At 37.6% G+C, this 1,153,433-nt stretch overlaps 9 protein-coding genes across 20 annotated transcripts; 4 read left to right on the forward strand and 5 right to left on the reverse strand.

Moving 5' to 3' along the window:
• Positions 1-19,578: 19,578 nt before the first annotated feature.
• SAMTOR (S-adenosylmethionine sensor upstream of mTORC1) lies at positions 19,579-53,199 on the forward strand. Of its 2 annotated transcripts, none has more exons than XM_072344286.1 (5): positions 19,579-19,869; positions 31,038-31,179; positions 41,174-41,347; positions 46,080-46,194; positions 49,882-53,199. In XM_072344286.1, the coding sequence occupies exons 1-5, from the start codon at positions 19,704-19,706 to the stop codon at positions 50,509-50,511; spliced, it is 1,227 nt and encodes a 408-aa protein (XP_072200387.1). In that variant the 5' UTR covers positions 19,579-19,703; the 3' UTR covers positions 50,512-53,199. The 2 variants fall into 2 exon arrangements, with proteins under 2 accessions (XP_072200387.1, XP_072200394.1); XM_072344293.1 differs by lacking the exon at positions 19,579-19,869 and adding an exon at positions 20,269-20,336 and having other exon boundaries at positions 49,882-53,193.
• A 1,573-nt stretch (positions 53,200-54,772) lies between these two features.
• Positions 54,773-59,570, reverse strand: LOC140248237 (uncharacterized). Its single transcript, XM_072328805.1, has 2 exons — positions 59,431-59,570; positions 54,773-59,035 (listed from the first exon to the last, which is right to left on the reverse strand). Exon 2 carries the CDS (start codon positions 58,968-58,970, stop codon positions 57,018-57,020), a length of 1,953 nt encoding a protein of 650 aa, XP_072184906.1. The 5' UTR covers positions 58,971-59,035; positions 59,431-59,570; the 3' UTR covers positions 54,773-57,017.
• Positions 59,571-65,622: 6,052 nt separating this feature from the next.
• TMEM168 (transmembrane protein 168) lies at positions 65,623-92,066 on the forward strand. Its single transcript, XM_072328793.1, has 5 exons — positions 65,623-66,902; positions 70,284-71,551; positions 82,083-82,225; positions 83,174-83,448; positions 87,725-92,066. Exons 2-5 carry the CDS (start codon positions 70,415-70,417, stop codon positions 88,270-88,272), a joined length of 2,103 nt encoding a protein of 700 aa, XP_072184894.1. The 5' UTR covers positions 65,623-66,902; positions 70,284-70,414; the 3' UTR covers positions 88,273-92,066.
• Positions 92,067-167,092: 75,026 nt separating this feature from the next.
• LSMEM1 (leucine rich single-pass membrane protein 1) lies at positions 167,093-173,424 on the reverse strand. Its single transcript, XM_072326760.1, has 4 exons — positions 173,127-173,424; positions 171,120-171,251; positions 168,517-168,657; positions 167,093-167,459 (listed from the first exon to the last, which is right to left on the reverse strand). Exons 2-4 carry the CDS (start codon positions 171,244-171,246, stop codon positions 167,251-167,253), a joined length of 477 nt encoding a protein of 158 aa, XP_072182861.1. The 5' UTR covers positions 171,247-171,251; positions 173,127-173,424; the 3' UTR covers positions 167,093-167,250.
• Positions 173,425-174,970: 1,546 nt separating this feature from the next.
• Positions 174,971-184,754, reverse strand: IFRD1 (interferon related developmental regulator 1). 2 transcript variants are annotated; one of them, XM_072353499.1, is made up of 12 exons: positions 184,391-184,754; positions 182,666-182,770; positions 181,711-181,792; positions 181,176-181,300; positions 180,741-180,898; positions 179,472-179,522; positions 179,202-179,380; positions 178,994-179,102; positions 177,358-177,492; positions 176,976-177,104; positions 176,198-176,293; positions 174,971-175,654 (listed from the first exon to the last, which is right to left on the reverse strand). In XM_072353499.1, exons 1-12 carry the CDS (start codon positions 184,434-184,436, stop codon positions 175,565-175,567), a joined length of 1,305 nt encoding a protein of 434 aa, XP_072209600.1. In that variant the 5' UTR covers positions 184,437-184,754; the 3' UTR covers positions 174,971-175,564. The 2 variants fall into 2 exon arrangements, with proteins under 2 accessions (XP_072209600.1, XP_072209608.1); XM_072353507.1 differs by lacking the exon at positions 184,391-184,754 and adding an exon at positions 182,960-184,014.
• A 39,818-nt stretch (positions 184,755-224,572) lies between these two features.
• Positions 224,573-269,811, reverse strand: ZNF277 (zinc finger protein 277). 3 transcript variants are annotated; one of them, XM_072344383.1, is made up of 14 exons: positions 269,730-269,811; positions 268,502-268,659; positions 267,492-267,588; positions 249,924-250,125; positions 247,185-247,273; positions 245,278-245,360; positions 235,999-236,090; positions 234,529-234,639; positions 233,173-233,305; positions 228,481-228,548; positions 227,334-227,430; positions 226,466-226,508; positions 225,691-225,865; positions 224,573-224,903 (listed from the first exon to the last, which is right to left on the reverse strand). In XM_072344383.1, exons 4-14 carry the CDS (start codon positions 249,980-249,982, stop codon positions 224,711-224,713), a joined length of 1,143 nt encoding a protein of 380 aa, XP_072200484.1. In that variant the 5' UTR covers positions 249,983-250,125; positions 267,492-267,588; positions 268,502-268,659; positions 269,730-269,811; the 3' UTR covers positions 224,573-224,710. The 3 variants fall into 3 exon arrangements, with proteins under 3 accessions (XP_072200484.1, XP_072200473.1, XP_072200464.1); XM_072344372.1 differs by lacking the exon at positions 268,502-268,659 and having other exon boundaries at positions 269,730-269,794; XM_072344363.1 differs by lacking the exons at positions 267,492-267,588; positions 268,502-268,659 and having other exon boundaries at positions 269,730-269,806.
• Positions 269,812-270,000: 189 nt separating this feature from the next.
• DOCK4 (dedicator of cytokinesis 4) lies at positions 270,001-506,175 on the forward strand. 4 transcript variants are annotated; one of them, XM_072351725.1, is made up of 54 exons: positions 270,001-270,164; positions 348,576-348,659; positions 349,408-349,448; positions 352,164-352,219; positions 354,078-354,174; positions 357,888-358,036; positions 362,310-362,394; positions 364,040-364,191; positions 384,598-384,679; positions 385,267-385,327; positions 387,169-387,301; positions 388,801-388,889; positions 403,027-403,152; positions 416,016-416,140; positions 417,094-417,256; positions 419,347-419,453; positions 421,292-421,448; positions 427,910-428,007; positions 428,124-428,207; positions 428,303-428,403; positions 429,051-429,132; positions 429,858-430,028; positions 431,476-431,668; positions 437,883-438,010; positions 440,112-440,246; positions 443,840-443,938; positions 451,505-451,599; positions 457,999-458,074; positions 458,846-458,946; positions 459,562-459,620; positions 461,810-461,958; positions 463,499-463,584; positions 468,786-468,812; positions 468,978-469,073; positions 470,600-470,660; positions 473,492-473,585; positions 475,764-475,912; positions 476,888-476,974; positions 478,190-478,294; positions 480,797-480,938; positions 481,552-481,718; positions 482,974-483,060; positions 484,695-484,871; positions 488,154-488,237; positions 490,024-490,143; positions 491,053-491,174; positions 491,438-491,558; positions 492,056-492,137; positions 492,356-492,465; positions 493,550-493,717; positions 495,815-495,887; positions 499,037-499,150; positions 500,041-500,102; positions 503,132-506,175. In XM_072351725.1, the coding sequence occupies exons 1-54, from the start codon at positions 270,128-270,130 to the stop codon at positions 503,552-503,554; spliced, it is 6,072 nt and encodes a 2,023-aa protein (XP_072207826.1). In that variant the 5' UTR covers positions 270,001-270,127; the 3' UTR covers positions 503,555-506,175. The 4 variants fall into 4 exon arrangements, with proteins under 4 accessions (XP_072207826.1, XP_072207915.1, XP_072208095.1 ...); XM_072351814.1 differs by having other exon boundaries at positions 440,115-440,246; XM_072351906.1 differs by lacking the exon at positions 270,001-270,164 and adding an exon at positions 277,446-277,460.
• Positions 506,176-524,286: 18,111 nt separating this feature from the next.
• Positions 524,287-955,398, forward strand: IMMP2L (inner mitochondrial membrane peptidase subunit 2). 5 transcript variants are annotated; one of them, XM_072346445.1, is made up of 6 exons: positions 524,287-524,456; positions 535,869-536,006; positions 542,414-542,517; positions 815,465-815,530; positions 866,165-866,267; positions 954,223-955,398. In XM_072346445.1, the coding sequence occupies exons 2-6, from the start codon at positions 535,872-535,874 to the stop codon at positions 954,340-954,342; spliced, it is 528 nt and encodes a 175-aa protein (XP_072202546.1). In that variant the 5' UTR covers positions 524,287-524,456; positions 535,869-535,871; the 3' UTR covers positions 954,343-955,398. The 5 variants fall into 5 exon arrangements, with proteins under 5 accessions (XP_072202546.1, XP_072202563.1, XP_072202571.1 ...); XM_072346462.1 differs by having other exon boundaries at positions 524,287-524,489; positions 954,223-955,084; XM_072346470.1 differs by lacking the exon at positions 524,287-524,456 and adding an exon at positions 524,788-524,983 and having other exon boundaries at positions 954,223-955,084.
• Positions 702,324-740,522, reverse strand: LRRN3 (leucine rich repeat neuronal 3). The gene is made up of 2 exons (XM_072346432.1): positions 740,023-740,522; positions 702,324-707,170 (listed from the first exon to the last, which is right to left on the reverse strand). The coding sequence occupies exon 2, from the start codon at positions 706,817-706,819 to the stop codon at positions 704,693-704,695; it is 2,127 nt and encodes a 708-aa protein (XP_072202533.1). The 5' UTR covers positions 706,820-707,170; positions 740,023-740,522; the 3' UTR covers positions 702,324-704,692.
• Positions 955,399-1,153,433: the final 198,035 nt, after the last annotated feature.

The following is a 1,153,433-nucleotide window of genomic DNA, read 5'->3' on the forward strand; positions in this document are numbered from 1 at the left end:
ATCACAAATGCTGAGAAGTGGAAAGGAAAAAAGAAAGGAGATGGCAGTGCCTGACCTTGAGGACTCAATGCTACAGAGAAGAGGGCCTCTGGAGTCAGAGTCACTACAAGGGGGAGGAAAGACAGGGCCAGAAAGAGGACAGGAAAGAGTATGAAAAAATATCTATGAAAGGAAAAATAGCCAAGAAAAGGGAATCCCTCTCAGAAAGGAGATAATTGAAAAGTAAAGAAAAAAATAAAAAAAGTAAATTCAACATAAGTAAATAAAAACCACAAAGAAAACAAACAAAACAGAAATGAAAAGGTGCCCAAAATATTTACAGGAAGTTTTTCCCACAACAATTCAGTTGGTTGCTCCCGTTAATTTGTGCCTGTTTCTCACATACTTTAAAAATCACATATAAATAAATATCACAGATGTAGGCATAATGTAGTACCCTTTCTTGTTGACCAAGAAAAGTATTACATGAGGTTTAGAACAGAATTTTGATCTCTTTTTTCCCATTAGCCCCATGGATTTGAAGACTAAATTAATGGGATTTCTATACAAAACTATTTTATTCCTTCTTATTGCCCACTAATCATCCCCTAGAATCCTTCTTTTTAATGTATTTTGTAGAATAGAACTCTTACGAGTTGACAACAGTTGATGAAAGAAGATATTCATAAGATCTGAATAACCACTATGAGATTAATCTTAATTTTAAGGTAGTTCTCCTTTATATCTGTCAAGGTTAATGTTTCTATGCGTCCTCCTCTTTGCTCATATTCTGATTGGACTAATGACTGTGACATGACACAGATTTCTTGTCCTACTTTCTACTTTGGGTAGTAATACACTTCTTCCTCTGACAATTAAGATATATCTTGTAAAATTACTGTTCTATACACCACACTGAGCACAAGTCAAAACAATTTTCAGTTTGGTTTGCAAGCCCCAAAGGAAACTGCTAGCATGTGCATGTTGCACCCCGTATAAAAGAATGCATGAATTATATATTAATGTTACGTCTCAATTCTTTTTAGATTATGAGTTGTTTATAAAGTACACTGAGATTATACAGAATTGAACACGCAAAGTGACCCAAACCCTGTTGACTTGCGGAATCTTTTTCACTATTCACTGTCTTCTTGAGTGCATAATCAAAGGTATCAGATAACTTCTTCAGAGCAAACAGCTTTACCACTTACAAAAGGAGAAACAACAAAGCTTCAAAAAGCAAAATATCACCTGCAGATCAGGAACGGGACTCCACATTGACAGAAAACAGTAAACAAAACAAAGCCATCGTAGGCCCTCATAGCACAGTCAGCACTATCATCTCATCTGTCAAGACATCTAAAAAATACGCCTTTCCCCAGGAATCTGTGGAAATTGGCATTAGCTGTGGGTCCTCCAACTGCATGCTTTTCTGGAGAACTGAGCCGAAGCAGGCATAAAGCTTTGAAAAGAATAAATTACACAGGCTACAGCTTTATGATCCTGAAATCAAAGATTTCAAGCACAAGAGAATCCACCTTGCTGAAGAACTAATCCCAATTAAAGAAATAGTGATCATACTTTTCTTGGCATAAGATGAAAAGATCTTTCTTTTCAGCTGTAAACGGCTGTATTTCGAGAAGTGAATTTCAAGGACTTCAGTGAAAGCAAGAACATCAAAAAAAGAACTGATGTTAGCAATGCTGGGCAAATGGGTAAGAGGATTATGAAGAGCTTTACCAAGTACATATGTGAAAAAATAGGTCTAGGACCAGGGCAGAAATTAACAATGATTCAAAAATGACTGTGATATTGAGTATAGTCTGGAAATAAGTCAGAGCATGAGGTAAGAGAAGATGAGCCACTAATGTAAGTAGATAAATGCAAGGAAAGGAAAACATGAGGACCTTTGTGTGGATAAAGTGCTGGGGAAAAAAGCATTAGGCAGCTTTCTGCACTGCTCAATATCTGAAGAGAGCAATCAGTGAAAGGAAGAGCCAGAAAATAAATGTAAAAAATAAAAATAGCTTTTAAAGTTGACCTCTGATGGAAAAGGACACTTTTATGATCTCCCAGAGTCTACTTTTAGTCTTAATAAAAAAGGCTGTCACTGATCTACCAATTCAGTTAAAGCGAATGGGGATATTGAACACTAGCGGTGGGAGGCATTTTCAGACATCAGAAATTATGCTGAGCAAAGACAAATCTGGAAGGAATTACAGTCAGATTGAATTAAGGCAACAATTCTAATGCTTTTTAATTAAAAGTTAATTCCAAAATTACATTTTCAGTTCAAGTCAAAATGATACATTTAATGTAAAACAAAGACAAACAATTCTGATTTTTATGCTTGTTCCACAACAAAATCCATTACTTGCATAGGTCTGGTAAGTACCTTTCATTCGGTCTGAAGGAAGAAGTAATTAGATACTCTCATGTGAGATGACACCTGAAACAGAAACTCCTGACCAGCGTCAAAGCCAGTACAGTAAGCAGTTAGGCCAGTTAGGTCAATAGGCTTCCCTAATTCCTCTTTTGATTGCAAAGCCATGAGCTGAGGTAGATATGTTTTTAGCTCTGTTCTTAAGGCTGTAAGAACTGTAAGAGCTAAAAGCAACCCAGCAGGTGGCATAAATTGTTCTGACACAGAGCAGAAGAAAGGATTGCTGTTGTGTGGGACCAGTAGGAAAATCAGACTTGACCATCATAAGTTGAAAAGTTGGTCACAGGAGTCTATTTCTATAGTGTGTGACGGGAATTTAGCAGATAACGTTGCAGCAGATAAACACCCAAGGAAGATCAAATTCTGCTACTGATAGGGAGAAGTCAAATAAAGCTCCAAATAATGGCAAACCATTTGTGCCAAAGGACAGCGAATAACTATGAGGTTAATGTTCAGAAAACAGTCTGTGTGAAAAGGCAGCAAAACATACAAACAGAACCTCACAGCACTGATCTGAGTTGGCCTTCCTGGGCACAGGGACCTTATAAACACTGAAGGAGGAGAAATGCATCCACATATATAGATCTTTACACATATACATGATAAAACCTTTACTTCTGACCTAAGTTGAGCCTTTGAACAAAATAATCTGCGCTACAAGTAGCCTAGCTATGCAGCACTCTTCAGGTTCCCATGTCATTTTTCATGCTACATATGCATGCTTTCAAATCACAATACAGCAAGAAACAAGACAGCATGTGCCATGTACAGAGTCCATCCTACTTTTCTTGAAGAAGGAGAAAAGCTGCATACACATTCATTCACCACCAAGTATGTGAGCTTTTCTAATGAAGGCAGGCCTCAAGTTTTCTTTCTATCTGGCACAGAAAATAATGAGTTACGAAGAGATCCTGAATCCATCTCCAGGAGATCTCTGCCTCACACACTGACTCTTTGACGGTGATAGTCAGATGTTGTCTTAACCCAGATGCATAACCATTGAATGTCTGTAAGGGCCTTACAGAAGAGAAAGGAACGTAACACTATACTTATTTTGCAGAGAGAAGCAAGATTGAGAAGGCAAGACAAGTTATATGTGCTTATGGATATTTCTGTACCTGATGAGGTATATTTGTGACAACACTGAAGAAGTCAGGAGAACCCATCTTGCACTATAGGAGGCCCCTCTGCACGGGGCTCATCAGCGGAGATGGAAAGGTGGCCCAAGAGCACAAAACACTAAAGAACAGCAGCACTCTTCGCTTTCTGCAAACTCCCACTCACATCACCAGAAATGGATGTCATGACATTATTATCCCTGGCTTTATTGTACCTTCTGTGCAGCAGATTAAATGCTGGGAGTAGGATGGCAGCAGATCTCAAATATATCTAAACTAACTTAATGTTGTTCATCCCTACAGTAACAGAAAAGAAAGAACGCTTATGATTATGTACATAAATTTGTTTTCTAGGAAAAAGAAACCCAAACCACCTGACAAGGAGCAATCAACTACTGGAAAAATTGTCCCCTTTTTCATCTTTGTTCCAACCTTTTATGCTGTTTTTCTCACGTGGAGAGCAGTAAAATAGTTTGATAATTCTCACACTGGACATTTAATAAGAGATTAATTCATCAACCACTTATTTCTAGAAGCAAAAAAGTTATCACTTCCTTCAGCTGTTTTGTCTCTTCAGTGTTTTCACAAACCTGGTGATGATACAAAGTGATTCAAAGAACACACATTTTTCTTGGCCTTAGCCACACAGCCTCCACTCATGCATTAAAACAGCATCGAAATGTACCGTCATCCTGTTTGTACTTGACATCCAGGATGTTGCTACATACAGAAGATGAGCTGGAGATGTCACGTCCGAGGTCAGATACCAGAAGGTCTGCTTCTCCCAGGCTTATAATGCAGTTGACAGCTAGTTGGACAAACACAGAGACTATATAATTCACCTGTATACTTACAGAAAAGATTTATGCTTTTAATTTTTTTTCTCATATTATAGACAAATCCAGCATTTTTTATGCACTACACACTAAAAGCACTGTAAACAAGCGGCTTGTGAAATCGCTGCAGCCATTTGCAATGGCAGATATTAGATACATCCAGTCTGACAGCTCTTAGTTACATCATCAGCTGTTTGCCTGTTTTTATCCCAATACCTTCACAGCTCACCAAACTAAGCTAATGACCAGGTACTTTGCACTAGCACAGTTTGTCCATAGTAACCTACTCATTTGCTAACATTCGTTTCTAGGCCCCAGCTTTTTAGATAAATCATAAATATCCATGCCTGATTCACTCTTATCTCTGTGCGTGGCTATACACAGAAAGGAACACGTAACTTTCATTCTCAGAAGAACTCACATGCTGTAAAATTCTAGAAAAGACAGAGTTACTTGTACATGTAAGCCATGCTGGCAGACAAGCTGATGTAGGGGAGTTCGGTGCCTCTAGCCATTCATGAAACAGGGCAAATCACCAAAACCTCGACTAGAATTAAATAGTGGGGCAGTTATTTTGGTTTCAGGGCATGTCCTTTCCTTTACACCAGCAATAGCCTCCCATGACAGAAATAGCATAGGTCAGTTCAGATGAGGAGCTCCTCATAGCCTCAGCTTTTTCCTCCTATAACTCCTTTGTTACCTCTACAGGAATCACTTCTTAAAACCTTAGGATTGCTGTCAGCTGTCTAGGATTCCATCAAATTTACACAATCTTTTTAAACCCGGACACAGTATTCTTGAGTGTAAGCAAAGCTGCAAGAAGCAAAATGATTTTCCTGTCCTGAAAAGTCATGCCCTACTTATATACCCGGTACAGTACTCATATTTTGCAGCTTCATCACATTGTGAACTTGTCTCATTTGTCCATCACCCTCTGGACTTTCTCTGCATTACTGCATTTAAAATTTATGATTAGTAAACAGGCCCTAAATAAAAATAACCATCTCTGTAAGCCCTTAAACAGAACTGTATTTAGACAAGAGAACACTCCTACTTTCCAAACTTCATCCTCCCTAGTCGTGCTGCAGACAAACACGTTTCCTCCTACCACACACTAATTCCATTATAATGGCTTCTCAAAAAAGCTTTGCTGTGTGTTGAGAGGAAATTGAAAAGAAAACAAAACACCACGCAGAGGCTCCAGCCCTACCACAAAAAGGTAAGTGCAGGTACTGGATGTACATCTGCCACTCATTAAACCTGAGGGTGGATCCAAGAGTCGCTGTTTTGTTATAATCACATCTGCTCTGGCACCTTTCTATTTTGAGCACCTCCCTGTGAAGCATTTCTCTGCAGTCTCAGGTGTCCCCTCAGACATCCCCTCAGAGCTGGGAAAACTGTTGATGGCAATTGGGCATTTTCTTCTCTGCATTAAAGTCTAGCTCTAAGACATTTAATGCACAATATGGGAGGGCGCTGAAGTTGCATCTTAAATTATACATCTCTGGTGAAGACCTCCAGAAACTTCTACATAAAGCACAGTAAGATGATGTTCTTAGTTTATATCATTCTAAAAGTTGATGTTCTGGGAAAATCACCACACTAAAAGAAAAATCACACATGACACTACAGCATGATTTATGGACTTCGCGTCAAGGTTAACCACTGCAAAATTGGCTTCCTGATGTGAAAGTTTACTCATTCTCTCTTCTGCTGATTGCATTCCTACCAACCAGCAAACTCATGAAAAACGGCAGCCTATGGCCAGCACCTGTTCCCACTTGTGTTACACTGCAGTCACTATGGAGAGGCCATGGGACCTGCACCCTCAGGCATTTTCCAATCAACATCAGACACAGCCAGGGCTGCTCTGACTAAGCATCAGCAAGGGGTCTGCTTGCAGCAGGAGATGGGGCAGATGATGACCACAGGATCCTTTCCACACAATGCTTCATGTGAAATTAGCAGGAAAGTCAGTTACATCTCGGTGCTTTTTAGATGTCAAGTACTGAATAACAGGAGAGGCAAAAACACATCTAAAAATAAAAATAGTCAAAGGATGCCTTGTTTTTCCTGTCTCCCAACAGTAACGAGAGCCAGGAGCAGGCAGAAAACACAAAAGATCTCTTTCTCTCTGGCAGCTCAGGCGGGTGACTCACAGCAAGCAATGAACTCTCCGCATGCTGCTCCTGTCAGTGCCGGGCGGATTTGCCTTCTGAGCCCTGACCTGGGCCATACGGCTGCGGACAGAAACACAGAGCCTGACTTCTTCCTAGCAGCTTTGAAAATAAGGAAACGCTAAGGACAGCTGAGGACAGCGATCACTGAAACGTCACATTTGCAATGCAGCTAAAATCCCGGAACCAGGAGAGCAGGTTGAAGGAATGCCAGCACTCACACCCCACAGCTGCTATGAATTGCAGTGAGCCGCCTCAGACCTTTCTTCCCAGATCTCGGAGTGCCATTGCATGCCATTAACCTTTACTCCCGCCCATCACCAGCATGAGAATTTATGATATGTGCCCTTGCACACTTCTGCCAGGTATGTTACACACCAAAATCCATAGTTTTCCTTGTGACCTGCAACCTGCAAGCCAGAGCTAACAATGAAACAAAGGCAGCTCTGAGGATGGTTTTGCAATGAACTTATTTTTGCCCAGCGACTATATATCACAGTTGCATACAAGCACTGAGGTGCTGACAGCATTTTTCTCTTAGTGTTTTCACAATACGATACCCAAAGAATGCTGTTTATGCTCCTCCAGACTAATAGGCAGACAGAATCTTGAAATGAGGATTATTTTTTTAAGTCTTTCACTTGTGTTTTGCAGAACCAATGTTTTTTGCACATCAGCTAAATTTACTAGCACATTTATTAGAGCCAGAGAGCTGAATTTCATTTCATATGGCCTTCAGCTATGGACACTGAAAGCTAGTCCCTGTAGCTCGAATAGCACTGTACTACTGCCTTGATTCCCCATGTAAACAGATTTTGTTTTCATAGGTCTTACACCTAAAGGCAATAAGCATTATGGCTATGACATCTGCTGCCAGTGCAGCTGTGGCTCCAGCTGGTTTTCTGCTCTGGGGTACACTAACAGCACAATACTTGGATTCTGAGGGGAGGGAATGTATTATCATTATGGTCATACCATCATAATCACCAGTCATGCTAGTGATTGTTTTTGAAACAAATTCAGTTTCACAGAAAGTATGATTTAAGAAGCATCCCCAAGATTGCTCAAGCTTGTGAGCAACATACCTGTTTTTCCTGTCTTTATTGAATACAGCATGTTACTGTTTACCTGTACACCAGGCAGAAGGAAAGTATTTTATGTCTGCTTTGCACAGCTCAGGGCTAAAAAGAACCATCTCCACATTGCACAGGCTTTATGACTGACAGTATTTCCTGTGGAATTCACCAGAAAACGAACCACGTGACTTAATACTAAATGTAGGGCTGGTGGAAGATTCCAGGTTCACACTCTAGATGTTTCTTCACCATGTTCTGGAAGTGTCTCAGAGTGTGGCAGTGCATTTCCCTCTCCTGAGATTTTCCTCCTCCATTTTAGAGAATACAGCTCCTTGATAGTGCAAGAGGTACTTCTACTCCAAGCTAGCACCATCCTTCCCATGAAGACTGTCCCTGTATTACGCTTTCTGCTTCAAGCCTAGCTCAGTTTTATTTTGAGTGCTGCAATCTTTGACTGTTCTACATGAAGAAGGACAACTTCTGGTATATCCTGAAGTGTAAGCATATTTCCAGTGACTGAGGTAGATTAGTCCTATTGGCTGTGGTGGCTCCTTTCTCTCCTAAACCAACCCGTAGATACCATTAGTGACTGAGCTGCTACACGAACACTTGCCATCAGGAACTATCTCTGCCAGACAAAAAGCTATTAAAGAGCATTCATGAGAAATTAATTGTATTTAATTCCAATTTGTACAGATTCGAATCTGTGATTTCAGGGTAAAGAACAAGTTCTCTGAACAAATTTCCTTCTATAAGATGTTCTGAAGAAAGATGCATGGCGTCAACAGTTGACTCCTTTCTGACATCCAGTCACTTACCAAGGTCAGGTAAGGGCAAACAAGTGAATGCAAAAGTAATTGTTTAGGAAAAAAACAGGCAACATCAACCAGACTTGTGAATTTGACAGATAGGAAAGGAGCTTGTGCTTATCCTAAGCAAAGATGCAAATGTTGGTAAGTAAGCACATTTGTTTTCATTTGAAGACAGAACCATTGATCTGTTTGTCCTTGCTATGTTGTCTAACTGATGTATGATGCAAAGTGTCTTTTCCTTAGCACGTACATTGCGCACTGGTGACTACACAATGTGTATGACTTGACAGGAAACAGATATCTCAGTTCTCTTGAGTTAAGGAAAACAATGTAATTGGACACAATTCTCCCTTGAACACCTTTAAAAAACCTCCTTTCAGAAAAGCGATACTCAGATCAGAACTAGCTCAAGACACAGTTGTTGTAGCCCAGTTCACCTGTGACGTGTTAGGTGACCAGTTTGCATCAGTGTCTTATGTTTTTCAAGAAAATACCATTAAAAATACAGCCCTGGGTTTTTTTTGTTAAGAAATGCTTCAAAATCGTAACCAGGTAAAATTGATGCATTGATATTTTTCCCATAAACTCCCTCAAAGGACCATTCTGAAGAGTGAAACTGCACTTGATCTAGGGCCATAGCCTACCTAGAGCCCAGTCTGCCCTAATCCAGCTCCAGCCATAAGTCTCAATTTATTCACAGACCTATCAGATTTTCTAGATTGTGTGTGACTTTCACTTTATAGGTCTTTGTCTTATGATTCCTTGCATTACTGTCCACATTTCATTAATCTACTAAACAGTGCTCCATTCCATGTTGATAACCAAGCGTGGCAAACTGTTTGCTATGAAAGCATAAGGAATGGTGGATCCAGGTAGGGGTTACAGTAGTATGGTGGGAGTTCTTTTTCAGTGAGTCCAAAGCCACTGAATACCTGCTAAACAGCAGCTGTGATACAAATTTTGAGGTCTGGGAAATGTTCCAATAGCAGTTCTGACCACATTGAAAAATTTCCATTAATGACAAAAAGTAGCACGCTGTGCCAATTAATTTATACATTATATTGAAAGTTTGGTTCTTTACTTTCAGCTTTATTCAATTTACAAATCTCTTCTGGTTTCAATCTGTTCTGCACTTCTTATTTAAGGACTCAGCAGGTATGTTTAAAAAGAATGTTACGTGAAATGATAAAATCACACAAGAAACAGTGAAGGACTGAAGTGAGAAAGTACTTCCTCTGAGAAAAATGATTAATATTCCTGCAGTGAGACCTGCAGCTGCTTCCAAAACTATGCAGCTATTTTACCTACCTATCAAGTAAGATTTGCATGTTTACACACCAGCTGCCAACACATGATCTAGTGGCCATTACTGTTTTTGTATTACAGGACAGACAGATTACATTGGTTTGGAGCCAACCAAGTGATTGTAGAACTATTGTGAAAAGAGCACATGCAGAGTAATATTGATCACAAATCACTTACTAAGCATATGGACACAGGCCTTACCATGCAGTTGGAGAGATTCAAATTTAGACCTGATAAGCAATTGCTGTCAGAAGTGATAGCTGTTTACGTCAGTCATTTCTGTGATCCAGCAAGTGTATGTGAATTCAGTAATCCCCAATAACTAGAGCATACTTCAGACTATAGCCATTTGCGTGTCACCTTCATTTTGGTGCCAGGTTCTATGGGAAGATGAATCTCCAAAACGCCTACAGATGACCTGGTAAGTTGAAATATCAACAAAGCAAGTGTAGTTACCGAGCACCTGCCCTAGAGTGGAGAAAATGTTGAATATAGTGGACTTTACACAAAATTCCCTTAAAGGATGACTCACAGAGGATTTGGTTACTGTTTCAGAAGTCTTTCACACTGTACTGGTAGCACAGGCATTTTGGAAACTCCCTCTCTTTACAGTCTAAAAACCTCATTAAGTTTCTCAGATTGCAAGAGAAAACAAAACTAAACAAGCAAACAAAAAGCCACCCTAACACTTCTGTAGAAGTCTGAGCAATGGAGAACTTTAAAAACTCACCTTTTTGATAGTATTTCCATAATTCAGCTTGAAATAGGAAATTATGGCTGGAGCATAATCCAAGATAATGACAGGATCAACTTCTGTATTCTTGCTCAACAGCCCATAGATTACATGTTCCAATTACCTTCGGGGTGTGTTAGAACAATCACTGGTGTGCAATTTCCAGTTAAACTTCTTCAGGAAGAAATCCAGTTCCTGTCCTTCAAAAGTGATGTCACTTAAAGAACATCAAGCACAAAAGATTCAGAGGTGAGGGTGATTCACGTCATCGAAACATTTATGTAGTGCTCTTAACCATTCTATCCCTGAGAGCAAAATGTTCCTCCAGCAAAAGAAAATTGGCCAGGGTCCCATTTATGTTTGTCTACATGAAGCTATTGCAAAACAAGCCAGGTGTGAATTCAGAGTAGAATAGCCATTTATCTTCTCCCTCCTTCTGAATGTTTATTCCTCTCTTAGGGCTCTGACATGTTAAACTGAAGTATCTGTTCACAGCTGGACGCGTGCCCCTTGTTCAGAGGTTTCTGTCCCCATTGTAAGGTTGGTTCAGCTGAGGCAACAACTGCTGGGCTGCCATAAATTACAGGCTAATGTTAAGGAAAACCACCATGCATAATGCACAAACAGGAACGCATGAGGATGCCAGGTATTCCTCAGCATTTTAGACAATGTCAAGGCTATAGAGCAGATCAGATTTCTAGGTAGCTGGAAAAAAATCTGTCAAGAAGGATCCATAGGATGCCTGGTGCTGGAGTCAAAACTCTGAGTGCCCCAGGAATTCACTGCTAAGCATCACTGAAATATAACTGGTGTCCAAACCGACAGTGAAATCCAAGCACTTATTCCACATTGTTTCGTTTGTGCCACTTCTCTCATAAACGAGCCGTCACAGACAAGCAGAATTCTGTTTGTCGTATCCAATCAGGCTTACAAGCAACTTCTTTTGTAAGAGTGGATAATGTAAAAACAAACACACGCATAGACAACCTTCCGGCAATTGTAAGGCCATCTAGATCAGTCTGTTTAACTGTGGATCTTCAGAACTCAGCCCTAAGTAAAGGATAAGAGAACGAAGGCAGCCTTTTACCAGAGGGAAATGTAACCTGAAAGGCTTTTACACGAAGAATTTGTTCCTACCTTATAAGTTTTAGTGTTGTTTGTGGAAAACAAACAAACAAACAAACAAAAGCAGAAAAAAAGTTCAAGACAAGTAAGCTTCAGAATAGTTTTAAAAATGCATTTGTGGCCATGATTTCACTTCTGGTTCAGGGACCTTTAAGTAATGATGGACAAAAATCACCTTTATGAGTACAAATAGAGCTTGAAAGGTCACGAGTTATGTAAGAAAATTGGCCACAATTACTTTTTTTTGACGTTTCAGAATGATTTCTATGTCTTCTAATAAAAGGCTGTTTCTATTTACGTCGAAAAGCCTCCAGGAGACCATTTTAGCTTCCAAATAATGAAAGACAGGACTGCTTCAAGTAGCTGCTAGGCCCTGTCATAAGGCTTGTGCTGCATTTTGCTGATCCCATCAGGCTCCACAGGAGCAAAATAGTAAACTTTGTAATATGAAATTATGTACCTACTGAGCATACGATCCAGGAGCTGGTGGCCATTTAATCCAGATTTCATTCAGCAAAACCCACTTTGTACATACCAACAACCAGAAGTTCTGTCCCCTGTTCTTAAGCCCTCCTTATATCACGGCACGCTGGCAAGCCATCTGCCCCATTACAGCTTCCAAAACACATCTTCTCCTTGGTAGAAGAGTAGGGAAATGTTAACTACCCAAATTGATATTTCTGTTACAGAATGTTTCTTAGTATCATTTTTCCCTAATGAAGCCATTAACAGTTGTGAGGAATAACTGCATCAGATTGAAAGCCCATCTGACAAAGATCTCTGTGGAAAGCGTTTCAAGGAACAAATCAAAACAGCAAATACGAACACTTTAACACCTGATCTCCAGCACAATTTAGCTGTTGGAAAGCAAAACCACGTTTTCTGCAGGAGATTCTGCTTGACAACAAGACTTAGTAGAAATGGACTCTTTTCAGTTAGCTCTCCTTCTCCCTTTCTTTTTTTAATGAATGAAAAATGATGACAGCTGTATGGGAGGAAAATGTTTTGTGGTTGTAATTACTGCACTGTTTATATCACAGAGCTGAGATCCTATTAAAGCCAGATGAGCTGTAGGCTGCTCTGTGACTTGGAAGCACTTCCCAGGCCTGCAACGATACCAGCAACACTATGGTCATACTCTCATTTTGAATCTGCCCTCAGAGATATCACAGCCCTTCTCTATGCCTCATACTACAAAGACTGATACTACGAGGTGGCTACCATAACTTTCAGCGTGTGCACAGTCTCCTCCATGCTCTACAAGAAGTTTCTCACACCTGGCATTCCCACATCACTCCATCCTCCCTGAACAAGTGAGCCTTTCTCATTTTTAGCACTGTCAGCTCCTCTGACTGCAGCTGTTTGAGCCTCACGGTGAGGCAGACGGCAGCCTTTCCTCAGTCTGCATCACGTGTTTTCTCTTTCATCAAAATGGCTGTCATCTTCCATTTTGGGCACATGGGTGTACAGCAGATGATTCACCACCGTGTTTCTCTGCGTGAGTGCAAAGCTGAGCTTCAGCACAAGTCCTGCCCCCTGCTGCAGACAGTGAGGTTAAAGTTGAGCCCAGTGACAAATCAATGGGAGTTGTGGAAATCCCACATAGCAATGAGATGGGAATGGGCAGCAGAAGTGAGTCTGGGATCGTGCTGAGGGACTGAAAGCAAGTTGTTGAGCACTGGGAAAAGTAAGGCAGCCAGCTGTTGTGAACAGTCCGTGGGGCATCTCGTCTGGGCACCTGCAGAAAAGCATCCAGACTTCCCACAGTTTATAGAGCAAAATTCAGCATTGCAACCCCTGGTCGGATGTGAGGCTGAGGAAGAGGTGCTGCTGCGTTCCCAACATGAACTGAAAGAAGGTGCTTTTGAAGATACATGGATACTTCCTTGCTGTTTAATAACTGTATTTTTAACCTGCATTTAATATAATGATTAATATGTGGTTCAAATACATTTTAAATTATTTTTAAGTGCTTTCAATGAGTGATAATTATTTTAAGAAGACTAGAGATTCCAGCCATAATTATGGTACTTAACAATGGAAGCTTATTAGTCTAAAGTCTTCCTAGGTGTTAACAATACGTCTAATGTCAGTACACATGTCCTACATGTAGGAGAGGTTGTAGAAATTTCTATTAGAAAGGAATCTGAAAGTCTTCATCTTAAATAAAATCTGAATGTAAATATGAAACATGAATTACCTGCTATGGTACCTTTCTGTTCTGTTTCCTAGTTTTTGACTCTAATCAGTCCATTTATCAGTGTATGACCAACAGTTTACCAGTGTATGCTCAACAGTTATGTAATTTTATCATAGCCCTTTAAATAAACTTCCCTGAAATGCTCTCTTTTATTCAGACTGTTGTGGTGTTCAAACCTCAGGGCAGCTGCTAACAGATCACTCTTAATCCATAGCAATAGGAGATCAGAATAAAAAAAAAAAAAGCCATAAAAACAGAACAAAATCACTTCATGGTATTTGTGTCCAAGTTGTTCTATTAGATGCTCTGGAGTAAAGAGAGATCATTCATCTCACTACACAATCTTTGTTTATGGTGCTCATGTGGGAAAACTAGTGTGAAGTTCTGTGTGCTTAGTGCCATGAATTCTGAAGCAGCATTAATATTTGAAGTTTGGCGTGTCCTGCCACTGTTCTCCAAGTTCCCGAGTCTTGACCCTTGAAACCAATAAAGAGTATTAACCCTTCTGATATTACTGATAACATTTTAGACAGTAGTGTCCCTGGAGCCAAACTTACCCTACCCTAAAACAGGAACTATGCACAGGCTGAATACATGGTGCAAGTGTATTCAGGGTAAGAGCTTGAACATTCCTTGCTCCTCCTGAACCATATCATACTGCCTGCAATAAATCATCCTGAAGACAGAGTTCTGTTTGGTGTTCTATGAATAGGGTTCATTGTTGTTCTCTCACCTTCCAAAATCTTGACTTGAACTTCAGTCAAGTCCCACACAAACCACATGACAGTGTTCAAGAGGCAGAAGAGATGAAAAGGAGTTGGGCCATCTCTGGGTTAGGCAAGAATAGTTTACATGTACTAGGGATGCATTTCCCTTATGGGTCATATCTAATGATACCCAAAATATCTTCTCACACACCCCCTCACTACTTAGAAGGACAAAGAAAGAGAAAAGTGAAATGATGCAGCATAACCTGATCTATTCATGGCATCACAGAAACAGATTTTTCTTCATAGATCCTTTTCCTTGTCTCAACAGTTTACACACAGCTTAGTCTTTCTTTGGGTGCTTTTTTTGTACCTGCAACTTCCATCAGACTGCGAAGCCAGTTTAGTTTATGAGTCAGGCTATCATACCTACAGTACAAGATTACAGAGATACTGCAGTATTTCCTAAGTTCAGAATGACCTCATGTACAGCTACAGTGTTTTTGAGCTGAACTGGATTAGTACACATCTGACCCACTCGGGAAGGTCTGAATTTGAATTCCAGGTTTGAGAACATTCTTCATGCTACCACGTTCCCTAGATATAGAAATGATCAAACATTAAAGCTTTCCTACTAGCACGGAATTTTGTTCAAGTCACTGTGTTTGAACTGATTACTCAGCAATCCTGCGCACAGCAGCTGACAGAAACATGAATCAGTGCTAAAACCACATAGTATTTTGACTGACATAGGAAGAAAACCAGTCAGACCTGCTAGATGTTTTGACACCCCTTGCTAAATCAAAGTGATTTTATGAGTTAATCTTTCATGGTAACAAGAAATCAGCTACTAAGAAACTCAGCCTGGAAAGAGTAGCTGGTAGTCTTTGTTAAAGCAATCGTTACACTGACACTCTTCATTTAATAATTTATTCATTCTAAATAACAGGAGAATATGCTCAGACTGAAATCAATGAAAAAAAATAGGTTTTTGAAGGAATACGGGATTACTTTCCAGTGAATTATATTTACTGATCTTTCTTAACAGAGAATTACATACACTTGCGTCTCACACACTGCAAATTATTTACACTACAAAGTACAGCTTTTATTTAAAAAAATGCATAATTTGTTCTCAACATTAAAGGATCATTTTCCTTTCTGCACTGTAGATAAAACTGAGAATAACTGAGGTATAAGGAACTTTGCTACATTTTCAGTAAGCATTTCAATAGTCTAATTCACCTGATTATTACTAAACAAATGACAAACTGAAGTGATTACAGCATCCTCAGCTTCTTCTTTCCTATGTCAAAAGAAACAGCAACCTCTCATGGACAGACACAGCTGGTATCTGCTGACCAGAACAGAGGCAGCCAATGCACTGCTTATTAGAAATACTGGCTACTGATAGAATTATTCCTGCTTTACTGCAACACAAGCTGGCAAGCAGAAGACGTGATTTCAGTAAATAAAATCTCCCATCAGTGTCTAATTCTAGTGGACTTGAGAATACGTGGTTCGACTCCATAATGAGACTGCAGATGTGATGGATTTTTCAGCCTTTGTCACTAAGTTGGGTGTCTTCAGCTACGTAAAGAGCAACATGAATTGATCCTTCAATAGAAGAATTCTTTGTTTCCCAGAAGAAAACTTTATATTTCAGTAAATACTGGGATTTCAGATGCAATCTGTAGTCATTATCAGGTCTGTTTTTGCCATGAAAAAAGCACAGGGGCCTAAGTAATGGAACTGCTGATGTAAATGTACTTTTAAAGGTGTCAACCTCCAGGAATGGAATCTCAGTTCTATAACTCAAAAATTATTGTTATGGGGTAGCAGTTTTAATTATTATGTATTTCTAATTACTAAATTACTAAAGTGTGGAGTCTAGAGAAATGTAATAATGGACTACCTCTTAATAATTGCCTCAGTGCAAATTTAGAGATGTGACTCCCGCTTTTAAAATCAAATTACCTGTATTTCATGGCTTATGGGACACCACAATTAATAAGGAAAATCTGAAACTCAAAGCAAATATGTTGTTGAATCCTGTTTATCTTCCCTTCATGCATACATAGCAAAAATAACTCCACATCTAACAAAGGAACCTTTTATTCCTTGTAAATTACCTCAGTATCTCAATACTCCATTAAAATCATTACATGCTTTTGGTAATACTCTTGCAGATTGCATTGCATTAGAGACTCTTATAGTGATGTCATTGCAGTGGATAAAGAGTGTTATCTATAGAAGTTATTCTGTTTGATGTTGTGTCATTTTTTGTTTCCAACTACCAGAAACAATAAGACAGAAGGGATGAAGAAGCTGGGAAGACTTGACTGTTAAAATGCCACTGAAATAGAAATGGAAATAGAGCATCGCTGATCCACTCATTTCAGGAAGTTTTTATGTTATTTTTCTTCCATGCTTTTTCCAGGGAGAAAGACTGAAAATCCAGACTGCTGACACCCTTCCCTAGGGAACGAAGGAAAAGCACTTCCCCTTTGTATCACCGGGTAGTGAAGATGTGGGCTCAGATTCCTGTAGGCAGAGCAGGGATGTGAACTGGTTTTCCCACACCCTCAGTCAACATCCCAGCCACCTGAGTGCTGGATAGAGAAGGGGTAATTTGACCTCCCAGTCTGTGAATCTAGGCTTGTCTTTCTAAAGCCATCCAGGAAAAGAGATGGGTGCTAAAATAATGTAGAAATGTTAAAAAACAACAACAACAAAAAGCCAAGAAAACAAAACAAAATAAAAACCCCAAACCTATCTTATTTTGCCCTAAATCTACCTTTTTCTTTTCTTCTTTCCTAAAAAGCAAGTAATACACAGAGAATCTCTCAGGCATTTTCTGTATTAAAGGAGACTGGTACAACTGCTCCAAAGATTCTTTCCCAGGTAGTGAAACTCCACTGTCTCCATCTGGACATAAGAACTTGCCTTATTCCTTTGAAGGAAGTGCACATCCTTATCAGTAGTTCTGCTGTCCTGCCTCAAGGGCAATTACAAGACTCATATTCATCTCTGTTTGTTCCTTGACTCTCCCTGCACTGCATACAAGAAGTGTATTCAGCCCGATTGTTTTTCTCTGCCTCGTCAGATCACTGGATCATTGGCTCCAGGTCTGCCAGAACCAGTCCTGCTTTAATCACCAGCTTGCCAACACCTTCTGGTATCCCCATGCTCCTCCTTTGATAACTTTGCATTCGGATTCCATTGCTGGAAGCTAACTCTCACCACACATACTATAGGGAATTTACAGCATGTCTCCACTGCCAAACCAAGGTAAGGATCTGCATATTCTAAAAGTATCAAACCTCTTCCTTGTGTGCTCCAAAGTAATCCTGTAATGCTTTTTACTTGCTTACTAAAATTAAAATTATAATTTACTTCTTTAGCAATGAAGAATGTAAACTCTGCCCTGCTGAGACCACATCTGGAGTACTGCACTAAGTGTTGGGCTTCTCTGTTCAAAGAAGACAGGTATCTAAAAAGAGCCCAAAGGAGGGCAGCAAAGATGTTGAGGGGCCTGGAGCACCTCCTTTATGAGGAAAGGCTGAGAGGCTGAAGAAGAAAAGACTGAGGGGCGAATCTAATCAGTGTTTATAAATATCTAAAGATGACTGAGAGTCAAGTGGATGGAGCCAGGCTCTTTTCAGTGGTGCCCAGCAACAGGTAATGGGCACAAACCGGTACACAGGAAGTTCCGTCTGAACATGAAAAATAACTTGTTTACTTTGAAGGTGACAGAGCAAGAGAACAAACCATCCAATTCTACAGGCAGATAGACAGTTTTCCAGATCACAGATCCACTCATGCTTTGATCATGGACCCTACAATTCTGAGTTCAGAGGTTCTGGGCTGTGGGCGGTAGGGTTGATCCCGCAGCAGTAAGTTAGGCATTCTCCAAATGCCTCCATCTCTTTTCTGTCCCTCCAGTACTCCCAGTGGCTTCCTGATAATATACCACACGCAGAGGACTGACTCATGCTTTTCTTCTTAATTCTGTGCTTCCCCAAATCCTACACAACTTAAAGCGGATGGAGCATTAACCACCGTGTAGGCTGCCCTTAGGAGCAAAAAGTCCCCAGCAGCTATCAGTTCAATCCCCACTTTTTACGCTGACTTCGTGTTTTTATGTGGCCTGTGTATAAAACTGGAAGCATTATAGCAAACCAAGATAGAGCTGCAGCACAGAGCCTCCTTTCTAATGCCAATTTATCTTCTTTTCATTATGAAATGGAATCACCTGTACAAGACACTGGTTTCCAGATGTCTTCCAAGTGGAAGTGAAATTAGTAACTAAGAATATCTAAATGGCCACGCTTCTCTATCCACTCTATCCACCATCAGTGGCAAGTTTAAATTCTTTTACATGACATTCCCGAGTTTTGGGGGGGGCGGGGGGGATGAGCCCACAATATCTTGACAGCCAAATACACTGTGAATACGCAGTAAAGCTTGTGATGGAAGAACCAAAGTGGACTGCAGCTCTTTAAGCACTTTGACTGCACTGCCTGGAGAAGCTGGGCCTTTACTCACAGCACACAGCCCACCTGCAGAGAGTGCAGGGTTTGCCTGCGCAGCTCAGACTAAGGTTAGAAAGGGATGAGTTTACAGTCGATACGAAAGAAAAGCTTTTGTCTGAACAGTTATTTCATCTCCATAATTGCATCTTCAATTAGAAGTTTATCGTAAGAGCAGAGCGATGCCGTGCTCTGACTGGACACACAATAATGCTTTTGTCAGGACAGACAGAGCTGATAGAACTGTCACACAGCCCACAGGGCAAGGTGGTGCATCTCACTGAATTCTCATGGGGATGAAACCTTGACCCTGCCCAAGTCCGTGTGATTTGTCACTGAATTAATTGTAACTGCAATTAACTTCTTAGCATTTATGAACGTCCTCAGAGAGCGCAATTAGCTGCTGCCAGCGAAGCCGAACAGGCCAGCAGCTGCCCGACAGATGTCCCTGCTATGAGCTCGGGGCTGTTCGACCTACCCTGTTTATAGCCGCGCTCGGAAGCGCACCTCAGCGCTGGAGGCCCAGCGAGGAGCAGCGCCGCCGCGGACTCCATTTCCCGGTATGCCGCCCGGCGGAGGGCGGCGCATGCGCGTTGTCCCGTAGCGCCCGACTCACACCTCCCTCGGCCGGGCTGCGCGCGGCGGAGCAGCGGTACAGCTATGGAGGCCGCTCCCCGGTCCCGGCCTCGGCCCGGCGGAGCTGCCGCTTCTCCGCCGCCGCCGCCACCCCCACCGCCCCCGGAACAGGAGCGGAAGCTGGAGCAGGAGAAGCTCTCCGGGGTGGTGAAGAGCGTCCACCGACGGCTACGCAAGAAGTACCGCGAAGGTAACCGCGGGGAGGGGGGCCGCCCGCTCCGCCCCCTCCGCGCTGGCCCGGCCGGGCCGCCGTGCTCACCTCCGCGGACGGCGGAGCGGCTGGGGCCGCGGGACGGCCGGGCCGAAGCCGCCGCCGAAGGGGGCGTGACGAGGTGGGGGGGGGCGGCTCGGAGCGGCTCCGCGGCAGCTTCCTGCTCCGGCTGCAGGCGGGGGGTGGCGGGGGTCTCCCGGGGCTGCTGGCGGCGGACCCGTCCCCGAGGGGCGCTCCTCCCGCAGCGCCGTCCTTAGGATGCGCGGGGGGGCGGAGGGAGCGAGCCCGGTTCCAGATGGGCTGCGCCGCCGATGGACTGCGGGCAGGTGAGCGGCGCCGTTCGGTGCCTGAGGCTCCGGGGAGACGCTTCGCCACGGGGATCCATCTCCGAAGTGCGGGGGTCTGCGGGAATGAAGAGAGCGGGTCGGGAGCCGGAGAGATGGACGGTGAGCTGGGAAGGCTTTTTTGCTCTGCGCCTTTCCTCAGCCGGGGCACTGAGCAAAAGAGTTGGGACGAGCTCTGTAAAATAGATGGCTTTGTGTTCTGAAAAGTCTAGCTGGCCGTCAGAATTAATGCCCGTGTGTGAGGTTCTGCTGGGTGGTACTGAAGTGCTTAAAACGTGACAGAAATGGTTTAACGTGAGTGCCAGAGTTGGAGGTTTTTGTTGTTGTTATTTTTTTTTCCCCCTGCTGGAATGTTTGTAGCCTTTTCATAGAATCATAACATGGCTTGGGTTGGAAAGGATCTCAAGGATCATCAAGCTCTAACCCCTCAGCCACAGGCAGGGCCGCTCAGGTTGATGGCAAAAAACCCATCCATTCATTCCATTAGTGAGCCCACAGCTCTTCCGTGACCTGGCAAACAGCTGGTTTTGTGCCTCCAGGAGGACACAAGTAAAACTGAAACTCTTACTGTTCCAGACACAAGTTCTTGCTGCTCCTCCGTGTCATCCCATGACACATCTGGTAAAGAAACAAGGTTGAACTGCTTCCTGGCTTTGGAATCCCCACACGAGCAGCTTGTCTGTGGGATTTGGGTGCAGATAACTACCGATGGAGGCACTGACCAAGAGTCATTGTTTGTTTTTGGCCTTACTGTGAGCCAAAACCAAAGGAAGGATCTCTTGCATTTGCTTGGTATTTGGTTGAAGGAACACAGTGTGTAAACACACCAGTCAGATCCCGGCAAAGGGGTCTGGCTGCCAGCAGGTCACATTTCTGTATGTTTGGAGCATATGCAAATTAAAAAAGACAAACATGGGCATTATTAACTTAAAGAAATGTGAGCGATCTCTGTATCAACTGAATTGTTTCAGATGGAAGCCTATACTACATGGAATTCAGTTGGAGCATACATTTCAGCAAAGGGCAGGTTATTATGCAAAGTTGCTTTATCTTTAGTTCAGTGTCATTGATTAAAAGAAAAAATAATTCTTTGATTTCTTTTGTAGGTCCCATAAATTGTAAGTTACTGAAAACGTTAATTTTCTAGTCACTCTAATTTAACAGCATTGTGAGTATTTTCATGGACAGGGTGTAGAAAACAGGTAATCATATCACATCTACACAGCAGGGAAGCACCCATGGATTTTGTACTCATTGTACTCATATACAAGTTGCCTATGGTTCGTGGGAGTACTTCATCCATTAGGTTGTTTCAGTTTCATTTGTGGAAGGAAGTTTTGAGTCTTTCTTCTCACATTTTTCTCTGCTTCTGAAAGCACACTTGAGAATTTCCTTCTGAAATTCCTTCAGTATCATTCTCAAAGCATGATACTATGATGCTCTTGACCTCTGAAGCATCTTCTCCTCTTGTATCGTAGTACAGGACTTGGCAAGTACATTAATGTGACAAAATCAAAGCTGCCGGTTTGCTGAAGAAGTAAAACATGGCTGAATAATCTGTGATCTCTTGGTAAAATTAGAAATAGAAGCAAGTGTGTGAAAAAGCCAAGGTCAAAACCAAAGAAAACCCACCAAAAACAAATGAACAGAACTCATCCTTGGTTACGTACTTACATTTCATTATACAGGTAAAGCCTCTTGCTTCCACAATGCAGTACATCTACCTCCATATCGAGGAATAACAGGGCTGTTTGCTTTATTCCAGTCTTGTATTGGTTTCTTGTTGTTTTGTTTTAATTAATACTGCTTCTCACATTTACTGGAGTTCTATGCAGCTAATTTCCATTTCATCTAAGTAAGCAAACAGAATTGCTGCTGATTGGAATTTGGTGCCTTATCTGTACTAATTTGTCGGAGGGAAAATAAAAGCATGTTCAATATCTTTCTGAAGGGTTTACGATGTTACATAGGGTGGATAGGTCTAGGGGAATACTTGATATTGTAATGTGATCATAAGTTACCATGCTAGAAGTGTTGAAGGAGGATACATGCGTCCCTGAGACATAGAGGAGTTTGTTGGTAGATATGATACGGCCTTGATTTTAATAGCTGATTTCTTTGAGAAGAATGTTGCTGTTATTAGCAAGGCCTGTGTTGTAATGGGCAGTCACAGAAGGTAAGACAGTTTATCACCTGCCTTGCTTATGGTCAGCACAGTTGCTGGATTTATTTCCCACGGTAGTTCTCTCTTTCTGTTATTGGAAAATGCCAAACTTAGAGCAGTGTGCTTCAAAACTGCAAGCTAACACTTCTCTAAAGAGTATTTTTGAACTAGCATTTCATCACAACTTTTTTTTTCCCCCAAGTTCTGAGGAGTTGGTAGAGGAAAGTTCAGTCAGCATCAGGTCATCTCAAGGGCTAGGCAGTCTTTTCATCATGAAAAGCCACAACCTCCTGAGATTTGTTGAAACTGAATCTTCCCGTGACAGTGTAATGTCATGGTCCATGCCAGTGTATTTATGACAAGCATTTACTGTGTTTGAAATGGATCAGCTTGAATTCTTTTCTGTGCTAAGTGATTGTGTCAACTAAATTAGCTAATGATTAAGAAGTTGTGTCAGACTCCTTTAAGGCAGTGATAGACACAGCCAGAACCTGTCTAGAGGTTCCTAAAAATACAACATCGTTCTTCAGGTTAGCCTGTAAGCATTGTCTGCCTAAAGAAAACATTCTCAAGTGAGGACAAGCACACTGAGGTGGAAAGAGTTCACCTAGGAATCTATCTCATTAGCATAGAGAATCCACGTGTTTGTCTGGAGTGCTGCTGCTTCTGTTTCCTATCCAAATGGATTAGTGGAGTCTTAATTACTCCATGCACCAGAGTGAAATCCAAAAGCTGAGACAACAGCTCTCAGGTGCTTAGCGCTATTTGCTTACAGGGATCTTTGGAGTTCTGGGTACTTGACATAAGCACTTGGAAAGTACAGAAATTAGGGCTTGGGTTGTTTGGTTGTTGTTCTTTTGAAACCCAAATTTGGAAAAATCTGACAGTTTGGAGGATTAGAGTTGCTCATGGTTCTGTTGCCTGGTAGCACAGGTGACCCAAAGTTTGCAAGGCTTTCCAATGTGCACATTTCTGGTACCTGTGTCACTGTTTTGGTTGCAGTGTGATGCCTGTCAGGCCTCACAGACAGGCTTGGTAGAGCAGATTGAGTGGTTTATCAGGAGCCAAGAGTGATCTATTGAGCACATGCAATGTAATAGTAGCTTGTTTGTTTCCAGTTGCTTATAATAGCCAAGCAGGGTTAAGATTTACTGTGGTATAAAAATCCCTTCTTCATACAGAGACAGCATTTTCTTTCTATTCCTTTTGTAATCAGGCTGAAATAAACACTTTCTGTACAGCATTACCCTCAGTTATGGAGTTAGATATATAGTCTGGGAAGATGTTTTGCAGTGGCCTGCTTCTCTCTGGAAACCCTACGCTTAGTACAAGTGGAAAAATGTTGAGGGATCTGTAAAGGCGTTTTAGGAAATGTTTTGCCGTGTGCTCACTGGTATTGCATTAATGCTGTACTTTGTATTTGAATCATAAAGTGATACAGTTTCCTGTTGGAAAGCTTAGAAGAACTTTTAGAACCTCGTTGTATAACAGCAAAGACTTGGAGTATGTAAGTGATGTGAGAAGCGTTGTTTAGAAGTCAGTTGCTTTATGATCTCTTCCTCTCATGTTTTTCATGGAAAAAAAAAACCTTGAGAAAGCTTAAATTCTTCCTCATGTCACTATTTCAAAATGTTTCCTGTTTCACTTTTTTCACAGGACAGGAAAGCTGTCACTGAGCTCTACGTGGTATGTTAACAGCTGTTACTCCTTTTTTGATGAAAACGTAAAGCAGGTTTACTGGAGGAATGTATGTATAAGGACTGATCTCCAGTCATCTTTCCCCACTTGTATTAATTTCCTGGAAGAAAGAACATTTGGGGATACTGTTAGATTTTCAAACAGCGAACCAAATGCCACTTCATTTGAAATGAAAATTGATGCTATTTTATGATGTAAGTGGGAAAATACAATTGTCTTTACAGCTTGTACGCCACAGTTTGAGTGAAAGCTTTATTAGAAATCTCATAATATTTTACAGGACAACGGGGGCATTTAATAAAATCACTGGTATCATTTAGCTAGCCTGCAGGTTGTGGATGCCCACTGGCTACAGCACAGACTTGAATCCTCTGAACAAGCAGCTGTATGTGACCTCCCCCTCAGCTCCTTTTTATCGCTATTGTGGGGAAGACAATGTTCCTGATGCACGTTCAGCACAGTGAAATCTGTACCTCTGCCTCAGCTGCTTCAGGTTTTTGTCCCTATGTTTACACAAACCTTCTAAAATCGGTACCATGTGAATGTATTTATCTCTTTGGTGATGTTAAGTGCTGCATGTAGTCCGTCCTTTAGTGAGGTTTGCGGAAGAGAGAGGGCCAGTCAACACCTTGGGGCAGTAGTTGCTTCAGCCATTGCTAATGGGTTCCTCGCATCTGCGTGGCAGCCATCAGTCCTTAAAGTGATTTATGGTGGGTTGGAAACACAAATCATTCTTCAGGTTGATGAAAGCTGACCCTAAATAGCAAATGGAACGTATCCTGGAAGTCTGTTTCACATGAAGATGTGGATATTGGATTCACACTTAGAACTTTTATCAGTTGTGATTTTCTACATGTGATCTTGTCAAGTATCTGTATAGATATATTGATATGTGTTAATATGTATGTGTATGTAGGGGTGTATATCCATAAAAATATATATGTGCTTGCAATATTTTTGCATTGTCAAATAAGATTTTACTGTGAGACACTTCAGGTAAATCTTAAGGAATGTAAAGTAAGCACTAGTCAGAGAAGACAGAAATATTGGCTTTGTTTGCTTGAACTTTGTCCGAGTTGAAGTTCGCACTCTGTATCCAGACGTGTAAAACTGGTCAGCAGCGAAGTAGAAATACCAAACATCTTTCATGTGCTGTTTCAGTAGGACAGATGTTAGTAGGTTTCTGGTTTGGCTTGTATACACTGAGAGTTTTAAATAGCAGAGTATTAGCTAATATTCCTTGTGTAATTAATCACTGCCACAGCATCCAGATATCTATTAGTGCAACTGAATTTCAACTGACGAGTTACTGTTAATAAAGAAATATTATCACGTTAAGGATTTGTAGGAATTTGATTTCAGCTTTAGCCCAGTGCACGACGTAGGGTTTCCTTCCCTGTGTACTGACAGGCATGTTGGAGAAGCTTGTTTACTGTTTCCAGCAAATAAGTGAGAGGCGGTCTTAGGAGGCTAAAAATGAGATGGATTTTTTTCATTCCACAGTGCACTGGCATCAACAACAGCAAAAAGGAAAGCTGGAAGATCTTGCTTGCTAGGAAGAGCCATGGCTAGCAGCCTGTCAGCTCAAGTTAGCCAACATTGTCATTGGTGCTTGTAAATGTGGGCATAGGTTCCTTTTCAACAGTGAGCGATTTGCAGAGCTTTATTAACACAGTTGGACATATATGAGCATGTCTCTTGTTCCTTTCATTGTTAGTCAGTGTATTAAGCTTTTCTTTTTTCTGTTCCATAGAAGCCAGTGGTGTGCTCCAGAAAGGCTTTGAGCCATCACATAGATCCTGTCCCCACCCCCTTTTCATCTTTTGCCATTACCAATACATATTATCATGTAGGTAGCCAGGAGTTCAAACCCTTATTTTTGACTTTTTTCTTCATTACAGCTACTTCTGAATTCAGAAAATTGTAACTTACCGAAAGAACATAATAGCTGTGTAATTGCAGACTTCTCAAGTCCTAATAAAGTATTTCTTCTGGAGAATAAGGGAGATGAGGATCTAATACCACGTTGCGTCTACTTCAGTCTTAAGGGTATCGTTCCAGATAAATTTAGGGATATTAGATCTAGTTTGGTGACATGCAAAGTATCTTGCATTTGTTTTGAGATAGTGCAGTCATCTCTTTTTGGCAGCAAGGGAATTAAGGGAAAGCATAATTGCCAGAGTTGTCTCCTGGGTGCAGATAGTACACTTAACTCCGTGAGACTTAGCTGTTTTGTTACTTGTTGAAGGAAAATGAATCAGATCAGTTGTTTGGGTTTTTATCCCATGCTTAAATGAAAAATACTGTTTTTAGCAAAGCTGACCTCTGTTTTTCTACACTAAAACAGTATTTAAAACACGTTTGATTTGATATATTCTGTCAGAAGTCTTAGTTGAAGAACAACAACTTATTAATTTTCCTATTAATTTAATATACCCCAAATGGCAATTGTATTTAACATTCTGTAAAGAATAATCTTTTAAAGTTTAACAAAACCAAGCAGTGAATCTAGGATGGAAGAAAGCAGAATTTTATTTTAAGAAGCAGACCATTTGGAGGAGGAGTTAGTGTGAGACTGGCCCATCAAGAAAAGCAGACTTGGTCTTCCTTCACTGTACTGGAGACCTTTAGTTCTTATAATTCAGTGTGGAATGAGGGGTGTTCTGAGTTTGTGTAATTTTTCAGTACTAAAAATGTCCTTAGAACTTGCAGCTAACATTACCTGTTTATTGCTATTCCCCAAAATTAAAACTATCTTGTAATTAGGGTCATTTAAAAATAACATCTACATGACTAACTTGTTCTTTAAGACAGGTTTCAGTGACAGGTGATTGCTCTGTGGTTGAGTGTGGTGGTGTGATTGACTATTCTGCGCACACTATTAATGTTAGTGGAAGTTATTTTGAGGGATTCATGTATTCTAAGTAAATATTACTGGATTTTTGGTTTTGTTTTAGAAAACAATGTGCTGTGGAGAACCTACGAGTTGGTCGGTTATTTCTTCACTGACTGGCAGACATGCTAGAAAGAGGTGGGCTTTGGTTTTTTGGTAGTTAACCTTCAAGGTGAAGAGTAGGCATTGTATTTTCTAGGCAATTTTGGATAGAGAGGTTAGCAGGCTTTTAAGTAAGTTTAAAATGATGTGACTGTAATGACTTGCTAGGTGTGTGAAACTCCTGTGGTATGCCAGTTTTATAAATAAGACATTTTTCAAGCTGGATTTCAGTATCATGGGTTCCTCTGTGGAGTTCTGAGTCTCTGAAGAGTCAATACCCAATACAGGTTTAAAGTTGCATAACAAATAATCAAGTGCATACATAGTAAGACTGTCAGGGAGCCTTAAACTTTGTGAAGGTATGGTTATGAGAATTTGACATGAAAAGTTGAATGCACAAAACCAAATATTAACTTGAAGATGTGATCAAAGATGTGATAATTTATTTTTTTTTAAATCCTTTAGATTAGCTACCACAGATTTAATTTAATTTACAGCCATAGTGATGGCCTAACAGGAGATGTTATTGTTTTAGTAAGCATTGGCTTTGCTGTGGAACCTTTCTGCATGTTTTACTGTCTTTTTGTTTGTACCAATAAATATTTACTCTAGTGCAGTTAAATGCAGTACTTGTACATGGATTGTAACATATCCTTTGTGAAATTGAATACACAGCTCTGCTGCTTTCTGGGTACCGGTTGAAGTTGCAAGACCTGTTGTAGTCACTCCCAGAGAGTCTGTCAACAGATAGGAGTCATTATGAGCATTTTTGGTGTGGACAGTACTGGAGCATGATTCTGCAGTTTGTGTTCCTGTATGTCTGTCTAATGCCCTTCTCTGTGTTTTCTTTTTACTTGCATTGGAGAGGAATGTGGAAAACATGCTAAAATAACTCGCTGCCATGATTCTTGCTTAAGGGAAACTGGACCTCAAATGCTTCATTAAAACTTGCTGCACAATTATGTCAGTCCCTTAAGAAAACCTTTTGTCTGCAGTTGTTTGAGAAAAGGGCGGACAAGTGGTCCTTGTATCACACCCAGCACCGACAGAGGGTCAGCAGCAGGTGCTTAGACAAGATGGTGTGAGAAGTGCTGCCCAGGTATTACCATACACTTGCTCACTGTTCCATCTTTCAGTGATTTTCACGGTCTAGGAACTTCAGAATTAGAAGTGCCACCTTTGAAGTTTTTCATGAATTTTCTTCCCTTAGTTTTCCAAGTTATGTGAACTTTAATTATGCATTTTGAGCATTTTTTTTTTTCTTTGAAGTTGCCCTTTTATGCTGTTTCTGAATGCCTCCTCATCTTAGAACAAGAAAGCATTGTTTTATATTTAACTTGCCCACATCATTCATGCACATGTGGGAATCTGTCCTCTTGTGCTTTCATCTACCTTTTTCCTGTGTGTGTTGAGGTGTTCCTCAAACAGAAACTGGGCTATGTCTGTCCTATGTTGCTGTTTTCTGTACTGGGTAGAAGACCAACCAGAAGTGCATGTGGAATTGGCTTTATGTAGGATGTGTGATGGAATTATTTCATGATTTGTAAAATTTTGCTCTGTGCGTCTCTTCTAATGGTGTGCATCGTACCTTTTCTCTTTTCAATTTGGAGCCATTAAGCTGTTACTGCCATAGGCAATTTTGTTGTAACTCAGAATTCCTATCCTGGGGTGCAAATAGCTCCAGATCTGCTGCTCTGTATCTGCATTTCAGATTCTGCATCTATGGTCTATTTTGCCCTTCATTCAGTCCTTGCAAAGGTGAACATCCTCAACTTTGCTCAGAAGAAGATGAAAGGAGTTGGTGTCAGGAAGCAGAAGAACTATGAAACTATATCTGAATTGCATCACAGTTGAATAGCTATTGAGAATACACTTTAAGCTTAGCTAGTGCTTTCTGTCTTGATTCTGTCTGCATAGGTTCAGCTCTTCTGTTGTGAGAAATGGGAGCAAAAATTGTGCTTGTTGCTACCTTTGCTAGTAGAACACTGTCTATACCATTTCTTGCTCTCTTTCATCAATGGGATTTGGTGTATCCTGTGTGATCGCTTCCACGTAAGGCTTTCAGAACAGCTCTGGCAAAGCGAGCCCTGAGTTCCATCAGGAACCCTGACAGGACCGTGCCTCCAGTGTGCGTTGCTCAGACGTGCCCTGTGCTGGTGGGCAGCTGGGGACCATGCTCATGTCTTCTGATGTAAAGCGTGTCTCCCTGAACTTGGATCACTTGGGAAGTACTGAAGGATACTGCTCAAATATAATACTGCACTTATTTGTCCAGTTGAACAGCTTTCTCATGTGTTTGTCCCACAGCAAACAGAATACGTGATTTCTTGCTTAGCTTCTCTGTTGTATTAAAACTAAAATAGCATCACGTCCACTCCCTGGCCTTCCATCCTGATTGCTGTCTCATGCAAGGCAATGTAAACACCTCATTGAAACATGACTCATTTTGGTGATTGCAGATGATTATTTTTGGAGAGCAAATAGTTGTGACATCCCTAAACCAAACTTACAGAGGCAGTAACTTAGATCGCTGGTTAAAGTCTTCTCAGTCTTCTGTCTCTTGTACCCAGCCAGTCTTGCTGTAATTGGAGGACAGATGGGGTAAGCAGCCGTTATTACTGTTTTGCATGCGTGCAAAAAGAAAAAGTTGCCGTGGAAAGAAATCTGTTACTGCTAATTAAAATGAAGCACATCAAAGGGATTCTCGTGAATGAGTTAGAAATACCTTACTGATATGAGAAGGACAAGTTATACCATAAGCTCCTTTCAGGCTTTAGCAGATGTTATAGTCAGCTATGATTGATGCACTTTGTAAGTATTTCTTTGTCGTATCAAGGGGTCACAAGACTGGTTCTGAAAGCATGCTGTTAAATACTTGTTGTCAGAGTCAAATCTCAGAGCGTAGCTTTGCTTTTAATAACTTACTGTTAGCTGTATCAATGTGAGCATGCAAAATCAATGCATAATTTTTATTCTGCAGATATGTATAAATCTATACTAGATGTGTGTGCACGTTTGTGATTAAGAAACATAAAAGGAATTAGTGAAGATCATACCACTGAGCACATATCTTTCTTTCTTATGGCAGAGAAGTCATTTAGTAAAGTATACCAAAGGTTTTCATAAAGTAGAAATCATAGTAGGAGTTATAGCTTGTGCCTCAAATGTTCACCTTGTTTTCATTTGGCAGTATATTATGTAAAGCAAACTAGAAGAAGTGGATTCGTCCCTGCAGAAGTGGGAAAATCATCATGTTTAATTACTTAAAGGTGTTAGAATTTAACCTGCAAGACTTTCTTAGCAAGATGAGGAACATAAAAATAAAGCTGTTAGTGGAAAATGACAGACAAATTTGTCTGTTTTTTTGTTTGTTTGTTTTTCCCCCAGTTTAATTGGCTTCATTCTTCAGTACTGTTGCTTAGAAGTTAATTTATTGATACGGAGTACGTGGGCAGATACCAGTGAACACTTGAATTCCTTTTCCAGTATATCCAAAGAAATCTGTAGGCTTGATTAAACTTTCATTTGAGCATTATTTTTCCATGTAATATCATCCAGAGTACTTGCTGCAAACATGAATGCAACTAAGAGACCTGTCAGTCTTTCATTTCTAAAAGTGTTTGTCATGTTTAATACCCGTCCACAGAAACCTAAAAGCAGAACTTCCCAGTAACTTTAATTTCACAGAACAAGTTGAACAAAGTCAGTGTACTGAGAATATTGCTAGCTTCTCAAGTACGTGATAGTCCCTTCTCCAGAGCCCTGATGAAGTATTGTATTTGACTAGAGAAAGGGGACCTGATTTTGTTTGTTAAATGCAGGTAAAGTAATCTCTTACAGCATTATGTAACTTCTTTAATTGGAAGATGGGGACTTTGCCATGAAGATAATGAGACACGTTGTATCTAACGTGCAGTGTTTTTTTTTTTATTGTTGTTTTGCTCAGTGGGAGACTTTGATAAAATCTGGCGTGAACATTGTGAGGATGAGGAAACTCTCTGTGAATATGCTGTGGCAATGAAAAACCTCGCAGATAATCACTGGGCTAAAACTTGTGAAGGGGAAGGCCGAATTGAATGGTGTTGCAGGTAAGTCCTAACATCTTTGAAAGATGCGCTTGCACATTTCTATTTGTAATTATTTATAATACCACTTGTTTGGTTTTTTTTATTTGCTAATTTGTAACATTTCTTCTATAAAATGTTACTGATGTATTAGTTCCTAAAACAAATACCTTCTTACTGTTCCGATTTATAAGCTATAAATCTGTAGTGAAGTAGTTTCTTCCAAAATTAGATTTATATATATTTTTTAAAGCAGCTTCAGCAAACAACTTCCTTTTCTTCGTGTGCTGAAGCTGCAAGTAAATTTAAGAAGTAATGTTATGCATTCATCTGAATCCAAACTGAACTAATGCAACGAGCATATCTGAATGAGGTTTGGGTTTGACATTTTGTATGTAAGTACATGGATTTTAAACTTCTTGCATGCTGTAATAGTAAAATCCTGAATTGAGTTCGGATGAGTTATTTCAATCCTGGAGGAAACTGAGGTCTAAAATAGGATAAGTGTTAGTCACTCAGGGTTCCTACACACGGTTGGCATCTGAGGCATACTGTGAAACCTGTACAGCAGAATAAAAGAAAATACTGTTGAAATCTTATCTGAAAAAGAATTTATGCACTAGTCCTGCCTTTAGGAATGTCTTCAGACAGGGGAAGATGATGATGTAAGTCTAATAGTAAGGTCTTTGCATATCTAGATGTTTAGAAAAACTTCAGATTTCCCATCATGATACAAAAGTTATTTTAATCAATCCAACCTTGAGGAAATATGTCAATTACATGTAATAATATCTTTGTAGGTATCTGTTAGTCTGTTTTTAAGATGTTGCAGCAGTGGATGTTTCCAGCTTCCCTAAAGTCGTTGAAAGTCACTGTGGATTAAAACTGAATAGATTAAATATTAACAGATTACCATTCTCCTCTAGTCCTGGAATAGTCATCCTAGATGTGACTGATACAAAGTAATGAGCAAAAGAAAGAAGAAAAGCAAGGATGGCATCGCTACATTTCATTTTATTGCAGAGATGGTTGGATCCCATAGAACAAGCAATCGGCGGGGAGGTGGAAGGGGTTGAAGGGGCATGGGCTTTGAAACAGTTAATATAGAATACATCAACATGGTGTCGACTTGAGGTGTTCTGTGCTTGCTGGAAGTGGAGCAAGTCAATAACTTTTTTTCTTTCTCTCTGCAGCAGGCTTTTATTTAATATTTGAAAACCATTCCTTTTGTATCAGTAGTTCATAGAACGATAGAACAATTAAAATTGGAGAAGACCCCCAGGATCATCTAGTCCAAATATCCACCTACCGCTGCTATTGCCCACTAAAACATGGCCCTAAGTACTACATCTGTCCTTTCCTTAACCACCTCTGGGGATGGTGACTCCACTGTTTCCCTGGGCAACCTGTTCCAGTGCTTAACCACCCTTTCTGAGAAGAAAGTCTTCTCTGTATTCAGCCTGAACCTCCCCTAGTGCAACTTGAGGCCATTCCCTCTAATCCTATTGCTCATTATGAGAGAGAAGAGGTTGACCCCAACCTTACCACAACCTTCTTTCAGGCAGCTGTAGAGAACAGTAAGGTCTCCCCTGAGTCTCCTCTTCTTCAAACTAAACAGTCCCAGTTCTCTCATCTACTCGCTGTAAGACTTGTGCTCCAGACCCTTCACAAGCCTTATTGTCTTTTTCTGGACTTGATACAAAGCCTTAATGTCTTTCTTGTAGTGGGGGGCCCAAAACTGAGCACAGCATTCAAGGTGTGGCCTTACCAGAGCTTACAGGGGGACAATCACCTCTCTGCTCCTGCTGGCCACACTGTTTCTGATACTGTTGGCCTTCAGAACTGACTCCTAAGAGACCCCCTACCAGTGTCCTGAACAGTTCAGTCTGCCCTGCAGAAGTCCAAGGTAGCAGTTTTGCTGACCCTTTTCCTGACTTCATCAAGGATTGAGAACTCTACCATTATTTTTTGTGGTTGCTCTGTCCGAGACAGCTCCCAGTTGATTCTTTAGCTGAAGTAAACATAATTGTTTTGTACAAGCCCTTTCTTGGGCATGTTTCGTGTAATTTCGTCCCAGCAGCAGAAGAGGTGAATCAGTTTGAACAAACTGCATTCAAAACTGGGTGAAGTGTTTCACAGGCCTTGTCAGAGATGAATAAAGTGAAGAAATAATTATTGAGATTGTAATAAGCTCTTGTTATGCAGCTGACCTTTTTGGGTGGGTTTTCTGTTTCTTGTTTTTGTTTCTTTGTGTTGCACTGATGTGCCTTTGATTTATGATCGCTCGTGATCCACAACTGCCAATCTTTTTTACAGGTTTTCTCAGTTGCTAGGTGCTTATGTTATTCATTACTACTGTGGAAACTTTGACCTTTGTACTTCTCTTTTACTAAGCTGTATCCCCTTAAACTATACTGAATTCTAATTCTGGGTTTTCTTACATCTTCTTTCTCTGTCCAGCTTGGCATCATTTGCAGAGCAGTTTAGAGAAGTAGTGACTGTTCTTGTGTTCTGGTTATCTGTGCAAATACTAATTGTACTGGATACAGGACTGATTCCCAGACATCTTATGGTGTTAGAACTTAATTGACATGAGAGGGAGGAGTAAAATAATTGGGAAAAATACTGAATTGCAGCAATACCAACAGTGAGGAGCACTACTTGATATTTTTTTTTTTTATAACTTGTTAATTGATATGCGGAACTTTGTTGGGAAAAAAAAAAAAAGAATAGCTAACTAATGTTCCCTTAGTTTGTGGTAAGCTGGTTTTGTTCCCTGCAGGACAGGATAATGTTCCACGTTGACAACAGAGGAGCAGCTGAAGCATACAGAGGACTATTGGTTCTCTCATTGTTTGTTTGCTGGGTGTTGTGTTTTTTTTGTTTGGTTGGTTTTGGGGTTTTTCTGTTTGTTTGTTTGTTTTGGTGGGGTGGTGGTTTTATGGTAGTTCCTATCAGATTTACAGAGTCAACAAATAAATATCCAGTTTGGGCCTGGGAGTGTGACCTCATGCTAAGAATAGAATCCACCAATGGGAGACACTCAGTGTAAAGCTCCAGTTCTTTTCTGAATGCAACACTCAGGGGCCAGGAGATTCACATCAATAATAATAATTAAAAAAAAGGTTACTTCTTCCTTTTGTGGAAACTGGGGCCTGAATGGCTAAATACTAGAACACAGCAGATCAGCTTTGTCTTGTGCGCTTTTTGTGTTCCTTGACAACAGCCAGGAGGTGTGCCACACGGATGGCAGGCCCCATTGTCCTTACTCCTCCTTGTGTCTAGTTGTTTAATTGCATGCAAGAGAATTTCACTTGCATGAAACTTCATTGAAAGCTTTTTTTGAGTGCTTTAACTGAGTGTCACCATGGCAGCAGGAAGGTAGCTGGTGTGTTAAATGAAGTTTCATTTGAGACTGGAATGCTGAAAATACTTGGGAACCACTTGTGTATCTGTGTTGAAGAAAGGATAGCTCAGGCTTTTGTTTTCCTTTTAAGGAAGGGCTTTTAAGACGTGATACTAGCTTTCTTTCATTATTTTTTTCTTGTATAACCAATCACCCAGTAAAGTGAATCAGAGAATATAGAATGCGTACTTATTTTCATGGTCAAGATTAAGTTTCCTGCAGGGTAATCCTTGTCAAAAGGTATATCTTGAACATACTGGGAAACGCATCTTGTGACATTGGTTCTTAAAGCAGATGGAAAAAAAACCTTCTCTTTTACTTCATTAATTTTCTATTTAATGACACACGTGCAGATTTTAGAAAACGTGAAAGCTAAAGTTGTAAGTGGCAGACTGTGCTGTTGACCATATGCCACACTGTACGGGAGTGGTTTGATTTTTGTTTCAGGGCAAGAGGATACAACTTTTAGCATGGGAAGAGAGGACTCAAAGCCTTGTCCCCTTCCAGATGCTGTTAAGGTAAACCTCAAGTGGTGTTGTAGAAAGCCTGGACCATGCTCAGCTGTTTTTCCCTTTCTTTTGTTTATGTTTTCAGAAAATTGAATGCAGAGCAGCAAGTGATGTTTGGAAATGTACACCTGTTTCATGTAATTTCTACTTCAACTCAGAGCTTAAACCAAAGTAGGATGAATAAGATTGTTTACCATAGTTGTCCTAACTTCTGATTTTTGCTGGCATAGGTAGCCTGGAGAAGTATGGACAATGAATACCAGCCTGTTCTGCTTCTAGTTAGAACAAAATAAGCTAGACCAGCTGATTTGCTTCTTTCTGTTGCTTTCACATCAGTGTTACAACTTGTGTTGACTTGGCAATTCTTTTTCTTTTCTTTTTCTAAATAATGAAACAAACAGAATCTGCAGTTCTAACCAGCTTGGAATAGCTATTGTGACACAACATTATCTAAACTTGCAGTGTTTTTTTAAAGTCTTTTGAGAGTTTTCAGCGCACCAAAGAAATACGGTCTTGGTCAGTTTATTGTTAAGGGAATGTACAACTGTTTGGGGAAAAAAAAAATGTGGAGAGTGGATTTTAAAAGCTTATCTTCAATATTTGTTTTACTGAGAAGGGCTCTGTAATTCTGTCCCTGAATCTGTTACTAATCAGTGTTTTCATTAGCAAGCGACTAGAATGCAGTCCGTTCATTAAATTTGCAAATGAGACTAAGCAAGGAAGAATTTACATTGAGAGCTGGACTGAAATTAATGGTGATATTAAATGTACCAAATACTATAGAGACGCAGGCTAGGAAGTAATTGGTTATTTGTCAGTCCTTTAGAAAAGCTTTTGTAGGGAGCCTACAAACAGGAGGGGAGTCGACTCATTACAGGGGTAGATAATAGCAGCAGAAGAAATGTTTTTAAGTTGAAGCAGGGAAGATTTAGGTTGGATATCTGGGGGAAGTTCTTTACCAAGAGAGTGATGATGTGCTGGAACAGGCTGCCCAGAGAGGTTATGGATGCCCTGTCCTTGGAGATGTTCAAGGCCAGGTTGGATGGGGCCCTGGGCAGCCAGGTCTAGTATTAAATGTGGAGGTTGGTGGCCCTGCATGTGGCAGGGACATTGGAGCCTGATGATCCTTAAGGTCCCTTCCAACCCAACCCATTCTATGATTCTGTAGCAAACCACAGGCTGAATATGAAACAATCTCAGGATGCTTTTCCAAGAAAGACAAACATCTTGGAGTATGTTAATGAGGTTATCCTCAAAGTATCTGAAATATTTTTGAGCTTTTGTCGTAATTAAACTATCACTTTGTTCCCTGCATTTAAAAAACATCAACAAAAAGAACTCCAAAAAAGGCTAAAGAAAAGTTCAGGGATCTTATTTTCCACAAAATGTTTTCCATGTTTTGTCCTAGAATCTGGAGCTGTCTGGTCAAATGGAGTAAAATCTAGGAGATCCGTTTACAGGATCTTTGAGGATAACTGGGCACAGTCTGTTTGGGATTGGAGGATAGAATAAATGAATGTGTCAGGTCCCTACAGTGCTGTTTTGGAGCTTTCTTGATGAATGCAGTTAGCTGAGAAATTCACTTTCAATGGAAAGGAGAAAGGAGGTGCGTTAAGGAAAAGGAAAGGAACTATTTAAAGTAGAAAAAAGATCTAATGTTCATTGTGCCTGTTTGTATGGTAACCTTTATTTTTCCTTCTAGATAATACTTTGTTCTGACAAAACTGTATCTGTTCGTTGAATGTTAGAACTAATTAGAGCTTTGATTATATGATGACTGCTGGCTGTTTTCAAGTTCTTGGAATCATCTGGTAATGAAGGGTGTTGACTCGGTAACTGGTTTGTGGTGGGAGGACAGATACAACACAGAAGAAACATCTGATTCCATACCTAGTTGTGTTTTCCAAAAGCATAAGTCTCAAATCTCTAGAACTAAAAGCAAGTATGAAAAATAAATGTGAATTAATTGTATGCAAGCTTCTTGCATTGAACTTTAACAACTTATAATACTTTGTACTGAAAAGTTTGCTGAATGTATAATTTCCTTAACCGAAATCTGGACACTCTTGATAATAGCAGAATGCTTTCCAATCCTCCCTTGTGATTAACGCCTCCAAGGGAAAGTTGGAAACTTTCATTTCCCTGATTTACTTCAGAATAGAGTGGGGGAGATTAAACCTGTAGCGAAGTTGATGCTTCTTTTTGTTTTATTCAGGCCAGCAATTCCTTCAGTTGACTTCAGGAAACTAGAATTTCCTTCAGCTCTGAAGGGAATTGTGTTGTTTCGCTATACCCTCACTGAACTTCATCTTCAGTATTGGATTCTGGTTAATAAATACAGTGAGGAATGTAAATCAGGCTTGCTCTTTCCTTCTGCTTTTTAAGGAGGACTGTGCCAGTTCTTGACCTGCAGAACTGTCTGCTTGAAACTCTTGATCATTCATAAAAGCTATCAGAGTTTGCTTTTTAGTCAAGATGGAAAGGTAACCAGCTGGTTGGTTGCTGATTATTACTTGGCAAGAAGAGCTAATTGCTGGTTCTTTGATGTTGTAAAAATTAATATGATGTTTCTTTGGCAACTGAGAATTTGAAACCCCTCCCCCATTATTTGTTATATGGTATTGAAACACTCATGGTTTTGGTTAGTATATTCTACAGGGAAGCTCCTCTTTCTTAGCTGAAGTCTGTTATCAAACAATTTATCCCCTGAGTATATGTTCATACTGGCTTTTGCTGAGGGTTTCTTAAAGTGTCCAGACCAAATGGCAGCAGAGTTTGGGTAGGAGCAGACATCTTGAGAGAACTGTCATTTAAGATATGGAAAAAACGTTCAACTGCGGAAATACCTAGGATTTTTCTCATAAGACACGAGTTGCAAACTTTGTCTGTCTCTGCCAGCAAACTTAAGCAGGTCATAACTGAAATGTTTATTTTTATTGTTTGTGTAAACTGTAGCAAGTGTAAGCTCAGGTAGCATTTGTATTGCACAATTCTTAGTAAACAAGTCTGTTCATTGCAGAGCTAATATATCACCAGAGTGGAAGCTTAAATGTCAGAGATGTTTGCCACTAATTGCATTGTGGCAGCTCTCAAAATTTTGGAATAAACTACTTAATGTTATTTCTCTTTGTAGGTAATAAGGGGATGCTCTGTTTGTTATTTGAGACCGTTGTTAGATATAGTCTTACATAACTGCATACTCAAAACCAGTGTGATCGGTGATGGGGGTTTTCATAAATGTAAGCATGTGGCTACATCAGCAAGTTACCATGGGGGTAAACTGCTGAGTGTGTTGCCTTTTATTAGGTACTGAGCAGTAAATGCCCATCTGATCACTGCTACCCCATCATGTGTGAGGTCTGCTTTAAATGAATAGCGTATAATCTTGAGGTGATTATAAAATGCCATCTTACCTGTTTGGGTTTTTTGTTTGCGTGTTTAGATGGTTGGATTTGGTATTTTTTGCTTCTTTGTGTTGCTGCATAAGTGTGCAGTCTGAACTTGAGGAGTTTTGCCCAGTCTCCAGTAAATCTTCTTGTGATTCTGGCTTCTTGCCTGCTAGTGAAAATCCAGGAGAAGATGCTTCTCATCACAGTTGTCTTTAATAGTGTCTTATGACATCAGAACTTAATTGACATGAGAGAGAGGAGTAAAATAATTGGGAAAACACTGAGTTAGAGCAGCACCAACAGTGAAGTAGAAATGGCTTCTTCACAGTGACAAAAACAGTAAGGCTGTATTTTAAAAGTAGGTGTTTCTCATACATGAGCTTTTCTGTGTGTTAGGCTGGACAACATAACAGCAAATGGAAGAAGCTGATAACATCAGTAATTCAGGAGCAAAAAGAATAAATTTCCTCACAAACTACTGGGCTTCTTGATTTGTTACGACTGACCTGTCAGTGTCGATAGCTGTATGACATTATTTAACCAGAACGTTTCAAAAGGGATAACAAGGAAAAAGACCTATAAGTAAAACTGAAGACACTGAGCACGATACTAAGAGAGTAGTAAGGTGGCTCTATCAGCGTGAAGAGGAGGGTTTGTGCTTTATAATTTAGTTGAGCATCATTTAGTGAAAGAGAGATATCTCTAAACTCATTGTACGCTTATGAACAAATAATTGTGTATAGCATGAAATACGACTTTTATTAGCCTATCAGTAATGCAGGTGCTGTTCTGGGCTTCAGTTTTGTTTCTTTTTTAGTTTTTCAACTTGTTGGGGTTTTTGTTTTTTGTTTTGTTTTGTTTGTTTGTTTTTGCTGAGTTAAATTACAGACTTTGTTAATTTTAGAATCATTGTCTTTCTGTATGTGGAATTTCTAACAGACTTAGTATGGTTTCACAGTTAATGTATTTGGGAATCTTGCAGCCTGGGCTGCTGTTACTGCTTTTGTGTGATCTTGCTCAGTACTGCTAAGATACAGATCTTATTTCTTTTTCCACCTAGTTTCCCTTTCATCTGCAAATAGCTTTGGTTACCAAAGAATTGTAACTATAAACTTGTTGATTATGAATGTATTTTTTTACTATGTTTATTTCTCATAGAGCTGTGTATTCTACCCTAAGGTTACTGTCTGCATCTTCAGCTTTACTTATTTAGCCTGAGAATACATAAGGCCTCCTCAGGCAAGTAAAACTTGCTTGTGTTTTGATTTTGTTAGACACGGATCAGTTTTGATATTGAGGCCATGCAAGTATGTCAGCACAGGAGTGTGTCCAACAGAACTTCATTTTTACTCTAAGGTGAAAAATGACACGTGAATAATGTGCATTTGTAGTTATACATTTTTACAGATTCAGAGTGGTCGTTTTCTGACTGTTTGGAGTAAAGTGGTTTCTATCTGTGCCTGTTTGATGATATATGTTTCTCTTTATGAAACTTAACAATAATGACATTTTCTTTTGTTTTTCCTTTACAACACATGTGATGGAGAGGCTGGGTGTATTTGGCACATCCATACTTAGATCAGGCCTGTGTATTTCAAGACCTTGTCTCTATTTGTGATTTTAAGGCAGTATTTATACCAGCATATCCTTTCTGAGTCTAGAATATGAAATAATACGATATAGGATGTAATTAAACTAAGTTTGCATTTATGTCCTGGAATGTTACCTTCAAACCTCAGCAGTGTTTGCTTGTTTTTTTTAAACAAGTTGAATGAGTTTCAAGAAAGTATCATAAAAATGTTTTGTGAAAACATAATTTGAACAAATGCTGTTGTTAAACTTCTCATGCAGATGCTTGGCTGGTGCGTCTAATTAAAACACTTTTTTGTACAGAGTGAGTCAGGCTTTTAATTTCACAGCAGCAAATTGTTTCCAATTCTAGTTCTGTCCAAAACAGTTCAGTTATTCTCTGGAACATAATGCTTGCATCTCATACATTATGCTGACTACTGGTTGAAGTATGCAAGTGCAATTTGACATTTATTTGTTTGTACATTTGTTCTTTTATACTGGTCAACCTTTCTGATAAATATGACTGATTATTTTATTCTGATTCATATTAGCAAAATACTTAAGTGGAATAAAAAATGAAAGCTAAAATAGGTCTTTAGCAACGATACAGCTACTGAAGGTAGTTATTGAAAAGGAAAAGAGGGAGGAAAAAAAAGCAAACTCAAAATTAGAATCAAGTATAATTAACTTAGCCCATAAGCCTAAGTTATTTCTTTTCCCCCTGGGTTCCTTAACTATCCTGCAAGACATGCACATTTCAAAAGTCCTTGCATTTGTAATTAATATCTATCAGTGCATGCGTGCAAGCCTGCCTTAATAAATAACCATAGTGCTTAAGTGTCAGCTGACATTTATCCTCAGTTAATGTTCTGTTGTTGCTCTGGAAGTCTGCAGTTAATTTGAATCTGTTTACATAACTGTCTATCAGCCTAATTTTGATGGGGAAAAAATAGTCAACTTGATGTGTGTCTTTTGGGTGTTATATCTTTACCTAAAGCTGATTTCCCAAAGATGCAATAAAACTCAGATTTATTGCAAAGCTTTTAGAACTTACATTTCTTAATCCCTCTGTCTTGTGTCCTGTCTTACTGCAATGACCAAAAATATCTTTCTGTTTCTCTGGGAAATCTTTGTCTTTTCAGTGTATGCCGGGAATATTTTCAGAATGGAGGGAAAAGAAAAGCACTTGAGAAAGATGAAAAGCGAGCACTTATTGCTTCTACCACCACTCCAGCCTTAAACGTTTCCCACCCTCCCAAGATCGAAGACCCCTTACCAAACTTTGGCTTGACAAATCATGAAGCTATAACAGAAGAGTAAGTTCTACTTGTTTTCCAGACTTCTCTTTTTTTTTTTTTGAGACTTACTTGTAAATTTCTACATGATAATGTGAGATTGGTTTGATGCCTTCTTTTTTTCTTTTTAATGGTAAATCAGTTGGATTTTCTTGTGAATATATCTGTGTTTCAAGGATAATTGAACTGTAGTATAAGTTTTGGTGGATGCCATAAAGATTGCTCAAGAATGACAACTTAGTCATCATCGTTTAAGCGTTAGAGTAATTTCACTTTTGTATGTCATTATTGTGCAGTGCAATTTATATTAAAGCTTGAGGTGAAATAAAGCAGATGTTAATTAAGTTAGAATCTAATGGCTGTTCAGTATTGTTGAAAAGTCAATTGCTTTTGCAAGTACTAAGTGCCAAATGTAAATAACAGAGTGCTTAAAACTTTCTGTTCGTAAATAATTGCGGAGAAACTCTTGATTCCAATTATATAATTCAAAATTGCTTTTGAAGTGTAACACTTAAAATTAAGTGTGGTAGCTCTCTGGTGACTGGCTCTGCAAAGCTGAGTATTCTGGAGGTAGTTTTCTAACACAGTTGTAATTTTGATTTTTGTTTTTTCACTTAAGTAAGACTTTTATTTTTGGCATTCAATAGTAGCTTTTTTTTGTCCACTTACAGTCCTACCTTGTTTTTCTCTAAATTGTGTGGGTCATGTATTTGGCTGCTCCACATGTGATGAGAATAATTTAATTCAGTGTAAGTATAATAGAATAAAGAATGCATTTTTCTGTTAAAATCTATGCTTACAACTTGCTTCATGCTCTTCATAGACCAGTTCCAACAACTATCATCAGTGGTTTGTTCTGTTCTGTGAAGTTTCTCATGATGATAGCATGTCTTTTGTAGGCAGCTCTTAAGCTTTAAGTCAGATGTAGTATTAGTTACTAGCATGTTGCTCATGATACTCACGCTACTTGCAGATGTCTGTCCTTACCAGATGGCATCTTTTGTGGTTTCTCATGTTGCAAAATGTTGTGGTTTCTCACTTTCAAAAGGCATAAAGATCTCAAATGCTTAAGTGTTTGAGTAGTTAAAATGCTGACCCCAGTGTTTTTGTGTGTTCTGAGCAACCAAGAAGATATTTCCACAATGAAAGTAGTGCCTTCCCATAAGTAGCTCTTTCTTACCTCTCCTCTTCATTGTGTTCATCAAGTGACAGATCGGTACTGTTTGTTTAAATCACTAGATTTGATCATACACTACTTGAAGTTGACCCATTTTCTAGTGTGAGATCTTATGATAAAGCATGAGCTTTCTCTCTGCTGATGCTTTATCTTCATACTCTGTACAGGATTTATAATGGCCATTGCAGGGCCAACTTCACAAGCTTCATCTTGCTACCAGAAATCTGTAGTCTTTTGATTTAATTTGTGTGTACAGAAAGTATTTTATACAGAACTTTCAATTTCATCACTTAAAAAGTATTTATCAATATCATAACCTATTTTCCATTGTCCTTCTCAAGACTTGAAATACATATCTGACAAATACAGGATTCTTAATATTTCCTAGAGTAGGTAACACACGATAGTAAGGTTTTTAGTAGTTATACAGACCTTCGAGCAACAAGGCCAAGATGTTATAAATTGCCACCCATAAAAGTCAAATGTTTTACTGTAAGGCAAAGAAGAAACTGATTTTTTTCAGAATGAAAATGAACGGTTGATGAAGTGAAGCATACTTTCCTCTTGAAATGCTGTTGTATCACACCTATGCTAAATTAGTTAGAGAAGTGTTTGAATCTTGGGGCATGGATTGTAGAGGAACTTGCACTCCTGCCAGTTGAAATAGCATTGCTCCATTCTGATCATGTAATGCTATGACTGAGATTTGTTAAGTTCAGGAGTTTGGGATTTTTCTATAGATATAACAAAGCCTGTTTGCAAGACTGAAGTGAGTGGATCTCATAGAAATAACTAATATGAACATAGAGATGAAAGTGAAAAAGAACTGAAAGGTAATGTATTGTGCACAGTATTCTCTCAGATCCAGGAACACTGTCTTATGGCATTGTGCCTTTAGTTGTGAAGCTGGACTTAGAAATGGTTCAGTCTTGCAAGATAAAAATGAATGTTATCTGCTGTTTGTTCTGCTTAAATTTTGTTTCTCTCCTTTTTCCCTCAGGTTAAACAGTCTTGATTTTTATCCTTTATGGTATAGATTCTTTTCAGGTGTTAGGTGGTACCTTAAGAGACAGTCAAACCACTGTTCCTTCTTTCCTAATGTATTTCAGCAAGCTAGTCCTTCCTATGGGGCACCTTTATGTGTGGATGTCACTGAAAACTTTGGGACATGACTGTGCTGCCACTCAGATCCAGTTGTATTGCTCTGCTCTTCTGGCAATAGCATAGGACCTCTGGATTTCTGCTCTCCTCCCTCCATTTAATAAACTGTATCTTAGTAATCAAAAACTGCAAACTAGGAGTCTGGCCCTTGAAGTTTTCATGTTTTCTTTTTCTGCCTGTATATAATGCATTAGAGAGCAGCGCATTCAGAAATCATAGGGGTTGCAAGAGACCTCTGGAGATCTATTCCAACCCCCTGCTAAAGCAGGATCCCTAGTATAGGTTACAAAGGAAAGTGTCTGTGTGGGTTTTGAGTATCTCCAAGGAAGGAAATTCCAAAACCTTTCTGATTTCAGGGTGTGCTTGGAGATTGCCTACAGTGCAGCGTACATCCCTTGCTTTTAATGTTAGTTGCCTTGACTGAAAATCATTAGAAAATGAGTTTGAAGGGTGATTATCAATGAATTTAGCAAGACTGTCTTTGTAACACAGTAATTGGATCAGTGACTGTCACGTAGATGACAGTTATGTTCTTACTGAGGAATCTGACTTGAGGGCTGCCATGCTGAAAGAAGCAGATGTCGGAGCTGCTGAAGATCTTCACAATTATTTTAAGCTCCTAACTAGGATCCTGTTCTCATTTATAACTGGCAGCTTAAGAACTGCTAATAAGCAATTTGGGGGGACAGTGAAAGCTGACAAGTAGCAGGAAAGTCAAAACATAAGCGAGTATGTGAATCTGCTGCTTCTTAAGATCCCAAAGTGTATTTGCATTGATTTTAGAGTCTGGTGGCCTTATTTGAGTAAAAGAGAGATTGCCTTTTATAGTGAAAGAGGACACCTGTGTTTGCCCTATCATATGTCTTGGATCTGTTGTCCATTAGCGTAGAAGAGAGTTTCTGGCTTCTGCTCAGCTTGGGATCCAGAGGTGTAGCTTTGCAAAGTATGCCTAAATGATAACAGACATTGTTTGAGGTGTTCACCCTCCTCACTGAGTCAGAAGCAACACTGCAGCCACGACTGCAAGTTTTATAAGAGAAGGAAACTGAATAAATGAGCATTGTTTGTTTGTTTGTTGTTGTTTTTGTTCACTCTACAAGTGACATTCTCCCGTTAGAGAACAGTTCTGTTACTTAATTGTAATCCGTTCAGGTACTTAATGTCACCCTTTTAAATGGAGAATTTTAAGATTGCTACAGGCTGTTGCTCTCTTTTTTTTTTTTCTTTAATTGGAAATCTTTCCGTGCTAGACTCCAGAGTCAGAGCCTCTCTTTTGTTCTTTACTGTGGTCCCCAGTTCTTTTGCTGTTACCATCAGAATGCCTGCGTGCATACTGACATGCATTGAATGAGAAAGTGTGCTGTTAGTGTCTGCATCTGCAAGACAAGGACCGCTCTTCTGAGAAGTTACACACTAACCTTACACAGGAAAAGCCACTTCTTGGCTTCAGCCTGTTTGCCACAAGGATCCAAGTGGTCCCTGCATGTGAACACGGATTAAACCATGACTAGCATCCAAAAGTTGGGGGGAGGAGGCAGGAAATGTTGCTATCATCTTCTTTCTGAAGTCTCGCTCAGTACTGACTGTTACGGGGTAGCTTGGTAATGCCTGCAATTTTACCTTAGAGGTAATTGTTGCACCCTTTGCCTTTGTGTTGGAGGCAGTTTGAAAGAAGTAATCCCTAATTATCTTCTAAATATAAACAAAATCTTTCAGATTGTTATTACTACTGTGCTGAGAAGGAGGGTTCTTCTCCCGTTTCAACATCTTCTCTGCCGTGGATCATTGAAAGTCAAGGAGGGGTTTTAGGAGGGACACAATAAATTTGGAGTGAACCTCAAGTAGTCATCCATTCTCAAAAATGTTAGCTCAAATAAAAGAGTACTTTAAGGTATTTTGCAAGGAATATCTAATTGTTTTCATTTGTAGGGTTTTTTTGTTTACCTTGGAATGCAGTTGTGTTTGTTAAACTGATTAAGACATTTGACTGCAGATGCCCTTTAAAAATGGTAGGTAGGTCATGAAGTGTTGTCAGTTTCTCTTCTGTACTCCTGAAATTTCAGCTCTAATGACGTGTATGATTTAAACACCAGTAAGTACCACAAAGAAGTAAGTAGGGAAACAAAATGATCAGCTTAAGTAGTAGGCAGAAGTTACCATTCTGTTGTATTACTGTAAGTACGCAAGGTATGGTACTAACGGTGCTCTTAACGTAAACTCTTCAGCTTAAGGATCATGTGCTTTACTGACCGGACTTGATTCTTTATCTCAGCAGATCAAGTAATGCATTCACTTCTGTTAATCACTACAAAGATGCTCTACGAGAACATTTTTGCATTCATTATCTGAAATTGTAATTCAGAATATAGTTTCAAAAGTAACATTTGATAAAACTGAGTTCTTGTTGCTTCTTAGATTGCTTCACTCCTTGGGAAAAATCAGATTGCTCGATGTTGGCAGCTGCTTTAATCCATTCCTGAAGTTTGAGGAATTTCTGACAGTTGGCATAGATATTGTTCCGGCTGTTGAGGTATGTAACATTTGCTGTATTTGATATAAACTGATTCCCAGTGGTTCAGAAATAATAGCTGTAATTGTTTGGTTCTAAAAACAAGGAAAATATATCATCACTGTGATTCTTAGTATTGGGAAAACTTTAGTATTAGTCTTGTAATGGAGTCTCAGATGAGTTCTTACATCTTAAAAGCCATAATAAAAATGGAGTTGGTTTATGCTTAGGCATGGAGCTCTTGTAAGCTACATTTTCTGTCAAAGAAATAATCACTGCCTGCACTTGGTGAGTCTTTTTGTGGAGAGTTCTAGTAACTAGAAGCGCACTATGAAGGGGATTTTGAGCTTATTGCTGCAAATACTAAACCACAGTCCTGAGGACAAGATTAGCACTTAGGGCTGTTTCTATGGTAAGTAATACATTTCTGGTAAATTGTTTCATTTTCTCTATGTAATAAGATTCCAAAATGCATTATTTTTTCTGCAGTTACATTCCCTTTCTTGATCTCTTTCCTTCTTGATCTGACTTCTGTCAGTCCTAATAGCATTTACTAACCAAGTAAAATGACATAGCAGAGTGAAAAGGTATGTAAAGGAATGCATTTCTGTCAGATAACATAAAGTCTTTGACCTTACATATCTTGCCAGCTTTTATGCTGAATTTTTCTAGAAGTTCAAAATGAGAATCAGTGACTAAAGGTAATATAGCTCTTCAGATGTGGAGACTTATGAGTATGGTTGTGTTACTGGCTGCGGTGTGGCTTACTTGCTTGGCATTTTGTTCTGGTCACCAGATTTAGTCCACGAACACGTAATTCATCTCCAAATGCGTAAACAAAAATCTAATGGCAGGTATTCTTGCAAAGAACATGTGCGCTCAAGCACATCTGCTGTTGTAAGCTGAGGCCCACCTCCAAACTAGAATTAATCCTGATCTGTTCAAGATGACTGCTTTGAACTGTATCAGCACCATAGCCTACTGAATTAATTCACCTCTTATCCAGCAATTGCTTCTGCTTATTTAAGATTTCAAAGTACCAGCTAGAAGGTTCTTCAGGAGTTAACTACACTGAATTTTTTACTATTAACTTAGCGATTGAAGATAGAAGAACATTTAAAATCTTCTGATTTATCTCATATATTTTAGATACCAAAATATTTTTTGAAACAAATGGAAATCATAGAGGCTTTTCGGGTCAGTTTGTTAAATAATGTTGAATAGAGGGTTAAATATTTCCTTGATTAAAAAATAGGTTAATCCATTTTCTTAATGTAACTTCTTCAGATATAGGTGTAGTAGTTGGGTGCAGTACTTCAGCTAATTTGAGGAGTATTGAGAATAATTGAGGAAAAGCTAGGAGAGGAACTGAAGTGTTGTTTAATGAAAGAATGTGTTCCAGCTGTTTAGAATCTGCGTGTTTTATACACAGAAACTGTGATGTGCAACTGTGATATGAATGTGGAAATATGTTTCTATTGAAAGTTCAGGTTTGTTCATTTGGGGGGCGGGTTGAGTGGAGCTGCATTAAAAGAAAGGTAAAACAGATTTCCTAGTTTTCATTGGCCGCTCTTTCAAACACTGCATCTCTGGCAGATGTTCCAGAGAATAATTAGCTGCTGTTGTTTTCTTATAGGAGTTTAGTTTGTCTGCTTGGTGCAGGAAGGGAGAACAGCAAAATTGAAATGAACAGCAAATCTCAATTTTGTGAAAGTCCAAACAGAATTTCTTACTGCTGGAAAACAAGCTGAATATGCAGCAGATGTTGAATTGGAGTAAATATAGTCCTAGGGGAAAAAGAAGTCTGGAATGGCACCAAACTTAAGAAAAAGATGGGCAGGATTTAGTTCTTAAATGTCAGTTTGTGCACTGAAATATGAGTTCACTGTTAAGATCAGTTCAAGAGCACATCTAGACTTTAATAGCAAACCCCAGTTTAACAGCATAGCAGCATTTTTGTCCTAAAACTGCCTTGCAGAGTTCACATTCCACTTGCAATGTACTTTAGTCGTGAAATCATCTTCAACATTATTTCTACTTAATTGTTCTGTGAACATCTTTCCACTACAGGGAAATACTTTCAGTCTAATTTTTTTTCAGTGATGTAAGAAACCTTGAAGTTCACAGAACTTTTGTTCTGAAATTCTTACCTGGATATCCTGAAGTTACTGCTGTTAATTTCCTGTTTGAAATATTAGAAGGTAGCAGATTGTAAGCCTGCAGGTATAATAGTGGTAATTGAAATTCCTTGATCAAGCTGAAGTAATGACAGTCTTATTTTTTTTCTTTAATTAGAACTACTGAAAAGCAAATCACAACTATTTTGGGGTTTTGGTTTTTTTTTTGCATGTTGCTTTATTCTTTCTCATTTATTGCACGTTGTCTTAAGAAAAAGTGGTTTTAGATACACAGAAAGAATGTTATTTTTCTATTTGGAAGCAAATTTACTTTTCAGTTGTTTTAGAAATATGTTGGGTTTTTTTGTTATTTTTGTTTTTTAATATTACTTCATAAAACATGCTGTAAATACTTCGAGGGGATATGAAAACACAACAGGTCTGCCTCCACCTTTCATTTTCACTTCAGAATTGTCTGTCTCAGCTCTCACCTTATTTGCTGCATGCACTCTAAGCACTAATACCAACTTCTGTTGCTATCTTGTTGCAGCCTTGTGTCTCAGCAGCTTTTTTGTTTTTGCAAGAAGTCATTCCTAGATTTGGATGAAATACGGAGTGTCAAAACTTAAGCACAGTAAAAAAGTTGATATTACTTTTCAGTGCCGTGTGATTGAAAGTGCTACAAATTTATTCTTCTGTATGTTGCATCATGGTGTTGCTTCCCATCTGACAGCTTGACCTCACAAATGATTAAAAGATGATTTTTAATCATTTAATGGCTAAACTCTGTGTTTGTGACAGTTAAAACATGGACATTCATCTCTATTACAAAGTGTATACTTTAATGTACTTTAACTTTCTGACATAAGGTGCCTTGACGCAACTTCTTCCTTGTTCTGCGCGAGGAAGGTCAGTTTCTTCCAAGTGAGGCCAAACTATTGAGCTTTTTGGATACCTCAGAGATCTGCTGGAAATACTGAAGTATCAAACTTAATTTCACTTTATTGATTTCAGATTTATTTTAAAAATAATTGAAAACCAACCAAAAGAACCGCCCATAATCTAGGGTTGAATTGATTCGCACTGTTTTCACTCTTTTGGCCAACTTCATTAGCAATACATGTTATACTACAAAAGCATGGGATTTTGACAGTTAATAGGGGTTATTCTGTGCTTCCAGCATAGAATGTTTTGGAGAAACAAAAGCAACGTACACCTATACAATTTTTTTTAACTCAGTTGGGATAGGAAGCTCTAGTATCAAATATTTGATACATTAGAATGTATCGAGTCAACAATCTCCTTTTTTTTCCCCTGTTTTTTCTAATAAACACTTAATAAACAGTTCCCAGCTATCAAACCTCCACTGTGTTATTGCACACTTCAAACAGTTGTTGACAACTGTGAAAGCTAGTAATAACCATGATTTTCAAATTGCCATTTTACTGTGTTTAACTTAATAGCGTGAGGGGGGACTTGAGATTTCCTTGAGGGAATGAAGAGAATATTACTGTTCATTCTCCGACTGTGAGTTGTGTATTTGCTCTTTAAACTAACCTTGATATTTGTTTGGATTTTTCTGTTCCACCAGAGCGTGTACAAATGTGACTTCTTAAACCTTCAAATTCAGCAACCTCTTCAGCTGGCACAAGATGCTATAGATGCCTTTCTTAAGCAACTGAAAAATCCCATTGATTCTCTACCTGGAGAATTATTCCACGTGGTTGTTTTTTCACTCCTCCTCTCTTATTTTCCATCACCCTATCAGCGGTGGATATGCTGCAAGAAGGCACACGAACTTCTCGTATTAAATGGCTTATTGCTTGTGATAACTCCTGATTCATCTCATCAGAATCGTCGGGCTATGATGATGAAAAGCTGGAAAATCGCCATAGAATCCTTGGGTTTTAAACGCTTTAAGTATTCCAAGTTTTCTCATATGCACCTGATGGCTTTTAGGAAAACTTCCCTGCAAACAACAAGTGACTTAGTTAGCAGGAACTACCCTGGAATGTTGTATATCCCACAGGATTTCAACAGTATAGAGGATGAGGAGTATTCCAACACTTCCTGCTACATTCGATCAGACATGGAAGATGAACAGCTAGCTTACGGTTTTATGGAGCTACCTGATGCTCCGTACGACTCAGACTCTGGAGAAAGCCAGTCTAGTTCAATTCCTTTTTATGAGCTCGAAGATCCTGTATTGCTTCTAAGTTAATGTAGCAGTTGACGTGCTAAGTCAAACCTCTTGCTTAACTAATTTTGCTATACTAACATGGGCTCAACACACAACAGTGGTTTGCATAAAGAAAATGCAAAGGTTTACAGAGTTTGCTATTTTTTTCTACTTTTGAATTTTAAAATATATTCTTGTATGAGAGTGGAAAAAAAGAAAAAAAGTTTTATGCAAGTGACTCTTGTCATAGCATAAATTGCTGTTAGTTTCTTTAGAATATATATCACTAATTTTCTTCCAGAAAGGTACCATTCTTTCCTTTAGTGCTGTGAAGTGTGAATTCTATTTAATTTGCTAAATGTTGTTTCAATATTTTAACTCTTAATGTGATTGAGCTTAAGGCACTGGAGTTGGTTGGCTTCTGAGAAGTAAATGTAGGAAGAACTAATTTGCACTTTAATTAAATGTGCAGATAGGTTAAGACACTTGGTTACACATGTCCCTACTTAATTACAGAACAAAACTTACTTCCAAAATTTGTTTCACTCTGCTTAGGCCTGGGCTGGAGAAACTGTAATGAACATTTGATTTTACTTTCATTGCTGCCCTCTGGAGATCACACCAGAGCACTTGAATACGTTAATCCAAAGTTACACGTGCCGTGTAATTTCACTGCATAAATAGTTGGTAGACGTGAGATTCTTGAATAGGCTACCCTGCACAAAGAGAGGAGTATGGTACGTCTAGAAGATTATGTTTCACCTCAGAGCTGGAACATGATTTTGCGGTTATAAACGTGTACAAGCACTAACATATAACAGTATTTCCCCGATAATAGTGTTTTGTATTCTTTTCAAACTGTTTTGGGGTTGTGTTTTTTGATGTTGGGTTGGGTATTTTTTTTTTGGTGGATGTTTTTGGGGGCTGGGGAAGGGCAGGGTGGTGTTTTTTCTTTTTCTGTCATGTTTTAAAGTAAATTATTTATGTGTTTTAAAAACAACATTTCCTTTAACTTGAGAAGTCTACAATTAAGGACAATTGTGTGGTAACTACAGACCAGTTTTTGTTAGAAGGAACATAAACATACGTACACAAGTTTTTCAAGGGATACCTGCATTTGCACAGTCATATTCAGACCACAGAAGTGAAGTTAACATACACTGTTCTGTTTGCTTATTTGGACCTTAGTCTTCTGTTTAGATGAATAAAAACTCTGTAGCTATCTGAAAACTGATCTGCACTGTAAGAAGGTGGAACAAGCATTTTATGTTTACGAAGTTTTTTAACTTGTATAATTAATTTGTAAGTATTTTGCAGGAGAAAAAACAATAAAAATCTTTTCAGCATTAACAATAGAGGAACCAGTATCAGTTTAGCTTAGATTGCCCTAATGACCCGAATTTGTGAATTTCAGTGTTAGGCTTTTAAATTGGTACGTAAGTGCCTATGACAAACGATTTGAAGTAGGTGCTCCATCATGGGTTTAATACTGACTGCAGCAACACGATAGAAAATACTGATATGTAGTTTCATAGGCGACTGTGGTGAAATACGCCTCACACTGTATTCATCTGTGCTGTATTCATCATACAGGAGTTACCAGACAAACTGAAGCGTTAGTGTGAATTTTACAGCGGTGCCTGCAAAAATGAAACTTCTCCTTTCTATTGTAATTTTGCACTTGAAGTGTCACTTTTGACCTGTTTGTTTTTTTTTTCCCTACTGTTTCCTACAGAAAGTCATACTGCACTGGTTCTACTTACACACAGATGTGAACAGGACCGCAGTGCTTTATTCTTTAACATAAGCTTTCTCTCTTCTCATAAAGTGTCCCCTAAGATTTGATTCAAATTTGTTGATCAGTCTGAATGATGTGGTTATATATGAACCAAACAGCTATACTGCTCGTGTAATGTTTTATGAGAATTACTCATCTAATGAAATACAGTGGATTCAAAATCAGATATAACTCAGTGTTGTCATCTATTGCTCTACAACATCGCTTTAACTAAACCAGTCCAATAGTTAGTCAGAACCTCTCATTTTTCACTGACTCCAGCACTAGTCATGTTAAAGCTTAAAATATTGGTGCTCTACATTCAGCTGGTCAAAAAAATAAAAAGCTAAGCTAATCTGCACCTACTTCCACGTGTTCCTACCATTTTGTCATTCTGATTTAAAAAATAATCCATACCAGCCAACAGGAAGGTTGACATTGGTCAGTGTAAATTGGTTTGTGATGCATACAGCTAAGCTGCTCAGACCAGGACATATCCTTAAAACGTTTAAAATATTAACATTGGAAGTATAGGCCTTCGTGGCAGCTTGATGACACCATTCTATTTGTGGTTTAGGGACCTAAGTTTCATAACAGCTTGATTTTCTTGCTGCTTATTCTAAATACCTTAAGTGTTCTTTTTTTTATTATTATTTAATATTTTTTTTTTCATTAATGTAAGGGACAGTGGATTGTCGTGAAGGAGGAAAGCTGGATTTATGTAAATACTTAGAAAACCCTGAACAATATTGATGGTATTGGGAGTTTTTGGCTATTTAGCTTTGGTGCAAAGAGAATGTTTCTAAGTTATGAAATGTCTGAGAATTTTGACTGGGCAAGAGATGATGAACATCTCTTGTTCTTAAGGTGCTGGCAAGGAAAAGGAAAAAAAAATGTATTTGCATTTCTGTTGTCTTTCTGCCGCTACCTTTTGTGAACAAAGCACATTTATTAAAAAAGAAAAAAAGAAAACAAACAAACAAACAGTGAAAACCTCGGAGTATTTTTACTTTTATTTTCCTTCTGCAGTTGGTTTATGCTGAAGTTCAGCAAGGCAAATGCATGGTAATTTTCAAGAAAACAGCTGCATTTATTTTATGAATGCCTGAGTTATGGTAAAGATGTTAAATTTACTTCTTCAGTTTCAGCTCCTACATCTCAATTGTGGTCTTTGCTTTATAGAAGGGGTCTTGAAATTTTTCCAGTTGGTCTATTTCTTCACTTGTCTGCTTACAACACGACCACTTGCTAATGCAAATCTTACCACTCTAAACATTCTTAATTTCCCCTTTATCTTTCTGAAATATACCTTTTCAGCACCTGCTGCCCTTCAGGATCGTTTCTGCATTCCCCTACATCATGGCTTTGAGACTGAAGATATGGGAAAAGCAACCTGGAGAATATAAAATGCAAGTCTTGTGAGACTGAAAGAAAGTTACATTTCAGTAGATCTGTAGTGTCCCCTGAGCACTGTAGAGCTTAGCTGGTGTATTTATCCCTCACAGAATGGGAGGGGTTGGAAGTGCTGATCCAGGGCTACACGTTCTTCATGCTCTGCTTTCCGTAACTGACCAATCACCAGGTCAGGACCAATAACTGCATACAGACACCAATTTGGTGAGCAGTAAAAAAAATGGTGTTTATTACCTCGTGGTGTTTGTTTATATACAGGCTCTACTTCATCTACACCCCCTTAAGATATGCGTAATATTATCCAATCAGAGCAGGGGAGGTCCTGTCATGTCACAGCGCAAGTGTTTGTGCACACCTACTACAACAGGAAGGATCTCTGGGGACCATCAGTCTACCCCGTGCTACAGCAGGCTCCCTGAAGTAGGCTGGATGGGAAAGCATCCAGGTGGGTTTTGAATATTTCCAGAGGAGACTCCCCAACAGATTTGCTGATTTCCCTTTGAAAGTGATGATTAAAAGTGCTTTTCATCACAACTCAGTTTATCCACAGCACATCTTTGATTCTGTGCAAAGCTGGGTAATTTAAGTTTCTGCTCCTTCTTCCCCACCTGTGGAATGGGGGGAAGCTTTCTAGAAGGGTTGCATCTAGCTAGCTTGCATGAACACTCACTTTTTTCCTGTTTTTTAAGTAAACCATCTTCTAAGAAACTCAACAGATAGTTGCTTGAAGAGCAAAATCACAGTTGAAAAATAGTGTCAACTCAGTGTTGTCCATGATATTGCTGGAGCAGGCAACCACCTGACTTTTAGAAAATGATATATATATATATGATATATATATATATATATATACAAATTAAAGATTAGGCTAATGGGCCAGTTTTGTTTAAATCTGGAAGAGAGGTAAGGATCTCAGAGGTGACTGAAGTTCCTGTGCAGAAAAGGGAGGATGACAGTTGGTGCTCCTTGAGCATCCAGCTGCTGCCTTTCAGCACTGCCGCTTTTTGACTACGGCTTACCACCCGTATTGTGTTACCGTCGTTCATTTTGCTCTAGCCTGCGAAGCTGACCGACACCTAGTCAGGGCCAAGAACTACATACAGACACCAACATGGTGAGCAGTAAAATGGCGTTTATTGTTTCGTGGCATCTGCTTATATACATGCACTACTTCGTCTACGTCCCTATGTAGCTATGCGTAGTATTTGCCCAATCACAGAGCAGGGGAGGTCCTGTCACGTCACATCCCGAGTGTTTGTACACGCCTACTACAACATCTCCCCCTCCCCATGCTCAATAAAGCCATGCCCCATTACAGCGCAAGCGCAAATTCTAATCCTACTGTCTCATAACATATAGCAAATCTTATGATATTCCATTCATTGATCAAAAATGTTCACTATCATGCAGTTTAAGCATTGCTGAATGCATCTTACAAAGCAAGGTGCGCAAATAGCTAGACACACAAAAACTGACAATACAATGCCAAATCCCTTCAAAACTTGCACAAACCGTGACCCCCAACCTCCGAAGACACTGTGCAACCAGTTCCCAAAAGGGTCGTCGACTTTCCCAAACTTCTTGATGTGTTCTTTCATCCAGTCCAGCTTCTTATGTATGGATTTGCTGTGATCACTCAGGTAAAGCAGCACACCTCCTCCACGTCTTGGCATCCATGTCCTTGAGTGAGTAGAAGGAAGTCGATGGCCACTCTGTTCTGGAGGACCACGTGTCTGATGTTGTGAACATCCAGGAGTAACTCAGAAAGCACTTCCGCGGTGGCATTAGCTTGTTTAACAGACCAACAAGCAAGTCTCTCTATCTTATGCAACGCTTGCACTGCTGCCACTCCAGGTGCCAGTATTGAGGCGAAAATACGTGCAGTAACACTCTGTAACTGGACCGCATCACTGCAGTCTCCATGCGGCACATATATACTACATCAAGATTGAGAGCTTATTCTGAGGTCGTTAACTAGCTGCACCCACAAAGTGTGTTTTAAAGCCTCTCTGGACCTTTTGTTCTGATATGGTGAAACCTGCACTAGTGAGCATTGATGTTGTTTGAATCTTGAGCATCTGCAAGCTCAACTCAGTGGGGGCTGCCAGCAACAAGTCACCCATATAATGAAGGATGACGAACCGCGGGAAATCCCTCCGTACCTTTCCAACCACTAACTGGCATATCATGGGGGAGCATGCCATTCCCTGGGGAAGAACACACCATTGAAATCGACTGGATGGGCCCTGATTATTAAGCGTTGGCACAGCAAAAGCAAAAGCAGGCCGATCTTCTTCGGCAAGGGGTATAGAAAAGAAACAGTCTTTAAGATCTATAACTACTAGGGGCCATTGCTTGAGTATAGCCGAGAGCATGGGTCCTCCTTGCTGCACCGGGCCAAATGGAGTAAGTTGTGTGTTGACTGCACGCAGGTCATACAAAAGGCGGATAGCTCCTGATCGTTTCTTAATTACAAATACCGAAGAGTTCCATTCGCTAAGGGAGGGCTCGATATGTCCCAGTAGGAGCTCCTTTTGGACAATCTATGTGAGGGTATCAAGTTTTTCCATCGGGAGGGGCCACTGATCTACCCATACGGGGTGCGCATCCCGCTTCCACTGCAAAGGTATCACATAAGCAGTGGATAATTGGCATACAGTGGCCCTTAGGATAAATTTGTAATGCGAGCCCCCACTGAATTTTAAAAGTCCCGCCCCAATGAAGTGCCTGGTACCTCGGCTATTAAGGGAACAAGTAACGCCAGGCCTTCCAGGGAGCCGTCTCTGTTGATCACACCAATTTCCACCTCTGCTAAGGATTTACTTGTGGGTGTCATGGTTTTGTAATGTTGCTGTCAATATTCCACATCATAACATCATGTGCAGTATGGATCATTAAAAGGTTCATACTCCATATCTCAGAGGACTTTGCAGAGCATAGCTCCCTGAATGGGAATCGAACCCGGGCTGCGGTGGTGAGAACACCAAATCCTTAACTACTAGACCACCTGGGATATGCAGTTTTCTTCTGAGAGCTGAGTATTCGGGACGTTGTTATTCCACGGAACTGGAGTATGAACCCTTTAATGATCCATACTGCACATGATGTTATGATGTGGAATATTGACAGCAACATTACAAAACCATGACAGTGGGGATCTTCCCCCCCACCCCTCTGACCATCTGGGAGGGGTCCACTGGCCAGTGGTCTAGCCAGTGCTGATGGGCGATAACAGTGCCGTTAGTGCCCGAGTCAATAAGGGCTGTGAGGATGGTGGAGTACAGGCCTGGATGATCTCCAGAAACCCCGAGGTATGTTAGATGAACCCTTACCAGGGGGTAATTGTGACAGTCCAAAGTTAAGGCCACGGTGGGCGGGCTGAGTATCTCTGAGAGGGGGCTGTGTATTTCTGAGAGGGGTCTGTGTATTTCTGAGAGGGGGCTGTGTATTTCTGAGAGGGGGCTGCGTATTTCTGAGAGGGGGCTGCGTATTTCTGAGAGGGGACTGGTATGGTCGGTGGGGCAGGGCCACAACGTGGCCTTGCATGAGGTGGTGGGTTGGTCCTGGGAGTCATTCTTGGCTCATTCAATGGGGAGTGGGAGGGACCGTGGTCCTGAGACCACCTCTCATTCTCGTTTTCCCGCTGCAAGGCCCGGAAAGACCGGCACTCCCGTGCATTGTGGCCATTCTGGTCACATAACTGACATGTCAACTGTGATTTTCCCACAGGTTTGCTAGCATTGCATTGCGCTTTAATATGGCCTAACTGCCCGCAGCGAAAACATGGGCCGTTACTCACTTTCCCTTGAGCGAGGGCTGGGGTTGCTGCCATGGCCTCCGTGAGGGCGGCCGCTAGACCCTCACTGGTCAGAGGGATAGCTTTCTGTTTATCTAGAACATACTTAATAAGCTCCTCCGGAGTCGATATTTTCCCAGGGGCAGCGCAGATTAAGTCACGCACGCTCTCGTGAGATCTTTGTTTAAGGCAGTCCATGATGACTGGGCTGTGAACAGCCCTCGGGAGCTCGGAGCCTTCAATTGCCTTAATCAACCTATCAGCAAACTCCTGAAAAGATTCTGTGGGGCCCTGTGTAATATCTGACCACGGAGTAGATGGTTTCTCACTACGAGCAAACGTACGAAACGCCTCCAGTGCAGCATCCGTAGAGGCAAGCAGCTCAACTGGCCGCAGAAAAGCAACCTGACGTAAAGGGGTAGCCGGCTCAGCCCCTGTCAACCTCAGTAAGGTAGTACCATGAACTGGGTGGTTTGGATCATCTTGGGCAGATTCTACAGTCTTTTTCAACTGCGCGAGCCACTCTTCCTTCCAAAGGGTATACTGAACAGGCTTTAAAATCATACTCATAAGGTTCTTAATGTCATGAGGCAGCATAGGAGATTGAGCTGCCAATGACTCCAATGCGTTCAAGGTCCCTGGTGAACGCAGTCCCTTTTTCTCAGTGGCCTCTATTAAGCGAGCTATCCCTTTTGGATCTAAGGGGGCCCACTGGGGGCCTCTATCATCCATGATAATACCTGGAAATATATCTGTGGGGACTGACAGCCCCTTATCCTCTATAGTCTTCCTGATCTTAGAGCAATCCGTGGGCTTAATACTCTTCCCCTCTTGGCTTTCCTGGGTGGAACCACACGCATCAGCCTTTCTTTTCTGAGGGAGGGAGACGATGGCCGAAAACACTCCCTTCTGGCTGTCTTCCCCTCCCCCTTGACTAGGCCCACCATTGAAGGGGGAGGGGGGGACAATGCACAATGAAGGATACAATGGCTGGTGAGGATTGGGGGGTGGAGCATCAGTGGTCTGCGATAAGATGCCTTCGTCTGGCTTGGGCACAGTTGGTGTATTGGCGCTATCTTGTCCTTTGTCTTCCAATGACCCCGCAGGAGGAGATGGGGCAGCCGGTACCATCTTGGATCCATCTTCTCCTGCAGCGTTAGGAGAGGGAGGGATCCCCCCCTCCCCTCCAAGCTGAGTGCCTCCCGAACCTTGTCCAAGCCCTAGTAGCGAGCATGCAACGTCTTCCACCTTCCCCTCCTCTCTAGCTGTTTTAAGAGCCCCCAAGATCAAACCCCAAGTCTTAAGCTCACCCGCCTCCTGCATACTCATAGTATGTTGCGCTAATGCAGAGGTAAGCACGTCCCACCTATGATGGTCAAGTATGTCGGTGGGAGATGCAAGTTCCCCTTCCCGTTCCAGGCAGGAAAGAACTGCCGTAATGTCCTTCTTGGTAGGAACATTCTTTCCACAATAGTCTTTGCAGAACTGAGATAATACCTTGATAACGTTCTCCATGGCTCTCCTGCCCTTCCGTGGGTAACCTGTCCTCGCTCTGAACAGTGAAGCAAGAAGCAGAGGCTCTGTTGGAATTTAGAATAAAGGGGGATAGTTAAATGTAGTTTGTAGGTGGGAAAAGGAATGATCTAGTTAGTTAGAATAACAAGGAATGGAGACAATGGGTCTGGGAGAGCAGGAAGGATGCAGATAAGGAGTGAGATCTCCCTGAGACACCTGGCAAGGAGGGGATTACAAGTTTCAGTATCAGGAGTTGCATCTCCCTGATAAGATGGGTGATAACAAGAGGGGGTCTGCATGCTAAAGAACTACTGAATATGTATCAGAATTCCAGGAAATCACTGACTATGTATGAGGTGTACCTATATCTGTGTCACCATTTTACAAGTTACAAGGTGTGCAAGTTTGGAGGAGCTATCCCCCTTGCATCCGGCGCTGCGCAACGCTGGAATAAACATACCTGCTTTATAACCAATCTCGGGATTATAGAGTTTGATTCCGCAAGTGATTTTGGCACCCCAGATGGGACCCTCTCTGTACAGCTGCAGGACCGGCTGAGAGAGGGGACACTTTTGGCACGCCCCGAGATTTCTCGGAAGGACTCCCTTCCCTCATCCGATCACTGTGGGAGCAGACGAGGACCCTCTATCAGCAGATAAGGTATGGTTTATGGGTACAGGGAAATCCGTAAGTCATGAGGAGAGGTTCAGAGAGGTCCTACGCAGGAGATGTGAGCTGTCATGCTCTCCCCTTTGGTAGAGGGCCTGGGTGGTTGGTTGTGTAATCACGATCAGAGGCCATGTAAATCATGGGTTTGAGTCCCACTGAAGCGGTCTCTGAGCCGTTTCAATTGTGGGTTTGGGTCCCACTACGGCAGTCTCAGCTGTGGGCTCGAGTCCCACCAGGATTACTGTGTGCACGAGTAGAGCTATTTTTGCTCCCTCTTAAGGGGTTGGTTGGTGACAAAGTATAGTGGATACTCTGTCAATGTTAACCTGGGTTTTCCTAGCTGTATTAGCTGGAATTGTGTATTTGGCCATTATTAACATCTCTTATTAGTGCTTGTTACTGTACATTGGAACTAAAAGTTGTTGGTTCAACACTGATATTTTCTGAGAAATGTTGTACCTTGAACTATGTAAAGACCAGTCTTGTGCAGTCTGTGTGTGTGGTTGTGAGTGAGACGCAGCCCAGCTGCGGGGCAAGTGCGGAGTCCCGACTTGCAGCTCCATCCTCCCGCAAGGGAAACTGCCAGGGACGAAGCGAAAGGCCTCTATGTTCTATATGTTATGATGTTTTTGCATGTGTTACAATGTGTTTGTCTTATTAATTGTTGTTAGTATTGTGGCAATCGTAACGCACATAACAGTGAAGTGCATACAAAGTTGGGTGGTGGAAAGAAAGCCTACAAATGCAAACCACTATTAGTATCGAGACCCTGTTGCTTTTGCTGTAGAAAAATACCTCGGTTTATGTGTGATAAAGATCCAGATTAGAGAAACAATAGGGTTGTGTTACCTCCACTTTAACATGTTAACTTTACGAAATTTGTTTTGAACCATTGTTCCCCCTCCTTGCGTGTGTACAAATCAATAGAAAACAGAGTAATGGGGGAACACAAGGGAAAGAGATACCTAAGAACAAATGATCCCAAAACCAGAAAAAAAGGATAGGGAAAAGATGTTTAAATACTGTGTACAGATGTGGCCTAGAGAGCCACTACAAGGAAAAATCAATATTTGGCCAAAATATGGATCTGATGAAGGTTGGGTTTGTCAGGATCTTGAATTTATATGTAAAGAACAGAATCCCTTTTCGAAGGAGGAATCAGAATATGCTGCCTGTTGGATACAAGAAATCAGCCTGTTATCAGTAAAAAGGCCCGGACCAGGAAGGCGAGGAATTAGAAAACGGAACTAATCAATGGGACCCTCTAGAGAGTCTCCCCCCATATAACCCCAATGTTGCACAAGGGGAGAAAAAGGGAGACAGGCATTGCCCCAGTAAGAGAAAACGGTAAAGCACATAGGGTCATTTCACAGGAAGGGGGGTGTGCTGGGCTCAGGAGAGAATTAAAACAATGTGAAAGGGATATCAAAAACTTTCCCAGACACTAGCTGTACCAACACCTCAGTGTACCCCTTATGGGAGGTCCCACTGGGACAAGGACAAATATGCTATGTAAACTCCCACTCACTAGTGGAGAAATTAGAAATTTTAAGAAGGAAATGAAATCTTTAATTGAGGATCAATTAAATAAGAGTAGCAGAACAATTAGATCAATTTCCGGGGCCTTCAAAATTTTGGTCCCACAAGGAGCCCCTGGTAAATATAAAAGTGGGACCTGAGGGGGAAGAAGTTGTGGTTTTTTCAGTTGATACAGATGCAGTTCATTCATTGCTGGCCCATAAGGTATCAGGACTCAAATTAACAAATGAGGCCTTAAAGATAACAGGGGTAGAGAGAACCTGGACAACAGTATCACTTTTTGAGAATACTGAATTAAAACTAGGGGATAAAGATGAAATTGGAATAAAGAAAAACATGAAATAAGGCCATAAAAATAAGGGTGGAACAGCCCAAGGAACTGAACGCTCTGGATTGCTGAAGGAAAGTTATCTGGTACTAAGGGTGTTTGTGGAAACTGAAGAACTGTATCGTTTGTTCTGTGGGTTCTGAAGGGAATGGGACAAACTGCTTTGATGGTATAAGAAAGTGTAATTGTTAACTATACAGAACTATAATTGAGGGTATGTGGAAGTGTAACTGAGGGTACAAAGGGAAAAGGGTTAAAGAGAAAGGGAGTTATCTGTGCCAGTATGAGAGCAAACCCCTGCACTGTTTCCCCCCCAAGAAAGAGACAGAGACTGCTGCTGTAAACCACAAAGGGGGAGGTGGAAAGGGGGAGATGGAGAGGACAAGGCACTGGAAGTGAGAACTGCCTTCATGTGCAGAGGTCTGGGAAACCTGAAATTCCAGTGTTAGCACTGGACACCTCTGGAGAGAATATGTAACAATGAGAGTTTGGAAAGTGAGAAAGTTTGGGACAGACACAGGATGAAAAAGACAAGGACTGGCAAGGTATAACAGGGATATCAGGACTGAAAAGAGGTGAACAATATGAAAACAAAACAAAACTGATTGACAGATAGTAAGGGAATTGGGAATAATAACAGTTGTTAATGTTGTGGTGCTAGATTAGGGCCGTAGGACCCAGAGATCCCCTCAGGGAGAGGTGGGGGGAGCAGGGGCTTGAAGAGCCCAGGGAGGGCTCTGCCCTACTGGAAGGAAAGCAGTGTGCAAACTGCAAAGGGAAATTGCATCTAGGGAAGCAGGATAAAGAGGTTTATTTTCTGGTGGATATGGGTGCTTCTTACTACTCATAGATGGTTTTGTAACAGTAGTAGAAGCTACTGCCCAACAAGAAAGGTTTACATTTTTGGATTAATTAAATATAAGCTAAGTAGGAATACAGAAATTCTTGTACCTGCCAGGTTACTCTGGCAAGAAATTTAATAAAACTGGAGCTAAGGGTCCAATAATATTGACTGACTAAAAACTGTAAGCCTGGCTCTAACACAAATGGGGAAAAACAATGTTGTACCCCCAGAAATCACAGCAATCTCAAATATGATGCACTTAGGACTGCGGGCATCAGGGCCAAATATGAAGCCTTAAATAGAAGTTAAAAGCAAGAGATTGCCCAGTCAGGGTAAAGTGGTGCCCTATAATGATATGTAACTGTAGAAGGACAGAAGAAATAACAGATAACTTTTTGGACTTTGGACTCCAATTGTGCAAAAATTTCTGATAACAAGTGCAATAGTTTGGTAGAAGACTTGAGTGCAAGTATTAGAATTGTTGAATGGATACACTCAGTGGTGGCAAATCCATGCACTTTATTAACCCAGTGAAGGAATGAATAGGTGGAGTTTACCTTCTGGATTTGAAGCATGTCTCTTCTGCCTGGTTTGGCCAATATAGGGAGAAGAGACTCAGTTAAGCAGAACAGTGTCACCCAGGGTTGTAAGAACACCTTAATGATTTTTGAGAACTGGTCAACTTGTGAGCCTGAGACCTGAGATCCTCCATCCCAGGGTGGAACTTTACTGCAGCACGTGCATGCTATAGCAACAAAAGAGAACTGTGCAATGGTCTGTGAGTTTGCTGAGTTTCTTGGTTTACAGAAAGCACAAATAACTCAACAGCAAGTGACACATTTGGGAGATTACAGCTGGACTTTGAACCTTAAGGACTGCCAGGAAAGAAGCCATCTGCAAAACCCCTGAGCCGCAAATTGCCAAGGAAGTAAGTAAGGGATGGCCAGGGTGCCTGAGGGTAGTGGCTGCACTGGTGCTCAATATTCAAGAAGCCTGTAAATCTACACTAGGCCAAAGGATCCCAATTTTAATAACTCATACAGTGTTTACTGTATTGGAGGCAAAAGGAGGACACTGGCTCTCACCCCAAAGATTCCTGAAATACCAGGCCCATCCTGATAGAGCAGGGTGATGTAGAAATAATTGTAACTAATATTGTCAACCCAGTATCTTTCCTTAGCGGAACTCCTGCAGAACCAGGACTACATGACTGCTTTGAAACAACTGAAGCTGCACATTTCAGACGGTCAGTCGGACCCGAAGGACCAAACCCTTAGAAGGTGCAGAAGTTCCTGGTTTACTGACAGCTGCAGACAAGAAGACTGTAAGGCAGGATATGTAGTAACTGCTACTGACCAGGATCCAAGGACTGTTAGCACAAACATCATCTTTGAAATCTCTAGATCACCCATTTCAAGCTGGAGACTGGATCCTGATGCAGAAGGGGAAGGAGACAAAGCTGCAACCTGACTGGGAAGGACTGTTCCAAGTACTTCTAATGACTGAAACAGCTGTGAGGACAGCCGAGAATGGATGGACTCACTACACACTGGTAAAGGCATCCACTAGCCCTGAGGCGTGGGAACTGTTGCCACAGAAAAATCTTTAAAAGAATTAGAAGGAAATCATGAAAAGTTTTTTTATATATGCATATTATTTTAACTAACCTTTAACTTCTCCTCAAATAGGTAAATAAATTGTATATGTAAGTGGGAGAGTATTATAACCTATATAGAACTAATGCTCACAAAAGGTTTTCCATGTTGTAACAAGAAGTTTTTACTGCTGTACCCATTTGTTATCCTGATAATTACCTGGAAAATGTAATACTTGACAATAATGCAGGGGAGGGACCAACTGATAGTTTTAAGGTGAATAAGGGACTCTTGTAGTGTATGGAATGATGTATGGCGGACAACTGCCTATTGAGGCTGGACATATACACTCCTAACTAAATACCCAGAATGTCCAGGATAGGGAAGAGCTTAAAAAGGGGTAGAATATCTCCCTAAAAACCCTGCAGTTATGACAGTTAAGGAGATAAAAGATCTTAGACAAACATTGGAAATCGAAACAAGACATAGGGACATTAATGCCTGGGTAGAACGGATTAAGTGTACTGTCCAGAGTCTCAACCGTAGCAATTGCTATGCTTGTGCATTGAGATGGCCCATAGCTCAGGTGGTGCCCTTTCTGCTGGGGTGGACCAAGGACCCCAAGAGAATGCGATGCATGATTGCCCTGTACCAAGAGAAAGGTGCCTGGGGAAACAGAGACTGCAGATCTCTCTTGTTTCCTCCAATGCCTGATACAGATGTCAAGATCCACCTGCAGTCTCTACAGCAGTAGGTAACCACACAGCTTGCCTCTCACGGCAGGGTGTGAAGGCTACTAGGCCTAAAGGAAACTTCCTTATGCAGTGAGGTCTTGAATGTTACAGAGGATTCAGCAGGAAATTATTCAAGATTGGGAATCTCCAGGGCAGATTTCTGGTGGTACTGTGGGGGAAAGATTTTATGGTCCAACTTAACCATTTAACTGGGGAGGCACCTGTGCACTTGTTCAATTAGTTATACCATTCACCCTGGCATTTGAAAAAGAAATGTATATAGATTCAGTCGGGGTACCTAGAGGTGTCCCCGATAAATTTAAGGCAAGAAAACAAACTGCTGCAGGATTTGAGTCACTGTTTTGGTGGGTGACAATCAACAAGAACACAGACTGGATTAACTACATATAAATTATACAAAAGTGCAATCAAGGGAATAACAGAATAACTAGATGCCACACACCAGAAATGATCTAGCAGGAGAAAAATCCTGCTAGATTAAAGAAAAGGGGGAATGAACAGCGAAGCAAGAAGCAGAGGCTCTGTTGGAATTTAGAATAAAGGGGGATAGTTAAATGTAGTTTGTAGGTGGGAAAAGGAATGATCTAGTTAGTTAGAATAACAAGGAATGGAGACAATGGGTCTGGGAGAGCAGGAAGGATGCAGATAAGGACTGAGATCTCCCTGAGACACCTGGCAAGGAGGGGATTAGAAGTTTCAGTATCAGGAGTTGCATCTCCCTGATAAGATGGGTGATAACAAGAGGGGGTCTGCATGCTAAACAGCTATTGAATATGTATCAGAACTCCAGGAAATCATTGACTATGTATGAGGTGTACCTATATCTGTGTCACCATTTTACAAGTTACAAGGTGTGCAAGTTTGGAGGTGCTATCCCCCTTGCACCCGGCGCTGCGCAACGCTGGAATAAACATACCTGCTTTATAACCAATCCCGGGATTATAGAGTTTGATTCCGCAAGTCAGCTCCACAGGTCCTGCTGTCCCACGGGCACGCGTTGCACGCAGTTCTGCTGCTACACCACGGCCTTCTGCAGGCGTGTCCCACCGCCTCCTTGCAGTAACACCGTTATTCCGCAGACTCACTAGAGCAACTCTCACATGGGTTGCTACCACTGTTCATTTTGCTCTAGCCTGCGAAGCTGACCAATACCTTATCGGAGCCAAGAACTGCATACAGGCAACAAACCAGTATGCAGTAAAATGGCGTTCATTGTCTCGTGGCGTCTCCTTATATACACGCACTACTTCGTCTCCGTCCCCTATGCTGTGCGTAGCTGTGCGCGCGTAATATTTGCCAATCACAGAGCAGGGGAGCTCCTGTCACGTCACGTCCCCAGTGTTCGTACCCGCCTACTACAGCAGAATTACGAATAATGGATTGCAGGAAAGGGGGTAGAAACCTGCAGCACAGTCTTGCAATTCAAAGAGCCGCTGTATGGTAGCTGTCTGAAATTCAAACTCTTTATTATTTCGCCCGTGTAAGCAGCGGAGCTAACTAAGATCCTCAAACCTCCTCCTCTTACCCACCCGACTGCGCTGTGCAGTGCAGTGAAACACGGACGTTATTTCTGTGGCTCTGTATGCTGTCCCTGAAGAACGCGGCTGCCGGCAAATGACAGGGAGGCGAGAGCGGCACGGCCTCTTTCTTCTCTGTGCACCAGGCGCCGTCGGACTGATTACGGGACGCGCCTTTGCTTTTCGTTCTCCCGCTCCGTCAGCGCTGCGTTCTGTGCGCCCGCGTATCTATTGCCTGCCGAATTCCCCTGTCAGGAGGCGGCCGGGGAACGCAGCATGCCCCTCCCCAGCGGCTGGAGCCTGCTCCGCCACCAGTACCGCGCCGGGCCTGCAGGCAGCGGCCCGCTCTTGATGCAGCCGACGCGAGCGCACCTCTCCCGCCTTCCCCGCCTCGGTTTCAGGCTCAGCCGTTGCTCCGAACGCTTCCCTTCCGCCCGGCTCCTCGGAGCTCTACGCCGTCCTCCCGCAGCCGGGCGCCGCCCCAGGGAGCGCTCCCACCGCCGGTATTCCCCAGCGCGGCTCGCCGAGCCCCGCAGCGCCGAGCAGGCCCGAGCCCGGCACTCCCTCCACGCCCAGCGGGCCTCCGCTGCCGCCGTTTGGGCCCTGGCGCTGCCCGTAGCCGGGGCCTCAGCCTCAAGATGGCGGCGGCGCGGCGGGGGAGGAAGTTGGCGGGACGCCTGTTGAGGTGAGTGCGGGACGGGGCGGGGGGCGCGCGGGGTCTCGGGCCGGTCCCGGCGCGGGATCGAGGACTTCACGGCGGAAAGCCCCGGGGCGCCGCCCCACGCACGGAGCGGCCGTCCAGCATCGGGTTCCAGTGCCGCCGGTTGCGGCAGCGCTTGGCTCGGCGTTGGACGGCGGGTGCCCCTGACACGGTGCCGGGCAGCCGGCGGGGCCTGTTAGCCGGGCTGCGCTCCGTGCTGTGCTTGACAGCGAGCGGAATCGTTATTCTGAGGCTTGTGCCTGTTCCATTAGCGTGTTAACGTAACGGCGTTTTTCTTCTTAAAAGTCGCTTTTGCTACAAATACATGCGAAACTGGAAGAATGTGGCAGAAAATGAGATCCGGTAACAGGCTTTTGGAATTCAGTGTAGGTAGGCCTCACCCAGGCTTGAAACCAGCGAACCACCCTTAATGCTACTTTAGGTGTAATTTGGGGGGTTTTTTTCAGCCTAATAGTGGTACGGTCTGTTTTGGGAGCACTGTGCCTTCTTATATAGAAAGGCTCTTGAAGAGTTGAGTGTTTTAATCTGTTTTCAGACTCCTGGTTCTCCTCGTAAGTCTGCAAATTCAAAGAGTACTTTAATAAGAAATGTACACGTTCCATTTACTTTGTATCTGTGCTTGACTGATCAACTGTTTAACTTCAAAGTAGCATCTTGAAACACAGAGGCCACTAGTTTGAGGTATAAAACAAACGTTGAGCTGTTCTTTGTTCCAAGTTTAAACACAGATGAGTGACAAAAGCAGCAAGTAGTTGTATTTTGAAGAATAAATCCAATATAGGAGTTCCGCACTGGATTTGCTGTGTTACAGTGGTTTGGTAAACATCTGTGTCATATCATGCATAGATCACAAACATATGGCTTTTTACTGTTTTAACCAACATGTTGACTATGCATTTTGGTTGCTGGCTAATAGAATGGTTTTCTGCTGGACATTTTTGCTAATCCAATAGAAAATCAGGAAGAGGAAGCTGGATTCCGGGTCTGAGCTGCCACAGTGCTTCTGTGCTGCAGGTAACTCAGCACTTGAACCAGCTCCGTGTTTTCTGTCAGCATGCTCATGCAGACACCTCAACGCCAGCAGCAGCAGTTTCTGTTTCGTGTTCCTCGTAATGTGATGACAAAACCCAGCTCAGTGTGTACTCAGCCAGACAGAGTGGCTTGCTGTGTGGGAGTTTGTTGTGTAACAGCCTACAAAAAGTGATTTAGCAGCAGTGGCAAAAACTGAAGCCAAGCATTGTGTGGGAGCTCATGCATTTTGTGTGTGGGACAGTCCGATGCCTTGTGTGAAGCTGTTATCTGCATGAATACCTCCAAAATTAATACTTGTCTTGGAGGATGCCAGGAAGGTTCCGTGACAGCAGGACAGCACACACAGCTCTGTGTAGCAGCCATCAAACATCAGTGCTGAGAGTTAGAAGAGAACATGAAATTATTCCTCTGTGTTTGTGGCTTGAATGAGGGCCAGCTGCAGGCTTGGTGTGGAGGGAGGGAGTTATGTGGTAGTTTAATAGATGGCTTGAGTTGTCTACAAAGTGAATGCTGGTTGTGTTACTAGAATACAGGAGTAAGCACAGAGCTGTAATATCTGATACGTTGTCACATATCCAATATGGAAACACGATAGCTAACTTTGGGCTGTGTGTGAAGCAGAGAACAAATGAAACACTTAGAGGTACTTGTATTACCGAGTGAGAGGCAAAATATTACTAGATCTTAAGTGTCCAGACAGTTATGAATTCAGTTTATATATATAAATCATAATGAGTACTGTGAAATGCATTGCTGAAATCCAGAGAACTCACAAAGCATCATGTATTAGCCGTCCCTTGTGAGTAGTGTGGGAATCAAATGTTGTTTCTGCATTTAGAACAAGATAAGTTCTCAAGGGAATTCTAAGTATGGAAATTAATGGTATTGTTTATGTGTAAACTTGGTAAGGTTATACACCAATAGGATTGCAGTAGTCCTCATGTTTCAAAACTGTGTTCAGACCAGGAAGAAGCATATCCTGTAAAATACTGATGATGTTTAGTGAGATCTGCAGAGATCTCACCTAAAATATGACCATGTATTCCCAGGCTGAATTGGAAACGAGGAAGCCGATAATTCCCATCTACTCTGCCCTCATGAGGCCCATTCTGGAGTACTGTGCCCAGGTCTGGGGTCCCCAGTACACGGAAGATGTGGAGCTGTGGGAACATGTTCAGAGGAAGCCACAAAGATGGTCCGAGGGCTGGAGCACCTCTCCTGCAGTGAAAGGCTGGAGGAGTTGGGCTCTTTTTGTCTGCAGAAAATGATCTTGTGGCCTTCCAGTGCTTAAAAAGAGCTTATAAATAGGAGGGAGACAGACGCCTCACATGGTTTGATAATTATAGGACAAAGGAAAATGATTTTAAACTGAAAGAGGAGAGATTTAGATTAGATGTCAGGGAAATTCTTTTCACTGAGGTTGCTCTGGGAAGTTGCAGATGCCCCATCCCTGGAGGTTTACAAGTCCAGATTGGATGGGGGCGCTGGGCAGTCTGTCTGATTCAGTGGGTGGCAGCCCTGCCTACAGCAGGGGGTTTTTAAGGGCCCTTCCAGCCTGAGCCATTCTGTGGTTCTATATTGAAAAGAAAACCACGGCAGTTAAGTTGGTCTGGGTAGGAAGAGTTTGCATTCTAAATGCAATGTTTATCTTATTTGTTTTATTCTTGTTGTTTGTTTTGTGGGAAGAAATGTCTCAGGGGTAAAACTGAATGCATTGAGTTTATGTTAAAAAAGACTGAATTTTATCTCTGAATACAGTGAGTGCCAAATCAGTTGATAAATGATATAACCATTCCCCTTCTTTGAAGTGCAGATAATGATAATTGCCTTTCTCGTGATCTGTTTTGGGTTGAAGCTTGTTAACTGATTGTGAAGTTCTTTTTGTGATCTCTGTAGCTATTTGACTGGTAAAAAGACTTTCCAAACATACTGAGAAGATTTAGTGTAAAAGCAGAACTTAAAAATGTCAGGTAAAGTAAAACAAAACTGTGGAGTATTTTATAAGGTAATGGATATAACAGAAATGCTTTGGATATCCATAGATAAGCAATACAGACACCCAGTGCATGGTTCGCATGGCAAAACTGCACTGGCCAGGTTTGGTTTAAATTTTTCTCGTTCAAATTATGAAATAAAATTAATGTGAAAACAGTATTATGTTTTAATAACTATGTCAGTTTGAATGACCTTGAAGAACACTCTTGTCTCGTATTCATTTTGTGTTTCAGATGTTAAATGGATGTGTTGTGTTTATGCTGTGCACTGTTAAAGGGAGTTAATTGCCACTAACGTTCTTTAAAATTTCTCTTCCAGGAACCTCAGTGATTCTGGACCGCTGTTGCTGAAATGATACTCCAGAAAGCAGCTGTCACATTGAATTTGTTGGATGAAACCCAAATATTTTCTTTCAGTCAAGTGGGTAGAAACCCCTAACTGCAGTTTACATGTGTGGGTCACTGCGTTACTGCGTTAGTCATTGTCTCTATGCAGCAATGACAAGGCTGGAAGAAGCAAACAGAGAAGTGAACATGCATTCATCAGTCAGATATCTTGGCTATCTTGCCAGAATCAACTTACTGGTTGCCATTTGTATGGGCCTTTATGTCAGATGGGAAAAAACTGCAGATGCGCTGATTTTGGTAATATTTATTCTTGGACTGTTTGTTCTTGGAATTGCCAGCATACTGTACTACTATTTTTCAATGGAAACAGCAAGTTTGAGTCTCTCCAATCTTTGGTTTGGTTTTTTGCTTGGCCTTCTCTGTTTTCTCAATAATTCTGCTTTCAAAAACGATGTGAAAGAAGAAGCTACTAAATATCTACTTCTTTCTGCCATTGTTTTGAGGGTATTATGTTCTTTGGTTGAGAGGATTTGTGGATGTGTCCATCATCGCCCGACTCTGCTGACAACAGTTGAATTTTTGGAGCTAGTTGGATTTGCAATTGCCAGCACAACTATGCTAGTAGAAAAATCTATGAGTATTATTCTGTTGGTTATGGCTTTGGCCATGCTGATTATTGACTTACGTATGAAGTCTTTTTTGGCAATTCCAAATTTGGCTATTTTTGGAGCCATCGCATCCTTACTCTTTTTTCCATCACTGAAAATTCCCACCAACCCTTTTGCCTTGGCCTGTTTCTTCAGCTGCCTGATTTCAGATCCCCTCCTCGATGTCTACTTCAGTGGACTTTCGGTTACAGAACGATGGAAGCCCTACCTGTACCGTGGTAAAATCTGCAGAAGGCTTTCTGTCATCTCAGTTGGAGTCATTGAACTCATCTTTTTCATTCTTGCTGCCTTCAAGCTGTGGGATTTGGGTCTCTGGTACTTTGTGATACCTGGTTTTTCTATCTTTGGAATATTTTGGATGATCTGTCATGTGATTTTTTTTATAACTCTTTGGGGATTTCACACAAAGTTAAATGACTGTCATAAAGTGTACTATACCCACTGTGCAGAAAACAACAGCCTTGACAGAGTTATGGCATCTAAAGGAATGCGTCACTTCTGTTTGATTTCAAAACAGCTGGTATTTTTCAGCCTTCTCGCAACTGCTGTTTTGGGGGCAGTTTCTTGGCAAGTAAGTAATAATCTCTTTATTTTGATCTCCTTATTTTGATCTCCCTCTCAAGAATGTCCCTGAGAACTGCTGGCTTCTTAAAATTCTTGTGTCATTTGGTGGTGTATCGTGTCATCAAAGCTTAGTAATTCAGTGTTGGAACCTTTGGCTTCAAAAGCTTCCTCTTCTGATTTAATGCTTTGTGTTGCCTTGACTGTGGCTAATGAAGACAACTGGAAATTCTTCATGACCAGAGTGGGAAGTTCAGATCGTGTTTCCAGGGTAAAAGAAGTATCTACCTGCTTACAAAATTATTTTGCCTCCAGATTACTCACACCATACAATGTGTTTAAAAACTAAATCACTGCATCAGATCCTACTAACGCACACCCTATTGAGGACTTTATTTTATGGACTGTTTTAATAGAATCAAGGTCTACCTTTGTTTTTTCGAATGCAGTTTTCAATGGTTTTGCTTTGTATTTAATCATTAATGAGAAGTGAGGATGACAAACCAGCAAATGGTTGGTATGAGTGATGTCAGTGGCTTACATTCAAATCTGTACGTATCACAGGAAATGTCCTCAGAAAGACCAGTTCTTAAAATCACAGTGTTGTTACCTTAAGACGTGTTGTGTTCTTTTTTCCCCACTTAGGACCTATGTGATTTCTTTATCAGAAAACATACATTCCTCTCAAAGTGCTTTTTCATTACCCAAACTAAAGTACATTGCATGTTATCAGTGGGGCAGCGGGGTGAAAAGGGAGTTTGGCATCTGTTTTAAATGGCCTCATGGATTAAAGGCATTACAGAACTTGTTGGAAATGGCAATTAACGGGTGTTGTGTAGGAGCTGTGGTGGGAGAGGAGGGTAAGGTTTTAGGCATTTGTTTTTATCCTTTGTTAGGAGCATCAGAGGTTAGTAGACAAACTTGCCACAGAGGGTAGGAAGTTTTGCTTTTTCTTTGAGAAGTATTAGCATGCATAGCTACAGTGCCCGAACCTGCAGAAAGGACAAAAGAACCCCAGAAAATAGTAGAGAAGAAAATTGTCCGGAATATATTTCTCACATCATCCACCTGGATGAAGCATTTGACACTGTACTACACAACGTTCTTGTCTGTAAATTGGGGAGATGTGGATGTGATGGATAAATCACTTGGTAGATAAGGAATTGGTTGGATGGTTGAGCTCCAAGATCTGATGTTGACAGCTTTGTGGAGACCTGTCAGAAGTGGTGTCCCTCAGGGGCCTGTATTAGGACCAGCGCTATTTAACATCTTTGTCAGTGATGCGGACAGTGGGATTCGGTGCACCCTCAGCAAGTTTATGGATGACACCACACCAAGTGGTGTGATGAAGGTGATGTGCTAGAGAAAGGGGATGTTATGCAGGGAGGATTGGATTCAAACTCATCCTGTTACTTTTTTCCTCTTTGTGCTGATAATTCCTTGTCATTCTTTTTTTTCCCCACCCCTGTTGTGCACCCCATAATAACTGCAGCTGTTACATGTTTGATAATTTTCAGGCCTCTCTGGGAAAGTGCTGTTGTGCTTGGAAATGCTTTGTCCAGGACATTTCACAAGAGGCAAGCTGACGATTCAGCTAAAACCTTAGTATTTTGGGCTAAGCTCAGTTTCTTGCATCCTGTGTGTAAATAAGATAAGCTGTCACTCATCGCCTCTGTCTGATGGGTTGTATATTTACCTACTGAGTGGGAAGAGGAGTAATCGTAGTGACAGAAATGGAAGGCATTGGACCACATACTCATCCGGAAATACATTTTTATTATAATACTAATTATTTTCTGAGATAATCTGTTGACATTTATTTTAGTATATTTGTGTTTCTTGCACTGTGTATTTATAGTAATGAATTAGTTTAAGATTATGGATGCAGCTGTCTTAAGCTAAAAGCATTTCTGTTTTAGAGGGGTGATGTTTGCCTCACAGATAGATCACTCTGCCTATTTCTTCTGCTCTCAGAAAAGGCTGTGTTTTATCAGGCCTGGCCAGAGCATGGCTTAATAAATGGATACCTTGGTAGTTACAGGAACTGCAAGAAACTGTGCCTCTTCTGTATCTTCCTGGGTAATGTCAGCTTTCAAAATAATTAGGTGTAAGAAAGCAATGATGTATCAGGATACAATTAACCAGTATAAATTGGGCTTTATATATTGTTTGTGTTCTAGTTTTCAGAAACTCTTGCTCCAAAAACAAAACAAACAAACAAAAAAAACAACTGCTGATGTTAGTATGTAATAGAAATGTAATAGAAAAAGATTTTTAGGACTGGTAGATGCCTTCCCGTCAGCTTAATGTTTATTAGTGTTCAAAAAAGCAAATTAAATACTGGACATTGTTGGGAAAGAACTAGAGGTATTCTTATGTACTGTATAAATCCATAGCTTCTGTATTTTCAGTAATTGCATAATTCTTACTTGTCATTCAGTAGATAAGGAAACAGGAGAAGGTTTGCAGAAGATTGATGAAATTCATTAGAGACTTCAAACAGAAATGGCTAAATGAGATTGCATCAGTATGGAAATGAGCTAAGTGGGAATACAAAAAAATAAAATACTGTGCATATCAGAAAGGAAGTTCCAGTGCAAAAGCTGATGAGAGTCAAGTTGGCATGAGACAAATTTGAGGCAGACAGGTAGAAATAGTTCCCTCTACTGTCAGGTTAGCTTGGACTGTATCACAGTGTGCACTAAGTGGTCACTGGGGCTCATGGGGAAACTGGATGAGTTGATGGGGGCACATTCTCTGAGGCTTCTGTTCTCCTAAGAAACTGTATCTGGCTTTAGGAGCACATAAGCCACCAGTAGCTGGAGTACTCAGAAGACATGAAGGCTTGTCCTTACAGTCTTACCTAGGCATCCGGTTGGACTCTGTGCAGACAACATTATCCTAGATAGACCTTCAGTGTCGCCTAATACAGCCACCCTTACATTTTCATGTTATGTTATTTGCTTCTGACTCAAGTAGGATGGAAGTTGTGTTAGCCAAGGACCTTTCTTTAAGGGGAGTTCAGCCCTTGCAATAAGCCTTGGGCTGTCTCTGTTTCTGGGGCTTGGGATGTGCTTAGGAAGAACTAAGCAGATTCTGTCTCCAACAGATCAGACTTGAAATGTGAAGAGTATACGTGAAGTCAGAGGATTTGCTCAGGAAGCACAAGAAATGTAAAAGTAATTTGTTAAAGGTGATTGCATTCAGAAATTGAGTAGCAGGTTTTCAGTGGGACTTAATGACATGGTCTGCTTCTGAGAATAATCCCTGCTTTTGCTGGAAAGGAAGGACACCTTGACTTGTCAGTAGAAACCCACGGAAATTTTTCTTGCAAAAATCTGCAGTAAGTGTTCTTCACTGCCTTTATGTTTCTGTAAATAATTTTAGTCAGATCAATAGCCTCTTTAACTCCAATAGCACTTACTCATTTCAGCAATTACTCATGTGCCTGTCTGTAATTAGGCTCTTGGTTGGAACAGAATCCAGCAGAAGACATGCAAATGACTCAGACATTGCTTCTTTCAGATGCTAATAAAATGATGAAAAAATTGCACATGATGGTCTTGGAATTTGCAAGCAAAATTCTTGGGAAGGTTTGGAGGAGTCTTTTTTCTCAGAAACTAAAAATCAAATGTTTAAGTGCTTTATGCCAAGGTAAGAGTACAGTTTTGCTGAATTACTGGCTGAAGAGAATTGTTGTTGCTGGTAGACCTGTATTTAGTACTACCAAGAGAAAAATGAACTCTGTCAGAGACACATAAAGTAATGGAATGAAGAACTTTAAGTACACTATTCTTGTTTTTAGTGGATTTGATGGGTTAGTAAAATAATAATATCCATTACATATGTGAGTTCTTGTACTTGAATTAGCAGTAATGTGCACTCCATTTGTTTGTAAAAGAAAAGTTAGTTTATTGTTTGTGTGAGTACTTTCTTGTTTGGGGGAGAGTGTTTTTATATTCTTTGTGCTGTGTGACCATCTTGCAGAAGGGTTTTGAAAGCTCGGTTTGCACTGCTCCATGTTTTCTCCAGTAGCCACACCATTCCTGCTCTCTTTCTCTGCTCATCTTTTATCCCTCACTGATGTGCCTTACATATTTGTCTCACTGTTTATTACAAACTCATTACTCAGCTTTTTGCAACCCCATTATTCCCTCTTTCCCCACTGTTTCACCATCTTATCAGCTAGATCCCAAATCCCACTTGCTCATCGCTAATCCCTTCTCAAACATATTTGTTACCAGTCTTTACCTGTGCCATGTGTGCTCAAGCCCTCCTTGGCTACCCGCACCCCTGGTCCCAACCCAGTGGGTACAACGCGATGCCTGCCCACAGCCGAGGTGCCCTCATTCATGGAAGGCACCCTGGAGCAGCAGCAGAGCTCTTGCTGCTCATCACTGTATCTGTTTTGTCTGAGAAGGATGGATGAGGATAGAGTTCAGATGAGCCTGGGTGCTTTTGGTAGCTGAATTAGGCTCAGCCCTGAGCCTAGTATCGTAAGGAGTGATTGGTTCCGTTCTTCCTGTTGTGCTGAATGCATCTCCGGCTGAAATTCAAACCCGAGTTTATGTTCCTGCTCTGCAGAAGTTTGGTGAAATGCTGGAGGGTAGCACTGGTTTGTTAACTCTGTGACAAGATTCTAGACTCTGTGACTAGATTCTAAACTAGAGTCGGATTTATGTTAAAGCTTTACTGTCAGTCTGATTAATTGCAGATTTCAAGTTTTTGTATTAAAAAAAATAAATCAGAATTCCAGTTGATATGCTTTTAAATTGACAGCTGTTTCTGGTTGTGTTGTTACAAACACACGTTGGCTGAGAGATGGGCTTTCCTATGATTAGAGCAGAGATCAGGGATGGGACGCAACGCATCAAGTCTGTCTGCCAGCACATGCACAGACTGTTTTCTGAAACCATCTTTTGTGTTTTCCCAGTGCTGTTTTGTTAGTCAGAAGCAATGGAGTATTTATTGTTCTCCAGAGACTATTCTTTCATTAAATAGTTTGTTATAAAGCTGTTACTTCTGGTAGTTGAACTTCACAAATGCTGTCTTTAAGTTTTCTTTCTTTCCTATAGAGTACCTCACGTTTTCATTTGGAATAAGCTATTCTTCACAGTTGAGTTATCAAGTTATTCTTTTTCTCCTGGAGTGTATCTGGCTTTGTGTCTGCAGAACAACTGGAGAGGAGCTCAGCAGCATTACTTGTTTATTTCCCTGTAAATGCACAAGAATGTGCACAAAAGGATAGGTAAAAACAGAGAGCTACTATTCAGCTTGGATACTGAAATGCAGGGCAGGGTTTTTCCTTACAAATAAACAAATCCATCTTTGTAAGCCTCCTCAGTTGTGTCTCTCTGGTACAGGTAATCCCAGGTTGCCCGCTCTGGGTGTCCCTGCCCAAGCAGGGTGCTGGAGCAGATAACCTCTAGAGGTCCCTGCCAGCCTCACCATTTGGCAGCTCTGTGATAATCTGAGCTGACATCTGCTTATGAATTTCTATTTAATCAGAAGGGCTTTTCGATGAGTCTTTGTAACTGGCTTCCGATTTAATTTAATGCTTCTTTATTTTTTTCTTCCTCCTCATTGTTGTTTTCATCAGTCATATGTCACTAATGCTCAGTTGTGAAATGCTTTATTGGAATTGTTTCGACAGTGGTTTTCTCCTTGGGAATGGAGTCGTCCTACCCACAAATATAAAATAGGATACTTTGGATAGAAGGTACCTATAATTTCTGGTGTTTTAACAAAGTTACATTTAACCATAAAATTGCTTTAAAAGCTAAATGAAGGCAAAGGATTGTGCTCCTGGCAAATCTCACTCATCTTTCATTGTCTGTTATTTTAGTAGCCAAAGGCAAGAAGTATTTTTTAAACACTTTTCTGCATTATTTGAAAGGAGAATGCACTATATATTTCCTAAATATTCTAGAGAAGAACATAGAAGCAAAAACCAAACAAAACCACCAAAAGGCAAGAGATAAAAAAGCTTCTTATGTTTTCAGTGGTACTGCAGAGATGGTCCCTGTCCTCTGCTTGCTTTTTGCACTGTCTGGGGGCAGTCGGCACTTGCAGTACAGAGAGCTGCTTTGGGCTGAGATTGCTTGAGCAGTCAGCAGCAGAGTGAAAGCAGGCTGAACTGCTGAAAGAGCAAAATCCCTTTCTGGCCCCACCTGTGAGCACACAGCCATCTGCTCCTTTAAGGGCAGTCATCAAAACCTTTGGATTTAGTAAGTCTCCTCTTGGCATCTGAGCTGCTATCTTAACACAGGGACCCACCTTAAGACTTATATAACAATAATTACTTAATTAGGTATTATTTTTTGCTGTGTTGTTCTTGTTTGGATATTTTAAAATGCTGTTGTGTTTTTTTGTTTGTTTGTTTTGGTTTTTTTCAGTGCTGAATTAAAATATTCCATCTTACTGCAGAGTTTCTCCAACACTGTTAATCATTCTTGTAAATCAAACTATGATAAAGGGCTGACAGCAAGTGCCAGCATCTTTACATTAGATGGATGTCTATACACATAAAATGTATATCCTAACAATAAATATGCTTTACTGCTTGATAGTGTAAGATGGCTGCTAAGTGAAGATGAGTTGAAACCTCAGGTGGAGCTGTGTCAACTCATAATATAGTAGAGCATGTTTCCTATTCTTCTTTAATGTTTAGTGCAAACTAAAAGTAAGATATAGTGTGAGATGGATCTTAGAGGTGATTACCTTCTGTATGTAACAAGACCCTTATCCAGTAAGTACTTGTGAATTTTCCTGCTAGTCTCTTCATATTAATAGGAGTACTTTCAGCAATTGATTGTAAATTTAATTATTTTTTAATCTGACTCAGTTGGAAATTTAATGAAAACTGTAAATTTTTGTGATGATCTCAAGTTCTGTTATTGCAGAACGCTCTGTAGGCTTACTGATGTGTATGTTTTAGGGGCCTGGGGAAATACAGGGAGTGTTCAGAATATGATAGCATTTTCGGAGTAAACTTCTGAAATAAGAATTATTTAAATTAATGATGTAATGATATTCTTCATGATATTCTTCTCATAGACAAGAAGCTGGACATGAGCCAGCAGTGTGCGCTTGCAGCCCGGAAGGCCAACTGTGTTCTGGGCTGCATTAAAAAAGGGGTGGCCAGCATGGAGAGGGAGGTGATTTTTCCTCTCTACTCAGCTCTTGTGAGGCCCCACATGGAGTACTGTGTCCAGGCCTGGGGCACCCAGTACAGGAAGGACATGGAGCTCTTGGAGAGGGTCCAGAGGAGGGCCACAAAGGTGGTCAGAGGGCTGGAGCACCTCTCCTGTGGGGAAAGGTTGAGGAAATTGGGCTTGTTTAGCTTGGAGAAGAGAAGGCTCTGGGAAGACCTCATTGCGGCCTTCCAGTACTTGAAGGGAGCATATGAACATGAGGGGAAATGGCTGTTTACCAGGGTGGATAGTGATAGAACAAGGGGGAATGGTTTTAAACTAAGGCAGGGGAGGTTTATGTTAGATATTAGGAGGAAGTTTTTCACTCAGGGTGGTGATGCACTGGAACAGGTTGCTCAAGGAGGTTGTGGATGCCCCGTCCCTGGATGATCACATGGTTTCAACACCCTGTAATGTTCAGGGTCGCCAACCACCAGACCAGGCTGCCCAGAGCCACATCCAGCCTGGCCTTGAATGCTTCCAGGGATGGGGCATCCACAACCTCCTTTTCAACCAAGGCCATTCAGTGATTCTTATATCTATTATTTTTATGGTTCGGTGTATTTTTTTTATTTGTAACTTGGTCATTTAGATTAAAACACTAATGTAACATAGACACAGTTTGTTATTACAAGATCCAAAACTCATATACATCATGTTTATATGTGATAGAAAAGCTGGATTTGTCATAGTTCTAAAACTTGACCACTTCATGGTCTGTGCATTCAGGCTTTTCAAGGTTTAGAAAAACCTCTAACTGATCATAAATGGGAAACTTTTCCAGATGAGCAGATTTTCTAAGTTGTCAATAAGTCCTTTTCACTGAGTTGATTTAGGAAGCTGAGCTCTTTCTGCTGACACACTTGGCATGAAAATTATTTACAGGGTTATTTTTCTCCTTATTTTCAACAATACAAGTTGGGGTTATGCTATAATTGTTATATTGTGGTTTGGGGAAATTACTCTGAAACTCCTTATGATCTGACACAGAATTTGAGAGTTGCTTCATGGGTGTTTCATTGTACTTGCTGTATTTCCCGCCTCTTAACTTACCCAGTGATCCTGACCAGCTGAGCAATAGGTATAATTGGTAAGGAATGTTTCTGGAATGATGGAAGATATCTCCTGAGATGGCTGAGAAAATGGCACACATAAAAGTGATTATGAATCTCCTATAACGTACGTGTATTTAGTAGGCAGGCATTACTCCTTATGGATTCAAATTATTAGCACCAAATATAAGATCAGATTACACCACGTGGAATCTGATTGCTTTATTATCAAGAGAATTATCATCTTTCACAGTCTCTATACTTGAACTGATTTTCTTGCTCAATGTTAGCCAATCACAGCATATTACGCACTTTTCTGATGAGGTGTGCAGTGCTGCAGGTAAAGGGAAGCTCTCCTTCGTTACTGATGGCATGATAGAATGTCTGCTCAGTGTCATGGTTCTTCAGCACTAGAAACTAGGTAAATAAACTTCTCATCGGTAAGGAATTCTGTAAAGCTTAGTCAGATCTGGATATAATTTTATAGTGGTTTCAGGTGATGGAATTTGAGAACGATGCTATCAGTTGACAGTTATCGGTTATTTGAGAGCAGTGCTATCAACTTTCAGTTAATAATGTTATCAGTTAGTTATCAGGTCATATCAGATTCTGGTGTTTATTTGTGGTAGATGTATTGCTGTCACCATTTCCAGGACTCGGGTGAAATCCTATCAGAAGTACAATGGACCACTATTTAAAACTGGGACATTCAGAAACCACAGTATCTTAGGGCTGGAAGCACAGGAGATGAGTAAAGCTTTTCTTTGGAAGTTATGCAGTGTTCTTAAAAACTGAATATTGTTGCATTAGCGTTGTGCACCAGTGAGAATGGAGTTGGTTTAAGTTTCATTTTTTCAGTATGATTTACATTCCAAATTGTGAATTGTTTTTTTTTCTGCGTGTTAAGCTGAACTACCAGTCTGCAGCAAATCACTGAGAGCGTTAAACAGGAAAGCAAAACCCAGGTTTAAAGCAAATATTAATGCTGTACATTTATGCAGAGAGCACACATAAAATAAATGTGATGGGAGTCTGTAGACAAGAGGCTGTTGGCATGAATTTATATCCTTTGCTGCAAAATGAACATGAGTACTTGATAATATTAACGTGAGCGTTAATGTCCTTGATTGGTTATGTGTTATATCGTTCTACCTTTCCTAAAGCATTTTATGCCTTATTAAAGCCAGTCACATCATATTTAAATAAATAAGGGAAACCTGAGTCTGATCTGCCTCTCGCTGATACCTGACATTTCAGCAGACTGTTTTTACTGTTCTGATAGTGGCTGCAGCTGAGTTTTGGAACCCTACCTATTTCATTGAAGTGATCTGCTTTTCACTGTTACTGAAGGAATCCTTTCCAAAACTGCTTCTTAGCTACAAAACAGGAAAATTTCATGTAGAATATCAGCTGTGTGAACCCTACAAAGTCCTGTAGTAGATTTTCTTGTGATACCTATGTATCAAGACACATAAAGAATTGTCTTAAAAAGACAATAATACAGTATGTAATAATTGCAGTAATGTTCTTGATGTGTCTTTGTGCAACACATTAAATTGTACCCTGCTGAGGAGATATATATAAAATCCCTTGTTCATATATGTAAATATTTATTTAGCATTAAAAAGTAAGAATAGTGGAACAGATATTTTCAGTGCTGCATTATAGTACATTGTCGTCTCATGCTAGGTGTATAATATTGTGTGCAGTATTTTACTGATCAAGTCCCAATCCTGCTGATATTTACAGAAGTATTTCTTTTATACACATTAATTTTGTGGCATTTGATATCACTACTTAAATGGGTAAAGCTTAAGCTATGATCAGGGCTTTCAAACCTAAATCCTATGCTGTCAGTGATTTCAACTGCATTTCTTTCAGAAGAGTGATCCCTGCTTACCGCCGGCCTTCTTCCCAAACCTCCAAATTGACCTCTCCTTTGTCTTTAGAGTACTCACTGTTTTAATGTACGTGTAAAGATTTAAGTATTCATTGCATAGAATAACTCTTATTCCATGTTATGTTCGATCAAATACATGTGTGCCCCCAGTGGCGCAGTGGTATAAGCTGCTGCTTGCGGCACCGGAGGGCCCGGGTTCGAATCCCCCCTGTGGCGCAGGGGTAGAAGTGCCGCTTCGCTACACAGGAGGCTCGAAACCCGGGAGCTGGACTCGATGATCTCTAAGGTCCCTTCCAACTCGCACGATACTATGATATGATACTATGAAAATACATTAAAACTGTGTATAGGAAGAACATTTCATGCAATACCTAAATCTGTCTATTTTCTTTCTAGCCAAGCAATGGGATCTTCATGAGTGCATTTCTCATTGTTCTGCCTCTGGAGTCCATGGCTCATGGGCTGTTCCACGAGTTGGGAAACTGCCTGGGGGGAACGTGTGTCGGGTATGCTGTTGTGATTCCCACCAACTTCTGCAGGTATAGTTACTGTGTGCTTCAACTTCACAGTGGTGTAAGTGAAATGTTAGCAAATAGAGGCAGTCCAGTGCTCTTACTCAGGGACTTTTGTATTCCTTCAAAAAGAGCGAGTAACTAACGCCACTGGGCATCTTGAAGGACCAAATATCTTGCTGTTACAATTAATGAATAGCTTGCAGTTTGGAATCCTGAGGCCGTTTCATTACCTATTCAGGTACATGTACCCACACGTTTGAATATACTTGGCTTGTTCCAGGTACAGTTCATCATTTTCTTAGAACTTTCATTTTCTAAGCTGTGAACACCGTTCTCTGAAATTTACTTCTTAGGCTGAAAGATGAGCATTCAACCAGCATACGCAAGTGGGTTATTATATCTGCATAAGGGAGTACCATATTGCATAAGGACTATTTTAGAACAGAGATACATGAATTCAAAATACCAGAGTAAACTGTGATGTGCATTTCTTCTAGTCTGTTGCTGAAAACTAGTTTGCTTGATATTTTTTGTGCAAACTAGCACTCATTTTTCCTGCACCCAGCTGTCTGTGAAGAAGTACCTCTCTGAAGGCAGTGCTCTCTCAGTGGGACTTGATGAAATAGCTGGAGCCTGATGTGTTCACATCACTGCTTGTCTTTACCCAGCAAGTTCAGAGTGTGGGCAAGAGCAAATCTAAGTCCAGAGACACTATCTTTCTCCCTGCTGGTCAGCTGCATGGGGCTGAGTAAAGGCTCACACTTTGAAAAGGGAGGGGAAGATAATGGCTCCTCACTGAAACACAGGGTTTGGTATTGTTTGAAAACTGTTTTTCAAGTTCACTTGGATTTACAATAGTTGAACTTCATTGCAGAGAAAATATGCCACAGGAAGAAAAGAAATTGCCAATTGCTAAAAGTCTGCTAAACCTGAGGTCATTATTGATCAGAACTGGTGTTTTCTTCTCTTTAGTCCCGATGGCCAGCCAACTCTTCTTCCACCTGATCATGTGCAAGAGTTAAACCTGAGGTCTACAGGCATGCTTAATGCCATCCAACGATTTTTTGCATATCACATGATTGAGACATATGGTTGTGACTACTCTACAAGTGGACTGTCCTTTGATACCCTTCACTCCAAGATCAAGTCTTTTCTTGAACTTCGGACCGCAGATGGACCCAGACATGATACATATATATTATATTACAGTGGTCACTCACATGGCTCTGGTGAATGGGCACTGGCAGGTAACTTCTGTGCATTTCTGTTGATAATTTTGGCATTGATATATCATTGAATTCTTGCTTTAAAAAATTCATAATATGTTGCAAAACTTTGAAGTCACATTATTTTATAGTCCAGAATAGCAAAGAACCACATCTTTGAAGTATAAGTTCATATGAGCTCCTAGCAGGAAGGAATTGCGCACACAATGAATTACACAGAATGGCCTCAGTTGGAGGGGGCCATCAGGATCATGAATGTCCAACATCCCCCACTACATTCAGGGACACCAACCTCCACATTAATACTAGACCAGGCTCCTAGGGTCCATCCAGCCTGGCCTTGAACACCTCCAGGGACTCTTCCAATACTTGAAAGGTGATTACAGCAAGAGTGGGGTTGGTCTCTTCTCACTCATGACAGGTGATAGGATGAGGGAAAATGGCCTCAGGTTGCACCAGGGTAAGTGTAGGTTGGATAAGAAAAACTTCTCTACACAAAGCATTACTAAGCCCTGGAATAGGCTCCCCAGGGAGGTGGTGGAGTCACCATCCCTGGGTGTGTTTAAAAACCATTTGGATGTGGTGCTCAGGGACATGATTTAGCGGGGGGTTGTTAGTTAGAGTAGTATCGTTAGGTCATGGTTGGACTCAATGATCTCTAAGATCTCTTCCAACCTGAATGATTCTATGATTCTGCAATCCACAACCTCTCTGGGCAGCCTGTTCCACCACTTCGCCACTCACAGTAAAGAACTTCCCTTCAACATCCAACCTAAATCTTCTCTCCTTCAATTTAAAATCATTTCCCCTTGTCCTGCCATTATCTACCCATGTAAAGGGTTGACTCCCCTCCTGTTTATAGACTCCCTTTAGGCACTGAAAGGCTGCGGTGAGGTCACCCTGCATCCTTTGTTTCTCCAGGCTGAACAAGCCCAGCTCCCTGAGTCTGTCTTTGTAGGGGAGGTGCTCCAGCCCTCTGATCATCTTCTGTCATTTTTAGTATTTTGTCAATTTGATAAAAATCCTTTTGCAGCTACCTGTCCTTGCAATTGTTGACCCTAAATGTATGCTTACAAGTTTAAATAGTTTCTTATTCCACTTACAATTTGAAGAGTAACCTTTAAAGATCACTTCTTTTTATTCCAGCAAATTAATGTGGAACAGACAGCCTCCTGCTCTAACTATAGATTTCCCCTGTACTTTGATGAATATTTGCTCACTGTACTGAACAAACATAATCTCTTCTCATTTCCTGGCCATGGCGGAGCCAGCATACTTACAAGTGAATCATACAGTGTTCTGTGTATCACCGTGACAGCTAGTCTGTCACAAAGGACTGCATGTGTCCTTAAGATGTATTCTGTGTCTTATGAAATATAAAATTAATAAAAGCTGATAAAACGGCACTAGAAAAGCAGCCTTTCAAACACTAAGGAAACCTTGTATCGTGGAAAAAAACGAAGGTTTGCTGTCATTCTAAAGTTTGGGAGTCACTGTAGGTAAAGTGTAGCCTCAAGATTACAAACTATTTTCCTCCCTTTTGTCCCTTTTTTGATCTCTTTGTTTTGTGCTGTTCTATATCAGCTGTATGAGAATGATTGTTTAGTAGACCTGTGAATTTTTCATGTTGGTGGTAGGCTCAGCCTTGTTCTCTTGCTGTGTGGAACTGGCCTTCTGATCATTCTGTGTGCAAAATGTGAATCTTGTAGTGATAACTCTGACCCAGGGAGAAAACGGGTTTCAGAATTAGTTTTCATGGACAGCACTGTGCCTGCGAGCTGCTGGCTGCTCATCAGCAATCTACCAGGATATGGGCTCTTGAACAGAGTAGACAGATCTGAGCTTGGCATGCGGGCATGATAAGCTGTTCAGGTACAGGTCAGTCTTCTGGAGGCCAGACACCTGTGCTGGTGCAATTCCATGCCTGAACTATTACACCTGCTGAAGAGCAGTGCGTATGTTTTTCTCAAAGGCTTAATCTGTATCAGTAAATAAAATAAAAAAGCCACAGCAATAGTCACTGAGTGATGTACCATGGTGTGTGCCAGCATGGCAGAATTACTTCTCTGAGAATAAGGTGGCTGTATTCAGGAGAGCAGCTGCCACCCCATATGATTGCCAAGCCTGTCCTCACACTGTGTGGAGCCTGCAAACTGCACAGCCTGCCTCCTGCCAGTGCTCCAGCCAGCAGCATAGGTACCATTAGTTTACTAGGGTGTATATGACCAAACATTGATGCAGAAATTTAACAGCATCTAGATCATGACTTACATTTGGCCGGCATGGAGCGTGGCAGAGGAGCTAGGCTGTCTGTGCACCTGTTCAGGTAGCTGTAGCCAGTACCAAACTCTGTCTTTACTTTCAGGATCAGGGACAAGGTAACAGTTGCAATAAAGTTTACTGCAATATGTAAATGCAGTGATTTTCAGCCCTCTAAACCAGTTCCTTTTCAGTTACCTTTCCAAGCACATCTTCAGTTTCTACTTGGAAATAATGTGTAGTCATATAAAGAAAGGGAACAGACAGTTAGAACTTGCCTTGAATACACTTTGGGATTAGTTTCCTATTGTGAGAGTTAGATAAATTATGGGGTGCAACTTGATAGTCCTTCCAGACAGCACTGCTTCTGTGAGTAACCTGGAGTATAAACTGAAAAGATGAAGGATGTTTGGTTATACGGTGGTACAGCACGTACTTTGTACTGGGCAGTGGTGTTTTGTGACAGATGGAACATTTGGTCATTAGCTCCTGTCATGTGTACCATCCTCTGACCTCTGGAGAGGATTAAAGAGATGGCAACAAGGAAATACATCATTTGCATCTAATAGAAAAAGCAGTGTCTTTCTCTTGACTTATGCAGCGATACTGCACAGCAGTAGCAGTGTAGTCTGTGCTTTCTAATGACATCTTTAAAAGAAGCCTTTCTGAATTTATTAATTCAATAATGATGTTTCTCTGTAGTTGGAAGGTGGGATGGAGCACAGTGGTGTATAAAAAAACCTGTTAACTAGTCATGCATAAGGCATGAGCAGTCAGACAACCTGGGAGGTCATGTTCTTCCTAGTGAATGCAAGGCAAGAGCTGGGCTAATCAAACTTCATCTCTACTGCTAAAACTGTCAGCCCAGCTGCTTGTGAAACCTGCCTGAGCCAGATGTGGCCAGATGCATAGATTTCTTACACAGTTTGGTGCCTGAATCTTGTGCTGGCCATCAGTCTGTGTGGTTGAGGTTAGTAGGGCTGGAAGGGGAAGGTGTGTTTACAGATGAAGGATGAGGTGGTTTTCTTCAGACAGTTGTAACAATTATATTGTTTTTAAATCTCCTGACTCCCTGCATAGTTACATTGAAGTAAAGTTTATTTATAAGCCTTCCAAATGTTAACAAATAAATTTTTACTGATAACTGGCAGAGGGGCCTTACCTAGGAAAAACAAAAGGAAACTGGCTTCTACACAAGTCTCTATTGTAAATAAACTGAAATACAGCAATCAGGGGATCGTGTACCAAGATTAAATCACTGTTGTAAATTCTTAAGGTTTTCTTTGGTACTATCTTTTCCCAAGTTTGCATTCATTTTAGAGAAAGTTGTAGCCCTTTAATGTTGATTTTACTTTAACTGCAGTATCGTGCTCAAAGCTTGAACTCCAGGCTATTAACTTGAATTACTTCTTTTGTCACCCCTTACAGACAGAAATGTGAATGCTGAAATATGCAGCTATTGTGTTTGAGATTCATTTGTGCAGTTCAATTCCTGTTAACAAGATTTTAAAGTTTGCTAAATGTACTTATGCTACACAATGAAAATCGCTCTGGAATTGAAATACTGCTATTTAAAATCATATTTTCCTACTTTTCTTCTGTAAGTCATCGTAATTATTTTTTTTTAAAGCAGATGCTTTCAAACCAGAGTGTTTTTGTGGTTAATCTGTATTCCAACCTCCAACATGTAGACATCAGTTCCTTACATTAATAATCACTGTGGAGCCAGTGGAGTTTTATTCACTTAAGATGTGAATAAAGATGCAAGATGTTTCCCTTAAACACTTGAGTAAGTAGTTCAGTTTTCAAAGCTACGTAGATCCTGCAGTGCCCTTACGCTTAGGTGGAAGGAATCCCCATCATAGGTAACTTCATTTAATAAAGATGTGCTCTTTCAAAGCAAAGCTGGAGCATAAGCTGAGATGGAACGTGAGAAGTTGTGACACTTGAGTTGCAGGTGTGTCAGAATCCGCAGTTAACATCCTGCAGAGTTTGCTGTTTCTTCATGCTGATACTAAATGTGTTTTCCTTGTGGCAGGAGGTGATGCTTTGCGACTTGACACACTTCTGGACTGGTGGAGAGAAAAGAACGGCACCTTTTGTTCTCGACTCATCATTGTTCTAGACTGTGAGAACTCCCAGCCTTGGGTCAAAGAAGTAAGAAAAGTAAACGACCAGTATGTCGCAGTGCAAGGAGCAGAGATGGCCAGAGTTGTAGATGTTGAGGAAGCAGACCCACCACAGCTTGGAGACTTCACCAGGCAATGGGTTGAGTACAACTGTAACCCTGACAGTAACATCAGCTGGTCGGAAAAGGGACGTACAGTGAAAGCAGTGTATGGCGTCTCAAAACGCTGGAGTGATTATACTCTGCACTTGCCAACAGGAAGTGATGTTGCCAAACACTGGATGATATATTTCCCACGTGTTACCTATCCATTAGTGCATTTGGCAAACTGGTTTTGCGGTCTCAATATGTTCTGGGTCTGTAAAGCATGTTTTAGGTGCTTGAAAAGATTGAAAATGAGTTGGTTTCTTCCCACGGTGTTGGACACAGGACAGGGTTTCAAACTCGTCAAATCCTAATTAGGAACCAAAGAGAAAATGAAGTGAGGGCTCTGGGAACTTCCTCACAGTTTTTTTTTTTATATGACTGTTTTCTATGAATAAATCTGCTGCACTCACTTTGTTTGGCTCTTTGAGCAGCTACAGTATATGCAACAGTTAGAAACTGCAGTCTTAAACAGAGGAGGGTAGGACTATAATATTTGTGTTTTGTTACAGGACTGTATGTACATATGTAAGAGACTTAACGAGACCATGCATCTTGGCAACAGTTTGCATGTTCATGTGTGCTATTTGAAGCAGCCTTTGTTTGGAATTACCAGCGTGAAAGACAACAGCTCATAAGAATGTTAGAGCATGCCTATCTGCCATTTATATCACTGTAAGATTCAAATACAGGAAAGGAAGCAAGCTAATATTGAAATCAAAATATATGTCCTTGAAGTTATTTGGCGGGTTCAAGGATATTATAGCACTGAGCCAAAATTAAAAGAGAAGAATGAAAAAATCATTGTAGATAAGTTGCAAGAGTCTTTAGTTTTCTTTTTTTACATCTTCAGCTCCCACCTCATTCTCTGCTGCCATCAGTGGAAGAAATTTGCCACAGGAAATCGGGTAACCACGTGATGTTTGATGGAATAGAAAGTGCACAGAGTTCTTTCCTCAGTGGTCAGGGTGATCCTGTGTTTTTCAGGCTCATACTTAGTGGTATTTCTGCTCTGAAGAAACTAAGACTGGGGAGGAAGCAAACCCCAAGGAATTTAACCAAGAAAATAGTCTGTAGATAATAAGTGAAAGTACAAGTGCTGCCTTGCTTCCACATTTATCTGCACCTAAAGCCTCAATCCTGTAAAATGTTGAGTCCAGGATTAGACCAGTGAGCTCACCCCAAAACCTATCAAAGCCATGAGCAAGCAGTTTGTCAGAAAGATTATTCCCTTAAGCCAGCACTGAACCTTGAATATTCCTTGACTCTGCTTTCCCAGCCACAAGGTGCTGGTCTTAATCCTTCCTGTTAAGTTGGATGGGACTCCAGAAAGCTTGTCCCAATGCTTTTCAGAGAAGCTGCGTAGCTTTTTTGCCTCGTTTGCATAAGTACAGTAAGTGAGGAGTTAAAGGACTAAGCTGCTAAGATAGTAAAACTGGTGCTGTTACACACATGCACAATCCAGAATAACTTTTTATTTTTCCATCAGTATTTTATTAGAACTTTCAGGTGGTAGCTGGTATTTATTTAAAGCACAGCAATCGTATTTTAATTGAAACGCATATTTTTCGGACTTCTGTAAGTCTTTGTTTTGAAGGGCTTTTCTCGTTCCATCTGACCTTCTCAGGCAGAGATTCTGCTAACTGATATCTGTTAGTAACTCATGAAAATAAAGTGTTATCAAATGATGAGATCTGAAGTAGCCACAGTAATTTGCACCCACCAGCTTCCCAGTGGTGATTTTTCTTGTTCAGCAAGAAAACACTCCTTCACCCACCCCCCTTTTCTGCTTCTCCATCTCTGAAAAAGTGGAAAGTGGATAAAGGAATGAGATGTGAAATTTGGCATCCTACTAAGGCTCAGTCCTACTCCTTTGAGCCACTGGTACTCTGTCACCAAACCCAGAGGGGTGAGTGGAAAGTAATGGCACCATCTCGCTTCATGTATGCCATTTAAGTTCCTAAAGTGGGACTCTGGGGTAGGTATTGTCTTATTTAAGCTGCCTGAAAATTAGACTGAATCTGTGCTAGCGACCTGCACTGCTCCATTGCTCAATAGCAATGAGGAATAAATGTTCCTGGAGAAAGACTCATTTGATCTGTTTTAGGATGAAGCAAATTTTCCACTGGTTGTGCCTAATAGTTTTGTCTTGTTTTTACTTTCACATGCCAAAGGTCAAGCAGACAAATCCTTTACTTGTGTTTAATAACTTTAGAGCACTTCTGTTGTAAGTCATCTTCAGGAGCCTCGCTGGGTACATATGCTCCTCACTCATGCTCCTAACTTGGATACTTACAGTTAGGCTGAACAGCATCCATCAAGGACCAGCACTACCTCTTCTGCAGAAGCCTTTCTCAGCCTTACCTCTGAGTGTGGAGAAAAGAAGTTTGCCATAAGGCAATTGCTTGGCTTGTAAACTATCATCATTTCAGTAAAGTTGATCTGATTACATCACAAACTGTTCCAAGTGGAACGCTAATTAAGATGAAGTTTTAACAAAGTTCCTTTACAGCAATACTGTAATAATTGATAGTTGGCCTGTAAGCATCTGAAAATCAACACATTTGTCCTTTTTGTTTTGGAAAAGCTTTGAGCACCGGCATTTCTGCTAATTGCAACAGGTGCATCTTATTGTGTTTGTACCACTGTCACACCGTTATGACTGTTAACCTGTATCTTTCTAGGAGAGGAATGGAAAAGCTTGGGATTTCTGACCTGTTTTGAATCTCTGAGCAGCCTAATGCGAATGATGTGTTTTGCAGCGCAGTGACACGCTTATTTTTGTACAGAACAAAAAACATTTGGTGCTGATCTCTTGCCTCAGTTTATTAAATGGTTTCCAGGATGTTTATCAGACTTAGATTTTCTATAGGACAGACTGGGCGGCTGTCAGCAGTTTGTTGTATAGTAAATGAGGAGTCAGCTCTTCAGTCTGGTATAAGATTATTCACAAAACAGATCATGCATCCTCAGATTTGTTTCTCAAAGAACTCTGGTTTTCTGAATTTGTAACAATTTTAACATCAAGGTATTCCTACTTTTGACTCATAAGAATTTTTTTTGACAGCAAAGGCATGGTGCAAATGCTACTTCAATCTAAATGATATGTTTACAACCATTTAAAACGGTGAGGCCTTTTATTGGACAAAGAGACTGTATTTTGTGATTCAAAACCCAGGGTGCAGGATGATGAGCCTCAGGAACTCAGCAGTATTAATTCACCACCTGTACACCACAGCCCGTGTTCCCAGGCAAGGGCCAGGTGTGGGCAGAACTCTGTGCAGCTGCCCTCTGCTGATGCACATGGCTGCTCTCTGCATCTCAATGACACACCAGCAGCTCCACATGGCGGTGGGCATCATCTGTCTGCCGTGCCCTGCGTGGAGTGAGAGAAACTTAAACCCAGTTCCAAAGAATGTTACGTATGATGTCATTTGCATGCAGGTTGTTTTTATTTGGGGGGGACAGGCTCAAGAATTTATTGTATGGGTTGAGAAGTTTAGCTTGTGGTCTAAACTGAACTTTGTTGGGTTTTTTGAGGTGCTTGTCTGTACCGTATATTCAGAACTTTTGTTATAAAGGTTGATGTAAGTTTGTATCACAGCAGTAATTTTATGTTGACTTCATTTACCTCCTGTATAGGATCGACATTGCTGAAACATAGAAATGCACTAAGTCCCACAAACATGAATCTTTAAGGGAGTTCACATTGGAACTTCACAGTGTTTCTCTCTGAACAAGTGTGGGGCTGAAGCCATCGTCTGTATCTTTTTGCACTACCAGAGTTAAGTATTTGCAGCTCATTGTGCTTTTTATGCCTCGTGGTTGTTGTTGTCCTGACCTTCAGCTCAGGATTTTCCTAGAAATAATCTCATCCATTTCAGTAAGTTTTCCCATTACTTTGCTAAATCCCGCTGAACGCTGTGCTAGCTGTAAGCATCTCTGTCACCAGCAGTGGACGATGGAACTGGGTTAGACTTCTTGTTTCTAAATACCTTTCTGTGGGAAGATTTTTACTGGACATGCCGATTTTAGATCTGTAAATAGATGTTTGTGTGTGCGTATTTGTGACATTGCTTAAATATATTTTGCTGGTTTGGATGCTCATTTCCATTTGGTGCTTCTTTGATCACTTCCAGAACATTCCAAAATCTGTGTGCCCTCTTGGATTACATCTGTGTGCCTACAGCTTGTTTTAAGGTGTTCTTTTAGTTAGAAGATAAAGCAGTGATTCCTAAAAACACTCTGAGGATTATCTGTAGTTTAACGGTTTAATGGAAAGGATAAATGTTTGCTTAAATTATTAACACACCTTTCGCCTTGTCCTTTTCAATAAGATCTGACTCTAAAGGTAATGAAGGTTCCTGTCTGAGCTAGATGAAGCCTGAGATTACAAAGCAGAGAGAAACTGTGATACTGTATAATGCCAAAGAGGTCAAATCTGCACATTTATTCCTCTCAAAAGCTGCTTGGGAGGTTGTTGCGCTCCTTCCTCTTGAAGCAGTCTCAATGTTTCTCTTAAGCTGGGGCTGGGCGGTGAATTGGATAGTGGAGACTGCAGGGGAAGTGCAGGAGAAGCAGAGCTGTATAGAGTCAGTATGAATGTTCAAAACCATTTCTCCTTGAGTGCTGTTACATACTTGGGCTGGAAAAGAAGTATAACCTAAGCATACCTACTAAAGGGGTTTTACATAGGACATTACTGTGCTACAGTTCAAAACACTTTGCAAATTAAGTTGTCTGAAAATTGTCTGGTTCTCAAAAAACCTTCAGTGGTTGAAGTGATGCAGTTGTTGATTAGCAAAGATGGAACAGGTTTGTGGAAAAGACAGGATGTGGTTACACTAGTTTGTAGGATAAGAAATAGAATCGCTCAGGTTAGAAAAGACCTTAAAGATGATGGAGATGATGGAGTCCAACCACAGCCCAACCATACTACCCGAACAGCCCTCCGCTAAATCATGTCCCTGAGCACCACATCCAAGCACTTTTTAAACACATTCAGGGATGGTGACTCAACCCCCTCCATGATGAGCCTATCCCAGTGCTGAACAACCCTTTCTGTGAAGAAGTTTTTCCTGATATCCAATCTAAACCTCAAAAAAAAATGATCAAAACCACTTCTTAGTGGAAAAAGATCAGGCACATTGATTTGGATCCTGATTCCTTGCTAGGGAGCAGCCCTCAGTGGAGGTCCCTTTCTCTTGAATATGCTGAGCAGTACCACTATGGAGAGAAATAGACATGCTCTCGGCACAGTGTCAGACTACAGGTGAGAAAACTGGATCCAAAAGAAGGCTGCCAGTCCTACAGAGATCACCTTTGGAGCTCAGGGCCAGCGTGAGCACAGCTCCTCACATAGCCAGGTGCACAGCTCTTCACACAGCCAGGTGCACACCTCAGGCGTTGGGAAGGGCTGGCACACTGTCCAGCTCCAAGCAGAAAGCTATTCCAAATCCATGCATGCAGATGCATGCAACCATTGGCACAGAAAAATAGCAATTTCAATCCTCGTTAACTATTGGTTATCTTCTCCGTGACAATAGTATCACCACCTTGAGGCGCACTGAAACACTTTGGATTCTTACCTCAGACACCACTCTGCTGAGCAAGGGAGCTGCCAGTGCTGCCTGATGCCCGTGCTGATGCTGGCAGAGAAATGTGTCAAGCTCTGCTGATGACAGGCTGTTCAATAGGTAATAGCTGCTAACAAAGCCATCCCACAAACAAGGCCAGGATGCTGGAAGGCAATCTGTCAGCCTGTGACATGGACTGTGAGCATCCTTTGCAAATTGAGGAGAGCTGCCTGGTGGAGATGGGCAACAGACAGAAAAGAAGCTGAAACTTTTTGCAACAAAAAATAAGGTTTGCCTTATGAATTGTGCATACGGTCCCTAGGTACCGTGGTAGTGAGTACATTATAAATGCATAAGAGATCCATTAAGATAAGACTAGGGGGGCTGGGGGTGGGGAGGGGAACTGACAAATGATTTTATACAGCTGAAAGCCCTGCCTTGCAAGTGAGTAAAACATTTTATCCTTTGAGAAAGGTTACTTCTTTTCCAGGAAGGAAAGGGCTGAAAAAAAGCCCAGCCCTCGCCCACAGCAGCTCCAGCACCACCTGGGAATGCTGTCAACATGGCCAAAGTTGGTTGTAATGTGCGCTATTTAGAGACAATGCATCTAGGGTTCAAGAAATAAGCACATAATTAAATAGCAAGACTTTAGTGCTTTTCTGAAGTTCACTTCTGGACAACAGGTGCCCTGTGGCTGTTCTGAGGGGGTAAAAAAGACAAAAAGGATAGAAAGCGGGAGATTGCTGTATAGCAGCATGGTGAAGTACTGCCCCAAAAAGTGTATGATTGTCACTCAGCATTTCTGTGGAGAGGCTCTGGTCTTTGCATGGTGCTAGGCAATAATTTGCAGCTGGGTTAGTGTTGCCATAATTCATTTTCAACCTCTCTCCCCTATTCCTCATTGAATAACCTTAACAGGGGGTTATGCCACCAGCTCTGCCAGGACCTGTTGCAGATGCTGCCATGAATTAAGGAGATAGAGGAGCCCCCTGGCCTACAACCCTCCTGGCCCTGTTCTCCCAGCTTTAGGCTCTCAGCAGCACCACATGGCTCTAGGTGGGCTCCCCTGCAGGCCTGCCACAGCTGCTTTCAGTTTAAGTTCCCCCATAAAGGCCTGCAGCCCTCTGCCAAACTGGGGTACCACATGCCTATGGCTGTGGAGCATGAGGGCCATGCCAGCCATCTGCCTGAGGATCACAGGGGTTTTAAGAGCCATCTGTAACATCCAGTCACGCACTGTGGATTGGCTTTCAGTTGTAGGTCCATGTTAGAATTTACTACAGTCTCTGGGTGATCCCCAGAGCTCACAAGTGTGTCAGTATGCTGGCTCGGCCTCCAACATCAAAGCTGAAATAAATACCCCAAAGAGCACTCCGGTAAAGGGACTCATTCCATATTTGCTGTCTCTTCCTTTCTGGTTACAGTCACCGTTCCTTAAATTTCCAGAGATCTAGGATGGTTTCTGATATGTTAGTCACAGTTTTGATGCCTTTAGAATTTATGAGGCACTCAGCTTTGGATCGCAAAAAGGAAATAAGGCGGAACCAGCCACAAAGCTGTCACTTCACAGCTCATTCCAGCTCATCCATCTTTCACCTTTCATTTGTTTCTCTGCTTGTCATCTCTGCAGCAGGAATTCTTGGTCTGAGTTCTTGGCTCAGCTACAGCTCCTCTATCACAGCACTGGGCTCTCCCCAAACCCACTCGATGGCAGGGTGACGGGCTGGGGTACAACACCAAGCTGACAGCTGCAGCTGGGAGCACCTCAGCACCCATGGGGAGAATGTAGGACTCGGTGTCATCGCAGATTTGCACAGCCGTGCTGCTGTTTCTGCCAAACAATCCGTGTGTCCTACAGCTCTGCCTACTGGCTTTTTACCAACAAGCTATGCCAAAGGACAGCTGTAACATACTTTAGAACTCAGGATTTTAGAAGATAGGTAGCAGGATGCAGCTAGCACTTCACCCAACATCATTCTGCCATCTAAAGCAGGTCCAGCCCAGCTCAAAGCCCTCAGTTAGGCTTTCTTCCATATACAGGAAGAGCAACTTCCATGGCCAGAGCTGTCTGCCAGCCTCAGATGTTCTGTGCAGCCAGCCTGGGCTCTGCTAAACACAGTCCTGCTTCTGTGAGCAAAGGGCCAGGTGAAGGCCTCCCTGCTGCTACCACCTCCCACTATAGCAGGAGTGTTTGGTGGTGCCCTGATTCTGAATTTCCAGCCCCAGAAGAAAGCAAGGTTCCTCAGCAGGGCTTGCAGGCCAGGGAGGGCACCAGTCATGAAGCATGGGGAAGGGCAGAAAGCCTATGCACAGGCAGGTATGCAGCTTCAGGCTGCTACTGTGAAGTCTGTCTGAAGCTGAACATCCAAGTTAACCTCTGGAGTCTCGCTTCACCATTTAAATAGTATTTTAAAAACATACTGAGTTAAGGAGGAGAAGACAACAAGAACAGTGGGACTGATAGCTACGAGGCAGCTATGGGTGCAAGGGTAGCAGTCAGAGCAGGTTGCTGTGAACACGCACAATGCCCAGTTCTCTGATACAGTTCTGGTGCTTACACCTCACCTTTCCTGAGATATGAACTCTGACAAGGCCTGCATTTGTTAAAGGAATTTCTGTCCCCTTCCATTCTGCTGCTGGCATGGCTGGAAGCCCTTAGTTCAGTTCTGCCTGTGGACCGCCCTGCTCAGCCTCACAAGCACCCCTATGGGTCTGAACCTTTTCCTCCTTGCAGAGCTTGACCTTGTGAGTAGGATTAGACAAGATCTCCAAACACATGCTCTGGTAAGATATGAAATAATATGTTTCCACCTAACTACGTGACTGGTTCAAGTGCTCACTAAGGACAGTGGAAGTCTGGTCTCAGCTGTGGCAGTCCCAGTTCCTTCAGCACAGAGTTTAAAGCTGTCTGGGTTTTGCCTTCCCTGCTCTGGAAATAGTGGTAATCTGGAGTACTGCACAGCTTCCTTCTCTGAGCCAGCCCTTCACACCACGTCAAAATGAAACACTGAGCTGCAGAGCATGTTGAGTGCTCCACTGAGCGCTGCTCCGACATTGGAGGGGGCATTCTCATTGAGCAAGTGGCAGGATGCAAGCCGTCCCCTCCTATACCATAGCTCTAAATACCAAATCTGGGTCAGAAGGTAAAGCCCTGCCTCCTTTCCCAGCACCTGCTGATGTGTTAGGGCAAGGGGTTTTCAGGTTCAAGAAGCAACTTGCCCCTGTATATAACAAATCCCATCCTGTGCGCAGGAAAACAGCAGTGAGTGTTTACTTACCACCCTTCATTCAGGAAACCACGCACGAATGCAAGCGCAGGAAGCTGCGTTTTAAATGTCAAAGTGTGCTGTAAAAGCTTTGTGTCGATTGCACTGCTTCAAAATAGAAAAATACCAACAGCTTGGAGAACAATACTACGTAAGAAGAAATTAAATTACTCGCATTCTCTTGTTATGTTTTTTTTTCCCCCCTGCTTTGGTCTTCCTTTCATTAAGGACAGCCTCCTGAGGTCAAGCACCGAAGATCCAATACAGTAACATATTTTTATGGAGAGCTCATGATTTAATTGTAAACTGGCATTTACATATTCATTTAGTCAAATCCATTTCTCCTCGTGATTAAGAATGCCGTATGACTGATATTCTTCTTCCCTGTAGTTTGACACAGCGTTGACTCACAGCTTGGCTTCATGAGGATGCTTGTGAATGCTGAGGCACAACACATGCTGGAAAGCGTACTTCATTCCCGTATGCTCAGGCTGGAGGAAAATAGCTGCAGTGCTCCATAACCTGGCTTTCTGCAGGTGATTGGATGCTGTCTTTGATCTGAGAGAGCAATAATCACAAGGAAATATCAGCGAAACTGTCTCCATTTGTAACCTTGTGAGTTTGAGTTGTGTTGAGGGAAATGAACTGATCTCACCTAAAATGTATCAATTTCTTATAATCATTACACCAACCCTGAAGGCTGACTTAGGCTTTTTGCTGTTTTGTTTCAAAAGCATTGAATCCACTTTAGGAAATAAGCCATACCTGTATGCAGTGAGCTGCTTCAAAAACGCATTACCATCCTTGTGGGTCTTTTTCCCATGGGGAGCAAGAACTGAGCCCCGCGCTTCATCAAACATTTAGAGAGGCATCACATGCCCAGCCACAACCTTCCTGCTTTTAAAACTTCCTTCCACCTAACCCAGACCTTCCAAACGTATTCTAATTGAAAAGTGAGCCCCTGGCAAGTATGAAATTTTAATACTGAGCCACCTGAGATGTCCAGTGAAGAAGAAAAAATTTTAAAGAGATTGAACCTGAAAAAAAGATAACCATGGAAGCAACCACTGGAGCGACTGAAAGCCTTAGCAAATAGGATCTAAGTGTTCAACACAGGCCTGGACCTCGAGCACTGCTGTCATGCTATGATAGCATGCAGTGCATGCATCGCTTGCGCTCCCTGAATGTTAGCTGTCCGTGCTTCTCCACGTCACAAGTTTCATTTCTTATGTTTCCAGTTCTCCAACAATTCATAATACAAGGTAATGTCATTATTTTACAAGACATTTTAATTTGCAAGTTCATTTCTTGCCAAGAGCAGGGCAGTGGAGTTCCTAATTCTAAATAATATCTATTTTATGCCAAATATCCTTGCCAGAGCCCTCTAATGAGCTGGCACAGGATGGCTTCGCAGGAACATCCTACTGTTAGCAGTGCTTTCCAGGCATTTCTGGTGCCTTATGACAACTCTATTTCTCCCCTCCTGCCCATGTGGTTGTCATTTTGTTCTGCTGTTTTCCAAGCAGTAAGTAGGAGATCTTCCTCTCTCAGCCACCACACGCATTAAAAAAGCAGGTCACTGCTGTACATCGTACTTCAGCTCTGTCATGTCTGGAAATATTAAACACTACTATTAAATATTTATAGAGAAGCGATTCTGCTGTTGATAGAGAAAGCGGTCAGTGTTCGAGTCTGAGTCACAAATGTCAACAGTAGAGCTCTCATTCATACACAGAAAGTAGTAAAACAGCGTGGGATTCAATTGCATCCTACTCACATGAATTATTCCACAGATGCTGCTCTGCCCTAGCTTGCCCAAACAGTCTTTGCCCATGGAGAAGCTGAAGGCTTCACCCAGTGGCATAGTGAGGGCATGAGGGTATTTGGAAGCCACTCTTGACAAGTGAGTTCCTTTACAGAGCAACCGAAGAAGGTAGATCAAAGTACTGCCTTCTCTTTCCCCCTTTGTTCATTGTGAGCCAAGTTACAAGCTCATTTCTTCAAACTCTTATCAGAGGAACATTTCCTAAAATAATAACTGAACAAACTCCAGAAACAATTCCGGTACATATCATCTCCCTTGTTTGCCCCACACACCACTTCCCTTCAGTAACAACCCTTTACTGACTGAAGCTTCCAGCATTACAGAGCATTTAAAATACCCCAGAGTGGTTTCACACACTTCAGGCAGTATTGCCATCTTCAGGCACTGATAGGCAAGTACAGCCAAATAGTGAGAAAGCAAAGCAATGACCCTGAGGCCACACTTCCCTACTCACTGTATAGCTTACATGGAGCTTGTGGCAGACACTGAGATCCACTCCACAGCACTGCCAGCACCCACACAGCCTGCTACAGATGCACCTACTGGGATGTCAGGGCTCAGACAGTGGCTCCAAGCCAGGCCTTGGCTGGGGGTGACAGCCTTGTGCTCCATGGTGTAAAGCCTGCAGCTGGATAGGCAGGGAGGGATAGATTCTGGGCACAATTAAAGAAACTCACTGCTTCCATTACATTACATTACATTACATTACATTAACAGCAAAAGGAAGGCTAGGGAGAATGTGGGCCCCATACTAAGTGAGGGGGGTGTTCTGGTAACGGGGGATGCTGAGAAGGCGGAAATACTGAACGCCTTCTTTGCCTCTGTCTTTAGTGAAAGGGCTCTCCCCCAGGAATCCCAGTCCCCGGTGGTTGATGAGAGAATCTGGGGAATGGGAGATTTCCCTTTAGTCAGGGAAGAGGTGGTCCGTGAGTGCTTAGGAAACATTAATGTCCATAAATCCATGGGACCTGATGGGGTGCACCCGCGGGTGCTGAGAGAGCTGGCGGAGGTTATTGCTAAGCCGCTCTCTGTAATTTTTCAAAGGTCTTGGAGAACTGGGGAGGTGCCTGAAGACTGGAGGATGGCCAATGTCACCCCAGTCTTCAAAAAGGGCAAGAAGGATGACCCGGGTAATTATAGGCCAGTCAGCCTCACCTCTGTCCCAGGGAAGGTGATGGAACAGCTTGTGCTGGATGCCATCTCCAGACAACTGGGAGAAAAGGAGGTTATCAGGAGTACTCAGCATGGGTTCACCAAGGGGAGGTCGTGCTCGACCAACCTGGTGGCCTTTTATGAAGATGTCACTAGCTGGGTGGACGGGGGGAGAGCGGTAGATGTAGTCTACCTTGATTTCAGTAAGGCTTTTGATACGGTCCCCCATGACATCCTTATAACAAAGCTGAGGAAGTATGGGATAGATGAGTGGACGGTGAAGTGGATCGAGAATTGGCTGACTGGCAGAGTGCAGAGGGTTGTCATTGGCGGTGCGGTGTCTGGCTGGAGGCCTGTGACTAGTGGTGTCCCCCAGGGGTCTGTGCTGGGTCCAGTCTTGTTCAACATCTTCATCAACGACCTTGATGAGGGGATAGTGGCCACCCTCAGCAAGTTTGCTGATGACACGAAGCTGGGAGGATTGGCTGACACGCCTGAAGGCTGTGCAGCCATTCAGAGAGACCTGGACAGGCTGGAGAGCTGGGCAGTAAGAAACCGGATGAGGTTTAACATAAGCAAGTGTAGAGTCTTGCATCTCGGTAGAAATAATTGCATACACCAGTACAGGTTGGGGGAAGACCTGCTGGAGAGGAGCTCTGCTGAGAGGGACCTGGGCGTCCTGGTGGACGACAGGTTGGCCATGAGCCAGCAGTGTGCCCTTGTAGCCAAAAAGGCCAATGGCATTCTGGGGTGCATTAAAAAGAGCGTAGCCAGCAGATCAAGGGAGGTGATCCTCCCCCTCTACTCTGCCCTGGTGAGGCCTCATCTGGAATACTGTGTCCAGTTCTGGGCTCCCCAGTACAAAAAAGACAGGGATCTCTTGGAAAGAGTCCAGCGGAGGGCCACAAAGATGGTGAAGGGCCTGGAGCATCTCCCCTACGAGGAGAGACTTAGGGAACTGGGTCTGTTTAGCCTTGAGAAAAGAAGGCTGAGAGGGGACTTGATCCAGGTTTATAAATACCTGAGGTGTGGGAGCTATAGTGGCGAGGCTGGTCTCTTTTCAGTAGTGCGTGGGGACAGGACTAGGGGCAATGGGCTGAAACTCCAGCATAAGAAGTTCCGCACGAATGTGCGCAAGAACTTCTTTACAGTGAGGGTGACGGAGCACTGGAACAGGCTGCCCAGGGGGGTGGTGGAGTCTCCTTCTCTGGAGATATTCAAGACCCGCCTGGACGCCTACCTGTGCGACGTGTTGTAGGGAGCCTGCTTTGGCAGGGGGGTTGGACTCGATGATCTCTAGAGGTCCCTTCCAACCCCTATAATTCTGTGATTCTGTGATTCTGTGATTCTTCCTCTTTTTAATTGTGCCTCTCTTTCATCAGAATCAGAATCATAGAATCACTAATGTTGGAAAAGACTTCTATGATCATCTAGACCAAGGCAACCCATCCCCATTGTGCCCACTAACCATGTCCCTTAGAGGGAAGCCTTTCCATTTCCCATATTGAGGAATGATGGAGTATTGCTAGTCCAAAATGTGTTATCTCAGTGATCAGTTTGACAGCATCAATGCACTGTGCTGTAGGACATCCATTACTTGCACAGTTGCTGTAATTGATGGAGCTGGTGATCTTCCTCTTGGAGCCACACCTTATTCCTCCATAGCTTCTCTGATCAACAAATCCTGCTCTTCAGCTACTCTAATGAGCTTCAAGGTAAGGATGAAGTATGAACTGGGAAAACTTGAAGGCGATTTGCAAGACTGTGAGGGGTAAGATTGTCTGCTTCAAGGACAGAGGAAGAAATTCTGAGCAGCTAGAAAGACAATCTCTGCAGAAGGCTGTGTGGCCTCAGGTGAAAGCTGTCATGACAGGAAGGAGCATTTTTTTGTTGTTATTAATGGTTTAAAATGAATTCTACCTCAGCTGCGTCTCTGCTGTCTTCATACATATGAGTGGCTGTTGAGAACTTTAAGACCTATTTTGTGAGTCTGTCAACAAATGCTGCCTGTCTTTCTTTAACGAACCATAAGACCAATGAAGCAGTGTGACTGTTCTCTTACCTCTCAGGAGAAATTTTGCGCTCCTGTGATTCATTAAGCTCGTCATTGTGATTATTTTTAATGTTTTCTTTAATACTGCATGAACCTTGCTATTAAATATCATGGATATTGCTGTGAAACTTAACTAATATTGTAAAACGTGGTCTAAACAATTCACGCAATGCAACGCATACAGTTTCATGAAAAGCGGGCCTGTACTGTCTTGGACTCTTCCCAACTTACAATGTATTTCAGTGAGATCTTAATTCATTTCTTTATCCACTGTCGTTTATATTTCATGAAAACTTCAGGGAGTCTTCTTGCTTTAGGTAGCTCATGAAAATTGCTGAGTATGAAAGTAGAATTTCTTTGGCTGAAAGCTGCTTTTGAGCAGAACTCCTTTCAATTATGCAGATGAAATGTGAAACACTCCTTCTTTTCAAAAGTATATAGAAATAGAAGCCATTTTGCTGTAATAAACCGCACTGGAGGGGAAAGTTTGCAAACATAAAAGCTGTAAACCATTAAATGGTGTTGCTTATAGAAATTATTGCAAAACCATGACAGTCCAAGAGATCTCAGGTTTCCAGTTTTACAGTTTGCTGCACGCTTTGTTTCTGGTATGTTTGAGAACCAAGATCCCATGTGAGAGAGAGCCCTCAGCTGGCATCCTGTCTTAGAATGGCCTCCAAACCCAACCTTCAGTTCTTAATGCAATGTGCTACGACCTATGCAGAAAATAATCTGTGGTAGGAAGGAGAAAGGAAAAAAAAGCCAAACCTTGTTGCTATCTTCTTTCCAAAGAAGACTCTTTTGTCTCCTCTTTATCTGTGGGATAGAAGAAGAACCAAGAAGACCTGTCAGAATTTTTTCTTTCCATCATCATAGTGGGGATGGGAAGAAGAGCTGTCAGAGGGTCTTGACAGGCAAATACTTGGGAAAGCCATGAAAGAAATAGCATGCTTAGAATGAAGTAAGCTAATAACTGTGCAGCAGCTTCCATTGGTAGACTGAATCAAGTATTCAAAAGCACAGATGTGCTTGTTTCAGAGAGTAAATAGGAACACAGCAAGACACAGGCAGACTGATCCATCACAAAATGCTGCTGGCATGCAAGGGTGCAACTTCATGTGCTGGAGCAGATGAGAAGGGAATGGTGCCTGGCAGTGTTACAGCTGTACCTTTTGTGTAACCTGCAGATATGTATGAAGTTCACTTGCTGGGTATAATAATCCTTGTGGAGCTGGGCAATTAAATGCTCTATCATCATGACATAATTCTGTGAGTCATCCACTGTAAGAAACGACTCAACAACCCAATGATAAAACTGAACAAATGCACCTTAACTGATGCCTTGCTTCCAGGCTGCTCCAGAAACTCCTTTCATTGTAAGGTTTTATTACCCCAAAACCTAGCATGTGGCACACTAAAAATGTCACTAAGACAGAGGCAGGTTGGCTGCTGATTCCAGAATTCTCTTGACCTCTCTCTTATCAATCCTGTGACCCAGAAGCTGCACTCACCTTTGAGGGCCTGGCTTTGTTGTCAGCTCAGAGCAACTTCTGCTTGTTGCTCTCTGATAATATTCCACCCAGCTTGTCAGTACATGGATATGATAAAAGACTGCAGGTGGTCTGGATTTTGGCCAGTTTTCTAAGGAGATGGTGTAAAACAACCCTCTGTGCGCCTGCATATGTTCCCACTAACTTTCGAACACAGTGGCCTGTATAAATCTCATTTCACACCAAGGTATAGATGGTAAATATATTTGGTGCCTACAAGTATCATGGAATTATGCAGAGGAGATGGACAGAGACATCCCATTGGCAAGCACTGCTGTTGAGTGAAGGGCTGAACAGGAGCAAATACATCCTGAATGCCCTTACTAATGGAGAGTAAATCCATCCTTAAAAGAAGATTTAAAGGAGGAGGTTCAAATCCACAGGTAACTCAATTCCTTTGGTTTTTGCTGCTCACGAAATTCATTGATTTTATTTTGTTTGGGTTTTTCAATGAGTTGCCTTTACCTCATTGTGTTAACAAAACAATTGCTGGCTAGCCCACATGTATCCCAGTTCAGTTTCCCTTCTAGAGAATATCTCTTGAGCCCATTCTCATCCTCTCTATCTTGCCCAAAATCAAGGAGATCTCCTTGGCTAACACAGCACTAGAATTACCTCCAAATTCTGGGGTGATAATGCCAGGAATGTTGAGGTAATGCACACAGTTTCATTCACAGCTGGATAATGGCTGAAGGCAAAAGGACAACTTGGTCCCACTGTGAGGCAAAACTGAAGGACTGTCATACATTAAAGGCATGTTTTTGTCTGCACTGCATCAATAAGCAGTGAACTTCAAGCACCTTCAAAAGAGAGAGAGGAACAAACACCATCTTGGCACTCGGCGCACTCTAATTATTGCATTGTTATTGCAGCTGCCTTTGTGAGCAGAGCTAAGCTTAATGTGAAATAAATACTCCTGTGAAGAAGCTTTTTCAGATTTGAAATTGCCATCTCATCCAAGCACTGCAGAGCCACGGGAAAATGGCTGTTTTAAGATGTCAAATGGCTCTTCTGGACATTTATTTGCTACGCCATACTCTTGATTTGTTTGGTAAAGCAATCTTCAAGACACCTTTGTGAGGCAGTTAATGGCACCCAGTGCAATGACTCCACCAGAACAAAATGGATACCCTCAAACATGGAATGATCAGGAGCTTTCCCAGAATGGGTAATGCAGCATGATGGTTTGAACGTAGGTGAGCACAGAACAGCCCCAGTAGCCCCGCAGCAGCTCCCTGCCTCCCACCCACAGCAGACTGTGTGCTTTTATGTTGAGCACCTGCAAAGGAAGCAGGAAGCTGGAGCCTGACAGCATTATTCCTTACCAACAAAAAAAAAAAAAGAAGGGGCTGGCAAAAGCTGAAGGCTGCTCTGTCTTGTCTAATGCTGTTCTCACCTTGCTCAGATGGGGATTTGGACTGAAGGCTTTCCTAACCCTTAATGTACGGTTCTCATCTCAGCTGTTCCAAAATCCTGCTGCACAGTGAGAGGCTGTGGGCTTCTTCCCTCTGTGAACTGCTTCTCTTACTGTCCTCTGTTCTTCTCTCCTCAAACACCCTCCCTGATACTGATCCAGAACTTCACTTTTTCCCATAATTTCCCTTTCTTTTCATTGAGATTCCAGATTTTTCCTTCCCTAATTTTCTATCATGTAGTTGCTGGCCCTGACAGAGAGCCACATTGCATTTCTTTTCTGAAACTGCTGAACTGTAACCACAGAAACATAGAAGTGAGTTTCCTTAACATTTAAACAATCTTAGATGACCTGTTGAGCTGGAGTGTTTCTCCTGCTGTTACATACTCACCTGAGAAGGCAATAACATTGGAATAAAAACTAGGAGCTTGTGAGTTTTTGTAGCTCATGTAGAATCACAGAATTATAGAACGGCTTAGTTAGGGAGGGACTTCAAAGCCCACCCAGTTCCAACCTCCTGCCATGGGCAGGGCTGCCACCCACCAGGTCAAGCTGCCCAGGGCCCCATCCAACCTGTCCTGGAAGGCTTCCAGGGATGGGACCTCCACAGCTTCTCTGGAGATCCTGTTCCAGCACCTTACCGCTCTCTAAGTGAAGTATTCCTTCTTAACATCTAACCTAAGTTTCTCCTGCTTTAGTATAAAGCCATTCCCACTTGTCCAATCACTACCAGACTGTGTAAAAAGTCAGTCCCCATCCTGTTTGTAAGTACCACTTGAGTACTGGCAGACTGCAACGAGATCTCCCTGAAGCCTTCTCTTCTCCAGGCTGAACAAGCTCAGCTCTCTCAGCCTGTCTTCATAAGAGAGCTACTCCAGCCCTCTGAGCATCTTTGTGGCTCTCCTCTGGAACCACGCCAAGTAACAGCACAAACAAAAGACTAATTTTGGACATATTTTACATTGCTTGCAAACGCAAGTCACATATCTGACAGGAGTACAGCAATTCCTCTCCATGGCAATGGCAAAATGGATGATACTGACCAAAGAGATACATGCGTTTTAAAGATGTCTTTTTGTAGAGCTGGCATAATGTATTGAGAGCAGTTCTGCCTGAATTCAGAGCATTCTCTTTTTGTTTAAAGGCACAACTCACTGCATAATGAAGTAAATAACGCTCAGTCACAGACTTTTCTGGAGTACACACCACTATCTGTTAAAGCTGATAAGGAAAAATGCACAGCTATTAAGTCATCAATACCTTGGATTAAAATGTTTTTAGTAATTGTACCTGGCCAAAGCTGCTCCTGAGCTCATTAGTCACAAGGAGTATCTCTGTGTTTCCCTGTCACATCAGACTCTCTCAGAGAGTGGTCAGGCACTGGAATGGCTGCCCAGGGAGGTGGTGGAGTCACCGTCCCTGTCAGTGTTCAGGAGGCGCCTGGATGAGGACCTATGAGATATGGTTTAGTGGTTTGCTGTGGGTAATAGGAGGATGGTTGGACTAGATGATCTTGTAGGTCCTTCCCAACCTTGTGATTCTATGATTCTGAATGCTGCAGGTGTAATAAAATTCTCTTTTTTCCTTGAGAGGATTCAGATATGGATTGCTTTAATTCTGCTTCCTGAAACGTGCCTTATACATCAAGGTATGTTCAGCTATGGCGGAGTAGCACTGTCTCACCCTGTTGTGCCGTTCTGTAAAGCATGACACAGCGAACTATGCCAAAATTCAATTTAATCTGTGTCTTTTTTATTTTTTTTCCTTTTTCCTTCTAATACGGGATTGCCACACAAACCAAACTGGTGCAGTTACCACAGTGAGGAGAAGAACTGTGCAGACAGTGGTTTCTAAACTGTGCATAGAAGACAGCAGGAGCTTTTTAAGGTCAAGATGAGAGACATGAAAGTGGAGCCAGAGAAGGAACTGCGCCTGGAGAGCAAAGGCAGCATGAGAGCCCTCTGGAGCAGGGAGAGCACAGAGCGGTCACAGGTCCTCAGCCCTACAAAGAGCAGCTGTCCCTGTGTGGGATCCAAAGCAGGTACAGAGGGAACCTGAGTAGCTGTCTGAAGTACCTACAGGGAGAAACTCACTAAGAACCTGAAAGGCTGACAGGAAAACTATGGAGGCACTAAGTTTATTCGTATGGACTTGAGAAGTCTGTTCTCTTTATATTATTTATTTTCCAAAGTCGTAGAGGATTACCCCCAGGCTTTGCTGTGTTTCGATCATAGTTATAGTAGTTAGAACAACACATCTGCAACTGCACTTGGATGAAAATGAGTGGCTGAGGTGGTTTTCTTGTTTAGTATCCTTGTAGATTAATGTGCTACCGGAGGGACTTAAATGCAGAAACAGTGCTCTGTTTGTCTAACTGAAGTCTTTCACTCTGTACTGGAAATTGAATTTTACAAAGATTCTATAAATTTTTTCAATAATCCATAGTTTGAAAATGCTAAAAGTGCCACTCAGAGAACTCATCTGAAAGAAGCAAAATGGATGGTTCTTCTCTTTTCCAAGACTGCTCTCCCAAGTTCAGTAACAACAAAAAGCATTTGGTGCCTCCCTAGAAAGGTACGCCCCACAGCCTATGAACTGGGAACATGGTACTACAAAGCACCAGCTCCTCCCAGAGGATGCTGTCTGCTACCAGCTCTGTAACACCCACACAGTGTTTTCTCTCAGCAGGTATTCTCATTTTGGAGTCTCAACTTTAGATACACATATGAGTTAAGATGCCAAGTAACTGGCAAATACGGGACAACGAGCCCTCAGCTGAAGCGCTGTCAGAAGTTACAGTCACCCTGACAGGAAATAACATTCTGGTGAAAGATATTCCTACTCCAGGAACAAAATCTGAGAGTTGCAGAAACCTGAGGGAGTCAGCTCAGTTTAGAATCAGGAATATGAAGTGGGACAGCTTTATTTTCCATATGGAAGTATACTGTATACTAAGGCTGCTGTACTGGATTATATAACATTTTCACAGTGATCCCCATTCAAGGAATTGAAAGAACAGAGGAGCACTGAGACACATCTTCACCATGCAGAAATTCAGGGATTCCTTTGTTGGATTCACAAGCCTGAGTGATGGGATGGCACCCAGAAAGACCCAGACAGGCTCAAGCATTGTGCCCAGAAGAACTTCATGAGTTTTGGCAAAGCTAAGTGCAAGGTCTTGCATCTAAGTCACAGAAATCCCCACTATTGGTATAAGCTGGGGGAAGAAAGGATTAAGAACAGCTCTGCTAAAAAGGCTTTGAGGGTACTGGTGGATAGAAAGCTGGACATGAACCAGAAATGTGTCCTCACAGCCCAGAAAGCCAACTATATCCTGGGCTGCAGCAAAAGAAGCATGGCCAGCAGGTTGAGGGAGGTGATTCTGCCCTCTACTCTGTGCTAGTGAGGGCTCACCTGGAGTACTGTGTCCAAATGCGGAGTCTGCAGTACAAGAGAGATATGCACCTGATGGAGCGTGTCCAGAAGAGAGCCAGCAAATGATCCAAGGGATGGAACAACTCTCTTAGGAGAACAGGCTGGGAGAGCTGGGGCTGTTCAGCCTGGAGAAGAGAAGGCTCTGGTGAGACCTGATAGCAGAATTTCATGATATAAAGGGGGCCTTAAAGAAAGAAGGGGACAGACTCTTCAGCAGGGTCTGCTGTGATAGGATGCGGGGAAATGGTTTTAAACTGAAAGAGGAGTTATTTAGTTTGGATATAAGAAGAACAGGTTTTTTACAATGAGGGTAGTGAAGCACCAGAATAGGTTGCACAGAGAGGTGGTTGGTGCCCTGTCCCTGGAGATATTCAAGGCCTATGATTGATGAAATGTCATATTTTAGCTCACTGGAAAACAGGAAGAATTTCACTCGTTTCATGGAATGATTTAAGTGTCAAGAGTGGAAGTCAAATCTTGCACTGAAATCTGGCATTGATGGTCAAAGCAGAGGTTCCAATATTCTCACACGATGAAGAGATGTACAAGTTTGATTTTGTTATAAGACACTTAAACAATTGCATGATTGGTGATTAAAGCATTCTCCATTTTGATTAGGCTGCTTAATTAGTAGTAGTCTTCCCTCACAACACACACTCTTTCTGGCCCAAGGGATATTTAAATACGTCATTTAGAAGTGTAGATATTTCAATGAGAAATTCCTATCGGGTTAAGAGCGCCCTTCACGGAGCCAAAATTGTCTTCTTGAGGACTTAGGTCCTATGAGTTCAAATTCTTATCAGGAAAAGGGATGATCTAAAACTGCTCCCCAGTTCTCTATGATGTGAGTAGCCCTGGATATAAAATACAACATTAGACATTTCTGAGAAGAAAAGTTTTTCACCAGAGCACTTCTTGGAATATTCCCAAACATATCAATTTCTTCCTCTCAGAGAAAAACCCTCCATTAAATAAATGTAAGGTTATACTCATCAGTTCTCAGAATAGGTGTTATTGTTGAAAAAACACTGAAGTCTTCAGAGCTGAATAAATTAAAGTGTGTTTCACACAGAAACAATAAAGCTGCTTTAAAATAACAGCCATAACCTCCATTCCATCTAAACTGAGAAATGCAGCATGAAAACTCATGTCAATGCAGAAGTTCAACGTGAGAAGGTCCAGAGGACCTGAAAATAATTCAAGTGATGGCATGTCAAAAAGACAAAGTGAAGTGTTGGCAAACTCAAGGTAATGCATAAAAGAAGGAACAATGTGTCAATTTTTTAACTAAGTGTAGCTCTTAACAAAGAAAAAGAAGGTCTTAAAACTTGCAAATAAAAACACAATTTAATGTGCTATGACAGGTAGTCATGCAAACTGTGTCAGAAACCACGAAGATAATAGGAAAACGTAAGGGTGTTTTTCAAGCTTTTTTTAATAATTACTGAAGTGTCCTCCTACAATGCTATTCTGGACTCACTAAGTGAAAGAACACACAAAGAACAAGCATTTACACAGATAGTCAGGCAACTGATTAAAATGCAAAGTTGGGAGATGCATCGATAATTGAAGATAACAAATATTGTAATACTTCAATTCAGATGTGACTAAAAACAGTATAAAGAGACAGGAAGATGATGATGATGAAATGAAGAAGGAAAAACAAACACTTCTACTTGTTCTTGAAATACAAGAAATACTATATATTTTATATATTAATACATATTCTGCAGGAATTCCAGTTCAGTGTACACTAAATGCTTGATACTCTCTGGCTTGCAGCAGTTATGAGAAGCCTCAGCTAAATCCTGAATGCCTCATTCTAAAACAGTCCTGTTTCTCTTCCAGTATATAATCCCCCACAGAATTACAAAGAAAAGTTGGTTTGGCCATCCATACCGACAGCATGACCTGAGTCACTGTTTCTGTAAACTACACACCTATTCTTACTTTTACAAGGTAGCTCTTGTGTTGATTCCAAGATTGGCGGGGAGTGGCTGCAAAACCACCGTTCAAGTCTGGGTATTTTCAGAGCAAATTCAAAATTTCATTCATACTGTAGAATCTACTGAAGGCAGGCATTTAAACAGTCTTTAAATCTCTAATCCATTTGTAACTGACCATGAAACAAAAGTAAGTTCTTAAGGGTGCTATCCTGTACAGATTGTACTAAAGAACCCTGATCACATCACTGGTTAGAAACTCTCTGTTTTCCTGGTTCATATTGAGCTTAGTCAAATTAAAATGAGAAAGTTGATCTATGGTGTAAGTAAGGATTAAAGAATATCATTCCTGAGACACAAAAATATGGAATTGGTGAGGAAGACTCTGTTTTCTACCTGATGACATATAGTAAAGCTATGTTAATTGACACTATATTTTCCTCCTTTAACTATGTATTTATCAAGTCCTTTGTCAGCATATCTCATCTTGCCTTGGACCAATGTCAGAGAAGTCTTGTTTACTTTATGGAATATTTCAGCTAATAAAGAATTATGAGATGTTGCTTAGACCTATAAACTTTTCTTGTCTTATAACCTGAAGCTATCACAACTACAGTGACACTACTACTAGAAAACATGCTCTCAATAAAGGAAGGACAAAACAGAATAAATAAGAAGTGAAGAAATAATGCTTCAAAATACATCATAATCTTTAGAGAGTATGAAGTCATAGAGTTAGAAATACGAGGGGAGTTTGGTCAAGGTGAAACTATGCCTTTAATATTTGGAAAGAAAAAGCCTGAATAGAAAGTGTAAGAAATGCTCGAACTTCTCGTGGGGGTGGCTGCAGGAGGGAGAATGCTGAGCTTTAGAACTGATGCAACAGAAGATCATCCACATCACAGAGTTGCACATTGCAACTGCAGAGATGTTGCAGTAAATAGTGAGGATGCTTCAAGGCAGTTTTTCACTGGAAAAAAGAGAAGTGTCCATGTTCAGGAGACAAGTATGAAATCCACAATAAAGTGTTTCTGAAACACATTCAGGGCAGCTGATAAGAAGAGAGATTCAAGCAATCTGAGCTAACCAAATCTGAGGTGTTATTTTCTCTAGTATGGCTCTTTTATACATAATTTGGTAAACAAATACAGAGCTGTCTGCTTATGCTTCTTCCACTGATGATTACACCTGGTCACTAATTCCATGCTGAGATAAGCTGTTCTTTCCTGAAATATAAGATGAAGCAATAAAGAAGATCACTCTCCCTCCAAGCTGCTTATCTCTTTTTTCCAAACACAGATGAGGTAAGCAGCCTGAGTGGACATCCACATGTATGGTATAGAAGCATCTGGAGAAGCCACATGTTCCACAGCAAATCTAAATTGCCATGACTGATGATTGCATCTAATCAGCCCCGCAGATGTGATGGGATAATTCTGCCTGAATTGTTTACTCTCAGCACTCTGAGTCATACTAGGTGTCAATTATACTGAAGTTAATAAGAAAATATTTAATTTCCTAACTGCAGGATCATATAATGGATCAGCCTCCAAGGAAATAAGATTATTTAAGAAAACAACGAACAATAATTGCCTGTAATTTTTTAGAAGGCCACTACAACAATATGAAATCAGGATCGGAATTGTTTTCCGCATGCAAGTCAGATTATTTAAGTTCATGAATAATGGATGTATCTCTTTCATGATGTCTTCTTGCTTTCTATAGTGAGAAAAGACAAGCATTATGCAAACATAACACCTTAAAAACAGTGTCTTGTCAAATAGGCATAGTTTTCTATTTCTCTGTTGTTAATATATAATTGACAAAAGATACTACTGATTATGCTTTTCCTTGTAAACCTCTTATTGTACAAGTTTAAACAGCTGCTTTTTTTGCCTCTATGAATCTGTGATTTCTTTACAAAGTTGTAACCACGCTGTGAAAGAGCAATAGGCAAAGTCTTTGGCATACTACCTACCAGCTGGTAAATGACGTTAGTTAGCAATAAAGCAATGATTCAGTCCACACTGGTACCTTTCTAAAAAAGCTAGAATGTTACTTTTATTCTCCTCTTCTCCTTCACAAGTTGTTGAACTCACATGAAATGAAGGGAGATTTAATTTGGCAATCCGAACTTGAACACTTTTGATTTATATGGAATCTCTTCACAGAATTGCAAACATCTGTCACTGTTAACTGTTCTAGGTCTGACCCGGATACCTTGAGTCACTTCAGCTCTCTGCAAAATTTCCTTTAGGATCCAGGCAAATTCAAACCTAATGGTTCTAAGACTTGAGAAAATGAAGTTACAATTAGAGTCTAAGACTTGTTCATTTTTATATTACACCATTTCTGCAAATGAGACCTAACTTCTAAGGCAATAAAACAATTACAATAAAGCAGCAAATTCTGGCCAAATAATTTAGTTTGGAAACACCTTTTATAAAGTTATTTTCCCCTAGAAATACTTCAGACCTTTCAAATATAAGACCAGAGTTACATACACTGAATGAAATACTCTGTCCTGAAAGATGTCACATGTAGTTCAGAGAGGTCTCGGGGATCAAGCCAATGGAAATCTCATGCAGTTCAATGAGGAGTGCCATGCTCAGCACCAGGACAGAATGCTCAGATGCATTGAGACAGATGGAAACCAACTATCTGAAGAACAAACCTGCTGAAAAACTTCTTGGATTGTGGTGGTGGATCTCATGGTGGTGGATCTCAACTTACATATAAAACAATAACTTGCCTCTGTATAAAGCAAACCACATAAACATTAAAATGACTACAGCCAGTAAACTTCAGGATACTACATTTTCTTCTTCTTGTCATTAGTAAAGCATACCTGGAATAGTGTATCTAGCTCTATGCCACCTAATTAAAGTAGAAAATTAAGAAACTAGAGAGAGTATGGGAGTGGGTTCTCAAGGCAGAGGATGCCTGGCCGACAAGTAGAGGAAAGCAGTCTTGTTTAGTTTGACAGAGGAGATGAAGGCTTAGCACAGACGAACTCATTGAAGGGAAGTTACAAAAAAAACCAACAGTGTTAAACTGTTCAGAAAAAGTTCTCAGCTTGTAGATCGTATAGTTCATAATGGGCATTAGAAAAAACTTCTTCACCAGAGAGATACTGAGCGCTGGGACAGGTTAGCCAGAAAGGTCATAGCATCTCCACCCTTGGAGATTTTTAAGGCCCAGCTAGAGGAAGCCACAGCCGGCATGATTTGGATTAGCAACAGTCCTACTACAAGTTAGAAGCTAGACCAGATGGCATAAAAAGATCTATTCCAACCAGTATTTCTACGACTCTGTCTGAAGAATAGAAACAAGCATGTAGCTATAAAAGCGCTTATTCCTGGAGAAAAAGAGTTCTTTTTTTTTCTTGTCTGTTTTTAACTACAGAAAATGGACTATAGTTTGCCTTACACAGCACAGCACAGTGTAAATAAGCCAGCATCATTTTTAAGGTTACCTTACTTTCTAGGCACACTACAATGAAGCTGCTTCAGCAGAAAGAAAATTAGGACCTAAGAATCCCAATTGGAAGCAAGCACCTTTAAGAGTTGAAGTTCAGACCTTATTTCTCTTACCTATGTTTCTAACTTCTCTGTATTTCTTTACTCATCCTTGAAGCTTCTTTGAACTCACTTCTGAGGTGCTTCATTTCAGCTGCTGTGTGTTAGACATCTGTGCTCTTAACAATAACTGGTGAAGTTAAGGACTGAAACAAGGACTGAAACAACACTATCTGCCAACACAGCTTCTGAACCCATTCAGCACCTCTACTGAACAAGACAAGTTGGAGATGGAAGAATACTACATGGTTTTGTTTTTAGCTATTCTGTAAATTGGAATAGCCTGCACACTGAAGACTCACTAAACAGGTTTCATGCAAAGGGTGGTGTAATTAGCTGCAAGTTTTTCACTATTGTTAAAACATCATGGTTTGGATTCCTTTCCTTCTGTGCAATTGTATACCGTGCCTGGAAAAGCATCTCAAGTGAAATGTGTTGGAAAAATGGATTCTTCAGATCTGTCCTGGGAATGATCAAGAATACAAATTCATAGTAGCTAAAGCAACAAATAGGGGAACCTCACTGACAGAAAAACACAAATTTCTTGGCAAAAGCAGTTTAATTTAGCCTTCTTCTGTGAGCATTCAGAAATGTTTTGGCATTGGATTATTTTAAATAGAGAAAGAGTGAATGGAGGAGGAAAAAAAAGGATAATTTAATCACTTCTCCAAGAACTCAGAACTCACGGCATATCTTTGTATGAAATACACACCTATTTCAATATTAAAATCACAAGAATGCCTTTTTGTATCACTTTAAATGTTACATGTCAAGTGTTGTGCCTCAGTCAATTACAGTGAAAGGCAAATGATGAATTTAAAATCAAGGAGCACTTTCCATTTTCTGATGTCATAATTACTTATGCATATATCTTATGAGATATATTAAGCATATATCTCACAGTCATTGGTGTCAAACAGAATCTGCCATCACTGAACTTAGATTGTGGCACAAGGACCAATGCTTGGCCATCATTTGCCTTTCATCTGAATGTTAAACTCCTCTTCCTCCTGGGTGTGAGGCGTTTTGCTTCACAACAAAATGACCCACATTTGTCCATTTACATGTATAGATGGGTACATGTGCAAACTGGCCACTAAACCTTTTTCTCTGATTGAAACTGCTAAAAAGCAATAAGGAAAGTCACAAAAATATCACTGCAGAAAATAAAGTAGGGGGAAAATCACCTTCTGTGGCACTTTTTAAAGAAGATTTTAGTTTTGAGTAACGTGGAGCTGGAAAATTCTCTCCAGTCTCCTCCAACATAAAAATGTGGAACTTCACTTGAAAGGAAATTTAATTAGTTGGCATGACTCCTGGGTGAAATTTATTACCAGTGGAAAAACATGCTGATACTCCAGCTACACATTATGTCTTTTTACTCCTATAGACAGCAACAATTTCTCTCCATCATTAAATAAAATGCATCATCACCCTCAATCTTACTCCTCTCGGTTACACAAATAAGAAGCAGCAGCAATACCTACACTGCAATTTTACTCTTGCCTGGTAGTTCCTGCACAGCCACCTCTGGTTGCACTGGGTTCTCCAGCCTGCTCTCTGCCCTCTCAGTGTCCTCTATCCTTCTCCTGTAGGAAGTCACAGTAAGAGACAAATCAATGCTAAATGTCCTAGAAAAGGTTATGATTAAAGAAGCATAAAGTAGATGGTAGACACACTGTTAATATTCTTTAGGATCCAGCATCGCTACACAAAGAAAAAGACTGAGCACAAGGAAATACTCTTTTTTTTCACCATCTTTCATGTAAATGTAATGAAATGTTGACAGCAGGAAATTAGCATTCTTTTACTTCTGGAATATGAAATGGAGCTAATAAGGTCAAATATCTTATTGAGTAGACTGCCTGTAGATCAAATCCTGAACTCTGTCAGGAGAGGACTGCCTGGCGTTTCAATACCTCAAGACTTACTTTGAAGATCTGGTTAAAGAAACACAAAAAATGTTCCAAAGCTGTTCAAACTAAGTATCTAAATCACCTATCTTTTCTCTTCCCTACTTACTGCTTAGGGATGCCCTGCCATTGTAACTCAGCTTCCAAATAATCTGTCTTGTCAAGTTAAACAAAAGCTTACTGAGTGATTACCAGTAATCACACCTCTTCATCTCACATTGCCATCTTAAGCTGCTACTTCTTCCCACTCCTGCATTTCTCTAACAATTTTTGGTCCACCCATTGTCCTCTTCTTCGTGCAACTCTACATTTCAAAATGTATTTACGTAATTCTTGACATTTCTACAAAATCTACGCTATTTTGTTATCTTTGCTGTGATTTACCACCTTAAAGGAACCATTACGAAAACACTGCATAGTGTAGCTTGTCACCACGCTTGAAATCTGTAGACTGTTATTTAAATCTTTCATTTCAAATAACATAAATACTTACATTCCCCACTTTCTTGCAAATGCAATTGCTGTTCGCATTCACGATTTATAAAGTTGTTTCAAAATAGTATTACAATAAATTTGGTCAAAATGTAACCTGTACTTAAAAGAAGAAGTATCTTCTATCAAGTCCTGAATGGGAAGACACCCAATGAGATGACGAGAATTTATTTTGGCTCACTGATGAAGCTGTAGGATGTTCCGTATAAAAAATTCATGGTCTATAAATTTCTCTTATCAAAGGTAACAATTTAACTGATTAGTATTTGCTGCAATGAAAAGTTCACATCTGCCATTACCTCTACGGTCTGGCAGCACAGAATCAGTGGCAGCAGGGAGATAGGGAGGCAATCCTGAAGTCTGTCTGTATGGGTTCACCGAAAGGATTCCTGTTATCTACAGAGCTCTGCATAAATCTGAACAGATTGGCACATTTTAGCATGGCCAAAAGTTTCACATTCTTTCATATTACATGACAGTAAAATACAGAAGAAACAGTGCAAAGGAAACCTCTAAAAGGGCTTATGCCAACACTGCCATTCCCTCCTCTGGGCACACTTCAGTATCACCACTTCTCATTATTTGTTTGCATTCATGAGTTCATATATTCTGATCTTATGAAAAAGAAAATCTCACTTTACTTCCACATAAGTGCTTAAATAAAAACAATAAGACAAAGTACAGAGAAACAGCCGTCAGAAATGACCTTATATTTGCATTCAGATTAGTTTTTAAATTCTTCTCTGTCTTATGTTTCAGCATTTGATAGTATCGTGTAGTTATATAGCAAAATATATGTTCTATAAATAATATGTTCTACAGTAAAATATAAATGTAAAAAATCTGCTCTAAGCCTTTCCTGCAGGCCTAGGAATTTTTGCTGGTGACTCCAGACAAAGAGTGGCACTGCTCAATAACTGTAATAGAAACCGCTTTAAATCAGTTTAATAACTTTGGTACGTTTGAGAAAAACAAACAAACAAACATATCTTTCCCATCAGTTCAACTTAGTAAGAGGAACATCTGCTCCTAACCAGCAACCCGATATACCAAAATGGTAAGTATCACTAAAAAACATTAATGTATTTCTAGCAAGATAACCATACTTGTGGCTATGTATAAAAAGATGTAATCTGGTCATTTGCCCACAGTTATTTCATTTCCAGTGCTTTGCAGGCACTGTATTTTGCAGATTAATTAGCAATCAGGTGTATGTTCCTGCCTCCAGACTCCACCACGCTGAGCCTTCCTGTGCTTACCTGTCCATTCTTTCCCCTCCTGTATTTTTAATTAACATAAATGAATAAATAAAGTACAAAGGCAGCCAACACCTTAGGATAGGGTAAGGCATTGTTTCATGTTCCATAAAAGCACTTTGTACTTCTGTATGTCCGTAGAGATGCTTCTCAATAAAAATAAGTAAAGAGAATATTCCAGAGGAAGAGAAAGAGGCCTCTGAGACATGTTTTCAGTCAGTAAGAACGGATGTACTATTACCATTTGCTGTTCTCTCCAATTCCTTCTCTGTCTCTGCAACTGACATCCTCGTTAGGAAGGCAGTGCCAGCCAGATATCTTGTTGGAGTACCGTACACAAATGGCTGAACTTCCTGGTGGAGAAGCTGTTCATCCGCATGCAGTTCCCTCACAGCCGTGCTGAAATGAAGCCGACTCTCAAAAAATGAAACAGTGTCAAAATTGTGGTAGTGAAAGCTTTAGGGACTAGAAATGGGTAACTTGAAAAAATATGTAATTAAATCTTTGATGTGTTTGGAACAGTGACTTGTCTGCAAATAATTTTAAATATGTAGCTGTGAATATAAACCTTTATATACATAGAAAATGTTGATTACGGTACATGCAATGGGACTGTGTGTTGACACAGCTGTAACTCTCTCTTTGACTGCTTCCCACTGCCAGAGCTGGCCAGGGCAGCAGACATGGGGCCCAGTGCTGCTGCTGCAACCCGCACTCTGACTGCTGAGGAAACTGCAAGCTGAGAATAAGGAATGAGAAGATCTGCAGAATAAAGCCAGGCAAGATGGGAATGGCAAAACCGCGAGTAGAGAATTGCTGATATTGGGGTCCTTAGAAGTTTGTGTTAAAAATCATCATAAAAATATATAAAATCTTTCAGGGAAACAAAAAGAAAAATCAAAACAAACAAACAAACAAGCAAAAAACTACAAGGAGAAGATGACAATGCAGCACAGTGAAGAACCCATTCCAGCAAGGAGCAATTCTTTCCCCACTTGTCTGAAACCTTTCTTGGCCAGCAGATGTTCTTCAGGCGCCTTAGTGGGGTGGTGAGCCAAATACCTCATTAATCCCAGTGATCCTTTGTGTGGTTTAGCCTTGAAAAATGAAAGCTGCCTTCTGCATTTGACTTGGATGTGTTCTGTATGCACAGTGCTCTTTAGTAAAAGGTGCCTGAGCAAAGTGACTCCTCTGCAGTCACAGAGGGAAGGTGACTGTTACACAACAAAGGCTCTAAAAGTACAGCACACAGCCTACTTACAATAGCAAGAGGGATGTCTGCTTATACACAGCAGCAACACCTGAATTTAAAACAGTGAGGGGGTGTTCTCTGGAGGAACCAAAAAATAAAGGAAAAGGAAAAAAAGTTTTACATTCAAAGAAAGAATAATGAAATATACATATAGGCACATTTATGTGTATATTAGGAATCCTGGGGGAAAAAAAATGTGACAACCAATGAAAAGGTTACATGCTGTGGATAACTGCAATTCAGTGACCCAAGTCTTCTCCTTTTAGTCTGAAGTTCATATTTTTGGTCATATCTGGTCATATTCATTTCATGGTCAAACAAACCAAAACCCCAACTTCAGAAAACCAGTCCAGTTTGCTCCTCTCATTTCTTTACCGTTAGGTGTTAAGAATTTACAGCATACATATAATTTTTTCCTTTATGGTTATGCCTCACAGTAGGCAGCAAGTAAAGTACAGGCACAGTGGATTTTTCCCTACATCTTTACCCATAATCCTCCTGAAGCCTGGGACAGAAAGCACAGGAACAAGCTTCTCTGTCTCAATGGAAGAAAAGTATGCAGCTGAATCATTTATTAAAATCAGTGTTACAAGTCGGTGAGGAATATTTCACCATTTTAAGGTACAGTATTAAAAATAGTCAAAAAGTCCTTATTTCTGTTATTCACAATCCATATCTTAAGGTGAAGTCTGAGCACAGGAGGCAGCATCCTCAGCCTACTGAAAGACTCAGAATCTCTGTCAGTATAAGAGAATTCAACAGGACTTGGACAGTCTCGAGCACTGGTCTGCAGCTCTTCACACTGCTTACCTTTAATTCCTAGCATGACCCTATACTACAGTTTTGCTGTGTCCATTTCTGCTCTTCCAAGGGATGGGCATGAGCAGGTATTTTCCCCAACAGACAGCATGATACGGCCACAGTGTTTCATGCAGACAACAAAGAGAAGGGTTGGTCATACCACCACAAGTCAGAATGTACCGTTTGCTATAGGAGAAAGAGAGCAGGTTATAGTGTATTTTGTTATTTGCAGATAAATAACGCAGTGTGGTCTGGCCTAGAGGCATGCAGGAGCTCAGCAGGCAACCTCCTAAAGACTGTATAAGAAATGTATCACATTTCACAGGGTGCATTATAGAGATTCAGTATTCCCAGGTTTCAATAAAGGCAATAGAGGGACGGGTTGTTCTCATATTCGTTCACATTGGAGGGTCTGAAGTTTATCTTCTTCACATTTCTTTTTTACTGCTTTAAATTCACCAACAAGTATCAATTTAAAAAAAAAAAAAAAAAAAAAAAAGACACCACTATTCTGCCTGCCCCCCTTCTTCATTATGTTGCTGGGATAAAACAGCTGTGTTTTCTCAGGTGTTCTCTGCCTGATAAGCCATAGGTTTAAGACATTCGTTTCTAAAACGTGTTTGCATCCACTGCAAATCAGATGAACTTTCCTGTAGGCAGTCTTGGAGGTACTGCTGCAAAGCTTGTCAGGGTTGCAATATTTTACTGGCTTTTTAAGAAGTAGTGCCTGCTTTTCACACATGTTCATAACTCTTTTAAAGTGAAGAAGTATTTCCCCACAACTTAATTCACAAATCAACTTATTCAATAGAAAGCAAGCTGCAAAGTATGGACCTGCAGAGTTTTCTGTGTTTCAAGGAATTCCACCAGCTTATATCAAATTATACAATCCTTTGTTTTGAACATTCACTTCAACTAATCTCCCTGCTTTGCTACCAAGAATTAGAACCATCTAATCAGTGACAAACTTCAGCAGCACCATCAATCTCTCCCTGTCACCTGCCCAGGAGGCAAACCTTTCCCTAGCCAAGCTGCTAAATCTTCATCTCTGGCTGATAACAGTGTTGCTACAGTTAGTCATTTTCGTCATAAAATCTACAGAACAACAAAAACGTCGAGTTCTACGGAGCAGCACAAATGGATTCAAATTAAGCATAAAACAAACAGTGAGGCCCCTGTAGATATTTTTCCACACTTAAATAAATCACCAGCCTCTGAACGGTCTGTTGCTGTGCATTTCTCCCACTGCAGCTAAAAACAGCTGGAATACTACAACATGACCACTGGAAAAATATCACCAAGATCACAAAGAATGTATCATCATGTCTGACAATGTACACTGGCCCTCAAGTAAAATGTTAATAAATCATAGAAACACAGAATCACAGAGTCATAGATCATATAATCATAAAATCACAGAATGGTCTGGGTTGAAAAGGACCACAACAATCATTGAGTTTCAACCCCCCTGCTATGTGCAGGGTTGCCAGCCACCAGACCAGGCTGCCCAGAGCCACATCCAGCCTGGCTTTGAATGCCTTCAGGGATGGGACATCCACAACCTCCTTGGACAACCTGTTCCAGTACGTCACCACTCTCTGTGATGAAAACACCTTCAATGTGCCCTTTGTTCATTGTGGCACTGTCTATATTCCTGGTGCCCATCTTAATCCAATACTTGTAAAAACTGAAGAATTGAGGCAAAGGGGTAAATTAATTTCTGTCATAGTTGCTAAGGAAGGGAGAATCCACTATTCAAATCCTTGTTTCCCATGGCCATTACATGGAAAAATGTGTAAGAATCCTCTTTTCAGAACACTGGGAAAACACCTTGGAGATACTCTCCCTCAATATGAGCAGCTTTACTACACAGCCACAGAATTAAGCTTCCCTTTAAAAGCCGCCATGGCCGATGAGACTTGCACTGAGCTCAGTGCATGCTAAGCAAGGAGCAATCTGTGCTGGCAAACGGATTTAGATTCAATTAGCCATTTAGTCTGAATTCACTTGCTTTGCTTCCCATTATTAAATCATGAGAGGTCTTCCAGTGTACATAAATTACTGCTTTCCCAAATCTGGACGTCTCTCAGCATATTCTAGCAGCTGTTCCAAGGCATCAAAACTTGAAAACCAGAGGGGAGGAACAAAATAATTTGATTTAATTTGGCAATGTCAAAGAACAGACAACTGATCCATCTGAAGTCTTGGCCTTCTCATAGTCAGATACAAAAGGTATCTGGGCAATTTGAATCTGCTCCAAGCCCTGAATTCAAAGGAATTGGGGCATTCTTCTTGGTTCGAAGACCCAGCATTCACTGGAGACACCACCAAGAAAGATGTGTTATTTGTAAGTTCAGCTTCAAGAGTGAGAATAGCACTGCCTGAAGTCCTGTGCCAATGGCGACCACAGCATCCAAGAATAATAAGCTGTGGTCTGGACCTATTTTTCTTAATTGCAGCATATTTTTTAGCAATGAAACAAAATACATTTGCACCATAACAATTGAAAGAAGCCAGTGGCAAACCACAAGATTGAAACCTAAGTAATAGAGATGATTCACGTACTGATACAGCTAAATTTTAACCATATGTTTTGCACAACACTATGTGAACTGCATTTTAATGTTGGTTTTGTTCTCCCAAAAATGATACTTGTGTTTATGCATTTTTCAGGAGAGTCTTATTTATAAATGTTTCTCAAATACTTGGAGGTAAACAAGAGCGTCTCTTTGGATTAACATTAAAACTACAGAATCCCCATCCATAATTTAGCTTCATTTCAACTGTTCATGATCTTCCCATAGTTTCTAGATAAAATGGTAGCCATGGCAACCACGTATCGTATATCAGATAGAAATCAGTATATAATCCATCCACCATACACAAAAATGTTAGTACTGAGCTGAGAAAAATAATAAAAAATTTAAAAAGTAATAAAAATAACAGCTGAGGAGTATTTGTGTATTGAACTTGTCATGTTAGGAAGCTGAATTCACCCACATTACCTTGGCAGATTATGTTTTATGCATAAGGAACTGTTGCAACACGTTAGTCTGATGATCAAGATTCAGACCTGAGAACAACTCTCTACAACAAAGGATAACAGCCGAGTTGCACAGCTTCCTTTAATTAAAGATTGCTGCAGGACAAAACAGCATCTGTCTCCACCAAGTGACCATTTTACTAAAAATTAATCTTACTTACATAAAAGCATTGTCAAATACACATAAAATAATACACACGACATCTAAAAAATAATAAAAAAACACCATAAAACTGTTCTTACCTCATTCTGCTCTGAATAAACAAGTACTGCAATTTCGGTTTCGATGACATATGACTATCCGTAAGGCCTGCATAGTGGTTGATTTAGTTTTACTATTAACATTCAATTTTCTGAACAGAAACTCCCAGATATGAGAAGCATGAAAATGAGTTTCAGCTTAAATGAAACTGTTTCCAGGACTGTTCTCAAGGCACAAAAGAACAATATTTGTACCCAGCTTTATAGAATGACTTGTTACCATTCTCTGGCATAAACGAGCTGATTCTTAAACCTTGCTAATGTAACAGCCTGGCTGGGCTTTTTAGTAATGCTGTTCCTGTGGGAGATCAGAACTACTCGTTGTTCTATTTTGCCGTATTGTTCATGGCCTTTTTATGCAAAAGAGGATTACCAGGAGTATTAACAATTATTCAGTTTCTGAACTTTCATTTTAAGCAATTGATTAAGCGGCTTTTTGTCAAAGAGTGTGCTCAAAGAAATAAACTCTTTCATAAAGCATTTTACTCCATTAGCCAGTTGTGCATAAACCTCCCGTGGAGCAGAACTCAGATCTCAAAAATTCAGAGATCTGATCTGTTAAAAGAACAGAAGAGGTTTACAGTCTTATTTCACCAATCACTACAAAATAACCAGAGAAGTGTTACTGGACCCAGCGCTCACCAATGCAGAGGAGCTCATTAAAGAAGTTAATTGGAGACAGCCTGGACTGTTGTGACCATGACCTGTTTGAGTTCACGATCTTGAGGAATATGGGCCTGACAAAGAGTAGAGTCAGGACAATGAACTTCAGAAGGGCAAAATTCCGTGTTTAAGGAATTATTGGATCAGATCCCTTGGGATACTACTCTAAGGGACAAAGGAGCGGAGCAGAGCAGGCAGCTCTTACTGGATGCCTTTCTGAGTTCTGCATCCACCAGTACAAGAAATCAAAGGAGAACAGTCAGGAAGCTCGCATGGCTGAGTGAGGACCTGCTGGTCAAACTGAGGGATAAGAAGGAAATGCACAGGCAGTGAAAGCAGGGATGGGTGGCCTGGCCAAGGCATAAGTGGAACTAAACTAGTTGAGGGTTGTGAAAAACGTCAGGAAGGAATTCTATAGGTACATCTGTCAGAAGAGAATGGCCAAGGATAGTGTACCCCCTTTGATAAATGAGAGGGCAGAACTGACTACAGCAGATGTGGAGAAGGCTGAGGTACTCAGTGGGTTCTTTGCCTCAGTCTTCTCTCGCAGTCAGGCTTCCCACACCTCTCACATCCGTGAACCTCAAGGCGAGGGCTGAGGGAGAAAACCCCTCCATCTATAAGAGAACAAGTCAGAAACTGCCTCTTGAGGCTGAATGTGTAAAAGCCTATGGGACCTGATGACGTGAATCCCAGGGTCCTGAAAGAACTCAGTAATGTGGTTGCTAAGTCACACTCTATCATATTTGGAAAGTTGTGACAGAGATGTCCGTGATGACTGGAAAAAGAGGAACATCAAATCTGATCATGATAACCTTGCTGAGTGGTGCAGTTTACACAATGGAAGGCAGGGATACCATCCAGAGGGACCTGGACAGACTTGAGAAGTGAATCTCTGTGAACCAAATGACGTTCAACAAGGCCAGGTGCAAGGAGTTGCACGTGGGTCACAGCAATCCCAGATACGTGTACAGACTGGGAATAAAACTCATTAAGAAGAGCCCAGCAGAGAAGATCTTGGATGTCCTGTGTTACAGCAGACGATCCCGTGTCTGAGTCACGTAACACCAGGTGCTAGCGATCTCCCCTTGCTAGGACCATAGCAGCACTGACACCATTATGGGGATGCAGCAAATGGCATTTATTGCAGCGCAATTAGCACCTTAGGTACTCTAATTACTTTGTCTGTGCCCCTTAAGCATATGTGTGAAGTGTGAGCCAAATTTACATCACAGAGCAAGGGACGGAGCAGGGGGGTCCTGCCTTGTCACAGCCCGAATCCCCACTAACCGCCTACAATAGTCCTGCTGGGACAAGAAGCTGGACATGAGCTGGACATGGATCTTTTATGTCCCTTCCAGCACAAGCCATTCTGTGTTTCTATGACTCTGAGATTCTACTTGTTTAATCACAAAGCAATGCTCTAACTGAAACTACTGACACAAAGTGAGAAGTCATGTTGATAAAGCAGCAGACTGCTGACTGAACATCTTAGTTTTTCTCACAGTTCTTTACTATGCGTGTTTTTAACCACCATTACACACAGATTTGCTACAAAATCCTATACAGTACACAGTAGTATATGGAAATTGCAAGCCATCTAGCAAATGAATGCAAAACAGTCCAGTGTATTTGCACACATTCAAACATGGGTTTCAGGTAACATATCATCAATTTGAAATCAGACAGAATTCTATCACATTGCCTTTGTTCTTATAATTAAGCATATTCTTCAGGTTTTCTTTTTCTTGAAGTCTAATCATCCAGTTTGTTTAGCAAGACTCTTCAAAATAATGTTCTCAATTCCCAGCCAGAAAGATCATTTCATTCCTTTAGCTTTATAGAGTGATTAATTACATTTCATACGCTCCATCACCACTGACCATGTTGGTACCATAGAAATTGATGTTTTATCTGCCCAAAGATGTGACATAATAGTGTAGATACTGCATAAAACTAATTTCTGGCAGAAAAGTTTCATCTTGTTATTTGAATGCCATATCTAAGGTTTGCTTGTAGAAATATTCCAAAAACAAATTATTTATGTAGTAAAAGAAGTGTAACCTTCAGTAAACCAGCCTGAGGTTTGCCTGAGGGATTTCCTACATTTTCATGTTCTCCATTTCGTATGGATGCAGCTCAGGTTTCCTACCTGCAAAAATCCTTATGACGTTACAGTGTTGTCCCACGCCAAGTAATCTGCATCAAATACAGAGCTGAAAAGTCCTGTGACTACTTCTTAAAATACAAAAGAAAGTAGAATAAAACCTAATATTGATTAATCTTCTGATACTTGAATGCATTATTTCCTTACTGATACTGAGATGTGCCAGGAGGTGTTGAAACTTACCCAGGTTAGATTTCAGTGTCTCAGTCATATCGGTACATCCTGGGAGATCATTGGAATCTTCCTATTGATTTCAAACCATAGGAATTGTTCCTTCGGTCCCTTTAAGGATGCGTTCACTGTAAAATATGCACTGGTGTCACTCCTCTGAAGGACAGCTGTTTTCAGAGAACTGCTTTGATAGGGAAAGCTCTTGTTAAGCAGGCAGATCACAGTGGATAAAATGGGGTTCAACAAGCAGATGCTGATGGTCAGCAGTCAGATAATTCCGTGCAGTTCTTCACCAATTGCTACATTGTGCCTCCTCGATTTATTCCATACAAGCTTCTCCACATTTATCACAGTAGTATCTTGATGCCTTGCAGCAGTACACACAGCAGTGTGACTAACCTCTGCCACATGTTGTTGCTCCCTTACCTTCCCCCTTGGGAGGGCTATATGTTCTGAGGAGCATTCTGCTTTAGCAAGGCTCGATCTTTTCTACCAAGAACCGGAAAGACGTGGAATCATAACTAAAAGCTGATCCAGAAATAAAGCTTTTCCTCCAGCATCCTATAGTATGAGAATAAAAACTCAAGAAACAAAAGCATGTGAGGTCCATCTCAATTTCAGCATGAACAGTGGTTGAGATAAGATATACAAGTGCTTAAACTAAAGCCTAATTTGGTGCTGTGTTTTTTTAAACGTGGCATAAGAAATAACAAACTCAAATGTCTCTGCCTTGCCATGGTATCTTGTTGTGTCTTTTTTTAATCTGCAGTCCATATTTTGCCCTGATCAGTTATGACAGCACTGTTATGATTAAAGCACAGACGAGAGAAGGATTCAGTCTAAACAGTGGGTCTTGGATTGGTAGGATGTGCCCTGTAAAACAAAACAACAAAGCATCAACTCAGGCACAGTTTTCTCCATCCTGAAGCTAATGATTATTTTACACCTACCTGCAGTGCAGACTGAGATTTTAAAGGTGCCTCTGAAGTACACAGAAGACTCAAAGAGCACCATCAAGCAACTACTTGTTAGCATAGCCAGCTCCAGTAAAAAAACATTATATATCTGGACAGAGTGTGCCAAGATATATAGAAATGTATTTCCAACATGAAGAATGTCTGTTACAACATTTTTGATTAAAGTTTGACACTCCAGACCAATTCTGGTTGCTTTGTATTTTGTGTAATCCCACTGTTTCTAGCCACAACTCTTCAAGCAGAGATAACTTGTAACTGTGCCACTATTAGTAAGTTTTTATCAGTAATCTCATTTCTTATTCATGGTATCACTCAAGGTCTGTCTGCACCACAGAGTTCTGCACACACAGAGCTACATGCACAGCTCTTCAGCTAGTTCAAGTGCTAGAAGAAAGTAAGCTGTGCAATTCTGTGTTCAGTATAGTCTTCATGCAATAATGTACTCAATATCTGAGCTCACAGCAAACTCAGGATTCTTTATGCTTTTTTCCAGTACTCAAAGTAAGTAGCTTGAAAGTGGCTTTGACAGATATTCAGTTTCTCTGCAGGTCACCAGAGAAACAATATCTGGAAGTATCAATGAGAATTAATTACTGTTAAACAGGTACTGCAAAGTCAGTCAGCTGCCCAAGCTGCCCAACTATTCGATTCATGCTGTGCTCAGAGTATGTGGGCTAAGATCCCTCCTGGACCTAAACTACACCACCATATGTGAATAAATGCCAAATAAAGTATTTGTATTACCTTATTTCCCTATTTTTCCAACATCTTGACTGTGGTAAATGTAAGAAGAAATAAAGAACAAATACATCCCTGTTTCGTCCCTGGAATCTTACCGCTTTACATGTGTACATGCTGTTTGAAAAAATGTTGGTGTTTGGACAGATGTGGAAACAGCCAACTTGACATGCTCTCCAAAGAAAAAGAAACAAGATCATGAATTATAAAGTTGTGATTTGAACAGAGGCATTACACTACATCCAGTATCATTACACCAAATAAACACTGCCATTACAAATTTAATGATATTCTTGAGACATCCACATTAGCACCATTGGTCTTTTATTTATTTCAAATTACTCTTTTTATTTACCTCAGCAGGGTTCTACACGATCACTCCCCAGACTGCTCAGACTCCTATGGGGATGATTTATGTTGTCATTCCAATATAATGTTTCCCATAATTGTACTGTGTTTAAAAAACATTAGAGCCCAAGGGGCTAGACAAGGAGTTATAACATTAACAGCTTGCTCATATAAATCAATTTACTCCCTCGGAGGGAAAAAAATATGAAAAAAGAAGTTAATAAGATTACAGGATAAAAAAAATTGCAAAGCCAATGCAAGGTTACCGTTATTGGTGTGTTTCATCGACGAGTATAAACGCATCACAGATACATTCTGGAAATGTAAGCATAAATAGGGATCCATTTCTACATTTGTAGAATGTAGAAATGATTTGATGTTGTTGACTTCAATAGACATTAATCACAAAGCGGGAGAAATGGGATTTTATGGCAAAGACTCAATACTAGAAGATGGTGAACGCCCTACGTGTTGCACAACATTTTACAAGAGCTCTCAGAACTGCGTAAGATAAACCTAATATTAACAGCAGAGATAATTTCCTATTTATATAATTCTAAAGGATCCAAGTATATCAGAGGGATCAAGGAATAAGCCGTGATTTCAGAAACTCTGACCACTATGGACAAAACCTAGTGACAGGATTCTTTTGGACAGAACATCAGGGAAATTCAGCCTTTCCTCACCATTACCTTACAAAATACCTTATTAAAAGAATTTTAAAAACCTTCACAAGTCAACTTTTAATATGCTTAATGCAATGTGCAGACAGAAGATAACCTAATATATTCAGAAGATGGATTATTTGTAGCTTAGTCTGATCTGAGCCTCCAAGTGTAGCATTGTTTGTTGCATTCACTGATCTAATTTTGCTGTGCTGTAATTACATTCTAAGATGCAGCAGTCACTTAGTTTAGAATAGATTTAGTGAGATAAAAAACTACAAGACAGCATGGGGCAATGTGTATTAAAAACCACAGTTTTGATGTACTCCCTGATAAAAAATGTAGCAGTTCACTAAACCTACAATATTTTTCTCTTTACAAAAGAGTGGGATATTAAGCAATGCACACACCGTAAAATTCCTCTGCAGATGTACCTGAGGGATCAATGGAACTGCTGTTGCTCTAATGAGCTCATCCAAAGCCTCTTCATAGCAACCCTGTTTTCTCAAGGCAACAGTGAAGTGACAGTAAGTTTCAAATATCTGAAACATATGATTAGAATTACAAATCAGGTTTTGTAGTTTTAGTCTTGGTTAAGTTCATTTTATTGCAGTGAAAATTAATTCTACTCTTTTTCCTGTGCAGCGATCCTATGAGGATGGATTCTTAGCAGCCTGCTGTACAAGACTTAATGGAAATAGGCCACTTTGCAGGAGCTGAAGATCTAGCACTTTGAACACTGGTTAGCGAACAAAAACACTTGCTGCCAATGTGAGATCTATTTTATTATTTCATATCATAGTGTCTTTGGTCCTTCTAATAAGCAAGGAGACATCTCATAATGCTGAGTGCCACTAACTTATCACAATACTAAGCCACAAAGATGAGTCAATTTCAGAATTGTAAAAAAAAAAAAGAATTAATATTTGGAATGCTAACAGAAAATAACATATAAACTTCAAACTGGACTGATTAGGTAGCAAAGGTTATTATTACAAATTACAGCATCTAAGAAATGAGGACATTTGCAGCCAATCAGAAACTTTATTCAGGCTGTTCAGTATGAAGTATTTCATTTCAGCAGCTACTACAAAACCAGGAAACCTGGGAATAAAATCTACTGCAGGACAGATTACCTGAAGATTCTGTCCTGGAGACAAAAAATCCTACAAGTCCACATGCCTTAGCAATTTAAAAATGTGCCGGTGGCAGCTTTGATAGATGCAGGATCTCTGGATGTTTAATATTAGATTTGCAACAAAATTATAAATCATAAACCTAACTAATTCCCTCCTGAACAGGAGGGCATTGGCTATTGACTGTAATGCAGTCAGACTTCGATACCTTTTAAAAGATGGGGCAATGGCAAAGGCTTCAAGGGAAAACTGAGAAGTAACATGAAAAGCCTTCATGCTTTTTGAATTTAAATCTGGGCCTTTTATAATTTTCTGTAGTACACTGAGAAGTGTGTACACCAATTCTGGGTACAACAACACTGGCAGTGGTGAATGGTGTTGGTCATACTGTGCCAAACTGACATTCATCATTCAGACTAAAGTTCTGCTTCTTTTCTTTCACAGATCCACACCACACACAGTCCCAGACTTCCTAGCAGTCCTACAGGACATTGTGAGTCAAACAAATAATTCAGTCCCATAGCACTTGGCTAGCATGCCTTGTTCCCATGCTTAGGTACAAACAGATTGGCCTGAATAAAAACTTCTCATTCACACTTTATTCTCCAATATGGAGTACAGTACATGGCACACGTTGTCTCTCTCTCTGTGGCATCTTGTACAATGCATGTTCCTGGCTTTTCACACTTAAACATCTTAAATGTGATTCAATGTTTTTTGCAATCTGAAAGGGAAAGATTATTGTAAATTTTGCTGAGTTTTCATATAATGTTGTGGACTCGGTACGTATTCAGGCACGTAGAAACTGATGATGAAAAATAGTGCTGAAAGAGCACAGATATTTCTAAAATTCTTTTAGTGATTAAATTAAAGGTGGAGAAAAAACTTCACTGAGATTGGAACCAATCCTTCCATTCAGGCCAAGAAAAAGATCTGCTACTAATTTATGAAATGACACTTGCTCAGGATATTTCCATTCAGATTCCGAAATGGTGAGTGGGCTTCCTTCTCTGACCACACATAACTTAGTAGCACTAGACTTCACAAAAAGAATACATATTGGTTGTCACCTCATATATTTTGCAGTCTTCAGAACTCACTAAAGTTATTGAGGTCATTGTCGGGTGGGTTGGTTGGTTGGTTGGTTGGATAATTTTTGTTTTCCTGTTTGTTCATTTGTTTTGTGGGATTGGTTGGTTGTGGTTTTTTGGAGAAGGTTTGGGTTCAGAATTGACAGCTTGTTTGGGTTTATTGTTTGTGTTTTGTTGCCTGGGGACTTGTTTTCTTGTTGTGTTTTTGTTTGTTTGTTTGTTTTTTGAGGGAAATATTTAAGAAACAATCCATCCTAGATCTTCCCTCCTTCAACTTAAAATCATTTCTCCTTGTCCTGACATTATCTACCCTTGTAATGAGTTGACTCCCCTCCTGTTTATAGGCTTCCTTTGGGTATTGGAAGGCTGCAATGAGGATCTTTGAATCATCCTTTCTCTAGTTCACAAGGGAAGCATGAAATGGTTCTCTGCTGCTGAACATATATAATCTGTGCGTCAGAATACAGTAATTCTCTTCTTCATGTGCTGCACATTAATTACTTTACAGCAAAGCCTGCTGGAATCAGTCCTTCTTGGGAACAAAAGCAGAGCAGTGCCTGATGTCTTGGTTCTGGCTGGATTGAGACTGTTTATGTACAAAGTTTCAGCATCTGGATGGTCCTGGCTACCTCTGATGCATCCAGGAGCAAATGGCTTCTTCCAAAAACACGATATTGCATTTTGGTGCCTAAATTCTTCCTGAGCCTCACTTCCAATCCGTAGGTCCTCTATCTGATCTGGCAGCTGGTGATATAAAGACATACAGTCACAAAAATTCACCACAGAAATTAAGCTTAATTTTGTGAAGCCAAGAGTTATTATATATGTTACTTTTAACATTAATTGTTTTAAACTTTATAAAAATTATAGAATGCTTTTACATACAAAATCAATCCTACAGCTGATCCAGCATTTCAGCTGAAATCTGAGCATCCCTGGCTGTGTGCAACACCCCGCCCCTTCCTCCTGCAGCAGAGCAAAGCTAACCAGACCTCAGATACAGAATCCAGAGAACTTAGAATCCATCAGAAAAAGTAAACTAATTCATATTCTGCTTGATAAACAGCACAGTAAGACCTTGTTTCTTTGTATGGATCAACATGTTGTGCTATTAAATCTTAATCAACTGAATACTGGTTTTGTTAAGGGTTAAAAATTACAATTGATAGGAGACACAGTAGTTATTTCTGAAAAAGTTGGAAAGCAGTACTCACAAACATCATTTTGAATGCAAATTAGAGATGCAGAGTCTAATATTAGGTAATCTAATATTCACCATTGTATGCCTTTGCTTTAAAAAATAGAAACACTTTCTGCCCCTAGATGATTTGCTATGCTTCCTTGTCAGCTTTCAAAACAGATTTGCATAGCATGCACCCCTGATTTGTAGAAGTCTGGTCAGGGGGTGGTGAATAAGATGCCTAATCTATTTTCCGTATAACTGCAAGAGTGCGATAAATGCCGTCAAACATCTCATCCAATGATACATAATAAGCTTTCAATACCTTCACTTTCCTTACCAAAACAACAACAACAACAACAAAAACAAAACAACAACAACAACAAAAACCCAGAAGATTTTGTAGATTGCTGGTATCTGTATAGACATAGGAAACACTGCCACAGGCAAAGGCCATCTGTCCAAAGACTTTGTGCTTCCACACAGCTGCTCTGAACATACTTTCTTTACTCAGAATTGGAGCACAAAACTGACACTTTTGGAGATTCTAGGTTCCTTTGCCTTGTAACAAAGGAATCACATAGAAGGACAGCGAAAATTAATCCCTCGCCCTATGATCATGTAACAGAAGGCTAATGCTGGTCTAATAGATCCCTTTATCTCCACTGTCAGTTGTCACTGGGTTTTGGTCCCCTCCTGTGTGTGGGAATACATGGGCACTATGCATCATAAAGTACTGTTATTGCACGTTCCTGGAAAAAAGAATATTAAGTGTGCTTGCTGTTCATTTTTCTGCTGCTTCACTTTATTTTTCTAGGTAAGATGCAACACAGTAGACAACGTATCACATAGCAGCATCTAATCTTACGTTTAGGCACCAGCATCCTCCTCCGAAAGAAATATTCCTAACATACTGGGTAGCAGAGACAGAGAAATCCTACATTCAGATTGCCATGGCTGGCCGACAGCAGCAAGCAAGATGCAGTTCTCCACAAATTCAAACTCAAAACACAGCTGGCAGTCACTCATCCTCAGAGTACACGTGTGTTACTTCCATGACTTCCCACAGCCAGGCCTCCTCAGCCTTCTAACACTGCCACGGCAAGAAGCACTGAACCAGCTTTTTCCAGCTATATCCTGGTTAAAAGCAGATGATGGGTAAAGTGATGAACAGCAACCTAACAATATAGCATTAAATAATATTTTATGAAGAAAACACCAAAGCATTAAATAGTCAAAGTTCTGATCAAGTGCAGCAATCTATCTGTCTATACTTTATGGTTTGGGTATGTATGGTTTCAGACAGCAAGCACTTCAAGCTAGAGAAAAATCTTTAACTGGCTGGCCATGAGTTCACAGTTCTCCTGTCCTTTCTTCCCAAATGCTCCGCCTGTGCCATTCAGTTTTGCATTGCAGAATCACAGAATCAGAGAATTGTAGGGGTTGGAAGGGACCTCCAGAGATCATCAAGTCCAACCCCCCTGCCAAAGCAGGCTCCCTATACCACATTGCACAGCTCAGCATCCAGGAGAGTCTTCAATATCTCCAGAGAAGAAAACTCCACAACCCCCCTGGGCAGCCTGTTCCAGTGCTCCGTCACCCTCACCGTAAAGAAGTTTGATGGATCTGCCACAAGTGTCCCTTCTGCATTACGGAGGTTTGTCACTTTTAATCACAAACCTCTTTCAGAAGGTGAGTACAAATATCACAAAACAAACATGTGAGTTACCCAAGTTGTAATTCACAATTCAGTGTTGGCAAACATAAATATGCAAAACTGCTTCAGTTCCAACATACTGCACGGAATGTCTCTGCTTGTTTATAGCATATATAAATTTTGAAAAAGATCTATGTATGTAAAAAGATAAGTGCACAAGTCTTATTTTACAGAGATAATGTTGAGAGAAGGGTCAGAAGTTAATCATATGCCTCTACAGAAGATCAGTTTGTCTACCTGGAGAATGTAATCTCCGTGCAGTTTTAATCCCTTTAGGTATAAATCACAAGGGAAGATGCAGTCTTTGAAGATGGTTGTTGTTTTATGATCTGGCACACAAAAAGAAAGATAAGCATTCAGCCATCAGAAGTAGCAGTGATAAATATTCAGCATTCTGATATCGAATTCCTAAGCATTTATAACCTAAAACACTGCTTTTACCAACAGTCTGTTTCAACATGGTCCCAGTTTTTCCAATTTAAAATCAATCACCAGAAAAACAAACAATATACTGCTTCTGGTTTTACACCTTTGGCATTAACAAAATAATTATTTCCCTTTACTGTGTATAAGTGAATTTTCTAAATGATTTCATGTTCAACAGGAATGAGCCCAAAATGTATATGCATTCCTTTTATTTGTACCTTTTATTGTTCTTTGATAACCACAATTTAATCCCTGTCTTTGCAATCTTCCAATTAACAGCAGCTCCCAAATAACTCCCAATGTATTTAAAGCAAATTGAGGACTTGAGAGGGCTGCTGCAGAAATGTTTCCCATGCAATGCTTGCATGTTTCTTGCAAGGGGACATTCTAATGAATGTTTTGTCAGTAAAGTTAGATGAACCATAATGGAATTATTCAGCACATAATTACACATGAGTTCCCACCTTGCTAAGAAGCACGTGGCGATCATAATGCTCTTTGGCCACAAAAACCCCAGTGCAGCACTATAAGCTTGGGGATGGTTGATGCTCAGCTGAACATGAGCCAGCAGTGTGCCCAGGTGGCCAAGAGGGCCAGTGTCATCCTGGACTGCATTAGAAACAGTGCATCCAGCAGGAACAGGGAGGCAATCATCCCCCTGTACTCAGCACTGGTGAGGCCGCATCTTGAGTACTGTGTTCAGTTTTGGGACCCTTACTACAGGAAAGACATTGAGACCCTGGAGCGCATCCAGAGAAGGGCAACAAAGTTGATGAGGGGTCTGGAGCACAAGTCTTATGAGGAGAGGCAGAAGGAGCTGGGACTGTTTAGTTGGGAGGAGGCTCAGGGGAGACCTCATTGCACTCTGCAACTTCCTGAAGGGAGGTTGTAATGAGGAGGGGCTTGGACTCCTCCAGACAACAAATAGTACCTGAGGAAATGGCCGCAAGTTGCACCAGAAGAGGTTTAGACTAGACATAAGAAAGAACTTTTTCTCTCACAGTGGTCAGGCACTGGAATGGCTGCCCAAGGAGGTGGTGGAGTCGCAGTCCCTGGCAGTGTTCAAGAGGTGCGTGGATGAGGAGCTACAAGATATGGTTTAGTAGCTTGTGGTAGCAATGGTGATGGGAGGATGGTCAGACTAGATAGTCCTGTAGGTCCTTTCCAACCTTGTGATTCTATGAAAGCTTCTCATTCTTACAAAGTTTGCTTTTTCTTTGTGTAGTTCCATTAAACTAAAGTCACACATATGCCTGCAAGAGTGAAGACTGTCCCTTGGGACTTCTATATTTCATTGCATACCTACTGTAAAGGAATCAGAGTACCATGGCTAGGGCAAAGTATTCTATTTAAACAGGTGTGCTTCCTGGTGGGCTGGTATGTATCTGCTCTCTCTCACACACACAGTGCAAGTATTCCAGGACTAGAGAACAGTAAGAGACAATCCACAGTTTTGTAAAAGATGTTAAATCAGAAAGGACTGCATCTGCAAAAAATGTGAATCTTACAAACCCACAAAGTAAAAAAGAGATTGTAATCCATAGCAGTCTAAGCAACCAGGAAAAGAGATTACATCAGTGTCTCGGGAGGTACTGAACAGAAATGACAATGACAATGGGGGACTTGCAGTTTATAAAGGATAACAGAAAGGATTGGCACCAGCTGTCTGTACTTTCCATGTGAATTTAAATTTAGAGTGCAAAAGAGAATGAGAGAATGAACAAATTTATGTACAAATATATGAAACAAAGGGAGAATTCACCAAAAACACAAATAGACAACCAAGCAGGAAAAATGACATACATTTCTTATATTCAGAACTGTATCTTTACACACAAGTAGGTAAACAGAGATCTCAAATCTGAACACAGAAAAAGTAAGATGCAACAGATGCATCAAACTACAGCAAGTCAGACACACTCTGTACTCTGACTTAACCTTAAAATTACTCCAGAAACTAAACAGTGCAATTTCTTCAGCACAGCACTTGTTCCAGTAGGATAAAACTCAAACAAATGCAATTAGACACTCATGTTTCATCCTGGAACAGACTCTACTAGTTTCTAGTGAGACATGGAAATCCTTTCTGTGGGGGTAGATGTAACTGTGAGCAAGTCACCAAAGAGCTTATCAGACTCTTTGGTAGACCTTATCACTGTGAAACCCTGGAAGACCAGAGTGTGAGACCAAGAGCAAGCAGTGTCTGTTTGCTTCTAAGGGTAGACAGGAGGTTCCATTGATACACATTGTTAATCCTGTTACTCTTAAGAAACCTTTCATCCTTTATCACTGTTGTTTGGTAGAAGCTGGGACCAATTAACTGATTAGAGAAACTGTTTGAGGAACAGGAATGTCTTGTTTGTAAGTGAATGGTATCATAGTATCATAGTATCATAGTATCGTGCGAGTTGGAAGGGACCTTAGAGATCATCGAGTCCAACTCCCGGGTTTCGAGCCCTCTGTGTAGCGAAGTGGCACTTCTACCCCTGCGCCACAGGGGGGATTCGAACCCGGGCCCTCCAGTGCCGCAGGCAGCAGCTTAAACCACTGCGCCACTGGGGGCACACGAATGGTATATAAGATGTATGTGAAACACAATAAAGACACACTATTCTGATGCTACAAGAAACTAAGAGAGCTCTCTAACTCGACTGAGCACCAACACCTTTCCTCATGTCTGAGTGAGCTAAATGCTCTGCATATGGAAGTCAGGTGGTACCACTGTATTAGTAATAGATCAAATGTCCACCACCAACACAGTTTGCTGTTTCTCAAGGGTCAATAAGTAATAATACACCTAGTGATACTCTAGCACATTTGTCCTCTAAAATTGGTTCTATTTGACATGCTACTTCATAAAGTTGCACAACCATTAATCAATTATTAGCCCAAAGGCATGGTTATGAGCATCCTAAAAGCATTTGTTGCACAAATTTTAGTGGTCATTAAAAATCAATATATCAGAGTATATGAAAGTTGAAGACTTTTCCTAACTAGTTACAGAGTAACACAATGGGACCCTCATAGATTTATTTCCAGGTTGCAGAAACTTAGGTTGCAGAGCAAACGTGCTTGTTCTTTTTAGTAGGTTTAACAGTAATGTTGTTATGCTGTGTTTGATTCGTCTCTTTTTTCACTTTTAGAGCATTGTCAATCGAGGCCTTGATTGAGTTACAAGGGTTATGTTATTAATATAAGTATTGTTGTTATTCTATAAGCAGTAGCTTGCTAATTAATAAAAAAGGGGGAATTGTTGTAATACAAGAAGAATTTTACAGTGCAGCAGACACGGATAAGATAAGGACTTCACTGAGCAGCAGCTGCGGAGCAGGATAAACAGCATGAGAACCAAGGACACCTCTAGGAAAAGAATGAATGGCTTGCAGCTTTGAAGGGGAGTTTTCAGATTGTTATTGCAGTAGCTTTCCTCCAATTAGTGTGTGTGATTTTTGGACGCCCTTGTCTGTCTGCTATAAAAGTATGGCTTTTGGGGCAATAAATGGACACAGCTATATGTAACCATATTATGTGTCTGTTTGTCCTAGTGTGCTTACCTTTTGCCTTCAGGTTCGCCAACACATTTTTCTATTGTTAGGTCATGAAATAAGCAAAAACAAATTGTCACATTTTTTTTCCAGCAAATTCCCCCACTGTAATTTTATTAGAGACCGGTGTTTTGGTTAATCCAGCTCTTTCTTACAAGGTAACCTAGTCACAGACACGAGTGTTTGAAACAGCAGTTATTCAAAGATGTTTGTGGATGGCTTTTTGTATTAGATAAAACTTCAACAAACTGTTTCACAGAATGGAAAATTCCAGAGGAGGCAATGCTGGGATGCTCTGGGATGCTGCAGGTCCCTAACTTATGTGTCTGTGTCAGGGAAACAGAGGTCTATGAACAAAGGAGCACAGAAACCTAACAGTTATAACAACAGTACAAGAAAGATAGCAGTGTGACAGGAAGGAAACATGGCACAACATCTGGGAAAGGTCTTCTTCTCTGACCTGGGTCACTGTGTGTTCCAGAGGATGACAGCACATCAGTTGTAGCACATCAGCACAGCATCCCACAGCCACAGCCCCAAATGCCTCTTCACAGATCCCAGCACCTGTGCACGGAGTTGCTTAAGAGAGAATGATCTGTCTGTTGCCCTTCAGACACTTGGGTTGGGTGATCACACTGCAAGCAAACCTGGTACTCAGTGAGTAACCTCAACACTTCTGCCATTTAATCACCACCTAATTTCAGATACACTTTGTCCCATATTTAACTTCTTACTATTTCCATCTCACTTATTGTTCCATTTATTTTGGATCATTCTTAAATTTGGAACACTAGATAAATAAATCACAAAACATGATTCTTCATGATTATGTTTCTCCATTCATTGTGTTATGGGTAAAATCTTAATCCAAACAGTGATAGTGCCAAAATTTACATTGAGATCAGTGAGGCTGAGATTTCGCTCTCTGGATTTCTGGCATGTAAGAAGGCACGTTAAGAAAACAATGATGTTTTATAATCAAGCATCTCAACTACTCTTGCCTCCTCTTCCCTGTGTTCCCACCTGGTCCATCAGATTCAGACTTTCATGGACTTGGTTGCTCTTTTCTTATCTCAAGAAGCTGACTCCCTCCCCTTCACTTCAGTGACTAAGAAGCTGGAAAGGAAGGGAAGGTGCAAAGTAATCTCTTCTTGCTCCCACACATTGCCTGTCATTACTGATGGGACACAGCAGGAACTCAGTGTTACATCTCATTGTTATAGCCTATCCTCAGTGGTTGCCTATTCTGGAGCATAGCAAAGGATGACCAGGTTCCGGGGATACTTGTGCCTGGAAGATGCTTGTTGTCCTTGTAATAATCTCCAGACAGGTTTGAGAAGAGAGACAAGAGGACCAAGCAACTCCACAACCCTCATAGGAGTAAGGCTCGATGATGCTCAGTCTGTGCACTAGCCTTAGGCAGGAGGTGGATCTCAGTTTTCTCAGACTGAAAATATGTGATAGCAGGAACTCAGGAACCTTATAGGTAAATGTAGGTGCTAATGGACTCTGATCAGACAGGCTTTGTTGTTTTGGTATCTTTTGGCTCTTTTTACTTTTTAACTTATCAGAACATCTTTTCCTTTTGTCTCATTCTCAGAAACAGATGAAACGAAAGAGGAGGGTGGTGAAGATGGGAAAGGGAAAATCTGCTGTGAATCAAGCATTCACTAGGAATCTGAAGCTTGGCAAAACTACGGTAAAGTTTGGATATTAACCTGAGAAGTGCAATACAGTTGAATTCACTGGCACTGCTACCTTCCCTGCTTAATCTGGCACATCCTTCACTCAGTATGAATTATGGTATACCAGAATCATGATTTGTTCAAAGAGATGCCACTTAACAAAACAAAAAGTCACATAACAGTTCTTTCACTTTCTCCCATGTTATTTCTCTCCCCCAGTATTACAGCAGTATGTGATATGAGATGGATAACACGTGAGCCAAGCTAAGATCGAAGCTAAGTAATTTTACACCCTTTTAGCCACTGTTGGAATAGTCAGTGCTGTTTCTGTGGGGGTAGATGTAACTGAGAGCAAGTCACCAAAGAGCTTATCAGACTCTTTGGTAGACCTTATCACTGTGAAACCCTGGGAGACCAGAGTGTGAGACCAAGAGCAAGCAGTGTCTGTTTGCTTCTAAGGGTGGACAGGAGGTTCCATTGATACACATTGTTAATCCTGTTATTCTTAAGAAACCTTTCATCCTTTATCACTGCTGTTTGGGAGAAGCTGGGACCAATTAACTGATAAGAGGAACTGTTTGAGGAACAGGAATGTCCTGCTTGTAAGTGAATGGTATATAAGATGTATGTGAAACACAATAAAGACACACTATCCTGATGCTACAAGAAACTAAGAGAGCTCTCTAACTCGACTGAGCACCGACAGTTTTGAGAAATATTTTCTATGAGAAAAATGCACTTTATCTTTGCACTGGGCCCACAGTTTTTGCTGCATTTCACTGATCAGTATCACTAGTGTTTTCAGTAGTGGGGCTGTGTTTATAAACCTGCTTTCACCAAATCACATTATTCTCATAAATCATTTAATCTCTTGCCAGGCTGCAACGTCATTCTTGGGTTGCACAGCATAAAAGCAGATGGATGTTTTGCAGCCAGCAAGCAAGACTTCTACAGCTCTATATGCTCTTTCATGAGCAGATTACAAATAAAATCCTTGCCTCATTTTAAAATGTTGCTTTTCTCTTTTTTGTCTCTCTATTTTAAAAAGCACAAAGCTTAATGCATTAAGCCCCCAGAATTAATTAAAACAATGAGATTAACAGGTAACTTTGTGTGTAAAGGAAAGTAAACCAGAAAATCATTTTAAGGAGCAGACAGAAATAGCACCTTTTGAAATATACGTATTTATACAGCCTAATAATAACATACTGGGAAAACTACAGGTTCCCATGCAGATTTCCCATGCATGTATTTCTGAAGGGCAACTGGGGCAGGCCGCAGAGCTAGCTCTTACTGAACAAGTTTAATTATCCCAGAACAGAAAACATTAACATTTCTATGAATTGTGTGGTGTAAAGACACCATACAAAGATGCAGCACTAAAGACTAATTAGAAATTGTGCTCTCACACCGGGGTAACTTTGTCAAAACCCGTGGCCTTTTACAGAACAAGGAAAAACATTTAGATAACAAGAATTTCCGAACAATTGCAATTAGCAAGGCTAGATGTACAGAAGAAGGCTCAAAGCACACTGTGGGTTGTAATAATGCTTGTTCTACCTTTGCATTATTTTTGTCATTATGCACAAGATAATGATAAAAACTTTAAAATATGGCACTGCTGCCCTTACTGGAAGACTGATACATCATATACGAAACACCTCCTTCTTCAACAGAGGCACACTTAGTGGCAACATTATCAGGATTAGAAGAAGGTCTTTATTAAAACAAGAATAACAATACTTAGCTTTAAATAAAATGAGATCCCATTAAGTATCTTAAAGTGACCATATATGTAGTGGAAGCTATTTCAATAGTTTTTAGCATTCAGATAATGGAAAGTTTCTGTAGCTGAAATGCAAATGCTATTAAGCTAAAGCTATAGTCTTCAGAATCTTATCTATTTATTTATTTATTTATTTTAACAGACTGTAATTACTTTGACTTAGCATAAAATATAAAAAGCAATAACTTTAAATCCTGTTTACTAAACACATTTCAGTGTGTGGCCAGAACAGCAGCAAGGGCAGCACTAAGCTCAGCTTCGGAGTGGATTCAGAATGCAGTTTCTACAGTGCAGTCTAAGAATTTAGAAAGGAAACAAAGGAAATTTCTCTCTCATATTTATGTAGCTTGAACAGTAAGAAGGAGAAAAAATGTATCATAGTTAAAAGGTAAACAGAGCCCACATCAGCATATTTTAGAGTTTTCTAGGATCTCCCTAGAGAGTGCACAGCATTTTTCATGAAAATAGAATCTTGGAATCATAGAATGGCCTGGGTTGAAAAGGACCACAATGATCAGACAGTTTCAACGCCCCTGCTATGTGCAGCATCACCAACCACCAGAGAAGGCTGCCCAGAGCCACATCCAGCCTGGCCTTGAATACCTCCAGGGATGGGTCATTCACAACCTCCTTGGGTAACCTTTTCCAGTGTGTCACCACCCTCTGTGTGAAAAACTTCCTCCTAATATCTAACATAAACCTCCCCTGTCTCAGTTTAAAACCGTTCCTTCTTGTCCTATCACCATCCACCCTCGTAAACAGCCATTTCCCCCCCCCCACACACACACCCATTCCCCTCCAGTTTATACACTCCCTTCAAATACTGGAAGGCCACAATGAGGTCTCCCTGGAGACTTCTCCAAGCCAAACAAGCCCAGTTGCCTCAATCTTTCTTCATATGAGAGGTGCTCCAGCCCTCTGAACATGATAGGGCATGAGTATTGTGCTTTTGACTTGATGCTCAAGTCATTATCCTGTATTTCCTGTAGCCATCTGTCCACAATGAACTCCCTTCATACAAGTTTTACTTGTTAAAATGAATGTTTTATCCTTTCTGCATTCACCAGTTAAACTTGTAGCAATAGTGTTTGTGCTATAGATGAACTGATCACTACACTCAATTAGCTTGTTTTTCATAAAATAGAATTCAGTTACTACTTAAAAGAATATTAAGACACCACACCAATTCACCAAACCTATAGCCTGTATTTTTTGCCATTATTTCAGTGCTTTGAGCATTTAGGAATGAAATCATTTGCTTTCTGGCTAAAAGAATAATTAAATCTGTCTCTCTTAAGACTGCTCTTGTCCTGCATTAAGAACAGTATAATAATGACCCTGAGATAAACCATTTAGGATTCACAACTTTTGTGAACAGACTTTATTTAAAAAAATAAAATTAAATTAAAAAAAAACAAAACAGATCAAAATAAGTTAAATCATTAAATGTTTTTGTAAGTATTTGTGCATTTGAAAAGCAATGTAAATTGTTTGATTCTATCAGTACTTGTCACAAAACTGAGTTAACTACACGTGTGTTTGTTTTTCCTTTTAAGAGTAGGTTTAGAAGTGTCTACACGCGCATTGCTCTGCGTAAATAGAAGTGAAGATGTAATATATTTAAAAGTCTACATGGAGTAAACACACAAGATGTTCTCAATGATCAAATAAATGAGATCCCAGGAATGCTTTTCTTCCATTCACAAGCAACTGTGTTAACATGCTTCTAAAATGGCAAAGAAAGCAACGTGGTGCCTCATTACTGACTCTGATATGGAGTCAGGACCCTGATTCTGTTCTCATTTGCAGATAAAAGCCATTCTTGGGTAAATCGTGCATAACTTTCCTGAAGTCAATAGATGTAAAACAGTGTAAAACTGGGGTGAGGGAGAAGTCTTGCATCTCTCAGCCACACAGGGAAATCATTTCCATGATATATTCTATAAATCTGTAGGAAGTCTATATAAAATTTTCCATTTAGGCAATTTCCTGTAGCATAGCTAATTACTGCCATCTAACTAAGGGGAAAAATGTAATTGCAATATGACTCACTAAATCATTAAAGTACTCAACAGAAGATATAGTTTGCATAAACAATCTCAGTGGCAAATTAATCTTTGAACAATACTGTTTGCTATTTAGTTCAATATTTTGCAAAGATATTTAAAAACAGAAATACAGCTTAATGGTTGCGGTTCAAGAGTACTTCTTCATGCTGCTACAAAGTGGCTATATTAGGCACAAGATTAGAAGCACCATTTATTTATTTTTTTTTACAGTGACGTCCTCAGGTTTCTTTAGTACTTGTTTCTGGGCAGGTAGATGTGCATGAATTCTGGTAGGACTGAGAAACTCTCACCTTTTGGGGACACACAAACCAAGCATTTCTTTGAGGGTCTCCACAGAGCGAGTTCGAGAACATTCCTGACCACACCTGCCAAGTCAATACATGGCTGAAGATAAAAGATCTCAGGAGGCTGAACACACTCTTGGGATGTAGAACACTGACATCTACTCAGACCTTTTCTTCATATAAAGAATTTAAGTGCATTTCTCCAGAATAAAGTTATTCTCTGTAGATGTAAAGTATAGGAGGGCAGGACTTTAAAACCTACTGACAAATGTTCAGTTTTCCTTAAAGGCTGATTAAGCAGAGGAGACAGGAAACTGGCATGGCTGAGCAAGGATCCGCTGGTCAAACTGAGGGATAAGAAGGAAATGCACAGGCAGTGGCTGAGCAAGGATGTGCAGAGATGGGATCGGTAAAGCCAAAGCATAGATGGAACTAAACTTGACAAGAGCTGTAAAAAATAACAAACAGAAATTCTATAGGTACATCCATCAGAAGAGAAAGGCTGAGGAAAGTATAACCCTTCTGACAAATGAGAGAGGAGAACTGGCTACAACAGACTGAGGTACTCATTGAGTTCTTTGCCTCAGCCTTCACTGGCATTCAGGCTTCCCACATCTCTCACATCCCTGAACCTCCAGGTGAGGGTCAGGAGAGCAAAATCCCTCCTCCCTCTGTAAGAGCAGAACAAGACTGCTACATAAGGCTGAATGTATACAAGACAGTGGAGCCTAATGACATGCCAGGTTTCTGAACGAACTGGCTAATGTGGCTACTAAGACACTCTCCATCATATCTGAAAAGTTTTGGCTGTCAGACAAAGTCCTTGGTGACTGGAAAAAGGGAACTGTCACTCCCACTTTCAAGAAAGGGAGAAAGGAAGACCTGGGGAACTACATGCTAGTAAGCCTCGCATCTGTGCCTGAGAAGATCATGCAGCAGATCATCCTGGAAGATGTGGTAAAGCACATGCAAGACAAGGAGGTGATCTGAGACAGCCAGTGTGGCTTCATGAAAAGCAGATTGTGCCTGACCAATCTGGTAGCCTTCTATGAGGGAGTGACAGCTTTGGGGGACATAGGAAGAGCAACTGATGTCATCTACCTGGACTTGTGTAAAGCCTTTCAAATTGTGATGCACAATATTCTCATCTCTAAATTGGAAATATATGGATTTGAAGGGTGGGGCTAATCCGTTGGATGGTCACAGTCAGAGGATTGTGGTCAACTGCTCTCTGTCCAGGTGGAGACTGGTGCTCTTCAACATCTTTATCAATGACACAGACAGTGAGATTAAGTGTACCCTCAGCAAGTTTGCTAATAACATCAAGATGAGTGATGCAGTTCACATGGCAGAAGTAGGGGACCAGAAGGACCTTGACAGGCATGAAAAGTTAGCCTACATGAACCAAATGAGGTTCAACAAGACCAAGTGCAAGGTGTTGCACTTGGGTTGGAACAATCCCAGATATGTGTACAGACCAGGAGAAGAACTCACTGAGAGGAGTCCTGTGGAGAAGGACTTGGTTGTACTGATGGCTGAAAAGCTGGACATGAGCCAGCAGCGTGCTCATGTAGCCTGGAAGGCCAACAGCAGGGGTTTGGAACTGGATAATCTTTACGGTCCTTTTCAATCTAAGGCATTCTATGATTCTATGACAAGGCATTTCTCTCAGTTTAACTAAGTGACCTCAGATCAACACACCGAGTTTTCTAACTTCAGTTGTGGCACTCAGTTATTTCAGCTATAGCAGATGTTATGCTTACAAATTCTGCCCATCTTACATGCCTAGGCTCCACAGATTTAGTGGTGCTATTGCAGTGGTGTTATGTTTGGAAAGCACAGGAGCACAATTCAAGTTAATGGAGTTTATAAGGTAGCAAAGAACTTAAAAATCAAATTAGGTGATAGTCAGCTAGATGTGGTCAGAATATTGCTGAAATCTGCAGACCAAAATCCCTTTCCAGTGTTGGATACGCTTGTCTGTAAGAGTTGTTGGATTCATTTCAATGCAGTACACTAACATGGAGAACTAAAAGTGTGAACACAGTTCTGTGACAATATGAAAGTCAATAGCTGCACATAATTTGTTGTTTTGGATACAGAATTCTGCTTATTGTCAATTATCATTAAAAATTTCTTGTTCTCTTTATCAAAAACACAGACAGTGAAGGGGAAAACTGAAAGCACTAGAAACTGAAAGTAGTAAGCATTCAATATATACTTTCTTTTTACTTACATTTTAAAGGACAGTGGTTGTCCTTTTTGATGGGCAAAAAGGAAAAGCTGCAGGGACTCCAAGTGCAGCTGCTGCTGTTGCTCTTCCTATTGAAATCTGCTTTTGTTTTGTGAAGGTAAACAAAAACAAGCACGTACAAAACAGGACAGAAATGCTAAAATAGCATGCATCTTTTTTGTGTGGTATCGATTGGTTCTCAGTGCCAGAGAACTTGGCCTTATTAATTTTCCTAGAATATTTATTAGGTGCCTCCTTTATTAGTAGTTCCTATCTTCAGCCTCTTCCTGAACTCTGAAGATAAATTCTGTTTTCTCCCTCTGGTTTTTTGAACCAGATATGGATTCTTATCTTCTGGATAAGGACCAGAAGCATCCAGCTTTGTCTCATGCTAATGCTCATATTCACAGTCACTGTGCTTCTCCCCCTGTTTTATTGCATAACTGGCAGAGTGAGAAAGGAAACATTCTCGAGGTGCTGCTTAAACATATGTTGCATGAGTCTTCCTGCATTTAATGACATGACAAAGACATCTCACTGGACAATTAAACTTACATCTACAGCCCAGAAGAGCACAGGACTCTGCTGCCCAACTTTGCTCTTCATCCACACAAGTTCAGATAAGGCTGAGCTTGGGTGGCTCCAGCACTGCACCCACAGGCCACAGAGATGAGAGGTCTGATTTACTGCTGTTCCTGGGACACATCCCGGACATCACCTGAGGCTGATTCCCATGGCTAGGACTTGCTTATACACAGAATCCTTGTTTTGTTGCCCAAGTAACGTTCAGATCTGTAGCTTCCAAAGTGTCGCTTGGCTTCTGTTGGCTGGCACTCAGAGGAAAAATTTATTTGAATATTAATTTAATATCATAGCTGGATTTCAAAATGTCTGTAATGCATAATTCCAGTAGCTCAACATACTTTCTTTGTTTTTTTCTTTTCCTTTTCTCCCAATTAAAAAGATTCTCTTGGTACTGATAACAGCTTCCCCTCCTACACCATGTTCATTATGTGCAAAGTAGAGATTATGCTTTGTTCTCCAGGAATCCACAAATATAGGAATCTTTAACCAGTTCTACAGATATACTTTGAAGCCACAACTAGTTTTCATTAAGTCAAAGAAGTAACAGGAAAAAATAAACAAAATTAAACAAGAAAAACCTGAATAAAGCAGCAGTTTCTCAAGCATTCCTACAATTTTATGGTGAAAATTAACATATCATACGATGCATAAGCATACAAAATGAATTTTTACCAACAAATGGGAAGAAGAGTTTCTAATTCCATAGCAAGGGGAAGATATTTGTGAAAAACATGTAACTCCAAACAGAAAAATATGTCAGTGTAATAACCATTACTCACTACTAAGTAGATTTATCCTCTTCTCACACAGATCTGAGAAGAGTGGGGGATAGCAGCTGACTGTTATCTATGCACCTGCTAAGATGGCCATGAATTTTAATGAATTTCCTAATGTGATTAAACACTGTAGATCTCTGGCAGAAAATACCAGATTTCTATTTTCTTGTCCTAAATATTCTTGTCCTTTGAATAAAGGAATATAAGGGGTGCTGGGAAATGAGCAGAGATCAGCTCCTGTGTGAAGGAGCTGTATCCAGTGAAATGTAAAAGGTTCTGTTCCGTTCTCCTTGTTTCCAAAAATGGGATTGAGTTGGACATTTTCCTGGGAAATAATATATATATATATATATATATATATATATATACTAATATTGATATCTTTATTATGAGACCTTTCCTTCTCTTTACCTGATATGCATTTGACTTTACTTCTGTATTTCCCTTCTCTGCCTTGGAACTTCCTAAGATGATCTGTATGCTGTGTAAAATAAAGTGAGCTCTGAATGGTAGCAGCCAACATCCCTTTTGTACTGGCAGAATTACTATATATGCAAGAGGGACCGTGAAGAATATGCCTCATTTTATATTATATACAATTGAGCCTTTCCCAAATTTTCTAAAATGAAAACAAACCCAACAAACTCAAAAGACAGTGATATCTTTTGCTCTATTCAATTCTAGTCATTCCATATACACAGCGCCCAATTTGCTCCTATTACTTTAGTTTTGTTTCAGCACAACTTCAATAAAACAGCATATAAAAGTGGAATTGTACTGGATATGGTGGTATACATTGAGTAGAGGCCATTATTTTATGTTTGATAAGGTAGGTCATGTCCTTTCAGTTGCTTTGTGTCACTGTGATGACATATATCATCAGAGAATGCTACTTAATTGGGATTTGTGCTGGACTTATCCACAGATTGCTATGAAAGTGGAAGACATACATTTCCATGGATGCAGCACCTCTCATCTATTAATACCCTCAGGAGCTCCACAGAATTCTCCATGGCTGTTATGTGCAAAAAGTGTTTGAGAAAGAACAGCTTTGGCCTGGGCTGTTCCTATCTAATTGCCACTGGAGTCAGAGAATATATCAGAAAGGAAGTAAATCTGGTACTAAAGGAAAGATTTTTTTTCTTAGAACATTCTAATGAAGTTAGAAGTAAGAAGTGACAGGAAAAGACATAGTTCCCATTAAACTTGGCCTTTGCATCCCAGCTGACGTTGCTCAGGATGCTGGATATGCACGACATTCACAGACCCTTCAAACTGTCAGCTTCAAAGTACCTCGTGTGGAAAGATAATAGAAATAGAAAACTGAATCAGCTGTTTTCATTTGTTTGTTGTTTAAAATTCAGAAGGCATTCCTGGGCTTACAGTGATTGAGCTCCTCAGTTATTTCTACATAAAGACACAGAGATGGAAAAACACTGTAAAGCAATAACCTGCAGCTAAGCTGTCCTTAATGTACTCATTTTCTCTCTTTTCTAACAGTTCACACACTGTGACTGACTGAGTGTCCTATTCTCATACAGTTACACTTTATCATTTGGAGCCAATAAAGTTTAATGCAGTTTTGGATAAAAATCTCATAATACCAAAAATAGCAATTTTTAAAATGTGGATTAAAAAAGTAGAGTCAGCCTCAGCCTGCTTTAATTTGTATTATTTATTTTTAACTTGATAACAGCACTTCGTATCGTTTCCAGAACTTCCAATATATGTCTCATTCACACTGATGCATAAAGCTTGATATTCCAAATCTTTAAAAATCCTTATGAAATAAGTCCTGGAAAAATCTCAATAAAATGAAAGCCAGAAACTGCGCTCCCAAGTGAGATTTTAGGATGCTAAAATATTCACCACAGCACTGAATATATTTTTAACAGTCTCTAGATTCCAAAACAGAAGAAAAAGGGCAAAGGTTCAAGCTTCAGATGTGAAGAGAGATTTTATTTATATGATCAAAATATTTGTATTATTAATACTTTCCCAAAAATCACATCAGAAGCGACTTGAAGTTCTTCCAGGATTTGAAGCCTTCAAAAATTATTTTTTGAAAGATGAGAGGCTGCAATGAGAAAGAACTGCAAAGTTTGTTTCAAGTCGGCTCACACACTGAAATCTCTGCTTACCACAGTTTTCTTCTGAAGAGCAAATGATGTTGATATCCTAGATGAGGGCTGACACAAACCTGACAGCGCATAAAACAATGTGAACTGCCAGCCAATTGCTCTTTCCCCTTGCTTTCACATGTCCATCCCAGTGATGCAGCCATATTCTTCTTTTCACGCTTCTGTTGTGCCCACTTCCCTCTACATCTGTTCTTCTCTCCACTTTCATAGCCATCACACAAGGCATCTTAACAGAATGTATGTGCTGAAGTCAGTGATTCAGGAGATTATTTGTACCTTCTTTTAGAAGCCAAGAGGCTGGAGGTTTGTGGGGTAACTTTCCTCCTCCTGCTGCCACAAGGAGCACTGGGCACTCAGCCCCAATTGTCCCTCACTCATCCACAGTACAAGGAGGGGGGTAGCCATGTCTGATCAGACTCCTTGGTTTCATGTGGTCTGAAGCCCTCGCACAACCAAGTGCTGCTTTCACAGAGCTGCATGAGATCTATTTTGTTGAACTCTGAAACCCAGGATTAAACCAAGACTGAGAAGAATCTATAAAATAAAAAACTTAGAGCACAGCTAACCCGTTATATAAGATCTAGGTGGAAGCCCAAGCTCCACTTCAAGGCTTTATAAGTATGCTGCATCACCTGTTATTTTTTGTGTATCTGCAAGCAATTCCAGTTGGGGCATCAGGTATTTCAAACAGCCCAAAAATTCGCATGAACCAAAGGGAGAACAGATCCGGATTCAGTCACTGTGTGAACTGTTGCCTGTGTAGATCTGCAGTTAGGTTGAGACAGAAATGGATGAAACTTATGAAGTCACCATCAAACCTCTGGTTATACCCCCTGGGGCCAAATGTTAATTGAGGGAAGCAAAATCCTCAGGTGAATATAATTTTTTACTACCTCAGATGTAATGAAACAAACAAAAAAGAAATTCTCAGCACGTGTTTCTGCAGAAAATTTGAGGCAATTCTGCACTCAGTATTTAACCAAATGGTATCTTCAATACTCATTCCTGTTTCAGCCTTGCATGATGGTTGGTGGCCATCAACTCACACTTCAGGGCAATCACCACAGGAAAGTTTTGTATTATCACTGGTATTGGTTGAGATTTGAGAAAAAAAAGTCAGCAAATCCAGTGACTTAGATGATAGGTTAATTTCATCCTCACTGTCTGAGGGTACGGATGGTTTTCTTCATTTTCATGGTGAGATTAAGACCAGGAGGGCCATTAAATTGAAAAGAAATTTTAAAAAGGATAGAAACAGTTAGGGAGCTATTTTCAGTACAAGAGCAGGTGAATCCATCTCATGCAGTCATTAATTTAGGAAGCTGTAAGAAGCTGGTAAGAGATTTATAGAATTTTGAACCTTGAAATATAAGAAAATTGTTCCTATAACATGTTCAGCCTGCACTTACCCATCGTGTATTAAATTCAGTCAGAATTCATTGTTAACACTTAGAATCTGACTTGTGCTTAGCAAGTAATCTTTCTGGCTAGTGTAAAACTATCCCTCTTGGACAGAAGGATTTTTTAATAAAAAATGAATTGTGATCATTTTTCATTAAAAAGTACATGTTAAGATTAAATGTTCTATCTGTACTGAACTCCATTTCTGATTTTTTTGCTACTGATCTGTAAGACTACAGGTATCTTGGAGGAGCAGTAAATCACCGAGTTTTATTTATCATTTTGCATTTTTAGATGTGGGCGAATTAAATATCATTTGCATGTGGGCATTCAGATATGCACATATGCATGCATATGTCTACATGTAATGTAAAAAAAGCCCCTAGCAAAATAATATTGAGGTTTCAAATTCAGACATTCAGAAATTAGAAAATGCTAGAATGAAAGCTGATATTATTATTATTGGTTCCCTTTCCCAGAAAGGAAGAGTGTGCTAGATACATTTAACTAGTATTTCTAGAGCTTCAAAATCATCACAGACATGCACACATATAAATATTAATCCCACTCATGCACACAGTAAATCTTAACTATCAAGCTCTCAAAAAACACATGCACACGCAAACACAAATTATATAACTGTATCATAACTGTTATTGACTTATGTCTTAACTTTATCTTCCATTCCATGCTCATACTCTGAAGAATAGGGATTACCATTTTCTGCTTCAAAGGTAGTCATTTAGAATAAAGGAGGTTAAAATTATTCCTCCATCATGTTTCTTCCTCATTTTCTACCTTCCCTTTGATGCTTTCCCCATTTCATAGGTCAGAGGCAAAACTCTTCTCTTGCAATAACAACAGGAGTTACAAAGCATCACAGGTCTGAAGCAACCAGACTTTGTGGTTGGTTTTATAGAATTGTAACATAAGAAGTGCTCTTTCCTCAAACTATCTTGATTACTGTAATTTCTTTTTCCTTCTTCAACTTAGAGAACTGCAACAAGATCCAGTTAGTAATAATACACCCATGTGTCGCATGCTCTCATGCCTTGAACATTTTTTGTTGGGTTTATGATACCTAAGATCAACTGAATTTGAATTTTCTTTAATCTAGAAAAAAAAATACAAACACAAAATAGCAAATAGCCCCTACTGCAAAGACTCGGTGCTAAATGAATTTGAATTTGATTTGTTCTAAACAAAATATAAATGCAAGATATCAAATAACACCGACTGCAAAAGGTTGACACTAAAAATAGTCACAGGAAAAGTAAGGACTATACCAACTGGGAGTCAATCACTCGAGTAATTGCTTTACACAGGGAGGTATGTTACCATATCAGATAAGTTAGAATGAAGAAAGCATAATTTATTCAGATTGCTGTTACCATACGTCTCTCTACAGAAAAGTACAGTGTTTCAGTACAGTGTATGTGCTAAAGGAGTCCCTAAGAAAACATCCCAACAAACCATCTCATGCCAGCATGCATTCAGCAAGACTGTGACCTACCTATCAGTTGTCTCTGAAGCCATTAACCTGAGAGTCTTTCAATCCTGGCAAAGGTGGTTACCTTTGGGCCACAGGATTTTGGGGTACGGGCAGAACCTACGAGTGTTAGATCAAACAAAAACCTGTCTGGTGATACATCTGGGAATGAATAGTTTCAACAAATATGAGCGGTTAAGATCACAAAATAACAGACCTTGGGAAGTCTCTAGTCCATCCTTCTGCTCAAAGCAAAGTCATCTGTAAAATCAGATCAGGTTGCCCAGCTATATGTCCAATTGTTTCTTGATAACCTCAGTGGACAAGATGGAGGCCAAGCCATTCTAAGCAGCCTGTTCCCACACAGGACCATCCTCAAGAAATGAAAATTTTCCTTATCAGAACCTTTCTAGTTTCAGTTTCTGTCCTTTGGGGTTTTTTGCCCTCCTGACATGGACTACTCTGAAGAGTCTGGCTCCACCTTCTTGAAAACATCACTGATTCCCAAAGGTTCTTGCAGGCTGCTGTTTAGTTGTCCCCAAAGCCATCTGTCCATCAGACTGAAGGCAGACCCTTCCTTCAGCTTCTCAAGTGCTCCCTGGTGGCCTCCTGCTGAGATTGCTTTCACTTTATCAGAGTCCTTGTCCTGGAAATCCCTGGATACAGAACCAAGATGTGTTCTAATAAGCGCTGATTATGTATTCATTAGACTTTACAGAGAAATTATAAAATCAATGTTGCAATAGATGGGTTCTCAATCAAATCACACATGCTCATTAAATTACAAAATAAACTATAAACTGTGTAGGTATAATGCCAAGACTTGGAACTGAGTTTGTCCAGAACTGTTAGATTTACAGTCGCGCTGTGGCATGTAGTATCAGACTGCGAAGTTTCTCTCTTCCACAACCAAATGCCTGATTCTAAACTATGATTAGCTAGCATGGATCCTGATAGAAATGTAGCCAGTGCAACACAGCATTCAGCACAGGCTTGCCCTGTACCATACTGCCTCGAGTGAGCAGTACTGAGACTGATGCTGCTACAACTGTCCTCAAGCCAGATCAGTTAAGACAATTCAGGGTTTATATATTCCATTTCCGTGATAAGAAGCACTTGCAAATGAAATAGTTTTTTAACAGGATCACTGAAAGGCAAATAAAGTTGAAGAGAAGTCCTGTAACTTCTGTATTTTAATAATATTGTCCTAGCTGGAAATCTGCATAGAAAAGAAATGGTTTGGATTGCAAATGTGGGCCTATGTAATAGAAGCCACTACAACAATCTCTGTATAAGTAATACTCGGTTTCTGAGGGTGAAGAATAACACTGTAAAATGAAAGACCTAAAATTAGGCGTAATATATAATGAATAATGGATTTTTGGAAAGTATTAGAGAGCATCTGCAGAATGCAGAACTTCTATTCCTACTATTTTGGCAGGGCAAAAAAAGAAAAGAGCCTGACTTCAGTTCTTCAGACACCTTTTTGAATGACACTGGAGAGATCAAACAAAAAGAGAACAACCACCTTCTATTTTTAGCATTTCCACTGCAATACTATTTGTCCTGGTAAACAGATGACCATTAAAACATATAAACAAACAAACAAAAAACCAACAAAAAAACATCAAAGAAAAAGACTGTTTGTGAGAAGGATGAAAGTAAACTAAATATGGCTACATCTGTCTGGGTGTTCCAGCTAACTTGAGATTTCATGTCACCCTTTGCTATTAGCACTGCATGTAAATTCTGATCTGGACTTCCTGCTGTAATGTATACATAACAAGCATACCTGCCTGGTTAGATTTCTGCTCAGCAATAACCAACTGTTTATTGCAAAAAAAAGAATGAAATAAAATCAGCGAAAGTATATCTACATTGTGACCACCTGTGTGAATGGCTTATTTGTAGAAGAGCACTATACCCTAGTTTCAGAACAACTACTGTACACCAGTACTCTTGGTAACTGGATTGGAAACAACAGCAACCAGGTCTTCTGGCAGAATCACTTTATCTAGGGAAAGGAAAGATGAACAGATGAGCTCTTAAACTAAACAGAACTGAACAAGCTCTCCTTTCTCCACTACCACTATTTCAGTTCACGGTGATTGCCTGCAAAGGTGCTAACTATTTTCTGGTTTGATTCACCTGGCAGTGAATTCCAGTTCCAAAACTGTCCTGGTAGTATCATGCCACATTAACTACATTGTATAGCTTAATTCACTAAGCATTAAAAGGGAAAAAACAATGATCTTTATACACAAATATATGTATATGAAATCATATATATGATTTACATATATGTGAAATAAAGAAACCCTGTTGTTTCTAGCATTTATTTATGTAAATTTTTAATTATTTAGCCAGCTGGGAACTTCACAGGTCTCAGTCTGCTGCAGATAATGAGCATGATTTTTGTGGAGAGAACAAGGATACAACTTGTTTAAGACTGTTCCCTATGCAGACAACTCTGGTGGCAGGAGTACAGCACAGGCAACATGACCCATTAGCACAGAAGGACAAACTTAGAGAATTTCCATTCCATCCTACTGATGACAGGGATGTACAAGCAAGTTCCTCATTAGACTGTTTTCAGTCACCATTCATCCTATCAACCACAAAGTTGATGGTAAATTTCAATAGAATGTGGTCTATGTATAGAAGGCAAGGCAGAAAAATACATACTGTGATCCTCTGGAAACAACAAATAAAAAGTGCAATTCAGACAAAAGGTCTAATTACCAGACAAGATATTTATCCAAAGTTGATCCAAAGTCAGTCCCTGGGTGGACAAGGGAGGATTAGACAAGCAGCAGAAAGGAGACTGATACTGCCACAACTGAGTCCAAGAACTCAGGCAATAAAAGTTCTCATGTAAAAATACCAGACTGAACAACAAGGTTGACCACAAGGTTTTCAAACGCAAAGCTAGCCACATTCTCCACAATTTCCCTGCTTTCAACACTGCTGTATAACCACAGTGTCTAACTCAGTGAGGAAGAGAGGCATATAAGAAGGGAAATAGTGAAGAGGCATGTGCATCTAAAGAAATCTTGCAGAATCCAGGAATCCAAGATCACTTTGTCAGAAAGCACAAGTATAACAACTACTTTTGTATTTGGTGGGTACCCATGCATTAGACAGATCAAGCAGAGAGATCAGATGACAAGACCATATTGCCTAAGGTCTAATGACTAAGGTATGCTGAAGCACAGGTGAAGACAGATTTTGGTGTCATTATTAGAATTCAAGACTGCTGACAACAGCACTGGGCAAAAAATGAATTGAAGTTGTGTTCAGCTCTGACACTTCACCAGGAAACAAGATGTAAACACTGGTTATGATTTGTAAGTTTTGATGTCTGCATAAAAATGGATCAGGAAATGATCCCAGAAAGTTCAGAATGACACCAACAAGAACATGATTTATTGTATACTGATAATAAATAAATGAGGGACAAGCTTACTAACTAAAAGCAGTTTCTTTAAACCAGGTACCTCGCAATCGCATTTCTTTCAAGATGATGGTCTGTTGACAACTCAATTCTATGGGACTAAAATTGCTAGTGAGGAAACAGACACGAGTTTCAGCAAAAAGAGAGGCCCTGAATATCTTTGAAAACAGATACCTCCATAAAATATGAACCTTATGTCCAGTGTGCTGTGCAAGTAGCTTTGAAGGAAGAGGTATGGAATAAAGTCAGCAGTGATCATCTGATGGTACCTCATTAGAAGAAGCAAACAACACTGCAAATTCTTGTTCCTCCTCTGTTGTTAGCATCAGAGCACGTGCTTTGTCTCTGGCGTTGCATCCATCGATTATGCCAAGAACAACAGAAAGTTCTGTAATTCTCTAATCTGTTGTTGTTAAATAATTGATAGTTTTGCTGCCACCATGAGGACACCTTTAGAAGTAAAGCCTCTATAGCAGTGAGACTTGGGCTACAGGAGATCTGTGACGCATGAAAATTAAAAGTACTAATTTTAAAAAATATATTTTGTCACTTATAGATAAATAAATGCATGATAGATTTGTTTCCTGAGCTCCTATGGTCTGAAATTACAGATGACAGTCCTTCGGCAGAGGGTAAGAGAATTCATTTGGATTAAATTATCCTTTCATTTCCTTTTCTAAAACATCAGAAAACCTCCCTAACTGACATTTTTGCCTTTGTGTCAGGGATAGCATTAAGAATAATTCTCTGTGATTGTCTCTTCGACAGGCAGAGAACTCATTTTAATCGATACATCGTAAGCTGTTATTACAGCTATTTTCTATCTTAATTCAGCCTGCCCTTCATAATTATGTGGGTTTTTTTTTTCCTGTTTTTAAAAGCTCTGGACTGTGGCAGATTTCCACCACCTAGTGGAAAATGTTTGTATTGCCTCCTGAAAAGCTTTGCTGAGATTTGTCCCTAGGGCCTGTTTTCAACCTTGCTACTCCATAACAAGAGCACCCGTTACCAAAGAAGTTTTCTTTTTCAAGTGCCCCAGTGAACATGCCCAGGAGTGCACAGCTGTGCTTGAAGGTATGAGAACGCCACAGTTTCCACAAGCCATATGTCTCAATCTACAGGAACTGTATGTTCATGTGTTTCTCTTAATTCAGTGATTTGTAATGTGAAAGGAAAAATTTTGATTGATAAAAATCAATCAAAATCTGCCAAGGAACATCACTGCTTCCCTGAAGCCACCTGCTTTTGTGTGAGTGCTGGCCCCACTCAGGTGTGCACTCCAACACATACTCTGACAAAAAAACCCCAAACCCACCCACCATAATTATTCAGGCAATGTTTGTGTGAGCTTCCTGTGCACTTTGGGTGCTGAGATTGAAATGCTACATGGAGCCTGAGGAAAAATGCCAGAAATGAGGTTAAACAGAGGCAAACGTAAGCAGTGTCACTGTCACCTTTTACTATTACTGACAAGAAAGCCTCTACCCCCTGCATAGTGAAGGAGCATCCTCTCCCTTCCCACCTGCTTCAAAGACAACAAGATGCTTCTATGGCCTTTCAGAAAAGAAGAAACTCTTTTTCAGATCCACCCCTGAATGTGAATTGCGAGAGATAAAAGCAGTAGCCTCTTAAGAAGCTCTCTTCACATGGTCTAGGTGGAATAATGATTGTGAGGAAAATTTGGTGGTTGCAGCAGGATTTTTCATTTTGTTTACCTGGTGGAAAAAGAAATAAATAAAAATAAAAAATAATTTTAAAAAAGAGAGAAAAAGAAAAAGAAAGAAGAAAAAAAGGGCCATTTTCTGGTTTTGATCACTAGATGTCTCACGCTGTTTAGTCTGTCCCCATAGCGCCTCTTTGAACCAGCAAAATTCTGCTGCCTCCACTCAGCACCCAGAAATGTATGGCTTTGGAACAATGAGCCCATCAACATGACAGTCACCTTTGTAGAGAGTTACTGAGATTTGAGTGCCACAGAGATCTGCAGAGATCCCCATTCATTTGGCTGTTTTCCTAACTTACTGGACCAGGTTCCAGCTTTAAGCACTCTGTTTCCAGTGATTTTCCAGCTAATTGTCCCTTTATTCATCTGTGCTCATAACTTCAGAACTCCATCTAATTTGCCATTTAACAATGGAAGCATCCAAACACATCTTCACAGCAGAAAATTTCCCTGAGCATCTAAGTACCCTCTCCTGGCAATGCTGATCCATTATCATCTAGTTCACAGCTAAGACCTGCCAGGATTCAGAAATGAGCTGTTTGTAAGTCTCTTTCTCCTACAGCGCCCAATCTGCTCAGCTTTTCAGAGCACATCTGATGAATCATAGTCTACACAAGATAAAAAATAGGCAGTAGTAGTACTACTGTCCCCACTCCTGCTTTGTTCAGTAGTTATGATGCAGAAGGCTTGAGAAGATTTCAGCTACTGAATTCCAGTTCCCCAGATAAGGACTACAGCTCTCAAATTACGGGTTTAAATGCAGCCCTCGGTGACACCTGCTTCAGTTGTATCAATTACATGAAGAAAATACATTAAAGAGAGGAAAGGTTTCAAGTAAATGTATCAGTAGCTTTTTCATATGAAGTTTATGTTTTTGCAGGAGGAACAAGAAAATATAGTGCATGAATCGCTAGCGGGAAATGAACAGGAGGTGAGAAGAACAGTCTGTGGTAATCATTAAAAAGTCCCCTAAGGAGACAAATGAATTAGGAATGAGAAACTCTATCACTCCTTTAGATACTTATCAGAGAACTAGAACTAAGCTGTACAACACAAATTGCTGGAAACCACCATAAAGGCCCTGTACTTAAACATGCTCATCAAGGACACCTGGAGTTGGGAAGGAGAACTTGGGTGGGAAGTCTATGGAATGCCAGGTAATGGTATTAGTGGTTGATATCCCTAAGCAAAGGGTACAAGACTAAATCAGCCGGAAAAATGTGTTTTATCCTGTGTAATATTTTTTGTGGCACTAGAAGTATGAAGGCTGTAGTTCTGTAAATGGAATTCTGTGCTAAGGTGCACAGAGTTATGTCTTAAGAGGCACAAAGTTATGATGATATTTGTTAGAAACAATATGCTCCTCTTTCTGCCATGACAAGTAGTTAAGCTAGCTATAAACACCACACAAAATCCCTTGTATGTCAGAACGACAATTTTAATAAAACAGACAAGAGTTTGTCTTGAAATGCCTTAAGCTGCACCAGGTGACGATCACAAAGAGTAAATAGATGGCAGCTATCCTGAGACTACTGAACCTGAACCACAAAGGAGATGGAATCTCTGTGATGAGAGGTCCAACCTGTCTGCTATAGACCCAGCTCACTCCAGGGTATTTGCTCCTAACAAGAGTAGAAAGGAGCAGATTTCTTCTTTCAGGTGGCAGATATTGTATAATAACCTAATACTGGAAAAACTTACACATCTATTTTAGTGAGAAATCCAAACTACAAATCCCAGATTGCTACAGAAAGGCAAAGGTTGCTTTCTAAAGCTGAAGTTTCAACAACACAGTTTCCTGGAGGATCTTCACTGAAAGAAATGGCAGAATCTTCACTCCAGGCCATTGGGAAGGGTTAAATGACATAAGAAATTCTCCATCTCAAAATGAGTGGATAGATCAGACCACTGATATAAAACTGTACTTTGCATTATAATCATTTTCAAGAGGATCTACATCTCCCACAAATCAATGGATACGCCTACCCCTTGTCAAAGTAATGACTTAAGTATGTGTGTCCGTTTCAATGGCTGTCTAGTTGGTTTGGGAGTGCATTTCCTATTAGTGTGCAAATTGCTGTAATAATCAGTGGCAAAATGTCATTTTATCACATATCTGGAAAAAAATAATAAAATAAAATAAAATGAAATAAAGATGCTGAGTGGACCAGGGGGCTCCCAGCTAAAGCAAGCACTGCTCCTTCAAGGCCCCACCACACAGCCTATATACACAGCAGCGGGGCCCTATTGGAAAGCAGCAACCCAAGGACACGCCATGGTTTTAATTCCTCTTTAGACTTGGCCATGAGCCGCTGTGTGTAGTGCTGCTGGATACAGCAGAGTTGCTTCGTGGGCCAAGGATAATGAAACCAGAAGTGAGTGGGTTGAAAACAAAGACAAAGACGTATTTAATATATTCACGGCTCTCTTTTCATTTTTAAGATAAGGCCTTCACTCAGATGAACTTTTGCCAAATCTCCTTGTGCTTTTTTTTCTCCAAGCCAGGGAAGGAGATGACTTGACAATTTCAATGGAAATAGCAATAGGCATCTAAAACCTCATTAAAAAGACATTACTGCTGCCCTTGAGGGGAAAAAACAGAAGTCGCTGAAGAAAGCCAGGCTCAGCCTGACAGCAGACTCTGGCCAGCCATCCCTTTTGGATGAGGTGCGTGGCAGCATTTCATTTGCAGCACTCAACATGCTGGCAGGCTGCCGTGGTCTGTCCTCAGCTGCACACCGCTCGTCCCTCGATTCCCCCTCTCCGGCCTGCAGCCAGCACCGCACTCCTAGGCGACCCTCAGCCGCAGGGCCCTACAGTAGTGCCCGTACTGAGGCAGTGCCCCGCCGCCATTTCCCCCCTGCAGCCTCAGTCCCTCCGAGCCGCGCCCGCCTCCCGCCGCGCTGGTTCTGCAGCGCCCCCGCCGGCTCCGTGTGCGGTGGAGCTGCCGTGCTGCCGCCAGGGGTCGCCCCGGGCTGCGGCCGAGCCGTTGTGTGCCCGCCAGCCCCGCTGAGGGAGGTGGGCGGGAAGGAAAGCTGCTCTCTGCTTCCTCTGCAGAGGCACGCGTTAAAGCAAGTGCTCGGAGAAGACGTTTCTTAGGGCAGACTTAGAAGCGCGTTAGGAGGAGCTTTGAAAGTCAGGTGGCTGATTCTTATCAGCTTATCACGGGGTGCTGCTGTGACCTCGCTTCCTCCCGGAAAAGACCCAAATGAGCCAGTCAGTGCCTGTTTATAGCTGCTGAATCAGTTCGCTGGGTGCCGTCGGCTCCCCGCTCACCAGAGAGCTGAGTCACCCGCCGTGGGGGTATCCCCACCTCGCGGCCTCCCCCGCCTCGGCTGTGCGGAGGACAGCCCCAGAGCAGCAGGGCTGGGGGCTTGCTTGTGTTCGTTTCATCGCGTTCTCTTGTAATATTGCTGTCAGGCAAGAAGTGCAAGCCGAAATTGCGCCAGATCAAAACAGCAGCTCGGGTAAACCCATCAGACTAAAACCTCCTAGGTGAGCTTTGCAAGAAACACTCTTAAGAAAGCTTTCCTTCCGTACCACAGTGATAGGTGGTTGATTTTGCTCAAAACAAACAAACCGAGCAACCAGCCACATTAATCAATTAATTAATCCACCCACATCTAGAACTCTAGTAAAAATAATATGAAGTTTGTTGCTGTCAGTTAACAGGTAGGAAGTGTAGTTACTTCAGCTTGCTCCAGGACACAAAGTGGCTGATGGAACACAAAAAGGGGCCAGAATCCATCTCACGCTTTCTGCTGAAGGATAAGTTGAAAGTATCTTACGTAGCTGTATGATTTTGGGAAGCCAGAGGGAGGTCCTCTGACAGAAACACTTCAGCATTCCCTTCAGAAAAACAAACAACAATTAATAAAATAAAATAAAAAATCCCACAAAACTGGAGCATTCACTAGTTGTTGGAAGTTAATTAGCCACAAGCTTCCCGTGGGAAGCAGAGGGTGTCTGTCAGATTCAGAACACCGTGTCTCTCTGCGCGTGGACAAGCAGTGCTTTCTGCAGTCAGTTATGTGGCGCAGAGGATATTAAATGAGCAGGGCAGAGCTTGAAAAACACACCCACTATTATTAATACATTCTCAAATTGGCAGGCAATAGATTCTTAAATTGTTCTTTCACCTTCTGTGCAAGGCAGTTTGCCTCACAGTGATGAATTAGCAGCAACACTGAGACTGTTTCCACTGGAAGGTTCTCATTACCATTCACGGGTTTTGCTGGCTCATCAGCACATCGTGGGCAGCATTTCAATTGCTGAAATGTGGCCCAGAACTAGAGGAAGGATAGAGAACAGTCTATAAAAACCTTTTCTTGGATTATAAGATTGATCTAATTCTCAGATAAGGGTAGCTTCTTTGGCCATAGTGTTGCTAGTTCTTACATATCCCAGAGGAAGTGACATCCCCTGTCTTTGAATCTCAGTATTCTTGTTAATTAGTCAGGGAAAGAACAGTAACATGGATTGGGCTGAATGAGCTTTTTTTTTTCTCAGTTGAAGAGAGCAGATCCCTTAATCCCAGTAGCACAAGGCTGCAGTCTAAGGATTGGATTCAACTTTTATTATTCAACATCATCTTCTAGGATAAATTAAACCAGCAGCCCATAAGCAGATCAAGTTAAACATCTCAGACAGATGATTTTCAGTTATGAGTCAAAACATAGATTCAATTTGTTGTTGTTATTTGACATTTGTTCTATGCAGGTGTTGCTTAAACAAAGTTGTATTTAGAACCAGTTGATAATAAACCAAAATAAGCATTTCAAAAATACTAAATACTAATACTTGTTGCTCTGATGATATTTCCAATAGGGGAAAATTCTGAACCTGAGTGCAGGAACTCATATCAGATATAGTGAAATATATAAGAAAACCTGGAATTTTTGCTCTGCAAATGGATATTTGTGGGCAATTTCATGTATAACTTTACGATATTATGTTTTTGTGGAATCAAAATGAATACTGTTTTTCACACAGAGCGTGGTGACGCACTGGAACAGGTTGCCCAAGGAGGTTGTGGATGCCCCATCCATGGAGGCATTCAAGGCCAGGCTGGATGTGGCTCTGGGCAGCTTGGTCTGGTGGTTAGTGACCCTGCACATGGCAGGGGGGGGTGAAACTGGATGATCATTGTGGTCCTTTTCAACCCAGACCATTCTGTGTTTCTATGATTCTGTGGTTATATCTTCAGAATCTTCAAAAAATGCTTGAAATAGGATTTTAGTTCTTCAGTTAATTTTCTGTTAGTTGTCCCTCTGCTTTGCTGAGCATTGTTCCATTCCGTTCATTTGGCAAATACCTTGACACGGCATTTAGTGCTCCTCAATAGTCTGAGCTCGGTGCAATGCAAAGCACATCACCTTCAAGAGCATGTGATCTAATAAAACTTGTGACAAACCTTCCACCACTCCTGGAATTTTCTCTTAGGCCTCCAGATTCTGAGTACGGGCATCATTATTATTTTTTGCTCCTGTTTGGCTTTGTATTGTTACCAGTGAGCAAAGCGTGTGAAGCTTTCTATGTAAAAGCTTTTCATTGAAGCTTTGATAACTCACTTTTTTCAGAACAAAACTGAACACACACTAGAGTTTCAGAATAAATGTATTAAAATTCCAAGTATCTCAGAGGGTAAAAAAGGTTTGTCAAGAATGAACTTGTCTCACAGAGTTAGTATAATATAAAATAAGAAAAAAAAGTAAAAAGCAACAAACTATTTCTCATGCTCACAAGCAGTAAGCCAGGTAATAAATTGAGTTATCTTACATTTCAGCAGGGAAGATTTGAGTCAGACCTCAACAAGTTCTCCAACCATGTCATCTGTTAAGCACCAGAACAGATTTGTGGAAGCTCCACCTCTTTAGTATTTTATAATGTGAACAAACAAGTAACAGTCAGGAATGAAGTTTGTCTGATGCTGCTGTCAGACAAAGCAATGAGTTTGATTGCCTCTCAAAATCCGCCCCCTCCCCGCCCATTTCCTCTGTCCATCTTCCTGAAGATGCTCACTATCTGGATTTACCCAATCTCTCACTGTTTTGTAGACAGATCTCTCTAAGGGTAATTTTTTCCTCAGCTCTTGCATGATGCTTGTACCCACTGAGCAGAGGAGGACTAAATCTAACATTGCATTACCAAGTACAACCCGGTGTTCTCATGGTTGTTTTACCCCAGAAGTAGAAGGCAAGTAAATGCCTGTGTTAGATAACCCTCTGCTACCTATTACTGTATATTATCTTCACACATTGTTCCAGCGAGTCAGATTCAACAGTCCACACTTTTGTTAACAAAAAACATGGACTGTTCTGGACATCAGGAACAAAGGAGTTCCTGATGTTCTCATAGTTAACTGGGGGAAAAGGAGACAACACAACATTTAGCTATGACACCATCAAGTCAGTGTTGCTGGGGTTTTGAAATTCCCTCTGGCTAAATTAAGATGAAATGACACCAAACAATTGGTTAACTATTTGTTTGTGTCACACTACAATGATTAGCACAAGACGCAGTGTGTGTCCATATATACCTATGCCTTATTGCCAACAAGCTATAATGATAAGCTTTGCATTGCACTGTAACATAATTTGAAAAGTCAGAGAGAGAGAGAAGGAGAGAGAGAAAGCATAGGAAAAAAGGAAATGGAAATTAGATAGCAGTGAAAGAAAACTTGGATCCCTACCCTTGGTTCCAATGTAATCTCTGGTCCAGTAATATTCAGGTGGCAAGTGCACACGTGACCGCTGAGTTGTAGTCCTTTATATTTATTGACGAAGAGAAATGTTTTTCATAGGTATGTGTAGTTCGCCTGCAAGGTAGGAGTAGGTGGGATTCAGCATGTGCAGATGTGTGGAAGGAGGAGGAGTAGCATTGACCCTTCCCTCCAGCTGAGTTGGGGGCTAAAGAGACCCTTTCCCTTATTGCGTTGTTCACGTAGGCTTGTCTTGCAGCAGGGGAACTTGCCTAAGCAAGGAAGTAGGGCCGTCCATCTTCCAATGTATTCTGCACCCTCTTTGGCAAGCACTTTTGGTTCCCTAATTCCAAACACAAACTAAACACACAATTTCCTTCTTCTGCACTAAGCAATGCACCAATGGTTAAGACATGGAAGACAGTTTTAGAGATTTTCCACAGGACTTCATGCTGGTATTACTTGATGGCCTGAAGATTCAGCCAGCACTTCAAGGACAGATACTGTGATGCCTTTGATGGAAGCTGAAGATAATGATAATTTATTGGATTAGATCTTCCAAGTGTTTCTCTTTGCTTGTCAGAATGTTTATAGTATTGCCCAGAATTATTTTGCAGAAATTTTTCTGAAGTCAAGTTGTCTTTTCAGTAACTGTAGTAGTTGCACCTGTTGGTGCAGATGAGCACTGATGGCAGTCAGTGATACCAGCGTGCCTGCATATTGCTGGTCCTATATACATCTGGGGCAGCTGAGGGTACTCAGCACCTCACAAGCTCAAACTATGTAGGGGAAAAAGGCTTTTCTAGTCAATAGAAGAGACAGAAAATGTGGATTTCTTGTGATTACTGATTGAATAACAGATTAACAGTAGTTGAACAGCACCAAAGATGTGAGGAAGTTTCCAGCTGTGTTGACTGTTAATGTAGCACATATTTTATTTACACCATCTCCTGCCAGAAAAAATCTACAGGCTCTTGGTGTCAGTTTCTAGAGATGCGCAGACATCTCTGATAGCTGCAGTTGCAAGGAGGGAGGTGCCAAATCCACGAGTTTTAGATGCACTGGATGCCAAATATTAGAATTGTTTCTCCCTGGCTGACAAGTAGAGATGTATGTCAGGGTGAGATGGAAGCTTGAAAGCAGTTACGGTAGCTGTAAGATGAGTGGGAGAGATGAGAACTTAATACTGCCATTAAAAGCAGCTGACAGCTTGGTGAACAGAGAAGGAGCCCTGTGAGTTTCATGTTCTTTGTCGTACAACACTTCTGTCATCATTTAACAACATTTACAGAAAGATATTTATTCTGGTCTTTTAGGGTTTCTTTTCTTGCAACGTATTCTATACTTTTATATTTCTCATATCAGTATTAAAGTTATCTTTATACAAACACTTGTGATTCCCAGATTAGATAATTAAGACTCCAGCTGAGAATTAACAGCAGGAGGAATAAGCTCTTAAAACCAAATGTTACGGTTTTCATGTGACTGATTTGACAGTAATACAGCAGGAAAAGAAAAACAGTGCTCAAGAAATAGGAAGAAGGTGATGCAAAACATAGGTGTAAATCCAAATACTCCTTTTAGAAGGAATGGAATTCCTAGGAATCAGAGGGCAAATCCAAATAGAGTCATGGCAAGAAAGGTTCCCGGATCTAGTTCTTCACTATATTGAAGACAACAGAGTCACCACATCAAGGACTGTTGTTCATTCTGGGGAAGAGCCTGCATTGCATGTTGTGGACCTAGGTGACTGTTTTGTGAACTTGTCCAGGAGAGAGAAAAAAGCTGTGATTGAAAAGAGAACTTGAAGTAAAAGAGAAGATGCTGAATGTCAGCTGCCATTTCACCGCTGGGAGGTGAGTAACTGATTTGTTTACTGGTAATTGAAGTGGCTTTTTAACGTGCATATCAGAATCTGAATACTAAAGTGACAAAGCTACCCATCAGTTTTTTATATGATTGCATTTTTGGGTCTTGGTCTCCACAGCTGTGTGAAGTCAAATTGAGAAAGAACCAGCTGCTGCTTTTACTCTCTGTACCATTTTTAAAACAGGAACACTTCAGTGCACATCTCCATCTGGCCCTGTGGCCTTTCTCTGGCAGTGGCCAACGGCATCCATAGGGAAGAGTACATGTACAGATATCATTTTGCCCATATCACTTTATAAAAACACTTGGTCTTCCCCCAGCAGCTGCTAACAAATACTGAGTAGAACATGCTAGCAGGATTATGAGGTAGCTGCTACCAGACCAAGTTCTCTGAGCCTATTCCCGTGTAAGGCAATATGACACCCAATTCCAATACTTAGTAATTAGAGCTGAATATATATTATAAATGGATTAGAGTCCAGCAGAGGGCCACAAAGATGGTGAAGGGCCTGGAGTATCTCCTCTATGAAGAAAGGCTAAGTGAACTGTTTAGCCTTGAGAAAAGATGATTGAGATGGGACCTGATCCAGGTCTATATCTGAGGTGTGGGGGGCAAAGTGGCGAGGCCAGACTCTTTTCAGCAGTGTGTGGAGACAGGACAAGGGAAAATGGACAGAAACTGGAGAATAGGAAGTTCTGCACGAATGTGCACAAGAACTTCTTTACGGTGAGGGTGACGAAGCACTGGAACAGGCTGCCCAGGGGCGTTGTGGAGTCTCCTTCTCTGGAGATATTCAAGACCCACCTGGATGCCTACCTGTGTGACCTGGTGTAGGGAGCCTGCTTTGGCAGGGGGGTTGGACTCGATGATCTCTGGAGGTCTCTTCCAACCCCTACTATTCTGTGATTATGTAATTAGTTTTTAATCAGGTTTAGTTATTGTTTTTTTTCTTTTGGTTTTCTTTTTTCAGAAGTGGTAAGTCAATCTGTTCAGATGCACAGAAATACAGACCACCAAACTCTGTGGCAAAATTGAATTTATTTATAAGCAATGTAATCTGCAGCTATCCTTGAATACAAATAATATAGAAGCATAGACAGAAGTTGTTCCAAAGTCAACGAGGCCATGCAGGAATCACTTGAATAAAAATCACTATTTTATGTGGTCACTTACATCTGAAGTAAAACTAAGCCCCTAGCCCTGTAATTTACAATACACAGAGGATCTGAAGCTACTGAAAATTGTTGACCATTTACTGTTTATAGTGAATTATATGGGCTTAGTGTTCAAAATCTGTGTTCACATCAAACAGAATCAAATATTCCTTTCTAACATTTTTCATTCAGATAGCCTTTCTAATGTTCCTGTGACCATATCAGAATGTGATAGCAGTCTGTATATCATATGTGAAAACATCTGAATACGTGAACAGAGTGATGCTGCATTCCATTCCAAAGTCAATCTATTCTCCAGAGACTTTCAGCTCTGGATGGGTGAAGAAGTAACCACGAAGCTCCGGAGACTGTGTGGAGTGGTATCTTTCCTTTTCCTTCATTCCTGATTGATTTAGATACTTTAATATCATATTGTTCATTTTCTTAAGCTCTTCTATGTTCTTCCTTTCCGATATGAGTCTGCTTGATATTTGGTCCATCTTGTTTCTAGTTTGAACTTAGAAAGGAAAATACATCACATTAAAATTGTCAACATTTAGGTTAAAAGCATCACTAACCTCTCTTGCATTCCCATGCGAGATTGCTGGTATTTATGATGGGTGAGAATATTAAGCAGGGAAACAAAAGTAGAATCCAATGGGAAAAAGGCATCTGATGGAGTAACCTGCTCATTGCATTCTTTTAAGTGTTTATTTTCATTATTATTTTTTAACTGCAGAGCAGTATAATACAATCAAATACTATCTCATACAAATTTTACAGTCTTCAGGAGCGTATCCATTCCATTTGTGTCCACAAGAAAAAGTCTTATTAAATGGCTCCAAGCTGCTATTTCTGGACACTGCACATTTGTATTTTTCTAAAATCACACTTAGTAAAGCACAACAAGGCTACAGCCACATCATTTGCTTTCCCAAAGCGTTTTGGTTAAAGGAGAATTCTTGTAAATGCTGGCATTGAAAGGCAATGTTCCTCTGTGACACCAGTCTGCAGTACCCATTACATACTCTTCTGGAGCTATCTTTATTTCATCCTTCCAAGGCTGACAAAATTTACCCATAGGTTTTGAAGCCGACAAAAGTTTAATTCTAGCAGTGCCAGTGCAAAACAAGTCTATGTCTATGGATTTAAGCATCATCTCAGGCAAACACTAACAGTAGTTAGCTTCTAAATGCATGGGTTTGTACCATTCTGAGCCCAAGTAAACTTCTTTAATCCCTCAAGTAACCTTTTCACTATTAGTTATTTTACAGTTTTTCTGTTTCAGGGGCACATTATTTGTTTATCTGCACACCTGGCAGCAGCCCATTAAATATATCTGAAATTCAAAGAGTAGATGGTTTCATTAGCATTCTACAACCATGCTACTTAATGTAGCACAGAGAGCAGAGGCCTGTGCTTCTATACCCAGGATCAAGACCACTGCCCACATCTAGCTAAAGACTTTGGTCATGCAGATACAGCAGTAGGACTTTATAAGGTAGCATGACACCTTTCAACAAAGTTCATCTCCGTATTCCCATATTTTAAGAATCACTGTTTGCATTACTTACTTATTAAGAATATTACAAAGGAAACAATTGCCAAACTGACAATCAAAGTAAGAATGAAGGCAATGAAGAAGTAGCACTGGTTTCTTGTTTTACTCCCTGTCATGTCTTCTCCAGTACGACCGGTGCTCTCAACTTCCTCATCTGTAAAGAGAATCACAGAATCACACAGAATCACAGAATGACCCGGGTTGGAAGGGACCTCAATGATCATGTATTTCCAACCCCCCTGCCTAGCAGGGCCACCAAACATACGCCTTTACTAGATCAGGTTGCCCAGAGCCCTGTCCAACCTGGTCTTGAACACCTCCAAGGACGATGAGTCATTTGGTGATAAAGTTTGTTCAGTTTCATTAGAATAAGCACGACATGAATTCTATGAGTCTACAAAATGTGACAGTAAGCCTTAATGAAAATGGGCGAAGTCAAGTGAACCATGAGAAAGTTCATGTGAATTTCAGGAGATTTCAGAGATTTCATGGAAGAGATCTCTGACAGTTTTGCAACTGAGCCTGTAGTGATAAAGCGGAGGGAAAGGTGCATGTGCCATAGTAGCACTTCAGTAATGGACAAACCTGGGGATGAACAACTGGCAAAACTAGCAGGAGATCTTTAGAAATATCTCAGTTTTTCTTTATTGCATGTAACATGCTCCTGCCTCACGTAAGATTAAACTTTTTAATATTTGAGAGGGATTATTTTTTTTTCCCTTAGCATTCATAACAAATGCATCATATACTACACACCTGCACCAATACTGCTTTCTAATTAGAATAAAAAGGAAGGTGACATCCTGCTACTGCTGTCTCTCAAGAGCAGTAAGCTATCAACAGTGTTTTCAGAAATATTCCATGCTTGCTCTGCCTGATGAATGCTTACTATTGGCTGACCTTTCCAGGCTACGGTGCTGCAAGGAATCACTGAACATAGACTTTTACCAAGCCACAAAGAATGGGAAAAATTAGCTTTTAACGTGCTAATGTGTTTGATTATGCCAGGTCATATTAAGCTACTAGATGAAGGTTTGCTGTGAGTACTACAACACTCCTGAAACAACATTTTTTAACTGAACTGGGCATCTACTATACTACTAAGTAGATCGCTCACAGGAATGTAGTATTTACGGAACTGAAAAGTATGACACAGCTCTCACTGATTTTCTGGCAAGAGAACAAGAATTTTATGCTGCTGAGTAAGGCAAATTCATTTATTTATCTTACAGAATTTCCAAGCTTTAAAAATGTTAAAAACTGACAACTCTGTGTGTTTAAAAGAACAGTCCTGGAAGAATACAAAACACTTTACAAGTGGGTGCGTAAGGTATGTATTAGGCTACCTTTATTTGCTATTGAAATGCAGGGAAGAGCATCCACGCGGCTGTTCAGCAAAACTCTACGTTTTTACTTGGAAGGTGAAGAACACTGGCTTAAAGAAACTGACTAAAGAAAGCAAGACAGCTGCACTTCTGAGTGCCACACTGCAAAAACCAGTTCATCCCATCATCTCATTTTGTACTCGTCGAAATGAGAGTATCAGGATGATCTACATCCCCAAATGAAGTATTTTATATTGAACATATCTGTGTTAAATCTAGAAACTGACAGCACTCCAGTTACTTGCATCACGAGTGGTCAGAGGACTCTGAAACAGGAGTAGTGGAAAGTTATTTAAATCTGGAAAGGTGTATTACTTATATTAATCTATTTAACTAGAAGGATTATTAACGCATGGCCCTTTGAATCCCAAACATTTTGTAGTTCCATACCTTTACTTCAGTCAAATTTGACATTACAGTAAATAAAAAAACCTGATCTCTGCTCTCTAATGACAGCGACAGAACCCAAGGGAATGGCATGAAGATGTGTCAGGGGTGGTACAGATTGGATGCCAGGAAAAGGTTCTTCAGAAGGTGGTGGGCACTGGAACAGGATCCCCAGGGCAGTGGCCATGGCACTGTGTCTTCTGGAGTACAAGAAGTGTTCGAACAACACTCTCAGACATATGGTTTGAGTTTGGGGTGATGCTAAGTGGGCCCAGGAATTAGGCTCAACGATCCATTCCAACTGGGGATATCCTATGATTCCATGATTCAAAAAGCAGTAAAAGTGGGAGAGCTCATAACTGAAACTAAAGAGATTCTGTGAATCAAAATGCTTAAAAGCCTCATAAGAGGAGATATAACTTAAAAGAATAAACAGAAATTCACTGGCATTTCTATTGCCACAGGTGGATTTTAGTGCTTGGGAAGAGTCACAGTGCTATCCATGGAAGAAGTGTAGACTGGGCAGTACTAGAGAAATTATCCTGCCTGATTGACCCAAGTAGAACTGAGAGACAAATTTAAGCTTCACAGTGAATCTTTGGTCAAATGCAGGGATTTCCTAGAACCTGACACCTGAAGTAGTCCCCAGAAGTAGCCAAACCATTCATCTGGTGTAAATTATGCCTTTTATTTCCTTTTTTCTTTCCAATGCAGAGTTTGACATTCTCTGTCTCTCTCCATTTACTGGGCTGACACCCATGTGATATGATGTCGTTAGTGTTTTCAATTTGTTTTATAGCCAATTTGCGTGCAAAGAATAAATGCAAAACATTGTCGTACATACCCAGTGGACGCTGGAATTCATCTGGGCAAACATTTAGTTTGTTTAGGTTGTTTAAGGAATCAACTACGTACAGCTTTCTTTCTTCATCAGTATTGGGGGAGTTAATTTCCAAAGAAGTTTTCTCCATGGTATCTGGAAGAAATAGTATTTAAAAAGATGAGTTAAAAAGATGTGAATTGACTGGTTATAGTAGGTGTCCTCATCTGAGAAACAGCTGTAACAACCCCTAATATTTAGGGATTTAAAGGACCAGCACATTTGAAGGCATGGGTAACCCAGTGTGTAGCATCTGTTTCTTATTCTTATAAAGCTTCATTTCTACATCATATCTGTGTACCTGTGAATGCACAATTATGTATACTTGTACATATAATACATACAATTACACATATGTATGCATGGAGAGAGAATATCTCTTTCTCTAGCATTTATTTGGGCATTAGATATTCAATTGCCTAGCTTTTTTAGTTTGCTTGATGGTTATTAAGATGAAGAGTGATACCCGACTGCAGTGAAAGCCAAACCTTCACCAGCACCAGCAAGGATGTCACATAGATCCTGCGCTTCCAGCACCAAACAGTTCAGTGATGAGACATGGACAGAAAGCAGGTATGGATGATGTAGGAGGTAAGAATAAGCAAGAATACAGGTCTGTTTATGCACCTTGTAATGCCACTATCAGTTTATTATATGTGAATAATGGGGAAAAAACAAAAACCCAAACCCTATGAATTAGCTGTACTTTACATAAATATTAATTATGGACAAGTTAAAATCTGATGACAAAACCTTTTCTTCACCCCATTACTCCTTGCCTTAAGAAAAACACTGATAGAGGTTGAATAGCCCCCTTGACATGACGCTCCTTCTGTCCCTCTCCACTAAATAAAGAACACCATAAATGGATTCCTAACACAGCACTTCACTGGGAAATCTAACTAAAATGTTTGAGGAATACAGGCATAAATGGCTACAGCAAACACCTTTCCCTTACAAGAGAAGACGATTGCCACAATTCCCTCAGATCTGAGCACACAGCCAAGCATTCCCTGAGTTTTAAGCACTGAAGAGTAAGTGCTTAAATCACTCCTGACAGTGGGAGTTCTAACCATGGAGGCTGACAGGCTTACATGTATACTTTTACATTTATATTCAATAAGGCGTAAGAAAAGCTTGCAGCTTATTTTTTTCTCCCTTCAGAATTGTTGAAAAACACAAAGATAAGGCAGCAGTGGTGAACTGTACCCAGCACCTGACTTCCAGCTGTGCAGCAGAAGCTTCAAGCAGAAGGTTGTATGCACTTCCATTGCCCTGGAATGTCACATGGTGAGATCAAGCCTCGGCCAGCCCCACTGCCACCTGCACTCTCACCACTGTCTCCCCACAAGCTCACTGACAGCCAGCTGCTGCCCTACAGAGCCCTGCATTCCTACAGCAGCGTGCTCCAAGCTACCATCTCGTGCACAAACGCTTCTGGTTATTTTTAGCTTCCAGAGAGCAGTTCTTTCTCTGGGATATTCTGATTAGTACCTCCCTGCAGCTTCAGGGAAGACTCTCCTTAACAGCTTGAGCTGTAATAAATGTGAGTACCTTTCATGCATTACTATTAGTGGAATTACACATTCCTAATTTCGTTATTATTTAAAACCAACTTCCTCGCTGTGCATGCAACCGCCGTGAAGAAAACCCCTATGTTTTGTTTTCCAGTGACATTTCAAATACATGTGAGGAGATACATCAGTGCCACTGGCCAAAGGTATCGATGAGTCTTCCAACAAACTGAGCTAAACGTTGGATTGGTTAGACTTTCCCAGTCTTCCCTGCACTTTAACCTTCTTTAAAGAACTTTTCCTCATTTGATTTCTAAATTTCTCCTTCGATTGTTGTAATAAAATTAAAACTTGGTGTGAAGACACTGGAAATTCTTAGCAGAAAAACAAACAAGCAAACAAACAAAAAGTGAGTCTAAAAGGAATTAAAATAACAGGAGAATGAAATGTTACTTACAACATAGCCACGTTCAGGTAAAAGGCCAGTAGGGAGGAACTCAGCCTGTGCCAAAGCCCCAGAGCAAAACTTGTGCTGCTGTTCCCCTCCACTTTTAGCCCCATAGGAGCCTGTCAGCCCCTGCAGGACCCATGAAGGCAGTCATGAAACAGACTGTCTCTTTCGATCTATATTTAGCGTTAATCTCAGCCGAGCACACTGACTTCACCGTGTGGAGCTGTTTAAAAGAAAACCAGCATATGCACTGTGCGTTATTATATTGGAATCATTAAATATCCTATAATGGATTTAATGTTACTGAAGATCCGTATTTCACTAAACCTTTGCTTGATGATTCCTTTTTAAAACTAGTTTGCTCTGCAAAAACGTCACAGCAATATGACTGTAGTTATGAGTAATGAGTCTGCTATGCAGAAGTCATTTCTACAGTACTGCAGTTATATGTACTTTAAAGGCATCGACTGGAAAAAGTTACTTTCCTCCTCCACCACCTTACAGATTCCAGCGTGTTACCACCTGGACCGATCTGTACGGCATCCAGCAAATAAACTCTGAGCAGACTGTGAGTACTGATAGCTGTTCCTTCACAGAAAGACCTTTCGATTGCTGTTTTTTCTGTTGCTACCATTGCAGAACACAGTGTTACAGCACACCACTGACAGGCAGCTCATGCTAACAGGGAGCATGGGTCAGAACAACAAATCCTTTCACAAGCAGTTCTCTACTTCCACAATATTGATCTACTTTAAACTGATCATGAATATACTTTTCTTTTAGGAATGATCACAAGGTGATGCACCTATTGGTTCAGTTTCCATCTATAAGGTGACAGACAACCTGTGCAGCTGCCCTATCAGTAGCAGCTTGTTCCCTTCCTGTTTGGTCCTCTAGAAGCCCTCCCTTCAAACAAGGACATACAAAAAACATATATATATATCTATATATATCCCACTTCCATCCTGACGCCATCCTAACTGCAAGACAATGACCCAACCCTCTCCTTTTCTAAGCTTGAGAAAGTCTAAAACATCAGCAGATCTCGAGCAGGCTGAACAGCCCCTCTTCTCCCCTCTAACAGCTTTGGACGCCTTCCCAGCCTTCGCAGCTGGCACCTACAGCGTTCTGGGGGAAAGGGGAACCACGTGCCCGGCCATCTGCACAGAGGCCTGGAAAAGATACTTTGCAAGCCTCCGGAAGCACAGGAAGCTCTGCAAAGTGCTACTCTATGCTGCTGAAGTACACCGAAGGTGACCACCCACAGCCAGAGCGACTATTAGGCTTGAGGGAACAAACGAGCTCGAGAAGCACAGCCTTAGGCCAGGCAAATTACAGTCAGCTCGACCTAGTTCATAGATCAAGCTGAAACAAGCACATGTATTTGCAGAGCCCAGTGCAGAAGCTCTGGCAGAGGTTTAAGGTCTTCACATAAACTCCCTCACTGTCCCCACACAATTCTGTTATTGGCATGTTTCAAGTCCTCTAGAGAAGGGAACTGGTGATAGGGGCTAACTTTAATATGGACCAGGACATTTGGAATGAGTCCTGCCAGGCAAGAGATAATTTGTAGCACCAAAACAAGGAAACGCTTTGACCTTTGGTCTGCAAATTGCTGACCATTACTAAACTGATGAGAAACCAACGATAGGCTGCTGTGCAGATTATGTACAATACACAGCTTCCAAACAAAGCTGAGTAGTTTCAGGTAACAGAGTTAAACTAACTTGGCCGCATTTTGTAACAAGCAACAGCAGCTTTGTGTAAAATAACCCCCTCTCATCTCAATACATCGGTTGTGCTAGCTCTGCAACTTCACATCAGAGCAGTAATCACATTAAGACAAAGAACGCAGTGAGAAACATCTTTATTCCAAAAATTAAACACCTGATTTCAAAACATATCAATCTTTATTTTACATTGAGGCGAGTATCTTATTTACTACTTCCTCGCGAGTGAAGATGATTCAACTCTCTTCACATAAACTCATATTACAGAGGAGTTTCTTTGTTCATCTCTGCCACTTAAGAGTCTTAAAAGGTACTAAAATCATTTCACGTGAACAAGTTCGTCCTTCCATATTAACATAATCTTACCAAAACACTCGGTCAATGAACTCATTTAATTTACCTTACTATAAAGTAATTGAATCTGACACCTGGCAGTTGATTACATGTATGCACCCCATTTAACAGTTGAGTTATACTATGTTCAGGTTTGGATTAAGTGACACCTAATCCAAGCATTACAGTGTACCCTGCACCCACTCTTGTATCAATCTATATACAGTGTGTATGCAACTAAGCAGCATGCATTGTATTTACAGTCTGTACAATACCCCCGTGCACAAGTGCGAGCTGTGACTACTGAAATAAAAAAAAGTCATTCAAAGGTTACAAATTTATTTTAATTATCGAAGACTTAAAATTCAACTGCGCAGAGCTCTAAAAAAACTCCCCCACGTCCGCTCTTTTGTCACGGCATTTACTTCTTGCTTTTGTCCGAGCCTTGAATGCTGCTGAGTTATACAAGTGCTACAAAAGAAAAAGAGAAATTAAATTATTCGCACAGTTGTTCAAAAGGTTCACATCCCTTAGAGGGTCATTTTAGTATGTAATCATTTCAAGGGAACTGTATAAGACATACGTACATGTTCACGTTTGCACAGCCAATGTAACAAAGGCACCCATCCTCCCAGTACCTGTTTGGCACCAGAGAGTTCCAGAACAGTCTCTATAAAGACTCAGTTATTTCCTGAACGTCCCCACCCCAAAAATCTAGTGCTTTCCTAAGGGCTCACCACACATCACATGTACAGTAAATAAATCAGACACCAAATCAGCAAACTAATCAACCCTCAGATCCACACGTGGGAGGGCGGTAGAAGAAGGTGCCAATGTAAAAGCCAAGGAGCTCAAAAATACATACAAGCAAGACTTGGTTTCATTCAGGACGTGGGGCTTGGTTTCAAGGCACAAGCTTGAAGCGTGTACATCTTCTGAAGTCTGTCATTTGAACACTATTTAATTCAGGAGAACTGCCACGATACAAAAATACATGGAGGTGCAGTAACCTACCCTTTCAAATCGGGATATCTTCATTGTCTTCAGAGTTGCAGCATCTAGCATTACTGGTGGACCAAGCTCAAACACATTCCGGAGGAAGTCATTTGACTGAAGAAAAAACACATCACTTAGCAAGTCTCCCTTCCAATGAAGGTGAAAGAGGGCTATTAATAAATACCAGCATCCCACTAAGAAACCTCTTGCGATTAAGCCAGGGAACACTTCTTCCGCATATCAGAATGAGGCCAAGAACTAAAACTGTCCTCCTGGGAAAAAGCACAACCACCCCCACCGACTTTCATTTGTCCCAGCAAATAAGCCACTGTTCTGCTACATCCTGTACAAAACATTAAGTAGCTGGACACAGATCTGTATGTTTCACAACACCCATCTGTTGTATGTGCTTGGAGAAGTTATATTTGAAAAATGTAGGACATCTGTTGTGTGCCCACACTTCCCTTAGTTAGAAATGGACACTGCTTTGTAGCAGCCACCTGACTACGCTGTTCTACTGAGACAGAATTCAGGAGGATATTAAAACACATCTTGATAAAAGATACAGGCAGCCAAGCAGGGCCTTTACTTTGCCAAATTGAAATGAACAGTAAAGTGTTTCAGAACAAAGTGATTTTTATTACTTTCCACAACTGCTATCTTATAAAACCGGTGACACGAAAAACAAACCTAACTAGTTCCAGCCATGATTGTGTGTCTCTGTTTCAGTAACCAGACAGGGAAGAGACAATCCCTAGACAGCAACAGTCTGAGCACGTATCAAACAGCAGCTCACCTGCAGATGATATTGCATCCCTGACCCCAAAATCTCCTTAAAGGTATCATAGGTCTGTTTTTTAACCCAGCAGTCAATATACATGCGCTCAGGTCCAAATTTAACTGTCTCGGTAGGAAAGTCTCGCTCCTGCCAAGACAAAAGGAAAAAGCACAGTTTCAACTTAAAATGTCTCCAGTGCTTTATTTTCATTAGGATCATTCTGCACATCAAAACTGCACAGGTAATGTAACATGCCTATCTGTAAGTCTTACCAGTTCATAAGCCAACATGCACCTAAAGTTCAGTCTTCTTGGGAATTCTATTTCATCACAGAAGCACTTTGATTCAACTGTACGCTACATAGTTACAATAATACACTCAAGTAAGACAGAAGAATTACCTCCACAGCTCGCAGAACATCTCTGAACACCGATCGCTGCTTTCTTTTATCTACTTTGGCTCTGTGCTTATTTCCATCAGTAGCTAAAGCCCGCAGCTTCTCTGTTAGAAGTTCCATATCTTCATAAAAGAAATCCTATTTCCACACACACACACACAAAAAGACAAAAACAAACAAAACAATAAGAAAACATTTCCAAGTTTCTGGCTTCAATATCTGTCCCTGCAAAGGACTGGTCTTTCCAAATTATGGACATGGAGACCTCTCCAAACTGATACTTCATTATTTAAAGAGACAGGGATGTCACTGCAGACCTTCAAGCCAGTAAGAATGGAGTCACCTATTTGTTTATCCAATTGGAAACTATCAACACTGTGCTGGTTTTAGAGCCCCATGAAACAGTTCAGCACCTTCACTGTGCACACAAACATATACCTGTCAAGCTGTTCTGCTCCACAATTCCAATGGCCTCAAACTGCCTAACTGATCTGCTGAACCTGGCTGGCAGTCCTGCTGATAAGCTCAGGGCACTTTCAGGTCATTAGCACAGAACTCACGCCTCTGCAGATGGATCATGAGATGCTACTGCACTGACATTAAGGAAAATGTAGTCATACATCTTGTATGCAGTAGAAAATGCGAAAATTGCTAGGAATTTTTTAAAATGCATCACTCTTCAGCATGAGGTATTTTCTCCCCTCTATTAACTAGTTCAATGTAGCTGAGCTGGATGAATAAACCGCTTATGTAAAAGCAAACACCTCATCTAAACATGTCGACTGACTGGACTGAATCTACTGCTTGCTTTTTAAGTAAGCTGATCAATGATCAAATATCTTTGATTTGCCTGTTTTTTTAAGGATCCAAAGATTATTTACAGTGATTAAGGGAGCTTTTCCTCAATGAAACAGAACAAGATTTGAGAAAGCACTGACTTATTGATTAATGAATTTATAGTTATTTGCAGTCAGCTTGACCAAGTAAAGGATCAAATTCTGGTCTCGCTTTCTTTTCTTTCCGCAGCCCAGACTCAGTTCCCTACTGTTCGAAATTATACAGCAGTGCTGTGTGTTATACAATACCAGCTATTCCTCTCAAGTATACCAAAAAACAATACTAGAAGTAAACATTAGTTTTACACAAGGATGGATTTCCAGTTGGGAACAGAATGGCGCAGGTTAGGAGTCATTACAATTCATTCCCAAACAGTAAACAACTAATTAACATTCCCACTACAACAAACTGTGTTTCACATTGAAACATTGAAAACCTATTTATCTCCAAGGATATTCCAGGGATATATCCTCCTCTTTAAAAAGCTAGTATTTGATTTAGATGTTAAAGCTTACATACTGCATTTCTAGTTACTTATAGACTGCATTATTCTGATTTGGTATTATTTTATCTTCAATCTAGTCCCGTTGCGCACCACTGAAGTCAGTATAAAAATAAAAATGACAGCTGACTTCCAGTGAAGCCTTGCAATATAGCATCCAATATATTGGGGTCATCCTGCTACCAAGAACACACCCAGAGGATTATATGACACTCAGTGATATCAGAGATGCTACGAAACACAGGTTAAAGCATTTGTCATCATCACTTCAACGCAACAAAACTGCAAACCAATACTTACAGCATCTGTTTCGCGTGCCAGCTCAAACAGAAGAGCTAGTGTTTCTCCAGCAGCTATTCTCATGTTGACATCATCACAGGACAGCATACTTGGAAGTTTATGCAAGTGCCTAAGGAATTAGTCACATTTCATTAACACGTTGTTGACACTGCTTCACTGCATACAAAAAAAGATCATTACAAATGTAGCTTTCCAGAAAGATGCTCACATTTCAATTTTCTTCTTCACTTCATTCATTGGACAAATGGTCAACAGCAGTGTCCATGCTAAGAGCGCACTGATGTGCAGCACGGTACTGGGTGTACTTGATACCCCATTAGTGTCTCTGTCTCGTGGATAAGCTTTTGTGAAGACGCTTTCTAAGCATTCCATAGTAGAGTACAGCTCCTGAAGAGACAAAAACAGAACATGGAAGTTGCTGAAGACTTGCACTTTTTTCTATGTATTAACAATATGAAGAAGTATTACTTATCCTCACCGTAATGTCATCGGTGACGATGAAACAGCAAATTCCTAAGCAGGTTGCACACTAGATAAAAACAAACAAACAAACTGTCAGTACTGAATGATGATGTCACTGTTGATAAAATGCTTAAATCTAACATTTGAAACTCGCAGAATACAAGTCTTTATTACCCCAGCTGTTAAGGCATTCATCTCAGCAATTTAACCCAGCTACTTCATAATAGTTAGACCTAAGCTCCTTTCTTCCCTCAGGATAATTTCACAACATACACCACTCAAGCTTTCACCTTTCATGTTGTATCCTTGTAACATACAAAGTCCTTCCAAATCAGCGTACATAGCACTCCTTTCACCCACTGCAATCCACTGGTAAAAACTATGCCGGTTACACTACTGATCTACATGGAGTATTTATTTACAGCTGTGGGAAATCCTTCTGCCTCTGTGCCCACTCTTATAGTTAAATGGTGTGAAAACACTGACTTAACAACCTGCCTAGTAACAGTCCAGCTTTTCACTGCAAGGACCAACAAGTCCCCTCCCTACTGCCTGTATTATTATGCTTACAAAAATGATTTTATTTTCAAAACCTACGTTTGCACTAATCAAACAACATCCTGAACTGAAATGCTAGAACAAGTTTTAATAACTTTGGTTTGTAGAAGCAATTGCTATTGAACTATTTTTCTGCTAGCGGTACCTATTTTAACACAGCTAAAGTACACTAGGAAAAATAATAATAAAGACAATGATAAATTAAGAGAAATCAGTTAAAACCGATGCTCTGCAAGAGGTTACTGTCAAGAGCTTTAGATTACCTTCAGTTAATACTTTGGGTATACTACTGCTTTACAGTTAAGATGTCTGGATGAAAAAACGTACCAGAAGTACTCTGTGTATGAAACATGACATTTTAGACCTACTGCTAAAAATTTCTTCACATATTTGCATAAATGTTATTCTTCTACTGTTAAAATACAGAAAGGTACATCAGAATGGTAATAACAAGACTGAAATATTATGAGTTGAGACACATGAGAAAATATTAGATGGAACACCTCTTGATTAAGTCCCAGGATTGAAGAAGAATGACATTCAACCTTCAGGTAGAGCTTTTTAAGATAGTGAAAACTGCTATGCTTCACTCAGAACTTAAGTCAACATGAGCTGTTTACACTAATGTAGTAACCTTTAGTTCTGGATTACACAACCGTGAGATGGTCTAAATCTGCCCTCTGTCCCTGACTGGCAAGCAAAATATATGAACTTCTTAAACACTTACAGCCTGCCTGGCTTGGACACTAGCTGTTCCATCAGAAACAATCTTCTTCAGAACTGGACCAAGGGTCTTAAAAATCTCTTCGCTTTCAATTCCCGACCCCATCTGCACGCAGAGAAGACACGCCAGTCCAGCAGCTGCACACAGTTCCTCACTCTTACCTAGACATTAAAATACTAAGATGAGTGATCTCCTTGTGCACTCCTCCCTTCCTTTAAAGATACCAGCTTGAAAATCATTAAGTAGAAATTCAGAAACACACAGACAGTATTTCAGTTAATTTTCTAGGCCAGCTAAAATAAGACATCTAAAAAATATTAGTTAATGAAACTAAAATTAAGTGCTGTATAAAGTACTAGATAAGCCTTAAAGATAACTTCTTTAAGAACAAGCATTTCACAAGCATTGCTACTTTCTAATAGCAACCACATTAATTACCTTTCTTTATGCAGCGTTCGATGCTATCAGTTAGTGTCATTCTCCTTTCCATTATAAATTCATATAATATTTTAGAAGAAAAAGCACTTTTCAGACTTTCAAGAGCTGCTTGCCTTGTTTTGGCACTGTTGGAAGAAGAAAAAAAATACCACCTCTGAAATCAAAACCAACTAAAGCTCAGCACTTGACTTCACAGTAGTCTCCGCCCACATGGCCCCCACCAAAGAGCAATCTACAGTCACACTGCTAAGCATGAAGCATTACAAATTACCCCCTTCCCTCAAGGAAAGAAAAATATGGGTTGGAAATGCATTTCACAACAGCAAACCAGGCTACTCTGAGCTATTAGGAAAGGAAAACTTGATTCCCACTTATTTAAGCACTCGGAGAAAGTTCTCTTCAGATCCTAAAGAAACACAAGATCTCCCCAGCATGAAATAATCATAATTTCAATAAGCATGCAAAGAAGTCCCCTTACTCTATCAGTAAGCCAGCAATGTATGAGAATTCATTTCTTCAAAGCACACCACCATACCTTTTGTCCAATGTAAGATCAATGAATCCCTTCAACTTGTATTCTAAGTCTTCTTGAGTAGCTTCTTCATCAACTTCAGGCCCTAAGCCATAACAAATAGTTTAGTCCCACTAATATACATTAGCAGAGTCACATCAACCACTAAATACTACAAGTATGACAAAGCATTAATAAGAAAGTAGTTCACCACAGACAACAGCATCAGAACTTTTCAGCATTACAACTACATCCAACAGCTCTCATGCATCTCTATACCTGTCTGTTACATACTCTAAGAATGAACGTATGAGCTAATCAGGTCTCAAATGGATTTTGTACAACTGAAAAACCAGTACCCAATCAAGCCAGTAGTGAATTTTCATTCTGTCTACTTTATCTTCCTCTAAGAGTACAGCAGAACATTCACTGTTGATGTACTGAGCTCATCAACAGCCCGTCTTCCTGGTATCGCTTCAGATATGTCTGCAAGTGGCTCAGGTAGGACATGTACAAGGCTCCCAGCCTCATCCTACTGCAGCAGTAGCAGGCCCTTTGAGCCCTCCCCTCCCAACAGTGTTATTAGCAAGATACCAGAAAGAGATGACTGATAAGACAAGCTACTGCTTCCATAGAAAAGTCTTTTACAGCACAAATCTTGTTCAAATCACAACGCAATTTACTCCATATCAAACTCTTCTGCAACTCCTACCACCTCAACTACATTATGAAGAGTCATGGTCCTGTAATGCACCACAGAACCGTGTTCTTTTCCCCCCTCTAAAAACTGTAATTTCTAATTCCAACAGAAAGAAGCCTACCAGATTTACAGGAGGCTCATGAAACGTGGAGCATACTGGTAACTTTCTCCACTAGATGAACAATCACACAGTGTTTAACAGAATATCATTGCGTGGCTACTGTTACTTACAGTCTAGTAACTCATACTAGAGGAACAGACAAAAACTACATAACATACCATCCTCTGTGAAGCTAGCAGGATCACTGAAGCCACTGCAGTGGCTCATAGTTTCAATTGAAGCATCTTCATCACTAAAAGGCTGCACGTTTCTGGGCTGACCACCTTAAAGAAAGATGAATACAAGTTTAGTTATTTTCACATGGAAAAAGATCTGAATAAAATAGAAACCCTGAGCACATCTATATACAAAAAGCAAGCCCTTCCCCCTGCTAATTCCTTTACTCCCACCCTTCCTAAAGATTCATTTGGCTTGTTCTGGAAAAAAACAAGTTTAACTGGTAAAGAACTCACCTCATTTTCCAAGTATTGGTAGAATTCCTAACTCAATACTTAGTATCCTCCTACAATCAAAGTCAAGTTCATGCAACTTCCTGTGACTGTGCTTTAAAAACAGCGTTTTATGATGTGCTGGTTTGCTCTGAAATCTTTTCCAATTTGGAGGGACTTCAAGCAGATCTAAGATACACATGCAGGCAAACATACGTTACCCAGTTCACTACTGGATTTACTGGATTAAGTGCAGTATATGCACCAGCGGCAACACTTGACCCTAGGCTCCCATCGATCCTTCCAGCTGTTAAGATTCTAAGCACGGAGCTATAGTTTTTGTTCACTTTTAGTACTGACAAGCTAAAACGTCAGAAGATCCAACTAGAGGGAATCCTTGCAATAAGGCCTCCTTTTACTGACTTCAGCCTCTTCAAAGAAAGCAATGCTGTTTCGCCAGGAGATGATCTCTGTAGCTTTCTGTACATGTACCCTATTTTTAGAGCAGTAAGAGTTGGGGTTTGAGCTGATAATGCACTCCTATTGCATTATCCTAGCTCTCATGCACTCCTATTGCTGCCTTATCCTAGCTCTCGGTGCTTGCCATAATTGAGTATCATAGTTTTACCAGTGTTTCTTCAACTGCTCTCAGATGCCACTCACAGAACTCAGAACTCTAATATTCCACTTCATTCTGGATCATTCACAACGCAAAAAATTATGCCAGAAGCCAATACACAATGTTCGCCTGAGCCAGGCTGGCTTCTTCAGTGGGAGAAGCAGCAAGAACCGTCATCAGCCATCCTCCAGCTGGAATGAGGGCAACTGCACGAGGACCCAGAGAACTGTCTATTTCATCTGAGTCAGACAGACGCTATGACGGCCCCAAGTGAGATTTCTCACCACCCAACAAAGCCCCCAAGCTTCCTCATCCACCTCTTTTCCACACAAACCCCGATCGGCACCAAGACTGTTCTGGAACCCTCCTTAAGGATAAGAGGCCTCCAACGCACAGGCAGCGCTGTGCAGCCGCCGCAGACACCGGGACTGACAACGGCAGCCGCCCCGCCCGCCCCCGCGAAGGCCCGCAGCGCCGGCGGCACGGAGCCCAGACACAGCCGTGCGTGCCCGGGACGCGCCGCAGCGCTGTGACCGCGGCCCCTGCGGGCCCCCAGCGGCGCCGGGCGGTGCCACCCGCGGGGCGCTGCCGGCGGCACCAGGCACGTCCGTTGCCCTCCCCTCCCCCCGAATTCCGGCGCGGCGAAGCCGAGCGCATGCGCGGTAACGGCACGAGGCGGCGGTTGCGGGGCCGGCTCCCGTCATCCCGCGCCCGGCTCCGGCCCGGCGCTCCGCGGCCACGCCTCGCTGAGAGGCCCGGCCGGCCAAGGCAGCGCGGCCCGAGGCCCCACGAGGCCGCATGCGCAGAACCCTCGCCCGCCCGCCCGCCCCGCTCACCGGCCGCCCGCTGGTGGTTGCTCCCCCGCTTCTTTGACTTGGGCATGGTCGCAGCGGCGCTCGGCTGGGCTCGGCTCGGCTCCTCGGTCCCTCTTCTGGGGCTCGGTCTCTCTGCTCCCCCCCGCCCGGGAATCAGCGACAATCAGCCGATGGAAGAGCAGGATCGCTTTTTATTCCAAAGCCTTTGCGAGGCCGACTTCTCGGGCCGGGGCAGCGGAGGTGATTGGCGGAGGCAAGCGAAGGACGAACTGGCGGCGACGGCAGAAATCCCCGTGAAGGCCCGCGAGCGGAGTCGATGCATCTTTCTCCTCTCAGACACCCGGGGCTAAAAGCGCGGACCGGGCGCCGGCGCCGCTTTTATAGCGCCGAGCTGCGGGGGGGGGGCGGGGCCTCGCCGCGCGCCGCCGCCGCGACCAATGACGGAGCGTTGCGACAGCGCGCAGGTGACTCAGCCGCGCGAGTCCGTGACGCGCCCGGCGCTGCCACGCGCTCTGGGGGCGGGGCGTCACGGCGCCTCGCGGTGCAGGATGGGGGCGGCGCGGCCGGAGCCGAGTGGCGCCGAGGGGCAGAGCGGGGGGGAGCCGGCGGGGGGCGGCTGGGCGGAACGCGGGAGCTCTCGGCGGCGAGGCCTCCTGAGGGCGCCTAAAAATAGGCCTCCGCCCCCTGTAGGCACGGCCGAGAGCCGGAGAGCGAGGGAGGGGCGGCCGATGGGGTCGTGTGAGGCCGCGCGGGCGGAGCGCGGCCCGGCAGACAAAGGGGCCGCATGCGGCCGCGTGAGGCGCGGTTCTCCTCACGGCTTTCCTCATGGCTCTCCTCGCTGTCCCGCTCGCAGCTCGGCCCGCGGCTGTGCCTTCAGAGTTATGTGCCTTCCGAGTTGTGTGCAGCGCTGCGGTTGCTCCGCACAAAACGACGAGTGGGTGTATGTACGCACACCGCCAGAAGTCAGGCTTCTGCGGGTCGGGGAGTGAAACCCGCTTCGGTGCTTGAGGAATAGAATTCTCCCGTTTTCTGCCTGCTTCCCGCTCGTGAGGCTGTGCCGTGTGTCACAAACACGGCTGTATGCGGTAGTTCAGATTCACACTGTAAGCCCTTGCGGTTTTACGTCTTATCCACGTTCTGTTTGCTAGATAGTGACTGCAACAGCACTGCAGCATCTGAGGAGGAGAAGGTGGCTTTGCAGAACGTGGTGAAGAGCTGCACAAGGTGCAGTGATGCTTGCATTATTTCAGTTCCATTGCAGACTGTTTACAGCTTCTGAAAGGATAACTTTCATTACGATTCTCCATAGGCGCTACATGAATAATAAAGGCAATGGGCCTTAGCGAGCTGTTTGTTTTTGAATGAGCACGTGCTTACAAAGGTCTGGGTTCTGGAAAATGGTTACTGCTCGCTGTGATGTTTGTGGGCGCTGCACAGCACGAGCCTGAGCTCAGCGGTTCCTGTGGGGCATGGGAGGGCACGCTGCTGCAAGGCCTGTGCAACCCTCTGCTATAAAGATCCTATTGAAAAAGAGGGGAAAAAAAGTCACTACATTCTGCCTGTGTGGAGGACAGCAGTAAAGTGTCTCAGAGGCACTGATTGATCTTCTTCAAGAGGGTTGCTGTGAAATGTGAAGTAAAATAACAGCTTTCCAGGTAAATGGGTGGAGGAGGTTTAATTAAATCTGGAAGGTGTAGCTGCACCCGTGGGTACACAATGCCCTGTATTAGAATAAGCTGGATAAGCAGCAGTTCCTGGTAGCAGCCAAGGAAACTTGAATGGTGGGTGTAGTTTGAATGCAAGACGCCAGTACCATTTCAGTAAGGTCAGCCATGCCCTGACAGCTTCCTCTGTGCTTGCCCTCTGATTTGTAGGTTAGTCTCACAGGTGCAGGATGACCTTTCAGCCTGGGCTGAAATGAAATGGTCACCTTTGTGCTGGTGCCTTGGTCCCACACAATGCTGTCTTCGGCTGCCAGCAAGGATGAGGCTGAGCACTGAGCTCCTTGCAGGTGTGATGGAGTCTGAGCATTAATGCAGAGCAGTGCCACGTGCAGGTGGGAGTCCAGGTGTCCTGTAGGCAGCAGCTAAAACAGTAACAACAGTAACGGGTGGAGCTGGAAGAGTCAAGCAAGGAGCAGTAAGCTTGAAGGTGGTCTAACCAGAACAGAGGAGATAAAGCCTCTGGGGCAGGAGAGAAGGTCCTGGCTCAGGTGGGAAAAGCCACTGCTGAGGCTCTAGGTGTTGATACTCTCAGACAACCAAAAGGAGTTACTAAAGGTGGGAAAAAAAATCCACGGCTATAGATTTGTAACCACTTTGAGTCTGACTTTTGCTTGTGGCTGTGTATTCCGATACCCACTGTCTCCAGGTTACTGAGATTCCCTGGGTATCTGGCCAACAGTTTAGTGAGATCTCACAACAGGGATTGCATATCAGTACTTAGTTTTGCACAGTTTCACTATGACAGAGCAGGCTCTTTGTCTTGATTGTTGACTTCTTGCCCACTACCCTGATTTATCATATTGGCAGGAGCTCTAGGCGCCAGTGGGCCTAGAGCCCACAAACATCGTTGGATAAGAGAGTCACATGTTGCCAGAGATCTGTATACCTATTGTCTGGCTTATGCTGGAGCAGCTGGTAATGCAGGACACAGCGTAACAGTGACACCGACAGCATTAAGTGAGAGCATCCTGTGGAGAGAAGCGTTCCATGAGGCAGCAGGGGTGGGCAGGCAGGCCTGGAAGGCAAGGTAAGCTGGGAGCTAGAGATGGCATCAGAGAGCGGTTGTGACCTTGCTGCTGGGCAGGTGAAGTCCCACAGAACCCAGACAAGAAGAACAAAGCAGATCCATGGTTGTCAGATGTGTCAGCCAGGAGTACAGGCTGACAGGTTGTCCCAGGTCCCAGTGACCACAGTGACAATCTGGTCTGAGGTCAGGCTGGAAAGGGAAGCCAGCCAGGATCAGAATTGGGTTCAGTGACAATAACCAGGACCAGCAACCAGTGTGGTCATCATCAGACACAGTAATGAGGAGGATCGAGATCAGTCTTGCTGGGTCAGGCTCTGGACTAGCAGCTTGGCAGAGGCATGTCTAACGTAGCTCAGGCAAGCACTACAGCGTAAGTGCAACTCTCGAGTGAAAGGAAGAAGACCCTGCTTTGTAAAGCTCTTTCCCACAAAGCTATCTGATCCAAGGCCACTCAGCAGCACCACAGCAGAAATGGCTGGAGTACAGGCAGCTTAACTCTGACAGTGGACCTCAGAAAAGGTGTAACAAAGAACTTAAGCCAGGCTGAGGGGCATACATTTGTGACTGCAAAAGTGTTTGGGGCTTAGAATTTGGTTGCTAGAGTTTATTCTGGACACATACAGGTCATCATCATAGAACGAACAGTTAGAGACATAGCCAGACATACTCTGTTTACACCAGTAAATGCTGTAAAGAAGTCAGAAATGAAGTAAAAGAAATAAGAATTTGAGGGATTGCATGGAACCCTGATTCATGTAGGGGTGGTTTTTTTCCTTCCTTTTTGCTGTTGCTTTGAAGATGTCTCTCTTAAGACACAAAAAGTAGTTCCAGCTTTGTTCTGGTTTTCATGCATTGCATAATCAACTCAATTGCAGTCATAAAAATCTCAGAACCAAGAGCACAAAGCTGGAACGCAGGTCATGCTGAGGGCATCCCTGGCCAAATACTCAAACAGTTTGATTTGTTTAACTGTATTTCTAGCGACTGTGTACTGAAAGAGTGTGAACCTGTTAGCAGTGCCACAGTTCTCACCCTGGAACACTTCATGCTCCAAATTAATGCTCTCGAGATTGATGTGCAGCCTCACTGCCCAAAATAAATCTACCCATAATAAATTATAACCACAAACTCCCTCTGTTCTGGCCACAGTCGCTGCAGTGGTGTACTTGTTTGTGACTTACTTGACTCTATAGGCAAAGGTCTAAGTCATTCTTTCCCTCTGCATATCTAGGGCACCTGAGCTTGTACCTGGGGGAAAAAGGTCTTAACGTTTGGAAGGGAAAGTTCTTATCACTGCACCAGTGCTTATATACACACATATGCTTCCAGGCGTGCATACAGTATGTGGCCAATCACTTGTTACAGGGTGACTGATGAAATTTCTGAGCTAGTGGCTGTAGGTAGCATGCATTTGTTATGTGCAAGAGTAGGATACAAACTTCAAACAAAAATATAGAGAGGAAAAGGCAAGAGCTTCCCTTTGAATGCTGGAATGCATGTTCAAGGGCTAAACAGTTCCTGCTATCGTATTTCAGGGGGATTACATTACAGCAAAAGCTGTACGGTATCCAGTTGGAGGTCCTTTCAATCCTTTCACTTACCTCCCACCTTCTTATTTATATTTTGGAAGGCTGACCAGTTGTGGTCAAACATCTAACAACTCTTAAGTCCTGAATAAAATTAAACGTGGCGGCAGGATAACTATTGGAGCAGCTGTTATTAGAGCCGGAGGGAGTTTTGGCCATAGCTGAAGAACTTCATGCACTGAAGGTTCCTGGTGGCTGCAGCTGGCTGAAGTCCAGTACTATAAAGTAACGTGAAAGCACTCCACGGTCTTTCCCTAATTCCAGCAGCACTGTGTATGTGAACATGCAGAAAATATTGGAAGGGAAAAGAAAGCAATCAGGAAGGAAATTCAGTTATATATGGGGAGTGGCTGGATTTAGCCAGTCTGCCTGCTTAGAAACATGATCATGCGACTCAGGTGGATGTCTAATAGACACCGGTAGCATGCTCTCACAGCCTCGGTGGTGTTAATGTTGTATGTAACAGTGCTGGAGGCGTGTGTTGGACTTTGTACATCACAGAGAGATGGATCATGCACTTTCAAATTTATAATCATTAAGTTAACAATTTCTACAGTATACAATACAATATATATGCACTTTACCAAACATTGCATGTTGCACAAAGTTGAACACATCTTCAGTTGCACAGTATCCAGACTTTCCAAGGTAAGGGATTCAGAGGGATTTTTGGTCCAAAGCTTTTGTCTGATTTTACCCATGTTTTACTGATACTTACCTCTTTATTTGAGGCAGATCCTTCACTGTGACTTATTCATACAAAACTTTCTTGAACCTCATTAAGAATTTTTCCTGGTAGGTAAGGGGGAAACAGTGCATCCTTAACCTCTCTGGTACATATGCCATTATTAATTTCACCTCTAAATTTAACCTTCTGAACTTGGACCGTCGCCGTCAGTAGCAACTGACCACAAACATAGTCCTAACCGTGCCAGCATTACAAAGCAACAGTCGACCTGTGGTAAGACTCCTCGTCAAACCTACAGCTCTTGCAAATATTTTGCTAGAATAAAAGTGAACAAATGAAAAAGATAATTAAAAAAACAAACAAGTACAAACAACTGCAACGTGGTGCTAGATTTGTCTCTAGAATATTGTTCCCTGTGCTGCTTAAGTGAAAGAACAATCTGGATAATGAATGTTGTGCTGTTGTAAAACTGTGTTGTAGAAGCAAGTATTTCATGCTTCTTAAGGCCTTGCGTGTTGTCAGTTTGCATCTTGCTTCACTTGGTTTCTCAGCCTGTTTTGCAAAATACTGTGTTTCCTAATACCAGCTGCTGCTCAGAACTGCTGAGAAAAAGCAGCAATTTTAAAATGAAGTATTTTTTTACATTATTTTTCGGATCCATATTTAAGTTCAACCCTACAATTCCTAATGACTTCCAACCCCCCAAACTGTTTGCAAATTATCAGAATTGGAAAGAACGAGAGGACTGTGACACAGCCTTTCCCTTATCATGCAGCACACCTATCAGGAGTAAACATCTTGTTCCCCTTAGCAAACATGTTTTCATTGCATTGCAACCCCGCTGACCCAAGCAGTTAGCCAATACTCTGTGGTATTTGTAGAGAAATCAAATATTTTTCCATTTCTGCCCCATTATTTTCATGCAGTGTGCACATAGGTTCATTCCATTGAAAATTATTGAGGATTAAATAGCAGGAGACAATACTCCAAATTTAGTTTCTGCCAATTCTTGAGCCAAACCCCTCCGTGCTCACAGTCCCATGTCCCTTTCTAGCTGTTTGCCAGGTACTTGGCTGTGCTCTGCTGCCTCATTTGGAGACGCACGCCTGCAATCAATAATCCTTGTTTGTTTCTGCAGGCAAACTTCTAACTGGTTGTCCGGCCACTTCAGGTTTGCTTGTGGGGTTGGTCCACAAGCAATGATTTTCCATTACTGCAACAGGCATGAAGTGAAATGATTCTGGCTTGGCCCAGGCTGGACATTAGCTTCCTATACCACTGCATCTGCTTTATACGGAAGCGTGTATATGGCCTTTCAGTTCCTTCTGAAAAATAGCCTGCAGTGTGCTTGCCTTTTGCTTAGGAGAGTGGCCCTCCTTTGCCTCAGATAGCAAAAGCATTTCACATAGTTTGCAAGAATATGCTGCCTAACTACAGAAGAGTAGCTCAGAAACTCATTATTCTAATAGCTGTTCTTGGTCGTTGTACTCTTGAGCAATTCTGATCCCTGGAAACAGATTTTGCTGTCCTTCCTCTTGTCTCTGTGTGATGCAGGTGAACAGTGACAGAGCAGTGCACCTTCCTTTAGTTGTTGGTCAAAATACATATGATTTTGTAAGACACCTCTTTTAATGCAACTATAAAGGGTTGCTCCTGTTTGTTTCCAGTGATAAAAATTCAAATAAAACAATGCAGTGCAAAGATTGGAAGGGATTTTTTTTTTCCTATCTGCCTGTCCAAATGTTTGCTCTTCCAGGTTATTTATTTATTTATTTTTAGTATAGCTTCTGAAATGTGCACATTCGGACCTAACTTAAGTCTGGACAAGTTTCTGATTCCCCCATCAACCCCTGGGAGGCCTATTCCAAACATCAACCTTCTCTTTACCAGAACAATTCATGCAGAGTATTTATCAATTTGTTCTGATGATAAACCTGACCTTCACCTGCTCTGTGGTGTGTACTCTTCTGAGAGCAGCTGGTTGCTTTCACAACCTTTGTATTTGTGGACACTGTAAATTCCCTAGGGAATTTTCCACGTATCTTAAAATACTTGAATAAAACATCTAATTTAGGAGCCTAGCCTACCTAGTCCGGATAGACTGAACCATCATGATGCGTTGACTGCAGGGCTTCCAGGTGACTGTGCTTCTGACCAGCATATGTCTGTGAAGTTCCTGAATTTGGGGAGAATGAGGCGAGGCTTTAATGCTGTTGTTCTCAGTCTCCTGACTCATCTTGAGGCTTCTGCATTAGTTCTTATGGGAATTTATCTTTCTTAATAAAGGGAGGAAGACTGACTCTCTATACAGGTAGATAGCGACAGGACAAGGGGGGGTGGTTTTAAACCAAAAGAGAGGAGATTTAGATTAGATATGAGGAGGAAATTCTTTACTCTGAGGGCGTTGAGGCACTGGCACAGTCTGCTCAGAGAAGCTGTGGATGCCTCATCCCTGGAAGCCTTCCAGGCCAGGTTGGATGGGGCCCTGGGCAGCCTGAGCTGGTGGGTGGCAACCTTGTCCGTGCCGGGGGGGTTGGAACTAGATGGCCTTTCAGATTCCTTCCAAGCCAAGCCATTCTATGACTGTATGATTCTGTGATAAAGACACTGTTGGCCAGTATTCCAGATTATGTCCCATCGCTGTCATCAATACTTTTCCTACTTCTCTGTCAACTAGAAATACCCTGTCTGAAATAGTTTGTCAGCATATTAACTTTTAACAGGTCTCAACTGTGTCCTCTTTCCCTCCTCCCCATGAGTTACAGTTCATTAACTCTAGTTTAGAGCTGAAATTCAGGATAATCCTGAAGTCTGTGATGTTTCACTTCAAATTATTAAATAGATGATTAAAGTTCACTTTATTTCTGCCAGGCTAGACCTCGTGTTCAGTTCTTCCTGGGCAATGTTTTAGATCTATAAACACACCCTCTATAAAGACATTCCCCCAGAACTACACGGTGGTTTTCAAATTCACCATCTTGTTTGTTGTGTCCTGTCCATCAGGGACAGTGTTGGTCTGCTTGCTCTCAAGAGCAAGAGATTAAGAGGTTCCTGTCAGAAGCCCTTTTTCTGCATTGAGTAGTCCTCCACTTGTTGCCTATTCTTTTTTCAGGCTACCCAAACAGTGACTGTTGAAAGGTATCATTTCTTAATAGAGGGAAATGTAACAATAAAACTGCTATCAGCTATTGGGTAATTGCAGCTCTATTTCCGTTCAGTGAGTGGAAGATGATTCTTGTTTGAAAGAAGATTATTTGATTGCTGCTTACTTGGGAGGTGTTTTCTCGCTGCAGATTGCACTGAAGCTGCTTAGGACTTGCCAAAGCCCATGCTCTGCAGTCTCAATAACATTCCAACTTCATACATCTCTTTACACTAAAAAGTGAAAATATGAAGAGTGGTTAAATGTTGGAGCAGAAAGATTGTTTCAGCTGCTGGCTTACAGAGTTGTGTTTGAGCAAGATAAGGAAAGGAGTGGCACTTCCACAGAAGGAAGAGCTGGGTTTTTTTTGTGGTACGAGAGTGCTTGTACATGGCTTTTACTCTGCCTCAGTCAAAACAAGGGAATATCTGGTTGCATACCTCGTGGTACCTCCAAGTCCTGTCACATCCCAGATACTTTGGCATCTCCACATTCCTATTCCACACAGGACAACTGCATTCTTCCTTCCCTTATCTATTCAAAGGATCCAACATTTCCATGTTCTTGCTTTTGCCAGGGATTTTGCATTGCCCTGTATCTGGGTACAATTTCTCCTCCAAGGGGTTCTGTGTCATTCATTTCATTTTCTCCCTGCCATGGCTGGCACAATTCCCTTCTCTCATCCTTCTCCCATTCTCCAGCACAGACTGAATTAAACACTTTGGATTTACATTCAGAAGAGCTGAGATCTTCAGGCTACTGGAAGATTTTATCAACCTGTATTTTGAGAGGTAGGCATGCCAACTATTGTTGAAAGTGCTGGGCATGTTAAATAGAAGTTCCAACCATCACTTTCTGGTTGATTGTCCTCAAAATCAGGCAGATTCTGCCCAGGGATATCTGTTACTCTACTCAATACTCTGAAAATCACTAAATGTAGTGTAGTGAAGTTGTCACATTACAGTCAAGCGTCAACAAACATGGTACAAAGGTCTGTGTAGTCTCTGCTTTCAAGGTGCAAAGGTGAAGACTTACTCCTGGATGCAAAAGTTGCTTTATCATTTTGGGTACTGATGAATAAAACACTTAAAAAGTTCAAATCACTAGTGTTAAGTTATCGGCATGTAAACAGTAAGGAACTGCACAGAGGGACTTTTGCACCAAGGGGAGAAATGCTCATGTCCTACAGGAACCAGAGGGCCCTTTCTGGCAGGACAAGGATTCCGTCAGATGAAAACAGAAGAGCAGGTGCAAATGGACCAGAAAAAGGGTGCAACCCTCACAGAAATCTCCCACACAATGTACTGGGTGCAGGGCATATTCAGAGCAATAAAGTTTAGGATTTCCAGGTGCTGTCATTGACAGCCAAGATTAATGACTCATTCAAGTACGTGTAAGTGATGCACTTTGAAAATAAGAATGTGGGCAGACAGGTATGGGCATGGAAATGCACACAACAGTTTATTTAAACAGTGTCTTTCCCAACCAGCTGCTCAGTAGCAGGCTGTAGTACTGCTCCACGCCTGCAACATACGTCTCCTATTGCAGTGCCACTAAACCCTGCTTGGCTCCCACCCATGCCTCCTGAACTTGCAGAGTGCCCAGCACAACAGCCTTAAGATAAAAAGAGGAAGAAAGAAAACAGAAGAAGGGAGGAAAATGTGTGGTGTGCATTGGTTTCAGACTGATTAAGAGACCTTGCTGGAGATCCCCCAGACCAGCAGTTCCCTTCCTCACATCAGGCCCAGCCCACTGAAAGTGCTGCCTGAGTGACTATCGAAATGGGATCTGCCTGCCTGCAGTTGGCTCCATCTGTGGTCCCCACACCATCACCTTGGACAGCTGAAGCAGCAGCAGGAGTGGAAATGTCCCCACATTCCTAAGAAGGTTCAGGTGCCCTGTAAGTGGGTGTTTAGTGGGAGCTGCCATGAAGGTTGTTGGAGAGATGCGGAAATAGCAACCAGCACGGTGCCCTATGAACTGGCTCATTAAGGTACTAGTAATGATGTGCAGCATTCCTCTGCCTTGAGATCAGCACCCCAGAGTAGTCAGGCTGATGCCAGCACTGTGCCACACCTTCCAACGCTGTCATTAAAAGCCAAACCTTCACCTCAGAGAAGTCAGTGCCAAAACCCCATTCAGTCTTCCGCTGCCTTTTGGCCATCTGCTGCCAGCCCCATGCATTGGGCACAGATCAGGGGATGGGGACGTGTGTGAATAGCATCCAGAGTTAGGCCTGGTAAGTGGCCTCTTGACACCCAGTAGCTCTGCTCCTCTGGTCTTCTTGCTATTTCTAGCACAGAGGCAATATAGTCCGGACAGACATAGAAGAGATAAGATTCTGTAAGATATCATACCATACAATGCAGTATCGTATAAGATATGACTGCTACTGTTAGAAAATCTATTGGTTGGACAAATGATAAGGAAGGACAAAATAAGTCTGTTGGGGCTTATAATTTGTTCATTTGTGTGTTTTTAAGGACTAAAGTTTTCTTTTTAGTGGGAAGGTGAGGGGAGGTTGGTTTCCTTTGTTTCAGATCCCATTTCTAAATATAAAGTTCCCTTATGTCTCTCGATGTTGGCAGGAGCTATTCACTACTGTGGTCTGAATAATACATCTGCCTCGACATCCAGACTTTTCAGAGGGCACCTCATTTTTATAGGAGGCTCCCAGGAAAGGTGTATGCGGAAGGCACCCAGCACCCTGCCTGTGCAGGGAAAGAGGTGGAGCTCAGAAGGCCTCGGGGACCCTTCCCTGCAACTGCAGGGCAAAGTCTGTGCAGTGAAAACACAGAGCAGGCTTCTTCTGGAAGCTGCTTCCTGGGACCTCTGTGCTTCTCTGTGGTAGCACATCACAGCACCAGGGTTAAGAAAATATCCTCAGAGGACAACCAGACACTGCTTTCCTCTTTCTGTATCACAGAATTTGTCTGTTCATAATTGTACCTAGGGCAGTTAGAATCTCTTTAACTCTTTTCAGTATACTTACATGTTATATAAATAGGGCCATAGGGACAAGGCATAGCCTACAGACTAACAATGACCCAGCAGCTTTGCATGTACCATCTCTTCCATTTTTGATTTGAAAGCGTCTCCTGAACAGTGGAGCAGCATGCTGAAGGTGTAATTCTGGCTGCCTTTTGATGCAGTTGAGTAGCTAGAAATAAGGAAGGAAAGCAGATTTGCATGTTAGAGTATTACAGACCCAAATAGGATGACTAGTCATCACTGTAGTTTGCAACAACATTTTGGACGCAATTTGTAATAGCATGTAATGGCAATTGAGGTGCTTAAGAGAAGGCATGTCTCCTACAGTTTAACCACAGGAACAATTAAAGGTGCAAAAGTCCATTTTCCTCACGTGCTGTCAGGCAGAATACATTAACCTATGAACAAACCCAGAGGTTGCAATCTTCTGTTCTGAGAATTAGCTAACCTCATAATTACAGGTTTTTGTATAACCAAAAGAGGCTTCTTTTGATCTGTTCTTCTTTTCCATTGAGCTGGTTTACATCAAAATAATCACTGGCATGATTTGCCCAAGGAATGTCTCCGAGCAGCATGACTGAGATTTTCTTCCAGTAGAACTCATTACACCTTGAGGGTTTTCAGAGAGCTTTTCAGGAGGGCTTTCAGAAAGAGAAATTACCCAAAGTTATCTACCATGATAGAAATGAAGTCTAACTACAAAAGCTGTCTATGCTTCCTAGAAATACTAGCCTTTCTAAGTCACGACAGCGTCATAAGACCTCATGACATCATTTGTTTCCATTAGTCACAACGCATTTCTCACTAATATGAAGAGTGCAATGCAAGACTGATTTACTTCCATGAACACGATTTACTTTGTTATCTCACGAGAACAAGCAATTAGCCCTAACATCAGGTGTTACTGACTTCTCTGTGAGGTAAGTTGGTGACGACAGCAGATGTTTCTTCAGGATGGGAGCTCCTGTTTGCTCACTAAGAAGACAGGTTGACTTACATCCCCAAATCCAGCAACAATTGCGACAAAGGGCTGTGTCATTTTCCAGCATTCAAGTTTCCTTTCACCTTTCACAGGGACACGTGCCCAGGGTTTGCTGTGAAAGTATCAGAGCATCTGTGCCAGCTGGGCTGCCTTGGTGTTCAGCAGCAGGGCCTACCTCCATGGCAGCTTCTCCACTCTTTCCGCTTGGTGTCTCGCAAGCACAAAGCAGTACCCTCATTTTCCACGTTTTTCCTTTATTCTGGGTGCTTATTCTTGGAGAAAAAAAGCTTGTAACTGAAGGCACTTAAAGACACTTAGCATGATAAATCCTGGCTGTTATGCAAGCCCTCGTGTCAGTAAGTTTAACAGCTGTAGTGCCCTACAGACTGCTCCATGTTTAGAAGGGTAAACAAGGCCCTTTCTCCTTGGTGGTTGCTGACAGAGCTCATAACAGGTCTAATAATGCTTTTGTCCTGTGGGAAATATGTATGTTAATTTGGTCGTGTAAACACTCCTTCCTCCTAAGGAAATGCTCTGCTTAGCCCTACCTGTCCCTTCACGTGTTTTATAGAAACAGTTACATAAACAGTTGGTTCCCATGCCTCTTCTCACCTCATCATTAACATCAGTCAAAATTGGTCAAAAACAGCCCCAAAACACTGATCTGTATTTGGGATTTCTGTGCAGAATCTTCCCAGCCCTCTTCCCCTCTAGAGTTAAATGCCTCTGTTGCATCAGATGAATTCAAGCTACTTTAGACTTGTCAGTCATGATAAACCAGGGAGAACTGTCCTTGTAATGAGCGTTAAGGACATCTCTAGCCCTGATCTTTGCAACTTACGCGTTAAAAACAAACAACAACCTGCAAACCTTGGGAACGGAGCACATTGTTCCTTCCACACTCTGCATCTTTTTTTAACATGTCCCAGCGCCTGCAGTTGTGAAGGCAGCTGCTTTGACAACAATTTTCCTGTTTTTAAAAGAAGTTTTTAAACATTGACTGATACAGTCGCATCCCTGATTGCTGCTCAGCGTGAGCCGTAATTATGAATGGAGGGCACAAAAGGAGTTTGCGCTGCTGCCATCTCCTGGCCCAGCTCATGAAATCCTCAGAGCAATAACAAAAGCACATTAACAATGAAGAGAAATTAAACTAAAATAGCACATCGGTCTTCCCGAAGGCAGCAGTTATATGCTAGGAAAGCGTGCTGGAGGCAAGGCACACCAGAAGGACCGCTGCCAACTGGAAATTGCAATGCCCTCTGCAACTGTCTTGCTCATTGTTTTCCCACCAGTGTAACACTGATGATGACAATAGGACTCACAAGAAAAGATGCGTCTCTCTGTGTTTTGGAAGGCATTTGATATGGCGGACCTGTAGCCAATTTTGTGGTTTTGTTGAAATGATTTCCCTGCTGTTTGTACAATCCTTTCAAAGCATTCAAAAAGGGAAAAGAAAATGGTTTTTGGTTCTCAGCAGTTAAATGGGAAGCAATGGAAATGACCCAGGGAAGTTCAAGGAGAGGTGGAGGGTCAGATATTGTGTCTATACCAAACAGATATTGATCATGTAAGTTCAAAATATGTTTAATTTCTGCCCTTATTTTGTAAACAGAAGTACAGTGTTTTGTTTTTACTCCATTCACACATGCAGATTTTCTGTAGACTCTCATTGCACCAGCTCGCTCACAAGACCTTTGCTCGTGTCAAAATTATCTTTAAAGATCAAGAACCCAAAAAGAGCAGAACAATCCCTGGTATCACACCTCTGTATTGTGACCGCAGGCTTCACCACTCCTCACAAATTCATTCCCCAGGACGACGGAGCAGGATTGAGCTCTTTGCTCCCTTCCGCAGCCACCGCTGCATTCATCACCCAGCCAGCTGGCTGCACCAGTTCCCTTCGGATTCTCTTTCCCTGACTAAGCAGTGCTGCCATAAAACTGCATTGTATCTGTGCGCTGTGCCCTTCCTCCACAGATGTTACGATTTCAATGGGCATACACAGTCCCACAGCAAAGCTAAAATAATGCTGTGCCAAGTTCCTCTTGGCCAAGATACTTCCTGATGCTGATTTTTTTTAGAGCCGGTGCCAGCAGCGTACCTTTCCCACCCCAAGGACAGTGTGTCTTTGCTTCATGCCTCCTGGCAGTCCGCCTGCGTGGCATCCAGATTCCTTGGGTTCAGCATGGTTTCCATATGATCAGGTTACATTATTTTTGGATAATAAATGACTTAGGAGCACACAGCACTCTCCGGAGCGTAGTCATTTACGCTCAACAAACATTTTGCATACACAAATGTATGCAAAAAACAGAAACATAAAGCCTGCTCTTAGGAAGAGCTATTTTTCTCAGGTGGTGCAGCACAGCAATAGCGCTGAATGAAGCATTCTGCCTCTACCCCATGCAATCAGGTAAGTAATTGTCATCTGTCATTGTCTATTGTTTAATCTCACTATCAGTGACTTTAGGGAGACACTGCTGCCCTAATGGGATGACTCATAAGAACTGCAATCAGAATTCGGCTTCATTTGGTAGTTGTTATCACTGCTGTACAGTGTATGCTAACAAAAGTTGCACTTCTTTGCTGCTTTTGTGGCTCTCTGAGTTCACATGTCACCTTAGTGGGGTGCTTTATAGAGGTGTGTAAAAGAGAAAGGATTGGCACTTGTTAGAGACCCGTGCAGCAGGGCACACCCCTCACTGCTTTCCTACACAATAGGAGAACAAAGGAGCACAGAGGACAATATAAAAACATTTGTGTGTTTGTTTTGTCAGAACTGCTCTGTGTGGCTGGCAAGCCTGTAAGAAAAGTCCCCTTATCTTTGGCAGGAGCAAATGCCTGCGTGAGCAAACTGTGGTGCGAGTGAGTGTGAGTGAAATCCTTCAGCTGGCTGTGGCTGCCACATAGCAGCAGTGAGCTGGAGGCAGTGTGCACAGCCCCACAGGTACCATCAGAGCAATTCCCAAAATGCTCCTGCTGCTTTTATACCACGTGGAAGTTTTGTCATGGATCCTGGGAGAGAGAAGAGAACTTGGTGAGAGTCAGGTTTGCCTTTCCCTGAGGGTGTTTCTTACCATGGGGACAAATGCTGACTTTCTGCTGACTCTGCCCCATCTCCAGATGACTCTGAGGCCTCAGTGGCCACAATTTTCAGCCCCGTGGCTTTTGTGTACACACAGATACATCCTGTGCACACAAGTGGCTGATCTGTGAGCAGAGCCTGGTTACCCTTGGGTCACTGCACACATCCTGCCCCACAGTAGCCACCATCCCCTCCTCTCCACCTCTGTACCCACTGGAATGCAGTGCCAGAGGGCTCTCCCCCTTTTCCCTCATTCCCTCCTTCCCTTCCTTCAGCTGCATGTCCTGCCACCACCAGTTCCTCACTGCAGTGCTCCATCTTCTGTCTTTTAGCAGCTCAGGAGCAGCATATGCTGCAGTGGGCCTGCAGCAGCCATGTGCCAACCAGAGTGCCAGCACCCAGTGCTGTGCTATGTTAAGCATGGCCTCTCTCAGTGGAGCAGGCCCGACTGCCTTCCTCTCTCCTCAGGATGTGCTGCCCTGCCCTGTCACTGCATTCTATGACTCCTGCAGGAGCCAGATAGCTTTGAAACTCCTTGTTCTTGGGGGTATATTAGGTAAAAATAGCCCAGAAGCTTCCAGAGACCTTCAGGGGCTGAGAGAAGGTGACAGTGCAGCTGCTGTAATTGTGCAGCTCCAGCTCCTTAGGAATCAGGCAAAATATGAATTATATTGGAAAATAGATGCTGAGGAGCTGGGCTCAGTACCAATACCACCTTGTTCTTTTACCACCATTCACCCATCTACTAGTTTTCTTCTCTTATACTGAATTTTGATTGCAAGGTCTGTGGAGCAAGAAATATATTTTTAATCTCTGTTGTGCCCATTTCAGTCATAAAAAAAAGTAATAACATAGAAATATACAGGGCTCAACTAGGTTCGTTCTCTACGGCAACCTCTTCTCACAGAACTGATTGAAAAGCCTGGCACACAGAGCTGTGAACTCAAACCTCATGATGATTGAAGATGCTGAAAACTGCTCCTTGACCTCTTCCCCAGCTGCTCTCTTCCCCATCTGATAATTTCCGTGCCACTGTGACCTCCTGACATAAAGTACACCAGGTCACCGCTCCAAATCTGTTGTCATGGAGTTTCTGTGGCAAGAGCCCTTGGGAGACAGCACACATCTCTTGGTCATCTGAGTGACAAGTCCCGAGCAGCCCTCGGCTGGGCCCAGCAAGGCCTGGTGTGGGGGGTGACATGGCTGGAGCACTGCACAGCGTGTGTAACAACAGCAAAACAGGTTCTGAATTAGCACCACGAGGGCGTTCCTCACAGACAGGATAATTGCAGAAGGTGATCTGCTGGCTGGCTGTGCTGCCACAACAGTGGGGGTAGCAAAGCTTTAATAAAGCAAGGAAAGTTGTGTTCAGCATGAGGTAATAACATCCCTGGGGTGGTGTGAAGCGGGACAGAGCGATCAAAACCCTGCCTTGATGCTGGGAATGGGGGCTGAGAAACACCTTAAAATAACAAATCAGCTTAATGTGGTTAAAGTAGGAAAAATGAGTGATACGCGTGCTCACCACAAGGGGAACGGGGTCGTGGAGCAGGTTAGCTCACACAGGAGGAAAAGGCGATAAGTATCTAACTAGGATGAGTGAATGAAAAACACTGGAAACAGAGAGAAGTGAGACTGTTCTGAGAGGTTTTGAATGGGGCAGTATTTAGGGTCACTGTCCTGCAGAATGGACATTAAATTCCCCTGCTGATGGAGCTATTCAAATTTCTCTTTCTCAGATGCAGTGGGCAAGAGATGTGGTGCCAGATCCCCATTACCACTCTTGGGAACGTTGTGATCCTGTGCTGATAGTTTTGCACATTAAAGCAATCCTCAAGTCCACACAACCACGGTTTGGCTCTGCCCACAATCTGCACCAAGATGATGGAGATTATTGCTGAGATTTAACATCTGCTGGAGCAGAAGCCAATCAGAGCTGGGGAACTTCACAGCAGCTCTGTTTCTGATTTTACACAATTCATTTTCACAGCACACGCACTGGTTACCTGCTGTTACCCTTAGTTTGAACCCAATAAATGCTACGTTTGGCAGAGGACAGATATAGATAACACGCAATAACCATCAGCCATCTAACTGCGGCATTGCCTGTGTAAAGTTATCTTCAAAACAAGGAGACTCGGATGGCAAAAGCTGCACCATGCTCAGCAGAAGCCTGTGAGGAAAGCCCCATGCCATCTCCTCCTATTAATGGCTCTGGTGAGGTGGCAGAGGCTGGGGATGAGCAGATGTGGAAAATCAGATTTGGCTGTAAATCACAGAGGGCGGGGAGAGCTGCCTCACTGTGTGCTGAAAAGACCAGTCTCAATCAGAGAGTGCTTTTGGGGGAAATGGGCTGGGCAAGGAGGCCTGGTACCCCCACACTCCTTTTGGTGTGCCCCGCTGTCTGCTTTGCTCTCTGTGCAACTCCAGTCCTGTGTGGCACCCAGCAGAGCTCAGTAAAAGCTGTTTCTGTTGGTGGGCTGTTGGGGTGTGTTGTTCCTGGAGCTGCAGCTTGAACCATTTCCCTGCATTGCTGTGCTGCCCTCTGGTCCTGGCCATGCAGGGAAACCTGCCCTGGGCTGCTCCACCTTGCACCAATTGTGCTTCCCCTGTCTGTGTATACAAACGAGTTGTTGCCAAAGGCTGTGCTGACATCTGTGCCTGCCTTGTTGTGATGCAGCCTTTCTTTGTGCATCACTTTTAATGCTCCCAAGTGACATGCTGCCACTAAGTGCATCTAGCCAGGGCTGGGATCTGTGCTTGGCTCTCATCTAGGGCAGTAGTGGTTCTCCCTTTTGCTATGTAACAAATGGCTGATGAGATCAAGCTGTCTCCTGTTGGGAACTACATGCCAGCAATGGAAGAAATGAAAACAAGGGAGCGCTGGGGCTTCTCACAGAAATCAGTCACTGAACATCACAGTCTCTGCAGTGTGGCATCTGCCTTCACACGCAGCGCTGAGCTCTGTCAGCCTTCAGGGAGCAGCAGGGCACAGGCACCGACCGGCACAGAGCCCTTCTGCAGGCTGGGTTCAACTCTCCTAAGCTAATTGGCACGAAGCTGCTTTGTGCCCACAGGTGTGGGGAGAAGCAGCAAGTTCTGCTGTGGGAGAGGGTCTGTATCAGCGGGAGTTCTGCCTGTGGCACAGCACCTAGAGGAAACCTGGGCTCAAAGGGTGTCCCCGGGCACTGGTGACAACTGTAGGGACCAGCATTCGACGATGGAGTTGCACATGCATGCAGGAAGGAAAAGGGCACCGCATGGTTAAGGCAGCCATGCAAGCTGGTGATGTGTATCTAAGTTAAAACAAAGTTTGAAGCTGTAAGCGAAGAAAATGACAGGAAAAGGACTGGTTATCAATGAGGAGGCTGAGGAGCCCTGATTAACCACCCTTGTCCCTCAAATGTGCAACTTAAATGCTTTACAACAAAGCTGTGGGAAAAACTGACACAGAATACAAGAAAACTCTTAATTGGGCGTTAATGGCTATTCTGTCCTCGCATCCCACCCCCCACCATCCCAACACATTCCTCCTCTTTATGCGGCAGTCCATCTTTGTCTCCTGCATCAGCAGATCAGCCCCAGCCATGCCTGCGTGTGTCATTTGGGCATTTGGATGCTGAGCTGTACAGGCCGTGCTGCACTGTAGTTTAAATTCCAGCTGAGTAATGAGACAGATAGTCACCGAAACATGTGTCTTAAAGAGAATAAAATAGCAGACCTATCCCCAGCTCCCTTTTGATATTACTACAGTGCATCAGACTTAAAGTAGCACTGTCAGCTACTAAAAGACTGCAGTTCCCCCAGCTCAACGTCCTAAAAGCCACTCCCTTATGGTGCTAGTCCAGAAGCAGCTACAGCTGGCTGCATGTCCTTGACATTCATTTTTTATCCTGCGTAGCCTCAGGGCCCTGCAGTAGGACCTGGGGCTGATGATGACAATGGGCAAAGGCTCCTCATTCAGGCCAAGGCTAATTAAAATAAAAAGCAAGGCAGGACCAGGACCTCTGACAGCCCTTTGTAGGTGGGGAGGGCGGGAGGGCAGTGTGGGAGCAAGTAAGGATCGATTGGCCACTCATTAATCCCTGTAATGACTGTGAGGTTCCCCACCCAGCAGGTGATGAGCACAGATAACTGGTGGGACTGGGGTTGGGAAAGAGCTGTTAAGAGGAGCTGTTAAAACCAACACACCTTAGTTACAGTCCTGTGTAATCACTGAGTCAGCAGCTCCAATGGGATGAGTTTATTTTTACAGACTTGGTGGGCAAAGATACTCATTCCCTGACTGAGTTATACAATAGTCTTAATGGATGGTCATATATCAACCATCAGCAGCAGGAGGGCTGGCAGGGCTACTCTGCAGCCAGGTACTCTAGCTGAGGATCTGCCTCTGTCTGTCTCTGCCCGGTGGGTTTTATGAAAGCTATGTCCTCTCTGATTCTGCCACGCACGTCCCGGTGTCACTTCGACCCTGTATGTTCTTTTACTACAGCATGCCAGCCCCAACGCGCTGCCGTTTGCCTTGTCCCCTCCCGGAGATGCTGTGCTGGGTGAGCCGCCTGATGTTGTCCGTCTGGGTGACAGTGAGCTCAGCGCCACGTACTTCAGGGCAGTCCGACTGAAACAAGTTTTTTCATTGCCTTCCCTGGAATTAGAATTTTGGAATCCAGTTCCCAAAATCTTGTTTGGATTCTTCTTTTATATTCATCTGGACAAGGAGCGTCGCTCCTCTGACTCGCTCTTTTGTGATGATTTGAAACGCTCCTCTTGCCCCCACACTCCCGACACAGCCCTTGCTCCTTGCTCGCTCCTTGCCTTTCCCGCAGCTCCCACCCACAGACCAGGCAGGGAGGGCAATTCAGCCTCGCCTGCTTTTTGAAGCCGGCTTTTTCTTTTCGCCCTCTGAAGTCGAGCTCTCTGCAAGAACGCGATTTTCTTTCTCTTTCTTTCCCACCTTTCTCCGCGTGGCATTTTGTGGCTGTTCTTCTAAAACAAAACAAAACAAACAAAAAGCAGTGATGTGAAATAAACGGCACTGCACTGTGCTGTCAACGCGCTGGGATTCGGCGATGCCGCAGACCAACAGGGTGCAGTACCACACTGCTCACTGCTTCCTGCAGGCGCTCTCAGCCTCCACCCGTGGGCAAAAAGTAAGATTCCGATCCCAAAATGTGACGCTGTCCCCAGTTTAATATCTTCTTCTCAAGCGCGTGTTGCCATTCTTTTCTAAATGAATTTGGATTGCACTTAAGAGTGGGCAGATGGAGAAAGGGCTTTTTTTGTAGAGCCACTTAAAGTCAACACTCTTTACCTGTTCAGTTTGAACCCTCGCTGTAACAATTACCCGCAGCGTGTTTGCATGGCTGCAAAGCCTCAACAAGCAGCCGGGAGCCTCCAGATGAATTGTACGCATGCTGGCTACAAAGCGCATTTAAAGGGATCTCTTATAAATAGTTAATACAGTGTAAATGGAGTATAAAAAGTAAGGATTGCTGAGCATGAAAGAGAATATTGTCTTACCTCTGCACACCACTGCAGTCAGCCCAAATGCTTTCCCATTTCAGTCTTGCAGTTTGACTAATAAGGCTGTCTGAAAATTAGAGGAGCTACCAGCCCGTATTATTTCCATTACAGCGTGCTATGGACTGGGGACTCTGGCTGCTGTGTGATGGCCCAGGTCCACTGCAAAGCACACAGGAGCTGTAGGCAATGGTATTCTGTGAGCTTCTCACCCAGCTGTACAATGGGGCTTGGCTACAAAGGCTTTGAAGCAAGAAGAGATTGTTCTGTGTGGTTTTACCTGTGTGTGGGCTGTGCACAGGTTGTACTGTGGGTCAGCCCTGCCCTTGCTCAGCCCACTCATCACATCTGTAGAGGGGCCTGGGGAGCCAGGGCTGCTGCTGGGGCGCTCCTGTGCAGACACCACAGCCATCAAGGTGAGCTGCAGTAGCAGTGCTGAACAAACAGGATTTGGTCCCAGGTCTACAGCTTTAGTGCTGGATTAGGTAGTAGCCACAATCATGGAGTCTTCTGTGTTGGAAGGGATCCTTAAAGCTCATGTAGCACAACTCTTCTGCCATGAGCAGCTCAGTGACGTTGCCCAGGGCCCTGTCCAGCTTGACTTTGAGTGTCTCCAAGGATGAGGAACCCACCGTCTCTCTGGGCAACCTGTTCCAGTGCCTCACCTTCCTTACCATAAAAAAACTTCCTCTTCACATCCAATCTAAATCTCCCCTCTTTAAGTCTGAAACCATTTCCCCTTGTCCTGGCAATTTCCCCTTCTTCTATCGATGCATCTCCTTTGTGTGGGGTCAGTCCTGGTTAAATGTGTGCTCATAGATACAGATGCAGCTGTTGCTATTTTAAAGCAGCCACAAGGTACACACCTGTCCACAGATACTGACTTAATAATTAGGCTATGCAAAGAAGATACTATTAAAGACCTCTTATCATAGAAGACAAATGGGGGTACCTAACAGTGATAGCAGATATTTACTTACAAATAACATTATCCCCCCCAAAACGGTTTTACTCTGTTTCCTTCCTGTGTTGATTGTGACAGTATTTCCTATTGTGCAGAAGACAAGCACAAGGAAGTGAGATTTCAGTTCTTCAGACAGGAGGTCATCCCCAAGGAGAAACTGCCTTTATTTGTGCAACCTGGCTTCCTTTTCTCCACCAGCTTATCTCCAGCTGCCTGTTTGTCCAGTTGCTGTGCACAGCCTGAAGCAGAAAGAAGCCTTATGGAAGAGGTACCGCTGCCTTCCTCCATATCTCATGGGGGTCACAGAGCGATTCTACCATTTCAGTGCAGTACAATCAGGGGAAAAACAAAACAAACCTAAGCAAAAACAACCCACCCCAGATCCCACCGTAGGACTAAAAAAGGGAAACAAAAGGATTTTATATAAAAAAAAAACATTAGGTGCTGCAGTGCTTTTATTGTTAGGGAGTTTGTTCATTGAAGTTGACTGTGGGTAGTGCAGGTTGAAATAGGAGCAGTGGTGAGGGACAGCAGTGAGCATCAGCCAGACAGAAACTGAGGCAGAGGAGTGTGGGGGGGCGGGGCTGAAGTCTATAGGAAACATCACCTGTGTGCTGTTCTGACACCCAAAACAAAACAAAGAGGGAGAACAAAGCCGAGCAAAGCTCCTGTCTCACATCTGCCTGCTGAGAGAACCCCCCAGACTGAGCAGAGAAACCAGCCCAGAGGGTGGGCAAAGCTGCTGTGGTTCTGAGACCTGGGCTGCTGTGGGATCCCAGGGCACCTTTGATGCTGAGGGAGTATTTAATTGGGGGAGATTGTCAGAGCACAAAGGCAGGATTAAAGGGCTCTGACAGCCTTGTGGAAGTCTTTGCACTCTTCCTAAAAAGTATCTTTCCTTTCATCTTCACAATTGTCAAACCACCCCTTCAAAAGGTGCAGCAGTGGAGCAGGAGTGGATTAAAATGCTACTTAAAGCCCTTTCTGTTTTCTCTTAATTTGGTGCTTAATTTCTGTCTTTTCCGGGCACATCCAGGTTATATTTGATTCTTTTGTTCCCCAAAAAAATACATATAAAATCACCCTCCAAAAATAGCAAGGCTGGTATTTTATTGTTATTATTTAAGCAGAAAGAGCTGCAGCATTCAGCAATGAGAAATAGGATGATTGAATGAAAATCATCCTCACAGAACACCCTGATTTGGAAGGAACCCATGAGGATCACTGAGTCCAACTCCTGGTTCCACACAGAAGTACCCAAAAGTCAGACCATATCTCTGAGAGTGTTGTCCAAACCCTTCCTGAGCTGCAGGCATTACAGCTCACAACCTGCACCCCTTGCCTTTGCCACAGTGCTGAAGCATTCATGCCTTCGCAGAGTCCACTTTCCTGGTTAGCAGGAGTGGCCAGGAGACCCCTGGTGTTCTGTTCAGCACATACCCATGTGTACCCCCACATGGAAGCCTGTGCACTGCAGCTTACTCACATCATATTCCATGCACGGTGCTCAGCCTGTGGCTGTAGCCCAGCGGCCCTGCAGGGAGCTGCTGCATCGACTTCTGCACAAGCAGCACCTGCAGCACTGAAATCTCCAGGCTGGAGATCTCCTCTCGAAAGCTATTTACATTGGAAACAAAATCCACACAACCAAAACGAGTTACCACAATAGAAGGATGGCTTTCCTGTGTGATTCACTTCTGGCACGTGTGCTCTTCTGGAGATGACCTGGCTATGACTCGTGCAGCACACTGGTTACACTGGTTCAGGTGACAGTGGTTTAAAAGGAGAGTCGGATATTTTCTTTCTCTGTAAGGTTTCTCCAGCAGGCTGCCCTACTCTGTGTAATGTTTGCAGCAGAGAGGTAACCATCTCTCAGCTGGTACTGTGTGCACTGCCCACAGCTGTGAAATGGTGCTGCAGGTTGAGTCAGCGACCTGACCACTGGAGAAGAATTCAAATACCTTATTTGCACAAAGAAATCAGAGTGCCCAGAAGGGCAGGGCAGCCTGGAGACAGACAGAAGGATGCTGATGCTGACCATTTTTGTATGAGTTCACTGAAAGGGAGAACTATCTGAAACAGCCTCCAAAGACAGGCAGCCATGTGCCACACCAGGCAGCAGCACACTGCCTTCAGAATCCAGCTCCAAAGCTCCGAGCTGAGAACCTGCTTCTCCCTGCCACAGCCTGAGGGAAATACACCTCAACACAGAGTGTCTGAGTCCTGGCATTGCAATCTGCTTGTATTAGGACACGAACAGTCGTGACCCTCACAGACCCAAACTGAAAGCTGATATTTATGTCTTTTCTGTCTGCCTAGTTTTAAAAGTGGGGCTTTGCTTACCCTGACCCTGCAGGGTATTGCTGCCCGGGCTCCTGGGGCACTGCCTCTGCTGTGGCCATGGAAGCACATCATCCAACCTCGTCCCCACAGAGCTCTCCTGTGTTTCAGAGAAGTTCTGGGCTGTATGCAGATCAGCAGTTGGCTCTTCTGCCCATCTTGCAGCACTAACCAGAGAATCCTTGACAGGTTTTCACTCCACCAGAGGCACCCCTTGCTGCTTCACAGAGCTTCTCACAAACTCTATAGCACTCGGCTTCTCTGCTGAGACAGCTGACTAGCCCGGGCCCAGAGGTCCTACAGAGACAAGTCTGCTTTGACACCAACTTAATTTTCCATAGGATATTTCATCTTTTTCTTGTGAAGTCCCTTTCTTTCCTCAATAGAAATAGCATTTCAGTGCTTAGAACAGTTCCTGGCTCCTAGCTGGAACACCGACTGGCCCGTGAATGGCTACTTTAAGCATTTTCTGTAATGGGCAGCAAGTGGAGTTTTCAACTGCCAGTTTTTTCTTTGTTGTCATTTATTGAATTCCAACTTTAAGCCAATAAGAGGAAAGCAAAATGGATCTGACCGACCCCAACTAATTTGTTACATCTTTCATTTTGCTTCATGCAAGCAAAGCAATTTCTCTAACATTGCTTTTGCCATAAAAGGGAACCGCCATCTTGCACCCAGTCCTTCTGCCGTGCTGGTGAGGAGATGCATGCAGGGAATAGCACACAAGCTCACTATGAAGTATTCTATAAAATACAGTATGATGAAATGAACATGACTGTATCTGCTCCTTGAGCTCTCTGACAAGAATCCGTTCTGAGCTGCAGTTTTGCTGCAGTGATGCAGCTGTCTCTGGGATTGCCAGGCTCCTCAAGGGTGGATTTGGGGAGTTAAGTGATGAGTGTAAGCACTGGCAAGGCAGATGCTCAGCTATTGGATGATATTTCGCTTAGGTTCTCAGCGCTTGATTCCCATCTGAAGGTCTAAAAATTCCCTGATTCACACGGAGTTTACACCACACCTGGGAACAGATAAGGGTTCTGTCAGCAGATGGCTGTGGCACATCGGGCAGCTCTCCCAAGAGAGCTGACAGCTGGGCAATGGGGTGCATGGCACTTGCAGGATCTTCCTGTGCAGCTTTTAACTTCTATAAACGTGCTACAAAATGCATATTCACCCCAAAGAAGTGCACCCATCTCCTTCTCTTGAAGGCACGTGGTCTTATTTACACATCCTGGTGCCACAGCTCCCTCCAAATGGAGCAAGTAAGTCACACACACAAAAAAAGAGTAATTGTTGTTCCAGAAAGTAATGTTCCCACCTCTGACTCTAATGCAGTCCATTGATTGCACCTTAAAAGCACAGGAAGGTCTGCTATCTGAAGCACAACTGGGCAAAGATGGGCTGTGAACTATAGCTGTACATCGCCACACTTTTCCAGCAGCCACGCTTCTCAACCGATCGATATTTTAGATTCAAGCTTCTGTAGCTACCTGCAGAGAACCTAATTTAGATCTATGTCTTTCAGCCAGCTCGGCAAGGGTTTCAGTGGTTTGTTAGGCACTCTCAAGCTGGGATCCTATTACTTTAAGTTTTCTTTCGAAAAGAAAAGCCTCTCCATTTTTTTTTTTTTTTTAAAGGAAATTATGTTCCGATTGCTACATACGTTTCTGAGCAATTTCCTTCCCCCACAAAAGCAGGTGATTCCCTAATAATACCACTAACACTCAGACAAACTGGGAGCTGGCAAACCCACTGCTACCAGCAGTGACTTGGGCTGCTGAGGTTTGAATATGCAGGGAGCCCTAAGGAAAGGGAGCCAGAGGCCAGGACTCTGGGTGCTGAAGCTTTTTTCTGATGCTCCCATGGCTCTGCTTCCCTGTGAAGCAAGAACACAGTGTTCAAAGGAAAAAAAGAACCTTCAAAAGAGGCAGAGGTAGTCAGTGAACCCAAACCTGAAAGGAAAACATCACAGAAAAGGAAAAGCTGGCACAGAGCCTGTTTCCAACAGAATGATTTCACAAAGAGGCATCCAGGCTGCCCCTTGCCTCACTTGTTTTCTCGGTTTGCTTCTGGGCTCGTACAGCCTGATTTGCAAAAGAACAGTGTGCAAAAGTCTGTGTGGTGCACCTAACTTGCATGCCCCATCTCTGGAAATGCCAAACTTTCAGGGTACTCGCAGTAATTAAGCATTTAATTGAGTCCGACTGACTCTGACTTTCTAGTGCAGCCCTGGGCAGACGCCAAAGTATTTTTTTGCATCTGCGTATTAAAGGCCATGCCTCCAACCACAGCAAGATGGTCACTGGGACCGGAGTGTGAGTGAGTTTTAGCAAGGACTTGGCAAGTTAAATCTCAGCTTCTGCCTCCTTGCTGGTAGGTAGTGAAAGCAGAGGGCCCGTTTCTGAAAGGCACTTGGCATGTCAGCCTGCAGTGTACAGAAATCTCAAGCGAGGGTGTTTTGTTGGCACAGATTGTAGCAGACCTTGCCTTGTCCTCCCACCCAACACAGTAATCTCTCCAGCTGCCCATCCAATGAGAATATGCAAGGTCTTTGTAATACCCAGACCAAAGGGAAAAATGGGCACAGCTCGAGGACTGTCTACAAGGCACAGTGCAGTTGCATGAAGCTCTTACTTGGAGGTAGCTTGGGGCTTCTCTGCAGAACTGCCCATGCCAGAGCCATGTACCCTCATTAGTTTTCAGCCTGAAAGGTTTCCAGTTTAAACTCAGACGAGACCTGGGGCAAGTCAGAGAAAATATTTGTCTAAAAAGAGCCAAAAATACAGCCATGTTTTCACAGCTCCTCTAGCAGAATTCATTCAGTTACTGGAAAGTAGCAAAGACTCTCTACACAGATGATTAGAGTTACATACATGAGCCCGTGAGTTTCACTGAAGTCAAAATTGCTGAGAGATGATAAGAAATGTTTCTTCATTCCTACTGGGTAACTAGGGGTTGCATTCAAATTCCTTTGCTCCTGTTGGGCAATGTCTCTGTTTGGAAAAGCAAGATATTAATCAGCATCCAGTTAGTAACAAAGGCAGCACAAGGTCCCCTGTGAATGCAAATGAATGCATGTTGGAGATAGGGAAAGGTTTTCAGTATAATATCCTAAAACCATTTTCTGCAATCAGATACATAATAAGCAAAACCAGCATGCAGGTTCCACACAATCCTGACAGGTTCACAGAAGAAGGAAGGCTTAGACTCTGGTCGGATAGTGCACAGTATCTTTCTCTGCTGCACAAACGTAGTTACCATATGCATATGGCATATGTTGCTTTACTGCCACTGTAATTGAGCGTTTTAGCATATTTAACTCAAAGACCTAAAATTGCTGAAAAACACTTCTCATCTTCACACAGTGAACACAACAGGTTCTCAGCTCAGGTTCATCCAGGTGTTTGTGCAGGAAATTTGGGGGAAAATAGTGCCAATCTCCTTATTTTACTAACAGGCTTAGCATGTACCTAAATGACTGCCAGGCAGTTCTGAAGAACAGCTTTCCACACAAGGGCATAGCTTTGCACTAGATTTTTTAGCCAGTGTTAAGGCTCTGGTGTGTAGCAGCTGGGCCTTCTCATTATGATCATACTGTCCTTCAAGTTCATGCTCTAGGTGAGTCCAACAACTTCTGTAAACATAATAGCACAGTATTGGTCTATCCTGGAAAGCATGAGAAGACATAAATGGAACACGTTAGAAGGGTAAAGGTGTGGTTTAAGGGAAAACAAAGCACGTATCATTTAAGTCATGCAGAGGATGTGGTTTAGCGTGTCGCAGAGCTTGCAAGATGCACTCCAGCAGCAGTAAGCAAAAGCAAATTGTAATTCCATGAAGCTGATAATCTGTAAAATTACTATTAAAGAAATGAATTTAACTCTTAAAGAAATGAATGAAGCACAGTGTGACTCTCAGACCTCAAAGGTGCCTGCAACTCCTTCTTTGTTCCCTTCAGTGACCAGAAAACTTGAACTTTTCCTTATCGTGGAAGAGATGTACTGATGGGATTACCCATACATTCTCATACAGGCCACATATGCTAGCTGGAAGAGTGCGCAGAGTAGAGAAACAGTTGAGCCCAATTATAAATTAATGATAACTGAGCATGAAGTATGAGAGAATGCACTTACCCCATGCTTGAAAGAAGGAGCTGGGAACTAATATTATCCTTCATTTCTTATGTTATGCCAGAACCTAAGTCAAGTCAGAAAAGGTACTCGCGGTAATTTGGCACTCCACAAATACAAATGGGTATATTCCTGATTCTCAGGATCTAAACAGGATAAAGATGTGACAGGAAGAGCAGAGGGAAGCAGTAGTAAGACTGTAATAACGTTGTCTGTATTGCCTAATGCAACATCAAGACTTCCAAATATTTTTTAATGAGAATCTACTGAATCATTAAACAGTCTGTCTGTTTGCTCTCTAGCCAAAGAAAATAACCTATAAAACAAGGACATAGGAATCAACTGCAAACGGGGTGTCCACCTCGTTTGTAACATCTCCACCTGCCTTGTATCTTCCTGCAGCCGCAACAGGAAATGGGTGCAATTGCTGGTCACACCTGCGTGGCACTTCTGGGTGCTGGGCTCCACAGAGCCTGTCCCTTCCTTAAAGACATGACCTCCTTGGCAGAACCCTACAGCACATCAGGAGCTAAGAACACCAATGTGGAGTCATGGGGTGCTTGCAGAAAAGGCAAAAAAAGAGTGAGATACATTCATTGAGAAGAATGAGTGTTTCTCACGTAGAGAAGAACTTTTCATATCTTAACGTTTCTTGGTTAATTTATCCCTTAATATAATAGTTGTATATATGTCAAGTTGTACATATGAAAAACCTGGTTTGGATGGAATTTGAATTCAAAGAGGCATCTGAACACCATTTGTACAGGAAGACTTATAGGAAAAATACCAATAGAGATACAGCACTTTTTGAGCACCAAAAAAAAACTTGCTCTGAAAGAGAACACCTTCATCAGGAAGGAAGGTAAATCCTATTGCTGGATGGAGTCATTGTCCTGAACCAGGTCTCCAGCTTAGCATTCTTCCATAAATCAGCATGCAAAGACATGAGTGCTACTCTATAACATTCTTCAACTGCTTTTGCCTTTCTTCCAGCAGTGTTACTCAAGGTGACTTACAGGTATGCTCTCTTTTTTTTTCTCCCACCACTTCATTCACACAAAAAACTCAAGTGCTAACATGGCAGTTAATGGCGGCAAGCTTTGCAGGCTGGAATCAACCGCTTTTCTAATGAAAATGCACAGACGTTGTGACAAAAATTTCAATTCCCTTATCTTTAAGCAGCCCTGTGAGTGCGAGGCAGAACAGAAATGCAGCTGCTCTGCCTTGCATGCTCTTCTTAGATCGCATGACCTGCATTGAATTGCATTACAGTAAAGTAAGTTGGAGAGAGATTAGATTGTATGTCTTGCATCCTCACAAAAACACGATGAGCACTTCACGAGGCTTTTGAAGGAAGAACTAGCAGGAGTTAAAAGCACATGTGCTTGACTTAAAGAAAAAATACAAGCATTCGTTACAAGCCCTCTTAAAACCTCAAACTAACACATTGAATATTGGAAAAGAGACAGGGTCAGAGAGGTGATAATTTATTCCCTTGAAAATTATTCCTGAGTACAAACACAGCTGACATGCCATGTGTGATCAGCTGGGGCAGGATGGCACTGGGAGGGGCAATGGGAGCGCTGAGGAGTGCAGAGACGATGTGTCATAGAGTGATTGCAGCCCCCGTTGCCCTGTGCCACCCTGTTGGAGGGGTGGAAGAGGGTGGGGGTGGGAAAGGTGTTTCTAGTTTGTTTGAGTTTCTCACTGCTCCATCCTGTTAGCAGTCAGCAATAAATTACAGTCATTTCCCTGTGCTGAGTCTCTTTTGCCCGTTATGTCCTTTCTCATCCCTTTTCCTTTGTATGCCCCCCTGTGTTTCAAGGAGAGGAGTGGTGCCGTGGTGTGCTGAGTTCAGCTGTGTCAGTACGCAGTCACCATGTGGACACAGGGGTCCTTCTGTATTTCTACACTCTTGAGGTTGCCACATTTTGGTCTTTCCATGTCAACGGTAGCATTTTTGTCTGCCATCACAGCTGGAACTGTGTTTACTTTCTTCTTCTTGAAGGACGCAGATTCATTTTGACTCTCCCTAAAGATCAGCGAGAATGAACTTGTGGAATTATTCGATGTTTTGAGAGAGCAGGTCGATGTTTGTAGCAATTCTACGGACTCCAGCACATTAAGTGGCTAATTTCAGGAGTCTTGTGCGCTAAGCAATGTGTGCTGCCAAAGCTTCACCTCTGATATCTTTGCGGGAGCCGTGTGGCACAGCGTGTTGAATAAGCAGTTGTTTCTACGTTTCTCCACGTGTGCTAAATGAGAGTAATGGACGCAGAGCCTGAAGCAGTCAGCTTCCAAATGTAAGGCAGTTTGCAATCTGTCACAAGAGACAAAACCAATTTCAAGCAGGAACAGAAACACTGTGTAGGAAAAGACAGGAGAGACTTCTGCAGTTTGTTAATGGAATGATGGCAGTTGTTAAGGCACGTGTGTGTGCCTTTTAGTTTCCTAGCAGTTATCTGCAGGGCTCTGGGGAGTTAGGCAGCACCGACACGTGGGTGCTGCCTCCAGCACCAGGCCTGGGCCCTGTCCTGGCTTACGACAACAGTCACTGTGGGCACAGCAGGCTCTCTGCCAGCTCCATGCACATCCAGGGACTGCTGGTGCTTTAGAAGCCTCTGCAAAAGCAGCTCAGGTACAGTGTGCCTGCATGAGTGCAGGCTGCAGATGTGTCTGCTAGGAGAGGCATGGAGCCCACAGGAGGATGGCTTCGTCTGCTTCTAAATTACAGAAGGATATTCTCCGTTTTCTTTCATGCTGTGAGCAGAATTGGCATTGGAAGGCCCAGCTGGTGCGACTGCACAGGGAGTGGGGATCTGATCCGGTGTCTTCCTGAGCCTAAAATGGCTTTGAGTTGTAGTTGTAGCCTGTGCTAGTTCTTGCCCTCAAGGGAAAGAATGGCTTAAGGACTGCAGGCCTTGTCAGTGTGCCGTCTACCTGCAATCCCTGCTGCGATCTGCTGAGGCAGGGACAAAGGCTCAAAGGTTCACGTTCAGCTGCAAAGTGGAGGAGGGTGGATATAAATAAACGCTCATGTAAGGAGCCAGGAGGTTGTCTCACCGTGGGGGCCCTCCTCAGACAACAGGGAGGCTGTAACCTCCAAGCTCCGTGGGGACAGGACAGGCAGCCACCGGTTGGCTGCAGGGGAGCTCGAGCCCTTCCCTTTCTCACTGCCTTTGCAGCCCTTATGGCTGCTCTGTGGCAGAAAAATCAGTGCTGCTCACCAGAAAGATGAACTGCAGCATGACTTACTGCTGTACTGGTTGCTGCAGTCAGCAACAGGAAAATGCTACGAGGCATGGCTTAGTATGCCCTAGGTGCTACGAAATACGGTTTAGTAGCTTAGAGGATAGTAATGGTGATAGGAGGACGGTTGGACTAGATGATCTTATAGGTCCTTTCCAACCTCGTGATTCTATGATTCTAATTTGGTGTTTGCATTGGTCAGCTGCCCGTTCTGGCAACTCCCATTGAGATCAGAGGGACCCTGGCAACCTATAGGAAGTTTGAGACATCAGGGCTCAAATTGCGGGTCAGGGCAGAAGGCAAGTCTCTTGGAAAGATTCACCAGGCTCTGAAGTTCTACCTTTGTTGTTCTATTTCTTGGTGTTTGAGTGTAATCAAGTTACATCCCCTTTGTAAATATGCCTTGTAATAATTCCTGTGTGCTGAGTATTCCCAGTATGGCTCCCGTTCCTGACACATTAAGCTTAATAACAGGAAATAAATATAAAGATGCATTTATTGTAAGGATTTTTGGTTATTCAGTGGCAGAGGTGTGTATTTGCACATCTCTGATATTAGAGGAAATCCTGCATCTCAAGCTGCAGCACCATTACATGCTTTCAGCTTCCTGGCTCTAAGAAATGGAAAATAAATACAGCATTTTTCATATTAAACCAAAAAAGAAAAAGGCAAAAATAAAGTAAATTTTAAAACATTAATAAAGCAAAGTAATGGAATGAAAGGACCTAAAAATGAGATTTATTGGATGGCTGCCTCATCATGAGTCTGTGCTCAGACTGATTCAATTGCTGCCTAAGTTCAGGAGGGGCAAAGAGTTAAATGTGTTATAAGACAGAAGGGCAGACTGTGACCTCTCCAAACACGTGGGCAAAAAGATGACACCTTTTGGATGGGTTATAACCTTTTCATGGGTAGACGTGGAAACACTGTACATAAAAAGAAGAAATATTAATTGGTTCCTTGGAAACAGAAACATAATCCAGATTTCCTTTCCTGTTCCGTAGCCACCAGGACATCAGCTCACAGCTTGCACAACAGATGACACCAGTCATCTGCTTACACTGTGTTCGAATGCTGCTATGCCCAATAGATGAGAACATAAATTATCAGTATTGATTTCCAAAAGCCACTTTGCAAGATCCCATAACAACCGCGTTTTACTTGGATCATCCCACATGCACACAGAAAATGTGTTGTTGCTTCTTCCTTCATGCCCAGCATACGCAGACCATGTGTGACAGGACTTACAAGCTTCCACTGCCTTTGCTAAGTCCTAAATCTGCTGGGAGACGTCCTGCAAGAGTGCTTATCTCTGTTAAATCCTTAAATAATGGGTGAAATAATCTTTGGTCTGGCTTTCAGATGCTATCCTGGTGCTGTAGTCAGTTATGGGGCTTCACTGGCAGCTGCTGCTGCCCCTTAGATGGCAGATTGATGTTCTTGGCTTTCTCAGCTCTATTTGTGGCCAGTGTTGCCCTGGTATTTTCCGCTTAATATTTTTATTCTCACAGAAGGTGCTTGGCTGGACTCATAACCGTCTTGCTTATTTTTTTTTCCCTCCTAGCCAGTGCTGTCACTCTGGAGGTCAGTGCAAGTTTCCACTTTGTGTTCCGAGAGATCCCCGGTGCCTCCTGTGATTTCTCCACAGCTTATTATCCAATTGCATTTTTCATTTTAGGCTTATTTTTAAGGTAGCACCTGGGGCATAATTTTTATGGATTCCAATCTCTTAGACCCACAGCCCTCCATTTTTTTTTTCAGATCAGCTTTCAGCAGCTGCTACCATCTTATTGAGCTTCGCCATCCCAAGGGAGGAGGACCAGAGCCAGAGCGTTCCCTGCGCTTGCCAGGTAGAGCTGGGTGAGGGGCAGGAGGCGGTGGGGGGAAATGGGAGGGGTGGTGGCAAGGGGAGAGATGGGGGGTGGAACACTGGGAACAAAGACGTCAGAGTGTTCGCCTGTACTATTCGTAATCAGCACAAAGCCGGAAAGAAATCTAATAGATAAGCACTGTTGAATGCTAAGGAATCCTTTTTTCAGATGGAAAATACAGAATAGCAGGAGATTCTTCCTCTGTAAGGTGTCAACATTCATCTTCGACATCGTTTGGAATCCTATCTAACTGATTTTAAAGCAGTTATTAGAGGGCAATCAAACATTTTCCTGTTGGCACCAGAACCCAGTAGGAAGCAGCAGGAATCCACCTCTTTCATATCTAAAGGTCGCCAGTCACTGAGGGCAGTGGGCTGGCACCTGTGGGGCAGTGATCCCTGTTGTTACCCTGCAGCAGACCCCAGCCTCCTGCTGAAGGCTTGATGGCTGCTGCCACGTACCCCTGAGTCCCCAGACCTCACTTAAGGGTAACTGAGGGACAGCCTTGGGTGTAAGAACTCATCTGGCTTAAATGTCCAGGGATTTTGAGGGCCCTTTTATTAAGCATTTTTTTGCTGGATTCCCATTGTTTTCCATTAAATAAAAAAAGAAATCAAGGATCTGACATTAAGATTCATTAAGATTTTTTTCATACGCTACATCTACAGAAGTGGTATGATAAAAGTGATATATGCTATATACTATGATATATGTAAGTGATCTGTTGTTTCACAGCTCGCTTATCCAAAATGTGGCCCGTTTGTCTGGCTGGCTCAGAGCGAGTCAGAAGGCTCAAGCATCTGACCAAGAAAAGAATACAGATGAAGGCATTAATACGGTACATTTGAGAGGAGATTCTATCTGTTATCAGCTGTAATGAAGAGAAAACGTTCCCTCTTACTTAGAAAATTTCCTATCTAGAAGCAAAGGTAAGGTACATAAAATACCACGAGCTTAAGGGAATCCTTAGAAATCTTTTTTAAATATCTCAAATGCACATACTTTATAATGAGAATATAAAACCCGTGCTTGGAGAATTCTCAGGGAGCTACAACTTCAAATGGACACTGTTTGCAAAGCAAAGTAACAATTAAGTGAGTGAAAGGATTCACAACGTTTTTAACTTTGTTATTTCTTTTAACTTCAGGAAATCCACTGGTTTATATATTTGAAGACTTGGAGGAGGCTCTCACGAGCATCTTCTCTCAGTCAGTGTGGAACACGGCCATTCTGTGTTCTCCAATGGCTTTCTTTCCTTACTTTGTGTGCAGCTTGGGAGATCTGCAATGTGAAGCTCAGAGGGTCATCTTCTGAATGTTATTTCTCTGCTTATAAACCTCAAGCAATGGCAGGTGAGACAAATTCTTAAAGCTTATGGGAATATCCCCCTAATGTCAAGTTTCTTAGTGAATGAATGGCTTTTCTGCTGGCAGTCTAATCACCTGATAAGCAAAGTGTTTTAATTACCACAACCTGACCAATACGTATTAGCTGCATGGATACATTGTAGTCCTGTCTGATATCTGCCATTTTTATCCGGTATCTATTATTGCACAACCATCATCTTGCTGGTTAGGAAACTGAGACGCAGGGAAGAAACATTAGTCAAGGGATGCATGGAAAGTTGTTGACTATAGGCATACACAAGGCCAACACTGCCACATGTTCACAAGCCTTCTTCACAAAGCTAAGCCCTGTCTGTGATTACACCACGCAGCATAAGCAGCTATTAAAGTGGACCAAGTATCTGTGAAGACTCACAGCACTGTATCTGTATGTGGTACTCACACAGATGTGCATCAGAAAGTAGCAAACCAGGCACAACACAACTGGAAGGTTAAAGCTAAAACCACTTCAAGGTTAAAGCAACTCAACTCTGCATATACATAGCCGGCAATTCGCAAAGATAGCCTTGCTAATGAGGAATCAGTTCTTCCTGCATTATGTATTTCTATATTGTTCTAATATTTCCAGAGAGCGAGGCAATGAAAAACATGTCTCCTGACATTCATTAGAGCCATGGCTTAAGGTGATGCCAGAAATCTGCCTGTAATTGTTCTGATGGATTTCATTACATCCTGGTGTGACCCGACACAAAAACGCATTGCACAGCTGCCTCAAAGTCCAACATTTTGAAGCATTTTTTGAGCCTAAAGAAACACGTGTGTGGTTTACTCATGTTCAGGAGCTCCACATAACACCAAAGAGCTGCCTCTGTTGCTTTCCAAGCACCTCGTGGTGCCAAAAGGAAGGTGGAGGGGTTCAGGCATCTCATGTGCGTAACTATACTGGCATGGGTACCTGCAGGTGAGAGGTTGCAGGAGTGCTAAGAGTGTGTGGGCACAGTGGAACATCAAGTGCCGATAAAGAACAGTATCTTTTTACTTCGTTTGATGGCCCTTGCACTTCCTTTGCAATATAGTCAGAGAAACTATTTGTAAAAACAACTACTGGCCCATGGATTTAAAAATAATAGAAATGACTAATATCTGGCACAGGTTTCACACCTAGCAGCAAATCCTGCAATGTGGATTCACACCTAAGTCCTTGTGGTGTTCTGTCTTCCTGTTTGATGCTGATGCTGAAGCTACGAGCTGCCAGCCCAGGGATTGCACCTCACTGGGGTCTTTCCAGGCTCAGTTTTTGCAGGGCTACAAGCTCTATCCTTTGCAAAGGCACCAGAGAGAAGATGTGCCATTTAAAGTGTTATCTACTGCATTCTTCTGCGATGAGTTGGTGCAAAGACTGCTGTAATTTATACTGAGAGTCAGGTTAAATTAATCACCACAAACCATAGGCTTTTTTTTTCCCTTTGGAATGTCATTACAATATCACTGCTCTGTAATAGTGTCTGCTGGCCTCAGTCTGGCTGAGCTCTGCATGCTAAGTGCTGGAAAAGGACAGAATGACAAGCACGTTACAACCTACCTGCAGAAAGTACCTCTTCCAGCTACTTTACTACCCCTGTTTAGTGTCTCCTCAACAGAGGACTGTAATTAAGATTCCACAGATCAGGAGATCACTTATAGAATGCACACATTGTGATGCTTTCACTCTTTCAGTTGTCCTCCTGTCCCCAAAACTGTTGTGAGAACAGAGGTGAAATGACTAATTTCAGACACGTGTCCAGTGTGGCTATCAAAGTATTCCCTTCCAGAAGGCAAATCATCTGATCAGTGTAGGGGTCCACCTTCGTGGTGAACACTGAAATAGTAGGATAGGAGTCAGCTCTGAATTAATGTAACTAAATGCAGAAGTCCAGATGTCAGATGTTACCTTGGTGCCTAGGATTCCATTACAGCTAATACAGTCTAAAAGAGGTATTTAGCTACCAGCCAGAGGCGCTGGATTTAGCTGCTCAGACTGTGGCATGGCTCAGTGCCATCTGAAATGCTCATATACAATGGACAGAGCTGACACAAACCTTTGAGAGTTCAGCATCCTTTAGGAGCAGCAGCTGGGGAGCAGGATATCTGCAAGTATCTCAGATGACTCCTAAGATGTCTGTGTGAGGAATGAAATAAAGTTCCAGGTGTTTACTGTAGAGAGAGCTGAATGACTCTCTAGGATCCATAGGCTACAATGATTTTTTCTAACAGAAGTCTAGGCATTAGGTTTGTATACAATCTACACGCTGCAGCTCCTTGGTCGCTGGATGGTCAACCAGGGGGGGAACTGTGTTCCAAAGAACATTTGTAGCAAGAAGTTGCTTTTGTTTCTATCTATCTAAATTAATACAGAAAAGACTGATATATTTTTGGTTGCAAGTATCCTAAATTTCTGTATTCTGCATATATAGAGAATTAATCGTGGATTCCACATATCAAACATAATTACAACTAATGGGTAACCTGGCAATTTGTAACCTATTATCTGTATCTTCACGAGCAAGAACTGGAGAAAAGAAGCTGTAAAGGCACGGTTGAGGCAGCTAAAAACTTCTCTGGACAACATAACCTCACTCACCAGTACTGATCTCTCCGGAATTCAGAGGCAGTGATGGATCTGAGAGATGACAGCAGCAGGGAGGCGTTGCAGTTTCGCACATGGCTTACCGGAGAGGCAGCTGAGAGCAGCCACTGACAGTTCTTTTGGAGCATGCCAGACAAATGGAACACAAGAACTGAAAACACTCGGTGTCTTAAATGAGAATCAGTGACCACTGACTCATTAAGAAAAATCAAGTCTGCACAGAACTGTCAGAATAAATAGTGTGTGGAAGAGTCACACAGACATAATGAAGGTGCTTGTAAAGTGAGCAGGAAAAATTACTTGTCACCAGGACACAAAGCTGTTTCCTCCCCTTCTGAACAAGATAAAGCAAAGAGATATGCATATGGAGTGAAGATCTAGGCTAAGAGGAAGTATTGTGTTAAGAAATGCGTATTGGAATTAAACTAGTGTAGCTTCTTCTCATACCAGCCAGCACCACCCATTCTCCTAATTTGACTGTACAAGGCCCATCTGCCAACCCCAACTTGGTTCATTGCATGGCTTATGGCGGAACTGTTCTTTTAATGCTTCTGTCACTGAAATTCAGGAATGAAACTTGTTGAGCTGAGGGACAGGTTAGACTTCCAAAAATACTTCTGTGTTATAAGTATGTATTTATTCATGTAATAGCTGAGTATCACTGTCTGCAATCTTAGCTGTGTCCTCTATTTAGTGGCAAGATTACTCCAGATTTAAAACAGACACCGATTTGGGTGTTGTTTTAGATAGAAGACAAGTGTCCTTTGGGAAAATTGTGGCCATCAAACAAGACAGTGTGCTCGAGCAAAACCCAATTAGAAACACCCTCATGCCAAGTGAAGATGCTGAATTTTTACTCTAGAAAATGTATCCTGATGTTCTGAACTTACTAAAGCACATTGCTGCTCACCGTGCATACTTGCATTACAAGGTCAGCTGTGATTCCTCATGTTCCCTGTTCCATGTTTGCAGTGAAATTACAGTGCTGCTCATTTCTTCATACGCACCTTTTCTTCTCTACTCAACCAACCCACGTTGTTTATAAAACATCTCTTGACATCCTTTCTTAATTCTACCCTGAAAAATCACAACGATCGGATTTGTGTTAGAAGCAGGGAAAGCGGCAGTTTCATATTGCTGATAGTCTTGATTTCACTTTGTAGGAACCCGAGTGACTCAGCACGACATTTCTCTTCATTAGGAAACATTTTGCAATTTCACTTTATGAAATATCAATCAAATTTTATCTTTCCCTTAATGTGCCCTTCTGAGATGGACGTGCCATAAAACACATCCAGGGGCGGCTGATTTACCCGCAGTTCCCTCATTGATTACACTGCTCAACACTCATATCATTAATGTAAACCCTACCAACTCTTTCTTCTACCTCAGCTGAGGATCTCATTATAAAACTGAAGTCAATTTCTAACGTAGGCAGAACAGGAGCTGCTTTGGAAGAAAACTATTTAAAGGAAAAAAATAAATAGTCAAGAGCAACAGCCAGTTACTACCCGACATGAACATAATTACACGAGGAACAAACTACAGCACATTTAAGACAGTCGGATGTTCCAGTTAAACCACCAGCCAACCAAACAAAAAAACCCTCCAAAACTGTTGAACCTGTTTAATCAAAGCCAATGCAGGTATGTGGCTACACCTGCTCCCTCCCTTTGTCTGTACTCTCAGCACCTGCTGATCCACTCCTATCTCATTTTGTCTTGACAGAGTGAGAAATCGCTTCCATGCCTGCTTGACTGTGCAGTTAGGAGGCCGCTCTGACTTTCTCAATACATTTTCAGCATCTTGTTGCTGTAATTTACCTTTGGAGCACCTGGGCCTAAGAGCAAATAAGAAAGGGGAGGCAAAAAGAAGCGCCAGTGAGTGATGAGTAATGCCAGGAGAATGCAAGTTCAATACAAGTTAAAAGAAACTGATCCAAATATATTGCAGTGTGAATGAGGCTAGATATAGAAGCTTACCAGAACACTCATAAAGATTCGAGCTTCAGTTCCTGCTCCTAGGGACTGCTATCTAATTCTTAATCACCATATAACGACAAATAATAACTCTTATTGACAGCAATCTATTTCAGGTAAAGGGAAGCATGTAAAAGCTATGGCTTTGAATCTTCTCAGGCAAGGAAGGGTACTGAGCTGAGACTCACACACATTGGACTAATGAAGAAAAAGGAATGTGTTACCAGCTGTGAAAGCAGTTATGCATTTTACAGGAAGCCAAACCTGAACTACTTTAAATAAAATCTCAGAGAGAATCATAGAATGGCCTGGCTTGAAAAGGACCACAATGATCATCCAGTTTCACCCCCCCCTGCTATGTGCAGGGTTGCCAACCACCAGACCAGGCTCCCCAGAGCCACATCCAGCCTGGCCTGGAATGCCTCCAGGGATGGGGCATCCACAGCCTCCTTGGGAAACCTGTTCCAGTGTGTCACCACCCTCTGAGTGAAAAACTTCCTCCTAATATCTAACATAAACCTCCCCTGTCTCAGTTTAAATCCATTCCCCTTGTCCTATCAAAATTTGAAGAGGAAAAATGGGAGGCAGAAATAGGTTTTGATCATCCTATGCTGTGAGCTATGCTATGAGCTGCTTTGCCCTATCAACACTGGCATGCTCCTGGACATGCTGAAGACCTTTTGTAACTTTTGTAACTTGGGGAACTTTTAAGCTCCATCTTAAAGTAAATACAGTCACTTTAATGAACAGCTGAAGTTCTTAAAGTAGAACTACTTTAGTAGTACTTTAGTAGTAGTGGCCTTAAAGTAGAACTCTGATTCTGTCAGATTCAGAAAGAAAAGAAGAAAAATCCTATTTGTGAATAATACCAGGAGTGTTCTAAGAACCAACCAGAAAACACAGCAGTTAATTTTAAAGCAAAGCTGTAAGTTAAAGGAAGATAAACCAAAAGAGTTTACATGTAGATTTTATTTGGTATTCCCATCCATGTAATATTAGCCCAGAGATAACATCTATACCATATTCCAGTGTTAGTGAAAGAACGTATTTTTTGTATTCCAGGAGAAACACTCAAAGATCATTCAAGGTCAACTTTTATCATGGCTGCTGTTCTCTTCACACAGTAGTTGGTTTAAAATGCTGCTCCGTTTGAGAGCTTTTAGACTGGATATATCTTCACTTACAACAGGGACAACTTCGCTTTGATCCTCAGGTATCAGATCTTCGCTGTCTGACAGTGTACAGAGGAGTGTATCATTTTCATAGGTAGGAAAATAATACCTGGAAACAACAAGGTGCGATAGAATAGAGTATTACTAGATAGTCACATATTCTGGTTCAAGTAGGCTGGACTTATTTTAGGAGATTAAATTAAAAAAGAAAAAAAGAAAAATGAGGAAATCTGGTTGTCTGCAATGAGTAAGCAGCATGCTCAACAAATCAGCACACACGTGTACCTTGGAAGTTATGCAGAAGAGACAGCAACAGACAAGCCTTCCCCCTGTCTCTTCCCCACACAGTCACGGCTGAAGCCACAGATCCAGTCTCACACCAAACACTGAATTGAGATTTCTTAAGTGCTATGTTACACTCTCTCTCCACTTGCTATGGAGGGAACCACAGGTAAAGAGCTACCTTGTTTTGATGCTCAGAGTTAGGTGGATACTATACATATATCTACAATAGATGTGCAAAACAAGGGGTTTGATTTGTTTCTAGAACTGTGTATCCACAGCATATCTCTACTATCAGTGACATACACGCCAGACACAGCAAACACACACAAAAGTCTACTTTGCAGCAAGGAGCTTCTCTCGCATACTAACTTGACAGTGCAGACACAACTTATGGTGACAAGGAATCCAGCATGCAACTAAAAGAACAGGACCCCGTGTTCACTTTAGTTTCAGACAGAAGAGAGATTTCTAATTCCAAACAGTTTTGAGACGACTTATTATCTGAGCTCTGAGCACTGCAGCACTGGTGAAAACCAGGACCTTCAGCTTACTGCTTTACAGACATTACCAAGCAATGGTATAAATGCTTGAAGAAAGATGTTTGCCCTTACTGCGGTTGGTCCCAGGTAGACCTGGCTGGCAGGAATGTAATGTGTTTTGTCTCTTCCATATGACTTATCAGTTCTCCTTTAGACTGAAATCTCTCCTGGCAGTTGTAACAACGACAATGATGGATTTCTCTCCTTATGAAGTTCACTAGCTTCACTTGCTGATAAAAGTTTAAACCTAAGAGAAAGGGCAGCAATTGAGTACTTAAGGAATATAACATTTAACTTACAAATGCTTTCTTGGTTTAAGCATAAAGGTTGATAAGGGTTACTGAAGACCAGCACTGAACAAATGAACTAACTGAACAAATGTTTCTTCTTAGATGAAGGGGAACCAGTTCTTATTTTACTGTGAAAATTACAGCTTGCCTACTCTTAGTCTACAGCAGAATGCAAACACTGGCCAAACAAAGCTTAGACCCCAGCTTCCTAAGCCACAAGCAAGTCTTAACAGGCATAATAATAATCTTAATAGTAATGGTTATTCCAAGGCTGCAGCAGCCAGCCATGAGACTTACAGAGCAGCTATTTGGAGGGGCTACTCTGAAAGAAGCCAACGGTTCTACGGAAAATAGCACACATACTTGGCACTAACAAGGCTCTCAGAAAAATAGTGGTTTTGGTTGTCTTTTGTAAGCCTGCTGAAACAGTATCTGTAATGGAAAAGTTAGATGCCCAAACAGAAATCAAATTGATACACTCGCTTTCCAGTATTCTTATAATGTGATTTTCTCCAGACTAGCAGCGAATGCTGACAAGTACAGCGTTTCTTACTCACCAAGCTCTGATTTTATTTTAAGAAAGTCAAATCCATGTGATTTCTGGAGGAAAAAAAAAAAAGAAAAAAAATAAAAAGAAAGAAAAATCTAATTTCTGCTATTTCAAGTAGTCTGTATTAAACACAGCTTTTCATAGACTGACACTGACACAGGCAAATGTTAATGCATGGTATAACTCCCCAAAGGTTCTCTTTCACACTGTGTTAAACAGCAATGTTCCTGTTAGCTAGTATATCAAAACTGAAACACAGATGCTAACCATCGTACGTATTAAATCATTAAGCCACTTTAATATTAAAAATGTCACCTTCTTATTGTCTGTATCAACTATACAGTTAAAAGTACCAGCTATTCATAGTCTCAGTGAAAAACCGAATACTGTAGATGTAGATGCTGCAGATGCAATGGCTTAGTTCTGCACTAAAGAAAGCATTCCAGTTAAGCAGCTGAACTGATCTTAACAAAGACGCTACAATCCTACTTTTGAATTCCAAAGTGATGAAAGAACTGATATTTAAGAGTATTTGGTTTATGTGGAGACCACCACAGAAGCAACATAGACTGAGTGCGGCCTCCTTGTGCCACTTGGGAGGAGGAGCAGAAGAGGATGTAGGGGTTGGGAAAGTGTTTTTAGTTTGTTTCAGTTTCTCACTGCTTCAGCCCACTAGCAACAAGCAATAATATTCATCTCCCTGCGCTGAGGTTGTTTTGCCCACGGTGATAATTGGTGAGTGATTTCTGTATTCTCATCTTGAGCCCTTTTCCATTGCATTTTCTCCTCCTGTGCTTTTGAAGAGGGGGAAATGAGAGAACGGTGTGGTGGAGCTCAGCTGCCCATCAGTATGAAAGCATCACCACAGGTCTTACCTGCATGTGAAGGTGCAGCTTTTCTGTGGTGTCTGCTTGTTGTTCACAGAACAGGCAAACTGCACACACAGGGTGCTCTTCCCAGTCAGACCAGTCTCTTATGATTAAGAATTAAAAATATTAAATCAATTAATTATGGAAAGGAGTCATTTTGTGCAAAAGCATTACAGATTCTGCTTTCACAGCGCAAGAAATAAACCCGGAGAAACAAAATACTTTGAAGGAGTGGAAAAGTATGGATTTACAGCTGAATACGTGATTAGAAACTGGTTTTCTGTCTAAAAAATAAACTCTGGAAATTCAAGAACAACGAAGCAGTAATTGCTGGGCACCTCCTGTGCAGGCAGGCAGTATGAAACCATCACTTGTGCTTGAGTTTCCCTTCACCACCATCAGGGTCTTAACTTCAGTTTCTAATCAGCTCGGCAAGTTACAAAAAACTGCTTTCAGAGTTTATTTTTACAAGGTCTTTCAAACTTCTCTAGTCTTTCAATATGCCAGCCATAGATACAAGCATCACGCACATTTTAATCAGTCTGATATTTGTTCAAGTATTATTTCTGAAAAAGACTATCGTTTATGCCACATTTAGATGTGTGTGCAGAGAATAAATACCAGCACTCATCTGTTTAGATTCACAATACTGCTTAGGGATGAAAATATGATTGTACCCAGTTCTTAACTAACAGAATTAAGCTTGAGGAAGGTCAGGGAGTTGGGTGCCCACTCCTTGTTTATCTAAATCTCTGCGGTCAAGGAAGACACCTTTGCAGTGATCAGAGGGCCTGGAGCCAAGAAGAAGCCCAGAGGAGAGGCAGATTTTGTTCTCAGTCAGCACCACTGACAAATTTACTTCATATTTACTTTTAATTTTAAATCTGCAAAAAACCCAGTTCACTTTTGAGTACAAAATAAGAGGTTTTGCCTACATCACCGTAAAACCTAGAAGGTGCTGGTTGAGCTACGTGTAAATTAACAAATAGTCCTCACTGTGGAGAAATGCCTTTGACGAAAACAATTTGGTGTCTATTACATTGGCTTAAATGAATCTTAACTGTGCACTAACTATGCACAGCATTTTTCCTGCAACTGCTTTCAACAGTAATGCTCTTACGGTTCTTTATAAGGGCACACAATTAGCTCTTACTCCTCAAGGTTATCTTGCAATTCCCGATCATCCTCTGACTGCACTTCCTCCCAGGACTTTCCAAATTCCTGGGGAAAAAGAAAAAGAGAAAAGAATAAAACATTTCTTAACTCACTTCACATTTTACGTATCAAATGAATGAGCGTTTGGGAGGTCACTGTATTTCTGTGAGTTAAAGGCAGTCACACAGCACTGCGTTAGTAATGACTTTTAAAGTAAATATTCGCATTATCTTTTAGTGGGACGTTCCCCACACTACATCTGGGAAGAAGGTGATTTAGCACAGAGCTCCCAGGAGGAGCATCCAAGCAGTGTGTAAAGCCAGTATTGCAACACTACTAGTTAGTTCCCAAGGAGGGTATGCTAACGCTGTTTTGTTTGCCATCAAGCTTCCTCAATGTAAGCATATCTACTCATAATGTTCTGCTCTTCCTTTCACCCTCTGCACTGTTTATTTAGACTTAAAAAGACAGACAATAAAGAGCTGAAGTACCAGCTGTGACCTTCAGCAAGCGTTTTTCTTTCTCCTGACAGGTTCTTCCTGCCTTTGAAAGTAAACCGAAGCCAACTAACCAGTACTGAAACAGCACTTCTGAATTTGTGCATTTCATGGCTGTGAGGTGCTCACAAAGATCACAGTGGATGGTCTCATCTCCAACAAGGAAAGGTGGCAAATAGAAAGGTCATTCTTTCATTTATTTCATTCCAATAACCTCTCTAATATATATATGTAATAAAACCCTTAGTAACAATTGTTATCAGCGTCTTAATGGTTGTTTGGAGAAACAATGAAAAGATATCCATCATTTAACAATTTAATGAGAATTTTCAAAGCTGTTACTGTCTATCTATCAGATAAATGATACACAAATGTCTCTAGACAGCTCTAAACATAATGCCATTATAGATTACAGAATGAAAATTCAGTAATTAATTCAGGGATGCTACATGGTAGTGTGCAAACTCTCTGAGTTACGAGGGAGACTCATTAATGTCACCATTACTGTGAGATAACATGAAGCCATTAACACATCTCACCACATGTTCTCACAGCTGCACACTAGCTTCCTATGGCTTCTAATGTTAACACCTTAATGAGAGGATACCAGCTCACAACCACTGCAAAGGGAAGAACACTCACAGTTGTTCCCTTAGCAGCTTGGATTATATGTTCACAAAAGAGCATATTCAAAACAGAAGCCAATATTAAGCTTCAACTTTTAATTAAAGGTGAAAGAGGGAAAGAACTAGGCGCAAGCTTTGTTACTGTTGCTGTTTCTTTATGGTACAGCTGCAAAGAAGGCAGCAAAGAGCCTTGTAAGAAGTCTGTTTCCCTTATCTACTTGGATTCAGAGGAGAGAAAAAGGAAAAAGCTATTCAGAACTTGCACCAATGGAAAATTCCAAGGTAAGTGGATAACTGGGGACATGACGATGAAAGTACCAAAATACAGAAGCTGAGCAATTGGACGGGAAACAGTTCTTCGAAAGATTTTTAAAGCTTTCAAATGTTATTTTTAAAGCGTTACAGCTTGATAAGCATTTGGGACCAAGGGTGGCTTTGTTATGTATTCAAGTTCCCTTGCTCTTTCATCTGAGATGTAAGAGCTCTCAGTAGCATCTCTAGAGACTCCTAAGAAATTTTTAACAAAACCAGAACAAAAAACCCCTCCTAGACTTGACATTTTTATAGCTTAAACAGTAGAAAATGCATGACTAAAAGAACAAAAGGCCTTGCTATTTATCCAAGTAAAACCAGCTATTTCCTGAATACTTACTGCATACTTTATGGCGATGAGGGCCCTACAAATGAATGAGGAAAGCATGCAAATGGGTGTGGTTTGAGAATTTCCTCCTCTAAAATGAAGTCTAAATGTACAGAGACTAACTGCCTCCCCAGAACTTCATCTCCTCAACTTGAGCAGAGCTTCAAGGCTTCTGCAGGGAGATGGCCTGCATAATTCACTGAAGCAACACACCCCACACTGGCAGCGTTGAGATGGAAGAGATCAGACAGGCAGCTGCTATCTCAAGCATTTTTCCCCAAACAGCAATTACTGAACTTCATGCAAATAGACCTTTATGCCTGTGAAACTCAAAAAACTACAAACATCTGCCGCTTTCCCTGCAAGCTTCCCCATGCCATTTTTCTCACCTGCCTTATTATGATCACCTGATTTGCTTTATATTACTGCAGAATTTAGAGATGTTTTCTTACATAAAAAGGCCTACCCCATCATTAGTTAATAGACATTGGATTAATGTTAACATGAAGTGTTTCCTCCTTGGTGATCGCATCTCTCCTTGAAGAGAAACGAACACGCACATTTTCTTAATACTTGAACTATCACCAACTGAAGGAGATTTTTCCATCTACTGTTTTACAGAATGTGCGCTACTTAAGTCAGAACAGGCTAAATACAGATAGTAACCCTAATAACTCTTCCTCTCCCCCTTTAGCAACAGCTAATAATGACGACTCAGGGCTTGGCAATAAGAAAATACCGAAGATGTAAAGTAAAGCCTTTCTGAAAACAAGTTTTCTAGTAGGTGATATGTAGCATTTTCAGCTAACTTAGTCATATGCAAAATCGTTATGGTGAAATTACATTACTATAGATAAGTGCCATTAGACGATTTGAAAATAAACATCGCTTGCTACAACAGATACTCTATGCTTAAAGTGTTGATAGGGACCATCTCTCAAATACACAAAGGTAGGCCCACTCAGTTTAGGCCGGCCTCAGTTTTCTGGGCTGGAACAGGAGAGTTTTACTACTGCCTTGTTCTTTTCTGACTCCCAGGAGTTACTGCATACTCCAGAGTTCTTCCCTCCCTATTTTTAGTTGATCTTTGGTGCGAGATGACTCATGGGGACACAGGCTAAGAAAGGCACAGAGAAAACTACAGTGGAGAAGAGAAAAATAAAGTGAGCTAAACATATCTCTGAGATGCATTGCTGCTCAGTTCTTCAGCCTGATTTTTATTTTTTTCTTCCCAATTTGTAATTCAAGCATCCTGGAATAGGTCTGATGTCCTATTTCATACTTAAGCAATACTTAGAAAAGACCTCTAAATCCACTGTGGAAGTGACACCAGTGCCTTCTGAGTCATCTGCATCATTGCAAAGCTCCCGTTCTAATGCAGAAAGTACTTAGTGATAACCCTTAGATACTTATTTATGAAATAAATCTATCACATATGCACGTGATGAAAAACCCCTTCAATTCTTACTAACTGTAAGAAGGCTCAAACAATGTATCTTTGCACTAACCTGTGAGCAAAAGAATGTACGGATAATATGGGGGTAAATAAATCAAAGCAGTTTGTGGGTCATGACAGAAGTCATGAAAAATCTTAGAATACCAAAACATTTACAAAAGAATTTGCAATATCATTCACTGCTATACCAAATAGAAGATTCTGGGGAACAAATTACTGACAAACAAAAAACGTAACCTATGGTATGAAAACGTACCATCATAGCTTTACTAAAACCTCAAGTAAAAACAAAAGTTGAGTGGAGTGGATGGACAGAAAGAATGAAGGGAAGGCCTACTGCTCTAAAAGAAGAGATGGAAGGGAATTTAAAGAGAATGCTGCATTCTGAAAACAAGATACTACAGAACTAACAGAGAAGAATAAAGCTAACAAAATCACTTAAAACAATTAAAACCTAAAATTTGAGTCTGTTAACTTTCAAGGAAGAAGTGACTACTAAATTCTGTTGAGAAGGTGAGAACGTCCAAAATGCAGAACTTTGCAACGTTTTCACCACTATGCAGCAAATACAGATCCGTTTTTAAAGCAAGTTTAAAGTTTTTAAAGCGGTATTCACATTTCTGGAAAGGAAAATAAGAAGTTTCAGATCGCTGATCTTTGGTAGGAAGACATACAGGACCACAAAGAGAATTCACTCCACCCGGGGTAGGAGGGACTTGGCAGCCCTTTAAATATCCAACTTCTTGATTGGAGTAAAACCAAAGGAGAGATTAAATGGAAAGAGCAGGTAAGAAAGCCAAAGGTGCCTGAAAAATTCATTTATAACCTGAATATTAATACATGCAGGCTGCACGCAGACTGTGAAATACAGCTATTTCTGGGAGAGTGCAGAAACTTTCTGAAGTATCTCTTATATTCAAGAGCTGAAGAGAGCAAGTGAAAATCTGTTACACACATGCATACACACTCACAGATGTGAGATAAAAAATAGTAATACCTAAAAGCATACACCTACCTGGAGGCTAAGAGCAAACACTTACTTTTTTTTTTTAATCTCTATATCTTTCATTTTCCTCCTCTCTGCATCTAATTTATACTCTGAAGAGCACTTCCAGAGTAAGGTTTGTAGAAAACAAGCTCAAAGCCAATAGCATTCAAGTTAGATCCCCATTTATTTCATTACTCATCTCATTTTCCCTTCTGATACTTATAGCAAAGACTGAGCACTAATGACACGATGATTAACATCTCTTCAAGCTGCATTCTTGCATCTCTCAGAATCAATTCGCAACAACAAATGTTTACCATTCCTTAGTTTAACAATTATCCAGATTATCATACCATAAATGAGAACATTTCTTAAGAGTCCTTCACTTGATTTTTGACCTTTTCACTAATTGCTGAAATGGAATAACTCACATTTAAAAAGACATTGTCTGCAGCTCTTTAGTTGATTTATAGAACCTCTTACCAAGTAATTAATGATATAAAATCTGTCATATTCTTTGTTTTTGGCATTGATTCGGCGATGTTGCTTCTTTCTCATGTGATCTTTGAGTGTGTTTTTGTCTCTGAAGATTTTTTCACAGTACAAACACTGCAAACTAAAATAAAAAGATAAACAGGTCAGCACGTTTAAATAAAAATAGTAAAGATAATATCCTTAAATGAGGTGGAGATGTATACAGTAAAACTAATTCTGAGAGCAAGCTCAATGAAAAGGAAAATTAATTTATTTGCAAAAAACCCTCTTCTTAGATCACAGAAGAGTCATGATACATGCAGGAAACACAGCACCTACCAGAACCAACAGAAAATGAAAGTACAGACATGAAAAAAAAGTTTACAGTTTCCTCCACAAGTAAAATGAGAAAAAAGGCTGCTTTACCAAAATCACCCCATCAGAACATGAGAGGGCTACTGATTGGTTAAAAGATGAACGCTCAGCTTGGCATCCATTTATACTAGAGTCCAATCCATGAGTAATTGTTTCCACAAATCCCTGTTTTGTTGCTGTTAATTGCAAAGCTGAAGATTTACACAAATTTCTCCTAGAATCTTTAGTTATAGATCGAATTAAAATCTAGTAAGCTTCTTAAAGCAGCAGTTTTAGTCTTAAGGAAGTACATGTTTTGCTAGAGCCCAATTTATATGAGTGGCATACTTCATATTGCCCCATTTATTAAATCGATAAAGGGCACATACACACTTGAAAAAAACCCACAAAGTTAATTGTTTGTTGGTCTTTGCTATCAAAGTTCTTCTCCCAAAGTTGTTCTTCTTTTTTTAACTTCTTCAGCCATCTCAGATTTACATGGTTCTCAATCAACATGTACACTGATTGCCCTCCCCGTTCTGCTCTGGGATATACTCTAAAAGCAGTAGAGAAGGGAGATACCAAACATCTCACATGTTATTGATACATATACACTTATACAAAAGAGATCAGTGGTACAAGAACTCTAAGTTAAGTGATTAAAGAGATGTTTAACAAAAAGATGGTTACAGTGATAAAGGAGATCACTGACTCTAGCAGTTATGAGAAAAGTGTGTATGCTACCATTGACGTCAGTGGAAACTGCAATACATAATAAGAAAAGCGCTGCCTGTAACTATTACCACAGCCAAAATGTACTACAAAATATTATGAATGAACTTTCAATAAATCAAAGTGTTCTACGATAACCATGTGAAAGTTACATTCTCTCTTAGTTTCCTCTTGACTAACCATGAATACTGAATTAATTTAAACCCAGCTTAATTCCAAGGTTAAATGAAATATCACTCAAGTCCATTTAAATACAATAACAACAAAAAAACAACCTACTTGTCAAGCTTCTCCTGTAATACAGCCAAGAACTCGTAGCAGTTCACAATGTTATCTGGCAGCCCAATGTTAAAAGCATGCTCTCTTGCCATATGATTGAGAAGGACAGATCTACAAAAGACATTCAAAATGAACATTATGTATTTACGAATACACATGAGAATTATGCAGTTAGTGACTCAAAATATGCCAACTGCTCTAAAAATGCAAAGTCAACACTGAATAAACAATAGTAGTGTTGCTGCCACAGCTAGAAAAAATAAGAAGCATTCAATTTCAGACCTACTATATGTTCAGTGACATTTCAACTGGCTAATTTGCACACATACCATATAATCCTTTTAATGAAAATTACAAGACAGTTTTATTTTGACCCTCACTTAGCAAATCTCATTTGTTAATTTGAATAAGCAAATCACATGTGTTGAACAATGGTCTAAAGAAACATTCTAAAAAGCCATTTGTTAGTTTTTTCTATGCTGGTTAACAAAACAGTTTCTTGGGTGACATCCTTCTATAGCAATGTTGCTTCATGTAGCACTAGCAACACAAAGAGCACTCAAAAGTGCTCATGAACTAACATAATGAATATTAAAGTAAGATATTCTTCTAATAGAAGTGTTCTGGTTAATTACTTTGGTGTCAGACGCCTCTATTCATCAGCTTCTGCCTTTAGGGACTAGAGAAAAATCCAAGCACAGACACTGCTGAACCTTCCTCTCGTCACAGTCCAAGTGCAATTTTCAAACCACATATTCTGTCTGTCAGACCCTAGAGTAGGCTGAAAGCAATGTTCTTGGGTGCTGAATGATCCGAAGTTCACTAAATCTGTCAGTAAAGAGAATAGGACTCTCGCTCCAAATTGGGAAAATATGTAGGGACACGACCACAGGTTCTTCTGTCTTTTCAGACTACCAGAGCTACCCATGCAATCAGACAGTCAGGGACAATACTCATTTCCTCCAGTTGAAACTGTGTATAAATAAGTAAATACAGCTTCTGCTTGTACTTGACTGGTGCTGCAGACCACTCCATTCTCACTCTATTTTTCCTTTTCTCTTTTTCATTCTAGCTTTAAACATCATCCAACCAGTGTGAATTTAGGAAAATTCACAGGAACATGTTACTAGATAAGTGTATTTTTTTTAACCAACCATACTGGCTTAAATAGGTCTCCTGGACACCAAAACTACTGCTGAAAAATTCTCTCTTTAGAATGGTTTTGTTCTCAACTCCAGCTTACCATATAATTACACAAAGTTGTACTGCAATAATTTAAGGACTGAGAAGTGCGAAGAGTCCACTTAAAATAGTAGTTGAAAGAAATACCTAAACAATAGCCCTAAAATAATTCTAGGCTATGACTCCTACCATTAGGCACTAACTGGCCTGACCAATGTTAAAATCATAAACAAAGAAGCTGAGCAGATGTGAAAAATAAACTAAAAGCAAACAGTTCAATAAACAAACCTATTTCCTGTGAATTCTTGATCACAGAACATACACGTGCCATGAAAACTTGTGTCATATCTCTCTTGCTGCTGCTGCTCTAGAATTTCTCTCTATAAAACAAAACAAAACAGATACAATTATTCAGATAAAAAATAACAATCCTTTTATCATCTAAGTATTATACCTCCTTATCCCTACTGGTACCAATGACCGTACAAAATGAAAATTTGCTGACAGAAACCTGAGGTTAGTATTGGAAGAGGGGGAATTTCCTCATGAAATAAACAGCGGTTCTTCCAGATGCAATGTGTGCTCCAGTGAAGTTCCAGTAAAATTCTCCAAGTATTATGCAAGTTCTGTGGACGGAAATACAACTCACGGAGATATTTTTTGCAGCTGTTTAAATGATTATTTACATAACATAACACTTCATTGTCTCTTCTAAGGTTCGGATTTATCCTTGCTATCAGAGAGCAAGTTTCTGGGTAACCACATAAGCCCCAGTGGAATGATTATGTTCCTTTTACACATCTAATCACAGGCAGACTTGTAGACCTCTTCCCGACAAAGAACGATGACAAAGGATGGTGGTTTCTGCAAGGAGCTGTGGCATGCAATAAACTCACAGAAAAGGAGAAGCTGATTAATCTCCTTTACCACTAGCTTTGTTTAACTTGGAGCAATTGGCCAGACACTTGACCTGACCAACAACACCTGACCACAATTTTGCTAACAGTAACAAAATCACACAGCAAGTGACATGTTTCTACTGAGGAGTTACCATACACTTCAGATGGAAAGGTCTTGATCATTTGGGACATGAGGGAGTCAGTGTTTGGATTAGTCCAGCCTAACAGTACACTGCCTTGTGCTTGTGTTTTAAGAACTGACAACTAATGTGTTTATTCCCTGTGCTATGCAGACACGCTACTGTCTGCTCTCCAATGTTTGGGATCCTGACTGAATTTTTTAGGAGATTTTCTCAATCTCTTTATCTCCTTAAAGCCCACAATAGTGAGGCTTTGTGTTTCTGACCTACCTCTTCAGTACTGTTTTGTATGGATTTGAACCCAAACTAGCCAACAGTTTGTGTGTAGATTTACACTAAGCTCTGGCCAGCTGGTAAACTCCACAGCAGACAGAAAAATAAAATAAAATAAAAAACAAACAAACAAACAAAAAAAAAAAACGAGAAAGAGAAGAAAGCTTGAACCATTGGAATTGAAGGCCCAAATATGTGCTGCAACACAAGAAGGACTGGACAGCTTACCATGCCAATGAGGGATTTCGGGAGGCTGATGATGGGCAAATAGATTATAGAATCATAGAATCGCCAACGCTGGAAAAGACCTCCAAGATCATCCAGTCCAACTGCCCACGTATTAACAATATTTTCCCACTAGATCATGTCCCTCAGTACAACATCCAAATGTTTCTTAACACCTCCAGGAACAGTGACCCCACCACCTTCCTGGGCAGCTTGTTCCAGCACCTGACCACTCATTGAGAAAACTTTTTTTCCCAACATTCAACCTGAATCTGCCCTGGTGCAACTTGAGGCCATTCCCTCTAGTTCTATTGCTGTTTATGAGGTAGAAGAGGCCAATCCCCACCTCACCACAACTCCTTATAGGTAGCTATAGAGAGCTATAAGGTCTCCCCTGAGCCTCCTCTTTTCCAGACTAAACAATCCCAGCTCCCTCAGCTGTTCCTCATAAGGCCTGTGCTCCAGGCCCCTCACCAGTTTCATTCCCTTTCTCTGAACACACTCCAGCACCTCAATGTCTTCCTTGCAGCAAAGGGTCCACAGTAATCAAGTAATTAACACAGTAACCAAGGTGCGGCCTCACCAGGGCTGCATACAGAGGGACAATCTCTGCTCCTGCTGGCAACACTATTTCTGACCCAAGCCAGAATACCATTGCCAGCTGGGCACACACTGCTGGCTCGTGATCAGCCAAGTGTGGACCAAAATGTGATTCTATTTATTTATTTATTTATTTTCATTGAGCAAAGGGCTGTGGGATTAAAGTAACAGGTGCTGGAGAGCAAACTATCATATCATACCTGAGTTTTGTTGGTCCTCAAGCCCGTAACAAATGTGAGAAGAATGAACCCCATCTTAGACCATTTTACAGCCTGTATTCAATCAGAATTCAAGTGTTTTAGCTACTGCACATCAGCTAAGGTTCTGTCAACCCTCTAAATGCAAATTCTGGAGCTTTTTTGTTCATTTTGCACAACAAGACATGCCTTTTTTGTTGGAGTCGTGTTCAGCAGTACTTACTCAAATTCCAGACCAATATCCTCAGATATCCCGCAGTGTTATGCAAAATGTCAACAAATACACACACACAAAAAAGATAAAATATAAAAATGGCTTCTGGAAAAGATAGATAAGTGGAGCATATTGTGTCTCGTGAGAGTCTTTCAGCAGAGATGCAATTAAGTAAGAATAACTGTGCTCCACATGGGCAGTAAGCATCCCATAGCACAGCAGAGAGAACTGGAGGTTTTGCTGGTACTCTGGGCCGGTACCTCTCTCCCCTTAGCAGCATGTCTCACACTCTTTTGCTACCGTTGAATTTGAAGGCATCAGCATGTAGTTTAAATAACTTGCAAAACACGCTAGAAACAGTCTATAAGGAAATCAAAAGATATCACATACAAACTGAGTGTTAGGACAGCACCTTGCTCACCTATTAATGTCATTTTATCACAACTTAGTAATAGTACTCTACTGTGAGAGAAGAAGTGTTCTACAGTACTTGACACTTGGCTGCATAACCGTTGATTCCCGCTTCTTATGAACTGCTCATCAGAGCCCTGGGGAGCTGCGATTCACAGCTATGCCTGAGGGAGAATGAGAAGAGCACTGCATCCTTCAGTCAGATGCTGCTCCTCTTACTCCGCTCTTCACCCTTCTGGTTTCCCCCTACATGAGCGTGCCTGGCAGCTAAGAGGCCTTGTCTAACTCAGCTCCACTGCTTTACAGATTTTCCTGGAGGAATTTAAAAACTATTTTCCGATGTAGAGACTCCTTTTATCATTTGTTCATATCATTCATTGCCAGCAGGTACTTTCTAAGACAGAAATCAATTCTGGCACTTGCAGAGGTGAGGAACTGAAAGCAGTGGCTCAAATCAAGTACAGTACTCTTCTCTAATGACACTCCCAAACACCCTTAAACGCCATTGCTGGTACTTTGACAGGATACAGCAAGTAGAGTTTTGCATAAAACTTCTATGGTCTTTCTAAGCAAAGATGCTCAGGTTCAAAATTTAAACCAAATTTAAACTCAAATTGTGAGGCGAGAAATGAACAATTTACTTTATCTACCTCCACCAGTTTCTAAATCACTAGAACTGTTAGTATTACTCCAAACCAAAACCAAAAACATTTCAGCTATGAGGATTTTCCAAAAGTTTTTAGGACACCGTTTCATATCAAAATGTCAGAGAATAAGAGGACAAAGTTACTAAAGGAAAAGGTGAACAATTAACAAACTGAATATATGTTAATTTTATTTTCCCACAATGAATAAGAGCTGAGTACAGAGAAAGAAGATACTCCAAAACATTAGAACAGCAAGTGACTCAAATGCCAGAGTCTGACTTCAGACAATTAGCGTACAATATTGATACTGTTTGATGAATAATTCCTGATGCCCATCTCTTTTTATCTTTTCTCAGCAGTTCTGTCAGCTATTCATTTTTCAATCTTCCCATCATACTGTGTGATACACTAAAAAAAAAAATGCATTACTTCAATGAAGACTGTCGAACTACTTGTGAAACAGCCATTAATCTAATTCCCTTTTTTCTCTGTGGGCACAAACTCTTCTACAGTTTATAGTTATACAGTTTTCAGTATATGGCTGATCTACCATAAAGAACCAATCCAGACAAATTATAAGATCATATCTCTGCTGTGTTTTAACTAAAAGAACCAAGCAGAAGGAATGTGGTAAGGATGTACAAGTGTTCATAGCAGGACAATCATTTTTAAATATATCACCACTCTAAGCAGTTAATATGAAATAAATTCAATCATTTGCATGAAAATTTGTAACCTGGAGTCTAAAAAATGCTGCACACATTCTGATGCTCAGTCTGAGGTTATGAGGAGTTCAGTCTTGCTCCTGGGAGGTGTCTAGTTAAAATGTTCCTGAAAAATGTGCCCGTTTCTCTCACTGGAAGCATTATTTTGGATGAAATTACCATTTTTTTTTTTTTCACTGCTGTGCTTAAGCAGTATGCATCAGCAAGAGTTTACACTGATAGTCAGAGATGAAAAATGCATAGTTAAGCTAGTAAGCACTTTTTCCTAAACAATTATTTTGTTTCTTGTCTGTATTCAAAATACATTCAAGCCGTACCTCCACAAGGTAAGACTGGGAACCAGCTCCATCAGAAGCAAAAGCCAGGGACTCAGGACAGTTATTTTCAAGACAAATAAGACTCTTCTGATCCTGCTACCTCTCTCTCCATCTTACACTGCACTGAGGTGCTAAATTATTTTACTGTACCGCTTGCAGAGCACTGCATTTTAGCTTACGATTTTTTACTAACAAACAATTTACCTTTCAAATGCATAGCTCTGGTCTATTACACAGATCAACTATTCACAATGAGCACTCTGCACAAGCTTTGCTGCTTGTGTGCAACCTTAAGAAACTGGTGGTCTGCCTGTTTCTTCCAAGTACATCAGTTGGTCTGACAAAAACCATTACTTCTTTCTCTTTTGTCTTTTATAAACACAGCACTTCTGAGAGGTAAGATAATAAGCAGGAAGTACTTCTCTAGCTTTCAGCTAGAGATAGATTACATTGCAGTTTGGGACCAGATCATGCAGCGAATTGCAGCTGCAAAGAGATGAGAACTTACTGTTCCTTAGTCCAGGAACCACTTGTGAAGCGGAATACTGGAATCTGCAGTTCAGCCTGTAAAATGGAGGCAGCAGTAGTATCTTTTACTGCCCTGAACCCTGACAAGACAGTCTAAAGACTCCTGTCCAAAGAATGAAGCATACACAGCTTTATGCAAGTATTTCAGTACTGGGTTGGATTAGGGAAAAACTGTTCTGAAGTATCAGGATTCTTGTTGGCATCTGTCTTTTTATAAGCTATGCATTTCCTGGGGAAGTACTTTGTCTGAAGATGCTTCTTTGAAGAGGAAACTTCCCAATGGTTTGAATGTGAAGCACTCAAGCATCTGAATCAGCAGAGTCCTGCTGCACTGAACATGCTGCCACACTCCCTGCTCCAAAGAGTGCAAAATTACAAGCCACATTCTCTGCTGTTACGATAACTGACTCATTAATACTACCGAAATCAGACTGTCTGTGTGGGAGATAGGATACTGCAAGTGGGTGTGAATTTGGATCTGAATAACAACAGAGACAATAAGAACACATACTTTATCAAGCCCTCCTAGGTGATCTCTCAAATACACAGTGTGGGTCTTTAGTTCTAGTTTCTTCCAATTTAAGTAAGAGTTACACTTCCCTGCTGTGTGTTCAGAGAAATTAGCTATCGCTGTAGGCAAAGGAACCGAGAGAAACAGATTCTGGTTTAAAAAAAAAAACTGACACGACAAAATAAAAGAATCCTGCTGACATATCACAAGAAGCTGCTTATATACTTTACTGCCAATGGAAAAAAAAAAACAAAACAAACACAAAACCAACAGTACAGCACTCAGTAACAAATACTGGGACTGGTGAGACCTGAGACTCTGATCACTTGCCAAGTTTGACAGTTATATATACCTGCAGGATACACGATCTTTAGAGTAAGAGAATTACATTTGTTTTTGTGCCTACAGGTTTCTCAAAGATTGGCTGATGAATTCCAGGCTGTGCCTGTGGCTGCAAGTAACAAAACAAACAAACAAACAAGAAAAAGGAATTATAAAGAACTATGGTGTCAGAAACTTTATACTTGTATAAAGACATGCCATCATAGTTATCAACAACCTGCGCCCTAACTTCTATATTCATCTTCTCTCCTTACTGATCTCTGAGTTCGATTCTGCCACTTCAAACATTACTCTCTTGCCTCCTGAGTGCAGGAAAACAAAGTTCTGTAATCATTACTGCATCTTCTTCAATGGCATCTCATGCAAGGTGCCTTTTCTTTACCATTATTAGACACACCTGCAGTGTTGTTTATATTCCAATCTTATGGAATATACAGAAGAGTCATGGAATTAGATAAAACAATTTCTGACTGTTCTTCAAAAGCCCGTGGAGGATGGGCAAAGTTCCAGAGCACCTGAGAGAAGTCATTAAATATGGAACTCCAAACAGGGAAAGAGGACCTACTGAACTTCAACTGTGTAGGTACTGACATGCTACCACTATTGTTAACTGCTCTGTAAGCCCTTCAGGTCACCACCAGGCAACAGGCCATATCAGACTAGCATCTCAATCTCTTTCAGTGCATACCTTCAGCTTCTTGAAACTTATCCCAGTTTAAGCTAGTGAAAAATTGGAGATAATAGAAGCAACTCATCCTAGGAAACTGGTACAGCTCTGTATTTTAAACACCTCTTTGTCCCTCCTCTGCTTCTTGTGAAGACTGCTATACAGGGTGGAAGTACAGCCTCTTCACCTAAAACTACCAGTCACATGACAGAAGAGTGGATATAAACATGATGGCAACACAAGGTCCCTGTTGTGGCAGGAAGTGTAAATTTTCAAAAAATAAGTTTGGGTTTTTTACTTTTTAGAGAAGAATCTTAAAGAGAAGCTCAAGAAGCTATAATGAAACTGCCTTTCCTACTGTCTTGAGTTTTGTCTCCGAGACTGCCTTGCCTGTTTCCACTACTGATCTTCACAACCAGTAATTCCTTGTCAAAACCGAGTTTTTGCAAAAGACCATATCTGTTTTTTATTACATAGCCTTGTCAGCTATTTCAGTGAGCTGCACTCTAACCCAGATAGACTCATTCCTTGGTCTCTCTCAATACATCACAGTCACCATAATGTCTCGGCATGACATCCACCTTGGCTAGCTCCCCTGCTGCAATGCAGCCTAAAATACTCTATACTGGTGCTTTAGCTAGCACATTTTAAAGATAGCATTTGTCCTTGTTTGAGCCTACTGTCGGAGACAGCAGTTAGGGTTCAAAGACTGCAGAAAAATCACCAGCAGTTTTGTGGTTCTGGTCTTTATTCTGTGCAACTCACATGAGCCCACTTGCCAACTCACTCTTCATTGCTAGGCTTGTCTAGAGATAAAAGGCTTTGCAAAGCAAAATAAGTATTTAACTTGCAAGTCAACACTCAGACTTCAGCAAAGGAAATAAAATACTTAACAGACTTTAGTGCTTTAACTAAACCTGTGAATCCTTTAGCTGCAACTATAGCAGGAGCTTGATTTCACAAAAACTTTCTGTAAAAACTCAAGATACAATTCTGATACCTAAAGCAGTGTTTATAGAAAAGGTTATTTCACACCACAGTAAGAATGTGTAACTCTTTCTTTTATAACTTAATTAGGTGGTAAACAAAAGCAGCAGTTGCTTTAGGTGAAAGCCTTGCACATCAAGGCTTATAGATTTGTAGGAGTTTGAAGGGACCTTAAGACATCATCAAGTCCAGCACCCTGTGAAAGCAGAGTCCCTGCAGCAGGTCACACAGGTGTGTCTTGAATATCTCCAGATAAGGAGACTCCACTCTATGGGCAGCCTGTTCCAGCGCTCCATCACTCTGACAGTAAAGAAGTCTTTGTCATCCTCCACTGGACTGTAGAATATCCCTGTCTTTCTTAAATTGGGAGCCCAGAAATGGACACAGTATTCCAGATGTGGCCTCACTAGTGTAGAGCAGATGGAGAGGATCACCTCTCTCAATCTGCTGGCCATGTATTTTTTAATGCACCCCAGGATACTATTGGTCTTCTTGGCCACAAGGGCACACTGCTGGCTCATGGCCAACCTAACACCTAAGTCCTTCTCTGCAGAGCTCCACTCCAGCAGGTCATCCCCTAAGGTGTACTGATGCATACAGTTATTTCTCCTCGGGTGAAGGACTACACATTTGCTCTTGTTAAGCCTCACCAGGTTCCTCTCTGCCCAACAGTCCAGTTTGTCCAGGTCTTGCTGAATTGCACAGACTTCTGGTGTTGTCAGTCACTCTTCCCAGCTTTGTTTCATCAGTAAACTTGCTGAGGGTGCATTCTGTCCTTTCATCCAGGTCACGGAAGAAGATGTTGAACAAGACTGGATCAAGTTCTGACCTCTGGGGAACACCACTAGTTACAGGGTACCAACTAGACCCTGCACCACTGAATATAACTCTTGAGCTCTGCCAGTCAGCCAGTTCACAGTCAACCTCTTTTTACTACTGACATACTTAGAAAACCCTTTCTTGTTATCCTTGACTTCCTTTGCCAGATCAAATTCCAAGTGGGCCTTTGCCTTCCTCATTGCATCCCTGCAGGCCCTGATAACATTCCTGTATTCTTCCCAAATGGAAAGGCCCTTTCTCGACAGTTAGTGAACCTTCTTTTTCTCTTTGAGATTACCCATGAGCTCCTTACTCATCCATGCATCACAGAAGATTTGCTTTAAATTAGGGTCAGGAGCAAAACAGACTACATAAGTGTATTTCAAACACTGAAGCTGAAGTTGGTGAGAGCCTAAACCAAAGGATCACCCAAGCAAAACTGATAACTCCTAAGATACGAAAGATCTGTCCAAAGGACTATGTTGTCATCATCAGTCAAGAACTCCAGAGGAGGTTTCATGAGGACTCAATAACTGTCAGAAAGTAACCCAGCCAGACTTCCTTCAATCATGCATCTTGGTGCACAGGAGTGTGTGAGTGTGAATTAAAGCAATTTAAGTCAAAGCATTTGAATGCACAAGAACAACTTGCTTTAATATTTTTTAAGTATTACCTTCCCATTTCACAATATTACACACCTAATTTTATTTTGCTGACTTCCCTAGATGTAAATGAACACACAACAGATAGTTGTGTTAGTGTGCTGCAGATTCTTTCAAGAAGCAGAACATTCAGCACACTCAGCCATTTCTTGTGCTCTGGGCATATTTTCCACTCCTGTGGAACACTGACACACAACCTGTAAATTTATTCCATGGAAAAAAATCTATAAACAAGGAGTTTCTGTGCTCTTCTGTGGCAGCCAAGGAAATGAACTAAGAAAAAAAAAAAAGCTCACTTTGCAGTTTAACAAAAAATGCTTTAACTTTAAAACACCCTCTGCATTCCCATATATTATACAATGGAACTGTTTACCTTCAAAATGAAATAAGTTCAATTTCTTACCAGTCTCTTTTGCTGAAGCTGTTCTCTAAGTAATCTGTCTTCTGGTAAGACATCACAAAGAAGAAAATAATTGTCCTGTTCTTCTGTTAAGAGATCAGGAAGTGTGGGTAAGGCACGGGAGGTTGCTGCGGTTTTGAACATTTGTGGTATATAATCAACTGAATCTTAGATTGTTTTTTTTAAATCTATAAGTCAGCTATTTTAATTACATGATTTAATGAAACATGCTTAAATATTTGTACATTCCATAACTTTGTATCAGCCATTATGTGTATGCGTCTGATCTTAAACTGAATTGAATTTACACCGTTTATATCGCAGTATAAAGACAAATGTCTTGCATGGGTTTTCCACACTACCACCTGTATTCTCTTTTATGTTGGTTCTTCTGGAGACATGAAGTAATTTTAATCACTGCCATTAGTCACAGTATAGAGTCAGCATGAAAGAAAAATGAAATGACTTTTAACTCTATTTTTCATGTGGGATTTGTCACTTATTTTCCAAATAATTACCAATTTGCAGTGGTTATCATTTGGTATAGTCTGCCCTGCCAACTTCACCTTTTACGGTCAGATCACATTCCATCTGCAAGTATGTATCACAATGAATTACCTTAAAACTACTTAGCACATAAGAATTACATGAACATTAAAAAAAATATTTTGCATATGAAAGTTACTGATTTATTAATCAAAGAGTTATGTGGTTAGTGGGCTGAACCATTAATAGTTCTTTCACCATTTAAAACTTGGTAGATTTCAGATCTCCCCATCTTTTTACACAGAGACCCATACGAAATAAGACAGAACTCCTGATTTCTGAGATATTACATCTCAAGGAGCTCATCATTAAAATTAACAAAATATTCCCATTATTCTCTGGAAGGGCTACTGCTGGATTACAACTGTGGCAAGGCCTGGCCTTCAGGTGCTTGATCTACAATTTTCAGATTGAGTGGTAGGTGTTAAAATTTCAGCAGCACAATTACTCATGTGTGAGATAAAGGTAATTACAGTCTTCCAAATCATTTCCACATTTTCCAGGACCATTTTCTTAAAATGCATTTCAATTAAAACACTTTATTTCCACCCATCTCTGGCACTTGCTGCATGCATTTTTCCTCTCTTACGAGCTCTCCACGGAGTATCAAAGATGCAGAAAAGCCCTAATGTTCTTCTATTTGCTTTTAGGTAAATTATGTATTTCTGTTACAAAATGGGAAGCCAAAGAAACACATTTACCTAGAACAGAAGGTGTGAAGTTCGCAACAGGAAATTTATTCCCACATTTAATAAGTTTTGGTTTACTTCTGAGAAAAACTTCTTTTGTACAGTCAGCCTCTGTCCTTACCACGGATTGTCAAACAGGGCCAGAGCTGTACAGTCCTGGTCTTGTGTCAGAGTGCAGAAGATTGCAGGCCTTGTACCCCTGTGGGAAGGGATTTTCTCCTAGCATTTCTGGGGCAGTAAGCACAGGAACAGGGGAAAGGAAATGTGACTGTGGCCCTGCTGCCTAGGAAGCCAGCAGCACAAGCCAATAGCTTGTGAATCAATAGTAGGGCAAATCTGGGAAGACAGTTCCCTGTGAACGTTCTTCCACATTTCCAGGACAGTCAGAGATAATGATTGCAGTAGGTACCATGGCCTCCCTAGCCATGATGAGGATCAGCACCGCTTCTATGCCATGATGTGTAACTGACCCCAATTTGGCCAGTTTGGCCTGGAGTTGAGTTAATCCTTCATTAGCACAGTATTGAAGCACGTTGCAGTCCTTCAAAAGGGTACAGTTAAATATGCAGTTTTCAGCTGTTTTCTGATTTAGTGTCGGGATGCTTCACATCTGACTTCATCAAAGCATGTCATTATCATGTGATCTGGACAAAAGTAAATAAGCAGTATACTTACCTAAGGGAGCTTCCGAATTTGTTCTTATCACACTACAGAAGTCTGTGACAGGCTGTTCTGCAAACCTCTTCTTCCAATATAAGATGTATCTTTACAAACAAGGGGGAGGTGATTAGTGAAGAAGAATGAAAGGGGTTTAATAAACAGCTGATCTGGCCTCATGTCTTTCATTCTCTAAATTCTTAGAGATCTTGGTGGAAGGTTTTTTTTATTTTGTTTTTGCTTTTGCTTTTTTCCCCTTTAAATCCTCTCAGTACTTTCCCCCTTTAATCTGGTTTTCCAATTCATTAAATTTACTCAGCTTCATTAAACCTGGGCTCAAGTACCCTATCAAAATGAAAGACGTACATTTAGCTTTACATGAACACTGTGACCTATTCATAACTTCAGACAGATATGCCATTCAGGTGCATCTTTACTGAAAAGATATACCACAGAGTACTCTCAAATTCCCAAAATATTGAGGCTGGTGTTCTGTAAGATGCAGGCAAGTATCTGAAACTCAGTAAAAACACCAGCTTGTCAAAAGTGATGTCTTGGCAGGTCTCCCATGGAGTTAGTGAAAGCTGTAGCTTGGCAGACAACTAGGAAGACAGAAAAATGAAGTCCCCAAGCAGCAGGGGGTGGGGTAGCAGACAGAATAAGGAATGCTCTAAACACATCTTGAAAGTTTAACCCATCAACAGTTGTTTAAAAGCATGCCTGCACTATCAGAGTTTGTTATAGCACCATTAACAGACCCCATCAGAGATCAGGCAGAAAAACAGAAAGCTTGAAACAGAAGCTACTGTCTAACAAAAAAACTCACACTCAGTTCTATGATGAAAGGAGAAAAGCAGCCCTAGTGCTTATATTCGGAATTTTATAATAATGATTAATTGGGAAATGCTTAAGTGCATGTTTACATTTACATTTATGACTGGTGCATGAAGTAATCATGACAGCATTGGTCAGGTAAAGGCTAGCTACTCAATGGCTGTTTCCTACTGACATGCCATCATAAAGACTTCTGGAGTTTTTAGGACATAAATGTGCAAATGAAAGGATTTCAAGATGTCCCCTAGTCTGTCCCCTGTAGTGAAATAAGCAAACACCATTTAGACAGACTGATCACACCATAATTTCTGTGTCATGAAGCTTATAAGCGACTTGCTATCATAAGATCGCGACTTAACTCAAATAGATGCTCAGATAAAGCCAATACCTTGTCACACTTCCAGGTAAAGAGAATAAGTGGTCAGTGACCTCTACATCATGCATGTGTTGAAAGCCTATTCTCCTCATTTCTACCCCTTCTCCTATTGCCAACTTATGGCTGTTTTTCCAAGCTTAAGAAAAAAAAAGTTGTACATTAGCATTGCTCTTCTCAGGACCCTTCAGTTCTTGTTGTTCTGTCAATAAATGCATAAGTAAGACTGGTTGTAACTCACTGCTGAATATATTACGTATACATAATGTTATGCATTTGTATTTCTGTCCCTTAGTCTCCAGTTAAACACCTTAGAATATACTTGCCTTTTTGTTCACAGTATCAGACTTATTTGCTAATAACTGGTGCAGCAAAGGAGAGAAGACATACTTCAGAGCAACAACTCCATGACTTCACATCCTGGGGCCATTTTCTATAACATCTGGATACCTTCCAATTGCATTAACAGCCAAAATAAATAAAATAAAAAAACCTAAATTGGCATTTTCTTGAAGAGGTGGTTTTAAAATACATTTTTAGTAACCCAGAGTAATCCCCCAAGCACACTTAAGCTGGCATTCCATTACTGAGTAGTTCCAATCCCTTTATTTATTTGAGGAAAACAGCATTATCTCTGAAGAACACTGAATTCTTGTTCTGCCGCTTTCAGCACAAAACCAAACAAAAACAAGCATCAGTCTTCAATTTAAAGCAATGTTAAACTCATACGTTGGAATAAGGATTTATTTGGCTTTTATCTTCCCAAATTTCATCCTAATATTTAATTTTTTTGCATCTTGAAGGTTAGACACAAATCACTGTCTTTGGCTGAGTAACTTGTCACAGAAGACCTACCAGAAAACTCCTTCTAGTTAAGAAATCAGCTGCCTAACATCTAAACACTGCAACAGAGCTAGCTACAAATTGGTAGGTACTGTCTAGCTTACCGACAGGACCATACACCCTTGTGTGTGGAAGCAAAATGCCAAACAAGTGTCCAGTCTCTGAAATCACAAGCCAGCTGGGGCTGTGCCAGCTCCTGCAGGACATTAAAAGAAAGCAAGCCAAATGTGATCCTGCTGAGGTGATCAGTGACACAGCTGTAGGAGTCACAGTTACGTGTCGATCACAGACCTGTGAAGTACAGTTAAGGATTAAATGTGATTTCTGTGGGGAAATACCGGCATCCCTAAGATAGGGAACCCCAGAAGATGGAAGCTCGTGCTGAGCAGCTTCTGTACACAATACAGCTTTAGGACATCATATAGTGTTAGAAATAATCCTTTCCTATGTAAATAAGACAAAGAAATGGAAGAGTTGACTATCCGGAATGCGCTTTATGAAATAAACAGCTCTCTAGCTTGCTGGTTAGTAACCTGAGCTGAGAAGTGCCTAGGATATGACAAAGAATTTCTAACGGAGGAATTGCCCTGTGTTGTAGCCATACAACAGACCACTGTAAAACAAATATTTTAGAAAGACAATCTCTTGTTTTCTGCACCTTTACACACCATCACACACACATGTAGTATAAGCAATACATCCCATACCTTTTAAAATCTGCAACCAGTTTCACGTCTGCAATGACGAGCTTGTGTTCAATTATCATGTGCTTCAGGAGCTGGTTTTGTTCTGCTAAGACATAGCATTCTTCACAGAAAATGCAAGGCACAGAGGGAGAACTTTCTACAGCAGCAACACCATCGGGACTTGCTGGACTTTCTGGTAGAGACAGAGGCTCCAAAATACACTCTGTATTTAAGACAAATTGAAAAGATAATTGAATTAGTTTTGACTAAGTGACAAATTGCCAGTTGCAGTGTGTGCTGGCTGCTGCGTGATGGGAACAGAGATAAGCAGGAGCTGCTGGGAGCCACAAGGGGAAGAGGGTACAAAAACATAGGAAGAACAGTTTCTCCAGTTCTATGCTGCTTTCGTGGAACACAAAATCTGCCCTGCACAACTGTTAAGGCTTCTACTTATGCCATATGAAAATATAAAACACTCTGGCAAGGCAGTGTGTTGGCAGAAGACTGCTGGGTGTGATACACTGAATTCCATTTACCTGGTAAAACCGCACAGCACGGAGCGATGGTACTGCACAGCACACAGCTACCTGCAGCAATACAGCTGCTCCTGACATTCCTACTCTGCTAGCTTTACCTGCACTACAGCCTATTCTCTTTCCCCCAGACATTTCTTTATCACACTGGGATCGTATAAATTGTTCCAATTTTTCCTATTTTAAGAACAGCAGCTGCTACTCTCAATGACACAGCAATCCTATCAAAAGGGTCAGCACTTCTAAGCAGAACTTCTTAGCTGCAAGATTCTAGGGTATTGCATTTTTACAGTATTGGTGTATATCCTGAAGCGTCATTAAAATGTGTTTACAGTGAAAAGTAGAGCAACTTAATTTCTCTTGCATTTGCTGACTCTTAACAACGCCAAGAGAACTAAGCATGATACTCTGCCAGCCAGTTCAGCTCTGCCCTGTAAGCACCTGGAGTGCTTTCTGCTCATTTTTGGTGGTGTAGATCTCTTGCAGTGACCTATTTGAACATTCAGAAGTCCAAATAATCAAAAGCCTGTCTGCCTCATCAAACTGATTTTTGAGAGACAGGTGTGTAAGGCAGGAATTTGTGTGTGACACAGACAAGGAGCTGATGCAGTTACTCAGCATGACTACTAGCCAGAAGCAATTGTTTGGACCTGAGGATTTGGACTTGGAGGACAGATCTGTTAATCCTTCAGTGCAGAGGTGAGTGACAGCAGGAATAAACCGGGGTGAAGTATTGATGCCCAAAGAGTGTGGCTAATACTGAAAGAGAATTACTTAAATATTGACTGCTGGACCGGTGTGGCAACTGAAGAAGCTTACACAATTTATTTCAAAGCTTATGCAATTTATTTCAAAGGCACTTACAGGAGGAGGCGAAGTAAAAAAGAATCCCTGAAAATACCTTTGTGTTCATCTGCTGCAAGAGAACACTGAACAAGAGGATAAGTGCACAGAGCAGGACAAAGGCCACAGCCTTTAGCACAGAAGTTAATGGATTAGTACATAACACGAACATCAAAATAGAACATAAAAATCCACTTGCATTATCAAAATCTCTGAAAAAGCAGCTAATTTTGCTGCGTTTTAAGCCGAGTGGCCACAGGTACTGGAGAAAAGCTGCTGAACTCTGAAGAACAGATGAGAGCTTAGCAGGGAGGGAGGGCACTGGGATGCACTTCTCACATGCAGTCACAGGAAAATGAGAGAAAAGCTGTAAGCTTCTCACAGAATCTACTGTCATGACATTGACTTCACAGGGTTAGATTAAGCATCCATCCAGTGCCAGTAGCCTGTCTGACGGTAGCAGGAAGCAAACGCCTTGGGAAAACGGGGCAAAACAACAGTGATCACACAGATAGCAGAATCTCACAGAAATACGAGGGTGAGGAGTTTAAGCTGTGTCTGTGCCTCAGTCTAACAGCACTTTGCAGATTTTTCTTTCACAGATTTGCCTGAGCACTTTTGGAGTGTGTCTTTCTGTTAGCACCTATCCAAACCTGGAGCAGCACTTCACATTCTCCTCACGGTCATTCACTCCTTGCTGCCCTTGTTCAGCCCTTTGCCTGTTCTACTCCTCTCTCTTTATGTGGGGGGAGGAGTGAGAAAACAAGAATGGAAGAAGATGGATTTCTGAATCAGCACAACTTTTGCTCAGCCCCTTCTCCGTTTCTTTTCTTTTCCAAGCACGTTGCTTGCTTTTAGGATCATTCTTGACCATTCAGTTCTCAGAAAGTTTCAGAAAAGTACATCACGTATTAACATACATGACAGTGGACATGCCCTTTGTATTCACTCCCAAATGTATGATTCCTCATTTGATAACACTCAAGAGTATTTTTGTTGCTTAGTTCATTCCAATACCAGGAGATTCTTCTCCAGTGCTTCAGTTGGCCCTGCTGCTTATCACTTGACAAATAAAATAACAGCAATATGCATCACGTAATTCCCTTCTTATTTATGCCTATGGTGAACAGCACAGTACACGGTTCTCCGTAAAATCTCTCCATCAAGTTTCTGCCAAATCATCGCTTCACCTCTGAGTTTTCCTCTTCTACCAAATGCAAAACCAGCATGTCTGTTCTATAAGTAGATCCGAAGACTTCATGCCAAGTCCACCTTACTCAGGAGCTGAGAAAACCCCTCTCTCATTTACAGAATTGACAGCTGACAGCTGACATCATGTTGTTCAACCTTTAACAGTGACAGATAAAATTGTAGTCTTTTACAGCTAATTCAGAGCTAAAAATGTAAATTACTAGAAATAAAAGACTCCAGGAATATATTCTCTGAAAACAAAGACTAAAAGATATACCCAACTCTTTAGGGAAAAATAAAATGAATACTTTAAAGACATTTGACAATGAGCCAGTATAGAAAAGGATTTGGATTTCACTAATTACTTTCAAAACTGGAAGAGGCCCTACTTTTTGTTACAGGTATGCATATGATACCAGTAAGACAATCCTGCTTCCTGCACACTGCACGCTCTGTTTATCACTTTAACAATGATAAAGGAAAATGAAAGAGGGCTGCCCATTAGAGAAGTTACATAGCTTTATTTTGTTTTAAATGTTGTTAACTACAGACTAGTTAACCTTCACAGCTAATGAAGCAACAAGCTCAAAATGGATTCATTTTCCTTACTGGAACGTTTTTAGTTTTAAATATGGTTGTTCCCAACTTAAAACTAATGTTGGTTTGCACATTAAGTAAACGTTGTGCCCACAAAGGCATAATAAAGACTTTTGCAATACAGGCAATGTACTCTATCTGCACAATCACATGCAATTATCACAAAGCAATATGCCGTGCAATTTTATAGCCAATACAATAGATCTGAATAGCAGAAAGAAAACCAAGGGAAGATCTGTGCATTTAAAGGTCACTTGTGAGAGATGTTTCTAGGAGATGGTTTAACCATCAAGGAATGGGAACCCTGCTATCCCCTCTTCCTGCACCTCATCCTGCCACTGCTAACTACCACATCTGACCCATTTCTTGTGCTGGCTCCTACACTTGCCAAGTCCCTTGCTGACTTGACTCAGCTCTGTAACCAAACAGAACTACCCACTTCTTTATGCTCAGAGTACTGTAAAGGCATGAGCAAGCTGAAAAGCATGTAGCTGAAAACACTGAGCTGAATCAGGACCTTTCTACTCTCATGGTGGCAAGCTGCTTAACAGCCTTAGCTGTTCTATGTAACTGTACCATAAGCATGCCTTATAAAGTTTACAAGAATCCTTGAAAAGCATTACACACAAAGGAAAAGAAACTACTACAGTTTTATGGCTGTGCTTCCTAACAGTAACATTTGGCATAAGATGCAAAACCTAATGCTCTCAGTGCAGGCATACCTGAGTCACCAAGTGCACTAACGTCTCTCCTGCTCTGTTCTTTTTGGTTGCACATCAGTGCTGCACATCTTAACTGCATGTGGGGAAAAGTTCAATGCTGCTGGATAAAACACAGCTAGACAGTGTTCAGATCAATAACAAAGCTCCACTGTTCCTATGGCTAACCAACATGGCTTGAACCCGGGCTGGATTCAAGAGCCAGGGAGCAGCAGATACCTGCAGGAGGCACTCAGAAAGCCCAGGGAGGAGCTCCCAAACGAAACTGCTGGGAATGCTGAACTCAGACCCTTCCTTGGGAAGCTTTGCCACTGGAATAAGAGGAATGACACTTATGGGACTAGCAGGCTAGTGTAACCAGGAAAGAAGAAATCAAACTTCTTTTATGAAGATTAAGCAAATTTTTTTATTAGATGAAGAATACAGTGAAAATTGAAGACTGTGAGTATTCTAAGAAATTAAATGATGACAGAGGAATTTGTGCAAATTGACTTAATGCAGAGATTTTGAAGTTTCAAGTAATTTCTTGCAATTTATGGCCCAACGACAGGGCTTCAAGTTGAAGAGCATATTACATAAATACAATCATGTACAGTATATATTTATAAGCCCACTGTTGGTAATGCAAGGACAGTGAAACAAAATACGAACATCTGCTGGAATGTTAAGTGTCTTTCTAATTAAATCCAGTAGCTGAATGAATCAAGTCATTACCAAGTCTGGTTTATTATCTCATTAATACTGCTGGTTAATATTAGGTGGAGATTAGCCGGAGAACTTTAAATGATCTTAAACCAAAAACGAATGTAACAAAGATACAGAGGCAAATAATTGAATCTAAACAATTAGTAAAAAACGGAAGGTTTCAGACACGCAAAGAACAAAGGGGAGCAAAAATGACAGGAAAACAAAAGGCGCAGAGCAAACCTGGCACACTGTAACAACAGCGCAGCAGATGCCTACTGGAAGGCAGAAAGGCTGAGCACCCTCCCCCAAGCTTACACTGATTACAAGGCAAAACTATTTAGTTCCCAAAGTAATCAGCCCCCCCACATTAGGGAGCTGAGCTGTGTTCTTCAGTTCAGTTCTGCACAAAACAGTGCAGCATTCAGAATTCTTCTAGAAAGAGTAGGTACAAAGCTTTGTCTGGTATTCAAGCTTTCTTGAGCTATGATAGAAACGAGTATTAAGAAGCACTGGTTTGCCACTTGAAACAGACACATGACAGCCTCCCTGTTCTGCAACCTTGGCACCGCAAGATGTATTTGCTGGCACTACAGCATCCCCTAATTTGTGGTTGTATTCTTGGAAGCGATTTTTTACTGATTACAGGATTTTTCCATTGTTTCCAGAAGTATGAAAGCTGGATGACTAATGACTTGCCAAATAAACAGTATTCAAAAACAAAACTCAGAATAAAGGAAATAAACCACCCTGTCATCATCCTCACGAATGCTACACGCAAATATGTGCCTTAACGAATGAAGAATCAATACCCATAACAATTTCCTCGCTTCATGTATTAAGGCACTCAAGTGCTCGTATTAAGTTCAATAATCATTCAGTCTTAGTTCATGAGGAGTTATTTAGCTATTACTTCTGCTTGTTAACACGCTATTGATGATATTTAGTTAAAATGCCCGTGTGCTGTAGGAGACAACGCATCCCGTGGCTTCCCCCAAGATCAGTCAGCCTCAGCTCTGTGCGTTTTTTCATTGAATGCAAATGAGGACTTCAAAAGCGTACTTAATCATACAGCTAAACCTTGCCACTTTTACAGAAACTGTACAGATTCAGTAGCATTCACTGTCCGGGAATATGAGATTTTTACTCCAGTAGAATGACAGCTCTATGAAAAAGCTGTAAGTTACCAAATCCCAGTATCACAGGATAGAGTTTCTATAGAGCAGGTGTCTGCTGGGAGCTGGAACTAACAGAAATACAACTGTGCTAAATAGCCATATTTAACAGGGCTGCTCTGTCGGGGAGCTTAGGATGTTGCAGTTTCATTAGCATTAACAAGTGTTGCTATGGGTACCGGCGTAGAGGCATCGGAATACAAGTGAATAGAAGAAGTGGGAAAGTGATTAATAAAAATGTGAAGTGTTGGAATTTTAATAAAACAGAACCAATCTGCCTGCCTGTGAGATCATGTTTAAATAATAGACTACATGATTGCCTAGTTCACCAACAGGTATATGCCAGTGCTGGTCATATCTCTGCTTAAGCCCAGCAAGACAAAACCTTGCATGAATAACAAAAAGCACCAGAGCAAATGCACTCTACTCACACTGAGAGGGAACACACACATGTGTGCACAGACACAGATGAAAGTGACCCTAATAAGTATTCATAACAATATTTAAGCGCTGATGTTAATATGCCATTTATAAATATTTAACACATTACAGACAAGCTCAGAGCCACATAACGCCTCATTTCTGGGTGAACAGCATGGACTGAGGTTGGCTTAACTAAATGTTTGATGCCTTTGTCACAAACATGAAATAACATTTATATTTGATTCAGAAAGAACTTTTGAACGTTTCTCTTATTTCCTTTAGAGCTGCTCTGATTTCTTACCACAGTTGTTAAGCAAAACTAGTACCATTTCTGTTTGCAGAAATACCTATAGGGTGAAATGGGAGTGCCACCTCAGTATTTGTGTCTGTTAGACAAATAAAATGCAAAGCCAATTCTTACTCATAGCAAACCAAGGAAAAAAAAATAGCAAAAGAATGTAAGTTTACCTAATTTTTCCACCTTTCCTGAACTGCAGCTGCAATAATTCTTACAAGCGACAACCCACGTGATGATTCCTAACAGAACTTCTGCTTTGCTGTTTCATCAGTGAAGGTTGTTTTCTGGACTCTTCCTACAGCAGACATCTCAGTGGTTTCAGTAACACCTCCAGAGTATCTCCCAAGTCCTAACGCATCTACTCCTCCTGTCATTTAGTAAGTTCTTCCCAACTCCTTTGGAGATGCTTTAGGATTTAGTCTCACCTATGGGTGTTGCTGTAGACTTGCAGAACAGGTCACAGCTAATATGAGCTCCACTGGGAAGGGAACACCATTTTTCATCACTCTCACTGCTAAAATGCCTTCTAGAACTTCAGCATGCCTGCCTTTCGTAGCTACTGCAGTAGCTTTCTTTCTAACCCACTCTGCCTACTCTCTCCTGAACTGCCCTTACCAAAGTCTTCCTTCTCTGCAGCCCTAACGCCTTCAGCACTCAAGTCTGTGGGAAATCAAGTTCAGTTTAATTCCCTAGTGCAATTTTCCACAAACCATAATTCTCATTTACTTCCACTCCACCCTCTGTTCCTTATTCACAGCTCACAAGCACAGAAGCAGCACACGTATGACTTGCACCACCAGCCATCATCCTTCAACTCTCTCCTTCCAAGAATACTTGTTTATTTTTACCCTTGCTATATGATCTCCTCAAAGCTTTTCCTTTCCTGAATTATGGCCTTGGATGCAGTTTGCAGTGAGAACTCTGTGGTTAGTTGTACAAACATTTATCTCTGCAAACACTGTGCTCACGTGAAGGATCTCATTCAGCGGGCTATTGTTATTCACCTCAATGCACTGGCAAGATGAGAACCGCAGATCTTAAATACACAATGACTATTGTAACAACTACACAGAACAGTATGTCTGTGCTTCTTCTTTTCTTCTTAATAAGAAAAGCAATAAAGCAAATCAGGACAACTAAGGTGATAATCAATATTCAGTGATCTCCCCTGACCTATCATCTGTCCTTAAATGTTAAACTTCAAAAATTGATATAAAAATGGATATTTATTAATCACTTCAATTTATATGAATTGTTATAACTGATTTTAGGCTGTAGACAACAGTAAGATACTTCAACAAATAAGGTATTTTTGAAATAAATTAAGTTATACTGACCTAAAGCATATTGATTTGAAGTAAATTATATTGATTATATTGTTTAGTATAAGGTAGGTATGGAGAGTTGAGATCCAAGTTAGATATCAGGGATTAAGAAGCAGTGATTAAAACTCACCTTACTACCTTGAAAGGTTACCAAGGTAATTATGCAGCCTGAGACTCTGAATGTAAAGTTCCCAGGAAGAGAAGGACAATATCCAACACAAGAATTTGAAATGGAAAGACAGAGGCGATCGTTCTCATTTTTGTTTTCTACTCATCATCTAACTAAGAAGTACCAGATTTTTTTTTCTGTTTAGCTTGCTATTAAGTATATCAAGGGATATCAAAGGCATTAGAATCAATTATTAAACACTGTTTTACAGTTGAGATAGAAAGATTAAATTTCGTTTTTCTCCACATGAAAAATTTAGCGCCTGCAAATCTTACTATTGCCAGTTTTATACACAGACTTCTGTGAAAATCTTAACAAGTTTGAAATTAGACCCGCTTTTGTTTCTCTTTAATGCAATTGTGACCTTAGCTCTTAGGAAAAGAGGGGGTCTTAACAGTATGTTTTGTATGGATTGTTACAACTGATTTCTTATGTCAGCACTGCTATATATGAGGTGTTAACCACTTTACTTTGTACTATTTTGTTCCTGTTATTTAGTAGAGATCAATAAATGTTCATTACAAGAATTTTCCTCATCTTTTCTCCTTTTAGTTGTCTTATTCTTCTAACAGGATTCAATTTCCAAGAACATGTTTATCATACACAGATTCAGGTTTGTTTTTTTTTCCTCCTGGTGTTAAAAGGGCTTCCTAGCGATCCTTGTAAATTAATGTTTTCCTTTCTGCAGTTAAAGTAAAGGCTGTGTGATTTTCCTTTAAAAATCTAAAACCTCTTTTCAACATTCCTATGAGATACTGCCACGTGATGATGACAGGAATTTTTACCCTGCTCCTGACTAAACTGTTTGCACTGCAGAGTTTCTACCTCTTTTCCAATGGTAGACATTCCTTGGGAGATGCAGCTGTTTATTAAAAAAATAGTTTTTTTTTTTTGTTTTGTTTTTTAAAAAAGAAGTTACATTTCTTTACTTGAAAAACTAATAGAACTTAATTCTAATCTCAAAGTGCATCCCAAGAAACCCCATTTCTGGCATCTTGACATTGGCAGAACAGGTGGAGATCAGCTGTTCTGACGCTTTCCCAATACTCAGAAAGACTTCAAGGCTGACTTGCTTCACCGTTCTTTGTATTTAACGGGGAATCAGTACAATGGAGAAGCACTGTGCGTTTGCAACCCTGTGCACTGTTGCTGCTTTCTCAGCGAACTGGAGCATTTCCAGATGGAGAGTTGCAAAAGAATTTGTTTCTACTTTTAGAATCAAACCTTCATAAATTGGTATTCAAACAGGAAAAAAAACAATGGCTGAAAAGGACAGCTCATTATAATGTGCAGTGATGTGGATCAATATAGTTCAGCCTAATTGATATCTTTGCTCAGGAAAACAAAGCCTTGACTGTATTTCAAATAATCCTCTATTTACACGCTTTTAAAATAAATCTTTGAAAACCAATTTCGGAAGAAAGTATTTTCAAGTCAAGTCAATGCCTTGTAGATCTTAGTGATGTCTCACAGCATGCCATATCAAATTTGAACATACCCCGTGTCCCAGAATTTGAAATAAACTTTTCATGATATTATATTTATTTATCTTGTCCTTCAAGCAGTTATTAAACACATGACACAGATCTTAACTTCTTAAGTGCGGTGTGCACTTATTGACTGTTTCTGTTATGGTACCTCATAGATAGGGATGATAAAATAATTGAAGTAAATTTCCTCAAGAAACAGAATTAGAATGTTAGAATTAGTGATACAAATTGTTTACGTTTTTCAGTCAACATTTTGTTAACTTTATAAATACATGCAGACTCCTCAACATTAAATTAACGCAGTAATAACACAGACTGCATATTTTCATCCCATAGAAGACAAAATCAAATTAAAAACTCTAGCAGGATGTTTTCTGTTACATGCCATCCTTCAGAGAAAAAACTCTATCTCATTTATTTGTGCATTACTGAGTCATAATAAAATTCTGTGCTGGCACACTGGCCAAGACAAATGCTAGCAAGATGCTTCAATGACAGCAACATTACTTATTACTGCAAGCGTTTGCTTCATAACCATTGCTGTTTCCATATTATGAGTCTTGTGCAATCCCACACTGGGACTGCAAAGCTGCTGGGGCACATGCAGACCTGTGGCTGAACACTGTGCTGTGCTTCCCGTGTCTCCTCAGCAGCCCCCTTCCCTTGCCTGGTGGCCATGCTGGGCCTGGTGCACACCAGGATGCAGTTGGCCCTTTGGGATACCAGGGCACGCCACTGGCTCATATTCAAGTAGCCACCAACCAGAACCTCCGAATACATTTCTGCCGAGCTGCTCTCTAGCCACTTCTCTTCCCTGACATCCTTCATCACCTTCCAGATGCTCTGCAGATTGATCTGGTTTAGGGAGAAGTTCTGTGCATCCTAAACTAGATTTATTTGGAGTCCAGCTATGTGCAAAGTGCACTCCAACTCCCAGCAGAGGCACAAGGAGCACTGTCTCAGACATCTTTGAAACACATGCTGAGGATGCTTTGTGTTGGAATGCTGACTGCATGCAATCCAAAGTAAAAACACCAAACCATGGAATACAGTTGTGGAGATGGCAGCACCAATTGCTTTTATCTACCATGCCACTGATATTGTGCCAAATTATCTGATAGTGTACAACAGCCACAGTGTACCTGCTTGTGAGGTTGAAACAGATGGCATATCCAATTATAACGATTCCACACCAAGCAGATGAAGAGAAGGCTTTTAACCTGCAGCTACTATACAGGGCAAGAAAGAGGAACAGCCACTCCTCAGGGACCAAACAACCAATGACAAATAGGAGGGTGACATCTAAATGAGCCAGAATGAACCAGAAGCAGCTGAGCCATTTCACAATGGTCACAGTCCATCATTCATAAAAAATAGAGAAATATAAAAGAATGAGGAAAAACCCTCCACCATTTTGAAGAGACCGTCCAGAGAAAACAAGAAGCAAAAATATCAAATGGAAAGTTTAAGAAAGCCAGCTGAAATATATGACTAAGAACAGATGGCATCTGTCTGAATTTTGGACTAATGAAGCCACTGACAAAACATCTACCACAATTTCTCATTTACAGGTTTACTGTATCAAAACACAAGTGGAAAACAAGCAGCGAAGACTGAGACATGGAATTACAGGCTGGGAAACAGCCTTGATATCAACGATCAGATAATAGGGTTGAAAGTGTGCCATTTACTATACTTCAGAAATTTTACAAGTTCATAGTTATTGCCATACACTGATTATCTATAATCCTTTATGATTAAAGAGAAAACTCAAGCAAAACACAATATTATTTACATTTACTTCATAATTACAATTTGGCTGCCATAACATATAGTGTGTAAAATTAATGAAGCATTCAGTTTAGCACTCCTGGCTCCCCACCATAACCAAAGCATCAAATATGGGTACTATTTCTTTAGGAAGTACTTAGTTTTTGTACAGTAAAAAAAGGCGTTATCGTTTATATCTCTGGGCACAAATCTATTGCTCTATCAGGTAGGGCAGAGTTGTTCCCTAACATGATACAGTATTGCTTCAATAGCCATATGCATTATGTTTGTATTCTTATGCAATATCTGACATATCCTTAAGGTATACTGTGTGTACATCCTTCAGACTACTTAATCTTACTATTTAGCAGTTTGACATCTTTCAAGAGTTTACACACTATTACAGCTTAGGCAGTACAGTTCCAGTCTGGCTATGTACTTTTAAAAGTACTGACAATATACTATTTAATTCAACAATTATCAAGTCACAGGACAGTAGTTTTATTCATTTCAAGTAATTATTGATGACTTGAGACAATATTTCTGCAAAGAACCTGCATCTTCACATATGCATTCCACTGACCTGAGTGAGCTGCGTGTCACAATTACATGCCCAGCTCTTGTACAGTCTTGCTTTAAAGCTGAACAAAACTTCCATTTTTCCTTCCCTCCAGTTCTTCAGTGCCATAATTCTTCCCACACTGTGTGATTCTTTTATTCATATACTGATGCAACATTCAAAGCTACTTTAAAATATCCACAGAGAGACATCCAAATGCTTTTAAGCTTTTCTCTTGGCTTCAGTCAGCTGGGTGTTCATGGATGAGAATGTGAAGGAGAGGTCCTAGAGACAGTCTGAGAGTAACCAACATATCTGCACTGAGAACACACAGGTGCAGAGTTCTAGCAGGATCTGCAAGATGACCTTCCTTCCATGATGGAAGGAAGCATGCAGGGTTGAGAAAGTTTACGAGGACTGTCTGGACAGACAAATCAAGAATTCACCTATAATGAAGTTAAAATACTTAAAGTTTGCAACTTTGTAATACTCAAGTTCTTCACCTCTTATCCTACCATACGCTCTTATCACAACAGCATCCCAGATTAAGCCCTGTATGCCTCTTCATGAAAGCTGGCTGAAGACTCAGAGGAAGAACTTTATCATTTGTATGACAAGTACATCTTATGGCAGACCCCAGAGGACATGATTTATAGGTTTGGTGTCCTACAGAGTACTGGTGTAACCAAGCAAAGATAAAGCAAATAAAAAAAAAACACCTGTCAAAAGGGTGTTTCACGGGGCAGAGCAAATTATCTTAGCATCTGCGCTATACTCAGAATACTCAAAAACTTGTAACACCTCTACATCTTTCTATGGTATTTGCACCTCTATTATTTATTCTAGTAATGAGAAACTTTTCAGGTAATACTGAGATAGGTTAAAGGACTTAATCAGCTTGCAGACGTAGTAATCATCGCTCACCATAGCTCAGCAACTGCTCCACCACAGGTAACAGAATGCTTGAGCAGATATTTCAGACAACTTAAAAGCATTAGCAAGTAAACAAGTTATCACATTTAAGCTGTTCGGCAGTCCACGCATACATGCTTAGATAGTTGAAGTAGCTTACCTCTCTGAGAGCTCTAGTCAGTGTATAGGGTATCTGATACTTGCTAGTGTGCTCATGAGTCAAAGCTTTATCTGAATTTGAGAAGGTAAGAACTGGCTTGGATTACTAGATTTAATAGCAGCTGTACCTCCAGTGGTGGGCTTTTAAGGATTTCCATCAAACAAAGACAAAGGCCATCTATTTTCTTCTTTGCTTAAGCTATGAAAGTTTGGAGAATTTGGAGACAACCAACCTGCATGCCTTTATTGGGTGTTCCTGGAGAATTCAATAGATTATCTGTCTTGTTCTACCATGAGTTACATATTCATGGTAAGGTGTGGAGACATCCTATGTCTGAAGATAACACGCTGTACATTTCAACATAGCTATTTGTAAGATTATGGCAGGAGAGCGGGCAGTTCAGACAGTGCTATCAAGCAATATAATCCATTTTTATTTAAAGTTAATCCATTGTTATCTATTTAAGAAGATACTTAATCTCAGCCTTCATCAGGTGTTCAGTATTATTAACAAATATCCCGTGGAAGGCTAAAAAGCACCACAATTTTATTGCAACAGTTGCATGAAAAGATTCTGCCTTTTTACTGTTCAAACACAGAAGCACATACAAGGTTATTTAACCAGTTGTGACTTAACAATTTCCAGTCCTCCATGTGACCTACATCCTTATTTTCATTTCAAATTACATTTTTAATTAAACGTCATAACAAATATGCTCTTAAAACATTTTTAGATAATGCTCGTTTAGGAGGTTTGCTCTGGTAATCACATTACAATAAACTGTGTTGCACTTAGAGAATTTAATAGTGAACCTACCCTCCAGGTGTAATTGCTAGTTGTTCCTTCCACAGTGATTAACTTGCATCAAGTCAAGATCCTCTAAAGAGCTCATAATGCCTCCTGGCAGAAGCACTCCCTTCTCCCTAAAATCTATGGCATACAGCTTGGAATGGTGAATTGAATGCACAGGTTTAATTCAAGAAACAGAGAGTTGGTGGTACCCTGAATGGGAGGAAGCCCCTGTTGGGGAACAAACAAGGATGCAAACAAATATGCAAACATTTGGAATTAGATAGGGTTTTAAAGAAGAGCACTGAGAAGGACGACAGACTCTAAACACAACAAGCAGACACAGGCAAGTGTGGGTGGGCTCTCACAAGCTAATGTCTGAGGAACTCTGGTGAATAAACCAAGTGACAGCCACAAGCCTGAGTAGTGACTGCTCTGTCACCTTGCTGGGGTTTTAACACATGACAGCAAGTAGCCATCATCTCCCAGCTCAAAAACACACATGGCTAGGATGGGTAGCATAAAGGTATGTGGGATGGAAAAGTATTTGGCTCATTAATTTCTTTGGTTAAGAACTACTCTATATAAAATTTATAATTAATAACATGGAAAGTGATAGATTACACATGCGGACACACCAGTGTTAATGAACAGGTGATGACAGAATAATGAAGACCAGAAGTCTTTGGTCACTACAGGAACAAATGCCATTAAGGAACTACTCAGATATAGCACAGAAGAGATTCAACTTGAACTCTGCCACTGACAATAAAAAGGGGGTGTATGATTACTGTAAATATGATGGAATGTTTGAGGGTGCTTGCAGAACTGTGTGAAACAGTGGAATGTGGATTGATGGAAATCTTATTATGGGAAATTCAGATAGGGGCCAATGGCACAGAAAGGAAAAGATCATGAAGGAACAAACACACAGAAACACAGGCAATGGGAATAAAAAGGACAACTGCACTTAAACAGGCCACCAGCAGGTATGCTTCTCTGACCAAGCCTTGTACCTGATCACAATAGGTGACACTTCTTCATAGTTTCCTTAATTATTTTTTGTATAACTCATCCCCTGTCCTATTGGTGATACTGTTCCAAGGTCCACATACAAGTGACTGTGCATTTGTATTTTCCTAGTGAACTGAATTCTATGTGCACGTGTAATTTGCAAGGAAAGTTGAAACCGGGACAGCCAGCAAGTAACCACTAAATATAAAAATATAAAGACACCTGTACCCAGGAAAACTGAAGGTTTGAGTCAATGGCTGGGCAAGGGGCCCAAGGTTCAGGCATGGCCAGAGCTGCTGCCTGGCAACACAGGCCAAGCAGCAGACACTGAGGCTACTAATATCTGAGGGACCCGTGACTGTGTGGTAACAGTGAGGGAAGTGTTAATGCATGTCTCCATTCTGCCAGCAAACACCAGGATGGATTAGCTGCCTAGTAGGAAGGATAGGAAGGCCTCAGCATAGGTATGAGACAGGTTCAAAAATCATGGCAGTGCACAAGGGATCCACAAACGTGGGCACGCTTCTGGATGAGTCAAGGTGTGTGTTTTCACTACTGGACTTCAAACCTGATCTTTGCCACCCAAATGGGACACAAAGGTACCATACTCCTTAATTCTCACATCTTGAGACTTGGCTTTAGGGAAGAGCACAGACATTGGTGATAGTAACATTTCCCTCTCTGCCCAACTCTCCCAGGGCAAAGAGACCAGACAGGGAGATAGAGAGGCAGTTTCTTTTTGTTGAAGATCCCTGTGTGGCATGGAGATACTGCTGAGGAACCCTTTTAATCGTTTCTCCAGTAGGGCCACCATGATACATACATAAGCTTTATCTAAGGTGCCCTGCAGCACCATACCCTTAACATAGCTTGGAGCAGCGAACATGGAGGAAAAGGTTATTACAATGCTGTTATCAGAAATTAGCAATAACCTAGGGGCATAGCTTAAGAGAAACACTCATCCACACCCCTCCTCATCTCCAAGCTTCCAGGACAGAAGGGAAGCAGCAATAAGGAGGCCAAATCCCATCTTTAATTTAGCATATGGGAGACAAGAAGTGCTTCACTTCCCCACTCCCATAAATATTTGAGTTCACTTGAAGCTACTAAGCTCAGCAGGCAATTGAGCTACAGAGAAAACTGAGGAATGGCTGGATTTCAGATAATGAAGAGGGGAGTTATGTGAGAGATTGCCAGGCTTCACGATGAACAGGGGGAGGATACTGGGATCTTCTGGGGAGTAAAATGCTGTGAAGCCGGCAGGGCTAACTGAAACAGTGAGGCCGTAGGCTATGCAACCCAGGAAACAGCATCAGAAGGAACAAATTTGGTTATGTATATAGCTGACCTAGGACAAATGGGGAATTAATAATTAGGGGCAGACATGTGGGAGGAAACAAGGGCAGAGAAATGGAGAGAGACAGATAGAAGAACAAGCATGGGAAAATAGAGAAGTTGGGCATAAAAACAGCCACTTGCATGTAAGTACATTCCTGAGCCCTGCACATGATCATAGCAGTCTATCCACCTTCTTATTCAACTATATTCTTAACTTATGCATACTTTTACTTTGCCACATAGACAAGAGTGTTGCAAGGTCTAAATGTAAGGAACTAAAGAACACATTGCAGGCCACTGGGCCTGCAGGTCCAGATGCCAGCAACTGGAGAGCCCAAAATGCAAGAGGTTGAAATGGCAGCAAATGGAGGAACCACAGCTTGTAAAACTTGTAGGTCTAGATGCCAGCAACTGGAAAGGCTGGAGTGTACATGTGAAAGATCTAAACAGAAGCAACAGGAGAGGCCTGCATTTCCATAGCATCTCGTGTCTGTATGTGTAATCAAACTGGAATAGTGAGCAGGTGGTTATATTTTAAAATACTGTGTCTGAGCCAGTGGCTGCATAATTGGCCCAAAGTCCAGGGACTGTATTAAACAAACTTATAGCCCATGCTCAAATTTAAGAGATACGTAGATATGGTGGGACATTCCTAGAGAGAAATTGTGTTTTCTCTAGTCAGTGTCAGTCCTGATCAACCAGAAAGGAAGAACAAGACTGGGCTATCTGTACTGCTGTTTATGTCAGTGCTATTGGGATTTATAAGGATATGACAAAGGCATCATTCTGTAGATGTTTGCATGGCTAACCATTTTATTTTCCTGTTTTGGCAGGCCTCTCTTGAATACATACTCAGCTTTGCCATTGGCCAGACAGGAACAGCAGCAGACACATCTATGAACCAGAACAGTGAAATCTCTCAGGTCTGAAAATACATAGGACTGGGCTCCACTAACCAGGAAAGAGAACTCCCTGGACTCAGTAGATTGAGCAGTTCTCATAACATCCTTCACAAAGGGAACTTATAATTGAGCTAAAGAAGTGACATGGATAGCATTAGGAAAACAAAAACAAGAAGAACAACAACAAAAAAGCAACAACTTTCCTTGAAATATCCTCTAGGCAGTAACGGAGTGGATTTTACAAGCCTGGTGAAACTTTAGTTTTCTATAATAAGTCAGATCCCCTTAAAAATGGGACACGAGGTAGATGCAGAAGGCATTGTTATTGTGTTCTGGCACAGAATGCTCTAGCAGAATGGTATTGCACTGAAAAGAATCTGAGCACATTAAAACCCTACATAGGAAATTGTAACTTACAGCCTGTCTATGAAGCTACAGAAGACACACTTCCAGAAAAGAAAAATTCAAAATACTTAAAAATCCAATGACAGATGCTTTAAGAAATGTTGCTACGTAGCATAATTAATGTAGACTGAATAACTTGCACTGTGGACAGTGATATGTTTATTATAAGCTACTCAGTGACAGCTGCTGGAGGGAATTAACCAGAAAGCAACACAGCCTTGGATTAGCATATACAAGCCCAGGCTTTCCCATACACAGGAAACAGCAGGGTAAGAAAAAATGTTATATTTTACCTTCCTACATTCTGTCTCCAAAGAAGTAACATAACTTCTGAGGTGCACATCAAGTACTGCATGTGAATAGCTTTGCAGAAAGAACAGGAATTTTGCTCTGAAATAGGAAAATGATAAATATCAGGGCGACGTATTTGTTTTTTGTCTACAAAGTGATTTATATGATAAGATCTGTTCATCCAAAGTGACCGAACCCTACGTGAATAATTTTGAAAAGGAATTTCAGCTACTGGCTAGCTTTGTCTTTGTTCAAGGCAAGAAGAAAGACGGGCTCTGAGCCCAGCGCAAACATGTCGAAGTCAGTCATGGTTAGCATGACAGACAGCAGACATGCTGTCTGAATTCAGGCAGAATTTTATGACTGCCAGCCAACATGTTGGCAGCCCTCTCTTAGGGAGAGGAAGATGGGTTGGACGTACATGGAGGTCTGTAGGCTGGGACGGAAGTTAATTCAGCCTGACATCTACTGTTTTGATTTTCAGTACTGACTTTTACACATATTATCACATTAAGACTCCAAAGGATCTACTAAAATATACGTAAACCAATGTTGGGAATCTTAATCAAAGCCATCAAAAGTTCACCAATCCTTTCAATGAGTTTTTGAATATGCTAACAAGAAAACACCATAGACCAGATCTCTAAATTCCAGTATGAAGGTAAACTTTCCTCATACAAGACCCAGTGTCTCTATAAAACTTACCTCATTGCCTCAGACACCCCACAGTCCTATATGCAGTTTCACACAGAAGATGAGAACAGATGAAAGCCGTGACCTTTTAAATAGTTAAACCAACACAGCTTTGCCTCTGGATGCAATTACACAAGTGTGAAAGTGCCCTAGAAGGGTCTGGCTTTTCATGTAGGCAAAGCACAAGCCAACACAATGCTACAGAAAGAAATTAAGAGAACTGCTTTAACTACCAGCACAAAGAAAGTGATTTTACTTTTACGTACAGAAGCAAAGTACATACTAGTGAAAAAAACAAGAAGGGAACTTAAGTTACTACCTAAGTTTGATGCAGAGGAAAACAGACATGGGTCAAGTGCTCTTAACAGCAGGCTGGAAGCTGCACATCTGCACATGACTTTTCCTTCCAGTGTGCACTTCACATTACTGATGACTTCAAAATCCCAAGTAGTTTGACAGTAAAGGCTAAAAGACAACCTGAAGTAAAACAAACAAACAAACAAACCCTTCACTGGATTTCTTTCCCCTTTTTCCTATGTGTTTCCTTCCACATGGCCAGGGCATGCAACACAGGCTCTTCTGTCTGCTTCACAACACTCAAGTTTCCCTTGCAATGGTCAGTTCAGGCTTGAGACTCTGTCTGAGTTAGCTATGGGGACTTTCTGCTCAGATGCTTCCACAGAAGTACAGACACCTCAGTCTTCTTTAGTTTTTCTCTAGTCTCCTTTAGAGAGATATTCAAAACCCTCCTTTAAAACTCCTTCCTGTGTAACCTACTGTAGGGAACCTGCTTTAGCAGGACTCAATGGTCTCTGGAGTCCATTCCAAGCCCTACAATTCCTCGCTTCTGCAGTTCTGATATATAGGCCTCTCAACCCTGGATGCAGACTTTGCCTTTGTGCTGCTGGCAGTGCCCACCCCGTCCCTGGCTGTCCCCCAGATGTTCCACTTGTGCTCCTCACCGTGCACCATCTGCTTCCTTTTATCTCTGCATACACGCCTGTGAAGATGTGGATTTAGTTGGGAAACCAGAAAGACCTCAGTCTATCAACTGAATCCTCCTTTTCCCGGTGCTCTGTACCAAACTCAGGGGTTTCCGCAGTGCCTCGTTCGAGTCAGGGTAGCACCAATAGGACCAGAAAAACAACCTGAACCGCGTTCACCTGAATGCCTGCCCCGAACCCACGGCTCTCCTCATAAATGGGTATCTCAGATGTGACAATTAACAGCGCTTAGCCCGACCCAGCACAGCTGTGCCTCTCAGCTCAGAACACCCGGGGCAGCCGTGTTGTGACTCACGCCCTGCGAGTGCCGGTGGGACAGAGAACACGGGCTCCATGCCGGGGAGCTGCGGCGTTACCCGCACGGGCCCTTCACGCCGGGCTGTCCCCTAACGCCGCTCTTCGCCTCATCCTCCTCTAGGAAAGTTAAAGCCACTCGCGTCCCTCGGCTGCGGGCACGGCTCCTGCAGACAGACGCCCACCCCCAGCCCCGCAAGATCGGGGCCATCGGACGAGCACCCCTCGCCGCCCCAGACCCCGGCTCACCTCCCCGCGCGGCCGGGCCCCGTTTCCCGCCGGCCGCTGCCATGCCGCCGCTCCGCTCCTCCCCGCCTCCTTCCGCCCTGCCGTCCCGCCCGCCCCGTGACGCGATCCCCGCCCCGCCGGGAGCGCGGGGCCAGCCGGGGTTCGTAGTCCCCGCCGGCCGCTGTCGACGAGGGGCGCGGCCGCGCTGAGGCAGTGCGCTACGTTGCGCGGCGTGCAGCGGGACGAGCGTATAAGGGGCTGGCGGCGAGCGCGGCTCAGCCAGTCCGTCCGCCCGCCCGTCCGTCAGAACAATGCCTTCGCCGCCGGAGCCGGGCAGCCGCGGCTGAGGGGCGGTGGAGCAGCCGGGCGGGACGCGCTCCTCGAGCAGCGCCGCTCCGAGCGGGGGAACCGCTGCCAGCATGTGGATCCCTACGGAGCACGAGAAGTACGGCGTGGGTGAGTGAGTGAGGGAGAGAGAGACGGGCGGGGGGCTGCAGCCCGGCGCCCCACCTGCACCGCGTAGCCGCCCGCCCGGGCCGGGAGCGGTCCGCGCTCCGCCGGGTATTGTTCGCGCTGCGCGGACGGACAAAGTGCCGCCGGCGGAGCCGTGTATGATTTCAACTTTGCCCGGGGCAGGGCTGTGGAGCCCGCGGGACCGCTCTGCGGAGCACACGGGGGATCGCCGCCACTGCTTTGTGCGTTCTTCTTGGAGCGCGGCACGAAAAGCGCTGATCGCGGTGCGCTCGTCCCGGACAATGGCCCCGCAGCCCAACGCGGTGCGCGGACCTGCGGCGGAGTTGGTCGCTCCCCGCGTGTGTGTGCTGTGTTTGGGCGCAGGGGGTGCGTGGGGGGGTAGGGGTGGATGCGGAGCGGGGGGCGGCGCGGAGCTCTCTTTGTTTTTGTGTGTGTGTGTGTACGCGTGAGAGCTCCGCGAGCAGCCAGCGCGGCTCCGTCCCGCTTGGAGTTGATCCCAGATGTTGCCGTCCTCTAAATGCTAAATTATAGGCTTCGTCGGTGGCGCTTGTTTCCTCGACTCCTTCACCGGCCGGGTCACAGCTGGGCTGAGGCCGTCGATCAGCCCCGCCGTGGGCAGGGGCTCCCGGACTGCTCTGGGACGCCCTGGAGCAGCACGCGGGGCGGAACGGCCGAGTGTTGCGGGCTTTCGGGCTGTCTGCTGCTTCCTTCTCATCTTATTTTCCTGATTATTACCATTATTGTTATTATTTTCACAACTGCAGTGTTTTTTCTGATTGTAAGATGGAAAAGATGCTCAGTAGTCATTGTTAACGCTGAGAGCAAGCGGCTAAACAGTCCCCTGTCGGAATAACCACCTCCTGGGCTTCTGAACAATGAACTGATGCCCTCCCATACGTTTTTCATAGCGAGCCCTATAGGCATCTGGGCACGGGTCATTTTCCAGCAGCTTCTCGTGTAGGGATGCTCGTCTGGCTGCAGCCCTTTGCTTGCCAGAGCGGTGCCGGTGTGATTGCCTGGGGAGGGGGTGAGGGTGGGGGGGCAACATTCATTGGGTCAACGAGGAAATGTCATCGCTAAAGGAGTCCTGTGTCAACATTATATAGTCTCAGATGTTTATTTTTATTGAAACGCCTTCTATGGTTTTCTGTGATTTGCCTCCCAAAGGCTATTCAGGATGGTAACAAAAAGCTACTGTTCCATTCGGGCCATCCACACCCCTGGGACGCGGCTGTATGGTGGTTCTTACAACCATTGCAAAGCAATGAAATGCTGATCCAAAGTCGTCGATTTTTTTCCTGCAGGGACTGTATTTTTTGCTGTGTGCTCACCTACCTGCACAAAGAGTGCTATCTGCAAAATCCTCACACCCAGCTACAGCGTCAGCTATTGTGCTGCGTGCTGGGGGAGGCTGGAGAAGGAGTTGGATCTTTCACAATTCTTCTATAACCTTCAACTTTAATTTGTGAAACCTCCTTGACACAAACTTGCATTGTGCAGTAGAAGCCTGCTTTTACGTATTCTTTTTAGTGCCCTGCTATTTCTGTTTCCAAGGAATTTTTATTAACAGTGTATTTATCTGCCCTGCTAAAATGGGTGCATTAGGAAACCCTTAGAGGCTTCCCATGAGTTGTACCGAACATATGTGTATCCTTTGTACCAGAGTGTAGGGCTTACATCAACATCAGTCCTCATCTGCGTTTTCAGTCTGAGTAGTGCAGTGTTTCTGCTGTGATGTGCCAAAATGGATGGACCCCCAGATAGCAGCCACCTGGCTGCATGGAGGGGCTGCTGGTAGCCGAGAGGCTATGGGATGCTTGCACTGCCTGATGGATCCCCTCTCTGAGGAGCAGTTGATGCGAGATAAGGAGCATCTCTTCTATATTTTAAACTTTTGCTTGCAGGCCATCAATAATATAGAATCTTTTTTTTTTTTTTCTTGAGCAGGCTACTTTACTTTGAGTTTGTTTGCTTGAAGATAGGCATATTACCATAGTCCGTAGTGGGTGTTACCACATTCAGATGTGACATGTTGTAGGTCAGTTTTATCATGTCTGTTTCTAAGGCTGTTCATCTTATCAGCTGCATATTATCCTTCAGGATGCTGATGGTGAAATAAAAAAAGTTTCCTTTGTCTGGATTTTGGTAACTCTGTTTTCTGAGCAGAAGCTTAGACTTCAGTATTTCACATTGCTGCTTCATTTGTGTTAAGTTGTACCTTTGGCTGGTGTGACGGTTTGGTGGTGGCACCACACAGGGCACCCATTCTGTAAGCTGCATGGCACAAAGTATGCTGCTGGAAAGGCAGGAGAAAAGGGATATCTGTATGTTTGTTGTGTGGCTGCTAACAGTAGCTAAAACAGATAGGTGTCAAGTGGAGTTGGCTCAAGAAAATTGTGGTGTGCATGAACGTGGGACATATCAGCACAACATTGTTTAGAACAATAACCAAACCCTTCATTACAGGAGTCCACTTTAAGGCTGTATAGGTGTGGATGCTCTGCAGACAGCAGACCAGTGAATGCAGCTTTTAAAGGTGATTAGTGGTGTCTGCTGCAAAAGTGAAACTTGCTGCAGTAAGAAGTGATTGTTTTGTAAGTGTTGTCTGGAGTTGTGATAGCAGTTCTGTTAGATGGTCTCAATGTCAAGGACTGTCAGATCCACACACAGCTTTACCATCTGTATGCTTTGGTTTCCCTGATTCGTGCAGGATATGGTTTGGCGCTCTGGAATGGAAATGACTTACCTCTGTCTGCTGAGCACATCACTTGCCAACGTTTCTTGGAAAGATACTTTTCAGATGAATAAGAGTGGGAAGAATAGGAAGATTAGAGAATAATTAAACAGTTACTGAATGCCTCATCTACTTTTATCAGAAGCATATTATTCCAAGTCCTGAAGTCATTCCATATAGCATAATCTGCCAGTTTAACCCAGGCAAGTTTAAATAGTGCTTGGTATTTTTAGTGTGCTTAAGCTATAAATCTGGCTTCCCAAAGGGATATGAAGTGTGGCTATCTCCCATTTTTTGTAGAGGAAAACGGAAGGATTAAGTGACTTCGTGCTATAAGCTGAGGTTTATGGCTGGAATAAGCCAGGAGTATATTAGTTGATCACGGGAGCAGTATTGACTGGCACACAGGCAAAGTCTGAAGCAATGGGCTTTGCCCCATTCTCCCGGCTGCAGCTGGACGTGTCTCACGAGCAGTCCTGATGAAAGCATCTTTATCTTCAAGCTGCAAGCACTTTTTTTGACTGCAAGGTAACATTACTGTAAATGAGCTTGGTTTGCGTAGCTCAACCGCAACAAAAGGCCAAGATTGTCATGTGGTAACTGTCACAGTATGTCTTTATCATAAGCACGCTAGACTTCTAATTTAAGGTGCTCTGTTTAAAAAACAGCCTTGTCCATCCTGCCCCAAATATTAAAAATAGAAATAATGTTCTTATTTCCTCCCTTCTCCAGTATTGATCTTGTCTCCCAGTTTTATATGGAATTTGGTTTACATTTTTTTTTCTGACACTTATAAGGCCTCTAATAATGAACTTGTGTCAAGCTGTCTAAATAATTGCTTAGAGACAAGGCTGGGAAGACACATCCTGCTCTTCAAAGCTCACGAGCCCTATTTGGTTGATGAAGACCCTGTTTGGTCTTTGTCTCATTACAGCTTGTGACTGCTGGGGGCCAGTGCCTGCCAAGAGCTGGATGTGAGGTGGTTGAGGCAGAGAGGCTGAAGCTGGCAGAGTGCCTGTTCTTCCAACATGCCACTGGGGCAAGGGGAACTACTCGCATTTCATGAAATACTCTGAGTTCTCACTCTGAGTTACAAGATTTGTGTGTCTTCATGCTGCTCTGAAGGCTTTCACATCAGTTCAGGATGTCAGTTATTTTTGCTTGTCTTCTACGTTAGTAATAACTTTCAGTATCGTTCAGAAATGATGTAGTCTCAACCTTCAGCTTTTGGACTTAAAAATAACTAATTGCATTCTGTTGGAGGTTAGATCACAGGATCGTAGAATGGCTTGAGTTGCAAGGGACCTTAAAGACCATCTCATTCCAACCCCCATCTGTGGGCAGAGTTGCCAACCACTAATTCATGCAGTAGATCAAGTTGTCCAGAGCCCCCATCCAGCCTGGCCTTGGAACACCTTCAGGGATGGACCAACCACAGCTTCTCTGGGCAGTCTATGCCAGTTCCTCACCATCCTCTGAATGAAGATTTTCCTCTTAACATCTAATCTCAATTTTTCATCTTTTAGTTTCAAACCAATTCTGCCTTGTCCTATCACTATCAAACCACGTAAAAAGTCTTTCTCTCTCCTGCTTAAAAACTCATTCTAAGTACTGGAAGGTGACTATGAGGTCTTCTCAGAGCCTTCTCATCTCCAGGCTGAAACAAGCAAACAGAACATCTCCCTCTACCTTTTTTCATAGGAGAGATATTCCAGCCCACTCATCTTTGTGGCCTCTGGAGCCACACCAACATTTTTTGAAGTTCATAGGAAAATCCTTATAGTTCATAAGAATATCCTTCTTCTACAGCGATTAACAAATCAGTGAAATTGCATTAAAGTAGAACTAACACAAGATTAAAAAAAAAAAGTTTATAATTACTGCTTCTATACATCTGGAGTCCTTAATATGGATATGACTTGAATGTCATCCTCTCCAGAGGATATCCCAGAGCTGGCTGGTTCATTAGCACCTTCCTACCCAGAGCTCTTCAGAGTTCTCATCATTGCTATTCAATGAGCATGTGGAGGTGCTAGTGGAAGGCTTAAGGCTGATGTTATTACACTGCCTTTTTCTTCCTTTTTCTATTCAGTATTTTGCCACTATTTGCCTTTTTTTTTTCCTCTCTTTTTTTTTTTTTTCCTTTTTTTCCTTTAGTGTTGGATTTGTGTAGCTACCTGGTGGATAAGTTTCATCCAAAAGATGAAGTGGTGGTGAATTAAATGCGCTGAAGGCCAGGCCTGCCTTTGGACGCACCTCTTTCCATCCATAGCCTGAAGGTGAGAAACAAAACTTCAGGAGGAAACAGTTTCACATTTCCGGACTAGTTCAAGGTGAATGTGTTATCTATCACCTTCCATAGTTTCTAGTTCATTTGAGTGTAATTCACTGTGTAGGTCTTGGTCTATAAAGTTGTCCTTAATTTGAGCTTTGGGATTAGAGAAGATTCCGAGGAGAGTGTTTTGATGTCTTGGATCATTTGGGATTCTTGAATGTATGCAGCAACTGAGAGCTCACTTCCAGCAGACAGCTCTTGTTCCGTGCTTTGTGTTTCTTTAGGTTTCAGTGAGTGGTGTCTGTGTAGAATTGTAGTATTTATTTATTTAGTTAGCTACTCAGTTGGTGTTTGATTCTGTGAATATACAGAAAAATAATCGGTATAACATCTCTAAGTCCTGTTGAGCCTATCTGTGGTTTTGCAAGAAGGGTTACTGTTTATTTCTGCATGTCCTTTTGTGAGGAATTGGGCAGAATGCCTCTGAGGCATTTTGTACAATTTGCAGTGATTTGGAAGGCAGAGATTAACCCAGAGGGAGATGTCCCTTTTCTTTCTTTCTTTTCCTTTTTTTCTTTTTTTTCTTCAGTTGCATGCATTTTATTGGTGGCAGGAGGGCTCTAACACCAGTGAAGTACCCAGGTTTAGCTGTGATTGAGGATGATCAATAGAAACATAGGAAAAATCTCTAGATTAGGTTTTGAGACTTAATCTGTGCTACATTCTCAGTGCTTCAGAACTTTATCTGTTCTGAAGGAAACTTGCCAGTGCATTCTTCAAAATTCTTCTAGTGGAGCATCTACACTTGTATAGCCAAATGCTTAGCAATCCTAATACCAGAAAGATTTTTAGCATTGGAGTACAGTTTTCCTTTTGCATGTATGTGTACGTGAAGGCCTACTGAGGCTTCTTTTCTTTGGGTGGAGTGGCTCCAATTATTTCATCCTTTCCCTGTAGATCATGTCATTCATGTCCTTGACCTGTGTCCAAAACCGGATCAAAAAGCTTGGTCAGATAAGGCAAGCGAACCTTTCTCTATATTTTTTAGGCAGCGTGTCCACTGGTCAGTCCCAGCATGGTGTCTGCCTTTTGCTGTAGCACTGCACTGCCCCATTCAGGTGGGAGCCCCAAATATTCCTTCAGATCCTTTTTGGAAGTTGTCAAAACAGTCAATCTCCCACCCATTGCTTGTCAGATGATTATTTCTGCTTGTGTGGCACTTTGTTTGTTCTTAATGATCGGCACCTTTTCCATACTGTTTCTCCTGCTTTTCAGCCCCACCAACTGCCAAATTTCCTTTCTCACATCAGCCTGTTGGAAACACCTTGTATGACAGCTTTGTTGTGAGATGCAATTTAAGATCTGTGCTTGTTGACAGAAGCAGAGTTTGATGAGCAGCTGAAAGACACCTGGATGCCATGAGGATTTGCCATTAGCTTAGATCTTTGTGTGGAAAAGAATGTGGTGTTGTTTTTTTTCCCCAGATCTTTACAATGATGGGAGTTGGAGGTGAAAGCTGCTTTCTGTTAATCTTCATAATGCATGTTTCTCATCACTTAGGATGTGTGCTGCATTTGTGTAGGTTAACTATGATGTGGTAGCTTGTCAGCTATGCTTTCTCAGGCATCTGATTGTATTTTCTTAATAATGCTGACCAAATGTCCAGGTGCTCTATGGTGGTGTATATGAAAGTTGCAAATGCTGCAGCTCTGTAAGTCACCTGTGCTGGGGACAAAGACAGAAGGTCCAATTTTGCACACTGTAGTACATTGTGCTTTCTGGCTTCTGTTTTTCTGAGTAAGAAAGCAGGAGAAAATCAAGTGTTTTGCAGGCTTTAAAAACAACAACTAAAACATTCCTGTTGTGTTGCCAAAAAAAAAAGTGCTCTTTCAAGAGTGCTAATTCAATAAAAACCTTGCTGATACTGGTTGCATGTTTCATCTCTCCCCAATTAAGGAACTATGTCAATTGAAATTCTCAGATTCGCATGCAGTACGTATCTTCTTTAATAATGACATCTGGAGTTGTTGTAACTGGAAATGGGGAAGTCTGCTTACTCAGCTCTCTGGTACATCAGGTTTTGTGGTCTTGATAGTTTGTGTGTAGGAAAACAAAATAATGCAATAGTAGAAAAGGGAATAAAAGTTCAGGGTTGTTAGTTAGCAGATCTCAGAAATGGGTATTTCAGTTTTGTTTCTGTGTTACTGGATTTTGTCTGTATCCTTGCAGGTCTGCGGGAGGGCTGTGGCTGATCCCATGCAGTCAGAAGGTAACTGATGAGCTTGTTCTGTGTTTCTGTCAGCAGAGGAGAAACGGGCTGCCCTTTCTGGCTTACTGCTTGCTTGGTTGATTTTTGTCATTGTTTGTGCTGAATTTAAGACTTGAGACTTTTTTAGAAATATAAAATGAGTTATTAATACCATGTGTTTACTGACACCTTTTCATGAGTAATCTGTATCGAATGAATGCAAGTGCTTTGTATAGACTGTGGATAAGAGATGGCCACTAACTCCAGAGTAGCGGATGTTCTGTCATAATTTGCAGATTTGTTCTCAGCTTCTTTGAAAAATCATTTTATTTTTTTTTTTTATCAGAACTCATTAACTCTTTAGTGGGATAATGTTTCATGTTCTGGAATTATTTGAAATTACAGACTGCAGTGCAAAAATCCAACTGTGCTGCATGAGGCCTCACAAAGTTTTAGCTTCTTTGCCCAGAAATACAATGAGCGAAGAATGCATGAGATGGCCTTGTGAGGAAAGGAGTTCCATTTCTAATGCTATGTTTTTTATATAAATTCAAGTTGGCTGCAAGAACTGTATTGCTTTGCAGTTTTATTATGCAAATAGCAACCGGGAATGGCTTGATTACCAGTGGTGTGGTAGCTTATGCAATTATAAACAGTTGTTTTTGTAATAAAGTACCTTTAATGTTTTTCTGGGTGATGATATCTGTTAAGAAACATGTTCCTGAGGAAAAGGTCTTCATAAAGATGATAATTTTTAAGTGAATTATCTCTTTTTTTTTCTTATTTATTTATTTTTTTTTTCCCTTCCTGGGAAGGCTGGGGGGAAGTAGCCTGGGTAAACTTAGATGTCATCAGTAGTTCATAAAGGCAGCTCTTATTCAGTGGGCACAACTCAGAGGTGCTGCCTAAATTGAAATGTGAGAGGACTGGCTCATCAGTTCTAAGTGCCCACCTTTGGGAAGTGATGGCGGTAGCTTTCATAAAGAACAAAGTTAGCTAATATTGTGTGCTGCTGCTTCCTCCTCTTCTGTTGGTGCTACGAGAAGGAGCTTGACTTGCAGCTTCTGCCTGTGCATGGGGATCAAAACTGTTCCTTGTTGTTGGTGTCCATGTTATCCTCCTCAGAAGAAATCTGAGTATGTTATTTCTGAAACAATTATAGATAAGAGCTTGCAAAACTGCAGTGTTATTCATGGTTAGTCGTGGAAGGAAACTTCTTGAACCTTTGTCGCTTATCTGTCTCTTCCCTATTCTTTCACCTTCCCCTTCTTTCCCAGCTTCCTTCCTTTTTTTGTCTGTAAGGCTTTGGTCCAAAAAAAATAAAAAAGAGGAAATCCTAAGGTGGAAAACAACAGAAGAAGATTACTGCTCTTCTATTTTGGTGTGAGAGCACGTGGCAGTGCTGGACAGAGGTCATTTCTTCAGCTGTACTTGCTTCTCTTCTTCCACCCGCCCATACTGGAGTAAAATTGAACAGCTAATTATAACTCGGGCCAGAATGCTATGACTTCATGATATCCTTTCTTCTGCTTGGAATAACAAATATCCAGAAGCTAAATCTCCTTTGTCTTTGGGCCAGTTGCAGCTGAGTGCACAGCCTTGCTGAACTTACAGGACTTATCCTCTCCTGTACCAGGTCAAGTAGGTAAAGATAGGGTACACATTTGCCTGCTCATACTTTGCCATTATACTAATTTTAGGAAAGTTTGTTAATGAGAGTGGTGCACATCTTGAGTTACACATTCTCCAGTTACTTACATAGTATGAAATCTAATTTTCATGTTTAAAAGCCTCATTTTTCTTTTTTGCAAGTCAGGCTGGAGGGGAGAAGATTTGCCTGTGGTTCTTTCTGCCAACCAGTTAGGCTTTTTATAGTGATCTTATTATCCAAAGACTTGAAACATTTTTTTTCACCAGTTAATTGAAAGAAATATAGTAGAAGATGCTTTTAAATAATGTGGACTTTTTCAGGAAAGTATGTAGTGTTTTTGCTTATCTGAGACAGCTATTAGTTGAGAATTAAATCCTCTTTGGATGCTGTATTTTGAGGTGTGCTGTGCTTAAACAATAGTCAGATTTAGGGTAGTATGGAAATAACTTCTTTCATGATCACCTGCAGAGTTCTGGGATTTTTTTTTAGGTTGCTCTTTGTAGTTTCTTTTGGAAAAATTCTGTATTTTTTTTTCCTAGTTATTTTTCTCCTATATAGATAAGTGGTAGCTTTCCCTCAAGCTGAGCAGTTATAATCTGGTCTAAGAAGCAGTATTTAAAGCTTGTTCCCTTGGTGAAGAGCACTAGCTTCCTGGCAGGGGAAGGATGTGTGGGGTCAGTTCTATTCCCTGTCTGCTGTTCAGCATGATCCACAGCTTTAGCATCTTCTCATTAAAGTGGGGTCATACTTGCTTATGTTCAGAAATCTCACTGAGGAGACAGTGAGACTGAAGACTATTGAGATTTAATGCATTTTTCATGCAAAGGAAAATGTTCTGCAAAGAGTGTTCTGCTGGAGAGGTGGGGCTTGAATAGCAATGCATCTAAAATGTTTATTTAATAGATGCATTAAAAATAACATGAATTTAAAGATGGTTGAGATAAAGTGCACAGAGGTTAGTTGTCATACTAAAGAAGTACAAATTGTGTGGTTTCCTTTTTCCCTAGTAGGCTATTATAACAGTGTAACTTCATAAACAGAGAAACAATGCAACCATAACAATAGAATTACCATGAAAACCGAAATGACTTCTCGTAAAGATCTCTTTGAATTTATATACATAATACCATTTCTACTTTTTTTTTCTTTTTTTCTTTTTTTTTTTTTTAAGCAGCCACATGACTTCATTACAGTTGAGACTCCATGTAACTGTGAAGTTGATAGAGATCTGTGGGCTGCCCCTATATGTTCTGTCTCTGTGCAAAGCCAATAACAGCATATAATAGGCTGCTGTGGAAGGGGCTTGGTGTCAGAAGCAGAGGGAGAGAATAATACTCCTTAGCCACTAGGTGTTGAATAGATTCTTTCAAACTAACAAGCTAGAATTTCTTTGTTTAATCTCTGAAATGGATTTATTATTTGCAGACTGTCATAGGTTTGGCTTTTTAATGATCAACATAAAGTACCATTTATGCTTTTATGGACGTTATGCAAAGCTTCAAATACTGCAGACTACAAATACTAGGTTTTGTTTAAAATATGCATTTTGTGTAGAATAAGAGTATGCACAGCTGCAGTGCCATATGTTTCAGGAAGCTCTGTGTAGCATGCTGTCTTTGTAGCAATTGGATAGATTAATATGATGGGACAGGCATTATACCAGAGGTGTAACGACAGAATGACTGGCATAATAGAAAGATGTGCTATAAGAAGGGAAGATTGCTAACCCATATTGGAAGATCCTAGGTTCACAGGGGAAAGCTCCACCAAGAAGGGATCTCCAGAAAGAGATGCTTCCCCAGTGGCAGTCAGCCTTTAAGTGAGGTCTAAGAGAGGTGCAGCCAGGCTCCACCCCTTCCAGTCACACAGCTGAATTGCCTTCACCAATGCTCCCAGGGCTGACTGTGTCCTTTCCCCAGGTGCTTAACCAATGAGTGGTTAAGGCCATGACTCCACAGTTCCCATACAGTCTTGGATGGAAGATATGGAAAGAACTTGGGCAGAGCATCACTGGTTGGAGAGCAACGGGCTGTGCTCCTTGGCATGGTGCTAGCAACGGTTTGTGAAGAGCTGTTTTAGAGCTGATCTGGCTGTCAATTAGCCACTTATTGGGCATGGAGGGATCCCTGGATCAGCAAACTTTTAGTTTTCTACTTGTTAGTGCTGTTCAGATAGTCTTAATTTGACCTCTTGGAGTAGTATGGCCATGAGCTCTTCCTCTTCCAGAGTCTGCTCATTAGGCTGTCCTTCCTAGCTCAGACTGTCCTATCCCTTCTGTCTCAGACTGTGTTAACATGCAACAAGGAGAACTGTCCAAGAGCATATTTTGTACACCAAATTGTTGTCAGTTCTTGTCAGCTCAGAGCAGGCTGCTAAAATGCAATTTGAATGGCACAAGATTACAAATGTAACTGACATTGCAACTTTGGAGTTCATAAGTTGATACAGAGCTTTTCCAATTTTTCCATGATGCAAAACTTCCAGAAAAAGATGATGGAACAATGATGGAAGCAAGAGCTAACAAACGTCCAGCAAGAGTTTGCTGAAGTGTAAGCACCTATGTCAAGCAGAAGGAGTGCAGGATGTGATGCTGGTGACATCCTTTCAAAGGATCTGTATTTCACTGTCACCTCCAGAACTTAAATAGACAAAAAATGGGTCCTTTCAATATAGCAATATGAGAAAGGAAATTAAACACTTCTTGACATAATCGAAATACGTATTTTTTACAGTGATAACATTTATGTAGTTGATAGCAGAAGACCGAGTATTGTGAGATTAATGAGAACTGCTTCTCCTAAAAATGATGGTCTTTAAGCAGTACTACTTCCTATTTAGTCAGGATGGTTATGGGAATAGTCCTGGAGGAAAAGCCTTGGCGAGTGTTCCTGCCAATTGCCTCTCCCAGTCTCGCTCCATTTCCTCTTTGAGCTTTCCAGTAGTCCTCCTGGCAACGTTCAGCAGCATGTCTGGGGAATCCCTGCACTGCTGCAGGAGGGCTGCCTTCTTCTAGACCTTGTCCCTTGTCACCCACCTCCTCTGTCTAAATCCTGTCCTTCTGTTGCAGGTCTCATCTTTGCACTCCAAACCTGGTACTGAAGCTCAGGGAAAATACTCCTTTTTGGTAATTGTGATCTTTATGTTCTATACCATAATGTGTTTTAGACACAAGTACCTTTTAGGTCAGGAACAGTAATTTACCTATGTTGTGAGGATATTAGACTTGTCACATTTAAGACACTGAGACCATCCTTAAGTCTGGTGTGGTACCTATAAAGCTAGGGGGTCACATACAGTGTTTATTATATTGGAGGCAATTTTGTATGGCTTCCCCTACACTCTCTTAATCAGGGGAACTGTGAACTAACTTTCAGTGTGTTCAAAGCATTCTTTATTATTTTTACTTTTTTTCCTCCAATCTAAGATTATCCCTGTGAGACGGTGTGGTAAGCGTGCTCTCTATTGTGATTTGTGAGACTAGAGACAGGGAAGTGATGCATGACTTGTGCATGGATTTCTTTCCAAGCTTCTCCATACTGACAGTCACTTTGCTTGTGACGCTTCCAATTATTGTGTATTTTTTTCAACCCATTTTCATACAGGATTTCCAGTTTGTTGTGTCTGCTGTTCAGCGATTAATAGCAAGGTGATGGGGAGGAAGAGGAGCAATGGTTTGTTTGATTGTTGAGATGACTCGGATCAAGAATGGGTGTTTTTTTCGTGAGTTCCATAGTACAATCTTAAAATACGTAACTTGTCTGTAGATTTTAATATTAAACTTTTTCCGTTGAAGTCTTGAATCCTTGAAGTAGAGTTAGAATTGAAGAAGATACCTTCTCTGAGGCTTCAGTATTAGCTTTTTGCACAGGTAGCTTAGTAATCCTCTGCAGTCACATCTACATACATGCCATTTATTTTTCTTTACAAATTACGTTATCAGTTTTCAAAAGGAAGTGCTTTGTCTGTGATACCTTGTATGGAAGGGTAGATAAGAAAACAGTTTAATGGTATAATGCTTAAATGATTTAGAGAGGAATTTGTTAGTCTCATCAGATACATATTTAATAGACAACCTGGACAGGTCTGGCTTTGCTACTTCTTCAGTTCTGAAGGCTAGATACAGAAGTCCATTGTATAGTAATTTTCTTTGGAGAGGATTTTGTTTCCAGGAAGCCATCAGTATATAGTTAAGTCAAAACCTCGCTTCTTTAGCGCTATAGAAAAGTCAAAAGGAATTCTATTAACTAGTTTGGAGTAACTGTGTTATGCATGAATGTGAGTCTAATGAATGTGGAAAGGCATTCTTGCAGCCTGTGGCATGTCGCACCAGTCCTGGGAGGTGAGAGGAATGCTGTGGCCTCAGATGCCTCACTGAGCTACTGATACTGCTTGCGCAAAATAATGCTGTACTGTTCGTGTGCTGGAAACCTGATTTAAATATCCTGAATTCTAATGGCTTAGAGATGGAAAAGGATTTCATATCATTTGCCTTGTAATCTCATATCTAGCTCTCTTAGTCTGCACTATACAGATGTGTGACTGAATGAACAAATTTTGGCAGGCTTTGCTGGCTCTTTGCTTTCCTGACATCTTCTACAACAGGGACTGAGAAACAGAACTGCTGCCCTTCCTCTAACGTTAGTATTGGGACCATTAGTTTATATTTCTGATAACATAAGGAAGTTAGAAAAACGTGGATCTACATTTGTGTGGAGATGTGTAGAAAGATCGTATGCTAATTATTTTGTTCAGTTACAAATTGTTTTTACCTGGAAAAACAGTTGTTTTGGTAATCTTGTAAAGATCAATTGCTGCAGGTCATGAATCGGTGCAAGAGAACTGAAAACATGTTTCCTGTTTGTTTTTATTTGTAACTTGTTCTTGTAAACATGGAAGCTAGAAGGGTTTTGCAGCAGCTTCAGTCAGAAGTGAAATAAACCTTGGGCAGAGATAGGCCTACAGGGCTAGGCTTGGCAAATGCATTAGGGGACAGTGAACACTGGACTTGGGAAGTAGAGATGGGATTGAGGGATTTTGGAGCCAAAGCTGAGTGATAAGTAGGGGCAGAGGTCGGAATTGCAGCCTGCTTTTATCAGGTCATGAGGTGGGATTTGCAAAGGGCTTAGTGAACTGATGGGAGGGAAAGCTGGTGGTCATGCACAGGAAGAGTCACAAAGTGAAAGGTGCAAAGGATGTTAAGTGTGGGGAAACTTTCCCTGTGTCCTGCTGGTAGCCTTTTTGTAGCATCTGCAATGTGCTTGCCTAGGGTGGAAGTTGTAATTAGGGCTTGCTTTGAAACTTGTCTTTAGGCCATAGTGGGAGCAGATCTTCTGGCCAGTCCCTTCTAGATGCTGTGCTGCTAGGGATTATGTTTTGTAAGGAACGCACATTTTTACTAATGGTGGTTTTTGGGTCTTTAACTAAAGTGTGCTTCAGAAACATGACTGCATCAGGATTCTGAAGTGCTTCATCCAGACCTTTTTTGTGGCACTTTGTTGTGATTTCAGGTGGGGACCTCAGATTTAAACTTTCTGTAGCCAGTTGTATTTCGGTTTGTAGGTCACGCAGGTTTGAGATTACTATATAATGACTCCAAGAGGCTCTTGAAAGTTGCTAATGAGCTTTGAGCTAATCAAAAGTCCTTGTCCTGTAGTGCAAGTCAGAGCTTGCTGTTCTCTGAACGAGCTGTTCCTGAACACAGAAAAGTCTGGCTTCCAGAAGGCTGCTTAGAAACTTATAGTGAATGCTTGATTGTCAACTCAGAAGGGTTCCTGAATTGTGAGAGCTGATAACATGTTTCCTACATTATGTCCTCCAGCAGCTAATTTACTGGTGCATCAGTAAGCAGTAGGCTGTGCTAAGCTGCATCATGAGGTTTTGGTTTCTTAGGTGACCTACAGGCGGTGGTAGTTGAAAGATACAGATGGTGGCAGGAAAAGATGTTATCTTTAATTTAGCTTTACTGGGGTAGCAGATTCTGTCAATACCTTGTTGCTTGTGGGAATTGAGTTTGAATTTCATTTGGAGAGGAGCTTTCATGTGGTAAAACCAATCTTGATTAAATGACATGTTCAGTTGGCTTTGAAGGAATGCTTTGTTTACTCTACACAAAGTATTAGTATTCCCTGTATTGTTTGTACCACTTCACTTAGAACCAGTGAAATGTAGGAGCTAGCAGTCCTTTGTGGTTGCGTCCTCAAAATACTCTTTGTTTTATTTAAGAAATGATATGTACTTGTTCAGAAGTGTAGAAAGTGATGAATGAGTGTGGTTTTGTTGAGCTAAGGTTTATTGCACATCATAGGACTTATTTTTTTTGGGGGGGGGTAGGGGGTAGAATCACATGTGGCAGAGTCTCTCGCTTAGAACGAGTATCATGGAGCGGCTGGCAGGTGCTTATTTTAGGAGCAAGTGCATGAGTGCTGGTGTATCAATACTGTGCAAAATGCCATTACAAAAAGCTTTTGCAGAGTGTGATGGGAGTTGAACCAGTTTTATCACAAACTGCATGCTGCAGAAGTCCAGTGAATGCTTGCAGTAGTTGAGAAATGGCCTTTTTACTGATAAAACAAAGTAGATCATTTTAACATATTTTAAATTCCTATTCTCTTGTATAGTTCAACTCTGTAATCTTAAATGTATTTTTCTCATAATATGATTTCAGTTTTAACACGCTGCAGCTACGTGTTGTGGGAAACACACTGGTGACCTTACTAAAGACTGAATTCAGGCCACTCGGCTACTGTCCAAATGCTCTGCCAGCTTAGCTACTTGACCACCTGCTTCTGTTTTTCCATTCCCTTTGCAAATGTAGGTTTTGTTCATTTTCTGACATCTCAGCTTTGCCTTTCATAAGAAATTAAACCACGTGGGTGACGTCTGTGCTTGGTGGTCTTTGCAGTTCTTGCAGCCACTGAATTTTCACTGGCAGTTCAAACATGGCCTTAATGAGGAAAAAAACGGAGGGTGGTGGCTTTTTGTGTCTGTGCTTCCCAACTAGGCTTGTGTTTGTCAGCTTGTAGGGCAGAATGGTAGCTGTCTGGCTCTGCTTTGTCACCCTGCAGTTTTCCTGCTTTGCAGTAAATCTTGGTGGTTATTCCAGAGCGAGGTGTCCAGGTAGTATTGCCCGATGTCTGGGGTGTGCCTGTGTCCCTTAAGCTATCAAAACATGTGGCTTAGGTTCTTTATCTCTGCACTTTGACACAAAAAAGTAAACGGGGAGAGAGAGGGGAAATACAGATCATAAATCTTCCTTGAAGACGTGATGGCAAATGCCTTACTGAGCATGTTATTCTTAATAGTTCCAAGTGAAAATGTTGGATGGGGAGTCTATAGTAGTGAGCGACACCACAGGCCTACTACTGACTTACCCACTGTCTATGTCTAAGTTGTGTGACCTCAGTGCCTGGTTTGTAAAGCAGATGCTTGAAAGCTGGCTGTCAGTGCTGACTGAGAGCTCGTGTGGTGGTATCCTCTGACATAGCTGAGATACTTCAGTGGTTGCTTCTGGGAATAGCTGAGGGAAAGTAAAGAAATAAAGAATTGGCTGTCGTGTGACTTCTTCCTGTGCTAAATACTGCTGTTAATTCTGAAGTTCGTCTAATTTATTATCAGATCTAACCATGATGCAGTGATTTGGGTGCATATGGATATGAAGGAGCTACCTTTTGTTAAAAAAACAAAAAGAAAAAAAACCAGAATTTCTGATATCCGTGTAAATGCTAATGAATTTTTTTAATCTTAAATCTTTTAAAATTCATTAATCATGCTGAGAAATGGGTTATCTGTGCTTCGTTTGTTGCTTCTGAAGACTGCCTTTGAGAAGCCATATCTAATTGAAACTGTTTGAGTTCACAAGCCCAAGGCATGCTTCCAGTTTGTTCAGACTTTGCCTACATTGCAATGAGTTCCCATGACATCGGTTGCATGAAGCCACCCTGCACTTCCACAAGTGCCCCATTGTGCCATGCTGCTCAGAGTGCATATGTACCTGGTACTGCCACATACACCATGTTGCTGAGTGTCACCATTGCTTCACAGTAGAAAAAGGGTCTCTGCTTTCTAGCATCCACTGCCAAAATCTCTCTGTAGACTAACATACACATTTGGTGTTCTCATAGGCTTGACCTACCTGAATAACTGTGAAAGAGAATACCCATTTCTACTTCATTTTCCATTGCCAGGACATACTGTCATAACTTGGAGTTGAGGCCTGAGGGCAAACAGTTTCCCTTTGTCTTTTTTAGTATGAGTAGAAAAGAAAGGGGAATGGTGTCTGAAGAGAGTGAGTCTGGGAAATGCAGAGCTTTCCTTTAGTTGAGGAGGGGATGGTCTGGGTGTGTCTAGGTGGGACCAATATGCATGAATCTATGGGCCCTGATAGAGTGCATCCACTTGTGCTGAGAGGCAGAGGTGATTGCCAAACTGCTATCTATCATCTTTGGCAAGTCTTGGGAGAACAGGAGAGGTGCCTGAAGACTGGAGGATAGTCAGTGTCACTCCAGCCTTCAAAAAGGTCAAGAAGAAGAATCTGGAAATTACAGGCCAGGCAGTCTTACCGCTGTCCCTGGAAAGGTGATGGAACAGTGTATTCTAGATGTCATCTCCAAGCAATTAAAGGAGAAGAAGGTCATCAGGAATAGTCAGTGTGGATTCATCAAGGGAAAACTGCACTCAACCAACCTCGTAGCCTTCTATGATGGCATCACCAGCTGGGTAGATGAGGGGAGACAAGTGGAAGTCATCTACCCTGACTTCAGCAAGGCTTTTGATACTGTCTCTTGCAACATCCTGATAATGAAGCTTGGAATGTGTGGGATAGATGAATAGATGTTGAGGTGGGTTGAGAGCTGGCTGAGCTCAGAGCGTGGTGATTGGCAGTGCAGAGTCTGGTTGGAGACCTGTGCCTAGCTGTGTTCCCCAGAGGTCAGTGCTGTGTCTGGCCTTGTTCAATATTTTCCTCAGTGACCTTGATGCTGAGGGTGAACACTATCCCCTCAAGCAGTGACACAGCCCCTACAATTCTATGATAACAAGGAGAATGGGTTTCCAGGTTCAGTCTGTGTTATTGCATGTTGCTGTTCCCCCTACTAATAAATAAATAAAAAAAGGATGAAACTGGAGTGGCTACTGTTTAAGCAGCTTGTGGATATTTGACATTAAGAAACACTACTTGACTTGAAAGTTGACTTGAAAATTAGAGATGTTTCTGTCAGTTGTAGGAAAACAAGATCTGTTGGGAAAACTCAAGATTTGGTAAGGTGAAGCCAGAATTCCCACTTAGAATTGACAGATCTCTGCCTCTGACAGGTCTTGAATTCTGCTGAGCCTACAAATGTAGGCAGATAAATGGATCTGGAGCATCATCTCTTGTTATGGTTTGCAGCATTCTCTCTATTTAGCACCTCAAAGCACTTGGCAGTGAAAATGAGCTGCTACTTGCTCCCTTTTCATAGAGGGAATCAATAAGGTGTCTGTCTAGCTGGCACTGACCAGCTGAGAACATGGATGCTCTGATGTGGTCTCTGCAGGGACTTCACGAGCTGATAATGTGTTAGGATGCCACTTGCCTTTGCAGCATGAACCAAGTGGTATATGCAGCCCTTTTTAACCTCTTTTCCTCAGCTAATCTCCAACTGATGCCTTTCCAAGCTCTTGCTTGTCTTGCAGCAGATGACTGCAGACAGCTGAACACGAGAAGTCAGTGGGACTGATTTGAGGAAGTCAGAGCCTGGAGTTGTGAGAAGTGGAACTTATCTCGAGCACAATTTGTAGGACAGGAAGTGAAAACAGACTGATTGCAGGCAGATGCCTGTCCAGGACTCCCTGTGCTAGCTTTTCTTTTTAATTTTGTTCATATGCTCTCCCAATGCTTATGATAGTACAAATGCTCAGATCTGATGCAGGCCACCTCCAGTTTGCATCTATCTTGCCTGGTGAGCATACAGCTGTGCACGTGCCTTGGGTACGCAGGCCTCCCCTCAGGATCCTAACCAGGGCATGATGGCAGACAACTGAGGGGGCCACTTGACCTGGCAACGTGTATGCACAAGGAAATACATTTAAAACACTTTTGATTCAGAAAGTATAAGGAAGACTTCAAACTATATTTGGGTCAATAATTTAATTGTTTTTATGTAATCTCTTTTAGAGTTCCTGAAAGACATTGATAGGGATAGCTTAGAAGCATCATTAAATATATTTATTGCTTGGCCTGCAGGGGTCCTGGAGCTTTTAAGTGCTACTGTAATAGAATTAATCTCTGTGGACTGTAGTTCTCCACCCTCGTCCACACCCAAGTAGTACACCTTGACTGATCACATGTTTTATGGTCAAGTTCCTTGTACGTGCCATCACATAACATGGTGGATGGCTGTAAAGCATACTTGGAGAGCTACCTCAATTCTGTCCACAGATGTCAGCACAGGTACTCTAACCTGGGCTACACCAAGGAATCACTGAGGAAGAAGTTCTAGAGAGTTCTAATAGGAATCATGGTGTGGGAGAACTTAAGACTTCAACTAGAGAATGCTTTGAGTACTCCATCGATGCACTCACGTGTAAGCTTACTCTTGAATTAACCTCCACTGCGTATATGACTATATCACCTAATAAAATGTGCATATAGCCTGTCATGCATTGTTAAGTGTTGGAAGATTGTACAGATTTAGGTGAGAACACATTAGGTTATAGTGCCCTGTTCAACTTTTATGCTCTCTGATGTGTGAAGAGTCAAGGCTTACTCAGGGACCATCTCACTTTAGTTGCAGTGATTACCTTTCCACATTTAACATAGTGCAAAACACAGGTTTTAGCTGGTCTAAATTCATTTGTAGTGGGTGTAATGGAGTGAATCTTGTTCTCATGAATGACTTGTGAAAGCTGAAGTAGCGAAGTGACTTGCGTGTATCTGAGCCAGAGGGAAAGAGTAATTTTGGAAGTGTTTTGGAAGTTTTTTTTTCCTCTTTGTTGAAGAAAAAGACACACATAAAACAAATAGAAACAAACAAAATAAGTACCATCAAACATAATTTTAATTAAAAAGTAGATACAGATTTTTTCTTTTTTTAATAACTCAGAAATGGGTGATCACTGAGTATATGGAATGGTATTATTAGTGTTAATTCATGTGGCTGTATTGTTTTAACAAATTATTTTTGTAGAGTATTATAATTCATGATTGGCAACTTCCTGGTAATTAGCAATCAATTTTTCCTGTATAAAGTGATTCCTTTTATATTAATGAATGTAATGTTAATCAAAAGCACTTAAACTCATAAAAGCAGGCTAGTAAATAGAAATAATTGCTCAGAATTATAAAGACTTGGGAAAATGGCATGAATTTTTAGATAATTTTAATAACTAGTCTAGCGTACTTCTGTAATTCCTGTAAAATGAGCTTTGAGGTTTGGTATTGAAAACTGAACTGTGCCTTCACTTCTCTCTGTGCAAAAGAACTAATTATTTCATTTCCAGAAACAGTTATAGTGAACCATTTTCTTTTTCAAGTGGGCCTAGCATTTCTTGCTGTGTCAATGTACATATAGTACTGTTGTTTTTCTTGTACTGGACTTGTTTGTGTCTATGATGATTCGAAGGATTGATGAAAATGAAGTAGTTTCTTTGTATTTTAGAAACAGGAACTCTAATAGAGATGAGCCCTGTTAAAGTTCTTCCCTCTCTGAGTTTATTTAATCTGTGCCAGAACTTCTGTAAGATATGAGAGAGCCTTTATTTTATGGAGGAATAAATGCCAGTCTCTGTTTTTACAAATTCTTTACAGAAAACAATTGTACTGTTACAGTAGATGGTGCTCCAGCAGTGAGCTGTAAATGTTATTCATGAAGCATGGAAGCTGTCCTGAATTTTTGACGCTCAAGAAGTGTGATGTATGACTTCTTTTTCAAGACTTCAATTGAATTCAAATGTTTAAATTCAGCCACTTAGCTCAGTAAATATTTACTATATCCTCTAAGAAAGATTACTATTTCTATTGCCCTTATTGCCCTTTCCCTTCCACTTGTAGAAAAGTGAAAGCAAAGGTTAGATTTCAATGGACTCCTTACTTTCTTTCCTTTACTACGTGTTGTAAAGCTTTATGTTCAGTGATTGTTAACCATTTGATTAGGTAAGTCTGTTCAAATATTCATACCTCACACTTCCCCACATTACTCCAGAAGTTTTTTTTTTCCAACTTTTTGTTGCAAACTTAATGCAAGCAGTTCTTGAGGGTGCAGCTCTGCATTAGGTATTTTAAAATATGACTTGATCAAAAAAAAACCAAAGTAACTTCATGAGACTTCATTTTGCTCAAACAAAGGAACAAAAAAGCTCTGGTATTTATTAGTAATAATTAAGATACCGTTGGCTCTTGCTTGTAGAGACAAATATGCAGTACAGTTATAGACTTTGCCTCAAATAGTGTGTTTCTATAAATGGATGGCATGAACGAGCAGAGACGGTCGCAGGGTGGCTGAGGGATTCCTGGAAGTCCTCTTGTCTACCCCTCCTCTTCCAGCAGTGCCACCAGAGCAGGTTACCCAGGACCATGCCCAGGCAGCCTTTGAAGATCTCTGGAGTGGAAGCTCCACAGCCTCTCTGGCAGCCTGTGCCAGTGCACAGTCACCCTTATAAGAAAAAAAATATTTGGTGATATTATCCTGTAATTCAGTTTGCACTTGTTGCCTTTTGTCCTGGCACTGGACACCACTACAGAGAGCTTGGCTTGATCTGCTTTGCACTTTCCCTTCAGATTGCTTGTACACACAGAGATTCTGTTCTTCACGCCTTTTCTTCTCTAGAGTCCCAACTCTCAGTCTTTCTAGTTCCTTAATTTCAGTAGCCCTCTACTGAACTCTCTCCAGTAGGTCCATGTTCCTCTTGTACTGGGAGGTTCAGATCTGGACTCCATGCTCTTGGTGTAGTCTCAGTTTTGAGGAGAAGGAGAAGCATCACCTCTTTCAACCTGCTGGCAGTGCACCTCCCAGTACAATTTGGATACCATTTCCTTTATTTGTGGGAAGGGTATATTGCTGTTGTGTTTTCAACTTGGTGTCCACAAGGACCCATTTGTCCTGTCCTGCAAAGGTGCTTTCCTGTGAGGTGGCTCCCAGCCTAGGCTGGTGAATGGGTTTCCTCTTCTCCAGGTGCAGAACTTTGCATTTCCTCTTGTATGATGTTTCTGTCTGCTCATTTCTCTAGCCTGTCCAGGTCCCTGTGGATGGCATTATGACTCTGATTTACCAGTTGCTTCTCCCAGTTTTGTATCACCTGTAGACCAGCTGAGGATGTACTCTGCCCTATATCTGTGTTGTTAATTAAGACGTTGAACAGATCTGTATGCAGAACTGCCTCTGAGGTGCATGCCTAGTTAGTGGCCTCCAACCAGACTTTGTACCACTGATTGTGCTCTGATTTCAGTTATTCAGCTAGTGTGCGGTGCGCCTCAGTCTGCTCCTCCAGTCCGTGCTTCAGTAGCATACAACAGATAATCATAGAATCATAGAATTACCCAGGTTGGAAAAGACCTTGAAGATCATCAAGTCCAACCGCAGCCTAACCAGTACCCCATCTCTAAAAAACCTCTGCTAAATCATATCCCTGAGTACCACATCCAAACGGATCTTAAACACATCCAGGGATGGCGATTCAACCACCTCCCTGGGTATTCTATTCCAGTACCTAACCACCCTAAAGGTCCTACTGAAGTCTGGGTAGACTTTATCCACTGCTCTTTCCACATTGTCCATGTTATCATTTCATCTCATAAGGTTATTGTGTTGATATGTCTTTGTGCAGGTGGGTATTTAACTAGTAGCTTCAGAAGTGTTGCCCTTGACAAGCTTTTCTTCAGAATCTGTACTACTTAAATCCTGAATCTCTTCCTAGAGTCTCACACTTGAAACTGGACTCTTCTGCTTAAGGTCTGATGCTACACTAAGTGAAAATAAATTTTATTGATGGTGGAAAACTGTTACTGGCTCTGTAACTTTCAGTTTTAGTAATTCTTTTCATTGAAAGTACCAAAGAAATGATGTGCATTAGCTGTATCAGTAGATTTGTTTGATCTGATCGCAAGTAGTTCAGTTTCTCTTGATTGTAATTAGTATTATGCTTTTCAAAAATAAAACGACAAAAAATTTTCTCATTTCTGCCTTAAGGCTTAATGCAAGTAACTCAGTGCTTGAGGACAGCATCATGATATTTTCCCATCTGTTAAAAACAAATAAAACCCCCAGAAGTGTCCCACTCTTGCCAGGTTGCCGTGGAAACTAACATTCCATCTTATTGTCTCTGAAATGGACATGTTTTATGTACACACTTCAAATGGCTCAACTTTAGCAAAAGTAATGGCAAATAAATTATGTGAGGGTAACTTTAAATCTTTTGTTTGCTAACGTGCTTCTTATGTAGGTGTTTACGATAATATTTGTATAACAAAACTTTTAAATTTCTGTTTTACGTGTCAAATAGAACAAGAGTTTCTGTTCTGGTGACTCTATATGCATGTTTTTCATCAAGTTTTGGAAAATGAATGGCAGAAGAAAAGCTGTAGCTCTTACGGATTAGGTGGTGTTAGAGTATTCTGTGACTTTTCTTGGGTTGTTTCATGTTACAAGCTTTCTTGTTTGTTTGAAGTGTGTGTCTTTAACCTGAATTTCTAGGAATAAAAGTAAGGAGTAATTGTTAAACCAGGAACTTTTAGTTTCAAACGCTCCAGGTCAGCTATCTTAGATTTCAGTTGTTAATAAGACACTAGATTGATAGAAAAGCACTCTGGGAAGTTGAAGGACTTGTGAGGAACAGTTGAGATAGTTGTGGAATATTCTGTGTTATTTGAAATTTAATGCCTCTTACAGTTGTTGGTCAGGTTATCAAAATACTGCCTTGTGACAGTTGGTGATAACTTCTGTGGTAGAGATACAGGGCATCTTTGAAGTTGCACTTGATGGAGCTTGGTGGAACTGAAGAGTTGGGCAGAGAGGAACTTAATGAGGTTCCATGAGGGCAGGTCTAGAGTCATGTATCTGGGGAGGAATAACAACCATCTTCCAACCCCTGTGCGTCTGTGGTAAGGTGTCACACTGGCACCGAGTTAGCATCTCACTATGTAGTATTGAGTGCAGCCTTGTTTTGTGACTGAATACCAAATTGCAGTTTGTAATATCTTGATTATGGATTGCAATATTCTTGATTACGTAAAATGAAATAAGGACCACGTTCCTTGCATCAGTCATGGAGGAATTGCAGTGCACTTTCTTTTCTGATGACGTACTCTGCAAACAATATTAGTGCCGTAAAGAAGCTCCCTGTCTTTTGAAACAAGCATCAGGTGCAAAAGAGTGCAAGCTATTTTATATAACTAGAATTTACTTTATTGTGGTTATTTATTTATTTATTTTACGGGGAAAAGATTTATTTTTATCCTTCCCATAATGTCTTTGTTAGATACAAAGGGATGGATGCTTCTATAGATGCTTCTTTAACAGATGTTGCAATCAGCTTTTGATGCCTCAACCAACTTGCCCTTCAGGAGCTCTGGAACAGGCAGGTCTGGGGCGAAGTCTTGGTTGAGATTTTGTCAGACACTGTAGCTGAATCAAAGGGCTGGGAAGGAAGGAGCCTGATTTCTGTGCGTGCACGTGATACTTGAAGGACTTACAATGGTTTCAAACCTTTCCCCTCTGCAAAAAGAAAATTACAGAACTAGTTTGGGGGAGATACTGAGTTACTCTGAGATACCCGATAACTGCAGAGTAGTACAGAGTCAGATAATGTGCGATTGTTATTTAAATCTTAAAGTCCTGGTCACAGATTTCTTGCTTTAATATTTAGCAGAGGCAAAAAAAAAATCCTCTAGTTGCCTTGTTAATTTTAACAAAACACAAATGCGTTTCTTTAGGGATTAAAAAAAAAAAAAGTACTTTAAGGACTTCACTGTGGGATTTGCATTGTTCATTTATTTCCTTTAATTACCTTCCAGCTGCTGTCAGCCACAAATGCCTTGCAGTAGTTTTAGCAATCAAAGTTATGGGATAATATACAGGGCCTGGGCTGGAAATAAAGGAGATTGTTTTATTTCTAGCTTTTATTCAGTTCTGTTTTGTGGCATGCAGCAGATTTCTAAACAGCTCTCTATACTCATTTGTTAAGTTTGCAAATAAAGTGATATATTTATTGAAAAAAGTGAAGGTAATTCAGTGAATTAATTGATATACGGTATATGTATTATTTTTCTGATTGCTTTTGGTTTAGTTGGAAAAATGCCTACAATGGAAGTTGATATGTGGTAACTTCTTTGAATCTGAAAGAAGCTATAAATTAAAAGAAACTACATTTGGTAAAATAAGGTTGGGGGGACGGTGGGGCTGGAGGGGGTGTGTGTGTGTCTAAGATTAGTTATAATTCTTTGGAGAGTCCAGGGGATGAATTGTGAAGTTCAGAGCTTTCTTTTCTTCATTAATTTTAGGGTATAAAATAAGTCATAGACATAATAGGAGTAGCAAAAACCAGAATGAGGAAGCTTCAGTGCAAGCCTGTTTTAAGTACAGTTCAATCACTCCAGTGTGAAGTTACCATTTCACTACTTGGTCAGAACAACAGGAGGAGAATTCCCTTGATGCCAAGGAGCATTCCTGTGTCGGAAGTACTTACAGAGAGTGCATATTGCTGCATAAGATATACCTCGTTAATGTTTATCTAGGTAGTCTATGATATTGAAACGATTGCCACGAGTTGACCCCAGCTGTATGTTGATAGCAAGAAGTCATTGTATTTACATGGTAATTGTTTTTACTGAGACATTTTTAGAAGTAGCAGAGTTAATTGGGGTCAAGCTGTTGGCTGATGTATGTGGGCACAGTTCCATTAACTTAAGCTTCTCCTGCAGTGAATTCATCCTCTTAAAAATTTATGGTCCTAATGCTGTCTAGTTTTTGCAAAGATTGAGCGCAGCCACTGGTGTTTCTTTGCATAGAACTGGAGATCCTTTTATTTGGGGCAGTTTGATTTGTGTCTGTTGATGAATAGAAATATCAAATGATGTCTTTCAAAGGATTTGATCTGCTGAACTTAACTTTTGGGTAATTATTTTTAGGAATGTCTCCTGGGTTTTATAATGTGCTAAATTGCTGTAGAATATTAAAACTTACCTTTTAGTTCTAGCAATTGTTTTTTGTTTTTTTTTTTGTTATGGCATGGGCTTAGCAATAAATCGCTTTCTGTCTCTGGACATTGTTTGGCTTCGCAACAATGAGTTGAGCATGGACATGAAGGGAAATCTGACCTGTTTCTTTAAGGAATTGCTGTTGCAGATGTTCCTCTTGGAAAGAAGATATTTTTAGCTTTTATCATAGAACAACTTCTAAGATAATTGAGAAAGCATTGAGAGGACTTGTTTTTTGCTTACCTCATAGTCCAAAGAAACACTATAGAGAATGGAAGGAACTATTAAAAGGGCAGACGTAAATACCTGATCGCATTCCAAATATGTGAATGGGGATTTGTTTTGCACGTATTCCTGAAGTTAATTAAAAGCTTCAAGTGACTGTAGGAGAGTAGAGCTCTTTCAAAGTAACACTTTGCCTCATCTGCTGCGCTTTTTGTTTGTGTATACAACTTTCCCAGGTGAAATTTCACTGTATTTCCTTCTGATTCAGTCAGTTTATACTGATGCTCAACATTTCTTTCAAGTATATCCACAATGAAACAATTCAGCATGCTTCATAAATTACTCCAGTTTAGGTTTACTTTTAGCAGAGGGCTTGCATTCATATTCATGCAACAGGGGAAAAAACAAACAAAAATCCAAGGCTGATCAGTAACAGAAAGTTGGGATGGATTATTTAAGCTTGTTGCTACCTTGCTTGCTGGCTCTCGAGTAGACAGACATATCCTTTTATTCCAGCTTAAATGAACACCCTCATTCCTTCCCCCTGCAAAAAAAAAAAAAAAAAAGCAAACAAGAAAGCCAAACCCACAAAAAAGGAAACCTGCACTTGTGAGTTGGAAGCTTGACACCAGAAGGGGGATTCTGAAATGTCTTTAATTGCTGGCAGCAGTTAATAGAAGTTGGGCAGCTAACTCCATGCAGTTATCCTGGCTGCTGCTTTCAGTTCCCTGAGGAGTGGAGCTTGCTCCTCTGTCTGATGTGCCCAGGCTAAGGAGGAAATGTGGCCACTCAAGTTTTGATTTAACATGCAGCTTGAGGAAATAATAATCTTGGAAGCATGAGCAATCTACCTCCAGAATCACAGACAACTGCAGGTAGGATATCAGGATATTATTAGAATGTTAAGCAGACCATAAAGGGCGGTTTTGTTTTCACTGCCTAGAAAGGAAATCTGCAACTTACGGGCAGTAAGATAGGCTCCTTTCTGCATATTCTGGGAAAGTATAAAACACTGAAGTCTGGTCTGCAGCAGTGAAAGTGGCACTGTGCTGTGCCTTTCATTGCATGCACTTCTAATGACAGCATTTCCCTGCTGCTCTGCTGGAATGGGTCCATGTGAGGTCGGCGGGCAGTACTGTGTGCTTTGAGGGACTGCTTTCAGTTGTGCATTTGTGTTGTAGGGATCCTGTTGACTTGCTAAGTGAGACTGAAGTCCAGGGTCTCAACGCAGTCATCAAAATGCTCGCAAAACCACCATCAATGAAAAATCCCCAAATTGCTGCCTCTCTTCTGCAACAAACAGTAGAGTTCCAGATCCCCCAGAACAGCAGCAGCTGGTTGCTACTTTAGAGACTTTGTTTTCCCAGTGCTCTCCCACCTGCAAGGACTTCCCGTGCCTAACTGGGCACATTCTGTCTGAATTATTCAATAATGAGAGCCATTCTCAATGGCATTTTGCAAGGCAGCAAATTCTGTGAGTGGTTAGATGATCTGGGACCTATGGGGCTATTTATACTGTTTATGACACTCAAACTATGAAACCTCTATCTACAAGGATGAGAGTTTTGAGTGAGGAGCAGAGTTTTCATTTTTATTTCCCCTATTCTTTTTCCTGAGTGTTTGTTTTGGAGTATAGCTCTCCTTATTTTTCATGGCATCAGGCATGTTTCATGTATTAAAAACAAACATATGAGAGCACCTAAGAAAGTCACAAAGACCAAGCCAGGCAATAAGAATGTAAAGTATGAACTCTGTGGAACAGATAGCTGGTATTATTCATGGTGTGTGGGGAGATAGGAAATGAGAAACTGGCTTATGAATTCAGATGGTACTGATAACCATGACAACAGTGGCTAATACAGATTAGGCTGCAGCATAACGTGTGGTAAAATGTATTGAAGCGGTACATTTCTGAGGCTTTATTTCAAAATCTGAGTGAACATTTTGAGTTATTTTCGTAAAACTCAGACCTGCATATTTCAAATCAAACAACTGTTTAAAATTTAATATAACATGCAATGAATGAATCTTAGCACATAACTCTCCCCAGGTGAGTAGTCTTCTTAAAATGCTTCTGCTCATTTAATCCTGTTTATTCTGTTTGATGTATGGAGCAGAACTTTTTATTTGCAGCAATCCATTCCTATTACCTTCCTACAGGTGACACCTCGATTCTTATCAGTTTTAAACTGTTGGGTATAACTCCTCTCTCTGCCATTCATAAACTAAGGGGTTGGCTGTTGGAACAGCAGTAAAATGCTTTAAATCAACCAAAATGAAGATATATATCAAGCAGGATTTAGCAGTTGTTCAGGGAATTAATCATCCCTCAGTGTTTTATGTGTGCAGACCGCCTCACTTCTGATTTGAAACACACAGAAAACACTCTGTGCTTATTAAACACCATGCTGGCTCTGTTTCTTGGCTTCCGTGAAAGTTCAGGAGACTGTCAGTGGGAATACAGAGCAAGTTAGATTGTCATATGCATACTTGATTAATGAGGATTTTTTATGAAATTTAAATGAATCTAGCTAAGAGGCCAGAATTTTGGTTTGACTTCATTAAGGACAAGTTATTGGTTATAATTCTGATACCTTTCCCCACTTCCCTCTCCAATCTAATAATCTACAGTTAAATAATTAACTAGAAATGTGGGTCTTTTTCTTTCACAATAGTCACAAATTCATTTTTTCATTTCTGCCTACGTGTGCTGCAAGAAATGAGAAGTTGAGGTAAAACGCGCATGAGACAAAGTTTGGCATTACTGGCAATACTATTAATAATTGCAAATACATAAATTGGACTGAAATAAAACTACCGGTATTTCAGTCATGCTTAAGAATATGGCTTCCTTATTTATTTATTTATTTATTTCCACAGAGCTAAACTGTAAAATGGAAAATTGTCTCCCACAGACAGCTCACGTAGCCTCCCCAGTAAGAATATGGAAAGTACGCTTTTAATTGGAGGAGTGATTTGTTTCCAAGAAGTCGGGCTCTGCCCTTCAGTGGGAGGTGTGAAAGGAGCTGCTGGGAGCCACGGCACCTGCCAACAGGGCTGGCTCCTTGTGATGCTGTAAGGGTAATGGCTCTGACCTAAAGCTTGTGGGTTTGTGCCCTTTCAAAACAGTTCATGTTTTAAATGTTTCTTCGAGTGATATTGAGTACACTTGCAAATAACCAGTTTTGGCAGTTTTATGAAGTGCTTGCCTTCTGTTTCTTGCTGCAATTAGGTAGCGTAATTACTGTATGAACAGGAATTTCTCTATGAAAAGGTTTTTCTGTTACCAGTTCTAATTTAATACCCTTTCAATTGCATTGTCCGCTGTGATGTCCTGAGAAAGGTTGAATAGATGTTTGTGACCTACTTTCTGTGCTGTTCATTATGCTGTATATCTTTACCACATTGTCCCTTCGAGGGAGTTTGTTTTCTAGGGGAGAACAACTCCTACTATCTCTTTATACAGATGCATTTCCACTACTCTTTTCTAAAACTGGCTTTGGCTAAATTAAGAAGCTTTGGTCTCCATATTGCCAGTCCCCAAGGAGAAAACTTCTTTCCTTTTCTGTTGTTTATAAGAAAGCTCTTGTGGAGAGCTACTGTCCCCAGGGAAATTTTCTCTTTCTTTTTTGTACTTTGCTGACAAGACACGTCAATGTTACGAGATGGAGTAGTACCTCGTTGTCACTGGGTTCTCTTCCAGAGACTTTGTGACTGTTCTTCTTGCCCTCTGGCAAGATGAAGACCTTTCCAGGAGAACAGGAATGAACATTCCTATATTTAGATACTAAATTACTCATGTGCGATTGTCCTTCTGCCCTCAAGGTAGTATTGATGATATCTAAAAATCATAGCATGTGCTGACTTTTTACTTATTTTTTTATTTCATGACTTTTATTGCAGAAGGGTTAAGGGAGCATCAACTTTGTTCTGTTTCCTCAAATAACTTTTAGGAAAAGGACACATGGATCAGTCCTAGGTGCTGCCTAATGTTGAACTTGATGTTTCAACCACAGTAGTTATCTACTGCGCGTTCTCACTGGGTCTTCAGTGTGTATCTCAAATCTCGTAACTTAGAGTTGCATTCCATCATCTCTCCATGGTGTACAATAGCTGCTCTTTGCCATATAGGATTTACTGGGGGCTGGCTGTGTGGATGAATCAATCATGGGGAAAAGCTCTGGAAAGCATGTCTCTTTTGCTTCTTGTGTAAATTTACAGCACTGAACAAAATGTGCTTAGGATTGTAGGATTAGGCACACATAGAGTTAGGAACAAGGGCTTTCATGCACGTTTCCACATATTTTATTGGGAAACATTAAGACAGTGATGTTTGTAATCTTTGCCTTATCATGTGTTGGACCTGATAGTCTCTTATCTCAAATTTCTGAGATAGCATGAAAGAACAAGTATCTTAAATCTGGTTGAGGGTTTGAAAGTGGAATTTATATACAAAGGCAAAGAAGCTGCTCATTTTCTAAAGGGCAATCTGTATGCAGAGGAGAAATGGATATTTTTTCTCCCATTCAGAAAATATTGAGAGGTGTGTATATATATATATATATATACTTGGTATACATTAATTTAACATCTTAATGATGTTCTGACTGGCTACATGTGTGAAATGGAACCAAAATACTTCTTCCTCCCACCTCCCCCCCAAAAAACAAAACAAAAAACAACAACAACAACAACAAAAAACAGACAAAAATATTTAAACAAAATGCCATCCATCCATCTAGATTGCCTTCCAGGAAACTCTTCTAGGCTGTCATCAGATACTTGTATTTTCCTAAAGTTGGAGCCTGGGATTAGGAAGAATGTTAAGCCCTTAATAGTTCCTGCCTGAAAGAGTTATTTTGAGATGTCAAGATGTACCAAAGTAATGAACTGCAGATGCCTACTGCTTTGCAGGTGATGGAGTGTGAGGCTGCAGGGGCTCTGCAAGATATCTGCCATGCAGGTGTTAGAATTGAAGACTGACTTAAGTTGGAAGGGACCTTGCAGACCATCTAGTTCCAACCCCCTGCTATGCTATGGACAGGGTTGCTACCCACCAGCTCAGGCTGCCCAGGGCCCCCTCCAGCCTGGCCTTGAACATCTCTGGGGATGCAACATCCACAGCTTCTCTGGGCAGTCTGTTCCAGTGCCTCATCACCCTCTGAGTAAAGAGTTTCCTTCTAACTTCTAAGTCTCCTCTCTCTTAGTTTAAAACATTTGCCCTTGTTCTATTACTATCAGACCATGTAAAAAGTTTTTCTCCCTCCCTCTTGCTTATAAGCTTCCTTTACATACTGGTGGGCTGCAATGAGGTTTACCTCGAGCTTTTCTTCTCCAAGCTAAACAGATCTCACAAACAGATCTCTTCTTCATAATCTCAAAATCTCTTCTTCATAAGAGATGTGTTCTGGCCTTCTCTTATGAATATATGGGTAGTCATATACATTCATGCTCTTCAGCTGGCTCAGGTACACTACAGTGCAGCTGTGGAGGAAGGCAGATGTATAAGATGGGTAGGTGTTTGTAAGTCTGTGGAAGAAAATGAATGGAACGTGCACAAGTCTTTTGTGACCCTTCCTTCCTGCTGATGTTGTGCTTGTGTGAGAATATGGAAAATCAATCTGGAAGCAATTTGCGGTCATTTTTAGCAACACAATGGTTGCAAGACCTGAAAGAAGGATATCCTGTATGCAGCCTGTTAGTGGCCCCTGAGAAGTTGTCACCATGCACAAATTCAAACATGGGCCTGTATGTTAATACATTTAGTAAGTAGTTTTGCTCTCCTGGGTATATGCTGAATAATAAAGCAGCAGCTCACCCAAGGAGGAGAGGCAGGCGTGATGCAGGCTGCAAGCAGTACAAGGTATCCTCTGCCCTGTAATCATGACAGTCTGCTGAGAAATGAGTTGTACTGCAGAGATCTCATTGGAAATAAGGTGAAATGTGGATTTTGTGCTGCAGGGAGTGCAACTACAGGGCTGTCACTTCAATAACGTTCCACAAAAGAGAGTGGAGGAAAAGTCAGAGATGCAGCTCAAACCCCAGCTGTAATGAGTTTCTCTAATGGTTGCGAAATATTTCATCTGTCTTCCTACTCCCGCACAGGGAGTGATACTGTCAGTGCTGGTTCCTCTTTTTCCATCATGCCATGTTTTGAAACCAGACAAATATTTTTAGAAACTAATTTTCCCTTGCATTCTTTGTAAGTGCAGCCCATCCCTTTTGCAACCAATAGCTGCATTTATATGCACTGGAGTCCTTTGTTTTTTGATTTAGCGGAGGGTTGTTAGTTAGGGGTAGTATGGTTAGGTCATGGTTGGACTTGATGATCTTTAAGGTCTTTTCTAACCTGAGTGATTCTATGATTCTATAGAGCTGTGGAAAAGAACCTTGGGAGGAGGGAATTGAAAGCAAGTGGGTCTTGTTTTATTTTACTTCTGTCTTCATTTTGCTTCCTGCAGAAGACTGGACTTCTGAAATCTGAAAAAGCTGAAGCTTGTTGGGAGGGTACATACTTCCCCACTTATGGGGGCAGCATTTTACAGTAAGACTTTAATGAATATACAAGTTCGTAATTGCATGTATGGGAGTGGGGGTTAAAAAACAGTGGTTAGTCTGAGAAAAGCTGGGAGTCTGATGTGAAAAACTGTTGATGTTTCTTGCTCCTTCCACATCCCCTCAGAAGCACAGCAGGCTATTCCTAAGGTTCTGGGGTTTTTTTTTCTGTCTGTCATTTTCAACCTCAGCATGTCAGGATGTTGGCAGGGTCAGCCTTGAAGTACAGAGAATGACACATTGATGTTCATCATAATTTTTTCACTCTTCTGTATCTTCTAACTCAATATGAGCCCCAGTACTCCTTAAATAAATGAGTCTGAGACCTAAAACTAAACATCTGTGCACTTGTTGGTTGTATTGTAAGGTGTATGTGTCTCATTCATGAAACAGTTTTTCTCTGCGTTTCATCCGCTTTGGTAATGAGTGGTATAGTGCCAGCGGCCTTGGGTGATGTGCCAGTTGCTGAGCAGTCAAAAATACGTGCAGTTCTGAACATGGTTCAAGGAAAACATGGACATAATCTGCAAAATCTGATTTGTATGCTGGCATATTTGGTTTCAGTCTCTGAACCTGAATGTTATTGTTGCTCCTTGTGTAGTAATTACATCTCAGATAATTCAGAAGTTACAGTCCTTTTGGACCAAATGAGTTTTATGCGAGTTCAGCAGTGGGCTAAAAGGTCAAACTAATTATTGGCAAGTGTGAATTGAGTTTAAATGTCTAATGTGGCTGACTGGAAGGCATGAGAGTGTTAATAAAAACTGCTCTTGGGAAGAATTTACAAATTTGATTCAAAGAATTAATGTGGTGTAGACGGAACTTTAGTTTGAAGTCGAGTGTTAATTGCAACACTTCAGCTAAATCAAAATGCAGAGGAAGGACACATCATTCAGTGCTGGAAGACGTCCCACCAAAGTACTAAATAAGAGCTTTGAGGAACTTGGATTTTTATTTTTCTCCAGAGAAACATCAGTATCTTTCAGTTCGTTTTGGAAATTAAGAGAAGATCTTTTAGAGCTGATAGAAACAGCAGAAAGGTTTTACTTGGCTTAAGGTTTCATTTCAGAAAGAAAATGAAGATACTGGTGTCACAGTGCTCTGCTCTTGATGATGTAACCAAGTTACTGCCCCTTTAAACTAAACTGAAACTGTAGTGATTGAAAAGGAGAAGGAAAAAAAAGAACAACTGTGCAACAACAAGCTGATGCTGAATGTTTAGCATGATTGACTCCTTTTCAGAGGTTTTCACTGCCCTTCTAGAATCTTGATTCAGAATAGACTGCAGGATCTCATGCTGAACTTATCTTGTAATTGTATGCACAGTTACTTTGAAGCGGTTGGTAAGGGGTCACTTTTATGTATTATCATTTTGAATGAATTTATTCAGTGGAGAATTGGAAGTGGTTATGCTTAAACTTGTTTTCCAGATGCAAAGAGCTGTTTGTAGGAAACTCCCTACTTCATTGTAAATCTGAACTAAATATTGGCGTAGACTTGATCTAGTGCTGTCCAAAAGTCTTTCCTCCATTTTCTTTGTCATGTTTATTGGCATTATGAAAATATTGTTACCAATTAAATGCATCTGTTTAAATGGAGGCTTGGACAGATCTTCCTTTTCTTGCTGTCTTTACTCTTATAAGGAGATTAAGGAATAAAATCCTAGGAATGGATTGGATGGAAACTTGTCTTCAGAGTAGAAATTTGGATAACAATGAAAATACGGTGGGCACACTTCTTTTCTTCTGCAAATTCCATGTTATGTAGGCTTAAGTCAATCTGCAGAAGGGAAACAAATTTTCCTACGAATACATCCTGCACAAGTGTTATCTGTGGCTTGACTTTAGTACATATGCGCACCTTCAAGCTGTCTACAGTGTCTCTCAATCTTTTCTGTATTTCAGTGGGAATGTAGTTGGTTTGTGCAAGTCACAAGCACAGAGGATGCACAGAAGAAAATGCTGGCTGGGCTATTGCAGGGAAAAAGCCAAAAAGCAGCTGGAGAAAATGATTACTGAGACATTTAAAATGGTAATTGCAGAGATGGAATGGGACTAGACCTGGGGAGGGGAGGAATATGAGAGATTTGGTGGTTGTCATAAAATTCTGTTCCACTCTGAGTTAAAAGGAGTTAGATGAATATTTAGGCACGGTTAACTTGTCTAAACTGATTGTTGAACACAATTTCCATAATGGAGAAGGAATTGAAGTAAAGTATACTTCCAAGTATATTAGGCATACATATAAATCCTATAAAAAGTTAAATGATGGATGCTTTTACTTCATGAGATAAAAATGTAGCCTATAACCCTGAATAATGCTTTCTGTCAAATTATTTAAAAATTAGATGTCCATTAGAATTCAAAATTGCTTTGCTTTGGGGAGCTATTAGCAAAATCTTAACTGTTCCAGGTATATAGTAAGAAAAAGCAGCTAATAATTGGTTCAGGTGGGTCATACAGAAGGATTATGATTTGAGATAAGTGGTTTTAAGGATAAGCACATATGTGGATGTGATAATTGGTCTTGGTTGGCAGCCAGATGCCTACCCAGCTGCTCTCACTCCTCCCCTCTATGAGACAGGGTGGGAATGTAGGATGGAAAAGCTTATGTGTTAAGGGAAATCACTTAGTTGTTCCTGTCAGAGGCAAAACAGGCTTTGGCTGGAGAAGCTTCATTTGATTTATTGCCAATTAAAATCTCAACACAAAGGTGAGAAACAAAGGTAAAGCTGAAGCACCTTCCTTAACCTCCTTACCCCTCTTCGTTCCTGAGTTCATCTTCATTCCTTCATTACTGCCATTTCTCCCTCCTGCTGCTGACCAGCACAGGAGGATGGGGATGGGAATGGAGCTTGTGGTCAGTCCAGAACAGCTCCTTGCTGCCACTCTGAAACTCAGAGGGCTTAGCAGTCTTCATTTTGTTTCTTCAGCTTTTATGAAAAACCTGTTGAGATTTCCACCTCCACCCTCCTAAAGTAAAGCATTCAGAGAGATTGTGAACAAGTGTGAAGTGCTTGTGGCCATGTACTCAGTCTTGTACAGGTGTAAATGTCCCTCAACTCTTACCAAGTCCTTCCCAAACAAACTGCAATTGCTTGACTGTCTCCGTGTAAAATGTGTGGGAGACTTCAAGCAGCATGTGAAAGCAAAGCTGCACCCCCAATTAAAAAAAACCCCTTACATTATTTATTTTTCTCTCCACCAGAAGCAGGCCTTCACATCTGGGAGCTTCTTTGGGTTTGGAGAGTTACTATTTTTGGCTTCTTGCTGCTAGAAACAGCCATTAATTCAGGATCAGAGTTTCTGTGGAAAAGGCCTGTGAGCTTCCAATTACAACAGTGTTCCAGCTGGAGCAACTCTGCAGAATGTATCTATTTCAGAGTGGTAGTGGAGGGAAGTCCCGGGTTTTGGTCAGGATGCCAAGCCTGTGCTTTTTGTGTTAGTCATTCTGGGGAATAAAAATGTAAGATCCTTTTTCCTGGCAGAACCAGGAAGCCATACATTGCTCATGCATGCTTTTATTCAGTCACGTGAGCAAAAGTACAGCTTGTTGAAGGTTGCTTGCAGAGTTAAACCCTTGGAAGTGGAGTTCTGCTCTTCTGTCTTTTATAGAGTCTTCAGCATTTCAGGCAATATGCAGCTATAAATTGGGAATCTGAAGAAATGAATTTGGCAAAAAAGCTTTTTAAATCAGTATAGGTGATTTCTGAGTTTCCATTAAAAACCAAGAACTTGAGAACTTGTGTTGTGAATCAGCTCACACACCTGTTACGTTATTCTGTTGGTGCTATGAGGAAACCAGGCTGTTGGTTCTTTGTGGTTCAGTGCTGAGTGCTGATAGATGTCCTTTGTTACAAAGCAAATTACTTAAGCCTGTGGCTTTGTTGTTACCTGGTACTATTTTCCTGGTATGGACTATTTAAGGGAAGAGCAAGTTACTGGAGAAACATTTCCGTGCAGTTGCTTGAAGGAGTATTATATACACTTTCGTTATTTGCGTAATAATCTTACTTTGCCAGTGTATAAATTTGTGGAACAGATGTTATGCTATAGATGCTGACTGATGGAACCTAATTCTGCCTTGGCCCTTGAACGCTAATTCCTTTATTCTGTGTTCATGTCTACAACTGATAAGAAAAGCCTGAAAGAGAATGTTCTTATACTTTTTATATGTTGGATTTGAACAATCAAAACACATGAAGTTTTTCATTTGAACTGAAACTTCTACTATAAAGCTCAGACAGATCTAAATGAAGACACAGATCTTCTCGGTGTCATGGAAAGCTGTTGGAAGCATTTACTAGTACAAAAAAAGCCCACCAAATCCATTAATGTATTGAAGGTTATTCTTCAGGCCTCCTGCTGCAGATGAGTCTGGCCGCATAAAGATTTCTGCTCTGCTGCTCACAGAACAAGGAGGTTACTGAACAGTGGTAATTCTTGGACTTGCTCTGAAATGACTTGGACTAATTAGCTGGGATCTCAGCTGATGCCTCCAGTAGACTAAGCCTGTATTTTGCATTAAAATGTTACTCTGCTCTAAGAAAAGACAATAGTAAAAGTATTTAACTGTTTACTTAAAATGCAGTAAGTATAATGAAAGCATTCTTGTCGCCTAAAGTGACCACTGTACTTCAGGCAGTTTGAGTTTGCACTGATAAACTGATAGTGAAAAGTCTTTTTCTACAGAATGATTTCATTGGAGGAAAGTAGTAACTGAGCTGTTATGTGGCCCGGGACAGTCTTACTAACTGAATTTAAACCTTCCAATCAGACTATAGTCTGAAGTTTGTTGTCTGATTCCTATATACTTGAAAGAAGGGAAAAGCCAAGTTTAATGCTGGGACTGTAGTACAGGAATAGTTCAGTGACGTACAGAAATTGCTTTGGTTTTGGCAGGATTTATTGCTCTCAGGTGAGTGTTAGCCACACAGGACCCAAAGTGACTCAAATCCTCACGAGTGTTCTGCTTGTGTCGAGCAAATGTATAGGGCCAACAGGGATCTGGTATGGTGTCTTGGTGGATAAACACCCCTCACCCTCCCCCCCCAGTCCTTAACATCCACAGCACTGCTGGTGGAGGCAGCACAGAGTTCCTTGCAGCTTGCCAGTCTTGACTGCACTTGAATGAAACACGAGTAGCAGTGGGATGCTACAGCATGTAGTTCCCAACAGGACCCAATTTCAGGGTTGGTCTTCATACAGCTCAGCTGGTTCTGCATAAAACTGCCTCAGCTTTACTGCCAGAGGGGGTAGAGACTTCTTCAGCTCCATGCTGGTACTGGGAGTGATAGAGGTGTTCAGCCATTCTTGTCTCTGCCTCCTTTGCAATTAGTGCTGCATAACAGAAGAGCCCATTGTGAATGCTTGAAAGCTGGTTGCGTTTTTGAAGTTCTCTAACCTTTCCATCAGCTTTCTTCAAAAACTCAGAGGCTTGAAGTTGTAAATGTCTCTGCTTGCTATTTAATTCTGTATGATGAATCTTAAAACACTTCATTTTCTGACTGCCAGTGGTTTTCCTTCAGAAGAACTATTGAATTGTTAGCCCTCTACACATTTATCTTAAATGATTCTCACTGTGACCATGGGCCTTCTGCTGGAATTTGAAACAAGGCACTTCTCCTGTGCAGAATTCATTGTAAAATAAACATTAGCATTCTAAACCAATGCTTGTACCCTACCATTCTTCGTTATTTGTATTATGGTTGGTTTGTGGTGATGAGAAGCAGAGATACTTTTACTGTGAATAAGCCATTTGGCTGAGAATTAGAATACTTGTATCCTTCTGGTTTGGCTGATGCTGGTATGAACCTTGCTGAATATCCTCTTTATTTTTTGTTTGCATCCTGGAGTATTGGGGGTAGCAGCTTTCTGTCATTGTGCATCTGTGTAGTGCTTATCCACTGAGTGCCTTGGAATATTCGGTTAAACAAGTACTAAGGGAAAAACTACAGTGGAAATACCAGAGAACTGTGTACCTGAAACCATGATGATTAAGTACCCACCTTAGACAATGATGTACTCATCATACACAACTTAGAAGATAAGTTTAAATTATTCCCTTGGGAGTTTGTGTTTCAAAAACAAACAAAAAACCCAACACAAACTTAACTGGAAGAAACTTGTCACTGGTTCTACCTCTTTTCTTTCATCTCTGCTGCTTTTTAATCAGTGCCATCATGAAAGAATTATCTTAGGGACTTTCCACCTATTCTGACAGCTCATTGTTTTTTTTCCTTCTCTGTGCTTCTTCTCTCCATATTGTCCCATTAAAGGTCTTGACTGAGTTGCAAAATACTTCATCTTGTAGACAATCAAAAACACTCATTTTAAGACCAAACTGTGCTCTGCAATCTTAATTGCATTCCATCCATTCTCAGCATCTAAGGATGTCTGATTTCTTTTTTTATTGTTTGTTATGCAAGTTGTGGATTGCACCCTTGTCCTTTCATCCCTCGTTGCAACTTCTAGAGGTCTGGAGACTGATTCAGCTCAGTACTTATATTGCTTATGTACACTTATGGGCTTTGCTGTATTTATACTTGAATGCAAACCACAAATGCAAGCAAAAGGAGGGAGTCAAGGAGAAAAGCAGTGATTCTGACCTTTGAAAAACAGCTAGATGAAATGAGAAGCTACTGGTTCTGGAATTCTGTTTTATGTTTTTGCCTTTCTTGTGAGAGGTGGCTGTTGCATTGCTACAAGTATATATGCATGACAGAACTGTACTAGATGTGGTTAGACTTTCCAGCTTACCAGCTACTTCTGCTTCTTTTGAAGGTAGATACTGAAAGAAGGTAGATACTGAAAAATTTTCCTTTTTGATATGTAAGAAAATCGAGTGCAATCAGGTTCTGTAAAGCCAATTCTTCCCCTCTAGTCTTCTTTTTGAAAATTACCAAGTCATCTGCTACTGCTCTATGTCTCTAAGGTAACAAGCTTTTCAGTTTCTTCGAAGGCAAGCTGCAGACTCACCAATACAAGCTGTTTTTACTTTCCCAATTATGTGAGAGTTGGAAGTCTAGCCTCTGCCACATCAGTTCTTCATCAGAAATGAAAACGAAGATACAGCTTTGTGTCTTGGGTGTAATTCCAACATTTTATTGACAATGCTTATGCTACTGTGTTGTTGGCTATAAAATATATGAATGTGCAGCCCTTATGTATGTACTAAGGAAAGGAGAACTAAAATGCCATGTAAACTATGTTCATTCTTTTAAGAGTTGGACTTACTTCCTGTGATCACAGCTGTAGCTGGTTTTTCCCTTGTGTGTGGTGATGCAGATGAAAACAAATCTTGCAGTATATTATAAACCACTGTGAAATGTTTATAGAGAGACATCTGGGTCTTATTTACTTGTGGAATTGTTGCTCTAGTCTGCGGTCACTACTGTGAACCTCATTACTGTGAGAATGAATAGGAAGCAAAATTGTGAAGTGAATGTCATCCAATTGGAACATTAAAAACATTGTGATTGTGTGCTCAGATTCTTTTTAGTTGGTATGAAGTTTCATCCAGTCTGACAGCACAAACCTAACTGAAGAATCTAGATTAAAGTGGTTGTAAGAGAGAGAAATAACGTCATTTTATTCTACATCCATGACTAGATGTCTTGTGTTGTTGTGTTAATCATTGCAGGGGTCTGATTGACATCTTGCCCTTACTTAGAGTGGTATGTTTTTGTTTAATAGTTTTACTTCTTGGAGTTAGTCTTGGGTGCTAACAAGAATGTTTGAAATGAAGACAGTTTCAAACTCTACTGCTGTAATACTCTTCTTTTTCCTTTTATGTGTCTTAAATGCTTAAGGCTTTTCAGGCACCATCTCCACTGCTTGTTTGGGGATCTGCCCATGATAGCTTTAAGTCTGACAAATCTGCTTTTAGCTGTAGAATTATTTGTTAGCTGAAGTTTTACACATTTGAACTCTAAGCAGAGTTCATAGGGAAAAGGGCTGTTGGAGCTTGGTTAATTGAATTGGTGAAATGCTGCTTGCTACTGTTGATGTCTTGGAGTTGCATATTTTTGTCACGTGAACAGTGATTGAACAGCTTGATTGGGACTTGTTATGTGTGATAAATGTTGATATACACATGTTGATACAACTTCTTTGAAGGTTAATATATATATATATATATATATATGTATGTATGTATGTATATATAGTTCTCTATAGGATGTCGAGCCAGCAGTAGAAGGCAGGATTCTGAGGTTATTCAAATAAAGGTTTCAGTGAAATTGCCCCCCACCTCTTTTTTTTTTTTTTTTTTAATTTGAGCAGTTAGTTTTATTATAGAGTACTTTTAACATCTGCCCACACCTTTGCTTGAAATTATCTTTAGATTTGCACCTGTAATGTTCAGCATCACTCTGTATAGATCTTTAGCTGTTCAATGCCTGCTAGCGTTAATGAGAATTGAGACGATTGTTTTCTCTTTAGTAGTTTAGACCTCAGTTACCAGTCTGAGAAAAGAAAATGATTGTTTCTCTTTAAATAGCATCAGACCTAGCATTTTCTGATACTTTTTAGTTCAAAAGGCCTTCTAGAGGTTGTTTAGGCCCACTGATCTCTGCTGCTTTCTCTGCTCTGCACTTCCTCTTTTAATTCTGTTAGTGCTGTTATACCTTCAAACTTGTAAACTGAGAAATGTGCTTCCAATTTAAATACAAAATGAACTTGGAAAAATTGTAATTGAGATGCAGAACCCTGCATTTAAACTTACTGATGGCTGTTTCTGTTCTGAAGTTCTTGTGTAGGTAGCTAGCTTCAAGCAGCTTCATTGGATACAAGGAGCAGCCTAAGTACCTCTTCTTAGTGAAGTTTTCTTGGTTGCCAGCAGTAGGTGGATGCATCTTTACCTGGGATTATAGAGGCCGAACTGTACTAGGGAACTTGTGAAACATCTTCAAGAACTAGACAAAGACTTTGCTTGAAACTTAATTGGATTACTTTGTTGACAGGGTTGCCTTAAACACAAACATACCATGTAAATTAAACAGCTCATGGGAGAGAGCTGAATTTATTCATGTTTGAACATCATCAAAATTGTTAGGACTTAATTACATCTACCCATAATTGAGTTTCTGCCCCCCTTGCTGAAGACCATTGTGACTGATTCAACATGCTACGTCTTCATTTTTGGTGTCTAGGGATAAAGAAAGAACAGCACATATGGGGAAAGAGTATTTCATGATAAGCAGAATATAGAGTAAAAATAATGTTCTTGCAGTTTGAATTAGTAGTTAAAAAAACACAGCGCTTTTGATTAAATAAATCCATCTAAATTCTTTGAAAACATTCATACAAATTTTGCTTGCTTCAGTAATAGGTTACCAGTCTAATCTGAAACCAACAATTACTCACATTTTTCATCCTCAGTTGCACAGGGAGATGCAACCCTGAGCTCTGCACAAGGAGCAGGTTAACTTAGCACGATTGCTGTGTTCTCATGTTGGATGTTAGAGCAGTGCATTGATTTTCCGTCCTGATTTTTGCCATCTTTCTATGAACCAAAATGACATGGATATGCTTGTAAAATATGCTGAATTTTGTCAAATTCTTGAGTTGGAATGTGTTCAGATGATGGGCTCTGAGCAACCTGACTGGACTGTGGATGTCCCTTTTTATTGCAGGGGCGTTGCACCAGATGAACTTTAAGGGTCCATTCCAACTCAAACAATTCTATGACTGAGACATCAAATAAATAGATATGGGGATTTGTTCCATTGCTCCCAGGCATGAATAGTGCTTGTGCCAGTAATCCTGCCTCTGATCTGCTGCAATGAGAAGTGAGTTTACTCTGCAGTGCATGGCTGCAGTCATCTACAGACACTTGGTGGTTGTATTAGGCTGGCTTATGAAGCATCTATGGGACCTTTTGTTCCCCATTTAGGATGGGTGGGCACATTTTCAGAATAAAATTAAGCTTTTGTTCAATCTTTATATATATATATGTGTATATATATATTTAGCATTGGTACGTATATGCATAAAATCAATTTAGTATCACTTGATTTGGTGTAAATACTTGCAAAAGAAATGTTTTTGTTTTTACATTTGGGTTACAAAAGGGAGCCTGTATTCTCTTGTCTGATGTTAGTTTTCTTTTTCCACAGAAGAAAGAGAACTCTCTGGTTAGAGACTGTTGTAACCAGAAGTTCTAGCTTTTGTATTTACTGTGACATTGGAACTGACATTTGAGAAGCTCTCTGGTATTTTAAGCTTAGAATTAGAAGTTACTCTTATGTTAAATTTCTTTTGTGCGTCCCAGGCTAATTAAGAATCCATTAACATGAGATACTTTGCCATTTTTCATTGGTCACGAGCCTGGAGGTATAGAATTCAATCCTTGAATTTTTTTATTTTTCGTCTTCTAAGTAGAGTGTTTAGGGAATAATCACTTCTGAAGAATATTCTAATAACAGTTGTTAAACACTAAGAGATTCAGTCACACAAAATTCAGTGTATTATAATATACGGAAGCTGCTGTCTCTGTACCAATGCTTTTACTTCTGGTTTTGTTCAACACCGTTCATTGTACATTCACATTTACATAGAATTTGTCTTATGCTGGGTGTGATTGTTTCATTTAGTCATTCTGTTTTCACTTAGACAGTGGAAGTGAAACTTTCTTAGCTCACACAATCATTATTTTTACTGCTTTTTAAAGAAGTAACTTCCTTCTGGAAAATATCCATAACTATAACCTAAGTACTGTGATCTGGAAGAGATTGAAAAGTATGCCTGTAACGTAACCAATTAGAAAGCATGGAAGTAGAGATAAAGTTTACTTGCTGTTCTTCCTATATATTGTTAAAAAGCAGTGTTCAGCATTCACGTCCTTAGTATAGCCGGCCTTAGGTAGCCCTGAGCCTTTTGAGGCTTTTCAGTTAATGTGGATTTGCAAAGCAATGTAGGTAGGGGATTCATTTAGCATTAGGCTGGAAAATGAGGAAATTCTCTAAGAAAACAAAAAACTACTTCTGTTATTTTCTTAGGGTTTTTTTTTTTTTTTTTCTTCTTGCCACGAAGCGATTGAGATAGAGATCAGAAGTGAGAGGAGAATTGAGGCTGTTCTCTGTTACATGATCTGGGAATCACTTCAGCAAGTAATTCTCTTCAGTTAAGCTGAAGTCAGCTGAGCTCTTACAGGCACTCATGCTCTCCATTCAGACTTGAGATCAGCTCTGTTTTTTTTCTCAGGTACTTTCTTCTCTGGTATAAAGTGTTTGATACTGGTCAAGTCTAGAGTGATGTGTAGTAGCTGTGAGGATTGGGTAATTTTCTGCAGCTAAACTAGGAATAAAAGACAAATATCCATAAAAACAACCTGAAGTCATTTTATTGCTTTAAAGAAACCGAAGTAACATCTGCAATAAGGTAATCATCTAAGCAATATTTATGTACTCATCATACATTTAGTTTGTAGAAATTATCCATTGATTGTAATTGAGCATAATAGACATATTTTCCAATGGGCCTTATCGTCTCCTATTTTTAGAATTACCTTCCATAAAATGATCTGCACTTTTCTTTTTGCCTGAGTTGTAAATGTTTAATAGTTTGATATTTGTCACTTGAGTTATTATATTTATTGGTATCATTTGTGGATGAATGATAGATGGCTTTGAGAGGTTCCTGGATTTGTGGGGTAAGAGGCAAATGAGGCCAGCAGGATGCCTTTGTCCCCCAGCCAGGCTGATCTCAGTCAGTAGGGAAAGGATCCTGGGTTATCTGTGGGCAACGTCAGTTCACACACTGCTATAGAGTTAGGTCATCTGAGGAACTTATCCTCCTTCCTTGTCCTTCAGAGAGTGTGCAGTGCCATTCTCAAATGAGCCTGCTTTTCTATCAGGACTTTCATCAGTTGCTTTATCAGTTGTTCGCCAGGTTTCTGTGAATGGAGAAAGGGACTTGAAAGATCTCGCAGTAACAATGTCACCCATGGCTGGTTCCTGATATTAATCGGATCTCTGGGCAATATATGTTTTAGAAACTCGTGGATGCTGTCAGGAATACTCAGTGTTGTTTTAAGTTGCATTTGTGGACTCTTCTATGTTTTGTTTTTGTTTTTATTTTTAATTTGTTTTTAAAAAAACAACAAGAGCAAACAAAACCAGCAGAAGTCCCTTGGCTGAAATGCCCCTTCCTTTTCCCTCTCCCTTTTCTATTTGTTTTCATGTATTCACTACCTCCTCAGTTTCCTCATTTATTCTCTGGTTTTATAGGTAGTGTTCCATTTGGTCTTCCCAGCAGAGCTCTTGATTTGATAGGGTCTGGAGATGTCCCTGCAATGGGATCTTCTGGGAATAAACAGCAATGAGAAGAGAAACTCATCAGACTCCTGTTAGAGATGGGACTGAAAGGACTTTCCCTTGTTCCTGGCTCCTTCCTGGAAGGAGATGCTGAAGATAAGGCTGGAAGGTCGTTGCCACAGCCACAACTGCTGCCACTGCTGTTGTGATCATTTTGTTGCTGCAGCCGCTCTCATTACCATCACAGGGGAGTAATTAACAACGTGGAGAAAGAAGATCAAAGATAAGAAATGTAAACCCTGCTTTACACGTCTCTGTGCAGAACAAATGAATCAAAACGAGTGCTCAGCACAATTACATGAAAACAACCTGCAACTCATAGCTTAATTCTGGGAGTGGCAAGCTTAGACGTGCTTTTGTTTGTTCAACTATGGATTGAAAGCATTATGTACTGGAATATTTTAAGTAAATTGTTAATATGAAAAACGCTCCCATTGCTTGTTAAGAATCTCTCACACAGAACTGTGTTACTGGCTCTTGAAGCCAGGAATGACATACTAATACTACACTAAATTACTTTGCTTCCTAAAAATGTTGGATTACATCAAAGATCCTACTGGAAACCATAATTACTCTATCCTATAGTGTTAATATATCTGTTTTTCCGTTAATTGCATGATCACTGTTAATTTAATCTGCAACAGATCAATGATACAGAACCACCGGGTGTATTATTTCCATTGAGTAGTAAGTGAATAGGATGTTTGAACTAGCTTAGTGTTCTGTTAAAAAGGACAGTAATTGATTGATATAGAAGAAGTGAATGGGAGGATAGCACTGCAAAGTACATAGTCTTTTTTTTGCTTTTCTAGTCTTCTGTTTCCTCTGACTTCATTAAATTTGTAATCATCATGTTTATAGCCTTAATGCAGATTTATGTGAAATCATCCCTGATGCTCCAGGGCATAGTAAAAATTAAATGATGTTTGTTAATTAGTAAAAAAATATTCCATCTCCTTTACTCAGTTCTTCCAGCCTTCTCTGTCCTATGCGGAGAAAATCTGTTTTATATCTTCCTATGACTCAGAATCTCAAATGATGTGAGATGAGCTGGGAAATCCATCTACTCAAACCATAGCCCAAATGTTTGTGCACCCTGACAGGCTTAGTTTCAGATGTGTAAAAATCTTAGGTCTGACTGTCATTTTGCTGTGAACCTTCAGTAATGAGGATGCAAATGGTCTGAGATGCACACAGGGTTTAGCTACCAAATGAGTTGTTGTTAGTACTTTCAGTTGCTTTTTGTATCAAATAGTTTCTACCTACCTGTCTGTCTAGAGACATCAGAGGGAGTGCTGGGTGCCTTTTGGTATAGACAAAGAAGCAGTGAGGTGTAGGCAGCTGATCAAAAATGTGTTATAAGCTATGGGGTCTCTGTGCGTAAACCTCATCCGTTTCACCTGTCAGGAAGAATTTAGAGAAAGGAAAGTAGGAAAACACAGTATGGCTTGAACCTGCATTGCAACAGGAAATTCTTTCTTAAATTCTGTGTTTCTTTTTACAGATGACTTAAGCATTGAAGGAATTCAAATTGATACCAGCTTGAAAAGGCAGAAGGAATGTATAGTATTTAGGCCACGACTGAAATACCTTGGTCTTACTTTAATAAAAAAGCTTGTAGGGGATGTATAGAAATATTTGTAGAAAATGTTGTGCTGTTCTAGTATTTTTGTCAAGTAAGTACATGAAGAGGTAAGGGAGTGTGAACGTATACTCATTTTCAGCAAGGGAGTATCTGAAAGCACATTTTTGTTTTGTTCAGATGAGATTTCACTGATTGTCAAATCTGATTGCGTTAAATTAGATGCTATTAAGAGGTGAGCACCTGTTGTCTTAAGTTCAGTAAGAGTCTATCACTCACATCCCCAAGCGCTGCTGAAAAGCCCATTGCAACGTGTGTACATTGAACTGCAGTAATGGATACATTTAAAAAATGGATTTGAAGTTAACTTGAATAAAAAATGATTAATCTCCCAGCAACTTCTCATTACTTATTCAGATTACTTGCTTTAATTCTCCTTTGCTTTTTTTTTTTTTTTTTTTTTTTTTGCCTTAGTATGGTAAGAGAAAACACAGCTTTTCATAGCTTCCCTTGAAAAGCTTCTCAAGACAATAGTTTGGATACTTAAATTATGGTAGTTTTGGGACAGTCCCCATGATATCCTGTCCACAGTCACTAGGAGTTTCAGTTGCTTCAGTGTTTTAGGCTTGGCTTTCTGTCGCTTTGCAACAGTTAGTAGAGGAGCAACAACAGTAGTTGAATGTAATTACAAAAAGTAACTCAGATAAGAAATTTTCCAAAACCCAAATTGAGACTGGACAGTTCTTTCACTTGTCCCAAAGTATCCATTATCAAAAACTTGGTTCCTAATTTATTTGTGTTTTGTACTTGTGGTAGCTGTAGATTCTATCAGGATTAGCATGCAAGGAATCTTTGTAGCCCTTTGTCAGATTCATTCCAGCAGGTCCATGTCTTCTCTGGAGAAGCCCAGTACTGATGTGGCTCTTCACATGCACTGGAGAGAGGGGAATGGTCTCTTTTCAGTAGTGCGTGGGGACAGGACTAGGGGTAATGGGCTGAAACTTCAGCATAGGAAGTTCTGCACAAATGTGCGTAAGAACTTCTTTACGGTGAGGGTGACGGAGCACTGGAACAGGCTGCCCATGGGGGTGGTGGAGTCTCCTTCTCTGGAGATATTCAAGACCCATCTGGACGCCTACCTGTGTGACGTGGTGTAGGGAGCCTGCTTTGGCAGGGGGGTTGGACTCGATGATCTCTGGAGGTCCCTTCCAGCCCCTACAATTTTGTGATTCTGTGAAAGATCACCTCCCTCAACCTAGTGGAAATGTTGTTCTAGTGCAGTCCAGGATGTTATTGGTCTTCTTTGCCATAAAAGAACACTGCTGTCTCAAGTCTCCCAGGACCCTCTAGGTCCTCTAATGAAACGCTGCTTTCTGAACAGTTAGCCCCCCCCCTATGCTGCTGGGCTCTATGTTTATCTTTCAGTTGGAGGCAGTGTCTCAGCTTTCTCTGCAGGTTAGGCACAGGGAAATCAGAAAAGGAGGCTTTTGTAGACATATCTCTGTGAAGGGAGGTGATCCACTGCACTGATACATACCAGTACTTTTGACAGCATCAGTAATTCACTCAGAAATTACTGCTACATAAATGTCTAATAATGCAAAATATTACTGTTTCTACAGTTTCCGTTATAATGTTCTTAGTCTGCTCTATACAGATTTATCTTCTGTTAGGTGACTCAACAGTAATTATAGTGGATGCATTTCAAGAATAATCAAGATTTTCAAGAGTGATACTAAAACTTTGAGCGATGCCTTGAAATGTTTAAAGGAAGGCCAATTTGCTAAAGCCTGTCACATCTGCACTTACTGAAAACCAAATTCTAATTAAGTGCTCTGTTATTGGTTGAAAATCTCTATATGATGTAAAGAAATATGTTTAAATAAAGGGGTTAGCAGGTGGAACAGAGATTAACTGTTGCTGGAAGGTTTTGACCAATAAACGGTGATCAGCTGTTAAAACTTTTCACTTGAAGGGCAGGACTTGAACCAAATAGTTGGGCACAGCCCATGTGATTTTTCTGCAGCTATTCAGGTTCTGCACTGTACTGACTAAACATTCTGTAGGGCTCTCCTGTGCAGTAAAAAACATCAGTCATGCTGTCTCTCCTGCACTTCTTTCCATTCTCCTAGGATTACTAAACTAATTTCTCTTATTAGGAAGGCTCAATGTTGTGCAACATGAAGTACTTTGTGTCTTCTTCCTGCCTTTAGGAATTGATATAAACAGATGCAAATTGCTTTGTCTGTGAGCAGAATGGTAAATTGCTTTTCAGTTGTGGTGAGATGTTGAAGAGAGAAGACAGTGCAGAGCCACTGACACTACTTGCAGGTAATGCTCTACCTGCTTGGCACTGCCATTCTTTGTGGGATGTAACACTTTATCATCATTCAGAGGCACTGCTAACTTGTAGAAGAACTTCTTGCTGATAACATCAGATTTACAGATTTTAAAGTAAATATTTTTTTTTCTGTGCCTATAGTCTGTTTAAATAGCTTATTAAATAATAAATGTGTTTTTTTTGCGATACTTTGGTGTTATGTGTGACTACTGTTGGTTAGGAGGACGCTTTAAAATGCTTTTCAAGTGTTCTCATAAAGTGTCATCAGTATTAGCCATAATGTTTTATCACTATTGTTATTTTATTATTGTATAAGTAATTTCTTTATGGAATTTTGGCTTGGCTGCCACATCGTGAAGGCAGGTGAGGAGCATTGTGTGTGCCAGGCAATGTGAGTGGAAGGGCTGGGCTGTTTGGCTGACAGCTCAGCCAGCCTAATTCTGCTGGAAAGTGGGACAGAGTTCAGTTGTGCTAGAGCGCTTCTCACACAGAGTTTTTGGCTCTCTTTGCCTCCTGTTCCTCCAAGACATTTCACGTTTGCTAAAATCAAATGTATGTGCTGACTGGGAGTGCAGTGGCCGTGTCTATTAAGCAAATTGTAATGGTATCTGAGGTTCCAAGAATTGCTCAGTACTTTCAGAAATAAAGTGGTAGCCTTTCTATCTCAGCAATTTCACACACTCATTGTGATTTCCATTCTTTGACTGCAGAAAATGGCCTAGTGTTTAGTAGAGTGCTAGTTGGTCTTCATTGTTTTTGAAATTAGAAGCATAGGCATTTGGCAACATGGGTCACAGTTTCTGAATTATAACCTCTGATCTTTCATTTGAATTCTTCTATTTAAATTTTTGCAGATATTTTATCTGCTGAGCCAGTACATTTTTTTAGAAAAATCTGAAGAAAGCTGCGTTACCCAAGTTTTAATGTCATGGGGAGGGAACAATGCTCTGTTCAGTGCAATGACATTTTCTTTTTTCTTAGCTTACTATTTTAGCTTTTTGGGGGTAGACTTTTTTGCTTAAGAATATATTTTTTCCATCGTGTGTCCCATGGGAAGTTAAGTTATAGGTAAGAAAGCTAATATTTATTTATTTATTTATTATTTTGTAGCTGGGTAGACTAGGTAGTCCAAAAACAAATTATTTGTTACTAGAAATGTATTTTATTTCTGGTCATTGTTTAGCAAGGATGAAGGGGAAGAGTGGTGCTTTTATTGCTGTTAGTGCTATATTAGCAGTTAAAGGTGGAGAATTCCACTCAGCTAAACACTGTAACAGCACACAGAAATATGTGACTGCAGTAAGTAATCTCTTTCCTCTCTTACACTCTCTTGTCTTTCCTTTTTTATTTCTTTACTATGAGATAATGTCTGGGAATGTAAGACTTGCAATATTGTAATCCTAATTGAGATGTCGGGTTTACTGCAGCAGAAAAGTGAAATAAAAATGATTTGCTGCATAGCTGTTAGTGTTAGCTATGGAAACCCTCTGCAGAAATGGCCCTGAGGCAGTGGCCGCTGACAGTGCTGACTTTGGGATGGGTTGGAGGCGGCCTGCTCTCCCCACGGCAAGGGAGACAGCATGGGGAGTAAAGCAGAAGTGCCCAGTGGTTTATAGCTTTCCTCCTTCACTTATATGCAGTTTTCATAATGGTTTAACTTGCATATTTCCAGGTAGTTTGCAGATCTTATTTAAATTGCAAACTTGTGTGCCAAAGATTAATCTCAGTAAATGCAGCCTGTTGTTTCAATGTAAGATGGGAACGGGACGTGTCTCTGTAAACCTGCTTATGATCCTTGATCATGAGGGCACAGTTTTTCTTGAACAATCGAGCAGTTTGAGTTTTTGTCATTGGGTTTCTCTTATGGTGCTGCCAAACAAGGATTGCCACAGGCAGCTTGTGTGGTGGCAGCCATCTTGGTTTGCTTGGGAGGTGCTGCCAATCTCCCTGCTGAGGTTAGCAGGGTTGTTCACCATCCCCAGTGTGTGTGGGCCTGTAGGACACATGCAGCTGAAAGATGTGATATTCTAGCAGTAAATATGCAAATTAAAAGTTGAAGTTTATCTTCCACATCAAATGGGTTAAAGGCAACATGCTGCAGGATGAACATCTGTCTGGTTTATGCTGATTGGCCCAGCCATGTAAGTTTTGATGCACAGAAACTTTGCAGTCAAAGTTTGAAGAAGGTTTGGGTAGGATTTAGCTCAGCTATATTTCCTCTGCATGAGCCTTTCCAAGGTTTGCCATATATAAGCCCTATTTTGTATGTCACTTCACTTCTTCCTTCTTGTGTACAAGGATTGCTGAGCTTTTTGTGTCTTTAGCTTGTAATCCTGTTTACTTCCTCTTAATTGCTTAAAACTGACATTACCAGCCTCTCTGAAACATCTGAGCTATATGACATGATGGCCCCTAGACTCATGTCTTGCTTTGAGCAGCCTGTTGAATCAATATGGGATAGAGTTGCTGTAGTGGAAAGTACTGTATGAGTCGCATAAGGTTACACTGTGGGAGACAGAAAAAGTGTGGAGAGAATTCCACCTGGGAACTGTAAAGGGCTGTGGTCATCTCTGGGAGATGATTGGCAGCATGAAGCAAGAAGCTACATCTGAGGTGCTGCAAAGAGCAGGGCTCTCTGATGAGGATTTTCCCTGCCACTGATAGGAAGAAATTAAATAAAGAATATTTGGACTGAACTGCAGTGCTCTTTTCAGTGGGATCTATGTGATCAATCATCCCTGGAAAGTGCTATTGACTGATATTTTAACTAGACTGAATAAACCACTGTTGTGTACTGCAAGATGTAATTTTGCATTGGTAGAGGAATTCACTAATGACCTGATAGATAGGCTTCTATTTCTAACTGTTGTTTGCTTAGAAGGCAATGTTAATTTTTTTTCACAGAGGAATAATTTAGGCAGAATACTTGCCTTATATTTTTATGGACTTGATTGTGACTGCTGGTCTGTGCAACAATTCAGTCTTTGTAGAGCTGCATCAGTAGAGATTTTAGAACGGACAGTCATCTGAGTGCTGACAAAGAGAATCAGCTCATCAGTGTTCAGCTCTCTGGGAGAAGTCATACTATTATGTCTGGGAATTTTCTTCTTCATACCTTTTTGTAGATACAACTAGTTGAGCGTGTGATGGTGGAGTGGTGAATTTGTTTGGTAAAAGTTAAATTTGAATTAAGGTTACTGTTTAGTGGTCTTATTTTTTTTATCAGTCTCCTAGTAAATGGGTTTGTTGCCTGAATCTTACAACTTCTCCAGCTCTGTGCCCTTTCCTGAAATTATACGTATATTTATGTGTATATAGTAAAAGCAAAAATGAAGGACATTTTTCCTTCCGTTCACAATAAATATTTGATATTTTGATGTTGTGAGTTGCTTTTAGGGATAGACTTATTTTCCTCTTTTCTTTCCCCCCAGTCCTTACAATAAGTACTGTCTCTCCTATTCCAATTTTTAGTCTTACAGAAGAGATGGTTGAAAGTGCACTACACTATGATGACGTGAAAGATACTTCTGTTTGATTGTCATGCGGAGATGGAAATCTGGATTCCACATGTCTGGTTTTAGTACTTTTGCATGTTGCTTGTCTGAGATGGTCATTCAGGCATTTCCTTTTAATGCAGAAGTGCTTTTATCCACTTCACCAGTTTTGGGGACTGTCTATTTATTTATTTATTTATTTATTTATTTATTTATTTTGTGCTTGTTTTGGGCTAATAGAGAACATGGGTTGGGACAATCCTAGAGATGAGTACAGACTGGGAAATGAACTCCTAGGTTTTCAGCCCTGCTAAGAAGGATTTGATGGTCCAGATAAATAAAAAGACATGAGCCAGCTGTATGTTTTTGCAGCCCCAAAGGCTGATGGTATCTTGAGCTGAATCAAATGAAGTGTGGCTAGCAGGGAGGGGGAGGTGATTGTCCCTCTCTGTGCTGTCCCTGTGAGGTCCCACCTGGTATAGTGTGTCCAGGCCTGGCAAACACAGCACAAGAAGGATGCAGAGCTGTTGGTGTGAGTCCAGTGTTGGGCCACAAAGATGATCAGAAGGCTGGAACACCTCTCCTATGATGAAAGGTTTGGATTGTTTAGCTTGGAGAAGACTCCAGGGAGACTTCATTATGATTTTGTAGTACTTGAAAGGAGCTTACAAGCAGGAGAGGGACCAACTTTTTATGCAGGTAGGTAATGACAGGACAAGAGAGAATGGATTTAAACTGACAGAGGGGAGGTTTGGGAAGAAATTCATCACTTGGAGAGTGGTGAAGCACTGGAACAGGCTGCCCAGAGAAGCTGTGAATACCCCATCCTTGGAGGCTAGTAAATTCACTAAGTAAAGGAATTTGCAGATACAAATATATATATAAATAAATGAATATATATATATATGTTGTTTTTCTGCTCAACAGAAGAGCTTTCTATCCCTTCTATTATGCTTTTACCTCAGGAGGGATTTGCCATGGAGTACCTTTATGATTTCCTGGCTAGTCTTCAGCAGTTTGTGTTGTTACATTCTTGTCATTTTGGGTACCAATACAGCCACCAGTCTTAGTGTCCATAGCCCAGGTAGGTGTAAATGGGCAAGATTCAGGAGTGCTGCTAATTCTAGTGATTCATGGAAATTCCCTCCTGCCCTCTGTGAGAGCAGCGCTCAGACAGAAGGCTCCGTTCTGCAGAATAAGAACTCCAGGCTTCATTTAGACAAGTCTGTTTTCATTTAAATAGAGCCATGTTCGATGTATTCTCATCTGAGCTGAGTACAAAACGTACAATTTACATTGCTTTTCAGGGAAACAGAATTTCGTGGGAATACTGAGTAACACTGTTTCTTCCTTCTTTTGAAGATCAAACAGATTACCCTTAACATTGCATCTGAACATGACAACAGGCAGGAAAACAGTAAACGCAGTAAAAGGGCTCTTCAAAATTTACTTGACGGTTGTTTTTATCTTTTCTTTTCATACATGGCTCAGAACTGCAACCATAAACCCTGCTTGAGAGCTCAGAATAAGTCATGCAGTGTTCATTGTGAGAGAGAGGAGATCTCAGGTGCAACCTCCTGCTCCTCTCAGGGTCAGCTGTGAGATGAGAGAAGGTTACTGTATTCTCATGAAAAGTACCAAGTTATGCAGAAGGCATTTTTGAAAGGTGATTACATGGAGCTCATTGTGTTGCTTGAGTATTAAAAGGTTAAGATTTGCCTTGTATCCGGTTGGTGGTCTTGAAAACTTCCACTGACAGAGACGGCATAACCTTCCTGAGCCACCTTTTGCACTGTTGGACTGCCTCAGCTGGGCAAAGTTTTTCCTCATATTCACTTAGAAGCCAGGTATAAAAAGTCTGGGGCATCAAAAAGCGGAGAAAGGAATCTGCCTGGAGTTCTCTCCCTCCATTCTTCTCATTTGTAACCTCTTCCTTCTTGCTCTATAGTCTGTATTGTGACCTTAGCCCTGCTACATCTCCCTGCTGCCACTGGCTAGATGTATCCATCTCCCCCAAGCAATTCTTGTTCAAGGCTTGTAAAGATGAAGACAAAAAATATCTATCATACTAGTAGCATTAAATTTAAAGAATCTGCTGCATCCTTGATTCACAAAGCCTGGTACAGGTGGTAAGCAAAGGAATATGCATAGTTATTTTTTGCAGTTTTTCTCTACTGTTTAAGACACGTGCAATGTAACGCGAGTTAAAAATCTTCTTGAAAGAGTATGCTACCAGAAGCTACAAAGTAATTAACGTGTTTTTTCCAGGAAGGTTAGGGTATGATACTCTACAAAGTACTGTACAAGTAGGTGATGTGGCCCCATGTGTTGTGGCTCACTGCTGCTCACACTAACAGAAACAGAGGTTGGGAGAGTGATAGTAGCAGATTTTATCAGTTTAGTAAAAGCGTGTCCTGTTTGGAGCAGGAATTCAAAGCAAACACCATTTTTCAGCTGTGTTGAAAATGCATAGGAAAAATGTGAAAAATGCATCCACTGAAACGGTGATTTGCCTTCAGCCAGAGTAGTGTTCGACTGGTGTTGCAGCTGAAAATGAAGTAGCTTAGATTAGTGAATCTAATTTGTTCTGTGTCAGAAATAAAGCAAAAATGGTTATTTGCAGATTTATTATTGGTACGATGTGAAATAATACAGGAGCTTAATTGGGATCTGAACAGCAGTTTCATTTCCCAAACGTGCTGATAAAGATAAAATGCTTGCTGATAGGTAGTTTAATTTGAAAATCCAAAGACTATCAAAAAATCTGAAAAAAAAAATAAATTGGGAACTGGTTAATACAATGTCATTCACCTTCAGAAATAGCTTTTAATTTTGTGTAACAAATGGTTTGATACATTTCAAAGATTTTTAGTTTCCTGACAAGTCATCTCAGAGGTGATACAGTACAGATTAGTATACCAAGGAATTGTTTTATTTATATATAAAGACAAATATATTAAGTAACCTGCAATCATAGAATGGCCTGGGTTGAGAAGGACCACAATGATCATCGAGTTTCAGTCCCCCCCACTATGTTCAGGGTCACCAACCACCAGACCAGGCTGCCCAGAGCCACATCCAGTTCTTTCTTTTTGTTCCTACAAATCCACCAGCATAAAGAGTAGCTGCTTTCAAGATCTTTCCTGATACAAGATCATTTCTAGTAGTTCCTGGATAGGATGCTATTGTGACCTACAGAAAGTGGATGAGAGTTGCAGGCTTTGGGGTAATAACACTTAATAGAGATGAAGATATTTCTTTGAGAGGATGTATAACTTTATTAAAATGGAAGTAACCGTACATTTTTCTTGTCATCTTGCATATGCAAATTAAATGCACTGCGGCAGCTAAAATTTAGTTACATAACTCATGGAAATTGAAATTGAAACTTAAATTTTCTGGCTGAGGGAAAAGAAACAAGAAGTTGAGCATCAAAAATGCTGTGCGTGTATGTTTTTCCAAAACACAAACCAACCAGTAATGGATTGCTGGAAAGCAGCAGGTGACTGGGGGAAACTTTTTAATGAAGAATTGAATGGGAATTTGCATCCCAAGGAATTATTTTCCTTTTCAGATTCAGATGATCACCATCAAATTTGGGTCGGGAAGCTTTTGAAGCCATCTGCTTCTGAAGCCATAAGTGTGGATAATGTTCACTTTGACCATGATCCCAGCTTTGCCATTAACTTGTAATTTTCCCGTTTCACTTTGAATAGAGAAGATGCTTGCCTCATCCATGGGAGGAAACATACCAACTTATAGCTGAAATGTTTATAAAAATACTTGTTATCCTCAATTGGAGACTGCATAAATGCTACTGTTTCTTAATTTTTTCGTTTCATTGCACCTGGATGTCTTGTTTCCTAATTGGAAGGAAAACAAACAAACAAAATGGAGACAATTTTGGAAGTACCTTGTAAAGGAAAACACCAAACAAACAACAAAAAACCAACAACAAACTATGTAGGTACTACCCTCTGGGGCTTTTTCTCTGTTTTGTTTCCTATGCCCTGAAACACCTTTTGTTATCTGAGATAACAAAAAAGGACTCTTCTGCTCTTGTTGAATATTGCAGTATTTACTCTGTAAGCTCAGAAACGACATGCCTTCAAGGCTGCCTCCATACTTGTAGTTCTCCTCACGTCTCACACTGGAGATGAACCAGTGTGTTGGCTGTGTGGTTATTTGATGCAGAGGCAAGCGGAGCAGGATTTAATCCATATTGGGCAGAATTTCAGCAGCCACAGAGTAGAGTGACTTTGAATCACAGAACCTTATAAAGGTTTGGGTTGGAAGGGACCTTTAAGATCACCTAGTTCCAACCCTGCTATAGGCAGGGACACATCCCTCTAGACCAGGTTGCTCAAAGCCCCATCCAGCCTGGCCTTGAGAGCTTCCAGGCTGCATGGAGAATGAGACAGATCTTCAGCTTGACTGATGTCTAGCTCATGGAACACACTGATTGTTCCTTTTCTTACAATTTTAACACCGAAAGTTAGGCTCAAACACTTCAGAGATAAAGTTACATGGTTGGAAGTGCAGACAGAAGAGAATAAGGTCCAGGAGACTTGAGAAATAAAATATATTAATATCTGGAGTAAGAAAGTGCTGCCAGAAATCAGGAAGACAAAGGGATGAGCAGAAGACACACATACAACACTGTCCTTATCAACTCAAGTCATATTTGATTCAGTAGTAGATCACAGAGATTTTGACAGGCTATTTAAAAGAGAAATATTTTGTTCTAGGTTGCTACTTCTGTGTTCAGGCTTTAGACAAACAGTTGCTGTTCTGTATTTCCAGTCTCGTAACAGATTGTTCTGTGTGTGCAGTTATTATTTCTGCAGCTTGAGTTAATGTGCTTACCCTCATTGTTGCTTTGCAGAAGCCCTTTCATAAAATTTTAGAAGTGAAGAAAGTCCCTTTGTACTTCCTTGTAGTTTGGGGATTTGAACAATCAATGTCTGCTTTTGTTTCTTTGTTAATTATTATTTCTAATTGCACGGGCTGATCTTCTGCTTGTTCAGCTCCTCTTTGTATGCCCCAGTGTCCATTTCTTGATGTTGCTGAAGGTGTGTTAGATAGGTTATTGTACTGCTTGTGTAGGTCTTGATATTATGGCAGTGACTGTTGTGGATGATGGAGTGTGGTTTGCAGCATACATCATAGTTGCCTGTTTTTAATTAGCTGTGATGCTTCTTAGTGGCTCTTGATGGTGTTCTCTTACCAGGCATCACATTTGTGTCTGCTTTCACAGGGAACTTGGAGGTATTTGAGATTTAACAGGAATGATATAATAGAAGTCCTTCTGATTTTCCTCCATGTTTAATTTGTTGGTCTTTTGTTGTGCTGTGGAGGAACTTTGTATTTCATGGGTAAGGTAGTGAGGAATTAGCCATATTTTTTCTGTTCATCCAGCTAAACCTGGCTCTAGAGAGCATTAAATGATTTATTACTTCAACAGCTACACCTCAGTCTACAACTAACTATGGCGTGTAATACGTTTGTTGGCTAATGTCTTCTAGATGTTAGGGCTGTTTCTGTGGGCTTGTCTTAACAGAAGATTGAGTAGTAAGTACCTCACCTTTATAGACACTATTTGATAGTTGTCAAATGAAGTAGTACATTATTTTGTAATTGGGAGTTTGGACATTGCTAGAATGTTTGTTTGGGGCTACAGATATTTGTAATTTATACTGGCATGTCTAGATTGATCCTCAGGGTAAACTGCAATTTTTTAGTTTGGAAAAAACAAAACAAACACATTTATGGCAGCATAATTGCTTCAGTCATCCTGAGTTTAAAATACAGTGTAACACGTGACAAACTTATTTAACACGTGCTTAGAAAAGAGTCTGGGGGAGATAATTGAAGAAACATGCTGTCTTCCTTTGGGACTGAGATACTAATGGAGATCTTGTGGGAGTGATGGCTGTGTTGGTGGTGACTACTTGGGGCTTTTTCCTTGTATCCTCAAAGCACAAAAGAGTGCATTTAGCTCAGCTGTCTTTCTGAAACACCTGAGCTGCCTTGCTTTTGGAAGCGCCTGTTCTGAAGTGAGATGGCCAAGTCCCACCAGCAGCATTAGCCATGAACAGGACAGAGGAGCTGGTAGCTGCAGAGGATGAGAGCAGAGGGGTCATCGTGGTGGGCTCATGTTGAAGAACAGAAGTCTGTGTTTATTACAGTATCTCAGTGACTATGTAACTTTTCCTCCAAAAATAGCCGCTGAATAACAGCTACAGTTGGGAAAATGAGTCCATGGGGGAATCAAATGCCTTCGTGGTCAGCTTGAGAGGATCCTGGAGGAGGGGATGCACCATTCTGTGCCGAGGTCAGTGTGCTGCAGGAGATGCTTTTGGATCTTGCTTCCTGGTGGGGTTCTTGCTCATAGCAGCACCCATGGACAGCACTGAGACTGCAGGGCCACTACTGCTGGCCTCCACAGCACGTTCCTCTTGACACGCTGACCCAGAATACTGCCCTACATCTCTGTCAGAGGTCTGCTTAAATTTTACCCTTCCCCTTGTCAGAAACCCCTCCAGGATGTTAAATTGCTTAATAGTTGCAGTAGGATAAATTGGCTTCTGATTAGTTTTTTTTTTTTTTTTTTTTTTTTTCTAGAAACATTAGTTATTAACTTTTTATTTATTTATTTATTTTTCCGCCTGGAACTTGTCCTGACACTTAACTTTCTCTGACACGTCAGAATGTTAATTAATCCTCTGAATTCAGCTGTCTGTGCAGATTCAGATGCTGTAAGCTATTGGTTTGTTTCCTATAAAATTTTGGCTTTGTACACTGGTAAACTGGCCAGTTCAGGTGCTACCAGCAGTTGCAGGCAGTTGTGTTGTTTCTCTGTCACCTATTTATTGCAGTGCTTTGGTGTGATAAGTAATTAGCATCAAGTCACTTCATGCTATGTCCTTAACTGTCAAATATGAAGTGCTGGCTGTCGTTCACTGGCCTGTGCCTGAGTGAGACAAAAATAGTACTCTAAAATAGGAAAGGATGCTGATGGCTAGTCAGGAAGGGCATTCACCTGTGAAATGTTGAATGTAATCCAGGAGTCATAGCAGTCTGGTGGCTGTATAATGGCTTACAAGGAGTGACTCTTCCACTTTCAGTTCTGCCCTTTGAGGACAAGTGACAATATTATTAAAAGAAAATGAAGAAATGACTACTTCCTGTTTCATCATCTGTAAAGAAAAAGGTGGAAAAGCCAATGTTTTCAGCACCTCTTCTTTCTTTTAAGATTTAATGTTGTTTGTAGTTTCCTTTATGACAGCAGTTGGCCTTTTCTTTTGGTAAACAACAAAACCCAGCTGGGAGAGAGCATTTAGGTCTGTTACCATTACTGGGCATCACCTCAATGTGCTTTTCAACTTCTCAGGTTATGGCAGCCTCATCTTGTATTCTGGCTGCATGTATTTGTGAGGACTGTCTGTGTGCTGTCCCTGCAGGACAGTATTGCCCTGCAGCCATCTCTGCTCTGGTGGGACCACTTGCCACCTGTGAACTCTGTCCTGAAGAGATGCAGTTCTGATCTAACTGGTTATGAGTGTTTAGTTACATGTCCAGGGAAATGATAGGGTATTAATATTTTTTTCTTTTTTTTTTGAGATCTGAACAGTATTAAAACATTTAAGAATACACATAAGTTTCCTAAAGTTTTCTTCACTTAATTTCTTTGCTCCTCAGAAGACAAAACGTTCCTACATTCCCTATCCTGACTTGTTCTCTGCACAACTCCATTCCATGATTCCCCACTCCCCCGTGCCATCAGCTTTGAATTGTTGATGTTGCCTCCAATCTCCTGGTCCTCTCTGTGACTTCATTATATCCCTCAGTTCTTCCTTTTATTGCCCCTTCCAAACACTGACACCGAGATTTCAAGAATCTGAAATTGCCAAAAATGGTTCTGTCTTGGCTTTTTGTTGTTGTTGCTTGTTTCCTTTACAACAAATTTGGTCTGCTTTCCACAGAAAGATGTTATGACATCTTAATGATCCTTGATTCACCTTCACCACACAAACACCACTTGGTTAACGCATCACCAACCTGTTAGCAAAGGCGAAAGCATGCATGGTACAACTTAAGCTAGTATTAATGTCATGGGCATGGATTGACAGATTCTCAAAACTAGTGCTCTCACCTTCCTGAATGCTTAAAACCTCATTAAGCAGCATTAGGAACGTCTATTCTGACACCCTTAAATGCCTACTGTGGAACACCCTTGCATCCAGCTCTGTCAGTAACAAAGCAATTATCTGGAATATGACCATCTGAAAACTCAGCATGAAAAGCCAGCCTGGTTTTGTGGCTTTCACAATGTAGAGAGCAGACCATAAAATGTAAGATATGCAGATTTGCCTAGTTACTGTCATATGCTGTGTATATCTAGTATATCTTCCAATGTATTTGAATAAAAGCTCAGCACGAGAACAGTGCCTAAGTCTGAAGATGCTGTTTTTAAAACAGGTGTAAAGAAATAAGAGAAACAATATCTTCTTCATTGTGGGTTTTGTTTGTTTAACAAGAAAAGGAAGGAAAGCTGCTTGGCAAGAATGAGCTGGATTATTTCCTGTGAAGCTGTATTCTAGAAGATTGACATGCTGCATTGAAATGCAGTGTTGATGCAGTACTGCCTCACTTTTAAATATTGCTATCATGGATATAATGCTGTATTCCCAGGGTGAGATCTAAAACTTGAACCGGTAACAAAACCAACATGCACAGTGATACATTATTATCTATCAGATTATATGGGTATATCTATCAGCCATATGGATTTAGAGAGTGTGATTTGGGAACTTCTTATAACTTTCTGTTATAATGAAGAACTTTATCCACAGGTGTTGGAATGCCCTCAGAAAACAAAAACAACCAAGAAGTAACAACACAGTTTTGAAGCTACAGCTTTGAAGTCCAGGTTAACTTACTGAATTTAGGAAAGAGACAATTTCACTTAAATAATTAACTTAGTAATTTTTAAGCAAATCATGCACAAAAATCATTATTGTAACATAAAAAAACCTTACAGTTTGTAATGTAAAGAAGCCATACATTTTGCTGAATGTTTTTCATTCTTTGCTTAATTTTAATCTGTTTTACCAGGAAACATAATTTTTAGTATGTGCTGAAGATTAAAATAGAGTAACAAGATTACATGGATTTTACTTGTAAGTGCAAGAAGTAATGGTTTTTCCCCCTTACCTTGCAGAAGGATCATTCAATTGACATTTAGTCAAAAATATTTCTACACAAAAATTCAATTTTATTCTCCAACAATCCTCAGTTATAAGGGTACATAAGAAAAAAAAGTTGATAAACCCGTGTATGTTTTGAAGTGGGATTTATATCTAATGCATTCAGTCTCTAATACCTTCTAATCATAGCATTTAAGATAATACCGAGCAGCTGTAAATCACTACTTAAGACAAAACAAACACTGAAGGAATTCCAGAGCATTTAGAAGTGGTCTAGAAGCACGTGGTTCATCATTAACTGCTCGCCTTAAAGTGTTAAAATATCCCTTTGTTTCTAGGGAAAGTGGATCCTTTTCTAGTGGAGTCTTGGTCAAAAAATCACAAGGGAAAAAATAGAAGAATCAAGTTTTACAAGGAAAGTGATTTGCATACTATTACTTTGCTTTCTATCAAATTTTGTTAAGCTTGCTGTGACCTACTTAAGAGCCTTCTGATGAGATTAAGAATTGCAATGAATTCTGTGCTGCAGTAGTTTTAGTACTTACGTTTACCTTACCACTTTTGTCTTAGTGCAAACAGTACACAGTATCTCATTGTAAGCCTTTGTTTCAGTTTGCTCTACTGAGTTGCTTTTTTTTTTTGCTGTTGTTTTGTTTTGATTTGATTTGTTTTAGTGGGTTTACATTTCTGACGTATCAGGCATAAAAGGTAGCAGCTGCAGTTTCACAGTGCTGGCAGTCAGCTTCACTCCATGAATTCCAGGGTGAACCCAACCAGAAATGTTCACGTCTGGCCAAAATTTTAAGTCATTGCCAGGGTATTCTTTTTGTCACCACAGCTATGACAAGCTCTGGTGGTGTCTTTACTTTTCCTATCTCAGTAATACTAGAAATATGTGAAAAGCGAAATGACCCAACTTGAACCGTATGTTTTACCATTCGTAGCTGTAGGGGTACTGTGTGGTCTTTTAGAGACACCAGAGAGGCTCTCAAAGACCTCTCTGGGTACTGTAATTAAGATTACTGACCTGTGTGTGGCAAGTGGGTTAGTCAGCTATGGGACAAGTGTCAGGGTGGTCATTCTGATACCTGTGCTGGGCGAACTGCATCAGTGGGAATCAGCATGTGTATTTGGATGTGGATATGGGCGTGCACTGCAATTTGTGAGTAATCTGTAGTTTTGAAATGCACAAATTACCAGTTATTGTGCATTCATACTTTTAGTTGGAAAAACAGGAAGTTATTTTGAAGTTATAAATGGCAGAAAATAGGGTTGTGGGGGTTTTTTCTTTGTTTAGTTTTGTTTTAATAAGTGAAGAATCTAAACTTGAAAGCAGCTTTCTAGGGAGACAGTGGTACAGCTGCCCAGAGAAGCTGTGGATGCCCCATTCCTGGAGGTGTTCAAGACCAGGTTGGATGGGGCCTGGAACATTGTTATCCTGTCATCTTGTTCTGCCTCCCCGTTGCAAACATACAAATGTTAAGTAGGGTTAATATTCATGAAACCAGGTCAACCGTGAATATTTTATGTAAATGCCTAGTCCTGATGGAATATGTTCATAGCTCAAAAGCCTACCTGGGCAAAGCAAGTTGCAAGGTGGAATCATTAAGGTGATATTTTAGTCTTGATTCTGCATGTACTTGCCCTACATTGTAGTAAGTCCATTAATCAGTTTAGCGCTGCAGTGTAATAGAGGGTGATCTACACACTTGTCCCACATGGACATTTTCTGTGACCCGGTGGTTTCTGCAGAGCTCTCTAAAAGACACACATTTAAGATCTCTTCAGTTTTATGTATTAATTCTGTTGCATCTGTTGCTTCTCTCATTGATCTCTGTTATGGGCTGGGGTTGTTGATCTTTTCAGTCCTTAAAAAGAAAACTGGAGGGGACAGAATTGAAACAGTGAAATAGTAACAGGGCAGATGAAAATCGTGATTTCCTAATTCCTGTATTAACTTATTCAGAAAAGGTGCAGTGCTAGAGGGGAATTTTCTATCAAAATCTCCAGTTTCTCTCATCTTGTGTCTACCCAGCTGAAATATTAAGGCTGCAGATTCCACCAGAATGAGAATAGTCTGTTTCAGCATGCTTGACACCTTCATTTCTTTTGGAGATGGAGAGCATAAAATCATCTAATTTCCATGCATTTTTCAAAACAAATCTTAAGTCAAAACATGTAACTTCCCTGATTTTGCTCGTGTGTGATTTCCTTTCTTTGACACTTGAGTGCTTTATTTACATGCAGGCTTTCAAGGATTGGATAGGATTAGGCTGGTCGCATATGGTATCTCTTTCTGGCACTACAAGTAACCAAACGACCAATGAGGGTAGTTAGCATATCTGTTAACACTGCTGCTGGTTGGAGCTAATGAATTTCAGTGCAAGCCAAGCAGAGATTGTTGGCTGACCTTTCAGATAATCCTACTGAAGTGGAAAAATAAAGCCTTTTCATTGGAATGGTAATTTTAGAGTTAATAAATTGCGTATCTTTTGGCAAATGCATTGAATATACTACATTTAAATTTCTAATGAAAGTTAGAAGCAACGCTACAAGCCTTGGTGTGCTTCTTACTTTCCTATTGCTTCAGACATTTAACCATTTATTGGATTGCAAATACTTCAAAATCATATTTCATGGAGTAATAATTTATTCTCTTCAATTCCTTTTTAGGAAGAATGGACCCATCACAGTTTAGGTGTGTTTCTAATGGTTTACACACCTGTAATATTTTTAAGTAGTGTGGAGGCTTATGATATGGATCAAAATCTGCTGCTTAACTGAGTCTGAAACAGTGGTTATTCATGCACAGTGTTTCCAGTATTTTTCAGTTGATATCTGAACTAATTGAATTCAGGGATTGGGGATGTACAGTTTTTCTGAGAGAGGAGAAGGAATAATGCAGAAGTACTAAAGCTGCTTTAAAATCAGAGAAGTCTAAGAGAAAATTATTTTTGTTTTAAAAATACGCTTGTGCTTAATCATCTTCAGATTCAGCATTTGGCTTGGCTCTTAGCAACTGATTCTTTTCAGTGGTTTTGGAAACATTCTGTTATAAAAGAGAACTCATAATAGAATTGCCACATGATTCATCTCATCAATTCTTTTGCTTGTTTCTCTCAATTTCAAACACATCTTAACAGTCTACTAATTATCTAATTTACTAACTTTCAACATCCATATACTGCTACTTAGTCTGAATTTGACACCAGAAGGTGTTGCTACTACGGAATAGCGTATACAGGCATCAAGGTGCATCAAGCTGCAGACATCTGTCAATTTTATACTGGGAAAAAGCATGAGAAAGAAAGGAAATGCAGATTTAACCATACTTGTAAGAGGCTTCCAAAACCAAAGGTTGCATCAGGTCTATTGTACTCAAGTCCTATATTGGTAACCCCTTCTTAAACTCCTTTTCTTGTTGACCTTGATGGTTGTGTTCTGCGGCTTGATTGTGCGTGTGTGAAAATATTACTTGGTTCATTTGAAACGTGCTGCTGGACCATTCATGGACTTAAGGTATTATTCTATGAGAAATAGGAAATACACGTTTGTTTTCTTGTATCCTTTGTGGTTTGTATGCCCACTGGTATCTTGTCAGACAGTTCTCTTCCAGGCTCAGTTCACGAAGATGATGCGTGCCTCCCATGTCCTTTTCTGTCTTTCTTTAACAAGAACTTGTTCTGGTTCTTCTGCTAATTCCCAAAATGGAGAACTGAATTTTGCAGGGTGGCCGGTTGTGGGCTCACTGTGGGTTTACTGTGGCAGAACTTCTGAGTTAGTTTTCTGTAAACTCTGGAGCTTTGTAAGCTTTGAATATATAATGCATAGATTTTCAATTGCTACTTGCTGCAAGTTGACCCTGATTAAGCAGTGTTTTTCTTGTATCTTAGTTGAAGGCTTTTTGTTTGCTTGTCTTTGTCATGTTGACACCAGCAGCCTCCGAAGCACTGATTCTTAGGGTAGACAAGGGGTAGATGTGGAGTAGAGGTGGTCCTCTTCATCCAGGTAAAATCTCTGTGTTGACTGCCTGATATATTTTTCTCATGCTTCTGTGGTTAACATGGGAGGTAATTTTTTCTTAGGTTAGAGTGGTAGGAGCTCTGTTCTTTTCACTTTTCTTGCCTGGTAAATTCCTGTGCGCTGACATTACCCTTGGGAAGAACTGCTTTGTTCCTGTGGCACTGTACAAATGTGGCTTAGTTAGGGATTATAAACATCCCCCTTGCTATGGCGTGCTAGGAAATGATTTGCAGATAATGATGTAGAACAGGTACAGTGTGGAACCTTCTGGGGACACACATCTCCTAATGACCTGGACAGGCTGGACATGCCCCATACAGCATCTTCTAGACAAAGGTTAGAAAAAATGGGTATCTGCTTATGGTAAAGGATTCTTTCAGCATTTATTTAGAGAATAAGTGTGTTTTCTGAGATGCTGAAGTGTTTGTAGTGGAGTGGAAAACATAAAGAATTCCCTGTGAAATTTGCAATAATCTGTCCATAGTTCTTCTGTGAGCAGTACAATTGTGTGCTTTAACTGCAGGTCACAGATAAGATATTTTAAGACACAGTCACATATGAAGTCTTGTTCTGGGTTCTATAACTGACAGTGATAAGGTCTGGATGATTTACTCCTGCCAATTAGTTTCTGAATTAATGTACGCAGTCAAACAACGAAGCGGTCTGTGCAATGAAAAAGTTTGCACTCCATTACCTGACCAAATAATTTATTTAACCACATGCGTAACAACCAAAGTTATGATCACCGTGGTTTATCACTTGGAAAATTCTCAATTGCTTTACAGTGTTTTACTTATTCCTAGAATCTGTTTTCAGCTTGAGTTCCATGTTCTCAATTCAGAAGTTTTTTTTAAGTATGGGAGGAAAGTGCAACTTTTTCTTCTCCTTACCTTCATTTCCATGGGGCCTCTGTTATTCTGCCTGGATCCCCAGGAGGCTATTAACTGTAGGAAAGAAAATCAATCTTTCAAAAAATGAGTGATTTTAAATTAGTGTAATAGTTATATCAGCTGTCTGTGCATGTTAAGTGATGGCCCTCTTGATGAATTATGGGACTTGGTGCTCCTGTGTTTGCTGTTCCTCTGGGGATCTCAGGAGGCTTTGCTTTGCTTTGCAATGCTGATTTTGCTTAGCTTTCATTTCTCTTCATTCTCTACGTCACCTGTGCCCCTTTTGGATCAAGTTTGGCATCTGCCTTTCCTGAAAGTGTTTGAGTTTTGCGCCTTGGCTTGGTGTAGAGCAAGTGCGTGATGTGTCTCGAAGTGGTGGACAATGGATCGATCAATTGATTGAGAATCTGTTTTGAGTTTGCTTCTCTCAGCTTTGTTAGCAACCTGCTGGCTGGTGCTGGGCTGGCATAAGTATTTCTACCCGTGGCTGCTAATTTGTTTTGTATATCTAATAGAGCCTTTGCTACTTGTGTTGCTTTTAAACAGCTTCAGATTTGTTCATCTGGAGAAAGATAGGAAAACTCCTTACTAATAATAAAAGAACAAAGTGTACTGTGCCCAGTTTGCCAGGTACCACCTAGCTGCCTCTCAAGACTTGGACTCGTTTTCTTTAGGAAGTATTTGATGGTGTGGAATGATAATGAGAGTCTATCAGTACTGATCTCTGCGAAATATTTATCTGTTTTCTGTGCTTTCTTAGACCCATGATGTCCCATACATGCCCTAGGCATGGGAGGAAGGGTTAATGAGAGAACCATTAGAATAGCTATTATCTTTAGTGACCCTTCTGATATGTTAGACAGTGTTGAAAAACAAAAGGATTATCTTGATTTGTACATAAAAAAGATAAATGCTCAGATGCAGGAATGAATAGTAATATAAGCATCTGAAGAGAGCTGTTTGCTTCCTCTGACAACTTCCTTCCCACCCATCACATCAAACAGACCATCAATCCCTGCTCAGCAATCTTCATTACCTGGTGTAGGGAACCTACTTTGGCAGGGGGGTTGGACTCGATGAATTCTGAAGGTCCCTTCCAACACCTTTGATTTTGTGATTTTCCTAACCAGTGGCAAATTCTTTACAGACACATTTTTTTGGATGCTTTTGTGTGCCTTTATAGACAGTCAACTGAATTTAAACTCTCCTCAGTCCTGAGTTTGGAATAATAGGCACAGCTCCTAAGCAAGCATCAGTAGCACAGGAAGGATGTCATTTTTCAAGACGATCCTTCTGAAAGCACACCATAAGACTGCAGAGATACCGTGAAAAAGGATACATCCAAGTAGAATTCATTTCCAGTGCTTTGATTATAAGAGTACTAAGTGTGTGCATTTGTTACGATTCTTTTTGGGCATACACGTTAAGATACTTGTGGGATTACATTAAATATCCACAAGTTTTAGCTTCATGGAGATTATGGATTAGTGATGAAACTCAGCATGGCTAACTGCGTGGAGTTCTGCTGGCTCAACTATCAAAATCAGGCTGAAAAGGGAAATGGCTGTTTCCGACCATTAAACCTAATAAACCGGCTTAAATCCAGAGTGGGTTGTTTAAACTTCAGTTCAGCAGTCTCTGAGGATTTGCAGAAGAGAAAGTTTTGCTTCAACAGTCATGATAGTATTTCCAGTATATTTGAAACATCTCTTAATTACGTGAGATCAAGAAAGTTCTGCTTCATTTAAGATTAAAAGAAGAAACAACCAGCAACCATACACCAGAGTCCTTGTAAGTGATTTGTAATCATCTTTTTCCTTAGTTGCACTTAATTCCACTCCTGGCAAACTGTCCAACCTATCAAGAGATTATCTCATGTCTGTGGATAATTGGCTGACCTGTATGGCAGGCTACACCAGCTCACAGTTATGGTTTATTTTTAAGGCTAAATAAATTAAACAGTGTGCTTGTTGCATTTTTGTTTTATTTATTTATTTTTTCTGTTGTTGTTTGTTTGTTTGTTTCATTATTAAGGATATGACAGCTTCTGATTAGGTCCATATTCTGATTCCTGTGATGTTTGGTATTTAATAGATATGCATCCTAAGTAGCGAAATGGTTAAGATTCATAGCTTATGGAGGCAGAATAAATCCTTGAGTTATGAAATGTCAGAGAGAATAATAAAAACGGGTGAAAGCCAAAGCTAAAAGAATTCTTACTGATAGAATGGCATTATTTACAATAAATGTATAATGAAATGTTTGAATGTCAGAGAAATACAGATTGCTAAGAGACGAAAGCTCACAGCCAGTGTAATGATACCAGGCAAGCTGAGAAGTATTGGTGTTAAAAATTACATGAAACATTGATTTTATTTTTGTTTTCTTTCACTGATGGTAGGTCAAGTACAGAGTAAACCCTACTCTTATGAAGGAAATAAAAGAAAACAGTGTGTCATCTATCATTTCATTTGATGGACCTGTCTGTTGTAAAATAAACTTTACTGCAGAAGATGGATGGTCTGTCTCTTCTTCTTTTTAGCAAAGAAACCTCAAGCTTTGCTTTTCTTGGCCTCCTTGAGTGTTACTTATTATTTGAATAGAAGAAAACAGTGAGATTTTAAGGGGAAAATGATCTAATTTGCCAAATTCTTCTGTACCCAAAATGTGGGGTTTCTTGGCTGCTGTACTGATACAGAACTGTGCTCCCCTTGGGAGGTTCAGAAAGTTGAGGAGTGATGTTGCAGCTTGCTCAGTGGTCTTGTTTTTCTTTACTGTTCACAAGCTCTTCTGAGCTTGTGTTCATATGGCAGTACATGCAGTTTATTAAAGGCTGTGAAATTATAGACACCAAATTCACGTAGCATGTTGGGATATAATGTTCTTTCAAGAAGAGGAGAATTGGGGGGGGAAATGTGTAATTATTAGACTTTGACTCAGTGCTCTTGCATTAAATCAGCACAGAACTGTAAGGATGGTCTCAGCTATTCAATGTGTTTATTGAAATAAACATGTATTAGCGTTATTTGAAAACAGAGAGAGAGAAGCTTTATGGAGAATATTTCCTGTGTCTATAACTGTGTGAGACATCCAGTTTCCCCATTCCATTTCTGCTGCCTGTGTGTGGATATGCAAGAAATGTCACCATGGATCTGAACTGAAAATTATGTGCAACTTTAAATCTTATGAATTTAAATTTTGAGAGGCTTTTTGAGCACCATCATTGCTTTAACGAGGCACTGAAGAGTCACCATGAAACCTGGTACCTGTGATGACATGACCTCAAATGCACTTGGGCTTATGCTGTCATACACCATTCTCCCATCTTTTCTAGATCTGACATTGGCAGGAAGATTAAAAAATAAAAATAAATGAATAAATCAGGTTGCTAATTTGATTTTAATCAGAAATCTCGGTTCCCCAGATGCTCTGGACAAAAACCCAAAGACTTTTTTTTTGAGTTAAAGTTGCAGTAACTCTTCTGCCTGACCACGCTATCAAAAGTTAAGTTACTTAACAAAGTGTAAAGATAGTCACTTGAAAGACTTAGTACTTCAGAAATAGTCACAATGAAAGTCATAGTAACTATAATTTTTACCTGTAGAATTTTGTCCTCATAAATGATGTCATCTAAGCATATTCTACTTTTTCTACATGTTCTCATTTGTATCACCTGGATTTTTAAGTTGTTGATGTTTCTGAGTAATGAAGGAAAAAGACGCTTCTTGTTCATGACGGCAGCCTTGATTTATCAATACAGCATCCATAGCTCTGCATTATTGAATTGTGAGTCCAGCTGGTGTGTAGCTTAGCTCCTTTATTACAATGATTGAAAGCATGAAATCTATACTTGATGGTACTGAGTCTACCTCGCCTTCTACTGTGATACTTCAGACAGCTTTTGTATTGAAATTCCTTCTCTGAAGAGAAAGAAACTCTTCAACAAATTGATAGTGAGGGGCTGCATCATCTATTCAGCAGCACTGTCATCTATTAAATATACACTAGATATGTTTTTTTAGATATGTGTAAAACCTTTTATTTTCTTCTACCACTACCGCTACTTTTATTTTCTTTTTACTTTTAAATTACCTTTTCCAGAACTAATGCAAGTCGTGAAATTGCTCTGAGCAATTTGTAGATGTAATGAGAGGCAGTATTTACTGAAATGCTTAACTCTCTGACTGGTGAAGAAAAACAATTATTGAAACCTCATACCTGCAGGTATAGGGACCCAGTGGTACATCCTGAATTATCCCTGCTGTGTTTAGATGGGTAGACATTCTTAATGGTAGCTAATGCACCAGGAAGCCATCAATTGTTTCTTCTAACACTCTTTCCAATGTACAGTGTTTGATAACTAGGGTACCCAAAGGAGGTGGAGTGTGAAGGGATTTGCAAATATTGGGGGATCTGTTAACGAACAGGTTATAAAGTTCTCCCTGAAGCTGAGCTGCAGAATGAGAAGAGCTTGACAAAGGTTCAGACAGGCATGCTAAACTGTTTATCTGTGTTAGAATAGTCCTGTGTTTTTTGGCAGTGTAGTCATCAGGGATTTGAAAGAGATTACCTTGCTGAATTCAGATGATGAGACCAGAACGGGGTGGAGTGCTTTCTGCTGCAGTTCTCTGTTCTTTGTCCATTTCAGACATGGTATTTGCCTTATCCCAATAAGTAGCTAGTGCTGTTAATTGAGGCATGAGATGGTTTGTATTTGTATTTTGGACAAGCAAAGAACAAACATATGGAAAGGTTTGTGATTCTTCTTACATTTTCAAAGCTTGGACATTGATACAAACATTTTTGATGATTTTTGAAGTGCCTTGAAGTATTTGCATAAATAGCTGTTAGAAATATGCCCCACAACTTCTCTCTTTAAGAATGGGTCAGTGCTGTACTTGAAATGTTCACACGTGGCTCAGGAGTCCTGGGCTGTCATCCTCTGAGCTGTGTGTTTGGTCCTTCTAGTTCTGATGCACAGGGAGGGGAGAGAGCTCACATCCTTCCACTTCAGTATAAATCTGAGGGTCCTTGTCCTCAGTGTCCTGCAGGATATTTAAGGATCATGTCTGTTCCTATGGCTAACACTCATATGTACTGTCTTTATTGAGGAGAGATTAGATTGATTTATTTTTTTTTAATCCCCTCATCCCTCCTTTCCCTCTGCTTTTCTGTCACTGTCTTTATTAGCTTGTTTTTGGTTAGCAGCAAGCCTCCTAGGGTGTCTGTAGGCAGCAGAATGCATTACTGAACAGATGCCTGAATTAACCCCTGTATTAGAAGCACGAGCATGTAGCCGTGCTTCTGTGGCACTCCATCCAGATCAATTCATATGTAGGCAACAATGAGAGCCTGTGATGGCCTCGTATGTTCTGCATTAGCAAAGCTGTACTCCTGTGTGTGTTAATGTCTGTAAAAATTCTGCCTGTTTTTGAAATCTAAAGAGATATTTCAGCTTCTTTTGAGGAGAAAAAACTTCATCCTGGAAAAGGAACAGCTAAGGAATGCTTTGGAGAAAGGTGCAGAGAGGGTGACTAGAGAATACTTGGTCGAACTTTCCCGTAAGAACAGAGTGGTGTGAAATGAAATCTTAAGAGGCAGGTTATAAATGAAAGGAAGATATTTTGTTGTGTTCTGTTGTTGGTTTGTTTGCTTTTCTGAAGCATGTTTAAGCTGGAAAGCTCAATGTCAGGGGAATTTGTGGCTCCCACCATTGCAGCACATTCAAAGCCTGGTTACACACATTCGTTGAAAAAAGCTTAACTTTCCGTCATAGTTGAAATAGACAGCAGTAAATTATTATCTCAAATGAACTCTCAGTGTCTTTTTAAGGCTAAAAGCTCCCCAATAGAATTCTGTACAGCTTTTCTGATTTTTATTTATTTATTTATTTTTAATAGAAAATAACCCCCTTGAGATACTTTACCTGGAACTCTGAATTTGGTGAAAGAATGGCAGCACAATGAATGGAAGTCCAGTACAAAAAGCTTAAAAATTACATTTGCCACAGAGGGGACCTGATTTCAATTATGACAGATAATATCTGGAATCAATAATAGCTCCTAGTCATCTATTAGGAGGAAAGAAACAGCAGTGTCTGCCTCATTAGTTCTTATGTACAGGTCTCCAGTTATTTCAGGCATAAACATTTTAAGAATGCATCCTCGAGCAAAGCTTTGAAATGGGCTACCCAGCCCTGCTACCAGCCAATCGATCTCTTTTCTGTCATCACATCTTGCTCCCTGTCACAACCAGTTCCTCTGACACTGTGCTCCCACTCTCCACATCAGTTATTTTCCAGTGTGTTTTTATGTTTCTGTGTGGTTTGTATGCGTTCTAATATCTGGAACATCAGATTTAGGGCATTGATCTGGAGTCTATTTTTTATTCCCCCATCAAGCAGGCACAGTGTGGCCAAGTAATTAGTAAAGCAACTTGTATTTTAATATCCCTTTCTGCTTCCCCCCACTTTCTTCAGTTGAAGGACTCATTTTTGTCACCTGATGTCCCAGTGTGCTGCTGTGCTCCGTGTGCCCAGCCTGGTGGTTGCTGGGATGTCCACCCTGCTGTCCTGGTGCCGTTAAGTTTGGGCTGTGCTGGTGTGGCTGTGCTCAGGAGCTGCAGCATGCCTGTGCCTTCCTTCCTGCTGCTGAGCTCTGTATGTCAGAGCAGCAATGCTATACAGGCTGTAGGAGAACAGAAGGTTCCTGCACAAAAGAACTGTTTTTAGTCATGAAGATCTTGGGCTTGGATTGATCTGTTCATAGGCTGGGGACCTGCATATGTAAAGCTGCCCAACAGGGAGCATAGATAGGCAGCAATTTAGATAATGACAGAAAGGAAAGACAAAATTTCTTTGAGAATCTGAATGTGAACACCAACAGATTCTTCCTTTTTTTCCTAATTGGAGCTGTGCTCTGGTGTGTACGTAAGGGATAGAAACTTCTTCCCAGTTGCTCGCACATGTCCTTATAGTGAAAAAGTGAAGCTCCTCAAAAGAACATCTTGTAATATCTCTAATCACATTCCTGATTGCACTGACTTTCTGTTGTGTTCTTTATGGAGAAGGATATTGAGGAAATATTAGCATTTTTGATTATTTTGAGCAGTTAGTCACTGAGAAGTAACTTAATCCCAAAGCAAGGACCAGTATGAGATGACCAACTCCCTCTCTATGCTCACAAGTAAATGAGTTCTTTCATAATTTGGGTTTCAGTGTACCTGCAATGCCATATGAATGTTGACCCTGGAGCTGCTTTAATGTTATATGTCATTATAGATCTCACTATAATTTCACCACTTAAGTGAACTGGGTTTTGGTGTCCTGTGTTGTTATCTTGTTTTCCCATTCTGAGTAGCCTTTGGCAGCAAGAATATATTTAACAGTGCCAAGTTGGGTGTTGTGTTGTTGGCAGAGAACATATCCTCCCACTAAGTTTTATTCTGAAGTTAAACATTTCCTCTTTCTCTGATGGCTGAGAGGTCACTGAAGGGAACATTGATTGCTGTGCCTGTGCTTGAAATGCAAATTCTAAGGCCTTCTGGTTCTATAATGACATTAATGCATTTGGGTGCACATGCTTCTGATCCATAGCTTCTCACTGTGGAATGGTGTGTCCATTGGAGGAAAGAGCAAGAAGTTTGTCACATCAAAGTCATATCGCAGCTCTGCTAATAGCCCTGGGTCCCAAATGATCTGCTGAACCCCGGGGTCTTCAATGAGAGGACTGAAGCCACCTCTTTCCACAACTTGGTTATTATCCTTCTGGTATTCTACATGTGTATACACAGATACAAGGCATGGATAGCTGCCTCCTGTCTTGGTCTCAGCTCTGGACACGATTAATAGAAAGTTAGCCAGGGAATCTTTTCTGTGCGGAGTTGCTTGCTCTATGCACAGTAATTCATCTGTGGGTTCCTGAGCCTTACTTTGCATTCTCTGCTGCTCCACCGCACACTTCTTGTTTGCTTGAGTGGCGTTGCTTGAGACAGATCTGTCTGTTTTGAGCCTGACCTCTGTTAGACTCCTGCCAGAAACCTGTGGCGAATATGTTGGCTTCGTGGTGCAGGTGATGCCCTCGTGTCTTTCTTTCTTTCTTTGTCCTGGTACTCTGCAGGCTGTCCTTCTAGTGGATATTTCAAGATCTAATTTTGTCTTTCATATGTGCTCTAAAATGAGTTCTGGCTATTTTCTACCGTATGTCAGATTTCAGTCTTTTTATTTTTCTTTGTCCTAGAAGGGCTTTTAAAAAAATCTCTTTTCAAAAAGGAGAAAAAAAGCAAAAAAAAAAAAAAAAAAAAAAAAAAAAGCAAAAAAAATCTGTATCTGATCTAGTAACTGAGTAATAAAAACTGGATGTCAAAGCAAAGTTGGATCATAACAGTGTGACAAGAGATATTGACTCTTAAGGGGAAAATTACTGTCATTCTTTCACAAAATTTAAAAAATAAGACATCTCACAACTATAATAAGACAAAGGTTTTGTTTGCGTGCTAGGTCTGCAAATTCTTTATTTCATATATGGGAGCTATTAAAGCAAACTTTGTAATTCACTTTTGCTTCTTGGAAACTGGAAAGCTGACCGGAATGGCTCCAGGCATTCCAGTGCCATGGGGGAATTCGTACTTGTCTTATTGATAATCAGCTTCTTAAAACCAATCTATTCATATTTAGTAAGCTGTTTCCACTTCTAGATTTTTGTCTAAGATTTAATTCGGAAATGCTTATTTCTTAATTCTCAGATAAATATTTTCAGTGGGAATATGCTTTCTTGCAACTATTAAAAAAACCTAAAAAATTATGTACTTGATTGGGGTGGGGGACACCTGGATAGTTTCTTTGTGTCATAACAAGAGTAAAATTACCTTCTTAATATTTGCTTTGCCTGTTGACACTTTAAGGCATCATATATAATTATTTTAGCTGAAGAGAAGCCAATCCCTGTTTTTTTTCTCTGTGGAATCTTTCTGCCTGAGTGGAGCTGCACTTTTCACTAGTTGCCCCAACATCTGACAAGTGGCACCAACAATGTGGTGAAGATCACTATGATTGCTTGTGTAGATGGCTGCCCTCTGCTACGAGCTGCATTATTTCTTTCTCTGCACCCTCCTGTTGCTTATGGGGAAGGACACTGAATAATTAGGCAGCATCATAATTTTCCTGTCTGTTTGCATATCCTACATTGCCCATCACTGAGTTAAGATATTCCAGTCTTGATCTGTAAGATTTTTATTTCATTGCAGGTATTATGCCAGTATATCTAGAGAGCTAATGTGAAATGGATGGGCCCAGGCTTTTTTTAGTGATTCCCCTAGTGTGAAGAAGGGGCACAATCTGGAACACAGGGAGTTCTGTCTGAATATGAGGAAGAACTTCTTTAGTGTGAGGAAAACAGAGCACTGGCACAGGCTGCCCAGGGGGGCTGCTAAGTCTCCTTCTCTAGAGATATACAAAACCTGCCTGGATGCTTTCCTGTGCAACCTACTGTAGAGAACCTGCTTTAGATGGACTCAGTGATCTCCAGAGATCCAACTCCCACAATTCTTTGATTCTGTGACCCAGGGCAGCTCTTTTTATTTCATTGTGCGTATCTTTGGGTACTCTGTTTTTACATACAAACTTGGAGAGTAGGGGTGGCACTAAACTGAATGTAGATCATCCAGTACACATGCCTTGAAAAAAGGAAGTCTGGTTGCTGCAAGTTCTGCTCACATATCAGACTCTTTGGTGCTGACCAGGCGTGTTGTCTCACAGGGCTTTTCCAAAGGGATGAACTGGGTTCTGGGCAAGGGTGATTCAGTAATGTCTGACAAATACTGGAGAGGATTTGACAAAAAATGTACTTTGTTTTAGAAGTGAAGGAAGTATTTTGTCTTTAAAATTTGCATGGAGTGTTTAGCCTTACGTACTGCCAAGCACTGACAGTGCTTCAGAGAATAGAAACATCACAGGAAATAGGCATGTGTGCCGTTTCAGCAAAGTCAAGTAAAACTTGTGTGTACACCCGAGGACAAGATTTATGCTCTTAAATCCTTCTATCACAGCATGTGAAGGACTTTTAAAACTTCCTGCTGATTTTACAGCTGAAGTAATTTATTTCTGTGGAATTAAATTAAAAAAAAAAAATAATGCCTCATAGAGCTTGAGGGGAGATAATGTTGGCTTTTAGTAGCTTTTGTTTCTACCTGTGCAGTGGGTGATTTGTCCAGTTGCTATTACTTACAGTTATTAATGAAACAAATTTCACGCAGGCTGTCAAAACTGGCGTACCATCCAAATGAAGCATTTTTGTTTTGAACTGCTGCGTGTTTTGTAACGTGCCATCCTGTGTTATAGAACATATCCCATTGTCTCAGTCTGAAAAGCTTGAGCTTTCTGGCAAGGATTCACAAAGGAACTTTAGATTTCCGTGGTCTCTGACAGCTAACTGCTGCTGCTGCTGCTTTAGGAGCAGTGTGACATGGGCAGGAGGCTGCCTCTGTGTTGTGCCTGAGTGCGGTCACTGCCTGTGGTGGGGGAGATTCCAGGCAGAAGACCAGAGGCTAAAAAGGATTTTTGTGGCTTCAAATGTTGCATTTCCTTTGGTGTAAGAGTAGTTGCTTACTTAGCACAGCTGCACCGACAGGCTTCCTTTTTCGCTTTTACATGCAAAGATTTGTTTGTGTAGCCCTGAGTCATTTGTTCATATCACTGTGAGATCTGTGTTTTGCTATCTGTGTTTGTAGATAGTGGATAGCAGCACTTTCGCACCCCTTTGATAGTTAGAAAGCCATTTTCCTATTCAAGTTCAAAATTAAACTTCTAAGTGATATTGCAATTCAGAGAATCGAAATCACTGTTGCTTAGCATCTTGGCCTGAGCGAGGCAGCTTTTTAATTCAGAATTTCAGCTGTAATAAACGTTGGGTTGAATGGCTGAATTGTCACCTGGCATGTCAATCAATTTTTAGCAATTGAGGGAAGGAGTTTTCTGGGCAGTTTTGAGGAATTATGTGTTGGTTCTGAGATGAAAAAAAAAAAGGTTCTTTTTTAGTGCTTACAGTGTAAGACTTAAATCTGGATTCCTTTAAGTATTTGGAAAGATCACTGCTCTGGTGGGCGCTTTGTTTCTCCAGCCCAAGGTCATGCCCATGAACGCTCATCTTTTCTGGCCAGCAAGGCTGTGGGCAGAGCATTGCATGCCTGTGGGTTCTTATAAACAACCCGCTTTCGCATGCTTTGCTGTTCTACAGTCCCTGAACGTTTCCTCAACTGGGATTATTATATGGAGTGTTGGATCTCCAACACCCATTAAACTACTAAGAAATAAGTCTTTTGTGACGTGCTGGTGGTACAGATGGCAACAAAAATATTGGTACTCCCTGCTTGCAGACGTCTGAGGTCAGCTATCTGTTAGCAGGAACATTTGGAATAAAACAGTTTCAGTCCTTAAGGGTAATTATGAGTAACAGGCTAGCTGACAGCCTTCTCCAGTACAAGTTTTTCATTCATGAGTAGTAGGTCTGTTTCTTTCTTTTATGAGTCCTGTGTTTTAAATATTCTTTTCATAACAGTGGTTTAACCTCTGACTCTTTTCTCCAACTCCTTCTGTTCTTAACTTTCCCTGCTAGTATATGAATTTTATTAACAAGGAATCCTGCTTTATATTTTAAACATGCATATAATTAAAACTTTTTGTCTTTTTCAGTAATAGCTGGTTTTCGAGGAACAGTCCCACATGGCCTTTCCCTGGAGATTGGAGACACGGTTCAGATACTGGAGAAGTGTGATGGTGAGTTCACTGGCTGAACATCCACTGGTAACGAAGGATCCTATAGCATTGATTTCAACACCACTTCTACTCATTCATTTTCTTAACTGAACAAATGTTCGAAGTCATCAATATAAAAAAAAAATGTGGTGCTCAGGGCCATGGTTTAGTGGTGGGTTGTTAAGAGTTACGGCAGTAAGGTTAGGTTATGATTGGACTTGATGATCTTTAAGATCTTTTCCAAAGGATTTTTTGTTCATTCATTAAATAGGTGTGCCTTTGTTGTTTATTTGTTTATTTATTTGTAATTTTGGGATGACATACTTTTAATCATGTAAGAAATGTTCCTACAAAAGACACAGGATCTATCATTTTGAACTGGGTATGCTATGAATCTTGTACAGTAATGCAGTCAATACATTTTTATTATGAAGTCCAAAAATGATTTGTAAATGTTTAGTATGAGTATGAGTCTATTTCCTCTTTTGCATTAGACTTTCTGTCCAGTGCAAAATGTATCTGGGTTGCATTACTAGAAGCAGTCGGGGATATAGGGTAAAAGAGTAATTCCTGAAAATTAGTGTGAATTAAGTCATCTAAATATGTGCTGGTTTAAACAAATTACCTCTCATTATGTGGAAAGTACTCTAGATGAGTGCAGTCTGACATCACTGCATAGTTGTATCTGTCCAAAAGGAAAAATGAAATCTGTTTTACATATGGAAATGACTTGCATAATTTGAAAAACAAAAATGTTCTTTCTTCACAGGATGGTACAGAGGATTTGCCTTAAAAAACCCAAATGTTAAGGTAAAGATTAATTACAGTTTTGCACTTTGGCAATAATGTGCATTTACTTTTTTTTTTGAAAGTTTATAGTCTCCATGTAAGTAGATGATATTTACCCTTAAAATAAATCCGGAGTTTAGTGTTAAGTATATTATTGATATTGCATGAATTAGATTTGGACAGTGATTACATTTCTCAAAGGCTCTTGTACATTTGGATGACTTTACAAATCCAAAGCTCAGGCAAATTTTTCTCTTAATCTGATTTTTAGAACCTAAGTTAAATCACACGATCACAGAATCACAGAATTGTAGGGGCTGGAAGGGACCTCCAGAGATCATCAAGTCCAACCCCCCTGTCAAAGCAGGCTCCCTACACCAGGTCACACAGGTAGGCGTCCAGATGGGTCTTGAATATCTCCAGAGAAGGAGACTTCACAGCCCCCCTGGGCAGCCTGTTCCAGTGCTCCGTCACCCTCACTGTAAAGAAGTTCTTGCGCACATTCGTGCAGAACTTCCTATGCTCCAGTGTCTGGCTGTTTCCCCTTGTCCTGTCTCCACACACTGCTGAAAAGAGTCTGGCCTCGCCACTATGGCCCCCACACCTCAGATATTTACCATCTTTGTGGCCCTCCACTGGACTCCTTCCAAGAGATCCCTGTCTTTTTTGTACTGGGGAGCCCAGAACAGGGAAAAGACTACCAAGAATAGAAACTGTGAATAACGTTAGAAAAGTTAATTAATTAGACTATGCCTATTTTCTTGATGGTATCTATTAGTTCACAACAGCCATTGGAGCTGTATGTGGAGTATCAGGTGAAAAAAAATTTGTCTGTTTCCATGTAAAATGCATTTTGTTGTTTTTTTTCCTTGTTGTGTAGTCTTTGATTTCCATGGGAGTGTAGCTGATAGACTTCACTGTTTGTTTGGTTTTTGTTGCATTCAGACATGAAATATGATATTCTTACACTTGTTTTCTTCAGTATTTGTTCATCTCATAGTGTCTTAGATTTTCCTATCTTAACCGTCTTTTCTGTTTACTTACTTTCCTGTTGACAGTCAGTATAAAGTGTTTGTTTTTCATACGGGAAACCATTTCAAGACTTCTTTTCCTTCAACACACTACTGAAATCACTTGTTTTTCCTTTAATTCACATTGTCAGCTTATCTGCTATTTCTTTTTTTCTTTTTTTCCTTCATTTCTAAGCCTCTTCAGCTGCAAACTAGGGCATATAATATATAAATTTCAGAAGTTTCTAGGGGCTCCTCTCATACAAGTCACCAGTTCCTTGTCCCTAAGCTTTCAGTCTCTGCTCACATAAATTTGCTTTGCTTTAAGTGGAAGGTCAGTGTGAGAAATAAATCTAAGTGGTGTTTAATCTGATGTTTACTACCTTGACCTCATTGATAAATATTACGATTTGATTAATAAGACACGAGCAGACGGTGTTTATCACATCTTCTGTGTCTTTTGTTGCAGTTCTCACCACATGTTGTCACAGTTTCTTTGTGGTCTGTCAAATGTGTTGATAGAAGTTATGAATAGGTTTTCTAAACATGACTTGATGTGTGAGGAAACGAGATAGATAATTTCCACATTCATAGAAAAAAAGGAAGGCAAACAGTTTTCTGAGCTGGAGTTTTGAAGAGAGCCTCTCCAAAAGTAAAATAAGAGCACCTTGTAAGTCAGCTTGTAATTGGTATTGCTCTGTGAAGACTCTCCCGTTGTTATTCCATCAGCTTGGATGCACAGAGAAATTATCTGCGGCAGCTGGTCTGCAGTACCCCTGTGTATGCACCGTCCTGATTTCTGGCACATTGTTACAAACGCCAAAGCTACACATCTTACTGTCCTTGGGAGATGCTCTCCTGAACTACTTCACACTACACAGGGGAAGGAGCATTCTCAAGGGCAGCTGATATTACACAGTAGATGCCTTTTTCTCAAAGGTCTAGTAGTGGTTTGTGTTATAAGAAAATGGGGCACCTTCACAGTGGAAAGCTTTATGTAGCGGGGCTTATAATAAGGAAGGGCATGCTTATATTTTCCTTTGCTGCATTATGTAGCTAGCAGTAGTGTATTATGTTCTAAGCCAGAATATAGAAGCTGAATTGCTTAATTTTGTTTACCATTATGATTAATGAAGGCTAGCTTGGTGTAGGTGCTGTGACACTTATCCCTGCAAAAGAACAGTGGAAAACACTTAGCTAACTAGCAAGGTATCACTCCTGTCTGAACACTGAGGCTGAGGCTCTTGGGTGTGCAGCCACTGCACCTTTCAGGTTCACTGCATGGCACAGTAACTCCCAAATAAAGTTTTATTTATTAATTTATCTTTATTTATTTTTATTGAAATTCATTAACTTCATTTATTTTGCAAATATGTACTGAAGAGATCTTGTTAAGATCCTATTGGTAACAAATTTCTCAGTGGGAATATTAATAGGTTATTTAGGATAAATGAGCTATCAAGCAATCTAATACATGCTCTTCAAGTTTATCTTCTAATTTCTTAAATATTGGAAGACTAAAACTGTACTAAAGGTATTTTTCTTTTCTTTAAATCTGTACTGAGTATATATTGAACTCTTTTTTGTGTATGCTTGTTGGTAATTATTTGGAAGGCTTCTAATTCAGCGTATATTTGCATATTAAGTGGTTCTACAAGATTACTCTCCAAACTCACTAAAGGGAATTTTTTTGGTTGTTTTTTGCCTAATCTATTCTGTTTTTCAGGGTATCTTTCCATCCAACTACATTCACTTGAAAAATGCATGCGTTAAGAACAAAGGGTAGGTGAAATTTCGGGGATTCAGATAATTAAACATGGTAATTTACTTGCGCCAAAGATCATTTGTGAATCTGGCAAGGAGTGGTGATTTCATTATAATATCTCATCTTAAGCTTTTGGCTGGAATACTTGAAATGGCTGTCCTTAGCTAACACGGTGCTTCTGCATGGTAATAAAATCAGTGTGTTGTATGCTTGAAGAACATGCAGTACAGCTGGGAATATCAGTCTGTGTTGTCTAGAGTAAACAGAAAACAATCACATCTTCATTGCCTGTTATCAAGTTTGGCTTAGAACAAAAGTTATTGCCCTAATTAGAAATTATTCTGTACAGCAGCATTTGTTTAACATTAGTAGTTATTTTCTTTAAAGAGATCAGCTGTACCGCGGCAGACAGCTGACATTTTACAGAAGCAAATGGTGAGATTAATTATCGTCAGTGGCAAAAGAATTCACCAACATTGTAAAAGAATAGAGATGTTCTTTCCCTTACTGCCTTCCTTCAGATGATGAAAAGCAAATATCTATTCTTGATAATGACTGATCTCATTTCATCTTTAGAAGAGTAAAAAAAGAAAAAAAGAAAAAGGAACAATTGATTAAAATTAGTACAAAGTTTTTTGAAACTAAAATGTTCTGAGTAAAATAAAGTGAATTTTTTTTTGGAAATGTAGTGCTTTGAAAGTATCACTTTTAAAAAAAATCACATTTGGCAGTGATGTTAACACGGTCTTTTCCAAAGTTTTATGTAATTTGGGAGTGTTCACATTTACGCAATGGTTTAAAACCTCTTTAAATAAAAGCATTTATTACCAAATTAGATGGAGGCCTAAAAAACAGGTGTGGGTGACTTTTGGGTGCTTAGATGAGTGTGTACGTCAGTGTTTACTTACTGGCAAAAATGAGCCTTGAAGACTGTTTTCTATATTTAAATAAATATTTGAAAGTCTCATTCACATGTGTGAAAATGAGAACTGAAGTGGTGCTAAAAAGAGTTGTTTGCTATAGAGTTCAGTGTACCCATGGTTTATTATACCATAGGATCATTTCTCCTTTGAAAGTGACTGTAGATTAAACTGAAGGTTCGGTGAAATAAAATTGTTGTAAACTGTGAACAAAGCTTAAGTGTAGAATAATCTTTTTTTCTTAACAGTCGCCATGACAACATTTGCAGGGAGGTCAGTCTTATTTGTCGGTATTTTCTTCTGTAGTCAGTGTTTCCTGTTCAGGTGTACAGGGCTGAGGGCTCTCACACTGTTATGTTAACTTGATGAAAGAGAAACTATATCATGAGAAAGGTAATTTAGGCACGTGTGTGCAGACTTTTAAATTGTACTGAGTAAGAATAAAGTGATAGCCATGATGGCGTGATTTAGACTTTGGACTTGATCAAGCCAACTCAGGTTTTTCTAGCTCAGCATTGAAGAGTCAGAAACTCACTCAAACTGTACCAATTTTATTTTCAAGTTTAATATACATGTTCAGGTGAAAAAATGACATTCTCTGTCTTATTTCTATAAACAAATGTGTTTAAAAAGTGTGGCAGCAGTCGCTGATTTGCTGTCTAAGCTAAAGTGGCAAGATCATTTTGAAATCCTTTGAAAACCATGGGAATTACTTTGACATAAAAGTAGTGTTTGATGTGCTTATCTCATGGTAAAATGCTTGCCTTGGCTTCTCTAGGACCAGTACTTTCCATGAGGATTAAAGAAAATGTATAAATAAAAAGTCTTGTGAGTTGAAGGAACTCTCTTGTAATTTAATTGACGTTGCTGTTGGCAGGAGGAAGTCTTTATGTTAGTAACTGTACTGTGATTTGTAATGCTTATGTAATACCATGTGTTCCTCTGCATGTTTCAGGCAATTTGAAATGGTTATTCCAACAGAAGATTCTGTTATTACAGAGATGACATCAACTTTAAGAGACTGGGGAACGATGTGGAAACAACTCTATGTGGCAAGTACTTTGAATAAGTTGCTTGGATTGAATACGAGGTCAAAAGACTAGATATGTTGTTAAAATATAGCTTTTCCTGCATGAAAGAAAGGAAAAAGATAATTAGAGGTAGTGGACAATTTGTGAATCTCTTTTCCTGTTGGATTTATTTGATGGCTGCTTTTCTATTTTATTTTTTTTTTACTTGTCTTTTGTATTTTACTGCTCACCCTGACCCAAGAAATAAGGCAAAGAATCTACAATTCTTATTTTAATATAACTTAAAAAATAATTAAATGTGGAAATGAGATGTCGGACTTATCGACTAGTGTTATCATACCTATAGATTATAGTAGCAGTTCTAGTATGTTAATCGAGAGAAAATGATCTTCTTAATGGTTGAGTGACCAGAATATGAATATTCAAAGAGAAGAAAAAAAAACACAAAAACTTAGAAAACATTATTAATAAACATATGAAATATAAAAAAAGAACTGCATTTTCAGGCAAAGCGTTGTATAAACAACATTAAATTTTCAGTTACAGAAAGTCTGTAAGCCAGTTGATTTGATTCATACTCACTGTCTTACATCTTTCATTCATGAGCAGCAAGACATGTCCATTTTACTTGACCAGGGTCTCTTGTATATGACAGAGAGATCAAAGGACGCCAGCTGTTGAGTTTTCACTGACAAGGGAAGCCAGAAGTCGTTCTTGACTAACAGTAATAAGCTAATTTTGGGCCTAGCAGTTACACACTTCTGAAGTGGCATCTAGTACTTCTGCCTTATTACTTTGTCTTGCACTTCATGTGTCTTCAGCAGAAGTCCCATGTTTCTCAGTTCTCTTCCTTATCTGGATATATTGTGGCACTGGTTCTTTTCTTTTTCTTCTTGACATCATCAGTTCTGTTTGTTTTGTCACCCTTGCTTGACTGAAATCACGTTTAAGGTGCTCTGTGGCAATTAATATATACAGTCCCTTTAATTTCTTCCTTTCTATACTTTTTCATATTTTATTTTTCACTTGTCTTACAAATTCTATTACTACTGCTTACAGAAGGTCCCTCTCTGAACTTTGTTCTTCATTGTGAAAGGTTCTACCATTTGCATAACTTAATTGGCTGCCACTACAGATAGAAATTATTTGGTTTTGGAATACTTAAAACACATATAAAACTGTTTAATACTCTCTATTTTGACTGAAATTTAGTCTTTTCTCACTGTTCTGTATCTTTTCAGTTTTTTTTTTAATCTTTATAATCTAGCTTGTAATAATTATCATCAGTTCTCTCACCTCATACCTCCTTCTGTTTGCGCTCTTCACTTGTTTGTTTTGGGGTTGTTTGTTTTCTTTTTTTCTTTTTTAACTTCCCCGTGGAATTGTCTTTGAAGACTGAAATGAAATATTTCAAGTGTTGCCTCCATTTAAACTTACTAAGTTCTGATTTGCATTGTCATCGTCTTTGGTTCTTAACATTTCACCTTCTGATCTGCTACACTGAATCCCAACCATGGGTTAGATTTGACACCATGTGCACATAGCCGATGGAATAAAAACCTCTTCCCTTGCATCCCCATAGTTTCCTTGCATCTCCTTACAGTTCAGACCTCCAAGTCCTGGTCTAAACTCCTTGCTGAACTGATGACTATGACTTAAACTGTGAGAAGCTTAGCTATCTCGTGTGCTCTACTTGTGGAGGGCCTGCTTCTGTCATGTAATAAATTCCACAAGTCAGGATGATTCAGAAGCAGCTGGACTGCTTCCTGCTGAGTGATGGTTGTAGGGATTGTGTTCAGAGAGACTATTCAGAACCAGGTGACACTTCTGAAGCCTGCAATTGGTACAGTGGCTAGTTTGCTTAGTGAAAGCTTTCCTGAAAGAACCTAAAAAATCATGTTGAATTCAGTGTTGTACAGTGTTAAATTAGACTTGACAGTCAAGCTTAAAAGTTAAGCAGTATGAACTGTTTCTGAGGTGAACTTCAAAACTATTTTGAAATTTCTTTAGATTACAATGGGAAGTTTTTTTCCTAATGGTCTTAAGCACATTTAAGTGTAGTTGCTTTCTGTGCTTATATATGAGGAAGGGTATTAGTGGAAAAGGAGGCACATTTGCTTGCAGGGCCACTCAGTGCTTTGAGATGTAAGAAACTCAGACAAATACTAAACCTTTGGAAAAAAGGATGCTGTCTTGAAAACGTTATTTTGAGCTTAGTGTTGTTGTGAAACACTAACATGTCTCTTGTGTTCTGCTAAATATTTTACCTCAGTAGAGCTTGTCATTGCATATCAAAAACAAAGATACACATGAATTAGTGATTATTTGATTTGCTTTCTTTTTAATGAAAGATGAAATCTCTGTAAATAATGGAAAACTGTGAGCATGAACACTCAGGCTGTGTAACGCTCTCATAAAGACTTTCAGTTTCTTGCTTTTAGATTCTATTTGTGTGGCCTCTTTTTTTGTAAGTTCATATATTCTGTTGTTCTTACTGAAGCTGACTCTTTTTCAGCAACCTTTTTCTTTGCTGCTATTATTATTGTGTGTTCAAAACACACTGATTTTCCTTTTTTTCCAGACAGACAAAAGAAACAATAAACCAGTGCTTATTTTAGTGAGTTTATGAAGTGAATGAATGTGAAGTAAAAAAGGCAAATTTGTCACACAGCAGTGTTTTTCAGAGCTCGTGGAATATAAAGTGTGCTGACGGAGAATAATGATGCTTCCAAGTGAATTTTAGCTTTTCATAGCAATTATCTAGCAGTAATAGCTGAAATTTAGTTTTATGTCTTTTTTTTTTTTTTTTTTTTTTCTTATGAAGAAGTAAAAGGGAAATGAGTGGCTTAGGGTGGTTGCTTTTTTGTGTTACTTGTTTTTAGCAAAAATAAGCAGAACAAATCTGAATTTTCAGTGGTTTTTTTTTTGTGATATGTCACTTAATGGGGGTTGCAATAATTTCCTCAATCTACAGTTTCTTAGAATAATTATATTAAGTAGAACTGCCTACAGTAAAGTGAAGGAAGAGTTAAAAGAACTTCTGCTGCTGGGGAGGAAACCATGGTGGGAAATGGTTTATGTCATTAACTGGTATGTGATTAGAGTAGGAGGATGTGTTTTATTCATATTCATGTAATTTCTTCTATTTTGCAGTTAGATGAAGCAGAACTGTCTGGGAGAGTTTTCTGTCTACATGGGTCTATTTATTTGCAGTTAGGCCATAGTGTGTACATTTATGTCCCTGAAAGAGATAAAGAACTTTAATGCCGTGTGATTCAGAGTTTGAATTCTGGGAGCTATTCCCTTTTGATCCCCTTATGTGTGTGAGTTCAAATGGTCTTGATTTACACTGACACAGTTCCAGTTGTGATGAAACAACATATAATGAAAATGCTTTCAGAATAAAACACTGCTGTGACATTCAACAATTTTTTTATTGAATCTTTGTCATATCCACCATATAAATCAGACTGTGTAAATCAGCCTGGTGTTAGGAGTTTCAGTAAAATTTTGGAGTGTGGACAGTGCAAAGGCATTACCTGTGACAAGTTCTGAAATGATTTTATGCACGTGTACATGCATACATACACGTAAAGAGGTCACAGCATTAGAGGAAGGAAGAGGATCATGACTAAGTAAGGCAATGAGGATGGAAGGGTATTGATTTCCATTCCACATGTGTAGTCACTAGGACCGTCAGTTGGTGTAGATGCAATTCTTTATTTATCTCACAGAGAAATGAGGGGGATCTCTTTCACCGACTGTGGCATATAATGAATGAAATCCTAGACCTCAGAAGGCAAGTCCTGGTTGGCCACCTCACCCATGATCGAATGAAGGATGTGAAGCGACACATCACTGCTCGTCTGGACTGGGGCAATGAGTGAGTAGCTATAATTGTAGAAGAAAACAGTGTATTATAATATCAGTTTTTTTATAATATCAGTATAAAATGTTGAAATATAGAACAAATTTCTGACAGATGTCACTTTTCTTTATTTTTCCTTCATTCTTTTTTCTGTCCACTATGTTTAGCAATGAAAAATGACTTACAGCTTTTCCTTTCTAAAGAAACATACTTGCTTCAATTTATTTTACACAGCACTGGTATGACCTGCAAGCGAACTGCAGCTGTTATGCTGGAATACTGGATTTCTGCAGTTTCCTTTTAAGTCTTAAAAACATATCTGGTCAGATTCTTTTGCAGCACAGTGTAGCATAGCTCTGTGTATTTACTGAAACTATATTGGCTGACACTACTTAATCTTCCTGATCTGTGTTGTACGATTCAGTTTCTACTTAAGCATCTCTACTATTCGTCTTGATGTTATTCTATGCATCTTTCTTTTATTTGAGTGACAAATAAAAATTGATAACCCCAGTTATATTCTCCTAAGTTTTTTTTTTTCTTCAAAGCAAGACATTTTCAGTCGTCTTAAACCCATGTACTTCAAGTAATATCACTTCAATATCATTAAATGCCTAACAGTATAAAGACTTGTAGGGATAGAGAATTGTTAGCATAATGCGTGATGATGAAAATGATTTCTAAATCACTTTCTGTATTCAGCTTTCACAGATCTTGTTGCCATCTTGCATAGTTTGAAAGGCCAATAAGCTAATCTCTGTTCCAGATACCTCACCCATGAGAATAATAAGCCCAGTAGGCTGCTCTTAACTCCAGTATTACTAGTGAAAACAACAGCACAGATTAACAACGCAGTGATACGTGCAATGGCAGTCAAAGCCAGCCTGAGTCTGTGCTCTTGTAGCAATGAGGTATCAAAGCCTTGTCATTCTCTTGTAAAAAAGTGTGTGCTTGGTATGGTTGGGCAGACGAGAGTTGTATGGAAAATGCGAAAATGAAATGTGCTGCTGTTGATGACGCTGGCATGCATGCCTTGCTTTTGGTGCTGATTTTGCTTTGAGTTTGGAAATCTGAGACCAGTTGAAATAGGCTCCACAGACAGTAAATTTTGCTGCTGTTACCTACAGCATGCTTTGCAGTGCTTCCTCCATAGTAACACTGTGTTGCCACATCTGTAGCCCTTTGCTTACATGTGTTGTATTTGTCTCCTCAGTGCAGCACTCCTGGTTACTTTGCTAGACCCTGGGAATTAAAGGACAAGTGTAAGATTGCATCAGGAGTGATAGGAGCATCCCTTTTTCCTCACGGCACACTACCCTGAGGCAGTACTGTCAGTAAGAAAGGTGTTTTATGTGGTCATGAAGATAACAAAAGCACATGATTTCTTTGATCATAAGGGAGGTGACTGAGTCAGTGTCCCTGGGGGTGTTCAAGAAACATTTATATGTTGTACTAAGAGGTATGGTTTAGTGGGAAATACTGATGGTAGGTGGACGGTTGGACTGGATGATCTTGAAGATCTTTTCCATCCTTGGTGACTCTATGATTTATCTAAGACAATAAATTCGATTTTGGAAAGGCATTTAAACTAAAACAAAAGAAGTAAACTAATCTCAATCTCATAGATTAATGTCCTGTACTTTTGGAATAGTGGCTTTTATACCAGAATAGGCTGATAGCCTGATACAGGCTGATAGTCTGCTAAGAGCAGTGCTCTGTACCTTGTTCTATAGCAAGCTTTTTTACAGAATGTGTGACCCTGAATAGAATAATACAGAACTTGTGAAGTCTGAATCAGCCTTTGAAAAAGCTGGGTATATTCCTTGAAGCTTGTGACTTAAATACACTTCAGTTACTCTAGCTTTCATAGTGGAAAGAAATGCTCTCAGTAGGAATAAGTGTGATTTGGATCTCATCCTTAGTATTTTCTCCCCACTCAACAGGTATGGAGCCATCAAAATACTAATGAGGCTTTTCTTTTTTTTTTCTTTTTTCTTTTCCTAGAATATTGTTTTTTCCCCGTACTTTGAACCACGCAACATTCTCCAAACTCTGTTACAACAAATATCATAAGCTGCTACTAATTGGCACAGCTTTAGACTCTTATTTGCTCTGATCTTCCCAATGCCTGTATGTTGTTTTGTTTTGTTTTTAATATATTTTGTGCATCTACTGCAATGGCTACAGGTGGTTGCAGTGTTGTATGTGGGTATTTGTCATCTGAAACTTTAACCCAGCTATCATATCTGGGCTGTTTTTGAACCAGTGATGTCAGGCAGTTACATAGGACCCGTGAGTTTTAAAATAATCCCTTTTTGCTTTCAAGCATTATTCTGTTCTGAAAGTAACAAGATGGTTTTGTGGGACTGCTTAGAGAAAAGTTAAGCTTCTTCCAGTGCAGGAGTTCATTGTAACAAAGCAGACTCAGCATGCACAAAGGCTGATGTTCAGGACAAAAACAGAAACAGAAATGGCTGTAAACTGTAAATTGCTTCAAACAGAACAAGATAATGAGAACTGGAATTTCCTCAGCTTTCTAAATTTACAGGTAGAAGAGTTAAACAAGTTTTCTGACGTCAGATGTTTGAACCCTTAGTTCTGTGTATCAGTAATAAAACCACTTTGCACCTACTTGTGTTTGTGTCAGTTACATCTGTTATGCAGATGCCACGGATACTTCTCATCATGTTGTTTTCTTTTAATCCAGTCTGTGTTTGTATTTATTGTAGTAAGCAGCAGAAAGAATGCTACAGGCAGTTTTGTTGGACATCAGATTTTATTGACCATCTCTGAGTTCATTTCCTATGCATCTTATCTTCCTACTGTGGCAAATCTTTCTTACTTCATTATTCAAAAAGCAGCCTTACAGTTATTTCACTCCTAAGGTCTCCTCTGTAAAATAAAGGGTGTTCTGGTTTTGTTAATAGATTTTTTATTTCCTTAAGAATTCAATTTCCATAGAATTTAGGTAGATGAAGATGAATTTATAGTTTTTTTTCTAAATACCAGATCAAACTGTTAATCAAAACCTTTGAGAGAAACTGTGAAAGCATAGCAAGAGTGACACAAAGGATGGTCCAAAATGTAATTTTGGCTTGATTAAATCCATAAAAAAAATCCCTTAATGAGCTCTAAAGATGTATTTTTGCCTAACGATATCAAGTCTACTTTCATTCAGCATGAGTGAAAGTGATGCGATTTATAGTATGTACTTACTGAAAGCTTTCTGTAGTGAAAGTACTTTACATCTGAAGTATGGAACTTAAAAACAAGCAAACAAAAATGAGTGCAGCCACTGCCTACAGGTAAAGTTTTGTTTACGTAAATGAGTATGTCTGTCATGGCAGACTTTTTCTAATAAGTGTGAATTTTGACATCATTTATTTCCAGCTTTTCAACTTGAAGGATTTTATATTCCCGCTATTTAATTTCTGTCGGATCAGCAGGGTAAAGCACTCAGTTTTTGAAAACTTGAAATAACTTTTGGCACTGAGGTGCTGTTTCCAAAATCTTTTCTTTAGACCGTAGATTGTTCAGTCAAACTCTGACTAAATACTACTCAGTTGGAGAACTAATAGAATTTCAGGGGATTCTGAAAGCACTGCTGCTATATGAAAGCCTAAACATCCAGCGCAGTGGAAGAGCTGCCTGACCAGAATTGTGTGGATTTCTTAAGTCATCCATTCCCATTCTTTCAAAGCAAATAGTTTTAAGTTTTCTAATTTGTCTAAATTCAGCATGACTACCCCATATATGATCTTTATTACTTGCTGCTATGCTGAAAATATTTTTTATTCCTGTTGATTGAAGTGTATTTAATTATTTCATTCGGGAGACACAGCCAAAAAGCTTGGATGCAATACAGTCCAAATTTGAAATAACCTGATGATTTGACATTGGATGGATTTTCTTCTTCTATTATCTTCTGCAGTTGCATTCAAAATGACAATACCAGTGCAATTCTCATTGTGTAATGTCCACAGTAGTACTAAGGATGGTATCCATTGCTCGTTGCCTGCGGTGTGAAATGGAATTAAAAATTGTGGGAAAAGATATTCCATTACTATTACAAAGTGAAGAAAAGGGAGGAACCATGCATGAACTTCAAAAAAGCCTCCTAACAAGTTCAGAGTACCAATTAGTATTTCCTTTGTTAAATGGAATGTTGATGTTAAATTAAGAAAATGAGTTAAATTTCTTAATTTATTTCCTTTGTGTGTAGAAACTAATTACTTACTGTTATTCCAGTGCTTTTTAGTATCTCTTTATTTCTTTTTTTCTCATACAGACAACTGGGACTTGACTTAGTTCCAAGAAAAGAATATGCTATGGTGGATCCTGAAGAGATCAGCATTACGGAGCTCTACAGGCTGGTATGTGAATTTAATACTCTGTCCTTGTGCCGATAGATTACATGCTGAGGTTTTCATGATAACTTTCTTCTACTTAATCAAAAGTACCTTTTTTTTTGCTCAATTACACTGGAATTTGTTAATGCAGTGGGTTTTACTATGATGAAAGAAGATTTATTTTTAATATTTTTTTCATCTCCTCTGCAAGGGATGCTTTGATTTTATATCATCTGTCTGCATGCGTGTATGTTCCATGTGTTATTTACTGTCAGATTTGTTTTCTGATATATCATTACATTTATGAGTTCTAACATGAATTTAATCATCAATAAAAGCTTATGAGACTCTTCATCATTAGTGTTTTAACTGGCCCATGAGTCCCATTAGATAACATTAGTGGAAATAAAATAACGTACTTGTGGTACAGGTATTGTCACTATTAATCACATTGGCTTGTTGATATTTTCTAATGCATTAACATTAATAGCTGCTGAGCTACATAGAAAAGCTCTCCTTTGGGCATGAAAGCCCATCTTGGTTTCCTAAAAAGAGTACTGGTATTTCTTATTCTGATGTTATATCAAATGAGGAAATGAGGTCTAAGAAAGCATCCCAGTTCATTTCTACAGGCCTGGGCTCATAATACTGTCGGAGTTACAGTAATAGAGTTCTGAGCCTTACTTACTTAAGATTAACCTTTTATTTAAATTAAATTGTATTTATGCTAAAGCATGTATTTAATGCAGAATATAGAACAGAGGGAAATTGTGATAATTTGTTATGGAGCCGAAATTTTAATGTTTAATAATTTTTAATGACTTATTTTGATAATGTATGCTGTCAAGTCAAACAGTAATTTATTCACTCTGGAATCAGTATGCCTTTGGGCAGGTTCAAAATCATATGGAGTCTTATGGAATTATATTGAAGTACTAAGTGACAAACACTGAGAAAACATTAATCATAAGAAGAAACACACAGAGGAAGAGTAACCCAGAAAGTTAATGGCATAACTCATGGAGTACTCTTTCAAAAATAAAGAGGAAAAGATCCAAAATAAGTTTGGTTTGAGGGCTCAAGAACTTATAAAGATTGCTGTTTTAAAACTGGTTTTGATACAACATAAGAGAAAAACACCATAACCTTAATTGGTGACTAAAATGGTAAAGATATAAGCTGTAAAGTCAAATCAAGAGAGCATGGAAACTTTTACATAATGTTCTGCTAAAGATTAGAAACTGTGGGGGTAATTTTTTTCCATTTAAAAATACTTCTATGTTGTCTCTTGCCAAAACATTGTTTGTGTGTTTGGTTTGTAGAATATCAGATCATTAACTGTTTAAACCTGCTTTAAATATGATGTTCCAGCACAGACATTTAAAATGGGTTGGAATTCTTAGAGTAGCAAAAAGGCAAACTTCTAGAGGCTTTTCCAAGGGACAGTTATGATGTGTAGCATTGGGAAAGTGGCTTTCTTATTTTGTCTTTATTACATTAAGAAAAAACGTAGAAAGAACAAAGCACTATTCAAAATTAATACTGAATTAAAAGTTTAAAAATTTGGAATAAGAAAATAATCCAGGATTGTATTTTTTACCTTTTGTTTTGTTCTGAGATCTTTACATTTAATTCAAACTGACTGCTGTGTTTTTTGTGCTATGTTTAGATGGAGCATCGTCATCGAAAAAAAGACACGCCTGTACCAGCTAGCAGCCACCATCTTTTTGTTCAGATGAAGAGTCTGATGTGCTCCAATCTGGGAGAGGAACTGGAAGTAATCTTCTCACTCTTCGATAGTAAAGAAAATCGACCCATCAGGTAGTATATGATTTTTCAATGGGATACTGATTTTACACTGTCAGTGTGCAATGTCTGTTTTGATCTTGGTAATCAATTTCACATTTAGAAATAAGCAAAAGTTTTTTTTTTGCTTTGTCTCATAATCCAGTCCCTATACTTAATATATACTTAATATTTGCCACTGTCATTTTGGATTTAAATAATATGTTTTTCTCTGCCTTTTTCACTTATTTCAGTTTTCAGCTGGTTTTACTTGAGAGGGAAAATTTATACGTCTGTGCATACAGACTGAATATTAGTTTTATGACTCAGAAGTTATTTTTTAGTATCTCTGTTTTCCTTTCTCCTAATCAGCGCACATTCGAACTTACAACTGTTGCTTGCTCTGTAATATTTATAAGATGAATTCTCCTAGGTATCTCAAACCACGGAGCTTAGTGAGTTATGAAATCTTTTTATAATAGGAGCCTGAGGTGCATGCTCTTAATGAAGCAGTCAAACCTATCTCACATCCATTTAGAGTTTGCTGGCTTTTTTTTCCATCTGGGAACTGATCCTGTAACCATTCTTCTTATCCTAGAGCTGAAATCCTTTTAATTTTTAAATGTTCAGTACTTATTTCTATTCCTAGCATGTCGCTGGCCAAGAGAGAGGACCTGGGAATGAACAGGAACAGAATCACGATGCACTTAGCAGATATGATTTATAGGGGGAGAGCAGAATGGGTGGAAGAGCCTTCCAAGTTCTGAATGAGAAATATGGCAGGAAGATTGAAGGAGCATTGCCACACTAAATGCTCGTACATTAGTGATGGAAAACTGGTCAGAAGACTCTCATTCAGAATTTGCTGCTTGTCATTGCTCAGTGTATTCTTTCCGTGTTCTCACTACAGAACGTACAGGTACTGGAAGCAACATGCCTCAGTCTAATTTAAGGGTAGCCACTGGGGAAACTGGAAGACTAGACTTAAAAACAAACTGCACTTCAGATAAGATAGAACATAAACGCACAAAGAGAAATAAAACCTATTATAGTAAGCCTGTTAATAGGATAATGGAATGAGTTTCAACAGGGCCAAGTGTCGGGTCCTGCATTTTGGTCATAACAACCCCAGGCAATCCTACAGGCTTGGGGAGGTGTGGCTGGAAAGCTCCCAGACGGAAAGGGACCTTGGTGTGCTGATGGACAGTCGGCTGAATATGAGCCAGCAGTGTGCCCAGGTGGCCAAGAAGGCCAATGGCATCCTGGCTTGTATCAGGAATGGTGTGGTGAGCAGGACTAAGGAAGTCATCCTGCCCCTGTACTCAGCATTGGTGAGGCCTCACCTCGAGTACTGTGTCCAGTTTTGGGCACCTCAGCACAAGAAGGACATGGAGGTACTGGAGCAGGTCCAGAGAAGGGCAACGAGGCTTGTTAAGGGCTTGGAGAATCAGCCCTATGAGGAGAGACTAAGGAAGCTGGGGCTGTTTAGCCTGAGGAAGAGGAGGCTGAGGGGAGACCTTATTGCTGTCTTCCAGTACCTGAAAGGTTCTTACAGTGAGAGTGGGGCAGGTCTATTCTCACTACTGACTTGTGACAGGACGAGGGGAAATGGCCTCAAGTTGCGCCAGGGCAAGTTTAGGTTGGATATTAGAAAGAACTTCTTTACAGAAAGGGTGGTTAGGTACTGGAATGGGCTCCCCAAGGAGGTGGTTGAATCGCCATCCCTGGATGTGTTTAAGAGCCGCTTGGATGTGGTACTCAGGGATATGATTTAGCAGAGGTTTGTTGTTGTGGTATTGTTTTGTGGTTGTTTTTTAAGAGATAGGCTACTGGTTAGGCTGCGGTTGGACTTGATGATCTTCAAGGTCTTTTCCAACCTGAGTAATTCTATGATTCTATGATTCTATGATAGAAAGTGTTATTCAGAATGTGTACAAAGCCATGACTGTACTAATTGTCTTTTTATACTTGTGGTAATAGGAATTTGGAGCGTTGCACACGCACATTAGACAGAATTTGACAAAGTGATTTGTGTGCTTTGTAGTTGTGCAAAATAGCTACCCACTATTTGAAGGAAGTTTATACTGGATAAATTGATTTTTATAGCTAATGAAATCTTTAAATTGTTAGAATGTTAGCTGCTACATGCTGACCTGGAATGCACTTTGGACATTAGTCACCAAAAACAGTTTACTGTCATTTCTGAGAATTAAATGTGCATCAGGGCACATCTTTTGTGTTCATTTCAGTGAATGGCATAGCAGGTGATGGATTTAGATGAGAGCTTCAGACCTTGACAGAAAACAATTTGAGTGTTATGGATTGCTGAAAACAAGGTTATGGCACTAGTGGTCGTATGAAAGCAAATGGATTGGATTTCACATTCACACGAAAGCACAAATTCTAGAGCTGTTTGTCACATGCTTGCTGTGATCTGACCTTTAGGTATTGATTCCTGACTCCAGTGTCTATTTGTAGCTGCTTTATTATGTGTGAACTTCCTCATCCCATTACTGACAAACCTTGAAGAGGTGTGTTGTCATGAATCCGAACTGCCTTCTAGAGCATGGGAGGAATGTCAAGATGAACTTTGTGGATACAGTTTGTTACTGTCTGTAAAACAAGCACGCACACCTCCATACCTCTCACAAATTAAAAATCAAGAACCCCTTCAAAACATTGAAAAAAAATAAAAGCAAGGGAGTTTTCGTAAGAATGGATTTAATTTCAAGGTATATATGTATCATAGCATGAGTTGCAATGCAGATGTTTCCAAGAGTTAAACCGAGGTTGGTTGGTCTTGCTGACGTGGCTTTTGTGCTTTTTCTTAATATGTCTCCACACCTAATCTCCATTTCAGTAAGTTGTCTGCTTGTTAGAGCACATAAGTTCATGTAAAGTATGTGTACATAGCAGTATGATATTTCATTCAGTACAAATTGACAGGATATTTCAGAGATCTTTGTGCCCTTGCCAGTGCTGACACATGCAGGCAATAAACCCAGAGGAGATGATGTGTGAGAAGAGACTGTGTTTGCAGTCATTGGTTACTGAGCTTCACACCCTGCAATGAAGACAAGGCCTATTGGCAGTAACAGAGGTGTGTGAGCTGTGAAGTGTGATACCTGGATAGATGTAATCATCTGCTAATTCTGGATGATATTAACACGTCAGAAAGCTGTGTTTAACATTACCTTAAGGTCTGTCACAACCTACGTGGATGATTTGTTTATTGGTTTCCTAAGTCATTGCTAGGCAGCCCACAAGAAAAAAAGCAAAAAAAATACTAGATGAAACTCTTGTTAACAGCACAGATAAAAGTCAGAAACCATATATGGCAATTTGTGTCCTGAAACAGAACATTTGACAGATATTTGGTTCAAAATAAAAATATAGGAATATACATTACTTATAATGTATGTCTTCAATTTTGTGGTTATGGTATTAGAATGGGGGGGGTTCATTTCTTTGTGATTTTTTTACTTTTTACATATATTTTAGTTTTGCAAGTGCTATGTGTGTACCAGGCTTTCCTCAGGTGGTAATCCTGCTTGTTTGAACGTGACAGTTGGAATGCATAATGTTAAGTGTAAGCCCATAGGTAGAACTGCTCCAAAAATGTGGCTTCATGTAGATTTCAATCTAGTGTTCATTGTCCAGCTGATGTAAATATGCATAAAATGGGTGATCTCTGCTGCCTCCTGAAGAAGTTAATGTGGAGAAAGTAAAAAAGAAAAGAATTGAGATTTAATGATAGAATTTCTGTTCTGATTTTTTTTATCTTAAGACTACCTCAGCTTCTTATCAGATCACCCTGAAAGCATATGATCTCTGTATATCTCTGTTTCATTTTTTATTAACCCCAAGTTCATGCAATTGAAATAGCAGCTTTAAAAGCTATTGGAGGACTAGAAGCAATATTGTCTGTGTTCTCTTGTTGATAGATTGTTTTTTTCCAAACCATTCTTTGTTTTACATTACCTGTTTCATAAACTCAGTGAAGCTTTTTACTCAGAAACGTTTGTTCAAGTATCATCAGTGGAATTGCAGTTGTAGGTACTAATGTGTGGCAGGTATCTACAGAACAGTAACTCTTTAAGAAGTTTCAGTCTAGCAACTTCCCTAGTCCAGTTGAAGACTAGTGTAAGGAAAAGCAGACTGGGTGTAGGATTCTCTGGTCTTACAATTAGCAACATTCAGAAAGAAATGCAGCTTGTTCTGTCTCCAGAGAAAGATTCTACAACCTCTCTAGGCAGCCTATTTCAGTGCTCTGTCACCCTCACAGTCAAGAAATTTTGATCCTCTTCAGAGAATATACTTGATCCTTTATTGTGACATATATTAATACATTATAAAATGATCTAGATCCATTTGTATACTGCTGCAGAATTTGTACAGAATATTTTCAATATATTTTGAGTGTTTAAAGATTTTTGATAAGAGCTTGTAATTTGTTGACATGCACAGAACAATGTGATCTTATGATCTTTACACAATTTACAGCCATTATTTTTTTCTGATCAATTGTGCTGTGAAATCGTTTGAAAGGTTTTCATTTTCCTCTTCCTTCATTTTAAGCCTATCTGAATTTATTAATAAGGTGGGTAACATGATGCTTTGGAAAGGTCTGTGCTTCAGGGAAGGGAGAAAGTAAAAGGGAAGGGGAGGATACCCAATGTAGGGAAGCTGTGGTTTAATAGCTGAGCTTTATATTGGAATACAAGAAGGCGGCTGTCCTTAGGACATTGTAAAATTGTAGTTTTCTGAGACAATATTGAGAACTCTCATACTTAGAATATTATCACTGAACAATGAGGGGAAATGAAACTTCTGTTTTTGTTGCTATAGTTATAGCTTCTTCCTGAAGAAAAAAACATTCTGTAGCAACTGTGTCAAACCAGGTTACAAGCAGAAAGCCCATTGTGTTAACAGGTCTTGCATTTGACATAGTCAGGTTAAAAGTTTGTCTAATAATAAAATACAATGTAGTGATGTGTAAAAAGAATATTGATGTATGAAGTAAAAGAAATGTAGATATAAAATGGAAAACTGTGATCTTGAATATCAGCACACAACTTTTATCGGATTCTCATATCTCCTATAGTTTGCCATAGGAACTAAGTTCAATATATCCTCTTGGCAGGACTGTATTCCTATTCTTCTTTTCCATTTATTTTTGCCCCTGTTTTTCTTTGTAAAGACAACCAGATGAGGAAAAGGAGAATACTAGTGATTGCAGTTCCCTTTATACAATATTCTAAGGATGATTACTCTAGCTTAAGAGACAGTCCAGACTCCCTGAAAGATAGGGTATGCAAATCTGAATATTTGAAGGCATAGCAGGAAACATATATAAAATATATTTTATACAAAATGTATTATTGCTTTCTTGAAGAACTTAACCTGTTAATATGTTTTTCAACTACGCCACAACTTTGTTGCTCTTATAAACAAACAAACAAACACAAGCAAAAACATCCAAAAAGGTTTCACCGTTCTTCATATTACAGTGCAAGAATAAGGTTGTCCTTAGGCCATAATAAAATTGTAGTTTTCTCAAGCAATATTAAACTTCCTAGATTAAAAGACCTCTGATTCATACTGTGGGTTCTGTTTAGAAGGAGGCATCCTGAGGACTAATGAATAAAATGCCAAGGTGAAGATTTCTGCCAAAAGCTTTGCATTTATTTTTTGTTTAATTTTAGAAGGCTTCATGATGAATGCATGGACTGTATGACTTGTATACAGCTCTGAAGACATGTGAATTTAAGGTCTTTGTTTGAATTTTATATCTAGACTTCTGCTACATCTAGTTTTAGTAAGCGAAGCTTAGAAATGTTCAGCCGATAAAATGTCTGCATCTCCTTGGTTCTTTAGAATCCATCAGCCTGGTTGATTGAAGAGCTGCTCAGTGTACCCTGAAGTAATTTGGAGCAGAATCCATTCTATTTCTTTCTTGCTTTCTATGTGGCTACTTTAGGTCTCCACAAAGTCTGATTCTTCAAAATCAGAAATAATTGTTGTTGAAATCAATAAGGATATGGATATTCAGTGTTACTTATCTGGCTTCTTTCCATTACCCTCACACAGTGGAATCTATAAAGAGAAGTCCCCTGAACAAATTTTATAGTAGGGGAATTAAAAAGTTTTGGTACATGGGTGTGCAAATTATAATTGTCACTTCAGTGTATTTTGAAATTGTTAATAATAATAAAAAGGATTATCTGAAGGACTCTCTTTTATGTGTAAGGAATACTGTTCCGATAAACTGATCTTCTGATTGTGTGTGACCTACAAGTGCATTCCTAGGTAAGTACGTGTTAAAGTAAATAACAGAAATTAAAATCGTAAAACCATTTTTCTGATTTTGATAATGTATCTTAATATTTTTAGTGTTTGAATGAAAGGAAAATTAAGTAAATCTGTAACTACATCATTTTTAAATAATTTTTCTTTTTAACAGCTCACAGTCTTTCCTATATGTACAAAGAGTCAGCTAATAATAGCTTTTCAGGTGAGATATGAGAAACTGTGATGTAGAACTTAGTGACTTGCTCAGAGAAGAAGTCAAGCAGCGATAAAGATTCAGTGATTCTGGGAGACACAAGGTCAGTGTTTGACCTTCAGGCTTCCAATCTAAGGACTTCTCTAGCAGCTGTGATGTTTCGCTCGCATCCACCTTGTGTAATCAATTCACAATTTGGGCAACAGATTTTTTTTCTCTTGAATTTTAGAAGCTAGAGATAAATGTTCTTTTGCGATCACTGCATTGCTTTGGTAGGAATCTTAATGCTTGTTTGGGATGCTATGAGACACTATTCTTGAATTTTTTTTTGTGGCTGGAAATTACTATTAAAAATTAATTTTTTAATCATATTGGTGTTTGCAAATGCATCAATTCTGTTGCATTAATTATGTAGTAGTAAAATAAAGGATTATTTATGACCTTATTATTGCCAATAAAGTGTTACAGTTAATATTACTTTGCAGAGTATTTCTATATTTTTATAATTACACTGATTTTAATACATGCCTTCATGCTTTAAAAAGCTAGGTATCTTCAAGAGCATTTAATTCATGTGGAAGCTAGAAAACTAGAAGTTTTTTCTTGGTAGTCAGGTTTGAATCTGAGTGATGACTTGTGTGTACTTGCTTCATGAAAACTACAGCTGTAATATTCTGCCTAGTTATTACATAGTAACTTGTCTTGACTATGTGTATGCATATGTATGTATATATATGTATTTTCTAGCTACCCTAACTGTAGGAATGGTTTGCATTATCCCTTAGATTAACAGTATGAAGGTGAAGTCAGCCCCTGATGACTTCCAAAGTTTTCTCAGATGTGTTCTTCTATATTGTTTTGCTTTCTGTTCTTCTTGCCTTACAGCTTTTCTTTCTTAGAATGGGAACAGTCCCTGCATGGTACTTGGTAAATTTGTGAATGGCTGTAATTTAACATGGTGCAGTCACGTGACTTGTCCCAGTGAAACTCTTTGTTTTATGTGCTGTTGTGTCTTCTTACCTTATATTCTTCTTCTCTTTTTATTTCTGTCCCAGACAAAAGCCCGGTTTGTGTATTCTTCAACTTTTTGTTCTTTAAAAAAAGTGAAAAGTTGTCTTGGTTGAGCTTTAGCTTGTTACACTAATTACGTTCAAGAAACCTAATCTACAAGCAAAATTTTGAGTGTACACAGTTGTAATATTAGTTTTGTATTTGGAAAATGTAAGAAGTCTGTGATCATATTTTCTGATTTTCTCCTGGGATTTTCTGTTTTTCAGTTCAGTCCTAAGTACTCAGAGCTATACAGCATTGTGTGTTGTCTCAAGCATACTCAGTCTAGATCTGTCGGGAGTCCAGATAATAGTTAATTAGCGTTGTTCTAAAAAGCTTTTGTAAAATCTGCTCCTTGAATCTGGCATGCTCAGCTAATGTTTGAGAAAAGCAGAATCCAAAGGGCTTATCAGTTGAATACTGAGCTTTGAAGATTCGTTTCATGTCATCTAAATTTACTGTAAGACTGCAATGTACAGACAGTTGGGGCCAGTGGGAGTTGCAGAGCAGCAGTGGATGCTCATAGTCCAGTGTTAACATCTGTAAATGTTCTGAGGATTTTAGTAAAGACAATTTATGAGGTTGTGTGATCTGAATGCCCAGCAATGGTGAGAGTCTGTCTTCCAGTTTAATCCAGGAGAAATCCAACTCACTAAAACTATTTTGTGACTCAAAACATGCACTATGGAGACAACCAAAAGATTTTCTTCAAAAGCAAAAATCTGATATAAACTAAGCTGATGATGTAGATCTTAAAATAGCGTGAGTAAGGTGAATATTACAGGATTATGGTTTGAACAGAGGAAATTTGTGTAGAACATGGAGCAACTCATCTTTAATTCTATCACTTTTAACCTTGAGTGTTAGCCATTACAGGTACATTAAAAAGACATTTTCTTAGTTAAATGGGATTTCAGATGCCTGATTTCAGTTGATATTAGTATGATGAGAAATTACAGGAAAATACATAATATAAACTCCTGTCACATGATAGGATACTGTGGATCTCCAAAAGAAGACTGGAAATGTGTGTTTTCTAGAACATTTCATAAGAGTTCAACAATCTTGTGTTCTTCATTCGCCTGTTTCTAAATCTGTTGTAATGTGCGATTGTTTATGGCATTTAGGAAGCTTTTGATATTTTTCTGTTATAAAAAAATAACTAGTAAACTAGTAGCTTTTCTTCTGTGAATTCAGAGTGTGAGGATTCCCAACACTTAGAGTATCAAAGTATGTCGTGATGGTTATAGTCTTAGTAGGCACCTTATTTTCTTACCTGCATAAACGTTTAGTAAACGAACCAGCAGTGAGTTTGCACGTACCAAGTCTATAGTACGTACTTAACAGATGACACAGATCACTGTTTGCACTGTTAGATTTTTGGAGTAATAAAGGATGTCTGATCATAGTATGTTTTTTTCCCCTGGTTGTGCTCGTGTCATTTACAAAGTGCAGTAGTTTGTTGTGGAAGTGGTGACTTTAGTGTAACCAGAAGAAGCTGGGCTCTGGGCACTGGAGCTCTGAGACAAGTCCTTCAATAAAAAGTATATATTGTTTTATGTATTGTTTTCATTTGAAAGACCTCACCACCTTTTTTCTTACCAACTTCACTGTTTCAAGATTGTGTGTATTATTTACTGAGAGTCTAATTTTATTTTTTGCCACAATAGTGTTTTGATGCTACACATACACAAAAAAAGTCTGGCAAATGAATCCTGCTTTCTGAAAGTCAGATGTCTCTGTGTCCTCTGAAATACGTACATTTCCCGTGTAGCTATTGTAAGGCCATATTTCTATTTGTTGTACATCACTACCCAGAAATCCTGTCTTTCTTTACTGAAATTTAGAGACACAGGCAATTATCATCTTGAAGGGTGCACTATGAAAAAGGGAATTGGAGGGTGTTAAGCCAGTTACCTGCATTTGTTCAGATAAGTGGGCTTTGTTCTTGTTATTGATGATATGTATGAGGATGCTGCTCCATCTCCTGCCCAAAGTCCCAGTTGTTTTGCTGACCTTTACATTTATGTAGTGTTTGTGCCTCTGTATGTTACAACAACATACTGCAGTAGAATGCTGACATTTTTTCCTTAATTCTGCAGTGGCACACATGGTTCTTGTCGAGCTGTATCTTCTCTAAGCCACTTTCTTAATGTTATCATTTTCTCCAAATAGCAACGCTATTAATAGAGCAATTTTAAGGCAGCACTTTAGAAAGATGGAGTGTGTTAAGAATTTCCTTCACTGATACACACTTTGTGTCTGTGTCAATATGATATGAATGTCTTATCACAAATGATTGATGCCTCTGGCCACATCAGTGGTTGAAGCGGAGATAAGCAGGCATGCTAATCCTCCTCTTTCTGTCACCTTGAACAACCTTGTTTGTTACTATCATATTGTCCTCAAATGAGCGCAGATTCTTCATCAACACAAAGAGGAATAGACTGCTTATCCAAGGCAAATAAAAGTAACCTATATTTTCTATTTTGTAAGCTTTTGGTTATATGTTTAAGGACTGTGTAGACTCTGTACCGTATCAAAGATTAAGCAGATTACTCTTCATTTGTTGTACTTTCAGCCTCAACTTCATATTGGCATTCATACACATCATTAACCTTTTAATGTATTTCTTCTTTCAGTTGTGTAATTACTTAAATCATTTTTATCTTTTGCTGAAAACTGAAAGCCATGGTCAGTGGATAAAAATATTTGCTGATATGTGTTACATATATATATATATATATATATAAAAATATATATATATGTGTGTGTGTGTTACATATATATATATATATATATATATATAAGCTATGTATATTTTATATACTTTGTTTTCCATGATGTTATTTTTTTCCATTTTGGAAGCAAATGCTCTTTCCCCTACCTGCCCATCCCAGAGTAGATGTGTATTATAGCAGCTCAAATAAACCAACTTCTAACCATCCCTCTCACTAGAAATTTACAGAATTGGCTAGTGTTACTTGACAGAACAACAGCAAAGAGGAGAGAGCTTGAACACCTCTCCAATCTAACTAATGATTTAATTTTGTCTCCCAGAAGTCTCACTGTTCTGAACCTGAGATTTCTTTCTTCTTTGCAAGCTGCATTGTGGTTTCTGTTGAGCTAGAGCTCAAGGAGTCAGTATTACTTTAAACATGTAAATCAACTCAGGATCAGTTCTCCAGACATCAGCACTCAAATAGCTAAATTCTTTCTTGCTTCTCAGTAATGTGGGACACTAAGCCATGAAGATGGAAAAATATACTTGTGAAACAGTATGGTGTGTTATCTAACACACTGTGCTAGTTATTTAAAAAGTACAATCATATCCTATGTATGTGATCATCTGTCTGTGAAGAATTCATTGCATGTAGCTGTGGGGAGCAGTTCACTAGCCATTGTGATTTGGAAATTCAGGGCAAAGAAAGATAAGTGGTGAAGGAAGTGCTTTAGTATGGCAGTTATAGGGTAGTTTTTATCTAACAGGGTTGAAAAGTTGAGAAGAATGTGTAAAAAGCTACATTTTCATTAAGAACCAAAGGACCCAGCTGCCTATTGGTGCTGCCTTCATTCCAGATTTATTCCATATTCCAGAGGTTCCAATTCAGACCCACCTAGATGAATTTTAGCTTCTTTTTGGTTCTTTCCATAGCGCTGCCATTATACCAATGTTCCGCATTAGGAATGTTATTTGATTTTTTTTGTTGTTGTTGTACATATTGTGTGCATTTACTGTTCTTTCCAGGTTCTTTCCAGACTTGATTCTTTATTTTATTCTCTGTAACTACACTGAAAAGAACAAATGAGGTCTGGGGGATCAGTGAAACCCTTTAAAATTAAATTTGGAAAGCAGTTTAGATGGTGCAATATATTTCTAATACAAAAGCTGGAGAGAGCATTCACATATTTATTTCTACATGTGTGCACACATGCACATACATTAAGTGATATTCAGATTTTCTGCTCCTGTACATACCTGGCTGTTTGATATATAAACTCTGTGTCTCTGAATGTCATGAAAATTCAAATAAAAACTCAAATAAAAGGAGAAATTCACTTCCCACTGTTACCTGAAAGAGCTAATGTCATTTAGGGAAAAAAACCAGAATGTGTCAGATTATACTTTGTTTCGTACTCACTTGCCTGCTCGCATAGCATAGAATATCTTGGAAGGAGTGATCTCTGACTAGAGAGGCACAATTCCCATTGGACTTTGTTGTAGCTTTTCAGAAACAGGATGTTTTTCAAGTAAAAAAATGTGTAGTTGAGAGCGTACTCAACTGAAACAGGGCAACACAAAAGGAGCCTGATTTTATTCTACTCATTCAGGACTCATAATTTTTGCAAGAGGGGCCATTACCCTTTTAGCAATCCCTTACACATCTGGAATAAAAATATCAAAATATTTCACGGAATGGTTAACAGTGGTGTGTCCTTCATTGAATAAGGTGGCTGTTTTTTTCATTTTCATATTATTCTTTATATGACTGATGTACTCGCTACTACTGGCTTTGTTTGTGATAAGGTACCTGGTAATTTACACATGTGAGCAAGACTGTATTTGATGTGATTATAAGTGGAAGTATATTATATGGTTATAAGAAGCAGCTTGAAGGAGAAACTTGAACTTCCAGAAACTTTAAAAGCTTATCTTCCAAAATCTTGCAATGTTCTTTCCAGTTATCCATTGTGAACAGAAAGATTCTGATGTGCAAGTATATATTCCAGCCTTTCTTGGCAGGGAAGTAACAGAAGTCATAGGGCATCTCTTGATCCTGGAGTGAGGAGAAATTCTGGAGTAGGAGTCATCAAGAGAAGATAAGCAAAGATGTTTCTTGGTTGCAGTCAGGTGGATTACTCCAAATTGGAAATGTAAAGTTGTGTGTCAAGTGAATAATGCTCTTTGCCTGAGAATACTGAATTAAACTCCCTGCTGTAGAGCTCCTTCACACCAGAAGGAAGAATGCTAAAGTGCTGGCCTAGTCAGTTAGTTTGCCCAATTAATTACATTTGCATTTGTTTTACAGTGAAAAACAACTCCTAAGGAAGAGTAGAAACACACTTGTGCTAACTAGTAGCTTGACATTTAAAGTCAATAATAAATCATTGGAACTAGAGTCTGTCAGTTTCTGTCAGTTACCACGTTCATACAACTTGCCTCTCACAGTGTAACAAGGATTCCTTTTAATTCTTTGTCCCGAGTTTGCTTTTGACCTGAAAAGTTTGCTTGGGATTTAGAAACTTCACAGGAACATATCCTGACCAATGAGAAATTCCAAAATCGGTGGGTGTGTATCTTACAGAGATCTCTGTATCTCTGCCATGTTTCTCCATTATACCACTTGGTATTCTGGGGAATGCCTACTTTCCTTCTAACAGTCTGTCTGATGGAAGGTAAAAATGTTGGATATTTTTACCTGTATTATAGTAGCCGTTCTCTACAGATGGTATTTCAGTTAAGTTGAAAACTACTACAGTGTGTCTTATAGAAAATACAGTGACATTAGCTTAGCATCTCATGTGCATGGCACTCAGATATCAATAGCAAAAATATATCGTTTGGTAGCTCAGTCCTATTTACGTGCCAACAGCAGTAGTATAAGCAGATGTGATTTACATTGCAGGCAGAATATGTAAAAAAGGAATGTTTGGCACAGCTGCGTCCTCCAAACATTTTGGCCTTGGTGGCTTCTGTAGTAAATGTCTTTTCTACAGATCTTCACTGCGATCAGAAAGGTTAATCCTGGTTTTAAGACAATCTATATGTTTTAATAGTACTTATTTTTACAGATCATTCTATCAATCTAACTTTGTGAAATACCTTGTAATTTGCTGTGATTACAGAGAATTTTGATAAATTTCCTTTTAAATTCAAACCATTCCTGATCTGTAAGAGAATAATAACCTCTTGCTTCAGGGTAGTATTCCAAGTGTTTTTTGAGGAGTTGGCATGTCATCAAGACTGTTTGTATTGTCCTGACTGCTTAGGCTTTCCTGCTTAATGCTTATACAGGCGCTTTTGTAACAGTTTAACATTTGTAAGGGGGAATTTCTAGCAAAGAAACTGTATCTGTGGATAGCATTTCATAAGGCAGGTAGAATGGGATAGGGATGAGTTGCCAAAGATAAGCATAAGCATAGTCTAGCAAGAAAATGTTTTTGGAAGATTTTCTTTGTTCATTTCTTTAAACGTTTTGTATTTATGGGAAGATGTAACTTGTTTCTTTCATTGTATTTTTAGTATGTTCTTAAATCATCAAATACAGATGAATTATTCCCAATTGAAGTGCATTAGATATTAGCTGTTTCATCACATATTTCAGTTCCTCTTATGAAATTTCATTTTCAGTGAAAGAAATGTTTCAGAGATTGATATCTTTTGCTTGCCATGGCAGGAGTAATGATGCTCATTTATATAGAGATTCTCTTGGATATACCCATTTTAAAGCAGATAAACTAATCCAAGAGAAACCTTTGGTCTGGAGTAGGTCTTCCTTGAATATTAATAAATAACCTTCATACTGATTGCAGTGTAAAAACTGAAAGGCAACAGGAGAAATTATTGTTTCTAATTGCTGTGATAGAAACACTGCAAGGAGTGACCTCTCCTGTAGCTGGTGTTTTACCATTTGGGGCTTAAATGGTAGGTTACTGTTTAAAAATGAGTGGAGTTTTAGAATAGAGGTGTGTATGTGCACCACTCGTGATGTATTTGTGACAAGTTTAAGTAATGATCAGATACGTTTAACAGCAGAGGTGTTCTGATGGACTTACAGATCATCTTAGCAAGAACTTGTCCTGGGTACTGATAAAAGGCAGACATCACAAGACAACACAGCATTGCTGTTTATAAGCTGCCAAATGTAGATGAATACACAGGAACCTTTGGGCTTTTGGAGGGAGTGGGTTATTAAATTCCTTTCACCTTTTCCAGTTCCTCTTGCTCTCTTCAAGTTGAATTTCCATCTTTGTGGTAAAAACACAGCAAATCTGCTTGTATCCATGCTCTAACCTCAGCCAGCTACTGGGATAATGATCAAGTCTGTAATTCAGCTTAAAGGATCTGTAGGTCTGTGTGCCGATAATGCTCTGCCGCAAAATGTTTATCACTGGTGGCAGACTAAGCTCACCATCACTGAGGGCTCCGGCCTCTGCTTTGTGTTCTGTTTTTACTTGTAAATACGTGATGAGAGATTCCAGTGTGCTTCCTGCCTTTTAAAAACACACTGCCTTCTTGGCACTCTTGGTACCTCATCAAATGATGATTTTAAATAGTCATTTTCCAATGTAACTTGTTAATCTTTTCAGGAAACGTGTAATTCCACCTTTTAGTTAAAATACAGTTGCAAATATGCATAAAGTATGATACAATAGTGTTGTAATTAATAATACAATAGAGAGTGTGTTGGCAAAAACTGATTTTTAAGGCTGTCTTCTGTTAGTAAACAGATGAAAGATGGAGCTTGATTTAGCTACTATATGTATCTGATTTTCTTTTCCACCAGTCTCCTCTCCCATCTCCCTTTATTCTCTCACTTTTCCTTCCTTCCTCATTAACTCCTAACATAGGGAAAATGTGACTCCTCAGCATAAAGCTAGCATTCAAAATATTTTTTTGTTCTTCCCACATGTTGTCAGCACATCTAGGAGATGTGATGATAAGCTTCAATATAGCACCATAATATTGGTTTGGTGATTTATTTTAGTTGATGTTAGTGCTTTTATCTGAAATTGGCTGAAATCTTTTTTTTTCTAATACTCATCCTTCCTTTCCCTCTTTTCTCATTGCTACTTCTTTTTCAGCCTGAAATTGGAGTATGGTTTTCACAAAAAGATGCAGAAGAGTTAAAGTGCTGGGACTGACTTACTGTGGAACAGCTTGTGCTGCAAAGTCATGTTGGCACATCTACCATTCAGTTAGTCTGTAATTAAGAAAATACTTTTACGGCTTTTTTGCCTGTTTAGTTCAGTAATTTATGACTTGACATTGCTCTACATTTCACCCCTAAGTAAAAGGGCAACCTTCTGTGTCTGATTGTGGTTTTATGATGTCAGTGATCCTTCAGCTGTAAACTCAGTAGATCCAGATTCTAGTTCTTAGTGAGCATCCCCTGTGGTGCTCCAGAATTTGGTAGACATGAGATGGAGCAGTACACATCAGTATTCTCTTATCGTCTCTCAGCATTTAGTTTAGGAATCACTAAAACCTTTACCTACAGAGAGACTGTTTGCAAAGATGTAGGAAAGGGAAGTTGTGCTGAGAGCTATGATTATTGGATGCCATAGCTTTACTGCAAGAGTACGCTGTATGGCTGTTTTTCTTGGTTGTTGTTTTGGTTTTTTGATAGCGTGTTTATAAATCATAGAACAAGCAGTCTGTCTAGACTGCTAACACGTGACTGGTAACATTTTCCTGCTAATACTAAGGAAATAGGGGTTGCTTAGGAAAATAGAACAGTTTGTGGCTGTGTTTCTTTTAAATTTGTGTGTTAAGCCTGCAGATTTGGAACACATTGTTGCTTCACTAATACACGGGAAGTTACAGTAGAGAAATCCCTTGCTGACCTTCTTAAATTAATCTCTCCAGCATTAGTTATTTCCTTATTTTCGGAGGGAAGACAGCAGAGTTTAAATCTGTGCAGCATATTTATGTGTGAAGATTGCTGCTCATAAAAAATGCATTGCAATCTAAACTAAAATCAAACCATCTTCATAGAAAGGAAAAATATTTCTGCTTTGGGATTTCTGCTGTGTGTGGTTGCTGTATGCATGTATGTGTAAATGACTGCTGAGAAAGCTGCTGTGAAATAAGATCCTAGCCCTAGATATCCCCCTCTGGAGCTTTTGAAACTGTTTGAAGCCGAGCTTTCAGATCTTGGGAATTCTGTCTTTATTTTGTTTTTGAAAGGCTGTTTACTTTGCTCAACCATTTTTTAAACTATTTTTTTTCTCCATAGAAATGCTTCAAATTGTTTACAAACACGAATGTTCTCTATATTTTATTAAAAAGTTATTTTATTCTCATGGTCTTGCAACTACATCTACATTTGCTCTGTGGTAATGTTCAAAGGTAACTCTTTTTATCCGAACTGTAACTGGTGCTATTTTATTTTTATTTTTTTGCTTGAAATGCATTGTAGCACTGAACAAAGATTAAGATTTTGGAGGGTTTATTGAATTCAGTTTGCCTTTTTCACTGCTGGGTGAAATTTCAAATTCAGATGAGGAAAATGGATTGGCATAACCATTACACGTCTCTTGCAATCAGTGCATTTCTTTGTGATGTGACCAAATTCTTTGGCTTTTAATTGAGTTGTGAATCATAATCTCATGGTCTGTGAGTGTAAGCAGCACTTGCAAACTTCATATCCAAATGGATAGTGAGAAGGAAGCTTTTAAAGGATGTACTTTTGATTTCTGCAGAAAGTATGCTTCAGTGAAGAGAGCACTCCCAGTTAAATTCAGGATTTGCCTGTTCATAGATAAACTGTGACAATTGTTTATCCACTGCTAGACATTTTTTTGTTAAATTGTGGTTGTTTTTTTTTAAACCAACATTTCTAGTGGTTTCTTTACAGGCAGAAGAAATGCAGCATATATATACATACACACATACCTTGCTGCATATATTTATATATATTCCTTCTACATAGTCCCACACACTGAAGGTAAGGTGATGAAATTCAGAATCCCCTTATATTAGCCAAGAATTATATTGATGCATACAAATGCACTGCAGGTTTCAGCACACAGAAGCTGTATTGTTACTGCTGAAATAGAGGCTTGTTTTCTTCAGTTTTGCACATTATCCAATAAAATGGATCCTGGTTTGATAATATAAGTAATAGTTCTTGCTATGTGAACACAGACTTTGCATCAGATTCCATAAACAAAGCTTTGTGCTTTCTTATAGTATTTTCTGGTATTGAGAAGAAAGCAAATGTATATGAAAAGACAGAAGTCTTTTGGATAACGTTTTTAAATCAACAGCAAAATACCAACTTGTTTCTCTTAAAAAAATATATCCATGTAAACATTCTTTAAAACTCAGTTTTAAAGTTTCCATGGAGACAAAAGCTGCAGAAGTTGGCAGTATCATAAAACAAGAATGTTTCTGAGAAAATAGCATTTCATGCACTGAGAGGTATTTGAGTTCACCTGTGCTATTCTTAGGTTCTGCTTTTTATTCTGTGTGATGAAAAAAACCAAAACCTACATAGCTGAAGACTGCACAAACATTTTTAAGTGCTCCCATGAAAAAAGTCTAGGTGTTTCTAGGTTCATCTTGGGTAAAAGGCTGTCATTTAACAAAGTATTCTGCAGACGTAACAAGATCTTCTTTTGAAGCTAACAGTGACATGGGCCATAACAACAAATGTCGTCAGCTGATCTAGAGAAGAGATTATGCCCTCCTGTGCAGTGTTGTGAAACCATGCCGGTTTGGGTCCTCTCATACAAGACAGATATTAATGACTGGATGGCAAGAAGCTGGTTGTTCTGTGGGGTCAAGCTAAGGCAGTGGGCCTTGGTTGGCCTGGGAAGGCATCTGCCTGTACCTGCAAGGTCGTCAATACCATCAATGAATATAAACTGAAACAAAAGAGGCTGCGTCTGAATGTAAGGAAAAACCTGAGGACAGTCAGGCACTGAAGCTATACAGCCTCTATCACTGGAGATATCACTGAATGAGCTATTAGCAAGCCTATCTGACCCTATGTCTGGTGAAGTGTTGAGCAGGAGGTTGGGCTTAGAGGCCTTCTGCGGTCTTTCTCAATATGAATGACTGATTCTGTGAATGATTGATCCAGATTTTGTACAAAGCAAATGATGGTGTAATAAAAATGTAATTAGTCTATATTGTGTTGCATCTTATCCAACATTTTTCTTGTGATTTGCCAGCTGCATTTTGAGAGCAGTGGTAAACCTTGCTTAGCATTACTGGAATAAGCAGGAGATGGTGGGTGTAGCTGGGGGAAAACTAGTTGCAATAACCTCACATTGGATTTTTTTTTGTTTGTTTTATTTGAGCATTACAGAGTGTCCAGGCTCAACTGTCTGGCCAGATAGGGCTGAGGGTGAAGAGTAACAGTGGCAGCTCCGAAAGTAATGCCTCTCATTTTATTATGTCAGCTTGTGGTGGTATAGCAGTAGAGGCTGAACCTTGGAAGCAGTGTTCTGTTACATGTTGTTGCTGTGTGACAGATGGCAGCAGAGGGGCAGTCTGACAGAATGGCGCCTGACATGGAAGTGCTTGTAGAGCAAATGTGTGGAATTGAATTCCTCCATGTGGAAAAAAATAGCACCCATTAGCATTCGTCAACACCTGCTGAACGTTTATGGAGACCAAGCAGGGGATATGAGCACAGTGAGGCAGTGGATGGTGTGTTTCAGCAGTGGTGACAATGATGTGAAAGACAAACCACATTCTGGAAAGCCACGCACATCTGTCACACCACAAAATGAAGAGTGTCTCAGACAGCTTCTCTGTGCAGATTGGTGGATTATGGCCAGGGGACTGTATACAGAGCTGGATATTGGCTTCAGTGCATTGAAAAAAATGGTGGCAATACTGGAGTATTAAACAGAAAGAACACCGCAAGCAGGTTTTTTTGGGTTCTATTGAACCAATATGAGGCTGAAGGTGGCAGTTTCCTGGCATTGTTATTGGTGACGAGACTGTCCTACCAGACCCACCATACAGTCTGGATTTGGCAGCTTCTGACTTCCATCTGTCCAGGTTGATGAAAGGTGGACTGCATGGGCAACAATTTCCTAGCACCAGTGCCATCTTAGCAACTGGGAAACAGCAGATTTTCACTAGCGTGTCATGCAGGCTCTTGTTCATCGCTGATGAAAATGCACAGCAGTAGTGACTATTTTGAGATATAGTGTTTTGTAGCTGGGAATTTGCTCTTTCAAATAGTGCTTTTGTACTGTTTGTATCTATTGTAGTTTCCATGGAAATAAATAGGAGGCATTACTTTCTGTGCCACATACATGTAACACTTGTGCACAACTTAACCGTTTCTGAGTCCTTTGCTTTTTCCCATGTTGCATGATTCTTACTGCATAAATGTTATGGTTATGTTTGCTATGAGGCTGTATCTATTAGAAAATTAACCAAACCATGGAAAGCTTGAATTTTCCAAAGTTTTCCATGCATGAAATGACAAGGTCTCCCAGAGATTGTCCATGATGAACCTGCTATCATATAGGAACTTTTCAAAGAGTTGTTTCTCTTTCAGTAGATTCTTGTGCCCACTTTTACCCCAAAATAAGTGTTCTCTGCACCTCTCTGGGATTAGTGTTGTTATTTGTATCAGATGCAGTACTTGGCACCCAGCAGCAGACTGCAAAACAGAATTCTGAAAATGAAATTTACCTGCTGGAACTCATAAGACCGCCAAAATCAGTGTAGTTTAGAAAGAAATTTTCATAGAGTTAGGCAGGAAAAATGTCCCCTGCCATTATCTTCCTGCCTTTGAAAAAGAGTATTGATTGAATACAAATGTGGCAATGTTGACATTTGTTTAGCAAGAATCAATAAAACATCACTCGCATCTAATTTCAGTTCTGGGATAAAAGAATTTTATTGCTGTATGGACTGGGATATACAGTGTCATTTTTTCAAACTATAATCAGTCTTCCAGTTTGTATTGAGTTTTCAGTAATATTATTAGATGATTAATTTTATTAGATGATTAATTGCTCTTAGCTAAAGTCTCTTCCTTTTTTTTTTTTCTTGATATGTTTCATCCTTTTAATAAGAAATTATTCCATTCTTTTAAATCTTGACAAAAGTTACACGTAAAAGTAAGATCGATATGAGATCTAATTTTACTGTGATGTTGTTGAAAGTATCTGTTGTATTTCTTTTCTTACAGTGAACGATTTTTTTTAAGACTGAATAGAAACGGTTTGCCAAAATGCCCAGAAAAGCCTGAAAGACACTGTTCTCTTTTTGTGGTGAGTTATTCATATTCTCAATCCTTTTTGTGCTGGTATTTAAAACCAAATTTGGATTAAGTTCTTCAGTAGTCAGTGGCACTCCCTAAGCTTTTACTTTATTATTAATTCTAAAGGATGGTTAAAGGGTGTTATTAAAATCCCAAGTTGAATGTTTTCTGGCAGTATGTGGATGTATGTGCTTCATGTGCATATATACATACCAGTCTTTTTCCTTGCACCAAAGACTTTTACTTGTGAGTTTTAGGCCCAAAAGATGGTTTGTTCAGTGCTCTTTGTAACGTCAAGATATTAGGAGTTGCACAAAAGCACCATTGCTCTTCAAGGCACACACATCTGTTCTATCCTCCTCTCCCATTTTGCTGCCTTACAACAAATTCTTGCCCATGATATTTTAGGACAGACATACTGAGTGCATGACCACCAATTTGAATTGTTAAATGGATAATGTCTTAATTCTATATAAATCACCTCACTGTTCATATATTGCCGTTACTGTAAAAGCAATAAAAGCAATGCATAAAGATCTTTTTAAATATCACGTTTTAATCAGGAGGCAGAAATAATGAGGTTCTGATCTTTTGCAGGATTTGAGTAGCAGTGAACTCAGGAAAGACATCTATATCACTGTGCACATTATCCGAATAGGTACGTATAATGGTCTGTGAGTAGAAATCTGACATTTGGTGAGTATATAACAATGAAGAAAACCACTTGGGGTCAGCTTTGGGATCGGCTAGATTTACTCAGTCTCTGTATAAATTTCATGAAGCAGATGCCTCTCTTTTAATGGGAAAATTGCCTTGAATTTCTCAGCATTCCTTTGTGTTATTTTTCAAGTGTGCTGATGAGTTTTGATACAGTATTTTTTGTTACGATTGCAAAACAAAAGATGTCATATGTGAACTGTACTAAAATGATGGAGTTGTCACTGGGGAATACATTCTTGTTACAAAGAGAGTAATTTCAAGCATTGGTTTTTTCATAGCAAACTTACCTCTAAATTAAATAGTATCCAGTGAAACCATTTGGACAACTTTTATATTCTCCCTGATCCCTTTTATAAAGAGGAGAAGGAAGTAAGTGAAGGATGTCATGTAGTAATTTTAATCCAAGATGATACAGGCAGATATTTTGTCCTTTGAAACAAAGCGGAAGAGTCAAAAAGTGTGCTGCATATGTATTTTAAGAAGTTGACCTCCTGGTTGTGCTGATTTGAAGCAAGATTCTTTGGATCTGCTTTTGAGTTCTTGGATATATATATGTATATCTTTTGTAAATGGTCTCCCTAGCTGCATCACTGCACTACCAAATATAGCTTCCTATTTTTGTGAGGTGTTTTGTTTTTATATATGGTAGTTATAACTTGTGCTGAGTTCAGAAACAACTTATTCCAGAGCAAGTTCTGTTTTACAACTCAGATGGACGACTTTTCCTTGTGCTATCATGATGTTGTAGTATTTCATCGGAATATCAAAATATTGCATTTTTATTGGCAAGGACTGGGAAAAAATTGTGGTAAATTCTGGTGTAGTATGACTTAATTTGAGGAGAGTAAGTGCTCTAAAGAACAATGTGGCACAGAATTTTCCCTTCTGTATAGTTATAAAATATATCCACACCCAAGTCTGCACATGAATAACTGAAATGTTAAAAAGTTAAAATAACATTTATATGTGAAAGTGAACAATTACTCTTCTAGGTTCTGTGACGCATAGAATATACAGAGGAGGCATTGCCCTGCGGCAAGTACAGCCAGAGGCTTTTCTTGTCAGAAGTTAAGACTTGGTGGGAAAGATACATAGCTGCCAGAACATAATTGCGTAAAATGGTTAGAAAGAGGGCAGTTTCATCTATCAGAAACACAACAAGAAGACCGATGAATTGTATTTAAATCAAATAGAAAAATACTTTATTTCAACTCCATTTTCCTTGGCTGCCTTCTTTCTGTACCATAATTTGTTCTCCTGTCCTTTGTCATCTTTTCTCCCTGAGTTTTCATCTCTTCTTGATTTCTGCAGCTTTATCCCCCTGCTAGCAAGTTGCCTGCTTGGAGGCAGCATTTGATTTCTAAATTGTAGTGGCTCAGTCACAAGACCTCTCATATAAATCAGAAGTAGGAACAACCACAGTAAAATAATTGTTATTGGGCAGCAAATGGTGGACACTCTGTCATGTCTGAACACTAAATTTAATCTGGTGGTGTCTCAAGTAGAGCTGTCACTGAGTATCAGGATGAGTTGCGGACTTGAGGTCATGAGAGGATGAGCAGTACCTCTGGTATTACGAGATCACCCCATCATTAATGGGTTTCCTGAACCATTTGTTATCCTAATGTAGTGTGGAGAGAGGTGATTTGCAGAGTACACTTGGCATCACATACTCAGAGCTGTCACCATACAGAGCTGGATTGCTCCCTGCCTCCTTTCTGTGGTTTTAAGGGAGACAGTTTTGTACATTATGCATCAAATGTGTATTTTGTTTGTCAGGACGAATGGGAGCTGGAGAAAAGAAAAATGCCTGCAACGTACAATACAGACGGCCCTTTGGCTGCGCGGTCCTCAGTATTGCGGATTTGCTGGCAGGAGATTCAAAGGATGACCTCATCTTAAAAGTGTACATGTAAGGAATGGCTTTTTTTTCATAACTATTCAAACTATTTCACAGTAGGTTTACATCAGAAACAGTGGTTTTAAATGCAGTGTGAGGAAAAAAAGAAAGTATAGTAGGTAATTTTCTTCTTCATAGGTTAGAAATTTTGGCTACTTCTACAGATCTATTTATAAAAAGGGCAGGAATTAAAAATGAAGGTTGCATCCTTTCAAATCTTCTTGTATGTTTCAGCATTTATCGCATCCTTGTAAGAGCTTCTGGAGCTCTCTCTTTAAAACAATGTAAAGTGCTTCCAAGTCTTGTTTAGACAGCTTGTGCTGCCAAGACAGCAGCAGAAGTAACTTCATAACTAGACAAAAAAGAAAGAAAGGTAGGTAAGCAATTGTTTAATGGAAATAGCCTAAGTGTAAGAGGCAGTTAATGCTAGAGAATGAAAAATCAAACCTAGATCTTAAAATTAGTGGTTATTGAAATAGTGGAGTTTGACAGTATTGGGACGAAAGTTCATGTTTCTGTTTGTAGCAACACAGTGCATGCAATTTCCTGCTGATTTTGATCTGAGAGATTATAGTAAGAGCTGTTTTGGTTAGTGGCCTATTCAAAGTACATAAACCCGTGAAGCATTTTATCAAGTACATGAGGAAGCTGAGAACTCAAGTGTTGAAGACATAGAAGGCTTTTAGGTGGCCGTTCTCTTCTTCTCTGTACTCCTACGGTGCTGAATTAGAGCTGCTGGTGATGGTGCTGCAGAAAAACAATCCAGTGTGACGGTGAAAATGTGTGCTGGCTCTTACCTAAGACTCCCAGGATGCTGAAGTCAAATAAGTGTTTGCTGTTGGATAACGAATTGTTAGATTTACATATCTGCCTATTAGATTTTGTTTTCTAACTTTCCCTGATTGTTCTTAAAATAACAGGAGAAAAAAAGAAAAAGAAAAAGGAAAGAAGAAACATTATTGAAAAGCAGATTTAGTAAGACCAGGTCAAGTCTAAGCTGTTCACTTTGCAGTGTGCCCTATTTTTCCTCATGGAAAAGGCACTACTTTCCAAATATATACTGAGATATAATTTGCTCTTTAATTGACTGTCTCTTGAAGATCACATTCCATTTTAAATAACTTCAAAGTGTACGGCACAGATCTTTATCTAAGACCAGCTCTGAGTCCCATATGTCTTCCTGAGTGTCGTGGGACAGATATTCTGTGTATTTTGAAGCTGAAGGGTAGATCTATAGACCATGAACGTGTTCATGATGAGTTCCAGAGCATAACTGCTCCTATCATTCTCCTGCCCTTTTCCAGAAGAAGCAAATATTTCCACGAGTCATTCCTCAAATTGTAAGACTGCTCTCCCTCTTTCCACTGATCCAAGCAGTTTCATGGAGTTTTGTTTGCTCCCGCTGAGTTAGTTTTGTGAACAGAAAGGGACTTGCTTGGATGTGTGTGGTGAAACTGGTCTGAAAATCTTGTGTTCCCATTTCAGAGTTAAAAAAGTTATCATTTTTGTAGGTGCAACACTGAGAGCGATTGGTATCAGATCCATGAAAATATCATTAAAAAGCTGAATGCACGTTACAACCTGACTGGCTCCAATGCAGGTGAGTAATGTTTTTTATGTTTCCATCTGCAAATGAAGTGAGTCTATGTTAGAAAATCTAATGTCTATGAAAGAAATAGTATTTCATATTCAGAAAAATACTTGCATTAGGTGAAACTATGTGCTATTGCACGTATTTGTATGCACATTTTTTAAAAAACATGGAAATTTCTTCAAGAAATTATGTAAAATAAATTTTCTCTTTTTGGAAGGGCTACAATTTGCTGTGGAACTCTGTTCATACGTGGAGCTGATCAAAGATTGGCAATTGATGTGCATTGCTTGATGATTTGATGATTTATACTTCCACTTTACATACATAAAGTATCATAAAAAATTAACTAGGTCCTACAGACCTGTCTACAGAGCCAGTTATCTCTGCATTTCTATCGGCCAACATGACAAGATGCAAAGTTGTTATTCAGGGACTTCCAGTAGCCTTCCATATTTAATCAAAGTAAATTCAACTGGAAAACTTAGGAATTGGGTGATGACCTTTGCTAATGTCAGATGATGGCTTAAACTAAAGGAGATGATGGATTTGCTTCTTTCTGGTTTTTGGAATGCCAGCTTGTTAACTTTTTTGTAGTGCTGTTGTCTGGGAAAACAGTCAAACCTGAGGGAAAACCAGAAATGGAAGCTTACAAATTTGTTGTGCTTCTATTCAAATACTATTTTGCCCCAGTGAAACATTCATTATTTGAAATATGAATGTGGAAAAATCTCAAATGAATTCAGTTTTCTAAGTTGCATTGTAGTTATAAACCCGTATAGTAAACCTCATGCTCTTTTGACTTGATTTAAAGCATAATCTTGCAAATGTATATTCAGCAGTCTTTAGCAGATGTCTAAGAAGCACATAAAAGCTTCTGATATTTATCAAGACTGAACTTGTGTGTTTAATCAATCTAATCCTGTTACTTTATTATTTCTACTTTTGCAGAGTATAGCCACATACTTGCATCTATGTAAGGTTTAGAATGTAGAGCATTTTACTGGACTACAGTTATTAAAATAATATAATTTAAATATAAAAGCTCATTACTAGAAATTGATAGCTTTATTTACTGTTGAAAATGATAACAAGTCTTTTCTGCACAATCAGTCTAGAGATAAGGTGATACTTTGAGTTTTTAGAACATTGGAACACACCTTTTGACTCAACTTGCAAAGCTATGGAACATTTTAAAAATACATAATTCAAGACCTGTGCAAATACCTTTTCTGAATATTAGCTGCAAAATCCAATATGTGTGATAAAGAACGCATACATTTTGGTTTCTAAATAGGTACATTGCTTCTGGCATTAATGCAAATTTCACGGTTTGCAAAAGGTGGCTTGTTGTTTATAAATGAAGTTTTCAGTGTAAATATTGCTATGAAACATTTTACTTGACCATTTATGTCCTAATTTGAAAAAGAAAAATAGAAAGAATTGCTAATTTTTAAATAAGCAGTTAAAATAGTATAATGTGGCATGCTGTATGCTTCTAAGTGATTCTCATTGGCAGTGGTATGATTCAGGCTATAAGGTTAGTGTGTGCTTGCAGCCCTGAAGGCCAATTTTGTTTTGGACCTCATCAAAAAGAGGGGTGTCCAGTAGGGAGATGGAAATGATTGTCCACCTCTACTTGCCACCTGCCGGAATGCAAAGAGAGTTTATAAGCAGGGGGAAGACCAACTTTTTTGCATGGTCTGATAGTGACAGGACAAGGGGAATTATTTGAAACTAAAAGAGGAGAAAATTAGATTAGATGTTAGAAGGAAATGATTTACTCGGAGGGGGATGAGGCACTGGACAGGTTGCCTAGAGATGCTGTAGATGCCCCATCCCTGGAGGTGTTCAAGACCAGGTTAGATGGGGTCCTGGGCAACTTGATCTGGTGAGTAGCAGCTCTGCCCATGGCAGGGAGTTGAAAGTAGATGGTCTGTAAGATCCCTTCCAACATGTATTGTTCTCTGATTCTCATTCTCGTGAAATTGAATTTCATAGCTAGGTACCCTTTTGTCCTTGGAGACATTCAATAAATTTAAAAAATCTTAATTAAGTGACTATCAACATAAAAGACATGTGGGACATGACCTTTTTCCAGATTGCAAGTGCTGGAAAATAAAGCTAGCACATTCAATATCAGCTATGTTTTGATAAAGGGCTGTCTGGAAAAGGAGGCAATAGAGTAGTACATGCAGAGGCTGGAGAGGGAAAGAGGATGCGAGTAGTAGTGCCACTTTGAGTACTGAGCGACTAAAATACAAACTATGAAAGGTTATTTATGTCACACATGTGAAACTTGTTTCTCTGTGACTGCTCAGAAGCCTGAAAACACACTTGAAAGACTTCAGCAATATGTTCAGATACTTCTGCTGACACCTCATGGAAAATGATGTTGTTACACTAGTATGTATTTTCCCTTTGCTGTCTTTGTCTGTAATAGTTTTGAATGACTGGTTCTGAAGGCCCACTAGGCTTGTCTGCTATCTTACATTTGTGAAAAAGGGAGGAGAAAGGAGTATGTGAAAAAGGGGGAGAAAGGAGTAAGTCTTTAATTACAGGACACACAGATGCTTTACTGTCTCAAGATCCTTTGTAGGTATAAGTCAAACTTAAGAGAGCTTGAACATTTGACTTTAAAAAGAATTAAGAACTGAAACACAATCAGCACAAGGGCAGAAATTCATCAGACTGTTATCTGTGATCTTGGCTTACTTCCTGTTAAGTTTTTGTCCTGTACAGTTTCTTTCAGCTCAGCAGATTTTCATACAGTTTAGTCTATAGAAGTGACTGTCTCTCACTGCTGAAATAGTTATATAAAAAAATCCATATTGTTCCTCAGCAAAAAAATGTCTTCCAGTTCTCTGGGAAAAACCGAAAACAAACCCAAACAGTTCTTGTCTTTCATGTAAAAAACAACTTGCCATACTATAGCTTTTCTATTTCCCATTCAGTGTCCCACCACTCAAAAAGTGCATTTTTCCACTCATGACGATTTATACTTCTTGTGCAGAATCTTCATGAATCTTATTTTCATCTTGAATCTACATTAAAAGCAAGGGCCAAATAAAGACAAAGGTATCAAAGACTCATTACTTCGCTTTTCAGGCCAAAAATATGTGGAAAATGAATATTCCTATTAAAAGTTCACACCAAATTACTATAATCTTGCATTGAAAATAACACATTTGTATTTATCAATCTGTAGGACCAGAAAGCAGTGAAATGTATAGTGCTGATACAGAAACCAGTTGCTTTTCTTGAACTATATAGTATTGTTCTTTATCTCCTTTCTGCTGTTTCCTTCATTAGTTCATTCAGATCTGGGCAGTTCCAGTTCATGCAACTGCTATGCTGAGGCTGCACTAAGTAAACATACTTGTTTACTGCATGTCACTTTACTGCATATTTATTGTGTTCTCATTTTAGTTGTCTGAATTTCAGAATGCAAAAACTGTGGTAAACTGTAAAAAAACAAAACAAAACAACACCCCAAAAAAGCCAATTTCATGCTTGTTTTTAATTCTGAAATAAAAGTTCAAAAAGGAAAGTGTTATTTCAGATAAATAAAATATTCAATGCCAGTGGTAGCATAATCATAAGTAATAGTCTATTTTAGGTAGTTGAGCCTAGCCAAAGATCTTGTTTTCACATTGAAACTTGGGACTTTGTCAAATGTAATTTTTTTTCTTAAGGTTTGCAGTGTAGGTTGTGGTAGCAGATGCTATTCTCTGACTGTGTGACTGTGAAACTATATTCTGCACCTTTCTTAGGTCTTTAGTAAATAACTAGTATTGGATGTGAACTGCTTTTCTCTTTAAATAACGAGGAACTAATGTGCAAAGTGCCTTGTGAACTGCTAGTGATCATATAATAACTGCTTCATTTGTCTACAGAATTACTGTGTGTGTGAGTGAACCTGTTGAATTTAAAGTGCATTTTAGGACAAGGGGAAGAGAACAAGGCCATATCTGGTTGTCACTAAATATTTTTTTTTTATACAGAAAAACATAACGAAAAAGCAGTGAGTGCAGTTCTGATTTTCATGGTTATGCAATGTCGTGTATTTCTTTTCTTGCTTTTCAGTAACAGTTTATCATGCATAACCTTATATTCTTGCCTACACAACCACATTTTTTATCTGGTTCTTTATACTCTTGAATTATAACTCATTAAATACAGCATACCATGATGGAATGAATGTCCTTGAGTAGAGTGGTCCTTTGGGGTCTGAATATGGAGGTTTTGCCTGAAAAAGTCACCCACTTAAACAGTTCTTAATGTAATCCCTACGTAAACACCATCAACATCTCAAAGTTTCTCCTCTTCCCATAGACACCTAAAAATGTGTTATTTCTGCCACTGCTTGAAGCTGAGAGCAGGTGTCTGGGCACATCCATGATACTTTCTCCATCAGGGTATGCATGGTCTGGATGTAGATGCCTGAGCACTAGGTAGAAAAAAATGCTGGAGCTGATTGCTGTGTCTCATGTGCTCATGTTACTTCAGGAAGTATATCATTATTGACTTAGCTTTTCATAGAAATAATTTACTCCAGTGTTTGAGATGTTCTTCAGAGAAAGAAAATGTCTTGATTCAGACACTGACTTGGAAAAAGATTTTCAGTCTGTCTCACATGTCCCGTATAAGAATGCTAATCACTTGACTTCTCAGACTTTCCTGCAGCAACTCTTCAGATTTGTAAAAGATCAGAAAATATTCGTTATACCACAGGGGAAGTAAAAATGGCTCTAAAGCATGCAGAGTATTGCTAAGTGTGTTCTATATTCATGTTGTCTTGCAAATCCTAGAGAGGAGAGATTTAAGCCCTGACCTTTTGATACATGAGAATTTTCTCCCTAACAAATTATCTTACAAAAAGCATTTTAAAAATTATTAAAGATATACTTGCAACTTCTTCCTCCCCTCTCCTTAGAAAAAACAGACTGGATTGCTTTGTTTTCCTCGGAAGGGATCCAAGACATTCCTTCTCACACCAGTTTTTAATTGAGGTTCCTGATGTTTTCACATGTAAACTCCTCTGTAAAATGCCAATTTTTAGATCCCTTTATAACAAGTCTTTAAAAGCTGCATGATCCTGTTGCAGTAATTCTGAAGAGATAAGGCAAGGACACATGCTTTTCACTTGCTACAACAAAGAAGGTGGAAGTCCTTTCAGATCCTATAGCAATTAAAGTAATGGTGTAAGAATTTAAAAGTACATATATAGCTGTTGCAGATTTAGACATGTAGATTCTACAAATAGAATAAATGTAATGGGAAGATCTTTTCCTGTGTTGTCATCTTGGAATGTTCTGATGAATAAGAGAAAGGTAATGCAACCTAATTGTGTGTTTACTGAGTGCAGTATGGTGGTAGCAGTGCCAAACTGCATTGCAACTCCACTGACGACACTGGTCACTACATATCCATTTTAATTGATGGGAGGGCCTTAAACTTTAGAGGAGATGCACTGAAAATAGTGGAATTTCTCTTACCATCCCTGTCATGAGTGTGATTTTGTTTTCCCATTTGTTTTTTTATTTTCAATATGGTGGCAAGTTTAAATTTTTCTTCTGTTGCATTACATGTCAAAATACAGTTTTTGATGAAGCTACTACATAAATCATGCCCTCTTGCATATAGTTCAGATCATATGAACAATAAAATGAGAAATGACTGTATTGTATCTCAAAGGAGGCAGAGAGAAATATTTATTTTAAATACAGCAGAAGTAATATCTTAGTGGGGAGGCTGTTCTGAAGACAAATCCAGGTTGTGGTTTGATTTGTAGAAGACTAAGCATGACAGCCGTAAACTTATATGCTTTTTCTTTAAAAGAGAAAAATGCACAGGTATGTTCAACAAATCTGTGGTTTACTGTCATTAATAAATTGAAACCTGTTTCTATGATACATGTGCAAAAATCTGTAGGCATATAGCATCATCTAAAGGTTTTGTGGTCTGGCCCCAACTCAAAGCAAAACTAGCTTGTCTTTGTGGAATCTCTTTTGAAGATCAGGGAGATTGCTCATTAAAGGCGAGTTTTGTTACACCGCTATCGTTTAAATTCAACCAGATCAAAGTAAGTTTCATTAAGCAAATCAACTAGTTAAGGGGAACTATTGTCACCTCATATGTTTGTTTTCCCAAGTATAACATTGGTTTGTACTGACACTCAGGTTATCTCAGTGTTCACAGGAGACTTGGTTAGAGAAGGTAAGCCATGAGGAAGACAATCTCAGTGCATGACAGCGCATCTGGCAAGATGCAAACTCTGGGACAAGAGTGGCAGTGGGGGCATTTGAGTAGAAACAGGAGTATGTGCTCAGGGACAGCCTAAGTCTTCCTACACCTCTCTGCTTTCAGCAGACTCTTGACAATCTAATAATATCTTTTCTCCATGGTTACCAATAAACACTGAGATATTAGAGAAGCAGGTAGAAGGCAGTATGCTTTGGCTGCTTCATCTTCTATTTCACAATGGTAAGCTTTGGCTTAAAAATTATTTATTCAGTGGGGAAGTCTTTTAGAGTCATTTACCTTCCAGTGCTGAAGCTGTGGAGGCTTCATGAGGAGCATCATTTTCCCCCACTTTTTATGATGAAGACCTACAAGTTATTAAGTACAGAAGGGAAATAGTAGCTCAGCTCTGAACGTGCATTTATATGAACAATACTGTTACAACTCAACACAGTATTTTCTGGATTCAAGATGTAATGCGTCCCTGGAGGTATTCAAGAAACGTTTAGATGTTGTACTGAGGGCATGGTTTAGTGGCACAAATATTGGTGGTAGGTGGATGACTGAACTAGATGATCTTGGAGGTCTTCTCCAACCTCGGTGATTCTACTTTTCAGCATGACAGTACCTCTGCAGCTCACAGCATTAGCCCTGTTGGAGTTGTTGCAAAGAAGCCTTCCCCTGAATTGGTGTGAGTGATGGGTGAGAAACAATGTGTTAATGTCCTTCCAGAAGCAGCTATTGCTGTTAGTCATAGGGAGGAAGTTTTGGTTCATGGTGGAAAGAGGAAGGGAGGGAAATGAAGAAGAATGAGGGCAGGAGTGGTGACGTGCTTGAAAGGGGAGAAACAGAACAAAATAGACAACTAGGTAACTCCTGAGCTTATGGTTCATCACATTCAGCTTTAACCTGCATCTTTAGTATCAAAAGGCCTGTCAGTATCTGCATAGGGGATATAAGAAGGGACAGACTACACTAAGTAGGGTCTATCATGAAAGGACAAGGGGAAATGGTTTCAAATTAAAAGAGGAGAGATTTAGACTGTATGTAGAGAAGAAGGTTTTTACGATTAAAGTAGTGAAGCTTGTAGGTTCTCTGTCCCCGGAGATGTTCAAGGTCAGGCTTGTTCAGGCTCTGAGCAACCTGATGTAGCTGTAGGTGTCCCAGTTCATTGCAGGGGAGTTGAACTAAATGACATTTAAAGGACTCTTCCAACTCAAACGATTCTATGATTCTATGGTTTGTGCTCAGCTGAGAGCAGTGTTTGTCTCTTCTCTGCAGGGTGTCCAGATGTGTCATCAATTCTCTGAAATGCTTTCTCTAGCTACACATAGCTAACGTTTCAGAGCAAATATATTTATTTAATTCTTACTTCTGTGACAATCTATTAATTTGCAAGTTTTAATCTTTTGTTACATGTTATGAAAAGGAGTTTGTATTCTGTTGTGATGTATTTAAGAATTAGTTGTCACTGAAGGCTGATATTTGAAATACATTTAAAACAATAATTGCAGTTGTATGTACTTCATTGAAAGTAGATAATGAACTGAGGCATTCCATTTTGTTCTAAACAAATGCTAAAGCTGAAAGATTAAATGTATAGTGAATTTATTCAGTTTGTTCCTCAGGCTCATTTAGGCTTGAATACCAGCTATGAAAAGCCATTTGTAAAGAAGATTTTTAGACAAAAAATTTGCAGATTTTTCCTTTTTCAAGTACATTTTAACAGAATGCCTGACACTGTTCAGCAACTGAATGTTAAACCCCTTCTTCCAAATTCAAGCGTAACCAATATCTGTTACCTAGTCTAGCATATAGTGTTAACTGCAGTAGTTTTGGGAAAAGATATTTATCCTTAAAGGTGGCAGACTCATAAATCGGTCAGATATAAAGTTCTATGATTATATGACAGTCTGAGCTTGTCTTGTCTGCAAAGGTTGTAGATTTACCTAAAGGAAAATATAAGTCAGATTCAGGATTTTTTATTTTTTTTTTGGTGTAGTGATCCATAGTCATCCTTCATAAATATCTAAAGGAAGTCTGGAGGCAAATGGATGAAACCAGGCTCCTCTTAGTGGTGTGTAACAATAAGACAAGGAGCTACAGCCTAAAATTTGAACATTGGAAGTTCCATACAAACATGTGGAAGAAGGATGATGGAACTCTGGAGCAGGTTTCCCAGAGAGGTTGTGAAGTCTCCTTCTATGGAGATATTCAAGACCCATCTGAATGCCTACTTGTGTAACCTATTGTAGGGACTTTGCTTTAGCAAGGGGGATTGGACTTGATGGTCTCGTGAGGTCCATTCCAACTCCTTCAGTTCTGTGATTCTGCGATTTACACAGTACGGCTATAACTTGTAGGCTTTGCTGAAGATGAGCACTTTAGAAAAATTAAATGCAAACCATATTGCTGGACAAAAACTTCTCCAAAATCTGTTTCTGCTTATTACTAATAAATACCATCTTTGACTTCCTTAAGTATATCTACAGAAAGAATAGCAAATCTTAAGAGAGCTCCAAATGATAAAATTAATGAAACATACGCACAAGATTTGATCTCCTCCAGTGGTTATAGCTACAAATTAATTACCAATATTACCTGGGCTCTTTTTTGGTTGTGAGGATTTGTTTTTAATACTTTCCATGGGTTTCAATTAAATGTTGCCTGTTTCTTTTTTGAAACAAGACACAATTGGAATGCAAGTACCTAAATCAATTAGGCATTTATTTTGTTCATTCAGAGTAACTGTAACAAGGCTGGTGGAGATTGAATTTACCTCTCTTTTTCTGTCTGTTTGTGGGATTATCTACAGGGATTTTACTGTGACCAAATTTCATGAGATTTAGACAGTTATTTTACCTAAATTACATTGAATTAATAAATAATTCTGATTTCCTGTTATAATACAGAAATCTACCGGCTTGATCTTTGCAGTTGTAATTCAGATAGTTTAAATACTAACAGAAATATGAACACCTGTGCGTTTTCTGGGTACTTTTAACACCCTTAGGCAGCTTGATTTGAACAGATGCTGTATTTCATTGCCTTTCTTAAAATGCAAACACTGCTGAATAGTATTCTGTTTGACTTTTGACTTTATTGTCTTGTTGGTATATATATATTTTTTTATATATTTAGTTTTGTTTTTCTGTTGGCATCCTGAGCAGCTGCTAGGCATTTTCTCCTTAATATAATCTAGGATGCTTTGCTGCGAGTAGATAGAAGCTGAATATAAATGCTTTCCCCTCCCCCAGAAGCTCAAATGCAAATGAGTATGTAAGCATAATAAACAGTTGCCTTTTGTCATCACTAAATGCAGAAATCAATAATGCAGTATAAAATCTGTCTTAAGTTAAAATCACGTATCTTACAGAAATACAGAATGCTTATTCAGCAGCTTGTCCATTTCTGTATTGTCTGTCATTTGAATGATAAAAATCGTCTGTGGTACGTGTTAATTGTGAGAAATCTCTTGTGCTTGCAAAAGATGTAAAAGCAAATCTGTTAGCAGCAGCACACAAAGCTTTGTAGTATTCTTTTAAGAACAGAAGTAAATAAAGAATGATAGCTAACACAATAGATTTTAATTACCATTAAAATATAATTGAAGGTGATTAAAGTTTTGTCTGAGGGGACAAAACTAGACTAAACATCTAGTTAAAGAAAACATGTCAGTCATTTAGACACTGGATCATCATTTTCATTTTATGTTTTAGCTTCCAGTGTTCTAGAAGTGGGAAATTTGGAGTTTTGGAGAGATTCTAGGGCTACTAAATGCTGCAGTTATCCTATCAGCCACCATCAGATGCTTTCTATGGTGGCATCTTACAGTTCTCTGTTTTGCTTTGTCCATGCACAACTGTTCGTGCACAAATAGTCTATTAGTATTTATTGATGTATTTTTTGAAACTGAACTCTTTAGATTTTGCTGCTAATTTTATTATTCTTTCTCACGTAATTTCCTCCATTAAACTAGTATTGACATACATCATCAGAATGGAATTAATTAAAAATAAGTGGTATTAATTTTGTTATATGATAGAAAAGGAGTTCATTTTTTCATAGGAGAAAAGTTAATGATTTATCTTTCTATCACCTCATACAAAAAGAGTATCTCTAATTCCTTTATTGCATTTCTTTGAGTACCTTCTCCATCTCCCCAAATTAGATGCTGACCAAATTGGAAGCCTACTGCTGTTTGACCCTGTCTCATTGCTGACTGGTGATTAAACCTTTCTTTCTTAGAGCAGTAATCTTATCTTCTACTTTCCCTTCTTCTCCATAGAGATAGCTATAATTACTTGCAAATTGAATTCAGTGACTTTCTGGCCATTTCAGTGTTGCACAAAATTCTGGTTACATCTTGGTGAGAAAGGTGGTGTCTTCGAACTAATTGGCTCCTCTTCATTTCTCTTTGTTTTGCATTGTGTCTGAGGGATTCCTTCTTCACTTCAATTGAATGTGCAGCCTAATAAAATCTGAATGGCTCTTTGTTATGTCTGTATGATGTAAATGATCTTAGTTAGCTCTAATTGATAGTCAGGTAGACTGATTTATAATAAGCTTGGAAACTTGTCAAATGTTAAGTGATCCTTGTAAAATGTGAATTATTTTATCTTTGCAAAATACCCCTTTCTCAGGACTTTTATTTCAGACATATGTTTCCTCAGTTGCCATGGGTGTGTAGCTGCTTTCAGCAAGTGGTGTCTTTACAAACCCATGAGTTATGGACTTGCTAATACACGTACCTGACCACAGTTTTTGTGTTGAGCTGAGAATACCCAGGACAACTCTGTCTTGTCTTGGCCTGCCTATAGGTTTGCTTAGACTTCTAACAGCATTTATCTAATGACAAAACAATAAATTACAGCTACTTTATTTTAGCTCTTGCATAGCTTTGTTCAGCTGCGTGATGCAACACACATTGATATGAATGCTCTATGAGGGCTATTTTATTTTATTATATTGGCCCACCTATCTTATTATGTCAGCCTACGATGTCAGAGGAGATGGTGATGGTACAGTAATAAAGGTTGAACCTTCCTGGCAGTACCCCATTGCATTTAGTTGCTGTGCACTCTGCTGATGGCAGCAGAGTGGCAATGACAGAATGGTGGCTGACATGGGAATGTACATATAAAGCAAAGGTGTGTCACTGACCTGTTTTCCTCCACATGGAAAAAAATTGCATTCATTCACATTCACAAATGTTTATGGAGACCAAAGAGTGGGTGTGACCCCGGTGACACAGTGGGTAGTGCTTTGCAGCTATTGGTGACAGTGACAGTGGGTCACCTCTGCTAGTGCAAATATCTGTAAGTGTGGCATGCAGGCTCCTGTTCATCGCTGGCAGAAATGCATAGCAAATAGTGGTGGCTGTGTTGAAGAAAAGTGTTTTGTAGCTGAGAATACTCTTTATCAAATAATGTGATTGTGCTCTTTGTATCTGTTATAGTTTCCACAGAAATAAATAGGAGGCATTACTTTCAGAGCAGCCTATTGTGCATAGAATTGGTTTTCTGTAATCAGATGAAATGGAATGCATGAGAGTAAAGATTTACAATGATAACTGATACTTGAAAGTACTGCCCCTGGAGTACATGCTGGAAAGTTTGTATTTAAGTATGTCACCACAGCATTATTATCTTCAGGTTTCCTTCCCTGAGCATCCTTGCTCTGTTTTCAATCTGGTGTAGTTGAACTCATTCTAGTGCAGTACGGGGGTGTTTACAACATTGCAATTGCGTAACTTAATCTTTAATCCAAAATTCTTCATTATTTTTAAGAGTTCGGAGATGCATACAGTTTTTTTGTTAAAAAGATGTATTTAAACTTCAGGTAAAATGTCTAGAATGTGTGCTAAATGTGTTCACTGGGAGATTGTCTTGAAACTTTTGGACATAAGCAGATGACCTTTCATTTGTGATTAATGAATACTGTGACAAGCAGAGCTCTAATACCATTCTTCCCATGCATGAACGAGTGTTTCAAATTCTTGACAGACTGCATATTTCTCAAGTTAAAAATATTCAGCCACTGATGAGCTTTTTTGATATTTATTTTGGGGTTTACCTAAACAAAATTATTCATGGATATCTGGGAAATCTGTAGACAAAAATATGCAGAACTGTGGTAGTGTCTGGTTTTGTGGTCTTAAACTTGGTGTATAGAAAACACGGTCACTTTATACAACACAGTATCAGTATCTGATTAATGTTGTTGTTGTTTATGTGATCTGGGGCAGTGACAAATGTTTTTCTTTAGGTTTCCAAGGAAACAGTGAAGTGGAGGTATATGGGGGTATGAATATACACAAGGGGTTATGAATATACATACGTATGTATAACAGCATCTCAAAATATAGAAGGAACAAGATTGGCAGTAGGCTTAGTATCAGTGTTTCTAACTGTCCAACTGATCCAACCTAGCTCTTTCCATCCAGCAATGAAGAACTTTTCACCTGCTCTAAGAGTGTCTGGATTTTGCCTCTGCAACGCTTACCAACAGTGAAAGGACATAGAAGGCTCTTGTACTATAATCTGACCACTGTGTGGTTTATTTTCTGGTTCACACTGATAATAATTATTACTATTTCCTTAATATAAATGGTTATCACAGTACAAATTACCATTACTGAGATGATTAATGTTCATTGTATTAAATTCAGTCCTTAAAATGAGTTAGACTTCACTGAATGCTTTTCCTTCTAAGATCTATTTACACACTCAGCTGGAGATGTGTAGGTGTGTTGTTTTTAATGTTAAGAGAATGGAAGTCTGGTCAGAAAATCACATTCTCCATAGGTGCCAAAATAATACATCATAAGTGGAAATAAGTGGCAACAGATAAAAGTTGTCAAGCTAATCAGATCTCTGGTCTCTTACATGCGTGAGACTGGACTAGCAATACTAAAGGTTGATTTTTCAGGCTGTAGTTTAGAACCATCAGACTTAAAGAAAATTCATTCATTTAAATATACTGTGCTTGTAGGGAAATTTTCTGAAGGACTAATGACCTTGTTGTTCAGACTGTGTGTGCATGCTATTTACTTAAGATTAATCTGAATTTAATTATGACTTGACTGAGATTTCTCCTTATCTTCAGTTGTTGAGTGTATGTGAAGAGTTTTATCTTCCCCTTGATCTGTCTGTTGACACGTGATATGCTGTAGTAATGCTGAAGGTCAGGGAAGATTAATCTCTACAAGCTGTGTCCTGACACTTGTCTTGGTGCTTACTTTTGAAATAACCATAACACATTCCTGTTGCTTTTGCTAATTTTAGTTGTGTCTGCAGTGATGTTGAATGTGCAGTTGTGATAGGTGAAGTTATTTTTCCTAGATTCTTGAGGAATAAATATTGGGAAATGATTACATGGCCACCATTGAATTTTGCATGTCTTCTAGCAAACATGAGAAAGTGACTGATATAAATATGATTAATGTTGATTAAAAGTTTCAGTCTTGGTCATTATGAAATTACTTGGCCTGCGTGTCAAATATCAATTATGCTAGATTTGTTTATTAAGAATTTAATTCTTCTGTTACTGGATAAACATATAACCTTGCATAAGGTGAAGTGATGCACTGTAATGAAATGCTCATGTTTTTCAAATGGATAGGGGGCATTGTGGTTGTACTATTTCCTGTGTAGCAATGAAGGCAGCATTGGGTTGAAGTAAATGAAAAAATGAAATAGTAACAAATATTATTGATTGTTGTTTCTCTAAATTGATGTTTTTTTAATATTTTTCTCCAATCAAAGTCATCATCCATCTCTGTCGAGACGATTTTGATCTGATGTGTCATTGTAGTTTACTTACACATCAATAATAATTTGGTAATGACAATCACAGCCTGTTTGAATGGCTTACTTTACCTTGTTTTTCTCTTGATTTTCAGGTCTGGCAGTTTCTCTTCAGTTGCTTCATGGAGACATAGAACAAATTAGGAGAGAGTATACATCTATGTTTACCCACGGAGTATCCATAACAAGGAAACTAGGTTTTTCCAATATTATCATGCCTGGTAAGTTGCAAAGAACAAGTTTTCATTAAGGAGCAATAGAAAGAACTAGCGAAGAATTAATGAGTATTCATTTGCTTTCCAAATAAATGTAGATTTCTGAAAATTGTTAAATTTTCTAGAGACTTTTTTTTTGGATGCAAATAAAAGAAAACTGTGTCTCAGGTTGCGTACTGTATAGTTACTAAGTCAATGTCAAAAGAACATACAGATATTGTTGTCTGCTTTCTGGAAGTGAAAATGACTGAATGCAAGACTGCTGAGCTCTACGCAGATAAAGAGGCAACCAGCAGAACGTGGAGCAGGTAACTTCTAAATAAGGACTCACAGACTTTCATTGACAAGGTGTAGCTTCTGATTTCACCTGGTTGATGCCTCAACTGATAGAAATAGAGATACTGGAAACGGATAGTAGAAGGGTTTTGGAGATTTGTTTTCATTAGATTGTATGATAGCCTATGTAAGTGCTTAAACAGGTTCTAAGGAAGGTTAAGAGAATGTCTCAGTATGAATATGAAGAAGCAAATACAGTGAGAAAACAGATAGTGGTAAAATCTATAGATCATTCCCAGAAACAAAATCTTTACCCAGTGTCTTTTTAAAGGAAAAGCATACTCAGGAGCAGCCTACTTTGGCATGACTGTTGCATTGCTGCAGTGTTAGTGAGGAATATTGTAGGGAGGAGCTCACATCTTCGTTTCAGTTCTGCGTTAGCATGCAATGCCTTGACTCTCTCAGAAATAATCTTCAGGACTTGCAGATTCTTGATAGGGACTACTTTCTCCTTTATAGATATTTGTCTTTTCGTTCCTGTGTACATAAATTGAAAATGAATTGTGGTTTCAAGACAAGAATATGTAAGCTTCATTGTTTCACTAATCAGAGGAATTTTAATAGTCTATTAAAACTCAGTAATGAGACTCAGATTTAGCTGTGTGCATGCACTTTTCTTGAACTTCAGCCTGAAACTTGACAGCTGAGAATTCACTGTTCTTCTCCTACTGCCAGTTAAACATCTGTACTTCTGCATCCCTCATCAGTACTTCTGTGCACTTAAAATATGCACAGAGCACAAGTTCATAAAGCAGATTTAGCATTATTGTGAAACTGTTCTTCTGAAATCACCACAACATTCATAACAATAAAATATGTAAGTTAGGTGCTATTTAATTTAAAGGTAGATTATATACATGTGTTAAATGAAAGTCTTCAATTGAAATCTTAAGGCTTATTAGCTAGGTTCTTTGTGTTACTGTTTGATTTCTCATTTGAATGGAATGAATATTATAGATAATATGGCTGATAATTTTGAATGCAATTTTACAGAGCACGTTATAATTCCCATTCAGAAACCCTTCTCAATTTACTGATTATCTGCATATGATTTAGTGACTTTCAGCTCTCTTACCAAATTTTCTTTGTTCTATAATAGCTCTGATTTTCCAGTTGTGGAGTAACACGAATTGCTAAAAGCATGTTATAGCCAAGCACTGTGTAGTGAAATGCTGCAACACAAAGACTCAGTTTGTCCCTTTCTTAAAAAAAAAAAAAATAATCTATGAACTTTGATGCATTGATTTGTTAGTCCAAGTATATGCAGTTAAGAAGACGTATAACTTCTAGTTTGTGTTTGCTGGCATAGAAGAGATTTCTCCTAAAGGGAAATAATCATCTTATTCTTCTAATGACAAGTTCCAAGGGCTAAGCAGGGCAGCGTGCTCTAGGCAATGAAATGCCTGCTGGAGCCTAGCCTTTGAAATGTTTTTTTCTTTTAAATCTCCCTTTTCATTTTGTATCTCTCTAGTGTCTTTTTTCAGAGATAAATTAAAGAAATTCATCTTTTGCAACTGGAAATGGCCACTAATTAGCTCTTTTTTTGTTGAAATTGAGTGTGTTGCTCTGTCTAATTAGCACTTAGGTTAGGACTCTGAACCAGGCTCTCTTGAATTATTTAATAAGAAATACTGCATGCTGCTTAACTGTGGTATCTCTTTTATAAAGTGCCAGATTTTAAGTTGCTCTCCTATTTTGATGTATTTAAACTCTAAGTGACCTTCATTTTGCATTGTATCAACCCTTTTCTCTTTAGAGGTTTTGCTTCTGAAAATAACTAGCACCAGCACACGTGCCATACTAGAATTTTGATGACAATAATAATGCATGTTTTTTGTAGAGCAGCACTTTTTATGTCACTGGATCCTGACAGGGTGAAACCACAGAGTGCTCTTTCCAGGACTCATGAAATTTTTTAATGATGACATTCAAGAGTTTAAGGAGATTAATAGATTGGTAGAAAAAGGCGTATATGATTCAAAGAGTCTGTTAAATAGGTAATTCATTCTATTCTAGCTGGCAGAATAAGGAAAGGCAGTGAAAGTGTTACCTTACATGCATTTTTCTAGATTTAACCAGTACACTCCTTTCCAGCATCCAAGTGTGACAGTCAGCAGATGAGCAAGCTGGTATTCTTGGAAAGCTTTGTACTGCGTCAAAGGAAAACTGTGTTTATACTCTGAATTTCTATCTTAACATTTCCTGAAAGGACAGGCAACCATGTAATTATTTAATATATAAAATTTTCCATTTCATCTTTATGAACATACTAAGCTTTTTGAGAAATACTTTCACATATGTAGAAGTTATGTGATGTGAAAGCCCTTTCACATCTTTTATATAAAATTTTACCTGTTTTTTTGCTCTCTTATGTAGTGTTCTCATATAGGATCTGATTCCAAATTTAACATATAGCATCTACATCACTGCATAACTTAAGCATTGGATCTTCTGCTCATGTGTTCTGACATGTATGCATGCATGCACTGGCTCTTTTTCATCTTTGTAGAAAATACCTCATCAAAGAAACCCATTCATTAGTGTGTGGTGGTAAACCCTAGTGCAGCTGTTTATCTCAATGAGGATTTACTGAAGGGTCCAGAGCTCTCTGCTAGGGCAGGCAGTTGTAAACAGTCTGCTGCTACTACTCTTAGTAGACAGAATCTATTCAGTATGAGACATTAGCAGATAAAATAAAATAATCTCAGGGCTTTCTGTAGAGTTCTTTTTTCCCTAAGAAATTTAGTCAAGTAGAACCATTATTTCCTGAAACTACCTACAAGCTTATTCTGTGCTGCTTTATACATAATCTAAAAAAGAGTTATTTAAAACAGCTTGAGATGTGAGTTGAAGTGCTATATATATTTTAGAGTCCATAGGGTATATTACAGAATATAAACAAATGGCCTGTTGACTGGTGTCTGAACAGATTTTCGTAGACAGATATCTGTTAACTATTGACACTCTTTCTGCTTTGGATTTCAGCTGGTGGCATTATCATTGCTGAGATGTGTCCACCACTTCTGAGTTAAGATCAGAGTTTATATTTGTTCCTGCCCATCCAAATTATTAAACTCTTTTGAAACTAGAAAAGGCTAAAGAATTGACAAGTCAGCACAATGGTATTACAGTGATTATTATTTTCCCTGTACTTACCTGTCGGTGGTCTAAAACAGTGCTGTCTAAGCTAGTCAGTTCTGACTGGAATGTTCTTTTTTTGTAATCCTTCACTCTGAACTTTTTGGTCCTCCTCTAATACTGTGATATCACCTTGCAAAGAACGCAAATAAGAATCCACATGAAGCTGCAGTATTAATTTCTGTAACAGAATTTAACACTTCCAGACTTCTCTTATGTTTGTCAAACCATAGAAGTTGCATTTTGTTTCTCAGTGTTGTCTTTTTTAACAGTTTCTGCTTATTCAGCATCTACAGTGAGCAGCCCAGGATGCTGCAGTGCTTACAAGTTACATATCAGCTTTGTTATGCTTAATTTAGAAATTATTTTTCCTCTTTTTTTAACCATCACAACTTCACTGCTTTGCATTTTATTTTATTTATTTATTTTTTTAAAGTCCATTAGGTGTCCTTTAGTTGTCCAATTACATCTAATCAGAATTGTCTTTGAAAGATGCTGAACATACTACTCATTCATCTGGGTTATTAAAAGATCTTATTTCTTTTCATGTTCAAGTATGCTTCCTCTCTTTCTTTCTCTCTTTCTTCCTTTCTTTTTCACAAGCTTTTAAAATGAAACTATAGCTAGAATATTTGTCTTTTTATACAAATGATCTTACAAAATGCTGTCCATATGATTAACATGCATTTTTCAATGATGTGATTTTGACTAGAAGCATATTTCTCCTTTCAGCACTTAAAATAAGAATCTGGAGAGCAAAATTGTAGAGAAATCTATGGAATCTGTTCTCTTCATGTGTCTGTGTAGCTGTCACTAAGCTTGGACTTAGTAAAGATTTGTTGATTTTAGGAAGAGAAAAATATGTTTCACACCCTTTCATGTTTTTCTCCTATGATGAGTGGTATATTTTTTTCCAGTCTTCGTCAGTCTCTGTGGAGTACAAACAGCCTAAATTTCCACCTGCCACTGTTAGCTGTTCTGATTTCCAAGAGTCCAGAAATATGTGTTTTTAATTACTGAAAGTAATATTGCCTGGATATATTAGTTACACAAAATATGTTTAAGCAATATTGTCAAGTAAAGACACCCTGAATTTTGACCTTTCACAAAACTGTAGTAGTCTGTGGGGAATATGCTCTGCTTCCCAAATCCTATTTTAATACTTTTTAGAAGCTTTGATCTTTTCTACCAAAAGGAATTATCTTCCTTTCTGTCTATCTTTTGAGTCACTGGAGAAAACAAGATACTAATACATGACTCCATGCTTGGTTAGGCAAGTGCAAGGAATTCCTGTATAGTTTTCCATCTCCTTCCCATTGCATCTCTCTTCTTTTTTTATTCATTAGTAACCAAAGGAAAAATGGAAAAGGACTATGGAAAGGGTAGAAAAGCCAGAATTTAATTGAACTTCCCTCAATTTACAATTTCTTTATGAAATTTTATAAGTGCCGGATTCTGCACCTGTGACAGAGCAATCCTAGATATAGGCATATATTTGGGTAATCTTCCTGGTAAGGTTTTTGGAACAGGCTGCCCAGGGAAGAGGTGAAATCACCTTCCTTGGAGGTTTTCAAGGGAATGGTAGATGTATTACTGAGGGGCATAGCTTAGTGGGCATGGTGGTGACGGTTTAGATGAACTTAATGGTCTTTTCCATCCTTAATGATTCCACGATTCTATGATATGTACAGTTTGGGGAATGAAGGGCTGGGCAGCAGCTGTGCAAGAAGGGGTCTGAGGATTCTGTTTGGCAGCAATTGGAATATGAGTCAACGAGTTCCCTGGCAGCCCAAAGGGATGAGTGTTGATGGAGATGCCTCATTTGCAGTACTGTGTGCAGTTTTGGGCCCCACAGTGTAAGAAGGATGTAAAACTAATTAGAGTGTGTCCACTGAGGACAACAAAGATGGTGGAAGGTCTGGAGGGCAAGACATGAGAGGAGTGGCTGAAGTCCCTGGACTTCAGTCCCTGCTGCAGTTCTAGAAGTGTTTGGACAATAATCTCTCAAAATTTGGTTAAATTCCTCTCAAAATCAGCAGATCCAAGCTTTCTTTTAAACAAGCTTGTAAATCTTTTATTCCACACTGTTCAAATCAATTTGTTTTACATCTCACTAAGAGGAAGAACAAGGAAGAGTCAGTCACAGAGCAATCATGCAAGGTGAATCTACATCTTGTTTAAAATCTGAAAGTTTTGTGGTTTGAGAATCCCTTGTGTCAAGGGCATTTCATTTGCTTCATCAGCTTTTTTCGGATGAATGTTCTTTAGGGCTCTTGAGAGTTTCTGCAATAAAGCTGAAAATGCAGACAATGTTCTGTTGAAAAGGGACTCTGAAGTAACTGAGAAAAAGAATGGTTTTGTTTGTTTGTTTGTTTCTTTGTTTCATTTTATCCTTCATTTTAAATGCCCAAACTTACTAAATCTAACAGTGAAAAGGCAGTACTGTTACCAAAGTTACCAGTGCTCCCGGAATTCTAACACATCTTGCTTTAATTTTTCCTTAATAGTATTGCTGATATTCTTGTTTATATGAAAACAGAAATGCTCTTGTTTCTTTCTGCCCATCCTCTGTCATGTACTTAAATGCAGATGAATTTGAACGTGCTCACCATGTAAGATTTTGCCAGCTGTCACCCAGGGGGTTCCATTCTCAGACCTTTTCCTCCAGTGTTTGTATTTGAGCACTCGTTACTACATTCTCTCATCCTTGAGCCCTATGTGAACATTACTGATCAATAATAATATTGTGAGTCTGTGTTTCTTGCAAATAGCAAAACTGTTCTTTGCCATGATAAGCAAGAAGTTTGCTATATGGAGAGAAATCAATAGACAGAGAGCTGGCTGGTGGTTGTCACAGCCTTTAAATCGTACATTGGATGCATCAGTCGCATCATTGAGATTTGCCCTGTTTCTTATGAGAACTAGTAGTATTTCTTCCTTCAGATCTGCTTTTATTCCAGATTACATTCACTGACAGGTAGCTCCAGCTGCTCTTTCAGTATCATCTACAGTGCAAAACAGAAAAGAAATTGTTTCAGTAGGGGAAGTTCACTTACTACAGAATGGCTGGCAAACTAAACTCCCTTTCTAACAAAGACAGCTGCCTTTGATCTTTGATAGCTATCTTCAGCTTGAAATCATCGTTCCAGGTTAATATGCTACAACAAATTTTACAGTTCTAGATGGGATTGGAATATGAGAAAAGTTGTTAGAACATCTAACTTGCATTGGCTCGCATTGGCTGAGGTTCAGTTGTGAAGCTTCTGTGAGCCAAGGGCAGCTTCTGTGTGAGACCTGTATCTGGGGGATTCATCTTCTGAGCAGCATCAGGCCTGTGCTTGTATGCAAGTGCCTGAATAGTGATAATTCATCCTCCTATTTGTGAAAAAAAGAGAGCCTGCAGAGCCATCCCGTAATGAAACTGCGTAGCAGAGGTAATGGGACCCCTGAGCATGTATTGTCATTTCCAGCCTGCAAATTACTCGTCTCCTTTCTCCTTTCTGGTTATTTAAAGTTTGTGGTTTAGTCAGCATGATCAGGAAGACTGACCTCCATTAGATAAGTGTGTTCTGCAGCAGTCTATCTTGTAGCTGTTTGGGGGCTTTAATTGGCCTTTTCTTTTTCTCCATTCATTTACCTGTGTCATGTAATTCATGCATCCCACACTCAAGTTTAGTGCTTGGATACCTCATTGCTAGCTGAAATGAAGTCACGAAGCTGGTTTTATTTCTTCTTAGGTCAGAAACCTTGAGCTGAAGTGTGCCTTGTTAGAACCTACATCTGGCTCAAAAAGGATTTGGAGTTCTTCCTTTTAGCCTATAAGTAGTGCTTTCAAGATGTTTTTGCCAGGTCGAAGCTGAAATGTTTTGGCAGGACTATTTGAAGAAGCAGTTACTGCCAATGCTATGCTGTACACATTTTGATTTAGCAACCCAGACATTTCAATTCTGCATCTTTCACATACAATTAAATTCACTTACTGCAATGAATGCCCTTTCAGTGTGTACACTCAACACTTGCGCTGCATGGGAAATCAAGGCTTTATAATCAAACACTACAGCTTTGCAATTCTTTATTACACTCTGAGGAACTTCGATTTCTATATATCTCTAACCCTCCCATCATGCTACAAGCTCTTGTAGGAATGCCTTGGATATAACTGTAATATTTAAAAATGTAGTTGTGATTAGCCAAACAAATGAAACCATAGGGCACTAACTAAGTAGTGTTCGGGTCTATTGGGTTGCTTTTGTAATTAGCACAGAAGCTACTGATATCATTTTTCAGCACAATGTGTTATTGCCTGAAAAGAGCAATAGCAAACAGCTTCCCTAGATGCACACTGATCCTCATAGTTCATCCATTTGCCAAGAGAGGACTTATTAATTCTTACTCCAGCAGGGATCAATGCCAACCTTTGTTTTTCTGCTTTGTTCTTTGTCATCTTACATCTAATCTGCAACTACTTCTGTTTTACCTGTGGTTGGCTATATCATGTTAACTTCAGTTTTTATTGTGATACTGGCTAGGGTATCTGTGCTACAAGAAGCAAGTTTCTTACACAGCAGAATGATTCAGAGAACTCATAAACACAATGCGTATCTTCTTTAATTTCGTTTTCTCCATCTTCTGTTGACTCAGCCTATAACCCATGTGTCTAAATGTGCAATTTACTTCTCAGGAGTGATTTAGGTTTGCAGAACACATTTAATGAATCTTTGTGTTCCTGGTTCACTTTCTTGTAGCCTTTTCTTTCCCAGAAAACTATATGTCAGCTGTAGACAAAACTGAATTCCTGTGGAGTTTGATCCCATTTTGTTTAAAACTTATTAACTGGATGCCTACATCCACATATTCACTGCACAGTCCGGAAGCTCTGGTAAATTCAGAAAGCTTGAAGAAAACCAGTTCTTAAAATAACATGACTGAGGCAGAGACAGGAGGCAAAAATGAGCTTCCCTTTCTTTTGAAAGAAAACCCTTGGTCTAGATCTTTTGTACCATGCAGCTTCATTGTAGTTAGGTGTAGGCTTGCCACCTTAGAGTTGAGCAACATTTTCTGTATTGTTTTCACTTGCTTATTACTGTACCAAACTTGATGCTGAAATTAACCATTGTGTGTCTTCACTTAATGTTGGTATTTCTGAGCATTTAGCTGATATGTTGCTTTTTTCATCATTTTTGAAACATCCACTTCTCTGTTTGAGATTCAATTTTATAGGCATGTTTTCAACCAGTAATTAAAAACTGATTTACTCTAATGCCCTAGATGTCCCTTGTTTGTTTCTTTGTAATTTCCTCACATTTGTTCCAATGTAAGACAGTAGAAAATCTCAGTACTCATACATCCAAGGGGGTATCTGAATCATGCAGGTACTTTAGCAGAAGATACCATCTGTACTTGCCAAAGTCTACCTCAGAACTTCAATATTCAGCAGAACTTTGACTTTCAGGGCTCCCTGTGGTTTTAATAACATCTCTTGGTAAAAACACGATGATATAATATGAGAATTATCCATCTGGTACAGAGATACTATGGAAAAGTGTGCATATTCTTGTGATCAATTATGTAATCTTAATCTCCATAAATGAAAAAGTTTAATGAAAGGAACATAAATAACAAATTCAAACATTGTCTGATGTTTGAATCTTTTATAAATCAAGACAGAATTGTTTTTACTGGAAGAGGATTTGCAGTAGGAACCCCTAGATGAATTTTATACAGACAATGTCAAGATTTTGATAATTTCTGTTAAGGAAGATTGAAGCAGTGACATTTCTACATTGGGGAAGTAGAAGAGGTTAAGATGTCTCCAGAACAATGTATTGAGAGCTAAATAAATCTAATAAATAAATAAATAAAAAATAAAAAATCATTCCGAATATATTTGTGTATGCTTTTATCACAGTTTTCTTTCCTTTTCCCTTTCCAGATTGAAGTTCACTTCCCAAATCCATTTTCGTTACTTGAATCAGCAGTTCTATTTTCTGATAAGTCTTTGTGTTTATTTTTACAACCCCTCTGACTTTTTAATCTTCTGAGCTTTTACTTATAATATGTTCACATAAATATTGCACTAAAGATTTGTTGGAAGCTTGGTTTTAAGTTCTTCACCTTCGACTACCCTTATCTGAACTGTAAAAATTCAATGTAGCTGGGTTTTCTGTATTTTAGTTGGAAAACAGTGATCTTCTGTAAAGAAAAAGTGAAATTTGTGTGAGTGCAGATAAATTCTGACAAGGCCAAACTTAAACCAGAAACTGCATTTTCATAAAGGTTGCAAAATGTCAGATACGCTGCATGCTATGAGAAAAGGAAGCTGTTGTTTCATGTGCCTGATGCAGACTGTACTGTTGATATATAACCCATAGCTTACATTATTTTTTGTTTAATTTTCTACTTTATTTCAGTTATCTCCCTTCTGCTTTTCTGTTCATCCATTTCCATATTTCATGTACATCATTGGTTCTCATGTAGTGTGAGTCCTTTGTCTCCACTTGCATTTAATTTACCATGAATTAAAGTGGAGAATATATGACGTTTTCTTAGAATATGGTGACTGTATGCCTTACTCTGAGTCACTGAAAACAGAGTAGAACTTTCTGAATGTAGATAAGGACAAAAATTGTGCGACCTATATCCTTTCATCACACTGGTTACGAACACAGCCAAGGTTCTGTAGGGCAAAGCGAGACAAGAATCGTGCAATTGCATCCTCCTGTGTCTTTTTTCCAGTGTTATTTTCTTCTGACATGACTTTGCACATTTTTTTAAATCCTTGAAAAACACACTGTTTTTGCAAGACTTCTTAAATTCTATGAAATTGTGATTACTTTCTAAAAATACTTTTTTTTTTTTCCCATTTAAATCCTTTTAAATCTGAGTATGCTCTGCTTAAAATTAAAAGTGTGGTTTTCACTGAGTTTTATCTGCACTAGGTCATGATATTTGTTATGAAAATCTGCTTTTTTGTTACATTTCAGCAAAGACCTCATGGAAAATGGAAATAATTCCTTCCCGATAAATTATACATAAATGCATAGATGCAGAATTCAGCTTAATCTGCATAGAGATACTGCTGCAGATAGAAATTGTTTGCTAAACCCAGTTATATTACAAACCTTCTATTTTTTATTACTGTGTATTGTCATTTCTTCTGAATGTAAAGCTCCTGTAGGTGACTGATGTCCAGCTCTAACCTGGACCAATCCTAGGATAAGCACATGCCAAGTAAGAACCCAGCATGTTTCATGCTCTTTGTTGACCACACTGACTTGTAAATCTTTTACAATAGAATGCTACTCAAATGTAGAAATAATCAGAATCTAGTAATTTTAAAGGTCATTTTATGAGTTGACTCGTGAGACAGCCCTACTGCTTCAGAGCAAGGGCATATCTAGCTGACTGTTGTAAACAGGCACCTAAGGAAGAGAGAACTGGACAGGAATATAAGCATGTGCAATGTTTACCCCTGCATTCTCTCAACCTCCATCTATTTTCAGCTCAAGGGATTTCCTGAGCATTTCTGTGACCGTCTGTTTCATATCCTTCAGTGGATCTGTCTTCCAAGACTTCTCTGTTCTCCCCTTGAACACATTCTTTTGATCAAACTTCTGGCGTTCACAACATCCTTTGGAAAGTTTTGGGTTTTCATTCACAAGTCTTGCTGTCCATTACATGAATAACCACCGCCTTTAGCTCATTTCGAAACTGGGTACCAGAGACTGATTCAATGGTTGCACACACTCATTAGTAGTAGTTCAGCTTTTTCATCCTTGACTTCATATCAAGCTCTTAAGTGAATACCATCTGCTCCTGGTATTTGTTTGTGCTGCATATCTGTATTCTAACATCTTGCAGCAGTATGTCAGTAGACAGCTGATAACAAGGTAATACAATGGCAGTTTTCCCCTTCTTTTTAATGGGTATGTTTATTGAGAGTTTGATAATAAAGTTGGCTTTTTTTTTCTTTTTTCTTTTTTCTTTTTCTTTTTATTTATTTTTAATTTTTTCCAATTTGACAGTGGTTTAGATTGTGCTTTAGAGAACTCAATTCATTTCATATAGTGATGGAATAATGTTATGAAATATCAGAAGGCTGTAGCAAGATTAATGTTTCTGGTACTTAAAAATCACTGCAAAGTTGCACACAGCAAAATAAACACAAGAAATATGAAACACGAGCAGGTCAAATTCTGCCTGCACATTAAAATGAAGCTGAATATTGAAGATGAACTGATTATTTATCAGTTATGTGCCATATTTGACTTTTTAGTAATATGCCTGTAAATACTCAAAACTGTTGTTTTCCTCTGATGCACAGTGAAAATCAATTTTAATGCTAAAATTTCACTAGACGAAGGCATGTATTCTCAATTTCTTTCTAGCAATTAGAATTTTAGAAGATGTTCCTGTGGTTGTGCTGTCCTTCATTTCTCTAGAAACTTCCAAGTAGTTCTAGCAGTGTTTCTTCAGAAGAAGGTTAATATTTACTTCGTAGAAAAAAGGCTTAGAGTTTCAAAGAAAAGAGGGGCTTCATTCCACCACAGCTACTGCTTCGTCTTTGACAAGAGCCAAACTATTCTTTCTTTCATTATCCATAAACTTTATGGTGTGTATTGAATGAAATTGAAGTCAGCACAGATCTCAACCAGAAGTTCTTGATAAGGCCTAATGGTTTACTTAGTTTGTTGATGGATAAATATGAAAACATTTTCAATTTAACCACATAAAGAGGTATTTTATAACACATATTATATAACACTTAGGCCTGCCTCAGGTTTTGTGCTTTGAATATGTTGATGAAGATTTTAATCTAAGAAACCTTTCCAACAACTGAAAAATAAGCTCGCTTTTCATCACTAATCTTCAGGATAACATGTCAATGTAAAATATGTTGAGATCTCCTATGTGGGAAAGAGAGATGAATTCTAGCTTGTTTTTTGCTTTTTCAAAGAATAATGAGAAAAGTAATAACTTTATTAGAGATTAAGTGTAAAAAAGTTCTAATGAGGGGTCTTTAAACAGAGAAATGGGGAGATTACAATTGAGAAAAAATATGTTGATATTGCCATAGATTAGAAGAGGAATAAAGCCAAGCTGCAGTATGGGTAGAGATGCCACGGGAAATACCAAGAGACCTAACATGAATAAAAGTTGCCAGCATTGCTTAATATAGCAGATAATCTGTTGGGCCTTTATCAGAATGAAGCTTTATTGGTGTTCTTGGTTTATGAAATTTTTTCTTGGTTTTCTTTGTTGTTATTAAAATCTGAAAATGTTGATAAATTGTGATGCTGTTCCTTGAAAGAGAGGATGAAAGTCTGCTGAAGTCTTAATAGTGTAAAGTAATCTATGTAAACTGACTTTTGCACACCTTTTGTTTTTCTTATTAGGTGAAATGAGAAATGATTTATACATCACTGTAGAAAGAGGAGAATTTGAGAAGGGAGGGAAAAGCGTGGCCAGAAATGTGGAAGTGACGATGCATGTTGTGGACAGCAGTGGTCAGATTTTAAGGGTACGTCTCTGAATTTTTCCTTGCTGTAGTTAACCTTGATGCACTCCTTCAGATTAAATCATCTTTTGTTGGTGTTGTGTGTCTTTTGCACTGTTCAGATATTCAAAGCATTTCCACTTTATATGTTTTGGTAAACACCTAAAATCACCAATCAAATTACTAATTATTTCATTAGGGCACTGTGAAATGTTGAAGCAAGATTACATTCTGAAGGGTTTTTGATTTGCTAATTCTTATTTTCATTTGAAAGTACTTTCTTATGTCTTCTGTATGATGTTGAGAGTTACAGGGTGACAGAGTGAAGAAAGACACATACAGCCTGGTTCAAATTGCATACGTGCATGTGTATTTGCAAATTCAGGGTGTGTGTGTGAATGCTGGAGTGCTGTGTTTTAGATAAAATGTTCTTAATATATGTGCATGTATATATATACTTATAAAGAGTATTAAGATATAATTGCTGAGAAGAAAAGCTACAACAGTAGCATAGTTTTCTCACAGAAAATTGATAGATATCCCCAAGACAGGATCCTGAGAAATCTGTGCTGCCTTTGCTAAGGAAAGACTATTATGGGTGTTGCAAAGGCAACCCAACACATTGCTTGTTAGCAGTCAGGGGATCCAGATTTCTTTACTATTTCCTGCTGGCACATATCACTGACAACAGAAATCTCACAGGTTTATTTTACATGAATAAGGGTCCTGTAGTCTGTGCTGTTCTTGCCTCACTTCAATTCTTACGTATTTACTACAGGGACCACCCCGTATCATGGGATTCCATATCACATGTGTTGCTTAAGCCTTCCTAATCACCCAGTTACTCCTTTAAAATACTTTGATTCTCATCTGTGTGGATGATTTTTTGCTGTTTTTTTCTAATCAGCAAGTGGTAAAAAATGTTAGTAATGTGTTAATAAATCTGAAAAATTTAATCAATATTTCTTCCTCATTAGGATTTTATCTCATTTGGCTCTGGGGAGCCACCAGCCAGTGAGTACCATTCCTTTGTGCTTTACCATAACAATGGTCCCAGATGGGCTGAGCTGCTGAAACTTCCTATTCCTGTGGATAAATTCAGAGGAGCACACATCCGCTGTGAATTCCGGCACTGTTCCAGTAAGCACTGATCACAACTCCTGCTTGTCCTCTCTGTTGAAACTGCTGTCAGCGCTTGAGTTTCCGTAACACCTTGGGAAAAAGCTGCGTACACTTTGTATGCTTTATAAACTTTGTCTTTATGCTTTCATGCTTTCACGACACGGCATTTCAGGCTTGCAACTCTGCTTAATGAGACTTGGTGCTTTGGTAAAGCCTAAACACCAGGAAAAAACAATCTAATTTTATTAATAGCAATGGATAACACTGCAACTGAAAGGTATTCTGAAACAGAATTTCCGTAGGTAAATTTAGAACATGCCTAGTGAAACATTCCAAAATGATACCTGCTTCTAAGTACCTGTTCAGCAATCTGCCAGTTGTTTTTTTATTATTATTTTTTATTGTATAATATTCCAAAATTTCCTATAGATATTCTGAACAATTTTGGAGATGATTTTAAGGGTAAAAATGATACTATTGAAGTCTGTATCCATGTTTGCACAGCAAGATATACAAGATTCCTGTGATGCTGAGCACTGTCAAGCTGATAGAGAAGGGTGGATAAAATCATTAAATCTTTTAAGTGGTTGCTGTTGTTTGGCTCCTTCTGGTGAAGCAGATAATAGAATCACAGAATGACCCAAGTTGGAAGGGACCCATAAGAAACATCATGTCCAACTCCAATACAGCATTACTATTCAGTCTGTCTTTGTGGCAGTCACACATGTGGAAGTATATTTGGATAACAGGTACCTAGGCTTAAAAATATAAGTAACAGGTAATACAGGAAGAAATACTCATTGAGTTCTTTTCAGGATTTCTTTTAAAAAGCTAGTAATAAGAAATGAAGGAAAGATGAAGTAATAATGGAAAAGTGTCAGTGGTGAGTTTCCAATTGGTTATATGTTTTTGCACAGTTTTTTATGCAGCGTAAGTTAGTTCTTTTTGTTACAGTTGGACTGCCTGCACCACCCCAACTGTACTGACTCAAACTCAAAAGTCATACAATATAAATGTATATAAAAGTAAAGTTGATGAAAAACTTCTTGATTTGGCAAGATATTTGGCATCTGCACTCTTGCTGGCTTCAGTAAAATTTCCACATCCTCAGTTTTGTTGTCTGTCTTATATGAGGACTGCTCCAAAAGTAATGCCTTCTATTTTATTCTACTGGCCCACAACATCAGAGGCAGATGTTGGTGATATGGCAGTAGAGATTGAACCTTCCCACCAATATCCCATTCCACAGACAGCAGCAGGGGGACAGTCTGACAAAAAGGCATCTGTCCTGGAAGTGTATATGGAGCAAAGGTGTGGAATTGAATTCCTTCATGTGAAAAAAATAGCAGCCATTGGCATACATCAATGCTTACTGAACATTTATGGAAACCACAGAGTAGATGTGAGCCCAGTGAGGCGATGGGTGATGTGTTACAGCAGCAGCCACAGTGACAGTGGGTCACTTTCACTAGTTACCACCACAGAATGCAGTCTTTTGTTCACTGCTGGCACAAAAAAAAACCCACGGCTAATGGAGGTGACTATGTTAAAAAAGTGTGTTTTGTAGCTGAAAACTTGCTCTATCAAATAGTGTTCTTGTGCTCTTTGTATATGTTGCAGTTCCAATGGAAATAAATAGGAGACATTACTTTTGGAGCAACATCTGTATTTACTTGAATTTAGTTGGAATTTAACCTTAAACATCCTAGTTTGAAAATGTTATCTGAAGCGTAATGTTCCTGTAGGGAACAGTGACATTTTCAGTCGTATCTATAGAGGTAGATATTTTATTTGAAAACAGAAGTGCTGAGGCTGACCTAAAATGGAGATTAATAAGTAGAAGCTTCTATAGTGGATAAACAGCAAAATCAGAACAACTACCTCTTCATATTATAATGGTTGCATCACATTCTTTTCTGATTTATAGTAAGATAACAGAAACTGTTACAGGAAATAACATGCAGATATGTTAAGAAATTGAATATACTGTTAGTCTGACAAGTTGCAAACAGCTTCCAGTAAAGTTCCTTATCAAGGATTATATCTGTTTATTTTGTCTAATATTTATAACATTAACGCAAACACTACTATTTATGTATGTGTTTCAGCAAAAGAAAAGGGTGAGAAGAAGTTGTTTGGCTTTTCTTTTGTGCCCCTGATGCAGGAAAATGGGAGGACTCTGCCAGATGGCACCCATGAACTCATTGTACACAAGGTAATTTGAATTAGAAATCATTAACTGTAATGATTCCTCCGGAACATACTATAAGTGCCTTGAAGCAGTAGGTTGAGAAAGTCTGTATTCATTACCAAAGGGGTGATAATCTTATCACCAATAAAATACCCGTTGCTGATTTTTTGTTTCCTGTTAGAAATTGCAATTGAATCTGGGTGTGCATTTCAGTGCAGCAGTAGTACCATGAAGTCTTACTGTGTTACATTATATTTATAATACATTTCACAAAGTTAAACACACAAAGTGATGATACTAACTTACTGCTGAAAAATGGAAAATAAAGCCATGCTTTAAACAGATCCAATCAGTGTTATCTTTTCTACATATTTCTATCTTCTGGAGTTTCTTATTTGTTTCCACATTTTTCAGTTATCACTTAGTCCAGAAGGTTTGATATGCTTCCAGATAGATTTAAATTTTAAGCAATCATTTCTATCTATTAACTTGGCATAACCATAGAAAGTTGCTACTTTGATATGACTCCAATGTCAGATACGAAGTTGTAATTCAGAAATGAAGTTGCAACAGGCGTTTCCCATTAGTGAGAATTGTCTATGAAAGCAGTCAGCTGGAAAATGTGCTTATATTATCTATTCATATGACAGCTTAATCTAATTTTCCCATCTGAAACTAGTGTGTTTTAGTTAAAGAATGTGCCACTTAATTTTGTTGATAAAAAATGATCTTCAGATAGCTTCTATGGATAAAAATTATTAATAGAATCATAGAATCACTCAAGTTGGATAAGACCTTAAATATCATCAAGTCCAACAGCAACCTAACTGTACTATTGATGTGTGTCTTTATATTGATTATGTGTATGTATGTGTGTATATACATGAGGAATGCTCTGAAAGTAATGCCTCCTACTTTATTCTGATCACCCGTGACGTCAGAGGCAGATGGTGTTGTGGCAGTAGAGAATCAACCTTCACACCAATATACCATTGCATTTGTTGATGTGAAACAGATGGCAGCAGAGAGGCAGTCTGACAAAATGGTGTTTGACATGGCAGTGTGTGTATGAAGAAAAGATGTGCCACTGAATTCCTTCATGTGGAAAAAAACTGTGCCTGTTGTCATTCAGTGACACTTGCTGAATGTTTATGGAGTCCAAAGAGTGGATATGAGCACAGTAAGGCAGTGAGTGGTGCTTTTCAGCACTGGTAACACCAGCACCACTGGTGCAGATGTTTTGGAGCGCTGCATGCAGGCTCTTCTTCATCGCTGGCAAAAATGCACAGCTAATGGAGGTGACTGTTGAAAAAGAGTGTTTTGCAGCTGAGACTACTCTGTTAAATAGTGTTCTTGTGTTCTTTGTTGCAGTTACCATGGAAATAAATAGGAGGCATTACTTTCAGAGCAACCCATGTGCGTGCGTGTGTGTGTGGGTATATATATTTATGTATATATATATATATATTTGTTTAGGATGGCTTGGTGAAGTTTTTTTTTCTGAATTATAAAAGTGTGTGGATATTTTATTTAGGATATTTGCTAGCAGTAATGCTACTTTAAAATATATTCAAATGTATTGAATATATTGTAAAAGCAAGTATTCATGCCTTAAAGTGTACTTGACTGGAATTCTGTACTTCATGAAATTTCTTTATTCAAAAAATTACATACATAACTGCATGGTGTTTGTTGCTGGTGCATATGCTTTGAATAGAAACAATATTTAATGAACTCAACTCGTTAGAATTCATTTGTATGAGAGCTTTAGAAACTCTATGATTTCTGGCAAAGAAACAATAATTTTGGGAATTGCATGCAGTACAGTGAATTTAATTGTTGTTTTTTTTTTTACCCCACAGTGTGAAGAAAACACAAACCTTCAGGATTCTAGTCGCTACCTCAAACTCCCCTTTTCAAAGGGAATTTTCCTAGCAAACAACAGCCAAGCAGTAAAAACCACTAAAGAGTCCTTCTGGATTACGTCCTTTCTCTGCTCCACTAAACTCACACAAAATGGTAGGATATGCTGATTATTTAAAACATCATGAATTCAAATGAGTGTGATAGTTAGCCTTTCTGTGCCAAGCAAGGGTGGATATACTTGAAAATAGCTTATGTTCTATCAGTTCTACAAACTAGTTTTCTCCATGTTTTTTGATATCCAGATGGAAACCAATGCAGCATGATAAACCACCAACTTTGAGTAGTTCAAGAATGCTTTTAAATTAACATGATTTTGGAATCAAATGCAGCATTCTTGGAACCAATTATCAAAACCCAGCTGCTTTACAAAACATCTTAATCTGTTCAGAGGTTTTATGAAATACTCATTCCAGGCTTTAGGCTGTGGCAGTTTGGTTGTAATTAGGTACATACTACTTGCCTGTTCTGTCGCTTCTCCGTTTTCCCTGCAAACACTTAAGACAACCTTACACATGATGTTATGAGCAGGAGATGCAAATACGTGTGATGTGCTCTTTACCATTGCTCTGCACAAAAATTCTTGTTTATTTGCCATGCTAGCTGTAATTTATAACTGAAACAGTTTTCCACAGTCTTCTAAATATGGTGTATTTGTTTGATAATACATTTGTGATGGTTTTTGTTTGTTTGTTTTTGTATCACAATGTTATATTTTTTCTAAGCTATTTATTTCTGTATTGGTTGTTAATATACAGATGGTAGCAAATGTACAGAAGGAATAAGCAAAGGGAAAACTCACCAGTGGTGGTGCCTTGGCTGAAGAAGCTGGGGCAGTCCTCACTGGTGAGCAGTCTCCAAGAGATGCTACCTCAGTGGGAGTCAGCCCTTAAATGAGGTCTCAGAGGGGATGGAGTCGAGCTCCACACCTTCCGGGAGCACAGATACATCACTCTCACCTGTGCTCCCACAGCTGACCCCATACTTGCCTCAGCTGATTAATCAGAGGTTCAGGCTGTGATTACCAATCTCCCATACAATTTCATTTTTAAGATCTTGCTTATCTACCTCTTGTCCCATCTATTAACATATATATGATGATGAAATTGCTAATTGCTTGCAAATTTATTGTAGGTATATAACAGCAATTAGATCAGTTTTATAAGTGGAAATAGTTATCTTATTTTTCACCATTAAGAAGCAAGTTTCCTAAGCAGAACTATATGTAAAGAGTAAATTGTCTGTTTCACTGCACACATCCAGCTTGTATTCTCATAACAGTTAGCTTCAAAGTAATAAAAGTTATTCAGTAGAAGATTTTCCCCAAAGATGCTAATAGGCAATCATAGGCTAAATTTACTCCAGTTAAAAGCCTTGATTAGGAAATCACATGAACATCCTGATGTTTACACATGCCTGAAAGTGCTGCCTGGACTAAAGTGTGTCTGACTGATGTATAGTTTGGGTGTTGGCTGTAGTTATAGGAACTTCACTAATTTATGTTCACAGTTGAGGAGTTACTGAATAGTTGATGTAAAAAGATGTGTGATGTAGGACATAAAATTTCCATATATAGAGAGAGATTTTACCATATAAAGTAAGAGGGTGTAGAGTATCTGAATAATATTGGTCCCCTTTTCAGCCCTGAAAGAGTTAACAATTATTTCAGCAGTACTTCAGAGGGTGGAAATATTTTCTGTAGACAGGCTCATATTTTCTCCAAGGATCTTCTTTGGGAAGTTCATCTTGGTGAGTTTCCAAATCCCCATTCTTTTAAACAAGAATTTGCCAAAATCTATTGCATGCTCAAAGAATGAACGTAGAGCAAAGCATGTGGATATTTGGTTATGTGAGCATTGCTTCAGTTATCCCTGAGAGAATGCAGAGTATTTTTAAAAAACAAAAACAAAGCAGGATTAAAAAGATGTGTGTATTTACTTTTTTAGTAAGTATTTGTAGCAGTATCTTTGAAATTTCTGATTATTTTTTAATCTGTTTGGAAACTTTTCTGAAGTTGTCAATGATTTGCATGTGTCTACAAACAAAACTGAATTGGAAATCGTGCTGTTAGTCTGGCTGTGGGGTGATGGAAGTCTCCAAACCAGTCTAGTACAGAGTGTGACTGAATTAGGCCATAGCTTAATTAATTTGATGAAGAATTTCACTCAGCTCTTCCTTCTCTCATTGATTGTTCCCACATGCCATGAGGGCTGCCTCGTGAATATTAAAGTTACGAAGAGTGGGAGATGGAGGTTGTCATCCAGTTGTTGAGAGTCATAACTTCCTTACAGTGCATACTTTGGAGGGGATTTTAGGATTATTTCCAAGCAGTTTTCAGAGAGCTTCTAACAGGGCACTCTGTGCATTCATCAGCAACTCTTTTAAGAACATGTCCTTGTTTAATCTGTCTGACGGTTATCTTTCTTTAGCTTGACCTTTAGTCCTAGATTGTTAATCAGGTGATATTAGCAAAAGAAGTACACCTGCTTCTTATTTGGATTTCATTTGTATTTCAGTTGTCTTTCATTTTTATAAAGAAGAAAATAAAAGGGAGAGCAAGAGAGAATGTAGTATTTTTCCACTGAGTAGCTGTCAAAACAGTCCTATTTGGTTTTGACAGTTAGGAGGACTCTGCCTGCCAGAGTGTCAGGAGCCATCCAGCAAGTTGGAGTATTTTAGCAAGTTGGCATCCAGTCATTTCTCAGCAGTGATCAGCACATCCTCAGTAAGCAGCTGCTCATCAGCAGAGCAAGAAGCCGTACAGCATGTCTCTTGCAGTGCAGAGGTGTAATCCATCTATCTGCATTAAAATAAAAGCAAAACTTGTGATTTATAAAGGAGCAGTAACAAGGGAAATTTTTAACACTGACCTCCCTTTCTTGGGAAGTGTTGGCATCCTACTGGAAGAGAAATAGGAATTTCCAGTTCTGAGTTTTGGCTTATTTCGAATGCTGCACCAGGCTAACTTGGGATTTATAGGACACAGATGGAAAGACCACAAACCCAGTCCTTACACAGCTTAATCTTTTGTTTTACCTAGTACTTTGGATTTAAATTGCTTTGAGAAGGGAATTTGTTTTCTTTGATAGGAGTGGTAGCTCAGGTGTGAACAATTTTAAGTCTACGAATCAGCTCGTGATATAGAGAAGGTATTGGAAATGCTTTTTTTTCCAGTGTTTCAACAAAGTTTATCAGCAGCATTGACTTTTTCCAAAACTGTGTTCTCATAGTGTGCTTATTTTAGGGGACAGTTCATATTCTCATTTCTCTTAGTACATGACACATTTGCTATCACTTCTCCTTGTGATTCACGTCAGATTTTCTATTCATGTCATTTAAGCTTAGGCTATTCGCTAATGGTATCTCAGCAATGTCTTCCCGCCTTTGCATTTCCCTTGAAATACGTGCTTTGAAGTGAGTGTCTTACATTTGCTTTCTTCTTTTTTTTCTTTAAATCCTTCGACAAATCCCTAATATTCAGTGTCAAGCCTCTACCCATCAAGTACCTCCTGCAAACCTGCAAAGAAGTATTTTTCCTACTACGAACTGAAAGCTTTAGCTAGTTTCACTGTTCCTCGGCTTAAGTAGTGGTTTAAAGAGAACAAAGTGTAGAAGTCCATTTAATTATCCAGAAGACAAATGCAGCTCAGTATGGATTTGTTAATGCTTCTTTCTTGAAAATTCCTGACAGAAGGAATAATAAGACCTATCACTGGTCCTTGATCTATGGGATGTGTCCCTGACGCACATGGGACTTTTCCTCACTCTCAGTGGAATTTAAGTGGCTCTCTTAATCCAAACCATTCCGTGCTAGCACACTGAAGCAAAACAAAAAGAAATGTGTAAACGTATTTAAAAAAAATTGTGTCTACTAAAGTTAACTAAAGCAGCAAAACAGTAGTGGAATAATGTGTAGAAGGCTTGCTACTAATAACTCGAGCAAGATATGAACATAAGTGGAGATGTTTTTAATATTACTAAAGGCAGAAATGCTACTTCATTCCTTGTTATGACTGAAGAAACTGGGGCTGTTTAGTCTGGAGAAAGGAGTTCTGAGTGGAGACGGTATTGCTCTCTTCCATTACTTGAAAGTTGCATACAGCGAGAGAGGGACTGGTCTCTTCTCACTGGTGACAGGTGTCAGGACAAGGGGAAGTGGCCTCAAGTTGCACCAGGGGAGGTTTAGGTCGGATATCAGGAAAAACTTCTTTACAGAAAGGGTTGTTGAGCACTGGAATAGGCTCCCCAGGGAGGTGGTTGAGTCAGCATCCCTGGATGTGTTTGAAAACCACTTGGATGTGATGCTCAGGGACATGATTTAGCTGGGGGTTATTAGAGTTAGGGTAGTATGGTTGCTTTGTGATTGAACTTGATGATCTTTAAGGTCTTTTCCAATTTGAGTAATTCTATGGTTCTATGAGGGAGTTCATCTTCCTGGGGCAAACTGGGAAAGAACTGACACAAAATGGGTGTGAATTGAATGGAATTTTAGTGTGAAAGTGGGCTGTAGTAATAGGATCTCAAATAGTTGCTGAACCAAGAGGATAACTTGCTATTATCTACTTAGTTAGTGGGGTTTAGTGGGGTTGTTTCAAAGGAACTGAATCCTTCTAAAGCAATACTGGACAATGATCAAGTAGAGGAAGTTTCAGCTTAAGCTGATTAAAGGTTTGAACGGTGGTTAAGGTTTTCTTTTTCAAGCGGCTAGCCCGGTTTTGTTAAATTCTGAAAAGCTGGTCAGTGAAATGGGCCAGTAGTATACATAAATATGAGTAACTTCGGTGCTCTGAACATGAGTTGGAAGGAGTGCTGCGGACCTAACCGAGAGAGTCACGAGCAAAAAATGTGAGGAGTAAGCAGAGAACCTGCAACAGAAGGCAAAAAAAATAACAGCAATGTGTCAGGGTTCAGCTGGGGTCAGTGTGAAGTGAAAACTGTTAAGAAGTCAAGCCAACTTGCAAAACTCTGTTTTTGGGTTTTGAATGGTGTTGAACATTTAATTCCCAATCTTATACCAAGCTGGGATTTCTTTTATTCTGTTTCTGAAGCTGAAAGCAACAACATGTGATTTAAGAATGAAAAAATACATTACCTCTACTTAAAATAGGAGAAAGAGGAGATAACCTTATCTGAGCTATCAGCCTCTAATGGATTTTATGAAAGTATTTACAAGAATTCATGGATGAAATTATGGACATGTAGCTAAATGGAATATGCTATAAAACTCAAGATGAGTTTGTAAAAAGGCATTTTATGCCAGAACAAACTTCTTAATCATTCTTTACTAAGTTGTTTTTTTTTTTTGTTGTTGTTGTTATTCAGAGGAAACATAGCAGATCGAAACCATCTGGACCTCAGTAACACACCACATGGGAAATAGAAGCAATACAGATTAGAATAAGAATTTTAAAACTGTTAAATAACAGGCTAAAAGGGAAAGAGCGGGTTGCATTATAAAGGAAGGGATTTCCTTCCTGAACAGAAGGTAAATGATACCACATCTGAAGTTTTTGGCCAGGGGTTGACTCATCTTTTTTGAGTGGAGGTGAAAGGGGTTGTTAGTGAGAGACGATTTACTAAAACCTGAGACTGCGGAGAGCATGTTAATGATGTTTTCTTCTAATAGGCAAATGAAAGGGCTCATCAACTGAGAGAATTAAAACCAAAATATGATATAGGCATAGCAAGGTAACTTTAATTCAAGTAATTAGTCAGAATAGAACTTACATAGAATCTGGTGGTATGAAAGGTGGGCTCGTAAGAAGATTCTTGGAGATTCTTGGGGATTCTGCTATAGCGAGGGACCTGGACAGTATTAAAAAAAGAAATGAAAAGCTATTTGTGTAACCAATATGATATATCTCAAAAAATGAAAATTTTACAATATATATGCCAGATGTTCACAGTGGACATTTAAGCCTGATAATGATGGTAAAGAAAACAGTGATGGGACCTCCTCCGTAATGTTGTGTACCATTTTGGTCAAGAAGGCTAAAGGAGGATGGATTAAAACTAGAATAAGCACAAAGACACTGAAGTGCGTTATAGCTTAGAAGAGTTCATTTTCCAGTAGGAATTGTCTTGTTTTTTAATGATAAAGGATCTTAGAGGCAGTATGTTTGTTCTTGGAAAGACATAGGAAGATTAGTATTTTAAAATACAAGCAAACAATACATGCAAAATAATTAAGAGACTGTTTCTAGCTGTCAAGAGTATAGCTCTGGAAGGCATTCTTTAATGGGATGAGACACAGCAAGATAATTACTTTTCTTAAGCTGGCAGTTGACAAATTTCTGAGCAAAACTGCATGATATATTTGCCACAGGAGATTGATTTTAGTGACCCAATACCAAGTTCTTACGTTTCTATTAGTGAGGCAATTAGGGGATGGAATAGAAAGTTGTTGGTTTGAGATTGACAATATATTATAGCAAATCTTGAGATGTTTTCTTTTGTTTTATTGAATCTCAATTTTGCTTAGTGGACTGCAATAGAAGAATATATAATCTGAAACCCGGCTTTGGTTCCAGCTTTAATCTTACAATTTGTTTTGGCAGGAGATATGCTTGACCTTCTGAAATGGAGAACCCATCCAGACAAAATTGCAGGTTGCCTCTCAAAATTAAAAGAAATTGATGGTTCAGAAATAGTAAAGGTATATACCGCTATTTCTTTCCTTCCTTTGCTTTGATTTTAGATAATATGAGAGAAATAATTGTGTGTCTCAAAAATCCATGTTTAATAACAAACTGTCTCTTATTCTCTAACCAGTTTCTTCAGGATACACTCGATACTTTATTTGGAATTTTAGATGAAAACTCTCAAAAATATGGATCAAAAGTGTTTGATTGTTTGGTAAGTTTCATTCTGTGGTAATGCTTAACAACATTTAAAAGCTAAGTAAAAAATGAAAAAAAAAATATATTTTTTTCTTTTTCCCTCACATTTAGGTTCACATAATAAATCTGCTGCAGGACAGCAAATTTCACCACTTTAAGCCAGTTATGGACACTTACATTGAAAGTCACTTTGCAGGAGCACTTGCATACAGGTGAAGTCTGTACTTTTTCTAACTGATTTGAATTCTGCAAGTTATCTGTATGTTACAGTAGGAAAAAAAAAAAACCAAAAACAAACAAAAAACAACAAAAAATGCTTATTTGAATAGTCTTTTTTTTCCTTTTGTTGGCTTAATTTTGTCTCTTTTTCTTCAGTGCCTTTCTTTATATAGAGGACTTTAAAAGTATAGGAACTTTAACACCATTCAGTAAGAGCTGTGTTCACTGTGAATTGCAGTGCACTATTAAGCCTGACTTGCTACACTGTTCTCTGTATTTATTTTGTAATTAGACTTTCATTAAAACAAATATGGTTTACTGGGACAGACAAACAATTCATGGAATAGCAGGGGTAGTTCCTGCTGGCAGAGTCTCTTATAGCTCAACTGCGATCTTGTACCCCTGTCAAAATAATTCTACTACATGTGTAATGCTGACAATTATATCCTCTTTATTAGAGGCCTAGTAGTTCTATCAAAAGTCTGAAATTAACTGTAATATTGGGCTTTTAGTGATCAGCAGAAATTTGTCATATGTTTTTTATTTTTTCAGTCTTATATGAACGATTAATTTGCATTTTAAGTGCACTTAACTCTTCTTCAACCAGTGTGTTATAGTACTTTCTGATGTGGTATTCTAGAGATCTGATAAAAGTACTGAAGTGGCATATTGATCGAGTCACTGAAGTGGAGCTGCATGAGCACATACAAGAAGTACTAAAGGTAAGAGAAATCTTTGAAAGCCATCATGTGGTACCAGCAGATTTAACTCAGCAAAAGGAACACAGTGTGTGTAAATAATAATAAAACTGTATATTAATTCTAGGGAGTTGCAGGCATTTTGAGTGTAGTCAGTTTTTGTTTTTTTCTTTTGTCAGTAAAGCTTGCAACCCCTAGATTGTGGAGCTCTGTTGTCCTTACTGAATGAGAATATATATAAGTAGGAGTTGGATCTGAGAAACTGTATATAAATTGCATTGGTAGTATTAACATCTGTCACACAACTGAATCTAAATGGCAGACAAGAATGCTGACTTAATGATTCAACCTTGACAACAAGGAATTCTACTTAAAATGGTGATTTGGTTGCTCTCACCCTGTTTGGTACATCAGCAGAGCACAGTGCAGAGACAGACTGAGTTTTACAATAGAATAATTCCGTTTAGGGCTAAGCTTGTTTTTCGGCATTATCTAGTTAACAGTTGAAAGAAAAACAATTTTTATGTGTAATAGGCCAAAGAAATCTTAGAACAGCTCAAAGTTTCTTATGTTGGCCTGGTATGTTTAAGTGTTACATTAGAAGTAAAAACCAATAAAAGGTTTGCCAAAATTAAATACCATGATATTCTATTTCAGATCTGTGTCATTATTGAAGTTATATAAACATAAATCATTTTACAGATGAGTTGGTTTATGTTTATGAGTTATTTCTGATTTTGACATTGTAGGCACAGGAATATATCTTTAAGTATATAGTTCAGTCTCGAAGGTTATTCTCTATTGCTACCGGTGGACAAAATGAGGAAGAATTTCGCTGCTGTATTCAAGAGCTTCTGATGTCAGTGCGCTTCTTCCTTTCTCAAGAGAGCAAAGGAGCCAGTGCTTTATGCCAACTGCAAGTAAGTTTGTGAGTGTGCCTTGGTAATGACTAGTTTCCATATGCAGTATTAAGAAAATCTACATGTGTTCTTACCTATGTTCTTGGAAAAGAAAATGTTTTTTGTTGCAGCAAAATGACGTTTCATCTTACACTCATACCTTTGTCCTATAGTGTGAAGTTTTCATACCAGCAGTTTCTGAATATGCATGGCAAAGATAACCCTAAATCAAATATTTAATTTTGAATTACAAGCAATTCATATTACGCTTTTGACAATGTCAGGGATTAAAATGACATTTCAGAACTGCTGGGTACAAATCAAGCAATTTCTCTGTTTTAAGCACTTTAAACAGCTTTGTTTAACCACTTTGGCTTTCAAGAATTTGAACTAAACAAAAGGCTGTCAGATTTTTTATTCTTTACAGAAATGAATATAAATCTTGTTGAACATTTTATTTTACTACTCAGCTGGTATATCTTTATTTCACTTGAGACCACAAAAATTTACTAGTGCAAAAGCAAAACACTCAATAGACAGATCTCTGCGTTAGGTGTGGTAGATTCAGCAGTATCCACAGCTTGTAGCTGTACCTCTTAGCCAACTTCTCCTGTTACTATAAGTGTGAGTGTTTAAGGTCTGTTTTTCCAAGAAGATAGTAAAATCAGAGAGAACAGGGTGGAGAGGTGGCTCTTCCATCTCATATCACATAAGTATCTGCAGTGTTATGTCTGCAGCAAAATGATATAAACAAACATACTTGGAATTATTCCTTACTATCTTTAACCTTGAATATCATCTGTTGTTACACCAATGTGAAGAGAGTCTGAGGTATAAGTAGCTTTTCTCCATTGGCAGGAATAGAAGAGGAAGGAGGGAATGTAAGTTCTCGCTTCCTTTCTCTAGCATTGTCCCCTTTCCTTTCTTCAGTGTTTCCACATTTATTCTTATTGAAAGATTTCTAACTCTGTTTTAAGAATGTTGAAGTGAATCACTCCTGTCAGTGCAGTCTCATTCCAGAATAAAAGTTTTCAGTATTTGAAAAATGAAAGATTTGGAGGCTGTTAACTTCCATACTGTAAAGCCAAACAGTTCCCTCTCAAATCTTCCTGTTCTTTTATTGGCTGCCTTATGTTGTTGTTTCAAAAATTTGCAGACATGCACAGATCACGAGGAAGCTGTGAATAATAAATATTTTTATCCTAAATTGAGCTTTTTACTTGTTTGTGAAGGAAATGTAGTTAAGTGATAGTTCTTAAGGGAAATTAGTCACAATTATAAGCATGTTAATGAATGAGAGGATATTTTTTCTGAAAAATCTAGCCAATTTTTAAGATATTGACTCCTTTGAAGTTTAAGAACTGCAATTTTTCTACAGGTACATGTATCACTATAGTTATTTAAATTCTATAAGTGTCAAAACTATACTGCCATATCTAACTGTTCAATTTTTTCCCTTTTCCTCTAGGCTGTGTTTCTCAGCTCATTCCCATCTGTGTACTCTGAACTATTGAAGCTCTTTGATGTAAGAGAAGTGGCAAATTTGGTTCACGATGCTCTGGGCAGTTTGCCGACAGTCATGCAGGGGGATGAATCCCTTCAAGCTGTTAAGCTTCAGAGTATTGGGAAAACAGTAGAGAGTCACCTGTACACCAACCCAGGTAAGGTTGCCCTGGGCTGCATGCTGTTAAGGAACTTCAGCATTATTCTTGTTATGCAGGTCAGCAGGTACTGAAGGGAACAGTGCCCCTCATAACTGCATTTCCTAAGTCATCAAGTGCTGTTCTGTAAATGCTGCTCATTAACAAGAATACAGTCAGCTAGAGATTGGGTTTTTAGAGACAAATAGAAAAACATTTTTTTCTTAAACTGCTGGTGGTTATGTCTGTGTACTTTTAAAATGATTATAAAGGGAAAAACCTCTACCAATGGAATGTCTTTTTCTTTATTTTCTCCTTTGGGGGAAGTTCAGCAAGAAGATTCTCATTTATCTGTTAAGTTTTATTTGTCTTGATAGTTCAGCAGATTTGATCCTCTATTTTCTTAATATAACATTAAAAACCTACACAGATGCAAGTGATACCCAGTATATATCATATAAAATAGTGTACTTTTTTGCTATGTGGAAGAAAAAGGTTCTGTTTGGTGGTGACGCCACAGTTGTTTTTTTCAGTTCTAAGTAAAACCCATAGTAAAGACCAAGTATTTATTTTGGGAGGAAGTAATTTTATACTAAGCAGTTTAAGGTAGAAGAAATTAAAAAAAAAAGAAAGTGTTATTTATGAACCAGAAGCTCTTTGAGAGCCCTTTGGATACTGGCTGATGGAGTTCAGTGGAAACATCAGCTTTTGCCATTTAACTCAGTCATGATAGTACAACTACAACGATGAAGACTCTACAAAACCCCTGGGGTATGCATAAATATTTTAACATACTGCAAATAAAGGAAGGGATCCTAGAAAATTTAAAAAAAAAGAAAAAAAAGAAAAAAAGAAAAAAAAAATGTGGTTTAATGATTGTGTTTTAAAAGTTTGAGCTCAAGGAGGTGGGTGAGAAGTATTGGATCCTGGCTACTTCGCTTCCTTCCAATTGCAAAAACAGTTTTCTCTTTCCCATTTGAGCCTCCAAGGTAGTCTCTTCCAGAACATTTAGCTTTCCCTATGGCTGGTTGATAAGACCTCTGATAGTCTGCATCACTGTTGATGTAATTCATGAAGCAATCTTATGGATGCTCTAACTTACATTTTGCATTTTCCAAACTCATTCAGAGTCAGGTAGCATTCTTTTCCATTTTCTTCCCATTATCTTTGTTAGGTCAGCCTCACCAGATGATCCAAGTGAATGAATTAAAGACAGTTATTTAATGCCATGTAATGGAGTTGGTGACTTCCTTACAACTGCAAATCTAGTTTCAGACATACAAAAAAAAAAAAAAAAAAAAAAAAAGTTTTTTTTAGCTTTCTCTTATGAAAGTATTTCTTTTTCATTGAAATTCAGTTTCACTCTTAAGAATTCGTTATTTTAGCAATAGAAACAACAAAAGTTGCATGTTAAAATGTATGTGAAGTGTGAGTCATACATAAATAGAACATACATTTTCTTAAACTGCGGGGAAACTGCAGTGAAGAACACCAGTAAAGCACCCAGAATCCATAACAGGAGGGTTGGCTTGTACAGTACAGTTTCGTTCATCATTGTGTTGAAAGGTCTTGTGAAGATCAGTGTCTTGAATTCTTTCTTCCTAATGTTTTCTCTCTTTAAAATATAAAAATGAAAGTCAGTCTTCCTGTTGATAACAGCTACAGAGATGCTAAAAGCAGCAATTATCTGTCTGGCTCCTGTGAGAACATAGCATGTTTCAGGTCTATGCTAGGCATTTTTCCATACATACTGTTGGGTCTACATAGTACGTTAGATTGGGAGCCTAAAAGGAAATGAATGTTGGATTTTCCTGCTGATGAAGATGAGCAGTTTTAATTTTTGCCTCTTATTTTTTCTTCCAGCCTACTAGCATTTGGGGTTTAACCTTTTTGGTGCATCTCTGTTGCAACTTGCAGAGTAGCCTGATTGATGACCTGCATGTGTCCTCGTACCTAATACCTTCTGAGTTTGTCATTTCCAATACATCAGTAATCTTCCATTCTTGTTTATTGTTTGTTTGATTTTTTTATGCATTAGATATTATTATAGCTTACTTAGGGAAGGGTTAAGGCCAGTAAGAGGGAAATGCATCTTGAACCATGTCCTTTTTGCCATAGTTAAGCAGCAAACAGCAGAACTCCAAAATTTTTGTTTGCTTGTTTCCAAAGGTGTTGCTTTGATCTTGTGGATTTAATAGCTAAGAAAATGTGAAGTAAGTGGAAAATTTAGGTCTCTTACTCCAAAGAGAATGAATTTTATTGGAATCACCGTGGATCAAATATATCAGTTATCTGAGAAGAGATTATGTTATTAAAGTCCTTAAAAAGTAAAATCCCATCTCCAAAAAGGGATATCTGTATCTTAACCCAGTCATAGTATCCACTGCAGTGCTTTACCACATGGTGGATTCTCTTGCAAGGCAAAATAAAAATGCGTCTTCTTAAATGATGAGGATTTGGATACAAGAGTTGCTAGGTGGGAATTAGTGAGTCAAACTGTTGAAAATGAGTTGAGGAAGGGTTCAGTTTTCTGACCATTTACACAATAAATATTGTGCATACCAAAATTACAAAGCTAGGAAACGTCCTGTGGAGATACTAGAGACTTAATGTCTTAATTTTATTTAATTTTTCTCGTATTTGAAGTTTTATGTAGTTCTCTAAAATGTATTTCTTGTGGGGTTTTTTGTTGTTTTTTTTTTTTGTTGTTTTGTTTTGATTTTTTAATTGTTTTCTTTATTTTTCACTGAAATTCACTATCTATAGATTAGAAAACTGATAAATATTTACTTGGTTTCTCTCTGAGACTGCCTCACTTAGTTTGAATGTGTTTGTGAATGAGTTTCTCTGAGAACTGCGTCCCATGTATCAGAAGAGTGTATATGTGTAGGAAAATATGTTTTTATAGCCTTTTGGAGGTGGATGTTTAGAGACAACCAGTGAGAATAATTTGATATATTTGAACTGCCTCACTGAGTGGATATTTTTAGGTGTTCCACATATTGGAATGAAAAAGAAATGTTAGCAAGGTAAGGGAAACATACCATTAACTGATAAGGATATTGAGTCCTAGAAGTTGTTATGTCTTCCCACTGATTCCCGGTGGCGCAGTGGTAGAATTGCTGCTTGCAACACCGGAGGCCCATGGTTCGTAATCCCCCCTGTGGTGCAGGGGGTAGAAGTGCTGCTTCGCTACACAGAGGGCTCGAATCCCGGGAGTTGGACTCGATGATCTCTAAGGTCCCTTCCAACTCACACGATACTGTGATACTGTGTGATACTGTGATTCCACTGATTTTTCAAAAGGCTCAAAGTTTCTCCTTAATAAAAGCTGTATCTTAGTGCCCTTTGCAAGCTAACAAGATGCATTTTTAAATTTATTTATTTATTTATTTTTTCCAAAATACAAAGACTTTTTACTGCTTTCAAGTACTGCAGGATCTTTTTCAGACTAATTATTATTTCTTAATTTGTCTTCCCCAGCTATATACTATTCCTTTAGTAGTTTGCACATGTTCTTTTGTATTTTCTTACAGAACTGTTGGGGAGATGTACGTGTTCATGTATATTTTGTTCAGAAATTCAGTCTGTATTAATACCTTCACAATGGATAGCAGAAATTATTTTGGAGAAGTTTTGCAAGTAATTCTTTGCAAGCCACCTCTTTCTGGAGGAGCAAGGGAGAAGTTTTTCAGCCATACCCCCATATCCATGTTTTTCTTCAGTGCTACAGGCAATTTTGAAAACAGTTAATGACTGTTCTGAAAACATGTCTGTACAGTTGAAGAGATGTCATATGTGTTTGGTTTTGGAACTGAGGTGATAATTGTTTGTTTGACTTAATCATTTTCTTCTCCTGTCTACACTGAGTTCAGTGATTGCGTAATTTGAATAAGTCCAAATGAACCTAAGAACAACTTCATTGCTTTTCACTGTTCAAGTGCTTCTCGCTGTTAATTTATTTAAGATGCTCAACTACATTAGTTCTTTTTCCTGGCAAGCTAAATTTTTGTCCATTGATTTAGATGTAATCTTTGAAATGAATATCGTTCTTCCGAGTTTAATCTTTAAAACACGCTAGAGTGCTAAATTTTTTGTATGTCTGTCCAAGTGTTTTACTGCTAAATGAAAATCAAGGGGGAAAACTGTGTTATGAGTTAAATATTTAATGTTAGCCTAGTTTGCATAGGAAAGTCACAAGGATTGTCCAAAGTGGTATCTCTTTCTAATCTCTCCAAGCATGTACTTGAAAAGCTCAATATCATGATTTTTATTATTTTTTTCTCTTTCACTTTCTGTATAATGCTTGTGAAGGACAAGTATTAGCATTTTAAACAGTCAGCTAATTCAGCTTTCTGTGCAGAGGAAAATTTAAGACAGTGACTGATTGCTAGGAGTTCTGATTATTGCACCATTCCTTGCACTCATTAATTTTACTGTACACAGTGGCTGACATTGCAGCTGGAAATTTTTAAGAAAAAAGAGTAACCTAAGACAAATGGTATATACCATGTTCTCAAAACATTCTCACAGTCCTTAGTTTAGCCTGAGCATTGGTGATGTTAGCTGTCCTCTTCTGTAACACCACTAGATCTCTCTTTCAAGAAGATCAAGTCCGATATTTAGATTATCAGGTTCCAAGGGATTTTTCTAACACTCTGTTATATGTGGTAGTTAATTCAGTAAGTGGCACTGCTACCTCCCATTGTAGCATGCTTTTTTGCTAATTTTAGGAAAACTAAGTTCCAGCTCTTCGGGGAGTTTGTTAATAAAACCCCTACCTATTCCCTTCCCCTCTCCACTGTTTTTCCCAGGGTCTGAGGGTCTCTTTGCCCCGCTGTCATGGAGTTAGGCTGAACTGGGCCGAACCGTGACATGGGTATAAGGAAGAACTTTTTTATAGTAGTAATGGTGAGGCACTGGAACAGATTGTCAAGAGAGTTAGTGGGTGCCCCATCCTTGGAGACATGCTGGACAGGGCTCTATGCAACCTGATCTTGCTGTAGGTGTTGCTGTTTGTTGCAGGGGAGTTGGACTACATGACCTTTAAGGACTAGATTTAGAATTCGAAAGTTTCTGTAATTCTATGATCAAGCTTTTTATCACTTGTATCACTCCCATAAGAGTACTTGCTATAGAGCTACAGGCAGCTTTGCACACCAAATCCTTCATCTCTGCCACTGAAGATGGGTTACTACGCTCAATGTGGTAATGCTTGTATAAACATCAGGAATGATACCTAGATGGAAAAATGATTTTGAAGAGATAGTTTTCCTGCTAGATAAATTCAGTTTTTAGGAAATAATTTAATTAATGTACAAAGAAACAAGTGTAGATAGATAGATAGATAGATAATCTTTAATATTTTAGTACAGGAAATCATCCTAGAAAGCATCATTTCTCAATTAAGGAAAACACCTGAAAGTGACGGCATGAAAACTGATAATGCCCATTCCTTTTATCAAGTTGTGGATATGTGTTTTATGATATAACACATTTAAGTATTAGAACTCTTCTATTTTAACATTGTTCAGTTGTAAGAAGAAGAAGGAAAGAGAAGTAGTATGTTTTTGAAGTTCTTTCATCATTTTGAGAGAATTCAGGACTAAAAATAGCACCAAGGAGCTGTGTTTGGGAAATGGAATACGGGAAAGGCAAATTACTCAGTGTAGACACCGGTACTCTAAATTGCTCATATGTAGTAGGAGTGAAGAATCTGGGAAAGCAAAAATCTTGAAAGAAATCTGGAAGTACCTCTGGTCTAAAAATCAAGGCTCATTTACAGAATAACATAGCTTCAGGGTAAAACCTGTTGTGACTTTGGCATGCAAAGGGATCCTGTCACATAGCAGGAAACACTAGAACATAATTCCACATTGTTTTGAATAATGTATTAATAGCCTGTGATTTTTGTTTGTTTTTTTTAGATGACAATTCAATAAATACTTTATTTCTGTTGTATATATTTGGCACAGTGTTGTTTGTCTCCATCCATGGTATAACATACTGCCTTTCGGCGTGTTATTCATTCTTTAAAAATTTACTTTTACTTTACATGAAATGATTAATTAAAGGCTTCTGCTTATAAAACATATTGCTTTAAGCATGTATGAAAGAGCTTTTGCTTATCACAAACACAGTTCTGAGCACTGTTCAGGACTTATTTGTATGTCTGTATTAAACTGAAATGATTCTACAAGAAGGTTCTACTCATAGACGTTTCCATTTATTTCAGATTCACGATATATTCTTCTTCCAGTAGTTTTACATCATCTCCACATGCATTTACAAGAACAGAAGGACCTTATAATGTGTGCACGTATCCTTAGCAACATATTTTGTCTCATCAAGAAGAACAGCTCAGTAAGTAAACACAATCCATAAGTTATTGAACTTTTTAAAATGGCATGCAGTAATGACACAAGCTGGACCTTGACCAAGAACATTTTAAAGCATTCTGTGTAATATTCTGCATGAATATGTAGTTTGATTTCTCAGGCACCTTTTTTTTTCTTTTTTTTTTTTTTTTTCTTTCTTTCTATATGAGAATACTTAAATTGTAGCACATTATTTTCCTCCAGGCTTTGATACTTTTATGAATGTTGGGTTGGTAAGAAAAAAAACGTCCACTTTCTTTTAGAGATATATTGTGAATTATTTAATCATAGAAGACAGGAAGATTATATAGGGAAGGAACTGCTAAGGATACTGTATTGAAACTGGAGATTAGTTGGTAAATTTTGTGGCCTGCTTTTATTGCTTGATTTTACGAATTCATCTGTGAAAGCTGCATGTAAGAGCTATATTAGGTAGGTATATTGAGAACATGAAAGATGATGGTGAATTTCTGACAGGCAACTAAGGTAAAAAGAAACACGTGTTGCTTGTATTTGGTGCGCTATATACAACTCAGTGCCAGCATACCTTACACTGTAATACATCGGTGAGAACTGTTGTGTTTGTTTCTTCATTTTGAACTACTTTTAGTAATTAAAGTTGCATATTCATTGCTTTGATGTAGATGTGACATGCAACTTTGGCGTTATAACATTCTTATTGCAACTGCTCTTTATTAGTATTAGTACCTCTTTACAAGAGAGAGGGATAGATGATAAAGCAGTGCTATGGTTTTGGGCTGGGAGAAAGGCTTGTGTGTCTGGTCTTAACTTCAGGAGAACCTCCATTTCAAGTCAACAAGTCCTTATAGCCATGAATTCCAGAGATGTGCACAACTTGATTTTGATGTCTGCATAAAACTCTCTCCAGTGTGCAGGACATTCAGATATTATTTTTAGTAGTCTCTGAGTCACTATTAAGAATCTAGAAAAATCTGAGGTTGATGGGACAAATGAATTTACAGGAGGATATTGTTGAAAACTGTTGTTTTTTTCTCTGGACCATTCTGACAGTAGTTTTTACATGAATCCTCACATCTTGGCACAGTGATTCCTCAACACACTGAATACTGCCTGCCTTCCTAAGTAGCAAAGTTAACAGTAGTTTGACACTGTATGAAATGACAGAGAACACGGCCTTGAAATTAGTTTCATCTTGAGTTCAAACATGAATTTTATTACAAATCATATGCTTAGGGTGTGTAGGAGGAACAAAATAAAGATCTCACTCCTACACTTTGATGCTGGTGGAGTAGAATGATTCCGTTTGTCAGCTGAGTTTTAGCTTGGCTGTGTGCATTTGATTATGAAGTGTTTATTTCTGCAGTGAAATGTCATCTTAACCAGTGGATAAAATGGCTTTGAGGAAGATGGTGTTGTCTGCTGTCTTGGAGACAGAAAACATTGCTGAAGCAGGGAAAACATATTTCCGTCTCATTTAAAAAGGAAACTTGACTTCATCAAGTGTTTTCTTGTGTCTAATTAAGATATTCATGGTCTCTTTTGGCAATGAGCACTTTGGCTCCTTCACACTGATGCGTACAAGTTGTAGTCTTACTTAGATGGCTGATTTATTTGTGCTGTTCAGTTGACAGAAAGCAGTGTAGCTGGTCCTTATTTCTGGAGCAGGTCTTGAAGGTTGAGTACCACCTATTTGTTTCAGGTGGTAGTTTAAAAGTTTGAAAATCTAATTCTACTTTTTGGACTTTAAGCCTCATTTGCTGATTTCCTCAGAGAATATTTGGGCATTACCTGTTATCAGCTTCAATGAAAAACTCACTAATATTATTTTAAATATTCATTGAAAGTATAAAAATGCTAATTTAATGAATGTTTGTTTTAAATGTAATCCCCTTAACTGTCCTCTGTATTTTGGTACAGTATAATTGAAAACAGTTAAGATAACATCAATAGAATTAAACTATATCTTAGCTAGACAAAAGCCCTTGTTTCTCAAATGTAATATTTGTAACAAAGCTCTAATTGGTTTTTAAAGTCAAATCAAAGGAAATATTATTGTGGTCATCTTTCTGTTTTTATAGTTTAAATATCTTATTTATTTTTTCAAGGAGAAGTCTGTCCTGGAAGAAATTGATGTGATTGTAAGCAGCCTGCTAGATATTCTGTTAAGGACAATACTGGAGATCACCAGCCGACCACAGCCATCAGGCTCTGCTATGCGCCTTCAGTTTCAAGATGTGACTGTAAGTTCCTTACAGTTAAATACTGCACAGTTGTTACTGGTTGGACTGGCTGAAATACTGCATTTATGAGAAATCTGTATTTATGTCACAATGGTAATATTTTGTGTATGGCACAGAGAATGAGGAAAATAAAGAAAATTCTTTGTATTTTATTTATTTTTGTGGAAATGTTAGTATTTTTAATTTATTTATGTATTTTTGCATTAAAAAAGTTACTTCTGAGGTTGTTTGAGAGAATTAACTATGTCACTGTGTTTCATTTGTTGACATTTTAATGCCTTTCTGAATCTCTCGCTAAATTTGATTTCCTGAAGGTGGAGAAGAACCAACTAATAACAGTTTACTTCCTAAAATGCATACATTTTTTAGACGATGAATCAGCTCTGAATATGCCTCCAGAATATGTGGTGCTGGCCTTTACAAATCTAGATTTATTAATTGAAAGTCATTTTGTTGTTTTCTGGGCTGAGCATTTGTGCTTCATTTCCGTCACGTAAGTAGAGCATAGAAGATAGATTTAGAAGATTAACAAACGATATTTTGGTTAATATGATATAACAAGCCATGCAAATTAGAAGGTTAAAATTGAGGGAATTACATGAGAACTAATCATTGAGTATTGATGAAACAAAATGAAGTGTTATTTTGCTTTGCTTTCAGTAAGGTTCCCAGTTTGCTTTTGAAGGGCAAGTCAGTTCTAGTATGGTGGGGAACGTGATCCCAGTATGACTTAATATTTTATGAATGAAACATATTAGGCTTTGTGGTTTGCCATCTCATTATACAATTTTACATTGTAACATTTTTTGTTAACAAACACACAATTGATTTTCAAACCAGAATTTCCTCTGAGATCAAACATTTCAGAAAGGGTTTAATATCTGTGAAAGAAACGTGCTGTCGCCTTTCCTGTTTTTGTTTATTTCTTTTTTCTGATGAAAAACAGACATTACTTGAAGTGTTTACAGAGCTGACCAAGTTCTGTAAAAGGATAACACCATGCTTTAATCACTGTGATTCAGTAGGACTCTACATCTAAGAGGTGTTTTTTCCTTACTTTTTTCTTGTCAATTACAAAATTACAAGTGTAATGTGTGGCAGAATCTTTTTTTATCCTTTGTTTTACTCTCTCATTGACTTTCCTTGTACACTGTCTTGCTTTAAAGCCAAACTTGCATGCACCTTGCAAAATCATTAAGGCTAAATTAATGGTATGTCTTTGATTTATATCTATGGGTTCTATTACTCAAAATGAACAATGCTTATAGCTTAATAAAATAAGAAAAATTAACCTCTCGATCAGGCTCTGAGCAACCTGATCTAGCTTTAAGTGTCCCTGTTCATTGCATAGGGGTTGGACTAGATGACCTTTATGAGTCCTTTCCAAATGAAAAGATTCTACAATTCTCTGTCAGACCATTACTAGAAATCTCAGCTGAAGGAGCAGTTGTAGTATTAAAGTCCTAGAGCTACAAAGTCCTGAGACAACTGGTTTATTCTGATACATCCACTTGCTTTCAGGTTAAGCTTTTGTAAAACATCATGACAATTTAATTATTTCAAGATATCAAAAACTTAGACTGAAACTACTTTGAAGTTTCAGGTTTTTCTTTTTCTCCACAAGGAAAGCCATGTCACTGTTACCATAGGCATCTGAAAGAATACTTACTGTGGAAGTGACTCACAGCCCAGCATAAGGCAATTATATGCATTTATGTGGAAACATCATGCAGTATGGGTTTATGGCAACAGTCTGAGCCAGATTCTTGGAACTATTTGTAGAGCAAGTATGATGAAGTACAGGAGTACCACAGTAGAGTCTGTTCCAGTATGTTACCATTATTTCAAGCTGCACATATTATAAATACTCTTTGAGAGATGTTTTATGTCAGTACACAGGATAAAACTCGATCAAACTTTTTTCATCACATATAGCCAGGACAGAGTCAACACATCATGGTGTGATCTTCTAAACCTGTGTGTCACTGCTCCTATGCAGTTTACAAGGAAGAAGCATAAAAACATTGTGTGCCCCCAGTGGCGCAGTGGTATAAGCTGCTGCCTGCGGCACTGGAGGGCCCGGGTTCGAATCCCCCCCTGTGGCGCAGGGGTAGAAGTGCCACTTTGCTACACAGAGGGCTCGAAACCCGGGAGTTGGACTCGATGATCTCTAAGGTCCCTTCCAACTCGCATGATACTATGATACTATGAATCAGTCAGCAGCAAGTTGACTGTGTGGTTTCATGGCTGCACCTTTTTTTTCTTCTTTTTCTTCTTGTTGTTTTTGTCTCAGATCTTTTTGGTACCTTGGTACTGTTTCCTTTGTAGCAAGCTAGTCAGTAACTTGCAAAATAGATGTGATGCTTCAAACTGAGCACAAGTAAAATGTGTCTTGGGGGGGGGGGGGGGGGGAGGGGATTCAGGGATGGGATCAGTGTTACAGAAGCTGTACTAGCTAACATTGAAATAAATGCAAAGGTGAAAATGAAGCTTATAGTTTAGTTCATTTAGGATGCCAGTGATTTAGAAGTTTAGGTTAAGAAAAATGAGGTTGCATATAAGGAGGTAGCAGAGAGGAAACCAATCAGAGCAAGTCTTTTTTTTTTTTTTTTTATTTTTTATTTGAAATCTCGGAAGTTTAGAACCTGAAACCTAAATTGCAATTTGTTAGCTTCGTATATTTTAATAGTTATGTTTATTCAGTGAGACACAGAAAAGTATTTACAGGTTCTACCAAAGTGAATTGACTGTGTGGTTTGGTTTGACGTTGGAATCTGGTCCTCATGGTTGTTATCAAGGTGATTTTGTGTGTGAAGTTTGCTTCTGTGTACTGCTAACATATGGCACAACTAGTTATTCTGTGACTAGCAGCCCTGGAAGAAATTTTAACAAAATGTGTTTAGTTGAACCTAACTTGTATTACCCGTCATGATAAAATCATATTGAGGCTGTATACAATGAAATTGCAACTACAGAAAAATAATGATAAAAGACCAAAGCCTTTTTGATCTCTAGAAAGAATATGATAGAAAGTAGATTTTCAAATACCTTATGGATATATACAAAATAACAGCTGTGACCTTGATGGTTACACACAGATCTTAAAGGTTAACTTTGTACACTTTGGATATTGTTTTGAGAAAGTTGTGTTCACTATGAACAGTGGTTTTACAGAATTTGGGAGCATTATTTCCATGTAGAATCTTACTATGAGCAAGGCATAATTATTATTTTACCACTGTTTTGCATGTAAAAGCAAGAGGTATATCAGGTGTAATCACAAGAAAAATAAATACAAAAGAAACAAATGGCAAATCAAACTTTTACTGCTTTAGTTCTTCTGGAACTATTTCAAATAGATTTTGCTGAGCAAGTGAACTGCTTTGAGGGGAAATTAATTGTTTAAATAGGAAGGATGTTCCAAGCTAAATTAATGTATTTTCATTAAGTATGGAATAATGTTTTCTAATTGTGTCATTAATTTCCTTCACATTTTTTAAACTAATTGAAATGCTTATAAAATGACAGTTTAAGCACAAGTACAGAAGACCTTATAATCTATAATGCTTCTCTTCATGCCTGTATTTAAACAGGGGGAGTTTGTCTCCTGTTTGCTGTCACTCTTGCGACAAATGACTGATAGACATTATCAACAGCTTCTTGATAGCTTCAATACAAAGGAGGACCTGAGGGTAAGTAATAGAAATGTTTATCTACTTGTTCAGGTCTCTATTAGATCTAATAGTTTCTCTAATTAGATTCTCTTTTAGATTTCTCTCTTTCCAATACTTCTGTGTTTTGATGAAACATATTTACATGCAATCTGTTTTACAGATTAGCTAACTTTTACTTAGATTTCCATATGTACTGAGGCCATCTCTTGTTACGAGGCTAGAAATCTATTGCTTCTGTGATGACAGCTAGAATAGGGATGGGAGGACTTTATAATTGTTTCGAAGCAATAAACTTAACCTCAGATCTTGTTTCATAGATGATGAGAATCTAATGCTACACAGCTCTGCTTGATTCTTTCTGATATCCAGTTATTTGTTTGTCTTATTTATTCACTTATTTATTCATTTAGTTATATATGGAACTGGCAAATGCACAGCTTGAGAAATGCATATTCAAAAAACTCTATTTTTCTTAACTGTGTAGCAGGTCCATTGGCCTATTGTAATGTTTTCGCTGTTTGATTATGGAAGGAAGAAGCTGCAGAACTTTTTCAGGGCAACTTGTACCAATTTTATTCATGGACTTGGTGGGTTCATGGAGGTGCAGTATTTTTAATTCCTTTTTGGAAGAGGAGGATGGATTAAAGAGGAAAAAGAAAGATGAAAAAAGAGAAGACGAGGTTAAGGCTGCTTGCACGAAGGCAGAACACCAAGGCTTTCCTGAGAAACTAGTATAGAACCACATTTGGTCTATATAATAAATCTTACTCGGGCAGTGACCCAAATAGGAGAGTCATGACATCATAGTGTGACAGCATATTTTTTGATGTTACTTTTGAAGTTATGATTTGTAAAGTCAAGTTTGACTGTGAAACTGGAAGCCCAGTAATGGTGCAATTCCAGATTTTCTTAAACTGCTGATAGCTGCTTAGAGCTGTTCTGAAGAGTGAACACCATTCATTAGTGGCTTTTCTTTGTAGCAGCATGATTGTATTGAGTTTGAAAGATATAAAAAAATATTGCTGAGAAAGTTATTTCTGTCATGAGGAAAACGTACTACCACAGAATAATAGAATGGTTTGGGTTGGAAACAACCTTAAAGTTCATTGAGCCCTTTCCCCTTTGCCGTGGGCATGCTTGTCTCCTATTGAATAGATAGATCAGTCTGCCCAGGGCCCCATCCTGCCTGGCTTTGGCCCTGCAGGGATGGGGCATCCACTACTTCTCTGGGCAACCTATTTCAGCGCCTTACCATCCTATGAGTAAAGAAGATTTTTCTACCTTCTAACCTAAATTTCCCTTTTCCCCCTTTTTAATAGTTTAAAGCTATTCCCTTTTCTCCTATTAAAAAACAGCAACAAGAAAAAAAGCCCCTCTACCTAGAAGTTAAAGTGCGGGGGTATTTTATACTATTACTATTGTAATAGTAAAATGACCATCTGTTTTCACAGGGCAGAGGTAATCACCTAATCCTTAGGTAATTATTAATATATGTTGTGGGACCTAGGCATTTTTTTACTGAAAATACTTTCCCTGCTGTTTGTATTCTGAGCCAATATATATTTTTAGGTTTAGACTTTTATGTTTGCTGGAGGTTTCAAACTTGACTCCTGTGTTTGGTATATCTATGATGTACAGTGTTGAATTTATTCAGACTTCTGCAATTCTAGAACATGAAAATCTCTAGAATTACTGCTTGAATGGTGTTTGATTGGAGGCTTATTTATATTCACTGCACATACATATGCTATTATTATACAAAGACATATGGAAAATAGCTATAGCTAGTGCCATCAGCTGTCAAAATAGAGCTTGTAAGAGTTTGAGTCCAGAGTTTATTATTCCCATTCTGATCTCATCAAATCAGCATCAACTCCGCCAGTGATTAAGTGGCAGTATGTTTGATCATAATTAATGCAGCACTCCCCTTCTGAATCTTAAATAATATAAGAAATAGTTTTTTTGTTAACTTAGAAATATCAGATATCACTGAAATGTGACTAACAGGAAGAGGGAAAGATGAGAGCTAATGTGTTTGTCTGATACTGCTGTTTATCATGAAGTGACTGTATATTTCTTAGGCTGTCTTAAACAGTCTTTCCACTTAACCTCTGTACTTTGCTCTGTTTGCCAAATGTGGAACTTCTTTTGCAGTTGATACCACTTTAAGGCATGGTCATTAGGAACTGACATCAATATGAGTAAAATAAGATTTAGAGTGTAAATAATTGTGATAAGACATTTTTACTGGAGGTAGTTTTAGAGACAGAAATAGTAATCATAGTTATTATTCTCATAGCTAGTACATGTTTTGGGATTATGCTTACGTCAGTGGTAACTAGCATCAACTTACTGCATTTTTGAATCCTCTTTTTGCACTGTGAACAGTTATAACAAATTGGACTCTGTCTTCTCTAAGCTACACTGCAGATTACAGGTATAATACAGAGTTTACAAGTGACTTATCTGAGCATAACCCAGGGCTTTGAATTGCTATCTGCTGTGCTTTTTTTTTGCTTTGGTTTATAAAAACCAAAAAAAAAAGTTTGGTTTGACTTCTGTTTATAGGCAGCCCTCTATTCTGAATGCTTGGGCAGTGATTTCACAAGGTATTTCTTCTTTCTTTGACTAATTCTACAAGTAAATATATGTAGTGCTTGCATGAATGCATGCTTGTGCAGCATTTGTGCTACTATTCTAAAATTATCTCCATCAAACCACTTCTCCAAACAAAAATTCACTCACATGAATACTTGTGAAAAAGAAAATGGTTGCCATTTATCCTATGAAGCATATCTTCAGTTCTTTTTGATAACAGTCTATACCGATTACAGGCCGTTTCTAGTTTGTTCATCATAGTATAGCAAAATGGAGTTTGAAGGATTTACATCAATTTAAAAATGACACTTATATCTAAACATTTTTATATGACACACATCTGAGAGATGCTTTAAATAAGTGCTAGTTTACTGAATGTTTCTATTTTTGAAATATGTTTAGTTTAAGTAATTGACACAATGACTTTTCTTATTTTAATCACTTATTCAGGAGAGTCATTTATTTTCCACAAAAAGTAGAAGATGGAAAAAGCATTTTACATTTTGAAATATGCAAATGAAGTAAGAAAGAGATGTCAGGAGATTCACGACTGAGTGGCAGCACCAGAGACTATATTTCATTCTCTTTTTGAAACATCTAATTGAATAAGTCAGTGATTTTAAATGATTCCTTTTGTTTATATTTCAGTATTATTTTAAAGACATGCTCATTTTGCTTACCACAAAATACCACCTTCTTCTCATAAATATATTTTTTAGCAATTTACATAACAGAGGCTCCCCTGTAGGCGGGTATTTGTTGCCACAAAAAAGCTCAGATCTAGTTTATGACAAAAGTTAACAGAGGAAATTATAAATAGGAGGTGAGAAGTAGGAAAGTGTATGAGAAAATAGTATATTTTAGCATAATGAATCTTTGACCACAGCAAAATGACCTTGGTTAACATGAGTGTTTTTTTAATAATCAGGTTAAAACTTGTCAGGCCTAATCTTTATTTGCTACCGAATAGTGGATAGATACACTAGATAACATATCAGAATAGATACATAAGAAATATCTAGTGGAGGAAAAGGTCTTATTTTCATGGGGTTGTGTGTGAATTTTACTCGCTCTTAGTTCCCTTTCTTCCAGCAAAAGGAGCCCAAGCAGGGTATCACAGGTGCCAAAGCCTAACACCAAGTGTAATTTATTATGCTGTTCTCTAGTGTCTGCTGGGGCAAAGGCCATGTGGATTGGCTATCATGGGAATGTCTCTGGTGAAGAAGCTCAGAACTAGCCTCCATTCTTCTGCTGCTATGCAGACGTATCCACTCACGTATGCACGTACGCACTATGGGACTTCTAAAAGGATTGGTGTTGGAGCAGATAGCTCTAAAACAAATATTTGGGTGGCTTATGTTGTAGGCTGGTGCGGTGAAGGAAAAATATGGGAAAGGAGTTGGCCTTTGCATGGATATGTTTTCCTGGCAGAGACAGGCACTCTGCAAAACATTTCTAGGATGTGGTACAAAGACCTCATGAGAAGTAACTTGAAAACTCAAGTGCAAACCGAGTTACTGAGGATCGAGCAATTAGCTGAACTGTTGTCCCAAACTGAAATGCTAATATAGATTTGCCCTGAGAAATACAGTGTAGAATCTAATCTACTTTAAAGATTTTATGTGTGTATTGATAAATGTAAAAGAAATTCAGTGACTCACAGATTCATAATTTCATCGCATGGGAAACTGAAATGGCTTTAAACTGAAAGATAGGATATTTAAATTAGATGATAAAAGGAACTTCTTTACTCAGAGCATGATGAGGGACTGGAATAGGTTGCCCAGAAAAACTGTGAATGTCCCATGCCTGGAAGTGTTCAAGGCCAGGTTGGATGAAGCCCTGGGCAGCCTGATCATAGTGGGTGGCAACCCTGCCTATGGTAGAGGGGTTGGAACTAATTGAACCATAACGTCCCTTCCAACCTAAGCCATTCTATGATTCTATGACTGGTAAAGTATTAGGCTAGTCAACTCACATTTTATTGTTTGGTTATTTTAGTGCTTATAATGGATACCTGGAGAAATATATTACCAAATATGCACAAATTTAATCATGAGAGATTTAATTATTAATTATAATTAATAATAGAAGTTTAATAGTTGTATCTTGCAAATCTTGCACTTTTTTTTAAATAGCTTAGGAATTTTCATTCAGTTATATTTTAGCCTTGAATTGTACTGTTTTATATTTCTATGTTTTTAACATATTAATTGTAACACAGACAAATCTTCAATCTTGGGCTTTTTGAATACATATTTATATCTAGTAAGTGACATACCACTGAATTGATGACGCAAGTTCTGTTAATATGAGAAAAAAATAGCCTAATGTTCCTTTACTTTGTTTTTGGGCTTCCCTGGAATAAAAAACTTATTCTGTTCTTAACCTAGCTGCCTAAAGAAATGAAGCATATGTGATATTCCTTTCCATCTGTCATTCCATAACAACTTTGAAACAAGCCTATGGATTTCAGCAGACTTTGGCACTGGCCTGTTGGTCTCAAAGGCACTAAGTTTGCACCTCTGCGCATGTGGGGCTTTAAGTGATCCTTAAACCATTCAGTGGTGTTCCCCAGGGGACAATACTGGGGCCTGCCTTTTTTAATATATTTACTGGTGACCTGAATGAGGAGATTGAGTGCACACTCAATACATTTACAGATGACATGAAGCTGAGAGGAAGAGTCGATTTGCCTGAGAGTAGGAAAGCCCCTCATAGGGATCTGGACCAGCTGGATTGCTGGACTAAGGCCAGGGGAATGAAGTGCCAGATCCTGCACTTTAGCCAAAACAACTCTATGTGATGCTGCAAGCTTGGGGCAAAGGAAGACTGTGTTGAGGAAACAGACCTGGAGGTGTTGGTTGGCACTTGGCTGAACATGACCCAGTGTTCCCAGGTAGACAAGAAGGCCAATGGCATCCTGGCTTGTATATGGAACAGTGCAGTCAGCAGGAGCAGCGAGATGATTGTTCCCTTGTACTCAGCTCTAGTGAGGCTGCACAGGTCTCATGAAGAGCAGCTGAGGGAACTGGGATTGTTCAGTCTGGAGAAGAGGAGGCTTGCGGGAGACCTTATTGCTCTCTACAACTACCTTGAAAGGAGGTCGTGGTGAGGTGGGGATTGGCCTCTTTTATCTCATAACTAGGGACTGGGCTAGAGGGAACAACCTTAAATTGTGTTCAGGTTGGATCTTAGGAAAATTTTTTCTCTGAAAGAGTGTTGAGGCACTGGAACAGGCTGCTCAGGGTTGTGGTTGAGTCACCATCCCTGGAGGTGTTCAAGAAAATTTAGATGTTTAACTAAGGGACACAATTAGTGGGGTGGTAGGTTGGACTAGATGATCTTAGATGTCTTTTCCAACCTTGGTGATTCTATGATTCTTTGGCTTCCCAAAAGCCACCATTTGATCTCTTTAGGTCGGCAGCCATTCAGTAGCCGTGTAAGAGCTGCATTGTGTATTGTGTCTGGACGACAGTAGACAGTGTGGAAGAATGGGGGAATTACTGTGAGGTGACAAACAGCAGCATTTGGGGCACTGCCATATATTTGTGATTACGGCACAGAACTGCAAAGGGAATGGAGGTAAACCCCAAAGGAAAAAAGGAGATGATAAAGTGTTGAAATTTAATAAGGTGGAAAGCTATATTTAGGCAGTCTGGGGTTAATCTGTTGCTTATGGAGCTGCTTGTTTATTTGTAAAGCTGGTCACCTGCATTAGCACTGTATTATCTGCACTGAATTACATTTATACTTTCTAATACAGAGAAATTTTTGGCAACTTACTCAGAAAACAGGTTGTCTCTTTTATGTAATCTTCTCTGGTGGGTGGGTGCTGGGATCTCAGCTGCCTTTCCCAGCGTCTGCATTCGTCCCCCTTTACAGTGATTTTCTAATGAAAGACATCTGTTATGCAATGCCCATCTACACTTTGGTAAATGTACTTGAGAATGTATTTTGGTGTTCAGAATTATTTGATACCCTCTGGTTGTGTCTCATCCCTGTTTCAAGCTCAGTTTCTCCAAGTGATGTCAGCAGAATCAATATGAAACATTTTGAGGTCAGATACAAGACTGGTTCTGTTAGGTGAATTGTATCACTTGCCTCATTCTTCTCATGATACCAAAAGCTCCATTTTACTTACTGAAACTTTGTAGTCATTGTTATACACGATCTAATTCAACAATTAGAAATATTACTCTATTTATAGTTTTACTTGTCAAAGGAAAATCTGAAAAACCTCATCCTGTGAAGAATAGTTTAATTTAGTTGTCTACTAGTGAGTTAAATGACAGGAGGTGATAACAGTAAGCTTGTAAACAGTGCTTTCTAAATTCAAAGTAGCCCACAGACATTCAATATTTTTATAGATTGAACAGAAGATGCAGGGAGGTTAAGTGACCTGCATGCAGACACACAGCTGCAGTAACAATTCAGGGGTCTGAACACAGCAGTTGACTTTACCGGTATTTGTGAACCCAGTGTTACAGTTGTCCTTATATTCTTTTTCTTTCCCACCAAATAATGCCACTTTTAGAATAAACCTTGAATGTGATGAAAAGCTGACATGATTAAGGAGGTATTCAGAATTCTGTGGTGTTTGTAAAGTGCTTTTTTGATTTGCAAATTGTTCTCAGGATCACATTTGTGGAAGTGTATGGGTGGAAACCAAATGCGGCTGACATTTATCGTATGTATTGCCGTCATTCAAGTAGCAGGTTAAATTATTTTCCTATTCTTAAGGAAAAAAATGAATCAAATTTCTATTCAAAGCTTTCTTTGGGAATAAAAATGAAAAGAAATATATATATCTGGGGTAGATCTAAATTGAAAATAAATGTTCAGGGTTTCAGGGTTATGTCTTTATATCTCTATTCTGCTATTACTATAATGATTTTTTTTTATGTCTGTGACTAAAATATTTCTAAAGCTCACTGCACTTTGTAAAGCACCAAAACCATAAGACTACTTCTTTTCTTTCCAAAGGATTTCCTGCTACAGATTTTCACTGTATTTCGGATACTGATACGACCAGAGATGTTTCCCAAAGACTGGACAGTGATGCGGTTGGTTGCGAACAAGTAAGAACATTGTATAAAAGTGTGTGAAGATCGCAATGTAAATAAATACAGTCATACTGTGTATACAATAAAATAAGCGAAGCACGGCTTATAATGCTGGCTGTAATTTTCCATTTCTGAGTTTAAGATTTGATTTAAGTTTTTAAATCACTGCACTTATTTTACATAACAAATTCATAGTAATCATATACTCTGTATCTCAGTAAGCATACATAACTGGAAACTCAGAAACTCTTTTACAGATTGAAGATGCTAAGCATCAGCAGCTTTGTTTTTCCCATAGCAAATGACACATCTCAACAGAAGTTCATTTCAAATCTGATTGTTGAAACGCTGAGTTAGTAGATATCTGTTTGCTCTCCAGAATAAATTGTCTGCTATAACATCATTAACAGTGTTTCTGCATATTTAGAGAAAAATTATGGGATGGAAATCACAAATCAACACAGGAAACAGTAGCATGGGGCTTGAATAATCTCCTACTTATAGTTTGAGATATTGGAGTGGCCCTTGAGTCATTCTTTCTTTGTTCTGGCTTTATTCTTACAGAGCATTTCTGAGAAGTCATTACAGGATGTCTAAAGCTACTGAATTTTATTTCATCAGTGTCACCAGCTATCCTTCTGTGTAAGCTTAAGTTTTGATCAGATAACAGTTATCTAACTGTTGGAGTCAGCGGAAGAGGGGGTTGTATTGAGCAGACAGAGGAATCCAGACTTTAGGATTTACATGAACAACAATGGATGTTGAATTAGTTTTTCGTCTGCATTGCACCTACCAGCATCTACAGAAGTTTGAATTCACAGTGCTATGTAGACAACTAAGAACAATCTAATGGTTGCAGCTAAATCTGGCAAATCATCATCCTGATGAATGCTGTGTGTGTGTGTAGACATAAAAACATCACAGTATTTGTTGGAACTTGATGAAATAACATTTTTGCTCATTTTTATTAAATAATTCAGTCATACTAATCTTATCTAATTTGAATCATAGTAAAAAAATGTTAATAATAAGAGAATGGATAAGATGCATCTGGTAATCACGCTTAAGACATAAATTGAGATATACAGGAAGGAGGGAAAAACATAGGTATTCTTAGACTTAGCATATAATCTAAGAAGTTGCTGCATATTCCAGAAACAGCTGGCTTGGCAGATGGCTTTGCAACAGCTGACATGTACAAAACTAACATTTAGGAATGACCTTGACGCGTGTTTCTTGAACTGTTGGTGTTCGTATATACTAAAGATGTTGTCAAGTTTTGCAAAAGAATGTGCTTGCACTTGTATTTTGGTTAACATCAAACATCTTTTATTAATCCCTGTCAGTTGTTTTTTACCATCTCTGGTCAAACTGTGACTCAAACTATGCACAGAAGACAAACGGAATCTGGCAAACTGACCCCATTAATGTACAATTGCATAAACCTTACGTGCACCAAATGTTACGTGAGCGTGTATTTACAAATTTAGCATCTAATAATTTTCCTTCCTAGGTGTATGCTCTTTTGTGGAGGAAATTATGCTTTGTGTTGTGAAAGTCTGTGCACAAACCAAAGAATCATTAGCATTTTTTATATCATTGGCTTAATTTCCATTTCTTTTTGAGGGAACAGGAGAGAAAATCCATCTCAATTCTTAGCTGCAGGACAGCAGTTTTTCAGGTCTAGTTTTTCTGAATGGGCTTACCTTCCTTTCACTTGTTTCCCCACTGCCATTTTGGAGGCTGCCTTTCTTCATCTTCCCCAAGGAGTTCAAAAGCACAGAGACATAAAAGTGATAGCTTTGATGAGATTTTCCCATCCCAAAGTCTTTCAGTAGAAAGGGAAGATCCCAGAGGCAGGATGAGAGGTTATGGCACTGCCTGCACCAGGGACAGAAGCACACTTGAGCTGTTCTCCTCTAACGTCACTGTCAGAGCCAGAACGCTTCCAGTGATCTGAGTCACTTTGTGATTGAATGTAAAACTTGAACTCCACGTCTATGAGGAAGAAGGTAGCCCATCCTTTTAAGAGCATAATCAAGTAATTCGTTAAAAATGTGGATGTTTTCTAACTCCTTCTTCCCAGGAATAAAATTGCTGTTGTGCTTCCCGTGTCAGACAGCCACCTTCTCAGCTGCCTGGGCTCCAGCCTGAGAAGCAGGCACCAATCTGAAGACAGTGCACATCTTGGGAGCTTACCCCACCGCTGCAGTTGTGTCACTCGCAGCACTGACTTTTCTCCCCACTCCCCAGAGTGATATAAAAATTCAGTCTGTCTGGTATTTATAAGAAGAGAGTTTTAGCCTGTCTGAGCCTAGGGAAAAAAAGTGAGTTCTAGAAAGGTTATAATCAGGTATAATCCTGAGGGGGGAAAAAGTTTTCATTTCATCTCTTATTTATAATGCAGAACTTCATTTGTACCTGAAAAAATTTTAGATTTAAACACCAGCAAAGTCTTTCAATATATAATAATTATTTTAAAAAATGATAATAAAAAATTGCTGCTCCCTTGCTTCTATATTTTTTTATTTCTTGTTGCAGTATTTTCATTAATTATGTAGTATCTGATACTTGGATGCTGTCTGACATAAAACAGAAGAGAAAGTACTGGTAGCGAAGAAGACAAATTTGGATCTATCCAGAAATTAGGATACTTTATGATGATGCAGCACTCATGGTCTGTAATTCTGAATGTCTGAATGCTCGTAATGAAAAAACATTAATTACTAGCAATGGAGAATCACCATGTGACTTCTGAAGGTGTCACACATGCAACAAATCCTTAATGTTTATAAGCTTTTACTAGTTGAGCAATGAGACAGCAATTAATTCTGTTTAAACACATAACCATGCACCATCTCTGATAAACTGATCAGGATACATTCAGCAAAGCAAAATGATTGTTTGTGGTTATCTAATATCTGTGCTGAGTGACTGACTGTTTTTAATCCATTTTAATGAAAATACCATCTTCATTTCTTCTTCGTTTCATTACGGAATAGAGCTACTGTCTGCGTGATCTAGGCAGTAAGTTAGGCTGGACAAAAATTGAAGCTTTTGCACAACACCTTCATATTGTCTCCACTGGACATAACAGGGTAATGGTCACTCCCTTAGTTTTCCCTCAGTATAAGGAGAAGAATCACTTGTCAAATGTTTTAGTTGCCTGGCATCTCTTGAGTGCACTGAACAGACTCAGTTAACTCCAGATATGCCAGTTTTCTTTAGCAATTGAGAAGGCTAGCATAAAGGAAAGTGAGGATCCAATGACCTGCTGAGTAAGTTTGATATTTGTAACATACTGTGCCTACTTATTATGTAACAAGGAATTAATTTTTCAGTTCCCTTGCTATGAAAGAAGTTTTTGTTTAAACGATTTCTGTATGATTACCTGATGTATATACTTAGAGCATTTTGCTGAATGGTAGAGATGCTAGATCACCCAATTATCAATTCAAATTCTATAAGCATACAAAATAAATGCATGAATATGATTATAGAAAAATCATTTATCTGTAGAGTAAGATTTACTCTAATGTATTGCTTATAATAAAGTTACAAATGTATCTGCTGACAGTTGGGCATATTGACTTTAAATAGAAAGTCATTTTGGTTATCCAATTCGGTAACAACTGGAAGACATTACTATTATTATTTAAAAATATTCAAACAGAATGCACAATAAAAGAAGACAACAAATTAACATTAGTTTCATCATTATGACTGCTTTGAAGAATCCTATTAGCTCCCATGGTGTGGGAATCTGAGACTCCTACACTGAACAAAAATTCTTGCTTTAATGTAATACACAGTGTTGCTAACAGCGTTCATGCTTGTGTGTAATACAAAATATTGCTTCCAACTGAACCTGTAAGAATGCATCCGCACCATTCAGTCTGTCACAGAGTGTATGTGCACATAGGTGTACACGTGCACATAGGTGTACACGTGCACATGAATTTATAGGGATACAGTGGAAGGTGTATATACATAAATATATATGTATATACTATATGTTGTTTATTTATAGAATATGAAAAACAATTTCTTCTTTTTCAACATCTGATTTGTTCCACAGCATTAAAGGGTAAAATGCGACGTCTGCATTCTATATTTGCCCCTTACCAAACCCTTTCTTTTTATGTGTGGTATGAGAGAGGAGCCATATGCTTAGCAGTGTTTTCTGTCCTTCCTGATTTTAGTAGCTTGAGTGGATTCAGTTTGTGGGTCAGAAACAGCGCCATCATCATTCTGTGCTGTCTGACTGTTTAATCTACTACACATGCACTCTCACTCTACAGGCCTACTTTTTACCAACTAATCCATATGATATCTCTGGTTTATCAAATAAATCAAAGTGGAGCTATGTTGCCTATAGCAACATACACTTGCATTGCAGTTATTCTGCTATCTCAGGAAAATTATGAGAAAGTCTCCTAAAAATTACAGTTAAAATTTGTACTCGTATGAGTTTAAGCAGATTTTAGACTTTTTAGTTAGACTTTAGTTTTACTTGCCACGTGAATGTGGCAAGAAAGGATAGAAATACTTCTAAGTGCTGTAAACTTGGCAATATGGCTGCGTCTCTGGAGATATTTTGTTATTTTCTCATGGATACCATTTTTTCAGAGATTACTTTGCACCGTAGGTTGAAATTGTATGTAGCAATAATTGTGATGAACTGACCTTCTTACCAAAACATCTTCCTGGAATTCACAAACTATTTTCTTTTTGTGAAACATGTGGGCTGTAAATTAAATCATGCACCATAATAAGAATGAAATGATTGTTTTCCTTACCATGTGTTCATTCTTAGCTTTGATTATGTTAACATTTTGCTAACGTTTCACTTTGTCATCCATGCTGCAACAGGAAGTGCATTGTAGCTCACTGTTGCTGAAAGAGTGGGATAAACTGTACAAATGAGTGCTAAATGCGGAAGGTTAGAAAAGCTAAGATACAATGTAATTGCTGGAAAAACAGTATGTATGGCAATTACCTTTGAGCAATATAAGTAGGCCTAAGGAAATATGAAAATCAAACAGTGGTCTAAAGACAGTCTGAGGCTCAGATTTTCCAGGTGTTCAGACACATCAAACCAGAATATAGAGCATGACAGAGGCAGTCATTTTAGAAGTTGAGAAATGAAAGTGAACGTTTGAGCTAGCAATAACCTAAATGATAAATAGCCATTTTGTGTTTATAAACCTGAGATCTGTCAGAAATGCCTGAAGAAAAATATGCTTTATCTTCTAGATGGGTTGGTTAATGTATAACATCTCACTGTTGTGAAGCTGAAGATATCATATCCTGAAATATATATATATATATAATATCTTGTTACTGTATTTAGTAAGATATGTTTAGTCTTAAATTCATAGCAAAAACATGAAAAATGAAGTACAAAGTGTGAAAAAGGAAACAAATTTTAGCATTGCAACATGATACAGGTTCAAACATTCAAAGAATTTCTGAATGTATTAACATTCAATAGATGGCAGTTACATGAAGTGTTGCAGATATAATCTTTTTTTCAAGAGGTCATTAAACCATTGACTGCTGTGAGCTACATGAGTGAGGCAGTGAAAAGATCATTTAGTGTTAATCTTTTTTCCTCTCCCATAAGCATCCACTACCGACTGCTTTGAAAAAGATTGGTTTATATGGATTTTTTATTTCACCAAACAAGTCGATAGTTACAAGTGCAGCAGGTCAGCTTAAAGGTTCACTTATTGAAATCTTTGAGGTTGATCTGATTCTGTGGATTCTCAAACATGCACTTTGGCAAATCCTGTTTACTTGCTTGTAAAGAAGATTGTCATTGACGTCTGGAGACAGCCACCAGGAAAAGGTTTTGGTTGCCTGTATATATCTAAGGGTGGTGTGAATTAGGAAAATGTCAGTCTATGAACAATGTGCAACCATTTGCAACAGTCAGAAAAGACATCTTCCTTGCAGAGTTCATGCAGTTTTGCATTTACCTCTGGTCTTTAAAAAGACTTTTTCAAAGGGCTGTCGTTGTTGTACATGTGATGATTACTAGGTATTTTATACTGAGAATCTCTGCGTATGTATTTTCAGGACGAAGAAAGTTGAAAGCAAATTGCTCAACTGTTTATATCACTGTATGTATTAGTAGTAATTGTGATATCAGCATTATTTGCATAACAAAATTAATGATTTCTCTTCCTGATAAGTTACAGTGTTCTACAGAACACCCATTCTTTTTCTTCATATGCTGGTTTTCTGTCAACAAATGCTGTTAGCAGTCAGGCATTTGTATAATTTTAAAATGCAGAATTTAATGTCACTCTGTATGGTACACCTAATTTTCCACTGAAAAAAAATGTGGTTCTGAGTATTACTTATGAATTTCCACTTAATGAAAACTACTCTCTTATTTATTCTTTTCAGTGTGATCATCACTACAGTCTTGTACCTTTCAGATGCCCTTCGTAAAAACTTCTTAAATGAAAACTTTGATTACAAGGTAGAGTAAATATGTCTAACAAAAGATAGATACAGTGCCTGCTGCTGCGTTGTCCTGTGGCCTGGGTGTTGTTAGATGGTCCAGCATCTGAACACCTATAACTTTTACTATATCAGCAACTCCAGATGTTCAGAAATGAAATGTTTTCTTAAATACCAGATTTGCCTAAAAAATGGGAATGTTATCATTTTTTTGTTGTTTTATTTTGTTGTTGTTGTTGTTTTCTGTTTATTTTTCATTTTGATATTTCAGTCTTTATTTTAGACGTTTTTTGACCTATGTGGAAGTTTCAATATCTGATTCTAAAAGCATGCTCACAAACGTTTGTGTATTTACAATATGGGAATGAGGCCTGGCTTTGACTTTGTCCAGTGAGGCCTGCAGCTGTTATCTGATGAGACTGGGAAATAAAATCATAAAGGAGAACAGGCCAAAATATGACAGTTCTGTCATGTGATAGCTTTTAAGTTGTCCAAATTGTCCAAACTTAAAAAGTAAAGTTTTCTGGTGTGCAGATGTAAAAAATAATCATAAAAATCTGCAACTCTGAAACTTCCGCATTTAAGAGATGTAAAATATGTAAAACAGATTTATTTCTGCTGAGTATTTTGGTGCTGATGAAAAGTATACTTCTGTGCAATGAAATTTAGTCAAAAACAGTTTGGGTAATTTATTATTCAAGTGATGTAATTTGAAAATTGGCAACTTGGGTGGTCACAATATGGTAATACTGAGAAAATGAAATAACCAAAAGCCATCTGCTTATTGTAGATATGGGATTCCTACTTCTTCCTTGCTGTAATTTTTATAAACCAGTTATGTCTTCAGTTGGAGATGTTCACACCTTCCAAGAAAAAAAAAGTTTTAGAAAAGTAAGTATTGCTTTCAACCTCTAGAAAACTGTAATAGATCAGATGCTTCTCAAAACGTAAGACATGGGAGGTTGCAAAATGTCCTACCAAAAAATCACAGTAACAATAGTCCTGAATGATATTTAGTTCTGGCTCTTTGTATTGATATCTGAGATGATGGCAGCCTTCATGGAAGTGCCTAAATTAATTCAGGCATGGGAGCAAAATATCCATGTTGTCGCAGCGCTGACACTAATTTCCAGTTCTTGTGTAAATTAATCCAGAGTCATTTGGGTATTTCTGCCAGTTGTTTCCTTAAACAAGAGCAAAACTATTTAATCTGAGAGAGCTTTTGTTGCAAAAGATAGATTCTGCTTCATAGTTACACTGCTGATGTACATCCTTGAGAAGTAACAAGTACTTTTGACAGTATTTTGAATGAAGTGGATTTTAAGAATATAGTTTTAGCTGGATACAATGTGAGGAGCAAGAACTTGGAAGAAATCATCCCCTCTGAATCTTTTTTTTATGAGCTACAAATGAGACATTTCATTTAACTGTGTCCTAGAATGCTATAGGAACTTGATTTTCTGAAATGATCTTTCACTGTTTTGCTTTATTTTTAATATATTCTAGATACGGTGACATGCGGGTAACAATGGGATGTGAAATCTTCAGCATGTGGCAGAATTTAGGTAAGGAGTTAAAAGACATTTTCAGCAGCTCCAAGAATGAGAAAGAAATATTATTACTTCAGTTATTAAATACAGTTACTAGTAGTAGAGGAGTTGGGATTGTCTTCCCGTGCTCATTCTGGTGTGCTGTGTTCAGTTTTGGACCTCTCGCAACAAAAAAGACATCAAGGCTCTGTAGCATGTTCATAGAAGAGCAACAAAGCTGGTGAGGGGTCTGGAGCACAAGTCTTATGAGGTGCAGCTGAGGAAACTGGGTTTTTTCAATCTGGAGAACAGGAGGCCTGGGGGAGACCTTATCATTCTCAAACTACTTGAAGGGAGGTTGTGGTGAGGTGGGGATTGGCCTCTTCTCCTGCATAACAAGTGATAGGGCTAGAGGGAAGAGCTGCATGATGTGCCAGGGGAGGTTCAGGTTGGATATTAGGAAAAAAAGTATGATTTGGAACAGGTTGCCCAGGGAAGTTATGGAGTCAACATTATCAGTGGTAATTAAGGAAAGGGTAGAGGTAGTACTAAGGGACATTCTTTAGTGGAGAAACATTGGTGGTAGCTGAATGGTTGGACTATGATCTTAGAGTCTTTTTCAACCTTTATGATTCTATGGTTAAGTGAAGCTTTGTTTCAAGTGTCAGAAAACCCTTTTTATTTGTACCTCATCCCAACATTGTAAGCATTGATACAGTATTGGACCTATCCCTATTTCTTCAGAGAGAACTAAGAGAAACCTGTCAGAGGAAATTAGAAGAGAAAGTACTGCTCATTTTGGGCAGAATTTTTATGCCTGGAAATATAATTATGCTCACAATTTTAGTTCTGTTGCCAAACAGTTTAAGGAACAGGCATATATCTTAATTCTGAAACTCTCTGGAGATGCTAGATTTGCATCAAATCTTCCCCAAAGTCCTAGTTCCACTAAACCATAAAGGCATAAACAAATCAGGAACTGATACATAAATGACACGTTGGACAACAAGAGGAAGATATATTCTTGGTTATAAACTTAGAAACATTTTTATATTTATAAGCAGTAACTGTGAAAATTGCTTGAAAGTGTAAGCCTCAGGGAAATGCAATTAAATGTTGTTTGGGAAGAGTATCAAAACCAATTAGAAGCTTTGAATACCATGCTTGTCATGTTTATATTTCAATTATTCATTAATTTCATTCATTAAAGGGCTTGTGAAGGATTTGAAGGTTGTTGTTGGTTACTGAGATCTATAACCTCATTTGCATAAATCTTTTCCCTGATAAGATATGTAGTCGTAGTAGAACTAGCCTTTCTGTTCAGCCTGTGCTAGGAAGAGAAGTATTGAAAATGTGATATATTTGCTTATTAGTGTTGTTAACATTTGATATGTAGCATATTTTACTAATTTGCAGTATTTACTACTGATTAGTCCTGACTATTCACTCTAAGTCATCTGTCCTCTAGCTTATTTGAATACATGATAGATACTTACATATTGGCATATCAGGAACCCACTCCTGCATCTCATGCTTGGATAAAACCTCAGTGTGCATAATTTCCTTCCTCACACTGTTTTCTACCAAACAGAAACCTGCCAATTTCTGTATTGAAAGGAGGAAGTCGTGATGTCTTTCAGCAGGGGGCAAGGACTGTTGCATACACCATGAAGTTCATCTGCTAATGAGTCTAATTAAATAATGAAGGCAGGATATTTCATGTAATTGCTGTTACGGTAGTCAGCATTACACAGTTCTTTTGGCAGTAAGATGTGCCGTAAGCCCTGGTCTTTGTGTGGTCACCTTGATTTCATATGGATAGGCATCCCAGGGTTATTCCAGCAGAGAGGAGTGTAGTTTTCCTTTGCAGAATACCAAGTAGTGTCAGACTGTTGTGACTGGCCACTGGAATACCCCAAGGTAGGCTGCTATGGAAATGAATTACTACCTAAGACAAGGAAGGATCAAGTCTTAAGCCTGGAGAACTGAAACTAAATGGTCAGTTTTTAGCGTGTGCCATTCCCAGTTTTCCTGACAAGAACTTAGTGTTGTAGTCTCTGCTGAATTAATGGAAGGTGTTTTAACACTGATTTTTAAAGGAGCTTTGAGTTTTTGAGTTTGAGTTAAACATTTTGAGTTCTATTTTTTAATTTTTAAGATAATGTTTGTATTGTTTGCTAGCTCATAATTCACATAATTTGTGTTCATGTTCACTTTCATTTTAGGGGAACACAAGCTTCACTTTATTCCAGCATTGATTGGCCCCTTCCTGGAAGTGACTTTGATCCCTCAGCCAGACCTGAGGAATGTAATGATTCCCATTTTCCATGACATGATGGACTGGGAGCAAAGGCGAAGCGGCAACTTTAAGCAGGTATGAAGCTGTCTATAAAAGAGGACTGGAGTTCAAGCACCTCTGAGAACACTGGTCCAAATAGTTGGCGGTTGAATCTAGAGAGGGTGGCCATGCTGTTGTTACATCTGTTGGAGAGAGATTAACAGGATTTCTTCCCTTTCGATTGTGTGCAGTGTTAGTAAGATTCTGCAGTGAATTAAATTCTGCCTTCATGTTAGTGATGTAAGAGGAAGGATAAAATCTATGGCTTGCAAAAGTGAGGAGCAGCACTTTTCAACAAGGCTGATTTTGTTGTGGTGTTTTTTCCCTCTAATTTACAGTAGCAGGTACTATTCACATAGCTTCCTTTTGGGTTAGTATGAGAAAAGATCAGATGGTCTTTGAGGAATGTTATTCTGTAAGGATCCAAGTATTCTTGCTGCTCAAACACCTTTTTAACGGGCTAGGAAGGAACGACCAAGTGTGCCATCTGCTCCTGCAGCTCCCACTCACTTTCTGACTGCCTCAAACCATTTCTCAGTGCCCTCCTTCATGCTGCATCAAATGAAGGGAAGCAGAAGTGTTTGAATTAGTTTCAAGCAATCATAATGCTTAGGGTGAGAGCTGTATCAGAAACACAAAACTATTAAGAATGGAGGAGTGCATCTGATGTAAGTAGGTAGCATTTCACTATCAATAGATAAGCTTGTATTAAGATAACAATTGAATTTTTTTATGAAGGAGTGAGAATGAAAAAAATCCACTTATTCTACCTCTTTGCTTTCTGCTTGGGTTTAAATATAAGTTGTAGAAGATATATTATCTAATAAAATATCTTGACAACAGCTTGGTTTTTCCCTTAGATATGTGGTTGCTGATGTATTACAGCTAAAATATTAGCCTGCATTGTAGCTTCACCTCTCTCTCTCTATTTTTTTATAATCAGAACATTTTAAAATATGTGATGAAGTAATTAGCCTCCTGAGATGTTCTTTAAGCTTCTTTGATAGCTAATATGTAAAACCAGCAAGCTGAATTTCTGGCCAGATACACTGGCAGATAAGAAAGGTTGAGAAAGTAAGTCTGAGCCTCCAAACATTCTGAACCACGCAGGCATTTATAAAAATTAGTCTATAGAGAGTGTGATACAGGTTAAAAATGATGAAATTTTTATTGCAGTCTAAGAACATGGCTTGTGCTTACAACCCACTGAGAGAATTCAGGCAATTTATTTGGGCTGTGTGCTTTTTGTCTGACTCCATAAATAGATAGCTGCCTTAGCAGCAGCAAATGCTACTCAGCCTGTAGTTTTAAAGTCACGTTGCTCAATTTAAATTAGCTCCCTCCCTCCAGGAAAAAAAAAAAAAAAAAAATCACCAAAAAAAAAAAAAAGAGAAAAACCCACAAACCTTGGGAATAACAGCTTCAAAGAGATGAAGTGATTTATCAGATTTACACGATTGACCAGTAATTCTAAAATATACATTTAGCAAAGTCCCATACACTAAGAAATTAAGCTACTGTTAAAATCATCATTAAAGGGAAGAGAAGCTGTTTACTCCACACTTATATGTTGCAGGTGGAAGCAAAATTGATTGACAAACTGGACAGCCTAATGTCGGAAGGTAAAGGTGACGAAACGTACCGAGAGCTCTTCAACAGTATGTGAGTAATGTGTTTATTTTACAGTAGTTCATTCAGTTCCATTAGCTGTATTAGATGCTAATAGCAGTGTAGGAAAGTAACGCTTAGAACAGTTGTGAATCTTTTTTTTCCCTGAAAATATGAGGAATAAAAACATTTTATTGTGGTGTATGGCATCTGTAAAGTCTGGCTGTACTTCTTGTATAAAGCTATAATTGGGAAAGGCTAAATCTGTTATATCACAGAACATTCTCTGACTTCTAGTTTTGAATCCCAAAAAGCAAGAAATGTTTCATAATTGCATTGAGTGCAGGTAGTGCACAAATGGGACGTTTTGAAAACCAGGCATGAGAATTCAACAAAATGTTGTTTAATTAATATTTTCTGTTATTTCCAGGAATTTGTACTTATCTGTGTAATTTCACTTGTTGATTTCTTGATTGATGTATAGAATTTTATTTATTTTAATATTATTATTATTTTATTTTCTTCTATGACTTCTTCTTAAACATTTTATGTATTTTAATGAACCAATGTACCACTGAAATCCAATAGGTAAAGCTATAGTGCTGAAGTTCCTAAGGTTCCCCATAAGTTTATCCCACGGACGGAAATAAATGAATGTCACGGAGTGAAAAATAACTCACTGAACTCTGTCTTCTTTGCTGTTTCTTAGAGCTCTATTTCCCCTAAGTGGAAGATTTCACTCATTTTTGGTGTGTTGTAATAGGAGATGTGTTATTCCTCTTCAGGATTCCAAGAAATACATTCTTTAATGCTGTTAAACACATGATATTTTTGTTTATTTGGCTTCTTAACCATTCCTTCTTCATTATATTAAATTTTACCTCTGTTGTCATTGAATTACAACATTCAGATCCGAGAATACTAAACCCAGGTTTGTTTTTAGTCTAATGCATATAATGATTGTGAATTGCAAACATAATTATCTGCAGTGCTGATGAGTTGAAAAAGTATAGGATTTCTAAATATCATTTCAAAAGCAAAAGTGGGTAGGGGTAGAGAGGCTGCATGAATGATGATAAACAGCAGCACAATATGGTAAAGCAGACTTTTCTTTTGATTATTCATTGATCTTTCATAGTCTGAGTAAAGATAATAACAGGTAAGAGTGTTTCAGTATGTGTTGACAGTATTTTAACTTCAAAAATAAGTCATTAAGGGAGACTCTCTGGTTATAGAATTGAGTCTAACTACATCCTCTTGCAAAATACATCAGGGTATCTGTCACTGAAATAACTGTAAGAATTCATATTAGTATGAAATACAGTTCTTAATTTCTTTTACATTTTTGAATTACATTTAAACTGAGGGAAGTTAAACAAGACATGGTGAAAAACTGGGAGAGCATTTTTTTAAGTCTAAATGCTCATGATACAGAAATCTAAATTGCAAAATGTCTCGCAGCGTCAGTATATTTGTTTCTGTCTGTTTCAGCTGAGTTATAACGAGGCTTTTTGGCAAATTTCAGAGTATCTGCTCAAGTTAATTTCCAGTTCAAGAAAATGGGAAATACTTATTGATCATTAGTTCTTCATTTGTGTTAGAGTCCATACATTAACACCTCTCAACAGGAAAGCTTGGAGAGGGTACTAATCTAAAATGGAGGATGACAGTGTTCCAAGGGTAGATGAAGGAAAATGATTAAAACCAGACAGTTAAGGGAGCTGAATGTATGGAATCAGTGAGACTTCTCTATTTTTCTTTCCTTCCATGGGTAATTTAAGCAATACTAGACTGTCTTCACACAGTGCACAAAAACAGACTTGTTTAGACTAAAGTGACAGGGCTCTGTACCCTGGGAATGTGAAACAGTATTGTAGGTCTGAGACCCGCAGTGATTACATAGTCTTTAACAAAAACAATTGCTGCAGTGTTACCTCATCGGTCTGAAGATGTGGCTGGGTTGGTTTAGATAGGTACAGTTGTGAGCCAAGAAGATGCACACACCTACTTTGGATTCAGTGTAGTAGCTACAGTGGGTGTGACACATTCTGTTTTTGTCATGCTTTTTGTTTATTTTGTCTGAATCAGAAAATGAATTTAAATCTCTCAACTCCCACGTTAACTTTTCTTTTTTTTTTTCTTCCCACTACATCTTTCCTTTGAATGTCTTCTGTTTTCGGAGACAAATTATAAGCAACTCTGGACATCTCCAAAAGGCTGCATGCTTACAATTCACTGCTTATATTGGAATTATCTTCATCAAATGAAAACACACAGTGAAAGTGGGAGGAAGATGGCTGCTGTTTATGCCTTTCTAGTGACTTGAATGTGACCACACAGTGATTAGCTCATGATGCAGTAGAGGGCATCACTATGCTGAGGAGAATTACACGGATATAAAATAATGCCTCTTTGCTTCTTGTTCCTGCTTTTCCAGCCTGGTTGGACTGGATGATCTCAGAGGTCGTTTCCAACCTTAATCTTAATTGCTCTGTAATTCCATGCAGAACACAGAAGTGGTGAACATTTTACTATAAGGAGAAACTAGATGTTTCTAATTGCGACCTAGTGTAATCATGGTAAGGAAGGTGTCCTGATCTGTTTTTGCATTGTAATCCTGAAAAGGAGACCCTGAGTTAACTAGCAACGAGAAAAGAATTTTATTTAATGGGAGCAAAAGGTTTTATCTGAGTAAATCATTTGTTCTGAATGTGGTAGATGCTGAGGTTTTATCACATCAGTAGCTATATTTCAGTTTGGCTTAACACAAACCATTTCAGGTGTGGAGGATAAGTAGCTGTATTATTGAAGCACAAAGCCTAGGATGGCAGGCTCCCTTGGTGGTTAAGCTTCTCTTTGAAGTAACTGCAATTAGGATTCAAGCTAATCTGACAATAACTATCTCTGTTAGATCTTGAGTGAATTCACTAGACATAGAGCTGTTGTATAAAAAATGTTGACTGCTCTCTCTCCCATGCTGTCTTCATTCTTCTTCATTTCTTCCTCTGCCTGTGTGACTGAATTCAGCCCTGCCTGTTCCATTAGACTCAGGACCAAGTCTTTTAGTCCACCTTGAACATTCTGAGGTTTGGGAAGTTCCTCTTCCTTTTCTGAATTACAGTGAAGTTTGACTTTGACTTATCCGAGTAAACTAGGACATCTCTGACTAAACTGAGGTATCTGGAGAACTTTGTACTCCGGTATGGAGATCCCAAGATACAAACAAAACCACCAAAAAACCAGAATCTTCAGTTGAGCCCAGATGCAGTGTTTTCATTTTTTCCCTTGTATAATTTAGTATCTTGGCTATACTCTGGGGACCAGGAATTGAATGATTAAGGAAGCCATAACACAGGCAAGGGAAGAATTTTACCTGTGTTTAGGTTTTCACTTCGGGAAGAGGCTGCATTTAGAAAGCAAATCGATCCAGCAAGAGGATCAAATAGAAGAGAGATGTTAAGAGTGTGTCTGTTTTCAAACACAAGGTGTTAGAAAGACAGAATGCTTAACTAGAGCCAGTCACTTATGTCACAATCTGTCCATGAGAAAGCCAAGGAATTTATTTGAGTACCTCTTTTGTTCTGAATGGTTTTATTTTGCGTGTGTGCATTGTGTTGAAAGATGTATGGTGGAGAGTGGGAGGCATGCATCAGAAGGCAAGATATAAAACTGTCCACTTACAGTGTTCATGTCAGTGTGAATAAGTATTCCGAATGGGTCTACACCACCCATTCGTAGAAAGTGTGTATTTATAACAATTATTTATAATGAATACACATGACTCAAGTGTAGACTGAACTCATCTGTTTTAAAAAAGAATTCAGATATCTACTGATTTTTTACAGGAACTGTAGGCTATTATTTTGGTGAATTTAGGTTGAAATGTTCCTTTTTAACATAGAGTTAAAAGGCAGTAGAAAGGAAAAGTCAGTGTAGTAATCATTGCTTAATAATGTAACAGGGTATACATTTGCTAGACATAAAAACTTGTACTGAAAGGAAACATCAGGAGTTTAAAAGCAGATAGTTTATGCAATCTGTATGGAAAGCAGAGATGCCATAGTGCTTCATCATTTTTGATAGGAGACAGCTTTATCATCTGTCTCTTCTAGCAATGCCAGGTAGTCAGTCTTTGAATGTGAGGGGAAGATGTTTCATTGCCCCCTAAAAAGAAGTGGTGAATCTAAGATCGATATCAGGACACAGAATGAAGATCAGTGTTTCCTCCAGCACAGCACAGCTTTATTTAGGTCAAAGTAGCTTGCAGAATTGCATCGGTGACATTCCTCTGTATAAAAGGAGCTGAACAGAACTGGAGTGCATAGTTAGTGCAGTTGGCATGTAGGAGTTACTGGGCGCTGCTATGTGTTTGATGAAATTTGGACGTAGGAGTTTTATGGGATTGAACATGCTCAGTATAGATGAAGGTCAGTGGAGCTGACAGAAGGTTTGGAAATGCTATTAGCAGCTCTCAAAAAAGCCCCAAGAATACAGATGTAGCAGTTTTTCAGAGGCTTCAATGGGAATGATACCTGAGTGTGTTTTCAGAGTGACTGCCATAGTATCTCCATAGGCATGTCATCCATCTGAGGTAGTGCACCAAAGCAAAGGAGTAACAACTATGTAGATAAATACTTTCATGTTCATCCTCAAACAGAGAATAAATGTTGGAAATTCATACACAGATGATTAATATTTGATAAACTTAGAGAAAATCAGAGATATTTAGCAGATGTATTAAGTAAAATTTTACTGACAGCTTCACTTACAGTAACATTTTAAAATCTTTTTGCTTCAATCTGTAATTTGTTTTCATATAAGAATTCTGCTCAACATGGGTTTTAATTAAGTATCTTACAGCAATTTAAGCTAATTTAAATTTTATGTGTAATAATAATTTGTTCTCTGAAGAAAATAGTAATGGTGATGGGGGGAACCATCTTTTTAAAATCCTTTTATCATTCTTAAATTAAATCTATGCCAAACTATTAGAGAATCGAGGAAGAAAAATCCTTGTTTAAAAAGTTGAGGTCCTACTAAAAAGGTTTATTGAGCAGGTAAATGTTCTTTTCTAAATACATCCAGACAATTTCTGTTTTGTGAAGTATTGGCATGAATTAACAGATGAATTTTATGTGAAAGCTTTGTTAAATCTTTGGGATATGAATATATTCTGAAAATTCAGTATTTGATATATTTTAATCTGATGCAGCTAATTTAAAAATCATTTGTTTTGTCAATGCTTCCTGGACTAGAATTCCACTTTTTGGTCCTTATCCTAGGTAAGACATTGTTTGCAAATTGTGCTTCTTGGGAGGGTGTTTGTGAAAGAAAAAACAAACTATCAAAGTTGTTGCTAAGGAATTAAGGTACTGGTAAAAGCAGAGTGGTTGTCATAGTGACAGTTGAATAATGAAATTGTTCTGGCTTCTTGGTGTTTTTTTCAGTCTGCTGAAGAAAATTGAGCGGGAAACATGGAGAGAAAGTGGCGTTTCATTAATTGCAACTGTGACTCGCCTCATGGAAAGGTTACTGGACTACAGGTGATTATCTTTGAGTAAGGTTGTCATCTTAAAAATGTTAGGAGACAAGCACGGGAATCTTGTACAAACAGTGACTATACATGGACATATCAACTTAGGATCTCTGGACACAGCTACTTAGTCAACTCGCTAGTTGCACAACATGTCTGAAAACAGAGAATCCCTCACATGAAAATCTAGTCACTTGCACCAGTTTGTTACCTGGAATATAGGAACTTCCAGCAGTTGGGTTAGTGACTCAAGTCTGTCTGAAGTCACTAAGCTCAATGCTAATCACCTGACAGCTGTCTTACAGAATATGTAAAGTTCTTACCACTCTGTCAATCATGCCTAGTAGTAGTGTCAGCTGGCACGCTAAGCATGTATACAGAAACATGATCTCTGGGTGAGAAGCTTGCATCTGACTGTACCACATTAAAAAAATAAAGGGAAAGAAGAAACATATCCTGCTCTGTAAGAATGGGAGACTGTAAGTGATTTTCTCAGTACTTTTTGAAATCCATGTAGAAATTTAAGACTACAGCTTAGGCCTTTTCAGGGACAAGTTGTAGTACTTTCTAGAGCTTAAGGGTTTGGTTTGCATCCAGTTCTGCACAGGGGATACAGTGAGACTTGATACTTCTGCTATCCCCAAAAACAGTTTGAGAATAAAGCATCAACAACAACAAAAAAACAACACCCAAACCTTTAACATTTAGAAGTGTTTTTACTTTTCACTGAGGAATAGCGTAGTTCTGTTCCTCCTCAGGGATGAGTAGGATTACAACCTCCAGGGCTGTGAACCCAACATCTTTCAGAACAACTGTTTATGCAAGTGGTGGTTAGGGTATTTGAGACGATTGTTCAGTTCATGTATGCAAGAATGTTTTGAAGTTATGTAAAATTTATTTTAGTGACTGCACAGTCGTGCATGTTTGTTACATTTTTACTCCAGTATGGTTGTACTGACACTATCTTTGTTGACTAATCGAAATCTTCATGGTTCCTCTTAAAATTTTGACTGAGAATCAGCTGTGTTCCCTCCCAAATAATAAATGATACTGATTATAGAGTGCTACCAGGAAAATTTAGAGGACCTCAAAACATTCTAAAGAGGAGGTCAGGATCATTCTGCTTTTTCACAGAGGAACTAATGTTGTAATTCCACGACTGCTTCAGGTCTACACTGTGAAGAAAGTAGATTGATCCTCTCACTCCTGTCACAGTGTTCCTTGTGCCAACATAACTGTTTGTGCTGGACTGCAGTGGTCTGACTGAGATGGGCTAAGTGAAACCCATCAAAACGTGCTGCTTAACTTGTTTTGCTTCCTGAGAGTTCTGTAGGCATCAATGTAGGGCTGAGAAATGAGTTCCTAAGTGCCACAGGGGAGCAGAACTGCCTTGCTGGCTTCTGCTGCCACAATTTGAGATCAAGGTCTGAGGAGACCAAATGAATCTTCAGGGGTCATGTAGCAAGTGAATGACAGGTGTGCTTTGTGTTGAGAAAAGGATAAACTTTGTTCCTTTTGTTTTATTTTCTGTTCTAGAGATTGCATGAAAATGGGAGAAGTGGATGGCAAAAAAATTGGCTGCACCGTTAGCCTTTTGGTTTGTATAATTTTTTTTGCCCTTTTTTATTACAGTTAAGGATTTTCAATTATACAGCTATATATTTGAATGGGAAATAGCCTGTTTCTTGATGCAGTTTTAGTTGACAGAATGGTGGTGAAGCATTGGCACAGGTTGCCCAGCAGAGCTGTGGATGCTCCAACCCTGCTGGTGTCCTCCAGTTGCTTGGGGCCCTGAGCAGCCTGATCCTGTGACTGTCAACCCTGCCTACAGTAGGGAGTCTGGAATGAAATGATTTTTAAGGTCCCTTCCAACATAAGGTATCCTATGATTAGTATTGCTGATAGTTTTTTCAGGATGAAATTGATACAGTAGTTTCCTTTGTGTAGTTAGATTCTGAGAGGTCTCTAATACTGCTTCATTCAGTTTTCTTTCCCTTCCTCCTTGACAAATCTTGCCAAAGTATTTTCTAAATGTAATTGGTCTCTGAGTTCTCAGAGAGAAACAAACCTTTCTGCTTCCCCAAAACCCAATGAAACTGACATTTCTCGGGTTTCCTGTCTTCTTCAAAGCTGGTTCAGCCAGGAACTTTTTCCTGTCATGTAACCAACCATCAGTGGCAGTCTATGGAAAATATTTCACTTTTGTTTATGAGATGCATTTTTGTTCTAGGCCAGTTACTACTGACAAGTTTGTTGATTTCTGTTAACCTTGGAAATTTTCCATTTTCAATATGTTTATTTTGGAAAGCTATATTTTTAGCCATGGAGAAAAGCAGAATAAGTTGACTCATAATTCTGCATTTTTGTCATCAGCAAAACAATTTGATAGCACTTCTAAGTAGCAGTTATACATGAGAGAATAAAGGATTTCTTCAGCAGGGAAATCATACTCTCCAAATATGGAAAATGTTTACTACACAGCCATAAAACAGCTGGGCTTCTATCAGAATCTCTGGCACGATTTCAGTTCTGTAAAGTACCTGGATTATTTTCATTCTACCAGTGAGGACTTCTAAAGGTTTTATTAGTAAATCATTCAAGATTTTAACAAAAAACAAAATTCAAGCATTTTAAACCCACCAAAACACCGTTATGCTTTTAATAGGATTTTCTATGGCTTGTACAAGTTAAGGGAGATTTTCTACCCCACCTGAGCAACAACTAATATTAAATTTTGAAAAGTGAAGTTTGATTACAAGAATAGCACACATAGTTTAAGTCATTAAATTGTCCATATGAGGGACAAACTGTTTGTCAGCTCAAAAGTTTTGTTGTTTTTTTTTTTTTTTTTTAATGCAAATTATTAAAGGAATGTATGATCCCAACATTATTTGAAACATAGAGAAAGAAGCAATACTTCATTTTTCATTAACACTTCAAAGGTAATCTGACTTCCAAAGATGAGAGGGTTGATTGGCTTGAAAAGGGAATGTTTATACCATAGATGTACATATGCTGTTCTTCTGGGAAGTAGAATTGACCAAGTTAACAGTTATCAGGCTAACTGGAATTATGCTACATCATGAAATACGCAGAGGTACCAGTATCACTAACTTATATGAAAGGAAAATGTAGGATTTTTTTTTCCTGTTCTTTCCACTCTTTGGACCACCAGAGACAGGTTTCACATTAGCAGTGTTTGTTCAGAAAGGCTGATTTAAAAGGTGTTTAATAGTGCCCCTGTGACAAGTCCTGGAGCCTTTAGCACGTAATGGGAGGAAAAGAGAAGTCTTCTTATTGTGAAGGCGTATGTTGGCCTGAAAGTCATTTTATGAAGCTAGGGTTTCTTTTTTCTTTTTCTCATCTAAGTAGTATTTTTATTATACTATTTTAATGTTTCTCCCACTTTTCTCTTTGATAATAATTCAGTGTAGAAAACTGTCACACAAGAATACTTTCCAATAAGAGAAACATTTTGACTACTTGCTTAGAGTTCATATATTAATAGTTTTGAATAATAGAACAGAAACAGTTAATTGCTAAGGAGTAACAGTGCTGGATATTTCTATCCTATGAATTTTTTGTTAACCAAAGCATGTTATCCTAAACATGAAATGTAGCTACAAGGGGAAATGTACCTGCATGCCCATGGTAACTACATGGAACACTTGTGGACAGTGAAATATAATTGTCCTCCTCTTCTTATAACCTTTTCATACTTGAGTTTAGGTTTGCAAATGCTGAATGTTTTGAACTAAAAGTTTTGATGTTGCATCCTATATTTTATCCAAATTACAGAAAAAAAGAAGTTACTCATCCAGAAATCTCTAGCTAGATAAATATTGTCCTGAATATTAATTTAGTGTATAACTTATGTATTGCAATCATACATTCAGTATTTATGTATTCAGTTCCCAGCATAAGTCAGGGCTGAAGAAAGCACTTTTTTCAGTTGGTATTATGCTATTTACAGTACCAGACAGTTCTTTGCAATGTTCCAAAGTCTTTCTGGCATTTTACTATGCAAGAATGAGGAGCAGACATACTAGGCAGTAGATATTTTGTTAAAATATGAATACAAAAGTTAAAGCAATGTCAGCATTTTAAAATCAACAAGGACCTTTCAGCAAGATGTTAAATAGTCTAAGTAAGGGTAAATGGGCATATTTTGGGGGTGGGTTAATGTTTATAGAGAAAGAAACATCAGATTTCAGTTCTGTTAGTTTTTTTTTTTTCTTTACTAAATATATATATATATATAGGGAATATATATATATATACATATATATATATACATATATACATATATATATGCTGGCTGGTCTCCCAAATGTATGAGATAAATATTATATTGAAAGTCTTTTTTTTTTTTTTTTGTAAATATATTTATTATCTACTACATTTCATTTTCATTCAATTTTATTACAGAATTTTTACAAGACTGAACTGAACAAAGAAGAGATGTATATTCGCTATATTCATAAGCTCTATGACCTACATCTGAAAGCACAGAACTTTACAGGTAACTAAATGCAAACTAGAAGAGGTATTTAGGACTAGACTGTGATTTGCAAACCTTCAGTATGTATGTGCAGTGCAGAATATACAAACTCAGGCTGAGTTTTCTTGCTCAGTCAGTCTCCCTCAGAGTTGTGGGGCTTCTTTGAGAACTACAACTCTGCTACTTTCTGTGTTTATTGAAACAATGACTGCTGATGCGTGCTAGCCATATATATCATGAGTTGTTCTTCACCCAAGAGGAATAAAGCATAGATGAGGTTTATGAGAATGTTTGGTAGTGTGAATCTTTGCATATCACATTTGCAGTTCTATTGTCCAATGTTTTTCAATGTGAATTTGGCACCAGGGCTGACAATTATCATTTAAATGGAAAAGTAAGAAGGTAAGCGCACGGTTGTTATTTATACAACAAAAGGGGCACTTCATCTGAGTGACTGTTATGAAGAATAGCTGGAATGGATAAAATCAGTATCTCTTTAAATTAAACAGTCTTTGGTTGCCAAAATACTCAAGTGACCTTGTAATACCTCTGTGCATTTCCCAGTGATTGCAACAGCAGCTTTGTGTGTTCAGAATCTCTGGAGATTGTTTTCATTCTTAAAAGTAGATTTCTTGGCTAATGGACACTAGTAAACAGGCTGTGGGTACCTACTGGCAGTGAATTTCCTGGGATACATAGGAAAGGTCCTTAGCTTGAAATTTTTACAGTCCCTTTGCTACTCATGGGTTTAAAGTCTAAACTAGATTGCAGGGTATATTAAGGAGAGGATTTTCATTTCCTCATGTGACCCGGCAGTAGTGAATCACAAAAGAATTTTGATTATCAAGCACTACTATCTTCGTCCCAGCTGGCTTTTTTGCCAAATTATTAATTTCCTGATCTTACATAACAGATGTTAGCAACTCTTTAAGCAATGCTGCATTCCCTTTAGAAACTGACTGCAAATATGTCTCCAATTCACTTTCAGCAGTGATATGAGCCTTTTCATTTTGTTTTGCCATCCATTCTAATATTAATGGTATGTGTGATTTCTGCATTCTTCTCCATAGCAAATTACATGACTCCAAGATCTATTTTGCTATGAGAGACTCAGAGAAGAATTGGCTCACACCCATGGTTAGAAGCAGTCTAACTTCAACTTAGAAGTTCCACTTGGAAATAGACTTAAGTAGTCCATTGTGTTGCTTATCAGTCAGTGACAACATACAGATCTTTTGTGAACTGACTGAATTCAAGTACACGGGAGTAGAAGTCTGCTACTTCAGCAGCATTCCTGCACGTTGTACCATTAGTTTGCTAACTTCACAGTCTCATTCCAGGGATGAAGTCAGCATACTTAAAATATTTATTCTCTCCTTTCTCAGTATGATTTACAGGACTGTTTCTAATGCATCTTAACTCTTTGTGAATAAAAAAGTCCTTTTTTTAGAAAATAAAACTCCTGGCTAAGAACTTGGGTGACAAGTTAGAAAGGAAGGGCCATAGTGAGCTATCCTGACATCTATTTATGCTCTGCTGTTTTTCTTTCTTTCAATTTTGAATGATTGTTATCAACTTCATGGATGTTTTCTTAATTGTTATGTAAACATGCTGCATATTTTTACTACTAGACTGTAGCTTGAGACTTGGAAAATGTACATTTCTAGTCAAGCAGTCTGAAAGCTGTGTGATGTGAGAATTAAGACTGTCCGTGCAACTTCAAGTGGTCCCTCTTCCGCATACATGTTATAATGCAGCATTGCATACACCATACTTTGTGTTTTACGACATTTGTATTCAAAGCGCAGTTCCCCACAAACATCTTCTGTAGCGATGGCTTTTCATCCACATCTTATTAGTCTAGGTGCATAAGAGGAACACTATTAGAAAAAAAAATAATCCCTGTATAGCCTGGTTGACATCATCTGACTTAGAGGAATGTACATGGAAGTCAGAAGTAAGATACAGTTTTCTGGGGCAAGTTCACCTACCTCAGCATATCAAATCTGCAATTAAAGAAGTCTAGTAGGCAACTTAAGAATGCCCAACATCACCACAACCACCTGTTTTATTACTTCAAATACATCCTTTTTCCTCCAAAAAGGTGTATCTCGGTAACAGTATAAACACTACGATGTACTTTCTCTGTGTTTTGTTTGCTTGGTGTTTATATCTATTGTGGTGTAATTTGTCTTGCAGAGGCTGCCTACACACTCTTGCTGTATGATGAGCTGTTGGAGTGGTCTGATCGGCCTTTGAGAGAATTTCTAAACTACCCCATGCAAACAGAGTGGCAACGTAAAGAGTATCTCCATCTGACTATCATTCAAAACTTTGATAGAGGAAAGGTAAAATAATCCTATTTTAATGAATAAATCTAGAAAGGATAGTTAATTCACTTGATGACTTACTTCCAGTTTTGCATTTTCTAATACAGAGGGGAAGTATTTGTCACTACCTGATTAAGCAGTTACTTAGCGACACAGTAGGTTCCTTCTAATTCTGTTTGTATCCTAGAAATCTCCCACACTTAAATGTGAGAATAATTTCCACTTGTGTAGCAATTCTCTTTGCAAGTGTCGAAGGACTTTTTAAAAGGTAGTATAATTTCTCCCCATTTTAAAGGTGGTGAAAATGAGCTGTACAGCAAAAAAACCTTATGCAATTCACTGAGTGACCAAGTGAGGAATAACATTCGAAACATCTGGAATCTATAAGATCTATGTTTGCATCTCCTAAATTGTGATGTGTCATTTTGAGTAGCAACTGCAGAATCTCTAAAAGGAGAAGTTTTTTTGGGAGGTCACAATTCATTTTCATCATTGAGAATGCTTATTCTGAATTATGCAAGAGCAATTATCCTGTCGTTTAAAATTTCATATACCCTTTGTGTAATTATTTATCCCAGGGATGAACAAGCAATTCACTGCAATTTTGCATAGATAGTATAATGTTCAGGTAAGCCTTGGAAATGTTTTTAAATTAATGTTGATGATCTTTTTTTTTCTTTCCAGAAAATTCTCTGATCAGTTTATAGTTTAAATCATATTATGCAATAAAATATTCCAAACAACAAAAATTAAGCAGGGTATGTTAAGAGGAACAGGTTTTTAAAATGTGAAAATCCTACCCGTTTGAATCAGTCTATCAAATAATTCATCAGTATTACTTAACATTTATCTGTATGTCTAATGAACAATATGTTCAGTTAATTTCACTTCCATACTGGAAGTATGACCTGGCGTAGAAAGAACAAACTTCACTAATAAGTCACAAATTGTCAGTTGTTGTGAAATTACTAAACATCTTGTACTTGCTTGCAGTGTTGGGAAAATGGCATTATTTTATGCAGGAAAATTGCTGAACAATATGAGAGCTACTATGACTACAGAAATCTTAGCAAGATGAGGGTAACGTACCTAAGTTCTTTTCATCAATCATGGATCAAAGAGCTTTTTTCATTTGGAATATAAAATGTTACCTGGAAACCTAAGTTTGCCACTGAGGAGTCCTTCAGTTCCATTTGAAAACACTTCTTCTTTTTTTTTTTTTTTTTAAGCTTGTACTTGTTTTCTCTAACAGATTATAAAAAGAAGTGTAAGCTAAAGTGTAAGAAGTGGTCTTGCAGTGTTTGTACCTGTAAAACACTCCCTTTGTGTGCACGCTCATGCAAAAATACTGTATCTATCAGTGCAGTTTTGTTGATTCCCTATTGTTTGTCCATGGAATGTGCTCTAAGCAGGCCTTTGTTAGGAGCAGCAGCATGACTTTGCAGTTGTAGTTGGAAACAAACAGCTTGCAACAAATAACGTACAACTTTGCTAATCAATGTATTGCATAAAAATATGATCTGCTTAATTCATATAGACAAAATGAGTCATTCATGGCACAGTCATAATGCAATGACTATAACACTATGATCTGCTTACTAAGTAATAGATTATTATAGACTAATATATACATTTAGATAATAGCAGAATGCTGTAGGCAAGAACAAAAAATGACTGTCATCATATTAACAAAATAATTTGTTTATACATATTTAACATATTTAATTAATTGTACTTAATGTGTTCTGTGCTTGCATTAGTCAGTGTCTTTCTACTATATATGTGCCACCTATGTTTTAATCTAAAAAGGAGCTAGGGGATTTCTTGTAGCAGTATAAACTCAGCAGTTACTGATATTACACATTAAATAAATGTTTACATTAGCTAAAATGGGGTTAATGCTTTTTTTTTTTTTTTTTCCCCACAGCATTAAAAAAAAAGTACGAACAGGGAATTTTTTGGTGAAATCTCATAATTAGAAAAAAAGACTTTGACATAAAGATGACTTAATGTTTATATTTTGAGTAAAATAAGTGTTGATATTAATGATATAATTACTATCATGAAGCTTTTCAAGAAACTCACGTTAGACGCTGAAATCATTGGGAACTGGTATGATTTGAACATGACTGTTTTGAATATGGCTCCTTACTTTTACTCAGAGATGTACTGCAATTGCAGTATAATTGCAGTTCTCCAGAGCAGTACATCTAAACACCTTGTGTTTTGTGACAGCTTAAGGTAAAAATACATTTTCAGAGAACACTAACTGTGTTTCTTTTCAATCTCAACCAGATGATGGAAGCATCTTTGTATGATAAAATTATGGATCAACAGCGTTTGGAGCCAGAATTTTTCAGAGTTGGATTTTATGGGAAGAAGTTTCCATTCTTCTTAAGAGTAAGTGAATTGGAAATGAACCAATTTGAGAAATTCTGGGAGTCGTGTTCATAGTATCATAGTATCATAGTATCGTGCGAGTTGGAAGGGACCTTAGAGATCATCGAGTCCAACTCCCGGGTTTCCAGCCCTCTGTGTAGCGAAGCGGCACTTCTACCCCTGCACCACAGGGGGGATTCGAACCCGGGCCCTCCAGTGCCGCAGGCAGCAGCTTAAACCACTGCGCCACTGGGGGCACACTCAGTGTTGTTTTTCTTTATTACTTTCTATACCTGAAAATTTGATCACACTATGTATAAGTTCTTCTATGAGAAGCAGGGCATTCTCAGTGGTGAATGTGATATCCTCATGTTATCACGGGCAAGAAAAGGTTCTGTCTAACAGAAGGACAAACAATAGACTTCTAGAATCCCACACAGGCTTAAGGTTCTAGTTTGTGTTGGAAACCATGTGCCTGAACTATTCCACAAATCACCATCTTCTTTTCATAGTAGCCTGTTCCCATTCTTCTGTTCCTGCTGGTGTCTGCTCAGAAGGCAGGCATCAAAAGAAGTGACATTCTGCAGTTGGATAATCAGTAATTCAACATTTCTACGATCAATGAGTATATAGATGTTATATAGAATACAGAGAAGTTAGGCTGTAAGAGTATCAAGTTGGAAAAAACAGTTAGAGATAAATGAAAGCGCTCACTAGTGTTGTAAATACACAAGGAGCAATCTCCCCAAAGAGATCATTCCTCAGTGGCAGTCAGCCCTTAAATGGGAGTCTAGGAGAGGTGGAGCCAGGCTCCACCCCTTCTGACCACACAGATGAATTGCCTTCAGCTGTGCTCCTACAGCTGACTCAGTGCTCACCTCAGGTGATCAATCAGAGGTTCAGGCCATGATTCAACAGTTCCCACACAAATGTTTAAGGAATTATATTCTCAATCTCACTTTTTTTTTTAAAGTGAGTTGGAAATTCAGCATGCTGACTTCCATTGTTTATGAGCATACTAAAGCTGGCAAGATATATAAAGTTACTCTTGAACATTAATCTTAGATTCTGAAGCTACCAAAGTGCCCTTGAAAATTTTATTTTTTTTATTCTGTTCCCCTCTTCCACAGTCTGCAGTTGTTTAACTGCATTGACTGTCGCCTTGAGAAGAGAACAGAATCTATCTTATTTGTGGAGCTGCCACAGTCATAATCCAAGATCCCCTTCCTGTAGTAATGCCAATAAGCGATGATGGAACCACCTCTGTGTGGGGGAGGCCTAAAAAGCCAAATTTTTCTTTGTGTCTGGGAAAGTTGCAAATTCCATATCTTAAATATAGAATGAAAGTCTCCATTTAAATCCTTACACAAAACAAGTCTTGTGGGCACATAGGTTTTGTTGTTGTCTGTGTATATCTTCAGGAGAAAGCAATTTGAAATTGTTTACTAGAAAGGTTATAATACCTTATGTTCCTAAAAACTGCTTCAACCAATACAGTACAAGTACTGGAAAAAGTCTGTAAGGAGTGCTTTATTTTCAGATCTGTAAGTCTTTCACTACTTATGTATCTGCAGAGTAAGTATTGATACATTTCCCAACTTAAACATAAACAACACTACTAATCAACAGATTTATGCTTCTTCCACCAACAAGGAACACCTCAAAACTTAACTACATTAGATTTAATTTTCTGGGGGGAAAGCAATTTGTTACTTTTTTAAACAGTCTGATATATTTGCCATGGAAGGAATAAAGAATAAAACTTCACAGGAAAGCTTTCAAATTTTAACTGCTAGTTGCACATTAGCAGTATTGTAGTTGGTTTCTTATAGCAGTTTCCATGGAAGTCCAGGATCTCAGACTTTATAGCTTCCTGTCAAGATGCCATAAGGAAGACTACAGTTTCTATCTAAATCTGCTTCAAGAACACATTAGTAATGACTTCAGAGTTTTCTAACATAGATACAAAAATGAAGTTTATTTAGTAATATTTTTAGAAAAATGGTTAAGATGCAGTTTAGATTAAGAACTACTTCCAGTGGGTACTTCACATCCAGAAAGCTCGTGTTTGATGTTTAACATGTGTTGTATCTATGTTCATATTTCAGGAAAATAATGGTGCAACTTCATTGTGAGCATCCAGGTTGAAAGAAGTAGAGTTTTCTTGTTCCTTATGGACTGTCAGTTGATTTCATAGTTTTAGCTGTTTGTTGAATTACATATTGTTTGAATTACATATTTTAAGCAGTCTGCTATTTCAGGTTAACTACACACTTTTTCCCTTAAGATTTTTATTATTCATTTTACCAGACTTGTGAATAAAACATCCTTTATACAGTAAGTTTTCCTTCTTCTAGATTTCTTATTTTCCTCCCGGCCTCTTGATTCTTTATTCCTTCTGGATGATAAAATGATGTAAGAATTGCCCTTAGAGTGTATTTAAGACTGTGTGCTTAGATCTACCTAATGGTACCCATTCATTTTTGCATAATGTGCTCTTGTTAATTCTCATATTTTTCTCAGAATAAGGAATTCGTTTGCCGAGGACATGACTATGAAAGACTGGAGGCCTTCCAGCAGCGAATGTTGAATGAGTTCCCACATGCCATTGCTATGCAACATGCAAATCAACCAGATGAGACTATCTTTCAGGCAGAAGCACAGTGTATCCACCTAATCACAAACCCATACTACTTAATTATCTTTTGTGGTTTTAAAAATGTAGGTACCCCTATAGCCAATTTCAAGGACTATCAGCTCCCCCTTAAATTAATGGTAAGAAATCCCCTGCAATTTATCCCACTCACTCTGTTTTGTTCAGACTTATTTTCACATAATTGTTGGTTTCATTTAAAAATTCCTTGATTATTAAGATTCTTACTTCAACCAGAAGTTCTTATGGAACTCTCATGGCTTTGATAATGTTATGTCAGTTCAAGCTACAATAACTCAAGTTCTTACAATAAAATATAATACTGGCATGGTGTGACATCCAGTATATAAGAATATATTTAATTGAATCATTTTATTCCATGTACTATTCCATGTAAGTAGCTCTATTTCTCTTTTTTTCTTCCTTATATAAGAGATTAGAACAAAATAATACAAAGAAATCCCAAACCATCAAAAATGTCTGAGGTTCCTTTCCGAAGCCATTAATATTCTAGGAGCATTTAATGATACAAACTTTGAAAATAAATTTTATTCTGTCATATCTCAGGAGGCAATGTGCTTGCTAATTTCAGTGATGGGGAGACGCCTTAACTCTTTACATACAGACTTGCAGATCTATGCTGTGACACCAATCCCAGAAAATCAAGAAGTCCTGCAGAGAGATGGCATTCCAGATAACATCAAGAGTTTTTACAAAGTAAACCACATCTGGCGATTCCGATATGACAGGCCATTTCACAAAGGTACCAAGGACAAGGAGAATGAGTTTAAGGTAGAGTACCATGCACTTTCCCAAACTACTAGACCTAAGGATTTATTTGAAACATCAATTACAGCTGTGTTATTGAACTGAGTTGTGTTCAGACAAATTCTCTAAAGGAAACAGTAGGTCAAATTTGACTCTTTTACTCTTCATTTTAGTTAAAATTCCTGTAATAGTTATATACGAGCTGAAAGGTCTTTTTGTATGTGACGACAGGGGAGCAAAAAGTACCTGTTCATTTTTTACTTTGATGATACATTGAAGGCAGAACTGCAGAAAGCAGAGCAGCCTCCTCCAGAGAAGCTTATGAGGCAGACGGGTAAACATTGCTGAGTTACTCTTCTGTGGTATGGACAGGATGACCAAAAATTTCCTCTACTGAGAGCAGGGGAAAGAAAGTTTTGACTAAAATACAGCATAATGTTCCAACCCTGTGATATAAAAGCTGAAAACTACTTCTGAACTTACAGCTTGTCTCAGAGAAGAGCAAAAGTCTATTCCCTAACATGTAAACGATAAAAATATCAGACTGGAAATTCAACTTACATTTTTTTCTGGTGAAATTTTAATTTTGATCTACTATAAATGCTCACATCCTGACCTAGAGCACATTCTAGTATTCTGACCTATAACAATGTCCTTACATAGTTGGAGAGAAGAACCAGGGTACTAAGGGTACTTAGTTTACAGGTTACTAAGGGTAAAAAATAGCTAAAGTAAATCCGTTGTCCTTTAAAGATTAGAGCTTTAGTTTAATTGTATAGCTTGTATGTATTTTGTGTAAGATCTGTACTATGTGTTAACCATTTACTTGACTGTCATTTTATAAGACTCTTGAACTAAGTATATAGTATTATTACATTGGACTATCTCATCACCCCCGCATTTTAGAATCCGAAAATAGGACATCACAGAGGAGAGCTCTGAGTTGGTCTGCTCTGAACACACTCTTTTCTCAGTTACTATCTAAGAAAGGAAATATCAAAATGCTAATTTAGTCATGAGTGACTTTTGGAGATGAGAGGACAACATATAATACAGAATAACATCATGCATATAAGAGTAGAGAAGCAGCAGAAATTACTGTTTAGTCAGGAATCATAAAAAGTACTGAGAAATATTAAAGTTGTGGGCTTCTGGGATGGACATATCAATAGATTATTGGATATTAATACTTGTTTTTATGTTATTCACAGATAACTGTGAATAACCAAGAAAATTCTAGAGGTAAATTAGGGAAATAAATTTATATTGTATATTGTAGAGCCTATGGGTGGAGAGAACTACACTGATCTTGGTGCAGAGTTTACCTGGAATCTCTCGTTGGTTTGAAGTGGAAAAACGTGAAGTAGTAAGTATGAGACTGATTGCAACGTGTATTGTGTTGCTTACTCCTGCATCCATAGCTTATTGGAAAACAGCCTTAAGATTAACTGCCCAGATGTAATTTATTTGTGCAAGTTTTGAAGCTGACTACAACAAAATTATTCACGAAGTATTTTGTGTTTTTGAGTTGTTCATTTTCTCTTATCCTATAAAGTATTATGAAGAAACCAGATTTATGGTTCATTCAAAGAGGCAAGGATAAAAGAAGCTGAGAACAATAATGGGCAGTCTGAACCCAGTAAAAGGCAATAGTTATTGTGAACAAATTACTTCTTTCAGCATAAAATTTAATACTTAGAATATCTGTAGTTTAACGTGACTTTCAGCATTCCTGAATTGAAAGTATTCTCCATTCTCTGTACTACAATAAATGCCATGTGGGTATATCTCTGTTTCTACCTAGAGCTCTGTTGAAGTTATCAGTTCTCAGCATGGGAACGGCAGAATGCCTACGCAGATCTTGTAGGAATAGGGTCTAATATAGCAGTCTTTTACTGACACATTGTAATTTCTTCTCATTCCTTGTTTTATTTCTTAGAAAATCCTTAAATACTTTCCGAATGTATTTTAAGGAGTGCTCATAGAATAAAGATCTCTAAATAATCGGTCAGTTGTTGAGCCAGAGAACATAACATCTATAATTTTCTCCCTTCCTATTGAAGCTAATCTTAACAATAATCCCATTAATTATAGGATTATCATTGTAAAACTTAACTGTTTTTCAGAAAACCAAAAAAGTAGTTTAGTAAAAAATGAAAAAAAAAAACAAAACAAACACAAACCTGTGTGCATCACCGAATTTTGTTAGTTGACTTCCACAAAGACCTTACTATGTTAATATGACCCCAAACTAATGATGACCTGGAAATTGGAGTATAGAAGAACCACCTCAGTTACTGTGTTACCATTATAGACACCATTTCCTACAGCTAGCTTTCAAATTTTTTTTTTCTGGGCATGTACTGGACCATGACTCAGATTTGTGCTTTAATGTTTTGGTAAGTTATGCCAACTTACAGATGGGCTCTCTTCCCATCTCTGCTTTTTGCTTTTCCTGCAGTTCATGCCAACAGTGAGTAAAGCTTCCTCACACTCTGGAAGACAGGCACATCCTGTTCAGTGATTGCCCTTGACTGTAACTTGATTGCCATCTAAGCTTACATTCCAGCTTCTCCATATCATCTAGCTATTGACTGTATTATAAGTTGGGTATGGGAACTAGCTCACCCATACTTAAGCTTTTCTCCATGTCTGTAAGTGCATTGAAGCACTCTCTGACCTCCCCTTTAATTAGGTAGAGTTACCAAGGACAGTTCACAAAAGCTCCCAAATCCCAAGTTAAACCACATGCTGAAGTATGTGTTTTATAGCAGGTGCTGAGCAATCTCCCATGGTCAGATAATTAACCTTCTAGAGAGGGTTATTTGCTTTGGCCCTTGATTATGTGATGTCTCTGTTCAGATATTTTACAGTTGAAAAACAAATCTTTCTGTCCCATTACACCACAACATAGAATAGTGTTTTCAGGTTTCAAATTCAACAAAATATTACCTTTAATATCGTTCATCTTTTAACTGATTTTCCCCACTCCCCTTCCAGGTGGAAATGAGTCCCCTTGAGAATGCCATTGAAGTCTTAGAAAATAAGAACCAGCAACTGAGAACACTGATCAGTCAGTGTCAAACTCGACAGATGCAAAACATTAACCCTCTCACAATGTGTCTAAATGGGGTCATTGATGCAGCAGTTAACGGTGGTGTTACTAGGTACCAAGAGGTGAGCAATATATTTTGTGTTTATTAAAAATCTGTTACAAGACTGTTTGTTTCTAATTATTTCTCTAGACTGATAAATTCCATATGAATTGAGGATAGAAACTATTTTAAGTTATACGTTTAATTACAGTTATTTTGCAGATGTGAGCTGATGTTAAATATGTATAGCTGTATGGGAACAACTGTTCTGTTGCAGATAATCTCATAAACACACTCCAGTGATGAGAACATTCACATTCACCTTTTATTCTTTAGCAGTTAGTGCTTTTCTTTACCATGACCTTTCTTTAGAAGTAGTCAGTTCTAACTATATTGCTGTAATATGTACAGCCCATCCCAACTAAGGAGATACTTCTGGCTGTGAGATGATGTTCTGATTTAAGACAAATAGTTCATAACAACAAATATATTTATCTCATGGAGTCATTTTTATATATCCTTATTCTTCTGCCTCTCTGTATTTTAAAGGAGAACTGTTTTCTGGAAAAATCTACTGAGCTGTAAATGTGATACATGTAAAATACCCGAACTTCTATCTCAGTGCTAGATTTGTCCCCAGAAGCTGTGCCTGGTTATCATAATCTCTGAATCATCTTAAGAAAAGCTTAAATGTTTGGGATATTTTCACAAAGCAGTGTCAGATTTTGAAACAGCAATAAAAAGACAGGAGGGCTATTTTTCTCAGCCTAGTTTGATCTCCCAGTTTTTCACAGTAGTCTTTTGAAATATTTGAGTTAGCTACTGGTGCCTTTTCCACTGAAAATTTCATGTTGAATAACCACCTGCTTGTCTTAAAGGCTGTAAAATTTGTTGTTCATTAAACAGAAGTAAATTTGATAAAGTTGCATTTAAGTTAAACTGCAAGACATTTGATTCTGCTATACTATCAGAAACTGTCATTAATACGGCAGCTGTGGGGTAAGGTAAAGCCATACGATGTTTGGTGTCTCCCAGCTGCCTTTAAAGAAAAAGGACAACAAAGCTTATTTAGCAAAACAAAGCACCACAAATGGAGTTGCTGGAGCAATACAGACAAGTGAGAGCTATGTCTGGTTGGAATTAGCAGTGTAGATGAGTTTCATCTGAACTGGTCAAGTGTCTCTGTGTAGTTCTCCACTATTCATCAGCATATGGAAGGTTCTAGCTCATTCCACTCTTTTTACTCTTCTTAGCTGCAATTCTTGGTCTCCTGGATAGGCTTCATCTGTAGCTTTCTATTCCTTTTTGTTCTGTACCCACCTCCCCTTTCTTTGGCTGTATATCTGTGATAGTACATCACAACATGTATATTTCACCAAGCATGTGGTCTTGAGGTAAGTATGACCATGACTTTACAGATGCTTTATTTCCCTTTTGGCAACTTTCCCAGATTTAAAAAGAAAAAGATCCAGCAAATAATCCCTTTTGGTCCATGGCTGCCATCTTGATTCTGCTTTTTTTTTTTTTTTTCTTCCCCATCTTTTCTCCTGATAGGATAAAAAGGGGTCGTCTGTAACTATCCAGTTATGCAGTAATTTGGCTGATATTACGTCTGACAGAGCTACCCTTTCATTCACTGGTTTTAGTACAGAAACACATCCCAGGAAAACCTAGAGAAGTGATAGCTCTTATGCAGTGTCTTTCTGTATGCTGTATGCTAAAAAGCATGGAGTGTGTTTTGTGCCCATTAACTAACACCTCCCACGTTGCACTTTATGTTATAACATATTTTTCTTTTAATTCCTTTGCATGTGCTAAGAACTAAGTAGAAGCACTTTCATTTTTAATTATTGGAAACCGTGGACTCCACGACTTACTGGATTTAGTTGAGTTCTGATTATTTTTTTCCTCTCAAAATACTGGGAATTTTGCTTAAAGTTAAATTATTACATCTCTGACTCATACTACAGTTCTTGCAGTTCTGTATAAATCTCAGCCCAAAACTACTGGGACACCACCTGCTCAGTATTGAAAACACATCAAGATTTTTAGATGAGGGAGAAAAAAAGCAGCTGTCAGAAGTCTGGGATTTGAGAATTTAGCAAGCAGTATCAGAGGGCTCCTTTTTGCAGTTTAAACCTATAAGACTTCATACTGGCTTATCTGCAGTGAGAGAGCCATGTAAAATAGATACTCATAAGCATTTTCTAGACAGGTCTCATGAGTTGCCACAGCATGAAATTTTGGAACTGTCAGAGAAAGGGGTATATTAATCTCCAGCTCCACTGTTGCCTATATTTACAAATCATTATGCACAGCAAAAATTTTAATAGCTGAAGTTGGTTGGAGGGCCTTGTAAGGGCTGTGTGAGTGAATCACTAAGTCAAATGGGGAACACAGCACAAAGCAGCCACTGTTATCCTGTCAGCTCTGTGGAGAGAAGACTGTGCATGTGAATGGAGATCTTTTGTGACAAATGCACTTGTGAGAAGGTCTGTAAATCTCTCCAATGAGCTGCTGGTTATTTTCTTTATAGAATAATGCTAAGCAGAGTTGTAAATTCAGTGTAGTCCCCTTGTGGGATAAGATAGGTGCTGTGCTAAGTATGATACAAGTATGAACAAAAAGGTGAGTGGTATGTCCAGACCATGGCTAATTGATAAAATGACTTCAGGATATTATGACTGGTATAATTAAAGCACTGGAAGTGGGATGGAAAGTCATGTAAGCTCATGAACACACCCATGTATTGTTTGTCAGATGCCCCTGAAGTGAAGAAGTGTGGCTTTCTGAAATCAATGTCATTATGAGTTCTTTCAAATATTAATTATAAGTGTGTATAAGATACTATGAGAAACGCTCTTGCAGTACTGGCATGGTTTTGATACATATGGTAGCTTACAATTCCATGCTCTTTTTATGGTATGTTTGTATTTAAGCGATAGCAAACCTCCTAGTATGAGAAGGCTTCTGGTCTAACTGCAATGATTTGAAACTCCTAGTTCACAATCAGTGGGAAAGAGGTATTTAGTTCAGGTGACCTTTGTTTCATTTCATCTGTGATTTGCCAGTTTCCAGATTCAAATCAGGATCTGTCCAGGATATTGAGCAACTGGTTGAATTCCACTTCAAAAATGGCTCCATTTTATGTATCCATACCCTCCACTAATGCCGAAATGAATAATTACTTCTTTAGCATTGCAAAAAGAGTTTTTGTTTCAAAAATACCATGAAGAAACTGTTGGTAAAAAAAAAACAAAACAAAAACAACAAACAATCAAAAACAAAAACCAAAAAACAAGAAACAAAATTTGTTTCTACTTGCTTTATTATTTTGTGATTTTTTGTTGTTGTTTTCCCTTAGGCATTCTTTATCAAAGAATATGTTTTGAACCATCCAGAAGATGGAGAGAAGATTACACGCTTGAGGGAGCTGATGCTTGAGCAGGTAAAGTGGGGAAAAATCCTGGCTTGGTCACCAAAATAAAGTACAAAATTTCAGAGGTTACAGAATCACAGAACTGTAGGGGTTGGAAAAGACCTCCATGGAGTCCAACCCCCCTGCCAAAATAAGCTTGCTACATCAGGTTGCACAGGTTACCAACTGCTTAGTGGTCTTCAGTACTTTCTGAATTAGTTTGCAAATAGACAGCAGCTTTGTATATAAGCAGGTTTCCAGATCGTGTTAGTATATTCTCCCTAGTTCGTTCTATCCCTCTTAAGCACTTCAGACTATTATAAATTAGGAGTTGACCAAGAGGCACATTTTTGTACAGTGCTGCTCATGTACAAATATTTGCACAACGTATTTTAGTACTACTACAGAATAAACAGTACTCTCAGCAAATGGTTTGACTTAAACAAACATTTGTACATTGCATTTTACCACTGGGACAGAACAAACATCATTTTTACTGTTGTGTTTAGTATATGAGGACACACACGCACACAGTGGAAGATATCTAATAACAGTAATAACAATTGCCTGTCTGGTTAGGCACTAAAATAAACACCAGGTGATATAATCACAGAATTGAGTTTTTATGCACTAAGTAATTATTCTGTTATTTCTTCATTTTCCTATCTCTTGTAGCCCTGATATCATGAATATTCATGTATAAATTGCTACCAAAATTTTTTAAATTAAAAATAAATGAACCGTGTATGAGTTGATAGAAGTCACAAGTTCTACAATTGGATTATGTTAAAAAACAGTTGCTGTGTTTCTTAATTATTATTTATTTTAATCTTTGTTTATGTTTGTTTCAGCAAAGCAAGATGATTATAAAATTATCTCCAGGTATTGATTTACTTATGCAAGAAGCCAAATGATTAAACGTAAAGTAGTCTCTTTTTAAGAGAAGATGAATAAACCAAATATATGCAAGTTAGAAACTGAAGAAAAAGATTTAGGACTTTTCACTGGGAGAAATGAAAGGAGAATGTTTCCATCTTCCATAGCCCTCAGAAAATGTCAGGGTGCAGAGACCTAACCATTGGAATTCAGTCTAAGTATGCAGAATACTGGCAGACTATCCAAGAGGGTAATTGTGCATAAGAAGGCTGGAAATGCTGAAACATTATTTTGATCAATTTACCATACCATTTCAGCTCTTTTAATTGCCCTTTACCTATCTGTACTCTATGCAACATGTTGAAATTTCAAACTTTCTTGTCAGATTGGGTTAAAAAAATCAGAGTTTTGGAATTTGGCAAGATGGAAACTCCTTTTTCTGTCAGTGTAGTGATATCTTTTGGTCAGTTCAGCTGAAGGCACAGATATTCTGAGTATGAACAAGAGCAGGCTCAGCAGGCTCACTACTCTCATTTTAATTTAGGTAATATATATTAATGTTACATTGCGGTGTTTTTCAAGTGATGGGTTAATATCACTAACTCTTTTAATTTGTGATTCAGAGGTTATCAATTCATATAATTGTGGAACCACCCAACTCCCTGCTGTGGGCAGGGCTGCCCAGGTAAAATGAGAAGAAGCCTAAATCCTCTTGTGTGTCACTGATTTTGGTCTTAGACTTTTAGATCTGCTTTGATTACAGGTCTCTCAGGGGTGCAAACAAATTATGTGAATATGCATTCTAGTGTTTATTTTTTGTTGTTGTAGTTGTTTGTTTGGATTCATAAGATATTTTTGGGGTTGTTCAAAAGATAGAAGTGTACAGAAAAGATATCTAAAATGTATTTTTTTCTTCTTTTTCCTTCTGCCTCTCCTACAGGCCCAAATTCTGGAGTTTGGCTTAGCTGTGCATGAGAAGTTTGTGCCCCAGGACATGCGACCTTTACACAAAAAGCTGGTGGATCAGTTCTTTGTGATGAAGTCTAGTTTGGGAATACAGGTATACGAACAGGTGCACAGATAAACCAGAAGACAGTCTAGCCACAGTAAAGGTGGTTAATTTTCTTAAGCAACATAGAGTGACATCTTTTGGTTGTTTGTCTGCATTGCATCTTACGGAATTACTGTATCAGAGCATAAGGAAAGTTAACAAACTTTCCATGCAGTGCATAGAAAAATCTTAGAATCCTTAGAATTGGAAAGAGCCATTAAAGGTCATATAGTCCAACTCCCCCTCATTGAAGGGGCATACAGCTAAATATTTGACTACAGGGATACAGATACATATTTGACTACAGGGAAAGTATCTTCAGCAAGAAGTTTATATATATTTTTTTTCCTAATGATGAGGCTAATCTAAAATAATAGACTGGTTTGTATTGGAAGGGACCTTCAAAACTACCCAGTTGCAAACCCTCTGACTGAAGAATTTCTTCCTAACAGCTAACCTAAATCTCCTTTGTCCTATTACTATTAGACCATGTAAAAAGTTGGCCTTCTTTGTGCTTTTAAGCTCCCTCTAAGTACTGGAAGTCCACAGTGAGGTCTCCCTGAAGTCTTCTTTCCTCTAGGCTGAATAAGCCCAGCTCCCTCAGCCTTTCTTCTGGAGAGGTGCTCCAGCCCTCTGATCATCTTCGTGACCTCTGCCTTTCTTGTGCTGAAGGCCCCAGACCTGAATGCATTATTCCAGCTGGGACTTCATGAGGGCAGAGACAATCACCTCGTTTGCTCTGCTGGCCACCCCTCTTTTGATACTGTTAGCCCTTTGAGCTGAAGGAGCACACTACTGGCTCATGTACAGCTTTTCACCCACCAGGCCCCTCAATTCCTTCTTAGCAAGATAAAATGCAGATATATATATTCTCAATTAAACATTAATTTCAATTAATCTTGTTTTACCAACTTGCAGGAATATTCTGCCTGTGTACAAGCTAGCCCTATCCATTTTCCAAATGGAAGTCCTCGTGTGTGTCGAAACTCAGTACCCATTTCTATGAGTCCAGATGGTGCTCGGGTAATACCACGACGCAGGCAAGTTAAATTACTGGAAATTGATAGATTTTGTTACTGGCGGAAGATGATCCATAGAATATTTTTATTGTGTGTGTGCTTTAAGTTCAGTCTGAAGTATCTTCAGGTATGAATATCTGCTTCTGTCTCTCTTTTCCCTTTTCTTCCTCTTTAGAAAAGTTAGAATAAAGTGTGGATATTAATGGCATGTATTGTTTTTCATATGAAAGATTATAATTGGCAACTAGAGTAAATCATTTTGTGTTTCATTATTTTTAACATAGTCCTTTGAGTTACCCAGCTGTCAATCGGTATTCATCCTCATCATTGTCATCCCAAGCTTCTGCTGAAGTCAGCAATATCACTGGGCAGTCAGAAAGCTCTGATGAAGTTTTTAACATGCAGGTACAAATTACTGTCACTCTTCAAACTACTTTTTTATTTTCTTGCGAAGCTATTTACTAAGTTAATACTTCTTTTAGTTCATTCAGAAATCTAAAAGTCACTGCTGGTACATTTTAAAAACAAATATCTAAATGGGCTGTTAGCCTCCCTGACATACAAAGACCAATTTTTATGTAGCAGTTTCTTTCCAAACTTTGAGTGAGAATTTTTGACAAATTCAGTGTACTCTGCAAAATTACCTGACTTTACCTAGACTATTCAGTAATCACAGTGATGTAATTATGTTAATACATTAATTGCATTTCTATTTGATACTGTACTAAATCCTTTTGTTTAGTTACATTAATGTTCTTTACATTGTTTTGCTGAAAAATCACTAACAAATGATTAGTTCTTTCTTTTACAATAAAAAAAAGTTTGGGTGAAATGCATTAAAAATGTTTCTTTCCAATCTAATTAGTATGATGTGGTAACAATGCAATCTTTACCATACACAGCCTAGTCCGTCTACCTCAAGCTTGAGCTCTACTCATTCTGCTTCACCTAATGTGACCAGTTCTGCTCCATCCAGTGCAAGAGGTCAGTGCTCCCGGGGTAAACTGAATTAAATGGTTCTTGATCTGTTTCACAGCTGAATCCTTAAATAAGTTTTTGCATGATATCACCAGACATCAAATTTAGCCCATTTTAAGAATGAGCATTAGCAGCGGCTAAGGATTTCTTTGTCATATATAGTCGTATAGAATTGAGATGACTGAATTTCAGTGTGTGAATCACTTGACACGTTTATGTTCTAGCCTCTCCTCTGTTATCTGACAAACATAAGCATTCCCGAGAAAACTCTTGCCTGTCCCCCAGAGAGCGACCCTGCAGTGCCATCTACCCTACTTCTTTGGAGGCCTCACAGGTAGGAAGATAACTTCTTAACTCTAGTTAAGAAGATGATAAAGGCACTTGTTGAACTTGGAGCAGTTTCACTGTCTGCTCAGTGCTGTTAATTTTCAGCTTTTTTGATTCTATGAACAGAAAACTTCTTAACACACACACACACACACACACACACACACACAAAAGAGATGTGAAGAGAGAATATGCTATATTTGGATACATTTCTTCTTCCTTTTTAAGGTTGAGATCTAAGTTCGATATTTACTCATTAGAGAAAGACCTGCATATCCTGTTTGTCTGAAACAGCAGTGTTTGCTCAATCTCGGGAAGAAGAAAACTACGAACTTCCCTCTGTTTGTTCTGAAATAGATAATCCTAGCCACTGTGAGATCGTAACCCACTCCATGTGGCAATTCCTGTTTTCGGTGGAGTTTTGGAAAAGAATGATGTTTTGTTACTCCAGAGGAAATAATGAGTTGAGTCCTTATCGTAAAATTACTGGTGCATAGGTCTGTATAAAATTTGAATCTTTTGAGTTATCTGAAGTGCAAGACGGGCTTGGTAAGCTAGGCAGTTTTGAATCCTGATTTCATCTTTTCTTCTGAATGGATCTGTTTTCCTAAAGTGTTTTCCTTTTATATAGATGCTGTTTCAGTCCACAGTATCACACTATGCACGTCTTGCTGAAGCTGAGAAAGAAGAAAACATAAGTATCCTGTGAAAGGCCCTCTTTTCAGCAGTAGCTCTCATTTCCACCAGAAGTTTTGAGTCTGATAGAATTTTAGAATTGGATTTCTGGTTTCTCTGTAGTTATTGTATTCTTGTCTCTTTCTTCTTCTATTATTGAATTGGCTATTGATTTAACTTTTTCTTCTTATCTATTGAAGTCCTCGTGCTGTTTTCTGAGGGCTTAAGAATTATTATTAAAGCTGAGCCAGACTGAACAACAGGTGTCAGTAACTGCTTGCTGGTATATCAACTGGGCACCTTCTCACTAGTTGTGGAGCCAAACCAACATACAGGAAAGATCAGGAAGTGTTCTTTAAATAACGCAGTTTTTACAGCTTGCCGCAAAGAAAAAAATATCCCATTTTTGCTCCCAGACTGCAAACTCTTGCTTTGCCAAGTGGAATGCGGCTTCTGTTCCCCACTCTACCCGAGATTCGATAAGGGAGGCTGAGGAGCATGTATGCCCAGCCTCCACGCTCTCAGAGACTCGCCTGGCAGCAAAATCTCCCAATTTGTCTCTACCCTCAGTGTCCCAAGAGAGGGTAAGTAGAAAATTATCTTGCTTGTACAGTGAAGCATGTTTCAAAGATGAGAAGGTCTGATGGTTTTACCCTTATAACCATGAATGAGGATGTATCTTTCTGGGAAAAGGTGTAATTTCTTTCTTTGATGCTCTGTTTTCTGAGCAGTAAAAATGAACTGTGATCAGAAGGCAAGTTCTGATTCTCTGCCTCATGAGGAAGATGGAAAAAAGAAATCCTTAAGGCAATTGTAAGGAGATATGTCTAGAAATACCTGGAACTCTTATCCAAATTTAGATGATCAAGTTTTAAGTCACGTGCTCTGTTTTTATTCTAACACAAGTTAACTTTTACAGTCTCGGTTAGAGCTTCACACTACAGTCATGAGAAAAAGATCACCCACTTATGAATGTCTTTGGCTTATTGAATGCAAGGTTCACAGCAGATTTAAACCTGGAAGAATGAGATGCACAGGCAAATTCACGTTTTTCAAGTCCAAATCCAGCTCTCTCTTTTAAGGAAGTTTGATGGATTGCATAGAACCATGCCACAGCAGTACTTCAACTGATCCCTTCATTGAAATTGCTGCTCAAGGTCATCTATGTACAGCTGTGTTTGTTCATCATCTGTTTGTGACTGCTTTTTGATCTCTGGCTGAGCAGTTCTATGGTGTGTTTTTAGCTCCTTGCATACACTGAGGGTAAATGTCTCTTGTTGTTGACTGGTTCTTTAGTTTTTGTGCTTTACTTCTTCTTAGTGAGCTTTTTGGCTTTCATGTTTTTGATTCTTTTGAGTTTCATTAAATATCCTGTGATTGCTCTTGTTCTTCTGTACAGTTTTCTAATCCATTGTTTCAATATGTCCTCATTTCTCTGTAAATCATGAAGCTTTTTGCCTCTTTTAGCTTCTCCAGTTTCAGTTGCTTTTTCAGCTTCTGCTCTTGACCTTCACAACATAAGAGATTTTAGCAACCTCTCTACACTTGCCCATCAAGTTCTAACATACCACAGACTCTCTATGCAGTGAACATTTGATCCAGATCAGGCAGGAATAAATGATGACATTTTCTATCAGTAAATGTGTAGTTAGCTTCAATTTAATGGTAGCTCTGGGAAAACAGATAATGCCTGATCCAAGTATGATTAGTAGAGCACAGCAAACCCAGTCTACTCAAAATCTAGCTACTCGTTCTCTTCTGAGATATTTTAAATCAGGTAGGATTGGCTAAGTATCTGTCCCTCATTCTGTAACACAGATCTGCAATGTGTTAGATCCACGATGATTGCTCTGCAGCAGGATTTGCCATTGTGTGGAACTATAGCATCATGACTTGATGACTTGGCACAGAGCCTCTGTGAACACTGGGAGGAGATAAGAGAATAGAGATTGACAGATTTGCATTTCACATATTGCCTCATTTTCTCTTTAATAATAATAATAATAATAATAATAATAATAATAATAATAATAATGTAATGATTACTCTGTTCTTGTTTCCTTTAGAGTATACATCTCTGTTACTTGTGGGATTGACTATATGTTGTTTGTTCTTGTTGTCAAGATAAAACATTGACCCACTGAATATTTGAATGTTGCCAAAATAAATAATTGGTGGAATTATAAAATCACTTCATAAATTTACTGTGATTATGTTTTAAAATCAATCCAAAAAGAAAGAAAAAGATACTGATTAGATCTTTTCCTGAAGAGAAGCAAGACTGATATTGGTAGAAAAAGGTTAGGGTTGGAAATAACACATAACACTTTTCAGAGATAACAGCAAATCAGTTCCTCCATGTGTTTAGCATTCAGTCAGGTTAACTCAGTTAAATACCTGACTGAGGAATGAACCTCATTTTATCATTCAGGTAAAAGGAAACTGTCATAATTCAATATGTTTTAATCCTCCCACTGATTTCAGTGTGTACAGTTTTCAGACAAGAATACACCTTTTGTGTGTACGTGTTTTTATTCAAGTATTTATGTTCTTAGGTGATGTTTATTACTCTATCTCCAAGTGGTCCCTTGCGGTAGGGATAGTAGCAAAAATATATTTGTTCTTTCAAAGGTTACTCACGACTGCAGTTATGAATAAACCATTCTGTTCTTGATTTGCAGAGAATGTTGTTTAATCATATTGGAGATGGTGCTTTGCCACGAAGTGATTCTAATCTGCCCGGCCCTGACAAAGGTGAGTGGAAATTTTGCACTGTACTAACCTTGTTAATCAATGAAAATATAACGCATGTTGTCTTCAGCATATAACATTATCTCTGAGTTTCAAAATATTATATGGATCTCTCTGAAAGTAGTGCCTCTATTTAATACCATGGAAACTACAACACATACAAAAAGCACAGTAACACTATTTGATAGAGCAGATTATCAACTACAAAACACTGTTTTTCAATGCAGTCACCACCCTTAGCCAATTCATGTGGGTGAGCTGATAGAGACACTCCTCATTCTGTGGTGTGACAGCTGTGCATAGCTGTCTGGAACGTGGCTCGTCTTTCATGTCGCTGTCACCACAGCTGAAACACACCACCCACTGCCTCACTGTGCAGACACCCACTATTAGGTCTCCATAACTGATCAGCATCAGTGAATGTCAGAAATGTAATGTCCTGTCCATAAGATATGACATGCAGAGATCCATACACAATCATCAGTTTTAATGAGAAACTATTTACTACAGTTATCCCCAGGTTTTGGCACATGATTATCGCAGAAATACTGGCAGTCTAACAGTTCAATCTGTCCTACTTGTACAGCTAGGTGATATGACTTGAGAAGAAGGCACACTGAAAATCTGTCTTAAACTGTGGAGCTAAACTATACAACCTTAAGAACCCAAATTCAGTCTCACAATTACTGAACAGCTTTATGACTTAATGACTTTACAAGAGCTACGACTTCTAAGAAAGCAAATGTTGCAGTTATTTAACGTCATGAGATAAAAAGAACAGAAGGAGAAAATGGAGAAAGATGGACAAAGAGCAAAGGAGACAGAGAGATGGACAGAGAAAAGAGATCACTCACAAGAGAAACTGAAAGAAACAGAACAAGAGGCAGAGAAACAGATATAAGATCACTGGTCTATTTTGAGGAGTTCCAGTGTCCACCTACTGGTGCCAAAGAAGGGATGGGGGGATGAATGCACATGTCAAGAGGTCATAGTCTTGAACCCATAAACAGCAATGATGATGAAGATGTGGGACCCCTCTCAGGCATCCTTTTAATGCCTGCTAGGTTTGTGAGTGCACCATCCCAAGGTGACAAACAAGTGAATTCTCAGTAACAGGTTTGTCAGAGATAAGTTCGTAGGAAAAAAAATGATTGCAGGAAAGGTAGTAGTTGTGAGCAAGGTAAGACTATCCTGTTTGCATGGGATCTCATACCTCACAAATAATGGCCTCCAACTGGTTGTCACGATTATGGCCTTGCATTGCAAGTGTTTGAGATACACTAAAATACGTCAGAAAGGCAGAAAGTGTTTTTTGTTGGTCCTTTACGAAAGGTGCCGTCTTTTCTGCATGGAGGAATTCATTGGCACCCCTTTTGCTTCATATGCAATTCCATGGCAGACACCACTCTGTCAGACTGTTCCTCTGCTGCCGTCTGTCTCACGGCAAGAAAATGTAACGGGATGTTGATGAGAAGGTTCAGCCATACCAACAATATTGGCCTCTGATGTCATGTGGCAACATAATAACATCGGAGGCATTTCTTTCAGAGCAGCTCTCACAAATAAAACATGCTAATATTCTTAACTTTCAATACACTGCCAAAAAGGGGGAAAAGACTCAGTGTTGTGCTCTAAAGGGTTCAAAGGTTTGCAGAAAGGGGCGGTGCAGTAGAACGTTGTAGCAGGCTGATAGACAGAGGAGGACAGATTTCTCTAACTGTGATGTTAGAGAGAAGTGTGGGCAGCTGAAGACTAGAGAAGATGAACTTCTGGAGGCTGGGGCAAAAGAAGGCTAAAGAAATGGGCAGAGTTCTGAAGTTGTCTGCCTGCAAATCCCCTTGACAAATGTGTTGCTGTGATTTGGTTACGCTTTGGCCCAATGTGAGTAAATAAGAAACCTATGAATGTCAATAAACAAAGTATTTTCTTTTATAATCTTTCACATGGGGAAATTCAATATTGTTGGCAAAGATGTTTTCCAGGATTTTGTTACACACCCTGCCCCCTACCCATTATATACTCCATAATTTCATTAAGTGCTACGCTTTGTTGCACCATGATTTAAGGTTACGATAAAATAGATGTATTAAAACCATTTCAAAACTATAACAAGAACTGGCTAGGGATCAGATTTTGTACACTAAGAACTGATTTGTATAAGTATTTGTATATCCTTTGGTGTAAAATTTTTCACAGAATGAAAAAACATAATATACTGTGAAAATGTCAAAGCTTTATTAATGGCCTATGCAGCCAAGTACACTGTAGAGTTGTTAAGATAAATACTATCTCCAAGAGACTTAAGCAGTCCAAAAAAATAACTGCTTGTGTAACTTGAAAGGAAAAAAAATGGCTTCTCAATAGATTCAGGAATTTGAAGTACCCAGGCCTGGTGCCAAGCTGTTTTTAGATGAAGGCAAAACCACACATCCAGGTGACAGCTTACAATAAAAAGCAAACAATGAATTGCATACTCAATACAATAGAAAGGCAAAATGTTCCTCTAGAAAAAAGACTGATTATTCTGTGAGCTGTTCTCGGGGTCAATTAATGTGCAATTATACTGTAGCAATGTTGTTATAGATATAAAACAAATGTTATTTGTACTGTACTTTTGTGTTAAGTCTTGTACAGAGTAGCACGGTGCCATTCCAGTCCTTCTGAAATACTTTTCACATTGCAAATACTGATAACATCACTTAGTGTTCCCATCTCTAGTCTGTTCTGTATATAAAATGAGATAATGGAAACAGAATATGAATAATATGTCCTCCTCTGCCTAGAAACGTCTAAATAGGGGTCTGTACAAAGATAAACTGATAATATTAATGGGCTTCAAGCTTATCTCCCTCTGTAGCTGGATTTGCAGAGCAGTAGTGTATTATCTCAGCTGCTATTGTTATCAGTGGTCCAAACTGCTGCATAGCCTAAAACTGACCCAAGGGCCAAATGCATAGGTTAGGCAAACCAGGAGACTGACAGGAGTCATTTAGGAGCCTTTTAAATCCTGATGTAAGTGTGAGAGCTTTTTAGACATGCTGTTAGTTTTCATTCTGTATATTTGTAGCCAAACAGAGAAAGGCAAGTCAGACAGCCTGAATGTGAGAGCTAGAAGTGGTGATGCCTGTGTCAGCTTTTGCATTCTCTTCCAGCTGTAAACGCCACTCCCAGCAGCTGGAGCCTGGACAGTGGGAAAGAAGCCAGAAACACACCAGACAGTGGGAAGCTTATATCTCCGCCTGTACCACCGAGACCTGCACAGACGGGTGAGTTAATGGACATTTTGGCATGAAATCCAATCAAAAAATGATTTACTTGAGAGCTTAGATTCTTTCCACTCTGACTAACATTTAACTTTCTGGGCAGGCTAGTTTATTATTTGATTACCGACAAGAAAGGCTGTAGAACTGCATATATTTTCCTCTCATTAAGCTTATTTGTAGCATTCTGTTTTCAGTACTCTGCCTCTTCACTTAACGACTGAGGAATTTCAGACACTTTATTCTGATACTGGGGTGTATGATCAAATTTAATCTTTTGATCTTGCAATAATTAGTGGTTAGCAATTGGAAATGATCGTTAATGAAAAAGAACCTTACATGCCAGAAAATGCTCAGCAGACATGGAAGTATGTGAGTTCCATTACTACAACTAATTTGCCCTTCAAAAGACTAATTTCCACGTAAAGAACAGACAGACTAAGTGGTATTATAAGTATAATTGTTCTCAAGGGAGTGGAAACTTTCAGAAGTTTCATCCTTATGCCTCAAACTACATTCTGTATTGTGTTTTTTCTTATTTGACATTAAAATATATCATATATTTCTTAGGAAAAAGAGGAGGGAAAAGGGGGAGCAGAAGATACCAATTTTCTTTGAATCCTGTTATTGTTTGATAGGGTATAAACTCATTTACATGATATAAAATTTGTCATGGAAGATGGCTGCAGAAATTTCTTACACTTGCTTTGTTGTATGGCAAGACAATCATGAGAAAAAAGAAACAGAATTTTTAAGACTACTACTTGCAACTACTGAGCAAGTATGCAGAGAGAAGTAGAGATACTTGTGGGTAGAATTATCTCTTACCTCTTTAGAAGATTTCTCAATGAAAACTGTAAAACAAAGAATGCATTGGAATCTTTCTGACTTTACAGCATCACCAGCAAGACACATAGCCTCTGTTTCCCCTTCTCCGGCTGGCAGATCACCAATGAAGGTACTAATTTTTTACAAGTAATTTCCTTTGTGGGACAGATCATATGTGCTGTGGGGTATATCATATGTATTTAATATGTTATTTGAGGTTATATTATATTCTTCTTTCATTATATCAGCATTTTTAATCATTATCTTATGCCTGTACAAAGTTCATTCACAAGAGTAAATAGCCATAACAATCACAGCAGATCTGAAGATTTTAAAAACTGCAGGTAAGAAATCTAATCTTCACAGTGTCAGTATTAGGCTTCTCACTTATGTGCATAATCAAGCTCTCTTGAGTAAGGAGAAAGAACAGAGTGTACGAAATAAATGTAGGAAGTGTTATCTGATCTACTTTGTCCAGAATGCCATCTCCAACAGTGGCAGAAGGAAATGGAGAAGGAGAACCTGTTGTGCAGCCCATTCCTCTTACTCCTCCAACATCCAAAGCTGCTTTTTTAGGAGTCTCAGAGGATAATCCCTGCCCCACTAATTTTAATACTCATTGCCTGTAATCCAGGGGGGCTGTGTGAGAAGCTAGAAATAGTTTGAAGCCTGTCAGTAGGAAACATTAATCAGAGGCTGTGAATGAACATAGGTTCTTCTCTAACAGTTCTTCACCTGTAGCAAGAGGGGATCCTTCATTTCTGTTTTGATTTATTTGAAGATATTGGTACTCATTTGTTCTGCAACAGTTTATTGGCTAGAAAACTTGACCAGGAAATCTTTGTCTCCAGCAGCACTGCATGGCATCAGTGCACAGCCTGCATACTCCAGGAAAACTTTGCTATTGACAGACAGCTTATTAGTCTCAGGAACAACTTCTGCTAACACATGCAAGCTGAGATAGTTGTGCAGTTGGAAATACAGGGGTCAGCAACGTAGAAGGAGAGCAAATCAAAAGGAGCAAGACTGGTGCTTGAGGCACTGAGGTTAGAGGGCATTCCTGCTGAAGTGATCGATCCCTCAGGTACTCGGTGCACAACAAATACCACAGATGTGCACATCTCCTGAGGAGGAGGGAAGTGACACCCCAAAAACACCTCCTTTCTCCTTGAGGTTCTTAATCATAATCCTGCAGTCATTTTCTTTGTTGTCCCACACACCTGTTAGTTTTCCACTTGTGGCTGCAAAGTGGCTCAGTTTCAAAAGAGAGTAATTGTGCTTGCTATCAAGTGCCCTGTAGTCCTGTTACCATGGTACACCTGCTGAAGTGAGCGCTGATGCCAAGTTTCTGATCAAATGCTTACTAGGAATCTCTTCAGAGCACTAGGATATTGCAATAAAAGGTGACCAGCTCTGCCTTTGTTCTTGAATTGACTCATTATTGACAGTTCCTGGAGGCGTTTAAAACTTTAAAAAGGTTAGGACCTTTCCCTCTAAGGCCCATGCGGGATTTAAGCATTTTACAGCCAAACTCTGGATTGCTGCTTGAGAGGAGAAGAATGCTGGCCCAGGAAACTTCTGAGAGTTGCTGGATTTCACTCCAGACCCTTTGGCATCTGGACTGTTACTATGATACACAGAGTCTGCAGCATTGTCAGGAATTAAGTGCTCACTCCTGCTCAGTTGCTCAATTGAAGTAGGCAGGATTTACATGTATTTGTTTGTGCTCTGAATGTCAAAAGCCAAGCCCCTAATTTTTATCTGTAGTCACTTAATCCAAGTGTCTCGTGCTCTTGGAACTTGAACCAGTTACATCATTTACTTGGAAACTTTGACCCCGGATGTTTCTGGGGATAGGAGTGCAGCTGCACTTTCCTTAGACACAGAGGGTTTGAAAATGAAGTGAGGGCTTAATATGCAGCATCTCCACAATGTGTGAAATATCTTCAGCATGCACTGAGGTTGTTGGAAAATTTGCTATGCTTTTCCTTAGCTCCCATGGCTCAGTTTTTAGTCTGTGTTCCAACTGTAATATGCCGCTGTCTTAGTACAAAACCCGCTGATGCAAATGAAGATCTTTCCATTGGTTTCAGAGCGCTGTGGATCCAGTCCTAGTAACTGAGATTATCTCAGTGGAATGAAGTCAGTGCAGCCAGCTCTGTGTGTTTTTGCTCCTTTGCCATCCCCCCCTACCCTTGTTGCACAGCTCACAATTTCATCTGAAGCTGAGCAGCAGGGTGCCAAGCAGTCTGATAAGAATTGGGGTCAGAAATTTGTCTTTGATATGATTTCTCCATCCATTTTTCAGCCTGTGCTTGAGACTGTTAAGTCTAGGTTGTCTGATTGCTCTAGTCACAATTAGGTAAGTTGCCAAACTTCCCCCAACTTGCAAGGTGTACTCTAACCTGTTAGAGCAGTAGCTGAACTTGCTCCACTAGAATAGGACTTCTCCGTGGTGGCTTTACTGTCCCTGCCCTCTGCTTTTTGTCAGTGCTGGTGCTGAGCCCTCAGCTCCCTGGCCCTCACCTTCCCACAGAACCTCATGTCTTCACCCTCCTTTGGGCCCTTGTCACTGGGGCTGTGGTGGTGTTTTGTGTCATGCACAGTGAAACAGTGCATCCAGAAATCACCTGGGAGATGGGGTTGGGCCGCAGCTAAACCCCACAATATAAATGTGTTTCTCTTGCATGACCGTGCACTGAAGTTGTATGAAAAGCTTTGGAAAATGAATGTTGAAGGAGAGACTGCAGCATCAGCGTGGAAGGTGATGCAAGTCCTGTGTTTTGGCATTAGAGGGCAGGACATCACTAGGCACACACCATATGTGGGTATGGATTTCACTTAAAAGAACTGGGAAAGCTGAGAGCTCATTTTAAAGGCTTCCAGATTTTTCCGGATAGTAAGATAAAAATTAAATACAGTTTTGCTTCCACTTAAATGACTTACTGGCATGAACACTGTTTAGGGTATACTTGGGCACTCCTGAAATGAGTTTTTATCGGTTTCCTACTGAATCTTAATTAAAACCAAGACGCAACTCTACAATTACCGAGCCTCAGACCCTGCGCAAGTGCCTCTGCGTGTTTCCAGTCTGAGCACCGGAGTGCCCTCCCCAGTTCAGGGCTGCTAATTTCTCCTCACGCCCTTTCTTTTGAGCAGGGCTCTGTGCAGTCATTCACGCCGTCTCCGGTGGAGTACCATTCCTCGGGGCTCATCTCCAACTCCCCAGTGCTGTCGGGGAGCTACAGCAGCGGCATCTCTTCACTCAGCCGATGCAGCACCTCGGAGACATCGGGCTTTGAAAGTCAAGGCAGCGAACCACCGGTGACAGTCCCAAGCTACAGTGTTCCAGAGGAGCCCGTGAGGAAAGAAAGCAAAACCCCGCCGCCTTACAGCGTGTACGAGCGGACTCTGAAGCGCCCCGTCCCTCTACCTCACAGCCTCTCCATCCCGCCCGCCGACCCCCCTGCCCTGCCGCCCAAGCCGCAGCTGGGCCGGCCCAGCAACGCGGAGAGCAGCAGCAGGAGGACTGAGCCGGCCCCGCGACCCAGGCCATTGCCACGCAAGGTGTCCCAGCTATGAGGAGCCCTTTGGGATCTGATCACAAGGAGTTCTTTACCATTTAAGGAATCATATTTTTTAAAAATGGTAAAATACGTTTAGTTAGGCACTTTAATATTTTGCCCACCTTTCCCTTTCGGTAACTTTTAAATGCTTATTGATGTTACGTTGCACATTTTAAAATGAAATTACTAATTTAGGTTTCCAGATGTTATAGGAAGCATGAATGAGAGACTTTTTTTAATGTCACGGTGGTGAATACTGATAAATGCTTTCCTTTGTACTTTATTTTTATTTAAAAATGTAAAGCTAAACCCCTGCAATTCTCATGTGAGCCAGGTAGATGCTCCTGACAAAAAACATACTGACTGGGTCTTTACTGCTTGAAATAGCAGCACGTGCTCTAACCGAGCAGTCTGTAGGCTTGGGTGTTTCCACAAGTAGGTGGGAAGTCATTTCTCCCATGCAGTGGATGGGTTGGTTGTTTCAAACGTCTGAGGAAGAATGGATACGATGCAAGTTGTACTGAGTTGACAGCTGAGCAAGAACGTGCTTGGGAATTTTTGAAGCAAACACTTGGTTGCTGTTATTTTTAAGATGGTGAGATGCCTCTACACTTTCATTCAGTGTAGAGCACCTTTCTGGTGCCATTAGTGTATTATCGTACGCAGTGCATCCTTTGCTTTTGGAGGTGCTACTGATCTTTATTATTCCAGTTAGTGTCTTTTTGTTTTGTTGGTTCTATTCTTTAAATAAATTGCTAGCAGAGGTCCTCTGCTGCTTTTGAGAGTTCACCCTAAAATATAATCAGTGCATCACATACCCAAAAACCACGTACATCTAATCTGATTGCTGAGTCAGCACTGTGTCATGCCAGGGCAATTCACTAAACAAAGTATGAATATGAATTACTAGATATCTATTAGAAAAATAATAATTCAAAAGCAAATTCAGAGTTTGTTAACAGTTTTGTAAAAGCCTAGCAGAAATTCCAAACGGCTCTTTGTATGTGTGTGTAGCAGTGTGTCAGGTTGGGGTTCGCTTTTTAGGTCGAGGTCATTACCACCATCTGCTGTAGGAGGGCAGTGTTTGGCCTGAGGGCGTACCTTAGTGACTGGCATCTGGAAAGCTAACGCCATGCCACGCCGTAGGGAAAAAAGCACCTTCTGTATGTATTTTTGGTATCCTCTTTCTTTTACTGACCATTTAACACGTGCTTGGGAACAGATGTATGAACTGCATTTTAAATCACGCTGTTAAAGATACTCTCCCTCTTTTGTTGGGAAGCTCATGTTGATTTTAGCTGTGTCTGATTTGTTGATAGCTTAACTGGAAGAAAAGTGACCACTTTTTATATTCTCTGAAGCCTTCGGCAGTTATAAGCTGTTGATGGTGGTTATAGAGGTTTTCTATAATAAATGTTTGAGTATTTTTGTACATAATTGGTAAATTTTAATAAGGAGTGTACCATTATGTGAAAAAGAAGCAAACGGTTGTGTATGCAGTAAGATTGTTATAATTATGCCAAATACTTTATGTATGGAGAAAAAGAATATTTGTAAATATGTGCTTTTAACAATAATTCTGCCATATTGACTTTACAATTTTGAATGTCAGAAAAATTAATATATGTTAAAATATTTATGTTTTAGTGAAAGTATTCATAACTTGAAGAGGAACATATGAATTTTAGCTTTGTATCTTGCTGATTTCAAAGCCTGAAATTCCTTGAACTAGCTCTCGCTTTCAACTATAACATTTTTGTGTCTGTAACCACATCATAAAAGATGCAGAAGGCTCCGTATTTATGCTGGTAGAAAGAGGTAATACTTGGGGTTTAAATAAGGTGTCACAAGTAAGATAACAAATCTGCTTTTTTAAAAAAACAACAGCAAAAAACAAAAAACAAAAACTATTTTATTTTTTCTTTCCCCATCAGGAGGTTAATGGAGTTTGTTAGGTAGTGCTTGAGCACAACATCAATCAGTGTTATTTGCTCCTGAAGCCATTTTTGTTTCTGGCAGTGAGCAGAGTTGTTGCATTTATCCTTTGCGTGCATTATGGAAGTCGGCTTGGCAGCACATTTCACGTTATGTACACGTCGGTTGCTGCATAATGTTCATATTGGAATAAAATGACTTGATTAATCTTTACAGTACACCTTGTTTTCTACAGAACGAGGGGTTACAATTGTGTTTATCGAGGAGTTTAAGTTCTGACTCTGTCTTGCTAAATCTCCTTTCATTTCTGTTGAATATCTATGCTCATAGACCGGGTTTTCTCCCTGTTTGGATCCTTAATAGCTTTGTGAGACAATGTGGAGAGTATTGACCTGCTCTTCTGAACAAGGAGGAATGTAACATTATCTCTGAGAGTTCACTGTAAATTAACCTGCATGAGCACTCTGTTTTTATAACCATGACGTCGCGAATACTCGAGTGATAGCAGATGGTATAAAATTGACAGAGTACTCTGAAACTGAGCTGATGCATTTTCTGCTTAGTCAGTTTTGACAAATTGATTCTGTAGATCAGTTTTTCAATCTGATTTCTTATAAAAACGTAGTATGAAATTTTGTTATGTATGTTGCAATACCCAGAGCTTGAAAACCTAATGTAAATAAAGGTCTCGTTTGAATTTTATGCGTTACTCATAAATATAGTTTGATCACTTTCTGGATGACGGTGGGTAATTTAGAAGCTCATAAAAGCAGACCCAGGAAGACAAATGGCTGCTGCTTCTCAATAGCTTGAACATTAGCCAGCCTATGTGTAATAGCAGAGATGATTGTGCATTTTGAATACTGCATTTGAATTGTTGGTATCTCTGTGGTCCAAGAAGCAGGTTCAGCCACAGCTGCCTAGCCTGTCAGTAGTGCGGTCCAGGCCCATGTTCCTATGGGTTAACACTTTTGTGCTGAGCGAACTCATTTACCAAGGTCTCAAGCCATAGCCTTTGTCCTGAGGGAAGCTAAAGTTAGTGAAAATCAGGGTGTTGGGGTGGTGCAGATACGGCCCTGCTCATGTGGAACAGGCAGTAGTTATGTGCAGATGCCTTTTGTATGGAAATGGAGCCGTGCTGTCCTGCCTGCTGGTCCTCATACTCAGATTGTCAGCAGTCTGCAAAAAGCCCAGTGACTGGGCATACTCCTATAGGCAGGAGTCAATGCCCAGGGTGTACATGGTGAAAAGCATCTTGTTTTGAGTGTAACTGAGTGTAACTGTGCTTGTACCTGTCACCCATAACAAAGCAGAGCCCCAACAGGCCCCTGCTGGAGGGCATGGCCTTCTGCTGGGCCAGAGTTCAAGAGCGCTCTGCCTGGAGCTCATCAGATCCTGACCTTCAACCACTCTGTCCCAAACCGTGTAAGAGAAAGCCTTTTCTGTCTTTATTTACTGTCTTTGTCTTCTCCCTGTAGTGTTAATTCAGCTTTTGACATGTTTCATGTAGACTTATTTGGTGATGAGTTGCTTTGAATGACGTTACTAAAAACTCTTGTGATAATGCTGCAAAAATTTGCAACCTTTAGTAAGCTTTAGAGCTGCTTACCTCACGTGTGCTCCACGCAGCAGGATGCAGAGACTCTTCCTAAGTCATAAAATAAAGCTGCTGAAGGAAGATCATTTTTAATTGGATCGTTGGGTAAGGAACTGGGTGTGCTTGTAACGTGTGCTTGTGTTTTCACTCTCCCAGAAAGAATAATAGTGAGAGAAATAGACATTGAAGCATCCAATCTATTTCTTTCAGGTCTTGTGGCATGGTTTCATACCAACTTAACTGCTGGCTGAGCTGTAGGGAACCATAGGGAGGCTGGAAGTCCTGACAAAATGGTTTCTTATTTTACAAAGGCTTGTTTTTTTTTTTCCTCCCATTATCCTTTAGCTTTACCAGAGGAAAGATGTCAGAGCCCAGAGAACACTGCAGTGAGTTATAAGGGAGAAGAACTTCTAAACCCAAAGCCCTGCAGTTTTTTAAAATAGCTCCCTGTTTTCTGTACACAGTTGTTTTCTTACCCCGTCGTGCACAGCTCATGAGTGTGAACAACGAACACAACAAACAGTACTTTAGGGAGCAAATTGATGTCCAAATTTCATCGGAAATAGCTGCTCTGATAGCTCATAAGCTGCTGGGATTCCTGCTGTATATTTGAATGTTTACATCAGTCATTTACTATTGGTACTCCATCCACTACTGTATTTCAATTTGTTCTGTTTGTTTTGCAATGACTTTGTGGAGGGATTCTCTGCATTGCATTCTTGCTTATTTGTGCAAGACTGCTATTGCTGCTGTTTATCCCTGGCCTCGCTGACCTCCCTTGAAGTGTTTCCTCTTGCTTTCCAAAAGCAAAGCCAACATCAAGGAGCTGCTTCCACCTCTGCCGTGAGCAATGTTCCAGCACAGGAACCCGTCTGCTTCTGGGGGGATGCCTGTGCCCTCAGAACAGGACTGTGGCAGGGCAATGCCTGGGGAGCACATCTGGGAGTCTGCAGTCATCAACTTGGTGACAGCTCAAGGACAGAGACTAAACAACTTAATAAGCTGAGGAGAGGTGGTGTAGGTAATGCCCTGCAGGAACTAAGCCTTGCTCAGGAATGAAACTCAGTCCCAGGTGCCCTTCATCATGTGGGAACCCCTTGCTTCATTTCCCATTCTGATTCAATTCACAGAAAAAAATATTCTAGGTAGATAAGCAACTGAGGTTTTTAAAGAGGGTCACTGAGCTTGAGATAAGGAACAACACACTTTTTTAGTGCAGGGAACAGGGAAATGCTGAACGCATACCCTTCAAACCTAGGCTGACACGGGACCATTGTCCCCAGGCCAGCAGCGCTCAGTGGGTGTGTGCTGGAATGGTTTGTCCTTATCCACTGAATGTGGGCAGGTGGAGCCAAAGTGGGGAGTGCTGTAGGACCAGCTGTACACACCAAACTCAGTGCTGGTCCCATTTCTGCCATCTGGTGCAGGAAGCGGATTGGCTGCCTGTTGCTCTCTGAGCAGTTTGGCCACCGTGCTGATGCTGAGACGTTCAGCTGGCCTTTAAATATAGTGCTGCAGTGAGGATGTGATACAACACACCCTAAGATGCACGCAAAGGCTCATATCAGTGTTGTTAGAAATTAGCTTGAGTCCAGGAGGAGCTGGTATGGATTGAATTGTGTTCTCACCTGAAGAAAGTAAAAGTCTAACGTTGACCGCTGACTGCAATACACTTCACAGTGAACAAAACACATCAATAAACTCAGCTATTCCTTTTCAGATAGTGATGGAGCAACAAATATCACCATGCTGCGCTCTTCCCAAACCATTAAGGATAGCAAAGGAAGATTGTGCATGCTGGGCAGGGGCTTTTTGTGCTGCCAAAGAAAGCATTGGCGCATCGGCAGCCCCCCTCCAAGCCTTGCCTCAGAGCTGAGACGCATCCGTCAATAGCCCTAAAGCTACAGCACGGTGAGATTTTGTAGCTGTGAAACCTGAGCTGCATAGTGATAAGCAGACAGGGCCTGTAGGGGAGCAGGCAGGGAGAAAAGGAGAGAAGTGTTTTTCAGGTCACAAAGATCTATTTTTCACTTCTGGAACGCTGCTGCTTACTGAGGAGTGTTGGGCTTTTACCATATACTTTAATGTTTTTTTTTCTCCTCTGTGTGAAATAATGCTTGGGGGTTATTTTCTCTGTGTAGCTTTGACTGATGTTGTTCTGCTGTATCTGCAGAGGATGGGGTTTTTGTTGTTTTGGGTTTGCTTTTTTTTTTTTTTTGCCTTTTTTATTCTCCTCGATTCTTTGCGGAGATAGGGAAGGACAGAATAAAGAACAAAAATGGTGCTCCATGCGAAGTTGTCTATCAGCTGTGGTGGCTGCATTCTCTGGCTGGCCCTTGATCCAAGCCTTCAAGGGGGTAACAAGCAGCCCTAAATTGTGAATTTGTACCTTGTTTGAGTATATATTACACAGAGAAGAAGAGAGCTGATAGGGCTGCAGGGAGCAGACTGGGTACGAATGGCACCAAGCACCTTTGGCAAGTGCTGTGCCCACCTCTGGGGTAAATCAGCTTCCCAGCTGGCGTGGGGAGCACAGCTGTGGGTGCTTGCAGGAGCCCCCACCTGCCTGCATGCACTCCCCATGTGCAAGAGCAAAACCATGGGTGAGCTCCATTCTGCTGGGCAAAGTGTGCTTGTGAGTGTGCTTCTGCCATGTGTGTGAATGATAGACTGCAGGGAGCTCCAGCACCATAAAGAACATAGAAACAGAATGACAAATTCTAAGTCACTGTGCTCCTTTGGTATTATGGTCTGGGAAAAGCAAATAATAATGGTCTGGAAAAAAGAAATAATAACCCTACACTTACTTAGCTTGAGAGCTTGGAAAACTTGGGAGATTTTGTGAATTCCCTTTCTGTCTCAGTGCTGTTTCTTCTGAAGGCATTATCAGCCCATCTTGCAGGCGCAGCTCTTGGCACGGTGCTGGCCGAGTGCGGGTGCAGCAGGGTGCCACGCCATCAGCCCCTGCTGCCCATGAGCGGGGTGCAACAGAACAGCAATGGACCTGGGGTGCCTTGGGAGCAACAGCAGCAGTGACGCAGATGGCAGGATCAGCTGTCAGCCACACTCACCTCACTGAGCACTTCACACAGTCAGGTAACAATAAAAAAGACATCTGGCAGACACTCCACCTGCTCGTAACTGATCATTGCTAATAAACCTGTTCCAGAACACGCTGCCAACATCTCAGCTATGACCACATAACTCAAGGTAATTAGCAAATGGCAATTGCTGAAATGAGCTGCTTTCGTTGGCCGAGTGAAGGAACCAACACCGTGGTTGCTATTGACAGAACGAAAGCTGTTCCGTGCAGGTTTACTGAGCTGGCTAAGCAGCAGGCTGGCCTGTTGGCTTGTTTTTTCTCTGATGATTTGTGTATTGTGGAATATAGGGCCGTAATGGCTTTATTTTTAGAAATGGCGATTACACATAATGAATAAATACTGCAGCTCGATCAACCTGAGCTTGCTCTGGAAACCACAACTTCATGGCTGATTTTAACCTCGGCAATGGACAGGAGTTTACCTCCAAAGTGAAAAAGAGACTCAGTTTAAACCGTACTGTGAATATATTATTGACAGATTTAAAACAATAAATGAGCCATGCATAGACTTATCTGTGCTGTATGACCACCGTGCTTTGCCACTCTCCCATTTTCACTGTGAGAGCTGCTATAAAACTGGAGTGCTGTAAGGTGGGTGAGTGCTCATGGTGCACCGGGACCTGTTTGGAGCTGACAAATTGCTGTGGCTCTCCTTGGGCCCCACAGTTGAGTAAGTGCCTATTAAGTGATGCTTCCCTGCAGCTCAGTGCAAGCCAATGGACAAACTCCCACCCCTAAGGATGCTTTCTGGTGGGAAATCTTGGCTCAGAAGGGCCAGAAAATAGTGACCAAACACCAACAAATCAGAACAACTGAAAACAGACTCCACGGGGGGAGAAGCATCCTGGTGATCGGATCATTCAGATTCACACTCTGCTGTATGAACGCTCAGCACCCACGGAAAAATGTTGCAGGTAATACTCAGGTCAAAGAGACTTGGGGCTCTTCAAAAGGGGGTTATATTTTGCACAAGCGTGCTGAGATGGGACTTGGAGGGCTCTTTATTTGTTGCTTTTTCTAACTGTGCTTGGAATAAACAGCAGAGGTTGGCAGTGGAGATGAAGGTGTTAGGAGGAAGTGGGGAGGAATAGCTTCTTGTTATTTTAATCACCTCGTAACATTATTCAAGCAAAAACAATTTCCCAGTGCTTGTATTCTAGTTCTTGTGTTTGTTTGTCTCTTAAGACTAAGGAGTGTTTTATGCGTAGTGTTTTATTCTTAAGGATTTTTATTGTAAGATTATGCATTATGCAAATATGAATAACCGCTCATTATTATTGTGCCTAATTGGAATTCTTTGTACAATCTGAACAAAAAGTACTTAAACTTCAGGATTGGTTCACTGAAATATTTTCATTCTAGGCAAACTGCAACCTGCATCATTTTCTTTACATTCCTTCCTCTGAGATCACTGCATCTAGTAGGAGTATGAATAATGTCTATAAGATCTGGAGCATGCTCAGGGTGAAGGTGGAAGCTCTTTAAACCATTTACAATCAAACGGTTCAGAGGCAATCATCTTGAATAGATTAGTCCTGAAATGCTCTCAATGTGGCAGAGAATTGGAGAAATAAAACTGCAATTACTGTGCAGTTGCGTTCTATTTCTGTAATGTGTTTTGAAATCGGGATGCTACACATCAGAACCCTTTTTGATATACAGCACGCAATTAGGAGAAAAGCAAAATATAATCTGAACTCTATCTAGGCTGCCAGAAATAAACGATAGCAACACGGCGTGTTACAATCTGCTGTTGTTTTTTTTGGTTTGTTCATTTTTGGTTTTGTCTCTGGTGTACCAAAGTCTTCTGTGTCTTCTAGATTGAATAATTACCAATGGAGGATAACAAGCATTACTGGAAAATACATCTTTCAAACCAGCTAAATGATTACCCTTGTTTTCAATACACTACTCTGAAAAATACAGGATTTCAATGTCATTCAGATGCTGTTCCACTTAAGATTTCAGTGTACTTAACTCCCAATTTGCAAGAGCCAAGTCAATACTGAACAATGTTTTCCCTCCAACCCCACGTTCAGAGAACTGTTTACCTTCCCATGCTGGTTTCAAGCCAAAATATATAAAAATAAATGAAAAAGCACACTCCAAATCAAATTAAACCAATAACACCCAAATCCCCTATGATCTGATCTCTAAACAAAGAGAAAACATTTTTAGAGTTATCTCACTTCAATGTAGATGTTGCCTGCACACTCACAGGCATACTGCTAGGGTCAGTTTTTCCTGGTAGATGAGAGAGCTTGTGTCACCGAATCACCCAAGTTGGAAAAGACCTCTAAGATCATCCAGGCCAAACATGTATGTATCCCTGTACCTACTTTAAAGCCCTCCCAACGAGCCCTGCCAGCTCCTGAGCTAGGATCCATTTCCCCTTTTCAGACAGGTGAAACCCATCCGCAGCCATCAGGCCAGGCACTGAGTAAACTGCCCCATGGTCAAAAGAATTCTTTTGACTGCACCAACCTTTCAGCCAGATGTTTATGAGGTGGGTTTTCCTGCTACTCTCAGTACCCTTCCCTGACACTGAAGGGATAGAGGAAAACATGACCTGTAGGCTCGCTCTGTCCACTAACTGCTCCAGTCCCCTGAAGTGCTTTTTGATAGCACTCAGGCTTTTCTCACCATTTCTTCATTGCCAGCTTGAACTATCAATAAAAGATAATCATCAGAGGGCCTGATCAGACTAGGAAATTTCCTACATATTTTCCTGACCTGGGCCCCATGGAGGCAGCACACATCCCTGGTAGGGCTGAGCCAACATATACAGCCTCTCAGAAGGGCGTCACTGACAACAATCAGCCCTCTCTCCCTGGCAGTCTGGAGACAAGCTCATGGGTGGGTCTCCCACTGCATCCTCACTCACCGCTCCCTCAAGTTCCAGAGCCTCAGACCTATCAATCACCTACCTACCTCCTGAGCTGTCTTCTCACTAAAGCTGCACTGGGGCTTTATCCATATGATTTACATTGTGCTCCATAAAATATGGGAATTTTAATCTGACATTTGATTTCAGTTCATGCTATAATCTCTGTGCTTCATATGAAAGAGTGCTTTATAGCTGATACAAAGCAAGTGGATGTTCAGGGTGTTCAGGAAACAAGCTCTTGCCTCGCTTTTGAAACAAGCCATATAATGAAGGTTTCCTATCGTTATACTAACTGCAGAGAACATTCATGATACTTTGAAAAACTGTACAGTACTCGCAGAAGATAGATATGTTCTTTCATGTCTTTTTTTTTCCAGGCTTTTGACTTGCTCAGTGTTTGCAAATGTATCTAAGTGCATTATTTTTTATTATGAATAAGTATTTTGCTGTATGCCAAAAGCTTCAGTGTTCACATTTAATGTTTCAGAGGTTGTTTTTTCCTCTGTTCTTAACTCCTACTGTTAAGGTCTCAGGCACCTGGAGAAGTGAAATTATGAATTCTTAATGCAAAACAACTCCATTTCAGGAGGTAGAGTTTGTGCTATGGCTGTTACAAAACTGAAGTCAGTTACTCAGATCTGTAAGGGCAACTTACATACATTCAGTGGAGTTCTTTTGGATTTAAAGCAATGTAATTTAAGACAGAATAATGTCCAATCCATAGACAGCTAGTGTTTGGACTGAACATATTGAATTTAAGTGAATATGCACAATACATCAAATGCCATACACTTAAAGGGATACAGGTATCCAGCTGACACCTAAGGTATGCAGTTATCCAAAATCTTCAGATATGAGCTTTGAAAAGACAAGGGCTCAACTCACATCCTCTTCTTTATTGATTCTTAAAAGGTTGCAGGAACATACATCTTTGCTTAACCATTCTGTAGATTTGCAATCACCCTGAATTGAGGCATGTCAAGTAGGCAAGCATTTGGCTTGCATGCTGTGTTCAACATGACAGAGACTTCACAGCCTTCCTCCACCATCAGAACATGAACCTCCTCCACTGTACAGTCTGATGGCTAATGCACTCAGACACTGTGTGGCTGATCCAGATGTAGTTTCCAGGTTAGTCTTTGGCCACTGTTGGTGACTACAACATTGCAGTTGCATCTGTGGAGAACATACCACAGCTGATTGTCAACACAGTGTAGAGGTAGGCCCTTCCCAAATTTCATGTAACATATTATGTAAAACTAATCATGTTAGTATTTGTATGCATTTATTAACCTTATCTGTAATACACTTTCATTACATTAAATGTTTGTTAGATGTTAGGGATGCAGATTTCCAAATTAAATCCAGGTAAATGTCAAAACCACCAGAACACAGTGATGTCTTTGTTCTTTCTCAGCTGGTGTCCTGTCCTGCCCTGATGGCTGGCTGCTGTATGAGCAGTGTACACAACCTGTCATTTCTGTCACCTCCAGCTTCCCAGCACATGCAAATACTCTCTCTCACAGGCTGCCTGCCCAGGGTAGAGCTCTGCTTCGTTGGCATAAGTAGCAATTTACTGTAGCGTTAAACACAGCATGACTCCATTCATGTGTTTCTCTAGGGAGCAGGAAACTGTGGCTCTATACCTGTCTCTGGTCTGCTCAGCCAATTTCATTTTTCATTTAATAGTCATCTGCTGACACAGAGAGCAGCCCTCAGAACTGTTTAGCTCTTGAGGTAACCATGTGGAGGGAGAAAATGAGCCCTGTAAGCATAAATGGTGAACACACAAATAAAAGCAAATTAGAAATGACCAGTGAGTGCCGTCGTAACTAATTTTAATGCAATATCTGAAGACATTGAGAATACTGCCTTCATTTGTCCAGGCAAGAAAAAATGTGAATATCATACGTGCTGGAAAATGCTGGAAAATCTTCAGGATCATCTCCACTAATTTCCCTAACTTCTATCACTAACTTTTGCCATTTTTAGATTCCTGGGGAACTTGCTGTGAGATTCAGCCTCAATGCAGGAATGTAAAGATTAAAGCCCCCAGATGAGTTATTCTAGAAAATGCTTAAAAATGTGTGCAATCAAAATCAGAGGCTCTTTCTCAGTACTGAAAGAAAAATCTTGTGTCATGTCTTAAGTGGCTTTAAAGCTGAATGATGGGAACTGAAATCTGGCGTAGCAATAGATGGCTACATTAGGCTTGCCTGATTTATGTGCCCTTGGAAACTACATACAGCACAGATTACTGGTGAGCTTATGAAAGAATGCAGTCCAGGATGGAGACAGAAGCAGCAGCCAGAAAGTAAAATGTGAGCCAAATTCCCAACTGCACCACCATCTTCTTCACCTGTTGCTGCCCTTCAGTGAGGTCAGGGATAGTACAGAGGAATTTGCTTGCCTGCCCACAGTACTCACTTCATGAAGACTGGATGGACCATGGTGTGTTGGGTGGACAAAAGTGGTCAGGGAGATGAACACCCATGTAATTTACATGAATAAATGTTACCATAATGTTACCATAATCAATATATGTATACATATGTATGTAAAGATACTAAGGGAGCAGACAACAAGAAGAGGCCCAAACCCATCCAGTTAGCATAAGCTGTATAACCACCATTACTTCAGATATCCTCATATAAACTCGATCACTTTCAGAATGAGCATTTTACAAAATTGGTCCCTAAGGGCTCAAAACTTCATTCCAAAGAACGCATAATGTGCCTCAGGGGGGTGAGTTTAGGCTATAAAGTTGAGACTTTCCTCCTGCAAAGTATCACAGGATGAGTTTTACAAGAGTGGGTGGATCGAGTGCTTGCCAACCTGATTCGGTTTTGGAAAGCGTTGGCTTTGTTGTCAGAACCTCAGAGGGTTGTTCCAGCAGGCAATTTTAGAATATGCACTGAGCACTGTGTTAGGAGCTGTACAAACTCAGGAGTAAGTCAATTTTCTTTACCCCCTAAGTAATAACAGTCACTGTTTCCTCTTGTGTGTGGGGTCAGACGGCATGTTCATCCTGGATACATGGATCAGCCTGGGAATTCCTGGGCTCCAGAGACTGAAACAAACAGTGAGAAGGAAACTGGGATCAAGCTTTTCTGCCTCGTTAGTAGATTTTCCTGATTACATGATGCCTACAGACTAAATGCTGCTGCTTTAAAACACGTAGCCATGCTTATACCTTGTGAGAACCCCAATCCCTTAGGGCACATGTAAATCATGCTCTGACAATTCATATGAGATTTGGTGGGAACTAAAAAGGCTGCTCTGCTCAGGGCCTTGATTTAGGTACGTGCAACCGTAGTTCCATGCTCACAGGGAAGCAGGCTTGCACAACGGATTTGCAGGTGAAATGAGGAATTATTCACAAGGTTACACAACAGCTGAGCAGCAGGATTTGGACCATAACTCTGGATTTAAGTGTCTCAATTTTGCATCTGATGCCTTAGCCCTTTATTGGCTCTAACTTCATGCGTCTGGAAGAGATTTTTCCCGTGGGAGGTTTAGAAGTGGAGCTCTAAAAGCGCAGTTAGCTGTTCTTCAGAGATTATGGATATAGAAGGTGCTGATCTAACTTAAAGAACATTTTAACACAGTTCGTTCTATACAATTAGAAGTAAAAATTGATTCAGCAAACAAGATGTGCTCTGCACACAGTGACCCAACAACCGCTAATAAAAGTGTCCCAAATTCTTACTAAATAGAGGCAAATCGAGATGCCAATTGCTCTTAACAGTGACGCCCGCTGTTTTCCTGTAACACTGTGCTATATACTTTTAAAGAATATATTAGTAAGGAATGTACTTTATTTTCTAAATCACAAGGCAGCGAAAAATAAGTGAAATTCCATGTAGCATTAGTAAAGAAAACCTTTCACGTATGATTTGATATTGTGCCTGCTGGTGCCATGCTGCTGATGGGGAACTAATTGTAAGTGCCACCCCGCCTTGTACTTGCCTTTGAGAGCATTGTGATACCTGGAATTGTGTGCTCGCTCTTGTGCAGAAAACAATGATATCGTATATGTGCTGCTGACTGTGGTGGTGGGGGTGAACTTGAGACAAAAGAGGGAGAAACTGTTGCCATCCTCTTGAAAGTGCTGCACTTAGGGTATGTGTCCATTCCGTAATGGCACAGGAGTTTATTCGCAGCAGGCTTTTGTAATTGCACGGCTTAATTATTCCTGCCTATAATAAATAGCTCTTTGTTTCTGCCATTGTCTTTCATATTCACCCACATTCTCTATTATATTTCTGCTTGCTTGTCCCCCAGTTGCCCCCTACCAATTCCTCCAGTTTCCTACTTGCCATTTCAATACATTCAGCCATTCACGCCTCATTTTAATTTCCTCATGCCTCCGCTGCTCTGCGTTTCTGTCTCAGCAGCTCTCAGCCTGCTCTCCATTTCCGCTCCCACTCTCATTTAAAACCATTCATGCTGCTTTTACTTAATGCAGTATAATTAAGGGTAGAGTTTTTCAGAGGGAAAACTATGCCACTTTTCACAGACCAGAATGGAAAATTTGACAGAATGATACTGAGTTTTATGAATGCACAATAAAGTTCTGAGGACGAGGCATGCAGTGTCCTCTTTTTATTGGTGTGGATCATTTCTGTGTTTGCTTGAGGACTGTCCTGAGGCCATTGTCAACTACAGATCCGTCTGCTTAAAAAAAGAAAAAAAAGAAAAAAAAAGAAAGAAAAATAAAGCTGCAGAGACAGAAGAATAGAACCGAGGGAAAGAATTGGCTTTGGTTTGCTTGGTAAAATCACTAAAAAAAAGTATTTTGTAATCATTTGTGTACAAACATAGATAATAAGATTAGTACTTTGTTTTTTTATATAGCCACTCCTCCTCCATCACTTCTGGCACACCTTTGAGGCTAAATTTTCTGGCCTTCTGATACTGCTTAGCTCATGGAGCATCTCCTTTGGCACCCTGACAATTGTGAGGATAAAGATGGAAACCTGGAAGCACTCAGCTTTGCAGGGCAGCTGTTTACCATGCAGTTGGGTGGATGGCTCTTTAGGGTCCCCTGGATATACATGAATCTGCTAAAGCAGATCCTGCCTAGCTGTGCAGCTTGACATGTCCTACCATGCGCCTCTGTTACCCTTGGATTATCAGACATGGCATCAATCATTACAAACTGAGGCACAAACAACATTTACAGGGCCTTACGTTCAACCACATGGTGACTCCGTAAACCAAAAGGACCCTAACCTGGTGCCCCACCCGAGCCTGTCAGGACGCCAGTCCTTCCCCTGTATACAGCTGTCATAAAGCAACAAATTTCATTGAATCTAGCAGCGCTATAAAGAAATCACTGCTTGGATGGCCCACGATGTTCACAGAGAAAGGAAACAGAATGCCCAGGCCATCTGCTCATGGTGGTGGCAGAGGAGGTTTTCCAAGAAGTTCTTGATAATGAAGTGACTTATATTATGAAATAGTCATGCTAATGTTTGCCAGTGATAGTGGTGGAGTGTAAATAAAAAACCCTTCATTTTCCAGAAGAAAACAGAAAGGAAAAGGAGGACATTCAGGCATTAAGCCTTCATATCATCAGTGAATGTGTCTCTGAAGCTTCTGGCATAACTATTCACAAAGTGCCTTAGCCCAAGCTTATCACTGCCAGCGGCCAGCCCTTCCACCAAGCACTGGGCTGCCATTTTCACAGAGCAGCTGCACCTCTAAACTCCCTGGCTAATAGATTTGGACATCCCAGATGATCTGCTCTGAGTCTCATGCTGGAGTTATCAGAGAGAGCAGATGCAGAGAGCTGGCACATTTATTTTTGGATCTTCTCATTTTGAGTGGAGACTGGGAGGGTCTTTCTGATGTATTTCCAGAGAGCATAATATAAATGGCTTTGATGCATTTGCTACCTAACAGAAATCAAACATACTCCATGTTTCCAACCTCATGTTAATGCCTTCACTGACTACAATGGGCTAATTAGAACAGCATCAAAACAATGTGATCTTCAGCACTGCAGTACTTATACACAGGAACTGGACCCTGCATGCACACTAAATACACCATCAACTGCCTGCCTTGACTCTGTGCAGCCACAGTACAGAAGGTACAGAAGCTCCGCCCCACACTTTATTTCCTCACAGGATTGTCTGTACAGAAGAACAGCACCAGTTGCCCACAGCTGTTCTTGTCTTTCATACCCCAATACACAGAACTCTGATTTTTTCCTGTCCTTTGTGCCTTATTTGAGCCCTACTCCACAATGCGGAAGTTATCTCTCTCAAACCACAGTAACTCATGCTGCCCCTCCAAACAGTTCAGGCTGACTTGTCATTGCACCTGACTCTCTCCCAGAGAGATATGTAGCAGTGCAGGTGTCAGCACCTGTTAGTTCCCTAGGAAGATATCCTAATTTAGAAAGGAATGCAGGGGAATAACTTTATTAGTCTGGACAGTGAGAAGCATCTGCAGTATCCTTGACATCAACAGCCCTCTGCTCAGTCAAAACTCTGGAAGCAGTCTGCGAGGCTGGTGAAGTTAAAGACCTGTGGGTCAAGTGACCAACAAGCAAGATTTTGCATGAGGTAAGTAGAAGCAGCTCCAATTTTGGTTTAATTTTCTTCACTGAAGTTAACATTGTACAGAGAGAAGTCTTTTTCAACCTCTGACATGGCATTTTACAAAGAGCAGAGGTCAACATCTCAAATTGGAATTCAAGTCCTAGAAAAATAAGACAATTAGACCCCATTTTTTTCATCACATGTATTCTTATGGTCATGTGTTGATGTTATAAAGCCAGCCCAGATTATGACCCTTGTTTCCTTTCAAGTATTTTGCACCTGTGCATATTCCACACAGGAGTCTAACACAAATCTAGCCTGAATAGACTCTGTAAGACTGGAAATGTTCATGCTTAAATAAAAGCATCAGGATCACCTCCCTCGACCTGCTGGCCACGCTCTTTTTAATGCACCCCAGTATGCCATTGGCCTTTTTGGCTACAAGGGCACACTGCTGGCTCATGGCCAACCTGTCATCCACCAGAACGCCCAGGTCCCTCTCAGCAGAGCTCCTCTCCAGCAGGTCTTCCCCCAGCCTGTACTGGTGCATGCAATTATTTCTTCCTAGGTGCAAGACTCTACACTTGCTTCTGTTAAATCTCATCCGGTTTCTTACTGCCCAGCTCTCCAGCCTGTCCAGGTCTCTCTGAATGGCAGCACAGCCTTCAGGCGTGTCAACCAATCCTCCCAACTTTGTGTCATCAGCAAACTTACTAAGGGTGGTCACTATCCCCTCATCAAGGTCGTTGATGAAGATGTTGAACAAGACTGGACCCAGCACAGACCGCTGGGGGATGCCGCTAGTTACAGCCCTCCAGCCGGACACTGCACTGCCAATGACAACCCTCTGCACTCTGCCAGTCAGCCAATTCTCGACCCACTTCACTGTCCACTCATCTATCCCATACTTCCTCAGCTTTGTTATAAGGATGTCATGGGGGACAGTATCAAAAGTGTTTCTGAAATCAAGGTAGACTACATCTACCGCTCTCCCACCATCCACCCAGCTAGTGACATCTTCATAAAAGGCCACCAGGTTGGTTGAGCACGACCTCCCCTTGGTGAATCCATGCTGAGTACTCCTGAGCATCAGTGATAAGGAGATACCTATCTGAAAATACTTGCTAGCAAGTAACTCTGAAAACTTTAGCTTTTCCCCTTCCAGTCCTCAGTATTCTTGCTCATTCTCATGTTTGTTGCAGTGAAGCAAATATAACTGGGTAACTAATTTGGGGCTAGCACAAATTTCTACCATTTCACAACATAGAGAAGTGTCAGTGACATAAATATATTTTTACACACTGCAACACATATATTTTCTCTAGAAACTGGATCTTCAGGCATGTTCCTAGCCCTGTTTTTCATGAGAGGTTCAAGAACTCCCTGCTTATTTGATACCCTTAGATATGAAGACTTGGGCCAGTGACATCTGTTCAACTTGCAGCAAGCTAATGACTTCTCAGAAGATAATTAGCATCTTCAAGACTCATACACAGAAAAGATTTAAGAATTCAGAGCATGCTGTACAATCTAGCTCTGGCCTACCTGTCAGGAGGCCAGGAATCTGGCATACATCAGGTTGATGCATTTAACATTGGCATTTTAGACTGATGCTGAAGAAAGAAGTGAGTGGCTGTTTTCAGTGCAAGGAGAAAGAAAAAACTCCAGCCCCAGCTGCCTGGTGCAGCTGAGCTGTTCCTGTTGTTAAGGTAACAGGGGGAGATGTCTGCTGCAGTGGGAAAGGGTCAAGGAATTTGTCTGAAAGATTGAAGACGTGGTAGGGAGAAAGAAGAGAAATTGTTGCCGGGACAGATGTGTCAGCAGTCACTGATCTAAGGAGGAAAGAGGAAGCAGCCCTATGAAGATGCACATTCCTGTGCCACATCCACCTCTTTGAGACATATTCCTGTAGAGCTAATGATGTGCCAGTCCTCACTGCAGACCTGTCTGTACTGTATGGGGTGAGCAAAGTGCTTGTGTAGACAAGGTAGACATTATCAGGCTGAAGTGCTGCTAGCGTTACTGTGACCTCCCAGCAGGCATGGTTCACCCACAGTGATCGCTAAGACCCAGAGTGCTGATTATAATGATCATTACTAACTCTTCAGTAAACAGAAGAAAAAAAAAAATAATGACCTCTGACTCAACCTCTCAGCAAGCTGGGCATGCTGTGCCATCTTGACCTTGGTGATGCTTTTTGTCATAAAATAACTAGTATGTAGTTTTACCTGAGTGTTACACTGCAGAAGCTGCTTTTTATTAAGCAGCTGTGCTGCATATCTCTGTATGAATCTGGAATGGCCACTTTCCAGTGTGCAGCCCTGTCCTTTCACCTTTCCATCACCAGTTCAGGTATCATTCAAGGAATGTAAAACTCATACAGACTAAATGTAAGATACATAGTAATACTTTCCGAATGGAGATACTAGCACTACAGGTCTAGGAGACATTCCTACTTCTTAATAGGTCAGCTAAAACATGGGTGGAGAGACTTGCAGTCAATCTGAGTGTAAACTCTTGCAAACCACACTGCTCTGCTAAGACACACAGAACAAATATCAGTAGGTAAACCAGGACTAGAAAAAGCAAAGGAAAAACATGTGTCAAACATATTGACTCTTTGTAGGGAAATTTATTGTGCTTGCTAGAAACAAAGCTAAAATAAACCAGGCAACAAACTTCCAAGGCACCTTTGCACATAGCACTGTTTAAAAACATCACTTCCCAGGAATTAAGCCGTATAAAATTTCTCCTGCTGCACCTCTTGGCTGAAGGCGTTGAACACAGTTATTATTCTCCCTGACAAAAAAGGATGAGGTGGGGGAGGACTGAGAAATGAACAGAAAACTCGTACTTGTAAACAAGCTGAGAGTGGTCACTTGTACTGTTACAGTTTGGATAAACGCAGATAATTTCTTAACCCATTATTTGAGATAGTGACAGGACTGTTCCTTTTTGCTTATATTTTAACACTTACTGTCAATTAAGGCTTCACTGGATACTAATTTTTAGTGAAATCTGAGGAATTCCAAAGGATTTCACAGAGCTCTTCCTCATCTGGTCAAACAGGTAAGGAATAATACAAAGGGTAAAAAAGCCTCAACATCCTGCTCTCAACGGAGTATTATGGGAAACATGTAAATAAAGAAAACAAATCAGCGCACAGTTCACGCTTCATCAATTGCCTAAGAACTTGCAACCAGTTAATTACACACCTTTAAAATGCATGTACAGGATAAATGATTCAGAAATAAGCCTCAATAATGAAAAAGAACAGCAAAGAAGTACTGATTCCACTAAGGAAATTTAACCCCTTCGCTGTGACAATGCTGGAAGTACTGTATGCAGAATCCCGAAAAACTGGTAAAACGTTTGAAAAAGATACACCACCACCTGGGCAATCCCAAAGCCAGCATTTCCTGCAATGTGCTGGGGCTTGGCTTATGCCTGCCGAGCAGCACTCAGCACTACTCCAGTACCTGCAACTAAGCCCTGCAGCTGCTATGACCCTCCTGCTGCCCCCATCCACCTCCAGCAATCCCAGCACACAACACCAGAGAGGGCCTTTGAGAGTGATCAGAGCACCTCCCATATGAAGACAGGCTGAGGGAGCTGGGCTTGCTCTGCCTGGGGAGCAAGACTGTGGAACCTCACTGCAGCCTCCCAGTATTTAAATGGAGCTTATCAACCAAATTTTTACACAGGCAGATAGTGACAAGGAAAGGAGGAATGGCTTTAAACTGAAAGAGAGCAGGTTTATATTAGATGATAGAAGGAAATACTCAAAGTGAAGCGCTGGCACAGCTGCCTAGAGAAGCTGTGGCTGCCCCATCCCTGGAGGTGTTCAGTGCCAGGCTGGATGGGGCCCTGTGCAGCCTGAGCTGGTGGGTGGCAACCAGATCATAGCAGGGTCTGGAACTGGATGATTTTGTGCTTGTGAACCCTGAAGGGATTTTATACCACAAGCGTGCCTGTTTTCTCCTGAATACATATGAACTGTTCTGAAAACCCTCTTGCTTCAGACCATGGTAACATCTGCACTCATTGAAAATACAAAAAGCGCTAAATATTGCAAAATCACAGTCCCTAGCATAACCATTAGTGCTAGACAGAAGAAAACAGCTTTCATTGTGTAACAGATGACTGGAAGCCGACTGTGAGTGGTAATACAGTACTGCTACACAAGCTGCCAAGACATGGGAGTAAACTCTTTGAAAGGGCTGACAATAGCAGGACTAGGGGAAATGGATCCAAGTTGAAGGAGGGAAGATTTAGGTTGGATGTTAGGGGGAAGTTCTTTACTAGGAGAGTGGTTAGGCCCTGGAACAGGCTGCCCAGGGAGTTTGTGGATACCTGTCCTTGGAGGTGTTCAAGGCCAGGTTGGATGGGGCCCTGGGCAACCTGATCTAGTGGGTGTGTATGTTTGGTGGCCCTGCTAGGCAGAGGGGTTGGAACTACATAATCCTTGAGGTCCCTTCCAACCCGGGTCATTCTGTGATTCTGTGATCCTTTGTGGGGGAAAAAAACGAGGACGGGACTACAAAACGCGTCAGTTATCAGGCGAGCCGCCAGCCTGTGCCGGCTGCGGGGCACAACGCCCGACACTCCCGCCCGCCCCGCAGCCGGGTGCCCGCTCCGCAGCGGGAGGCCGCCGCCATTTGAGGGAGCGCGGCTCAGCTGCCGCCCGCCCCAGCGGGACCGGCGCCCTCCGCACGCAGCGCCCGGCGCCGCCGTGTGCCCACGTGACCGAGCCCGGCCGGGTAAGCACGGCGAGGAGCCCCCAGCGGCGCGGCGGAGGCGCTTCCATTTCCCCCGCCCCGCCGAGCAGAGCAGCGCCGCGAGAAGGTGAGCGGCCGGCGGGAGGCGCAGTGCGGAGACGTAAGCGCAGAAAGCCGGAGCGGCGTGGGAATAGCGGGGAGGGGAGCGCGGGGACAACAGGCCGACGGAGGAAGAAGCCGCCTCCGGCGGGCAGGCAGGCGCCGCAGCCAGCGCTGTGCTGCACAGCCCCTGCCCGGCCCTCCGGTCCGCGCCGCCCCTCTGCTCCGCCCCTCGGGCGGCCGTTGGGCGGTGCGGGGCTGTGGCGCCGCGGTTGGGCGGCAGCGGGAGGCGTGGGAGCTGTGCTATTGCTGGAGATTACTAGGCTGTCTTTTCCTCTTTTGTAGTACAAAGTGGGATGAGATTGGTCAAACAGAAGCGGCAAAGCTAATGCTGTGAGCTACTTGCTCACTGCGTACTGTGGTTTTCAGTGCTGATGTGTGGGAGCCGGAAGCCGTGGCTGTGCTGTGCGAGACACACGTGAGCAGCGTTTGCTTGCGCTGCGGTAAGGTGGAGGCTTGGCTTTCCTGTTAACATACATCCCGAACGTTCTGAGGGTAATTACTGTGTTGGACTATAATCTAGTGTGGTATCACTTAAAAGTGTAGGCTTTTCTATGCTCGGCGTTTGCCCTTCAGTCAGTTCTGCTGTGCAGAGGCCATCGTCCTTTCTGCAGTGAGTTCCTAGAGAGGTTTCCATGGTGTTCTTATCCTGTCTAAGGGAGATGAAGTGTTTTGGAAGTCAGTGAAAAGCTTAGAGAGAAAACCTGGTGCAGAACACCAAGTAGGCTCTAACCTCATAATATTTTCTAATTAGATAACATTTCAATGTGCTTTTTCTTTTATCTTGCTTTTCTATTGGACTGAAATCAATTTTGTATGTTGAGACGCTGAAAAAATGAAGCTGGTGATGTAGGAAAGTTGCTTCAGATTGGACAAGCTGAACACCAACATTCCTTCTCTGAACCTCAAACTAGCCATTCTGGAATGGCCGTTTTTAGTTTTGTAGAAGAGAGGCAATCTCTTATTTGTTTGCTTTTCAATTGAAATATTTTAGCCTTTAAGTATGAGAAATATGATTCTGTTTCATGTATCAAGGGAAAAAATACCAACTGCAGTTGCCTGGAATGTACACTGCAAATTGAGTGCATTCAGAGAAGGGCCACAAAAATGATCCACAGAATGGAACACCTCTTGTTTGAGGACAGCCTGAGGGAGCTGAGGCTGTTCAGCCTGGAGAAGGGAAGGATGTGAGGTGACCTGATAGCAGCCTTTCAATATCTGCAGGGGAGATACAGGAAAGGAAGGGACAGACTCTGCAGCAGGGTCTGTGGTGACAGAACAAGGGGAAATGGCTTCAAGATTACAGAGAGTAGATTTAGGTTAAATATAAGGAAAAAATCTTTTTCGGTAAGTGTGGTGAGGCACTGGAACAGGTTGCCTATTGGGGTTGATGCCCCATCCCTTAAGACTTTGAAGGCGACACAGGATCAGGCCCTGGGCAACCTGATGTAGCTGTGGTGTCCCTGCTCATTGCAGGGGAGTTGGACTAGATGGCCTTCCGAAGTCCCTTCCAACTCCAGGGATTCTATGATTCTGTGATTCTGTGTAGTCTTGAAGTGCTGGAGATACCAGATACTGAGTTGTATGAACAATATACTGCTCTATGAATGGGATTTAGTACTCTTTTAAATGGGTATTTTCTTCAACTATTATTTAGAGTCCTAGCTTCAAGGGGGAATGACCCAGTGGATTACCTTTCTCTGGCTTTGTGAAAGTTTATAGTAGAAATAAATGAATGTGCAAACATTGAAAGAACCTCTTTACTTTATTCATTTGCCAAGGCTCTACAGTGCTTTTTCTGTTCATTTTTTAGTAAAGCGAATAATGATGTATTCCTCAATGATTGGTTTTAGTTGAGCTGTTTTTGTTTGTTTGTTTTGTTTGTTTGTTTTCCTCAGAGCTGAGAAATTTATGTGGCAGTTGAACTTGTCACAAATCCCAGACTGGGAATCAATATGGTGGTGAATGGTTGTTGCTGAGTACGCTGGGTACCCTTGTAGAAAGTCCCACAGTGACCTCTAATGTTCAAGGATAAAACCTAAGTTGATAAAACAGAGGAAGTTATTTTTCAAGGGCACAGTTTTGTGTATTAGTTTGTACATTTAGTTTATTTACCACAGACAGGGTAGGTATTTGGTCCATCAGACCTTAGAGCTTATAGATATACTATACTTCAGAGTCAGTTCTAAGTCTCCCTTGTTTTGAACAAGTAGGCACAAAGCTGCCTTTATATAGTCACGTGAGATCTGGCTATTTTTGTAAAGTACACTGAAAATGGAAAATCCCTCTTAAATACTAAAATAATTCTCTCTTCCTTTTGGAATTATTTATTCATAGCATTTTTAATATTATTGTCATTTACTGTTTTGTCTTTGTATACCCAGTACACACTTGCATGGTTTAAATATGAGTATCTTAGAAGCTCGCGTCATTCATCTAGACTAGGCTTCCCTATCATGTACTAACCTTACTTCTTAATTCAAATGGAAAAATATACAGAAGAGTTTCTTTTAAAGACATCCGTGTTTTGAGTTGAATACTTTTATTCTCCTTTGGCTGCTTACTTGGTGTTATAGAAATACTTTATTCCTTTTTGGTTAAAGCTAAGTATTGACCGTCTTTTTTTCCCCTAGAGTTTTGTTCAGGAAAACCACAATTAAGTGGAGTAACAGTTCTGCGGTACTTGAAAGAATACAGCGATTTGAGTAGAGAAATGTGTAGATGAGTTTAAAATCAAAGGTTGTACTGTGATTTGCTGTAAATATAATTTCTAAATTTAGTCTGTTTAGAGGCAACACCATTTGTGCAGTCTGCCTGAGACCAAAACAGAGCAGCAGCTGGTTGCAAAGGACTCTTCAAATCAATTTATAGAATTAACTTATTTTGTGTGCATTGAATCTTTACACCAAAAGGCAACACGGAACATTCACTTCACACACATTATGTTGTTCACTTAAGCGTGTTTGAGAACTGAAGTATCCCAGTACTTTCCTTTCTGTGTGTTATATCTGAATCATTTTAGTTTGTTTGAAGAGACAGAAACATGAATAAAAGCAATTATTTTTCAGATTAGAGCAACTGGTACACTGCCAGTCACCTGTAAGATAGTACTTAAAGATTTTGCATTACATCTGAAGTTTAAATTGTCTGAAAAGATCTCGTTTATAAAAATTACTTATTTGTCTTTCTGTTGCAGTGTCAATAGAAAAGCGATGATATTGCTGTTCTTTTTCTTGGTTGCACAAAACAAAATCCTGAATATCTTGTCTAAACTGAGAGATGACTGATTATTTCCCATTCTGAACTGTTTGTTACTTAAATTTCCAAGGAAATTTTTATCTACAGTTACATTTTCTTCTGCTTTTGCTTTGAATTTTGGGAGTAAAATGTCTTTGTGGAAATACACGATTATTTGTGAAGGTAAAATTCATGTCCTTGATGTATAAAATTACTTTGTAAAAATAAGCTATTTACTTCCATGTTTATGACTTGTGGTCTGAGCTGTTTTGTGCATGGGGTCAGTCCCTGTGCTGGAATGTAGTATGTAGGTTGCTCTGAAAGTAATGCCTCCTGTTTCGCAGAATCACAGAATTTGTAGGTGTTAGAAGGGACCTGTAGGCTTTATGAAGTCCAACCCCCTGCTAAAGCAGGTCTCCTATGGTAGGTTGACAGGAAAGCATTCTGGTGGGTTTTGAATGTCCCCAGAGAAAGAGACTCTACAACCCCTCTGGGCTGCCTGTGCCAGTGCTCTGTCACCCTCACAGTAAAGAAGTTCTTCCTCATGTTCAGATGGAACTTTGTGTGTTCCAGTTTGTGCCCGTCGCTCCTTGTCCTGTGTGCCACTGAGAGGAGCCTGGTCCCATCCATTTTACTGTCACACTAGATATTTATAAACAGTAATAAGATCCCTTCTCAGTCTTCTCTTCTCCGGGCTGAAGAGTCACAGCTCTGTAAGCCTTCTTTTGTATGGGAGGTCCTCGAGGCCCCTCATTATCTTTTGTGGCCCTCTGCTGGACTCTCTCCAGAAGATCTGTGTGTCTTTTGAACTGGGGAGCCCAAATCTGGATATAGTGCTCCAGATGTGGCTGCACCATGGCAGAGTGGAGCAAGAGGATCACCTTCCTTGACCTACTGGCTGCACTCTCTGTAATGTTGCCCCAGGATCCCATCAGCTTTCTTGGCCACAGGGGCACACTGCTGGCTCATGGCTAATCTGTTTGCCACCAAGACCCCCAGATCCATCTCTCCAGAGCTCCTCTCTGGCAGGTCAGCCTCTAACCTGTATGGTTACTGTCAAATGTGGTTATGGTCAAATACAAAAAGAACAAGAACACTATTTGATAGAGCAAGTTCTCAGCTACAGAACACTCTTCAGCAGTCCTCTCCTCTAGCTGTGCATTTTCACCAGCAATGGAGAATAGCCTCGATGCTGTACTCCTAAAAATCTTTAATAGAGACTTGTCACTGTCTCCACTGCTGAAACACACTGCCCACTGCCTCACTGTGGTCACATCACTGTTTGGCAAGCACTGATGAGTATAACTAGATGCAAGGAATTCATTGACATACCTTTTCTTCATCTGCAGTTCCATGTCAGACATGGTTCTTTTGGGCTGCCCCTCTGCTGCCATCTGTCACACAGCAGCAATGTGTAAAGGAATAGTGGTGTGAAGGCTTAACCTCTACTACTATACCACCATCATTTGCCTCTGATTTTATGGGCCAACGTCATAAAATAGCTTTTTGTTTTGGTGTGGTTCATAAGCTGAGAGGTCCTTCTATTGATCTGGCTTTGTCTGATTCTGAAACTTATGTGTGTTATTACTGTTTTTTTAGTGTCGTGATGTGCAGTAAAAATTTCTTCATGTTTCATAGTGATGGGAACTATTACGTGAAAAACCTTATTGCTTTAATTGAAACTAGGGCATAAGTAAATGGATTATTGTGGATTTGAGACCCACAAAAATCTGTTGTTATGTATTTGGAACAGAAAGCAGCTAGATCTGGACAGAGCGGCCAATCTAGGAAGAACAGAACAGCAGTGCATTTTAGAGCATGCATGGATAGCTATTGAAAGTGCTGATGAGGTTAGAATTTGCTACCTCAGGATATAAACAGAAAAGTAACTAAAGCAGAGCAGTAGTGCTGCCTGAGGACATGTTTTGAGATCCACCTGACACTACAAGCAGTGTGTTTGTCAGGCTGTTTAACTGAGCCTGCACTCTTATTTCAAGTCCTGCCTTGACTTGTGTGTGCTGGGGCTGTTAATCTCTAGGTGTGTAACCTGAAGATAAAGGGAACTTTCTTTGCAATTGAAAGAAAACAGCTCAAACCCTTTTTTTTGGCTCCAGATGGATTTTAATGTCAGCTTTCCCTGGGTCTTAAATGCCTGTGTGAGAAGTTGAACATCACCATCTCTTCCAGGCTTGTTCTTGGAAGCTCAGAGTTGGCTGGCAAGTTCAGTTGAATAATGTCAGTGTGTTACAAGTCTTCAGATCCTCTGTCAGTACTTCATACTGCTTAAAGGCCTCTGACAAAGATTTAAGTGCTTTTCTGTCCTATCTCTGTATTGTGTTTGGTGTCAGTCTGCAGTTAGGAGCTCACCTCCTCAGTTCAGTTTAGTTTCCTTTATAGCCTTTGGGGAAGAACCTTTTAGTGCCAGGTTTCTGCTTGGCAGGAAGGTATCTGGAATTGAACTATTCTAAACATCTTTTTCTTCTGGCTGTGTAGATTTGGCTTTTATTAAAGTTCTGCTTCTGGCACCGAACTGTAATTATCATCTGCATCTGATGCCTGTAATCACCTGATCATACCTGGTTGTAGGCTTATAACATTTTTTTTTGTGGCTAACACTGTATCAAATAGGAATGCTACATGACCACATAGTCATGATTTCTCTAAGCTGTTGCATTTCCCACCTTGTAATAGAGCAATATTCTTTAATGACTGTCGTGTCTGTGCCAAAGGAATGAAGGGAGATAATTTAAATGGTGGAGAAATACTACGATGGAAGCCTGCATGTAGAGTATGAATATATTGACAGAATATAATTTTCACTGTTGCGGTGGAATAATACCAGAATGAGTTGCCTTTTAGTAAAGGATAAATGAAAACTCCTTCTGGAACTGGACAGTATTTTTAAATGAAAGCTTTACATGCACTAATGTATTTTGATTCTTCTGTAACAGTCATCAACATTTTGCTTTTATGCACCAGCCTGTACTTGGATAAATGTATATGAATTACATTAGTCTACTATAAGGTCTGCATACTTGCCCCCTTACAAAATTATTGCAACGTAAAAGTTAGTGAAATGTGTGACAAGTGAGAAATGGGGGTCAGGCTGCTGGCACTATCGCTCTGACCTTGTTTCATGAAAGACTTCAGAAAAGGCATGTGTGCAAAGGGTCAGGCAAATTCTGATACTGAGCAGCATTCATTACAGTGGTTAGACTAGATATAGCCTTGTCATCAAGTTGTACCAGTCTTGCTTAAAGTAAAAGCTCATGTTTCTTGCTCTGTTTCATGTTTCATAGGATAGACCAGAAACAGGCTCACATCTTGGTATTTTGTTACTGAAGATTGCCTTGTTTTCAAGCCATTTATATGCCTGGATATATGATACCATTGGATTATAGAAAAAACAAAACAAACAAACAAACCAACCCACAAACAAACATGGCACTGCTGACAGGAGAGTTGGTTATTTCAGTGGAACAGTAAGTTACAGTAGTATATGTAGTATAGTTACTAGTTTCTTACCTAGATTAAATAGGTCATTTCAAGCTAACAGCCTTGGCTGGGTAGTTTTACATATTGGTTGTAATTCCCTCCTTCCTGTTCCTCACACGCCTTCCTGTAGAATCACATCAGGGGCCAATTTCTTTCCTTTGTGGGTGACTGCTTATGCCTTGTTTTTACAGCTATTTTTCCTATCGTACTTCCATGGGTAATTTTTAAGTACTTAGATTTGCAAATATATTGTAACCTGGGGCTTTCAGAATATTACTTGATGAGTTTCTGCAGGCTGTTTGATAAACATTGTCTTCTAATGTGCAGGCAAGTGTAAGAAAAATAAATATTTTATACATAGAGAGCTATCTAAATAGCATCTCTGTTCCATATGTTGTAGTGCTCACTAGAGGCTCATTATAATCCCTGGACCTTTTGTGCAGCAGATACTTCAGTGTAGATAATGCTGTGCTCCATCTGCCTTAATCTCTGGGCTGCACAATATGAAATTCTTAATGCTTTGACCTGCTGTATGCTGGCATTTTTGATCTTGGATTTTTTTTGTCCATGTTGCAATTTCAAACAAGTTTTCAAGGTTGCTGTGTTGGAGTTTGTCAGTTCTACGGAATAACAATTTCTTGTTTGTTGTTTTTCATCCCTAAAATAACTGTAATTTATAAATGGTGCAACTGTATTCATCTCTATATTGTTTTTTTTCTGTGTTTTGCTTGTTTGTTTCTCTCACACCATTTCTTGAGTGCTGGGATTTGCTTTATTCAAGGTTTTATTCAATTTATTCTGATTGGGCAGAGATAAGGAAATATGTGTTGATGAACTGTTTAGAATCCTTCATTAATTTTCTTAGCAAAGAATCCTTTGCTTTGCTTGTTGGCATATGTTTAAATCTTTTAAGTCTTCATACTGGAGAGTTCATTCAGTATTGTTAGGCATCAATATTTCACAGACATATTTCCTACCCTTGTGATAAGAACTTATTATATGGACAGACTTATTTATTTTTAAGTAGTTTTCAAGCTATTGAAATGTGCATCTTCTTTTGGCAAGAAGGGCTTTTGGAGTAGAGTGGTCTACAGGACTGCTCCATTTGTGTCACGGTAAGATCTGTGCTCTCCTATGGGAAGTGAAGAGACTTCTAGAATGTTGTGCACGAGTGGAAATGAAGGGTTTGTCTGTGTGTGTACAGAAGATAAAATCATCAGTTTGATCAGTTATGTAGTAGAGAGGAAGGAAAATACAGGGCAAGTAGAGAAGGCCTTCCCTACAGTAGCTCTTGGATATCAGGAAAAACTTTACAGAAAGGGTGGTTAAGCCCTGGAATAGGCTCCCCAGGGAGGTGGTTGAGTCACCATCCCTGGATGTGTTTAAAAACCACTTGAATGTGGTGCTCAGGGACACGATTTAGCAGGGGGCTGTTAGAGTTAGTGTAGTGTGGTTGGGCTCTGGTTGGACTCGATCTTTAAGGTCTTTTCTAACATGAGCAAATCTATGATTCTTCTTGGCTTTGAAAATCAATTGCTTGTACAGTTGCTGTTGGTGTTTTGCTGCATCTTGTAAATACTATATAGGTCCTGAATATTTGTCCTCAGCTGCTCCTGTTACCAAGTGATGTAGTGGGACCACTGCGTTTTATCTTACTGCTTTAAAACTGGCTGCTGGATTCTTTGTTGCTGTTAGTTTGTAGTTCCAAGAACATATGTTTGGTTTCCTGTGGATTCTCTGACCAATTGTTTTTCAGCAGATGCTAGATGTTCCAATAGCTGCTAGCTTGGGTCTTTTGCCAGAAGTTTATAACAAGATCTTTGAATAGATTTAGTAGAAGGGGTGCGGTCAACATTCATATTTCAATGAAAAATAGGCTGGACTGTGAGGAATTTAGCAAGTAAGCAAATGTATCAAATTTCTTAAAGTTCTCAAAAAAATTTCTCAAGTCAGGTGTATGTGATCTGTCGTACTATGTCTTTCACCCCAAGGATGAACTGTACGTAGAAAGTTGTGGAGATGCTTGTGGGAATGGCCTAATTACCGTGTTTTGTTTCTGCTGCTACTGTAAGAGTGAAGGAGGTCTGTGAGGCCAGACCTCATGCCCCAGGAGTGAATTCCATCCAGAAAACTGGTTTAAAGCAAAAAGATGATAATGACAGTGCCTTGTAATGGGATAGAGGCACTACAGAGCAACCGCAGGTAGAAGGGAAAGAAAATTGCCTCGCCCCTTCCAAGAGCCAGTGACAGCTCAAGAGGAAGGAGTACAGTCACTATGCAGAGAGACTCTTCTGGCAGCATCTCTTAATGAGAGTGTGGAGGGGTGGATCCTGGCTCCACTCCTTTGTGTCATCAGGAGCATTGCATGCACCTGAGCTTCCTGGGGTAGCCATATCTTCTCACCTGGTGTTCAGCCATCGGTTCAGGCTGTGACCTGGCAATTCCACTGCAACTGGAGATTGATTAATGGATTGAGAGAAAGGAGTTGGGGTGTATGGAATAGTATCATTTGTCAAACAGTAGACAAAAAGCAGTTTTCTGGAGATTCTGTTTTTATGTGGAATAATTGTAAAGGTAAGTAGGTACTGATTGAGGCAGTAGTATATGTTTATAGATTGGTTCCAATATTGAGTTCTTACACAGTAAGATGGAATAAAAACATTTTAACTTTATATTTACTCCTTTTACTAGTTAAGCTTCTATTAGCAAAAGTTATAGGTGATAGTGAAATACTTCCAGCTTAAAAAAGTAAAAGGAACTTCAAATGTTGTGAAGGTGAATGACAGTAATATTACTAAGGGTGTTCCAGTCTTTTAGAAGACAGATCTTGTCATTGCAAAGCTATTAGTATCTATAAAGAATTCAAGTGAAGAATCTGCTGATGCATTATTTTGTAGAACTGGCTTTCCTAAGTGTAATGCTTGGTAGAGTTAAGTAGCCCTATTGTGGCAGAAATACTGCCTTCAGTAGTATTTCATCAAAACCATTTGAGTTTGTACCTTGCATACAAATAATGAACCATTTCCATATTTCTGGAAATGCAACCGAGGAAAAATGATTGTATCGTGCAATTCTAAATGTTCTGTTAAGATGGTTGTACCGAACTATGTATATTTCTGTTTTTTTTTTGTTGTCCTTGAATTTAAACAGAGTGAAGGACTCAGAAGTTCAGGGCACAGTCTGTTTTCTTCTTCTATTACTGTCTGTCAGATTTATGATGTGATAGAAGGAGCAGGGACTCAGCAAACTGATCTTTTACAGTCTCCACCAGGTATTCATTAGAGAGAAACAATGGTTTAAATTGGATTTGCCAATAGGTGAAGAACTGTATTTCTTGTGATACAGCATTGAGGAATCTTGTCTTTCTGATAAAATAAGTTTATTAAACTGAACTTTCAGAGCTGCTGAAGCACGTCTCCGTGCCGTTTCATTCAGGCATTGCCTACCGCATGGCTTTCATACCCTAACACTGTGTCTGTCACACCCTCACCTTGAATGGAGAGGTTAATTAATTAAAATGCCACATCAATTAGTAAAATCTTAGAAATGTGCCAGTTTATTTCCAATGTGACCACTTTATAAATTGCTGTGGGGAGCTCACCTTTGTACTGATTGTTTCCTGTGAAAGTCCTGCCAGGTCATCACTGACACACGTGGATGGTATCTTGGAGGGTCTGCTGCGGACTGAGCTGAAAGTGCTCAGTAACTGGCAGGGGACGAATCCAATTGCAGTAAAGAAAAGTAGACTTGTACCTTTGCAGCACTACCTGAGTACTCACCTTGCTTGATCAAGCAACTTTTTTATTTTAGTGTATTTGGAGCTGTTTTTTCAAGAATGTTCTTTGGTTCGGGGCTAAATAAAACCAATGGCATAATGAATGGTGACTTGGAGTGAATAGTAAGGTGTCATTATGTCATAGCTATGTAATCTGCCACTATGCTTTTAAGGGTTTTATGTAGTAGAAAATAAGGTGTCTTTATGTTGCTGTGTATCCCAGTAATACCTGTGACAAGTTGAATTGATATTAAATGTTTGCAGTTACCATCAGTGTATAAATGATGCATGACTTGTGCGTATGGAACTTTTTAGTAAAGAATTGCCCTTGTGTTGGAATCTATTAGCTTTTCCTTTACACAATGCAGTCAATCTTTGTGGTTCATGAATGTATAATTACCAGTGTATAGGGAGAAAATTTACAGAATTTTGCACTGCAATTGAATGTTTGGTGATTGTTTCCATATAGCTGATATTTTTTTCCAGAAACATGTAGTTGAATTTTTGGTGACTGTATCAGTTTGCTTCTTGCTTAGCTGAACTGCTATCATTGAGTCATTTTTATCGAGTACTTTTGCTAGCAGAGGATCACAAGAAATGGTCAAAATATGTGAAGAGAAAATGTTGAGAATCAAATTCTCTTCTGTATGGTTGACTTCTAATATATATATATATATTATTTTTTTTCCCCTTAATGTAGATTGCTGTTCTTTTTCTTTCTCATGTTCACATCCATTTTCTCACTGTGGGTATTGGGAGACCTTAAGAGTTAATAACTTAAATCTTAACTCCTCCTCAATCCATGAATGCAGACAACACTGTTACTTAAAGATTGTTTAGTAATTGCTTTTTTCCGCCCTTAATCTTTTTCAGGATATGGCACAGGCTCAAGGTTTTGGGAGAAGATACCTTAAAGCCTTTTGTAAAGGTTTCTTTGTTGCTGTTCCTGTAACCGTGACCTTCCTAGACAGGGTTGCCTGTGTAGCAAGAGTGGAAGGAGCATCAATGCAGGTATTGTTGGAAATGTCTTCTGTCTGTCTGGAAATTATAAAGTGACTGTCCACTGGCAGTAGATTTCTTTGCATCTTGCTTTCTCAATTGGTGTCAAACAACCATAATTATAGTAGAGAATTGTTTTGTTTCTACTTCGTTACACAAACACTTTTATAATATGAAAATTTTGAGAACTAAACTTCCCAAAATTCAGTGTCATTAAAGCAAAATAAAAAGTGGTAAAGTGCAAATGGCATGAACATAGGTGGTAATCATAGGCTTGTCAGAGAATAAATATCAGTTCACTATTTTCACTTTGCTTATACATCAGTGTAAATGAATAAATAGAAACATGCATTGTCACATTTAGAAGATAAATACTGGTGGTGATAATGAATGACTACTTTGTTTCTTCTGTTAATAGAACTTTAAAAATACATGTTGTGATGTAGTTAGCTGGTATTTCTACCTTGCTTTTTTAAGTTATATGCAATACATATTGCTTTGCATCACTACTGATACTGTAATTTATTTTGTTCTATTATTGCAACATTACAATTAGTGGAAACTAAGGATTTGTTTATCAGGTGCTCAGCCTTTTTTCTGATTTTCTGGATAAGCTCAAAACCTTAAAGACAGGTTTGACAACAATTCAGAACAGTTGATGAAGTTTGAAATGTGTAGCATTCACTCAGAGAAAATTTGGTCTAGGGCTTGGGGTTGTTCATGTGTGTTTAATACTATGGAAAAGCATAGAGTGGGCACAGAACCTGTTGAAGTAGTCTGTAGTCTGGTGTTCAGCTTCTGTCAAGAAACCTCAGGTAGTTTAGAAGGCAATTGAGGTCTTAAGACCAAAGTAAAATCATCACAGTCCACTAATTCTACAGTCTAAGAGCAGAAGTAAGGTGTGACATACATCATGCTTTCCCTTTTCGTAAATGTTTCCTATTTATCAATGGTGACTAAACAAATGTTGGAGAATCTCAGGAGAGCTTACAGATGCAGAGCCAGAAATTTGCTCTAGCAAGTGGAAGAAGAATAGAAAGCCAGAAATAACAGTTTCATGTTCTTTTTTTCAATTGCCTTTCATTGTTTTTTCTGTCTCGGACATAATATTCTATTTTTTTTATCCATTCTCGTTGGGATGGTTTTAACTCGATAGCTGGAAAGAAGTTTTCAAGATTTCTCTAGTCCAAAAGTTCATTGAGTGACTCTGGTTGGGATCTCCGCTTTATGTTTCCTTTGAAGCCAAAGTTTCAAATGCTGAAAGATCCTCTGGTATTGCTCTGGAATGTTGTTTCTGTAGTCACATGGAAGAGCTTGTGGTTAACTGTTCTTTATCCATAAAAGATGTGAAAAACACTGCAGTTTTTCACTTATCTGACTTAACAAAAAAGGATAAGCACTCTTCCTGATGGCTGAGGAAAGTGATATGTGTTCAGTGGGTGATTAAAATCTAGGCTTTTCCTTTGATATATTTCTACTAAACAATTCTTCTGTTGATTGAAGTATGGCTAATATGGAATATTACCAATTTTAATGAATTTTCGGACTCGGAATAATTCCCTCTCATTTTGTTCTGGAGTGTAGCACTGAAGTAGAAGTTTATTTTAAATTAAGATGATTCTTTGTGCATGGATGTTTTCCAGACAAAAACAAACAAACAAACAAAAACACCCATCCTGGTGCTTTTAATAAAATGCTAATTTCCTTGCCAAGATTTATTAGACACAGAAGTAAGTCTGACAGGGTTATAATTATAAGGAACATAACCCTCTTTTGCAGAATTGCTTGAAGAAGCACGTCATCACTTTGGAATTCTATTTGCTGTGTTCCCCGATGAGTGATCTGTATTGAATGTGTCTGAAAGCTATGAGTGCGAGGGAGAGTGAAGTCCAGTCAGCATGTATCCATCAAATGCATGCTTCTAATGATATTGTATTGTCTCAATGTGAAGATATTGTGGTATGATTTCCAATAATTTGATTTGTAATAGTCCACTAAAATGTCTAGCTGGCTTTGTGTGCTTATCATTGTGGCTCCTGCTGAGTCTGAAATTAAAAGCTGTGATAAGAAGCAAGGAATAAATCTCTCTTCCCCTTTCTTTCACTCTGTCTTCTTTCTGAAGCAGCTATATTGCTGCTTCGTAGTTACTGATGGTGGTGGTACTTCTTGACACCCTGGCAAGCATTCTACATGAAGGTTCTATTGGAAGTACATATTTCATGATTTATTCCCAGACATTTAAGATGAACCATGCATTTCATTTTCTCAAGTGGATTCTGTTGTTCTGCAGTGCTTGTAGCCACCTGACATAATTCTATCACTTGCGTGGACTTAACTGTATGTGAATATTAATTCTAATGTATAGGGAGAAATAGTGAACTATTGAAGCTTGTAATTTCAACATTTTTAATTGTTTTATTGCCTTCTGTTTTCTTCCCAAAATTACTGGTTTTCTTTTAATTCTCACTCGAGATGTTTTTTGGTTGCTTAGAATTTTGCAGCTTCATGTGCTCATCTAGCTCTTTTTCTTCATAGTGGGTTTCAAGGGAATTTGAGTGAATTATAGCATTGAATGTGACACAAACAACTGTATTATGATTGGTTAATTTGATGTTGTGGATTTTTTGGGACTGCTTTTGTAATGCTGAATGTGCCATTCAAGATGTTTGTCATTATATGAACATCCTTTTTCGATATCCATTTACATCTCTTTGTCCTAAGTTGCATTGCTTCTCTGATATTACAAACTATTCATATATATATGTATATATATGGAAAAAGGAAAGCCTTATTGATGCATGAATTTCTAAATTTATTAAATAAAATGGGCTCTTTTCAAGTGAGATGAAAAATGGTGGTGTCTGTGCGGCTTTCTATTTATACATGTTCTGTCACAAAAAGTTCAATACCAAGTATTATAGCAAGTAGCCTGACCAGTGATCTCTGGCAAGGCTCGCTTGTTTAAGTAGCAAATGTTATTGAAAATTCTATTCTTCCACTATGCATAATAGCAGCTGTAATTATTCTGTTGAAGTTTCTCCTAACTTTATTATTAGGATCACTGTACATAAGCCTGTGCGCTTATGTGAATATTCTTTCTCTTCCCTAGGCTAAAAGCAAGTAAGTTGTGACCTTGCAGTCACTAGTAGCATAACAACTATCAAGTTAATCGTTGTTTATTGTAAAAGGGCATGCTTTTACCCTGTTACTTACAGAACCTCGTGTCCTGCGAGGCCTCATTGTATGGCTGGGGATCTTGATTTGCATGCTTTTAGCATTAGATTAGCTGGTAATTGGGAAGAGCGAATGTTTTGTGACTTCTGCACCTTAGTTCTAAATTAAGACCTACGTGTCTCATTTGTAGTGTGCTCTTATGCCAAGAACGTGGGCAAATGTGTTATAATGCTTTGAGAGATGGAAAAGAAGAAGCCCCTCTGTTATTTTATTTCTTATAAAAGTAAAGAGCCCTGGTGAGCCTATTGATTACTTCTTCAGAAGCTGAATTTTTGTTTTGCTAGACCTGAGTAAATAAGTATTAGAGATTATCTCTCACACTTCATATTTACATTAGAGAGAAATAGTGAAGAGTGTAAATTATATTTTACAGAAGACTGTAAGTGTAGATAAAAAGTGAAAGTTGTCTCTTTGTTTTCCTTTCATGCGTTTATCTACCAAAATAGTGTTTCTGTATTTTTATGATTTCATTTTGAATACGTCAGTATTGCTTTATAGGAAAGAAAACAAATTACCCTGCATTGTCATATTTCTCTCAAATGTAGTTCTAATAAGAAAGGGATGGGATATCCACTCTGTAAGTCAAAAACCATGAGCAATATATTGTTAAAAATAGAAAGAAATATGACGTTATATTTGGAGTGCTTTGAATTAAAAAGATTATGTAATTGGAACATTGGAACTGTGAAATGTTGCCTTTGTTTAAATACAGAAAACGAGTCAATTGGCATACCACAGCTAGGGCAATACTGTGATGCTATATTCCTTTGTAAGATGAAGTTGTTACAACTACTTAAAAGGAGTTTATAAACTCTCATGCAAATCTTGCTATGTATCAGCTGTAAAAAAACATTATATTTTGGAGCAGGTTGCTTAAATCCAAATTCCATTTGCTTTGACATTCTTTCTAAGCCCTTTAGGGTAAATACTGTGCAAACCAAGGAGCTTATTTTGTGGAAATAATTCCCACTTTGTTAGATTAGCCTCTCTGTTTAACTTTTGATACCACTAGTAACTTATGGACCATGTGCCTTCCTTTGGTAAAGTATGATTGTGAATTGTTTGTGAATTTGTATGCAGAGGTACTATTAGTTCATGAAAAATGCTATAGAAGTGGAAAATAATTTTGGAAAGTCATGATTAATAATAACCCAGGATCTGTTCCTGGTTATCATTTGTCTGTCATTCACTTGCAATGGATAGGCTCAACTAAATACAATAATGGAGAATGTTGATGTCCTTACTGCTTAGATTTATAGGATTTTTCTGTGGATGTGGATATGAGCTGCTCTGATCCACAAACTTGACTGACTAGAAACTTGCTCTACAGTCCACGGGTGAAGATGTAACTAATCTTCTTTGTGGCTTAGCTGGAAATATTGTGTCATTTCCCTTCCTCTCTCCTGGCAAATTTGTACTTTCGATCCTCATGATATGTAGTGTTTGTATGTATTACACCAACTTCAGATCTGGGCACGTTACTTTGTTACATGTTAAAACCTATTACTCACATATCCCATTTCAAATATGATGAAATATTAAATCAACGCTTCTAAATAGCTTAAAAACAAATGCCGACTACCCATCTTGGCTTGGAAGAATATTTTTATTCAACACTATGTAATTAATTATGTTGACATCGGTGAATTTCAGTTGTGTACCTTGGTTGGTTTGCTCATTGGAAGTACAGCTAATCTGGCAGAGGAATCTCAGAAGTCAGTGTCTGGTGGCACAGATAGAAGAACATTTTATACTGTGAAGTGAACGCTGGAAACCCCATTAAGAAAAAAATAAATGCAATTTTAACAAATATTGTTGCTTTCATGTCAGTTTTGGTGTTGCATGGGATTATAATGTCCTGTATTAAATATTTCTTCTAATTGAAGGGTCTAAATTAGAGAAGATCAGTTTCTGATGGGTTAACTCAGAACCAGAGTTAAGCAAATACCATTGCTGTAGGTATTTTGTTTGTTGCCTTTGCAAAGATCATGAAGATTAATGTTGCTACAACTACATATTTCATTTTTTTTGGTGCATTTTGCTTGTATGAGCATTAATGTGCCTGCAGAAAGTTTGTATTTTCTGGGAGTCACTTGTACAGGCTGGGAGGAGTTGTCCTTGAGAGCAGCTCGGCAGAGAAAGACCTAGGGGTCCTAATAGATGAGAAACTTAACATGAGCCAGCAGTGCGCTCTGGCAGCCCGGAAGGCAAATGGGATCCTGGGCTCCATCAGGAGAGGGGTGGTCAGCAGGGATAGGGAGGTGATTGTCCCTCTCTACTCTGCTCTTGTGAGGCCCCATCTGGAGTACTGTGTCCAGGTGTGGAGCCCTCAGTACAAAAAAGATATGGAGATTTTGGAAAGGGTCCAGAGGAGGGCCACGAAGATGATCAGGGGGCTGGAGCACCTCCCCTATGAGGACAGGCTGAGGGAGTTGGGTTTGTTCAGCCTGGAGAAGAGAAGGTTGCGGGGTGACCTCATTGCAGCCTTTCAATACCTGAAGGGAACTTACTCCCAGGAGGGGAGCAAACTCTTCGAAAGGGCTGATAATAGCAGAACTAGGGGAAATGGTTTTAAGTTAAAAGAGGGAAGATTTAGGTTGGATGTTAGGGGGAAGTTCTTTACTAGGAGAGTGGTTAGGTCCTGGAACAGGCTGCCCAGGGAGGTTGTGGATGCCCCGTCCTTGGAGGTGTTCAAGACCAGGTTGGACGGGGCTCTGGGCAACCTGATCTAGTAAAGGCGTATGTTTGGTGGCCCTGCTAGGCAGGGGGGTTGGAACTACATGATCCTTGAGGTCCCTTCCAACCCGGGTCATTCTGTGATTCTGTGATTCTGTGAGTTTGTTCTCTTGGTTTTCCTTTGTTTGTAATCTTTTAAATCATTGACAGTGAAGGCAAACACTACTTTTCATGAAGTGTGTCCTAAATATATGTCTTATGTCATTTAATTTGCATGCAGCAGTACACTGAAAGATGTAGAACACTGTCTGCCATAAGTTTATGGTATTTAATATGGCATTTAGTAAAGAAATGTATTTATAGAAACACATTCTTGATCCTTTTAAAATAATTGAGCATATTTTTAGTAATTTATATAGCTTCAGGATTTGACCACCATAAAATGTGAATTAGATGTAGAGTTCACACAGGCATTGCAGATCTAAAGCTGTTCTTTTCCTCCCTCTAAGCCTTCCTTGAATCCTGGGGGAAGACAAACATCTGATGTAGTGCTCTTAAACCACTGGAGCATTCGAAATTATGATGTGCAACGTGGGGACATCGTGTCATTGGTGTAAGTGATCTTGCATACATTTCAATACATTCTCATGTAAATATTGAACAATCTGTATTTAATATTTTATCTCTTATATAGTGTAGGTATATGTACGAGCAGGGAACATCCTTCTTTGGTAACATGTTATTATTCTTGTAATGGTTTTGCATAAGTCAGGAGATGGTCACAGAATGCATTACTTAAAATATTTCTTTACCCAAAAGGAGTGCAGTCTAAAATACTGTGTGATACAGTAGACTTGTATACAGATACTGCTAAGAAAAAAAGAACTGTTACGCTAGAGAAAAAATAGAGATAAGCATATGGCTAAATGGAATATACTTTTTAGGTTGTTTAGCTGTGTTCTCATACTTGTGAGAATAATTGTGTTTTCTTACCAGTCACCACTAAGTATCTGTTTTATTTATTTATGTATGTATTTATTTATTTTTACTGGAGAAATCTTGTTACTGAACCAAATTTTAAAGAAGATCATGATCATTCAACCTTCTTCTTAAAGGACAAATGTAGCATGAAGACCAAAGCATAGAATTGTAAAGGGCAGGTCTATGTATCAAACCAAAAGGTGGCAGTGTTTCACTGCTAAAAATATGCAAGGCTAACAGGACAGAAACTCCATTTCAGCGTTAATGTAATATAGAAATGGAGTGTCAAAACGTGAATAACTAACACAGTGATGTAATACTCATAGTGCATATTTGGATCATTTGAGCTTAAAGTTTTGAATTTTGTAATGCATGCTATGTAGTGTACAGCAGAACGATTGCCTTTGAAAACTGTACTGTCTGGCTTCCTTTTTGTCAGATATCTATTCTAATTATTTTTTTTTCTACCTCTTCACTGTACTGGTAATTCATGTAACAGTTTTTACTAGCAGCTCTTAATGCAAGAGCTCATGTAGTGGGTCCTTTTTAAGAAACTTAATCTTTCTTTTATGTTCTTTCTTATTGCAAGGCATGTAAGATTCCCTTAAATAATCTAGCAACAACATTAAAAAAATCTTATTTTCAACACTATTGCAAAGGAACTCCAGTTTGAAGTCACTTAGTGACTGCTTGTAAAATTTGATTTTGTCTGTTTGAGTGCTCCCCTGCCCAAATCATGCTCTAGTAACTTTTTAACATGATGGATATACCTGGTTAAGAATTAATTAACTGAACAGAAGATCATCTTGTTTGCTCAGAAAACAGAATGAAGAGTTTCGTGCTTGTGCTTCTTGAAGGTTTGTGGTGCCATCCTAACTGACTGCATTGGTTGCTTTCGTTTTGTTCTTTATTCAGACACAATGAATTTTATTTTAGGTAGTGTTGTCTTTTTTTCCTCCTTTTTCTGTTTTGAAAGGTTCACCTACTGTTGGTGGAGCTCACGTACACCCTTGTGGAAGAGGTTGCATTGTATTTGTGCGTTGTTCTTAAGTTTTTCTTAATAATTTGTAAAATATCTGGAATAATCAAACCATCGCATTCATAAAACACTTTAAGAACAATACAGGGGAAGTTACACAAGGCAAAAGAACAACCTATGGAACGTTTTTTTTCCTCTGAACTGAAGGGTACTTTGTATCTCAGTAACAACTTCTGGAGTACTTAATATAGGTTTGTTAGACGCAACTTTGGCCTGCTAGTAGATTTTAAAACATATTGTAATTTAAAGGTTTTCACGGTGTTGCAAAGACTTCTCCCAGTGCCTACAAGGGGGCCTACAAGGAAGCTGGAGAAGGATTCTTTATCAGAGAATGTAATGACAGGACAAGGGATAACAGCTTTAAACTTAAAGAGGGAAAATTCAGATTATGTATAAAGAAGAAATTCTTTCCTCAGAGGGTGGTGAGGCACTGGCACAGGTAGACCAGAGAAGCTGCGGATGCCCTATGCCTGGAGGTGTTCAAGGCCACTTGGGCAGCCTGATGCATTGGGTGGCAGCCCTGCCTATGGCAGGGGGATGGGAAATAGAAGATCCTTAAGGTATCTTTCAAGCCAGGCCATTCTGTGACTTTGGAGGATGAAGTATCTAGATGTGGTTGTTTACCCATGTGAGTTGTTTGAATTACGTGAGGCTTTTATTAGCAAGTTTTAAATACATTAAGCTAAAATATTAAACATGTTAATATTTTTACCCATTTCATTTTGATTGCTTACTTACAATTTTAGTAGCTCCATCCTGAATAGGTGTGCTGTGAATACTCAAAATTTTTACTTAGTGATCCTCATTGGATCCAGATTTGGCAGATCTTGACAAGACAGAAAGAGGGAAGTCCAGTTTCACAGTGATCTGATGCTGCTTTTTTTGCTCCTGTCAGAAATTCAGATGAGAAGGTGGTGGTGTGATGGAAATAAGCAGTTGAAAATTGTAAACCTACTCAACTGCTTACAATTTATCATGACTTTTCTTTGAAAGATGTTGTGGTAGGATGGTCTTTTACAGGACAAGACATAAGGCTGAATATTCCTTGCTGACAGCTTGACCAGGTCTATCTGAGTTGTTCTTCATATTGTTAGAAATAATGTGTCATTTTGAGTGGGTGCTATTTTTATCACAGGTTTTAGAACAGACTCTTGAGGTCCCAACCCAGTGAAGTTCACTGTTAGTAGATGGCCAAAAGCCAAACCTTGGAGCAAAGAGATGAGTTAATCTGGATGGCTTTGCGTGACCCAAGAAAGAGCATCAGTCACTCTGTGATTATGGTTGTGATACTGGTTGGGAATCTGAAAGTATTTCTTTTATTGTCTAATCAAGATAAACATATGTATTTCAGTTATTTGCTGGAACGCTCTGTCCCCAGGTACATTATGCATACTTTAGGAGTTAAATTGTGACTACATCTTTATGGAAACATACTATGTTTGTCATCCCTGGGTTTGCAACTCAGCTGACATGATGTAGCTGTAACTGTGCTTCACGGCCATAGCTGTGCAATGACATTGTGTGCATGCACGTGCTTGTAGCTGGTTTTAGACACAACAGTTAGAATGGCATTAGTCCTTAAAAGTATAAAATTAGAGTCGGATAAAACCAATGGAGAGAACAAGTTGGTAGAACAGGATGATTTCTGTACTTGCAGCTTAATATTTTACAAATGTCTATATCCCAGCTTCTTAAAAGCTGTTTTATGTTATCATTTTTTATCTTGAATCATGCTTATTGATACTGGAAGTAAGAGACTTCAGTGTTATGTAATTTTGAATTCAGAAGTTTAAAGTGATTTGCAACTGATTGAAATGAATGCTGTAATCTTTAATCGCTTACTTCAGTGCTTAACATTAGTATGTTATGAGAGTTAAAAGTGTGTTATTTTCTTTGCTTTGGCAATTTGTTTACTTGTCTTCAAATCTTGATTGGAGAATGTCACATGGCACGTGGGTTTATCTTTAAAAGGTAAATGAATACATATTTTTACCAAACAGTCCTTGATCTTTCAGTAGCTTTTGTGGTGAGACAAATAAACATTTTGTGTTGTAAAAGCTCTGCTAGGTAGATTCCAACAGATGTGTTGAATTTCATCAGATATTGCTGAGTTACAGGCTTGTAGATGTTTTACTCCTGAAAATAATAGTGCCAGCTGCACTGTAGTTGTATCCGTTTGCATCGCAGTGTGGGCTGCTCAAGCAGGTCCTAGGCATATGTGCTGCAACTATTGTTCCTAGCGGTAATGGAGATTGTGTTCTTCTATTGTGCATTAATGGATAATTTTCCAACTAACCTACAGGTAGTTCTCCAGTTTACAAATGCAGACAATGAAAAAAGATGCTGCCATAGAAGGTTATATAGCTCTGGAATTCTTTTTACATGTTGCTACTGAAAACCTTGTATCTTGAGTGTAAAATCATCCTCCTCTTATTCCAAAATTCCCAGCTTAATGTAGAAAGAAGTTCTTGCAGCATGTAAAAGACTGCAAAATTAGTGTTGTGTGTTTACAAAAAAATAAATAAAAAAGATTAAGTAAGCTTTTGAAATGAAGACACAGCAGTGTTATCTCAGAGATTTCAAACGTTTTCTTTTTCTTTTTTTTTCTTTCCTCAAGTAAAAGTTTGGAGTTGGTTAATAGGTTCTCAACAAGGGAGTAGATTCAGTGATTACAGTATAGAAAGGATTGTTAGGTTTTTGAATGATAAAATTTCAAAGCTATAACCATTTGTAGATAGTAATTTTAATTGGAAAATTAAAACTGGAAAGTATACTACTTCTTTGTGTTCTACAAGGTGTGACTTAAAGCAGAAACATGCTTGCTTGGTAGACTGCCAGGTATCCCTCCATTTCTGATTGAAAATGTGTGTTTACATGTTGCGAAAATAACTGCTAATGGGAAAAAGTTTGAGGACCAATGCACTTTGTTCTCTTTTTCTGAATGCTAAACTGTTTTTAAGTGCTTTTAAAATGTTTCTAAAGTATTGAACTATAGGAAACTGTATTTTAAAAGCATATTATTAAAGAATAGTAATAATAATGAGGAAATAAATGCATATTTTGTCAGTTTTTCATGAATTCTCAAAAATGTAATCTCTTTAAATATAAAATCAAAGTTTGAGGTGGAAAAATTCTTAGAGTTTTAAAGAAAAATCTTTTCTATTGTAATGAAGAATATGAAGTAGCTTCTGTAACTGCTTCCACTGACTGTAAGATTATTTGTAGGCTTTTTGGTGAATTCCCTTACTATTGATAATTTCTAAGTGTTTTTTTGTGTGTCAGATTATGTGTGTGTTTGTACTTTGAAAAATCCAGTGCATATCAAGATTCTGGAGGAAGAATCAAAGTACTATGTGTGAAACTGTCTCTGCTGCTGTTTTCCTCAGTGATACCTGTTCAGAAATGGAAACTGGAGAAGGTTATTGCCGTGATTATTTTATGGGATCATTCCACAAATTTATTCAGACTTGTTTGAATGGAAAGAATCTGCCTCTTGAAGGCACACGGACCTGTTCATATGCTAGAAACAAAGGAGTTCTCAAAGGGTGTAAAGTCAATGCATGCTATAAGCCCTAACTAATTGTAATTTCATTAATAAGACTAGCCTAGTAAAATAAAGTTCAGTTAGAATGTATGTATTGAAGGAACTACCTTGAATTTGAATCAGTTGCTGTAATTAACTGTATGTGAAATTCTGACAGATACAGCACAAGTGGATATTTATTGGGTCTTGCATTAATTTTAAGAAAGCTTCTTTCCAACTAAAATATTGAACTATCTTTTAAGAACACCTCTGCTTGACCTTCTTAAGTCTTCCAATTTCTGTTCTATTTTTGTTTGTGCTTAGGTCCCTATACCAAGTCATCTATCTTCTGGCAGGCAGGACACTGCAAAAGAGGTTGTGCTGACATAGAAGCTAAATAATCACTTTACTTGCTGGGCCTCAGTGACCTCTGAAAATCTTTTCCTATTCTATCCCTTCAGCTAGTAGAAAAAATCTCTTGTCTTTTCCTGATAAAAATCAAATATGTAGTTCTACTGTTATTATCTGTGTTACAGTCTATTCTTAGACTGGGTATCATACTTTATATGAATGTGTTAATACTGTTGATGAAAGGAAAACTTGTTTTATCTTGTACTTATAACATTATATCAATTTTAAAATTAATATTTTTTAGATAGCAAGCTGTGCTTAGGATGGGTTTAGGTAGGCAGTTATTATGGTACTGTGGAAACTGAGCAGTTGTTGGAGAAAATAAGTTTTATAGTTACATCTATAGCTATTTAATTTAAAGTCTATTTATATAAATAACAGGCTTACAAGACCTGGTTGTAAGAGTCATGGCTGTATAGAGTTTGGGTGCATTCTTTGTATTTAATGGCAATGGATATGAGTGGAATGACATAGACATTTCTTTCTGGCCATTTTGCAACTGTAATAATTAAAAAGAAAGATCTCTTTTTCTAAAAAGTTAATGATCTGGAAGTTAATTAAGTGATCTGATTTGTGAAATGTGTTATTTGCTAGGGAAGAATTGTGTATAAGTGGTGCCAGTGAGAATTTCGCATTCTTGTTGACTTTGGTTGTGTTAGCTCAGTGGTAGTACCTTGCTGTTGAATGAAGAAAAATACCATTGCTTGTTGAATATTGATTAGTGTATCCATTAGAATCCTACATTGCAGGTTTACTAAAACCACTACATTGAGTGTTAACCTGATTGGACTAAAGCAAATATTTAATCTTATTCACGCAGAAAACCGTATGTGGCAAAATGCTAATCAGAAAATAATAATTTGTCATTCTATTTTGGCAGCACACATCAAATAATATTATCAAGTCTACATCAAGTATTTGACGAGATGCAGGTGGGGCTAGAACCGTACCGTAAGTTCAGTAGTATCTACTCTAAAAGCAAATGTTGACATTTAGCCAGCAGGTCTGCACTCCTTACTACAAGTATTTTGCTTCTTGGCTCACATCTATTCACACCAGAATTACTGAGATCTGCAGTTACATAATCCTCAACCAGAGTGGGATGTGAGCAGTAAAAACAATGTATACTTGAAGTTTCATTGGCATATGCATATATATATTATATATATATAATAATTCTTTGGAAAGCAAGAAAGGTGGGAGGAAAACTGATTCTGTTGTGATCTTTAAATTGCATGATGATCAGATAAAGTGTTAGCAGCTAATTAATAGATAAGGCGGACATATGTTCTGCTGAAGGAGGACTGTTAACTGTAATTTGCAAACTCAAACTCAAGATGATTTATTCATTCATTTGATTGAGTTGTTTTGTTTTTTTTTTTTTTTACTTTGCTTTGTAGTGTTCATGCATATGAGGATGTGAAAAGGGAATAAAGGCAAATACTCACCATTCTAACAATTGAAGTCACTTTTCCATTCAATACAGGCAGGTAAAAGGAAACAACATAGAATAGATTTCTAACTGTTCTTGAGCATGAACAGTCAATGGTATTTTGGAGATACTGGGATTAAGTGGACAGCTGCTTGAAATGTTACTGAAATTACAGCCATTATTTGATTGGTTGGAAAACTCTGTGTTCCTCTAACTGTATGACTTACAGTGTGATGGCTCACTGCCCCGCTAAGGTCGTGTTGAGCTAAAGAAGCTTGAAAGCTGCCATGGCTTACAAAAATGTCACTTTTACCTTTTGAAATATTTATAATTTAGAAGCTAGGAACTTGCTCCAGTTTCAGCAGAATCTGATGTTACGCCTTTTGTGTTGTGTGTACAGAAAAGAAACTGTATTTTTTTCTAAGCTTTTAAAAATTTTCTTTAACCTTAAGAAAATTTGACAACTTTGAGAGGGAAGTATTTCATGTATTTTTTCTTAGTACATTTCCAACAGCTGAGAAATAATTGCTGGTTACTTATGACAGACATTGCTTGTAGGTAACTATACCTGGAAAGGTTGTACAAGTCATTGAAATATTCTACACGCTCTCACTGCTGAAAATGGCAGGAAATATGATTATTTTGTCAGCTAGCTGAGCATTCCAGTACTCAGTCTGCATAGGTTGTTCATTTAGAGACTTAAGTAAATTCAGACTGAACACCTTTAATGGTTAGGATAAAATGTCTGGTTTTAGAAAAAAAAAAGGAAAAGGCATAGATATCTGTATCATTATCCTTGCTCAAAAAAATAAGTGTATTGTTGATTACGGTATGTATTGATGGACCGTTATTTTCAGATGTTTTCTTAGTATGCAGAGTTGATAGCTTAAAAATTCAGAGGGCTATTAAACTGTAAGTAAACCAGAAGTTTACTGGAAGTAGTTTCCTTTTCTTGAAAGTCAAGAACTTGTGGGGAAGCTGATCTATGGTTGCTAAAGGAGATGAATCAAAATACTTAAACTTAGGTTCCACTGAACTATGAAATGCTGAGTGCTGAATTGATGAAATACTAGATTCATTTTAAGAAAACTTTCTGGTTGGATTAAGATCTTAGCTTTCATATTGCTATACTCGAATCTGGAATGATTCAAATGTAATACATATTTTAGGTCATACTGATACTGCAGTATCAAATTCTGTTAGAAATAAGTTCTGTGCTCAGGGAGAAATGGAAATATCCTTTGGTAGAATTACTCTGAAAATCAGCTTTTCCTTTCTTCTTTGTATGAAACCATCAACTTTCAAAGATACCCAATTCCTTAGTGTACGGCCTTCCTTGCAAACTCCATTGCTAAGTTGCTATCTGCGGTAGGATAAAAGTTTTAACAAAGTCACATATATAGGGTATTAATGTGATTTAGCAACATTTGAACGCAAGAATGCAGTAATTTCTCTTAATCAGTTAAGCTGCTGCTTTTTTTTTTTTTTTTTTTTTTTTTTTCTTGAGAAAATAGGGGGACTGAAGTCCTGTATATGAGCTATTAAACAGATGACTTTGTTTCTATAGTTTTTGAATGTACAAATATTGTAAATGCATGTCAGCCTTTCATGCAGCTAGGCAGCTTTTCTTTTGTGTACAATCCGGAAAACACTGTACTGATACTTATTACACAAGATATTTCATAATATTTGTTCTTGGACAAATTATAGTTTAAATACTGCCACAGCTGACTTCATATCTTTTAGTAATAACTTCCCCTAAGCCAGTTTATTCAGTTGTGTTATGAGCAACCATAAATATTAACTGCAGACTGCTACTTCTAGGAATCTGTACATATGCTGACAAAGTGGATTCCGCTTACACATCAAAAATATTTATTTCCAGTGTAATTGGTGAAGCTGGAAGAAAAACCGTAGGTCTTGACCTGTGCTGAGTATATTGCGGACACGAATATTTTTACATGTAATAAGCTGAGTCTTGGTCTTGTTTTCTGTTTTTTTTCAGCCTGTTAGCAAAGGCAAAAACAAGGGAATGCCAAATTATCAGGTTTAAGATGATAATTAACCTTATCATCACTGTATTTTCTAGGGAAATTATATTAGGCTGCATTCATGAATGCAACATTAGTCTTTTATGTGTAATCAGCTGCTCATGGAAAGTGCAGCTGAACAAAATTTTGCTTTAAATACATATGTATGTACTTGTTCTGTAGAGAATGAACCTTATTGCAGTTGTCAGATGTGTTATCTATTAGATGCAATGAAATGGAGTCAACCTCTTCTCAGAAGTGCACAGGAAAGGGATGAGAGGGTAGTGGTCATGATTTTAGCAAGGAGAATTCTGAGAAGATCTAAGACCACACAAAGCACAATCATAACAAGTAAGTCGTTAGCCAGAAAGACTTTGAAATCTTCATCGTTGAAGATAATTAAAACTTGACTAGCCAAAACCTCAGCTCTCTAAGGTACCTTTGAAGTTGTGTCTGTTTGGGCCAGATGGTTGTAGTGGATATATCCCAGAGGGTGCTTTGAACCTGAGTTATTCTGCTTCTCTACATCAAGTGGAATTTCAGAAATTGAACTTTTAAGATATGAGACAATTCCTGTAGCCTTCAAAGTCACAAGTCAGTGTTAGCCATTAGTTACCAGATTATTCTTTATGCTCATTTTAATTTATTTCATAATGGAGAATTGTAACATCTAAAAACCACGTTTTCTTGATGTGGCAGTGATGTTAGTCATACAGTAAGATCTAAAAGACCCAGGCTTGACTTAGAAGCCTTTTGTGTCAATAACTGAATGTACAGGGAATGTTAAGATTGCAGACAGGTTTTATAACTAGGCTGTAATTCCTACAAAACAGAAACAGTGCGCAGGTGCAGGCAGATGTTTGTAATAAAACAATCTGTGGTAGCAGCAGTCTGCACAAAGACAGTTGAACACTGGGTCATGTTTAACGTACTACAGTAAAAGACGCTCCTGCAAATGTGTTTGGAGAGCAGCTCCCAAGTGAGAAGAGGAGCCTGGAAAAGTACACAAGTAATTGTTTGCTCACTTGGTAAATTTTCAGTTAAGTCCGACTGGATTCATTCATAAGACAGGGTCAACATTTTGACAGTGAATAGGGGAGAAATATGTCAGGAATAAAAGATAAAAGCTGCCTAAAATGAAGACAACCAATTTAATATGATAGAAAAATGAAAGTGGTTCAGTTGCAAAGAGAGGGGTTACCTGAAAAATTTAGCATCATGGCTGTAATTTAATGACTTGATGCAGAGAAAATCTACAAAAATCTTTTTCATTTCTCTCATAAATAGAACTTAAATGGATTTGAACTTGACTTGCCTCCTCTGCCAATATATAGCAGAATAGATATAGTCTGCTACTCTTTAGTCATTCAGCTTATATTCTCCCTAATACCGTAGCTATCTTCTTTTATGGCTACCTTTATGAAATGTAAGAACGTAGCATATGAAAACTCCATTTTTCTTTTTCCTTATCCATAATACGGATTAACTGGAGAAAAACACTGATTGAAATATAGCAATTTGTGTACAATTTGCAGGTTAGCGATATGAAGAAGTGAATTTTTATGGTATTCAGAGTTTCTTTATCTTATCTGACAAAACAGTTGCTCAGGTATCATCTCTGTAAGGCAGATTGTAAAATTTTATTTAAGTTACTAAAATGGCTCCTGTAGGACTCGAGTGTTTATGAATTCGTGTAAGCAGTTCTTTGAAAACTTTTTCCTTGTAACTTCTTTTATAGAAGAAGAAACTTTAGTTATTAAGCATAATTTTAAAGAACAGATTTGGAAGCTGAAGACACTAGACTGCTTAAGTTACTGGATGTAAATAAACCATTAGCCTATATAGAAAGCTTAATTGCTTTAATTCTAAAGCAGGATATGGTTCAGAAGACCACGTTCCATGCATAAAATGCACATAATTGACTACTGAATCTTTATTTTCTTTGGATTAATAAATGAAAAGTTTATGTATAATGAAAACAGGATTGGTTTCTCAACCGAATTGGATCCTCATGATTGAAAATTTGCACAATACTTGAAAACATTTTTCTGTTTTACTTCGATACTGAGGCAAAGTTGAGATTTAAAAAGTTATCTGGTTAAACATAACCTGTGCCCTGTTAACTATATAGGAGAAATTTAAGATACAGTTTTTTGGTGTTTTTTTTTGTTTTTTTTGTTTTTTTTTTGCCTGCTTAGGTGGATTAGAAAAATTGTTGAGGGCGCAGATGACAAACTGCTTTTAAGAACTGAGGAATGTGCTCATATCCATAAAATAATAATTTAAAAATAGAATTGATTTTAGGTTTATCTTCCAACTTAATTTAGTTTATGATCCAATTTTGCAAATTGTGCATTGAATTTAGCCAAAAGAGTGCTTTCTGCCATTTACTTCTGCCTTTCTTGGTTCAAACAGAATCTTACCATTACAGAATTTGGTCACTATAGTCATGCACTTCTGGATGTTTTATAGCACAAGACATATAGTGATTCTTCTGAGTTTTATCATAAAATGGTTTGGCTTGGAAGAAACCTTAAAGATGGTGTAGTTCCAAACCTCCTTTCACTAGATCAGGCTGTCCAAAGCCCCATCCACACTGACCTCGAACACCTTCAGGGATGTGGGCATCATCCTCAGCTTTTCTGGGCAGTCTGTTCCAGTGCTTTATCAACCTGTGAGTAAAGCATTTCTTTTCTATATCTGTACAGATTCCTGTCTGGAGCTTTGCCTCAGCATGTGTGCAGGAATTTCTGCTTGGCACTTTTGTCTTTTCATGTTTTTTGCTTGGTTCATCTCTCAGATCTGTCCAGATCCATCTGGATGCTTTCCTGGCCCTCCAGCATGATGACTGCACCACAGCTTGGTGTCACAGAATCACCAAGGTTAGGAAAGACCTCCAAGATCACCTAGTCAAACCATCCACCTGCTACCAATATTTTCCCACTAAAACACATCCCTTGGTACAACATCCAAATTTTCTTAAACATCTCCAGGGACACTGACTCAGCCATCTCCCTGGACAGCCTGTTCCAGCTTCTGACCACTCTTCCAGAGAAGAATTTTTTCCTGTACATCCCCTGGCAAAACTTGAGGCCATTCACTCTTCTCTTGGTGCTGGTTATGCAGGAGAAGAGGCTGACCCCCACCCTGCCATAGCCTCGTTTCAGGTAGTTCTGGAGAGCGATGAGGTCTCCTCTGAGCCTCTTCTCCAAACTAAACAATCCCAGTACCCTCAGCCACTCCTCTTAAGATTTGTTCTTCAGATCCTTCACAGCAGATCTTCCTCTTTTCCTTTCACGTGGATTAAGACAAGTGGTAAAAGCTTAATACTGTAGTTAACGTAAACTCCAAATACTCGATATAATGTAGTTTACAATTTTAATAATGAACAGTGTATGTCCTAAGGCAATGAAAGAGGTATCTGTTGGGCAAATTTCTTATGTTACGTATTATTTTATATATTTGCTTTAAGGGACAAATAAGTGGCATTCTTAGAACAATAACTTTGATGTTTCAAGAACTAGGGCAACTATAATAAGAGTAGTGTGGTCTTGCCATATGCAGGGAAGTATACTGTCAAGCAAGCAAAAGATAATAGCATCTCCTACACCCAGAAGGCTTGCTATGGTGTTTGTGTCTGCCCTCAGAACAATCTATTTTTAAACTGATGCTGAGTTTGACCTTAGTAAGGAAGTACTGTTGAAATATTGAAATGCATGATCATGCACAGTGTGTTCCTCAGTCCTATAGGACACTCTTTTTTTTTCTACAGCAGATGTATATTACACAGTTTGCAGTTTCCCTGAGTTCAAAGACTTATCTGTTTAACATTAAAAGGGAATCCTTAATTACAAATTATATTCCGTATCCTTAATCAAATAATAGTTTAGATGAATTAAGGAGGCAGGCTCTTACTTTCATTGTTCTAAACAGCTTAAGGTGAGATGATATTGGTTCTCTGTAGTACAGGGGTAGTATCTGTAGAGTGTGAGTTGCTGTCTTAATCATAAATACTTTTTTTTTTCTTACTGTAAGCTGTGATTTCTTGTTAAGATTTGTGAAGAACATAGATTGTTCTTGGTCAATATGGCCATTACTTCAAAAGAACAGCATGCATACCTTTAAGAGTTGAAGGGACATGTTGATGTAATTGGCATATGTTTATTGTAACAAATTTAAAATATGGGTCTATAGAGACATTATGAGATATTGGTTGATATTTATGTTTTCCCATGATAACTGGACTGTAATATTGAGCATTAGTTAGATTTTTAAATAAGTCTTAGCATTTCTGCCCCTTACTGCATGAAGCACGCTTGCTTATTTTCAGAGAGTATTTCTTGTGCATCTGTAGGACTGTACTGCATTTTAGCCAAGAAGGAGGGCATCTCATTCAGATTGGTTTAGAAATGACAGTGATGAGAAGGTGTGATGTCAGAAGGAGTCTTTAGTGGGAGAAATCTATGAAAATGTGTTAAGTTAAACATGATTTAGGAACGTGAAGGACCTCTGAATGTTTAAGCACACTTAGCAGAGAAAATGCATATCTTAATCTCTGCAACTGTCTTGATACTACTTACTTTTGATAATTAAAACAGCTGACCACTTTTATACAGAATGCTTACTGCTCTTTCTTTCCTGTTTCATGTCTCGTTTTTGAGGCATTGTCTCAGTTGCCATCTTTGTGAGAATTCTGATGAGCTGACCTTCTAATTTTAATCCTCTGCTCAGTTCTCATTTTCTAATCCCATTGAAGAGATTGCAGCATGCGTGCAAGAGATTTGTGCATGTACGAAGTAAGTTGAGATCTATGTAAGCATTAGACAATGTGAAGATTGGTGCTGTGTTGTGTTGTTTTCCTAATGCTGTGGCCTGCTCTCATTTTAGTAGCTGTTGTGGCCTACTTTTCTGAAGCCTGCCCTTGTTCCAGCTAATTCCAAATACAGTCTCCTTTTTTTTTTTTTTTTTTTTTTTTCCTTTATAATACTTAAAAGGTGTTGTTTTTTTGTGTGTGAATTTGTTTTTATGTATTTTTAATCAACTCTTACCCGTGTTTATTGATCAGACATAACATAGTATCTCTCTGCATACTGTTTGTGAATGAACTGATGTATTTGAAAGCGCTTAGATGTTGTGAAGACAGTTGTGTTTAGGATTTCTGTGATGTTATAACTATATGCAAGGCAACTCAGCAGGGTTTTTCAGTTCATAGGATTTGCTAATGCAGCAGCAGTTAACTGCCAAGGGAAATTTAAATTTGAAGGGACTCTTCATGTCCTGATTTGTAAAAACCCTCCTGGGCTACTGTTCTAGAAATTTCTGCTAACACCTATATTAGCAGTGCTCTGTGGCTTCTCTCAGTTCCCCTTCTGATGTATAGTTTGCTAAATCTCAGGAGGTATTATATTGCACCAACAAGTATATGCTCTAGATGTTACTGACAGGGCCAGCAAATGTGTCAGCCATTCAGACAAAATGTGCAGGTTATTTAGTCTTATTAGCACAAAGCATTACTTCAGGCGATAAATAAATAAATTTGGAATAAATAAATTTGGAATCTACCAGTTCTACACCTGCTTTATATGTTAATACTAACGTCTCTCATATTGGAATGGGCTTGGTAAAGATACTATCATTTTTCTCTTTTTCTCATACTTGCAGTTGATAAAAGGAACAAATAAAACAGATCAATAGTGTTTTAGTCTTGAAATTGATCTACATGATGATAAAAGCTGTATTAAAAGCTGTACAATTTTTAAAGTTATCTGATTACAAACATATATATTTTTAAACATGAACCTTGCACACAGCAACAGTTTTATGATTCTATACCGTGTACTCCTGATGTGTCTCCCACATGCTTTCTGAGAATAAGATGATTTTGGAAACTGCTGTGGAAGTTTAATCCAAATGCCAAACATGAACAAGTGTAGACTCGTATGAATAGCTGATACTCAGTGAATCTTTAAATTTGGAAGTAATTCAGACACGCTAGGAATTCGTGAACTGTAAAAGCAAAATTATTAATGTGCGTAAATTAATGATGTTTTCTTAATAAATAAATAACTATAGACCATATACTTTCTGACAAGTAAGAGGCTTTCATACACATGAAATATTGCTTGTTATGTATCTGTTGTAGCTTTAGTCTAATTTCAGATTTAAAAATGAATGGGAACCATTCATTATGGAAACACAAAGGTCATACTTTAAACTATGACCATTCAGCGGTAATTTGACTGCATCACATCACTTGTCCTCTGAAAAAGTTCATGTATATTATGGATGAGAGTCAGTCATTTTCTCCTTTCCCTGCGTGACTTGGAGCTGAAGTGATATTTGCTGCTGTTGACAACTCAGATTGTGAAAGGATTTGGAGTCCCTGTTGTCATAATTCCTCAGAGCCTCAGAGCATGTGAGGTTCATGGTGCTGGGGAGACGAGAGACTGTAATCTTCTTGCTCTTCCAATTTACAGCCCAAAAGATTACTCTCAACTTTTTATCCTTAGATTCCAAATCTACCACGTATTTTAAAGCAATTCAGAAAATCAGAAGACTTATAAGAAAAGTGGAAATGTTTAATTGATTTATTTTACAGTTTATGAAGATAAATCAAAACATAAAATGGTATTTATACTCACTAAATCAGTTAATTTATATATACATTTATTGTCTATATTGTTTATAAAATGTTTAGACTCTAGAAACCATGTTTAATTTGAAAACAATATCCCTGTATTGCATTGAAGATGCATGTAGCAGTTAAAGGTCCTCCACATAGAATGTCAAACTTCTAGTACTATACAGGAATTATTCAGTTTCTTAGTAATGAGCACGAAATATATGTGAGGGATTTTTCAACTTAGGTCCCATTCAGAAGAAAATTAATTCTGGCAGGTATTTATAGACAAATGAGATACCTCTCAAAGTTATTTTCTGGCCATCTTTCTGATGATCATATAATAAGCTGCAGGGGATTTATCAAATCATAGGATCATTTAGTTTGGAAAAGAGCTCGGTGATCTTCAAGTCCAAACATCAACCTAGGAATATGAAGTCAACTACTTAACCATATCCCTAAGCACCACATGTAAATATATATTTAAAGTACCTCCGGAGATGGTGACTCAACTACTTCTCTGGGCAATATGATTATCAGATTATATAAAAGAGCGCTGCTGAAGCATATATTTAGGTCTGTCTGTAGTTCATTCTAAGATTTAATTGCACCTGTATCTAAGGTCCCAACCTAGCCACAGGAAGTTTGCTACTGGACAATTTTCAACCCTCACTCCATCTAGATAGGTAAATCTTGGCATGTCAATTGCACCATTTTCAACCTGTCCTAATAAATCCAGAAACATGAGATGTAAAACAAGAAAGGTGAGAACAGGCCAGTGATGAAGAACAAGGTTACATCATTGTGAAATTCTTCTGTTTTTGATGATCCCAGCTTTTGATGGAGAATTTCTACTGAATAGAGATACTAGAGAAGGAACTGTGACATCTTCCATCTTCGTTGTTTTTTTTTTTATTTTTATTTTTTTTATTTTTTATTTTGTTACTCTATTTTGTCAATGCAGACTTTTTAAATGAACAGGTTACATTGATACTTCAGTACTTGCATCAGACTAGTTCATCCGTTATTTTGGCTCACAAGCAAATTTCTATTCATAGCATACTTTTACTTTTTTTTTTTTTAACTTTTCATTTAAAAAAGTCTAATGAAGCCTTAAGGATGAAACCTCTGGACTATTATTTTATTCTTATTTACATTTTGTCGTGCCTAAGGATACTGCTTTTGGACAGCAGCCTCTTTATTCAAGAAACTCCACATAGATTTATTTGTTGCCTCAAGGGCAAGATTTCTGCATTCAATCATCTCTATTGTTTTAATAGTTAGGTATCGTAAATCAAGCCTTCTCACTAGAATTTCTCTGTAGTCAATGGAGAAAAATAAGCATTTCTAAAAATGAGTTTTTATTAATAATCTTCAGAAGTTTTGTTTTGAATAATGGGCCAAATAAATGTCATGGTTTTTAATTTAGAATAAAAGCATAGTTCTGTCTGGATTTTCCTCTACTGTTCCTAACCTAGATGCACAGTGTTTGAAATGAAATTTTGTTTCAACAAATGTTTGAACATATTTTTTATGCAGAATTTGCTTATTCTGGGAAATAATGGTTCTCGTTATATCTTTGATTTCAGGGTAACACCTTCAATGTATCTTGGAGCCTCCTTTTGAGAATACAGTAGTAGCTGAGTACACCTAGAGGAGTCTTAAATTTTGCAGTGAAATTTTCATCCTGTGAATTATACATGCATCTATTTAAATAATATGGGGGTCTTCCTTACTTTACTTGTATTTTCATCAATATTTTCTTGTTATATCTTCCTTCCTTACTAGCTGTTAAATCACACAGAAGGAAAAAGGCCATAATTTAATGAATGACCCCTTGGATCACAGATGCTGACAGAATGAAGCCTGAAAATTTTAAATTGGCTGGCTGCTGTTATCCTAGCAGAGCCCATTAAAGTCACACAAGAGATCATAACTTATTATGTAGCTAAACTGTGACTTTTTCATGCTTTCTTTGTAAACATGACAAAATTTATGGATGGCATTAGCGATACTAAGTTGACAGAATTAAAACCATTGTTTATTGATACAGTTCAGTAGCTTGATTTAATTAGATTCTCAGCACATTGATCTAAGAGGATTTTCAAGCTGTGTTTTATGACATGGGTTTAAAGGAGAATGCTGAAATTCTCACAGAGATATATATATAATTAACTAAGTACTTAGTGTCTAGCCTTTTGAACTTTTTCACAGGTGTTTGGCCACTGAAAAAGCCCAAGCTCCACCCTTGAGTACTAGTGATCTACATTAATGCTTGCTGCCCAATGATTTGGAGGGTGGACTATGTGATGGGTATAGAATGGGTTGGAAAGTCACAGCCAGAGGGGTTGTGGTCAATGGCTCTATGTTAGGGTAGAGACCAGTAATGAGCAGTGTCCCTCTGGTGTCTGTCTTGGGGCTGATACTCTTTAACATCTTTATCAGTGATGTAGATGTTGGTAATGAGTGTGCCCTCAGAAAATTTGCTGATGACACCAGACTGAGCAGTACAGTTAATACAGCAGAAGGCAGGTATGTCATACAGAGGGGCCTTGATAAACTCTAAAGGTGGGCCCCTTTAGTTATGAGGGGTTAAACAAAGCGAAGTGCAAAGTTTTGCACTTGGTTTGAGGTAGTCCCAGATTTGTATACAAACTGGGAGAAGAACTCCTTGAAATTAGCCCTGCTGAGAAGGATTTAGGGGTCTCAGCTGATGCAAAACTTAACATGAGTCTTCCTCACTGTACTTGCATCCCAGAAGGCTACTGGTATCCTGGGTTCTGTCAGAAGAGGGATGGCCAGCAGGGCAAGAGAGGTGATTGTCCCCCTCTTCTGGGGCCCTCAGTGCAAGAAAGATGTGGAGCATTTGGAGAAGGCCCAGAGAAAGGCCACAAAGATGATCAAAATAGAAAATATTCTGGAATCCTGAATGTAATTAAGATCATTTTTGATGGCAACTGATTCATTGGATGCATTAAAACAATGCATCACTGTAAAATCTTGACATTTGTGATTATGTTGATATAGCAAATAATCTGTATCAATCAATTTGCGAAATACTTTGTCACACTTCCTTCATATCCTTATTAAGTGACGCAGTAACTTTGGAGATCCAATTAAATCCTTATTGCCAAATTGCATGACACATCTTCCAGCTGCCTATAGTTATGTTAGGTTAGATGTCACAATAAAGTTTTTTACTGAGGAAGCGATGATGGTTGGAACAGGCTGCCTGCAGAGGTTGTGGATGCTCCATTCCTTGAAGTGTTTAAGTCCAGGTTGGATGAGACCCTGAGCAATTTGGTCTAGTACTTGATCTGGTGGTGGCAGTGGAATTAGAACTCAGTGACCCATGAGGTTCCTTCCAACCCAAGCCATTCTGTGATGTACCACCAATCTTGGGATCCTTGTCAAACTTAATGCCTCCCCATGAGAAAATGAATTGACATAAGTATTACAAGAATTGTCTAGAATATGTCTTGGAGACCTTTTCCTTGTAGCTAGGTAATGGAGGACATTCAGACTACAATAATTGAATAATAATATTATTGAATAATAATTTTACCAATTATATGGTATATAATTGTTCAATGAGCTGCCTCTCCTGAGCTGTCACCAGCGCTGCTCTCAGCACATCATATATACCATAGGCTTTTCCTTTCCCTGGCCACAATTTTTGCTCTTTCTTACGTGTTGTAATTCTGTCTACTGCAGCACTGAGATTGTGGCAGTTGTTCTGGTCGCAAGTTGTTCTGATCCCAAGTCATTCCCTGTGGGGAGGGGAATGCATTATAGTATTTCAGCTTCTCAGTAACAGGGGTGTGCTAGTACTAGTATTTGCTGGGCAGTCGTGGCTTGCCATTTCTCATACCTCTCGTGTTTTGCTGCCTTCTTGACATACAGCTGAGAGGTCACTTCCTGATGCTCCCCACCTGCACTTATTGGGTCAAGTATTGGTATCTTTTGTACCTTTCCCAGCTTATGGCCTTTGTGGTGTATAGCTTTGGGATAGCCTCTGTACCTTTCAGCGCTGAGGGGATCCTGCTGACTATTTCATGTTAACATTTAGGCTCCACTAATGATATTGACTATAATGGGAACTTCGGACCCTTAGTTCCTTTATTGATACATGCATTTATTGTGGTTTATTGATCAATTTTAGAAGTGAATAAAGTTCTTAGACTAATCAATTAACAGTGAATCTATCAAAGGAGAAAATGCCTTTTAATTCCTTCCTTCCTGTATTTTTTTGCTATTCTTTTGATAAACTTTATTGAAAATAACAAGAAAAACTGCCATCTGAGACTTCTAAGAAAGCTTTTAGGTGTTTGAATAGAAAATGCAGTTGGTTAGTGCAGCTTAGGCTGTGAGGTGAGCATAAGGAATTATAAATTGAAGGCCAGTCGTGGCAAGAAACTTGGAAGAACCTTCATGGAATTATTGATGTGAATTTATGGAGGTTCGTGCAGTTGCCTTATGGAGTTTCATAAGGCTTGTGTTCTATTGAATATGGTACAGGGCTGTAAGGTGCTTAAGTAGCATTCAACTTAAAACTATGTGACAGAAATTTTGCTGCTGTACGTTAAAGTTAGTGGAAACTGTAATGATTTAGGTAAAGGAGCAATGTGTATTGAAGGGAATGGTAGTCTTTACACTTTAAGTAAATCTGGTTTTGTACTGTTTGTCATACAGTGCATTCTGTTTTTTTACAGTTATTGGTTTGGCCTTAAAAGTATGCAGCCTCGTGTATTTTCAGTCCTTTTACTGTTGAGTGAATGTCATCACAATAATGAATACTGCTGTATAAAAGGAATAAAGATTTTGTTTTACTAAATATATCGAACTGACCAACACTGACATACTCGCTTGGCTGCTTTCTAGTTCAGTTATAAAAATAGCCCAGCAGAGCTTCTTTCTATAAAGGGATTATTCTAGGGTACATTTGCTTTACCAAGAATAAAATATATTCTGAGTTACTATATTTGACAGAACAGATGACATGCAGTATTCTTATCCTGTATTTACAATGAAGTGATGCTCTTTCTCCGTTACTAGAATTCAGAGATTATTTTTTTTTAGAATGGTCACAAAAACCCTTATGGAATTTCATGGTACATTAAAAAAATGTTTTCTTTTTATAGTGTTCTTCACACTGAAATAAATTCAAAATCTCTAAGGCATGATGGAAGATATATGGGAAGAGCTTGTACTATATAAAAAAAAAACCAACAGCACAGTTTGAAGGAATTATACAGTAAAGGAGGACTGATCTAAGAAAATGCAACTATGATATTACTGAATGTTTTCATTTTGAGGCATTCTACAGAATGCTGATGTAGCCAATAAAAGAGTACATTCATCACAATGTATAATTTTATTTTAAAAAAATGCGGCACAACACTTCAGTTTAAGCATACAGTACTCAGATTTCACATGAAGGTGAAGAAACCCCCTAGGCCTTTTAAAATTTATGAGGAGTCTTGTGATTTCATTCATTATGTTGACAATATGCACAGCTCCTTTTGAAAATGGATTGGACCAAAAAAGGTGAACAGACGTGGTTGTAATAGCTCTTCCCATAGTGTGTACTGAATTATGAGAGTTACTTCTGGTTATACGTTACCCAGGAGAACTCTTTAATGTGCTTCGTTATATAGATCTGCAAATTTTTAGCTGTGGGCTGGTATCCATATTGAGCCATAAATTTACAGTTGATGTATTGCTTTTTAGGCAGACAACTTGTGCTTTGATAGAATTAAGGGCAAGAATTGATTTCCTGCTGAATAAGACGCATTTCAGTTTAAAGTATAATAAATAGAAACTGAAATCTCCGTGTGAAAACAGATACATGTTGTAAATGTTGCATATCCAAAGCAAGAATTTATATATATGTGTATATATATATATATATATAATTATAGATTTGCATATAGATTTTTTAGGATGCCTTTTGATGAAAACAGTATCTATGATCCTTCTACCAGTTGGATTTCAGTCTTCAGAAACATTTCTACTACCATATTTTTCACTGCTGGAGCTAAATTTCTGTTCTGGTAATGTAACATACTATCAAAATATATTTTTGTGTGTTTATAAAATACTGAAGTAAATATTGCAGATATTAGCAGCCTCATGTGCTCCGAAGTACCACTGAGTACCATTTTTTTTTAAAGAAGAGATGTATGGAAAGAAAAAAAACAAGTGATGATAATTTATCAGCTTTGCACCGCCATTGTTTTCTTGTGAATTTTAGAAGGAGGCTGATTCACTAAGATCCAGGCAACCACAAACTTAAAGCAGTTCTTTCTAATCAGCAGTTAAGCTGCAAAGCAAGTCTGTTTAATTACACTTCTGCTCTGTGAAAAGCAGCTATTGTTCTTGCAGTTTCACGATGCTGACATAACAAGTAATGGAGTAAAGAAGCTACCTCTACTGGCAGAATAAGGAAAAAAATTACTGCGTCTTTTCAACTTAATTTATATTTGGAAAGACATCCTAGTTTAGACTTAAAAAATTATCTCCCTTTTCCTCTCCTTTTCTTTATCTCTTTCTTTGTATTATTTCTGCAGCAAAGAATGTTGTGAGGAAAGTTTGTTTCTCAATGGAGATAGATTTATCCTGGAGAATTCGACCTTCTGTTCTTTAAAATTTCCTACTCAATTATTTACTATATTTTTTTCAGTTGCCATATAAAATAACATCTCTAAAGGAAACATTTTGCTGAATACTTTAAGTATTCAAGTAACATAAACCTGTCTGATGGGGTTCATGCACTTGCTCTTCTGGTCCTGTCCATACTTTTGCTTTCCTGTTGAATTTTTCTTGTAACACCATCTGATTATGATGTATGACGGATCCTTTAGCTCAAGTCAGTCAACTAGTGGTTGTTAAGAGTATTTGTAAAGCAGAGTAGAAGCCATTAGGCCATGGCTCAAATACGGTTCTAAGCACAGACCAGCATTCAGAAGAAGCCTGCTTGTAAGCCTACTTCCATTAGTTATGTCACAATATGACACCTTTTTATGATGGCACTGAAATGAAATGTTATCCTTTGATGCAGATGTCTGCTATTAATATCTGACCCAGGATTTAAGTCTCATTGGACATAATTAAACATGCATGAGATCAAAGACTTAGGTAAATCCTACTTTTCTTCCTGGAAGTTCAACTTAGTAGAATTTCTTGAAATACCCATAAAAAATTCAGTGAATTTGGTCTAAATCTTCTGCCTTCTTTAAGGATGTTTTACTGTTAAACCAATCTGCATTGCTTTTTCCTCTTTTTCACAATTATCTTTGCAACCAGGAAATGCATTTCTCCTCCGTGATGCTTTTCTGCTGATCCGCCTTTTTTTCTTATTCTAATAATGTCCAAATGTTTTCAGCAGGACCTTCCAGCTCTACTATTTCCTAGCCAGCCCTGACTTTTTGTGAGCAGATGAATAGTGGTAGAGCAGAAGGAAGAGCTTCCTTAGCAAAAGTCCTACTGTGCTTTCCTCTTTCTGTCCTGACATCTTGTTCCTTATTCCCTGAGTATTCCTTGTGCTAGCCTGTGAGCGTGATCTGTGAGAAGGAAGAACTGTGTCTTGTGCAGCTATTGTGACACATTGCTTAGATGTTTTTCAGCCCTCTGTTTCTCTGAGCAAGGATGTGCATCAGGACAACTCAGCTTAGGTTTATTGAGATGGCCAGTGGAAGAACAAGTTGCAGCCTTGTTGTAGTTTAACCTGTCAGGTGGCTCAGCACCACACTGTTGTTTGCTCACTTTCCCCCTTCCCAGTGGGTGAAGGAGAGAATAATAATAATAATAGTAATAATAAAGTAGAGCTCATAGGTTGAAATAAAACTTTTTACTAAGAAAAAAGAAAGTTAAATTAGTTATGACTATACGTATGTAAATGTATATAACAAGCGATGCACGAGTAATTGCTCTCCAACCCCCAACTGATGCTCAGCTCACCCCCCAAGCAGCAGAAGAGAGAGGGAGAAACTCCTCCTCCTCTTCAAAACTCCTTCCCCTTGATGTTACATGGTATGGAATATCCCTTTGGCCTGTTTAAGTCAGCTATCATAATCCTGTTGCCTCCCAGTCCTTTGTGTCCTTCACTGTGAATGGCCTTGGTCTATAAAACACTGCCTATCAGCAAATGTAAACGTGGGTCTCAACGTGGATTCTTACTTTATTTTTAATCCCTACTGATATTCACCGATGAACATTATTTTTAAAAAAAAATCTGGAGAAAAAAATACTATGATTTATCTCCTTGTTCATCATGACACTAAAAAAAGCACCACTTACTTAGCTTTGTTTTAACCATCTTTGTTTGGAGTCATATAGCCTAAACATTAATTCTTTATTCTAAGCTCTCTATTCTGTATCAGTACTTTGATTCAAGTTATGTTTTTGAAGTATTTTCAGAAATAACATTTATCTGATATTGTATAAATCCAGCTCTGAATTTATGGAAGCTTTCTTCTAAGAAGTATGTATTTTCAGGTTAGATCCTGCAGGCATCAAAACAGACTGTTAGTGTTGTATCTGCTGCTTTTTTGACATGCTGTACATATGCATGCTTGATAGATGTAACTTTCTTCTACTGTTCTGTGTTGGCAGCTCTTGGCTGCATCACCTGCAGTTGTATATTCTTTTGCAAATGTTATTTATGGCTCTATATCTTGTGTGTTACTTGTCTTATGCTATTTCTGGTAGTATTTCCTTTGTGAATGGAACTTTTTACATGGTATTCTTTTACAGTTTTGATTTTTGTCTGTAGCTGAAGAAAATGTTTTTGTATTTTAATTTCTTTGGCATTTTCTTTTTGTACCTGCTGCCTGCTATATCATACAACCCTCTTCCAGAGTGTGAAGACATATCATTCTTTAGATCATTTCCCGTCACCCTCCAACCTGCAGCTTTGGTTATCTGCACTGAATTAATATCTGATCTTTATAATGAAATCTGCCAAAAGCCTTAATTATAAGTCTGACTTATTAGTTTAAACTGAATAAAAAATTCTTCAAGGAATTTTTTTCACTTCTTGCAGTTTCATTTTCAGTCTTTCAAAAATGTCTCTTCTGGTGTTGCAGTGAAACTTAGTTTCACTTCGGAGCTTGTACCACCAATGTGATTGAAAACTGGTTAATTTGTCACTAGTTAAAAGTTCAGAAAAAGTGGTATGAGGTGAAATTTATTTTTAAAGTTCCAACTCGTGTATTCTAGTTTTTCCCATACAGAAGTCAGATAACAACCATCCATCCATCTAACACTAATTTGGGTTTGTTCCTGGCCTTTAGTTGCTACAATTCTATTTTTTCTCATTCTCCTGATCTTAAGTGTCTGTCTTCCTTACTCTTTAGTTTCAATAGTAATAAAATAGTGAAGTTCTTAACTATGGAGTTGTAACTCCATAACCGTGGAGTTACATTGTCCAAACATTCACTTAAAGTAGAGTTAATGCTGTAAGGGCTGCTATGAAAGTAATGCCTCCTGTTGGTATAGGATGTAGGATGTAGATCTGACTGCATGGGACTTTACCAGATATTTTTAAGTGTTAATGAAGATCACATAATCTTGTATGAATTCCAGCTTGTTGTTATGTAGGACTGTGATTTATTTATTTTTTTATGTAAGAGGAGAGTGAAAAAAAAAAAAAAAGTTAAAATAGTAAATATTACTAAAGTGTAAGCTTATTGTCTGAGGGTCTGTGATGTAGTTCAGTGCTGCCCCATATCATACTCTAATTTAGATTTCCCTGCTAGTTGCTCAAAAACAATTAGTTCATACTTCTGAAAATGCAAAGGTTAGTGTGACTATAAAACAGAAAGTGTAATTACCTCTTGTAAGGTGGAATGATGCAAAGATGGCAACAGATATTCAAAAGGTTATTTATGAGGAAAAACTCACCAATATGGATGCCTTTGCTGAGAAATGCTGAGGCAATCTCCACCAGGGAGCAATCTCCAAGAGATGCTTCCTTAGTGGTGGTCAGCCCTTAAATGAGGTCTAGAGGAGGTGGAGTCAAGCTCCATGCTTTCTGGGAGCACAGCTAAATTACTCTCACCTGTTCTCCTACAGCTGACCTGACATTTGCCTCAGCTGATTGATCAGAGGTTCAGGCTGTGATTACCAATTTCCCATACACCTCTGCTGAAACTGTAAGTGTAGTTGGTAGAATGTAACTCTTCTTGACCAAAATGATCCGTATGGTCAGATCCAGATGTTTGGATAAAGAACATATTAATTAAAAGTTGTATTCTTAGTTTGGCTATGAATTCAATTTTTATTTTTTCTCTGTCTTACTACATTAATGTGTTCTTGTTTAAATTATTCTGTGATAGAGGCTATTTTACTTTAAATTTTGCTGTCTTTGTTCTAATGTATTCAGTTAAAGTGTTTTAATTCTACTGTCAATGTTAATTTTCTAAATATTAATCAAATGTTATATATTTGACACAAAGTTGGTGTTACACAGAAGTACAGTGTGGGAAAGGCTCCTTGAATTTAAACTATATACATAGTAAGGAAGAAAAAAACCCAAAAAACAAAGGATGCTGCATGTGGAAGCTTTGCTCTTATCTCCTTGAGGAAGAAAAAATTATATTTGCTCAGTGACAATAAATGATTCACAGGAATTAAAAATAATGCCTTTCTACCATTTCAAATAGTTTTATTACTATTTGGAATTGAAGATTCTCCTTGAAGGACAGATGGCAATTACATACTTTCTGAATTGTTTGCTGCCTCAGGCTCTATATGATAAAACATGAAAGATGACAATATACAATATATTCTCCTTTCATGGAATTAATCACTACTCCCGGCCTGCTTGTGTAAGTATTTCATTTAACATAGGTAGTCTGTTCAGATTTAGTTGTTACGTTTTTATAATTAAAAACGTTGGTTCCTGTTTGTTTGATTTAAATGTTTGAGGGTTGATTATAAACTTCAAAGTCAAACCTCTTAAAACTTTTAGTAGTGGCTGTTCTGCTTCTGTCTTCATATTTTGGTTTCATTATAAATGTTGAGCATATTGAATATCCTAGTGTTTAGATTTGTTAGAATTGTATCAGTATTTTATTCTTGCTTAGAATGTTCAATTTTTATATATTTATAGCTAAATCCTAACCAATTCCATTCTTCCATTCTGTATTATTGATAAACAACAATCATGAGCATAGTGTAACATGCTTCAGGAAACTGCAAATTGCTTGACAAAGCTGTTTCAGAAGACAGCTTATGTTTATTACAAACAAAATCAGAAAACAGCCTGCAACTCTTTTTTCTTGGTTCATCTGCACAAGATTCTGCTGCTTCTGCCATTTCATGGAATTACCAAGACTGGAAAAGACCTCTAAGATCATCCTGTCCAACCATCTACGTATTACCAATATTTCCCACTAAACCATCTCCCTCAGTACCACATCTAAATGTGTCTTGGAACACCTGTAGGGACAATGACTTCCCCACCTCTGGGGGCACCTCATTCCAGTGCCTCAACTCTCTCTCAGAGAAGTATTCCCTAACATCCAATCTGAATCTCCCCTGGCACAACTTGAGGCCATTTTGTCTTGTCCTATTGCTAGTTACAGAGGAGAAGAAGCCGACCACCACCTCGTCACAACCTCCCTTCAGGCAGTTGTAGAGATGTGATAAGGTCACCCCCGAGCCTCCTCCTCTGCAGGCTGAACAATCCCTGTTCCTTCAGTTGCTCCTCATAAGTCTTATGCTCCAGACTCCTCACCAACTTTGTTGCCCCTCTATGGACATGCTCTAGAGCCTCAACATCTTTCTTGCAGTGAGGGGCCCAAAACTGAATACAGTACTTGAGATGCAGCCTCACCAGAGCTGAGTAAAGGGGGATAATTACTTCCCTGCTCCTGCTGTCAACAAACTACTTCCCATACAAGCCAGGATGCTGTTGGCCTTCTTGGCCACCTGGGCACACTACTGATTCATGTTCAGTGGAGTGCCAAGTAATACCCCCAAGTCTGTTTCTTCTACAGTCTTCCAGCCACTCTGTCCCACCCCTGTAGCATTGCCTGGAGTTGCTGTGGCCAAAGTGCAGGACCCAGCACATTTCATCTTGTTGAACTTCATCCCACTGGCTTCAGCCCAGCATGCCAGCCTGTTCAGATTGCTCTGTAGGGCCTTCCTTCCCCCAGGCAGAAAGACACTTCCTTTCAACTTGGTGTCATCTGTTGTATAGGCATCATCTGCGTTATCTTCCATTTCAGTGGAATGCAGCACCAGAAAAAGAGACCACTGGCGTTACGGGATATTAAGCTTTTTTAGATGGAGCCTTCTGTCCTCAGGGACCTGCTTATGGTTGCAGATTTCCTCTATAGTGACTAAAAATGCGCTATGCAGACAGATCTGAGAACTACCATTCTGCAGTTCCTAGAAAATGTGCAGAATTTCTGTAAGCTCTGAATGTTATATCAGGTCAATAATGTAGCCAAATGGGCATATACTGCCTGGATTTCTTTTCTTTCCTTTTTTTTTTTTTTTTTTTTTTTTTTTTTAATTTCCTTCCTGTTTTAAATGTTGATCCTACTGCATTCATATCCCTTTCATATTGTCAGTCTTTCGTTGTTCTAATATTACAGTCATTCACTGTAAGGCAGCTATCAAGATAAAGGAAACAGTTCAAGAATATTTTTGCTTGACTTTATAAAGCTTGGACTCTCTAAATGAATTCTGAACCTCCCATGTTGCCTACTGACAAATATTGCGCATATGAAACTCGTATTATTGTAGGTCATTGAATTCATTTTTAAAATGCCAATTGACATCATTCCCTTAGGGAGTTGTAAGTTGCAGCCTCATATTATGTTCTAGCACAAATGTGGAAATTCAGTGTTTTAGAAGGGAGCTTATTTGTAGTACAGAAGTACAGAAACAACGTGGATCAGGTGATCCCTTTCTAGCATTTAAATCCAAATAGATGGAAATAGCAGACTTTCTAGAGATTTTCACTCTAATTGCATTTTTAGCACACAGGAGAAAACTGAGATGGCTGTCTGTACTTCTGACAGCAAAATTCACAACTGCAGTCGATTGTTGTATTTTGCATAACCAAAAATGGAAATCAAAGTAGATTAAAGTAGTAGTTCAGCATAGACAGATACCAAATGCATGAAGGGAAACAGCCAAACACAAGTTTTCCAGAACTGTTTGTGTGAGCGATTTTTTTTGATAGGAAAGATCTTTGGGTGTTTCTGGTACATTCTATATCCTGCTGACATATGGCATGCATTTTATTTTTGTCATATAGTCTAGAATAGAGCACTGCAGATGAGAGAGAATCAGTAGCCAATAAAATTTGCTTCTCGTTTACTTATAATAGCGTTGAGTAGCACTGTGGCACTTTATGGTTTGTCAGTAAATGATTTTGGTTCTTTGTGCGCTGAAGTTTTTAAATATGGTAATTTTTATTCCGTAGAGATGTGCAATATAATTGGTTTATGAGCAAGATAGGGTTACTGTCTTAGGCCATCCTCTCATGTACAAAACTTCCAACGTTATCTTGTCTGCATGAAAATTATGACCTGTTTAGGACAAATACAGAAGTTGCTAGAATTGACACATTGCTTATTGTTAAAATGCACAATTTTGAGCATTCCTGTTGTTCTAAACTTTTCAATAATAGTATTTCGTTTCCCCGTAGGTATACTTCTTTAGATACAGCAGAGATGTTTCCTGTTTAGCACAGCCAGCACAGAGTGATTGTGACCCCCCTAAAACTTGTCTCTAGTGCTCAAATCGTGAATCTTGAACTGGGAATCTTTAGGGACAGGAAATACACTAAGAAAAAATGTGAATCAATTTTTAACTAGATAAGGTAAAGCACTAGGTAACATATGATGCAGAATATATTTATCTTTGACAATAAGAATAAAGACTATAGAATATTGGCTTATTTTCCAATTCATATTTCTAATTTAAATGATTAGGTTCTTGAATAAGTAGAATTATTTTTTACATTCTCCAGTGAGAGACAGTATTAATAATGCATATTTCTTTTTTCTTTCTTTCACATTTGATTCCTTTTGTGGCTTTTCACTGGAAGTGTGGCTTTCAGTAGCACAACAGTTTGCCACAGATACCACAAACTATACTAAACTATAAAAGCAGTTTTATATGAGTTTTTTTGGTTACATGGGTTATGATGGGTTAACAACATGATATCATATGAGGCAAGAAAAGAGAGGGTGGGAGGGAGGAAGGGCAATGCTTTCTTTGTATTATTCAGAGGGTGCAGTGAATTTACATGAGAATTTTATCAGCATTCTTGGTGATATGCCTACTGTGAATGAATTCCCCACAGATGCAAATTTTTTTTGAACTGTCTTCTTTATCTTTCTTCTTTTGAGATATAGGCTAAAAGGATGGATCTGCCTTTTATGTCTAGAGAATGATACCTTGAGATTTATTTGTCACATATTTCAGACAAGCCTGTCCAGCTGTTGAAAATAAAGGGCAATTTTGCAGACAGTTTGTACTTGCACTAGGGGTTAGGTTGTGGCCCAGAACTAGGGAGAATAACCATTTTCTTGACCATCTCTATTATATTGGTGATAGTGACTTAAAACAGTCCGTGTTCTGAGCAAAAGTCCTTGTATGCACAAGCAACTAAAAAAGTCGGTCCTATGTGAAATGAATTAGGTTCAGCAAGTTCAGGGGGAAGGTGCTACACCGTCTTGGCATTACCAGACAGGAGTACAGACTGGAAGAGGAACTCACTGAGAACATTTCTACCCAGAACGACTTGGGGGTTCTGGAGTATGAGAAGCTGGACGTGAGCCAGCAGTGTGTGTTGCAGCCTGAAAGGCCAACTGTATTCCGTGTTGCATCAAAGGGAGGGGTGGCCAACAGTGTGAGGGAGGTAATTGTCCCTTTCTGTTCTGCCCTTCTGAGGCCCCAGCTGCAGTACTGTGTCCAGACACGCGGCCTCCAGCACAAGAAAGGTGTTGGAGTGGATGCAGAGGGTTGTCATGAAAATGATTAAGAGAACTGGAGCACCTCTCCGATGAGGCAGAGGAAGATGGGCTCGCTCATTCTGGAGAAGAAAAAGGCTCCAGGAGACCTAATTGCAGCCTTCCAGTACATCAGAAGAGCTTATAAAAAAGATGTAAGAATCCAGAAAAACTGACTTGTATGATTATTATTGGATTTTACATTCTGTGTCAGAGTTAGAATATTTTCTGTTAATATTATTATAATAAAACTTACACACGTTACCTAGTAACTTAATATATGTTGTAGTGCAATATATAGCACTCCTGTGTGGGTGACTAAGGTCAAGCGTCACTGAAATCAGAGGATAAATATTGCTTTGACTTGGAGATACTTAGGATTATTATCTTTTCTTTGTAGTTCTTTGCTTAAAAAGATTTAGCATATTGAAGATATGCCAGGCAGAAATATGTTTATTTTAGATGAAAGCTAGAAGAACTGGTAGCCAGGATGTGGTATAATAATGTGATTAACATAATTTCTTTTTCTAAATTGAAAACAGTGGTTTATTTTACATAAAAGCCAGTAATCACTATTTGTAACGATCTTGTTTATTTTTAATAACAGTAGAGCACTAGGCTTTTCATATAACTTTGAATAAATTTGTAATGTCTTATTTTTCTAGCACACAAGAAAGAGAGAATCCAGTGATTGCATTTAGGTGCACATTTTTATGATTGTGAAAAGGCACTTTTTTCTCTTCAGAGGCAACTACTATTAGGAGGTAGTGTGATTTCTTGGCTTGATTGGTTCTGACCCCTTTGGAGAAAATTCTGAGAACTACATTAGGAAAAGGTGTAGAATTCATTTTGTATTATCTTGTGAAATCTGAAGTCTGGTACTTTAATCTATAAACATGGTCATCAAAACCTAGCAAGTAAAACTCATTCTACTTCACGTAAGCCAATTTTACACATTGCCTCCTGTATCATAAAAAAGAAATATTTTGTTGTTTGCCAATGTGGCTGAGAAAGGACTTACTGAAAGGCAGCAGTGTGTCTGGTAGCTCTTATGCTATTGAATGGCACCTTTACTTGTCAGCATAGGCAGTTGCTGAGAGTTTTGGGAGCGGCAGTAGTGAGTATAGGAGAATGGAGTGATAGGATGTTCATTTTTTACCTGTAGAGATCACAGTTTTGTGGGGACGTATCTTTGGCTTAATATTGATTTAAATGATGCACATTTCAAGCCGTCAGCTGTGACTTGCTTTGAAATGGGTATATGGCTTCCTTTTACTGTCATTCATTTTGAAAGCTGTTGACAAATAACATTAATTCTCTTATTATCTGGTCTAATTCCTGAAGTGTATTTTGACTTAGTGATCTTGTCTGTAGGGAGTTTTGGCCTTGCTGACAAATGATCTGCCAGCTTGGGTTCAAGGTTAGAGCATGAGTTTTAACAAGTTTTCAGTGGTTGGCTGTTTCCACAGTATTACTAGCATTTTCCTGAAAGCCTAATATTTAAAAATATCATACCTCTATATGTCTGATTATCTTGTTTCATCACAGGAGTGTCATTGTTTTTTTTGTATTACTAATTGTGAAATCATTTGAAATCTGAGATCACTGACCCTCTGTAAAAGAGAAAAAAAACATCAAGATGTTTATATTTCCATTTCAAGAGGATAAAAACAATTTTAGGACCGATCTGATAAAATAATCAATATTCCAGACTTCAGTATATATGTTCTGTAAACTTGTTTGTAGTTTTCACAGAAATTCAAATAGACAATCAGAATCTGTTAAGTGGATAGACTGCATATGCATGAAATTACTGAATAGTCATTCATGAAATATGCATGCATGAAGTTACTGAATATCTATTGATTTCTCAAGTGTTGCTTTTGCATAGTGCATTGGAACTGAGAGGTGTTTTGTTTTTCTTTTTTCCTGTGTTTTCCTTCCTTTTTAATTTATTATTATTATTATTAAGTTGCCTTCACAAAAGATACATGGAACGTTTTGTTACAAAGGGAATTTTGGTATAGAAAGCAAAACTAACTGGAAATAATAAAAATATTGAAGTTTGCATGTTTGAAAATACCTTAATAATTGAGACTGAAACTTCTTTTGTTTTGTCTGGTGGTTGGCAAATCTTCACATGACAAAGGTTTTGGAATTATGTGATCATTCTGGTCATTTTCAACCCAGGCCATTCTATGATTCTATGATTCCATAACATATATGTTGTTAAAATCAGTCAGTAGGTGTAGGAAGATAAACTAATCCAGTTGGTCACTTAATTATACTATCAGTTGGATGTTTTCAATTTTTGCTTTGTCATTTGAACACTGAGAAATGCAGGTTTTTAGACTGCCTTTGTGAAACAGCTTGTTTTATTTATGAACATGAATGTGAAAAGAATTTCTACTCCTGACTGTTTCTTATTTCATGTTTTGGATTCTGTTCTCTCGCTAAGGTGCTTGAAAGCTAGTCATTATGTTGCTGAATATCTGCAGACTTAATTCCTCTATTTTGGGTTTCCATGCTTACATTTAAAAAAGGCATACATATTGTGCAGTGGTAACGATGCCAAGTTGGAATGCACTCCTTAGCTGCAGGTACCACATGGGCTCTCCATCCTGCTTGTAGAAATAGAAGATTTGATATAGAGGCACATTCTACATGGGGAAAAGGAACCTGCCAAAACTCTTTATCCCATCTTCCTTCTCTCAGTTTTCAGCCATGCTCAAAGATCCAAGACCCATTTCTAATCAGATTAGCATTCTGAGGAAAAATCTATAGAGTACAATAATACAAGATAAGGGAGGTAAAATTAAAGAGGTATCTAGCGTTGTTGAGATGGCATTAATTAAAAACTCAAGACAGACACGTCAGCATCAAAAGGTTTGCCAACAAAGGGGAAAATGGAGGTGACAGAAGATAGCAGATCAGCACCACCGAGGAGCTATTCCAGATAGTGGTGAAGGATGAACCCTTCCAACACGATTGACAGCACTAGTGGGGAAAGGGCTCTGGGTGTCTTGCCTGGGTGGCAATGATAATAATGCTTAGTCTAGTACCTCATGAAATTCTAGGTATATATCATTTGCATTAACCAATAAAGATTTTTAGGTGTAGTAGTAGTTAGTAGTTACTGTTTTTTTTTTTTGTTTGTTTTGTTTTGTTTTGTTTTGTTTTGTTTTTGTTTTTTGTGTGTGTGTGTGTGTGTGTTATTTTAATTGTGTTTTGAAGCTTATTCTGTTTCTAACGACTTTTTTGCCCACAGTTAGAGAATAAAGAGACCTAATGAAGGGGAGATGCAAAGTTTGTTTTAAACAAAACAAAACAAAAAAATTGTTTTCCTTTGAAATTCAGAGCTGCTTTTTGTGGCCAGTGCTGTCTGTTTTCTGGTCTGATCAGGATGTTTGTGTTCCTGTAGAAATTTTCTGCTGGAGTTTAAAGATTTGAATAAAGAAATATTGGACCAGTTTGCCATAATCTCTCCTCCAGTGGTAATTTACTGTCCATCATCACACAATGTGTATTGCATTAGTTTAGTTCCCATATTGAAAAATGTCTTATTAGCCACCTTTTAAGCAACAGTTTAAATTAAATTGACACTGAGCCATAATGTTAATACAGTATTTCAGCAGTGTGGTAATATATAGTGGTGGGCAGACATAAATCTGTCTGTAGAAAACCCACATATGTAATCTTATATAAATCCACACCAGTGTGGTAGTGTGGTTTTTAAGATCCACAACCAAGCAGTCTGAATATATTGAATTCACTTTTGCTGTAGCAGTGAAGAAATCAATTCTGTAGTTTTACATACAACAAGTGTCATAAGAATCAGACTTAGGGTGCCACTGTGGTGATTTAAAAATGATTTATTATTTCACATGGACTAAAAAAAACACACACACAAAACTGAATGCAAAAGCAGGTGAAGTCATAGAGAAAATAACTGCAAGTTATCTTTTCTTAAAAGAAAATATTAATGGTATATAATGGTAGTGTTGTTCGGAAAAAGCCTTATTGTTGCCTTTTTAGTTGCAAACTTTTCTTAATTATATCTTACTGATCTAAATTAACAGTGATCTTAGTACCTTTCTGTCTCTTTTTATGTTTTTAGCTACTGTTGTATATAATATTGTCAGTGATTTGTTGTGTATTTTGGTATACATTATTTCTCAGAACTTAAACTTGGAAAGATAGTGCTAGTATTATATGTTAAAACTAGCATACTATTTATAACGTGCTTCTCATCACATCCTTTGTCTGACTGTAGTATTGGATGAGGATGCGAATATTACATACTGTTTACAGATTGCTTCTTGTTGTTGTATGCATATTCTTGTTACAGAATCAGGTCAGTGAAAACCATAATGTAATTGCCTGTATAAAAGAGGCTGCATTTCTTTTTTTTTTCTCTGAGATGGTCTGTAAATACAGTGGTTGGGTTTCTGTCTCTTCATAACATCATCCCATATGATTCATTTTCTAAGTAGGATTCTGATTTTTCCTAAGCCTTTGATCAGAGTTCTTTCTCCAAGATTACAGGAAATAAGTAGTTGAAGAATCTGGGCAGTATTGAATTTATATGTAATGTAGAAGAACTGGAAGAAAATTAATGGCATTTAGAGAAACTGTGGGTAGGAGTGTGAAGAGTAGATGCTATTTTTAACATATGTATAAGAGAAGTAGACAACACTGAGAACAAAATTGAGAAGAAACCAAATAGTTTCATATCACTACATAATTGTATTCACACGTGTTCATGTAATGAAAGGTCAATTTACTTTTCTTCAAATCCTCACGTGTGTCACATGTGAGAATAAAAGAAAAAAAAAAGGTGGAAATATGGCACTCTTGATGTAAAGAACAAATTGGACAAAATATGGTCAGGAATAAATCAAGTATTATTGGTCTGCATCAATGCAAGAAGGCTAGATTGGATCGTCTCCCTCCCTTCCAGTCTTAATTTTCTGTTAACTCAGTCTTCCAGCCAAAAGAACTGCACCATTGTCTGAAATTAAAATTGATTTTTGGCAATAGACATTTATGTCCTGCACTCCCTAATGAAGGTATTTCCTTTTGTTAACCTGCAGAGATGGAAAAGGGCACAAGCACGTGCTGTTCACAGGTTGGTAGTTCTCTATTATTACTCATCATATGAATCAGGATGAATCTTTATTGTCAGATTTCATGGTTAAAATTATTTTCCAGTCGTAATTCGTTGGATGTTATACTACAGCTTTTGCTTTCAGAAATGATTTTTAAGCTATTATTTTTATTTTGTTGTTTAATGCAAATGTGTTTGCCTGGAGTAATGTAATAAGATGAAATAAAACCCAAAACATTTAGTCTGTATGGTGACTGCAGATGTATAAAACTGCTCAACTGCAAGTGTTCTACTGGCTAAATGTAGAAAGCTATAGCAGTTCAAGTCAATGATATACAAATTTAAAAAACAGCTACATGTATTAGCCAGGTGTCTGCTACTTAATTGAATTAAAGTGTTCCACATTGGATGAGAAGAACATGTTTATATCTTAATGCCAGTTCTTGTTTAAATATTTTAGGTGTCTTGATGCATCTTACTTCGTACTCAGCCTGTAGCTTTTGGCACTGTTTGGGGAAGCTCTTTTTATGTTTTATTCACTTCATCTTACATTATTTGTAAATCTAAGATCATTAGAGTAGCTGACAGAAAAAGAAGGAAAGCTTTTCATCTTAATTAAATTTGAAGCTTGTGTGTAACTCCTGATGGTACCGAACTGGGAACTGTGTAAATTCTTTAGCTACAGAAAGAACAAGCTATGAAATGATCATTTTTACTGAGAAAAATCTGTATTTATTTTACTTTATTATTATTATTATTATTATTATTATTATTTGTAACTAAGTTCTAAGCAGCACAGGCTTTCCCAGGCCTATCAAAACGAGGTTAGTAAATCCATTCTTTTTCTTCATGCTGTAAATCTGTGCCGAAGTTATATATGAGAAATGTTTCTAATTCCTTGAACTCAGGCTATTTATAACTGCTTGTAAACAACAAGGAACAGAAACTCCAAAACAGAGCAAAAAATGTTTCTGTGAAAAAATGGCAGCGATCAACAAACAGCAGTGCCCCTCCCCCTGAAATAAACAGAGCAGAAAACCCAAGCGCCATGATCAGAAGAGGCACAGTAAGTTAAACAATCAGTAGTTTTTCATCTTAATGTGATGCAAGCAAAACAAGAGAACACATTTTTATTTTTTTTTTCTCCTTTTGGAGACTTAGCATTGGGTGGTACTAATAATGCTTGAGAGCTGCATATAGTATTTACAGCTGTAGTTTCACTAAAGATTCTTTCCTTTTTTTTTTAAAATTAGAATAAAATACTTCCTTCTGAAGTTTTATTTTCCAGTTAGGAGCATATATTCCTTGAAAATAAAAATTTTAAGAAAAATGATACTGACTACACAACAATAGTTCTGCTGGCTGCAGCTGCTTTTATTTTTTTTCTTTTACATCTATTATTGCCAAGAGTGTTCTGTCTTTTGATCACAGACTTGAGAAGAGGCGACAAAAAGCAGTATTTATGAGTGCAGTAGGCAAAGCAGAACATGTTTATTTCTGTCTTTTCATTTTATTTGTTTTCCTGATAAGAATCAGCTTCAAGTGTATCTTTTATTGTTCTTGCTATTTTGGTTGAACAGATGCATTTCTTTTTAAAGGACCTGAATATACTGGCATGATTTAGTATATATTATGTATTTGGTATAGACGTGATTAAAAACAAAATATCTAATGTCAAATCACAAACAAGTGTCTAAGCCATCATCACAGTCTTGCTTTGACTTAAGAACTAGGCATCTGGCTTTGTGACATGACCTGTTCAGATTCACAGGAAAAGTTACTTGTGCTATTTTTTGTTACCATGCCATTAATATGGAGTTACTATCCAGACCTTGGGGATGTTTATAGGATCATAGAATGGCTTGGTTTGGAAGGGATGCCAAGGATCATCAAACTCCAACCCCCCTGCTGCAGGCATGTTGTCAGTATCCTGGTCTAAAAGCTAGTTTATATCAGCATGCACATTTCTGTATTTCAGTATGTCTCTTAGAAGGCTGTTTTATGTTTGCTGAGAAAGCTACTTTTCATACTCATTTGAAAATCATAAACTGTAAATACACAGAATAAGCAGTAATGTCCAGCAGAATTCTCCAGTATCTCATTAATTGTATTTGTATGTGAACTTCTTATATACTCAACTAATATGTTTAGTTATTCATTGGCTTAGCTTTATTCACTAGTGTAACCCAGGTAAACCTGTAGTCTCAAGTATTGCCATTGTAGGTGTGCTGGGTCATGATATGGTCACTCTGGGTCACGTGAAATAGTTAAAAGTTCTGTGCAGACAGAACTCCTGATCTGAACTTAGGTCTGCTGATGATAAATAACTTCTGTTTGGTCTTTGTCATTCTGTGGATGTGAGGTACCTTTACTGTCAGAAATATTCCTTCTTTTGCAATGTAATGTCTAGATTATATCTTATTTAAATGTATCTGTCTAAAAAGGAGATTTCTGATAAAACTTAGTCATCTAGACCTCCTTTGTAATTGACAAGACGAGCAGGTTATCCTGTTTTAAAAGACAGTGGTTATATCTGGGATGAATTGCAATCTTTGGTGCTTGTCTGTCCCAGTCAGTTGGATGAAGGATCTGGCTGAGTAGCTTAGACAAGCCTATCTTGTAGATAGCTGAAGTTAAGTGTGATGGATTTGACACATACGGCACTTATGTGCGGTAGCACAGACTTAGAGTGAACTACACAGTTAGCTTAAAGAATAATAATTGCACTATGTGTAAGTTCCAGTCATAAAATAATGAAGTCTATTACAGTCTGAAAATAGGGGCAAGCTGTATGTAGTTAGTTGCATGCAAATTGCACATCACATGTAAATAGACTAGTAATTTCAGAAGATCTCATCAAGATGTGAGAATAACTTTAATTTGAAGGCGTTTGTTGATTTCTAATACATGAAAATACCCAGAAGTGAGAAACATTTGAATTGCTGGTGTGTGGTAAAGGAAAATGGGTATCTGTCCTGGATTATAGCTTCACAATGAGTAGACGTCACTGAGAGAAGAGGGGAGAATAAAAACAAAAAAAGAAAAAACTTTTCAGCCTAGAAAACAAGCAGAATCCACTATGGAAAACACAGTGCTAATATATGCATTAAGATATACTGAAGAAGTAGGACGCTATAGTATCTTGTTTTCATTGACTCAGTGCATAACTATATGGGAGCATTTAATGAAACAGCTGAAGAGTAATTAAGAAATGATAAAAATAAATATCTTTTCATGTACTGAAAAAATGACAGTAGTATGATTTCCAATAGGCTATTTCTAGATTGGTAACTATAAAAAGCTTGATTGTCTAGGTCAGATGTAGGAATACCATTACAGCGTAGAATGTTAGAATTAAAGGTAATCAGGAAATATTGTCAATAGAATCAAAATAGTTTAAGCTCCACATTTAGTTTTAATGAACAGGGAGAAGAATTTTAAAGAAAGCAGGTGACCTCATGAGAACTTGTAGTGATTTTATTTGGTACTGAAGACAAAAAACTTACCATGAATGAATGACAGAACTGTTTGAATCTGACAGTATTGCTTCAAGTATGAACACGGTCAAAAGCAATTACCTGCGTAAGAATTTAGCCAACACACTAGTAAAAATAGCCATTCTGTAACCTCAAAACCATGAAGTCTTTGTTATCTGTCCTTAGCAGTATAACTAGATGTTACAAGCGGTCAATAAAACACCTCTATAACTCCACTATGCATTTTTCATTAAGCAAAGACTTTGAGATCTTGTTAAATTGAATTATGTCCCTAAACACATTGGTTTTCCACAGTATCCTCCACTAAATTATTGTGTATGTCTTCATTCATTCGTTCATAAGATGTGACTGAATTTCCAAGATGTGTAGTGAAAAGTATGAATATAAACATATGACATTGTTTGGCACATTTTTGGATGTTCTTTTGTGAAAAAACCTGTTCAGTGTTAAACACAAACATGGGGGAGGTGGAGGACTGGTGAGAAAGGGGGGGAATCTTTTTTATTTTCTCATTCACAAAATATGACAGAATACTATTCCAAATTGTTAGGGAAATAATTAGCAAAATTGATAGGCTTCATTTTATGGGTTTTTGTTGGTCAGACAAGTGGCATGACCTTTCAGAAACTGTTGCCTAGGAGAATATGTGGTGCACAGTTTAAGCAGTTTTTTAAAATAATATGAAGTTCAAACTCATTATGACAGGCTGGTTTCTGTTTAGAAGAGCTTTATCCTGATCAGAAAAATCACAAACATGGTTGGCTTGCGTTACATTATTAATTTAGAATTTTGAGTATCGATAATGAACAAAAGAGTTTTTTACCGAGAAGTTTCTCTCAAAAGTGCTATGTGGGTGGCTTCTTATTCTTCCATGTATGAGTCAAAACATATTGCTTCACTTTGAGCAATAGTAGAAGATTATAGAAGATTTATATAGCTGAACAGAAAATATACAGTGTGGGTGGCTAAGTAACATTTTGTTTTTCCTGCTGGTTTCATTTTAAATATCTGACTGTTTGCAGTTTACTCTGGTCATTCCTAGAAGTGAATTTCTGGCATCCTGCAGAAAATTTTCAGTTTTCCAGGTATCTCCAACAACTATCATTTTTAAAGTGGATTTTGGTTGTCTTTGGAATTAATTAACTATTTTGTAGAATCGCTAAGGGAAATGTTTTACAAGTGTTGGGAATGCATTACAGAGTGAGTGCAAAACTAGATGCACATCCAAAATACATGTTACATCGTGGTTTTGGTTTATAAAATGAATTTATTCAAACTTTCAGCTTAGTGCATACCTAGATTTATTAAGTTAGAAGACCTTTATGTAATATAGAGTAACCAATAAAGTGAAATAAGATCTACTCATATGTTGTTGAATAATAAACTTGAGACTGAGGCTATAGTCTGTTTTCTTTGAGCTGTGTTATTTTTTTCTTGGTATTTTAATTGAACCCATTTTGCAGAGGCCTAAGTGTAGAATACATACAAAATTTCCACTGTCAACTTAATTAATAATCTCATAATAAATATAAAATGTCATTATATTTATCTGTATTAGTTTTATAGATTTCAGTATTTAGCCATATACATGCAGTGCTACTGCTTTAAAATATCAATACAGCATTAGTTATCTTTTCAACATTTCTGAGTCATCGAGTTGATGATAATAGTTGAGAAAAGTCACTGCATAACTTTTTAAAAGCAACCACTAATTTTTGCCTGCTAATTTTTAATGCATGTATGCTTACTATCTTTCATTACAAGACACTCAGTAGTTACTGCCGGGGTGGAGTTTTGTTGTAAGCTGATGTCAAATGTATTAATTTAATTCTTCAGAATCACAGAACAAAGCTATTTTTTAAATGTTGTAAGTCATTCAAGTGGTATGTGTCATCTACAGTTAAACATAAAATTTGCAAAAGAGCAAGATAATTATAGAGTGTGTAGGCTTCTACATATTTCCAGTGGGCAGCATAAAGAAAAAAGAAGAAATTAAAATTAGGGAAGGTGTTTGGAGAAAATGAAGATCGAAGATGCAAAAGTACATGCATTGATTATTTCTTGTATTCATCCAACCTTCTTTCCTATTTCAGTTCTGTGAAATAAGCCTTAGAGAATTTTTGAGTTTTCTGGATTTTATCTTTCTTTATTTGTGGTTAATTTTACCCACTCTTCCATAATTAGATAATGTTATTATAATAAAGTAGTCATTGACCTCTATGGTTATGGAGGTAAAATGTGACAAGGAATGTAACCAGAGCATCACTTAAATGCAGTAGAACTTTTTTCTATCTGTGCGATCAACTCTGTTGTTCATTTTATTTGCTCGGAGTTGAGCTAAATGTCAGTATACGAACTACTGTAATAGTGAACAGATCATATAGTTCTGTCTTATTTTCTTTAATGTCTGATGTACAGAGTTTCCTTACCTTTCCTTAAATACTAGCTGCTTGGTTTACAGGTTTTCAAAAAATCCTTTTTGTTTTATAGTGCACCATCTTTGTTCAGTTGATTTCACTGATACCTCGATTTGAGCTTTGACAAATGAGTTAGGTCAGTACAATCTACTGAAAACACAGGGCAGAGTAGTGAGGGAAAGGACCAGTGTCAGATGAATTTCTTCTTGGTTTATTTCAAGCTTCTCTTGTGTTTATATATATTTAAATATAATCCCTGCTCCTTTCATTCTGCTTTTCCTACTAATTTATATTTTACTATGTGATAAAATAGCTAGGAAAGCCAAGATGGAGAAAAAGTCATTCATTTCTGTAAAAGTTGATCTGTCGGTAATTTTGCAGCATTAATAATCAGTCCTTTGGTAACTGCAGATTTTCCCAGTAAGTGTGCATTGTTGTCCTGAATGGAATATATTTCTCTAACTCAGTAACTCATATATTAAAAAATTATAAATATCTATTTTGTCTAAGTGGATAGAGAGTTTCCAAATTGTTCCTTTTAACCACTCCTCTGTCACCAACTCTGCAAAATCAAGGATGGAAGCTGATTTTGGTCTTATCTCTGGTTACTCCCAACTTAGATTAAGGTTTACAAAGCAGGATGTCTTATTTTTCAGTGAAAAGAAAACCAAAAGGCTCTTGTTTTAAAATCTAGGTGTTAAATATTCTATATGAATTCTACTTTCTTACATCTAGGCATTTATTCATCAGTAGCTGCTCTATACAGAAACATAGGTGTTTCATGCCTTTGTTGTTTCTGCATTTTTGTCAATAATTCTTTGAATTATGTGTTTAAAATGAAATTTAGCTACACTGACAGTGTTACCTTTAATCTTCATTCTTTTCTGTTCTCCCCTTTCTGAAAATCTTCATAAGTCACACTTAGGAAGTTCATCTTTTGAGCATAGATTCCTGTTTGTGTTCCTTTTACTTATTTTCCATTATTTCTGAGTATCAAAATTATAAACTTCAGGTAAATTGCTTAGATTTGCAGAAGTATTCAAGTAGTTGAGTCCCACAGCAATTGTACTGACATTCCTGCACCTCTTTTAATGCACTTTTAATAGATAAGAGTACATAAAGCTCTTTTTGGTAAGTGAGATTCTGTTGAGGGAAACTCATCTCCCTTAACACTATGTTATCTACAGATAAAGGTCTTCTAGGTGTTAGTTGAGATTTATAATTCTTTTTTTTTTCTTGTTTTTGAATAGCTAGGGCTTTCATTCGGGCCATTGTTTCTCATGTCAAGTTATGTAATACCCAGGACAATGAGTATCCAGGTGTGATTGCAGCAGTGCTCACTGTTCCAAAGAAAGAAGGGAATTTGGTAGCTGCCTTGCCTGTTTTGGACCTTCTCTTTAGATTTGAAGTGTTGATTGTGACTTGATTCGAAGGAGAAAGTTAATGAATGATGAGCTAAATTGTCATGCTGCTTCTCTGCTTTACATGCATTCATTGCAGGTCCAGGCTTAAAGGCAGTATACCTGTTCTTTTCTCTGTTACAGAATGATCAAAGCTGAAGCTAAAATACATTTTCTGCTTATAAGAGGCAACAGCATCCAAAACTGGAACATGTAAGATGCTGCAGAATTCTTTGCAGGAGTTCATGTTAATCTGTCACATTGAAAAAGTTGCGGTTGGGTATATTTCCAACCTCAGGAGTACAAACAGACAGTCAGTACATATTCTTAAGATCAGCAAATGCATCAGTGATCAGTGTGAATGGAGTAAAATTTGCATCATGAATTAGATGTATACAGTTATTCTTCTGAAATCAATTTTCTAGGGAGAAAAAATGATTAATGAGAAAATTTTAAAGATAATAATGCCAATGTGAAAAGTATTTCCACTAAATTTTATATTTTGGTGTAAAAACCCATTTGTCCTAGGACAACATTTCCTTTAGATTGAGTGAGGAAAACAATTGGTCTTTAGTGAAATTCATGCATATATTCAACTAATTACTGTTACGAATGATGCAGTTTATTGTTTTAAAAAGAAAAAAAAAAAAAAGTAGTGGGAGTTATCTATTTTAAATATATTCCCTTACTGCATAGCGGTCTGTAAAATGTCTATCAAACTCTTAAATATTTGTTTCCTTTGCTGCTTCTGGATTTTAAAAAATGTTCCCATTACGTTTAAAAACATTTGAAAAAAAAAAAAATTGTTCATAAAGTTTTTTATATTTAAATTAGTTAAAATCACATAGGTATAGGTGAAACATCTGAGTGATACCGCATAAATGATCATTAAAGCCTTTTACTCATTGTTACTCATCACATTTCAAATTCAGCAGAGCTTTATTATCTTTGGTTATCAATGTATGCAGTCATGTTCTTTAGGCTGGGATGTCCACGTTTACATTTGGACTTCTGAGTCACAGTTTAGAACATGTTGTGTTGGTTCTGTATAGCCGGCCTCCACTGAATTTTTTATACATCCTTCTGTTATTTTTATATTAGTATTGGCTGTTGAGGACCATGAAATCCAGCAGTATCTGTTGTCTGGTGTGAAATGAATAACTTTATGGGAAAGATAGGTGATAACCTTCCAGGAGCACAGAATAAAGCAGTATTGTAGGATTGCTGAAATTGAGAATCATAAAAAACACTTTCCAGAAGATGAAGTATTTCATTACATTGGTATCATTGTGAAAGTCTGAAGAGTTTTAACTATCTCTTTCCCTCCCATGTTTAAGCAGAGCAAGTTACCGCAATATGAAGTGATTTAGATAGATCTGCACACAGTTAATTTCATATTCTTTATTTCAAACTTCATTTTAATAAAGAACAATTTATGAATTAAAATCAGTTGTTTGATTTTTATTGTATTGATTATTATTTTGAAATGAATATATGCTTCCTTTTACTTATCTTAGAGTTATTAATATAAAGTTCACTTGAAAGATTGTAAGCCTAGTTTAGTTTGCTAGGGCAGTAATCCATTCAATTCAAAGCTACCATACTTTGAAATTCACTATTTATTTATTTTTCCCCCTTAAGCTTAAGGTGCAGAAAGTATGTGTCAGTGTTTCGTGTTTGTGGTGTCAGTACTCCTATTATTTTGAACCTTTTTCATCCTCAAAACAGTATGGATTGTCTGCATATTGTATTTTAGAAGGTCTTGTCAATTAAACCAGACATTTTGGAACCAGCTTGTTTCATCTACAGTACTTCTTTCTGTGGATTTTCTCATTGATAACATTGATAACAGTACATCATCGTTCTCAGATTCCCCCTGCAGCAGTTATTTTCCATTCTCGCCTCGTTTTGAAATTATTTTATGGTAGGGGTGGCTGCAGAGAGGAAGAAATAACTCAGTTAAGAGCTCCGTTCTGCTATCAGAAAATGTGGGAGGTGAAAGGGAGGTTCCTGATGGGAGAGGGGCTATGCTCTCCTGCTGCTGTCCTATGTAGGCTAAGAGAGTTGGACTCTCCTTGCCTCTTCTAACCAACATCTTGGGCATCTTGGGGAATGGAAATCTTAGTAGACTTCTGTAGTCGTTTTCATGTTGCAAAATGAAGCAAATGGCAACCATATCAGTTCAGGTCAGAGGAAAGCAGTTGATTATTTTCTCATAGTATGACCTTCAGTTTGTAGGAAACACCCTCTATTTCTGTGGAATTAAAAACACAGTAATTAATGACCACCAAAGCTCTTCAGGTTTTTGACCAGATCTCTCCTATTTAAATTTTGTATAGTCTACCAGTAGAAGAAAAAATTCTTATGGTCTTCTTGAGAACTGACCCAGCACTATGGGTATCATCACTATGAAGTTTTGTATGTACATAAATGCAACTAAGATTACTGTGTGGAAAAATTAAAAATAGTTAACAGCATTTTCTTTAGTCTGAAAACAATAAGTTGAAAGAAGTAGAAACATATATTAATAGAGCAAGATAACTTACAATATATTTTTAGAACACAAATATCTCCATGAGAAATCAAGCTTTAGAGAAATGATACATGAGCTTTCTGAGAGATATGTGGCAAAGAAATAGAAGATATATTGCAATATTTTTATGACTTCATTGCCAACGTCCTTTTAAATTTAAGGTGATAATTGAATTAAGGAAGGTTGGGATGTAGGAACGTAGGAAAGAAATGTGGGTGCTTTTTCAGAAGCCTAATTATAGGTCAAATAGGGCAAAATATATAGGGTATCAAATTTTAAATGTATAATAGTTTTATTTATTGCCTTCATCAATTTTATTGTTTATTATGTAGTCGCCTGAACACTGAAGTGTTTGTTGTGCTGTATCAGTAATGATGAGGGTCAAGAGAAGGATTAAATATAGTTAGAAAAATCAGACTTTCCTGGTGGTAGTCCACTTTTACATCTTCAGAAATTATTAGGGTAACTTCAAAGAAGTCCTCAAGTATCTTCCTCATAGTTTCTGGAGCAGCATCCTTTTATCTGAATGTTAACACTTGTGCTAGAATATAGTGGAAAATGTAACTGCACGTTGTTGTTACTGCATGTTTCTTACTGTAAAAAAAAAGTATGGTCTCTGCTGGCAGTCATCTAGAGCTTAATGAAAACCAGATTTTGCTTATTAGTTTAAAGTTGGAATTCTGTTGGGAGACTAATGCTTAAATGTAAATAACTACATAGAGGCGTGCAAGAAATGAGGTATTTGCAGTCTCATGATGCACAGTGGAAAACCTGTGAATGCCATCAGTAACATGTAGAAAGCAGATGGATGATTACAGGGACACTAGATTCTGAAGGCTTTACGGCCGCTGATGACTTTATGATCTTGACTCCCTAGAAGCCCGCAGCTGGGCCAATTACCGAAGTGACACCAAGGTGGTGAGCAGTAAAATGGCAATTTATTGAAGCAAACACACACTTATATAAACTGTGCCTTTCATGTACGCCTACTGCATTACACATCACCGATCCTTCCAGAAATGGGGAAGGGTCTGATGCGTAACAGCTCGATATTCCCCGTATTTCACCTAATACACAACAGACTCATGTTTGTGAACTTGGAACTTCATCTCAAAATACACAACAAATAAACAACAAAAAAGCCCCATGCCAAGTATCTTTTTTTTTTTTTTTTTTTTTTTTTTTTGATTGTAAGTCATGTAGGTATGTAATTAATTTGAGAGAAGACACTGAACATTCTACTCTTACTGGAGCATTTTAGCTAATGTTAAAAATATATGTATTTTTGTGGCTTTGTTTTCAGAGCGTTTGTTAGTGTTTTCTCTAGGATCTTGTGTTAGGCAGTTGCAAGCCAAAATGACAAGTCAACAAGTTGAATAGAGAACATCTGTGCTTAATTAGTTGAACAATTTTCAGTTGTCTCTTTTCAGTTCAACATGCCCAAAAGGAACATTGTTTCAGAATGTGAACAGGACAGTAATGGGGATTAAATCAAACACAAGGATTGTTGAATTATTGCATTGGATACTCTTTAACGTGTTGGAACATAATGAATTTTGGTTTTACATAGAAGCTCTTTGGAGTAGAGTGGTTGTCTGGGGCATATTTCTTAAGCAGATTTTTCTGTGTTCAAAGTGATGCAAACTTGACTGGGATTTTAATTTGAATCAGTTAACTATTACTAAAACTTCCCTAGTTTTTGTTGCTTTGGTAGGTTGGCAATGGAGAAAACTATTCTACATTGCTTTCAGTTTGTCTTTGTCCTGCACTTTTTAAAAGCCATATACTTTAAAATACAATCTGAGCCTGGTTCTGTAATTTGTATTATTGCTGCTGTTTTCCTGTATAAAAATGAATGCAGTGTTGTGGGTTTTTTTCCCAAGCGATCTAAATATTTTATTGAATTGAAATCTGACATATTCATATATTGAACTTCAAATATTTATATTTAGAATCAATTTTTGTTTCTATTTTAGTCAGCATACATTCTTCTGTAACTCTGGTTTTCCCATACACATCCACATGAGTTTGCAAATGGGACTTTTAAGCGCTTTCTGACTTGGTGAGCAAAGCATGGTCAGACACCAGGTGGTACATAATCATATCATACCTGTGCAGTAAATAGATTAGTACCTTCCTGGAGTGTAATCTGTGTAGCTCTCTTTTTACACATACCACTGCAGTTTCCCAGACAGTCAGCATGGCTGCTGAAGACACATCACTTGTCTCACTACATGTAAATCAAACCTATAAACAAGTGATCATTTGGAAAGATTTGTTCTGTTTTTTGTTTGTTTAATTATTATTATTATTATTGTTATTATTATTTTATTTTTCTGAGAAAGTTGTAAATTAGATTGATTCCATTATTCAGCTATTTGGGTAGCTCCATAAATGTTTGATCATGATTGGGGTGTTGAAGGGAAGGTGAAGGGTGGGAACTGGAGGGTGAGGAGAATAATTTCTTCACATCATGAGAGCTGCGTGATGTTAGTTTGTCCTTGAAATCACAGGACAAGTCTGCCGCATTTCAGATGGCAAGTGTGTGTGTCTGTGTGTGGGTGTTCAGTACTTGCTGAGAATATGGAGGTTGCTTTGCATATGCTATGTAGTATAAGCTCGTGCGTTTCTGTATAGGCTTTTCCAATACAAGTGGGAAAAGATTTTCATTTTGCAGTGAAATCTTCAGCTTGATGTCTTTCTTTAGGTTTCAGTTTTAAGTTGCAGCTTAGCTAAGTACTGGTTACCCAGAAATCATATAAGGTCTTAGGTACAGTTGGCACTGGATTTCTTGCTCAAGAATTGTTGATCCTGGTTACAAAAAGTGCACTAGATTATCTTTCAGTAAATGTTACTCAGTCTTTCTTCTCTATCCATTTAATGTGGATTCTTCTATATATTCTTCTAGAGATTACATTCTGCAGTTTAGACACAGCTTATGTAAATCAGTAGCTAAAAACTTCCACTGCACTGTGATTTATATTTCCATTAAAGTTCTTGAAAGCCTTTTTTTTTTTTTTCCTTTTAAAAACAGCACATTACTGTATTTCTCAACTAGAAACCATTTCCTCTTTGAGCTTCAGTGATTGGCAGAGTATTATAAGAAATTAAGATAAAGTGAGCTATAAAAATATTCATTTTTCTCCTATTATTAAGATAGAAATGAAAGGTGCACAAACAAAATTCACACAGAGTCTTTAAAGCTTTGTGTTAACTATTCATTTTGGGAAAGTTGGAAACTCTTATTTGTGATATTTTCAACTTTCCTCTCTCTTTCATGGATTTATTCCAGCTGATTTATTTAATTTGCTGCTTCATCTTCAATTTAGAAGAGCAATTTAATCTTTGTAAATGTATGTGTCTCCCACTGAAATGTCAAAGTTTCTGCTCTTAGTATAGATTTTACTTTTGGCTTAGTGAATTTAATTTCCTTTTTAGTATCATGTTGCCTTCAGGTTTTGAAAGTTCCCATGACAAACATAAAAAAAATCTGTTGATTTTTTTTCAGTCCTTGATGAAAAAAAATGAAGCCACACAACATTCACTAACAACAGAACCCATGCAACTTCCTTTCAATTTCTTTTATATCATAACAGATCACTCTGTCTCCATTCTCTTGGTTATACTGGCTGGTAACCATCAGTGTAATTTCTCAGTGGGCACAGTATGTTCTTTGGGAAAGAGAAGAAATCTTACATGGTTTTTACAATCTGCAGTGGGAACTGCTCAGTTTTATTATGAACATTTCTGCTCCGTGTGTCAGCATAGTAGGGAAGCAAAAAGCAAAGTGATTATCTTGCTTGGAAATTTAAAGACATCTGGAAAAAGAAGAGTTGAAAATGTTATCTGGTGAAAAGAAGACAAGATAGATTATATGCTCCGGATGCTCAAGAAGTGGCAGTCTCATGCAAAAGTGAGACTGTTTCATAGGTTGCCTTAATGGTCACTCCTAATTTAGTGGAATAGTTTCTTCAGGTTCTTTGTCAGGACTGTAAATTTTATATACAACTACTGTAATTAGTTTATTCATCACAGTAGCTCAGGGGTAAACTAAAAGAAACGACATAATTCATCTTTGTAGAAAATTCTTGGAAGTACTTGATTATGCTAATTGATTTAAATTTGGTAGTGCAAGTATACAAATGAGCCTCTGGTACCAAGGAGTTTAGCTCTCTTGCAGATAAAGCTGAAAAACATGCTTTGAGAAAATTGTCTAAAAGAGGCTCCTTTTCTTTTTTGTTCTGTTGTTCAGACCAAGTCAATTTGCTCTTCTAACATTACAGTTAAATGTTGTTAGAAGCTACATGAATTAGCAAGTTTTTAATTCCACTTACGATCATCTCAATTTGATAGAGATAACTGAATTTCACTGTCAGTTATGGATAGGTAGTTCTTCCTTATTGCCGGTTACTATGAAATGATAATTCATGCTGTGTCTTTTTTTTTTTTTTCCTCAATAAATGGAAATATGCACTAAAAATCCCATTAGCAGATGACTGCATCACAGGAAGTATCCCAGGTAGCCTCAGACAGAGTTAAAAATTATTCACAGTGTATTATTCATAAATAATTGTTTGCACAAATTTTAAACATAGTCCTTTTCAGTATTCTATCTAGCTAGTAGATGCTAAGCCTTGTAATTTAGTAATTTTCTACTGTCTTCTCACTCACATTATTTTAATAAAGTCATGCTATTCTTAGGTTGTTTTCCATTTCTGTTTTTTTTTTTTGCTAGGCAGGCATTCCTTACATATTCATTATGTTGTTTCTTATTTCAACGGAGAAAAGTTGAAAATAGTCAAGTGCATATCATATTATCATTCTATACAAAATTCAGTTAGCTAAGACTCCTATGTAAAAAACATCTTGTGACTACTTAACCATTCATCCTACCCAGGTTTACAGTAACAGTTCGAAAATGAAAGCTCTTCACTGAGATCGTTTTGCTTCCAGTCCTTTTTTAAACTTGTCACAATTCAACAGCTGAAAGACTTCAAAACTTACAGAATGCAGTATATGAAAATAGAGTTGGGCTTGTTTAGCTTGGAGAAATCTCCAGAGAGACTTCGTTGCGGCTCCAGAAGGGAGCTTTCAAGCTGGAGAGGGACCAACTTTTTACACAGTCTGATAGTGATAGGACAAGGAAGAATGGCTTTAAATTAGAAGAAGGGAGATTTAGGTCAGATGTTAGAAAGAAATTTTTTGCTCAGAGAGTGAAATACTGGCATCAGCTGCCCAGAAAAGCTGTGGATATCCCATCTCTGAAGGCATTTGTGGCCAGGTTGGATGGGGCCCTGGGCAGCCTGAGCTGGTGGGTGGCAGCCCTGCCCATGTCTGGGGTTGGAACTCAGTGATCTTTAAGATTTCCTCCAACTTAAGCCATTCTGTGTTAAGATAGCTGTCTCTTACAGTAGCTAAAAATACAAGTTTATTTATTAATTTCTTTTTTGCAGTAGTTACAATGACTATCTAGAGAATTTTTTAGTAGGATAAATTGTCGTGGCTTTTCTGTGTGATTATTTTAATATTTGTGGTTATTTTAATTTTTCCTCCTGCTGCTGTATTATTAATTGCTTCTTTCTTAAAAGCTATGTGGGGCATCTGCAAAATAAATCAACGGCAAATGCAAGTAGCTGGTAGGAACCCTAGGTAAATCTCAGAGGGCACAGGCACTGGGTTACTTTCTTCTACCTCAGGGTAGGCTTAGTAGGAGACTCTGCCAAGATAGTCAACTACTGCAAATTTGGGAGATTAATTTATACACATGACTGAGTGAGAGCTTCAGGAATTAAGAATTTATTAAGGGTATCTGAGATTCATTAGAAAGAGAACAAGTAATTTTTCATGAAAGGGCTATGATGACCTGCAAATGCAGAAACAAGAAACATTTTTCATCAGCAGGAAAGCTGAATATTGGAACAGGTTCCCCCAAGAGGTTGTGCGGTCCTTAGAAAATCCCTGAAAAATGTGACCTTTCTGGCTGAGTCTGCTGTGAGCAGAGACCTCCTGAGGTCCCTTTCAACCAGTATCACTCTGTGGTTCTAAAATACCTTGAATTTTACTTCTTGGAAGATCACAAGGCAATGGTGCAAATCTGAATGTATATAAAGCTGATAAACTAATATTTCTACAGTAATACCTGTAGTATGGCAATGTTTCTGTACGGAGTTTAAATTCAAGAATACTTAGTCCTAACAATTCAATTACCATCTTTCTATGAGAAATACATAGAGGTTTCAAGCGCTCAGTGAAGTACCAGATCAGAGCAACTGATTTCCAGTTGCTGCAACTTGTACTGGGCTAAGGAAGCCAGGAACATGGTGGGAAGTGATCTGAGGAGTCTCATGATCAGGAGAAACATGGCTAGTGCTTGTTGAAACCAACCATACAAGCAAAAAGCCTTGGAAGGAGTTTAACAGCAAATAAGTCATCAACTCAACTTTTAATTGTGCACTTTATTGGATTACAGAAGGAGGAAACATTTTTTTTCTGCACTACTTACCAGAGGGCCAGGAGGTAACTTGGATGCAGAAAAAAAAAAAAAGCTTATATTATTCACAGGGGTAACATTCAGAGCTGTACAGCTTTTAGAACTGCTGCTTTATCTAATTACTTTGTATGGATATAAATATTCTTCTGCTCTTTTTTGGGATTGATCTCTCATTGGAAATTCTGGTTCAGGAAGAAAAAGGTGGCTTACAGACCTTCATCAGAAAATTATGTGAATCAGAAAACTTAACAAAAACAAAGAGTAATGTTATTTTTTTACAGACACATGGCATATGCAAAAAAAATGCTTCTCACCAGCCCGAGACCACCTGTTAGAAATCATTTCTCATCTCTTTGCTGTGGTCATGCTCATCTATTTTTTAAGATGTTTTCAGTCTTACACATTTAAATAATTTAACCCTGCTTAAAAAAAAGAAAAAGAAAAAAGAATAAAACCGCTTTTCCCATATGATTAAAAATACTCTGTAATGCCCTGTAGCAATGTAGTGATATTTTCTCTTGCTTTCACATTCCACTACGTTTTAGTTATGAGTTTAGAACAGTTAGGTTTGAAATTAGGTATTACCAAATATTCACTTGGCGATGCACTAAAAGTATTTCCCAAGTCAGTGTAATCTCTGAAGTTCCTGCCTGAACTCTGACTCTGATTGACTTCAGTCTGTAATAGCAAATCTGAAGAAAAAAGAACCTGTTTCCCTTTGGACAATTGTTTGGACTTCTGAATGTTGCTGTATTCTTTTCCCATCAGCTGGGGCAAGGCAGGGGGGGGAGAGACGGGATTTGATGTGAATTTTGAATTTTAGTTAAAGAGAAATAAGTAGATAAATGTCCTCATTTTCAGTTTTAGCTCCCCAGTGAAACCCTGTGCACTAGCTTACAACTTAATAATACCGATATAATGACATCCTTTACAGAACTCCCACTGTGGGATATTTATGTTATAGCATTCCTCGCTACAGAGGACATTGTGAGATTTCTTCATATTATCTAGGTGAATAAATAAATAAATTCAGATTTTAACAGCAGATTTTCTGAACTCAAATCTAATCACAGTACCCTTGGAGAATACAGAGTTGCTCTATACTGGCAGTGATATTGGCACGCAAATGACTAGTCAGTCTTGCATGCTGCATTCACATTAATCACACTTGTAAAGGCAGAAAAGTATTACAGAGAGTGCTTTATAGATGTAGTTGGTGAAAGTAATATGTGCAGATATAAGAGACGTTTTTTGACATGACAGAAGGGAAGCTGTCATGTCAGCATTTCATTTTGAAATGAAACTAGTGCTACTAATGTACCTGAACATTATTTCACTGAGATTTGGTAGTCTAATCACATTTTGCTTTATATTAATAAATCAAATAGAATATACTGAGGAGCTGCGTAACAGCTTTTCTTGTTCAAAGTCATAAACTTCCAGACTGTGAAATGGTGTATAATGGGTGTATGAAACATTCCAGACAAATAGGAGGTATAATCGTTGTTCTTCACTCAGACTGTATAGCAAAAAAAAACAAACCCAAAACAATTATTGAATGAATCAGCTAAAATATTGTTGATGTAACTCTGTGTTAGAAAGTAATTCCCTTATATTCTGTTGGTATTGAATTCAAGCACTTTAATATTGGACTTTCATAAACCCGTAAGAATTTACAGATTTTGTAAAAGATACTTTTTTGCTTGCAGTTGAAAAAGTGATATTTTTTATGATAATAGATGCTGTTTGTGTTTTCTGAATTTGTGATACAGTCTGTATTTGCGTATTAGCTTGTCATACCTGTTGAATACAGTCTAGACTAACATGAAGTGCTTCTTATGCTATTCATTTAGTGGTGTGGCTCTGAAAACATTTCTTCATAATATTAATAATATTACGTTCCTCTGCTAGTTCTTCTTCAGATAAAGAAAAACTAAAACTGGTGTTCATGCTGTTGTGGAAAACTCATAAAGCCCTCTGAATGCTCTTGTAAGACATGTTGTAACACATAAAAATCACTTCTGGTTGTATCCATGGTGCTGTATTCTGGAAAAAGAGTGAGGGTCTGATTGCACACAATTTTGAGGTAGGCCAAATGAGCCTGTGCTGTGTCTTGCAAGTGGCTCAGGTAGGCTGTGAACATTACTCTGAGTTCAGAGATTCAGGTATTATCTAACCATGCACACAGTGTTACAGGGCCCCACACTCATCTGAAATCTTAGTTTTCTCTTTCCTGATCCTCTTGTGTGTATGTAATTTAACTTTATGACCATGAAATGAATTTTATATATGATTTTTAAAAGGATTTTTCTTTGGAGAAAACACCTGTTTTAGAGAAGCTGATGTACTTTATTTTCTCTTTTATGTGTCTAACTGGTGCTCTACAGTGCATAGTACTGAACCACACTGACTGTTTCTTGATATAGAAAATGTTAAGTATGGTTAAAGACACATGGGCAATCACAGTCTTTTGCATTATTTTCAGTGTGTACTTTCTCACACAGTCTGTATTTTGCAACAGTATTAAATTTGCTCATTAGAAACCAATGTCCTGTAAATCCCAGGTGGCAAATATAATATTATCTGTAGCACAGGGTATATTAAAACATCTGTTTATTGTAGCACTGTGAACCACAGAATATGCTTTGGATGTCCAGACTTAAAATGAGCCTGTGCAGGCTGGGCTTAACTCTAAATGAAATGCAACCAAATTACTTCACTGCAATTGTGGATCTCATCAGTGAGTTTTTATATATGTCTGTGTACATAAATTATTTGTTTTATCATTACAGTTATGGCCATTTGTGCAAAGGAAACTGTTAAATTCTGAGTAATCCTTTCTTTGTTTATTTATTGTGATCAACAATTGAAAAATAGAGCTGGTTCAGTTTTTATCTTCGAATGACAACTGCTGCTCTTCTCTCAAGTTAATACTAAGTAAAGCCATGAATTCTGACAGTGAACGTCCTCCCTCATTAGATGAAAATTACTGTCGTGTAAAAAAAACCAACCAAACAACAACAACAACAACAAAAAAAAACACAAAAAAACACCACAGTTAACAACTGTTGTTTGGTTTTGTTTAGTTTTTTTGGTTGTGTTTTGTTTTTGACTGATTGATTTTAGTCGATGAAAGTGTTCCATCTTTCTGAGATCAAGGATGAAATCAGTATGACAGGAAGAAGCACCACACTTTTACAGATCGGATGGAGTTTTAGGAAAATCACACCTGGCTTTGAAATTCATTGAGGTGAAAGTAGTTGGTTGCTGGGCAAGTGTGGCACTGGGGGGTAAGTACAGTCACTCACTGTCATACGCTTTTGAAGGCAGATCTTTTTCTAACTGTGGTCAGAAATGGATTGCTAAGCTAGATGAGATCTTTAATCAGGTTTGGTAGGACAGTTCTTGTTTTCAAATATTTAACATAGAGATTATGTGAAATGGTTGTTTGGAGAGTCATATCTTCATATCTTCTTCATTTTGCTCAGTTGCAAGGGCAGTTTTCCGTTTGTTTAGTTTTTGGACATACTGATCAGCAATGTATTGAAAGAAATCAGTGTTGTTGCTGCAATTCTGTATTTTGTTTATCTCATTCCCTAAAGCATGTCAAGACATCTGGTTCAGTGGGATGCTCTTTTTATGATGGGTGATTCCTTTTAAAGGAAATGCAAATGAAAAGGGTCAGTAAATGGCTTTTGTTCACTTCTTGATTTGAGATGTTAATGTATTGCTGAAATTCTGCTGCTGACATTCGTGGAGATAGTAATCAAACGGCTTCATAAAGTGCAGGTGTAACACCACAAAGTATCATTTGAGAGATTGATCTGTAAACTGGCAGTGCTATATTAGAGTGACAGGTGAAGTGCGATGTTTATTCTCTGTAACAGTGTGGCATGGTAAACCAGAAGATATACAAAGAGAGATCTGTCAGATTGATTATCTATGAAACTTGTAAAGAAATGTTAAAATTACATATATTCTGCTATCTTCATTTTTTCTTCTCTTTGCTGTGCTAGAAAGTGTTACTATACAGAAGTGTTTTTGTTTGTTTGTTTGTTTGTTCATTTTTCCTCTCAATCTGAAGCCTGTTTTCTGTCATAGCCATTTGAAAGCACTGATGTGTTCTGCAGCAGAAACCTCTAGTGGGAATCCGCTTAGAGGTCAGTTAGTGAAAAGGGGTCTTATCACCCAAGAATTTAGCTTTTCTGTCGGGAAAAACAGAGTAAAGTGGTTTTCAGGGAAAATCTGAATGAAGGATTACAGGTGGGGTTTCCTTGGAGCTGTCACAGCTACAACTCCGAAGTCAACTCCAGGACTGACTGCACACCCTGTTCCTTCTTTGCTCCACCCATTCATGTTTGAAGTTTCAGACTCAAACATTAAATATAATATAAAATATTATCCTTGCTTTAAGAATTCCTTAGCATTAGGGATTTAAAAATGACTAAGAGATTTGGCCAGACATATGCTGTAGGTATTTTAAGTTAATTTCATTAGCACAGCGGAGTAACAAAGACTTGAGGATTTGGAAATTCAACCTGAAGGTTTCCGTTTCAAGTTAAATGGTTATATGACACCTGTGACACCACTGTCTGTAAACCTCTTTGAAAGAAGTACAAACTACATGCTTTTTTAAAAGGTCAGATAAAAAGAGACGGTAAGAAAATAAAGATTAACATTTGGTGAATGTGGCTTCATAAGATATCAGTGACTAACAGGAGAATTGAAAAAATCCTTCGAGCTATAAATATTGGTTTATTTTTTTTCTTTATTGTTTTTCATTTTCTATGGCATATCTGTACTGCTGTCATATTTATCCTAATACTGATAGTAACCACCGAAATCCCATCATGACTGTAGCTCTTTAGCTTGGTGACCACCTACTGGTTAGGAATTTGCAGTTTATGCTCTCTAGGATGGAGCTAACAGTGGCTGTGATCTTTAGATTCTCCATGCTATGCCTCTATGTTATTAGGATGTACTCAGTATCTTTTGTCTCCTTTCTTGGGTGATTCCAACCCTGCTCTTTACTTTTCACCATTATGTTTTTGTAGTTCAAGTCTGTAGCACTTTTAGTCCAGAGTACATTCATCCTCAATTAGGCTATTCTTTCTTTTCTAGTTTGTAAGGCTGTTGGTGGAGATGCTGTCATTTTGTAAGACCTATTAATCTTGTCTTCATTCATGTTCTTGTTATTGGTTTTTGTTATTTCCATCTTCTTCTCCATGTTCCAATTAACTCTCCATTCACATTAGTATTAACATTTCTGTTACAAGTCTTTCAGTTTATATTGCAACTTTTTTTGTACCTTAGAGCCTGTAAAACTGCCAGGATGCTAAAACTTAGTGAATGCCCTTCCTGCTAGTCGTAAGTGTCTTGGTTGTTAATGCCTGTGCAGTGCTGCCAAAGGTCAATACACATGATATTTTATATAAGGCCAGCATTTTGGATCACTCGTAGCTGTAAAATCCATAAAAATATGAGGAAAAAGATAGAAAAATTTCCATTCCCCCAGAGAAACGTATAATGTAGAGGCACATCCGCTGAAAAATGTTACTAAAACTGTCTAATTTTTTAAGTGTAATCAACTTTTTAATCTATTGTAGTACTTTGAGACTCCACTGGGATGAAAAGTTATAATGAAACTCTGAATCGTTTTTTTTTTTGTTTTTTTTTTTTTAATTTAAACCAGTTTCTAGTGATGTGTGGAACTTACCCGCTAGAGTCAGTAAAGCTGTTGGAAAAACAAAATTATTTTGGTTATGACCCTGGAGGTTGCAAGCATATCCATCCAGGGGTTCCCTGAAGCGTGGATAAATCTCAGAACTGGTTGCCCCACTCTTGGCACTGAATGGAACCTGGCAGGAAGAGTTGTGCTTTGAAGCATTGTTTCTGCAGCTGGCTGTGTTGGCTGTATGCAGAAACAGCAGGCTTGTACAGAGAGCAAGACAGTAGTTCTGTGCTAGGAGATATAGTGCCAGACTTCTCTAATTCGAGTGTACTAACTCAGGAATATACTTAACCTGTACAGAGCGTTTCTCCCTGACAAGTATTACTGATGTAAAAGGTGAGGGGATGCCTTTGTTTTTTTTTCCCTTTTCTTTTCTTTTTTTCTTTTTTTTTTCTTTTTTTCTTTAACAAAAAAACAAAAACAAAAATAAACAAACAACAACAACAACAAAACATTGAAGTGGTTTCAAATAGGAACAGCAATTTTTGTAAGTTAATTTTAAGTTTATGATTGATTCTTTTTGTTATACGAGATACCATAACCTATTCCTGGTGGGAAGTATCAAACTTCCGTGCTGTAACATACATCTATTTCAGTACTGACTTTATCACATGTGTCTCTTTGTGTTTCTTTATTTCAAATAGGAAGATGTAAGAAGTTGAAAAAAAGTGACATTTGTGTTTTCTGTTAGATTGAATATACTACCTGATGAACTGTCTGTTAGAAGTAAAGTGCAGTTTTCCTTTACTTTGCTTCAGCAGGGGGATGAAATGTTATCGTTTTTCTGCATTTGTAGTCCACTAGTTGAACTGTGTCTGAAAAGAACAACCTTTATGTTTGTTTTTTTTTAAATCTCAGTCTTTAGCTTAGCTGCCAATCTGCTGTTACCCAACATTAGGCGTTGGATTCTGTATGCTGAGACACCTGTAAGTGCTTAATACTCTGTAAACTGATCACCTTCAAGATGGCTGTGCTGGTGCCAGGGGCAGGAGCAATATTATTGTTATTGAACTTGTGCAAGGTTGTGCTTTAATTTGTGTTTCTGTGAGAAGGAAGTTTGAATTTGAGGACTACTGAATGAACTGTTAGCACTTCCTGATTTAAAAGAATGAACAAGAAAATGTATTAATTACTCAATATCCCAGTATGATACAGAAAAGGGATGCACTCATAGGACATCTCTATCAATTCCTTGAAGCAGGAGTTGTGTTTTCTTTCATATTTGAGCTGTGTATATGCATATGAGTACTGTTGGGTAAAGCTCAATCTGCAATAAGAACTAGGCAATATTCTGGATAATTAGCACACAATTATTCAGTTTTCAGGAAATAAACATTTTTGTATTTATGACAGATTAGTCAGATTGTCTGCTTTGTCATCATCGTATTCTAATAATGGATTATGATGGCAAGTCTTCCTGGCAGTTTTATAAGATTTTATTTGACCAGTCCTCCACAATGTCCTTCATTTTGAAAACTTCCTTATGTTATATATATAATGTATGTATATACTACATATACATAATATACATATACTATATATATTTGTACACTATATATATGTATATACTATCTATCTATCTATCTATCTATCTATCTATCTATCTATCTATCTATCTATAATGTATGTAATACCTTGTATTCTCACAAGTTTATACTCTAGTGTTTTTATATTTTAGCACTAATCCGACTCAAAAATGTGTAATTAGGTTTTTGTGTATATTGGATTGTTTAAGTTATCGTAATTGTATGTATTTCTTACCGTTCAAGTCTTACATTTAAAATTACTTAGAATTGGGAATTTTTATTGGATCCAAAAGATAAACAGAGATGTTATCTTGTAAGTTAATCATCTACTCAGTTTGGGAGTCATAGGCATGTGTAAACTTGAGCATGTTTGATCAAGCCAACATCCTGGGAATATTCATTTCAGAAATTGTCCGTGTCCCTTGTGACCATAGTTAAGAGTAAAAGAAGGCTTCTGACTCTGCTTTACCTCGTAGGCAGAGTTTCTGTTCCCTGCTGAGTGAAAATCTTAACTCTAATGACTGGTCTGTATTCTCCAAAGAAGCTTGTTTTTCCTCTTGTTTTTTGTTTGTTTGATTGTTTTCTTCACAGCTAAACATTTTGTGTACTTACTGTAATACCAAGAAGAATGTCTTAGAAAAACTCTAATTCTGATTCTTATCTGAACAACTGCTGCTGGCATTGTATATGATTTGGAATTAATTCTGTCAGTAGGTAATTGAATGATGAAATTCCACAAATAAGCAGCATCAAGATAAAGGAAACTAAATATAACTACCTAGATGTTTCTGGAGTTAAATATTTGCTTCATACAATAATAAAATCATTTTGTTCACAATTAAGGATATGCATCAGTGAAGACAAGCCTATAATGAAGATAAAGAATGGCTGTGAAGGTTTCCTGATCTTAATATGGAAGAATTAATTCAATTAACCCAAATATAGGAAGCTCTGGCAGTTTTTTAAAAGGCTTGAAAGTCTAAACACTTTTCTATTCTGGTGGCCAGAAGAGGTCTGCAATTTTGTTTGAAGTATTACAGATGCTTCTATAATTTGTACAGAAGGTTTGAATGTAAATTCAGTAGATAGTTTGCATTAATCGAATATATCAATGCCTGCTTAAGGAATTGTTCTTTCAACTTCCATCCACAAAAGAGGCTATGGAAAGAGAAATCACCCCATTGGTTAAATTAAATTCATAGATTTGTCGCAAAATATGTTTGGGGAGACTTTGATAATACATATCAAGTTACTGAAACTACCAGGTGATATGTCTCACCAAGTCCAATTGGCTTCTTATAAGTTTTGCTGTGCATACTGATGTGGTATAAGGGACACTAATTAGTTTTTGAATCAGAGGGAGAAGAAAAAGCCAAGAAACTAGAGATGAGAGGGCTGTGGTGCCTGACACAGTATCTGGTAAAAGGTTCTGGAATTAACCTGTCGAAAATGAAAGTAGAAATTCCTCATTGTATGGTAGAAGCCATAGGAAGTGATAAAAAAAGGATGGTGTGAGGTGATGTGATGATGTAAGGTGATGTGACCTGGGCAGTGCTCATGCTGGTTTATAAACCACTGTTTTAAATTACCTCAAAAGACATTATTTTGACGATTCCTTTTCTTCCTAGGCACACTGTTTTAAAGCTGTGTTGTCATTACAGATACGACTTTTTTTTTCTCAGTTTCTTATCTTAGTATCTGCTGGTGTCACTTAAGACCTTTGGTTTTTGTGCACTTTCACTGTGAAAATTAAGAACTCCTTACTATCCTCCTCATCATCTTTGTCCTTATTTGAAAACTTTTAGGACTTAAGTCTGCAATCATGTTGTTATATTAGACAAATTCAATTCTCCTTATTTTTCTTGTGCATTATTTTTATAGACCTTTGATTGTTTTTACTACTCTTTTCTGGGCTTCTGTATTCTCTGCAGTTAATTCATGTTTCTCTAGAATTATGCAGTCCAAAATACAACACAGTGATTCAGCCAGTGATTTACTCACAATTAACAGACTGGAAAAATTCCTTTGTGCATTGTATGTAATCTTAAAAGAGAATGTCAGTTGCCACTGGGAGAGAAAACACTTATGGTCATACCCAGACTTTACTACTAATAAGGAATGATTATTGCTAGTAGTACACTACTATTCTGAATTCAAACAGGAAATGCACCTTTGTTCTAACAAGCATGGTGTGATATCTAATGTTACAGTGAAATACATTGCAGAGAGTTTTCTTCATTTCTGTTGTTGATTATCACAGTGTTTCACAATGTTTACTCTTTTATTTATGAGGTATGTCAACTCGGAGCGACTAGAGCCCAGAATTTTGTTTTTCTCTCACTGCGTCTCAGAACATAAAATGTCCCTGTTCAGACGTCATATTTCTCTTTTAAAATAACATTACATTTTATCTTATGTTGTTTGTAAAATTCCTTGGCCCAAATTCATTGCCTTTTCCATTGTGGAGAGGAATAGTATTTTGCTCCACTGTAAGATTCTGATCTCTGATGGTAGTCTCACTCATATGTAGAACAGAATTTATATGTTAACATTTATACAGTACTGTACTAAAGAATTGACTGTAGGTATGAAAATGTTTTCTAAAAGAAACAAACATTTTTCTTAAAATATAAATGGTTTGTTTCTTAGCATTTTTGCAGGACAAGATAAATCATTCTATATTGTTTGATTTTCTGAGCCCTTTCAGAGCAAGTTTTTCCAATGGCAATCAGTATTTAAATAGTTAGAAGTTTTTGTTTGTTTGTTTGTTTGTTTTACCTGATGTATTAGAGGCATTCATATCATTAAAAGTGGTTTCCATCTTAAATTGCTCTAGATATCTAAAAGTTTTTTCTAGGTTACTGTAATACTCAACAGAGAGGAAACATCACCTTCAGGGGTTAATTCATCAGCCTGTAAGATTGCTAAGTAAAGCTGCATGAATCGTTTTGAAGTTATATCTCCTTCTCCTCACTGTCTGAAGAGGGGATTTAGTTCTCTAGCTTAAACCACATGCTGATTTCAGAGATGCCTAGGGTCAGATGAGGTAAATCCTTGTGTGGTTTAGAAGTCGTTGTTTACAAAACACACATGAATCCAGAGTAGTGATAGTTGAACTTTTCTGTTAAGATCAAGTTCATATTCGCTTGCCTTTCTGAAGCTGGATTATGGATTTATATGTCTGTAGTTGTATGTATATTTTTGTTTGCTGATAGCACTGAAATGTAAACTTCTGAAGAATGTGCAGTGCTTTATGTCCCAGTTTATGAGCAAAATGTCTTCCCATGTATTTGGGGAATATTCTGATCATGATAGAACTGTGTGCGAATTTGTTCAGAAAGTTTGCTGAGTTAGCGTTATAATCCCAAGCTTCAAATTCAGCCTGTTTACTGAAGTTCACTGCAGTGAACTGCAAGAAATGATGATGAGTCCTAAGTGAACTGTTTTTAAGAGTGCTTCTAACAATTAAAAAAAAAATATAGATACTGAGGCAAATTTTTCAGCCAGTGCTTGTGCATCACTGAGAACTTCTTACAAATAATGAAAAAGTGAAGAAATAGAAACTTAAACTCAAGAAAACTTCTGAGGAGGTGATAATTGTTTACTGTTGGTTCTGACAAGATAATACCCTTTTGCTTTGCTTACTAATAAAGTGATAATGTAGACTGTTTTTTCTTTTCTTTCTTTCTTTTTTTGTTTTTCTTTTTTTTTTAAGGGCTTATTGCATACCATGAAAGGTGTGAGGAAAAAAGATTTCAGATAGAACCATTAAAACGGTGCTTTTATAACTGCATGATCTTCATTGTACTGTTCGTAAAATGAAATGGAAATCACAGATAATGAAGCAAGTCAAACTTAACATCTTAACATTTAGTAGAAGCAGGATTTAAAACATTATACTTTAATTCTGTTTTGTACCAATATACTGAGTCCATCTTGTAATTCTTCAGTGTGCTACCTTTTAGAGTTAGAGGGCTGCTCCCAGAGTAAGGAGGTATCCTATTTTATTACGTTGGCCACAACATCAGAGGTAATTGTTGGTGGCATGGAAGCAAAGGTTGAACCTTCCTGCCAATTTTTCATTACATTTTGTTACTGGATGAGTGATGTCTTGATCAGCTAATCCACAGGAATGGAAAGATTATGACCAAGAAACTGTGTATGGAGCTGAATAACAACTTCAGTGTGATGCTGGCAATATAAGAATACCACAGATTTTGTGTGAGGTGGGTCCCATGAATGCTCACACAGGAACAGAAAGAACATCACATACACTTTTGTTGGGAAGTATTGAACCAATACAAGACTGCAGATGACAGTATTCTGCTTTGCAGCTGTAAAAAAAAAAAAAAAAAAAAAAAAGTGGGTTACCTCAGCTGGAGCAGATTGTTATGAATGTAGCATGTAGGTTCTTGTTCATTGCTGGAAAAATGGCATAACTAATTGCAGTGACTGTGGAAAAACAGTGTTTTGTAGCTGAGAGTTTGCTCTATCAAATAGTGTTGTTCTGCTCTTTGTGCTTGGGAATAAATGGGAGGCACTACTTTCGGAGCAACCTACTTAATTTTGACTGGATTTTTGGTGCTTCATAAGCCAAACGTAAAACAAATTATGCTCAAATAACTAGAAAATATTTAGGTTTCTGTTCATTAAAAGAGAAGCTGTAATATGCCTTAGTGCCGTGGGAAATTAAGAATACTTTTATGTGCTGCCTCTATTTGATACTGACGTCTGATTGCTTTCTGTCTGTAAGATCTATAGAACTGATTATTTTTGAAACTTCGTTCTCTTTCCAAGTTGAGGTAGAACATACACTACTGCGTGTGACACCACTGAATCTGTCAAGAAATGTTTTTTTCCCCCTCAGTTTTGAAATGTAGTCTTGGATAAATTTATAAATAAAGTGAGTTAAAGGGTGTGTTAAAGTTTCATATAGAACTGTTATTTTGGAACTGAATGCAGTAAGTTCTCCTCTGTTTAATGGCAAGCAGCTATGTACATCATTTGCCAAGCTATACATCTTGTTCTGTCTTTTCAGTAGTGTATAGAATCTACTCACAGACAGACACATTAATCCTTGCCAAAACACAACTGTTACCTAATCCAAGAAGGAATATCCTTGTACTTTATTTGTAGCGATTTGTTGATGCATGAAATGCTGCTTGCAGTTTTCTTTGGGCTTTTTGTTTGCGTGAGGGGGTAGAGTGCAATGTTAGGAAGACTTTGCCTCAACCCTGAATTTTGGGTTGCTTTTGGAACAAGTAAATGCTTCATCAGTTTTTCAATTTCTTCTTGAGACAGGAGGCTCAATCTGGGACTCTGACACTTAGAAGAACTATGAGATATAGCTTTCTGATTAATATTTTAGGTTAATAATCTGGTCACCAGTGTAAGGCATAGAAGTGTGCATTGTCATTAAATTTTTTTTGATAGGAAGTTCCAGATACAGTTTTTTAGAAAGGCCAAGGGAGCATGTCAATTAGAAAAAGATTATTTTCCAGAATGTTCAACTCTATATTCAGATCTTTGCAAGACTTAGATTCAGACAGAGATTGAAGCATTATAATGAGCATTTAAATTATCTTCTTTAGATACCCTTTGCCAAGTGAAATTAAATATCCAATTTTTATGTACAGTATGTGTGAAGAAGAGCCAGGGCCAGGAGTGAGATACAAAATTCTGGCATGGTCGGCAGGCAAGTATTTAAACTGTAATGCCATAAGCATTTAACTCCTAGGATTCTGAGCATCTGGTCTAAACAGGAACATTGCATCTGCGTCTTCTCAAGATCCTAAAATTTGCCTTATACCTTTCATTTTCTTTTTTAAAGGTCTATATTTCAATAGTGGGAGAAGGTAGCTCAGCTTTCCCCGTTTACAAGTGGCTCCCTCCCTGCTGGGTGGCTGCAGCCTCTGACCAGGCAGATTGGGCCTGTGGGCTACTAAGGGATAATGTTATCGTTTCTTCTGCAAGCTATAGGAACATAATCTGAAGCACTGGGGTGCCTGCAGTGTGTGTGCAGCAGAAACGTTTAAATGTCAGACCTAAAACCAGTAAGGTGCCTTATCTTCCGTATAATTAAACTACATTTCTCTCCATGTAAATACAGAAAGAAATATAAAGTTACTTATGTAGAAATTGTTATTAGTTTAAGAAAAAATGGATTTATTTATTTATTTATTTATTTATTTTTCTGCAGTGTTTTTTGCCTGTGACTTCTTTCCACTGGAAGCACTGGTGAATTTTGATGGTGGTTTAATATTTTACGATTGCTTACTGTAGAATCTCTAATATGTAGATCGTAGAACCCCAGCAGTAGCATTTTTCAATTTTTGGACTTTTAATGGACATCTGCCTTTATAAATGTTGTATTTGAGTCAATTCACATTGAGAGCTGGTTGTTTGTCAAGTACTGAAGCTTGAAAAACTCGAACAGATTTGTGCCACATTCTCAGGTCATGCAAATTAGCCTGTTATAGTTGAAATTAATGGAGCTCTACTGATTTATACAAGCTATAGACTTGGTTTATTGCTTCCAGGTATTCTGAGTATGTTAACTGTGTACAAAACGGCTCAGTTTCAGGTTCAGATTTTTTATGTATTAAGTAGTGCTCTTTGATCTATGACCTTAATATGAGTTTCCTTTTTAATCTGCTGATTGTTATTTCTACATCACATTTGGAGTCAGGAAGTCCCAGGCAAAATATCTTAAATTCTGCAGGCATATTTGTTGACATGCTCACTAGCTGAAGTGGGGCTGGGGGGGGTGTTGTACAGCTTCTGCAGGAGATCTTTTTGACTTTTCCATTCAGGAAAAGCAAACTCTACACGAAGAGCATGATGTAGTAAATATTATCTCAGGTTTTATTGCTGACCACGGTACCTTGTGGTGTGGAATGCATATGGTTCTGCCCTGTCCCAGCTCCCTGTGCATCCCCAACCCCTATAGGCAGGAGGGTGGAAGCAGAAAAATCCTTGTTCTTGTGCAAGCACTGCTCAGCTACCACTAAAACAATGGTGTGCTCTCATCACTGTTTCCACCCAAAAATCCCCACCACAGAATCATATAAGCCTCTGCAGAAAATCTGACTCTTTACCAGCCAAAACCATGAGAATTTGTTATCTGACTGAACTGTATATGGTAAAACGAGGTTAAATGTTATTGAGTCATGTATAAAATATGGATAAAAATTGTCAGAGAAATCAGCTTTCTTCTGGCAATTTTAAAATGCTTCTGGAAGAGCAATTTTCTTAGAAGAGCAAATTGTGGTTTTTTTACTTTGTTAATGTATTACAGCTAAGAACTAAATGCTGCTGAATTTAATTATTTAGCGTAAATCTAATAGTTAAAAGCTGAATTTTATATAAACATCTTTATAGCCCATGAAGTCCAAAATTTCAGGATCCTTGTTACCACAGATAGAACGTGGTATTACAACCTCTGCCAAGAAACTATCTTGACATACACAAAGCAGCTGCTACCTATTTACAGAGAAGAAGGGTCCCCTGAAGGCTGCGAGGTATGTTTCTGGATAGATCTGTGTGAAATCTGAACTGAGCAGACAGAGAACTGTTGGAGGATAATAGAGCCTCGACTGCAGCTCTCTTCAGCTGTGAGTTTCTGTTGCAGTACGAGATGCGCTGCTTCCAGAAGCTACAATTTATAATGAATTCCTTTGCCACACCTTGGGCCTAAATCCAGTCTTTACCCAGCTGTTAGCTGGATAAATAAGCTTCCGCCTATTTGGGAAATCATACTATTAAAAGATGACAAATTTCAACTCATCTCTCATCAAAAATTAAAACAAAAATTAGAAAAAAGATATGTGTATATCTAAAAAATAGATCTATCTTTAGGGCTATCTATAAAGCCCTAAATTTTCTAATAAGATGCAAAGGCTATGAGTTGTGGTTTAATAAGTTTAATACAACTTGCATACCTTGGCCTCTGCAGTGTGTAGGGTATTTACAGTTACGCACTTGAGAACATTTGAAGCTGGCCAGTTAAGACTGGCCAGCCCATCTGCAGAGTCAGCTCTACTTATGGGGAGAATATTTTCTGAATTCAAACTTTACATCTGCAGGTGGAAGCACAGTTAGATTTTCCAAACTTGTACAAAAACTTTTCAGCCCTCTGCCCCCCAGCATTGCCAACAGTTTTCTCAATTATGTTAACAAATGAACTCATTTGCTTTCGCATTGGAAAGCCTCATTTGAGAGACTAGCTGCGCTTCAAGTTAATCTCTTTGCACTTTTCATTTTGAACCCTGTGCATCAACATTACCTGTCTTCTTTGGCATTTATGCTATATTTGTTTCTTTGTGTGGATTTTTCCTCTGTTGAATGTAACAAATTATATTCCATTGAATCAGTATGTTTAATTTCATGGGTTATTATTGAAGAACTGGAGAGTGCTGGCTGTCTTTGGGCTATTAGGCTTATCAGGATAAGCTATCTGCTTAAGAAATAATAAAATGCCATACTAAAAATCTTGTGAAATCTGCAAGGAAGAAAATCAGTACGAGTTCCAGCCTGATAAATAAAATAGCATTTTTAATAGTTTACTGTTAATACTCAAGGGCAGTAATCCATATTAAGGACTTAATGGTCTGTGAAGAATTCTAGAAGTCATAACAGGGAGTTTGGAAGGAGTAATTTAAGGTTTTTTTGGTTTTCAAAGTAAATGAGCATACAGAAGTCAAGCTGATTTCTTCCCATCAAACTTTTTTTAGCTATAGTTCACTGAGACTATGGTTTTGAACAGCATGACAAGCATCAGCCTAAAGATAATTGCTATGACCAAAACAAAAACGTGGAAACAAAAATGGTGAAATGATACTGATTAACAAATGACTAAGATATCTGAAAAAACTAAAGCCCCAGTTTTTATCATTTTGCGTTAAGCGGTAAACAGCTTATAAGAAGGGTTTGTTCATTATTGAAATCTCAAATATTCTGTACAATTTTTTATTTGTATTTTGCTAGCCTAGTATTGATAAACCTGCATTTTCTAACTGTGTGTATTCTTTGTCTTAAAATAAATCTTTGTGGCAACTGTTGCTTAAACTTATCATACAGGCAGTTCTGTTGTCATTTGAGTGAATTAATGTTTCTTGTTATATTTGTGGGGAAAAAACAGTGTTTCAGGGGATGCGGTTGACACGTAAGCCAGATAGTATTCAATAGTATTCAAATAATTCAATACTATTCAGATAGTATTCATAGTATTCAATTCTGTGAGTACTGTTTGCATACTTGGGAATTTTTCAAATAGTCACAATCTTTCACATACAAACAGGTCAGCTGAGTAGGCTCATTATTTAATTAGTTCTGTCCTTGTGAACAATCAAGTGAAAATTATTGAACTATAAAAAACATTGATTGCATAATTAGATAAATAAAATCGTACTCAAAAATGCAAACATATTTAACAAACAAATCTCCGTAGTTGGTTACCATACTTTTAATATCGTTGGCTTTATTAGAGTAAGTATAGAAGCGAATAACATCACATTTCAAAACAGCAATTCTCTCACTCACCAGTTTTACTGTATAGGTTGCTTTTATACCTCAACGCTGTTTAATCTATGGAAATATGTAAATTAAACCTAATAATTGTAGAGGTGGTAATGTAAGCGTACCTGTTAAGTGCTGGTTAACATCTACACTGCAGTACCTGTAAAGTTTTAGTACGTTGTATATAAAATTTGCAGATACAAAAGAGGGTACTGCTTGACTTTATAATAGGGTAAACTGCTGTGAAAACATTATTATATTTAGTTTTAAAACATTTCAAATATAATATTTAACTTACTGCAAAAGTAATTGCTCTTGTTACTGCAGTAGGAGGCCAGTATGCTCTTCCTTAAATTAAACTACCAGATAATTATCTGAATTTTATGTTCAGAGTATAAGTACTTTACTTGCTCTAGACAAAAGAACATTGTAATCCAGCTTCTTGAAACCCTACATGGTTTTGTTTCATTTATCTCCATAGACATTAGCACTAAAAAGCCTTTATGCTAACAACAAATACTTTAATGCACTCACAGCTTTGTAGCTGTGGTTTTATAAGGATTGCATTTTTTATTTATTTATTTTTTTTAAGAGGAGATAAACCAATTGAAATAATGGAAAATACATCTCATTTTGAGCATGTGAGCCTCTTTACGTCTTAAATAGCAGGAGAGGTCTTGAGGGGCAACTGTAAGTTGTTATGAATTTAACTTGTTTACCAAGCTGCACCACCTGAAAGAAAAACTAGTGGATATCTGTGGAGCAGAGGTGAAGGAAGGAGAAAGGATATTATCCTCGGAAATGACAATGCAGTCATTAATTCCCTCCAGGCATCGAGGCAGAGGAATATGAAGGATGAGGTTAGGTATGAGGGACAATTATATTGCACCAGAATATGCTGTATTGTGTTTTTGGAGTTTTCATTTCAGCTCTCGAAATGGCCTGGGTTTTGTGAATCTCCCTCGGAGTCAAAACTGGAGAGTATAGAAGACGTAGTAAGGGAATTGATGGATTTCTCTAGAGTGGTGTGTTTATTCAGTTAAAGGTCTTAGATTGCTGAGCTGGGCATCGTCAGAGTATACCAGGAATGTTAGTGATGTCTCAGGGCTTACTGTATTTTATAGCCTTCCTCATGTGTTTTGAGAAGCACCTGTTTTTAAGACAGTATGAATGATACATTGCACGTTTTTTGTGTGTATAGTAGTTTGTAGGTTTTACTTTCTTTTACGTTGGGTACAGTGGCTAAGAAACTGACAGTGCTGTAGGTGAATTTAAGATTCAGGTTGATGGACAAGTAGTGGTTATTGAATCACTGAAATTTGAGGGAGTCCAGATTATAATTGTCTAGAACGTTATCTGTATTTTGTATGAAAAATGAAATGGTGCTTTATTTAGTATCTGGTTTGTAATTTGGCAAACAGCATTGACAGGTAAAGCAGCTGTGGGTTAGAATGGAATAAATTTATGTTTAGGCAGGATGTCTGAGTATTCACCTTGTTCTTACAGATCAGGATTTGCTTTTATGAAATTGGCCAACATGGTGTTTTATAGTGGGTTTTTATGTGTGTTTTTTAATGGTGTGTGCATGTAAGAAGTCGGTTGTGTTTCTCAGAGAACTAAACTACTAAACTGTTGGAGGTTTTATGCATTGTCTTGATTCTTCAGTAAGAAGTATGTAATAAAAATGTATTAAGATTTCCTTCTTAATGCTTTTCAAACTCAGTGTCTCTGTGTTTGACAGTACAGATAGGGTAGCTGGGAAGGATGGGATTTGATGTCATTGCCTAATGTTAAGTGATGCAGGATGTTGGGTCTTCTTTAGTACCTGGCAGTAGGTGGGGACAATCAGTTGTTGCTGAAGTTTATCAGTACAAGATTACATATTTCTGTTAACTTCAGCAGGAGACAGTGTTAAAGTCACGAGCAAAAAGAGCCATTACCAGAAGTTTTCTCCCTCTGAAGAAAATCGATAAAGTCCTTGGCTGTAGTCGTTAAATCAATAGACAGAAGAGGTGCTTAGGAGAAGAGAGATCAAATATGAAGATGGACTTGTGTATCTGAAAGATTAGCTGTTCAGATCCCCACATTGTAAAATTCCAACTGGTAGGGAAAGAAACTGTGAGACATGCAAAATAAGTAATTCCTGGGTTTGCTTTTTCCTTTTCTTTGCTCATCCATTCACACATCCTGTGAACAGGAAAAACTTTTGAGGTATGTTTCAGACAATGTAGTGGAAAATCTAACAAGCAGTGATACTTCAAATGAATAGTGTAGACAGATTGCCAAGAGCAAAATTGGGTGGTACTGTGGAATGAGGATTACAGAAGTACTTGAGAAAGAGCTGGCATTATATTCCCATTTATTTGATCGCTTGTAAACTGAAATAACTCCAGTCTGTAAAGCCTGTATATCTAGGTATCCCTGTTAGATCAGAGCTGCAGACCTAAGCCGTAGCAGCGAGACATCAGATGTCACTTCCCAAAGGTCTTCCTGGAAAGCATTGTGGAGTCGCAGCAGTCAGTACTCACCATGACTCGTCTTCACTGATGGTTTTGTTACTTAGACTCTTATTAACCTGACTGATATTGACTACCAGAAGCTAAGCAGCTTGAAGTTAGCAGACAGCTAACCTACACTATGAAGAGTAGTCAAAAGCCTGGAGAATTCTTAGGAAAGAGTTAACAGATTTTTATTCTTGAAGTAACTTTTGTGTGTCGGTTAAGACTATAATACATGCATTTATTCCTTTTCCAGTAGAAAGCCGTGACATTTTTCAGTAGAAACATACTTCTCTTTGCATATGCAAAGACAGGCAATGCTTTGAGAAGTTGGGAGAAGATAATTTTACAAGATCTATGATGTGTGGTTCTTTAAAAATTCTCCACTGATTCCTGCAGTGACTATTTTTATTTATTTATTTATTTCTGTGAGATACAGCAGTATCATTGATACTCCTCTGGTCATTTGAAGAGCTGAAGCATTTCCCTCTGCTTTTGGTATTTCATTTTTGGATAGTTAAAAACCATTTCAAATGGGATAGCAGAAAGGAAATGTTTGTCTGGAAGACCTCTGTGTAGGAAGAGGTGGCTGGTAAGTAGGTTGAGTGCTGCTGAGGAATATGTGTCTCCTGACAATTGCTTGCTATGGTGTACTGAACTATACAGAAAATAATAGTTAAAGACATGAAGAGGAGGTTTCAATGTTATGAAAACTGAAAGATAGGATTCTAATAAAAGTCATTTACTCAGAAGAACATAACAAAGTGTACACTTATTTTGATGCCAAGGTCAGATCAGAACAAAGACTTCTGTTGTAGTTTTTACCTGCTTTTGTAATACAAGTCTGTGGGCACATCGGATGAATTTGTATGTGTACTTAAATACTAGGAAATGTTGCATGATTTTTTTTTTTATTCTTTATTTTTATTTTTTGTGGTATCTTCCATTTAATAGGTAGCTTCCTAAATAGGAGGTAGGTGGAAATGTTCTAGGAGGCAAAAAACAGATGATGTTTTCACTATAACTCGTATCACTATCTCAGTTGGAAGAAAAAAATAAAAGTGATTTAATAGTGAAACAGTGCAACGAAACTTAGGAGCATGTTGTCTCCACACAATCAGTATAAACAAATGAATGACAGCCATCATATTAACAGATTCTTGTGTCTATACATGTTTCTTCGTATCTTGTCTGTGCATGCTTCTTAGTCAGCCAGGCAAACTAATTTGCTGTCCCAATCTATAAGATCTCACCAATTCACAAAGTATAATTACTTAGTTGTCAATAACAGGGAAAATAACAGAAATCAGAATTCTCTGCAAGGTGATGCTGAAATCGTGGTTGCGTGTGAGCATGTTCCCTGCAAGGTGACACTGAGTCAGCGTGACCTTGGAGCAGGCAGGTGTTCCTAGTAGTCAGCAGAGCTGTAGGGGTTGCTGACAGGAGGATTTGACAAGTGTGAAACATTCACTACTGGCTGAGAGTCTGTTCCTCACTGTGTCACAGTTAAATCTCCCTTTCATGGTTTAGCAAATTATCCCTTTCAGTCCCAAAGAGCCTTATTCCGAAGTGAGTTTCTATATTCAAAAGTTAGATGATTCATTAGATAACCATTTAATTTGTGGATACAAGTCACAGTGTGAAAGAACAAAAACAAAAGCATCTAGAGGTAAAACTCCACTGTGGAAATTCTTAGATAAATACTTCGATGAGGCACGGTAATGAAACAGTTGTGTTTCTTAACAGAATTAGAGATTTGGGAAATAATCAACTCATTTCCTACAGGCAAAACATGTAGAATCATGGGTTTGGGAAGGGAGAAGCACTTTACAATGTAGCCAACAATTAAAACTTTTTAATCACATATATATTTTTTTCAGTGTGAATTTTTCCCAGCTCTAAAAAACAGATCTTCATGGTTGACCAAATGTTTTGTTGTATATTTATTAACTTTTGTTTCTTTTCCATATTTGCTGTGTTTTCTTCAGGAAAGGAGCATTACCTTTGCAGTATTTGCTTCAGAAACATTTTGATTGTGTTATTTTGGTACCTCATTTTACTTGCAGGAAAAGGGAGGATATTAAAGCCAAGACTATCCAAAATATTTGCTAACTTTGTGTACAGATGTTAATTAAAGAAAGGTTTGAATGGTGAAGAATTTTCTAGTTTCTTCTCTTGCTTGCCTTTTACAAATCTTGATATCAAAATGCAAACCTCCAAGCTGGCCTGTGTTGATGAAGCTTCTTGTTTAACTTTAGGTGCTTTTTTGACTGCACTCTTAAACTCTGGAGGGCAACACAGGAGTTCTATGCATCATTAACCCATTCTATTAAAAATAAGAATTGCATTTGTTTCAATAAATTATTATTTTCTTAAATATGTATATATAATTGTATTATAATTATGGGCAATATCTACATTACCGAGAACTTGAAAATATGATTTTGTTCTCTTTTCCAATTATTTGTTTTCATCACTGTCCAAACATGTTTGGAAAGAAAACATCCATGTATCATTTACTGTGATGTGGGTTATGTCTTCTCATAGACAAAATGTCTGCTATATATTATGTATATTAAATTCCAAACCCTTGATGTACATTTTTTCCATACAAATATTATTTAATGCATACAATATTTCTAAAGTAAAATTTAATAAATGCTGTATTCTCTGTGGAGTGACAGTTGAAAAACTCATAAATTTAGATTACACAGTCATGTCAGTGAATTCAAATTAATGAAATGGCATCCTACACGAGCACTACAGTAATTTACATATTAATTTCCACTAATGTTTTTTTATGGCTGTAACAGACTTGTTCTAGTCATATTTGATGAAATACAACAGATTGTGAAACAACAAACAGTGAGCAGTTGGGTATGATTTATCTGTTGTTCCATTGGATCCTCATTTTCCCTGGAAAAAGCTTTGTCTACATTATTAATGTCTGACAATTTTCTTGTATTCGTGCCCTGAGGCAGAATATGTCTGCTAATTTTGTGCAATGTCTGCTTTCATAACAAATGGTATTTATTTTTCATTTTACAAAAATACCAATAAGAAAAAAGTAAAGCTAAGCTACGTGGTTTGACATTGTGAAATGTGTATTTCACTCAGAAATTACAAGATGTTCTTATTTGAGGTTAAAGAGATGAAAAAAATTCACTGGATTTCACGTACTTACATTCTATACTGCAGCACCTACTTTGCTATTGAGAGCTTCTGTTTTTATTTAATGGATCCTGTAAACATGGGCAGAGAACATGCCATGGCATAATGTGCTAGCAAGTTGTTTTTCCTTCAGCTTTGTTGTAGTACCCTCATCCAGAGCTCAGGTCTCTTATCAAAACAGTTTTCTTGTATCAGCTTTCTTAGCTTCTCCCCTGGTGAAGGGGCAGTATAGAGCAAAATACTGAGTGTGTCTGGAGAAAACACCATTTTCAGAAGCTCTGGCAGCGCACTACTGTGTGTGAGTAAAGCTGCATACAGAATCTCTAGAAAATCTCAAAAACTTCTATGTTGTTAAAAAAATCCACAGCACTAGTGCATGCTTCTATCTTTTAAAGCAGTGTATTTTCTGATTGAGAGTATTTGCGTTATATGACCAGTCAAATACTTACTGGCACGTAGTCCTAGAACCTGGAAAAGAACTGCCCTGCTTGTAGTAGTGAGCCTCTGTGAGAGAAGAGCTGGACCAAACGCCAGCTGTTTAAGTGGGGATAAGGTGAAAATGTACTTGGCACTCATGTTTCCTTGTAAGAAGCTACGATGTTTATGTCTGTATATTGTTTTGTATTCTGTGTTTTTTGTTGTTTTTTTTTCTTCTTCTTCTTCATTTTTTCCCCCTATGTTTTAATTCTGGAAGTAAACTTCTCCCTTTTGGAATCTCAGAAGACTTTTTACTACACATCATTTATATTCCTTGTGCTGTGTGTTATTATTGACTTAGACTTTTAGAACTTCTTAAAAAAAAATTGATCATTTTTTCATGTCTAGGTTGAAATTAAAATAAACAATAAGCTAAATGTTTTTTAAAAAAATTAGGCAAGAGAAAATATTAGGAAATCTTCAGTATAAATATTTAATAAAGCTGTTACCCTGATGCAAACAAAAGGGCTTTGAGGAAGCTGCTAAACGTAATGCACCAGGGCATATTTTGGAAGCAAAGAATATCTCCTGTCTCCTCCAGCCTCCTGCCTGTGCTGATGGTTTACACAGTTTGCATGTTCTTGGGTACCCAGAAGGCAAGAGCTCTGTTTCATGTAGCTTTCTGCAGTGCCAACCTGCATGTGTTTGAGTAGGATGCTGATATGCCGATGGCTGCATCTTTCAGTAGTCGTAGCTAGCTGCCTACACTTCCAATCATTTTTAGGCAGTAAAATACAGTTTCAGACTAAACAAAATCTCAGGTCAATGCTATGTGCATAACGAAGTAAATAAAACAAATTTTACGTAATGAGGTGTTTCCAAGTTAGATTTTTGGTGTTTTGTTTTGTTTTGTTGTTTTTTTTTTTCCTTTCTGCATGGGTAGAATGAAAATAATGAGATTTTTTTTTTTTTTTTTTTTTTTTTTTTTTTTTTTTTTTTTTTTTCATGCTTCTGGCCTCTTTCACCTAATGCAGATAATATCCTGCTCTAGTTCTGTTCAGTGAACCTTCCCTTTTGCAGTCACCATTGTCAAAATTATCTGGGGGGACCACACCAACCCCACCACCCCACAGTTGTTTGGCTGCCCATGCCCAGGGCCTGTGCTGAGGCAGTGTGGGGCTTGCTCAGGAGATGGGCCCAAAACCTGCCTATGACCCATGTGGGCCAAGGGACAGCTCAGTGTGCCCTGACCTTGTGCCTTGCAGGTCCTGGCTACTGGGCCCTGTCCCACAGCGGATAAAATGAGTCCATAATGATGGCTGCACTCTCTTTAGCACATTGTTGAGGCAAACCATTCATGTCACCGTGTCTTAGGAATGCCTTCATTTTCTCTGCTTTGCAAATGAAGAGACAGGGACTCTACAAATCTAAAGAAATATGACTGTGTTTCAACTTTTTTTTTTTTTTTTTTTTTTTTTTACCAGGATGTAATCCTTTCAGGATTATCTTCTGAATGCACAGGATGATTTGCTACTAGTAGCAGTGGCAACGTGCACAGAAAGCGAGAGCTTGGGACAGTACAGCTAGAAATGATTTTCCTTGAGCATGCCCTTTTTCAAGGATAGACAGCTTGGCACTGTGATAAGGGGCATGACATCTTAATGAGCCTGTAATTGGGTAGTAGTATTTGAATTACTGTATCCTTTGCCAAAATTTGTAGGTTATTTATTTAAGAAACAATATGGACAGAATTCTTTTAAAGTTTCTAGGTAATGATCATCATGACAAGTGAAAGGAAAATATAATGAAGGCTTCCTACTTAGTTTTTCCATTGGTACTGCTTGTACTTTTTAAGCCTGCTTCTATTCCCATGCATTCTTTCTTTATTATCCTTACTGCATTTTTTTCACGTATGCTTGGAACTGACCTTTTTCCTCAGTGTACTGGACTGTGCTGACAGCTGGATCTGCTGAGCTCAGCATCCCCTCCCCAGAGCCAAACATCCTCTCTGGTCTTCGAGCTGTCCTCTCTTGTTACTATAGACAGGGAATATAGCTCTTCTTCTCTAAAAAATGCACTGTGTACTGAAACAATGAGACACATATTGTACCAAAAGCTATATTTACAGCTGTAGAGAAGTTATTGTCTCACGTAGACTGGGTGATTTTCTATCTGCAGTTTAGAGGCTTCACTTTTCTTTCCCAGACTTGTCATTCAGATAACATCTGTATATATGAAAATGTGTAATCACTGTGTGAGACTTTTTTCAGACTGCAGGATCAGAGAAGATTGTCTGAGTTAAGCAGACTTCATTGAAGGTTGTACATATAGATGTTTGAAGTCTTTTAGGAAACAGGTAAGGGCAAGTTTAAGTGCAGCAGGTTAGAAGAAAATAACTACAAGTCACAAATTCTTTTAGTCGTAAATAAACACAGCAAGTTTTGAAGGACATAATTCTTTTTGCTGCATTAAATTGGATTCAAGGGGAGGGATTTCAATAATGAAATGGACTATTTACAGGCCTCTTCTCACCTTGGTATGCAATTGCTGTACATTTCTGCATGCAAATATGTATTATGCAGCACTTCTTTTAGTAGTACTTACAGTGTTTATCATTAGTCTTGCAGGAAAGACAGAATGCCTTGAGTGGTACAGATTATACGTGTAAGCAGTATTATGCATAATAAATTAATTAACAATGATTGCTAAACATTTTACAGTACTACTATGGGGCAGAGAGGGCTATGGGGCTAAATGACCTATAGTTTCAAAATATTTCTTAGGAGTATCATTTGAATGGCTGTGTAGTGATAAAGCAAATTTTCTTATCTTGTACACAGTTTGATAACAAATTTCTATTCAATTACAGATTTTCTTGAAAATCAGAGTTAAAATGTATACTTTCAGGAAAAATAAACAAAACTTTCTCAGGAACCCTGTGGGAGATGCTAAAATGGTAGAGGAAAAACACTTCTTGAGGTTCTTTTTCTCTTGAGGTAGTTTTAAAAAAGTACTAGTTTTAGTTGACTTTCCAGCTTTTTAAACAACAGTTTCTATTACTTGTCCATTCCCATGTTTGTTCATTCAGCCCATTTTGTTGAAGGAGAAAAGCCAGGCAGGATGCTGGACCTGAAACAGTGTTTAGTGTTGGCCTTTCCTTGCAACCTTTTTTCAGGTGTTTTATGGGATGTGTTTCAATCTTTAATTAATAAATCCAGTTAAGTGTATGGAAATTTGTAATGTTTTGATTGTCATGGTTCTCCTGATATTCTTTGTATCTCATAGGAAAATTTTCTCTTAAAATATGCTCATAAAAGATTAAAGAAAAAGTTTGAACCATTTAAGATGTCCCTGCTGCTGTGCAAACAATATATATTCATAAAAGGACGTTGTTAAATTTACAGAATTAACAGTGAACAGAACACATTATTGTTATAAAAATGTTTATTTTAAAATCTTTAATGCATCATTGAGATGAGTGGCTTGGACTGTAAATGTTTTCCTCACTATTCCAATATGAATGTTTGCTATTTGTTACTTGTAAGTTTTACATAATGGCTTCTTCCTTGGATGAATGAACCAAGCTTTCCAGTGTGGAAGAATTTAAATAATACTTACATCCTTAAGATGACTTGATGAAACACTTTCATTGTCTGATTCTTCCTAGAAAAAGAGAGGGAGAAGGAGGAGAAAGATTGTATAAGAGAAGCAGAGGTGGAAAGGGGAAGAGAGAGTGGGGGGAAAGATAAATGAAGCAGGGTTTGAAATGTTTCAAATCTTTTAAAGTGTTATCTGTTTTTAAGCTGGACAGCACTCCACTGTGTAGTGTGAAAGGCACTCTCCTATTAGGCAATTTGCTTTTTTTTTTTTTTTTTTTTTTTTTTTTTTTTTTTTTTTTCCCTTTTCTTTTTTTTTCTTTTTTATTCCCTTAAGAACTGAATTTAGACGAAAATATCTCATTTCCTTCAATCTAGCTCAGATGACCTACCTTTATACCCATATCTAGCAGAACTTTGTCTTGCAGGATCTTTTTGCATCATGATGCTTGTCAGACTGTTATTTGACATGTAATAGACCAAAATCTTCACATTTGCCTTGTTAGGGCAAGTGAACCCTAACACAGCACACTTAAGGCTTTCCAGTAATGCTTGTGTTCACAGAAAGTTCAAAGTGTGTGAAGAGAGATCAAATATGAGGCAGTGCATTACTTAATGTTGCTCCACGCTGATCAGGGAAGATGGAGAATTATTGGCATGGAAGCGAGCTCCTGCAGAGGCTATTCTGCAGCCTGAGGCAAAATTCTATTTGAAGCTTTCAAGTTGTGTATGTTTTTTAAAGCTGGTTTTCCTTTTTAATTTATTTTTTTTTCTGCATTGCTTTGTTCTTTATTTTCTACCTCTTTGTACTTCAGTAACTTACTATTAAACAAAACAAAACTTTCGAAAGTGAAGAAAACTTATGAGAAAGTACTTAAGACTTTTATTTGAACAACAGTGATCATCTCATAACAAATGGTACTGCAAACTCCTAAAAAAGTTTTTGAGAAAAGAGCCTTTTCATAAGTCGGAATAATATCCATTTAGGTATTTTTTCCTTGTGAGTGGTACCATAGTTGACACTCAGTAACACCTATGGTTTTCCTGGTGTTTCACCTTCTTAATGAAGTTAGTCAAATATGTAACACAAGTGCTGATGTGCAATCAAGATAGCAAAAAATAAACAACTTGAGAGTTCAGTGAGAGTTGATGTATACTGGTAGCTTGTAGTGAGGTGGATGGGGAAAAAGGCTCTCCAGAGTTGTTTTTTTTTCTTTAGCTTTGATGGTTTGAAGATCGAATATTTTAAATGTCACATTAATTACAGGTACTCTGTGGGGTTGGTAACAGGTTTATTTTATTTTATGTACAATTGACTTGGGCAACACGTGACAGAACTTCAACTTCAGTACCAAAAGGAGTCTGCAGATTTAAATTTCCCATTTGTTACCCATCTGCTGTTCTAGGTAATAACAAAGCATTTCTGAAGCATTATTTGTATAAGGTATTCTGCTTTGAAGATGCAGTATTAACTATAAAAAACCTACAACTGAAATAATAGAACCTGGAGGTGTGGGTTCAGCTATACTAGTTAAAATTCTTTACACCAGAGAAGGTGTTTAAGAGGAAAATAAATCCCCATAGCACAGTGGATTTTATACTAGTATAAATATCTTAAATACAGAAGTACTGTAGAATAGTGTACAAACATGGCTCAGCTGAGAGGGATGTGCGTATATCTGATTGGTAGTGTGACATCTTAAACATACATGGCTGTTTTCAGAGTTGGTCTGTTGTCTGCTCTTCTATAGGAACTCAACATTTAGGTTAGGCAAATAGTCACTGATTGAAATCATGTCAAAGCAAATTGATTCCATTCAGATTTAATGCCAAGTGACACTAGATGATGATAGAGTTGAAGTGCTTTTCACTTTATTTACAGTGATTGTTTCTCATAAAAACTAATTTATTTTTCAAAAGGTTAAGGAAGGATGATAAATTGAATTGCACTTTCCCGTGTCATTAAGCTGCGGTTTTTAACCAAAGAACATATGGACATTTATGAGAACTGATGGAGATCTGAAAGCAGTGGTGACAATTAGTGCTTCAATAAATGCTCATCCAACTGAATCCAGCAGGAAGGGCCATTCATTACAAAGTATTCCATGGTAGTTAAAGCTTACTCAAAAACTTACAAGAAAAAACAACGAACACAGTAACAAATGTATTTCTACAAGGCTGTAGGTGTTTTAAATATATTATTTTCCTTCAGATGTGAGGTGATTTTTAGAGCTTTTTGGGCTTCTTTCCAGAAGGTGGAGGAATTAATCAAATTAGCTGTGCATGTAATGTGTGCCATCATGTTTGCAAATTCTATACTACAAGCCTTCATTCTTTGAATATAGTAGCAATAACAGTAAATGAACAATCTCTGTTTTTTGTTTTGTTTTGTTTTTGTTTTGTTTTGTTTTTCACTGACAATCTTTAAGAAGATCTCCGCTTTGCTGTACTTCGCATCACAGAAACTTAGGTCTGAATTGGATTTTGCCATTGAAGGGATCATGGTGTGCTCTTGTTTAGGAGCTCTTGTCACCTCCACAGGCTTGGGATTGAGTGAACTGAATTCTCTAGTGATGCCTCAAATGTCCACAATATTCCTAAGAGAAATTACTTCTTATGACTCTCTTCCTTTGCATCCAAAATAACTTCCACAGTAATTGAATTAAACTACTTTATATTAACTGTATTTTAAAAAAAGTATTTTATTATTCGTACTTGGGCCATGTAATATGGTACTCAGAATAATTTCTGTTATTATTTTTTTTTCCTTTTTAGAATGTAGCTATTCTTTCTGTTTACCATACTTTCTTTACAAGTTAATAATTATGCTTCTTTAGAAAGTGTTAATTCTATAATTTCAGTATGTAATGGATTATCAGATTTAAGATTTAAGAAGATCTCATGAAGATATGTCCTGTTTATAATCAACCAACTTGAGCATATTGATCTCAGTTACAGTTGCTTTTCAAACTGTATATTCAGAAAAGAGTGAAGGTGGGTGGATGTTAGGGAAAGAAAGAAACAAAAACAGGGGATTAAAGTACTGGTTTGTATGTCTAAGGACAATAAAGATCTACTGATTTCAGGAATGCATAAGAATACCAAAAGTCACCTATCAAGAATACTGTAGGTTAAGTTACAGCTATTTTGTAGCATAAAGATGAATTTGGACACCACTTAAAGTCCCTCATTCTCTTTGATTCTGCCTACTAACTAAGCACACTCTGGAATGATGTTCTATAGTCCCTGCAAAATTATTTGCAGAAATGAAAAAAACATGTTTCAAGAATACTTTTAATGAAGTTATAATATAATGTGTTTATCATGTTCTTTTCTTATGAACACTAAGTAATTTTCACTTTTTGTGAGCTGATATAAGAAGATTAGTTGAGAGAAATCAGAAGTAGCTCATTCATTCGCTCATTCATCGTGCTGGTGATTCATAATACCATTTTGTTTTGTACAGTAGAAGTGATATCAAGAGAGAGAATATTTGAAATTCTTTTCATCTGTTCTTTAGCAAATCCTGTGCAGTTCTTTGCAGTTCAACATAAACTTTCCTATTTGCTGCCTCTGGTGTTTAATTTTCTATGCGCATTTCCAAGCGTTGGAGTTGAGTTTGGGGATAAGGGGGTTATAACTAAACTTTCATTTTCTTACAGTTTCATTACCCATGTATATCCTTTCTGAAACTTTGTAATGACTTTTCCTATTTTTTTAATTTATCTTTTTCTTCAAAGGATCTTTGTTGCATGACAAAGTAGATGCAGCAATTGTCTGCTGGATCTCCAGATTTTATTTTGCACTGAAACGTGTACCGTCTGAAATTGTACCTCTGAGACCTGTTTTGGCCTTTCACTTTTGGCCAAGTGGGACATAGTAAGCTCAAAGAACACTGGTTATAAAAGAGACAAGGAGAGATTTTTCTTTTTTACTTATTTATTTATTTATTTATTTTTCCTGTCAGAATTGCATCTGCTATACAGAGATTGTGCCAGGCATTCTGGTGTTAAGAATCTGCAGAACTCCAGAATGCTCTGGGCAGTGTGCCTGCCAAAAAACATAATTAGATTTGAGAAAAATATATCTTCAAATGGAAAGAGAACTTAAATACAGAAAAGTTGATAACTGGATAGGAAATGTAATTAAATACAGATTTAGAATTTTTTTTTACCTGTAATCCATTTGCTTTCCTTTTTGACTGAGTTTGAAAAGTTTTTCTGTTGAATGTGAAAAAACAAATGAGGATTTAGAGCCTGGCTGTGTTTCTGACTCCTGAGAGGACGCTGACTGTTCTGTGAGGTTTTAGGGATTGTTTGATTTTGGAATGGCAGCAATGCCTTGTTAGCTAGTATAAAGCACCATGCTAAGCAGTTCATGCTTATGTAGATTGTTCTTCCCCTAAGAAGTAGATAGTGCTAGAATTTCTTATGTGATAATACTTAGATTTAGAAATTTAGAAAACTATGCATTCTGCCCTACACCAAATTAAAGATGCTGTGATTTAAAACCTAGTCTTGTTGTCAGTAGCCAGAATAAGTGTTGTTCAGCAATACGATTTTGTAACTGGTTTTTGCTGATGTTTGTAGTAAAAATTTTAAAAATCTATATTGAAGAATTTCATTTTACAAATAGAAGAGAATCGTTTCCAGACAAAATTTATTTAATGAATGTTTTCAGCTGTAGGAATTCTGACATTTTAAAGTGCTTTTGCATTTTGAGTCTCATTAGTTTGGAGTCAATCTAAGAACAGATGTGCTGTTCCTCAATGAAATAAATGTCGTATTTCTACATGTACTTCTTCTGCAATATATATATGTGTGTATATATATATATATATATATATATTTTTTTTTTTTTCTTTTGACACCCTGTCTCCTCCATGAAAGAAATGTTTCCTCTAGTGAAGCTGGGCCTCTGATTTAACTGGGAATTTTATTTTATTTTTAATAATTCAATATACATATGTTTTCCATCTTGCTAAGGTTTAGAATTGAAGATTTCATTTCCTGCTGTAGACTGCATGACTGTTAAGAGAGGAAAGAAGAAAGTAATTCCTGCATCAGTTGATCCAAACCCTCCCATTACAAACTGTCACACAACATTATATTTTTATAGCTTTGATTGCTTAGTGCTTTATTTGGAAAGGTATTGCAGAATCTCATTTCTTGCAGGATCAGGAACTACCATTTTAGTCCAAATCTATTGATGATCAGTTGATTATTATGCATACATGTGTAGAGGCTGTGTTTATTCATTCTGCTGTTACTACTCCTTTTCAGCTGAAATAGCTTTTTCCTGTTATCTTCTCACCTGATAGATTTTAGAGTTCACTGATGGCCTTCTTGGTCTTCATTTTATATGAACCAAACAAAGCCCTTGGAATTAAGATGTAAAGCTAAAAATACAATGTACTTTTCTTGAATACTGCAGATGTCTTAAATCAGTGAACAGTTGATAGCAGCATAGAAGCATCAGTCCAGTTTCTTGGTGTTAACACAAATCTTGAATTTATCTAATATCTTTGGAAACTATTAATAAAAGGTGTCTTCATTCAGAAAGAAAAGCCTGACTTTGTTCGTATTAGTTTTAAAAACAGTGTGGAGAAAATTAACTGTATGCAGGAGTGTAATCACCAGGAATTGTTACTTTTTCATTTCTTAAAGGGAATCTGTTCTGCTGGAAACTGCTGAAAAGTTACTTTCCATTTCTTGTTTGGAGCTCAGTTGTATCCAGATTTCTACTTGAAAGCTATGTCTGTCATATGGTCTGTTACAGTCATATCTGTCTAGCTAGAAACTAAATCAGACCACTCATATGGGTGGTTGTGTGGAGCCAGGAGTTGGACTCTGTGATCCTTACTGGCCTCTTCCAACTTGGAATATGCTATGATTCTATGATCTGTCTGCCTTATTATATTAAGGATGACTTGCTTCTTTTTTGGAAACCTGAAGAAGATAGAGGTCAGTATCTGTGTTGTTAATCTAGTCCCACTACATTCAATAACTGAGTATTATTTTTCTTCTATGTTGTGTTACCCCTGGTCTCCATTTCTAATACTTATATCAATATGTAATATTTGTTTTCTGAAGCTTGTTTGTAACACAGTTCAGACAATGATATCAGAGGCTGTTATTTTCAAGTATTTTAAATTATTCTTTGTCTGTATTTCAGAGAGACATTGAAATACAGAAATGGTCATGCTAATCACGTAGATGTCAAAGCAAGAAATGCCCTTGTGAAAGGGGAAACACCTTAATCTACCTTTGTGGATTGAATAAGAAGTACTTAATTTGCAGCAACTGCTGCCCAAAGTCATGGAAATTGGTAGCATAGATCAATGCAGGTATGAAAATGCCTCCAGGGTAGTGGACAACCTTTTGCCTTACTTGTCCTTATTGTACCTGAAATATGGATTTGTTGTTTCAAGTATTATATCTAGCAGCAAACTGGAATAGCCTCCATATGTTTACATCTTTCATTTATGTAGATAACACGACACTTTATCTTGTGTGTTTCAGAGCATCAAACATTTAATGCAGATTTAAATTCACTCTTTTCCATTAGGTCAATATTTCAGGATTATTGGAAAGCAGGACTGGATGTCTCCTTGTTATTTACTGCTTATATTGATGCTTTCGTAATTGGTAACCTGTGATGCTGGATACTCCAGAAACAATGAAGCATACTGAGATAGAAAAATAGCCTGTACTTTCACAGAGCTTCTTTTTAATTTTAAACATAATCAGTTATGGTTGTTCCTGATGACTTTCTGTGTTCTACACCCTAAAAGTATAAAACTTACATTTGATTTGTAATTATTTTCATTTGTGTAATGAAATGCCATCGCTTAAGTCAGTATCCAATATAGAATTTTCTAGGATGACCTACAGAAGTTCTGGTTTTGTAATTTTATTTCTTCTTTTTGGGATAATTGATTGCAATTATGCAATCTTTTGAGGTGTTTAACATCATTAGCAATAACATAGTATCTTAGAAACACAGCTACAAGTTAAATTCCTTTATTGTAATTAAAAATCGAGGAGTACAGTTAAGTACTTTCTGTTGAATATAAGTCCTTGTTCAATAAGTGCTATTTGAGAAATATTTTTTTTTTTACTGCTAGTAAATTACTGTATTAATTTCTTTATTCTGGTAGATAATATCTTCTCTATGGGCAGTGATATAGCAACTGATATCACAGTTTTCTCTCTGCAAAGATCTTTGGGAACTGGTAAAATTAAATTAGAATTCAATCTCTGTCACCAAATAGAAATATGGAAATAGTCGTGTACACTGGATCTGTTCCCTGGGAAAGATTATTAGAAATGGAAGCGAGGGATTATCAAAATCTTTTCCATTGCTGCTATTGCAAAATCCACAGTATGCTACCCTGGAAGATATAGGAAAATACAATAGAAATCATTCTGTTTTTTTCAGCTTCGGAGCAGATAGGAAATTCATATTTGTCCAAAGCAAGATCAAGGCTCCAGGGAAAACACTGCGAAGCCAGGCTGAAGAGTCACCCTCTGGAATCAAAAATCTTAGTGTTCTCATCATGGCTGTGAGGGAGAAAAAATCATTCTGGTTTGCTTTTTGATGGAAAGGTATTTTGTAAGCTGTTCCCTGGGCCTGAAATTTATCATGCCCTATATGTGAGGGGAAGATCTTTGAGGACAAAAACAGACACAAAATACTAAAAAACTCGTATAAGATGGAAGATGGAGAGAAGTGCTGATGATGGTGTTGATTGTCAAGATTTTTGAAGTAACTAGCCATGACAGCTTGGTAGCAGCTTATCTTGCAGCAGTGCACTGTAGCGTATCTACCAAAAATACTGGAAGGATGGAAACTATTTGTTCAAATGAGAAATGTGAGAATGTAGAACACCAGATATATTTCTTAAATTACGTTGGTCATGCCCTAACAGCAGCAGTGTGTTTTTACTTCTAAAATCACAAAACTTTACTTCAGCTTCTCTTATACACCTCAGTCACTTCTTTGTAATGTGAAATGTAGTGTTTTTGTCAGAAGGTCCTGCTCATCACAAGTCCCTCCATTCACTAGTGAACAGGTTTTGCTTTTGCTTTCTGAGGTCTTTCCATTGCTTGTTCATCTTGCTGGATGTGTACTTTTCATTTTGATTCAGAATGCTGTGCAGAATATCCACAGTGTTACTTGCAGTACTTGAGTGCTGTTCTGCTTGCTCAGTATTCATATAGTGTGCATAAGAATGTGTCCCAGAAAGGTTGGCAAAGGAGATAGGGAAGATTGTAAGGCAAATTGCCAGAAGGCATCTTTTTGAACTCCTATGCACTTTCTTTGTTTTCATTCTCTATTAAACAAATAAACAAAGTATAATACCCATACTCCATGTTTAGACTTTGTTCTGTGTCGTCTTAGGGCACAAGAAGAAAAGTTAGAATTCCTGATTAACTGAAAAACATTGACCGTGGTTTACAATTAGTACATCAAAACTAATATGTAACTACAGAATGAACAACAACAAAAAGTTAAAATATGTTGCAGTCAAAGGATTTCTTTGTAACAAATTTGTTTTCAGCAGATTTAAAGTAAAATATCTTTGAATCTTTTTTTTTTTTTTTTTTTTTTTTTTTTTCTTAATATGAAATTTAGTAATGAATGAGTGATTTATCTTTTGACAGCAATGTGAAATGAAGCGTATCCAAAATAAAATACAGACAGTAATGAATTGGGGTACTTTGCTGGGTTGTAATTATCTTTAATTAAGATTTAAAATGGAACATACTTTTAAATCTTATCATTTCATTCACTTTTATCCATAAACGTGTACTATGCTAGAGATAACTTAGATATGTTGATTTAATTGTTACACTTCTTCAATGCTTCTCAGTAGTGAAAGACAATTATTTTACCAAGCTAGAATAATTCTGTTGATATCAGAGGAGCTATTGTATTATATAATTAATGCCAACATAATCAAAGTAAGTGTTTCTTTTGAAAGTCACCAGAACCCATTCCTGCTCTACACGCTATAAAGGGACATGACTGCTTACAGTACCGCAGAAACCAAATTTGTAAGGAGTATATGAAAAGTATAGTATATAAGTATATGTGTATTGTATATTAGATGACACCATAATTGCTTAAAAAATGTAATTTTTGCTGCATTAGATTATAGTGAATGGTAAAGTGCCATGGATATATTGTGTCCAAAAACCATATTGCCTCATACCTTTTTTGACTGATTTTGTTATTTTTACTTCTTCACCTAAAAGAGAATTTCATACCAGCTTCATTATTTCATTTACAGTTATCCATGTCATCTCATTCTTCATCTGCTAGAGAAGCAAACCGTGGCATTAGCTCTAGAGTGCTATCATTTTCTAGACATTCATTTTCAAGATTATCATTTATTAGTCCCAATGTTCCATATCTTCCCTCCTGTTCCCTTGTGTGTGTGTTTTGCCATCTATCCACAGAGCAATTTTGTTCTGTACTTTAAGATCTTTACTATAAATTTTCTGATGCACATGAATAATTTACTAAATTGTTACCTGCGGGTATAAACTCTTATGTCCATTTACACGTCTGAGTTAACACAGCCTCATAAGCTTCTTTCTTCCACTGTGAACAATATCTCTTTCTAGTCTTGCAGTTTCTTGATGTCCTTTTCAGCCTGTAAAACCCCAAGTATAGCAATAATATTATAAGAAGATAACTGTTCCATAGTTTTATTTGATGAAGTGTTGAAAGGTTTTCTACCATCATTTGTAAGAAAGGGTAGGAAAGAAACTATTTTTCTGACTTTCAGTGTTCACTTAATACAGAGCTCAGGTTTAATTCTCCTTAAGGAACTGCCAACAAACACATTCAGATATGTGCTACTAATTTGTGAAGTTTTCCAAGACTAAGCTCTCCATTACTGTGCTCCAAGTCTTGTTCTTGATTTATTTATTTATTTTTAATTATTATTATTATTATTTTCCATCAGAAAGGCAAGATTTATAAAGAGGGCTAATAGTTTTGTGAGCTAGGAAGAAAAGCCCTGTTTTAGGTACACAAGCCCAGGTCTTAAATGCAGGCAACCGAGCTATATGATCATGTTTAATAAAAAGACAGTACTGCTTCTCCCAAATCCTGACCTGTGTACATCCTTAGATCCTCACAGCTATAACGACACTATGATTTTTTCTGTTAGTGATGTTAATCTGGCACGGAGAGAAAAATAAAGCGAAGATGCTTATTACTTTATTTATCAGATTCTGTTTTCAGCTGTGAGAATTTGAAACATTACCCAAGAGAGCTAAATAATAAAGAGTATATTAGCAATGAATGGTATTAGCTGTGTAGCATCCCTAGTAAGACTGTAATCTTTGTCCTGGAGAGGCTTACATTTACATTTCTATGGAATGTTAAAGCATAATATTAAAAACATCCAAAAATTCTGCAACTCTGGGAAGATTCTGCTTCTTCAGGACTTCTTTTCTTCCCATTTTTAAACTTGCAAACTGTATCTTGGCTTCATAGGAACAGTGTAGTGTAAGTAGGAGATTTTCTTTTTTTTTTTTTTTTTTTTTTTTTCTGTAAGCAGGCTTGAGTGGTAAGAAAGGCTGTGATAAGGAGAAAGTCTTAACAGCAATTCTGAGCCAATCAAGCTGCTCTATTATCATCAGGCTGTCAGTCGTATTTCTCATGTTTACGGCTGTAGGCTGGAAAAAAGAAAGTCAGAAAGGAAACATTTAATCAGTTCCAAAATTAAACGTAAAGGAGATGAGGAAATGTACATGAGTGATGTCTGTAAGTTTCTTTTAGTATCTTTTCCAGGTTTTCTATAGAGAAGGCTCGGTAGATGCAAGGATCTTTGGGGAGAAGTAAGGTTTCTCAGTTGGGCAGTCTGACAAAAGGAAAGTAGACAGCAAGAGTGTACATACTTTCAGGTTTTACATTAGTAGTGCAGTGTACTTCATTTCTTTGCTACAGTCACATGGCTTAATGTACTATTATTAGCCAGAAAATGGAAGATGAGCAGAGGGAGAGAAAATTTGCAGAAGATACATCCTCATTTCATCTACTTAAATTCAGAAGGCTGTGAGGTGTTCTAGCAAGGATGACTTACAGTGAGTTGAGTGGCATGATTGGAATAGAAATTCATTGGAATATCTGTAAGGCAAGACATCCACAATAGTTATTAGAAATGATTCGAACTCCTGAAATTACAACCTCTCAAACTAAATATGGTTGAATCATAGGAACAATCAGACTAGCATCAGAAATTGGTACTAATACATAAAATTAGCTAGCTAATGCAATTGTACTACTAGCTGAAATCGTCTTATTGAAAATCTTTCCTGTTCACCTATTGGCATCCATGAGCCAATCTCAATTTCTAAAACAAATAAGAAAAAAAAAAACAAAAAAAAAAACTTAAAAAAACCTACCTAGTATAATGCTCTTAGGCAAACTACTAATGACTGACAATGAGGAATGCTAAAAGAAATTAAAATTGGGACCACGGTACTGATAATGTTTATTTCGATAAAGTTATTTGTTTTTATTTCCAAAAGGAGCAACAGCTGTAGCATAAGTGGTAGTTGACTCTAATTCACTTAAAAAATAAATAAACATCATAAAAAAAGGTAGGGACTTTAGAAAGAGTATGAAATTACAGAAAATGTATAAATTATTTGAAATGTTGAGCAGATTTAGTTCTTGTGGAGATCCGGTTAATTGCTTTGGAAAGAATCTGAAATCAACTGTGATTGTATGTGGCTGGAAGAGTAGCTTTTAACTGCTTCAGCCCAATAACTTTTTTGTTATCATAGTTAATTTGAACTTAATTTGAACTAAAGTGTCTATGTAACTCACCCCTGTGCTTTAACCATTGCTCAAGAGAAACTGGAGCATTGGGAACTCAGTGCAAGATTCCTGTGTGCAGAAAGAAAGATGAGCAGTCTGTAGCTTTGTGTCCAGTGGGATAAGCAGAGGCAGCAAAACGCCTTCTTAGAATGTTTCTGGAGTTCTATTTAGTATCTGTATGGAGTAGATGTATTTCAATAATTCCTTGATGGAAAATCTTTGATTTGATCAGACTGTCTCAGTGTTCCCCCAACATAAATTATCTTTCATCTGAAATTTCTGAAATACAAACAAATAAAGTGTCTCTGATTTGAGTGGTTGTTGCTAGTCCAAGATCAGATTATTACAAACCTCCCATCAATCAGACCTGCAGGCAAGAAAGTGTGATATTTTCAAAAGATAACAAAATCCTTTACAGATGGTGTGTGTGCTTAGTATTACAGCTCTGGATTAATCTTGACATATCATCATCCTGTACAAATACATCCTGAAATATAAGTCTGAAAAACAGCCTAAAAAAGATAACGGAAATGGCGAGAGATGTGGGAATATTCCCTCAAAACATAGAATGAAACTACCAGAGCAGTGCATTTTTCAGTAAGTACAAACCTCTCAAATGATGGAAAGATACAGTAAAATATTTTAGTAAGACAGAAGCTTCGGACTGCTCTGGGAAGAAAGAAAGATGAGATCTTTCAGAAAATGACATTTCAGCAGAATCAGGTGTTGTCAAAGACTAAAAAAACCTGTGCAGTTAAGAAAGGCATCAAAAATTATAAGGCTTTCTTTGTTTAAAAGGAAAATACATTCTTTTAAAATAATCTTTTTATTACCCTGAATTGTCTAAGCAAACATGCTAATCAATTAAGCAAATTGACATCTGTGTTTGAATACTAGGGAGACAGCAATGTGCCTCTTTGTGGTTTCGGTTTATTTCACAGAGCACAGATCAATAGCAAGGAGACCAAAATAACTGTTGAAATGAACCTAACTGAATTCTCTTATACAAAGTGTTATTATGTGTTAAAGCATTATGGAAATGTAGACACTACTTGCAAGTACAAGCTGATGTTTTAGTTACTGGGTTTTTTTCCTATTGTCTTTGAAGAATTACTAGTCATTTAATAATTTTTATAGCCAGCAGTGCAGAGGGATGAGACCTCAAATTTGCTAGCAGCATTCACTGGTAATTGGTGACATAAGGCTAGTTCTTAATTCAGCAAACACAAGTTCTCTTCTAAAAATCAATATGCAGAGTTGGAAAGACGATGTTCTGTGTGTCTGTCTCATCCTGTTTTTCTGTTGTCTCCCCTCTGTTGCCCTAGATTATTGCCTGATCTGCTTCTGATTTCAGTTCTCAGCAAGACCAGCCAGTGCTCTTTCTTTGACTTCCCTAAATGCCTTTGATAGAGCTGTATATGTACAAGATTTAAGTTGTCATAATGAACTTTTGCATCATCATCTGCATAATAGTGGGCACGGGGAGCAATTGCAGAAGGAATCTCGCGTGCTTGATAGCTCTGAAGCAGATTGTGATATCAATTGCCTTGCATGCTACACATTGCATTTAGCATAAGATTCACAGAAGACATGGAAACAAGGGCTAGAAGTTCAGTTTCTGGCATAATTGGTTTAATTAAGAAAATTAGACAAGCTGGTAAACATGCCCAGTTTTCCTTTGGGGGCAGATGAAATTTGCTGGCTCTATGGGAAGATTAAATGTGCTCTATAAAAACAAGCTTGTCATAGAAGAATGTAGGTGACCTCAACAGACTACAAACAAAAAGCAGTCTTCAAAGGTTTATCACTTTGCAAGATTTAAATAGGCTTTGTTAGCTTGGAAGGAACTATCACTTCATACAAATTTAATCTCCTGACAGATTGAGTATTCTGGTTCAAAACAAAGGGTCATTAATGCCTCTCAAGGAAATGGTTGTAAGAACTTAATAGTATTGAGAGAATAATAATATATTCTTCTTGGTTTTCAGCAGTACTTGAATGGTTCTAATTGAAAACTTAAGGGAAAAAAAAAATAAAAAAAATCTGTTAATGGACCTCCAGCATAGAAAATCCTAGCCTGAATAGTGGAGGTTATAAAAATGGGTTCTTACAATTAGGGAATAGATGTTACTGTACATACTGTCTGTAATACTCCTAAGGAGAAAGTGATTTAGGTATCAAACAGGGAAGAAATATTTCAGATGACCTGCTTTTTGTTGAGGCTAATCAAACAAATTAAAACAATTTACAAGCTAATTATAGTCCCTTTGCAGCAGCGGATGATTCTGTACCAGAGCTTCAGATAATTTTTTTCACTGGATTGGAGCAGGATATTTAAAAGAGACGATGACAAACCTAGATTAATGAATTCAGGTAATCACTTACATGCTGCTTGCTGGGCTTGAATAGTAAAAAAGTTACCACACATACTCGTGGACATAGTTTTGGAAACGGTTCAAACAAATATTTGGATCAGTACAGATTCCTTTATAGATGTTAGGAGTGAAATGCATTCATTGACAGGTGCCACACTACATCAATTTTGGACTACCTTTCTGGAAACTGCCACAGGATATTTCAAGCGTCTTTAGCCAAGACTGCTTCATAGTCATCTAAATCCTTTTTTTCTTTTCTTGTCTTTTTCCCTTTCTCTAAGTGTTAACGAAGAAAAACAGCATTTGCACTGTAAACTCTCTGGACAAATATAGACTTTCTGTTGTACAGGAGTTCACACAGTGACCCTTTTGGGACCTACTAGTGCTCATTATAATTATCCTTCCATTCATGTAATTTGACTTATTGAGAAAAGCTATCACATATAAATCAAGTATATAGTAGTTATTTCTCTTAAAATATAACATTATAAATTGTGTGTGATACTAACCGGCATTTTTACTTTATTATATTCATTACTTTCTGAAATGATTTAGAGTGAGTACTACTTCTAAATGAAATGTTTTGAGTCATCATCCTTCTGAATTTCATTTGAGTTAGCTGGCCAAATGGCTGAAGATGGATGATGTTGAAGTAGTTTTCATGTGACCTTGCCTGTTGACCTCTTTGAGACCCACAATGAGCTTAGGCCCATTTTAGAAATATATTATGCAGCATTCGTTTCAAGAATAAGGATTAGAAAGCTTTTCAGGATAGTAGGGTGCCTTAAAACCCGCAGCAAATATGTCATCTTTTTTGGCGTGTCTGTGTAGCTGTGCTATGTAATCTAAGCATTTGTATTTGTTTTGTTTTGCTTTGTTTTTGTTTTTGTTTTTGTAAATTGTGAATTGAATTGTTGAGTACAGGCCAGTTAGTTGAGATAGAGAAATAGATTGACATAAACTGGTGCAATTTGAATGGTATCTGAAAAGTCCAAGTGTGATATTTTAAAATGTCACCACTTTTTACCCTTTCCCATCTGATAAACATTAGGGCAATTTTTGTCTTAATATTGCCTCTGTTCATAATGGCAAACGTGCTGTCAAAATATACTGAAGTATTGCTTATGAAACTCTTTCTATTCCTAGATTTAACTCCCTTGCTACTTTCCAAAACCAAGGTAAAATGTGCAAATGAAGGGCATTTGTTGTTGCTTCCCAAGCAACAATCAGAGTGCAGTGAAAGACTATCTCCTTACTCAAGATATCAAGAAAAGGAGTGCTCTGCCAATCACAGTAACACGGTATCGTGCAAGTTAGAAGGGACCTTAGAGATCATTGAGTCCAGCTCCTGGGATTCGAGCCTTCTGTGTAGCAGAGTGGCACTTCTACCACTTGCGCCACAGGGGGGATTTGAACCCAGGCCTCCAGTGTTGCAAGCGGCACTTCTACCACTGCGCAACTGGGGCGCAAAATGCTCTTTTCACTACAAGGAATCTTCTTGATTTACTGTGTTTCTGTCTAACTTCATTTGTGACTTAACCATGTAATGTATCATGCCACAGGCCAAAAGTGAACTTAAGGCTACTGTTTTTTGTTTTTTTTTTCCATATTGTTTTACTAGTGTCTTGAATAGTAGTGTTGTAAATAGTGTTGCATTTTCCAAAGCTAAACAATTTTCCTTGCTCTGCAAAATTAAAACTACCTTAGGTACTAGCAGTCGGAAGTGTGTGCTTGCTGATGTGCAGTTATCATCTCCAGGTTTTCTTGGTGAGCTGAACAGTGCGCTGTTGTTTGAATAATCTGTTCCACCAACAGATGTGCAAATTTAACATATGGTTGGAAGGTTAAAAAAAATCACAACAAAACAAATGAGGTGTTTGGGAGCCATTTTACACTTTAGATAAAGTTCTTTAGGTCTTTTTGTCTCCATCAAAATAATTTTAATATGAAAGAATAATGTCTTATCTCATCATCGAAATAGTGGATTAACATTTAAAGAAAACTCATTCTGTTCACATTATCTGCATCATCTTAATACGTTAGGATAATAGTCCAGTTTCTGATTGTTAGATAAGTTTTAGTAGCTATATTTTCTAAATTCCAATTACTGTTTTTGAACGTTTTGTTTTCCAGTGGAACCTAATGGAATGACTTAGTACTTATCCTTTACATCTTCTTTTTGTGCGTACTTGCTGTGTCATTTGAAACACACTATGGTTGTGGAAGAGCCATTTGCTTACCTGCTTTCTCTGAACTTGTTTTTTTCATGTCTGTGAGTTTCAAGAGCTGGTTTTCTTAAGTGGATACTCAGCAAATGGGAACGTATTTCCAGAAAGTCCTTGTAAAACACTAAGTAGAGATACTAAGACTGATATTCTATTATTTTTCTCTTTTTTTTGTGACCAACTGTGAAAGCTAATTTCTTTGTGTGTGTGAGAACAGGTGAATTTCCCTAGTGCCTGCATATGCTTACCATGACATACTTTCATAATTTACAAGATGGTCAAACTGTTTATAGCAAGCAAGGGTCAGATATATTACTCAAAAATAATAGAATTTGCCCATGTACTACATTTTAAGCATTATTTCTAATCATGACTTTACATACAGATGTAGCCTCTTTGTATGTACTCATTCTATTTTAGTAATTCATTTTCATGTCAAATATGTTTGCCTTTTTGTTAGTTTGTAATTACAAAATTAAGATTTTACAAGGTTTTAAGAATCCATCAGAACCAATATGAAATATGACATGTAATAATAAATGCTGAGAGGTATTTTTTTTTGCTGAATATAGACAATTTCCATTGTGCCAGTTTGTATACTCTCTGAATGTGACTTTGGCATTATATTGTCCTGCTTTCTAATTTGCACCTGTTTGTGTTCATCCATCTGGCTAAGTGTGAGATGCTGAAATCTATGCTTCTGCCAAATATAACTAGTGTTTAACACATGCTTATGCTCGTATATAGATGTCTGCTTAGTCATATTTTTCTACCATATGCCTTGCTTTTCAATTTGAAATGACTCTACTGCTTTAAAATAAATAAATAAATAATGGACTAATAACTTTATTACATGAAGAATGAATCATCTTTCGCGAGCTTTTTGGTTCTTGCTTATCTTTCAGTGTGTGCATACTCAACAAATTAGCTATTATTCTCTATTTTTTGGTCTACGAACGCATTTTTTTTAGCCACAGATTATATATAATTAGTGACTAAAGTGAGTAAGTCTTTAAAGACATAAATAAAATTCACTTTCACAATATTTACTGAGTGGATTCTGCATAGACGAAAAGAAATTATAGGAAGGGCAACTTAAGGGCTTTGAGATGGCAAGAATGGTTTAGTGGCTTGTTGTAGCTATGGTGATGGAAGGACAGTTGGACTAGATGATCTTGTAAGTCCTTTCCAACCTTGTGATTCTATGATTCTATGATTCTAAGGGCTGCAGCTTCTAAGAGACTGGGGGGACAGGAGCACTCTTTTTCTTACTTTGTCTCTTTGCTGCTACTAAAATCCATTTGTCCATCATTTAGGTATAAACAATCCACCTGCCTCCTTATGTTTATTTTTATACTACCCATTACATAACAATAGTTTAATATTCCTCCCCAGTAATGTAGTTTATTCTGCTGCCTTGCTGTAGTGAATGATGGGGAGGAGAAGGAAGCAGAGAGACTGATGCTGATCCTGACTCTGCAGAGGGACTTGGTCGGAATAATCACTGAGCTAATGGAGCAACGTGATTATCTTGTCCACTTTGTTGAGCAGGTATTTTCAAAAGAAGACTCAATTACAAGCTTAAAGGTGACTGACTCTATATGTATGCAGAACTGCACCATTTCTAATGATCAAGTGCTTCTTTCTGCCTCTAATTATGAATATGTTTTTGCTGTAAAACTGTCTGTGTTTGGCATGCTTCTGAGCAGATTTGTTCATGAGATTAATGTGAACAGATGGCAAGGTGAGCATCACAGCAGTGCCTAAAATATGGACTGTGGCTTGAAGGTCTGCCTTGTTCCGGCAAAGGACAGTACTGGTGCTATGTAACTGCGCTGCAAAGCACAATGGTATGCAGATTTCTTTACAAAAGAAAAAGTTCTGTTCTTTGCAGCTGTTTGAAGTCTAATGGCTACAGTGGCAATTAGTTTAATTTACATAATGATTCCACAAGCTAAATTATTATCCATCCTATAAACGACTGAAAATTCTGTTTGTTAATACACAGCATTATGCAGTTATTACAAATGTCTGACTCAATCTTTGGGCAGAAGTACAGACTGAAGGAATTGAGTATGAAAGTAAACTACTTTTTGGATATATCTATGCCATTTCTGTTATTCTAACAAAAACATTCAATAGCCTTTTTCATTTTTTTTAATCAGTGATTGCAAAACAAAAACTCTTTCTATGCATTTGAATTGCATTTGGAGTTGAGGTTAGAATGCAGTGTATTAGCTTTTTCTGTTGACTTTCAGTGAAAATTAGTCTTTCTTTAAATTGCCTTTGAGAACTAGAAATAATGATTGAAGATAATTTCTCCTGGAAAGAGTCCAGCCACAAAGAAGATAGAGGGCCTGGAGCATCTCCCCTATGAGGAAAGGCTGGGAGACCTGGGTCTGTTCAGCCTTAAGAAAAGAAGACTGAGAGGGGATCTTGTTAAGATCACGTTAAGTGTGGGAGAAAAAGGGATATGGCCAACCTCCTTTCAGTGGTCTGTGGGGACAGAACAAGGGAAATGGCTACAAGCTGGATCACAGGGAGTTCCGCTCCAGTATGTGAAGGAACTTCTTTACAGTGAGGGTGACAGAGCACCAGAACAGGCAGCTCAGGGGAGTTGCAGGTTCTCCTTCTCTGGAGATATTCAAGACCCTTCTGGACATCTACCTGTGCAGCCTGCTGTAGGTGGCCTGTATCGCAGTGTAGTTGAACTCGGTGATCTCTGGAGATCCCTTCTACAATTCTGTGATTCTGTGATAAATGGGTATCAGAGACAACCAGAAATACATACAGAAATATGTTTTGTATATGCAAATCTGCATTAAAGGGTATTATCTTTCTTTTTCCTTTAAGTTTTTATAAAGTTACTTTCCCACAAATGCATTTGAAAATCTATCCTTGTCTCCTGCTCTTTCAGTGCTATTCAAGTTGCGTGAAGGGAGAGAGACCTGCGAGAAGTTCTTCAGGTTTAAGTTATTGACAAACTGAACTGACTGGGAGGTCCATAACGAAGGACATTATAGAATCATAGAGTCATAAAATTACTCGGGTTGAAAAAGACCTCAAAGGTCATCAAGTCCAACCACAGCCTAACCATAGTACCCTAACTTTAACAGCCCTCTGCTAAATGCTAAATTCTGTCTGTGAGCGCCACATCCAAATGGCTCTTAAACACATCCAGGGATGGCAACTCAACCACCTCCCTGGGGAGCCTATTCCAGTGTTTAACTACCCTTTCTGTAAAGAAGTGTTTCCTAATGCCCAACCTAATTATAAATTTACCTTGGTAAATTTGTAACAAAGATCTGTTGGAAGCTAAAGGAATGTTTTGGGAATAGAACTTTTTTTTTTGCTGTTTAAACAGACTATATATTTTGCAAATAGTATTGTACCTAATACATCTGTATCTAAAATCTGGAATGTGCAAGGGACCCTGAAATTACATGAGATTTAGGAGTACTGGAAACACACTTGTAAGTCAGGTGTTATTACAGAACTGTAGGAGTTGGAGGGAACTGTGGAGAACATGGAGTCCAGTCCCCTGCTAAAGCAGGTTTCCTGCTGTAGGCTGTACAGGAGAGAATCCAGATGGGTTTTGAATATCTCCAGAGGAGGAGACTCATAACCCCCCTGAGCAGCCTGTGCCAGTGCTCTGTCACCCTCACAGTAAAGAAATTTCTTTTCATGGTCATATGGAACTTCCTGTGTTCCAGATTGTGCCTGTTGCCCCTTGATCTATTTCTGGGCACCACAAAAAGGTTTGTGTCCAGTGTGAGATTATTTACATCTCATGGTAAAGAGCTTCTAGGCCATCATTTACTGTGAACTTGGCTTCTGTGAAGGTTCTAACTCAGGACATGGCAGTCAGACTATAAATCATATTTCTTGAATATGAAGTTCACTAGTGGACAAGTAGTTTATTCATTAGAATTGCATCTTTCTTAAAATTGATATGATGTGTGAAACTTTATTTGTGTGACAGTTTATGCCAAAAACCGTAAGTGGTTCTGGAACAAATAAAATGATTTGAAAAAGAAACATTTAAATTTTGTGTCAAAACAATTTAGCTAAATTTACTTTAGATTAGTGTAAAAACAAGTCCAAATTAAACCCATCAGCCAGTCTCCACTTTCCTGCACTCCCCAAATTACTTTGCCCTGCTAGATGCCAGACATAAGCATTCATGCTGATTTCTTCATTATGCTATTTACTATCTGAAGAAAAGAAATAATTGTAGAAACCGTATCTCTAATTGTGAATAGTATGAGCTTGCCATTGCTGTAGATTTTTTTCTGCTAATATGGATTAGAAACAAAAAGATTTATTCAGAAGTTTTCAATCTTGCCAGACAGTTTCAAATTAGACCAGAATTTCTTAGTCTCTGATGGCTGTGTTCCTGGAATGTTCAATATGTCAAACATATAAAGTTAGCAGTACAAACCTAAAATATTTTGGTGTGTCACATTTGATTCTCGGAGTTAAGGAATGCATTGTGTCAATGTGATTAATGACTAATTAGGCAGTCCTGTAGGTGAGCACAGTACAATTATAGTTCCGTACTGACAAGGACTTTTAGCACTACATATGTTAGTTTTTAAGGAATGGCAATTTAAGTTTCTCATTAGGCATACTGCGCTGTAGTCTAGAAATATTCATGACTTTTTTCCAGCTTGTTCAATTTTCCATAGCATTTGAAGCAGCTAACTGTGAAGGGGTGTAAGAAAATTGAACTAGAGGATAGAACATCATGTATTAACTCAGAGAATCTAAACTGATCAAAGAAGATCTTACCCAAAGTGCATAACGTAAGGAGTCAGTCATCTCTGCAGGTCACAATCTATTGTTGACTGCAGAAGACATCAGTAAATGTAACATAAAGTATTGCATAATTGTTAGATAATCTTAAAGGCCATTTCAGTGTTAAATGAGAGAAGAGATTGTTCTCTAACAACAGAATTTTCCATATTTTGCTCGCTGAACTGAATTTCTTACATAAAATGCATTTGGTTGCTTTCTGAAACCACTGTCATCTCAGCATTGCAGGGGTATGAGGACTGAAAGTTTACTTTCTGGAAGATATTTAGTAGGACTTTTTTTTCTTTGGAAACAAACAAACAAACAAAAAATAATTACGGTCATGATAGCTTTTGCATGCAGTGTGAATTTCTGAAACATCTCTGAGTTCCAGAGAAAAATTAGAGGCAATACTCATTAGCTTCTCAAGCGGGGGTCACAGAATGTGAAGTACTGCATGCAGACTGTTTTCCATGGCTGCCAATGGATATGGGAGATGTTAGAACTTCCAGTGTCAGTGTTATTTTGATGCCTATAATTTACCAAGCACTTGGCAAATGTCTGCAGTAAGGCTTATTCCAAATTTATTTATGACCGGTAAACTTTGTTGGTTGCTCCAAAAATAATGCCTTCTATTTGTTTCCATGGAAACTACAACAGGCATGAAGAGCCCAGAACACTGTTTGACAGAGCAAATACAGCTACAAAACACTGTATTTCAACATATTCACCACCATTAGTTATACATTTTTGCCACCAATGAGAAAGTGCCTGCATGTTTTTCTTGTAAAAATCTACTTGATTGGCTGAAATGTGGTTTGTGTTATATGTCATTATCACCACTGCTGAAATGTACCACCCACCACCTCACTGTGCTCATATTCACTGTTTGGTCTCCAGAAATGTTCCATAAGTATCAGTGAGTGTCAGTCTGCCATTTTTCTTCTGCATAGGGGAATTCAGTAACCTTTGCTCCATGCGCACTTCCATGTCAGACACTATCTTGTCAGACTGCCCCTCTGCTGCCATCTGTCACACAACAACAAAATGTAATGGAATATTGGTGGAAAGGTTCAACCTCTACTGCCATGCCACCAACATCTGCCTCTGATGCCGTGGGCCAGCATAATAAAATAGAGAGCATTACTTTCAGAGCAGCCCTTGTTTATGGTAAGCTGTATTTTCTGACCTTGCACAGTAATGTTTGTTACCAGTCATTCCTTTAGAGGGATTTTTTTTTTATTCTTCTGAGAATTATTAAGATGCTTAAGTACAAGCATGGTTTCCATAGTGGAATTAGGGTGAAATATACTGGAAGAATGCCAGATCTATTTTTATTGTGCTTCAAGTTTAGAATATTAGTGCATATGAAGACTGATTTCAACCCTTGGTTCTGTGTTTTTTGTTTACAAAACTAGGAGATGACAAAGCTACAAATGGTAGTATGAAGAGACTTGAAGGGCTTTACCTATTGGGGAGAAAGTTGTGTCTTTAATGTCTGTGAAGCATTCATACTTTAAACAGTTATAGCTGTATGGTCTTTATTGGGAATCATGCAAAAAGGAAAAAAAAAAACAAAACCAAACAACTGTTTTTGTTCTTGTCTCTTAGAAAAAATATTTATTTGTCTTAAAACTGTGCCTTGAATGCAATGTCACCAAAGAGACATTCATAAAACATGTGCTTCAGTGCACATTGTCGTCTTTAGATTCTGGGAATGAGCTGTATTGGTGAGTTATTTCTGTTTGTTAATTGCAAAATAGCAGCAGTTTTGATTTGAAGTGGTTGTTAGTCACGGTCTGACAGTTCTCAAAGGGGTGGTAGATGACCTTCTATGTCCTGCAAAGGGATTAGAAAATGCTGACCTGGGAATTAAATAATTATTTTAGTGTAAATGAGTCCAAATGCACCCTATCCAAAAATGAAAAGGAATCAGAGATTTGGAAAGAAATATGAAGATAATGCTTTTGGATGTAAACTCTACTCATCACGCCAATGTTTCAACTCATAAAATCAATGCTTTTAATGTTTTCTAAAGGAAACATTTTGTGAATGACTATATCTAAGAAAGGGCACCTATTTAAGAGAGGGGGACCTCCTTTAAGCCAGAAGGAAACCAGGCTGTTGGCACTGAGCATCAAGAAGATTGAAAGAAAAATGGTTTTAAAACCATGGAGCTATAAGAAAAATTAACAGGTACAGAACAGAATTTGGTTCAGTGTGACAGTCCTACAGCTGTGTGATATTAAAATTCTCTATCCTAGGTGTAGTAATTCTCACAAGATGGAACAAAGCAAAAGGGAAATAAAAGAGATTTTCTTTTATAGAGGATGTAAAAAAATGCATCAAATCACCAAGTAGACCAGCTTTAAAAAAAAATTCTCAGAACAGAAGAAATAAGGAAAGTGCTAGACTTATAGTTCTATATGAATTTTGGTAAAATCAAACTGGTGTGATTCTGTAACAGTAGAAGACAAATCATACAGATGGGACAAATCAAACCATGCTGCTATTGGAATAGAAGCGTGTCACTGCAATGACCAGCTCCTGGAACACTGTCTGTAAACTGGGTTCTGTTGTTGTACTGGTTTACAGGTGGGCTCCTGGAAAGACTGGAAGCCCAGGACTGATTTGGTCAAATGGAGGTGTTTTGATCTGAGATTATTGTTTAGACTACAATGGATAGGAATGGACAATCTCATCTCATTTTGAAACAGAAATCTAAAACAGTTCACACAAATTAGGTCCTAAAAGTGACCATTTTCTCTCTGTTCACTGTAAAGAAAGCATAAAGGGTCTAGCTGAGCTCCAGACACCACTGAAGTACATAACATGAATCCTGCCCAAAGTGACAATGAAAGTAGACCACACAAACTTCAAAGTTCTTGAGCTGTCAGGAGAAACGACTAGGAAACAGTAGTTATGCAGATTAACTGGAAACAAAACTGAATTTCTTTTTCTTGTCTTTTTTCCTTTCTTAGTTTATGAAGAAGCCTTTTAGCAATCGAAGAATTTTTAAGAATTCTATTTTTTTCCAGTAAAACTCTGTGTAAGCTTGTCTACAGAGTGAAGGGTAAACCAGCTGTGATCTCTCTTCAGATTTTTAAATGAAGTTATCTGTTGAGTTTGTTTTGGACGTGATGCATTTTATCAGTGGACCAATGCATTCATCTACACTCTTTTAAAAACTCACAGCATTTTAAAATTGATAATTAGGAAAATGGAAGGAAAGGGTGCTTTGCTTAGCAGGAAAACAGTCCTTAAAGGAATCAGTACACATGCATTTTGTTCCCTCTGTACTCCTTCAATGCTTTATGTAAATACATAAGCCAATATAAACGCAGGTGTACTAAGTTTTTAAGTCACAAAAAAGTAGATCAGTGGAATAAAAAAGAGATATAAAACTTTTAAAAATTGCCTTTTAGAATAACTTTGGAATTGCTTCAGTAAAACCCCCAAAGAACCGGCTTTTGTTTGGCAAAAGAATGTGATTGTATTAAAATTCAATATTTCTGTGTAATTTGAAATCTGTGCTGCCTGAATTACTGTGTGTCAAATTAGTTTGCTACAAACAATAGCAAAATGGGTGACTGTGCAAGTAAAAGCACTGGGTTATTTAAATTCACATTATCATATTTAGCAAGATGCTGTGAAAGTGGCAATGTGTAATTTATACATGATCTAAATCAGTCTGTTTTGTAGCATGACATACCTCTTTCATTAATGTTTACCTAAAAATAATTTAGTAGCTATTACAGCAAAGAAATTCCTTCCACTTTGTTCAGTGAAAAACACCACATCTCAGTGGGTGTTTGTTTGAGGTATCAGATCATGCTTGTGTAATCATGAGCAAAAGAGAAGTACTAAAAACCTTTATTTAGTCTCTAGAAACTTCACTAAGGGCGTTAGACTTATTATATTTAGGTCTCCATTGAGTTCACATCTGCATCTGTTATCTGAGAACGAACAAACAAACAAAAATCCACTAAGAGCATAGAATTTAGCACTGATGAGATACCTGTTAAAACATAGGCAGAAATGTAGATAGACATGTGAATTTAGTCAGTACATCACTCAGTTCAGGTGGGTGAAGGAGTACTGCTCTACAGACTTGCCAACCAGAAAGAATTACTTTAGAATTAAAGAAAAAGAATGTAATGATTTATCACCTTCTCCAAAAGACTTTCATTGTCACTCTTCTGTCTCCTTTGTAAAGGTGAAGCTCTTTTTTTGACGTGGTCCAACCTTTCCTTTCTTTTCCCATCTGAACAGATTCAGTGCTATGTTTTACACGTTTAAATGTATTTGTGATTCATGACACGCTTTTCTAGTGTACTCTGCTGCTTTTTGCACTTTATTTAATTCCTTTTATTGAACATTCAAGTTTGTGACTGGCAGTTTACATTTTCTTAGGCCTTTCTGAATGCAGATCTCCACTAGATCTGTTCAAATGATTTGAGGGGGCTTATGTTTTCTATCCTATGTTCTCATTCTTGGATACTTTCACGGTCTGTGAAATCTCTACCACATTTGTGATGTAGGCCTCTCGTTATTTTGAGAAGATGCAGAGCAGAAGGAAGTATTTTGAATCAAAGCATTTCTCCTTGTATTTGGACTCAAAATCTCAAAATATAAGTTTGAAACGCTTTAATAATGACAGTGTTTTAAGAGTATGCACAGACTTGTTCTTGAATGAACATAAATCAAAATGTTGCACTGATTTTTCCATATAAAACCAGAGATTTGCTGTGCGTTCAAAGTGTGTTTTACCATTTAAAGATGATTATTGTTTTTCCCCTTTGGAGATTTGAACACTGAAATTTTTGGAGAAATAATTGTATGTCAGGCTATCAGGATTTTTTTGAATTCAAGGACTCTTGGTCATTGTGTTAGGCTATTTCTAATTCTTAAATGGTTTTGTCTTTAATTTTTATTCTGGAAGGACAGTGCCTAATTGCAAATGAGTTCCATGAAAATGCAAAGTACTGTGTATCTCATTAGCTTTTTTCTTTTTTCTTTCTTTTATTTTTTTAATATATATTTTATTTAGATCTTTCTGCTGCATGTGCATTCTTTGTCTTTTTTTCTTCTTTTTCGTCTTTTTTCTTTTTCATCATTACATATTTATCTTACCCTTTGGAATAAGCTCTATGTGTTTATCTACTAATAAGATATTATAATGCCTTGTAGGAAAATTGAAAAGAAAAATCTGTCTCACAGTTTTGTTGAAAGGATGAAGCCTAGTGCTGTTGTTAGAATTTGTTTCATTAATTACTATTAAAGTACCAAGTCCTGATGACTCAGAGGATCTAGAGGAAAGCTAAATCAAGTACATAGTGCATTTTTTTTTTTTTCCTTCAAAGCTGTAAGGGAAGTGACTAAGTTTTGCTCTTAGGCATTGTCACAGCATCTTCTCACACTTCAGGATGTGTTTGCTAGAGATATTTCCTACATTTGTCTAAGAGCTGAAAAACATGATCCTAATCAGAGGTTTCCTTATTGCAATATGGGTTCTGTCTGCTAAACCTCCTTTTCATTCTAGAGAACTTTGTTTCCTTCTGGCATAAGCAGAGCAGCAGTAGGATTATGTGTTGTTTTGGGCCAGGAGTGCTGGAAGGAAAATGTTTGAGGTGATTGCTGAGTTTCTCAGAGGAGTCATAATCAGAGCCATGGAGATGTTTTAGTGCTCAGATCAATCCACACTCTCCTTACTTTTTGACACCTTCTTGCTCCTCTGGTCTCCCTGTGGAAGACAGTATGAGGCTTCAGACTTGGCCATAATTAAGTCATTTTGTAACACTGTAACTACTTTTGTCCATTCATGCCCTCAGGAGGACCTGAGTAGGGAAGAATTTTAAGGAAGAGGTAGTTTTAAGAAACGTAGACGCATTGAATAATTTTAAGATTTTGTACATTTGTAGATAATTTGAGCATACTTCTTTTACAAAAATATTGAAATTAGGTTATTTTTACTTCTCTTTGAATGGAAGATGTATGTTCCGATTTGAAGAATCCACAGCCAATTTAAAGAACACCAAGTGAGATGAAAAATCTTCATTGATGCAGAACGAGCCAATTTCTAGATGAGCACAATAAGTGATTTATGTGGTTTGCTACAAAATGTCAGTATGTTAGAGTCGTCAGATATCTGATCAGTAAGTTATTGTGTATTCTGACAGTCCTCCATGAAGACAGATTTGTTTTACTTTGCATACAACAATAAGTTGTTTCTGTGGTGGTTGCTTCAGAGAATTTTGTCATCTGTGAAATAGCTCTTTCATGTAGTTTTTGCTATATTTTTTCCTTCCTCCATCTGCATGGAAGAGACAATTAGTAAGAGTAGTTAAAAAAGAATATATATCAAGAAGAAAATCAAATGATTGAAAGTCTTTTATGTTGTGGTTTCGAAAAAGAATATTTCATGCCCTGTAGCTTAATGTTATAAGCCTTTTTAATGCTGTATCCTGAAAAGACGTTAAAACCCCTCAATACAAAGTTCACCAGTGTACTTATTCAACAGTATCCTGCTTAATATTCTCTTATGACACATTTCAACACACATTTGATTTAAAGGTAATGAATATAAATGCAAAATAATGAGAGAAGAACTTGATCCTTCTGGGTCCTTTCCAACTGGGAATATTCTGTGCTTCTATCACTGAGGAAAAACAAGAAATAACAACAAAACACCTCTTAACTATTTTGGGTTAAAAATGATTGTTACTGTTTTCAGATAGCGATCTTACTAAGAAAGATAGCTTTATAGGTTGAGATCACTAAAAAGAGATGGGAGATATAAATCTAGCAAGAAAGAATATTCAGTCATGTATGTGTAAATGACTCCAGATCTGTTTATTACTTGCTGTGCTTTGAATATCAAGAAATACTAATAAAATGTATTTTGAGGGAGTAAGGGTACATACATTTATACATATATACATATATATATATGTAAAGGTATTGTTTCTTAAGTTAGGGTCTCTGAATATTTCTAAATCACTCATATTCTATAAAATGTTTTTAAAATCAGTCCCAGGGGTGTTCAGATCTTGCAAACTTTAAGAACATGTGAGACTGAATTATTAAGAAGACCTTGGTCAAAATGTGTAATAGAAGAATTCAGAACAATACACATTCAGGTTCTAAACTGGGAAAAGTAAAAGCAAAACAGGATGTAACTTTGTTATTTTCTTTCAAAATGGTTCTCTCACATCCTTGATTTATGCACATGTGACTGTAAGCATGCAATACTATTCATTATTTTTAAGCATCCAATATGCTCATGGTTAAATTCACTTTCTGTTACTCATATAGGTGCAATCCTATTTTAGAATAGTATAGAAAACTCTAGTCAGATTTTAGACTTCTGATGGGTTTCTATAGCCAACACAGTTCATGGAAAAGGCTTAACTACACAGAGAATTGTAGTGTTTAACATCGTAGTTTAACAATGTGACATCAATAGCATTATGGCTAGAGAAACGCAAAGCAGCAATGCATACACTTACCTGCTTAGTCAACTGAATTTCCTTAGCAGTATATGCTGTACAAACATGCCAAATTTACAGCTTCACAAAGAATATCAGCTAATTTTAATTTAAGGATCAATTAAGGTTTGGTCTCTTTTGGCAGAAATGACCCAGGCTGCATCCATATATATTTATATATATTTTCTACTGTGTAACTCAGGAAGGTGAAGTATGAATAAGAAATTGCCGTAGTTTAGCCAATAAAACAAAAACTGAAATAACTGTCAGCAGAGCAGTCCTGCTAAAGGTTGCCAATCACAATTGAACCACACACTTAAAACTGAAATTGTGTAAACCTTTTTTAGTTATAAATATGGAATCGATAAATCATATACTAAGTAATAAATGGATTATATTTCTAGATCATTGCTTTCTATTTTGTTTAGGTTTATTATTTTCTAGTTTGATCTTAAAGTGGCTGTCAGGAAGCCTTTATCTCTCTCATGCTTCCAAAATCTTTACTGCTGGCCAGAATTATGCTGTCTAATAAAACATATGGACAAGTTAGAGATGGAAGCATGTTTATTTGTCTTTCATTTTCCCAAGCAAATTGACCTCATAAACAACCTAATTGCATATGTTAAAGGAGAAAAAAGAATACATCCTTAATTTAGAGGCAATGTAAGATGAAATAAAGCATTGAGAGGGAAGAGTAAGAAAAAAAGGAGAGTATGAGAGGACATGTAAAGAAGGCTGTTTGTAGCAGATTTTCAAAGAACTGACATTTCTGATAGGAGTCTCTTTAGCATCTACATATTCAACATTCACCAAGAGAAAGAGAAGTTCTGATCCCTTTGAAATTCATGCACTGCTACTTAGAAGTTAAAAAATTCCAGTGCAGAATATTTTCCTGATGAAGTTGAAAGGCAATGTGTTTAGTTAGAGTATAGGTGGGGAGATAGCAGGACAAAAGCATATATTCAGGGAAAGCAATTACCTTGCATTACTGGAAGTAAAATAGTAAATTGTGTGTTTCATAAGGGTCTTATTATTTTATGCACATTATTGAGGCAACATTTGTTTTTGTTTTTGTTTTGTTTTGTTGTTTTTTTTTTTTTTAATATTCAAAAATATCTTCTTAGTTGAGTCTTACATGCTACTAAATGCTATTCCTGTTTATTGGAGATCATGGCATTTGCAGTTACAGAAGTAGGATGATAAATCATCCCACTTGAAACAGCTCTTCCTTTTCTGTCACTGAGGTGGATATCACATACAGTGAACACAGTCTCAAAATACCTTTACTTAATTTTTTTCTGAGGCCAAAGAAGGTAGCCTCTGAGAACTCTGTTTTCCTCAAGTTTGAATTCCTCTTACAGTACGTCTGGGAAAGTAAGTTTACCTTAATATTCAGATAAAAGCATACTGTTTAAATGCTGAGATATCTGAAGAAATCTTTGGCTGTGGAAGCTTCCACCCTGCTCAGAACACTGTCAGCTTCAAAAGAAATTAATAGTTTCCCAAAATTAGCTCACTTCTAGTAAACTTCAGAAAGTTTTATGCATAAGCATGTAAAGAATGTATATGGAATCATCCAGCTTGGTGCTCAGAATGGTATGCAGCACTGAAATATATATCTTAGCATTTATGAAATAGCCAAAATATTCCAAATTTATCACTTCTTGTTAATGCTCCTTTAATAGCTTAGTAATTGCCATTTACTGGAGCATAGCTTATCATAAATTGCTAATGTTTTTATTTTATTGTTAGATTTTATTTAATAAGATTTCATTTCTTCTGTGTTGTCATGGTTTTGTAATTTATACTCCGTAATTTAATTCTATGACAACTTTCTTGTTTTTTCCTTGACCAAAAGTCCTCCACTGTGTCTCACAAGTAGACATATATATTTAAACCAAAGGCAACTGTGCACATCATTGGCAAATACATTGCTCAGTTTAAACTGTCCTGTCACATCTATTGATATTTTCCCTACAGCTAACATATATCGTGTATCAGTCTGTGATGTGTCTAGGAAATCCCATTTCACACATCACTTCTCACAGTATTTCATAATCACACAGTCAAAGGATTTTGCATAATTGGCGAAACAAGAAAGTATTAAGTCAAACCATCTTTCATAGTGTTACTTAAATTGATAGTTGGGTTCTTTGCTTCTTCACCTTTTCTGACATCAGTTACTCTGTTACTGCTTACTTTTGCAGAGCCTTAAACTTTGTGATGTCAGTGATACCAATTTAATTTATAAAGCAGATAGGCTGATAAATATAACAACATTAAAGATACACATTTCTCATCTTCAGGTCAATCTCAGGAGTCCTTTCTCTACGTTGATTCATTTAACTTTGGGAGTTATTTTCATACAGCTTTCCACTTCCATTGGTGCAAAAGACTCCCTTCTCTTTTTCCAAGGTTCAGTTATTACTGTATGTTTTTTAAAGTTGGAAATTCTTAAAAGAAATGGCATACACCTCTTCTATTATACAGTACATTTTAGATGTCTTTTATGCTTGATTTTTCTGTTCCGCATTTTGACAAGCAGAGCCTCATTATCAGGCCTTTTCCATTTATTTATTTATTTATTTATTTATTTATTTTTGTAAATTGTTCTGTTCTTCTGCTAATTTATCCAATTTCCAATACAGATCTGTAAATGGTCTACTCCTCTGTTTTGACCTTCTGCCTCTCTTCTATTTGAATGTTTTCCATAACAGTTGCCTCTTCTGCTTGGAAATAAGATTTTAATTAGATTTCATGGTGGTTTTGTTGTTGTTGTTGTTGTTTTTTTAAGAAGTATTTTTGAACACTTTTGAGTAGCTCGTGTACATTGCTTCTCTTCCGTTTTTGTTAGTTTTTAAGACCTCAGATTTGAGGATTCATTTTAGACACTTGCAGAGTCATAGCTTTGCCTTCAATTGGTTAACAATGACTATTTTTCTCCCCCTTTCCTTTAGACCTGTTCTGTAGAACACATTACTTACCATTAAATAATAATAATAATAATATTTTCTTAACCCTGGTTTTGTGATTGCAGCAGTGTCACTCAACCAGTGTTGCACAGTCTGTCCTCGAACATTTTGGTTCACCATTAATGTGAGGTCATTTTCAGTAACTGGGGAAATGTTCTTGTGAGCTTTGGCATGGAGGAGATAGTAGAGATGAGTGGAAATTAACTGCAAATGGCAATTGCTAGTAAAATTTTGTTTTCAATTATTACATTTCAGTGAATGTATTTAATTTTCAGTAAAATCTCCCAAAGTGATAAAGTATTGATTAATATTTTCTTCTTAGTGGATGCAATAGGATGTTTGTGTTTTTACAGCAAATTGTTGGAAAAAGTGAGCAGTTTTTAGAATGCCTTCCAATAGCATATTTAAATCAGATTAATTAGAAAAGCAACCTTCCCATGGAGATGCCAGATGCCCAGGGCTGTCCCCAGCTGTCCCCAGCTGCCCTGCTTCCAGCTGGGATGGGGGAATGAGGCCTGGCTGAGTGGCTCTGCTCTGAGGAAGCACTGGGGAGCCCATAGGGAGTGGCCATCCTATTCGGCACCCTGACTTTTCCTTTTAAGTTAATCGTAGTGCATTTTTTTCCTTGTACATAAAACAATAATCTTGCTAGTTTGCTTAGCTTGATGAGATGTGCAATTTAGCCATGTGCAGTAAATGGGGAAACAGTAAAATAGTGAGATGTGATATGATTTTTAAGCCAATGAGTATATATTAATAATCTGTATTAAGAAATGCATGTTCTACTAAGGTAACTTTTAGATCTGATTCAGAGCCTTTCTGTTTCAGCACTTCAGATAGTTCTTTGCTTCTAAGCAAGTGCTTTATCAATCATTTCTGTAAGTGAGCCTGTAGATTGGTGTGTAAATGAAGTGTTGTATCTGCTCTCTCCCTTGTTCTGTTTTATACCATGAACCAATCCTGTGAGAGGCAGATTCATTTGTTGTTTAGTTGAAATGGAATGACTGCAATTCCACAAACAAATTGGGCCTCAGTTAGGTGCACTCTGTCATAAATAATCTCTGAGGAGATTGGATTTCTCTCCTTGCTGATGTACTTCAGCTGTGTGTTAAACTCATAGCTTCTTAAAGACACTGAGTTATTGCTTAGCTGAATGATCACTGAACAGCAGGCACCTGTCCTTGTTCTATTGTATTGTAGCTGTGTCTATTTCCCTAAAGCATATTTAACAAGGTTTATGGTAAGAGAAACTACCAGTCCATTTTCTAGCTTTTTTTTCAGTCTTTGTTCTAGTTTTTTTCTAATTCACCTCCATGATACACCACACTTTCAGCACATATTTCCTCATGGTCTGGAGACAAAAAGCCATTTCCTAGATTGGTTAAGGGCATTTTCCATGGTCAGGTGATCCCATACTCATATTTCACATTCAGCAGTAGGCCACTTTGAAACATACCAGCATGTCTTTATCAGCTACAGGAAGTGTCTTTAGGTCCTCATTTATAATTTTTACAGTTATCTATTTGACTTTGTCACAGATGTTTGCTCTCCAATGCAGTGCACCCATTTCCCCTTTCTTTCTCAAAAGCAAGATGAAACTCCTTCGCTGTGTGGTTGAGATGCGTCTGTGGTGCTGGCAGTGTGATAGTGTAATCTCTGCCTTTTTCCAGGCTACCTTCTGCAGGTTTTGTAATGAATGGGTTGAGCAACATCTGCAAAAGTATGATAGTTCTGATCTACTGTTTCTGTGCACAGCCAATCCCACTGCACATTCTGAGTTATGTTTTGCTTAGATGGGATTATGTAACTACCACAATGATATAAATTGAATAATTCCCACAATGTAGCAATCTTTGTATCTTGACGTATAAATATGAGGTTGTGCACGTTTGATAAATAGCATGTTCAGACTTAGAGTGTCTTTGCGTTTGATCTATTTCTCATCTGCCAGAAAAGCAATATGCTGAAGGTTAGTGAGGAATAGTATAATGTATAAGTCTTATGTAAAATACTAAAATAGCAGGATAACAGTATCACTTATTGATGAATGAGCTGATTTTTAATACATATGGGGCTCATTTAGAAAACTAATGACAAACAGTTTCTCTCTGTCTCAAATCCACCACTAAATCTGATCAGGTACATGATGTGAAGTAGGAGAGATGCAAATGTAAACTTTTAATTTATAATACCAATTCTTTTCACTGCAGAGTAGCATTAAATTAAAAATAACCACTAAGAAAGTCATTAGTATTAACACAGTTGACAGACTGAGGATGAGTACCAGATGCAAAAGGCAGCGTGGCTGCTAGTACCATGAAGTGGTACTTTTCCCACATTACCCACTTGTCATAGACATTACATGTTAGATGCAAATAGCTTATATTTTATTTTAGCAGCTCAGGCGATGTGAAGTTCTGTCATGTAACATATATGAAAACAAGAACATGGGTACAAGAGTAAGCAAATATTGTCATAACTGCAAACACTGTAATTTACTGTAAATGAGCTAAAAACGTAGTATTTTTCTTTCTTCTGCTGTACTTCACTTCTATATCTCTGGTTATATTTCTGATATAAACCACCTCATCAGCTGTGCCAGGTTGCGCATGGTTATGAATGAGTAGAGTTGGATGTAAGTTCCTTTACTTGTCAGAATGAATCCACCGGCTGTGCATAGGCTGCAGGTAGATATTAACAAAAGATCAACTTGAAGTCAAAAAGGAACAAGGCTCTGGTGGGGAAGCTTAACAGAAGGGATTTGAAGGATATGCAGACAATCTGTGGTGTATTAGAGGTAGAGGGTGACAACTGGGCATAACAGAATGTGTTAAAAATCAGGAAATTTTAGAGTAGCAAAAAATTCATGTTTGGAAATAGTACCAAAGATGGACTCACCAGAGGGTTTCAAAGCCATGTGGGTTAACAGCCGTGTTGCACAAAAATTAACACCGAGACTGAAAAGACTAGTGAGAGAACAGATCAAGGCCAACACATAACCCTATTAATAGGAGAGCTGCTGAATGGCAGTGCTTGCTCAAACATCTATGGAAATGAAATGATAAAGACCAGAGAGATATTTTTGATAACTGACAATGGGATAAGCAAGAAGAAGCTCATGCTCCTCGAAGATTAGGAGACTAGGAGTAGTAGAGATAGAAAAATGTGCAGGAAGGACTTGAAAGTGAGGATGAAAGAATCATCTGTTTAAGGTGACAGGGGCATGCCTAAGAAGAGGTATTAGCCACACATGGGAGATAAGTTGGTGTGACAGGTAGGTTTTTGAGTCATCAGTAGATAGCTTTATAAGCTGTCGGAGTGGAAGAAAGTATTCACAGCCACTGCAAAGTGAGAAGAGCAGGGGTCGAGGCCCAGGCTCTGCTTTATCATCATCGTACCAGAGGAAAAAAAAAAAATTGTAACAGAATACCAATGACTTTTTCTATATTTATGGCTCCCTTACTAAAGCTTGTGCCTTCTAGTTTGAAACATGAGAGGAAACTAGTGGGAACATTTTTTATCCAACTGTGTTTGCACAGTTATATTTCTTCTCTGATAGTGCAAGAAGGATTGTAAATAAAGTTTATTTCTTCCTAATTGAAAGAAAATGCCTTCTAAAACTGTTCATGTTGTATCTTTGAAATGATTGATTGCTCTAAGACATATGATTGAATTATTTCCCCTCAAAAAGTGGCCTTAGAGTAATGATGGGCTCCAATTAGGATGCTTCAGTGTAATTGGCAAGCAGTTGTCCTTTTTGCTCACAGCTTGGTGTTACACTTGAATAGAAAATAGAGCATCTAGGTTTTTAGAGGAATTGTATAGTGGATTTTTCATAGGGTAATGGAATGCATCGCAGTACACACTATTAATAAGGCAGGTATGTTACAAAAAGAGTCTTTCTATTGCAGTGAAGAAACACATAGGATAGTTTTAAAAAAAAAAGAGTGAACTTTCTTAAAGGACTTTCTGTATGATCCATGTAGTACAAAATGTATTTTCTTTTTCGTATTTCAGTTATACATTAGAGACGTTATTTTGATTTTATTACTGTTAGTATCTTGTGAGATTGCTATTTGTAGTTATGTCTAATCATTCTATGTATTAAATAGAAATAAAAAATTGTACTGAACATGATGTGCTCCTGTTTTGCTCTCAGAATTCATGATTCTTCCATTGCTCACCAAAGGCAAAGGAAATTACTTATCTTGTGCTAGAAACTCTGGGAACTAAATATACAGTTATCAGACTCATTTTCTTAGGTTCATAACTTTTGACTGCATGTGAATATATAGGTAAGGTCTGTGTGGTTGGTTAGAATGCTCTGGAGGAGTATGGCTTGAGGACAGTAAGTTCTGAGTGCTGGTTTTCCTTTCTCTCATAATGGCACAATTAAGCTCAGGAGACAGCTAGTATTTTACTTCAATTTCTTCATCTGTACAATATGGATAGTGACGGCTGGCTAAGGGTGATTTAATTTTAATAGGCATTTGATTCAGCTGATGTGAAAAGCTTGCCACCTTTTCTCAAATAGGTTAATGTTACTACATGCTATTCAAATTCCATGAGATTAAAAAAGAAAAAGCATTGTAGCTTGCACTTTTCTCCTGCTGTGATACAGGATTCTCTTGTGGTTGTCATACGTCTCACTTGGTACCGTGAAACAGCTAACAGAAAGGAAGGAAAAACTGGAAAAACTTCTTTCAGTTTTACCTATTTAATGAGAGGAAAGGAGACTGCTTTATGAATCAAACCATAAAATGTTATTTAATGTATTCTTAGCAAAGCTCCTAAAATTCTTTCGTTGGTGCTCATTGTGCCTTCACTGTGAGAATATGATATTTTTCCTTCAACTTACCTGAATGTCTTGAAAGAATTTGATGCGCTTAACCTCTCTTGAGCAGAGCAAGTAGCTTAAGCAATTGTACTTTATTTAATCTATCAATGTTAATTCTTCCATAATAGAACAAGATTATTCTTCCTGGATTTTTTTTTTTTTTTCCTTTTCTTTCTTTACCTCTGTCATGTGAAACTCGTGTAATGTAACTGTTCTCCTGAAAAGAAAGAGGACTCTCTGATGTAATGTCTTTATCTTTGTGTTTTTGTGTGTACTTCTGTTTAGCGTAAGGTTTTTTTGTTGTTTGTTTTTAATCTCTCTCTTTTTTAACACTGTGTAATCTGAACGTGTAGATATAATGAAATATTCTACAAATATAAACTTGCAAATGTTGAGGTAAGATGTAGAGTGCAAGTATCAAGCAAAATGGATAAGTACAGAATTTAATTATGAAGATTTTTGAGTGATTTCTTTAGAAATATGCTTCCAGTACACTGTGGAGTATAACTTGTATGCTGGTTGGCCACCCTAACTTTCTACTGTGTAGTTTTTTTTGCCATTTCATACTCAGAAGATTTAGAAATCTTTTCAAAATCCCCACCATTTCAGGTGTTTGTTTTGTTTTGTTTTGTTTTGTTTTGTTTTGTTTTGTTTTGTTTTGTTTTGTTTTTTTCCCAGGCTCTTCAGGGAGTTGAAATAGACAGTAACTTGATATATGAAAGCATATTGTGTAGACATATTTTATTATAGAGATTTGGGATTCTAATACATTTATAAGAATATGAAGGGTGGAGACAAAGTGGAGACCTGTGATCCTTTAAGCAATAATGTTATTTTAAGGGAAGGATTTTTCTTCTCAATGCTGCTGACTGAAGAAATACGGCAATAATAGCAATAATTTTGTTGGTATCTCACTGAATATGTGATAGTGAATAGGCTTATGTTGACATTAATAGCATTCACATATTTATGTACTACCATAAATGCATTCTTATGTTGTAACATAGTTTGTTACGTTATATTTTAGGCATGTTTATGTTGTGTAAGGAACGCTCTTTTTATAGTGATCCTCTACCATAGTACAAACTGAAGCCTAGATTTTTGAAATTGTGTAATAGCCACAGTGAGGCCACGCTTATGGAAACCACATCATCCATCTAATTTCCTAGACACGGTTAAAAAACAGTCTTGGGTAATTCCTCCTGAGAAACCAATGCTATAATGGCCTCTAGATGTTGTAGTTCCCAGCATTCATAATGCACTGAGTGTTGCTTATTGGCTAAACTGGACTACAGTGCTGAACATGCTTTTGCTGTTAAGCACCCTTGGGATATAACTCGGACCTGTCACTGCAATCATGGTTTATTTTATGAGGTGCAGCAAATGAGAATGTCTTCAATTAAGTATTTGTGTAGGAGTGTATCTTGTTAGTAAGTCTTTGAATTTAAAACCACTGAAAGCCTGTCGTGCCTCTTTCTGAATTGGCCACCTAGTCTGCTTAACATTGTTCAAGTGCATTAAGAGCTCTTTGCTTGATTCCTTTGGACACTGTGAAGCTTTCTGCAGGGTCATAGTTATTAGACTTCTATGAGCACAGTAGAAACTGAGCAATGAAGCATCTCAGAGGCATGTTGACCATTGTTTATTTCCATCAAATCTGTAGTAACATATACATATTTAAACTAATCTTCTGGCTCCCATGATTACATTTAAAGATTATATTAATAATTTATTTGCATTACAAACCTTTCAGTTCAGCTTTCTTTCTTGTGTAGCCCGAGTTATTGTGCTTAGTTCCATTCTGCATGAGAGAATACTTTAGCTTATTTCTTCTCATCTAGAGCCGTTAGAGTTGATCGCATGGGGTATATTGTTTCTAACAGAAACTGTTATACCATGTGAATGTCATACAAGCACAATTAAATTCCATGTTTTTAAATCCATTATTAATTAGAAAATATCTTAACAGAAGAAAATGCGTTCTATGTTTGTGTCTGTACTCACATGGATTTCTGAATTTATTCTCATTATTTTTCCTTCCTTTTTGTATCTTAAGAAACTTAATGTGAAGTTAGAGTATACGTTTCAAGACAGAAGAGAAAATTATTTCTTGTCCGTACAATTATCAGTTTAAGTTTTGAAGTACAAGTGAGAATTCCATTCTGGGATCTAGACGTAGGTCGAGTCTTCTCTTTTGAGTGGGTGTTATTAGTATTTTTAACAGCCTTGACAGTTACTAGAGGTTTTAATTCCATGGAGCGGTGATTGCTTGTTAGAATACTTTAGTTGCTATGAAACAAGCTGAAAAATTGCCTGGGATACTTAGCAAAATTACGACTACACAGGCAGGCTTCATGTTTCTTTGCCTGCAGTATTTCTGTTCTTGATAGGATTATCAGTCTGAATTTAATGTTTAAATTATGCCATCAAGACACATGATAGTAATTCAGTACAAGGCAACATCTTATTGTGAACGTTCTTTAGCATTTCAGTTTCTAAAAAGGAATTTTTGCTGAGTACCCCTTTAATGAAATACATGTTTTCTATCTTGCCATGCTGCTTGGCACTGTGTGTAGAGATACTGCTGCAAGGTAGCCAGCTTCTGGTCTGACATTACTGTCTTCATGGCAATACAGACTGGCCATTGCATTCATCCAATTTTTCCTGTTCTCCCTCCAAACCCATCTAAGGGTCAAATACATTTGTCTTGGCAATAAATGTGACTGTGCTACTTCAAGACAGAAGCAGCTGTGCTCTAATGGCTATGTAGGAAGCCTGTGATACATATGCAAGTAGTTGGTGTGATTAATCCCCTAGTAATTTGAAATACTCAATTTCCAAAGGTCGAATGGCTAATATGTAGCTCTATACAATTAAAGTAGTTGGAGTTTGTACTGGTGGGCTGAAACAGCTGGTAACATGCTATTGTTTTCAAGATTAAATATATCACTTCATGGTTCTTTAAGTATTGAGTGAATCCACCAGTACTTCATGGGTATTTTCTTTTGCAGCACACTCTAGGAGAAATGTAGTCGGTGTATCTGAAGAGACAAGTGAGATGTATGTCCTGATTTTCAAGATTCTGCTGGAAATCAATTGCTACAGATTTTTATCTGTCAGCTTGCCCTTGGCTCTCTCGAGGAGGTCCCAAATGATCCATTAGGACAATCCATCATGAGAGAGTTAGTGGTGGATTTCACCGTTAACTTGTGGTCTGACGGTGACACAAATAGTCCGCAGTTTTTAGATAATCTCAGAGAGGTTGTATGGACCTTCATGAAATACAAAGCTTCTAGAGGCACATACAGCTTGGAAAAAAAGCTGTAAATTACTTGGGCCCAATTTGACTAATAGGAATTTGGGTAATTGGATGATTCAGAGGGATTTAATGGAAACAGAACAAATTGCTGGTGTACAATGGCAGGTTTGCATGAAATTTTTAACATTGCAAATGATTAGAGGGAAAAAAACATTTTAGTATACTGTTTTATAAGTTGTAGGCTACGCTGTGGCCTCAAATCTTGCTTGAACTTGATCAGAGTACTTATCCAGTAAAATTCATTACATGCATAAATGCAAGCATGTGAGGAATCCCATTTACAACAATTAATACTGTGCTGAAAACAATCATAGGAGACCACCTGATTACTGGAGCAGTACAGTGGAAGCACCATGGGCACCGGGATAGTTGGTAGCTAAGAGGCAGGTGCAAGGCCCTGGCGGGAGGCCCAGGAGAAAGCAGACCTGTGATGAATAAGGACAGGTACATAGGACAAGGGTTGACCCTACAGGGCTTTTCACATTATCTGGACCCACAGTGATCTGGCTGCACTGCATCTAAGCTGACTGTGAGCAAGGGCACCTTGTGGGGGGGAAAGGCCCTCTTGGTCCACAGTGATCTAAGAAAATTATCCATGTTTGCTTTATAAGGGGGAAAGACTCACTCAAAGGGCAGTTTATTCCTTACCAGGATAATTATCTGAGGCAGGAGTTCTTCTATTGTGCTTTCTTTCCCAGCTTAGTTGAACAAGAGAAATGCCATGCAAAGCTATAAAAAGATCCAGTTTTCAGCCAGAAGCAGTTCTTCAGTCCATGGAAACCTATAATAAATAATGGTGTTTATGTTTGAACTTTTCCTCTTACCTGTATATGGCCTGTAGCAAGAAAATAATCTCTTTGAGTACACAATGCATGGACATTATACAATTAGGGTTTGGGGTTTTGTGTTGTTTTTTGTGTTTTTTTTATAGTAGATGGGAAATGAGGGTGTTTTGTTTTTTTTTTTTTTTTTCATTTCTATATTTTTAAATGCATTTTTAAATACATATTTAAAATTAAGAATTAGAAAAGATATTTCTTAGTGTTCAATATATATTCAGTCTAGAAAATTAAATGAAAATAGGGACGCATAATCCACATTCACATCTCAACAACCAAAAAAAGAAGTTTTATCTGAGATGTTATTTAATTATACTGAAGTGTTTACTTCAATTTATGTACGTAAGTTGCTCTGAAAGTAATGCCTTCTCTTTATTTCCATGAAAACTATAACAGATACAAAGATCACAGTAACACTGTTTGATAGAACAAATTCTCATCTACAAAACACTGTTTCTCAACATAGTCACCCCCTTTAGCTGTGTATTTTCAGCTGCAATGAACAAGACCCTGCATGCTGTGATTATAAAAATCTGAAAAAATTTATGTAAGCCAGATCAGACACTTAATAAACTCCTATTATGAGCTTTTATTTCAGAAATAATGATTCTGTATTATTGTTATTTTTTTAGAGTTGTTACATGGCAATTTATTAATCTAGGATTATTTTTTTTATCTTCAGAGTTAAAGTTCAGGAGGATGTCAGATAGGAAATTAATATACATTGATTTTTGCTTATGGTCTTCCTGGGCTGATTGTGATGACATTTTCAGAACTTATCTTTTAAACCAGACTTTCCCTAGGAGGGACTCTTACTATCTAGACAAAGCAGACAGTAAGAAAAGCAGCTGCCTAGTTTTGATTGTCAGCATCTTGGATTTGGGAAGTGTATCTAATAACTTACATCATTAAAACAAAACAAAACAAAACAAAAACTCTTAAGACAAAAGAGTCAGACTTACAGAAAATGCAGATAAAGCAGTTTTGGTTCCACAGGAATGTAGATTTCAGAAGACTGAATTAGTTCTGTCAAAACTCTTGGAGTGGGGAAGGAATATGCATCAGGATCTTGGTTAGAAGTAAAGAAATAAATCTGAATGTGAACAAATTTGAAGTCTGATTTAATGCGGATGATGTGGGAACAGGATATATAGGAGATTATTGTATCTGTTGAAGACTTGAGTAGTTAGGAAGTTTTTTGTACACTAAAAGTGATTCTTGTATTTAGATGATATTTTAATCAAAACAGTGATAATGGGTCTAATGATTGATCTTACAAATGGAATGTTGGAGCGGTTCAGCTGGTATCTCCATTGCAGGCGTTTTTAAAATGTGTGAAATAAGCACAAAGATAGCATTGTGTAATTACTGCATCTGTCTAATTACTATTTAAGATAGAAAAATTATAATGCTGTTTCAAATTATAGATTCATACAGATATTGTGTGTAGTCCTTAAAGTACTAATATTGTACTAAAATACATAAATGGGTTGAGTTGCTAATTTGTAACAGACGCTAATTGTGTATCACCATGTTATGAACCTAAGTTGTTAAGCCTTCATTAAGTAAAAAGAAGATAGGTAAAACTTATTCTTCCAGGGAATGGATATAGCAAAATGAGTGTCTAAACAAATGAATAGATTACTTTACCATTTCTTGTATCTGCTGAAAGTAGCCGCAGTAATAAAACTGGTCCAGCACGTGCTTTGTTATTGGCCAGCATTCCCAGCATCTATCAGGTTTTCAGCTGGCTTGCTGCTAATGCATGCTTTTGCTTTCCCACTGCTGTTGATAAGCCCTCTAGCTAGATTGTGCTTGTCCATCCTGCAGTCCAGCATTCCTTTTGATGAGAAGATACACTACCAGTTCTAAAATTGCTGAGAGGCCTTGTCAAAAGTAGTTTTGATGGAAGACTATTTCATTAAATAAAAGGCATATGCTTACGAAGATCTGAAAGGCTACTCATTAACAGTTGTATTACTCACTGTTTAGAAGTGTCATTATTCCAGGCTGTGGAGAGGGAACAGCTATAGACAGTGTAAATGACAGAAATCAAACCGAAGAACAAAGCTAATATATTTTTTAATGTTTAATTTAAGTGGACAGGTTTTTTTTCTTTCCTTTAGGCCTTGGAAATACTTGAAAACCAAACCAAACCAAAAAACAACTAAAAAAACCCAAAACAACAAAAAAACCCACAGATTTTTAAAATTACAGCATTCAGCATTTTTATATTTGCTGTTAATACGTGTTCATTGTAACACTAAATTTAATTTTCTTATAGAGTATATAAACTGAGGCATAGCCCCCAGTAGTAAGACAATGAATGCTTAAAGTGTTTATGTTTAAAGCTGCTCCAAAGGATAATTAGATGATTATAATGATACTTACATTGAGATAGCCAATTAAAAAAAGAAAAAAAAAAATAAAATCCATTGCTCCCAAGCTTAATTATTTGAATAATGATAACATATTAGCAAACTCTAAATTTCAGTGAGAAGCCAGCTGTGTTTAAAACAAAACAAAACAAAGCAGCATGAAATTCAGAGTTTTGTCATGAAGACCAATAGACTGAAGCTTTACTATATAAATTTTGATTTTAATGATTTTCCAGATCTTTTTTCTATATTAACCCTGAAATTTTATAACTATCTGATGAATACTTTATAAATGACCCCCAGCTTCATCTTGTGTGATATAGGAATGCCAGACTGTTCACCTGCTGTCTTGTGTGGAGGTTGCACATTGTACTGCTTTTATAGGTAGCAGGCATCAGCACATCAGCATCCATTGCCAGATCCCATTACACCTTGTGTAGTGTTGGATGCCACTCTAATTTCAGTCTCTAGCTGGTCTCCTGCCACCTCAGCATTGCCAGAAGCAGTGGGATATGTGCAGTTTTTGACAAGTATTATTTCATTGTGTCGCTTCCCCTTAGTTATAGCAAAGTGAAACAAATTTATCTTTTGTTATAGCTTTTTAAGGCTGAACCTTAAACCATTTGTAAACATTTCTTCAGCTTATTATGAAAACTTTACTGACATTATGCTTTTCAGTGATAAGGGGAAGAACAAGGGGAAAAAAACATTTTTTTATGGTTGTTAGACCAGAAGACTATACATGGCAGATTTGACAGCCTTGCCTTCTAGAAATTAATGAGTAGAATTTCAAGTTGCCAGTGTACTCCAGTCGGTTGTTTACAAGGATGTATCTGACAATGCTGAAATTTCACCAGTCATTAAAGATTCTTCACTATTTTAGAAACAGTGTGAAAACATGTTGTTTTCTTCCAATTTCCTCTGTAACAAACTAAATCAGAGAACAACGAAACATACTTTTACAATATCAGATCACATATTTCCTGTCTTTCCCAAAATGCTAGAAAAAAATTAAATGGAGCTTCAGGATCTCTATGTTCAAACTTCTTTGCTGATTAAACCACAGTGAAAGTAAAAAGAACAGAAAGTCTTTTTTTTTTTTTTTTTTTCTTTTCCTTTTCATTCTTTGATACTAACATCGATCTCTTGGTTCACTTTATGGAAGAATGCTGATGTCTTTTCTTTCCATTTTGTGAAAGTGATGGTAAAAATCCCACTGATACTAATGAGAACCAAGATTTCAAACAGCCTCTTCTCATTTGCATCAGATTACCAGAAATATCATGAAGTTTGCCATGAATCTGGACTTCTATGAACATGTTACACTAGCTTTACTAAACAATGCAACCTCTCTGTTGAGAAATTAATGGAATATGAAAGAGGCTGTAGAATGATGTAACTGATTGCAGGATACTATGTATGCTTTGTCAGCGTAAATCTTAACTGCACAATCTGGAAATGCTCAAAGACCAACCTGGATGTTGAGTCTAAGAAACTGTAGCATTAATTTTTTACTTAACTGAGGAGTAATTGATAAGACTTCTGACAAATGTTTTTGAAGATGAGTATTCCAGAGTAACTTATGGAGTTACTGTTTAGACTAGCAGGTTTTGTGGATGTAATTTTGAGATGACTGTGTCTTTGCCAAAAGGAACACTAATAATATTAGAGCTGAAATACTGCAGAATATTTTAATAGTAATGAAAATTTTGTTAAGAAACATAAATAGAGCGGCAGATTTATTGATATAAAGAAATGTACATGTATATGTTCTCATAAATTGAATAGCTCAACATCATTCTATGATTCAGAGATAACCATATCCAATCATATAGTTTAAACATACATTCATTGTGTGGTTACTCTCAGCCATGGTACTATTAAGTTGGAAAAATATTCAAATGTTTTTTTGTACTGGGGAAATATGAAGAGAAGAAAAGCACCAAAATTGATGCAGTGTGTATTACCTAACTCAGCATGACTACTGATAACTAGTTTATACAGCTTATATGTTCTCAAAAATAGTGCTGTATGTATTAGACTAGAAAAAGATTAAATCTTTTTTTCTTTCTTTCTTTCTTTCTTTCCTCTATGATTTTCAAAATCTTACATTGAATATATCTCTGAAAAAGAAAATAAAATATTGCCTTGATTAAAATCTCAGTATCTGCATTTTTATTTATAATGTTAGAAACATAAAATTGAAACCTGCAAGTTGTGAAGGATAAAAAGTCATGTTTAAATAGAGATGCTAAATTACTCCTTCTAAGAGCCAATAAAACCAAAGAGCACTCATTAGAAAAGTAATAAAAACTTATGAGTCCCATTTTATTAAAACTACTATTCAGTTTCCTGATGGGGCTGGATTACTTGGAGGATAAACCAGTGACATTTTATGCCTTGCAGTGAGGTTTACATGTAAGGTGAGGTCTCCTGAAATTAGGCTGGTGGTTTTAATGTGATTCCTAATGGATGGGTTTTTATGTTGTAAGATTGCAACTCCCAATTTAACACGAGCACCTTCTTTTCATAACATCATTCTGCCCCTTTTTATATTACCATTCTGCCTCTGTTTATATTGGCACGGAATTACTTTTGTCTCTTGGTTAATCAATGAGAAAGCAGTAGATTTTTGGAAGTAGCACATTAGCACTTTGTTTACTAAGCCTTGGGGTCACATGTAATGCAATTTATATTTGATAACTGTTTTCCTTACTAATCTGTAATGGGTAGTTTCTTGTTCATAATGTCTTTCAAAAATTACCAGAAAGGCTAGTTCATACTTAAACAAAATTTATTTCTTTAACGGATTTTATTTTTAATAAAAAAATTGTAGTTTCCAATCATACTTTGACTGAAATTGCTCTTATATCTGTACAAGAGATTTAAAAAAGGTGAAGATGGTTGCAAATGTGAAAACATTTTGTATGTATCAGGTTCACAGTGGTATTTTGTGTCTGTCTTTAGTGAAATTTAGTGTATCACTTCAGTGACTGTGAAGCAGAGCAGTGGTGCCTCTGAATATGAGTAGCTGAACAAATCCATTGAATATATTTAGCCCTCTGAGTGTCCATGTAACAAAGTTTTGATGACAGACTAGGAAAGAAAGAAAACAGAGAACTTTGATGGGGAGAAGAGTGCTTTGAATGGAACAGATAATGAAAAAGAATCAACCACTGTGTGCAAACAGTCCCCATACAGGTAGTAAAGGGAGAGGAATGAACAGACTTCTTTGTTGCCAAACAGAGAGAAAAGCACAGAATACTGGGGACAAAAATGTTGAATTGAGTGAAAGCTGGAAATAGGTATGGGAAATAAGTGAAAGATCTTAGCAGGGTAAAACCACATTTTTGCTGTGATGATTTTTGTCCTGTTCTTTTAAAGACTCATACTTTCCAAAACAAAAATCCATACCAAAAATACAGCGTGTCATAAATATGCAGCAATTAGCCAGAAATTGGAAACTTGGACTATTAATTAGCCTATATTTAATTGCTTTGCTCTTCATTATGAAATATGATTTCTAGTTTATTCAGATAGTCCCTCAACTCTACTTTGCTTATTTTCTGCCATAATCTACAGCGTCTTCACTAATTATGGAAAGATTTGTGTCACAGAAGTCTAATGCTTTTTTATTTGGTTGTTGGGCCTTCTTTCCATCTCATCTGCTTTTTTGTTCTTTCTCAACAAACTAGTCTGCAGTTATTTGTTTGTCTGACACCCATGCCAATGTCCAGGGAAACCATATCCAAAGTAGTGAAATCTTGCTGTTACAAAGGGCTTTGCAGAAGAAACATGTATCCTTATCTTATTCCTGGCTAATTTTATTTCTCTCTCTCTCTCTTTTTTTTTTTTTTTTTAATTTATTTATTTATTTATTTATTTATTTATTTATTTATTTATTATCAGAATAATTTGAAATTATTTACTTTTTGGAGTTTCTTTTCTGTGAGAATTTTTACTCTTTCCTATTTGAACGAAAACACATTATTAAATGTTAAAATTGTCTTCTCAATGGAAGATCTTTTTTTCTACTAATTTTCATTAATGTCTGAAATAGTTACGTGGAAGCTGATCATGTGATATATTTTACCTTGTGTTGTCATCTGGCATGTGGATATATGGCGTTCCACAGTGCTGAAGCCTTTCTGCTTGTAGCTGCTGAGCTGTGTGAATGTGAGAAATGACTCTTAGTTTTTGTCATTATTCTAAAAGTTGTCAAAAATGTAACGTAAATGCTTCACAACTGAAAAAATCTGAACATGAGGAGTTTGTCTTGTAAGTACTTTTCCATTCTTACATTCCATTACATTTGCAGCCTTTTGTTTTGTTTGATTTTTTCTTCTTCTCCAAATAGTACAAAAAATTATCTCTGGAACTGTCTTATTGTATAGACTGCTTACTCTCTCTGTTATGCCATTCCTACATGTTATTTTCCTTCCAATTTTCTTTCAACGCTAATTTCTTCTACTTTTCCACTTGTAGATAGTGGTTCACCTTTGTTTTTCCTGCAGAGATGCATCTATCTGTAGATGTCTCAGATTCCTTTCCACTTCCCCACATTATCCACCCCACTGTAGTGCAGTACATTCTCTACTCTACTGTTTCCCACGACAGTAGTTGTAACCCTTCCCCAGGTTGCCATTGTTTTCATTGCTTTACACATTATGTAATATCCACCACTGTGTTGCAAATTTCTACAAAGGGCTGTGAAAGGAGTGGAAACACACGTTGGCTAGTCTGGACACACCAAAGACCAAATGGAAGAGAGAAAAATTATATTTGCTTTATAGCCTTTTTCCATGAGGGTCATAAATTTAAGTGTCTCCTTTCGCCAGCTGCTGCCTTTCTCTAAATTCATAAAAACACCGTGAAACTGTCACATCGACACTTAACACTCCTCTGCTGAATCAGGTGCAAATTATTCAAGAAATTAACAGATAAATTTTAAAGGAATGAATCAGTAGAAATAGGCAATGCGATCTTTTCAATTTTGACTTGTTTTTTACTTCATGAAGAAAAATCTAAGGTGTATGGATAAGAATTATGGTTCAAGATTCTCTGGACTGAACATTGCTAAAAGCAAGATTTTTCTAGGATAATTTAAATATACACTTGTTCTGTCCTTATGCCTTTCCTAAACCTCCATTTCTGGCACACTGTTAGAGAGGATCCTGGTTTATGTGGGCTGCTGTCGATACCGGAGGTTTCTTTTTGCAATAGAGCATTGAAGATTTATAGAAGAGTGATGCAGTCCTTTGCTAACTTACTCTTTAGAACTGTGTCCAAAATCATTGCATAGAACTATAAAGGAAGTACATGGAATAACACAAAGATGGAAGTGTAACAGAATGTGATTATTATGTAGCTTGTACATAAATTAATACCAAAATTTACAAATAAATGAGTGAGTGGACTTTGAGGCTGACTGCAGAATTAAGTGTTCTGGCCATTAGAACTGAGATCTTTCAAAACCATGCTGTTCTTTCAATCTGTTAGAAACTTTTTGATAACTATATGAGTGTCTGAGCAGCTGTTTCTAACTTTAGAGCACTTTGAGAACGTGAATGCTGCATGACAATAGGCAAATTATTCATATTTTAGCTACTTATCTATATCATAAATAGAAATTATTGAAAAAACAATTAGATCATGTTGTCCTTTTAAGTTGCAGGAGTTTTGTTTAGTTTTGTTTTGTTTTCTTTTATAGCATTAATTTTTAGAGCTGCTTTTTTTCTTCAATGTAGTTCTGAGTCCTTCCACATATTGGCAAATTCTGTCTGCTGTTCAATCTTTCTTTTTTTTGACAGTGCTCTCTCTCTGTTGGGATTCACATGCATGTGTATTCTTAGATTTTCTTTGTGCCTAAAAATAGTAATACTGCTTGTTCTTAACCTATTTTCCCACATTATACCCTTGTAGATTCATATTCACTTTGAAGATTCCTTGAATACCTAAACTCTTCTTCTAGAGTTAGAAACTTGACCTGCTCTCGCACTTTGTTCCAGTTATTCAGCGAATACCAGATTTAGCTCACTCAGTCTGTGTTTATCATTGTTATAGGCTGCATGTTTGCTGAATATCTGGGAGTGGTGTAGTAGACCATTGTTGCCCCTATGCTTAACTTTCTTTTAACATTCATGTTGGTTCTTCTTCATCTTAATGATACCTTGTCTAGAAAGAGTGATCATACTGATATAACTTGCCATAATGATAATTTTTATATACCATCTCATTTGAATATAATAGGAATTTCAATTACTATATATTTTCTTTTCTTGTGATTCAAGACTGCTGCTTTAGGTCAGATGCATAATCCTACAGGACAAATTCTGCACAGAGAATATTATAAACTGAAATTAATTCTCCCTGTCAGGTGCAGATGGCATAAATGTTAGATTATAGGTAAAAAAAACGAGACTTTCTAATCTACCAACAGATGTATCTCTAAATTTTATACATTTATAAAATTATCTTTATAAATGTTATAAATCTTTACAAAGCACAATTTTCTGTAAACGATATAAATCTATATACATTATAAATCTACAAAATTTATAAAAATATAAACTTGAAATGTTAATGAAGCAAATGTTGATAGCAGAATTGTAGGAATCTGTCATGACACCTTAAGAAGGCCAGGACTTTCAGGATAATCTCATCTGGACTTGTGTGTATGGGGAATTTCTGGGAGTTACCCAATGTGGTTTCTTAGAACATAAGTAATATAGTTCTATGGTCAGCATTCAGAGGTGTTAAATGAGCATATAATTTAGCATAAAGTTAGAGATTCTGCTGCCATTCTTCAATTTGACAAATTAGCAGTAAATGAGCTCAAATAAATTCAGCGGGTAATTACAGAATAAAAAAACTCCCAGCATGATCCTCACTGAAAGCCGATATTTAAAACGGCCCATTAAATAAAATATAGTAATTCATGTGAATAACTTGTCACGTTGAGGTATATAACGGTTTATATCTGTGCAAAATTTGGCTTGAGAGAAACAACTTTTGATATATGATTTCTTGAAACAGCGGTAGAGAAGCTGAACAGCAGCAGCACATTTGGTGTCATGGTATGTGGAACTTTGTTTACTGAATCTGTTACCTGAATGTCCCATTTATTTGCACAACAGTCAACGACAACATAACTAAAAGGGAAAATAGCGTAACTAAAATAATTCCGATTATGGCATTTTATGGATTTCACATATTTATTCTAATCATTGTCTCTTAATTTTATTTTTCTCTGGGGTAAGAAGGTTTTAGGAAATAGCGAGGGTTTCTTTTTTTTCTTTGAGAATGAAGACACAAACAGTATTTAAAAACAGGACAAACTGTGATAGTCTTCTCAATCATGTATGGAAGAAGAAGCATGTGCTTCCTCACCTGGTGAACTGCACCTCCAAGAGAGAAGATTCCAACGACTGTCTGAGCCACAGGCTCTATTTGTATTCTTATGTTTAATAACTCTAATTTAATATCTACCTTCCATTAATTCTGGTGAAACTTCTGCACCAATTCCTAGATTTTAAAACACCTGGTGGCAATGAGTTTCTTATTATAATAACAGTTGCACAACTGATGTTGACAGTAATTCAGAGTTGTTTTGAAATGGGAGTTTGTGGCAGACATCTACGTTTAATTACGTTAAGACATTTTGCCTTGAATTTACTGTAGTCTGGATCAGGCTGTTTTGAACTTTGCTTGTTTATTTGTTTAGACAAATGTTTATGCAGCAGAGTAGAAAAGCAATAAGAAAAACTCAGAAAATAGCTATGCAATTTTGCTTGTCCCTAATTTCCTTTCTGGCAGGCAGTGGTAGTATTTCACTTCTTCATTAAAAATGTGGAGATGGAAAGACGATTTAAAAGAGTGAGCAAGATGTTGCAGTAGATGATGATCACAATAGTAATTGACACAGTGGTTTAATATGCCACTGAGGTAATGTATAAAGCCTTCCGCCTTTGAAAACTGCAGTTCAGCTCTTGTTGTTTGGGAACATGAACAGTGATGAAATTTTCTTTAGTTCTCCATTATATGATAGAATCCAGATGAGAGGAAATGATATTTCAGTTGTGTGAACTACTAACTAACTGAACTACCAAATATCCTTTCTGGTTGTATTCTAGTCTAAAAGCAGAAGCAAAATAAATGAGCCGGAGATGAAATAACTGCTGAATTTCTGAAGTTCAAAGTGATTTTTTTACTTCCCCAGGAGAGATACACATTTCCCTATGTAAATAGGTGTGTTAGCAGCTACTCCTGTTTCACCTCTTGCTGACATCTTCCTTCACTCTTCACTTACCTCTGTCTTGCTCTTTTACATTTTTTTTATTTGTTTGTTTGTTTGCTTTTGTAAAGTGTTTTAGTTCACATAAGATGCTGACCAAGTTATTGGAGCATGTGGAGGTGACAGGAAGCTAACCTGGCCACCATCAAAAATTCTTTTGCTAACGTAGCATGCTGAAATTACTCAGTGAAGGGCCTGGTGGTTATCAGAGGCAGCAAAAGGAGAAGTGAAGGTTAGACCTAATGTCTAGGGAGGCTGGTGAAAATTGTTGATATATTTTTGGTACGTTCAGCTCAGAGCAACAGCCCTAGTTATATTGTTGGACTTGTACAGGACATCCTGCCTGAATCAGCTATTGCTATTGGAGACTGTGGGAAATGCACAGTGATAACATCCCCCCCAACCCTCCTCTCTGCTAAACTAAACACTCCCAGTTCCCTCAGCTGCTCCTCATAAGATTTGTGCACCAGACCCCTCTCCAACTTCACTGCCCATCTTTGGATACACTCCGGGGCCTTGTAGTGAGGGGCCCAAAACTGAACACAGTACTCAAGGTACAGTTCAAATGGTATAGAAATTTGTCAGTAATTGGAACAAAAAAATCACTTAGAAGTCGAACCAGAGTGAATAGTATCTCTCAGGCATGTTATTGTTTCATGGTTTTGTCACTAACTGTAGCAAGTAATATCATAAGCAGTGCATTTTTGGTAGAATGAACTGACCTGAAAATTTGCGAAGTGGAAGGGACTGACAGACCCCACACATGGCTTGCCCAGAGGCTGACAGTTTGGAAGTAGAAAAACTCCTAACAAAAGCCTGAGGTCCTCCACATGCTGTTGGAGCTCTCTTTGGCTGAAATCCAGTGTCTGATTGTGGAGACTTGCTTCTGTGAGGTACTGGTTCGTGACAATCTCATCATGTTGGCAACTGTTAGCCAGTACATCCACAGCATCCATGTGGAAAATTTGATTTCCCCCCCACCCCTTTCATTTGACTAAGCGTTGTAAAGGGTAAGCCACAACTTAGAGATGAACTGTGTAATGCTTTCTTCATGCCATAATGCTCTCATTATAGAGTTTGGTCAGATAGTCATTTGTTACAAGTACTTAAGTATCTTGAACCAAGCCAGTTTTGGCTACTGTAAATTCTAAAATGTATGTGTTCTTCCATCAGAAGAACTGTATGTTTACGGACAGTTTTGTGTGCTTCAAAATTCACATTCTCTATATGCTCTTTAACTCCGTGTTTGATTATTGAAGCATTTATGTAGTGCAGTTGCATATCTATCCATTGTCAAGCCCATATTTGTGCTAATGGTTTCCATATCAGCAAATGAGGACATTATTTACATGATGCTTCCTATTTTGCCTCCAGTTACTAAAATCAAGAAATACAAATCTGAAAAGGTGAGTTATAGGGGATTGCTTTTATGTATTAATGGCGCCTATGGAGGGTCTCATTAACACTCGCAGCATGGAAAATTCCTGCAGCTACCCTACAGAGCTGTGGAAAACATGACCGCTGAGCAGGCTTTATTGTTTATGCTTCATTTTTCTAATTTATTCTCTAAAAGGGTATTTTTGGAGCTTCCATATGACAAATAATAAGCCATATGGGGGAAAAAAAAAACAACACAACTGGACAAAAGCAGCAGGAATACTTCTTTAATTCATTTATTAATCGCACTATTTATTTTTTTTTTCACTCCATTTTGTGAGTGGGAGTTTCACTTTAGCTGTATTCTCGTAAATGTTTGATTTCCAGGCTGGTGTTTGGTACTTTATTAGAGCAGCAATCAGTGCTAAAATGTCTCGATGCAATATTTACACTTTCAAAACTAAATTATATATGTATGTTGAATATATATATTTTATAGCAGAATTATTTTTTCAAGTATAGCATGAATTATGCATGTCCTTATGAAGGTATTCATCCAAATCCAATGCTACTAGTTGATATTTGAGGGTAATCACATAAATTGGAAGCATTTAAATTTAATTAGAATTATTCATTTTTTAAAATAAAGGAAAATATCTTTTACACTCATAAAAGGACTTCATTCCTTCTCCTACCTGTAAGAAGATAACCTTCAAATGTGCTATTTCACCATGTATACACTCAAGGACAAGGAGACCAGTTTCTTCATTATGTGCCATAACTATTTGGATTGCTAACTACAGTACGGTGTCTGACCTTTTCTGTTTTGTGATTGCATCTGTTCGTGTTTAGCTGGAAGAGCAAAATGGCCTTGTGCTAGAAATGATGCTGTTCAAATTGTAGCTGTCAGCTAAGCCCATCTTGGCATTATGCGAGCCAAGACTTTTAATACCTTGGCTGCTGAGAGCCTGTGCAGTGTAACATACTCTTATTTCAGAAATATATTTGAACTTATACAGCTGGATATATTTTTTGTGAGCCAATTGAGGGGAAAAAAGGAAGGAGCAAGACTGCTATGATGATATTTTGTCTCAAAAAAGCTGGTAAGTCTTGTGTTGACTCCCCTTAGCTTGAATCTGTGATCTTAAACAAGACAGGTGAGGTTGATTCCCTGCACGTTTTGGGCTCATTCATTCTTTTTTTGTAAGTTTGTTTGAAATATGCCCATTTTCACCACACGTATCTACTAAAACAGCATAATGTTGCGTGTTCAAACTTCAGTATTTCTACTATGCTACTAACTTGTGATATTGCAAGTACATTGTTACTGGGTGGTTACAGGTCCATCATTCATTTAATGTGTGTGTTTCCCTAAATAATTATCTATGTTTAAATATTTACACACAATATTCTCATGTGATTTTTTTTTTTTTTCCTCTAACTTTTAAGTGTCTTTCCACATAACTTTAAAGAAGAAGTTTCTCAATTTTAATTTGAGAGTTTGCAAGTTAGAAGTTGCAGTTTGTCATTGATAACACAAAGACGTATGTGAGGAGTTTTGATTCTGGGCATCCCCTTCACACAAACTCTTCATGCTCTACTTTGTGTGTTTTGAATATTTTAAAGGACAGGGCATATTAGAGAAAAATCTGAAAGGAAATTTGGAATTTTTTGGCTTGCGACTGTGGTACAATAAAGATGGGCCTGTGTTCTTCTGTGTTCTTTGTACTCTGAGAAATAAGAATATCTGTCTACATCTGCTCAAGAGAAGTACAGTAAGAAAGGTTTTCCTTGATTCAGTCACAGAACGATTCAGACAGGATTCCTAAGTCCTCTACATATTTTTGTTCTTATTAATTTACAGCTATGTGCACTCTGGATGGGTCATTATGCTTGTCCTATTTTGGCATACAGAGATTAAAAGATAAAGTTCCAAGGTCTTATAGTAGATAGAATAGAGACATATCTGACACTCACAAATGATCCCTACCATTTATCAGGACATTCCAAAAACATTTTAAATATTCAGTGCCTTAGGAAACAGCCATTTCAGTACTTCTAATTTTGGGAAGACTTTCTTTAAGAATCAGGACTTCTGTAGGAAGAGAAAAAGTGAAAAGTAATTCTGAAAAGTGGAAACTATTATTGAAAAAACCTTCTAAAATCTATGTGACTTTTTATTTATTTTCTTTTTCTTCCCCTCCCCCACTAGTTTTTGCTTTTAGCCTACATTGTAATGAATGGACAACACCTGTAGCCTCTCTCTTTGCATCCCACAGCTCTTGATGTAAATCTAGCAAGTTCATAAAACTCAAGGAAATAAGCACTAAATGGAAGTGGGGAGCTGCCACCTGAAATACATTTGTTTAATATATTTCTAATTGATTTTGTCACCATTTTTTCCTTTATTTGGCTGAGGCAATTAAGGTCCCTTTTACTTTGATTCTCATGGAATTATGACTCTGTAATCTGGTCCTACTCTGAATATATTTGTAATATCTATAATAAATGCTGAGAACAGCATACATCAAAATGTTTTATTCCGCTCAGTTCAAAGAAATGTTTACTGGTGTGAATTTAATGGAGTTTTTATAGGTCTGTAATTAAATAGTGATAGAAAGTATCACTGAATAGGATGTTAGCCAAGTGTAGATAATGTGTGTTTTCAAAATGCAACAGTTTTCCTGACTTCATTAGTTTAGGTGTGTAACATCTTAGCACTACTCAGCAGTGCTGGAAAAATTGAATTTTGCCCCCTCGAGAGCAGAGATAAAATGCTTTATTTTGCTTTTATCTAATGAATTGTAAAACAGTGATGAAGCCAAACAGCTGCTTTATTCTGTCCTCCTTCCCATGGTCCTTGTCGTGGTGGCCTCTTAAGTGAACTCCCAGCCCCAGCACTGCCCCAGTTTGCTGGCTTCTGGCCCAGCCTCTGCAATTGTTGGGTGTGGTGCTGCTTTCCTTAGAGACATGCAGGGATGTTGTACTGTGTCCTCTAGAGCCACACTGGGAACAGGTAGTGATTAGTAGGAGAGGTATGAGGTGCTTCACCTGTGAGTTATTGCCATCTCTCTTATGTTGACTTTGGAAGTATGAGCTACAAAAGTGGGTGCCCCATTTACAGCCTGCTAGCTTGGTGAGGACTGTGTGCTCCTCAGGTACCAGGATGCTTTGGATCTGCTTTCCTCCTGCAGTATTTTGTTGCCTTTGCTTTGTTGCCTGACAGCCAGAGAAATGACTTATTTTGATGAAGGCTGAACATAACTCAGGACAGATGTGAAAAGTTAGCATCTTAAGCAATAACTTGTTGGTTGCTTCAGAAACAAAATCCACTAAGTCAAACAGTACAAACACCACCATATAGCTAGTTTGGTACTATGCATTGTAAATAGGTATGTGCTTATATGTTGCTGGATGAGTATCCTAGTTATGCAGACATCCACTTTTTATTTTGTGTGTTTTATACCAACGTATTTGCAGCATTCATTGTTCCTTGCTATTTCCACTTTAACTCACATCTTCTTTACATCTCAGGGCAAGAAGAGACTTCCCAGTCTTCTCACAGAACACCGTGACTATAGGTAGATCTTTAAATTGGTTTGCTTTCCTCAGCAATCTTTTTGTAGCAAATCTGGGTGATGAGTCAAATGACAGATGTAAACCAGCTGAAAGTTCCAAAAGTGATGATATAATTAAAAAGTAAATATTAATAACAAGATAAAAAGAAATCATCTGTTGTCTTTTATAAAAAAAGTATTTGAGGGAGTTTTTTGTGCTTTGGATTATTGGATTGTTTGTCTTTAGCAGCTCTCTAACATATGGAGATTAAACAACGATTCAGTGTGAGTGTTTACACAGATGATTATTTGGTTTGTTAGAGTCAGTCCATTAGAGCAGTTATAACAAGCCATAAATTAGAATCTCCTGTTCCTTTCTGCTAACCGAGAATACTGTATACCCCAACCATTCAGAGATCTCAAGAATGCTTCAGGAAAAGCATGAAATTAGCTTTAAAACCATGTGGTCAAATGCCCCCAAATTTGGCATTACTCGTTTATTTTTCATGATACGTTGAGGAATGCAGAAAATTAAAACAAAAATAACAAAATTGGAATGAAGAGGAATGGATTTTTTATTTGTTTATTTTTTAATTCTTCTTTGTTTTCTACAAACTGGATTCAATATCACAGAAAAAAATATGATAGAACTGTTTGTAATATTAATGTCATAAATGGAAGTAGGTATGAATAGACAATTGTCTGGTTATTATATTAGCTGATCTGCAAAGTGCCTGTGTAGCATAGACTTTCTTTCTCTTGACATAGCTAATTTTTCCTAGTATTATATTGTATATGTATTATAAAACTAGTAATCTTGATCTATGGCAGAAAGAACTGTTGAGCTTCATCTTCTTATCTGTTGTATAAGAATTACTTGAGATGACCTCAATCACATGTAACTAACCCTGAATTTACTTTAGTGACACACACACTCATCCACATAGTTTGTTTCTGTCTGGGTGAATTGGTTAATCATTACCTAGTGGAAAAAATGAATAGAAGAAAGGTATCTAGAAATTAGGGCATGTTTTTTAAACTCTTCATTTATTTAAAAATATTCTTAAATATTTTAGCAGTTTACTTATGTGCTACATTTCTTCAATGTTTGTTTTCATTAGTGGTGGGTTTTTGTTGCTGCTGTTTTGTTTTTTTTCTTAACCTTTGGTGAGTAAAGAGAGGGCAGAGAACTATGGCCAAAAGATTTCATCTAAAGTGTTTAGTTTACCATCTGGATGGATAGCAAGAAATGAATTAACAAACGAAACAGTCTTAAATTCAGTTAAGATTGCTGAATGATTGAGTAAACATTAGATTATCCTTTTGCTGTATCTCAAGGAAATAGCCAAAGGCCCCTCGATGATTGAAGTCTGTGAAACCTAACATAAAGGTTCTCTAAAAATTTATTTGCTATGCTGACAGGCTAAAAGCACTTTTAATGGTATAAAAATTATACAATTAATTATATCCTATGGTGTTCACATCTTGAGCACAAAAAACAAGGAAAACCTGTCAGTATATAATGGCTATGTATTCTCCCTCTACCTCAGGCTGTTCCCCCTTTCTAGAAAGACTGCTTTTGCATATTCTCAGTTAGGGTAATAAAGTTTTTTAAGCTGTTATCAACACTTTCTTCTCACTGATGGTGACATTCCTTATAATTCTATGTAGGCTAAAATCTGCATGAGAATGGTTTTCAGTTTCAGAAATACTTGGTCCAAGCCAGCAATGCTTACAGTGATGGTAGCAACTCTTGTAAAATATCTTTGCAGACCAAAAACAGTCTTTAGGCAAGGTGATATCTTTATGCTGTGCAATTACCCTGCCTTTTCTCTGTTTAAAGGAAATATAGATTATCCAACTAAGGTAAGTTATAAGAGGAAATGGCTCTGTCTTAAAATTAAAAACCAAACAAAGTGGCTTTCTATTGTCAGAAATTATAGTACAGTTCATTGTGATACTCAGTGGACTTCTGATCAACAAATTTAATTACAGATATTAGGAAAACAGAGCTTGAAATCCCATCATTATCCTTTGAGCCTATGGCAGGCGATTTTTTACCTGCAGGCTGCTTGCTCATGTGAAAGCAAGACCATTTTGCATTTAAAAGCACTTCAGTTTTTGCTTGGATAAAGTTCCTCTTGCAGTTGGCAAAGACAGAATGACCTCAAGGCTTTACAAATAAATAAAAGTTATCTTTTAAAAAATAAAACACAGAAAACCCCCAGAACGGAAAAAAAAAGAACAACAGCAACAATCAGATTTTAAGATTACTCATATCCTTTATCATTTCATGCAGCAATCAGAATTTATTTTAATCTCTATATTGAGATTTGAAACTTATAAATCACTGTTTATAGTTTTAGTCCAAATTATTCTCCTTCGCATCCTGTTGTCGAAGATGAGGCTGTGTTTGTGAGGCAGCTGAGATTCTTTACGCTCGTATGGCCTACCAAAAATAATTTCTAAATATATCGCTATCTTAAAAAGTGTACTACAAGTAATGGTTAGAGTACATTATGCAGTGCCTGCACTAGCATGGCTCTGCAATCCGAGCAACTGAGCTCACTCATTTAAAACAACTTTAGGCATCCCTGTGATGCACTGACAGCAGAAAGTAACTTGCAAAACATTCACGATATGGGTCTTGTCTTTGCCCATTAAGTGTGTACCAAAAAATGTAGACGGAATGTCTGAAGGTTTCATTATTAAACTCCTTAGATATTAGTATGATTTTCAGTGAGGATACGCACCACAGATTTCTCTGGATGTTCAAGTTCTGACAGCATGAACTGTCTTAGTACATCTGCTAACTTCATGAATTTGTGTTTCTGAGGTGCTTTTTTGATGTAGTAACAGTGGAGACAAGAATGTTAAACAAGTAGTTCTGTGAATTTAAAAAAGAATATCAAGGAAACTTGGAGTATTTGATGATATTTAGGCAGTTAAAAATATGAATTAGCAAATAATTGTTGTCTGTGTTTAACATGACATTTCAGTGCTGAAGCGCAAGAATAAGAGAACGGTCTCTGGTCCCTCACCCAGGGGTGCAAACTTGGGGGCGGAGCTGGTGTTGGGGTGCACGGACAGCCCCATGTACAGCACATGTTGAGCCAGGCCCATAGAGCCACCTTAGGAGTCCTGTCAGCAGCTAAAGGTGATGTGACAGGGCTGTAGACAAGGCTACAGCATAGGTCTGAAGTCTTTTCATTTGACAAGGCTGGTATCATCTGCATGTAGCATGGCTGTAGGGATTCATGGTTCCCAGACCAGAGAAATGGCGCTGCTGTGCTATGGGCCAAGAGTCCAGGGGGAGGCATGGAGGAACATGAAGGCTCCTGTGTGTTCTCAGTGCTCAAGTATTTGTCTACAAATGAAACAAAACCAACATCGCACTGCAGACAGTTTGGTGGCTGATTGGTGTAGGCTGAGAAACTGATGCCAGGTTCCTTTTTCTTCACAGAATGTAATTCATGTTTTTTGTTTTTTTTTTTTTTTTAAAGAATTATAGTTACAGTAGCAAATATGTTTGGCTTAAGAATCTACTAATGGCTATGAGGTTTTTATTAATACCTGGTTGCCTTATCTTTGTCTTTGGCATGCAAATTGTAACACCGAGTTTTTAAGAGCAGTTGAAAAACGTTGTAAATATAAGCAGACATTTGCAGACATTTTAAGCATGCAAGATTTTGAAAAAAGGTATTCATTAATCAGCCCTTCCTGGCATCTCTTTTTATATACATAGATTAGATGGATTTAAGAATTTGCTTGAGGAGAATCTAATCCTCAGCTCCAGCGATAGGTCATGAGTTATTTCTTCTCATCTTTCTTCAAAAAAGAAGCCCAAATAACACAAAGGAGTTGTTGTTTTTAAAACTGGAAGTGTAAATTACTGTTTTGTCTGTTCAGGCCCAAACACGCATGACAGAAATCTTAAATAAGGCTGATCACTTTGTCTGCGGATGTTTTTCATCTGAAATTGACAGGATAAGTAGGCAAACTGTAAACCCTCTTTCAAAATGATAAGAATGTTATAAAAATCCATTTCTCTGCTTGAATTTTTTTTACACTTTTGGAGTATTGTGTTAAGATTGAAAGTCATACAAGGACCAACAAATTAGGGGTTGCAGAGGATTATCTCAGTATTATCCCACTATTTTCCCTGCATTGTGTAGTGATGAAATATCCCTGGCATTACTGTCACTGCTTAAATCTCTGAACCTTTGAAAGTGGTGATCTTTCAGATTATGCATTTCCAAATCTCATATCCAAAAACATTTTTCTGTCTCTTGTATCTGAAAACATAAGTGATGGAGATTATCAATGCACTTTTGTTATCATACAGTTAAAGTCTCACTGATAATGAATGAACAAGGTCATAGAAGAACCAGTTGGTATCGTGAATGCTTTGCTTCCTTACAGATGTTGTTAGGTCAGGGTACCACTAACATACAATTTAACATGCATTTTCCCTAAATATATAAACCTCAAAGAAAAAAAAAATAAATATTTTCTTTAGTTCACATTGTTTCTTCAGCTCAGAATTGTTTCAGTGTCAAACAGCAGCTAGAAAAGAAACCTTAAACAGGTTTCAAACAGGTGCCTGAGCCATACTTTCTCCTTTTGTCTCTGCTCTGTTTTTTTCTACTTTGTACTCTGCTTTCTTTCACTGCTCCTTTTCTAGTCTGTAAGAACCATGATGCTGAAGTCTCCTAGTTTCCGAGACCGTATTTATTTATTTTTGAGCATACTGATTGGAGCAGCGACTCTTTCACACATTAACACAGTGTGAGCACATCAGCAGGATTCTGCAGTTTGCTGTGCTTATGTAGTGTTATGTGTTTAAATTAATACAAAGATTGCTCTGCAGAGTTTATATACTCAATTTTAGGATAATGATGCATTGAAGCACAGAAGCATTACTTCAGTCTGAGAGATAGCACATTCCTAGATCAGATAATGCGGTAGCTGGCTAATTTTCTGTGAATAGGTCTACTTTGATTTACTGTCATTAAAATAGAGAAAAGAAAGAAAGTACAATAGGTACTGCTCACAGAGGGGTGTGTGCTCTGTTATGTTGCTTGTACCTTTCAAGATAGCAAGGTAGAAGTTAATTGCATGGTAATCGTATATGTTTAACCACGCTATGACTGTATTAGGTCTAACACTTGTTAGTATTAAAACATTTGATAATTGGAGCATTACTCTTGTAGTATATGGAAAAGTACTTCTTGATGCCTTTGATTTAGAAATAGCTTTTCATGATGGCTTAGTGTAGTATGAACAACTCTCAAACTTTTCAGAGAAATGAAACAGCAGCAATCTTAATAGATGCAGTTAGCAAGACTAGTTTCTTCCCTAATGATGTGAAGGTTTACAGTTTAGTGACCTACAAAACTGGCTCCCATCCAGGCCTCCTACTTTACAGTTGCTGCTGGACTGTTTGCCTGGCAGCATCCTTAATGGACCCGTAGGGAATTTAGACTTATAGCTTCAGTGTAGAATGCTGAAGAGGAAGTCCAACAGCGATTCAGGTAGACAAAAAACGGAGAGAAGAAAGCATCCTTTGTGACAGAAGTCTGAAACTCTTTTTTTTATTCTTTTTTTAATATTTCTTTTTTCTCACAGAAACAGCTCCTTCGTAGTTTTCCTTTCACTTGCTTTAAATGTATATATATATATATATATATATATATTTATATATATATTTAAAACCTTTAATGTTCCCACTCTGAAGGTAAGGAAATAAACTTCTGTTGATTTTATTACCATAAATCATAACTGTATTTTCACTTCCCCCCCTCCCCGTACAAGTTTTCATGCAATGAAATTGTATTTGATGAAAAGAGCATTTGAAATTAAAATGAATTAATTGTGAGGAGACAAAAATAAAAAAGGAGGGGAAAAAAAAAAAAAAAAAGCCTAAATGTAATAAGCAAGGGAATTTCTTCTGATAATGGATGTCCTTGATTCTGTTTGTCAGTCTTTCAAGCAAGCAAACTCCTATTTAATAAAGGTTTTGTGGGAGCTTACCCAGTAAATTAAATAGTCCCTGCAAGGGACAATGTCTTTTCTGTGGTGTCTTAAGTCATTTCTTAGATATAAATCAAAACACAAATCAGTTCTTTATATATGAAGAGGTAATACTTTGAAACAGCTGAAATCTAAATTTAAGTTTGGGTTTTTGTGGTTTCTTTTGTCTTCTAAATCTCTCTTCTAGATACAAATCTCAATTTATTTTCTTCAAGAGATATGCTTTTTTTTTTTTCAGATTTATTCAGTAAGAGGTTTTTCTGAGTTGCAAGGAACAATTAAGAGCAGACATTGTTTAGAGGCCATTTACATTAGTTCTTTCTACATGACATTGCATCAATCAATTAAGCTAAAATTGCAACCCCTTTTTTATTATTTTTGTATTTCGACCCTGCAGTGCAATGTTGCAAAAGCAGGTCTTCCATGTTGATATATATATATATATATTTTTTTTTTTTTTCCTTCAAATGAGGTTTGTATGCTCTGTTTCAACACTGTGTTGCTTTTGGGGCTGCAGTTGTGATAGCTGCAGGAGGTTAGACTAGATTAGGTCAGTACCTCTATGTCATTTTGAAAATGTATTACTACTGTTGTAGATCAGTCACCCATTTCCATGCAGAAAGAGTTTAAGACTATGAGTGATGTTATCTTATATTCAGTGCTGCAAAAACATGCCCGTACTACTTCAGAGTTCTTCTTGGATCTGAAAATGAGCAGCTTTCATTTGTCATGTAATTGGCAGCAAAATGTCTGCACTCCATGCATACCCTGCAATTACTGCAGGGTCTACATACGTGTTGATATATGCCTTTTGTGGGTCCTAGTTTTCTGTCAGGAAGCCCAGACAAATAACTGGGAAACCTCAGCAGATTATTCAAATTAGATAAAAGATTCTCGAGGATATTTGCTGTTCACCATGAGTAACTGAGAACTGACTATGCTTGAGAAGGTCCAGTCCCTTTAGGGGTTAGGATCAAGTTTATTCCCCACTTCTGAATCCTGGACTTCCTAAACATGGATGCTGTGCTTTAGGTTTAGCTATTTTTATTTCATCCCTGTATTTTGTTAATATACAGATGGTAGCAAAGATGGTAACAAATGTACAGAAGTGATAAGCAAAGGGAAACTCACCAGTGGTGGTGCCTTAGTTGAAGAAGCTGAGGCAGTCCTCACTGGAGAACAATCTCCAAAAGATGCTGCCTCAGTGGGAGTCAGCCCTTAAATGAGGTCTCAGAGGAGGTGGAGTTGAGCTCCACCCCTTCCGGGAGCACAGCTACATCACTCTCACCTGTGCTCCCACAGCTGACCCCACACTTGCCTCAGCTGATTAATCAGAGGTTCAGGCTGTGATTACCAATCTCCCATACAATCCCCTAAATATTTTCATCTTCTAGAAGTTCTCGTTTGCTTGCCCTTACTCATTAAGTGAAAGCAGAGCACATGAATATGTTGGCTTTAGTATTTTAATTACTACTGTGATCTGAGTTACCTAATATACTTATATATAACAAAACCTATACCTATATATAACAAAATATATCTGTGCTATGTCTAAATCTACTTGGGTAAAGTGCCTTCTGAGAGAATTTATATGAAGGATAGCTTTCACTGACATACTGTGAAATATGTTATAAGAGTAGCCACATTGCTACTTAGTTTTTGCTACTCAAAAACCAAAATAAATAGATACCCAACTGTTGTTATAAAGGTAGACTGTGTTGTATACTGTTTTTGTATTCTTATCATCGTGGAGAAGAATTTTATTTTCTTTTTGTAGGAAAAGCATAGAAAAGCCCTATGTTTGGTAGTCCAAGATAGAATGAAGAATAGATGAAGAATTTAAAAATGATAATAAGAGATGATTCAAAGAAGACATGATACAATAAATGCATTTTATTTTCCCGAGTTTATCTAGGGGAGGCTCTGAGCAACCTTTTCATGTTATGAAGTTGACAATGATTTAGGTAGCATTGAACAGGATTCTTAGCATTGAACATCGTTCTATGATTTATTGCCAGTAAATATAGGTAAAAGGAAAAAAAAAATATCTTTTTAAATTTCTGCTTACACAAAGTTTGTTTTAATGATGTAAATAAAATATTTTGTAGTAGGTTTAATTCAACATTACAAAAGCCTATAATAGAAGTGTGCAATTCAAGAAAACTTGCAAGAAGTGAAGCTAGCGCAAGTGAGACTTAATAGCTTCTAGGAAGGATTTTTCTCATGTTTTTCCTTAATCAAAATGTGACAGCTGTAAGCCGAGGTCACCTTTTGTTTCAGTAATTGGTTAGGCATTTTATTAATAGCATGCGTTATGGAAGCAAGTAGATAGTTTTCTCACAAGAATTTCACACATGATTTATTTCCTTCATCAGATGCTTCTTCTCATTTAGCTGTTCCATAGTGTAAAATAAATGTATACATCATTTGCAGTTCTAAAATTTATTGCTTGAATCACGACATTGCTATATGACATAGTGTATCTCATTTTGTAGTATAAATTGCTGTGACAGAATAGAACAATAGTGATGAGTTTAGCTTATGAGCGGGGTAGTAATTTGATGTTACTTACTGCTGCAGAATAGTTTCTGTTACAGTTCCTTTAGTCTTGGTCTAAATCTCCTTCTATACTGAAAAATCCCTCTGTATTAGAAAAATCAGTTTTTTGAATAACTATTTTTTATAACTAGAGCAGAAAAGCAAAGATTTTGCCTTTTGGTAGATGCAGATAACAGGCCAACATGAATTATAAGAATACGTACATTTAAAATAATAACATATTGTGTAATTTTGAACATTAAGAGATTATTACAAATAATGAGAATGGAATAATGAAGAACTGAATCTTCTAGAAGCGACAGATCTAAATTATGACTTCTTTTTTCTGAGAAAAATAACAGACTATAAAACCTTCTCAGAACTAAGCAGCATTTCTAGTATTCCCCAGTGAATTTTACAGACTCCATTAAAACTGCCTTATTGCTGTTGATTCTGTACAGATGGTATTCATGTACTGGGGGAGTAATATACTGGATGAGGTCAGATTAATGAAAGTGGTGTCCTTTTTAGTATGGTAGCATACTAAACTAAAATATTGTTGTAAAGTTTGGGGTGTTTAGAAATTGTGCTGTTGAAGAGGGGACAAATATCAAGTGTAACATCAAACCATTTGGATGATGTAATACTATGGAAGGCTGAGGAACTTCAGAAAAAGAAGGTGAATAGTCTGTCAAATGGAATACAGAATTCATCAGTAAGAGATGAAGAGAAGTGGTAAGCAAGTTTACCCTAAGATCTCCTAAGTGAATTCATTAAACTTACTGTGACTGTAGAGTCGTGTGGAACATTGAGTATATGAACAGATTTTCTAGAGAAGAAAGGGTTTAAAAATTGCAGCTGTTTTGTTTGGTCAATTGATGAATAAAAATGTTCTCAGGAGAAGTATTAAAATAGTGATTAGTACTAGGAAGGCAATTGAATTATGGTTATTACTGTTTCTGGAAACATGCAAGTAAAGATACCTTTATGAAATTCTAAAACAGTGAAATTATAAACACATTAGAGTTTAATTTCTTCCTCCTTTTCAGAGTATGAACACTTAGTTTGTGGAACAGAGGGTGTCACTATGCTGAGGAGAATTACTCAGATATAAAATAATGTCTCTTTACTTGTTCCTTCCTTTCCAGGACAGTTGGACTTAGAGGTCTTTTCCAACCTTAACGTGTCTCTTATTCTATGAAATCATATTCAGTGTAGATATCCTGGCAACATAAAGTAGGGAGCCCTTAGAGGACCCATCTGTGCAGTTCTCTGATCAAACTGAAGCTGGCCTCGAATTGCACCAGGGGAAGTTCAGGTTGGATTTTAGGAAAAATTTCTTCTGTGAAAGAGGGGTCAGGTGCTGGAATGAGCTGCCCACGGAGGTGTTGGTTGAATCACTGTCCCTGAATGTGTTCAAGAAACATTTGGGTGTTGTACTGAGGGCCATGCTTTAGTGAGGAGATATTGGTGGACCGTTGGACTGGATGATCTTCAAGGTCTTTTCCAACCTTGGTGATTCTGTGATCCGACTCCATAAATGCATCATATGCATAGAGAAATACTAAAAATATATTTGATACACCATGAATGCTAATCATCGGAAGAAAGGATAAATTATGTTATCAATATATGTTAGTTGGTAAATAGGGGGTATTTCATCTGTGCTTCTGCTGTGTAATGTATGCACTATGTAGTGGTATAAAATCTATAGAAAATGTTTGAATGATTTTATTTAGCAGAGTGATTTAAAATAAAAGGTAGTCTCTTTTAGCAAGAAATCTTTACACATTAATTTGCTTTGTTCTTCAAAAGATAGTACTGGTTTTGTAATAAGAATAGTGTCTGTGTAGTGTTTCAATGATAAAGTATTCATTTTCTGAATATAAATAAGACACATGCTAAATGCACATAGTGATGATTGAGACCATTCATAGAAACGAGCGAATATTCTCATTTTTCAGTGGCATCTTGTTAATAATAGATACTGTCTTTTTGCAGTACTGTTCACCTAAATCTCTGTTGAGTTATGCTGCAATTGCTAGTCACTAGATCTGAACAACCAAGAAAAATCTAGAATTTAGGGAGATTTATGAAATTTTGCTGGACTTGAACAGTCAAGGATAAGATCTCCCTCTGGTTTCAGTTTATTTTGATTCCAAATCTGAAACAGTTTCATGAAATTTCTTCTTTTGTGGATTTCTTTTTTTAATGCAACTGTTGTTTTAATTTGCCTGTGTTGTTTAGCTTTCATATTGATACCTAAATTCTATTCATACCTTTCTGTAGTTACTTTTTACTGAAGTAATTTCCAAAAGCTAATTACATTTCTGTGGCATTCTTTTCAGGGCTATTGAAAGTAAGACTTGTGTGGAGCATTCCATTTTAGATTAGTAATTAAAGCAGTTCATTTTACAATTACTGTTGTTAGCCATGTTAGTAACCTTTTTAAACACTCTAATCTAGAAAAAAAAATTACCATCCTCCAGTGTAATTACAGTTAATTAATTTCTAATGCTGGCATTTTTAATTTTTTTCTTCTTCTTGCTTGCTTTTTTTCCTTTGCTTTTACAAAATGTTTTTGTCATGGCATGATGGTGGCTTCATGGCAGCTCAACTGACTGTAAATGTAAGAATCATTTATGTTTCAATGTCAATATTGATTCTAGCATTGCATGTGAAATAATGTTAAATTATTAGTGAGGTTTTGAGACTAGGGCTGGAAAAACAATTTTAGAATGTTTTGAACACTGAGTATTGTGGTGGTTGTTTTCTGCTCTGAAGGTGATAGGACAGGTGTTCCAAAAGCCACAGCGCCCTAGAACTGAGCTTATAGGCACTTACATTCTTAAGTATGTCCTGCATTTTATGCTTGAATCTAGTCATAAAATCAATCATTCCAAGATTAGAAAATTATGAACATGTGAATTAATTAAGTAATGATAACCTAAATACTGATTTTTGTTGGTTTTGTTGCTTTTAAGGTGAGAATTAACCTTGTAATTCCTGCCATTTGTAATACTTGCTGGTTATTGTAAGTAATAACAATATATGCTATTACATATATTGTATGCTATTATATGTGTGTTCATATTTCTTTATATGTAATATGTAATATGTAATCTAGATTGTGAATAACCCATTGTGCTAAGGAAATCATGGAAAATTGCTTTTAAAATAAAAGGCAGAAAGCAAGGGTGTATAAGCTGATCAGTGGCTCATAAAAATAGCTTGGGATAATTGGTCACTAACATCTTGAGACAATCAGAAAATGGGGTTTCTAGTACACAAAATTTGAATGACCAGTAGAAAATATGAATCATTTTCTCCTTTCAACTATATAGCGTGGGTTGTGTTGTGCACAGGGGAAAAATATCCATGTACTGTACAGGGCAGTCATTCATGCTGAGTGGATATGAACAGTCATTTGGAGCACAATTGATTTTGCAGTATCCTGGGCTGGGTTGGAGACTTGTGAATTCATTGCTCTATAAGCAATTAAAATTTATACTTCACAATAAAGTGGCTGTTTTAATAGGAAAATATTTTAAAAGTAAAGCGTGATTATCTTCACTGCAGAAGAGGATGTTTTACCAATTGAAGTCTGAAATCTTAATAAAGGTGAAACAAGTAGAATAAAATATTGGCAAGTACTAAATATGTTGCTCTACCACGTTTAAACAAATTGTTAGGAAATATGGAAAACTTTTAAGAACTTTGATATTTCCTCCCCATGAAAAGGTCTTTTTTATAAGTAACATTTTGGAGTTATTGACAGTCTCAAACGTTTGGAGTATTACAAATAAATAAATAAGCTGCTGTGATGGGTTGTTTGCCATTGAAGTGAAAGTAAAAATTGAAACAGGGAAAGGATCAGTAAGAAGTTGAAGCTCCAAAGTGAGTGCAGATTTCCCTTTCACTTATACATCTGATACTTTAGTATAGAATTCCAGCTGGATTTGAGGCAGCTTACCAAGCAGCTGGAGGATTTTAAACAAACATGAACTTTAATATTAAAAGTTCTTCCGCTGTTATCATCAGCATGACAAAAGAATCATTGCTTCTGCTGCATGATTGTCTTGTTGATGGAAAGAGCAAGGATTAGTGCAGACCCCTATGACTAAAGACTGTAACAGATATTTAAAATACAACTTGAGTCCTTGCATTTCATGTTTACCATTGTTTGGGAGTGTGTGAGGGAAGGTAATAGAAAACAGTGGGGACAGACAGTAGAGTTCCTAAACTGCGTTAAAGTTTGGGGAGTGGTTGGGTAAGACTGCTACAATCACGAGCATCAGTGAGAACACTGGAGGAAGAACTAGGCAACAAACTGTAAGGCAGCCTTTTGTGGGATAAGGATACCAGACAAAAATTGATGTAATTAACGATTGTTTGGAAAGAAATGGCACAATATTATGAGAACCAATAATCCTACCCTGATCAATTCCAATACCCTGTGGCGATGAAGTTACAGTGAAAGCTTGTCTTGTATTGTAAAGGGGAAAGTAAATGTGAACACAGCAAATAAATGCTTATAATGAAATAGTTTGAAATCAGAAGCATTTATTATTATTATTATTATTATTATTTTTACTTATGTAGAAAAGTATGTTTCTCTCTCTCTCTCTCTCTCTATATATATATATATATATGTGGATGTAATTATTGTAAGATTAATCTGGGCAATCCTTTGATTTTGTTTATGATAAATATCCCAAGGTTCATCTTGTGGAGAGGCTAAACACCCATTCCTTATGGCCAGATGCCCACATTGTGCAAAATACACGTGGCCAGCCAACAGACCAGCACAGACAGAAAGCACTGTCTTTACCAGCAACAATGGAAGCATACTGAACACGAACATCGTGAATAGTCTAACCTTATTCCCCCATCTCCAGCTGATAAGATGTTTGCTAGCACTCACATCCAGAGCTGCACACAACATGGTTCTTGGATGGCTAGTTTCAGACATTCATTTAGTCTGCCCTGGAGCTGTGCCATACGCCCCCATCTCCTACAGTTACTGGCACCCAGCCCTGTGAGTCCCCCAGCCCTGCAGTCCCTCTGGAGCAATTGGCACTGACACCTTGTGTCCCAGAGAGGTTACAGTTCAGTTTGATTTTCTCTACCAAATCGTGCATGCACGCACACAGACTGGAAAGCTTACTTACAAAAGGAATAGTTAGGACTAAAGTTTAATGAAACAGGACAGACTGCACTGATCAGGTAGAACGCTTGTCCAGACAAGCATACTTGTAAGCCAGAGGCTTACAATTGAGTGGACCCTTTTATGCTTTTCCCCCCATGTTTGCCTTACTAATTTCTACCAAAGCCACCTGGATTCTTTCCTCCTGTTTTTCCTTTTATTACTTAAAACTTGCCATACAATTGCACAATCCTCAGATTCTTTTTCCTCTATCTTCCAGATCACATTTTTACTTCAGGCAGTGATCCTCTTTAGTTTGCAAAGTGTTTGGGGAAAATACTTATTTCCAATAACTTTTCATAGAGGATAGGTGGATTCTGTCTCTGTTTTGTTTGTTTGTTTGTTCTTTATTCATTCTTATGTCCTTTTTATTGCTTTTTTAACCTTGCTAATGTTGCTGAACTAAATGCTTACATGGAAGGTACAGAGTAAAACCATTCCCCAGATAAGTGAAATACCTAGCAGTAAAAAAGGAAAGATTTCCAGATCATCAAAGTTTCATACTTTTTTTAGAAGGAAGAATGTAATTTGAATCTTTTTTTCATGTTGATGGATTTATTTTAAATTTTTTATATTTCAGAAAAAAAAAAAAAAAAAAAAAAAAAAAAAAAAAGAAAAAGAAAAAGAAAGATGCTTGTTATATTTAGTTGCTCGCATCTGTGTTGGAAGAAAGAAAAAAAGCAGGAAACATTTATATGTTTAGTTTCAGTGCACTGCTCTACATTTATGTAAAATTGTGCCTGTTGGGCGCTTAAAAGGAACACCATAGTGAAAATGATAGATATACATATGTAGGAAATTCCTAAGAATTTTGAAAAAACGTAGAGTAAGTATCTTTAAAATAATGTAAGATCACATATCAATACAAGATGGAGATGTTTTACTGCATCATGAACACAGTTTTAAAATCTAGGGATTCCGAAAGCCTAACAACCTACTCAAGCAAGAGCTCCTCTGCAAGGCTGCAGTCATTCTGGAGCCTTTTGTAATATATAAAAAGGAATAAGAGGATATTCCTGATTAAAACTTTTGAGTCATTTCAGCTAAAATATTTCTGTTTCTCTGAGTAGCTGGCATCTCATATACTCTTTTTTAGGGGGAATGTATTTCCTTGGCAGAATTACACAGGTTGTATGAAAGGTCATCTAGTTCAACCTCCTGCTCAGAACAGAGTCAACCATGAATCAGATCACACTGCTTATTGCTTTTCCCAGTTGGGTACTGAACAATCTCCAAAGCCAGAAATTTCAGAACTTCTCTAGTTAATTTATTCCCTAGATTATTTTCCTTATAATTAATTACTTTTCCTCTATCCAGTTGAGACTTCCCTTTACTCCCTCTTGCAGTTCATGGTTGTTGTTTCTCATTCTCCTTCTTTGCACCTCAGTCATATGCCTGACTGTCTTCTTAGATACAGAAAAAATGGTACTACTTTCTTCCAGTCCTTTTTTCTTATCTGCCAAACAAGCCCAGTCCTCCACCCTTAGCCTCTCCTTTCAGGGCAAGTGCGTCTGTCCCCAGCAAATTGTTAGTGTCCTATTGGTCTTGTTCCATTTGACAAGTGACATTCCCATATGGGAGGAGCAAAGAATTGAACATAGCATTGCAGACATGTGCTAACAAATGATGAGTAAAGAGGAGAAACCATTTTCCGCAGCCTACTAGCTACATTCATGTTAATACAATTCATTATATTGTCAGTATCCAGTGTCACTACTAGGATATTTAGCCAACTGTCATTAAGATCCCCAGGTCTTTTTCAGCAAAGCTATTCCGCAGTGAGCCATTCTCACCCTTATTCAGGGGTAGTCCATGCTAGGTGAGAAATTTGCATGTCTCTTTGCTTTCATGAGATCTTGTTGGCCTAGTTTTCCAGCCTTTCTAGTTCCCCCTAAACAGCAGCCCTGTCCACAGACATAACAACTGCATCCTCCACTTTAGTGTTGTCACACTTGTTAATTATTTTACCTCCTACTCCAAGTCATTGATAAAGATGCTAAGTAGGATAAATCCCAGAATAGAGCCCTTAGGAAGACTGCTTATATCTGTTCTCTGCAGATCATTAACCACTACCCTTTGAGTGCTGTAAATTATTGCTCAAACTACCATGGATAGTACTGGGTATTTTAGCACCTTTCTATAGGAAAGTGGGATCCTTCCAAGCTAATCAGGGGTGGAGGATGTGAAACTAAGTTAATGTTCCTTTCTGTCAGACTGATTATGTTCAAGTTCACTTGGACCCAAGGTAGTTGGGTTACACTTTATGGACTTACTAAATCCAGTGTCCCCAAAGAAGATCTGTGGGGCATCTTTACATGTTCTGCATTTATACACAGACACCCTAATTAGATTATTTAGGCTGCCTCACCTTCAAGTCTTCACTTATTTTTTGATTTAGTGAGAACTTCCATTCTTGAAGAGAAATAATTTATTTTTAATTGATGTTTTCCATGCTGTGTTCAGTCTGCCTCTAGCTTCAGTGAGTATTTTCACATATAACTTAAGTATATTAGTGTAACTTGTACGATATTAAACCATTGCCTTCCATCTTTCCTCTTCTTAATTTTAGTTTTGTTTTCTGTGTTCTCTCCTCCAGTCCTCCTCTCACCATTTCTTTTTCTTTATGCTTTTAGTCTGTTTGACAGTGACTGGCGTTTTTTTTAAAGTGGAGTACATTTTCTTTGGGTATAACTCAGAACAGATTTGAATACATTCCAGTACCTTTTGTTATTGCCTTTTAAAGGATTTATGAGTTTATCCTTTAGAATTAATTATTTTTAAGGTATTTTGAGGCTTTGTAAAAGCAACAATAAGAATTGCTGTGACTGTGGTAATTTTTACAAAATCACAAACCTTAATTAGTTATTAGTGTCATTATAATTGATACCGTTAAGTAGTTCCTGGACTTTGAGCTTTGTCCTTAATTAGAAGCATCAATGTCTCCTTCCCTCTGAGATTATTTATTTTGCCTAATAACACAGGATTATCAGCTTTCAATTGTCTCTTGGCTGAAACCTCCCAGATGACCATACCTGTTACAGCTGCTTTCCTCACTTTAGCCAGACTTTCCAAACATGTTTTTTTTTTTTTTTTTCATTGTTTGAGTCTTTATTTCTTGTCACTTGCTAATAACTACTTTTGTATTATTTGATTTTCAATTAGTATAGTAACTTTTTTCTTGACACGTGGTTTATTGTTGCTCATAAGATATAGAAATTATAATTTATCTCCTAAACATGTTTGTCTCCTACAGATTTCAGAAGCTTCTTGCAGTTGTTTTTTTTTTTTTTCTTTCCTAAATATTTTGAACAAATCAAATCATGTACTCCTACTGTCTTGTCCGTCTTTCCCACTCTTGTTAATTCTTGTCTTGCTTTGTTCCAGACATCTGGATATATATGTTTCATGGTGTCCTCGAGGTCACTTGTTTTCTTTAGCTGTTCCTTTGTCTCTTAATCGTTAGTCTTTCTCCTGCTTTGTCAATACCGACACTTCCAAATTTCTCCAAAATTTGCTTTCAGCTACAGATTCATCTCTTACTACCATTAATTCTAGTGATACCAGGATGGACTGCTAGACCCATGTGTCCATTCCTCTTCAGCAGTCTTTCCTGTACCTTTTCTCTGCCCTACTTTTCTCCATCATCATTAAAACTCTGCAGAGAGGGACCTGGGTGTCCTAGTGGATGACAGGTTGGCCATGAGCCAGCAGTGTGCCCTCGTGGCCAAAAAGGCCAATGGCATACTGGGGTGCATTAAAAAGAGCATGTCCAGCAGGTCGAGGGAGGGGATCCTTCCCCTCTACTCTGCCCTGGGAAGGCCTCCTCTGGAATACTGTGTCCAGTTCTGGGCTCCCCAGTACAAAAAAGACAGGGATCTCTTGGAAAAAGTCCAGCAGAGGGCTACAAACATGGTGAAGGGCCTGGAGCATCTCCCCTGTGAAGAAAAGCTAAGTGAACTGGGTCTGTTTAGCCTTGAGAAAAGAAGACTGAGAGGGGACCTGGTCCAGGTCTATAAATGTCTGAGGTGTGGGGGGCAAAATGGCGAGTCCAGGCTCTTTTCAGCAGTGTGTGGGACAGGACTAGGGGTAATGGTCAGAAACTGTAGCATAGGACGTTCCACACAAATGTGTACAAGAACTTCTTTACGGTGAGAGTGACGGAGCACTGGAACAGGCTGCCCATGGGGGTTGTGGAGTCTCCTTCTCTGGAGATATTCAAGACCTGCCTGGACACCTATCTGTGCGACCTGGTGTAGGGAACCTGCTTTGGCAGGGGGGTTGGACTCAATGATCTCTGGAGGTCCTTTCCAACCCCTAAGATTCTGTGATTCTGTAAAAACTACATGTAGAAGCTCCTTCATCCATTCATTGTTCTCATATTTATCTATTTGTTGCTGTTGTCAACTTGATCCATTAGCAGTTTTTTCCTGTTTGGCCTCACTCTTCTATCTTCTTCCTGATTTGATCCAAAATACTTCTTTCACCCTCTGCTACCATTTATTTTTTTTACCATTGATTTACCTATCATTGAGTATCTACAGCTTTTGATTTTTCATCACTTTTGTGGTGATGGTGTGTGCTTGATTTGTTAGCAATGTATGATGAGATTTGTAGTCTACTTTTTTTTTTTTTCCCTTCCTTAGATTTTCTCTGATTTTCTGAATATTTATGACATGGTTTCCACACTCTTAATTATTAAAAGATGACAGGAAAGTCATCTCATTATATATGGCACATTTGAATGTAAGGGTTTTATCAAGGAGAATTTATATTCTTATATACTTCCAGTGCAGTGGAATATTAGTTTTGGAAAGGGAATAATAGAGTTTAGTGCCAGAATGTTAAACAAAAGGGAAGATGCTGATAGTGGGAGAATAATGTTACGTGACATACAAAGATGGGGAACATTCACATTTAAGATAATTGAAGCAAAAATACATTTTCAGATGAAGGAGACAAAAGGAGAAGGAATAAAAGCTAAAGCCTAGGAAATTTTGTAGGAAGATAATTGATTGTTAGTGCAGAAGCAGGCTCCTGCAAACTTAAGTGGGGAAAAATTTGAATCTGAGGGAATCCTGAATTTTTGGTGGTATCATAGTATCATAGTATCGTGCGAGTTGGAAGGGACCTTAGAGATCATCAAGTCCAACTCCCGGGTTTCGAGCCCTCTGTGTAGCGAAGCGGCACTTCTACACCCTGCACCACAGGGGGGATTCGAACCCGGGCCCTTCGATGCCGCAAGCAGCACTTTATACCACTGCGCCACCGGGGGCACACAATATGTGTGTATCATGCAATAAATTCATTAGAGTGTAGTTTACAATATATTGTGTGGCATATGAATTTTGTTTGTGTCTGAATGCAAAGAACATTCCTCTGCTGCTACTTACAATTATAGAGTGCCCAATATTTCCTTGGCAGGTATTTAATTATTTAATTCTGAAACAGATGTTCTCCACAAAATTTTGTATTTAAAGTATTTTAAATAAATAATATCCTTCTTTTCCCATTTTGTTGTAATTAAAAATCTATGTAATATTTTCATTTAAATGAATGATGTACTTTGCTTTTATACCGTCTTCAGTTGAACTTTGCTTTAGCATGTGTTTATTTGTGTATGCTCAGAAACAGGTATATGATTTTGAAAGTGTGGATGAGTAACATTATTTTCTTTCTGCTTTATCTTTCTAATAAAGCCGACAGCACACAAATTAGAAATAACTTAAAACTGTTCACGAGTGGACATCCTACATTTTAATCAGCTTTTTGAAGACCAGAGAGAGACTGAGATTCAGTTAACATAAAGTTAAAGGTGAAGAGTTAACTGTTGAAGAATGTTGGGGAAACAGGGCTGCGAGAATTTCAGTGTTGCTTGAGATATGTTACAAGTTGACTGAACTCTCCTCTGTTTTTTTGTCAGGCTTTGGATGGTGTTTGTGGTAAGGATTGTGAGTCCTATATCTAGTTTATTGAAACATGCAATTTTCCTTGAGCTATGCTTGAAATTTGCACTCAAATCCACAGAAGAATTAAGCCTTAGCATTTTTTTTTTAATTTTTTTTCTTCACACAGTTCTGCAAGAATCATAACAAATAAGATAGGGAAAGACACATTTTGTAGGAAACTGGGAAAATATGAAGCATTAATGAAATAATGATTAAAAAAGAAGACTGCATGCCCTGGTGATTTTTATAGGAACCAAGTTAATGCTAAGTAAGTTAATGCTAAATGAATGGAAAAGTTATGAAGGGGGTGAGAAAGAGACTGATGTTCCTGGAAGGACTGAAAAGGGATTAATTTGGAATTGGATCTCTAACACACTGATTTGGACATGATAATGTGAATATGCATGTGTTTTGATGGTGGAGAGCACTATTTTGAAGTTTAAATTAAGAGTTTGGAAGTCATAACATTTTATTCTACTTTGAGTATTGAAATCCTCTTAGAGTCATAGAACCATAGAATATCCCAAGTTGTAAATGACCCATAAAGATCATCTGACATGGCTTTAAAAAAAATGAAATTGAGATGGTGGTGTTCATGTATTACGTTACTTCATGTAAACTTGTGAGAACATGTATGCTTTTAAGTTTAGTTGAAATTCATGGTCGAGACACAAACAAAACATCATAAATGTTAAGAGTATTATGTATATATTTTTAAAAATTCTGACAAGAACCTGCCCTCAAATTTTAGGTCCAACAACTGCCTCAGGGAATCTGAGTTGTGTTCACATGCTAAAATACAAATAGTTTGGGTAGCTTGAAAAGCAGCATTCATTTTTTCACTCTGTTTGGTGTTGTCCATACTGTTGTATACCTCAGTTTGGTTATGGCTCATTTATTTATTTATTTTCCTTCTTTCTTTCTTTATTTACTGATATTACTGAGTTAGTCTTATGTATCCTTCAAGGTACGCTGAAGTTGCATTAAAAAGTCATTTTGCACTGTTGTGATATCATTGGAAACCACATTTATTGAGTGTACGTTCAATTTGTGTCCTGATTTCTTTCTTGTTCTTGCCTTCTGTTAGTAGAAGAGATTGTTACTTACTGCCTTACAGGCCCTTCTTTCAAATAATCTTAGGTGATGTAGGGTGAAATGAGTATATTTCTGTAGGAATCTTCAGTACTAGTCAGAACTGGAGAGATCACTTCTGAATATCTTGTAATGAATTGTTTTCCTTCTCTGTGTGAACCTGAGAGCTGTCTCTCCAACAGCCAACAGTTTTGTCTCATCAAATCCGGTCTCAAGTTAATATACTAAGCCATATCATTGTTGCATTGCTCATGGGTAATCTGAGTGTAAATCTGTTTGGCAGATAGAGATAAAAGTTAGGAGTTGAACTGTTAAAAAGGAATCAACCAGTATGGTTGATAATAATAATTTAGAGGTTAGCATTGTGTCAAGAGGACATTTTGAAGCAGGAGCTATATCCTCCCCTCACGCTTGATTTTGCACTGAGATATGGATATCTTTTATATGTGTGGCTGCCCTCAGCATTTCTGATTTCTTTCAAGTTCTAGTGGGAGCAAACAATGAGTCCTGTAACAGAGTAGTGCTTAGAACCCAACAATCTGTGTATCTTGGTATCTTTAATGGGTAATTCTTAGAAGGAAAAGTTGCATTCTTTACTGTGGATCTAGGAAGCTATTTTTCCATATGCTTTCATTCATTTCTGTGTTTCAGTGGAGAATTCCTACTTCAGGAAATAGTGTTAGATGATCATATTGTTCCGGGATTATGTGCTTTGAGTGGGTGGTAGAGAATCAGTGAATTCAACCAGTGGGGTTGAATTCCCCACATTTCCAAATTCCAATATACCATGAGATGGCATATTCTGTAGAAATATGAATATAAACGGTCTTGGGTCAAGAAATTATGATAAATATTTTGTTCTTTTGGCCATTTATTATAAATTTCTCTTTGCACCTGAATACATACAGCATGTAGGTTTGTGGTTCCCACAAGCATTATGGCTATTTGGAGCACAGCATGAAATTGCAATCAACACGAATGAGGAACAATGGCTACATAAGGGCAAGGCAGATGGAATAGTTTTCCACTCTTCTAAACTGTAATGTTAAAAAGAACATCCGCTATTTTAGGATCAGGAATAGGCCATCTGCCCAAATTGCCTGCCCTTTCAGCTTTACCTTACTCCCACATTACTATCATTATTTTCATTTGAGTGTCGTTATATTTTTATGCTTTATACAAGATACTTTATGTCATTAGCTGTTTGGTTTTTGTTTGTTTGTTTGTTTTTGTACAGCAGGTTTTTCTTTAAGAATTCCAAGTCTCTCTTTAATATTTATGTTTTGTTATTCAGTATTTTCCTCCCACATATGATGTTCGCTTGATAATTTCTCTGTTAAGTCAGACAACATCTGCCCTTACTTGCAGTGTTGGAAGCGATGTTTCTGACAAAAACTATAGTAGCAGGAAATGAGCAAAGAACTAACAGGGTGCTTGGAAGGTACAGGAGGCAGCAAGGCAAAGAAAAGGACTTAGAGCAAAAAGGGTGTAAAGACAATTGAAGCTGCTGAAGCTGAAGAAAAAAACAAAAAAACAACAAAAACTAAACAAACAAGCAACCAAAAAAAAAAAAAAATCCATAACAAAACAAACCTGAGCAAGTGAAATTTAAACAGCAACAAGAGGATTTTTATTTCTAACTTTCATCTTCCTCTAAAAGGAAGAATGACTTGGCAAAAGATTCAGTTGCTTTGAAGGCTGTTGGTTTACAGAGTACTATTTCAGTGTCTTTGTGGGTTGGGAATTAGAAAGAATTAAACGTTTTTTTTTTTTTTGTTTTTTTTTTTTTTTTTTTTTTTTTCCAAAGCAACTTTTAAAAATCTGAAATGGTTTGTTCAGTGGAAATCAAGTGCTCTACAAGAATGTCAACACTTTGTATCTGCATTTCATTTCTTGATTTGTTATTAATTCATGTTATGTAAATACCTGCACAGTCACAGTCATTTGGCAAATGGCAATGGAAGTTTTCTTCCTTAATGCCTAAAGAAATCATATAAAATAATTTCAATGTTTGAAGAACACCAGATTTTATTTTATTTTTTCCTAAGGGGGTTCACCTCCTTTAGAACTTTTATTGAATAGGTCAGTTCTCAATTTCAAAGGACAGATCTCACAAGATAGGATATGGCCATGTTCTTTAATATTCCAGTTAGTCATATCTCACCACGTTTTAGTCATAACCGAAGTGGAATTATGTATTTAAGTGAGTATTTGCAATTATTTTGTGTAAAACCCAACTTCTAGAACTGTTAAAGTGATAATTTAGGTATTTTTTGTTTTCATTTCACAAACTTTGACATCTCAGTTGGATTTTTATCTCATTAGCTTCACATTCTGTTCGTAGAATGTATTTCTACTGTTTTCATAATCCTTCTTGTTGTGTGGTTATTGTTGTAGCACTGTATTCTCACCAGCATCTCTTTGCTCTTTTCCCTAGGAGACTGATTCAGATTGTTTTCCAGTGGTATTAATCTGAAAGCTATTCAAATTACACATTTTGTAGGTCAACTAACTAATCTACAAAACCAATTAGTTGGTAACGTCAATCCATATTCCACTGAAATGAACATTTTTCCTACTTAGGAGTTTATTTCATCATCTTTCCACTGTTGATCTTGGAGCCCCAAAGTGTTCTAAAAGAATCACTTGTTTAATTTTTTCTGTCTTTCTCCCCTTCAGTTTTATCCAGGATGTCTTTTGATAAGCTGGATTATGATGAAATGATATGATTTTCGGTACACCAGTACTTTTAAACTCGATGTATGTGTCCAGTTATCTAGTTTACAACCTCTCCAAAAACAGTATGTGGTAGCTGATCTTTTCCCAAGCATGAGGTGAAATATTAACCTTGGTTTGTCTTTAGTGGCTTATGCTCAAAGGCTATTTTCATTGTTTTGTTTAACCGTATCCTTAAAAATGTCTCCTATGGTTTTCATACTGATTGCAAACTTTCTGCAATTTAAAGTTTCTTATCAAGAATCTGATTTTACTCTATTCATTGCATTTTTCTCCTCTGTTCTTCTGGAATTGTTTAGTAAATAACTTATTTTCTACATTATAGAGGCATTTTTCTGAAACATCTATTGTGGCTTCTGAGAACAAATACTACTTAATAATTGTTGATCCTTGTGTCTTTTCTATGACTAACAAGCAAAAGATTGAGGAAAGAATCTCCATTTATTCTTTAAGTTGTCCTGAGGTGATTGGTTAATGTTACATAATCAGACTGCATTTTTTTTAGTGAATTTTGGAAATGTTTTGTTGTTGTTGTTGTTGTTGTTGTTGCTTGTTTGTTTGTTTGTTTGTTTCTTTAAGAGGGAAATTGGCATTTTTTATCTATTTTGTAGCTACCATTTGAGGTTACAGTTTCACAACATAGTAGCTAGAGCAGAAACTTAAATCTACACATATATAATCTTGTCTGTGTTAACTCATGGAATATTGGAATTGATATTTATAAATGTTTTACCAAGAAGTAAGTGGTTAATCTTTCCATGAATAGAGCATTGCTATTTTCAGTCTAGTAGCTGACAGGAAGGGATAAAGCAACTGAGTCCAAACACTGAATTAATGTCTTATGATCTTCTTGACCCTCTTCTTTGGGACATTTTCCTAGTATTCCTTGAAGTAGAACTTTTAAATGATAGCTGTGAGGACACACTTGCATAAATAAAGAATATTACTCAATTTCATATTGATTACTGGAAATGTGTCTTTCTGGTTGTTTGGTTATCAAAGTTTTGTTTTTTCCTAATAAAAAAAAATCTCAATCTTTCAGACATGGAGAGAGGAAGTTGTTAAGTTATAAAACTTCCTCAAAGTCACATGAGAGGATGATTGCAATGTTATTTAATGAAATGCATATGTATTTTTCTTTTTGAGAGATAAATCATTTACATCTGAGCAGTAAGCAATGGGATCATGAATTTCTTCTTAAAATGTAAGGTATATTTTCATTTGATATCAAGATAGATTACAGAGTGGTTCAAATGCTTGTGAGATACACTTAGTTACTCAGCAGTTTAGTACAAGAATTCTGTACGGTAATTCAGTTTATCTAGAAACAAAAGCTTGTAATGAGATATTTAATTAAAGTAGATATAATCAGGACTTATTTGGGGGATGGACGTTGGGGAAGGATTTTCATGCTTGTGTTCATGTTTTATAAAACTGTGCTGAGCTGTTTTTGCCTGAAGGAGATACTTGTTTCTGCACTAAATGTAAGTTCAACATGTAGCTGGATTCAAAAGGTAGGAATGCAAGACATACCCACATGTTCTTGTTAATGAGTACAGTATCAGCGTTCCTCTGTGCGTGACAGTGATTCATCATGTTGCTGGTTTTCTTTTTCTCATTGAAGCATATAAAACCTATTAATACCCTATTTTTTTATTTTTTTTTTGTAGTTTATTAGTAGCTTGTTTCTTTCTGTATTTAAAAACTTTGAAAATAACCTTTGCATAATTGTATTATCATAAAACGTAATTAGAAAAAAAAAAACATTTTTAAAACAAATGCATGTTATTAAATAGAAGTAGGGAAAATGAAATGATTTTTCCATGTTATGAATGTTTACATGCCAATAATACTTTGAAATTATGTAAAAAAAAAACCTATAAATACATGAAAAAAGTGAATTTCTATGTATAAAAGGTAGCTCTGCTTCTGTCTACAAACATACAGTCAGTGGTTCCAGAGAAATCTTAACTTCAACCAAGTCGAAAAAAATAAAATGCATATTAAAGTTTTAAATATTTAAAATCTGTGAATTAATTAAAAGTAACGTGTGCTACTCCCAATTTTACTTTTTTTATAGAAGCTACCCATGCATTTGGTTAATATTTCATTCTGTAGTTACAAAATTCAGTGATTACTTTTTTTCTTCATTCTTCCTGTTTGTATTTATAATCATCAATTGAAATAATGTAAAACTTTGTTATCAGTTTCTATCTCTGGAGTCACCATATCTTCAGCCATCTTAATGGTCAGATGTCTTTTCTCTAGTAGACTTGGTAGTCATCATTCTGCAAGAGTTGCTTTTGGCTTGTGATCAAAATTCTGATCAACAGGATTTTGAGCACATTTGCTGCTTATGGGCTCAGTCTTGCTCTCATGAGAATTTTAACTTTGATACGAGTAGTCAGGTATTCATTGTTCTCATTTCATTTCATTTGTTTCATTTCTACTAATAATGTTTCTGTCAGTCATTTATTGCTTGTTAGATTGTGAAAGCTGGGGTGGTTTATAAACTAGTCAGTTGTTGTTATTGCTAAGAGAAGTGTGTATGTCTACAAAGCAATCCTTAATATCGTCTAAGCTGTTCAAAATAGATGAGTTCAGTTTATCACAGCCTTAAGTTTAGACATTACTAATAACTGAATTTCCCTTTTGATTGAAGCCAAAATATTGGATTTATATGTTCTGAGTCTAAAAATGCATTTAATTTTCAGTCTTCTGGGAAAATACCAAAGTAGCTTAGAACTTGCTTTCATCAGTAGCTAATAATTTTTCCCTGTCCTTCTTATGTCCCCTTTCTGCCCTTCAAAGAATCACAGAACTGTAGGGGTTGGAAGGGACCTCCAGCAATCATCATTTCCAATCCCTCTGCAAAGTAGGCTTCCTACAGCAGTCTGCACAGATAGGTGTCCAGGCAGGTCTTGAATATTTCCAGAGCAGGAGAATCCACAACCCCCCTAGGCAGCCTGTTCCAGTGCTCTGTCACCCTCACTGTGAAAAAGTTCCTTCACATATTGATGCAGGACTTTGTATGCTCCCGTTTGTGGCCATTTCCCCTTGTCCTGTCCCCACAGACCACTAAAAAGAGGTTGGCCATGTCCCTTTGACTCCTACAATTAAGGTACTTATAAACATTAATAAGATCCCCTGCCAATCTTCTTTTCTCAAGGCTGAACAGACCCAGGTTACTCAGCCTTCCCTCATAGGGGAGGTACTTCAGGCCCATTATCATTTTTGTCTCCCTCTGCTGGACTATCTCCAAGAGATCCCTTCTCTCTTCCTCCTCCCACATTAAGCAATATATAAAATATAGTTATCATTACTAAGCAGTATGAGTAAGTACTTTGTGGAAGTGTTTATTATGCGGGTCATTGCAGTTGTACAGCCTAAAACCATCAAAAATAACCTATGTGCTCCAACTGGCATTTCAACATATGGAATATGGAAGGAAATATTTTATCAGATATTATCTGAGTTTGTTCATTGTCAGACAAGAGCACCCCAAATACTTCTCTAGAAACAAACAAGCCAAAAACGGTTTTGATTTTAATCAAAAATGTATTTTCCTCATAAAAAAATTTCACATACTCACTGTGTCTACTCTACAGAATTGTCCATTTCATTACACCATGTATCAATCCTAGTATAGCTTTCACTGCAAAACTCGTGGCTATTGTGTGTAATACAGCACAGGAGGAGGTATTGCTCAGTTCCACTACTCGTAAGTAATAGTAAAAAAAACAAACAAACGAAACAACCAAATAAAACCATAAAACGTTCTTGGCTACTTGCACTGTATTCCAGACTTAAAAGTCTCAGGAAAGTTCTAGAAAATGAAGTTAATTGTATTTGGTTGGTAGAACACCCTTAGAAGCCTTAGTTAAAATTCTTCTCTTATGCTGAGGCAGTACATATTCCTATTTGTCAGCAGCAAAGTCCAGGCATCTAATTTCTAAAAGATACAATTGTTCTCGTTTCCTTTTTATTTAGCACATATACAGTCCTGTGCTTTTTATTTCAGAAATTAAGTGATGTTTATGACATATTAGTTGGTACGCCTATTAGAGTTGATTTAACTTCCATTGCTGTGCTTTTTTCTTTGCCCATGTCCCAAAGACTGATTAGAGGAGGATAAAGCTCATTGAGTGAAAAGGATTGTTTCTTCAGGTAATTCTTTAGATAGCTGTGTCGAACATCATAGTTCAGGTCTCGTGAGATGCAGCTGTAGAGATACACCATAGAGACGATTCCCAGAAGAGTACCAAGGCAGGCAAGAAATCCTATTACGCTGTTGTTTTCATAGCCTTTCACTGCCATATCTAGTCCTTTAGTAGTTACGTTGACACATTGTTTCTTATTCTGTGGGTAAATAGTGGGAATATCTATACAGATTTTGTATTCAGTTGATGGATTTAGATGTGTGAGGTTATATACCTTTATATCAGATGGTACTCGAGCACTCTGTGCAGCCTGAGAGTTTTCAGCTTTCAGAAAAGCAGTCCATCTAACACTGGACTTGAGAATTTTAGAACTTGTTTTCCATGAAACCAAGACAGAATTAGATCTTACATCTTTGATTTTGATATTTAAAGGTCCATTGCTGTCCTGAGGGAGAGAGCCATCCACTTTAATCATGATTGACTTTAGATCTGCCCCAACTAAATTCGTTGCTATGCATGTGTATAAGCCACTTTCTTTCTGTGTTACGTCACTTATGTCTAACGTTCCTTCAGAATGGATGTAGTATTTATCAGAAATAGTATTAGGCAAAAGTTTATGTCCTGATGGCGTTATCCAGTAGATTTCAGGTTCTGGCTCTGCTGTTGCTCTGCAGTGTAAGGAAATATGGCTGCCAGTTTTTAAATCCAAAGTAGATGGAAAACTTTCGGGAGCTATCAGAGGGAGACAGATTTCCATCATTTCCCGGAAGTGTATCTGTCTCACATTCTGGCCCTGGAATTCAGGAGGGTCTACACAAAACAGAGACTCTGGTTCCATGAAGCGGATGTTTGTTTTGTTCATGTTAATCCAGCGGATGACACAATCACATCTAATGGGATTGCTGTGTATACTGACTTCCTTCAGGTTAGGCAATGATTCTACTGTACTGCGGTACAGGGCACTCAGTGCATTGCTGTTGAGCATGAGAGATTCCAGCTTGGGAAGTCTGTAGAAAGCATTTGGATGAATGTATGATAATCTTGGATTGTTGGTAGCTTCTATTTTTCTTAAATCTGGTAAATTATCAACAGCAAGGCTATCTATGGAAATCAGTTCAGGCATATTATTAATTCCTAACTCCTTCAGGTGTAGCATATTGCTAAAATCTCCCCTTCGTATTCTGTTAATAGGATTTTTATTTAGATCCAGAAATTTGAGATTTGTAACCTTCTGAAGAGCAATATGGGGCACTTTAACAAATCTATTATCATAGAAGGAAATGCTTTCTAAATTTTCAAGGCCAGCCAAAGCATTATCTGGTATTTCAGTGAGATTTATGCTGGCTAAAACTAGGCTGCGCAGATTGATAAGAGGCTTAAAATTCATATCTTCGATTCTGATTATTGGATTTTCTCCAATCAGGAGAATCTCCAGATTAGGAATAGCTTCGAACCACTTACTGTTGATCATTTGCAGACCATTTGAATTGAGATGAAGTCTGAGAAGATTACTGAGGCCTATGAAAGCTCCCGGTGCAATCATAGAAAGCATGTTATGATTAATGTAAAGCTCTTGTAAGTTGTGGAGTCCAGAGAGACATTCTTCAGGGAGTTCAGTAAGTTTGTTTTCTTCCAGGTACACAGAAAGCAACTGTGGTATTTTTGTAAGATTAATACTGGCCACCGAGGATAAATTGTTCTGAGATAAGTCTAGACCAGTTAAATTCACTGGGAAGTCTACTGGGTGTTCAATTTTTCCAATATTGTTAGTCTGTAGAAGTAAAACTTGTGTGTCAGCAGGCAGTCTGGCTGGAAAATTAAAAAGGCCTAGATCATTACAGTCCACTGTCGGAACCTCCATATATACAGACCGGGGAGTGAACCAAGGTCTGATCTCACATATACACAACTCTGGGCAGTCTGCTTTTTTTTCTACAGCCTGTACCACTGCAGTGATAACTAGGCCAAGGAGAAAATTAATTTTGAGTTGCATGTCCTTCATTTTAGCTGAAATGTTCAGAAAAGTGAGAGACCCTTTAGTATTGCACGGTCACGATTTTGGAATTCAGTATGACCTGGTCAATTGATAAAACATAGACTTGCATTTGTCAAATGCAGATTTCGAAGGACTTTCTTCCTGAGGATAAGTGATAAATTTACAACCAACTTGTCCAGTAGCAAGAGACATTTTGTGGAAATGAAGGTCACTCTGTCCTTGATGACATAAAATTGATAAGCTTTGTGAAGATGAAGCATGTATAGATGGTCATAGGAGATTAAGCAATTCATTTATTTAGTAGCATTAACTTCAAATCCCATGATTGATTAGTGTTTGCAGGAATGACAGGATGACCTAAAATATAAGAAGAGGAAATAATTAGTATAAGAAACTATAAAGTTATAAATTAATTTAGCTATCTCTTGCTCTCTAATGTTAATTATTGCAAGTAAGAAAAGAAAATGACTGCGGTGCCTGGAGTATTGTAGTGGTATCCGAATAGCATAAATGAAGTTAATATAGTAATATATCTTTAGACTTGTAGCTTGTCATATATCCAGTGGAGCATTGCTCTGAAAAAAGATGAAGATCCACAAAGTATAAACCAAAAATATCAGTGAGATTTTTCTACATATTTCTTGTTCCTTTAAAATATTTTCTTTTTTTCTTACAGTTATCTCTAGAAGCAGGCTGAGTTCTGTTGGCTTTGAAAATGTAAACAGTGAACAAAATCCTACAGAGCAGAAAAACTTTTGAATGTGGAACTTAAAAATATAAAGAACATAACTTAGATGTAATCAAAGGAAAATGAAATGGTTGGATTAATACTCAGTTCTAATGGTGACATACTTAACGAGCCTCTGAAATATTTATACAGAAATACACAAAATTAATAATCCACTAGTTTTATTATTTTCTGATTCTTTTTGTAGCTGCTGCTTAGGAATAAAACTTCCCCTCCCCACCTCTTTCTGTAAGTAATAACTAGAAAGAAGACTGTACCTCATAATAAATAGGTTGTCATCTTGACATACCTAGTTTGAATACTGCCATGAATATTTTGGCTTCAATAATTCAAATTGCAATGGGTTAAAAAAAACAACACAAGAAAAGTGTCTTTAAAGAGGCAAGAAAAAAAAGAATAGTTGACACTAGCAATTGCTTCTTCAATTCATAGCCCTGCAGGAATCTGAAATTTTCAATGTTGTTACAGGTCTATTTCATATCTCAAATGATAATAAAGACAGGAGTTTGTCCCGAAGTGTCAAAGTGTCTATTCTTCAGATTTTTGTTATCTACTTATTTTTTTCTGTGGAAAAAAATGTCCTATTGTGAGTGTATTTGCATTCCAAGTGATATAATTCAAAGGTTTCCATGTTTTATATTTGAAGCAGTACTCATTAGATGCTGCATTTACTTCAGAAAATAGTCTATACACTAACTTTGAACGTACGTCAAAGACTAGAGAAGACTAACACATTATTATACACATCTGTGCCCTTTTCCCCTTTGCCTCTTGCATTAAAATTCACAGTGACATTGTTTACAAACTGTAAGATGAGAATCAATGCTTCATTGACGTTGATAAATAACTTCTGAGGTGTTGTTGGTATCGATAGAGAGAATTACAAAAGTCAAGTGTCAAGGGTTTGGATTTCAGATTTCCTTTGCTGGCCCAGGAGGACTGGACATATTGATCAAATAGACAGACCATATCAGCTCAGAGGAAAGGTGTTGGACTATACTGAGTGGCATGAGAATTGGGCCAATTTGAAGAACATTTGGCAGGTGTTTATGGCTTGTATGTTGTATATGTTTAAGGAAATTTAATATTTTACTTTAACATGCAAATATATTAAAAAAGTGAACAGACAATGTGTGAGGTAAACATACAGAAAACATTCTGCTGTTTTGAGGATTAATAATATGTTTTTATGGAAATGGCCCAGTTATACTGAAATGCGAAGACATGCTGACAGAAATAGTAAAAATATAATCTGTTCCTTTGTTCTGGGAAATGAGATGATTGTGGTCTTGCAGAAAAATAAAGATATACATTGGGCAGCTAATGTCTAGCCTATAACTTGCTCTTAATTTATCCACCATAAGGTAAGTAATGTACCTATTACCTACCTAATGTATCTAGAGTACTGTCCCATTTACTGAAGATCTCTAGGTAGAAATCATTCTAGGCCAAATGCACAGATGTGATTTATTATAGAGAAGATAAGGAGGAGGAGAGGGAGTGCTTTCTGAGTCCTGTTCTTCCTGTCCTTTGTTAGGCACATGTCCCATTGACTTCTGGAAATTTATTTGAATAGTATTTTACGAATACATTTAAAAGTGTGGTGAATACAAACTGTAAGCTTCTGATGATTGAAACAATTGAAACATCACTGGAAACCTTACCTGACTAATAAAGTCGCTGAGGTTCAACAAATTGCTCTGTGGATAACTAAGCTCAGTATTTAGATTCCATTATCATGCTCACTAGTAGGAAAGTGTTCTGAGAAACAGCAGTGACATAATTGACCTGCTTTTCTGCTACACCATGGACATTTGTTGTTGGTCTCTGTGAATGGTTGGATGTGGACTGAGATGGAGTTTTAATGCGTGAAGTCATAGGTACTTAAGATCTACCAGTAAAAGCATAAAAACTACTGCCTTTTTATGTACACAGTGCCAACATCAGTTAATATTATAGTTTCTCTGAGATTCTCATGCCAAAACAAGTACATTAGTGGACATGTTCACATTGCATATTAGATGGCGCTTTCTGCAAATGACGTCAAAAATATGTGAGAAATCCACGTTGAAATTCTTTTCCCTTATGATTTAATCTGATGTCTTTTCTCTTTCTGGTGAATGCTTCAGCTAATAAAACACCAACTCAAGCTCATGTGGTGTTGTAGCATAAATCTTTCTTATTTTAGCAGTTGATGTTCTTCTGCCTTGTATAAAATATTCACTGGGGTTGAGCACCTTGAAGAACAGGTTGTAGAATAATTTTCTCTCTGTCCTAGCCTACAGAGACACTTCTGAAAGACTTTTGTTTTAAATAGTGTTATATCCAAATATTATTTTACATGAAAATGACTTGCTATTGACAATCACTCATGGCATGGAATAAAAGAGTGTTTGCAGAGTCGTATGGACACCCATGATGACTTCAGACACTGTACAAAAAAAGAGAAATAGTCAAACACACAGTGCACAGCAAAACTTATGTACAGACATTTGAGTAGTAAAGCATTGTTTTGGTCTTTGTGTTTCTAGTAGCACTGTTGTGTGAAGTTTCAATATTGGATGTTGTTAAAGAAGTTAAAAAAATACGGATTGCTGATGTTACGTTTTCTGGTCCCTTTTGAAGAAATTAAAGCTTAGTATGATGTTAAAGAGTATGGGACTGTGATTCAACTATGTTCCTTTGAATAGTATTTAAGATATTTCAGATTTAAATACATAAAGGTTTACTTGCAAAACTTATTTTTGCCTTCAAAACAACAAAACACTATAAGTAAAAATACTGTTTTGTTACAGCACTTTTGCAGCTTTTGATGCCCATTCAATATTTTCAATGCAATGCAATGGATTCATAAAACTTACGTGAATTATAATGCACAACAGAAAAGCCTGTGGAGATGAGGCTCAGCAGCAAACTGTCACCAGTAAGATGGGGATAAGAGTTTTCACACAAGCAGCAGAAGGAGCTGCACATTATAATTATGGTGTCTTTGATGTACAAATCTTTGCTTAACTGCACTGAAAAGTTATCATGTGCACTCTGATTATACATGTTTTCTCTCATTAGGATAAAATGCTATGATTTGTTTACTAATGTCTGCAATTAAAAAGTCTCAACGGTGTCTCCATCTAAAATGCTATTATGACGTATCAGTGATAAAGATTATTCAGTATTACTGTTTTCCTGTAGTAGAACTTATATCATAAGGTGTTTAAATCTTTGTGGAGGGATTCCTTACATTCTACTAGAAGACCACCTGAATTACATTCAGTGCATGGTTATGGTCATATCAAACGTGGTGCGCCTCTTAGGTTTAATGTATTAGGTGTGTTTTGTTCACTGCTATTGACAGCTGGAGCCTTGATTTACAAGAGTGTAACACCATTATTTGAACTGGAAAAGACATTCAGTGAATGAATAAACTGAGCAACGTTTCTCATCACTGGAGCAACAGACAGCTAAAAACCAAGTCAGAGTGGGCAGAAAGGAAAAGAAACACGTCAGATTTTGGCAATCTTTCTTTTCCACTTCAGCAGTTAGAGAGACAGTGATAAAAACTAAAAATGCAGCAGCTACACTGCAATGTGCCCTGCTGGCAATAAGGCAAACAGTTCACTTCACGAGGACCAATTTAGAGGTGGCAAGCATTTTGAAAACACAGCTGTTCATACAAAGCTACCTTTCAAAAACATCAACTGAAAGAGCCACTTCTCGGTTCTTGTCATTATAGCCACTTTCAGCAGTTCTGTGGACAGAAATCCTGGTGACAGAAATGTCACTGACTCAGAATTGGGTATGAGACATTTTGTTCCCCACTTGACTGTGGCTACAACATTTATTATTTATTTGCTTATTTTAAGAAGCAGTCCTGAAGTTATGCAGACCTTCGTTTGAAATGTTAGTATTTTTCTGGCCCTTTTTATTGGGAGCTTCTTTCTTTGGTGGATACTCAAAATGAAAAGATGCTTTCTTGACTAAAAAGAAGATGCCTTTATTGAAGTATACATGGAAAGTTTGTGACTGAGGAAGTAGTACACATTTAGGGTAAAGTGCAAAGAGATAATACAGTAGGCTTTTATAAGAGAACCTGTTGATGTGGTTGTTGGAAATTATATAGGCTGTGTAAAAACAGAAGGACTTTCTGCTGCCGTAGGTTGATGCTCTTTCACTCCACTCTCTGTAGCAAAGAGTTTCATGCAGAACCTCTTTACAAAGTAATGAATATAAGTGAATCTGCTCTTACTATTTTATGTTGTTATAAACAGCTAACACACAGGTCCGCTTTAAAACATGGATGAGAATTTTTGGAGATGGATATGTTTCTGAGGTGTCCTACTTGGACAGCTGTCAGCTTCAGGTGATGGTTGTGTTTTGAGAGTCTTAGGTTGAAAACCTCAAAGGTGACTCTCTAAAATTTCTGGATGTATTTGGAAAAAGTAACGAGGGATTGTTGTTGGGATGTTGATTGATCTCGAACATTTGCTTTAATTTTCTGTAGTGGTTGATTTTTGGAACATCAGGTTTGTCCTGTATAGCAGTGAGTGCAAGTTGTACAGGAGAGAGCAGTACTATTTGTATTTAACCCTGGAAGTAATTTGCAGTGCCTGAATAATTATTTTGGTGTGTGTGTTTGTGTTTATTTTGTGAACTTGTTACACTTCCTTTTCATTATATATTTTTTTTCTCCTTTTCTTTTGAATAAATTTCTCTGACAGAAAGCAGAAAGCTTAAGATGTTGAATGTAAGCGTAAAACAGGACAAATTCTCACTTAAACCATTATGAGGCAAGAAAGGCAAGATTTTATACATCATTAATTTCTTTGTATCCATAGACATTATGTTCTTTGAGGTTATTTTAACATAAAAGTAGAAATAAATTCAGGAAAACATTATGATCAGCTAGATCCAAAGGAGATTTGCCCTTTCACTAAAGTCTAGCCTCCTCGTGCACTTGTTTATTTCACATTAAAGTATTTTAACAGATATCAGAGGACTTTTCACCATATACTATTCATTAAGAACTTAGTATAGTTGTATTTCTTGTTTCAATATAAAAAAAAATATTTTGTGTAAACAGTGTAACAAAACATAAAGCTTTGAAAATAGGTATGTTGAAAACAACACTAGTGTTCCAAAGGAATATTAATATATGGTATGTGATATTTTGAAATAACTTTGCAAAGGACTTGAATGGATACTTGGTAAAGCCTTTTGCAAATTTGAGAATGGGAAAAATACAGTACTGATTTCCTAACCTATTTTAAAGTGGATTAGCATGATTGACACCTAATGGCAGATGGCTGCTGGACCACCCGCATGAGAAGCAAGGCATTTATCAATCACAATCACAGTGCTTAGCAGAAATAGAATATAACTTTGTTACTGTTACACATTTGGAAGCCTTTGTGGCAGCAGCATGTGTATTGGAGCCTTACTGGTGGATGAGCACCACTCAGTCTTGCGTGCCAACTCACTGCTGAACAGAATTGAGACCTTTATTCCATGGAGCTTTCAGATAAAATACGAGAAAAATGGCAGTGGATGACTGAGACAGGGCAAGCAGAGACATGTCACCATGACAATCTCAGAATATCCCAGGATTTGTTCTCTTTCTTTAAGCAGCATAGTAACTTACTATCATGATCCTGAATTAGTTTTCCAGGCTTTTCTATTAGATTTTCAGTCTGTAGTTGTTTCATGTGCTTCTGACTCGTTTAATTGGACACTCCTTAGCAATGGGGTGAATCTCACCGCTTCACCAGTGTCATGGTGAAAGAGGATTAAAAGTCTGTGCAATTCTGTTTTGTAAAGGAAATGATAATTTAATTAATTTCATGTAACCCCCTCCCCGCTTTTTTTTAATATGCTACATCAAACATGAAATACCCACAAACCTACAAATTTGTGCATTCCTTCTAGATTAGGAGAGACATTAGAAAATTGTATTTAGATGACTCAGTGAAATTCAGTTGAAGGTATACATTTATTTACCATCTGTGTTCTAATCTATTGGTTATATTCTAATTTCTACTTTTGATTTTCAAAACATATGAAATTAAATTCAATGTATGACACATAGACTACAGCTAATGATTTTATATACTTAGATTAATTGTAAAATAAACTTCAAACTAATCTTGTTTTGCATTTGTCTTGTTCAGAAATCAGATATCGAATGCGCAGCTCTGACATTTTTATCTAAAAAATTAACTCTTTGCTAAAATTACATATTTTCTTAATTTCTTCTAGAATAATAACTGCATATCCATTTTCTAGTTGTCAGATAAAACAGTAATGAGATAGTACATGAAAAATAACCTTTCAGAGTATTTTGATCCTTTTCCTAACCTCTTTCCTAACCTTGAAAATGCTTCTCTGAGGAACTGGGTTATATGTTGTTGCCATTGCCAAGCAATTGTGTCCAAAAAACATTGCTATAAGTTGAGGCAGCAATGCATTAGTTTAATTTAGATTCATCCATACACGTTCAACTTCTTTTTGACAGTTGTCATGTTAGTAGTGGCAAGCACATATTGGCAGTTACCTAGGCACATAGTTGGCAAAGGAACAATCACGTTCTGCATGTGGGTGAATGTACCCTGTTACCAGATGCTCCAAGCAGATGGCCAGAACTAAAGATGAGTGAGACCAGTTTTGGCTTGATTTTCTACAAAGCTACCAAACCAGCGCTGGGAGTCTGTAATACATTTGACTAGTAAAGAATCTGAGCCAACATCAAGCAGTGTGTTTGGCAAAGCCTGCATTTTGTATTTTTATTTTGTGGCTCTTGTAATGTAAAAGTTAAATAAGCCTAAAACATAGAAACAGGTGTGCTTTCATGGTGGTATTACAGTCAGAGAAAGATAGAGGCTGTAGTTACCATGTAATATATTCCTTGTGAATTTATTATGTGTTGTGTTTGGGTTGGTATGGGTATGTTTGTTTTTAATTTATCATGGGAAAAAAGGGTTACTGTAATAAAATTAGCATAGTAGTAAACAAGATAATTTTAGGAACTGCAATTTCTGTTGTATAATTTTGCAATAACAAACATTTAGGCTTAGACCTAAAATAATTTAAACCGTCATTATGAAATGGCAGATTCTTAATGTTCAAGGTTTCCACATTTTAGTTCTTGGTATATTTATGATTTTGGGGGTATATAGTCATTTTGAGGTAAATGCTCTTATATCTAAAAATGTAGCAAACCAACCAACCAAAAACCCACGGTGGACAATGGAAATGATTTTGAACTACAGTAACCTAAATTTTTTTCAAGTGGCTAATGAATACAGGTGTATCAGGAAAATTCTGGTACAACCCCAGACAATGTTTGATGTATACTTATAAAATAATGCATAGTTTAAGATCCATGAAAGGGAAAAAAATATTGCTTGCTATAATGGAAATCCCTTGGTACACATATATAGATATATATTAGATGTGCCAGAAAGGAATTAGATGATCCAAGTAATCTTTTTCATGAATTTTCCTGCCAATTTAGGCAAAATTACTTTATAATTGTGCATATACGAGGTCACTTTTACTTTTATCCTGACCCACCTAGGGAATCAGGCTGTCACAATGTATTGTTCAACAGAAATGGATATATTAAAAAAAAATAGTAATAATTCTTGAGGCATTTTTAAGAAATGTACTGATGAGAAAACAATCTCAGGATGCAGAAACAGCCAAGGTATAAAACAGAAAGTTCTTATAAAGATTAGGAATGAAATGTTTGTTTTCTGCTGTACTTTACATCCATTGGAGTGATTTATGCATACTCATAAGTTGCCTCAGAGAGGTACTGTCATTTCTGATATCAGATAGTATTTTGATTTCTGTTTAGTTTTAATTAAAGTTTTTGCTTAGGTGAGTATCTTACTGATATTTTATGTAAAGGTTTTTACATGATTTGCAAATCTAATTTCATTTTCAGATCTGAAATTATTGCTTTTTTGCTTTTATGACCCATTCATCAGATTTAATCCACAGTATAAGATTAACATAGTTCATTTCTTATCTACCTAGAAGTGAATACATTAGAATGCAGAAATTGTTTACTTTTTATGGTTTGTTTTTTTTAAAATAATAAACTAAAAAGGATAGATACAAGTCAAAAATGCTGCAACACTCACAACTAAGTACAGTTTGCCTTCTTGTCGCACCACAGCTCAATAATCACATACTTCCAGAAATGCTATTTGAATCTTCTTTCAGATGTTTTTCTTTTCCTTTCACATTGTCAAGATTACGTCTGAATTTATAAACTTATTTAAGCTGTTGCACCTTTCTGGCATGTATAAATTGAGAGCCACCATCCCCATGTCCTTTTTTCCCAGTGTACAATCCTTTTAATTACTCCTAGTATCTTTAAGGTATGTTTTGTATTTTCTTTAAAATGAGAAATTCACACAATCCCTGAATGTTAGCTGGTTTGGCTCACTAGCATGTCACTGAATGGGTTTAATTTATCCTATGAAACACAGATGATATTGTCTCATCTTAATTGTGTATTTCCTTTTAAGACCTTCTGCACTTGGATGCCAAATGTTCCGGCAGTGTTAAAATTAATGTTCTGATCTCCCAGAGAACTTTCAGCAGTATTTACTGTTCAGGTATCACAATCAACCAGACAGTGATTGCTGTACTCATGGCTTGTTCTAGTTTTTCCTAGACAGGCATAATTTCTGTCATATTTTGTCATGATTCCTAGTTATGATACAAAGACTTAGATGTATCTGTTTCCCGTGCATATAAAAGACACCTGGGAACATTAACTCACATATTGCCATGAGAATGTTCAAGATGTGTAGATGTATTTGTGCAATGGAATACATCTTGCTATGAGACAGTAGCTCTTGAAACCAAAGAAGCGATACAGTAGAATTAAGACACTGAACACTGATATTACCTGTAAAGCTCATACTAAAGGTGACTCTGGAATGACAGAATGAGCAGTTTTGTTCATTGCTAGTAGTGGAGAGGGATAGATGCACCATTTCAGACTTTCTGTTTGTCCTTCCAAAGATGGGTTAGGCAGAATTTGGTAAAAGTGGTCAGGTTAAGTCAGTGGAACCTACTGTTTTTTCATTATGATGCTTTTGTTTGGTTTTTGAGTCTGGATTCAGCCTTTCTTTTTTTCAAACAATGGCCTGGTTCTCTTTCCCAACCTGAAAGCAACTGAATGTGTATAGGAGAGATATTTCAATAATTTGAAATTTCAGTAGCGTGAAATGGCATGTTATCTCAGGGTCTAGCCGTAATTTCTGCTATGGAAATCATCAGAGGTATATCAGAAGGAAAGCGAAAGACATGATATGCTTGTTTACTTAAAAGATGAGCATTTGCACTAGAATGCCTGTGAAACAGCAAATACAAACATAGCATATTCCAAAAGACATTAGTTTAATTTATCAGCTGCGGATGAGAATGCTTGTAGATTGCTGTACACAGTTCTTGTCACTCAGCTGCAGTAAAATAAATATGTTATAATGCAGAATATGAGGAAAATGCTAAGAATGGTTTGAAGAAGGAAGCAAGAATAAAATGTGTTTCTGCAAAATCTGTGAAAAGAGATTCCTTTCTGCACCTGTATGAAGTCAGAAGCTATCAGCGTGAGAGGAGAAGTTAACATCCACTGTAGTAACTACAACAACCAACTGTTTAGATAACAGGACTAAAATTAATGTAGAATTTGAAAATTATCATTCTCTATCAGAGTAGGATTGTGGAACACTGTTTAATTGGGACATCACTTGTGTTTTAGTAGCAAGTTTGCTCTTAAAATTTGTATTGCTTGTAATAGCAAGTGACCTTTCAAGCATGTGCTTCTAAAAAGCCCTTTATGACTTATGTGCATGGAAACATCATCTGTGAACAGTGAGCAAGTCCAACAAATATTAGAAAACATAATCTTCACATCCACAGTATTTTCTAACCACTATTTTAAATGAATATTGCTTCATCTGTAAAGCAGTTTCTGATGTGCTGAAAACAGAGGAGAAATAGCTGTTAGTTACTTATAAAAATGTTATGTAAAGTGCAGGTAGATCAAGAGTAGTAATACATATTGAAGAACCTGGAGTTGTTTCCATGGATGTACATGATATCCACTGCAATGTGCCTTATAAAGATACAGTGGTTTTAAGTTCAAAGGAAGGAGATCAAGGTTAGATGTCAGTAGAAAATTTTTTACTCAGAAGGTGATGAGGCTTTGGAACAGGTTGTCCAGAGAAGCTGTGGATGCCCCATGCTTGGAGGCATTCGTGGCCAGGTCGGATGGGCTCCAGGGCAGCCTAATCCAGGGGGTGACAGCCCTGCCCATGTCTGTGGGTGGGAAGTAGATAATTTTAAGGTCTCTTCCCACCCAAGCCATTCTATGATTCCAGTGTTTCATTACAAAGATATTATTCCAGTTCTCAAAAATATTCTCAGAAATTGCTGCTTTTCTTCATTAAATTAATAAATGGTTCTCTACAGTGAGGCAGTTAAGGGCTTATATGGAAAAACATAACAGACAAACATAATGGAAGAACACTTTGTATCATATGTGAATGCTTATAAAGTGTTTGAAGAAAATAAGGGTGTTTCTGGATACATCCTTTAAGTTCTGGAATACATCCCACTAGGAAGAAACATATCACAAAAGAGAGTAGAAATAGGAGGGTGGCACAGTGCCATTTTGTGAGGGATTTGGGTAATCCTGTTGCATCCTGAAAAATTGCCCTTGGGGTTTTAGAATTTTCCGTAAGAAGTAAAAGAAGAGCAGAGATGTTGGTGACAAAGTGATTATCCATAATGAATGTCTGCTTTTTTTGTAGTAGTGTATAATAAGAAGTAATGGCAGATATTTGCAGATATACCTGTTTGAGGTATCAGATACAGTAGTAAAGCTGATACAAAAAATGTGTATAAGGGATTAATTTGGTTAACCACAGTTTAAACTGGTAAACAAGAATAATTTGGCTTTGGTGTGTGGCTTTTTCTGCCAGTTCTTATAAATATGAACTGAATATGCAGTTCAAGTTCTCTTGTCGGATAATTATCCTTCCTTTAGGCAACAGTTGTCACCCTGTTTAGTATTATAATGATGGAAGTTATAAACCACCTGTCTTTCTCCTTGCAAATGACTCTGTGTCCTCTGTTAATGAGCATGAAAATGTCACCTTAAATTGCTTTAACGTTCTCAATACTAAGAAAACAAAGCACAGAAATAATTTGAAGTTCAAAATCTATGCCAGTTGTTAAGTTTGTGTTAGTATGCCTTTTTCCTGGTTTCACCTGGGACAGAACTGATTTTTTACTGTTTGATATGATGCTATGTTTTGATTTTAGGAGAAAAACATTGTTGTTAACACACCGATGTTTTAGCTGTTGCTGAGTGGTGCTGCACAGAGCCAAGGACATTTCAGGTTTTCACCTTCTAGTACTGCCCTGCCAGTGAGGGGGGCTGAGCGGGCACATGTAGCCAGGAGGGGAGAGAATCAGGAGAGCTGATATTAACTGGCCAAAAGGATATTCCATGCCATATGGTGTCATGCAAAAAAAACCCGTTCAAAACAGTAGGGGTTTGACCGGATGGGCAGCTGTTGCTTGGGGGCTAGCTGGGCATCAACCAATGGGTGGTAAGCAATTGCGTTGCACACCACTTATTTTGTAAATAGGTATTATATTATTATCATTATTATTATCATTGCTATCATTTCCCTTTTCTATCTCAGTAAATAGATGTTTTATCTCAACCCATGAATTCTACTTTTATTTATTTATTTTTCCCACTTCTATCCCCCATCTCACCGTGAGATTTGAGTCAATGACTGTGTGGTATTTAGCTGCCTGCTGGGTTAAACCACAGCAGCTTTGCACTGTCTTTACTACAGTATCCCATTTTATGTGAATAATTTTGGAAGTAAGTCCAGCTCTGACTTCTATAATTTAGAACACAGATTGCAGAGCAGTGTGAGCATTCTAACCTGAGTTTCAGAACGTGACTTGGGCTCAGTTTCCACTACTGATTATGGAGAATGATCAACTGGTTAAAGGTCCAGATTGTTCTGGAATTAAATGATTTGCTAAAGAAATGCATCTGAATGGCTGAACGCTTGAAAAGTCCTGAAAGGATTTCTGGGGAAGTGACAAAATATTCTTTTAGTCTCCTGTCATGCGTGAGACAGCAGAGATAATGTGAGCTAAAGAAGGAATCCAGGGGACATGAAGTAGCATTTGAAAATTATAGAAGTAATAATTAGAGAGTTATAGCAGATATGAAGTAAAATAGGTTTGTTTGGCACTCCTTCAGAAGCAGGCTTTTAGGGCTGATCAAGACTTGCATTACAAGCAGTGAGGGAAATACCCTGAAGGCCATAAAAATGTTTGGCTTGAAAATTAGTTTTTAGCATCATTATGTATCCCATGATGCTGCTAAACATTAGAATTAATCAGTAATTGATAAGTTACAAATAAACTTGCTTTATAGTTGCTCATTTTCTACAAATAATTAGTCTTCAAGGGTCACTATTTAAAACATTTTTATGTCCACTTTGGCTAATAAATATCTGTCTTGGAACAAAATACTGAAGAATTATTGAGATGAGTTCTCATTACAGTCGGGATGTCTAAATTCCTTTTAATATCCTTGTGGTTTATAGAGCCATCTGGATATAGAAAACTGACTTTCACTAGCCTAAACTTTTAATGGAAGATGGAGAATCTACTGCAGGTGAGGACGTGTAATATTTAGTAACAAAAATCTAGTATTGCCTTGGAAAAGAACTGGAAGACTGCAGTTTCTTATTGATGAGATAAAGCAAAGCTTGGTATATGAGAATTGGAATGTAGGGACCTGTGCCAGACCAGAAAAGGTTTTGTGGCATGTTCAGCTGGCTGTTTTTAGTGTCTTGGTCTGTTACTAAACCTTTTTTCTTTTTTTTTGTCAAGGGAATCTGTACTTTGAAATGGCTTTTTTTTTTTTTTTTTTTTTTTTTTTTTTTTAATGAATCTCCAGCAGGATTGATTATGCATGCCTTTCCTTAGCATTACTATAATAAATAAGACTGTATGAGTTATATTTTGGATGTAGGCAATTCTCACTGTTTGCAGATCAAAGTATTAACAATGAACTAAAATCAGCTAATTCATAATCATGCTTGTTTTATGATGAATAATAACATTATAATTCTATGTACTTGCCAAACTGGTAACCCAGGAAATACTGAGTTGGAGGAGTCCTGATAGAGTTTCATCTGTTTTTCTTTCTGTTCTTCCCTTCTTTGAACTCTTTTACTGATCATAAGAGTCCTGTAACCAACTAACTCTCTTTCATGAGTGGGAAAGTTTATTTTGATTTACTTTGCATTTCTCTATGGGTAAATTAGTAGGTTATATACAAATGCGATCCTCAAAATAAAATGGAAAGAAATCTGTACATTCTAATGAAAAATACCACTCTGCTTAATTTACTTGATTTTGAAATACCATATTTTTCAAGCTAGTTTTAAGGTTTGACATGATTAGCCTTCATTAGTTTGGTAATTAGTTTAAGCAGATTGTTTTGGAACAGGCTCACTCCTATTTCACTGTGAAGTCAATCATGTTTTTATTATGAAAGTTCCCCCTTGAAGAATTTTTCACCACAGATTTAATTGCTTTCTATTTTAAAAATAATGATAGCTAAGAAGCGTGAAACTGAGAATTTCTTTTCACTGAGAATAATCCTTAATCACAGTGGCCACACCTACTAGTTTGGTATTTTTCTGTATGCACGTGTTAGGCTTCCATTCTACATGTTACAGAATGGATGTTGCAGGGTTAGATGGATTTTACTGATAGCTAAGAGAGAAATGCTGGTAATTATCAGGCAACATTGTTCCATGGTAACAATTATTATAACACAGGCTCTATTGTGTTCAATTTGTTACGTTCAATATTATTGTCATCAGATTTTCTGTCTGATGTGGCAGTGCTCATGAGGGCACAAACAATTTCTGCAATGCCACAACAACTTCTTCACAAAACAGAATCAGCACGGTTAAAGATAATGTTGCAGAGATCAGGAAATGTGAAAGGAGGAGCCAGGCAGAGTATTCTGCAGTTACCATGTGTTAGAATCCAAGTAACAGAAGTCTCCTTTTATTCTGAAATTGGAAAATATTCAGAGTACTTATTGATCAGAAATGGGTGTAATGTAGCTTCAACTTATAACATCCAGCCATGCACATCTTGATCTGGGGGATCCATAGTGATAGTGATAGTCTTCCTACCAGGCAGCTTCAGAGGTGAAAAGAAAATAGTTGGTAAGAATAGCTGATTGGTTCATCATGACTATAACTTCTTTTTGTCGTTGTTATTTCATTTTTGTTTTGTTTTACTTTGGTCAACGTAGTTGCTTTGCTTTTCAAAGTAGCTTTGAAATCATAAAGAATTCATTAACTTCCCTCTCGATGACTGAAGTTCTGAGCTCAAAAGCGCCAATTTAAACTGGTTGCATTGTAACAAACTAACATTTTGTTCTGTCATGAAAACTACAGTTGCAAACAGTCATAACTAAGCTTTTCCTAGCTAGAGACCGACAGGAGAATATAAAACGAGGTGAAAAGAGAATGAATGTTGCAGGGTTTTTGGCTTTTTTTCCCCAGTTTTGTCTTTTTCTTGCTTACCATCTCTGAAACTTAACTGAGTAGGAAGTAAAACTGAATCGATTTTAACTTAATTCTACTTCTGCTCTGCTCGATGAATAGCAGCACTTCTGAGAAAAAAGAAATTTCTTTGATGTGTCCTTTGAGGGCTCTTTTTTTTTGGCTCAGGCTAAGGCTATCTATAAAATGACTGTTTGGAGACCTGTGTGGCAATCTTTTTTTATGCCCAAAAGAGACGAATGAAAACAGCAATTACAATGCCATCCGTATGGTACCAGGGCTAAGCTTTCATCACTCATAATTTGAAAAATCTCAATTTTTAGTCTAAGCTCCACGTTTCTTTCTGTTATCAGTGTTTCCTACTTCCTTCAGCGCGCTGTCATGTATATAAGGTTTAGCTTACCAGTTCTGAATTGTGGAATTTAATTGTAAATGACTGCCAGATTTGACCACTCCATTTGTAAGTTGTTTGAAAACAGATTAGGACTTCTAAACAAGGTCTTTATAATACTTTTGTTGTTGCTGTTGCATGTAAGGAATCTGAATGAATGCAGCAGTTCAGATTTGTTTGATATTCTGAGTTTATGGTTTAATGTGTGTAACAGGTTCTGTTGGAGCTACTGTGTAAATGAATGACTCACTTTTCAGAAATCATTTCTCAAGAAGTGCATTGTATCCAATCCAGAATTTCATTTGCAGTTGAAAAATTTCAATCACAGGCCCCCAATTCATTTTATCATGTGTTTCTTGCATGTTTTTCTCTCAGGTTTAACTTCCTACGTCATATGTTTTAGAAATACTTCCTGAATTTTAACATGCAAGGAACTTAGGAACTTGAACAGAGTGGTCCATTGCACACTGCTTTGTGCTTTGTTTTTCTGCTGAGTGATGCTTTTTATGTCTCTTGGAAAAGTCTATTTCCCGAGGGTTCAATCGTTTCTGGTTAAGCGCAGATTATAGAATATTATGGTGATGAGCTACATTTTCTAAGATAACCATATGGACCTCGAATGCCTCTGGAGGTTGGACTTGTACGGAGTTACACAAAACTTTTCTAAGATAACCACGTTGACTTAGAATGCCTGTGAAGGTTAGCCTTGCATCATGTCTCAAATATTTAACTTCTCTTCTTGTAGTGATTCCTCCAGGCTGTAAAAATTGTGGATCAAATTCTCTCTAAGACAGGAACTTAAATATGGGGTTCTCCGATCTCAGTTATGATGATACAAGAAGCAGAAATGACAAGACCCTCTTTTATGTATAAGCAGTAAGATGTTGACTGACAGAGATCTAATCACAATCAGATTAAGTTAGTGGCAGTTTGCTTCAATCATTAAAAATAAAAATGAAATCGTATTAAACCAAAACACATCATAATGCATTTTAGGGCACCGGATCATCAACTTTCATTGATACGAATAGAAAACTATTGCATAGATAAATCTTCCGGAACAGTCATTATATGCACCAAATTATTGCTCACTCGTTTCAAAATATCATGTCTATGGCTTTGACATTTAATCAGAGCAAGAATGGCATTTATTGAATCTCATATTCACTAAGTCACCAATCAAAATTAATTTTTTTTAAAGCCAGTAAAATAGAAAATGCTTGTTAATTTTATACAGATTTTTCTTTCATTTCTTCATGTGCTTGTGCTTTTGTCTAAGGACATGTTTGGGAACTTGAACCTTCAGGTGTTTTTTTTGTTTTTAGTTTTGTTCTTTCTTTATTTTTTTTTTTCTCTCTTTCACTTGTCTCTTATCTCTTCCCTTTCTCTTTCTGTCTTTTTTCTCTTCTGCTCCCTCTGCCTCCCTTCCTCCCCTCTCATTTATTTTTCTGTTTATTTATCTGTACCAATATAAGACAAACCATGAGCAGGATTCTGTTTAAAAATAAGGAGTATAATTACTAGACATATATATTTCTACCATTAAAAAAGAGGATCATTTTCAACTGCAAGAATACTTGGGTCAGATGTTAAGTTTATATAAGAACTGAAGTAGGTAACATATGCAGAGCTAGAGCTGACTTGAATGCATATGTACAGATAGAGTGCACAATGTGCCACCTTGTGCTGTCATGAATGGCTTTACTTATCTCTAACAAGTGTGTCTAAATGTAATAAAATCTTTATAAATTCTCATTAATTGATGGAGGATTTGATACACTCTAATAGCTACTCTGTATTGTGGTAGAAATTAGAGATTATCTGGTAGTTTGACTCTAGTTTTACTTTTTTAATAGAGATGTAGGTTATGGTTTATTGGTATTTACATCCTCAGTAATTGTTTTGTGTCTCAGTATAAAGAACTAAGCTGAATACATGCATAACATATTAGAAATGCCATTAAGCAAATGATTCTGAATTAATGTTTTGCTTCTTTATGCTATGCAAAACACACATTTTCCCCAATTAATATACAATTGATTGCTCTATATTGTGCCCCAAGGGAACGGAAATGAAGTCTGTTTCTGTGTTCCCTACTATTCTGTTTTGGTAGTTTGACTAAACTAAGCATCAAAAGAATAAATTATTTATGCATTACTAAAGGTAAATGATTCTAATTGTAAGAGACTACTCACTTCTCTATGTGCATGTTCTATACTAGGATACCACTGAATGTGAATTTATTCTGTTTATTTTTTTTATATAGGTAATAGATGTTAAAGTACCTGTGCTTCCAAAGACAAACATATGGCTTTAACATTTGGACTGTCCAGTATGGGAAGATAAATGCGGTCAATATGAAATGAATGTGTTGATCTTTGTCCAATTCACCAACTTCTCATAAGCTTTCATTAATGTCCGAGGTACCTGTAGTTTGCATTCTTGCCAAAGGCTAAATACAGGTTTAATCTCAATTAGTTTACCTTCCCAGTCTAAGACATTCCTATGCTACTTGACCATTTCAAAACTTCTGATGTGTTCATGACTTCTAGAAGCACTGTTGTTTTTCTTGTCACTCTAGTATCAAAATTCACAGTTTCAGCCAAATGCCATTCTTCCTGTGTTTATTTGAAAATCCCTCTCTGCAAAAGCTGCAGAGAAGATATATCTAGGCTTTATTTCTTTTTGTTCCTCAGTTTCTGAGGTACATGGTAATATAGAAGAAATCAGCAGGGACAAGTAAAATAAGCAGAGTAACATTTACTGGATAGAGCTTGTGAAAATGGCCAACAGGAAGAATATTCAGATCTTCAAAGGTGTATTTAAATCCAAATCTTTTTAATTTTTGATTATTCAATTTCAAGTAGAAATTTGGAAATATTTTTATTATTCGAACTGGCACAGTTATGTGTTTTGGATGGGATTTAACCAATATTTTTCCTGTATTTTTTTTCTCATGCAGAAAAAATAAATAAATATGAGGAGATAGGAAAAACAAACAAACAAACAAGAAAAAAAAAACCCACAAACATTTGGCCTATGAACTATGAGTCCTGTGTGAATTCCTGTGCTGACTCAGGAAAAGGCTTGTTTCTAGGACCTGGGCTGTAGACCTCTGGTGGTCCCTTTCTAACCCTCAAACTGCAGGACAGAATTCTCCATAAGGTGTGCTCATTTATGGCCACCTTCAGTTGTTTCTCTTTTAAGCGTGCTAGTAGTTTTGTACTGTTATTCTGTGGTATCTCCTCATAAATTACTCTGAAAGTAATGCATCCTATTTTATTACATTGTCCCATGATGTCAGAGGTGGATGTTGGTGATACGGCACTAAAGGTTGAACCTTCCAACCAATATTATGTTACATTTTGTTGCTGTGCAATAAATGGTAGCCAAGGGGCAGTCTGACAAGATGCTGTCTGACATGGAAGCATCAGGTTGAATTCCTCCATGAGAAAAATTTGCACCCACTGACATTCATCAATGCTTGCTGAATGTCTATAGAGATCAAACAGTGGTTATGAGTACAGTGAAGTGGTGGTTGTGCATTTCAGCAGTGCTGATGGCAATATGAAAGGATGGCCATGTACAGCTGTCACATCACGAAAGGAAGAGTCTCAGCTCATCTGAGCAACTCTATGGATTATGACAATCAGATTCTAAATGGAGCTGATTGTTGGCTTTGATGTGTTGGAAAAGATGGTGGCAACACAGGAATATTGTGAAGTTTGTGCCTGGTGGGCCTGTAATTGCTCACAAAGGAATGGAAAGAACACCAGATGCAAGTTTGTCAGGAACTATTGAACCAATACAAGGCTGCAGGTGACAGTTTCCAGGATTGCATCATTACCAATGACAAGATGTGGTGTAACCACGACGAGCTGGAACCAAAATAACAACAACAACAACAAAGTTCAAGATGCAGCCCTCAATTTTTAAGTTATGTACACTGTCTTTCATGACAGGAAAGAGGTGATCCTTCTGGACTTCCTGGAACCTGCACTAACCATCAGTTCTGATTGTTACATTGCAACACTGACCAAGCTTAACGCTCAGACTTCTAGAGTAAAACCAGAGAAGACAAACTTTCTCTTACAGCATGGTAAGGCCAGGCCCTCAATCAGTGGAGAACATTGCCAGTCTTGGCTGGACTGTCCTAACACACCCAGCACACAGTCCAGAGTTTTGACTGCATGTATGGAAAAAGCTTTTTACAGTAAAGGTGGTGTGGCACTGGAACAAGTTGCCTGGAAATGTGGTGGGTATCGTGGCTTCGGAGACATTTGAGATCAGGCTGGATCAGTCCATGAGCAACCATATCTAACTGTAGATATCCCTGTTCATTGCAGGGGAGTTGGAATAGATGACTTTCAAGGGTCCCTTCCAACTCATACGATTCTGTGATTCTGTGATTTGGCACCTACTGACTTCCATCTGTTTGGGCCAGTGAAAGATGGACTGCATGGTCAATATTTTCCTAGGTCATAGCAGCTGTGAAAAACACTGTGTCACTTCCACTGGTGCAGATTTTTACAAGTGTAGCATGCAGACTCTTGTTTGTCACTGGTGAAAATGGTGACTACACTGAGAAATTGTGTTTCATAGCACATGTAGCGCCTAATCAGAGTTCATTTCATTTAGGCAGAGAGAGCAGATAATGAAAGATTAGCTTTGAAATATACTTATTCTCACTTTGAAATGGATCTTTACCTTTAATCTGTGGTGACAACTGGAGTTCCACCATCTGAATACGCTTTGGATATTGTATCTCATACTTCACAAAAGAAGTTTTGAAAGTTTTACTCATTTTGTGTGTGGCATAAAAATATACTAAGGAGTATAATAAAAAGCTAATGTAGGAAATAACCATCAAATTGGGCAGAATATAAATTCTTCCTCATATAACAATCTTTGTTTCTAATTTACACATAAAGCAATAAAGAAAATGAGACTGCAGAAAAAGATAAATGCAAAATTTATAACTTTTCTTTCTTTAATATCCTTTCTTGAAACTTTTGGATAATACATGTAGATGTTGTAGTGCTTAGTTCCCAACTGTCTGTGGCGTTACAACATCCTGATTAAAATGAGTGGAATTTTTGTTCTATAGGCTTCTCTGTAACTCAGAAGTAAACTGAGGAACACGTGGCAGTTGCTAGGGTAACCATTTCTTGCCTTTTGCATAAATGAAAATAATCCAGGAATAAAATGCGTAAATTGGCTATGTGGAAAGCCGTATCATATCCTGTTTCACATTCTCAATTTGTTTTTTATGTCTTTTTTTCTATGGTATTTACACAGCAACAAATTTGATCTGCTTCAGCTTTTACCTTGAATCTCTCTGTACTCCTGTGTTTAGCCTGGTCCAGGAAGTAATTTAAACATTCAGCTTAAACTCTTTTTTTTTGCCCTGTCAACCAACTTACTGTCAATAAGATATAGCTGAGACTGGTCTAAGTGTCGGTTCTGTTCTCCCTGAGTATGATTATCAGATCATGTAAGCAGAAATGAAATCTAATTTAAAAGTTGTTTCATGCACTTAATTTTGACTTCTTGTAATTGATCAAATTCCATTATACATCTATCTTGAATATGAGTACCAGGGAAGAGCCAAAAGACATTTAGAAAGCTGAGATTTTGCTGCTCACAGAGGAGTCCAATTTAGGGTATGAAAAAAAGTGCTTGTTAAGGCAATTTTTGTTTTGTTTTGTTTTGTTTTGATTTGATTTGTTTTGATTTGATTTTTTTAATCATTAGTAATTAATTCTGTGTTTGGTTGTTTGTTTTTTGTTTGTTTGTTTGTTTGTTTGTTTTTCATGAGGAAAGTCTCGTTGTAAAAAGAAATAATTGTATCACTGACACGTGGATTCAAACTACATTAAAATACTTACCCCTAGTGAGTGGCAACATAAAGTTCATGGCTAAGAGACAGTTAATGGCATTCTGTTGGAAACACCTGGTGCTTCTTAAACTTCTTTGTACCTTATACTTCTGAATTCAGAGGAGTACGCTTTGTTTGACCACTGTAGTATATGCTTGATATAATATCTAAGATTAATCTAAACAGTATCATATGACATTTTCAAGAATATTTGTCTTTAGCATGTTGTCAAACAATAGCTTTTAGTCTCGGTAAAGAACTGAGTTGCAGATTACCTGCACAAAATGGAATCTAAGAAAAATACTTTAAAAGCTTCCAAGCCCTTCCTCTAAACATAGTACAAAATAAATTTCATTGCAATGATTTTATGTATGCTCAGACCTTGGAGCTAAAATAATGTCTTATGTAGTGGACAACATAAGAGAATTATCTGGAATTTGGTGCTGTAACTTTTATTTGTTGCCCTATTTTACACTGCATGACTTAAGTGAAGTTATATGTAGTATTACAGTGTGGTTCCAGTCTATAATCCTTTGCAGATTGCTGTGTTTTTTCAAAGCTTGGGACTAAAAGTGCTGTTCATTTAATTATCTATTTAAGTGTACTCTAAGTTTTTGGCGACTCTAATTGACCGGTTCCTGTTTCTTAAATTACTCTGGTAGAAGTAATTACTGGATGGGTCTTGATATTGAAGATAACTCTGGGAAAATCAGCACAAATAACAGCTCTAAAAAGGCAACATTCCTCATCTGAATCACTTCTTGTGAAGCTTGTTGTGAATTTATATCATACAAAGAGAGAAACAGATTAAATATATTCACTACATAAAATACCACACTAGGAAGAGATAGCCGAAGTTTGGAGCTTAACATGAAGCAGTCATTATGTTAATTCTCACTCACAGTTGCTAATGCTCTATTTTCAAGACTGTGTATGAATCTGCAGTGTATTGAGCATCAGATTTGTGGAATACACTGAGCATCTGGCTGAACAGAATTACACAGGTTATAGATTAAGATTGTGAAGCTCCAGAGAATCAGGCTTTTCCCCTACAAGAAAACAGCTATTTTCTATTATCTGAGTAAACAGCATTTTATTTTAATTTTTTTTTAAACAAGATAGGAAAGTATTTAAACCCTTTTTAGTATTTGTTAAGATGTGGTCAAGTTACCCTCAAAGTAAGGTCAGCTACTATGTCAGACCTATGGAAAGTAAAACTGAGCTTTGAAGTTTCTTACCAGTTGCTCTAAAGGATTTAATAATGTTGTCCTGAAACTTTCCCATTTTGCAGATGTAACAGTTGATTTTGGTCTGTGTAGATTTGATATTGTACATTAAACGCCAATAAAAAGGACTTGTGATCAATGCTAATGCAAGTTTATTTTTAACAGAATTGAACGTTTTCCTCAATCTTCAGTATTGGTTACTCATTCTCTTTCCTATTGAAATATCTGTGTTTCAGTTAATGATGGAGTAGATGACTCAAAAAATTTACTGAGGCTGTTTGAAAGTTTCACTATCTTCTATAGGAGAGGTTAAATAGAAGCATTGAGAAACTATACCACAGCTTTGATGAGCTTATGATTGAATGGCTGTATATGGTCTTCAGTCTCAACATACCCATTACCATTCTCCTGACGGATTTGAATCAGGTACATCTGATGTGTTTTTGTATCTAGGTCTTTGTACTTTTCCAAGGACTGATATCATAATGTACCAACATGAGCCCAAAACTCAGCCAGCAAAGTGAAAAGACCCAGAACTATGCACAGCTACCTGAAAGGGGTGAGCATCCTGGGCCTGTGCTGAAATGGAGACTGTGGCTGATGTGCAATGGGTGCTAGTTGGAGCAATGACGGTGTGCAGACGCTCAGGACCCTGGCATTTGAAACACAGCTTTTAAGTCCCTCTTTTGTTAGAGCTTCATCTGCAACTTTCTCTTCATGTAATGATGCCTGCTCTAATCTATAGCATATATTCATAGTGCAAAGTCATATCCTTCAAGAAACATAATTCTTTTTTTGGAGAGCTGACATGTAAAACATTTAAAACAAAGTAAATTCTACTAAGACCTAATCCACATCCTCTTAAAGTAAACTGAAAGAATTTCATGGTCTTTGTGAACTTCAGAAACTGTCAAAGCAGTGATGAAAAGTAAAACTTGAAAAAAAAAAGTTTAAGAGTTTTCCAGCACTTAAAAGAGTGAAAGGTCCTGATTTTCTGATCTAAAATGAGATGCCTATGTTGGCATAACTCCAATGATGAAGCTTGACTTAACTGAGAAGATAACCAGGGACTCAAAATGCACTTAAGGACTGGGGCAATGTGTGAGAAATTTAACATTTCAGGAATTAAATCATTGAAACTGCATATAACTTTACTTTTAATCTACTGATGGTTTACTGTTAAGTGAACATTTATGAAATGTTCATAAGTATGAAATATTCTCGAATTTAAATGCCTTAGAAATGCACCACAATCTGGTTTGCAGTTTCTGCACAGGCAATCAGCAAATTAAAAAGAAAGTAACAAACTATCTTTATTAGAGGAAGTTCTTTCATGTAAGTACCTAAGAATAAATTGAAAAACCTTTCCCTGACTTCTATTTTCCAAACCCTTAAGGCAAGTACACAAGGAAGATCATTCTATTCTATTTGAATTGGTATTTTTGCCATGAAATCATACATTTTTGATGTTGCATCGTAGAACAAATACAATTCCTTTAGAGCAGCTTGTAGATCTGTTGAACAGGATTAGCAATGAGTATAGAAATTAGAGATGATACCAAATCACAAAAGGACATGCAAGAGTATTATAGCTTCTATCCATAAAATGGAGCAAAGAAGAATCCAGCACTAGATCAATACTGAAGTTATTACTGGAAATGTTCTTTAATGTAGACATTGAAATTTGCCTGTTTCTTTACTATACCTAAAAAAAAAAAAAATAATAATAATAATAAGTGAAAAATACTGTCTTTTCTCCATAGTGTCAGAGATGCCTAGAAAAGCAGCTTGGGACCATAGATCAAAATATCTAATAGAAACAATTCTTATTTTCATTTGTTTGGGGTTTTTACTCCCCTAAGTGACAATAATGACCATTAATAGAACAGTAGAATTATTGAGACATGCTTAACTGTAGGTGAATGGAGCGTTCTTAAATAGGCAAACATCAGTGTCTGTTTTAAACAACTTTTTGATAGGCTGGACAGGATGGATTTATGCAACAAATCTAAGTTCTGAGTGTCTGAATTTCTGAGTATGAATGAAAGTTTTCTGAGAGATATAACATTGTAAATATACCTAATTAGTAAGAGGTGTACATGAGGCTAGAATGGAACTGAAGAAATTAGGACATGAATCGTAAACAGTTTGGCAATAAATAAATAAATATTTACCAAAAAAAAAATCTAAGTTGCAAGCATCCATTATGACAAGACGTTAGAGCCAAGGTTTTACTCTATGTCCTTCCTCTGAACATTTGGGAGAGTTAAGCTGAAGTCCCACTGCTCTTAATGGCAGGAATACATATACGTCTTTGATGTCCATGCTACTTGGAAAAACTTGGTACTTTCCTCATATATTTGTGAAGTAGCAATAGTAAATTAATTACGGCATTTCTAATAACTGCCTAATCTCATTCCGCTTACTCCCAGATAATAAGCTGAGAATGTAAACACTGATGTTCTTTATGGAAAACTATGATCAAATCAAATATGAAATAGGGAGAGCTATGTGTTTCTATTTTGGAACATCATTTTACTTTCTGTGAGCTACATTTCAAGGTAAGGTGCATTTTAAATAATGAACAAGCTTTCATCTCCTTATCAAAACTGATAATGTGCCATTTGTTATTTCTCAATATTACAGTTTCCTCACACAAGCAAAGAAGAATATACAATAGCTGCGAAATATTTGGTACAGTTCTGTTTAATTAAACTCAATTTGATCTGAAGTTGAGAAATGGGCTTGTTTCCAGGTTTTCAGCATGGCTCTTGTAAAACTACTTAGCCATTTTTTCCAGGGGATATTGACTGTGATTCCAAGGTTGTTTGTTTGCTTGCTTGTTTTTCTTTTTCATCTGCAATGTTATTTTTCATCCATTTTCTGGATGCTTTAGAAAAAGGGCTGGAGCATAACTTGTAGGATCAAGATTATTCTAAATAAGAAGGTCTCAAGGATCTCCGCCTTTGTGGCAGTAGCAGAAGTGAAGCAACATGATGAAATTTGTGTTTCTAGATAGAAACATGCTGCAAACAGTAAAAGCAAAGGGAGTAAGTTCTACAAATCCCTTTTGCATCTGTTAACATCAATGGGAATTCTGCCATTTACCACCAACAGAAGTGAAATGACACACAGAGATATCAGTTCTGAGTATCATCTGTGAAAGGTTTCTGGATTGTTCTTTCTAGTATGGAAATTTTACTTGTAATAGTTGTATTCGTGTGGCATTAGCAGATCATTCTCTTATAATTACTTTTACACTGAACTCTGTTAAAGCAGTCTTAATGGGAAAGTAGAAACAAACACACACAGAAAATAATCAAGAAGGAATAAAGGATAACAATTGCAAGTGAGACTCCCATAGTTGTTTTGATCAACCCTGGTTTTACTGAGTTATGTGCAGCAATATACAGTGTATAACCAGCATTGGAGATGACAGGACAACTTATTCTTCGGAATCTATGGGTAATGGGGTAAAATAATACAGACTGGTAGTTGTTAACCAAATTTTCTTTGGCTTATATCTTGAAGCTGTTTTGCCATGCTCTAAAGCCATTGAAGTGTCTATGCCTGTGTGAACACAAATAGATTAGTTCTTCTGATTGCTGCTACGATAAAGCAGTAGTAAGGATGTGGACCAGTTATAGTAGAACTTGTTCTGAATGTTGGATTCTTGAAATACTGAGGAAAGTTCATTCTACTAATGACAGACTATTAACTAATTAACTAATAGTTAATAGTTAATAGTTTGCTTCTTATCAGTGTGGCTATTGGGTTTTTATGGTGTATGTCCAAGCATGGACATTATTTTTGAGGCTGTAGAAGTGAATAATGTAGGTCTAATGCTGTTCAGTCCCCCATATTACTGGGCTGTACTTTATGCCCAAGAGAAATAGAATTCAGCAGCTTAGGTGCTGTAGAGCACAGTACTTTTCCTTATGCATTTTTGCAGCCTAAAGTCTAAACTAGAATAATACTGGATATCCCTTTTGTCTCTTATTGCACAATAAAAATTGAATGACTCAAAATGTGTGTTTGTCTGACATAATATTGATGACTAGGTAATCTGTAGCAAAGCAACATTCAGAAGGATATGTTACCTGAATTATACGTGCTGGGCGAAATCGCTATTCATACAACCATTTCTAGCTTTACAGATCATTATATTTGCAATTACCTCATTTTGTCTTCTCTCACCTCGTAACAATACCTCTGCAAACTGGCATAATAGGCATTAATCTTTCCCTTCCTCTTGAGAGCTGTATTATTTTGGTCTTGTATTTGTGCTTACCACTAAGTGACCGACCAAACAACTTCAAATGAAGTGAACACTGAAATTATGGTATTCCAGGACTATTGTGAAACAGCTACCGTACAGTCTCAGCTGTCTTTTTTCAAGGTTAACGTGGCACATCCTGTAGGAAAATAAATATATGTGCTAAAAGGTGTAGTACACTGAACACTATCCAGGATAAACTTGCAATGTTACACTTAGAGGGTAACCAAAATGGCTGTGCTTTGTTATAAACTGATATTAAAAGGGAGTTAAGCAGTTAACATCCCTCAAGTTACATCGGTAATGAAACACCACTTGACTGTAATTTTATTTTCATGCTGAAGGATTTTTTCCTGCTTGTTCAGAATTTGGTAAGGGTAAACCTGTTGCACTGTCCCTGAAATACTTTTGCAATGGGGAAAGAGGAATAATTTTTGAAGGATCAGTTGATTTCTGTGTGGGACATGTGACAGATGGCAGTTTTATGTTGTGCAGTGGGTTTAGAGAAGCTGTACAAGGAAGAGGAATCTTCTGGAGATTTAGCTCCATGTGAGCCTTGTCTGGAGTAGGCTTTCCTGCCTCTCTGCTCCTGTGGCAAGCAACATGGGGCCAGCAGGGGTGAGAAGTTGAACAGTTAATGCTTCTTGGAAACACGGGGAATTAGCTGACTGTTCAGTGCAGTCTGCAAAACTTGCTGATGCTTGATGTGACCTCTAGACAAATCTGCTTTCCAGCAAATTGGAGAAGTTCTGGGGCCTGCAAGAACTTGGCAACAGGAATGAGCATGGGATAGGGAAAAGAATGAATATCTCTAGCCCTCAGATTTACAGCTACCATGACAATGGCTAAAATGTTCAAGAAAAGTCTCTGTTTACACATAAAAATTATCTCTGTCAAGACAAACCATTTTATTAGAACTTCAGGTACAGAAAAATCACAGAAATATGATATAGTGACATGAATATATCTCTGTTTTCAGCAAAGATGTGCTATTATGCAGCAGAACACATTTGTGTTTATCCTTATTCAGGGAACAAGTTAAACACATGCACTTATTTAAGTGCCTCCCAATTGAGAGATATATTTCGCTTGCTGTCTTGAATATGGATGACTTTGTGTTTTATCACAAAGCCAACTGATATGATTGCCAGCCAGGGTTCCCTCAAACCTCTCAGTGCCACACTAGAAGAGCCCTGGTAATTTCTGACATTTGTGTTGCCATCACCTTGCCTTTGTAAAAGCCTTTCAAAGACTCCTCTTCCCCAGGATGATGGGTGTGGTGATGTAAAAAAATGTCTCTGTGCACAGTGTTGCTCCTCATTGTGTGTTATATCCCGTGGTTGTTTTTTTTTTTTTTTTTGTAATCTGGATTATTAGTCTGTAATTTATTCAACAGGCAGTTTCTGATGTTGTCTGATTCCTAGGCAGAAAGTTGTGTAAACATTTTTATGTAATACTGACAACTGAATATCCAAGGGGACTTTGGTGCAATATCAACACAGATATTTTCACTTTTCCTGTATTGAAAGTTTGAGATTTTTAGAGTATTTCCTGGCAGAGTCTGATTTGTCTGACAAGTACCCTCTATTAAAAGACTCTTGGGGTTATTATAGTAATCAGTAGATATTTCGAAAAAAAAACAGAATCCCTGTAGCATTTCATATGGTTTTGCAGTATTAAACTCTAAGCATGTATGCTTATGCTGTCAAATGATTTCTTTTGCACCAGTGATGTCAAAAAACATTTCCTACTTTCACTGGGATTGTAGGAGTTGAAAGCAGAGGAGAGTTAAAAATCTTCTCTGTTCTAATTCAGAGGTCAGTTGAATTAAGATACCATTAAATTTGGGGCAGATATTTTAATGAATTCCATAAATACAGCAGATGAATAGAAATAATGGGAGCACAGAGATCTTATTTCCTTTGAATTACTGCTTGTGGCCAAGCAGTTACTGCAAGCAGACTGCCTGAAAGAGACTGAGTTATATTGAGAGAAATCTTTGGTACAGAAGAAATATTTCCAAATGAAGGATAATTGCTTCAAGGATGCATTATATAAATATATATTTATGAAATTACGCTTTCCTTTCATTTAAATGTCTGTGCAATTCTGCTGTGTAGCAAACCAGTTAGCAGGCTTGGGAACGCTAGGGGTGAGTGCCCATCTGTAGCTTGTTCTTTCAAGCAGTTGGTAAATTAGAGCTAAAAAATTATGAAATAGACGTAAATGACCATAAGTTTAATTTATTAATCAAATAGTATCTCCTTCACTTGTATAACTAGAGCATGTATTTAAATGCTGAGAGAAGAAAACATGCACATATTGACTTCTTTGTTTCATTTGCTGCTCAATTTTGTTATGGTTGGTTTATTGCATGGCACCATCTTCCATATATAAAGAAGAGGAAATCCTGTCAAAGGAGGGCAAGTGGATCAAGCTACATTGTGAAAATAGGTTGTATTTTGCACTTGTGAAAGTGCTCTTTCTCACTAAGTAGCACACTCAGCTACTCCAATAGAACCCAAGATGGAATCATTTTATTGACATCCATACTGGATATTCCTTTGGTGCAGATGAATACAGCTTAATTTGCTGTTCACGTCAGCTGAGAATATGTATTTACTGTGGTGATATCTGTGACATCATGTATAGATTTGTTGTGGTGACACTGAAGATATCATTTATAGATTTTGTGTGTTACACTGAAGTTCATACTGTTTGTTTAAATAATGCTTTTAGCATCAAAAGTATTAACAAATGCTCTTTGTGAACCATGATGTTTCACAACAGTGGCATTTCACAGTTTGTGGGCTAGTCAGCTGAGTAAGTAAAGGCAAGGTAATTTGGTTTTCCAGGTACCTTACTGTTGTAATGAGAAGTATTGATTTTCTAGTAATACTAATGTGTTTAATGACCTTTTTAATGACATCTGTCACTAGTGTTTCTTCTCAAATTCTACAGGCATTTTCCCTTCAAAAAAAGGAATGGATTTTAATTGCTCATTATACTGTTAGAATGAGAACTGGGATTCTTTTTAGGAATGCAGGTAATTAAAAATATGGGGATTAAAAAGAAGAAGAAAGTTGTGTTTTAAAGTTAGACGTTTTTAGACAAATATACTTTGGAAAACAGTTTCTTGAGCAGTACATGTCAATAGTTTGTTGCTGTCAGATTTGGCTAGTTGTTATTGCGTAGAACTTGAAGTGGAAGGGTTTGCTGAGATACCTTCTGGCAGCATCTCTCTCAAGATTAGTTTCTTCTGCTTCATCTTATAATAGTACTAAGTGAAGGAGGGATATATGAATTAACAAAAACACTGATGTACCAGAACTTATGGAACACTCGTTCCTGTAGTTCAAACAGTGTTTGTTTGTCAATGGTGACATTACTTTCAGAAGTAAGATAGAGCTTGCCTTAAAAATCTCTTTGTTTTCCCATTTCTTATTTTCTTCTGCTGTCAGCTGCTCTCAAATTTGGCTATCAAAGAACATCCATTTGAAGGTACGGTGGTACTTATCAAAGATAAGGGTTAGGAGATGAGTGTCACTGAAGTGGCTGCAGCGCTGCTACATGGCTCGCTCTCACTTACAAACACTTCATTTTGTCCTCTGGTCTCGAGGGACGAGTGATCACAAGTGATTTGCAGGACACGAGGATTTCCATAAGCAGCTTTTCTTCATCGGTTAACAAAGATTATGCATGATATTTATGACCTGCGTGACAGGTAGCAGCGGTGCCTGCCTGACCGTGCCTCGCTGCGGTATGGGAGCCGCTCTTCCCTCTCCCGGCCCACCTGCAGGCACGGCCTGCTGTCGCGCTCAGGCCCACCGCCCGGGAAGGCGGCACGGCGCGGTTGCCATGGCAACGTCAGCCAGTCCCCGTCTGACACTACCACGTTACTGCAGGAGCTCGTAGGGAGTATTAACCAAAACAGTCACCCAGCGCGCTGGTTAGGATCGCGTGTGCTGTGCACTCAGATGTTGCATCTACCGCATGTTTCTCTCTACGTGCATGTTTGGAAGAAACACTTTTTTTCTGGAACGCTATAGCATATCTATATAATATGTTAGAGTAGTGCATTAGAGTGTGGGTGGCAAAAAGCAATGTAGATTAGTGTGAAGTTACCCTTATCCTTCATTTTTTTTCCATTAAAATGAATGAGAATGAAGTCAGAAAAGCTGAGCATGTAGCGCAATATGCAGCAGAAAAAGTTTCATCTGAGTACTCCTTTGCATACAGCATGAAGAGAGCAGAATCAGGCTCTCCTCCTTTTTGCATACCACCTTCTGCAAAGATGCAAAGAGGTGGCTTGAAATTCTGCTTTTACCAACTAATGTGCACATGCAGTGTGGGTGGAAAGGGGATATTGAATTAATTGAACCGGGGGTTGTGGTTCATGTCATGAAGTAAACCAGCTTGCTTTAACTGATTTCATACAGCAGCTGAAACAGAGGAAGCGAGCTTGCCAATAGCAGGAGCTAATGCTTCAATACCTTTCATTCTCTACTCTGAAAGGGAAACCTCTTCTTAAGCTCATTCATTTTCCAGAGGGAAAATCGAATGCTGTGGCATATTGTCAGAGCTGCTTTATTGTCACCATTTACAAAGGTCACCTGAATTAATTGACTTCTTACTCTACATATTGTTAAGCTACCCATTTCCTGACATTTTTGGGAAGGTGGCAGGCTTACAGCCATTGGCTGTCTGTTTCACAGTGTTTGTTTCTGAAAACACAGTAACAGAAATTACAAGTAAATAATTGCATTGCTATAACAGAACAGGTTCTTTATGATGTTCTGCAAGGTGTACAGGGTGGGTGGTGGTAGAAAGGGAGAGGCTGAGGAAATAATCTATATACTGAGCTGTTTATAATGCAGGCATAGCATTCTGAAAGTCAAATGAAAACATGCAGGGTGATTACAGATGTATTTCTTTTTTTTCACTTTGAAGCATGCAGCGGGTAGCTAACCTGTCTTTCTCATGGTGTAAACTAAAATCTCTCTGGCTTTCCCTGGTGCATGAATCACAAATCCATGCTGATGGACTTCACTGAATGTGTTTTCATCTGAAGGCATACTAGGATAGTGTTATACTGCATCAAAGAAATGACATACACATAATACATAAATACAAACATTGGGCTAGCTACGAATACATATTGCTAGCATGAAATTTTGTGTTGATTAAATTGGTTAATAATTGTCGTCTTTTTTTCTGTTCTCCCCCCCACCCCCCAGACACATTTACTGCCCCCTCAGCCTCCCTGTGTTGGGTTCTTCTCTTTCTGAACAGCAGTGCTGGGCAAAAACTCAAACTAGACATGTGAACACAAAGACAGGGAAAGCAAAGATAAACAGTTTCGTGCCTTTCTGTACTAAAGCAGGCACAGCTTTTGCAGTGATGGATTTGAACAGTCTCCTTATATGAAAGTACACTTTGGAGGCACCCTGCTGTGATCCTGTTAATTACCAAAGAAGATGAGAACTCTCCTGCTTAATGCGATCCTTTTACCTAGTGCGTCCGTTCCAGCTGCATCAGTAATCAGACATTCACACTGTCCCTTCTGACTGAAAGGGGGGTGTTTTTAAAGCGAAGTCATTTGCCACAGTCCTTAAGATGTAGCCTGGCAGAAATTCAATAACTGTTTGTGATATGCTCACTCAGCCTTGCCACTCTGTGGGCTTTAGGTCCTGACATAAACAGCATTTCCCTTAATCCTAGCCCTGGTGAGAAGAAAGGAGGCTGTCCTGTGTCTTGTTTTATTGGTTTCAAAACACAGAGCAACTGTGTAATTTGATTTTGCAACTGAAACATCAGGGGGAACGTTCTCCCTTTATGATTTGGTACCCTTTGATGTTCTTTCAAGCTAACAAATGCACAATTCTGACACTCTCACAAGCATATTTAGATTATCTCCAGCACAAAAAGCAAATTGCATTTGCATTTCTGTTCAGAAAGTAAAATGTGAAAATATGCTAATAAAACTTTATAAAAAGAAGAAAGAGTTCACATGGTAAGATAGAAGGACAAGATAGAAAATAAAGAGGAACTTACCTTTCAATAAGAGTAGTTTCAGAGCTGGATGAGTTCTTGCATCTCAGTAATTTTGTTCCTCGGTTCAGGCAACCACATACTTGTATTAAAGCCAGAGTCTGAATACGTGTGTGTATGTGTGGGTGTGTGTCTAATGGTATATAATACAGAGATGTATCTATCGATATCCTACAGCATGAAAGACTCTCTGTGCTGCCAGCTGAGATCCCTTATGTTTGCCAGGGCGCTGTTGCTGCCTGCCTGGCTGAGGCTCGCAATCCAGCGGGGGGAGCGGGAGCGAGGGATCGCTGCTTGCTAGCTCTTATTTCTCCTTGTTTCCATGGTGGTTAGCGGTGCCTCGTCCACCCTCTGGGCTGTCACTCTGACATGGTGCTGCCTGCTCAGCGGTCATTAATAACTGAACCCCTTTCACTCCCCAGAGAGGAGCCAGTGCTCCGGCGTGCCCAGCTGCAGCGTAGTGCGCGGCTGCGCCAGCCTGGTTGGCCGTGGGAAGCTGTCTGTTACGTGACACTGATGCTTCGGGGACGGATGCACGAAACGAGCCTCTGTACGCTCCCAGACACCTCTTCCGATTTGTGGGAGTTACAGGACACGGTTTGTGCTTTCACAGAACAGCTCAGGAGGTCTAAATTCCTTATTTTTATTTTTTTCTAGGGCTATGTAAGGATGTTATCCTTGTTGGGAACAACTGGTTAGAGATCACTGAAGTTCTGCAGAGGTTACTGCAGTTCAAGGGATGCTGTCTCTGGAACCATTCAGGAAAATTGCCATCATCTTGCTGCTTTTTTTTTTTTTTAGTGTAAGGAAGTAAAGGATTTCTCATATTCCTATTCCTAATTTTATTATATATACGTATGCATGTTTTTTGCATCTTTATTAACAAAAATTAAAAGCAATAGCATACCTTTCTGAGAAATAAGGAAAGTCAAGAATGAGTTGAGGAAGGGGTTGGTGAAATACAATCCGGTTTCTTCAACATCTCTCTACCTGACTATCTCCTCTGTTTCCATCCAAGTATGTAAACGAAGGACTACATAGATTTTTCCTTTCCAACCTTCCTTCTTCCTTTTCTTTTTCCTTTCTCCCTTCTTTGTGCCACGTTCTTTGGTTTCAGCTTTTTTCTTTTTTTCTGAGTGAACAAAGGGCATACGAACTGTGGAGGTTGAAAACATCATGAAATAATTCAGAAATCTTCTATCAGTTTAAGGGAATTCTACAGTGAAATTTATTATCCCTTCAAGGTATAAAAAAACAACAATTGAGACAGATGCCGTTAGGAGAAACTATTTTGTCATGCATACTGTTTTTTTTCAAGAAGGAAATTATTTGGTAATAGAAGATTGACATTAGTAAAACACAAAGAGTTGGTTGTCAACAGGTCGAAACTAAAACAATGTTGGCTGCCTTGCATGAATTCAGCATTCCAGCCCTGATTGACGCAGGCCACCCTCTAGTGGAGCACAGGGAAATTTGGTTCTCATTTCTCACTTCTGCTACGTTTTTTCCATGCTCTCTAATAACAATATGAAATATTTCTGAATATTTGGCAAACAATGTTAAGTTAATGTACTTCTTGCAAAGCAATAGCACCAGATTTCTATTATGAAATGTTTACTATTTTATGAAAACTCTTATTTCATTTTGATTCGCTTTGAGATCGTGGACTGCATTATTTTTGTTTTTATGCTGTAAGAAAATGATTTTACACTTCACAAAATCACTTACTATGAAAACTGAATTAAGGCAGTGGCAACTTCTTAAATATATTTCTTTTTTTTTTTATAATTGGTTAGGGAAAATTTCTGTAAAATATAACTCACTGCTACTTACATTGTTGTGGCTGTAATAAAGCAGCAGCTTTTTTTTTCCTTCTCCCTCTAACTTTTAAATATTGCAACTAGAATAAGTAAAAGGAGTGACTATTATTCTTTAAAACTGCATGCAATCCAGTTTTCATACATGCTACTGAGTAGAACAGTGTCATACATGAAGTACTGGCATTTAAGTGATGGGTGGAAAATACATACAGTACTTTAGGGTGGATGGATGGCCTGTGGCCCTTTTTTTTTGTTCTCCCATTCCCTTGTTATGAACATTCCCCCCCTCCCCTTCTCACTCCCCCAGTGTGAACTAGAGAAGTATAACAAAAACACTGGGAGCCAATGCATCTTTTGATATCTTTTATTTCTTTTTGCCTTCTGCTGGGGACAGAGGACACCTCAGGGCAGAAGGATTTAACATCAGCTTTCCATAGGATCAGATTTCATCAGAGAAATCTGGTCTCCTTTGCACCAGGAGGTGGTTCATGGCACAGTACATGATCACCACAAGCTGCAGATACAAACTGTTGTAAGCTTCCCAAAGTGAACCTATGAGCATTTCATACTGCTTCCATCTTAAGAGCCTGTTTTCCTGGGGCAGGGTTCAGGATGTTTCAAGAAAACACAGCCAAAAGCTGCAAAAAGAAGACTTCTTGTCTTGCTAGATGCTATAGGAAAAATGCAAATGCTGCTTGATTCAAGCCATGTGTGTTATCACCTGGCCCTGGACAAAAGACGTAAACCTGTGCTCCAGTTATGAGGCATAGGGTAGATGGGGGATATGAGAAGGAGGGAAGATATAAGAAAAGATAAGAGAGTTTCATAAAGTCTGGGCAGAATTAAAAATAGGAAAAGGTTCTGTTAAATCTGACAAAGTGCCCCTACTTCTCTGATCTCATCCCATGGAAAAATTAAGATCTGGAGTAAAGGGACTGCTACTGTTCTATGTAAAGGCCTCTTGTGTTTTGCCCCTAACCTCACATATTCACCGTCATTCATTCAAAATCTGGGTTTCTAGTTAGCATGAGAATCATGTACAATCATATTCAGTGAGTTGACATGTGAAATTAAGACTATATAAGTGCTTCATTTTGGTTGATTGATATGGACTGTGTAATTAGAAGGCTAAATAATTAAATCAGTTGAAGTATACTTGCATAAAGAAAGTAAGTTCTTATGATAGAGTATATATGCAATTAAAATACCTCCTTGATAGGCATACATTTACATATTAGTTAAAATGTTATTATATCATAATAAAGTTCTGTCTCATAAAAAAGTGAAATAATTGAATTTTTTAATTTAGCTAATGCAAAGGAATATATATATATATTTCCAACTATCTACTGGAGAAAAATACCTTTTGTAACGATACAATCACGATGATAGGATTCATTAAGTTATTTTCCTGCTGATTTTGGTATGATGCTTGGTGGTTTTAAAACAGTAGTGTGATCTATTTCACCAGAATTATGTATATAGCTTATTAGGTTAGAGGATAGGAAAAAAAAAATCTCAGACTGATGAGATATCAGAGATATGATGAAAGTAATGTATGATAACTCCAGGAATCTATTTTGTGTGCATTTTTTCTGATTACTGGGTCCACATGATAATAGGTAATTATTTATCTGGACAATTACTGTGGTGCATAAAGGCCTCATTTATTAAAATACAATAGTTCTGTGTCAGCATTTTTCTTAAAATTGAAGGAGGATTTCATTTTTTAAAATTATTATTATTTTTTAATTAGGGTGAAGGATGGAGCATCTCTGGCCTTTTATATCCTTTAGGCTTATGGTGGCTCAGGGATTTCAAGACCAGTTCTAGTATTTTTAGGTTCAAATAACACAGCTGTAGTTTGAAAGTGTGCAAATACTGTGCAATTAAATGAAAAGCAAAACAAAACAAAAAAACAACCCACAAACGCAAGTATTTGCAGACATATTTTTAACAGTTTTATCCGTTATGAATACATTTGCTCTTTCCTTACTTTCTGAGGCACCACAGTGACAAACAAGAGGGTCAAGTGGCTACTCTTTGCCTTCTTCCCTCTTGTAGCCCTTAGAGCAGAAGAGGAGGGAGCTGATGTTTAACAGATGAATTCTCGATGAATTCTCACCAGCTCTGCAAAACATTCTCCTCTTGTGTCTGATATGTAAGGTGTGGGGGGAGGATCCATTTGGATCCATGCTGGATTTGTTCAGATTCAAGAAAATCTATCTTGTGACTTCATCTATTTTGACTTATTAATTATAGCCAGTTCTCATGCATGATGTGCCTTAAAGAGAGACAAAAAGGCCATTGCTCCCTGTAACCCTATTCTAGCAGTGTTTTCAGTGCTGTTTATACAAGGACATTAACATGACACTGCCACACTCCTTTTTAGATATTTCGGCGACTAACTATTGACATTTTCCTAAGGGCTATGCTTCCATACAGACAAGTAGTAACTAATAGTAATGCATCTCCCTCTGCAATTGAACCATTTATTCCTTGCAAAAGCAACACTTCTAACTCTGTTTTTTTTTTTTTTCTTTTTGTCTATCATATTTATTTATTTATTTATTTATGTATTGGGATGGAAGGCTTATTGCCAACAATTAGTCTGAGCTTCTAAATACAGTTGTATTTCACAATGGAGAATGTTATGCTCACCTTACTTAAGTTATTATCAACTTTGTTTTGTTAGATCACAGAGTTAGTGTTGATAGAGATAAAGCAGATGGAAACAAATTTAGGCCATGAACCTGTAAGTATTTTCACATAAGGTTAAGTTCATATCTACACAGAGCACCAGATATTACACTGAAATCTATGTTGGTAGTATGTGCTGTACAACTTGGCAAAACCAGAACTGCTTAGTAAAAGGAGCTGTATAGTACCAGCAAGTTCAATTGCATGGTGTGGATGAATGAAAGCAGTGGTCATGAGCTGATGCTTATCTTGGTGATGGAGGAAATTTTGCATATTCTAGTAATTTTATGTAGCAATTATGTTGTAATGAAATGGAAAACACAAGCTCCCAAACAAGAACTATAGTATGATTTCTTGCTACAGGTCTCAGTGCTATAGTCAGCCTTTCCAAAGAACGACATGTGTCTAAAAAAATCTTAAAGTGTTTTGTTTCATACTGGCACCTTTCGGGTCCAACTCAGAGTAATATCAGAGTTCTTCTGATTTTCATCTCTGGATCTATTTTCATAGGAAGGAATCTCTGGCATAGCAGCATCCGCTGAAGGCTAGAAATGAGTCACACGTAGCAACCACCACCTCGCTATGCTGCGTAGGAATCTTAATGAAGATGGAGTAGTGAAAAGCAGCTAGAGAGTTCTTATGTGCAGCTGGATTGGGTCGATGAATTGTGGGATCTGTAAAGAGGTTTTCAACCTCAGTGAATGCGTTCAGTTTTAGAACTGATTTCATCTCTGTAAGTTTTATGTCTTGTGATCATGTATCGGTTTTTATGATCTATAATTATTGAGATCTTCTCAATGGTAGCTTCTTAAATCTGAGATTCCCTTCTTGATTTCATGGAAACCTACCTGGTGTTCATGAGACTTCATGCTTTTATAGGATATACATTATAGTGCCATGGCTGAGTTTATCTGTGTCTGTGGCTGATGAAGGAAGAGGTGGCAGTAATGATTTAAAGATAGTGCCTAGAACTTTCCCCCTGATTGCAGCCTGGCATAATTCTTACAGCAGGTGGAAAGTTGTGTCTTAATCGAGAGGAATCTCTCTTTTTTTTTTGCTCATATCTGTTATCCTGTCTATAGAGAATTAACTGAATTTCTATCTGAAACAGTCTGACCCTTTTTCTCTTCACACAGTGTGATGTGGAACATGTAGCAAACGGTCAGGGAACTTCAACACTATTTTGATATAGTTTATCGTGGTTTAATATTAAAAATGAATGGACAACAATACTAATTCTGGATTATTTGCTTCTCATTTACATTAATCATACTGCTGAATTCTAAATCTGTACAGGCTTATTAAACTAAGTATTAGAATCATTTTGCTTTCAGTTGTTCTTGCTCTGAGACTAAGACAAGTATCGTAAAAGTTTTCCCATGCCATAAGCAGCATTCTCAAGCTGTGGACATAGATAATAGTTATTAAGTAATTTTGATGATGACGAGGAACAGCACAGGTATGGGCTATGTGTGTTCAGAATATGGTTAACTGATGATAGTTTATATCAAGTACAGTAAATTATTGAAATGAATTGCATGCCAAAGTGAAGTTCTTAGTTAACTTACACAATTTCATTCCTTACAATTTGCAGATCTAGAAAATTAATTAAAAGGCTACTGAAAAAGGCAACATTTATACTGATTAGAAAACCAAAATGTTTAATTGGGAGTATTGAAAATATTTTCATTCTCCTCCGTGATTTGGCTGTCAAAAAATGTTGGGTGCACATTAAGTATATGTTGTGGTCTGTTTCAAAAGTTACCTTTACAGTAGTAAGTTCAGTGTAGAAAGGATCATGTACATAATGACTTATTAGAGGAGGAGCTGTTTCAGAGGCTTTCACATAGTTCCCATTACTAAGGAAACCATTTATTTTGTCTGTGCATGTTTTGAATAGATCTCTCATTTGAAGTCTGGTGCTCAAACACTGAGAATCGCATGATAGCTCTGAGAAAGAAGCGAAGGAGACAAAAGAGTCTTAGAAACACCACTTCTTTAAGGAATACAATCTAAGAGGATTGTATTGCATGCTGATAAAAGTGTACGCATCTATTAATATTGCAGGAGGATGTGTCTATGCATTTTATTTTTTTTCCATTCATGCTAAAGAGCAGAAAGTATTAATAAGTAAAATAGGGATAGCAAATGTTGGTTTGTCCTGCACTTTACATGCCTGTATTGTAAGGACACTTGCAAAATCCAGTGTACTGTTTTGATGGTATCAAATGCAAGTTCTGACTTTCATTTGCTGAAATTATATGTTGTGTTAATTTGATGTAGCAAGAAATGTCTCTCTGATGATGATGGCTAAAACAGTGCTCTGAGGATGGCTGTAGACTCAACTGCTGACCAAACCCTTGCTTAGAAAGTAAGCCTGTGTTGGCAAAATTCCTATATAGGTTTAAGACATAAGAGCAACCCTACAAACATACTTAAGTTATACTGGGGTCAGCATATTTACTCCATATGAGTAGCACCTGTATTTTAGTCAAAGAACTGGCTAAATACCTACATTAAAAATCAAATGCAAAATCTACTTATTGCATATACTCAGATTTCATGTTCTGAAGGAAAGGGTTGCATTAGTACCTCCAAAAGAATCTGGTTTGAGGTGATATGTATTTAAAAAGTGTATGTACTTTGATCATGTGGAAGTGATTCCAAACTATTCCTTACAGATGAAAATTGCTCACAAATAAGCTTGTGTCAGAGAGATGTGGTAATCTGACAGATAGCTAAATCAGGGAGATGTAGGGAAATTAAGTATGTGGTCAGTAATTGTTCTTATTCAGCATTTCCTATGTCTGCATTAGCTTATAAGTTCGTTTCTCTGCCAAGTTAAGTAGACCCAAATGTGACAAAGACAGAAATTCCTGTTTTAAGGGCCTACAAACCCCATAACTCTGGAGGGCCTTGTGACTAGAACAAGACTATTATACAAAATGTGTGTTTCTTTGCCAGTCTCATTTTCTCATTAAATCCTTGACTATTCTATGAGGGAGAAAATGATGGCTGTGGCAAAGCTGACATGGCCTTGTCTTGAATGCTTCTGGGTGAAAGAAAATACATGTATTGAGATTACAGAGATGTCATAACACATTTGTTTCAGCTAACAAATATCAATTTTTTTTAATATTCAGAAATATTTATGTTATATCAATGCTTTACTAATTGTGCTTGCTCTCTACTGTCCTATTGCAAGGATTCATAACATGTCTTAAGGTAAACTAAACACATTGTTTTTCATCATCCTTAAATTTATCTTTGTATCAAGAAACGATGTCTTCAGTGTTCAGAAACACTGACAATTACTTTAATGGTCTAACCAGTGTGTTTCCAAAAGAGTGAATACAGGATCCAATTTCTCCCATTTCTGCAAAAGAAATAAAGTCAGTATTTTTCATAAAATAACTGGAATGGAAATTCTTATGAGATGCTAACATCTGTTTTGTTAGCAAGAGTCAGTTTACATGGTGAGAACCAGGTAAATGTCTTTGATAGATACTTAAGAGTTAATAATTGAATTTGTAATCCTTCTTACCAGAAAAGAGGAACTTACAGTCTTTAATAACTCAACTTAAACATTTGGGTAAAAAATATATATATAAAAAATAATATAAAGAATATTTCAGTTCCAAGTAATTTTTATGATGACATCACTGTGAGGAGAAGGTGAAAGACAGACAGTATAAGAGAAGGAGGGTGTTCTTTCCATGCTGAGCCACTCAGGGAAATATATAGGGATATCACTCAGAAAGGCTGTTTGAACTTTAATAATAGAAATGGGCTTACACACCAGGTAGTCTACTATGAAAGGTCATTTGGAGCCAATAACATGCAATTCTGCTGTAAGTTTTGGGCTTATTACTTAGAAATAACTGAGGAAGTAAAACGTACCTCTTTATTACTGGTTGATGAAGAAGTATGAACTAACAGGATTGGGCAACTATGAGAAAGGCTAATATGATCCTAGCATGCACTGGGAGAGTTATTCCAGTAAGGGCTTGGTAGCGTTTTGGACATCTCATTTAGAGTAATTTTTTCAGTTGTGGTTTTGTGTTTGAAAAGAAAAAAAAAAAAAAGGTGAACTCAAGCTGTAAGACATGCAATTAAATACTGTTCAGATGATGGCAAAGCCTGCATTACATGGGGATTTATAAAATCTTGTATAGTGCAGAAGAGTTGAAGAGAAAATAAGATTCCTGTTGATAAATATATCTTGCCGGTACACAATGAGATGTAAAGCTAGCAGAAAACCAAATGTGTTAGCGTCTGTGATTAAACTTAAGTGCAGTTTTGTTTTTACTCTTCAAGTCTGAATCATGACGTCCTGGGAGAAGTTTCCAGTGCAAATAGTTCGGACTGAAAAACAGAAAAGCACAATCAAGAAGGACAAGTCAAAACAACCACAACCCAGATGAAACCAACCAACCCGGGGAAAGAAGCACCTTGAACAGGCGACTGAACAAAATACCCAGTTTTTGAAGAGACTTTGTTATATTTGTGAAAGAGATGTGTTTACAAGTAGCTGGCTTCACACTTATAGGGCGATACTTAAAATTTTAGGGAGACCTTTTCAGTGTTTTAAAAACAGTACTTAATCAGGTTTCTGTACAAATCCAGTCCCTGTCTCTGTGTTCTAAATTCAGTTAAACCGCTCCTGATAATCTTGAATATTGAGAGGCAGAGGATTTTCTGTCTGCCTACCTGGTGGGAACACTGTTTTTTTCCATTGTAAAACAGCTTCTCTCAATATTTATGCCAGCAAGTAAAGAAAATACACATTTAGTAATATGTATTTACTTACCATTATAAAGCTGTCGTTTACCCATCACTACCTAATAGAAAAAAGAATTAGAAGAAAAAAGGAAAGTGATATCCCACATTATAGCCTTTGATTTCCAGTCCTCTCCCTGTTTCTGGAAACAGTAAACCCCTTGATAATATTCTCCAAAACAAATTGTTATCCTAAGGCTTATATTTTTTAGCCTGATTCCCATCTGCCACTTTGATCACCAGATACCTCACTCTTGTTCAGATAATGTTGTGAGGTTTTTGTTGTTGTTTTGAGCTACTGTGATAGATAACCAGGCTTTCCAGGTCTGAACTGCAAGAAAATCACAGAAAGCCTTGTGTGCACAAAACAGCATAAGTAAATGTATTACCTTAAAGGCAAAATCTAAACGCCTCAAAATTGGCTTTTTTTTTTTTTTTTTTTTTTTTTTTTTTTTTTTTTTTTTTTTTGGTGCAATCATTTAGAACTTTAATTTTGCTGACGTTTAATCAGGTTTTTAGAAAGATCTATATTTTTTCATTGGGCCTTAGGTTGAATTTCTCTTTAGCTAATAAGCCACCTATATATTCACCATCTTCTGAAGTGGCTTTAATAGGGAAGTACATTAACTCATTTCAGATTTTACTACAGAGATACATTTATCAAGGTAACAAACTTGATGATGGAAGAACGTATGTGTCTCATTACCACTAATTTGAATGTTGTGCCAAATGGGCTTTCAGGAACCAGAACACAGGTAGTTTTGGCCCTAGTGAAATAGTTGTAACATTCAAACTGGAAACACAGCAAGTTAAAGTGCCTGGGTCAAAGAGGGAGAAATCAAACTGCTGATGCAGTGTCACATTTTTGCTAAATGTACTCTCAAGCCACATATTTTTAACATGGCTACTCTTATATCAAATGGAGACTATTGAACATAACATAAAGGAGACTTAATATTACCATTAACAAATGTGCCTCAAGAGTGACCTAAATGGTAGATAATTTGGTATGTCAGGCAGGAGCACTAACTTTTGTCCAGGAAAGAAGATTTTAGTAATTCCATTAATTTCACTACACCCTCTTGAGAATCTCGTCGTCCTGGGTGTGAGTGCAGCTACGTTTGGAAACAAGCCAAAATCTTCACTGCTGCCCACACTGCACTTCAAAGGCTTTAATTGAAAATTCCTAACTTGGCTAATCATAAATTACCTTTGGCTTTGAGTTTCACTTTCTGCTGATTCATCTTCCCGGTGCCCAGTCTTTCCTTCCTCTTTGTGGCTGTGCAAAGCACGTAGGATTGTTTTCTCCTGCCTTGTTCTGAATTTTGAAACGAAGTAGTCAACCCTACTTTTGTCTGAATAGAACATCATGAGTTGGAAGAGTCCCTCAAGGATCACAGAGTCCAACTCAAAAATCAAACCCAATGTCTGAGAGCATTTTCCTAATGCTCCTTGAACTCAGCAGCTCAGGGCTGTGACCATTGACCTAAGGAGCCTGTTCCAGTGCCCAACTACGTTCTTGGTGAATACCTTTTCCTAATACCCAACCCCCAACATCCCTGCCCCCATCCTCTCCCCCATATAAAACTCCATGCTGTTCCCTCGGGTCCTGTTGCTGTCACCAGAGAGCAGAGGCCAGTGCTGTCCTTCCATTCCCCTCATGAGGAAGCTGTCTTTCCCACTGACGGTTCAGGTCTCTATCCTTGCTTGCTTCTGTCCTGGGATGAAGATTTCAGTCCTCTGCTTCCTTCCTAAATTCATTGAAGTCATTGTCTTCACCAGCTGCGTTCAGGGATGTCAGAGGAAGGGCTGGACCTGTCTCATGCTTTGGTTTTACAATGCTTAACACATGGCCACTGTGATTCCAGGACACTGATGTCAACTCAAGATTGACAGCCCAAGGTTCCTAGATTCTGATGATCCAGATTTTTCTTCTTCCCACACAGACTGTGGGGCAGGTGGGGGTGCCTGTATGGATAAAGTGCTGCCTGGTCAATGCTTGCCCTCCTCGCTGTGCTGATCCTAGAGTCAGACTCTTCAGCCCCATTTCTCAGTGTAAACCGTAGGAAGGTGAAATCATAATTTTTTCTTCTTTTTTAGTAGGATGGAAAGGCAGAAAGAGATACAGCAAGTCATATGATTCACAGGTAAATGCTTTGAAAGGTTGTAGGGAAAATAAATTGAAAAATAAATATTCTACCTTGGATGAACTTGTGAGAGAAGCTTCTGCTTGGCATATGCTAGTATAACGTTTTCTTTGCCCACATTCAGCACAAATGCACTACCACAAGGGTCCTAGGGTACTGGTGGCACCAAATACCCAGTGTCTCTATGCAGATTTTCATACTGCTGTATGCCTTGAATAAATTTTGTGCCTATAAAGTCGGAACATCTACGTTCAGAATTTACGAAAGCCCATTTAAATATTTATTTATAAATTAGGCTGACATTTTCTATATATTTATGGCCAATCTTTATTTCTGTGTTTAAAAAAAAAATGCTCTACAGATTGCTTTCTTTTTTTTTTTTTCATGGGAGGCTAAAATTTTATGATCTTGGCTCACAAGAGGTACAATATGAATTATTATCCTTATCTTATACAGCCTTTATAGTTCTTCTGAGTCAACCTAAATGACAAATGCTTTTCAATGCAAATGTAAATGACAACAAATTAAACATCTTTTCCATTTTTTTTTTTCCCTTAATACACAAATCACTAAACAGTTAAGATGTGCTAATTAGCTCGCTTCAACTCAAAGCAACTGGAAGAGTCCAGAAAGGTTCAGAATTTTAAAAGAAGTCTCCTGCCATGTGAGATATCTTCTGTGTAGGTTAGTAAAACTGAGTTACTAACTGTACTTGTATTAGTTTGAGCATAAATGTGTCATGACCTTTACACAGTATGAAAAATCAACCCTTTCAGAAGAGCTCCAGTATTAGAAAGCTCTTATAATAAATACATGGCAAGTCTTTTTGTTCTGAGACCCATACATCTGTTATTTTACCTGTGTCTAAATCCCATGAATATTAAAATCCTCATAAGCTTTATAAGGTGCTTAAAGAAAGTGAGTAACTGTTTTTAAACAATTAAAGGCTGTAGGTTTTTATTTTTGAAAGCATTCAATAGGCTCTATAAACACATACCTCTAATGCTGCCTGATGCGGTGTTTCAGTCGTTCAGTGGGATAATACTCTGTCTCTCTAAAGAGCTTCTTGGAATGAAACATTTAGTAACAGCAACATGGGGCTTATTTGGTAACTAATTTGCAGTAATCTATTGGTAGCATCCCAAGGAAGCATGGAATCGTTCTCACTTTCATTGACAAATCATTCCACAACGCACTTGTTGAGGATGAGATAGATGGTATAATAAAATCTTTTTTATTATGGGATTCAGAATTGAAGTTTTGTACTGAGAAATTTACTTCTGATTTTTCTGAAGCCATGAAAAATGTGAAAAGATAGCTTTCATGGTAGCAATCACTGTGTATACCATGGTCACTTTTCGAAGACCTATTGTAAACTTTATGCACTTGAAAAGCAGTTAACCCATTAGCTAAATTAAATACTAACAAGCAGTATATATAAATGAAAACATGGATAAAATGTCAGTTTTGTTGAAGAATGTTATGTGAATTTCTCTGATTTCTGTGATCAGAATTTCACATCTAGGTTTTAGGCACATTAAGACAGAATAAATCCAATATGAAGAAAAGACAAAAGAGGTTATTTTTGAAATATTCATCTCTAACAGTTAATTAATGATTAATATACTCTATGTATTTCTGGACGGAATTTGATGTAACACTGTTCTTGCGCACCCATGTCCTGTTCATTTTTTGTGTATGGGCATGTGTGTGCATATGCATTTCTAATGAATTTGGTTTTACTAACTACAAAGGTAGCTGCAGGTGGTATGACTCCATTTTCCATCTAGTGTTACCCCGTGTTAGACAAAAGACATAAGGTGAACTTTTTGCATGATTCTACTTTCAAATCTTTTCATCACCTACAGGTTCGTTCTTTATGACTACAGTATTCTAGTTTTTACCATTCCCTGCTTCCATGGTGTACCATACAAGCTAATTTCCACTGACTTCGAAACTTGAGTCAGTTACTATACTCAGTCATCCTTGCAGTAATATATATATATATACACATATATATATATGTATGTATGTATATAAATACATTTTCTGTAATATAATATTCTTATAAATAAAGCATAGATGAATGCATTCAAACATGACTTCATTCCCTAGCAGATAGGTCTCTAAGCTGGTTCCAAGCAGTGGCAAATGCATGCAACACAGTAGAAAACCATGTGAATGTGCAAACGACCAAGAGGGTTTTGAAAACACTTAATTAGCCTAATTCTAATTAGCATGGAAGGAAGACCATACTGATCTAGCAATTCATTTCTGAGTTTCAATCCTGGCTCTCTACGTTATTCAAGGTGCTCTCAAATTAAGCTCCAGTGTGAAATGAGATTTATTTTGTAGGAATATAAAGTGAAAATTTTTACAGCTATTTCATTTTTCTGTTCTTCTATCAGATTATGAAAAGAACCATTGGCCTAATGGGCAAATGAAAGGAAATTATATTGTCTTGCACGGTGGGTGATTATTTCTCTTGATTCTGAATCTTTTTGTTTAAAAAATTGGCTGGTTAAATACTTGATTTACATTTGGCAGTCCATCTGTGGTGCTGCTTACATTGTTGGATAATGATTATGTTTTCAGATTTGTTTTTAAATATATTGTAGAACCAAAGACAGCATGCCATGAGTAGAGCTGTAATACCTTTGCACAAAGCTGTAAAGCTTATGTAGGAGGCTTATGGTCATTATCATCAACTCCGTATGTAGTTAAAATCCATGTTTAGTTCATTTCCTTGTGCATTATTTTACAGGTTTTACAGAACATTTGCCATATTCATCATATATTTCTAAACAGTTCCAGTATTTATTTTTTTTTTTTTCCTTACAAAATACCAAATTTTGGGATTTTTGGCAGATATGTTTGAGCTGTTGTTCCTTTCTAGCCTTATTTTTACATCAGAACTATAAGGTGCTGTATTAAAGTCTGCTGGTGAGGCTGCACTACGGGTGCAAAAGGTGTATTGAAGAAGGATTTTTTGGAATAACGTTTGCCAGTGTAGCCACTTAAGCCTTTCTATAGATTTTAGTGAAGTGAAAAAATATCTATATTCTTTAAAAATGTTAACATTTTTGAAGCTGTCTTCTTGTTTCTTAGTAGAGTTCATTTCCTTATGTGAAGTATAAGGCTATTTTATCCTACTCCTGCCTTTCATGTTTTCTGTTTTTTCCTGTTGGTAGATTATATGAGCAGCTATCTTTTGTCTTTTCTGGTTTTGTCATCTATTTGAAGCATAGCCACGTATTTTAATATTTATTATATTTTTTTTTTTTTTTCCAAATGATTACATATGAATCTACTTATGTGGGAAATGTTATTTTCCAATAATATTCTGTACATTTTTTTATAGTGCAGATTGCTTTGCTTCATAGCCATTCATATCTTATCTCCTGTACTATTTTTGTTGTTCTGTATGTTATGTTCAAAAAGTGTGCAGTACGAGAGGAGTGAGGAGTGTACTGAGAGTCTGATGAATGTCTCTAATGAAGTTTAAAGTGAGAGACACAAGGTAGGGCTACAAGGCTATGTATGCAGGCAGGTACATTTTACACCAGTATAAATTATACAGAAACTTTAATCTGAATCAGTCTTTCAGTCTTTTATAATAATTTCCTAGTCACTGCTTATTAGATACTTAATATGTGATATTCTTGTATTTCTAATCCTAGAAGTGTCATTTAGGTTAACATGCCAACATGTGACCTATAACATTATTTTCAGTACTATTTTTTAATGCCTTGTAGAATAACTTAATTTACATTTAAATAATACGTTGTGATAAAGTATTCAAAGGGTACATACTAATGTCTGACATATTTAGGAAAATGTGCTAAAGCCAGTAAATGGTCAGATGGAGGAAGCAAAATTAAGCACTATATTTTCTAGCTGATGCTAAAGTTTATTCCAGAATTCTTGTTGTGCCATTTAACAATTTTCTTTTAAAAAGAAATTAAAGATGTGGCTGCAGTGTGAGATGAGAATGCTAAATGAGTTTTATGTATGTAAAGGAAAATTTGATTTCTAAGCAAAGAACACATGAAGTTTAGACAAGTGATTTGAAATTTACTGAATGTAGTGCTCAAAGTGTGTCATTATATTAGGAAACAGTCATGTGCTTATTTTCCTGCAACAATGGACAAAAGAATAAGACAGCAAATCTTTTATTCTCCCTGATCCTACTTGGAGTTCACAAGTAAGATGAAGGATGGATAGCACTGCTGGGAGTAAGTAGAGCTGGTAATCAGGCAGGGAATTTAAAAAAATGAAAAGTGTGCTGAGGCACATGAAAAGTCTCCCTGGATAGCTATTGCATGAGAAATGTAGTACACATTTGGTACACAAATGTGGGATGTTGCAGTTAAAACAGAAAGAAATATATATCTTTTCATGAGGATGTTAAGCAGCTCAGAAGGAAATAATTTTCTTAAGTCTTAATCCACGAATCCATTTCATACATTCAGAACACTACTTTCCATCTACTGCAAAATTCAAGTGCACCAAAAAAAATGCACTGGATGGGTTGAGTAAGATCATAGAATCATAGAATGGCCTGAGTTGAAAAGGATCACAGTGATCATTGAGCTTCAAACCCCCTGCTATGTGCAGGGTCGCCAACCACCAGACCAGGCTGCCCAGAGCCACATCCAGCCTTGAATGCCTCCAGGGATGGGGCATCCACAACCCCTTTGGGCAACCTGTTCCAGTGCGTCACCACCCCTCTGTGTGAAAACCTTCCTCCTAATATCTAACCTAAACCTCCCCTGTCTTAGTTTAAAACCATTTCCCCTTGTCCTATCACTGTCCACTTTCATAAATGGTCGTTCTCCCTCCTGTTTATATGCTCCCTTCAAGTACAGGAAGGCCACAATGAGATAATTTCATCATTTCCAGAAGTTCTGTCCTGTACATTCACACTTACTGCTGTTTTATCTGTCTTCTGCTCCTGTATTAGTATTTGGCACACAGTATCTGCTTTTATCATTGCTTCCAAAAAAAGAAAAAGTATATGCAGGCAAGGAATATGTTTAGGTATTTCTGATGTTTATTTTGAAAACAAATGAACACCTACCTTGTGTGCTTACCAGTTCTGAAGGTTTGCTGTTGGGAGTGGAGTTTGCAAGGTGTAAAAATTCTGGCCTTCAGGAAAATGCCACTTATTTTTGAAAAACTTTTCTGTATGGCCAAAAGGTTAATTGTGTCAGAACCTGTTCTCTTTTCTGAAGTCATGTAATCACTGTGGGAAATTTTCTCAGTTGCTACCTTCGAGTTAAGCATAGAGCCCTTTTCACAAGTCTGTTCACTCCACTGCCTCTTGTCCTCATTAAAGTTTCATGATTTTTAAAGGAGAAGTTTATCTTTATTCAAATAAGGAATGAAGTCATAAATATTTGGACAAGACATCTCATTTAATGATGTATTTCTATGTCAGCAAGTATGCCCACACTATAATGCTATGGGATTGTGAATGCCTATTTTAATACTGCAAGGTGGTGTTCCAGTATATGTATATATACTCCTGTGCTTCATCTGAAGAAAAGGAGTATCTTTTCCTAAGCATTTCTAATGGGTCCATTAGTCATTTGACATGACCATAAGATCACTTTGTGGAACGTGGCTGAGTTAATTACTTAAGTCTTCCCAACTTCTAAGTTCCCTTCAAGCAGTTAGTTTGACATCTACAGTAACACCAACTAGCATACCACTTGGTTTATAGTCAGCATTTCAAATACAGTAAATAGCTATTAGTATTTCTAATTCCTCATTTTTATTGGAAGTCTGTAGGTAAAGTTGCTCTAAGGGAAGAAAGATGCAGAAAGCTAAGTGACATTCTTTTAGGAAAAGAAAAAAAAAAAAAACAGTAGCGGAGCTTTTGAGAATAAAGATACTTTTACTAATTTATTTTTCCTTATTATTTTAACAAGAATATATTGGAAATAAAACCAAAACTTTCATTTAATGTGCCTAAGCAGGATCTGTTTGATTTGTCTAATTATTTTCAGCTGTACCAGTGACATAGGTGGAAAAAAAAAGTGTTAAAACATGGAGAGATATTAGAGCCTGCTATGATGTATGTTTTTTATTATGGCCTGTTTGAATGAAGGAGCATGTTAGCTGATAGTGTTCAAGTTTAATGAGGATCAAATTATTAAATGTCTTCTTTTCAGGGAGAGTGGACAGAATTGAAACCATTGTAAAGAGTAGCACTTGTCTGCTTGGTATTGCCTCAGCAAAAAATGAAGGCTGTGTTTTGTTTCAGAACTGGGCTTACACAGCACCAGAAAGCTTCCTGGTGTGCTTCATGTCACTTGCTTCCTTTTCTTGTCCTTGCTGAGTGTTCCCATCACTAACTTACAGGCATGCACTTGCTTGTATTTCGGGTATTTTTTATTGCTCTAAGGTGAATGAAAGCAGTTCCAAGTGACTGAGCAGTGCCCAGAGAAGGAGTGCATGGAAGAAGGGAAAAGGAACAGCAATAGCACAGAAAGGGGTGGGGGAAGAAGATTCGTTCTTTTGTCATCAACAAGCTCTTCTTGCACCTTGGGTGACCTAGTACCATGCCATGAGATGTCCTTTGCAGATTAACCTGCTGCAGTTCGTTCACATTAACTTGCTGCAGTTCCCCATCTGCTTATTCCCATTGCCCTCAGAGACTCTTCTAGTCCCCCAAACCTTTGCTCAGCACTGTCAGTCTGATGATGTTTTGTACAGGCATCAAGCAAATAGTGGTCTACTTTTCCTAACAACCTGAAAGAGTGCAATGAGTGATGGTGCCAACAGATGCTACAGCCAGGAAAAGATAAAGGCTAATGGCTAAGAGAAGACCTTGGCAATCAGCTGTTAGGCAGACTGAGGCTACTGAAGAACTGCAGGGTAATGCCTCTGGAGTGTCTGCAGATTACATTGCTGTTGAAAAAAGCACATCCTTCATTTCTGGGCTTGCTTTCACCCTGATGCTGACTGTTGGCACAAGAACCTGTATGATAAACTGTGTAGAGAAACCGACTTGGCTGAAAAAATAGCATTTTCTCCCCTTTTTGAATTAGTGTAATTCAGATCGGTGCTACTGCTGAAAGACATTTTTATTGAGTTGTGGCTTAACTTGGAGGCAGTAGGAAATATTTCTCTGAGTATAAAAACAAAGGCCATGAAGCTGGTTGATAGAAGAAGACAGGAAAGTCAGATCGGGCAAGTCAGAGAAGCAAGGGTGAATTAAACAAAATTGTGTAGTGCAAAGTCTAATTAGGAACTGATAAGATTTTCCTGTTATAAGATGGGAGTTATAATTGAAAGCGTCAGAGGAAGAGAGAGAACTGGCTTTATTAGTCTCAGGCTGACTAAAGCCACAAATGTGACATAGCAATGAAAAAGGCAAGTGTAAAGATATATCAGGATGTCTTACCGTGTTTTTTCAGAGAGAAAGGAAAATATTAAAGTCAATGAACACGATACTAGCAGAATCTAATCTGTAATTCTGTTTGTAGCTTTGGTCACTTATGATCGAAACATGAGTTCTGAAAGGAAGAGGTGCAAGATGGGTAGGGGAAATACAGTGTCTGTTTTATACAGGTATTATAAAGAAAATCTGATTATCTGGGCTTACAGAATAAAGAATTTATGCTGTCTTTCTTTCCTTCTTTTCAAAGAGAAAAGCACTGCAAGAGCAGGAGTATCTATTTGAGCTGTAGAACAATATTAGCCGAAGAAGAAATGTGTGTATGTTGGCAGTGATGGCTTATTTTGTAGAAATGAGACACGGTAACCACCTAGGAGTGAGATTTTGGATTAGTCAGTAAATGTGCAGTGTTCTTTGTCCTAATACTAGGATGCAACTTGACCACTTGACACGTGGAATATACAAATTGAATAACTGTAAAAGCTGGAAACTAGGTCTAGAATTCAAAAGACATTCTTTCTAAATTAAAAACTAATGTTTTATTCCTCTGCACCAGAAGTGCTAGAGGGTAGAGGCAAATTGGGAGCAATTGGGCACTTGCTTCTTACATTAGAGAAAAACAATTGGCTAAATTTCTTTTAGTCATGTTATTTAGTGAGGCTGTGGTTTATCTTCTAAGACATGAAAGATGATGATTTTTAAGTGAAACTTATACATTGCAGCAATTTCTCTCCTTGAGCATTTGAAGGCTTGGGGTTTCCAAGAGCCAAAATTTCAGGTCAAGAGGGCGTAAGAGAGCATTTATAGAGAAAAATGTATTCCTAAGGGCTGCAAATAAATTAAACTTGTTTAGTAGCTAATAGCATGTGTAAAACTGGTAAGATAGGTCACAAAATGATATCTCTACTTAGAATTTATAGTTAGAAGCTTTTCAGAAAAATATTAATGAGAAATATGTGTTCCCTTTGATATCTTTAGCCTTTTTGAATTAACTTCACCTCTATAAACAAAACTGAGTCATTTCTGTGATTTGTTACAGAATATTTTTGCATTGATGATAACAGTGTTGGCAGTTTTTCAAGTAGAAGGAAGATGAGATGGGGACCACTGAACTCTCGACTAATGTTATATCTTGCTGCTTGGACTTGTCCAGAAGTTGCCTTTGATGTTTCCACTTAAAGTTTTAGTTTTGATTGCTCTTCCAGAAACATTTCACACATAGTGTTTCTTTCCTGTGAATTTGATCCACTTGAGTATGCTGTGTTTCTCTTGTAGGAAAAAACAATATGGGAAGAAAAAAAAAAAAAGGGGGGGGGGGGGGGGGGGGGGGAATAGAAAGGAAGAACAAAAAGATATAAAGGGTTTTACATTCCAATAATTTTACATGTTAACTTTCTAGATTTTATAGCAGTGTGTGCTCCAAATGGTATGTTATTAATGTCATAAAGCAAGTGCGAATAAAATAGAACAATAAACTGGAAGACAGACCCTAGATTTTTTGAAGATGCTTTAGTGAAGATTTTTGTTTTGGACATGGTTAGGATTTTCTGCATTGTGATGCTAAAATTGGAATACGAAGAACTCCTTTTCCTTCTGGAGACTGGAGTGTGTAGTGTTGCTTTCAGAGAACTGATAGTGTAAGGAGCATACAAATGAAACACATGAGTTGCTCCAAAAGTAATGCGACCAATTTATTTCCACGGAAGCTACAAAAAATACAAAGAGCACAATAACATTATTTAATAGAATAAATTGTCAGCAACAAACCACTATTTTTCAACACTGTCACCACCATTAGCTATGCATTTTGTGCTGGATATGAATAAGACCCTGCATGTAGAGCTTATGAAAATCTGCACCAGCAGAGGTGAACCACTGTTTCACAGCTGCTATGATGGTGTCATTGCTAGGAAAATTTTGCCCACACAGTCTGACTTTCACAGTGCTCACATACACTCTTCAGACTCCATAAATATTCAGCAAGTGTTGATGAATTTCAGCGGGTACAGTTTTCTCCACGTGCAGGAATTCAATGACACAATTTTGCTTTGAAGGCCAACATAATAAAATAGGAGCCATTGCTTTCAGAGCAGCCTGTATACATAAACTCCTCTGCGTAATTCCTTAAAAAAAAAAAAACAGAGCTTTTCAACTTAAGAGTTTTGGATATTGAGATGCTTTTACAAGATTGAATGTGTTTTTGACTTCAAAATGTATATTCTTTAAGTTTTTTTATGGGATAAAAATATGTTTCCCACATTCATTCTTAGAATTTTTCACTCATTCCAAGATATATCATTGCACCTTCCTCATTGCTGCCATGCAGAGAATTGTCTGTACTAAATAGCTCCATTGTTAACTTCAGGTGTAACAGTCCATGCATATGTAAATCACTGAATTCTTATACTTGCTGAGTACTTTGTGTTCTTTTTTTAACAATAGAGAAGTGGAATGCATCAGTTCTCTAAGCAGTCTATATTTGTACATTTTTGTGCACAAAAGGAATAATACATGTTTTTGTCTGGCCCTTAGCTCCACAAAGCACTTACACCCAATTCAAGAAGGTATTCCCAACCAAGGGAGCCCTTTAGTACATACTTAAATGCTTTCTTGAAGCATGGCCAGTTGGAATAGATTGCCAGCATTTCATGTCATGAGTAATAGTCTACTCTTAGTTATGTTCATCAAACTTCACTACAATTGATAGCTTACTTAATTTAGTTACTGCTACAAATCGAGCATACAGTTAGGAGTCTTTTACAAAGTAGCTCCCTTACCTCATAAGCTGTGTAGAGCATGCATGCTTTCTTCCTTTGGGGCCCAAGGCCCATTTTGGACCTCTGATACACAGAAATAGTCATTTAGCTAGTGATGTAAAGCATCTATAAATTGTATAAGCTTGGTGTGTGTGGGTGACAACGCCATGAATTTAAATTCTTGAAAGTAATATTTTACTGGAGCTCTTCTTCTGTATATAGTATGTATTTTGGCAGGACAGTGAAGTTAGTTTCTCAAGAATTTTTATTTATGATTCGCATTGAAAACTTCTGGGATAATTATATATAATTTTATAATTCAAGCTAATTATATAACTATATAATTCAATTCAACACTGGCCAATGATGTGCCTCCAGAAGTTAATCACAGAGATGGTTGGGTCCATTGCAAAGTGAGGGCTGACACATGGTTCCGGAGTTGCAGTAAAAGATAATACTGACTCTAACGTTTGTTTATCATGTAATAAACCATTTGTGTATATTTCAAAGATATTTTTATGAGTATAGAACTGCAAAAAGCTGTAGACAGAGACATGAGGCCTGGTCTTGTGAAAAATTTGCTCCCAATACTATCTGCTTTACAGAATCACAGAATGACCCGGGTTGGAAGGGACCTCAAGGATCATGAAGCTCCAACCCTCCTGCCTGGCAGGGCCACCAAACTTCCATGTTTACTAGATCAGGTTGCCCCGGGCCCCATCCAACCTGGCCTTGAACACCTCCAAGGACGGGGCATCCACAACCTCCCTGGGCAGCCTGTCCCAGTACCTCACCACTCTCCTAGTAAAGAACTTCCCCCTAACATCCAACCTAAATCTTCCCTCTTTCAACTTAAAACCATTTCCCCTTGTCCTGGTATTACTGGCCCTTTCAAAGAGTTTACTCCCCTCCTGATTATAGGTACCCTTCAGGTACTGAAAGGCTGCAATGAGGTCACCCCGCAGCCTTCTTTTCTCCAGGCTGAACAAGCCCAGCTCCCTCAGCCTGTCCTTATAGGGAAGGTGTTCCAGACCCCTGATCATCTTCGTGGCCCTCCTCTGGACCCTCTCCAATAGCTCTATGTCTTTCTTGTACTGAGGGCTCCACACTTGGACACAGTACTCCAGATGGGGCCTCACAAGAGCAGAGTAGAGGTGGACAATCACCTCCCAATCCCTGCTGGCCACCCCTCTCCCGATGGAGCCCAGGATACCATTTGCTTTCTGAACTGCAAGAGTGCACTGCTGGCTCATGTTAAATTTCTCATCCACCAGGAACCCCAGGTCCTTCTCTGCTGAGCTGCTCTCAAGGACTTACTCCTCCTAATCTGTACAGGTGCCTGCCAGGTTCTTCTGGCCCAAGTGCAAAACCTTGCACTTTGCCATATTGAACTTTCTTTTATAAGTAAGAGTGGGCTGTACTGGGTCCGTGACTACTGATTGTTAAAGAAATTTAGGTACATCAGATAAAATGCTAGATCTACATAATATGTAAAAAAGCAAACTAATTTATATTTTGTTAATAATCTGTTCTAATTCTCTCTTTCACTAGTAAATATCCTCTTGCTTGTTTCTCTTAAAAAAATAATATTATGTTGGAATAGATGAAAAAGTGGGTCCTCACATGGCATGGCTTTCTTACCTCTTAAATGTTTTACTGTGGTCAAACATCCTGTATAGTGTTTAAATGGCCTTCAATTATCTCTGCATTGTTCTTAAAATATGAAGATATATTCATTCCAAGATCATCTACTAGATATGAACTTGATGAGGATATGTGGGTTTAATCTCATGACGACAGACTTTCTGTGTGATTTCTTTCCTTGTTCTTTAGCCTTCACCAGCTGAAGCATTGCAGACATAAGCTTCTTGACTAAGATGTGCCAGCAGTCATAACAATAACAATAAAATTATTGATTTTTTCTCTGTTTGTCAGACACGGAATGCAAACCCAATCCATAAAGTAAAAAAGTGAGACTCATGCAGCATATAAGACTCTGCTGCCTTCAGAACAGCTACTGCTCTTCCTCATTCCTGCTCCCAGACACTGATATAGTTAATTTTGCAATGTCTTGTCACTGCAGTCTTTGGCCTTCCTTGTAAGAATTTTTCCTATCATATGTTTTTTTTTTTTTTAATTTTACTCACTCTGATCATTCTGTTACTACTGCTTTTCAGACTGAGGACTTTTCATTCTCTGTCTCCTGTAAAACATAAAAGAAGCCCTTTTGGCCTTCTCATTGACCCATTTTCTACATACATTCATAATGGTACTTTACATTCTTATGAAGTGCTCTGTCAGTCCTGATCACTCCTATCAAGAAGAGTAAAACCCCAATGATTTGACTCATTCGTGAACAGTGCAGTGAATTAAATAAGTCTGTTATGTGTTTGTGAGAAAGCAATATGATAGAAATAAAAGCTGAAACTCTCAGCTTGTTCCATAATAGCTGCCTATTTTATTGGAAGTGAAGTTTGATTTAACTTCAGGACTGTTGGCCTATATATCTTTACCCAGCAGTGTAAGAAAGGAATCTCAAATGAATACTAAATTTTTTGTAGAATGTCTGTACAGAATACACATGTAAAATTTTATAGTGATGTTTTCATTAGTTGTCTTTCTTTTCAAAGTAAAACTACAGGAAATTGCTTGTGACTTGGGTGACACCATGAATTAGAAAGGACATGAATTCAATCTCTCATAGAGGCAGCTGTGTCTGGTATTTTAATATGGTTTTGGAGTACAAAGGAAGGCTAATTAATGTGTTTCTGTGCATTCTACAGATTACAGTGTTTAACCGCAGTCAGTTCTGCTTTACTGTGGAAGGAAATAGTGGTTGTCCTGTCCATGTCTGTTGTAGTGACTTAGGGCCTACCCAAACAAATAATTTAAAAACCGAATGCTCTGGCTGCTAAAGACGAAAGCAATTAAACAGCAGACTGATGAAAATAAGCCTGTGACAAAATAATTTTATTCTAAATATAGAAAGGAAGATTTCAGTTCATATGGTGATAAGTAATTGAATTGTGAAATGGAATACAACATTGCCATGACTGTAAAATACAAAGTTTATTCTGTAACTGAAAAAAATGTTCAGGTTGTTAACACCAGCACATATGGATGTACTGCTTAGAAGCATGCTGTGCTTTATGGAAGTGATGAAAAGCCCTGTCTCCTTGTTTAAAGGTCTTGTCCTTTTCTTGTTCGATTTTGAGTTCTAGCAGTGATAGTAACAGAGGCATAGCCACTGGGAATAAGACTTCAGTGGCAATGTGCATTATTACTACAATACTCTGCATACTTAGAGTTTTGTTCTGATGTCCTTATGCATACAATGAGACATCTAAGCTATTGCTCTTATTTTAATCAGTTTGGACCTTTCACTTTTTAATCTACATCATAGAAACAATCTTTTCTATTACTTGGCTTCTAAGACATCTATCACTGTGCATTCCTAATTATATTATTTCTAGTCTAACTTTTGTTAAAGCCAATGGTAAGTGAATTGTCATGAACAATGCAGAAAGAAAATATGAACGATAAACAATTCAGTTTTAAGGTTCACCTGTCACTAAGATTCAAATGGAAATAAAATGCAACAGAAACTCTGTAGCAACTAAACTGAGCCAGCTCTCAAATAATGAAGATTTGCAAACATGGTAATAGAAATGATAATAGGGATTCCTTCCAAAAGAATATATATACCATAAAAATAATGATATACAGGACAGAGGAAATTAATTTTAACACTGGGATGTGGAATCACCAGCTTAGAGGTGTTTTACTCTACACTAATAAAGATATCCTTCCCTGTGTACTTTGTTAAACGTGTATCCGTGCTGATTTCATTTGCCTATAAATAGGAATTTTGCTGCTGGGTTTTGTACGTGCCAATAACGTGACAGTTGCAATGTGTTATTTTATCTGAGCAGAGGGATCAGTGTCATTGGGACAGCCTTGAGACCTGAGCACTTTGGCTGCCAGATGAAATTAGGCCAAAGAAGGGAAGGAACAAATAAAAAACTCTGCAATGAGAAGAATTTCTTTTTTTTTTTTTTTTTTCTTGCAGAGTGTTACATTTTTATGAAGTGCAAAATCAATATGTAGAGGAACGTTAATTTTATTGCATGTTAAAGCTTTAACGGAGTGAGAGAGCCTGACTTAATGTAGCCTTAGTTGGAATGAAGGCAGTTGGGCTGAGTGTGCTGTAGTCCTCAGAGCTGTTCCTTTCCCAGGTGTGTCGTATTTAGGTTTTCTCTATTAGTACAAATTACCACTTCATTGATTCATGCAGATACTTGAGATCTATAGATGACATTTCATTTTGCTCTAGAACTGAAATGTCTTTAGATCACTTTACATCAGAAGCTCAAAAGACCTGAAGTTTTGGATAACAAATGTGACATTACGAAGTGGAATGTATTTTAAGCCTCTATGGATTTTGATAATGTAATTGTTTACTTTCTTTGTTGCCTGAAATCCAGAACTATTTTACCTACCCGTAATATCAGTCATACAGTGAAATAATATATGGTAATATAAATCCTGTGTTTTGTGTCTTTTAAAGACTGTGTTGTGTGGTTCTGGCTTTGCATCAGGTAATTTGCAAATTATCCACCATCAGGCTAATCTGTGCAAGATCTGTTTCACAGGTAATTGCTGTTGTGCATTTTTTTTTCCTCCTAGGTGATATGACAGCTCTTCAGATTCTCCAGAAATGCATGTGACAGTAACTCTTAGCAAGCTTGGGCTTTTAAGCAAAACTGTGAAATTTTAATGCTGTGGCTGACAAAAAATATTAAGATAATAGAATATTTTTTTTAAAGTAAGAAGAAAGAAGGATATCGTAATGTGGGCTAACGTAACCATCAACTGTAAATGCTTCTTTGAGACGAAAAAATCTGTAAAATTGTTAGATGTCTCTAAGAACTTTACTGTATGAACTGATAGTCTGGTATAGATATGTGAAATACAGATCTGGATTTCTGTGTATGTATGTCTAGTATTTCTGTTCCTGTTCTTTAGCATAGGTACTTACTGAGAGTTATGAAGCTAATTTCTCAGTTTTTTAATGATTTAGGATTAATAGCTGCAGTTGTTATCAGTTCGTTAAATGGACCATAGGAAACAGTGCTACCTGACCTCCTGAGTTTGCTTTTAATGCAGCTACCTCTCTTAAATGTAGAATCAGCTTTATCTAAATTATATCTGACACTTTTCTGCTTAACCCACTCTTAATAGCTTTTAGTGACTGAGTGGTGTAAGCTAACTCTATTTCCTGAATTTACTTATGTAATAGCACAGGAGTCAGTACCAAAAGTCTAAATTAATTAAGTTGCAGAATCATCTCTTTTTTTTTTTTTTTTAGTGGTTGCTATTAACATTTAAGAGTGAGATTATACCCTTTCCATAATGGGAATTAATATATATATATATATATACATATATATATATATAATATAAAGTTATCTTTTCCGGTAAAATGTGCTGTGACTCTGGAATCGTGCATAATGAAGGTATTTTATAATTTATTGAATTTTGTTGATGCTGAGTTGTTATGTAGACCTGTTTCATACAAATTTGCACTGTTACAGGGTAAAAATGAAGACATTTTATTTCAGACTGTAGATGCACTGGCATTCAGACATACGTAAATCGGTATCCCTAGAGGTACTAACAGTCACTCAATGGGTTGTTTGGGATAGTTAAAAAAAGCGAGGATAACAAAAATTTAGATTTAAAAGGGAAATAGTACGTACCTGTTTCTCTTTTACATACATATATTTACATGTATGTGCACCTGTATCTTCTGAAATTATAAGTATGTTTAAATTATATTTATATACATTCCTGACATTTTTTAAAATATATATATATATATAGTAGATGTTTATATTTTAGCCAAAAAAATTAGGAAAGAGGTTAGACAGATGATGTTTGAAATATTTTTTATATATGAAGTTCAGAGATAGGAAGAAATATGTAGGAAATTTCATGGGATATTATGTGGTAAAATTAAAAGACTGAAAATCACAGAATCACCAAGGTTGGAAAAGACCCACAAGATCATCCAGTCCAACCATCCACCCATCACTAATAGTTCTCACTAAACCATGTCCCTCAACACAACGGCCAGACATTCCTTGTACACCTCTAGGGTTGGTGACTCCACCACCTCCCTGGGCAGCCCATTCCACTGCCTGACCACTGTTTCAGAGAAGTAATGTTTCCTAACATCCAGCCTGAACCACCCCTGGCACAGCTTGAAGCAGAACCAGTTTCCTCTGGTCCTATCACCAGTTACATGAGAGAACAGACTGACCTCCAGCTCACTGCAACCTCCCTTCTGGAAGTTATAGAGAGCAATGAGGTCTCCCCTGAGCCTCCTCTTCTTCAGACTGCACAATCCCAGCTCCCTCAGCTGCTCCTCATAAGGCCTGTGCTCCAGACCCCTCACCAGTTTTCTTGCCCTTCTTTGAACATGCTTCAGGCCCTCAATGTCTTTCTTGCAATGTGGGGCCCAAAACTGGACACAGTACTTGAGGTGCGGCCTCACTAGCTCTTAGTACAGGGGAACAATCACTTCCCTGTCACTGCTAGCAACGCTGTTTCTGATGCAAGCCAGGATGCCATTGGCCTTCTTGGCCACCTGGGCACACTGCTGCCTCATGTTCAGCCGAGCATCAATCAATACTCCCAGATCCATTTCCTCTGCACAGTCTTCCAGCCACTCTGCCCCAAGCCTGTAGCGCTGCCTGGAGTTGTGCCCAGAGTGCAGGACCTGGCATCAAGGCTGACTCTTGAAAAATTACTCTTTTAGAAATAGTTACCAAGAGGAGGCAGTCATCCAAGAGGAATGATATAAGTTCTACTTTTTAGGACATTGTAAACATCATTGATAAAATGCTAGAGCACGCCTTTTCTATAGAAACTGTTCTGAAGGGGTGCACTGGGAAAAGGGTAGTATTGCAGAGGAAGGGCAGCGTTCGTTTCATGTGCATTAATCAAACATGCACCCAGTATGATAGTACTTTGCCAGTAGTGAAAATCACTGCTGCCTGTCTACACACAGGTAAAGACTACAAAACAAGGAATAAGAAAAAGTGATTTATTTATGCAATGCATTGTTTTGCTGTAAATGGAGTTAGATCCCAATGAATAGTTTTCATGAGGCTGTTATACAGATGTTTCAATATGAGCTAGTGAAAGTCAGTGGGACTGCGCATGAAAGTTGTGATTTAGTGACAAATCGTATCTAAGCTTAATCACGAGTGTTTTAATTGACTTCAGCAGGTCAATATGTTGTTGATATGAGGCAAATATTTGTGTACATTGGGGCTTGCTAGCTACTGAGGTTGCTGAAAGATAAGTAAAAGTTAGCCTTATGCTGCAGTACAAGTACCTGTTATGTATTTGGGATACATGCAAAAACATGTTTGCAGCAGGCATCCCTTTTTCATAAGACTGTCTATTCAGAAGACTGACTAATAATTTACAGTCGTTGTAGTATTCCTCTTTGTTCCATTTTACCCTGACAAATCAGTTCATCCCTTGCCTTTTGTTTTTCTTTTTAGATCTTAAGTATCCAACTGTTATTGGGTAATTTATAGGTGAGAAGGGAAAATAAAGCCTGAAGTCAGAATTTCAACAAAAGTATAGTCTAATTATATTTGCCACATAATTTGCTTCTGTGATTTGATCAAATAATTCTGTCTCTATAGCAAATGTCTTCATGATGTATTTTAGAATGGCTGATTAGTGAATAACTGCCTTGGAAAATGGAAGAAAAATCACATTTAGAAATTTCAGATGTCTTTCATTCCTAATAGAATTCTAGGGCTATCTGAGCCATGTTCAGCATCCAAACATGACAGATGTAAGCTGGTCAGCAGCTATGATTCTGTGTCTACTGCAGAGTTTCATCTAGAACCGACACTTAAGAGAAGTTAGGGTCTTCCTTGGGAAGTCACAAAGGAACTGTTAAACCTGAATCACTAAGTTTAAATATATATAGATAGATAAATAGATATTAAAAAAAGAAAAACAAAAAACCTAGAGGAAAAAATGATTCATATTCTACTTTCTCAGTTGCTACAACTTAATTAGCAGAAGTATTTTTCGAAGAGGAACTAAAAATAAAAAAGTCACTCACTACTGAATTCTTTCTTTTGCATAACTTAAATAGCAAAGATTATTTTACATTTTTAAGTTACAGCTTAATAATGTTGCTCTTAAGCATAAGTGGTTAAACAAATCTGAATTCTTAAATGTTAAGAATTTTAGATGCAGATTCCAAATGTATTTGTATAGCAGTAAAGTGATATTAGGATATGTGGCTGTTCATGCTAGTGCTACCTTGGGATTGCATCACAGGTTTTAAGATTAACTGGGGAAAACTTTGCTTTGAATTGCTGTGTTTTTCCCTACAGCCAAGTAAGATGACTTTCAGGGGAACATACATCAAAATTACTTTTGATGCATATATGTATCTAGGTGATCCTGCGATCACAATATTAAAAGAGTGTCATATTGCTAATAAGTTGAATTTTGTGAGATACTGTATCAGGCATATCCAACCTGCAGCCTTCCGCCCTCATCTTGTAGCTAGCCCCTGCCCTATGCTATCATGGTGGCAGCTCTTCCCCTTCAGGTGACCTGCCCTGGCCCCAGGCACGAACCCATCACTCAGCAACAACCAAACAGCTGTGTGCTATTAACCCTGTTTAGGCTGAGAACAGGGTATGGGTTTGGGTACAGTGCAGTGCTAACTGCCTTTTGTACTCTCCACACATTCTCAGCTGGATTGAAACCCACATGTATTAGATATTACATGCTCTTCTGCTGCTTGGTGAGTAAAATGTGGTGACTGGTGATAATAGTATTTCAACTTAATGTCATTTCATACAAAAGTAGAATGCAAAAAAAGGAAAATGGAGGATGAAGAAAGGGTGATCAACAAAAGTGAACAGAGGAGTACTTTTTTTGTCAAGGCAAATAATACAACATTATGCTTCATTTTAAGGGAATCATATCAGTTTTCAATGATTACCATTTTGAAAGACATTATATGTGAAAACATGCTAATAGGATGCATATTGAGAAATATTTTATAAAGACCGAACAGTCAAGACACTAGAAAAGTATTCTAACCCAGTGAAATAGTTAATCATCATGCAGTGAGTTAGAAAGATTAAAGAAGCTTTAGGGTAACGTTAAAACAGAATCAGACTTTTTCAAGTGAAGACATGTAATAATCATTACAAACACATGGAGAAAATAAGGCTGAAAGTTAAAATAGGAAATGGGAATTCTTATTGCAAAGTTTGATAAAATACTTGAAGATAATAAACAGTTTAGATCAACAGGCTGCTAACAATTTGATCCAGAGTAGCAAAATAATCTTCAAATGTAAGTAATAATTAAGTATGGAATGCAACTAGAGCTGTTTATAACACAGTTATTTCCTTTGGGGAAAGACTGCTGCTTGTACAGAGTTCTTCATGGCTTAAAGAAAGAGTGGTGGAGATATATATATACTTGAGACTTTAAATACTATTAGTAATATGTGCTCAAACCAATTAGAAAGTTTCATTACTATTTAAACATGTATAATGCTATTGCTAGTCTTGTGGCTGAAATGCAGTAACTGGTCTACATACTGCAGTATTTCATATTCACTGAAATTTTCAGAGTATCTTTCTCTCCCCTTTGCAAAACTCAAAGCAACATTATCTGTGATATTAATTCTTGTGTTTGCGTTAATTTACTGCTTTCACCTGGATTGTAACTGAATGCTGTTGTCCAGAGTTGTTCCTTCTCAACAGCAAAACAAATTTATGCCTTGTATTTTTTAGTAGTAAATATTAATGTTGACAGCAAAACATATTTCATTCCTACAACTTGCTATTCTTCTGGTAGACAAATCTGTCCCTTAGTCAGTGATGGTTTGGCATCAAGGGTGAGGTGTGAATGAGTCTGTGACTAAAGATGAGGTTACTTGGATTCAGAATTGTCAGTTTAGCCAACTTGTGTGACTCAAAGTTGCAATGGGCAAGTTGGAACTGACAGATGCCAAATTTGCATTTCGTTTAATGTTTATGTATTTTCCTGAAGGTATTTTTGGTAGCATGTAAATAAAAGTGTCAAGATGTTTCTTGCTAAGTAAATTCAGAACTGCTGTTAAGCTTCTGGCATATAGCTTAGTGTCTCAGCACATCTTCATGCAGTAATAGATAAATCTTTTTTGAGAGATGTTCCACATACTTGGCTAAGACCTCAAAACAACAACAGAATATGTTTTATGCTCTGAGGATTTTAGCAAAGTTTTTAAGTGTATAACCCACCAAAATATCTGAGATGACTGTTTTAGCACAGACTAGTGGGGTGTAACTGTAGAGAAATGGAGCCTCACTGGTAGATACTAAGCCATTTCAGTATGCACTGATTTCTGTTGTTATCATCAACCATCTGGAAGGTTTTTCTCTTCCAGGAAGCCCTTTGTGTAGTCTTCAGGTGAGCTAAAGATTTACATGTAGGAACTAAGGAGTACTGGGATAGCACTGATCAAGTATTGTTTTCACTGAATGTGAATGAGTCCCTAAATGAAAGATTGTTTAGTTGTACTGAAAGTGTGTGTTAATTTACAGTTTAACTTACAAGCTGTATGTTCTACAATTTTCCCACCTCTTTAATATGTTTAGCACTGCAAAATTATAACATTTTAGAAAAATAAAGTAAAATTTAGCTATTTTAGAAGAATTATACTGTTAGAGCTAGATCTCCACTGATGCATATTAAGACAGACAATTCAGTTACCTCATAGATTTGCTTAGAATAGCAGTAGATTATTTGTCTTATTAAGGCTATCTATCTATAGAAAACATTAAAAAGAAAAATAGACCTTGTTTCACTAGGCCTGCAACTAACTAGCATCTGCAACTAAGGATTTCAGTCAGTCTGTATGGGGGAGAAAATACAGATGCTACTAATTACTCGTCATTTAAGTTCTGAAAGTTGGCGATATGGGCTTTCTTCATTAGTCTAAGCAGGTTCTTGCATTTGGTGTTTTTAAAAAAAACTTTAAAAATTTTTTGTAGTAGAAATCATAAAAGTACCTTTTGCCCTTGAAACCTTTACACTTTACCATCTTTTAGTTTAATTGAATTTCCTTGGCAGAAAGGGAACTCTGAAAATTATACCAAAGCAATAACATCTTCTGCTACAGAAATATGCTTTCAGAAGCCAGATCAGCTCAGTATCTTTGATTTCTTCAGAATCTTTTCATTTTATAAATACTAAAATGTCTGTGCTTACTGAAACCACCTTTGAAGATGTGTCAGGATAAGCTGCATGCTAATTTGAAGCTTCTTGCCTGCTTTTTGGAAACACTACTACTCTGCAAGTATCAAGCTGTCATTCTATTGGTAATTGACCCTGTGAAGTGTTGTAAGATTTATAGCTTTCTATTATAAGTAATTTTTACTGTAATAGAATGCTTATCATTTTTTACTTTCTTCCTTTAATTGCAAAAAAGATTTGATTCTAATAGAGGGTAAGGAAGCCTCTATTTTTTTCTTTTATTTATTTATTTTTTTTTGCTAGGAGCTTTGAACCCCCTGAAACTGCTACATCATCACAGCCCTTTAAAATTTTAATATGATAATTAGTGAAAAATGTAGCAGTGGCAGAAGATTTACAAATAGTAAAGTGTTCGTGTAAATATTTTGAAGTTATGAAAAAGCCCTTGAAGAACCATAATTCCTGCAAACAGAACACCAAAGATACCTCTGTAGCTTTTAAACGCATTAAAGAGAGGACATCAGAATTTATTTATGCTCTAAATGTTATTTCACAGTTCAATCAGTTATCTTGCTGTGTAATAAAAGACCCTGAAATTAAAATGACCCCTCTTTGCAGAGTGTAACTGTAGGATTCTTTTACTATGAGGCTGCCTTGATTTGATCTTAGTCCTACTGAAACAGAAAATGATACCCAACTAATACGTCTGAAGTGGTTTTTTATACCATCCAAGCTCTCTTGTGAAATTAATGGTTTCTGCTTCTTGCCTCAATTACATTTTATGATTATCCAATTTCATACACTTTTCTTCTTCTTTCTTCTGTGATTTTTCAGTCCCCTTCTGGTGATATTCTAAATCAACCTGAAGCACATGCATCTGATGCAGCACATGTTTACAAAACAAAACAAACCCACCCAAAATTGAAAATATCACTAATATGATTGTTTTGTGCTGAGTGTAGAAGTTAAGGACATTGCAGTCTTTTAAAGCAACCAGCAGCTTGATCAAGGAAATCAACTTACAGCTGAACATCATAATGACTGCAAAATGTTAATTAAATTTTTCCATGTTATAAAACAAAAATAGTTTTCAGTCTGACCTTAGACAACTGTGTTACCAGCTGAAAGCTAAATATCTGCTTCCTACCTGCACATACTCATTAATTCTAAGACCCTTAACTTAGTCTAAATGAGTACCTATCCTGCTGCAAAGCATTGTGTCACCACTGTGTAAAATTTAAGTCTGTTTTCCTTTCTAATTGCAAAACTCACATTTTGTATTTTTTATTTGAGGATAGTACAGACACTGTGTATGTATAAGTAATGTAGACTATTGATATAAATAGAAAATAGGAGTTTTCTTTTTATAAAGGTATGGAAGCATGAAAAAAAAAATTAAATCAGTTTCTTCTTATTTGAAGTATATTGTTTCTTTCAATAAAAAAAATACACTGTTTATAGTCAATTTAATTCACTTGTTCACAACTCTCAATGCTGTAGATGTCTGAGCAGGAGATCTAGAATATTCTGTGGATATGGGTTATGTGATCATGGGTTAGCTTGATTTTGTTTTGTCTTGATTGTCAGCTGCACTATCATCACCAATTTGGGCAGGTGTACTAAAAGTCAGAGAGTAACAAGGAGCAGAAATGACGGTATAAATGGTATAAAGTGAATAGTGGACCTTAATTATTTTTTCATAAAGAATTCTTTTGTGCTTATAATATGGATTTGAGAGATTGTGGGGATTTTTTTTATTTTTTTTATTTTTTTTCCCCATTATGACATCTACTGGGTTCTGATGAGAAGAAACATAATTACAAATTGTCAGCGGTCTTTAAAAATCTCTTTTATAAGATGAATTCATCTGCTTATTCATAGCAGAGATAGTTCTTGTGAAAGATGTTCCTCACTCAAGTTTTAGAATGGCTCAGCTCATATTATTCTTGGACACTGATCTGTTAGTAATTAAGTTTCCTTGCAGTCTACTACATGAAACAAAAAATGAATTCTTCCAAATACTCAGCTCTCAGCTGTAATTCTCACTCACTCAATTATCACTTGAAAATTTACCAATGGCCTGTATTCCCTCACCTTCCTTTCTTAGGAATTAGAACAAAAGCGGCAAGGCAGTCATGATTCTAGCCCAAACCTTAAGGTGAACTTGACTTGAGAGTTGAGCTCTCTTCTTTTCATTTGTAGAAACTGAGTTGGTCATTTGTTCACAATTGACTATCTTAGTGGGAAAAGGTTATTAAATACATCGGTTCTTTCTCAACACTCTCTCTGTCAATAGCCTTTTCTCTCCTTGAATGGTGTGTCAATATTTTCTTTGGCTTTCCTCCCTGCTAGTGTATTTACAGGTTTGTTTTCATGGTAGTCTTGATGTTTCTTATTTATATTCCATTATGTGTGTTGGCCTTTTCTATTTTGTCACTGTATGTTGTTTTGCACTTGCCCTACTTTATTCTTGTTTAAGATCAATGAAAGTTCTGATTTAGTGGAGTTCCATCCTTTTATTCTATTGGAAAAAAAATACTCTTTGACCGTATTCTCTTTACTTCCTCATTACTACTTCTTCCAAATTTAACTGTTCTATTTTGTTGTTTCCTTCTTTCAAAGGAATGTGAATTCTTTAAGTTCATCAGCAGTCTCACCCAACTTGCTCTTATCCTGCCTCCATGTTTTCAGCTTTCTTCCATGGAGTTAATATCCAGTCTGGAGGAGCCCAGTTCCTTTTTGTAGACCTTCTTCAATGATAGGTACAGTATCACAGATAATTTGTATAATATTAAGTGGCTTCTTAAAAAGCCACTAGTGATTTTTCAGGAACTTGATGATCATTATGTTCTTTCTTGAATTGGATTCCCCAAATCTTCCCCTTTCTAGAACAACTTGTGCTTTGTGTTGTTTGGATAGCAGTTGGTAGAAATTTTCATCCTCACAAGTATAACAGTGCTTACATTCATTTCTTTTTTATTATTATTAATATTATTATTATTTTCTCATCATTAATTGTTTGAGGTATACGGCTGTATACCGAGAACAGGCCCATGCATTTTCCTGCCAAGGGTTATCCTAATTAGGTTTTTACTGCCTTTGAAAATGACAGTGCTTTACAGTCTGAGCAGTGGTGGTGTTAACAGCTGTCAGGTTTGTGTTGGATAGTGAATGCTTTTTTCAAACTCTGACCAGCATGTAGAAACAGCCAGAAATGTTCTTCCCAAAATTCTGATAGTTGTCAAGAAATTTGGCTATATACCATGTATTTTATAGAGGTCTCAATAGCAGATAAGCACTTGTTTCCAGTGCCTTTGAGGAGCATATTTCAGTGTTGAAATCAGCAGACAGCTCTTGTGAAAATTGTTGGCACTGTGCTGTACTGTTGCAGCTTTACCCCTCTAATTTGAATGGGAAAATAATGTTTCTCCAGTTGCATCCATTGATTAGCAGCAAAGTTGGGATATCACAGTAATGTCATCTTTAGCGATCTTTTTATTTTGTATTCTAGTAATATGTTTAAATTCTTAGGTCATATGAGAATGATACGATACTTCATTCTTTTTGGCTTTGCTGCCAAGGTTAGAATTTTCCATGGGTATTACTTCTCCTTATCTGTCCACTGGGATCTGGGAAAAAGTATGTCAAGTGCTGATTTCACATGGGCCACTAGACAGCCATCAGATGTCCTGGGTGAATCTACATTCCTCTTTTCGGTAGCAATTTCATATATCCTGAAACATTTATAGTTTGTTCCTGTCCCATTAGCTGGTGGTTGGTTTTCCAACATGATAGAATCCATTTGGCTTGTGCTGTGAGTTACAGACAATTGTACAAGAAATGATAGGGGTGAGATTTATTACCAGCATTCTTCATGTGCATTTAACTAACAGCTCTGTTGTCTGCATGTACAAGCAGTGGATCATTGCATAAAGCAGGAATGATCTGAGCCTTGTTCCATGCTGTGACCTAGAAGCTGAAGAGCGCAGTATGCCATTATCTGTCCCTGGAGCTATGTAGTCCTGCTGAAGAATTTACTTTGACATTTGTCCTGTCTCTACAGATTAAGCAGTTTGCTGTTTGCTTCAGTCTCACCATGAGAAAGTAATGCACTTTGTTTTTTCTTCCTTGCCTTCAACCTTTATTGGTATCTAGTAATGTAATAATAATTTATTTACAATGTATTTCCTCATGTGCACTGTTCTTTCTCAGAGCAAGACCAAAATACATGAAAAGCTTTGATTTTACTCCATTCTTACCCTTCTCAAATCCAAGTTTTTTTTTTTTTTTTCCCTGAGTCAAACTATTCTTTATCTTTTGTATTGGGCATGCCTTTTACAACCTTTCTCTGTACAACTTTTGCCACAGCAGCAACTCAAATAACAGGTGTGGTACAAAAGCAAAGGAAAAAAATTCTATATTGAGAAAAGGAAAACATTCTATTAGTGATATACCTTATCTGTACAAAGGGGAAAAAAAAAAAAAAAAAAAAAAAAGTGAGTTTTTGCTAAGTGAATGAGATACATGTGAGAAACTTTGTGATAAGCTTTAAATGATTTAATGTTGCTTTTTTTGTTTTATTTTTGTCTTTTGCTTTTGGAAGAGCCTCTGATCAGCCAGTAGGTATAGGAATACTTGCAAACTACTATAGATAGATTCATTTTGAAACACTCTCTATGCACTGGAATTTTGTCATTAATTGCTGGTGCTGGCTTATTTGTATATTCTTTAGAGGATAATTATTAAATAGATTCAAAGGTGATGACATCTGCAATTCCTCTATGCTGATCAAGACATCTAGTTGGTACAATTTACAGAAAAAATGTCATAAAATATTGTGACACTTTTCTTCCTGTAATATTGTTTGCTGTTAGTGTTTGCTGTTTCAGAACTGTATGCAAAGTAGGAAAGCAGCTATTGTAGTATTCCCAGTTACTGGAGAGTTTTCAAGAAGGGGGAAAGGTAGAAGAAGATCCAGGGAACTATAAGCTAGTCAGTCTCATTTTTGCCTGGCAAGATAATGGAGCAGATACTCCTGAAGGCCCTACTAAGGCACATGGAAAATAAAGATGAGGTTATTAGTAACCAGCAAGGCTTCACCAAGGGCAAGTCATGCCTGAAAAACCTTGGTGGCCTTTGATGATGGAGTTACAGCATCAGTGGACAAAGGAAGAGCAATTGACATCATCTACCTGGACTTGTGCAAAACATTTGACACTATTCCGTATTACATCCTGGTTACCAAATTGGAGAAAAATAAATTTGGTTGAGGGACTGGTTGCTGGTACAGGATTGGCTGGATGATTGCTCTTAAAAAGGTGATCAGTGGCTCAATGTCCAAGTGGAGAATGGTGATGAATAGTATTCCTCAGGGATTGGTCTTGGCACTAGTGCTCTTTAACATCTCTGTGGGTGAAGTGAACAGTGAGGAACAAGTGCATCCTCAGCAAGTTTGCAGATGACACAGAACTGAGTGGTGCAGTTGATGTACTAGTAGGAAGGAATGCCATCCAGAGGGAACTGGGAGAGGCTTGTGAGACAGGCCTGTGCCATCCTCATGAAGTTCAATAAAGCCAAGTGCAAGGTCCTGCACTTGGGTCAGGGTAATCCCAAGCACAAATACAGGTTGAATGAGGAATGGTTTGTGAGCAGCTCTGAGGAGAAAGATTTCAGTGTATCAGTTGGTGAAAGACTCTACATGAGCCAGCAGTGTGCACTTGCAGACCAGAAGGCCAACTGTATCCTGGACTGCATCAACGGAAGTATGACCAGTCAAGGAAGGTGATTCTGCTCTTCTACTCTCTGCTTTCATGAGAACCCACCTGGAGTAATGCATCCAGTCCTGGGACACCAACAGGAAAGGACACTGTGCTGTTGGATTGGGTCCAAAGGAGGGCTACAAAGAAGATGATAGGGCTGGAGCACCTTCCCTAGAAGGACAAGATGACAGAATTGGGGCTCTTCAGCCTGGGAAAGAGAAGGCACTGGAGGGACCTTAAGCTACCTTCCAGTACCTAAAGGGGGCCTACAGGAAAGTTGGGGAAGGACTTTTTATAAGGTCATGTAGCAACAGAGTGTGTGTGTGTACAATTCTTCAGGAAGTAGTTATAGGAAGTTAGTGGCTGTACAGAATACTTTTATCAAAATTCTGCTTACTTGTCACACATTTTGTCAGGGCTTTTAAATTTCTCACCTTTCAGTTTTTTTCTTCTTTAAATCTTGTGAAATACTAAAGCAGATGTCTTTAACCACTCTCTTGACTGCAGATCAAAAAACACTAATTAAACCACAAGTAGTGCTTGAAAATCTTTGCATTTCTAGTCTCTGAAATTGAATCTCTTGTTTAGGATTTTGCCATTTGTTACTGAAAGTACTTAGAATTCCTTTTATTTGTATAGATTTTATAAGCCTGATGATGGGGAAAAAATTGAGATAAATTTTCTGTTCTTCACTGTTTCTTTTGAATTTACTTCTTGATCTTGGTCAGTGGAAGGAGAACGCCAAGGACCTTAGGTCTGCAAGAGTAATATAATGCTAAAATAAGTGCAAAGATGTCCTCTGACTGTGGATCCCTTGAGAAAAATAATGTCAGACGTTTTTCTCCACTATCTGTCCTTTAGTGATTGAAAGTTTCATCTCCCTAGGACAACCTGTATGAGAATTTCGTTGTAAAAGTCTGAGACTCAAGTGGTCTAATTAAAAACAGGATTTATTAACAGCACAGGAGAAAGCTCAAGATTAGAAGAAATGTTTTGCATAGCATATCTTGCCTGACATTCTGCAAAGCTCATCTTGATAGATCTCCCCAGGGTTTAGTTACAGTGAATAAAAATATGTTTCATTTATAGAATTTTTTTTCCTCTGACTTTCATACTAGCTGTTTATTTGAAGAAATCTTTCCTTTCTGAGGACTCGAGCTTTCTCTTCTTTATACTTCAGTCCTTCACATTTTTGACCCTTATCTGTTATTAAAGATTCATCTTAAAATTACTGTACCAAGTTACTGTTCAAGTATTTATACTGTGCAAAGCCAGGTCGCTCTGTACCCAATGACAGAATGCAACACCCTTTAGGGACTCTTGTTTGAAGCAATTAAGCAGAAGTTATGAGTGGGCATTGGGTCATGTTCACAGTCTAGGTTATGTGCAAACCACACTTATAACTTCTGCCAACTGAGTGGTCAGTGAGGAAGGCAATGATATAATACAGAAAACAGTGTTGATCAATTCCTTTCAGCTGAATAGTAGTGTTTTTGATGGTATTACTCACAATTGCCAGTAGGACTATGCCAGCAAAATGTCATTGAAAATGACACCTCCTTAAGAGTTGTCACTATTTTATGCATTCCAGGAGTTGGCTAAAGACATCCAGATACAGTGGAATGTAATAGAACCTTTAAATATTTTCTTCCATTTTCCTAGTTCTATGAACATAGATTCAGGAAGAAAACAAGCAAAGAGAAATATCTAATTGAGATATATTTTAGTCATTTGTCATGTGTAAAGCAAGATAACATTTATTTGCCTTTTTTCTCTTAACATTGTGAAATATGCTTAATATTTACATGTAGTTCTCATACACCTTAGCGCAATATTTTATTATTGATGATGTCATCTCAATGATGTGGAGTAAATAAAGCAAATGGCATAGAATACAGTTGTAGGGTAGATCTGGTTGTATTTCTGTCTCTGCACTGTGCTCTTTGGGGTGGGCTGGACAACATCAGGAGCAGTCTTAAGGAAGAAGAAAGAAATTGAGCTTAGTGAGATTCATATATTCATATTATTGCTTTTTTTTCTCAAGCAGGCCTACAAAAAATAAGAGACCACTGGTTTTACTCACACATGTCAAGTTGAATAAGCCCTGGGCTATAATTAAGGCAGGAATAGCGATATGATATGTTCTAACTGTGTGTTCAGTATTGTGCTTTTTGCTTGCATTCTGCCCTGTGTACTCTATGTAAGCATGATTGGCTGAGACTAGAATTGGTATCAAAGATACATTCTGAAGATAGGAACTCGTGATATTAGAATTCTGGTTGTTGTGAGAACATTTTTAAAAAGTACTCTGTTTCTTTCTCTTCCAGTAAAGACATTATAAAATCTTTCTCTTATTTCTTGGTTGCATGATTGCAATTGCCTCACCAAGCACTAAGATACACCTAAGCCTTGCTTTACTAAACTTCTAGTTCTCTGTCTTAAGGTACCTCTTGAGTTGAAATTTCTTAGTTAGTCATGTGTAAATAAGTGTTTTTTTTTTTTTTTTTTTTTTTTTTCTGTAATTGCTACTAGAATAGACTGCTCTCAGCCCAGTAATTTAATCTAAGTTACTTTTTTTTTTTTTTTTTCTTTTTTCTTCATTATGTCATAATGGCAGTTAATGGCAAACAGGTTGATTCATCTGTCAACAGTACTTCCCAGTGTGATAACAGAGAAGAAAACAAACTTTTTTCAGGATTAGATGCAGATTTTTTTTTAAATAATATGCAGTGTTGGACATGGCAGCACAACACAGTTGGGAGCTCTTAAATGAAAACAAAGAATTTAAACTGTTTACTTCAAGCAAGCATAGGAAGAGGAAGGAGTTATAATAAGGGTTTACATGATATTGAAGACCAAGAACAGTATATTGAACATCAAGCAGATGAGTTTGGAATATAATATATGGAGCTTCCAAAGTCTCATGCTCCATCAAAGAGCTAATTCAAAACTATTTAGTCAGTGGACAGCTTTCACATATGTAGGTGAAGTTAAACAAAACCTATGTAAAAGATATCTGTATAGCTACAGATGGGAAAGTCATATGTTATATCCAGGTAACACTCACATTGGATGGAAATAAATGGCTATTTAATGCCGTGCATCAAGAAGAATTGATACTGATCTTAGTGACACTGATACTGAAATCAATTTAGTTATATCAGTGCAAGTTTCTGTGTGTGTACTCATTTGAATCTGTTTCAAGTGATCACAGAATCACAGTATCACAGTATGGCCTGAGTCGGAAGGGACCTCATGAAGCTCCAACCCCACCACCCCTGCCACAGGCAGGGCCACCATCTATACTGATCTATATCAAAGGGGTTTGACAACGTCAAGTTGCCTGACTGATGTGATTTATCTGTAGAGAACTCAGTATGATTGTGTATATGCAATTAGGCAGTTACAGACAAGTAAGTCGTATCTCTCTAATAAATATTTTGTGTAGAAGACCTGGAAAATAATGCTAAGAGGATAGTGGGAGTGTAATGCTGTTATATGTGTGCTCACACATGTTTATTTTAACTGATTATAGACTTGCTATCCAGGTATTATGTGTTCTCTACGTAGCCTGTTAAGGCACCATGCAGATTCCTGCAGAGGATGTTCTTCAACACCAGGTGTTGAAGAATCTGACAGTGAGGTAGTATCCCTGTAGGTCTAGATGTCACTTATCAAAAAGTGGTACAAAATGTCTCATTTTGTGTTCATTGTCATTCATGCAGTTTTCATGACCTCTTACATATTTTAGTGAATCTTTATGTAGTGTGGTCAGTGAAGAATTGTGAAGTATTCATGAATATACGTGCATATTTAATAACTACTCCCAAGGGAGTCTTCCTGTTCCAGTAATTGGTGTTTCACGTTCCAGTTCTTGTACTTGTGAAAAAATTGTGTGGGATTTGGCAGGCAGAGAGACTGCACAAAAGATTGCTCTGAAGGCTGGACGGTTGCTTGGTGTTTCAAACACAGCAACATGCACGCTCCTCTCTGAACAATACATAGCAAAATTTTCATCAGACTTTTTCTACAGGAGAAATTTTTGTATTCTGTCATCAATCTGATAACTACCTTTGACCGTTTCTCCCACAGAAGCCTTTCTATCTAGATACTGTGGAGTAACTGTTTTGTTCCAAATACCTCTGTAATCTGACCTAAATGCTAGTTTAGTCAGTCCGAGAATGCTCCTTTCAGGTCAAGAACAGATTTTTCCATGATATGAAGACAAGATATGTTGCCCTGACGTTGTCACTGTTTTTGATTTAATGAGAGGTCTCGAATGTAATGTGAAGTGCTCTTTGGCACCAATTTTGAGTTTGGGTACTCTTGCAATTTATGATAAAGATGCTTTCCAAGCATGGGCAGATGAAGGGAATGCAAAGGTAACGTACTTTTCAGTTTTCTCATGTTTTAGCCTACGCTTCCTGCATGTAAGTATGCAAATACCTACCAACTGTTGTGGTGGGCTTATTATAATAATCCATCAAGATCACTTGTCTCCAAGATGTTTCAGTATAACAGCATTTTACCAATACGTACTTGAAAACATTATTCAGCCCAGGAAAAATTTGTTCATTATAACAGCTTTTTAGCAGTTGGATCTATTTTCTGTAATTACTTATCCAACAATATTTAGGCTCCAGAGGGAGACTTGCAGTGCTGGATAAGCCTTTAAGAAAAAATGACAGTGTGCCTTCAAATGGTACCTTGGAGGAAAGGCTGCAAGAACATGCCTTTGAAACATGGATCAGAAATATTTTGTTTTCCTTTCCATTTGCTGTCCAAACAGGATAAGAAATGGACTAAAAACATTACTGTTGATCATATTAAATGTTTGGGAAGCTTAATCATAAAAGTGTATTAGAAAAAAATAATATCAAAACTAGCATTCCGCATTTAACACTTGATTTTTCGTATATTTTTTTTTTCTGTCAAGTCTGAGATTGAGAGAGAGGGAGAGAAATTAGACTAATATATTTTCTTTTAAATGCTGTGCTCATTTACTAGGACAAACCTTTTTCTTGTTTTTTTTTTCTTTTTTTCTCCCCCTAAAGAAGCACATATGGCAGAAGGAAGCAAATAAATCTGTTTCCTTTTTGTAGAACGGAACAGGATGTGGAAAGCTTATGTTAGAGTGTAAGAACCTTGCAGCCTTTTGCATTAGGGACATATGCTTGAAGGAGTTCCATCTGTACTGCTGTGCAGGCGTGTTATTGGGGCTCTGTGACTGCACTGGGCAGGAGCCAAGGCTGCTGTTGCTGTCAGTGATGCCAGCCACCTCCCAGCTAGAGCCTGGAGTGAGTCAAGGTTCTCACCGTACTGAGTGTGCCTTTGCCAAGCCAGCTTTCTTCACAATGATGCTTGGTTCACTCTGTGTCCACAGATGTTTTGAAATTTGTCCTCAGACACTATCTGGAAAAACAAACAAACAAAAACAACTTAATGCCTATTCTTGGGTTGAGACCCAGTGTCTCTCAGGTGTCTATTTTTATGGGTGAATGGTAGTAGAAAATTTTAATTTGAATCTCAGAACAGAGCTTTTAGCTACTGTGAAGCTGTAATATGTTATCTGAGGTGAATAGCATGCACAATGCAAGGCTTTCAACCTAAGTGCCAGGTAAATGCGAAGTGGGAACTTTTCTTATTATTATTCTTGAAATTCTCTAGCCTTAATCCAGTGTACTTAGCATAGCATGATTAGCACTTTATTTTAATACAGAAGTAGTGGACTCTGGGTGAATAGAAAACAGCAGTTCAAAATAGAAAATTCTAAACTACATAAAGTGCCATTCATTGGTTGTAATTGTCTTTGGTCAAGAGCCTTTTGAGATAGTTCAACTCAAATTTAAAGCACACAGCTGTCACTTAAACGAATCTTTTAGTCACAGGGAAAAGAAGGTTTATGTTCCTTGTTGGCAGGTCATCCTGCTTTTATTTAATTTTCTCTTTTCTTGCCCGTGTTGTTGCTGTATGACTTGACTTGACTAGTTGCTGTAGCAGAACAGTTACAAGAACATAGGAAAAGAAATTTGAACATATTTGCATAAAAACTGCAGAAATGACCAGCTCTATTTTGGCTAGCTGTTACCCTACTGTTTTCCAGGCATTGATAACAGACTTCTGTTTATTATCAGAACTGCCACAGCTGAGGATGGTATGGATTGTCTTTACTACAGCACCGTAATAGTATGAGGTTGCTCTTTCAGTGTGGTGAAATAAATGTTTTCACTTCTGCCTTGAAATAAAAGCATTTGGTGCCTTGAAGGTTACAGCGTAAGCAGATTCCAACTATCTTTACAAACCTTCACTGCATGGAAATATTTTCTTCTTCCCAGCTCAATACTGTTACCCTTTCATGTGCCTATGCCAGTCTTAATGCCAGTAATCATGATTTTTCACAAGGCCAAATTCATCCTTCAATGCTGATTTCTTGTTGGAGGCTCAGCAGCCTACTATTTGCATAGTTACAATCTGTTCTACTCAGTGCAATGTGCTGCTTAGTTCAATCATGTTCTTAAAGCAGAGTCATGGGGACTGCCTCCAACTGTGTAACACAGGTGCACACCCCAGCCACATCCCTCTTCTATTTTAGTAGAGATATCATGTCCTAATTTCATTGGAAAGGAGACTTGGGTGCCTGTGCCAGAAAGGACATCTGTGTGTCACCTGTGTAGATTATCAGGAGACCAGAACATTGCAGAGGGCACCTCTCTCATTCTTAGACCTTGTGGTCAGAATATTGGAAGGCATAATAAGGATCCCAGATATACCCATCTCTGTGTCTGCTTTCAGGGTTTAAATACTTGAAGGAGGAAATATACATATATGTCTACAGCTATTGTGTAGGCTAGGGACATTGCTTCCCTGCCTGATTTCAGAAAAAATAAATAAATAAATAAATAAAGCAGATTTATATGCTCAAAGATAGCCTCAATTCTTGTATCTGTAGTACTGTATTGGAGCAGACGTAGCCACTTTCCCTTAGGCAGAAAGCTTTGTCCCAATGGTCTCTTTAAATAATAGGCAGAGTGTCTTCTTCTTGCTTCAGTCGAACTAAAACATTTGTTTTTGCACTGCCCACAAATAAATAAATAAATAAGTTGTATGTTCATTTCCTATATGTTTGTGTTGGGATGGAGGTGGTATTAGTCACTGTTCAGTCTTCCACTCACAGTCAAATAATCCCGGCTTTATCTGAGATTACAAGCCCTTCAAGCAAGGAAAAGTCTTTTTTTTTTTTTTTTTTTGAGTGGTTTCTTAAGTGCTGGTAACATTTACAGTAAGGACTTCCTTGACATTACACAAGACAAATGGATTGCAGGGGGTTATGTTGTTCTATCAAGACAAGGCAGGAGTGATTAACTGGATGTTTGTCATTCAAATAAAGAAAATTAGATGATTGGGAGGACTGAGAATTAGAAAGGGTGTGTCAGAGTTTAAAAAGTAAAATAATTTTGTCTTTAGAATAATACTGAACAGGTCGAGATATATAGGTACTGTAAAGATACCAAAATGATAAACCACAGGCATGATAGAAACAAAACCTTAATAATTTACTTTCAAGCTCTCTCTCATGAATAAGATTTCTGCTATTTGAGTCCCATGAAGTGTTTGATATGTCTTGGGAACACTGCAATTAAAGTCAAGCAAAACATTCAATCACCAACTGTGATGCTCTTATTAGAAGTTATTATTAAGAATTAAGAAATTTAAAACTATTTGTCACCTCTTGTTTGGCTTAACATTTACATGAGCTGGTTTTCAAGATTCATCAGCTTTTCAGCTGGTAGTCTCTTTGCATGCTTGCAGCAAATTTCTAATTTTCTTTTCTTTTTTCTTTCCCCTTTCTATTTTTTCCTTTTTGTCTCCTTTTATTTTCTTTCCATTCTCATATCCTTTTTTCCTCTCCCTTTCCTTTTTAATTCTTATGTGAGACTCTAAAAGTAAATTTAAGCTTGGAGTATTATATATTTCTTTTCAATTGCAGGTTATTTGGTTTATATTTCTTTGAGATTTAATATAAGTTTTGCATAAGCATGAACAATTACGCATTCATACCAACAGTTTGCCATCTCACAAGAAAATCACAGGGAAACCCTGAAATGCAGAATTCATTATCTCTGTGTCTACATGTCTTAATACAGAATTCACAACTTTGCTGAATGTTGCTAGTAATAGTGGAGTGTATCTCTCAGTTCACTCTGTATTTTCTCTCAGTGCGGCTGAAGAATCTGCCAAAAGAGGCTGAGTATTTACCTAAGCTAGAGATATCTTCCAGCAAGGTTAGACCAGTATAATTTCTCTCTTAACAAAGGAACTGCGTTAAGAGCTGATCAAAGATAATGTTTTTTGCTTTTTGGTGTTTTTTGCTAATTGTAATTCAGAAGCCTATTTGGAAATCTCTGAAGGTTATAAAAGCAGATAAGCCAGATAAGCTGACTTCTTATATTAGAGAGTTAGTTGGTTCTGTGACTTCATCACTATTTAGAGAAAGCAAGGATGTGATAAAGAACCGATAATTTAAGCTTAGTTAGGTGTTGAGTCTATCATGTCAAAGAAAAAGTCCTGCAAGTCCTCTTCAGGATTGATTAAGTTCATAAATAGAAGAATCATTCTGGAAACAATTCACACACTGTCTTTGTTGGAGATTTTTTACCTTAATACTTCATGCTACTATTGTAGTGCTATAATGATTCTGTGAAGTAATATCATGCTTTATCCATATTTCTTAAAGCTTTGGAAAAGTAGTTGATATGTGGATGAATCATTATTTTTATATCGTCTTTTATTTAAAATCAAGACACGCTTACTGAATTTAAAATAGGATTATTTTCTTTTAATCTCACAGAGATGTTCACTTAGAAATACATAGAATTGTATGAAGAAGAGAGCTTAGTGTTCTTTGTGAGTTTTGTGACTATGATCACTAGAACTAAGGAACTGAAGTAAATTGACGTTTTGATAACTGTCCAATGGACCATGGATTTACTACTCTTTTGTTTGCAGCAATTTTGATCAAACAGTTGAAAAGGCTGTCTATTGTTTTAAACTCTGATGCAAAGCAGTCTTGAAATAATTGTGGTTACCTTGGTATGCTCAGGTTGGCTGCTTGCCTTTAATTTGTTACATTAGTGTGGTTGAAAGGGACAACTCAGACTGTGCACTTTAAGTAGCTGTACATGCATTTTTTTCTTAATTTCTATGTGTATGTGAGTGTAATATTGGTAAAAGAATGTTGTAATCACTGGAACATTGTAATCACTGTAGGCTATATTTCTCTATTCACAGCATTGCTAGTGCTGGATTGTGTACATGGTGGCTTTGATCAGTTAGGTTCCTGCTTGAGGGCAATTTAGTTTTTGCTAATAATTTATTAGTAGCTTTCTGATAACAGAGCAAAAAGCTCTGAATATTTCTCTGTTATGTGGACTCGTTCTGGAGAAACTGTACGTGCAAACACCAACTTCTCTCCCTTATGCTATCTGTAGACAAATTCCAGCTAGTAATTACTTGCCAAGCTGCCACAGCAGTGCATGAACACACTGTCCCATTGTTGTTGTGGAATTTAAGCTTTTGCAACCCTTGTGTGACTATAGCTAGGGAATAAAATTGCTGTCAGTTTACATATTACAGTCTTAAATAAAACAGCCGATCCATTATAGCATCAGTTCTTTTTTGTATGTGTCCCCATAGAACATATGCTACATTTTCTTCATCCTGGAAGGACAATGATGCTAACCAGAGCATATACCACTAGAAAAGAGCGAGGGTGTAATCAGGAGAAGATAGCTGGAGTAGATTTGAAAAAGGCACACTGACAAGCGTGGGCATATCACTAGGTGACACTGATTAAAATATACAGTCTGTGTTGTGAGATTGATGTCTGCATATATTGCATTTGTATAATTCATGCCATTTTCGTTCAGATTGAAAACTGAAATGGCAGATGATGAAATATGGAAGTTTCAGAATAAATATTGAAAAATAACAACTTCAATATCCAGTCAAATTGTGCTGTGGGTAGTAACACTAGAAAACAAACTGTTACCATCAGAGTCATTTTTGTATAAATTTTTCCTCTGTTAATCTCTTAAAAAGCATTTTTCTTAATTACTTCATTGGTTTCTTTTAGCAATGGCCATGCCAACCGTAAGTGCTGACTTGCATGAAAACAAATCGGAATAATTTCTTATATAGGAATCATGGTAAACTTGCTGAGATGCTCTTACATATTTAAAAATGACTTAAGTGGGAGAGAACATGATCCAGTGGTGGAAGTAGTTAATTTGTTTTCATACTCTATATTATTGCATGGTTTTGTTTTTTTTATTTCAGTTTTAGTTCTAAGTCTGGATCAGAAGAGCACCGCTGTTATCACAAAGCATATGCTTTTCATTTTATTTTACTTAATTGAAAGAACAAAGGAGAAAAAAAAAAAAAAAAAAGTAGCTCATGCTACATATGGTGAGTGTTTGTTCTCTGGGGAGGCTGATTTCAATGGGCATACAAGTATAATGGCTCATCAGTGTTGATAAAAGTTTCGCCATTTGCCAATCTGGTTAGATTACAGTAAGACATTACAGCTACCTCTGTGACTTGCAGCATGTTCGTCTACTGTATCATAAATCACTGGTGTCTAAAAATATCAGGGAACTGTACAGTGGTGACTCAGGAGTGACAGTTGGATCTAGATCTTTATTTGTCTGTTTGCTACGTGAGATGCCAGCTGTATAAAACTTGCTTCCACTCCTTAGAATGGAGAATATTTCAGCTGATTTTCACTTATCTGAGAATCCAGCAGATGAACTACTATTTGATGAGATAACTGGATATTCTTCTTTAAGTTCCTGTCTGAATAGAACATTTAGGCAAGCTGAAATTGTGCTCGTCAAGTAACGTGGTGTCTGCATTTCCAAGGAAATGATGGGAATGAATGTAATTTAATACTGTCACAAAGTGTGTTGATCAGTAATGCATTGGCATTTCCAGGGCAATAGTACAAAGTTGTCTCCCTGTACATATGGGAAAAGGATACTAAAATGGACACTTCCGTGAAAATCTGTATACCACTTTCTCTTGCATCAACATCATATACTTAAAAAAAAAAGTCTCAAGCTTTATCCTATAAATAGCTATGGTCTTGATTGGTTTTGTGTTTATTATTCATATAACTCCTATGGTATGGTTTGTAGTGTTTTTCTAATAGCCACCAGTTCTGTGTCAACATCTTCTATCTTCACATTACTAAAAGAGAGCAATTAATTAAAGAAACCAACTTCTTTATACCTTTCACTCCAATGCTCTGTCACTATGTAGAGAGAAAAACCACGTAGTCTTTTGTCTTTGCTTTGTCAGGCAAACCAAATGCTGTTAGTTGCTTTTGTGAAATAGCATGTGACTCTTGGTCTTGCTATTACTGCTCCTTGTTGTGTGTTCTGAATTGCTTCAAAATGGATCTGTGTTCTGTACTGCAGGAACACTTTCCAGTCTTCATTGCAAACAGGCTACAGGAAGCTCTTTCACAGCTGCGTTGCAGTGATGTTTCGTAGTCACCTTAACTGACAGTTATGCCATGTTTTCTTCTTCTTTTATGTATGTTTGGGACGTGTGTTTATTTATTTTGCTTAGGTATGAGAGTAAGATTTTGAGTTTTTCACTGTGTTTTATAAGATAAGACAGTAGTCGTGTATAATTTATAAATTGCAATAAAAAAGCCTGTGCATAAAGATGTAAATACAAACAAATTGGTGATTACTGATGAATTTTTAAAAACAGCTCTTTTAATACTATATATATTATTAAGTGCATCTTTTTCACAGCACAGGCTTTTAATATTATTTTTTTTCTATTGAAAGATACTTAACAGCACACCTGTAAGACTTCTGTTGTTGTTGAAAGTCTGTTAAGAGTAAAATAAGGAACAGAAATTCTGTTTTGTTGTAGGCTTTTGTTTTTATATGAATTGAGACATTTTTATTATTCTTGGTTTAGCCTTCAAAAAAAAAAAAAAAAAGAATGTAGTTCCTCTCTTTTTCCATTCACTTCTATAGAAGCTAAAGACACAATGATATGATTAAAACTACTAACTGCCCAGTTAGGGCTAAATTGCCTTACAGCCCATGATGAGATTGTTTTACTATTCAATGTAGTGATAAAGAGATTTTATTTCTTAATCCCTATGCAAGTGAAATATTTTAAAATTAGGAATGTTGTCTTAAAGCAGTGACACAGCACACGGATGAATTTAATTTTTTAGTGTTTCTTGCTCACAAACCACAGCATTTTGAATTCGCACAGGGAGCCCCTGTATTAATGTGGAATAGATTTCTTGATGTCACAGTTGTTATTCACACTGTTTACCAGACTTTCACTGGACAGTTGTTTTTACATTCTAATGTTCATGGGGACTCCATCAGACTCTTAAGTAACTACAACCAGGACACTGGGACTGCTTGATAAAAAAAGCCCAATATGTTTATCTTGAAATTGCTGAGATTTCAGCTTTTTAGAAGGTCCAACTTTTTAGAAGTTGAAAAGTCTTTTATAATTTAGGTATATATGTATGGGAAACTGTTGATAGCAGCCTGAACCTCTGATTAACCACCTGAGGCAAGCAAAGAGTCAGCTGCGGGAGCACAGGTGAAGGTAATTCAGCTGTGCTACTGGAAGGGGTGGAGCTTGGCTCCACCTCTCCCAGATCTCATTTAAGGGCTGGCTGCCACTATGGCAGGATCTGTTTCTCTGGTGATTGTGCCTTTGTGGTGTTTATCGTGAACTTTCAACAGTGGTGGGCATTATCTCTTTATCCTTCTATCATGATAATCTTTGATATGAAACGTCTGTATAACCTCTGTTTACCTATTGACTGTATAACTTTACAATGTATGTATTGATTGATTTGTTTGTTTAATTGATGTAAGTGTAGACCTTGGAGTAGTGCTTGTGGTCTGTTGAAGAGACCTGAATTTCATTGTCACTTCACATGGATTCCTTAAAATCATTTGCAGCATAACTATCCCTCTCCCCATCCATTCCCTTAGCTCAGTTCCTGCCCTGTTAGAGCCCATTTTCATGTATGAGGTCTACATCTGAGACTCCACGCAGTTCTCCAGGAGTTTCCCTCTCCTGGCATACCCATACATAGATTTTAAGTGGGAAAGATATTCTGAGAGTTCATACTGAATCAGTGCATGATGACCACAATCCTAAGTAACAGCAGGTGTTTTTGCCTGCAGTCCATCCATAAACTTGTAATGGTACATACATGCTGAACTGAAAGTGTATAATTCTTGCATCTGTGATCATATATCTATAAAATGTAGAGTAACAGTTTGCTTGATGTTATACAGCAGGGGACAGTGCTGACATCATCTTAGAGATGAATTAAAAGAATAATTTTTGTAGCAGCATTCTGAGTGGAACAAGATTACATTTTCTAAGGGCAGAGAAAGTGATGTTGCAGCAAATGAGACTTGTGATGCTGACTATGCATTTAGGAGCTTTAAATGTGTGGATTTCCAGAGAAAACAAAAATAAAGAGGAGGGAAAAAATAAGTCTCTTTAATACAAGAAGATTTTTGATGGAGAAGTGCAAGTGTAATTCTAGTCAGAGGTGAAGGAGGTAATACTTGGGATATTCCAGGTGCAATAGCATGTGTTGAAGCAAGCAAACAGGACAGAGCGACAAGGTAATCAGAGAAAGAGCGGTGTTTTGGTAAGATCAAGTGTAAATTTCTTGGGGGGATGTAGAGGATTTGAGGAAGAGGAAATGCCAAATACATAGGGAGATTAGGAAGAGGATGATTCATTAATGTAGAAATGAAATGGGAAAGATGCAAAGAAAATATGCAATCAGAACTGAAAACAAGAGGGAACCGATAGTCAACAGCTGAACACAAAAGCATGACAGAGATGGAGGAGAAAAAGAAGGAAGCTGTGTGAGTCCAGGTAAGGGAAGCAAGAGCTGATAGCTTAACATATCTTCTTCTTAGCCAAGAGAACTCTACAAGCTGAAATGAGTAGATCGGTTGCATCAAGCAGAAAGGTCCAGGTGTCTGGAATGGGCAAGAATTCTTTTGGGGAAAAAAAAAAACACCATATAGAGAGGCTTTGAGTAGCTGTCAGCTGGTGCAATCAAAATGGAGATACTGTCAGGAGCAGACTTAGAGGAGCAAGGAAGTGCATGTGGAAGAACACGTACATTGTTCTGTGTGTGTTCTGACAGATTAAGAGAATAAATTAGTATAAAGGGCATTAGAGAAAGCTGTGGAAATTGTAGACATGTTAAGGTAAGTTATGGAAAAGTGAAGGAGGGAGTATAAAGGAGAAAGTGAAAGCAAAATGAGTCACAGCAAAGGAGTCTGATTAGTGCTGTTGCTGAGTGATTGTCTCCTGTTGTTCACCAGTAAAACCGCATCTGGTTAAAAGTTTCCAGAAAGCAGTAGTATTTTATCACATTTTCATTCTTGATTAAACATAATTATGTCAGGTATTAAAATAGTGAGTTGAAAGGTATGTGTGTCATTTTTCATTATGTTAGCTTTTCCTGCTACCCTGCGAAGACTCAAAATACATTAAACATTACCTTTATTTCAAATCATGGAAATAGTTGCTTTCTTGAAGTTAATGAGTATTACTTCAAACCATTTTGGTGCAAATTCATTAAGAATTTGAATCATTCTGTTTATGTTTTTCCACAATTGAAAATAAAGTATAGCATTTGCTTCATTTTAAACAAACCCAATTAAAAAAATCCTGGTCACATGATTTGATTTTTATTTCTTATTTTTACCTTTGATCAATATTATGTGGTGTTCTTTTATATTCATTTATGCTAACTTTGCGAAAGCCTATGTAAGTAGATGGCTTCACCTGAGTTTGTAATCTATGCTGATTGCATCCAAAAGAGATGCAACCAACTAAACTTCTTTAAAAATCATCAGAGAAAATAACAAATATAGTTAAACCTGTAATCATCTCAAGTCAGGTTTGTGCTTTCCAAATTTTACAAGTAAAAAGAAAATGCTACAAGTAGCTGTCTATTAATAAGTCTGTATTCTCCTTATGAAGGCCACAACCGAAATAGTACTACCAGATGCAGCTTGTATGCTCATCTCTACTTTTGGGTACACTGTGATTCAACAGTTCTATCCTATGAAATTATTAAGTGGTAATCCTGTATCAGAACTAGAGTAGATAAGTACTGCTATTGTGAAGTTTTACGGTTACTGTTTATTCTGGTGAGCAGTGCAGGTTAACATGAAATTATATTAGCTAATATGGAGGTTTTTTTTTTTTGTTTTTTTTTTTTTTTTTTTTTTTTATGAGCAATCATAAATTGAATAAAAAGTACTTGAGGAAAGCAAGAAGAATTGTAATAATTATTTCTGTACGTAACTGTAACAATTATATGAAGGCTGTTCCAAAAGTAATGCCTCCTATTTTTATTATGTTGGCTCACGTTGCCAGAGGCAGTTCTTGATGCAGCACTAGAGGTTAAACTTTCTCACCAGTATCCCATTACATTTTGCTGTCATGTGACAGATGGCAGCAGGGAGGCAGTCTGACAAAGTGACAGAAACATGTATGAAATGAAGTGGTGTGTATATTACTATTCTTTAGTTCAATATCATCAATACAATTAGTCCAGAGGCCTACCTTAAATTAATTATAAGAAATTGGATGTGAAAGATAAGAAATCATATATTTTCCTCAGTCCTTCAGACTTATAGACTGTTATCAAAAGTATGAAAGGAAAGCACAAATATTAAATATAACCAGTGACAAAATATATGCTTAAAATGATCTCTCCAAGTAGGTCAAATGTACACTGGAACTTTTTGTTGTTTTTTTTTAGTTACTGCTGTTCTGCATATCAGTCCTTAAATGCTTTCCACCAGAACAGCGCTGCAAAAAAAATGCAGTCACTTTTCCTTTGGAATATGACCCTCTGTTTAAAAACAAACCACAAAAAAACCCAACAAACAGCACTTTGCATTTAGCAAAATCTTTTTATATATATATTTTTTAATGATAAGTGTCACGTGCTGTATTTTCTTGGAGGTGTTTTTAAGCCTGGATATGAAGAAGCTTCATATTAATATTTTCAGATATCTTACCGGTGGTGGTATTCTATCCCATGCCTTCATTCAACTTTATCTGAAATACACAGTTCTTTTGACATCATTTCATTTGGGGTTCTATCAGGTTGCCTCTATAATGTACCCATTCTCAGTGGCATCCAAGTGAAACTGATTTTCTTATACTGCCCTGCCTGAATTTCACTAAGAAAGCATACTTCCCATTTTTGAGAAAAAACAGAAAATATAATTTAATGAGTTTAGTAGTTTGAGTTATGGACAGAGTAGTCTGGCAGAGCTGACTGCTTTTCTCTTCAGTTGCTATTACATCTATTACACATTGAATTGGCAAAATATTTGCTAATGTTTTGTTTTCCTTGAAAGACTGTTACTTTCTCCTTACCTCTTGTTATCCATAGCGCTTTCAACTATTATTTGAATTGTTTTGAAAATTTGTCCAATTAATTTTCACTGAATTAATTTTAAAAATTCACTCACTTCTCTTAGTGGATGTGGCCTGAAATGTATCATTCCATAGTCATTTAGTTTATGTTGCATGTTTTATTTATATATTAATTAGTTACAGTGCAGAGATTCTTGCCCATGAATGGAAAAAATAAACAGTTGTTTGTGGATAACAACAAGGTTAGGTTAAAGCTCAAGTAGCTACAAGTTGCTTATAATTATCTTTCATTTTATATTTCCTTTCTGATCCAATAAATATTCACCGAGGGAACGATAATTTTAACTAAGTGATTTGTAGCTGAATGTTAGCCAAATTGCTTTAACTCCAGGGACTGAATGCAAGTGACATACAAGGACAACACTAATATATTCACTGTGAAGTTGGCAATCTGAATAAATACAAAGAGTAGTAGTGTGCTCGAATGTATCCTTAATCATAACTATCTTAATATTGGCTCAGAATTTTGATGCATTTGGGTGAACTTTTCATGTGAACAAATGCTCAAATGGTCTTATTAAAACTGTCTAATGAATCTGCTGTCTATGGTGTAATCCTTGCCAAGACATTTAGAAGTGCAATTAACTAAAAGAAAGGTGTAATGGCAGAAGTTTTGTTTTGTTTTTTGTTTTCCACAGAAAAAATATTTGTTCTATTCAAACTTCATTTTTAAAGGCCCAGGTGGTGACTCGTTGCTTTAAAGATGCTTTACTGTGATATTTTTTTGGGTGACAATAAAACATCTGTGTCATATTTAAAATGATAGTGAAGGAATAATTCCCCTGATTAATGCTAACTAGAAAATCTGTGGTATTAAATGCTGTAACATATTGCTGCATTCTCATTCTGTTACCAAAGTTAATCAAGCGTCATTTACTTGTCTGCAGATTGTTCAGGTAGATCCCCAGGAGGTCTAAAACTCCTTTCTTTGAAAAAGGCAGCAATTAAAAGTATGTTTATTTCTTTTCAAAGAAGACTGCTTTGGGACTCAGTATTTATCTTATTCAGACTTAGTCTTGAAAATCGCATTTCAGTTTTTGAATGGAAGGTAAATATGCTTGAAACAAAGATTGCGCCTTGCTCTCTACAATTCATTGGTTGGTTAAATCATAAAGCTCTCGCTGTGTTCAACATTCAGTTCATAGGTTACATTGTAGTAGTTGTCTAGAGTTTGATAGTCACTACAGTCCTAAGGTCTTAAAAGGAGATTGACTGGCTTGGTTGTGGCCTACCTTCATCGGGGAAGTTCTTCTACCACTTGTTTATGTGGGAGCTAAACTGAGAAGTACGTTACAGGTGTTTTGTTTTCTTCAGAAGCAAACAAATTAATGTGGGCTTTTAGCTTTAAAATTGGAAACCTGCTTATTTGGATATGAAGAGACATTACACTGCTCATATGGGTATTGTGCACATGTAATTTCATTTTGTTCTATTTAAATTGCTTAATGAGCAGCAGATATTTGTGTTAGAAAACTATGCTGATAAATAAGTAAGGCTTTGAAAAATATATTTTATCAAGAAAAAAAAAAAGAACAGGAAAGAGCTATCTTCTGCTATTGTCTGTGTGTTTCTTAGAAAACTAAATACTCAGTCATGCTCTGTACAGAAGAGCTTCTACTTCATGCAGAGAGGATATAGTCTAAGTGAAAGAAAAACTCTAGGAATCGTCTTCCACCTGAGCAGAGTCAGAACATACTACATTTGAGCTCTTTTACTTGGTAGGTGTGTTGGTACTCCTAGATTTAATTTTGCTGTGAAGGAAGATTCGAAGAAAGAAGTCTGTCAAGTCTGGATCATTTCTGCTGCCTTTTGTATGTGGTAAATGGGTCCAAGCTTTTTTCAGCTGTTGGTGTCTATAGGCCTCTGTGATTGTACCTTGAATGCCTTGCTGGAACTTGGCCAGAGTTATTAGCACTTAACCTTGCACAGTGAAAAATAGATTGATCTTTGGAAACTGGCAAATCATTCTGACAAGTGAAATTTGATTTAAAAACAAAACAAAAAAACCCAACCAACCAACCAACCAACAACAACAACAACAAAAATAAATAAAAAATTGACAGTGGTCAGTTGCAGAAACCTTTGAAATATTTCCATTTCAGTGAAACCTAGTATGTTGACCCTCACTTATACTAGATAATTTAATTTCTAAATTTTAAAGAAGTAATCACATCATTAAGTATTTAAATATAGCTTGATATTCCCTTATTTTACAAAAAAGTTGAAAATTGCAAATACCTTTATATGATTTTTCAACTCTCAGAAAATGCAGTATGCAGTTATGTATGCAAATAATAAGTTTGTTCAATACATGTGTATATATCATCTATCAAGTCTGTTTATTCCTACGGGACATGACTTCAGCAAGTATTATTCAAAGTGAGAAAATCTACTTAGAGCTGTCTCATTGCCTTCTGTAATCTGTGAAATCGCTTGTAGCTGTAGTGGCCATTTATTCCTGCAGTAAACAGTGTGAAAATTCCGCTTTTCCACATTTAAGGGTAGAGATCCTCAATCCATATTTCTACCAGGTTTGAGAAAACAAGCATTATGCTTCTTCACAGAGGAAAAAAAAAAAAAAAAAAAAAGTAAACTGAAATTAATTACTTTGAAAGGGTAAGAGTAAGACTCTAAAGATTTCTTATTAATTACAGTGCAGAAAAAAATGCATAAACGCTTCCCAACTGTTGCCTGCAATTGGAGTCCTTTTAAGATTTAATGAAGCAGTGTACTTGAAAATAGCAGGAATGTAGCTGGATAAGTGAGTAGGTTGGTGATCTGAGACTGAGTGTTGTTAATCCACACACAAATGATGATGAACACAGAGGCCTTGGTGCAAGATGCCATCAAGACCCAATCTTTCCCCTCCTTCTACCATAATTTTTATGCCTCATGACAGCCAAATAGGAAACCACATCTGGTAGATAACAGGCCCTGTTTTTCATAAAGTTGATCACCAACTGAGTAAACCAAACCTTAAATTTACTTGAACTGATTTAAGCAAGGACTGTGTGTATCTGAGTGCAATCATTCAGTCACAAGGAAATAAGTTTTAACAATTTAATAGCATTGGTACAACTACTGCTATTGCACATTTCACTGATAATTAAAAAAAAAAAAAAAAAAGTAACATTTTATTTCATGCTGCTTGAGTGCTTTGATGAATATCTTTAATCACTGACTTGATGAAAATATACCAGCTCTAGTTAATGTCTTCATAAACCATCCCAGCTGTAATCATCCAGTCATGCCAAAACTTTCTGGTTACTTCAAGCTAATACAGTATCAGTCCCTTTATCTGTCTGTTGAACTGTCCATTCTATATTACAGTTTAGGGTACCTTAGTGTCCTAATCTTCTACAGCTTTAATTGTGTGATTTTTGGCATACGGTTCCTCATTGATTGTCACAGGTGTCAAAACTGGTGAAGCTTCCTCATTTGCTCTCAAAATAGTGATTTCCTTTCTTGCCCAAAGCTATTCATCTAACTTATCAAAGGATTTTACCAGCTGACCAATGAAATTGTTTTACTCGGCACCCAGAAGCTTTCATTTATTTGCTGACCTCAAGGAATATCAGTTCCTGCTTAACTGAGAAGAATCAAGAGCACTGATGGAAATGAACTAGAGCTTTCTAAAACTTGTTTAAATTAATCTACGTTGGAGAATTTAAATTTATTAAATTAATTAAAATTTATTTCAGCTATATTGAAGCCTCATTCTCAGTGCTAATCATATGTAGAGCTTTAGTGCTATTTGAATTAAGGCAGTCTTACTTCTGTGAGCATCAGGACAACTTAGTTACAGTGGTAAACCCACAGAGACTAGTTGGAGCAGGTGAGAAGAGAAGAAGCATGAGGAGCTATGGTCAGCAGAATGGCAGCACTTGCCCCAGGCAGGTCTGCAGCCCCTCAACAAGGAGCGCAAGGCCAGCCAAGGGACATGGTCAGAGCAGCCAAGAGTCTTGCCAGTCTCCAGATATGAGGAAGATACAGGCTGGGAAGTCAGAGCTGTGGTTTAGGACTAGTGATGGCCAATAAGAAAGAAAGAATTGTATTTGTCTCTAAAGCATTTCAGAAAAGGCACTAAATCATTTCCTGGTGGCACAGAAGACTATATCTCTGTGTAATGAGAGATGTATTGATGTCTCATCATTATCTTTGCTGTTGAACGCAAACATTCACAGAATATATTAATTCTGAAATGCAAGCTAAGTGATACAAGCATCTGCAGCTTACATGTAGTGCACAGTTAAAAGTCATCTGTGTAGATATTGGTTGTCAAACTCAGTTTTTGTTATACACCAGATGACTTTGGTGCCCACTTTGAGTGGCAAAGGTCTTAACCCCCCCCCCCACCCCAGAAAAAAATGAGGTTCTTAGGTGTCTTATGTTGAGTATCCAATACAAATTCTCATTAAAAAAAATAAATTAATTAATTAAAAAAAATCATTTAAAATGTAGTACTATTTTCTAAGATATGTATGATAATAAATTGATAGTTGAATACAGGGTTATAATTCCATACATAAAAAAACCAAACAAACAAACAAAAAAAAACCCCACACATTAAATACACAGTATGCACTACTGTTCTTATTGCTAATTTTCTTGGTAGAATTTATTATGCTATTTAGGGCTTGTTACATTGAAATGTAGAAGGCCTTTCTAATTTCATTCTTATTTTCTGCTCCAGTACATGAATGAAGACATTGTGATTCAACAGTTGCAGAGGAGACTGCATCTGTCTCATTAAGATCCTTACAGTCTAAAAGTTTTCTGGAAGTTACATTATTTCTCACTTAACTGCTGCCAGCAATCAAAAACTCATTTATTCACAAATTAACTTGGCAGTAAAAATTCTAGTTTATTTTTTTCTCGTTTTGCCTTATCTCTAAAAGCAATCTCTTGATGTCATTAATGTTTTAAGAAAAGAAAAATTACTTTTCCTTTCATAATACAGTTATGAGCTGTTACTGTAGCTTATGAAATTGTTCTTGAGTGAACATTGTTGTATGGACTGTTCAATGTACTTTTTAGTTGTTTACATTACCCATTTATGAAAGTGGCTTGGGATTTTCTGTAAGCAGGCAAATATCTTGTACTTTTAGGAAAGTAGTAAGAAGTCTACTGGATTTTTGTGAAGATTGGATGACATAATTTGTTGAAGTTCAAAATACCTGAACAAATGTGATCTGAGATCCATCAACAGAGTTTGTAGAAAATTGTTTACTCAAACAACAATCAGCTGGATGGAGCAGCAGTGGGCTGTTAGGGATCTGATTTTTTTCTTTTTTTAAATGCAATTCTTTTCTTGTGACTTCAAGTAAATATGTAGTTCTAGGTTTATGCTTTCATAACTATAATTTTTATTAAATGGGTTACATGCTGTTAAACAGGCTTCAGGCTTGCTTATCTGACCTTTTAAAATGTTTCTACATGTATAAAATTCACACAAGTTAGCCATTATAATGCATTGAACTAAGAAAGAATAAGAGAAATCTGTTATTTGTTTTTTTATTTCATACTGGCACAAGAAAGAGTTAGTCACTTATTTTTTATTTTTTTTTAATGATATTCTTTACCACTTTGTCAGCATATTTTTGTCATTCTTTCAAGTGTCTTTCCCTGGCTACCACAGTCACTTCTTTGAGTTCACCCAAGGTATAGGCCTGCAAATATAAGTTAGTGAAGCATAAGAAGGAACATGAATGATTAAAGAAAAAAATGAGAATGAATACTGGAGGTGATATGAGGTCTGTGCAAGGCTTCTTGCTCAGCTTAATTTTTTTTTTTAATGTAGACAGCAGATTATAGTAGTATAAAAGAAAAAGGGTGGTTGTGTCTATCTTCGGATAGGCTAAGGATTCCTACAATGTAAAATGAATTTGTTAAGATCTACTATTCTTATACTCATCATTTTTCATGCATAAACACAGGCAGTGGAAGCTTTTCTGTATTACCCTATCCTGTACTTCAGACTTGGTCTTTGAGAAAGATTTTGAAAGGTATTAAACCACTTCAAATATGAAAATAAGATTCACACTTTAAAAATGTATGATTAATTAGTGGGAAAAAAAGACAACAGAAGGCCACCATTCATTAGAATCCTCAAATGGTGGTAGCTTGCAGGTTATTAGGCTCAATATCAAGTTAAATAACTTAAATGTTATATTCTGTCTCAGGCCTCCATGTCTAGAACCAGGCATGGTTATTTCATGGTAACTGACTTTTTTTTTTTTTTTTTTTTTTTTTTTTTCCAATATTTAGCTCCTGAAAAAGTAAAAATAATTTGATCCCTCTTTTACTAGGAGCTGGAGTACTTTGGTTTGTCCCGCATTTGGCATTTGTTGATGACTACTAACAGTCATGAGTCTAACTACCATCAGCCATCTAACATATCTTGTAGTTTTGCAGAGCTGTAAGCAGAAACTTCCCATGATTGAAGCAATACTTGCATGTATGTGCAAACTCTGTCATGTGTCAGAAATCAAGGTCATTATTATTTCCTTTCCTTATTGACCCTGAAGTATAAAGAGCAAACTAACAAATGAAGATCTCAGAGGAATAGGGTATGAAATCACTGTGTATTTTCTCACTATTGTGCCTAAACAATAGCATATCTATTTAGATAGTACAGGACTTAGGCCACTAATAGCCTGCTTACTTTCAATCTAGGTAGTCATGTTTCTTTGAGATCTGCTTTAGATTCCTGCCTTCAGATTCAGGATGGATATTTTATTTTCAGAGACCATGTGAAAGAAATTCTCGTTGAAATTATGCATTTATCTTTGTTAGTCATGGGAACTGAAAAAGGATGTATTATCCACACCATTTTCAACCAGAATTTTTCAACCAGTAGCAATCTGGTTACTGTCACAGCGTATAAACTAATCAGCAGTGGGACAAGAGTATTATGTATGGGTCTGTACCCATGGACAACAAGATACAATGTACTATAGTAAGGTGTTTCGACTATGCCCCATATTTTCCTCATTAAGTAAAAATATAAAAATAAGTTTCTAAAGAATTATTTATTTTTCCAGATAGTGCATGTGTTGGCCAGAGTAACTCTGCTTTGGATGTAGCAGGTGTTGTCCTTTGTTGAGAGAAAGAAACTGGAGAGACAGCCATGAGTACACCGGTAGTTCAGATCTTCCTCATCTCTGTGATGTCTCTCTGGGGTTACATGCCAGGAGTTCCTATTCAGTACCTTCAGAGAGTTAATTCCTATTCAGTACCTTCAGAGAGTTAATTAATCCTAGTAAAGACAAACTTGTGAAAATCTAAAGGAAGAAAAGACTTTTTTTTTTTTTTTTTTCCTTCTTCCCTCTCTTAAAAGATGATAAAAAGTCAGGAATTCGAGTTGCTGTTTGTTCTCATACAACATAATTAAGTCACAGATACCCTTGCCTGCTGAATAGTCCTTGCTGCTTCTAGTTGTTTTGCAGTCGGTGACTCATCTTGCCATCTAGAACTGATTGCAACTTAAAGCATGGAAAGTTCTTCTCTTTCAAATGTGACAGCTATTTTTTTAAATAGTATTTTGATTATGTTCCAATTATTCATTTTTAAACAATTGTCCCAATGCTTACTGTTTGCATAGTGGACTGCAGAGATGAATGCACTGTTAGCTTTTGATCTATCACTATAAATAACAAGTTAGTTATATTGTCACTTAAGTGCTTAGGTTGTAGAGAATTGCATAATATCTCAGTTTTTATCTCAATTAAAGAGACATAGACTAATCCTGAAATTTCTGAATTAATCAATTCTTTTACCAAAACTTGGAGATGCTGCTTTATAGTGTTGTTGTGTGATTTCTTCCAATGAAGTAAGGGTTTACTGGTATTATCTCTCTCTCCCTTTTTTTTTTTTTTTTTTTTTTTTGTGGTGTTAAAGAGCATGGTTTAGTTGGTGACATTGGTGGTAGGTGAACGGTTGGACTAGGTGATTCTAGAGGTCTTTTTCAACCTTAATGATTCTGTGATCCTGCGACCAACAGTCCTACTGCTACATTACATGTGCTAAACATATTGCCAGCTTGAGTTTTAGGGAATCGTGTGAGTGACTGTTGTGCAGTGATGCATCATTTGGAGCATGTATGTAAAAGCTATATTTTGAGCCAGAAATATCTCAAAATAGTATGCCTAGCGGCTCAAATATATGCCTGTATATATTTTATATTCTTTGTCTTCAACAAATTCATATTACAAATAGATAATAAAATACTACTGAGAGAATCCACATTAAATAGTTAGATTGTTGGAAAAAAATGAAATTTTTGATGCAATAGACATCTGATTGTTCAGCCTGGAGAAGAGGAGGCTCAGGGGAGACCTTATAGCTCTCTATAACTTCCTGAATGGAGGTTGTGGTGAGCTGGGGGTTGGCCTCTTCTCTCGTGTAGACAGTGATAGAACTAGAGGGAATGGTTTCAAGCTGCGACAGGGGAGGTTCAGGTTGGACATTAGGAAGTATTTCTTCTCGGAAAGGGTAGTCAGGCATTGGAATGCACTGCCCAGGGAGGTGGTAGAGTCACCGACCATGGGGGTGTTCAAGAAACGTTTGGATGTTGCGTTGAGGAATATGGTTTAGCTGGGAAGTATTGGTAATGGTTGGACTAGATGATCTTCTAGGTCTTCTCCAACCTGAAAAATTCTGTGATTCTGTATCATTTTCCATATTTTTCTCTTGACGTATGTATATTCATAACCGCTGTACTTTGCGGTGCTGTTCTTATTTTCTTAAGGAATGGGACTTCTCTCAAACTCATCTGCATGACGGTTTGTTTTTCATATCTGCTTTGGATATGCACTTTTCATGAAAATGTGAGGTATTCAGTTTAGAATGCTAAGTTTGAATTAACTGAATTTATCTTTCTGTGCTTACTGATGTTCTGTGTCAACAAGGCCCAGTACATACAGTGAATGTCAACACATTTCAGAATCTGTCAGTGCTGTCCAGAATACACAGAATAGTATGTGAACCACATATTTAAAAGATTGAATCCTTGATCCAGTAGAAATTTTGAAAAGATTTGCTAATGCCACCACATATCCTCCTGCATTTATTTCTTCTAGGATTTATATCTTCTATATCAGTTGTTGGCACTAGCCTATAGCATCAATACTTCATCAATACTGTATTTTCTTTTTCCTCCTCCCTCCCTCCCCCGCCACCCTGCCCTCTCCCCCCCACTGTTTTTTGTGAAGACTTTTTTTTTTCTTTTCTCAGGAAATCTTCAGGAAAACGAAGATTTTTAAAAATGTGACTGGATAGGTTGAAGAAACATAAAAAGTGCCATAAATATTTTGACATTTAGTAAATCTGCATAGCTCACCTAGTTCTAACATGGATCTAATCTGTAAGATTAATAAAGATACACATGTGATGACTTATTTGAACTTCAGCCTTATGGAAGAGAGTGAGGAATGCATCTTCAGAATGTGTGACAAATGTCTGTAAAGTTTAATTCATTCTTCTCAGCTCCCTTCTTCTCCAGCTAGTCTCTCCCTTTTCCAGCAATATTCTAAGCAACATATCATTTACTTGGAGGAAAAAGTGACAAGGACCTTCTGCTGGAAACTATCACCACAGAATTGGGTTTGACAGGCTGGATGGGTGAGGGCTTGTTTTGCTCCTGCCTGAGAGTGAAGAATACATTTTTTGTGGAATAACCGGAGCAGTCTATAGCGTAGGAAGAGAAGCGTTGCTAGGAAGATGGAAAACAAGCATGCAGACCTTGGGCTCCATGTGCAGATTGGTCTTCACAAAGCAGGGGTGCACTATCTAAAAAGCTTATAAACTGCTTTTTGTAATGGGAAAATGATCTGTAAGATAGATATTTTACTCATTCATGTTTTTATTTGTTGCAGACCCTTCTTTATCTCATCTAACCCTTTATTTTTATTTTTTAAATAAATATGTGTGTCATCATGGAATACAGAAATTATCGTGTAGCTTGGGGTCCTAAAAATCTCGGCAAAGACCAACATAGAATATCATTTTACTACTGACAAAATCTTCAGATTTATTTAATGTTTGCTCAGGTGATCAAAGCCTCTTAAAGCAATATCCTCAGTTATTTTGCAGGATCCCTTCTGCTATCTAATGAAAGTACACAAGTAGAGGATAATGCAATTAGAGTCTAATGTAGCACTATTCTCAATGACCAGCAGACATAGTAGATCAGCTTTTGGTAAAGAACGTCATGTAGAAAAATACCCCCTGTTATATTTCTCATTGCTGCTTTTTTTGCTAAATCTGTAACTCCTATTATTACAAGGATTTGTGTCCCAGGAGCCAATCTATGGTTAAGTCAGCCTGAGTGTATCTGCAGGGTGGACTCCTACCGTTAATTGTGGATATTTTTCATCAAAAACTATCTAAGTTAAAGGCAGAAGTTGTGAAGAAAAAAAGTTATGTTGGTGTCCATTCATTGTAAGAGTTTGAAACCATGTCCGTGTCTTATAACTGTTCTTTCTTGGTGTTTGTTTTTTGTCTTATATTAAAACCTTCTCTTACAAAGGGTGATTCCACTTTAATTGCCTGCTACATTCTGTTCCTGCAAAATATCAGAAAAAACTTTTAGAAAATGTGGGACATTTTAACAGAAGTAATTGCAAATAATTCCAGGCTCAAGACACCTCTGTAGAGGTGTTTTTATTCTCTTTTGGATTTACGATGACCTGATGACTCTGTTCTTAAAATTATTTCGTTTTCTTCTGATTTCTTGCCAAAACAAGGCAACTTAGAATGTAAAACTTCAAAGCTATAAACAGTTCCCTTTTCTATCTACTGATGAAGTAGTAAAATGCAGTTCATTTAGCTTCCTGGAGATTAGCAATACAAAGATCACCCTGATAAATTATTACTTATTCCAAATAATATTTGAAAAAATGTCTATTAAATTGTTATAAGTATTTTATTAAAGTACTACAAGCATTTTAAGATTATACATTATCTTCATTTTGATCTTCTATTTACTGCATCATTAATATTTTATTTCCTTCCTGTGTTTTCTTTTTTATTTTTTCATTTTGTTTGGATTTTTATAAGCTAGATTAAATAATATTTTTAAAGACATTTATCCTTACTCATTTCCTATTGAGATAGCTAGACTAAGCTGAAATTTGGCTCCCTTTCTCCATCAGGATTTTTCTCCAGAAGGTGATTCATCCCACTTTGTCTGTTTCCTTCCGTACCTTGACAATAACAGACTTAACTCCCCTGGAAGGCTTAGTGTGTTGACCATAGCGTCAAGCTTCTCAGAAATATCAAGAACAAAATTTTCTCTGCAGGTGCTTGAAGTAGCATTTAGAAAAATATAATAAGCAGTGATCACACTGCTATGGTATCTAGGTGATTTCAAAGGTAAACCAAAGACTGAGGATTCATCAGCGTCACCAGTTAGTTTCCTATCTAAACTAAATAAATTGTTACTATCTGGTATCCTACATGAAACCTGAGAATGATTTTCAAAATTTTGAGTGCATTTTGCAGGCTATAGTGCCTTTCCCTCTTTTGTCTGTTGCAAATGAGTGAAGTAATGCTTTCTTTCTACTGAAGACTAGAATATTTGAGCAGCTATAATAATGATGGAATTGGTTCCTACGTTGCAGCATAATGGTTAGTGAAACAGTGGAGATTTTACTGTTGTTGACTTAAGCATAAAAGGCAAGATACTCTCATTTGTAGACTGTGCTAACTTCTTCTTTGGTAGATAAGTATTTCTATGTATGCTTTCAGAGGCAAAGGTTAAGGTATGGAGTTTTTCAACCCTTTGGAAAAGGTGAAGATAAGGTGAAATGGCCAGTTAAAACAGCAAGTAATTAATTGAGTCTCTCTGTTAACAGGAAGAAGGTCAAGTGCACATAACTATTGCGATTACACAGTCTGCATTACAAGCAGCTGAGTCATTTAACCTCAGAGTGGTTAGATTTGAATGCTGAGAACCAATTAAATAACATTTTACTTCAAAATAGTACCTATACTTGGAAGTTAGTATAGTTTTTTGAAGTTTTCAGAGTGATTTGTCATTTAGTTTTGCAGTCTACCAATTATTTTTATTTCAGTTAAACACTTTAATTAGTTTTCAGTTTTGTTTTGTTTTGTTTTGTTTTTTATTCTTGCTGCACTTTAACTAACTTGCTAGAATCCTGAAAAGGTAACACTGTCTTATGAAGACACAGTTGTTTTCTTTCCTTCTCTCTTTTATCTTGACTTTGCCCTATAACTCTGAAAGCTTTTCAGATGCATTTTTTGGATTGTGGGATCCAAGATATAGAAAGAACTACTTCATATTGACATTTTTGTACTTTTCTACTCTGATTTAGCCTTCATTTTTTAAACAGAATGTAGGGAGGAGCCAGGGCTCTCTGTGGAGTAGGGACTAATGGTTAAGGGGAGAGAAGTGTGGATATCCAAGAACTGCAGAGCTTATGGCAGTTGTTTACATATCCTAATTGTTCCAATATTACAAAGTATATGTCTCCTTTACAGAAGCTTTACGATGCTCAGATTTCTGTGTGCAGTGTGCTCAAAATTCCCCTTGAAGTTTTGGGGATGCTTCGTTTTAGGTGCTGGTGCATTTTTAAAATGAATAAAACTGAAATACTGTCTTTCAAGCAGTACGTGCTTGCAGTCTGTAATTATTGCATAACACTACCTTCAGTGAAAACAGAATAGTTTTTTGACACTGTGGAATTTTGCTTTTCAACAGGGTTTTCACTAAGAAATGCTAATATAATGTGGAGTTAAGAATTATGGGACATTACTAGATGCATAGTTTTCCTTGTATTTTTAATTATATGATTGAACATATTTTCCAGGAAAGCTGCTGAGGAATTCAAGCATCACTGGAACTTATGCTTAACCAGTTGGTGTAATTGTTGTCTTGAAGTACTTACTGTGTAAATTATGGATGAAAAATGGTGACCATTCAAAATGTATCTCTAAACATTATTTAGTGGGACTGGTGTTTGTATCTTCATATGTAGATCAGAGGGAATCCAGGAGCAAATGAAAAACATTTTCCATTGGTGTTGCTGTCTGTTAACATTGTCAAAAGAATGTATGATTTCTATGTAATATTTTAATGGAAAAAAATAATATATATATATCCAGTCTTTGCCAGTTATTTTAATGTAATAATACTGTTTAAGATTAATAGGGGGTCAAAACCAGGAGAGCGTTGACACAAACACATGTTTTTTGTAGTATGGCATACCACTTAGAAAATACCTCTTTCTTTTGAAGGGAAAAACATTAGAGAAAATGCAGATGATTTCAAGATGGGCAGTGAATTTTCAGTATTTAACACAAAATAAAAGCTTTAGAAAGACTTATCTGAGCAAAATGATCACAAAGCTTATTCTCATTCTATCAGCAGAAACTAAAATATGGCAGTTCAGTTCAGAAATAAGTTTTGTCAGGCAAAGCTGGTGGCACTTATCAATAAAATTACAATATGATTATGGAAAGTTTATTTCGATAATGACAATAAGTTAGTAAATCTGTTTTCATCAAAAATCATTTTTGCTATCACATAAAATCCTGATCTAGAAGCTTTTCTTTTGTAGAATAGTTGTGAACTGCAGTATAAATTATAAATTGGTTCAGTTCAGCTGCAAAGATGTTGCCATGGCCTGGGAGAAAACTATGAATGGTGATAGTCCTATCAGATTGCTTTGCAATCCCAATTCAAATACTTTTTGTCAGTTGTCTTCATAATCATTGCTTAAGCCTGTGAACATCATAATTGATTAATAAATTAATAGAGCACCTTTCTTGTTAAAGCATGACCTGACTGACATGGTTACTGTCCAGAAAGATGTTTTACAGAATATGAACTGTAAGTAATAATCAAAACGTATTGGCAGACTGCATAAGCAAGCTAACTACTCAGATAATTGTTTAGATAGCACTTTTTTTTATCCTTTCAGTATCAGCTTCCAGTATGAAGACGATGAAAGTTTACCTAAACATATGAAATAAATAGAATTTTTTTTAAAATGCAAACAGGTCTTGCATTGAGCCAACTTAATGATACCAGGTTACTCTCCTTAATCTATTATTCAGCCTAATACTAATCCCAGCTGAATCATAATAGCTTCTAAGATTTGTGTGCTAAGAAGAAAATGGAAATGTAAAAAGTGTGATCACAGAAGTGATCCTGGAATTTTAAGACTAACTATACTCTAAGAAGTTTAAGGTGCTGATGTATCTAAGAAAACTGTTGTGCCTACATCTTTCTCCACAAGGAAGAAATAAACACAGGTTTTTCTGCCTTGGAGGAGAAGGCCTGGTATTGAAATTGAAGTTGCATCTGCATTCAAAATGGAATTTATCCAGTTTCCTAGGATTAAGGATAATTAAACTTGGGAATAATTTCTCTTTATGTTAGACTCATTGCCACTCGGGATGTTTCAGATTATACCTTAATCTTCTCCACAAATGCTTTGTGGTAGAATTAGGTGCTGTCCAAAACAACAGAAAATAAAAATCTTTGAACATTAATTAAGAGGATCAGTCTGCTCTCTTTTGGCAGAGCCTGCATTCTGTTGTGTCTTTTTTTTTTGTTTGTTTGTTTTTGGTTTTTGTTTTTTTTTTCCTAATGTATTGGCTTCGTTATTTTTATATTTGAATGGAATTAAAAACTCTTCGTAGTCTGCTCAGAGCAAGGCCATCTCCAACACTGGGTCAGTCTGCTCAGAGACATGTCCAGTCAAGCTCTGAGCATCTGAGTTTCTCAGTCTCTCCGCACAGTCTGTACTTCTGCTTAACCACATATAATGTGCTTTATTTATTTATTTATTTATTTTTTTCTCACGTCCATCTGGAATTTCCCTTGCTACAACTCATGCTATTTCCTTTCCTCCTTCTGTTGTGCACCTCTCAGAAAATTCAGACTCCTTTCTCTGTAATCACTCATCATATAGCAATTAAGCCCTTTGCTTCTTCTCTAATCTGTAAAGCATGTTCCCTTAGCCATTACTCTTCTCTTACTCATTTTGGCAGCCCTTCATTTTATCCATTTTGTCAATATCTTTCTTGAAACTGAATACAGATACTGGGCCTGATTACTGGAAACATCTAATGCATCAGTTCTTTGTAATTCTGTAAAATAGAATTTGGCAACAATTCTATGTAACAGAATTATATTGAGTTCTGTATAGTAGAATTTGGCAACAAGAATGACAGCTATTATATCATATGCTGTTTTCCACAATATAGAAATTTTCTCAGAACCTGCTATATTGTAGGTTAAATATTGTATTTATCATGAGATTCCATTTCTGCTGGAACTAGAAGGAAACAAAATGTTTACAGAAGAAAAAAAAAAAATCAAAGTTTAAATCAAAGTGTTAATTGTGGCATTTCTCTGCATAAAGAATTATGGAATGAAAATGATCATTATGGATTGGAAAAAATGAATATGTGAACATTTTTTTTGATTTAGAAAATGTATGCATATACTACATAAAAGGCATTCAACTTTAATAAAGAGATCTATTAAATCTGTTTTGTCCAAGCTGTAGTACTAGGAGAGATGAAAGAATACGTACTGCTACATGTTTTCAACTGTATGGAACTATACTTCTAATAGGAAGCTCCTTTTTCATAGGTGAAGGGCAGATCACTTTTTTTGAAGAGTTAACATCTTTATCTAGTGTATGATGCAGCCATGTAAAACTCTGTTTACCTTAGTAAGCAGTGCCAGCAAATAAGGATGAGGTAGCTCTACTACCTCACTTTTTCCTCTTCCTCCAAGCATAGTTTAAAAATAAAACCACTAAAACTGTATTATAAGGTTCCCAAATCTGTAGGTATATTGATAACATTTATTCTGGGTTTCAACTGCATTTTAGTTACTGCTCTGGCTATTTTATGGATCCCCAAAAGGCTCAAGGAGGAGATAAACAACTCATTTTTCATTCGGCAGCAGTTCTGGAAATGCCCAGAAGTGTTAACTGTGTGTTGGAACTTTAAGATCAGACAGGAGTTAATTTTGGGAAATGAAGAGGTCACTGGGTGAATGGCTTTGGATCATAGCTTTAGGTTAAGATCGCAGAAGCTTCCACATCATCTCGTTTTATGGAATTAAATCCTTATTATCTGACATAAATGATGTAAATCAATACAGAGAAGATGTCTGTGAAGAACGTGGCCTCCATTATTTCAGTTTTTTCATGCTATGTCAGTACAGTGTTCACTGTTTCAGTTACAGCCAGGTAAATGATGAACAAATCGCATAAAAATAAAATAAACTGAATAATCTGAAGGCAAATTTCTAGCTGCTGCGAAACGTCTTCCGTCTCATGAGTAAGTAAAGTTGTGTGCTCATAGTAACACATATATGCATGTAAATAGATGTGTACATAAAAACACAGGCTTCAGACATCTTTAACTTCAACTTTTTAATAAATACCTTATAATGACCTATATAAAATGTTAGTATCAAAGGTATCAAAATTTGAATTATTTTAAAATGTGAGCACAAAAGCTATACAGGTTGACTAGGAAAAAGGTGATGAGTTCACAACATAAGATCTTCTTTTTCTGGTGTATGGACTCAGAAATTCTGAGTGCTCATTCAAAGCAAAGAGTGTTCTTTTATGAAGTACTATTAATTTAGTTAGATTTCACTGTTTTTCAGTCTGTGTTGGTTTTTTTTGTTTTGTTTTGTTTTTTGTTTCTTCTAGTGATAGCTACTGTGCTAATATCTATCAAAAAATGTAATTGTGTCTGCATCTGACATCATGTTAAAACAGTTTCTGGTTCCTTTTTTTCTATTGATTACAGAGATTGCATTTTCAACAGGGAGTAATATCACGTAGCACTTGGCTATACATATTAATATATTCCTTTGGAGAGTAGAAACAAATCAGCTGTTTTTCTTCATCTATCTTACTGGGATCTCAAAATATAGACTAAAAAGCATTCTCTCTAGAAAAGCCTGTAGAAACTTCAGTTCTAAGCTCTTTAGCGTGATTTATTATGAGCACTTTTGTATAGAATATAGCTAAATAAGTCAAAGAAGAGTAAAGTAAAAATATGGAAATACTATGCAAGTTTAGTTATTGATCAATTTGTAATAAGCTTAAGAAGCAGTTATGCAAAATTATGCTAAGCACCAGTATCCGTTAGAATAAATAAATAATCCAAATAATGGAAGGGGGAAAGTTTTGGAACAATAGTATGACTAAGTACTCAGTTGGTCAATCAGGAAACCCTTCAGGGAGATATCAGCCTTCCTCTCATTTTCTTTCAAGGTAAACATGTTCTGTAGTACTGGTATTCCACAATGTAAATTCTTTGGTGCAAAGCTGAACATGAAGGAATGTATGCTTGTACAAATTTATACCTATGTTTACTTGTATGTGTATATATATATGTGTATATTTTTTGTAAGAGTATATCATTAAGAATAAAAACATAAGTGACATTTCATTTTTACTGGAGCAGTGAGATAATAACTAGAAAAGATTGTTAATACTTACCTGATATAGAACAAGGTCTTAACTTCTCACGTATTTGCAACAACTTTTACACCTCTACTCAGTAAACTACATCTTCTTATAAACTTGTAAATTCTCAATTTATTTCAGATTGTTTTTGGAGGTGCTTTACTTATAAAATATAGCTGTAGTTGTGTTGTCTTCATTTTCTCACTATTTTCTTTCCGTGATAGTATGTAGTGTTTTGTTCTTGTTGTTGATAAGGAAAATGAACTCTTTACAGCTTTTCTGCTATAGCGTATCTCCTAACTTGAAATTAATGTGTAAGTTAGTGGGAGGTGGTGGCTATTCTCAGTTTTTTTTGTTGTGTTTTTTTCAATCAGTATTACTTGGACAGATAAAAGGAGACCTTTGTCAGAAAGGTGTAGGCTGGAAGTTGAAATATTGTATCTTGAAGTGCTTGCTAATGATGAATAAATAATTTGCATCTTCCCTAATCACTGGAGTGATCCGCCTCCATGTCTTCTTATCCTAAACTGCTCATTTCCTTTTTCAAACAAGTGGACCAACATGAGAGGCTTTTATTCAAAGTAATGGTGTTTTCATGACACAGGCATTACCTTTTCTTTCTGTAATGTATAGGTACTAGCAGGAAGGTAAGCACTCACAAGAACAGATACTCGTATCTCAAATTTAAGGCAATGCTTATTCAAAATCTTGATTTCTCTCCTGCCCCAAAATGAAGGCAAATTAAGGGAGAGACCTGTACTTACACTACATTATATATAGATGCTAATCAAATGAAAATGCTAACATGGGAAATTCCAAACAAACTTTGATATTGAAGTGTTAAAGCAGAAGAGAAGTTTGAAAGAGCAGAAAAAAAAAAACAACAAAAAAAATGTTTTTGTTGTTTTGGGAGTACACAGTTCATCACAACGGCTCTGTATTTTTTTCCATCAGTTCAGTTTTACATGAAAGCATTACAAAATGAGTCCAAGTGAATAAAAAGAAATAAAAAAAAAAACAAAAACAATGAAGTAATTTTTGCAAATATTTTAAATGCATAAAAGCTTGTAGTAATAAAATATTTTTATTTAGGCCTTCTGATTTAGAATGGCAGATGGTCACTGCTTCATAGAGTACATGTTGAAACCAGTTAGGGAACAGTATGAGAAAGTTCTGTGGATACTCCATGTATTTTAATTGTATCTACATCTAAAATAATCCTGACCAAAACTGATACGTTAAAAAAATATAATTCAACAATGTGTTCTAAGCATGATCAGAAAAATGAAAGACAAGAATTAAATGGAATATAGAACACTTTGGATAAAAAAATCAGGTAAAATGGTTTAAAAATTTTCTAAGGGAATCAAATTTATTTTGTGCAAATATGGTTATCAGCTTTTGTAAATGATGAAGTGAAAATACCAGCTCTTTTGAAATTCAAAATTATAATTCTTCAATTTTATTTCATTGCACTGAAATATAAATAAGTTTCAAAAGTATTGACACAAAAAAATAATATTTTTGAAACTCTTTAAGCACTTGAAGACATATTAAATTTTTATTTTAATTTGTACTTAGCCTGAAGCAATTTTTCTTTTTAACTTTTGGAAGAGCAAGTGAACAGCAAATACCAGTAATCATGCAGCCCTGCTGATGAGTTTTTCAGCCAGGTTCATTTCAGCCTTACTTTTTAAGAAAATGTAATCTTAGTGTGCTACCAGTTGACCAAAGGTGAGATTGAATGCTCTGGTTCGTTGTGAAGATGGCATGACCCATGTTTTCAGTATGAAAACCAGCAACATAAGCCCCTTGTAATTGCATTTCTAGCAGACTCGGAGTCTAATATAAAGAACTCAAGCATCAGCAGAAAATCAAAACCATATTTTTCTTCACTGCCTTTCCAATATACAAGCAGCAAATAAAAATAATTTTAAGAACATAAAAGCACTCTACCAAGTTTGCATAATTAAAAGTAAAAAATGAAATAGAGTGTAGAATCATAGTATGTAGAAAAGTAAGACTGTGGTGTGTATTAGTCTATCAGAATTCATATAGAATAACACCTGGTAATCTTGTCTCTTAAAATGAATGCGGGAACTTGGTATATTCAGATTGAGTATGGAACTCCATGTTTTCTTTTTCATAATTCTGTGTCATGTGTGATCATAACTCACTTAACAAAACATGCTTCCAAGAAAAGAAATTGAAAAGAAAGCTTGATGTTATAGGTGTTATATTAAGAACCTTTACTTTCAGAAAAGTTTACATGTCTTTTTAAACTATCTACAGTTACTTAGGCAAGGTTTACCTGAATTAGTGATAGTTGTCAATATTAAAGAGAGGATTCTTTTTTTTCCCCAAAGTGAGAAAATCAGATGAATGTTTAAACACAATATGGTGTTATATTTTGATGGAAAATTCCAGTTTTAACATATGAATCTATTTGCAAAGGTACTCTCTTCACTGGTAGTGGGACATTCTACTTCTAATAGTGTGGAGTGTGCTTTACATGATAAAATGTAGGAGTATGTCAGTTATTGTAGTGTTTGCATGCAGGTCATTTTTCAGCATCTGCTTTCAATAATGGCTTGCAATGTGAATGATTGTAGTAGCTTCACTTCAGTGGAACATCATGATTGATGCTATATCAAAGAGAACATGGAATCTCCTAATGACTTTAATAATGTCTATTTCTTTGTTGAATTTCTTTTCATTTTCTTAAAACAATGGGAACATTACTGATTGAATAACCTTATCCCCTGTCTTAGGTCTCCTAGAAACCCTGAACAGAAGATCATTAAACGAGTGATTGCTCTTGAAGGAGACATTATCAAGTAAGTATTTTAAGCCATAGCATTTGAGTCTTCATAGAAATAGTGCAGCTTTTCAGTGGATTTTAAATCAGTATCCTAGACAACAAGAACTTTCTAGTATTTTCTTCCTGTCTTCTTTTAAAAAGGATGTCAGTGTTGTACCTGTCTCATTTTTAATGAGAGAAGTGATGTGCAATAATACTCACTCTTGTGAAATGTTTATGGGTGCAAATGATGCTTGTTTCTTAGATTATCTCTGTCAAGTATCAGGGCAGGTAATTGTACAGCAGTTTTTAAATAAGATTAAGGCTCTGGTTTTTCAGTTAGAAAATTAAAGCTGCTGTTTCGTGCTACGGTTGGCACATTCTGAGTTCTTTTAATCTTTTTGTTTGTTTTGGGGAGATCCTTTTTACTTCCTTTATTTTTGAGAGAATGACCCTCATAGATGACTGCTTTTACTGCAGTCTGTGGATATCTATAGGGAATACGGTGGAACTGATTTGGAGTAAATTCTTCTATCAGAAGAGAAAAAAAGGCAGAAAAAGTAGACTGTAATGTACATCAAGACTTGGTTTACTCTAACAGGTAGACCATCCTACTGGGGCTGGTTGGAAATAAATTACTATTAGATGTAAATCAAATGTTTTCATCAAAATGGCATGGTTTCCACAAAAACATTTGTTTAAAAGGATTTATTTTTCCCAAGTACAGAACAGAATTGGTATGGAGTTTGGAAGGTAAATTGCTAGTTTTCCAAATAAAGATATGAGAACTCTTAGGCAATATGGCAGACTGGGATTCTGTTTGGATAATGATTCTTGCTCTGATGGAGTGAATTTTTTTGAAGTACTTGGAAGCTGGAATTCAAATCAAGGATGTGAGTGTGGCCTCAGTGAGCCCTGCTTAACAGCAGCAATGGTGGGCTGATAAGCACTATGAAATATATCTCTGTTTTTTTATTATTATTTATTTTTGCAGTCCATATGATTTCTATTTTTTTTTTGAAAAATTTCAAATCCTCTCAGTTTGAGCAGAAAATTCTAATGTTTCATTTGAAGATAAAGACTGAAATAACAAACATTAAGAAAAAGAATCTGATGTCTGAAAACTATGAAGATCTACAGCTACAATTAGCTATCACATTAAAGGGGTAAAAGCATAGAAATAATGACTGCTGCTTTTTCATGTTTTGTGTAAACCTACGTCCTTAAGATAATAATATATTATTAATATATTTGCCTGAATTCTTGAAACTGAATGAAATTTTTGATGATATGAAATATGTTTAATAAAATAAATTTCAGAGCCTTAAAACTCTGAACTATTTGTTAACTTATGTGAGTGCTTTTGGCCAAGTGGAAAAAGATGTTGGAGCACAGTAGCTCTGAGAGTGCGTGCAGAATACTTACGAGACTGTAGGCTAGTGTACTGCTTTTGATTACAGAAGACTGAGTGATGACCCTCATTTGTATTAAAAAAAAACAGGTTAGATTAATTTATTTTTACAAATATTGATACCAGTAATTCAAATATGTGTATATATTTCTATTCAAAAACATGGAAATTGTCCCAGAGTCTTTTGCTTCATCTGTATAGGCTTTTTTAGGTAGGGAATATATTACTGGGCAACTGTAGCTAGTTATTCTGTTGTCCACTTGTGTGTGGGGGGGAAATAAATTAATGCCTGTCAAACTTCACAGCACCAGGATAAAGCAAAAACTTAGGTAATAAAATAGAGACTGTCAAGATTGTTTTAAAATAGGTGTTATTTTTCTAATGATACCACAAGCAGGTGTGTGACTAAGGTATTTTTGATTAAAACAGATGACTAGTCACACTAAGAAAACGTAATTGGAAGATTTTGACTTCTGTTTGATATGCCTGAAGGCAGTCTTTGTTACGAACTTCTCAGTTACTGCTGTTTAGAATCAGGATTTGGCATCCACATATTTATATACATTAAATTATTCCAGATCAGAAACTGAAAGTTACATGGCATGTGTACAGAGAATGAACCTGAAGGTATTAAAATGGGCGTTTTCCCTATTTTTCTCACTCTGCATGGGTAAAAAGTGATGAGAAATTGATATGTAATGAACTTAAAGGAGTGTTTGAAGTTCTGCATTTCTAGTATCTGAAGTGGGATCTATATGTCTGTACGCAAAAAAATCCTGTGTCATTAGGCCTTTTGCTGCTCCACCGTTTGGTTAGAATTTCTTCTTGTCGAGAAAACATCTCGTCTCCCTGCTTAGTAATTATTTCATTTCTAGGATGCGGAATAGTGTAAATCAGCCTATGGGTATAATGGATTTCAAGCACTTATGGGGCTACTTGTGGAGATAGTTTTGCAAAGAGATGGTGGTTGTATACAGCCTTGTGCAGTTGTACATTTTCACTGGAAGGTCAGTGAAATGTATGAAGTCTGTCGTTTTCTGCAAATTTTGATTGAAGTCAAATGACAGAAATCATTAATGTATACATTCAGTGGTGGATAGACTTTCACTGTCGAAAAATCTATGCAAATAATGATTTGTAAGGAATTTTCATTTAGTGCTCCAATATCGTTAGTGAGTCATTGGTAGTGCTTTCATAGTTGAATGAATTCTTTATGTGATCTGTTTGTTGGAATCATGGAATCATAGAATTACTCAGGTTGGAAAAGACCTCAAAGATCATCAAGTCCAACCTCACCCTAAACATAGTACCCTAACTCTAACAACCCTCTGCTAAATCATATCTCTAATCACCACATCCAAACAGCTTTTAAACACATCCAGAGACGGTGACTCAACCACCTCCCTGGGGAGCCTATTCCAGTGTTTAACTGCCCTGTTTGTAAAGAAGTGTTTTCTAACATTCAACCTAAACTAACCTTGGCGCAACTTGAAGCCCTTTCCCCTCATCCTGTCACTTGTCACCAGTGAGTTGTCCAGTGAGAGATCATCGTTGCATGATTAAGGATAATTTGTCAAAAGAAAGTTGTGTTTTCTTACTCTATTATTTGATAGTAATTGATAATATTTACTATACATTAACAACTGAAAGTAATGAGAGACCACATAAACAGAGCCATTAATACTGTAGGGAAGGTTCCTTGTAGATCGACTTGTGTTCAGAAGTTAGAAGTTCACAGTAGAAAAATTCTATTTTTCAGTTCTTCATTTCTAAACAGATAAAATAAATGGGAAAGAAAAAAAAAAAAAAAAAAAGAAGTACATTTTGAAAATAATAAAGTTCAAGATTTTGAAAATAAATGTAGGTGAGACATTGTGATGGGTCTATTTTGACCTTTCACTTTGTGCTTTTCAGAAATTATATGCAACATAGTACTTCAGTTTTTGAAATGTGCTATGATGGAGTGAAAAATGGTACATACTTGTTGAGTAAGAATCCTGGCGTTTCAGTTCTCTGATCTTATTTCCAGTCTAGTTGGCAGTCCAGCTGTAATGTATTGAGTAGCGTTGTGAAAATTCCTCAAATATCATAATACATTTTTTCAAACCTACAACTTATATTTTAATGTGGATAAGTTAATGTAACTTCCTCCTGAAAGGAACTGAAAGAAAAGAAAATCACCATTTATTCTTTTCAAGGTAAAGCTATAGGTCAGCTTGTATACAGATAATATTGCAGTGTGGATCCCATAAATCAGGTTTTGTCTTAGATGGATTCACAGGAGAATTAACTTTGGAAATAATTACAGTGATTCCTGAAGAGTATTTAAATTATAACTCTGCCAAGGAATACTGTATTTTAAAAGTCAATAAAATGTAATTTGTTAAAAATAAATGTTGGTATTATAAAACACTTTGAATATTTTGAAATTAAGCATATTAAAACTCATTTATCTTAAATGCAACAGTGGAAATTCAAAAATCTATAGTAATCTCTCATGGATGGCTGAGTTATGGTACATCATCAGTAACACAAATAAATGAAGGTTTATGGTATTAAAATTGGGATTGAACTAATAAAATTTAAAATTAAGTCAATTCAGCAACTTATTGAACTAATTTAGCTTCCATCTGGGTCCTGGTCTGCAAGAGTTTGGGTTCTGCTTCTTTCCTGTTGTTATATTTTTTTCTTAAATCTGTAGCCGGTTTAGGAATGACCCATAAGCCCCTAGAAATCATAAATCTAAAACATTTTGACCAGTGATATTGTTAGGCCATTTAGGAGTCAGGTTTTGAAGTACCGAGTGGTTCAGCAAAACAATGTTGCATTTTAGTGCTGTATTTTACAAAACTCTTCTGGAATATGAATAAGGAGATATTTACTTGCTTTTTCTCAAAGAATGACAGTGCAGAGAAAGATCATTATATTACTGGGCTGTAGGTCCAAAATAAGTATCAGTGACTTTTAAAATTTTGCTATGAAATGCATCACTGCATTGCAGAAACATTTGCCACAGAATATTAAGAAGGACAAAAATAGAAATGGATTTGAAAAAGAAGTAAAGAATTCTTAGAAATAAAGCCTATCAGCAGCTAATAAATGCAGTGATCACAGTGTAAATTTATGTACTCCTATTGTCAAGTTCATGCAGGATATAATACTTCTTCCAGGCTATACTGGAAGATCCCATGTTACACTAGCTTATGACCAAAATCTGATTATTACATTCACTTATTGGAGAACCCTTTCAGCTTCAAAGCAACTGTTCACAACTCCATGCAGGTTTTCAGGTTTTTTGCTTTTTTATTTTATTTTTTTTTTTTTCACTGATCTAGTTAAATTTTATCATACAGTTGTGGCTGTTCTTTGTTTTAACAGAGATACAAGAATCACTGTCCAATAAAACAGATGTTTTCATGGAGACTGACCCACCTGATAGTTAGATCATTCCTTAAAAAACTCCTGTCTGCCATTGGAAGCAGGATATCCTTCAGGAAAACTAAAACTTTGTTGGTGTTGTGTTTGACCTGCTGCAGATGAGCTCTGCAGAGAAGGACCTAAGAGTTCTGGCAGACAGCTGGTTGGCCATGAGCCAGTGTGCTCTTGTGGACAAGAAAAGCCAGTGATATCCTGGAATGCATTAAAAGGAGCATGGCCAACAGGTCAAGGGAGGTGATCCTCCCCCTCTGTGCCTTCCAACTCCTACAGTTCTGTGATTCTGTGTTCTCTTGCAAGAATGTCTCTATCCTTAACAACGGCAACCAACGAGCAGGAACTGCATCTATACCTTTGCCATTGAATCACACAGAGAAACACTGTGTTCACCAATGCTGTAGTAAGAATATTCTTTTCCACTCCCGTGTGTCACCATCACCAGTGCACGCACATAGACCTTTGGTAACTATTTGGAGGTTTTCGCACTGCTTGCAGTGTCTCCGGGGTAGAGTGGAATATCATTAAAAGACACTAAAGAACTAGCAGTTATAGTTAATCATTATATATAGGATATGTTTGTGGTTGTTCCATTCTTCAAGTTCACTGTTATGTTGGGCTCACAAGAATAGATCTGTGAGTATGAGGATCCACACTGACAGCTGTGCTTAAAAAAGAAATTAATAAAAAATCAACAGAAAAGAGAATAGAGTCTGTTTTGTGCTTGTGCAGCACTGTCTTTGGAAGCTACAGATTTTTGAACATGTTTCCTTTGGAGTGACTAGTTGTAGTCTGGAGTTCTGTCTTTTCAGTTTATGAACCTAAAGGATGCCATACTGGTCAAGGTGCTCTTCAGTTCTTAGTTTTTATTTTGTGGCTATATCATGGAATAGCATTTATGTAGTTTACTTGCACTGCTTATTCATAGGGAAGTTTTGGGAATTGGATGGGAATTTTTATGTCAGTGTAATCTCTTGTTAGGTGCCAGCTATACTGCTTTATCATGACTTGTCAGCATTGTTTGCATCCTTGCAAATATCCTAAATTGAGTTTCCATTGATTTTTATTCTATTCCTCTATGCAGAATTCTTGTAATACTGTATTCTATTTCTGTAAATTCACATTATGAGAATATTGGTACAATGTCTTAAAGCTGTACAAGAAATTTGAAAAACTGAGAAAAGATCCCCTATGTCCATAACGAGTTTTTAATGTTTGATAAAGTTCACAGTTGTGAAGTTTGGTAAGCAGAATTTCTAAAATTTGACCTTATTAAGAACCACAATACGGAGAGATTGTTTTACTTTACATTAGATTTAGGTACTGTAGTGTTTAATTGAGATCCATGAAGAGAGAGAAAGGTTAAGAATCACAGAACCATTTTCAACCTGGGTTGAAAATGACCACAATGATCATCCAGTTTCAACCCCCCTGCTATCTTCAGGGTTGCCAGCCACCAGACCAGGCTGCCCAGATGAACAGAAGAATAGACAGGTGAATTTCAGAAGTAAACATACAAATATTATCGTTTTTGTTTTCAGAGTGGATTTTTCTTTTTCTTTCTTTTCAAAAATGAAAAAAAAAAAAAAAAACCCAAAGGAAAAAAAAACAAAAACAAGAAATGAAAATACTCGGTCTTCTGTGCTGTTATTTAGCCTTTATTTTTCTCTGCAGCATTGAAAACTCTTAATATGTAACAATATAATGATATTTACTCATTGCTCCAGGCAGCTAGGTATTAATTCTTTTAATTAATAATTTAATATACATGTATTATGTATTTTTATATTACATATAAATTATAAGGCTATAATTTATAACGTGATATTAATATCATTTGAGGGCTGCTCTGAACATAATGCCCGCTGTATGATTATGTTGGCCCACAACAGCAGATACAAATGTCAATGTTGTGGCAGTAGAGATTGAACCTTCCCACCAGTATTTCATCCTATGTTGTTGCTGTGTGACAGATGGCAGCAGAGGGACAGTCTGAATGAATGGTATTTGACATAGAAGTGCGTATGGAGTGAAGTTGTGACACTGAATTCTTCCATGTGGAAAAAGTTGACCCCACTGACATTCATTGACTCTTGGTGGATGTTTCTGTAGACCAAAGAGTGGATGTGAGCACAGTGAGGTGATGGTGGGATGTGTGCATTCTGACAGCAGTATGAAAGATAAGCTATATTCTGGTTGGCTGTGCAGGTTTTTACAAGCTCAGCATGCAGGTTCTTGTTCATCACTGGAGAAAAAACATAGCTAATAAGAGGTTAATATGTTAAAAAATAGACTTCTGTAGCTCAGAATTGTGTCTTAGTCAGTAGTGTTATTATGCTCTTGGTATCTGTTGTAGTTTCCATGTAAATAAGTAGGAGGCATTAGTTTGAAGTGACCTACATAATATTCATAACATTTAAACTTCACTTCTTCTTGAAAGTATTTGCAGCAAAAGAGACTGCTGTGTTGAGTGTATTAATACAATTTCTCTCATATTTCAGTATATTGCATTTGTTAAGGCTCACTGAAGGGATGGGAGTTTCCATGTAGACCCTTTGTGACCTCTGTAACTCTCCTATTAAAAGAAAAAGATGGTATAATAAGATATTCCAGCTTTGTACAGAATTTGCTGTGTTGGCTTATAAGGGAAAGAAAAAAAAAAAAAAAAGCGAAACAGCATATCCTGTTATCTCTGAAGTGGGGACATTTGGTTTGGGCAACACTAAGAGATAACTCAGGAGACACCATCAATAGCACTCATTTTCAAAGAGTTACTGTTCAGCCTAAACCAAAGGTACTAAAAACCTGAATCTGTAATTGTAATAAAATAATTACTCAGCTACTCTCTGTTGGTGTGAGTCTGAAGCAATACACAACTATCAACTGCATCTTACAACGAGGAGAAAGGTTTGGGTTGTGTTTTGTTTTGTTTTTGTTTTTTTTTTGCAAGGGCTTCATTAATTAAAGATGTAGCACTCTAATATGCAGAAAGCCACATCTCTTTTGGGATGGCATAGCTGTGAGCACTGTGCATAACAAGTCTACTTCAGCAGTGTTCAGAGACTATTTTAATGCTATAGCAATAAACAGTGGGGAAGTTTTTTAAATGCTCAGTAGACTACTTGGAGTAATGCTTCTCTTGGCTGTCAGTGAATCACTGTAGTTACAAAGCCCATGGTTATTGCGAAGTATACTCCAGCACATGCAGGAAATGTATCTTCAGACAGTTATTGCCAGCATTAGCAGTAGCTGTGTGAAGTGCCATTCTATCTTGTACTAAAATATTTTACAGAAGTAAGAGAAAAAAGAAAATCAAGCTGCTTATGTCTTTATCTTAGAAAACTGCATATATGAAGAGCAGAAATACAGAGAGGAGCTGAAAAACTATGTTTGAATTACCTTGGTCGATGTGGTCATGTCATCACATGAGAGCATTGTAGCCTCAGCTGTTTCTTTCCTTCATTGGCCAGTTGTATAGTTCTCTGCTGTGTAAATATTCAGCATAGTTATCATTACCAACTTACTTCTCTTGACAGCCTTCCATTTGCTGAATAAAGACAAGCAAAAAGCAAGAGTGGATCTTAATTTTCTATAAAAAATATTTTCCAGATTTTACATGAAAGCATTTTGAATAGGATTCTACCATGCCAACTAATATGATTTTAGGTAAAACAAACAAACAAACAAACAAACTCAAAACACTGTATCATAGAATTATGTATATATAGACTTACGTGCCCAGTTTTGAGCAGAAAATACATTAATAACCTGGAGTGAGTTCAGCAGGAGGACTTCAAGTTGCCCGGGGACTTTAGTACTTGCCCTGCAAAGAGCAGCAGAGGCATCAGGACTTGTTCAGCATGGAGATGAGGAGGCACTGAGTTACATAGCAGCAGTGCCCCTGTACTGATGGGAAGGGTGATGTTATCAGGCTCTTCAAAGTGGTGCATGGCAGGAAGAGAAGGCAGAAGGCATAATTTGAAATAAGCGTGTTTCAGATCAAATCAAAGAAGCTTTTTCTCCGTGGTAATGGTCATGTGGTGGGGCAGTTCTAAATGAGGTCTCCATTGTAAGTGGTTTTCAAGATCCAACCAAGAAAAGCCCTGAACACCCTGATCTGACCTTATAGCTTGTGTAACACTTAAAGAAATGTTTTCTGTGGTAAAAAATGAAAGAAATACAGTGGATTAATCTCGGTTAAGAAAATGTGTAGTTTTGTAGGCTTTTTTCTTTAAAGAAACATTTAATTTCTGTTTCAGTGTAAGTTGATGTGCTGCTAAGATACCAGATGTTTAGAAAAGACATGCATAGAAGTGTAATCATCTCAATAGGAAACTCAATATGTTGTCTTTATAAAGATTTTTTTTTTTTTTTTTAAATGTGAGCAGCAGGTGGTTAAAATGCACTAGTATTTTAAAGCATTGAAAAATTAAGAAAATGCTTTCATATGTTTTAATTATTAAAAAAAAAATAAAAATTACTATTTTCTTTCTAAGCTATGGATACAAATGTCATTGGTGGCCTGAAATTTGGCACAGAAGTAAAATAGTTTTAATGCTGAGTAATATCTGACTTCATCTTCTGAACTTTTAGAAGTTTGTTTAAGTTGTTTCTGAGTAAGGATGCTCATCTGCATTTATCTCATTAAAACCCCAGAACAACAGTTGAAGTAGGTAGAAGAAAATATTATTAAATCCATTCTGTAGTGGAAATCAGGATGAAAGATGGTGGTGTTGTTCCTATAAGATGTATATGAGACATCCATTAACAGAATTTACTGGGTTTCTCATCCCAGAAAGTGAACAGTAGGTTCATATATTTGTCAGCAGCAGATTTTCCTAGATGTACTGAAAGGCAGACAGTCTTTAGAACCTGGTAATTCTGTGCACTTTCCTCTTGTAAATTGAGAGGACATTTTTTATTAGCTTGAGCTGTGTTAAGATCAAGGATAACATGTTTGCAAATTAAAGGAAAACATGCTGAAACAAAAAAGTCTATTCTGAATCACTTAAATAAATCTTAGTGTTTATTATTTCTTTTTATAGCAGTGCTGCAGTATCTCATGTAAAAATGTAGGTCTCTCTGAAAGTAATCCCTCTTATTTATTTCCATGGAATCTACAATAGATACAAAGACATACGAATTTGGTCTAAATAAAAATCAAGGGCTAATGCTTTTAAACTGAAAGAGAGGAGATTTAGATGAGATGTCAGGTGGGAATTTTTTCCCAGGGAGATTGGTGATGTGCTGGAATAGGCTGCCCAAAGAAGCTGTGGGTGCTCCATCCCTGGAGATGTCCAAGGCCAGGCTGGATGGGGCCCTCCACAATCTGATACAATGCCTGATCTAGTTAGTGGTTTGTAGCCCTGCTCGTGGTAGTGAGTTTGAAGCTAGATGATCTTTGAAGTCTCTCCCAGCCCAAGCCATTTTGTAATTCTTTGATCTGTTTAAAACATATTTTGTGCCATATTTTTCTCATCTTATATGTCTTACATGGTATTAGAACACATGTAATGGCTACAAAAATATTTCAGAGCTTTATAGTGGATTTTATACACTTTGTGCTTTTTTCCATTGTGTGAATTAATGGCTGTAGAATTATACTGAGGATGACTTGATGCTTGAACTCTCTCTTTCTTGCTCTCTTTCGTATTTAGGAAAACAGTGTAGAGTTTCCTATTTGTTTGCTTCTTTTCGTAATCAGATTTACAGCCTGACAAAGTTCTGTAGTGCCAATTTGTATTTTATAGCACTGTCAGCCATAAGCAATAATTGTTCATGTTTTAATTTGAAAATTTTCAAATTGTTTTCCATTTTGTAAAGCTCGCTAATATATGCTGGCAGAAATATTAATTGTAAATTGTTCATTTAAAAAGATTCCCTCCCTAGTTTTGTGCTGCAAACTGATCCAGAAATGACGGCCTGAATAGTTCACAGTAGCAGAACTAATAAGGTTGTGGATTTCATCATCACACTAGTTATGAGATTCAAATTAGAATAGGGGGAAAATTACTATTATCTTCTTTCATTATTGTGGAACATTGTTGACATTCTACTTCTGCAATGTAAATTGTATGATGGAACTGTAGAGTATTTTGGGTATAACGTGTAACAAGTCTTTTGAGTAGAGTCTCCAGCAACTGTGCTTAGGAAAGACAAAAATATTTTCTATTTTACTGTAGTTGACAGTGATTCCACAAGTAGTTTCTGCTCACTGATCATTATGCCACAAACTTTTAAATATGCAGAAAAAAATACATTATGTTAAACTGTATGTCATATATTTCTATAAGCTCAGGTTTATTCCAACTAGTATTTCTAATGAATAGGTTCCAATTTTGTAAATATATGTATATACATATATATATAAATTAATATTCAAACATTTATTATAGCATGAAGGAGAGTCAGTGATATATGCTGAAAAAGATTGTGATAGGATTTGCTATGATTGAAAACCAAAGGGTAGTACTATACAGGTAGAGATGGGACTCTAATAAGTGATGGATCTCTAAAAAAGATAGAATAGAATAATGGATGAGGAAATAAACGAGCAGGTTAGAAATAGTTATGTACCTAAAAAGGAAAGGTGACCTTTAGTGAATTTCGGGGGACTGACATGATGACTGGCTAAATTAATCACAGTTTCACTGCTAGTGCAACTTTCTGTACAAAAAGGCCAACATCGCCCATGTGCAACTTGATGGAAATGGCTAATATGTATAATTAAAAGTAGTGATGTTGTGTGTCTATTCAGGAGTATTATGAAGCATGTCTTGTCATATTTCCAATGCAGGGTATGTAGGTATGAAGTTTTTAGATTTCTAGTAATAAAAGTCATTCTACTGTTTCCAAAGCTAATGCAGTAGTTAAAACTTTAATTAAACAGGTTTGCAAGAGTGGGGAATAGAGACTAAGTTCATAAACCAGACAGATATGCTTTGTAAATGAAGAAGAAAGCTAATTAATCCAAGCATAGCAGTATAATATTAATTTTTTAAAATACCCCAAGTATATTTGTATGAAATCTTGACATAGCTATTGCATATATCCTAGTGGGTTATTCTGCAGTTTATGCTCAGTGTCTATGCTGCTAACACTCCATAGCCAGGTAGAAAAAAGAATCCTTAGACATTATGCTTGTGTTTATTTCAGTGTAATTAAGTTTTTGAGCCCTATTTATAAAAACAAGGCAAAATGACATACAGATCTTTTAGGTACTTGGATATTTTTCATTTTTATAAGTTGTCTTTTTTTGTTGTTGTTGTGTTGTTTTTTTTTTTTTTGTTTGTTTGTTTTTTGTCTGTTTTGTTGTTTTTGTTTGTTTGTTTGTTTTTCCAAAGAGACAGAGGTTACTGGGGAGATCGATGGTACACATTAATATCTCACATAGCTTCTCAGAAAGAGGACTAAGTTTTGTAATACCTATGGAAAGCAATTAGTCAACTGCTGAATTCTCTTCTGTATGAAGGCAAAACTCTACTACATGTTTTTATATTGTTATTTAGACAGTTACGTTGATAGCATTGTCTAATCTTTGGCTGCAGTGTTTATGTTTCTGTGTTTCCTTAAACATTTGTCTAAAAAACCTTAGACATTTTGAAGGGTAAGCATTTTAGAAAGGTGATAAACCTGTTACACTGTTGTTTCTTTGGCTGAATTTCTGTATCTCTTTAGAGAAAGCTTTTATTTCCTAACACATTACCAGACATATCTTCTCTTTTTCTGGTAAGAGATATTGATGATGTTTGAACAGGTTCAGACAGATTAGCTTCAGATATGTTCTTTTGGGATCTCTGCTAAATGGAGTCTGAGAATTTAGGTCATTTTTTGATGTAATATCAAATACCTGAGGACTTTTGAACTGTTTTCCTCTGTCAGCTCAAACATTCTCTTTTATTAATTTATTCCTTTAACGCCCCCCACCCCAAATATGGATTTATAGTTGCTTTCAAGTTTTTCATAATTATTTTCCTTCAGACTTTGCCAGTTAGATTTAAATTGTTCCACTGTTACAATTAGTAGCATCCTTAATCTTTGTTCAATCATTCATGCTTGAAATTATTTGAACTTGGTAAAAACTGAATATATATTATATAATACTTCTTAAATTTGTGCGCATTTCACAAGGGCTGGGGAGGTAGGCTTAACTGTGATGTCTGTAGCTGGTTATATGCATCATCTCTTATTGATAACTTTCTACCCCAGAGGCCACTTAAAATTGAAGACACTGTGACAAGCCTCCTCTTCTGGGCTTTTTCTACTGCGCCTTGGTTGTTGCCCTGAACAATTTCAGGGCAGTGACTGCAGTTTCACCAGGGCCAACTTGACCTCCCTGCTGGTTTCTGTTGACGGTGCTCTTTGCAGCAGTCTGTTCAGGAGCAGATTTTGCACTAATTTAACTGGTTGTGAGGATTTGCACATTTGTATTTCTGGATTTTGCTTCTGGGCTATTTAAGTAATAATTATCTATTAGCATTATCTACTGATTTCTGTGTATTCCTGAGTATAAATTTATAATCGAAAACCTACAGAGAGAGTGAGAGGTCAAATGTATTCATGCAAGAAAACCACTGTCATAGACATATCAGTGTCTGGCAATTTGTTGATTCAGTGCCGTGAGGATGAGCATTTGGATGTACAGTATAAAAATATTATGTCAGCGGTCTTGGAGTATGTCAGCAAATGACTTATAAGTGCAACAAGTGAAATGCTAGGACAGGACAGCATCTCTACCCTTCTTTTTTCTATGGATAATGTGAACTTTTGTGATAGTGATAATGAAAAAAATCTAAGATCATTTCGTAGGAAATCTGAGACGGTATTTGATATGAAGATTATGAGATTCTGCATGAGTAGAACTATTTGCAGTAAAAACAGCTGCTCAACAGTTAATCAAGTATTGTTTGTTAATGTATTGCAACTCATCCTATAGCCCCAATTCTTTTAATTTTCAGGGAACATTTTAGGAAATTATGTTTTTGATTTCTGCTCCCTCTCTCACCTCCACAAGTCCGTTACACATCTTTGTACTGGTGCTAGTGCTAGTCTGTTAGACCCTACATAGGTAATTATACCCTGCTCCAGTATATCCTTTGACATCCGTAACAGATTTTGAGGGGTCTGTGAGAAATACTTACACATTAATATACACGGTCCTTTTGTACACAAATATGTGATAGTCATTTTGAACATACGAAGATATGCTGGATGTCTAGACTACATTTTTCTTTTACTAGAGTTTAAGATGTTTCTGACAAGTTTCATCTTTTCAACTCTTAGATGCTGGCTTGTTATCAACATAAAGACAGAAGGTTAGCATATGTTGCCGAAGAAAGGCTTTTTTTTTTTTTTTTTTTTTTCTTAGTGGTGGCTACTTGAGGGTTTGAAATTAATGTTTCCTCTTATGTATGCTTTCCATGTGGTATATTCAGTGCTGAAAGAAAATCATATAATTTGTAGTTGAAATTATTGAATCCTACAGCTCCTGTAATAAACAATTGAGGCCTGAATGATGAAATGAAGGACTTTCTATACAACATTTAATTTCAGAGGGAAAACAGTAGATTTTACAGGCTTTGTAGGTGTGATTCATTTTCTTAAACATACCTTTCTAGTGGCATTTTAAATGTTGTAGTTATTAGTTATTATGCATAGTCTTATGAGCAACAGTTTCAGAAAGGCAGAATCTCTTGAACATTGTGTTATAGCTGCCCTTGTCACGATGTCTCAGCAGAGTACCTAAAATAGCAGCAGCCTTTTATGTATAGACACACAAGTCACTCTCCATAACAAATCTGATAGTTCATGAGAATCAATTTAAAATACCATGTTTAAGTTTTGGCAAGCATTCAGCAGCATTTTGGGGTTTTAAACATTCACTCATTTTACTCTATAGAAGTCATTCCTGGAATTTTTGTACATGTATGTGAAGTTAGCTTAAGTATATATCTTTGGAATGTAAGGGGTACGCTTTTAAAAGCAGTGAGTAAAAACCATTATATTTTAATTATTCATCTTTTCCCAAATATCTTCAGTAGCTGAAATTTGAAGAACAGGCAACAAGAGAAGATGAAGAAGTTTTTGTAGAGCACTGGTTATAAGAGTGTACAGTAAGGACAGAAAGTGATAAGGCCCTATTTTTGCTAACTATATAAGGCCTTCTAAATATTTTATGTAGTATACATGCATTTTCAAGTTGGATATACAATACACATATATGCGTATATCTACTCTAATATGCATATGTATGTGTATATGATATGTGCCAATACCAATCTGTATGAGATTTCAAACACCGTTTTTTCTAAATGGAAGATCTAGATGCAAAGTTTTGCACTGGGAACAGTGAGCAGATTTGATCCCCAGATAAGGAGACTTCTTGTCAATAAGCCAACGAATGTATGGTACTGACAGCTGTATAAACTAGGACTTTTTTTTCCTTTCAATAATAGTCCTTCAGGAATTGGAGATGTTAATGTCAAATAATCACAAACTGTTGATATTCAAAACAAAGTATGCTAGCATCTAAAATACAAAAAGTGAGAATATATATTTTTTCCCAGTCCACAGGATGGAATAAAGGAAATCTTTTCTTCAAGGAAACTCCATTAAATAAATAAATCCAGCCAAAGAATTTGTCTTCTGTTAAACAGAAAAATAAACAAAAATTCAGAGTAGACCATGTCTTCCATATAATGATACATCAGTATAGGTAGTCTGCCAGGGCTGATAAGGTAGTTTCAAATATGCTTTTTGCCTCACTGAGATACAGCCTTGTGATCCCATTTGTCATAAAAACTGCAAGGCTAGAATTTATTTTAAAAGAAAAGAGATCATAGTGGAGGGATTTCATGCAATGTATTATGAACTGCAAGCACAAATGTGATGGCATTACAGAAGCCATGTGTGTTAATTACTTAACAGAAACTTAATTTTAGGACACGATAGGTAACTATTTAGTACAGAACTGGATAAACCTCAGCAAGATTGGCAGATTGATTTTGGGGTGCACCTAAAAGGTGCATGCAGTCTGCATAGATGAGGAAAGACTGAAGAAACAGGTTTTTTGTTTAATTTAGAAAATAAAAATACTAATTAAAGTGGTCATATAACTTTCAGTATGTAAATGTTTGCTCCATGATTAATGTGATTAACTCCTCACCATTGCATGAAGAATGGAAGGCATAAGAAATTAGAAAAAGTAGATTAATTTGTTAAGAGTTACACATTGAATATCAGCAATAATTTAATAGCTAAAGGATTGTTACATATTATATATTTTACAATAGGAAGTTGTGGTATTTACGCCACTGTAAGATTGTAATAATGTGTTGATCAAACTTCTGAGAAAGTTGTTGATTTTCATCAGACTTGTTTATTAGACTCCACATGTAATGTGGAGGTTTTATTTCCATTCTATATCATTTGGCACAATGTGGATGTGTTGCTGGTGACCATATTTGCAAGATGACTGGACCTAAAAATTATTCTGTAAGGGATCACTCGTGACTCTGATAAAATAATTAGATCTCTGGAAATTTACACAGGGTAGAGTTGGAAAGGCAGTGATGACTAGCGTACCGTAATGCACATGTGTTCTTCACACATTGTGTAACTCATGATGTGCCTCCTTTCTGGCCTCTGTATGCATGGTTTTTATTTTCAAGGGAAGTAGGAAAGGAAAGTGTATGATATACCTATGGGTCTTGCACTAATACAAGACAAGGATGGATGAAGACTGATGGATGATCAGGAATACAGAATGTGTCTTGGAGATGTACAAGTTGGCAGTACCCTGAGCCTTTTAATTTTAATAGGCTAATGGTCTAATTCAGAAACCTGAAACTTAAAATTCTGTGTGCCACAGAGCAAACTGATTCTCAGAAATAAGCAGTTGCATCAACTGTAAGCCCCCAAAGTAAGAGAAGGCTCAAGTATTGTAATTTCTATCCACAATTGCAGCCTTTCAAAATGTCATGGGTTTTAAGTCATTTTCATCACTTTTTAGTGACTATGGTTGGCAATATGGAGATAGCCATTTGTAGAGGTTCTAATCTCAAGAAGCAAACCACTAAATTACATTCCCTTTATTCATTCTGTCCTCTAAAGATATAGAGGTTTCCCTGCATGCAATTTTATGTATATACACAGAACTATTCTCTGCGTATGTATAATTTATATAAAAAACTATAGGTATTTTAGATATGATTTTTAATGTAAGTAATTATATGTACTTGTATATATATGTAAATAAAATTGTGGTCAGAGTTACTCAGGGGTACCCATTCCTGGAAAAGCAAGGTTCTTTACTGACATTACTGCCATTTTAAAGAGAGCCCAAAGGGAGAACCGCATCTTTGTTATTGCAGCGGTCAACACAGTGAGGTATACTGAAACTGTAAACCAGTATGTAAGTCAATTAATTTTAGCTTCCCTTCCTACCTGGAAAGAGGAGGAGGGAGCACATCTATTTATGAGAGTTTCAGAGCATTCAGATGCATAGGCAAGGGCTGCTTTGAAAGTAATGCTTCCTATTTTATTATGTTGTCCCATGACACGAGGAATGGATGTTGATGTTATGGCATTAGAGCCAGAACCTTCCCACCAATATCCCATTACATTCAGTTGCCACGTAACAGATGATGGCAGCAGGGGGGCAGTCTGGCAAAATGGTGTCTGACATAGGAGTGCGTATGAAGCAAAGGTGTGTGACTGAAATTTGCATATGGAAAAAATTTCACTCATTGACATTCATCAGTGCTTGCTGAATGTTTGTGGATGTGAGCACAGTGAGGCTGTGGGTAGTGCATTTCAGCAGTGGCAGCAGCAACACGAATGATAAACCACATTCTGGACAGCTGTATGGATTTTTACCAGTGTGGCATGCTGGTGAAATTGTGTAGCTAATATTGACTATGCAGAAAAAGTGGATTTTGTAGCTGAGAGTTTTCTCTGTCAAACAGTGTTAACTGTGCTTTTTGAATCTGTAGTATTTTACATGGGAATAAATAAGAAGCATTACTTTTGGAGTGACCTATGTGTGAGATATACTACTCCAGACAAGAGAAAAAATAAAAGGATTTATGTTACTTGAACATTTTGTGAACCTGGTTATCTTTTACATTCCCTCTGCTCCTTAGAGATTTTGCACGCCAGTTCTGTCCTCAGGCACTGCCCCTTTTCCACTTTCATCCTAGATTTTATTGGTGGAGGAGCCCAGAGAAAATTCCTTCTGGGCAATGATCATTGTAATAACTAAAAGCTTTAGTGGGAAAGGGCACTTCTACTGCTTTGAACAGAAGGCCTAATTGAGCGTGCAATCACATCATGCTCTCTAACATCCTTTCAGCTAAGTTTCTAACACCTAGTAGCTCTACACTACCCCTGATCTCTACACCACATTTAATAGAGACCTTGAAACACTACAGAAGGCAACTACATTTCAGGGTATTATTTTTTTTCCTGTCATTTTTCATCAAAGAAAATATGGACTTTTCCATAAATAGAATCATGGAATCATAGAATTACTGAGGTTGGAAAAGACCTTAAAGATCATCAAGTCCAACTGCAACCTAACAAAACTTACCCTAACAACCATCTATAATGTACATGCATATGATTCTTCTCCCAACTCCACTGTTTTTTAGGAAAGTAGTATTTCCATGAGATAAAGGTCATTTCTGTTTCCCTCAGTTTCCCCTTTATTATCTCTGGTTCTTCTCCTACATGTTTCTCTCCCCTTTTCTCTGTGACAGATGCAACAGTTTTTTTGTCAACTTTATTTCTCTGTCCTCTATTATTTGATTTTTTCTTCAGCTTCTTTTATTTGATCTCTTGATTTTAAATATTATTTATCTGTTTTTCCTCTCACTATTTAAAGTCTCGTTATTCTTGTCTAACTTCAAGAAATTTTAATAAAAATTGTGTTTTTAGCATAATTTAGTCTTTTAGTTTCATAATCATTTAGTCTCATTACATCTTATTTTTTATCTATAATATAAAATAACAGAATGCAATTTTTTTCTTTTTTTTATGATTGGTGTCTCAAGTTCTTGGCCTACTCTTCTGTTATTATAGACACTTCGATTCTTCAAATCCAGTTTTATATGCCCCCATACATTCACTTGAAACTTTTCTCACCAAAGCCCTCCTACCCAAATGTTAGGACCATTTTCCTTTTCTTATCCTCACTGATCAACCAGTGTCTTGTTCCAATTTATAGGATGGAGAGGAGGTTCTTTGATATATGTATACCCGGCATGAGATTAAGAAACAACAGTTCAAATGTTGGTCCGACCAGTTTATTACAAACCTTAATCAGGGAGACGGGGAAGGGGAGGATGGATGATTTAGGGTGATGGGGAAGGGAAGGCACGTGATAGAAAAGATTGAAGGAGGCAAGAATTGTGTAAAGCAGGGATGGTCACCACCAGGATCCAGCAGCGGTCCTGTTGCAAGACATTCCAATGGTCCAAGGAAAAAGCACAAGGCGGGAGAGCAGCAGCAGGGTGACTGGCCTTGGGCATCAAGTGGGTAGCAAGAAGCCACAGGGTAAGTCCAGGAACAGGCAGCAGGACTCAGGTAGCAGGTCCAGGAGAGTTCATCTGCATGCAGAACTTCCGTAGTGAGGGATCTGATGGCAGACACCTTCTTGTTCTTCAGCAAGCAGGCATCAAGTTGTGAGGAATCTGATGTCAGAAACCTTCTTGTTCTTCTTCAGCATGTGTGTATCAGGTTGTGAGGAATCTGATGTCAGAAACCTTTCTTCATGGTTGCTGAGCCCTCTTTTATCCTCCTTTCTCCTGCCTATGTGACATTCCTGAATGCTTGTGTAAGAGTCATGTGCAGCACCCCCTGAAATGGCCATCTTCCTCAAGATAAGCCCATTGAAAAGACCACTTCATGGACATTCATTTGCAGCATCTCTCTCTCTCATTGCCCCTGGCCTTGTCCATCTGTTTTCTTTCAGACAAAAGATTTCTCAACCCTTGGCCAGGACTTGCTTGGACTTGTTCATCTTTGTCCTTCAGCAAGCATTGAGGCAATGGTCTAAATGAACAATCTCTTACAACCAGCTACAATTTATTTTCTTCTTTACGTTCCAAGTTTATGTCTAGTACAAAATCCAAGGTGTATCTATTTTTTCTGTTTTTTCATCACACAGTCAGCTGTAATTAGTGAGTTGGTGCTCTGCAGAAGTTATTTTCTTGTTTGTATATCCCTAGTTCTGTGTTTATCTTGTGCTTTTGCTCTCATTAAGCTATCAAATTTAAATCTTTGCCATGTTTTTTTTTTGTTTTTTTTTTTTTTTGTTTGTTTGTTTTTTTTTGTTTTTTTTTTTTTTTGTTAGGCATGATCATCTGTCTAAGTGCAGGGCAAAGGTATTTGCACTCCAGTTCTTCTTCCAGTTGTAAAACCTTACTGTGCTTTCTGAACACAATCTTGTGTATAATTAACCAGCAACTCACATTCAGTGTATTCTAGTGCTCTTGTATGTCCTACATCCAGTCTGGTCTAACTGTGTTCTTTCTCAGTCTTTCTGTGTCACGCTGCCTGTGTTGTGCTTCATCTTACTTAGGTCCATGTGCCAAAATCCACTTCATGATTTTCTCAGTCTCCATATCAGGCTGCAGTTAAAATTTCTAAGCTCTCATCATGAAGAATGTTTCATAGCTATGAGATGGGAGGGCTGCTGGGGAGGGGGACTGCGTGTCTTCAGTAGTAAAAGTCCAGCAAAGGCTGAGTATCTTTACACTTGATTACTGCCACGCTGACTTCTCTGGTCTTTGCAAAAGCAATTAAACTTTTTGTTGTTGATGGAAGTTGGGCTCTGAGATTCTCCTAGCTCATAGGCTTATCAACTCTGTTTCTTTTATTCTACCAGTAAATGATTTTGTCATATACAAGTTGCAAATTATCATTTTGAAGACTCAGTTCTTCTTTATTTTCCATCCTTTATTATTTTCCACATTGTCTTGAAGTTTACAGGACTTGAATTCTGCCTCTTTTCAGACAAATGGAAAAACTCTTCTGACCAATTGTTTAATTGTTCAAGTAAATAATTTCCATTTTCTTTCATACTTCTCACTAGAACAAACAAACCAAAGCAAAATAAGCAACAAAACCGGTAAGCCTCTGTAAATCAATTTGCTCAGCCATTTGTGAGAATCTTGTAGTATTTGCAGCTTCACAGAAGATGCATTTTGTATTGATCTGTGTAGTATTATCCTTGTTTCTTTGCATGCTGATTTACACCAAGTGCAACTTATAGTCTAAGAGCACTCCTTCTGGGACATGCTGATAAAAAAGCTGTCAGAGTAATGACAGTACTCTGATGATAGAGATTCTAGATGTTAGTGTAGCACAAATGCTAAATATCTATAAAAAAGGCTTTATGTATTCACAGATGTCTGCTTGTACAAAGTTTGTAATGTGAATATGACCAATATAATTGATACTTCACTTACACAGAAAGCTTAGAGAGTCTTTTACATATGTAAATGATAGAAATCAGGTATACAGAAGATTGAAATAATTAAAATAGATTACTGTTTCAGAAGAAAATAAAGGAGATAAGAGAAGGAAGAAGTGGAAGGAGGAGAAGGATAATGAAAAGGAATGGGAAAAGGAGAATGTGTGTTTTCTGAAGTGCTGGATAGCACAAATAGCGTGCTACCCTACAGCGCTTTCTTTTACTGTGTGAATCTTTCTTCATTCTTTGCATTTTCTGTTGCTTCTGAAAATCAAAGCTATCCTTTGGTAATGTGATTTATAGGAGATGAAGAATAAATGAAATGTTTTTTAAACAAATCATAATTAATTACACATGCAATCGTATTGACTAAGTTTGGGGCTGCAATTAGATAACTAATTATGTTGAAAGTGGTGCTGCATATTTAAGTAATGCTGGTGCCTCTGACTTATCTGGTTCTCTCTAGGTCATTCATAAAGCATTTGCAACTATTCTCTCTCTGTTAGGTAACACCTGCTATATGCTCTAAAAACATGGTTGCACGCCTAATTAGATATATAATTGTGCTGTTTACATGTGGGAAACATAAAATACTTGTATTAGTTTAAGATGCATTCTTCTACTTTTCAGAACTGTCCATCAAAAGCTATCTATACAGAAGATCTGTTCATTATTGCACAAATTTGTAACAAAATAACAAGCTCTTCTCACTACAAACAACAGAAGCCAAACCATAACTCCATGTGTAATTTCTAGAGGGTAGCTAGATGGTCTCTTTATAATTACACTTTTTGTTACCTATTTAAACCTAGTCCCAACCTCACTGTTTTTTCAAGGTGAATGTTTTTGGTAGAATGTTTAACTTCCTATTAAGAGAAATAGAGACTTTTGAGGATGAGGGAGACAGGTATCCGTCAGAAATAGTCTGGATCCAGCGTAATTGCAAAGAGTAGAATGAGATTACTCATATCACTGGTTTCAATTCCATTTTATTTAATTGTTGGTTTATAAAACATGGGAACCATATTTCTGATTAAGAATATTAGAATTGTCCTAACAATAAAAATCAAAGCTAGCCTAAAGTATATCTTACGCAGAAATCCTGTGTGTTAATGATCTGATGAGTTGGATTCTAAATAGCAAATAACCGTTTTGATAGTCATCATTAAGTCTACCAGAAGAGAATGTTCTTTGCTTCTTTATGTTCATATTGACAGGAGATACTTTAGGTGTTCAAGTCAATATGTATAGTTTTAATTGTGTAATTCTGAATTATTTCTATTAAAATACAGTATTGTTTCTTTAAAGAAATGATATTCTCATAGTTTTGAAAGGAGAACAAATACTCAGTTAACATTTTAGTATTATATTTAGGAAAGCATCTGAGGACAATATTTGATTTTAAATTTGGTCTATGGATGATACAATAACACCTTCTATACAAAAAAGAAACAACCAACTATAGAAATATTTAATGCACATTGCGCGTGCATATATATATATATAGGTATATGTATGTATTTATATAGGCAATATACTACAAGAAAAAAAAAAAAAAGTATATATATATATATATATATTCCCGAAAAGAAATATATAACCTACACAGGGTAAAGAAAACCCAATTATATTGTGAGAAATTTAGAAAACGGATAACCAAAAGCTTTTAATACTTTGTGCTTTGTGATTACTGTTTTCTGTGGGAAATTTTACTCAGTAGCACTTTCAGAAAATAGTTCTGAATTAAAGTCATCTTTCATTTACATTGTAGAGGGATATTCACATTTAAGAAGCAATTACCTTTTTTCCTTTCATTCCTCCTTTCCTCATCTTTTCATGAAAGTCTGCTAGAAAAAATACTTAGCTTAGGCCTTCTTGATAGATTGTTGTACTATTTTCACTTACAAATATTGCTGCTAGAGATCTGCCATTAATTATCTGTGACAAGTTTGCTAGAAAAGCTAAAATACTTTTGTACAAGGAAAAATCACACAGATGTCAGCATATAGTAATGAATTTTCCTCTAAAAAAGAGCTAAATTGGTTTAGCTTCATGAAGGCATCTCTCATGGTTGACTAGTTTAGTATTCAATGTCTCAGCTGCAATTTGTAGGTTATTAAGTCTGACCTAGATTTTGTTGATGTACAGGTTAATCTCTTCAGTTATCTTTTTATGTCTATATGTGTTTTAACTCTCACCAATTTCTTTTTTTAATTTAGTGATTTGGTTACTCTAAGACCAACACAGTGATGGTGAGAAAGAGAACTGTTCTTTGTAAAAGTTAATTATGTACATTCTTTTTTTTCCTTCCACTGCATCCTTTTTGAAACATGGTTGTCCAATTATAAATTGGATAACAGTAATGATTTAACAAGCACTGGTATTTTGCTTCTCTAGTGTGGTACAGCAGCAGTCACCAAATGAAGTCAGTTCTTTATCCCTCATCCTACTCCATACAGAGAGGACAATTTGAGGTAAAGGGGAAAGAATAAAAGGGATTTATTTAATGGACCTACTCTCTGGTAACAACCAGAAAAGAGGAAAAAGTAGCTGGAAGCATGGCTATTCTGTTTGCACTGAGAGAAAGAGTACAATGCTTCCACTGGAGAGATCTCACATTACTTCTTCTTTTGAAGCTTTATCCTAAACAAACTGAACTTATGATCTTGGGAAATTAAACTGGTATCCTATTATTTCATCTTTGTAAATATTTAAATTAAATGCTTAAAAAGTGTGTTTATTTGGATTTTTTTAGCACTGTCTGGAGTTCAACTGAAATTCATTGTTTGGATAATCTTGGAGTTCTAAGCATGCTGTATTTATCCAAAAATAGTCTCTGTACAAGATAACATGAGTTTATATGTGGATTCATTCTCTCTTTATTTGAAAGGTGACCTTCTCCTAATACTCACGTGCTGAGGCTCAGTTCTGTGCTCATAATTAATTTTCCATCACTCATGATTTCTTTCACTTCCTGTCTAATAGATTATAAATGATAAAAAGTGCCAGAACATTTTTCTTATAAAACCTTCAGTTCTGTCCATCTCATAGTGGTCCTTTGAAAATGTGAAGAATTTGTTGTCTCAAACCTTTATTTTAACTTTAATTAATTTTCTTTATCTTTTCATTCTTTTGTTAAAAAAAAAAATAGCTAAAGAAGTGCCTTTTTTGAAAAAATATCTTTACTTTTCTTCTACTCCAGTACCACAGTCATAAATTAGAAATCAATGTGGGAGAATGGTCTGATCAGTTTTCCTTTAAAGAACGAAGATAACTAACTGTATCTTGACAAATCTTTTTCTATCTTGTTCTTCTAAACATTGCAGGAAGCTTTTCTACAGAAATCATTTTTCTTAATAATTCAAAGGAGAAAATGATCTTAGTGAAAATTAAGTAAATTAAGTAAATTTTTTTCTTTTATTTCTAAAGTTATTGAAAAAATTGACCAAAGTTTCTTTTGAAGATCTTCATGGTGCACTGCAGTTGGTATGTGCTTCTCCTTTCTAAGTCATTTTTTTTCCAGAATATAGAACCCAAGCTGTTTTTCTTGACAAATCTATTTTATTTATCTCAAGATTAGCTAGCTGGGTCAGAGGAGAATCTGAAGAGGAAGGAGGAGCATAGAGAAACTTCTCACTCAGAAGGTTCTACCTGTAAACATGTCTTGAAGACCTTCTGAGGCTGATGATGTCTTTGAAAAAGACTTTTCAGTAGACCATGAGAGCTCAGCATTTGTAACACCATGTGGAAGCAGTTGTGAAGTTTCGCTGTACACTGTTTGAAGAACCAGTTAACTTTGCATTTACCAGTCACCTTTTGGTTGATGTTCCTTACTTTGTCTGTTGAAAAAATTATCCCATATTAAACTTCATGAGGTGTACCTTCAGACCTTTTCTGTTCAAAATTTATTTATTTATTTCTTCAAGATTCGTTTCTCCTCAATTATCTCTTTTCCAAGCTGAAGTATCCCAATTTGTTTAACTAATGTTCTCCGACTCCTTGTCAGTTTTACTGCATCAATTTTTTATAAAGATCATTAGGCATCTATATTAAAATTCCTCAAAGTACTCAAGAGGAGATACACTATGGTTTCATACAATTACAGAATAATATTTTGGGGGTTTTTCTTTGTTTTCTTTTGTGTATTTATTCTGTCTTCAACACACTTCACATTGGATTTGATTGCCAATGAACCCTGAGCTGACCTTTGGTCAAACTGTCTATATTTTTTTCTGACTATGCATTTACTGGGGGGTTAATTAGATCAGAGCCCATTCATGTGTGTATTAAATTAGGACAATTATTTTTCCTCTCCCATAATCACTGCATCACCTACACTAAGAATTTAATCCATGTTTGGCACATCATATTACCTGTTGCTCTTTCCTGACTTCTCTACAGTAAGTTTCTCTTAATTTGAATCTTGTACTCCAGTTTGCAATTCACAGAACACCTGAATTGTCCATTTCTCTCATGCTTTATATACAACACATCTGTTAAAAAAATCTCTGTATTACATTTCTCAAATACCTTGGTCTTTGTTTTTCACCAGTATTGTTTCCTATTTTGTTTGTGAGCAGCTACAATGACTGACCCCTTTTCTGCAAAATGCTTCTAGAAATTAATTAATTCTTTTAGTTACTTCATCCTGAAGACAGTATTTTGTACATCTGTAGTCAGTCTCATGGTGGTGCTTTTTGGACTATTTTTTGTGGAAGCATGCTTTATCTCTTCACATTGTTTGCAGCCCATCACAACTCTTGTCTGCTCTTTTTGATCTGGAAGGGTTAGTAATCCCAATGCAGTCTGATTTTTTTCTTACCACTCACAGAATCTAGAAAAGGGTATAGGATTTTGTCAAATGGCATGTTGCAGTAAACATTGACCCATCCCTGTTCTTTATTGAGTGTTCTACAATATTCACAGCTGCTTTATTGCCTCACATTGAAGCAGCAGATTAATTCACAAGATTGTAAGACAATCCACAAGACAAACAACAACAAAGTACCAAAAATCCATAAAACACTTGTTCCTTAGAAAGCCTGATGATGGTTTCTATTTTGGGAGAATGCTTCTGATGCAGATGTTACCAGTGAAGGGCTATTGATGTAGACCGTATTTCCAGATGAGCATTATGAGAATTTTCCTGGGATGGTATCAAAAGTCTCAGTAAAATGAAGTTAAGACACTTCTGTTGCTTTTCCGGTGTCTTACAGAAGAAGTGTTTTGTCAAAGTAAATAAATAAATTTAAAAAAATAAAAAAAATAAAAAATCACATTTAGTCCATTTAACAGCATTTACTTTTTAAGATCTAAACTGGTTTATCACTTCATCATTATATAATTATTTTAGATTGACTCTATCATAATATCCCTCAGCATATGAGCATTTTTGGGTGTATAAATGAGACTAACTGCTGATCAATCTCTGGATCCTCTTTTTTGTCTGATAAGAGCATGAGAGCTATGCTTACTCACCTTAGGCTTCAGAGATATCTTCTGTCCTGCATGAATTCTTGAAGGCAATCATTACTGGTTCAGAGACTGTCTTGGTTAATCTAAGGGAATGTCATTCTGTATTACCTTTTGAGTACATCCAGTCTGTATATCTTATATATTCTTGCCGTGTTCCGGTTTGCCAACCTAGCACATCATTAAAATTCCTTTAGTGCTTGATCATGTGTTAAAATGTTTGGTCATGAATTAAACCTTTCATGTCAAGGCCGGGGCAAGTAAGATATTGAGCCCTCCTGTTTTTACTCTGCCCTATGACAGAAACTCATAGCTCTTTGTTCTCTTTAAGTATTATGTATGTCTGTACTGTTGTAGCTATTGTTTTTCCTCTGACTGTTAAGTAACTGAAATATACTTCCCTTAACTTTCTCTTCCCATTTGTTAATAAACCATTCTTTTTTATGCCTTTTAGACTTTCTTCTTTCTTCTTTCAACTTGTTTCATTCTTTGTTACTGACTTTATGCCTAGGAATTTATGCTATCTGTAATTATCTTTTTTTTTTTTTTTTTTTTTTTTTTTTTTCTACACCTTTGTTTCCACTTCTAGTAAAAAATTGATGATTTCCCCCAGCTTTAAAGCAAGTTCCGTTGTTTTATGATTGCTTTCATAGAGATACATCTCATTTTCAATTTTATGAGTAAAATTTCGTAAGTAATGAGTACCTTACAAGGCAGAACTAAATGAACAATATTGTTCTGCCTTCATAATTTCAAAAGAAATTTAAAATACATTGAGACTTTCGTAGGAAGTGTGTGATACTCTATTTCTGTGGCAACCATTTATTTTGGAATTAAAATTTCTCATTCTGATTAGTTTTCCTACTGAGAGTTACCTCTGAAAATCACACATCTACCTCCCACTTCTGATATTTGCAATTACATTGCATGAAATAGGCTCCTAAGATAGATGCAGTGAAAGATAATTCATCTAAATGTGACTCATTTGATAGTAATGAGTTTAAAATAGGTTTGTAACCTTTAAACTTAAGTAAGAGGAATCTCAATTAATGGGTTTATACAGTAGCTAACAACGGGACTCCAGTCTTGATTGCTGTTTTTAAAATCTTATTGAAGAACTGTGAAACGCATAAATTTTATTTTAAAATTTAGTGGATAGAAAATCTTGGGTTTAAGGGTCATTGACTGTGCATCCAAGCAGATAATTGGCAAAAGATATCACCATTTATCATTTTAGAAGGAAAATTCATCTTTCACACAGCTATTTAATATATAGCCTTATTTAGTTTCGTAATACAATGAGATTAAACAGTTCACAGTGGAACCTAATCATTGTCAGGATCATGACCCTTCCTGTAAGTTGTTACCTAACAGTGGTATTTGTAATAATAAAGGTTTTGGGGGGAGTATATTTGCATAAGCTTTAAAAATTTTTAAGGTTGAAAAATGTGTTGTAAGACTATAATCTCTGTCAACTACACAGTGAAGGAAAGTATTTGATCTGGTGGATTGTAGCTGATGCTACTAATAGTACTAGTAAAATAATGGAGAAAATAATCCTAACAAAATTAAAAAACAAAACAAAACAAAAAAACAAGATAGTAGATGTTGTGGATTTTGATTATACAAAATGCATGTCAAATGCTATTGTGTAATGAAAATTAAATGTTATAAAGTATATTTCCATATATCCAAATATATATATCCATATCATATATCCAAAAATATACTATTCACCTTCCAATCGGTTGTTACAGAATTTGCTGGCATACTAAATGCGATAATGTCAAAGAAGGAGTCTGACATGTACTGCAAAACCAGAGATATTTGTACAGTGTGACAAAATGAATTGGACTGTAATGTAATAAATTGTATCCGCAGAGACATACATCTGCAGCCAGGCAGTATCACTTATCTCCCAATTTTCCAAGACAAAATATAGATTCAGAGTAGGTCATTGTTCTGAAAAACCTTGAATGGAGACAGATATCACCAGTGCGTTTTCTTAGAGCAAACTCTAATAGTATGCAGAACCTAGAGCCCAAATATGTACAGAATTTCTAATGGCTAGATATACATCTCTAAGCGGTGTTAAAAAGTTAATTCAGTCACAAATGTTATTTTTGTGGTGCATAGCTTGTATTGAAGATGTATTGTGGATCTTAATCCTTTAGCTTGTAAACCAGGTTTAAAAAAAATGGTTAAAATACTTAATATTAAAAAGAAACTTATGAAGAATTTTGATAATGAATCATCTGGGTTTATCTAGAAGGAAAAGCAACATGATCTAACAGCAGATTAAACTGGAATCAGGCTGAGAGCTGGGTTTGTCCAGTTTATTGAATGTACAATAGAAAAATAGAGATGCTGAGTTTTTAAAATGGCAGGAAGTATGACATACATGAGGTAATGAAGCCTTGCCAGCATTTGAACCTTTGATGTGTTTGTTCTTTTTAAGCAGTCAAAATGTTTGTGAGTTAAATGTAAAAGGGTCAGATATTTGAAAGTTGAAAGATTTATGTTATTGTCAGGTGGTACAGAGTTAAAATAAATGGATTTAATTATAGTGTTTATTATACTGCTTATTGTTTTTTCAGAATTTCTGATCTCCGTTTTTTGTTGTTGTTGTTGTTTTTGTTTTTGTTTTTTCCTGTGCTTTATGTGTTACGAACACTATGGAAGAGTAAAGTAAATTACATATTTACATTTATTTCCTTAAAATCATTCTGAGTTTATTCTTATTCCTTTATCATATGTATTTCACTGACTGTTCCAAGAATATAAAAATATCTGTTTTACTAGGTACTGAACCATTATATAGAGATTGCTCTGAAAGTAATGCCTCTGACTTATTTCCATGGAAACTAGAATATTTACAAACAGTACAGTAATGCTATTTGATAGAGCAAATTCTCAGCTACCGAATAGCATTTTTCACCATTGTCACTGTCATTAGAGGTGCATTTTTGCCAGTGATGAACAAGAGCCTGCATGCCACACTCCTAAAAATAAGCAGTTTTTCATGAAGTGTGCATAGTTATCCTTTCTGAGAGTCACAGAAGTTTTTAGATCAAATTCTCTCATTCACTCAGGCTAAAAGAAAACCTCACTGTGTTTTGTTATTGTTTTTAATTTTGCTGAGACCTCTTTCTTTACTTGATGTCTGTTGGGTTTATTTGGGCCTAATATAGCTGGGGTATACATAATTCTTGTACATTATACAGGTGTACATATATAAGAACAAGTGTATGCAGACATACATACACAGAGGACTAGCTGCAGTATCCCTATCAGACCTCAACAGGCCTGCATGAAGCTTGAGTGCATCTCCATTTGTGCAGCACTCATGGATAATTGGAAGGTGATTAAGTCCTTTAAACTCCTCAGCTGAGGCAGAGAAATTCCATGTCTGAGTCTGTAAATGGCAAAGTGAAGCAGACAGGCCCATAAATTTTGATGTCAAAATGTTTGCCATTAATGTTCTCTCTTTGGACACTACTTCCTCTAGATAGGCCAAGCTATCAAATCACATCTGAACTTATATTTGGAGCTTTAATAAATGTCTGTCTTGAAAAAGGACAGACTGTGGGTCATTTACAAAAACCAGGTCAATTAGTTCCTGAGACACAAAACTATCCTGATTATATTACATTTTGATTTATATTGTTAAGCTCTATGATAGGAAAATTGCCAGAGAATATATTTGTATATAAACATGAAATGGAAAGAAGATCTGCTTGTTTTAGTGCTTTCTCTCACTTTCTCTAGCTTTGCCTCGCTTTCTTGAACTCATGATCTCTCTGTCAGTCTCTCTGTCTCTCTCTCCTTTTCTGTTCAATGTAAATGAGATAAGAATCAGATCTAGAGGGTATATTCTAAGCAGCTATATTTGGTGTAGAGATCTGGGACCTTTGCTGAATCTGCTGGTAAAACTCCTGTTGACTTCAAAAAAGGCAGTTCACCCTGGGAGAACAATGTACCTTTAGTGAGGTAGGAGTCTATAGGGAATTGTTAGGGAATGAGAAAATGTATTACAAAATATTACATAAAGGCAACAATATATCTGATAATATATGTACAAAATTAGAAAGTTTAATATGTAAGTTACTCCAAAAATAATGCCTCCTATGTATTCCCATGGAATAGACTGTAGATTCAAAGAGCTCAATAACCCTATTTGATAGCAAATATTCTCAGCAACAGAACAGTCTTTATCAACATAGTCACTACCACTAGCTACATATTTTCTCCAGCAATGAACAAGAGCTGCATGCTGTGCACATAAAAACCTGCACCAGCAGAAGAACTGAAATGCATCATCCAGCACCTCACTGTGCTCATATACACTTTTTGGTCTCCACAGATGTTCAGTGTCAGTGATTGTCAATGGGTGCCAATTTTTCCACATGGAAAAATATAGTGACACACCTTTGCTTCATATGCACTTCCATGTCAGACTGCCCCTCTGCTGCCATCTGTCTCATGGCAACAGAATGTAATGGAATATTGTTGGGAAGACTCAGCCTCTACTGCCATACTACCAACACCTGTTTCTGATAACATGAACCAACATAATAAAATAGGAGGCAATTCTTTTAGAGCAGCTGTCATATTGGAATTCGTACCTTACAAGCAAATGAACAAGCTATCTTGGAAAGAACTATGCTTTTTCATACTGTAGCTACTGATAGAAGTCCCAATAGTTGTGTTCCTATGTAATAAGCTTCATTAATTACTGCCATCTTTTCTGAATACATCTTAGGTTGAAGAATACTGAATTAATTGGGAAATTTTTAGTTAAAGGCCAATGTTTCCTTCATAGTTTTTGGAAACCTATAAAAGGTTTCTTTAGGGTACAGTGTGACCTACAAACTTGCTAGAAGCAAGAGTGGTAGAGCTAAATTAGAATTTCTCATTCTCTCTTCTGTTTTTTGTTTGTTTGTTTGTTTCTGCACAGACAGTACTACACTAAGAAGACATCAGACAAATATTTGTCTGGACCAGTTTTTAATATACTAGTATGTCTTCAGTGAGAAAACCTCAGTCTTATTTTCATATTTCATGGTCTCTTATGTCAGCTCCTTTTACTCTTCCTATTTTACTTCCTATTTTACTCCTTTTTGGTGCATGTTATTAATAAAAGGATCATAGGGGAGACATGACAGTAAAAGATAAAAAAAAAGAAAAAGCTGAAGAAATGCCAAGAGTATAAACAGGTAATTCACCTGTTCAACTAGATAGCATATTTATTTTCAGCACTGCCCTTTCATTCAAATGGGTGTGTAAATATGAATTCAGTGTCTTTACTGCAAAGGGCTTAAATCTTGTACAATAATATAATTTCCTTGCAAAGCTGAATTGCACAGAACAGGTCATCTTCTCTTTATGAACTGCAGGTTCGCATTCCTCCAGATTTTACAAATTTCCTCACCTCTCAAAGAGTTCTAGACCAGGGTGAATGGGACTTTGAGCAACCTGATCTAGTGGATGGTGTCCCTGCCCAAGGAGGGGGGATATGAACTAGGTGGTCTTTAAAGTCCCTTTTGACTCAAACCATTCTACGATTCTGTGATTTAAATTGGGTCTACCATCTGGGCAGAGCTGAATAGTTAGAAGGTATTTTTAGGTACCTTACTCTCAAACAAGTCATGAACATGAGATCTGCTGCTGTCAAAGTCTTCGGCCACTGAAAGCTGATGGTGATTAAACATCTTTTCAGACATTGTGTTACTTTATGGGCACCGATGATCATGGGACCTGGCATATAGAATGTAAAGAAGGTATTGTTTACTCAATCTGAATAAAAATGATTCAAAAAATTAGGATTTAAAAGAAGAAAGAAACTCAAAGTTATAGATCTCATAGCTCCTTCTTGTATGTTATATACTAAATAGTTTTCTTACATTATATGCTATTAAAAACATCTTTTCAGAAATTTTCAATGTGTCACAGTTATTGTTGCTATGGGAACTGCAAGGGCTGCTCCTTCTACTTCGTTATGTCTACCCACTACATCAGAGGTAGATGCTGGTGATATGGCAGTAGAAGTTGAACCTTCCCATCAGTATTCCATTGCATTTGTTGCCATGTGAAAGATGGCAGCAGAATGGCAGTCTGACATGTATGCACTGAGCATGTATTGTTTCCTAATATTCTCTGACTACATAGATATTAAGGAAAGAAGGAGTTGTGCCTTCCTGCCTGAAAAATACAATAAAATATTTCATCTTCCTATTATCTTCTGCATGAAAAATCTAATGTTTTTACCATTGCAGTGGCTTATAGCCTGCCATTTAGCTGTATCTGACTCTACCGATGTCCTGTTGAAGCCAATGTATTTCTTATCTGCAAGGCTGTCATTTTGGAGAAGTAGGTATGCACAGTAGCAGAGAGCTGTGTTGATGGAGAAACGTGCAGATAAAGAACATGCTTTAATGTGCTTTTCGCAAAGCAAATCTTTGCAACCTCATGTACAGAACAGCTGCAGCTGTGAAACACGGGGGGAATCTTTTGCTGGCTGTAGTGAGTAAATGATATCCTATGAAAAGTAAAGAGATGCCATGGAGCTTAAGCTTATAGCTCCATAGAAGGACTGTATCACAGCACAACAGCACTTGAGTTTTTGTTGTTTGTTCTGTCTCAATGGGCACTAGGAATTTATTGGACTGATTCTACTGAACCCTTATGAGGGGCATGCTGTCTCTAGAAGTATTCCTTCAGGTTGCTGAGAAATCTAAAAAACATTATGGAACAGGTCTAGCATTTATTAGCTTTCCCCTTGAGGAAACAAGGAAGATATAAAGGCTTACAGGGAATTAAAAGAAACAAAGAAACAAAGAAACAAACAAAGAAACAAACATATTCTGACCATTCCTTAAAAGCAGCAAACATCTAAAATAGAAGTGACCATTTTGGCTGCTGTGGAACTCCTCTGTTTTATTTCCAGGCTTCCCAGTATCTTTTTTTACACTCTTTTTGATGTAACTGTGTAGTCCAGTTGAACATACAAAGTAGAAGGCTTGGACAGAAAACCTGCTTCCTTCCTCCTCTTCAGGAGCTCCAATTAGATACTGATGTTCATAATGCACTTTCTCTGTAGTATTTCAACAGTAATGTGGCAGATAACTTTGTAGCTCTGAGGCTTATCTCAGAGCTGGCAGCTGTACCGAGTTCCCACGACAGGTGCTGGTTGCAGCTCATCAGGCCACAAGCTGAGGAATAAGTTGGGTTTGCCCTGCAGGAGCACATGCTGTTTTTCACCATAGGAGTTAGCCAAGTCTGAGTGTCCATCTCCTAAAGGCCCAAACTAATCCACTGCATGTGAAGAAAAATCGTCCATCACCTGACTGCCACTGTTTTACTTTCCTATTTATTTGCTCTCTATCAAAGACCTATACTGTAGAATTGAGCTCAACATCTGTCCTCTGAAGAAATTATTAATATGGGCATCTCTTTGCTTTGAAGCAAATATTTACAAGTTTTTGAGCTGTCACAAGTTTGTCAGATAATTTCAGTTTCTCTTCTAAAGATGCCTGACAGTGAGAACAGCCCACAGAGGATTATGTAGTGCCACTTCTGTGCATAGCTAGGCATGAGGAATTAATTCAAGTTGTAATGCTTGAGGGAAGTGACAGATTTCAACTGATGGGAAATTGTACCAGAGCAGCTCATTTGAAAGAAGGGCAGAGAAGATTGACTCCTTTGGTTCCCCTTCTCCTCTGTTGGTTTTTAAATGGCAGGTGGGGGAGGGGCCCTGCCTCCCAGATGCAGGCTCTTGGTTTCTCCAAGAGGGTTTAAACCAGAGGGTTTAAGCCAGTAATTTATTCTTACTGCAGATGTGTTCCTTGTGGCCATGATGCATCTCTGCATGGGCAAGAAGAGCAACATCCAATGTTTAATTAAACAGATGCAGAATCTATGTGATTTGCTGATATGTTTGTTCTTTTTGGTGAAAGTATAGTTATAGGTGCATGGGACAAACAAAGGTTATGCCAGAGCCTTTTCATATGATACAGGCACTATAGAAAAAGATGACAAAAGGAGAAGAACTGACTCATCCCCTTCCATTGACAGGAAGGAATACAATTTCAAAGGGGTACAGTTCCCCTGTATAAATATTTGTGTTCCCTATGATGTATAAATACATCATTTCAAGATATGTTTGGGAACATGTACTTTGTTATGTTTTGTTCCTAAATTATTCCCCCACACACATTTTTTTTTTCCCTTTTTTCTGACCATCACAATTAGAAACAGTTTAAATTATTGCTTTCTGTATTTCTGTGGTGTATAAGTACATACAAATTTGGATATTTGTTCTTGTCTCAGGTTTCTGTAGTTAGAAACTTTTTTCTTTGGTTACTTGTCATTGTACTTTCACTTCTCCAGAACCAGCTAATGGTGCTGATAGTACTTTTCTCTCTAGATGTGTACCCAAGCTGAGACTCCCTGTTGGTGATAAAAAACAACCTCTGTTTTTGTCCTACTTGCGTATTGTGAGATTATGAAGAGCAAAGTCAGAAATATTTTTTATAGCACTTTACAGCTCAAAGGAGAGCTCTTAATGATACAGTCCAATAAAGTGTTCAGTGTACTTGAGTTCCTCCTAACATACAAGTCAGTGACAAGCAAGTTGCTACTCTGTCCAGACACAGGATTAGTTTCTCTATTGATGTGAAAAATCATCAAAGAGTAATTCTGAAGGCTTTTTCAGGAATTAATATTGAACGAAAATTTTCTTGTCATAGTAACTTTAAATGGAAAAACATACTTGTGGAGAAGAATGGGGGAAAATGATGGTTTAATGAGAGATCAGTTGACTCAGTGCTGTGAGGTTGTGGAATGCAGTGGAAGCTTTAATGGGGACAACGTCCTTCCCCTTCATAAGTGGTTCAGATTATTTCTTTAAGGATTTGGGGTCTGAAATTTTTACTGTCTTGCAGGGCTTTCTTGTTAACAGAGCAATATATAATTCCAGTGTTGTGAGGGAAAAAAAAAAGGAAACTATTATTAATGTCTATTCCTAAGTGCAAAGATCAGCTTTCTAAATGCTTTTAGTCTCCATGAAGCACTTTAGTATTGTGCGGTACGGCACTGCATGCAATCGAGCTCTTTCAGAAAAAAATATATAAAAGTGTACTTGTGGCAAATAGTAGGCTGCTCTGAAAGGTATTAGACTATCCCTAAGATAAGCATTTTTGTTTATTAGGCTTACACTATAGCAGAACAACTAACAAAAAATATGAAGAATGTAACACCACCGAAGGATATTGCTAATTCTTGCTTCTTGAGATGTGATTTTGAAAACAGACATAGAGAGAGGTTAAAGAGAAAAGTGACTGAAGTTGAGAAGCAGTTGCCTGACATGGACCACTGAATCCTCAGTTTGCAAAGACTGAGAGGAGAAGTACTTAAGGATTATAAAAGTAAAAGTGAAGTAAGATGAATTGTTTAGCAAATCCCACAACACAGAAGCTGGGGGCACTTCACAAGACTGATAGATTGGTTTATAGCAGATGAGAGAATACTTAGATATTGAACTTCTGGAATTTGTACTCCAGGGAGGTTGTGCAGCCTGAGTATTAGCAGGTTCAAAAAGGGGTTAGACAAATTAATGGATGACAGATCAATAAAGGGTTACTTTAAGAAGTAGACAACAATGTATGATCAAACATCTCTTATACAGTAAATATCAGTGCTGGGAGAGCAGCTCATAGGAAGTGGCCAGGCTAATATCCTTTTCCTGGCTGTCTTGGAATTACTTTTGCAGTTATTTGGAGACAGAATATAGGGCTGTGTGGACTGCTGCTCAGATCCAGACATAATACATCTCTCATGCTCTTGAAAAGAGATTAAAGATGAGTGTGCTTTTTGGAGATGCTGTAATGTTCTTACACTTACAGCACTAAGGAATACTAACATCTGTGTATCAGTGTTGGTCTGGTATCAGGAAAAGAGTAGAGTCCTTCATGTTTACTTCTTATTATAACTTAGTTTAACAGTGATAACCCTTTGCAGAAAACTCGTAGAAAATGTTGTCTTAAAACAACAACAAAAAAAAACAACAAAAATTATCTTTTTTTCAAATTATCATTGATTTCCTTGTTTTTTAACCTTAAAGTAATAAATTGATCATACAATTGTTGTAAGGGGGGAAAAAATGTCACTAGCCACAGATTATTTATTTAGCAAGTGATTTAAAGGATTGTAGGAGAAGAAAAGAATTTTTTTCAGTTGAAGGAAGTATCTCAGGTTGAATGTTAGGAAAAATTTCTCCTCCCAAAGAATGGTTAGGCATAAGAACAGGCTGCCCAGGGAGGTGTTGGATTCACTTTTCCTGGAGGAACACTATTCCTGGAGTTTTAATACATATAGTATTAGGGCCATGGTTTAGTGGGCAGTGTTGGTAGTAGGTGAGCAGTTGGAGTAGATGATCATGGAGGTCATTCCCAACCCTAATGATTCTATGAATAGAAAAATTATCCTGAACGAAGGTAACTCTTTTTGGCTGTTAGCCCTCTGGATAAATATGTATACATTCACATTTTCAGGCACGCACCTGTACTCAAGTCATAATATTTTGAAATGTAAAAAAACATATAGTTTTCTTTCTACCATTCTCCTGTTTCAGTTAAGATTAAAAAGAGGAGGAAGTATCTGAATCTTGCATTAATGTTTACACAGTTGGCTAGAAATTAAAACCAGCTGTTGTGCGCTACGATCTCTACATTTTTTCTTTATAGTAATGTCAGGCGTGAAGACACCAACATCATTTAATTAATGAGTTTAATTAGAATTGTAAAGAAATGATGGAATTAAGCACCTGTTACTTTAGCTATAAAATTTCTTTTTAGAGATACCTTTTTTTAAAAAATAGAAAATACTTATTATTACTGATATTATTTCATTCCTTTTATTTAGTAATTTATGTGTATCTTACTGGAAAATATTTAAGGATCTCTTTGAAACAGTGCGTGTATCAGATGCACATAAATTGGTGAACATTCATTTCAAGCACAACTTTTATCCAATTTGCCTTGCTGGAAATTTTGAACTAAGTGTATCAAATAGACAGAATTTGAATTCAATTTGGATAATTCTTGACTACATGAGTCCTTTGAGACATCCATTTCTGAAAGATTGTAGGTTTTTATTCTAGGTCAAAATCAGCTGACATTGCAGTGTGGTTTGGGGACAGTAGGGAGAGAAAGCAATATGTCTCACTGCTCCTTAGATGTACAGGTGCACACCTGCATGCACTGTGAGCAAGGTAGACATGCTGGGATTGAGATCACTGTTATTATCAGACTTTTTCTTATTGATATGTAGCAGTAGAGAGTACGTGGGAGATTTGGAGACTCTCTACCCAAGGACAAGTGAGACATCCAGGCAAGCAATGTTAGTCAACCATTCTCTCAGTTGGCATGTTCCTCGAGAATCTGAGGCACCATCAGGTGTCAGCAGGGACTTACGAATCCATGTCAGGCAGTATATTGAACTGATGACAGGATAGGTGTAGCCACCAAACGTGAATTAACTGCATTGCTTTGTAATATTTCATTTAGCTACAATAGTACATGATAAGCACTTTTTTTTTTTTAATTATTATTATTATTATGTATAGACAGTGGCCCACTTCTGGTTACTTCAATATTCTCTTAACATGCACTACAGGATATGTTGTTTTAAATTCCGTTAATGTAGCTTTAAAGGAGAAGATATTAAACACTGTTAATATTTTATAAGAGATGTCTCTAATTCTCCCAATAAAAGCTAAAGCTCTCTACAATCATGTGATTTTATAGCACTAATCCTCGAAAAATTACTGCAATACTTAGAAAAGCTTAAATGCTATTTTTGAAAAGTGCTCCATGATAAAGGTTCCAGAATCACAGATTGGAATGGAATAGAATGGAATGGAATGGGTTGAAATGAACCACATGGATCATCTATTTTCAACCCCCTGCTGTGTGCAGGGTCACCAACCACCAGACCAGGCTGCCCAGAGCCACATCCAGCCTGGCCTTGAATGCCTCCAGGAATGGGGCATTCACAACCTCCTTGGGCAACCTGTTGCAGTGCATCACCACCCTCTGTGTGAAAAACTTTCTCCTAATATTTAACCTAAACATTCCCTGTCTCAGTTTAAAACCATTCCCCTTTGTCCTATCACTATCCACCCTCATAATCAGCCGTTCCCCTCCTGTTTATACATTCCCTTCAAGTACTGGAAGGCCACAATGAGGTCTCCCTGGAGCCTTCACTTCTCCAAGCTAAACAAGACCAGTTCCCTGGGACATGTCTCTTAAAGGTTTTTGTTGTTGTTGTTGTTTAATTATTTAAAAGCTTTTTCAGATAAATCTACATCACAACTGCTTTATATATTATATTTCAGTTTTCATTTGCATATTTATTTGTACTACTTTCACCATGGTTCAAGACATGGCTCAAGTAGTGATTCATATAGTATTATACACGGAAAAAAAGATAACACTTTGAAATTTATTTTAAAAATATTTACTAGAAATTGTGAATTGTATTACAGGCTACTTTATCCTTCTGCTAAATATGGTTTGAAATAATGTTGATATATTAACCAAGGTTGAAATTCATTGTATGTATGTAAGAGATAAGCAAACCTTAAAGAATGAAATTTTGGAAAACAGTGATTTCAAAGATGAATCTGAAATAGCATCACTAGATTAAAAGTAGCTATTTTCTGCAGTCTAATGTCTCTCACTCTGCATGTGCCTATCTCATAGTAGAAGCCATATGAAGCCTGCTGGTTCTTTGGGTATTAGGAGGAAGCTTCTGAGAAAGCTAAGACAAGGCCTAACTAAAGGTAAATAAAACTTTTACGACACCAGCTGTTGTTACCAGAGGCAAAGGTTAGGAAGGACCAAAATACAAATCTGAAACTCAACCAGTTGCTTCTTTTATTTATCTATTTTTCAATAAATCTTTAAATTTTTGAAAAGCATGTAATGAATGGAGTTTGCAATTTATACTATTCTTCGTGCTCTGTTACAGTTCCCAGTCTGTGTCACATATTTATAAAGACAGTTCTGACTGTGAGTAACCATTTCCTTGAGATCACATTTATTCCCTGATTTTTCTCTGCACAAAGAATCAGTCTGTTTTCTAGCACATCCTTTTTTACTATTCAGTAAGTTTTCTTGTGTATTTGAGATAAAATTTGATGTATTTGAGTTTTAAAACTCATAAGTTGTATAATTAAAAAATACATTTATTTAATAATGTGGAGTTAACTAATTTATTTTTGCTTATTTGTCAGATTCTGAGTTTTCTGTTTGATAGTTTAAAAGTGAAAATGCAGTTTTAAAGGAAAAGCAATAAAGGGCAAATTTACATACATTTTCTTTTCCTAACAAACCTTTTAAAAAAGGAAATGTAAAGTTCCAGGCTTCATTTGTACAGAGAATACCAACATTCTAGCTTTCATAAATAAAAAAATAGACCTTCAAAGCACTTATTAAATTGTTTCCATATTTTCTGTATGCTGCCTAAGGCAGATTAGGATATTTTAACACCTTCAGTTAATGCTAAGCAATAAAGAAAGTATAACAATTAGCTTCTGTATGAGAGGTGTGTGGGTGGGAAATTATTTTGTACATTTGGAACTAGGAAGAGATACTGCTATATTCTTTCATTAGTCTCAGGTCTACAAAAGCCTGATTTTGACTGAGACAGCTGTTCACCAGTTGAGCTTCATACAAAGATGAAGCAGGAAAAAAAATTAGTATTGTTTTATGCGATGTGCTAAAACTTCTTTTAGCAGTTGCAAATGCCATTCTGACATGAATAACTCTTGCAGAATCTCTTTCTTAAGCTCTACACAGTCACAGATCTTACTTTTTCTCAGTTATAAATTATTCAGTCTTTGCAGAGAAGACAACATTAAAAAATATGTTGAACATCACTTTTTGTACCACTGAGCAAAGTATCCTGTCATTCTTAGCAGAACTGGTTAGGCTGCCTGGACTATTACTGTATACAGGATGCTTCAATAATACTTTATTTAGTTGAATCTCAGCTAACAGCAGGCTTCCTTTTCCTTCTTCCAGTTCTGTCCCAGAAAGAGGTCTGCTACTCCAGCATCTCTTTGGTACTTAATTATAGGCACCTACATGGACAAAAGTGCCAGGTAGCTGGCAAATGTCCTGTAAAGTCCATGAGGAGTCCAGCCTCCGATCTTATTTCTGTGGAGTGCCACAATCATCACGCCTCCTGTCACGGGTTACCTAGATTTACCTGTGCCTGTGACAGGGGGCAGCTGCCCCGTAGGGTCCCCGGCCCGGAAAGGAAGGAAAAAGGGGAATGGGAAAAAGAACAGCGGCAGCAATCTAAGGAGGAAAAACTTATTTTACTAAATATAATATCTGAATACAAGATAACACAATAATATAATACGATTGAGGCTACTAAATCAAACAAAACAGAGAGAGAGTCCCCAAAAACTGAGAGGCCTACTGTGAACTCTAGGCAACACGGCTGGAATGCTTCCCACTCCCAAGAGTCCGAGAGAGAGAGAACTCCAGCCTGGGAGTGAGATTATATATGTCCTCATCCCCTGATTTATCTCTGGCTGCGACGTCCTCTGGGATATGTAGTTCTCCTCCGAGAGCTGAGTACTCGGGATGCTACCATTCTACGGAACTGGAGCATGAACCTTCCAATGATCCATACTGCACTGATATTATGATGTGGAATATTGACAGCAACACCACAAAACCATGACACCTCCAATGTTTTCATGATGGCTCCATGCCATTTTGTTCCCTCCAGGAGAGACGAGTCAAGGAATGAAAGAGGTGGCTGAAATTTAATTAAAAGAGATACAGCAAGAGAACAGGGGAAAATAAATAAATAAATAAATAAAAGCAAAAAATTAAAAAAAATAAAAATAAAGAAAAGACAAGACTGGTCTGGTTCTTTTCCAGGTGCTAGCTTACCCTTCCTGGGAAGATGAAGCACCTGTGATCATCCAGGATTTGTCTGTATCTTAATGCAGGGATAAGTTGTAACAAGGGTGTCTTGGTTTGGTAACCTACATCAGGCTTCCGGAGTCCCAACTCAGTACAAACAAATCCTCTTCTCTTTTACTGCATTATTCTCCCTGGTTGCACAGTAACGTGGACTCAAAAGTCGGGCTTGGCATTTCCCCTCACCCTCTCATCTCTGCCTAATCTCTGGGATTCAACCTGCCTTAAGCTATGGAGGATCCAGAAATCAGGATATAAGAGGTTTAAGATTTCACCCACTAACCTCAAGCAGTGAGAAAGAGGCAGTGCTGCTGTGACTGTGTCTTTCAGCTCTTTCTGAAAAGAAAAATAATAATAATAATAATAATAAGATAATAATAATAATAAAAGCACGCTTTTCTCTGCATTTACATTCAGCATTTCTTCAGAAGAGGGGTAGGCCAACAGGATTCTCTGTGGTGTCAGAAGCCATGAATTTGCCCTCTAGGATACACAGAATTTTCAAACATTCCTGCTCTATCTTTTTCCTTCTCCTATCATATGTAAATGCGCAGAGCACGTTTGTTAGTGCTGAAAAACACTGAAGGGCTGGCTTTAACTTTTTTCCTGAAAGTACTGGTGGCAAAAAAAATGGCAGATGAACAACTGGGGAAGAGGAGTTGACTGAGGAAAAGAGAGAAAAAAAAGACTGAGTTAAAGCAGAAAGAATGCTACTGAGAACTTTATTTAACGGTGGCAGATTCTTCAGGTTGGAGGTTAAATGTTGAGTTGACTTTTAAGTTCCGTATCTCTTAATCTCAAAGAAAGTTGGATCCTTTCTTTTCTTCAGTATAATTGAAAGGAAAATTTACTTGTCTATTACCTAAGGAGGAAAAAGGAAATATATTGCTGTACTAGGTCACTAAGCTCAAACTATTAAATATAAATCAGGTGAAATCTTGATCTTGTTTACAGTACTGGAAATGTTTTTATTCCATGACAACTGTCTTCAGTTCCTTCAGACCTGCCTAAAGCTAAAATTTTACACAGCTGTTTTTCCAGTTAAATAAAAAGAGGAATGTTTTGCAAGAATTAAACTTTATGATAGTATCTCTTTTTGCTTCAATTTATCTTGTTCTTACAGGTATAACACTTCCAAATTGACAGTGATGGTAGGGCTTCTAATTTTACTTAGATGACTTAATCTAGAAAAACTGTTAAGGTTTTACCTTGGTAAAATTATGAAGTTAATGGTAGTGTCTAAATCTAAAAAATGAGTCTCATCTAATATATTGATATTGTATTGTTAATAGCTCCTAATGTTATTAACAAAATCATGTTAATTTTTAATATAACTTAATAGAGAAATGTGAATAGATAATGATAAATACACTCATTTGTTTAATAGGGCTTCTATCAAAAAACCAAAATGAATAACTTTCATCATCTTAACTTGAAATGGCCTAGTGTTTTCTGCTGGAATCTGACAGATCCACAAGTGAAAGGCTGTAGTACATATGAGATGTTATGCTTGCTTTTTCTTGAATCAGAAAGCTAGTTAGACATTTAAAAGAAGCAGATCTAACTGATGAAATGTTGCTCTTTTTTTCAACAACAAAAACCCACACTCTTTTGTTTAAATTTATCCTGAAAGTAATTGTCTTTCTTCTATGAGGGCTGCACCTAAAGTAATATCTCCTATTTTATTATGTTGGCCCACAATGTCAGAGATGGATGTTGGTGATATTCCAGTAGGGCCTGAACCTTCCCACCAATATTTCATTACATTTCATTGCTGTGCAAAAGATGGCAGCAGAGGGACAGTATGACAAATGGCATCTGATCTGGAAATGCACATTAAGCAAAGGTGTATTGTTGGATTCCTCCATGTAGAAAAAAATGGCATCCATTGACTTTCACTGATACTTGCTGAACGTTTGTGGATATCAAAGAGTGCATGTGAGCACAGTGAGGCACTGAGTGGTGCATTTCAGCAGTGGATACAGGAGCAGTGCATCATCTGTGCTATCGCCAATTTTTATGATTGCAGCATGAAGGTTCTTGTTCATCAATGGCAGAAATGCATAGCTAATGAGGATGACAGTTTTGAAAAATAGTGTTTTGTACCTGAGAATTTGCTCTTATCAGTGTGATTCTGCTCTTTCTATCTGTTGTAGTTTCCATTGGAATAAATAGGAGGCATTACTTTCGGAGAGACCTATGTATTTAAGAAAATGCTCTGAGCAAAATAACGTAGTTTCCATCTCTTAATTGTGAGTGATAGACTTGTATAAAAGTACATAAAAGTACTCAAAAAATTGCCCAAGTATGGGTAAGCGATAACTCTGCCTCCTTAATAGCTGCTCCTAATCTCCCCAGACTGGAGTCTCTTGCTTCAAATGCTGACATTTTTTGTCATTTCATTTAGTCCTATTTTGGAGGGGCTCCCTTCTTAACAATTCAGATCTAGTGTGTATACCAAATGTGGGTCTCCTCCAGCACTTCTGTAGAGAAGCTGGGTATGTATTTTCAACTCTGACCTCTTTCAATAATAGATTGATCTGCAGCTTTTAAGGGAAACATATTTCAGCTCTGAGGCAAAAGTTAATAGCTACAGGCCACCAAAGAATATTCCCTAACCCACTGACATACTCTCATGTGTAGTCTGGTACCCCAATCTTGAGACAAAAATACTTATTTGGTTCACATACATAACCTTATCTTCTAGAGGCAACTGATAAAGTAACAGCTTGTGGTCAAAGGCATATAGTACTTATAAGGGAAAGACTGAAGTAAAAAGATGCAGATGGCTCTATGCGTGTGTTGGAATTGAAGCGAGGATATCTGAGATGCTACAAAGTTTTAATTCATGTGGAAAATTATCTGTGCTGATACCAATATAATTGGTACATATAAAATTTCATTACATGGAACATTACAATACAGCTTATATCTTGGTGTCTGGATGTCACCTCAAAGTGAGTGCTATTAATATTTCATTCTGTGAAGTTGGTGAAGATAGTTACTTTAAAATATTAAAATATTCTTTTTTTCTTTTTTTTTTTTTTCTTCTTATTTTTAAACAAAAGAGTTTGTGTGTGTTTACTATCTCCCATGCAAACAGAGGAAACTATATACAGTGTCTGTTCCCTGATGGCACTCAAATGTATGGAGATTGCTAAGACCTTCTGATTTCTCAAGGTCAGATCAAATGGAAGGCAATCATTCCTTATCCAACTGAGCTGAGCCAAGTTTCCTGCCTTGGCACTGGTACCATATCCTAAAAAAGCAAGGTGTTGCTTTTTTGTTTGATTTTTTTTTTTTTGGTTGTTTATTCTTTTTGTTTTTGCTAGCAGGCAGGCAGTTAGAATACCATATAGAGCTCATTTTTGACTGTCAAGATTGAAATTATTTCTCAGCCAAGGATAGATATAAGTACATCTGTTAACTATTAAAGCATGGAGGGAGAAAAAAAACAACTTTGCATTGGATTCCAAATATATCTGAAGTGTAAGAAAAAAAGTTAAATTTCAGGTGAACTTCTGTAAATGTTACGAAGAGGATAAGAGTAATTCCATTACATTCTGATCAAAACAACCACAACTCTGCTAGATTTTGTTATTACACTGAGTAGTCAAAGCTATGATTTAAGCTATCCTCACATAGGTGGTTATTGCCAACTTATGAGACTTATGCAAAAAATGGAATACACCTCTGCATAGATTCTAACAGGTACTTGGCTATTTTGTGTGAAAATCTGGGTATTTTAATATTTTTGCCTATACTGTTTTCAAAACAGTTTTTCAAAATGAGAAAGAAATAAAGTTCTGATATTAGGTTTCTGAATGTGAGTGTTCTTTATTAGGAGAGACTTTCTGAAATTTAAAAGATTGTTCAGTAATTATAACTTGTGCTGGATGAACTGTATATGAAATTAAAAAATACCAAGTTAACTGTCACTTGTGCCAATTATTCTCCTAAGAATTGATTCTGAAATCTAAATTGAATTAAATACTTCATGTGTAAGAGCTAACAAAGAGGTCCAGATTACAGGCAAATTCAGAAATGAGGCATAAGATTCTATTAAATAAGAAAGAAAAAGAGATTTTTTACATTACTTTCTAAGTATACAATTACTGCACTTCTTTTCTAGCAAAGGCCTCTCACAATGAATTGACAAAAATTCTTGGTGAGCTAATTGTGCTTTTATTTGATACTTGGCTTGAAGGTTGTAAGTTTTGTTGTGGTTATTGTTGAAGAATGCTAGAAGAACTCCTAGGCCATGCTTCACTTTGTATCATATCTTTTTTTTTTTTTTTTTTTTTTTTTTTTCATAGAACTATTGTTATTTGTATTTTTATTTACATGCAGCATACTGAATCTGAAAAATGGAAGCAATTGCCTGCAATGCTGCCCTTAGGTGACAGGATTGAATTGGTGCTTCTCTTTCCTTATGGAAATGATGTTTCACAATTTTAGTTAGTAATTTGGACGTGTAAAGATGGGTAATAGTTTCCTTCCAATATGTTTGTCTAAAATGTTTTACCAGTGAAACGAATGAATAGTAGTTGGCATATTGTGAGAAAGAGCCCTATTGCTAACATTACACACACACATCTACTCATAATTTAGGCCTGAGATTTAAGTGTTTAATTTCTACAATATTCATGTGAGAGAGAAGCAGTGTGAATAACTAACAGTATAATTTTGATAACGAAACAATTTAGACTATTTTCATAGGAGGGAAAACTGTTAACTTTTTTTTCTTTATAGAGAAAGTCAATGTGTTATTTGCAGAAATATTTAAAAAAACCTACTGTCATTGACTGAATAGGGCTTTCTGAAGTCTGTAGCCCGGTTGTCTTGCATGAGTGATTTATCTGTTTTAGAACAATTCAACAGTGAAGTTATCTTGAAAATTAAAAACAATATTAAGTAATGGATGATGCAGTTTACTGTAACATTACCCTATTGCTGTAGTTTGTTACTAATTCATGCAGCAAAAGCTCAAATAAAACTCTGTTTCTAAATTTCAGCCTTCCTTCCAAAGGACACATTTTGCAGAAATATTGCTACAGTGGACTCAAAGTCGCTAGGCAACTACCCTATGCAATTACTCACTAACATTTTGAATGAATTATGTAATCAAAATCTGATGATTTATATACTCCATACATTAAATGTCAGAAGGTTTTACATTTATCTGCTGTGCTTACAGAGGAATTTATCCACGCAGTCCTATCTACTAAAGCACATAATTAAAACTGCTGCTTTTGTTTCTTTTCCATTTCTTCCTTTTCCCTATTTCCCTTAATGCATTAGCATCAACAATTTTAATTCTATTTCTTTTAAGTTGAAACTTCTTCATTGAACAGTAGCTCTGAGGAGAAGGATTTAGGGGTGTCGGTTAACAGTCAACTTGAGCCAGCAATGTGCACTTGCAGCTCAGAAGGCCGACCATATCCTGGATTGCATCAAGTGAAGCATGACCAGCAGGTTGAGGAAGGTGATTCTGCCCCTCTACTCTACTCTTGTGAGACCCTCGCCTGAAGTACTGCATACAGTTCTGTGGTCCACAAGAAGGAGATTGAGCTGTTGGAGCCGGTCCAGGAGGGCCATGAAGATGATATATAGAATCACAGAATGGCTTTGGTTGGAAGGGACCTCAAGGTTCAACAAGGTTCAACCCCCCTTCTGCATTCAGGGCCATGAACTTCCATATCTAATACTAAGCCAGGCTGCCCAGGGCCCCATCCTACCTCACCTTGAACATCTCCAGCCAAGGGGTATCCACAGCCTGTTCCAGCACCTCACCACTCTTTTGGGAAAGAATTTTCCTCTGATATCCAACCTAAGTCTTCCATACCTCAACTTGAAACCATTTTCCCTTTTCCTGCCATTATCGACCTTGTAAAGAGTTGACTCCCCTTCTGTTTGTAGGCTCCCTTTAGGTACTGGAAGGCTGCAATTAGGTCACCCTGCAGCCTTCTCTTTCCAGGCTGAACAAGCCTAGCTCCCTCAGCCTGTCTTCTCAGAGGAGGTGCTCCAGCCCTCTGACTATCTTTGTGGCCCTCTGGACAATCTCCAGCAGCTCTCTGACTTTCTTGTGCTGGGGGCTCCATAGCTGGACACAGTACTCCATATGGGGCCTCATGAGGGCAGAGCAGAGAGGGATGATCACCTCCCTGTCCCTCTTCTGATGAAGCCCAGGACACCATTTGCTTTCCGAGATGTAAGAGCGCACTGCAGGCTCATGTTATGTTTTTCATCCACTGTCAGAGTGTTGCAGCACCTCCCCTATGAAGACAGGCTGAGGGAGCTGGAGCCTGAAGGGGGCTTACAGGAAAGCTGAGAAGGACTTTTTAGAAGGGCATGTGGTGTCAGGACAAGGGGAAATGGCTTTAAACTAGGTAGGTTTAGATTAGGTATTAGGAAGAAATAATTTTCTGTGAGGGAGGTGAGACATTGGAACAGGTTGCCCAGCAATGTTGTAGATGCTGCCTTCCTGGAAGCTCTCAAGGCCAGACTGGCTGAAGCTTTGAGCAACCCGGTCTAGTGGGAGGTGTTCCTGCGTATAGCAGGGGATTGGAACTAGGTAATCATAAAGGTCCCTTCCAACCTATACTTTTCTATGATTCTATGATCTGTTTTTTCAACATGAGATTTTTTTTTGTTTGTTTGTTTAACAGTTGTCTTTATTCACTGAAAGAAACTAGTTTGAGTTTTTTGTTGTTGGTTTTTGCATAATTAAAACAAAATGTTTGACTTGGCAATGGTTTCTTCAAAAGTAGAAAAGAATATTTATTCTCCTGTGTTGTAGAAATGATAAAATGAGCCACAAGTAACCACTGCAGCCTATCATCTGCTTATTTTTAATTTAGATCTTAAAGAACACATTGTATACCTGTGTTAAGCCCTTGTTTTCGCAGTCTCTCTGTGAATACAGGATCTATCTTTGCAAACTGATTTTTTTCAAATTTTGTATCCAAATACTTCTTGAAAAAGCTTTATTTATTTATTTTCCTCTCCCTGTTAATGATTTCCTGATGATAATAGAGGAGGAGGTTGTTTGGGAGTGTGAGACTGTGTGTGATCTGGAAAAGAGTCACTGACTGACATTTGCCATATTATTTTCTTGACATTTATGAGGTAAACATGTCAGCAGAATTAACTTTCAAATCCCTTTCCCCTTTCTCAGAGAAATTCAATTTTGTACATGAAATCCGTGAAGGTACAAAAGTTTATCACAATCTACTGTCCTATATTCAAGAAGGGAAGAGAAAATTAAATATTTTTTAGCTATTGTTTGCCTTTATCAGTGATAGAAGATATTAATTCAGTAATTTTCAAAGTGTCTAGTCAGACAGAGCAGAAATAATGGCCAATTTTTCTGAATCAGTATCGTAAAACACACTTCTACTAAAATATGTTCTATTATGGCACACAATAAAATAAATTATTAGTGAGAGAAAGCATTATGGAATCAGACAACGATTTTTTTTATTTTTTTTATTTTTTTTTTTTGTCTAGACTGTCTAATATCTCATGAGGAAATAACAAAAACAGAAAAAGTTACATTGTAATATCTATTTTTTAGAGTAATTGATTTATTACAGACCCACTCTTTGTATTTATGAAATTTATTTGATTAATCTTCGAGGATTCCTTATTCATTTAACAGATAATGATCATCGGGCTATTAATTAGCTTGTCCCCATATCATCCTAACAGAAACATGATCAAAAAATAACCTCCCCCCCCAAAATAGTTTTCCCATTTCAACTTCTAACAGCCCTGATCAGCTTTGTTGCACAGTTCAACTGAAGTTCCTGGTGAACGTGATTTCCTCTCTTCAGCTCACTTGTTTCAGTTTTATAGCGCACTAGTGTCTGCTATGGGGGCAGACACTGAAATGTGGTGAGCAGCTGGAGGCAACAAGCTAGATCAAAAGACTGATTCTGCCTGCAGACAGATGTAGTTACCCAATATAAGATAAAAGCTACCTGTAGTCCTGTCTGTAAGTGTTTCATCATGATAGTAATTCGGAGTCCTTGTTAAATTAGCTCCCTGAATGAATGTTTACAGAATAACAGATCCTACCTGAAAGAAAATAGTAAAATATAGAAATATAGTAGAATGCAGACAGAAATTGTGAAAATGACAGCCACTCAAGAACTAAGCACAGACATTTTGCATACTCCAAACCTCTGCTTTTAGGACTCCTCTATAGCATGTCATTTTTGTAATATCAGAGCACACTGAGGCATGTGGAGAATGGTTTGAATCATCAATGTCATTTTTTAGTGGCACTTGGCCTTCACCTATACATTTCCTGTTTAACTCATCCCTACCCCAAGACATAAGCATTGCTGGAATCCAAGCTCTGAATCTGAGGTCAGGTTAGATATACCAAGTTAGTTTTGATGAGAACCTAATGCTGGCCTGAAAGGAAATCAGTCTTGATGCAATATTTTTGTGTGACTACAACATATGTCCACTGGCGTTTACCTGAGATTAAATCTTGTGTTTCAAAGAACTGTTACTACAGAGATGAAAATAAAAGCTCTTTAATTATACCTAAATGGAAAGTCTTTTACTCCCCTTTGTGATGTGATTTCTACCAAAACAACATAGTAAACAAGTCTGGATGGTACAACTAACTCAGGCAAAATTGTTATGTGTTTTCACTTTCATTCATGTATGGCTAAAGTACTTTGGTGCATTTTGCTCTTTTTAAGAAAGTGTTGGATGGTGTGCAAGGCCAAATTCCAAAATAATATGTGTTAATTTTCATAACAGAATGTTTTTTAGGGTTTTTTTGTTTGTTTGTTTTTGTTTTTGTTTTTTTCAACCAATCATATTTTTTTTTAACATATATATATATATATATATTTTTTTTAGAACCATAGGATACAAAAAGAAGTATGTAAAAGTTCCACATGGGCATATTTGGGTGGAAGGTGATCACCACGGGCACAGCTTTGACAGCAATGCGTTTGGCCCGGTAAGTCAATTTCCTTTGTATCATTTAAGCTTTGCAACTGAAAAGCAGTGCATGTCTCTTGAGTAATTTGTGCAGCACAGCATGTGTGAATTCCAGGTGATGGCGTTCTTATGATTGTTGTGAGAACTATTAGACGTCATGAAGTAGCTTGGTTGGCTGAGATTGAGTTTGCTCTTAACTCTTATAAAATAAGTAAAGACTCTTTTGAATACCCTCCATGGAAGAAGTAGTAGTAGAGATTTTAAACATGTAGGGATGTAGTGGAGGAGTAGCCAGAGGGTGAGCCAGCTCCCTGTAGCTGACAGATGCTCCCTGAGGGTTTTGCCAGCTGATGCAATTTGGACTGGCTCCCTCTCAGGATCTTCATCTTGTTGTAGTGCCAGTGCTGGGATGAAGAATTAGGAAATTGTAAATGTGCTTAAGAAGAATTAACTGTTAATTGGTCTGTGGATGAAAGTACGGATGTGTCAGTTTTTTCCCCAGAATAAATATTTAAGTTTTCTTTCTGTAGGGTCATTTTCATGTCTGATTCTTGACTGGTAACAGTGTGTATCTGTTAGTCGGGAAGATGGTATATGCTTTTCATTGCACTCTGTTTTCAGTTTGGTTTCAGTTTTTTGCTCTTTGCGTGAATTCAGTTTCTTTTTTTAACAACCTTGCATGCAGATGATAGTCACATAGTCTGGTCATTCTGTTGTGAAAATAAAATCCATTTTGCCCTATTCCGGATGTGGCTTTTTGATATGTTTAAGAGAGAGTTCTCCTTTAATATTATAAAAAAGCTGGTGTCTTTCCCAGGGAAATTGGTAAGACTAGATTTATTTCACCTTTCATAGCCATTTTGTGCAGAAGTTATCCCACTGATGTTAGCTGAATTAATGACAGCAAGGATCACAGGGCTGGAAGCAAGCTTGAGAGGAATAACATTTTGAAAATTTTCTGCTGTAGGAAAGAATGAAGAGTGTATTTAGAAAGGCACGTTTCATGCCAGGTTCTTAGCATTACACACACGTTAGGTTTTAGTTTACTAGTGCACTTTCTGTCCTTCTTTCTGCTGCAGACTTGAGATCACTTGCACAAGTGAATAAAAGCATTAAAATCACTCTCTTCAAGCCATTCAGAAAGTATGCTCTTCTTTTAACACCTCTCGTAAGACTGAAGCTGCCATAAGGAATTGCAAAATGATGAGACACAAAACCTCATTTTGTTGGAACATTATCTTCATAAATAAGGTTAAATGTAAGAGTTCTGGTCTGCAAAAAAACACATATATGTATATATATATAAATATCAAAAATTTCAGTAAAAATAGAGTATTGTTGGTTATATTGTAGGTCTACAATTTTTCAGATTTCTTGAAGACTTGTAATAGAAACTCACCTATAGTGTAGATAGTCTGACGGTAATGTTTTGTAGATGTGCTTAATGAGCTACATGGGACATAAAAGGAAATTATGAAAAAGCAGGTTGAGAACAGATGTTAGGAACATTTTTTCTCTTGGAGAATAGCAACATATGTAGTGACCTAATGGGTTAAGTTGATAAATCAACAAATATGAGATCATTCAAGTTCTAAATTAGGTGCACCTTTAGAGATTCTAAAGGTTTTCTAAAATGTAAAATCTTGGCAGATTGTGTTATCTATACTTAGTTTGACAAAATATCATAAAATAAATACTATTACTTCTTCTTATTGCATTATTTTTATAGGACTAAAATTGCACAGTGAAGCTGTAGACAGACATTTGTGATGTGTGTAAATATAATTAAAATGTGTCAAGGAAGATTTAGTATTAGTGGTATCTTTAAATAAAATTTATACTGTAACCAATGTTACAAAAATAACAGGGCATCTCAACTAGACATGTTAACTCTATTATAATGATAAATTTTAAATATTAATTACCTTTCCAGAATATGGGACCAAATTAAGTTGAGTGTAATCATTGTACACTGTCTTGGGAATGTATATATATATATGTATACACACACACACACATATATATATATATATATAAAAGGAAGTGTGTCATGTCAACCATTCATAATGCTGAAAATAGCTGCTTTGAATAGCATCCAATAAATATTCAGAGAACTTTTAACTGTTACTTAAGGGGGGAAAAAAAAAAGTTTCACTGGAAATTTCAGTTATCTGAACTAGAATAGTTATTTCTATTCAGCTTACTCTTACTGTTTTCAAATTCTTATAGAATGATACTTGCTTAGCATTGTTTAAATGCTACAGGAGTATAATAATGCATGGTTTACACAGTCATGGTACTCCTATTTAAAGTTACACTTTTTTTCTTTTCAGTTCTCATAATTGTGGAATTTTGGAGCATTTTTTTCTGTGTGGAAACGTTTTAGTTCAACGTTATAGTGCATATTTTCTCAGATCAGAAATGTAGAAGCCACAATATGTAAAATACTGACCTAATGTTGAACCCCTCTGCTGCTTCAAACATCTTGAAAGTTTTAGGTGATTAAGTTGATAGTGGGAAGCTTTATACCAGGTTGGACATTGTGTTTGCTTACACAGCTAGCATAATGCCAACACACAAACACAGTATCAATTTGTAATCTTGATCTGATACTGTGGCTAATTGGAGAGAATAGTCATTAAAATTGTTCTTCATCCAGATCCATTGTGTAGGTTTGGTAGACAGCAGTGGCATTTGAAGACAATTATGCAACCTGTAGGTAAGGGTTCCTAAGAAACAGCTGTTAATAAGTGCATACAGTAACCAATGGATACTGCTGGATGTGTATATATATGCAGTGGGTAGCACTCTCAGAATTTAAAAACAAAAACAACAACAACAACAACAACAACAACAACAACAACAACAACAACAAAAAACAAACAGAAAAGAAACCATTTTATCTAATGCGGATTTGTTTGGTGAACATAATTCTCTTACTGCTACATTTCTGTGTCTCCAGAGTCCTCCAAATTGAGGATTTGAATGAACTTTAAAAGCATTGGGTTTGAAGTCAGTGGCAGTCTTTCACCTGACTTGTAAAGGACCTGAACAAAAGCTCTTTAAAGTCAATGAGAGATTCTATTGGCTTTAATGGCTTTGGATAAGACTACGAATTAAGCTTCACAATCCAGTGTAAGGTCAGTAAGGCTATTATCCTCCTTATCTTCCTGGGGAACTTGAGAAACAGGTAGGTTAAGTATGTTGTCATAAAATACCTTTTTGGCTCAGCCAGGTCCCCATGCAAGCCCTTCCTATTAGAAAATACATCTATTTACTCTCCAAACTAAATCCTGTTGAACTTACGTCTGGCTTTTTGTTTAACAGAAGTTTTATGTTCATAAGCTTCAAATGAGTAAATTGCTTTTAGTCAGCATTACTGTAAAGGCTTTATTTATGATTCTCCATAAAAGCAATTCTCTACTGCAAGTTCATGCAATAAACTATCTGAAAAACATTCTTGCCTGTTTACCTATTATTTCTTCTTTCGGCACCACAAACCTGTAGACTGTGACTAGAAAATTCTATAGAAAATAATGACATTTAAGATAAGTGATCAGGCTGAATTTGTTAGTTATTTTAGTTTGCTTTGGAAAGAATGTCATTGTCTCTTTTGGATATCAGACAAAAATTATTTACTTTTTAACCATTCACTATAATTCAGTAGCAGAATGTTGCTCATCAGAATTATATCCTTAAACTGATCAGTGTTTCCTATATATGACTAAATAGTCAATGGATATGTGTTATTCTGTGATATAAGTTATCTAAAACTGAAAGCCTTAAAATTAATGTGAAATTTGGTGAGTGACTACTAATAAGTTAAATATTTGAACCTGGAGATCTGCACCCTATGAGAGTAACCCATATACTTTCTCTTCTTCTGAAAGAGGATTGTAGTTGAAGGAAGAAGCAAAATCCTTCTGTTGCTCTGGATTACTTACATAATAGTAAACACAGCATGCTACATATGCTAAAAGTGCAAATCACCTTGGTGATGCTCTTGCCATCTGCTCAAGCTTTCAATTATGAGCTACGAACTAGTGCAAGTATCACATATTCCCCTGAAATGGCAAGAGGTTGGAAGGGTTTAACAGTTTACAGCAACATGCTGCAGATCACTTTGTTAAATTTGGAAAGTAATCTGTGTGGGTAGGGCACACTTCCTGTAGGGAATTCTGCCTGGTCTCAAAATACTTAGTGACCCTATTTGCACACTTATACTCCAACCAGCCATTCTGAGAGGGTTGAAACAAATAGCTTCAGTAGAAGAGTGATGGCCTTTGTCCCAGTCTTTTTTTTTTTTTTTTTTTTTTTTTTTCTCTTTCTTTAGACCAAAGTCAAACCTTGAGAAATAAAGTGTAATTTTTGCAAACAAAACAGAAACCACAACCTAAACACCTATCTGTGCTTATGCAGATATAGCTAATAATGTAGGTGAGTATAATAATGGCACAGTGATGAATGAAGGCAGGGTATGTCTCTGGGGACTTAGGTGCTTAATTTACTGGCTGGTGTGACAGCTTCTGCTGTCTGTTTGTTGCCTCTGTGACCAATACTTCAATCTACATTTTGATGAATAAACAGAACCTTGGAGAGTAGTATCACTGCTATGGGATCTATGACATCTCTACTTTATTTCTCAGATACTGAAAAAGAAATGAAGCTGTATTAAAACAAGATGTGCAATGCAAGTATTCAATGAATGACATCCCATTATATTTATCCTTGGCCACAGGCAAAAATAAAATAGTTAAAACTGTTTACAGCCAAAGAAAAGACTTTTCATATGGAGCATGAAGTTACCAGTAGTAAATAGCGTGCATGCACAGCTTGAACTTGTAAAAGTCTATGATGAATAAAATGGATAGGACATTAAGTGTTATGGTTGATGATAAATAAAGCTCGAAGGATAAATATGCTTGTCCCTTTTGAGATAATATTATACAAGATACAAATTGAGATGGTGGCTTGCATGTTGAGAATGACAATTCACTCCAGGAGTTGCTGAAGGGGAGCTCTGATAATAAGATAGTGTGGCCTCACTGTCCATTAAATTATCATGACTAAATAAATTTGCAGAATAGAGAAACAGGTTCTCTATGGCTGTCCTAATTCTTTTTGAAAACAAAATATTTAGCCTGAGTGTAGTCCAAATGAATGCATAAAAATTAATCTTTCCAGAAGCCTGACTATCATCAACCCAGAGAGAGTTCTCTTTCTGTACCTTATATACCTGACTGAAACTTTCCTGAATATTTGTTCAGAAAGTTTTTCAGTTTTGCTACTTAACTAATATAAATAGGATACTAGATATGGTATGTTCTTTAAGCACGTTGAGAAGAGAGAATTTTTTAAATGCTTGTAACTGAAAGCTCTCAAGTCTGCACTATTCCATGGTATTTAAATACTCATGAGTACTTGTATAGTAGATGAAAGTTTGGACTTTTATCTTAGTTACATCAGATCCTAAACATTTTATTCATGCTGCCCAATTTTCTTTACTAATATGCTTAGAAGTATTACCATTATTTACCATTCTGCGACTTATGGAAAAGAATTTATATAATAACCTCAAGAACAAATCATTGATACAAATAATTGGCAAATATTTTTGAGTACAATTATATCTACATCTACAGTGAAAAAAATGGTTGGATAAACAATATGCACCTGTATGTGATGAAATTTGCTTTGGCAAGAAAAAGAACATTGAAACAAATTTTGATTCATTTAATAAAATATTAGGAGAGATCAGAGAGCTGTCAGATTCATATCATCATTTGTAATTAACTAATTCGAACAATTTGAACAAGTTCAAACTATAATTCAAATACAAGAATTTACTGAATTCTGAAAGTTTTGTGTACCTTGAAATACTAAATACTAATCTTCATTTTCCTTTTTTTTTTTTTTTTTTTTTTTTTTTTTTTTTTTTTTTTTTTTTTTTTTTTTTGATAAACAATTGCAGAACTTATAGCACAGTTTCTTCTTTGAAATAAGTCTTCTTGAAGCAGGGAAAACAGATTGGAAGTTTTAGGAAACATTATCTTGTAAGCCCAATAGCTGTGAGATATGTCATACTGAAGTCATGTCTTACTGGAAATAGTGACAGTCCACAGAGCAGTAGAATTAACTCTTTAACTCCAACTACACTGCATGATGTTATGTTATAGAATGCCAGTGAAAAACCATCAAACTGTGACAACTGCTAGCCCCAGTGGGACCTTCTTGTCTGAGAAACAGATCTTCATATTAAAGTTAGAAACTTTTTTCCCCCCATATTATTAAACAGTAGATATCTTGGTTTCCAGTTACAGAGATGCCTTCTTCGATGTGCAGAATACACTATGAGCTTATTAGCCTTGGGAGGAATAGGACTCGGCACTTTCCAAGGCAGAGCCCTAAGCGGCTTCATTTGCACTGTAGGCTCTCAGAAATAGGTTTCTTTGTTCATGTAATCAAGCTAATATTACAGCAAGACTTCCAAAATGTGTTACAGAACTGCAGTAATTTAAAGCTCCATTTTTATAATTCTGTTGTGCCCTGTGCACATTTCTAAATATAACTATGTATTTGTAATACAATTATGAGAAACCTGATAAATTCTTATATAGCCTTCAAAACCCTGGTGACCTAAATCCTCTTGGAATGGAATTTCTGGGCTACAGCTATTCTTTTCAATCTGTATTTAAGGAGTTTAGGGTAAACTCATTCAGATGTTTGACAAAAAAGTTGTCTTCCAAGAAAAGCATTATTCACATCTTCAGAGAATCCATAGGAACTAGATGTAAAATTTTGCACCATAGAACTTACATTTATTTCCATATCTAATACTTAGTCTTTCATTAAAAATTTTATTTAAATTTTATGTACTTTCCACTGTGCATAGGCAAAAACAGACTGTGCTGTATTAGTATGCTTTATAGGCCACCTTTGTCTTTCAGAGATGCTGTTGCCATTAGTGGACTCTGAAAGCTTGCAGTCCGTCAGTGTATTTCCATATATTCTCCTCTAGGGAGTATCTTAATCTCTGTGATCGCAATGAGCTCTAAGGTTAGATGAGTTTCTGAGGGAGAAAACCAGCATCTGCAGAATGTTCCTTTGGTATCTCAGACATTTTACTCAGTATTTGGTGTTAGATTCACTTCTGAATTGTTCTTATTTTTATCACAGTGTCAGTCCAATTTTCTTCTGTTTGAGTTAGGAAAAATGATCACTTGTATTTGAATTTATAGAAATCATAGAAGTCTGTGTTTTACACCTGCAATTTAGTTTGAAGTTTTGGGAAATACAGCGGCATGAAGTAAGCAGTTCACTAAAAGAGGAAAACAATAATACGAAATCTATCTTCTCTGGTTCATTTTTAGAGTTATCTTCTGGCACATTTTGCAGGAATTAATTTGACAGTAACAAAAACCAAAAAAGGTTTTTGGATTACTTCAGCAGTAAACCAGCAATAGAACTGTGTCATTTCAATTTATCACTTGTTGTGTTTAAGTGTGTGAAATCTTAGTTCTTTATCACATTGCAATACATTGCTTATATATAGAAAAGCTGCAGACTTCACTGAGAAAAAAAATGCATATCAACTGCCAGCAGAACCATCACATTCTCCCTAACTTGCAGATTTTTTTGTGAATCCCACACTACTTGAACTAGAACAGCATTATAACCTTAGCTTTACCCTTGTTGCTATGTCTTGTGTTATTAGGATTTTTATCCATCAAAAGGAGCTCTGGCGCTAACAGCACACTGGGTGTTTGAAATTCTAACCTGAGAGACAAACCTTGTGAAACCAAACTTAACCTCTGCAGTTATCTCTCAACCTACAAGCATAAGTCTGTTCTTCTTAAGATGATATCTTCTTGGTAATCTGAAGATACATAGTATATTTCTAATGTTATTTAGGAACAAAACACAACCTCTTACCTTCTTCAGTGAGTTATAGAAAAACATTAGAAAGTAATTGAATTTATATATTCTATATATATTCCATGTATTCTTTAATGGATTTTCCAGAGATAGGAAGGTTGAAAGAAGCTAAACAGATGATAATTACAAAGTAATTGCTAAACAACTGATAAGTGTTCCAGAGTACTGTTACTTTCAGATACTTCTAATTGTAAAGTACCTCTTCTTTGTAAACGCATTAAGGGAGAAGTGTAGTCTCTTCTAGTTTCTCAAAACTGAATTTTTGCCTTTCATATTAAAAAAAAAAAAAAAATAATAATTTTAAAAGTAGGTAGCATTTTAACTAATATGAATATTTTAATGTTTGATCTGTTGAAAATCTGAGTTGACTTTATTATATGCTGTAAAAAAAAAAAAAAAAAAAAAAAGTAATAAAGTTTACCATCTGAAGAAACAATAAGAAATTCTTCAATTTATCTAAGCAAAATATAACATAAATATAATAGGTTAAATCTGTTTGCAACTCAAATAACATTATTTTTGTGGGGGTACTTAATAACATGCAACTTCCTGTATTTTGTAATGGTTTCATTGTTGATCAGTGTGATCTTGTGCACTTAATGGTATCTTACCATTAGATGCAAACACCAGTGATACAACACTAACAATTAGTATGACACTTCAGATGAAACAAAGCATTGACCCATTGGGGAAAAAAAAAAAAAAAAAAAAAAAAAAAAAAAAAAAAAAAGTGGTGTTTGATTAATCTTTAGAGACTTCTGATGTCAGAAAAGTTAGATGCTTATTGTGAAAAGGAAAACTATACAATCTACAGAGAAATAGTACTGTCTACCAGTAGAGAAAGTGTCAGATACAAGTGATATCTGGAAAAATTTCAGTTGTCTTGGGAATAAAAAAATTAAGTTTATTCCTCTGCCAGAATTCCACATTAAAGCATTTCTTACTTGCTCTCTAGAGAAAGTTCTTATCTGCATTTAAATGCATGTATTTCAAATTGAGATTCATAAGGGACTAAAACTATCAAAATTTCATATGAGAAAAAAAAAGAATTCAGAGATGCTGTTTATAGATTTTGAAATTTAAATATATACATATATGTCTTTAAAATGTAATGGTGCCAACTTTCTGGAGACTAATTTAAACTTTTCATAGAATAAATGTTGCAAAGCATTAATGACTGGCATATGGCTTCAGATTTCATATTTTATCTACATCCAGAGGAAAGTTCAAGATCTGCTTGCCATTAAATTTGGGACCAGGCAATGATACCTCTTTTTCACAGTATTCACATCATCTTGAAATTTCAGTAAAAATGCACATTAAGCTCTAGATTTGAGTGAAGTTTCAGTGACCAGTACTGGTGACATTGAGAAAATTCTTGGAGAATTTTGCCTTACATTTTTCTATTCTTTATAAAGATTTATTACACTTTTAAAAATAATTGATCACCTCCACTGGAGTCTGGGATATTTATAATAGCATAATTACCCATGTCAGGGTAAAAAAAAAAAATCCTTCAACAAGCTAGAGTGAGTTGGTCTTCTGTTTGCTGAAGTATGAAAAACTGGGGAAATATCTCTGTGGGAATAACTGGGAGTTTTGCCAGAAAATTTAGTGAGGTCAGAATCGCATCCCCCAGAAAGTTTTCCTGCTGATGCTGTGCTGCAAAATTCCAGTTCTGCAGCTTCGACCCAGCAAGGAATGGCACCCAGCTCAACCTCCCATGCCTTTCTCCAGCCCCTGCCATGTTCCATCTGCTCAGGGCTGGCAGAGTCTTCAGGGAAAGAGCTTCTTGTTTTTGCCATTCTCCACAAGAATCTTGTTCTTGCAGGATGTTTAAATATCTCCTCTGGTGTTTTGGTATTGATTTTTAGCACTTAAATGATAAATACATAGATGAAGATTTAATTTTCATGTGTGTATACTAAGACCCTGTCCTTCAAACAGCCACTATCAAAGGTAGGACTTTGCAGGTGAGGAACGACTCCCATACTAATTTTAAAAGCCTTAGTTGGTTGTGCATGTTTTACAGGTTGAAAATGGATTATGTGCAGCAAGTGAAATAGATTTTCTAGCATCCTCTTAGTTGTGTACATCGCAAATATTCATATCTTCTGAAGCGTGTGTTATATTTCATAACTTCAGTGCACTGCAGGATGAAAAAAAAGGGCTGGCAAATACACTTGCGGTTCTTCATTGCGGTTGATCATAGATACAATATCAAGCATGAAACAGTGTACTGAAATTCCCTTAGGGATCTGGGTAATTAACCAGAAATACACTTTGCATGACATTGCTAATCCAGTTACTCAATGGAAAAACTATTTGCTAATAATTACAATTAGGCTACCTGAGTGCAGCTTCAGATAAAGACTGTATTTCTGTCTGTCTTCCCTTCCTTCTTTCCTTTCTTTTTAATTAATTTTTAAAAGTTTATGAGAGTTGAAAAAATTGTTACAGTTTGATTTTGTCTTTTTGTTATTTTTTCAGTACTATGTTCAATCCTATAGTTATACACTCTCACGATTACTGACAGACTGAGGTAAGGATTCCAGGATATTAAGTGCAAAGGCGTCTTTCAGGTCATGTGCAGGCTAATCTTCTTGATGTATTACTCATTCTAAGTTTCTTCTTTTTTTCTTGAAATAAGCTTTGTGAATACTCGTGGATACTTTTTTTTTTTTTTTTTTTTTTTTTTTTTTTTTTTTTCCCCTATTTTCTATTTTTTTTCCCCCTAAGCATCTGAGCAACCTTTGATACATTTTAAGGTTCACTCTTTATGATGGATCTCCTGAAAGGCATTTCATCTGTCACACCTAGCAGCCTTTATTAGTTCACAGCAGAAGACACTATAGATTTCTGTTTACATGGATGAAATTGAAAAGAATTTGCTTTTCTGTAATCCCTCCTCTATTTCAAAGTATTTCAAAGCACTTGAAAAAAATATCCCAACTGAGTTCAATGCTGGTGGAACATGTAATTAGAAGACAGTTGCAGCAGTCCTTCAACACTGCATATTTAGTAACTAACAGCACAAAGACAGATATTTCAGGTAGTATAATGATAGAAGATGTATTGAAAGGATTGTGAAAGTGTGTGTAAAGGACTTCATTGTGGAAAAATAAGGAGGCAGACAAAACCATCAAAAACTATGTGAGAGGCATAGCATGTTTTAAAACATTTTTCTCATGCATAAAAGATGTTGAAGACTATGTGAATGTAAGATGTTTTCTGCTGAAGATATTTTCTTGTTTGAATAACCCCTGTTCTCTCAACTTGGTTTATATAAAACTTAGATCACTAAAAATATAAAGCTAGTATCATGTTCTGCTCTGAGCCATCTTAGCAGAGAAAAGAAAAAAGTAAAGCTGTGCACATACTGTGTTCTTTTCCATTACTGAATGTGGCAGTATCTCTATTTTGTAGAGACTATAAACTCCATATAGATTTGACATCACTAATGCTTTTTGTGGAGTTGACTCTTGACAGCTATCACCTTAGCATTTTTCTTCCACATTAATCTTTCATTAGATGTACAAGCATATGTATGGAATAATTTCTCTTTTTTTTTCTTATGACAAATATTCATTTGAAGATGCAGGCTAATAGACTGTCCCAAGGCAAGAACCATGGCCAACAGTGCATCTGTAGTGTATGTGTTTTATTTTTCAAATAGGGATTAAAATCTTGATAAAACAGAAATGACTGAGAATGCTTAGCCAAAAGGTTAAGAATACTATTTCCAATAAATATTGAATGAAAGATGTAATAAATGATGGAGAAAGGAAGTGAGGTTCAGGTGTAAATTTAAGCCTGTATTTGTAACAAGGCACTTAATAAGAAGTCTTACTTTTCAGTGATGATACGTCATACCTCATTCTTTCTATTCATGAATTCACCAAAGAAAATTTGGATGTATTTCTGAAATCCTTTGAGATCTAAACCCATTTTAGCCTCCCATTTGTAAAAAATTAAGAGAATAACTGTTTGTTGTCTGTCTCATAATATATATATCTTATATATACAAATCTTGTGTGCCCCCAGTGGCTCAGTGGTATAAGCTGCTGCTTGTGGCACCGGAGGGCCCGGGTTCAAATCCCCCCTGTGGCACAGGGGTAGAAGTGCCGCTTCGCTACACAGGGGGCTTGAAACCCGGGAATTGGACTCGATGATCTCTAAGGTTCCTTCCAACTCGCACGATACTATGATACTATGATATGATACTATGAATCTTTTTCCTCATAGAAGCAGCAGTTGAGGTTCGGAATTCAGTTTAGTCTGTGAGAGATTTAGAGAGGTGTCTCACTCCAGTTTATAGGAGGGAAAGGAGGTTCTTTGATATAATTATACCCAGTGTGAGATTAAGAAACAATGCTTCAAATGTTGCTCCATCCAGTTTATTACAACCTTAATCAGGGTGATGGAGAAGGGAAGGGAGACAGGAAAAAGATAGGAAAAAGAGCAAGGAGTCTTTGTAGGAAGCAAGAGGGAGATAGTCACCACCATGGATCCATTGTGGTTTGTCATTGAAACTACTGAGTGGTGGGTCATTGGGCATTGTTGTTCCGTTGACAATAACAATGACCACGGTGATGATTTCCAGTGGCAGTGCTAACTTATTTATAAGGCCAAAGTGGTTGAGTCAGCTCTCCTTGGAATGGCAGCTTCTGGCTCTGGGATCTCAGCAGAAATTCCTTTGTTCCCATCTTCCAGGCCTTGCCAGCAGATAAGAGGGAGCCGGAATGCCCACCTGCATCCTGTTTTTCACAGGACATGATGGTATCATCCCCCAGTTTTCCCATACCAAGCTGGAGCTATTTAGTCACAGGCCAGATCTTCCGTAAACACTGCTGAGCACTCTCTTCCAGAGGCAAACAGCTCTGAAGGAAGGTGCATTCAAATGTCGACAAAGTGGTGTTGATTATCATATGATAGCATCCATCACTTGCCTCCTTCGTAAATCAGTCAGAGTCTTATCACAACAAACACCTCAGGAAGCAAACTTTGAGCCAGAAAACAAAGGTTATAAGCTAACATTCAAATACTGCCTGTGGTTCAAACCTTGTTCCACTAAATTCTCTCTGAAGAGAAATTCTCTCACATTTTTGGCTTTACATCATGCCTTTATATTACAGATACTACTGCTCAGTCACCACTTTCTCCCCTTCCCTCTCCCCTCTCCCCCCCTTTTTTTGTATCACTTGGACTTTGTGAGTTGTATTCTCCAATGTGTTAATCTGTGAGATATTGAGAACTGTGTGTGTTCACACATCTACTCAAACTTCATACACCTTGAGTACTCTGTAGGAGTTAAGAAAATACATTTTCCAAAATGTTGAAACATGACATTAATAAAGAAAATGTCAGTCACTAGTTATATTTTGTCAGATAAATATTATTTGCCATGCCAGAGTTCAGTGCTTAATAATACATTATTCTTGTCAGTACTGTTTAAAGTGCACATGATTCATACTAAACCTTTATCTTAGCTGATAGTGAAAGTAGGCATTTAGCATTTTCTTAAACTGAGTCTCAGTTCAGAAGCTTAATAAATTTCTGTATTTACAGCAATAAAAAGAATATTTTAGCTTCTCCAGAGATTTATTTATCTCAGTTCTATAGAAGAAGTTTATGATGCCATTGCTGTAGTTTCAGTAGATCATGTAAAACATTATTTAGCAATACATAGTGTCATAATGCTGGATTTGGATTGTATTTGAAGATGTTTCCCATAAAAATTCAGCTCAGAAATAAATTGTGTTTCCTAATAGAGTGAAAACAGGACAATGTTACTTCATGTTAAATATTAAAAATTGCAAAAACTGTTTTTTGAAGATGTACTAGTAATATTTTATTAAGATTTGTTTGTACACATCATTAATCATCAGCACAAGGAGTCCAAAGCTTATTACTTATGCATAGGTAGCTCCAAAAGTTATGTCTCCTGCTTATTTCCATGGAAACTACAACAAAGAGCACAATAACACTATTTGATAGAGTGAACTCTCAACTACATCATATTTTTCAACACAGTCACCACCATTAGTAATGCTTATCACTGATGAAAAAGAGCCTGCATACCCTACTCATAAAAATCTGTAAAATAGGAGACATAACTTTCAGACCAACTTTTGTTACACAGATTATCTAGATTTTAGCAAAATGTAGGCAATTAAGAGTTGTGTGGAACAAAAAACTTCTCCGGTGTGTTTAGTGAAATATGGTCTTATATTTAATTATCATAGGCTAAGTCATATTAGGCATTAATAACTACTTTTGTTCACCCTTAGGAGCCTGTAGATGCTGCTGAAGCAGCAAACTTAGACATTAGCGAGAGCCCTTTAGACATACATTTAGTCTCCCAGTACAATAAAGTATGAAACTCAGAATAAAACATAGCTCTAAATGAGATGAAATAAGCATCAATTAACTACTTAACATATACTTCCCCCAGGCTAGAAACTGCGAATATCCCCAGTTTAATTTATTTTTGTGCAGTTCCACTGTAATAAAACAGACAAGACATCAAAAAAAAAAAAAAAAAAAAAAAAAAAAAGGACTTGAATACTACATCAGCAAAGAGTCAATGATGTATTTGTAGTTTTGCTACAAGGTTTTCAAGATCACTGCTCAACATTTTTTAAAGCATTGGCCACAGAACATAGATCAGCTGTGAATTATTTACAGCTATATTAGCCGTACATTATACTGTGTGTTACACAGTGATTATCTGGTAACATATCAAAATCCTGAAACATCTTTTATACATATTTATATATATATATATAGTTAAAATTTGTCACCAATACTCAGGCGAAAATTATGTTTGCTATTGCTTCTGCTACAGGTTTTGCCCAAAGGATGTAATACTGTGGTAATAGCGATGTTCCAATTGTAACAGATCTCCAGAGATATTCCGAAAATCAGGAGTCATTACTTTTGGAGCAGCCCTCACTCACACTTCCATATCAGATTCCATTCTGTCAGAGTGTCTCTCTGATGCCATCTGTTGCACAACAAAATATATTGGAATATTGGTGGGAAGGTTCAACCTCTACTGCTGTACTACCAACATCCTCCTCTGATGTTGTAATAAAATAAAAGGAGCAACCCTCATGGAATACATAAGAATAAAATAATTTGTTTTGATTAGGAGTCTGTATGGAAAAGGCAAAGACTACTGGATTGAAAGATCCCAAGGCGAAAGAGAAAACATAGCAGTATAGAGGAAGGAACAAAATCAAAAGCCACACAGCTTTGAAGAGCAGAGATTGCCAGCACTCGGCAGCATGCAGAAAGAACAGAGATGGTATAAAGACTTTTGCACTGAAAGATGTGTAACTCTGACTTTATGTAGGGAAAAGACAGACAAATGGGGACCAAAATTTTTCCTTCTGTACTGTGTATGCTCCAGTTATTCTTTATCAGTAGTTGTTAAGCCACAGCACTATGTTCTTTATCAGACCCAGGATAAGATATTAGCTCCTTTCCTTAGCCACTTACTGTTGTAGAAAAGGTTAACCATGACTGAGACTGCAAACAATGTTAGCTGCAGGACTTCACTTAGGTTTTGCAAGTGCCAACAGATAGTTCAGAGCCCTGCATTGTCTAGGAAAATGGGCCAAATGCAAGAAAATGTGGATCCTGCCTTGAAATTGCATCATAGTTTCTCTGAAAAGCAGAAACAAATACTTGCTGACAATAAGCAGAAAAGTGGTAATGAAGAAAGAAAACTATAAATCGTTTCTGCTAGCAAATCATACCAAGTTTACCTAAGATGTAACAATGCCAATAAAATTTTGCTGTTTTGATTTTACAAAAAGATTCCTTCCTTTTTAGCACTCACCAAGGAGGGATCTTTCCTACTCAGCTTTAGTTTAAGAAGTTCTGGAGAAATGGCTGCAGGTGCAAGAGACTTACAACTGGGGGGTCTGGCAGTGCCATGGGGATGGGATTCCACCCCTCTGACAGGAGCTGCCTAACCTGTGTTAGTCACTGCATTGTTCATGTCACTTCTTGGGTGATGATTCATCTATCCAGATAAAATCTCTATTTTTGGAAGGGATAAATTATCTTGTAGAGGTGTCATAGGTGAAAATGGGATAAATAGATGATGACTTGTTAAACTAAGTACTTAGCTTCTAAACTGCCCAAGTAATGTAGCCAAAGCAGAAGCCTGTGACACCTGTAAATATTATATATACAGTTAATGTCTTTTATCTTCAACCCAAAGGTATTCATATGAGGAATAAAATTTATGATAACTGATGTTTGGCAGGAATTCTTATGCCAGTGTGTAGTTTGGGTCACAAAACTTTGGTTTAAAACTTCTACCTATTATACACAGTGACCACATTTGGAAATTCTTTCTGTTCAATGAAAGACAAAGGGGTTTGACAGCTGATTTGAACTGTGACTCTTTGACCTTTTAAACATACTATGAAGTTACAGCTGAAGAATAAGGCTTCCTAGTGCTACTGATCCTCCTATGTGGGAAGAGTTGCAGTTTCTTTTAGATCTTTCTTTCCTTGTGGCCATTTGAATGGTCTTCTTGCCTATTTGAGACTTTTCTTGAAAACACTGATTGGAAACTGTTCCCAGGTCTCACATCTGAAACAGGCTCAAAATCATCTTTTAGGTAAATTACCTTAGGTTCACCCTTGTCACTTGGTACAGGATTGATAGCAGTGTGGGGACGCAGAGAAACAGCTTCTTCTTAACTAATTATCATTTATTAGTAGTAATACACTCTAGCTGAATAATGATAGTTATTATTATATTTTAATGAATGATAATAGTACATAAATAATATAAGCGATTATGAATGGCATTATTAGAACTGAAGAATTTTGAATGCAAACAGAATGGCACAAGGCAGATATCAGTTCTCCAGATGAATTTCATCCAAGTTCCCATCAGCAAAAGTTGAAGCACAATTTCTCAGCAGCCTTTCCTGATTCCATCAGCACCCTCCAGCACTAGGGACATGCTGACATCCAATAATATGGTTCAGCTACAATTTTTCAGTCAGCTTTCAAGCCACAATTTCAAAACAATCTGAAAGAGCTTTGGTATGATATGGTTCTAGGGCTTTATGAGCACATTATAGCTGGCTCTTTCCTTTAATTCTGTTAGAATGAGCAATATACTTTTATGTCATTGCTGTGCTTTGTGCTGTAAAAGTATAAAGAAAACTCTTGTATTCAAGAAGTTTTCCTTTTAATTTATCATAAAAGAAAGACAAACATGTATCAAATATTGGAATACATTTGTCCAAATATCTAAAAAGTATAGGTAGCCATACAGAATTTCAGAAACTTATTACTGCCTTCCTCTGAAATTTGTTGAAATACTCTATATGCAATGGTGACAGAAAATTATCTTTTTCCTTTGTAAATAAGCAGAGTTCGTGTGCATTACACATTTGAAATGTGCTAATTTGAAGCCATCTAATCTTTAGCATCTATTTTCAGCTTTTTTCACATATTTCTGTGCCAGTGAGTTTCCTATTAGGATGCCTTTTATCCTGATTGCAATTCCTTGAAAATTGCTTAAAGTATATAGCCTCTCTGCAAGGAAGAATGCAGTGATAGCCCCACTAATAAAGAAATAAAACCAACATATTAACAACAATTACATGACAGTAAATCAAAACTTTTTATTTTCTAAATAATATATTTTAATTAATTATGTTTTCGTGTGGAAGAGGAAATATAGATTAAATATGGGCAGAACTTTATTAGAAATAGTCACTTTGCAAAGAACATAAAAATGTCAACGACAAGATAATCTTGAAAAAGCATTTAATATATACTCATATATATATATATGAGAATAATACTTCAAAAATGTTTGGAGGGGATTATAATTATTTTAGGAGCTGAGCTTGACAGCCCTCTCTGGCATAGGAATGACAGGATTTGCTATTACTTTATCTTTTTTATGTGCTTTACCTTGAAGGTTTTTGAAGTGTAGCTAGGGGCAAAAGCGTATGGCATACATGTCCAACCTGCAAGCCCCACATGGCGCGGCACAGCTTGCAATGTGTCCACCCTTGCCCCATGCCATCATGGTGGCAGCTGTTCCCACCAAGTGGCCCAGCCCAGAACTATAAACCCCTCTGGATTGAATCACAGAATTATAGAATTACTCAGGTTGGAAAAGACCTCAAAGATCATCAAGTCCAACTGCAGCCTAAGCATAGTACCCTAACTCTAACAACCCTCTGCTAAATCATATCCCTGAGCAACACATCCAAACGGCTCTTAAACACATCCAGGGATGGTGACTCAACCACCTTCCTGGGGAGCCTATTCCAGTGTTTAACTATGCTTTCTGTAAAGAAGTGTTTGCTAACGTCCAACCTAAAACCTGAAACCAGGGCACGGGGCACAGTGCAGTGCCAGCTTGAATTATGGTGGTAGAGGTGGTAGCCGAGCCGCTTTCCATCATCTACCAACTCTCCTTGTTGACTGGTGAGGTCCCAGAAGACTGGAGGCTTGCTGACGTGACTCCCATTTACAAGAAGGGTTGTAAGGAGGATCCAGGGAACTACAGGCCTGTTAGCCTGACCTCAGTTCCAGGGAAGGTTATGGAACAGATAGTCTTGAGGGAGATCACGCGGCATGTGTGGGATGACCGGGGGATCAGGCCTAGCCAGCATGGGTTCATGAAGGGCAGGTCCTGTTTGACCAACCTGATCTCCTTCTATGATCTAGTGACCCATCTGCTGGATGAGGGAAAGGCTGTTGATGTGGTCTACCTGGACTTCAGTAAAGCCTTTGACACTGTCTCCCATGGTATTCTCCTGCAGAAGCTGGCAGCCCGTGGCTTGGATGGGTACACTCTCGGCTGGGTAAGGAGCTGGCTGGAGGGCTGGGCTCAGAGAGTGGTGGTAAATGGAGTTAAATCCAGCTGGCGACCGGTCACGAGTGGTGTTCCCCAGGGGTCGGTGCTGGGGCCTGTCCTCTTCAACATCTTTATTGATGACCTCGACGGGGGCATTGAGTGCGCTCTCAGTAAGTTCGCAGATGACACTAAATTGGCTGGGAGTGTGGATCTGCCTGGGGGTAGCGAGGCCCTACAGAGGGATCTGGACAGGCTGGAGAGCTGGGCTGAAGCCAATGGAATGAGGTTTAACAAGGCCAAATGCCGAGTCCTGCACTTCGGCCACAACAACCCCAGGCAGCGCTATAGGCTTGGGGCGGAGTGGCTGGAGGACTGTGTGAAGGAAATGGACCTGGGGGTACTGATTGATGCACGGCTGAACATGAGCCGACAGTGTGCCCGGGTGGCCAAGAAGGCCAACGGCATCCTGGCTTGTATCAAGAATGGTGTGGTGAGCAGGACTAAGGAAGTCATCCTGCCCCTGTACTCGGCATTGGTGAGGCCTCACCTCGAGTACTGTGTCCAGTTTTGGGCACCTCAGCACAAGAAAGATATGGAGGTACTGGAGCAGGTCCAGAGAAGGGCAACGAGGCTCGTGAAGGGCTTGGAGAATCAGCCCTATGAGGAGAGGCTAAGGAAGCTGGGGCTGTTTAGCCTGAGGAAGAGGAGGCTGAGGGGAGACCTTATTGCCGTCTTCCAGTACCTGAAAGGTTCTTACAGTGAGAGTGGGGCAGGTCTCTTCTCACTAGTGACAAGTGACAGGACGAGGGGAAATGGCCTCAAGTTGCGCCAGGGCAAGTTCAGGTTGGATATTAGGAAGAACTTCTTTACAGAAAGGGTGGTTAGGTACTGGAATAGGCTCCCCAGGGAGGTGGTTGAATCGCCATCCCTGGATGTGTTTAAGAGCCGTTTGGATGTGGTACTCAGGGATATGATTTAGCAGAGGTTGTTTTTTGTTTTGTTTTTTTTTTGTTGTTTTTTTTTTTTGTTTGTTTGTTTTTTTGTGTTTTTTTTTTTAGAGATGGGGTACTGGTTAGGCTGCGGTTGGACTTGATGATCTTCAAGGTCTTTTCCAACCTGGATAATTCTATGATTCTATGATTCTATGATTCTATGGCTAATAAACTGATAGATTTTGAAATACTGGCTAAGCACAGTTCTGTTTGTAGCAAAGAAAGTGCATCTTTCCGTTTTGATAAAGGAATTTTAGAATATGTTTCAAGATTGCTGAAAAAATCATCAATTCTTTGATTTATTATTATCATATTCAGTTGATGTAAACACATTACTTGTGAATTTTCAATAGAATGTATAGAGTTGAAATAAAAATTCTATCCCATCTCTTTACCAGAGTTTTGTAAGCCCTCTCTTACCAGTCACGCCTTATTCATGTCACCACTTTTTTGGCAGTGTGTACATGTGTGAACAATTATTATCGAGGGTCAAGTACAGGAAGAGTAAAATTTCATCAAAAATCTTTGACAGACACTTTGAGTGCTCCTTAAGGATTGTAGCCAGTACCATTGAACCAGACTCATGCACTTCACAAAGACAAGGTCACAGATCCCACTAGTTTTATGTTTTCATTGCTGTCTTTTGTGTGTGATTTAATAAAAAAGACACTTAAAATATATTTTTTGTTACTTTGTATACATTGATTATAACATATATACATATAAGGAGGGCTGCTTCAAAAGTAGTGCCTCCCATTTTAGCATATTGGCTCAGTCTGACAAAGGCAGATGTTGGTGGTAATAGCAGTAGAGGCTGAACCTTCCCACCAGTATTCCATTCCAGAATGATGTCTGACATGGAAGAGTGTATGTAGCAAATGTTTGTTGTTGAATTCCTCCGTGAGGAAAATAATGGTGCTTGTTTTCATCCGTCGACATTTGCGGAATATTTATAGAGATCAAACAGTGGGTGTGGGCACAGTGAGGTGGTGATTCGTTTCAGCAGTGGCAATAGTGACAGTGAGTCACCTCCACTTGTAAGGATTTTTATAAGCATGGCATGCAGGCCCTTGTTCATTGGAGGCAAAAAAACATAGCTAATGGTAGTGAATGTGCTGAAAAATAATATTTTGTAGCTCAGAATTTGCTCTGTCAAACTGCTATTGTGCTCTTTGTATCTGTTGTAGTTTCCATGGAAATAAATAGGAGGCATTACTGTTGGATCCACCTATGTATATGTGGCCCAAGATATTTCCTCCTCACCCAGTGCAGCCCAGTGAAGCCAGGCAAGCACAAAAGTTGGACACCCATGCCTTATGGGTTGGAAGCCTACATTTTTGTTAAATAGCCGCCTGCTACATTTTCCTTGGAGATAATCCATCAATAGGATTTCAAAATGGGAATGCTATATAACCATTGCAGTGATGCCTTTTTTCACAGAAAGACTAAAATCATGACATGAGGTAGTGTGAAATACTATTCCTCTTCTTGGAGGCTTGAGTTCAGTAGCCTAATGCTTTCAGATTAAGTGTCAACACTGTATGTTATTATCTTGTTTATTACAATTGCCAAAATATCCAAAATGCATGTACCCCAAGCCCCAAACGTTGTCCTTTCCCATATCCCAAAATGCACTCTGCTCAGCTCCAAAGCTATTCACTTTTCTTCCATTTCTATTACAGTGCCCTGCTCTGTCTTTGGTATGAAAACCTTAGCACCCTGGAAACTGAACTAGTGTCAAATTAATTTAATAAAATAAATAATGTACATAGTAGAGAACTGATTGCATTAGCCAGTTTCATATTTAATTCATAAAAATTTCCATGATTTAATTTACTTGCAGCTAGTGCTGCTGCAGAATTTACATTATTCTTCACCACAGGTTTACTGGAGAGTAACCATTTTCAGTGATAGAATACAAAATAGTAGAAAAAGATAAAAAATTATATGTGGAAGTGAGTTAAATGGTGTTGCTGTGTAGAAAATAGACAAAATACTGCCGTCTAACAGCAAGATTAAATGCTCTATGAGGAGCTGTAGAGCTCAAAGGTAGATAAAATGAAGATTAGCTTTGCCCCAAACTGTTCTATTTTAATTATTATTATTACTGTTATTATGATGATAGACCCTTCACAGACAAACTGAAGAATTGTTTGATCAAGATTTATGATAGTTGCCCCGCCATTATGCTGTCCATTAAGCAGCAAGTGCATCAGCAATGATGCAAAAGTGCTTCTCTGTAGAGCATGTTGCAAATCCAGACTTCAGTAACTGGTAGAAGACAATGGATTAAGTCTCAGAATTCTGGCTACTCATTGCACTACGTGTTTTTTCTGAACATATTTTCTAACAATGGCTTAGAACAATATTTTTGCTGTTTTCCATCTGTGATTAAAATTATGTCTGAATGAGGCAGTGTATGTAGTTCTTATGCTGGCTTTCATATTTATGAGTTTGCCAGTTCCCTGAGCATTCCTGCTGGCCCTTAGTGCCCACACCAGGAGCGTGGTGGTTCAGGCTGCCTTGTCTTCTTACTCACCTACGCTTTGGAAGGAGCCAGCCCTTGCTGCTCCCTGACAGCTTCATTTTACCTTTCTTTAAGATGCAGTTTTAATCCTACCTATGTCAAAAAATAATAGGCCATATAGTAACTCCTAGTATTGGTTGAAGTCCTCAGTCTAACTCAGTTCTACCAATATATTTTCTCTAATTTCTGGCTTTAGAATCTTGATAAGACATCTCAAGTTCATTGTTCTACTTTAGGATGGAGTTTAATTTTGCAGGACAAACATCATGATTTTCAGTTAAAGCATTTTTTCCCTTTGCCTGCCTTTCCTTAAGCAATGCACAGAACCTCAGTTACGAGGTGTCAGAATATCCTGGACTGAGTTAATGCTCTTCCTAGTAGCTGGTATGGTTTTGGATTTATGATGAGAATATGTTGGTAATATACAGATGTTTCGTTTGCTGCTGAGCGGTGCTACTCAGAGCCAGTGACATTTCAGTTTCAGTACCATCCTGCCAGTAAGGGGGCTGAGAGGATGCAAAGAGCTGGGAGGGTACAGAACCAGGACAGCTGACCCCAGCTGGCCAAAGATTTATCCTATTCCATATGACATCATGCTGAACAATCTAGGGAGAGCTTGCCAGAGGAGGGGCATGCTGCCTGGGGATTGACTGGGCAGTTTGACAGGTGGTGAGCAATTGCATTGTACATCATTTGTTTTGCATATTATTTTATTCTTAAAATTATTATTTGTCCTTTTTTTTCTGTGCTGTTAAACTCTCTTCATCTCTGTCCATGTGTTTTATTTTTTTCTGATTCTGTCCTCCACCTCACTGTGTGGGAATGAGCAAATGGCTGTGTGGTCCTGAGCTGCCTGCCAGGTTATACCACAAGACAGGACAACCAAATAATTCACAAGAGTGTTTTGTTTTTTTCTTTGTTTAAAAATCATAATATATAATTTAAAATGAACAATTATGCAGTTCAGTAGTTTCTATTGGTGTCTGCCAGTTTATGCTAGCGGAAATTTTGCCTGCCTTTCCATTTTTGTCGTGTACATCTAGGCAAATAGTTCTTCATGCCATGCTTCTTTTCTTGTTTGGCCATACATACACTAGGGGCTTGACTGAAGAGAGGTCAGAGAGGGGAGCGGAGGGGTAGAAGAATGAGTGGGGAAAAGAGAAGAATAAGCATCCTGTGACAGTCTCCTGACCATTTCAGTGAGCTGACTACAGTCTGATGTGACCCTCCCTTTTACTGAATGCCTTTGCTTTTGCCTCCCGCTTGACTGCAGTCCTCATGTTCTCTGTGACAGAGGCAAGAATGGTGTCTTGCTTAGCTAAAGCCATCTAACTGGCAGTCTTCACTCCCTGCCCATGGTGGTTTCCTGTATTCTTTCCATCATACACAGCCATTGCTGTCCCATGCCCTGTGAACCTGAGCTCACATTTCCCAGTTGGTTAGATATCATGCTGTTACTCACCATCTGGCAAGTCAGTGTTTTCATCCAAAAAGGCTTGGATGAGTAGTGTAAAGGAGCTAATTATGTTCAGTGAGTGTTTCATGACATGCTATTATAGCCAAACAAACAAGAAATTAATTGTGGAAATGTTTTCTTCAGCAAGTCCCTATTCAACTGACTCAAAGATATGGAACAATGTACATAGAGAGTGGTATGAATAGCACTGAAAAAGCTCTTCAGCACATATAGCATAAGCACTTTTCGTGTATGTCCTGAATTACAGTCCTTTTGGAGTAGATGGGCAAGCACTCATAATATTCTGGGTATGGTTCATTTACTGTGGATTTCACAGCAAATGTTTTAGCATTGTTCTGTCACGGTAGTGTTTCAGTTTTGGCTGTAAGGTTTCTTAGTGAGTTTCTCCAGCAAAACAGTTAATTTGCTATTATTTATTTATTTAGTGAATACACAAATAGTTATTTGCTCTATAAAACTTTATTTGTCTTTCTTTTCGAACCAAACTACACAGGGATAGTTTGTTCTTTTAGGAAACACCACAGATAAAATTGTAGTTTTTTTAAAAACAAACAAACAAACAAACAAAAAAAACCTTACATTTGTGAGTCAAATTTTATTACTTCCTATAGCTGAAGTTACTGTTTGTATTGTCTTTTATACTATTTTGTTTCTGATTAAGTTCCCTTACTCCCCCTGCACCACCCCCACCCCCCACCAATATGTGATTATCTTTAAAAACTTAGTATTTAAAGACATATTTCTGCTCCAAATTTGTGACATCAAAGAAACATGGAAATGCAGCTTTGCTTGAAACCTAGGTAACAACCTGGGGGTCTGCATGGAGTCAGGACCCAGACCTTCCTGAACTTAGACTTAGCTTTTTTTCACAAACCACATTCTTTTTTTCTTTATATTCATCTCATTCCTTCAATTATTAAAGAAGAAAAAAATGTGATTTCCTATTTTGCAGTTGTTGCAATGTTAGTTTGTAACTGACTGCAACACCTCAGACATAATCAACTTTAAAGAACATTCTCATTGACATTAAGGACTTGTCTTTCATTTATATTCAGAATATGCAGGACAGGTTTCTGATGGATATGGAGAAAATAGTTATAGTACACATGAGAATTCAAGGATTTCCCAGCTTACCTGATATTTTCATGTGCTGTGTCTAAAATACGAATGAGAGGGCTGCATTCCAAGTATAGTAGAAATGTATTGTATTCATTCATTTATTCTAAATTAACAAAGCACAAGAAATACTGAAATGTTCTGTAGATGTTTTTTGTTTGCTTTTTAACATTTTTTAACATAGCATTATGGTTACTTTAAGATAAATCTGATAACCTAGTGTTAGACCTTACACATCTCAAGCTTCCTTCCTCTGACAGAGCACTTGCTTATGCAGTTACTACTCACTTATTTTCAAGTGGATGTAAGAGAAGTTAATGTAACCCATGTTTGTCTTCAATATGGTGAGAAAGATTTGTATGGAAGAAGTGAACAATATTAGTTAGTCAGTTAAAGTTGTTTGAAATAAACATATAAAAGCTGTGACCAACTGATATTAAAGCCAACCCTTGGTACTATCCTTTCAAAGGGGTCTAAATGATGCTCACACTGTAATCCTTAGCAAAGTGTGGAAGGGTCCTTTGCATATGGCCCTTTAAGGAAGAGAAAGCAGGACTGGTGGGAGTCTGGAAGTGACTAAGATCATACCAATTCAGCATAAACTCTGGAACTACTTCCAAGCACACAGCTAATTCTAAATGACCTTTCAGTATTCAGCAGCTAAGTAAATAGCTGATTAGTACAGGAAGGACTGTAACAGAATGGGAAGCCATGAGAACATAACTGTATTTTTTGTAGTCTGACCTTCAAACGACAAAACTACAGACTGTAGTTTATGATTAAGAGCTCTAGTAGGAGGAATAGATAGTTCTGTACTCCGTGAATAGTCCAATTTCAAAGTATTTCACAATAACAGAAGATGTAATAGTTACATTTCCACTTTGCATTTAAAAGGATGACACTGAAATTTACGATCAGTTTGAACAAAGCCTAATGGGAAAACATACTGCTTCTTCTAAATAACGAATTCCAGCAAAAGAAAACGAGGATCTTAAGGTCTTACTGATTTCTGAAGTCATCTGAATTTCTATAGTGTGAGAGGCCTACTTTTTCTACCACTGCAGAATCTACCTGCTGTGATAGTATATTGTATGAAAGCCTGAAACATGAAGTGTCTACTGTGGGCCCATGTATGGAAACTAATTATTCTAGGAGCACAATAAGTTATGAGGCCTGAGAGAAGCCGTTGAGAAATTCACTGGAGGTCCGTATCAGAAGTACAAACTTTCTGTGGAACAAATCCAAGATTCATGCCCCATAGTTCAATTTTGCCTTCTGTGAAGTTTAGGAAATTTTAGCTATTTGTCCAAACTGATGTGAAGTGCAAAGCCTTTGTTGGCCAGTAGCCTTTTTCAGTTTGCTTTGTGTTTATATGATGCAGTTTGCTTTGTGTTTATATGATGACATACCTACACTTTATTATCAATGTGTTCCTAGAAATAAATGTGACCGTGTCCCAGGAGGAGATGAATGTATCACTCAGTCCTGTTGAATTCTAGTCTTGTGAATGCTCCCAGTAGCATTCAATGTCTAGACTGCTATAATTCAGCTGTTGCTTGCAGACAGACTTGGAAAATATTTCTTAACATTTTTTTTTTAATTTTTTTTTTCCTGGCAAATACTGTACAGAGCTCTTTTTATGGATTTGTCAATTGAAGTAAAGAAAGTCATGGCACAGATGTTTACAGTTGGCAATGAAAAACAGATTTCTTCTTTGTTTTATACTGAAAATTTATCAGAAGAGTAGGCTGGATACAATCTTAGTTTTGTTCTCTTTTTTTGGTATATCACTGGCTATGTCCATAAACATTCCAGTGTTTAGAGAGAGCTTAAAATAAATAATTTAAAAGGATGCAAAATAAAGAATATGAAAGGCTTTGGCTCTTTAAACAGAATTTATTATGTTCAAAGTTACATCTCGATAAAAGGCAAGCATAACTTGAATTAAAATATTAATCCGTCCATCCCATTTAGTTCTTTGAAATATTCATAGCTCTTTTTTAGTGGTCGTGGTTTGTGGCAAGGGGTGGGGGAGCAATAAAGTTGGGGAGGCTTTGATGAAAAAAGCTTTTATCAAGACCCACACAGTCAAACTGACAGGAATGTCCTTCATGGGTTTAGAAAATTGGCCCAGCTGGGAGTTATGTTATTGTAGAAAATCCACTTTAAACTTCATAACTCAAGCTCTTAAAGCACTTAGAATATTCTCAGTGTCTTCCTTCAAAATCTACTTCCTTCTCTCCCTCTTCCAGAGCAGACTTTCAGTTTAGTCTTGCTTACTTCTCCATTTGTTCTCATTTCAAAGTACTATCAGTACTTTTCAGCTGCCACTGAATGCATCTCATGTTTTCCCTGAGTGCTTCATGCTTGTTTTTTTCTTCCTGCATTTGGCTTACATTTCTGTTCCTTTCCGTTCCTGACTGTAAGGTTTTCAAGGCACGTATCCTATCTTTTTATTACTATTGCTAGTATTTCATTTATATAGCACTAAATACAATCATCAGGCACTTCTCAGACAAAAAGGGACAGATTACACTGATTTTACATGTGAAAGCATGAGTTAAGGTGGGGTGGACAGGAGATCTAAGCATGCAACAATAGCATCTTGCAGTTACATAATTTGGTTCTCTCAGCATTTATAATCTATTTTTAAATTTTTTACAAAAATAATCTTTCTATAAAACAGATACATATTATAAAGTATAACATATATCTTGTTTTGAGGTCTTTTGTTTATTCCTTGTGGGCCACATTTGAAATGGAAACCAAAAGGCAGAAAAAAGAAATGTGAGCAGAAGATGACAGTGCGCATGGTGGAAGAACTGCCACTTGCAACTCTGGGGGCCCGGGTTCGAATCCCCCCTGTGGCGCAAGTGGTAGAACTGCCGCGCTGCTACACAGAGGGCTCGAATCCCAGAGGTTGGACTCAATGATCTCTAAGGTCCCTTCCAACTCGCACGATACTATGATACTATGATACTATGAAAGGGCAAAACAGATTTGCAGAATGAGTATTGGATACCACTGAGCGTCTGAAAAGCAAATCACAGACAAAATAAACAAGTGCAAGAGGGAAAAATAAGTAATGGAGGATGATATCCAATTAATTAGTAACAGCTGAACAATGAATTAACCTAGTGGCCAGAAAGGAAAAGCCAGGTGTGGAGGTGACTGGTAGAACGTTGGCCTCTATCAAGAGTGAGTTGTACCTATTCTTGTTGTAGCAGAAGTGAAAACTTTCTTGCCTCCTTAGGCTGTAGCCTAATTTTTTGCTTTGTCATTTATACTCTACCCAATGAGCAAAGAAAATACAAGGGAAAGGATAGACTCTGTAAGGTGTGCTAAATAAAAATGTGTTGAACATCCTCCTCCCTTCCCATTTGAATCAATACATTTGAATCAATAGGTGTGTTTAAAAACAAAACAAAACAAAACAAAAAAAGAAAAAGGGCAGTGTTGGTTTTCCCTTTTTCTTTTAGTTCTGCCATTTTTCCTTTTCTCCTTTCTCCCTTTTCTTTTTTTTCTTTCTTATCCGCTTTCTTTTTCCACTTTTGTTTTCTTCTCTTCTTACTGTTTTTATTTTGTTTTGTTTTTTATTGCCCACCAAAATAACAGGAAATCCATGCTTAAAAAAAGGAAGAAAAGATTAAAAAAAAACATTCCTATAGACATATTTACAAAGATTTAAATGCCAGATGAGTTCAAGGTGATAGGATGATATTAGGCTTGTCTTATTAAGATTTGTTGGTTTAGTCTTTATCATTTTTTTTTTTTAATAATAATAAAGCCAAAAACTTTTGCTTACTGAAAAAAAAACATGGAAGGAAGTGTTTGCCAGAGTTCACTCATTAATGAGAGGGTGCAGATAATTGCACAAACCTTTTTCAACTGGATCTATGAAAAAGATAATTTAAAGCTTTTCCAATTCTAGGAATAACTCATATTTTTACTTTTATTTAATGTCAAGAAATGCTTTGCTTCTTATGTACATGTTTTTTTTAAGTAGTCTGAACTGAAAAGAAAAATACTCTGTGATATATTTTTTATTTTATGTACCCATAGACTAGCATCTTCAGTATTACTTTCCAAACAAGATGTAAGTTCACAGTAGCATTCACAGGAAAGCTTTGATACCCCGATCTTAATTTGAACATTGGAGATACTGTGACTTATGTATGGGTATGTCTTTGGCTAATTGTTGCAGTTTCACCCCAACAGACAGCTCGCCATCACACAGCCACTCACTTTCCCTATAGTGGGATGAGGGAGAGTATCAAAAAAGTCAGTGTTGGACTTTGTGTTTGTCCTGTAGGTGGATTTTTTTATTTATTATATTTATTTTTTTTTCAGAATAATATCAAATAATTATCCTATGAATATTTAGTTTTCATTCTTCCCCCCAATATATGGAAACCTGACAGGCTTAAGAAGTATATGTCAGTAATTCAAAACAAGCTATTTCAGAACAACCAGGACTTCCATTTACAAGTGCTTTTTATGAAGAGCAATGTCAACTATAAATGTATTCAACACAGACTTGAGAGTCTGAAATTTTATACAAAGTGCTGGTGTCATTCCCACAGACTTTACCCATTGTTTGAAAGTAGAAGACATACAGCCCTGAAAGAGTCTTTCAGGAACCGTGCATTATGGAGCACTGGACTACTTCCCAGTTCTTTAGAGGGTCAGTGAGTACCTGGTTGTGGACCTTGGCATTATGTTAAGGTGAGGTTCAGATTCCTTTCCTTCTCTGTCTTCTGTAGAAAGGAAACCAAATCATACACACAAAATGTGATTTATACTGCTCTTAAAGAGTTAATTGAGTGATTGGGTTGACTGGATTATTCTGTGGCAGGCTACAGCTCATCTGTACAAGTGAATGTGTGAATAACTTCAGCTGCTAATGCAGTGCAAAGGGTTCTGCTCACATTCTTAAGATTTCATTTTTAGGAAGCTGCTTCAGATAGTGCATAAACTTGTCTCTTCCCAACCTAGTTTCTCATTTTGTATTTATTTTGTACTGCAGTTGACTCTGAAAACATAGACAGTAAGAGGTCTGTTATGCTGAGTAGAGAGAATAAAACTTTGAAAAGCAGTTTAAAGTGACGTAATTTTATATGCATTTTTGGCAGATTTCTTCTGCACATTTCACTTACTTGTGTTTTCGGTGTAGAGAAGAAATGACTGCTCGTTATGGATGCCCTTAACTCAATTGTAGTGCCATGCATTGCATGAGAATTAGCAAGGGTGCAGTATACTGTAGGAAGGACAAAAGGTCCCTTTTCTGGAAATTAATCAGAATCATAGAATCATGGAATCCCTCAGGTTGGAAAAGACCTTAAAGATCATTAACTCCAACCATGACCTAACCATACTACCCTAACTAACAACCCTCCACTAAATCATCTCCCTGAGCAGCACATCCAAATGGTTTTTAAACACATCTAGGGATGGTGACTCAACCACCTCCCTGGGGAGCTTATTACTCTGTGGATTTACTTAAGGTCTCCTAAATTATTTCAAAAAATGAAATAATGAAAAGAATACGTATACTAGTTTAAGTCTTTAGTAATGTACATTTATGCATTTCTGTCTTTAAATAACATGCCCAATAAGACAGTGATTGAAAGTTATGTTTGAAGACTTCTTTTTTTTTTTTTTTTTTTTTTTTTGTGAACATAAAATACCATTTTTTTTTTCCACTGTTCTCAGTCCAAGTACGTGAAAGATCATTTACATCTTTCACCCATTTTGTAGGGCTTTATAGTAATGTTAGTTCTTAGACTACAATCAAATTATGTTTAAATGTCTTACATGCAGACTGGCTTGTCAATTTTTAGAACTACTAAATTTCAGGCAGAAATACTGAAGTAGATTTATGAATACCACAGGCCTCACAAAAATAACACTCTTCCATAAATCCCTGTAGATTCAAGTTCCAGTATTTCAGTGACACTTTCTTTATCAGCTATTAAATACATGCCAATACTTGCAAAATAACAGCTGATGTTTATACAGCTTTACTATACTTACAGAAATTCTATAAATAATTTAGAGTTTATTCCTCTGTATTTTAAAAGACTGTGCAGTTCACTTATCTGAAGAGAGTAATTTTAGTTGCAATGTCATGCTGTGAAGCTCATTTTACCCTGCTGCCAGTCATTAATGGTTTATAAGGATTGTCCATGTTCAAGAAAATAAAAGTACTATTTAAATAGAAATCTAAAATGTGTAGATTGAATTTAAAACCTTTTATATTTTGAGATAATGTAAAAACGGGAAAAAGAAAAATAGCAGATATTCTTTCTTGCTTTGTTTGTTTGTTTGTTTGTTTGCTTTTTATTACAGAATTCTTTCCCACAGCATATTTCTTAGCTATTTATACTGTATAAATAAAAGTAATCAGAGTAAAGTGGCTATATGCATTATTAACTGTGGGAATGTATGTTGTGAGCTCATCTGTGATCTGACAAAGCACTGCTTTTGGGAAGATTTTTCTTCAGACTGAAAGGCCCCTGTAACATCACCCATGACCTTGGGGACTTTTGATGGACATTTTCTGCCATTGGAGAAAAGTCGGCATTGATTAACTCCTTTTAACTTTGATGTACAGATCCTTCCTTCAAAGTCTGTGGTGGTTCAGGAATCCCTCTGGTATTGGCAGTATTCATCTTGCTTAGATTTGTAGATCATGTGTCAAAGCTGGCTTAGCCTTTTTCAGGGCAACCATGAGTGTAAGCAGGAGAAAACAGAAAGGGAAATAAATTCTGTTTAATACAGTGTGAAGGTAGGTTAAATCTGCCTCAGTGCTTGGGGTAGCAGGGGTAACAAAGGGTTTCCCTTTGTTATCATTTGATTCCTAATATACTCATGGACAGGGCCCCACTCAGCTTTTCATCTTTACTCAGAGTCTTTGTCATTAGATTTTTCTGTGTTCTATCAATATAAATCAAAAGATTTTAATTTTATTTTATTTTTTTCTTTTTTAATCAGAAATATAAACAATATACAAGTTTATCTGAAAAAAAAATGTAATTTTCTTTTCCTTGTAAACTTTCACAGCTAAGAAAAACTTCTGCCCTGTTCTGCATGCTGAAAGCCATATTTTCAAATAAACAGCAGAGGCACTGTGAGCTTTTTAACAGATTTACATGATATGTAACTGAGATATGTTTTGCCCCAGACCTTAGCTCAAAGTTTAAGACTGTTAGTATTGCAAAGCTTTTAAGAACAAGGAGTAGCACAAAGCAAATAGCAATCTCCTACCAAATCACCAGCCAGAAGCTGTCACTGTTGCATAAATTGGATGGTCATTAATTCCCTTGGCAATAAACTGTTCCCATTCAGCCTTGAGCTGCTCCTTGTTGTAAGTGTTAGAATCCTAAAAGAAATCAAAGCTTGCCCCAGTGGCTTAAAGACCTCTAAACGCCTTAATTCATGTTCATAAAATGCATTATTTCACTGGCACATTTATAAGGTTAATACTTAAAATACTTAGAAGCAAATACATTCACGTTTGAAAGAAGGAAGAATGCATCATGAAATTATTCACAATATAAAATAGTAATGGCAGGTATTACTTGAAGAAATTATGACAAAGCAGCATTAAGATTTGGATTTTTTTTTTTTGTTTGTTTGTTGTTTTTTGTAACAATACCTAGCAATGAATACTGATGTACTAGCTTAGTAAGAGAAAATTTCCTTCAACAGGAGATCATTTACACTTCATAGAATCATAGAATGGATTGGGTTGGAAGGGACTTCAAAGATCAAGTATTTCCAGCCCCCTGCCATGGGCAGGGATGCTGACAACTAGATCAAGCACTAAATCAGGCTGCCTAGGGCCCCATCCAACCTGTTCTTGGACTCTTTAGAGATGGAGCATCCACAGCTTCTTTGAGAAGCCTGTACCAGCATCTCACTACACTCTCTGTGACATTCCTTCTCACATCTCATCTAATCTTCGCTTTGGTTTAAAACAATTTCACTCTGCCCTATCACTATCTACCCATGTGAAAAGTTTATTTCCCTCCCATTTAAAATCTCCCTTTAAATATTTAAAGAGTATAATGTGAGGTCTCCCCGAAGCCTTGTCTTCTCCAGACTGAACTTGGTAAAATACTGTTTGATATTCTTGCTTCCAGTTATCTTCTAATAAAGAGTTAAAGATGAAATTCAGAAAAACATTTCAAGATAGCTAATGATCATGCCTGGGCTACCAAGTGTATCATTATATATGCCAGAAACATAGAGCTGCATTTGCTCAAATACAATTTGTTGATAAGTATCTGTTGTGTGATATGTGCTACATTCAAATGAGCAATTTTGAGTAACTTTTGGTACCACAGTTCCTTTTTTCTGACAGCCTCAGTGGGCCAAGCAGACTTTTGATAAGGCTTTTGCTGTTAGTGAATACTTTGATGTCGTTGTATTTCAAGCTTTAAAAGGTCACAAAAAATCAAAAGAATATGTGAAACTCTCTTAGACCTTTAGATGTCTCCATGTGCTGCCTTACTATTACTGTGTCATACCATAAAGTGTCAGACTTATTTAAGTCTGATGCAGTGTCTGTGTTTTCCAAATGATGGGGCTCCTGCAGAATCTCCTCTTTCATTTTGGAATCATATCACAGTCCTTCCTCATCATTACTATTCACAAAAGTTAAATCTGTTCATCCTAATGTGAATTTAAATGTAAGTTCTTTTCTCTTGGGCCTATGAGTACAAAGTCTTGCACTTTTTAAACATGGGATCCCCATTTCATTTAGTTCTACGCAGTGTAGGAAATCCTTTTACTAATGCACACAAGTAATTGTGGTATTTGAATTTTTATCTCCCAGTGATTTCCACCAGACTCTTGCCATTTTAATAATCATAGGAAGAATGTAAATTTGTAATGATGTGTAATTTAATAATCATTATTTTAGGTGATTTTGTGAATATAGCATTATTGTGTTGTTATTATTTTTTGTTGTTGTTTTTTTGTTCTTTTAAAACCTGGTAACCATCCAGATATTCTGAATGTGCCTACTTGATAAATGGAGAGGGCTTTCAGACTCAGTTGTTTGTCTACTACGTTTTCAAACATTTTGAGTATCAGTTCAGTATTTATTGAAATAGTATGAAAAAAACCACAACATCTGTACTACAACTTCAATGACACTACGTTTATTTTTGCTCTTCAGTAGGAAATCAAATATAACCGTGTATTTATTAGTTATGTTTGTATGTTTTTTAAATGGTTTAGGATTTAAGGAGTGCTAACAAAAGTGGAAAATAAAGCGTTTGTACTTTATTTAAGTAAAACAGCCCAAGTATGAAAGTGCTATGCTAGCTGTAATCTGCTGTTAATATTCTGCCTTCCTGTATGCATCCCTGCTACTAACTGAGATCAGTTACACTTTATGAAACTACCGAAGAGAGTTTACCAGTCCCAAATAGTATTAATATACTTCATTTTATGCTATGTTAATCATAATGGAGTATTATCAGCAAGACTTACCAGACGAGTTTGAGTTGTGGGAACACCTTAGTTTTTCTTTTTTGACAAGATTATTAATGTATGGTGTAAGTATTGAAATTATCTCAGGTATTTCGACTTCAGTAGAAATGCGAAGAAGGAAACATCTTCAAGAATGAACCATTAATTAAGAACTGCTAATACAGAGATGTCCTTCATCGTGTTAACAAAATAGAACACTGCATGATCTTCTTGATTCTGTTTTAAGAAAGCATCTACTTATATGCACTATATAGAGTATTAAGAGCTTTTTCCTGCAAGATTTCAACTTGTAGTTTATGTTCAGATAGGAGAAGCATTCCAATTCATCAAAACATTTTTAAAGGAGTATCTAGAGGAAAACAAAAGCATAAATTACTCATGTAATTTTTTTTTTTCTGTTGCAAGTCTTATAAAAATTACGGGGCTTAGTCCAGGAACATATGTACTCTCTCAAGTTTAATTCTAAAAGTGAGTTTGCACATAATGCTTCAGAAGAGAATGAAATGATTTTTGAAATTGCTGTATGGAAATCAGAACAAATTGCAGTTGCTATTCTAATGATTTGAAATTGATATTTGCAAACTTCTTTTGTCTTGAACAAGGTTTCTCGTAAAATCCGTTTTGATTGCTCTTGTTTTGTGAAAAGACATTAATGAGCAGGCATAGACTGAGGCATGACTATACTTCATCTCATACAAAAGATGAAATGTTTTGTATGTTTCTTTTTTCCTTCATCTTTTTAGGTAGTTAAAGTCCAAGGACAGAATGTTAACATTTTCTTACATGAACTCTGATTTATACTGAATTTGATGAGGCTGATTATAGTGACAGTGGCTGCAGGATTCACGATTCTGTAATTGTCTGAAAAATTCTGAGCTATCCACCAGGAATACACTGCATAAGAACTATCTGGAGGAGAAAAAGAAGTGCAAAGGCAGAGGTTTTCATTAAAACAATGTGCTTTAAAAGATTGCTTTTTCCTGATAATTCTAGTTGTGATAAAGGACTGTAGATATTCTACCCAAAAGCAACCATGCCTATTTTAGTTCAGAAGGTCCCCAGTGAAGTTCTGGAAATCTAGAAGGAAACGTAAGAGAAAATTTTGTAATTTCTCTCGATGTTGATGGGTTTAGAATGCCAGAGAATGAAAATGCCATGTAAATTCTACTTTATTTTCATGGAAAGAATAAAGGAGACAGGTCTCACTTCCAAAGAGGAGCTTTGGTGATGAAGCCAGTGTATAAGCTGTCTTTGATAGGCAGGGTGTCTTAAGGAAGCTGAGGTTACTGATACATCAGTATAAGTATACACAGAAGTAGAATTGAGTACATTGCATATTGTATTTTACTGTATGTTTTCATATATAATTCCCATCACATCTGTATTTTCAATTTCCTCTTCTCTGTGCATCTCACTGAGAGAACAGTAAATAAAATCTCAGTTGGCATTCTTGCACTGATCTCTTTCATGGGACTGTATTTTGTTATGAGTACCTCATCCATCTGCTTGCTCTCAGATTCCCTCTTGGGATTGGAACACAGGTGCTATTGTAAAAGAATTTATTGAATATTTTATAAAATCTGCCTTTTGTTTACAAGTACTAAAAGGTCACCACCCTTGTTTATTGGGATTTCAGCTCTGCTATGCTGAGCTATGTGGAAATATTCATATAAATGATATCAATAAAAAGGTGGGCATAACCTTTAAGGTAAAAGCCAAATTAAGCCAAGAGTTTTGAAAGGCATCATTTACTGCAGTACAACTTTACTAATATAAAAATGTAACCATTTATTGCCCTTGAGGGCATCAAGAGTGGAGTGTCTGGTTTCCTGATAGCTGAGGACATTCCCAGCACTGAATCTGATCTTTCTGGGTACCTGAATAGGTTATGTGTGACAAAACACTTCAGAAAATCAAGGCATTATATTTGGTTTCTCTCCCTTAGAAAAGACTCCTGTGTGTATTCAATATTACAAGTAGCCAGTACTTTGAAAACAAACATACAAAACAAAAATATGGAGCAAGATTCCTTTTTCAGCAGTCCAGTTTCTTGTTCACTTTCATCTGAATTTGTGAAGGCCCTTTAAGTCTGCATCACTGCAGCGCTGCATACTGAATATCTAGGCAAATTGAAGGCTCTCCTTAATGCCATAATAGTTGAATGAGCAGACTATTACCTGATATTTAATTGAAATATAACTTTTTATACTGCCTTTGGTTTAACCTTCAAAAAGTTGAAAATTGTAAAAGTGAAAAGTACCAACTGCATCTCGTCAAATGACAAATGGAAAATCAGGCTTTTAGACAGATATGAGCAGCAGTGGGAAAGCTGTCTGCATTTTAGAAAACATGTCTCACATGTGATATGGATGCTTCTGTTAAAATCAGCGGTATGTCAAATGTTTTGATCTGTCATATATTTCGTTCATAATTTAATGCATGTGTAATTTCATTGATGGATTCTGCAGTTCTTGAAAAGTAGAAACTTCAAAAGAAGCCTTGCTTGCTTGTTCTGAAAGCTCTGTCTGTCTAGCAATAGGCCAGTCCCTATACTGAACTTTATAGCACCTTTTATTGAACAAAGCAGAGCTTAAGAGCCTTCGCTGAAGAAATTAAATAGGGGTCCAAAGAGTTCAGCATATTTATGAGTGCTTACATGGAACAGCCAAAATTACATATGGCTGCAAACCAGCCGTATTTTTTATATCAGAACATCTGCCATTTTCTTCATTTTCATGAAAGCGTTTTAGTGGTATTAATTTTTTTGTTGCTTTAGGTTTCGTAAAAGAAATTTTATTAATGTCAGGAGAAGAGATTTTTTTATTCTTAAGAAAAAAGGGAGCTTTGAAAGAATCTTAACAAAGGACAAAATGATGGTGATTTTCTTCACTGTTGCTTGTCAACAGTCTTCTGAAATATTTCATGGTTCCTCAATTGCAGAATTGCATTCTTACCTCAAGATAATCAGCCAACTTTCAGAAATTTTCTCAGGGATGGCAGCTGCTGGGTACCCATGGGCAGTAGCATGGCAGTTCTGTCACAGCTTGTATGAATGCAGGAGTCTGGGTCCATCTGAGTCAGATGTAGGTCTTAAAGGAATACTAAGGTAGCCTTATACTGCAGTCTTTCTCTTAGCTCAGTGAGAGCTACAAGAACATACATGAATTATATAAAATTCTTCCCCCAGCATAGCAGATGCCTAAATGAAGTCCAACGCATCCTTACTGGGATCAGATGACACGAGAGAGAGGTAAATGTGTCTGGACTATTGGCTTTTTCTGAGACTCAAACAAACATATTTGAAAGCTGTGCATTTCTTACAGCATGTTATGATCCCACTGAGGTTAACACTGCATCAGTAAAGATGTTTTTTACAGATATGTTTGAAACAAGGCACAAATACTTCAGTTGCAAATGCCAATAGGACAGTCTAATTAAATATGTTGCACCTCCACATCTTGAAAGCATCAGGTGTCAGTGTACAAATTAGATTGCACTCCTGGTGATTTTGCAGAACTCCATGTTGCAAATACTAGTAATAAACTTGTAAGGAGGCAATCAATTTTCTACACCCTCTAGGTAGATACTCATCAAGACAACTAACATGATATATCAAAGGTGTTTTATACTTTTCATTCTGTATTACTGAGGGGTATATAGCAACCCAGGATATTTCTATTTAAATGTTAGCAACAAACTGGAATTAGTTATTGACAAATAAATTTCATAGAGAGTCAGTAATCTGTGATGGTAGATGATAAAACTCATTTATCACAAAAGAAAATACTGAAGGTCTGAATTTTGTATTCCAAAGAAGATTTGGGGTCACTACCTACATCTGTTATGTCTTACATTGTAATATATATATATTTTTCTTAGCCCTGTGATGCAAGTAACATTTTCTATAATCTAGGATATTCTTAATCATCTGCTGGAGAAGAAAATTGGAGCATTTCTTAAAGATGGAATGTTAAATTAAAGTAGTCTAGTTATAATTCTTTCACATAGTGAAACCTGAATCACTCTTCACTTTTTTTTTTCTTCCTTTACATTCTCTCATAACTGTGAGCTTAAAAATATATAGCTACCTCTTATCTTATGTCCTCCTGAAGAACAATGGTAGAATAAAGTTCATATTTACCCTTTAAGTTTTTAAGCTCTTTTTTTCTTATTGTTCTGCTTTCATTAGCAGAATTTTAGAAGAAAATAACTTATTCTGAGTTTAGATTAGAAAACAATATTTTTAATTATCTTAATATTCCAGTTACATAAAACTCTTCTACATCGCATCTCAGTGACAGATGTTAGAGATAGAGGTGCATGCATTTCAAAGGACAAGTCCAAATAACGTGTCCCAAGATGTAAGTTGTCAAGATGTTCTCAGTAAAAAAGTGTTCTTAAACAAAAATAATATGATTTTTCTTTAGTGTCTGAACAGTGTCTGAACTGCACTAATCACAGTTTTGATACAAGCATTTGCTAATGGTTCTGAGTTAATTTTATTAATACACCAGTGTTATTTATGGTACAGTCAGAGTCGATTTTTATAATCTTATGACCAGGGAAGCTGCCACCTTTCCACTCCAAACACAGACCAAGTAATTAGCTATTATATTTCCATGTGCATATAGAAAACGGATTGGTTCAGATGTTCTCTGACTCAGTATCTGAATATTGCTTTTCCACTTACTGGACTGCTTTCTGCTTCTGTGCCATTCTTTCTTATTATTTCTATACATCAGCCAAATTATTCAGGTACTTCTGTGTTAAATTTTGTGAATAGTGGAAAGCTAAGATGAACAGATAGTGTTAGGATGTAGATTCATAAAGGTGTCATAATTTGATCTGATGGGTACATTCTATTTCAACTATTGTAATCCATTTAAAAATGAGAAAAAAAGAACAAAAAACAAAAAACATTTCTTTCAATAGATAGGACAAATTTCCTACTGCATATAATTTTGAGATAAGCCTTATAATTTGACTAGCTGTGGTCCTGTATTTAATTGTGGATTATTCACACCTTTATAAATGTATGTTAATTCTTAAGCATATGTCCAGGGAGAGTGGATTTCAGAAACATAGAAAAGCTATCAAGATTAGTATGCTCCCATTCTCTGCAAACTTGAGTCAATAAATACCACTGTGACACAACTTTTTTATATTCTGGGTATTTTATTCCCTTTAATTTGTGATATTCACCTCAATGTATTGGATGGCAGGAAAAAAAAAAAAAAAAAAAAAAAAAAGAATTACATCAGAAAATGAAAAACAAATAATCAACATCATAAAGGGAAATTAAGTGAGGAAGATATCACAGATAAGTGATACCAAAAACAATGGGCAATGTAACAATTCTGATTTTTAGCAATAGGCTTACAGGTTAAAATTAATGCAAGTTAATTAATTTTAACATTTTCATTTAATTTCTTTTTATGGATATGAGAACTGACCTTTGAAGTTGTAGCTAAAAAGCCTTATACGTGAGGGTATTAACAAGCACACGCTGAAAATGTATTCCAATTTAAAACTGGAACAGTTCAGAGTATTTAGGAACATTCAATACTGAAGTGGTCAGTGTCACTGATACCACTGCACTATGCAGAATACACAAACTAACAAGTAAATGGTTAAGGACAAAGTTGCAATTGATGGTGAAAAATGAGCTTCTGTGAACTCAATTTAATTTGAAAATAGTTCAAGTATACATATAAAGATATACTAATAAAGTCTCAGTCATCAGTGTATTATTTATGTTACCCGCAAATCTGTTATTGTTCTCTATGGAGACCTGTTTTGGTTAATCTTAAGACAGTTGTCAATTCACATTCAAATTCACCTTAGAAGGAAGGAAATAATGTATATCAGAAGTACCAAGTATGTAATTTCATTGAAGTTTCCATTTTAAAAATTGTATTGATGCTATTTTGTATTTCTTGCATATACCTGTTATCTTCTTGCATACCTGTTTCTTGCATATATCATGTTACCTCATGGTAACAAGACATTGAACAAATGAACAGCACAGTAAAAAAGACAAACTTAATTTCTGTTTAAATTACAAATTTAGTAACTAGAAGTAAAATGTATTTGCATTTTTTAAAGTATTTGAAGCAATGTTCTTCTAAGTCTTAATTGAAAAGAAAGCTTGGGCTATCTTGAATAAGAATACCGACTTATCTGAAAATTGACTGGAGGACAAGAAACAAAGGACAGATTCTGAATAACAGTAGGTAATACTATTTTCTTATAGGGTACTGATGGAACTAGCTTTGGAAGTAGGTTTATAAGACACCTTCATTAATTGTAGAAGGTAGAAATCATAGGACATATCAACACACCACTGGTGGTATTTGAATCCACATAGTTACATTGACAAAGGAAAACTGCACATGTAAGATAAAGGATAGTTAGGAAGTGAAAAAATGAAACTAAGCTTTAAAATGGAAGTTGAAGGGGACGTATAACCATTGAATATGTATAGACTGTGAGAGGTAAATATGTCAAGTAGAATTTATAGGAAAAGGATTAGAAGTTAAACTGATAAATAAAATGGGATTTTTTGTTTGTTTGTTATGTTATCCAGATGATGATCATTTTGTTTCAAGGCCACATATCACATATGTAGCATCATAGAACTTAATCTATATTACTTCAGTACAGTTTTTTTAAGTTTAGACTATATTTTACTAGAGAGATATTGACAAATAAGAGAGAATTCACAGAACTGCAATAAAATTTATCAAGAGGAAAGCTATAGCACTCATAATTACAGTGAAGGAGTTGGAAATAAGGTTCAAAACCCAGAAGGCAAATACAAGGTACTGTTTTATAGAACCTAATAATTGATTTTCAGTATCTTTATCCTGAGTTTGAGACACAATGCTGGCAATACTGTTCTGCTGTGCTTGCTGTAATCTTTGTTTCTCAAGGACATTTTTGCATTGTGATAGTGGGAAATCATAATGATAGAAAGCAATTCTGTTTTTAACCTGTTGAATAAATGAAAAGTATGTATTAACCAGTGCTACTACTGACAGACAGTCGATACACAAAATGAGATTTGATTTTCAGAATTTGCTCCAAAACTGAAATCTAGTTCTGTAAGTATATACCTAAATTCAGATAATTAGTTTACAGTTTGCCTCAGATGGCTACAAATACATTGTCAAATATATTTATCAGTAGCTACAAATACATTTAAATTGTGCAATTAACAGGCTCTTCAATAGAAGTTCAAGCATAGGAGTTGGACTTGATGTTTCTCATGAGCTTAGGGTATGCTATGATTCAGATCTAAAATAAAATTTCAGGAAATCTTTTATGTGTGCTGAATTGGTTCAAACTCATTGATGTTTCTTTTTATTTTTTTCCCATTCATGGTCTCTGGTTCTGGAAGATTTTAAATGTCCTGTCTGAGGGGCTGTTCTCACAGCTGTCCTGCTGTACTGCTAGAAGGCAAATAACTGGAAATTTGCTTTTCTGTAATGGTATGAACACCAGTAAGCTATTACAAACTACTAGAAAGACAAAATCTTTCTTAACATGCTCACTGCTGAGCACACTGGAAAAGATTTTTCTGTAATGCTTGCATTGTCCAAGGTCAACTAAGGATTATTTCCATATATTTATATGGCAGAAGGAAAACACTAAACAGCTACTTCTACAATATTGAGTGACAAGTTGAATTTAAGTAAATAATCCTTTGTTGTTTTGTCATCATTGTTGTCTTGTGTGAGTGAGCTCTACTTGATATGTAACTGAAAATAAAGCAATTACGGTGACAAGGCATTTGAGTTCCTGTAATAGCTCATGAGAAATATGTAAGAGAATATTTGCCTGGATGAGTATTAGTTAGCAATATGGAAAACTATGAAATAATCAAATATTTTTTCAGTTGATAAGACTAAAAGGAAAATAAAGTGTGGGGAAAAAAAAAAAAAAAAAAAAAAGAAAGAAAGAAAGATTATGCACCACAACAAGTCTAGCAATGTAACTGAGCTAGAAAAGACTAGAAATTTCTATGGTATTTGGTGACAGTCGTTCCTTCCAACAAGTCTATGTCAAAATTGAATTTTATCTTTCACCCTGCTTCTTGTTCACCTAGATTTATTAGGTTCCTTTGAACTTTTTTTTTTTTATTATTTTTTCTAGTCATTAACTGTTTTTTATTTCCCATAATTCAGAAGCAGGTCACTGGAATTAGCACCGAGACTGCCTAACTCCTGATACCACTGGCATTTTAAGCACCATGTGAGACAGATGTAATCTGGACAGGTTTAGACAACAGAAGGTTTGAATGCTGGCAGTCTCTTAATGAATGTGGGATGTCAGCAGTTTCCAGATCATAGGTTTGGGTGCATGCCCATGCACATCCCAACAGGATGTTTGGATGAGATCTGTATGTACATCCTCATCAGCCCTCCTATCTTGGCTTCTGTTGACAAAAAGTGGCAAATGGAGTAGAATGGAGTCATGGTCTTTTCCAAAAAAGGTTCCTTGATCTGCTCTGTGAGGACTTCAGAGTGTTCACAGCATCCACACTTGTGATGTTTAAATTGTCTTTAGCGTTTTATAAGGACACTGCGGTTACACAGTGGCTACTAAAAAAACAACAGTGAAGTAGTTAACAAGGACCAGCAATGTTTTTGGGGAAAAAAAACAAACAAAAAACAAACCTCTCACAGTGAATTCAGTCTGGCAGTCTGGATATCTTTCCAGCATGCTACAAAAAAAGGTTTACTTCCTAATCAAGTACCTGGTTAAAGTTACCTCTATGGAATGCATGCATATGGATTGTGCATCTCTGGAGAGAAAATTTCTTTCCTCATATGTGATATAATTGCCTGCATGAGGCAGGCAGGTAGAAATTTGTACTGCTCTACAAAGGCACAACACAAAATACAAAGCTTTCAGAATCAACAAATTTCAATCCATTTCACATTCTCTGGGATCAAGTTACTTTGAGGTCCTTGATGTGACTGCAGTCCTGGGAGACCTGTCCCAATTGAGGTGTCTCTCCTGATTTCCTGTCTGATTGCAGCTCTAGTCAAAATCTCATTTTGGCGTTGTCAAACCAGTACATCCTCTCTCTCTCAGCTGCATGACCTCTTTATGAGTGATATATTTCCTTCTTCCCTTGGCTGCATGGCATGCTTTCAATACTCTTCTAGAACAAACAGCACAGTACTTTAAGTTTGTGTAAATTACTTGAATGAAAATAAGGTTGGAGTCATTATTTGGCTGAATATTTTATCACTAAATGAAACCTAAAAAATCAATAATATCCCTACAAATTCTAAAACCTCAATTTTTTTCCCCTCTAACTGTAAATCAGTTAGAGAACTTAATAGCAATGGCAGTGCAGTTACCCTAATGCAGATGTTTAATGTAGGCTCATGAATAAGGAAGGTATCTCAAAAAGCTGGCCATTTTTGTTAGTAAGTTTATAGGCACGTTCTTCAGGAAAAAGAAGCAGACAAAAAACAAACAAACAAAAACAACAACAACAACAACAAAGTTAACACCATGAACTATTTTTGTAATTAGAAAAAAACTGTCAAACAAGACATCTGAATATATATTTCAACTGTATTTATCTGTGTTTTTCACCTTCTCAAATGTTATTTAAGCCCATTCTTACCTTTCTTATATAGTACACATAAGGAAGGCAGGTAAGCAGTAGGGCCAAGAGATTTTGGTTAATGTAGCTTGTACTTTATCTGCCATTAAAAAGATTTTTCTGTCAAGTCTAAATATATCCTTCCCTACTTATTTTCACTTTACAAACAGACTTCCTAAAAGGTGAGTCTCTAAATCACAGTTATTAGAAATGTAGGAAAACTGAGTTTATCTTCCATCAGAAAATTCCCCCTTGGTTTTCCAGTCCTCTATCACCACACATGTGTTTGTAACTGCAAGAAACTATGAAACTGTTAATCAGGATTGATTAATTTAAAAGAATGTATTACTTCTTACTGGAACGTGAAGGATCAGAAAATAGATCATCATAATCCAGACAGCCACACTAGTTCTCCATTTCCTGCCTTGAATGCACTTTGGCTTCAGTACAGCTGATAAAATTGCATATGACAGTGACTGCAGAACATTTAATATGGAAGATGATTAATTGGTTTTCTTAATATCAACATCATATTCTTTGCATGCAGTATTATTTGGCACAACGCATACCATATGATGTTTATGAAGAACCAAATTAGGTGAAATGTTGAATTTTGGCTTCTGTATAGCTGCTCTTTTAAGTAAAAGAGTTTAGAGAGTTAAAAGAATTAAAATTCATCTCTTCTTAAACTGATTTTACATCTTAAATATTGGAGGTAACATTCAGCATATGAAATGAGCATAAGAAATTCTCTGGGAGAACAATTTCAGTATTTTCTTTTTTAAGTTGTAAGGCTAGTTGCTTTTTGTGCAATTGAATAATTTAATAATTATTTTCATAGAGGTAAATTCTAACCCAAATGGTAAGAATTGAGAAAGTGATACATATCAAACAGTAAAGGTGGATAAAAGAGAATTCCAACGTAAGAGCTGGAAAAGCTGCACTCAGCATTCACATCTGTTAAAGATCTTCTATTTGACCTTGGAATATCAGTTAATGTGTCTATATGCTCATATTTTTTATAAGTGTAGAATAATAGAATCATAGAATTGCTCAGGTTGGAGAAGACCTTAGAGATCATTCAGTCCAACCACAGCCCATCCATGCTACCCTAACTAGCAACCCTCCACTAAATCATGTCCCTTAAAACCACATCCAACTGGTTTTTAAACACAACCAGGGACAGTGTAAATATATTTAAAATTCTGAAGTGCATTAAATCATGATGAGGAGGCTATTTAAATATCTTAAATAATTAGAAATGGCAATTGCTAAAGGGACCATAATATACTGTCAACAAGTACAGGACTAAAGAAAGAAAACTGCAACTTTTCTCAATTCAAAACACCACTAATGTATCTTTTATTTGTTGTTGTCATCATTCATCCTTTATGTGTCATGTATCATGTTTCCTTTTGAAGTAAGAGCTACAAAACTGCTGCAAAGCAATAATTCTAGATTGCAAGGTAATATATTATGTGCTGTGAGTATTAACTGTGGCAAAGTGATGAGAACAGTAAACAATTTTTAGGTACCCCCTGAAGGAACGATTCATCTTTTCTATGACACAAAGTAGAATTTCAGCCTCTGGGTTAAAAATAAGAAGTGCCTGACCTTGAGTTATGAGCTAACAGTTCCAACTCTCCTACCTCTTCAAACATAATACTGTTCTTCCTTGATTTCAGTTCCTAACTTCCTTGAGCTTTCTAGCATCTTTTTGCTGTAAATGAACTGTATTTTCCACACCAGCACTGGAATGCTTTGTCAGAGGCTGTCAAGGGAGAGAGAAAACCAGTGCATATGCACTCCCTCAGGAGAGTTCCCTCTTAACGATTAAGTATTTTTATTGGTACAAATTTCTGAATTATTCCTAATCCTGAATGTTCTATAAATTGGTCAGGTAGCACTTCAGGGCTTGTTTTTTTATGGCAGCATCTGTCCCATTCTCAAGCTGAATGCTAAAATTGTTTATAGCTTGTGTAACACAGTGTTGAACATGAGGTTTTTCCTGAAGGTATTTTCCAAACACTTCCAGACATTCAAACAGTTTAGGTCCCTTAAGAGGAAGACTTGAGGGATTTTTCTTTAAACTGCTGTGGTGGTTTGATGATTTTCTGTTTCTGATATTCCACATCAAAACATCATGTAGCGCACTGGGATTTAAAGAGTTAATGCTGCAGTCTCATGGATTTTTGATTGTTTTGTTTCAGTAGAGAAGAACTTCAGCCCTTGGAAGTCTTAATTGTTCCATTTCCTTTTTCCATTCAGAGGGAAAGACAAAACTGCTCATGAGTCATGGAACATTCTGTTTGTCTCTGCGATGTATGCACTGTAGCCATCTTGCCTTCAGCATTAGAGTAAAGCCTTTAGTTTTCAAATATACTCTCTCATTTATTTGATTTGTTAGCTTCAATTCCAATTATATTGCATTATATTGTGTTATCTCGCATTCCACTATCATATTTAGTAAATTAGTTTTCTCACTTAGTTCCTTGCCTTTGTTTTGTTTAGAGGCCCATTTCCCTACCTTTTCTCTTCTCCCTTTCCCCCTTCCCCAGGGCGTGGATCCATGGGTCCCTTAGCTTGATTAGTCACAGAACCAGACCGAACCAAACTGGAAACATGACAACTGCTTGGATTCTTTTTGTGCAAACTCTTCTTTGGCTACACCTGTGCTGTTTCATGCATTCAATAGTTTCTCTGTTGAGATGTCTATCTTGGCATCTTTTTCTTATTGCTCATCATGTAGAAAGAATAATAGAAAAGGAAAAAAAGAAAGGAAAGCAAAAAAGAGAAAGAGAAAGAGAAAAGGAAGCTTCCTTGGTGTAGGGCTTTGAGCATTGGTTCTGGTCTTGTTCAACATCTTCATCGGTGACCTGAATGAAGGGTTAGATTTGACCCTCAGCAAGTTTGCTGATGAAATAAAGCTGGGAGGAATGGTTGACACACCAGAAGGCTGCACTGCCATACAGCAAGACCTGACCAGGCTGGATTTTTGGATGACAAGAAATCCTGTGAGGTTCAGCTGGAGAAAGTGCAGAGTCCTACACCTAGGGAGAATAATCACATGCATGGTCTTAGTGGTCTTTTCTAACCGCAGTGATTGTGTGATTTTTTTGATTTCCAGAGGTCCCTTCCAATCCCCATGATTCTGTAATTTATGCATGTAGGTTATAATTTAAAAAATCTATGATTTTCAAGTGGGGCTGTTAAGTGAAATTGCATGTCCCACTGTTGCTATTACTCTTACTATGAATAAATTTTCTGAATAAGAACTTAGATGCTAAGAATTCCTCACATAGTATGAGGCGGTGCAACATGTGAATGGTTCGAGTTTATACTCTTTTCAACTGTCTAGCTATTGACTTCAGCAAATATTTTATCAGAAGTCTGTGCTGAGCAAGTGATTATACTTTTTATGGAATGGACTTGAAAACACAGGGAGTATGCAGGGAGTGAGCCTAACTTGTTCCAAGGAAGCTAGTTTGTCTTGGGAAAGGATGCGTGTTCCTGTTCTAACTCTTCAGAGGGACATACTTTTTGTGTTTCTCTTTCGTTTCACTGCAGAAAAGTGTGATGTTTATGACACAAAGTGCTATGATATTTTTTTTTTCAGAAACACATCCTATGCATGCAGAAGTACTGGCCATACAACCTGTGATGCATGCTGTTAAAACATGCACCACATCTGTTAAAATTGTTGAGGTCATTCGGATGTGGAACTTCAGCAGTGCAAGTGACTTTGTTGTAGCTGTTGAAGTATTCCTAGCCACTTCACCAAAAAGAGTCAAATGTAAACAACCTTTGAAAGCTTGTTGCAAAACATCAATAAGACTTTTCCTGTCAGTAATCATAAGGTGAAAGGTTTGTTATCTTGCTGTTTTCTATCATGCAAAAAGCTTGCAATGACATTTTCTTTTGCTAAGGCAGTTCTATATGTGATGATATAACTTAGTTTGACTAAATATCAAATGTGACATTAAGGACATAGAACAGAATGTACTATTCTTAAAGACCCTAGGTTATTATTTTGGATAAGACAGTTTGCTAGACTTATCTTTTTATTAGCAGATTGTTAGGGAGAAAGGGAACATCCAAGCACATGGATGACAGAAATGCCCCCAGAACTGGTCTTAGCTTGTTGCCTAAATGTGCATTTGCAATGCAAAACGAAAGTAATGTCTATAAGCAGATTATGTGGTTTTGAGCTCTGTTTTTTAAACTTTAAACTTTTCAAGTGTGTTTACTTTTTCACTGATATCCTTCAGGTCTGATATGTCTGAAAGTGAAAGTTTAAGTATATGCTCCCAAATTAGAAAGCTAAAATCAGAATAGTCTTCATTTTATAAATGTTTGATCAACTGTACTGTCTCTGTCAGAGAGGAATGTTGGCATTTATCTAGTAAGTCTTTGCTTCAAGTTGATTGTGACTCAGCTGGCAGCTAAAGAAAAATAGAGAAGAACAAACGTGTTAGACTCAAGTCAAACCATCACAATGAGGGTTCAAAATTGAATTGCAGGCATATAGTATGATGATATTTTTCATTCCATGAGATTGCTGGCTTGAGATGCTATGGAGGAATGCCTGATTAAAAGCAAGGCTGCAAGTTAATTCCCAACATGCTCCTTGGCAGCTTTTTCATTTCACTTATAGGTAGGAGCAGGTGGTATCATTTAGAATTAAATACTTCGTGTCTAGGTTGGCAGGAAAACAGCATTTAGTAATGAAATGTCCCTGAAATGAATCTCATTAATTGTTCACCAATTTGTGGTAATTTTATTTATATTTGCATACTTTAATGCAGGTACAGTGGAACATCGCATATTCAAATTGTACTTAACACCATGTTGAACTAAAAGCAATAAAGGAACTGAATTATCTCAGAACAAAAGATCTTGTAAAGTTATTTTACTATAGTAAGGGTTATTTTCTGTTTCTTTAAGTTGAGATTTAAAGGAGAGATCTTCACCACTTGTTAATTTGTAGTATTTTACAACCAATTTGCTTTTGTTGTACTATGCAAAACATAAAATTGTGTATACCTTATTCATATGCTATGTAGCTATTTTTCATAATATTGTGTAAGTGGTAGTTATGCTACATTTATATGCCAGAAGTTGAGTTCAGTTTTGCACTGTAGGTGTATAATGGTAGCTGGATGCTGTTGTGACAAATAAAAACCTCCTTTTAAAATAATTATCCTTCAAACAAGGAATCACAGTTTAAATATACTTAGCAGGGGCTCGCTGGTTCTTTACTGTGGGAGCTCCACTTTGCAGTTCTGTTTGAGGAGCCCCAGGAGGGAGAAATTACACATCCAGCTTTAAACCCCGTCAGCTCCATTGGCCAATATCAAAGGGAAAAATAAAACTGTACCAGTGTTATGTCTTTGTCATCCATGGATCACATCATGAGCTTGGGAAATGCTTAAATCCAGTTGCCTACAAAATAAAGGGTCCAGAAATGGAAAGTATTCTGATGCTGCCTCAGAGAGAGAACTTAGCACCTAGTATAAGAGAGGGAAAACTAGTTCTAAATTGGGCTCCTACTTTGGTGGTCACACTCTAAATTTGTATGTGTGGTGGTTTCAAACTGATGTGCAACTAAACTCCACTGTACTGCTCCCTCATTCTTGCTCCTCAAAACAGCAGAAGAAAATACAATGAAAAAAGGTTTATTGATGGAGATAAGAACACAGAGATCCCTCACCAGTTACCATCACAGGCAAAACAGACTCAGCATAGGGAGATTAATGTATGTTTGTCACTCCAAAAGTAATGCCTTCTCTTTATTTTCCTAGAAACTACAAGAGATACAAAGAGCACAATAATACTGTTTGATGGAGTGAATTCTCAGCTACAAAACACTCTTTTTCAACAGAGCAGCTATGCATTTTTGCCAGCAATGAACAAAAGCCTGTGTGCCACACTCACCAAATCCTGCTTTGTGTCAGACTGCCCCTCTGCTGCCGTCTGTCACAGGGCAACAACATGGAATGGAATATTGGTGGGAAGGTTAAATTCCTACTGACATGTCACCAACATCCATCTCTCCTTCTGTGGGCCAACAGAAGGCACTATTTTTGAAGCAGTTCTCTTAATGTTATTGCTAACTGCTAACAGAGATAAGTAATGAGAAAAGAAATGCCCCCATAATACCGTTCCTGCAGGGGTTCCTACGAATGCAGCTCTCCCGGCCCTCCCGCCGCACATCAGGCGGCAGTCCTGCGGAGCTATTCATGGCCGTACCCCTTCGGGCCGCATCCGATGTTGCCCACCTCCTTTCGTGACCGCAGGCGGAGATCAGCTCGGCGCGGTGCCCGTGGGCCGCAGGGGACGACTGCTTCTCCTGCACGGACCTCGGTGCCCACACGGCTGCAGCTCACACATTTCTCTCTCCTCTCTCCCTCTCTCGTTCCTCTCTGCGCAACAGCAGCTTTCCCTTACACTTAAACCTGCTCTTCCAGAGGCACGATGGGCATCTGTGCTCATCGTTGTTTGTCTTTTTCTATGCACGCAAGTAGTGCTGCAGCATTCCCATTTGAAGTAGCTTAGATCGTATCCCGCAGTTTTCACGCCACCACTTTTCCAATAACAACATCCTTTTTCCTCTGGTGGTGTCTCAGTCTGATATACCTCATAAAACTTAGTTGTATTTCTCAGATTTCTGTGTTCTGTATAAGCAATTAGTTTAAAGAGCATCTCACTATCCTTATTTTCTCTAAGAAAATATGTTGCATAATAAGACTTAAATTAGTCTGAGTATCTCAGAGAATCTGGACAGGACAACTGCAACTTGAAAGACTTTCTCTGTTGCATTTTCTTTTATAGATTAGTTAACTGGGTATTAAAATAATTAGGAAATACTTTTCAGACACTTTTTCATCTTCAGCTGTAGAATAGTTTATGCACAGGAGACAAGCTCCTTTGCTGTTTTCTTTCTGTCTCTTTAAATTTCACATGATAATGACTTCTTAAAGAGAATACATTGACCTTAATATGATAGCGCTTTAATACCAGTGCATGGCTTTAATACTGACAGACATGATTACAACAATTAATGTTATCATAATGACTTTCTTGTTATTATTATTGTGATTCACTTTTCCATTATCAGCCAACATTAAGATCTGGCTTAATTTGAGACACACACAAAATAATGTTAACTAAAAACAACTCCATGATTTCATTACAACTCATCAGCTTTGCAGTTAAGTACAGTAAGCATCATAACAAAGTTTAAGAAAGAACAATTTCACTTTTAATGTATTTAGTATTTATGTATGTATAAATAATCTGTAATTATATGTATGTATACATAAATGTATATATCTTATAAATATATGATGTTTTTATATTTATGCTTTCAGAAGGCTTGTAATTACATAATAGTAATGATGCAATAAATTCTTATGAGTAAAGCTCATAGACTCCTATAGAATATTAGATCTTATATTTTCCAAGTTACATAAACTTTAGACTGTGCTACAGGAAGAAAGTAAGTTTTTATATTTCTGTTTTTGAAACCCATCTGAAGAACATAAAGGAATTTTAGTTCATTTGTTGAATGTTTAGTGTTTATTTCAGCATAGTTTCCTTTAGGATGTATTGTTGAACACTTTGGAACTGAAGCACCTAAAATCATTGCCATGTTTATGAATGTAGGCTGACTTCTACCGTCATTTCACTGATACTCAAGCTTTATCCTTTGAAAACGATTTGACACATTTCTTTTCAAGTAAGAAACCTGTGAAATAATTTCATTCAAAGCCACCTATGATCTCTTTTTGAAGCCTTTTCAAGTCAAATTCTTTCACTGTCATGAAGAATTTTCCATTATCATACTCATTTTTTTCCCTTATACATGCCATCCTTTTTGCACTCAGGGAAGACAGTGATGCCAAAGCTTTCCAGAATTTTGCACTAAGATAACCCCTCCATTCTTAATACTGTGAGTGGGAAAAAGTGAACCTTAGGTGGAAGGGATAGCAGAAGATTACTGCCCTCCACAAATAGTAAATTTATAAAGAGATGGAGCTATGGCTCCCACAGACTGGCCTGAATGGAACAATGAAGTGCAATTAAGATCTGGAACAGTTTGTGGTGATACTTGGTAAGTGAAGGGAGAAAAAATGGCATGGCTAGAAGAACAGTGTGATAAAAAGATTAAAAGAAAAATCATTGAAAAGCTAAATAACCATATTCAGTAGCTATGAAAAGTAGCTAAGAAAAATGTCATGGTGTAGAAAATAGAGAACACTTGGTGATCTATTATGTATCATAATTCAAAGTAGAAAATTTCCCCTCAGAATGCCATAATGTTGTGCAATTTGCTTTTGCTCTACTCCAGTTGGGAAATTCAGAGATATTACTCATTTCTACTTGGTACAAAAACACAGATGGATACATAAGGCATATTCTTACTGCTAACTCACAAGTCTGAATCTAACTTGCTTCACAACAGGCACTGAATTTTCAGATCCTTCATTTTATTTTTTTTTTCCCCTACCAAAATTATTGTCTTCCTAAGCTCTGTGCTAACTGGAGTCATGTTTCACATCTCCATTTGCCTTCTGTGTCCCACTCCCTAATTCTTTACAGTTTAGAAATTCACAAATTGTTAACTCTTATCTCCTTACCATGCTAGTTGCATTCTAATTAAATAGAAAATCTTTCTTTCTTATAAATTAATTTTTCCAGCTTCACTAATAATTTTGTTGATTTCTTTGATCTCTTTCTGTTGTGTTTATTTGAGACACAAAGAGAGGTGAGATGAAAGGAAGGTGGAATACAGAAAGAACTATTTTAGGGAAAAAAATGCCAGGAGAAAAAGAAGCAGCAAAGATATACAGCATAGAATTAAGAGCAGCATTTGAATTAAATGTAAATGAATTATTCTTATTGAAACTAAATTAGAAGTGCATGATATTGACTGGGTTTTATCTACTCCACTAAGCGACATGTTTACTGTCAGCATCCACAGTTCATTGTTGTGAGGTTGCAATTAAACAGTTATGAACTTCCTGTTATTGCTTGTCTTTAATCTGAAAAGGAGTCTCCAAGGACGTTGCTTACATGAACCTGTCTCCCTATAAACAAGGCTCAGTGACTTTTGGAGTGATATAAAGAGCATTTTACTCCCCCTTGCTCCCATGATTTGGTTGTGTAGCACGTACCAGAGAATAACTTCTGAAGTAAAAGTCACTGCTGTAAGTCGTTTCTTTTAGACTTTATTCTAAATGTTGGTTATTGAGAAAACAGAATAAACAGTCAAATTGGGTTTTGAACCCAATATACATGATACAGCAAATTGGTCTGTGTTACCAAGTTTTCCTTTAAAAGTCTGTTTTTTATTAAATAAATGCATATATCTAGGAAGTTTACCCATCAAGTTAATCAACGTATCCCTTGATTGACTTAGGGAATACATTTCTGAGGAAAAATCAGAACCTTGCTGGCTTCTGTCACAGATGAGACATATACATAAAATTGTTTGCAGCAGTCTATAAAGAGATGCAAAATGGACAAAAATAACTAGAAGATTGTATTTGGATTTCACATTTTCAAAAATGTTATTACACAGATAATGTGATCATGTGTGACCATGGTAGGCTGTCATGGTGGGCTGAATTTCCTTATTTTTCTTAGACTGAATAATTAAAACTATAAAGTAATTTAGGAAAGAGGGAAAAAAAAAATAACAAAAATTGTAAGTCCTTAGGCTACGAGTCCTCTTATCTGAAGGACAGATAGACTGAGGTTTTGAACAAGGCTGTCTGTACAATCATTGAGGAAGAAAAGACATCCCAAATGACAAATAATCCTAAATTGCCCTAATGAGATATTAATATTTTTAGCTGGATTGAGTTGCTAGAAAGGAATGCATCTCAGTCCCTCATGTGCAAACTTTATACACTATATAGGAGGTTCTCAGTGCTTAGCATTATCTATGACTTTATCATTGTTTTTACTGAACAATTCTATGTTGATCTATTTTTCTTTAATTGGTCATCAGATAAAAAAAAAAAATACACCTGATTAGAAAAACAAACTGTAGATTACTGATGCCATTAGCCATAGTTCAGCAGTCTAACTTTGATCCCAGTAAAAGCAGTGAAATAGCTGATGCAAGGCTTGATAAATAAAGGTTCAAACTAGACAGCCTAAGGTAATGCCAATCAGCTGGGGATTATAGAAAATAGAATGTATTTTATGAAATCAAATATTTTTAATGAACTTGCAAGCAGGATTTTATAAAAAACTGACTTTTAGTTCAGCTAGTGAACTGAAAAGTTGTGTAGGAAATAGGATCTGATTTAATTTAATTTCTGATATTTGGTTTTTTTATACTAAAAATACTGAAATCTACTTGAGGACAACATGAAACATTTAATTTGATGGGAAATGAAACATTCCAGAATATACAAAGGAAGCCCCTGAGCAGATATTTTAGTGAAGTAATGTAGTGCTGTTGGTTAGCTCCCAATGTTCAGAATATCCTCTACCATCCTGTGCTCCTGGCCAGCTTTTCCTGGACTGAGCTCAGTGAGGTGTTCTCAACTGCTGTTACGTTGCCCTCCAACAGTGTATGCCCTAGTTTATATGAATCCTGATTGATCAAATAAACAGCCAGTCCATAACTATCGAAACACCTCGAATAATAGAAGTGTAGAATCAGAAGGTTTCAAAACCATTTCCTGCAGCATCAAGATTACCTTGCTGCAGTATCTCAAGGCTGTTAGGAGCATTGATGGTCAGATAGATCTTATCCAACAAAGGAGCTGGGAAATGACAAGGTCTACATCTCGGCCTGAAATGAATCTGGGATGCATCTCTGAGTCTTACTTAAAAATGAGTTGGTTGTTTCATGACACCATTGACTTCACTTGCTGTAAATCAAGCTCATTCTTCTTGGGTAGCTGTGTATGGAGGTGTATAGCTATTCATCTGAAATTGAGATAATTTGGTTTTATTCAACATTTTATCTACATTTTTATTGATAAGAAAGGTTCATTAAGTTGGATGCAATGGGATTGTTCAACAGACTGCAAATTGGGAAATTTCAGCCACTTATCATAAAATAATGGTAATTACTTATTTTTAAGCAGAACTGGGTAAGAAGTTTTCTCTCTGTTTTTTTAGTGCAGTCTTTCACTTGGATTTTGGATCTTTCTGTGAGCAGCAGAGTATTATAATAGCATAAGATTATCTTGAAAAAACTGTGAACATAATTCACCTGGTAAATATTTTATTATTGTTGCTTTCCAATTACAAACAAACAAATAAATAAATAAATCCCCTAATCATCCTCCACAACATTAGCATTCATATGAGTCTGTTCATGTGCAGTAACAAGTAATAAGTAATTCCTCTGTTTTTCACTTGGAGGAATGTGTTCATGACATAATGAATTTTCATAAATACCAGTACCCTCCCAGGAGATATCAGGAAAATCAGAAAACACTGGTTCTCATCAATATGTATATATATGTGTGTGTTTCATAACAAGGTCTTTAGATTTGTATGATATAGGAACATGCATTCCTTTGAAAGTCAAGCCAGTATGTGACCGCTATATCATTACTAGAATAATGAAAAGCTAAAAGGAGTTTTGGATGTTTAGAAGGGAACTGTTCTTATCTGTGATTTTAGTATTGTGGTTTAAAACTAAATGAAAAAATGGGTGGGTAGATGGATTTAGATACTACTTCATTTTAATCACGGGGTATGCAATTTTGTGAGCTGCACAAGTTCCCTGTGTTATGAGAGAGATGATGCAGTGAGTGAAAAAGGTGGGACAGTTTAGTGTACTGGTTCTCTGGATGACTTCCCTGTTCTACTGGAGAGATGCTGCAGTCCTTCAAGGAAGTCAGGCAGATTTGTAATGCCAGTATCTGTGCCTGGCTGTGAGGTCCTTAAGACTCTTGCCTGCTCCTTAGTGACCCCAAACGCTCATGCGAGGTAATGTGTTTTCCTTCATAAGAGTCCTCCCAGGAGCTCTTCATGAGCCTTTATATTCCCCAACTAAGTGTCCTTTGCTATAGAACTAAGTAGAGAATGACTTGCTTGTGATTAATCTGTCCAAATTGTGCTGTTGTTTTTTGATTTGCTGTCACTGCTGTTGGTGCTCACTGTCGAGACATTTCTTTAGCACTTTTGACAATCTGCTTACTTGATCACACAAAAGCTATTTGAGGTGGATTCTGTTGTGTGGAACAGGCAATCGATCATACTTTTCTTCTTCTACATACACAAACTGTTTTTTAAATTTTTCTGCTGTTAGTGAAAGTAAAAGCTGGTTGCAGTTCACAGGCTTATATGCTAACAGTTATGCTCACCAGGAAAAAGCTCATGTTAATTTGAATATACTGGAAAAGTAGTAAATCCAATGCTTTTGCAAGGAAATGAAGATTTCGATTCCCTGTATTGCAGCTACCTACACAAAAGTATTGGTATTATTTTCTTTCACCCATAGCTGGTGTCAGGTCTTGAGTCAGTGCAGCTTCTGATCAGTGCACAGTAAGCATCCTCCTTTGAAGTATCTAGCAGACCCTTGCAGACAGTTGAACTCAAAAAGAGATCAGGACTGACTTAGCATGGCAATTTCTACATTCCTCTGTTTACAGATGCAAATTACATTTTGTTACTTCTTTATGCAATTTAGGAAGGGCAAGAAACTTTATTCTGCACTTTCACATTTTTGAAAATGATTGAAGCTAGCAAGGATTCTCACTTTCCTGAATGTAAAAGGATTGTAAATTATCAATGTCTTCTTCCTTCGTTATCAGTTTCCTTTTCTTTTTGTCTCTTTTTCATCAATCTGGATGCATCTCTTCTTTCTTGTATGGCTGCAGGTGGTACCAGTATACACTAAGGCTTTTTAGTGATATGATCCTCTGTACTTAGGAGTCTGCATAGCTCAGGTAGTTAGGCATCTTCTTATCTTTTGCTTCAAAAGCAAAGCATAAAGTTTAACTTAAAAAATATATCACCCAAATTTGAAAACCTCTGTTTTATCAGGATTTTTATTTCAAAACAAATAAAAAGGAATCAACGCCAGATTGTTTAGACAGTACATTGTGCAGTCAAGATGTATGTTTGAATTTGAAGATAGACTGTGTGTTTTCTTAAAGTATGAGCAGCTTTTTAAATAGTGTAAAGGATGGAAGTGATTGTTATAAAGAGAATGAGAAATAAAGAAGAAAGGTGAAATAGAGCTTCCACACTAGTAAGATTGAATTTGAACTGCTGTTACTTCAGATCTTGGAGGCCAACTAGAGAAAAAGCAGTTTTCTTTTTTTCCTGATCATTGATGTAGTAAACTTTATAGCTCCATATTTGCACAGCTCACTCTGAAATTTCAGCCATAACACAACTTTTGGTCCTAATTGATTATGGCCTGTCAAAAATATAGGATTTTCTTTTTTTTGTTGCGAATGATAAAGTATAAAAGTAAAGGGTCTTGAATTATTTAAAACCAACAATAATCTCCAAGAAAAGTATACTTTTATGTACTTAGCTGTGCAAAACCTGAAAGTGGAAGAACTTTTTGTTACAGATACAGTATCTTATATAGTACAAGAACCAATATGAGTTGCTGAAGTCTTTCTGCTCCATCTTCTTTCACTTCACCTTTGAAAACGTAATCTTAGTGGGAGAGAGGGATGAAAAGAATGAATTAAGTTGCAATTTGGACTAATTGACTAATGTGAATATTAATGAAATACAATTTAATGGACTTTGCAAAAAGTGAATATAGGTTAGATCCACAGGGTAGGACAGTAATGCAGTTTCAAAGACAAATTTTTGTCTGTGAAAGATGTAAGAGTTTTAGACAGCCAATCAACTGAACATAATAATAGACTTATCATTTTGAAAGCCAAAGGATTTTCAGGTACCTTTTGAAAGGCTTATTTACAGTGCCAACTTCAGTGACTATGCCTACTTTAGAAAATAGAGTGGACCAGTGAAAGGCAAACTGAACATTGAAACAGAAAGTCCTGATGATTTGTTAACTCACAAGATGTATCACATTAGATAAATCTTCCAGTTTAGTTTCATTTGAAAGTAATTGTTTGATTTCTTTGCACATCTTCAGATTTGTGCAAAGAGATCCTGCAAGCAGAATATATACAAATATATATTCACTAATATATGTGTGTACATGTGTTCACTATGTGTAGAACAAAGTAAAAGATAATTCACCTATGTAAATAAATAAACAATTGTAAAAGGGTTTAACAGACCCAATGTATAGAGATCAAGTGGTTGGAAGCTAAAGTTGATTCAAAGAAAAAACATAGATAATTAATAATGGCAAAAATCTAAAACTTTCAGGACAGCTTGTCCATGGTATTGACTTCTTATGTATTGCAGTCTTAAAATCCTTAATTTCTTTTAATAGTGAAAATTTCTATTGCTTGTTAATTTTTGATAAGTGGTTTCTGTAGAAAGTCATATCAGATTATCTTAATGATCTTTAAAATCTTTTACTCTATTAAAGAATATTAGATTTGTACACTTTCACTCATTAAGGTCACACAGTTTCTGTAATTTTCTTGGAGACTAGAAGGGATCATTGGATCATTTAGTCAGCTCTCTGGAATGGTGAAGTACATTGAATTCTGCCCAAGGATCTTTTTCGTTTCTCTCACACAGGTTATTTCCTAGGTCTCAAATGCTTTTTAGAGAGAAGTGTTATTTCAAAATACAGAGGAAATGACATATATACAATGCAGTCTGCAGTAATGTTACTTATGTTTGTTGACCCAACAGCATTGCTCAGTCTAAGATTAAAACTGATTAAAAACATAAAATTTTTAAAGAAATTTAATTAGGATAATATATATATACTGGGTAACTAGAGATTTTAATTCAATCTCTCACACTGAGTTGAGGATGATATGAAAATGACTAAAAAGCTCATTCACCATGGGAGCTCAGAATAAGCTAAAATGGAAATCTAGTTATACACAGTACAGGAAGCTCTCTCTGCCTGTTACTTTTACTATTTGTCTCAATAAGCTTAAAAGCTCCACAGACAATTGCATGGACATAAGCAGTGTGCTCTGTGGAAATTTAGCTGGAGGACCTTCACAAGTAATGCAAATAAACTACTGTGCGAGACTGTGCATCTTTCAAACTGTTTCTGCTTCAAGCAGGATACAACAAAAAAAATGTAATGTTCAGTTAGGCTGCTGCTTGTTCAACAGTCAGATACTGCCGGGTCTGCAAGGCAGAGATTTAGACACAAAGTCACTCAGTCACTTACTGCCAAGAGAGGACTATTTCTTCAGTGAGCTTGTCCCTTTCATTTGTAAGTAAATCAAATGTTGGAATACAATTGGGGCTAGAATTTCTGTCATAAGTTGAAGCTTTGTAATGTAAGTGAGTGTGTCAGTTCCCTCTATGGTCAGTGAATATGAAGAGCCACTCTTGGAGGTGAATCATCCTGCTTGCCTTGGATGTACTTTGGAACTGTATTAACTGATTTCTATCTTATGCAACTAAGAGTTAGGTACTTAGCATAAGTTTCTCACTCAGACTATTTCAGTCAGTGTAAATAATATATCTAAAAACATTTTTCCTAAAAGTCAAATGAACTTGTATAATGCATAAATTCCCCCTGCAGATGTAAGTAGTTCTTTTTGTAATTCTTGTTATGCGTATTCTGCAGAAGCAAGTGATATCAATCAATATCTCCGACCAAAACAGCACTCTTTTAGTCCTTGGTAAGGAAGCAATGGTAGGTCTGTTCCACACAGGAGATCATGAGAGATAATGAATTGAAAGGGAAGGTTGGAAACCTTTCTTTCTTCCTTCCTGCTTAAATATGTTCTATTGAGCTAAATAACATACACAAATCAATTTTCCCAAAAGCCATCCGAAGTCACATCTGGCTTGATCTGCTACCATTAGTAGTTCTTAGCTATAACTAAGGAAATGTCTGATCAGATTCTTTTCCTTGCTTGTGTATTCTCGAAAAGCAATGTGGATTCAGATATCTCCACTTCTTTCTTTAGTGTGGTGTTATTTTAGATCAAAAATACAGTATACAGTGCAGTTACATCCTGTGAAATAGAAGCTTACCTTCAAAAGTATCAATTGTTCTAAGGGTAAGTGGACTTTAACTGGAAATACTAAATTGTTTGTTTGATCTGCCTTCTTGTGAACCATAAGTAAGGTTATTGTTACTTTAAAGACAGAATAATCAATATGATTAAATGAGGTATATATTTTTGTTGGATTATGACATCTCATTTGCCTAATGGTTATTTATCTATTGTAATTTAAACTTGGGAATTGACAGTGGGTGTCAGTCCTTAAATTATGTTGCTTGAAATGGTATGGAGATTAAATGGCTTTGGACTGTAATTTCCTCATGCTCAACCAACTTTTCTAAATGGTCAACACAATCCAATGCTTAAGTTTATTGCTAATCTCCTACCTTGGCGATATTACCATATACATTTGATGGTTTCTCAATTGTGTACAATCAAAAGTGTCGATACAGCATAAGTATTGATTCAAATGGATGGAAAAAATGCTTATAGCTACTGAAATGAAAAGCTACATTGGCTACTTCAAAAGTAATGCCTTCTAATTTATTATGTTGGCCCTCAGAGGTGGATGTTGGTGGTATGACAATAGAGGCTGAAACCTCCCACTAATACTCTTTTATGTTTTGTTGCTGTACAACAAATGACAACAGAGAAGCAGTCTGACAAAATGATGTCTGGAGCAGAAGTGCATGTGAAGCAAAGCTATTTAACTGAATTCCTACATGAGGAAAAAATTACATATGTTGATATTAATTAATCCTTGCTGAACATTTATGGAGACCAAAGAGTGGATGCAAGCACACTGAGGTAGTGAGTGTTTTGTTTCAACAATGATGACAGCAACAGTGGGACACCAGCACTGTTACAGATCTTTGAGCTAAGCAAGCAGGTTCTTGTTCATTGCTGGTGAAAATGCGAAGGTACTGGTGGCAATTATGTTGAAAAACAGTATTTTGACTCAAAGTGTTTTTGCTTTATATTTAAGGATAAAAAAATCCCATACAGAAATACTTCAAAAACATTTTACAGATTTTGTGAGTGAACTTTTTACTCATAATGTTACACACAGAATGCCTCATTCAGTTTGTCAATTAATTTTGGAAGAATATTTTATTTTATTCTAGTATTATGTTTACTGAAAATAAATAAATAAATAAATCCCTTTTACCAGGTGTAGAGTAAGAAATAATACAAGAATGGTGGATAGCCAAAGGTTATCTATAGGAGAAACTCACCAATTCTGAGGCCATCAATCTAGGTGGAAAATGCTGAAGCTGGTCACCCAAACTCCACAAAGGATTGCTCCAATCCAAAAGTGATGCTGTTGTTGTGGTGGTTAGCCCTTAAATGAAGTCTAGGAGACGTGGAGTCAAGCTCCACCCCTTCCGGGAGCACAGCTGAATCACCTTCACCTGTGCTCCCACAGCTGACCTGACACTTGCCTCAGCTGGTTAATCAGAGGTTCAGGCTGTGATTACCAATTTCCTATACACCAGGATTTCTACCTCTTCTGCTTTCACTGTTTACAGAAATAGTTTCAGTAAGTGTAATAAATACTAGGAGAACTTGATCAGAAATGGCAGTAGTGTATACTGGATGTCCTTCATTTATTCATTAGAAGAAACCCAATTTGTGAAGGCATATGTTCTGCAAACTGAGCCCACGACTGCTGGGAGCAATATATACTGTCCAAACCTGCCAGCATATCACAACAGAACTGTATATATCTCGCTAACATGCTGACAAGAATACCAATAAACACAAAAGGGAGGCCAGAATTCTCACTGGCTGTTAAGCTCCATTAATTCTATTGCAGATAGTTTTTCAGCCTTTTGTTTGGATAGAGTAAAAACCTACAACTGCCATGTGTATGATAGAGTTCTATCTGTAAATCAAATTTCTGTTTTTGATGTTAGTTTGTATTCCAGTGCTATATAGAGAGGTTTTAATTAAAGTCATTTCTTAAGTTTTTCATTCTTATGTCTTAATACATTGGTTGCTTCACTGAAAATGGAACTGTATCCACAAGAGTCATCAAAAGAGTGTGATGTTTTGTTAACTGATTGGTTTTGTTTGTTTCTAGTATAGAGGAAAAGGTTTGTGTAATCCATTTGTGTAAAATTATAAGTTTTAATGAAATATCTTAATCTACTTAAGAAAGTTAATATTAAAAAACTACCTTTGTAAGTGTAATTTGACCATAGCCATTCAGGATGGCATTCAGTACAGAAGAGGGATAATATTAGCTGCTAGGATTATATTATCAATATTAATGTGAAAAATACTTTAATATTTTACCCAAATATTTCTGTTCATTTATGATGGCAAAAAAGATTGAGGTTTGTGTCTTGTTTCTTAGTCACTGTTCAGACAGGAGGGGATGTTGCCATGGCAGATTTAGAAGGTAGATGATAGCATTGGTATTTAGGACAGCATTAATTGTTACAGAAAAATTGGTTTGAATGTAAAACGATGAGTAGTTTTTGAGATGATACATGATGGTTCCGAATTTTTCATTTGCCTACCTTGGTCTGCTGATACTAAAGGGATTACTTTATTCCCAAGACTGAAATATTCTGGAGAAGACACTATAGAAGACTAAATTATCTTCAGTATAGACTATTAGTAAGTACTGTACACATGTACACAATGAAAAACAAACAAACAAACAAAAAAACTTGGAAACTAAATATTTAGGTAAACAAATGAAAAACAAACAAACAAACAAAAAAACTTGGAAACTAAATATTTAGGTAAACAAATTATCAATTTTAAGATAATTTAAGTCTGTCTTCATCTTTTTCTTTGCAAACTACTTCAAATTCTAGAAGCCTTAAAATAAATGTTAGAGCGGCTCTCAGATGACCTTCTTGATGATATTCACAGCATGCTTCCTTGATATAAAGTTCCAGTTGACAGCATTGTGAATAGAGAAATATAGCTGTAGATTCTGTGTGATTAACATATTACCTTGCAAATGTGCACACATTTGATTCTAGAAATAGACATTTATATATAATAAGGTAAACCCTAGAAGGCAGCAAATCAGATGAGTTTCCTAAGTGTTTGAGAAGAAGGGTTTACACTTCAAAATTCAATAAACTTTGTGACAAGCAAGGGAAAATCTCCAGATTGTTTCAACATTGAGCATTTTGTTGCCACTTGGCTGAGTGGGAGTTGAGTAATGTGTTGGAGAATGATGAACATGATGGGGTGCAAAAAGCAGAAACCTCCAGTTAAAATTCAGAGTGGCCTGTCTGGCCTGGAAGCTGTTTGAAGAGTTAAGGTAGACAGACCACTTGATCCCAGAGTTGCTGCTATGACTGTGGGCTATTAAGCCCCCTTCAAATACCAATTTAGGAAAAACAGAAAGAGAGAGGGGGGAAAAAAACAGCAAACTGTTGTAGCTCTCATTAGATAAGATATGAGGGAAATTGTTTTGGGATGCACACATTTTGGAAAATAAACAGAGTAGTTTCCTATATTCAGGAGAACCTTCTTGAAGAGAAGGTTGCTTTTGCGTGAAATCCTTTCATTTCTTATAATGCTATTGCTAATTGTATGAATTACAGAACTTATCCTTAAAAGGGCTTTGCATTTACTTAATTCAAATGAGTTTTCACTGTTTTCTCCTACATTTTAGTTTATAGTTATGCTTGTGATTTGTGGGTAATGAGTGAAGGTGTTCAAACTGTTGTGTCCTGGCCCTGTGATTCTCTAAGGAAAATACTCCTACTGCTACTGTGGGAAGTACTGTGGGAAGCCCTGGTAACATTGGTGCAGATCAACACAAATTGCACTCCTGCCTCCTGACCTTTCTTTAAAATGGTAAATTCTTCCTTTCACTTCTTTGTCCCCTTTTCCCTTCGGCTAGTAATTTTATTGGGAAAATGGAATTACCATTTAGTGGATTAATGGCAAGCATGTGGTAGGGATCATAAAAAGGATCCATAAGGCAGAAATTAAGTGACCTTGAGGTATCTAAAAACTCAAATTTTGATTTAAAGCAAAAGGCTAGGGCCTACCTAAGGCTAAAGGTAATGGAGTTTTCGGTAAGTCAACCCTTCTGGCACCAGAAGTCTCTAGTTTCCTGCTGTGCTCTTATGAGTACTCTGCTGCAGGAAGTTCAATGCTGCCACTCAACTCAGGTCTTATTGAGATTCAGAAAATGAATCTAGGAAGTAGTCTTATCACATACAGGGGCTGTGTACAAGGCCTACACCATCTTTAAGCATATGAGCTCCACTTTCCTTGCCTCTTTGTAGGAATCTTCATTTATGATATCAAATATTGAGATGTTTCCTCTACACTTAGAGCTCTGAGAATCACAGTGATATAGGAGTTCCTGGTCTTAGCATTTGCTGCTGACTACCTTTATTTGATACCCACTCTAAGGAGGGAATCTGACCCTTCGAAATGTCCGTGAGATTATTTTCTTAATATCATGCCTGATGCAATCCTCCAATTCTACTGGGAACAATGTATGTGTGCAGTAAGATGGTTAAATTCCTTCCTTATGTATGCCCTTCAGGTATTCATGGCAGTTTCAGAATTTTAAAGATTAAAGGAGTGGGAGGTCATTATGAAAGCACGAAGCAATTGATTTTGCTGATATCTCATATCAGAAGAGACTAATTTGGAGCCAATTTTTTTCCACATGGCAGTACAAGAGTTGGAGTAATTTGTGCTAAGTAAAGGCCAACTAGAGTTGCAGCTGAGGGGCTTCAAATGCTTAAGAAAGTGCAGAAGCTTTTGCTGAGATGCAATTTGTTCAGAATGACTTGGCAGCATGGAAAAAAGCAAACTCATATGAGGCCTTGTCCCCACATTTTATATTCCTTAAATATATAATGTCAATTGCTTTACCCCTTGTGAAATTGTCTGGTGCCATACAAGTTAGCTAGAGTCTTTATTTGATCACAGTCCAGTCAAAATGATTGCCTCCTCTGAACCCTGACAAAACTCTGGTCTCGCTGAGATTGCTCAGTTCTTTCCACAGACAACACTAGAAATAGGATTCACATTTTTGTGCTTTTAATAAAGTATTCTGAAAAGGTGTGTCGTTGGTTTGTTTTATGAGAAAGATCTGATAATGCATTATTTAGATACGTTTATATATAAAATATATTTTTTTCATGTACTCTTAATTCTATAATTATATAATCTACTAAAGTATTATATCTCTAATTCCAGTAATCTAAGTAATCTGCTTTCAGAGCAGCCCTCATATATGTGTTTGTTTGTTTTTCCTGGATGTTTAATCTTTTTATTCAAGATCTCTTAATCTTACACGAGTATTAAATTTGAGAAAGGACAGAGCTTAGTCAGGAAGGGATGGATGAGCCTAGTATGAAACACTACACAGATGGGTCATATATTCTTTTCTGTTGTAGATCATGAGGATGGTATAAGTTCTTCTAACTTTACAGAGTAAAAAGTGAAATTACCAGTCTTTTTACTTGCATTTGCACATGTGTATTTATTTACATGACAGTTTATTGACATGGTTTTTTTTGTTTGTTTGTTTTTTGTTTTTCATTAAAATGCTTGTTTATATATATGGTCTGTACTTGGAATGGAAACAGGTCAGGATCAAAACCTCTAATTTTCTTTCTGCCATCTGTGTTCTGTCTCACTGTAGATTTTATTTGCATGTTGAGCTTTCAGCCTGAAATGATTTCAGGTTTCAGTGTTGAGGTTTCTGAGATTTTTAACACTCTGAGAATTTTTTTGTTTTCTTTGCACAGCCTTAGTTAAAATAACCCTTCTACACTGTTATAGAAGAGTTAGTGAAATAATCCAACTGAGACATCAGTTCCCTAATGCTCTGAGATAGTTTTGCTTGACAAACGTGCTCTTGCGAACAGTTCTCATAAGCTGAATATGTTGATGTTCTGCTTGATGCACACAGATCAGTAGGCAGCAGCCGTAACTGTGCCTTCATTTTTATTTATTTATTTATTTATTTTGGAAGTGTAAAGAATATATGTGTTATAGAGGGAAATGTGCCTGAGAATGATAACTGTCATTTTAGATTTTATATCACCCTCAGCGTCTTAAAGTAGTCCCTGCAAAATCAGAATACTGAAAACTCTCGTTTTAGCGGCATATCTTTGCTTTTGTAATTAAAAGCCTTCCAACTTATTCAGAATGACTGTGAAAAGATGGAATTTGGATATCAAGAAATGTTTCTGAGCTGAAATGTAACAGATAATCTTATTCCAGAAACAATTTAATCTAAAATAGGATTGAATGTATTTTTGTAAAGTTTTGATGTAGGAGTTTAGATTGCATTTCTACACTGATAGAAACCAGATTGCTAAAAAATGCTATGGATATTTTCCACACTGTGCTATCCCTGCTATCCCTCCTTTTTGACCGCACTATCTCATAATTTCCTATCATATAGTAATATGGTGTATAAAAGTAATGTAGGCTTTAATACCCAGTGTTATACTGCAGATTCTTACAAAACAGAGTTGCTGAGAGAAATAACACTTTATGGGTCTTGCAGCTTAGCATGATCCTATGATTTCTTTCTGATTATACTTATCTACCTTAAAACATGACGATCATGTTTTAGATAGTAGAGAAGAATTAAATGCATTACAGTAACACGGAGCACACAGTGCAGTAAAATATGCTTATTCTCTAATACTTACGATTAATGGAGTAAAAGGAATTGAGAGTAAATTCACAAAATAAACACATTATAGCACATCAGCAGCATTTTTGCCAGCAACAAGCAAGAATCTCCGTACCATACTAGTGAAAACTTTCTGTCACCACTGTAGAAGTCCTTGTATGTACAAACGTCACATTTATATGTTCTGACCATTAGGGCTGTTCCTTTATGAAGAACATATCCTGTCAAGGACATAATCCAGGAGATATTGCAGGAGCTTGCATTGCCATGCAGTGCAGATTGGATTAAACCATTCTGGTGCTGATTCCACTGCAGTCTCAAGATTGCTTAATAAGGTAGTGGGAAGCTTGAATGCTGTGTTTATGGTGCTAAAGATGTCTTTGTGTCTTGTAATGGAGTTGTCTGTCTTGATTCTACATATTTAAACCAAGCATTTGAGGTTTACAGGCAGATGGCAAAATCATCAATGAACTGCAATAGTTGTGAGAAGCATAGGGAGAGGCGGCAGCTAAAATTTTGTGGGTTATGATACAAGCTACATTTTTAACTGCACTGATATATAAACAAGATGCCAAGAAGAAATTAGAATGAAAACAACAAGTGATTACACTGCTTTACGTAATCTGATGCATGAGAATCATGTATAGTCTATGCACACTTTAGTATCTGTATGATCTTCAAGAATTAGCCTACAGACAATAAATGTCACTGGCCAAATAAGAAAAACAACAACAACAACAAAAACAGTAGTGAAGACTACCTGGAATATTATCAGCTTTAGGGAAAATTGACAAAGAACTACTAAAAGTACCAGAACCTGGACACGTTTGAAGCTATATATATTTCAATAAAGAGTTCAACAATTTCTGTCCTGAATATCAGCATACACAGAGCTATAATATTTGCTGCAAAAACAGCTCTTCTAATTTATCCATTACTGCTTATATTGTCCCTTGTAACCACAGTGAATGTTTAGGAACAGTAGGTTGTTTTCATTTTCTTCCAACATCATGTCTTGATATCTTTTCAGTGTTTGCATAGCAATGTGTAGGAATGCCCAGAACTCTCCTGCCTGGAGAACCAGCAAAAGAAGGAGCTGAAGGTATTCTCAAAGGCTAACTTTAGAGTATTCTCTTTAGGATGCATCTATGATATGTGGAAAAAAAGAGGTGGATGAAGGGATTCTGTGGACAGTGATTCAGGCAAGGGCCTAAACTGAGTGCTCTTTCTCTGTCTGCGGAAAAGAAAGTCAAGACAAACTACTTAGTGCCTAGAGTCATCTCCTGTATTTGTTTTTGTCAAAATACAAAACAGTGTTTCTGAATGCTTTAATTGGATGTAGGTTCTTGTGCCAGTTTGCACTGCTTGTGCTTTGCCATGATACTGATAAAGTGAACTATCAAATATTCAATTTAGTAAATTAATATTCTACGAGCCACTGTGGAAATAACTCTACTTTTGGATTCTACTCATTGACCTAATCCTAACTATACATATGTTGCCAATTGTTTTCATTTTGTATAATTTTTATTGTCTTGTATGCTTTTGAAGTGATCCTCCTTTCCAGTATATACAGAATTTATTTCCAGATTGAACAGGGAAGGGGGATTGCTTATACACAGAAGGATTTCAAGATTCTTTTCCTTGAGGCGTAAATGATAATGACTTAAAATGGCTTTTTAGAAGTAATTTTATTTATTCACTTCATCCTGCAGGGAATGGAACAAATAAATGAAGGAAGGAAAGTATTTGCCCTGTCATGGCCATGAATTGCGCATTGTTCAAAACAATTTGAGTTGTCAAAGGCACAAGATTGTAATACAGTTACCTGAGAACTGCCTTCTTTCATGTATTGCTGCATATTTTTCATATTACACACTTTTATTGTTTGTTTGTTTTTTCCCCCCTCTGGCTCTGATTTGTCATTTCCAGTATTTCTGGCAAAGAAGTTCTGTATGTTAAAGACTAGAAAATTCAAGGCATGTATTAGAGGTCACTACATGGGGACAATAAGACATTATCATTTTCTCATTTTCATGCTGTCTTTGATTATCAGGTTGTATTTATATTGGCTTTTTCCTGTCTATAAAATATCCCAAGATACCTTATTAAATACTGCATTGGCTATTATCAGCAGCTACATCAGCCACCTGAGAGTGATGTAACACCATCTTGACCACACGGTTGCAAAATCCAAGTTCAGCTGTTGACTGGACCTCTCTCAATAACGTGAGTCTCCTAGATGTGGCAGACTTACTGAATAGATTTGTAGGAATTTTTTATTTCTAATTTTCTTTTTACGTTACTGTTTTTTACATACTATTAGCATTTGCATAATCAGGAAGTTTTTCTTGAATACTTTTTCTGCAAACTGCATTGAACTTTGGTCCTAGCATATTAGGCATGTTACAGCTGGCTTCCTATCAGTTGGGTGGTGATCAGTTGCGTATGAATTAGCAATTCTGTTGTCACAGTGTCAGCATTAAATTGCTATTTAAAGTAGCTTTACTTTGACAAGGGAAAGCATTATCTCTTGCAGTTTGTAAGAGGGTGTGAAAAGTGCTTTTAACTTTGAATGATAGTTTAAAATCAAAAAGAATATAAGGCCTGTATGCTACTGTTTGTAATACAGTGTGATATAGCATTTTAAATGTTTGTAAGAAAAGAAATCTAATTGAACTTTTTTTTTTTTTTTTTTTTTTTTTTTTTTTTTTTTTTTTTTTCCCCACATGCATTTTCATCATCTTACTAGAAAAGTGTTGAATCTAGCAAATCTACTAGAGCGGTGTTTACTTTAAAACTTTTAAGTCAGTTTGAAAGGGTGCATAGTTCAGTGACTCAGATAAAACCAATAGATTAGATAAAAGGACACTACAGTTAGTTTCATTTTGAGCCTAGCTTTAAGATTTCACTGAAATTGAAAAAAGAACGTTTGCTTAGTCCAGAAACACAAAAGTTTCCAAGGTTATATGTAGGTCACTCTGGCCTCCTATTTTTTCTATGGAAACTCTAACCAATACAATGAGCACAACAACACTATCTGTTAGAGCAAATTCTCAGCTACAAAACACACATTTTAACATACTCTCCACCAGTTGCAGAATCTCGTGGATGAGCTGATGGAGTCACTCTACATTTCGTGGTGTGACAGCAGAGCATGGCAGTTTGGAATGTGGCTTGCCTTTCGTGTTGCTGTCACCATTGTTGAAATGCACCACCCATCACCTCACTGTGTTCCCATTCATTCTTTGAATTCCGTGAATGTTCAACCTGCATCAGTTGATGCAGGTAGATATTCATAGATGGAAGGCATAGATATTCATCTATGGGGGCAATTTTAACCTCCTGGTCATAGAAATCTTATCATAGTCTCTCGCACCTACTAGATGTAGTAGCCTCAATTATTGGTCTGTTTAACCCCTTTTATTAATTAATTTATTTTCCCTAAATACCACTCAGATAATTTTAACCTGGCTTAATATCTCTTTCTCAAGGCTTCTATCTGGAGATATTTTTCTTGTCAAGCTTTATTTATTTTTTTTTCCCCTTTGGCAAGTCTGTGTTGATACCGAGTGACTACTGATTGGATAATTCAGTTTTCCTTACTTCAGTCTGCTTTTAAGGAGAGTACTGACTTCCAAAATAACATACACAGCCACTGTGGATTCTTCTATAATTCATGGAACAGTATAAAGTGCAAGAAGAGTATATCAAGGACACTTCATTTCAGAGAAAATATTCATGCACTACCTGAAGAAACAGAGTTCCAACATAAATCTTTAAATACAACCACTTGTTTTCTTTCAGTTTCTCTCTCTTTTTTTTTTTTTTCTTTCTTTCTATTTCAAACTGAAACCAGAACCATCCAGTTCACTTTAGCCTACAGACAGTGTGAAAAATGTAATTTACAGTCATATTAGCACAATATAACTATTCACAGCAGTTATATTTATAAATAACTGAAGTATTATATGCCAGTTAAGCCTTAGTAAAACTAGGCCCTGCTGGAGAAATAATTATATTGAAAGTAATAGACCAGGAATTGTGTATCTAAAAATGAAATAAAGGTATGTCTTTATTAGCCATGCATTAAATAAACAAACAAATAAATAAATAAATTCATTTATATCGCATTATTTCTATATGATGAAGTATTACTATCTACATAACCTGGCATATAAAATTTGAAGGACACATAGAATTGACTAAAATTATATGAAGCCCAAATTTCCCTTAGTACCCCATCTTCTGATATTTTCCAGCAATTATTTCTGCACCTCATGATTGCATCTCTGTTAGTGAATCCTCAGTATATTTTTTATTCTTCACTGGCTGCTGATTGCTCAGGCTTCACACAAAAAGATCCAATCTTAAAGTACTTTTAGATGAAGTTCTTTTCAGTGTGAGAAGTATAGAGTGACTGACTCATTTCAGATGTGGCCCCATAGAGAAAACATGACATATCTACTTACCTGAAAGTGCACTGTAAAAAAGAAACCGTGGGAACTGAGGTTAAATCAACAAGTTCTTGTTTGTTTTTTTAATTTAAAAAGAAAAAGAAAAGAAAAAAGAAAAAAGAAAGAAAATTGGAGTGATGTGATAGTAGCCAAAAAGTCTTTCTTTTTAACGCATTCTGCTTTACTCCTAAAAGGAGTATTTTTGTATTTTTAACCCAGCTTTGCATCAGCGATTTTTTTTTTTTTTTTTCATGACAGTGAATTGCTATGGTTAGAACAGAGGCAGTATACAACAATGCTTTTGTGATAACTGAGATGAGGTGATTTCTACTCCTGAGCTTAGCAGCTTCCTGAGCAAGGCATTTTGAAGCGACAAAACTAGATACAACAAATGTGCTATTTAGACAGGTTCTGCTACTTTTTATCTAACTACCCCAAGGGATTTCAGCTTTACTATTCTCACATACCCTCACTCCCAGATTTGTCAGGTAATAGAATAGTATTTAAGAAATTGCATTTTGGAACTGATTCTACTCAAGGTCACCAAATTTCTAACACTGTAACCTATCCTATTTGCAACAGGCTACCTGCAGATATTACTATTCTCCTTTAGCACTGCAGTGTAAAAAGAAAGACTTCTGACATAATTTTCTGAGGGAAAAAAAAAAAACAAAAAAAAAACACAGAACAACAATAATAAAAAAACAAAAAAACAGCCAACTAACAAACAAAACTCTTTCCAAAAAAACACTTCAATTATTCATGAATCAAGAAAAAAGCTGTATTGACTACTGCATACTGGTCCCGGGCTAGTGAAATCCAAAAGGAGCTTTGCTGTTGTGCTCTCTAAATAAAGTATCAAGTTATTTAGGACTTTAATTTAATGTGAAATGATGTTTTCCATTTATTTTGAGCATGTCTTTTGAACAGATGGATTTAATGGAGTATATTACATGATTTTAAAAGCAATAAAGGAGTTCAGATTCTTTTAATCTAATTGTAAGCCCTGAACAGAGGCACTCAAATTAATAGGACAGTTGCCTCGCCTCTGTCTACAGTCAGTGGAGGGAAATGGGAAAGACTTGTACTGCTTACTGCAAGTCTGCATCACTCTATTGAGGTCCTCTCATTCTCACTACTTATCTGTAGAGCTTAGCATGTTTTTCAGTTTAGGCTATTGAATTAATTGGGAGAATACAAGCTTGCTGATTTTCTCACAGGATTTCAAGAACGTACAGAGAGGATCTAGTAAGATAATTCAGTTGGTCTTCATTTTATCTGAATTCTGATCACTAGATATTTTCTTCAACTCAGGTCTCTAACTGTGATTTCCTAAGTTTAATGTGTGTTTTAAACTTCTCTAAATATCTTCATATTTTTATCAGAGATCACTGCTCTATCACATTGCTGATTTAGACATCAGAGAACTTTAATGCAAAGTATTTAAATGACAAGTTATGTCAATCTATTTCTTATGTCTTCTTGACACAGTGTTAGTTTAAGGCTGTCAAAGACCCTTGAGTGTTTGCTTTATTAGACCTACAGCATGCAAATTTTTTGATCAGAAAGATGTGCGTGTAGATGTGCCTTTATTCTGCAGAAAGCAAGGTCATAGCAAGTGTTCCAGATAGACTGAAATTCCTCAGAGCAATCTGATTATTTCCAAGGCACCTTTTCTACATAAAACCAAGTATGTTTGAAAAAAAAAAATACAAAAGCATAAGCCAAGTAATAAAATTTGTCTTAGAATCCCTGTCTTTATCTACCCAAGGATCTCATAATAGTGTGTACATATATGATTTCTTTTGTAGGTATTTTTCCATGTGCTTCGGCAGACATTAGATCATACCAATAGGGTTAAAGCCAGCGTCCACTGAAACAAATTAAATTATATATGAAATTATATCCCTTAAATCCAATATGCTCTGCGTCAGACTTATTGTAAATTTTATAGTAGTCTGCACTATATTCTAATAGCTGTCTGAGTTTAATGCCTGTGAGGCAATTGGCTTCTCACTGCTCATATCTTGTCTTATGAAAATGGACAGGAGATTCAGAAATTTCAGAGGGAATGAGCGTTCCTCCTTGTTTGCACAGGGCTTTGTTCTGGTTGACAAACAAGATCACCAAATAAGTCCCTCAGGTTAGGCTATCAGCACTTGTTAGTACTGGAAGGAATCTTAAGTAGCATTCACATTTCTGTAGTAAACTCAAAATATTTGAGAAGGATTTTTGTATATATATGCACATATATTGTATATATGTGTATATATATTTATATATATACATATATTTTTTGTCTTGGAAGTATTCCACTAAATACTTTTGTCCTATTTGTTTCCCTTGTGATTAGCAGTAACTTCCACTAGCACTTCAGTATGTACCATAAGAGACAGTGACATAAGATACCAGTGACATTCATAAATCTTATGTATTTGCTTCAAGCTTTCATGTTTTCCAGAAAAGTCATGACAAGTTGTCATGTTGTGTATTATGCTTATTAGAAATAATAGCCCTCATCAAAAGCAAAAAGCAGAACAATACTAGACTGTCATTTACTTTTGTCAGAGCAATAATACTGTTAAGCTTTGGTGATCACATCACTCTATACATTAGCAATTGAAACCAGCAAGGTTCCAAAGAAGTTTGACACATTCATTTTTCACAATCTTCCATATATCCATTTTTGGTGTTCTTTTTGTTGTTGTTGTTGTTGTTGTTTGCTTGCTTGCTTCCTTTTTTAATTCCCCATTTTACTAAGAAAATGAAATAAATCAGAATCACTGGTTTACAGGAACAGTCCTCTCATATTTACTGCAACTAGCTTTCAAATACACTACTAATCAGTTTGAAGAAGAGTTCCAGACTGCAGTCAATGTTAAAATTACATCTTTTCTAAGCAAAATGAATCATTATTTAGAAAATATTTAGAAAATATGGAACAATATATTACTGGCTCTGAGTAGCTTTGTTTCCTCTAGGAAACACCAATGGCAAAAATACCCTTAAGCATTATCATTACAATCAAAAAGTTGTTAAAAAAAAACTGCCACATCTTCATTTTTATACTTATGTCACTGACCTTGGGTTTTTAACAGATACTTCCCTCCTTTCCTTCCTTCCTCTCTGCCTGCCTTCCTACCTTCCCACCTTCCTGCCTTCCTTTTGCCTTTCTGCCTCCCTCCCTTCCTTCCTTCTTCCCTTGTTTTTTAATATATACAGGTCTTATACTACACTTTGAAGGCTGAGGAGTTTGCAGAACTGTTATTGCAGTCATCATCATACTCTTAAAATAGCAAAGCAAAACAAAAAGTCACACCCAAGCTTTCCCTATGGGTGAGATGTCATGAGGAACTTATTGACTCCTGACTGATGCAATTTGACACACTGCAAATTCAAAAAGGATTTTACACAGAAATGCCACAGCTCATCATGTTAGTTTCTTTGTCAAATACAGAGAAATTGAGGCTTCATGAGCATCTTTGTTGCCTTTTCTGTTTCAGTTTATGGATTTATGGCTGTTATGTTCTAACAGTTGTGCTTTCTCATATTGGAGAAGCTGAGAGAAACAAATTCAGTAATTCACAGTTTTCTAGTGTAGAGGTGAATGATGTCAATGTGCTATGATGCAGAAAAAAAGTGTAAGTAAAAAGTATACTTGTGATGGCAGAAATTTAAGCTTTATTTTTTCAAGACAATAATAACAATGCAACCATTTAGTAATCAACTGGACCCATGTATCATGCATAAAATAATCTGCCAGGCTGTCATGTGAACACTGTTTCTGATATGGCTTTAGGATCCAATCACAACTTACTTATAAGCTATCATTTTAAATTAATTACTAATAGTTACAATGAGCATATTTCAGAATTCTGATATTTTAAAACCCTTTCAAAAAACCTCATTAAATAGAGATTAATTTTGGCATGGTATGCAGTAAAAGGTCTTAAATGATGATAATCAAATAGACTCAACCTTGTTTGTGTAACAGCAGTAAATTCAGTAGATGTGCTGTGGGATAACAGGGATTATTAGCGTCACATCCACAGTAGTAAACTAATGGAATATTTTGTGTGTGTTCTGTACTATTATGAATGATAACATGTAATGTACTGAAGAGTGGTAGGTCATAATTGAATTTATTTCGATTGTCATTGTCTAGGAGTGATGCTGGTTGTTAAGAGATAGTCTCCATTTCTGCACACATTTATTTATTTCTATGTAAACTACAGTAGATGCATAGAGCTCTATAGCACTATTACATAGAGCAAATTCTCAGCTACAAAACTGTTGTTCAACATAGTCACCACCATTAGCTGTGCATTTTCACCAGCAATGAACAAGAGCCTGCATGCTGCTCTTCTAAAAATCTGAATGGCAATCTGAATGTGGCTTGTCTTTCCTGTTGCTGTCATCCCAGCTGAAATGCACCATCTCACTGTGCTCACATCCACTTTTTGGTCTCCATAAATGTTAAACAAGCATTAATGAATGACAGTGAATGCCATTTTTTTTTTGTTTTGTTTTGTTTTTGTTTTTCTTCATGGGGGAATTCAATGACACACCTTTGCTTCATATACACTTCAGTGTCAGATGCCATTTTGTCAGACTGCCCCTCTGCTGCCATCTGTCACATGACCGCAAAATGGAATAGTGGTGTGAAGGTTCAACTTCTACTTCCATACCACCATCATCTGCCTCTGACACTGTGGGCCAATGTAATAAAATAGAAGGAACTGATTCAGAGAAGGCTTTGTATTAGCGTTGATTGAGAATGTTTTTCAGTTGTCAGTATTGTTCACTAAATCTATATCTTTACTGAAGTCTGGAGAGGAAGTCAGATTTCAGTGTGTGAGTTGTACAAGCAACTCAGCATGTATTCAAAGTTTTTGTCCTATCTATATCTTTTTTATCTCTTGAGATTCTGGCCTTGCATTTGTTTGCTTTGGATAGAAAACATACTTTTCTAGATGTGTATGTTAGTATCAATAAATACTAACTTCCATCTTCTTACTTAGTGCATCATGTATCAGTATCATGATTTTGATTCATTATGTGTATTTGAATCACTGTTAAAGTCACATCCTTGTGTCCGCAAACATACAATGTGGCAGCTTTCAGTTTGAGATTGATTCACTCTTCAGATGGGTAAATTGTGCATACCACCAGATGGTGAGACTTCTGAGGACAAGGCAGCTTTTAGTTTTTCTCCTGTCGGTGTGTGACTCTAGAAGACATGGGGTGTCATGAGTACTTAGATAACGGCAGGAAATTTACAGTAATGCATGGAGGCATGTCTTCCCAAGGTTTTGGTTGATGTTTATTCATTTGTTTTGCTTTTATCTTCAAGAAAAACAAAAAAGAAAAGATTTGGATTCATTGAATAAGAAAATGCTCAACATTTCATTTTGCAAACAAGAATGCGTAGCCCTTACCATGCTCAAAATAAGCTGTGCAGTAGTGAAAGGACAAAGATTCTTGAGATATGTTGCCAGGTCTCCACTGCAAAGCAATTTCAAATGCCTTAATTCCATATCACATACCTGATAGTAAAGCAAGATAGAAGATGAACAATTCATTATGACCTCAGAATCATACTCCATTTAAAATATGGATCACTTTATTTTTCACTTACTTCAAATATTTAAATTCTGTAGCAGAAAAAATCAACTTATTAAACATACAGAACTATATTTTTCCAAAGCAGACTGATGATCAAATTATGCTGTCTGCACATGTCACTACTGCTGTCTCCTCAGCTAATGTCAGAGACAGTTTTGGATCTCTAGGCATTATACTGATGGGGATGGATATGCAGTCTCCTGACCTAAAATGTGATTGCTGTCCCCCAAAACACTGAGGTACAGAATAAATGTCGTTTTTGCAGTGTATCTTGAATAATATTGTGTAACAAAGGTAAGTGCTTAAAAAGAATTTTAATTTTGTCAGTTTTCTTTCTGGAAGTGGAAGGGCTCTACCCTGTCTGAATTAATTTTGATGGTGTTAAGTTTTAAAATTTAGATCTTTCAGCTTCTATGATGTGTGCTAATCATTTTCCCATATTGGTGACCTATCCAACCTGCGTGTTTCTGCTTAGCTAAAATAACCTATTAGCTGCACATAAGCTGAAAAAATCATGCAATTTAAAGAGTTAATGAATCTGGATCATCAGTTCTCTGGAAATTATATTCATTTTATTATTTTATTTTACTTAATTTTAATAATGTGCTGAAGTGTTTTACTTGAATATTTAAAGTTCAGCACATGCTTTGCTGAACTATGGTTTGATTACGACTATGTGAGAATATTTTATTAAATATTCAGGAAACTGAATTCATTAGTCTTCCACTACTTTCTCTCTCGTGCTGTAAAGCTTAAGAAAAATTCTTAATACATCCTTGAGATAAATATAGCTCTTGATTGTGAAGTAGTGGATTAAGGCTGGCTATTGTCTTTATCTAACCAGGCAGGTAACTTTTCATTTTGAAAGAATGAAGATTGTGCCTTAGTTATTTGGTTTATAGTATTCTGTCTTGTTACTAAAGTGTGTATTAAAGAAAGCTGGAGAGCAAGGGGAAATATATATATATTTATATATATGTGTGTATATAGTGTATATATTTCAGGAATAATTCCAAAGATCTTGAATAGAGTGACTGTGTCTGTCTACTAACTAGTTTTTATATGTTCTAGTGAACCTCAGTCATTTATGTGCTTTTGCAAAGTGTAGCACAGACTTTCAGGAATCCTGTGCTACTCTACAAGAGGAGATACAGTGACTAGTAGAGGTTTCCTAGGACATCCCAATGGCAGAATGTACCTCTTTAGGCCAGTGAACTGGATCTCTAATGTAATGGCCAGGGAGCTCATACATGGTCTCCTTCTTTCCCTCCTAATTTTTTATGAAATCCCCACTGTAATGGGGATCTGCATCACCCTGACTGCTGGTCTCCTATTTCTCCACTGGGAGAGGGCAGCCAGATATTGTGGGTGTCAGCCCTGCCCATGGCAGGGAGAGTGAAACTAGATGGTCCCATCCAACCCAAGCCATTTTATGATTCCATGATTCTATTGCATCAGTGAGCTCTGCCTGGCCACCTGGTGCATGTCATGCCTGGTGATATGATCCGTCATAGTGAATTCTCTAAAATTTCCTACTCCATAAGCACACATGAAGTCTGTTACCACATTTAGGACTTTTTCTGTAGAGAATTAAACAATCATCTAATGTGAGATTCAGCTTTGTAGATTTAGGCTTGCAAAGGAGAACTGCAACAGCATCTAAATTAGGATATGAATGTTAATATACTTCTGATTTATTTTTGTGAAGCTTTTTTTCTTAGCTAAACCTGTTATGCCAGTATCTTAAGCTGATCAGGAGTGAACAAAAAAAAAAAAAAAAAAAAAAAAAAAAAAAAAAAAAAAAAAAAGTTAATATGGAGCAGATTAGTTACGTGGGATGTGGAAATAGTATTCATAATTAATAGAGCCAATTATTTAATCACAATTTCTCTTACAAAGTGAAAGGATAGCTATGTGATCATGATTATACCAAGAAGAAATATATTTTGACAAATATAACAGTATAAGACATAGTTTTTTCCAAGAATGTACAAGTTGGTTTTAGTACGTTTAATCTCTTCTCTGTAAGTTCAAAGAAAATGAAGAATAAATCAGATAAAGATAAGGGAGAAAGTATTTAAGCGTTCTTAAATTCATAGCTATTATCAAAGCTATAAGAGGGAGAAAAATCTCTGTGTATATTTAAGTATTTGTGTGTGTGGTTTTTCTTCCAGTAAATTAGCTCAGGGGATTGTGTATATACAATTATCTTGATGAAACTTACTGTTTTAGATGAGCTTTAGCCATCCTCACACAGACCTCTATTAAAAAGTCTTTTATAATTTTAATAACATATCATGCAGCTATTTAATGACATTTTGATATCCTAGCTGCTCATTGTATATTTACTCCCCACTGCTTTTCATAACTCATATTGCCAACAGCATGTTTTCTGTAAGTCAAACTGTTTCTGTATGCCATTTTGGAAGAAAATAGTACTCACAGTAAATTTTTTCTTGAAATATCTAAGCAAAATAGTCTATTGAACATTGATCTTTTAAGATAAGAGAAAATCAACAGTATTTCAACTACCTCATTAGAACTGGGGAAGCATACCACAAATAACAGAGAACCTTTGAGTAGACTGACAGATCTATTTGCTGGACATGGAAGCTATTGTTACTGAAAACTTTGGAACATTTATTCCAACTTTATAAGTCTTGCCTTTCCGAGTAATAGTTTTAGTATTGTAACATGTTGTACCTTTTATTAAAATTAGAGCTGTTTTCTCATGTATTCTGATATTCCAAGTTTTCTTGCTTCCACTGGACTTCTTTGTCTTCTTTCTTTACCTCAGCATTTGATCACTACTGTAATGTGTTCTCCCCTGGTGGGCAAGTCTCTACTAAGTAAAATTTAAGATAATGATGGTGGCCAGCAGTGATCCCTTATGGAGTCACCCATGCTGCAGCTACCCTAAAGTGCTGCCAGGGTGGCACTGGGATGGGATGTCCTCCATGACATCCCTTAGTGTCAGCACCTATGAAGTTCATAAATAATTTGCTCTGATTTCTGACCTGTGAGAGTGGGTGCTTTCCTGAGCAACTTTGGTGGAGTTTGGCCTGTCATCTCAGCTTTTTTTGTGCAGCTTTGCAATGCCAGCCACTCATAATTAGCTTTGTGAGAGACAGGTTTTGCTGGACACTTCCACAAGTGCATGCTGGTAACAGAATGGGAGTACCCCCATCTTGCAGCAGAGCTTAGAAGTAGTAGTAGTCATCATCATCACAAGTAGTCTCACAAGTAGCCAGAGCAATACCATGGAGTGCACATAGCTCTGCATACATGGGGTGATGAAGCAGACATCATGGTCTCACCTGCATGAGCATCATCCCAGAGGGCTAAATAGGGTCTGCAGAGGAGCAGAGTAGTGAGACAGCAAATGCAATTGAGAGTTCAGGGAACTGTGCTGTGACTCCTGCCCTTGTAATCCTGTACTGCTGTGTTTGCATTAATGACATACAACCAATTAAAAATGGAAAACAACTCAATTTGGAATGTACAGCATTTCTGCATCATGTCCTAAGAATTCAGTCAAGAAATATGTTGCTCATATTCAATATCAGTGTAGTAAGCTGAAAAATGTCTCTTGTATTTACATTCTTCTAACACTGTTGGCACTAACATAATGTGGTGCTGAATAGGAATTCACATTTAAAAGCTTTTATGTATTTATGAGTAATTAACATTTGGGATATAGCTAATGCTTGCTGTCTGAAGCTAATAAATATAATAATTGTTTATTGCAACTCAATTTATTAATTCTTTTCAGTATTGAATTGCAAATCCATTACTGTTTTTTAATGTAGGGCTCTGGCATGAATGCTATTAGCATGTGTTGGTCTTTTGTTGAGTTGCATTGCTTAGTGGCAATAGCTTATGAATTTTGTGCTTCATCCCGTGAAATATTAAAAAGCTTTTAACTGTTAAATAATATTTATGTATGTACAGCATGCAAAGCATGCCGTATTGTGAACTTAACAAATTCTTTCACTGTTTTTGTAACTAGAATTCTAAAATAAATAATAGATTGGTTTGTAAGCCATTTGTAGGTCTATTTAGCATAAAGGGTCTTTTCATAAGGAAGAAAGAGTAATTTTGAAGAATGCTATACTTTCTGAAGATAAAAGACTAGCAGCACACTATGTTAACATATTTTTAAAGTACTTCTTTAGAAAACACTGAAGGAAACAAATGGGAAGGAACAAAGAAGTTAATTAGCCATAGTATCCCTTTCAATAATACAACCTTGACAATTCCAAGAAAATACAATGAGATAAAACTGAGATAGAAGCTCATACAGTATTTGTCCCAAATCTGCTACTACCTTTAGTTTAGTCAATGACTTTGACAACTGATGTCTTCACAAACGGAATAAAAAATACATTACTTGATACTGATTTTTTTTAATCTACACTACTGTTATGAATGTTAATCATAGTTCAAGGTTAACCAGTCTGTATTTGCACAGTAACCATGGAAAGATCTAATATGTGAAAAATATTTAATTCTTGGTGATCATTTCTTTCTTTTACTTTACCTTTTTCATATCTTGGGCTTAAGGGAGGCACGCAGACAGGAAAGAATGAAAGACAGTGCAACCCAGTGTACTCAGTATTTAGTATGTCACATTTTCAAGAAATAACCTGAGCTTACAGTACAGGGACTGTGCTCACCTTTTCTGTTCTGAATAGCTTAAATACCAAATTAAGCATTTGATTGGAGAATTCACACTTGTTATTCAAATTTCAGACATATATTCCATGCTAATATGCAGATGTTATTCATTCTGGGAATCAGTCATTGCATTTGAAACATATTCCTGTTTTTCATGCCTTATTTTTTGATGGTTTCTGTATTTGTACGTGTAGTACATGTGCATCGCTTCCAATTGACACTTCTGAGTGTCACAATTTTTACTGTTTAAAACATTTTCAAAATTAAATTATCATCACAGTGGGGTTTATATATTTCCAGGCACTTTTATAATATATTATCTAGCTAAATGAACACTTCTGAATTTGATAACCTTGATAGGGACCTTTACTGATTATACAGTAGTTCTGTGAAAGAAGATGCATATGGAATGCTTTATCTATGGCTGGAGCTGCTGCTTCAGCTATCAAACTAATGGAAGTGTAATGGAACACTTACTAGCAAAATTAATGGGCTGCATTCTTTTCTTTGTCACTAGATCTGTATGGCTCCATTAAGTCTGATTTGTTCAGGGATGAGAGGAAAGAATGATGAAGATGCTAGTATTTAGCTGTGTAGCTGAAAGGAATCTATCACTTCATGTTTTTAAATTCATGAGCTACTTAGCATCTTGTTTTGCTAACCTTCAGCAAGCTGATGTAAGTTAAAGAAAATCTGTTTTGGTATGGTTTTATTTACAAAACAATTTACTTATTCTCATTGTTCTGTGATTCTTTCTTTCATAAAAGGAGGTCAAGGATATTTGTTTCTTCTGCCATTGTTCATTATCACAGGTACTTCTACTAGAGGAAGTGGTTTCTCTGGGATTTTACTATAATCCACTGGAATTTATTTTTATTGAGCCTTATTTCCTGCTCCTGCACTTGATAGTAGTTGTTTCAAAGTTCAGCCATGTACAGAAAATGAACTGTAATAGCAATCATGTTTACTTTCTATTAAAGTATGGATTTTCTGAAGAGACTAATTTACTGGGAGAATTCTCTGTGAGACCATTTTACACCTACAATCTAATATCAAAACCTGGTGTAGCAACCTTTCTTAAGGACAGGCAATCTAATTTGACACAGATAGATATACCATGTTATATACTTTTGTTAGTATAGTTGAAACACTGCATAGTTGCCTAGGTATTTCTTTGCTGAGGTTTTCTTTGAGACTTTCTGGACATTTTTCTCTTCTTCTCATTAAATGTGTCTCTTTGGAGACAATTTTCAACCTCCACACAAATTTGGCATTTCTAGTCTTCCAGAATTTCTGTATACGTAGTTAAGCTACAGCTAGTTGGCTAATAGGGTATAGGTAACAGGGATGAGATTTACTGGATATGGAAAAGTTTGTTAAATCTGTTGGCATACTCAAATAATGTATATAAATCATCTATTTGTAAATAAGCCTGATCATCTCCCTATTAGGGGGTCTTTTACTTACTGTGTATATACACCTTTCAGAACCTCTGGTGGGGAATAGTACATATTCCAAATGCAGTTGGAATAGAACTCTGCTGCTATAGCAGACAATCAAGAAGAAAACTTAAAGTACAGCTGATAGTGCTAAGCACATTAAAGTCTGTGTATGAAGTTTCTTTGCTGACGTGTATATGAACAACAACAATGTAGTGAGAATGTACCACTACAGAGAATGGAAAGCAGAATTTGAAACACTAACTGTGGAAGGCCTGTGTAATACTGCTCGAACAACCTATGAGAGTAAAGCAAAAGTGACTTCAAAACCAGAGGCTGATGTATGCCTCAAAAATTGTGATTTTGTAGCAGTTAATAAAATCTCTCTAGTATACAGATTATAATCTGCAGTGGTTATAATTTAATTCAGTTTCTATCCATTGCTGTTCTCTTCTGTGGAATTTAAAGGATGCACAATTTAAACATTTATTTATTAATGGGAGCAGGAGACAAAATATGAATTAGTATTGAAATGTTTCTAGTCTTAAGCAGTATGAAACAAGATCAGTTTAAGAAAGCACTTTCAAATAGTATTTCCTTCTTCAGAAGTATATTTGTATTCAAGCATTTATTCAAGTACACTTTCAGTAAGGATTGTTATGTTGATTCAGTGTTAAAGATTGCTGCTGTGCTTTATAATCTTTCTGTTCTCTTTGCATATTTATCTGTTTCAGATAAAGCTATTCCAAAATTTCTTTTACATTATTTTATGCATTTCTGAGCACTTGGTCCTCCTCAGAAAGACAGGAAAATAATGTTTTAGCAAGTTTTATGGGCATCTGAAAATCTTCACCAAGAGAATCATGATGCTGACGGTTTCTTATCTCTCATTCTCTTCATACGAGTTCTGAAGTTTTTGTTTTCTTTTTGCATTGATTGGCAACACCTTTTTATCTGTATTTATTATACATTATAAGTTTTATTTGTACTAGTACATTTCTTGTTCTATTGAACTCTTTTTTGTTCATTTTCATATCCTTGCATTCTTTTCGTCCAGTTCCTCAGTCAGGTATTTAAGTGACCATTGCTGAGTTGCTTTTAAGCCTGCAGTCTGCAGTGTCATTCCGTACCCACTTCTTACCATACCATGCCTATAGTCCTGAAATCCACATTATCATGTTAATGTCATAAACATTCAATTCTACATAAAATAGTAACTTTTTGCTATATACAAAAACCTGTAATTATGCCAAAAGTTTGTGCAGAAATAAGGAAATGTAATCAATATAAACAAAATTATAACAAAGTGGGCAATAGCTACCTAATCATTAGGAAAAAAGAAATGCAGCTAAACAAGGTAAATCAAAACTGCAAGCAGGCAGGGAAGATTCAAAACAAAGCCTGGGAAGTTCAAAAATTGTTACAGAGCTTGTAGGAGATTGGTAGCATGTTACTAGGGCAATACAGGCTTACAGAGTTACAGTAACAGCAAAACAAGCATTCTTGTATTGCTTTATGTCTCTTTGTCTTACTATTACTTCTAGTTAGCAAATTCACTGCTTAGGAAGTCTAGGTTAAAAACGGTTGTAAAGGCCTTTTCTTTTGTTTCTGCACTGCTCTTCAGGCTACATTCTGTGCTGCTGCGCTTCGTTGTTTCAGTATTGGTACAGAATTTGGAATCTTGGAGAAGAAAAAAGGCAAAACAAAATCTGTGAAGAATCCTCCTGACTTAGAGTGATTTTGCAAGTAAATTGAGGAGTGGCTTCAATACCCACTCTTCCTTTCTAACACTAGTCATACTGTCCTCTAACTGAGGTTAATGGGAGGGATATTTCTTTCTTAGTTTCAAATCCAATTATGGTCAGCAGTAGCTGAATTTAGTAGCTTAGATAGAAATACTGAGAAAGAAATACCATTCCTTGTTAGGGTTGCATTCTCAACTGGACTCTTCTTTTCTTGAAATATGGTCTGAGGACTTGGATTCCTATAATGAATTTAGTGTGCACCTCTGCATGCTTCTTCTCCACAGAATTCTGACAATGCTACTTTTCCCATTATGATTGGAGATTAGGAAAGGAATCAAGCTAAGATATTTCAAATAGCAGGGAAGAAAGCACAGTCTGTAAATCAATGAGCATTTTAAAAAGACATCTTTTGGAATCAGGAAAGGTTATATTTATTATTATAAAGGTAATATAATAATCTTTACCAATGGAGATGCATTTATCCACCAGTTAGAGCACAATGAGGAAGAAAGATGTAAATCCCACTGCTGATAGCACTATCAAGGCTAGGCTTATCTTTTCCTAATGCAGCGCCAAAATTAATCAGCTTCCACACAACTAACATAATAACAAGCAGACTTCAAGACAATTCAGCTTTTGTCACAGTAACAGTGCCAAAATGATATTATTCTTTCAAAACGTGTTTTGCAGATATAAATTCTATATTAAAAAGAACAAAAAAGTTTATCAGTTGGTCAGTTACATATTTAAATATTAAAAATATAAAATTAATGCCAAAACTGCTCAAATTAGGGAGAATAATGTGGATTCCACTCAGAATAACAACTGTGTTGTTGCAACAGCAAGATTAAAGTTAGACCTTAATGCAGAATAAGATTTTACTATTTAGATTGCTGATACCTCTTGGTCCTCAGAGTTGTTGCATGGAAAGGGTTAATTTTTCTTACAGTTAAAATGGTATTTCAAGGGGGTAAACTTATTTTCCTAAGAGAGTAAATAATGTCTGTAAGGAAACTGGCAAATCTCTCCTTTAATAGATGATTTCAGTATTTTCACTGTTGTGACAGAAAGTGTAGCCTCTCTGTTCACCCTCAGTCCACTTCTAACCTTGATGGGGGTATATCCATTAACAGGGGCAGGTTATTCTCTGCAAATGATTGTGTTCTTCCTCAGTGAAATTCATGGCTTCTGTAGTAACTACAGAATAATAATAGGCAATGGACAAAACTTATTAAGGTTCTCTGCAGAAGTCAGACAGACATCAAGGTGCTTTAAAAGTGAGCTTTTAAGTTATTTTAAAAGAAGCCCCATAGTATCAGTGTCATTTGTTATTTAGTAAAGACTTCCATAACCCTACAATATCCATTTTTCCTTTTTAGCACTAGTCATGTTGTCCTCTAAATCAGGTTTATGGGAAGGATATTTCTTTATTAGTTTCAAGTCAGATGATGGTCAGTAGAAGTATTCCTCTGGGCAAAATTATTCCCTGTCTGAGCTTCAAACAAGTTTTGATTCATTTATTATATTTCTCAGACTGTGTTCAGACCTCCTACTGACATCAGTAACAAGCAGTGCACTGAGGAAAACACAGAGCTTTGAAAATGAGATGTAATTTGTGTTAGAGAAGAGTATTTTAACATTTATCTCTGTACTAATGCTGTCACATTTTTATATGCAGTAGTGATGTTTGCAGTAGTTTTATATTTTGGCACCAGCCTGTAATGTGTGTGCCATCATGCTGTATATTCGGAGAACTAATCCCCATGGTAATTTTACATTTGCAGACCACTTTATGGAATAATTAAGCTAAAGGATATTGAGAATTATATAAATACCAAACAACCTACACAGAAGTATGTCAATACATAAAATAAATAAATAAATTAAACAGACAAATCCTATCAAAAAAGAGTTGTCACTTATCAGCATGGATATATATTGTCTTTTGTTTAAGTGCAGGAAAAAGAGGCAATGGATCAGGTAAATAAATGATCAATGTAAGGGATCAAACAAGTGAAATACAATGCTAAACTGCAGTTTCAGCGATCTACTTTAGATATTGTGGACTATTAGGTAGCCAAATTATATTCAAGTAATTCAACACTTGCTTCATCAAACTACAGAATATGGAATTAGATATAGACCACTTCAGCTTCACTGATTTAATTATGTAGTCGAGAGAGAATAGTGAATATATATTAATCCTATGAAATGAAATCAAGAAAATTAGCTGAAGATATTCCTAGGGGGCTATTTGGTGTCCATTTGCATAAAATTCTGAACTACCTGCTTACTGAAATCACTTTATTTTTTGAGTTGAGAAACATAATAGGATTGAAGTGGTGAGTTTACATAAAAATTTAAGCAGGAATGTACAGGTTCAAACCAGAAGTTCCTTTAAATTCTTAAGCGAAATCTGAAGGGGCGGTGTCAAGAGAATGGGACCAGACTCTTTACAGTAGTGCCCTGTGATAGGATGAGAGCCAGCTGGTACAAACTGAAATACAGGTGATGCCATGTGAGCATGAGGAAAAAAATTATTAACCGTGAGGGTGATGGAGTACTGGCACAGGTTGCTCAGATAGGTTGTGGAGCCTTCTTCCTGGAGATATTCAAGAGCTTCCTGGTGGTGAGGTTGGTCCAGATTATCTTCGGAGGTCCCTTCTAGTCTCAACCATTCTATGCTTATGTGATTTGTAAATCAAAACAATTGAAACAATACATTAATGGATAATAATATGTAAAATATTTGCAAAATGTATGAATGAAGTGTGGGTAGTCCTAGAAGTTTTGAAAAACTTTTATTTTTAAATGCATTTCCAATTATTCTGACAGAAGTACATTTTCATCCTCAGGAAATATTTATAGTTAGAAATAGTTTTCATTTTTGGTTGGAGACAAAATGGGATTTGGAAAGGCACTGATAAAGTACAGAATGCTTGAGAAAAGCTAACATCACGATATGGTTAGTGTAGCTCAAACCTGAGACACAGGTTCTGTTTAAATTATTCAGAATAGATGGTTTAACTTTTTTCTGCCATGCCCAGCATAAGTAATCACCACTAGCTTTCAGGGGATTATAAAATACCTCACCTGTTCTGACCAGTTGCTACTTCTTGAACCTGAAAAAACAATCCTAGTTCATGTTTGTTATGAACCACACAATTCAGTTATTCTGCATTACTGAAATGTTTTATCAAAGCAAAACAAAAACAAAAACAAAACAAACAAACAAAAAAAAACTGCAAGAGATATTCTTTGTGCATGTTGTATTTATTGATAATATGCATTACATTTTGGTTACAGGTTTCTCTTGGACTTCTACATGCTCGTGCTACTCATATCCTGTGGCCTCCAAAACGCTGGCAGAAGTTACAGCCAATGCTACCTCCAGAGCGCAAACCTCTCCAGAGAGAGCAAGAGTGACCTAAACATTTAGATGGAAAAACAAGGAGTGAAGTTGAGCCAGCAAGAGATGCCGTGGTTTCATCATCAACTGTAAAAGCTTTGCCAAGGGTGCTTTAATACCAATGTACCATATCAGTAAATAAATGCAATATCTTCATGTTAAAATGTCACCTTCAGTGAAGTGTTTATTTCTTTGCTTTTTAATCTCAAACAGTTGTGCACTGTGCATATTTGGGTTGAAATAGTTACTCATTTGTTATAGATTTGAGTGTTCAATCTACAATGTTTGTGTTACTATTTCGGTTCCTGTGTGTCTCTGGATAAGTAAATATTAAAAACTTCAATAAAATATTTTAATCTTTTACATTCAGCTTGTTTCTTTAGTAGCTGAACAGATTCTTCATTATTATTGTTGATTGCATAGGAAAAAAACCAACACATTTACACATAATATATTTGGGCTTCTTCTATAATTTCTAATACTGAGAAATCAGTATTTCTGTAGCTGAAAAGATAATCATAAATGCTATAACACTTTTTCAAAAAGCTAATAAGATTATTTTTTTTTCTTATGCTTATTACTAAATTAATCTTGCTTATTTTTACTGTCTCTTTTGGGACAGCTTGTATAAACATTGTATATCTTGCTGAAGTAGATATTTATACAAAATATGTAGCAATCATATGTACATGAATGTACATGAATGTAATACTTCATTCATTTCTCAAGTATAATAAATCATTGTTAGTACTGAATGCCACATTTAGTTAAAAATATGTCATTATTATGAGTACTATACAATTAGTAATATAAATACATTAATGTAAATAACTTCTTTGAATGTGCAGTAAAACTACTACACATGTAAGTGTTGAGAACACGAAAAAATTATACTTTCAATTGTAGATTAATGAACCAGCTGACTTTTGTATTTATTGATTTTTACTTCAGATAGGATAGGACCTACTTAAAAAATTTAAGATGACACAAAACTTCTTTATGCATTGCGGCTAAAATCATGCAATTTTTGGAAATTCAGACAAGATAATAATAAAACATATTTCTTTGTAGCCACATATCTAATTGTGTATTAGTTAGATTATGGTTTCAATCCTAGTGAAAAAGCTCTAGTTCTGTCCAGTCTTCTTAGATTTTTCCCCAGTACTCAGCACTGTTGAGGCCGTACCTTGAGTACTGCACTCAGTTTTCTGTTCCTCACTATGAGAAAGATGCTGAAGCATGTGTGAAGAAGGACAAAGAAGATGGTGAAGGGTTGAGAGACACGTCTTATGAGGAGCAGCTGAGGGAACTGGGATTGTTCAGTCTGGAGAAGAGGAGCTCAGGTGCGACCTTATTGCTACATCTAACTGAAAGAGATGTAACGAGATGTTTTTTTAAGCCTCTTCTCTGAGGTAAACTGCAACTTAGTCCAGAGGACTAGGGGTAATGGCCTTAACTTGCACCAAGAAACCAGGGGGGTTCAGGTTGGATATTAAAAAAAAAATTCTTCACTGAGTCGGTTGTGAAGCAATGGAACAAGCTGCTGGGGAAGTGGTAGAGTGCTTTGTGTACCACTGTCTTGTAATCAGTACACAAGAAGAAATCTGATTTCTGTAGAAGAAACCATTCTGCTAAACATTAGCATCAAATTAATGTGCGTGATATTTTACATCATCACATAACTAGCTGAGTGGAAATTGTTCAGTCAAATCATAAGCTGAACATATTACTGACTTGAGAAAGATTATTCATTATCCAGAGAGTGAAAAGCAGACCATATTACCAAAAGCAGAAAGGACCAAGCAGCAGCAGTAACATACAACCATGTATTACAAGGCATTTCAGATGTATTATTTTCAGTCTCCATATATGAAACACATCTGTCCTGGCACTAATGAAATCAGTGGCAAAAGTTTCCTGGACTCAAATTATAAAGGATACCTCTATGTCAGCTTCATAGGGAGTCTATATAAATGAGCATGAGGGGCATGTAGGACATTAGGAAATAAGTTGATATGACATTTTAAATCTTTTTTTTTTTTTTTTTTTTTTTTTTTTTTTTTTTTTAATTCTTTATTTAGTAAAATAAGTTTTCCTCCTTAGATTGCTGCTGCTGTTTTTTCCATTCCCCTTTTTCCCATCATTTCCGGGCTGGGGGCCCTACAGGGCAGTTGCCCCTGTCACGGGCACAGGTAAATCTAGGTAACCCATGACAGAGGCTTGGTTGTTGAAACAGACTCTGGCATCTGTGTCACCTAGGCTGCCTAAAAGTTGTGTGGAAAGACTCTGAAGTGCCAGAGTCAAAAGAGTCTAGAGGCTTTGTTTTAGTGAACATCTTGAGAGAAATGTGCTTAGACTGTCTTCTATGTGATAGCTGAATGTCTAATATATTCATGTACAAAATATTGAGGTTCAAGTTCAAGGTTTTCCTTAGCCTGAGAGCTCAGGCTAACATAACAGATAACATGCTACAGTGAAATGTAGAGCTTGGTAAATGAGGGAAGAGCAGGATATCGTACATAGAAATGATATTCAGGGAAATACAAAAAACTGTAAGGAACAAAATGATGGAGAAGCTGAAATACATTTTGCCACAGAGCTCTCATCAACAGAATCTCTTAACTTGTGACCAAGATAAGATATGCACCTTTTTAAAGAATATCCACAATGGGAAACAAATTTCTGTAAATGGCTGGCAGAATCTATAATAGCATTACCTAACACCTCCTAGAAAGGTCGGCCAATTTTTAGCGTCTTATTTTCAGTGGAAAGAAGACTGTTAAGTCTTCAAAGGGAAAGAACAATTATGTCTAAAAATAGAAACAAGGTGAAATTTGAAATAGAGGATCTCACAAACACTGACAAAAATTATGACTAAGATGGAAACCTCCACTTTTAGGCTTTATACAAAATGCCTTATACTTTATTTCAGCAGCTATTAGGATTTCTTTTCTTCCTGCCAGACCTGTAAAATGATGCAGGGTAAATGGAAATGCAGTGCCGTGATCTTTTAAGTAGTTCTTCATGAAAACACAGTGTGGTAAGGGAGTTATCTTCTCAAACTGTTAGAGTTTGAAAAGAGAGAGATCCTTTCTGTGCCTAAAGTATGGAAAATAGCTGGAGTAAAAGATATTTCCCAACTTTATTTTTTCCCCCTTTTTTCATCAGTATCAAATATCAGTTGACATATCCCCCCTGTGGAGCAGGGGGTAGAAGTGCCGCTCTGCTACACAGAGGGCTCAAATCCCGGGAGTTGGACTCGATGATCTCTAAGGTCCCTTCCAACTCGCACAATACTATGATACTATGATATGATATGATAACACTGTGAGTAAACAACAGTGACATTTTTTGCTATAAATATGTGCATTTTATCTCCTTTAAGATAACAATAATTGTCCCTAGGGGATAGTTCTTCCCTACAAGCAGAAACAACCTCAGAATTCATGGGGGGATCCAGAATCAAAATGGATTTTTTAGGGCTATTTGTGAAGAAGGAATATCAAATCCTCCATGGAATTTCCATGTCCAGATTCACTTCAGGCAACTAACTCAGGCTGTAAGCATAGTCAGTCAGTCCACTCTGAGAATCCACAGAAGTGGGTTGCGCCATTCTCTGAACAGTCTCAGTTTCTTTTCAGTGAGTCAAAAAGAACCTTTGGTAGCTTCAGTTAATTTCCATGGGACAGCCTTGATTTTTAAAAGATTTGGTTCTTTGCACAGCAGATCAACATAAGAAAACTTTAATAAATCAAAATCAAGGCCAAGTTGTCTGCTGCTTTTTCTTTAATTTTATTGCATAGAATAATCTTGAACTTCCCTTGGATCCCACAAAACTACACTGTTGCGGGCTAGTTCAAGTGATAATTTCTTTCCTGACAGATTGTTCATACTTCTAGAGTGCTCAGTCAGGTAATCTAATATATATTTACTCACCAGAAATAGTTTTAGTTTTAGTTTAGAAAGAGTTTTAGACATTTTTCTTTAACTCTCGTATATCAAATTGTTTTAAACTTTTGTTGTTTATTACACATCTTGCACAAGGATAACATCTGAATAAACTCCACAGGTAAATAAAAGTGTTCACATTCCAAACAACCTGTCCTTTGTGTTAGCTCCATTGTGTATTGATGGCAAACTATCACTAAGAGATCTCATTCATATTGTTTACTCTAGAAACAAGTAGGTATTTTAGGTGATCAAAGGAAAGAATGTGTACTTAGACTATTTCTTAAATGCTCACACAAAAATTTTATTCTGCACATATGTCCAAAATTAATTATACAAGTAAGTGTAGTCTCTTTTTGTGCTAAACAGTAGTACCTAGAAAGTTCAGCAACCAGTAAGGATTTCTGTTCACTCTCTACAGTTGGTTTAACTTATATGGACTACCTTATAGCACAGTTCCAAATCCAAGCCTGACACAGTTCCCAATAACTGCAGCCCAAGCATGAAATCACCTGTTCTTCAGGGGTTGATTTTTCTGTACTTTTAAAAGCAGATTGTATTACTTCTAAGGCATCTTAAGTTGGCATGCTTAATTTGCTGAATCAGTGCCCAATGCTATAATCATTGCAAGGGTGTGAGGCCAAGTTTGAACATTTATGCTTTTTTTTTTTTTTTTTTTTTTTTTTTTGTAAATGGATTTTATAAAGAGAATGATTTGCTCTGCTGTATCTTTTAAAATAATCTGTATTACTATTATTACAGAGTCTTCTCAGGTGCAGGCAAGTGAAAGTTTTTGAAAAGCACTGAATAAGTCTGATGGGATTTTCTAAGAATACTTCAATGACTTAAATGCACAAGTTCAATTTTAAAAGGATGGAACTTTCTAACTTAAATAATTTTGGGATAAATCCAAATAGTGAACTTGCCATCTGGCAGTCAGCACAAGTGCTTTATTCTATCACTTATCAGAGTGAGTGTAATCTTTCTTGAGTATTTGTTTTTTCCTCTCTCTTTTCTCTCTCGTTCTTTCTTTCACATACATAAACAGACCCATGCACAGATGTTACTAAATACTGTAGTTATCTAAGGTATTAAAAGCTACATTCACTAAAGATTTCAGGTGCTGTACTACCTCTTTAGGGGCTTAGTACCTTTAATCTAAAGGTCCAGACTCCATATATGATAAGAATTAACTACATAATTATGAGATTTCTGCATTGTACTGAACTGTACAAACAATCCAAACATAGGAGAGTTAGCCTCTAAGAGAGCATCAACACTATTAAATTAGGAATGCCTGTAAAGCATCTCCGGTTTACAGTTTGGCCTCAGGGCAACACTTCTTAACACTTATTCACACAGCTCCCAGAGTTAATGAATTGATGTGAGCCTGTGACTATTCTTACAGGTAGTCTGAACAGCTCCTCTTTTGGAGAACATCTAATGTAACAGTGTGAATATGGGCCATTGGTATCAATGCCAGACAATGAATAGACCTAGATTTAACATAATGGAGATGTAGCCATTGGTCTTTTGAGACTTAGACACCACGATTTTCATTGCCCCATGTGCCCCAGCTGCTTAGTGCAGCTGTTTTCTGTGCTTGTTATTCATACTCCCCTTTTCCTTTGTTAGACTTTGTCGAGGTTGCAGAAAAGTGAGTATCTATTCCACAGGAAGGATGTGAATCTATACGGCCCCAAAACAGCTTTGTCTTTTTGCATTTTAGCATAAATGATCTAGAAGATTGGAGCATTTCATCTTTTGCTTTTCCAATACTTTTTCCTTCTAATATGTTACTAAGTAAAAATCTCTTTTTTTATTTTTCCCAAGAATTTTCTTAATTTCTACACTTTTAGAAATCACTGCAGTATAGCTTTGCTTATTTTCCCAGAGCCTCAATAACATTGTCCTTACTTTTCCCTCACAACTTCCTTTGAAAAAGTGTTTCCTCAGGTTTACAGAGACAAAGCCTCTTCTGGTCTCTGATGTACACATTCTCAGGTTTTGCCCACCCGCTAGGAGTCTAACCCTCCATCCTTTCAAGATAGTCTTCTCTTTTTCTCTTCCCTCGGGAATAAAATTGTAAAAAACTCAAGAACAGACCGGACATCTCTTCAGAGAGGATGAATTCGAGTGTTTTTTAATGCAAGGTGGTCTCTGTCTACTACTGCCTTGGGTCCTCTGACCTCTGCTGTCCATTCCCACAAAAGGCAAGTCTGTCCACAGCTTTTCTCATTAGCATTGCCAGCCACAGCCTTGAACTGAGAGCTGAAAGCCTTTTCAGTGTTGCTTAAAAATCAGTAAATATGGTGGAAATTGATACACTATTTATCTCGTTATGCACTTATAGATTATAAAGTTGGAAAAAAGCCTTGACCAAGGGAGCAATTCTGCATTTTTCCTGATGTTCCTGGTGAAATACACTAGCTTGTTTCTTTTTTGGCCCTTGCATTAGTAAATTACAGTTTTCCTCCTATCAGCTTCAAAATACAGCAATGACAGTGCTTGACATCTCTCTATTTTTTCTTGGAATTTCAAATGTAATACACAGAATTTTTTAAAGCTTACAGTATGTTGTATATTTGGCTCTGAAACATAAACACTTTTTTTCAAAATGGAAATATATGTTTAGTTTAAATTAGCATATAGATTTAAAATCTTTAATTATGGACTGAAATGTTTAAATTACTGGCAATTAATTAAGAAAGCACATGTTTGGTACTGATGCTACTACAGCTTTTCAAACATCAGCCACTTAATTGAATAGAGGAAACTGAACTAATAAGCACTGCTTATTTACAATAATCTAACCCTAGGACTACAAATGGTTTCAAATACACTTTTTACTCCTTTTTATCTGCATGGATGAAAGGCATCTATACAAATAAAACTAATTAGTTACCAAGGGAAAGACTACAGTGTTATGTTGCAATCAAAACTGATGGGCCTCATCGAAGGTTTATCATACTGCAAGAGCTGCCAATGCCTGAACAGGAATAGAACAATTCCCTTAATTAATTCAGATGGGTGGTATTTTATTTAGAGAAAAAAAGATGCAATGATAGTAAACATACGCTTTTTTTTTCATGGCATGGAAAAAAAAAAAAAAAAAAAAAGGAGAAAAAAAGAGAAAAAAAGAAAAAAAAAAGAAAAAAAAAAGAAAAAAAAAGGGAAAAAAAAAGACATTTATAATAAGCTATTAACACATCTTATTACTTTCTTTCAGAATTTCGTTTATGGACAACATTCCAGTGTTACAGAATTGTAAGTATTTCTGTTTTGCATATTCAAGACGTCATTTCTCCATAGCTGAAAACATGAAACAAACAAGAATTCATGCTTTTTTCTGGGTTTCATTTAGAAACTCCTATGTCTATATACCCAGGGGAACTATGTAATAGGAATTGCATATATTTATGTCTTGTTTAATATTATCAAAAAGCAGTGGTGCTATAAATGCAGAAACATTTAGATAAATAATCTAAATGCTCCCTACTTACTTAGTGAACATTACAGTTGCCTCACTCTCTTTAGTTGCAATGTTATGAGAAAGGATAATGGAAGTGCTGGAAGAATGGACTGGTGGAAATGCTTCAAGTAATGTAAAACTCTTTCAAGCTGGAATAATAAGTGAAGCTACGTCTCCTTGTGAAAACAAAGCAAAATAAACCGGAACAATTCAACAGCCAGGGCCTTTCTGCAGCTGGGCTTGTGCTTGGTGTTTGGCTCTGCTGCCTTGTCCTCTGCCACTGCCGTCATGCAGCATCTCCTCCAACCCAGCCCTGGCAATGTGAGGGCAACACATAATGTGCTGGGAGGGCTGACATGGACAGGAACTTTGGTTTATTTGTTGGCAGAAGTGTTAGCACATTGTCAGAGTAGTTGAAAGCTGTGTATAAGGGGAGTGTTTTTCACTGCTCTCATTTTGGCTTACTGCAGTCTCATCATTACCCATGGACAGCTTCTCATTTTTGCTTTTCCTTTTACTATATCTGTTCTGTAACCTCCGGCAATAATTATCTATGTATCATATAAATTTGACAAAAAGCATCAAAGTGCTTTATTCATCAGGTTTATTCATCCAACTATATTCATTTTTCACATTAAACAGGAACTTTAGAAAATGTGTGTTTGATCTTCTCTACCAAATCTGTGTGCTTACAGAGGTTCTCTGGTTACAGAAAGCCTCAAGTCAGTGGTGAACTTTAAACTTCACTATGGTGCTTTGAGAATGACAGGGGAGTTCACACAGCTACCCTCATCCCATCCAGACTGAATGCACGTTTACATTTGAAAATACTAATACTTTTGCAACACCTTGCAGTGTATGATTTTAAATTTGGATACTGCAGTGTCAATGGCAACAGGTCCCAGTTGTACCCATAAAAGAACAACTGAATGCATGTGAGATTGGTTGAAGAATAATTATGCCTGATCTGACCTCATCATTCCAGCTGAAGAAATTATCAGGGTTTAACAAATAATGTTATCCCAGTCTGCTCATTTGTAACAATTCTGATAAACATCTTGAATTGTAGCCTTACTATTATAATGAAATCTTTTAGAGTTTATATCGAAAAAAAAGATAATTTTCCAAATTCGAATCAAGATACTTAAGCTCCGTTGACATATTATCTAATTGTTTCTGTAAAAGTGATAGCTCACATGATCAGTGGTGCAAATTTAATGTAAGGAAATATAATCTATATGCTTGTCTCTTTGAGATTTATCCTGATCATTCTTGAATCTCTTACCCTAAAGAAGTGATGTCTGCTGTTATTTTTAGCTTTCTTCATATCTTAGTTTTGAAGGAAATGACTTAACAGGCTGTTACTGTGAACCCAAGTGCAACTTGCGTGATTAACTATATAAACATGCTGGCAATCACATAGTTCATTAGTGTAACTTAACATCATTTACATACGCAAAGTTCCCTTGCTCAGGATTGCACTGGGTTATTTCCTGGCACAGAAAATTTTAAATAATTACAATTTTTCTGAAAACTGTAGGCACACATTTCTTATGAAAAATGTTTTCTGCTTAGTTTGTTTGCTTTATTATTTAATTTGAGTCAGATTTTCACATTCTTAATGACTCTGAGCAATTATATTTTCCCCAGAGATTTGTGCTGAGGTGTTTAGAACTGCCTGTTTACCAGTAAAATTCTCTGTGAGAGTCAGTACCTACGAAATGTTACAAAAAAACCTAATTTGTTTGTGTATTGTCCATCTGAGAAAACGAGTGAGGTCCTTCAAAAAACAGTGTAGTGATTTCTTTTTTATCCTTTTAAAATAATATAATTAATTTAATAGTTCTAAAAATTAAATACATTAATATACAAATACTAATATTCAGAAGTTTACTCTTTGGTGAAAGATTGCAGTGTTTTATGCCAATTAAAAATACAAAGAAATCGATTACAAAACATAAATAGATTGTCTTTAATCAGACCTGAAGGGTGCCTAGTGGGAAAGAATAGCTCAGGAGCATGTGAAATGCTAATATTTGAGTCTGTAACATTAAGCCAAAATTTGATGGCTATTGTTTTTGGGTTTTTTGTACGAAGTTTTTCAACTGAGCTGCTTCTTTCATTTTCAGTCTGACTGTTCTGTCAGTTTACACCATACAGGCAAGCCGCCAAATATCATTGAAGTCAGCAGGTTTTCACACTCAGGGAAGTCTCTGGATAATTAGTATATCTGTATATGCATTATTTTCTTCTATTCTGTTCCACACATTACATCTAACAATTTCCTAGTGACATATGTTTGAAATATGAGGTTTAAGTATTAGTATTAATTACATGTAAAATCTTTTTTCCATAAGTTATGTTAACAGTGTATTGGCCAGAGCACAGCTTTTGCTGCAGCCAGTGGGGAAAAAAAGATACAATTGTTCCCTGAAAGAATTAATGCTTTCACTAAAAACTACATTTCAGATTTATTAGCTCAAAACCTTAGAAGAAAAAAAAATATATTGTTTCAAGCTAATGTTTTTGCTTGAAATGTCAGTAGAAGATATACTTGTTAGTCATTAGCTTTCCACTATGCTGTCTCTTTCTTTGTTGTGTAGTTGTAGATCAACATATCCAATGCATTGTTTGGTATTAGGTTCTTTGTCCTTCATTTCATCTGTCATGTTTTTCACATTGCTACTATGGCATTCACTCCTCAAGACAGAAGTACGTCTCATGTGTAGAAGAAAAGCAATTTTAAATCCCACCACTGTGCAACAGAGGCATGTGAAAAATCAACAGGTTAAAAAAATAAAAAATAAAAACGGAATGGAGAGATATCCAGACTTCTTATCTCATTTTCCTTCTGGCCTGTTGTGCCAAAACAGTTCAGGATTGAAGATATCACCTAGTACATCAGATCTGGGTAAAATCTGTAATCTTGACAAAGGTGAATGTCTGGAAAGATTAATTTGAAAGAAAAATATCCTGTGTATAGGCTAGTTTTAGGAAGTGGATGAAATGGGAGAAGATTACTGAGGAATGTTGTAGAAGATGTTTTATTTCACAGAGGTCTATCTTGATAACTGTTGCATTGGAAAGAAAGAACAGTGGATTCAGTTACATACAATTGACACAAAATATATTATTAATATATATATTAATATATATTATAACGTATAATATATATTATACTTTACATTTCTATTCTATTATGTATATGTAATATGATATATTAATATGTCGTAATATATATTATACATAGTATGATATATTAATATATAATAAAGTCAGAGATTGCTAAGATATAAGCCACGTGTCACTTGCAACAAAACAAGCTGTGATTTAAAGCACAGTTGAAGTGCAAGAGGAAAAAACCCACTGATGAGTACATCATATAAGTAAGGTATCCTTAAATGTCTTTCTACCTATGATTTTTGTTTTAGTTACCATTTTTTTATCCCCGACTTATTGTAATTTTTCAAGACAAGTCTAAAAAATGAAGCAAGCTTTATGTTCGTTTTTTTTTTTTTTTTAATAATGTTTGACAGATTTTACCTATAATGATTTCAATTAAACAGTGACTAATTAGAAGATTATTAAATTCTGAGAGTAAGAGAACAGTCTGATCAGAAAAACAAGGTCTGAATCAGTGAGTAGGTCAGATAGTTAAATAGGACATTGACCTGTAAGAAAATCTATAAGCACATTGTTGAACTATGGAACATGTCATAGATCTGAACTCTAACTGGAAGTTTAAATTAACTGAAGAGGGAGCTGGATACATTTTTGAAGGAGGAATTAATTGGAGGGCAGAATGAGACTGGGGTTAAGAAGCCTTATGGATTGGTTTGATTTTTATCTGGACGAAAACAAATTAAGTGAAAGAAAACAACCTAAAGGATAAAAGGTTAAGGCAGCCTAATGCATGGTTTCATGCCTTTTGTATTCCTATCCTGTGGTCCTAATCAAGCTCAGTTTTACTTACAAAGCTGTAAGTGCCTCTAAAGCAAATCAAATGCTGCAGGTAGAATGGAAATTATTCAACATGACCAAGCAGTTTCTTTGGAAAATATTTAGCACTGGGCTACAAGTGCATGAGATCGGTGCTCAGAGCTCGATTAGAAAGAGCGGAAAATATTACCAGGCATACAAAACATATCCATGATGTTAGTTTCCTTTGACACTGAAATGTTGTTGGATTGTCATAACAGATATCTGAAAATCTATGTATTTAGTTTAAAAATTTCTCCATGGAGAAATGTCTGGTATGTTGAACAATGACATTCCTGTATGTATGTATCAGTGCATATAAAGTAAGCAATGATATAGGCACAGTTCATACAGATTATAGCTATTTTAAAGGGTTAGAATTCTTTAAATAAATAATTAAAATAAAAACAACCACACACACACACACAAAAAAACTAATTTAGGCCTATGTAAATGTTCATAGGCAAACAGCACAGGGGGCCACTCTGTATTCGAACACAGCATCAAGAACTGCTTCTGTATGGAGACCCTTCAAACTAGATTTCAAGAACTGAGGCTGGAGATTAATGTTAAGGCAATATATCCAGACACACACACACACACACACGCATAAAGGCTTTACCTCCAGATTAACTGTATGTGGAAATAAATCTATAATTATACTTATTTTTTGAATGTAAGTCACAACCAACCAGTTTTTTCTTATATTAATTTTATATTAGTGTGAGTAAAGAGACTGTTTATGTGTAAGTTTATCTGGAAAGATTCTAGTCTTCATCTTTTTTTTTCTTTCAATATTTTAGGAATTGTTTTTGTTGTTTTTTTTCCATCTAGGCTGTGTGAAGTCTAATAGCTCAGACACTAAGTAGGCAAAAATACCAAAGTGTTTTGCAAACATCTGTGAATCATTTTATTCCAGAGCTGATTTTGCTATTATCAACTAAAGTCTATATTCAAATTTTGTCAGGGAATTGCATTACAACTCAAAAGTAACAGAGGTATTCAGAATGAGTATTTGTGTTTCTTTTTTTCAAGAAATTTCACTTCACCCACTTTATTCTTAGGAAATTGTATGAATTTACATTTTGTTATAAGGTGGTGACTGAATTGGTATTGGTAGATGTTTAACCATTGTTTACATCTTATATACAAACAGTTTTCTTCATAGTGTTATACAAATTCCTAAATAGAAGAAACTATGATATGTGTAAGAGTTTTCACTGTGCTTTGGTTCCTAGACAGTCTGTTCCCAGGTCACAGTTTATCCACAGAGGCCAAGTCAGTCATAAGTGTTTTGCTTGATTTGTATAAGGGAATTACTTGAGTTCTGTTTTTTTGTTCTTGGTTTTTGTTTTTTTTTTTTTTGTTTTTTTTTTGTTTTGTTTTGTTTTGTTTTTTTTGTTCCTCTGTTCTAGGACTTGTATAAGGGGGTTGCACATGAAAAATATTGAAGTCTGTCAGTATTCCTTCATCTGTAGGGAATGTGACCTGCAAGATGTTGAACATCTGCTACTACTGTTTATCCGGGATTTACAGAGTTGGATGGTGAGTTCATATAAGAACACATAGGCATAAATAAATATAAGCTTAAGAATGGCTGAGAAAAGCAAGCAAAGACCTTGACTATTATTGTTTTTAGTTTTGTGAACCTCTCTTTCCCTAGAGAACTTTGTTTATCATTGGTCAGATAAAAATGAAATGACTAATACAGATAAATCGTGCACATCAAGTAACTGTGCTAAACTCCTCTTTCTTCCTACAGTACGTTACTATAGCTGTCTCCTTAAATTGAACTGTCACTTCCTTTTGGTGCTGGTTTAGAAACAGAACCATAAGTAGTGATTTTCTATGCTTTTACATTACTTGTGTTAGCATTTTTGCTGACTGCAAGAGAAAAAGACAAAAGAGGTTATTAATAACATATTTATTTTAAAGTGAAATATATGTATATTAAAGTAAGTAATTTTTTCTATAAACGCTTCCATACCTCACAGTATACATGACATTATATAGCAGAATTTCACTTGGGGCACAAGAAACTCCAAGCCCACATTGCTGTTGACATTCATGCACATCATATAGAATGTGATGAAGGCATGGTGATCTACCTTTGATCATTACTTTATCCTTTTTCAGCAGAACAGGAAATCACTGCATTGATTCTAGTACTCAAATCCTAGAAGATAACTCTTGCAAGTCAGTACAGTTCTCAGGTTTATTTTTCATACTGAGCATAAGGAGTGAATATCATTGAATTTACAAGCTTTTCTGTCTGAGAAGACTGGTTAGGTAAGTATTCATCTTATGAAATATATAATTCAATCTTTGATTTTAAAGTATCTATATCTACATTTCTAGATAAGTACAGACACCATAGACTTAATTGCCTTAATTTGTCAAAGTTTCTTATTGATATATTTATGGGACTGATGCTCAGTACACATTCAAAAAATATGAAGGACCTTGGAGATTAAATTTAGATGGAATTTAGGAAATTGAGTTCAAGGGAGAAATGCAGAAAACTCATGACTAAAATGACAAGGTGCTTAAGACACTCTCAGTGCTTAATATTTCAAGCTATGATTTTCCTAGGTACCTCAACCTACTGATTATTATCAGTATAACACAAAGCTCAAAAGGTGGAAATAGCAGTAAGTGACATGGCTTCTTTCTACACTGAATTGTCACGCCAGTAATATGCTTAAAACTATCTGAAGAAAGAGAACTGCTCTTTTCTTTGTACTGCTATTCAGCTGTGAACACAAAATTCATAGTCAGAAGTTTGGACAGTAGCAAGAGGGGTATAAATTTTGCTGCCTGACTGTAGAAGACTCAGTTTTGGTGTAGAAAAGCTAGTGCTTTACTCTGTAAGTTATTTCATATATACATATAATGAAAATATGTTGTAAAATTCTGTAAATTAATCAAAGTTCTCTCATGAGTTTGCCCTTGCCTTGGGCATGAAGAAAGAATCAGACACTGTAACTCAGTTTTACACAGTTTAAAAGTAGAAGCCTAAGAGTCAAAGTTCTTCACAAAAGACTCAGGATTCCTGTTTATTGTCTTGTGTGTTTCTCCTCATTCCTTGTAGAAATATAGTTCTGAGCCTCAATACAGAGTATTTATATTTGCCTTTCTGCAGTAGTCTTGTGAATTAGATACAGGTGGTATGGCAGTAGAGGTTCTGTTTTTTTGTGCAATTTGTTGCCTTGCAATAGATGGCAGCAGAGGGGCAGTCTGACAATGTGGTGTCTGAAATGGAAGTGTGGATGAAGCAAAGGTGCGTCATTAAATTCCTCCATGAGGAAAAAAATGGCATTTATTGACATTCACTGATGCTTGCTGAATGTTTATAGAGACCAAAGAGTGGATGTGAGCACAGTGAAGCTGTGAGTGGCGCGTTTCAGCAGTGATGACAGTGACAGTGGGTCATCTCCACTGGTGCTGATTTTGACAAGTGCAGCATACAGGCTTTTGTTCTGCTCTGGTGAATATGCAGACCTAATGGTGGTGACTACCTAGAAAAACTGTTTTGTAGCTGAGAATTTACTTTATCAAATAAATTTATTGTGCACTTTCCATGCTATAGTTTTGGAAATAAATAGGGGATGTTACTTTCAGAGTGACCTATGTATACACCTGAAGGTTATTAGAAGGTTATTAGGATTGCAGAAGTTCATTGTGAGATATGTTTATTTTGCATGCTTTAAGATTAGCCTTGAGATCATCTTGCTAGCATTTCAAACACCCACCTCTGGACTTTTGTGCTTCTGTAAAATAAATGAGATGTTCCCCTCAGGTATATGAAATACACAACTATTGTCTCATCTGAGATATAATTACACTGTCAGTGTCAATGTTTTTACAGACTTGCAAAGCTTCAGTACCCATTATCATATTTTGCCATTTGACACTAGGTATTTGCTGAAACAGGTGGAAATGAATGAAGCATTTGCATAGCCATCTATCCAAATCTTTCAGCCATAAAACTATGACAAGAGCAGTACAGTAATCCCATTCAAAAACTTTGAGTTCAGTCAGTGGCTGGCACCATAATTTACCACAGAATTGCTAGCCATGCTGATATACTTTGTGATATCATCAGCAATTGCTGCATTTCGTTACTAAGATAGTAAAACTTCTTGGCAGCCTTAGTCATACATTATCTGGACACTAAAGGAACTGTTACAAAGATATGCTGTCTTCTGGGAAGCATAAGTTCTAGGCATAAGGATTTTCTAAAAGATTATTAGTTCACTGTAGTTTGTAGCAAAGCAATCAGTGGTCAGTGGAATATCTGTATGAGGTAAGCCTTTTTGTTTGTTTATTTGGTGAGTTTTTTTGGTCTACATTTGCATTTGCATGTATCAAGAGTATGCAGTAACACATGCTGATAGCTGTCCTTAAAGTTGTCCATCAACATTGCATCAAACATTTTGTCAAGGAAATATAAAGTCTCTTTAACATATTTGAAAAAGAAAATTCATTTTCATTTAGGACAACCAGATGGATGGCCCACAAGTCAGAATAATTAATAGTGTCAACACTTTAGCAGGATTAGGAAAGATCATGTAAAAGCCTTGGTTTTACTCACTGTGCTTTATTTGAAAGAGCCTTGTAGCAAAAAAATCTGTTGTGGCACGGATAAAATGGAATCTATGCTGAATTTTGCAAGTCTTTTGACTTCTCTGCAAATTCACTAAGCAAACAATTTAACAGAATTGGCAGGCATCATACCAGCACCTGCTGAATTTTACCACTCATCTGAGACTGATAATCTCCCTCTTTCATAAACCAAGCAGTTGGATAGACCCTTTATTTTTGGGAAAGGTCAAAGAAAGGACAGTATGGGCATCTGTTTATTCATTCTAAACTACTCCAGTTTAATTTCTGTCAAAACAGTGACTTTCTTTTGCCAGTGTTCTAAAATTCATCATAAACTGGCGTGTGTAAAGAAACTGGATCTTTGTTTTGGGTCATGCTGAGATGCCATTAATTTATCACGTTTACACATGGTATAAAACATTAGTGAGGACATAGATTAACCTCTAGAGGATATCAGTAAGCTCAGATCTCTAAAGTAAAGGGATCTTTGTGAAAATTATTATGTGCAATTCTGATAGCTATGTAAGTTGCTCCGAAAGTAATGCTTCCTGTTGATTTCCATGGAAACTACAATAGCTACATAGAGCACAGTGATACTATTTGATAGAGAATATTCTCAGCTGCAGAAGACTAGTTTTCGACATAATCAGCACCATTAGTTAAGCATTTTGCCAGCAATGTACAAGAGCCAGCATGCTGCAGAAGTAAAAATCTGCACCAACTACTGTGATTGTGTTGTTGCTTGGAAAATGTTGCTCACACAGTCCATCTTTCATCAGCCTGAATAAACTGAAGTCAGACAGCACCAAATCCAGAATATGGCATGGATATGATAGGACTGTTGAGGCAAGACTGGCAATGTGTTCCACGGTCTTCAAACTGGTATGGAGTCTGATGTCATCATTTTGCAGGAGAAAGGTGATTTTTTTCTCTGGCCTAAATCTGGACATTTTAGCCTTCATCTTAGTCAGTGCCATGACGTAGCAGTCTGAGTTGATGGCTTATCCAGATTTTGAGTGGATAAGCTCATTATGATGCTTTTTAATTTGTGGTGTGATAGCTGTTCACTGCTTTCCAGAATGTGGCTTGTTTTTCACATCACTATGCTATGTCACCATGCTACCCCGGCACACCACCCACAGCCTGACTGTGCCTACAACTGCAATTTGGTCTCCATAAACATTCAGCAAGCATCAATGAATGTCAGTGGGTGCATTTTTTTTTTTCCTCTTGGAGGAATTTAATGATACACCTTTGCTTCATCCACACTTCTATGTCAGACACCATTCTGTCCTCTGCTGCCATCTTCCACAAGTCAGCAAAACACAATGGAATATTGGTAGAAGGTTCAATTTCTACTGTCAATATCATCCTAGAGCTTTTCATCAAATTTTGGAAGGTGGGATTTTAATATGTAAACTACAAGGGGATGTTTATTTTCTTTGTAATAGTGTGATATAATATGTTCACCACAAGACTTTCTTGCATTACTTCTGACTGTTCCAGAGGGTTTACGTTCTTTTGACTGATCATCTTCTAATATGAATGTGAGAAAGATCAAACTTCGTCCTGAAGTAAGATCCATATAAGAGAACTTTTGCAAGTGAGTACTACTATTCAAACAGGTTTTATTGAAGTATTGTGTTATTTTGCAGCTTTTTATATATTTGTATGCAGAACAAAAACTGGAAATATAAACTCTACAATCCATAATAGGACTAATTATAAAATACAGAACTAATTCGGACTTTCTTTAATCCGAACTGCGATATCACTTTGTATAGTTGGGAAAGATGAGTTGCTGCCTTCTCAAGCAAAAGAAATGTTCAAGTATCCTACAAAATAATTACTGTCTGAAGTGTTCCCCTAGGCTTGAACCAACAGAAAAAAATATATAAAGAAAAATCAAAAGACATTAACTTTTCACCTTTCCTTGGATTTTTATCTCAACTTATATTAAAGAGATTGCAATTGTAGTGTAAATTATATAAGCTTCACTTCATTTTCAGTGCACTCCTCTGAAATTATTAAACTTATTCATGTTTAAACAGATAATTATTTGTTCAGAATATGTTGTTACGAAGAAAGTCTTATGTCTTAAAGAGGTCATAGCAGTTTCCCTAAATTCTACAACAAATCTGTTGTAGGACCTCAGAGATAGCTGAAAAAGCTGGATATAATAAATCTACATTTCTGAAGGTTGAAACAGGAGAATGAAACATGTTCAAGTTAAGTGATACTATTAATGCAATGATTTCAAATATGATACTTCTAACTCATTAATGTACACTCTCATAGTTACTTCTGCATACATGTCCCATTAAATGCTCTTTCTTTTAAACCCATTAGAACTTGAAGAAAATGAAACATATTTTTTGTTTCATTTATAGCATACACATAACTGCTTGTATTTTCTAGTCTTCCTTTGCTGGTCCTAGGGGTTAGAAATGGTGTATCTTGGAATGAATGTTAAAAATCAGTCAAAGTGGCATCTCACCCTGAACTTCTTTAAATTTTGGTTGGTATTGGGATGCCAAATGTTGATCTAAATTCTAGGATATTGCACTCAGTTAATACACTAAATACTTGAATGAGGGTGAGGATGTTGGCTAGCACTTCACTCAGACTTTTTCATGTTGTTTCAGGATGACTGTGAAATATTTGCTTATGGCTCTGGGGTAAAATATAGAGGGCAAAACCAGTTAATAAGTGAGACATCCTCAGAAATAGCAGAGAGAAGAATTGATTCTTCCTCTGGATCCACAGTAGTCTGTCTGTTTACATCAGAGTTCCTGTGGTAGAACAAATTTTGATAACAAGATTGTCGCTTGACAAGGATGCACTTAGACTTAGAAAGGAAACTCTGACATAAACTAACTAACTAACTAAATAAATAAATAAAAGAACCAGGAAAAGACTAGAGTGAACTAATAATATCTAATTTTAAGCCTTAAAAATGTTGCTAGGCTTCTCTCATACACAGACATTATGGATCCATCCCACGCCTTTGAAGACAAAAGGAAGAATTCTACTGATTTAACATGTACATTTGTCTCATCAGCTTTAGTCATTTACCATTTTCCATGTAGATATCATCAGTGACTAATAACAATATTCCCAGGAATACTGTATATGTACTTCCTTTCCCTTCCCTTCCCTTCCCTTCCCTTCCCTTCCCTTCCCTTCCCTTCCCTTCCCTTCCCTTCCCTTCCCTTCCCTTCCCTTCCCTTCCCTTCCCTTCCCTTCCCTTCCCTTCCCTTCCCTTCCCTTCCCTTCCCTTCCCTTCCCTTCCCTTCCCTTCCCTTCCCTTCCCTTCCCTTCCCTTCCGTGCCCTAATTTGTTAGTGTGCTTACTGTGTGCATTCATGAGCACGTGTGCACATAAACTTGAGCAATAAATGATATCAATTGTATATAAGAATCTAAATGACAAAATTTGTATCTCTAAATATAAATAGTCACATGTATTTTTGACCAAGGGGAAAATAATATATTTATAGAACAGATTTGAAACTCCAGTTCTATTGCAAATATTTTTCATGTATTATATATAGTTCTAATTTTTTTTCCTCAGTGTTTTTATCTCACTTCAATAAAACTACTGTCAACAAAGCAGAAATATAAAGGTATAAAGCACTATTAGTGTATTATGCATACACATGAGTTATTGCAAATTCATCACACAAAGTCATTTCAGCTGCCTTCAACTGTACAGATACCAGATTATGTTTCTTTTGAGTGTCTGGGTTGCCTAACCAGTATGATAATACTTCTGGTCTCTAATTTTTGACCACTGACATTTCCTTTTTTCTTTATTCCTTCTTAGCATCCTCACGTCCCTTGGATACTTAAAATTTATCTCTTTCCTTGCTCAGGATATTTTCTTAGTTTGCTCAAGTTTACAAATAACATTTTTCTCTCTTTTTTCTCTCTCCTAAGATCCTAGTATCCCTTCCAAAATATCTTTGTTTCATCAGTGCCTTTTGAAAGGACTAGCAAAACTGTGCTTGTAATAGTTTCAGGGTGACCCAACTTCATGGATATCAAAAGTTGTTCTGGATATTCACAGGTATTAGAGCAAACGTGGCTCTCAAATGTGTGGTAAAGTTCTTGTTTTCAGAGTAGAGGAGGATAAGGATAGAAGGCTATCAACCTGTATTTCTGGGTAGAATGAGTAAGGCCCATCTTTGGTGAAATTTTTCTGGTTGTGTAGGTAGTGGTGCCCCAAACATTTTTTTCCATTTTGTTCTTTGTAGACAGAAGTAGTCTTAAAAGATTCAGAAACTAGAACTGACACAGAAAACAGCCTATCTTGTTGCTTCTTGCTTATTTTCCAATATAGACCTTTTTAATCCATCAACACATTGATTTTTTTTTTCCTTAGAATATATATACTTTTTTTTTTTTTTTTTTTTTTTTTTTTTTTTTTTTTTTTTTTTTTTTTTTTTAATGGTGGGGAGAGCATGGAAGCTGTTTAATCTTTGGCAGAATAAGATTCGCCAAATGGATTGAAAGTCTTATCTTACTAACACCAGCAACATCAGGAATCAATGTATCAGTGACTTCCTCGAATAATATCTGAAAACAGAACATAGAGTTTTCATAAGTTTGTAGAAATGATCCTAAATCTTGTAGATGTGAAGTTAGATTGACAAATATGATTATGTCAGTACATTTCAGGATTATGTCAGGTCACAAGAGATGAATATTTCTGCCAAGGAACATCTGCAAGTAGCCTTTTGCTGCTTTTTCAAACTGAGTAGTTGATGTAGCTTTCATACTTTGACAGTCATAACCAAGTTTCACTTAGAAAACCTTGCTTTTAGCTTTTCGTTTTTTCTTTTTTCTCTCTCTATTTTTCTTATATAATTCAATGTCAGTCACATTAAACTAAGTACAAGTAATATATTTGACAATCATCATGATGTTCTACATGGAAAAGGTTTGTTTACACTTGCATGAATAAACCGATTCTATTCTGCACTGAACTTCCCTGAAGATCCTAAAATACCTTTAGAAGACTTCCTTTACCTCTTCTCACATAGCAAGCTCAACTCAAAGCAGTTCGTACACTAAGAGTACCCACACAGGGAATCTGAAAAATAACAGCTAGCTAAGCACTCAGTGAATTCTCTTTGGCATAGCTGAGATTGATCTTTGTCTCTTGCATTTCATTGTAGCTCTGTTGATATCAAGGGAACAGCAACAATTTATTAAGGGTGAGAATAATTCCATAATATTTAGTAAGCCTTTATTCTACCGTAGAAATAACTAGGCATCCAACAGAGGTAAATTTCTGCAGTTCCATTAAAATATAGATAGACAGTAGATTTAAAGAAGAGAGAAATCAGGCCCTCAAACCTTTCACAAATGAATGAATATGCTTTATTTGCTGATATTGCTTTCATGGTGGACAAAGGGAAGGTAATTGATGCAATCCACCCAGACTTCCCACACCACATCCTTATCTTTAAATTGGAGGGATACGGTTTTGAAAGACTGGACTATTTGGTGGATGAGGAATTGGTTGGAAGGTTGTTGTCAGAGGGTTGTAGTCAATAGCTCTATGATGTAGGCAGGTAATGGAGTATTCTAGGTACTGATACTCTTTCACATCCTTTTCAGTGACAAAGAATCTAGGATTGAGTGCACCCTCAGCAAATTTGCAGACAACACCAAATTGACTGGTGCAGTTGATACAGCAGAAGGACAGAATGTCACCCAGAGGAACCTTGGTAAACTCAAATTGTGGGCACCTAATGAGGTTCTACAAATCAAGTGCAAGTTTTGCATGTGGCTTGAGGTAATCCCAGATATGTGTACAAACTGGGAGAATAATTCCTTGAGAGCAGCCCTACTGAGAAGGACTTAGGGGTTGTGGTTGATGAAAAGCATAACACCAGCCAGCAGTGTGTTCTTGCGGCCCATAAGGCCAGTGGTATCCTGGGTTGCATCAGAAAAGCGATGGCCACTGAAACTAGTGTTTATTCCGAGTCTCAAAATACATTGCACTGAACTATCTGATCTCAGTAGTCTGAAACTGGGTAGATATCCAAGCTGAAAAGGTAGGTGCTACAGCTTTTACAACATTCTTTTCTGTTTATAGGATAACAAACAATTGTTATTTTTTCCTCTGTCTCTTATTAGTTAGTGTATTGCTGAAAACAAACAAGCTCAAGGGTAATTAAATTATAAAGTTACAGAAAGAGAAAACAAAAGTATTGATCAGTTGGAAGGTTAACATAACACTTTTTTTTCAGTTTCTGTTAATACCAACAACTTATTCTCTATGAACAGAAAATGAAAACAGTCACTGTCATAATAAACATCTTTAACGTATGCAGCTGTCACTTAAAACAGCATATAACTTGAGGTCTTCCTGACCTTGGCATCTTTACAAGGTGTTGGGAATTGAGTTGATTTTTTTTGGCATCTGAAGCTTGAGAATGTGCTTCTGGCTCTATCTCCCAAGAGTGCTTGTGGCATGAACATGATGTATACACAGCAACTTTATATGTATCAGAAATAGAAATATCAGGAATGTCAACAGAATGAGACAACTCTGGAACAATTTTTTTCCTGGCTGCTGAACATTTCATACTGACTGAGCCTGACTCTGCTTTTATTAAATACAACACAAAGCTCTCAGCAGACATTATGGAGTAGCTTGTTTTCTTGAAAGGCAAAGAGCAGGGAAGTTCTTGAAGCCTTTTTTTTGCTGTAAGGAATCCCAATACTGGAATGTTTTTCTCCATTTAGACGAGGTGTTTGGAAAACTTTTCTGTGTTAGCTATTTGATTCACAACCTGCAGTTAGCTGTATCTCATAAACTTTAATCAGTGTGACCTTATATGTCCAACTAATGTCCTAGCTGAAGGAAAATTTGAAAGTGATATTTTACTTATCCTAATTACTGTGTGGTAGGTATGCCCCCCTCAGTACAAGACGGGTTAAAGCAGTGAACTATTTATACAATATCCTCAGTGAGTGCAATTTTGTGGAATATGGATGATTTTTTTAAATTTTTTTTTTTTTGAGAGGTATTTCAATAATATTTCATATGGAAATGTCGTAGCTTCAGTTCTTTGACAGAAATTTAAGCACTGGATATGCCTATGAGTCAGAAGGAAGTGACATAGGAATTTGAAACTCCTAAACAGCAAGATGACTCCAGAAGTGAAATCTAAAATAATGCTTACACACTATTATGCAGTTTAGATGTCTAAATCTAACAGACCAATATAAGTATAGAGTGAAAACTAGAATGAAATAGTGGGGCTAGAAGAAATGTACTGAAATAGAAGAACAAATCATTAAGTGGCTTGAAAATTTTCTGTGCTCAGGTTCCAAAGGGATTAAGGAATATACTGTCTCTGCATCCATCTGATAGCAGTGAATGAGTGTTGTATATTGATGGGATAACTAGTTCCCACATTGCTAGACATTTTTATTGATAACCAGGACGATAATAGAATGCAACATTAGTAAATTGTTGTTGATACTAAACTAGAGGGAGTCACTGACACAGAGAATAGCTGCAGTTAGGAGATGCCTCTGTAAACACAAGGACAGAGTCAAGAGTAGCTGTAGAAAAGTCAGCAGCAGGAAATACAGAACCACTCTGCACCTGAAGCAGAGAACCATCAATCAGTATAGACTGAGAAGCTCATAAAGTCTGGCATAGTCAGATACTTCCTCTGCTAAGGGCCTGGTGCAAGTGGCATTCATACACACATTACAAAGCTGATTCAACCAGCACTGGGGTGGAGAATTATTTTCTATTTTTAACTGTTTTATATATTTAAGTATTCAAACAGTATTTTTTTTTTGTTTGTTTAGAGGTATAGTAAATACTCTGCTTGTAAAATTTTGATCTGGCTGGCTTCTGAAATAAGTCTAGCTTATCTCCTCAGCTTTTGGGTCTCAGTTTGGTGACAGCAAGGCTGACTGTATTACTCTCAGAGTAGAATAACTTCATAAGATGGAGTTCCTTTGGTGACATCAAGCCCAGGCAAACTTATCTAATGCTGCTTAGACTTATCTGACAAAAAAATAACTACAAAAGGGACATACTGCTGTGTTCTGAAAACTGTACTGGCTAAAACTGCCCCTGAGACAACCTTAGCTTCCAAGATTTGTATCACAGGTGCAAGGATCAGTGATATAAAAGCTCAACTGCTCAGTGCTTATTCTTCAACACGTTTAAATTTTTTCCAAGTAGTTCTTTGCTATGGTTAAAATCAAGTAGTTTTTTTTTGGTTTTTTTTTTTTTTTTTTTTTTTTTTTTTTTTTTTTTTTAATATGAACTTGTATTTGCAAGAGGAATTATGTTTTCAGTCTTAAAGTACAAAAAGCCTCATTTGGTTATGTAGCTATAAATTACTGCCATTTTTTCCCCCCATGATATATATATTCTATTATATATAAATGCTATTATACTAGCATGAAATAGCTCCTGATGAATACAACAACATTGTCATTCCTACCTACCTAAAGTAGGTACTCTATCATCGATCCTGGAATATTAATTCTTTACCTGTATGTATTATGCTGATTAATCTCTCAGATATGCTCACATATACATATGCTTCTTGCAAAACACTTCAATTTCAATTTTAGATTTTTTAAAAAGTTTCTAAAAAGTGAAAAACTTGAATGAGTTTTGTGTTGATACACATCTATTTGATACAAAGTATGTTGCTAGTCAGAACACACATTAGAAATACAATAAAAAAGCAGTTGGAATCTCCTACACAGTTTAAAGTACAACAAGCGTTTTCCATTCTGTTCTTCATAACTGCAGCTATAATGTAATACAGTGGCAGAAAAGTAAATTACACACAAAAAAATCCATTTCCATACTAATAGAGTGTGTTGTATGAGACTGTTAGCATGCTTTCAGAGAGTAAATAGATGTTATTTAAGAAACTCACTTCTTAGAATAAAGATGTACATTAAAATGACTATCTACAAAATTCTAGTCAGCTAAAAAATGACTCCCTCTCAGTGAAAACAGTTATTTCTAAGTAGAAAATGCCAATGAGACCAATGACTAGATAAAAAGTAGTGAAGAACTGTAAAGACCGGGATTTTCTATTTCAAAGCTCTTTAAATGATTTCACAGTAATCCTTTAAAAATGAATGGGAAATGACTGGGAAATTCTGTGGATGTCAACTGACAGTAGATTCTGCCAGTTTTCAAACCATAGAAGTAAAATTTCTACTGAAAAATCTTTAACATGAAAGATACTTGTAGAGAATTTCAGCTAAGAACTGTCCTAATTGAAGCTGAGCAAGAACAGAGAAACCGTATATATGTGCATGCTTGAGGACGTGAATGTGACTGATCAAGACTAAGAAAGATGAAAATTGTGTGCAGGCACCAATGGCACTTTGCTAACAACTTTTTTTCACCTTACATGAAAAAATTAGAAATCTTCAAAAGCAGAAAAGCAAATGGCACAGTCACAGCTGCCTATTGATATGTTCTGCTCTCCAGTTGGTCTATTCTGCATACCAGTCTTTCTGTAATGCACTGTGTTCTCTATAATAATTTCTTACCATCAGTAGAGTGAGAACAGTGATGTCTTTAAAAGCAGAAGTGATTCTTACACATGGAAGCTGAGAATTTGCTTTGCTAGAGGTGCTGCTTTTCACCACTTTTATTTGCAGTCATTTAGGGAGATAAATGCATGCTCCAACAAATGTTTGCAGAGAGCAAAACAGTAAAAAATTCTAATGAGGGTGATCAACTTGGGAGTACTAACAAAAATATTTTTAAATGTATTTTGTCTTTCTCACATAGTACTAACATATACATATATTTGTAGAGCGTTTTTACTTCTTTGTAATTATATGAGAGTTTTGGTATGCAGCACAACTTCTTGCTCTGTTTGATTTGTAGCAGATTTATCATAGAATCATAGAATCATTTGAGTTGGAAGGGACCTTTAAGGGTCATCTAGCTCAACTCCCTTTCAATGAACAGGGACACCTACAGATAAATCAGGATGCTCAGAGACTTGTTCAGCCTGGCCTTGAACATCTGCAGAGACAGAGCATCAAACCAGCTCTCTGGACAACCTGTTCCAGTGCTTCACTGCCCTTATCAGTAAATAAAAGTAATAATAATAATAATAATGATAATAATAATAATAATAATAATAATAATAATAATAATAATGTAAAAATTCTTATATTCAATCTAAATCTCTCTCAGTTTCATACATTTTCCTCCCTACTCCACCACCCCACCTTTCTTTGTTTTTTAATCACAGTATATATTACTAAAATATCTGCCTCCTTTCCTATAGCCCCTTTGACTGGGGGGATTGGGAATATATAGATAGTTAGACTCTGGTTTTGCCATCGATGTGTTGAATGTTGTAAAAACAAAATTTATTAATATGGATTTTGTCTGTTCAAGTTCTTCTTCAGTCCTAAATATGAAATACATATTGGAGAATATTGGAAGCCTTTCTCTTGCAGCTGAATCCCTCAGTGGTTTTTACTTTGTATCTAAATGTGTTTACCTTCCCCATTGTGCATTTTGTGGTGTTAGACTATGATACCATACAGATTTAAAAAGAAAAGAAGAAAATCCAAGCCCATATATCCTAGTAAGCTTTTCAGATAAGCTAGATCTCTATCTAGTTAGTGATACCAGTTTGCATAGGCAAACAAATAGCAACAAAAATGATGTAGTGACATTACAGTGGAAGAATTTGAGCAAGTATTGAATTACCAGAAGTTTTTGCCAAGGCTTTGAATACTGGACTTCACATCAAGAAGTAGTTAGGCTTGTGAATTTCACAAATAAATCTAACTTGCTGTGAGTTTATAAGCAGCTACTCACAGTTTTCCCTGATTTCCCATTCCCTTCCCATGGGTAAAACTATAGTTTTCTTTTCCATTTACTGTGAGGATATATTCAATTGACCACACATTCTTCAGCTAGATTGTGTATCTGTGTCTATACTTAGCAGAGGAATGGGTTTAGGCCTATTGATGGTGACTGTAACTATGCTTAGATGTCGAGCCTAATGGGGAAACAGGTTAGCCCAAAAAGCAAGATTGGCTTGTGGTTTCTTTTTTGTTTTCTATTTCACTTTTAGTTATGAGGGATGCTCCAAAAGTAGTGCCTCCCTGAAGACTTTAAGACCCTAGAAGTCCGCAGCTGGGCCAATTACCGAAGTAACACCAAGAGGATGAGCGGCAAAATGGCGATTTCTTAAAGCAAACACACACTTATATAAACTATGCTCTTCGTGTACGCCTCTCTTGTACACGTCATCGATCCTTCCAGAAATTAGGGAGGGCCTGTCGCGTGACAGCCCGATATCCCCGTATTTCGCCTAATACAACACCTCCCTTTTTATTATACTGGCCCACGATGCCAGAGGAAGATGGTGGTATGGTAGCAAAGGCTGAACCATCCCACAGATATTCCACTACATTTTCTTGCCGTGTGACAGATGGCAGCAGAATGGTAATCTGACAAAAATGGCATCTGATGTTGAATTGGGTATGCAACAAAAGTATGTCATTTAATTCCTCCATGCAGAAAAAAAATGGCACCCATTGACGTTCTTTGACGACCAAAGAGTGAATGTGAGCACAGTGTGACAGTAGACAGATTTTCTTATATTTTAGTTCCATATTCTCCTTTTAAGGTATTTAATATTATGAAAGTTTTGAAAGCACAAGGTGACAAAATATTTTGGAAAAAATATTCAGCAATGATTACACAACTGTTTACACTTAATATTAATGTCACTGACTTTCAAAAGGAACTTGGCTTAAACAGCTTTGGGATAGATTATTTCTTTCAGCTTTCATTGAGATCTATCATTCGAAATTACATTTTATTCTCTACTTTCTTTTTACTAAGCCCAGTTTTTCAAAGTTTGCTTAATAACTTCCATATTGCAGAATGTTGCTGTCAATTCCAATGTTAATATCCCCAAGAAGTTCCTTTGTATTCTCCCAAAGGCTGTAACTCACGAAGTTCTTGTCAAAATGTCCTTTGTAGTTCATTTTCTTAGATGTCTTAGGAACACATTTTTTGTTTTTGGAAATTATGTATGAATTCTGTCAACTGCAGGGAGTCATAAAAACATATTGAAATAACTCATCAGAATTTAAAAAATAATAATAATAATAAAAAAATGCATTCACCTCTGTCTCACCTCAGTGCCAGGGAATATTGTGGAACAGATCCTCCCCCATTACCAATACAAAGTGGAGGATGAAAGGACTGAGTGCAGCCCTGCTGAAAAAGACCTGAGGGTACTGGTGGATGGGAAGCTGGACATGAGCCATCATTGTGCCTTCACAGCCCAGAAAGCCAGCTGTATCCTGGGCTGCATCAAAAGAAGCATGGCCAGCAGGGTGAGGGAGGTGATCCTGCCCCTCCACTCTGTGCTGATGAGGCCTCACCTGGGTTGCTGTGTCCAGATGTTGAGTCCTCTGTACAGGAAGCTGCAACAATGATCCACAGAATGGAATATCTCTCCTATAAGAGCAGACTGAGAGAGCTGGGGCTGTTCAGTATGGAGGAGGCTCTGAGGTGACCTGATAGCAGCCTTTCAGTATCTAAAGGAGAGCTACATGAAAGAAAGGGACAGACACTTTAGCAGGGTCTGTGGTGAAAAAAATAAGAAAAACTGGTTTCAGGCTCAAAAAGAGTAGAATTAGGTTAGATATAAGGAAAAAATCTTTAACAGTGATGGTGGTGAGGCACTGGAACAGGTTGCCTAGCGATGTGTTTGATGTTCTGTCCCTAGAAACTTTCAAGGTGAGACTGGATAAGACCCTGGGCAACCTGATCTAGATGCTGCATTCCTGTTCATTGCAGGGGAGCTGGACTAGATGTCCCTCAGCGCTCCCTTCTAAGTCTAAGGATTTTATGATTCTATGATTCCATTAGGGCTAACTAGTAAACGTTTTCTTTGAGGAATCTTGGGCTGTTTTTCTGGCTTGTACTGAAGGATTATTCTATTGAAGATTTTTTTGCACAGCAAGAAAATATACTCTGGTAGTTGATTAAGTAAAGCTGTCTTTTAGAAATGTTTTTCCCTAACTATGACTGTTAATAATGGGAGATTCTCCATGCTTATTTCTCCAGCTGTCATATTTGTCTTTCTTCTCTTTAGTATCCTTGGCAGTGTCCCCTCTGAATAAAAGGTGAGTTTGTCTCTAGAAAACAGTTATTACTTGTACATGTTTTATTTATCTATTCATTATAAGTCTTTAGTAAGATCCCTAGAGCAGATTTATTTTTTCTACTTCCCGGAAACTGTTGAGGAAGATGTGTTATGACTACGTTTGTTTTGCCAACATCTGTTACTTTGTTTCATCTGTGCTAACATAGCTGTAATACATCTAATACTTTTTGTCTACTGTAAATGATATTTACATGGCATAAGTAATGTTAAGTTGGTTCTCCTAAATCAAAACAAAATTTTCTAGCTTGCAAAGTATTTCTATATCTAAAATGTTGGAAAAAAAAAAAAAAAAAAAAAAAAGGAATTTATTAGTGTGCAATAAAGAAAGCTTGGATTTCATAAATTAGACTAAACCTCAACATGAAAGATGCTTGTGTGGTGTTAAATTCAGAACATCATTTCAGGCTTTGAGTCAGGAGAAACTCATCACTTTCAACTCCCTAGGATTTATTGCTGTTTCATAGTATTAATCCATTGTCATGTCAGTACTCATGTTTTATGAAGGCTGCTCTGAAAGTAATGCTTGCTGTGTTATGATGTTGACCATGATGTTGGAGGTGTATATTGGTGGTATGGCAGTAGAGGCTGAACCTTCCCACCAGTATTGTGTTACATTTTGTTGCTGTGCAACAGATGGCAGCAGAGGAGCAGTCTGACAAAATGATATGTGATATAGAAGTACGTATGAAGCAAAGATGTGTAATTAAAATCCTCCATAAGGAAAAACTGGCACCCATGGACATTCATTAATGCTTGTTGAATTCTTACGGAGGCCAAAGAGAGGATGTGAGCTGTATCAAATAGTGTTGTTATGCTCTTTATATCTGGCGTATTTTCCATGGCAATCAAAGGAAGGCATTACTTTTGGAATAACCTACATAGATACTGTATTTAAATGGAAGGAATATTTCAAAAATCACATCAGTCAGCTGCAGTGAAACTTCAGATCAGTGTGAAACTAGAAATTTTAAATGCTGTTACATAAGAAAAATTGTTTGTTCTAAGTTCACTCAAAATTTTAAACAATAACCAAGTTTTCTATAGTTTGTATCCTTCCTGAAGGCGGACTCTAAAATTTTAGTGACTTAATTTCTATTTCAAACTTTCATGCTATTCTGCTTAGAAGCTAAGCACACAGATAGTTCTTTGAAACTTGCTACTCATCTTTATCATGTAGTCTAATATCTGATTGATGTTTGCCAAGGCTGTTTGAAGGCTTTTTCTGCTTTAAACATTTCACATTAAACTGTACTATGACTTACTCTGAAAATTCATGCTATGATTTGATACACCCTCATGCAATTCTTAAGGGATTAATTCTTCTTTTAAAGAGACCAAGCCAGAAATAGTAGTTTCTTTTCCTGCTCTCAGGCAGCCTCCACCGATTCAAATCACATTTGTTCTCAAGGGAAGCATTGTGAAGGGTAAGAGAAAAGAAGGAAACTAGCTCTGGGTTGTAATTTCTAGAGTCCTGCTATTATAAACTAATAGGTGACATTATTTTTCTAAGCTGCAGGTGCAGTTCTTTGGAGGCAATCTTCATAATAGAAATTTTACCTATCCCAACCTCATAACAATTTTCACTTGTCAAAAATAAACAAAACAATAGACAATCAAAAAAATCTGAGTAGATTAGAGTGGTAGAGGTTCTACTTGGCCCATAAACATACTGAAAATAACAGCTTCTTTGAAAAGGACAACTGTTCAACTGTACTATTATGGAAATCCATACAAGATTCATCAGAACCTTACATGAGGTTTTAACCAAAATTTGCTAAATCCTTGTGAAACTTTCCTGACCTTTTGATGCCTAGCATTTCAGTATCCTGAAGCATGGCTTCTCAACATTATCACCCAGAAGAGGTTTTTTCTTCATTTCCATCGTCTAGACTTGGGCACTGCTGCCAGCTTAAGCATAATTTGTCTACAGGAGCCCTGGAGTTCTTTTAGAGAGCTTGATGATGAACAAGTAGCAATCAGTCACAGAACTTTCCAATAGGGTAGTTGTAGTCCAGTAACCAACCACATTTTTGAAAGCTTTTGAATATTTCTTCTACTTATTTGACCACATCCATCTGGAGAGAGTACATTAAAGGCAGCAGAACATTTGCTCATGTTGAAGAGCATTGTACCTTTCATATCTGCAGAGTGAAGTTTATTTGACAGGCTTAATTGTTCCTGGATCCAGCATTCCTCATTAGTTTGCATTCAGTGCTTTGTCTTTTATGGATGGTAGATTATTTGACATGACTTGGTATTGCAGAAGTTGTTATTTCCAAGCTGATGCTGAGAGACTGCAAATGATTTTTATTGTTTTATATTTACAGGTTTATACTTTCACATTCTTTTACCCAATCCTAATGAACCTTGCTTAAAAAGGAAAATTTAAGCATGACTATTTATTCACTGCAATTTCACACACATTATTTTATAAGGGAGTGTCTTGGGAACTTGCACAGAGCAGATGCCAGGGACAGTGTAAACGTTCATTGATTACAGTAACAGTTTGGTCACAGATGATGCAATTCTCTACTCTGGCTGTTAATATAAAAATACGAAAGTGTGTTTGTTTGTTGGCTCCACCCCTTTCTCCTTTAAAAGAACATATTCTAAAATGTTCTGCTGTTAAACCATGTAAATTTAGACATTCTTGGAATGACACTATTCCTTTCCTTGATCTCCACAGGAACCACTAAGTATCTTTGTAGTATAGTAATAGCAATTATTATTTAATTAAATAGTTATTATGCTGTCACAACTTACGATAGCTAAAAAGTTAAGCTTGCTTCAAGTTGTGTCTATGTTCATGTTACCCACAGTAGTAATATATTCAGAATTCCTTCTTTTTTGTGTATGTGTGAGTTTTTTCTACATTTACTTAATATCTTGAGTTAGTATTTCCTGGCTTGATGGAGCAAGAAGAGATGGCACCATATCATAGTATCATAGTATCATAGTATCGTGCAAGTTGGAAGGGACCTTAGAGATCATCGAGTCCAACTCCCGGGATTCAAGCCCTCTGTGTAGCAGAGCGGCACTTCTACTGCTTGTGCCACAGGGGGGATTCGAACCCCGGGCCTCCAGTGTTGCAAGCGGTCTTTATAAGCAGAACACTTTGGCATGCTATTTGTTTTTAGTATTTCTTGAACATCTTGCTCTGGTTTTTATACAACTTACTGAGTTATCATCACTGGCTTTCCTCTGTCTTTTGATGCATCTTTGCTCTGCAGGCATACTTGATTTCATTTCTGCTTCCCTTCGTTTTAGATACATTAACTACTTGTGAAGCTATCTTGAAACATACATAATGGCTACAGATTTCTGGATTATCTTTTTGTTTGTTTGTTGTGTTTTGTTTCTGTCTGTTTGTTTCCTCTGTTGTGTATGCCAAACACTTTGAAAATGTGTTTGAAGTTTCTCAGTCAGTTCCTGTCTCTGAGTCTACCTTTCAGGAACAAGAGTATTGGCTAAACAGAGGAAATCCCATCCCCTCTTTAAAAATTAGGTCATTTCAGTGCTGGGCTGTGATTTTAAGAGGTTGGAGAGTTTTCTCATGTCTGAATACTGTGAATGTACTTCATACTGTTCAGAATAGATGTTCAATGAATTAGTGGCCTAGAAGCATGAATTTTGGCTTTCACCATGCACATAGTTTTATGTACCTATGAAATATTTGTTTCTATTATGTCAGCTCCTATGTCACAGTTTGAGGCCATCTTGTATCCAGAACTCATCCCACTTCCACAAGCTGGCAGTAGGTGACAACTACCTTAAGAACTGGATTCTAAATTTTACAATAACTATTGTTTTAATGGATGGATGGAATTTCACAGCTGAGTATTTTTGGATTGCTTGTGGCCTTCCAGAGAGATTCAGAGCAACTGCAACTCATGGTTACTGTTTGTCTCCTCTGCTCCATCTGCAGTCTGGAACACATTTGTGTATTGATCTGCATGGTGCTGTCTACTTGTAGCACTTTGCATTACTTCACTGTAAGCTGAGTTAGACAATTCAGCACTGGTCTTTTCCAGATGATTTTAATATGACAGATAAGCAGACTGAAGAAAAACAATTTCCACTCCCACAAGTAAGTTATTAAATTTCATTTATTTCTTCTGCATTTAGTCATTCATTTACTCTTGGTGCCCATTTAAATATACCAGGTCTCATCAGTTTCAGCTTGTCAGTTCACAGAAAGTTACTGGAACATACTTAGTAGTCATTGTAGTTTGTTGTTGTGGTTCTGGATTGCCTCTTCCCTGACCTCCATTTCCATTGCAAAAAGCGTCATCAACAATTTTGGTGCCTAGGAAATACTTAAAGTCTGACTGCAAATGTCACAATTTTGGCTGCAATTTTCTTTTACTGTACCAGAACACATTCTTGGCATATGAAGACACTAATGCATTTGCTCTGAATAGGTCTGACTTCCTTGGTTATTGCTAGAGAAGAGCTGAAAGTACTTTGCAGCTAGACATCAATTCACCTTTGATCTAATAGTGCAGTTATAGTTGAATGGCTGGCAGTCTTCTGCAATGCATATCATGGGGAATTTTTGGATTTTCTTAACACTTTTCTGACGTTCACTTCTTTGAAAACCTCTACGTCTCCAGCCATAACAGGTACTACTGTTTTTTCATCTTTCAGACCAGTGGTAAATAAATCCAGCTGCACACCCTATAAATGCAGCTGTCAGACTTTCAGTGTTGGTTTGGTGATGAATTCACTGGTAATGGCAGGGGAGAGGAGAGAGAATCTCTGCCGTGATATTTAATCTGCATTCAAAGACTGCATGAATTGCTTTCAGCCTGGGGTAGCCAGTTTTAAATCTCACTTAACCAAATGGCAAAAGCCAAAAGCAGGAAAGCTGGATGTAAGATTTTTAGAGGATTCTCATCTTTCTTATCTTCTTCCTTTCTGGGATTGTTCAGCTGGGAGAAGAGGTGTATCCAGGGGAGTCTTATTAATGTGCATAAATACCTGAAGGTAAGATTCAGTGAAGACTGAGCCATGATGTTTGCAATACTGCTCAGTGCCATGAAAAGAGGAAATGGACACGAAATGGAGCACAATAGGTTTTGTCTAATCATCAGGAGGCATTTCTTTCTTGTACAGGTGTCAGAGTACGGGCACAGGTTGCTCAAAAAGGCTGTGGAGTCTCCTCCTGCTGCGATGTGGGCCTCTGCAACCAGCTGAGTACCCCTTCCTGAACAAGCGATTGAATCAGGTGACGTCCTGGGGTACCTGTCAGTGCTTACTGTTCTGTAATTCTGCTTGAATTCTTATGTTACACTTACTGACAAGAAAACTCTGATTGTATTGATTTATACTAATTCTGAATATTTTATTATGGAAGAATCACTAAATCTTATTTTCTAGTTTACCTATACTGATCTGTGATACTGTATTGGCTGTATTCGTCTCCCTGGTTTCATTTAGGATGAGCTGAAGTATTTCTTGTACAATATAAGGGGCTTTGCTCTTGCCACTGGGTGCTTCGTCTAACCTTTCTCACTGGAAACATGGAAATAAACATAAAATAAATATGGAAATAAAACAGGGTAGACTTCCCAGTGCTCAGAGTGGAACAGTCAGATGTATTGACTTCTGGACATACAATCAATACTAAAATTATAAATTTCTCACATATAAGTTCTTATCTGATGAAGCTCTAGTAGTGATTGTGGGTAGATATAGAAAGGAAACTTGCTGAATCCATTTTCCTCTGAAAGTACACTTGGTGCACTTAGTAAAAGGAAAATAATCAGAAATATCTTATGATAACATGGTATCATGAGATCTCATTCTACCAATTAGAAACTTATGCTGAGAGTTCTTTGCAGTGCTTCAAACTAAGCATACTTTAGTATAACTTTTAGTACCTGTTAAGATCTTCTGTAATTTGTTCATTTTGGCCTAATGTATGAATACTTGTAATGAAAAGTAAACCTATAGAAACATAAAATGAATAAATTAATATTCAATTTAAAAATGTATCTAATTTTAAAAACACGTGTTTACTTTTCAAGTCCTTCCGTGCAGTAAGGTTTCAAATTTTTTTCATAGGTTTGATTTGGACACATTCCGTATGAACACCATTGTCTTTAAACTCAAGAATTAAGTAAGAATGGAGCTTCATAAGAATCATTGCCAACTCTCACTTTTCCAGCTATGTTGTCTTGTCATTTTTGCCAGACTAGGAGAGGAGATGACATGAATAAATGAACGTCTATGTTATCCAGACCATAGTTAAGCAGAAGACAAGTACAGGCCAGGTCAGCGCTGTCAGGATGATACTGTAAAGTTCAGTTGAAAGACATAAAAATAACGGTGGGAATTTTCCACTGAATGTGTATTTGTCTTCAAAATTTGGCAGGGAGTTTGAGAATACCGGTGATTCCAAAAGTCAGTGATGTGATTATAGCTTTTCATTATGTTGCTTGTTCAGTAAGAACACAGAAATAATACCTAAGTCTGTGATTTAATGTGACAATCCCTCAGTATTTATTTCTTTCTGAACTGATTGAAGGAATGAAAGGAACAAATTCAAGATTACAACTTCTTTGCAATTATATCACTGTCTGTGGTATTAAAGTACTATTTGCCTCTTTGCAGTGTTTTAGGAAAATAAACATATATACTATGGGAGCACAGATTTAAAATTAACATTTTGAGAGAAATTCTAATGTTGCTTAATGAAGATCTCCCATTAAGACATTAAATGATTAATCTCATTTTTAGCATTCCATGAGCCTTTCTATGTCAGAGAATTTTAGGAAATGTGATTAATGCTATATACATTATAGTTGGGACTCACTCTAGAAGACATATTTTCTATTTTATTAAATTTCCAGTTAGATAATTTTTTTTAATGAAATGATATTATCATACTTTTAGATTGCCAATCAATGTCCTTGTTACTTGGATTGTTTCTGAGACAATGTGTAACATCTCATACAAATTAAGGTTAAGGACTCATATCATGATGATGGATGTTTGTCAAGATTCCACCTAAATGCTGCATTTGTACTTTTTGGAAAAAAATAAAATAAAATCTAACTAGCAAAACAAACAAACAAAAATAGAAACATCCCAAAACTCTCGCAAAAATCCAAAAGCCAAAAACCAAAAAACAAAAAAATGAGATGATGATGTCTTTGATTCCATCTGTTATTTTTATTTGGAAAAGCATTTTTAGTGTCATTCCTTTGTATGTGTGCAGTGTTCAAGTAACAGTTTTCTACCGTCCCGCTTTTAGTCAATTTAGAGAGAGTTTAAAAATTTGTATGTAACTGAGCACATCATATTGTGAAGGTTTATAGCACAAACTTAAATTACTGTAGCTGGATTTTAAATAAGGTACTAAAAAAGTCAAATATTTAAATAAGTTTCTTTTTCCTTCAGAAATCCCAAGGCGTTTTCTTCTCTTACTTTGCACGACTGCTGAAGATTTATTAGTATTCATTATTGTTATTGTCTTTTCTACTTGTGTTTTGCTATTAAGCTAAAGCTTAATTACATTTCAGCTATGGTTTGTCAAAATTTGAACAATAATTTTGGTTGAAAATTATTAATGCTATAAAGAAAAGTGATAGCATAATGAGAAAAAAGAATGATATGAGACTATGCCATTATTTAGTAGGCACAATTATAGTATCTACTTGAAACTTGGCCCTTAGATGAGCTAAATTCTAGCATCTATTCCTTTGAATTGCTCCTACACCTCAGAAAATGAAAGAAAACTGAAGTTTTTTAGTAATTAAAATTTTGAATTTAAAAAATGCAGGATCAATGCTTAAAAAAAAAAAAATCAAATTGTCGGACTTTTTTTTTGTTTGTTTGTTTGTTTTTTGTTTTTGTTTTTGCAATTATTGAATGCATTTTCAGGTACAGGTTCCAGAAAAAAATGTGTAATGGCTTCACATGAGTACATCTCTACTAAGTTACATTCAAATTTTGTCTTAAAGTTTTTCTGACAAGGGAATGAGTCAAGAGATTTGGTTATCCCAGAGACCCATCTTCCATTCCATAACAGAGCATGATACATGAGCACATGCAGGAACTATAACATGTGATGACATTTTAAAGATGACCTCCATCACTAAATGTAATCACATGCAAGAATCTACAAATTAAACTTAACGCAGTGAGAATTTTAAATTGTTCTGCTGAAGAAAAACTGGAATTTGGAAACAACTGTGTTTTCAAGGATTTTTTTTTTTTTCTTTTTTTGGTTCAGATTTAATTCTTTTTAACTACAATTAAATTGTAGTACTTATTAATTTTACTGGACTAGGCTGAGAACAAATATTTTTATACATAAGTTAAAATCTCAATCCCTTAATTAACACTAAGAGGTGTTTTCATTTACTGGTACAGAAAAATTCTCAAAGGAGAAGAAGATAGGTGAAGGACTAAGTGGGACAATAATTTTTCTGTCCAGTAATGACCTGGGATTTAACGGATAGATGAAAATTCAATCTTGTTCATTAGTGAAAATATAAGATACAAGGGAGGGAGAAATTGTCCAGTATTTCTCTATAAATGTTAGATTCTGGCTGCTGGCCAGACTAGAATATATCAGGTTTACAGAAAATGAAGCACTGTCAAAGGCTATCAAAGTATAGCACTAGAAGTCAAGAAGAAACCATTTTCCTTTTCATTATCAGAATTCAGTGTTCAACATGTAACATACATCATCTTACATGAATGAAAATTCCATGTAAAATCAACCTTTCTTGTTACTATTAAAAAGAATCATCTAATATTTTTTTGTAGGTATTAATTTGCATTTTGGCAGCTGGCATTAAGTGTAAAGTTTGGTGTTCTTCCTTTAGATATGACTTTGACATTTATTCTTAGCAAGGTAAATAGTGTTCTAATGTCTTTCATTTTAAGAGTATCCTTACAAAAAGATGAAGCAGACATAGAAAAGATCTGACCTTTCCAAAAAGATTTTCAGCTACTTGTTGCTCTATTAAACTGTTTTTCACTATTCAAAAGATGAATTTCAAGAGCTAATTATCACATCTGCTTTCAAAGCAGAGTTCACTGAATGCTTTCAAAACCTTTTCACAAACATTTCTGAAGCTTATCAAGATAAGGTAGGGTACATATGACTAAGAGTCATATACACACATCCAAATTTACATGTCAGCTTTCCTATCCATTTACTTCCAGATAATTTATATTGTAGAAAGATATTGAAAAAAGACTGCTTTGAGGATAATTTCATCACCAATGTATCTTTTTTTCTTAATGTAAAAGTATTAAGTTTATTTATTTATTTATTTTCAGTTAGAACTTATATTTTGCTGTTTCCATGAAGTAGTCCCAGTTTTCAAACCTGCATACTTCTGTCTGTTCACGTGGTTCCTTTACAGATGCTTTCTGGATGGTCTTGTGTTGGGCACCATTCTGCATCAAGTCTAATTTCACTAACAGAGGTGAACAGCATACAAATTGTTTAGTAGTAATTCCATCTTACTGTTGCTATATAATTGTTGAATCCTTTTGATAAAGCCTTATACTTATTTTAAAATGTATTTATCACTGATAATTGATGTTTAAGTATCTATGGAAAATAGCATAGAACATTAAACATTTAAGAAAATGTTTTCATAGAAAATTAAACATTTTTAAAATATAAATTGTAAATACTGTCTCGAGATAGTACTAGGTGGCCTATTTTAGCTTTCCACTTCCTCAAGAAGAATTCTGTGAATAAATCACAAAAATGATAGCTTCTGGGAAATGCACTTTTTTTTAGTCCTCTTGTCTATGCAAGTCCTCTAGACTCCTGTTGTCAATACTGAAAGATGTCCTGAGGTGTTAAACTTCAGGAAACCATTGTGTTTAATGTGAACATCGAGAGTTAGATTAATCTTCTCTATAGACACCTTCAGTATAGATTTTTCCACCTGGATTTAGTCAGTGTAAAGACAACATTTTATGTCAATGGAGAGTAGTAGCCTTTGTTTCCATAAAGAGTAATTGATGGTGATCTGCTATTTCAAGTGCTCATTCAGAAGTTTACGTGTGCAAAATCATTCTTAAGCCTACAATGTATTGAATTCTTCATGTAGGTATATTTGTGGCAGCCTAATTTTCCTGGCATCTGAGTTTTGATATTGGTGAATATGTAACTGAAGATGTTGATTTGTTCTCCTTTCCTCATGGGAATAACACAGCATGGAGTTTGCACACAGCTCTGGAACTGGTCTACATCTGAGCTAGTGAGTGTAGGTTTCATTTTAATGAATTGATGTAAGTAGGCCTATGGATAATTGGTCTGCTCTGTTTTCCAGTGAGATTTTAAGATAAGATAAAGCAAGTCTTAAAGTACTTATTTATCCCCAGTGAGTTTAAAGTGAGTCTGGACATTTAGTACAGACCATGACCTGATATGAATAATACTACAATTATGGTTCAATAGCTTTAATTTATTTTAGGATTTCAATACTATTTTCAAACTACAGCCTCTTCATCTTAGTGTGCCAGCAGTTGGGTGCTGGATTTTATTCATGCTTGTATATTGAAATGTAAAGAGCCCTTCAGATTTCTGGAAATTCTCAGCTTAGGGGATAAGACCTTAGGAAATAAATCTTACTCCTACATAGAGAATTCAGACCGAAGTAGTATTTTCTTGTATACAAAAGTAAACTTACTGCATACAAGTAGCTCAAAATCTGTGTGAAGTATGTAAAGCAAAATAACTCATCTTTGTCCTGTACAGGCCAAATTAATGTAGCAAAATACATCTTTGTAGAGTTTTATTATTACTCCTTATTTGTTCGCCTTGTAACCATTATACATATTTTTAAAAATGACAGCTTAAAATTCTGTCCACATAACTAAGTGCTAAGAATATTGTTTTCTAAAAATATAGTTGATGTAGTTGATACATAATTTGTTCTGCATTTTGTGGGTGATATTCAGAAAGACAAAAGGTGTTACTCATAATGAATCTTTTACTGGAAAATGTGTGCTTACTAACTTAGCTTCAAACACTGTTACAAGAAAATTTGCAGATGGAGCAAAAGGGCAAAAGGGTGACATCTGGCACAGCAGATTTTCTAAGATGATTTTGGCACACAGCCTGCATTAAACAGCAGATGCTGAGAAAAAGAAAAAGAAAAGAAAAGAAAAAAAAAAACCTGAATCAAAAGTAAAGTTAATACAATGATAATTCTATTCTGAATCTTGAGCAATTGCAAAATCTGTCCAAACTAGTCAAAATTCTTCAGTTTATTACCTGTCATGTCATCTACTGAATCTTTCTTAGAGCTTTAAATGACCCAAAAAAAGGGTCTGAGGTGTGACATTTTGTCATTCTGATTACATCTACCCCTGCAGCACTTTCTAATCTCTATACACTCAATTTCATCCTTTCTGTTTTCACCTGAGTGAATGATATACAAAAACATCCTCATCATTACCAGACCTCATGCACTAAATTTTTCAGAATGGCTGAAAGATGAAATGTGTGACATGCTGTTTGAAGTGTTGCCAAATGCATTTTAGATTTTAAACAAACAGTGCCATGGAAACTATGATATGTATGTCCTTGGAGGAAACAAGTACTTGCATTTCATCCACACAGGCAAAGAAACAGAAATTGTAGATGTCAGAATTTTTAAACCAACATAGAGGCAGGGGCAAATTTAGGGAAAAAATTTGAGTCAAAACCAAGAATTACTGACCTCATCATCTTTTTTTCTTTCACTGAGTTATTTAATGTAATTTTTCACATCTCCCATGCCACCCTAAGGAGGAGTGGAAAGGTGAAATTAAATTTTGGCTGATCGTTGTCTCATTGTTTTATATATTTGAGGAACTAATTCTGAGGATCTCTGAGTTACTGATTCTTATTGTCTAGACTCTTCTGAATAGCTGAGAAGCTTTGCTGCCTTTAGAAGTACATGCTTATTCAAGAGATACTCCCATGGTTTTTGAGTTGCTGATGATTAGTAGTGCTGCTAAACAGCTTTAAGCAACATGTGTTTATATGTGTAAGTTCTAGTCTGAAATCACAGTGCTGTCTTCTTTTTGAGCTCTGTTTCTGTTAGTTTAAGTGGATATAGGAATGTAAAATTCCACCTAGTATTATATGATCAACTTAATCATTTTACATCAACATTTTTGAGTGTATTATTTTGAGTATGTTTTGAGTAATATTTGGATCTTGACTTCCTTGATTTTGCTTATCTTCGTGTAGTACAAACTTATAGACGTGTCTGTTTTAAAGCCGTGGATTTCTGTTATTGTTTTTCTTGTGAATTTTGTTTGAGTGCTTACTTCACCATTTGTGTTCCAATAATTTGATAGAAAAAAAAAAAAAAAGATTTAGGTTTTTGTTCTCTATCATTTCAATCAGTTTTGGCTGATTGAGCACTTGTAGAGTGAGTGGTTGTTCTGTGGTGCCAGTTAGTCTAAGAATTTGATCCAGACAATTCAATTGAAGACTAAGTATATATTTCATGGAAAGTTGCTGCTAAGAACAGCAAAAACAGTGCCTTAGGTATTTAGAAAGAAGGAAAATAAGAGCTGAGAGGACTGCAGTAGTTTACAGGAAAGAATACAGGGACATAAATGAAAAAATTATGCAAGCTCTAGGAGGAAAACAAAAAAGAAATGAGGAAGTAGCAATTAACACAGTGTGACTGACAGATAAAATGTTTCATTGAGAAAGGGGTTTGAATGTGACTGTAACATACACACTTAGGGTGAATCTAGCACTTTCAGTTATTTGTTTGGTTCATTTTTATGGCTTTCGCTTAAAATAAGTTTTATTTTTGAAGTTCATAAATAACCCAAGCCTGAAATGGTAAAAGACATCTTCCTGAATATAAAGGCAATGTCTGCCAGAGTGATGAGCAGCAGGTTCCAGAGGCAAGGCCATTACTCTGGTGTTGGGAAATTCTGTCTGACTGCATCGAGGAAGTTTTTTTACTTTACATTTACCTGTCAAAGACTGTTTCATTTTTAAGTGTAAGGAAAACCTCATGATTTCTCTTTCCAAACTGAGCTGACTGTATCTTGCTACTAATCTCTTAGTTTGTGCTAAAGTTGGATATTGGACTAAAACATGTAGAACCTTGATTGCAGACTGTAAATAATGAGATGTAACTTGATGAACTTTGGAAGTTGTTTTCTTTTTTCTTGTTGTTATTCTCATCTAATTAAGGTAATTGTTGTTAATTGAAAAGGCATGATTGGTTTAATTGGATCTGAAGAGGCAACAAGAAAATCACTAATGATGAAGATGGAATTTATTTGATGGCAGCTACTCCAAACAAAAGTGTGGTCTGAGCATTATGGATCTTTTTAGAGAGAAACATTTGAGAAAACAGGTTCATTTTTTTTTATAAATCCCACTAGCTGTGAAGAGACGCAAAAGCGTTGTACTGAAATTAAGTAGAAATAGTGTCAATTTGATGCATCTCTCTAATTGTGTTGCAAGCTGCTTTGGTTTGCTAGAGATAGTGGGGATGGAAATTTTACAGTTCTTAGGGAACTGGAGCTGTACTGATCATTGAGCTCCAGAAAGATCATTAGAGCATATTGTGCAAAAGTTTAGACCACATTAAAATTCACTGAATTTTTAGATAACATCATCTCTCTTGATTTGTTCAGTTCCCTTTTTAATAAATGTATATCTAAAGAACTTAGGAATTAAAAATTGCTGGTGATATCCCACGAGGAATTAGGCAATAGGGCCTCATTATTTGGTGCCCACAGAAACAAAGTCCAAACTTCCCCCATGGGGGTCATGAAGCAAGGCTTTGAAGCCTTTGTAGAGGAGCAGTTACTTAGTGTAATTGTTATGCTGACTACTTCAATGGGAGTCATATTGTGAGATAAACATTTTAGCAGCTTGACACTGAAAGTGACTTTTCTGAAGAATCAGTTTTGTGATTAATATTCTGTAGTTTGTTTTAGAGAGATAAAAGATATTTCTTAGCAAAAACATAGTAAAAATGCATCGCGTAAGTCCACTTTCCACTCTAAATAATATTACAAACTGGGTCTGGTTTGTACAAACTTTTGCAGAAACACAAGGAAGAATGATAATTCTCAAAGATTATATTCATAAACTTCATTTTTATGAGATGTCAATAAGGATTATTTTCTTCTTCTTCTGGAAACTGTCTTTGTTTGCTGTAGACCAGACCGGACCAAAAAGTTACATAAAAACATCATGGTATAAATGTAACAATTTTACACTGTCAGGGGATACTGTGGTCAGAATTAAAAGTATATATTAGAAATAAAGAGGAATACTGTCCATTTTAATTGGAAGAAAGATAGTTCGAACTACTTAGAGAAATGATAAAGGCGCAGGTGGAGCACTGCCACAAAAATACGATGCAGTTTCTCTAGCTCAGTGTAGTAGTACCATTTGCATCAGTTGAACAAAAAATCCCAGGGAAGAAATTTTTCCTCTTCTTGCCAACTGTCACAGATTATCTAGATTTACCTGTATCCGTGACAGGGCAGCTGCCCCGTAGGGCCTCCCCTCCCCTCCCGGGGCCCCGGAAAGGAAGGGAAAATAAAACAGTGGCAGCAATCTAAGGAGGAAAACTTATTTTACTAAATATGATATCGGAATACAATGATTGAGGCTAATTAATTGAACAAAACAAAGAGAGAGAGTCCCCGAAAACCGAGAGGCCTACTGTGAAGTCTAGGCGACACGGCAGGAATGCTTCTCACTCCCTGAGAGTCCGAGAGAGAGAGAGCGTTCCAGCCTGGGAGCGAGATTATAAATGTCCTCCTCCCGTGACTTATCTCTGGCCGCGGCGTCCTCTGGGATATGTAGTTCTTCTCCGAGAGCTGAGCACCTGGGATGCTACCATTCTACGGAACTGGAGTATGGATGATCCATACTGCACATGATGTTATAATGTGGAATATTGACAGCAGCACCACAAAACTATGACATTCCACCCCTTATTCTACATTATTACATCATGGTTAATACATATATACATATATACACGTATATAAAACTATGATAGCTAAATAGTACATTTAAATGTAACATAATTAAATGTATAATTATAATAACTAAAACACACTACACATACAAATATATACATAGATACATAGAATTGTTGACTGCACTCCCCCAGCATCAAATTCCCTTGTGGTACACATTGAACATCCCCATCCTTCTGCATTACCCACCAAGTGCACCCAGGTCCCTGGGCAAAAACAGTTCCACGGACAGGTTTTCCTTTTCCGGAGGCTGGAAGGACCCAAACAGCTTTTCCCAACATGTTCCTTACATGTACAACAGGGACCTTATCTCCTTCTATTGTGTGTAGGGGGCTAGATTGGCTAGGACCATCACGATTAACAGATCCTCTTGTATTGACCAACCAAGTGGCTTCTGCCAGGTGCTTTTCCCAGTGCTTAAATGTTCCACCACCCATTGCTCTCAACATTGTTTTCAACAACCCATTATATCGTTCAATTTTACCAGAAGCTGGTGCATGGTAGGGAATATGATAAACCCATTCAATGCCATGATCTTTGGCCCAAGTATTTATAAGGGAATTTTTGAAATGTGTCCCATTATCAGATTCAATTCTTTCTGGGGTGCCATGCCGCCACAGGACTTGTTTCTCAAGACCCAGTATGGTGTTTCGGGCGGTAGCATGGGGTACTGCGTATGTTTCAAGCCACCCAGTAGTTGCCTCCACCATGGTAAGCACATAGCATTTACCACTGCGAGATCGTGGCAAGGTGATATAATCAACCTGCCACGCTTCCCCATATTTGTACTTTTGCCATCGCCCTTCCTCCCAGAGAGGTTTCATCCTCTTGGCTTGTTTAATTATGGCACATGTTTCACAGTCATGAATAACCTGTGCAATAGCGCCCATAGTTAAGTCCACCCCTCGGTCTCTGGCCCACTTATATGTTGCATCTCTTCCTTGATGGCCCGAGGTCTCATGGGCCCATCGAGCCAGAAATAGTTCACCCTTATTTTGCCAGTCCAAGTCGATTTGAGCCACCTCAATTCTGGCAGCTTTATCTACCTGATGGTTGTTTTGTTGTTCTTCAGTAGCCCGACTCTTGGGCACGTGTGCATCCACGTGACGCACCTTTACAACCATACGTTTTGTTCGGGCAGCAATGTCTTTCCAAAGTTCAGCAGCCCAAACAGGTTTACCCCTCCGCTGCCAGTTCTTCTGTTCCCACTGCTGTAACCACCCCCATAAGGCATTTGCCACCATCCATGAGTCAGTATAAAGATAAAGCATTGGCCACTTCTCCCGTTCAGCAACATCTAAGGCCAGCTGGACAGCTTTTACCTCTGCAAACTGACTTGATTCTCCCTTACCTTCAGTGGCCTCCGCAACCTGTCGTGTGGGGCTCCACACAGCAGCCTTCCATTTGCGATGCTTTCCTACAATACGACATGATCCATCAGTGAACAGGGCATATTTCTTTTCATTTTCTGGTAGCTCGTTGTATGGTGGGGCTTCTTTAGCACGTGACACCTCTTCTGTTGGTGACGTTCCAAACCTTTTACCTTCAGGCCAGTCCATGATCACCTCTAAAATTCCTGGACGGTTGAGGTTCCCCATCCGCGCTCGTTGTGTAATCAGTGTAATCCACTTGCTCCAGGTGACATCGGTAGCATGATGGGTGGAGGGAACCTGTCCTTTGAACATCCAGTTCAGCACTGGTAGCCGAGGTGCCAGAAGGAGCTGCGTTTCAGTACCAACTACTTCGGAAGCAGCCCGAACCCCCTCATATGCGGCTAAGATCTCCTTCTCAGTTGGAGTGTAGCACTCTTCAGACCCCTTATACGCTCGACTCCAAAATCCCAGGGGTCGGCCTCGGGTCTCTCCTGAGGCCCTTTGCCACAAACTCCAAGTGGGACCTTTCTCTCCAGCAGCAGTGTAGAGGATGTTCTTTACATCCTGTCCCGTTCGTACTGGCCCCAAGGGCACGGCACGGGCTATCTCTTGTTTTATCTGCTCAAAAGCCTGCTGCTGCTCAGGGCCCGATGCAAATTCATTCTTCTTCCGTGTTACATGATAAAGGGGGCTTACAATGAGGCTGTAGTTTGGAATGTGCATCCTCCAAAAGCCCACTACACCCAGGAAGGACTGTGTCTCTTTCTTGTTAGTTGGTGGAGACATGGCAGTGATTTTGTCAATCACATCTGTTGGGATGTGACGACGTCCATCCTGCCACTTTATACCTAGAAACTGAATTTCTTGGGCAGGCCTTTTTACTTTGCTTTGCTTAATAGCAAAACCAGCTTGTAGAAGAATTTGGATAATCTTCTCCCCTTTTGTGAAAACTTCCTCTGCTGTATCACCCCACACAACAATGTCATCAATGTACTGCAGGTGCTCAGGAGCACCACCCTGTTCCAATACAGTTTGGACCAACCCATGGCAAATGGTTGGGCTGTGTTTCCACCCCTGGGGCAAACGGTTCCAGGTATACTGAATGCCCCTCCAGGTGAAGGCAAACTGTGGCCTACATTCTGCGGCCAGAGGGATGGAGAAGAAAGCATTAGCAATGTCAATGGTGGCATACCATTTGGCTGCTTTTGACTCCAGCTCATACTGGAGTTCCAACATGTCCGGCACAGCAGCACTCAGTGGGGGTGTTACCTCATTCAGGCCACGGTAGTCTACTGTTAGCCTCCATTCTCCACTGGCTTTACGCACTGGCCATATAGGGCTATTAAAAGGTGAGTGAGTTTTACTGATCACTCCCTGATTTTCCAGCTGGCGAATCAAGTCATGAATGGGGAGCAAGGAATCCCTGTTGGTGCGGTACTGCCGCCTGTGCACTGTCTTTGTAGCAATCGGTACTTGCTGCTCTTTTACTCGTAGCAGCCCCACAACAGACGGGTCCTTTGACAGGCCAGGCAAAACAGACAGCTGCTTAATGTTGTCTACAGCAGCTATTCCAAAGGCCCATCGATACCCCTTAGGATCCTTGAAATGCCCCCTTCTGAGGTAATCAATACCCAGTATACATGGAGCCCCTGGGCCAGTCACAATAGGATGTTTTTGCCAGTCTTTACCAGTGAGGCTTATTTCGGCCTCTAATACAGTCAATTCTTGAGAGCCCCCAGTCACTCCAGAAATATGGATTGATTCTGTCCCTTCATGACTGGAGGGCATTAGAGTGCACTGTGCACCGGTATCCACCAGTGCCTTATATTCATAGTATCATCATATCATAGTATCATAGTATTGTGCGAGTTGGAAGGGACCTTAGAGATCATCGAGTCCAACTCCCGGGATTCGAGCCCTCTGTGTAGCAGAGCGGCACTTCTACCCCCTGCTCCACAGGGGGGGATTCGAACCCGGGCCCCCTGGTGTTGCAAACGGGAATTCTACCGCTGCGCCACCGGAGGCACACATTCCTGTGGTTCTGATGTGCCAGGCCATCGAATCCACACAGTCCAATAAACTCTATTATCCCTCTCCCTCCCCTGACTGAGGGCAGGGCCCCTCTATTGGTTACCTGTGATGACTGAAGCAACGGTGCTGGTGGTTGGGATGTTTTGTAGTTCTCTCACCCGTGCTCGTAGTACAGAAGTAGGTTGGTCGTGCCACTTCCTCATGTCTTCTCCGCGGTCACGTAGGTAGCGCCACATGGAAACACGTGGTGGAATTGTACTGTTGTTCCTTGCTCGAACTGGAAAACGTGTGCGTCTAATAGCTGAGACTTTTGATGATACAGGGTAGGAGTAGGACTGGAATACTTTGATCAGATCCTTCACTAAACCTGGTGGCTCATACGGGAATTGACCTTCGTCAGTCGTTTCTGATACTACCACGGGATCACTACGATTTGTTGATGGAAACATTTTCTTGCACATTTCATCTAGTCGGTCTTCTAGCCGTGAGATGGCAGAAACTGCGGCGCGCAGTGGAGGGAGCTGCTGTTCGATGTTTTGAAGTGTGATAATCAGTTCAACAACTTGAGGCCTTCTCTGTTGGTCCTCGTATCCTCCAAAAGTTGTTACCAGTGACTGTGCATATCTCTCTGGTGCTGTACTTGTGAGTTTCTGCCACATGTCAGGACCGGTCCTCACTTTCTCAGGATCACGTTCGTTTGGACCAGGGTTGTACAACATTTCCATCATGGCCATTTCCCTCAGGTACTGGATACCTTTCTGGATGGTATCCCACCTAATCATTTTAGGCTTCAAAGCATCCTTGTAGGGGTACCTTTCTCTCACGGCTTCTAACAGTCGCTCCCAGAGAGTGGCATCTCCATCCGAACTTCTGCTAATTCCTCTGTCGATACCTGGGTCTTGGGCAATACTTCCTAGTTGGCGAGCTTCGTTACCATCTAGGGACAAGCTGTTGGCCCCACTGTCCCAGCAGCGAAGCAACCAGGCAAGGACACCTTCATTTTGACGCCGTGTAAACTCTTTTCTTGAGCCTTGGATTTCAGTCAGCTTCAGAGGTCGACGATAAGTAATTTCCTCCTCATCATCAGTCTCTTCTTCATGCCTCTTGGTTTTTCTTTTTGCTTTTTTTGGTGCCGATCCAGACGAGGGGCCTGGTTCTTCTGCTGCCTGCTCTGCTTCTCCTTCTCTTCATTCTAGACGCGTGGACACCCGTTTCCATTTCTTACCTTCCACAGGGGCAACTGACATTGTTACTGGTGCCTCCTGTGACTGATCAGAGTTGACTTGGGATTTTCCTTTTTTGGCTTGAATCTCAGATCGGAAACTCTCTCTCTCCAGAATAGTATTATACAGAGCACGGTATGCGTAAGCCAAACCCCAAATAATGTTTACCTCCTTAGATTTCTGACCCAAGTATTCACTTAATTTCTCAGGGTCCCTCAGGTGTTCAAGAGTGAAATCCCACGACACTGCGGGTCCCCACGCTTCTAAGATCTTTCCTAAACCTTTCCATATTCCCTGCCAGTCAGCATTTTCTGGTTTTAGAGAAGACTTCCGTATAGAACGAATGTATTGGAATACATTCATTAATATTGATAACATGGCCACAAGTATGGGCACTAACTCGGCTATTGAAAAATGTGCGGCAATCTGAGAGTACAGCCTGTACACTGGATTGAGAATTTTGGTGTCTGTAAAATTGTCTATTCCATCTGGGAAGCAAGTGCTTGAAAAATTGACCATTCCATCTGGGATGTAAGTGCCAACATTCAAATTATACCATATCACATATAAATACCAGGCAGGTGTCTCCATCAGTGCCCTTATTAGGTTATATATATACATAATACCACAACAAAAAATCATGGGATGGACAAATGGCCAATACGTTGAGAAGATCATAATTGCTTTCAATCCCTTAAACAGAGCAGCTGGAATGGAGAGTAGATTCATAGCTGGTAGTAATTAGCAGACACTGTGAAAGTCAGAGCCAGCTAGCTGTGCTCTGAGAGAGCAAGAGAATCTCTTTGCTTTCTTCACGAAAGCAAGATAGCAATGCTCAGAGTGTACAGCTACTCCTGAATGTTGACAGTTCGCCTGGAATTTCAAGGTCAAGCTCCCAGGCGCAGAAACGTAAATTTTAGATAGCTCCTTAAAGGAAAAAAAAACTCGTAGCTCTGTAAAAAACTAAAAGGACAGCAGGAAAAACAGCAGCTTTTGCAGTTTTTGCCCACTTTTACCCAAATTATGCCCACTTTTGCTGGCAATCTGCCCGCATTCTCCACCAATAATCTGTCACAGATTATCTAGATTTACCTGTATCCGTGACAGGGCAGCTGCCCCGTAGGGCCTCCCCTCCCCTCCCGGGGCCCCGGAAAGGAAGGGAAAATAAAACAGTGGCAGCAATCTAAGGAGGAAAACTTATTTTACTAAATATGATATCGGAATACAATGATTGAGGCTAATTAATTGAACAAAACAAAGAGAGAGAGTCCCCGAAAACCGAGAGGCCTACTGTGAAGTCTAGGCGACACGGCAGGAATGCTTCTCACTCCCTGAGAGTCCGAGAGAGAGAGAGCGTTCCAGCCTGGGAGCGAGATTATAAATGTCCTCCTCCCGTGACTTATCTCTGGCCGCGGCGTCCTCTGGGATATGTAGTTCTTCTCCGAGAGCTGAGCACCTGGGATGCTACCATTCTACGGAACTGGAGTATGGATGATCCATACTGCACATGATGTTATAATGTGGAATATTGACAGCAGCACCACAAAACTATGACACCAACCTAGAAATGGCATCCATTCTTGAAAATGCTATTCTGATGGTGTCTTACTGACTGTGACATACCTAATGTAGCTTCATTCCTGCGAGCCATCTCAGGCTTACAGGAATGTTCACTACAGACCTTCCCATGCAAAGTTTTTGTGGGCAGTTTACTAGGATTCCTTGAATATCTCCATACCTCTATAAATACTGTACTCCTTGCCTATGCAGATATATTCACAGTACACTCCTACGTGCAGATGAAAAAAAATCAGGCCATGGAATTGTTTGGAAATGGCCCATATTTTTGTATACTTTAGTCAAGCCGTCCAAAACATGACATTGTCAAAATTTCTTTGGTCTCTTTCCCATATACATTGGAATGGCTGTGGTGTAAAGACTTCTTTTTGGTTTACTCCCCAGACTTGTATATTTTTTTGTTTTGCAGTAAGAGGGAAGTGGGGGATGGTGAAAGGAAAAATAAGTCTCTCTTTTAGAAGAAAAAATATAGAAAGATGGGAATTTGGAAGCAATGCCTTCACTTAAAAATAGCCATCACAGCTAATTGAGAGTAAAAAAAGCTTAAAATGCAGTGGACAGTTAATTCCAGCAATAACAACAGCAGCAAACAAAAATAAACTGTAACCATCAGTGTTAAAGTGGTAGTTCCACACTTTCTCCCAGATCCATCTTTAGAAGGAGATATTTTACTGTTTTATGGAAGGATGTCAGAAACAAAACCAGACAGTAGTGTTACAAATAACTTCTACTTCACCTTTTCATAGGTGCAGAGAAAACTATTATAAGATACAGATCTGCTTTCCTTGGAAGGCTGAAGCTGTACTCCTTGGACAGCACTCATCTGCACTCTTTTCCCATCAAGCAATGTCTTCCATGATAAAAATATATATCATTTAAATAAGTGTGGTTTGTCTGTTAAAATTTTATTCTGCAAATGCCAGATTCCTACATTTCAATCTGAAATATTTAGTAACTGCTTCTGTAAAAATGTGCAGCCCCTAATGCTTCAACGTTGTTTCAGACACATGTATTAAGGATTCATCAGAAGATTACTCAAGGTTAGTGATTTGAACAGGAAGCCTGCAAAGAAGTCTGCAATTAAACTCATAAAAGCTGATTTTCTGTATTTAGGACATAATGCTAAGCAAACAAAAAAATAATTCAGTGAATTATAGAACCCATTAATTTGTTTAACAGACTCATCTTTGCCATTATTTTATTTTATTTTATTTTATTTTATTTTATTTTATTTTATTTTATTTTATTTTATTTTATTTTATTTTATTTTATTTTATTTTATTTCGTCAGTAGAATTCTTGAACCTAAATCAGAAAAATGATTTGAGGAAATAAATTGGAGAAAGGAAAGAAGGCTAGGCTGAACTCCATCATGACTTTGTCTAAGTAAAACAGTTTGAACTTAGGGTACAATTTGATCTTCTAGAGCCCCTCTTCAAGTTTTTTATCTGTTAAGCAATTGCTAAATACACTGAGAAATGCAGTGTTTCCTATTCTATGTTGCTAATTCTAAATACTTTGTCCAACATGAGAAGTGTACTGTGAAGGGTCACTGCCCACATGCAGATGAATCATGCATGTACTGCATGCACAGGACAGTTTTGCATTTCATGCAGAGCTGCTTTGAATGGAGCTACAACATCACTCAGTGTAGGCAAATACAGACTTCAAGATGAGGTGACTCTGAAACTTTTCTTAATTATGCCCATGAATGTTTGAAGAATACAGTACTGGAATGCAAAGTTTTGCCTTTACTATTTTGCTTACTTCTAAAGTTTTAAAGTTTAAGTTACAATAATAAATTTATTTTTTGGACGGTGGAGCTTTGCAAAATTAACTGGCATTAAACTTTAAAATAAAAATAATAAATGAAAGATGAGTTTTATGTAAGATATAAATACATTCTATTACAGAGCTTGATTTGGAAAAAGGATAAGAAATGATTAAGCGGGAAAAAACATCTATTTCTATGGAGAACTTTTTTCTTGTCGTTCTTAAGTGCAAAAGGAAAATGGGACTATAAATTTTGACCATCCTTTTTATACCTAATTGTACTGTATAATAAACACACAATCTTTTTCCTTGAAACACTGCTATTAAAATGTATAGCAGCAGAACATTTTTAGAAGTAATTACAATTTTATTATGATCATATAGCACCTTGCCTGAATTTGAAGTTCATGGACTGTGCTGTCATCTTTTTACTTTATTTTATTTTATTTTATTTTATTTTATTTTATTTTATTTTATTTTATTTTATTTTATTTTATTTTATTTTATTTTATTTTATTATTTTATTTTTATTTATGAAATTGTACTGATATTGATACCTTGTAATAACAAAATGTTTTGTATTACTATTCTTAACCTTGTCTCAAGATTGAATCTTCCAGTTCCTCTGAATAGCTCAACATAATGTTGAATAACATAAGACCATCATTGATTTTGAGGTAAAGAAAATTTCTGCTGATCTTCTCTAACAGCTTAGAAGCTAGTGACATCTTAGAAATGCGGATTTTGATATGATACACTAACAACTTCTTTCTATAAAATAAAATTACTTTTTTTTTTTTTTTTTTTTTTACAGATGGTGATTAATATTTGGTAACTATATGCAAATTATTGTCATGAAGGAGAATATATTAGCACTATGATAAAAGCAGTTCAGCATGTACTTGTCAACATAGCAACAAGAAATTTAATAAATATCACAGTTTTTCCCTCTATTGGTAATGTAAATTTTTCTTCTAAGGCTTTAAAATTGTGTGACTGTGTTTGTTCATGTAAATATATTTTTACATATCAAAAAGAAAGAAAAGTTGAGATGATAAAATTTTACTGCCATGCAGTTGCGACAATTTTATTCACAGTGGTATCACTTCCTTGGCATTCTATGGAAAACACAGAACACTGGCTACTAGATTAAAATTGCCCTCAAGCATTAGGGCTAACCTGCACCATACTCTTAAATGATTATTTGTGATGTTTTAACTGTTTTGGCCATGGTAAGCTATCCTGGAAATTTTCTGATTCACTAACATTTTCAAAAATACCAAAGAATACAAAAACATTCTTTGTAAATTTCTGTTCCAGCAATAACATTAGAAATATATTAGTTTGGTCTACAAGTTTTTTTTTCTACTCTATGGGACTACTCTGCATAAAAGCTAGTAGAGACACAGAAGAATTAGTGTTGGTGATATGTCTTAATACATAACATTTTATTCTCTAGAGAAAGTACAGTCTACATAGTCTCTACATTTGTTTCTGGACCATGAATCTAGAATCAATGCCTGATTGTCATGAATGAATGAAAGCATAATCTTAGAAGTAGTTGTGTTTTAACCACTGTTTTTCTTAGTAAGGATCATTCAGAAGCTAATTTCTAAAGATGTACAGATGTCAATGTAAAATTAAAAGAAAGCCAAACGTGTATACACAGTGGCCTGAGACATGAGCTTGTCTTCTTCCCAAATATCCTAGAAGAAATATCTTCACCTAATACTAACAAAGAAAGACATTCTTCAGGGATTATGTTCCTAGGACTGTCCCTTGAAAAGATCTTAGAGAGTGGTCTAACTGACTTTATCAACTGCCTGATGTAGTGGCAGCATAATCTACCTATGAAGGTAAATCTGTATATTTAGATATGTACATACATATATATGTTACTCTGAAACCAATGCCTCTTATTTGGAAATTGCAACAGATACAAAGAGCAAAATAACACTACTTGATAGAGCAAATTCTCAGCTACAAAATACTGTTTTTCAGTGTTGTAAGCATCAGTAGCTAAACTGTTTCACTAGCAGTAAACAGGAGTCTGCATCCTGCCCTCATCAAAATATTCACAACCCACTGTTGCTGCCGCCACAGCTGAAACACACCATTCAGCTCACATCCACTATTTGGTCTCCACATACATTTAGCAAGCATATGGAGGAAGTCAGTGACACACCTTTGCTTCATACACACTTCTATGACTTCTATATCATTTGTCATCTTGTCAGATTGCCCCTCTGCTGCCAATTACCACACAGAAACAACACATAATGAAATACTGGTGAGAATGTTCAACATCTACTGCCATTTTACCAACATCTGCCTCTGACACCATGGGCCAACATAATAAAACGGAAGGCATGACTTCCAGAACAGCCCTTGTATACATCTATGTTTTTTTGATAAGGAACAGGAATGTTCTTACTTATGTTTCATGCTTGTAAAACAAACCCATTTTTTGAAAGTAGTATTTAGTGCTATTCTAGCAGAAAAGCAAAATGTTATTGTATCCTACTCCACAGTTCTTAAGAACAGTTTTTCAGAAATCTCTGAAAAATATGGCTATAACCCTTGAAAGCCACGTATAAACCTAATGGCAAGGGTTGACCTTTAAAATCAGTAGTAGATTGTGCATGTAACTCTATTTATTTTATTTTATTTTATTTTATTTATTTTATTTTATATTATTTTATTTTATTTATTTATTTTTTTTTTTTTTTAATAGGAAGCATGGAACACTATAAACACAGACTATGAGGAATCTTTCTGATGAATAAAATTATTTCTTTCATAAATTTAGTGTTCCCATTTTTAACCTTAATTGAAACAAGAAAGCAAATAAATATTTATATTTTTACATTTTTATGCTTTTAAAATGACAAAATGACAAATTTATTTTGAATTGCAAACAAGGCTTGAGAGTTCTAACCTAATTTATCACGTTTTGTGGTTAGTGCACTGGACTGAGAGGTTTTACAGTGAAGTAGGAGAAAGTAAGTTCATTAGTGTTCAAGAAATGCTCTAATATACCAGAGATCACAGAATCACAGAATGACCTGGGTTGGAAGGGACCTCAAGGATTATGAAGTTCCAACCCCCCTGCAACTGCATAAGTAGAAGCACAGATGTGACTTACAACTCTGATGTTGGCTTAGACAGCTTCCTGCAATACTCTGTCTAAATCATGTTCTCTTATTTATGATCAGATTCCATATTTTCACATGTAAGCAACTCTGATACATGTATATAATGGTGCTCTAAACAGGACCGTGAAGTAGTGATCAGTCACACAGAATCACAGAATGACCCGGGTTGGAAGGGACCTCAAGGACCATGAAGCTCCAACCCCCCTGCCTGGCAGGGCCACCAAACTTCCGTGTTTACTAGATCAGGTTGCCCAGGGTTCCATCCAACCTGGCCTTGAACACCTCCAGGGATGGGCAGTTGGCCACAATCATCTCTGTGCCTTTTTACTTCTTAGGTGTTTGAATTATTACTTTCATATTTATATTCAGTTTCTCTCTATAGATGTTCACTTAGATGTTTCTTCTGTAGCCACATGGTTTCCCACCTCAGTCTTGTTTAATTTCTTTGTTTCTTATGGATGACAACATTTACATCAACTTGATGTATGGACTTGGAACTATAGTTAACTTTTTACACTCCTTTGCTTTTCTTGTTGTTTTTTTTCTTTCTTCAGGAGTGTAGATGAGATTCAAAGACTTGGTTATACTTGGTAAGGATAGTGTGGCTGTAGTTTGTAGCTTACAGAGACTACTAGGGATCCAGTGCATTGAGGAACACAGAAGCACTGCAGTTTGAGTGTGTAGGGGAGCACAGTAACAAACTACTCTGAAATGAGGCAGCTGGGCTGTTGTAGGTAACAGCTTAAAATATGAGAAACCAAGAATGAAAGAAGCCATGTTAAGAGTCTAAAATAAATAAATAAATAAATAAATAAATAATTCTTAAAAAAGAAATTTTAATATCATAAAGCAATGACTCCTAAAAGCAGCCAGTCACATTTGTTTTTGTGTGCAAATCAAAAGAAAGACTTAGAACAGCACATCAGTAACTAAAATTCAATATTAAACTGAGAGAATTAGATAAACAGGGATAATTAGATAAACTGAGTGTACGTGATACTGAAAAGAATTCAATAAGGGATCTGAAAGTCATTTTGTTTGAAAAATATGAGCAACAATTTTCTCAAATGCCTATCCTGAGCTATGGGAAGGAGACTGTAAACAAGAAATGGAGATGCAATGACGGAAATAAAGATTTCATTAAGGAAGAAAAGAGGAAATCCAGATTGTATCAGAAAGAAGGATTCAGAGCTTGGACTCCAGCAAACAATGAAATTCAATATTAAAAAGCCAGGAAAACCAGATCAGAATAATAAGAGAATTTTGCATTTAATTATTCTGCTTATCTCTTCACTCCTACAGGCCCTTGATGATGATGCTTTTTGACAAGGCAACAGAGTCCTTCACCTTTCTGGAGTAGGTGCATGTATTATATAGAAGCGTCAGCCCAATCATAGGGCTTTTCTGGGGTCTGTATTTTCACTGACAGAAGAGAGCATTTTTGTAGGCTGATTTTGTCAGTTTGCTATAGTGTCCTGATATACAGTCCTACAATAGAAATTGCTGCTAGGAGGTATTCCCACTGGGAAATAACTAGTTGTACTAGCTAATGACAGGATTGCAGGTTGGTTATCTCCTCTTACAGAGAAATGACTGAAATTTCTGTGGTGCTTCTATGGAGTATCAGGAGAGATAATCCTGGGAGCAGAACTGACACAGTGAAACCTCTCCGTCTTTTTAAAGGCCCTAATGAGATCTCATCTCTAATACCATATTTCGTTTTGGTCAACATATTAATGAAAGATGAGCTGACATTGCAACAGCTGCAAAGAATGGTCTAGCAGAGGAATGAAAAGCCTATCTCCCAGAATAAGAGTTAAAGAGATTAATTTAGCAAAATGGTACCTTAGGGAAGATATTGTTACTGTATACAAGTATGTTATGGGCAGCAAGCATGTCAGAGAACTATTTTTTAAAGTAAAAGGAGTGGAAACAAGTGACTATAAGCAGGCTATGAGAAAGCTGAACTTGGAATGAGAAGACAGATTCTAAGTCTCAGATCACCGTTCTTGGTCAGCCTTCCAGGCACAGGCACTGAGGTCAATTCACCCTCAAATGCTTTAAAGATAGAATCTGGAGAGTTCATAGAAGTGATTTCATAGTTGATTTGTTTTCAGGGAGCTGACCCAAGAGGACTCTTGAAGCCCTCTGAATAGACCTTATGCTTTTATCTCTTCCTTCAAACCCTGTTGGAGAACTCATATTTTAGACAGTCTTTCCTGTATTACTCTCATCACCATTCCCTCCACACCTTTCCATGCACCCCACATTTTGCTTTTGTTTTGTTTCTGTAGCTTGTTATTATGATTTCAGCATCATAGAGAATTTGTCTTTCATACAGTGGCACTTATATTCATAATACTATATAAATGATTAACAATAATTAATAGTACCATCTGGACTATCAAGCAGTAGCATCTATTTAAGAATCAGTCCTTTCAACTAAGTCTCACAAATAGATAAATATTTCATTAAATCTAGATGTAATTAAATGTAAAATTTACCAAAAAGAATACATATACAATGAATAGAAACAAAATCGTAAATGATTTTTTGTCTGCAGCTTGAATTCATCTAGTTACTTTTTCCTATGGAGTCATACATATATGATGTAAATAGCTGCACAAAAGGTATAGCAAATGTATAGATAAAAATATATACACAGAGAAAAGTACACAGATTAATATAAATATAATGTAACATGAAGAACCTAAGCATATTGTGTTATTTATATCATTCAAGTAGCAAAATTTAATTAATATTCAATTTAGAATGAAAAAGCACTTTACTAACTTGATGGGTAGCAGTTATAATTATACAAAACCTAATGACCTTTAAAAAAAAAAAAAGGAATACATTACATTCTGGCAGTACTCAGGTAACAAATTCCTGTGATACTGGAGAAAAAGGACCATCAGTTTATTCAGTGCTTGCAGTTCCAGTTGGAAATAATTTGCTTTGTTTCTCTTTGTTTTGTTGGACTTTTGCTTTGTTTTTTTACTTCCATTGCTTTCATATTGTTTCTCCAGATCTGTAGTGAAGTCTGTTATTTACAGAGAGTGCAAAGATAGTTATCTGCAGACAGCATTATCATCTTTTGCACTGAAGAATTTCCTACACTCCTGTTTCAGTTCCTCCTCTGATTTTGATTATTTAAGCAGTATTGACAAGGCAGTAATGCTATAAATTGTTATTCGTGTCCAAAAGCCCAATAAGAAATTGGCCAGATAACCTTTAAGAAGTGGTAACAGTTGAATGAAATGCCCACAAATCAGAATACTTGTCACATTAATAGCTTTCATTCATTAAAGCCGATTGAATTACTGCATGCAAATTAGCTTAAGAAAGGATAAGGTTGACTAGCTACTACCTCTTGTCATAGTAGTCACATTGATGAGTTACATGTACTGTTAGCCTGACCTTTCTATAGTTTATCTAATAATAACAATCAGAGAGAAGCTAAATTACAACATAATTTCCTGAAATATATACCTTATGCACTAAATTTCAATGCATGTTAATGATGGAAAGTCTAAACATCTGTTTTATTCAATTCCTATGATCATCTGGGACAAAGCAAAGACTGACAGATGCTAAATTCTTAAAGGGATCAAGTTTTAAATTAATTTTAAGTCATTAACTAGCTAATATGTATAATTTCAAATGAAAAAAGAAAAAAGCCAACATAATAAGTGTGTGGAAAAGCATATCTAATATGGTTTCTGTCTAGAAAAAAAAGGATATTTTTTCTCTATACATCAGACACATATTATCTCATCCTGGCAGCACTTGGAACTGAAAATCTTGTTCATACAGCAGCAGAATAGTGCTGCATCTGGTATCAGCTGGTTCAGGCATGGTGCCATGGTATCCTGTGCAGATGTTAGTTGTGTACACACAGTATGCATCATAAGCATCATATACATAGAAGCTAGATCTTTGCAAAAGGCAGCATTTTATCTGGCAATATAGCCAGAACAGTTCTGCGAAGTCAGCAGCAAAAACGAAACAGCCATACTACAAGTATTATTTCATATTCTTTATTTCTTTCATGTGAACATAAAAATTTGGGTGAACATTAAATACTAATATAAATTTATGCACAAATTTGGTTGCAGGCTTTGCTTATTTTAAAGAGCATCTTGCTGCATAACCTTGCCCACTGGCAAAACTGAAGAGGCAAACCTCATCAAACTAGTTTGGCTTTGAAAGAGGCCTTGATCCAGAGAGGAATGGGACAAAGTATAGTTTTCATGCATGTCCACTGCATGTCTCTGGGTTCATTTTGTGTTGGTAGAGATCTCAGGCAAGGAAGATGTTTTAGCATGCAATTATCGTCTTGTCCCATGCTCTGTGTGGTGGCTAGAACCAAGGCAGTGCTGCAGATTCTCTGAGGACTTATCAAAAACTTCTATGCCTGCCCTAGCTATTCAAATCACACTGTCTCTGTGGTATGAGGATAGGGAAAAGGATAATCAGAGAAGCTGAAGCTTCCAGATATCTTTTCCTGACTGAGAGTTACTTAAAAGTCATTTCTGCAATTACATTTTTAAAGGTAGCCATTGAATCATTTACTGAGTATTTCAGAGTCATTTTCTCTACAATATGCTGTAACAGAAATCATTTATTCTGAAATCTACTTCTAGGAATCATTATTAATGCAATGCTTATAAAGCTACCTTAGTTAAAGGATTAATCATAAAAGAGTACTTTACAAATTGCTTATTGGATAGCACTTTCTATATTTATCAATGAAGTAACACTGATTCACAGAAAACTTTTCTAAGGTTCTCAATAAGTTTCTTCTTGAAGATATCAAGAGCTGATTTCATTGCCATTTTCAAGGTGCACATTATTGTATCGCCTTGCATTATTCTGAAGAAACAGAAACTCATTGGATATCTGTGCTGATAAAACTGGAGAAAGAAGAAGGAAAATCTTTGTATGTCTTGTAATAACCTGGATAATAAATAACAGGATATTTCTATACGCTTTATGGTTCTTTTTTTTTTTTTTTTTTTTTTTTTCCTTTAACGTCTCAAACTCATGTATGTCTGTTGAACATATACTAATCAGCTATCAATATACAGTTCCTGGAGCTGATGGAAACACAGAGTCAGGCTTGTGACTGTTCTTCAGCAGCACAGAAGCAGCTGCAAACCTGCCACAACCATACACCTAAGCCAATGGTATGGCTGCTTCGAATTTACTGTATCACTGCAGAAGCATGAAAGAACCAAAACATACAAGTGAATTTACATCCAGTTTATATTACAAACTAAATTTACCAAAACAAAAAGAAAAAAAAAAAAAAAAAGAGTGGAAAAAATCTTGCAACTTCTACACTGAAGCCTGGGATTTTTCATTGATTTTAATCACTGAGAGCAGACTGATGAGGGGCTGTTACTAAAGTGAACAGTCATTTCAGGACTAATAGATTTCCATTCTGTTAAAGATTACTTCCATGTGCCTGAATTTTAGATATAAATCATTTATTGTTTCCGAATAACTAGATTGACTGTATTTCACTCAAACCAAGCCATGCCATAGGTTCAATTTATTTTCCAAGACTTCAGTTTGTTATATTAGGGAGATCAGCTCCCCAGAAATAAGCAATTCACAGTATGTTAAAATTGAACTACTGGCTGGGTCAGTGCAGACTTTTTTAATCTTCCCTCTTCTGCAATTCTGAACTTAGTGAAACTTGACATTTCGCTTTCTCACTGTAGCAATCTGCAAGTGTGAATTTACTGCTTACATATCCTTTCAGAAGACATCATTTATGCCCATCCACTGGCATTACCTATAACACTGTTAACCTGATTCTAGATTAAACTGAAGCTGATTTTCACCTCCCAGAGCCCTTCCTAAACTAATTTGAAGTTAAAATTAACAATTTATTTTGGTATTTCTAGAAGAATGGATTCAGAAGGACACATATCCTTTATTCCTTGGCATTATATCTCCAATATAATGTGGACATAGAACAATCTTTGGTGGTGAACATGTGAAATTTGTGCAATATTATCTAGCATTGCAGGAAATTGCACCTATCAGTTGTTTTTGTGGAAAAAAAATGGTATGCTCATCTTTGTGGCTTTCCTGTCCAGCTAACTGAAAAAGCCAGGCCCAGCTAAAGGGATATTTCTAGTCTCCTGACAGTAAAGAGGGCAGAAACATTTAAAACTGTCAGTAAGGTGAAAATTTTTGACTTTGTATGTGCCATCGCTATGCTTCTGATCTGTGCTAGAAACTTAAGGGTCACCTCTCCTGACCTGTGAGACACTCTCTTTTTTATGCATCCCAGGTTACCACTGGCCTTCTGGGCCCCATGGGCATACTGCTGGCTCATGACCAACATAACACCCAGGTACTTCTCTGCTCCTTTCCAGCAAGTCAGTCCCTAACCTGTATTGATGCATGTTGCTATTCCTCTTTTAGGTGCAGGACTCTGCCCTTGCCCGAGTTGAACTTCATCAGGTTCCTCTCTGTCTAAATCTCAAGCCTGTTCAGGTCTCTCTGAATGGCAACACAGCTTTCTGGTGTGTCAGCCACTCCTTCCAGTTTTGTATCATCAGGAAAATTGCTGAGGGTGTACTCTATCTCTTCATCCAGGTCATAGATGAAGATGCTGAACAAGATCAGGCCTGGTACCAACCCCTGGGGAACACTGCTAACTACTGGTCTCCAACTAGACTGCACCACTGAACACAACCCTCTGAACTCTGCCAGTCAGCTAGTTCTCTGTCCACCACACTGCCCACTCTTCTGTTTAATACTTTATAAGTTTCATAATGAGGAAGCTATGGGAGACAGTGACAAATGCCTTGCTGAACTCAGGGTACACAACATCCACTGCTCTCCCCACATCTACCCTGCTGGTCATGACATCACAGTAGGCCACAAAGCTGGTCAAGTATGATTTCCACCTGGTGAATCCATGTTGACTACACCTGATAACACTCTTCTCTTCCAATTGCTTGGGGGTGGCATCTAGAACAAGTTGAATCACCTTTCTAGGGATAAGGATGAGGCTGACTGGCCTGTAGTTGCCTGGATGCTCCTTTTTGCACTTTATTAAGACTGGAGTGACATTTGCTATTCTCACATTCTCCAAGACCTTTCAAAGAATGTAAAGAGTAGTCTGGCAATCACTTCTGTCAGCACCCTCAGCACACATAGGGGCATTTCACTGGGGCCTTTTGTGGGCATTGAATTTACTTAGATACACTCTGATCAGATCTACCTTGACCAAGGGGAAACATTACTAAATGAGGCAAACAGTTATAATACACAGTGACATTACTGAAAACAGTTAATACTGCTAAAGAGATTCAAACAAATTATAGGAAACTAACATAGAATGTCATTGGCTACTGTATGTTGGTTACAGTTTTCTACTATTTAGAAGCTGACGGGGTAACAAAGATTTGTTCTCTATTGCAAAGAAAGCAAAACCACCAGATGCATAAAGACAAGGCAATGATCAATTCTGTGCCAGAATCTCTTTCATTTTGCATCAAATAGTATTTAGATATGTGGAAATGAAAAGAAATAGTAGCAAAATGTTCATAGAAAATAGTAGTTTGAATAAAAATATTTAGTATTTCATATATTGCAATATAATAACAGTTCACATTTTTGTTAAAACCAAAAGCACTCATATGCTCTCCTCTTTAACTCTAAAACTTTCCATGGAGGGGAAATGGAAAGAGAGGTGTCAATCTCTTCTCTGTAGTAATGATAAGATGCATTGGAATGGCACAAAGCTGTCCCAGGGGAGGTTCTGACTAGATAGAAGAGGAAATTTCTTTACTGTGAACATGGTCAAACACTGGAACAAGCTTCTTAAAGTGGTGGTTGATGTGGCTGTCACTGTTAAAAAAGCTAAAAGATAATGCCTCTTGATAATATTTCAATTTTTGTTTAGCTATGAAGTATTCAGGCAGTTGGACCTTTCTAGTTACAGCTGCTTTAATAAATATCAAAAGTCAAATTTTAAAGACCTATGAATTCAACTCAGTCATTGTTTGATGGCTGATTGACTGTCTTTCCAAGGCACAAGCATTTTCTCTTGACAATGTAAATTATAAAATAAATTATAAAATAAATTATATAATTATCCAATGCCACACAAAATCTTTTCCAGTTGACTATTTAGATCCTTTTTCTTGATGGAGTTTATAGTGAAATTTTCTGATTTTAAACCTAGGACCAGATTTCTCCACATAAGCTTTATACTAGTGATGAAGCCATTAACAAAAAGAGAAGAATATGCTATTGTACAGAGACAAAAAACAAAAAACAACAACAACAAAAAAACAACTCTTTTTTTTTTTTTAATTCACCAAAACATGATAACACATTACATTTGGTGTGAAATATTTCCGAGATGTACACAAGTGTTTAGTTAAATTTACTGAATATATTAATGTCAAATTGGTTTCATGCTTCAAGATATCGAAGCACATTAATCTTTCCTTACTTAGTACTGATCAGTTTCATAGGGCTAATTGCACATTTTCTAATTAATAGAAATAATAATATTTTTCAATTAGACACATAAAATTAATAGTTATATATCATAATCTACTTTCATCTTTATAAAGACATAACTGCCAATATTACAATGGGATCTTATGTGCAAAAAGGCAATTAAATAATACAAAATGATGAGAAGCTGCAAAAAATAGTGTTTTCATCAGATTTTTGATGATATCATTTTGAAAAAAAAAAAAAAAAGGCATTTGAAGATATAATCAGGAGATTCCTTCATGGCATTGTAGATCTGTTTCTTTTAAACAGGCAGAACATGCCTGATGAACTGAACAGCTTTTTATAATGAGCTTGTTGGCTTTGTAAACATGGGGAGAGTTAGAGGATTCAAAATTCAGCTGGTGTCTGGTCATGATGAGTGGAATCCCTCAGGGATTTAAATTGTGTTTGATGACATTTAAGTATTTGTTAGCAGCCTTGGCATGATATGGGATGTGATCTAAGTTTGTAGATTATACCACTGGAGGGCAGGGCTTCTGTATTTTGGGACAGCTTTATAGTTTGGAGAAACAGGCTGGCCAGTGTTTCAGAAAGTTCAATAAAGGCAAATATAAAGTCTAGCCCCTGGGATGTGGTAACTCTGTTAAGCAACTGTGAATAGACTGGATAGAAAACAGCCTTGTGGAGAACTGTGGAGTGTCAGCAGAGAGTAAATTATATTAATTAGTAATGCTGGGCAACAATGTAGTCAGAAGATGAAGAGCAGTGGTTATTCCTATCACTCTGCCTCTTACGCAATTACATCTGTTGCTCCCCATCCAGTTTGGGTCTCTTTGATATGAGAAGGGCTTTGGCACACAGGAATGAAGGGCTGCCAAAAAGTTTTGGAGTCTTATTCCATTTTAAGAAGAAAATTTGATTAATCTTATTGCTATGTTTGACCACATAGCAGGAGGTGTAGAGAAGACAAACCAGACTCTTCTCAGAAGTACAAAGAACAACGAGAATAACCAATTTTCAAATGTTGCAACTAAAAAAATTCTGATTAGACATCATTAAAAATACTCATAATGAGCAAATGATTGATTAGGCAAAAAAGTTAAGTGTCCTCCATCCAGAAAGACAAAATTATACTGAACAGGGCCTTGAGCAACCTGCTCTAGCTGGCCTGATCTGAATAGGAAGTTTAACTGGGCAGTCTCCACATGTCTCTTCTAACCTGTTTTAACTCTAGGCTTCTATCTTCTATACAGTTTGGATAAATCAAGTGTGGCAAGAACTGTGGGACTGAAGTTACGAATATGTAAATCAAGTTTGTTCTTAGATTATAAAGGTGATGTAGATGGGTATCAGGGTTATTACTTAACAACCATTGCTATTAAGACATTAATTCCATGAATGGTTCAGGAATTCCCCAATCAGTTATCTGAATAGATGAAATAATAGGTTAGCTTGGGGCACTGAAATGTTGACTAGGTTATTCTTTGTGTTTGTTTTTATGTATTGGACTGATTCTTACAGAAGCCCTCTATGTGCAAATTTCAAAAGATTTTAGGAATTCCCTGATGTAATATCTGTGTTATCTAGTTCAAGTTGTATGTCAATTATGTTGATTAATATCCCTACTGCAGAAGAGTTCATACTATGCATGTATAAGAAGTTTATAAAAAGTCAATATAAGTAGTTCTTGCAGAATGTCAGATAGGATGATCTTTTGTGAATTGCTGTCTTTATCTCATCCCACAAATTCTCTCAGTTTTACCTTTCCAATTGCCTCCTGCATGATGATAGGGTAGGGTAAGTGAGTGAGTGTCTAGGTGGAGCTTAGCTGCCTACTGGAGTTAAACCACAACAATTTGTTTATTTTTTTTAACCTTTTATTATGTTCTTTGTATCTGTGCAACACAGTTATTTCTTGTACATATTCTGCATCTGTTTTGTACCTGTCCTATATCGGAACACAATGGAAGCTTGACATATCAGATTACATTTCCAGCTGTCCCCACATTTGCAAACATTTGGCTGTATTCATTTGAATCTAATGTGAAAGTGTATTGGGTGGTATGAGTAAGGTGACCTGGTCTTCTGAACATAAGTAGTATCCATGAGCTTTTAAGAACTGTAGCAATCAGAGTGATGATTCAATTTTTCCACCCACTTTTGGTATTTTCCTTTAGGTTGTGAACTTATTCAAGTGAGTTTACAATCACTTTATTGTTCTCCAGAGTTCAGATAGTTGCTAAACTGCTAACAGCTTTACATTTAAAACACTTGTTATAACTCCCTATGGAGTAGTAAAACATTATGCCTTACTCCCATTTGAGCTTACTGAATACTTTCAACTCTTTCGTTATTGCTACTAATAGAACTAGTATGTTTCATTATGTCCAAAACAACCACAATCACTTTGTAATTAAAAAAGGGGCTGGGGGGACTCTGTAACAAATGGCTTTGATAATTTGCTCATTTCTGAGGATATGCACAGAAAACAAACAAACAAACAAAACCAACAATTCTGTCTCAAAAACCTTACAAATTTACAGAGAAAAAAAAAATCAGAAAATCCCACACTCTTGGATAAACACAAATACTGTTGTACCGAGATGGCAGACCTTTGACTTCCTGTATTGTTTCAAAAGTTAGATTCAAAGAAGACTAGTCAATTGGAAAGACATTAGCACTTCACACTGTCTGATTTCCACAGAAACTGTGTTGTTAGGGTAAGACAGGATCATGAACACAATGCAACACTGTCAAGATTAAAAGGGCAAAAACACACTGATAAGGAGAAAAAAAAGATATTAACTTGAAAAATATTGTTGCCATTATTCTGTTGGCACAAATTAGTACATATGGTCATTTTTATTCTCATCCATTTAAATAGTATTATTTTTTATTTTATTTTTCAAAGATCAGGAAACTCATGAATATATGAGTAAAAGTCATATCTTCTTAATAAATACATTTTACTTTATATAGCCAAACATGCTTATTTGCTAGTAGAGGAATCTTCAAGCATGTAGTGGTAGGTTATAACAAATAGTTACACCTTTATGGTTGCTGTTCTTTCTTGATTATAAATTAGGGTTTTTGTTTGTTTGTTTGTTTTTGTTTGTTTGTTTTTTTCTGACTATAGGAAGTATTCAGATGTAAAGTCCCTGAAATATTTCAATCTCTGTATTTCACATTTAAAGTAAAGGCACAAAGAAAAGTTTGTCATACTTGCAGTCTAGGTGGTGGAGCTGACAATGAAAACAAGCTAACTTCTCCTTAGTTTGAGTCAAAATTAAGCAGAATATTTGAATTTAAGAATCCAACCACATAAGTAAGCAAAAAAATATTCAAGAAATTTTAGAAAAGAGAAGGGAATGGAAAAGCCCAGATGAAACAATGAACAAGGTTGGGAATTTCAGGTAAGAGGACTGATAGGTGAATTTGTTTTTGCATTGAAAGTAATGACAAAGGGCAAGATGAAAAAACTCCTGAAAAGTTTACACTTCACAGAAATTTAAAGGCTTTTATGTCATAGGACCATTTGCAAATCTGCCTGATACTAATCAATGTTATTTGGCAATGCACCTTCTATATGGTTGTCAAACATGACTGCTTTAAAATCCTCAGAAAAAAAACAGTCAATCCACTTAAATTAAACTTCACCAGGTAAGAAGCTTAAGTTAAATGGGTCATCTGGGCTTCTTCAGGTAGTGAGTGTGATAGGCACCTTTTCCTTCAGAATGTCTAGGTTGACACCAATTAAATGTAGTGGATCTTCTTGTAAGAAGCCAGTTACAGAAATAGAACATTTGACTGTTAATATTATGAATAAAGTTTAAAATTAGCATATGATACTAGAATGTCAATAGTATTGAGAAACCTTCATACTGAAATCAATACAAAAACTACTAAATATAATGTTCCTCTATGGACATTTAGAAGACATCTTTTGGTGTAGCTGGAATCTTCTGAAAAAATGGGAAGAGACACAACTGTGTTTGATCTGAATCAACCCCTTTTGAAAACTAATGTAGAAGCCCTGGATGGTCAGGTTTTTCATTAAATCACCTCCTGTACACTCTTAAATCTAGATAGAAATAATCAGTTCTGTGATTTCCATGACTTAACCTTGAAATACACCAAAGTCTTTTATGTATAAAACAAACAAGTAGAGTGCTAGCACATTTTCAAGCATGATTCATAACTATTTTGCTGTATAATTGGATAGGAAGACAAAAAGCATTTGGACAGGTCTGTGTTATACTGACTAGAATCTTGCTAAGATGTCTCCTTGAAAGAAGCCTGCCTGTCTGCCCAGTGGGTAAGGAGTGATTACTCAGCATGTGCAGTGAAATGGAATCTGACCTGTAATATATTCTGATGAAAAACCCAGATATTAAACAAGGGACATTAAATAACAATAATACTCAGAATGTCCTTTCAAAATTAGCTTTGTTGATTGACAGATTACACTCGGTTGCAGACTTGAGGATAAAAGGGTAATTTCAAACCTTATAATTGAAGTCTTACGTTTCCCGTTAGCTTCAAATTCTCATATTCATCTTATTATAATCCTCTGCTTTACAATACAGAATCTGAAAAGTAATCTTATTTATTCATATTTATTCATATTCAAGGTGATATTTTATTTCCTTTCTTTTCTCATTCAGCCCATTCTTGCATTCCTATCTTCTCCGAGTCATAAGTCTCACTTAATTAAAAAATAAAAATGTCAATCTATTTTCTTTAATATCAAGCCAGCTTGATCTACCTTATTATACTACTAGCTGTAGGCAAACCCTAAATACCAGTTGTATTTAATATTTAGTAAAAACCTGTGTTCCTATCCCTTCTCCAGATGCAGTGTCCATCAATTTGTATCTGCAATGGTAAGTGATTGAGGGGAATGTAGAAGGTCAGAAGCAAAGAAAAATGACCAGTGACAATGAGCAAGGATCAAAAGAAAAGGGTAGTTTGCAACAAGAAGAATGAAACTTTTTTCTTGGGTTTGGATAATATGAAGGTCAATGAATAAACCACTAGCTATAGAATCTATTTATACATATTTTCTTCTTTAATGTTTGAAGTATACAATTATAAAGAAATAGGAATATTCCTAAATAAAGAAACAGCCCTGTAGTATGCCCCAGGTAACAGAAATTTGTTTTGAGGATGCAATAGCAAATAGTATTGTCCACAAAGAAGGAAATCATGCTTGCTTCCATGCTTGTTTACCTCGAAACAGAGTCAGGGAGCCCATACTGGTAACATATACCCACTACAATGCATACAATACGCAGTCTCTGCACAAGGAGGCTTGCTGTTCACCTAGTGGTGTGAAGAGGAGGGGTTATCTATCTTTGTAAAAGTGCAGTGCTAGTAATAGCAAAGAACAGTCAGTGTGTGGGTGCAAAATGTATTGAGAAGGAAAGGACTGTATGTCAGGAAGTATAGTAATTCTGACATTTTTTTCTGGTTTGCCTTTATTTTTAAAATGACCTTAGAAATGATGAGAGACTCTTATTATCTTCTCTGTCCCCACTGACCCACTTTCATCTGTTTGCTTCATTTAACTAAAATGTCTTTGTGTAACAGTCAATAAAGAAACTCTTAGTCTCGCCTAACTTCAGACACTTGGAGAGAAATAGAGTCTTAATAGGCATTTCAGCCTCCCCATCTCTGAGGTGATCAGCTCTTGAGCAGACTTATTCTGCAGTGAAGCAGAAATTCCATAGTGCCTGTGAGCAATAGATAGGAGGCTCTAGGGCTAAAAAAGGAAGAGGATATGGGCAACAGTCAAGACCCAGGAAGGAACAAGCACATTGAGCAGGTCCAACTGAGGAACCACATTAAAACTAGTGCCACAAAAAAAAAAAAAAAAAAAAAAAAAAAAAAAAAAAAAAAAAGCTGAAGCTGAAGACTCTTGGTAACTGGAAACTCCTCCTCACTGAGAAGAACCAAGGACTTCATCACAATCTTTTCAGACAGATTTGATGTCTTCTGGGATGTACATTAGAGACCTCAGGAAGAGGCTACCAGGTCTGATAAAGCTGGATTACTACAATCTTCTCATTCAAGTTAGGTCTCAGAAGGCTGCTAAAATGAAACTACAGAATGTTAAAATAGACTTTACATCTCTTAAAAGGACATTGAAGAGGTTGAGTGCAAGTAGCATTCTCCTCAGTTCTACCTGGCTGGTGTCTGGGACCCAGAAAGAAGGAAAAGAACAGATCAGGTGAATGATTGGCTGCACGGATTTTGTCATGATCAGGGCTTTTGGTTCAGGCATAACTTTCTAGAGACTGCGCATCTGGGCATCGGATGGATAAACAGAGATAAACTGAGCAAGAATGTTCTGAAAAGCAAGTTGGTTGGGCAGACGAACAGAGCCATCCAGTGGTGTTCCATCTAGAGGGACCTGTACAGCCTTGAACAGTGAGTCCATGTGACCCTAATGTGGTTAAACAAGGCCAAGTGCAAGGAGTTTCACTTTGGTTGGAGCAATCCCAGATATGAGTGCAGACTGGGAGAACTCAGAGCAGTGCTGCAGAGAAGGACCTAGGGGTCCTGTTGAATGAAAAACTAGAAATGAGCCAGAAGTTTGCCAAGCAGGGCTGTTATCAAAAGAGCAATGGCCAGCATGGTGAGAGAGGTGGTTGTCTACTCTGTCCTTGTGAGGCCTCATCTTCAGTACTGCATCCAGGTCTGGAGCTCTCAAAACAAGAAAGATATGGAGCTTTTGATGAGGGTCCAGAGAGGGCCATGAAGATCATCAAAGGACTAAAGCACCTCTCCTATGAAGAAAAGTTGAGGGAGCTGGGCTTCTTCCATTTGGAAAAGAGAAGGCTCTGGGGAGACATCACTGCAGCCTTCCAGTGCTTAAAGGGAAGTTATAAACAGGAAGAAAATCAAATTTTTACACATTCTGATAGTGATAAGACAAGGGGGAACATTTTTAAGCTAAAAGAAGTCAGGCTTAAGCTAGATGTTGGGGGAAATGTTTCACTGAGAGGGTGGTGAGTTGCTGGAAGAAGCTGCCAAAAGAGTTGTGGGTGCCTCATCCCTGGATGTGTTCAAGATGAGGCTAGATGGGGCCCTTGGCAACCTGATCTTGTGTCTGATTTAGTGGTTGGCAACCCTGTACATAGCAGGGGGGCTGATCTTTAATATCTCTTACAGGTCAGCCTATGATTCTATGATTTTATGGTTCTATGTTTTATGCCTGTTATCCAACTCAGCTAAGAGAATTTCCGATGAAAAATTCCTGTTGCTCTCCTTGAGAACATGTGACAAGCTTGGATCCTATTGTCTCTTTAGATTCTGAAATTAGAGCAATGAACTCTACCTCATATCTAGATCAGTTCCTGTTTGTTCTATTTTAGCTAGTTTGTTTAAGAAAAAAACACCACTTGTACTGTAATTGTACCTTGAAGTTTGGGATCAGGTTTAGATAATTTAGCCAGTTTAGCCAGTTCTGGGAAACCTTATAAGGTTTCTATAGGACTGGATAGATCATTTTGAAGAATAATATTTTGCTTCCCATGTGCTACGTCAATAAGTTTTGTATGTCGTTATTTTTCTTGCTTAAAAGTAGAAGCTGTGTACTTTTTTATTCAGTATATCAGTTATTACAGTGCCTCTGTTTATAGCTATCTCAGCTATCTGCTAAGGTGCTCTTAATCTGAGAGGTTGATTTGTATATTTATTTATTCTTTATATTTGTATTTTATGCAAATGCTTAGCAATTCATTATCATTTTTCTTGAAAAAAAGAAAATATCTTCTATGATTCTATGATTTTAAGGGCTATTCTACAAGGTTTAATTTTTATGGTTAATCTCTATTTTTCTTTGCAGATTTACCATGCTATTTTACTTCTCTCAATTTACCTTCCAAGAAACTGATTTACCTAGGCTGCTCTGAAATAAATGCCTCATATTTATTTCCATGGAAACCAGATAGAAAGAGTACAGTAACACTGTTTGATAGAGCAAATTCTAAGCTATAAAACACTGTTTTTCAGCATAGTCATCACTACTAGTTATGCATTTTCACCAGCTTTGAAGAAGAAATAGTATGCTGAACTAGTAAAAATCTGCACCAGTGAAGGTGACCTACTGTTACTGTCACCACTGCTGAAACATACCACCCACTGTCTCACTGTACTCACATCTTCTTGTAAATGTCAATGGGGGCCATTTCTTCTGCATGGATAAATTCAATGACACACCTTTGCTTCATGCACACTTCAGTGTCAAATGTCATTTTGTCAGACTGCCCCTCTACTGTTATCTGCTACACAGCAACAAAATGTAACAGAATCTATGTGGGAAGGTTCAACACGTATTGCCATACTATCAACATCCACATATGATATCATGGGTCAACATAATAAAATGAGAAACATTACTTTTCGAGCAGCCCTTATACAAATGTTCTCTGCACATTAATTCTAATTAATTTTGTCAAAATATAATCAAGTTTCTATAAAAGTGTTAACATGAGCACTAATCACGACAAAACCCTTTACTTTATACCCAATATTAAGAAATTTTTTTGTCACTGATCATATGAAGTTTGGAACTAGTCTGAATGACATATCCAGAAGGAAAAGGCAATTACATTTTTACTGTGCCAAAAAAGTTATCACAATTAACTTGGCCTTTTAAGACTCTATGAAGCTGATGAAGACTGAAAGCTACAGAAAAATGGAATTCGTAATATTAAACCAAAATTCCATGGGAAATTCAAGCATTAAACTAATGAACTTCTAAATGGGATATGACACGTCACTCATATCACACCTGGTCATGGTGTGATGGAAATGGAAGGAGCAATGTAAACTTGAAAAGTGCTCGGAAAGATAATTGAGGATTATAAACCTGATTTTTGTGTTAGTCAGGTTCATAAAAACTGAAGTAATGAATAAGATGAATTGACACATGGAAAAGTTTCAAATGCTGTGGAGTAAGTTACTTGAAAGTAAGTTGCTTTATCACAGAATCATAGGGGTTGGAAGGGGCCTCCAGAGATCATTGAGTCCAACCCCTCTGCCAAAGCAGGTTTCCTACACCAGGTCACACAGGTAGGCATCCAGACGGGGCTTGAGTACCTCCAGAGAAGGAGACTCCACAATCCCCCTGCGAAACCTGTTCCAGTGCTCTGTCACCCTCACTGTAAAGAAATTCTTGTGCACATTTGTGCGGAATTTCCTATGCTCTAGATATGCTGAAAGGACATAGTGTGTGGACAACTGAGGCCCAGGAGATACTACACTCAGATTTGAGCAAACCCAAAAAAAACATAAAGAGGAAGGAAGGTCCTCTTGTCAGGATTAGAAAATGAATGAAAAGAAAGAAACAAAAAGTGGAGATAGATGATCATCTTTCTCATTTGTAGAAAAGTCATCTAAGGTTTTGTGCTTATATCCTTGCTGTTAAGAACATCAACAATTTAAGTTAAAAAAAAGGAAACGAAATGAAGAAAAATTATCATACACAATCATAACGGCAGCTGAAGAGTACTTGCAAGAATTTTTCAAGATACATTTATAACCCCCAGTATGGGAAACAATCCTGATTTGCAGTGGTTACAAGAAATACTTACAGGAAACAGTTCTAGGAAATATCTTAACCCCTAGTTGCCACTCGTCTAATTGTCTTAAATACCAAAAATGCACACAACTTTTTCTACTCTGGATCCTTGGAACAATATCCTTGAGGTCTAAGTCCTACCCTGGATATTTGAGGAATTTATTCTATGGATTTATTTCACTTACTTTCACTTTCTCTCTATTATATTTCTAACTCAAACTATGGTAAGTAAAACGCAGAACAAATTATTTTGTTTATAAAATGTAAAAGGGAGGTGGGGGGGGAAGCAGCTGAAGTTTATAAAGAAGTTTAAGAGATAAAGAAAAACTAAACTTACTTGCTTTGATGCTAAGATGACAAGCAACATGTGGTTTTTTTTTGTTTTTTTTTTTTTTTTTTTCACATTTAGCTGATAATTAGCCTACACAAGGTGATTAATAGGGATTTTCTATTTTTGCTTATCATTTTCTTCACGTAGCATTATTACAGAGCTCTCTGTCCTGGTGATATACACTAGCTTTTTTAGCCAGTCTCTCCCTTGAAATTATCCGAGGCTCCGGACATTTGATCTTTTTCTTCAACATATTTTTAACACTTCCTTCTAGAAGGAGTAGACAGCCTGTCATGTTTCTTAATCCAAAGAAGTGGATTATCCACATCCTTGGAAATGCTAATGTGTCTTTGTTAGACCAAATGCCATTTCTTTTTCTTACTAACTAATAAACAACTTTTCATCTGTGATAGCTAAATCCTTTCTCTGCCAGCTTTGGTAACTTGTGTGTATTTGATAGAAATGTGTCATTTGAATTAAAGTTTTTATAACATTCTTTATTTTATATCACTGTGTACATAAGGGTACATATACAGATCTAAGATGGATAAAAGTGTGCACCTTGTCATTGATCTTGAATTATGTCAAATGAGACAACAGCTGGCTTTTCTCATATCACAATGGGTATGCATGAATGACTCTGTCTTTCTCTGAAACAATGGTCTCACAGTAGAAACTAAAACTGGTTGCCTAGAAAGATAGAATGGTTTCACAAAAATGAGTGATTATGTGTAGAACAGGAAATGAAATTCAGTGTGTGTAAGTGGGAAGAAATGCACACAGGGAAAAATATATATGCATAATGATAATTTTTAAATTACATAAATTCACTCAGGGGAAAATAAAATAAAATAAAATAAAATAAAATAAAATAAAATAAAATAAAATAAAATAAAATAAAATAAAATAAAATAAAATAAAATAAAATAATAAAATAAAAAAGAAAAGAAAAGGATTTTTTTATAGTTCCTCAAAATGCTGAGTACTTGCTTTACCCTGGCTAGAGAAGGAAATAAACTGGTTAGGACTATTTGAAAAATAATGGAAGGCAAATAAAGCAATAATTATGCAAGTGAAAATCCATGGCATCATGGATCATCTTTGTAGCCATCAGCTGAACTCCTAGGAGATCCCTGTCTTTTTTGAACTGGGGAGCCCAGAACCGGATACGGCAGTCTAAATGTGGCCTCACCAGAAGAGACAAGAGGAGGAGGATCACGTCTCTTGACCTGCTGGCCACATTCTTTTTAATGTATCCCACAGTACTATTGGCCTTCTTGGCCACAGGGGTACACTGCTGGCTCATGGCCAATCTGTTGTCCACCAGAACACCTTTGCCCTTCTCTGCAAAGCTCATCTCCAGCAAGTCAGACCCTAACCTTTACTGATGCATGTAACTATGCCTCCTCAGGTGCAAACTCTACACTTGCTCTTGTCAAATCTCATCAAGTTCTTCTCTGCCCAAAACTTCAGACTGTCCAGGTCTTGTTGAGTGGTAACAGAGCTGTCTGTTGTGTCAGCCACTCCTCCCAGCTTTGTACCATTAGCAAACCTGTTGTGGGTTCACTCTATCCTTTCATTCAGGTTGTTGATGAAAATGTTGAATAAGACCAGACTCATCACCAACTCCTGTTGAATGCTGCCAGCTACAATCCTCCTGCTAGACTTCGCACCACTGATGACAGTCTTCTGAGCTCTGCCAGTCAGCCAGCTCTTGATCCGTTTCAGCATCCACTAATCTATCCCATACTTTCTAAGTTTCATAACAAAGATGTTATGGGAGATGGTGTCAGATGCCTTGCTGCAGTCAAGGTACAGAACATCCACTGCTCTCACTCCATCCATCAAGCCACTGATGACATCGAAGGCTACTAGACTGGTCAAGCATTATTTCCCCTTGGTGAATTGGAGACAGTATCCAGAACGAGCCGTTCCATCACCTTTCCAGGGACAGAGGTGAGGCTGACTGACTTGTAGTTTCCCGGATCCTCCTTGCCTTTCTTGAAAACCAGAGTTTCAATGGCTATCCTCCAGTCTTCAGGCACCTTTCCTGTATGCCAAGACTTGTCAAAGATGATAGAAAGTAGTTCAGCAATCACCTCTGCCAATTCTCTCAGCACATGTGGATATGTACCACTGGGGCCCATGGATTTTTGTGTGCTGATTTTGGCTAGATTCTCTCTCACCAAATTTTCCTCTGCCAACAGGAAGTCTTCCTTTCCTGAGAGTATCTCTTATGACCAGGGTCTGTGATTCCCTTCAGACTTAACACAGACGACTGAAGCAAAGGAGGCAGTCAGAATTTCTTCCTTCTCAGCATCCCCTGTTAAGAAGGCAACCACCTCATTTATTATTTATTTATTTTTATTTTTCCTAGTCCTCTTTTTACTGTTATACTTAAATAAACCTTTCTTGTAATCCTTTATCTCATTTGCAAGGTTTAATTCCAAGAGGGATTTAGCCTTCCCCGTTGCATCTCTACAGGCCCTGACAACATTCCTGTATTCTTCCCAGGTAGAAAGGACATTTTTCCACATTTCATGATCATTCTTTCCTTTCAGTTTATTCTTGAGTTCCTTGCTCCTCCACACAGGCCTCTTGCCACCTTTCCCCAATTTCTTACTCTTAGAAATGCACCAGTCTTGAGCTTGGAAGAAATCATGTTCAAGTGCCAGCAAGCTCTCATGGGCCCCCTTATTTTTTAATGCTCTCATCCATGGGATGCCTCCAAGTAGGTTTCTGAATAGGTCAAAGTCAGCATTCCTGAAGTTCTGGGTAGCAATTCTACTAACTACTTTTTTTCTTACCCATAAGATCTTGAACTCCACCATCCCATGATTGCTGCATCTCAAGCTGCACCCAACCTTCACATCCATGATCAGCCCTTCCCTGTTAGTAAAACTAAGGTCAGGTAGAGCACTCCTCCTTGTCAACTCCTTCACCTTCTGTCAGAAAGTAATCATTGACACACTACAGAACTGCCTGGACTTTTTGTTCCTGTCTGTGTTGCTTATCTAACAAATGACAGGATGGTTGAAGTACCCCATAAGAACCAGGTATATGGACTATGAGGCTACTTTCAGTTGTTTGTAGAAGGCGCCATCCATTTTCAGATAAGGTGGCCTGCAGTACATACCCACAACGCTATCTATGCTACCCACTCTTTAATTGTTACTCACAAGCTCTCCATTTGTTCATCATTTCCCCCCAAGTGGAGCTCAATACATTCTACTTGCTCTCTCACATAAAGAGCAACTCCACTGCCTCGCCTCACCAGCCTACCTTTTCTAAAGAGGACATAGCTGTGCATGAAAACATTCCAATCATGTGAGCTGTCCCAGGAAAAAAAAACAAAAAAAAAAAAACAAAAAAAAAACAAAACAAAAAAAAAAAAAAACAAAAAAAAACCAAAAACAAAAAAAACTGAGACAGGTAAGCTTAACAAAGTTAAAGAAAGATGTGACACAGCTTCCTAATAAACAGGGAAAGCCACTTATAAAAAGAACCCAAACACTTCATATTAGAAAAGATACCTAAAGGAAGATAACAAAGGAGTCTGTAACCATGTAGAGAATTTTTTTCTCATTTTTTTTTTTTTGAACTGTGGAATTCCTTGCTACAGGGTGCTGTAAAAGCTGGAGTATAAAAGGAGACAAAACATCCTCAGATTTTATGGACTGGAGGCAAGCCGAAGGCAAAGATGGTAGAGTTTTATAAGAGCATATTGTGTGGAGAATGTAAACTAGAAACAATTCAACACTGTTTCAACATTATTAAACTGCTGATCTCATAGCAACAGCTATCAAGGTAGTCAGAGTATAAATGGGTTTAAAAAAATGATAGAATTGCATTGGAGAATATTTAACACAACCTCTGGCTCAATATGGTAAATTACCTAGGAGTGGTTGCTTAGTACAACTCATGTTTCCTGTAATCTTATCCAGGAATTGTTATCTTCCTCTGACAGAGGGAGAATACTGAGATGGACTGACATGTTTCATGTTCCTAGAGTGGATTTGAGTAATTGAAGAGCTTTGGAATCCTTAGTTACTCTACTGTATGTTTATTTGTTCTGAGGTCAAATTGGTGTGAAATCAGAGTCCTGCGCAGCTTTTCAGTGTATAGCCTTTGCCATCCAACACATTTAGAATAACTTTGCCCCATTAGCCCAACTGCACTGCACAAAAAATTTTTCACTTAACACAAGGAATAGAGTGGCTTATTCCTTAAACTTTGTGATTTTTCTTGTGCAGAAGCATTTTTCTTGTTTTCAGTGCCTGACACATTTTACAGAAGCTTAGATGATGAGTCACTGTTACTTAATAAAGTCTTTGTGAGTCAAAGGTCTTTCAAAATTTTATTACAATTTTGGGATCAGGAAAAAACAAAAATGTCCTTTGGAATAGAGGAGATTGTATTCCATTTATAATGCATGTACTTGTTGCCGGATAAAGTTTTAATGTTTAGTCATTGTGGCTTTGCCTTGGAAAGCCTTTTTTTTAAGGGAAACTTCACAAAGATAGGATACAAACAAGATGTCAAACCAAATGAATTAACGGAATCATAAAACTGAAGCAAGTGCCTTAAGTCTATGGTATTAAAATATTTAAAAAGAAGAAAACCTTATAATATTAAAATTAAATTATTATTGTTTGGTAATTACTAACACTGGGCACATTGTTTCAGAACCTCATAGTTCATGAAGTCAGTAACTATATTTTTTGAAGGACATGATATATCAGCTCTCAATGAATGCCTGAGGTTCAGAGCAAGAAATTCTAAAAAGTGGAAATGGTAAGATCAATTCTGGCAATAATATCAGCAAATGCAATAGTATTATAGGTCACAGAGAAATAACAAAATATTTCTGCTCTTTATCATCTTTGTTGTTAGGCTGATATTATTTAACTGCTGATATTCACAGTATTTATAATTTAACTGTAATTTTATGAGATAAAGTGCTAGAAAAAAATCTGAAGTGTGTTGCAGATCATGATTGATATGATGTTCATTTTATTTAAATACATTTGTATGTGAAAAGCCATCTGAATATATCTATTATAGCACCCACATTATGACAGAGTCATCATTTCTTAAATCTCTATTACTAGACTGTAAGTGGACTGTTAAACTTTGGCTCAAGGGCACAATAATCCTCACATCAGCATAATTTAATCATCAACATAAGCTAAGGGAAAGTTAAATTTGATGTAATTCTTTTCTTTTTTATATGTTCCTTGCTTATAGATTTTTCATAATGGTTATTATTTTATTTTTTTTTTTTAATTTATATTATGTCTTTCCAGACATAAATACTTTTATGCATTTTTATACTCTCATTTTTTTCTTTTTTATGGAAAGGAAATTATGTCATTTTTATTCCATATGCTTCAAGAATGACATTTTTATTCTTCTGCAAAATATTTTTTGTTACATACATTTCAATAAATTAAGCATATATCTTTGATAACAGACAACTTTAAGTGACAGAAGGTTTTACTGGGATACTGTTGACAACCACACAAAATATTGTTTCACCTACAAAATATTTTGAACATTTTCCCATAGAGGCAAGTGGCATAAGTGAAGCTCCTAAAAATTCTTTTGCTTTAGCTATGAATCTGTTCCAAAGATTTTCTCTAACTTAGTGTAACCAAGGCATACAGAATAATACCTGCAGATACCACACTGGAAGACAAGGCAAGGTTAGCACAGCAGACCATGAATGTAGGTGAAGGAAGAGATCATGGCTGCTTCAAACTTTATAAAGCAACTCTTACCAGTATTGAAACATTAGTCTATTTTCTGGAGATAACTGAGGCATACAGTAATTTTTCCAGATCATCATCTTTGCAATCTGTGTTATGGCTGTAGGAGTGAAGTAGCTGCAAACAGGAAATGAACAGCTTTCTTGCTTGTCTGCGTAGACCAAGATGAGCAGGTTAGCACTGGAAACCTTTGCCTTATTGAGCTGATTTATACCAAGTTAAACAAAGAGCATAACTGAGGCTAATATCTCTTGTGACACTCTGTCTGGATCAGATGACAAAAGAAATGATGGATTTTTGACAGTGACCCTATTACAGGTTTTTCTATACTAGGCAAAAAGTTACTTCATTTACTTGAATTGTGGCACACTGTAAGCTCAGTAACCACCCCAGGAAAGGGTAGATTTAGTATTTAGGGACATGGTTTAGTCAGCAAGATTGATGGTATGTGGATAGTTAAACTAGGTGACCTTGGAAGTCTCTTCTACCTTAATAATTCTATGCTTCTATGATTTCAAAACTCTCTTTTGTGTCTAACAGTGGTATTACCATAGATTTCATTATAGACAGTATGTTCATATTTAATATACCCTATCAACAAAGATATAAAATACAGATACTCATCTTCAGCTTTTCTCCAGGCTCTCATATATTTTTCTTTTCACAGAGTGACTGCTTGACCGCTTATGATTCCATTTAATCCCTAAAACCTGCTGGGTCCTTCATCAGTGATGCAGGGATTTTGTGTGAGTTTGATTTTGATTGTGCATGTGACTGTGGAAAGCAAGTGTAACAATGGGATTAGATCACTGAAAAACTCTAGTTTCTATTAGGTAAAAAGACAGGCCATTCAAGTTCTTTTCAGTTATAAATCTTGCTTTAAAAATACACTTTATGAACTTAAAACAGACTTCTTAACTTGAACATCTTTTACAAGTTTAAAAACTTTAACAAACCTTAGAGTGTTTGGATATTATCTTGTCATAGCGTTGGGTGATCATGTATGAGATTCTAAGAGTATTTTGTTTGTGCCTAATAATATCTCATTTATTGTTCAGATTTTTTACTACATAATTAACAGTTGATTTTTTAAAAAAAAAATTAAATGCACTATGAATATTGTTATGTCCAAATTAGGTATATTTAATTAATTGAATTGTTCTTCTTGTTCTATATTCAGCTCTTGTATGTCTTTGAGTTCTCCTAATCACAAGGAAGAAGAATCCTGCATGACTGAGAAAGGAAAAGTTATATTGACTAAAACATTTATAGTCTGCTAATATTTATTTAGTTCTAGCACTCTGCACATTGTTGACTGACACAAAATTTTTGTCAAAAGGGCAGCAGTGCAGCTGGTAAAGAATAAACCTAGATTTTTGAGATGTTTATTATGGTCTTCTTGCAAAGCCACGAGCCAAGGAAGAACAAATACAACTTTCTTCTATTTACTTTACTAACCTGGAAAAAAAATTAAAAAGTAGAAATCATGACTTCAATAATAATAAGAAAGTCTTAATGTCACCGTAGATAATTCTGAAAAATATGGCTCCATTAGTTTGTTGTTAAAGTGTACCAGGATACAAAATTGGTTTAGAAGAATTTACTGAAGTAACTACATGAATTTAAAATGGAATGAAAGCAATTAGATTCCAGGATTTCTAGGATAGAAGTTCCAACATAATCTTCCATATTTATTTGATAAATACCTACGCTTGCAGATTGTGAAAAAATGAAAAAAGAATGCACATAGTGTTTTAAGAAAACAGTTGAATTATAGGTTGGTAGGAAAAATTGCTGGATGCATGTGAAACTGCTTAATGACAAAAGCATGGTGCATTCCTCAGCTTGCATTGTTGATAAGAAAACTGCTTTGCATTAGGTGATATTTAGTAATGACATAAGTTCAGGAACTCTATCAATACAGAAGGACTGGATTATTGCGTAAGAAAATTTGGATGTTTTGACATGGTAGAAATGAAATGAAATTTGTCAAGAAAAATTAAAACCTATGAATTATTGCAATTCACTGTAAGTTCAGCCAGCTGAGGTAACACAAGGAGTCAGTTACCTAGGTATATTAAATAGTCAGCAATGCAGACTAAATCTGAAAAAAATAAGTTTATCTGAATTTTCCCTAGAAAAGATGTTCTAGCTTACATGCGGCTTATCATTGTTTTTAAAAACTGTATTGAAATTTCATCAGGAATAATGTATGCATTGCATGCATGTCCAAGTCATATGAATTTAGAAGGCAGATACAAAGAAAGGGTGATATCTGTATCAGAGAAGGGAATCTAGCGTAGACTAAATGAGTTTTATCTTGTTTAGCAAAACAGGAACTGTGAGAGGACAAGATCGTTATCTGCTAGTGCATGGGGGAAAAAAACTTACTTAAACTGAAGAGTCTCACCTATCTCAAGGGGGAAACACATCCCAGGAGCTGGCAGGGCTCACTGAGAGAGTTTTAAACTCTCTCAGCTTTGAGCTCCATGAAATAAGGACATAAAAATATAAAAATATTGGAATATGTCCAAAAAAAGACAACAAATATCGTAAATGGCTAGAGAGAAGGAAACATGAGGAGTGGCTGAAGTTACTTTGTTTGTGTGTTCTGATGACACAGAGAAATATCTTAAAGCAGACTCAAGGGATGCTCAGATTTGATATTAAGAAAAGTTCTTCAATAAGAGACTGATGAAGTATTGAAGTAAGCTCCCTGGGGAAGCAGCCACAGTCCCAAGCGTCAGTCTTCAAGAAGTGTTTGGACAACGCTCTTAGATATACAATCCTTAGTTTGCCCTGCGTACAGTCAGAAGTTGGACTCAGTGATCCTCTTTGGGTACATTCCAGCTCAGAAAAACCCAAATCCAAAAGAAGTCTATAAATCCACAATGTCAGTTTAGCAAAAGTATTTTAAATAAGATCAAGATGAGTTACTTTGAATCATCCTAAACTAATTAGTTATAAAATCATGGATATCTACACTGCGGTAAGGATCTGTTCCTTACCAGTGGTGAATGTGAACTAACTTTTTCTCCTTCCACAGGATGTAGTTTGGCTTTTATCACTCCCCATTAACGAGGAGTGCATTGGTCAGTTGGACAGTTAGTCACTCACTCATTAACCTGCTCACAGTGCCTGACAACATGTAGGCTCACTACCTTGACAGAATCAAAACAAAGTGAGTTAGCTTTTCATTTAGTGAAAGAGAGGTTATCTGTAGGGCATCAGTGAATCAGCTTTGAATGACAGCTGAACAGAAGACAAGGAATCTGCAATTTACCATTCTAGGATGACTTCTTAATGGGAAACTCTAAAATATCCTCCAGAATTTACATCTCTAGTTGATGCAAAAATGTCATGGTGCATTTGGATAACTGTTGTATATGTCATCTTATAATTGCCTTCAGTAGCACAGTAGTAGACTGAATGATCTAGAGGTTCATATGCAACCCAGGTATGTATAAAATAGGAAATTTACTTTAGAATCAAGATGTTAAACATCTGAAACTGTGCATCACTCTGTTCTTTCCAGTATGAACTAAATTCGGTCTTTCTAGTAGAATAAAGTTCTTCAGATGTTTCTTGCCTGTTACTACTTTTTTTCTCAAATGACTGTTGAAGGACATGATGTCATGGTATTGTAATGTTGCTGTCAGTATTCCACATCATAACATCATGTGCAGTATGGATCATTAAAAATTTCATGCTCCAGTTCTGTGGAATAACAATGTCCTGAATACTCAACTCTCAGAAGGAAACTACATATCCCAGAGGACTTCGTGGTGAGAGATAAGTCACGGGAGGAGGACATAGATATAATCTCACTCCCAGGCTGGAGCTCTCTCTCTCGGACTCTTGGGAGTGGGAAGCGTTCCAGCCGTGTTGCCTAGAGTTCACAGTAGGCCTCTCAGTTTTTGGGGACTCTCTGTTTTGTTTGATTCCTCAATCATATTGTATTATATTGTGTTATCTTGTATTCCAATATCATATTTAGTAAAATAAGTTTTCCTCCTTAGATTGCCACTGCTGTTCTCTTTTCCCATTCCCCTTTTCCCTTCCCTTTTGGGCTGGGTCCCTACAGGGTGGCTGCCCCCTGTCACAGGCTCAGGTAAATCTAGGTAACCCATGACACATGATTATTCCATATTTGAACTGTTGCATAGAATATAGAATTTTTAAAACATTAAAGGCAAAGATTTTGTTGTGAAATCTGGGACTATAACCCTGCTATTTCACTTAGAGGAATCTTGCAATATTTGTTTCCTGTGGGTATAAGCACAGCGTCATTGCTAAGGCAATCTTCCCAGCCAAAAGTTACACCCTCTGAGATCTACCAGAAAAGAAAAAGATCTCAATAAGGAATTATATATCTTAGACAACAAACTGTACTTGAATGTATTTGTACTTGTTCACTAGCAAATTCAAATAGGACCTTGCAAGTAGAGTGCAAAGGTTGTGAGCTGCTGAAATGAGATTATAGCTGTCAGGGTGCCTATTACGTTGCTCTAGTTGATTCATTTCTTTCAGTTGAAAACTGATGATGGGGACCATCCAGCCCACCTCCATGCCAGAGACAATATGTATGCAAGTGTCAAATCATCTAACAAAAATAGAAAAATTCAGTTAGAAAACAGAACAAATGCCTATGAGAACATAGCAAGTATAAAGAATGTTAGCATTACCATCTCCACTGGCAAAAGCACTGAAGACCTAATTTCTTAATGTAGAACATTCTGATGAAATTAATATACATGATAGATTGAGTATCCTCAGAAATGAAATAAAACTCAAATTCAGTTAACTCACCTTCAACCTTCCCACACATGCTTTTTGTAGACAACCTTTTTGTGAAATTCTCACATCTCACAAGACTATGCCTTGACAGGCATTCAATCTAAAGTTTTCAGTACTTTAACTTAAATGAATGATGTAGAAGATAGCTTTTCTGAAGAATATTTCCCTGGTGATTAATGACACTCTTCCTTCATTAGTCAGTTCCTCTGTTACTCAGAAATTGGTCAGTTTCAGCCTGTTAATCCTAGGTGGAGGGGAAGAGTATAAGCTATAACATGAAGTTTTTCTTAGGGATTTTGTAGTAAAGGGAAGATGCCTACAAATATGCTGTAGTGGGGATTATCTAGCAAGTTTATAAATTTCATTTTCTCTTGAATCATTGCCCCTCCACAGTCAATATTTTGTTCCTTCAGAGTCTCAGCGTTTTATTTTTCCCTACCTGTCACCTCCAAAAAATTGGACTACAATTAAACAATTATTTCCTTAATTAACTTACAGAATAAACATTTATTTCAAAACACAGTCAAACTGACAATATGTTGATCAAATTTCTTGGTCTTGTGAATGACTGGTGATCTGAAAAACTGTGGAGAAAGAAGTACCTTAGATGCTTTATCCAGCTCTTGTCTTTAGACTTCAAGGCTTTATTTTTATTTTCATTTATCCCATAGATCTGGTGTCCCATAGCTTAAAGGATTCTCTAATATTTTGGAGAAGCAACAAAGAGGCTGCCTTTGTGATTCTACTTTCCCACTGAAATTTTTAATTCAATTGCACAGGAGAAAGTATTGATCTCAGAGCAGAACTATCCTGGGAAAATAATTTATGAGATTCCCCTCTGTAAACAGTAATTCCACAGGGATAACAATCTGATCCTAACATAGAAGACGAAACATGCTGTATTATTTATGTGAACAATATATTCTATATTTTCTGATACATTTGACCCATTTTTGATAAGTGATCATGAACATGTTATTTCCCATTCCTCTAAATACAAAGCTAAATTAAAAGAGATAAGTGATGAAAATGGTGTATTTTCTTAAGAAGAAAGATCTGTTGTTATAGCTTTGAATTGTAATCTGATTGTAAATGGAAATTAATCTGTTCCCTGTATATGGACATTTCATAGTTAACTTGCCACTGGTGCGAAGTAAGTGCTTATATCACCTCTCCTAAATGGACATACTGAAAGAGCTAGGCTGTTCAGCCTGGAGAAGAGAAGGGCTCCAAGGTGACCTGATAGTGGCCTTTCAGGGGAAATGGTGTCAAACTTAAAAAGGGGACATTTAGGTTGGATTTAAGGTAAAAGCCTTTTACAGTGAGGGTGGTTAGGCACCGGGAACAGGTTGCCCAGAGAAGTGGTGGAAGCCCTATCTCTGGAGGCATTCAGGGCCAGGCTGGATCAAGCTCTGAACAACCTGATCCAGCTGTGGATGTCCCTGTTCATTACAAGGCTGTTGGACTAAATGACCCTCAAAGGTCCCTTCCAACTCTAAAGATTCCATGATTCTATGATTCTATGTCCAACAGTATTGCCAGTATTACCACAGTACCATACTTAGGCACAGGATGAAGTGGTGCATACTACTTCCTCATCTACTCACATCTCTAGCTTTAATTTTAGACACTTGGGGTTGATACAGATACAATAATTGGGAGCTCCCTCAGGCAAAACTATCTCAGGAAGTGTGAATTCTATGCAGTACACTCCTAGAAATAAGATATGTGCTGTTTACTTTGTCATTGTAGTGCCTGGGCTACTATCTTGTGATTGCTGAGATGTGAAGAAAAAAATCAAATATGTTGGAATTCTTGAAATGTTCACAGGATGAATCTTTGGTTTAAAAAAAAAAAAAAAAAAAAAAAAAAAAAAAAGTTATCCCTCTAGGTTTGGGTTTATATTCATTTTGTGGTGTACTAGAAGTATATTTTTGCTATTAGAGCATCTGTAATTTCAGTGTATTATATAAGGCAAGTACTATAAGTATCGGACTCCATAGATAAGGTAGGCATACTTTAATAGGAACCATTTTGTCAAATCAATGCTTTTAAAATAAAGATAACTCTTCACAGATGTAGTGTATATTTATAGACACATGGGCACATGGCATCACAGATTTTTCTCATAGGTCCAAAAAGTGTACTGGCTTATGTTATTTGATACGAGAACCTTTCTGATCTCTCAAATAATTTCACCCATTCTGTAATTCTGAATGAATGTGCTTGTTTGTAATAGATAGCCCTCTCTCTATGTAACATTAAGCACAGAAACTTCATTGTGAAATTCACAAAGTATAACCTCGAGTCTTAATTTCACACCAGGCTCTGGGTATGGAAGTCAGAAATGAACCTGAAATACATAGATATCCAAAACAAATGCAGTGGTTCAGAGGATGCTCACATCAATTATCATTCTCAGGAAGAACTACACTAATCCAGAAGGAAATTCTTTTACTAAATTTGACAAAACTTCAGAGTATGAAAGAGTTTTCTTGTGTACATTATTCATGCCTTGGTATTAGAATGATCTAACATACATTTCTACCCTAGGAAATTTGTTCTTCATTGTCCTTCTGGTATAGATGGTTTCAGGCTGTGCCTACCAGATTACTCACCTCAGGATGTCTAGATCTAGTGCTGAATTAGAAACAGCCTGAAGTACAATTGAGACACTCAAAATCTTCTGAACCACTTTAGGAAGCAGAATTTGGACACATGCGATGGACATCAAATTGAATTCCTAGTAAAAATGTAGAACTGAAGTCTGAGTCATTGGAGCAAATATGTATGTGTACAGTACAGATTATTTTTACAGTCAATGAAGTAAATTCTTCTATGATACATCAGCACTCATCCTAATGTTAATGCCTGAAACTCTATAAGTGAACCATACTTTACATATTGTAGGTCACCCATAAAGAAGTTTGAAAGAATAGTAAATGCTGACACTATGGATCCAGATTTTTAAAGATGGAAGCCTTATGGACACTGTAGATAACAAGAGGTGTAGAACATGTACTCCTGGACACTTGTTCTTAGGTTAAATCTTTGTTCTTTAATATCTCTCCTTTGGATTTAGGCTTCTGATTTCTACTTAAAATACACTATAGATTCTGAAATGTTCTTTTTAACAGCTTGTTCTTTATGACTTTAGAGGAATTGCTCAGGATTAAACACATACTATTCAATGGATACATGAGACACTTTGACTTTGTAAGAATGTGATTTTTTTTAAGAATCCTCATACCTTGATTTATGTTTCACTTTCCTCATTAGACTGAGAGGATTTAAGTGGCAAAATGCCCTTTACGTTTCCAGAAATAAATGCCACCTATATTTCTAAATCCGTCTGCTTCAGGCACCTTGGTACTTAAGTTACCAGGTTTCTTTGAGTTGTTGCTTTAGTCTCTCTTGTGAATCTTGTGCCTTCTTCCTGTCTTGTATTTTATGATCCCAGAAAGTAACCTAAGACTACAGATTTCCATTATTTTTATTAATTTGTTCACAGTCAATTGTATTGATGGCAAAGAAATAAGCAAAAGTGGTGACATACTGTAAGGATGCACTTCACCATAGTGCTTGCAGCTTGTTATGTGATAATTAACTAATTTCACATTACCTTAGAGAGTCATTTGAAATAGTTCCAAACGTACACTGGAAGAGTTCATTGATTGTTACTTGCAGGTTACTGATCTAGTGGAGCTTTTTATACTTTGCACTAGTTTCTTCCACAGTGCAGGCTCTCCTGTTGCATAATGCAGTCACAGCATAAATGACTGGCTGCATCTCATTTCTGAGTGGTCAGTGGGATGTACAGATCATACGGGTTTCAAAAATGTAATAGTCATCATGTAATAGCTTCTACTGGGTCATTCTAGCCTGATATTGTGGTTCATATGTTGTAAACTAGGATCAGATCAGAACTTACTGTAAAGGAAAAGAGAGCAAGAAGTTCATGTTTGCAGTTCTTCAGTAATAGAAGCATTCTGTACACAATCATTTCCATAAGCAAGCTGCTGATTTTGTTATGGCCATTATCTATATTAGCATCAGTCTGGCTCACAGGCTAGTATGTCACTGTATTAGAAGGTAATAAAAAATATCAAAAGTTCTCTTCTGCAAGTAAACAGTATCTAAAATTAAGGGATGAAACAACAGATAGCTGCAAGCACCACCATAAAACATGCACGTCAATATGACAGACAGTCCTGTTTTTCTTTTCTTTTTTTTATTTCCAGTCAGTTGGATTTAAAAAAAAAAAAAAAAAAAAAAAAAGCTTTAATGAAAGAGAGAAAAGACAAATACAGTTTCGTGCAATTAGTTCCTCCCATGCAGCAGAAGGCAGTATTAAGATAAGCATAGAGTTATTTCTCTTAGAAAGACGTGGAGCTGTTGGAACAGGTCCAGAGAAGGGCCACAAAGATGATCAGAGGACTGGATAATCCCTCTAGTGAAGACAGGCTGAGAAAGCTGGTCTTGTCAAGATTTTTGCTATTAAACTGGCCCAATCTATTTGTATAGATATCCTCTTCTATCTCTCTCTCTCTTTTTTTTTTTTTTTTTCCTAAATTTTTTCCTACCTGTTTTAAACTAGAATTTTCAAATAATCAAATCACAATAGAGAATCTAAATACTTGAAAGAAAAAAAAAAATCTGGCAAATAAGTTCCAAATAAAGGAATAGAGATATTATGCCTGAAGTTCATAGCATCTATTTCCATACATTTTATTAAAACTTGAATCATACCCAAAGAAAAAAATAAATTAAGAAACAATATCAGTAATCATTGCATTTATTTGCTGAAATTCACCCTTATTTTATGGAAAATAAGGATTTGCTAGAAGGAATGCATTTTGATATTTATTCAGGAAACATATAATTTTCATAAGACAACCAATTAAGCCATACTAAGATCAGTTGCTAAATATCAGCTGAATGTAGGCAATGACCTAGAACTTGCCATTATATAATATATAATAGGGGCTAAACAAAGAACACAGGCATTAATTTCTGAAGTGGAAGAAAAGAGCAAATTACACTTCAAGTCATGCTGTACTTAGAATAGCTTTGCCTGAAGAATTTTCAAGCTTATGATGAAAAGGAAATTCATTCACTTATCTACTTCTTTCTACTTTTCTGCATGGTAGCAATCAGATTTACTGAGTCTGGTTAAAGTTAGCAAATAAAAAAGATATTTGAAAAAGGATAATTCTCTGCACTATGTAAAAACCTATGAATAATTATGTTGCCTGGAAAAATTCAGGTGTAAATATCCAGTGTTAAAATAGCCAAATTAATATTTGGGATTATTAAATGCAGTTATGTCCTGTGTAGTAAGATAGATCTATTTTATTATCCAAGCTGCACTGAGTAAGATTTAATGAAAACAGAGACACTGACCTGAAAGTTGAATTTGGTAGCATGCTTTCTGTTAGTTATAAAAATGAACAAGCAAACAATAAAAACAATAATAACAAACAAACAAACAAACACAAACAGTAACAGAGGATAGGATTTCCACACATAGGTAAGCCTTGAATGAGAAAATCTGTCAAAATGTCAGATTAATATCAATGAGTGGATCTATATTTTCTAGAGAACTGTAGAGAAGACTCACTGCATGAAATGGCATACGGCTGTACCAAGGAATGCACGTGTTTTTGTGAGACATAAAACCAGAGGGCATGCTATTATTACCTGACTGTAATGATGAAAGTACAGAGCTGAGTGAAGGACAATAACCTTAATGTAAATGTTTGCTCTCCTCTCTTGAAGAAAGTGTGTATTTCAGCACAGGAAATGGGAGAAATGTGAAGGTGATGCTGAGCTGCTGTGAAACAATTGTGTAAATGAGTATTCAGTGTTGAAGTACAAGGAGGTAGCCAAGAGTCCAGAACAGAAATCAAAGAGAAAAGGCCATTATTATCTGCAGGTCCAGCCCATTCTGGATCCTTCTCTCCATCTCTCAGTATAGAGATGTGAAGGGGGGAACTTGGTAACAGATTTGTAGGCAGAAAAAGTGAAGAAAGGAGAAGGGCTGTTGCAGGCATCTTCAACACTGATGAGATTCTCTCCACTGATGAGAATAGCAGGCATGGCAGTGTTACTCCAGGTAGTAGTCACTTCTCAGAGGTACAAAGAGCTGCCCCAAGAAAATAACTGGTGATAAAGATACAAAGTAAGCAAAGCTGGCTTAAGGTGTACTTACAGCAGATATTCGCCTGTATCTTGATGCTCATAACAAGATCAGTATTTAGAAATCTTTAAAAATTGAGTTACACGCATGGCCTTTAGGATTAAGAAAGTTCTCTGAAATTGCCACTGAAAGGTAACTGAGGAACTGCTCTAACTGCTCTGTGTGTGCATCTCAAGACAGGCTAGTAAAAATAGCTCAGAGCTGCCAAAGGTGTCTCTTTTGGTGACTTATTCAGGAAATTAAATGGTCTAGGTCAAAGGTGTAACCCAACAAAAAGCATTCAGTGCTATACAATAGCTGAAAATAAGAGGAATGAAATATAACAAATGGAATTTGTTAACAAAACAAGTACAGAGGACTCTACTGTGTAAGTCTATTTATGCTATATCTAATTGGAGTCCTTGAGTGCAATTTTAATTTATTTTTAATAAACTGCAGACTGTCCACATAATTCTGTAAGATTTCAGGGCATAAAGGCACAGACTCAATGGGGATGCTGTCCAGCAACCAGTAATAAAGCAAATTACATCCCTGCATGCACCCAGCCACACGCTGCTCTAAGATAGTTCCTCCAGGAATCCAATGGAACCTCACCACATTAACAGGTCATTGATAAGCCTGGGTGACAGCATGGGAAAACCTTAACAAAATGTACTGCTTAGGCTTCTAGGAGATTTAGAAATTTCTGTCACTTGTATCTTGTGATTTTCCTTTAATGAAACACTAAATATAATAAATATTTTTAAAAACCTACTGAGGCAAGGAAATTCACAGTAAAAGACTCTTTCAACATCTAAGCATGCTATGGGGCACAAGAGGTGTTCTCTATGAAGTGTTTCTTTATAAATTAATTCCTAGCAGCCAAAAATAAATGGATTCTGAGATAACAAAAAATAATGCACTGTAGCCCATAAAACTCAGGTTTTTAATTTATTGAAGACTACAAAATAATACACTAAGGGATGAATTTTCAGTGCAGCAATGGGAGCTGTTTAGCTAAATTCCCATAAGAACTGCTGTGAAAATATGAATATGAGAATACATAAAAACAAGGAATTAACCACTTTTGTAATAAATTTCAATTGATTTAACTGCAATTTCATTTAAATTCTAGTATCATTGTAGTGGAATCAGAACTTGTTTTCATTGATAAGTAGGCACCTGCTGAAAGACAAATTGCTGGCATTTAAAATTCTAAATGTCTCTCTGTGCTTTATGAAGCACTGATCATGAAGCTATCTGAATATTTGGAGTTAACAATAAATAAACAACATCAGGCAATTGCTGTGCTTGTGACCTTGCTTAATTAAGATGGATTTACAAAGTTTAGCCATCACAGTGATATCAGAATAATAACATTCCTGCTTAAATTCTGTAGCTGGTTAAAGTAGTTACAGGAAGAACTCTTAGTTCAATGTGACAAGCCTGTTTTACCATTATTTCATCATTTTTCATTTGTGCTATGAAGCATAATTTCATTTTGACTGCTCTAACTAATGTTTTACTATTCCATGTATTGTAATTAACAGTAGATATATCCACAGGCATAGAATCTCTTGTAATCTAATGATTCAATATTTTTAACAAGAAAGATGTATTGAAATTCTGCCTTTCTAAAAATATGCATTCCCTGGAACTGTACCTCAGAAAATGCTGACCTTTGAATATTTCACTTTAATTGGAATAAGAATAGAATACAAAATGTTAGAATTTCCTACAGAATATGAATTCTCTTTTTGAACCCTCTTAATATACCTAATAAAAACAAAATCAAAACCAGCTTCTCACTGTTCATTAGCTAATGTTCTGTAAATTTCTAATTCATTTGCTGAGCTGCTCTGTTCTGTTGTTATCTTCTGATCATTCTACTGTACTATTTCAAATCTTTTCTTTCTTCTTGTATTATATTCTAATGGAAAGTTTACAGGAATGTACATATATATATTTACACATAGCTTTCCATGCTGAAGGTTTCATTAATAAGCACTGATTTTCTATTGGCAACTGATGATTGGTTTAAATTTACAAGAGAATGTGTATGAAGATTGCAATGACCAATAAATAACATGAAGGGGAATATAAAATGTAAAAACAAATCTACAATATATGTTTCTGTGATCTCATGCAGAAGGGAAAAATTTAAAAATCTGAAAACTAAGCCACTTGAAAAGAACCGAGAAATTAGTAGAAAATGATACTTTGCCATCCAAAGACTTGCAAGAGCTGACACTTTGATGAGACAGCTATATAGTATAAATGCATTTCTTAGACATGGAATATATGTGCAGAGGATTCATCATGTACAGGAATCTCTATTTTCAGTAGGGCGTTTTCTTCTCATTCTAATGCAGACCTGATGAAAATCTTCAGTGGCTGAGAGGATTCTACCCTAATGCTGTAAGACCTGAGTTAATAGGACCTGAAAAGAGCAAGAGCAGAAATTTAAGAAGAGGTCACAAGAGAAAAGACCTTTACACACAGTAAGTGGCGATCTCTATTACAAAAAATAACCTATTTCTGTATGTAGAGCACTTCTCTTTGGTATTATCTTGATGAAATCTGAATGGCTAGATACTTGCAGACATGTTAGTCTTCAGTCTCTGCTTAATTTAATGTACTTCTTTAAAGTATGTAATTTGGAATGGCATCGAATATGTGTAGAGAATGCTTACTGTCAACATTTGATCCCATTCACACATTCAGCATCATTCGTTGTTTTTTTTTTTTGTTTTTTTTTTTGTTTTGTTTTGTTTTGTTTTGTTTTGTTTTGTTTGTTTTTTTTTCTTTCCCCCAGACAAAATACTAAATTAATTTCAATCAGATTTAAAATAAATATCAGTGGGAAAATGTCCCAGGTTATTAACAAATGGAGTCATACGGTGTTGTCTACGAGTATACATGACTGTAAACAAAATCCTTCTGATAATTGGCAAGGTACACTGTGGCGCCCTTGGTTATATATTTTTCATTGGATGGTTGATAGTACTAACCTGTAACCTGTAAGTTTCAATATCTGGCACAATAGTTGATGAGCTTATAATTATTATAGCCAAAGAAATAATAAATTTAGATACTGTGCTGAAATTAATTACTAGAAAGAGAAGTGATGACTGTCTATCAGATACCAGAATTTGTTGTTAAATCTCAGAAAATTTTCTCTAATCACATGTTACTGAAGCTTGGGAACAAAAATATGTGGTCATGAGGAAGAATTCAAAATCCTTGACAACAACTAGTCACAGGCAAAAGGTGGTGTGCAGAAGCAGGATATGCAGACAACAGTTGTCAAAACTGGGAATGACAGATGAAGCAGATAAGAATGATGTATGAGCCTTATTATTAACTACTGTGAAAAAAATAAAAAAATAAAAAAATCACTTTAATCAGAATTCTTTAGCCTTAGCAGTTTTTTTGGACCTCTTTTGGACCAATTACTGATTATTAAGTGGCCTGGGCTAGGCTCAGGGCAGAGCACAGCAGTAAGCCACCTTACATCTGAAGACTGGAAATTTTTACCCTCAGTAATATGTTGATTGAAAGAAACATGATAGTGTAACATCTAAAGAACATTTGAAGTACTGGGGAGTTTATCACACTCACAGAATGTGTGGAGACAGCAGGATTTACTTATTTTAATGTAAATAGAGCATGAAGCTTTGTATTCTTCTTCCATAGAGGCGCTTAGATGTATTTCTATTGTTTTGTACTGTATTGAAATCTCCCCTCTCACCTTTTCTTGTACATTTAGGATGTTGTAACTTTTTGGTTTTATTTATTTACTTATTTATTTTTGGGGGGCACATCTTATTATTTGAGCTATATACTCCACACATTCTGACACAGAAATCTCAACACAGTAGATCATCTCCTTGTTGTATACTGAATGCTTGTCTCTGAAAGAGACTTTTCCTGTTGGAGTCCTGAGATTCACCCAGGATCTCCAGGAATATCAACTGCTCACTACCTTCTGATATCAGACTGTGAAATTAAACGGGAAGTTTATAAACATAGTAGCTAGATTTTGCCACTCTGACTGGGTGTTCATCAATTCAAACAGCTTATTCAAGTCTGTATATTATTGTGCTTACATATTTTTTTTCATATCTGCTTCCCTCGTTCTCGTTTCAGCCAGCACAACCTGCATGCTTTTTGTGCACACTTACTTAAATAAAGATTTATTTCTTTTTTCTGTATTGTTTTTTGAAGCTATTTCTTCATTTTTTCTTCTGATGTGGAAGACCACAATCTCCCATGCTATGAAATTTTTATTGGTAATGAACTCTTAGCTGGGTAGCTACAGGCATAATGACAGAATCTGAAACTATCTATATAAATGTATGAAAAAAACAGGCATCGTTATAAAGAACTTAATCATGGTTGCCATGGTAATGCCTTAAAAGTTAGAGGATGCCACAATTAATGTCTGCAAAAACTGACTTGTATCTTTTCTATTCACATGGCATGAAAGTGTTAATATATATATAGTGTTAATAAATATATATGTATATTTATCTCTAAAAATAGGATTCCTGTTTCATCCAAGATACGAGATAAGCAATACAACCAAAAAAGCAAATAACCCACCACCTTACTTTCCTCTGCTTATAATCACATATTTGGAGGACAGAATTATTAATTTTCTCTTGAGTTATTCTGATATCCATCTCTACAGTGTTCCTAAGTGTTTAAAAAATGATAACTGAGTAACTATCAGCTCTCAGTTTTCCACAGATGGATTATGTAGACTGCAGATTGAGGATGGATGTGGAAAATATATAGGCACTAGCATGGGTCCAGGCAGGCTCTATAGCTGGAAGAGAGCCCTTCAGTCAGAGCTGACTTCAAGGCAAATCAGGCTCAGCAACACAGATGCAGAGAATGAAATACATGGAAACCAGCCCCACATTACATGAACTAACAATACAAGACATTGGTGCAAGTATCTTTGCACTGTCTTCTTGGAAGTGGGAATACTGATGGATGTGATGGAAAAGTAGATATTCTGGCTGCTCAGAGCCCTGCAAGGCTAATTGTTTTCAGTGACAATGCCAGCCCTGCCAGAACTGGTCTGTAAAGTACCACCATGCTGCGCAGTTTATCTAGTGGCTGAACTATCATAATGGTTTGCTTCCTTCCCTGATGCAGGTAGTTGATCCCAGTCCCCTGACCCCCAGCCGTGCTGTAAGCCCACTGGTGGAAATCAGCAGGCTAAGGAACAAACAGATAAAGCTGAATTACCACCAGGAAGATATTATTTTTCAGTGCTGATGATGTCTGGCTCACAGCATGAATCCACACACACAGCTGAATCAGTTTAACAGTGTGGGTAGTAAAACATCTTATGGGGGAGAATCAGAGTGAGGGGAGGTCAGAGACCTCAGTCAACCAGTTTTGTTATTACATATGGGATGTTATCAGACTCTTCCCTAAGCAAGACTTCCCAAATAGGACCTGACTTATCAGAGCTCTTCATACAAAGCAAGGTTGCCTTTGATTTTGTCGGAGTTGCGAGAGCTGAGCACTTTGGATCTGATTTTCAAGACAAACCTCTAGTAAAGAGGACTGGATAATTACTATATGCCCATTAAAATTTTAACAAGAACTGCTAGCTGCCCTAATTGTGAACAAATACTGCTTATCACTACAGGCCTCTGCCTCCCTAACTGCAAAGATATTATTTTGTGATAAACAGAAAAGGATCCTACAAATAAACATTTATCTCTGATTCTACTTTTTTTTTTTTTTTCTTTCTGTTGTTTTGAAAAACAAGATGTGCAAGTAAAATAAAGCCATAACATTTAAATACCTTCATGTTTGAATATCTTCCATTGCATTCTTAATGTTATTTCAGAATCTCTCTCTTTTCTGGGGGGGGGTGGGGTGTGGGGGGGGGGAGGGGTGAAATGAAAAAATTCCTTCAATAGTGATATTGCTTCAAGTTCATTTCTTTTCAGAATGACTGCTTATATGCAGAAAACCATTTTTTCCCCCTCTGATTCATTTACTAATTGTCACTATTTCGGTATTCCTTTACTCTTTGCAGAAGTTCAGAAATATGGCATTATCATATTATACACATGCTGCAGTGGTGACAGAGTTTGATTCTACCTCCTAAAGAGTTAGTTCGGGGAAAAAAAATCCATCAGTGCCTGTTGATATAAACACATGCAGAAGCAAAGACAGAGGATTGAACTCAGGAAGTCCCTAAGTTTTAAACTGCTGAATATGGGGATAGTGCATTAAGACTGCCATTTGTCTGTGCTGTTTTAATGATTATTTTGTAAAAGCAGACTCTATTTGTCTACTATTAAAAAACTTTTATGAATACATATTTTGTATGGCCCAGCAAGTCTATTCTGTTATTTTGGCAAGCATGTTATATCGCCGCATAGTATAGTTTTCTTTTGCAATGCACTGGGGTACAAATAGAATTATTTCACACTTAAAAGATTCACAGTGGAGTCTGATTCCATAAGTGCTTGCTTTGTTAAAGCATTAGTTTGTTTTCCTTTTTACCTTCTGTTAATACAATTAAATAATTTACGGTAATAATAATAGCATCATTGGATAAAGTTATATAGCAGTACCATTGAATAAATTTTCAGTACCTCCTATATTATGGTTTATTCTGTATTATCTTTTAGCTCAGCCCATAAGTTTAATTGAAATAAAGCAAAACAAGCAAACAAGCAAGCAAAAACAGGAATACAAACCGGAATTAATTGTTCCACACAATGAAGGATTTTAACATCCTTTGAGGACAGAAATGCATTATAAAATATATGTTATAAAAGATACATCTACAATACAATATGGACTGTATATTTTTAACAAGTAATTTTGTAACTGGTGCTTCATTAGATAACTGAATAGATCATGAAAAATTACTGTATACAACGTGAGAAACTGACAGATGTCACATTAATGTGGTGAAAAACTGACAAAAAATAGAGGTAGTGCCATGAGGCTGCCTATGTTCATAGGGGGCTTAGTGGGAAGTTATGGGAGAGACAGACAAACTACACAGATAACTGGAGGACAACTGGTGATCTTATGGTGACTGAAATCCTCAAAGTCCAGCAATGCTTAATGAAATGGCATCAGTCATGTCATGTAAGGCAGAGATTTTTTAGGTAACAGTCACACTGGAAGTGGTAGCAATGGGGATAAAGTAGTCAACAGTGTGCTGTTTCTTTGGGATTGGAGGTAGAAAAACAGAACTATGAGAGTGGTAAAAAGGAGGGTCAAGAAACAGGAAAAGAGATAACAATTTTTGAGAATCACACAGTTGGTGTTGTGTGAGGGCACATGCTGGGCAGCCCTTCATTTGACCACTGCAGCCTACACCAGGAAAACAAATCAAATTGTTGTTATGGCCACACAGTAAGCATCAAAACAATTTCTGCAGCTGGGAGGATGGTCAGGGTGTTCCTGGCTTACAGGAGAAAACTTGTACTTGATGAATCATCCACTCAAATATCAGTGATTGTTCTAGTCCTAGCGGCATCCCTGCCTTCCCATTAGCAACCTAACTGAAGTAATTACTACAGCACACAGGAAAGGCAACTTTGGGGCTGGTGGGAAGCAGAAAGTGGAAGCAACAGTAGTTCTACTTCTACTTGTTAAATAAACGATCTTGCTAAATTGCCTTTTTATTTACCTCTTGCTTAATGATGCCATCAGCTCATTTTTCTCTCATTACTCTCTGCAGAATTTCATTACAATAACTGTTGTTCTTTTTTTATTTCTGAGTTCTAAGTTACAAACCTTGTGATTTTTTGAAGTTCATGTCACAGGCTGAAGTCAGATAAAGTAGTATGATTATACGCCTGCAATTTTTATATGCACTGATCCTTAGTACACAAAGAAAACACGGGTGTGCACTGACTACAGTGGCTTTCAAACAGTTCTCAAAATGGGATATTTTACTGTCATACACTTATCTACAATCAAATACAAAAGTACAAATTTGCCTATGTACTCTAGCATTTATTACCTTAGAATAATAGATAATCAAATCCTTTCTCTAATTTCAAAATAAAAAATAGGAAAGTACCTGTACTTTTCCATCTTTGGATCATGCTTTTGATTCATCATTATCATAACAAAATCACTTTCTCAATTTTCAGGTGCTACATGTCAGTCACCAATTACTAGATTATTATTATATAGTCATATATAATCACATCCCTACTAGTTATTTGGTATTTTTGTCAATTAGTAAATAAAGATTAAAGATATTTACATAGGTAAGTAGAGTAGGCTCGTAGCCTTGTGCTACTGAATTGAGAAACAGTCAGACTCTAACAAGCATCAGTACACATGAATGCTTTTTTCCACAGGCAGTTGGCTTATCTTCTCTGATTTAATTGAAAAGGCTCAGAGAAAGTTTGTTGTGTATGCAAATTACAGTGGTAGTGACAGAGTATTGGTGATATTTTATGCTGAGCACTGCAGTGATTTTTCCACTGACCAACTGCAAGGCAATTTTTCTCTGGGCACTGTAGAGTGCCTGAGAAGCACAGCTGATAGCCCTTGCAGTTCCATCTGGGGTCTGTTCTGACACTACCTTCCTTTTCACACTTTAAAGTCTTTACACAACAAAACCATAACCTAAAATTGTCTTATTGTCACTCAGTACCTTTTTTTAATGTTCTGCTTCTCCTCTCTCTGCCTTCTCTCTTAATCACTGGAACTCTTTACATCCTTTCTGGAGGAGTTGCTTTTTTTGTGCCAACAGAGCAAACAGACTTGGCAGGTAGTTTGGCAATAATTGATCATACCTAAACAGTAATTGAATTTTGTTTGCTGTCGACAAGGAAGAAGCCAACATCATGCTGTCTTTTTTGTGACAATAAGCACCAAATTACATTACTCATTTAGTTGCTCATTCTCTGATCTACTTTTCTGTGTGTGAAACTTTACAAGCTATGTTGATGGGAAGGGGAGAAAGGGAAAAGCTGAGGAGCTGCTTTGGCTGTGACCATATCAAGTTGCTAGGTGCAGTCATCTTAATGGGTGAATGTGTGGCCCTTTTTCATTTCTTCTCACAAAAAGACCAATCCTGCTTTGTTTTACACCAAGCTTTTTAATTTTTTTTTTTTTAATTTTATTTTATTTTTTTTTTTTTTCCACTCAATTCACACTATCATCTCCAAAATTTTCAAGGCAATAATTTCAAATTATTGTGTGGGGACCCATCAGCAATATTTATTTTTTGGTGGACTAGACACTGCTCTTTGGCAACTCTGTCAAGCAACAGCTGCAGCTTAGGTTTTTCTTAATCACAAGTAGTGCAATGCCACACAAGAGAAAAAATTTCTGTCTATTGCAATGCAGTGCTTGCCATCAAAATTTAATTTATTAGTAAAATTTATTTACTGACCACTTTTTTTGGATGTAAGGTTAAACTTAAGAGTCTGATGTCTCCTCAAAACGTATGTAATCCCTGTTAGGTTTACTCTCTGTTTTATTATATTCATACGTACTACCAAAGACACAATTTCCTTTACAGGCCCCTTCTGGTAGAGGAAGGAGAGCAGACTGATGTCAGGATGCAAATACATACATTCATGTATCTTAGAGTGCCCTTCTAAGTGAGCAGGTGTGAATAGATCCTACCTATGAGTGTGAAAGAGTCAACTAAAGAGAGCAAAAGTACTTGAAGAGGGAAAATGTATGAAAATGCTCTGGAGTTTTATGGTTCTGTTGCATCTGCAAGAAATGGAAGAAGCCTAAGAGCTTGATGAGCATGTGTAAGGCCACCAGAACGTGAGGGGCTATGCAACCGTATCTGAGCTGACAGTGGTGGCTGTGGGCAGTCAGAGGTCACAGAAGAACATGTGCCTCTGAGGAAGAAAACACCTGAACTCCAGACTCACAGCCGTTGGCATGTCACTGCTGATCTGCACAACTGAACTGGAATGGATGTGTATGAGAGCAGCAGAGGAGTAAGAAAATGTATCCTGTGAAGAGTTATGGGTTTTTAATAAGTAGTCTTAATAAAATCAGCTACCCTGTGCAAATACTTGAGTTGGCATTATAATTCACCTAATGTGAATTGTAGTTTAGTTGACTTTACTGAGACTGAAAGGAAGTAATTTAGGACAAGAATTGTTGGTAAGTATAGAAGATACATTACATGACATTTTCAATTTCCGCTATTGTAGAAGTTGCAGAAGAAATGTCATTTCAAAGCAGACATTTTGCATTTGGATCAAATGAAGAGTCCATCCCACTCTCTAACGTATCTGCGCTTTGTAGGTTTTGAAATCATCTGGCACTGGAACTGTCGATGATAAAACAAAAAGAACTGTTGCTAACGAATAAAGCACCAGATCTGTTTTCAAAAATATAATAAGCCAGACCTATTTTTCTTTTAGAAGAAAATAACCTAGATATGTCTGAACATGAAATCATGATGTCTGTATGACACCATAGGATTAAAGAGATCTGTTTTTCTTATTATCTTCAGTCTTCAGGATTCCTTAATACAGATTGGAATGAAGTTGAACTGTGAGGCCAATGTGTTATCTCTGTCAGGACAAGGAAACATCAGGAAAACTGAAAAAATACTGTTATGCTTGATTCCCGCTGAGCTACAGAAGCAGCAAATGCTCATACAGCCTTTTTTAGTATTTGCTTAATTTTGCAATGCAGTAAAAATAACAGAATTGTAGTGAAAACTACAGCAATTTAAAAAATAATAAATTTAAGCAGATTTGACAAAACACTTCCAATGAGTTAATGATCCTTGTGACTGTAGAAATTTCTGAACAGTCCATGAAGTTTCCCTTATACATGTAAATCATTTCACTAATTTACTTCACCTTGCTTCTTTCTCTTATGAAACTTTCTTTTCACTTTTATATGAGACAAGCTGTGTATGATCCTTTTCTGGTGATGGTCAGAACTACTTATCTTTTCCTTTGAAGGCTGTTTGTTCTGCAGTGTCTGGCAGCTCTGGAGAAGGAATATGCCAGAAGCCTTCTCAAAAGGAACCAGAAATGCCAGAAGCTGAGATTGCTAATAGGACACAAAATTAATAAATGGACTAAGCAATGGAAAGTAGGCAGAAATACAATACTGCACTGTAGATGTAAGGTGCTTTTGCTGGAAGTGATGTAGGAAACGTAAGGGGAGAAATTAAAGACTGTCTTTTTCTTCCTAGCATTAAGGTTAGATGCAAGCACATATGTAGGTCTTTTCTCACATTGTCTGAGACATTCCCTTCTTTGGTAGGTGTGTGCTCACTGTGCATTCCTGAATTCTTTCTCTCTTCTCCAGCAATTGCTAATGACCTGATCCCCAGAAATCTGCTCACTTGCTACATCCACAGTGCAGCTATTCAGTTCCTTGCTGATATTATACCTACATTTCCTTCAGACAGTTTCTGATATTAGACAAAATTAGCTCACTTGATCTTTATTTATGACACATTTCTGGCAAAATGAGGAAATAATGTGCATTACAAGAAACCTACATTTTTCTGCCTTTGGAATAAAAAAGCCTTTTTGTCAAGAACTCAAAAGAGATTGGCTATGCTTTGATCTTGGATAAACCACTCAGTCTCTCTGACTTCTATGTGTGATTCTGAGAAGGTATTAAGAGCATTAGACAGCTTATGCGATGTTAAAGCAAACCTTTAAAGTGTGACTGCACTTGGGCTTGATAAATACAAATATTTTGCATCATTTAATGTAAACATTTTGTGAATTTAATCATGTCCAAGAAAACTTATTTTTAGCCAATGGCTATAACACTGTGTTCAAGGCAGTGCATTTCCACTTGATAAGTAATGCAGTACTAATTATTAAGTTGCTATATTGCAGAGTGTGCCTGAAAAAACATCCTGGATACACACAAAGGATGCTCCATCTGATTTTAGGATGATTTATCTGTCTAAATACGTTTGAGTAGCTGGGCTTGAATGCTTTCTCAGATTGAACTCAGTAAAATCAATTAATTTTCAGAGATAACAGTTTGCAGTACTTAACAATCCAATATGTAGTTGAGTAAGATTTAGGACTGAATTTTCCAAGTCCTTGTTCTAAATGGCAGATCTCTCCCAAGCTTTTTGTGACTGAGACACTCAGTCCAGCCTTTGCAGATCTAATCTGCATTTTACCTGCTCCTCTGTCATGAAATAGCTTTCTGGGTTATCACAGGAAGATTAGCAGGTGGCTGCTCAAGCAGAATCACTGCAGTCACTGAGACAACCTAAAGCTCACCTGCCTGGCAGAACAAATATAGCAGTTGTGTGGTGACTCCTGCAAAGAGGCTGTGCATAAATCACAGCTCAGCCACACCAGTACAATTTACATCTGCTTGTTCAAGTGACCCCTGGGGACAGAAGGCTCACTCCAACTGTGGTTGACAGCTCAGCAACTCTGAACAGCAAATCAGCTTTTCCATAGTCTCAGGGATCTGAGTGACATCTTCCTTCTGAGTAACTGCTGATTGCTTTCTGAACTGTTAATATATTATCTTACTCCTAATTAATTAAGCTAGTTACAGCTGGGCACATGCAGTGAGGTCTTCTTCATCCAAGTGGGTGGGCTATAGGTATGGTCATGGGGATTCATTCAGAGCCTTTATGATGGCTCTATTTCCTTAGATGTGAAAATAAAATGTGTAAGTGGATGCATCATTACTGACTTCCCTGAAAGGTATGTTTTTGCTGTTCATCACTGTCCACAACATTTATATAGGCTGAATGCTATGGAGTGATTGACATAACAATAAAGGATCAAGATCTAGGTTTCCTCTGTGAATGTTTAGAATAACAAACCAATTTTTGTAATAGAATCATGAAAGATTTCCCATGAATATTTCACCAAATACAGTTCATTTATTCAAATGTTGAATAGAAAACACATTGATATACAAAGAATTTTAACCTGCAGAACAAACCTCACTGCTAGAATATTAATATTAAGCATACTTGGAAAGGATGTGAAAGTACGGTGATTTTAAAAATCAATTTATTTTCAAACATAACATTTTTCAATACTTAACAAGCTCTGACTTGTGATAGCACCTGTATACTCCCTTGCCATGCAAATTGACATAATCTAGTTATCAGTGGTTCTAGCCAAGTTCTGAGCTGGTTCCATGGCTAAATGGGGTGGAGAAAAACATAGACTCGTGCCCTGGGAGATGGGGAAAGAGGGGAAGAGAGAAGGTGGGTCTAAAAACCAAACAGTGACAACAAACTGAGGGAAAAAACTAACTTACTTAAGACAACACAATATAATACAGTATAATAGGAACTGAAGATCGCATGGTGGTAGAACTGCCACTTGCAACACTGGAGACCAGGGTTCGAATCCCCCCTGTGGTGCAAGTGGTAGAAGTGCTGCTCTGTCTCCACAGAGGGCTCGAATCCTGGGAGTTGGACTCGATGATCTTTAAGGTCCCTTCCAACTCGCATGATACTATGATAATTGAGAAAGAGTGTGTCCAAAACTGAAGGCCTTACTCTAATGATAAAGGCAAGACGGCTATGGAGCACACACCACAGAGATAAGCAGTAAAAGAAGGGACAAGCTTGTGACTCGTGAGCAGATTAATCTTTCCCTGTGAACAGAGAACTAATACAGAACAGTGAAGTCTTTAGAGAATTGTAGTTCTTTGCCTCTTCTGAGAAAGGCATGCCCAGAACTGTTGACAATCTGCAGAACTGGAGTATTAAATATTTAACTCCCAGTGCACTATATGATATTATGATGTGGAATACTGATAGAGTTCATAAAACCACAACAGTTATGCAACATCCATGGTTACAATAATTCTCCTAACTTTAGTATATGATTCTATTTTGTTTTTTCTTGTTGTTTAATCTATATATGGTTGTTGGTTTCAGGCTGGTCACTAGTTGTCATTTGTCTCAATAGTGAAGTAATGAATATCAAGAAGTGCTAGGATGTCATGGGCTGCCTCTGACAAATTCACTGAGATTAGGCAATTCTGAATCATCATTAAACTCCCTAACAACACTAAAGGTAAAAACAAGAAACCGAGAATCCTACCATTTCATTATATGAAAGAATTCTCCAAAATAAAGCTTATACAACATTATAAATATTACTTTAACTAAATACATATTTAGCTCTTTTAAATTCACAGGGTAAACATAATTATGGGAAGAACTAGAAGTCAGAATTTGTGAATGTAATTCTCTGCAAGGTCTATCTTCTAATAATCAATTGAAATGATTAGAAAGCTGCTGAAAGAGCTCCTGTAACTGTAGTATGAGTGTGGCTTCTATGTATGGATGGGAAAGGTACTTTAAATATAGAGTTAATAATTGCGTCCATTTTGACTGATGTATGGAAAAGAAGGTGATGACAGTGCCTTCTAATGGGATCTCAGCGCCATGGTGCAGTAGCAAGTAACAAAGAAGAAACACTGCTTAATCCCTTCCAACAACCAATGACAACTCTAAAGGAGTACAGTCTCTATCTGTACTGATCCCTTGGCTGCTAACCTTTAAATGAAGGTGAGAAGGGGTGCGTTTCTTGCCCCTGAGCTCCGTGGGGTAGCCACACTTTCTCACCTGGTGTTCAACTACTGGTTCAAGCCATGACCTGACAATTACACTACAGCTAACCAACGGGAAGAGCTACTGTGAACATTCTTGTTCATGTACTAACATACTTTAACAGAAGAGCAAGTGTTAAATCAGCAGTTTGCTGATTTTTTTTTCTCACTTCTTCTTACACAGGAGAGGTGAATCGTGCTTATATATTGCTTATATGACAGTGCTACTTCAAAGGTTAATTTTCATTCTTAACAGTCTGATTTAACTTCAATTTTGTTTGTCTATAACAAATGAAACAATAATAATATTCATTTCTTACACCCACCTACCTGCACACAATGTATATTAACTGATTTAGTTTTCTCAAGCATAATTTCAGTCTATTTTGATCAGGAACACAATTCATTACTGTAGAACAGTTTAGAATATTTCTTAATAGAATATTAACTTAGTGAGAAAATTATGATTTCTCGTATGTTTGTAAGAGATATAGGAACAGAAATTACTGTCTTACAGTGGGAGAAAGTCTAATTGCTCGTGTCATGTTGAACAATCCTTATTTCATAATTTTCTTGACAGGAAATCAGGATCTTTATGGATAATTAGTATCTTTCATAAGCATCAAGAATAAAGATGAAACACCCATCATCAGTGGTTCTTGCAGCAGCCATCATCAGGAGCCTCTGGTGTAAGCAAAATCACTGATTGTTTTCTTCCTCTAAACCAGCTTCTGTAGAGAAACAGCAATGGGAGAAAGGAGAGGCAGCTGCACCATGGAGAAAAAATCCATTTTCAGTTTCAATTCCCACAAAAAAAATCAGGGATATATTTAGTAATAATAGGGTTTGGAAGGGACCTCTGTAGATCAACCATTCCAACCCCCTGCTAAAGTCGATTGGCCTACAGCAAGTTAAACAGGAAAGTATCCAGGCAGGTTTTGAAAGTCTCTAGAGAAGGAGATACCGTAGCCTCTCTGGGCAGCATGTTTTCTACTCTGTAGCTGCTGATTTCAACCCCTCGAGCTCTTCCAGTCAGTCTGTTCTCAATCAACCTCACCGTCCACTCATCTAGTCCACAGTTTCACTGAATCTATTAGACTTTGCCACTGATTTGAATGATTTCAGAAATGGGCCTCCAAATGTGCACAATTTATGCCTATTTAGGAGGCAGTTCCACATTGTTAGACAGAGATCATTGTAGGACCTAAGCTAGGCAGCACATGGTGCTCTTGAATTTGGCATTAAATAGCAGGATAGCCAACATATAAATCCTAGCATGTCTTAGAAGCATTTACCCTTGATTCTTGTGGCATGATAAATATGATAATTAATCCCTGCAGTGTAGACACATTAAATGCATATAAAGGTAATTTTAAAAACAAAATTATCAGCATAAAACAGAACACTAAGGAGACAATGAGCAAAGTTAATGTTATTTTAACATTTTAACGAATGTGGACGTGCTCCCACCTGGGGCTGAAAACCTGTATCTGCATACAGAACAGCACAGAAACAATCAAACATTAAAAAAAATAATAATTTCTCAATGTTTAATATGCTTTGGGAAATGTATTTTGAAAAAGTTATTTGCATTTTTATTCAAACATAGTCATTATATACCATTATATTTAATAATTTATATAATTGATATGGAACAGTTCCAGCTTGCTGAGAGTAACCATCAATAAATGGAGAGGGTACATGATTTCTACAGAAGAAATCCTTCATTTGTACTCTTCCACTTTGTTATAATTACAATACTCTGTTGCTAGTTTACCGGGAATCTGGATCTCAGATAAGCCTGATTATCACTCACAATGATTTCCTCTTACCTTGAAAGAATGTACGTTTACTGTTGGATTTTCAGAGCAGAGTGTAAGAGTTCAAGTTTCCATAGGATTACACTCAAATCATTTGATTTACTGTATTTTTGTCTGTCTTTGTTTCTGCATTAAGTAAGTCAGATCATGAAAGATTTAGGCCTTTTCTTTTTTTTTCCTTTCAAAAACAAAACAAAAAAAACCCTAAAAACTAAAAACTAAAAAATTAATGTGCCTTTGGCTGTAATAACAAAGTGTTACCTCTGATGTATGGACAAGTATGCACAGCTAGCACTTTAAAAGTATCCATCTTTTAAAAAATATCTCTTTTCAGTTGTTGGCATGAGAAGTAACTGGAATTGCTTGTTGTTTCTCAAAAATGCTATGAAGCCTATAATCTGCCAGACAGATTTACAGGTTGTGGGCAGGGGAAATAAGATTCAGCTGTGTCCTTTATTACTGATTATTGCAGCAAATGTGCTCATCTCACCTGATCTGGTGGCTGAGCAGTCCCTCTCTGCTGCTGATACTTTTCTACATAGCAGTGAGCATGGTGAGAGCTGCTGTTCATCATCATGGTCTTTTTGAGTCTCTGTGAGACAGCTTTACCTTTGGGCCACAAGAATACTAGACAAAGGGTTAGGACTCTCCTGGGTTGCTGAAACCAGACATCTATTAACAGAAGCATTTTTATGATCTCAGTCATAAAATCTGCCTTAAAATTCAGCAGGATTTTTTTTTTTTTGTTCCCACAGCTATTACTGTCAGATTTTTTCAGAAGACCTCTATCCTCTCAAGTTTAGAACCTTTCTTTTAAATTGCATACGGTCACTTTGTTCCCAGCTTCCCGCACTATTGTTTAATTTGCATGGTGAATACACTGTAATCTTCATAGCATTCTTTTTATCTAAGTGAAACAAACACTTTCTAGTCTTCTATCAGGTGCCTTTTTGATCCCTTGATCATCCTAAAGCTCTTTGTCTTTTCCAGTTCGGATTATTCTGTCTGGTTAATGAGAATTTTATACAGATTTCACTGGAGGCAATTGACGATCCTTAGGTGATGCACAGCAGAATCTGTGAGATCACTGGACAGCTGTCAGAAAGAAGTATTAAAAAGAATATCAAACTCCCTCCACATATAATCTCTTTCAGTCCTCTAGTACTGTAGAGAGACAAAACAGGCAACTGTCAGAAAGATTAAATCTGCATGCATCTAACAAGTTAATCCAGTCCCTCTTATCACCTTTTTTTTTTTTTTTTTTTTTTTTTTTTTTTATGTAATTTGAATGTGCAAAGTAGTAAAATAGCAACATAGTCTCTGTCCAGTGTCTATCATATAGCTCAAGGTAATGATGCAGAAAAATTCTTACAGTGTTCCTCCCTGTAATGGTGTTGGTAGTAGCTGGACCTGGTTCAGGTCCAACCCTGTAGAATAGCAATGATAAAAGCAAAATCTCAGTTTGGTACTTTGCTATTGAGTAGTAACACTCACTAGTCATAAGCATTGAAAGAACATCAAATTATGACTCCAGCCTTTCCAAGACTTTGGGCTGGACCATGAGAAAGAACAGGAAGTAAAGAAAAAATTTTCTACTTTGTAAAACTGTAGACTTTAATCATGCATTGTCATTCTCCCCTGAAGCAGAATATGTTTGCTTCTTTCTTCAACCTTAGCATGTTATTCATCAGGGTTTCTATGCCAGTAACATTTACAAAAGGATGAATTCCAGCCTTTTGTCTCCAAAAATTAGTTGTGCATCACATACATATGTTCAGCAAGTAACAAACATATTTCCTCAGTATAAAACACTTTGATAACTTAGATGCAAGATTTAAGTCATAGAGCTTCAAAAATCATTAGTAAATTAGTACAACAGTGCCTGAATGAACACTGAAGGGAAGTAGCCAACACAGGCACTGAGAGGCTTGAATATCTTTTCCATTAAAACTATTGCACTGTCAGCCATCACATAAATTCTCCTCTGAAGAGGAAATTACTTATCAGTTCTAAGGAGGTAGCATCAGAATCTAGTCCTTCACTGAGTCCCTACTGAAACTAGACCACCAAGCCCTGTCAGGTTACCTCCTAATTTTTACTTCACTTCTCTCTTGTGTAAAAACCTTTGTCAAAAGTCCATTAACTTGAAACAAAAACAGGAATATTGCCAGTAAATCTCTTAAGGTGAAATGAGCTTGGAACTTAAAGCTAAGCCTATTAGTGGTGTGGCATTTAGTACAAAAAAATATGCTTTAGTTTGAATATCTGATGAACTGCTAAGTGCTTTACATAATCTTTTTTTATCACCTGTACTTTTTTCATTGCCAGTTTCTTATCAATATGTTGTTCAGGGTATACATGTATTTGCTTGCCAAATACATGTATTTGCTTTGTCTTGGTACAGAAACACTGTAAAAGAAGGGTTCATGGATGTGCTTAAGGAAACCATATATCTAGCTTTGAATGAATGTGAATCATATAGAACTTAAAGCATTCTGAACAGAATTACAGAATATTTCTTATGTTTATAAACCTTACCTGTAGTGCTGACCAATAAGCGGATAAACAAAATATTTAAAAGCTGAAGTTCAGCATATAAAGAAAGAAGCCAAAAGGTGGAAGGCAAGGAAATATGATGAATAAAAACTGATCTTTATTTTATGTGATCTTGTACAAGGAGTTCCACTCACAAGAGCAGAAATTACAAAAAAACAAAGCTGTTAGTCATCTCAGAGAAGTGCAGATCTATTTTAGAAATAGATACTGTGCAGACTTATAACTGATATTTTTAGCAGAGTACACACAAGAAAGGGTGAAATTCCCCCCAAAAAAGTGATGCCCATAAACTGAGTAAGCTTGGCATCATCCCAGACAGATGTATATACCTCTGCACAGACATACTGTGCCATATCAATGAATAATGTGCATATAAACTCTACTTTTCCCAGCTCAGTAGGTCAATACACAGCTACAGATCAGAGTGTACAAGACAGCATGATGCCCAGGTGATAAACACGTTCAGTCTTAGCATTTAATTGCAGCTGTTGTTATTTTTTTCTTGACAAAGAGGTACATGGCAACACTGTGCCTCAAGTTCAGAATTAGTTTTATCTCTTACTGAGGAGTGAATTATCTTACTAATTATGCAAGCTGTAGAGGGTAACACAAAAGCTTCTTAAGGAAAGAAGAGTAGTCAAGGAGGTGAAGGAGGAAGTGGTACAAGGTAAGATAACAGTGGAGGTTCAGTTACCAACAGCAAGCTACTGCTTTTGTTTGTAGGAGGCAGGTGAGAAGGGAGCAAAAGATCCCAGATGAGCTGGAATCATTTCTGGTGTTCCAGCTACCTTCACCTACTGATGGAAGTCATCTTCCACTCCTGCTATGTTGGCTTCACTTGTCCTATCTTCTACTTCTCGTAGCCCATGTGGCTGGATGAAAATATGAAAAAGGAATTTCTATAATTTTGCATCTTACTCCTTTTTGAGAAAGAATCTTGTTTTCATCCAGGGATTCATTTTATAATTTTATAGAAATCACAATAATTACGTTGTGTAGATTTTGAGTGATTAAATAAAGGTTGTTCACTTCAGAAGTCATGAACCACAAACAGTGCAAGTTGCTAGTTCTAACTTCATAAAAAGTACTATCTACTATAAAATATACTTTTTCACTTAAAAGCCATTTTTAAAACATTTCTTTTAAAAATCTTTTTAGTCTTGAATACATTATGTAAAGTTAATTTTGTAATTGTTAGAAAAGTACCCATGAAAGATTAGTATTATCAAACTAACATGAATAAAATTGTTTGATGTAGAAGCAATTTACACTTTTTAATAAGTACATTGTTCTTGTTGAAAGAAATTATTGTATTCACTGACAGCCAATTTTCTAGCAATGAATTGTCTAAAAACCTTTCTCTGATATTTTTAGTAAGTGTCTGAATAAGTAGTAAGCTAATTTTTATGTTTTTCTATACTGATCAAAGCTCTATTTTAATTATATTTCACACTAATGTTACAGATAGACACGCGACTGTAAGAAACAGTGTTAACATTACATGGCTAGAATTATTTATTCTTGTTTTTGTATATGGATCAATTTGTCATTTTAAAAATTCTGTTATTTGTTCATCCTAGGCTTGAATCAATAACTAGGGGAATAATTAAAAAGATCTCTGCCAGCTTCATAGATTTTGGATTAAAACTTAATGCCAAATTCCTTTTCCTATTTAGAAATGTCCTTCTAGATTTATTTTGAAATACTTTTTTCCATTCTTCTTCTAGTACAAAGTAACTGTAAAAACACAGTTGACAAGAAACTGGTTTGTTTCAGAAAAGTAATCTTCAGGAAAATAAAGCAAGTAAAAACTTAATAAGTGGACCTGACCTCATACTTCACTGATATATTCTGTGCATATTAACTCCTATTTTAATAAAATTCTGAAAGAAAAGGAACTGCAGTCACAATACAGAAGATATAGCAAATATGAATGGCATTGGTTTGTGTCCGTAGAAGACATAAAACATTTTCAAAAGTAATACACTGTTTACAGTGTCCCTTGCAGAAATTTTAGGTTTGTAAAAATTCAGTTAGCTGCCTATTCACATTACATACATATGTAGATATTGTAATATTCTTATATGCATGTATCAGGATCCTGATATACATCCAAGGCACGAGACCTTCAGTACTGGTCTGTCAACATCAAATAATAATTTAATAATTCACAGAGGTACCTGAGAAGTCAGGGACACTAAGAAATTTTTTCTAATTTTGTTATTTTTTATATTTCTTGACTAGATCTTAATACTCTTGACTGTAGTTCAGGGCAAACTTGAACCTTCTCAGAATCAGTTGCAGCTCTCCTGAGTGTTAAACGCCACAGTGATATCTTTTCCTGTTCGACTGTGTCTTTGACTACTGTGTTTTAGTATAAGAAAAGGAATGTCAGAGTCACCTGCTCCAGAAATTGGAAAGTTCTCAATCATAATGAATGTGTGTGAAAACAAAATACGTAATTTTTTTGCCAAGTGGAGATTTGAAAAAAACATGTATAGTCATTATCACTATGGCCACTTTACTGCCCAGAGAAGGCACTGAATTGAAGAGCTCTCCATGACTGGGTATGCTACGATTGGTCAGTGAAATACCTCAGTAGTATAAAAATATTTCATTGTACTGTACACTTTCTGAACCAAACCAAACAACATATCATAAAATGTGGGAGACCAAGCCAAGAGCTTAATTTTACAATCTAGGTTTATAATTGTGTCTTTCTAAACAGTACATAACGATGCCAGCTATTGGTTTTGTGTACCAGTACATTTGATTAGTTGTTTTTCACAAAAACTAAAAGAGAGCTAAGTATCCATGCGTAGATGACTTTCAAATACCTCATAAACCTCATAATATTTCAGTAATATTTGTTTCTATTGCTGCACAATGTTAATTGCCCTAAACAACATGTAAAAAGGCTTTGCTTCTATCTGTAATCACTGGGAAGTGCCAGATTTCCACCGTGTTTGCCAGCATCTCTTATTCTTTAAATATGTCCTCCAGACCACATTTCAGCTAAAAATTTTGTCAATATTATTTAAATTACCTCTGAACTCTTTTGATTAATATGAATTGATAGAGAATAGCATTTGATGTTTATGATATAATCTTCAATGTTAACAACCATTTTGCCACATAATTCCTAAAACTGGAAGTATTTGCACATATTGAAGACACTTGGGTATCAAGATGTACACATGCATATTTTTTATACTATCTAAAACAAAAACCAAGAGAAGGAAAATAATCAGAATGACAAAAAAAAAAATGAGCTGAAGAGATTCATTGCTATTTTCTCCAAATATACCTTATTTCTCTGGCCCAAACCAAAGCTTTTAGCAGTTAGGGAGAATGTGAAAGTCTGGAAATCTGGAGAATTGTTAGTTTTTCTCTTATCAGTTCTACTGGATGCTAATGTTTTGAATGTATTTAAGCCAACTGAATGTCACAAATAAAATCCAAGCAGGACAAAGCTGGAAAAGTCAAATATAATTGTCTCAGTCCTTACAGAAACTAGTCTTTTTACCTGATTGTAGAATATAGATGGATATATTGAAGAAGAGATTGATATATTGAGATATATTGAGAAGAGATGAACTTTTTCAGAGACAGGGAGAAAAAATCACAGTGTGCCCCCAGTGGCGCAGTGGTATAAGCTGCTGCTTGTGGCACCGGAGGGCCCGGGTTCGAATCCCCCCTGTGGCGCAGGGGTAGAAGTGCCGCTTTGCTACACAGGGGGCTTGAAACCCGGGAGTTGGACTCGATGATCTCTAAGGTCCCTTCCAACTCGCACGATACTATGATACTATGATATGATACAGTCTGAAGTCACTTCTTCCTCTTGAATGAAGAGAAACACTGAATTGTCTGGACATATCTGATGCCTAGACTTCCAAACTGAGATGTGTTTGATTTGGTCTTCTCATTGACTTTAATGACTTACAGAACAAAAATAATTACACTGAAATGGGAAAATTTTTCCTTTTTGCTCTTAGGTGCAAGAAAGTAGCACTTAAAGCAATTAAATTGGTGTAGAATATCCAGTAGTATCTCCAGACACCTTAATGTTTCTACAAAAGAGTATATGCTTATTTTATCATATTCAGAAAGCTAGAATAAGCATTCTTTTATGTAGTTTAATATCTGGCTAAATATGTAGGCTGTTACAGAGATATTTAGATATATCCCCCATTCTCAGGGGGAAGATGGTGGCAGAAGAGAGAAAAAGGTCATGGAAATTAAAAGCTGTGTTTTCATGTGCAGACAAAACAACCTGATCACTTTATCATGAAGGAGGGAAAACTATATGTCTTTCTTCACAATCCTTACCTATCTGCAACTCCAAAATGACCCAATGACTCTGTCCTGTCAACTCAGTGAAATTAGCTCTAGAAAATATAGGAAACCTCCATAAGCTCTGCATTCCACTTGGTCTCCCTCCTCTTCCTTCTTTCTCTTCTCTGTTTTTCTTCTTTGTATTACTAGATTAACCTTTAGGGAAATCCTAAAAGTACAAGATTCATAAAATAAGAACAAGAAGAAGAAAAAGTAGAGGAATGACTAAAAATACCCTTGTGGTGAAAAGAAGTTAAGTCAGCTTGTCATCCAGGCTGGGAATCATGGGCTTCTACTTTCAGATGAAACAGCTGGGGAAGTGGGAGGATGAGAGGAATATGGTTATAGAGTATTGGAGAGAATTCCAACTTGAAAAAGAAGTTCTTTATCTGCAGACCTAGGACAGAACTGTATTTTAAATGCTGTAAAAAAATTCTGTCATACTGAGATGGGAGAAGCCCACACTTAACTAGTGAAAGTGAATTAAGTTTACAGAAATGATGTTACTTCCAGATTAATATTTGAAACACATTAGATATTTCTCTTCTGAGCATTATGGCACTATTTGACCAGGGGCAATAACACTCAAACTGTTTCCAGTCACTGGTTGTACTTTAATAGTACTCTTTCAATCAGTAGAACACAGTCAGTGGTGAACAGCTATCTACAAAGAGCTTTACAGACATTAAAAGCCTGATCCTGAAACATCTAATTGTGTTCTGTGATCACTTATTTGCACTGGGAGTCAGGACGGCAAAATTATGGCCTGGGCCCAATGCCATAATTCAGGCTGAATAGCCTTTGTTTAGCTACTGAATTTGCACAGTAAGTTATCACTAGCAGCTGGACACAAAAGTGCTGTAGAAATGCTCTTGTATATTACCTTATACTCTTCTTTTATTGTGATGTTGTAAATGATTCAGTAGTGCTTACCACAAAAGAAAATATAAGAATTAAAAATATTTTGGGCCTTTCTGAACTGCAACTAATGAATAAAGGCAGGAGTGTTTAACTACAAAGCTTTTTGGAAGATGAAAGAATATAAATCCAGTATGAAATGGGAATGAGAAAGGTACAACTAAAGAAATTTATGTAGTACTCCCTACAATTCAGGAGATGTAATATAACAAGCAATATAACCCCCACACAGCCAAACTCAATAAAGCTCATGACAGATTGTTGAATTAAAACTTCAGTACTGTTCTAGCATCCAATGGATGGTGTTCAAAGTAAATGCAATTAGACATACTGCTCTCATTTTACGTTCAGAATTAGTAGAATATATTCCCGGCAAAACCAATGAGTATCTTGTCTGAAGTCCAGCCTTAATCATTTTGTTTATGATTTTACTAAAAAATCTGAGTTTAAGAAGACAGTCAGTTAACAGAACAATCTTCACAAAGCATATAGTGTTCTCTATTATCTTCAGCAAAACATTTTTGGAGTTGAAAGAGTTTACTTCTGTAGTTATTTTCCAGAGCAGTTATTTATTTATTTAATGGATATTTATGTAGTGTGCTGTTGCAGATAAAATCAAGTTTATGTTCTTATCTATGATTGCATTTTTCTGTGCTGAATTAGCAAGTAGTAGGGCAGCGTCCTCTTTATCATCAATATATTTACTATAGAAATTATCATTGTTATCAAATCTACTAAAAATTGAGGTTCATAATTGCTGTGGAGAAAAGGAGTTATCTGTAGGAGAGGTGTAACTGAATTATTGAATAAAAGTTAGAGAATTCTTCATCTAATACTGTTCCATTTTTTTAAATTTGGGGATAATTAGATGAAGAAAGAAAAACAAATTTAGCGCATTGTTTTTCTTCCACTCATTGTCTACTTCTGGCAAAGGAAAAGGTACTATCTGCAAAAAAAAAGGAGTGAGAAAGAGTGACGTTAATGTGGTAGATTCACATATTCAACTTACAAAAAAGAAAAAAAAATACAAAAGTACAAAACAAATCAAGCACTAACTTGCAAAAGCACAGGCACTGAAAAGCTATAATTTTACTGTGCTGAGACATACACAATGCTGCCGTTTTTATTTTTTTCAGCAATGAAGTTATAGTAACCCTCCAAAGTTTATACATGTGTTTCTCATCCTCTAATGAATATTCATATTTTTAAAATCTTGAGGCTCTTATACAAACCTAACTCAAATGCCAGCAGTATCACAACATTTACCATTGCTGTGGTTAGAAATAGGAATGGATACCCAAATAAGAATCTGTGTTGTTTTTGTTGCCTTTCACATCAGCTTTCTTCCAACTTTCTGGGAATTTGGATTTCACAGGAAGAAAAATCTGATGAATTATATCAAGTTTTTGACATTCAGACATCTAGTTATGGAAATAAACAGGTAAGCAAGATTAAGCTAGCATCATCAGTGCAGTGTGTAGATGAAACTGTCAATTTTTTTCCTTTCAAAAATAGTAAGGAGCATGGTATCACTTCATTCAACAGTCTTAGAAGGTTCCTGTGTCTATCAAAATGAAGGTGTATTATGCTGAACAGCTGAAGAAGTACCCTGACTGTAAGTATAAATAACCTTTTGTGTAATAACAGTAAGAACCTACCTTTCCTTGTCAACCGTGATATTTATTTTATTAGTTTTCACTTGTAGTAACTTTAACACATGAATCTATCTCCTTAAGCCCATGAACAGATGTGAGCACAGTGGAAAAGGTACCTGCAGCAATTTTACGGTAGAGCTCTCTTGCTGGCTTTGCTGATGTTAATACTGAAGATTTTTTGATACTACATCTTCCCTAGAAAACCTGTAAGACCTATTTCTTTATTAGAGTTTCAACACCTTCAATACTCTAGAGATATAGCAGAAAGTCCTTTCAAAAAATATTAAAAATGTTATTCTTTTTCTCTTGGTGGTTTCCTATACATTTCACTTTGTATCACGTTGCTCTGAGTGGAATAGTGTTGTCTTTGTCTACACATTGTTCTCTCTATTGATTTTTAGAGAGATGGGTGCAGCTTCTGCTTAATCAGTTGAATAGCATGCAGCTGATGTTCAGATTGAGTCTGCTGCATCTAGCATTAAATTTCTCACTTGTCATATACCCATTATTCGGAATATCAAATCTACATTTTCTCAGTGTTCAGTGTTTTCTAACATAAAAACAGGTCACATGAGTCTGATGAAGAGGCAGGAGTTCTGATGTATACATATGAACAATTTATTTACAAATGCACACAGTATTAAATACATTATAACAAACACAGAACCAATGCAAAGCAAAAACTGTTATACCTTATAAATACAGAAATCCTCAGTTAAATCAACAGTTTGACAATTTTGGCTCAAGGTAGATCTGTGGTTCAGATGAGCTGATGCAATATTTATGATAGAAATGGAAAGAGGTTAAATTGGGAAGTTTCCTAGAATATTTGAGGTAAATTTAATGCATCATTTTGTATGAAGCAAATACATTACCTAGATGTATTAATAGAAAATAGAAGGTATACATTTGTAGCCATAGAGACAGACAGAAATAATCTTCTGCCTGCTATGAAAACCCTCTCCTTCTGGAGAGATATCTCAGTCTCATATAACCCATTTATTAAACATACATAAGATCGTAGCACATCATAGGAAATGTGAGAATGAAATGAGTGAGGCACATTGACAAGCTTCTAACAGGCAGATGCAGTACAGAAGAAAGCATGGGAGAAAAGATTAAAGCATTAGAGGAAACACAAAAATCTTCATTAAAGAAATCTCTATTTCTAGTTTATATCAGCAGATGTAGAGCTACAAAATAAGTTTGCATGGGGAAAAAATATGACATAACCTGAGAAATGATTGTATGTTATTGCCAAATTTTTGGAATATTTTCCAAGATTTTTATTTAGAACATGGTATATTCCTGTGCTAGAACCTTGTGTAATTATATTAAGGTTTTTGTACATAGCTCTGCATCCACTTTTTTTATCTAGTTTGTGGTCCTGCAGGAAGTTAGCAGAAAGCAGCTGCTTCATAAAAAGAGGCATAGATACTGACATTACTGCCTTTTTACTTTGACCCAAAATCATACAAACATACATCCCAGCTAGGCTGGAGTCATTATCTCCACCAGGAAGATACTGCTTGACTCGAATTTTGACATCTTTGTTCTAGTGAGCCAAGAGAAGTCTTTCATATCTCTAAGTTTCTTAGATGAAGGTAGAGCTTGTTTGTTTGCTTGATGTGTGTGTTGGTTGTTTCTGGGAAAAAGCTCTTTTTTTTTTTTTTTTTTCCTTTCTTTTTTTAAGGGGGGGGGGGCAGGAAAGAAGGAAGGGCTGATTTTTTTGTTTCAGTTCTGTGTTGATGGAAGCCATCACTGAGATAGATCAGAATTTCAATGGACTTTTACTCAGACACAATCTGACTTTCTGGAGACAAAAAAAAAAATACACCAGTACAAACGTTCTCTGTCTGACTAAAAGAAGAGCAGGTGAAGCCTGTACTCAGAATATTTCAACATAGTATTTAATCTTAATAACATTAAACTGTGGCAGTACCTCCCAATAAACTACAGAAGTGTGAGGATGTGCTAATTGGAAATGGATTTATTGTTTGATCCATCTCTGATCTTTGATGGTGATGGCAGCAATGATAATCTAATTTAATCTACCCACACATCTGGTATTTCTAATATGTTTATTGTGCCGTTGTATCTATATCATCAGTCATAGATATAAAATATGTAAAGACTGCAAACATAAATAAGGAATGGCATATTAATTGAACAACATGTAAATTACTTTTATTTACAGTGCTGGGAAGTGGATACTCTTGGGATCATCTCATTACATATCAGCTGCTGATATGCTGACTTTCACATCCTACTGCTTGCTTCTGCCATGTAGAGGCTTCTGTTGATACACACAGTCACATAGTACTACAGAATGAATGAAGTAAAAAAATCTTTGCTAGGCACCTAAATGTGATTCTCTAAAACAGTAATGAGGAGACAGAGAAAAGTGGACATCAGCAATTCATATGCATTAAATTAATTTACTGACTTGAAACTTGCTTATGAAATGAAATCTCTTCTAGAGAGCTGTGCACTATCTTTTCTCACTTTCTTCATTCTTACTGCCTGCTTTGGGATGACTACATTCTCATTCCATCTTTCTTTTGAGATAATTAATCCTCCAAATATGAATGTCTAGGTGATATCTAATATCCCTCAGGCATTTTATTTATTTGTTTGTTTGTTTGTTTGTTTGTTTTAGATGATTAACTGCTTTATATATTCTCCATTTCTTTAGTTTCCTAGTTGGCAGTTGTTTTCCATCTAGGTTCAACTTGCATCTTTAGTTTAAGTGCATAGCATTCCATGTAAAGCACTCTGAATTGATCACTAATTTCATTTTTTAATTTCTTTTTTATTTTAAGGGTGAATTCAGCAGATTAAAGCTGAAATCTAATGCATGAAAATGATTGTTTTTTTGTGCAACTCAAGTGTCTCAATAGTATGTAAGATCTTTAAAATAGGTAATGCTCCCAATTGAAGCCTTTGTTCAAGTGAGATGAAAGGTTTTTAAAACAAATTGCTTACAGAAACACACATATGTATTGATACAAACACATGCAAATACATATGTCAACTTCATCTGTATTCCCACTTTCAGTGGATCTTCTTATATATGCAGAGAAGTACAGTAAAAATACAGATGTATGTTTCTATCCTTTAATATTCTATTTCTTAATTCAATAGCAGTTAGAAGTCAGAGAAACATGACAGAAAATCTTATTTGAAAAATTGAAGTGAGGATTTATTTTAATCCCAGGCACAAATTTTCCTCTCTGGTGAACAGAAATCTCCATGAAGTAAATACTGATGAAGAAAATAGCTGGCATTCAACATTTAGTTTCTTTAAACAGAAGAATGCCAAATAGTTGGTGTTGGATTTTGTTTGTAGTCTCATAAGGTCAAATCCATTTGCTACACTAGCTGCACTACATACACATTTTATGATCAAAATATTTGATATCTACATAAGCTCCGAGAACAAGAGCTGGCCCTATTTAGTAATTCAAGTTAATTTCACTGAAAACGATATATAAAAACCTCCTGCTAAATAGCACCTATTTTGTATCTGAGTTACTGAACTTAGTTTCCACTAAACCTTCCCAGGTCTGAACGTTTGGTAACCCAACATCCAAATGGATATCAATTCTGAAGTTAAGCTGGGTGCTGATAACTTCATGTGTGATAAGTATCATAGAATCATAGAATCACAAGGTTGGAAAGGGCCTACAAGATCATCTAGTCCAACCATCCTCCCATTACAATTGCTACAAGAAGCCACAAAACCGTATCTCGTAGCTCCTCATTCGGACACCTCTTGAACACTTCCAGGGATGGCATAGTAGTTCTACATAATTCTGTCTCACTAGTACTGTAAATGTCAATTCATTCTTAGTAGCAACGAATAGTACTGCCTTTAGTTGTTAAACAGAAACAAACATATGTCATAAAAATAAAGGCACAAAATTGGAATGAGAAATTTAATATTTCATATGAGTAGCCTGAAACAGTGAAGTGAGTATTATAATTAATCAAGTATACATTTTTCAGTGCTGAATATGTTCTATGTTGTTCTTATTATGCAGGAAAAGAGCTAAGTGATATTGTCAGTGGACATACAAACTCATATACATGCAAACATTTGAGCATGAAGAGCCTGAGATAAACCTTCATAATATACTTTTACTTAAAGGAGAAAACATGAACACACAATTTGTTAACTCTTGCAGTGTGAACAGGACCAAAAAGGAAAGAATGTGTTACTTCTGCAACATGTGATTAGGTGCCCATTTCAGTATTCTTTACCAATTTAACATACCTAATGTCCACACTGTACTATATTTACTGATTCCTTAAATAATAACAATAATAATAATAATAATAATTGATTATCATAACAGCTGTGTTGAACTTGAATGAAATATCTGAACAATTCCAATATAACTTTAATGATTTGAAGATAGATTTTTTCCTTAAAAATATGTTTAAGCATAAAAAAACTCAACAGCATGCAAAACATACTGTTTAACTAGATTTACTTTAGATTAACTAAAGAAATTTAACATGAAAAATCACAAAGAGAAGATAGAGGCTCTAATAAAATATAAATATTTTTAATGTGTCAGTACCATTTTTGCCTGCTTTGTAAATCTGTAAAAACTGAGCATTTTCTTTGGTGATTTGGTAGGTATCAGGGAAAATCATTGTACCACGGGGAACTTTTATGAAGTATTCATTCAATTAAGCATTCAAAACGTGCTCACTCGTGGAAATATTGCCCCCATCTCCATGGAAGTGTCCCAACAAGAAAAACAACAAGATGATAACTGCCTTATATGGAATGTATCAAAGCAACAGCGCCCGGGACATCGTGAGCCTGAGACGCGCAACCAGTGAGTGAGAGCCAGGAGAGCGTCAGGTTTAAAGTATATAATGGAATGGATTTCGCTGACCTGCATGCAATTTCTCCCTTGCCAATATGGGGTATGCACCTGTTATTGCAATAATGAATAAACTTTGCTGCTATCACTAAGATCCTTGCCTCACCTGAAATTTCTGACTTTCAGTGTTTCTCACATTCTTCTGACTAAAACTTGTTTTTCTCCCATATTGCAAGATTTTGCTCCTCAGTATGACATTGCTAGATTTGTTTAAATATAATGAGACTCAGAGTGGTTACTTTCATTTCCATCTCTCGTGTTCACTTCTGAGGTGCTGCCTGCAAACTAGAAATGTATCATTTAAAGAAAAGATAGGCCTATATATTCATTTCAACTTGTGTTTCACACAGAAATAATCAGTTGTGTCTCTGTATTAGCACCAGGTTAAGGGTGAAGCAAATAATCATTTGCATTAAAAAAAAAGGAATGAATTTTCAGTCATAAGGCAGCCCTCCTAGGAAAAAGGAATGTAAATAAACTGCATGTGAATAAACTGTAAACTAATGCTGGTGTTCATCTTGACTGATTTTGGTTATGTACAAGTTAGACATAAAGTTTTCCTCCATAGTCAACAAGAAAATGGCCAGTGAGGGGGCCTCTCAAGAAACTCTTCCCCGCAGAGATCACTGTGAGGGTCTTCAAGAGGGCATTCTGTCTCTTCCTGTCCCTATTTTTATATATCCAGAATCACTCATGCAACTATATATGTACATTATATACAATGGGAGTTAAGCAATATACAAAACCTGGCATTTTGCCTGTTTTTAATTTGTGGAATATATTATACATTATGCAAGACAATAAATACATAGAAGAAAAGAATAGAAAAGGAAAAAAAAAAAAAAAAGAAAAAGAAAAAGTATAATATGTGGTTGTAAACAGGAAAGGTTAATTAAAATACTCAGGGGACCTGACATTAGAGGTAAAAGGTAATACTAACAGTCTGCTTGGGTGTGTCAAAGGAAATTACAAGCTTTAATGCACATTTTCATTCCTGGCAAACTACTAAGGTACTGAACATGAGTTCTGAAGCGGTGAAACTACAAAAACATTTTTCCTTTCAATTGGTTTTAGAAAAAAGTATGTTCTTTCTTCTAAGTATACTTCTGGCTTAGGGAATCTCATAGCTGTTTCCTAAAGGAATATTTTACTGTTAATAATCCCTTTGCACAATCTCAGTAGCAGAAAGGAGGACACAAGTCCCCCATAGGTAACTCTAATGAATGTATGAGTATGAAAAATATGTCATTAAATCTTTGTTAGAATGAAGAATTCACTGACATTTCTTTCTCTACCTGCATCTCTCTGTAATCTCTTTGTATCTATATGTAATTTCTTGAAATGATCAAAATGCTTTTCAGTGTCACATGATACACCTTATAGGAATATAAACAGGAAAAAAAAAATTAAAGAAAAAATATCACTTCTGATAAATGAGAGAAAAAAAGTCTCTCCAACTCACTGAGAGCAATTGACTTCAAATGACTGTAGTGACGTCCCATACCATATGTCATGCACAACAGTAGAACTTGCAGGTAGGGAAGCTTTCTGAAATAGTCATTAAGGTCTGGCCAGACAAAAATCTTCTGGTGGGAGGTGTTGGCTGGTTGCCTTTACCTCCACTTACAAAACTGTTCATATTTATCTCAACACATGACTTTTCAGTATTGACCTTTCAGTTCTCTACCCATCCCTCTAGTGGAGAGTGAGTGAGTGAGTGAGTGACTGGGTGGGAGCTTAGCAACTGGACAGGCAAACTACTACATTTCATTCATTACAAAGGATGAAGAATTTCATGGCTTACAGTATATTACACAACCTACAATTTGTTGCACGGCTTACTTGTTACAGCCTATGTTGTCATCCCCATTCAGAAATGAATTTACATTTTACACAGAATCTAAATGTTTCTGTTTCCTAGCTATTGTGTGCTTAGCTGCTCTGCTTTGGGATATTTATGGAGAGTGTACATGCTGAATTTAAAAACATTTTTGAACGTAGCCTTTCTATCTGGCTTCTTGTTTAATACATTTATTGCTAAGTGTGTAACAATGCTTAAAATCTTCCAAGAGCATAATGATAAGAAAAATTACTTCTTTGTTTATACTGCTCATTTTGAGAATATTTGCCAGGCAGTGGTGTGTTGCTTCCTGCATGTCTGCTGTTCTAATCTGAACATGGCATATAATTCTCAAAATGGAGAATAAGGTGAGACAGTTCTAACATACAATAAGCACTTGCCAGGTGCTGCAGTTATTATTCATTTCTATGAGTTTTCATAATTTAGCACAGTTGATACTGTACTGTAAGTTGGTATATCTATCTGGTGATGCAGTACAGCTGTTAATGTTTCTGTGTGCAGGTGTATCGACAAAGAAGAAAAACTGATCAAAGCATTCTGTTAAGGACCATGATGCTCTTTCCATCATCTTATGCCTCCCAGACATCTGACATTTTGTTCCATTAATGTCCTAATAATGTATCAAACAATCAAATATTCCTTCCATACACCTCATGTTTGTAAATATTTTTGGTATTACTGATATGTAATAATTTTTGAAGTTTCATGAAATGATAGGATAGATGCAGAGAAATAGAGAAACAATGATCTATGTAAGTCGATAGTACTAGGTGTGTTATACAAACCTGTTGGTCAGGTTTGTGAGGGATGTTGAGCAGCTGCTGACAGTATAGGAATATTCTTACATCACAGAGTTGTTTTCTCCAGCTAAACTAATGAAGCAGAACTTGGAACCTTCCTTACTGACCAAATCTCTGATTGGGGAAAAAAGAAAAATAAAGAATGAAAAAAGAAATTTAAAAAAAAAAAAAAAAAAAAAAAAGGAATATTATGCCAGTACCTTCTGATAGAAGATAATTCAAAGCAAATTTTATTCAGTAGGGTAATGAATTGGAGCAAGTCTGAAGCAGCCAAACTGCAGGTACTGCATATGGCAGACCCATCAGCAGTATCTGAGCCACCAGCGCAGCTGCTGCAGGAACCTGCCAAGAGGCCAGATGTCAGTTTTGGAAAGCTACATAACACAGCTTGAAGTGTGAATCCTTTGATGGCAAACCATTTTCATTGGGTCACATTCTGATCTCATTTGCATTGTTTCAAAGCTGAGGTTTCAAACAAAACAAATGAGAGCAGAATCCCTTAGATGAAGGTACAAATGGCAAAAATAGACTGAATTTCTTAAAAGAGAAATAGTGAGAGAGAAAACTGCTGAGAAATTGTTTAAAATTTGATTCTCTGTTTCCAGTAGTGTGGTTTTCCAATAAAAATAAACATTTATGTGTGCAATTTAAATAATGAAAGCAGTGAAAGGAATTAAAAGTAACACAGACATTTTCCTACTAGGACTTTAAAGATAATTCTTACTGCATGTTCTTGTAAATTAACTTTTATTATCATTTGATATGCTAGTAAATAGGTGCTAATAAATATCTATGAGTATGAGGTACTTAGCCTTAAATATGTTTAAAGTATTTTTTAAATAGTCTGTTTAGTTAGAGGTTATCAAGACACTGTGAAAGGAAATGCATAAAAGGATAGGTCTGGCAAACACTAATTCAGGCTTTCATTAATGCAGTATAATGCCCGTATGTGAGCCCTACGATGTCAGTTAAATATACATTATAAAACATGCAGTAAATTGAAAAATAAGTGATCTATCAGCCTCATTACAGTAGACCTCACTGCATTAGACTTGATCAAGAGTTAATGAGAGGAGCTGTGATGTTTTCCTCTAGCAACATTGAGAAACTAAAACTTGCTACAGACTATTTTAACTTTATAAAGTTTATTTTATTATTATTTTAGAGCTCAAGCCTTGTTTTCTGACTATTTTACAATATATTTATAGCGTTACATTTTTTTTTTATTTTTTTTTTCCTGTGAAAGAATGAACAACCTGATCTTCAAAGATGCCTTAACCTCACCAGTTTTCAGCATGATGATCAAAACACTTTATCTTTAGTATTCTCTTTAAATACAGCTTAGCCTACAGATAATCATAAGACTTCAAAAATCATGCGCAAACCTCTAAAGCCCAGTTTTGATTGTGGAGCTCTGCTTATGCACCACTCTGCATGTCTGAAAACAAAAGGCCACTAAGAAGAGAATATTTCATTTTCTTTAATAACAGCATTCATAGAACATTTGAAGAACATTCTGAAACTGATACGTGGTTGACATCATTTATTTCTAAAGAAAAACATGTCATGTATTGGGTGTTTTAAGACTAGCAGGATGCTCCAAATGCTATTACACAGACATGCATTTTCTCAGCTAAAACAAATTCTTTACTAGACAAACTGAATAGAGGGCTTTTCTTTGTGCAGCCTTGTGCTTTAATGTATCACTATTTTCTTACACAAAGATAATAGTATGACCTCCATACTGTGGCCAGTTGACTGTTCAAAATCCACTCGTTTGATTGAATAAAGTCTGTCATGGCCACATACAACAGAATGCATTAACTGTATTGTGTGTAAATTATGTTGTTTAGCATTAAAAGGACATGGGAGATGGAGACAAAGAACAGACTAGTGTTATATATCTTGTTAATCAAATAGGAACATACATCTTCAAGTACATAACTGTTCTTACTGCAGATCCAAATGCAGGAAATACAGACCGGATACATTATCGTCATAAGTGAAACTGATCCTTTTCTTCCACTTAATTTGAAGGTGACAATTTAAAGGACTTCTCAAAATTCTATTTTTCTTTGTGAAATAGAAACTTCTTTTGAAGTTGAGTCTTACACTTTCAAAAAAAACGTATAAAAATATTCATGGAAACTTTAGGAGGAAGCATTTAAATATATATATATATATAAAAATTAATTCCTGTTAAAATTATATTTGATTTCTTCCATGTTATAATAAGATCATATCTTATACAAGTTGTTAAAAAAAAATCTTTTTTTTTTTTTTTTTTTTTTTTTTTTTTTTTTTTTTTTTAAGATAGAAGTTCTGACTATGGTTTACGATTCTGTTTCAAACACAGGCATTTATTTGCCATGTACACCATTTTACTGTTCTGTAACAATTTAGTATTGTTAACCATATCTCAATGAAGAGCTTATATACATCCAGGTTAAGTCATTATTTGGACTGCAGAGAAGAGAACCATATATGTAATTACCTCATTTTATTATGATGTTGAAAATAGCTCCTGGCAGTTCAAGCTGCTCTATTCTTCTGCCCTATGAGAAGTTTCAGTATGATTTAGAATACTCCTAACAAAATTTTATCTAGCATTAATGACTTAGTGACTTAATGACTCCTGCTAAAAGAAATGACTGAGATGTCAGAGAGGAGTTGCACTGAGACTCTGAGCACTGAAACATTGTTCATTGCCTTTTTTAGGAGAAGAACTGAGAGGAATTAAGTGGAATTGCCAAGTGACATTAAAATAAGTTGCCAGATAGCAGTTCATATTGATCATCAGGAGGTGGTCCACCTAAAATGAAATGTATTCACACTAGACAGAGCATGAGCTAAAAGCATTAAAGATGTTCACAAATAAAATCCTGAGAAGAAAAATGTATCCAAGGCAATTAAACATGGGGAAAATCTTTATGAATACTTGAGTTAGAAGTTAATGGAAGTTCCATGCAAGTTCTACAGAAGACATTTCCACTCACAGTTGCTTTCCTCTTCATGACAATTTCATGTGAACTCAGTACCCAACTCCCTACAGGAAAACCACTTCCTTGATCTTGCTGTCCCTTCCATCAGGAAGCTGGGATAGCTAGAGCTGTTGAGTAACCTGTTTCAGCCTTTCTTGTACTCTTAGATCCTTTAACTTACTCTTAAATATCTTCAAGAAAGGCAATTTTCAAAATTCTCTCCACTTTGACAATTTCACTGCTTATCACAGTATTAGAAAGATTTTTTTAAATTATTATTAATTTTTAATCCAGCAATATCTTTTTCACTGTTAACCAAAGAGACATTATTATTGTCCTTGCCACAAGAGAAATGGAGAACCCTTGATCATAATCTTGTCTGTAATGTACAACACAACAAAAAAAAGTTATTAAGTTCACTACACAGCCCGTTTTAGAATTAAGAATCCTGTGAAAAACACAGATCTTATCTTTCAAATTACTTTCTCTGTTCTGGACTGACCAGTCTGTCTGCATCAGTTTAGTTTCCAAAACTGAATATAATATTGAAGGTGAAGCTTTCCCAGAACTAAGAGAAATAATTTCTTGAGTTTTATACTGAAAACTTCTCTGACTATCATTATGTAACAATAACATAGCTTTGACACAGGCCAACTTTGACCTACAGATCCATTTCCTGCTGTATGACTGACTGCCTGTAGTCAATTTGTCTCTATCTTGCATTGATGCCTTGGATTTTTTTCTTCCTGTGAATGATACTTTGCACTTTTCATGACTGAACGGTATCCTACTGAGTTTTGGATTTGGAGCTGTAGCTCCAATCTGCAAATATTATTTTCAGTTCTGTTCCTCAATTGAAGTGTATTATTTTTGATTTCTTCTACTTTGGAATAACTTAAGTGCACATAATCTTCCCTACCTTACCTGAACCCTCTGAAACATCCCCATGTGAGATTCTGGTTTGATTGCCTCACACAGCTCATGCTTACTTAGTTAATAATGGAGAAAAGATCGAAGAAATATTTTCTTCTAGTTTGAACAATATTTCCCTCATTTTCTGCCCTGCTTCATAAGCAATCTCAAAAAATCAAACAATGTATCATGTACTGTTTCCCCTTTCTCCACCAGAGAAGCCAATCTGATGAAGAAGGAAACTAGACTTTTACTGACATGTTGGTTGATTGTTTTAGATCTTATTATCAGCCAGAAGTTTACAAAATTATTGATATAAGAACTACAGATTCTTTTCATGTGTTAAAATCAGATAGTAATTCGTGATTTCTGGTTCTTCTTTCATTGCCTCTTCAAGGATAAATATTATATATGGCCCTCATTGATACCCTGGGACTTTCCCTGTGATCACTAGTTTCTTATTGAGAATGAGTAATGATTGCAATGTCGTATTAGCTATTTCCTGAAGTAACTTTTGGGGAGAATTTTATGTGAGCCTGTGGATTTGAGTTCCTCTGATCAATGTTTGAAGATATTTTTTACAAATACTGCTTTTGCTTGCTACCATGTTAAATTAATTTTCCTGGGGTTTTGTCACAATCTGTGGATTTTTATTTCTTCCCAAGAAGAGTGAAGTGAGAAAGCACTGAATACTTCCACTTTTTCCTGACCATCCCTTCCATTTGCTCCTGTGAACAAATAGTAGCACCAAGCATACTTTGTCTCCCACTGAGTTCTAATGTAAACTTTCTTCATTGCTTTGTTTGGTCCCATGTTAGTTGTGACTGTTTTCATTCCAGGCATTTCTCATTTTGTCTTTTCACACTGCGCTCTTTTCTAAAATCTTTTCACTTTCATGACTCAGTACTAATTTAACAGCTTTTAGAAAATCTGAAGGTCATCCAAATAGTAGAATTTTTGTTGTTTACACTATCTATGTTTGTCTATAAAATATGTATACACATGCACTGTTTCAAATGTATGCAGATGTAGAATGTATTTTTTTTATATTCATGGTTGTTTTCAGCAGATGTTGTGGACCACTTAGGTCACTAAAGTTACACATTTTCAGGTACTTCATCCTTGATGTTCTCTCATCTTGAAAAGCTTGTGTATTGGAGAGCATTACATAGGAAGAAGATCAATTTCTGGAGAAATATTAATGAATGATACTCATTTTGTGGTTGATAATGTCAGAAGACAGAGGGGAAAAAATGCATAAACATATATGCTTTTCTGGAAGGATTTAAATTAAACTGAGAAACTGAAATTTTCTGAGGATTCCTAAGCATGATAAAATGTGATACAAAACTTTTTTTGGAATAAATAATGCTTTTCATTTTTGAACAAAAACCAGTAGAAGAAAAACAACCTACTTTAACATATCCTGGGAAAGTAATGTGGTTAGTATTTCATTGTCTAATATTTTATGTGAGGTTGTTGGCTCTGGGTGGATACATTCTGCATTGAAGCAGGGAATCACCTTGCTGAGGAGCCTCTGGGTGCCATTAGCCCTCCTCACAGCAGCAGAGCTCTGACACTACTACAGCAGGGCCAGAAGCTGCAGTGTCACACTCCATGTGTACAAAGGCAGCCACCAGATAGCATGGCGAACAAAGAGTGTGGTGAACATGGTGTGCAAGGAGGGCATGGAATGTCAGAAAGTTTGGGCAGTTTGAGCAGGTTGTTCAAGCATGGAGGGCAAGCAGGAAATGCTATCAGGGAGGGCACCTCAGCTCTGCTAGAAGGAGTGCTCTATCAAGACTGTTAGTTTGTGGGTTCATTCATAGCTGAGGAAGTACTGGTGTGGTGAGTTTTCACCTGAGTGTTAAAAATAAGTGATTGCTTTCTTTTTTTCCTTTCCATTCCTTTTCCTAGTGACATATCTTTTATTTTGTTTTATTCCTTTGATAGTCATACTCTTAATGAAGTTGCAAGCAATTGATGTGAACCTGTTCATTGCAAGTTTTTATGTATAATAAAACAATTGCATACTGCATTGTAATAAATTGCATAAAGGAGTGACAACTTAATTATCTAGACTGAACAATGGGATAGAACTGAAATACTTCATACCTGTGGATAATGACACGGTTAATCTGATCAGAATAGCATCTGGAAGACCACCGTTTGGTTTTCTGACACCCAAATTAATCACCTAAAAATAAGCGCCTGAAAATGCAAACCAATGTTGATATACTATTAAGAATGTAGGAGCATAGCTGTAGCCTGGAATAATAATACAGTTGTAGAAGAGCAGATACGGCATAAAATGAAGAACAAGGGAAATGATATATGATTTCTTAATATAGATTTTGTGGACTCAGCTCCAACTAAATTTGTATGTGAAGCTCTTCCACATTATGTCTGAATATCATGGAAATACATATATTTTATTATTCTAAGTCTACTAAAATTTCCATAAATTGAGCCATCAGGAGTGATTAGTCTTTGCATACATAATTTGTAAGACACAAAAATTGGTTATCTGTATTTACATCAACAGCCTTTCTCCCAAGGAAGGTACAAAAGGAATAATGCTAACCTCCTTGTTACACATGATGAATGAGTCCATGAATTTTCAGTTAAGAATCCTAAACTTCAAACTTCTATGCTTTAGGATTCGAAACTGAATATAAGATTTGACATGTATCCATAAAACTATCTGGAGCTATAAAGAAATGGTACTTTTTTTGAGTCTAACTGTGTCTGAGCATTTGTACGTTGAATGTTTTGTTTTTTTTTTTTTTAAGTAGCTAAGGCTAGCAATAAGTCAATATTTCTGTAACAACTGAATAGTGTGGGCTGTTGAGTCTTATGTGTCCTGTTACTATCCCTTTCCCTTTTATAATTTCTGCCATAAATGTAGACCCATACACACTCGTCTGGAATGTCAGACATCCCATCCTAAAAGGTGACAGGACATTGACTCTAGTGTTTGGTAGTGTAGTATATTGTTAATGGGAGTTATTGAAGCCACAGGAGTTACAATGATTATTGGGTAAAGTAGTATTTGCACAGCATGATAATGATGTCTCTCTTCCTTTGGTTTAGCATTTCACACATCAGGGGAAAGGTGCTTTCAAACCACCAGAATGTACAATAAGGCTGATATGAAGCATGTCGGGAAGCTCCTTGCCTCACCTCAATTTAAATAAGTTCTATTACTCTAATCTTTAATTATACAAATATCTAAATAGTTTGCTCCGAAAGTAATGCTTAATTTTAATTTCCATGGAAATTACAGAAGATACAAAAAGCACAATAACTCTAATTGATAGAGCAAATTGTCAGCTATGAAACACTATTTTTCAACATAGTCACTACCATTAGCTATGCATTTTTGCTAAAGTTGAATAAAAGTCTACATGCCATGCATGTAAAAATCTGTGTGGCTGTCTGGAACAAGTTTTTTCTTCTAAGTTTCTGTCATCAATGCTGAAACAAAACACCCACTACCTCACATCCACTGCTCGCTTTCACTAGCTGGTCTCCATAAACATTCAACAAGCATTGATGAATAGCAATGGATGCCACTTTTTCCACATGGATGAATTCAGTGGTACACCTTTGCCTCATATGCACTTCCATGTCACACATCATTCTGTCAGAGTGCCCCTCTGCTGCCATCTGTTGCACAGCAACAAAACATAGTGAGAAGATTTAACCCCTACTGCCATACCTTTGCTGTCACTGACCAACATAATAAAATAGAAGACATTATTTTTGGAGCAGTTCTGGTATACATGCATATATTTAAGCATGAGCTAAAAAAAGTCTAATTCTGAAACATGGTAGGAATTCTACATCTCTTTTCCATGTAATGTATCCATTCAAAAGCCTTTTTTCTACAGTTAGATCTTTGTTAAAAGTCCAGTAAACTGCATTATAGAACATTTTTGCAGAATACTGTCAATACTGAAGAATTTCAAGTCTGAAATTCTATTGAAATTTGTGTAACCAAACTAAAAATCAAAATATTCATGTAATTTTGGGGGAATATTATAAGATGATAACATAACAAAATCCACAGCATGAAAGATCACAAGAAAATCACCATATATATATATCTAATAATAATGAAAATACAAGAAAACTTTGTTGCTGGAAAATTTGATTTTTGAGTCAAATTAGCACCTGAATTTTGTTGAGGTGGTGGTGGAGTCACTGACCCTGGACGTGTTCAAGTGTCATGGTTTTGTAATTTTTGCTATTGGCATTCCCCGTCATAACATCATGTGGAGCACAGAGAAGAAGAACTACATGTCCCAGAGGACCTCATGGTCAGAGAGGTAAATATGTCATGGAAGTGATCCTCACTCTCTCTCTCTCTTACTGCCTGGCAGTGGGTGTGGGTGTGCTTCCAAGCCATGAACCTTTAATATCAAATTAGGCTTCTTGGTCTTCAGAAAACTCTCTCTCTCTCTTACTTTACTTGATTTTTTAGCCTCAGTTTCAATTAGATTTTATTATATTGTGTTATCTTTCATTCCGATATCATAGTTAGTAAAATAAGTTTTTCTCCTTAGATTGTTGCTGCTGCTCTGTTTGTTTCCTTGAGTCCATCTCCCATCTCCCTACCCTTTTTCCTTTTTCATTTTTTGGGGTCAGGGTCCACAGGCCTACTGCCCCCTGTTACAGACATAGATTTAGCTAGATAACTCAAGGAACATATTAACGTCGTGTTGAGGGACATGGTTTAGTGAGAACTATTGGTGTTGGGGGGATGGTTGGTCTGGAAGATCTTGTAGGTCTTTTCCAACCTTGGTGATTCAGTGATTCTGTGATTATGTGAATAAGAATATGATAAAGCCGACCAACTTACCTAACTTCCTATTATTATCAAATTGTTTCCATTATGTATCATGTCATGAATTAAAATATTTATGGTTGTAGTACTAATGTTTGGCAAATGCATTAAGCATCAAAGCTCTGAGGCTTATTTGTCATAGAAATAAAGTAGTTGGTGGTTTGAGTAGTGACATCAACATTAGAGGATATCAGGATATCTATGAATATAGTCTACTGCATTCAACATTTAGGAATAGCAGGTTAGCATACAGATTTTTATTATTTTTTTCTTTTAGCTTAACAATGCATCTACATGTTGCATGTCACAATGACTGAAGAAATACCAAAAGTTCCATGATTTGCGTTCATTCAGTAAAATTTTTCATTCTGAAACATGCAGTTCAGAAACCCAGCAATTGTTTCTACCTTCCACAGAGTTCTATCTGCCAGCTGGGAAGATAATTTCCTGTGAATATTCACTTTTCCATGAATCCTTTCACTTATATTCACTGCTTTATGTTAGCCTTTTCATGAATAACCTGTCAAATGAGTTGCTGCAAGGAAGCTGTGCCTGTGAGAATAATTTTCTATAGCAATCACAGAATATTCAAATAAAATGAATAATGAATTCAGCAATTTAAATATTTATGCTGTCAATTCTCAGCTTATCTGAACCTGGAATTTCTTTGTGTTTCATAGATATTATTGTGTATTCCAGCTACTTCTCTTGCTTCAGTCTTCCACTGCCACTAAGGTTTTTTTATGTAGTTTTGCACCAATGCAAATAAGAACAGAATTTTATCTTTATAATACAATCACAACAAAATATGATCACAATTTTGTGAACATACTTTTCACCAGTATCTCCAGAAAATAGACCCTGAATAATGACTATATTTAAGAAATATTGTTATGAATAATTTATGCAGAAAAGGGAAGATAAATTAGTCCATACATCTCATACAAATAATTAGACTTTTCTGCTTGATTAGTTAAAATAGCTGAAACAGCAATTTTTGGTCAGTGAGAGCAACTTAAAGAGAATTACAGTGTGCCTTTATCTACATAGGTATATTTTAATGTGTTTATGATTGTCTCTAACTTTTTGAATGAAAGAATGTACATTTCAGCATCATGTTCAGATTCTCTGCTTTTTCAGTACCTTTTTTTTAGAGCAGAGTTTTTGTTTATTTACAGTAGCATTAATAATAATAAGATTTGTTTAGTTGAGTTTAAGAAAAATGTTAATCACTTATTAAGGTCACCTTTTTGAAAAATTACTTGCAGTGATTACAAGATTAAAGAAAGAAAAGAAAAGAAGCAGGGAATATGCAAATTAAATTTACATTAATTACATTTCTCTGCATGACAAAAACTAATGATATTATTTTAAAATGAGTTACTCCTGAACTGGTGTTTCACAGCTGACTTTAATTGTCATGATAATTTCATAACGAATCTTAATAATATTATATTTGCAATATCAGCATGCCTTCCGACTGCAAAAATAATTTGCTATTAGACTCAAGTCTATGTTACTTTGTTTGCATCAAAATACAATTGAAAACAAAACAGTGAAAAAACCGTAATACTGCAATCTAGGGCTACATCTTTAGCAGAGATAGTCAGGGAAAGAGGGGCAAAAGAGTTGCCATTTATTTTAAGAAATGCATAGATTTCAAAGAACTGTATCTGAAGACATCCAGGAACAGGCTGAGAACCAGCAAGTAAGAATTAGGGACTTTATCAGTAAAGAGCCTCTGGTGGTCAGGATCTATGACAGGCTGCCTGATCTAGGGGAACCTGTTGATAAAGCCTTCTTGATTCAGCTACAAGAAGTAATCACATTCACAGATTCCCATCCTGATGGAAGATTTTAACCACCCAGATGCCTGCTGAGAAATCAGTATAGCAGGATTTGAGCAATCTTGGAGATTCCTGGAGTATATTGAGAATAACTTCCTGTTCAAGGTATTAGGCAAACCATCCAGAGGAGAAGCGTTACTGGACCCAATGCTCTCAAATGCAGATGAGTTCATTAGAGAGGTTAAGACGGATGACCGTTCCCTGGTGAGTTTTTGATCTCTAGGAATACGGGCCTGGCAAAGAGCAAAGTTAGTACTCTGAACATCAGAAGAGTTAATTTCAATCTATTTAAAGAGTAATTGGATGAGATCCTCTGGAAAGCTGTCCTTAGAGACAAAGCAATTCTGATTTCTCAGAGAAAGGCCAAAGGTAGTGTATGCCCTGTGGTAAATGAGATGGGAGAAGTGGCAACAACAGACATGGAGGAAGCTGAGGTATTGAATAAGCTCTTTGCCTCGGTTTTCACTTGCAGTCAGGCTTCCCATGTTTCTTACATTCCTGAATCACAGAGACTGGGGGGAAGCAAAATCCCTCCCACTGTATGTAAAAAGAAGTTCAAGACTATCTTATGAATCTGAATATGTACAAGCTTATGAGGCCGGATGACAGACATCCTAAGGTCCTGAAGGAAATGGCTGATGCAGTTGCAAGGCAAGGAAGCAACCTGAGAAAACCAGCATGACTTCACTAGGGACAGATCTTGCCTGACCAATATGCTGACTTTCTACATTTGAGAGACAACATCAGTGGGCAAAGGAAGAGCAACAGATGTTGTCTAACTGGACTTCTATAGTGCTTTTGTAGAAAGGCTGAGACAGCTGTGTTTGTTCATCTCAAAGAAGAGAAGGTTTTGGGGAGCTGTCATTGAGGCCATCCAGTAGTTAAACTAGAGGGAGACAGACTTTTTATACAGGCAAATAGTGGTAGGGTGAAGGGGAGTGGTATTCAGTAAGAAGAGGGAAGATTAAGGTTAGACACTATAGGAAGTAATTTTTTACTTGTAATGTGGTAGAACAGTGAAACAGATTTTCCAAAGACACTGTAGATGCCCCACACCCCATCCCTGGAGGCCATATTGGATGGAACCCTGGGCAATGTAATTTAGTGATTGGTAAACCTGTCCATGGCAGTGGGGTTAGAACTAGATTGTCTTTAAGGTCCCTTCCAATACAAGGTATACCATGATTCCCAAAGTAAGCTACCACTAATTATACATAGAAGTGTTTACCTTACATTTTATTTCAGCTCTGGAATTTGCAGACTTTTGCATGAGAGAGGTTTTCACATAGGCAATATGTTCCAGAAATTTTCAAGTTACTCTTTGAACTGTATTTTTTTAGCATTATATTCTGACTTCTGCAGAATAAATATAATTGACAGATATATTAAATGCTCTTGTATTGATGGATTAGGGTTAAAGACATCCACAATTTCTCACTATTATGATTAACATGTTCTATAGAAATGTTGTATCTTCTGGTCAAATGCAGTAACTGTACCTCATGCTGATAAAATTCTATCAGAGAATAGGTAAAGGAGGGATTCTCTTTTTTTAATTTAATTTACATCTAACAATTTTGCTTCCAGTCTTTGGACTGAATGAATAGCTCTTTGAAGGAATCATTAAGTAAGTTATTCTATTCAAACTCTCTTTTCATATGTAACTCTTGTTGGATCAAGATGAACATAAAGGCAGACTAGAAGAAATCGGTTCACCAGAAGATATGAATATAGACTGAACACCTGAGACAACCTCCTCTGTAATCACCAGCATTATCTTCAAATGTTAGGTGGTCTTTTTGCCTGAGACACTGCTGACAGCAACACTCTTCTGACTTAAAACAATGCATAAACTTGTGATCATAAGAAATATAAAGGACTGAAATACTGCATCTATTTTTACTTTGGAATTGATTTTTGCAGAATAGACAAGCAAGCTTCAAGGATGCACAAGTTTCTCAGTCATTTAGATTGTTCTAGTTATCTATTGAATGATTCATGAAGTTAGGAGGAAATATTTTTGTATTCTTATAAACTTACCGCCTTTCACGTTCATGAAATTACTTTTGTATTTTGAGACTTCTACTTCTGTCACTTGTAAAAGAGAACATGAAAATCATCATAGGCAGATGTAAGAATACTATGCAGAAAAAAAGTAGTAACTCCCAAGATTCTGTTGCTGTGAAGGCTTGCTCTTTAAAACAGAATTTCATCACAGCAAGATTATTCCCATTTCAAAGAATCATAGAACCATAGAACGTCTTGGGTTGGTAGGAACTCCAGGGATTATTGAGTTCCAACACTCGTGCCATAGCCAGGACCACTAACCTCCAGATCTGGTACTGGAACAGGTTGTCCATGGCCCCATCCTACCTGATTTTGAAAACCTCTAGGTACAGAGCAAATGACAGTCACTAGCAAGAACATGGTTATTCCATCTGTGGATATAAGTGCCATGGGTCACTTCCATGCAGACAGTGCTTTCACTAAAAAGTGCAGTCCCATGGGGTCCATGCCCTGCCACGATAATATTCTGTCATCAGCTACAGCCACTACAGATGTACCACATCTAGGGTCCATATAGGGAACTTTCAGAGGAGCAGAAAGGAAACAGTACCAGAGAGAGGACCAGAGACATGGCTACAGTGTCAGATATCCAAGGAAGAGACAAGAAAGAGACTGACTCCTTGCCGATTTGTAAAAATTACCTTCCTGTTCCAGTTTCCAGGGTATAACCACAAATTTTCCAGGTGTGCCTCAGGAGATTTCATAATGTGGTTCATTTCAATAAATCAGTGTGGAAATAGATTGTGTACTTTGGAGTTAAGACTGTACAGTTGTATATCTGCAGCCAGAGTCTAAAAATCTTCCAGCCCATAAAAACAGCTGCATCAGTGTTACATATAGTAATAGAGAAAGACTATCAGAGCAAAAATTTTTTGTTCTTGTGTGAAACTGGAAAAGAGTCTAGTTACTAAGAGCCAGGGAAGAATCATGTGTTTGTTGTTAAACGCTGAAGGTATGCAACTAACTGTGAAATGTGAAATAAATCTAGAATCTGGACTTTCAGAAAGAAGAACTTTTCAATAGAAGTCACTTATAATGCCCATTTTTGGCAAATAAAAATCACTAGATTGCCTCTTTATATTAAACAGAGAGGAAGAAATATGTACAGCTGTGATGTATTTCACTTCTAAAACATGTCAAATGTTGATGAATCGCTCTCTAGAGGTATCTACTTCTGTCTTCTGGAACAGGAGCTGGAAGAAAGCTACTTCAACAACTGTATTTCGAACTTCTGAAAATACGAAAAATAAATCTTATGCCTTGCACTGCAGTCTCTTCATGAAATGATATTGTGTGGTCCAACAGCATGAAAACATGAAAACATGAAATTTATTTTCAAAAGTGCCAGTGAGCCGCTGAACAAATGTTATCTTCATTACACCTCTTCAGTTACCTAAACTTTAAAAATGTCTGCATATAAATAAACTTAAAACAAAAAAGTAAACTTAAAACAAACAAACAAAAAACAAAAACAAAAAAACCACTTTATTTGTAGAGAAAAATAAGTATTTATTGACCAAATTAAAAAGGAAAAGGCCAAATAATATCCCATGTCAGTTATCAGTCTGAGAACTATGCCATTTTATTAGATCTTTTAGTGCCTCCAAAGTCTCTTTTTCTCTGCTTACTTGTCTAAATTTACCTCCCTAGCATTTCAACCTGTTCATTTTAGATTATTCAAGGTCGAAATTGAAATAGTTCCCTTTAACACAACACATTTTCAAAAGTCTTTTTTCTTTATCCCTCTCTTCTGCTGGGCTTTTTGTGCAGTTCTTAGATTCTGACAACAATAAATTTCCTTTTCTGAGACAACTGTAATTCATTATAGCCACCAAGGAATTGTTTCCCCATAGTAGCTACTTTTTTGATTGTCTACTACAGTCCAAATGTGCAATGCCTGCCACTATCCCTGTCGGTTCATCCATTGCATATTAATGATGGTATCAATGAGGTTAACCAGAAATCATAATTAACATGAGCCAATTCTACTGCATATTGCATTTATAATAAATAAATTCAAGATCATGGGATGGGCAAAAACTGCATATTACTGTGCAATTAAATGGCAGTACAGTATCTTGTCTCCATTGTTTATGTGTAAATGCTTCTGATTTGTCAAGTTACCAATCCTTTTATCCTCTGCCTGTAACTTTTATTTATTTATTTATTTATTATTATTATTTGTGTGTGTATGTGTGTGTGTGTATTGAAAAGATAAAATTGTGTTAGTAGTTAATAGAATAAGTGCCAAAGAAGACAATCTGGTACTTCTGACATTCCAATCCATGATAAAAAGATGTATAACATTTGTATTTTTGTGAAAGTATTTTTCCAGCAACATTTTCTGTATTATTTTTGGTATTATGTTTAATATTTCCTATAATTTGTATATACTATCTTACAGACATCTTAAAAATATAATTTTACTTTAGATTCCTTCATAAATATGTAGACTGCACGGAGAGTAATGTCTCCTATTTATTTCCATGAAAACTGCAACAGCTACAAAGGTACACTGTAACACTATTTGATAGAGCAGTTTCTCAACTACAAAGCAATATATTTCAATATAGTCACCACCATTAACTGTGGATTTTCAACCATGATGAACAAGAGGCTTTTGGGCTCTTCAGTTTTAATCTACTGAGTAGTGAGGATCAGCTGCTTGAAATGCTTTTCATTTCATGGTGTGACAGCTGTACAGGGCCACCCAGAATGTGGCTTGTCTTTCACATATCTGTTGCCATCACCCACCATCTCACTGCACACACATCCACTGGCTGGTCTCCATAAATATCGAGCAAGTGTTGATGAATGTTGATTGATCCAATTTTTTTTTTTTTTTTTTTCACATGGAAAAATTCAGTGGTACACCTTTGCTTCATATGCACTTCCATGTCAGACGCCATTCTGTCAGACTGGCCCTCTGCTGCCATCTGTCACATGGCAACAAAATGTAATGGATTATTGACAGGAAGGCTCATCTTCTACTGTTGTACCACCAGCATCCACCTTTGATGTCATGGGCCAACATAGTAGAAAAGGAGATATTACTTTTAGACCATCAATGTGTATTTCAAAATTATAGTGTTTCTGGTTTCAATCACACTTTATTTTTTCTAAAGAAATTTTTTAGTTATGTGTTGTACTGTATTTATTCAGATTCCATGCATCTCTCAGGCCTGGTTCAGGTTTTATGAGAGATCCTTAAGACGTTCAGCATTTTAATCATGTCTAAGGAGAATGTAAGACATATGCATTGCTTTTACAACCCAAAAAGTTGGCTTGAATTTGCTTTTGGCCACAGCACACTAAATAAACCCAGGCATCTCTCCATCTGCTACGTAAATATGTCCTTAGGACTATAATTGGCGGAGATCAGTATAACATTTAAGTAAGTGCTTCAAAACTGGTAATGGACTTACTATTAAATCCAAGTTGAAACAAAAATTAAATGTGAGGTTTATAGGTAACAGCATTAGATACTGAGGGGCTGTGGCAACTACTATGCATGGAGGTTCTAGAAAGTGGAAAAAAAAAAAAAAAAAAAGGCTGAGAAAATTATCTTTAATATCTTAAAATCAGAACTGATATAATCCAGAGACTACTAGTTGAACTAAATGGTATAGCATATTCCCATAAAGCATCTTAACTCTAAAATTTTTTGAATGCTGTAATGATGTCATGAAGCTCTGGAAGCATTTGTAGTTTTCTTACACAGAAAATGTAATTCTAAAATCACTAGTAATAGGCCACAGGAATTATCAGGCTTTCTCTTCACTTGCCTTGGCTGAGTGGAGAATGGTCAGGTGAATAGTCAATTGTCTGGTTAAATTCACCCTATTCCACTGTTGTGGGGCAATTCCTACTTTTACTGTTGTATGGATACATTTATGTAAAGAGTAGGGAAAATTAACTATTCAACAGAAAGATCAGTAGCACTAGAACAAAGCTATAACACATGAGATTGCAGTAATAGGGTGACCAGAGGGGCATTCATTGTGTGGCCCCAGAACCTTGACCTTGAACATTAATCTCAAACAGTGATAGCTTGCAAATAAGTAGATGGGGAAAGTAGCTTCAGAATATCAAAGAGAGAAAAGAAGAAATTGACAGCATATAATAATTAATTAAAAAGTAGTTTCGTTGCAGACAAGTGAAGAAAAGGCAAGAAAGTTAATGGTACTGGTAGGCATGTAAAATAATCAGTGGCATACCCAAGAGCAAGGAGAAAGCAAAATTTACCATTACTATCATACTCCATTGGGCTTAAGACACTTGTTTTACCAACATATTGGAGAATAAGAATAAAATAATGAAATGAGATCAGTGTCAGGGAATTTAATAATTTACTGTATTATTAATATAAACTAGCTGTAATAAACTGATAGATAATTGGAACTATATTATTAGCATTGATTTAATTGGACTAATAATTTTTATTAGTTTGTCCAGAGAGACAGTATACTCTGCATCCTTCAAAAACAAAGTTCTTCAAAAACCACAACAGTCATGATCCTGGGCAAGCATCTCTTGGTGACCTGGCTTGGACAGATTGATAAACTGGACTATATTGGAATAGATCTCCCTTCCAAACTTAACCATTTAGTGATTCTGTGATTCTATGATTCTGTGAAGATATGAATGAGATTATCAATAAGTTCTTCCTTCTTTATAAATTCTGTATTCTGTGAAATTTACAAGTGAAGTACTACACACAAAAAAGTAATTTTCAGAAAATAAGACCCTAAATCTTGAAGATAAATGAAAGGAATATAAATTATGTACAGTATAAAAAGAGAGAAAGGATAACATGGAACTGTATGAATGACTCTGCTTTCAGAGGCACAATTATGATATTCTTATTGAGGAACTGTAGGGAGAACTGCAAATGTATTAAATAGAATTGAGTAAATCTATTTGAGAGCGACTATTACATACATAAAGACATTTGTTTCTATGTTTATACGTATATATGCATGTATGTATATATGTGTGTGTAACATACACAACTTGAAAGATTCATTAATTTACCTAGATATGAAAGATAAACAAAACTCCAGATAATGAAAACAACTAAGAAAACTTATATTACCTCTTTGACTAAGTTTTTTATTGGAAGTTCTAAAATGATGGTGCTTCACAAGTTTCAAATAATAAATACAGAAATGAGAAACTTGTAGAAAAAGTCATTTTTTGTCAGGATGCATATATTAAAATAATATTATTTTGGACGTCAGTATTTGTGCTTCAAATTTCTCTGTATGTATTGGCATTTTGTGTTTATGTGTGGTTTCATCAGAAAAATTCTGACCATCTGTGAATAGAACAAGTGTTGAAACAAATACCTTCTAACACTGAAGGAGAAAGAAAGGAGTGTAATTTGGTTAGCACAATGAAAATGTCAGCTTAATGTGCAATGTCAATCAAAAAAGAAGAAATGCAATACTGGTTTTTACAGGGAAGTGAACAGAGAGTAATGCTAGCAATATTATGATACTATTACAAAAATTAAAAGGCACATTTTCCCTTTGCAGCCTCTCGAACAGTGTCTGTGTTAGCAGCATTATATATCTCTTCTAGACTTAATGAACACTGAATGAATTTGTCATAATACCACTACAGATAAAGAAAAATACACCAAGTTTTATGTGAATATAGGAGTAGGTACTTCTTTTTCATATCACTAGCTTTTCTATAATTGCTTTAAAAACTGGGCTAGAACTATTTTTCTTTTTTACTTTTTATTTCTGTAATTTGTCAAGTCCATAAGAGCAAACTCAATCTATAGTCCCAAGTGGCATAAAAACATAAGCATAAAACAGAGTTTTAAAAGAAACAACCCAAACAGATAAACAACAACAAACAGATAAATGGTGGAATAATATCACATCCTTGTTTCCGTGTTGCCTCTGCACACTTTTCTGTCTCATCAGCCTAATCACAATACAACAGTCCTGATAACCTATGGTGTGATCTACCTTGATGTCATCTTCCTTGTCTCAGTGAGCTTCCATCTGCCAAAGCAACTCATCATAAAGAAAAGAATAGTGACAGGGTCACTTTGCCTAACAAAGCCAAGTCAAGAAAGTAGAGAAATATATTGTCATTACCCTCATGAATTTCTCATTTTCACTGCTATCATAGTACAAGATAATTTTTTCTCAGAAGTTGTATGTCAAATGAATTTCCTATTTGTTCCAGCTTAACAAAATTAAACTTGCATTTACATAACTTATTAAAGAAAAATATTTGCATATTTTTTTTTCTCAATCTTTCAATCCAAGCAAGCTTATTTTAAGTGATTTGTTTCTTGGTTCATATTCCAAGTTGTTCCTGTTCAGCATTTTTATTGGACTCAAACTCTACAGATCTTTTTCTGTGTTTGCTCTCTTAGGCAAAGAGGAACAAGATCACTTTGTTGTCAAGGACAAAGAGCTAAACACAAGAATAATAATATGTAAAGAACCTTTTCAATCTCCTGTTCAGAAAGCAGAGAAGTTTTAACTTAGAATGTTTCCCAGTGTCTTAGAACGAAAGTGTAATCTGTTCTCTTAAGTAAATAACATAACATCAGACTCAATATCAAAAAAAAAAAAAACAAAAAAAAAACAAACTAAAATAAAATTTATCCCTCACAGATAAGTTTTGTGAAAATGATTCATTTTCCTATTGTATGCTCTTTTGCTTACAAATGTCCATATAAAGAAATCAATGAAATTTCTTGGTCTTTTGGAGGGATTTAATTAAATGAAAAACTGAGTTGAGACTAACTGAACACTAATTCGATAAGAAAAATAGCAGCCAAATGAGTGTTGTATTCTTCTTGTCCAAAAAGTATTTTTAGTAATAGGTTCTTTATTTGTGACAAAGTAAGTTTCTTTAGAATAAAATTAACAGCTGTCATAGCACACAGCTACTGATCAGTCTTTCAACTAGAGAAGTGAAAGGAAACTAGCCAATTTTTAAGTGGGTTGTGATAAAATGATGCCAGAGATTGGAAAGGCATAATTTTGTGTACAATCAGGAAAATGACTGGCCCATTTGGTACTGTCCATTCTATGTTCTTTGTGGCATATTTTACATAAATGAAATACCATCTCTAAGTTCAAAAATGCTAAAAACCTGATCTCTCATAAACAGTTTTCTAGCATTTTCTGCACTGCAAGTAAAGCCTACAAGAATTGGCCTGAATTTTGTGGTACACAAATGAGTGTTAAAAAAAAACAAACACATTACTTACTGAAAACTGTGAATTTTAAAAATGTTTTAGACTCCAGAATTTAGATTCCAGAATGAAGCTTTCTTGTAATAATTTATTTGTTTTGAACTTATATTTAGTATATGGATGTGAAATAGCAGTCTAAAGATCTGGTACAGGACTGGCTCCATTAAATCTTTGAGCATGAATCTCAGCAAGTCAATAAGTTTCACATTCATCTGTCAGTTATGCATTTAGTAAATTTTCCATAAGATTTGCAAGACACTAATACATTCTATGGAATTTAATATTGATGGGTAGATTGTAAATATCTCTCACTTTCTTCTGCTTTGAAATGAACTAGTAGACAGAATTGGATTTTTATTTATTTATTTATTTTCCTACATCCTTCTTCAAATCAAAGATGCTTCCTCACAGTGAACTGAAGCAAACTCTTATAAAAATTCAGGGTTATGTTCCTCTATTTCCTATCAGTTAGAACAGAGGTAGAATTGAGTCGTCTTTTGCCACAGAAGTATAAGACTTAAGACTAATGTTCTGGGATGAGAATTTTCATTCACAGCTGTCAGAATACTTTAGCATTTACTTACTAAATAAATACTAGAAAAAAAGCTTCCTAAATAAAAATAAAATAAATAAAAATTGCTAAGTTTTTCCAGAATACTTTAATTTGTTCCAAATTGAGAAGTCAAAAAGATAATTCAAATCATTGAGTCAAACTTTCAGATTATTTCCAGCTGACCCAAAGCTAAAACATAATTAAGAGCATTGTTCAAATTCCTCATAAGCACAGAGAAAGGAGAGGTATCAGAGAGGTATCTCTCTATGAAGTCTGTCACAATGCCTAACTAATCTTTCAGCAAAGTATTTCCTGCTATATAGTCCGAACCTCTCTTGATAAAGCATTTCTATGCATCTTGTCATTAGGTACCAGGGAGATGGGAGGAGCACCCCCCTCTTCAATTTCTTTCCTCAGGAACTTGTAGAGAGAAGTTAGTTCACCTCTCAACCTCCTTTTCTCCAGTTTTAACAAACTAATAGTCCAAAGCTTCTCCTCTCAGGAGACGCTTGTGTTCCAGTACTTTTACCAGTTTTGTTGCCCTACTCCAGATGCATTCAGGTATCTTAGCTCACTTTTTTAAACTGTGGTGACCAGACTGCATGCAATATTCCAAATGAGGCCAAACCAAGACTAAATATATTGGGAGAATGACTTCTTTTTACCAGCCAACTATATTGTTTTCAATGCATTCCAAAATGCTGTTTGTCCTTTTTTTCTGCCAGAGCTGCTGGTTCATGTTGAGCCTGCTGCCAACAGCACTTCCAGATACCTTTCTGAAGGACTTCCATACAGCTATGCATCTGCCAGTCTGTACTTACATCCAACATTACTCCATTCCAAGTTCAGAATCCTGCACTTATTCTACTGCTGATTGCCTTGTGCTTCTAATTAAACCCCCCTACATAGTTTCTTGTTCCTCAAGGAATCAACAGCACCTCCTAGGATGGTATCATCAGCAAGTTCACCAGGGATGCACTCTACTGCATCCATATCATTGATTAAAATGTGGAACTAGACTGGTCCTAGAATTGAGCCCTGGAGAACATTTAGTGATCAGCTGCCAGTCAGGTGTAGTCATTCCTTACTTACTGTCTTCTGAGCACTATCCTCAAGATATTTCATCATTCTGTGTAGCATGAATCTGTTCATCTCACAATTAGTTAATTTGTCTGGATAGACACTGTGAAAAATTGTATCAGAAGCTTTAATACAACCCAGAATACCTATTGGAATCCACTGTCTTCCCTTGATCCACTAAGTAAGTGATCACATAGAAGACTAAATTAATGAGAGAAATTTCCTTCTGTGAATCCATACTGTCTGGACCTAATGATTTTGACATTATTTAAGTGCCCTTTAGTGGATCCCAAAGTAATCTTCTCCATAAATTTTCCATTTATGGATGCTAAGCTAACAGGTCTGAATTTCCAGGGTTATCTTCCATGCCTTTCTTAGAAACAGAGAAGACACTGTCTAGCTCCTAGTAATCAGAGACTTCCCCAGTGTCACAAGATTTTAGGTTGATATTTTCCCTTGAAGACAAGATGACAAAAAAAAAGAGGAAAGCCACTTACTATAGATATTAAATCATCATTGTTTCACTAAAATATGCTGAATTTTATACACATTTTCAAATTATTATGAATTGTCCAAAACTATGATTTTAGTGAATGCACTATTAAAAATGACCTCTTGGCTACTTAGTTAATTAAAAATGTTATTTCCCATGACTAGATCTGAAGTGCTTGTGAATTTAATGCTGAGAGGAGTCATGCTTCACTGGTTGGTGCAACAGCAAATATTTTAAGACAGTGTGAACTCTGACTAATGAAGTTTGAACTGTATTGAATAAAATTATAAACATATAATAGTTACAATACTATTTAAATTTGCACTTCTAAATAGAGAATAAAATGGATCTTATTGTATTTTATTTTATTCTTTTCAAAAATATTTTGGGATTATCATAGAATCATTTGAGTTTAATGGAACATTTAAAGATCATCTAATGCAACTCCCTGACAAATAAGAGGGATGTTTACAGCTAGACCAGGTTGCTCAGAGCATGGTATAAATAATCTTGAATAGTTTTTGTTACCTGTTAGGTAAACTGCTGTCAGGAGCATCTGTACAAAAACATGTATTCTGCTCTTGAGCTGCAGTCTGGGACAGTAATTTTCGGTTGTCAGAATGAAATAAAAAATACAATACTTTAATCAGGAGGTAACACAAGTTAAGTGCATCAATTAACCAGTGGAGTAGGGAGCACATCTGGGAAATAAATTGTATTAATATAGCAGAAATCAAATCAAATGATTTTCTATGAATACCATTTTCCTTCAGTGTTCATTACTTTTTTTTTTTTTTTTTTTTTTTTTTTTTTTTTTTTTTTAGCCGCATCAATTCAGTGCCATCTAGATCAGTTCTACTTTTTTCAGAGTACATATATATTTAGGATTAGGTTATTCTGGGGAATATGTCTGGCGTATGGCTTGGCATATGGCTATTGTTTGTTTGTATTCCCTCCTCTCCCTTCTGTGAATTCTTGAAGATTTTTTGGACTGTTATCTTTGAATTTTTGAGAGCCAATAACTCCCAGCCTTAGGGGTAAAGGCTAGTTCATCATTACCAGAATAACAAAAATATTTGGCATGGTTTTTATACATCATAAGCATCTTATTTTATCTAAAAAAATCATTTGCTTTAAAAGCATTTACGAGCAGCTCATCAACATATAATGTATTCTGAAAAAGTTTCAAATTACCCTCCAGGAATTCTTAAGAGAACTAACTTTAGTCTTCTAATATAATGTTTCTCAACCAACTGTTCATTAGCACTGCATCTCTGTCAATTTTTTGTTTGACTTTATAATTTCTGGGGGTATGAGTTACCAAGTAATCCATTTGTACTGTAACTTGAAGATTCCTCCTTGAGAAAACAATGTTATTTTTTCTGTAAAGATTTTTTTTTTTTTTCACATCACTTAAACCTGTTGTGTTGAGATGTCTTAGCAGTTGAGTTCTTGCTTAGACTTTACTTCATTCAGTAAAATTGTATATCTAATGTTTACATTTTGCATTTTGAAAGTATTAGCCAACTTACAAAATGCACACCCGTCTAAGATACTATAATGCTTTATGTTTCAGTTCTGAATTAAGTTCAGAGCTTGGTGAAATCGAAACCTTCAGCCTGATTTGTTGTGAAAAGTTCAGGTTGGGTGGTTCTTTTAGATAGGTCTTTTGTATTCCTGCAAAATTTGTTTTGATCTTAACATTCAAAATACTCAGTTCTCAGAATTCTGTCTGTTTGTGGTGGTAGTGACAGTTTTTTGATAGAGGGAAATTGTATAGCAAATAAAATATTCTGGATAGTAAATAGATGCTGGAGGTACCTATTGCAAATAGATAATTAATATAAAGCTATTTTCTATCTTTGATCTTTCAGCTGGTGATCATGATATATGAAAGGAATAGCTGACATCAATCTATTATTAGGTGTTCATCTTTTCATAGAATCATAGAATTGCTCAGGTTGGAATAGACCTTCAAGATCAAGTCCAACTACAGCCTAACTATACTACCCTAATTCTAACAAATCACTGTTAAAACATGTCCTTGAACACCACATCCAGATGGTTTTTAAACACACTCAGGGATGTTTTCTTTCTATCTTTCCTTATCCTTCAACTTCCCCAGTCACAGAACCTCCACTATAAGATGGCTTAGTTTGTCCGATTGTGTACATCATAAAACCATCAAAACATAGTAGCAGCCATACACCACTGTTGATGCAGTCTTTTTTTTTTTTCTTTTTTTTTCTTTTCTTTTCTTTTTTTTTTTTTTTTTTTTTTTTTTTTCCTAATACTTCATACATATGACCACTCATAACTTTCAGTAGAGATATAGAACTTTTCTAGGTGTTATGAATATAAACCACTATGTTTGTGGTGCTCTGAGATATTTGCATGGAGTTGGCAGATATGTCACAGGACTAATAAGAATCTTATCAAATCTTTAGTGGCAGCTGAAAAGTACATTGTGTCACCTTAAATATCATTAGACATCTGTCTTAGTCAACTAAATTGCCTCCTTAGTCTATACAATCAAGCCAGCTGACAAAATTTACATCATCTGAAAGAAAACATCTGGTGACCAATTGAGCACTTTTCTATGCTGTTATGACAGTACTGAGTGTAAATCCACTGACTATAATGGAATAATCCCCAACTCTGATGTCACTTATCTCAACCTTACATCCTCAGAAGTTAAAAGTGTTAAAGTTCAGGTGTCAGAATCTGCAAGTGAATTCTATCACACATCACTATCTTAGATCCTAGAAATGAGATTTTTAAGCTGTCATTATCTATAGCTTTTAGAATCTGTTGTGCATTTGAAAATCTGTGAGCTTAACAGTATTTGACAGAAAATATACTTTAAAATCTGATATTTTAAAATAGAAGATATACTAAGAATGGATATCTTGTGGAAGGAGAGATGCAAAAAGATACTGAACTTTATATCATAACAGTATGTAGCTCATGTTCCGTGTGATGCAGCGCATAAGAATATAACGGAACAAGATATTTGCCTAATCTTTGTCTTATTATGAGTAGAAAATTAAAAATAATAATAATAATAATAATAAATCCCTTCTTTATTCTAACACAAGAATTTTTCCTCCTTATATAAGAATTATGTGCAACATTGTACTCTGCTGGACTAAAAATTTCTTTATTATCTTCTTAGTTTTATGAATATGAGTCAATTCAGTGGACTGCAATTGTATGGAAAATCAAGTGTGAGGATTTGGTTTGGGGTTCGTTTCACTTAATCTTTCCATGCTAGTATACCATTAGAGCCTCAAAGCAGAAAACTGGCATGGCTACAACTTCTCTCATCAAATGGTGACCGATAGTGGTTATCTACATTTAAACTTTTTATCCTTTATAGCCTCTGAAGAAATATAAAAGTAGATAGGCAATTCACTTGACATCTTTTACATTTCATTCTATAATGGGATGCATTTCAGCCTTGAAGTATTCATTTCTCTCTGCAGATTCCAAAGGAAACCTTCAGTGGCTACTTCAGAGTCAGATACTGGTGCTAAACTCATTGTTCTGAAACTCACCTATGGAATTCCACAACCTCCTTGGGCAACCTGTTCCAGTGCTTCACCACCATCAGTGTGAAACACTTCCTCCTAGTGTCTAACCTAAACCTCCCCTGTCTCAGTTTAAAACTATTCCCTCTTGTCCTATTACTATCCAACCATTTAACTGTTGACAAAACAGTTCCCCCTCCTGCTTATAATCTCCTTTCAAATATTGGAAGGTCACAATGAGGTTTCCCTGGAGCTTTCTCCAAGCTAAAGAAGCCCAGTTCCCTCAACCTTTCCTCATAGGAAAGGTGATCCAACCCTCTGATCATCTTAGTGGCCTTCCTCTGGACCTGTTCAAAGAGGTCCACATCCTTCCTGTGCTGGGGTCCCCAGGCCTGGACACAGTAATCCAGACAGGACCTCACAAGAGCTGAGTAGAGGAGTACAATTACCTCCCTCTCCTTGCTGGACACTCATCTTTCAATGCAACTCAGAACACAGTTGGTCTTCTGGGCTGCCAGAGTACACTATTGTCTCATGTCCAACTTCTCACCCACTAGAAAGCCCAAATCCTTCTCTGTGGGGCTGTTCTCAAGGAGGTCTTCACCCAGACTGTATAAATATCTGGGATTGCCCTAACCCAAGTGCAACAGTTTGCTCAAGAGTGCAGAATATCCTAAGGCATCTCATGATTTAATTCTAAGGGCACCAATTTATCCACTTTACAGAGTAAAGCAGCAAAATACATCTTAGTGCATCATTCTGATGCAAATTCTAGGTTATTTTTTGCTTAGAATTGACAGAATTTTGACATAAGGTGTATTCTATGAACAACATAAAATGATTTATTATATTAATCTACTTCTGTGTTTTCTCAGCAAGTTTATGCTGGTGTGTTGCTGCAAAGTGTGTGATCAATTGTTAAAAAGCTTGTAACGAAAAAAGAAGCTGAAAAATAAATTTTTGTCATTCTTTACATTGCTTTGTTTCCCCTGGGAAAAGCTTGTTTTAGCTGCTGGCATCCGTGAGAGTCTCCTCAGAGATTCTACTGAGTTTAGATAAGACTACACATGATTAATGTCACTCTTCTATTTGGCTATTCAGCATAAGGGTATACTGGTTATATCAGATTCCAAGCCCACACATAGAATTTTTTCTCCAGTCTTTACTACTGTCACTCAGAAGAACTTTAGTTATTTCCTAACCTGATTGCAAATCAGATCTTTTGCTTACAAGAAATTAGAATATGCATCTCAAGGAGAGTAAACAGAACAGGAACAGAATATGGGAATATTTGCACTGAATCAGATCTGAGCTCTGTTTAGATGTGTTCCCTCACACAAATGGACAACTACTAGATACTTCAAGAAAAAGTGGAAAAACAAAGCAGTGCTAATGTAAAAGTAAAAACTGATCACAGTTCTGTGTGACAATTTTGTATCTAGAAATTACATGTTCAACTGAATTCTAAGTAGGAAGTCTAATGGACTTTCAGTATTTTCCTTTTTTTTTTTTTTTTTTTTTTTGAGACTACTTTCCTGTTGTTGTCACATGAGTCACAGTTTATCTCTAACATTCTAGGGTACAGGAGAAAAGCATGCAGATCTATGATATGTGCAGAACACATGGAGAAATATTTGAAGCAGAATGCACTAAAGCATTTACAGAGGCATGACATCACCATGAAGGAAATGAATATCATTTACTATGCGAAGAAATAATTTAACACAAAGACAGGCCTATTCATAATGAAATAAACATATAATGCCTTTATTATGAGGCAAAGCTATTTCAGTGTTGTATGACATTCCATGAAATCTGTCACATAAACATCAATGCATTAACAGATAATTCCGTTTGTATATCTGTATATTTGTAATCTGTTAGGTAAGAACAAGTAATAGATATGCAATGTAAAATTTTTTCCAGATTTTTAAAACCTTTGCAAGTATAATATGGAACACATAGAATACTCTTAGTTCCAGAGTAACCTCTAGAAATACAAACATTTAGAGGAAACAGTGAAAATTATTGGATATGTCATGGTTCAATGTTTGGTAGATATTCAGTAAATCTGAACTTCTGTTGAGCGCATTTGCAGAGGTGGGCAGGATTCAAAGAATTTAAAATTATTATGTCATAAACAAACAATACAGTTGTGTTGCCTTGCATTGTAAGAACTGTGTGAGACAGGATCTCCCCAGTTTAGCTCAGAAACTGACTCACATACTGGTTTTTGTGCAATATATGCATACAACATGCAAGTTTCTGGCCATGGAGCTGCTGATGTGGAACTGACTTCCCAAGCATGATGCCAGACCTGCAAGAAAATCACCAGGCTGCATTCTGCTGCACGCTATGTGACTGCACCTGATCAATGGGGATGTGGCCTCTGACATCCTTGATCTTACCTGAAGCTTGTGGAACAGATCTGTGAGGAGCAGCCTTACCTGCTCCCTGACATGGTATCACCAAAATAAGATTTTTTATTGGACAGGTTCAGAAAGTGAAAATTTGAGGACATGTTGACTTTTTCAAGGTGAAAGACAGAAACAAACCCAATACAAATCTTTAATGCTTATGGTTTCTAAAAGAATAAATTGAAGTTTTAAAATGAACATTTATTTCTAATGTTGTTTGCTGAAGATTTCAGGTAAGTTTTGCCATAAGAAGAACAACATTAGGTAAGACATCCCAGCAATGTGATTCAGAAGGAACAACTGGACACATGAATTGGAAACAAAACCTTTTACTGAATTTTTTTATTTTTTTATTTTTTCTTGGCTATATGACAAGAAGAAAAGCAATATATGAGAATATGAGAAGGAAGCTTTTGATGGCATTAAAGCTCTCCTTTTTTTTTTTTTTTTTTCTTTTTCTTTTTTTTTTTTTTTTTTTCCAAATTGGAACCTACCTAGGAGAAAGGTAATTGTGCAATTAATTTTCATTTGCATTATAAAGCTCTTCTGTGGTTATAGACTTCAAATAAAAGGCCATAAAAATATTTATACTCTCAGCATTTTCATGTAATATATTTGGCAATGGCTGTAGTCCCGGGCAATATTGTAGCTCGTAACATTTACTGGAAACTGGACTGATCAACCTCAGCATATAATAATTATTTGAGATTGATTTATGGCATTTGGATTCAGATTTTTATCTCACAGTGTTCAAACACTTTGATTAATCTCAATTTAAAGGTGTGCAATGCTTTTTAGTTCTGAACATAAGGGTATTTCTGATATGAATTGTTTGCTTCCCCTTATGAATTGAGACTATGGATTTTCTTGTTCAAGCATATCTCCCCTTCAACTTGTAAATACAGTGTAAGCACTGTGCTGTATTTCTGGTCTTCACCTTTTTCAAGCATATGCTTTTCTCTGTGTGTGTTCAAAAAGCTCTTTCCAGCATGTGCTGAGATGAACACAGATATCAATCACTGAGTGTGAAGCAGCGCCCAGACCATTGTCAAATTTCTGCTTGCTTTTCTCTTAGCGTCTGTGATGGAGAAGCATGAGGAAAGAAAAAGTTGAAAGCTCAAAACTATGTGTTTACTGTTCTAGCGAGACGTTCTTTGTCTCTGATGCACAAGTGGTGTAGTGTATGTATTTAAGTTCACAGTTTTGCCTTATTTAATTATTTCCTTCTTTTACTGTAGACTCAATGTTGGTGAACCTGAGGGCAAAAGGTCAGCGCACTAGGGCAAACAGCCACACACCAATATGGTTAAATATAGCTGTGTCCATTTATTGCCCCAAAAGCCATACTTTTATAGCAGACAGATGAGGGTGTCCAAAAATCACACACAATAATTCGAAGAAAGCTACTGCAAAAACAATCCTAAAACACCCCTTCAAAGCTGCAAGCCATTCATTCTTACCCTAAAGGTGTCCTTGGTTCTCACGCTGTTTATCCTGCTCCATAGCTGCTTCTCTGTGAAGTCCTTAACTTGAACCATAGTTGCTGCTCTGTAAAATTCTTCTTGTATTACCACAACTCAAGATTTGAAGAAAGATGCTTGTATGCCTGCCCACATCATCTACCTGGGGGAGGAATTTCTGAAATCCTTGAATGCAGATCTTGAGCCTCATTTCTGATGTTTTCTCATGTTCTTTCCTGATATGTGCTATGAAGTACACCTTTATATTGAGAAGAAATTAAGAGAAATAAGATCAATAACATCTAGACTAAAAAATTAGTTTGATGAAAGAATAAAGGAGGATGACAGTGTCTACATTTATGATAAAATTATGGCACAATTAGAAGAATAAATCTTGAAGAAAGAAGATTCCCATTTCCCTTTTTCTCTCATCACTGAGTCACAATAGAACTTCTACAACCATGCCTCTGCCAAAAAACTCCATTTTAATTGTATTGGTGCATCAGACAGAAATACATGTGCTGAATACTAAAAGTATATAGAAGTCAAATCTTCAATTAGATTATAATTTTTCTGATATTTAAAGACAGACATGAAAGAATTACTGAATTCTTGATGGGGGACTGAATGTGGAATGGATAGGGCTCCTTGACTGGGTCCTGAAGGTGGTAGGATGGGTCCTGACTGGGGAGGCTCCGTCCTCTGCTCTCCCAGCCAGGGACTGATGGATCTGGACTGTGCTCAGATGGGATCCTGGGCAACAGACAGGAATAAGGAAGGCTCTAAGGAGGAGGCTGTAAGTAGTCCTCTTAAAAATGTATTTAATTGTAAAATAAGGATAGATTTAACCCCACTTGCAATTTGTTTGTATAGCTTTCTATGTTTTATTGAAGGAGCATATTTATTAGTTTTAATTTATTTCTGTATGTAATTGAATCACTGGAGTGTTTTGTTCTTATGTCTTAATGATCATGAGGTTGTTTTTGTTTTGTTTCTTTTTGTTGTTTCCACTTTTTTTTTTGAACCAATGATTTCATAAAATTTAATACAAGTTTACTGAGTAAACTTTAATATTTCTTATCCTATATTTACTGGGAGAATGGACAGTCAAACTGAAGAATCTTGGAAGCTTATTTAAGTGCAAGGTAAAAATTAAGGTAAGAGAAAGGAAATCGTATATTTCCTTTGGAATTAAAAATGAATAGTTTAGCATTTGCAAATATGAGGAAAAAAAAAAAAGAAACAGTGAAAGGATAAAATTTCTCTGCTTAAACTAGTAAAAAGAAGTTTGATTAACCTATCAAGCATGATACTTTCTGAAATCAAATTTGGCACTATTTTTCCTCTGTCAGATGGCTAGCCCTAATAGGGGATTTCACAAACTACAGAACACGTTCCAGTAGTGAAAACAATTATTTCACAGTAAAGTGTAATTTCCCTTCTGCCTCAGCATGAGTGCCAGCTACTGCCATCTCTGCCAACACTGCTAGGAGTACTAAGGGCAGAGTTGTCAGAACCCAGAGAAGATATATATGAGAACTGCTACTTAAAAGATGAAGTTTAGGATTATTTAGGAAACATCAGTACACATAGCCATGTTTATCTGCTTTAAATGAATTAGGCTGGAGACAAAGAGGACCACTCCATAATACAATTAAGGAATATATGCACTACATGTATGTTACAAATTACTGGAAGATACTGAGTTACTATTTAAAAGCAAATACTTCCAGTTCCCTTTTATTTATTTTTAAATGTTATTAACATTCCTACTTGAGTCTCCTGAAGGACAAATTAAAGACAGAAAATAAAAGGAACTTACAGAAAAGACGTATTGTTTTCTAGAGTTAAAAGAGGCTTCTTGGAAAAAAGGGGAAACAAATCTGAAAAATAAAATAACTGTTCCAAAAATACACAAAATAATTAGTAAAAAATAAATATGGTATAACAAATAGAGGGCCAAAAGATAGATAGCTCTCCCAGTTTCCAGGTGTTCAGTAGTAAGGCTGGATGGATTCAGCAGAATGAAAGAACTGAGCTATTCTACTGTTAAGATACACTTCAGTCCACTGAATATGAGCCAGCAGTGTGCCCAGGTGGCCAAGAAAGCCAATGGCATCCTGTCTTGTATCAGGAATGGTGTGGTGAGCAGGACTAGGGAAGTCATCCTGCCACTGTACTTGGCACTGGTGAGGCCTCGCCTCAAATACTATGTTCAGTTTTGGGTACCTCAGAACAAAAAGGACATGGAGGTATGACTGCTTTTTGCTTACCTAAATAGTACATTTATTTCAAAGCTTACCACACATTTTTGAAAATAGATGCTTTAGAGACTCTGAATGAAAAGATACAACCAACCCTTTGTGATTTTTAATTTTTTTTCTTAAATATCATTTTTATGTTTTTTTTAACTAACATTACAATATGCATATGATCTAAAAATAATAATTACTACACAGGAATACATCTTTGGTTTTGGGGTTTGTATTTCTACTTCTCTTAATCTTTTCCTTGTCAAATAGTATTCTGGGAGTATAGAAACCTGATGATGGCACAGGTAACATCAGAAAATATAAAAAGTCTACATTAGCCTTTGAGTCCAGTTAGTTGAGAGATTACAAGGAATTCTGTCTTCCAATGGACTAGCTAGCCAATTGAAGAGGGTTACCAAGCTACGTGTTCATATTTATGCATGTGTGTGCATGTAAGTAAAAGAACATTTATTCACATTTTATTATTTAATCATGAACAACTAATGGGATTATTTCACAGTTTCTTAATACTAACTGAAGTTCAAAGCAAAAAATGCTAATAAAGAAATGACTAGTGGCTAAGCCTTCTGAAAAAGCCAAATATTTTTTTCTAGTATTTTGGTAGCTTTAATGAACTGGAAGTAGCTGAGCCTTATTTTAATTATTTCTGACCTGCAGCTACCAATATTAACCAGAATTAAATAAGGGTAATGAAAGTTTTGAGAGATTGAAGCTGTCTGAAATGGAAAAAAAATTTACTTAAGATTTGTCTCAGAGATGCTTAAAATACTTTTGTCTCTGCACACAGATATTAAATGATCTATTAATGGGATTTCATTTTTCTATTAGAGGAGGGAGGAGAATCTTGTTGTGACAGTCATAAACTTCACACTACATTGTATTGTCTGAGGTGACTAATTTCAGTTGCATACACTTTTCTGCATGTCTGTCTGTGCATAGCTTAAAAGACCAAAAGGAAAAAATTCAAAATAAAAAATGCCTCATGACTGAAAACATCTTTAAAGTCAAAAGATATTAAAAATAATTTTGCAAGAAGATGCTCCTACATCCAATGACATCCTGGCTTGTATCAAGAATGGTGGGGTGAGCAGGACTAAGGAAGTCATCCTGCCCCTGTACTCAGCATTGCTGAGGCCTCACCTCGAGTACTGTGTCCAGTTTTGGGCACCTCAGCACAAGAAGGACATGGAGGTACTGGAGCAGGTCCAGAGAAGGGCAACGAGGCTCGTTAAGGGCTTGGAAAATCAGCCCTATGAGGAGAGACTAAGGAAGCTGAGGCTGTTTAGTCTGAGGAAAAGGAGGCTGAGGGTAGACCTTATCGCTCTCTTCCAGTACCTGAAAGCTTCTTACAGTGAGAGTGGGGCAGGTCTCTTCTCACTAATGACATGTGACAGGATGAGGGAAAATGGCCTCAAGTTGAGTCAGGGCAAGTTTAGGTTGGATATTAGAAAGAACTTCTTTACAGAAAGGGTGGTTAGGTGCTGGGCTCCCCAGGGAGGTGGTTGAATCGCCATCCTTGGATGTGTTTAAGAACCATTTGGATGTGGTACTTAAGGATATGATTTAGCAGAGGTTTTTTAGAGATAGGGTACTGGTTAGGCTGCGGTTGGACTTGATGATCTTTGAGGTCTTTTCCAACCTGGGTAATTCTATGATTCTATGATTTTTAAAAATAATATTTAACACATCATCAGATTTTCAGGGTAAATTATAGAAAAATATATAATTTTACTGGCCACAGTGACAGCAGACTTCAGTTTTCTGAAGGAAATGGCAGATGGGATCATGTGGAGGCAGCTCTGAGGGACAAAGGTGCTCAGAACAACAGACAGGTTTTTAAGAGCAGTCTCCTCCAATCACATGTACAGTCCAGACTGATATTCAGGAAAACAAGTATTATCATGAGGCAAGAATAGCCAAAAAAGAGCTTGTGACCAAATCTTGGTACCAAGAGACAACATAAAGAATATGGAAAAAGGTTGGACTGCAGAGAAGCAATATAGAAACATTGCCCAAATCTTCACTGACAGTGTTTGCAAAGGTGACATTTCCAATAGCATTAAGGATAAAATGGGTTTCTACTACTATGTTAAAAACAAACTGGTATATAATTTGTTATGAAGGATCTATCACCCTCCTAAGAGATTTCACTGAATGTGTACAAACATTTCCTTGAAGTTCCCAAAATGTGTGATTGTGAATGGATTTTCTTATTACGTATGATACGGAGTTTAATTCCCCCACTACTTCTATGGATATTTTTATTCTTGACATTACTTGTCTCAATTAACTCTACCGAAGTATGATCAATATGCTGTATTACTTTGCTTTGATTACACTGCCATATACAGATTTATCCTTATTAAAAATTCAGCTAAAGTCATCAGTAATACTACTTGTGGTCATACATCTTTAAACTTGTCTTCTTGAAAGGATAAAGTTCTAATATAGTATTCTTAGATCACATTATATTTTCAAAAATATTTTCCCCATATTCTTAGTCACCAAGTAGTTCCTTAACACTCCTCCCGGACATTAAAATCTTTCTATATGTACAGTGTAAACATTATTGTAGAAACATTACTGTAGTTTTATTAAATTATTTTTCTCAATCAATGTATTTATGGTACTATTATTACTGTAGCATAACTACAATTTCTGTTCATATGTTCAAGACATTAATAATCACATCCATTATCTATTGAAATACTGTTTTGATATCAGGGAAAGATTATTTAACAAAGGGTGGTGAACATGGAACAGGCTCCAAGATACCAGTCTTCAAGAATCACTTGGACAATGTTCTCAGTCATACAGCCATGTTATTTTTGGGTGATCCTGTGTGGAGCCAGGAGTTGGGCTCAGTGATTCTTGTGAGTCCCTTCCAACTCGAGATACTGTATGATTCTATGATTAACAGCACAGAAAACAAAAAAATAACAAACAAACAAAAAATCAAAGAAAACGTGAGGATCTTGTTGAAGAAGTTAGGTGATTTCGTGTAAGAAACTACATATATATCTGAAGTTATTTTTGCTGTCTCTGCCTCTTCTGCCACCTCACTGTCTTCTAGTACTTTGTGCTTGGAAACAGCGTTCAAGAAGGAAAGCCAGCAGTAGAATATGATAGGTATTTATTGAAAAATGCTGCTGCATACAAATCTAGGAGACTGGGTAGGCTGCATCCAAAAAATGCTAAGAAAGATGGCTGATAAAATAAGTGAGGTCTCTCTTTATGATACTTAAGGGACAGGTGGACATCCTCAATGAAAAATGCTAAGTGTTGCATCATTCATCAGAGAGAGAAAAGAGGATAATATTGACAAGTATAGGTTGGTCAGCCTTTATTTAGTCCCTTGAAAATTCATCAAGTTGCGTCTCCCTTTCTGAAATATGAAGAAGGTGAATGGTGACAGCCAGCATAGATACAACTGAGTAATGTTTAAGAAGTAGACTGCCTTCGAAGATAGGATAATGGAATCAGTGGACAAAGGAGAGCATTGGCATTACCTTGAGTGAAGCAAAATTTTCACTATTGCTTTCCACAGCACCTTTTGCTATCAAGTTGTCACATTAAAGTCCAGTTGGGTAGTTTACTTCATAGCTATAAGGTGGATCACTGAAATGTAGCATTAAATCATTCATTCATTCACTCATTCATTCATTCATTCATTCATTCATTCATTCATTCATTCATTCATTCATTCATTCATTCATTCATTCATTCATTCAACCGTCCTGTGGTTGGTGTTGTTGATTGGTAAAACTTCATTATTTATCATTAAAACTATTATGCTTATTTGACTTCATCAAGGACCTGGAGGAGAAGATAGAACAAGCTTCTATCAAGTTTGCAGATGATCACAGAATCACAGAATCACTGAATGGCTTAGGTTGGAAGGGATCTTCAAATTCATGTCATTCTATTCTGCCTTCCATGTACAGGGTTACCACTCATATCAGGTTGCCCAGGGCACTGTCAAACCCGTCCTTGAAGCCTCCAGGGATAGGTCATGCATAGCTTCTCTGGGCAGCCTGTTCCAGTGTGTCACCACCCTCAGAGTAAAGAATTTCATCCTAACATCTGAAATAACAACTTGAAATTCCCCTCTTTTGGTTTATCATTTTGCTTTGTTTTATATCTATCAGAGCACATAGAAGTTGATTCCACTCCTGCTTATAAGATCCCCTCAAGTATTGGAAGGCCACAATGAGGTCTCCCCAGAACTTTCTCTTCTCTTCTCCAAGCTAAACAAACCCAAATCTTGTGTCTAGAGATGACTCAGTACATTTCAGCAAAGAAGCTGAGACATCTGAAATCCTGACCCAAATAGCAAACTATAGATATAGTCAACACATTTGAGGACAGGGCAAAGATTCAGAGGGGCATGGATATGTTTGGGGTTGGAAGTGACATGTTTGTGACTGTGTACTCCCCTTCTTCTACCTATTCACTTCCTCCTTTGGCTTGTTACATGCAAGGCCTGTCTAAGTCAGATAATGAGCAAAGTATTAGTTACTCATACAGACTTAAGGAAGACAGATAACAATCAGAAATCTGTTTCAAACAGACCAGCATGAGAATATACCAAAGTAAGAGAGCTGTTCTAAAAGTACTGCCTCCTTTTTTATTATGTTGGCACATGACATCAGATATTGGTGATTGTATAACAGGAAAGTGAATCTTCCAGCCAATAGTCAGATTTTGTTGCCAGGAAACAAATGACAGTAGAGGGGTGTTCTGACAAAATAATGTCTCATATGGAAGTGTGTATGAAGCAAAGGTGTGTCACTGAACTCCACATTGTGGAAGAAATAGCACTCATTGACATTTATCAACACTTGCTGAATATATATGGAGACCACACTCAAACGCTTCTGCTTGGTAGCTGGACTGCATGACAGAATCTCCCTTTGAGTATGGATATTTTTTTGAGATTGAGTAGGATTGAATCCTACTGGATGAATGGAAGTCTGAAACAGTCTAATAATGGATTCCAACTTTCACCTCTTAACTATTTCTGAGATCATGATTTAAATGTTTGAAAAAAGCATACAAAAATACACAATAAAACTGTCATGGAAACAGAGTTCCTTTTGTGGAGCATATCATTTTGAACTACATAAGGCCCTGAAGGTACTTGTCAAAATTTCTCAGTATTATCCCACCATCAGTGCTTAGTTATTGAAATGAAGAAGACGAATTAATGGAAGGCCAACTTTTACTGATTATTTAGCAAATACAACAAGGGGGGTCTCTGAAATAGAATTATGGGACTTAAGTTGCATTTCAAAGATGATTATATATGACTGTGTCATCTGAATCTGTGAAGTATTACCAAGACTGTTAACTCCTCCAGCTAAAGGAATTTTCCTATAATTATTGTGAAAAATCAGGTAAATATTGCTGAATTTAAAAATGACTACTCCACTGTTGGTACAATACAGCCAGACATATTTCTTATTTCCTCAATAAGAAGCTGGTGAACTAAGCATTTGACTAACTTCATTATAAAGATCTTTATAACGTTTCATCGTTTCATGTTTCGCATTTCTCTCTCTCTCTCTCTTTTTTTTTTTTTTTCTGAGAAGTTATAATCATGCTCCCCAGTTCATTCGGTCATTATATGTGAATTTTATATTTCTTAACAGTTTTTACTTAATCTTATCTAGTTTCTTTTGTGGCTACTTCTTGTTGAATTTGAGTTTATAATCTATTCTAGTTCACTTTATTTCTAATAGTTGCATCTTATGATGTCTTAATAATATTGTTTATTCTTTATCTAACTTGAGCCTTTATTCGAATTCAACCCAAGTTCACTTATCATGAAGTGAGCATTTATTCTTATAATCTCTTTTTTAAAATACTTTTATGCTTTCACAACATTGCACATGGCATTTTTGTATATTTTGAAGAGCATAAATATTGTTTTTGTATTTACTTCCACATCCTTTTCTTTTTATATTTTGCCACTGGGTGAGTAAAATAAATTTTCCCCAGAAAGACTCACTAATCACATAGTATTCTTTTCTGTCACAGTGCAGTTCAAACTGAGACAAATAACAGGACCACATAACATATTTTCTTATTCCTCTGTGCTATTAGCAGTTGCTCTTTGAAGCATATTTCCCTGTTTGTAAAATTTATGACACTTATAAAGCACTACACTACACATGACTGTACTGTGAGATATGTACCCCACTGAAATTGAAAGATAAAAGCCACAAGTATACATACAAACAAGGATGTATCTGAATAATTCTAAATATGACTCATAGAGTGAGTTTTTGAGTTAGCAACTTGGTTATTCTTTAAAATACTACTTAATATACCCCCAAGCATGCACTACTAAATATTGCTTACCTGTGGAATTTAAAACTGATTCATTTGTCTTGTTTTTTGTTGTTGTTGTTGTTTTGTTTGTTTGCTTTTTGTTTTCTGTTTTCCATATATTCAAGCTGCTGTAGGGGAAAAAAAAATCAAGCAAGCAAGCAAAATCAGTATAAGCATAAATGGAGAGAGAGGTTTCTTAAGAGATTGGGGAGATGTTGATGGGTTAGCAATTGCATGCAAGTCTCACATTAAGACAATAGGCAATTGTGTCAAAATGATTCAGAATTTCTCAAGGAGACTTACTTTCAGGTAATTTCCCTCTTTGTTATATTACATTAAGCAGGAGAAAAGTCTACATGTATGCCAGTATAACCGTAAGTAATACTGTGCAGTATTTTCTTTTCAGCAAGTTCAAAAATATCCTGTCTTTATTTGCTTGAACTTAGTGTCCTGTTTCAAGTACAAACAACCCTTTGCTAGGTGGGATGTGACAGCTTTCCCCTTTGTCACTTCTTGTCTCCAGTGAGAAAAAGAAGATAATGGAATTCCAAAGGCTTAGCAAACATGTCATTTAAAAAACTGAATTCTGCACTCCAGAAGCAAAATTAATTGCAGAGTTAAGCTCTGAAAGACAAGTGTGTTCAACAAGTCTCAAGTGCATGAGTTTCAGTCACCATCAATGTAAGCTATGAACATAAATTCAGAGTTAATAATTTGCCTTTTTTCTTCCTAGCTACTATGCTTCTTACATGGCAGTTACAAAGTGAAAATGAACAGGGAAGTTGCTGAAGCACACAGTATGAGCAGTAGCCATGTTTATGTGTGAAAGGAATCTAGTTTTAGTGGGACAGATTTCTGGAAAGAATGATATCTTAATTGCTTTATTTGCAGTTGAATTTCAAGATCTTTGGCATCAACTGTGGACTAATTTTCTCCATGATGGAAAATTGATCATACTCTTAATTATTTTTAAAAGACTGTTATGGTCCCAGAACTTACAGAAACATATAAATTTAAGTAGACTCCCACATGATCAAGTTTTAATGCAGCCAATTTTCAAGGGTATTAATAATGAACTATTATTCTTGTCCAGTAATGCCATGTTATACCATACAATCCTAGAACATCTACTTATTTTCTAATTGAATTCAGAAATTCAGTTCTATGCAGAAATAAAGATGGGATTATAAGAAAGACAGTGTGTTAAAACAATTTAGTTTACTAGTATTTCTTTTAAAGTGTTGCTTGGTTATTGCTGAGCAGATTACATGTCACTAAGATTACATTATTGGCTAAGAGGAAACACGGGAAAAATAAACTCCAGCTAGGTAAAGTAATCTCATAATGATAATGCTTGTTCTGATGTCACATTATTGCTACCATCCCAGTTTAACCAGGAAACATATAGCTGAAATCAGACCAAAAAAGGAAAGATTACTTGCGAACTGCAAAATAAATAGTGCGCTAGTATCCAACCAATACATTACTTTAAAGTTAAAGGTATGTTTCTGTAGTACTGCTTCTATTGTCAGCTTATCCTAATGGGGGATTTGATTCCTTGTACGTTCCTCTTTCCTGCTGAAGTCACTATCAGGTGTGACACTGAGGAAATGAACATATGAGGAAATAAAAGATTCTTACATATATTTTTCTTATTAAAGCTGTATAGAATGTCCAGATTTTCAGACATTTCAAATCAAAACGTATACTGTCTTTAAAATTATAAATATTTTTTCAAATGAAAATATTTTCATATTGTGGAAATTATAAAATATTCCAGAAATGTATTTTTCATCAACATGCAAATCTTTGCAAAATTAAGAAAAGCTTTTCAAGAATTTTCAAAAATTACAATGTTGACATTTAAATAATACTTTAACAGACTTTCCAGCCTCTGCTTTGAAGTTGCAAATGATTCTGGTAAGCGACAGAAGTTCTTCTTGTTAGTTATAAGACTCAACATATTTATACATCGATTTATGCTTCTTTAGACAGGAGATGGCTTCAGCACATGCAGTTATTTCTGCTTTTAACTATTGCAAGCCACGTACTCAGAGAAACTTCAGTGCACCAGTGAGATGATACTGTGTTTTCCAGAGGCAATTATCTTGCTTTAAATAGGCATATTGATTTCAGACACATTTCAGAGGCAGAAAGTATTTATTCTAGAGCAAGTTAGTTGCTTAAATTTAATTATTCTCTTTCCCCTAAAAATACACTATCACAATGCAAAGTTAAGTACCTAGTGCTCTTTTTGTTGTTGTTATTAAATGTGTTCAATACTGTTGAGTCTTTCTTCCCATATTTGATCTATAAACAAATGAATAGAAAATGAACTTAATAAATCACAAGTGACAGGTTCAAGAGAACCCTGCTGTTCTTTTTAACTGAATAATAAATGAATATGGTTAAACATATCAAAGGAATTTGTTAATGAGTGTGTATTATTACTCTGAACTGTTTGTAACCTTTGTGGCTCCCTAGTAAATTTTAATCAAAATCCAGTGCTGGCTTTGTCACATAGAAATCAGAACAATCAATTAAACTACACTCAGTTTACCATTATCTTGCTAGTGTTTATCTGTTTTGTATGCATTTAACTGTTTGGAAGCTCAAGAAATGATAAATTGGTTCAGGAATCCCTTTGGAGAGAGGACATCTCATTCTCCTGCAAACACACATTGGGATTCGGCTTCAGATTTAATCACCTAAGTTTAGGTCACCCTGTAAGGCCATAAGCACAACTTTCTATTACATTAAATTGAGTTTTGGACTACAGCATTCCATAAAGACTTACTCTTGCCAAAGAACCCATCTTTCTTCTGCTGGTTTACATTCTCTAGGGCATTTAACATGTCTTTCGATAATAATGATTAGTCAAAATAACTTCCTAGATCTTCAACACTGTAAGGAGAGATTGACTATAGGAACACGTAAACATTCTCCCAGAAACAATTTGATTTCACATCACCTGAAGAAACTGATCCTCACTTCTAGAGTTGTTCCATCTTGGATTTCTGTCGGATCAAGACAAGAAGTTCAGAATCTGTTTGATCACAGGATTTATTCACTGATATCGAATCACATAAAATCACATGTAATTTTGGCAGATAAATATTTCTTCCTCTCACAGGCCAAGTCTTTATCCAGATTCATGTTGTTAACTTCAGTTTTACCTGAAAAAAGATTATAAATTGGATTGCTTTCATAAAGTACTCAAAATGCAATGGTTTCACACTAAAGCAGTTGATTCAGCAATTTTTTTTCTTAATATCTAAAACTGAGAATCTATTGAAATAAAGATACTTATCTTTATCTGGAAGTGATGTTTTCCTCCATCTTAGAAAGCCCATCTCCAGAGTGGCCCTCTTATGGGATTAAGTTCAGGCCCTCTATCACCAGTCCTGAAATAAATTTCCTCGGTGACCATCTATATGTTTTTTACTATATATTAAATTACTAAGTAAAATACAGAGTCAGAAATTTCTGATATTTCATCCATAGAAGGGGTCAGTAATATGACTACACAAAGCCATCAGTTGATTTTGAAAAGGATGATATAACTTGAAAAATATAATAAAATCAATTGTGCTTTTCTATCACCCACCTTGCATTAATCATATTACCAATACTTACAGGACAAATTTATTTATCTATTTATTTATTTACTCAAGAAAATATTAAAATCCAAACGGATGCTATAAATCTCCTGTTTTCTTCAGCATGAGCATGTAAGATAACAGAGCAAGTAATTTTCCAATTATAAAAATGACTTTACAAACAGAGCTTTCATCTGATATCTGCACTTCTACCTCTACAGAATATTCTTCTGATGATAGCGTACTAAGTAAAATTTATAGTGACTAATCACTATATATACTTAAGACATAGCTATTCTCTTTGAACTTCCTTATATCAACACATTATCCTTTCTCTCAAATCTGATTCCTTCCAATTATTAACTCACTCTTCTACCAAGTAGTTTCAAAGATGGATATTTAGATATTTTTGAAGAGTATTTTAGCATTGGCCAAGTCTGTGCAGGTTGCAGTCAAATTCTTCAAATGAAAATCCATACTTACTTGTAGAATTCTTCTTGTAGGATGCACCAGAAAATGTAAAATCGTATTACACTTAAGAACAGATACTAGAGTCATCTATGTACATAGATTGGGTATGCTCTACTAGATTCATCTAAATTATCATATTCTTTCTCATCTCTTATAGGTGTCATACATATGCTCCAACTTCTGCCACAGAGGAAGACAGAGTTTCTCTACAAAAGAGTATGGTTAAAAAAATCTGGTATTCAGTAATTCCTTGTGTCTACCATAGAATGTATCAGTGACAGATCCTGCATATATCATTAGTATCAAAGAAGAAAGTGGAAGCAACAAATAAATTAATTGTTATCACATGAAATGCAATTCATGAACGTAATATTTATCATATCTAAACTCTCTTGAATTAAGTTTTTTGCCTTATACTTTTCTATCTTCTTCCATGAATAAAATTTCACTTTGAATAAGATTCAAATAAAACTTTATTTTCCAAATACTAAGTTCCAAAGTGCATTTTAATATGTTATTAATATTTTAGGAATAAACAATGTTATAAATAGAAAAACAACTTTTTATATATACATTTCCTGATAGTACCAGAAAAGATTAAGTGTAACTTGCTTGTATTTCAGAAAATAAGCAGCCTTACAGAGTGAGCAAGAAACTTTTCAGACAGAAGAGATAATGAAGTATGCCTTCATTTTATTTTGCATTTCATAATGAATGGCTATGTTAAATGTGTCAATTTTCCCATGTTCTCCTATTACATCATTTTCATCTCTCTTCTTGTCATGGTTTTGCAATGTTGTAATTTTGCTATCAGTATTCCACATCATAACATCATGTTAAGCATAAATAATTTTGACGAATCTGCTGCTCACAGAAAGAAGACTACATGTCCCAGGGAGCACCACGGTCAGTCATATGACCAGGACTATATAATCTCACTTCAGTGCTGGACTCGTTCTCTTGGATCCTGCCAGCCAGGGGGAGAGCCGTGTGGGAGCGTTCTGTTGCCGTGACTCGGAAACCCCCAATTTCCCAGCTTCTTGCGAAACCTCTGCCAGAGCCAAAAGACCACCGTGACTCATCAAGAAACGTGGCAAAATGGCGTTTATTAGGAGTAATCAATACCTTATATACCTTACTACTTCGTCTACGCCCCCTAGGGCACGTTTGAAATGCGCGCCAATGTAATTCACAGGGTTTGAGACGGAAGAGGCTGGATTACTATCACCGTCACATCCCGAAAAAGCCCCGCTACCGCCTATGTGCTTGTACTACAATGTTCAGCCTCGTTAGCATCTACAACATCTCCCCGCCCCCCAAGACAACAATTTATCCCTTTTCAATGTGAACACTAAAATCCCAAGTATAATCTACTATAAATTTGATATTATTCTATATGTTCTATGCAATATACTTATACTATTGTACTCAGTTTAACTGAATTACTTATCTACTTAGTCAAATCTAACCTTAATAAGACTGATACTAATCTTAATGCAACTCTAACGATATTAATATATTACTCTTATCATAACTCTATTACTCTATTAATATTTTACTCTTAATATAACTTACTCTATAAATTTATATAAACCTTAATATCTATTAATATATTACTCTTAATATAACTTACTCTCTATAAACTTTATATAAACCTTAAAAGCTCTATCCGATATAATGAGTAGTGCAAGTTACATTTGTGCAAAAGAAAACAGCACCACAGTTAAATGAAGTGTGTATTAAGATAGTCCCTTTGATGTCTGGAGCCATCCGAGAAACAGTTCTCATCCGTGATGTTTTCTATTCCTCTTCATTCTTCGTCATTCTTCTTTCTATTCTTCATCATTCTTGCATGATGCATCTTCTCTGTATGGTGAACAGTAGTCAAAGTCTTCTGTCCGTAGCCTCGATAGCGTCCATCAGCTCATCAGCACACGGCAACATGCACCATCATTACATTAACGTGTAATCGATATGTAGTGACTAGGTAACTAGAATCACACTCTATAGGATAAGAAGAACACATCCTAAAAGATAAGTGAAGTTGCAAATACAGATAAGTGTGAATCTACTGTTGGCTGAGACCCGACAATTCTAGACTGAATCCAGAAGGTCCCCGCGCTTGTTGTTTGAGCGGTACTAATCACCGAGACCAACAGCAGCAGAACAGTCTCAGGTACCAGATTCGGACTCCCCACCAACTGCTCCTGTAAGAAAAGAACTCTTATCCCACTTCCCATAGTCAGTCTTCACCAACCATTCTTGAGTAAAACGAGAAGTGAAGCAGGACCTATTGTCAGTCTCAACGTGACTGGGCAAACCAACCATAGCAACAGCGGTTGCCAAATGGTATCGGACTGCAGTCAAGCCAGACCTGACATGCTCAGTGGCCGTGATGACAACAGAGGAGGCACTCATAGCAACAGCCAGCCCTTGACGGGGAGACAAGCAAGACTCCCAGATGACACCAGTTTGCCAGATCTGCAGTGACCCTAGGCCAAAGACAGGAGTGCTGGCAACTGTATCTGCTATTGCATTACCTCTGGTAAAAAGGCTTGGCACCTCAGAGTGACCACGCACATATAAGGATGCGACAGGAGCTGTGTGAGAGGCCAAGGTCTCATCTAAAATTCCAGCAGCCTCTGAACTTGGGAAGTCCTCCCGGTCCATCCGGGCCAACTGCTTGGCTGTTTCGCCTACAGTTACAGTAGGCCTCTCGGTTTCGGGACTCACTCTCTCTTATTTTACTTGATTTGTTAGCCTTAATTCCAATTATATTGCATTATATTGTGTTATTCTGTATTCCGATATAGTATTTAGTAAAATAGTGTGCCTCCTTAGATCGCTGCCGCTGTATTTATTTTCTCTTTCCTTGTTTTCTTTTCCTTTTGGGATAGCGGCCCTGCAGGCCGTCTATACCCCTGTCATGGGTGCCGGTAGATTTTAGGGTTATCTGTGACATAATTGGTGGAGGATGCGGGCAGATTGCCAGCAAAAGTGGGCATAATTTGGGCAAAAGTGGGCAAAAACTGCAAAAGCTGCTGTTTTTCCTGCTGTCCTTTTAGTTTTTTACAGAGCTACGAGTTTTTTTTTTGTTAAGGAGCTATCTGAAGTTTACGTTTCTGCACCTGGGAGCTTGACCTTGAAAGTCCAGGCGGACTGCCAATACCTCGGAATATTTTTTAAACTTTTAGCTCTGCTATCTCGTTATTGAAGAGAGGAAAAAAAAAATGTGTGCTCTGGTAAAACTGCTTGTAAAACTGCTTTTCAGGGGACTGCATGCTCCTTGTCACTTCCCTGAATCCTTTATGCAGTTTTTGAATGCCCATTTGACCACACTGTTAATTTCCCTGAACATACTGTTGGTTATTTTATTAATCTCACTCAGTATCTGGATTTATAACATTCTGAGGAAGTCTTCCCCAGAACCAGAGAATACTGAGTGGCAGGGAATGTGGAGAGGCTTTGAGGAGACTTTAAAAAGTCAGACATCTTCAGTGTCATGGAACTTTACTCCTGAACACTTGAAGAATCCTGAGAGCTTGATCGCATATTTGAGGCAGGAATGTTGCGGCACAGGCAGATCTCAGGAGGCACAAATGATTTGGAGCCTGGCTAATGCTTATCAGGCCTTATTCAATACCATTCCAGAGATGGAAAAAGTTTTTGAAGCTGAGAGAGAGAGTCTCAGAGCTGAAAAGGCAGAGAGGGAAAAAGTTTTTGAAGCTGAGAGAGAGAGTCTCAGAGCTGAGAGAAATGACCTCCTATATCAGCGTGACACCCTCCGGTCCGAACTTGATGCTTTCTGGTCCAGGCAAGACGCACCCCAGTCTGTGAGAGACGCCCTTCAGTCTGAGCGAGATGCCCTTCAGTCCGAGCGTAACACTCTCCAGTCCGAGTGTGACACTCTCCAGTCCGAGTGTGACACCCTCCAGTCTGGACATGACACTCTCCAGTCCAAGTGCAACACTCTCCAGTCCGAGCGCAACGCCCTCCAGTCTGAGCACGACGCCCTCCAGTCCGAGTGTAACAACCTCCGGTCAGAGCAAGGCTCCTTCCCGAGCCCAGACGAGGCAGCCTGTAGCGGAGCAGCGCAACCCCAAGCGGACAACACCGGTCTCGGCTCCCCCGGTGGGTCTGTTCCATATCTGGAAGGGGTTGGCGCGCTTCCGGGCTGAGCAGGCACCCGCTGCTATGGCCACGGGGCAGGAGGTCGTGCTGCCCCCCATCCAGCCCGCTGGAGGCCCGGCCGTCCGGCATGAGGGGTGGTCTTAGATGTGGCTGAATAGGAGAGGTGGCCAATGCTTCATCTTTATACTGATTCATGGACGGTAGCAAATGCCTTATGGGAGTGGTTGCAGCAGTGGGAACAAAACAACTGGCAACGACGAAGAGGTAAACCTATTTGGGCTGCTGAACTGTGGATAAACATTGCTGCCCAAATAAGAAACATTGTTGTAAAGGTGCACCATGTAGATGCTCACGTGCCTAAGAGTAAGGCTACTGAAGAACATTAAAATAACCATCAGGTTGATCGAGCTGCCAAAACTGAGGTGGCTCAAATAGACTTAGACTGGCAGAACAAGATTGAATTATTCCTAGCTCGATGGGCCCATGAGACCTCGGGCCATCAAACAAGAGATGCAACATATAAGTGGTCCAGAGACCGAGGGGTGGACTTAACTATGGATGCTATTGCTCAAGTCATTCATGACTGTGAAACATGCGCTATAATTAAACAAGCCAAAAGGATGAAACCTTTTTGGGGGGAAGGGCGATGGCAAAAGTATAAATATGGGGAGGCATGGCAGGTTGATTATATCACCTTGCCACGATCCCGAAATGGTAAACGGTATGTACTCACCATGGTCGAGGCGACCACTGGGTGGCTTGAAACATACGCAGTACCCCATGCTACCGCCCGAAACACCATATTAGGATTGGAAAAGCAAGTCCTGTGGCGGCATGGCACTCCAGAAAGAATTGAATCAGATAATGGAACTCATTTCAAAAATTCCCTTGTAAATACTTGGGCCAAAAATCATGGCATTGAGTGGATTTACCATATTCCCTATCATGCACCGGCGTCTGGTAAAATTGAACGATTCAATGGATTGTTAAAAACTATGTTGAAAGCAATGGGCGGCGGAACATATAAAAATTGGGAAAACCATTTAGCAGAAGCCACCTGGTTGGTCAACACTCGAGGATCTGGTAATCGTGGTGGTCCCAACCAATCCAGCTCCCTACGTACCGTAGAGGGAGATAAGGTTCCTGTAGTACACGTAAAGAGCGTGTTAGGAAAAGCGGTTTGGGTCCTTCCAGCATCTGGAAAGGGAAAACCTCTCCGAGGTACTGTTTTTGCCCAGGGACCTGGATGTACTTGGTGGGTGATGCACAAAAATGGGGATGTTCAATGTGTTCCACAAGGGAATTTGATGCTGGGGGAGTGCAGCCAATAATTTCTTGTATATATAAGTAGAGCCTTAAAGATATATGACGAATGTCCAATTATGGTGCAGGACTTAAGATAGATGGATTAATGTTAAGAAAACATTTTCCGTATACGTAAGCTAGGCATCCTATAAGTAAGTTTTTCCATCTGGGCTCTATATCATGTACTGGCCATGCATGTGTAGAGCACACGTGGAAAGAAGTTTAATTCAAAGGGAATCTGTGGTGGTTGGGAAAGGATGGGTGCACCTTGATGTGGGGGACGCCCCACTAGCGCTGCCTTTCCCTTTCACAGCTGTCATATTCCTTTTCCGGCAGTTTTGCCATTTCCTCAACTTAGTAAATAATAGGGTGTTAAGATATAAAGTTTTATTTTCAGCCTAAGGATTTGCATGAAAATAGATATAAATTGTTAAGAAAATAAGGTTGCTAATCGCTCACGACTATATATATGTGTGTGTGTGTATAATAAGCATAATGTAATGATGTAGAATAAGGGGTGGAATGTCATGGTTTTGCAATGTTGTAATTTTGCTATCAGTATTCCACATCATAACATCATGTTAAGCATAGATAATTTTGACGAATCTGCTGCTCACAGAAAGAAGACTACATGTCCCAGGGAGCACCACGGTCAGTCATATGACCAGGACTATATAATCTCACTTCAGTGCTGGACTCGCTCTCTTGGATCCTGCCAGCCAGGGGGAGAGCCGTGTGGGAGCGTTCCAGCTGTTTCGCCTACAGTTACAGTAGGCCTCTCGGTTTCGGGACTCACTCTCTCTTATTTTACTTGATTTGTTAGCCTTAATTCCAATTATATTGTATTATATTGTGTTATTCTGTATTCCGATATAGTATTTAGTAAAATAGTGTGCCTCCTTAGATCGCTGCGGCTGTATTTATTTTCTCTTTCCTTGTTTTCTTTTCCTTTTGGGATAGCGGCCCTGCAGGCCGTCTATACCCCTGTCATGGGTGCCGGTAGATTTTAGGGTAACCTATGACACTTCTGTACTCATTTCTTGGATTACCAGTTGTGCTCATGCTAATTTGACCAGCTAATAAGCAGTGCTGATTTCCTGGCTGACCTCTGTATAACCTCTATGAAGCATTTCACAATGACTGTTCTTATCCAGATTTTTCCAAGGAATTATAATTCTTTTTAAATTCTTCTCTGACAAATCTGATTTTATATGTTCAATTGCATTCTAAAATACAAAAGGGGTGAAATTAGGGGAGCAAACGGAGAGAATCACATCTATATATTCATATATATATAACAGTTTTGGCTTTATTTTCATTGGTTTAAGGTTTATTTTCATTGCAGATAATAATGATCTTTAGAAACTTTAGAAAAAAAAATAGGTGAAATAGTAAATAAATACATCTTTTATAATTTTAGTCTAGATTGTAATGAGTAATATTTCTATGGAAACTCATCTTCCTCCACTGTATTTAGCTGTTCAGCATCCATGTCATTTTATGGATATACTTAATTCTTTCAGGATATCTACGTAAAAAAAAGACTTACTGTATCAAAAAAATTTTGGCATTGGACCCAATACTCCTTGACTATGATACAATTTTTTGGTCCTGTATGAAACCAGTGCAAAATGATAGCAAGCCAGAATCTTAGTTCTGATCACTAATTTTGCTCTTATTTAGCGCAATTATGTATTTGCACATGGAGCTAAAATTTTACCTTGACTTGACCTTGTTGAAAAATCTATCCATATATAGAAATTCCATAAAGCAATAGTTTGCATTAGTCTGTTATATGTTTGAAAACAGCAGTCTAAAATATGAAGAGAGACTGAAACAGATTTACTTTTGAAAGATCTAGTAGTCTTTGAGAACAATTTCAATTTCTCAGGTATTTCCTTTGAAGGCACATTTTAGCAAAAAGAATGTTTTTAGGGGCAAAATAATACCCATATTTCAGAGTATATTTTTAACATAAAAAATGTCAATTTAAAGAGGAAAAAAAAAAACATCCACGAAACTAAAAGTGTTTTTTGTCATTCCTTTTGATATGATTGGCTTTGAATTTTCAAGAACTCTCCATTTGTTCACAGTTCATCTATTTTCATCTATTTTAAAATGCTTCCTATATGAATAATTATTTCATTATACAGTTGACACTAACACAATAATTGTTTTCATTTAAAGTGGCAGTGATTTTTTTTTTTTTTTTTTTTTTTTTTTTTAAATCAGAAAATTACATTCAGACACTGATCTTTTTAAAGAACCTAGAACTGCTGACAGTGAGTATTTTATTACTGTAAATCTGTACAGTTCTTGGACTTGGAACTTATGATTGCCATTCATGATTAAGAGAAAATAAATGAATTTTAAGTGCTGTACCAAAAGAAAAATGGCTTGCAGTCTACCACCTGGCTTGCCCCTGCAAAGGAAAACAAGAGTATCTCAGCTATTTGTTTCTCGAATCTTGGTTCTAGACAAAGCATAAAGGATTTTTCCTAGAAGTAATTTTAGAAAGATTTTCTGGGTAATCTTTTACTGACAAAGAGATAACTGGATTTCCTAGGTTTAGTCTGTGTGAACAAGCTAACCATAATATACATATACATCTAGGAATTTAAACAAACTTAGCAATGTATTAGATTTCTCAAATTCTTAGGCACGGTATTTAATACCTTGTATATCCAGACAGGTGGTTCCAAAAATATTCATTAATTGTGGAATTACGGTATGTGAACAAAATTACAATTATGTGAAACTCCTGCTCTAACAATTATTCATTCATTTGATGCCCTGAAAAGGTCACTGTGCTACTAATTTTCCTATGAGCAATGCTTTCCATAGTGATTTACCTGAAAATTTACTCTTCTTGCTTGTATCTTTCTATTGTAGAAACTCAACAAACACCTGAAGTTTATCACAAATAAATAAGCAGTTAGTAGATAGTTATGCAAATGAATAGAATTAACATAGCTGAAATACAAAGCACAGAAATAAAACTATGGATGAATTTATTATGAGCTCCAAATCTGGGTTTAGTTGGTTTTATTTATTTAGTTAGTTAATTAGCTAGTTTGTTAAAATAGAAAAGCACCCACAGACAGAAATTATAATAAAAACTTTGGTAAATGTGTTTGGATGAAATAGAAAACAATTTCCAGTAAAGGAAATATATTTGCTCAGGAAATATGTTAGTTTTTAAGAAGAAAGAAATGTGATGATTCTTAGCCTTCTATACAGCTTTACATCACTTTCATGTTTCATGAATTAAATCAGTGCTAAAGTCTCTAATAAACTGCACAGGGATTCTAATATTGATGGTTTATTTAAAAAAAAAAGAATGAAAGCTTTCCTAGGTTTTATCAACACTGTCATTCAAAAACATGGAAATATCTTTGTGTTCTGATTCTTCCTACTACCATTTTTTCATTTGCTGTGTCCTAATGTTAAACAATAACTCCTGACATTTTCCAAATTTCAGCTAAACTCAGTGGAGGGATAGAGGACTGCAGCACTTGCTGATAGAAAGGTCACAGGGAGATTTCATACCCTCTAGAGCATGACAGAATCTGTAAAGAGGATAAACTCTTCAGGAGTGGGAAATGTACCTATCTTCTTAGATACTAGTCTATGCCAGTCAATCAGAAGACACAGCTGTATTGCAAATCAAACTTCTTTTGAGATCTGAAGTTCACTTATTTTATCACATTTGATTCGTTGCAGTTGTTTCTAACATTTTCACTCTTTCCTTGATTTAGTGAAGCATTTTTGTCAGTTGTGGTAGTCATCCTTGAATTTTGACTTTTGTTACCTTGTCTCTACTTGGTTTTATAACCCTAAAATTATTTTTAAAAACCCAAAAACTAAACATTATTTTGCCATGGAAAGATATATGTAGAAAAATACTCAGTTTTAGGAAGAACATACTTCCATACTTGCTTCCTTGAAACCAGACTTATGGAGATTGATGATAGTCAGGAGAGACAGGTAGGATGTCTTGAAACTTATTTTCCCTTTATGACATCTGGAGGTCTATATGGATTCACTGTGTATAAAAGAAGACTGATTATTCCATAGATAATAATTAGATACATAGCAGGATTCAGCTAAGTGCATGGTATTTCACATCCAAGAAAGAACATACATGTAAATCCCTTCAGAATTTAGCAGAGATGGTATGTCAAATTGAGTAACTATTTGGGCAGCTGGGGAAAATAGAGTCAGTCAACTGTCTCCTACAGTATTATGTAGAATACACTCTGCTATTAAAGGTTACCAAAAATTCCAGTAATTTTAGGACCTACTTTCTCTTCCCATGTTTTGTTTTTTTTCACCAAAACTTTTTATTATTATTATTATTATAGTTTATATCTCCTCTTTGAGCAGCCTAGTCTAGAGGGAAATGTTCCTGCCTATAGTAGAGGGGGGTAGAACTAAATGATCTTAGAGGCCCCTTCCAACCCAAGCCATTCAATTATTCCATGATTGAGCAACCTTTTCATTGGCTAGCCATTATTCATTTTTGGATATTACCTTTTTGTATTGAAAAAACATGTTGTATATTAGCCTATTCCTGTATTTGATCTGCAAAACAAAACTTTTATCACATATCATAAAAAGCTGCAATGCAAATTATGTAGAACAGGTAAATGAATCAGTAAAGCTGGAAATAGCATTCAACTTATTAAATTCAATCAGAACTGTGTAGCCTGTCTGATGAAAAGAGATATACACTTCAGTCCACTGAATATAAGCCAGCAGTGTGCCCAGGTGGCCAAGAAAGCCAATGGCATCCTGTCTTGTATCAGGAATGGTGTGGTGAGCAGGACTAGGGAAGTCATCCTGCCACTGTACTTGGCACTGGTGAGGCCTCGCCTCGAATACTATGTTCAGTTTTGGGTACCTCAGAACAAAAAGGACATGGAGGTACTGGAGCAGGTCCAGAGAAGGGCAACGAGGCTTGTGAAGGGCTTGGAAAATCAGCCCTGTGAGGAGAGGCTGAGGGAGCTGGGGCTATTTAGTTTGGGGAAAAGGAGGTTGAGAGGAGACCTTATCGCTCTCTTCCAGAATCTGAAAAGTGCTTACAGTGAGTGTGGGGCAAGTCTCTTCTCACTGGTGACAGCTGACAGGACGAGGGGAAATGGCCTCAAGTTGTGCCAAGATAAGTTTAGGTTGGACGTTAGGAAACACTTCTTTACAGAAGGGGTAGTTAAACACTGGAACAGGCTTCCCAGGGAGGTGGTTGAGTCACTGTCCCTGGATGTGTTTAAGAGCCGTTTGGATGTAGTGCTCTCAAGTTTGGATGATTTAGCAGAGGCTTGTTAGAGTGCGGGTACTGTGGTTAGGCTGTGGTTGGATTTGATGATCTTTGAGGTCTTTTCCAACCTGAGTAATTCTATAATTCTATGATTCTATGATATAGGTCCTTTAGAGTTAATTAATAAATAAAGCTAAATGGCACAAAGATTTCTAGCATAGCTGAATCTTATGGAAATGTACTGTTACTAAGTCAGACTGAAGACTGCCTGTTCCTCCAACTTAAACCTTTGTACAGGAAATACTCTGTTCATAACTCAAGTGGGTTAACCACTGATGGTCACCAGGTTCCCAACAAGCTGGACTCTCAGTTCCTCTACTCAGGAGAACAGAGGGAGAAAAAAAGATGAAAAAAGTCCCTCATGTATTGGGATGAAAGAAATTTGACGAATGAAAAGCAATAGCTGTATGCAGAATAAGCCTACTCCCAGCTTACTGGCCTTTGTGGAGAAGTTTGGAGACAGTCCTAACACTGAGCACGGCTCAGCAATACCTAAAACATTTGTGCAATGACAACACAGGTCTAACTACGAATGCAAACACATCACTATGTCACGACTATAAGAAAGCTAACTCCATCCCAGCCAGATCCAGTGTGGTAACAGTGATTTATAAACCATTCTCTAAAGAGAAGGGGTGACATTTAATTTGTCTTCCCATGAAAATCTTTCAAGAGTTAGTGCTCCCACATGATTTTTCATCTCTTAGTGCTGCTGGTTGCTTTCAACGGACATAATACTGCATCAACTCACACTCACTTCATGTTCAGGATGTTTCCTTCCCAATTCCCTGGGCTGGAACACAAAATTGAAAAGAAGTAGTGAACTAGTTTCCTAAATGTAAGCTTGACATTTCTCAATAGTGATAAAATGCACTGAAGAAGGTGGGTAGCCACTTCATCCTCTCCCTTGAGACCTTTGACTGTAGTAGAAAATTTCCTCAAGCAAAATCTATTTTCCCTTGACTAAGCAACAGTTTTGGGAAAAATAACTTTTTAATATTGCGCAATATGAGTAATTTTATTTTGTTTTCTAAAATTAGGCATGTTCTGAAGAAATAAGTTTCCTAATTGCTGCATTTTTTTTTGCCTCTGCTTCTTTTAAAATACAGATTTCTTTCTTTTCCTTACGTAGTAGTACAGTATGTTAGACTTGTAGCACAAGGAAGGACAAATACTGTTATGAGTATCACAGAATCACAGAATTGTAGGGGTTGGAAGCGAACTCTAGAGATCATCGAGTCCAACCCCCCTGCCAAAGCAGGCTCCCTACACCACGTCACACAGGTAGGAGTCCAGGAGGGTCTTGAATATCTCCAGAGAAGGAGACTCCACAACCTCCCTGGGCAGCCTGTTCCAGTGCTCCGTCACCCTCACTGTAAAGAAGTTCTTGCGCACATTCATGCTGAACTTCCTATGTTCCAGCTTATGTCCATTTCCCCTAGTCCTGTCCCCACGTACTACTGAAAAGAGACCAGCATTGCTACTATGGCTCCCACACCTCAGGTATTTATAAGCCTGGATCAAATCCCCTCTCAGCCTTCTTTTCTCAAGGCTAAACAGACCCAGTTCACTTAGTCTCTCCTCACGGGGGAGATGCTCCAGGCCCTTCACCATCTTTGTGGCCCTCCGCTGGACTCTTTCTAAGAGGTCCCTGTCCCCCAGCCAGACACTGCACCACCAACGACAACCCTCTGCACTCTGCCAGTCAGCCAGTTCTCAACCCACTTCACTGTCCACTCATCTATCCCATACTTCCTCAGCTTTGTTATATCTTTTTTGTATATTGTATCCGTTGCTCATTTTTCCTAGAAGCTGAATGGATTCAAGCACAATCTTTAAACTGTACCTCAAAGAGTCCATGTGCAGGTGTGTATCTAGCTCACATCTATTTTTGTACTAATTACTCTTACTGCTCTAAAATTCTTCTCTTCCAAACCCGAATTCATCCAAGTTCAGCTTCCAGGTGTTGGAGTTTTTTATGCCTTTGTCTGAAAGACACAGTAACCCCACTATCACATCTCTTTTACTTGAATGAACACTTGTATTCTGATTAAATCACCTTTTAACCTTCTCTGCAGATATGCTGAGTTGATTGAACTCTTTGAGGTTTAAAGAGTCTCAAATAATAAGACCAGTTTTCTGACTCCCAGAGCATTTTTATGTCCCTTTTTAGAATTGCTTTCAGCATTTCCATATTTGTCTGGAAATGGACACAGGAAGTAGATACATCCTTACAGAAGTCTTTCTGTTTCACACATAAACCATTTCCATGTTTCAACTTCACATTCTTCTTTTATGTATTCATGAAAAGTATTAGCCCTTTTGCTCCAGTATGAAACTGAAAGGTCATGTTAAGGTAGTTCTGTGATGATTACAAGTCATTTGATGAATCAGTGCTTTCTGAAGCAGTCTCCCCTAGTGTAGAGATCGACCTAGCTCTTTGTTCCATTTGGTACTACCCTTATTGGACTGTATTAAAATGCATTTTTGACATGTGTTGACCATTTGTTTCAGAGTGACTCAGATAACTGGCTACTTGTCCTCCTTATTAGTTATGATTTTATCCCTTAATATATCTACTAGGAGCTCGCAATATTGGCTAATATAAACACTTAACAAAAATGTGCTATGTGTGAAACCTCAAGAAAGTCAATAAGCAAGTTTTAAGTCATTGGCTATGTGCTATGTGAAGTTTTTAATCAAGACCTGTCATGATACCGCAACAAAGATCAGTTTATCAAGGTAGAGCTTTTTACCAAACAACTGCAGCCTTGATGATAAATAAATAAATAAGGAATTGTTATGAAAGTGGATCATACCACATTTGTTTTATGTTTTCTCTCCTTTCAGGTACTGAAAGGATTGAAATCTTTGCACTGTATTTCTTAGATTTCTTTGTTGTAGGTAAGAAGAGGAATTAAAAGCACATAACAGGAAAATAAATCAATGGTTTTATTTAAATAAGACTTACCAATACAATGTAAATTTATTTATCTATGTAATAAAACTCCAGAGTACATTAATAGTGAATCCAGTTATTAAACACCTTTGAGAAGAAAGGGCCACCAGCAGCAAATATCTAACAGGAGAAAGAACGTCAGGCTGACACTTGAAGCCAATTTACCAGTTTGAAAAGTGTATGAAGTGTCTCCATATGCAGTGGTCTCAGCAAGGGTATAGACAAAGAAATCTCAAGGACTTTTGGTTTGCCAAACTATTGGTGACTGGATTTTAATGGTAGCCTACATCAAAGCAAAGCAAGATCAATTTACTCTCAATCAAGTATTCATACACAGTAAGATATCCACAAGCTCCTTGAGCATTTCTTAATGCACAAATGCTCTATAAACACATTATAGGTATTGTTGTCTCAGCTGTTCTCATAAAGTGGCTTAAGTTTATAAGTGCATGCTGCCTGAGAGCTATATCATGAGTCTGGGGAACAAATCTGTAAGTTCCTGCTACTTGTTCTCTGTCTATTCAGGATGAGAATTTTTAGTATTATATAGTGTATAAAGAAAAGGCAGAAGGATTTAACTCACTTGAGTAATCCTATTTCCTAACTTTCATTATCAGCAACTTCACAGATGCTGCATGGCTCACTTATTAAAGTGAAAATTAAGAAGAAATCTGTTGATGTCAGATTCATTCAGAGTGGCGAGTCTTACCACTTGACATATGCAGGTAATTAGATGGGGGCTTTAACAGAACGTAAGAGCTCAAATATTATATAGGACTTATTTCTTGTCATGATGAATTGAGTCTCGGCCAGTGCAAGGAATTTTTCCAATAATGATCTGAACTGACATTACAAAGAGATTTTTGAAGAGTCTCTCTCTTTAGAGTCCTGTCTGTGCTTTTTTTAATTTATTTTATTTTTCCCCTAGATGATTATCCTCTTATATACTGTTGTGTCTGAAACTCCATTTCAGTGATTTGCTCTTAACTGGAAAAAGGGACAGAGATGAAAGATTAAATGAAACCACAATTCTTTCAGGAAAGTCATGTAGGCACAGGCAAATTGCTGAACAGAGATTTTATCAAGAACATATATATTAAAATAACTTGGAAGTAGTATCACCAGCCATATATTTTCTTCCATTATTCTTTTCTTATTTATGAGAAAGACTGTTTGCCTGATTTCTTTTTTTCAAATAAAGTAAAATAAAATAAAATTGTACATTCCAGTTCTATGCCTACCTACTAATGCTTACAGGAGTAAAGGAGGAAGAGGGAAGAATAATTACATAGGCTGGAATGTATTTTCTTGTTATGGCCTATTTTCCCTTCTGAAAGTAAAATCTCAAGTGATGGAGGTCTTCTAGTTGTCTTGCTTTGCAGAGGTCCAGTGGTCAAGAGGTACTTCTGCCAAGACAATAAGTTCACAGTAAGTTCAAAGGCCGCATGCTTCATTCTGATGCAGTTTGGAAGCTCATTCAGAGTGATAAATATTCCTACATTTGTAAAAGTCCTAGTAGCTATAGAGTATGAAGGTCAATTACCCTCCAGTTTCCAACTGATATCTTTCCTAAGCAACTTTAGACCCATTTTATTGGTCAGGAATGCTCAAAAATTCAGGGAACAGGCATTCAGGATCTTACATCCACATAATGGAGAATCGCACTGGCAGCTGGTCAAAATGATCAGGAAAGAAGAGACCTGAAAAAATAATCACCTTTTCCACTTCTTGAATACTCACAGGTAGGCAAAATGGGTGCAGAACTGGGTCATGAGTAGAAGAATACTAACAGACTAGCTTTAGAAAAGGGACAATATGGTGTTTAATTGGTTTGCCTAAATAGCTGTGTTTAAAAAAAAAAAGAGAGAGATAAAGACAGAATAACTGCAAGAATAACAGTTGCAAGCATACTGGTGATGTTATCTTTTCTAGATAGAGTCCCACACACAGCACACAGCTTTGGTGGAAAGGCTGCAAAGACTCAAGTATTCATCAGTCTTCATATGTCATTGAATGGAGTGCAATATAAGAATCTTCATGCCATGCAGTAGCCAAGATTACTTTTGACATATGTCACTCATCTAATATGTATATTCAAACAAATCACTTGACGGTGCTTTCAAAGTAAAGCGTATAGATGGCAATAGCTTTATCTCTGATATGTGAGAAATCAAAAAACTGGATGATAATACTTCCGTACTTATTCCCTTTCTCTGGAATATCAGTCACCACTGCTTGTCACCAGCAGGAGTTGGATGCCATTAAAATACAAAAATTAAATGATAATCTTCTCCCTCTAGACATACATATATTTTACTGTGGAAGAGAAGAAAACTGTAAGGTGGAAAAATAGTTTTCCTACATGGAACATTGGGAATAAAAGGGATGGACAAGATATTGTAGTATAACTTTCCAAAATATTTAATGGTTTTCCCATGTGGTACTGTATGAGCACTATAAAGGGTGTAACAGTAGACAGAAAGAAAACATTGATTATGCAAAATTAATTATGAATAATATGGACAGGCAGCTGTTTTGGTTTAAAATACATGCCAGATTTTGAGACGTTTCATATGGTTTATTTGAACATTCTTATTTTGTCATCCAGGCAGATGTTTGCAGTGTGGCATTCAACTAAAAACAGCAGAATACTGTGCATATTACTGGACTGCAATTCAGCCTACTCACTGTTGACCCACAGCATACAGTATCTAATAGGCTGTTTAATTTGTCTTGAAAGTGCTCCTTTAAAAGCTTTTTCTGTATTTGTTAATCTCTCTGTGGACAAAAATATTAAGGGTTTTGAATGGGTAGAGCTTGGGGTAAGGGAAGCTGGAAAATTTGGAGAGTATTTTGGAAATAACCATTCTTCACAAAGAATCATTCCAAAGTACTATCTTTATCCAAGCCCATTTCATCGTTAGGTTTTGGGAGTCATGTTTTTCAGTATAAATCTTCTCTTCAGGCTAATTAAGATTTATATCCACAGCTTCTCTTGGCAGCCTGTTCTTGTGCCTCATCACTCTTTGAGTAAGAATTTCTTCCCAACATCCAACCTAAATTTACCCTCTTTTAGTTTAAAGCCATTCATTCTTGTCCTACAAATATCAGATCATACAAAAAGTTAGACCCCCTCCTACTTATAAGTTCCATGCAGGTAATGGAAGTCCACAATGAGATCTCCCTGGAGCATTCTCTTCTCCAGGCTGAACAAGCCCAGCTCCTGCAGCCTTTCTTCAGGAGGGAGAAGCTCCAACCCTTTAATCACCTTTATGGTTCTCCTCTGGACCCACTCCAACAGCTCCACATCTTTCCTGTGCTGAGGGCCCCAGATCTGGACACAGAACTCCAGATGGGCCCTTACAAAAGCAGACTAAATGGGGAACAATCACCTCCCTCATCCTGCTGGCTACCCCTCTTTTGATGCAGCCCAGGATACAGTTGGCCTTCCAGGCTGAAAGCACACACTGCTGGCTGATGTCTAGCTGTTCATCCATCAGGACCGCCATGTCCTTCTTGGCAGGACTGCTCTCAAAGAGTTCTTCCAGACTGTACACATATCTGGGATTGCCCCAACCCAACTTCAATACCTTGCTCTTTACATTGCTGAACACCATTAAGTTCACATGGGTCTACTTTTCAAGCCTTTCCAGGTCTCTCTGGATGGCATCCCTTCTTTCTGCCATATCAACTGCACCACTCAACTTGGTGTTATTAGAAAACTTGCTTAGGGCACACTCAATCCCACCGTCTATTTCACTGATAAAGACTGATCCCTGAGGCATACCACTCATGACCAGTATCCACCTGGAAACAGTGCCATTGACCAAAACCGGCTGGCAGTGACCATTCTACCAATTCTTTATCCAGCAGATAGTCCAGCCTTCAAATTAATCTCTCTACAATTTAGAGATAAGGATGTGGTGTGTGAACATTTTAAAGGCTTAGGCCTTGCAGAAGTCCAGGTAGATGACATTGCTTCTTATGTCCACCAGTATGATCATTCCATCATAGAAGCCACCATGTAGGTTTGGTATGACCTCCCCTTAATGAAGCCATGCTGGATGTCTCAAATCGCCTGCTTGTCTCTCATATGCCTTAGCATAGGATCTGTTTCATGACCTTCCTAGGCATGGAGGTGAGGCTCACCAGCCTCTTCCTGGTCTTCCTTTCTCCCTTTCTTAAAAATGGGAGTAATTTTTCCCTTTTTCCATTTGCCTGACAGCTATGACTTTTCACATATGGTGGTGAATGATTTGGCAACCACATCAGCCAGCTTCTTCATTGTTCCAGTCCTTATCTCACTCCTTGAGAACATTTTATTTTCTCCCCCTGCATTTTTGAGTGGGGAGAATGAGAGAGCAGTATTCTGAAATCTAACTAGTTAACACCTAGAAAACATCACGGGGATCTTTAATTCTTTCCTGATGTGACGTTATTAAGTCACTAGAAGCCAAAACTCCTCAAAATCATGGAAACAAGCCAAAATTTCTTGGGCTTAACTGTACTAAGTATATTGAAGCATATTTCATGCGTAAAATGAGTTGGGTCCTAAGCTGATAATCTCAGTTTGATATTAAAAATCGAAGATCCTCCATGATCAGTACAGAACTTAGGCTCATTCAAATTTAGCATTTCAGCAGCTAACTTTAGGTGACCTTCTCCTGAATGGAAATGCACAATCTGTGTTGGATATCTATTTTCCCAATACAGCTTAAAGAAAATAATAAACTGAGAACAGTATAACTAGAAATCTGTCTGGATCAGGAACCACTGCCTTCAAGTCAGATAGCTCTCCAGTTCTTTCCTTCAAAGCACTTCAAACTCAAACATAGGTTTCCCTCTCATGTTCCAGCTGACCTCTGTGCTGGCTTCTGTATTGTATATTGTTTTTTTCTGAGGTTGTAAATAGTGTTTCTTTATTTCTTGTTTAAAATTCCAATCTTCTTGAGTATCTGAAATCTATATATATTAACTTACAACCATTTATAAGAAGGTTGGGCTCTAGCAAATCGCATAATCAGAATCGTAGGGGGTGAAAGGGACCTCTGGAGATCATCTTTTCCACCCACTCCGCTAAAGCAGTTTCCTGTAGCAGGCTGCACAGGAAAGCACCCAGTCAGGATTTGAATGTCTCTAGAGGAGACTCCACAGTCTCTCCATGCAGTCTGTGCCAGTGCACTGTCACCCTCAGAGTAAAGTTCTTCATCATGTTTGTGTAGTACCTCCTGTGCTCCAATTTTTTGCCTGTTGCTCCTTGAAGAGTAGACATTCTTAAAAAGAAGAAATTTAATCTCAGTTTCATTTGATGCAATTGGAATTTCCTAACATAAATTCTTTATTTTTTCTTTTTTTCTTTTTAGCTCGCTACATAAAATCATCACAGATTTTATCCCTTCTCAACTGCTAGGCAGAAGTAACTCATAAGTAGAATTTACAGTTTTACTGTAAAAAAGTAGTTTTAATTACTTGATTATTTAATTATATCAATCAATTAATTAATTAATTAATCACATTACTTAATCATGGTTCACAATCTCAGAGAATCACAGGGATTGGAAAGGACCTCAAGAGATCATCAAATCCATCCCGCATGCTAAAGCAGGTTCCCTGCAATAGGTCACAGAGGTAGGCATCCAGATGAGTCTTCAATGTCTCCATAAAAAAAGACTCCACAACATCTTCAGGCAACCAGTTCTAGTGCTCTGTCGCCCTTACCATAAAGATGTTCTTCCTTGTGTTAGTGCAGAAATATCCTATGTTCAAATTTTAGGCCACTGCACCTAGTCCAATTGCTGCGCATCACCAAGAAGAGCCTGGCCTTATCCTCTGTCATCTTCCTTGCCCTCCTCTGGAGTCCTGGGAGATCTGTCTTTTTTGAACTGGAGAGTCCCAGAACTGGACACAGTAGTCTAAACATGGCCTCACTAAAGCAGAGTAGAAGGGGAAAATCACCTCCTTCAACCTGCTGGCTACACTCTTTTTAATGTGCCCCAGGATACTATTGGCCTTCTTGGCCTTAAAAACATGCTTCTGGTTCCCAGCCTGTCCACCAGGATGCCCCAGGTCCTTCTCTGCAGAGCTCCTCTCCAGCAGGTACTCCCCTAACCTCTACCGATGCATGTACTGTTCAATGAATGGGGATTCTGTAGAACCATCTTTCCAGGCCACAAACATAAACCAGAATGCAGTGATGCATGCAATTCAGACTGTCAAATTCACCTCTCTTTCTTTTAATCTGCACTTGCCTGATAACTCAATCCCATTTTCCAAAGCAAAGAAGCAAGGAACAAAGCCACTTCTACATCTTGTTCCTGGTAAGGAATACCTCTTGCAGCAGGTTGTTTGTTGGCCACTTTGTTTTTCTTAGGATATTTTCTTGTACAGCTTTGTTCAGGTCAACTAGTGCATTCCCAAGTAGTTCCTCAGCATTTTTTAGGAATCCCCACTTACTAGGCTATTTTGCACAAAACATTTTGTGCAGAAGATAATGATATTTTAGTGTCATAGACATGGGCCATCTGATGTTCAGTGATTCTAGAGTCAAAGAATTGACGTGTTTTACTCTAGAACAGACGTAGCCTTCAGGTTTCTTTATGATCACTAACATAAAATAAACCAAGATGCAACATGCCCTTTCAGTTTGCTAGAACATTTTCTGCTTATATATGTTTTGTTGCTGCTTCACAATGTCTTTATGTGGCTTCAGTGAAGTCAGATGGGACCCACACACAATCAGAGATCTGCATATACTGAGAATACCTTTAGGCAAGGAGAAGCAATACATAAAATAATTATTGCATAGCCCGTTTACTGGTGATGAATAATTTTTGCAACTGGACTCCCAGAATATCAGACATTCACTAGTATTTTAGCTCCCAATGGCTAGTCTAACCAATTTCTGTTAATTTCTGTATCAGATTAGTTCTTTATGGAGGGTTCCCTGGAGCACATCCACTCACTTACTCACCCCTGCAGAATGAAAATGGCATCCAGATGCAAGGTGAAGCTCCTGAGGCTCTTGCCACCTGCCATGCTGTCCTCAGCTCAGCCTCTCTGTTCAACTGCAATCATTATTAGCCAGCCAGAGGCATTTTAGACAGTGACTTTTCACTATAAAGATGTTTATATTTACCTCACCTTGCAAAGTAATTCTAGACATACCAAATGAACAAAACATTTATGTGAAATACTATGCTACTGTCCAAGGAATTCAGATGTGAAACACAGTTCTGAGCAAAGTGATGCCCAGAGGATTCGAAAGTCTCTCAGAATCTTAGTACTTGCAGAAATGCTTTTTTTTTTTTTTTTTTTTTTTTTTTTTTCAGTAGACAAAGGAAATGAGCATCACATAAAGAAACACAGTCCCTGCACATGGTAGTGATATTCATTTTGGCTAACTTAAGATGTTTGAAAGTTAGGTTCTTAGACCTAGAGAACTTACAAGGACCTGTGTATGCTTTTCTTACATAGAGGTATGTGTTTTAACTTAAAGAATACACTCCATAGAAGCCTGTTCTGTTGAGATATTTAAAAGTCAAAAATGATATTTAACTTTGTTACACCTTACCTTCATAGTCATTCAGGGTGCATACTGGCCAGGTGAGAAAAAACACTGAATAATGATGATAATAATCATATGTTTTAAATGAGATGTTTGTCTTTCACTGGACTCCAGTCCTATATTTTCACCTCCATAGGCTTGCAATGTAAATTATAAAAATGTTTCTTATGATTTTAGTAGCAAGCTTCTATAAGTAAGAATGTAAAATTTTAAATTATTTATAAAAAGGACCTGATCGTTATATTAAAGACACTGCATGGTATGGTTACATCTAATGGGGAACAACTGGTCTTGACAGTCCAGGAAGATCAATGCAGTTTTGTTTTCGTGTGTGCATACTATTAAGAAGGGCATTTATATTACTTACTTCTAAGGTGTTGTGTCTTATTATAGGAAGTAAAAGAAAAGAAATCTCTCTCAATATCCTGATTTATGACTTCAGAATACTTCTTTGCAGTAGGATTCTCCTCTTTTAAAGGAATTTACATTTATACAACAACACAAGTGCCTAGATGATGCAGAATCTTCTCTACAAAATAGTTATTCATTATTTCACAGGTACTGATACAAAAACAATATCCTGACAGAAAGATCATAGCTCCAGTGAGATGAGATACAGAAAAAAAAAATCTTAAAATGGTTTAATGTGCTGTGAGAATAAGGTTCGTGATACCTGCATCTATAGGAAACTTAATCACTACTTTGTAGTTTAAGAGTGGAAACATTTTTTTCTAATATTCTCTCCTTGTCTTCACCTAGTAAGCAATTTAAATATCCAATTAGACTGAAGATTGAGTCAGATTTATTTACATGCCTCTTAATCACAATTAATCCTCTAAAATTATTTTCTGAAATAAAATATGCTGTAATAATTGTAGTTTTTTAAATGTGATTTTTCTATAGTGAAGTCTGTGATAGACAAAATTTTCTGAAGTACTATTTGCAGAATTATTATGCAGTTTTAAATTTTAACATTGTTTTCATTATTCTGTCTAATCTTTTGCAACTTTACAAACAAATCTGTATTTGATTTTACAGAGAGGCTAGCTGGGCTACAATGCACTTTTCCCAGCTGCAGCATTAGATTCATTCTACTTGATATTTTATGAAGTTAGTAGTAGGCCAACAAGTTATTTGTACAGATCAACTAGGACTTAAGTTTTGCTGTTGCTCAACAAGAAAACCATTTATAGATCTCCCTTCAAAACCTATGATTTTGCCTATGTTTTCCGGGATTTTGCAAAAAAAAATTAAAAAAAAAATAAAAATCTGATTCTGGCCTTGCTTAACACCAAGGTTTCCTTCATGAAGGCTTTAACAAACTAATCTCAGCATTTCAGTTCTGACCTTATCTCTCAGTGGAAGAAAGAGCATTTTAAAAATGTTAAGCAAATACCATGTGAAAATATGGATATTGTTTTTAGCTCTAAATCAGACAGAAAGGTAGAGCATTGACTTTTCAGGATGACTTTGTCTATGACAGTTCATGAAATTTAGGTGAGCCTTTTGAGCAGAAATAGATACAAGGCAAGAATTTTTAAAATCTTTTTTCTGTAAAGAAGAAATACCATGACTAGCCCTATTTCAATGTCCAAAAGATCTGCTTTCAGATTGCAGGTATTAAACCACTCAGTTATAACCACGACTTTTAAATTATTGTTATGGTATGCTTTTTTTATCCTCACCTTTCATCTTTGCTAATATAAATGTACTATTTATTTGTACCTGAGCAAATTTTTAACAGAAAAATGGACATGAAAGTTCTAGAAAATGTATGCTGACAAGGTCAACTGGCAAACAAAAACCTATATTTAAATCTATATTTAAATACATGTATACATGTATATGAATCTTTGTGTAAAAACTGTTTATCATGGTTTCAGCTGAGATTGTGTTTATTTTTCTTCATAAAGGTTGGTATGATGCTGTGAGATTCAGAGTGAAAAAAGTAATGATAACACATGGATGTTTGGAGATACAGCATTTGTCTTCCCAAGAAACTGTTACACACAATGAGCTCTGCTTTCCAGGAAGTGGCTTGAACATTCGCCTGCCAATGGAAGTAATGAATGAAATCCTTGTTTTGCTTTGTTCATACAGCTTTTACCTTATCTAGTAATCTGTATTTATTTCAATCCATGAGTTTACTCACTTTTTCCTTTTCAGTTCTCTCTTCCATCCCAGTGCAAGGGAAATGAGAAAGAAGTTTGGAGGCACTGAGCTGCCTGCTGGGGTTGAACCACAGCATCATTATTGAAAGCTTATTCTTTAAACAACCCTGTCAGTAATAATATAACTATTTCAGATAAAATGTTGAAGAATGCTAGCCTATATATCTGCCATCAATATACGTACTAACATTACGGATAAAAATTGATTGCTGAACTCCTATCTATTTTGAGACAGATCTGCCATGTTAAGGGAGAATCAAAAGAAAAATGATGGTGAAAGCCCTGAAGTTCAATTAAGATCTGCTAATACATTTATACTACGTTTTGTTCATTTTTGCTTTTTTTAATTAAGATTACACAAAAAAATTTAAATATAATCCTGATGTGCAGTGTGTGAAATCTCTCACAGTTACCGTGTTCCATTGCCCTCAAGTTAGATATCAAAATTAGATATCATAAGAACTATTTAGGTGATGAATAGTGATTTAAAAATAAAAAAAAAAAAACAACACATTTTTTTTCAAAATTTCAGAAATAGTTAAAAAAGTAAATAAACTATTCAGTACTTTTCATTTCCAAATTCATTCTACATATCTGTCTACATCTTGAATAGTATGAATATAAATTTTTTTTTTTTTTTTTTAAATTATGACTCAGAGTTTGGACCATCAGATTACTACAAGCCCAGTCAGGAAGAAAAGTACAACACTGAAGTTATACAGGCATGTGAAGTGGTGAAAAAGAGTACTTAGAACAGGGCATCAGAGGGTAGCTTTTCAAATTGGTATCTTTCATCTTCAAAGATATCTGCAAGAAAAGGAAAGTGATGATGTTCACAGACAACGCCAGCAGTGACCTAAGGAGAAGAAAAGGTAACAGAAAGAAATTGCTGGAAAGAATCAGCATGATATGACTATCTATTCAGTAACAACATATAAGTTCCTGTATTTTTAGTATCATAGCAAAGCTTAGCAAAGACTTGGGATGTAAAGGTTAAGCTAAAAATGACTGTGGAACTAATAAACACTTAAAGATATACAGGATGCAAGGATGCAGGAAAATAGATTGAGAGACTTTAGGACCTCTAGACTGACCATGAATGCATGACAAGGGAAGAGACAGCTGCCACAAAAACGGTTTAAAAGTAAATTTTCTTGTCTGAAGTAATGGAACTAAAAAAAAACAAAAACAAAATAATAATGATAAACAAACAAACAAACAAAAAACCCTAAAAGTCTGGTGGAGAAAAGAGATAAAGAAGACAATAAGAAACTGAAGACAAAGGAAGAAAATCAAAAGACATATTGTCAACTCAAATTTGGCTAACAGAAGAATTTTGTTGTCTGTCAGATAGCATATGAGAAAAGAAAATTCAGTCAAAGCAAAATAGTTTGCAGACAGTATTTTTTCTGTCATTTGGTTCAAATGCTATAAGACAATGCTAATGACATAACTACACATCAGATCTAATATTCCTGGTAAATTCCTACTGAAATGGATAGAAAGAATGATATTCATAGGTTCACATACAGTTCTCTGATTAGTAGAGTATGCATAGAGGTGTCTACCATAGATTTTTAGTTCTTTGGAGCAATGAATTCCACTTAAAGCAATTATAGAAACATAGAAATATATGCAGAAGTTCCAATTACAATGCATTTACAGGTTTATGAAGAGAGAGACAAATATGGCACTTGGCTTTGGGATTCATAGTTGACAAGATGACAAGAGTTCTAAATTAAGAAATTATGTTGTATTGAATAAAATAATGTAAAATCTGTTGTTGATTTCCATGGACCATCAGGCCCTTTTTCTTTCTTCTTACTTCTTATAGCATTTAAATGCTGTCTGCTCTTGGAGGAAACACAATAATGAGCTACAAATCTAATTCAGTACAGCAAATTTATATTCCTAGTGTAAGTACTGTTGGATCTTTTCACTAAGAAAAGTAACAGATTTATTCAAGCTGCTACATAAAACAAAAGAGAGGATAACACATTTTTTCCTTTGAAGTGTTTTCTACAAAAAGGCCCATAACAATTGTATGCAATCTGAAAGAAATACAGCTCATCTTTCATTTTCAGATTTAAGAACCTTACACAGTTCAATTCATCCAGATGTCTGAAACAGCAGAAACAATTCATTTAACAAAACATATTTCCTTTAAAAGAAAAGAACTTTAACATCTTCTATTATCACTGGAACACTGCAGTAAAACCAACATTTTCACCATAATTTCTCCTTTAAGAAAACAAAACACGAAAAACAAACAAAAAAAACAAGCCAAAACAATTCAAGTGTGGATTATATGGAATATTAAAATAGGCTAACTCATTGCACTGTATACTGTAGATTTGTATAAATTCTATTTTTCTTCAGACATAATTGAAGATTTTATGAATTTTACAGATGGCAGTTTGGAAGGGTTAAGCTTTGCAGACTGAGTTTTCCTTTAATGAGACTGCAAATATTAACATAATATTTAACACCTCTTCTGTTAGAGCAGCCTAAACAGAGAAACGTATCCAAAAGAACATTATTCTACTTCAAGGTGACAAGTCATCTAATGACCTCCTTTAGAAAGAAAGTCCTCCAGGGTCTGGCCATACCAATCTAACTTTGATATTTAGAGCCTTGCCTCAGAAAGATTTTGTTTCTCTGTTGGCTGTAAAGAGAACTCAGCAAGAATAGAAAATCAGGAAGAAAACTGTCCTCTATGACTAATATCCTTTGAGTTAAAAATATGTTGATTCAAAACTCTGTGTTGCAATATTTGTTCACAGGTCAAAACCTGATGTGAGAACAGATTGCAGAGAGAGAATTCACATGTAACTTTCATTAACCATTAGACTGGGAGAGCAGTCTTATCCAAGAGACTCCCATTGCTCTAGAGAAGAAAAAAATAAAAGAATGCCTAGCTTTCTTTAAACAAGGAGATAGCCTCTTTAGTTCTTCTTAGAAGAGAAAAATCCTCTAGGTAACAAGCTACGTGCAGCATGAATTCTCTTTCTGAGCTGGAAGCCTTTTATATCTACTAGATGGAAAGCAGGCCCCCATGTGGCTTCCTATCTGTAGCAGCTATTTGTCTTGGTAAACAAGGCCAGCTGCCCTTCTTGGTATTTGAAGGACTACCTGGCCTTGTGTAGTCTTCCCTATCTAAATTACTCCAAAAGGTAAACATGTTTTAACATAATAACAGAAGATTCTCCTAATTCAGAAACTACACTATAGTAGCACAACTCTTTTCATAGCACTCTTTCATGTAGAACATTACAAGATTTACTGTAAATTTTCATACTTGCAGATATAGAACTTATTATTAGAAAAAAAAATAGTTAAAACATGACATCTGGTCTAAAAGCAAAAACTGAGCAGGATAAAAATAACTTTAAAATCGTCTTCTGCTCCTTCTGACATCTCTTCAGAGAATGAGCGCTGAATTAGACCTTTGTGTTATTTATACAGTATTCTAAAGCATGCACAGTGCTCTGTAGATCAAATGCAATGACACCTTCTCTGACTTTAAAAGATAGACTAATTTTAAACTCACTGCAAGTTATGAGAACTGAATGAGGAGAGAAAGAGTGAGGAGAGAAATACGTTCCACTCATTTTATCTCTATAGGAAAAGGTTCAAGGATGTAAGAAAATTGCTCTTTATCTCTTTTCTTTTCTTTTCTTTTCTTTTCTTTTTTCTTTTCTTTTCTTTTCTTTTCTTTCTTTCTTTTTTTTTTTTTTTTTTTTTCTGAAGTTTGTTTTCTGTATACTTTCATCTGGGCTGAAGCCTAACAAAGTGCCTGCTATATTATCTTCACCCACCTTTTTGTGACATATTAAATTGCTGTTTGTATATACTTTGGGTCATTATCCAAAACAGTAACCTATTGTTCTCAACTTATATATCTTCATAAAAGTAATCCACTTGGAAATACTATCTGAAATATGTGTATAGAGACTTCATAAGAAAGGAATGTATTAAATGGGGAAAAAAACTCACTGTATAACTTAAAAAAAAAAAAAAAAAAAAAAAAAAGCTTAATAGGAAAATCCTATCAAAATCACCAGCTAGGGCTAGGTGATAGTTACTAAGTTACTAAGTTCTGGGAATACTGGATAGCCAAAATATTGAAAACGTATTCATTATAGAACGTATCTAGCAATCTGTAATCTCAGCTTTATGTCCAGCAACACGTAATTTCTATTTTCTGCATAGGTGGAGACTGTAGTTGAAAATAAGAAAGCTGTGATACCTGTAAAACAGGAGCTTCGAAAACTTCACAGAAATAGTTTTGCAGACTGTCATTCTCAATCAGCAGTATTGTTTCCCCACTGAAAACAAAGTAGAGTTCAAAATCCTTCTAATTTAGTGTGCTCAGCCTGATCAGAAGATTTTTCAAGAATCAAGCATATGAAAAATGCTATTGGGATCCTATAATAAATAAACCAACAGATATGTATTATGATCTCATTTCTTACTAAAGTATCTTAATGTGTTTCCTCTGAAAAATATTTATAAGAAGCCCTGTTCATGTATTTGCATACAAGTCAAGAGACATTGTTGCTTATAGCTTCTTACTTTTCAGTGGCTTTCTTACTTTTCAATGTCTTTTTTTTTTTTTTTTTTTTTTTTTTTTTTTTTTTTTTTTAAATCCTTCTTTGGAAAGTTTACCAGGTCTTTTATAAGGAACTAACTATAGTTAGTTCCAAAGTGATATCCTCTCTTTTCTCTTCATAGAGTATAACACATAGCAGAAGTTTACCTATATCACTTGTGACTCACTGAAAGAATCAACTCTGGTAATGGCACAATATGAAGAGTCAGGGATTATGGTGTATTGGGTGCTTTCTCAAGCTAAGGAAACTCCAGTGTAGTTAGAGTGGCTGATGATGCATGGGCAAGGCCATCAACAACAACTTCACACCAACAAAAGGTGCTAGAAAGCATGAACTATCAGATTATGGTATGACAGTTTGTGCAGGAGTGTGTAGAGAGGGCGTTGTCCCAGCATCACTTCTAATGGTGGTTGTAACCCATTCATAACACATATCAGCCAATAGAAAATTCTAATCTTTCCAAGCTTCCTTCTAACATAGAAATAAGTTTTAAGTCTTAAATTGGACATAAAAAATATGGCCATAAAAAGTAAAAATAATGAGCTGATCAATATTCATTCAACTTAATTATGCATTCTCATTGATATTATCCTACATGCTGACTGAAAAAATATTAATGCTTACAATGTTATTGTTATTTATTTCATACCGAGGAATTGAAGCATTATCCAGAACACAGTGATTTTAATTGAACCATTTGCAAATGTCACCATTACTAAGGACATGTCATGAGGTAAAGGTGAATTCGTGATAGATGAGCAGGTATAAAGGTATTTAATTTCCTGTCAAGCTGCACTAAAAAGTCCATATAAGGCCCTTCTGATTACTCACCACTTTTGCCTGAACTTAAAGCACTGTTAGTTTAAAAATTATTCAGAAATGTATGTTCATTTCACCTCTTCTTGACCATTTCCTTCTGTTTCTCATACTGATTTTCACATTGTTATAAGAAGACAGATACCAATCTTTTAAAGAAAGATCTTTAAACAGTGAGTCAAAGATATTCAAAAATGAAAACCTTCATCAGAAATCAGAATCACCTGTACGAGAGGCAGGAATAATCTGCCCTATGTGTTATCATAGTGTTAATGTGTGACATAGTGGTTCAGTTTCCCAAAGGTAAGTCAACTTTTCCAACTTCCAAGAAAAAAAAGGCAAAACCTGTGTAGGATTTCATTGGATCACTCAAGCGTGAGATTTAAGGTAAAAAAATATATTTCTAGCAAATTTTGAGTACAGAGCTGCACAAAGCTATAAGAGCAAATAATGAAAGCCATCCCATCTTTAAGAGTTCTCAGTAAAATATTACACTCCCACAAAAAATGAGACTCTCCAAGGTCATTTAAATTAAATAAGAGAGTAAGCACTAGTCTGTTTTGTTGTGTGATAAAGTAAAACAAGAAAGAGAAGTCAAGTGACTTACTGATTCTAAGGAAAGACATCAGTGCTAAAATGAGAACATATAGTAATCCATGCATTAAGCCTATAACTTTTAACAAAAAAATCAGTGCCCTCAAAAATAATTCATTCCATTTTTATACATGAGCAAGTTATCAAAGATATTTTCTAGCACAAGTTCAAGCTGCATGCTAGACGAAAATATATTTTCACTCAAATTGAAGTACATGTATTTGTGATTAAACATTTTGAAATCCACTTCTATGTATTTTCTTTCAATTTGCAGAAAATAAAGTCCAGAATATCCATAACAATGAACTAGAAAGCATGAGGATAAACCTTAAACAAGTTTATTTTAGCTTGGAATCATTCCCTTTCTGAATACTTGATTTGAGTAAAATCTCAAATGAAACATTTCAGATTGAAAGTAAGTGCTATTACTTTTAGAACGTATTAGTGATACAAAATAATATGAAATTTTATGGGTTTGTTTCAAATACATAAGTTTTACCAGAAAAGTGTTTGATTTATTCATGTAATTTTAGGGAAAAATGAAGAAGCGTCATCACTTCCAAGTGTTCATAAAATCTTTTGCCCATGACATAATTTCTATTTGAGGTATAGGTTATATGTACATTGTAAATCTGTCCATATTTTCATGGATAGATACTGTTATAAGAACAACAAATGAGTGGTTGAATGTAAGTCAAATGAAGGTTTTTAACCAGATACACATTGGAGAAACAAAACAAAGAAACAGCATTAAAAAAAACAAAAAAAAAAAACACCACAATTCACTATGTCTAGATCTTCAGTATAACTAGGAACAAGATTCAGTGATTAATGGAAAGTCCTATAAATTTGAATTGGAAAAGAGGAATTCTGGTATGCACACATTTAGTTAACTTCCTATATACAGTCATCTTCCTTTACCGGTAGGAAAGATTAGAATTCACAAGTTCACAGAATACAGCACTTGGACTGAAAGAAACCAGACATTAACAGCAGCTACTTGGAATAAGGCTATGTGACATATTGTATAGATTAGAGACAGAAGTGAGGAAAGTGGTAATCTACATTCCTCTTAAAGCACATATTTAAAAGCTATGTTATGGTGCTTTACAGTTATCCCTTCATTAATGTCTCGTGATTCCATATGACCTTATAGACCTTAAGAATTTAATTTATTTTCTTCATAAAATTAATAAACCCTAACACAGAATTTAAATGGGGTTTCTATTTAAAATACCGTATATCTGCCAAGAATTTTAAGTAACAGTCTTGTTTAAAGAGGATGATTATATGGGAAATGATTTAACTTAATATACTTGTAAGACTGCTCATTAGTGGGAAATGTTATTCAGAAAAAATGTACTTAAGAGATTTGCCACATGAGATTTTTCAAATTTTATGTGCGGAGGTGCTGTGTCTGATTTCTCAGGTGCCACGTAGTAGCATTATCACTATTTCTTGCTTCCCAGCAGCAGCCTGATGCCATGAAACTTCACATGAGACAAATAGACTCGGAACTTCTAAGTATTTAAAATACTGTCCAGGCCTGAACTTATCTAGGACTATGATTGTAAATATGTAGAAACCTGTAGCTGAATGATGAGGAGTATAACACAATGTCTCCTCTTTCAGTAGCTGCCGTTTATTTCAGCAAGATTTTAATGAGCTGATAAACCTGTTCACCAGAGCTATTCAACAAATGATAATATATTTATACCTCCATAAACTAGAATCTTCTCAAAGAAATTAGCCATTAAATCCATATATTGAATGCTTTTTTATAATTGAATGCATTGAATGTGAATAAGGCTAAACAGAGAAAATTCTGTCAAACTGGGGTGAAACTGTATTGTTTTCTTTTCACTTATATATCTCCTTAATGATAAGTGAGAAGAGCACTGAGACATTAATTTTGCCATTTATGACTTGCTAGGGCTCATTTCGTAATCACAGTGAGAGACTACAAGAAAAATGCAAATGAAAATCAAAGACAATACCAGGCACACATGCCACCACTATAGGACAACACGATCAGAACTTCTTGGTGAGCCTTACATTCTATGGCAAGGTCTCCACACTTTCCCTGGACTATTTATCTTCTTCATCTTTGGAAACTGATTATTGCTACCCCACTGGCACTCAACATGTTCACATCTCTATTGTAGTTCATAGCTGAGCAAGCTTTTCAGAGTATACATTTTTAAAACTTTGAAATTTGAAATGACGATTCAGCAAGGAATGAATGTTGTGCCATGAATCCAAAGCACCAGCTCTGAAATTATAGGTTGCTTCAGTGATCATATTCAGTCTCAGATGGTGTGGCTTTATTATTATGTAGGGAAGCCCTCAAGATAGCCTCAAGGCCCGAAGAGGTGCTCACCTATCTCATTTGTTTATTGAATCACCCCAAAAGCTAGCTCTGGGGCAATTCTGCTGGTATTCCTGGATGGTAATGACAGTTTGGTTGTACCAAATCCATAGGCACCAACATTTTGTGTGAAGCCTCCAGCTGTTCTATTTGTCATTTCAGTAACATCAAGTAGGGATAAAAGAAAATAGTCTGGAGATTATTTCTTGAGGGAGCCCTTAGGTTTTTCCTAGAAGGACACAAAATGTTTGCTGCCTTGAGGGCAGAAGAGATTTCTTGTAGCCCAAATTTAGTTTGCAGACTAATAAGTCAATGAATGCTCAACATGTATTCACAGCAAATTTGAAGTCTGAACACGAATTACAATATAGATATAATATTAGTTTCTTCTGAAGTAGTTAAATATTTCACTGCTATGTATTAGAGCTACAATGAAAGATGCATCCTATTTCAATATTTTGGCCCACAGTGTCAGAGGCAGGTGCTGGTGGTATGGCAATGGTGATTGAACCTTCTCACCACTATTCAGTTGTATTTTGTTTCTGTGCAACAGATGGCAGCAGAAGAGCAGTATGACGGAACAGCATCTGACATGGAAGAGTGTATGGGAAAAAAAAAAGTGTCAGTGAATTCATTAATGCATAAAAAATTGATGCATGCTGAATCTATATGGAGACCAAAGAGTGGATATGAGCACAGTGAGGTGGTGAGTGGTACATTTCAGCAGTAGCATCAGAGACAGTGACAAACATCCACTGGTGCAGATTTTCATGAGGTTGGCATGTAGCTCTTGTTTATCACTGATAAAAATGCACAGCAAATAGTGGTTGTTACATTGAAACTTAGTGTTTTGTAGCTGAGAATTTACTCTATCAAATAATGGTCTTATGCTCTTTGTATCTGTTGTAGTTCCCATGGAAATAAATAGGAGGCATTACTTTCAGAGTCACCCACTTATTTATGAGTGCTTCCAGTTAAGTACACTCTACTATATTCAAGAAATCACTTTATAAAAATTGAATATTGAAAAGATTATGGTCAAATATATAGATAAAAGATCAAAGGTTCAATAAATTGCGAGGTTCAATTGAAGGTTCAGTATATAATATTTATAATAAATAACAAGGTGCAATAGTAAAAGTTTCCTTTCTATTAAAAAGATCCTTATTAGGTTGTATGCAGGAATAAGTAACAGAATCTTCATTTATTCAAGTGATATTTTGCCATGACAAGGAATGAGTAAAAAAAGTTAGGTA

Source organism: Excalfactoria chinensis, chromosome 1 (genome assembly GCF_039878825.1).
Source record: "Excalfactoria chinensis isolate bCotChi1 chromosome 1, bCotChi1.hap2, whole genome shotgun sequence".
NCBI lineage: Eukaryota > Metazoa > Chordata > Aves > Galliformes > Phasianidae > Excalfactoria > Excalfactoria chinensis.

Excerpts from the sequence above, each read along its gene's own strand:
- IFRD1 (XM_072353499.1), bottom strand. The coding sequence starts at position 184,436 with ATGCCCAAGTCAAAGAAGCGGGGGAGCAACCACCAGCGGGCGGCCG. Across the intron at positions 180,899-181,175 it reads CGAACGCTGCATAAAGAAAG|GTAAGAGTGAGGAACTGTGT; the intron begins GTAATTAATGTG and ends TTTAATGTCTAG. Across the intron at positions 179,523-180,740 it reads GTGTCCAAGCCAGGCAGGCT|TGTGCAACCTGCTTAGGAAT; the intron begins GTAAGTGTTTAA and ends GTTTTTATCTAG.
- LSMEM1 (XM_072326760.1), bottom strand. The coding sequence starts at position 171,246 with ATGGAGAAAACTTCTTTGGAAATTAACTCCCCCAATACTGATGAAGAA. Across the intron at positions 168,658-171,119 it reads TGAATTCCAGCGTCCACTGG|ATGAGGAAGTTGAGAGCACC; the intron begins GTATGTACGACA and ends TTCTCTTTACAG. Across the intron at positions 167,460-168,516 it reads CTTTGTAATATTCTTAATAA|TTCAAACTAGAAACAAGATG; the intron begins GTAAGTAATGCA and ends TTCCTTTCTAAG.
- TMEM168 (XM_072328793.1), top strand. The coding sequence starts at position 70,415 with ATGTGTGGGTCACTGCGTTACTGCGTTAGTCATTGTCTCTATGCAGCA. Across the intron at positions 71,552-82,082 it reads TGGGGGCAGTTTCTTGGCAA|CCAAGCAATGGGATCTTCAT; the intron begins GTAAGTAATAAT and ends TTTTCTTTCTAG. Across the intron at positions 82,226-83,173 it reads ATTCCCACCAACTTCTGCAG|TCCCGATGGCCAGCCAACTC; the intron begins GTATAGTTACTG and ends TCTTCTCTTTAG.
- LRRN3 (XM_072346432.1), bottom strand. The coding sequence starts at position 706,819 with ATGAAGGACATGCAACTCAAAATTAATTTTCTCCTTGGCCTAGTTATC.
- DOCK4 (XM_072351725.1), top strand. The coding sequence starts at position 270,128 with ATGTGGATCCCTACGGAGCACGAGAAGTACGGCGTGG. Across the intron at positions 417,257-419,346 it reads TGAATTCCGGCACTGTTCCA|CAAAAGAAAAGGGTGAGAAG; the intron begins GTAAGCACTGAT and ends TATGTGTTTCAG. Across the intron at positions 500,103-503,131 it reads CTGGCAGATCACCAATGAAG|GGCTCTGTGCAGTCATTCAC; the intron begins GTACTAATTTTT and ends TCTTTTGAGCAG.
- SAMTOR (XM_072344286.1), top strand. The coding sequence starts at position 19,704 with ATGGAGGCCGCTCCCCGGTCCCGGCCTCGGCCCGGCGGAGCTGCCGCT. Across the intron at positions 31,180-41,173 it reads CGAATTGAATGGTGTTGCAG|TGTATGCCGGGAATATTTTC; the intron begins GTAAGTCCTAAC and ends TTGTCTTTTCAG. Across the intron at positions 41,348-46,079 it reads CATGAAGCTATAACAGAAGA|ATTGCTTCACTCCTTGGGAA; the intron begins GTAAGTTCTACT and ends GTTGCTTCTTAG.
- ZNF277 (XM_072344363.1), bottom strand. The coding sequence starts at position 269,772 with ATGGCAGCGGCCGGCGGGAAACGGGGCCCGGCCGCGCGGGGAG. Across the intron at positions 236,091-245,277 it reads AGCTTCAGCAAAAGAGACTG|AGAGAAATTCTAGAGCAGCA; the intron begins GTAAGAAATTGA and ends TTTGTTTTATAG. Across the intron at positions 228,549-233,172 it reads TTTATATCATTAATTACTTG|GAATTTGGAAAGTCCTGGGA; the intron begins GTAAGAGGTTCT and ends CTTTTTCCCCAG.
- LOC140248237 (XM_072328805.1), bottom strand. The coding sequence starts at position 58,970 with ATGGAGAACGTTATCAAGGTATTATCTCAGTTCTGCAAAGACTATTGT.
- IMMP2L (XM_072346445.1), top strand. The coding sequence starts at position 535,872 with ATGGCACAGGCTCAAGGTTTTGGGAGAAGATACCTTAAAGCCTTTTGT. Across the intron at positions 536,007-542,413 it reads TGGAAGGAGCATCAATGCAG|CCTTCCTTGAATCCTGGGGG; the intron begins GTATTGTTGGAA and ends CCTCCCTCTAAG. Across the intron at positions 866,268-954,222 it reads ACAGCAATGCGTTTGGCCCG|GTTTCTCTTGGACTTCTACA; the intron begins GTAAGTCAATTT and ends TTTTGGTTACAG.